Raw genomic sequence first — 861119 nt, forward strand, 5'->3', positions numbered from 1 at the left:
ATGAGCATGATATATTTCATTGTTAATGCCTCTATTATGTATACATGCATGTATATATGACGCACTTTTCTGGTTGCGTCCGTTAATCCGCGTTAAAACTTGCAGATATTAGTTTGCATATGTTGATTATTAATTCAAATACCGCGCGGTGGTTGTTTCATAAAATTATTTCTTTTCATCTTCAAATTGTGAATTATTATTTACATTATTTAAATTGATATTATACAATTCTACACTGAGCAAGTTGCATTATGTTTATTGTTGGCGCTCTCTTAGGTAAATATTCTGAAATAAAGGAAAAGCGCTGAACCATTCAGTTATTTTGCAGGAAAAACTCTGGAGAATTTGCTTTTTTTAATATCGATGAATTTAACCTTTGGTCAGAAACTTCGGGACGCATATAAATTCAACTGAAGACCCGGCGAAAATATTGATGCAGTGACGTTATGATATGGCTCCCTCTGTTGATCTTGCCAGAAAAAAAGGGAGGAAAAATCGCCTATGACTATGATGGGGCCAAAAGAATCAACATTAATTTAAAAAAAAACGCTTGCTTATGATCACTACATAACTGAACGCAATTAATTTCAGTTAAAGACGGAAAAATACCCCCTCCAACAAAAACAGAAAACGGCCCTTACTGTTCAAGTTGAATCATGATCAGACATGGTACAAGTCTAGGTTTCTTCTTCTTTTTTGCGATTTGAATGGCTCTTGAGGGCGCTGTGCAATTTGTGGGAAATGAGCTGAAAATGGCGCTGGAGTCGTGTCTAAAAATCACGAGAAATATCACGGGATTCCTCACGGGTAGCAGTCAGAAGGTAACTCCACCATATTATCACTCATATTAAGACAACTCTTTGATTATATTCGTTGATTGACATCCTGAAAAAAGGCATAAGTTACTTCAAGAACGCCTCTTTTTGATCGTCACTACCTACGATCGTACGACTACGAGCGAAAACCACACATTCGCTATGATTACTAATAGTAATACTGGCTGCATATGGCATGTATCAATTGTATGGGCGCGGGTGCATATCGAAACACATTGACTCTAGTTGCAAGTCATTAGTCAAGTTTTCGCACTGTATTTTCCCTTGAAACAAAAATCCTCCAAACCACACATTAGCAAAAGAAAAATGTTCCCTTCCCATCCTCTTCAGGCATGCAACTTTTCCTTGGATCAGCTGATTTCCCGGGTTTTTTTCCTTCCCATGGGCCATGTGTGCTTGCCATTCATGCCATTGAAAATAGAAAAAAAGCACTGTACAAAAAAAACTACAAAGTCTTAGAATTAATTGAATTTCGTCTTTTTGTGATTTCCAAGTTGCATGCCTGCCTCTTTGTCCTCTTTCTTAAGTTTCATCAGCTTTAATAAAAGAAAGCAAATAATTCAGCTGAACTTAAGAAAGCTATCTGTCATCGTGTTGATAATTCTTCATCAGTGTATCTGAACTTCTTTCGCTTCTTCTTTTTTTCTCTGTAGCACTCGCTGCTTCCAGTCAGGACATACTATGCCGACTGGAGAATGTTAAGAGACGTCAAGCGACGCCGATTGTTCAAAGAGTATGGAGTTGAGAGAAGGAGGATCAACTGCATACGGAAGAACACCATCCTGCCAGATGAACTCAAGGTAAGTTTGACTGAGAAATGATACCCCACCCCTCCCCCTTCCCCAAAAAGGTTGACTGCTAAATTATCAAATTATCTGTAGTCCTTGTTACATGTAGTCCCTCCCCCTACTGTGACAGTTCACACTTACAGTTCAGCACAAAGTTGTTGAACCTTCCTTTCTACTAAACAAGTTTGAAACAGCTCTCAATGTTTTGATGAATTAAGGCAAAATAAAAAAAAAACATGTTTAGCGTCCTGCCTCTTTGACAAAAAGGAAGGAGGAGGCCCTTTTTTTTTTTTTTTTTTTCTTTTCAAAATGGCCGCCCGACACATTTTTCAAGACAACGCGGCCGGGCTATTTTTCAAGATGATTACCAGCTTTTTTCAAAATGGCCGCCACTTGGACTCAGGAAATGACATATTGGCTTCTTATGGGCAAGATGCAACAGAAAATGAGACCAAAATGATGTAACTATGCAGAACCGAACATCTCTTCTGCGCAATTGCACCATATTTAAAAAAAAAAAAAAGAAAAAAAAAAGGAGGCGGCCTCTAAAAAGGAAGCGGGCGGGGACGCTAAACATGTTTTTTTTTTTACTTTGCCTAATGGGTATCTATCAAAACACAAGGTTTGCTGATTGATCAATAAATTGATCATTTATTAAATGATTGATGAACGTTTACCCAAGTTGACTAGAGTGTATTTTAGATATTAAACTATGGATGAGTATATGGCAAAGTTGAAGTAAATGACTATATTTAAAGTAATATGATTTTCATTATCTTTATCTTAAAACAACATTGTTATTACAAGTAAGAATGCAGTTTTAGGAGTGTTTGAGTATGCGAACGTTTAACCATTTGCGTTTGGCTTGCCAGTAAATAAACTCAAAATGGCGCCCCCTAGAGACAGGGTATGACCATATTGGCTTGAACTCATTAATACCGCCTTATTTCTAATACCGCTAATACAGCTAATTTCCTCTTGTTCAGGAAATAGCTGACCGCGAGATCGCAGCCCTCCCGCGAGACAGTTCCTGGGTCCGACAGCGAGATCGCTGTGCCATTACCTCGCGGCCTCGCTCCGTCATCCCCCGCTGGCGGCTCAGCCGAATCATGTGGCGACAAATCGCCGACGCTAACCACATGTCTGGAGTACAGCGAGCGACGTGGTAGTGGACTGTATAGATAAGACGACTTTTTGGAACGTTTCTTGGTTGGTTCTGCTGCTAGCTCAAACTTCTTTGAAAAGAAAATCATAGATGGCAGTGCTATTCATAACCACCACCACCTATCAACAAAGCACAGTTAACCCTCCTGCTATTTAAACAGTCACAGACAGTCAAAATGTCCATCCGCTTCCCCTGCTATACTTTTAACACAGACCAGTCACCAGCAGTCAGATCATATGTCAAGCAAGCGCTGTGACTAGTCAAACTCAATCAACAGACCATGAACAGACAAAGCAGGCAAGTGGTGGGCACAGCTGTCTTATCAATCACCAACAGTCAAAGCATAGCTGTATCAAGTTACATAAACAGTCACAGCCAGTCAGTCCTACTTTGTGTAGGCTGGGATTTCTTAAGTTGATTGATTTTGACTGAAAGGACTACACAAATGTACTTGGCACCAAATGTATGTTTGCGTAGGAGGGTAAATCTTGATTGATTCTCGATGATGATTCTCATCTCTTTTTCTTCAAGGAAATTCTCCCGTTTCCCTCCCCAACCCCTGGGCCCGAACTCCAGTCTTTTTCTCATCTGGTCTCCCTTAAAAACCAGCTTGAAAGTCTGCAGATATTCAACATCCTGCGATCTTAATTTATGATTTAGTTTAATGGTTTCATTAAATAGATTTTGTAAAACCTGGGAACGAAAATTGATTTTCACCATAAGAAATAAAAGAACATGTGTGAATTGTGTGACTTCGAGAATGAGTTAAGTTTTTTTTATGTCATCCATAACCATTTTTGGTATGATCGTATCCAGTGATGTACAAAGGGAAATGAAAGTAAAGTTTTCTTCTCATGTAAAGAAAATACTTGAAAAACAGATTGAATTGTTTTATTTTGTAAAGAAACAGAATACACAATGTGTCTCTTTCTGTCAAAAAAATGTACGTGTACATGTACATCTGCTGTGAAATATCTAAATACTTTTTACAAAGCATAAATCAAAGGGGCTACTTTAAGTTTAACATTATATTTGTAATGACTACAAGTGTCTCTTACAAACATGCAACGAGTTTACGAACATGTAATAACTTAAGTACAAAACATGGACTACACGTTTTCAGTTATTTACATGATTACTGTTTATATTCGAAAACTTTTTTTCAATAAAGTTTTAGTGGTTACCTAAAATCCAAAGCAAATAGGCTTGAAACTTCAGCCGTTTCAAAACTTAAATTGCAGTCAAATTGCACATGACTTATCAAATGTCACTGCAATGATTTATGTCACCAGTTTTTCCTTGAACCATGCTGAAAAATGCACGTACCCGCAGAATGAGTCATACCCTTGCGATCTTGTCAGTTGCGAACTTTTCGGCTCGATCGACCTTGAGTAGTTTGCCCGCGTGAACTTTTACCGTCGACGCTAGATGACCTTTAAAATATAAGTTATCTGATAGTTCAGAGTGCGTCTTACTACAAACGACTTGAAACGAGATAATGTTGTTGTTTTTTTAGAGATGAAAGTCTGCATTCTTCATGATTAACCTACGAAGTTTGGTCACAAAAAGTCAGGTTTTGAGTATCCGAAGAGCTCGAAGTCTAACTCATAGAGTTCCCACAGTCTCTTCAGCGTTGCTTTTGGTACCTGACTGAAATAATCATCGTAGGTTTTAGAACTATTGGTCGGGTGACTGTTCGCTTTGGCGGGGAACGACACCTGGTCCTGCAGATCTAAAGACGTCAGCATGTATCTAGCGTCGTCGTTTATGGTCTCCAGTTTGCCGAAGTAGTCGTACTTGACTTTACAGGGCGAGCACATCTTGTAGATCTCCTGCCAGTGATCGTCGAAACCCGCCCTCTCTGTCGGGTTGGTCAAGTACGTCATCCACTCGTGCCACGTGATGTTCTCGCCGGTTTGAAGTTCCCGCGCGGTGGCGCCCTTGCGGTAGGTCTTCATAATACGCTTGGCAAAACCCTGGAAATACGGCTCCTTCCTGTACATTTTAATGTCCGCAAATTTGTTCTTGTAGGCCGATAGGATGCGAAGGAAGGGCTGGCGAGCGTACATGAACTTCGTGTACGTCTTGAGTCGGATTTTCTGCTCGGCTGGCGTGAGGGCGCTCAGTCTCTTCATTCCGTTCTTGAAGTGAGCCTCGTTCGATGAGATGCCTACAGTTCCTTTACGTAGACCGGAGAGTACCATCAACACTCTCTTCCAGTTGCTGCATCCGACCTAGTACCGTAAAGAAGAAAGGTTAAGCACAAACTGAAACTAGCAAATTCTACATTGCTCTCTAGAGTTGTAATAACGGAATTCCATGGGAGACAGACAAACCTTTGAAACCCTGTCAAAGATTTGGACATCGGGGAAATATTTTCTGGAATTTGCAGGTCGCTATACCTGATACCGATGGCCACAAAGGGTCATCAAGGCTGTGACTACATGCACAAAAAGAAATGAGGACGCAAATTAAAGAGAAAGTAAAGGAATCTATTGATAATTCACTTGCACTGTTGAAAGTTGTCAAACGGGGAAAGCAAGATCTTGGCAAGGAGTTTCTCAATGAGGCAGTACGGGCAAAGAGACCTGTCTACTTTTCTACAAACGCATTGAGGTGACTTGAGTCCACCCTACGAACTTGAGGGGCATGAGGGCAAACATTAGCGGAACACGGGCAGGGAACATTTTTCCGCTTTCGTGTGCGTGCGTAAAGTGGTTTTAAAGCAGTCTGACAAACCTTCGGCACAAAACAGTAGAGGATCTTGTGTTTTTCGTGGACGTAGATGTGGCGGAGTGTCTCCATGTTGAGGCTTCCTTGCGACAGTTTCGCGTGCTTGCTGCAGGCCTGGTCAAGATGGCTGCGTCGCTCCATCTGAATCGCCTCTTGTTGCTCCATAAATCCGTTGGGTTCAAATTCTTTGTTGAAGGCCTCCTATTTGGAAGAAAAATGGTTTGAACAAGAAATGTTGACGATAAAAGGAGCTAATCGTTTCGCAAGGCACTACATGGACATGGTTAGTTACATTCGGTAAGGCCGAGTTGCAATTTTCGTATAACAGGCCTACATGTATAATTCCTAACTATAGGCGGATGGATCATTGAACGTTCTTGCCTTTGAATCTTGTCCGCCATTTTGTTTTCCCTTCTCCTGCGCCAGGGACTCGTTGTGCGCCTGCGCGGGACCGGGGACGTCATCAGCTGCACTGGGTGGTTTTTTGACCTGCAAAATATTGTCTTTCATCCAAGGAAAGTCCTCGTATTGCCGGATGCTTTTAGGCCGGTTGAGATTGACTGGAGCTGAAACAAAAATTGAAGTAGATTCAACACCAAAAAGGGGCACTTGCTTAAAATAGGGGCACCTTCCGTCGGTGTGAAAGTGGAGGAAAAGAATATGGTCCCGTTCATTTCGCTTAAACCTATATGACGTGAAAATTAATGATGAATACGTTGTCCATCTTGCTCTTTTGTGGGTTTTAATTTCACCTTGTTATGTAGAGAGACTGTTGCTTTTGATGACCACTTCAGTGAACATTTTATTCACGTGAAGAGCATTAATTTTTAGAGGTGTCTGTGTTCCATATTGAGAGGGGGCACTATTTTAATGTTGCGAGCGGACCAGGTACCGTGTGCGTTTGAGGGGCAGTTTTGTTTTCATCTCGAGAGGGCAAATTTATAACCGTGAGAGGGGCACTTTTGTTGGCCTGGGAAAGTCGGAGGGGGGGGGGGAGGGCACTTCCCCCCCCCCCCCCTCCCCGGTTCCGCCGCCACTGGTGAAAGGTGAATTGAAAAAACTCCTGATTCGAATGTCCATTCTACTCACCGTCGAATTCAAATTGTGTGACGGCATAAAACGTCAGGTAGACGAAACAAAGCAGTAGGAAGAGTTGAGGGAACCAGTGTCTGCACAGACGCCACGCCCATCGACGGGGGAGGAGCTGAACCAGAGACATCGTCCTACAAACGGCAAGAGATGCATAACTTAAGCCAAAGGCATACTATTCCACGGATTAGGACATTAAGTGCTCAAAACGATGCAAAAGAAGATCAGGCCAACTCGACTCACTTTTTAGCCAGCAAATTTCTCCAAAACTGTCATTGCGGGAAAGAAGAGGTCCTGAGTATTTCACCAACCAAGTTTGAAGACTCAATTCAATTTTAAAGGAGACTTTTCTAGAAAATTTGGCAGTGGCTTGCACAGGAGAGGGAAGTCAAGTGATTACAAAATGGGGCTAAAGACTAGACTTCTACATGTCCATCTATGGACAAACTGTTTGACAAGAGTGACTTCTTCATTTATTGTCATTAGTCAGGTGCCTGACTATGGAGAAATGTGTAGAAATAGTGACCTAGTACCCGACATCCTCGATATTTCTTTTGGCACAGTCGACTGACAGTTGATTGATGCAGTACTGAAGGGTTGTTGGACTGGTTGTTCTAGATGTCAGTCTATTTTCTTGTTTTTGCATGTTTTTAATACCTTTAGTTTTGGGACTCTCATACACAGTATTGAGAGTCGCAAATTTTCGGACTTACTATTCTATAAATGTGGGTTTTCTAACTTCATGTAGGATGCAGCAGAAAGAGTCTGACGCATCCAGTACATCTGGTTCCTTGACTCTCTATTCATTTTTTCTACGCCGGGTCATTCTACCTGATTGGTTTGTAGTTTTGTTTTAAAGACACGTGACTATCTTGTTGGCGCGCCATATTTTATTTCTTTGCTTCCAATCTTTGGACGTCAAACTTGGATGGATGGTGAAGTATTTGGGACCTCATCTTCACCTTGTGGAAATCTCGGGAAATCTCGTTGGCTAAGGACTAAAGTGCGAGTAAATTTGTTCTCGTTTTATTTTGCATGTTTGTATGCTACACTTGAGATTTTAATTTAGATTTTTAGGTACATTTTGACACCACATTGTGGGTGATAAAAGTTTATGGAGGGTCAAATCAGAAATCTTTTAGAAAGCCATTTTCTAATGTTATTCCTACCTCCATGATTTCATGTCTTTCTTTCACTCACAAGTTTGTTTATGTTTCTCAAAATTGAGATTAAAACATGACATTCTATCTTTGTTGATATAGTTGCTAATTTGACCATGTAGTGCTAGTTCCACGCCCTATGCATAAATAATATACACTATACACATGCTGTTTTCTATCATCATCGTACAACATGCCAGACGATATTTGTCGCTACTACCATTGCACAACTTAATGTCAAAAACCAGGGTCATCTTACCCGAGGAAGATGTTTCAAAAGTGCTAAAGAGCAGAAGATCCTTCTCGCATCCTCGCGAAAAGTTACCCCAAAAACATCCGCAGCTTTTCACGAGAAACTGTCATTACCGTGATGACTCGGAATGCCACGCCGTCTGTTTGATCAAATCTCCCGTCTATAGTGTCTCCCGATGAGACGGTGAGAGGTCGTCCCACGTAACGGACTTTGGGCAACTATTCTCCCAACATCCATTTATGTAATCTTCTATTGTGCACACACACTGGTAAGAAGATCAGTCTATAGGCTCATGCAAATCTCTTTTGTTATGGTGATCAGCATCAGTTGCTTAGGACGTCCCTGAGTGTGGCCACATTAAAATTTAGTCCTGTTTACGGGGTGCTAAATATGGATGAGGCACAAGATTTTTGCTGTACACACTTATACATTTTAGCAATGCAGCCATGCAAATCGAAGTTGGTCGATATGTTGGAGCAGTTTTTGTTGTTGATGCATTTTATAATAATTTATCAAGAACGAGTTACCAAAAGTAAACAAACGAACGAACACTGTTTTCACTGGTTGCAATCTCCATTGCTTTATTTTGTTAAACTGAGGGCGCTGTTTTGATGTTGCCTGACAATGTGGCGTATGGAAATTATTAGTAATTGAAAATGTCATCATTGTCCGGATGCCATGAGTGTAGCATGAGAGGTTGTATGGAAAATCGAATTAAATTAAAACCAGAACATTGATTCCGATTGTTTTTGTCACCAGTGGAAATTGAGTTATTGCACATACCCAATGCGTGGATTTCGATTGTGTGTTTAAAAACACAAAGGGTAAAACTAAACGAAAAATAAACGCAAATAAATTGTACAAACTTCACTTTTTTTATGTATACGTGTTAAAGAGAATTCCTCGTTTTAAATCAAATTAAATTAAATGCACCGTAAATGAATTTCAATCGAAGACACTCAGCTGACTGATATAATAATAATCAAAAAGCAACGAGTTGTTTGATTGTTTTCTAATTATAATCATTCTAATCTTCCCCTCTCACTAAGACTTGAAAAGAGGCTAACTTGTACTCCACAACGTTAACTAGGAACAACTTCAGGTTTTGGATAACCAAAAAGTTCATAATCCAGTTTATAAAGGTCCCACAGTTTAGTCAACTGTAACCTACTCAACTGCGAGAAGTACTTCTCGAAAGTCCTGCTTGAGGAGCTGTTGGTGGGTCGACTGTTTCCAGATGACAGGTAGCGGACTTTAGAAGGCACTTTGAGCAAATCCAGTACGTACTGAGCGTCATCGGAGACGGTTTCTAGGTTACCGATGACGTCATAGTCGATGGTGCACGGAGAGCAGAGTGTGTGCATCCTTTTCCAGTGATCGCTGAAGTGAATGTCTGTTTCCACCTCGGCTCGCTCCGTTGGGTGGGTGAGATATTCCACGAATTCTGTCCAAGTGACGTTTTCACCCGTGCTCCGATCATGGGCAGAAGGCTTCTTTTTGAACTTTGACACGATCTGCTTCCCGAAGCGATGGAACTGATGGTTGCCGCGATAGTAGTCGACGTTCTCGAACTTGTTTCGGTACACGGAGAGGGCGCGGCCGAAGGGCTCCCGGACGAAGAAAAACTTGTGGTAGTGTTTGAGACGGTGGGCCTGCTGCCCCGGAGTGTAGGAGTTCAAGAACTTCATCTGTGCCCTAAGGTGCACCTCATCTGAGGTCAGGCCTTCTACGCTCTCCTTCTCTCCGTTCAGGACCATCAGGATCCGCTTCCAGTTGCTGCAGCCGACTTTAGGCACGAAGCAGTACATGACTTTGTACTTGTCCACTACGTAGATGTGTTGCTTGGTGAATTTGGGCGGTTCCGGCTCGGCTTTGATGTCGCGACGCTCGCATGTGCCGCGCAGGACCGCCTTCCGTTTGGCCTGAACTGCTTCCTGCGTCTTGAGAAAGTCAAGCTTAGATGATTTACTGGAGTCGATCTGCTGGGGTGTCTTTTGCTGTTTTGAGAGAAATAGTAAAACTGGATGAACGACATCATTGCTTTGTGTATCAATCACTTTTGCGAAGTGTTGGTTCTTGGGCGCATTAGGCTTCTTTTCCTCGATGTTTTGGACAGTATGCTCTATACATTCTGCTTGGGAGTGCTAGGATGGTACGAAATGATTCGCTCTCATTTCATTTGGGAATAAAGCTTGCTTTCGTAGGAGAAGAGAACAAATTGCCGTGATCTTGAAAATAATGGATAGACTAGTCTTGCTTAAACGAACAACTTGCTCCGTTAAGTAGATTTAAGCTAAGTATAACGTTGCACTGCTAGAAATTTCCATCGAATTGCCCCAAGCCATGGTCTATCACCAAAATGTTAAAAAAAAGATTTTTAAAATACTCACAGGTTTCTTGTTTATCTCAGGTTTCTTAACTGATTTCAAGACTTCGTTCTTCAAGACGTCATTGCTTTTGACGTTTTCCCCTAAAAGAAAAAAATGATAGCAGCATGATATGTAGCATAATCATAATCGTACAGTGTGTATAAAAAAATTGCAAACACAATATAACGTAGAGGCAGACGTAGAATGTGTAACCAACATAGCCTAGATAGTATATAGGTATGGTTTGAAAGATACGCCGTTCCACTTTAAAATGAGATATCAACCGTCCAAATCTGATAATTTTTGACAGAGTTATGAATAATTTTCCAAGAGAGGTCAAATTGACCATGGGACCAAGTTTTCAATTGTAGACATTGGGACAAAGGTAGCCTAATTGCCTCTGTGGTGATAATTGCATGGCCTACAAAAAATGCTTTTAGCGCGTAAATACAATTCTAAACACTTTCTTGCCTTCAGTATGTAAACGTGTTTACATGCTAAACAGTTTTAGCATGGGGTGACAGCAAGAAAGTGTTTAGAGTTGTGTATACTCGCTAAACACATATGTTTCCTTTTGCTTTCATTATGAGCTTGGAAATCGACATCTCCAAGTTTTAACCTGTAAAAGTAATGATTACTTTCACAAAACAATGAGTGTTGCATTTTAAAGTTAATTCCAACAATGGTTTCCGCTGAATTGAATTTTTTAAAATTGTCCCTATCACTTTGGAGCACCAAAAAATGTGTATGTCGTGGCTGTAATACGAGTAAAACTCATTTGTCACTGACTGGCAGAGTGAAGTATTTCTTTTTCTGATTTACCTTCCGGACTATTCTTGTAGTAGGCATAATACTCCGCGAGGAACAGAGAGCCGATCACCAGACCAGCGAGCAGGGCGACCCGGCGAATTCTCCGATCAAGTCTCGCCATCTGCTGGCCGAGGCTCACCATCGGTCAAAAGTCAAACCTATACCAAAAACGAAACCAGAGCGAGTGAGGAAATAAGTGTTAATCTAAAACTGTAATTTCTTCTCATTGTCTTCTCTCCACAGGTTTCTTCAGGCTTGCGAGCTACAGTGCCTAGGGCGCTTTTGAGGAATCCTTGGTTTCATTACCATGCAGAAATGATTAATAATCGTGAGCATTATGGGGACGGCATAAAAATAAAACTCGGCACAGAATTTATTGTGAGACTATAGAAAACAAAAATAACATCCGTTGTTTATTGCAAGCGGAAAGACGCTCATGCAGGAAATCAATGAGTTTGCAGTTAAATTCGGGTTCACTTTCAACGCGACGACACATGTTCGATTAGAGACAAATTACAAAGAAAGTTGATTTTTGTTGGTGTCAGGCCTATAGTCGAAGGCTTTGCGTGTTTAGAATAGTCGCATACAAAAGTGTCCTGGTTCCAATTTTTTTTTTACACTGGAAGCTTTTTAGTTCATCACCTTGATTGTTTGTATAGATCCTGACGAACTGAAGACATTATTTTGATAATTTTAGCTTTTTTTACTGATCGGGAGTTTTCTTATAATCAAATTCTCGGTTGACGTATTCTACGTTTCCTTGTAAAATAAAACTTTTTCGGGTTAGAATATATGTTTCTTATCCTAGTTCATGGGCGTCGCGAGGGGGGGGGGCAGGATGTGGGCGTTCCCCCCCCCCGAAAAAGCATTTTTTTTAAGGGAAAAAATTAAGAAGACGAGGGGCGACGTCATTGCTGTTAATTTAATGCACATTTAACAACATGGGCATCTGCAGGGGTGTCATTCGTGTGGGGTACGCGGACAATGTCCCCGCCCGCCCTCGAAAAATTAATAAATTGAGAATATGCTAGAAAAAGTACAAGGATTTTGGGAAACAATATGCTTTTCCCTGGGCCCCTCTATAGAAAAAAAATCATGGCGACGCCGTATTTTGAGTGATTGAAGTGCTAGTGAGTTGGGAAAATGTGTTTCACTTTGTGACCGCGTGTTCTATAAGTTGGGGTCAAATTATATGTTTCGGTTGCTTCGTCCAATTCCGCACCGGTTGCAGGCAAATTTAACTGAATGGTTTTAACACACTTCTTCGAAGATCTACATTTGGAAATCTAATTCCAGTACTTAACACGTGTTTTATTGTCACTCAGGTAACAGCGTTGTGAATCAAGTCGTCAATTTAGCGGAAACCAATTTTCAAAATCAAAATACTTACCGTAAATACAGCACTTTTAGTTGGAACTTAACAACAGTCGATATTTGTAGAATTTTTAACCTTTGCTCCGACCTTTATCGTGTCGGCAAACACAAAAGATTTCGCAAGAATGAAACCGTCCCGGACCGCTGAAAGGGCCGCGAACCTCCTATCCGCGTCGAAATCTACCGCACTGTGCTATGGCAATTTCTGAGCATTCTTGGTATTACGCTGAATATTTCCAGCGGTTTAATACTAGTGTAGGCTTACATGTTGACTGACTATGTTATCCCAATTGTAAACACTAGCGTTCCACCCATGTCATTGAACATGTTGCTGGTATGTAGTTTGGACTTATAGCCTACCTGTACAAAAAAATGCTAGCAATCTTTGAGCTAAATAATTGATCGGGACAGCGCCATGCCGTTTTGAAGAATTGTTATCGGTGTACACACTCGGTTGATTGGAGTTTAGTTTTTCCGGGTTTGCAAGTGGCACCCGTGAATCATGCACAGCGCCCTCAACGTCTAGGCTGGGCACGTGGGATGGGGAAGGGCGGGGCAGATGGTTGATGGGGGGGGATGTAGTAGGGACTACAGAATTAGTCATTGGGAAAAAAAGTAGAAAAGTGTATATGAAATTCTATATGTACATACGATCGTATCAATATTTATTGCTCTCCATTTTTACATTATAAAAATAGGCTGGTAAAGATTATGTAAATATGGGTAAAAATTGAACAGACTGTATACAAAATGGATATCAAAAATGATTGTTTGAAATTGTGTACTTGATAATATGTGAATTTTTTGGTGGTTTAAATTGTCTTCAAAATGATTCTGCAAGTTATAGAACCTACAGAATGTGTTTAATACATAAATTTTCGTGAAGAAAGTTTTAATGTCGAAGATTGCACATTTTATTCATTTTAAAAGTTGGACTTAATATGCAGCATTGCAATCATCGTTTCAAATTTTTAATTAAGTTGATATACATAATGCTGAATACATAGGACTTGACCGTGCCCATTGGTCACTGTAGTTTTAATTTGTTGCAACAATAAGCTGATTATGCGTGAAGTGCATCTGCCTCAAAACTGCTTCAAAACTGCGGCGTATGTCCCACGAGTCCATTTAATAAATCCTTAGTCTGTGCACCTCCTCCTACCCTAATATTAAAGAGGATTTTCAGACAAAATGTATATAAATGCTATACTTTCTGCAATTAACCCATTGGTCTGTACCACCCAAAAGTGCCCTACTTGCTACTCATTATACCGCCCAACCCAACCCAGCACTGTATGGTTTCATGGGTTCATCCAGAAGTAAATACAATTTAGTACAATGTGATACAATGTAATACAAAGTAAATACAATTTAGTACAATGTGATACAATGTAATACAAAGTAAATACAGTTTAGCACAATGTAATACAAAGTAAATACAGTGTAGGACCATGTGATACATTGTAATACAAATTAAATACAGTGTAGTACCATGTGATACTTTGTAATATAATATATGTAACACAGTGTAATACAGTATGTAGTACACTACAGGTGTTTTTTTTTATTATGTAATGTGGGGCTTCATTCATGTTTGCTAAACTTGAGCTAGCCATAGAAGACGTAGCTTATCATAAAGCAAGAGTAACTGAAATTAGACACACTTTGACTGACTGCTGGGTCTTGAAGCAACTCGGGGTGCGCATCTAAGTTGTTTCAGCTTTTTGATGACTTGATGACTGGATGGAGCCAGTTCCACACCATATCTGCCATCAGCTCGCTCGACTCCAAGCAGAACGCGTGCTCCATGCCCCGCTTACACAACCGAATGTCGCCCTCTGGGAACAACGCTTTCATGTCGTCGTGATAGTCCACGGGACACCAGCCGTCCGTCGCGCCGTAGTAGAACACCAGCTTGGGTAGGTGTTTGGCGACGGCGTCCAGGTCTGGTTCCACGACTTCACGCATCTCGTGCGCTGCCATGGTGAGTGAGTTGTTGGCACAGCTGGGGTTGAAGAGATTGAGGGCAGCGTGGAAGGCGCACGTTGGAACCTGACCAGACATGCAACCCAAAAACCCAATATATTTATTGAGACAATCTTTTTAAAACTGTTCCTTTGGAGATCTTATACAAGTCAGAAAATAATACTCACCTTTCTTTCTTTGAGAAACCAGGTGACCATCCGCCACTTGACCCAATCAGACAGATAGGAGCCCAGAAAGACGACGAAGACCCCCAACCAACGGGCGTAGCAGAGGAACGGTGCCATGACAGTGCCGTTTGGTGAGGCCCACATCTTCTCGATGGTTGGGAACAGGAGGAGAGATTTGAGGATCGGGAGGGTGGGATGTCGCTGCATGATCTGGAGGATGATGTGGCAGCCTGTATGGAAGCGATGAAAATAACATCAGAGTTGTAATTACGTCACTCTCAAGTGTGAGGTTCATTTACCTCGGTGATGTTCACGAGAACCTCTGAGAACCCCAAGAGTGCCAAGATGTTGAGTTCCATGTATCACCTCAGAGCACCTCACATCTGCTTTGTTGAGGCTTCGTCTGCAGGGTATCACCTCACTGATTTCTATGTCCATCTCAGACCTGTTTCTATGAGGTCCCTGGTATTTTTTCTCTGAGGTTCATCACCTCGTAGATCTTTACATAGTAGATCTGTTACTCTCCTAGCATCTCTTCTGCGAGGTACAATACCTAAAGACCTTCTATCAACACCTCTAGATTTGTTGAGGTTTCCAGTATCTTTTCATTGAAGTGCATTAACTCACCCATTTTCATGTCCTTTTCACAACTGTTTCTGTGAGGTTTTGGACTTCTGTGAGGTGCATCATTCACCTCACTGATTTTCATGAGCTCCTCACATCATCTTGCGATGAGTTGCTGGTACCTCTTTGAGATTATCACCTTGCAGATCTTTGCAATGTGAATATGTTTCTCTCCTGGCACCTCTCATCATGTGAGGTACCAAACCTAAAGACTTTCTCAGCACCTCATTCACGCGACTTTCACACCTGAAGTCATACCTCACACCTCACAAAAAAAACCCATAAATGTTCCATTTCTTACCGATGGAATGGCCAATGAGCACAATCCTTTTATCTGGAGGCACAAAATCTTGGATGAAAGCTGCTTTGTGATCTATCTGGTCCTCTAAACTGTAGGTTTCTAAATGTAAAAAGAAATAGAAGTGTACTCGTGACTGTCAGAGGAACTTACACAAATATTGTGTCAAAGAGGCCTAGAGAGAGCCAAAATGCAGTCACATGATGTAGAAGTCAAGTGATGGATCGATCACAAGTGCAGCACAAGTCCAGTCACAAGAAAATGGGGATACACAATAACAAAGGAATGCCTTGTCCCAGTTCATTGGAATAGCTTGTGACTTGGCTTAGGACTAGAGGACTTGTTATTGACTTGTGATGACTTGTGATTGACTTGTGATTGACTTGTGATGACTTGTGACTGACTTGTGACTGACTTGTGATGACTTGTGATTGACTTGTGACTGACTTGTGACTGACTTATGATTGACTCGTGATTGACTTGTGATGACTTATGTCTGACTTGTGATGACTGTGTCTGACTTATGACTTGTGATGACTTGTGATGACTTGTGATTGACTTGTGACTGACTTGTGATGACTTATGACTGACTTGGGACTGACTTGTGACTGACTTGTGATGACTTGTGACTGACTTGGGATTGGCTTGTGATGGACTTGTGATGACTTGTGATGACTTGTGATGACTTTTGATGACTTGTTGTCTACCTATCACAAGTACCTCAACGACAAATACTGCAAGAGAGTATAGCAGCATCAAGAAGAGAAGGTTACGATTGAGGGTAGCCATTCCTATCAATACAATATAACAAACGGAATGAATGAAAACAAACCTGTGTTACTGCTGTGTTCTTTGGGTAGTATGGCGTGCCCAGCATGGGATATGCCCCACACAGATGCTCTGCAACCACTAGCCTTGTACAATGTCTCCATGAAGACCTCGTAGAAATCAACAACTCCAGGGTTGCCTGAAAAATAATAACGTTTGAAAGAAAAAAGGTTATAAATACAAATCTAGGTCTAAAACTTGAAATGAACCATTCTGGAAAATGCTTCTTAATCTTTTAAACTCTGAAAGTGTTTAGAATCACAAGTTTGAAAGTTGCATTTTCCATAAAATTATGGTTGTCGAGACTAAACCTTACATTATTTACACTTAAGAAAGGACGTATTCTAGATAGCAATAGTATCAACTTTTTGTAAGTTGGAAGCGAAGATCCAGTAAGTTTAATACAGAAGGCATGCATTTACGTCGATGCTGACGGACAATGATTTTGGTTCACCTGGGATAACTAAAAACAGGACATCTAGAGCATTGACACTTGTTTGGTTGCCGGGGTTACGCTGCTCAACTTTCATGATACGAGTCGGGATGCCACGGACGCTGACGCAATCCGCCTTGCAGAAAACCTCATCCTTGCTCTTGGTTGCCATGGCAATTGGGGTCAGTGATGCTGACCGGTGATGAGATGGCTTGTACTTGCAACAAGTCTAAAAATCCTCAAAAACTGGATCTGTAGTGATGCTGTAGAACAAGGGTTTTCCTGAAAAGTTCACTAAATTTTGCAAATTATCCAGGGATAGCAGATGCCTAGCCTAGTACTAGTACCAATATTAAAAGACAATAATTGTTTCTATTTTGAAGAAATTTTCCCTTGAATGAATTTATTGACAGACATACAGTAGCCTAAATTTGACAAGTTTGAAAATGAATGCTTTATGTAGGCCTACCTAAAACTAAAATTAGTACAACCCGTCATCAGTGTCTAAAGCTGATAAAAAAAAATTCTATTATTTTTTTTAAAGTTTTCGTCCCAGATTTAACTAGGTGAAGTACAGTTAAAACAACTGTTTTGTACACGAATCCAAACAGGGGACCTCTCAGGAATTGTCCCCTATTGATCTTGGATGCAGAAATAAACTCACATACACCCCCCCCCCCCGTCCCCGTCCCCGCCCCCACGATGGTCGCTTTCACCGCAAAAAAATGGCGGCAGCGTAGCGGTTTTTGATCAAATAATTGTATTCTTACTCATATAAATACGATCGTCGACGCTGTCTGCTCCAGTCTGGGACAACAATAAGTCACAAAGACCTTAGTCAAATGTTCTGATGCCGAGGGACCTGGTACTATTACGTAATCTCTGTCTCAAGGCTACAAATTATTTCGGGTAAGTCACGTTACGATACGCGTGCCCAACGTGATGCAATATAGTCGGGTTCCTTGTATAATCTGTGATTGATAACGCCGTGAATTTGGGAAACCAGACTGAGATTAAGTAACATTTTTTTTAGACCGGCGAAATTTTGTTGTTGTCTGTGTTCCATCTGCGAATATTGTTCGGATTTTGGTGGGTTTTTTTGAGAAACAGTTGGCAAGATGTACACGGTTTGTCGAACATCACAGATGGCGATCAGTCTGGGAGCTGCACAGATTGCTTCTCGAGGAATTCAGGTAGGCCTAATACAACTAATTTTGTTTAAAATAGCTCCATCATTTGTCCATGGCCGGTCATCAGTGGTCATGATGGTGGTGCGTGCTGTCCGTACGGTACGGTGGCCGGCCATGCATGATGGATCATGGATGAATAAAATGTTTGGGGCATTGGGGGGGGGGGGGGGGGGGAATTGGTGTGTTTTGCAAGTTTGGTAAATAGGGGGTGTAATTGACTGCATTTAAAAGTTATATATAGATCTGAACTCCATTTTCTCTGGGGTTTTTTTTTTTTCAATTTGCTTTCTTACTTATTAAATCATGTTTTAAGCCTGAATTAATATTGCAAAATAAACAATTATAAAATTATTACTGCTCGAGTGAATTTGCATAAATTGATTAACAGTGTTGTTGGAAGAATAAAAGGCACATTGCCCCTTTTACCATCCCACAATGCTTGGTAGGCTTACTGTAGCTATTGTGCAATATCATTCAAGTGATATTTTCAATATAAATGTCTATTTCATATGTTATTTTTAAAACAAATATGCTCAATTTCTCAGACATGTTGCCGCAGCTTGAGCTGTCTGACCACCCTAGCTGGCAACCAGCAACAAACAACATCAGGGCCACATGCAGATTTGACATACTCCAGATGGGCGTACCTACGGAGAGGAACACAGAGACACATCGGCACAAGTCCACAAAGTCTGGTGAGAATGAGCTGAAATAAAACCGAGAGAAGGCTGCCAAGTTGACCTAGACCCGAGTATCTTGTTTGGGAACATTATTTCCCTACTCAGTGACTTACTCAGCCAGTGACTTAGTCAGTGACAGTCGTTTGGAGAGTCTGCCAGTCGGTGACTCAGTCAGTGTATCAGTTTATATGTAAGCCAGGGACTCTCACAGAGAAGTGGCTAAAGTCTTGAGCAGTTTTCTGAATTCCCTAGTAACCCAGATATATCTTCCTGTTAATCGCTTTTGGACAGGCTCTAGTCCGACGGAGCGCAGTAGCACTTCCCGACAGGAAACCAGGGCCTTTCAAACGTTTGATGGAACAAGCCGGCATCCCAGTGCAGATGCGCTACAACAGATTTGTAAGTTTTATTTCAAAACTCTTCAAACATCCAAAATATTGCCAAAATTTATGATTATAATAATTTAATATGGTAATAGAATATACAAGAGTACACGATTGTGCTAATTTATGGGAAAAAAAAGTTACTGTTGTTTTCTTATGTTGTTGTTTTCTTGTATTGTTGTTTACAGTTGCATTGTTGTTGTTTACTTTCAGAAAATAAGAGTTGCTGGCCTGAACCTCTACACATCGTGCGTTGACAATGTCGACTGCCAGCAATTTTTCAGAGGTAAGTTTTGCAAATGAGAAATTCCACTATTGTTTATTTTGAGTAACTTGTACTGCGCATGAAGCAACAGATATTTCATGACCATGACAAAAGAAACAACGTCAGCAAATCGACCCTCATTGAAAGTCATTTGCTTCCTGAAGTTGGAACAATTGTTGCGAAATATCCTGCCTAGGGACACGAGTTGCCAAACTTCGTTTAAATTCAACATTGTGAAGTCATGGCCCCTTAATAAGGAAATAAGTGTGTGCTTGGTGGGTTTTAAACACTATGTTTAAGACTGGTTGGAGTCTGGATGCTGATAAATATTATAATAAATATTATTATATAGACTAAAGACCATTTTGCAGGTCGGATTGCTTTTAACCCCAGAATGATACAACAGTCAACACCATGCAAACTTTGAGCGATTTTGTTGTTGACGTTGGTGTAGCATTTATCTGACATTCTTGTAAGCTTAACTTTTTCCCTGTTTTTTTTTTCAGCGTGTGGAATGCCAGACACTTTCTTCTCATGGTTTCTAGTCACAGAGCTTCACGTATGGTAAGATCTTGTTCCATCCAGAGAAGCTGATGCATGGAGTTTAGCAATGGCGCCCTCTATAGGTGTTACACAAGGCCAATAGTCTTGGGCTTTGCAGATTGTATCATTAAAGGCTCATCGGATTATCAAAAATCCTACTTGGATTAAGGATTGTACTGGTACTAAACACCCCGTTAAATTATTCCGTCTGGCTTGCTGTCATTTTGAAGAAATCGAGAAATGTAAATGATTTCCAACGATCACTCAGTTGACTGATTTTTGGAAATACAGAGTGCCATTACCAAAATTGTGTTTTGGACGAAATCGAAAAAGATGGACGAAAAAATCGCATTACATATCGCGTATTTTTGAACACATGGTCATTTGCGTCTTTCCGCGCAACAAAGTTGTTGCGACAAAATAGTGTGTGTGTAAATGGGCCTTTAAAGTACGACTGTTGGTTTCTATTGAAGGATGTGTTTGGTGCGTTTGAAGCAAGAAGGGCAGGAAGGCAAATACATGGTGCACTACCTGATCATGTCCATGTGGCATGATATACAAGAGAGAGGGCGAGTCATGGGGGTGAGTATTAGGGTGGGGGAGAGGGTAGGGGAGAGGGTGACAGAAGGGGTGGGGGAGGCATTGATTGAGCTGAAAGAAAGGAGAGAGGGCGGGTCATGGGGGTGAGTATTGGGGTGGGGGAGGGGGTAGGGGAGAGGGTGACGGAAGGGGTGGGGGAGGGCATTGGTTGAGCTGAAAGAAAGGAAATCCGTTGAACAATCTTGATGTACATCTTGCACAATGTCTAAAATGAGAAAAAAAAAATTAGTCAGACGAAGATCTATTGGTTAGAGTTTGTGACTTGAACAAAGGTCAGGGGTTCGAATCCAGCTGCTGGCCACATGTTGTATCCTTGGGCAAGCCACTTCACCCCCACTTGCCTCTCTCCACCCCTGGAGTATAAATGGGTACCGGCATTAGCTGGGGAGTAACCTGCGATGGACTGGCATCCCATCCAGGGGGAGTAGAAATATTCTCAGTCGTTTCATGCCACTGAAACCAGTGATTAACGCCGGCCTGATGGGCCACATTTGCTCATGACAGTCTTTACTTTACTTAAGACTTGCAGCATCATGGCATTTTCACTGATTTTTATAACTGCAAATACTAAAGCGTTGATCAATATTACAAGTAAATGTGGTTTTAACATTTTCTGTTTAATTTTAATTTCAAGGTTTTTTCTTCTTTAAATCCAGATTCCTTCAATCAAGATGAAGGAGAGTTTGAAAAAAATGGTTGAACAGTTCAACGCGGCTCTGTTTGGATATGACGAGGTGAGTTCAGTTTCAAAAAAACTTTTTACACTTTCACATCTTTGAAATGAAGTTTACTTCAACCTTTCTATGCAAACATACATTCTGTGTCAAGTTGTCCTTTCAGTCAATATCAATCAAACGACTGTTTTCAACAGTTAAGAGCTCCCAGCCCACATAAAGCAGGATTGACTGGCTGGGACTGTTTATGTAACTTGATATAGCTATGCTGTGACTGTAGGTGATTGATAAGCCAGCTGTGCCTACCACTTGCCTGTTTTTGTCGTTTGACTGAATTCGACTAGTCACAGTGTTTGCTAGAAATACAGATTGTTGGTGACTAGCCTGCTTATAAAGGCATGACAGAGGATTGGTTTTTGACTGTCTGTGACTGTTCAGATAGCAGGAGGGTTAATACAATTGGCCAGTGCGTAATTCAATGAGTTTATGCTCTTTTCCTCAAGGGTCTGCTATCCAATGACAGCGTTCTGGCTGCTGCCCTCTGGAGGAATCTCTTCGTCAGGCGCGACATAGAGCCGGCGCAGTTGGCAGACATGGTGGAGTACGTCAGGCAACAGGTCAGTAAGGCCAAAAAAAAAAAGTCTCCGGTTTCTGGTATGCGCGCGTCGCCGTAGCCATGCGCGTCGGCAAAATGAAAAAGTTTTTTTTTCAATACAAGATGATGTCTCAAAACCGCCAAACTCACTGGTTTGACTGTAATTCTGCTGCTGCGCAATTTCAACGTGTTTTTAGATGGGGTTATGATCGAGAGTAAGCTTTATGTGGCCTCTCTGGACTCCCATATATTTGCACAAAGTTTAGTCGGGCACCATTTGCAGTCATCAGCCGACATTTGAAGCCAAAAAAAAAAAAAATATGGTAAAAAAAAAAAAAGCCGCGTCGCCGCACCACTTTTGGGGCAAGCTCCATACCAGAAACCGGAGACTTTTTTTTTTTGGCCTAACCAAACATATTTTAATACGAAAGTAGAGCAACAAACTTGTTTTAGTTTTTTACAGTTGAACAAAGAAATTGACTGGAGCAGGGTATGAACCTGCAACCTCCGAAATGCCGTTTGGGTGCTCTGCCAACCCTGTGTTGGCTGTTTCCCGATTTTGTTTATGTCTTTGTTCAATGAGGTAAAATATTTGGGTTTGGCAACAAATCAACATATTTTACAGTTTGCAGAGTGCTTTCCATGAGTTTGCTGCTATTGCAGATTCGAGCCAGCCAGCCGACCCTTGCAAGCTCGGTGGTCGAGTGTGAGACATCTTCACTAGTAAGCAGGAGGTCGTGGGTTCGAGTCCCTTGTGAATTTTTCTCGAATCATTTAAAGTGCACAGCCAAAAAGTCTAGGTCAAGGGAAACTCTCGCATTCAAATTTGCAACCCTGTCACAAAATCCTGTTACGAAAATCATTAACTCTTTTGTGTTCCCTTTTAAATAATGCCATCCGCAAATTCGTTTTGGCCCACACAGGTACAGTATTTGGAAACGCTAGACACTGCCCAGCTACTCCAAGTCGGACGAATCAAATGGCTCCCGTTTAAAGGGATCGTACCGGACAAAACAACCCCGCTTCCAAAAGCTAGCAGCCTAGATGAAGAACTTGTGTTCCCCGAAGTCGACAAAATCGGCTCTTAGTAGGAAATGAGTTTTCCACTGAAAAGGTCAGGATTTTTTTAAGCATGTGATGAAATTATTGTCAAGATGGTGTTTTTTTCACACCAGTATTGCTTTGGATTTTAAGGTTTTTGAAGGTTCAAGAGTTGACGTGGGTTCATACTTTGTGAGAAAAATATCGACGTGGATTGTTGTATGAGGTGACTGCCGATTTATAGTCTGCATGACAGCGAATTTGTGGCAGTACTACAGATATTTGAACAGCGATTTCGCAAAAGGGGAATACATTTAAACCCTGTTTATCCCAACTAATGTTGTATGATGTCAAATTCACCCTTTTCGTGAGTTAAAAACCAACCCTAATGCAGAATGATGAAAATAGTCAGGTTCCTGCTTAGCCAGTGCCACACATTATAGCAATGGCAATCATGGCTTCAAGAAACAAGATCAAGATGGCTGCTGGTTTATCCAGAGGGAGGGGCTGCAGGTCTAGCTGGGGTGGGGCTAGTTGGGGGTCTGACCTGGCTGTGTGCCAATCAAAACCATGCTTTTCTATAATTGAAAACAAGTGATCACCTGATGTGTCATGTGACATGGAGCTTGGTCACCGTCAGAGATGCTATTTGATTTTCAGTTGAAATCAAGCCATCTTTGGGTTCATGTTCCAATGTACATCTTTCGAGTTCAATAAAAAAAAAAATGATAGTTAATTCCTGATCCTCGTTGAGCAATTCAAGTGGAAATATTACTCAAGTTCTCACGACCCAAGCTGTGTTTCGTCAATGATAAATACCTCATCGTCGTCACTGTAATTTTTAATCATCCTATCTTGCGTCGACACGTTGCTGATTACCCAAAAGCTGCATTGATGTATCGTTGACCGTAATTAGTGCAAAACACAAAAGGATCATTCAGTTGACATCTCATTAATATTCACAATCACATTAAATATGCGAGTCGGGCCAAGTTGTTCGTACTGATGCGAGAGGGGCTCATAATGTATTTCAGATAATGTTAACTTTTTTTCTTTCAAAGGCACATTAAATTTTTAAGGCACTTTTCCCAGACATACATACATAAGGTGCACATCGTTTCAGTTTTTAGCTCCACGAAGTGTGACCGAACAAATAAAATATTTATCGATAATTGTGCGAGCAAGTCGTTTTGGTGCATGAGTTCCCTGACCTAAAAATGAGAGTGCTAAATTGTCATTTTCAAGAACATATTAATGGGTTCATTGATGATTGAGTTGATAAGAAACAGATCAGAAAGAGACTGGGCGTAAAAATGCAAAATGATAAGGTAGCTTGTTAAATTCATGGTATTTCTCCCAAACTGCTTTTTGAGGAATTGCCTTTTATCGAACTGCATCAATATATTTCTTGGGAGTGTTAAAACAACAAGTGAGCTTAAAAATAAATGAATATTTTGTAACATTAAAAATTGATTAAGAAGTACCTACAACATTAATGTGATCAAGAAGAAAGTTAATAAAACATAATTATTGTAATGTAGTCGAAGGCCATAGAGTTCTTTAAGTTTATACATACATGTAACTAGTGTTTTTTTCCTAAACAAGTTAACACTGTTCTATGTACAGATATAATAAAAGGTTTTAAAAAATATAAATTTGCCGTTTTTAGTTAACCCTGTGTTTTGTCGTCGATTGGTCCTCTTATAATTGATAGGCGTACAATGTATATATTTGCAAACAGTCATCTGAGATTAATATATTTACAGAAAATGTATTGCTGAATACTGCAAAATCCTCCAACTGCCTCCATGTAAAACTGGCATACAGCCTCAATCCTGCAAAATCCTCTGTTATTTCTTGAATGTGGTCCCTGGAGGGGTGACCACTGCCTCAATCCTGCAAAATGCACTGACAATCACTGTCAATATGTTGAGGCAGAGCCAGTGACATCCTGGAGCAGTGCGGAGGATTTCAAGTATAATCTAGGCCTAAATTTATGCACGGCTGAGCATAAACAACACAAGGTCCGGCCCAAGACCTAGAAACAGTGCATCCTCTGAAGTCATTAACACACTTTTGCCATGTAACCTCAATCCTGCGAATTCCTCCATTTTGCAAAGAGTAGTTTGGAGGATTTGGGAAGGTTAGGGTTAATTAAGGCACTTAAAATTGACAATGAATGTTTTTTTTTATTTACACATTTTTCCCTTCAAACATAACGTATACCTCCTACCACAAAGAATCAGCAAATTGCATACCAGAGATGTTACAAATATTAAACAAATCTAAATCTCGGTTTTACCATAAAATATCTTACAAAACAACCCTTTAAAATGTTGTGAAAATGATTTTTACAATGTGCAATGTGGTTTGAGCACCAAATGTACAATTTTTTTAATTTTGTAGGTGGGGGCGGGTTGAGGTCATCCAATGAAAACGTCTATTCATTTGTACACTAGTTTTCATTGGTAGCTTTACGTCGTTTTCCAAACCCAGCTTCGGCTCCAGATCCGGGTCCAGCCCCATTGCCAACCTGCATGAATGGAGCCAGAGACGGAGCCGAAGCCGGGGTTTGGAAAACGCCCTTTGTGTTACCATTCAGCTCTCCAGACTCAAGAACCATAGAGTTTCAAGAAAATAGGTCTGGGAGCTAGAGATGCCAATTAAAAAAAAAATCCCGGATGTCCGTTTCACAACCCCTTAAATTTCATTTCACCGGTGAAGTTCCCAAAATAGCCACTCTCTGTGACGTTTAAGAGATAATCGATCATGTCATCAATCAGTGTCGGCTGGTTCCCTAGTGACGTGGGGTCGGATACCAGGGATGACCCCGTGACCTCGGGTGGTTGTGTCGTCACATCACTTTCTGGGATCACGAGGTATATCGTGAAGTCAAGCAGTGGTCTTGAAAAGCCAGAGATCGAACCGTTGTACCGTCTGTCGACAGAAAATAGAGAATGAAAAACATAAAACAACTCATAATTTTAGCATAGCAATAAAAAATACATTTTTGACAATTTGCAATTTTTGAAATTGATGCATTTGAAAGTCAAAGGATGTTAGTATTGTTAAAAGAACGAATTTCAGACTCGGTATCAACCATCTGCTTGAAAGTTTTTGAGAAGAAATAATTTTATTTGAATTTAATTCAAATTATATTGACATAATATTCGATTATGTCAATATCAGTTTCGAAATTCAAAGACGATTTCACGTACTGGATTCCGTCCACTGTGGTTGTCTCGTAGAGGTTATAAAATTCTTCGCTGCTTTGAACAGTTGCGTTCATCTGGAGAATAGACACAAGAAAAGTTCGCTGGGTTATTATTTTTTTATTTGTGGTAACTTTTAAAGTTAGTTTCTGTCGTTCCATTTAAAAAAAAAATAGGGGCATAAAGTGACTCTACAATTACTTTGAAATTTTAAACTCAAAAACCACAAAATTATTTAGCCAGTTAGTGCCAAAACTTACATGTACAGGGTGAGTAAAAAAAAAAACGGAACCCAAACCCCCAAAATTATATTTCATATTTAAAAAAATATGTACCACCCCCCCAAAAAACAGCTGGAAAGCCAATTTCATAAGCTACTTTTAGAGGAAAAATTCTAAAATTGCTCAATCCATTCAAAGAATATTACCATTTAAAAACAATGACCCTAAAACCTCTTTCGTCCAAAAATGTGATTTCAAGAATCGTCGTCACAATTGTCTTCAAACATCACCAGCAATAAAACCTCATTTGAAAAGTTAACAATATTCAACAAAGTCCTTTTGAAGGCCCGTCTTTTTAAAAAAGTGGATTTTATAAATCATATTGTTTGCCTATCCAGGGTTGTTAATAAAGATATTGTGTACTACAGTTTTTGACAGTTGTTGAAACAAGTATTCTGTGTCATTTTGTTTGTTGTTCCAAACAGTAAGAAAACACAATAAATGGCTTCTTTTTTTTTGGACGAAACAGATTTTAGGGTCATTGCGTTTAAATGGTGATATTCTTTGAACGGATTGAGCAATTTCAGTATTGTTTTCATCCTAAAGTAGCTTATGAAATTGGCTTTTCATTCAGTATTATTTTGGTGCTATTTATATAATGTAAATATGAAATATAATTTTGGGGGTTTGGGTTCCGCTTTTGTTTATTCGCCCTGTACATGCTAAAGTGTAATTCTTCATTGATATGAATTCTTTATGCAAAACTGACTGTTCAAAAGGAATTACATGTATTCGGCAATGCGTGTCATTAATTGAGCAATTGAAGAGAAATTGGCAGGAAAATCTGACACAAAATGGAGAATATGTATTCTAAGATTTTTGGTCTTACCGTGTAGATGAATTCCTCACTGAGTCGGCGGTACTCACTGGAACTGTTATCGGCGTACGTTGCCAAGTACGGCCGGTTTGTGATGTTGAAAATACCTTCAAGTGATGCTGTGAAAATAAGGCAAGAAAAGAGGAAATGTGTGTCACAATGTACTTCAAAACTGCGTTACGCTCTATAGAACAAAACATATTAAGGAACATTCAACAGTACCACAACCATTACCGATAAACAACGTTTTGAAATACACAACAAAACCAAAAAAATGCCAAAACAAACACCAAACCAATCCAAAAATAAAGACCATGATTTCGAGCTTACTTGTCGTTTTTGGTTGAACATCATTTCCACCTTGAAGAGAAAAAAAAGGAAAATATTAATTGTCAAAATGCTGCAGTCACTACCCGCACAAAAAGATTTTGTGCTGTCATCTTTTGTTACTGGAAAAGAGATTATTTCTATACATGCAGACAACATTTTCAAAAACTTACTGTTCAAGATGATGAAACCAACAATCAAAATGACAGCCAGAATAGACGTTGCCATGATAATCAGCATCGCCTTACATTGCACCGAATGCACGGCGCGGTTGTACCCGGCCGGCGGCGCCGGCCGTTGGTACTCCATGGGCTCCACGTCGTTCTTGAACCTGGGCGGTTGGGACGCGGCTTTCCTCGGCGGTGCCTTAGCGGACGCGGCGCGGTCGGAGCTGGCTGGGCTAGCGCTTCGAGAGCTCGGCTGTGCCTCGCAAGAGACCAGGGACGGCGTCCGGGCTGGTTTATCCGGGGTCCTGTTGACGTCTTCGTCATCTTCGTTGTCGATTTTGACGCCGCTGTCGTGGTCACTCTTGATATCCGGAGATGCGTCCCCGGGCTGAGGACTCACCGCGATGATGCGAGGATTAGCGTGGGGCTTCGCGACGCGCTCGCCCCGTGAGTCCTCCTCCTCCTCGCTGGAATCGAGCCCCTGAGGCAGCTTGATACTCGGACTTTCCTGTCCGATATTTGGGCTCTCTCCCTCGTCTGGGACTTCCCCCGTCAGTAAATCAGTGTCAAGATCTGCCTCGTCCGTAACTGCGGATGGACAGTCTGCTGACGGTGAGGGCGCACTTGCCGGCGAATCACTGCGAGGAATCTCTTCCAGTGCGATGCATTCATTAATCTAAATGTTAAACGTAATTTAGATGTACACTTTTAGCTTCAAATTCCCTGTTATGGAATACTGCTTTATGCCATTCCTATATAGTAACTGTGTCCCTTTAAGCGGGAACATTTGTGGGCGTGGCTAGCATATATTTTTCTGGGCGGCGCAATTGAAATAATGAAGACAAAAGTATACATGTACTTTGAGCATTTGAAATGTTTCAAATTCGCAATTAAACCCTGTGCAAAACATGATACCAGTGTCAAGACCCATTGGAAAAAATGCTGCAGTCATGCAGTAGTTTAAAATGTATTTACTGCCATCCACAATTCTGATTTCAGCATTAAGAAAATGAAAGGTGGATATCATTGTCACGTTCTAGAGTTTTCAAAGTTTAAAGGTGTTGATAGGCCTTTACAACGTTTTGCTTTTGCAATAATTTTTAGAATTGCATGGATTTGGGGGTTAGTATTTTATAGCAACTTTTGTTACGCTGACCTGTTTGAAGTTTTGTGTTCATGGATGCTGGAAAAAAACAAGGAAAAAATGCTGTTCATGTAGTCTGGTTCCCCGACCTTAATTCACACGACACAGAGCAATTTATAGACGTCGGAATTGTCAGGTCAGGGGGAACCAGACTAGCTGGCTTGCACCCGTTCACGGATATTGTATTAAACCGATTGCAACAAAATGTCGACTAACTAAATTTGGTAAATTGGGGGCCGTTTTTGAAAAAAGTCAGCCGACCATCGTTGGAATTGATACAAAAATTCCACTTTTCTTGAACATGACAGCATGTTCACAGGATGTTTGATGCGCCGAAGCACCTTGTAAACCATTATAAAGGTGCTACATAATGGGTCTCATATTTCTCATGTACTTCATTCATTTACCTGTCTCTAATATCAGACATAATTTCCAGCGCCTTGAGTACCTAATGGACCATTAGGGTTGGTAGATACGTGCGCTATATAAGACTTCGGTATTATTATTATTATTAGAATCATTCACTTACAGTCCGGTATATTTCATAATAATTTGGGTAGTTGTTTATGCTTGTAAATTTCGTATATTGCCTCTTACTATTTAAGTTACATCATGCATGTAAGTAGTAACGACGAGACATGTTTTTTTCCGTTACATTCCTGGCAACCATCCAAAATGTATTCAATTTTATTGCCTATAGACCCCCAGCTTTCCTTAAAAAAAAATAGAAATTGGCAATGTTCATCATAAATATGGGTTTCGTGAGAAGACAACTCAATAGGAAAGCTACAGCAATTAGTAACGCTTGAAACCAATCAAATTAGTTCGCGGCCAGAGCCTTCGTCGATTTCCGGCCAAAATATGAAGACAATAAACGACAAAACGAAGAGCCAAAAAAAAAAAAAAAAAATCGATCCTTCGTTTGGCGATCAAATTAAACGACCTCGCCGGATGTAGCGTTTATTGATGCGTTGCCATGGCAACTGAAAGCACGCAAATGGCGCGCCAGGGAAACGCGAGCCTTCGGAATGGACTGACATCCATAAATAATAGCTGAAAGCAATAATGGTCTCCACTTGAATGGCTTTTAGCGACAATACTAAATTAACGGCGCCCATTGCATCATTACAGTAATAGAATGTTACAGTAATAAAGGCCTTAAATACATCATGTATTATAATGGCAGGGGAAAAGGTTTTTGCAATTTTATTTAAAACTCTTATTTAATTATTAAAACCCCGCCCTAAGGAAGGAAAGACCAATAGGGGGTCTACTTACCTCGTTTTCGTCATCCATAGTTCTGGTCAACTCGCTGATTGATGAACAGCTAGTGAAGTCAAAAATGTCTCCAAACGTTTCAAGACGCTTGCCGCATCAAGCTGAAGTGATGACACTTGCCGGCTGTTTTCACATCTTTGAGAATAATTCTAGATTTTGTTTTCGTAAGTCTTGTGTTGAGACGTAAGCAGGCGGTCGTGGGCTCGACTCCCGACTGAGTGAATGTTTATGGCAATCCCTCGGATAACACTGAGTGTACGAACTTGCGTCGGTCGGTTATTGAATGCAGAATTAGGCCATGTTTTTACGTATTTATTTATCTGCAAGCCTCTTAAAATTAGGGTATAAAAAAACAAAGCTACTTGTAGCAATCACATCGCATTCAGTGGATCCGTTTCGCTCTGTCTAACTCGAGTTGTGATGCCGGTACGGTCCACGGAAGTTCAAGCCGGCTCAAGCCCCGTCCACTCCATTAAACACTTGTTGCACACCCACCCACGTCGTGTAGTTTGTGCCGTTGATACACGCGTGACGCGCGACTCGTGGTTATATTGCCACGAAGACACTGCACGGTTTAGTTATTGAGTTTCACGGCGCTCACTAATTGCATTGCCGGGGTTTTTTTCCCATCAAGGCGGGCATCAAGGTCGAGCGGACCGGGGCCTCCATGGAACGCGCTGATGCGGAAGAGTTATTATCCGACTACCATGGTAACGGTTTTCTTCGTTTACCAGAAAGACGCCAAGTCGGTTTAATTGCATGCCGCTCGTCGACGTCAGGGTCTACAGCTTGTTATTTGCTTCAAATGTCTTGTCATAAAAACATCCTTGAAGTTGACCCGAGTTATATTGTGGGTTTTTTAGGAGGTTAAAATTTGTTAAATGAAGTGTTTTGCTACTACGATTGTTTAGAGCGCACGATACGGTACAGGTTTATTAAAGTTTGGAGTTTTTGATATACATGTAATAACATGTATACATGTAATATACATGTAATATACATGTAATATACATGTAATATACATGTAATATACATGTAATATACATGTAATACCGGTGTATTACCGGTGGATGTAACATGGAACGACAAAAACTAATTAAAATTCAAAGGGAAAAAGCAAACTTTAAAACACTCCATGCTGAATAAAAATGTGATCCACACCGTTTAGTATATTTATTTATATGTATTTATTTTTTTAAACTATACGAACACCGGACATTGCGATGTCAATCCTTTCCTTCGAACATTGTTTTTGTAACTGATGCAAATTTCGGTTTCAGTAAGCCATTCCTTACACCGATTTGGCAGAAGTGCAGAATAATACCTAGGATTTAACAGGGTTCGAACCATCTACCAATACGTAACATTGTTGGCAATTCACGGAATGTTGCATTACGCGTTTAGCTTAGGTTGGGGGAAATACTAATAATACTGGATAATAAGTGTTAGTCTTTAAAATGATTAAAATACAATTATTAGTTTGCTCTTCCATTCTGAGTAAAGTAAACCGAAATTATTTGGACTACAACAGTTTATATTTCTTAATATTATTGCATAACCATGACAAATAACTTTTACAAAAACACATGACATAAAAAGTACTAAATTATCTCACCAATAATGGAACTCTTATTGCGATACAAACAAATTAAATTTTAACCATTCGCAGTGCTGCTTTTACATGTATTTAAGAATTCCTGCGTTTGTATTATCGTCCACTCAACCGACAGAACAAAGAGATCCTTATTCAGGAGAAATTTATTTTAATTACTGTTTCATTAATTTACTGTTTCTTACACTATTTCAGAATTTTTCTTGAGATTTAAAATTTACAAAAAAAAAATACATCTGTTACACGGGACCAATTTCACGGCGCTGCTAAGCACAAAAATGTGCTTAGCACAAAACAAGTCTGGCTTATAAAAGCAGGTTACCAGCCAAAACTCCATGTGATGTATACTGCTCTTGATTAGTATTGAGTTGTGGTTTGCTGTATATAGCATGAAAATCACGTGGAGTTTTGGCTGGTAAACTGCTTTTAAGCCAGACTTTTTTCGTGCTAAGCAATTTGTTTGCTTAGCAGCGCCGTGAAACATGAGGATGTCAGTAAGCGCGGTACAGTGACGTCAGAGATTACCCATATGGTGACCGCGCTCTCACATCATCTGTAATTAGGCGCGAAGATGAAGCCTACTCCGGCTTTGGTTGTCATGGTAGCGCTGTCATGAAATATGGAGAGGATCCCGCCATTTTTCTCGTCGTTATGTTAATTCGTTGTTTAGTACATTCAATTTGTGTGCAGTGTGCCCAACGTTTAATGTATAATTTATGGACTGAAAGTTACATTCATAAAAGCAATATCTATCGTCTGTATATCGAAATGAAAATTTTGGAAAATATTTAACATCTTCCTTTTTAAATGATTTTGAAGGGTTGTCATTCATTCCAACTCATGTCATTTGACAATCAATACACCAATATGTATTTCATAATATACAGACTTTAAGTTCCGAATATATGCATCTGTTGTTAATGAGACTTTGTACAAAAGGCGACAAAATTTTGCCAAAACCTTATGAAAAACACTTCTTATTTCTGGAACGAAAGTAAAAACTCTTAAAGACTTTGGTACTGAGTATTACAAAGTAAACACAGTTAAGGTTAAGTAAGGGGCGATGCTCATAACTTTACGTCAATATTACATTCTAATTTAATGTGTTGCTTGATTAACCATATTGCTTTTTTTTTTAAAAACCGTTGTCGCGAATTGTAATTTTAATGCAAGTTTTCCATTTGTTTTTTAAACCAAAGTAAAGGATTAGTATTAAGTACCGATTGTCGCTTAGCACCATTTGTTTACTTTTAGGGATGGGGTCCAGTGCAGAAGTTTGCCACTGCCGTAGGGATGGTCCCCAACCTCTCGCAAATTCCCGGGAAATCTCGCCCCATCACGGTGAAGAACGCGTCGCACTCGGCGAACACCCGCTCGCACAGGGCGCTACAAGGCGCCCTCCTGCGGCGGGGTTCGAACTCCGGGTAGGCCATCGCGCAGAAGATCAGGCGGGCCTCGTCGCTGCAGGACGCCAGGGGCGCCACCACGCGCCAGTCTGGCACCTTGGTGTCGGAAAAAGACTGGTTATAGGGCAGCAGGTCACGGCATCCGGGCTCGTCGATCTCAACCGGTACGTGAACGTCCAGTTCTTAAAGAGAGAACAAGAAGAAAATGAAAACTTGATAGACTGTTTGCATAGAGCGCCCTCACTGAGCATAGATCTTTGCTCCTGTACACAATCTATTACAAATTATAACGCCGACATCAGATGAAACGAAACGAAGCATTTTTGGTGCTGTGACCGTAAACATGATTCTGGTTCGGGACCGTTTTGGCGCTTCGGTTTACGCTGAAATGACGTCATTGATCCGACCCGACATGCAGTTGAATCGAGACTTGCGATCGGTTCACTAATACGTTTAAAAGATGGCGGAAAGATAAACAAGTTTTACCAGACGACGTTACCACAAAAGGGATTTAAAAAGTGGGTCTGCAGTCGGTTGGGCATGAGGAATTGATATCGCGTTCCCGGTCCCGCGGTGGGCTGCTCGACTCAACGCCATGTATGTTTACAAAGTGACGTAACGAACAATGTTTTGGTCCGGCGTTTTCGCGGTGCACTTGAAACATGTTTTACGCCCTGGCTGTGGCAGAAACATGTTCCAGTTCAAGGGCTGCCAAAAACGCGGCTCTGAAAACAAGTGCAAGTAAGCTAATACTCATAGTATCATGGATACCTAAAAGGTACGACTTTTTGGAACTTACTTGGTGTGTAAGAAGGTAGCGGCTCCGCAGTACCTGGGGGACAAATGTGAAAACGATTATTATTGGGTATAGGCCTAGTGAGAAAAAGACATCCGAGAACCGCACTAACCTTTTTGGCTTCAACAGTACTGTGCAATAACATCTGCATTTTGCGGACGCTATAGAAACGAATTGTTACTTACTTAGCTCACAATGTGTCCCCTGGTAACCGTCTTGGCATCCGCAGACGTACGATATGATGAACTCCGCATGGCCACGACACATTGCTCCGTTCTGGCATGGGTTCGGGCTGCACGGATCTACAGAGAAACAAAACAAGGCAGGCCCAGAGCTGGTCTCAGAGTACACCAAATTCAATTCAGCATCTTTGCATTAATTTAAGAGTGTACGGTTAAGTTCTAGTAAGTTTTCGTTACCAAGTTCTTACCAATATCACAGCGACGTCCGCCAAAACCTTCAGGGCAGCGGCAGTAAGCGCCATTGTTCATTTCGAAGCAGGATCCTCCATTTTGACACGAGAGGGCGCTGCACAGGCCTCCGTTGGGAGGAGCTAGAGAAGAAAAGATGGAATCTCAGAGAGTCCAAAGATACAAAATTATGTTGGGCTTTTTAAAAACTTTTTTGGTGAATCTAAGCGAGTTATTGTCCAACATACAAATTTTGCCTTCCCAAGTCTGTAATGCCATTATGTAATCACGAGTTGAAAAGACCCAAAGAATTTCAGAATGTAGAATAAATTCAACTGCAAACAGTTCATTCCAAAACGGGAACTGTTATGGCAAATTGTCCGCACTGTTAGATTGGAGATCTTTTGAGATGACATAAAAAAAAAGTGTAAAGAAGCAAGCGCAGTCTAAGGTCTGCATCACGTGTACACAAGGGTCCAATCAGATCATTAGTAGGTATGACTTTGCAAAGATTGTGTGGTATAATGGTTTAAGCATGACTCACCGTTAGTTTGATCCTGATTGGGCAACTTGAAGCAGATCGTTCCTGACTCCGACTCCGGTAGTGACTCGTTGCACAGCGCCCCCAGCGTCCTCGTCTCAACAGTGTCTCTGAGCGAGCCAACGAGAGCAAGACAAGCCGATCTGCACGGGAGGGTGGGACCTATCAGACTGCCGTCGCAAGAGGGCGCTAACAGGCTGCAGATGACCCGCCATGTCGTAAAATCACGGACCATTCCTGCCATGACTTCGTTGTTGAACTGACTCCAAATCTGAGATGTGTTGTGCCCGAGACCGAACCGATTTGGCGTTCGGGTGACGTTCGGAGACAAGCCCAACAGTACGCAGGTCTGGTATGGATTCGGGAAACACCCCTCCGTGACGTCATCGGTCATCTTGGGCGTGAGTGACACGGGCAGGGTACTCGACGACTGTTTTGTGACGAGACGGGTAGTCGACATGTCGGTGAACCTTGTGCTTCGTTTTCGACGAGTGGTTCCATTCATCGTTGTCGATAACGTAATCTCGGTTGTCATGACACCAGTTGAATTCGAATCTGTTCTTTGTTCACTGGTAACAGTAGTTGGGTTCGCAGTGGTCATCGTTTCACGTGTGACTAACGTTGTCATCTGATTCATAGCAAACGTATTTGTCACATCACTGGTACTCAGTGGGGCTGCACTGGTAGACGCTCTGGTCGTGCCTGTCTGGTCGCTGGTTGCCGGCATCATACTCGCTGTCGTCTGATCAGCTGTGGAGCTCATCTCCGTTGACTGGTAACCATCAGTCGTGATTGTGGTCTGGTCACGTGCCGTGGTCACATGACTCGGCGAGATTTGGATCGTCGACATCTGCGGCTGTCTGGTGGTAGGGGGCTCTTCGGTAACCGACTCAGATCCTGTAGAAGGCAGTAATATAATCGACCAATTATACTTCCAGATCAGTCGTTTACTGTGGTAAAACGGGGTGTTGAAATGCTGTTACCAGCACTTTACTCTGTTTCGAACATTAAGCAACATGTATCCCCTACCATAACTTTCCTATAACTTCGGATATAATGCTGTCATGGTCCTTACCATAAGATTACGGGCAATATGTGGTATGCATTATGTACATTGTGGCGAACCAAACCTAAATATGGTGCCATGACTGTGATGGTAATGTGCATCTCATATTTTTTTAAAGAGGTGATTCGTTGAGAAAGTGTCTTAGTTTTAAATAAAATATCTTAGGTTTACCAAACATCAGTGTCAATTTGATATTAGACACGTTGTAAGTTGTTTCGTCGATCATCACTGATCGAAGCTTCTTCCGGAGGAACTTCTTTGCCTCCTCGTAGACTCTTCTCCCAGACGTTTGATCTTCAGAAGGACGTGGTGTTTTCATCGGTTTCAATAGGACTGAGAAGACTACGATAACACTGCCGTTCCTAACCAAACATAATGTAATAAAATTGTCAAGAAAATGTGGAACTTTCAGATGTAGCTTTTTGGTATCTCTCTGACTTAAAACATATCTGTCTATTGGAAGAGGGAAGTATTTACGAAGTGGGTATGGTTCCAATAAGTTTGAGACTTTATGGTTCTTGTGATTTATGTGATTTCAAGCGCTCGGGACACAGTTTATACCAAATTATTCGCATTGGTTTCTAATTATTTTTTTACCTGAATTTAGAAACGCTGGTTGATCTATATACTCCACTGTAAGGACTTCTTTTAAAGGCTTCATCTATCTAGAAAAAAAAAATGAGACATCAAAATTATTGAATATAGTTAAACTTAATTGGCAACGATAATCATTGACACAGGAATGGTGGATTTTAAGATACTTTGAAAGCTGAAAAACTTACCGAGTTTATGAATTGTCTTTGAAGGGACTTGTAACTCTCCGATGTTGGGTCATCGTACGAGGAAGAAAATTGCAGGTTCTTGATTCTGTCTTCTCCTAACATCACCACTAGATAATTAAAGTAGAAAATAATAATCGAAAATGTGTCAGTTGACAATATTAATTTGTATTTGTTTTCAATCAATGAATAAGAATGACTTGGTGAATTTTATGTTATTTTCCTGTGAAACTTACCCCTTTGCATAGTGATGGTGGGTTTTCCAGATTCACCTTAAGTAAGAATTAGAGAAGAAACAAAATGCATATTAGTTAGATAAAATGAGTGCGACGGGACAGTTAATTCCCGTAGATGTTGGAGATTAATTCGTGGGTCTTTGGTATGCAAGAAGAACTATTTGGACCAGGGACACAACTGTGTTGTTCATATTGTACAATTTTAGTATTGTTTGTGTCTTGTTCATTTTTTTTTATCTTTCTGTAAAAAACACGACCTTTAAAAAGTTAGCGGACAATCATATCCAACACACTTTTTTTTCAATAATCGCCATAAGGTCGCGTCACGCTCACGCCCACTTCGCACGTGCGCGTTCTTAATAAAGACGCGCTTGGTATGCCGACAACCCTATTGGTCGAAGGAGCACTGACTGCGCGCGTACCACCTGGCGTAAGCGTGGCGCTACCTCGGCGAGGGATTCTTTTAGTTGCAGAAAAGTCTAGCCGGTGTAGCGTGAATATCCGACTCCATGAAATGTGGACTCATTGGTAGTACTGCGCACGCGTGAGTACGATACTATGCTATTTTTAGGATCGTTTCGGGAGAGTGACCTGTCACGTGCGAGGGATCAACCAATAATAGGGAAAAGGGGGTCCGATTTTCATAGGAGTCGGATTTTCATGTGACACCGGTTCAATTCGTAAGTGACTGCGTCATACACGCGTACGCACCACTGATTACTAGAGCCTATTGGCTAAACACGCCACTTTGTATTACTTCCAGGGCCAATGGTTCCAATGCTACTCTGTTGCAGTGGGCGTGGTTTTAAGTTGGGATGACGTCACACTTACGAACCGGATAGAAGGCAAAGAACAAATCTTCCAAACCTAGAATCTTGGAGATATCCTCGTATGTCATGAGTAGCACCAACCCCACCGCAACCAGGAGCAACATGACCGTAGCTATAGCCATGCTGCACAGGACCACAAACCGGGTCCTGCTACACCTCTGAGGCTCGTTTTCCTCGCCTTTCACGAACATGGTGTCCAGCTCCGCGTCGAATGACGCAAGCTTCATGCCGGAGTCCAGACTATTGCTTTCCACCGCCTCGTCCATGAGAACGACTGGTGCCGGACCCAACTCGTCCGCAGCCGGCCCCAGTTCGATTTCAATACTTTGTTGACCTTTATCAAGAACTGCCACCGAAGCGACATTTTGAAGCCCCGCTGGATCGTCTGGCTCCGGTGAACTCTTACTCTGGTCGGCGCCCGGCCTCGCCTCGGCTTCTTTTGAAAGACTCGTGGTGGTTGCGGTGTCGCCAGTTGAGGGCGCTAGTGGCTGTTGCGTTGCCGAAGTGCCGAGGGCGCCCTTCGGCTCTTCGGCTGGTTTCGGCGTCTCGTCTTTGTTGGCGCCTTGCACATCTGGTGTTGTTTCGTGAGTTTCGGCAATTACCGATAGAGGCGGACTAAAAGTAGAAAACTGCAAAAAATAGTGTTGACAAAGTGTAGTGTCTTAAGAATAACCATTTTGCATTCTGTGGTGTTCATGCCCAAACTTAAAAAATGACGACTACCCATAACGGACTTCACTTCAGCCAAAAAAGCTTCTGCCATGGAAAGAATGGATTTTAGGGGATCGGGAAGTTATAAAGTAGGCCTACAGTTTTTGAGAAAATACTGAACTCAGTAAATTTGAGTATAGCCTAATAACGAACTAGGGTTGCTTGTATTGATCTTCCACAACAGCTAAGGACTCGGAGCCAGTCTAGGTATTTTCTTAACAGATACACCTAGGTTCATTTTTACCTTAGTTGGGGTCGAGGACAGCTCTTTCTCTGGTGCCACACTATTGCTTTCCTCGTTCCCAGGGCTCCCATTAGCAGCAGCAACAGGAGCGACTGCTTGTTCCTTTTCGGCGGTACCGGCACTAATCGATTCTGCGTCTTTCGAAATCGGAGTGTCGGTATCGATAATGTCAGCCGTCGCCTCCGTACCAACAGTACTAGTACTTTGAGGCTGGTCGAAAGCCGACGACTGAGAAATAATAATAAAATAATAATAATTGGTGTTTTTAAGAAGTAAGTGGTTGTCGCTGGTCCTACCTGAATTTGGTCAACACTCAAATTTACTGGAAAAAATTCGGCTCAGCAGGAATGATTTATACAGGATGACCATTAAAGTCGTGCAAGGAGATCGCCTTTAATTTCTCAAAACTACTTAGCAAGAGAATTTCATCTTGATTGAGCATATCAATTATACTCTTGTGTATAATCAGTGAAAATGCCATGGAAATCCGTTCATGCAAACCAGAGATCTAACAGATTGTACAATGCTATTGGGATTTACACAGTTAGTGATATCAGTGCATCAGATTGTCATGGGCCTTTTTCACTCTGATGTAAATTAAGTTAACTGTGTAAATCCCATCCCATTGCAATGGGTGAAAAACCAAGATCTCTTGTTTGCGTGAATGAATTTCCATGTAATTTTTACCGAATATACAGAAGAGTACAATTCATATGCTCCATCAAGATGAAATACTAATGTTATTAAGTATTTCTTGAGAAATTAAAGGATATCTGCTTGCACAATTTCTTAGGGATGGGACACCCTGTTGTGTGCCCTTTATTTATTAATTTTTTCGGGGAGGATGGGCTATCCTTCCGGATGTTGGTGAATTTTTGGCAGCATTCGGAAATTATAAACTATTGAAACAGCCGCAGGAGAACATTGTTTTTCATACCTGAATAGGCGGAGGCGGGGGAGGCTCGGGTATATCGATGGCTGTTTCATGTATCACACTATTGCATTCCTTGGTTTCCCCAGCGCAACCCGAAGCATCCTTTGGCTGAACGACAAGGTTGTTATTCGATACCGTGTCCACTTTGGTATTCGGCGCTGCGGTATCGATACCATTAGGCGTAGCCTCCGTGCTTGCGTTGTTAAGCTTCGGTTTGCCAAATGTTGTCAACTGTAAAGAGATAATAACAAAGTGTGCTGAAAAAGCGCAGGAAAAAACACAATAAGAGAGAAAGCAGACCTAATAAATTAAGAATAAAGAGAAAGAAAGGAACCCCGTATGCTAAAATAAAAGAAACAAAAGCTTATGCAGAAACCACTCATTTGTTTTGTCTGGGGAATAAGTGCAATTTTGTTGACAGTTTTTGTGCTTTTGAAAAGGTCATGAGATTAAACAATCATAATAAATAAAAGTATTTTATTTCCCTTTATCAAAACACAACAAAGACACCAGCTTCATGTTGCTCAAATGACATGATTTTCCCACGCCTTAATCACAACAAAATCAGTGATGAAATATGGTGTATTAGTTTTGTGAGTTCCTTTTTCAAAAAAAAAAACAATCATTCTTTTGATCAGGAACAGGAAGTGTGAATTATTCTAGATACATAATAAAATAATACTAGTTGATTTCTCCCCAAACAATAAAAAGCCCTTAGTTCCGCATTGGTTTATTGTTCTGAGTCCCAATAGAAACATTCTTACTAAACTAAACAGGACATTGAATGTTATCAAGATTTGGATCAAGTAAAATAAGAACAATGCAATAACAAACTTAACGACTTGTATTTGTTCTGTAAACGATGTCTCGTGCGAACACGCCTTGTGTTTAAGTCATTAAGCATCTTTTTTGAGACAATGAATGGACAATTTCAAGTCAAGTTTTGTTGGTATTATCGATTCTTTGTTAACTTTTCTGACAACCGTGACCACAAAGTTTCACAAACATGTCACCACTTTTTTGTTGTCATTGAATTTAAAGGGCCCATGTAATGCCTTTTTTTTTTTAATGTTTAATGCCTTCCTTGAAAATGCACCTTTGTGTCTCATTTAACCTTATTTTCAATTTTTGTTTTGCCATTTTTCGAGGGTATTTTGGTGCCTTTTTTGTTTTTTATGCTAATGCAAATGTCCATATTCTTGAGTAAAAGTCTGATGTCATTTCAGGCAGAAACCTCTGTGCTACAGTTATTTCGGCACCAAAAGTTGCCAGATTTTGGATATTTTGCTGTCGTAAATTTTCTTTTTGTTGTTGTGATTCGTCGTTTTGTCAGTATACATGGCAGTGAGCCAATGAGCAAAGTTTTCTTACAAATATTTTCAAGGAGCAAATTTTTGGGTTCACAAATTTGACCAGAAAACCCCTAAACTGAATATTGTCTTCCTGAAATGATATCACAGTAACAGCGCCGCACTCAGTTGTCCGCAAAAGCATGGACTTTTGCATCGTGTAAAGAAGTGCACTTTTCAATAAAATATATCTAAAATGAATGTCAAATAGTTTTTATACATTTAAGAGGAGTAGAAAAGTGCACAAAATATGTCCTAAGAAAAATTCATGACATGGAACCTTTTATAACCTATAAAAGCGGTCCTCTAAATTTATATAACTTCTCACAAAACACTGTAAATTATGATCAATGATACTATGGGGTAAACCCCATTGAACTTCTACTCTGACAGCATTAACAAAGGAATTCCAGAAATGTTGAAAAGGCCAAGCATAGAACATTGCCAGTAAACGTCGCCCTAATCAGCTGGCAGACAAAATGGAAGATTCTACCCGTGACCTTGGGCCTATAAATTCAGGTTCGGTTGATGGTACCTTTAACCTTGATTCTCAAACCATTGTATCTTCCGCCAATATAAAAATGCCAAAAAAAACCCCGTTCAGTTGGTAACAAACAGGGCTGACCCGCATAATTAAACTTCAGACAATGTATTATTAAAGGGGCCATGGTATGCATTTCGCATCAAAACCCTACTGTGCAAATATGAACGCGTCTCAAGTGTACGAGATAATGGCACGACTTTTATGCCTTTGTTGCATTTTTCCAAATGCGTGTACATCGTTCCTACTATTTTTGACACCTGCGGGCGACTTTACTATGACGTCACTTAGTCTCAACTATCTTCTGAAGGCCAAGGAGGCCGTTTTCCTTGGCCATGAAGAACACAACACTGTGGAGGGTTACCAGCGAGATGTATCAATGGTCGCTGGTTCCCTCCTTAATCTCATCAAGTTTCGAAAATAATACTACCAATATTTTCACTTAGCGTCTGTAAAAATGTTGCCCCTCCCCCACAAAACAACCACCCACAAGGGACAATAGAGGAGCACAGTCTAAACATTTTAAACGACAACACATACCAGAGATCGAGATTAAAAAGAACTTAAAAGAGACACATAAACAAGCCGCCGGTGTTTATGTTTCATGTACGTGGGTACAAGCCCAAAAACTCACCAGGGAGTCATAAACGCTGCGACAAGTTCACCATATGAGTGGCTACATAATGGCGTTGACACTATACTTAACCCTCAAAATTCAACATAATGTGTTTGAAACAGTTTCTCAGTGTGACAAATTTTATGATTTTTCAAAACGAAACAGTGCATTGTGCTGGCTGTTTTTATATGTGATGTTATTCTAATATTTACTGTCGGGATTTTTGGAGTCTGGATACTATTGTTTCTGTGAGGCGTTTTCGTAAATATTGTTTACAAGTTTAAAGAGGCTATCTTGTTTAAGCCATTGAACAGCGCCCCTTGCGTTTGCTACTATATATTTTATTTCCTTTAAGCTTTTGAAGGGGTATCTGGGCTGTTTAACCCACGACCCAAAGATCGTTGGTGGAGAAGTTTTCAAATGTAGAGCAGACTTTGAATGTACAAGAGAAAGTTGGTGATTGGATGTCTTGAATCCTGAGAGTCAGGCAGGAAGCAAGACTAGCCGTCTTTTGCGCATGCGCCTAGGCGGACCAGTTCCAGTCACGTGATCAATGTTTACTGACTGAAAACTAAGGAGGCTATCTGTGTGTTTATTAAAACTATAGGTATGACCTTCAAACATTTGCGGTTACATAGAATCTGATCTTTCTATGTTTAGCCTACAAGAATATCTGTCAAGAATTCGAAACACTCATCAAGTTTTATTTAGAAAGTGAAAGTAAAACGTTATGACACACACAATGTATGTACAAAACAAGCAAGACTTTTAACACACACACCCTTCATAAAAACTTGATTCATTTCAACAATGTCGAGGTCCGAGTAAGTCAGATAAACATTTTCTTTCTTTTTTCTTTCAAAAATAGAAACTGTATCCGGGTTTGTGACCGCGCCATGTTCGCGCACTCAGCCCGCTGAGACACAAATCAACGGTAGCAGATGCCCCACATACTCAGCCTATGACAGCTGGAAACTCTGTGTGTTTTCCCGGGCCATTTTCGGTTCTTTCCCTGCTAGTGCTGGGATTAATGTTTGAGAAGGTGGGGTGTATAGTTAAAGTTTCATACTGGAGAAGTGGCACCAGACTGTTAAGTGTCTTGTTACAGGTGTGACCTAGGGTTTGAACCCAACTGGGGTCGGGGCAAGGATTAGGTGTTGAGCCCAACTGCGAATAGGTCATGTGTGATAATCTTTTGATTTATATAAACACCGTTGTGGAGAAAGTCTTGGCGCTGTACGCGATTGTCCTAGTACAGGTGGAAAATCACCTGTTGTTGATCGAGTGGATTCATGGTTGGTTAGCTGGTCGTGTTGTTTATTTGTTGGTTGAGCAGATATGCATTCAACAGTGGATCTTTAACAGTGGAGGACAATATGGTCCACGATTGGGTGAAGGTCCACAGTTGGAAATCGTTTAGAAAACCTATCTGGGCTCTTCCCAAGTGAATTGAACAACAAAGGACAATGAGGCCGGTCCATAATTGCATGAACGTCCTCAGTTTGAAATCATGTACAAAAGTAATGGAGGGTTCTTCCCAAGTGCGTTGAACAGTACAGGACTTCGGAGTCCTCGGTTGGAAATAATGTACAAAACTAGTAAGGGTTCTATTGAGCAATAGAGGACATCGGGGTCCACGATTGGATGACAGTTTGAAATCACGTAGGCCTATACAAGGCCAAGGAGGCTTCTTTCCAACTGAGGACGATTGGGTCCATGATTGAGTGAGGGACCACGGTTGTGTACAAAACGATGAGCGTTCTTCCCAAGTGGGTTGAACAATAAAGAGGTCACTAGGGACCATTATGTGATTCAAGTCCTCAGTTTGAAATCATGTACAGAACCAATGATTGTTCGTCCCAAGTTAGTTGAACAAGTCCCAAGTGACATTTAGCAATAAAGGACATAGGGTCATTGATTGGATGAAAGTCAACAGTTTGAAACCATGTACAAATCAACGAGGCTTCAATCCTTCACAAGTGACCTTGAACAATAGAGGATCAGGATGATAGGGTCCACGTTTGAGTGAAGGTCCACGGTTGGAAATCATGTTAAAAACCTCTGAGGGTTCCTCCCAAGTGAGTTAACCAATAGAGGACAATATGGTCCATAATGGGGGGAGGCTTGTAATTGGAGTTCGTGTACAAAACCAATTGCAACGGGGTCTTCCCACCAAAAATGTTAACGAGTATAAATAATAGGAGGAGTGGACAACACGATGTTCACGGTGCCTCTGGTGCTTGGTCGGTTTCTGTGTTGGTCCTATTGTTGGATTTCTGTGTTGCAGACTGATCCCTCATTGCCATGATATGCTGACACCTAGCATGTTTGTGAAGTTTCCACCGTTAGTAACCCGAAGCGCAAAAGCTCGGGGAGAAGTCCCGGGTCGAAATACTTACGTTCCGAGGGGAGGGGCACTATTCCCAATTTGTCACTCCACCAGGGTCGTACGACCCTGAGCTACGTGCCGTGTCAAACCACACGTTCCTAGGGACATCTGGGCATACTGGACGCATATGCGCCATGACAAGACTTTGATGTTTGAGTATTTGCGCTCTATTTCCTGAGTGATAGGAACATAAGTTTGCAGTATAGTTTAAAGGGAAAAACAACTGGAATATCAGGAACGAACGGATGTAGCACCATTTTGGAAGTGTTGGAATGATGAAATGAAGCCTGGGCGATATTTGTTATGCTCTAGGTTTTTATGTGGTTTTTTTTTTTGAAATACTTTAAAAACCAAGCCCGTATTAGTCACGTGATCAATTTAAAACAATAGACCTAAAAAAAAAAGCCCTATTTGTCAGGGTAGGAAGTGAAAAGTGTTTTTTTTTAATTCTAAAATGGAGTCGTCGTTTTCAAATATTATAATCACAACTGTAATATCAACAGTTAGGAGCGCGGGAAAATTCAATGCACCAATACCTGAGTTTCTCTTAAACCTGAATCCAAAACACGTAAGTAAAATCTGTCCCCATTGGTCAATCCCCAAGGCACATATAGTGACCCAGATAACTGTTACATGTTCCCAAAAACTCAGTCAGAACACGCTCGATGTACCCATCCATCATCGAGTAATTATTATGTCAATCTGCAGCAAACAGCCGTTGGCGTTGACAGACAAGAAAGTTAACCACAAACAGAAATGATACTTCAATATTACAGCAACCCCAATCACTTGGGTCGTATACATTTTCATTTTTGTATAATTTATGGAAGAACTCATGCCAAATGTACAACCCTACGTCCGGGTGGGAGTTTGAATAATAAAAACCAGCTAGTTCCTCATTTTTTATGCCTTAATCAACAAAGTTAGAGGACCTATCGGGGCCGATAAGCCAGGTGTCGTAGATCCAAACATTCCTGACGGGGCCTTTAGGGTGGTCCTTTGATGGTCTTTGGGATGGGGGTGGAGGTGGGGTGAGGTGGGGTGGGGTGGGGTAAGGGTGGGTTGGGATGGGGCGTGGTGGGGTCGAATATGGGGAAGGGGCCCATAGTAAGATCGATTTACGGAAAGGAATAGACGAGAGGAACTGAGAATTCATCGAGAACAATCCATGTTTGGCGTACTATGCATTTCCACAAGCAAAATATTGACCATTATCAAGTCTTGTATAAATCTCTCCCTATACTGAAATGAAACCACTTTCTTTTCACACGATCAAGGGGAAAACAGGCAATTTAGCTCATCTTATCTGTCAAGAATCGGGAAGTTTGTATATTTTTTTGACACTGGATACTTTGCCCAAAAGTGTGAGAACCGACAGTTTTCCGTGCGGTATGTTTATTTGAACTTTACTGACACCACACAGCGCGGACCTTGTAACAGCCATGTAAGGAGGTTGGGAGGTGCCATGCCAACTGATTACATTCTGAGATAAAAATGCAGGACCACAGCAAATTGGATGGCACCTTTAACACTCCGTACAAGAAATTAAAATATATTAAAAATATTATGTGGCCCGCTAGTACTCTACTGTATTTCATAAAAACAACATAGGGATACAGTACATGTTATTGACTAGTCACTGTTTAAAATTTCACTTCATTTGCATAGTTCTATTCACAAGTTATGATACATGTATTAATAAAAAAAAATCACAAAACTCGGCTGATAGACTACTTATCGTTCTACGAACTGACGAATACCCATTTAATACAACGAAACATGGCCGTTTTCCCACCCCCGTCAATAAACGAAAACTTGCAAAGGAAAACAGACAGATACTGCCATCAATATTTCAGAAAAAAATTACTCATATTCAAAACACAAAATCTGACAGCAAATGTTTTAGAATGCGTGTGTGTAATCTGTAATTCTCACTCAGCTCAAAAGCTTCCAATGGCATTATAAATGGACAGCTTTACCCCCAAAAAAGCTTCTTTAAGTAAAACATGCATAACTTCTGATAGAATGGATCAATTCGGTAAGTCTTTTTTTTTTCAGATGTGTGGAAGAACATGCTCTCTTAAAACATACTTCATTTGTGTGTTAAAGTTGATTGCTTTTTAAGAAAAAAAAAACATTAATCCAGGTCCTTCCTGTATATCGCAATGACGGGCTCAATACTTTCCTGAACTGAACCCAACTCCGGAACTCATATAGATTATATTCAGAGTTATTATTGCCCCATAAAAATATGGCAAGTATATAGACCGAGATATGATCAAGGAACACGTCTCATGTGAACTGTGGGTCTACGCACTCAGTGTAAATTGGATCATACATGCTGCGTATGGCGCCGTAGGCTATGGACCAGATTGTGTTGCATGTAAATTGTTGTACATGCCTAGGCTACATGTATTGTGTAGTTAGGGAAATGTGATTCCATCAAATAGGCTGATTCTGATAAAAAAAAATTCGGATGACAAAAATGCCGAACGAATGTGGCCCTTTCTGTGTCGATAAATACTTGTTAGTTTGCAAAGACTGGATATTAACACCAAAATGTCAATTATTAATGGTAATATCATACAGTCACGTCGTGGGAAATAATCACCCTATTAAGTAAATTCAAGCTCATAGCTAAAATGGGCAGAATGTTTCTAGCTTGCTCGAGGGAAGTTGTTAGAATTATTTGGAAAATAATCACTTGCAATTTTGGTTCAGATTTCACTCCAAAAAGAATCGACGCTGTAGAAGAAAAATATAAGCTACACTCAAAATCAACTCTTGGATTCTCATAGCCGATTTGTTATTATTATTTTGTTTCACTTTCTACAATTACTGTGCAAACATTTTTCCCTACGCTTTCCCGACTTACGACTTTATTGTTTCATGGACAGTGTATTACTTTCAGAAATACAAAGCACATTTCACGTGTGATCTCTATATGTGTGATCTCTACGTGGATATATAGGGTCATGTGTGACTGTCTTCCTATCCATGTTCAATCTTGGTACTTTGTAATTTACCATTTAAGTATCATTAAGAATGACTTCAAATGACTTTTAATTTGCTGGGTATATGTCATCTATTCATAATCACTCTTGGATGACGACTGCACTAAGGACTCAGGAGTGCATAAAAACATGGATGTCAGATGTAACCGGGACAGGAAAAAAGTGGACCACAATTTTAAAGAATGGCCTGTCTCTGTAAATAGTGGGACACTATGAACGCTGGCAAAGAAAATGTCTTACCTGAATGGGTTCCTCCATCGTTCTTCTAAAACTAAGACTCCCGAACTATCCTTGAAACAATCCCTCTGAACTTGAACGCGATGATAGTTAGCACCAAGCAACCAATCTCTCTACATCAGCTCCGTCACTAGCTGCCCTAGCTAGCAACGAGAATTCTTTTCAGGTCTTGAAGTGACCCCGACTAAATTTCGTCCCTCCGGGCTAGGCGAACTATTCGTCAAATGGTTGGTGAGAGAAAGAAAACTCGGCACAGATAGAGCAACGAAGTGATCCGTGGAGCAAGAATCATGCCAAAGACTGTCAACCTCGATCGAGCACAGGGGTCAATCTGAATAACGCGCGTGATCGAAGGTACGAGGTTGGTCGCCCTCCCACGCAGAATATGAATGCGCTGCTTTGATTGGCTCAAGATTTGTACTTTTGGGCATGATGTCATAAGTGCGTTCACCTCTATATAGAATAACATAGGATTGTTTCAAGATCTTATGGGGAAACGTAAGTTTAAACATTTTCTTAGTCACTGTTTTTATAAAGTGCTTCCTCGATTTAAAAATAATAAATATATTGTTAGAAGGCTATATCAACAGTGGGCGTTAACATAGTTACTATCTTGATTTACGACTTCCTCAATCATAGAGGGCGCTTCAAAATATGCAGTGAATTATAATTTCAACCGTGGCTTTGTTAAAGAGGAAACGCAAAGCACTGTGGGTACTACTGTGATCACTACGCACATGGACCTAAATTCTTTACCCACGTGATGATAATACGCGTACAGAATGATGACCCCGGGTTAAATGAAATCTATCTAAAAGAGAGCTGAAAGAAACCGCCGTCGTTGATGGCGCTCTTTGCCCTTCGTATAGGCCTGGGGTGCAGGGTCAACCCTGCATTTTTATGTCACTGCTATCACTTAATACAACAATTCTTTTCGAGCCATATTGTGGTCACAATGCAATTCAATCCGTATAGACTTCATTAACCCCCAAATGACTGTAATTACTGGTCGGTCCAAGGCTAATCCAAGTCAGTTCGTGTTTCAAGTTTAAAAATAATTATCAAGTATTTTATTTCTTCACGTGAAATTAAACAAATTAACTTCAAATATTCCGACGACAAGGCACATTCTTTAATTGGGTATTTTAATTGTTCATTACAGAAACAGGGATATTCTTTTTTGTTTTAATTTGCAGTAAGATAAAATTTGGTAACAAAAGTACCGAACCCTTCTCAGCATACGGTAAAATATAAATGATAATAATGATGGTATCGGATGTTACATCTCTGTCGTCACGTTCTACATGGAGCGCATGCGCAGATGTGGTCAGATACCACGCCCAGCTCAAACTGCTGTACTTAGAAGTAGCACCTCGGGTAGATTTTATCATTCCTTTGCTTCTGCCTGTAAGCAGCCAGACGCACCAAGAAGCTCGTTCATCTGATTCTCAAGACGCTGGGAAGATTCGATTTCAATCTGAACTCGGACCTCGGAGCAAGTATGTTACTCAACGTTTCATGTATTAATGATCTATCCTGGCAACTGGCCTAAGTATAAATTCAATATTGGTGAAATAGACAAATAGATACAAGATTTTCTTAAAATTGCCGAATTTGGCAATATATACAGACAACGCTAGCACCAGTATTGTAAGACCGTAAGGAAAAAACTGTGAATGACATTTCCCCTTCCGCTGTACATGCATTTAATTCTCATAACGATTTGGGGGTTGTTCGTTGCCACCGTATGGAAGCGGATGGCTCTTTTTAATCTGTTCGTGGTCTTTTCTTCTTTCTACATTTTCCGTTCTTTCCCTTTTTAAAATTAAAGATCTCTTTCAAGGATGAAGATCTTCGTCTTCAGTGTGTTTATCGTCTTGTGCCTGAGCTTGGTCTCTGCGGCACCTTCACATCCCGAAGGTAAATAACAAGGAACATTCTTCCATTGAAAACGGGTAAATAAGTAGAAAATCCTCTGCATACTAGGACATACACGGATGAAAAATTCATCATAAAAATGGATGTCTTACCTTCTCTCCTCATAGATGTGTACAAGGAGGAAGTCCAAAGGGCCAGAGTTGGTAAGTTATTAATTAGTGTATAATTCCTGCACTTGTTCGTTCGTACTAACCTCTCCACCCAGCATAGCTAGTCGTCATTAACAACAACGACAAAAGCGACAACAAAGACACAAGGGTGGATCCGGGGGATGGGGGCCATGCTCCCCCCAAACGAACTCAATTTTTTAAAAGTGATGTCGCAATAAAGGCAGGCACTGCGTACACACCGTCTATTCCAAAAAAGAAAATTGGTTAAAGTGGTCAGAAATAATGCCTCAGATCTCACCACAGAGCATCTAGAATCCAAAACTTTTTTTCGGGGCCCTTAAGCGAAACCCTTGCCGGGATTTTTTTAAAACCACTTTTTGGGGGACCAAAATTTGTTTGCTCTCCCAAAAAATTGTGTTCTGGATCCGCCCTTGCAACGACGACAACGACAACGACAACAGTCAGACAGTCTAGGTACAAAGGTGGCTGTAGGCTGGCCCTGGGACCAGCAAATCTAAAACAGCACTTTGTCTAATTTTTCTTCCTTGCATCTTCACCCCCTACCCCCCCCCCCATATAATTTCGAAAAAAAAGTGCTCCGTCAAACTTAGCATCAGTACAACAAAATACTTTTTTTTTAATTATTTTTTTTACACAGTATTCTGCACCAGCCACAGCCAATGCACTCTTCCTGGTGCAAAATGCCTCTTTCACAAAGGCTACCCTGGGAAGTGCTACCCTCCAGCGATTGGATAACCCTTGAACTTTGAACCTTGAACTTGGAGAACAACGATACTCCGGTGTTGGCGGGTTTAAATTCGGTGTTTTGAGTTAAATCGTATGTCGTAGGTAAATTATCACTTTCATAATAAATAAGGAGGGCATTGTCGTCTGCATTTTATTGGGTGATTGGGCTCAACCCCATCCCCGTTTTAAAATGTGTTTACGGTATTAACTGTATAACGTCAAACCTGACCCCAAGGTGTGCGTATTACTCTGACGTCATGATGACGAAGGAATGGTTCGTGGCTACATGTAGCACCCAACAAAATATTATTATTTCGCACAGTGTAGTCACGAACTACGGAACAATAGTCTTTCGTTTGCTCTGAGCAATGCATTATTATGCCCATGCAAATTTAAAAAACCCATAAAACGTTTATTTTTAGAAGATGAGCATAATGTTGAATAAACTCCAAGGACGTACGTTAGAGGCTCCGTCAAACTCGTCCATTGAATATGTTGTTTCTATTTTTTCAGTAGCCATACGTTTTATGTGCAGCCCCAGAAACGCGCTTCAAATATGTCCTGCATATAATTATTTGTCGAGAACATGACATATTTTATGTAGATGAAGTCAATGGCAGCAGCCAACGAACGAAGGCTAGGCAACTTCAATATGTTAACATTATCATTCCAGTTCTAGAATTTAGATTTAGACCGATTGTTCAACTGTTAATTCTGGTTATGAATTTGTCAATTTTCTATCTCTATTATGCATGATTCAGTACTGGTTTTAGTTTAATCAATATGGTGATTTGAAGGGAAAAAACACGTTGGAAATAAAATTACGGTAATCCAGATAAGTTGACTACTATAGTTTGGGAAACATAATTTCTAAAATTTTGCTTTTCTTTTGGCGAGATAATTTATCGCTACAATAAACCCGGCTTGTGTATTTGAACAACACAACACACAATACGAACAAAGGAAAAGGAGATATGAACGTTACAATTATCTGTTCTTAATGATCACCCCCGTTCAATCCTGCTAAGCCATGCCCCTTTATACGTCCCAACTTGTTTGTGTTTGGCTGATGTGTTATTACCCCCCCCCCCCCTTAGGAAGCACAAATAGTCCCTGTTCTGAAACTTCTCACCGGCCAATGCCTAATATCAAAATTAAATCGATCACTCTCCATGGTTACCGGTGATCGATGAATATTGATTCCAGAAGAGCAAAATTAACACGTCATCCTTATCACAAAGTTGTGAAATAGCGCCCTCTTGCGATGACCAAATACTATTTCTTTGAGACTGGCCCCGTCAAAAAGCGTGGCTACTTATTATAGGTTAATCATGATACCAGTCTAGGTCCCAGTCTCAGTGCTGTCGCGCTGTCATTCGTCCAAGTTTTCATCATGGAGTTTCGCACGACAAGCGTGATGTCTCTACTTTTGCCGGTATTCCTTTCCGTTGTTTTGATGTCCTGCGTCTCGGCAGACAATGACGATCACGGTGAGGTCAAGAACGAATACAATGAGTTGATGTTCAATCATGCCATCGGGAAATCGGCGCATTTCATCATGTTTTTCGCTCCTTGGTAAGCTTCGAAATACATACTCAACTTTATTGTGGGGCGACTTGAACACATCATATACATTTACTGCGATAGAATAGAGGTAAAGTCGCCCCAGTTTGACTTAGGCCGACACAAATTTAATGACATTTTTACAAATTCACTGTATTTTGAATTTTTGTCTTATAATTTGAACCGATGTTGATTGTGGTTTCAAAAGTCACTCTGAATTATGGTTTGGGTAAAATTTTGTCAAATTTTGTTTGGCAGTTGACTCAAAAAGCAGTTGAATTGAAATATTTCCTGAGTGGGACTTTATTTAATATTTTTTATGCAGTGCCATTACTGCCAGCAGTGTGGCCATCCTTATGGCAGCCATATGATATAATGGATTTCAACTGCTATCGTTACGGCATGGCAGTCAACTGTCTGGTTCCCTGACCTTGTATTCAACGTCAGGATCTTTGGCTATACATGCTATAGTATTGGGAACCAGACTATCAACCGACATGACTGAATGGTTCTTGGATTATATTTCCCTATAAAAAAAAAATCCTCTAAAGCCACGGAATACAACGAAGAAAATGCAATCTACTAAAGTAAAGAACACTATTAAAAGAAAAAAAAATTGTAATTTTTGAGTTAAAACTCAAATCATTATTTAGATAATAAGAAAAAAAAAGAAACTGCAGCAAATGCCTGACATTAATGTGTGTGTTTATTTGTAACAAGATTGCCAAGAATCAACTTTCACTGCAGTGATAGACTTGTTTGGCCTGGTTGAATAAAGTATTAAAAAAAATTCCTTTTAACTGGCAAAATGTACACCTGTGGTTCAGCTGTGTGCAAACGTCAATAAATCAAAGCGTATAAGGCAAAGTGAAAGCCAATCAGTTGCTATGGTTATCTTGGCGTCTGTGGTATTTTATTGATCCATAAATGAAATCGTGAACAGCGCATCTGTCTCAAAAAGTCAGAGCAAACAGGAGTAAAGTGTATGCGCATAATTAAATTTGTATCGGTGCATACTTCATACAATCATTACTACATGTATATTGAAAAAGGTTTCAGACTTCTGCAGATATGTGAAATGTTATTAATCTTGCTTCAGGACTTAAAACTATGTAATAAAAAAATGTTTAAAAGTTTAAAAAAGAAAAAGGACACATTGTTCATATTTTTATTTCTATTGATTTTTTTATTTGCATTTCATTTGCATTTTATTTGAAATATGCTCAGCCTTTGGCTGTCCAATCAGATGATGACATGCAGGCATTATTTGCATATATGTAAATTGCAAGTCCACGTGTAACTCCAGATTTGAGCTAAGAGCAGTTGTAGTAATATGTAAAACCTCTGTTGGGAAGTGGGTTAGCAATTTTGGGAAAGGGGCTCTTCCTAAATATTTAATCGTTGTCAGATATCCTAGGTGAGCTGGCATTGAAATCTTAATCATTATCAAGGTACTAGACAAAAACTGTTTTCCTGTTCACTTATGGCACAATTTGTTTTTTTAATTTGAAGGTTTTTTTTTAAAGTTTGAATAACTCTGTAATAAATTATTGAGGATTTTGATTTAAAGATTATATTATTTCTGAATCTGAATGGAATTATCCCCAAAAATATCCTGTCGTGTTTCCATTAACTTTATGCTGCTGATTTTGTGTTTGTTCATTCTAGGTGTGGACATTGCAAGAAGTTAGCGCCAGTATGGGATCAACTTGCTGAGCGTTTTAATACAGATGAATCTGTGCCAGCCACTTATGCAAAGGTATCGATTTTTTTCTTTCAGTTTCTGTGACGAAGAAGCTCAATTAAATATTGGACTAAATTCCTTCATTTTGGGTTGAACAAAGAGTATTGAGTGATGTTATTTTCCATTCTGTGAATGCGGTATCCATCCCTGTATTTCAGTTCTCCCAATTCCATTCTATTGACAATTCCCTTAAGATTTTCCTCACATTTCTCCACAATTCTCCAAGATGAGACACAAACTGGGCAAAAATTAACCAGCACTGCTGATCTTAAGCCATTACCTACTGTGCATAAGACATTATGAAACCTCGTGACTTTGCATTGCAAACCTTTCTTTAATTGCATACATTTACATAATTTTGGCAGTTTTTCACCCCTGTAAATTCTTTCTTAGTACGGTATGCTGCTTTTTCTTTTCCACTTTCCAGTACTGTTGTAGAAGACAAAAAGTTTCAGAAAGAGCAAAATAATCTCCATCATTTAATTTGTTTTCATTTTGGATAATTTTCCTAAATAGGTTGACTGTATCAAGGAGACCAAGGTTTGCCACGAGAACGATGTCAAGGGATACCCAACTCTCAAGTTCTTCAACCCAGGCAAGCAGCCGGCCAAATACACCGGCAAACGAGACTTTGAAAATCTGGAGAGGTTCATGCTTGAACAACTTGACAAGAAGAAGGTGAAATAATTATGCGAATGGACTTGAAACATAACGACATAACACTTTGTTTTCTTGTGCACTTCCTTATGAGAACGACGTGGCACTCATTTCCAGTAAAAAGTGTCAACAAAGCATGACATCATTCATTTTGACTTTTAGTTTTAGGAGAGATTTTATTCCAGTTGTGAAGTGAAAATTTTCTCAGACCATCTGCAAGTTGATGTTCTACACATGTTACAAGTTTGAAGTTGATCAGAATTATAAAGAGTCCAAAGTGCGGTCCAGAATGAAAACATGTACAAAATGTGAAAGAAAAAGGAAAAAAATAATCGCAACGAAAATAAGAGCTGTTCTTAACTGAAATATGAAACAGCCAAAAAACTTCCGTACAGAAACTAGAAATGTTTCCAATTTTTGGCTTTTTAGGAGAGTGTTCCCCAACCTCCGGAGGCCAAACATGGACTCTACGAGCTGACGGAAGACAACTTCAAGGGGCACATTACCGAGGGTGACCACTTTGTCGAATTTTACGCCCCCTGGTGCGGACACTGCAAGAGATTGGCGGAGCCATGGCAACAGCTCGCAGAAGGGTTCTCACACAACGAAGCCATCACGATAGCAAAGGTGGTTGATTCCTCTTCAGATTTCAAAAACCAAAAATTAAAAAGACCAAAACTGTGTCGTGTAGATGTATGTTGAATTATGAAAAGAGGCATTGCAATTTTGACGCCAAATTTCATCCCCGACAGATTGACTGTACAGCACATAGACAGGTCTGCAGGGAACACAACGTAAACAACTTCCCAACACTCAAGTACTTCAGGGACGGCAAGGAGGTGAGTCCGCTGCAGACACCCCCCCCCCCCCCCCTCCAACCCAGCCAGCCACTTCTTAAATCAGGGGAAAGCTTGAAAATGAGCTTTCATTTTTCCAGTCGGGGAAAACTCAAGAGAATTTGGGAAAACACACACAAACAAGGGAAGAGTCTGAAGCTCCACCCATTCAAGAGTTGAAAAATAACATCAACGAATCTGATTGGTTAACAGATTGACACCTACAAAGGTGGGCGTGACCACAAATCCCTGAAGGAGTATGTCACCAGCAAGATGGCTCCGCCCAGCACCGAAGCCCCGCCCACTCAAGACATCAAGAAGGAAGAAAAGAAAGTGGAGGAGAAGAAGATAATGGACGGGCCGGCGGGGCAGACTGAGCCTCGGGAATCTAAGGTACCCATTGTCGGTATTTGTTTATGCAGAGAGGAGTCTGGGTGTTGTACAAATTTTGGACACCTTACTCTGACTTTGGACGCATTGATTTATCAATTATTTCCAGTTGTAGTCAAGTCTATAACAGGTCCTCTAAGTCCTCACAAATCCATTACAAGTCCTCACAAATCCACCACAAGTCCTTACAAGTCCACTACAAGTCCTCACAAGTCCACCACAAGTCCTTACAAGTCCAGACAAGTCCCCCAAGTTGTCACAAATCCATCGCAAGTCCCCACAAGTCCTTTAAGTCCTCACAAATCCATTACAAGTCCTCACTAGTCCACCACAAGTCCTTACAAGTCAAGACAAGTCCCCCAAATTGTCACAAATCCACTGCAAGTCCCCACAAGTCCTCTAGGTCCTCACAAATCCATCACAAGTCCTCACAAGACCCAGCAAGTCTCCTAAGTCCACACAAGTTCTGAATACCCCACAAACTCACAAAACTCCTGGCTAATTTTAAATTTTCCTTTCAGGTCGTCATATTAACTGAAGATAGTTTTCCAGAGGGCATCTCGAAAGGCCTCACATTTGTCAAATTCTTCGCACCTTGGTAAGTCCAAGTTATAAAATGCGTCCTCCCTCCTTTGCTCTGCATTAAGAAGTAAAACAAGTTAGAGGATGGCCACAGTTTCTTCTAAGGCCGCATCCAAATCTCTCGTCTAGGGTTATGGCTAGGTCCTTGTCCATGGCAACTATGTGAGAACAAACCGACAATAGACATAGCCGTAGCTCTGGAGGCCCGTTTCAGACATGGCCTAACTCTGAACACCCCTGAGGAACACTGCCCTCTTGTGATTAATTTTTGACCGTGACCCCTCTTCATAACCTCCTTCATTCCAAACTTTACCGTCGCCCTCCTGTATCCCTCTAGTGATTCATTTCAGATGAATGATGATGATGACCACTATGTTTTAAAAGGTTTTTGTAGGATTGAGGAAGGTAGAGCCCAGCCTCTGTTTACTTTACACTGGGCTTAATGCACCTTGAAACTTGGCAGGTACAAAGAGTGTGCCATTGGGTTCCTGCACAGTGGAGGATTTTGAAGGATTCAGGAAGGCTCTTAGCAAAACTGCTTGTAGAGTTAGAAATGAATGTCTGGTTTCCTGTCCTCTTTTTGCAGGTGTGGTCACTGCAAGAAACTAGCTCCCACCTTTGAAGACTTGGCTCGGAAAGTCGAGGACAAGCCAGGCCTTACAGCGGCCAAGGTGGATTGCACGGTGCACAAAACCACCTGTAGTAAACATGAGGTAAATAACACCTGTTCAAGACTTATTTTCAGAGTCGTGCCAAACCAAATAGTATAAGGAGCTACTTGGGTTGCCCCAAATAGGTATTGGATTTAGACAGGTGATCTCCATGTATTTATTTTCTGTCGACTGGACTCTGGAGATATTCCAGACTGCAACAGTCAATTCAGTGACTGAGATAATGTTTATTCCCCTGGATGGGATGCCAGTCCCTTGCAGGTTATTCCGCAGCTAATGCCGGTACCCATTTATACTCCTGGGTGGAGAGAGGCAAGATGGGTGAAGTGGCTTGCCCAAGGACACAACATGTGGTCAGCAGCTGGAATTGAACCTAAGACCCCTGATTTGTCATGAATCCTGACTAAAGCCCTGTGTACCTTGAGGCAACCTGATAAAGTGGCTTCCCAAGGGACACAAGTGACCTGAAGCTGGATTCGAACCGCGAACCCTTTAAGCATGAAATAGAAACCCTAATCAAATCCCCTGATAATAATAAATAATTTATGCATATATGCGCATCGCAATTATTATCCCTGTTCATCAGGAATGAGACCCTGCAGCAGCTCAAGATCATCGCAATCTGGTCTCTACCTTCACAGGTACCCATTTATACTCCTGGGAGGAAAGAGTCAATCGTAGTAAAGTGTCTTGCCCAAGACCACAAGCACCATGTTCCCCGTCAGGATTCGAACCATGTACCACGACACACCAGTCGAACAACGTAACCATTGGACCACAGCACTCTTGTGGTCAACAAAATATGATTGTCAAAAAGTGAAACTCCATTTTTCCTCTTTTTTTTATTTACAGGTTAAAGGTTACCCCACCCTGATGTTATTTAAGAATGGCAATTTTGTGGAGAAATACAGCGGAAGTCGCTCTCTGGACGATATGTATTCCTACATGCTCCGTAAACTCAAAGAATCGCAGAAGGAGGAGTTGTAAGACATCCTTCACAGTCGCTAATCATGGTTTTATTCTTAAAAGTAGTGGCCAGATATTTTTCTCTTGTGAAAAGATGCAACTGAATGTGAGAGTGATAAAATCAAATGTCCAAAATTAAAGGCTGAAGTCACTTTAATAGCCCATTCAAAATCAATTTGCCAACTTAACCAGTTCAAGTCGGAGGACGTGTATACACGCAAAGGTTTTGCAATACATGTAATTGGAACAGATGATAGATAAACACGCAAGGAGAGAGGCCGGAAATATCTGTCAGCGACCCACTCGCAAGCGAGGCAGGAAATATCAGGGTGTGCTACCTGCAGATGATGGCCTGAAACCGCGGCATCAATCTTTATGAAAAACAATTCTGCGCATGGGTCCGGTCGATGTCAAAATAATCCCGGCACAAACTGGTTAAATTTGCACAACAGAAAATACCGAAGTGAAAATGTTCATGTGATCAAGTTTGCTGTGGGGAAAAAAAATTACTGTTGATAGTATTAAACAGCTTCCATCTGAAGTAAGCTTCTTATCTTTTACCAAACACAATTTGTTGGCCTAAAGGCACAATTTGTAAGTCGTAATTTGTCAAGCATTACTCAAACTTGTATAAGGTTTTTACCTTTTGATAGATATGTGCACATATTTTCAAGTGTTTATAATCAAAATATTGCATTTTATGGAAGGAATGTTGCATCCTGTCTTCTTTTTTTCAATATAATCCCAATGAAGGTAAATCGTGGCAACAATTTTGAAAGGACATGAATCTGGGACTGAGAAACATTTCCACTTATGTCGGAAAATACTTTGAAAATGCACTCAACTCTCCATAGACTTTGTACACAACCAAAGTGGCGTCTGGATATTACATTCTTTCCATTTCATTTTTGGCACTGATTTGTACTTCAGCTTGCCAAGTTTAGTTCTTGAAAGTTGTATTAAAGTGCAATAACTCAAAACTAAGTAACAATTGCGCCCTTATAACATTCATTTTCATCGTTTCAGTTGTATCTTTTGGGACTTTTAAAGTTTGAAGATTAGTTTAGGTGTATTTTTTTTTAGATTTGATTTATTTCAGAATCCAAAAATAATATTTTGTAATAATTATGATTATTCAGATTTTCGTTTCCACAAGTGCCTTACCAAGATCTTGTTTAATACATACATGGTGTGCAAGATTTTGTCTAGTTTTATAAGAGGTTTTTACTCTTTTTTGGGAAAGGTTATTCGTCATAGAAGTTTCAATTTTAAACATTCCAATATTTCTTGAAACCCGTCAATACAGCGCACAAGGATGGACATCATGCTTGTTTCTAAGTATCAAAACAAAACTGTACTCTGTCATATTTCAAGGTCGACTCATGTTATTGTATTTTTAGGAGCAGACAGTACATATTATTGCAGTTTTGTAAGGAAACGTCAATACATTCTAGAAAATAAGCTCGTTCCTTTTCCAAGAAACAAATTATGAGTTATAAAATATTGAAAACAGTACTCACCGTTACAATTGTTTTCACAAATATGAATTGGATCGAACTACATTTTCATGATCACATTTTTGTGTGCACTTGTAATTTTAACAGAGTATATATCTCCTTTTACATTTCCAAATACTTGGTGTTTCATATGCTCTAAAAAGTATTGTTCATGTACTTAAAAAGTATGATTATATCTGAACTTGTGATAATCTAAATCACAAGGAATATATACACCATATTATTTGTCAAAAACATTTATACTTTTACACTGTTTACAAATATTTTCCTAGTCTGTTTAGTCTGTCTATTACACATCAGAAAAATAAATTTACAGCAATCAGATAGAATCAGAGCAAGCTAAAATGAGTATTTTTGTTGGTCTTCACTTTGTTACTACATTATTGTGTTATTTATTTTAATAAGGGTCCCAAGTAAAAAAAACAACAAATGACAAAAAATCAAAAATGTAAAAAGCTTCACAAGTTGACTACATGTTTAATATTAAGATAAAGTTTTAAGACATTTTTTTCGTTGACGAGGAAAAGAATTACTTAGTTGTTGCATCCGTATTTCGCTCGAGGTAAAAGTACACGAGTCTTTTAATTTTTAAAATCGATAAATAGTGGCCCTTTGAAGTGAAAAAGGGAGGTATTTCTTGATTAGATGTGCATTTGAATTAATTTTGATTTGATGGTAAAGCAAGAGATCACTAATTTGTCTTCCTTTGAACAGTTGAAATGGGTTGTTGGTCTTGTCTAATATTTACATTAGGCCATAAAAAAAGTGTCCGGTTTCTGGTATGGAGCTTGCCCAAAAAGTGGTGCGGCGACGCGGCTTTTTTCTTTTTTTTTACCTGATTTTTTGCTTCAAATGTCGGCTGATGACTGCAAATGGTTCCCAACTAAACTTAGTGCAAATATATGGGAGTCCAGAGAGGCCACATAAAGCTTATTCACGACCATAACCCCACCTAAAAACACGTTAAAATTGTGAAGCAGCAGAATTCCATCAAACCAGTGAGTTTGGCGGTTTTGAGACATCATCTTTCACTGAAAAAAAAAACTTTTTCATTTTGCCGACGCGCATGGCTACGGCGACGCGCGCGCATACCAGAAACCGGAGACTTTTTTTTTTTGGCCTTACATAAATGATCCAACTTGCTGCATCCGAATCGCCGATTTCCACTAACATTTTTCTCTCAAAGAAACTTGAAGCTTTCGTCGTTGAAATCGAGATTTTGGAGTTGGATATCGCCTCGTGTGGCTCCTGCAGAAAAAAAAAGTGAATTTCATGTGAGCCATCATTTTTTTTATAAACAATACGAAAATACTACTGGTTTTGTCAATGACCTGAAATAACAAATGTTTAATGTTGCGCATGCGCTCAGTCCACACGCGGATTGCGCGCGGCAAATAAAAACGTAAACAAACATGGCCGACAGAAAAGTATGGATCGACTTTTGCAGTAAAAGATGTTTCACCAAATCAAGTTTCTAGCGCTTCGTGGAATATACAACCAAATAGGAATGGAAGCAGTTACGTTTAGGCTAAACTGTGAAAGGTATGAAAGTGTGGAGTGACCGACTTTAGGATAATAAATGTGATTTTCCTTGACGGGGCAAAAGCACGTGCGAAGTGCAAATTGTAAACACACGTACACGTACGTACACGTGCATGTTGCCCACGAAAAGCGTGGACCAACGGACGTGCAGTATAACACTACAACAACACAACTTGAAGTCCGTCCGTGCAAGAGAATTTTGCTGGAAGACTGGGAAATGCAGTACGTGGCTTTCATTTGGGATCAACATCTTGGATTTGGAATAATTTTGGAGACGGAACAGGGCCCAAGAAGTCAAGAATTCAAGGTGAGTACATTAAATTAAGTTCTCAAATGTTGGGAGAGTTTAATACTAATAATAGGCCTAATTATTTTTCGCTGGATTAGAAATTTTATACAAAAATATAAAATAATTTTTTGAATTTGTCCACATGAATATTCGCCTCTATAGACGCCTAGTGTTTTTATTCAGTGTTGTAGTACCAGGATATGAACCTTCATGCGAAAAAAAGTTGGGGAAAAAAACATTTACAATCTCGTAGACAAGTCTTGAAAAAATTGCTTCATCGAATCGGAATGGCAGAGCTAGACGAATGGGGGCGCTATTCATTTTTACCTGCATTTGGTGCCGGTAGTGGCCTCATCGCGGGTCGGTTCCCGTATGGATAGGGAATCAACGGAATAACCTACGGTTAAAAGAAAACATATATTGAACATTCAAGTTTGAAATATTTTGAATCGTATTTATAATGGTTTGAATGTCAGTTAAATTATGTCAACAGTAATTGACATTTTCCAATGTCATTGCAAATATCATAGAGCCTATAACATATACCGAGCCGCACCAGCACTTTGTCTGGCACTTTTAAAAAAAAAAAACAATCCCTTCAAATCTACATTCTCCAACCATCTACCCTTAGCCTCTCCCAACCCCCGTAAAAAAACACCCCCAAAGAAAACCCTAAAGCCAAATGAACCCCACTCCCCCAAAAATACCCCACCCAAAAACCCACGAAAATCCAAAATGACACCCCCCCCCAAAAAAAAATCAAAACCAAAGCTTGAAAGAACCCATCAAACTAGACATAAAAAAACCTTAAATAAAACAAAACACCACAACTAAAAAGCACACATAAAGAAATAAACAAACAACAAAAAACCTTTAAAAAAAAACAATTTAAACACCACAACTAAAAAGCACGCATAAAGAAATAAACAAACAAACAAACAAACAAAAACAAGTCAAAGACTAAACAATAGAAGAGAAAACAGGAAAATCACACATTCCGACCCACCTGCTCTTTGGACTTGGCTACTTTAGTATTGAGACTCACGCTAACGATAGCTGCCGTTAGAGCAAGGAAGAAGAACACCAAACCCGTGGCTGAGAGCAGATTGTTAAAGGTCAAGCAAAGAGCCTAAAAAAATTGAAAGGGAAAAGGAGTATGAATTTGATATATATTATGAAAATTTTTCACTTTGAAAGTCAGGCATAGAGGCAAGCAAGGAAAGGGAAACAACAGTTGATGTGTTAAAAAAAATATGTAAATTTAAAAACAAAAAGTTCACTTATAAGTTTAAAACTGCAAGAATAGTTTCACGCGAAGATTAATACTAAATCGCACTTAACCCGAAGTTGGCAGAATATATGTGTTTATTACCTGTAGTTGTCGTTCAGTAGACCAGTTTTTTGTGTCAGAATTTTGGGTTTTTTTAATTAATGTAAAACCTCGTGTTTTTCATTTATTAAGCAGTTACAATTTTTGAAGTCTTTTCTTAAGGGGAGTCTTATTTCAACTTAAATAAATAAATAAACACATTTTTGAGGGTGGACAGAATCAATCAATATGAAATATACAATAATTAAATCCAGAAGATTTTACGCAACATGAAGCGTCTTGAAAAAAAAAATCTTACCGGACAGGTTTTGGTCGCATCTGCGCATGTCGTCAATTCCTGAAGAACCGACAGAGTGTGGATGGTAAGGAGCGCCGTGCCGGACAAAATATTGAGAATAGACATCATGTGATAGCAGGAGAGCTGAAAATATGGAAACATAATTAATGACAAAACAAGGGAAACATTATACCTGTTATTGGTATCTTTGGGAGACTGGCTGTCATCATTAGTTATACCTTAGGGAGACACCGGGCATTAGGGAGACATTTTAATGTCTCTCTAATGCCACAGCTCCTATTTAGAGGCAAAATGTTAATGTTGCAAACAGGCTAGATCGCCGATTGCTCGTGGTCCAAAACATAAATACGTGTACATGTATACCGAAATTTGTGGGGTAGGATATAAATTGGGGTTAGCTGACATTAAAAATGGAAAAAAATATTGTGCACAGGTTTATGGGAATGTCTCCCAAATGACCAATTTTCCGCAATAATAATCCATGCATTTAATTATAATATTGAAAGAGATGAATTACAGTTATAAGTGAATAAATAGTTATATATGGGCCTGTCTAGAGTAAATAAAAAATGGCAACGCCAGCTGCTTAATTGTTGAATAATTATTAATTTCTCAGAATGGAGGCCTATAAGTAAGCCATGATTGCATTCGTGGGTAATTAGCTCTGCGGCTATCTAAAAAAAAACCAAATAACCCAAAATGGTCTTTTCCCCAGATAAAACAGTCGTATAGCTTGCAGAAATCTGTTTAGATAATTTTCGGTGTAATCGTGTATTTTGGACTTCCCTTTGCCGCATTGTAGTCGATATCATTAACGTGGTATCTCCCATGACTCTATTGAAATAGATCTGAAGTGGTGCCAGGTTACAGAATGTTTGATTTTCGTTGGATAAATAAAACGTGCCTGAGTAACACACAGTGTGTATACCAATCAATTGGCCTAAGGTTCTCATCTTTAACCTGGAAACGCGGGCATGAAGCATAAATTCATAATTTCTAACAATATTGTTGTCTATAGATATCAAGTACACACCCTTCCCCTCTAAAACCTGGGCAACCGGTACCGGTACTTTACTCTGTTCATATCAATGAGTCAGTGTAACAGATTGACGCCTAAGGTACAAGTAATGCAAACGGGTAGGGTGTTGACTAACCAGTGGTGTTGACTATTTAACACCAGTGTTGAAAAAGTAACACCACTGTTACAAATGTAACACCAGTGGTGTTACTCCCATTCTTCATGATTCCGAGTGCATGAGTTGTTCTCTACTCGTACACAAAGACAATATGCTGTAAACCAAACACTGCAGCCATGTTTTGTAAAGTTTTATTGTTGGCTGGTTAATTAAAATGTTGTTATTGTACAGGACTTACCGGGCACTGTTCTTTATTAGCTCCGGCGTATATTCCCATCACGCCTGACAGCAAAACCTTTAAAAACAGGGAAGAAAAGTACTCCAGTCTCATGAACGGGCTTTTTTCTAAAGATTTTTTTTATGAAGTTGGGAACTGATGATATTTTAATGCCGGCTGCTTGTTTGTGGTGACAATGGATAGATCAGGACTCTATTATTAAAATCCATGCCACACCGGGATCCTGTGACAAAGACACATGCTATTTTGGGAGGGTCGGGCATATGCTCTTGACTTATGCACTGCACTTGTGGCTCGGTGGCCGTGGGTTAATAAAAAAATAAAAATTAAAAATAAAAATAAAAAATTAAAAAAATATATATATTTTTTAATGCAGGCTTCTATAGACGTTAGAAAACAGCGTGAAGATACTTCATTCTTCTTTTTTTCATATAAAATAATATACCATCTGTTTAGCCGGGTCATACTGTATGCACCTTCAATTTGTCATTGTTAAAGATTGAATGTCATTGCTTAATTATCTTGTAACAGTTATCCTGCATTGGTATTCGTGCATGAGAACCAGATGCATTTATATCACAGAGCGGTCCATTTTTATCTTACTTTCTTCCCAAGGAATTCAAATTTGAATTCAACCTTTTATTAGATACTATAGGTTTTCCCGGCTATTTTAACACTTGTATCACACGAATTCCCTATATCGATAAGTCCAAAGATTGGGCACATTTTTAATCGTAACGTTTTAAGTCACCAGAGACGAAATGTAACGACAAGAACATTAAAACGAATGACAAAAAACGAATTTCCTTTTTCAATTCAACGCCGATTGCTTCACGAGACGAATTTCAAAGATTTTGGACGAATCAGAATGCTAACAATTTGAATTATACTGAACCTTAAATGAAATCTAGTGGTGGCTTTTTGAAATTCAAATTGAGAATTGAGCTTGGCGATGTTCGGGGACGAAATTTAAGTATCGATATAGGGAATCGTGTGATACAAGTGTTAAAATAGCCGGGAAAACCTATATTGTGAGAGGGTTTTGTACATTAAATGAAATGAAAATATTGAAATCTCACCATTGCTCCCACCCATATTCCAGCTGCGATGTACCCATAATGACACTTGTACAGAAAAGCTGCCACGCCCAACGCAACACACGGCATCGCCATCAGGAACTGAGCCACGCCCAGTATCTTGACGGCGTCTGCCATGGCATCAATGACCCCACTCAGGTGGCCCTGCCGCTGCCCTGAATGTGGCATCATGACGAACACCGGCGGCTGGCCGCGGGGTAGGGCGTCGACGTTCATGATTGTCTCTGAACTTGCTACTAGCTCTTGGAACTTGTTGCTATCCTTGGAACTTGTTGCTATCCTTGGAACTTGTCGCTATCTCTTGGAACTTGTTGCTATCCTTAGAACTTGTTGGTATCTGTTGGAACTTGTTGTCATCCCTTGGAACTGATATCTCTTGAACTTGCCAATCCTCGGATCTTTTTACTGTAATTTTGAACTTACTATCGCTTGGAACTTCTTACTATCTCTTGGAACTTCTTACTATCTCTTGAAACTTATCTCTTGGACCTTAGTATCTCTTGGAACCGCTTGCTATTTCTTGAAAGTCACTATCTCTTTGAACTTACTATCTTTTGGAACTTGCAACTTCTTGCTATCTCTTGAATCTTGTTACTATCTCTTGGTACTTGTTACTAACGCTTGAGTTTTTTCCTGAACTTGTGGTTTGGATCCCATTTATAGTTCAAGCGCTATAGGTTCCAGTTTTTAATGAAGTTCAGGTGTTGGCAATAACGTATGAATGATCTTGTGGATTTGCTATAAAAGTGGTGGTGGACATCAATATATTTCCTGTAGTGATGTGTTACCTGTTAGAAAATAATTAAAACAAGTTACCAACTTTGTTATGTCTTCATTATAACAGCAAAATGTAGATGAGACTTAAAGGTTTGCATGGTGGACTTGATCATTGAAGGGGAGGTTTGCGGTAACACCATGTGAATGATATCTCTTTGTGAGTTGTGTGGTTCTGAGAAAGAACCAGTTTGTTTAACTCGACGTTTTGAACTGTAGGCGCTGTTCGTCATCAGGAGACAAAAAAATGTAGCTAAAAAAATGTTATATGAGAGGGCCAAATTCCCGCCAATAATAAATCCTTTGTTCAAGTTTTGAAATTTCTTGGGGTTTTAGTTTGGGACCTCTGTCCTAGTTTCTTCCAAGTTCCAACCATTAGATAGTATTCGATGTTGCAACTATCCCACTAGGAAAAACGTTGACCATAGAACAATATTTTCATACACCAAATTCACCGCGAAGAGAAACGTTGTTTCTATATTTGGAGTATTATACAAAGTGCAATACGCTAGCTCTCGTCATTTTTGAGAGCAGTGAAGAATGGATTTAATATTTCAATACCTCATATCTAGAAATATTGAAACCTACCTTTTCATTTTAAAACTGTGAAGTCGTCATCTCATCGTCATATAGTACAGTCCAGCACGTGGAAACCGAAAAAGACTCCCTTTTTCATTTTATGTTCAGTAGTTTTCCGACTCGGTGAAGAATGAAGTGAATAATATCAGAAAATTACCCCCTCGGCGATTGTTGATGATAGAAGAAATTTAGTTAATGATTTAATGGAATTGCACGAAATGCTATGACAACGTTTGCTTACGTGATAACAATAATATGGTACCATTCGAGTACTGTTTCATGTCGTAGATTGTTCAAAAATCTGTTTGGACAATGCTTGCTAGATTTATAACTTTTTAGAAACAGGTTGGCTCGAGTTTTTGCGGTAGTTTTGTTTGTTTTATATTAAGGTGAATCAAAGTAACTGTAGCTCCTTGAAAGTAGTGTTGCGACGACTTCAATATGAAAATTTGAAAATGATTCAAATTGCATGCAACAGCCGCCTGGTGTCGTCTATTCCACTAATGGTGTTTTTCAATCCAAAGTCCAGTTTGCGTTCGTCGCTTAGGACGTGATTTGGTAGTCATTGATTGTTCAGTTGTGCATAATTGATATTCTTAATGTGCCTGTGTAGCCTAATTTGTATGTTGACGACAACCTTTGATAACCTCTGAATTCGTGGTCGGCGGGTAATTCTGCAGGTTGAGGGTTCAAGTCCAGCCTGGGGTTATGGTGCGTGTGCCCTTGGGCAAGGCATTTTCTCACTCATTGCTTCTCCCCACCCAGGAGTAAAGTTAGTACTTGTGAGGGCAGAGATGGTTATTGTGGTTGATTTAGCTGCTTAGCGCCGAAATGGCAGCATCGAGCTGTATACTCCCCAGGAAGCTGAGATTTGGAATGTTTTATTGGCCCAATTAATAAGCAGGGTGATAATGATGTAGCGCAGTTGGGCACCAATACTGGTGGATACGTGCGCCTAAATACGTGCGCCTAAATACCTAAAATTAGCATTATTATAACCATCCTACTTACAACCTTCACCTAGAATGGAATATTGATCAGATTGAGCTATTTATCAATTAACCTAGTTCATTGACTTTAAAGCTGAAATACTCGTAAACATTACTCGTAAAACAATCATTACCATTCATTCTGGAGTTATATTTATTCAGACTATTTTATTAATATCTTTCCTGTTTGCCATTTGTCTACCAAGCATCTTCCTTTACATCTCAAGCAACCCAAAGGGGCAACATTATGGTCCTTATTAACACAGATGCGTACGTCTGTACTCAACCCAAACTTAAGACCCATAGTTTTCCTCCAAGAACTGTATCAACATGACGTCGACAATCGGAGAGAATTTTGGTGGAATTTTTGTCCGTCTTAGTCCTCCCCAGACCCCTCTTTGCAATCAAAACCAGATTCCTCCATATTTTCCTCCAGGAACTGTATCAACCTGACGTCGACCTTGTGGTTCATAATCTGGAGGGAAATTTGGTGGAATTTTTGTCCGTCTTGTTCATTATCCCCAGACCCCTAGCTCTTTGCAATCAAAACCAGATTGATGAAAAAAAAAATTCTTAGTGGCAGATCAATTTTCAGAAGATTAAAAAATGGCACGAGACAACAATGGGTCACAAAACTGCAAAAGTTGAAGCTTGATTTATATACAAATTAAATTACAACTCTATATTACAAATCCGCGCTTACGCTACTTCGCCGCATACAAAATAATTTCAGGATATTTTTTGGAAGATGTAAAACGTTCTTAGAATGTTTTTGGCCGCCTTCTCTTCTTTTCCTTCTTTTTTCCATACCCAAGAAAGTTCACCATCGTCTGGGCTGTCTCACGTTCGGCTTTGGTCACACGACTGAAGTCTAGCGCCCTCAGTTGGGGAATCTTGGTCAGGACATAGTGACGGTACCCTCGCTCACTGTCCACTGGGTTGCCATGGAGAGTCAAGCTCATCAACTTCGGCAAGCACGCCAGTTTCTCGACCTCTTTAAGATCCTCCACGCCGTTGCCATGGAGATACAGTATCTTCAAATTGGGGAATTTCAGTATGACGTCATCCACGTTGACCAAGTAGTTGAAGGAAAGGTCAAGCCAGGTCAACTCCTGGGCGTCGCTGATCAGTGACGTCACGAAGCCCTCGAATCCGTTCCAATCTTGGATCAGGTTGTTGTTAAGTTTGAGAGACACGCATGCGTACTTTCCTTCGTCGGTTTTGCGCAGACTCTTGGAGTTGTTGCGTGGTTCTTCCGCCCACTCTGATAGGTCCATGGTGAGCGTGCCGATGTGTTTGAATGACAGGTCGAGGGGCGGGGCTGTGAAACGAGCCTCTGAGTTGGCGTCGATGACTGGGGTCACTGACCTGGGCAGCTTCTTGTGCGGACGTCGGGGAAGTTGGGCGTAAAATGACGTCATGGTGACGCACCGGAATTTAGAAACTCTTCGATGCCACAGTTGAGGTAACCTGCAATGCAAGTAATGAAACGAAGATCAATTGTCATCAAAAAGTATTTTGTTAACTATATCAAAATGTATACCAGATGGAACATTGTCACGGTATCAGCCAGTGTTGAAAATAATGTGTACAATTAAAGGGAATATACATCATTTGCTTTTGCTGTAATTTTCAGAAATGGATGGAATTGGGGGGTTGGAAATATAAAGCAAATATAGTTACACTGACTTTTTGGAGGTTTTGGGTTCGAAAATGCTATAAAAACCAAGAAAAATGATCATTTTCCTGTAGTCGGGTTCCCTGACTCCATATAAGAAGAAACAGAGCAGTTTACATACATTGGGGAATTGTAAGGTCAGGGAACCAGTCTAGCTGGCTCGTACCCGTTCATAGGTTTGTAATCGATTGCAAACAAGTGCAATGGTCAATTGGGGCCAGTATTTGAAAAAAAAGCCAGTTGTTTCCAACGCTGATCGGCCGATCAGCGTTGGAAATTGATACAAAAATACCACTTTTCTTGAAAATGACAGTATACCAGGCGCCATAATTTTACAGGATGCTTTAGACTGTCATTTACCAACATCCTATTAAGGTATTTCGCAAAAACTTGGTAGTTTTATTTTTCGATGTTTGCAAATGTTGTATATTCCCTTTAAGGATCTTATCGTAGTGAAATACATCAGAAATATAGCAGAATAATGTTTCATGCTTCCATCGTCAACAGAGGGCGACATTCGTGGATTTCAGAATGGCACATTTCGGAGCTAGTAAACTAAGTGTGTAGTTTATCATCAAAACGATAACACAATTTGATGTCCGTAATGCTTGCTAGCCACCTAGCCTACTTGCCATGAGGCGTTTGATCATTTGCGCCGTATCTTCAAGGCCATGAAGCTAATTCGTGAACTATTCCATAACAGTGACTACGATCGATAAATCTTTAATCGAACACGAGATCCCTCCTCGATTGTACATCATTCAGAAGCTGAGTATTTGTGTCTATCCTCTGGCTATAATCTCTTTGGCACACACGCCCATTGCAACCGAAGATATGATCGATTCTACTTGTCATTGTTGCTGAGTAAGGCGGTTGTTTGTTGCGTAGTGATGATAAAAAGTGATCCCAGATCACGGTGGTCTCTTTTTGCTTTATTACTACCATACTGTTTTGGAATTCTGTTGAAAAACTGTTGAAAAACTCTGTCACAATGCTTACCTTTTTTATGTTTATTGCTGCACCAGACCTGATCAGCTATCAGCCATGATGAAACCGCACTTGCTGCAATAAATGATATAAAATATAGTTAGTTTAAAGTCTTTTTTTTCACTTTGGTTCAAACTCCCGGCTGAAAAATTGTCGAACTAGAATAAGAAAGGTTAGAAAAAGGTTGAGTTAAATGTACCAGACGAAAGAAAGCTGACAATAACCTATAAGCTGTCACATCACAGCTGTGTCCAGAAAAAATCTTTAAAACGTAAGAGTGTTAGGTGGCACCTCTCAAGTACTAGTGCGCCGCTTTTGCTCCTTAACAGACTAATGGTATTAGCTGAGAAGTGCGACCGGTCTTTTACACCGTGTTTTGATGAGGTTGCTAAGCCGTCCACTTGCAATCACTGCCCCTGCTCAAATCCGCCCTCGGGCCGCTAGAGACACACCTGCTTCCGAGAATTCCAGAAAATTGGAAGATCACTTGTCACTATAGGAGTCCTTTTTCTCTTCTTAATTGCATTTTGCTCTTAAAATCCTCTTAAGAAACACCCCAAGTCGACCAAGTGCACTCGGCAAACATGCTCATAAAAGTGTTTGAATACAACATTATGTGCTAGAGTGCACCCTACGGCTGTTGCTTATAGGTCTTCTCACCGTCTGGTTAACTACATGCACTTGCTAGACGGCTGATGCATGACTGAACTCAATTCATTTGAGTACAACATTATGTGAAAACCTGCGGCTGTTCTTTCTGTCTATAAGCCATTACATACTAATTGACGGCTGATGAATGACTGAATTGAAGCATCCTACATCGCCGGTACCGTATGGAAGCTCCATAAGCAGAACGAAACGTACTTCGCCAATTTGCCTCTCCAAACAGTCAGAATAGGAGCCAAAAAAATATGCATATTTATATTCCCCATTCATAAACGAGAGATCACACATGCACCTGAGCATCCATCTCCATACTTGACACACAATTCCACTTGATTTCTGAACCAATCATCCAATGAAAAACGACCGAAGAGCAACTGGCGACCTAACACCTGTAACACCCCCCGTCCCCACAGGTGTACCTCTCGCTATGAACCCTCAACTCACCAACAAAAGCTACCGGTAGATTTGCCATATCATCGGCCTCTCAACCGCCAACACCTGCCGTACATCGATACAACAAGTACCCATCATTGTTGCCAAGTGCTCCACTAACGGGTGCTCCAAATTCAATTATAGATTTCTATTTTGTAACTGGAGGGTCTATATCCAGCCTCAATTTTGCAGATGAGTAAATCCAAGGATATCCACAGAAGGGATTAAGTCAGATTTACTAATCCTGTCGACTGGTTGGATCTTCTTGGTTTTATTTTGGTGAGCACTTTGTTGGATTCGGTCCAGGAGTCCGCTTATTGGCCTTAGCAACAGCGTTTGACGGTTGAGTTTGCCTGTATAGAACAGTGGCAAGGCTCGTAATGTGAACATAACACCAGTCAATGAGGAACGTTTGTGCTAGGCGCAATGTATTGATAGTCCTATTTTACGACATATATTCGAAAGTTATTAGAAGACGTTGTATTATGCAAATACTGTCACCACAGTGCAAGACATTTGAGTGATTGAAATCTTTGATAAATGTTTGTTAGATGATGTTATATTATGAGTCTTATTTGACCAACAGTACATTATCAAATGAGTACCGGAAAACAGAAATGTGACCCTCCAGCGCAAAATCAGTCATTTGGACCAAGTTTTGAAAGCAGATTTTGGATTCCTTGGAAAGCACGTGAATAAATGTACAGAATAATGTAAACCAAATCGGACAAAATCGGAGGGAGTTATAGGTATTTTCCGTTCCCAATATTCGGGCTTCGGAAAATTTTACACATCGAAAAACTTGTAGTTAAGGTTTCCCAAATGAACTCCTTTGAAAATGTACAAATAAACCTCATTGAAAGTGAAATATATTCATTATTCTAGCTTCTAAATCTGAATTTCGATATTTTGTGCATGCACAGTGTATTATAGGCTGTATCTCAAAATACGGACGTCCGACTTCCGATGGGTTTTGTGCTGATCGGATCACAAATATATTATAAGTTTTAAAAGAATATTGGGGGGAAATGAATGTACTGAAGTTGTTAGTATTTTTGTAAAGTATTTAGTACTTTGAAATTGTATGATTCGAAATATGTCATGTTTGCCTTTGAATGTAATTGGATGCATATGGTGACCAACATTCATGTTTTCTCAGAACATCTATAGAAATGTTGGCGAATTGTTCTTTGGATCCCCAGCAGTTCAGCGACCAGATTGGAATGTTCAACTTTGATATCAATAAAACAATGTGCGTATGTCAGAATAGGTCGTATATGCCTGGTGCTAAATCACGTGAATGTCCAAAACCCAAGTGACAGTTTTCCGAGACCCAGACAAGCAAACTCAATCTTGTGCATTCTTCTCGACTTTCAGGATCGGTGAAAGACGCCAGTGTTTGTCCCGTCGCTAAGGTCGGGACCTGGTTGCTAGGCAGTCACGTAGATCGGTAATAAAACACGCAGGTCGGAAAAAAAATCCACATTATTTTTCTGTGATTGGATAAGTATTTGTATCGCGCGGTGCGTCATAATTGGTAAATAAAGTCATCGTGTTTACAGTATATCCATGTGGTTATTGAAACAGTCACAGACAAACGAAAGAAATGGACAAACAGACAGACATTTGTATTGCACAGTAAGAATAAACAATCGAACATGTTAGCAATCCAAAATGTATTCTTGTAATTATTTAAATAATTTGTAGCAACACTACAAAGAAAATAATAATCTGGCAAGAATGTGCACCTTATTGTCAGTTTCCCTTTTTATTGATTTCGTGATCTGAAAAAAAAAACCACTAATTTTTGTTGGTTTTCAGTGACGTAGTCTGAGCGTCAAATATCCAAATCAATAATGGTAATTTCCGTTTCAACGCGAATGGGAAGACTTTAATATTAACAGGTGAATAATATTCACCTGTTAAATATTTGATTCAGTCGCATGGTAAGTCAGTTATTTATTGCTACAATCCTTTTGTTTAGTTTCCTCTGTCATTTATCTGATCATAAAGTCGTAGTCCGGCTTTCCAATCAAAACAGGTGTTTTCCTATAGTGAGTGAAAGAACTCATTGTTTTTCCTGGCATAGAGTTATGTTGATAGAGCTTTGAAAATAATGGAGAAAAAAATACAAAAATCACACCTGCTTGCACTTATCAAATCGAAACAAAAATATCTATTTCTCTTAGTTAAGTTATCTAAAAACAACATAAAGGTAGAGCCAGCGTAATGAAATGTCCACGTTATGGATCACAGAATTAAAAACTAAGCATGCATTTTCTTTGTTTTTACATAAATGGTGTGATATGCGGAACAAATTATGTAAAAATACCGTATGCAAACAGTTTGAGACACTTACGTGACACATCGAGTCCTGTGATCAAATAAAATGCATCTAAAAGAATCTCAAACCCTGCAAAGCTTCAGGTTACTCCTCTGCATTTTTAAGTCAAATCCCACAAAGCTCGACTACTCAGTCATAAAAACTGTTTTCCTTGTCCAAGATTTGTTTTGCAGATTATGGACAAAAATCCGTGAACCTACCTCACGATTTTCTGACATAAATCATCGGCATGACAAACTCAGTCGTGACGGACAACACAACTTGAGTGTCTGTCTGGCAATTTATTCTCCTCTTATTTACTATCAAAAACTTTGTCACTCGATTTATCACTCGTTTTGATGAACAAAAAAGAAGGTTATCTCAAACCGGACGGAACGATAACCTCTTTATTGAAATGATTTTGTTCCTTAGACCACGACAAAGCAATGTGCAAATAGCGGAGTTGAAAGACAAGTGTTGACATAATACTTGCTGTGATAAATTCTTTGCCTATTATTTCATATATAATGGGGATAGTCAGGGAAATAATAAATGTGAGACATAATGACGCACTTGTTGTGCTTTATACTCCCCTTCTGCCGTTTTGTGTGTGCGCGATTGTTGTACGATGTATGTAGGGTTTATATTTTATGGACCGCTAATTCATTAATGTTGTACAACTTCGACATTTAACAAGGCTCTCTTGAAGAATAAAGAGGTAAAATGATCAAAGGGTTAGATAGAACATTTAAGCAAGTTTGATAGATTGTGTGATTGACTCTTTCCTTCCTGATTTAATCCCCAAAAAAGCTCAGTGATTTTTGCTCAAGAAATGTTACATTCTACGAAATTGTCTCAAAATGTAGTCTTTATTTCAGGACACTAATGAATTAGAGATAAATTCTGACGTTCTCACATTCACAATTCCGCTTCACTGCCATGTCATTATAGCGAAGGAAATATCTCTGTCTGAAAAAAATGGAAAAAGTATGGTTTTCACGTTAGTGGATGGTCGTTGGGTAGGCGTTGCTAGGCTGTACACGCCCTTCAAGTGACAAACCTCCCCGCGCCGAGAAGAGATCGTAACAAAATCCTCTGTTGATATCATATATTATTATTATTTTCTCTATTTGAAATGAATACAAGCAGGAAAATTGCCTACCTGACACAACAATTTCTGCTGTTTGGTACAGAAGAGTTAATGACTCACCTAAATGTCTTCTCTCATAGTCAGCGAAGCAGATCTCGTCTTGTTTCAAATGCCGTGGTTTCTTAGCTCACGGACCTGCTGATCAAAGTATTTCTCGAGATGATTCCACAATGCGCCTGCACCCGCTCCAACGAGCCTTCTGTTTATGAGTTCACCCGTCCACTGTGTCGATGTCAAAGCTGGGGACAAGTTATCAACGCCCGTGCGTGAACGGGTGTCAGGGACCGTATCAGAATACTCAAAACTTATTATGGAAGTAGCGTGGGACACATGCGAACATAGGTTGTTATGAGGTTGGCATTTTTGGAAATAAGTGATCTGCAGAGATTTGTCTTTTTACCATACGTGTTTTTAAAGCGATTGGGAAAATGCCAATGAAACTCAGTGCATTGACGTACGTCTTGGTAAATATGAACTAGAGACGTCATAAGTAGGGATAAGAATAAGAAGGAGAAGCATTATATTCGAATACCATCCCTTCTTTAGTTTACCTATTAGCCTGAAGTGGACCTACTAACGAACAAAACACTTTCAATCGGTGAAAGTGTTGGTCAGTGTTATGGGCCTCGAGATGAACTCTCAACCAATCTCCACTTCTCAGAACCTCTCTCGTCTCTGTTTTGCAAATATTAGTGTTTGGGATCTGTCCTCACAGAAAACTTGTCAATGTTTGCACGCGAGAGCTGGGAGGGTGTACAGAGGTTGATGGACATGATATTATACAAATAGCCATTGTGGCTGAGGACAATGATGTTATGCCCATGAACAAATTGTCCAGATGATGCTTACTTGTGTTGTCAACAGTGCCAGAGGCATCATCACCAATACTTCTTATTGATAAACTTCAAACAGTTTTTATCGCTAGAAAGTGTTGACATACATGTATCTTATCCGACCGCGATTTCAAGTCTTTATGTTTACAAGACAAAGTAAACATCTCGGCAAACTTTATAATCAGCGACCTCCAATGTTTGTTAGAGCTTGTTACTCCTGTCACTGCCATTTAGAGTTATCTTTTTTTCTTCTTTTTTTCCTTTTTACCAAGTGGTAGATAGTAATAATTTAGTAATTGTAATGTTACTTTAGCAGCTATGCAATTGTTAATATTTTCTATAAGAAAGTGAAGACACGGAAATTGGTAAATATTTAAAGACATACAGGATAGGAAAATCCTCGTTATTTTGATGATGTTTGGCCTTGGATACGGGATGACATTTCTACGCTTTGTTGACAAGTAAGAAGCTGTTAAAGATTTTGACGTTTGGATGTCAGTGAAAATATTTGTCTAACATCCGTCACTGGCACGATAATGGATGGGTACACACTCACAGAGACAGACAAACAAACATAAATCGAAAGAAATGACCGTTTAAGTGTCGAGGAAATGAAACAAATCAGTCGTGAATCGGTTATTGCTGGGAAGAGGGTTCGGTCCGAAGGAAAGATAGGAACATGGATCAAATGAAAGGTAATTATAAATAATGATGATATCATATCAAGAGATACCACACCATTTACAGACAATACTTAGACAAAGTAACAAGAATGTTAAGTGACATTTTCTGACGTACATTATTATATATGGATTGTATTTTCAAGACTATTATGCAAGAAACTAAGTAGGCCTACTTGTAATCATTTCGGAATTTTTTTTTTTTAAGGAGCGTTTTTTCTCCATTTACAGCGATTTCAATTTCGTGAAATAATTTCATTTGTCTTAAATGAATAAAAGACTTTATAGTGGAAATTTAGGAAATGTTATTTAGTTTTTCAGTACGATGACCTGTTTTCAACTGGCAATAAGTTTGCTGCTAGCTTAAGCTTGCAAAGTTGCTTCGAATTACAAGCGAGTACAATTTATTTCTCTAAATTTTAGTGATATAATTGATTAATCAAAACAATTATCCATTTCCCAATCAGAGCCAGATTTCCTGGAATGTCTCCAGAGAGTTGCCGCCAAGTTGAAGCGAAACGAGTGGAAGTTCCTCGCCGTCCGCCTCGGCCTATCCAAGGCAGACGTCGACGACATTGCCCGAGCGCACCCGGGCAACTATTCCCGCCAAAAGACTGAGATGTTGCTGCTATGGAAACGGAACTATAGGGAGTACGCGACGGCGGATAGGCTCGTGCGCGCGCTCGGAGAAATGGGTGGGAAGGGTGGTCAGAAAAGACAAGAAGACAAACCAGGTTCTGAAGGTAAGAGATACTTTAAGTCAGTCATCTTATGTTTATAAGAACTATATCATATCGCATTTTTACGTTGTTAATTTAATCGACAGTAAGTCCTTTTGAATTTGTGTTAATATTTATTCGATTTTTGTATTTACTTTTATAGTAAAACCGTTCCATTCCGAATCATCAGTTCAACAAAGGCAAATAACGCCAAGAGAAAACCAGTCAAGAATGCGGGATAGTTCTCAGAGTTTCTTGTCATCAGCCGTGCAGATACGGGGCCTGCCTCTTCCGATACAAGAGAGACAAGTGTCGCCTAGAAATCTGTGGCGATCAGGTTGGTTGAAATTTCAAATCTCATATTTCGTCGGGTCAGTGTTGGTTAGTCCTAGAAATTGAAATTAATTTCGTTAACAGTCAGCTACAACGCAGTTGGATCACAAAACTCCTCTTATTATTACATATATAATTTCCTTTCTTTGAATCTAACATATTGATGCTCCAAAGATGATAATTATTTTGTATCTCTATGAAGGCACCATGTCGTTTCCTGGACGGTATGCGTCCTCCCGTCAGAGTAATGAGTCAAGATGGAGGAGGGCAGTCTCAGCCACGCCCCCAAAACAAGGTAAGCCAACAAAAAAGTAAATAATATTTAATTCTTATTTCAGTAACACGATAGCAAAGTTTTATTTGAATCAAATCAAGGAGAAATCATGCGATTTTTTATTTACAGGAATTAATATTGAGGTTTAAGTGAGAGTTGGTATTTAATCAAACAGATTACTTAATTGGAAATTGGAAATTTGTGTGAAGAAAAATTGTAGTTAAAATAGATGTGTATTTATTTTTTCTTGTAGGCAAAATTACCATTGAAGTTGATATACAGAATATCTCCGTTCCTCAAAAAAACCTTCCCTTACTGCGTAAAAATCCTGAAAAGTCTGCTGTAAAAAAGAAAGTTCAGGTAGTTGAGCTTCCCCCAACCATTGAGAAAATCAGCAGTGTAACGGACGCATCGACAGGGGCGGAACCTGTTCCAAAAGATGCAAGAGGTGTTAAACAGCGTAGAGTAAGATGTAGATGCTCCATTCATCGAAGCAAAGACGAAACTGATAGTGATGAGGAAGAAGTCGAAACCAAAGACCCCTTTGACAATCTCCTCAAGAGCCTCCAAGATCCCTTCTTCCGACGACTCACGGGAGGCTCTGCAGAGCTCGACACAGCTGTCGACCAACTGGAAAAGATGAAAGGCCTCTTTGTCGACGAAGCCAAACTCAAATGCATCTTGTTCACCTGCAGAATCACAGATATTGACGGCTTGGAAAGAATATGGGAAGAATACCAAAATGGCGGCCTGGTAGCCATGTTGCAGACTTCACTGGTGACGGACCAATCACTGGCGTCCGTCGGCGCATGCGGAATCACGCTGGCGGTTCGAATGTGCCAAATCGAGTACCAAAGGTGCAAGGATGTTGTATTAGGCGAGTGTTGTAAAGAAAGAGGTGATGAGCGGTACAAAGCCAAGGAACCTGACTAATCTTGTTCTTAACACGCTGTTTCTAAAACTTGGCAGTAGCAAGAGAGACCCAGAATCAAATGCGTGTTTCGCCACACCAGCTACCGTAGGAAGGTCAAATACTTGTCTTCATTTGCAGCAGGGTCCTTCCATTCACGCTTAAAACAGACAAGCAAACCAAGCATTGAAATGAGAAGCACTTTATTAATGATTGGTGTGACTTTATTCTCATTCAGAAAGGACAAACAAATTATCTCAATGAATAACCGACCACAAGTACGTATATAAATAAATAGACACGCATCTTTTAACAACAGAGAAAAAAAATGGTTTCGTTTAAAGTTGACATTCTAGACAGTGTTAAGGCACTACTAGGCATACGAATCGTCACATGATTGCAATATGAAATGTAAATAAGTGGTCACTGACAATTTGTCCCAAACATAAAGCAGACATGATAAATACAAATATTGATGACGTAATGAATACAAAGAGTTTTGTGTTAAGTAAAGTGCGTATACATGTGTATGGTTTTCTCAAATGTTACACAGCTTTAGCAATTAAATAATTTCAAAGAATATGTTACACGAAGTGAGACTGATCCATTTTATGCATATGCAATTTCAAGGCACTTTTAATAAACAAAGAACGAGACTAAATGCGTTGACACTTGACTATTTGCATAATAGGCTCAGTGTCACATGGCATGTCACTACACAAAGTGATTAAAGGCCTAACTGGTGAAAACCATCTTTGCGCACTTCGACATTTTAATGGATCGATCCGGTAAGCCCCGCCCACTGCTCACGTGAGGATCAATACATGCGCGTCTATTAAAACGCCACACTGCGTGTTCTAGACGCGCGCGTCGTATGCAAGCGCACGCCTGTCGGACATTAATCAAGGCTGTGATTGGTCAAAACATCATAGGGTGGGGCCTAGCGGATCGGTCCATCGCAGCAAGGAAGAGCACGCTTTCTGCCTACGGCTCTTCGCTGGTGACAGCTTATACATTGCACACTAAGTAGCGCACGGGAACCAGCGACATATAACCTACACGTTCACTTTGGCCTCTAAAGGATCTGTATGTAATTTTCGCCGTATCTAGTGCTCCTGAACAAAATGTATAAAATACACACAAACTACTTACAGATGCTGTGCACAGAAACGCAATTTTGAAAACACATAGACAGGTGTTTCGATATCTATTTTGTAAAAAATAAAAATGATTTTAAAAGGTACAGTATATATAGATCAATATTTTAGTTTTCAAAACAGACAATGCAGCAAGAGATGAAACACAATATATGACACAAGTGGAAACGTCACAAAAACCAGTGAGTAATATAGCTGAGGGGTTTTTTTTCTCGGAATGTTTTTTCCTCAGCTTGAATTGTTAAGTGAAACTGAATATTTTTTTACTCCTTGAATTTGGTCATTCTGTATTGGAAAAGAAACGTATCAGTCAATTTAGAGTTGAGCATAAAATACTCTAAATGCCAACTTCCAATGTCAAAGGTTAATGATTCTGAAGATTTATGTCCATATTTACATAATAACGCAAGACTGATATACAATCAAATTTTAATGTAATAATTTCAACGATATGATAAGGAATTGCACAGTTCAGGTGTTATTGCAAAGGTGGCGATATATATATACTCAATGTAATCTTATATTCACACTGTACACATTTTACATTAGAAAAGGAATATGTCTATAACTTATTTGTACAATACCATCAAAATACTTTTCTTTTTTGTGAAAGTTTTTTTGATGTGTTCTGGGCTCTTGTACGTTCTAAGCTTAAGACTATCTGCAATCGGAAAGGGTAGATAAACGAAGATATGTCACGTAAGAAACGTCTCACGTGACTTTACGTTTCAAACAAGTCACGTGACATTACATTGCATCGTGGGAACTTTTCTTTGTTTAATATTTACACTGAAACTTGCCCGCTAATAACTTTATATTCAGCATTATGTACACCGTGTTCAGGCAGAACAAAATCGTCATATAATTCACATTTCTCCCCTTTAAAAATCGTCAAGATTGTGTCCTTATCTCATCTAGTTCATTGTTAACTGTCATTCAATCTAAAAGTAAATTGAGGTTCACTGTCCATTTCTAATAATTATTGATGGCCACTATATAACTTTCTATTCATCCAGTTCTATTCAACTACTTCTTGAATGGTCTATGTACGCTATTTCAACAGGATTTAAAATTTAGGAGTACATGCATAAAACCTCTTTTTGATTTCTAAATCACAACTTGGAGTGAATACGAGATACATCAATGAACTCTGCAAAATGGTCCACAAACTCCTGATGAAAAAAGGCACAAACTACGGTTTACTTCCGATTCGTGTGATTGGAAAAGAAAAAAAATGCATAGGGCTATTGTATAAAGCATCGTGCTCAACATCAGTTTCCGTGAGAATCTCTTTTCCGTAATGTACTGCCTACTTTTGGTTATGCTGAAAGGCATTGATGGTGCCCTATACTACCATATTTGGTTATACGACCATATTTGGCAGCACGTCAGCCTTCTCCTCCTTGCCGATGAGGTAAAAGGTCAGGAGTTCACCTTTGCCCTTGACCTTGACGTACCCCCTCTGTTGAAACTTGAAGCCGAATCTCTTCAGTACCTTCATTGTTTCCTCGATCACCTGAGAGTGCGAAATGGTGTCAGTTAGGTATATTTTAGGTAGTTTAATTGATAGCGCTGTTGTACGAAAATACCTTCTAGAGACAGAAGTCATTGACCTTTTGTACAACACGGTATAAGTACTATTAAAACAAGTTTAAAAGATTACGAAAAAATCTGAAAACTTGGCTCAGACACAGCATTCGTCATCTACAAACACTAGCTAGGGCGTCATAAGGCCGATTTTAAAGCGCCCTCTCTTGGCAATACAGGCCACGAACCTTAAAATAATCATACTCGCTAACTTTCGTAAACAAAATGTTAACGTTTACTTTCACTGTACGTTTTACAGATTTGTAAACATATTTTTTCTGTCTGATGTCTGCACTGTAAAAACAGATTGTTGAACATAACCAATCATTGTTTGAAATAACCAATTAACGATTGGTTATTATGTGTCCAACCAATCGGTTGGTTGGACACATATTAACAATTGTTGGATATTGGATATTTCAACCCATGATGGGTTATGTTAACCAATATTGTGAAACGACTACTGTCAAGAAATTTACCTTGATCGTGACAATTTGTGTATCATTTTCTATTACCTGTATATTTCCAGCTTTTCCAGTACTTTCCATTCGACTTGCTACATTGACCGTGTTCCCCCAGATATCGTAATGGGGCTTCCTAGCGCCGATCACCCCAGCGAGTACTGGTCCGTGGTTGATACCTGTGATAAAGTCCCAAATACACGATTAACCTCAGTAGTTTTTGTGTCTTGTGGTATAAATGTTATCATATTTGTCATTTGGATGGGAGCCAGTCAGTATTAACGAAGTTGCAATAGTCTCAATCATCTTGTCTGTCGATCAAACAGGAGTATTGACCAATTAGGTCACGACATTTGGTCAGGTGACCACAATAGCTCGGACAAACTCAGTCATTAGCGTGTGAGAAATGAATACAAACTGAAGGTGGGCGGGGCTATTATGGCCAAATCCAGAACGGCAAAAAACGATATTTTTGCCTGGTCGAACGGGACCCGAATGTTGACAGCAGTTCGGCAATTTAGGATATTTTACTCAGTCAATCTGTCAGTCAGTGGCTCATTCAGTCAGATGGCAACATACTAGACCTTTTAGGTCCAGTAAATATAGTGGCTAAGACTTATGCAGTTTTCTGAATTCCCAAATTACCCTGGGTTTTAGAGCATTAGTGATACTAAGTCAATCAATCACTCAGTCAGTCATTCAGTGACTTAGACAATACCAGTCAGTGACTCAGTCAATAGACTTCAGCCCTTCGAGTCTAGCAACAACAGGTTATGATTGTTGTTTTTTTCTCACCAACTTTCATGATGAAATTGTTGAATGATTGCTGGTTGATAGTGTCCAGGGTGTCTCTAAGAGCGAAGGCAAAGTTGACCAGGTCGGCCAGGTGCTGCCATCTCTCCTGTTCCCCCTCGTAGATGATCTTCTCTGGCTCGGCAACCATCCCGGACGACGCCATGTAGGTGCTGGAGATGGTCTTGATCTTGCAGATGCTTCGGAAACGCACGGCTTTCAAGAGCTGGGAAAATCAGGGAAAAGGGAAGTTGAAATGAGGACATCTTGACGACCTAGCCCTAACCTTTTTTCCATTATTCACAATGTACAATTGTGCAATGTACTCATCGTCCAACACTCACACGTCGTCTCTATACCCGTCGCTTACCGTGTCAAAATCGCTGATGATCTCATTCAAAAACCTCAGGCACTCTGTTCCCTGGTTATTGATGGCGTCTTCGCTGTAGAACTCGGAGAAGTTTGGAATAGAGGCGAACATGACACCTACTTCAGGGTAATCCTGGGCGTATAGATCCTGAAAATTACAGTCGGAGGAAAATGTTCTCATGATGCAAACAGGTGTATCTTATTTCTGTTTTCGTTACTTGTTCACAGACATTAAATTTGGTTATGTAAGAACATTGTGTACACTCACATTTTGGGCTTAACTATAAACATTGTGTAGCCACTGTGAACTGAACTGAGAAATATGTTTGCTTGTCCAAAGGGGCCAGCCCAGTGCTCTATTTGTTCCTATTTGACCGTCATTGTAAATTACACTTGCTTAAGCCTCGCTCGGCCAAATTGATTGACTCGGATGACTACCTAGACCCCTTAAAAAAACTAATCTTTGACCAGCTTCGCTGTGCTTGTTCTACACAACCTCCGAGGACAGACACACAAAGGGAGATTAACAGATCCTTTCAGTCCTCGGGAGTTTGGTCTTTCATTCAAAACGGTCCCCTGTAGTAGGTTTGTGTGCTTAGTCTATGGGAGAGTGTTACATTACAGGGACAAAAGAAAACACAAAGCATTGTCTTCTGGAGTATAGTAAAACAAGAGTGCCTAGTATTGTTACTTAATATCCATATTTTGATGGTAGTTGCACTACTTCTGTGCACTTTTGAATTCATGAGTGAGGTTGTAACTGAAATGTATACACTCTCTGTGTTTCAGTGTCATGACCTTTTAAAGTCGTGTGTCAGGACAATTCTCACATGGGCACCATTCCAACGTGGGACATTTAAACACTCACCTCGTCTTTACGTTTACTCTGCAAGAAGTGCTTGGCTACGTGAATGGGCATGATGTTTAGAACCAGTTGCTCGTTGCGTATCCGCAATTTGCCCACCTCTTCCTTTTGCTTTCGTGCTTCGTACTTCCAGAAAAACAGTAGCCTATTCGTTGTTTCTAACTGCAAAAAGAATTTTGTTTGGTAATTCAGAATTTAAAATTTGGACTCTGTGAGATACTTGCTCATTCATTGTATTGCGCATTTCTTGTCTCAGTCGCTAAAGAGCCTTCGATAGTCGTTAAAGATGCTTGCTTGATACAGCTGATGTGTTTTTGTAAAAGACGACAAAAATGACTCACAAATCTGTTGTAGAAAATGAGTGCGGCTCCAGCAGCTAGCAGCTGGTAGGTAATAATGTATCGACTGGGTAAATCATTGTAGTAGTCTTTCTCTTCCTGTCCTTCTTTTGCCAATAGCCTGAAAGACGAAAGAAAGAAATCTAATTTTAATGGTGCAACATTTATGTGTAAACAATTGACTCAATGCAGAAACAGTAGATTGCCTTATGTGACCTACTCATGAGAGCTATAGACCGCTTGCAGATGCGTTCGATAATCGACGCGCGAAGGCGCGCGACGCCATGTTTTGGGACAGGCGTATATCTATCCATGCACATTTTGTCCCATAACATGGCGTCGTGCACCTTCGCGCGTCAATTATCGATCGCGTCTGCAAGCGGTCTATTGAAGGACAAAATCACGCGCACATACCGGTTCGCGCGCGTGTATGACGCGAAAACGCGTGACTGACTCCTTTTGTGCGCGCTTATGACGCGGAGACGCTCATCTGTCACCTTTTTGACAGCCTCGACTCCATGGGCGCGTGCGCGTTCCTTCGCGCAAGGCATGATGGGAAACAACATGGCGCAGCAAGATCTCGTACCCATGGGAACGAGGTTGCCTTTTTGGGTGTGCTTATGGCGCGGAGACGCGCAACTTTCACCTGTTTGTGCGCGCGCATTGCGCACGCGATATAAACGCACGTGAACGTGGACGCGCAGTAGCAGTGGCACTTAAGTGTCCTTCAATAACTGCTGAGCTTTACATTGTTAAGTTGGAGGCAAACTTATGCGAGGATTCACCGATAGTCCATTTTCGTATCGCAATTTTAGATTGTTTACTCACTCGGCTTGCTCCTTATTGTACTCGTCGTATCGGACAAACAGGTCATTGTAGAATAACAGATTTAGTAGAGCGTACGCTGAACCAATGATCACAATCAGTAGCATCTTAACGAACTGTGTCACTTGTATCATCACTGTGATGGCCACCTGGTAAACAGGAGAAATCAAATATTCGCTGAGTTGGGTTATGGTTTTCCCAATCCCACGGCTTCAACCCCATGCAGCTTCGGCTTGTAGAGGTCTTTTTGCCATGGGTCTTTTGACTTGGGTATATACTTTGTCTTAACAGAGGCTACGCTTTGATACGGGAATATCACATGTAAATCGAGTTGAAAGTCTTCCTGTTAGGTTTGGACAATGAGATTCCTGACCAAACCGATTCAAAGCCACTGACGAGGCCATGGTTTGGGGAATGGCCATGGAAGCTTGTTGATGCTCTTATACTCGGTTCGTTTGCGCAATCTTTTTCGTAAGGACTAACTGATCAAATGACTAACCAGCACAAGTATTCCCGAGTAGGTGTAGTACCGTAGGTAGATACACGAGGGATTCTGGGTGTCGAGTTCTGTAATTGGGTTTTTTGTATTCTCACAAACAACCTGTGGAATGAAATGAAGCGTACTAAATTATAACGAATCAAAACAATAAAAGCGGCCTGACGTTCGGATCTTAACGAGACCTTCTTCGTACAAGAAACAAACATGTAGCGTAGAGTGGTGAATTTCTATACTCTCGAGGACAGTGGTTTGTGTTTCCATCTGTACCTGTGATACAATGTAGTGCACTCTCCTCAGACTAAACACATAACTGTACGATCGAGGACCGTTTTCAACAAAGGACCCAACTCTCGAGGACTGAAAGGATCTTTTGTTCTCCCGTTGTGATCTATCCTCGATCATAAAGCCATACAAGAGCTCAAAAGCATGCAAGGTTGGAAGGAGAAAACACGAAGGGGGGGGGGGGGTAATAGGGGAGAGACCCATGAGGGTGAAGATCAAAGCTAGGAATGTAATAAAAGTACGAGCAAAGGACGGATTAAGTAGGAAACAGACCAAAAGGAATTGATATTTAAGGGACATAGCAATGTGGGTGAAGATCACATGGGAATGCCGTAGAGGGACGAACAAATTATAATGAATAACATTTGCGGCCAAAACCATAGAGTTGTTATCTTTAACCGGTTGGATAATTACATTAAGAATGTATTATTGTAACAAAACTGAAATTTTTGCCATATTGCAATAATATTATTGAGCGGACATCGTCACTGTTATATTTCAAGCTGTTATCACTGCTACTATAATCTTTCTTAGGATGCAAGATGCATTAGTGTAATATATACCGCCCTCTGTCGTTCTTACCATGTCCACAATGTCTGACGCTGCCACGGTAACGGCGACGCACGTGACTATCAGCGTCCGCGCCACGTACGTGCTCTCCATCCAGCTGGCCACGCTAATGAGCACATCCGGGTATCTTTTTCTGAAGCTGGTTGCCATCGACGTGTAGAATATCAGAAGGACCAGAAAGATGCCGACGCCAAAAGTTACGTAACTTGTCGTTGTTCTTAAGAGGGGAAAACAGAAAAGCACCGCATAAGACTACAAGAGGGCTCGTTTGGGTTGCATATGAGCTAAACAAGGTACACACAATGTGTAGTCTGAAATCTCCAAAAGATGCCTTACCCTGGCCCTCACCGTCGCATCATGTCATTAATCATTCCATATGCAAGTCCAGAGAATTACTTCATTAGGGAAAGCTGCGCCGTTTGCAGGAGGATATAGTGACTGACAACTACCGTCTCGAAGATGCTTACATTTTGACTAAATAAGTTCCCGTATATCTATACTGATCTGCCTAAACATGAGTTTAGATGACATTCTTTGTAGTGCCAATGCTTGCTTTTACAACTGTTTTATAATAGTGACATTAAAAAAAAATCGTCTTTACAGCACGTATCAAGAACTTCGTTTGTTCCAAACGCTATACACCTGTTCAATAGGTATGTGAATAGGTAATTATTGATATTACTGTCTAAAGAGCCGTCAATTCTTTTTCAATATGTCATTTTTATGGTGTTGTGTGCTATGTTGACTTAAGAATTTGTAATGCAATGTATCGTGGTCTTCTCAGTTTATACTGTATTGTATTGGTTTATTTTTTTGTGAGTTATAGTGATCTGTGTATATTGTACTATGTATTGGTTTGATGGTTTTATGTAATGTCATTGTTCAGAAATGCCAGTGGAAGCTGAATTTCTATACTTTTTAGTGTGCACAATAAACTTGAATTTGAAATTTGAAAATCGCCTGGAGTTGAATTTGAATCTCCACCCTCCGAAACGTTGTTTGAATTTTCTTTTATGGATGACTCACCTCGGTAACACTGCCAGCTGTACGCAGAAGCCGAAGATCATGATGATGACCGCGCAGCCCATACCGACCGGACTCTGTCGCTCCTTCTCCCGATGAAACGTCTCCTCTAAATTCTTGTCTTGGAACCAGAGGGTCAACCGCCGCATGCCGCTCGTCTTCTCTCTGTGTTCAAAACGAAGATGGCAGATCAATATAATCCATGCATTACAGGGAGCTATGAGCCAAGTAATAGCTGTGTGCACGGCCTGCTGAGGGCGCACTAACAAATAATCACTTCGCTGGTCCCTCGACGGTTTAATGGTTCATTTTCCATTATAGTGAGTACAGGGAAATGTTAATGTTGCCAACACTGAGTTGAAAATAACCCGTGTACAACACCAGAAAGCCAAAGATGACGTCAGGAGGAAATCTAAATTTAGTGCACTGACTTAAAACATGGTTTCATTTGTGGAGATGTTGGTTTCGATCCATTGTTTATCGTTCATAAACCCTACTGTTAAAATAATGTAAGGCGTTCATTTCTGGGGGGTTTTAACACCAACTTCTTTCATGTTTGGTGCGTGACAGGTGTTGACATTAGCTTGTTTGAAGCCACTGGCTATGCATGTTATTACGTTTTTATACTTACGCGTCTGTTTCTCTTTCCACCAGCGCCTCGTACAGTTTGCGGTTGGTAATTCCTTCATCAGGTCTGGATTCCGTTGCTCCCTCCGCTTCAAAGGTGACTGTCTTGCCGTTTGCGTTCTCAGCCTGAAATTATGAGGCAAATTAAACCAATGGATGTGCGAGACGGTGATACTAATGTAAATAAGCTGCTGTGAGCATTAATGTTGTTTGAGATGTGTAACATTGCAGATTTATGTAGCTAGGTAGATGCTACTACATGATATCACTAAAGACGGGTTTTATCAAGTCATACCAATATTGCATTCGTGGAAACTGAATAGATGAACTTATCTAAGCTTACGACAACGTCGCTACGTGGGCGTCAGGCATTAACAAGACAGGGTGCACTGTAACCTCATAATGAGATGATGTGAAGAACACTATGTTGGTTGAAGTGCTCTTTTCAAATGATCTACGTATCTATGTCTTACCAGCGACACGAGTCTTGATGGCGCCAAAATTGTCCTTCATGGTCGGCGCTCTTTCTTATTTTCAACGTTAATGCACTACTCTGATGAGAAATTAAGCTATCTCTTTGTGTCATTTTTTATCTTCTTTTTTTTTCCCGTGAAGGAATGGCACGGGCTGTGTACTTTACCTTTTCATCACTTTCTTCTTCCTCTGATTTCTTGGTCGTCGATGCGTCATCTGAGAGAATGATGGAGTTGAAGGCAGCCGCTTTCTGTAAAAATGCACCAAAACAACCCATGCAAGTTATTAACATCGACAACAATTAAGCAGAGTTTCGAAAGAAGAGTTCGAGGCAATCGTTTCATAAGTTTGAGGGATTTGAGGGACCACCTCGGTCGCACAAAAAAATGTATCTTGTACTTTGTGATAGGACGTTTCTTTATTAACAACCTACGACAAAGGTTTTGTCTGTAGCGGCTCAGTATTGGTCGTGCACACTGAGGACTTTGCACTGGCCTCTTTGGCTTGTACCCCTTTCTGTTCCTCTCATTTGACACGTTTTCCAACCGAGGACCTATTTCCATCGACCGAGGGCCTACGTATTTTGTTCTGCGTCCTCGGTGTATACAATAAAGGTGTAAGTCTTGGATTTCTGTGCTCACAAAGGCAGAGTATCAAGCCATTCCGAAACTAGCATTCCGAGCTACGGCTATACGTATGTTATCAACGTATTCCAACCATGGAGGAAGGAACACAAACTTCATGTTCCAACGAAATTGTAATTATCGAAGATCTCTAGATGATAGTCCTATACAAGATCTTCAGCTAGGCCCATCACAGGCATTATGGAACATTTTCTTCCTTACCTGTACACTGTCCTTGTTAACCTTAATGAGGTACGTCTTGATGCCCCGGTCCTTGATGTAATCGTCTCGCGTCTCCCCCTCGCCTGGCTCGATCTCAAACTCACCGTTGAGAAACTCGAAGGTGTCCTGGGAGATGTGCACGCGACTGCGAGTGGGAACGAGGAGAGATTGATTAATGTAAATTGTGATATCATGTGAAGGGTTCGTGGTGGTGTTTTGTAAGTGCGGCTGAAATGTTGATGAAGATTATGACTGGTCTAAGAGAACCAATCTTCGCGAGGCCCCGCCCTCTAACGGCACCGGCTCCGCCCATCCCCGCCCTTACTGGCCACGCCCCTGCACCCCGATCTCGACACTTGGTCATCATTTCACTAGTGAAAATCGCTCGCAATCTAATGCGACCAACAAGGACAGAACAAAATATCTGTAAAAAATAAACCACATAGGTCGACTAATAAGCCCCTCTGGGATTGTAAGAGCGGTCGAAGTAGGCGTTGTGTTACCTTCCTAGCTGGACATATTGATTTGATTCCGAGCTCGCCTATTGCACACATGAGGTTGTTTATTAATCCCTTTTTAATGGTGATTTTTTTTTTGAACTTATAATTAGATCCCCTGGGTTTTCCACCCACACCCATCATTTTCTGCCCATAAGAATCATGTATCTATAGTTATGATGATCTCAATACAAGAGTTCTTGGAATCCCTCAAATTATCTTATTTTTATAGCAAAGAAAATAGGATTGAGAAGAGAAACAGTTGAAGTTGAATGTGTCCTCTTTCTTTTTGGGTGACTGAGGTGTCTTTAGCGAAGAAAATCAGTTGGAATACTAAGCTGTGACTACTTCTTGTCTTTAGCAGCAATATCTGTGCTCATGAGCTCCGTGAAGTCGGAGGTTGCAGACATGAGCTCAGCACAAGATTTGATTACGGAAGATTTAACACATCAAGTCTGGGCCATCACCTGCCGCTGCCGTGGCCGCTCAACGGTAATGCCAGCGTGTCAATAAACCTGGACCGAAGGTTTTTACCCAGAATGCCAAGTCAAGCATCTAAATCCACTCAACCCGGAAATTACAATCAATAGTCCTGCTGAGCATTGTCTAACGTGCCGAGATTACCTCCGTGCCGAGATTACCACCGTGACGACTTTGCGCTCGCGCAGTTGGGCTTGCACGCGCAGGTTTTCGCGCACGCATGAACTAAGCCGGCTGATGCGAACAAATCCAGCACGAGGCAAGTTTAAGCACATGATCCGCCGCTATTACGTGTTTTTTTCCTCAATTCTTGTCCTTTCCAAATGGGTGAGAATTTACTGAAATGAAGCGCGACTTTCCAAGGCCATGAGGAAATGTCCGGTCACAGTTTCTGGAGAAAATGATTCTGAATAAGGCAGACATTTTTGCTTCTGTTGTTTTGTATTTTCAGTACAGAAATTCAGATATTTCTGTAAATACGGCGTTCGGGAATTTTTTTTTAAAACTAATTTCAGCGAAATAAAAAAAAGACATTAGTCTTATTGATTACCAAGCTGATGGTTTCTGCTATTCTAGGCCTTGTGTTCTGACTTCTGACATTACTGTTGTGTTCTCGGACACCTTCCATTCTATTTGAGGATTTTTCATTTCCCGATGACAACAAATTTCCTTGCAATTTGGAACCGCTCGCCCACGCGGATTCGTTCAAGGAAATGACTATGTGTCAGCACACATGTAGCCACTTTACTCGGACGAAAATTGGATCGTACCATTATCAAGACGAGACTCTTGCATCTAGGAAATGAAGATTTCTACTTCGTCAAAAGACCTTCTGATTTTCAGGCAATGTCCATTAAAATAATTGAACGTAGAGTCGAGTGGTTTTGTCCGTAATTTTATCCCATTTCTTGTTGGTTCTTATTTCTCTGCGATGAAAGATTTTAATCAAGAACTAACTTCGGAAAATTGCCATATTAAAAGGTTTAGAAAAAAAGTAACCGTTCGTATTGAGGTTCTGATGTTGTGTATTGATTAAATGACATGAGTAAAACATGGGTAGACTACAAAACTGCTTTGGTTAATATAGTTTTGAAAAAAACTTATTAAGCAGAAAAAAAATTTAAACCAGCTTTGAACATTCGAGACGTTGGGTAACACAAATTCAGTTACTGTTTGTAAGGTATTTTTTTTCTTTAAAATAACAAAATTCAGAGCGATGCCTGCATATGCATATCTCATGAATATTCCCGCCAGACTCCATGCAAATGGCCAGCACCCACTGTATGTGATTGGCCAGTACCACACCAGTACTCATACGTCAATATATAATATTTATGATCTCATGAATATTCAACTCACCCCGGTATCCCGCCAGACTCCATGTGATTGGCCAGCACCACGGCAGTGCTCCACACGTCAAACTGCCACCTCTGTTGACCCATGACCCCGGCCAGCACGGCGCCTGTGTGGATGCCAACGCGCATGTCCACGCCAGACTGCGTCTTTTCCCTCACAGCGCTGTATAACCGAGTTACAGTGAAAATAAAATTGGTAAATTTAATTTGTTGCCAATTTGCAGGGCAACAACACGGTAATTTACCGGCGGTTCAGTAAACAACGATCTGTCTTCGTATAGAAAAAAATCGATGGAACAAGAAGTATTTTCTAAAAGGCAAAAGTAGCAGACGTCCCTCTTGCGTTCATTATGTGGAATAGTGTACCTTAAACCAGTTTGATGGGACTATGGCACCTAACAGAAAATTTGATATATCTGCGCATCAATTAGTTGTCCCAAATTAATTACCATTCAATTGAAAACACCCGAAATAACTCGCTGTTATTTCAAAGTCAGTGTGTTTGTTTGTCCCGATATCCTTGAAATCGCTGCCTGGAATTTTCAATTAATGAAGTTGCCGACCATAGTGCATTATTATTCACTCAATAATCTTAAAATTCTGAAAAGTTTGAAACTCAAAATAACAAAACTAAAAAAGACTTACCCGACGACCCAAAATTCGAAGCCATTACCTTGTCATCACGCTCGCGCACAGGTGCTACGTACGCGCGCACTCAGCGCTCCTTTGACCAAGAGGGTTTTCGTATTACACGTCTATGTACCCTCGAGGTGCATAGATGTGCACTAGTGACCTCATTGCTAGTCAATATGTGCATACTATTTCACTTATACACCATGCCTGTGTTACTACGCTCATTCGCTGGTGGAACGCGCGCACCTATAGTGCCTCTTGGCAGGAAATGGTTTTCATATTACACGTCTGTGCACCTTCGGAGTGCATAGATGCATGTTCTATGAACCTGATTGCCAGTCAATAGTTGTATATATTTTCACTTACGCTATAGCTACCACCATGTCTAGTCCCATCTGCACACAGCAGGCAGCATGATCAGGTCGCTGCTCAGGCACGCCGCATATGCAGTAGTAGCAATCGCCTAAGATCTTTATCCTCAACTGGTGGTGTCTCTGAAAACAAAAACAAAAACCTCCAAAGGTTCAGTTTTGTTATTTCCTTCCCAAAAAGCCGAACTTTTAGAAGATCTTTCCTTTTGCTAGAACCCTTCTAAAGTGTCTTTAAAAAAATCTACCACTTTCCCGCTTAAAGAGTTCAAGGGGCGTTGGGTCCCGTGCAAACTATAAGTGGCTCGGCTCCTTAATCTTACAGAATCCAACAAAAAACCTACAGTTGGATTTTAAAAGATCTGAGGAGAGTTGAGGTTATTATTAGAGACTACTCATCGGACGTATAGCAATCCACCAGCACTCCATTATTATAATTCAGAGTGCACCATTGTCGTCCGTAAAACAACGAACAGAAAAACAAACTGTACGAGGATTAATGAGGCCTCGGTCTAATGGGTAATGGCATTCTTGGGGATCCGGGACGTCCCAGTTTCAAATTAGCGATATATCTTTTAGAGGCTGCTAGCAAAAGCCCAATATATTAGAAAAACGCTTGCCTAATGGTACAAGCAAATTTTTTCTATGGGCTCTCTGCAAAGTGAGCATCCTTCTACCTGATGAATCAGGCGCGAAATTACACCATCGATCTAACTTGAATTTACGAAGTCAGCAATCTGCAGAAAGCTGGAGTAATTCCTGCATCCACTCCTGAGCTTTCACTGCAGGCGTTACGTGTCCTCGCTCGGTCCATTGGATGATCTCGTTTGGTTCGTATAATGTCCGCGTTTAGTTCGCTCTATGTCATCGTTTTTGTTCGTTAGACACATTACCATAAAATCAATATACTCTATGCAAGTGATGCAGAATAATATTTTCAATTCGGATAAAATGACACGGCACTCTTACCTCGGCAAGTTTGTCGAAATTTGCGAATAAGGCATTAAGCGTCTTGACCAGTTCCTTGGCTGACATCTTTGAAGACATGGCCGTAAAGCCAACAATATCAGCAAAGAGGATGCTGGAAAAAATGAGGAGGTATAAAGAATAAACGAATGAATATATAATTATTTTATGAATATATGACAGTGTTAAAATCGAGTCCACAACAACTCCATTACGAATCCTTCCATTCACATATACAAGTCTTCATAAGTCCAGTCACAAGTAACTGGGTGATTAACAGATAGAAAGAAATGCCTACAATCATGTTCAATTCATTTAAATAGCTTGAAGGGCAAATCCAAATGTTGAATTTACATCACATCGACTCAAATTCCATCTTATGAATGGTTTGGTTTCCAGTACCCGCTGCTATATCAGATTCGAACCAGCCAGCCGACCCAGGCAAGCTCCGTGGTCGAGTGGTAAGACGTCTGCTCAAGGAAGCAGGAGGTCGTGGGTTCGAGTCCCACCCGAGTGTTTTTTCCCTCAATCATTTGGGACAACACTGAGTTAAATTGTCAGTGTTTTTAAAAATACGTCTGTGAAGGGCCAAACCAAATATTGAATTTGAATACCTTGTAAAATTCATTTGATTTAAGACAGGACTGGACTGCAACACCGATATATGACTGTATGACTGAGTTAATATTTGAAATGTGAATATATGAATATGTAATAAAAGAAAACATGAATAATGATTAATGTATTAATACATTTGAAAAATTATATAAATATATAAATATAGAGATAACTAACATGACTATACACATTTTTTGTAGCTCAGTTTGATATTGTAAAGATACATGATGTTGACGCTGCAGTATTCGTGTGCTTTCAAGGGCATGGGTTACGTAGAACGCAAAACGTCTTATTGTAATCGTAATGCAATTGTGAAAGCAAGATACTCGTCGCCATTATCCCGAGGAGAAATTAAATTAATTTGAGGACTGCAGATTAAGCGAGCAGTCAAAGTGAGCCATCAGCTTGTATGACGCAGTTCTATAATTATAAATGATTTTTTTTATATAAAAATGACAAACATAGCATTGCTTAGACTTCTGTTGAGAGAATGGCAAAATAAATTCGTTGTCTAGCCGTAGAGAAAAGAAATTGAGAGTTGTCTGATCTTTATGTGAATATGAAGCATTCCCATTGCCTCCCGGTATCACATAAAGGTTACAATTCTCTTTGAGGAAAATACTGGTGAAAGTACGTTCACTTTATCATGTTCATGTCTTACTTAATCTTTATGATATCATCGATCATCTCTTTAATGTTGGTGTTGATATATTTCTTTACTAGACTTTTCATCACCCCACTTTAAAAGGCTATGGTAAAAAATATGGTAAAAAATGGCCGGTCGCATACCCTGAAGAGAAATCCCTGTAACAGTCACTGATATTTGTGTCCGTCTCCATGAAGGACGGTCTTCAAAATGAAGACGCATGTGTTTCCATTTCAAGTCAGTGACACGATCCGTTCTTCCCACAGCGACTTGGGGCACTTAGACGGAAACACAGCTGAACACGGCACAAAGGTTGTCTTATAACAGCCCCCCTCCCCCCGCCTCGCTGAAGGCAAAATATGAAATGTCAATAAACGAACCCAACTGACCCTTTTTAAACTGACGAAAGCCTCAAAGATCAAAAAAAAAAGAAGGGGAAAAAAACCACACGATTGACAACCCGACGAGCACATGGGTTAAATTGCTTTTCTCGCACCGGTGCATTTTAATTATTTTGGGGCGCGAATTCGATTGACTTTGAGTTGACCTTGCCAAAATATCGATGACTTTTTTTTGGTACTTGACTATTGTTCCATGCAAGCCTTTGATTTTTGACGAAAAAAAGATAAATATTAAAAAAATTCAGCGACAACGGCAATAAATCCGAGTGGTATTACAATTAGGGAAACATCCTTCCACATGGAACCTTCTTGATATAGTTATTTAATTTTCCAATTGTTCGTGGAAAATTGTTTTGAGTTACCGATAAATGTGATATTGTTTTACGTCACTAGGCAGAATTTGACGTATGGATTATGATTTTTATAAAATATATTTTGCATGAGCTGCCAATAATTTATTCTGTAGACTGAAACGATTCGTTTTTCCAACCACTAACCGCGATAACTAGACCAACATCACAATTGATTAAATCATCAGGAAATTGATTTCATTAGCAGAGTGGAAAGCATGCCCATCTGATCTCAAGATAAACAAGATTAACGTAACTGACCATCAAGGGCACGTGACATTTTCTTGATTCATTATATGGCCATATTTTCAATGTTAATTGTATATATCTCAGTTGTTCGTCATCGATCTATTTAAATTATCTTTTATTAACAGAGTAAATGTATGCTTGGGGGTGTTATTATCAGCATCCAGTTCCAATTGGTCTTAAACAGAATGTTTAATACCGACCAAGCACATATTTATTTCCATTCTTAACGCAGACAAAGAAAGCACTTTCGAAGAACGTGAGTTTCTGTTTCTGTATGTATTAAATATGTGTTCATCCAGTATCAAATAAAGTTCTACACCAGTTTGAATAGATGAACAGGAATGTTTGAAGTAACTAACCTTTACATGCCTCTCCTTCAAAAGCATTGAAAATATCAATGGTATAATGCAAAAGAATTCAATTCAAGCTGTTTCGTTATAACCGGACGTGTGGATGTTGATTTTGCCTTAATTGTTATTCATAAGGTAGAAGGCATCCGAAGAAAAAAGACATACATGTACGTTAGCATACAAAAACAACTACTGGTTTTCAGAAAACCTTGAAGCATTTGCTAAAATTAGAAAAATGTCTCGAGAGGCCACATTTTCACCACACAACAATGAAATGTTACTCAAGTTGGATTCCCCATCGATCTCAACACCATTAAGGCAGAAGTAATATGGATGTTTAATTGTCTTCTACTCACGCTACCAAGCTTTCAATTCCACAATGAATTCATTACAAAAAAGCCTGCCCTGTCTTCCACGATAAGATGTCTGTTGTGTCTTCCTCCCCTCTTAAGATTAATTGACATTTTAGAATTCTCTTGCTTGACAGACTCCAACAGGACACTTAGACGGCTGGTTGATGTTTTCGAAGGCTTCCCTTTGCGTGGGGTCTGAAATGAAAGCTCTCCCAAATCGGCAGACTTGTTTTCTTTTTCGTGAAGGGGTGAGCGTTTAAGGTGGTAAAATCGACGTGTGGTCGATGCTACTGCACCTGTCTCGGCTCCCGGAGTCATATGAGATCAGGGTATAGTCCCATCACCTCGGCAGTATTCTGTAAAGCTGGTAAGCAAAATATAATGCTTAGCTGACTCATGTGCTAAGCATAATTCAGCGTAAAATACTCGTATATTCACTCCCTAACAGTTCGGCTGTAGCCTACATGTTATTGCTAAGAAAATAAGTTCTGCTTTAGCAAGTTTCTTTGGTTAGCTCCGTTCAATTGGACCCTAGGTAAAATTGCAAGAAAGTTCTAAGCAAATGTAGGCGCTTAACGAGATATCTTCGAGAACCACTCATTCGTAATACAAACTGTATGGCATTTAGGCTGGTGGCCTATGTTTTGCCCTGCAGTTATTTTCCGTGCTTGGTGAAATTCTGATTTCAAACAGAACATGCAATTGGCAAATAGTTTTTTTAAGTTTGGGCTGACAAACTAGGACTGCTAATGACCAAGACTGCCGATGGATTTTTTTTTTTAACTAAAAGAGGTAGTAACGCACAGTAATCACCCAGCGTACAAATACTTTATCATTTGTAAGTGCAGATATGACTTGTGTTTAATTCTTAAAGTACATATCGAATTACAAGTGCACCAATTCTTCTGAGCATCATTTTTCAGCATGCATGCAGTTCCTTGTGGAATGAAGCTTGCTATTCTGTTTTCTTGCCCAACATTTTTGGTGATATCCAACAAATGCTACTGATGAGTTCAAATAGATGTCAATGTAACCATGAGGGTGCATTTAACATGTTGCTACGTTATCTGAACATGCGTGTCTGTGGTTATTAGGTTGCTGTGATTGCTCATTCCTTGGTATATTTCTATCACTTCACCTTTGGACAGCAGCAGAAACTGCGTCTGAACGACTTGGCTACGGCTGAAATTACATATGCACCTATGGAAGCGGCAGAAGCCACTGCCCACAGACCCGTGTGCTGCGGCCGGCCGCAGCCACGTTATTTTGACACGGCCCATGACTCATTCTGAAGTTGTCAAGCGAGGCTTGTTAATAAACTAGAATCTAGGCCATCTGGGTTTATTTATGGTGGCAGTAAAATCAATTTTGGTGCAACCTCTTTGGTAAGAGTGTGCGCAGTTCCAGAAGAATGTTGTTCATTTTGCTCAGACCTGTCAAATAATGAGGTTGTCATGCTTGACTGACGTACAGCATTCTTACTTAATTGTTTGTTCTTCTTACGCCTGCTTATGTACAATACTCAACATCTAATACCATATACCACACAACATGATTTCTACAACATATACCACTTAGATATATTCTATAATAGATACCACTTAATCAGAAATACAATACTATATACATAGATACAACACCTATTAAATACAATTTTTCGTTGACAGCACAATGAGTTTTTGGTTAAATTGCTGAAGATAAATTGCTTGTCTAAGTGTTTGATTTCTCTCTAAATTCCGTCACTTCTGCGCGCGCTGTTCTTATTGGTGTCATTTGCAGCTTGTTTTCACTTATTTATGCTAATGCATAAATACTCTGTAAAGGGTCGAAACGTCAGGTCTCTAAAATTAATGATGTTCAGGTCAGTTCCGCTTATGAGTAGTTTGTGGTAGCTTTTCAGTTCTCATGTTTACTCGCTTCTTTGTGTTCTTTGCGTTGAATGCGTGAGCAGTGCTCTTGTAGGGAATGTTTACCATCAGGCTCCGGTTTGCACAGGTTTCCAAGGTAACACATAGAAGGAGACAATCAGCGAGAGGCAATTTACCTCCGAGCTCATTGTCAACCATGTTGTGGATAGGCTAGATAGATGCAAGGCGTCTTCTTATTCCCTCTGCCTCATGTTCCTCTGTGCGTGTTCTTATCAACTTGCATAATAAGAGGCTGTTAATGTAATTACTTTGACGAATGAACCACTTGTGAGCATGCGCAACATTTAGCTGTGGTCCATGCCATGTCATATCGTACTATCCACACAACACTTACATGTACTTTTAGACGTCGTCATGTTGATAAATACTTAAGGTGTATTGCAAGGTGTCTGGTAAGGTGAAGATTGTGTTGGTTTTTCTTCAATGTGTACTTTAAGGCGACAAACAAAATGAGAATCCATAAGGTGGAACCGCGCTCACGTGCATTTCGCACCTGTTCTCCGGTTCGTACGTGCGACGTCATTTCAACTTAAACCACGCCCACTACACATGGAATAGTATTTGAATCAGTGGAACAAGAAGTGGTAAAAAGTGGCGTGTTTAGCCAATGGGCGCTAGTAACGGTGGTGCATGCGCGTGTATGACGCAGTCACTTACGAACCGTCTTAAAGTCGAGACGCACGCGCTGTTTTGTAACCCTATTGGTCGAATGAATGTTGAGCGCGCGTACCACCGGCGTACGCGAGCGTGGTACCACCTGTTCTGCCCTTATTTGGTATACCTAGACTCCTTACCTGACGTTTTCGTGCCTCTGGATGTAGATTCTGTTGAATTGTCCTTTGTTAACTGTGCCCATGTCTTCCATCATGTCGTCAGCAACGTGTTTGGGAAGTACAGACAGCAAAAGCTCTTCCTGATATGGAGAAAAATATGAAGAGAAAACATTAACATAACTCTTGAGATAATTTGAGATAATTCAAGAAACCAAGTCCAAAAAGTAATGACCAAGTCTGTCTTTCTTTTATATCACAAAATAATCTGTTTGGATTGCATTGCATTGCTATAACACACGACATCGGTAATATTTTTCACCATCGCACAAACATATGGCGCTTCTTTCTTCTGTCCTTTCCTTTCTTCTGTCCTTTCCTTTCTTCTTCTCTCTTTCTTTTGATTTAATTTGTAGCACAAATTTCCTGCAGGCATAAATAGATTACATCTGGCAAAAATATTGTATGGAGGACTCCGGTATATCATTCGTTGACTTCAAAGGCATTGCAATGGCTAACACATCGCACTGGAAAATATGCGATTTATTCAAATCTAACATTATGTATTGTAAATGTATTGTTATAATTTGTAATTTTAACTTTTCATAAAAAAAACTCTTTTTAAAATTAATTTGTCCATTTAATATTCGTTTTTCATCTGTACATTGACACACAAGTCAACTGTAATAATTATAGTAATCCTTTGATTTTAAATATTTTCTTCCTTTTTTTAATAACCAACCCTCTCTTTCCTTCGATTGAATAATTGATTTAATCTTCGTTTTTGTCTTCTCAGTTGACTCGGAAAGTCAAATCTCTCAGTTGATTTCCAGTGAATCTTGTTATTTTCTCAGGATCCTCGACCATCATTGTTCAAGTTGAATACCTTTACAGACTGTTGATTCTTATCTTCAAGGTAGTGATTGACTCGAGATACGATACTTTAAGAATCATCCCTTGCATGCCAAAGAAGTAAATTCTCTCTTTGATTGCAGCATGGTGCGTCTCTCATCCATTCAAAGCCTATCAATTTCCTTTGTGTACACCAACCGCCCATCATTAGATTGCCTTGATGGCTTTTGAATGTAAAATCCATCCACTTTCTACGTCGAATGCAAATTAATTGAAAACGAAGAAGTCTACAGCTGATTGTGTATAGCCGTAACATTGCCATAACATTTTAACAGTTTCTTATGGCGTTTGTTTCTTACTCTTCCATAATTAATAATGTTACTTGATAATGTTACCTGATCTCAGGTTGGTTTTGTATAGTAAAAAGGTAAACGTTTACTTCGAATTTTGTTTTCACTACACTTGGTATAAACCATGTCTTTCCAACTTTACATACTATCATTTTCGGATTTTATATTTATTTAATGCAGTCTCTGTGGCCGTCTTCGACCAAGCTTACAGCCAGGTCTTCGAACCCTTTAGCAGACACAAGGTTTCTGATTGTAATTTTGTGGCAGGTTGGGGAAATTCTACTAGGAGAAAAAAAATTTCGTCACGGAATTCATATTATCAAGCAGTGTGTTGTCGTTCCAGGCTTGGGGGAAAATTCGCAAGCTTTCTCGGTTGGGAATCGAACCCAGACCCGTCCAAGCAACTCGCAACCCTGCGTGATACTTAAAGGTCCATCCATGCCGACCTCTCGTTCAGCGTTCGGCATTATGCATTCTTGTTCGCTCAAACGTTCGCAAGTGTTTTGGCTGAGACGTTTTGATCTCTCTTCAACCGAGTGTGGATGAATTTATCCGGCGGTTGTTGCACTCTTTTTCCTCAGGAGAAAAAAAACCTCAAGGACTTTTGCTAGTTCGTCATTGGCAAGGCACGTATCACGACGAGCGATCTTTACAAAACCGTCCCTCATCCGTTGTTGACTCTCGATCAGAAACCTTACCCTTGTCACCGATAAGGTCAGCAGACACTTTGCTAACGGGCTTTACATACAGTAGTAATAGTAATAGAAATCTGCGGACACGATCCTGCGATTTCTTGGTCAAATGTAGTGTAAAAATGGATCCACGGATACAGTGTTAATGGGCGGAGAATCTTCCGTCTTCGTGTTTCTTATAATTTCCGCGGAACGCAATGACGCCGGGAATTTATTTCTCTCCATCAATGTACGCAGCTCGCCACGCAATAATTGCGGAATTGCAATTTATTGGAATCTAAATACGGACCGCGTATTCAACAGAAGTAAAAAGAAATATCTCAAGATAGAAATTTAATATAATTTTAGAGGAGCGCAGAAGACGCAAATTGCTTACGCAAGAAAGTCGGCTTTCAGTGCTAGCGGTATCTTTGGTTAATGCAAGTCTAAATTGTTTTGTCTCCGTATTTTTAACAGTGGAGTCGAATGAAATCAGGTGGTCACAATCACTTTTTTTTTTTAAATAATGTCTTATTTTTCTCGTGAATTTAAAAATTACCCGTTCAGAATACCACGGCTTTATCCTTCAGAAACTGATGTACCACGTTTTTTTAGAGAAATAAAAAGGATCCTCTATTTTGGAGCTTGGTTCGACCTTTAAAGGTAATTATTGATCAATAAGTTTCCTCAATATCACTCACTTTAGTCGGCAATAAGTCATGACATTGGCATCACGAGACAGTAACTTCACTATATTACGTTTGATATGCACTCATATAGCCGTAAAAACAAATTTTCTTTGTAAAACGACACCTGTATGTTTACTTTCCTTTGCAATTACCAACTTTATCCAAACGTGAGTGACCTCACGATCGCTTCTTTAATTCCCTCTGCCATCGAAATATATAAATAATTTTAAAAACATAACAAAAAACACGTGAAAGGAAATATACAGATCCGGCCCTGGTAATAGTAAACACCGTGACTGACGAAGTTAATCAGAAGCGGAACAATATACGCAATGCATGCAGTGCCTTTTGTGTCTGTAATTAAGTTCCCTGTCAGTCGATCGTCTAAAAGTCACGTAGGATCTACCTGTTTGTCTTTGTTGCATCGGTTCTGTTTTTTTTTGATATAACGTTGTTCTTTATTGGATGGATCTCGCCGGGCCATTAATCCGACAGCCACAATAATAGGTGCCGTTAAATTAGCTGGCACACTCGAGGGCGGGTGGAGGTCGTACGCGTTGTTGAATCTGAGATGCGCGCGTACATTTGCATGTTGCAAACACCTGGGGGTTGGTTAGAGAAGCACGCGGAGCGCGCGCCGTCGATCTGCACGCGCGCGCTTCATCACCTAATAATGCTCAAGAACGGTGAATAAATCCCCTTCATCTGATTGGTGGGTCGTTGATCACGTGTCATTGAATTATTTCTCCCAACACACGGCGCGGCCGCACTGCGCGCCAAAAATTGAAGTTCCATTCCACGATAAAGAGAATTTCATTATATGGCCACTCTTTTGGCGGCTCTGATCAAATCACATGACGAGGATTTATTCAGGTGTTGTATAATGAATGTTTCGCATTCGTTCAATGCAAAGGATAATTTCACTCGGTGACAGCTGTCGCATGTTCTATTCCACTCGGCTTCGCCTCGGTCACCTCATGAAATTATTCTTACCATTGCACTCACAAACATTCATTATTTGTATACCATTCTATCTTGTGAAAACAAAGCAATATATATTGATTTTTTTTATGTGAAAGGCAGAGCTGTTTCGACACTTGTTCCCCTGTACTTTGAAATTGTTATCGCAAAACCATGTTTGATATTTTGCGTCTCTTGTCAATCTTTAACGAATTTCATACAATTCATAAAATATCTATCCATAAAATAAATAACACGGATGTTTACTTTCAAGAGAATGATAAAACCTAGCTCATTGCTAATAAAAAGGAAAAGGTATGCACCAAATGGAGAGGAAATTATTCTCATCATCATAATGCCATTGAATAATTTACCTGTTGTGTGCTTTGTTCTTGCAGCGTGAGCTTGATCTCTAGAGCCGCCTTGGTTTCCACGAACGCTCGCCTCTGCTTCCGATCAGCCATCAGGAACACGATACAGCCCACGATCATTGAGCATGCGTACATCATCAAGTTGGCTGCAAGCTGCGGGGGGTAAGTGGAAGACAAGGGAAAGATTACCATGGTAACGCATTTGGCAATGAGGCGTGAAACCCTTAGCAACAGGTTGACTCTGGATTCCACGATTCGTCCTTGGTATAAAATGGCATTTAGTATTCTGGAGCGGTGGTACGTCAGGCACGCATTTAGACCAACTTGATCTTGCACAGGGATGTATTCTGCGTGCCCTAAGAGGCAAATAGATAACATGTAGCTTGTACTGGCGGGTTAGTATCGTCACTGATATTGTGTTAATGACCACCGTCATAATTTTGTTTCATTATTAAACTTCGAAAATGAACATCAGTCGATTCAAGAGCAAAATGTTCACATTGATTATTATGTAACCACTAACATGTGAAATATGCAACTGTGCAATACTCTCGCATTTTGGTGGTAGCATTAGTCGTCAAAACAATCATAAAGAGACGGGTTGAGTGAATGAACTTTTTTTCTATAGCGAGGATGGGATGATTTTAATATCCGTTACCAGATCGATTCCAACATCTTGTCTTTTACAGATGCAATCATTAAAATGATCTTAAAACAAAGGTCGGTTTCGTTAATTGCAATGTCCAGTTGAAAATGTAGTTGTCTTATATATCTTTTCAACGCTTTGATTCCAATATCCTAAATTAATCCCGAATCAAATGAACAGCACATCTCGTCACTTTAAAAACGTTGGCCTAATTTTGTCTTCATTTTTCCCCATCTTTCCCGGACTGTTTATGGTCCTGCCCACGAAAAGTGCAATTAATCTCTATCGAGAAGACAGCAAAGCATCACTGTTTGCAGCCGTCCATTAGACAGAAAGACATAAATGGAAAGTCAACAACTTTCCAAGCTCCGTGATTATTGCTCTGCACATCGCTGTCATGCCTGCTGATGCATAATACGTTAAGCTACCACTCAGTGTAATGGTCCTTACAGCATCATGAAAAACCTCTTTGGCTAAAGACAGGTGTTTTAGTTGGTACCTGGCATTAAGCACCATCGTAGAGATGTTGAGGATTATGTTTAGTTGTGAGGATTGGTAAACATTTCATGCAAATATCTCTTAGTTTTCATATTGGCAAGGCGACATTTAACAGCTGGGTTGAGAGGAGTAATTGAGGAAAATGCCTTACTCAAGGGCACAACACGCATGGACACGGCGGGGCTCGAACCCACAATCTCACGATCATGAATCCTATGATCCACCGCTAGACCACAGTCCAGGGCCCATAAGCACTTTTGAGGACACTTCGCAGAGCAGGACTCTCTTAAACCTCATGTCTATCGTGCTTACGGAGAGATTGCAATCAGTTTAGGTTTTGTTTCTTTCTTTAGATGGATAACATCATTAACGTCAATATCAGACTCAAAATGAAATTGAAAAACACTACTGACAGAAGACTGGATTAGCGTCTATTATGAATTGTTGTCTAGAGCAGTGAGGAGAAAAGGTACAACCGCTTAACAGTGATTCGTAGTCTCGCATCAGCCTTTGGTACGTTCCTGACGGGAAAACAAGATTTCCTTTCTGAACGGTTACTGACCGAGGTAATCCTTGTCAGATTTGAAAAAATATACTTAAGTAGAAGGTCGTAAATTCTTCCTGGATTTCAGCTGTTGACAGACAGTTTTCAACACACTCAGCATTTGCCTTTTAAGCCTTACACGTGTGTCATTTGTTTTTAAGATGGGTTTTGCCCTACGTGTTTTGCAAACACTGGATACTCAGTGTTGGCCGAGTGCCTGTGAGGGAAAAAAAAATACTCGAATGGGACTCTAACCCACGACCTCCTGTTTACTAGAGCAGACGTCTTACCAATCGACAACCGATAAATTGCCGGGATCTTTTTGTAGCTCTGTTTTGCAAGGATAAGTATGCGTATATGCACCATAATTATACGAATTGCCTATTAGTAAAAGAGTGACTCTTTCTAAAAAAGCGTTACTATTTCTCTGAACCCCTTCCCCCTGTTCTAAGAAGAATAAGAGGGGTGATTATTCGACGTTTCGGGCAGTATGCTCTTAACGTCACAACGGGAACGCCTACACTTTTGAGAGGGAGACCATTGTATAGATAGGAGGGGATTCAATGAGGACTCTACTGTGAAATTTTGAAGTGCCTAGTAACTTTTTCGAGATGGTTGAGCCAAACCTTTTCGGAGATAAAATATATTTTTGGTACTTTTTTTTTATCGAGCTCTCCGATCTAAAACGTCCGTATCCTTAAGCTCCGGAGATGCATTTCCGGCCTTAATGTGCTTCCGGCTGAGGTACATTAAGTAATTACTGTATGGACCGATAGGGATGTCTGACTGGCATTTGCAGACCGAGGTAGAATAAACAAGACCTGTTCTTCTGTCACTCGCAATTACTGTACTGTGACTATAGCCGAGAAAAACAACCTCCAAACCGAATGCTATTTCATATTTTTGCTCTTCAGATAATACACCTGTCACAACGTATTTGGTTTGTGTGTTTGATTGATTGATTGGTTAGTTGGTTCTTGCGTCTTCTTTGTACCTATCTCATTGACTGACTTACACAAAGTCTTGTGACTTGGTTTCTTTACGAGGTTTGTTTAGTCTTGTTTTCATTTTTTTTTTCGTGTCTGGTTCCTAGTCACCAACACGTACCATGTCTATGATCCAACGTCCCTCAGCCAGCCTCATGTTTGGTTCCCTGACTTTATTGGTTAGTACAGTCATTGTTGAAAGGGCCCAAATGTACTGATGTATTTTTTTTTAAATACAATCCTTGAAAATGCACCTTTGTGTCCCATTTAACCTTATTTTCAATTTTCATTGTGCCATTTTCAAGGGTAGTTTGGTTCCTTGAAATGCGAATTTCCATATTCTTTAGCAAAAGTGTGATGTCAGTTTATACAGAACCTTCAATGTCACTGCAATTTCGGCACCAATAGTTGCCAGCATTTGGGATATTTTGCTGTCGTACATTTTCTTGCCGGGTGATTCGTTGTTTCAGTATAGGACAGTAAGCAATGAGCAAACCTTTCTCACAAGTGTTTTCAATGAGCAAAGTTTTGGGTTCACAATTTGAAAAGAAAATCACTAATTTATAAGCAACAGCGCTCTCAGTTGTCAGCAAATAATAAACAATTTAAAATGCTTAAAAAAAAAAATCAAATTGACCAAAAAGGGTCGTCAAATAGTTGTCATACATTCAAGAGGTGTAGAAAGTTGCACAAAATATGTTCCCAAGTAAAATTCATGTCGTGGTTCCTTTAACAGAAATTCATGTGCCATCATTTATTACTTATTACCAGATGTAAGATATAACCACTGCCATCGATGTTATATGGCGTCAGTTTGCGAGAGTGGCTCCATGCAACACAATGCCACACAGCGTCAATATCAATTGTCAATTTCTCCAAATGAAATTATTTTTTTTTAAGAAGGGGACTGCCTTGCCTTTACATCACGCAATGTTTTAAATGGGGCTGTGCCACAATGGCATCGTATTCGATTGAATCTGCCCATTGTTGGAGACTTGAAGAGTCGGGAAGCCATTCTCATTAATCTGGGTTTTTATTGCCGAAGAGAAGTGATTACATTATGTGACGTCAGGACAATATATTGTTTCATTGGACGGTGGATTTTGATTTCTTTTTGTCCAGTCCGGACATCGAAACACGCGCAATTAAGAATCGTTCTCATTCAAACCTATGACAGAAAAATCAAATCACGCCCATCGAAAAATCGTCCAACCGCACATACACTGCTTGCGTAAGTGCACAATGGCCGATCCTGCTGATGAAAACTGACAGGAAACGGGAGTACTCGTCCCTTGTTTTGTGCATTAGACTCGTCCAAGGTAGAATCAACAAGAAATACCACCGGTCCTGCCACTTTAAATTGCTCGACCTATCTTCTCTGAGAGCCGCCAATTAGATTACGATCTTAAAGGGGCAGTCGGCGTTAATAGTCCAGACCTGAGATATTTTCTCTACAAACAGAAAAGTCCATTATTGTATTCTCTGACGCATAACTACTGACATACCTCGGATGGGGACCTTTCAGGGAGGTGGTAAATGGATGTTTGCAAGCAGATCACTGGTTTGTGTCCTTGAGGAATCTACTTTATCGCAAGTATTTCTGGCAAACTGAAGTTTTTCCTTGGTTTTTGGTTTTATTTTCTACTGCAACAACGCACAGCTACATGATGAATCTGATGTCATCAAAAAGGAACTCGTTTGCTCTACAAAATGTGTCATTGTAAAAAAAAAACTCAAATTTTTCCCTTCTAAATCTTATTTCTTTTGTTTTCTTTTTCTTAAAACCTTTTTTGGCAACAGTTCGCCTTTATGATGCGACACTACTTATTAAGGAGGGTTTAGTCAATCTGTTGGTTTATTCTTTATCCATAGTGCACACATACAGCGCTTCATGTTTAATCTTTCCGTATATTTGATACGTTTTGTAGTTTTGAAATAAATAAATCATTAAATGAAATAAAAACCGAACCCGTACCTATGATATCTTTATAAGTAGACTATGTTCGTGGACACGCCCAATCGGGGAAATTCTGGATCTTGCACGATTCAATCAATTCCCTTGACTGCTTTTAATAATATTCTCCGTCCCTTTTGACATGACAGATTTGGCAATGGATAAATCATAAGGCTCCGAGTACCTCGAAGATGATAGCGTGATAAATGGGTCGTCTCATGGGGCAGGGAGGCTAGATTTATTAGGCGGAGTAGGTGGGTGATTTCGACGCAAGCTCCGGGAATTTATCAAATGCGAGGGGGCATTGCGAGACAGAACTACCGGGGAGGAAAACACTTTGGAAAGAACAGATTATTGATTGGTGGGATTTGTGCAAATGAGTTTTCAAAAAATGTGAAATCTTAAAGGTATCAGAAGCTAGCCGATCATACGGTAAACTTGTCATCAGATACAACAACCTGTATGCCGAATCGGCCTTTACCAAACACCTTTGATATTCCCCTAAAAGTCAAAATGCTCTTCTTCTTTTGTTAACCTTTTGAGACCGAATTTGGTAGAAACTAATAACGGATGAGTTTCTAAACAAACCTGATAGACATCACTTGTAAAATGGTAAATCTTTTAGAATTCTATTGAGGCCAACGCTGCGCGGCTCAAATATGGAATTGATCGGCGTCTGCATACCGGCACTAATTGTTTCAGATAAAATAGTTGTATTTTACCACATATTCATGTTAAAGCTGTGGGTGTGGCTAATATAATATTATGTGTCTCTTTCCTTGTCAATAAGAACATATCCTCAAATAATTTACGGATGTTAATGTGAATGTTAATGTATGACGGTGCCGGGCCAGTAATCGAGTTCGTGTTTTCGAGTCACATTACCGGGTACGCCGCTCGTCAACACCCTACGACCACAACAGCGCGCGCGCCAAGACTTCGGTCGTCATGGCAACAGCGAGTTCGGGACAACCTGTTGATCAATGGTTGGCAGGGCAACCGCTGTATTGGCACGGCACTTTTCTGTAATTAATTGAGCTCGGTGGCCGTGCAATCTACGGAATTGCATGGCATAAGAACGGAGACGCTCGCGGTCTCTTCCACACCAATAAATAAATTTGAGGTTCGTACACGTCATCAGCCGCCATTTTGTGAGGTAAGGATGCCAAGAAGAATGGATCTCCAAATCTCCATGGTATTGAATAGATAACTAGTCATATACGTTTTGGGAGAATTGAAAATGCCGTCGTTGGGATTGGGATCGATACTGATCAATACTGGGGTCGATACTAGAATCGGTTAAAATGTTGCTTTGGGCTGCTTGCACCATTTCTTGCAGTCTTGTGGGTGTGTATAAAAACGACGGTAGATTTGTGTTTGGGTAAAACCACATTCGATACTTTCATCTGGCTGTGTGAGATTAACATACGCAGAGGAAGATAGCGAATATGATTGAACCATCATGTGCCTTTCAGGCTATGGTCGCGTGCGAATTTCTTGATTAGACATATTATTGTCTATATCTTTGTCCATTAAAACTCCGTAAAATCAGTCTGACAATGATGCGAGCCGTAGCTTTGAAAGTCCGTTACGGACGCGACCTCAGAGTCGATTTGCATGAAATTGAAACTCCCCAGAGTCACGATTTATATTAATCCCGAACCGGATTGTGATGAAACTGTCATGGCACATTACTTGTTGGCATCCAGGCAAATGGAATGTTTTGCCTCAAAGGATGTCTGCACTTTTAAAATATTGATCTTTAAAAAATTATTAATCGTTTACATTTTTTCCCTGGCCGGATGCTATAAAGAAAATGTCCTTTCTCTTGCATGCTGCTTTGACGAAACTACAAATGGCATACACATATAAAAGTAGGCATTCGTGTAAGATTTTACTATTATCTATTTTAAATGTAGGTCTTGTTTTTGTAATTTTAAGTTTCATTGTTTTGACAGTGTTTTCTAAAATATCTAGTGTTTTTTACATTTAAGACTAATGTTTAATTCGAATTCGTACTTTTAATATTTTAGCTACTGTTCAAATTTTGTAATGCGCATTTGAACATTTTATGGTATATGCGCATAATAAATGCAATATTTATTATTTTTTATTTATTACCTGCAGCAATGGTTCCAACCTTATCACTGTTTAAAAAGACAGATGTTACCTTGGAAATGCGAAACTCGACAACATATTTCAAGATGTTAATGATGGTTTTTAACAAATCTTATTGTTTTCTCAAATACCTTATGTTCTATTTGATAGAATTCATGATGAGTTATTTCTAGTCTCTTTATGGCCTGCTTTTCGGAGTAGATACGTCTCGATTAAGTGGGCTGTGAGAAACGGAGCTTATACATGATATTTATACATGTCAACCATTGCATATTTCTTGCAACCACCTGCATATTCCAATATTCGTCCCGCCTGTTTGCCATGATGAAAGTCCGTCTCCTAATCCACTTCATACCAAAAAAACTATGAATACAAATTGGAAATTAACATTTCGAGGGCGGGTGTGGATGTTTGTAGAGTACTATGGCGTGATATTGTACATGCTTTATCCATTTTATAGACCCTTGGTATCACTGCATATGATACCAATTTCCGTGTGCCGTTTTAAGACGGCAGACCGAAGCAGGGTTATTGAAATAATCATACCAATTTAAATGCAGGCACGCATGCGAGTCGTAAGATATCAGTATCGCAATGGATAATGAGAATAAATTGACAGTGAAATGACAGACAAGACAAAGGAAAGCCAAGTAAAGCAGAGCTCCCAAAATTCTATTCCACTGATTCACAATGGCTAGTTTTATATAGCCCATTCATTGACGTTACAGAGTTAACCTATACGATAACACTGCCCGGATCACAAGTGACAGTGAGTCAGTGAGATTTAAAGAGGACTATGGGCTTGGACCAGCATTTTTTTTTTCGAAATAAATTACAAAGTTAGTGTGCTTTTGTGGTTTTTGTTATTTAACGATATCTCAACCATTATTGACAGCTTTTGGTTAACAATAAAGAAGGAAATAACTCGTTTTTTCTCCTGATAGTACGTATTGATCACCATAAATATCATATAGCTTTTTGTGGCCTTCTGGTAATAATTGAGAAAGGTGATTATTGAACTTACAGGCTCGCACGGGTAAAAATCGGTTTCATGAAGAAAAAAAAATCTGTGTCACGGTGAGGTTTATACTGAGGTGTTTTGGTGATGTACAGTGAGGTTCGGTTAGTCGTGGTGAGGTTTATAAGCGGGATGCATTGAGCCACGGCGGGTTTTTACATTAGGCCTAAAGTACGGTGATGTACATAGAGGCTTTTACATCAAGGTAAGGTCACGTGAGGTACCATGAGGATTTACAGCTAAGTGCCTTATATGATGAGGTTAGTTGTGGTTATACAGTGAGGTACAGTGGACAACTTAAGCTTTCTATAAGAGTTTTTGTCAATGACATAAAGTATGGTGTCCAAGAGAGGTACAGAGAATTTATAGCGAACTATTTTTACGATGAGGTTAGGTGTGGTTTTACAGTGAGGTAGAGTGGACGTTGAGGTTTTTATTATGAGTTGTTTCCCAGAAAAGTACAGTGAATGTTACAGTGAGGTTCAATGAGGTTTCTGCAGTAAGGTAGAGAGAGCTTTAATGTTACACCATCACGCGAATTACCTGGCTGTTTGTCGAAAAGGTGATAACGAATGTAAATTTACTGGTAGCGCCTGAACGGTGATAACAAGGTTGCACTATGCATGCAATGATGCAAGCATGGTGCGTATGCGTGGCCAAGCAAAAAAAACCGGACACTTATATCGAAGCCAAGAGGCACGGTAATATGCACGCACACATCTTGCTGTTCCCGACGGGTGGAATTTGATGAGGTGTAAGAGTGCTGTGCAATCTCAAAGGGAAAAAGGCTGGAAATAAAAATAGGTCTGCCGTGAAGTTCCGTGTGGATGAGATTCAAGCAGTGGTGCTATGGTTTAACTGGATGCCGTTAGACCTCATTGTGATACCTTTTGAAACATCATTTTAGAACGTTTCTATATACCTTATTTTAATACCTTTATACTTTATTTTTATTCCTCATTTTTATTCCTCATTTGGTATCATTCCGGCTTATTTAATACCATTTGAAACCTCTTCTTGACACATTTTACACCTCATTTTAATACATTTTATACCTTACTTTGATTCTTTTGGAAACCTTATTTTCAAACCTCATTTTGAAACCTAACTTGGATACCTTATATTTTGAAACCTCATTTTGATACCTCATGATGATACCTCATTTTGATACCTTTTAATGCGTCATTTTGACACTTTACAAACGTCATTTTAATATTTTTTATAATGTTTGATACTTAAGAATTCACGACACAGTAATTATTCTTGTTCTTGGTGAAGGTGTCTCAGTCTATTTATAACGTACCCGAACCCCTAGGCCTCAATTTTTTTAAGAGACCTTGCTTGCTAGCATTTGTTTCGTACTCGTCTGACGAACGGACGTCATTACTGAGATGAAAAATCATAGCCCTAGGTAGTCTTGTGAAGGTCGATACCTTCATTACTACGGGATGATGAAACATATTTCGATTGATCTCAAGCCCCCCCCCCCTTCTTGAAAGATGGACGGTTATTAAGAATAACATAATACAATTTCATATCAACACAAGAGAATGTGAGAAAAGAGTATACCGAGGCCCTTCATGTACAAGTAAAGAACATTTTAAGTAAACGAAAAATGCAACTTGGTGATCTGCAGAAAAGAATGACGGCTTGAAGGACCTCAGAATCCATTTGGTTGTGAGTGTCAAGAGCTGTGTTTGAGACTTTAAGGACGACCACTCAAAACAGCGTCAGTGATTTTTCCTGATATGGATGGAGGAAATGTATATGTTCCCGCCACATCACTAAACGCCAGTATGTTCTCCTTGTAGAGCGATATTGCTTTCGATATTAGGGTTTGCAAATAGAAACCTCTACTCTGTCGTGGAGGTTGTTCGAGTAGGATAACATTCAAATCACATTACACGTGGCCTCCGCAGTGGAACGAGAGAAATTGAAATTAACTCCCGCAATTCTTTTGAAACCTAGCTGCAACAACATGCAGCGTGGAATGCAATTACAACTTGGGAGAATAAAATCAGATAGTTGTCCGCCAGAATCAAGCATGAGAAGAGGGAACAAAATAACTCGCAACGAAGAAAATATATTGAATGAACTGCCAGGCAACGGTGACGTGTGTTGGGTTATTATTTTCTCCTATTTTCCTATCTAAAAATAATAATAATCAAGGAGAATTGATTGTTATGAGTGGAGTAGAAGAATGGGCGAAGTTTGGCACGCTTCTAGATCTTGATTGGAGTTTTGGTGTGACTTGGCGCTTTGTGTGTCTTAACTGGGTTCAGATTAATTATTTGTTTCTTGTATCTTTAAGTATAGCCCAAACAGTCCTGAATCCTCCAATTTCAATACGATTTTGCACACCCCCTAGGGAGTTAGGGTTAATGTTGTGGCAGATGTACTTGTACAGGGTGAGTAAAAAAACAACGAAACCCAAATGTCGGGACCATTGTTTTAGTGAAGTTCTGCATGTAGCACTTTCAAAATCTAGGATATAAAAGCCACATTCATAAGCTTTCTTTTAGTACAAGAATCATTCAAATCACTCATGCACTTTTCAATTTACGGAGTTTTAAACACAACCATCGTTTTAAAGTTCTGTCCACGGTCCACAAAAAAAGGTGTAAGTTCTTTCATCAAAACGAAAACAATTCACGCACATCCCTATGTGATTTGTTTTCGTTTTGCTGAAATAACACTGACCTTTTTTTGTGATCCGTGGACAGAACTTTAAAACGGTGGTTGTGTTTAAAATTCCGTAAGTACATGAGTGATTTGATTGATTCTTGTACTAAAAGAAAGCTTGTGAATTGGGTTTGTATATACTAGATTTTTTGAAAGTGCTACATGCAGAAATTCACTAAAACAATGGTCCCACATTTGGGTTTCATGGTTTTTTTTATTCACCCTGTACTATAGTATCTGAGAATGGGGGCTGGGGTTAATTGCGTGAGCACTTATAAGAGGCGGTTATTTGAACATCAAACAAAAATAGATCATGAATATTCATGAGGTCTATAAATTGCTGTCAAATTACCTACCTACCCAAGGAAAAATGTAAACTTCCTCCGGTCATTCGGACTCACCCTGTATACCTATTGGAATATTGCCCAGCAGCCGTGAGTGCGAGCTCATATTCGGACGACTTTCTAATCCAATTTTCACCCTCCTACAAAACAAACACTATGCTACAGTCGCCGCTTTAACCTTCATTTGTGATATTACCTATTTCTCTAGAGATGAAAAGCAATTTTCACAGTATCCGCCCCATAGACCAGTCTCATAGACCAGTCAATCTGGTCATGCTTCGGGGCTTATTTTTTTTTTGGCAGTCTACGAGGCGCAAAATTCGATTAGGAGGACAAATCCTTATTTTTCATGAGAATTTTTTTCCTGAGTACAAAGTGCGGTAGTGATCTTTGGCTAGAATGGAATTTTTTCAGGTTTTTTGCCTCATAACTTGTTAAAAAAAAAGCCCGTCCGGTTAGCTGGAGAGGGGCTCTTTTGGTGTCGTACGGGAGTAGTTGAACCTTTTCGTGCTTTTACTTTTTACTGTCGGTAGTCCCCTGCGTTTATGACAAATAACTTTTTTAGACCTCCAAATAGCTCGGTGGAGAACAGTTAGTGCACAATTTAAGTGACTTAGGAAACGTTTGTGGTTGTTAACTGAGGAAGGTCGTGGATTCGAAGCTTGGACCATCGGGTGTTTTTGGAAGTTAGATTCTACCCATCACAACTGTATAGGTAGATTCGAACCCTCAACCATCGGATCAGAAATTCAGTGATCTACCAACAGACATTTGAAGTGTCATAGTTACTAAGTGAATTAATTTACCTGCTGATGTTAACTTTATTAATGTTAGTCATGCGTTGAGGTGGATTCAAACCCTTAACCATCCAATCGGAAATCCACTGCTTTACCTGACAGAAATTGTTATTCCAAGGATGGTGAAATGTCTTACCTGGGCGCCAAGATTGGAGACGTGCACCGTTGACATGACTCCCACCATAACACTGTGAACGATAACATTGAACAGACTAAGCACCAGGATGTACCGGAGCCGGATCGGCAGCATGACGAAAGAAGCAAAAATGAAGAACACCTGCCATCCGACCCCATCGCTGGGAGACATCGGGAAGTAGTAAAACACCAAGTCCACGGCAGTCTGCCCCGTCAGGAGACACCAAACAGCGTAAGGCATAACATGCAGAAGTGTCCAGTCAGTGACTAGTTTGTACTGGCATAATGCAAACACGATCAGGTTAGTGACTGTGGTGATCGCCATAATGGCTATGGCAGTGCTCAGGCTCTTAAAGATGTACAGGGCCAGGACCACGAAGTCGAAGAGCAAAGCAAAACCGGCAAGGACCGGTAAGGCGTCACGCCTCTGTCTGGTGAAATAAGTCTGGTAGGTCGCCTCCATGGACGCGGATTTGAATTGATACCGGAGCCATGCCGGCAGAAACTGGTAGCAGGAGTCTCCCACCGACAGGCGGCTTTTTCTCCTCTCTCTGCGCTTCATCTTGGCGATGTCTGCGTCCGTGGTGCTCATCTCCAGCTCCGGGTAGGACTCCAGGTCCCCTGAGATGATAGGGGTCTCCCCGCCGCCCAGGTGGGACTTCTTACCCCTCATAGCGCCCTCTAGAGGTGAAGGATCAGGGGTCAAGGTCTGCAGTTAATTACATTTCTAAGGTGACTGAGAGTTGACCTAGCACCTCAAGGCGTCGTACCTGTGAGAATTGATCAAGCAAAAAGAAGAGTCAGTAAATACGTTTTAGACATCAATTTGGTACACCGTGGATCGCCTCATTAAATATCCGCTATAACTTGTGGCAGTGTACGTTCATCCCAAGTTTCATGTATTAGTTGCATGATTTTGAACAACTTTCCCAAGAATCTTTCCGCAGTGAAGCAATCAGCAAAGTGCACAACCTTAAAACTTCATTGTGGGAAAATGTAATGGAAGTTGTTTAGAATCCTGCCACTAATACCCGATGCAGCGGGCCTATTTCGGATAAACATGTCCGCAAATTATCCTGACATTTAGATGACTCCTTACCGTTATTGGTAAATACTAAGTGATTGATTGGTCAGTGTAATCAACACCGAATAAGTAGGCCCCTATTGACAAAATTGCCACGGTTTTAATTTGTAGAAAATCCTTTGAATGTATGAAAGGATCGACCATGTGGCTGGTTTCAAGGAACATTATTACTCTACACAACATCCAGTACGCTGATGAGCTTCAGTGTGCGATACGCGTTGATGAACGGCACACCAAATGAATGCGTGTCACTAACCGTGTTCCCTACGGAGCCCGCAATTTGCGGCGTGCACAGTAAATAACCTCGGTGAACAACAAGACGCCGATAATTCACCTCTGCCGATCCCTCATTAACCGCCGCGTTTGCCGACAGTTTACCCTTGAGATTCGTTTCGTTGAAGCCCTCCGCCGTATGTTTTCCACCATGGACTCGTTATTGCAATTAATAATTTAAAATGCGGGTAGGTAAGTACGAAGTAGTTCGGACAAAACGCGCGCTCGGGTCCAGTGGATAGGTTTTCCTCGCAGGCAGATTTACAGGGAATCAAAAAGAAAGTGACCTGGAGTATTCGTTTTCTTAAAAAGCAATACAATTTGATAAACCAATTAAGTATATCTTACAAGAGCACGTTATTAAACTAATCTGAAAACAAATTTTTCTGAAATGTATACATGCTATCAAACAGTATGCATGTCTTACTTTAAAAAAAAAACCGGTTCGATAGGCGCATTAGGTTCTATAACAAAAGCAAATCAAACATGGCTGCTGGATACGGTGACCAGTATATGTCACGCTCACGCGCATGTTGCACGCGTTCTTAACTACGAGGCGCGCGCGCATTTTGGTATTCCTATTGGTCGAAGGAGCCAGGAGTGCGTGCGTACTACCTGAGCGCGACTCGCGCAGAAAATGGCTGCCGCTGGATCTGTCTAGATAACAAAAATGCAGCTGCGAGACAAGTCTTAGTTATCAACAACAAAAATCCTCACGCGACCCGCGTGATACAATCGAATATAAGCGTCAAGGCATAATGACAGTCAGTTTCTTATCGCAATTTTGAGCAGCGGAGTTCACGAAGGATATTTTTCATGTATAGTCGTGGGTTTTTTTTTTCATCCGTAGCTGTCAAGCGAGTTGCGTTTTACGACCTTGCACTTTCTAACCCAAGGCGAACCTGCTAAAGCTCGTTTGGTGCAGAAGTGAAATGTACTGAGGCTCTGTGTTTTCGGCGAGTGGTGTCATGGCATCCTCTGACTGCATGGAATGGAGCAGTTTTCAGATGAGAAAAAAAGCAAGAGAAATATAATTTAAAATGCAATATCTAAGTTTGCATGTGTGAATGCCAAAAGGCGAAAGCCCGTTTGTTTGTGCAGAGATTAAGGAAAATTAATGAATCACCGCGCTTCGTTGAGTCGTGTTGCGGAAGTTATGTGAGTGCGTCGATAACTTTGTGTTTAATTTAGATGAGCAATAACCGAAGAGAAATAAATCGAGAGAAATATAATTTGTTTGAAATGCAAGCCCGACTTTTGTTAAGGCCAAACCCAGGCACCGTATGTGTTACATCATTAAAATGCATATCACCGTTTTATAAAATCTATAAATAGAAGTTTTGTAAGCAGCTGCATGCTTCTCACACACAGGACATTACAACAAATTATTCATTTTCGTATTTTTATGGAGTAATAAATTCCATACCATGCATAACACAGGAATTGATTTTCATCTCGGGATGCTTGCATTCTTAACAATTGATGCACAATTCTCAAATATTTATAGTTTTGAAATTAATAATTTCAAGCATAACTAGTCAGCGGCCAATTTTATTGTGTGATTTGCAGACTTATTGTTTAAGCTTTCTGTTTGCAAAGTCACGAACATTGTTGAATTAATGAATAAAATACAATTGACAAACAAAACATTGACCGCTCAGATATTCCATTTTGGACACGTTAATAACATCGATTTTCTGCTGTCTCAAAAAAAAATGAATAAAAATAAAATGAACAGTTATCTTAAGTACATTTTGAGAACATATACTCAGGAAGGACCGAGTGCACCTGCGTGCCTTAAAGCACTCAGCTCACAACATTGAAACATTAGAAATGGTTGAATGGCCGTGCACGCGACGGGAATCTGACAACAGACAGCTTTTATGCAGTTTTTGTCGTAGAATTTTACAAAAAAATACCTAGTTTAAGCACTCAAGTCACGTATTGATGATGCATTTGAAATATTCAAAAGGAAAACAGAAAACAACTGCCGCTCTCCTATTAAAGGATGGAATTTTTTTAAGATGGTCGAGTGGGAAGACATCTGCACTAGAAAGCAGGAGGTCGTGGGTTCGAGTCCTACCCGAGTGATTTTTTCCAACTTTCACTCGGGAGGTAACACACTGAGTATACAGAGTTTAAACGTCGGTGAAGGGCAAAACCTATAATTTGATCTTGGCAGCTCTTCTAGATTTCCATGGATGCTTAATTATCATGAAGACGAAAATGGAACACTTGGAAGTTAGCACGGATGTAGGGGGAAATATCATGTCTTGATAAATGTTCCTGGTACATTGAATACAAACTGTTTAAATAAATATAACACGCTAGCTACTCCAGCACTCAAAATATTAATGGACGAAGAAAGTTTGGGGGCAGCTTTATACAAAAACAAATTCATTTACCGCTTTACCTTTCCCGACCAGAAGCCTATGCACCTGAGGTCTGGATTCCCGATTATCTCAAATCTCCCATAATCTCTCTTTAATGCTCGTCCAAACAGCCGTTTAAGGAGGTTTAAGTTTCAATCTTTAATGATGTCCCGCCGCGCAACGGGCAATTCGATTCCGTTTAGCGAGCAAAGAGGTGCACCTTTGCCCTCGGCATGTCGCGTTGGCACGGTCGAACCCTGGCTCGCAGCACTCGCTGCTTGCCGCATGAACTCGTAGTTTCACGCGTTGTGAAAATGTATGTGTACTGGCGTATACTTACCTTCGTTTAAACGCCCGTTCATGAGATGATGAATTGATTGCAAGGACTGATGCAGTGTGCAGATAATTGCATCCTGCCTTTCTTAATAAACAACCAGGTGTTAGCATAAATGCGATCGCTTTATACCTCCATTCTTAATTTAACTCTGTCAGTGATTATTTTGAAAAGCGATGTGGATGATTCACCCATGCAAACGTTTGTGTTTTGTTTTATAATATACCAGGAAAATTAAACGCAAATATGTATTTGTTTTGGAAAGTCTATTTATGGATTTCTGTTGATAAGATATGATTGTCAGTAAAATGCGATCAACACAATGTATAAAAAAGAGAAAAGCAGATGTTTGCATAAGTTAATGGTACCTTTATTGTGGGTCTGTAATCGAGAAAAGTACATGCAATTTCTCTTGGCACCACTAGCAATTTATTTAATGGGTAAGTGGTCATTAAGATACTGTATTATGCATGTAGGCAAACGTTGAAAGGAAAGGCCATCATCAAGCTCCCTCATTCAAAGGAACAAGTATTGGTCGGTACAAAAATTTAAAAATGAGGGCAGATTTTTTGAGAAATACAATATTTTGAATTTGTATACGGTAAATTAACGTTTTCCCTGACATGTTTCATTCCTAAAAGTGGAATCTAAAGAAAAAGGTAGAACGCCGGTTCTATTTTTCTTGTTATCCCAATGATGTAGATTATATAATTCTAATGCTAAAGCCCGTAAATTTAGACTATAAACTGATATCCAATTCTTAAACTGTACTTGTTTAATTATTCATATCGACTTTGTTGCCAGAAATGACACACGGGTAAGGCTCAGTCCGTATTTCCATTGTTGTCTACAGTACCCTTAATGTCGCTTTAGATATTCCAAACATTGTCGAGTGATCCCATAAACCATTCGTATTGTTACCATCGTGAAACATGCAATAAAATGCTCTTTGTTTACCGGCGTCATCATGAAAGCAATAATGAATGACTTACCTCCTCGAGAATACACGCGCTCGTTTAGTAGATTGCAATTCCACCGCTACACACTATCTCCATATAACACAGAATGGTAAGGTTATCGGTCGACCATCTAGTAATATTACTCCAGAAGGAGGGAGAATATATAAGACTCCATCACGGTTATATTCTCCCTGAAATGACGATGCGGGTGTATAGAAATTGGGTTATCAGCACGCCACATCTATGCCTTCATGTTGCAATATTATCCCATCCAGCCTCACAGTGCTATTACGCCAGCGAAAATGGCATCGACGGAACGCGTGCAGTGCGTCGATATAGGCCGTAGTGGCGTCGCCGCACGCCCGTACACATATCGCTGTAGCTACCACCTTGGTGTGTGTTTCTATTGTTTCGTGCTATCTACCTACGATAGCACTCGCGGTCGCCATCATCATCGGTAACGCGTGACCAAGGCAACGGCGGGGGTGGATGAGGTCTCGTCCCCCGGTATCGTGTGTGTTTGCATCGTCTCGCTTCTGGTAATTAGGCATTCAGGCGTGAAGGAACGATGATGTCGTTTTTACAAGCGGAAGAGGCTGGGAGTTATCAGCCATGAGCTATCTTGCAATAGTGGTATTTATGTACTGGCATCGAGGGGTTTTATTCGGGAAACGTTTAAGAGATCGTGACATTTTGATGGTAGACTCTTTCTCAGTGGCCAATGGTAACAATCGTGACGCTGATACGGCTTCGTGCAACATTCGCAAATTATTTCAAACTATTTAATTCGATGTAAACTCATTAGTACCAAATTGTTTTATATTTCCCAAGAATAAGTTCGTTCTACTAGCCGCTGGAATTAATATTCTTCTAATCCCAGATGAATAAAGCTTTAAACTTTCAAGATTAAAACATTTGCATTTACTGTAAAAGCATGCGTCACGTGACCACAGCATGAAACTTTTGATAAGTGTCACGTGATCGGTATATATATGTATAACACCACCTTTGTACAAGTCGCCATCGGCACAAGACATATCAAGGACAAATTCTTGCCCGAATATTGACCATGATCAATGAAATCCTCACAGTGAACCAAGCCTTGAGTTCCTTGTCTCATAACAGGCAACGTACGCCATCCAATTAACTTAACTCTGTCCGTGAATTAGAAATCAAATTGACACACTTCTGCTTACACTAATTGAGTGACAATTATTGCGCTCAGGTGATGTGTTGTGCAAACCATGTTCTAGAATGACTGGTATTTTCCCTTTAAAACCCTGGGTTTTAAATTAAACGAGTAATGAATCCGGCTATTTTTTGCTTTTGCTCGTGATGAACATTCACATTATTTAAATGTTTTGACTTTCCCTTACTAAAAGCAATTAACTATAATGCACCGAATCGTGGTCGTAGTACTGCGTCAATTACCCAGTGTCATTTTAACTTATAGGTGGGCGTGGACATCCGGGAATTGTTTAAATTTACTTGTCTAGCTCCCAGACTTACGTTCTTGAAACTTAATGGTTCTGTAGTCTGGAGTGCTGAATGGTAACACATAGCAACCAATGGAAATTGTTCGAAAAATGAATATATGTTTTCATCGGTTGACGTCACTCCGCCCCGATCTATAAATTGTAGTACGCGGACTTATAAGGAAGGCCTTGGAATATATAGCGCATGACAGCGCCCTCTACCAGTGCTGTGCGGAAAAATCGACTCTATGTGTCTCCACGGTAGGCAATTTGCGTCAATGAACTTTTATGGCAAGTATACTCATTGGAGTCTGTCTATTTCCTCGCTGTGCGTTCTTTCAACAAAACGAAAACAATTGACGCACATCCCTCTATTATGATCGTGGACAGAACTTTAAAACGGTGGTTGTGTTTAAAATTCCGCAACTTGAAAAGTTCATGTGTGATTTGAATGATTCGTGTACTAAACGAAAGCTTATGAATTTGGGCTGTCATATCCTAGATTTTGAAAGTCTACATGCAGAACTTCACCAAAACAATGGTCCTGGCATTTAGGTTTCATTTTTTTTACTCACCCTGTATGTCTGTCTTACAATACGTGTATACGAAGTTAATGATTTTGTGAATAATGAATGTTTTCATACTAGGAGTCACTCGAATACAACCACTTCATTAATCACAGACTGCAATATTAACATGGACGACAGATGTGAAGCGCATATCATTTCCTTTTCAGGCAATTTCGTCCGGGATATTACAAAATGTAAGTGCACATCAGCTTTACTTTAATACCTTGTCAAAATAGAGTCCCAATCACGCACTGCCATTTTGCGCATGTGAGAAGTGGGATCGCGTGATGAATGGCAGTTTGCCAGAGAGGCTATTTTGAGGAGTTTAATTAAAGTTCGACGGAGATGAATTGGCTCCGAGGCAAGGTAAAATTGGAAGGTTGTTTTCTTGTCATATTGGTTGGCTGTCTTAGCTTAGAATGACCCAAGGGTAAAGCATGACTTGTCAACAAAATAAAGACGGCGAAAAATGAGCAAACATTTATTATTCAGTCGCAATTCTCTACTTCAAACAAAATGTTTCTTGCTGGAAACGTGCATTGCATTTTGGACACCATGAAGATTTGTTAAAAATGAATAATTTACAACATATATAGACGTGGTTAGTGGTTCTAGTACGCTGTAGGACCATCGGGAAAGATTAAACATTTTCTGATTTATGATTTGCTATTTTTCTGATTATGCTTTGCATTTTTAGTTGCCTCATTTCATGCATGTATATAAAAAAGTACTTGAAAAAAAGTTATTAATATTTGTTGGTCTTAAATCTAAAACAAAACAGTTGATGTGTGTTCCACATACATTATGTATTCTAAAGATGTAAGCGGAACTCTAACTAATAAAAGGCAAACAAATGCGGAACACTCTTCCCACGTTTTAAAGCTAAACATGATTATTGTTGCATATTTCTATAAATTATTTGATTTATATATTTACACACCTTTATGTTTTTTTTTTCTTCAAAAATTGTCAGTTTTAAGAGTCACTTGGAATGTTCTCTTAAAGTTGATCAAAACAATAAAACACCGATTAGGAAATATTCAGAGTGCATAACATCTGTCTGAAAATTCCGCCGATGGAATCATATTTCAGAATCAACATTATTTGAAATGCAGCCTAAGTTTGTTGTAGCGCCCTCTAGTGTTTTGGCTGATCTTGACCGAACCAAAGCTACCTGTACGCACCCCCGTTGCACAACTATTGGGCTATATGCGCATGTGACGCAGTTTTCAACTGCGCATGCGCTAAGCCTTTATAATCAATTCAATTAAATTCAAAATACGTTAATTATCCTTAAAAAGGGCAATTACATTATTGTTGGACAGCTCACTATATAAACAATACACTATCAGTAATTACAAGTCCAACGGTTTTAAACAATTAAGTTTTAAACAATATTATTACAAACTGTATATGAACTTATCTTTGATTTAAAATTGAAAACTTCTCTAAAGCTAGTCTTCATGCTATAAATACGATGATGAATGTACACACCATGACAAATAAAAATGACAAAAGCAATGATGGACCTTTTAAAATATGGATAGCTAGCAGCGAATAAAATTAATGACAACTGGAACAATGACAACTTCCTTCTGTTCTTTGATGGCAAATAAAATGAGACTAGATGACAATAAAATGATGGACCTTTGAAAATACAAGTACCAATTATTTAAGTCTACTAGCCACTGCAATGAATGAGAACCTCCCGTTAGTTTTTAAGGACGGCATCTGAGACGGCGTCAAGATGGAAGAAACTGAAACACGGTTTCCAGCACTGGCTATAAAGAAAGAGTTGGCATTCCAAAGTACTTGTTGATCGCAGAACTGGCTGGAGACATGCAATTTGGTTTGTATACACATTCGCTGTTTTGAGAACGGAATATGCATTTAGCCCTGATCGTGATATCTGACTAATTTTCAGCTCAGTTTATTCCTTTTTCTTCACCAGACGCTGCTCCACCTTCTGCGTGAATTGTCGGAGGTCCTTGGCCAGTAGTTCGGGCACCTCGAGAGCCACGAAGTGGCCGCCCGCGGAGTACGTCGTGTAGGAGACGATGTCCGTGAAGTGAGTGGACGCCCAGTTCTTCTGGCAGCGTAAGTACTCTCGGGGCAGGTCTGCCAATCCTGCCGGTACGGTGTTTAAGAAGCTGAAAGGTAATGATAAAAGAGTGCACATTTGCCCATTGAGATATAAGGTGGACACAGTTATGAAGCTGATATTGCGAGAAGATTGGTTTAATTTTTTAGATACCCTGTCCAAACTTCAGTGGCCCATCCGGCTTCATTAAAATACAGCAATATAATGGAATAAGTCGGGCTGTGCCCCATCTATCCCTTTGTATTCCTGTATTTAAATGAACCTTGATCCGCCAGTGAACTTGGTAATTAAAAACAATTTCGCTAACACCTTGTAAGCTAAACATGTTTAGAAGCTAAACATTAATACGTTTCCAATTCCTACCCATCAATGTGAATGCCTAAATATTATATTCGTCAATACTTTAAACTTGTTATGTACTTAAACACATTCGTTAACATTCAGTGATACTAAGGAAGTGTATAGAAAAAGTGCTTAATTGTTAAAAGCCGTTTTTGCAGTCTAAACAAAAGTTTTCACACCAAATTGCACCATTATTCTATCCACCAGATAATCGTTTTTTAAAAAAAACCGCAAAATTGTAAGAATGATCCCGGCGAAGGAACAGCGTCCAGTTTCTTGGAGATTTTTTTTCTTCAGAAAACGCTGCTCAGCGAATGTATGCCCTTGTCAAAAATCCGCCGAGAACCAGCGACCTTCAGTGTACGATGCACTGCGTTTTTTGGCATGTTTCTGTGCTGATATCTCCATGGCATTGTTACATTGTTTATCGTTTAAGTTGCTGTCATTTTTATCGTTTTGTTGAACTACCCGTAAACAATTGATTTGTTGAAATTGAACTTTCACGTTTTTTGCTGCTATCACTGCAGTTTAATATTCAGATTTCACTTTTTAAATTTCATTCCGACCCCCCCCCCCCCTACCGAAAACAAAACAACACGCACTTACTTTGCTAGTTCTAGGGCTTTGGGCATGGTTTCCTTGTAAAAGCGCATGGATGACGTCATGCTGCCAGATACCCAATAGATCATGACGTTAGTCAGCAGGTAGTCCCATGAGGTGGACCAATGAGCGCTCAGCTCTCTGTCGTCCACGTCAAGCCGGTCGTAATGGGAAGAGCTGTAGTACTTCTCCAGGATGTAAGCGGCGAGGCCGACTGGGGAGTCGGTCAGTGCGTGACCTGGGGGTCAAAAGGTTGAAGGTCAGGATCATATTCAGGGTGCACACCGGTAAATAGGCCAAAACCCATCCCTCGAGCTATGAATAAATGTTATACCCTCAAAATATTCTAAATTAGAGAGTTCTAGGAGCCTTTAAATTGGGGAATTGAAGAGATATGGCAATAAACCTCTAACTCAGACTTGGGGCTTCTAATGTTGAGCATTTTGGATGCAATTGGGCTATCATCAGTTTGGAATTCGGGCGATTCACAATGCAGTGCGCCACCAAGAGTTTGCCACAGAGAGTTCGTTTTTCAAGGTCACGGTCGACAAAACATGGCCCATTTGAACGAGTGTCAGTAGAAAACTTGAGCTAATTTTGTTATAGATTGGGGCAAAGCCTTCTGCCGCCTTACAAAAAAACTCCATATTGATAAAACGAAAAGAAAAGGGCAAACAGATCAGTACTCGAATCATACGCTTACGAACTTTCTGGCCGGAAAAACTTACAATTTTAAATGTCCCGCGCTGCAAATTTGTCGACCATCTCCTCCCACAATGCACTGGGAAAAATGAATTCTCCATGGCAAACTCTTGGTGGCGCACTGCATTGTGAATCACCTGAATTCTTACCAATTGTGTCAGGCTTGGTCGACTGTATGTGCAGGTAACCCGTCTCCCTAAGATAATCCTTGATCGCTTCCCAGGTCGGTAGCATCCTGCCGTACGCCTTGTCCTCCAGCACCAGAGACGGGAACAGAATGGCAAGAATCATCTGACTGACTAGCGGCGGGATGGCTATCATGTTCATATGGACGCCGCGGACGTGGCTGGTAAAGGTACAACCAAGACGCCATTTTAAATCTTATCCAGAATTCGAGATCGTAGCTAAGACAGTATTCGTTCGCTCTTTCCCATTACCAGAATCCATATGATTGTAATACGGTCGTTTCACAATAGTGCGCCTCCAAGAATTTGCAACGCGTTGACCAATTACAATGCGCAAAATCGGTCGACCCAATGCGCGTTTGGAAAAGGTCGACTGATTTCGTGCATTGTGATTGGCCAACGCGTTGCAAACTCTTGGAGGCGCACTATTGTGAATCGCCCGTATGCGGTATTCAACAATATCAATTTAAATATCATAACATTTCTACTTTATCATTTCTGCATAGATAATGAGGACATCATGAAGGCTTTTAAGGTTCACTTATACGAAGAAGGTAACGTTGGTATAAACCAGTACATGTAATGACTTTCAACAGTATTACTTGAATCAGCACTGACTCCACCTCGTTCCCAGGGGTCGAGCAGTACGCTCCCATCACAACCTGCTCTCACCCTGCTTTGGATCATATGCGTTATTCAAAATTTTGGATACTATACCCATTTCATGAATTTATCTTTCAAACGTCGTCCTGATTCGAGTCTTGGCTCAGCGAATGCTTTGGTGCTGTAAAGAATAGTGTACCCACCTTGGGACTATTCCCGACATCTGGTCCACCACAATAGCTCCAAAATCACCTCCCTGCACGTAGTAGCTGTCGAACCCCAGGCGGGTCATTAACTTGTGTAATATTCGGCCAGCGTCCCTGGAATCCAGGCCTACAATAACAAAATATTTTTGTCTAACATAAGACCTGTATATCCAAAATAAAGAGCGCCCTCATTTTCAAAAATGAGTGTACACATCAGAAAACACAAAATGAGTAATTTGACTCAATATCGTTATGATTGAGTCATTTTGTCCGTGTAGTGAGTCACTTTGAGCCAAAGTGTGTCACTATACGGACAAGATGACTCATTTTGTACGACAGTGAGTCTAATTACTCACTTTGTGTTTTCTGTGTACATAGCAGACAATTATGCTTTCCTTGAAAGTTGAGAGAAGTGCCTTTCTTAAATCATGGTTTTGTCTTCAATTTCGGCTACGTCTCGAAATCCGTGCCTTTCTAATACCATGGGTTTGTCTCCAATTCGGCTACGTCTCGAAATCCAGGGCATTTGAGATGCGTTTAAAGTTCACACAAAATCAAGAGATGAGACCCATATAATTATAAGCTCCTGCATTTTTGTTCTTTATATACTTAACACTTTTTGATGAACAAAAAACATTTTGAGCAAGGGACTTCAAAGCGAAGGCTTTAGCTCTGGAATGGAAGTCGAAGCCGATGAGGAAACCAACGTTTGGGAAATGGCCATACCTGGCTTGTGAGCAGCCTCGGAGAAACCATAGCCGGGCAGAGAAGGAAGGATAACCTCGAATATATCATCCTCGTTCCCACCGTGATGAGTGGGGTCGGTCAACATAGGGATCATCTGAAGAGCAAAAAAGTAACAATTTAAGCTTTCTACAAAATGTCTAATAAAGAAACTGCAGAATCAAAATTGTTTGTAATACGTAAAACTGTTTTTTTAAACTCTCCAATATTCTCGTCTACTGAGGTATAAACACTAGTGTAGTAGCACTATCACTCTTAGTAATATAATTCTGAATGGTTTAGGGTGATTAAAATAAGGTCACGAGAGAACCAACAACCGTATAGAATAAACACTAAGTTTGTACAAAGTACATTTGCATGAATTGTTAAACCATCATTGTCGACTCATTTTGAATCATGAAGGTCTTCATTTTACCTTGTAGAAATCGTAGAACGAGCTCGGCCAACCGTGAACCATCATGATGGGTTTGGCTTTCTGTCCAGGCTTCAATCGAGGCACGACTCGCACAAAGTGAATGTCGATTCCCTCGATCTTCGTTTTGAAACTCTGGTACTGGTTAAGTTCCTTTTCCTTCTTGCGCCAACTGTATTATTTTAACCACAAAGAGAAACAAATCAGCATCCGGGACACGTTCTCATTCAGCCGATTGCAGCCACGCGATGTCACGCACTGAACCGACGAATTATAGCTGCCGCGCGCGCGTGTGCGTCTTGTCAAAGCTTGCGCGCACCCATTCACGGATTCGGCGACCCACAAACCAACAACTAAATGGACATTTCCAGAAATGTGTCACCTGACGCATCTTTCGAAATGGTCTTCTTTTGTTGCTTTCTTGAAACTGACAGCAACCCTGAAAGACATGGGCGTCGCCAGGATTGGGCGGGGGGGGGGGGGGGCTTGCATCAAGCAACTCTAGTTGGGTAATAATTTCAAAACATACTCGTATTTGTTCAGCCAGTAATCGACAATGGGCTTCATGTGCTCGGGCTTCATGCCATAGTTGAACTTGGTGTCTTCCACACTCTCGAACCATCGGGTTTTCCTGAGACGCTCTGCAGAGATGAGGAATAAAAGAGAAGATTGCAGAAGAAAAATTACAAGAATAAAACACGAAACTTGGAATACGTATAACCAAAGATCTCAAGTCATATATATGACACAAATGATATCTGTTTTACCTGTCTGCCTCGCTTTGAATTCAAATATGGCGGTCCTTTCAAACAGCAAATTGATTTCTCACCTTTCAAATCCGCTAGATCTTTGTCCGGAAAATGGATGTTGAATTTCTTGACCGACTTGTCTTCCTCCTTCTCAGGTTTGTCACCTCGTCCCCACCAGCCATCACCGACCTCTGGTGGTTTGGGTGGTGAACTGAAGAGGCCACTCATGTAGGCGATGCCAAGGCCTAGCAGGAGTACGGTGGCCGCTATTTTCCATCCCATGATTCAGTTGAGGATCGTTATTACCGGTATACTGAAAGTCTGTGTAGATCTGCAAAACAGGAAACACACAGGTTAGTTGACTAGAGTTCTGCTTGGTGTTTTGCCATGCCTTAATTATGCCACACTAAAACGTACGCCTGGGGTTAGATATGATTGACCCGAATCCGGGGTAAATTCGCCCCGAGTTTTTAAATGACATTTTTCGGGTCAAAACTGACACTTTTCCTGGCCAAAATGACACGAGTCTTTTCTGGGTCAAAATGACACTTTCCGGGCCAATATGACACTTTTCCAGGTCACAATTACACTTTTTTTGTGAAATTGGTCACCTTTCCGGGTCGACAATGACACTTTTCCGGGTCAAATGGCACTTTTCTTTGACAAAAATGACTCTTTTCCACAGCAAAAGAAATACCAGGCCATTTTCCACGTCAAATAATATGACACTTTTCTGGGTCAGAACGACATTTTTTTTCCGTCTAAAGTGCACTTTACCACACAGGTTTCTATAATGTACATCGAGCGGCAAAAAAAAAAATACCCATAGAAATTAAATCAACAGCTGTCTGGTGTATCTATTTACCCAACGACTACGCGATAATATCAGGTCAAATGTCATTTGATATCCAGCACAGTCACGTCCAAGTGATGTATCCACTTTACCGAGTTTACCGGCAAAGCGAAAGACATTAAAGGCAATTAATCACAGTTCCGAATCCTCTAATTTCAATTTATGTCACAAACTGTGTTTACCAGCAAATTTTCAATGAATTTTCAGCCTGGCCTAATTTTCAAACGTCTCTATTAATAAGGCAAAACAAATTGCTCTGGTTGTCTGCTTCCAATTTCCATACCCTATTCTGACAGCCCCTACCAAAATATTTTTTTTAATGGGAAAAATGAGGGGAAAAACACCGACAACCTTCAATTTCTACCTTTTACTCTTGACTACACGCAGACGCCTCATTATGATGGTACATTATGATCGTACACAACAAAATGGCAAAAACCTACCTACATACACTATTTTCGAATGCCACGTAACTGGAAACAGAACTCTTTTTTTGCCTAAACACATGAGAAATATTCAAAATTCATGTTCAACTGCCCGTTTTAAAACAGGCACATCGCGATATGACTCCAAGATATATTAATTAATGGACAGTACATGGCAACCTATAGGGCTTTTTTACTGATTTTTCGTAAGTGGAATATTGACGGTCGTTCTAGGCTACTGCGACCTGGCTGACGCAGTCAATTGCTGACGGAAATCATTGTCCATCGGTAAGGTCAGCCAAGTCCACAGACCATGCATTTTATTGTGGTCAGAAATACCTACATGCATGGACCTCGTATTGACCGATATGCAAGCTGTTTTATGCACCGTATAATAAAGTGTACCCAGGTCATTTTTCTTTGAATAGGATTTAGCGCACAGCAGGCGGTGAAAAATAAGATCATTATATATTTTATAAATGAAGCAGCTTTAATTAAGGCAAATGAAAATGCCGAAGTATTTGTAATAATATAGTCAAATAATTGTATTTAAAAAACGCATTTTAGCATGCTTTATCCTGAAGGTCGTACGCGTAAATACAGTTTAACTTGATAAATAATCGCTGTTCCAGCTCTGCATAAAACTAATATCCCATCCGCATATAACGGCCTGTACTCCACTTTTCACATTGGCCTTTCATTCAATAAAGGATACGTGCTGAAACTTACCGCGATTTCTGCAATGTCACCTCATATAGAAGGGCGGCGATGGTATGATGTGTGCAGGATAGCCTACATGTAGGCCTACATGTACATGTACATACCCTTTGAACTATTCATTCATTGCCCTCGGTCGATGGTTTATGGGTCAATGCCGAAATGCGCGATACTCGGTGAATATAACTCAAAGGTTAATTCTGTAGGAACTGCATGCACAAACGCGATACATATGACAATGTGATGGTTGCTGGGAGGGTTTGGTTTCAGACCGTATTCCGTGCGGTAATCGGTACGGGTTGTAGTCTGCCTCCTAATTGTAGGTAGTAGTTCAGTGACGATGTATACACATATATTATGACTAAGCACGTACCCTTGACCTTGCATACATGCATTATTAACTAGCATAAAATCGCAAGGCTTGTGTACATGCATAGTCAATGCACTTTTCTGACGCATGCGCACACTAGCTTCAACGTGATCATTCAGGTTTAATACATGTACAATTCCTATTATGCGCACTTACCAAATTATTAAAAATAGGCATACTCACTCTCCAAGGTGTTCAACGGACACGCATCAAATTAAACCGCTCATTTCGTCATCTTTCATTTTCTGTTCTTTTTTTTGGGGGGGGGGGGGTAATCTGATAACTTTTGGGAGAAATTCCCATCCGAAGATGATCACCCTGAAAATTAGTCCCGGAGCCCATCGCCATTTTGAAAAACGATATGCCTATAGTACACTCCATTGCAAAATAGAGCGCTTCTAGCGCCCAATTTCATCAAAATTTCACAGAAACACAAGCTCGCAGTCGAGTCCTGTGCACGGCTTCCACCCTTATTTTTTAATTTTTTTTTTAAACATCAAGTTCATGGCCCATCTTGGCCGGCGTGAGCAATTTGTTGGCCTATTTAATACTGGTCTGGATCCACTGATAATGGTGCCGCGTCTAAGTCAATCGGAACAGACACAGGTCATTTCATAATTTATCAAATGTTCTTTATTTCTGTTTCTTAAATTCATGGTGATAAGCCAAAATGCACTATTATGTATTCCTTGCACGGAACCAGTCATGCATGATCCTTCCTCCATGTAATTTGAACAGAAGTGAGGCTCACAGTAGGCCTGCCTTTTCGAGTGTTAAATGCAAGTTGAGTTGTCATGCCTTGTTTGTAGGTAGGTGACTTGATATCAACTGGCTGGCTCCTTGCCAGTTAAGCCTCTCTTTGAACTTAACTCCCTTGCAAATGGACAATAAGTCCCAGTCAAATCTACTTTCAAATTGACGGAAGACAATGAAACAGCAATCGATTTGAATAACAATTTCGAGCGAAAACTATAGCTAATTCTAGGGGAAGGCAAAAAGGTAGCCAAAAAGCGAGGATCATTCTATGGGTTTTTTTTTTGGGGGGGGGATAATTAATGTTGCACAGTTTCATAAATTATTGAATTTGAATATTACACATTTATGTTTTTGTTACACTTACTGTAAATTAATATTGCTATTTTTAAGTGTCACTTGAATGGCTTGCTCTAAATGTGACAACACAAAAGACAGCTGATCAGGAAATCTTCGAAGTATATAACTTCGTTTGGAAAATTCCGCCAATTAATTTAGAAGATTTCAGAGGAAACATTATATTAGGTGCAGCCTAATTTGGTTATAGCGCCCTCTATTGTCCTTGGTCATATTGTCTGTTCTTTGATGGCAAATAAAATGAGACTAGATGACAATAAAATGATGGACCTTTGAAAATACAACTATCAATTATTTAAATCTACTAGCCACTGCAATGAATGAGAACCTCCTGTTAGTTTTTTAGGACGGCATCTGAGACGGCGTCAAGATGGAAGAAACTGAAACACGGTTTCCAGCACTGGCTAAGAAAGAGTGGGCATTCCAAAGTACTTGTTGATCGCAGAACTGGCTGGAGACATGTTATTTGGTTTGTATACACATTCGCTGTTTTGAGAACGGGAATATGCATGTAGACCTGATCGTGATATCTGACTAATTTTCAGCTCAGTTTATTCCTTTTTCTTCACCAGACGCTGCTCCACCTTCTGCGTGAATTGTCGGAGGTCCTTGGCCAGTAGTTCGGGCACCTCGAGAGCCACGAAGTGGCCGCCCGCGGAGTACGTCGTGTAGGAGACGATGTCCGTGAAGTGAGTGGACGCCCAGTTCTTCTGGCAGCGACAGAACTCTCGGGGCGGGTCTGCCAATCCTGCCGGTACGGTGTTTAGGAAGCTGAAAGGTAATGATAAAAGAGTGCGTATTTGCCCATTGAGATATAAGGTGGACACAGTTATGAAGCTGATATTGCGAGAAGATTGGTTTAAGTTTTTAGATCAGTCATGTTTCCCTTGACTGTTGCCGTCGTTGGGGGACCCAAGGGGCGAAGAAACTAAAGTCCTCCTCCATGCTGTTCTGTCAGCGGCCTGCACTAGGAGTTCTGACAGTTTTTAGATACCGTGTCCAAACTTCAGTGGCGCATCCAGCTTCATTAAAATACAGCAATATAATGGAACAAGTCGGTCTGTGCCCCATCTATCCCTTTGTATTCCTGTATTTAAATGAACCTAGATCCGCCACTGAACTTGGTAATTAAACACAATTTCGCTAATACCTTGTAAGCTAAACATGTTTAGAAGCTCAACAATAATACATTTCTAATTCCTACACATCAATGTGAATGCCTAAATGCTATATTCGTCAATACTTTAAACTTGTTATGAACTAACACGTTTGTTAACATTCAGGGATACCAAGGAAGTGTATAAAAAAAAGTGCTTAATTGTTAAAAGCCGTTTTTTGCAGTCTAAACAAAAGTTTTCACACCAAATTGCACCATTATTCTATCCACCAGATAATCGTCTTTAAAAAAAACCCGCAAAATTGTAAGAATGATCCCGGCGAAGGAACAGCGTCCAGTTTCTTGGAGATTTTTTGTCTTCAGAAAACGCTGCTCAGCGAATGTATGCCCTTGTCAAAAATCCGCCGAGAACCAGCGACCGTCAGTGTACGATGCACTGCATTTTTTTGGCTGGTTTCTGTGCTGATATCTCCATGGCATTGTTACATTGTTTATCGTTTAAGTTGCTGTCATTTTTTATCGTTTTGTTGAACTACCCGTAAACTATTGATTTTTTGAAATTGAACTTTCACGTTTTTTGCTGCTATCACTGCAGTTTAATATTCAGATTTCACTTTTTAAATTTCATTCCGACCCCCCCCCCCCCCCTTACCGAAAACAAAGCAACACGCACTTACTTTGCTAGTTCTAGGGTTTTGGGCATGGTTTCCTTGTAAAAGCGCATGGATGACGTCATGCTGCCAGATACCCAATAGATCATGACGTTAGTCAGCAGGTAGTCCCATGAGGTGGACCAATGAGCGCTCAGCTCTCTGTCGTCCACGTCAAGCCGGTCGAAATGGGAAGAGCAGTAGTACTTCTCCAGGATGTAAGCGGCGAGGCCGACTGGGGAGTCGGTCAGTGCGTGACCTGGGGGTCAAAAGGTTGAAGGTCAGGATCATATTCAGGGTGCACACCGGTAAATAGGCCAAAACCCATCCCTCGAGCTATGAATAAATGTTATACCCTCAAAATATTCTAAATTAGAGAGTTCTAGGAGCCTTTAAATTGGGGAATTGAAGAGATATGGCAATAAACCTCTAGCTCAGACTTGGGGCTTCTAATGTTGAGCATTTTGGATGCAATTGGACTATCATCAGTTTGGAATTCGGGCGATTCACAATGCAGTGCGCCACCAAGAGTTTGCCAAAGAGAGTTCGTTTTTCAAGGTCACTGTCGACAAAACATGGCCCATTTGAACGAGTGTCAGTAGAAAACTTGAGCTAATTTGTTATAGATTGGGGCAAAGCGTTCTGCCGCCTTACAAAAAAAACTCCATATTGATAAAACGAAAAGAAAAGGGCAAACAGATCAGTACTCGAATCATACGCTTACGAACTTTCTGGCCGGAAAAACTTACAATTTCAAATGTCCCGCGCTGCAAATTTGTCGACCATCTCCCACAATGCACTGGGAAAAATGAATTCTCCATGGCAAACTCTTGGTGGCGCACTGCATTGTGAATCGCCCGAATTCTTACCAATTGTGTCAGGCTTGGTCGCCTGTATGTGCAGGTAACCCGTCTCCCTAAGATAACCCTTGATCGATGCCCAGGTCGGTATGATCCTGCCGTACGCCTCGTCCTCCAGCACCAGAGACGGGAACAGAATGCCCAGAATCATCTGACTGACTGGCGGCGGGATGGGTATCATGTTCATATGGACGCCGCGGACGTGGCTGGTAAAGGTACAACCAAGACGCCATCTTAAATCTTATCCAGAATTCGAGATCGTAGCTAAGACAGTATTCGTTCGCTCTTTCCCATTACCAGAATCCATATGATTGTAATACGGTCGTTTCACAATAGTGCGCCTCCAAGAATTTGCAACGCGTTGACCAATTACAATGCGCAAAATCGGTCGACCCAATGCGCGTTTGGAAAAGGTCGACTGATTTCGTGCATTGTGATTGGCCAACGCGTTGCAAACTCTTGGAGGCGCACTATTGTGAATCGCCCGTATGCGGTATTCAACAATATCAATTTAAATATCATAACATTTCTACTTTATCATTTCTGCATCATCAGCACTGACTCAACCTCGTTCCCAGGGGTCGAGCAGTACGCTCCCATCACAACCTGCTCTCACCCTGCTTTGGATCATATGCGTTATTCAAAATTTTGGATACTATACCCATTTCATGAATTTGTTTCAAACGTCGTCCTGATTCGAGTCTTGGCTCAGCGAATGCTTTGGTGCTGTAAAGAATAGTGTACCCACCTTGGGACTATTCCCGACATCTGGTCCACCACCGCAGCTCCAAAATCCCCGCCCTGCACGTAGTAGCTGTCGAACCCCAGGCGGGTCATTAACTTGTGTAATATTCGGCCAGCGTCCCTGGAATCCAGGCCTACAATAACAAAATATTTTGTCTAACATAGGACCTGTATATCCAAAATAAACAGCGCCCTCATTTTCAAAAATGAGTGTACACAGAAAACACAAAGTGAGTAATTTGACTCAATATCGTTATGATTGAGTCATTTTGTCCGTGTAGTGAGTCACTTTGAGCCAAAGTGTGTCACTATACGGACAAGATGACTCATTTTGTACGACAGTGAGTCTAATTACTCACTTTGTGTTTTCTGTGTACATAGCAGACAATGCTTTCCTTGAAAGTTGGAGAGAAGTGCCTTTCTTAAATCATGGTTTTGTCTTCAATTTCGGCTACGTCTCGAAATCCGTGCCTTTCTAATACCATGGGTTTGTCTCCAATTTCGGCTACGTCTCGAAATCCAGGGCATTTGAGATGCGTTTAAAGTTCACACAAAATCAAGATATGGGACCCAAATAATTATAAGCTCCTGCATTTTTGTTCTTTATATACTTAACACTTTTTGATGAAAAAAAAAACATTTTGAGCAAGGGACTTCAAAGCGAAGGCTTTAGCTCTGGAATGGAAGTCGAAGCCGATGAGGAAACCAACGTTTGGGAAATGGCCATACCTGGCTTGTGAGCAGCCTCGGAGAAACCATAGCCGGGCAGAGAAGGAAGGATAACCTCGAATATATCATCCTCGTTCCCACCGTGACGAGTGGGGTCGGTCAACATAGGGATTATCTGAAGAGCAAAAAAGTAACAATTTAAGCTTTCTACAAAATGTCTAATGAAGAAACTGCAGAATCAAAATTGTTTGTAATACGTAAAACTGTTTTTTTTAAACTCTCCAATATTCTCGTCTACTGGGGTATAAACACTAGTGTAGTAGCACTATCACTCTTAGTAATATAATTCTGAATGGTTTAGGGTGATTAAAAAAAGGTCACCAGAGAACCAACAACCGTATAGAATAAACACTTTACTAAGTTTGTACAAAGTACATTTGCATGAATTGTTAAACCATCATTTTCGACTCATTTTGAATCATGAAGGTCTTCATTTTACCTGGTAGAAATCGTAGAAGGAGCTCGGCCAACCGTGAACCATCATGATGGGTTTGGCTTTCTGTCCAGGCTTCAATCGAGGCACGACTCGCACGAAGTGAATGTCGATTCCCTCGATCTTCGTTTTGAAACTCTGGTACTGGTTAAGTTCCTTTTCCTTCTTGCGCCAACTGTATTATTTTAACCACAAAGAGCAACAAATCAGCATCCGGGACACGTTCTCATTCAGCCGTTGCAGCCACGCGATGTCACGCACTGAACCGACGCATTATAGCTGCCGCGCGCGCGTGTGCGTCTTGTCAACGCTTCCGCGCACCCATTCACGGATTCGCCGAATTACAAACCAACTACTAACGAAAATTTCCAAAAAATGCGTCACTGACTAACGCATCTTTGAATTTGACTTTCTTTTATTGCTTTCTTCAAACTGACAGCAAGCCTGAAAGACATGGGCGAGGGCGGGGGGGGGCGCTTGCATCAAGTTACTAGGGTAACCGCCTAGTTGGGTAATAATTTCCACACACACACATACTCGTATTTGTTCAGCCAGTAATCGACAATGGGCTTCATGTGCTCGGGCTTCATGCCATAGTTAAACTTGGTGTCTTCCACACTCTCGAACCATCTGGTTTTCCTAAGACGCTCTGCAGAGATGAAGAATAATATAGAAGATTGCAGAAGAAAAATTACAAGAATAAAACACGAAACTTGGAATACGTAACCAAAGATCTCGCTGCCACCAGTATAACCGCCATGCACAGTTTTAAGTCATAATATATTACGCAAATGATATTTGCTTTACCTGTCTGCCTCGCTTTGAATTCAAATATGGCGGTCCTTTCAAACAGCAAATTTATTTCTCACCTTTCAAATCCGCTAGATCTTTGTCCGGAAAATGGATGTTGAATTTCTTGACCGACTTGTCTTCCTCCTTCTCAGGTTTGACACCTCGTCCCCACCAGCCATCACCGACCTCTGGTGGTTCGGGTGGTGAACTGAAGAGGCCACTCATGTAGGCGATGCAAAGGCCTAGCAGGAGTACGGTGGCCGCTATTTTCCATCCCATGGTTGAGGTAGAGGATCGTTATTACCGGTATACTGGAAGTCTATAGATCTGCAAAACAGGAAAACACACAGGTTAGTTGACTAGAGTTCTGCTTGGTGTTTTGCCACGCCTTAATTATGCCACACTGTAAAACGTACGCCTCAGGTTACATATGATTGACCCGAATCCGGGGTAAATTCGCCCCGACTTTTTAAATGACACTTTCCGGGCCAATGTGACACTTTTCCAGGTCTCAATTACACTTTTTCCCGTCAAATTGGTCACTTTTCCGGGTCAAATGGCACTTTTCCTTGACAAAATTACTCTTTTCCTTGACAAATATTGACGGTCTTTCTAGGCTACGTACTGCGACCTGGCTGACGCAGTCAATTGCTGACAGAAATCATTGTCCATCGGTAAGGTCAGCCAAGTCCACAGACCATGCATTTTATTGTGGTCAGAAATATCTATATGCAACTGGCCCTTGTATTGACCGATTGATGCAAGCTGTTTTTATGCACGGTATAATAAAGTGTGCGGTTTTGTGATGTCCCGGGTCAATTTCCTTTGAATAGGATTTAGCGCACAGCACTCGGTGAAGAACAAGATCATTATATATTTTATACATGAAGCAGCTAGCTTTAATTACGGCAAATGAACATGCCGAAGTATTTGTAATAATAATATGATAGTCAAATAATTGTATTTAAAAAACACGCATTTTAGCATGCTTTATCCTGAAGGTCATACGATAAATAATCGTTGATAAATAATCGTTGTCAGAGCTCTGCATCAAATTAATATCCCATCCGCATATTTAACGGCCTACTCCACTTTTCACGTAGGCCTTTCATTCAATAAAGGGTACGTGCTGAAACTTACTGCAATTTCTGCAATGTCACCTCATATAGAAGGGCGGCGATGGTATGATGTGTGCAGGACAGGCTACATGTACATGTACATACCCTTTGAACTATTCGATACTCGGTGAATAAAACTCAAAGGTTAATTCTGTAGGAACTGCATGCACAAACGCGACACATATGACAATTTGATGGTTGCTGGGAGGGTTTGGTTTCAGACCGTATTCCGTGAGGTACTCTGTTCGGGTTGTAGTCTGCCTCCTATGTAGGGAGTAGTTCAGTGACGATGTATACACCTATATTATGACTATAAGCACGTATCCTTGACCTTGCATACATGCATTATTCACTAGCGTAAAATCACAAGGCTTGTGTACAGGTATAGTCAATGCACTTTTCTGCACATGCGCACACTAACTTTAACGTGATCATTCAGGTGACTGGATCTTATACATACAATCCCTTTTACGCGCACTTCCCAAATTATTAAAAATAAACTCACTCTCCAAGGTGTTCAACGAACACGCATCAAACTGCTCATTTCGTCATCTTTCATTTTCTGTTCTTTTTTGGGGGGGGGGGGGTAATCTGATAACTTTTGGGAGAAATTCCCATCCGAAGATGATCACCCTGAAAATTAGTCCCGGAGCCCATCGCCATTTTGAAAAACGATATGCCTATATAGTACACTCCATTGCAAAATAGAGCACTTTTAGCGCCCAATTTCATCCAAATTTCACAGAAACACAAGCTCACAGTCGAGTCCTTGCACTTCCGCCCTTATTTTTTTACAAACCCTCAAGTTCATGGCCTTGGCCGGCGTGAGCAATCGTTGGCCTATTCAATACTGGTCTGGATCCATAATGGCGCCGCGTAGAGGTCATAATCGGAACAGACACAGGTCATTTCATAATTCATCAAATGTACTTTATTTCTGTTTCTTGGTGATAAGCCAAATTCATGGTGATAAGCCAAAATGCACTTCCTTGCACGGAACCAGTAATGCATGATCCTTCCTCCATGTAATTTGAACAGAAGTGAGGCTCAGAGTAGGCCTGCCTTTTCGAGTGTTAAATGTAACTTGAGTTGTCATGCCTTGTTTGTAGGTAGGTGACTAGATATCAACTGGCTGGCTCCTTGCCAGTTAAGCCTAGCTCTCTTTGAACTTAACTCCCTTGCAAATGGAGAATAAGTCCCAGTAAAATCTACTTTGACGGAAGACAATGAAACAGTAATCGATTTGAATAACAATTTCGAGCGAAAACTATAGCTAATTTAATTCTAGGGTAAGGCAAAAAGGTAGCAAAAAGCGAGGATTATTCTATGGGTTTTTTTTGGGGGGGGGTAATTAATGTTGCACAGTTTCATAAATTATTGAATTTGAATATTACACATTTATGTTTTTGTTACACTGTAAATTAATATTGCTAATTTAAAGTGTCACTTGAATGGCTTGCTCTTAATGTGACAAAAACAAAAGACAGCTGATCAGGAAATCTTCGAAGTATATAACTTCGTTTGGAAAATTCCGCCAATTAATTAAGAAGATTTCAGAAGGAACATTTTATTAGATGCAGCCTAATTTGGTTATAGCGCCCTCTATTGTCCTTGGTCATCAGGTGCCCAATTTCATCAATAGCACAGTCATAATAATCAGTAGTGTAGACACCACAATAGACAATCATGTTGCGGCCATTTGGATTTTTCCCATTCACATCAATGTAACCAAAGAGAGGCTGGAAGGAAAAATAGTCTGATTCCTTAAATTTTTCACACCAATAATTATTCACACAAATAATTATGTTTCAGTACTATTATTGGATACAGGGAACATGACTGAAATCGTGGAAGCATGATAAAGGTCTATTCAGTGACAATAATGTGCACCAAACCAAAGTTGCCCTTACCGGCCTGCTGCCAATTGGGCCATTTTGCACACGTGACGCAGCTTTCAACTGCGCATGTGCTAAGCCTTTGTATTTGGGATACATGTAAATTGGTTTGTATACACATTCGCTGTTTTTATTATGGGTTATTGCCTGCGACTATGACTTCTGACTAACATCCACTTCGCAATTTATTCCTCTTTCTTCATCAACAGACGCTGCTCCACCTTCTGCGTGAATTGTCGGAGGTCCTTGGCCAGTAGTTCGGGCACCTCGAATGCCGCGAAGTGGCCGCCCGCGGGGTACGTCGTGTAGGAGACGATGTCCGTGTAGTGAGAGGACGCCCAGTTCTTCTGGCATCGTGACAGCTCGTGGGGCAGGTCTGCTAAACCTGCGGGTACGGTGTTTAAGAACCTGAAAGACAAGAGTATGCAAGCTTAAGCTTGTCCCAGGCCCAAAGCACACACAGTTCTATTCCACTGCTTCTTCTTCTTCCAAGTTATGCCTCAACTTCATATTGTTGAGGACTGAGGCACATTGGGCGCGCAGCTTGTGGATGGAGTGCATCGCTTACTATTTTGACATTAGAACCCCATTAGTTTATAGTATATGCTTAAACTTGGAAGGGTTGCACGCCTCTACAGTAGATTCGGGAAGCTTGTTCCATTGACTTACAGTGCGGGGAAATAAAGACATATTGTAATATTCTTTGGAGCAAGATGGGATTTTGTAAGCTTGTGAGTTTTCTGTTCGGGTAGGAGCATCTACATTCAGAAAGGCTCCGGACAAGTCGAATCATTTGTATGGTTTCTCGAACTACATGTGCACACTATTGAAACTGAAACTTGCATGTCTCTCGTTCACAAATCTCACTTCTAAATTCATCCCATCCCCCACAGCTCAAGAAAAAGCGGCAACTCGGACTTACTTGGCCATACTGTGGGCGATCGGGACGGTTTCCTTGTAAATGCGCATGGATGACGTAATGCTGCCCGACACCCAATAGATCATGACGTTAGTCAGCAGGTCGTCTTTGGACCAATGAGCGTCCAGCCCGCCGTCATCCAGGTCAATCCAGTCGTAATTGGTCCAGGCGGAGAACTTCTCGATGATGTACGCGGCTAGGCCGACTGGGGAGTCGGTCAGGGCGTGACCTGGAGGTCAAAGGTTATAATTATGATGTTGATCAAAGAGCTGCCTGCAGTTAATTCTGCACGCTATGGGTTCGAGTCCAGCCTGGGGTTATGGTGGGTGTGCCCTTGAGCAAGTCGCTCATTGCTTCTCTCCACCGAGGAGTAAATGCGTACCTGTGAGGGCAGAGGTGGTTATTGTTGTTGATTTTAGCTGCTTTGCACCGAAATGGCAGCATCGTGATGTATACTACCCAGGGGCCGAGACTGTCTTTGGAATGTTTCATGGGCCCAATGAGCAGGGTAATAATAATATTGCACCTTGAGTACCAGTAATGGTGGTTAGCTGCGCTTTATAAATACCCATTATTATAACTAACAATATGACATTCTTCAATGTGAAAATTTTTCTTTGTGAGTACCTTTATAAAATGAAAGCTGTCCCACAATGCAACGCAACAGAATACCTACTTTTGGTCTGGCGGTTATTCGTAAAATGATCATGCATGTCTTCAGTTATAAATTACTTACCAACTGTATCAGGCTTGGTTGCTTGTAAGTGCAGGTACCCAAGCTCGATCAGACCAAACTTGAGCGATTGCCAGCTGGGCAGGGACCTGGCGTAACCCTCGTCTTCCAGCACCAGAGACGGGAACACAGCGCCCAGAATCATCTGACTGACTGACGGTTGGACAGATATCATGTTGACGTGCACGCCGCGGACGTGGCTGCAAAGGTATGAACCGGACGCCATTTTGAATCTTAACCGTAATTCCAGATCGCAGCTTTGTTGAGAAATGTTTTCCTTTCGACTTTTCCGTGATTAACATTGTTTTATAATGAATGTCAGTGGTTTAACATTCCCACTTTAATGTCGGTACAGAATGAATTTAAGGCCTATAATAATAAGAGGAACATTATGCGGCTTTTAATGAAGATGGTTGATGGCCAACTTACGAAGAAGGTATTTTTCGAAGAAGGTATTTTTTTGGTAAGTAGTAAGTTTTTCAGACCACAGCAACATTTATAACCGTATACGAGCTCAGCGTTGAAAATCACAACTTTTCAGTTTCGAAAAAAAGTTTTTCCCATAGAATATTTCATAATGATCAATTTTCCAGACAACTTTTCGAGGAAATTGTTTGCCCACTTGCCCAGCAGGTAAATGGTAAGCGTTATTTAAGCAGCACGTCTATTAAGCTCATGTGTTGTTGCAAAGACTATTGTACCCACCTTGGGAACATGCCCGACATCTGGTCCACCACCATAGACCCCCAATCACCACCCTGCACGTAGTAGCTGTCAAACCCAAGACGGGTCATCAACTTGTGAAATATACGTCCAGCAACTTTGGCATTCATACCTACAAAAACAAATGTTTTCATCAAAACTGGTAATGGCGTCATGACAGGTCATCTATGGCGTATAGGCCATATTTTTGAACATGTGAGGGCGCTGTTCGTACCTTGTTTGTGAGCAGCCTCGGAGAAGCCATAGCCGGGCAGAGAGGGAACGATAACCTCGAATACATCATCCTCGTTCCCACCGTGACGAGTGGGGTCGGTCAACATAGGGATTATCTGAAGACCGAAAAAAAGATAAGATATAGCTTTATATCGTGAAGTAAACATCTAAAAGTCCTCTGTTCTGTTGTGTCTAAATTCGTTGTAGAGTATAGAACACGTCAAATCCTTTATAATTTCTTGCAACATTTCCTTAAAAAAATTTAAACACGTGAAAAAAGTTGGTACATTTATAAAAGACAGTGTTTAAGTTCTAAGCGTTATTTTTCACATAAAAAGGTTCACCGTGCATGGTTAAGGAGATGACAACAATATTTAGTCTTCTATGATCATTTACTAAGTTTGGCAAATACATTTGTATTTTAAACCGTCATTATTGGGCAAATTTGGAATCGACATGGTAATAATGGTCTCCATTTTACCTTGTAGAACTCGTAGAATGAGCCAGGCCAGCCATGAACCATTATAATGGGTTTGGCTTTCTGGCCAACCTTCAATCGAGGCACGGCTCGCACGAAGTGAATGTCGATTCCCTCGATCTTCGTCTTGTGGCTTTGGTACTGGTTCAACTCTTTCTCCATTTTGCGCCAACTGTACACAAAAAAAAGAAGTTGAAATGGATGTCCTTTTATTGGCTCTTCCTGGCCGTCAATCAAGCAGTGCGCATTGACCAATCGGATCAACGCTCTTTGTCAGGTGACCACAGTAGTTTGGTCAAACTCAGTCACGTGCACTGTGAAACTACGGCGGGCGGGGTTTATATACCTAATCCGATACCGTCCATTGCATAGTCTCCCTTAAAAAGATGGCCGTCCTAGCACTGTCAACTGAATAAAAGTTCACTTCTACTGTGTTACTATAGGAGGAAATGGCTAGCAACCTTTAAAGGTTAAAACAAAGTTTAAAGATGAAATGACTCGCTTTTAATCAAAGAAATTATATATTAACACAGCTGGCAAAATGATGTTCATGATGCGTCATTTGGTATAATATTAACACCTTTTCAATGAGAACTACGACGACGTATTGTGGCTTGGTGGTGTTTGGAAAAAGGTTTCTCCGAGCATCGTTTATGTCATCTGATCTTACATCGCGAAACTTTTTTTCAAAGAGTGGAACTTGGTCAATGCGCTATGCATGAATACAGAATGGTACCGGGTAATGATAGTCCCGAACACACATACTCGTATTTGTTCAGCCAGTAATCCACTGTTTTCCTCATGTATTCGGGCCTGATGCCATAGTGGAACTTGGTGTCTTCCACGCCCTCAAACCAACGAGTTTTGTTGAGGCGATCTGCAGAGATGAAACAAAAGAGAAGAGTAGAGAAGAAAGATTACAAGAATAACACGAAAGCTGGAATGGACCGTAAAATTATAGAATGACCATTAACTCGATATTTACTCGGTTGGTTGAGAGAGAGTCTGTCCGCAGTGGTCACGAATGGATTCTTACGTAATAGGTACGCGCGAAAGGATCTTTTCTTTACCCGTCTGCCTCGCTTTGATTTCAAAGATGGCGGACCCGTGCAAACAGCCAATTGAAATATTAATATCTCACCTTTCAAATCCGCCAGATCTTTGTTCGGAAAGTGGATGTTGAATCTCTTGACCGACTTGTCTTCCTCCTTCTCAGGTTTGTCACCTCGTCCCCACCAGCCATCACCAACCTCTGGCGGTCCGGGTGGTGAACTGAAGAGGCCATTCATGTAGGCAATACCAAGGCCTATCAGAAGTACGGTGGCCGCTAATTTCCATACCATGGTCGAGGTACTTGAGGATCGTTGTTACTGGAAGTCCAAAATAAGATAGATCTGCAAAACAGGAAAACACAGTTGATTGGACGATGGATATTTTCGTGGATGTTTGCCACACCCTAAACTTTAAACAGTTGAACAAAACCAATCATCTGGCCACACCAACCATCAAAGGAATGGGTTAAAGCTATACACACGTGGGAAAAGACTTATCGCAACATCATTTAAGTCTATAACAACGTCTAAAGTTCAGTATAGCACGGGGTTTCTATAGTCTGCAACGCGTGGCGTAAAAATGACACCTAGCCTAGCCATGGAGTTAAGTCAATATAACTGTCTAGTGGATCTATTTACCCAATGACAACGCGATAACATTAGGCCAAAGGTCATTTAATATCCAGCACAGAACTCACGTACGATTCTAATGCTTTATACTGAGTTCACCGACAAATGAAGCGGAAGACATTAAAGGCAATCGCAGAACATGGTCACATTTATCAAAACGATTATTTGTATTTCCTGCAACCGAATTAAGACCGTACCACCAAATTAACAGCTTAAAAATTTCCTAATCCTCCAATTTTAATTTTATTTGTCACAAGTGAGTTTAAGTTAAGTTAAGTACAAAATTATCAAAGGAAGAAGTGCTTTTCGAAGGGACTTCACGATCCAAGTCACATGGATAAACCCTCCTAACTTTCGGACGCCTCAAATCAACACACGATCGCAAATTAAAGTTGATTCAAAATGCATTTTTAACTGCCCGTATAAAAAACCTATATCTGCCTTTGGCAATGATTCAAAATATAAATTTGATAGACAATCTATGTGATTATATATACACATGTATAATGTTTCTTTTGTAAAACGGTGTGTAGTGTTATTTGGAAGATATAATCAAGAGTCTACTGATAATTACAATTAACTGCTGCCTCTGGCCTCTGCGCGGTCGATTACAGACGGACGGTGGACGACAATATACGTGCTTTAAGGTCAGCCACCTTTCACAGACATAATCAGATGCACTCTGTTGGAGGTCACAAGATCTATAAACCACGGGACTATGCGAATCGAGTGATCAAGCTCCCATGCATGGTATATGAAGTGTGCATGTGTAACTATTGACGGGGTCGGTCTTTGAAAAGGACTCGGAAGCGCCCGCAGGATGATAAATAATTGCTTCCTCATTCCTTTGGAAGTGTTTAGAGGTTAATTTCACTCGCGATATGCCAGCATATAATAATGCGTGTGCTTACAACTTATTGTCATCTTTATGATGCGTGTGCTAACAATAATATTTATTGTCAACTTTCAAAGCCACTGTACATGAAGCAGCCGGCTTTAGGGCAAACATTGCAAAAAGGACGAAAAAAGTATATACAAAACACATGTCACTATATCCTTTGACATGTTGGAAGGTGATGTAGAAATTGGGTATACGGTGTAAGCAATACTAGGACATATAGGCAACAAAAAGTTTATGATCGATATTTGGTTTTAAAAAAAATGAGGCAGAAAACGGTGCTTCAACTTCAGGCGCGGCCTATAATAGGCTCCCGAAAGCATACAACTTACATACAAGGCTCTTGCGACTTCGTCCACATCAGTTTGTGAAAGTTCGTGACAATGTATTTTTTTTAATAGGAAATTTATTTCCGTTTTTCGGAATACATGGTTTTAAGAATAATCGTTGTTCAATGGATGTCACATCCGTACGTACGTACGTAAAGGCTATGGAGTTCGGCCACCATGCCTACGCCCTCAGCTCAAGCCAGTTAGTAAATTCAATAAAGAAAGAGTGCCAAACTTACCTCGACGCTCTGCAAGGTCACCTCATGAAGGGCTGCGATGGTGTGATGTGAGCAGACAGTCTCAGCAGTCTACATGTACATACCCTTTGAACTATTCATTCATTGCCCTTTGGTCGATAGTCAATGTCGAAACGTGCGATAACAGATTAGCGTATCTAATTCAAAGGTGAATTTTGTAGCTTAACTGCAAACCAAAGATCGTAGCGCCGCGTGAACTGACCGTCACTGATGCCCGTGTTGTTGGATGGTTATCTCGGATGTCAGGTTTCAGACCGCCTTTCATGCAGTAATCGGTACGGATTGTAGTCTGCCCCCGGCCCAGAGACGATGTTTTATTCGGTCCCCAGCTAGACGAAGTAATAGTGCACGTCTTCTAGCCCTCTCACGTACAAACACTAAGTAGTCCTATACATACAGCATACACACATTACACAATCATACAAGGCCGGCCCAGGGCTTGCCGCATTATGTAGTCAATGCACGTTAATACACTCGCTTCAATGTGTGATCAATCAGGCGGTTATTATAATCCCTAGACCCTCGAGTGCCGTGGCGAGATGACTTGAAACGGACACGGGTCATAAATTGTATCAATATTGCATGGGATGTGTATTTGGCAACGACACTGTGTACTTCCTGCACCCACAGAACCGCAGCATGAATTCGACAGAATAGCTAGCATGCTACTTGCATGCTACTTGCAGCACACGTAAATTTAATCATTACTCGTCGTTACCGTCCATGCCTAATTTTGTAGGTGGTGATAAGCATCGATCGAGATATATATTGTATCCATTGCCAGTTAAACCTCGCTTTGAAACTCCCTTGCAAATGGTCAGAGTACAATCCTAATTTGACGGAAGACACTCGCAAGGGCGGATCCAGAACGCAATTTTTTTGGGAGGGGGGGGCCAAAAAAAGTTTGGTCAAAAAAAAAAAACCCTCAATTTTTTTAAAGTTGCCCAAAATCTTTGGGCAAAATCTTTGGCCAAAAAAAGTTTGGTCAAAAAAAAAAAAACCCTCAATTTTTTTAAAGTTGCCCAAAATCTTTGGCCGCAGAAAAAAAAAAATTGAGGGTTTTTTTCGGGGGGGGGGGGGCGGACTATTTTTGACGTGGCGCCATACATCAAGGTAAAATCGTGAGACTAAAAAAAATAAAGTACCAAAAAAAAAAAAAATTGACAAGGGGGGGGGGGCGCTTGGGGGCTTTAATCTCCCCCCCCCCCCCCCCCCCGCGGTGCGCCACTGCTTTAACCAATGTTTTTTTAGGAAAAGATGGTAGTGATCTAATTGCCTGCCTTTATTGCGCGAGACGTCACTTAAAAAGAAATTGGGTTCGTTTGGGGGGCATGGCCCCCGTTGCGCCCCCCCCCCCCCCGGATCCGCCCTTGGACACTCGAAGCAGCTAGTCAGCGATTTGAATACATGTTCACTTATAGTTCGAGAGCAAGACAGCTAATTCTAAGGGGGGGGGCACGAAATACGCCTGAGTCCCCGGATAATACAAGTACATGTACTTGAAGTAGTACTGGTAGCCAGTCTGATACAAGTACTTGAAGTAGTACTGGTAGCCAGTCTATTAAAAATGGCTGCGCCCATGGCTTCACTTTCGTGTTTCCGGTTCCAAAAACAAACTTCTATTTTGTTCATTATCTTGATTTGTTCGCTTTCTTTTGGCCACCTGGAGGACTGTCGTGATGAAGAGAACTCACAATCACATGCAGAGGAAAAGTATTCTACAAAGGAGAATTTGTCGGAAAGAACTTGTGAAACGGAGTCCAAGAAATGCTCAACTCGGAACCGCAGGCACCATGGCAGGACGACCAATGAAACGCCTGCTCTCGTCGCAACGTTTGATGATTGGCATTTCGATGAAACACAGATTTTAATTGGTAGAAAGTTTGTTGAAATTGAATTATTTCTAGCAGTAACATTAGAAAAAAATCGTCAATATCAAATGAGGTTCAATTTAAGTTCTCAGGACATGCTGCCAGTCATCATGTGACATATGTCATGCAATCGCGGTTAACTTGAAGAAAAAAAACACGAAATGTATTGAAAACAATAAAAACAAATATCTTTGAGTTTGGATAACCCGTACCCATATATAATTATTGTTATACTACTGCTCCCAAAATGCTTGTTCGATGTCGGATAATCGACATGTTTTTAGCTTCTTTAAATGAATTTTAAAATTCCATATTTTTTATTGTTTGAATCACAGAAACTTTCCCAATAGACAGAATTGAAGAAAACTATGTTCGCCAAGTGAAGAATGCCATATTTTCCAAAGTGTTTCCAATTCCAATGAAATCAACAACACACCTTGTTGCTATATCTGAGCCTGTGGCGACTGATATCTTGGATCTTGACCCAACAAGTGTGAGGAACTCGGACTTCTTCAAAGCATTTGTTAGCGGGAGTACATTTCTTCCAGGCTCGGTGCCGCTTGCCCATCGTTATGGAGGCCACCAGGTGAATTTAAATAAACCTCAAGTTTTATACTTTTTTCAAATTAAAACCTTTCTTTAGACTTTAGGCAAAAGTATTGCTTGTTTTTAAGAGGCATTACATCGGGTTAAAAGAATTGTCTGTAGGAGAATTTAAAAGGGCACTCATCTTAAAACAGGAGAAACAGAAGTGATGGCTTTTGTAACTTTTTTGTTAGAAACAGAAGTGATGGCTTTTGTACCTTGTTTTGAACAAGTTCATGATATATATCATGAACTTGTTCTCAGTTTCAATTTGCATATTATTATCCTGTTATGACCAAGTTTAATTGTATTATTATTATTATTATTTATCCGGCCAAATTACAAGGTACAACAAGCAATCCACAAAAGTAAACAAAACTAAACAAAAACAATCCAATCCAAGCTGGCCAGGATTGACAAAAGTATAATAAAACACTGTGACTCGAAAGCCTGTCAATCCTAACTTGAATGGTACATGTAACATACAAAATATATTTAAAAATAGGTATAAAATTCAATGAAAAATAAGACCGCCTTAAAAATAATACTTCTTTTCGAATATTCTTCTTTTGTTTATTATTCTCTTCAATTTTAGGTTGTTTCACTTTAATTTCAAAGTCATGTTTCTCATATTACCCCCACAGTTTGGATATTGGTCTGGCCAGCTTGGCGACGGAAGGGCAGTCATGCTAGGCGAATACCTCAACAGGTATCTAAACATTGTCAAACTGTAGGGCTGAGTCTGAAGTACTCGACTACGGCTTGTACTACGGCTAAGTACACAAGAAGCCAATTCCCATAGACATGATGAGTGTAACCGTTAGCCATAGCCAAGAACTTGAGACTCAACCTCGGTATCGATAGATCAGAAAGAGGTGACGATTGATGTGTTATAGCGCCCTTGTGCGGTCATGCATAAGGATCAAATGAAACTTCGGCTACATCACAGACTTCAGGTTACATGGGAAAATTAACTATCAAAGCTGAGGCTGAGAACTCTTTCATATTCAGTCGTCACCGTAATGGATGCACTGAGTCCGTTGGCACGTTACACCCTCGTTTGATGAAGCATAAGGCCTTGAGGGTAAGACAAAATGTGTTCTCTTTCTCCCAGGAAAGGCAAGCGGTGGGAGTTGCAGCTGAAGGGTTCAGGCCTGACACCTTACTCCAGACGCGGTGATGGCAGGGCGGTGCTGAGATCATCAGTTAGGGAGTTCCTCTGCTCTGAGGCTATGTATCACTTGGGGATTCCTACCTCCAGAGCCCTCAGGTAAAAACTCATCAATCCTAATTCAATCAGAGAGTTAAAGCTATAGTCCATCATTTGCAGCCATCCGAAAAGTAACTGGCGTAATTATTGTTGAAAAACAAACTTAGTTGAAAGATAGTAAGGGAACTCCCTGTGAAATTATTCTTTCTGGGAAGCTGTCATTTTGAAGTAATCAACGTAAGAAGGCATTTCCAACGGTGATTCTTAAGAAGCACCGTAGGAAAATTTAAATTAGTAGTTCGTTTGTTATTCAGCGCAGCGCGCGCAAGTATTGGAACGACGCACACGCCCGCAGTTGTTATAATTCGTCGGATCAGTGCGCGACGTCGCGTATAGCTGCAATTCAAAACATGATTCAGTAACTTTTGATTTGAAATTGAGATCTTAGAATGCTGTTTTTCTCGGAATGTACAGCTGAAGCTTAGCTGAAACTTTATCAGGTTAGTTGCTTAGTATCCTTTATTAGATTTGAACTCTTTTGTTGCTTCAAACGAACAAAATGCACAAATTACAAATGATGGACTATAGCTTTAAATGAGTCGCTAGTTAAAACAGAAAATCACTCATTTATGCAGCAAATCTTGGCTTTAAGAATCACCTGTGTTCAGCATGTTGGCTGGTTGATATCCTGTTTAGTTTCAAAATTATGTGTACTTCAAAGATGAATCCAGCCCAGATTTTGCAAAATCTTAAGGCATTTCTACTGGTTATAGATGGGGCTTGAAAAAGCACCAACAATAAAATACTGTAAAACACAAGCCACGGAAATCCTTACACCTGTTTATATTCTATGGATTTAAGGATCCACCCATTTCAATGAAAATGACTTGATACATAATTTTCCCTGTTTTTAATCACGCCTGCAGTCTGTCAGTAAGCTCGGATCCAGTTTGGAGAGACCAGTTTTACGATGGTCATCCGAAGCAAGAGCAGGCTGCTGTCGTCCTACGATTAGCTCCATCCTGGTTCCGTATCGGCTCCTTGGAAATCCTGACCAACAATCAAGAGATACCTCTCCTAAGGTAAAGCTTGTATTCCTGTTTTAATCACTCCTTTAACACAATAAAAATGCTTGTGAATTTTATACTCAATTTCTGGGAAGCGTCTATTGGACCTTTCTCATGTCCAGAAAAAAAAAAAACAATTGAAGCAGAAAGATGAAAGAAAGACAACACACAGTGCCATCTAGCTTAAATGTTTAATCTTTAAAACAGAAAGTATGTAGAGAAACAAATCAATGAATTGAAAAGTTGCCAAGTTCATATTATTATTATTATTATTTTATTTATTGGGATCTTTTTTTTTTTTTTGGCAAGGCGAAGTTTCTAGCTGAAATGGCTTATGACCAGAAATTTCGAGGTAAGTTATTGGCATGAGCGATCTTAAAGACAATTTTTAAGTTCTTCACTCAACACTTGCAAATAAAGTTTGGAACCCTGTTTTCTTTCAGAAAGCTGACAGATTTTGTGATTAAGCATTACTTCCCGCATATTGACAGTCTTGACGACAACCGCTACCTGGCATTCTACTCTGAAGTCGTCTCACAAACTGCTAACATGATCGCTAAGTGGATGTCAGTCGGCTTCGCTCATGGTAAGAGAATGCTGTGAGGGATTTTATGAATCGTCTTCAACCTCTGGTGAACTGGGTTCGATTCCTCCCAGGGCCACAGTTTGGGTTGGTGACATTCTTAAAATAATTGCATGGTTTTGAGGTGTTAATTTTGGGGATAAAAATGGGTTTCAGGCTTTTTTCTCCTGATGATCTTGAACTTTTCTTCCTTATCATATTTGTAACCTGGAGAAGAAATACAAATAAACATCCAATCTTCGAACAAATTAAACTTTCTAACTTTTGAAAATGGCATGTTTAAATTATCAAAACACGTCTTTTCGCTTAGCGATATCCAAAAATAGTTATTTTCAAGACGGCAACATTGTCCAATAACCAGCCTTTGCCCATTCATCCACAAAAGAACTCTAAGTTTGAAAAGTTGATAAGTTCATATTGAGTGGGTGTTTTTTTTCCTATAAGATTTCATACCAACTCATTTTTTTTTCAGGAGTAATGAACACAGATAATTTCAGCCTCTTGTCCCTCACCATTGACTACGGACCGTTTGGTTTCCTCGACGCCTACATCCCAGACTTTGTCCCGAATACTTCGGACGACGAAGCTCGATACAGCTACGAGAAACAGCCAGACGTCGGGCACTTCAACCTGGACAAGTTGAGACAAGCTCTGCTACCGTTGGTCGATCAACAGCAAGCTAAACAGTGAGTCATGATATTGAGCCTCAGGTGTATAATTAATTGGCGCAGATTACTAACCCTCCAAAATCTTATTGTCCCAAATGCCTAACCCCTACCCCTCCTGGGTCCTTCATAATCCATGTAAAGGTTGGGGAGGATTTTGCTGAATTGAAAAGGGTGTAGACGCTTTGGTTTTTGATACAACTTGGAAGTTCACACTAAGAATCTACATTGCCCTTGGGTTCAAGGACATTTTAGGAGTTCACAAAATTGTGAAACTTCCTAGTAAAAATGCCCATGGGATTATTATTAATAAAAACAGGAGACATTATCCAAGCCCCCCTTCCCACAAAAAAAAAACAGTTGTTGAGGATCATCAATAAATTGGTAAGCTTCCCCCAACTAAAGTATTTCTACTAACCAACCAGTTATTAATATTTTGCAACATACTCATTTTTAAATCACTTGCTTTTAAGTGTTCGAATTCTTTTCCGACGTGAACATGTTAACAGTTTGGAATTGATTGGCAGCATTATTTATTTTTTCATATTTGTTTTAGTCTGCTCCAGATTCTCCAAGGCTACGCTGATGTATACAAGAGACGCTTCATGGAAATATTCCGCAAGAAACTGGGACTAGCTGGAGAAGAGGATGAGGATGAATATATAGTGGCCCTTCTCTTAAAGGTATGAATTTATAACTATTAGTTGCTGTTGTTGAACAAGCTTTCATTCTTAAAATGTCAAATCTCAATGGAGCTAATTTTGGTTATAAGGCCAATGTTTATCGTCAATTTCCCTAGCATGACACAGTTGAAGACATTTCTATTCTCAGTTGGGATGCAGGGTATTCCCCGGCTAATGTTAGTACCTACTCCATGGCAAACTGAGGAAAATACATGGGTAAAGTGGCCTGCCTAAGAACACCCCAGTTAGATTTGAGATTCGTCACGTTTCAATCATGCGTTGACTTTAGTCAGAAACATTACTGCAAACATTCACTTGGACAAAAAGTAGACACTTTCTGTGTTTAGTTTAACCCTAATGTACCTGAATCCATCAAAATCCATACCCCTGTTTTGGAAGATTTTGCGTCGATTCAGGATACCTCTTTATTGAAAAAGTTGGGGGATTTCAATGGATCCAGGACAGTAAGCCTGTAGTTACTGCAGGATTTTGATGGATTCAGGACACCTCCCTATTGAGCAGTTGGGGGACTTTGATGGATTCAGGATCTCAACAGATTTACTCCCGGCTAACTGGTGGATTCTGATGGACTCACTGGCGACCAACATTTTTTTGCAAGGCAAAATTGATGGATTTTGGCAGATTTTGGATACTTTCCAGTAAAAATATCCAAGGGGTTAGGGTTAATAACTATTTTCCTATCTTAAATTTTAAATTATCAGCTGATGGAGGACAGCCGTGCAGATTTCACGATGACATTCCGTCAGTTGGGGGCGCTGTCCGTCACAGACCTCGCTTTGAACAACATACCAGATTCCCTGTGGGCACTGAAGGATCTCCAACAGCACAGCAGCTTTTCAGACTGGATAAGAGTCTACACTGCTCGAGCGGGGACCTCTGGAGAGGAGACTTCACCAACAAGTCGAGAAGATCAAATGAATGGTAATCTAAACATTTTTTTTAATAACAGTGTAAATTTTGGGAATTATTTTAACGCATTATAGGATTTTTGCTTCAATTTCGAAATTGAGTTTATTCCATATTATTATCTAACATTTCTGTCAAAGTCTAATGTAGTGATGAGTGATGTAAAAATGCTTATCCAGTTTTAAAATGATTTATCTGCAAATTATCTCAACAAAATTTCAAAGTTACTTTTATTAGTCCTAAACTTGCTTTTAAGAAAGAGAAAAATTAAATTGTAAGTTTTTATTTTCTCATGATTTCACAGCTGTGAATCCCAAGTACATTCTCCGCAATTGGATGGCGCAGGACGCGATCGTCAAAGCTGAGAACGGTGACTATTCAGCCGTCAATTTCTTACTGACTGTTCTCCAGAATCCCTACCAGGAGCAAGAGGCAGCGGAGAGGGCAAACTGTGCCCAGAGGCCCCCCGACTGGGCCAGAGATATACGCGTCAGCTGCTCTAGCTAACCACAGGTGGTTCAATCAATCAATTAATGGACCAATCAGATTGAGGCAAATACAGGTGCATCTAGGACATTTTTTCGTCATCCCTTTTTTTGAACAAAATTATGAGAGACCTCTGGATTGTAAATATTCTGCATTTTGGGTGGAGGTTGGACATTATCTAACAATAGGTGGCGCTGTTCATGAAAGTAAGGTGTATACGTACATGTACTTCATTGTCTGCATTTTACATCAGTTCCTGCGAGTTGCATGATCTTCTACAAAAATGTCTCTCCAAAATGGCACCTTTTAATCCGTTATACAATATTTTTGGTTAAAATCTAGCTTTTTATTTTGAGACTATATTGTTAAGTCCCGCCAATTTAATTCATTCATATTTTGGGGGCAAAACATTTCTCAACTTCTAGACTGTGTTATGGCAACTCATTCTACCACCATGTACATTGCTCGCTGTGATTAGCAAAACGAACTGAACCATTTGAAATGATAATTGTAATTAATTTTGAAGAAAGAGTGTAAGGTTTCAGAACGAATGCTGCATCCTGACGCCAATTGGTCTTCATATGTCATCTCAATGAAGGTCATTCATTGCAAACATGATAAGACATGAATCTGCATGGGACTGAGAAACATTTCTAACTCTCTGGTACACAACCAAAGAAGTGGCGTCAGCATTCTTTCCCAGGTTTATTGAAACACTCTTCTTTTTCCCCAAAAAAATATTATGTAAAAAAGGTAATGTGGGTAAATACTTACATTAATTGTTTTTATCAGATTTTCAAAAATATTGTCCTTGCCTTGTTCATGCATTTTAAGCAGTCGTAGCTTCAGCTCTACAACTCAATAAGACTTTCCCAAATACATGTATTAAAAAAATGTTGAAAAACAAATCCAGAAAATGTTACTATATTATTTATTTTGTACTAACAGATTTATCAGCCATAAAAAAAAAAGCTGCGGAAAATCGGCTTCTGTCTTATTGTTAGAAAGCGCAAGTGGGCATGCGCGCGGCCTTGCATTCTCGTCTAAGAAGCTTGAGGGATAAATGCGCATGCGCGCCAACTTAACCGTCTGACGCGAATCCTAAAAGCGCATGCGCGTGGACTTAGTTTATTTTTTTTTTCGTTGCGTTATATGAATCCGAATCTTTATATATTAGTTCCAAACACTTCTAAGTAAGCAAAGCGCAATGGCCTAGTGGTAGGCACTCTAGTGCTCATGCGGAAGGTACCGAGTTCGAAACCGGCTGGTGCCACATCAGGACTTTTTACTTCTTTTTACTTATACTTATTTAATTTAAAAAGAGTAAAATTCTGTTTTATTTTATTTTATTTTATATAGTTGGGGTAGACACGCGATACAAAACTCGGAGCGCCGCAGGTTTCCCTGCAGCCAGTCCGAGTTGCCGCGGCCGGGACTCGAACCAGGGGCGCCGGCTTACCCGTCGGGACCTCTACCGGGTGCGCTACCTGGGTCCCCCAGTGAAAATCACACTTCCTATAATTAAAACCCTTAGAATCGAATTACGCAATCTTAAAATAAATAATAAATCAAACTTACGGATCTGGGATTCGAACTCGCTGTCTTGGGACTCCGTGCAGACAGATCTACCACGAGGCCACACCCACTTTGAAATTTGCGCGAAAATTTAAACACTTATACTCTCGGTTTATACTTATACTGGGAACTTAATATACGAACTTAAAATATACTTGGGAGATAAATACTATGGACTTATTAATTAAAGGGAAAACATCCGTTTGTGGTACGGGACAGGAATCGGAATTCACGATCTCTGGTTTAGGAGTTGTGGGGAATTGGTGCGGGGATTTAAAATATATGTACTGTCGTTTAATACTTTGGAAATCAAGACGTTCGGGAATACTTCTATTGGGTCCGATCGGCAAATTGGAAGGGGTAAACCTAACATTTTAACTTAAAACAGTTTGGATGAAAATGAGACAAAATAAATTTGCAAGGGGTTAGCCTTACTTTTAAGGTGAAAATGAGACAAAATAAAATTTGCAAGGGGTTAGCCTTACTTTTGGGGTGAAAATGTGGCAAATGAATTTGCAAGGGGTTAGCCTTACTTTTTGGGTGAAAATGAGAGAAAATAAATTTGCAAGGGGTTAGCCTTACTTTTGGGTTGAAAATGTGACAAAATAAATTGGCAAGGGTTTAGCCTTACTTTTTGGGTGAAAATGAGACAAATAAATTTGCAAGGGGTTAGCCTTACTTTTTGGTTGAAAATGAGACGAAATAAATTTGCAAGGGGTTAGCCTTACTTTTTGGGTGAAAATGTGACAAAATAAATTTGCAAGGGGTTAGCCTTACTTTTGGGGTTAAAATGTGACAAAATAAATTGGCAAGGGGTTAGCCTTACTTTTTGGGTGAAAATGTGACAAAATAAAATTTGCAAGGGGTTAGCCTTACTTTTTGGGTGAAAATGTGACAAAATAAATTGGCAAGGGGCTAGCCTTACTTTTTGGGTGAAAATGTGACAAAATAAATTTGCAAGGGGTTAGCCTTACTTTTTGGGTGAAAATGAGACAAATAAATGTGCAAGGGGTTAGCCTTACTTTTTGGTTGAAAATGAGACGAAATAAATTTGCAAGGGGTTAGCCTTACTTTTTGGGTGAAAATGTGACAAAATAAATTTGCAAGGGGTTAGCCTTACTTTTGGGGTTAAAATGTGACAAAATAAATTGGCAAGGGGTTAGCCTTACTTTTTGGGTGAAAATGTGACAAAATAAATTTGCAAGGGGTTAGCCTTACTTTTTGGGTGAAAATGAGACAAATAAATGTGCAAGGGGTTAGCCTTACTTTTTGGTTGAAAATGAGACGAAATAAATTTGCAAGGGGTTAGCCTTACTTTTTGGGTGAAAATGTGACAAAATAAATTTGCAAGGGGTTAGCCTTACTTTTGGGGTTAAAATGTGACAAAATAAATTGGCAAGGGGTAAGCCTTACTTTTTGGGTGAAAATGAGACAAATAAGTTTGCAACGGGTTAGCCTTACTTTTTGGGTGAAAATGAGACAAAATAAATTTGCAACGGGTTAGCCTTACTTTTTGGGTGAAAATGAGAGAAAATAAATTTGCAAGGGGTTAGCCTTACTTTTTGGGTGAAAATGAGAGAAAATATATTTGCAAGGGGTTAGCCTTACTTTTTGGGTGAAAATGTGACAAAATAAAATTTGCAAGGGGTTAGCCTTACTTTTGGGGTGAAAATGTGACAAAATAAAATTTGCAAGGGGTTAGCCTTACTTTTTGGGTGAAAATGAGACAAATAAATTTGCAAGGGGTTAGCCTTACTTTTTGGTTGAAAATGAGACGAAATAAATTTGCAAGGGGTTAGCCTTACTTTTTGGGTGAAAATGTGACAAAATAAATTTGCAAGGGGTTAGCCTTACTTTTGGGGTTAAAATGTGACAAAATAAATTGGCAAGGGGTTAGCCTTACTTTTTGGGTGAAAATGTGACAAAATAAATTTGCAAGGGGTTAGCCTTACTTTTTGGGTGAAAATGAGACAAATAAATGTGCAAGGGGTTAGCCTTACTTTTTGGTTGAAAATGAGACGAAATAAATTTGCAAGGGGTTAGCCTTACTTTTTGGGTGAAAATGTGACAAAATAAATTTGCAAGGGGTTAGCCTTACTTTTGGGGTTAAAATGTGACAAAATAAATTGGCAAGGGGTTAGCCTTACTTTTTGGGTGAAAATGTGACAAAATAAAATTTGCAAGGGGTTAGCCTTACTTTTTGGGTGAAAATGTGACAAAATAAATTGGCAAGGGGTTAGCCTTACTTTTTGGGTGAAAATGTGACAAAATAAATTGGCAAGGGGTTAGCCTTACTTTTTGGGTGAAAATGAGACAAATAAATGTGCAAGGGGTTAGCCTTACTTTTTGGTTAAAAATGAGACGAAATAAATTTGCAAGGGGTTAGCCTTACTTTTTGGGTGAAAATGTGACAAAATAAATTTGCAAGGGGTTAGCCTTACTTTTGGGGTTAAAATGTGACAAAATAAATTGGCAAGGGGTAAGCCTTACTTTTTGGGTGAAAATGAGACAAATAAGTTTGGAACGGGTTAGCCTTACTTTTTGGGTGAAAATGAGACAAAATAAATTTGCAAAGGGTTAGCCTTACTTTTTGGGTGAAAATGAGAGAAAATAAATTTGCAAGGGGTTAGCCTTACTTTTTGGGTGAAAATGAGAGAAAATATATTTGCAAGGGGTTAGCCTTACTTTTTGGGTGAAAATGTGACAAAATAAAATTTGCAAGGGGTTAGCCTTACTTTTGGGGTGAAAATGTGACAAAATAAAATTTGCAAGGGGTTAGCCTTACTTTTTGGGTGAATTGAGACAAAATAAATTTGCAAGGGGTAAGCCTTACTTTTTGGGTGAAAATGAGACAAAATAAAATTTGCAAGGGGTTAGCCTTACTTTTGGGGTGAATTGAGACAAAATAAATTTGCAAGGGGTTAGCCTTACTTTTTGGGTGAAAATGAGACAAAATTAATTTGCAAGGGGTTAGCCTTACTTTTTGGGTGAAAATGTGACAAAATAAATTGCAAGGGGTTAGCCTTACTTTTTGGGTGAAAATGAGACAAAATAAATTTGCAAGGGGTTAGCCTTACTTTTTGGGTGAAAATGAGACAAAATTAATTTGCAAGGGGTTAGCCTTACTTTTTGGGTGAAAATGAGACAAAATATATTTGCAAGGGGTTAGCCTTATTTTTTGGGTGAAAATGAGACAAAATAAATTTGCAAGGGGTTAGCCTTACTTTTTGGGCGAAAATGAGACAAAATAAATTTGCAAGGGGTTAGCCTTACTTTTTGGGTGAAAATGAGACAAAATTAATTTGCAAGGGGTAAGCCTTACTTTTTGGGTGAAAATGAGATAAAATAAATTGGCAAGGGGTTAACCTTACATTTTGGGTGAAAATGTGACAAAATAAACTTACAAAGGGTTAACCTTACATTTTGGGTGAAAATGTTACAAAATATATACAATGTATACATTTCAAACAAAACTTACATCATTACATGTAAATTAATTTGTCTCCTTTTTAAAATTTGTTGTTTATTTCCGTCATTTTATTACAATTATTCCTCCGCTGAGATACCACTCAAGTTTACATGCACTCAATTATTTTTGTGGAAAGGTAAACATTTGTAAAGTACATGTATAGCCAACACCTAATTATTTTGTGCCCTTAAAGCCATCACTTAATTTCTTATCAAAACAAATCAAATTCTAGGTAGATAGACGAGAAAACTTGGATAACTTGGATAATAATACTTCAAATTGTATAAGATGTTTTAGATCTGCCGTTTAATGCTCTTTATCCAAGAGATTTTTCAATTTTGTCTAATTTGATCCAACCTGATGCAACTTCAAATTCACAAATCATTTTAAAACGCCATTCTTAAAACATCATTTTCTATTTACATATTGAAACAGATTACAAATTTAAAAAAACAATCAAGCAATCAGACTTTAAACGGTGGGCTCAAAATCGTTTTAAGCAACAAGCAACACACAATTATTTTACATCAAATGGCATAATTATTCAACAATTTACACTTTGCGGCAAAACATTTTGATCCTAAATTTCTTTAATAATTGTTCCCAAATCAAAATTTAATGCATGACTTGATTCAAATAATGTTCACAATGTCATGTGTAATTTTTGCATTTATGTACAATTTATTTACAGCCTTTCCTTGTGAAATTCCTTCATCTCAATATTCAAATTTTTAAGTACATACAGTGTTTTTTCCCCCTAAAATGTTTTTTTTTTGTAAGACCTTAATTTTGGCAAATAAAAAAAAATATAGAATGGAAAAGTCTACCGGTGTTGGAAATGTAATAAAAATATATTTTTGTATAGAAAAGAATGCCATTTTTTTTGTATCAAAATCTGTATTGCTTTAGACTTGTTTCTTTTCTTAGCATATTTGAAGTTCATCTATGGGCTCCATGCACGAACACAGAGGGCGCTTTTCAACCAGCTTTGAGCGCCCCAGGAATTTGACACATCGCATGTGTGTACTTGTTCTACATAACCCCCGAGGACAGACACACAAAGGGAGAACAACAGATCCTTTCAGTCCTCGGGAGTTGGGTCTTTTGTTCAAAACGGTCCTCTGTAGTAGGTTTGTGAGCTACTGGGACAAAGCATTGTCTTCAGGAGTATAGTAAAACAAGAGTGGGTGTACTGGTTCACGTGCTCAAGACGCAAAGTATAAAGGACTTAGTTTATTATTAATGTTAACTAAGCAGCGTCTAAGCGTGAGTGTCGAGCGTCGTCAGCAATGTGTTTGAATGTCTCCCCCAGTGGTCTCCCCAACTCTCCCTTTCTTACCGTTGAGGGGGTACTTGTGCACGGAGCCCATAACAAGGTTCAATACAGCATGGGCCAAGTTCGCGCAAGGACTATAGTTGACCAATGGTTAACTAACGTTTGCCCGAACTCTGTCTAGTCGACGGTGGTGGACTACGCTAGTCGACTATTTGGAACCAGCCTACTGGGGTTGGTTGCTTCGCTGGTAACCAATAGCCGTGCGTATTCATAACGCTAGCAGAGAGCCAGGATCCAGAAGTTTTGCGAAGACATTTTGACCAGCGTTTGACTAGAGACGTTCGCACGTTGCTATCAGTGCGCAGGCGTAAGGTACGTCACAAATCAACCACTAGTCGACTAATGGTCCTTGCCCGAACTTGGCCATGGTTTAAGACATACACATCCTGCACAGAATATGAACTAGGGCTACATCAGAATGACATGGCTACGGCTAGCAATAACACACGCGCCTATGGAAGCAGCAGCAGCCACTTCCCATAGACGCATGGTGACCGACAGCCGTAGTCAAGTAATTCGAAACCACAGCCTCCGAATTTAGAAACACTCATGAATACTGATTGAGGGAATTTACTCAAGAACTTTGGTCAGGTTCTTGACGGCCTTATGCGAGCCCTTGGAAGTGCCTAGGTACGTACCGCAGGTGATGCGCATGTGACTGCGACTGACCTCGTGGATGTCTCTCAGCTTGTCGAGCTCCATGCGGTCCCAGTCTTGCCTGGTGCGCTCGTAGTCGCTCTTGATGCGCTCCTGGGCGTTGCTGCTGTACTGCGTCTTCAGGGAATCTCTGGAAGGGGAACAGAGATCTTATTGGTAAAGGCTGTATGTTTGAGAAATCCACTGTAAGGCCAAAAAAAAAAGTCTCCGGTTTCTGGTATGCGCGCGCATCGCCGTAGCCATGCGCGTCGGCAAAATGAAAAAGTTTTTTTTTTCAATGATAGATGATGTCTCAAAACCGCCAAACTCACTGATTTGACTGGAATTCTGCTGCTGCACGATTTTAACGTGTTTTTAGATGGGGTGACGATCGAGAATAAGCTTTATGTGGCCTCTCTGGACTCCCATATATTTGCACTAAGTTTAGTCGGGCACCATTTGCAGTCATCAGCCGACATTTGAAGCAAAAAAATCGGGTATAAAAAAAAAAAAGCCGCGTCGCCGCACCACTTTTTGGGCAAGCTCCATACCAGAAACCGGAGACTTATTTTTTTGGGCCTAATGACCTCATTTTTGATGTTAACAGACATGAATTCAATATTACAGAAAGCTTGCATAGAGCGCCCTCTCTGTGGACAGGTCCTTCTTCCTCTGCGATCCACGGAGTAGACACGTATTTTCATTGTCGTTGAATTTAATTAATAAACCTGCCCACAGTGAAAGTGCTACGTGCACGTTCTCTATGAAAGCGACCTTTGCATGCTGATATAATTTGAAAATAATATTGGGCACAATATTTCATTTTGGACTGAAGTGTAAAGTTACAAAAAATGAAAATTTCCTCCAATTAATATATTTATATCTAATAATTAATACAAAATATGGCATGGTTATAGTGATCTCACCGGCTCAAAACTATGGTTTATCGTATTAAATTGGGATATTGGAAGCCTTCAAAATTACTCCATGAAAATGATGATTCAGAATATGAAACCAGTTGAAAACTATTCAGAAAAGATTTGAAAAATTGTTATCGTATTTACCTCAATCTTGGCACGTCGCCCCAGTTGAGCTTCTTATTGGGATCTTCCGTCTTCTTAAACTTGACGACAGGCCACTTGGGTAGTCTGGTGCTGCCCTCTTTGCCACCCTTAAGACCCTGACTTCTCGGCCTACATCAAACAATACATACAAAAAGTTGGTCAATAATTGAAAACAATTTCAGTCTATTTTCAAAACACTGTTTCGCCCGTCAATGATGTGATGTTAAAAGTACTGCAAGCTGGATGCTTTTCTAAACCTCTTGGGATTAGAACTCATAACCTCTGTCTTTGTAGTGCAGATGTCTTACGTATCAACCAATCAACATCCCAAGGTTTCGCTGTCTGATTTGTAATTTGATTTGACTTCCGTTATTTGAAGAAGTGGAAGTATTGATCGCAGTATTCATAATATACATTTCTATGTAAACAAGAAAAATTGACCAGAAAAGGAGGCACTTACGAAAGTTCGGGATCCATCGATGTTACAGGAATAGAGACCGATTCTGGGACCTCATCGACATTTCTGGAGGAAAAGAGAAGGAAAAGCCTGTTTGTTTTTTTCCAAATAAGCAATTTGAAATTGACAAAACTGGGAAAGAAAAATAGAGAAAACTGAAAAATTAATTCTTCAGTTTAAAAGTTGAAATTAGATGTGGGCAGGGTCAGGGTGTGACAAAAAGGGGAGATCTTGTTTTGCAAGTGGCTTCACAGTGTGTACTGCTGTTTTGCGTTCCTCTTGCAATGCGTTCTTTACTAGGGGTTGTGACCAAGTACGTTGCATAGCGCCATCTATGTTCATGCACCGAGCCTATAACAATACTTGAATACTTACATATCCATGTTGTGCGATACTTCAGGATCCACTATGCCAATCGCAGTTTTACGAGTGATGTAGCCGTGCCGTACATGTGGAGGCTGAAACAAATTGAAACAACGAACAACCATTTTATAATCTGACTCAGATGGAATTTGAAATAGTTTCTAGATGGAAGTAATTTTCAAGAAAGAAATTGTCAAGCCCCGACCCCACAACAATGATGAAGAGCGCCATCTAGTGTGTGTGTCAACTGCTATCCTATCTCGTCCAGTGAACAGCGCCCTCAGGTGACATAATATTTTCTCCCCCCTCCCTCCCATCTCTGCGCTGTTTGAGAACTCCAGCAGTCCGTGACTGCAGAACTTTCTGTTGGGGATTCTACAAGTACGACCAATCTCTCTCAGACATAGGGACTGACATAATAGCTTTCAATCCCACTGGTATTTAGACCTACAAGATGACAAAACTTGACGGTATGCTTACCAGACTGAGTAGAAATTGCACGGTGTAGGTGTTGTAGTAAGGCGCCAGACTAGTGTGGATGTATGGCGAGTATTGCTTGCTATAAAGGAAACATAAGGACGAGAAAACAATTATTGAGTTTCTATATTTCTGTTTATGTTTTCGTCACTCACTGAGAATTTGGATATTAAAGTATAGTGAATAATTGACACAGCAGTTGTGGATTGCAAGATCAATTTGGGTCAACAAAATCATTAAGTTTGTAATTTGTACCGTGGCTGAAATAGGGAAAGCCGTTACATTTGTTTTTTAAAAATCCATAATCTATTTTCAATATTAGTCAGAATTTAAATACTCACAATTCCGGTTTGACGATTTTTGTAGCCTCCTTCTCCAGGCTGGCTTTCAATCTATTGAATTCGGCAACGAACTGCTTCTGTCTTTTAGATGACTCTATCGTCGAACCTGGTAAAGCGACAAATTTAAGATGTGAAAATTACTTTATTGAAATGTAGAATTAGATTTTTTTTTAATGGCAATTTTGTCTTTGTTTACATACTCGGTTGTGCCGTTCAACAAAAAAATGATTTTTTTTTTTCTTTCTTTTTTACAGTCTTTGTTCTACTTTATTTTTTTAATTTTAAACAACTTGTTTTGATTGTTTACCCTTTCCACTTGTTTCTATGGCACTTTGCTTATCTCATAATGTTTTCGATAATTAATTTTAAGGAATTAGTAAGTTGTGATTTTAAACATCAGATTGGATAATGTATTCCAATCAGGCAATCAAAATGGCCAATCTCATACAAACAAAACATCAAAAACGAGCACCCACACACAAAATGTTAACAGCTGTTGGCACCAAATGTAAAGAAATGCATGCAATTTACTCTTATCTAGTGCTACTGTACTGCCTGCGTATGTTTGCACATGAATGATAATAGTACAGGCATTATGTGAAAAATTAATGGGTAACCTCAAACAAATTGCAACAGAAACCATTTAAAAAGGTTATTACTCAGAAAAATCTCCTCTATAACATATTAAAAGTCTTAAGAAATCCGTGTGGTGGAAAGTAGTTTTCTAATGTGTTTCTTAACCACACCCAGTACCACTTTTTTTGCTACTTTATAATGGAATATTTAGTGATGCTGCAACAATATATTTAATACTAAACACAGAGAGTTGATCTTAATTTATTATTGAGATGCCCATTGACTTCAGAAAAGATCTGTAGATGATTTATATTCATTTATTATGCTGTAATATATATATACTATCTGCAATATGATATATATATGAATCTATATATAACATATAGGTTCAGTCTATTCTGCTACCATTGGTTTCACGCACACGCACACTGCGTGGCGATCATCAGGCGAATTTACTCATTATTCTAGACCTTGGTAAGTTTCAATATCCCTATGTTTCCCAATTTGCGATATGCCGATAATAATTTGCATAAATGCCATTTATTAATTTGCATAGATTAAAGTTAAAGGGAATATACAACATTTGCAGACATCGAAAAATAAAACTACCAAGTTTTTACGAAATACCTTGCTAGGACGTTGGTAAATGACAGTCTAAAGCATCCTGGTGTGAAGTCATTTTCAAGAAAATTGTATTTTTGTATACATTTTTCAACTGCTGCTCCAACTTTACACTTTGTTCAGTCCAAATTTTGTTTGTTATTGGTTACATGTTCATGAATGGGTGCAGGCCAGCTAGACTGGTTCCCTTACCTTACAATTTTCCGGCATTTATAAATTGATCCATTTTATCTTTAGTGGAGTCAAGGAACCAGACTACTTGAAAATTTTAGTTTTTCTTGGTTTTTCCAGCATTTTCGAACACAAAACTTCAAACATGTCAGTGTAACAATATTTGATCTATTATACTAACCCCTCAAATAGTTCATTTCTGAAAATTACAGCAAAAGCCAATGATGTACATTCCCTTTAAAATTATGGCTGTCATGTGTGGACATGTCACAGTAAAATTTTCCCTGATAATCCAAGTCCAGTCATGTACATAAATTAATTTCACACCATTGTGCATTGCTATAAGGTTCCTTAAAAAAGGGAAAGAAATCCAAGTGGTGGAAATATGCCTAATTTGCATAAATTCAAAATGGCCACTAATTACATGATTTTTGATTTGGCCATAACTCTTGTCCTGCATTGCTTTTTGGAGTACTTTGAACAACAATTTGTCCTTTGACATTGATTTCATCATCATTCCAGTCCGAGGTACCTTATGAGATCCTATGTTTCCTATGGGGTATAATATTTTTTGTTAAGGTTTCTAGCTCTTGTCAAAGTTGGTATAAGTGCTGGAAAGTGTGATATCCCTGTGTCGCAGAGCGAACCCTTGTGCCGCTCTACTCGGACCAAAAATCAAGGAATAACTCAAGAGAACAGAGGATTCAACACAGGAGTTACAAATCACAAAAATCATATTATATATACGGGAAAGATATAAACCAAAAAACCGCAAACCTCAATCCGAAAATACGTGGGCGATGGTTTTATACCCCTCCCGCATGGGTGCAAGCCCGGAATTGGTATGCAACAAAGGAAAAGGAATTACATTTGCATAATTCACCTAGCACCCACCTCCGAAGTTACATAACACTTTACGGCCGTAAAAAAAATTAGTGATTGATGAATTAACTCAGAAAATAAAAGGAATAATTTTAACACATTTCAGGGACAAAAAAATCCCTACTTTAAATCCACTAGTACACTGCATAGGGATATCACATTTTGCAACGCGTATGCAAACTTTGAGATGAGCCAAAAACAAAAAAATATCTTTCCCAATTTTTTGATATTTTGTAGCGAACATCTTGGGGTTTAATTTTCATCTAAGTTTGTCTCAATGTCGGGTGATCCACTAGGTCAAATTCAAGGTCAAATTAAAGGTCAAAATGTCATTATACTTAAAATAACCCCGACATGAACAAAACAATGGTAAATTTGGATTTCTCATGATGTAACCTTTCAAAAGAAATTAAGATTACCACATTTGGCTCACAGATTATAGAAATATGGTCATTTAAAATGGCAGCAATGTCCATTTTGACTAAAATTGCCTGGGCGGTAGCGCGAAAACTGTTTGTCCGATGGTGCTAAAACTTAAAATTTCGGCTTTTCAGCCGAAATTACCCCATTAACTAAATATGATCCAATTTGAAGAGGTTGGGGTTTCAAATTTAAAAGTTTTGGGGGTGATTTGACACTGAATGGCCCCAATGTCAAATGACAAAATGTTGTTTAAAGTACCCCGAAAAGCAACTTAGGACGAGAGTTATTACTAGATAGCATATTATGTCATATTTTTGGCCACTGCATTTTTCTTTGCTAAAGAAGGAATTTTTCTCATAATTATTTGGATAGACTTTACCTTCCTAAGCTGGAAATCCATTGGTAACATTTTTTTTCTATCTACCATGTGGCGGTCATCTTGGAATTCAAAATGGCCGCCATTTCGGGCCTAATTTGTATCTAACTTCGGACCTGATTGTCATATGAAGTTCAGTTTGGAAGCAAACCCCATGTTTTTGATACCAATGAACCCACGAAAATCATTGTTGATGGGGTATACTTCCAGTGGAGTACCCCATCAACAATGATCAACTTGGGTTCCTTGGTATCAAGAACATAATGCAGTTTGCCACCAAAATGGACTTCATACGACATTCGGGTGCCACCTTATTATTTAAATGAAATCAAAGATGGCCGCTATTTTTGAATATCCAATATGGCTGCATCCATTTGGGATGCCTAGATGTGCTAATTGGATTCCTTGATATCAAATTTATGGGCTTTGCCACCACCAATAGTGACTTCATACGACATTGAAGTCCAAATTTATTATGCAAATAGTTCAGAATGGCGGCAATTATGAAATATCAAAGATGGCTGCCATCAACTGTAAGTACCCCGTCCACAGTGATTTACTTGAATTCATTCAAATACATGGACTTCATAGGACATTCAGGTGCAATGTTATTATAAATAAGATCCAAGATGGCGGCTATTTTGAAAAAAAATCCAAGATGGCTGCCATCCATCTGGGATAGATCATCAGCAATGGGTCATTAAGATTACTTGGTATCAAATGTATGGGGTTTGCCACCGAAATTGACTTCGTACGCCATTCGAGTCCAAATTTATTATGCAAATAAGCCGAAAATGGCGGCCATATATTTGAAATATCCAAGATGGCTGCCATCCAGTTGGAGTACACCATAAACAATAATGTACTCAGGTTCCTTGGTATCAAAAACATGGGGTTTGCCATCAAAATGAACTTCATGTGACAATCAAGTCCGAAGTTATGATACAAATTAGGCTCGAAATGGCGGCCATTTTGAAATCCAAGATGGCCGCCACACGGTAGCTGGGAAAAAATGTCTTCAATGCATTTCCGGCTTAGGGAGGTAAACTCTTTCCAAATATGGCAAAAATTACTTCTTAAAAAAAAAAAAGCAAAAGTACATAACGGCCTATATACTATTATGGCCGCGCCAAATCATATGAAAATCATGTAATTAGCGGCCTTTTGAATTTATGCAAATTTGGCATATTTCCACCATTTGGATTTTTAACAACTTTTTTAGGGACCTTATAGCAATGCACTGTGGTGTGAAATTTGACTTGGATTATCAGGGAACACTCAATTGGTACATGTCCACACATGGCATCCATTATTTTAACTTTAATTAGGCAAATTGATATACGGCATTTATGCAAATTATACGGCATTTGAAAAATTTCGGAAACATAGGGATCTTGGAATTTACCTAGGACTTAAATAATGAGTAAATCAATGTAAAAGGACTAAAACTGTTGTTTAAAGTACCTCTAAAATCCACCTAGTATGAGAAATATGACCAAATCAATGCGAAAGTCCTAACATATGCGGCCATTTTGGATTTATGCAAATTAGGCATATTTCCACCACCTCGATTTTTAAAGACTTTTAGTATGTCATTTTAGGGACCTTATAGAAATGCACTGTGGTGAAAAAAATTCTGTTGCAATTTGTTTGAGGTCAAACCTTATATTGCCTGTACTATAAATGGGCTTTTTGGGTTCACAACGAGATTAGCGACAATGGAATGTGGTGATTATGCAAAGGTCATGAACTGTATTTCTTTTGGCGGATCATAAATTGGCATGGTGTCCCATTGTGCATAGGCATAAAACTTGAAACCTAAAAATGTTATCTGTCTGTAAACACCTACTTTTTGCAAAGTAAATTTCAGTGCATAGGCCATGTAAAAAAAAAAAACCAGTTTGTCGTCCCCACTTGTTCCTTTTTCTCTCTTTTTTGAATTGTTTTCCAATTTGCAATATACTTTGCACACTGTCAATATATTGTCTTTTTATTTGTTTCCAACAAAATTGTAGCTGTGTAAAAATGGTTATGGCTCCTTTGGAAACAATTTTGTATCAGCAATAGTCAAGAATTGAAGAACCCATCCGCCATCTTGAAAAATTGGCCACGTTGGAAAAAAAAAATCGCCTACTTTTTTTTTAAACGACCGGACCAGAAGCTGCTAATTTTTTTTTATTCGGCCTTAGCAGCTGAAAATCAGCCCTCGATCTAAATGGAAATGATCGTTAGCTGGATGAATGGAATGATATGAAGCCAGGCAGTTACCGCAAACGACTTGCGTCCCCTCCGTGGCTTATACCTGTTCCTTTCTCTTTTCTCCGTTTCCTTAGCCTGGCTTCTCTACCTTCATTATCTTCCTTCCCTGGTTCTGTTTTGTCTCCGTCTTCCTTCGTGTCCTTTTGCTCCTCCTCTGGTTCTGCGCTGTCGTCTGTGGGCTTTTCTTCATCTTGTTCTTGTGTCGTCTGTTGCTCCTGTTTGAAGTAATTAATTCAACATTATCTTGTTTTTCTGCCCATTTTTACAGATTAGACAGATTTTATTGAGGCAATATTCCTTGCAGACATTTTAAAGGCAATGTTCCTTCTGACTTTACAACATGAATGGCCTGATTCTACTACAAAATATAAATAATTTAGTTTAAACTTTTGTGTTCAGGATTCTAAATATTGTGATTCATGTCTTGAACATGGTGAATACATTAACGCAATATAGACAGACCAACATCCCAAATGTCAAAAAAGGAGTTCTACAAGCGCCCCAGGCCCAGTTAGTGGGACTACACACCACTTTACTCCAAATAAGGCCAAAAAAAAAATAACAGTTCTGCTTCCGCTTCCGCTACCTACCTTATTTTAACAGCCCCACCCTAATTTTTTTTGGTGGAAAATGAAGAAAAAACCCTGAAAATCATCAAGTACTATATTTTACCCTTGACTACACGCAGACACATCGTAAAAACAAAAATTCCTTACCTACCCATGCTTTCCCTATTTTCAAATCATGTAATCGGAAGTAGAACTAGAACCCTTTTTTTGGCCTAATTCATTCAGTATTACAAATAACACTCACCTCGACCTCTTCTGTGGCTTGTTGCTCCGACATTTTTACGAGAAAGATTCTTTACTTAGTACTTCACGTGTGACACTGCACTCTTTCTGCCCGCATCAAATAAGCCTACACCGTACACGTATGTATTTGTACTGTAGCCTATACAGCAAGCTATCTTCACGCACGATTGATTTTTCGAACCAGAAGTATTACCGAACTTGTCTCAGCATATGTCAGGCAATTAATGAATAAAAATGTATTTAAAACGATCCAGTGGTAACTCCAGATATCTATTACACTACTCTGACAATTAATAACACTGTTTTGGTGTTGTGAAGACAAAAAAATGCAGATTTGCTACGGAGCGCCAAGTCACAAAACACACCCCATCTGTTACCGTCGATCGATTGTTGCATAGCGACACATAAGCTTTTCCACGACTGTTTTATGTTTCAAAAAACATTAGCTGTTACTTGGTGTGCTTAACAACGCTGAAAAGGACGCATTTTCACATGTTATCCTTGAACATTTTCAAAATATAAATTATTATTACTTGTCGTGCTTGTAGTTTCACCAAAAGCAGGAATAAACACGGAAAATTGTGTATTAAATAACGTGATCTATAATAATAAACAGCCGTTGACTTGCCAAGACATGACCACGAGAGGGCGCACTCATATAAAGTAGAAGATTGTAATTCAATGTTTGATACGTGCAAAAATAATTGTAGAGGTGCAATAGCCATAGGCCGAACCTGCTTCAGGCGCATATTCCAAATGGCGCCACACCAGTCCAAAATCATTGAAACTTTAAAACAGTTCAACCTTAACATTTTACCCAAACTTATCTCAAATCAACTTAATCTGAAATGTTCCCTTGCCAACTATGATTTGCCCCAAAAGCCACACAAAATAGAATTATAATGACCCAATCTGCCCCTTCATAATTCAATTGCACTAAATCGTTCCAAAAATGTGATGTATACGAAGCGGTATTAGCCTTTTATTACCATAATTATATAGGCCTACTAAAAGTACAGGACATCGCAAGATTTGTTACTTCAACTTAAACTTTTGAATCCTTTCGCAACCGCCCATGGTTACACTTCACTCCTGGTCCAGTGTCACTAATACCCAACTTTTGGAGGGGTGAATTCTCACCCTCCTCCTGTTGGGAAACTGGCTCGTTGTCTGGTGCTTGCATCTGTCAAAATAAATTTCAAAAAAAATATATCAATTTCATAACAAGATAGGGCAATAATGAACTTTTGCAGCACAGGCGCTGCTTAAAACTTGCATTTATCCTTTAATTCTGTATTTTGAAGAAAAAAAAACCGAAAAGTCTAAGAATTCTAATGACAGTAAGGTTTCATAGCAACCACGCAACACTATTCGGGATTTATTCGCTAAGAATGGTTGCCATTTGAAGAAAACCTCACCTCAAATTTGACGTCACTGGGCGGGCCACGCTCCTTATTTCTTCCACACGCCTTAAACGGCCATGCGCAGTGACCCCACTTCGGCAATTTCACGTACAGTCTTGGGTCAACTGATTCTAAGTCATTACCACCTATTATTAGAAAGAAGGATAAAATAAAGTAGTTTTTCGCGGGGGGGGGCGTATTCATTTAGTTTAAGAGGGCTGCAACTGTTTCGAATTAACATCGAAATGATATTTTATTTGATATTAATAATACAGATTAGGACGCCGGAATGCTCGGATTTTGATTGATTTTGTTTATACATTTTCTACTACACAAAAGTAAACCCTAAATTATAGTTACAATGTTTCCCTTTTTACCCCAGTCCCTATAAGATTCAGTTCTCTGAAACATGCTCTAATGACAATAGACTGGCACCGAAAGGTTGACTCACCAAATATCCAGGTGATAATTGCGGCTACTAAGATGGTCAAAAAGCAGGTGAGCGTCGGGAACCAGATTCTGGAAACCGAGTAGAGGGGTCCAAAAATCGGACCACTGCGGGGGAAAAAAATGCAAAGATTTTAGGCATTAAGGTTAAAAAAAAAATATGATGATTGAAATCTAAAGAAAAATAACACGGCCTGACGATGCATGCGATCTTAGCTAAAATGCCTCTGATTTGTATATTTTAGGTCAATCCAGTCAGAAAGGAGTTTTCAGCAGTTTTACTTATAATTGTATGATGATTTAATTACCTCCCTGGTACACAAATACACTACGGTGGCAATAGACACTTTGCAAGAAAACGCCCTCACTGAGGAAACTCTTTGTTTATCTGAGTAACGCCGCGAGGACACACTTTGTACTTTCATCTCAATGATTTTTTTTTTTAACAGAGGCGTTTGTAACTTGTCAAACCCACCTTTCCTCATCCGGATTGGTCATCACTGAAGAAGTGGAATCATCCAATGACGTGGTGGTATACACGCTTGGGTCAAAGGTCGTTGTCATGGTTTCCAGGGTGGTATTTAAGGCAGGGCAGTCATCGATGGATAGGGGCAGAATGCCTGCCGAGCGATTGCCATGAAGAACATTGCCCACGCCCAACCAAATACCAATCGACGCACCAACAAGGTATCCAACAAACGCACCCTGCAAACAGTCGAGTTTCAAAGTCTTATTGACCTAAGACCTCGTTCGACTGTCAACGCATGCGCACACATCAACTGGTAAATCAGCTTCGAATGAAATTCTTAAGCCTTGTTTTTACAAAATGAACTTCACATTAAAAAAAACGTAATTCTCAGTGACAAACAAGGAGTGTTGAGAAGTGCAATATTATTATTTTTTTGTTTACTTATTTGAGTTTTTCAGTGTCACGTGACCAGCAGGAACAATAAGTCACCATCTTGTAACCAAGGGAAATTCCTGACACTGTTACCTTAGCCTTGCATCGTGGGTAGAACATCCCCAGGAGATAAATGCCAAGAATCGGTCCACTCACAGCACCAGCAATAGCAAGCAACGTCTACATTACAAAAAAAATTGTACCAACGTGGAGATCTTAGAGACGAGTGGTGGCAGCAAACACACCAGTGTTTTACTATTTTTAAAGTCATTTTGAACATGCGCACATTAGTTTAAACATGAACTGTATCCTTTATAGATAGCAAGATTATTTCACTTCCCCAACAGTCTAGACCACGTAGGGCCTAACTTAGAAGGCTCGAGCTTAGACCTAGTATCAGTAAACTGAGATGTTAACTAACTAGTGCTTAAACTAAGCCAATGTGTAACTAAATGAGCTGGAAACCAGTCACAGGCATTGTAAATCCAACAAGAGTTTGATTGGGAACCAGCCTGAGCAAAGATTTATTGCCAGCTCGGATACGGGGCCAAAGTTGTCACCGCTCAGTAGAATAGGTACTCACGGGTACGGCTCCGCCGATCAGTGGCACCAGGAAAGTTACTCCCAGAATGATGATAGCAAGGAGAGTGGCTATGAATAAAACAAAACGAGGACACCTAATGAACAATACAGTTTCCTGGTCATGTAAAATACCGCAAATTCATTGATAATATACTGTTCCAAACAGTTAAAATTCAATAAAAGTTGTAGTGGTGTCCGACCACAAGTCTAACAAGTCTATCACAAATACTGCAGCTTTGAGTTAAGTGACAACAAACGAACTGGTGTTTTACAAAATGAATACCGTACCTTAATGTTTATTCCCTGTTATGCCCATTGTGACTGGGTTTTCTCATAGAACCTGTGATTTTGAACGGATTGTGATGGACTTCTGATGGACTCGAATCAAACGCATATATCACGCAGTCACAATTAAACGAAGCAACTTCAACTTATGACCAGGACAAATTACGTTGTCAGCACTCGATGAAAGCAAACGTACCCAGGGATTTCAGTACCATTGTGTATCTCTCATCGCTTAGATTCTTGACGTACGGTTTGACAAGGTGTTGACCAAGTAACGTTGCTACGCCATTGAGAGCAGACGAAAGGGTGCTGCAAGAGTTTTAAGAAAGAAGAAGTTTTAAGGTCCTTGAAGACGAGATCTCGTGAGACTTCATTCGCCCTCCCCCCACAAAAGAATGTGTTTATGACCCAGATACATGATATATGTTGCTTCATGAAGCAGGGTCACCAGCGCTCTCAAATGGGGCAACGGGTACCAGCGAAAAACTTGACACGGCAACATGATGTGTTGTTACCAAGATTAACGCACTGGTACCTTTGCCAACTGGTATTATGTATTTTAATATTATGTACCACCCACCTTAACGCGGCGCCGAGCATCCCCGACAGCAGAACACCAGCCATGCCTGGTACCCCGTGAAAGACGTCAATGATAAAGTACGGCAAAAGCTGAAACCAACCAGACATTAATTAAAAGGTAAACTGTTTATCAAAACGTTGGAACTAATTTAGGCAAACAAATATAGGGAAAACAATAAGCAGAGTAACAGCAAACGAATAAACAATCACACCTATGCAAACTTAGATGAACACAATCTAGAGAAAAAGGGTAAACAAAAAGTAAACTACCAAAAAAAAAATAATAATAATTTGTTGAGGGTGTATACCTCATCTGGTTGATTCAGATGCCCCCTCATTGTGGGGTCGCAGCCAGCGTAGTAAGCGTACAACGTCACACCACCAAACACACACAGACTTATGAAGATTGTTGAGCCGACCATGAAACCAACGACAGCTCTGCGGGGAACCAGTCACTGACGTCATTATTATAAACTCAGAAATTGTTTCAAAAATGTCTTTGAAACTCTCGATGAAAGTACTAAATTTGTTGGACTGTTTACTCTCCACATACTGCAGTGCAGTTAGAGCGAATAGATTATATAAATGATAAAAAAGCCCGTTTTTCGACGCTTGTGTCTTGGTAAGCTTACAGTGCGCCCTCTTTGTTCGTGCACGGGGTCAATAGTTATTCACAAAACCAGCACTAGCACTTAAGACCAATAGAACCTTTGCATACAGAAGCAATCTGGAAGATGTTTCACATTTATGCAGTAACATTGAATGCACCAGAAAAGGTGTACGCATCGTATCCCTGTGCAAAAAGCACTGCACCGCCAAGATGGCTACCATATGGAAAGGGTCTATATAGGAGTGCACACAATCAAAAGTCAGGACCCGTTTCGCACAGAGCATCAGCATTCTGGAACTTACGTTTTGGCCACTGCGAGACTCTTACATGCCAGGAAGCGTTGCATTAGGTACTGGTTACAGACAACCATTGCTGCCGCTCCCAATTGGCCGATGAGAAAGCCCCAGACAGTGTAGTATTCAGTCGGATCTGGGCTGATACTTAAAAAAAAAAAAGACAGGCCAAGGTAAGTCTGGGCAATTCCGTAAATTCAGACAAACATGCCAGACACTTTATGAGCTGCTGTTGGAAAAGGGAATGTGATACATCACTAATAATCTGACATCTAATGAGTAAAAAATAATTACAGACCAAACTAAGGTACCACCTTAACGACCTGAACATGTACATCATGTGGTCCGACGTACGTTGGATTTTTCGGAATTGCCCTCTGGTAAAGCTGGTCCAGGTTCCAGGTGTTCATATCTTAAGATCTTCCTCAAAGGCAAAATGACAGAGGTACAAGAATCAAACATGTAGGGACGCACAAGCATGCAGGGTTGGGAGGAGAAACACAAAAGATTGAGTGAAGATCAGAGGGAATGGAGTAGAAGGATGGATTAAAAAAGTAGATACACCAAGAGGGATTAACAAGGATATTGATGTTAATAAGAATCAGTTTTTTACTTGAGAAGCTCGATTCGGCCGCCCTCCCGCGCGATTTGCCAGACATTGATGACGCCTCCCATCTCAATGTTTCCCTTGATGACGACGATGATGATGGTGGCGAAAATCAGCAGCATTTGAATAGTGTCGGTCCACATTACAGCCTTGATGCCACCCTGGAACAAAAAACAACCCATTACTACCCCTGATTGAAGGGCCATTAAATCCTTCATCCGTCCATCAACATGGTCAGTCTATCCCAGTATTATCCGCAGTTGAAACAATTTGCTGCCAATATTGCTCATCACGGTAGAGTAAAGACCATAAGTTTTCTTATGCTGCATGTATTTGACTACGCTTGGAAACAAGTCTATATTATACTTAATTTTAATACTGAGAGCTAAAAGCACAAGTTAGTTTCACTTTGAAATTTCAAGCTTATTAAAAGAAAGGCACCTTCTTGTAGTCTCCAAGTGCATGTTTCAGTCGTTGAAGTTTTTTTGACATCTTCTACCTCACTTCCAGTAATCCATCCCCAAATAATCCCCCCCTCCCCTTGTATTAAATTGTTTGATAATAAATATTATGTTTTTGGGGTTTTGACTTACCATGACAGTGTAGATGGTACAGACGCCAATCACACAAACGACGGCAACTCCGAAGCTAACACCAGTCACTATTTAAAGAAAACAAATACATGGAGTACCGAAACCAATATCAAATAAATTAAGTCGTGGATAAGCTAATCTATCTTCTTGGCTTGGCTTAGCGAACGAAGATAACGGGGGAGGTCCACGTCTTGTCAATAATTAATAGAAATACCGAAAACAGTTTTAATGTCAGTTATTTTTTGTAGTAACTTGTTCTCATTTGTTTACAAAAACAAACAATACGTCGAGAATATGCTAAACATTTTACATCCATACGGAAGTCTCGAGTAATATGTTTAATTTTTTTGTTTTTTATTTATTACAGCGTACCTGCCGTTGCTGCAGTACATGCGGTGAAGCTTACCAGGCTCATGTACAAGACCTGTTGTAGAAATATCCAAAAACAGCATGAAACAACGCAAGACAATTAGGGAATACTTAATTGTACAATAAGGCTTAGTGCACAAGTACCCCGCTCACGCGAAGACGATGTGGCTTTGCAAACATCGAAAAATAAAACTACTAAGTTTTTACAAAATACCTTACTAGGATGTTGGTAATTGACAGTCTAAGGCATCCTGTAAAATAATGGCACCTGGTGTGAAGTCATTTTCAAGAAAATGGTATTTTTGTATACATTTCCAACGGTGGTCGGCCGACCACCCTTGGAAAAACCTAACTATTTTCAACTACTGCTCCAAATTTACAATTTTTTTCAGTCCAAATTTTGTTTGCTATTGGTTACATGTTCATGAACGGGTGCAGGCCAGCTAGACCTTACCTTACAATTTTCCGGCATCAATACATTGATCCATTTCATCTTTAGTGGAGTCAGGGAACCAGACTACTTGAACATTTTTGTTTTTCTTGGTTTTCCAGCATTTTTAAACACAAAATTTCAAACATGTCAGTGTAACAATATTTGATCTATTATATTAACCCCTCAAATAGATCATTTTTGAAAATTACAGCAAAAGCCAATGATGTACATACCCTTTAATTGTGCAATTCAGAAAAAAATGAGTCGTACGTACTTTGCGCGATACGCGCGCTAACTAGTACGCACGCGCGGTGTGCATGGGCGTCGCCAGGATTTTTTCTAGGGGGGGGCAACAAAGCACAAGTAACACCTATAGGACAACAAGACAAAACTTACCGAGTGCAGTGTGAATGCGAATATTCCACACGCTGTCACAGCCTTGTTGAATCGCGCTTCCAGATACTGTAATACAAAGAAGAAGAAAATTATGAAATAGTTATCGTTTAAATAAATAATTAGTTTTAGTTTTCTTTCTTTTTCATTTGAATTACTGAAGGGAAACCCACAGCGAAACCCATGTGCTTGTATGGTGTGATTAGGTGTGGTGTGGTGTGGTGTGGTGTTGGTGGTTGGGTGTGGTGTGGTGTGGTGTGGTGTGGTGTGGTGTGGTGTGGTGTGGTGTGGTGTGGTGTGGTGTGGTGTGGTGTGGTGTGGTGTGGTGTGGTGTGGTGTGGTGTGGTGTGGTTTGCTGTGGTGTGGTGTGGTGGTGTGGTGTGGTGTGGTGTGGTGTGGTGTGGTGTGGTGTGGTGTGGTGTGTGTGTGGTGTGGTGTGGTGTGGTGTGGTGTGGTGTGGTGTGGTGTGGTGTGGTGTGGTGTGGTGTGGTGTGGTGTGGTGTGGTGTGGTGGGTGGGTGTGGTGGTGTGGTGTAAAACCATTACATTCACCGTGTGGACTTCCAAAACAAAAGATGTCCACATAAACCAGATACGTTGTGTGGACTTGCCCACGTCCACATAAGGTTTCCCCCTCTCTGAAAAACAGGTTTAGAGGCATCTTGGGGTTAGGTTTATGTGTCGCAAAACGAAGAGAAACACACAAGGGAATGATGATAGTTTATTGAGTGTAGTTGTTTGTAATGCATGCACGGCCTCCAGTGGAAACCAGTGTTTAATTGTTTTGGGCATACGTACACTGGATAATAATGAATAAATAAATACGACCATATGAAAAAATTCGCATAGTCACAATCCGAAGATTATTATTCAGTTGGATGGTAAAACATGTTCTACCTGAATAATTTTTTATGACAAAGCACCACCCATAAAATAATATTGTTCCTGCATCTTTGTTTGTCATTACTCTTATGTTACAATGAACAATTATAGTTGGGGTCGTTATTTCTTTTATTTTGTTGTAGAATTCATAGGGAACTCCATGCATGTACAGTCAATTTTGTCTTTTGACAATACTTTAAAGTTGTTTTCAACTTAAAAGAAACGCACATTTACAGACTTGTTAGGCGTATAATAAAATATGTTGAGCATATACGCACCGTACCTCAAATATGGACGTTATTCTCAGGTTGTAGAACATCGGCACGAAAACGTAAAAAGCGACAGCAGAAAAGACGATGTTCGATGCGATCAGCCAGATCAGCATGGTCCCTCTGAAGTAGACATCAGCGGCGAAGCCTTGCAAGCTGATACCGGAGAACATCGTCGCGAGCAGGGAGAGAGTGACGGGGATCACGGTCATACTGCGGTCGGCCAGGACATACTCGGCCGATGTCCGCTGCCTACCGCCCCTCAGGCCGTAGTAGAAGCCGATGCCGAGAGAGGCCAGCAGCATTGCGCCGCAGACGGCGTAATCGGCTGCCTGGAAGACGTGGCGGGTCTGGTCAAGTTCTTGGTAGCTCATCGTTACCAAATTGATGCAAGAGAAGCGTCTTTAAGAGTTTGGTGCTGGAATGCCACTGTTTGTCTAAGCAATGATCGCAGTAACGCTGCTTCAAATGGTAAATCTCTTAGCTTAAATGTTGACTAGCTATATACGATCAAATGAATGGTATTGAATGATTTTCGAAACTGACGAGGCCTGATATTCAGTAGTTGACTTTACGACGACCAAAATGAAATTAAAGACTGTGAATTCATGAATTATTCAGACTGTAAAATTTTATGGATAATATACATTGTATATGCATTCATTCATACTTATCAGGGGGCGGATCCAGGAATTTTTGCAGGGTCGGGGGTCAGGCCCGTCAATTTTGTTTATGTCCGAGTGTTGCGGACAGGCGGACATTATAGGTAATTATTAGTATAATTGTTATGATTTGTTATTGGTGTCAGAGCGGGGGGGGGGGGTTCGAACCCTCCCCCCCCCCGCCCTCTTTATCGGCGTCTCATTATTATTCAAAATGTAACATTTTATGAACAAGTGATTTATAGACAAATACACCGAACGGCTCCTGGAATGCATAAATTGTCAATGAGACACTGAAGGCAAATTATTATATTTTTGTTCAAGTCAAGATTTCAGAGCAGCTTCTAAGTGTCTCTGTGCGTGAGAATGAGGAGTTAGCGCTCTAGTAATTTTATTATAACTCTATAGGTCTCCCCAACTCTCCCTTTGTTACCGTTGAGGGGGTACTTGTGCACGAAGGCCGTTTTCATGTAGCTCTATGATCATAGCAATAATCCTGATCGTGAAATGCCGTGACATGCACAAAGAATCACAGTGAGGAAGAGGGAACAGTCACTTGAATCCTTGAGCACCTCAAGTGGGGAGGCCTTAAAGGGCGTAAGATAAAGACTAACCATGCTCTACAAAACCAAACACGAGCTGGTTGCCATCTCACGAGCAGAGCACCTCGCCGTAAACACAAGAAATACCAGGAGGCACCAACACAAATTCTACAAACGACAGGCAACTAAGGAAGCCTACAAGATCTCTTTCTTCCCGAGAACCATTACAGAATGGAACAAGTTGCCAGCCAACGTCGTCAACGGTAGAACACTATTTGCATTCAAGGATAGTGCATCGAAGCACTTCATGGACAACTAAGGCAATTTGCTAAGGTCATCTCCACATCCACTCCATGCGAGTCATAAGGTCAAAAGTTGGTGTGCTATTCTTCAGTGAATTTTACCGACTCAACCAGAACCAGAACCAGAACTAGAACCAGAACTAGAACCAGAACCAGAACCAGAACTAGAACTAGAACCAGAACCGTCTACGTGCAGTGCATGCTTTCAAACCTGGGAGAAGCACAAATAGACTTGTTCCCGGTCCCTCCGTTGTCCTTTGGACTTCGAATGTAGGGAGGACTGGTACCGTGCAATGAATCCTGAAAACATCAGGTTTTCCTCCATTCTACTGTAAAATGGCAACAAAAGGCTACAACAGTGTATGGTGATGAGCTTCGATTTTCACTAAAACAATCAATAAAGAGAGAGGCATTACTTTTCAGTATTTTTGCAGTTGAAAAGTTGCTTTCGTGGAGACACTGGTGATTTTGCCTACTGATTATGGTGAGATTGAGTTTTGTTTATGTGTTCAATGGTCATTCATGCGCAAAGCTGTCAACATCGTTCTCAACAATAACAATCATGTTGCACACGCGCAGAGGTGATCCAATAAATGGCTTTTTAAATGGGAACTAGCTACCGGTCCCCATATTGTATGGGGACCAGTCAAAAGCAAAAATAGTGTTGAAGAAACGAATGAGGGCGTTGTTCACCCTTTCATGGTCATTGCCTTAACGACGTGGAGCCACAAGCTGTTGACGGGTCACTGACTATGACTGATATGGTTCTTGTTACGCACGATGCATGCGGGGTTGACTAAAAGATCGAGTACAAATACACCCAGTCCCCGCCCTCCTACGCCAAAGTGCATTCATCAAAATTATTCAGCATTTTGTTTAAATAAAGTCTAAAGGTCACAAGGGCGTGACACGAAGAAGTCCACGACTATTTGGTAAATCAAACGTTACTCTACGTATTCATGTGTGCGGGTCACAAGAGAGTTTGGTTTGGTTCATACAACAGCCGTTGTCTGGTTGCCGAATATCGACTAGTTGTGGTCGTGTGATGATCAGTTATCATTTATATATGATAGCAGTTGATGTACACAACCAGTACCCACATTGCCAGCTAAACTCGAACACCATTTCGCGCAAGTGAACGGAGATTTAACCGCTTCAAAAAAATTGGTAAGATTATTTCTTTTCGATTTGTAATATTGTGGAATTGTCATTTCTGCTAATTAACCTAGTTGTTTGTTGCGTGGAACGAAGGAATGAGCGAAAAAAACAATCCTTGTGTGGACTAGAACTTTGCGTCCAAAGTACAGCAAACAGTAAAAGGAGCAGCCGATATTATGTGCCCATGTTGCGTTGTTGCCTGTTTTGGAACTAAGAGTATAGGCCACATTCACCACTAAGTTTTCCAATGCTATGTTTACAAATAGTAATTAAGACGGCAAAATTAGATGACCTTTCAGTTAACTTTAATTGATCTTTCGAAGAACCTTATAAAAATTAGAGAGCAAAGTTTTGTATTCATGATATAGAACATTACATAACAGCTATAGGGGTGGATTGGTCCGGTGTGGAGAAAAGAGTATTGCTATAGATTACAGTGTGAATGTGCAACCCCGCCTATGGATGGGAATTGTAGGGGGTTCTTGACCTGAGTTCCAATAATTTACTATTGTGCACCATAGACTGCAAGACCGACGCCATAAAAAGCTTCATTTGTTGCATGTATAGGAATTGTAATGAATGTATTCATCTGTCATTATTGTAATGACTTCGATTGATATTCAGATTTCCTTTATAAAAGAGAACTGTTGGGACCGTTCCACTTGAATAACAGGTGGAAAATAATAGGTGAAAATAATACGTGGAATAAATACGTGGGGAAAAAAAGAGAATTAAAAGATAATTCTACAAATGAAAATGTATAGGGCATACTTTGGTTTTGTGACCACACAAATTTGTCATTCTTTTCCCTTACTTTTTAAAGTTTGGTTAAAAATGAATGTTTACCCTGAGTTTATGCGTCCTTCCCTCGGAGTTATGTTTTAACCGTAAACTAATATGTTTCTTACAGAACGATAGTGATAACTTTGTCAACAAAACGATATTAAAATGTTTTGGTTTGTATACGTTTAGCACTTAATACTTGAATATGCATCCCAACTTCAAAGTCAGACGAAAATAACTCAAATCCATTTCGCTGTAAACATGATCCCTCTTGGCCTATATAGCCTATAACCCCCAAAATTGCATATCACATTTTATGGACAAATATGCTTATTCGGTTTGTTCAACGAAGCGAAAGGTGACCATTATACAACACAAACAATCGGGAACAATGGCAAGGCCTTGAGGCACGGTAATAGATGCGTTACGATGTACCTGCGGGAAATATAGTCAGACTGGGCTTATAGGCAAGGCTGGGGAAACGGAGTTTTATTCTTTCTCACAGACATATCATTCGAGTGACCCGCTTAAAGTACGGCCTGTAATGTTAGTCCATGTAGGAAAATCATCCAGTATGTTTTCACATGGCAGGATATTGGAGACTTGTTTTTCTTTTGTGTCGGCTGCAAAAGTGGTTGTGAACGGTGTTTCGAAACAAATTGTCTATTAAAGATGTCGTAGCGATTGTTAGACTTAATCATTGCCTGTGTTTTGATTATGTTATAAGAGCCTTCTACCTGTAGTTTAGTACTAGTAAACGTCCATGCCAATGTGCGTAAAAAATTCAGGTTTCTATAAAAAGGGTTAACTGTTTTCACACATCATTTTGCGTGATAACTACATCCTGTCCGATTTTGTTTATGGTAGCTGGACTATTTTGCCTGGCAAGTTCATGGCAACGGGAGTCTATCGATGAGAAAACATTGCATAAAACCGTTACGAGTGTCATGCGTACAAAAAAATCGATTAAATTGACAACACCTGTTCATTGAAATAGTCTATGGTAATTTGAAAAAAATATGTGTATGGGTACGGAAAAAAATTACCGACAACTATTTCATATGTGGCTTAGGGTGAACGTACATGACGCCACTTGGTCTTTTAAAGTCTTATCAAAACACAAACATTATTAAAGATCCTGAAAAGATTATCAGTTGAAATTGTAATGATTAACAATTGTGCCGCCTTGAGCAAAGTTCGGGTCGGTGGTGGGGTTATCTTTGTTTTTGGTGGTGGGGTTATCTTTATTTTATCTGAATAATAGTGATATGAGACCTAGCTACACAGAATAACTCGGTATTAAGGTTTGGCACATACAGTGTTGAAGACTTTGCATTCAATTGGAGAAATAGAAAAGCAAAGTATTGAATCTTTTTCGTATAAACTCCAGCAAATAGTTTTCCACTTTTTTCAATTACATTAACTAATGTTCATTTAAAGATGAAAATTATTAAATGATTATTTCATAAACATAACAAGTGTTACTCTTGGAGTACGATAAAAATGCAAGTCAAACGGCCCCTGTATTATCGACAATAGCATATACTCTAAATGTATTATTGGTTCCCAGTTGAATACATAGTAAAAAAAAATAAAAAATTGAGGAAACCCAAATGCCAGGACCATTTTTTAAATGAAGTTCTGCATTTAGCACCTTCACGATCAAGATATGAAAGCCTAATTAATAAGCTTTCTTTTAGTACAAGAATCATTCAAAGCACTAATGTACTTTTCAAGTTACGGAAATTTGAACAAAAATACCGTTTTAAAGTTCTGTCCACAGATCACAAAAAAAAGGTAAGTGTTCTTTCAGCAAAACGAAAAACAACTCATATACATCCCTATGTGAAATTTGCTGAACTAACAGTACGCACTGTTTTGTGATCCGTGGATAGAACCCTAAAACGGTGTTTGTGTTTAAAATTACGTATCTTGAAAAATACACGAGTGATTTGAATGATTCTTGAACTAAAAGAAAGTGTATTAATTGGGCTTTCATATCCTAGATTTTTGAATGTGCTTAATGCAGAACTTCATTAAAAAATGCTCATGCCATTTGAGTTTCTTTTTTCTGACTCACCCTTGACAACATCTTCTATCACGTGTTATTTATGCACATACCTATTCATTCCAATATAACAATCATTCGTTCGTTAACCCCCTGTCCACTTGTTCAAATATACCAACTTTGATTCGTATCTACATGTCTGCCACAAAGTCGAGTAAAGAACACATCAACATAACCATATCATCCGTAATGAGCAACAAAGCCATACATTTGTACACGTTCACTATGCCGTACAACCGGCTTTAATTATCAGTCACATTAGCAAAGGTCGTCCGATGATCGATCGACTGGTTATTAAAGGATAATTCAAGTGCTCGTAAATATACTCAAATTTCCTTTTTTAAAGCACCAAGATTTCCATAGCAACGCATCATCGACGATTCTATAATGCATAGGCTATCACAAGGACAACAACGGTTTTAGACCGGCTGCCGTTTTGCGTTCGATAGTACTGGGATTGTTTCCTATGTGTGCACTGTACGTCCATTATATTGAGTTCGGCGCTTGGCACATGAAAGAGCAGTTTCATGTAAGTCTATTGTGGTTGTGGAAAGGCAGGAACGGGTTATCTTTTCCGTACACGGGCATGTCGTTACTAACACTGTGCAATACATCGGTAAGTGATTGTCACGCTTGTGCATGTTTTCTCTCCTGAAGACGGTCAGAGCATATGGACCGAAACGTCGAGTTTATACCTCAGGTTCTTTTCAGAACCATTTTCTCTCTTTGAGAAATTATTCGCACATGGTGTTTCTTGCAAACCTTTCGTTATCAGTGTCTCCATCATGCAAAGCCTCAGATCTTACCCATGTTTTCTTAACCCAAATTTGCGAACGATCAATTATTATGGCGTTCGTCTGGAACAGTCACCCACGAACGACCTCTGGTTCCATTTTGTGACTCGAAAATTGACTTTCTGGCAACAGAACCTATACTCTGAAACGTACCAAGTCAGAGTTTGACCTGATATTTTTTTAGAGGTTCAAAATGACATCTTTTCGGGTCAAAATGGCATCTTTTCTAGATCGTTTCCGGCTCATTTTGACCCAGCCAGAACCCATGTCAAAAATGCTCTTCTTTCGAGCCAGAAAAGAGTTATGTTGACCCTGGAAAGTATCGGGTCAAAAAGACCCAGATCCGAGTCGAATCTGAACCGAAACTTTTTACAGTGTACGTTTCATTTCTACCGCTGTGTGGTGAAGTTAATGCGTCATGATGTAATAGCAAATGGCTGATTGATAATGTTCACGTTGTCATTGTGTGTAGAGAAGGCCATAGTAGCCTTCATTGCAATTAACATGATTGCTTCTGTTTTGCTTGTGTATACTGCAGGATTCAAAAGGAGGGATCACCTTGTCAACCTCCTCAGCACCTTATCTGACGTTTATGCAGTAACATGAATAATTCAACAGGTGCTTAGCCAATGGGTGAAGAGGACAGTAACGACTTCGGGGGGAGGACAGAAGTGGGAGTGGTCAATCCTTCCTACAGAGCCATGGATGACCAGAACGATCGCAACGGTATCTCCAACCAAGCCGAGGTGGAGATACGAAACACCAACAAACACACGACAAGTATCTCTTCAAAAGAAGAAGATGCGAATGAAGATGTTGAGTGTGTCCCGTACGGGTGGCTGTCCATCCGACCCAAGTGGCTTCAGTTCCTCAACAACCCTAAGGGTTATCTGGTGTTCCTGTGCTGGTTCGCTTTAGTCCAGGGCATGACGGTTAATGGCTTCATCTACGTCATCACCTCCACTCTAGAGCGCCGCTTTGTCCTTCCCAGCGTGCAAAGCGGCTCCATCAGCAGCTGCTACGACTTCTCCGTCATGATCGTCATCATCTTCGTCACCTACTTAGGCGAGAGCAGCCACAAACCCAAGTGGCTAGGCACGGGCGCCTTCATCTTCGTCCTTGGCTCGCTGGTGTTCATGCTGCCTCATTTCATAACCCCAGAATATGACGTCACGCCTTCTGAGATCGACACCTGTGACCCGACACGCCCGACTTCAAAGGCGTGTCTCGAAGGCGACTCTAGCCTGAGTAACTACTTCTGGATGTTTGTAGCCGCGCAGGCGCTGCATGGTATAGGCGCTTCTCCACTCTATACACTGGGAGTCACCTATCTGGATGAGAACGTTAGGCCAGCGAGTGTTTCTATTTACATAGGTGAGTCAGAAATTCTACATGATGGACATTTAAATTGAATCTAGTCCAAAAAAAGCTGGAGACCTACTTGAGAGAATAGTTTGACAAACGCATCCAGGTGTAACTTAAGCTCTGACTGAAAGACAGATCAACTAGATAGGTTGTAAAACTGTTCTTATATGTTTCCAGTTCCAAGTTGACTGGATTCCATAAAATTGATCGCTGGACGCCTTAATATCAACTAGAAATTACAAAAAATGGTAATACCGACTGGAATGGATCCCCCATGATAAACATAAACTCGCATCAACAACTAGTCTTGATTACCAGCTGTTTTCTTGTTTTCGTACCAACAGGTATTTTCCAGGCTGTATCTACACTGGGTCCTGCTGTCGGGTATTTAGTCGGAGGTCTGTTCCTCGGAATTTGGACCGACTTCCCTAAAGAGCCACCAGGGTAAACAAAATAAAAACAAAAACTTGTTAATAATTCAGATTATTGAAAATCAGACAGTGCATGACCCTGGGAGTCCTTAAACGACAAGTCTCAATATTGAAAATTACAGATGAATAAGTCTGTTAAGATTAACAGATCAAAATCTTTACAAAAAAGTTCACTTCGTTTTAGAAGGCACTATTACGAACTTGTTCTTTGTTGCTTGACAATTAGAGACAACTGAAGAATTCTCTCGCATGCAGTGAAGTATCATTAGCGTTGAGCTCTTTAATCGTGAAAGTATAAAATAACCTAAATTGGTACACGACAAGACTAAATCAATGTGGAAAATGATCACTGTTCGTGTGGTAAATATCAGATGACACCCTTATACTGTTTATAGGGAGTAACACAGTTTGGGGCTTTAATCATGCATGTCAGTTTCATGTTTCCTATTCTATGGCAAGACTAATGAGGACAAATAAGAGATGGTTGTTTCTTCCTTTCTTCTACCAGGGGTATAGCCGATGACCATCCGTTATGGGTGGGTGCGTGGTGGTTGGGCTCGGTCATGCCAGCATGTCTTGGGATCCTCGTGGTGCTTCCACTCTTCGGCTTCCCAAGATACCTCAAAGGTAGGACAGGTGTTAAGTAATCTCGTGACGTCACGGCGCATGCGCTTGTAGTACATTTTATATGCCAGATACTGGATAAATGGTTCAGCATTTTGTCGACGTGAATTTGAGGAGACCTAAAATTTTAGCTTTAACGTTGAGCTCACTGTTAATAACCTCGTGGTGCTTCCACTGTTTCCAAGACACCACAAAGGTAGTCTAGCTTATACGTAATATTCGTGACGTCGCGAGAAAAGCTCTGGGTTAACGCCAGATAATGAAAAGGTTGTTCAACATTTATCAATTTGTTGCTTATGGCCGTGTACTAAAGTGAACTTAATTATTAACTAATACAGTAAAGGGATCGAAAGATAAACTATTTATTTATAGTGTGACTGAGTCCCGTATCAATCTACATAATATTTTATTATTACTATTATTAATACAGTTACCAACAGATGGTTAGGTCAACCTTTCACTTCTGTTTATGTTGATAGAGTTTCCTATTCACAAATAATGGGCTTTATACTACATACTCTTGACCTTTTTGTGATAACAAACGCATATGGTGTGGCTAATCCGGCGGCCTTGGTAGGCAATGCGTTTGAAGACACTGTGCTGGTTTGTACAGCCGATCCTGCTTTCACGCTGAACTCAACTGGTTTTTATTAGCCATTAATATCAGCTGGGCGCCCTCATAGGTTGTGCTCGAAGCAAATGAAAGATGTAGGCTGCAATATTACAAGCAACTATAATGATGAAATTACTCCGTGTTCTTGCCTTGCAGATCATAAAAAGGTTGCAGCGCTAAGGGTCGTGGAAAACCAGAAAGGAACAGATTTCAAGTCCAGGAGTGAAACAGGTAAATAAAAAAATTGTCAAAGCCACCGAAGAACTAACCAAACCGACTGACCAATACAAACCAACAGATTAATCCACAAGACTAATCACTAACACACTGGAAACAGTTGTAAAGTGTCCGCTATCGACTATTCCACCAATCCAAACTAGGTTAGCAAACTAGGTAAATGTTTGAACCTGCTCAAAAAAAGCGAAATCGGTTTATTAATAACTATTAAACACACCAGTTAATGTTGGTTTGATAAGCTACACAACTACACAACTATCTGATGGAACGTAACATCTAACTGGATAACTGCAGGTCATTAACTAAATCACCAGTCCACAAACTAGCTCTTAAACCACCCCGTAAACTGGTTTGCTGGCTACATATACGTTTACGTAACTGACTCATTGCCTACCTATTATAACTGGTTTACTGACTGTAAATTTGTGGGAAGCCTTTCTGACACGATAGCACTTCATCTTCTTACTCTCTCAGAGGGAGTAGCAGGTGGCATCAAAGACTTCCCAATTGCAGTCTGGACCCTGGTTAAGAACGCTCCCTTCATGTTCATCTGCCTCGGTCTCATCACGGAATGGATGATCCTGTCCAGTATCGCTGCCTTTGGGCCCAAGTTCTTGGAGTCACAATTCAGCGTGTCTTCTGGGTCATCTGCCATCATTGCCGGTAAATATGGACCTAGTCTCCCAAGTGAAAATTCCAGTTGAACCCAGTCAAACTGGTTCAACTGGTTTCAACTGAAATTGGTAAAACTGTTTAAAAACCAGCTCATACCAGTTCAAAACAAGTTAAACCAGTTCAAACCAGTCACCAATTTCCAGTTCCACTGGTATCAGTTGGAACCAGTTGCACTGGTTTCAACTGAAATTTTCACCTCGGATATAGAATTTATTTCGGACAGTTAGTAAGGAAGACTTTAGGCTTTTCTTTTTTTAATTGTTTTATCTTGAACTAACCAATGGGATTCTTTCGTTCTTCACCAGGAATGATCACCATCCCATCCGGACTAATCGGCGCTCTGATTGGTGGGTTCCTAGTCAAGAAATTCAACCTGATGTTCCGGGGCATGATTCGTCTGTGCATCGGGACGCTCATCGTTTCTCTTGTCCTCATGGCTGGGTTCTTCTTCAGTTGTCCAAGTCTCAGGTTTGCTGGCGTCAACACTTACTACAACAACACGTGAGTTCCATTATATTGATCAAACTGTGCGCGTTAATTGACCAATAAGATCACGACTTTTAGTCAGGTGACCGAGGAATCCATTCACAAACTTGGTCCTTTTTTATTTGTTACCAATCTTAGATCGTTGGACTATAAAGGCGTCTTCGACCTGGCGTCCCAATGCAACAGCGGCTGCAGCTGTGACACCTCATACAACCCCGTGTGTGGAGACAACAACATCATGTACTACTCGTCGTGCCACGCTGGCTGCACGGAGAAACTGGACAAGAACGCTGACGGGTACCAGGTGAATTATCGATCAATCGATTATTGATTATCGAGGAAAACTGTAGAGCCTTGTAGTTGAATAGTGGCGTTCGCTTTAGAACTTTGGCTAGAGAAAAAATTGGGGCATCGTTTAGGTTCACAGCTTAGAAATTATGATATAGGATGTAAAAGAACACTGATCCATTCATGTATTGATTATCGATCCTAATCAGTCAATTGATCAAAAGTCATTCAGTTGTATGTTGCGAATGACAAGTTTTTGATGAAAGCTTGTGATAAATTAGCAAACCACGAGGTCCGGTGAAAGGAACTAAAGATGGCGTTTACATGATACAAAGAAAGAACCAGGTGTGTCAAATAATGAAGTACAGTTGTAAAGGTGGGAGGCAAAGCACAGGAAAACCTGTGGAGGTAGGGACTGAAAACTCAATCCACATATTGGCCCGGGCGGGATTCGAACCCGGGTCACATCGGTGGAAGGCGAGGAAAGTACCGCCACGCAAACCTGACTCCCCTGTATATGAGTGTAGGAGATGAAATATAACATCTGTCAAATTTTATGTCGTGCCAATCATTTTTTTCTCAGACTTTCTCCGGCTGTGGTTGCGTCTCAGCGAACGAGACCGATGCACCTCACGGGGCAGTGGCCGGCAAATGCTCGATCGACTGTGGTAACATGTGGGGCTTCATTGTCGTTGTCTTTGGTATGGCGTTGTTCACGTTCCTGGCAGTGGTACCAACTATAACGGCTACTATAAGGTGAGGACTATCGACAAAAAAATCACTACAGATTGAAAAAAAGGTAGAGATCTTTCCAAACTTGAACCATTACGCCAATACAAGAAGTTATACAGAAGTTAACAGAACCGTCAAAGTAAGTTATAAGACGCAGGCAGAGTCGTGGAAAATAGGCAGAGAATGTTAGGCAGAGTCGTTAGGTATAGGCAGAAGACATCAGGCAAAGATCGTAGAAATGGTTAGAAGGTAGCAGCTTAATGTAGAAGTTGTTATAATTTTGTCAGATTAAAAACATTGATACACTAAGATTTCTTTCTATCTGCTTTTTACAGGTGTGTTTCGCACACGCAGCGTGCGTTTGCACTCGGTGTGCAATCGCTCCTGTACCGAGCATTAGGTAAGTAATTAATTGGGCGAAGCAGGTGGAACTGCCACGGAAAGACTTTTTTAAAACAGGAATCTTCTTCCTGGAAAGGAAGTGATCGCTTACTTAGAGGCGTAATAAAGAATACATGGTATTAACTGAGGTTCCTTAAATTTTATGGAATTCCTTCTTTTATCAGGGACCGTACCTGGACCCATCATCTTCGGTAGCATCATCGACCAGTCCTGCATCCTGTGGGAGACATCGTGCGACGGCGCCCGCCAGTGCTGGCTCTACAACAACGGCGAGATGAGTCTGAACGTCTTCATCCTCCTCGCCAGCCTCAAGCTGGGCTCCTGCATCTTCTACATCCTCTGCTACATGACCTACAGGGCGCCCCCTAGCGCCGAGGAGGGCAAGGACAGCGACGTCAAGATGGCGTCCGATGGGAAGGCAGAGGGCGCCCCGGGTGGCACACTCAGCACAGATTTTTAGTTTAGTGACGAGTAGAAGTTATTAATTATTGTTTTTTTTTGGGGGGGGGGGAATTTGGTTCGGATATAACGCTGAATTAATGAAGTTCTAAACAGGCTGCCAACAAAGAAAGTCTCTGCCAATAAAAAAACTCTTCACTGCCAATACATCTAAAATACAATTCAATAGACTGAATAGACCTCCTTCATTTTTATTATACTTTCGCACAATAGGTTCTGTAGGTTTTACATTCATTGGCATTGTTATTGATCGAAATGATGTTTATTAAAGATCCAATTTATAATTTTTGTACTTGACAATTTACTTGCAGCTTTCCATCACGTGACTCCGGCACGTGTCTCCGTTATAGTCGACGTTAGATTTTACTATTCGTACCGTATATAGCGTAGCATATTTTGTTGCTCTGACCTGTAGAACAGACATATCCGATTCTGAATTAAGTCGTATAGTGCAATGAACTCACTAAATAAGAAAACAGAAATTCAAGTATAGAACGGCATTTAAAAATTTATTTAAAAAAAAATCAAACAATTGATATTTTGTTTCCTGTGTACAAACTGGTGATTGGGTTTAATAAAATAATGTTGTTAATTTGGTTTAACATTTCTTACTTATTAAGTGAATTTTTATTAAAAACTATGCAGATAGTGTGCCTTTTCAATAAATCCAAGAGATGTTTTAGGTTGAAATGTGTCGTATTCATTAATTATTTAAAACTATTTTGAAACTTTCTAGAATCATTCCAGATGTATACTAAAATAATCAATGGAAGTATATAATGCTCAGACAATTTATATTTAGAAATCGTGTAAATTACAAACTTTTTCTATAATAAAAATATTGTTACAGTATGAGTTACTCTCAATCGTATTATGTGTCAAATCTTTCACCGATACAGTATTATTGGTTTTTCCAAGTTATTTTATCACTTATTCTACGCAAATTCCCTGTGACGATACCTTAATTTCGTTCCCGAACACCGTCCAGGTCAATTCCTGATTTCAATTTAAAAAAAACACCAATGGATTTATAGATGCAAAGGCTACCAATGCTTCTACAAAATCAAACACGAGCTGGTTGCCATCTCACGAGCAGAGCACCTCGCCGTAAACACAAAAAATACCAGGGGGCACCAACACAAATTCTACAAGCGGCAGGCAACCAAGGAAGCCTACAAGATCTCTTTCTTCCCGAGAACCATCACAGAATGGAAGAAGTTGCCAGCCAACACCGTCAACTACACTACTTGCATCATGGATATAGTGCATCCAAGCACTTCATGGACAACTAAGGCAATTAACTAAGGTCATCTCCAATCCACTCCATGCGAGTCATAAGGTAAAAAGTTGGTGTGCTATTCTTCAGTGAATTTTACCGACTCAACCAGAACCAGAACCAGAACCAGAACCAGAACCAGAGCCAGATCTAGAACCAGAACTAGAACCAGAACCGGAACCATGAACCAGAACCAGAACCAGAACCAGAACTAGAACTAGAACCAGAACCAGAATCGTCTACGTGCAGTGCATGCTTTCAAACCTTGGAGAAGCAAAAATAGACTTGTTCCCGGTCCCTCCGTTGTCCTTTGGACTTCGAATGTAGGGAGGACTGGTACCGTGCAATGAATCCTGAAAACATTAGGTTTTCCTCCATTCTACTGTAAAATGGCAACAAAAGGCTACCACAGTGTATGGTGATGAGCTTCGATTTTTGCTGCAACAATCAATAAAGAGAGAGGCACTACTTTTCAGTTTGTGAAACTTTTGCAGTTGAAAAGTTGCGTTCGTGGAGACACTGGTGATTTTGCCTACTGATTATGGTGAGATTGAGTTTTGTTTATGTGTTCAATAGTCATTCATGCGCAAAGCTGTAAACATCGTTCTCAACAATAAAAATCATGTTGCGCACGCGCAGAGGTGATACAATGAATGGCTTTAAATGGGAACTAGCTACCGGTCCCCATATTGTATGGGGACCAGTCAAAAGCAAAAATAGTGTTGAAGAAACGAATGAGGGCGCTGTTCACCCTTTTATGGTCATTGCCTTAACGACGTGGTGCCACAAGCTGTTGACGGGTCACAGCTTGTGACGGTTGACTGAGGCAAAGTGCATTCATCAAAATTATTCAGCATGTTTTTAAATAAAGTCTAAAGGTCACTAGGTAAAACAAACTTGTCTAGTTACCTATATATTGACTGGTTGTAGTCGTGTGATGTTCAGTAACAATTTCTATATGACCGAGAGCAGTTGATGTACCCTACCTCTACCGACATTGCCAACTAAACTCGAAAACCATTTCGAGCAAGTGAACGGAGATTTAATTAACCGCTTCAAAAATTGGTAAGATTCTTTCTTTTCGATTTGTAATATTTTGGAATTGTCATTTCTGCTAATTAACCTAGTTGTTTGTTGCATGGAACGAAGGAATGAGCCAAAAAAATAATCCTTGTGTGGACTAGAACTTTGCGTCCAAAGTGTTGCAAACAATAAAAGAGGCAGCCGATACAGTATGTGCCCATGTTGTATTCTTGCCTGTTTTGGAACTAAGAGTATAAGCCACATTCACCCTTCAGTTTTCCAATGCTTTACACGATTAAAATATACGTGTCTCAAGCCATCAACGATGGAGATATATCGCACGAAGAGTTCTTATTGATTACGAGAGAGCTCGCAAAATTTAACGAGCTTAAGCAAAAAATTAGAACAAAGACCAGCACAAAGCTTCAAAAAATTAAAAACGATACAGACTTTGAAAAAAAGTAAAAAAACGGGTAGACGAACGGCTGACAAAAGAAACAAAATCTCTCATCGAAAAACTTACAAGTTCATATCAATTTGTGAGCGCACCTTTTCAAGCGTCCACACAGGAACTGATTTTTTTGCTATGGGAATAGCCATCAAAAACGGCGCCTCGATGTTTTTTTTGTACACCATTGGAAAACGGAGCAACGCTTTGACTTGTTAAAAGAATATAAGACAGACAATTTTATTCTACATCATACTGATATAAAATATTGAATTTATATTAAAAACAAAGCCCGTACTTTTCAGGATATATACATTGTTGTTTTAGCAGAACTTAACACGATTTTGTGTGTGAATTGAGGTTTTCAGTAAACCCGCACCGCTTCAACTAGCCGTAAACACAAACAGCGCCACCGTACGGCATTGTAAAAAAAAAGTGTTGTTGGGGAAAGTTCTGGTCTAACTAATTATCTAACATCTATTCTGATTGGACATTGTTAAGGCCCGTACATTTAGGGTTGAAGAAGATGATCGCCAATCATAACCCTGCTCAAATACGTCGTGGGCATTGCGTTGTGCGTGCGTACACACTACACTCAAGTCATGTCACGCCGGCGGCCGCTCACCTTCCTTCACACACAGTACACGTTGCGCGTACGCGCATTTGTATTACATTTTGTTACAATCGTGCTATGCGCAAAATTACGGTGGCCCTGGAACGACATTTTAATATTGACCTTTTTAATATGAACCTTGTAACTTCTTAATATTGACGTTGTACCTTCGCAATATGCACGTTGCACGTAGCTTAATATCGCATTGTGGAAATTGTTCCTTCTTAATATAAATGTTCCAACTTGTTAATGTTCACGTTCGATCTTGTCAATGTACACCATGAATCATGCTTGATGTCAACGTTGCACTTGCTTCTTCGCAATATGAACCATGTACCTTCGCATTGTGAACGTTTAATTGACCTTGCATCTTGTTAATATCATTGTTGAACCGTCCTCCTTCGCAATGTGAATCATGCAAAAAAAGTACGAATTCCTTGCCAAGCCCTATAGTTAGACAACCAGTTATGATGGAGTTTCAATCTGACGGCTGTTTAATGTCACTTAACCTGGGCGTCTACCTTGTAGTGATTTTTATCATGTACGTCCAAGGTTGGACATACATGTAAAAAATGCATCCTGAAGCATCTTATCATTTCAACCGTTTACTATACACAAATATATACCGGTTTGATTTCTGATTGATTTTTTGATTTTTTTCTTCCTGTACTTTCATCTTTGCCATATCCCAATAATTTTTGACTCGCCAACAGGGCTCCTTACCAAATAGTATGAGCCCGCTGTTTTGACGAGCATTTGGTTTTCGGGTTACTGCTAAGTCGAACCCTACATACCCCCCCCCCCCTCCCAGGATATCCGCGCCTGACCGCAACATGAAGAATATTCGCAATTGGCTGACGACCAGTCATGTATGCATGCACTCCAAGCAAACAACTTCGTATAGGGTGCCCGGCAACACGTGATTCGCGCTCAACGCAACGGTGCGGTCGTGATGCGGCGCTCTCTCGCGGTGTCGGGTTATCGCTGCAGCGGGTAATCGCGCATTCAACCATAAAAACGTCTAGCCCTCAGACAAGCTCGAGTATGTTGCGGGTGTATGCACTGAATAAACAATTAAACAATTGACCGAAGCCACCTGTGCCCCCCGCGCTATTGCTTTAACAATGATTGACGGGAATGGGACCGTTGGTGAAATCCGCGATATTTCCCCGAAGTAATAAATATCAATGTATGCCCTTACTATTGTTGTCATGCTTTATAAGACGTGGATATTATTTCGTAACGGTACCACCGCATATAAATGATGTTCCTTTCAATTACATCTTTAGATCATACTCTTATATAATTAAATACGCGGATCTCGACGGAAATCTCTTGTAACTATGATTAAAAACACACAAAAAATCTGAACAGGGCTTGAAGGATGTAAAGTATTATGATAAAAGCATTCTTAACGTGATCACAGAACACTGTTTTGCATTATTGTAATTGACGGAGAGTATACCGTCAAGAAATTAATTAGTCTCGTGAATTGAACACATCTTTTCTAGTGAAACAGCGCTCATTAGCCTGAACATGAATTATAAAAGATATGTGAAATAAATCAGAGAGCCTTGATTCATGATACAAAAATTGAAACTCTATCATAACTGGTTGTTTAAGTATAGGACTTGACAAGGACTTCGTACTTTTTAGAATGCATGATTCACATTGCGAAGAAGAACGATCAATTATTATGGCGTTCGTCTGAAACAGTCGCCCACCAACGACCTCTGGTTCCATTTTGTGACTCGAAAATTGACTTTCTGGCAACAGAACCTATACTCTGAAACGTCCTGAGTCAGATTTAGACCTGATATTTTGCAGAGGGTCAAAATGACATCTTTTCGGGTCAAAATGACATCTTTTCTAGATCGTTTCCGGCTCATTTTGACCCAGCCAGAACCCATGGCAAAAATGCTATTCTTTCGAGCCAGAAAAGAGTTATTTTGACCCTGGAAGGTATCGGGTCAAAAAGACCCAGATTCGAGTCGAATCTGAATCGAACCTTTTACAGTGTACGTTTCATTTCTACCGCTGTTTGGTGAAGTTAATGCGTCATGATGTTAGCAAATGGCTAATTGTTTATGTTCACGTTGTCATTGTGTGTAGAGAAGGCCATAGTAGCCTTCATTGCAATTAACATGATTGCTTCTGTTTTGCTTGTGTATACTGCAGGATTCAAAAGGAGGGATCACCTTGTCAACCTCATCAGCAACTTATCTGACGTTATTTTATGCAGCTACATGAATAATTCAACAGGTGCAATGGATGACCAGAACGATCGCAACGAGATCTCCAACCAAGCCGAGGTGGAGATGCGAAACCCCAACAAACGCACGCCAAGTATCTCTTCAAAAGAAGAAGATGCGAATGAAGATGTTGAGTGTGTCCCGTACGGGTGGCTGTCCATCCGACCCAAGTGGCTTCAGTTCCTCAACAACCCTAAGGGTTATCTGGTGTTCCTGTGCTGGTTCGTTTTTGTCCAGGGCATGGCGGTTAATGGCTTCATCTCCGTCATCATCTCCACTCTAGAGCGCCGATTTGTCCTTCCCAGCGTGCAAAGCGGCTCCATCAGCAGCTGCTACGACTTCTCCGTCATGATCATCATCATCTTCGTCACCTACTTAGGCGAGAGCAGCCACAAACCCAAGTGGCTAGGCACGGGCGCCTTCATCTTCGTCCTTGGCTCGCTGGTGTTCATGCTGCCTCATTTCATAACCCCAGAATATGACGTCACGCCTTCTGAGGTCGACACCTGTGACCCGACACGCCCGACTGCAAATACGTGTCTCGAAGGCGACTCTAGCCTGAGTAACTACTTCTGGATGTTTGTAGCCGCGCAGGCGCTGCATGGTATAGGCGCTTCTCCTCTCTTTACATTGGGAGTCACCTACCTGGATGAGAACGTTAGGCCAGCAAGTCTGTCTATTTACATTGGTGAGTCAGAAACTCTACATGATAGACATTTAAATTAAATCTAGCCCCAAAAAAGCTGGAGACCTAGTCTTGATTACCAGCTGTTTTCCTGTTTTCGTACTTACAGGTATTTTCCAGGCTGTATCTACACTGGGTCCTGCTGTCGGGTATTTAGTCGGAGGACTGTTCCTCGGAATTTGGACCGACTTCCCTAAAGAGCCACCAGGGTAAACAAAATAAATACAAAAACTTGTTAATAATTCAGATTATTGACAATCAGACAGTGCCTGACCCTGGGAGTCATAAAAGGCTCATGTAAACGACAAGTCTCAATATTGAAAATTACAGATGAATAAGTCTGTTAAATTTAACAGATCAAAAGCATTACAAAAAAGTAAGTTCACCGTCGTTTTAGAAGGCGCGATTACGAACTTGTTATTTGTTGCTTGACAACTGGAGACAAATGAAGAATTCTCTCGCATGCAGTGAAGTATCATATCATGGGTGGCACGGGTGGCTTGTGCGTAAAGCGCTCCCCTCTCACCAAGGTGACCACGGTTCGAATCCTGGCCGCGGATCGCATGTGAGTAGAGTTGTGCATTGGTTCTCTCCTGTGCCACGAGGGTTTTTCTCCGGGCCCTCCGGTTTTCCTCCCTCCGGAAAAATCAAACACTTTCGATCTCAGGCTGTGCTCCGTAGTCTTATATGGGTCGATGTGGCCGGCAGCCATAGGCGCCTTTACGTGCCAGCGGCCCGACCACGTTGTAGCCGCGTCCTTCGCAATTCAGCATCCCAGCTGCGAGTAAGGATGATTAGCCTCCCAAATTATTATTATTATAAGAGTTGAGCTCTTTAATCGTGAAAGTATTAAATAACCTAAATTGGTACACGCCAAGACTAAATAAATGTGGAAAATGATCCCTGTTCGTGTGGTAAATATCAGATGACTACCCTTATAGGAAGTATAACATAGTTTGGAGTTTCAATCATAGATGTCAGTTCCACGTTTCTTATGCGATGGCAAGACTAAATAAATGGGCGGTAAAAAGACATGGTTGTTTCTTCCTTTTCTCTACCAGGGGTATAGCCGATGACCATCCGTTATGGGTGGGTGCGTGGTGGTTGGGGTCGGTCATGCCAGCATGTCTTGGGATCCTCATGGTGCTTCCACTCTTAGGCTTCCCAAGATACCTCAAAGGTAGGACAGGTGTTACGTAATCTCGTGACGTCACGGCGCATACGATTGTAGTACATTTTCAATGCCAGATACTGGATAAATGGTTCAGCATTTGTCGACTTGAATTTGAGGAGTTCTAAAACGTTAGCTTTATAAATTCAACGTTGAGCTCACAGCTGTTAACCTCGTGGTGCTTCCACTGCTTCCAAGACACCACAAAGGTAGTCTAGCTGTTACGTAATATTCGTGACGTCACGAGAAAAGCTCTGGGTTAATGCCAGATAATGAAAAGGTTGTTCAACATTTATCAATTTGTTGCTTATGGCCGTGTATTAAAGTGAACTTAAATGCAGTAAAGGGATCGAAAGATAAACTATTTATTTTATAGTGTGACTGAGTCCCGTATCAATCTACATAATATTTTATTATTATTATTATTATTAATACAGTTGTGCTCGAAGCAAATGAAAAATGTAGGCTGCAATTTTACAAACAACTATAATTATGAAATTACTCTGTGTTCTTGCCTTGCAGATCATAAAAAGGTTGCAGCGCTAAGGGTTGTGGAAAACCAAAAAGGAACGGATTTCAAGTCCAGGAGTGAAACAGGTAAAGAAAAAATTGTCAAAGCCAACAGACACAACGCCAAACCAACAGATTAATCCACAAGACTAATCACTAACACACTGGAAACAGTTGTGAAGTGTCCGCTATCGACTATTCCACCAATCCAAACTAGGTTAGCAAACTAGGTAAATATTTCAACCTGCTCAATAAAAGCGAAATCGGTTAACTATTAAACACACCAGTCAATGTTGGTTTGATAAGCTACACAACTACACAACTATCTGATGGAACGTAACATCTAACTGGATAACTGCAGATCGTTAACTAGTTTACCAGTCCACAAACTAGCTCTTAAACCACCCCGTGAACTGGTTTGCTGGCTACTTATACGTTTACGTAACTGACTCATTGCCTACCTATTATAACTGGTTTACTGACTAAATTTGTGGGAAGCCTTTCCGACACGATAACACTTCATCTTCTTACTCTTTCAGAGGGAGTAGCAGGTGGCATCAAAGACTTCCCAGTTGCAGTCTGGACCCTGGTTAAGAATGCCCCCTTCATGTTCATCTGCCTCGGTCTCATCACGGAATCGATGATCCTGTCAAGTATCTCTGCCTTTGGGCCAAAGTTGCTGGAGTCACAGTTCAGCGTGTCTTCTGGGTCATCTGCCATCATTGCCGGTAAATATGGACGTGGCCTCCCAAGTGAAAATTCCAGTTGAACCCAGTCAAACTGGTTCAACTGGTTTCAACTGAAATTGGTAACTGTTGTTAAACTAAGTAAGATTTGAGGCTTTGCATGGTGGAGATACTAAATAATGAAAGGTTTGCGGAAACGCCATGTGCGAATAATTTCTCAACTAAGAGAATGGTTCTGAAAAGAACCAGAGGTATAAACTGTTGTTAAACTGGTATAACTGTTTAAAAACCAGTTCATACCAGTTCAAAACAAGTTCAAACCAGTTCAAACCAGTCAATAATTTCCAGTTCCATTGGTATCGGTTGCAACCAGTTCACCAGTTGAACCTCGGATATAGAATTTATTTCGGACAGTTAGTGAGAAAGACTTAAGACGTGCATGCATGGCCTTAACTGTTTAATCTTGAACTGACCAATGGGATCCTTTCTCTCCATCTTAAACAGGTATGGTCGTCATCCCATCCGGACTAATCGGCGCTCTGATTGGTGGGTTCCTAGTCAAGAAATTCAACCTGATGTTCCGGGGCATGATTCTTCTGTGCATCGCGACGCTCAGCGTTTCTCTTGTCCTCATGGCTGGCTTCTTCTTCAATTGTCCAAGTCTCAGGTTTGCTGGCGTCAACACTTACTACAACAACACGTGAGTTTCATTATATTGATCAAACTGTGCGCGTTAATTGACCAATAACATCACGACTTTTAGTCAGGTGACCGAGGTATCTATTCACAAACTTGGTCCTTTTTTTATTACCAATCAATAGATCGTTGGACTATAAAGGCGTCTTCGACCTCGCGTCCCAATGTAACAGCAACTGCAGCTGTGACACCTCATACAACCCCGTGTGTGGAGACAACAACATCATGTACTACTCGTCGTGCCACGCTGGCTGCACCGAGAAACTGGACAAGAACGCTGACGGGTACCAGGTGAATTATCGATCAATCGATTATTGATTGTCGAGGAAAACTGTAGAGCCTTGCAGTTGAATAGTGGCGTTCGCTTTAGAACTTTGGCCAGAGAAAAAATTGGGGCATCGTTAGGTTCACAGTACAGCTAAGAATTTATGATATAGGATGTAAAAGAACATCGTTCGTTTACTGATCCATTCATGTATTGATTATCGATCCAAATCAGTCAATTGATCAAACGTCATACAGTTGTATGTTGCGAATGACCAGTTTTGATGAAAGCTTGTGATAAATTCGAAAACCACGAGGTCCGCTGAAAGGAACTAAAGATGGCTTTTATATACAAAGAAAAAACAGGTGTGTCAAATAATGAAGGAATTTCGTAATTACCAACATGCTGGAAGTTAAATAAATTACAAGAAATGGGAAGGCATGAATTCTGGTAATAAGTTTCGAGATGAATAGTATTTTTTAATTCTTTCTGGTGATGAAACCACGGATTCCTCAAAAGTACCCTATTAAAGCACTGTAGCTCGAATGCCTGAAGAAACCAGAGGAGAGAAGACAACTTAACGGAGAAGAAAGTACAGTTTTAGAGGAGGGAGGAAAAGCCCAGGAAAACCTGTGGAGGTAGGGACTGAAAACTCAATCCACATATTGACCCGGGCGGGATTCGAACCCAGGTCACAGCGGTGGAAGGCGAGGAAAGTATCGCTACGCCAACCTCACTCCCTGTATATGAGTGTAGGAGATGAAATATAACATCTGTCAAATTATATGTCGTGCCGATAATTTTTTTTCTCAGACTTTCTCCGGCTGTGGTTGCGTCTCAGCGAACGAGACCGATGCACGTAACGGGGCAGTGGCCGGCGAGTGCTCGATCGACTGTGGTAACTTGTGGGGCTTTATAGTCGTTGTCTTCGCTATGGCGTTGTTCGCGTTCGTGGCAGTGGTACCAACTGTCACGGCTACTATAAGGTGAGGACTATCGACACAAATTTCACTAACTGATTGGAAAAGGGGTAGAGATCTTTCCAAACTTGAACCATTACGCCAATTCAAGAAGTTATACATAAGTTAACAGAACCGTCAAAGTAAGTTATAAGAAGCAGGCAGAATCGTAGAAAATAGGCAGGGAATGTTAGGCAGAGTCGTTAGGTATAGGCAGAAGACATCGTGCAAAAATCGTAGAAATGGGTAGAAGGTAGCAGCTTAATGTAGAAGTTGTTATAATTTTGTCAGATTAAAAACACTGATACACAAACATTTCTTTCTATCTGCTTTTAACAGGTGTGTTTCGCACACGCAGCGTGCGTTTGCACTCGGTGTGCAGTCTCTCCTGTACCGGGCATTAGGTAAGTCACTAATCGGGCGAAGCAGGTGGAACTGCCAAGGAAAGACTTTTTTAAAATAGGAATCTTCTTCCTGGAAAGGAAGTGATCGCTTACTTAGAGGCGTAATAAAGAATACATGGTATTAACTGAGGTTCCTTAAATTTTATGGAATTCCTTCTTTTATCAGGGACCGTACCTGGACCCATCATCTTCGGTAGCATCATCGACCAGTCCTGCATCCTGTGGGAGACATCGTGCGACGGCGCCCGCCAGTGCTGGCTCTACAACAACGGCGAGATGAGTCTGAACGTCTTCATCCTTCTCGCCAGCCTCAAGCTGGGCTCCTGTATCTTCTACATCCTCTGCTACATGACCTACAGGGCGCCCTCTAGCGCCGAGGAGGGCAAGGACAGCGACGTCAAGATGGCGTCCGATGGGAAGGCAGAGGGCGCCCCGGTTGGCACACTCAGCACAGATTTTTAGTTTAGTGACGAGTAGAAGTTATTAATTTTTTTTTTTTTTTTGGGGGGGGGGAATTTGGTTCGGATATAACGCTGAATTAATGAAGTTCTAAATAGGCTGCCAACAAAGAAAGTCTCTGCCAATAAAAAAAATCTTCACTGCCAATACATCTAAAATACAAATCAATAGACTGAATAGACCTCATTCATTTTTGTTATACTTTCGCACAATAGGTTCTGTAGGTTTTACATTCATTGGCATTATTATTGATCGAAATGATGTTTATTAAAGATCCAATTTATAATTTCTGTACTTGACAATTTACTTGCAGCTTTCCATCACGTGACTCCGGCACGTGTCTCCGTTATAGTCAACGTTAGATTTTACTATTCGTATATAGCGTAGCATATTTTGTTGCTCTGACCTGTAGTACAGACATATCCGATTCTGAATTAAGTCGTATAGTGCAATGAACTCACTAAATAAGAAAACAGAAACTCAAGTATAGAACGGCATTTAAAAATTTATTTTGTAAAAAAAATTTCAGACAATTGATATTTTGTTTCCTGTGTACAAACTGGTGATTGGGTTTAATAAAATAATGTTGTTAATTTGGTTTTACATTTCTTACTTATTAAGTGAATTTTTATTAAAAACTATGCAGATAGTGTGCCTTTTCAATAAATCCAAGGGATTTTTTAGGTTGAAATGTGTTGTATTCATTAATTATTTAAAACTATTTTGAAACTTTCTAGAATCATTCCAGATGTATATTAAAACAATCAATGGAAGTATATAATGCTCAGACAATTTATATTTAGAAATCTTGTAAATTACAAGCGTTTTTCTTTAATAAAAATATTGTTACAATATGAGTTATTCTCGATCCTATTATGTGTCAAATCTTTCACCGATACAGTATTATTGGTTTTCCCAAGTTATTTTATCACTTATACCACGCAAATTCCCTATAACGATACCTTAATTTCGTTCCCGAACATCGTCGAGGTCCAATTCAAAACCACCAATGGATTTCATTTAAGGTGTAGTATAATTCAAATTTGTGGCACTCTAATTCGTCCTGATTTCGGTAAATTCGTCTCATGTGGCGATCGGCGTTGTATTGAAAAAGCAAATTTATAAATGCACACTTGTAATCTTACAATAATGTTTTGGTTATGCACGAAGGTCGCCGTCAGCCCACGAATGAGTAATATTCAGCCCGTTAATTTGCAATTATAAAAAGTGAAAGTCCCGAATAAATCAGACATTAATGAGCGTTTAGAATGTCTTAAAATGTAAATTAGGCTTTTTGCCGTATTGGCAATATTATACGAGAATGTATACGGTGAAACCACTTTCGTCGTGGGTGCGTCACAGTTTTAGCAAACAAAGAATTATTTATAACAAATCCTGGTAGTTCCCGACCTAAGGTCCCAGATTCATTTGTACAACTGTATGATAAGAATTCATTGTACGTATTAAAAAATATCTTGTACAACATTACTGTATAATAAGAATTTGCATACCACTTTAGCTCTCCCTTTGTTTCTGTCATCTAGTACGGTATCGATATGTCTTTTTATGACGATGGAACGTCGTTCTACTTTTTTTATGATTCCATACGCTGTATTGATTAACATTTTAAAGAACCTAAACCCCGTGTTCGGCTCCGAATGTACGCAAACCACTGGAGTTGTTCAAAGTAACACACGTTGTTCTAGACCTGCGTACTGCCACGATATAATCTGGGAACACTTTGAAAGGATTAAAAGGTTTGCAAGTTTCGATGGAAAAGAAAGTGTTTCAGCTTTTGCCCAAAGCTCTGTTTTAGAAATGTTCCTTATATACAAATTCATAAACTGGGTATGAGTTACCCAAATTGATTATTTTTTTCTTCATAATTAGGCCAAGATACAGAAGGTGACAACCGGAAGTTTCAACCTCCACGCCAGCTTTTTACAGGTGAGCTTACTGTCATTGTATACTACCTGACACTCAAACAAAGGAAAATACAATCCATGAAAAATACGCCGTAAATTTTAAGTATCAAGATGATCTTCGAGTAAAGGTTTTCCCGGCTATGTTAAAACGTTTTTCTCTCAATTTCACCTTTTTAATAATATAAATTCGTCCGAGAAGAATTTCACACGCTTTTAGCAACATCAGTTTAGTCAAATATCATTCAATATCAAAGTTTGGTCAACCAATTAGAGTACTTGGTCAATCATAATCTGTGCTGACGAATATTATTCGTCAGTACAGATTTGAAGTTCGCATTTATGAACATGTCAACAAGGTTAAATACTGAAAAACAGTTTCAACTGGATTAAAGCCCCGAAAATGAAAGATGTCAATTGTTACTTCCTTATAAAACACTTTTATTCCACCATTTTTAAAAAATATATGTAGTAGACATATCCAAGATTACAAAATATTAATAAATTTGAAAATTGGAGAGAAAAAAAATCACCCCATTCTGTTGATTTTGTTTGTATTTTTATCCACTAGGCAAGACGACATAGAAACTGACGATACTGCACCATATCGCGGGAGAACAGAAGTGGGCGTGGTCAATCCTTCCTACAAGAGCCATGGATGACCAGAACGATCTCCACGGGATCCCCAACCAAGCCGAGGTGGAGATACGAAACCGAAACAAACGCAAGACAAGTATCTCTTCAAAAGAAGAAGATGCGAATGAAGATGTTGAGTGTGTCCCGTACGGGTGGCTGTCCATCCGACCCAAGTGGCTTCAGTTCCTCAACAACCCTAAGTGGTACCTGGTGTTCCTGTGCTGGTTCGCTTTAGTCCAGGGCATGACGGTTAGTGGCTTCATCTTCGTCATCACCTCCACCCTAGAGCGCCGCTTTGTCATTCCCAGCGTGCAAAGCGGCTCCATCAGCAGCTGCTACGACTTCTCCGTCATGATCATCATCATCTTCGTCACCTACTTAGGCGAGAGCAGCCACAAACCCAAGTGGCTAGGCACGTGCGCCTTCATCTTCGTCCTTGGCTCGCTGGTGTTTATGCTGCCTCATTTCGTGACCCCAGAATATGACGTCACGCCTTCTGAGGTCGACACCTGTGACCCGACGCGCCCGACTGCACAGGCGTGTCTTGAAGGCGACTCCCATCTGCGTAACTACTTCTGGATGTTTGTAGCCGCGCAGGCGCTGCATGGTATAGGCGCTTCTCCACTCTATACATTGGGAGTCACCTATCTGGATGAAAACGTTAGGCCAGCGAGTGTTTCGATTTACATAGGTGAGTAAGACACCTACGTTGGTGAATGCTCATGCCTTGAAACGTATTTACGTATATCAATAAAAACCTTAAACTCAATGCAGGGTAATATCGTCCGAAATTCAATAATATACATGAAGCGCACGTATCCACCATTATTGGTGCTCAAGGCGCTACATCATTATTACCCTGCTCATTGGGCAAATGATACATTCCAAACACCATCTCAGCTTCCTGGAGAATATATACAGCTCGCAAATTTAGCAGCTAAAATCAATCACAAATATCTAACCATATCTCTGCCTTAACAGGTACCCATTTACTCCTGGGTGAGGAGAAGCAATGAGTGATAAAGTGCCTTGCCCGGGCACATACTCCATGATCCCAGGCTGGACTCGAACCCACAACCTGCCGAATTACCCGCAGTGCTTCAAACCACGAGGCCATCACGGCACTCCCCGGCGCTCAATAACTTGTGTAATGTGGACCCCTCACGACGAAAGATCGCATCAAAGTTGATTACTTTTCTATCTTCGTACCTACAGGTATTTTTGATGCTGTATCGATACTAGGCCCTGCGGTGGGATATTTAGTTGGAGGTCTGTTTCTAGGAATTTGGACCGACTTCCCTAAAGAACCACCGGGGTAAGTAATTCTTAATAATTTAGATTATTGAAAATCGGACTGTTTATCATCCTGACCGTCAATTAGGTTTCTTTAAGTCTCAAACTTACAGACGTTGTGATCAATAAAGCTGTAGAATCTGCTTGAGATAATCTACTGTACAGTAGCAGGCAAAACGTTTAATAAAAGTCCATTTCCATTTAGAACGCACTTACTACGATCATGGTCTTAGTTGCTTGACTACCGACACACATGAAGAATTATTTCGCAAAGCATGTATAGTGCTGAAATATCAATAGAGATCGTGATTGCATAAACAAAATGTAACCCTTGTTGGTACACACCAAGACTATGATCCCTGTTCGTGTGGTAGATATCAGATGACCACGCTTATATGGAGTTACATAGTTTGGGGCTTCAATCGTGCACGTCAGTTCCACAGTTCCTATGCGATGGCAAGACTAACTAAATGGGGGAAATACAAGATGGCTGTTTTTCTCTTCGTATACCAGGGGTATATCGGATGACCATCCGTTATGGGTGGGTGCGTGGTGGTTGGGCTCGGTCATGCCAGCATGTCTTGGGATCCTCGTGGTGCTTCCACTCTTCGGCTTCCCAAGATACCTTAAAGGTAGGACAGGTGTTACGTAACTCGTGACGTCACGGCGTCTGCTTGTGGTATGTGCCAGACACAGGATAAATAGTTCAGCATTTTGTCGACGTGAATTTCAGGATTCCTAAAACTTTAGCCTGAACTCTGAGTTCACTGTTGCTATCCTCGTGGTGCTTGTACTGCTACCCAAGATACCTTAAAGAAGGATAAATGTAACTAATATCATGACGTCAAAGGAAAATCGTGATAACGTCAAATTAAGTTGCTCAAATTATCAATTTGTTGTTATTGGCCGTGTACGTTAGGAAGGAAAGATAACTGGCATTATCTGGCGCCCTCAAGGGTTGTGTACGAAGCAAACGAAAGCTGGATACGCTTCATTTTACAAGCAAATTATGAAATTACTCCGTGTTCTTGCCTTGCAGATCATAAAAAGGTTGCAGCGCTAAGGGTCGTGGAAAACCAGGAGGGAACGGATTTCAAGTCCAGGAGTGAAACAGGTAAAGAAAATATGAAGTCCACCGACGAACTTACCAAACCGACTGACCAATACAAACCAACAGATCAAGCAACAAGACAAATCACTAACACACCTGAAACAGTTGTAAGGTGTCCACTATCGACTATTCCACAATTCCAAATACAACCCGAGCCGAGCTCGTAGTAAAAAGCGTTACCTGGTTCACTGATATTAAAAAGCTGGTTGGCAAACTGTAGGTAAAGATCTCAACATGCCCAATAGATAGCGAAATATGTTAACTAAAGTACCAGCCACTGTTGGTTTGATATTAAAGCTTAACACCTACACCGCTATCTGCTGTAACTTAACATCTAACTGGATCGATAACTGAGTTCGTAGTTTACCAGTCGACAAACTAGCTGTTAAACCAACCTGTGAACTGGTTCGGTAACTACCTTCGTTTACGCTATGAGTCATTGGCCACCCATTATAACTAACTGGTTTATTGACACGATAGCACTTCATCTTCTTACTCTTTCAGATGGAGTAGCAGGTGGCATCAAAGACTTCCCAATTGCAGTCTGGACCCTGATTAAGAACGCTCCCTTCATGTTCATCAACCTTGGTCTCATCACGGAATGGATAATCCTGTCCAGTATCGCTACCTTCGGGCCCAAGATTATAGAGTCTCAGTTCAGCGTGTCTTCAGGGTTATCTGCTATCATTGTTGGTAAATTCAGACGTGGTCCAAATGGAATTTATTCCCGACATAATTTATTTCTTCGGTCTTCGACTTCACAACCATGCCTTTCAAAGACACACAGTTCTAAAAATGAACGTTTTGGTGTCCAAATGTTGACGGTCATTACACACTGACTGAAATATCGATTACGCACATACTTAGTTCTCCTCACCTACACTTCTGTATTGGAGGCAGTCACTTCTTCAACACAAGTACTTATGTCTAATAATGGTACTTTCTGCCATGCAAATCCTCAAAGTGAATTCAAGAACTGATTAACTGACCGACTGACCGACTGGCTGACTGACCGACCGACTCCCCGATTGACTCCCCGACCGACCTACTCCCCGACCGACCGACTCCCCAACCGACCAACTCCCCGACCGACCGACTCCCCGACCGAACGACTCCGACCGAACGACCGACCGAACGATCGACCGAACGATCGACCGACCAACTGATTGAGTATAAACAAAGTCCTTAACTGAAACTTTTTAGCCAGCTCTAGGCAAGCCTCGTCTTGTCGAATCCTAAACCAACCAATGGGAACCCTCCTTTCTCAACCAGGAATGGTTACCATCCCATCCGGACTAATCGGCTCTCTCATTGGTGGGTTCCTTGTCAAGAAATTCAACCTGAATTTCCGAGGCATGATTCGTCTGTGCATCGCGACTCTCTCAGTCTCTTTCTTCCTCATGGCTGGGTTCTTCTTCAGTTGCCCAAGTCTCAAGTTTGCTGGCGTCAACACGTATTACAACAACACGTGAGTTCCATTGTGTTGATCAAACAGTGCGCGTTGACCAATTAGAAGACGACTTTCGGTCAGGTGACCACGGTATCTCAATCAGACCCGATCACGTGCACCGCGACGAACCAAAGGTGGGCGTGGCTTATTGCCAAATCCGGAGTGTTCTATTAAGACAATCGGTCTTTTTTGGACCTTTGAATCTTAGATCGTTGGACTATGAGGGAGTGATCGATCTTACATCCCAATGTAACAGCAACTGCAGCTGTGACACCTCATACAACCCCGTGTGTGGAGACAACAACATCATGTACTACTCGTCGTGCCACGCTGGCTGCACCGAGAAACTGGACAAGAACGCTGACGGGCACCAGGTGAATTATCGATCGATCGATTATTGATTATTGGGAAAAGCTACTTGAGCCAATTGGTTCTAAAAACGGTGTCAGTATTAATTTGAGCAAGACAGAAAATATGGCACTGTTGAGGTTCTATCTTAGCATAGAACCAATATACATGCATGAAAAACGAAAAGAGAATTGGACAAAATACTGACGAGAGCTAGGTATATTATCGATCGATTGATCCATTGGTTATCAATCCAAATCAGACAATCGACTGAAACAAATCATTCAGGTAAATGTCACGGAATATGGGATGAAATTCAATGACAAGTTAAAGGAAGATTTAGATAAAGTCGCCTACGAGGTCCGCTCAAAGAGTACCCAAACCGGCGGCTACAACGAAGAGATGCCATTGACGATAGAGACGGTACGTTAACATTTCACTTAAACCTTATTATTAAATTAACGAGAGAAAACAAGATTCAGGTTTCAAGTTTCACCGTCAGGCAGAAAGAAAGAAACAAAAGATTTGCAAAACCTGCAAAATTATCAAGTTGATTTTCTCAATCGTCAGACTTTCTCCGGCTGTGGTTGCGTCTCAGCGAATGAGACCGTTGCACATCACGGGGCAGTGGCCGGCAAATGCCCCATCGACTGTGGTAACATGTGGGGCTTCATTGTCGTTGTCTTTGGTATGGTACTTTTCACATTCCTGGCAACGGTACCAACTACAACGGCTACTATAAGGTGAGGACTGTAGTTGACAAAATATTCACTCCAGATTAGAAAAAAGTGAAAAGAAAGTTAAAACTGGAAATGAACCATTAGGCACAATACGAGTAGTTAAAGGGTCCGTATTATTTTTGTGTGCAATCCTTGGAATTACACATTTGTGTCATACTTAACCTTATTTTCAATTTTTGTTTTGTGATTTTCAAGGGCATTTTGGTACCTTTTCCGTTCTGATGCCAATGTCCATATTCCTGAGCAAATGTGTGATGTCATCTGAGGCAGAAACCTCAATGTTACAGCTATTTCAGAGATTCACCATTTCAGCACCAAAAGTCAGAATTTCGGATATTTCGCTGTCGTAATTTTTTTCTTCTTTGGTGATTCACTGTTGTGTCAGTACATGGCAGTATTAGCCAATGAGCAAACTTTGCTCACAATTATTTTCAATATGACATCAAAGCAAAAGCGCCCTCAACTGTCCGGAAAAGCATGAACACTTTTAAATGTTTAAATAAGTGCACTTTGCAATAAAATTAGCCAAAAAGGGATGTCAGATATTTTTCATATATTTAAGGGGAGTAGAAAGTTGCACAAAATGTGTTTCTAAGAAAAAATCACTTCGTGGACCCTTTAAACAGATCCGTAAAGGTTAGTCATTAGCAGCAGTCACAATTGTGGAAAATAGGCATAGAGAAAAAGTTTGGCAGAGTCCTTGAAGGTATAGGAAGAAAACATCATGCAAAGATCGTAGAAATTTGGATAAAAATGAGAAATGTAGAAGTTAAATATAAGAATTCAATGAGATTAAAACATTGATACAACTGACTTTGTTCTGTCTGCCTTTACAGGTGTGTTTCGCACACACAGCGTGCACTTGCACTTGGTGTGCAATCCCTTCTGTTCCGGGCGTTAGGTAAGTCACTAATGGGGCGAAGCAGGTGGGATTGCTACGGAGGGAAGAGTACCTGGCCTCTCTCTCTGGTGTTGCGTTTCCCTCAAATTAACCAAAAGTAGAAGTGCTGTATTGCCAGCACACAGTCATCACGTTGTAGGTCGTGGACGGTTAATTGAGTTCATGTCTCTACTGCATCACATAACTACAACAGAAATAATGAGTTTTATGTTCGCGTAGCACACAACTTACAAAAATAAAAGTCAAACAAAAGAAGGAAGGAACACACTGCGTCTGCCTAACTCAACATGCCATGGTATCTGTTTGACTTGAACAAGTTGAAGAACTGATCGCATACTCGGAGCCGACATAGAGAAAAGCATGGTATTTACTGCAAGGCTAGGGCGAGGCTGGTAAAACTTGACGTTTGTTCAATTCCTTCTGTTATCAGGGTCCGTACCGGGACCCATCATCTTCGGTAGCATCATCGACCAGTCCTGCATCCTGTGGGAGACATCCTGCGACGGCGCCCGCCAGTGCTGGCTCTACAACAACGGCGAGATGAGTCTGAACGTCTTCATCCTCCTCGCCTGCCTCAAGCTGGGCTCCTGTATCTTCTACATCCTCTGCTACATGACCTACAGGGCGCCCCCTAGCGCGGAGGAGGGCAAGCACGGCAACGTCAAGATGGCGTCCTATGGGAAGGCAGAGGGCGCCTCGGGTGGCACAGTCAGTGCAGATTTTTAGTTTCATAATGGGTATGAATTTATAGTTATTTTGTGATATTTTGTTTTGAATATAATGGTCAATTTATGAAGCTTTAAGCAGGCTGCTTAGAGCTTAAAAAATCGTACTGCCGAATACATCAACAAATGTAACTCAATAGATTGAGTATACCTCTGCACATGATAGGTTTTGTAGGTACATTCAGTTACATTTATGGAAATAAAATTTATAACTTCCATACTTGAAACTTTACTTGCAGCTTTCGTCACGTGTCTCCGTCACGTGACTCCGTCACGTGTATCCGTCACGTGTCTCCATCACGTGGGGAGTAAATTATGACGAGTAATTTTATGGAGATTTTAAGTCTTTGATTTTTAAATAATCACCATATTATTTGACTATTCGCAGTAAATTTTGTTTCCCCGAAAACTATACATTATCCAAATCTGGATCAAGTCGTCGTGCAATAAACTCGCCAAATAAGATGACAGAAAATCAAGTAGAACAGCATTTACGAATTTATTTTGTAAACAAAACTCAGACAATATTAATTGATATTTTGTTTCCGGTGTAATAATTGGTGATTGGGTTTAATAAACAATAAATGTAAGTAAACAGGTGTAATATTTCTTATTTTTTAAGTGAATATTAATTCCACGCTTTGCAGATTGCGTGCCTTTCAAATAAATACAAGGGAATATTTAGGTGTCATGCATTGTGTTGTATTCATTAATTATTTTAAAAATACTATTTTAAAACTTTCTAGAATTGATGATGTGAACATTCCGAATATTCCAGATGTATACTAAAATATCTTTGAAAATTAATGAAAGTGAATAATGCTCAGATGTTTTAATATTTAGATATCGTGTAAGGTTACAAGATTTGGTTTTGGTTTTAATAAAAGAAACTTTACGTATCGTCACACCTGTGAGTTCTTATCCATCCTATTACGTGTAAAATCTGTCACCACTAAAGTATCATTTTCAACGTTTTCAATCATTTACAATAATGATCATCAATTAATTTAATTGGATTGAAAACTGGCTTGGCGTAGCGATAAAGGTTTGAAAGCAAAAGCGCTGATTATTTGGTTGACGTTGAAAAACTCGATAAATTCCAGCTTGAGGACAGTCTTGTTTTTAAGGCAACATTTAAAAAAGGACAACATTTCAAAAAAGTGCAGCTTTATGCTATGAAACACGGCACAGGACTCGAACCAACGACCTCTGTTTGCAAGTGCAGAGGCTTTAACCTTCAATTGAACACTGCTGTCAACGAGTTTTAAATTAAAGGTCGACTACAATCGGCATAAAGCAGCGATTATTGCTAATAAGAGAAGGAAACTAATCCACTCTTAAATTTTGAGGTTTCTCAGATATACGTCTGTCGAGAGTTTGTCTGCCCCTCCACTGGTTCCATCTCAATAGTGTCGTAGTCGGCCCATTCCATGTTCACACTAGATCCTCTATTCCTCATATACTTATACGCGACGATGTTGAGAACCAGCGAAGCGGCTTTCAGAACTAACACCACGGAGACGAAGAGGGCGTTGTGTTTAGACGAGTCGTAGAGGGCGCACTCGTGGTAATTCTGCCTATCGGGTCGATCCCAGAGGGCGCACGATTGGTTAAGAATGCCGCCGAAGTAGATTAACGCGGGAATGTAACCTGAACAAAAGCAAAGCTCATTTTCAATCACCTGGGTTTTTCTTTTTACATATCTACAAAAATTAAAATTCTCGTGGTTGTAGAAAGGCACTTATTGTAGGCCTAAGGCTACGTTTTTACTCACCAAGTATGTGCCAAATTGAAACGTGAAAGCTCAACGCTGCTATACGATCTGCTCGGATGACACATCTGAAAAACAAAATGTAAGTTTTTATTTTCAATAGGTATTGATCATACTGTATTTCTTAGCTAGATCTTGTCTTCATAACAAGAAGAATAAAACTAAATTCCATGTTGACATGTTTGTATACGTCCAGGCGTTCACAGTCATATCTAATGAGAAAAATTACTTTTGGGGGGCAGTCTAACTGGGACAGGTTAGCTGTGAAATCCCTCTCGTGGATTTCGCAATTGCGCTACTTTAGTGAAAATTGTTTTCATTCTACTTCTTGCTGTTCAACTTATATCCGAGAAGAATTTTAGAATTGAACTTACCGAATGCACAACAATATCATCGGGCCGAACTGCACTCCCGTCATGAAGAACACGACGAACACCATAAACAAGAATGGCCACTCATTGCTGCAGTCACTCGCACATGGCCCCGAGAGGGCGTAAGCGGGGTCATCAGTTGAGTTGTCATAGGTCATGATGCATGAGCAGTCCGTGAAATTCTAGACAAAAAGAAGACCGTTATTGGCCGCTATGAATCCTCCAGGTTCACGCTAAACAAAGCTAAAATGAAAGGTTTCATTAGCATGAGAGCTAGGTTTGAAAATCTTGCTATAAAAGTTTCTATAGATTGGAAAGAAAGTTATTGACAACACGCATGATAACCGGCTTCACTATGTCCTATGCATCCTCTTACATTCAAAAGATGTGGTTACCAGCGAAAACTTCGCTGGATAGAGACTGGCTATTTTCCACCACAAGAGGGCCATGATGTTAACATTTACCGTGAGTTTCAAGCCCTGCGAGTCGACTACATCCGACGTTTGCTGTTCATGACATCCAGCCAGACACGGCGATAGGTATGTCCGGCCGTCTGATCCACAGACGGGCCGGTAGGGTAGCTTGCTGCACCAACAGTCCATGTTGCACTGTGATGTGGTGTTCAGACCCGGCAACAGATGTCCAACGTTCCTAAGGAGAGTAAAACAAAGACGTTCATTTTTTATCAAAATGGTGCCAGCTGATTTAAAACATCAAAGCCCTATCTACCCATAAGGCAATGTAATCGGTAGTTTTAATCATACCCATTCCATGGTGGCGCTCCATCTCCAGTCCATACACCAACAATCACAGGACTCTCACATCTGAATATGTACAGCGGCCACAGGAAGAACAGCGCCACCGCGCATCCAGTTAGCACCATGCGAAAGAGCCCTCTGGCTTTGATCTTTCTGTACAGCGTTAACCCGGATGACGTCAGGATACCAATACAGGCGCTGCTTATGACAGTTGTTGCTATAATGACAAAGAATAGAGATGAAATTACAGTCAGTGCAGTAAGAAATGATCACTTGTTATTAAAAACGTCAGAACCAATGGACCTTAATCACGAGGACGCCATTTTGGTCATGTTCCCTGAATGTATTTTATAAATTGTGAACTGTTGAATGGTATGGTGCCAGACTATTTTATGCATTAAAGCCTCACTTTCTTTCTTTTTTTAAATGTGGCTTAAAACATCAGGGTATGTTTAACCACAAATTTTAAATAATTCATTAGAGTAGAACAGTATCAATTTGTTATTAACTTTATATCATTGCTTCCATTTCTTTTCGCAAGTTCAAAAAATGAGGATTTTTTTTACCTCAATTTCAATTTAATATGGCCGACTCGTAGTAGTCACGGCCTTCGGACTTCCATTACTTACCAATATAAAACTTCGCTGGTCCCCAGCCCATATTGGATATGGTGCCCACGTATCGTGGAAGGAACACCAGGAAACCAGTCAGCAGGGCCACTTCACAGCTGCCTGCCACACCGAGGCACACCAACTGCAGGTTCGTTAGAATCCGACGCCATCTTGCCGGCACCTTAAGAGCTGCAAAAAAAATTGACATATATTTCGAAGAAATAATCTATCTACGGTATGGCGTTATGCACAGCTAATGAGCAAAGGCACAATTCTGACATTATTAATTTGAAAACTGCTCGTTTTCCTTTTAATACGTCATAGTTATACCACAGATCTTTCCTTTAAATTAAAGGCCATAGTTTTAACCAAAACTTATACCAACTTGGCAAAAACGGTATACAGAGTTGTCTTTTAATTCTCTGTATTTGAAAACACCAGGAATCTTACTTAAACTCTTCATTAATTTTGCAGTCGATGATCAGTTTGCCTGATGGTAGACAGTTTGTTTAACACTGAGGTTTTGCCTTGTAAATCAACGGTTTTGTAAGGAAATCCCACGTAGTTCTTTACCTTTTGGTCTGCCCTCTTCATCGTGTTCAAGCCTTCGGTATCCGCGTCCATTCTGCGTCCTGCCCGCCATCATGGCCGACGATGCTCCGTTAGTCTCCTTCACCAGCCGCTTGTAGGGATCCTTGGCCATGAAGATGAAGAGGCCGATGACGAGCGCCACCAACGCTGAGACGAAGAACCCCAGCCACCATAACGTGACTGTGGTGCCGTTAGCAGTGGCCACGTGTTGCCACATAAACATGTTGGCCAGTTCGCCACACCAGATACCAAGAAGGTAGGCACACAACAAAATAGCTGACAAAACAAAACCACACAATCATAAATGATACTTTTTCCTATCAATGCCCCCCCCCCCATTGCTGTCATGGGTTTGGATATGAATGGGCGGGCGTGACTGTGAACATGATTGGTAGGGGAGGGAATGTTCAGAATAGGTTGTACAGTGTTACACGTCAGGTAGACTCCATCACAAGTCCTCACAAGTCACTCACAAGTCATCCAGCCAGAAATGAAAAAAATCAAAAAATATGTGACCAAAAAATTCCCTTGTTTTTTATCATCCATGCACTGTTACTTGCGACAGGACCTGTGATGGGCTTGTGATGGACTCGTATACAAACACCGATCGTAAAGCAGTGACATCTTACCAACGTAAAATGGCGTCCCGAAACCGCGAAGTCTGTCCTCCAAGTACGTGATGCCCAGGGGAAACTGCGGAACCGCACCGATTCCAGCCAGAACCAAGCCCAGAACGATCCAAGCAACACTGTTCCAGTGAGTCTTGGGCGGGTCATTGTACACGGGTAGGGATGGGCGCCCTCCAGCAGTTTGATTGACGTCTGGTGGTCTGACGGTCTCGTCACAGAGTTCGTATTTTGAGAGGTACCACTGACCGTCCACGAGATCAGATCGGACAATAAAGTACGGGACGCAGACTATTAACAAACCGACTCCTATCAAGAAACCTCCAAAACCAACGCTCCTTGCACGGTGCACTTTGCGGTTCTGCAAGGCTATGATGGTCAAGACTGTTATAAATCCGATGTCGTAAGAGAGGATGATGGTGACTGTCTCTGCTCCGCTAAGGTCGACTTCCTCTTCAAGAATCCGCAAGATTCCGTAGACGTAGGCCCGACACGCGAAGCCGGTGATGAAAATCAGCAGGATCAACGCGATGAAGAACGCGCGCGTTGAGATCAGCATGGCACGCGGGCGCGTGTCCACCGCGCGTCTGCGTGGAGCTGGACGCGCGCGTGGTGTGGTGCCGATTGCTGTCGAGTCTGTACGATGATTTCCGGAGGTGCCTTCGGCGTCATCTTCGGCATCACTCGCCCTCGTCATGTCGTCTTCGGCTGTGAACTCTAGCTGCAAGTATGGTGATGCCATGGGTGAAGGCGAAGCCATCTTTGTTTTTGTTTCAGATTTTGCGGCTTTTTAGGCACTGTCAAACTAGTCCATGCTGAAAAGATACCTGCACAAATAGTAAAAATCAAATACAAAATATATTTCACACAAAGTCTACACCACTATTTGAAGGCTGTTTTAGAAATGATTAACTAGCTTTGTTATTAGGAAATATAATTATGAGTCACTAATTTGTTTAGTTGTGATGAAAAGCAGACAAGTTTAGAAGTTCTGATTTCAAAATAAAAGGTCAAGGGACCATTTTTGTCTCATGTAAACAACAATGGATGGAGAATTCCAAAATAGCAACAACGTGAACTATGCGTCATTCTTTCGAAGAAAACTGATACACAAAAGTTCAAGGGGAACCAGAAAAAAATGGGACAAAACAAGGGAAACATGGATTGTTCTGAAACATTAAGTTCCAAAAATTTTTAAAGCAGCCTTCTAAAATATACTGCAACTGGTTATTCCGTTTCTTATCTATACTGGATGCTCTCCGATCAAAAATAATGTCGCATAGACCACACACACAACGAGCAATCTACAGCTGTAATTAAAATCCAAAATGGCGCCGAACAAACATGGCGACTGCAGGTCGACTCGTCATAACGACAAGAAAACGTGATGTTTCATAGTCTGGCTCCGGTTTTACCTTAGATGGCATTTTGCATTGTTCGCATTCTGACACTGCTGGAAGGGTCCAAAGGTACAGTTTGTTTACAAAGCAAATGAGTCATAAAAAGATATCAAGAGATATACGATTTATTAAATTCTTTTACATGCTTCCAAATTATGCATGTATATAAGATATGCATAATCATATCTAACATGTCAGTTCATGTTGTGACGATGGATCCATATATAACTATAAATATTTTTTAATATTTCATCATTTTACTATTTTGTTTCAGTTTATAACAAAATGCGATATAGTCACTTGTGTACAGGGAAATCTACTTCACATCTTTATATTGAATATTATTGTAAGTTAAGAAAGACTGAGCAACGACAATAATCTGACTAAACTTCAAGATGGTTAAAGGTGGATTGGGTTAAGCATTCGGCACTCAGTTCACCTAATCACCAACTAGCTTAAGCTTAAAATGTGAATTACAACAACGCATAAGACATTTTTACTACTATTTAGTGATTTTGAAATGCTATTGAATTCAGAAAGGAAATGGCAACAACAAAAAATAAAGTACGTCTCTTAATTCACCATGCTACAATTAAAATTTTCGTTGCTTCTAGCACCAAATGTGAACTAACGTCAGTCTCCGTTTACTTTGTGTAAGTAAATACCAGAATGTTATTTGTATGGTCTGTATAAAGCAGATGATCCGACAAATTTTATGGCTTATCAGCTGTACCAACAGCACCAACTCGATCTCGCACTTCACTGGCTTCAATCAAACAAAATGTTAGATCCACGTTAATTAATCATGCAACTGGCATTTCGCAAGTGACAGGAACCATTAAGCCAAAGGATTTGTAGGCTACTGTTAGTCAAGGGACAAAAATTCCACCAGTGTCATACTTACATTTTAACTTACATTAAAAATGTCACATAGATAAAGAAGAAACTTTCATCTCCTTGGGCATAAAGTGACTACGTCATTGTGCGCAATAAACAGTCAAGATGGCCGACCTCGTTGCTAGGCAACTGGTCCCCAAGTGTGGCAGTAGGGCAAGGTATCATGTTCTGTGTGTTTATGTTTAAGCCTGGTGATAATCAATCATTCCAGGTATTTGCAAAACGTCTCACAGGTTCTGTTATTTTTATGCCCAGGACTAGACCACATGTCATAAAGCTGGCCTTGTTTAAAACTAAACTTTGCAAAGCAATAATTACACATGTATACGCTAAGCCTAAAAAAATGACAATTTATATATTTTTATACATTCTCACCGGGTAAATTAAATTAAGCAATGTTTTGTATTTGCCAGTTCTAAATTAGTTTTGGATTACCAATCCTACACTAGTGCAAAGTCTGGGGTATTTTATTCGTAAGCTAAATTTCCGAGTACGATGCCCTTTGGGAAAAACATTTCTATCGGCTTGCACATTGAGGACTACACAATATAACATGTACAACCTGTTATTTACATTATGGATTTGACCTGTTACACCTTTCTGAAGTTCCACAACTACGACCAACTCACAAGAGATTGATTGTATGCACATTTGCATTATCACGTACGAGACTCATGTTTCTGATCTCAATCTTTAAATAAAGTTCACAGTTCAAAAAGGGTATCAGAAAGGTGGCAATAATGGATCTCTTCGAATCACCTGACATCATATTTTCTATGCTCCGGAAAACAGTGGACTGGAAGTTCTAAAACAAGCACATGAAGGCAAAATGACGTCCACCAAAGTATTTGATTGGGCAAAATAATGACAAAATAATGCAAGAACAATTCAATATATAATGGTTGGTACAATCGTGAGCAGTTGTCGTGCAGCTTCGATTTCAGTCACAAAATACGGCACGCCTATCCAATAAACTTTCCCCTGTATTCGTACGGAAACATCGTGAAAGAACCGTGGTTGTGACCCAAAACACGGTAATGTTTTCGACTCTGATAATCTCTAATAACAAAGACAGGCATACCATGGCATATCGGTTTAAATTCGACTGTAAATCAACAGAATGTCTTGTACAAAGCCGGCACAATTCCCCTGCTTAATGCTATCATAATCTATTTTTAGCCCCTTGTTTTAACACCATCAACTCTACCACCTTTTATGTTTACAAATGTTTATGTGATGGATGTGGGCCGAACACGTTCTTTTATAGATCGCATGATTTTTTGTTATCACAGCTAAAAAAACGAGCCCCTCGGTAGACGCGATTCAAGCCCCTTTTTCGTATTTATGATAGTCTAAGAAAATATATTGAAAATATTTGAAAAGCTTTCCTTCACCATAGTTCCTTCCTCCATGTTTGTACTAGCTGTAGACCTTTATTTAGTAAAACCTTATGGTGCAACTTTTGTAAATGTGATAGACATGAGGTTTTTCTTTCAGGTATTAAAGTCCATTCAAACACCCAACACCCCCCCCCCCCCCTACCAGACCAAGAGCCACACATATTGATGTTTTTAATAATGTTGAAATAAAACGTGCGCTGACTGATACCCCCACCCGTACCCCCGTAAAACAAACCTTTCTCTTGTAGTTGTACACGGAGTGTGCTGAACCACAGACTTCTGGTATGTTCTGCACCATCAGATGGTAGAATCCATTAGCGGTCGGTCTGACAAGCATGTCACGGACAGAACCGCGTCAGAGGGCAGCAGGGCAACGGGAGAATATCGCCTGACGCCCCGTTGAGATTTCAGAGTGACACCCGCTGAGGTCGAGGTCCCGTGGAAAACAATGCTCCTACCAACTCCAATACTTCAGTTTATTGTGCACGCTATGCAGACACTACTAAGCCTCCTTATGAAGACAATAAGCAAAATGTCTGTACATGTCTGGTTGGGTTGACCCAGTTGCGAAATTACACAATAGTGAGAACAAAAACTAGAAAGTAGACTTTGGTCTTTGGAGTAGAAGCGCGAAAAATGGCTTTTAACAGCTGTGATGTGGATGGCCTTATCGCACGGTGCATATCTTGTGCAGTGCAGTTCGTGTACACAGTTGTCAATGTGCTATGTTTGTACTTGGTGGCGTGGAGTAGACTGGCTACCAGTCGCTTCTGCATTGTACAACCAATGTTTTTTAATCACTGAAGGTACATTTCGGTGAGGTTAACCGTGAAATTCCCTCAGCATGCGATTTACCCTGAGATACATCACTGGTAGTTTAAGTCTCCTCGCTGTGCAGGCATGGGACACTCAATTAGTTTCCAACAATTAAAAGGTTTTCTCCGAATTCGATTCTGAGCGGGGACTGGGAGGGGTGGGAGGGGGAAGAATAATAAACAACGCATGAAACTGATTACTCTTTCAAACTCGTTACATTTATTAAACACTTAATAATCTTAGAAATTTATTGTTTATAATTCATGCACAAAATGACATATTTGGGGCACTGATTCATCGAAATCATGTTTCTTAGTGGGACTGGGTTTGGGAATACGTCTTGTGACTTTTAATTCCCTTTGTACTGTATAAATTGCTTTCTTTTCTTGAGTTAAACAAATGATCGTAATGGTTTTGCTCCAATATGGCCAAGGCTTTAATACGCCCTCCCGAGTTGGCTTGCTGAACTGTTGAATAATTCATGACTTGTCTTTTGTTTAGTTGTTGGCAACGATGTTGTTGATCCAATCAACGTAGTTGAGGACCTTAGCGTAGACTCCAGGGTTGCGCGCGTCTGCGCAGCCGTATCCCCAGCTGACCACGCCCACAAGCTCGTAGGCTCCGCTCGAGGCGGCGCAGACGAATGGACCACCGCTGTCACCCTAGAAATAGAAAGAGAATTGAATAAATTGTGTGATGTTTGACAAATTAGTGGGGAAAACAACTCTCCAACTATTATCGCTAATCCGACACGGTCATTAAAAAATTCCGCTAGTCTAAAGAGGTTTCTCAGGAAACGTTTATGGAGCCAAAATCGGGCCCCAAATTTAAACATGGTGGGCACATTAATTTTAGAAATCATTTAACAGAGGGCGCTAGTTACATATAACAGAGGGCGCTATTTACATGTCAACAGAGGGCGCTAGTCAAAATCAACAGAGGGCGGTATTTTAAAACCCTTAGAGGGCGCCTTTTTTCGTACCTGGCAAGAGTCTTTACCGCCCTGGGAGTAACCAGCGCAGATCATGTTGTCTGTGATGTCACCGCCGTACCACGTGGCCTTGTTGCACTGGGCAGTGGAGATGATTGGCACAACGACCTGCTGGAGGGCGGGGTCATCGACGGTGGCTGGGGGATGCAAAGAAAAGGTGAAGGATGAAATTATTTCGTCAAAGGACGGCTTCGTTCTGGCTTCGGCTGTATCCTGACATCGAATACATTCCTTCGCCTGAATCATTAACAAGGCTTTATTAATATTCGAATCAAAAGGACAAACTTGAAATTTTATTCCATATTCCGGAGCATAATTCCCATGCAAGATAAGGCGGGTTTCCTACAATTCAGGGTCTAAATCGTCTCAGAAACTCGCAGACGAAACCACAGTTTTGAAAACGCCGTTAATTTTAGAAGGGTAACTAACGTCATTATGAAATCATCAAATATCGGACGTCGCTCCGTCAGATCAACAATAATAACCTTCATCATGCTGCCACCATTTCAATCATGTTCCCTGTATCCAATAACAGCACTGAGTGATAAAGGGTTTTTTGTGCAAAAAAAAAGGAAACAGGCTATATTTCCTTCCAGCCTTACTTTGGTTACGTTGATTTGAATGGGGGAAAATCAAGATGGCCGCAACATGATAATGGTCTATTTATTACCGTTTGCCAAAGGACCATGATAATAACAACGCTTCTGAACTTGTTCAATTTGAAGGTTTACCAATATCTTTGTCGAAGATAGGCCTGTGATATTAGATCGGCCAAATATTTCCACGCTTCTTAGTAAACGTTCTGACTTACTTTCCTGGTCGCCCCATCCTGTCACGACGCAGTCAGTACCGGTGGCGACCTCTCTCTGGGGCAGACAGGCAGGGGTGACGTAGTCACTGAGGGAGACAGGGCTGGACAGCTTCAGCAGGGTGATGTCGTTGTCCAAGGTTCTCGTGTTGTAGTCCTCGTGGAGGAAGACCTGAGCGAGACCGACGGAGGACTGGGTGGCGTCCACGGCGTCACGGTCGTGCGCGCCGACGACAGCGGAGTACAGATTGATGTTACCGTAGTTGCTGGTGGATAAGATTTGGTAAAGTTGGAGATAAGAAGGTTGGATGTTTTCGGATTGGTTTCGAGAAATTAAGAGTCTGTAACCATGTATTACAAACTTATCAACTAACTCAAGGTATGTTTACTCATAGACACTGAATTGCCCTACACTATAGCACCCCGGCAACGATGACGCCCTGTTCACTGATTGGCCCACTTCTCAAGCACGCCTGCATGTCACGCGATACACAGTTTCCTATTCGTTCTCCTGATGATATTTAAATTAACTTGACCCCTACGTCATAGGTCATGAGGCTACCGACGCGCTGGCTGATCTCAAACTCGAGATTTTGAGGCTGTGTTCAGACTGTGTTCAGACTGAATTAAGGCTACTTACTAGAAGCAGTGAGCTGCAGTGACCACCCACTGGTCGTTGATCAGGGTACCTCCGCAGAATTGGTAGTCTCCTCCCCAGTACTTCTTACGGAGCATCACCTGCCAGGGCCAGGAGCCGGGGACGGCTTCATCACCGCCCACGATCTTGGACAGAGAGGGACTGATGACCTGCACACCACAGTCTGAAAGAGGGGAAACATTGGGGTAAACAAAAAAGTTTATAAACACCTCTTGAAAGAGCTCATGAAAGAGTTTGGTCAGATGTGGTCACAATATTGAGGTACTAAAGTCCGTAAACTAACTAGCACACTTCACAACCATTAAGTCCAAATTTCAACGAAACTTGTCCGAAACTTTTTAAAATGTTTTCTTCAGTACCAATTGTCTCTTAAAGTGTATTCTACTTTAGTACTCACCGGCGTATACGGAGGCCGCGAGGGCACACAGCACGAGAAACTTCAGCATGGTGAAACGACTCTGGTGGTTACTTCAGGAGTAATAAACATCGGAGCAAAACTCGCAACCTTTTATTTGAAAACGACTTCATCTCTATCTCAGATTAAGACTTAGTCATTAGTGAGAATTAACAGTTAATCATCTTCACGCTATTAACGTTGATTATCCTTGATATAAAATATATATTGCCATCGGAAACGATTAGGTAAAGAGGTTAAAAAAAAAACGATATCATTATTGCGATTTGCGTTTTCGTCATATTCGGGTCTACCGGAAGGGCTGGAGAAATCGCCTCATCCACCAGCATCTACCCCCTCCCCAAGAATCTCTTTCTGTCCCTGCCCCCCCCCCCCCCACCCCGGGGGGGGAACATTTAAAGGAGAAAAATGCGCTCAAAAGTATAATGCCTGCTTAATCTAGCTTGTGAAAGCTCACATCTGTCGGCAAACGATATCATATCGATAAGGGTTTTACATTGTAAAAGTCTTTATCTTAATCCTAAAGCTTTTGATAGCTTAACAGATATCACGTCATTGGTAATTCTTTGTACCGCCCTGTGGTTGTTGTTGTTTTTTGCATATTCATGACGTATCAGGCAGGTGAGCTTTTCTTATTGGTTACTTAAAAAGCACGTGTAAATGATTGACGTCGCTAAGCAGTACGAGTAGACCCCACTGAGCTGCGCGCAAAATAATTTTAAAAAATGACACTCATGAGGCAAATTACATAAATTATGTACTACATGTACGACCAAAAAAAGTGTCCATAAAGTACGGCTTTTATACCATCTACCAAAAAATACACCATCCATTGCATGGGTACAATTTCAAGAGGTCATGTTTCCACAGAGGCAGTTTGAATTTAAACAAAAATTGTTTTGTTGTTTTGGGGTTTTTTTTTTGGGGGGGGGGTGCAATTTTAATTTCTTCCTACGTAATTATTTCGACAAAACCTGGTGTTTACTTATTTATCCGACTTTTATTAGTGATGCTTTTGGTTACTGGGCTTTGAACTAGGAAATAATACAGCTACACCTGTCAGCCAGCACCAACTATATATGAGAACTGGATTTTATTTTTCTTGAGAAGCCTCTGCTCGGGATTTCCTCGTTTCCTTTTGATGAATATGGTCACTGAATCAAGGGAATTTATCATTTTGTGCACGGGATGAAACCCCAAAAGAAACGACAGTGAAATTACAGCCTGGTCTGGAGTGCTCGGCAAACTCTGCTTGTTTGGGCAGATTTATTGGAATGACTCTTGACCGTACATGGTTGACTCAATACCTGGACATTTATTTCAGGGAACCGTTTCTCGTTTGCTGTGTCGTTAGGGAGAAAGCATGTTTGGCTGAACGCCGAGCCCAACCTCGTTCTCAGTTTTGTTTCAACCTCGGTTGCAGACCCTGGGCGACCTTGTCATAATCATTGGTAAACTTTTTCATTGGTAATAAAGGTCAAATTCTCCACATGGCACCTGCATGTTGACCCTTGATCGAGTGATATCAGCGGTTTTTTTTGCCTTTCGTGACTGAATTTTTATGCAATGCAGAATGCTTGAAAAAAAATTAATGTGATGGTTGTCATCTTTGCTACCTTTTGAGCACAGAACACACAACGGAGCATAAAACATAAAAACAATGATGTAATGTAAACGAATATATATAAGATGAAAACAATTTTATAATACTTTTATGAGCATGTATATATCAATATTATCATATTATTTGCACAATTCAAGAGCAACAATTGTATACAACTATATTGCAGCAATCCACGCATTTATTTCAAAATATCAAATCGTAAAAATTAATAAAACTCTGTCCGAAGTTCTATTTATTTGTCTGAGTAATGATAACTGTTGACAAATTCGGTTGCAGTCCAAGGGTCAAGGCATTACTACAGTAACCAAAAGTACTTGAAATGAATTTTAGATCTGCAGTGTAAACGGTTGTGAAATCGACCAGGAATTAAACAAATGCAAAATAAAAACCATTGTGTCAATTCAAACGGTGCCATATTTTGGTAAAAGTGTTAATTTCACAAAGAACGACATTTAAACTGAGGTTATACTCAGCAAACTAAGTTTCTACGCTGCCAGATTAATGATTTGAAGGATTTAAAGAACTTGGTCTTTGCTACTACGCCTTTAAGATCACGTGACATCACGGACAGTTAAACATTAATCGGGAAGAAAAATTCCCCGCAAAAAAAACACGAGTTTCTTTTATTAGTTGAGGTTCGAGGAACTGCGTGCGGCCGAAAAGGCAGATTGATTTCAAAACAATAAATTGACATCGCCGACAGCAAGATTGGATGCTTCTCGTTCGCTCTGTTTTTCTTCATATGGAAAAAGTAATTGGGACACGGAAATTGGCATATTTTTTCGTCACCGCTGCGAGTGGCGGTGAAATAAACAGATCGGCAGGGCCAGAACGGAACCCAACAGTCGTCTTTCTCGCAGTTTCGAGGAAGAGACAGGAAACGAACTCGCTGTTCTCAGGTAAGAATTGAATTTGTTTGTGTGTTTTTATCACTGTCTTTTGCAAAATTGCATAACAGGTGTTTCAAGCAGGTGTAGTTAAAATTGATTGGTAATTGTAGTAATATTTTATTCTAATCATTTGTTGACGGCTTTTTTGTTGAAGTAGGCTTACCTTTTGTTTTCACATTTGAATTAAAATGGTTAAGACCGTGTTTTAGCTAGTCGGTTGAATTCGAAGTATCACTAATTGTTTAAGCTCAATGTATTCACGGATATTTTAGCGAACTTACTAAAATATGTACTGAAAATGGCAACATTGACTTTCCTAATCGTCGGGTTTGTTCGTGAGGTTTGTATTCAGAAACAATTCGGATAAAATTTCAAACAAAATCGATATAACTTTAGGTTGTCATGTGTCATGAAATATACAGGGTAAAACATATGGCAATTTCTCATGCAATTCCTACGTTTGAGACTGACACGCAAACGTTTATTCACGACCAATTTTCTTACCAAAAATGATTGATAGAAATCCAAAATTAGATGTCAACACTCTTTGCACATGTGCACTTAGTAATTTATCTGTACATAATGCAAAACGAATCGAATGCGACGTTTCCCGTCAAGATTAATTGTTGAGGTCTCCACATACAAACTTGTGTCTAAAATGTAGTCTTTTTTTCCATTTCCCCCAGAATTGTGTTTAATTTCGAAGACGGTCCCAGTCAGCCTACCACTGTAAACATAATAAATAACAGTTATTGCAGTAGTGGCAATAGACAAGTAGGTCTAGATCTATACATGTTGCAACTCGAACAAAATTATAATTAAATTTATGGCCCTGTATACAGACCTACGTTTTGACAACATTTCTTGTCACGTAGGCTAGGCTTTTACGGAATCAAACTTGTTTCACAACATTTTGTTTATTACTATGGCTCCCACTGACTGTTCATTTACGCCTTAAACATACTTTGTGTTTTGTTTAATTCACAGCAGAAGATTTTTTGGTTTAAAGGGAGACTCGCAAATCCTGTATGCGGATTTTTTTTTTATTCCACACATTTAAAGCACCGCTGCATGTTTGGTAAACTGCAGCTGAGTGCCTTCAAGTTTAACTAATTTCGTTTTGAAGACACGATTTATCTTTCTCATTTCCTTTCAGCCATGGCGTCTCAAGAAATTCCTCCCGGTATCAAGGAGGCATGCCACGGTTGCTACTACGTCATCATCGTTGTCATGTGGCTACAGGCCGCCATTACCATCGTTGCCAACTTACTCGCAATTGCTGCTTTCTTCCGCGCCAAACGCATCTGCCGTAAAATCTCCAACTACTTCATTTTGAACTTGTCCATTGCGGATCTCCTGGTCGGCGTCATGGTGATTCCACTGAACAATTTGTTCGTGTACTACGGTTACTGGCCTTTTGGTAAAATCGCCTGCAAGTTCTGGCTCTTGTTTCAGTTCGCATGCACCGTGTTGTCAGGCTTTGCTTTGGTTTTGATCAGCTGGGACCGGTTCATGTGGGTGAGGGCGCCCTTGCTTTATATCAGCTACCAGTCAAAAAAGCGCGCCATTTCTGTCATCATGGCGACCGTTCTGGCTTCGTATGTCTTCGTGTCGGTGATTGACGTGGAGTGGGAGGAGCTATCGGGAGTGCGCAACATCAACTACACGTTGGAATGCGCATCGGAGGGGATCCACTCACTGGCTTACGCCATGGTGACGTTGGTGTTCGAGTTCCTGCTGCCCATGACGTTACTGACGTCATTCAACGCGCTGGTGTTCGTCAAGATCAGGAGGATACTACTGGCTAGACAGCGGACCGAGTCGGGAACCATCAGCATGGGGATTGACGACGCGCATGAGCAGAAGCACAGCTCGTCTTCTGGAGGATCTGGGTCTGTGTTAACCTCGGGTGATGCCGGTGCCTCTCCCTCCAACCCCCGTATGCCTGGGTCCCAAGCCTACCGCAAATCCGCCATCATGCTTGCACTCATGACAGGAACATTCCTAATATGTTGGTGTCCATGGTTCATCACAGTATTCATTAATGCTCTAGGAGTTCCCGTCAGCCCGTACGCACTCTGGGGAGTTTCATATTTGATGTTTTTCAACTCGGCCATAAACCCGTTTCTTTACGCGTCAACTAATGTGCACTACAGGGCTCAGATGATGTCATTTTTATGTTTTCTTCGTCGACGATAGAATGTGCTAAAGACAAGCTCAAGACATATCTACGTGACCTTCTCAATATTAACAGACAAGAGAGAAAAAAAGTATTTAATGTAACCACTTTTCTATGCGCATGACCGCAAGGATGGTTCTCATTGGCCAAAGCTGTAACTGACGTCATTTCATTTAGTGCGCGTGCGCGATAACCCTTGACAACCCACGGAGTTGAAGCGAAGAATATTTTGCAAGCAGCAAGTTTATTGCCTACATTAACCATTCTTCATAATGAATATTTAAGCTAAAACATATTATTTATATACTGTGTTATTGTTGTACATTGTAGTAAAATCCCGTAAAATCCGTAAAACAAAAAATAAAAACAAAAGCCAATTAACTCAAGCAGAATATTTGACGTTTATTTATTACAACACAATCTTGACTGTTATTGCTAAGTGTGTAAAGGGATGGTTATTGTTGTACATCGTAGTACAATTTCAGTAAAGATACTTTAAAATCCGTAAAACAAAGAACATAAAGCAAAAGCCAATTAACTCAAGCAGAATATTTGACGTTTATTTATTACAACACAATCTTGACTGTTATTGTTAAGTGTAGGTAAATTTCAAGATTGGAGGATTAAATCATTCACAAACCACTAATCGACGCTTGTTTTGCAATGAAAGTAAATACATGTACATAGACTTGGTCCTCGCTCCATTAAATTAAAGGTAGGCCTACTTGTTTATTAACTACAAGGAATGCGCCCTCTTATATTCGCTTTTATATGTTCTGGCTGCATCAACTGAAAAAGAATGCAATTACAACGTCGGACCCTTTATCAACAAATCACAATAACACTCATCTTTTTTAGGGTGCAAAGATCGGCTACTGTATGGCATGGCATATTGCAATGACAATTAATGTCCAATTTCGTACAAATGTTCAGCTGTGTCTGATTGATGACCATAATTGCTGAAAGCTCTTTCCGCTAATGTTTTCTAGGAATCTGCTCTTTGACTAGTGCGATTAATTACTTTCCCCAATAAGATAACTGCATGTATTCACTTACAAGCCTCGCGCAAAAAAAATGAGGTACAAAACAAAAGATAGCTGCTTGTATGGACGGTAATTTGCAACACATTGTTCTTCATTTTCACGTATTTCTTCATCTTTCGCTTCTACTCCACACTGGAGCGCCGTACTCTGCAGGGGCGGATACCAGCGCAATTAAGTGTGGTGGTATTTCCGAATTTTCAATTTCAAGTTGATTAATTTCCGGCATATCGTGTAGCTAATGAAATTAATTTAATTTCTGATATGCGATATGGCATAAAGCATACATCACCCCAAGATCAAAATATTTTCTTTACAGGAAATGTACAAGCAAGCTTAGCTCTTAAAGTTTGTCCTACAGTGCACATAATTCTATTCAGTCAGTTCAGAATGGTTCACTGAAAATCAGTCATGCACGTATTCGACATCTGTGGCCTGATTGAGCACATTCATTGGCGTTGTGTTGGGATATGATATGCATCTTTTTAGGCGAAGATAAGACTTAAACAAGTCTAACTCTCAGACGACAGTCAGTCAGCAAGAGCGGATCCAGAACACAATGTTTGGGGGGCCAAGAAAATGTTCCGGTCCCTAAAAAAAATTACAGCGTGGGCTTCTGGGCCTCTTAAGGGCCCCGAATTTTGGGGGAATTCTAGATGCTCTTTGGAGGCTGATCTGAGGCAATTTCTGAGCACTTTAACCAAATCTTTTTGAGGAAAAGATGGTGGTGTATGCAGTGCCTGACTTTATTGCGACGTCACTTAAACAAACACAAAAATGGGTTCGTTTTTGTTTTTTTGGGGGGGCACGGCCCCCGTCCCCCCCCCCCCCCCCCCCTCGATCCGCTCTTGTCAGTCAGTCACGTAGAAAGAGGCTAAGTTAAGTATGCTTATAGATGGCACGGTTCAAACTTCACATTACAATCAATAATTTAATCATGAGTGGAATACTTAGGGAGGAAGTAGACAGCCTTGCGCATGCGCTTGACGCATTCCGGCGTTTGGTTGACGACAATCCATTCTTTGGATTCGTGGTCGTACAGCTTGCCTTTCATGCGGTTCACTCGATCGGTTACCTAGGAAACACCAAAATAGGAAAATCATAATAAATACAAGTATCAAGTATAATAATTGTTGTTGAGTGCACTTAAAGAAAACCAAATTATGTTTTGATGACCCTTCCTCAAAACTGTTAGACAATGACAATTTTGTTGTCTCATCCCGCCCCGAATTACCCAAGCCACACCCCTAGTCCTTATCCTGCATCCATTCTAGATCAAACTCTTTCACCTTATTCATCAGTGTATCCAGATTGTCCTCATGGGCGCGAGCGAAGAAGACCTCACACAGGGCTTGGACGAAGAAGGAACCGATGACCTCACTCCGCAGAGAAAGATGACCTGTAGCAAAAGAACAAGATACATCACTAATTCTTGGTGTTCTTTTTCTTTTCTGTAGCGAGTATAAGACAAGACAAATTCTTATAATGAGAACAAATGACAACTTCATGAAACAAATAAATACGAGTTTAGAACAAACGATGTTACAGTAGATCGAACACTTGTTTTAGGCAGTTTTATGTCAAGGGATGAAACGTGAAGGATTTATAGACCCCAAAAAAGTTAAAGAAATATCAAAGGAATTTGGTTTTCCATTTTTCTTTGCAGTGACGTGACAGTCATGGTAGGAATTATCTTTTCAATGTAACATGGGAATATCTCATGAACTGCACAATAAGATGTGATTTAGTGATCAGTAAGTACACACCATCTGTTGTGGAGTACGCGAAGTGTACATCCGCCATGTCCCTAATGTTTTCAGCGAAGTTGTCAGGTTGCACAGGGACCAATTCCTGACATGGCCGGATGGATCCTGGGGCATCAGACGATGGATTGGGCCCGTCGTGAGCAACAGGTAGAATAGCAGACAATCCTAATTTTGTGGAGGACACAAATACATGACTAAAACAATTAACAGGATTTAATACCGGTATTGAATTAGGAGAAAAGAGGGTATGTTTTTGAATTCACTTAATTGCGTGCTTGATTTTGAATCAATTACACATCAGATGAACTCACTTCCCCTGCAAGCCTGCACGAAGTACATTTTGGGTTTCCCTTTCAGCCCCGGACATTGATCGGCTTCCAGCTCTCGCTGCAAATCTCGCAGTTTCACGTGAGCGCGATCAGTGCCGAGAATGACTCCCTTGTCGCCGTGGCTCATCAAGACTATCACGGCCGAGTCGTAGCGGGCGCCCTCCTGATTAAACTTGGAGGCGAACTCCTTAAAATTCTCGGTGATTTCCTGTAGAGTAAATCAATGAAAGCATTGAAATGACCCAGAAATTAATATCTCTTGGCAAAACTGAAATCATTGGCTTTATATATATCTGGAAAGGAAAAATTGGGAAAAATGCAAAGAGATTATCCAATTCGTTGTTAAAAAGTCATGCTCGCGTCCGCACCAATAACTAGCGCCCACTGGATAAACACTCAAGTTGTGTTATAGCTTCCGGTTCCAATGCTTCCAATGGTAATTAATGGCCAGTGGGCGTGGTTTAAAGTGACGTCGTACATGTGCTAACAAACCCGATTCGCGTTCATAAGCCAGACTCGACTCCATGGGCGCGTGCGCGTTCCTTCTCTTCGCACAAGGCCTGATGGGAAACAACAAGGCGCAGCAAGATCTCGTATCGATGGGAACGAGGTTGATAAACTGCCATTCAAAAGAAACTATATTCTCGTGTGTGTCTATGGTGCGCATTCAACTGGAAATTAGAGGCACGCGCGATACAGTGCGTGCGCGCACGCGGCGTCGTACCATTTGATATGTATATAATTTGTTTGGCCCTTCTGTTTTTACCTGTCCTGTCAAATCTTCATGGCAGACTATTTCATATCCGAGTTCTTGAAAAAGATGTTTCATGTTGTCCATGTCGATTTGTGAGCCCTCCCGCTCGCATTGGTCGAAATCGCTGTTGTTTAGAATGAAGGCCAGTCCTTTGCACTTCGACCCAAGCACATAATTCTACAAATGGTGCAACAAAAAAAAAAAGATGGAAAAGGCACTCCATACAATGAAGTCAAGTAGGGTCAAAAGCAAATAATAACATTTTCATAAGGTTTGCAAACAGTTGTATAATTTCGAAGGAATCATAGCCTATGTTTTTCTTTACAGTTGTTTGCTTCAGCATTTCCTTTGTGGGGCGAGCTGGCTTCATCTTTTGGGCTGCGTAGGATCCTTGACAATCGGGGACCACTTCTAGAAGGAAGACAGCTGCATTGTGGGTAAAAATCGAAAGAATTATTCAATGTCACACAAAAAATAAGCATAGGGAAAGACCTCACTGATTCTTTGCAGTCTAGCAATAGTAGCAATCCTATGGTTACGCCACTGCAGCCTGTCGATGCCCAACGCCGTGAAACGAGAGTGTAAAAGAACTTGATTCTGGTCCGTATAATTTATAACAGATTTTGTAAGCAGACTGCTTACCTGTGGGCTTTACGATTGCCTGGATCTGCTTCATAACCTCTTCGTTGGGTAGGCCTAGTTTCTAATAAAATAAAAGTGTGGGAGACTTTTTGTTACAAATTTGCCAAAAAATGTACGGTGTGGAGCAGGCAAGTGTGGTATAGGAAAGTGTTGGATATAGGACAGACGATGGAGGAGGGCCATTGTAAATAAACAAATAAAAAGGCAGATACATGAAAAACGTGAATATCGTTTCCTAAAATTGAAAACCTTCCCATAAATGACCAAAAACACTTGGATAAATTCAGAATGACATCATTCGGATTGAACTTCCTTGAAATTGTGAAATTTATATACATATAAAAAGTGCAAATTTTTAAGAAATTGAAAAAATGTCTCTTTTTAATCAAACCAATGTCTTTACCTTGTAACTCGCTTGCAATATTTCAACGAACACAAAAGCAGCGATTGCTATTGCGCCACTCATGAAAATATTCCAACCTGGGAAAAAAACAAAGAAACTCAGCATCCGTTTGAGATTCTAGATTAAGATTCCAAAATTCCATAGGGTTGTCTAAGGGGCGTGGCTAACTCACAAACGGCGATAGGTCAATTTTGAAACGCTTGGTGGCAGCCAACACACCGGTCCTTTTTAATTGTTCTGTCTTTTATTGAACATCAGCTACAACAGCGTACGCTGAGGCTTAGCGTATCAAAGGTCTACCATTTCCATGAAGTGAGCCAAAAAAAAATGAAAAATTAACCAGCTATGGTTCGCCTATCAAACTGCTGATTGCAGATGTTTAGTTTTAGTCCAATTTTAAAATATTACATTTTTTGAAATAAAAAAAAGATACCTAAGATGCAATAAAAGACGATTCCAGCCAGCAGAATTCCTAGAGAACCAACAGTCACCGTCTTCAGTGGAGAACACTAAGAAAAAGAAACGACAAGATACCACAATCAAACAGTTAATGTTCATCTCTGGTTCAAGTGTAAGTGTGATTTTGTTGCACAAGGCTATACAAGGGGTATGGGTCCAGATTTTCTTAGGGTCTCATCGTCTTTAAGTCAATCTTTGTTATCCGTTATAGTCATCAAACAATTCATCTGAGTCAAACGTTTCGGTGCAAGCACAAGTCACAAAGTCACAAATCAGGGTGGTTTTAATACCGATCCATTAGCTCCGCCCGTGATGTTTTAACAAATAACAGCCGTGCACTAATATATACATATATGCATGTACTCGCATAATTATGACGCGCGCGTCTGGAACACGCGAGCTGTAAGCGGGGCCAAATGAATTGATCTATCAATAAACAAATCATGACGCGCGCGTCTGGAACACGCGAGCTGTAGGCGGGGCCAAATGAATCGATCTATAGTAAAGTCTTGAGTGGCTTCATCATTTCAACCGAACTCCTCTCGCCTCCTTAACTAGTCACATCATGGATTGGTAATGTACGTACTTACCGGAATCAGCTCCAGTATAGCAGTGATCGATATGGTGCATAATGCTTGCAGAACAACTGCCCAAACTAGACAGAAAAAAACAGACATGCAAATAATAAACAAATTTCAGGTTACATTGTATGATTTTTTATCACCGCTGCGAGATCGTTTTGTCGATTTCGCTGTCATGTAACTTTGTCACCACGTTTATTCCATGCTTCCACGAGCTTGTTTTTTTCCCATTTTTTTTTCATTTTAAAATTCAGAGTTCACATCCATGTAGCCCTTGCACAAAGCGCCCTCATTATAAAGGACATGCGACAAGGATATGAACATGCGACAACGACACTGGAACGACAGCGACCTCTTACAATTTGCCTGTTTGTTTAATTTTGTTGTTTTTACTTTTACGTACTCTTTACATTCTCTTGTCCAACTTGATGGCCATCGCGTTCTTCCATTTTCCCCTCCAAATCATCGCCAGAATTTTTACTCTGGCTTTCGTCGATCGCGGGGTCTGGCCCCGCCGGACTCGGTTTCTCTGGCTCACTGACGCTGTCTCCCCCTGGTGTCGGGTCCTTTTCCGGTTCTTGGTTCTGCGACTGTTCTGACTTTTGTTCCGGTTCTGGGGTTGGTGTTGGTTTTGGATTCGGGTTCTTCATCAGACCTTTCTCCCGAAGAACAGCTAGCAGGTTTGCCACCTTGAAGACAAAAAAAAAGAAAACCTTAAAGAAATACCGAAAAAAATCCAAGAACCTGATTTGATTTGATACCTGATTTTTTATATCATGTAATTTGATGTACATGTACATGTATTCTTGTTTTTTCTTTTATTTGGTTTAGCATTTGATTTCTTTTTTGTTTTTATGTTGGTGATTTTACTTTATAATCTTTGTTGTTGGCGGGGGTCTGGTTATACACATCTTTGGATGACAGTTTTTAACTTTTATATTTCCTAGACAGCCCCTGTACAACCATTATTGTTTTTATATGTTTATGTCGAAAGATTTAAAATAGAATAAATAAATAAATAAGAATGGCACAGATTGCAACGCATAGGAACCTAATGCTTCCCTTGTTGGTACAGAATCGAAATTAAATATGCCCATCTGCCATTTTTCATTGGTTTATTTCATGCCAATCCAGCAGGGCCGTGGTCAAGTCCATCACAAGTCCAGTCACAAGTCCAGTCACAAGTAACAGTGGACGAACAATAACAAAGGAATGCCTTTGTCAAAGCTCATTTGAATAGCTTGTGAGTTGAATTGGGACTGGAGGACTTGTGATGGACTTGCAGGGACTTGTGCTGGACTGGACTAACAGCTCTACAATCCAGTAAGTAAAGCAGAGTGCAGCCTTTCTGTTCATTGAAGGTAATTCAATTTGCATAAGAGGAGTTAGGGGAGGAGTTGGGGAGGAGTCCAAATTAGGGGAGGAGTTAGGGGAGAAGTTAGGGGAGGAATTGGGGAGGAGTTAGGGGGACGAGTTAGGGGGAGGAGTTCAAGGGGGGGAGTTAGTAGAGGAGTCAGGGGGGGGGGGTTCAAGGGGAGGAGTTAGGGGAGGAATTGGGGGAGGATTAAGGGGCGGGGTTTAAACTCGCGGGGGTGGGGCTTTAATTTGCTCACTGCTTTGTGATATGCATCTTGAGGGTCGTCGAATTTCTCCTCCTTCGATGTGGATGCAGTGATGCCGGAGGCAGAGTCTGTTGCTATGGCGTCAAAGACGGTAGGGAATGTGAATTCCCTGAGATAGGCCTTGTACACGATGGTACGACCTTCAATTTCGAGCTGTAAATCCGGCAAAATGAGAAAAGAATGCAAATTAGTTGTGAACTCAGCGGGCCGGTGCAGTTAGTGTGAAATACGGACTTCTTGGTGGTATGGACCGATCCAGTAAACACCGCCCCATGGTATTCTGACCAATCACAGACATGATTTATGTCCGACGTGCGTGTACAAACGTCCGACGTGCGTGCACAAACGTCCGACATGCGTGCACGCGCGTATGATACGCGTGGTAGGAAAATGCAGTGTGGCATTGGAGAGGAACATGTGTTAATTTGCCCACGTGCGTAGTGGGCGGGGCTTACTGGATCGGTCCATTGCGCATGCCAAAGTGAAGATACTAAATTTGTCAGTGACAAGGGCGGATCCAGAACAAAACTTTTGAGGGCGACAAAAACAATTGTTCTCTAAAATGTTGATTCAAAAAAATTAATTTTAAATTTTTTAGGAAACTTAATGTTGGATAAGTTCCATTCTGTGAATAATTAATATCAGTTTGTCGGAATAAAGAAGGTGAGCCTTCCCAACAATCCCTGTTGAATCCGTCATTGTTAGCATTTCAAAAATGTGAACAAAAGTTCATGAACTTAAAGAGAAGATTTTGTATTGTTTACCCGTCCTTCCTCTTTGAGATAATCCGACACCAAGCCCTCAATAACGTTATTGGATTTCCCGCTAGCGCCCAACATTGATCCAAGTAGCGAGGCTGTTGGTTAAATGGACACAAATCAAAGGATTAAAGGAAATTACATTAATCAGTAATTCAACAATTTGGACAATAATTCAACTCTTGCTTGTCTAAAACGCACACCTTAAAATAATTACGATTGAGAAACAACACTGATTTTTATATATGAATCAATTCACTCAATCTCTCCCAAATTTATAACGAGTTTAGAGTCTGTTCTGAATTTGAAAAAAAAGACTTGGATCATTGTATGATTTGCCCTCCATACCTGACATAACGAGGATATATAAACAGCGTGTCGGTGACATTGAACACATTAGCTCAGTGTGATGTTGATCTACATGGGTAAGAAAGAACAGAATGTATTACCGATGTTGAAAAGATTATGTATAACGCTATGGTAGGCCTAAAGGGTAAACTGTAGGCCCTAAATATATCAGTTAGTTGTTGTTTTTTCGGGGGGGGGTAGGCAATAATTGTCAAGTTGATCCCTCCACAACTATTTGGCATTATGCATATCATGGAGAAAAATGTGTTTTATTTCTCCATGTGCATATTATACCAATCAAACTTAAAAGCACTGAGGCCCAACATGATCTTTCCCATTGTGACTAGTGGGGGCGAGGTTTTCAGGCCATTAATTGGCAAGGTAAGCTAGGACGTACAGCACTTTGTTTGTCTAAATCCATGAAACAATACAAATAAACCTGACTCACCTATCTTTATCATCTTGAAAAACAACAGGAACTTAACATTGAGGTCTGTGGCTTCTACCAAGCCCAACTGGAACCAATACCTTCCGATACACTATAGGCCTATGACTTGCAATGCAAAGCCATCAAATTATCTGTATGTGCAGATCTTTGGAGAATTCGTATTGTGATCATTTTGGCCTGGGTATTGAACCACCATTTGCATTTCCTGGTTTGCTTCGTGTGTCACTGATAAGTATTGCGGGCCGCGGTTGCAAAAACTGTTGTTGTCGGAATTGCGCAACTGCAATGGATGTGGGTTTTCCCAGTGCACGTTTAAAGGTCAATCGCCGCGGATCATACAGGCTCAATAACAAAACATGATGCAGGTCAGGAAACTAAACCGTGACTGCGGGGTTTTATCCTGACGGACCTCTTCCTGCCACTAAATACATAAATGTTATTCCTTTAAAGGTTTTTAAAATAAATAAGTAATGATAATTGATAATTTAGGGAGACATTTCAATGTCTCCCTAATAACACAGCTCCTATTTAGAGGATAAATGTTACCATCGCAAATAGGCTAGATCGACTGCTCATGGTCCAACTGAAAATACCAACATTCGTGGGAGTAAAATTGGGGTTAGAGTCAAACTTTTTGGGGGGGGGGGGAGTTTGTGCACAAGTCAACGGGAATGCCTCCCAAGTGATTAATTTTTATTTTTTTAAATTAAATTATAAAAAGATATGACATTTAATTTTTCCATTGATTGTTAACATTTTGGCCATGCAGCTATAGGGTAAATGTAAAAAACTGTGTAAGTTCCATCGATTGAAGCAGCCGCATATATTTTATGTGCTCTAATTTCTGTGCATCTTGAATATTACAATTTTACAAGGAACTCTTAATTCCCAGTATACACATTTTAACCACAATCTTACAAAAAATATAAGTATGTCCTAAATACTTTAACGACTAAATTTAATGTGAACCTAGAAGTAATACTTACAATGGCTTCATCCCAGGCGACAAAATAGCAATCACTCGTGCAAAACACTCAACGTCCCTGAACTGAACTCGGTATACTGACTAGACAGTTGCCAAACATGCCAAAGCGGAAAGTCCCTGCAATGTATGTCCGTGATACGAGGAATGATAGTGGGTTTTCCCACATTTGAGTCATGATTGTTAAGTGTGTAAATACACACGTGGCTTTCGAGGTCAATGATAAGCATTAGTACATGTAGTTTGTTGTGAACTCTGACAACAGGGCTGATCGTATCTTCAGTTGAATTTCTGACTTCAGAGCGCCAACAACTCAATTTGTATAAGTTCTTTTTTTTTCAGTATAGACAGGACAGAGAACGCTGTTGTGCATTCACAGTATGAGGACTGGTCTCTTCCTACTGATGGTGGTGACATTTACAGGTACGTTTTACTAAGTCAAAAATAGATGGCTTTTTATTCTAGTTAATCAGTATTTCCAAAGAATGTTTTTTCCCAAAGAAGGAAATATTTTACCACGTAATGGTTCAAACCACACAGCTCTATGTTTTGTATGTAAATAAAAAAAACCATATAATTTGAGTGTGATTTTATTGTTTTACTTGTTATTTACGGGTAGTGGTTTTCGTTCATTTTGCCCGATCTTTAAATTTTGATAAAACTTTTTGTTCTCGTTTATGCAATTTTCAGTCACCATGACAACCGCCATTGACCTCAACCCCAGCATGATCGCGACAGTGACGAGAATCGTCAACACCCTCGCCAATGAGGAAGGACAGGTAAGTTAGTTCTGACTTTCTTCCACTTTCAATTTTGAACGTTCGACTATAAAATGAACAGATTTTTTCAAACCAAACAATCACTGAGCGGTACAGTTAGTATAGTGAGCTTTAGAGGGCGTGCAGATGACGTAATTGGAACAGAAGGAATAGCGCATGCGCAATGCTTGTGCTTGCCGTCCAAATTAATTTGGCATTCACGTGACTATTGTAAACTGTTTTGACGAAGAAAATGAAGGTAAAATTTGGAGGGGGAAAAACGACCAATCACTGATTCGGTTGGTCCTGCAAAAATCCCCAATTATGGAGCAGGGCAGAAATCTTGCTGGGATATGCTGGGAGGCGAGGCCTGAAGATCTCACCAATGCGCCAACTTGGCTCGCTATTAAAGATACGGCCCCAGAGATGAACTGTTATAAATAATTTGAAGACTTCAACCAACTTTTTAAACCTTCAGGTAACCGTTGCTGGTCGTGTCATCAAATACAAGGCAAAGGGGCGAGTCCACAGCTTCAAGGAACCATGGGTGTATGACGGTACAGCGTGGGACATAACGAGTGGGATCAGCGAAAAGGCTAATCATTACAAGAGCAAGCAGGGAGCCATCGAACACGCCATGTTGAAACTACTCGAGAGACTGAAGAGGGAGGGGATCATGAAAGACGAACTCTGATTGGTCGATTGGGAATCGGTTATTGATCATTAACCAATGAAAGAGTCCGTTATTGTAATTTGGGTGCAATTTGGGTGTTAATGAGATTATTATCAAGGAAGAAGGTTTGCATGTAAATTTTGTGTGAAATTTGTCTAGACTTTTTTACATCCTGTCTTTTGTAATATGTTAAAATTGTGGAGTTTGGATTTTGTCTGATAAAGTTTTGTTTGATAAAGTTGATAAGGGAATGCGCAAGTTTACTGGACGGCAAATCTGGTTTAAATTTTCAGTGTTTTCTTTCTCCATGTAACAGAGGGAGAAAAGATTATGAAATGTTTCATTTTAAAAAATTTATTTGATGACAGTTTTGATACTTTTTTTCATTCCGTGACAGCCCCTGCTTACATTTTAGATTGTATTTTTGAACTTTTTGAATTTCTAAAGATTTGAAATAAAAAAAATAATAAAGAAATGTAAATAATTACCCAATCTGCTGATCTCTTCTCGATACCACTTATTACGACTTTAAAAGCTTAGAAAGAGTACGTTGTCATTTTTACAATTTTACAAAAACAAAAAAGGAAAATATATTGATGACTGTTTTCTCATTGTGCGTGGGGAATTCCACTTCGAGTCACAATCGGGGCTGGATGTGAGGGTCTCTACAACTTCATTTTTATCCTGATGAGACTTAACTCCAGTAGCTGCCAGCAGAAAAAAAACACTGAAGTTCAATGGACTGAAGTTCACATAAAAAAGCCACATTAGGCCAAAAAAAAAAATACTCGGTATAAGGTCAGCGCGCGCATCGATTTTAATCATGTGCGTCAACTTTTTTTCCCTTCAAATTAACACGTAAGCTACAACAGCGCCCTCTATTGCCGCACCTCCTCAAATGTTTGTACCAAAGAGCACCAAGGAATGGGGAAATTGCACCAAGGCAAATGATAAAGGGCACTAAGGCAAATTATGGAGGCCATCACCAATGTATAATGAGGACACAAAAAAGCAAAATTGTACCCTCCTTGTCTGTACAATTCAAGCTTGAAAAAAAAAGCCACCAAAAAAAAAAACCGCGTCGCCGCATCAATTCCGGAACTTCGGTCTAACCAGAGACCGATTTTTTTTTGGCCTTAACTATAGATATTATTTTTCAAAGAATGCTTATCGCAACTTGGATTTTCCAAACTGAAGTTCAATGGACTGAAGTTTCCATAAAAAGCCACATTAACTAAAGATATTGTTTTTCAAAGAATGCTTATCGCAACTTGGATTTTCCAAACTGAAGTTCAATGGACTGAAGTTTCCATAAAAAGCCAAACTAACTAAAGATATTGTTTTTCAAAGAACGCTTATCGCAACTTGGATTTTCCAACCACTTGCCGAATAACGCATGCGCAAACATACCTAGACACAACTGGGCAGACAGAAAGCCGACAAATCAGAGAAAAACACATTTTGACAAAAAGACTGTATGAGAGCAACGTTATTAATTGTCAGAAATGTTGTCCACGTCAGCACAAATTACGAGATAACGAATCTCAAAATAACTGAAGTGGTTTCCTGCTATTGTTGAGGGTAGGCATTTAATCTTGAAAATGTCCACTTCTGAGTCACAATCAAAGACAAACCGCATTGGGTAATAACTAGCCAGAATGGGAAAACCCTAAACGCTCCACAGAAACCATAGAATGGGAAAACCCAAAACGCTCCTCAGAAACCACTTTATCCGTGCTGTTCAGGAAGAATGTTGATCAGTCACTGCAGTTTCCCATGAAGTTCACAGCTCTAGTGAAACAGTTGGGCCACAAGAACACCACCTTCGCAAAGCCCAAGATTCTCGTCACCATTATTATACCCAAGTAGATAGAAACAACAATGTATCTTCCATTAGCGGTGGTTCTAACACTTTGCACAGGTTTGTTTTCCATTCTGTTGAAAATATACAAAATCCTCGTCTTTGTACTCACCCTAATTTTCAATTTTAACGATACAAATATTTCAAAGCATGGATAATAATAATTTCTTGGACTTCAGAAGAATTAGGACAAATTATTTTCTCGTGGATTGAACGAGTTTGGTTTGGGTCGCAGTGCTGAGTTGGAGGACATTGAAAAAAACGACAAGGATCTAAAACGATCGAGTAATTTTGGTCAAGTGGCCTCCCAAAATTACTAAAAATCAGAAAACGAATTTTCTTGAATTGTCTCTTTGATTCTTTGTAATGAATTCATCGTGATGTTGCCCTTTTTTTCTTATTGCAGTGAGTATGGTAAGTGCTTTCAATATCAACCCAACCTCGTCCCCAGTGCTTACTTTATTTCCAACCGCGTTTCCAATAGTAAACCCTGGATAGGAAACTTTCTTCCTGTATCCTGATTGGATACCGCAATTAGCTAGTAATGGATTTTTATCGTGTACTTGGTGCTATATATTCACAACGTGCAGTACGTGTTTTCGCGATCATTCGTCCACGCCTTCTCGAAAATACTAATTTCCTTTCCAATTTGCTCATATTAATGTGAAATATTATACTGCGTGTTGTCTCGATAAGATCGTAACAGTTTGATTTCAAAAATCTTGTTTTCGTAACTCACGCCATGCTCGCGCTGCTACGAATTGACTCTGTTTTTACCCCAGACACCGCATACAAAAACAAACGCTAATGTGTAACGCATATCCAGGCACCAGACTGTTCCTCATTTGCATACGTGTGCAAAAATCTTGCACATGCAAATGATCCAATACCAGGGTGAGAGAGCAGGTAGTGGTGGGCGCGTACTGCTCGACACCCTGGGGACGAGGTTGATATCAACCCAGCTACCATCAAAGCAGCCATGGATCTCTTGAACAACGCCCTCAACGAGGAAGGACAGGTAACAAACTTTGCGATATTTCTCATCGACCAAACAAAGACCGACTTTCAAACTGGCAAAGCCCATTCAAGATCATTCGCTAGGATCCGCATAGAAGAAAGACGCAGTAATAACGGCCGGCAGCCCATAACACATCACAATCAAACTGTTAACAGAGAGAATGATACTTCATTATTGTTCTAAAGTATGATAAATTGTCAAGGAAGAAAAGCAATCAATCGTTCTCCATTGTAAAGAAACAAACGTCTAATAGGTGCCTGAAGATTATATAGGCGAAGAGACGTTAACCTTTGCATGTGCACTATAGACCTTTCTGCGCTTGGTTGGCAAACTGTAAAACTATGGAAGGTCCAACACTGCAAAAATGAAGAAGAGTTATTACAGATCACCAAAATATTATTTGATACTTGAAAATACAACATTTTCAACAAAGCTACAAAATAACTCCTACATATGCCTTTTTACTGTGTGTTGATGGCGTTATGAGGACTCTTTTGTAAAAATATGTTGCCAACCACGACTTCAATATTGACGCGCTTACGGCAGCCCCATACAAAATAGCGCCAATGTTTACAAACAATTTTCTGAGCCGTAGGAGGCGTCCTCCACATTTAATGTACTATCACATGCAGCCGTTTGGGACGCCCTCCACATGGTACAGAAACACAATGTACAAAATGTACAACAAACGGCACCTGCACCTACAATAAATGCCCTTTTTCACCTGCAGGTGACAATAGGAGGTCGCACCGTCAAGTACAGTGCCAAGGGTCGAGTACACAGCTTCGATGAGCTGTGGGTGTATGACGGTACGGCCTGGGACGTTGCTAGCGATACCAGCGTGAAGGTGCACCACTTCGATGAGGCGCAGGACGCCATCGATGCAGCAATGAAGAAGCTTCTGGATAAGCTGAGGAACGAGGGGCTTTTGAAAGATGAAATCTGATTGGCTGTGGCTGGAAGAGTTTTAAAATGTAGCCAATGGACAAACAGGTCACATCGAGCTAAAACAAAACGGCAAATCTGATTGGCTCTCGCCTCCGTGAATATTATAATGTAGCCAATAGGCAGGCGCTGAGGGAACCTTGACCAACTATGCATTTCTGATTGGTTAAAATGGGACTCATTGGTTAAGATCACGATGTGATTGGCTATGCACTCATAATTTAAGGCAATTAAGATATTCTGGGTTATGTGAACAAAAGGCCAACATATTGGAAAGTCTTTTACCTATTAAACACAACTAAAAAGTAAAGACATTTGAGAAAAGGATGGGCACAACGAAAGTAACATGTTTACATTTTGTAACTGGCCGCAATCCAACGGATAATTTATTTAATGCGTTATCTTCGACGTCGAGTTTCTCAGAGGCTTTTGTGCATGTAATCTTAATCATATTAATGTAACTTGTTAATATTCTGGATTATTAATACATTTTTGCAAAATAATAGCATTGTCGCTTGATTCTGTTGTCGCAGCGCCCTCTGTTGTCTAAACAAGAATGGTCTGTTACTGTCATTTGAAAAGTGACCCTAACCCCATGCCGTCATACAATTATGCCACGCCCCCTCCACCCTCATCCCCGATGAAAGTGGCGAGTTGGCTTTCACGTTATCCACGATGAAAAAAATCCGAAATGAGTTTATAGTTCCATTCAAACCCAGAACGTTTCCATGACGTCACACTTTCACAGACTAGACTTCTGATTCACTGAGCACAAACCTGATGACTGACGGGTGCATAATTCGTACACAAGAGGGCGCCGTTGGAAAAAAAGTTTACCTGTTTTTGAACGTCACTGCTGGCCTCGGTTTTCATATTTAAGGAACTCGAGTCCGAAGAAACGTCAGAGTGGTCTGGACTTTCAGTCATGTGAGTCTGTTGATGTTTCTCGAATGTGTCTGGACGCAAGTAAGTCTTGCCACAGACTGGGCAAGCAAACGGCCGAGCAGAATCGTGGATTATTTGGTGTACCTGTAGGTGTGATCTCCGAGCAAACGATTTGCCACACAAGCCACAGGCAAACAGCCGGAGGTTATCGTGGACCTTCCCGTGGGCGCGGAGGTTGCCCCTGTTATTGAAGTCCTTGCCACAAATGTCACAGTGGAAGGGTTTGTCGTCGGTGTGGGTGACACTGTGGGTTTTCAACTGGGCTGCGTCCGCGAAGGCTTTGCCACAGATGTCGCACAAGAAGCGCTTGTCGTTGGTGTGGACGATCTCGTGTCGTCGCAGGTTGCGGCGACATGGATAGGTTTTGCCACAGATGTCACAAGAGAACGGTCGGTCGCCGGTGTGGCTGATCAGGTGTTTTCTTAGCGTGTCCTTGCGGGGGAAGGTCTTGTCACAGATGTCGCAGACAAACGGTCGCATCTTGTCGTGGCATCTTTGATGTTCTCTGAACGCGCTTCTGCGCAGGAAAGCTCTGTCGCAGATGCCACAGATGAATTTCTTCTCATCGGTGTGGATCCTCATGTGATGCCTGAGAGTGTCCTTGCTCGAGTAGGTTTTGTTGCAGATTTTACAGACGAGTCGTTTGTCGTTGCCGTGGTTCCGCCGGTGTTCGGTGAGATCGTTGTCACTTGGAAAAGACTCGCCGCAAATGTCGCAAGTAAACTGACCAGCATTTTGACAATACTGCTGGCATTGCTCCGATTCATTCTCCATTATGTGACTTGTATCGACAACAAAGTTCACAGAGGAAAAACAAGTCACGGGTAAATCCGGTGCAACAAAATGCAGTCATATCTAGAAAAAAATGGACAATTCACGCTTAGAGATTAGGGAAAGTCGGGGAGTTTTATCTTCCGCTTTTTGGTAGTACAGAAAATAACCTTTGAACTAGTGAATTGCATTTTTTTTTCCGCCAGTCACACTCAAATGGGGTTAAATGGGATTTAAAGGACTGCATTAAATTAATGGCATGCGCCCTTTTCAGTTTCGTTGAAATTAATTTGAGTGTGATTTGTGCAAAAAGGAAATGCAATTTTTTCTATACTACACCAAAAGCAGAAGATCAAGATTAAACGTATAAGATTTCCTTAAGACTATAGTGCATAACCAAAAAGCGATGTCAAATAGTCAAGAAAGTTGCACAGAATAGGTTCCTACAAATTCATTCCTATGGACCCTTTAAATAACGAAATAACGGCTGCTTTTTCTGCCAAGCATCTTAGCTAGATAAAAAGATAGTTAACACTAATGCTGGGAGAGTTATGTTCATGACCAGAAAATGCTCAACAAAAACGCGAAACGTCAGCTACAGTTTTATATCATCATAGTTTTTTTGTTATTTTCAAAGACTCATTCGGTTACTCACTAAAAATTCAATACGCTGTGTGCCCGCGAGTAACAGAACCAAATTTCCTTCATGCTCGACCCCAGACTGATTTTGATTATGTATCCAAAATTTTAAGCCGGTCCTTGACAGCACAGCCAAGCCCCTATCGACAAGATAAATCTAAACCAGTATTTGGAATGTCGGCACACGACCCGAGGACATTCCGTGCATGCTTCACGCCCGAGTACATGTATGGTCGGACGAACATGTACATTTTGTACATGTACATGTGTGCTACTGCTAAAAACGCGGGGGACGCAGATTTTTTGGTCAAAAAGTATTATAATGCAACGCAGTGTTTGTTTCTTGTAAATCTCTTCAGTTTCGCATAATTACTTGAATCGGCAAAAATCTACAAGTACATGTACATGTAAACCACCACGATTGTGAAGGCCTAATGTTCAATTATCTCTCAGATATCAAAAGCAATCTTGTAGGTACACAAATGATCTTGTATATGTGCAGTCATCATCATGGCAGTATACATTTGGTATTTTAATTCAGTACCGAGAATGCACAAAAGAGCTGGGTATCTCTGTAGACATGGTAGATAATAGCCCCATAAATGTGGCCTATTTACTGGACTGCCTCCGTAAACATAGGCCACACATCCACATGTACTTTCATCCACATCGACTTTGCCAAATTTTGATTTTCACATTTAGGCTCAGTTTGTAGGATTTTTTTTGCTTTAGAAGCATACTCACCCTCTTTATAGGCTAGTCAGAAAGTGCTGCCTTTTTCAGATGTCTAATTTTTGTGAAATTTCATGTTGAAATTTTGATACGCAAACGTATAAAAATGAATCTGGAAATTTCACGAAAAATATACATCTGAAAAAGGCAGCACCTTCTGATTAGCCTATAAAGAGGGTGAGTATGCTTCTAAAGCAAAAAAACCTACAAACTAAGCCTAAATGTGAAAATCTAAATTTGGCAAAGTCGACACGATTTTTGTACATGTGGATGTGTGGCCTATGTTTACGGAGGCAGTCCAGTAAATAGGCCACATTTATGGGGCTAGGTAGATAAAGGCACTGTACCTCCAATATGGCAGCCATGAAAAGGATCAATACAAGTCGAGTATTTGTTTGACACTCAATCCTACATCAAGTAACATGAATACAAAGCGACTGCAAATCAAACTACACTCACAATACATGGATACAAGAAATGCGAACAAATAACTTGCATAAATCAAATCAACCATATTATTAGATGACGAACTTGTCGTGCATATTCTGGCAACATCCTCACGTGTATCTTAAGGATTCTTACCATGGACATGATGGAGGAAGGAACCATCACTACGCTACGTCAGTAGTAAATTGTTCTGTGTTTTATTTCTCCATGTTAGGTACAGTCCATGGCACAGTTCTCTTCAAAAGCATGATCTACAAAGCTTGCTGCATGCTAATTGCTACAAGTAGAAGACAAGTGCACGTAATATTTAAAGACCTATCAATACATACATACACATGTACCGGTAACGTCCGACGGCCTTGTGCACTGGCGTGTTGTCACACATCTGGTGCATTTTAATACCGCATTAAATATGGAGGTCAGATTGAGGTCATTATCGGCGCGGGCGCTGCACCGAAGTAGACTGGCAACCTGTACTCATGGTTGCTCCGTTTAGAGGAGTTGTATACACTATACATGTATAGTTGTAGAAATATTGTGCGTAGTTACATAGCTCTTAACGATTATTTGCACGAACCATGGAGGAATAACGCATGAACATACACATGATAAGAATCATCAATCACATCGACATAATTTGGGATATTTATCATGGTTTTTTTTGCATCAGGGAGATCATAATGAATGATTTGGTTTTTATCCCTCACCGACATACTTCAACAAATCATAATTGTAAGCAATTTAAAAGGTGCCTGACAATGCAACATATTTCAAAATTGGGTTTTGCCCTTCACTGACATATTATTTTTTGTTTGTTAATACTGTATTCTCAGTGTTTTACCGAGTGATTGTGAGAAAGAAATCTCTGAGGGTGGGACTCCTACCCTCGACCTCCTGCTTGCTAGTGCAATGTCTTACCACTTGACCACCAAAACCTGCCAGGGTCAGCTGGTTCAAACATAAATACATACAGTTCTGCACATTTTCTAGAAAGAACATTGTCACAACTTCATTTTTAAACAGTATCCTCTTTTTAAAGGGCCCATGCACTGAATTTTTCTTGGGAACACAAACTGTGCAACGCTCTACTCCTATGTTTGAAATCTAGTTGTCATCCCTTTTTGGTTAATTTCAATAAAAAGTGAAATTTTTTAAACATTTAAAAACTCCCATGCTTTTTGTGACAACTGAGGGTGCTGTTGCTGTGATGTCATTTCAGGAAGACACTGTTCAGTTTAGAGTTTAGAGTTTTTCTTGTTCAAATTGTAAAGCCTAATTTTGCCCAATGAAAACAATTGCAAGAAATTGCTCACTGGTTCACTGCCAAGTACTTGCACAACAACGTTTCACCAAAGCAAGCGGCATTTACGACAGCAAATTTAGTATCCAAATAGTTTGTGCTGAGTGTAACACTGAGGTTTCTGCCCGGAATGAAAGCACCGTTTTGCTCTTGAATATATATGGAACTTTGCACATCATAAAAACCAAAAAGGTATCAAAATACCCTTCAAAATGGCAAAATAAAATCTGAAAATGCGGTTCATTGGGCCACCGTTGGTTCTTTTAAAGGATAGCATTCAACAAATTACATTGCATGGCCTTTATTATAGCACTTCTTTGTATGCACATCTGTCTTAGTTGCTATAATTATTACATGTACTACACTAGCTAAAACAACTTTTTACATGCTTCCTTTCAATAAATGTTAACTTATGTATGTGCTTCCAATTATACAGCTTCAAAAATAGCTTGGTACTTGGAATTTTAAGAACATTATTTTCACTAAGTTTAGAACGTTTTCTAGGAAATCAACAACATTCGCTAGAATGAAATACTATTTGCTAAAATTATACATTCGATGGACATGTTAATAGAGATAAAAGTTGTAGCAGTCAGGTGACATTTTAGAAGGCTTAATGCCATCTTAAACTTCAAATGTTTGTTAACTTTCTTGAACACAGTCACATTTGTGCCTCCTCAGTGTGATATTGTGCGAGAAAGCTCTGTCGCAAACATTACAGGCATATGGTTTTTCTCCCGTATGCACTCGTCGATGGCATTTTAGTTTATATTTTGCGATGAAGCCTTTACCACAAGTGCCACATTTGAAGGGTCTATCGTTCGTGTGGATCCCAATATGATGAAGTTTAAGGGTATGGATTTGGGGAAATCTCTTGCCACATATGTTGCAAACGAAGGGTCTCTCTTTGGAGTGCACCCTCTGGTGTCGCTTAAGCTGGCTGTTCCTTCGGAAGGCATCGCCACAGGTATCACAGAGAAACGACTTTACGTCAGAATGAACTGCTTTGTGAGATTTCAGGGTCAGCTTTGAAGAAAAAGATCCTCCACAGGTCTCACAGATGAATACACGGTCATTGGTGTGGACCTTCTGATGTTTCTTCAGAAGGATGCTGTGGGAGAAGGCCTTACCACAGAGATTGCAGATGCAAGGCTTCTCGGAAGAATGGACCCTCTGGTGCTCCACGAGGTTGCTTTTCCTCAGGAAGGTTTTGTCGCAGACCTCACAGCTGTATGGTCTCCTATTGTCGTGTTTCAACATGTGATCTTTTCTCTGAGGCGCGTAAGTGAAACGGTCGCCACAAATCTTGCATCCGTAAGGCTTCTCCCCACTGTGAAGTCTCTGATGGGATTTCAGACTGCTACCGAACGCGAAAGCTTTGCCGCAAACGTCACAGATAAATGATTTCTCTCCACTGTGGCACTGCTTGTGGTGGTCCTTCAGCCTGTTTTTCCTTCGGAAGGTCTTGAGACAAACGTCGCATTCAAAAGTTTCGGGATTATCTTCGTGATCCAACTTATGATTCCTGAGAACTGCAGCGGATATGTAGCCCTTGCCGCAGATTTCACAAATGAAAGGTTTCTCACTGGTGTGTGTCCACTTATGGTTGTGCAGGCTGCCACTACAAGAGAAACCCCTGTTGCATATGTCACATACGTACGGTTTTTCTCTGGTGTGGACTCTTTGGTGTTCAGTGAGATTTCCCCTTCTCAAGAAGGACTTGTTGCAAACTTCACAAACAAAGGGTCTGACGTTGTCATGTAACAACCGGTGAACACTCAGCTGTGTCGGATAGGAGAATGCTTCACTACAAATGTTACAAATGTATGGTTTCTCCCCTGTATGGACTCTCTGGTGTGTTTTTAAGATGTTTTTTGCAGAGAAGGCCTTGTTGCAAATATCACAAACAAATGGTTTCTCTCCCGTGTGAACCCTCTGGTGTTCTTTAAGATGGCTCTTTTGGGAAAACGTCTTCTGGCAAACATCACACGAGTAGGGTTTTTCGCCACTGTGGAGCTTCAGGTGGTGTTTCTTGAGCTTGTCTTCGGAAGTGCAAGACTTGTCGCAAATTACACAGACAAATTTGCTCTTGATGACAGAGTGCGATTTCTCATGCCTCTTCAGGTGAGCACCTGTCGAGAAGGCTTTGCCACAGAGTTGGCAAATAAAGTTTTTCTCTTTAATGTGGATGCCCTGGTGATCTTTCAGATGACTCTTCTTTCCAAAGGCTTTGTTACAAACTTCACACTCAAATGGTTTGGTGTTCCCACCCGTATGGATTCTTCCATGCTCAGTCAACTGATAACTGTACATGAATGATTCACCACAAGATTCACAAGTATAAGGCTTCTCACCACTATGAATCCTCTTGTGATTACTCAGACTGCCACTACATGAAAAACCCTTGTTGCAAACGTCACATACAAATAGTTTCTCTCTTGTGTGGATCCTTTGATGCTCTGTAAGATTTCCTTTTCTCAGAAAGGACTTGTTACAAACCTCGCACACGAAGGGTCTGATGTTGTCGTGCGACATCTGATGAACGGTGAGCTGCTGTTTATAGGTGAAAGCTTCGTGCAGATGTCGCAAACATGAGGTTTCTCTCCAGTATGGATTCGCCGGTGGTTTTTCAGAACACCACTTGAGGACAGCGCCTTGCCGCAGATTTCACAAACGAAAGGTCTTTCCCTTGTATGTACTCGCTGGTGCTCCTTCAGGTGGCCGGCATTTGAGAACGCTTTGCTGCAAGTTTCACATTCAAATGGTTTGACCTTTGCTTCTACCGGTACTGCTGCTTCTGCTTTGTTCTTAGTCGGGACACTGTGAGGCTCTTCATGCCGGCTTGGTGCTCTGATCTTCCAGTGGGTGTTCTTGTGAATCGTCAGTTCTTCTTGAGTTTTGAAGATGCTTTCGCAAACGCTACAGATGAACAGCGTCCTCTTCTTGAGACGAGGCATTTTGGAAACTTTTTTTTCTGTTTGCGCAAGAAGATTTGAGATGGATTTGCTAAGAAGTTGAAACCTTTAGGGTTCAGAGTGATCAGTAATGCAGATTTGAACAAAAGTTGTGAGAAGGCCCTTCATCAACGAAAGCCTTTCCTCAAAGGTCAGAGTTCAAGATTTGTCAGCAGCGACTCTTGCATATGGGACAGTCTGTAGGGACCTTCCTAGTGAGAACAAGTCAGAAAAGGTTACGGTTATTGTCTGTATTGTAATCGTACACGATACTACCCTGCTACATGATTTTCAAAGATGTCTAGATGCTGTGAGTGCTGCAAACAACATTCGGCATGGATGCTGACCCGTAGTCTGTAGATTCGAATACACAACCTGTTGACTTCTGTTTCCTTGGCGTTATCTGGACTTCACTACGGTTTGAAAGAGCCTTTGAATCCACATGCCTGGCCACTCTGTGCTTGTAGCGTAAAAACCTTTTTGATCACGCTCTTGTTTTTTTTATGAGGATCATGTGCTTCATGAATGACTGCTTCATGTGCTTGTTACCTGGATGCACCTGAATCTAAATCTAACATGTCACACCACTTAGAGCTGGGGCTTCACAACCAATTAATGCAATGATGTGATGCAGACCATTCAGACCATGTAGACCAGTTGCGCATGTAGCCTATATTTGACCTAAAACTACATGTATGAGACAAACATATTATTATCTCCTATCCTAATGCCATGGCAGCTGGCAGACAGAATATCGGGTCTGGTTGAATTATAAGTGATCCACTTCCAAAGAAATTCTAATGTCCCCCCCCCCCCAGAAAAGCAAATTATAACGCTTGCCGCCGCCACCCCCCCCCCCCCCCCCCCCCCCTGAGGGAAAAAAAGGGAGAAAAAAAATACCAAGAGGTGTTATTACTGTCATGGAGGAACAAGTGAAGCCATATGTGCTATCCTCAAAAATGGGCGTCTGCAGCAGACGTGTTTGGGGGGGGGGGGGGGGGGGTGGGGGATGGCCAAATGTCCCCCCCCTCCCAACCCAACTTACAAAAAAATGATGCTAGAGAAAGTACAAGGATTTGAGGGAAAATGTGCTTTGCCCAACCGGGCCCTACATTTCACGATCGCCACGGGGCCAGGGGGATAAAAACAACGAAGTGGCTATCGTTACGGCAGTCGTGTTGAGCGCCCTCTACGATACTTTTTTGATACGCACGCAGCCGCAGGTATATAATTATTTGTTCCCCCACGTTATAGCGAGCAGTGCGACAGCTCAGCCGATAGAGGGTAGGATTTTGCACCGCGAGGTTGCGGATTCGCATCTCAGTTTTGCACTCGAATTTTTCCTTTTCTAACCCGAGGCTTTGGAGGATTTTTTTTAAAAGGGAAATAAAGTCCGAATTTCATAACGTTCAAATTCACTTTTTTTTCCTTCTAATTTCATATTTTCTTCTCATGTTTTTATAAAAGTTGCAGTACTACCGTTACGATAGAAAATGGGAAATGCGTTACGGCTGCCGTAACGATAGCCACTGCGTAAAAACAATGCCTTACCACGAGAATGAATGCCATGACGAAACAACTTGAGTATCCTGGCAGGTGTTCGATCCCGAAAATCTTTTCTCCGAATTGGTCGAGTTTCTGTGACGAGTTTCTCAATCTCAAGTCAAGGAAATCCGTCGCAGATAGTTGAAAATTGTTGTGGAAATAAAATGATTCAACCATGGAGGAAGGAATTTCACACTGCAGCTGCAGCATGCAGCGAAACACCGCACTGAAGTTCAAAGTTCAACTGAAGCTATCCAACTACTCGGCAACCACTAAAATGATATTGAATATTCATTTTTATGCTGTTGTGCATAATTTACACAACGCGCAATGTGTGTGGGTCTCACGGTCATGAATAATTATGTATAAATTATAAACATCTATAAGTCAATGAACTTTCGCGATCGGGGCCGTTGTTGCAAAATGCTAGTCCACAAATCAAGAGCTAGAGGGGGCGATTAATTTATGCGCAGAGCAGAGTACATGTATTTAAAAACTCAAAAGCAACCGCAACAGTCGCTGTCTGATTCTTCAAGTTGTGTTGTCATCTTCCTTAAACATTGTACATGTATTAAAATATAAATACATACATACGTTGTTGTCTACTTGTAACATTTTGAAATAGGGTTACAAAAGTGCCCGCTGATTGGTCAAAATTGGGACATCGCAGTCTTGTTTCGCATCGCCGAATCTGCGCGAATAACATAGATGATTGTGTGCTAGCCTCCATTCCATATACATGCATACCCTTTATATCTCATCTGCCTGTTAAAATCTTTATCATTTAAAATTAAACAATATAAATGACACACTGATACAAAGTTTAGCTTTCCGTGAGAAAATTCTTTCATAATATATTACACAAAAATATTGTTCTGCAAAATATTAAAATTACTCATAATTACATGAATTTAAAGTACAGCAAAGTGAGATCATTTGAAGGGCCTTGTCACACCAGCAATATTTCAGGCAATCTCTAAGAAGGAAATTGAAGGGAATTTACATCTGAAGAGTTTACACACATGAAAAAAACACAATTTGTTCATCCCAGTTAGCTTAATTACAGTGCATTTGGTAGTCTTGGTGCAAGAATTTTTTTTTTTGCTGTGCAGTTCAGGATAAACGGTCTTTGTTCCAAGCAGCAGCATTCACTTTCCTATTCACGAACCTGACTTGGTCGACAAACTGCATTACTGCACGCACTGCAGACTGTTGGCATGTTTTAAATAAGGGCCTGCACGCTGCTGTGAATCTCGGCATAACAATCTGAACACTGCAGTGCTGAGGACGTCTTGAAACCAAGACTATGCATTTGGTTGCCTTGAGGTTGCCTTTTAAATTTGCTTCATGTGACCTTTCTCTAAAAAGCTTCACATTTGTGCCTCCTTAGTGAGATGTTGTGTGCGAAACCCCTGTCGCATACAATGCAGACGTATGGTTTTTCTCCAGTATGAATCCGTTGATGGCATTCTAGTTTGTATTTTCCGATAAAACCTTTGCCACAATCGTCACATTTGAACGGTCTCTGGTTCGTATGGACCTGAAGATGATGCATCTTCAGGGTGCGAGCTAGAACAAATCCTCTGCCACATATTTCGCAGATGTGTTTTCTTTCCCTTGTGTGAACTAACTGATGTCGTTTCACATGGGTTCTCGCGCGGAAGGTAGCACCGCAAATGTGACACAGAAATGGTCTGATGTTGGTGTGAATCTTTCGATGGTCAGACAGATGGCTTGACTGTCCGAAGGCTTTACCACAAGTTTCACAAACATGCGTCTTCTCCCTGCGAAGCTGAACAGATGGCCGATGATAGAGGGCCCTGTGTGCTCTAAGACTGTCTTTACTTACGAAAACCTCAGAGCAGTCTATGCAGACCTTTTGTTTAGGTTTGGCATGGATAACGAGATGCCCCACGAACTCGTCATTTCCTGGAAAACTTTTGCTACACCCCTCACAATGGAATGGGTCCTCTGCGGAATGGAGGTTCCGATGACTTATAAACTTGCTCTTAGTAGAGCAAGAATGGCCACAATCTTTACAAATAAATGGTTTTTCTCTAGTATGGGTTTTCTCGTGCTCTCTTAAGACACTCGAGTATTGGAAACCCTTGTCGCAGAATATACAAGTTAGGACTTTTTCACTTGACTCTTCACTGACACTCTTAACAAACAGGTTCATACCGGGGTGCACCACTTGCTGGTGCTTCTTCAAATTGCTCTTCGTTGCAGATGCTTGACCACAAGCTTCGCAAACAAATGGTTTTTCTCCAGTGTGGATCCTCTCGTGCTCTCTTAAGTGACTAGAGTTTTCAAAACACTTGTTACAAAATTTACAAGTGAAGACTCTTTCATTCTCTTTCTTTGGCTTCTTAATAGAGGAAGATACAAGTTCTTGTTTCCTTACAACTGTCTTTTTGTTAGCACTCTTTCTCAAAGGTCTCACCCTAGAGTGGAGTTGTCGGTGCTTTTTCAAATTGCTCTTAGTGGCAGAAGCTTGACCACAAATGTCACAAACAAATGGCTTCTCTCTAGTATGAGTTCTCTCATGTTCTGTTACATGGCTTGAATTATTGAAGGTCTTGTCGCAAAACTGGCAACAGAAGGTCCTTTTGTCTCCTCTTTTGGCGATGTGCTCAGCTTCTCCGACTGTTCCTTCCTTGGAACTTGTTGGTTTACCAACACACTGGTGGTTTTGGAAAGGGGTTCTTTGTGAGAAAGCTTTGTGACATGTTCCACACACAAGAGGTTTTTCTTTGGTGTGGACCCTTCCATGCAATTTCAAGGTGTTCTTCGCGGAGAAGGCCTTACCACAGGTCGTGCAACCAAATGGCCTCTCTCCAGTATGCTTCCTCTCATGGATTTTTAAATGGGCTGAAAATTTGAAAAGCCTGTTACAAAATTTACAAAGTAAGGTTCTTTTGATCTTTATCTTAGGTAAACTGTTTGGCCTGGTGTGGAGTTTCTTGTGCAATTTTAAGTTGCTCTTGGTCGCGGAAGCTTTGCCGCAAATGTCGCAAATGAACGGTTTCTCTCCAGTGTGGATCCTCTCATGCTCAATCCAGTGGCTCGAATTTGTGAAATCCTTGTTACAAAATGTACACATGAAGATTCTTGCGCTCCCGTCTCTTTTCCTGAAAGTTCGCACTTTACCAACATGCTTCTGGATTGGGTTCTTCCTTGCGTGGAGTTTCAGGTGCTTCTTGAGATTGCCCTTGGTCGCAGAAGCCTTGCCACAAATGTCGCAAGAAAATGGCTTCTCCCCTGTATGAGTTCTCTCGTGCTCTATCGCGTGACTTGAATTTTTGAAACTTCGGTTGCAGAACTGACAACGGAAGATTCTGCTGCTCTTCGTCTTTGAGGCACTTGTAGGTTTGCTGACTTGGTCGTTCTGTGGGCGAGTTTCCTCGGGTTTAATTTGAGTGTCTTTGGTTTCTACTGCTTCCTGTTGCTCATTAGTCATGTTACTGTTAACACAATGATCTCCTGTGCCCAGGTTTACGTTAGATTCCTCCTCATCATGATGCGTTTTCAGTTCATTATCTGCAGCACTGTCCTCACTCTCACTGTCCGTGAGATTCTTCGGTGAACTGTCGATGTCATCTGGATGTGATGCCATATCAATCCTACTACATGTATCGGTACTAGCTGGAATTCAGTTCAGGGCCAGGTCTTCGAGCAGCGAGATCTCAGATCATCACGTACATGACGTAGCTCATTCTACACACTGAAACTGAAAGACAAAAAATAATACGAATAGAACAAATTATTGCAGTATTCTATCAGGGGCAGATCTAGTCCCATGGTCCCATAAATGTGACGGTAATACTGGCCAGTATTACCTTGTCGCCCCCCCCCCCGTCGCCCCCCCCCCCCGTCGCCCCCCCCCCCCCCCCCCCCACACTGAGATTTTGAGTTTCAAAAAAAATTATCATTAATCTACAGTGTACATGACACCCCCCATGAAATGTTCCAGCCCCCCATGCACGGCGCGGCCACCACCACGCCAATTATGTCAGCGTCCGCCAACAGTCGTGCTTAACAAAAATCAGTTGTAGACCACGCTCACCACAAACCCAGTTCCCAAAATATCCCCAAAATGTATTTCTTACCTTTTAGGACGAGGATGCGTCAAAGCCTTTCTGTTTTTACGAACTCAAACTTGAAATTTTCAGTCATTTTAATTCGACGTGCTTTTAAGCTTCAACCGGCCGCAGCATAGCAATGCACACACGTGTGAGAATAGACCATGTACAAAAGCTAGCTACAACCCGCAAATTTCAATGAATATTCAGTACAATTTACTGTGCGTTGATTGGCCACTGATACATGAATATGTACATCCTGTAAAATCTTTAGACTTGATGCTAGTCCGTTCACATGGTTTTATTGGAATATCATTCAGCGCATTGCGAATGCAGGTTTTCACGATTTTGTGAAAATCTTGTAAAAAAAAAATTGTATTTAATATACATGTAAATAATTGTCTGTCAACAATCGCTAGTTTTCAAACAGTACATTATTTATTTTACAAAATGGTACAAAAAATTCTTACAACAGCTATACTACAAACTGGCAAAAATGGTTTTAACAATTGAGGATATTATCGAAGTATTTGGCTGAATGAATTTGTTCTGACTATGATAAACAATTGACTCCAACAATCTTTTAGTAGTTGAGACCTAATTGCTTTATATAAAAAAAATGGAATAACCGTTATCTCAAAGACTCAATTTTGTTATTCATAATTCAATGATTCTCGCCAGACTTACAAAAGAGCCTATTTTGGGTTCTTGCAAAGAGAGTGGCCAGAGTTTTAAACACATGTGGCCTAAAGTTTTGTCCAATCATTGTGTTGATATAAAACAAACTACAATTGATATAAATCAAAGAAGAAAATAAACTAAAGAGACAAAGAAAACACTTTTTCATTGGCAATAAATACACCTAGATGCTACATGTTCACTCAAACTTTGTACATTTCTGGAAAACTATGAAAATACCAACAATAAAACAATATGAACTTCAATTTTCAAAGATTACATCGAGACAAAGATGTGAAGGCATTGCAGTTTCTCAAACCTGGACTTCGTTTTCCAGTTTTGGCTACGTCTCTACCCACAAAGCACAAACCTAACCAAATGGAAAGATGAGAATTTTAGAATTTGCTTTTTCAAAGGAGGATTTGATTTGAAATATTAGAAAAAACAAACCCATTACAATATTAAGTGATAGTCTCTGAGTTGAGGGCCATAAAATCCGGATGTTGAAGCCCCGCACCACAGCTGGAGACAAAACCTGATTTGAGAAATGGCCAAGAGCTGGTAAAGAAACATCAATGTAACTCGATGAAGACTTAATACAATGGCTCATTTTTCAACAATTAAATTATAAACATTGTCAAACGACAGCCTGTTTTTAAGAGGCACATCAAATTCAAACATGAGGCTCAAATGGCAGTGCAGGTGTTTTTTTTTTCTCAGACAGTGAAGGACCTCCAATATACCAGCAATACACCTGTCGACACCTCCTATTTAAGTTTAATTGATGTGATCCAATACACAAGCAGACTTAAACTGACAGCTAGTACTTTACATAAAACAACAGGTACTTCTATAATACACATATATTACATGGAATTTCATACACTGGACTACAAAACTGGCAGTGATTAAACAAAAAAATTTCAGCCTACTACTTTTCTTTCCAAATTTAGTGAAGACAATTTTCTTTCTATTTTGGGGAATTAAATTAATAAGTTTTGCAAGCTTTATTTCTGTTGTCCTCAGCAAAGCGGTCAATAAAGCTGAACACTGACGCGCAGTATTATTAAAAACACAGGGATTTCGGAAGACATACACTTTTGCAAAAGGAAAAAAAATTGTTTCTTTCATGAGAATAATTCTGCCAAGGTTTTCACTGATGGTTAGCAACACTTGATAAATTGGGGAAATTAATAGTTTGAAGAAATAAATCGAATAAACTTGCAAACTTCTCGCAAGAGTTTAAAACTACTGGAAACTGAAGTTATATACAAACACCATAGCACTATTGATTATTAAACTTTTTTTTTATTAATGCAGCCATAAACACTAATTGTAATGATAATCAACAAAAACATTACAAGTTTTTCAGTTGAGTTTGAGGTAGCTAAATTCAGTAAATAATATTCTCAAAATTGCAAAACAAAATTCAGAAGGGAGAGAAACTAGGTAGATGCAGCGTGTTTGACAAGGAGGAGGAGCCTATAATTGAAGATGTAGGCGGAGCTAAAAATAGAACAAGGAATGTGGTGAAATTCTCATAGTTTTTTCAACGAAAATTCCTTCAAGTACATTTTTGTTTCACAAACTGGAGACGTTATGTTCTATTTCTCAGGAAATGCAGAAAAACAAACATTGGAAATTTGTACAAATTATGCACTGTACACTTTGCTGGAGGCCCCGAGTGTCAGGGTATTTGCAACCCTGTGTGTCACGGTATTTGCCATCCTTATTTACAAAGACTCTGTACTGGTATGACAGTGTTTGTCACTGTATTTGACAGCAGGAGACCATCTTTATAGCTCTGTGACTTGGTTGTGGCACCGTCAGTGTCAGGGTATCTGTCACCCTGTGTGTCTGGGTATTTGTCGGCATACGTCACACTGTACCTGTAGACTCTGTTCCTGTGTGTCCGTGTGTCTCACTGTGTTTGTCAGCAGGAGACAATCTTGGTGGCTTCTCGCACCCCACTGAGGTAAGCACCTGTCACACTCTGTGGGAAGTGACGATTTGTGGCCTGATGAAAAGACACACAGAAATCAACATTCATAAATAAATAGTAAAAACATTTGCCCATCTCCAAAAAAAACCCACATCTATATTTGTTGCTGTGGTCTCGTGGTTAAGGGCATTGGATTCATGGTCTGTGGGTAAAGCTAAAGGTTGTGGGTTCAAGTCCAGCCTGGGTTATGGTGCGTGTACCCTTTGGCAAGGCACTTTGTCACTCATTGCTTCTCTCCACCCAGGAGTAAATGGGTACCTGTGAGGGCAGAGATGGTTATTGTGATCGAATTAGCTTCCTTAAGCCTATAACAGGCTGCATCGAGCTGTATACTCCCCACGGAGTTGAGATGGTATTTGGTAAGTTTCATGGACCCAATGAGCAGGGTAATAATGATGTAGCGCCTTGAGCACCAGTCCTGGTGGATACGTGCGCTTTATAAATTTCCTCTTTTTTTATTATTATTATTATCATTCTTTGCCCAACACCTTTGTTTCAGCTTTGCAGCTACAGTGCCTGCCTCTTACGATTGCCCCTTTCATTTCATTACCAGAAAATAATAAAACAAAGTACAAATGAAATCCAATAAATGAGTACCTCTCCTGCAAAGAACACTGTCCGGCTGACGTCCATCGCCATTGTGTCGTAGTCTTCCCCGTGCCCGCTGGTCTTGACGTAGCTGTACGCCATCTGAGCGTACGGGTCCTTGGACCAATGAGTCACAAAATAACTCGTCGGCTCAGGAACATCCTACAAATCAAAAGTGATAGAAAAACTTCAAATAGTGTTGAAAAGGTTCATTATGAGGTAGGGCAAGATTGTCACCTACATGACCTGTCTCTGACTTACTTTCACCTGCTTTGCCAGTTCGGACCAAAGAAATCTGTAAATCCTGGAGAAATTCAGTGCAGAATAGTGTAGAAAAATATTAATTTTAGGGAAAAATTTCCTCTCTTTTCTTTCTGCCATTTTGAAGACAAAGATTGAAGTTCAGATCTGGCTTTTGGGGGTAAAATCGTTTCCTGAGAAAAGAATCATCCATGGAGGATTAAACCCAGAGAATGTTTTATTAATTATTTCAGTCTCTTCCACACCAGTGGTGACTTTTGACCTTTGATATTGGATGACCTTGCATTTTGCTCGCATAATTAATTACCTCTTCAGGGAATAGTCCTCTCAGGCATTCCATGCAGTCTGCGATGATCTGCTCATCTGTGAGATCTTTGCTTTTTCTGAATGGCAGTGACCTCTTTATTGACCTTTGACCTAGCATGCATAATTAATTACCTCTTCAGGGAATAGTCCTCTCAGGCATTCCATGCAGTCTGCGATGATCTGCTCATCTGTGAGATCTTTGGTTTTTATGAATGGCAGTGACCTCTTTATGGACCTTTGACCTTGACTGACCTTGCATGCATAATTAATTACCTCTTCAGGGAATAGTCCTCTCAGGCATTCCATGCAGTCTGCGATGATCTGCTCATCTGTGAGATCTTTGGTCTTCTCCACAGCGTCACCGCTGAGTACTGTCATCAGGACGTGGCTTTCTTTACTCTGATAAACCACATTGATCACTTATCAATTAATCGATACTCATTCGATCAATCATTCAATTCCATATCATACTCTGATCAATTACCAAATTGTGCAATTCTAATAAACTCCAAGTAATCTTGCGGCCATAAGCCCCGCCCACCTTTGGTCACCTGACCACAAGTTGTGATCTGATTCGTCACTCCAGTTTGAGTGACATACAGGATGGGTCCTTAAACAAATTATAGGCGTCTCACATAAATGATTTTAAAATCTGGACCAAGTATCCAAACAGTTTCTCATTTCAGTGCAAGGTAATACTCACATTTGGCGTCATGTCATAGAAGACACTGAAGTAGCCTCGTCTGTCCTCCACGGAGGGGGTGTGGCCAAAGTAATCCGCCCCTGCAGTCTTCTTGGCCCAGAAGCTCCGAGGAAATCGCATGCCAATCTAATTAAGAAAAGAAATAAAAATTGGCTGATAATCTCGGAAATGATCATTTAAAATCCCTCACCTTATACATCTAGGGTATCTTGTCTAGAAAATCTGTGGACATGCAGCGAAGCGACAACTGTGAAAATGAGAAGCCTGTCAAGCCTAACAAGATCCAACGGGGCAAAGTTCCCAAAGGCCAAACTGCCTCAGAGTCTGTGGTCGCAAACTGCAGCAAGATACAGCTGTGGCATTGTTCAATGGGACTAGCTCTCATCGTCTCAGAATTGGCCGTTTATGCACTGCTGTTGATGTCTAAATGCAGCAAGGTCCAACAGACTTTGACACCTGATGCACTGTATTGTACGGTGGAATCCTGCGACCAGAATTAGAAGCTTTTACTGCGGTGGTGTCACGCTCAGGCGCATGCTGCACGCGTTCTTATAGACAAGGCGCGCGCACATTTTGGTATTCCTGTTGGTCGAAGGAGCCTGCACCTGCGCCCGATCTGAGCGCCGCTAACACGAACCTTGCGCCACCGGATTCATCTAAATTGCAGAGTTTTGGAGCTAATCTATGTGAATGATTTCTGGGATACCTTTTCACTGGTTCCGGCTCCTAGAGTCTGAAGAGCTTTCTGTTTGTTGACGGGCAACGGAGGATGGAAGTCAATCAATCCCTGCTGCAGTATGGCCAGGGGAACTGTCACAAGAACCTAGAGGTCAAGAATTTAACACCGAGTGAAAAACATTGTCCGGTTGAACATTGATCCATTACTACATGTGTCCAAGAGAACAATTTGACCTCGGAAATCCAAAGATTAACTTTTACAAAGTTTGTTATGCTAGTAAAACATTGATGCTTAATGCATATGCAACGTTTGATCTCAAAGCATTTCATAATTTTGATCATTAACAATCCTTGCTTCAATCTTTTGATGAGTGCATTTTTTTACACATGGCCGGTGAAAAAACTAACAATTTTCAGTACATTTGACATATTGTGCTAAAAATACTTAAGATTTTATGAAATAGATGTTGCAACGTCTGCAAGATGTCATTACAAAAAGTCATAAAAGTCAGCACAAAAAAAATAAAAAAACGGGGGGAGGGTGGGGGTAGAATTTAGCCTCGCCTTCCTTTTGAAGACCTTTTAATAAAATAAATGACAGCCATGACTCACTTTGGCTGCTTTATACTCCTTTCCGTCGCTGGTTGTGACCACCGTAGTCTTGCTCGAGTAGTCCACACTGACAACTGCTTGACCCAGCCTGATGTCCAGTCCCTCGGCTAGCTGGCTGAAGATGGCTGAGTAGCCGTCAGGCAGGAGGGTGTGGTCACCGGCAAACTGGGCAAAGGTTTCATTCTGATCCCAGTGTAGCGAAGACACCTGGAACAGTTATATCGATGATATAGCAACAATATAGCAGTCAAGACTATTATTATTTATTTATTATGATCCCAGTGTAGCGAAGACACCTGGAACAGTTATATCGATGATATAGCAACAATATAGCAGTCAAGACTATTATTATTTATTTATTATGATCCCAGTGTAGCGAAGACACCTGGAACAGTTATATCGATAATATAGCAACAACATAGCAGTCAAGACTGTTATTATTTTTTTTATTATGATCCCAGTGTAGCGAAGACACCTGGAAACTTATATCGATAATATAGCAACAATATAGCAGTCAAGACTATTATAGGATATTTCAATGTATTATTAATACATACAATTTTCTTTTTGTGATTTTCTTTTCCTTTGAACAGTATTTCTTTGTTTTCTTCGGTTGTTTGCTTGTTGTTGTGCTTGTCCCCTGTTTTTCGGTTTTGATGTGTGAACAAGGGTCCCCATTTAGTGGGCCTGTGTGCCTGTTCGGGGTTTCCCTTTTGCACCACATGTCATTTCTAATGTATTTGTGCAATGAAGGTAATAAAATAAAAATAAAAAATAAAATAGAGCGGAGATTCACTAGAGTTTCTTCACACAATCGGACTAATATTTTATCATGTCAATAAATACCTTGGATAGATTGCAGCCGCATGCATACTCTAGGTTGCTGATATGGAACTGTAGCAATCTGTTCTCTGTCGGTGTGAAGGTCAGGCTCGTCTCCTCCATGAAGATTCGGTGCATCTCAAAAAGCTTCCCTGTGAAAATCAGAGCCAACTTATTGTATTACTTTTAAATTTATAGGCTGTTTTAAAAAGAAATGATGACGTTCTGCAGTAATCTGGGTCAAGGGATTAAATGGTTAGTGCTCAAGCCATATCTGAGCGATAGCAGTCAAGACTCATTCCTGATTTAAAACTTTTTCCCCATACCCCCATTTGATTTCTGCATCTGCCCTCGTTCAGGGTTGATATGGTTGACTTACTTCCCAGTGCGACATCGCTGGTGTGCGTCTTATCTTTCCGCCATTCAGCTATGGCATCCAGCATGGCATTGAAGTGGAAATCAACGCGCCGATCTAGGGAAGCGTCAATCAGTTGACCGTCTCCTTCCAAGAGGTGGCAGCGATCCTGAATCAGCTTCATCTTCAGTCCCGCCTAAGGGAGACAGAGTTATCAAGAAAGTCATTAACATCATTGAAGAGCAACTCCAACAAGCAAGGATGACGAAGTTTACAACTTCAATGAGGTTTATATTACTTTACCAAAGCCAAACCTATCAGCAAAATTCACATCAAAATCCAGACTTCCTCATCCTAATCTGTGGGCACAGGCACTCAATTCCTGAACAAAAAAAGTGCGTTTTCCAAGAAAGTTTAAAAATATCTAGAGTGCTGCTGACAGCCAAAGTGTGAAAAAATGCAGAAATTGACACATCGTCAACAAATATAAGCAACAAGTCCCCAGAAGTTACTTTACCTGTTCGCACATTAACGAGATAGGATTGTTGATACACCCGTTGACTGTCTGTGCTCCTTTAGCTACGCAGACACCAAGACTATCGTCATCCCAGACACGACCTCCAATTCTATCCCTGGCTTCTAAGACGGTCACCTGACAGCCAAAGTTGGTCAGCTGACGGGCTGCAGCTAGGCCCGCGGGGCCAGCTCCGATGATGACCACTGGACCCTGATGGTGGACAAAAAGACTCAGTGAGTAATCGAACCTTGGACCTCAGACCAACTACGTAACATTTTTTTCATTATTCCAGACAGAGTCAAAGCTCAACTCTGAGCAATCAAATGCTGAGGGCATCTTCATGAAAAGTTCTTTTTTTGAAAATCCAGCTTTTTGGAAGCTGTAAATGTTCTCAGTGGGAATCGAACCCAAGACCATTTTGCTGATTTTCCAGTGGATGCCTTCAAAATTGAAAGTATTCACTGAACAATCTAATGCTGAGGGCATCCTGGTAAAACAAATGTTGGTTATCCAACTTTCCAAGCTGGAAATGTTCTTGGGGGAATCGAGCCCAGGACCTACCTGGTTAAACTCCGGAGGTAACAATGATCCTCCTACAGGATCTCTCAGCAGCCCCGTATTGATGAGACCTTTCCGTGATAAGAAGTGGATGACGGGAACCAACAGCTGAACGCAGCGGATTCTAATCAGACCGCGGACTATGAGGTGATGTATGCACTTCTCTACCGTCAAAAACTCCTGCATCAAATGAAAAGGTAGCGTCCAAGTTATGTGACTACGGCTCGCTGTAGCACAGTTGTCTTTCAGCCACTTCCCATAGGTGCATGTGTGATTGTTAGCCACAGCCAATATTTTTTTGTAAGCCATGATAGCCAATATATTTGGGCAAAGCCACAGTCAGAATCAGATATAGTCTGGTGCCCTGAATCATTCTCTGATTCATTTCCTAGAAGGGACACTCCATGAGATTAACCCTAACGTCCTAAGGGCTCTGTGGGGGTCAAGGACCAAATACCACAGAATACTACATGTGTTGTGCACACTTGTATGGAAAGAAATGCATCCCTACAGGTTACTACTTAGTAGTAATTTGTAGCTTTAGGTGAGGTTAGGGTTAAACAAATTATAAAGCTCATTTTTTGCTTTTCTCCAGTTTCTGGAGAAGGGTTCTCCAGTTTCTGGAGAAGGGTTCTCCAGTTTCTGGAGAAGGGTATGGGCAAAGGGGGGCTTATACCTCAACTGAGCCCTCCCCCCTTCCTCCCCCTGGTCACCCTGTGGGAAAGAGGGGAACAATAAGACAAGCTCAAGTTGACTTACCTTGCAGCTTGTGCTCCAGAGTGCAATGACCAGGTTCCTCAGCGCCAGATACATCTGTTGTTCCTTGGTGAATTCAGGGAATTCCTGAATCTCATCGTGTTCCATCATGTCTGGCCGGACGCACATCGCCTTACCCTGCTCATCGGGCTGGTAGAAGGGTTGGAAGTAGGGGCTGACACCCGTAACTAGGTAACAATATAAAAGAAGAAAACAGATAAAAAATTCACCAGCTGAGATATCAAGCTCTATGTTGGCATCTTGGGAGACTCTTTTGTCTCTTTGTTCAACTTAGTGTGCTTGTGAAGAAACTACCAAAAGCAATCCAAGAATAAAAAAACAAAACAATTTTTTTTTTAAATTGAAGAAGATTCAATGAAAGTATTTTACCCTTCAGGTTATAAATTTTGTTTTTACCTGGTATGTTGGAAGTGCCACTGTAGGAATGCCTTTCTCCTGAAAACAAACAAACAAAATTCATCAACTATTCAAATTATAAAATGCAATTTCTTGAAACAGAAACTAATGTTAAAGGCAGTTGTAGCCTTTTCTGTGACTCGTACATTATTCAGTTTTACTAGGCCTCTTCCGAATGAAATGGAACATTCCAGGGATCATCTTGAAATTGAACTAATATTCAACAATTTTACACACCTGATTTCCTCTTAAAAATATCACAGTATCGCTTTCTAACAACAAAATGGAACGTTCCAGGGATCACTGCAAAATTTTATTGTAACAATCAACATTTTTGTATCCATCTGCTTCCAATTCCCCCATTATCTCACAACAAAATGGAACATTCCAGGGATCACCTCAGAAGTCTTCTACTCACCTGGTTTCTTTTTGACTAGCTCACACGTAGCGCTGAGCCCCACGCCGTCCGGGAAGTAGGAAGCCAGGAACGGGGCAGCGGGGGAGTTCTTGAGAAGAGGAGGAAAGAGTAACGTCTCCAGCCATTCTGGTTGCAGGGTCTTCTGGACTCGGATGTCTTCCTCTACATCGCAAGGGTTGGCAGTTTCCTGAGACAGAGATTTTAAAATGTGCGATATCCGACCATTGAATTTTCATCCCAAAAATTAGCTATCCAAAAATTATTCAAAAATCAAACACTGGAACCAATTTCATGAAACTGGTAAGCAGAAAACATTGCTTAGCGTATTTATGGAACATGGTTTTTTTAGAGCAACATGTTTTAAAAAAACCTTGGAAACCATGCACAGGTCAGTTTCAGGTGAAGGGATATGAAGTGTTACACTGTGTCACATAGAGAGTCACTCCACAAACAAACAGCACTGTGGAGAGCAGTGAAGCGTGACTGAATCTGCCTGCTTGCCATGAGCTTAACCACGCAAAAGAATTGTGCAGGGATTTGAAGTGTTATCCATTCTCCACAGAAGATTACCTCAAAGGAATTTGAAGTGTGGGTGCTAACTCTAATGGGAAAAGTGATTTGCAAAACTTGAAGGGTTGTGAAATGCCAAACTAGGAGGGCTCAATGGGTAAAAAAAAAAAAAGTAGAAATTCTCACATACTCACCCCTTCTCCAGCATCAGCTGTTCTGCCGACGGCACACGTGAACTGTCTGATGGCTTCGGTGTTGATTTCTTGACCACTGGGTAGGGAGCGCCATTTGCCGCAGTCCGGCTTGGTGCACTGAAGCCAGTAGGGGAGTAACTGGTCCACCATGAAGGTACGCAGGTTTGGTTCGGTCTTGCCGGTGCAACTCCACTCTCGCTTCCAACGGGCCACCTGCTCAAAGCCGACACGGTGGCTGTTCAAAGAAAAGAAAGTTTGCATGTTATTTAATTACCCCTTCGCAGATTAAATCTGCAATCCCGGCCAAAATGGTTGGGACACTTCCTTAGCCTCCCACGGACACCCACTCCCCCGCTCCCCCGGCCAATGTTGTTCACTCCAGCTGATGGAGCACACACTGTGTCATGAGAGACAACATTGAGTGGGGGCCTGGGAGTTTGGGGCCCAGCGAGTCTGTCGGTCCATCACGCAGTCTTTACCTTCTATAGAAGTAGTCGAAGCATTCATTGCAGTAATGTTCCCCTGATGACAAATGGTACCATCGGCTTGTGTAACCACTACCAGCGCACCTGTCAAACAAGAGGAACAAAAAAAGAGGTAACAAATAAAAATTAAAAAGTAGACAATCAAGGCTTGAAATTAGGAACTGCCAAGAAAAATACAGAGGATATGAAGTGAATTAGAAGATGCCCTCAATGATGACATCAAACTTTGCAATCCGGAAATTGCTTGTCTATCAGCTTTCCATGGAAATTTTAAGCATTAAAATATTTAAAAACTCCTCCGGACTTTAACTCCAACCATGCCAGATCTTTCCAAATCCATGGGTTTGGAGGATTCAGGATGATAGAGGAAGTTTAATCCCAGCCATTTTAAGTTAACATGTTGTTCAACTTCCCTTAAAAGTACTATTAATTGTTTAAATATACAGAATGTTCCACTGTCTTCCTGCTGAGTGGTGGCTTTGGCAAATTCAGAAAGACGTCCAAGTAAAAATGCATTTGGGTTAGTGTTCAAATTCTTGGAGGGAACGTTGGAGAAGTTGGAAGTCTTACCTGTCGTGGGCATTTATGGAGCACAGCGGCGTCTTTTCCGGACAGCGAGACTTCTCACAGCTCCTGTGAGCTCTCTTACCTCCCGGTCCACCCCCCTTACCCTTGCCGCCCTTAGCTCCGCCCCCTGGGGTTCCTGAGGGGGCGGGACTTGGTGATGCCACCTCGTCGTCTTCAACAAGTTTCTCTGGTTTTCGTTTTACCCTCCCGGACATCTTGAAATAACTGAAAAGAAAAAGGGGTTCAATTTAATTATAATCATGACAAAATGACAATGCCTTTGGTTTTAGGTTTTTTTTAACTTACAGAAATTTTGAAATTAACATGGCACCATGGAATAGAAAATAAGTAACATTTTGAGGAATTCGTAACTTTTAACATTTAATTGGCAGAAAAAAATGTAGGCCAAGGCCAGCGTAAAAACAAAATTTCTTTGAACATGTTGTAATCAAAAAGATCTGAAATGAAAATAATCATAACAATGACCTTGCTACGCCTAGTTAAACTTTGTACTGGAAAGAATGTAGTATCCTGACACCACTTTTTTGGTTGTGTGCAAAGTCTATGTAGAGTCGAGTGCATTATTAAGAATTTTCTAACAAAATCATGAAAATTGCAAATGTTTTTCAGTCCTACATGTACTCCTAGATTCATGCATGCCTTTCCAACATTTTTGCAATGACTGATCTTCAATGAATCATAATTAATTTGACAAACATGTGATTCTGTATCTTGTAAGTTGCAAAAAAAAAATTTATATCAGCCAGTGGGGAAGTGTAATATTAATAAATAAAATAGGCCTAAATAAATAAATAAAAGTGGCATTTGGACGCAACACTCATGACACAGTCATTCTTTCCTGTCATGCCTGTGTACTTTTTGTGCACAACTATCAAAGTCAGTGGCGTCTGACATCCTTTCATTTTTTGCATCCAGGAACCTAACCATTGACTGGTTGAGGTCGGAAATACCTCCATGCAGTTATGCATAAGAATTTGAACGTCAAACGAGAAACATTCCAACAATCAACAGCGCGCGTGCAATGGCCTCGACACCGTATCCGACACACGTAGACAACGACTGAACGAGCATGACGAGTTTCGTTATTTATTTTTGTCACTTCTACTGATCCACCAAACTAAAAAATACTATTATCTGACACCCTTAATATAGGAACAATCAATTTCAGTTTAAAAGCAGCCTTAAAACGGAGCAAAACATGCAAAAAGTCTCACCAAAGATGACAGGAACTACAAAGAACCGAAGCTTGCAACCACGATAAAAATCAATGAAGCGTGCATAAAATTTGAGAGATCTGACCTTTGACATTAATCTTGCTGTTCTCAATCCACAAAACTTTGTAAATAAATATAATTATTTTTTTCTGGCAAAGTAACAGCCGTTAGACTAGTTCAATTTCTAAGTGGGTGAGATATATTTCAGTTCAATTATTGATGTGTAAGTATTCTCTACATGATGATTAAAATAAATAATATTTTGATGATAGAGTATCTCCAATGATACACATACCTTATATCAATGTATTAAAATGTTAACTTAGTGTCTAGTTCTCTTAGTTGTTGCAATTATTTTATTAATTATTTAATTGACCCCTATTGTAAAATGATATAACCCCAGGTAAATAAACATTTGCAAGATGGCGGCCTGCAGTGATTGATCGAGCTACGTGGAAGTTGTGGCGCGGGCGCTTCTAAACATCGTAAAAATTGTGTTTTTCATTTTCAATCATCAGAATTATAATACATTATTATACCTTGGTTATGTATATCATGCATTTTTGAGCTCATCGATTTTTTGATTGGTTGTCGGTTTGTTAATGTTAAAAATAAAAGTCGACCTTGTTCGCGCACTGGGCCGCAGTACGCGCGCAGAGGAGATGGGGGCGTGGTTCAGTGGCCGGTGTAATGGGGTGGTTTTATTTTATCAACTTTTAGTTTTATGGACTTGGATCGATTAGGTTAGCTCTTTAGGAATGAGGTAGCGTACAAAATACAAGATTTGTTTATTTACATTTCTACTTCTAGTTATTTAAAATAAAATTAAAAATTAAAAAATGATTAAAAAAAATGAAATTTGAGTTTTGTCATGTTTGTCTTTTGAACAGAATTAGACATGTTATATTAGAACAAGATGGGTTTATGCACTCAGTTGGATTTTTATGCATTCGATTTTATGACTAATATATGAATTTATTTCCATTTTCAAAATTGACTAAGTCCTAAACTAAAAGTGAGAAAAAAATAGAGTTTGACATCAAATGACACTTTTAGTATTAATATGGAACAACTTGTAAAACAAAGTGGTGTTTAAGGAAAACTTTAAAGACGTCATTTTCATAAAAAGTTTGGTTTTAATTTTTTTTTTGTATTTCAGGATTTATCCAAGGACAATGAATAAGGTGCCCCATCACTCTTCTGTCTTCCCCTAACAGTCACTGCCAATTGCCATCATGCTTGAGTCTTACATCTCCCCGTTCCTCCTTGGCTACGTGGACAAGTACATCAAGAATCTCAAGCCCGAGGATCTCCAACTGTCACTCTGGGGTGGTGACCTGGTCCTCAACAAACTCGACCTTCGACTGGATGTCCTGGAACAAGAGTTGAACCTCCCGTTGACATTTGTCAGTGGACACATCCACGAGTTGCGCATTCATGTCCCGTGGACCAGACTCGGCTATGAACCTGTCGTCATAACGATTAATACGATCGAATGCGCATTGAAACTTCGGGATGAGGGGTATGATGAACACGACAGTGCTTCGTCAAAATCGAGCCTGGTTAGTAAGACTAAGACGGATGTTGCCATTAAAGCGAAACAGAAGTATGAAAAACAGGATAGGGATTTACCTCCAGGTTATGTGCAATCTCTGATGAACCGTGTCATCAATAATGTAACCCTCGTCATCAAAAATCTCATCTTGAAGTACGTCGAAGATGACATTGTTCTGTCGGTCAATGTCAAATCTGCCGAGTCGTTTGCCGTGAACGCAGACTGGCAGTCGGCTTTCACTGAGCTGAGTTTACCAGAGCTGGTGCTGAGACGAGTTTGCGAGTTTTCGGACCTTACGGTTTGTCTAGATAAGAGGAACGCAAGTGGAAAGATAGAGATTTATCAAGAACCGATGGTGTATCGCTGTGCCGTGTCGCTGCGTATGCAGATGACGTACGCCAGCTTGAATGCCAAGAGGCCATCAGTCGTCAAAATGAACGTGTATTGTGAAGAGTTGGACATGTCTTTGTCGGACACGCAGCTGCCAATGTTTCTCAGACTGCTGCAGCTGCTAGTTGCGTTATACTACGGCACGTTGGATCAAGGGAATAAATTAGGAGAGTCAGGCGACCAGACTGCAGCAATAGAAGCCATCAAAGCAGATACAAAACCAGGTAATAGGCTGAGCCTCGATGCCCAACAAACGATATGATTTTTTATTTAATCTGAAAATGCCCTTTACAAAGAAAAAATTTCCCTCCATCATCAAGGTGGAATTTCTGACTCAAAATAGTTTCACCACTTTTGAGTATGACGAGCTGATGCAATTGAGTTTTAATAGGGTGAATGGCCATTCATATGAAACTTTGAACTTTTACATTTCACCGTTGACTTTTTGCAGACCCCACCCGGCCAGAAGGTTCCAGTTCCGAAGGCTGGGCCTCGTGGGCGTGGTCCTACGTTCCAGAGCTCCTGTACTATGAGGAGGATGAAGATCAGATGGGCGGCTCCAAGAGGAGAGAGAAACGGCCCGACCCGATACTGTCTGTCGGTCTGTACTGCAACAGAGCGCGCATCACATTCAAGGTACAAAATGAAAGCAAACTTGTTTGAACGTTCCACGAAAAAACTACAAATTCAAAATGTTACGCTGCCTTCAAGGGAAATAATAGCCTTAATCCAAGATTGGATTGGTCTTCTTTACCCTTTGCAACCGGTCCCTGACAAGCAGAAACAAGCTGCAAAGACTAGTATTGAAAGTAAGGATGCTTGGAAAACTCAAGTTTTTCGTAACTGTAGTGACCCTTCCAAAATTCCATGCTTCTCTTTTGTAGCTGACTAAGGAAATCTCAACCAACCATCCAGTTTACTCAACCCCCTCCTCCAAGCTTGAAACCTACCCGCTGCTGAGAATGGAACTGTCCGGTTCGGCCATCGAGATCTTGATGCAAGGAGAGGAGTTCTTCGTGCATCAGATGGGGTTCAGTTACATCACTGCGTCGGTGATGGGCGACTGCGTGTGTGGGCTGGTCACCAATGATGATGAACAAGCGCCAGGGGAGTTTAATCCGGTAAGAATCCCACAGGTCAGCAGTCAATTTCACCAAATGATACGAAATGGTTGAAGTCCACCTCCGCCACAATTTCAGTTATGACAATTTCAAGAAAGTTTCATAGTGCGTAAGTCCGCGAGTTGTGCAACAAATTATGGGGTAACTTGCGCTATCAGTTTAGGTGGCGAAAGTTGTGGCGTAGCGACTGAAAATGACCTATTTAACCAGCAAATTGTGATTGTCGTGGATCTGTTATTGCACAACTTATCAAGGTTGGTGCAAGACACTCATAGCTTTATGTTTGAAGTGAAAGTATTGCTATTCTACTCATGAATTTGTTTGTAGAGTTGCTGCATGATTCCAAAGAAAGTCGCACAAAATATTGTCAAAATTCCGAGCGGAGATGCTCCTTTGAACAAGTTTTGTATAGCAGGGTCACATTTGTTTTTGTTTTATTTTATTATTTGCAGAGTTCTTGCTTCTTAACTTGTGGCACTCCCGACTACAACCAGAAACGCACCAAGTACCTCACCAACTCCCTGTTTGACGAGAACTGTCCTGAGAACAGACAGCAGAGGGCGCCCTTCATTCTGGACTGGGACACCCACCAGGATACGTACAGCGAGGCGCTGGCAACGCAGCGGTTCGGTGCCGTCTGGACGGACTACCTGTTTGTGGCTGAAATGATGGGCAACAAAAATGGTGGGTTATTTTTCCAAAGTTAGTCGGTGGCTACGACTAATGTCTGTAGCACGCAAGTGGCAAAAACTGATGCCTCGGCCATAAATGCCCGATCTTTACTTAATAATTTACACAATATTTATAAGGAGACGTATACCTCCTTCATATACAGAATGTTTTAATGTTTTCTTTCAATTCTCTGTCATTTCAGCCAGTGATTCATCAAGTCGATCGTCCCATCACAGCGCCGACGATTCCGATCCAATCTTCGACATGAAGGAGACATCTAGCAAGCGATTCCTGTTCAACCCGGCCAAACTGGTAGTCGGCAGCGATGTGGTTCACAGACTGATGAAGTTCGTGGAATGCGCAGCCGATCACGAGTACGAACCCTACAGCATACCGCAACCAGGTAACAGCTTTTGTTGCCCAATGTACCCTGCCCATCTGTCAATCAAACTGTACACATTGACCAGTTAGATCACAACTTTTTGTCAGATGACCAAGGTAAACAAAAGGTGGGCGGGGCTTATGGTCCTTTAAGTGCCAAACCATGTGGTCTATTTTATGTCCCTGAGATGGATACTTTGCTGCAATTGTCTTCCTGAGACTTTAGAATTCAGTGTGCCAAATGCATCATTGATACAAAAACAGCAGAACGGTCGCAGGCATCAACAACTTCATTTCATGGGATTTTGTTTGTTGTAGTAACCATGAACATGGCACTGTATGTTTCATTGTCAATATATTTTACTGATTCAGAAATTGTTGATGAGAATCGACCGTCGGCCACTCCAGAGCAAGTCACGACTCTTGAGGATTGGGTGCCGTCCCGCTCCACCCATCTAACTCTACTCAATCTACAGATTCTGTTTCCATCGGCCCAGCATCCTTACTACAGCTCATCCAAGAGCCCATCTACTACTAAACAGGTGCAAAATCATCAAGAGACTTATCCAATAAATAAAACATTTTAATACAAAAGCCTTTTGAGCACAGTTCATTTTTCTTGGGTATTTATTGCTTTTAAGGAATTTCGTTTGATTAAAACAGATTTTCTGTAAGACAAAATGAACCTTACATGGATATACCCAGCACAATTTGAGACGAAGGGGTACCCCCCCCCCCCCCCCCACCATCTCCCTAAACCCTATGTGAACCGTTGGCTATTGTTACCTAACACATCCCCCTAGATATCTCAAAAGAATTCCTGAGATTCTGGTAACACAATGACCAACACAAAAGAGGGGGGTTCCCCTCTATATATGTACATTTTCTGTGCAACTTTTTTGAGTTTAATATTATAGAGACTCTTTATAACCCTCATGGGTGTCATCTTTTTTTGCTCCCAGGGCATGAGCTTTCAAGAGACTCCTTCCGTTCCGACGTTATGTCTTCAAACCGACAGGATTGACTTCCAGAGCACCGAGCCCATGTATGCAAGAAGACTCATCCAGCCTGTCAGTAAACTGCCAATCAACAGTCGTAGCTCCAAACTTATGTACCACTGCTACTCACATAAATACTACAAGGTAGGAATTGGAAAACTCTGATTTTGAAGTAAATAGAAACATTTCCCTGGTCACAAAGAGAACCAGCTTACATTTGTGTACCTCATGGACTGACTAACTGACTGACGGTGTGGGCCTGTCACTTGTGAGTCGGGCAGTGCTATCATATAGGATACCCGTAATACCAGTGATGGGCTAAATCCAGCCCATTGTTTAGACCAGATACGTGGAAAGACTTCGATAATTTGGGGAAAAATGCCACATTCTACAAACCATTACTTAACTTAAATGTTACTCGCTCCAACAGATCTTTGGTTGCCAGTTTGGTTTGACCTTCATTGACCCCAGCAGTGACCTTTCACCCCCAATTCTTCCCATCATGCCCTCGTGGAGTGCAGCCTTGTACCACAAGGAACTGGTGTTGCCTATGTACTGGTGAGTCTTAAAAACTGCATAATTTGCTAAGAAAATTCTAAGCACTAAAAAAAAATTGCTCAGCTAAAAAACAAAAAAAGTAATAAATTTAAGACAAAACTTTGTTTTTGTTCATCTTTCAGGAAAGACAAAAGTCTGATTCATTCGGAGTTAATGCTTGAGCTGCCCAGTATCTCATGCAATGCAACCAAAGCGCAATGTCTTCTGATGCTACATATCTGTAATAGCTGGACCAGTAGACAGCCAGAGGTGGAGGCGGCCAGACTCGCCGGAACCAGTCTATTGGAGGACGTCTTTAAACCATCCGGTAAAAGACTTAAAGCTGGCTAATACTTGGCGCGAATGCAAACACGATTTGTGACGTCTGGGAAAGTTTTTGCACTGCAATTTCTCAAAACTTGCACACATTTCAACTCTGGCGAATTTCGCAGTGAATGCTTTGTGTCGTCAAATTTGCATCGCATTTACATGTATGAAGCAGCCTTGAAACGTAACCCTTGATTTCATATGCTCAAACTGTGTACATATGCATATCACATGTCATCTGAATTGAATATTCATATCATCCAATTCATCTTCATTAAATATTCATAAATTTCTCCCTTATGTTTATTCATAGTCAAAGCCTTCCCATCCGGCCAGCCTGTACTACAAGCCTCTCTCAATAGCCTGGAAGTTAAATTCACTCAGACGAGGCTAACCCAGGCTATGTCTGGTACCCTGAGCCAAGCACAGATTACAGTGCAAGCGTTAGGTAAGCAGTTCAGCATTTCATCAAAGAAACTGCAAAGGGAGCCTGACTAGATTTTTTTTTTTTTTTTCATAAAATAATATTTAACAGAAAACATTTGACAAGGTCTTCTGTAGACATTACATGAAGCTGAATCTTCCTTCATTTCCTTTGCTTTCCTAGATCAAGGCAGAGCCAGTGACACACCGCTGTTTCATGGCCCAGTAGACACCTCAGATTTACACCACCACAAAAGTTTCATGAAACAGCAGTCAAGTCAATCCCAGCTTGATGCTGTGGACCTTATAACGTTCACCATTCAGATTCCAAGATCGTCTGATTCAGACAACACCTCAGAAGGTTTGTATTTATTCAAACATCCTGCAGTTTGATATTTAGTCAAAACAATAGGGTCTGTGAATTTATGGAAAAAAATATATATATCTTGTGCTTAGATTAATGATTAAGCAATAACGAATCTGCTTTTTCAATTTTTGTTCCGGTAAGTGTCTTGCGGAGTTTTCCTTCTTGATTTGCAAGGAACTGCTGTGTGTGTTGACCCGATCATCTACACGTGGCTACTGTACCAGCCCAGAGGTCAAGTGAGGTCAAAGGTCACAGAGGAGGCGAGCTCTCGCAAGAATCAAAGATCTGTGAGGAAGCAACATTCCTCAGAAGGTATATAACTCTTCTTTCCATCGACAGATTATTTTATAAAACAAGATAAATTTCTGTTTTTCAATTCAGGGTGAATCAAATTTTGGAAAAAAATGTTTTTTTACTGAAAACTATCTAATGTTACATTAGTATGGATCCAAAACTTACAAAAATGACCATTTCTCAGAGATTTTTATATTAAATTATTGTAACGTTTATTCTCAGGTTCAAGCAGTGTACAGAGAGTCAAACCAACTTCTCCGGACAAAATAAAATCTTCCCAACCAATTCAACGACAGTCGTCGACCGTTTCACAGCAGACACCCAATCCGTTGGCCCAGCAACCACGGAGCTTAGATACAGCTGAAGAATCCAAAATGGCTGACAAAGACAAACAGACAGACAGGGAGAAGTTACTGGAAAAGTTGTGGCTGGTCGTTAAACAGCTGACTGTTCAAGTGAGTGGTTATGGTTAACAAGAAATTTTGGGCGGAGGGTCTAACTTTTGATTTTTATTAACGCGGTCCTTCACTTTTTATGAAAATTTTCAAAGATTTTATATTCCTGAATTTCCAAGGTGGACATGCAGACCTGCTTCATAGCGCTTCCCACGGACCACCTAACCTTTGGACCCGACGTGACTAGTATCCCACAATGCATCCAGCAAGGCATGCTGGGTAATAGCCCACCAGAGACGGTAGTTCTGAGTCTTCCGGTCGTCAAGGTGACAAGTTTGAATCATCAGATGATTTTGGCGTTGCAAGAGATTCCATTGGATCGAAAAGATCTTCCACCAGATACAGGTATAAAAAAAGATATATTGTTTTTGGCCTTATGAGGAAACAATAGTTCAATGTAATACAATGTGATACAATGTAATACAATGTGATACAATGTAATACAATGTAATACAATGTAATACAATTCTCTTACTCTCAACAAACACCAGGTGAAAAGCTACCATGGAGCGTGAAGGCCTCCAATTTCAGCATGTACACTATTCACTCCGATGAGGGTCCGTATTATCTTCTGAAGCCGCTCGTTCTGTCAGCCACAGTCGGTGTGACGTCTAGCCACTCTGGCAGAGCGGCTAAGGCTAGGCCAGGCCTGGGGCTGTGTGTGCATGCTGATATGCAGGAGATACAAATGGCTTGCTCCAAGTCGCAGGTAAAAAAAAACTTATTGAAAACTTCTTTATATACTTTTTTTTTCATGTTTTTCTTTGCTTTGCAATAAACGTTTTTTTCATTAGAAATGTGTAATTATCCTTGTTTTTCATGAAAAATGTGTAACTGTCTTCTTTCTTTTTCATTAAAAATGTGTAATAATCGTGTTTGACAGGGATGGTTGAGTATTCATACACACCTACAAAAATCAAGATTTCGAGGGAAAAGGAGATGAATAAAAGAAAGAAAAAAATAATCAGAACAAAAACCGAAGCTGTTTGAACAGGATTCTCAGAAAAAAAAGTATATAATAATTTCCTTAGTCATTAGGTTGCTGCATTTGTTTTGACATAGATTATTCATTTTACGGAGCGAAATATTCCAAACCATTTAATATCAACAAAAAGCTGAATATCTGTTTTAGAAATGTCAGTACTTTGCTTTTCAAAGAGATCATTTTTAAGAGGGTGTTGTTATTTGTTTTATTCCAAGGTGACACTGGCGTGTACACTCCTGAACCAGGCCCTCAGCAACAAATCCAAACTGATTGAAGTGTTCAACTCTAGTTACGGCATCTCGACCCAAACCGCTAGCGTTCCCATAATTCCAGCATCACCCTCCAAATCAGCTCCGAGAGTTCTCAGTAGCGTCGCGTCCTCCGGCCAACCTGACAATCAAGAAACAACAACCCTGTCTCTATCCTCACCAGCCGAGGTGCCCGTGTCTCCGCAAGGACTGGCACCCCCTGACCAGGAAGACAGTAGTGATACAGTGAAGCTGTCCTTATGGCTGCAGTTGACACTGCAGAAGTTCTGTTTCAGTTTGTACGGGGGTGCTCCCCCTATGAAGATCAGCTGTGAGGTTGAGGATCTGACTACAAGTTTTGATTTTCAGGATGTGTACTCGAAAGTGACGTGCAAAGTTGGGTCATTAAATGTTAACCATTATACTCAAAAGTAAGTATTTTATAAAATATTGCTTTTATTTTTATTCCCCAAAACATTCCAAAACAGTCTCAGCTTCTTTGGAAATAATAGAGATCGATGCTGCAATTTTAGTGGAAAGCAGCTAAAGTCAATCACAATAGCCATCTCTGCCCTCGCAGATACCCATTTACTCCTGGGCGGAGAGAAGAAGTGAGTGACAAAGTGCTTGCCCAAGGGCACACGCACCATAACCCCAGGCTGGACTCGAACCCACAACCTGCAGAATTACTCGCACTATGAGGCCATGGCACTCCACTTGTTTAAATCTGTATTCATCATAAACTCCTTCAATTTTGCTTTACTCACAGCAATGGCAGTTGGCAATGTGGTCCGTTCTGTGGTGTGTTATTCTCATGCACTGACATCATCACCCACAACACTAGCATCCGTGGCCTACGTCTGCGTCCCCACAGCCACTCCGCCCCGAGGCCCTTCAACCCATTCGCCGCTCCCCACGCGACCAAGCCCAGCGATGCAAAATCTCACGGGTTTCTGTCGGCAACTTGGACCATGGCCCAGGGAAGATCCCTGGTGCAAAAGTTGTCTGGCAAAGTGAAGGAGTCGAAGAAATCGTCCAGCCAAGAAATAACGCTGTCACGGCAGCGCTTCATTCATGAAATTGTTGTAGCGGTGCAGCCGTTTGACGTTATGCTGTGGTGCCCTTTGTATGTCTCCATGCTTGATATCTTTAGCACAGTAAACATTCTTGACGTCGCTCAGTCAACCGCGGATATTTCAGGAATTGGACCAAAACAGAGACCAGCGATGCCTCAATTCCAACGCGAAATCTCAACTACTAGCATCCGTTCCCCGTCCGATTCCCAGCAAAAGAGAACTGCAAGTCTGAAATCTGCATCGACTCCGAACCAAGAATGGTTGTCGAGTCGCAACCTCCCTCTGATCTACATTGACTGCAAGGAAGTACGAATCTTTGCTCCTACGAAAGAACCTCGGTTGCTAGGGGAGACAAAAGGTCAAGAAGATGAGACCATTGCCATGGAAACGCAGGACACTTTCCTACTCCAGGTCAACTCGGTGTGTCTCCGGCCACATGCTGATAACCCACTACAACGACTTGTTCTCAAAAAGGAGATATTTAGGTGAGTGATTAACCTTTAACCTTTAACCTTTAAATTTCCATAGCGTATCAATCACTCCCATTTTGTATCTTTCTGAAATCTCAGTTTTTGCTACATGTTTAAGAAGTTTTTGTTTTACGTAGACGTGCTGTGCAAGCAGGTACTACCCAGACACCAGGCTCAGATGTTGAAGATCGTCAGTACCAACTGGATGTCAATGACCTCAGTGTGTCTGTTGCATTGTGGGATCAGATCCAGGCATGTTGTGACCAGGGTAAAGGGAAAGGCGAGAGTGAGATCGACGGAATGCCACACTCTCAGAACCCGGCCCTGGAGTGGAACACAGATGCAATACAAAGGTGATTGTTGGCTCTCTCATTTCTAATTTAGACCACATTATTTGATATAAGAAAATTATGACTTCTTGACTTACAGAAATTTAACATATATCACAAAGCAAAATTATCTAAATGTTCAGAAATCTTGTAGATAGTCATTACTTTTCTTCAATAGTCAGCTGTTTTTAAGTATTTTTCCAACTCTTTGCATACTCAGCCCCACCCCAAGGGAAGTCTCTCTCCTGCCTCTTGTTGTGGGCATTGACATCCGGTTTGTCGCATCCCCTGCCATCATCATAGACAAAGCGCACGGTGCTTCCGACAAGCATAGGTCATCAGTAAGTCTTTTTTAATTCTTTTTTTTTTCAACTTGTATAAATTTCTCCATTTTAATAATTATATACGTTTGGAACTAGACAGTCTGGGAACTAGACCAATATGGCTACCGTTTGATACATGTCTTTGTGTTACATTTGTAGCCAGTGACAGTCTGTGGCCACTCCATCGAAGTTGACTTCACCAGTGACATGACGTTCTATCTTAGCACCGGGCAGGTGTGTCTCTTACAAACTTTGGTCCAAGATAACTTCCTATCGCTGATGAAAATTGGGAATTTAATGGAAAACCAGCCTTCACAACGACTCGAGAGTACGCATCAGATGATGTCATCAGTACAGACTGGAAAACTGCCAAAGACACGTGAAATGAATTCTGATGCTCGTCACAAGGGCAAGAAGTCTTCCCCGCCCGTCGACAGTGGACTCGGCAGTGAAGACTCCACCCAAGCAGGGGTCAAAGGGCAAAAGCTAAAGGTCGCAATGCAAGAGATTCCAGTCCCAATTTCAGTCCAAAAGATTCCATCGTCTTCCTCAGCACAAGCTCAGAAAGCCAAGAAAGTTTCCAAAAGCAGTAACTTTACTCCGATCGACGCGCTAATCACGGCGGGCAAGGTGTCGGTGTTTTTATACTCTTGCATTAACTCAGCCGAAGAAAACTTGGCTCAGGTTCATGATCAAGAACGCAACGAATCACTGCCAACAATTGAGGAAGGACGGACAGAGCTGCAGCCATTTTTGTTCGTAACCGTCATGCAACCATCCGCTGTTTTATCTCTTGAACATCAGCAACAGAGAGCCGAGCTAACGATCTATGATTTGACAGTGGAAGGGGCTTCTCTGAAAAACGCCACTAGAGGCAAGTAGTTACAATAGTTGTAGATTTTTTGTACATCAGTTAAAGTTGTCACTGTCATGAAATTAAAAACTGGATAACTTATGCTTTTTTTATTGAATGAAAATGGTGAACAGGTTTTCAACATCAAAATTTTACATGGAATAAATCAAGATGGTTGTCTTGAGTTTTTCACCTTTCGTCTTGCATCTGATAAGTCAATTTTCAATATCATACTTTTCTAAATAGAGTTATCTGGTGATGAGCCGTTGCCTAATCCAGCTGACTTCACCGTACCCTGGTTTGAGACTTGCCCGGGGGAGCCCCACCCTAAGACCGGGGTACGGCCCGCCCTTGTGACGTTCACTGTCAACGACTGCCTCAGCAATCAAGGTAAAATCTGTCAAGAAGAACTCCATGAGAACCTTGAAGAAAAAAATCATGTGGTATCTTAAGTGAAATGTTTTTACCCCTAACCCCACCGGGATTTTTCAAGCACCACAGGGAATGTAACAAAATCCTACAACGGTAAAAATTGAAGCTTGCTGAAGCTAAAAGATTAGAGTAATGAGAATAAAAATATGTGCTTTGTGCATAAAAAATATTGAAAATTTACCCACTTATGGATTTGGTCACATTTAGTACGGTCAGGGAAATATATTTTAGCATTCCGAACCCAATTCATCCTGTAATGGTGTGTAATTTTCTTGTTTATTTGCTCTGTTTAATTTGGTAAGTTAGCCTTGAGAAAGGTTTTGTGAAAACAATGCTAAAAGCCCCAAACTTTTAGCATTTTCTGATTTCTCTGTATTTTATTTATTTATTTGTAGCCAGCGCCAAAGTGAAAATTGCCCGTCCTGCCAAAGTGAGCTTTAGCCTGGCTAAAGTGGACGAAGCCGTTGAGTTCATAAGACGCCTCACCCCACCGAAATCCATTCAGATATCGGCCCAGCCAGTAGCGGAGAAGGATGCCTTGTCACAAGGGGGCGCTGTTCTAATACCAGGTACGCAAATTTTTTCAGTGGAAGCAGTTCTTTTGAAGTAAAATATGAAAAAAGGTTTCACAGATTTGTTAATTTTTTTTTTTTTAATTTACAGTTTTGCCCCACTATCCCCCTGTCGTCGGCCACGGCAACAGGCGTCCATCCAGCCAATCACATCACAGCAGCACCCACAGTGATGCCCTGGATGTACTCTCGCGTGTGAAGAGCGTCTCCATGGAGATGACTGAATTTGTGGTTGTCATGGCAACGATACCGGACTCGGAATATCCTCACGTCGTCTGCTCGTTTGGTGATTGTCAGGGTGCGATCAATTTGCAAAACAACAATGGTGAGATTTTAAAACTTTAAATGATTTAAATGTGTGTTACAATATGTGAGATATTTAAACAGCAAAAGCAGTGTTTATAAATTCATATATTTATTTAACAGGGATCGTCTCAGAAATTCAAGCCAAACTGCGATTGGACCAACTCCTCCTAAAGACATCCATCCGCAATAAAACGAGACCCCTGATTGGTCCATTCAACCTGAGCATGGATGCCAAGAGCCACTGGACAGCACACGGCGGTAGCGCAGCGGACAGGTCGATGAATCGTGTGACGGCCGGGGTCAGCCTGGGTCATGTGACTGTGTTCCTGGGTCAGGAGCATTTGAACTGTGTTGCGCTGATGCAGCGTCATGTGACGGAGTATCTCAACCAATGTGGACAGGTACAAAAATAGTTGTGTTTATTCCCCCTTTTAAACATTTGCTTTGTACCATGTATATCAAAATTATCTCAACAGTGTGTCGTCCACTTAGAAAAACCTCCATGTTGTATTTCGTATGTTAAAAGCAGATACTAGGTTTGCAAACTGTTGTGTCTCCATTTTTTAGGAGCAAGACAAAACTTTCGTCAAAGCAAAGGAGTCTAGCCCTTCCCAGCATGCCCCAGTCTTCCTGTTGAAGGATGTAATATCTCAGCAGCCAGATCGACACTACAAGGATGATTTAAGGGCTGGGGCGTTCCGCTACATCAGTGATGGGGGTAAGAATTCCGATGGGTGGGCGGGACCAATTCCCCCCCCCCCCCCCAAAAAAAAAAATTATTAAATTTAAAAAATGGGGGAAAAAAATAACAAGAGTGCTGTAGCCATACCGTTAAAGTGTTACAAAAAGATGTGAATTAAAGGTTGGAAAAAAGTTGACAATAATTAACACATATTGTTATGATTTTAAAATTACCTTTTTTTATTGTGTTTAATATTTTGAAATAGCAATATATTTTACTTTAATAATCAAAACAAAAAGTCTGGCCCAGTAAATGTGCATTTTATTTAGTATAGTCCATTATAGTGCCTCATTTTGTCCACAGTAGGGCCTATCTTCTGTGTTCAATTTTTGAAATGAGACATTTTTAGAATAATGTACAAGGTACCACTTCGAATTTGCTTAAAGTTTACCTTTTTTAATTTCTTCAGATGGAGTTGGTCTGAGTCCCAAGCCCAACGAAATCGTCTTTGCCTCCCTCGCCCTGCAAGACAGCACCAAAGGTCACTGGGGGTCAATGACCTGGTGTTACCCCGAGCCTAGGATCCTGACTCACGTATCTGTAACTCCAATACCTCTGCATCAGGCTGGTGCCGCCGATAGCGAGCCCACTGCTGAAGAAGAGGTAAATATAGCCATGTCTGAACAACTAGGCTACAACTTAGCAATTTATGCATGCGCCTATGGTAGCGGCTACAGCTACTTTCGATAGACCCTTGTGTTAGTTTTAGCCGTAGCCTGGTAATTAGGACGCGGCTATATTTTTTTGCTTTCAAAACATAAATGTGGTTCAACTGAATACCAAAACAAATTCTGTAAAGTTACAAAATAAACTTATCATTTGGCCACAGGTTCCGTGCACCTTGGAGTACTGGGACGATCTCAGACAAGATTTCTGCGTCTACCGTCAACTGTACGTCTCAGAGATGCATTCCTATCACCTCAGTTTGCCCGCCTCATCGGACAAAACATCCAGACAAGCCGTGGCTTCGCTGTGGAGAGTCGTACTCAACAGTGTGGCCAAAGATAGGTAAGAGAACATTTGGACTTGGTATCAAGGATTTTATTTGGGGCGGGGATATTTGAAGGGGAGAGGGTTTCATCAAAGTTAATCGTATTCCCCACAGCCCTAGCTGCATTAATGCGGGTAGACGATATAGCTCCCCCTATTGTTCATGATTAGAGTCGATACTATCCTTCTCTAGATCTCATCCCCATCTCTGACTTTTTTCTTACACAGCGATGACGAGCCTTTATCACCCCAGAACCATCCTGGACTGATTATATCCCCCACGGCCCTCGCTGCGTCAATGAGGGTAGATTCCAGTTTCTCAGCACACTTACTCCCAGTGGTCTCCTTAGGATTCAAGATGGAGTGCATGGAAGTCAGGCTAGCTCATCATACAGACACTCTTGGAAAAGGTTAGTCTTTTATTTTTTACTACTCCATCTTGTCTTTAAGCTATTAACAATTATACAATGCCTGAATAAATCCCTGTCATCTTATCTGTGGGTTGTTGATCACGTGTAATTGAATTATTCGTCCCAACCCTTTGGACCGGCCGCACCGCAAAAATAGAAGTTCTATTCCTTGTGGAATGGAACATTCCATCTGTCACCTCATGAAATTATTCTTACCATTGCACTCATAAGCATTCATTATTTGCATACTTCGCCTTGTGAAATGGAAAAGTCCAGATTTTACCTTGCGATAATATTCCTCCCATTCCACGCTGAGCCACTCAATATTTGTATAACAGTACTACTCAAAGTGTGTCATTAGCAATAGATTATGTCAAATTTAGGACCATGTTTCGAGGGGAAAAAGGTAAAATTTTATAGTCTTGTTAATCTTGAAGTTACTGGCCATAAACAAGGTAATTTAACTCTTTTCCATATTTGTAATTTGGTATTTTGTTGCATGCGGTTTCACTTTATCTGAACTGTGTTGAATATTAAAATGATTCTTCCCTCAGCAATTCTATGAAAGTGTAATTGTTCCGTTCAGAATCGATTCATTATGTTATTCTCTCTTGTCAAGCTTGGGTGCCTTCGTGACTGACCACCAGTTATGACCATTCAGCGTCAATAGTCTGACCTTTTCACAATTGGAATAAATTGTGGAGATCAGTGTTTGTCTCGGCTAATTTCAATTATCGTCAATCTTATTAATGAGCTGTTTCATCTCTGGAATTGAAAGAGCAATGCCACGCATTCATCAAGGCTGATGACAATGACATCATTTGAGAGCAGGATATTTATGAACTGTCCAAAGAAACAGGTGCTGAAAAAAAAGCAATTAGCAATTTTCCGCGCAGATAAATTATGTAAATGGAATTATATTTACTATGAGCTTTTCCCCCTTTATTGTTTTATCTTTATAAAGCAATAAAGATATATTTTACTCGGTACTTCCGGGGAGCCTATAAAAAATGAAAGCATACGAATGATGGATGGACGCTCATAATGGATCTACTTTGTACTTTTTCGACCTTGAATGTCAACACTGTCTGCACAATAAGTGCCATGATCTATTATTCATCCGCAGCAAAATGACAATGTAATTCCAAATCAATTAATTTATGTGAAATTATATTTATGCAATGAACCTTTTGCGGTTGGAGTTTTTTGTGCAGATATTTTTGTTTCTATATACATTGTACTCGTGTCGACAAAAGGAGTAAAAACATTGTGATTGGCTATCAATAATGTCATTATTTGTGACCAGAGATCCACAAAAGCTTACAGAGAACCATGTCATTACTTACGCCTACAGATGATTTGAGGAAAGCTAATTTAAATGTCAGTTGGTGACATTTGGACTAAACACACACCCTGTCGAAGGCACTAGAACTTTGAGTGATCTGGCACTTATTACCAGCCTTTTGGCGAGTCACATATATGCTGGAGTTTTCAGAGCGTTTAACATCCAACCAAAATAAGGAAATCCAGTTTTACACTTTTCCTGTAGTTTTGGAGTGAGAGTGGACATTTAATGCATTTCTTTTAACTTGTCTGGAAAAATCTGGAGATTGAATTTCTGAAAAAAATCCAGTTTTGGAAAGCATGGCTTCAAGCTCGACACTGGATACAGGGATGGTATCGAACACTACGTCAGGTTTCTTAGGAGTGGAGGTTGAGAGTGGATCCTCAGACCTGGCATTGGTAATTCTGGCCGTCTTTCTAGCGATGCTTGTAACCTGCCTGAACTTGACTCTAAATTCGCTGATGCTTCTCGCATTACGACGTGTGACGAGCTTGGATCACACCACCAAGATATTCATGGCTAGCCTGACGTTATCGGATCTTTGCACAGGATTGTGTTCGATTCTTCGCCTACCGGAAATAGTCAGCGGTGCTTGGATGCTGGGAGATTTTGTCTGTGCTGCTCGCGACGCCTTACAATACTTCTTTCAAACTCTCAGCATTTTCTCTTTGTGTCTTCTCACGATTGATCGCTACATTGCTATCACTCGTCCTTTACAGTACCCAACGATTATGACAGTCTTCAGGTCAAAGGTCATTGTATGTTTAACGTGGACTTTTAGTACTGTCTGGGGCATTTTAGTTTATGGGGTGTTCGATCGCAGCGTCGTCGTGATGAATGGTCTGACGTTGTGCGTTTGGCAGTCGTCCAATTGGAGAGTCTACTTAAGCGTGGTGTTCCTGTTGCTTGTACTGTTTACCATATTTGGATTGTATGTTCACATTTCCATCATCGCGCGTCGTCACGCGCGACGCATCGCAGCCGAAAACCAAGCAGGCAACGGCGCATTTGGTCACAGAATACCGCATCAAATGAGTTTCCGACTGGCGACCACTGTCATCATCATCACAGGAACACTTGTCGTAACCTGGCTCCCGTCCATCGTCAGGATTTCCATTCAGACGTCACAAGAGGGCGCTGTGACTTATAATAGCTTCCTAATCGGAACTCTCACAGACATTTTGTTTCTATCTAATTGCTGGTTGAATGTTGTCATCTATTATCTACGCAATAGGGATTTACGACAAGCGTTACACAACCTGATATCGTCATGGAAATGCAAGTTATGTTGCAAATGCCTTCCATAGCATATGAAGATAACCCAGGCTTTCTTGGATTGCATTTGATCGTATTGCAATCCATATTTATGCAAAGAATGTAATGACTAGAACAATCAACTTATATGAATCAACACTTCACTGAAATGCTGTAAATGTATCTCTGATATTTTAGTTTGACAGAGTTCTTTCTTGTACATAAGATGGAATTGTGATGGAATCAGGGAGATGTAAATTCAATACTGGGTTTTGCCCTTCACCGACGTTTGTATGTTATTAAACCTGTATACTCAGTGTTGTTCCTAGTGATTGTGAGAAAATATCACTCGGGTGGGACTCGAACCCACGATCTCCTGCTTACTAGCGCAGATGTCTTACCACTCAACCACTGAGCTTGCTGCGGTACTGCAACCAACTTATTCATATAAAGAGTACTTTGTACTGTGGAGACTGCTTCAGAACTGTGTGTTTTGAAATATGCATTTGAAATATGTGGCAGATAGTCGTAAGATTGTACACATTCATGTTGGAAGTGTGTACCCAAGAAACATGATGATGTTACTGTCTAAGGAAGTGAAGGAGGGGCGTGGCTTACTTTTCCCCGCCTCCCATGTGTATGGCAAATCTTCCATCCCTTTTGATCAAGAACTGAATTACACCGTTGTCTCGCTGTGAGCTGTGTTTAACACTCTACATTTATCATCCAGCGCAACCCAAGTGGCTGGAGCCTTTCGTGTCGGACAACCTCTCGCCGGCAGACCAAGAATTCATGGTCATTCGACTAGACACTTCAGACTTGTATCTCAATCACTGGTCATCGGCTCAAGCCAACACACAACTACAGGTCAGTTTTTGTTCGCTTTCTGTCCACTTTGTAAATTTTGTGGCCTGTGTAATTTTTCATAAGCCTCCACAGCAAAGTCATCTTTTAGTATTTGTTTATGAAGGAAATTTCTTCAGATAAGGAGAGTGACGTAAGCAAGTAATCACAAATCATTCAGTATTAAGTCAAAAACATTGATTTTTGTGATTTATTTTGATTCCTTTACAACTTTGAGCATAAATAAGAAAGATGAAATTATTGGAAATTGTCTGACTTTTGTTAGATGTCAACAACCGTCCAGTGTGACATCCTAACCTACCGCAACCTCACCATGGCAACCCTGCTGCATCCAATGAGGGCATCCGCAACCGTGGATACGACCTGGGGTCAAAATGTAGAAGGTCATGTCGACCTGGGGTCAGTCAAGGTCAGCGTAGGTCAAGAAGCGGTGCATTCGCTCAACATGGCCGCACAAGCAATATCACAGGTACGTTGGGAACATTTTGATTTCAAGGATTCAGAGTTGGTTTTTTTTGTTTTTGTTTCAATTTTTGAAATGGTTGTTATGGATCCCCTCCTGCCTGTCAATCAAGTAGTGCATTGACCAATTAGATCAAGGCTTTTGGTCAGGTGACTATGGTGGGCGGGGCTTATTGGCAAAATCTGGAATGTTCCATTTTAATATAGATATTTCCTAAGTGAAATAAATTGTTTCCGTTATCAATTTCAGGTCAACTCAGCTGGCAAGGAGCATCTTCTGTTCAGCAATTACGCCATTTGCAACGACACCGACGAAACCCTGCGATTTGGCCAGGTCCACACGGATGAATCGATCGTCCTGCAAAGCAGAAAGGGCCATGAGTACAGCTGGCGAACGCACAAACACCATCGACAGGTAGGCTAAGGCTACATCATTATGGTTACGGCTTGCAATCGCACATGCACCAATGGAAGCTGCTGAAGCCACATCTAGCCATAGCCATAGTCAAGAAATTTGTCCACAGCACAAGCAATTTTGAAGCATTGTTTTAGTGATTTTGAACTTTGACTCTTATGTGATTTTGACCTTTGACCTTGGCACCTGCTTTGCATATCTAGAGACTACATGTATGCATCGAGGGCTGGAGAAACTGGCGATGGTCCGAACCATTCAGTCTTGATGAGGAGAGAACGATTGTACGTACGCTGCAGCACAAAGACCAGACGGCGACATTGTTCATTAAGATCAAGAAAATATCGGCTTTACAGAAACAGGTATGGAGACAGACAGGCAGACATAGTAAGGGACAGATAGCTAAACAGCCTAACAAACAGACAGCTAAGCCACCACCCTCTTAACAGACAGAAAGGCATTACAGACAAACAAACAGAAAGCTAAACAGAAAATATAGCCATTCTGTCAAACTTTCCTAAGCATCTTGAAAGATATCTTGATAGAAAAAATAAAACTTGCTTTTCTCCCAGAACTGAAAAAATGTTACAATTGAGTGAAATGAAATTGAGTGAAATGAAAGTTATTTGTAAAAAACCTTGTTGCCTTTAAAAAATTAACAAAAACCTTCATCTAAGAAAAAATTGTCAAGAAATACAAGAAGGTAGCTAGAAGATGAAAGACAGACATAAAAGTTGAAAGAGAAAGGGAATTTAGATGCCCAGATAGAATTTTAATTGAAGTCAATTTTCTTTCCAGGTGATATTTTGCGGCCAGCATTTCTTCACCAATGCCCTGAGCCTAGACCTCGAGATACAGCTCATCCGATTGGCTAGAATTGGAAGTCAGGTGATCGATGCTAAGCACTTCCACACTCTATCAGCCAATAGCAGCCTGCCTTCTTTAACCTGTAGCAGCAGTGACATCACAGGGGTCAGAGTCAAGCTAAATAAGGAGGGTGGTGATTGGTCGGAACAGTTTGCCATCTCTGGGGAGATGAGTCGTGAGCAATCAGTTCTCAAAGTATGTTTGAATTTTGTGGTGTGTTTTATATATTTAATGACAATTTGTAACTCACCATTCATGATATTTAGATTTTAGAGTGAAAAGGTTTTCTGAAAAACTGTTCCTTTACAGTTATTTTTCAAAAGCCTTGAGTATTCTGTTTTTGAACAGTAAAACCTTGTATTTTGAGTAAAATCAACTCAATCGTACACATATGTAAAGACCCACATGTGAAAGCATTTTATAAAACAAAATTTCCCGAATTTTGTTTTGCGAAGGTTTCTGACCAGGATGGCGTGCATCACTATATGTGGTGTCGTATCTTCACAGAAGAACATGAAAATCACGTACAGAGACTGGTACGTATTAAGTGAAGTATAAGTTTTGTAAATATGCCAAGTAAACGAAAACCTCACATCTGATATTGGCTTTTGTTCACTTGAAATTAACAGAATTTTTGAAACTCATTTTGTCAAAGATGTACATTAGTTGCTGAAACTGTCTGCAATGTTTACAAATCTGCAGGTTCTGTTCAGCCCATTGTTCGTCGTTCGCTGTCACCTCCCCTGGCCCATGATCATGAATATTCAATCAACTAAGCCACATGACCTCAAGGTCGTTCAGGTCAAAGGTCAAGGCTCAGACCAATCTCTGTACCGGTTTGCTCCGAACGCCTGGCACAATCTCACCTTTCAACTAGGGTAAGATAATTAACCTTTCTTATTTTTTAATTTTTTTCACTGCTTTCTCAACAAAAATCTTAAGAAATTGTTCAAGAAGTAAAAGCAAATTGTTTAGTAATTCATTCCTCATTTAAGTGAATGGATTAAATTCACAGTACAGTAAAGTACGAATTGTCCATATCTTATATTAATATTGCATAATATATCTGAAGTATTATATTAATGTAAACTTTAGGTTAACATTTTTTTGTAAATTGAAAATAATTTGTTTTGTTGTCAGTCTTGATTCTAGTCCATCAAACCCACCAATCACCATCAACACGGACATGATTGATGAACTCAGCCTGGGATTATCCAAAGACAGTGATGATGCCTCTCCAGTCACCATGGAAACCATTGCTAAGCAGTGTCAGCATCCCAATATGATGGAGGCGTGGCCGTACAACCACATTGACTATGAAAGGTGATAAAAATTTCCGTTTTGTGTTAAACTTGGAGAAATGTTGTAGTTTGTCTAAAAGCAAGATTAATGGAGCTGGACCAAACATCTCAGGTGGAGACATTATTTAAACTCAGTGACTCAGTCAGTCACACAGTGACTCAGTCAGAAGACAGTAGGCTTGCCCTTCTTGTCCAGAGAAAAATTACATTTGCCTTAATACTGCAAATCCTGCAAAACCACCTGGTGCATTTTTGAGGTTCTTGGAAGATTAAATTTTAATAACACCCTTTTCAAATTTCTTCTCCAACAGCACAAAATCCTTCAACTGCACTCTTCGCAACACTGAAGTCCCGTCAGGCACGCACTCGCTGGCACCTAACGCTACTCCGGACATGGTTACCATGGACACCACGTACAAACCAAACACCGACCTACAGGTCACGACGACGCGCCTCAGTCGTAACCTGAACACCATCATGGTGGATGTGTTACCATGGTGCTTGATGGTCAACGAGACGGATTTAGATATTGACGTCATGGAGGATGGCAGCAAGACGTTGTTTCTTCAGAAAGGACAAACGATAGCACCGCAGAGATTTAAGGTAGGTGCACGTTCATCGGTACCCACTCAGCTGTGAAACTGGCAGTGAGAACTAGCAATTGACTACTTCGTTTTAGTTTCAAACAAGGCCTTGTGTTTCATCTTTTCCTTCAAGTTTTCGCAATTCTAAATTTCATTTTAAGCTTTCATCATGTTTATTTGAACTCTCTTTGTTTTGTTTTTTCTTCAATCTTACAGGAAGGATTCTATTTGCAACTCAGCAAAGCCAAATACACGACCAGCAACAAGTCCAAACCTATCCACCTTGTAGCTGCGTCTGTCCCAGCAACGACCCACGACCCTTCAACTTTGACCCTCATATCCGAGGGATATATCCACATCACCCTGTCCGTGCAGCGGATGGGTGTAGCACAGAACAGGGTGAGTCGGGAAATTATTTTGTGCAGAAAATTCTTTTGAAATTGAAATATTTTATTTTCTAAGTCAACTTTCTGTTTGTCAATTTTCAGGTCGTTCGTCTTGCACTGAGATCAACTGTCAAGCACAACATTCGGGTAATCACAATTTTACCTCAGTTCATGTTGTGCAACAAGAGCAAGAAAGCTGTGATGTTCAGAGCATTTGACACCATAGCAACCAATAAGGTAAGATCCAAATAAAATGGAACCTTCCAAAATTTGCAATGTTTTTTGTCCTGACATTAATGTAAAAAACCCTAAACTAAATTGTTCATTATGAGTTTATCTCTTTATTTTTCATCCTCATTAACAGGTTACTGTGCAGGATTCCACACTGCAGTCTGTGTCGGTCCCTCCAGCTGTTCCCGAAGAAACCTACATCCCCATCACACAATGGAACATCCCGTCTGACAATCAGCCAATCCCATCTCCTCATCCAACATCCTCTGACACTCAAGACAAGAGTCAGTATCTCTCATTGGCTCTTGCCAAGTCGGAGGGGACCAATAGGAAAACAGATGTCAAAGATCCAACCAATCAGGAGCAAACTCACTGGAGTAGATGGATTCTACTGGATATTTCTAGGCCAAGAATTCCAGTATCAGTTCCTGTGAGTTTTTTCTTTGTGGAATTTTATAATCCCTTTCAGTTTTATAAACCCCATAAAGAAAGAGGCTAGTGAAAAATGAAGGAAAAAGTGCAGACATCATAACAATAAAAACCAAATTTTTTTAACTATAAGAAAATGTTGATGCAATGTGCTTTTACATTGATGCTAAATACAGCTTCCTCCAACAGAAAAATCATCGGCCCCGCCCCTCCCCTCCTTGAACTCCATGGTATCTAGACCGTCCCAATTAATTTCTTTATTTTTTGACAGATCAACCAGATTTTTAGCCAGGCGTCACCCAAAACAACATCCACAACAGAGACCATCGCTACGCAACCCTTTGTGAACCTCTTGGCAGAACAGGAAGGGGTCATGTATGTAACCATTGACGATGACCCGGTTGCCAGGGTAACCATTGCTAATGCCTGCTCCTACCCTCTTCATTTTGGACAGACACCTTTTCATGAGACGGAACAGCGTAAGTGAAGTTTAAGTCCATGGTATTGTTGTTTTGTTTTTTTTTATCTCTTTCAGTGCCAAACATGGATGTTTTATTCATATTTTTTTCCACAGTGGAGGTTTTGGAGCAACATAGTCCCGTTCCTTCTATTCCCATTATCCTTCCTCACTGCCTTGTCCACTATGACCTCCACCGACCTTTGCCCTCAGCTGACGGAGGTCAAAGGTCGTACACACCCAGTCTTCATCTGTGCCTAGGAAGCTTCCTTGGTTTAGCTATAAGCCTGGAGGAACCGAGAGGCCAACAAAGACAACACAGGGAAGAAAAACAGGTAAATTGCCGCCTTTTAAATCTTTGCTTCTGTCGTAACTTTTATCTTTCTGGAGGTATGTCAGAAAGCAATAACATAATTTTTTTTCTTCAAAAACTCTCAGTGAAAATATTCCGTCAAAAATCTTTGCAAATTTTGATTAGGTTAACTTCTTCGGGATTCCAGTGAAGACAGATCTTCAAAAGACCCAGTTTTGTTAAGTCAATTTTGATTTTTGTTATTTAAAACAGAGCAAGTATTCGTGGAGTGAGGCTATCCAACTAGCTACTGACAACAGAGAAAGATCTGAGATAGTATCTGTAGCTGGCATAGGCTATGTCCTAGTCTCTAGTCACTGTGTAGGGACACAGTTGCAAATCCGTGTGGATCCACTCAGCATGGATGTCTCTAAATCTGGGGGCAGAAGTGGGATGCAGTCTTCAACAGAGCCTTCTATTAGAGCTGAGTCAAACACCTTACTGGCTTTCGAGATGGAACATTCTTATCCTGAAAAGACTGAGTCATCTTCTGAGACTGCAATGTCGTCCAGTTCTCTCTCTCAGTTGCAATATAAATTCAGATTGTCTGCCGGGAGTGTTGTTGTCATGGTGATGGATGAAATCACTGATCTTGTTCAGTCGTCGGAGATGCTACGCGTCAGCATCCAAGATGTGCTCCTGTTGAGTTATCCAATCATTGAAAGTGGCACAAAGAGTCCAGTTCAGCAACAACAAGTACAGCTGTCTGCCCGGGCTTGCCAAGTAGACAATCAGATGTTCAAGGGGGCGGGAAAGTACGATTTTGCTGTCGTCCTTTGTAGTCAAGAGGAGTCGATAAAGTCTGGAGAGGATGAAGTATCTCGCGACGGACCAGTGGAAGAGCTTGCAAACTTTTGTCACCAGCACCACACTCTTGTTGCTCAGGTCATGTTGGAGAGCTGCACGGATTTGTTCCTCGGTTTAGCTTCCCTGGAAGTTGAGGTTAAACCTCTTGAACTTTACCTTGAAGATCACTTCCTGTACGACCTTCTTCTCCAAGTTCAAACCTTCATTCCTGCGAAGTCACACGAACAGAACCGACCAATCACGAGCCACAGATTCCCAGCCAAAGTCCGCGTCACCAGCTGTGCTCTGAAGGAGCCAATCAGCATGCGGCAGTTTCTGATTCAACCAATCAGATTGTTTGCGAGTGTCCACGCCTCTCTGAAGTTGTTTGTCGCCGTCGACAGCACGCCGTTATCCTTTAGACAGTTTGATAGCGGTCCGATGTTTGCGACAACGAGACAATTGGTGCAGGCACTCACGGTGCATTATACGTCTGGTGCTCTCTTCAAAGCAGGTGAGTAAGTTTTTGCAAAATTTGAGGGCATCTTACGTTTAACTTTCCTGTTCATAATCCCACTTTTCAAAGTTTTAGTCTCTACTGCTTTGGGCAACCGTTCAAGTAAAATTTAATTCCTGATGGGCATAATTGTTTGTAAGCTGAAAAAAAATGTTTCCACAAATCTTACTATAGTGGGTTCCTACCCTGACGGGGAACATGGTGCTTGTGTTCTTGGGCAAGACACTTGACTACAATTGCCTCTCTCCACGCAGGAGTACACATGGGTACCTGTGAAGGTAGAGACCAGATTGCGCCGATCTCAAACTGCTGCAGAAAACTGGTCTCATGGCCTGATGAACATGGGAGATAAACCCTTAAAGACATTAGTATAAACCTCAATATAATCACCACATTATTATTTTTAGGTTGGGTGTTAGGGTCGTTGGAGATACTTGGCAACCCAGCCGGCCTGTTGCGTAACGTCCGTAGCGGCCTCACCGACTCCGTCATGCTACCATATGAGGGACTGACTAGGGGACCAGCTGCGTTTGTTGCCGGGGTAACCAGCGGCACGTCGTCACTACTCAGACATCTTTCTGCAGGTTGGTTTCATGCAATTTTTTACAGAGTTTGGTGCCCTCTTGTGGCAAACTTCAAGTATGCCGACTTTTGTGATAGCGGTCTTCAAATTGATGCAATTTCATACGAATTGTTTCCTCCAGGTACCCTGACGTCAGTCACAAAGTTTGCAGCCAGCATTTCCCGAAACCTGGATCGGCTGACCCTCGATGAAGATCACATCGCCCGGAGGGAGAAACAACGACGTAAGGTGCCAGACAGGGTGACGGATGGATTGATGCAAGGCCTGAGTGGCTTTGGTATCAGCTTATTAGGTAAGAAGTCTTGAAATACTTACATTTAGGAAATGTCAAAAACTATCTGGTATATAGATCACAAAAGTAGTCGGCCACAGTTTATATTTAATGGCCCAAGAAATTTTATATTGGCTTTTGGCCTTCACTGACATAATTGTTTTAGTTTTGGGTATATGTTTGATGAAATAAAAAAAAAGTTTAATGTGCCAAAAAATGTAAAATGAATTTTGTGAAAATATTTGGCGTAAGTATGAACTATAAATAAGAAACCCCATCTTAAAGATTTTATTCACGTATTGTGTTTCCATTTAGTTTATACGTGTCTCTATTTTTGTTTACAAACAGGAGCCATTGGAGGCATTGCTGACCAGCCAATCAAAAGCTTCCATCAAGCACCTGAGGTCAGCTCACCAACTCAGAAGGCAACGGGGGTCATACGGGGCGTCGGCAAAGGTCTGGTGGGCGTGGTCATCAAGCCGCTGGGCGGGGCCGCGGAGTTTGTCTCTCAGACTGGACAAGGTGCGTCTGAAGAAAATACAATGTAATACAACTCAAAGAAGTTAATAATACTGGATTGAATTAAACTGGTTTTTAAACAATCTTTTTCTATCATTTCCCTGATTCGAAGGTATTTTACACAGCGCTGGTCTTGTTGAAACAAGAAGCCCAAAAGGAGAATGTGTGACATCACTGACTGCCATGGCAACCAACAGTAGACTCAAATACACATGGTAAAACCATGATATCCTTGTACATTGTTAAGATGTTCAGTGCGTATAACCTGTCCGTATTGGCTGTTTTGGGGAAATCATGGACACATTAGGAGGGCGCTGTTTACACTGAGTAAATCTGAATCAATGCAAATGAGTTTATCCACTCAAAATAGTGCCCTTCTGTTGTGTCTGCTGTATTTCAAAAATGCTTCAATTACAGTGGGTTTTTTTTTGTAAGTCAACTTGGACAAGGCACTTAAGATAAAAGTTTACCACCCAAAATCTTTGTTAAATACAAACACTCTTTATGCTTTGTTTCTTGATTGATTTTGTAGGAAGATGCTACACTCACTGCCCAACGCAGACATCCTGATGGACTGCGACGTCACCACGGTAACATTCCACGGCCTGCAGCGCGGGGGGTGCCTACTCCTAACACCCGAGATTCTCTTTGTGGTCAGCTCTAGCGAGGACACACAGCAGCAGGCTTTCCCGATATTTCAAGTGGAGTGTGTCCCCCTGGCGGGGAGTAGCGAAGGAGTGGGGGTGAAAATGAAACGGCCATCTTCTCCGACAGTCTCCAAGGTTGGTCAAGAGAGAATTTTTTTGTAAAGGTTTTTAGGAAATACGTAACTTCAGGGTAAAGTTTCCTGCAACACTTTCCTTAATGGAGTGTTTTCATCTTTTCCTTATTTTGCAGAAGGCGGAGACTTGCAGTCGCGTTGCAGACTTTGTTGGAACCATCCCATCCAGACCATGTGACCCGCTAGACATTGACCCATTGGTCAGCTCCGACAGCCAATCAGAAGGCTCCTCCTTGCCAGGGGGACACACAGTGGAGGATTCCACGGGAACCACAGTGTACCAGTACTTCCTGCAGCGGGCGTGTTACCGGGACACATTCTTGAGCTTGTTCGAGCAAGCGAAGAACCGACTTTTGGGGAAAGGGTTCTGCTATGACGAGACGAACAACACAGGATTCAGCCGCTTTAAGATGTGGCATACTAGCACCAAGATGCAACTGGAAGGGTTAGAGTAGGTGATAAGAAGAAAAGGTAAAATCTTGGGTGCCAGGTTCTGAGAATGTGCAAAAAGAAATTGAAATTTTGGAGTTGAAGACTGCTTGATATTATACAGTTAAAGGGAAGATACAACATTTGCAAACATCACAAAACGAAATGATCAAGTTATCGCGAAATACCTTACTGGATTGTTAGGGAATGACAGTCTCAAGCATCCTGTAAAATCGTGGCTCCTGGTGTGCTGACATTTTCAAGAAAAATGGTATTTTTCCAACGCTGGTCGGCCGACCAGCGTTGGAGAAAACTGGCTAATTTTCAAAAATTGCTCCGAGTTTTTCATAATTAGTTATTCCGCATTTTCTTTGCAATTGATTACACACCTGTGAAAAGGTACAAGTCTGCTAGACTGATTCTCTGACCTTACAATTCCCCAAAGTCTATTTTGCTTCGTTTCATCTTAAGTGGGGTCAGGGAACCAGACTGCAAGAACATGATTGGTTTTCTTGGTTTTTCCAGCATCTAAAAGCCCAAACGTGAAAAAAAAGTCATTTTAACAATATTTGCTTTAACATACTAATCCTCCAAATCCATTTATTTCTGAAAATTGCAGCAAAAGCAAATGTTGTACATTCCCTTTTAAAAAGACTCAATCATCGAAGTGAGTTTGGTGCTGTGTTGCCTAGCAACAAAGTCAAATAAAGACTGTCAAATTTAATTGAGTGGTCGGGCACAACCCGACCACTCTTTGGATTTGTTGCGATTAATCTTTCTTTCTTCCTTTCTTTCTTTCTTTTTTATCTGCATAGCACGTTTCCGCGGGTTTTCTCCTAAACGGCATATGATATGAACTTGTAACTTCTAACATATATTGACCCTCATTCCGAGTGGTGCATATTACACTGACGTCATTATGACGTCATCGGGTGTCAAATTACAAGCGATTTTCGTTAAAAAAAAATGACGATCTTCTTTCATCTATAACTCTTCAACAAAATAATCAATTATGCTCCAACCTTGTAATCAGATAGACCAAAAATTGATAAACATTTTTTGTCGTGTACGTGAACTCACTTGACCTTTACTTCCGGGTCTACCGGAAGGTCAAAGTTAGGTGAATTCAAAATGAAGACTTTAGCCTGAAATCGAAACAAAGCACAATTTCTTCCAAACAGTTTACGGTATGATCATAAAACCTAGTGTGAACTTGTAACATGTTACGAAGATGTTATAACTGTCGTTACGTAATCATGACGTCATCAGGTATCAAATTACAAGCGATTTGATTGCATGATTTGACAAAATACTTTGACCTATATCTCTTGAACTAAATAGAGTATCGTGTTCGTTTTTTCGTGAGGTTGTACAAAACTGCTTGACCTTTACTTCCGGTGTTACCGGAAGCGCAATAGAAACTGAATATAACTCTAAAACGGAAGCATTTTACTACATACAAATACATTATGGAAGTGTTAAGTGAGGAATACCAATCACAAACACATTATCTTGACGTCATCCACGAAAGGGCGCCCTCCAGCGGCACATAGAAAGCAGTTTAATCTTTTAAAATGTTAAAACCCTCAATCAAATTTTTATGATATATTGCCCCTATTATATCCCGTGAGCAACCGCAAAGGAATCTGCAAGGTTTCATAATCATGACGTCATCAGACCGGAAGTTACTGTAGGGAGAATTCAACAATGACCATTTTATTTTTAATTTAAATCCATCATTTGATCCCTGTCTCATGCCTTTGTTTTTTGCCCCCGCAAAATGACATCTGTTACACTTAATATTGACCTTTTACTTCCAAATACTGTGACGTCATTAAACTTGAAGTTAGCTGTTATTATTACGTACACTTAATTTCCATATTTCCATGCGTTATGTTTACTTAATGATAAACAAGTGTCCTCCCTTCCCTGTTTTGACTGATGACGCCATCAAACCGGAAATAATTAACTTGTACGTGTACCCAACTGTTTACTGAAATTTATCATACCTTAAAAGACGCATTCTTTTTGAACAAAATAATTGGTACTGGAAAAGTTCTTGGTCCTTTTTTTTCTGACATAAACATATTCATAACTTAACTGGACAATGTCTAATGAAATGGTTGTCTACCCGACCACTCTGCGTTTGTAACAACAAACGCAAACCTCTAGTTAGTTCTGTTTATGTGTTTTCTTGTTTGAATCAGTACAGGATAATTTTTTTGCCTAAAATATGACTAGACTGGTTACCAGTTCCTCCATTGTGTTCGAGACTTTTAGGAAGTGTCCTGTAGCAATATTTTGCATTCTGACGAAATTATTAATCTATAGGAAATCTTTCCATTCTTGATGGTGTATATTCAATATTTCTAAACTGTGCAATTTCTTTGGGGCTTTCATCAGGATAACTCCAAAGAACGTAGAATTCTGAGAAGTTATATTTAAGGTCGAGTCAAAACAAAATCAGGATTGTTTGAAACAATTCGAAATGATGAACTTGAAATTAATTGTATCTGCTATTATTTTCTTTATATTGAAATAGAAGGAGTTGTCAAAGAAATGTATAAATTATGTAACATTTCAGAGTGAAGTTTCAGTTTATGTACCTGTCAGAGATTGTGAGGGGAAAATTAACAAGTTTCCATTTTCAGCCATATTTTTCCAGTTGTTTAGATCTCATTTTTTAAGACTCTGTTTCTCCAAGAAGGTATGTATTTTTTTTTCTCTCTGTCTGGTGGCATGTTTTTTTTTACACAGCATGTTGAGTGTACTTATGCTAAGCAAGAATATTTATGTCTGTGATCTCGGACTGTAAATGTATGTATTTTATTTTGTTTTATTTTGTTTCGTTGTAAAAGCATGTCATTGACATTTATTTCATTGATGCTTGAAATAAAAACCAATCTCCTGAGTTTGTCACTTCTCATTTAAGTTTTTATTTTGTCATTCTTTTGTTTTATTTGCCTGCTTAGTGTAAACATTGCATGATTATTATTTTGCTTGCTTACATTTTTTGTTGGTTTATTTGTTTGGTCTTATTTTGTGGGTTTTTTATTACCTTTTCGTTCATTCTTGTCTTGGTGGGAATTTCCACAAAAATTGCACTAAAAATAATTCCTGTTTTTCTTGAAAATTCTTTTCAAAAATATGCACATTTTTAATCAATTTATGAAAAAATAATACTCAAAAATGACTCGCATTTTTAGGCCCCCCCCCCCAGCCATCTCCTAATATTCATTCTTGAACCACGCCTACTGCAGTCTCACCGAAAAAAAGTTATGTTGTGTGCAGATATCAATCAGGAAAAAAGCTTTCAGGAGACTTTTGTTTGCCCTCCCCCCCCGGTTCCCCCCCCCCCGGTTCCCCCCCCCCCGGTCCTCCCCCCCCCCCCCCCCCCCCCCCCCCCCCTGTGCGCCCGCTTGGTGTTGCCCTCTGATTGGTCAATCAACGCGCGCTAGGGATGCTTAGCAACAATACCTACACCGCAGCAGGTTCTACGTGGCACTGCACTTTGCCGTACCCATGTTTTTGTTATTCAAATTTCCGAATTTCCAAGGGTGCAGCGAGAAGCCCCCATACATACCGCGTTGCATTCTTACTGAAGCCCGTGAAAGATTTAGTCTGTGAAGGACGAAATAAACCTCAGTAAACTGGTTAAATTCAATAATGCCTAGCTAGAAATATCGAATACCCGAAATATCGATGTACATTGAACCATGGTTGGATGTACAGTCCTATATTGTGGTGGTTTTTTTTAATTCCTCCATGGTGGAACTTAATACTGCAACCATGGAGGGGCTACGTTGATTTCTTTACCAACCTGATACTCATTTGCAATGATGATACTTATTTCATTTTTTTAATTCTATAACCCATAACCCTACAAAACTATGATTTTATACCCCTGTAAATTCGACCCTCAAGCTACGTAAATGCAGTCAATGATCATGAGATCCAATGATTCCTCCGCCCATTTTCTTTGGAGAAGAAAAGGGATTTCGATCAAACGTGGGTAAAAACAGCGCGTTTAAAATCTCTTATCTATACATGCCTTATAACCTTGCTATTTTTTGCCATAGAGTGGGTTAAAAAAGTCACTCTTTGCTTTGCTTTCGGTGTGGCACCATTTATAATGAAAACCCCGCGAAAATTTAAAGGTCCGGCTAACTTGTACACTATGGCCCTGTACCATGAATAACTTGTTCGTACAAGCAGGACTTCATCAGGCTTCAATTGCCTGGCCATGAAGCTGTTGAAATTATACTTCTTTTTATATTTTTCCAAAAAATAACAAATTGAATAGCAGTTTTTGTTTTCTCTTTGTTTCATTTAGGCCGAAGAATTCCGAATTATCGACGTGGTCGTCTTTTATTCATGCTGCGGGGCGCCACTTTGCGCCAAACCGCACGTGATATGTCACTCCCGCGAAATACAACTCGCGCCCTTTGCAAATTTCGGTAAAATAAACTTTACTTCTCTTTATCGGCTGGGTCGGGTCGGCTGCGTCGTTACCCCCACTTCTCACAATCAGTCCAAATCAACCCCATTCATTTGCCATCATTCCTTCACAATCACCCCAAACAGTCTTTGAAGTATCATTATCCAACCACCTGTTTTTTGTTTCGGGAATTTCAATCCAGACTGGAGGAATTTAGGCCCACATTTTGACCCCGTTTTGTTGAAAGCGCCGACCCCAAACCCAGCTGCGTTGTTGACAATAAGTGGGCAGTGCACGAACGTAAAACATGCCGAGGGGTACAGCACGACCGACCAGCTCTACGACCCATCATTACAAGCCGAGAATTCTTATAACTTCGTCGTCAAACAAACAGCAGCAGCAGCATTTTTCGAGTCTTCCTTGCCCGAGTTTTGACTCGGAGATTCCCAGTAACTCGTACTTGGACGAAGTGGTACCCAACTGGGCGGAGGGTTTCGAGGACTTGTTGGACGTCGTGGACTGCACTCCGGATCTTGCCACAAAAGGAACGCGTCCAACACTCGGCAGACCACTGGTATATTTCTCTCAGAATTCCCAAAATGCAGAAATCATTTTTCATGAATTATTTTAATTTGACTTGCTCCAGTAAAATATTTATTTCAAGCATAGACTCCATCCAGCACAGCAAATGAGCCAAATCAAATATTTACTTAATACTTGGCTAACATCCGAAGGGGCGGACACATTGTCAGAACTGGGGGGGGTCTTCACAATATAGGAAAATGAGTAAAAGTAGACAAATTTGGTGTTAAATTGTGAACATTTTCTGCCAGAAATGCTTCTCAATATTTGAGGTTTTTCTTTACTAAGCCTAGGCTACTGCCCGCGTACATATAACTCATATTAATAAGGCCTGACCAAAAAAATCTGCAAAAAAATATGTGAAGTCTCTACTTAAGTTATTGATTCTTTCTGCAGATAATGTTCAGCTAGGTGGTGCCCCAATATTAAAATGTCTGCCCTTCTTTGATTGTGCACAGAGTGTATGGAGATACGTCGAATGCATTTTCTAAGTATTTTCTAGAAAATTTGAAAAGTTTCTCGATCCCAGTGCTGTGCGAATCATACCTGATGACCTTACGTATTCATAAATGGTGTGTTAGATTTATTATTTGTTTGATTCTCAACAGGCAAAAAGGAAGTTGGACTTAGACGTGCCAACCAGTCCCGAAGTAGGTCTAGTGAATTCCTTCAAAACGCCCAGCCCAAGAGTCACAAAGAAGCGTGTGTTAAAACCCAGTCCTAAAAGTATGCCTAGAGGTAAGAAATAGTAAAAAATTATTTCTGAGTTCCTGCAAAGCAGTTAAATTGTGGATAAAAAGGACATTTTGATCAACATTAGCTTTTCATGAAGTTTTTCATATTAAATATAAGAAGCAACTTGACATTGTATCCCTGCAAATTTTTTCTTCATGTTTTTTTTTTTTTTTTTTTTTTGGAATTTACAGTTTGGTGATTTTTTTAATTTAAAAATTCACTGTTCCTTCTTTCCAAAAAGTGCAAACAGCTGAGAAGTGCAAACATTGAGAAGACCAATGCAGTTCTTTTTGTCAAAGTACATGTAATGCCAAAAGAAAGGCTGCCATACATAATGTAAAACCTGTACTTAATTTTTCTCTTTTCTGGTTTAGTTGTCAAATCACCATTGGAGAAATCTCGTTACGACACGTCGCTAGGTCTTCTAACAAAGCGTTTTGTCGGGCTATTACGAGGTGCCCAAGATGGTGTCCTAGACCTTAACGTAGCTGCAGAAGTCTTAAAAGTTCAGAAGCGTCGCATCTACGACATCACAAACGTCTTAGAAGGAATCAAGCTCATCACGAAGAAGTCGAAAAACAACATACAGTGGAAGTTAGTGACTTTCAAAAATGTTATAAGCCTCTTTTCTGATGATGTCACACTTTGTTTACTTCTGCGCTTTTCTATGCGGCCATGAAACCGTTGTCTCCATCAGACTCCCATAAGAAAGTGCACATGTAAACAAAGAGTGACGCAAGTCCTAAATCACGTTATCGCCCAAATCCAGCTATTCAATTGAACTGAAACAATTCCATTTCTTTGCTTATTGATCCTCCCCTGTTACTTGAGACAGACATGGGAATGGTCACTTATTTTCACTTTCCTTATTTGGTCATATTTATTTATTAATGGACAGAGGTACAACCAACTCAGTCGCAGCCCAACACCAGCAGTTTCCTTACCACGACCAGACAGCACCCATCACAGCAGCATCTGTTAATCTACACTCAGGTAAGTCTTGGTCCCAGACTGAGTTTTAGATCCTGTGCACTCAATGCTCCGTTGACTAATAGCAGTTTTACAACTTGTCAGATGTTAAGCTTAAAAAAAAATCAATATATTCTTGTGATCGTTATTCTCATGGTGTGCATATTCTTTTTGATTCTATTTGAAGATCTTGCAGATCTCGATCTACGAGAACGGAAACTAGACGACCTGGTCCACAATGCAACGGTGCAGCTCAAGATGCTGACAGAAGACCCCGACAACGCTAGATATCCTTTGCAATTTACAGAAGCAAATATTGCCACAAATTATCTGTTCTCAAATTCTGTTGCAAACCATGTGTTTTTTGGTGACTTTGATAGTTTAAACAATGTGACCACTGTAAAAAAAATTCCTACAAATTTAAATTATCCATTTGTTGATTGGTGCAACGTCAGCGGTCATTTTTTCTTAACTCACATCCACACATATGCTTATGTCACATACCACGACATCCGTAGCATCGAGAGCTTTGAAGATCAAACAGTTATAGCAATCAAGGCGCCGCCAGAGACAAGACTAGAGGTACCCGACCCCAGAGAGGTGAGGCGCTTTGTACAGATTATTTGCTTATCGAAAATGGTCACCAGCCAAAACAGTCATGCAAAGTATACAGTTTTTTAACTGGTTCTCAGCCTCATTCTGCTAAGCACAGTAAACACATTTAGCAAAAATGAGACACCAGCCAAAATTCATGTCATGTGTATTGTTTGTGACTGGTACTCTGCTTTGCCATTGCTAAGCATTACATTTTTACTTAGTACAGAATTTAATTAAGCAAATGTATGTAATGCTTGTGATCGGTTCTTTTTTTTTTCAGAGCATCCAGATTTGGTTAAAGAGCACCAGAGGTCAGATTGAGGTTTACCTTTGTCCTGAAGAATGTAGCAAAGAAGACAGTTCATCGGATACCAGTGGGTCACCGGCAAGTAGTAAAGGTGAGAGCAGAATCGATGTGGGGCACAATTGCAGAATACCCGCCACTCTATCTATGTACCTCGTAGCCGGCTAAGGAGTCAGAGTTGATTGCCCTCAATAAACCTTCTCAGCGCTACATGTATGTACTATGCATCATGCTCCACTGCACTCCCACTCCGTATCCACGTAGCCGGCAACAGAGTAGTTGGTTTGGACTTAGAATTTTTTCAGCAACTCACATAACTTTTGTGTTGCTTCGTTCTCAAGCATATGAGGACTCCCACTCCGTATCCGCGTAGCCGGCAACAGGGTAGTTGGTTTGGACTTAGAATTTTTTCAGCAACTCCCATTCATTTTGTGTTGCTTCGTTCTCAAATAATGGACCCCCACTCAGTATCCGTGTAGCTGGCAATGGACTTGAATTGTTTCTTTTCCAGTGATTCCAACCTCGTAGCCAGAGAATATAAGGGTGTATTTCCGAGTGGCGGGGTATTCTGCAATTACTCCGAATCTGGTGTAGTCGAGTCCTTCAGAAAAGTCTGCACAACACAAGTCCATCACAAGTTATTTTGTATCAGTCAAAACACAAGCTATTTGAACGAACTGCGACACATAGGCATTCGTTTGTCATTGTTCATCCCATCTTACTTGTGGAAGAATTTTTAATTGTTACTTTTAACTGCGACAACTTGACAACAACACTGTAGAATTGCAGAGTAAGACAATTATTGACATTCCCAAGGCTTCCATTTTGGGACTGAGCTCAGATTTATGTGTGCAGCTGGAATCTTGCTGTTTTTTCATGCTCAATTTTGCACCAACTCTTCAAATATAAGTAGGGCAAGCAGTTGGATTTGTCTTGGTTTTAAGCAACAAAAATGCAGTCCGAAGTTTTACAGAAACCCAGTGTCCACATTAACATGAATAGAAATACAAAATTATAGAGACTTAAAGGAATCAATTTTTGTTCTTGAGTTATGACTTTTGACTTGGAGTTTGAATTAACCTTTGACATAAGACTCGGACTCGACACTGATGATTCCGATCAAAACTTGAGGTTTGAGAATCCATTCACAAATCTGTAAAATAATTGTGGACATCTGTATTTTTTCCCTTTCAATCCCAATATTAAAGAATTTGAAAACTTCCCGTTGTTTTTCGCTAGGTGATCCAGCTTTGAAGTCTTCCACAGTCGACGAAGATGACATCTCCCCCCTCAACAAGAGCTTCCTGATGGAAACGGAAGACCAGAACAGTACTGACGACTTTGACGATTTTGTCCCTCTCTCCCCGCCCGCTGTCGACGATTATTTATTCGCATTAGAAGACAATGAAGGTATCTCAGACTTATTCGATGCTTACGATCTGTTCTAAGGATCAAGCAATTCATAGCATCTATCTAGATTGTTTCTCGTCGCCTCAGGGCCCAATTTCATAGCGCCGTTTACCGCGGAATTCCGCGGTTATCATCACATACTACGCTAAGTGCGCCAGCAAAGAAATCCTGCGCTAATTTTTAAGCACAAATCCTTAGTGACGGAGTGTGCTTATTTACGCAAGTCAACAGCCAAGGTCTACGTCTGAAAAAGAAATCATCCAGTTTGTTGAACACTCGTTGATGCAGCATTGTTTGTGCCAGAGGTAGTTTCTAAAAATTAAATTCCTTTTGTACACTTAAAGACATCTTCCGTTTCATATTCTATTCTGGAATACTTCCAACAACTAAGTGCCTTAAAAAATCATTTAAACCCAACTCGAATACTGAAGAGAAAATTTCAAACTTCCATTTTCAGTAAATATTGTATTATTAGTAATATTTCCCATTTAAATTCATTCCAAAAGATATCTTGACTTTTTTTCTATTGTGCCTTGTTTCATATACCAGTTTTCACGTTTCTTGGTGTATGTTTTGTGAAGAGATAAATAAAAGAAATTACTTTAGACAAATTTAAATCTTGTTATTAGTGTTGTACGAGTGTTTTATTTCAGTTCTTGTTGATCAATGAATTATTGAAATATTTTGATATTCAAAAGCTGAATAAAAGTAAATTGGATTTCCTACCTCATTTATTTTTAACATACTTAAAAATCACATGAGATGTGCAGCATATTTTGTATGACATAATATGAGTTTGGTAGACTTGGGTTTTAACATTAATGCCCCCATTGCCACCCCCCCCCCCCAAAAAAAAATGAAAAATACAGTTAATTTATAAAGAGCCCATGAAATAATCTCAATGAAAGGGAAAAAAGGCACTACATTTAATGCCTTGGCAATTGAAAGGAACGTGAACTGCCTTTCTGTCCTTTACTGTTGACAATCCTTACAATAAATGCTGACGTATGGGGGCGCTGTTGTAGTTAAGACATTGAACATTAACATTCGTCAAGGTCATAAAGTTCTATTTAATTCCCCATGCTATTTTCGAGTTCCGTCCCCCCAAAAGATTCCTTTTCTGAATAGCTGTATCTCTAGCAATATTATACAAATATGGAATGCTTCGAGTGGTGTTACCGTGTAGTAAAACTAGCCTCCCGGGGTGAGCCATGGACGTTCTATTTCTCCCGAGGCTAAGCCGAGGGAAAATAGAATGCCCCATGGATCACCGAGGGAGGCTAGCTTTTAAGGACATCTCCCGTTTCATTATTGACGAATATTGTTCTTCTCAATGACAACAAGCCAGACGGAATAATTTCACGAGTTGGTCAGTACTATACGATCTTTAATATAAGCTTTTTGATAACAATTAGCAGATTACTCTTGGGATAAGATAATGATCCTATATGCCTTTAAATCAGAAAGGTTAACCCTTCCAAAAATCAAAATCAAGACTCATCCCTCGCGACGAACGACAACCAAGGTGCTTTCATCGAGAACGAACTTCCCAGCTGGACCTCTCTCTGAGCACTCGCTGCCAAAGAATCTTAGCACCTCGTCCCGCAAATCTGGCGGTGCTCGCCGAACGAAATCCTCTCTATACGTGATAAAATCCAGCAGAGCCAGCCCGTCTTGTGATAGCTGGTCAGGAGGTTTGTCCAGACACATCGAGACATCTAGGTGCATCTTGATGACGTGCATCTGTGAGACAGGCATGTTGAGGTTCTTGCATGCGTCTTGGACTTCGGAGGAGGTGCAGAATACTGTGCATGGGCTGCTGTCCAGCTTGGTTTGGAGATACTGCATCATCTTTCCCCAACCTACTCCACCTAATTGAACGAAAACAATCATCGCGTTGGTTTTTTTTGTATTAGTCAAACACAGGTCGTGTGCCAAAATGGCGCAAAATTGATTCCGCGACGCCTAGCCTATTATATTGGTGGGAGTCCCCATGTCTCAAAGGTTGCTCCATTTGGGATTAGCGACCGCGCCTTCAAGTAAGTGCGCGTGCGTATGAGGATCTATAGTCTTTTTCCCTTTAGAATTATTGAAATTGTGGACCAATGTGTTGCAACAGTGCCTTCTGGACGGTGAAAATGGCAAAGAAAATCCATCATAGCCGCAAGGATCACGCGCCCACGCCTGCATTCCGCGATAATTCCGCGTCTCGCACGCACAGTCACCAAATTCTTAAAAAATATTGTGCAAATTCAGAATTTCCGCGCGCGTGGTTGCGCGTACGCGTCGACGCTCGCGCACATGTGCGAGTCGCGAACTTATTCGCGCACATTCTTATTTAGGCCAATTACCTTTGGACGCCGTAAGTAGTAGAATGCCGCCATCTTCGAGTCTGCTGTACAGATTTTTCAAAGCATCGTCTAAGTCTCCCAAGTAATACAGACTACTGATGCAAGTTATGATGTGAAACTTGTCGCCTATTGCCTCTTCGGATTTGTCGTAGTTTTGGAAAGTTTGGCATCTCCAGTCGAAAGTGACACCATGCAGAGGCTCTTTAGCAACTAGATCCTGGAAGCGCTGTAAGCTGCTTGCCTCTGGCTCCACAATGGTCGCATTCATCTTGTGATGTCCTAAACTGTCTCTGAGCCCAGAGAAGATCTGGCTTTCCACATGACCTGCATTTTAAGTACAATTCGGTTGGAAGAATTGAAAATATCAGTATATCGCGTAAGACGTCTACCATGCACAAGTCATGATGCACATATTGTGTTGACTTTTTTTGACGAAATGATGTGAGAATGTACTGCATGTAGTGGGATATAATAAATTAATACGCACCGTCGCCGGCCCCAACACCTAGCACCTTTACTTCCGTATCCTGTGACCGCACCGACGCTGCAATGGCGTCGGCCAACAAATGTGTATTTCCACGAAACCATTCGATTAAAGTTGTCTCTCTGTTGCTCAATCTACTGTACACACTATAGGCTTCATGATATTTGTGTTTCGACAGCGCTGGCAAAATAGGCGACGTAGCCATTTTAATGGCAGGTGAAGGAGGTTGTCCAAACCTTGCAGTATTTGCAAAATATTTCACATCGTATTTTAGTGTGAAAAATATTGCACACAAAGCACTGAATAATGCAAGTGTATGACACGCAGTTTCTCTGTATGATAAGTTTGGACTTTGTCATTCGCATGGGCACTGACCCGATACCCACACTATACTGTAGGCCAACTAGTACCTTACTACTGCAGTTGATATTGAGGAGGGTCGAGATCCTACAGTCCTATACTATTCTACACAGTACCAAAACTCCTACATAGATTCTACACATGGATCCTACAGCCATTGAAATGTGCACAAAATTTGACAGTCCGCCGTTTGGGCAATAACCCGAGCCCACCAGGCCCAGCTGTATTAAGTTGTAAGTTCGCCCAGTGATCGGTCTTGATGTGTTACATATAGGAGATTCAATTTCATGAGAAACCGTCAAACAACAGCTTAGTTTCTTTCGAGAATGGGCGTGCCAAATAAAACTAGTGGTGTCGTACCAAAACGTGCGCACGTGCCTATACTTAATAGAGGGCGCGCCACATAATTAGTGTTCTTCGCAAAGCATCAACGCGGAATAAAAAGAACCCACAAAACCGAATAACTGGTTTTTCGAGGTATAACTCAAGGAATACAAGATGTATTTAACTGAAATTAAGTGCACTGATATTTTTTTTACGATGTGTAACATGAGGAGTTTTCATGAGAAACCGTCGAACAATAAATATAATATGATCGCAACAATGTAGTGTTTTAAACGCGACAATCCGAAGTCAACGTGGATTTAAAGTTTTTGTTTCGGTCATATTCTTTTTTATTGCTTGACGGTTTTGCATAAAATTAAATCTCATAATGTTACTCAGTCATGACAAATCACTGGACGAAATATCAATTTTGAAATACAGAACAAACTCGTTTTGGGGACAGCTTCTCAACACAGGTAGAATCTATGTAGGATGATTTTTTTGTACTGTGTAGAGAGTGGTTACTAATAATTTGATCTCGACCCTCATCAAAATCACTTTTTTTTATGCGCATTTCAATAGGATTTTCTTCCCCGTGTAGCATCTATGATCTATGATATGTAGGAGTTTATGTACTGTGTAGAACCGCTGCAGGATATGTCGACCAAACAACCTAGGCCTGTGCGCCGCATGGCTGTATTGCATATTGAAAGGGGCCAAAAAATCTACCGGTACGTCATTGTGATAGAGCGCCCTCAAGTGAGAATTTTGGTTTTAGTCAATCCATGTTTTGTTTTTTTTGCAAATGCAAGAGATCAACCGGGCAAAATGAAACTAGTAAGTTCGCTTCAAATTCCAATGCTTTTTATGTCGATTTTTTGTTTGTTTCACCTGCAAAGTTTGTCAGTTGGCCAATGACTATATTTTATAGTATATATTGGGGAAAGAATGGAAAAAAATGTTGCAACCTGACGCCACTTTCGAAACAGAAAAAAGAATTGTTTTTGCTTAAAATTAAATACAATTTACAGTTGTAGTTGTAGAGAGTAGGCTATGTCAGTGTATGTGAGAACTGTGTAAGGAATATGTTGACAAAGTCTTTAAGAGAGATTTGTATGCGAATAATGTAGCCAACTTAGTGAATTTTTACATGTCAGTGTCACTGCATGTTGACGCCCTCAACCGACGCGTGATAAACGAAGGTTAAATTCACTAAGTTGGCCACAAATTCGATTCACCTACAACTTTGTACAAATCTCTCTCAAAGGCTCTGTCAACATTCCTTATCTATACAGTTTTCACATGAAAGTATACTCTCTGATGTACAACGAAAGCAAAAATAATAGTTCGACTGCGGTAACCAATGCGTAGAAATAAAATGACATCTTTCTTCGTGCTTGCATTTTCAGTGTTTTTTCCTCTCTTTTTCTGTTGATCATGTGACCTAGTATTGCTTATCGGACCATCCTAATGCGCCATGCCTACTGCTGACCTTCAAGAGCACAACCATTCTCCTGGACTGTGGTTTGGATCTGACATCACTCCAGCATTTTCTTCCTTTAACTCTAGTTCCAAGGTCAGTAACAAAGACAACCAAAAAACCTTTAAAGTACAGTGATGTAAATTCATGTAATTCTGTTGACCTTGCAATAACCTGAACGATTTGCCATTTTCTCCCCAGTGCTCGTTTGAATTCACTACCACCATGGACAGTGACCGGAGATATCTCAACGCAACTCAAAGACGACTTGAAAAAAGTAGGTTAAAAACGATTCAAGAACTTGTTAAAATGAGTGCGTACACATTGACCATTTCTTGTTGAACTTTTTTTTCCTTCTCATTCTAGGAACTTAAGGAATGCAGTGGGCGAGTCTTTGTGGACAGTTCACCAGAAGTCTGCTTGCCAGAGGTGAGTAAACTCATCACGGAATAACAAGCACTAAATCATACTTGCTTGAAATTGTCCAAAAAAAATCACAAATTCTGGTTTGATGTGGTTACCATTTCAGCTGGGGATTGTGGATTTCTCAACCGTCGATGCCATTCTGGTGTCTAACTACCATTGTATGTTGGCTCTGCCCTTCATTACAGAGGTATGTGTAGGAATTCAGACTTTGTCCCCCCCCCCCCCTGCCCCCCCCCCCCCCCTGCCCACCCCTCTCGCGGCATCAACAAATAATTTTATCAAATTCCCCTCTGTACTAGGGGCATGTCGTTTGATCACTGCATTCCGAACAGGATCCATATTTATGACTGTATCTAAAGCATAAATTAAGATTTTTGCTTCCCCAAATTTTAATTTCTAATTTTTGTACAGCTGTGATGCTGCTGTACAATTATGTGCAATATGTCAAATTAATCTCAATAATTTACACAATTGTTTTATGTTTGAACATCTGTTTCAGTATACTGGTTTCAAGGGTAGAGTGTACTGCACAGATCCAACTCAGCAGACAGGCAGGTATGTGTAGGGGTAGGGTCATGTTATTAGAATGTCTTTAATAGGCCTAATAGACATAATTTCCAGCGCCTTGAGTACCTGATTGTTGGTAGATACGTGCGCTATAAGACTGCGGTAGTATTATTTGTTCTGGAAGGTATTATTATTAGGATTTTTTTTTGCTGGGCCCAAAGGGCTGGCCTATTGTCCTCTAACTGAGTCACTGACTGACTCCCCGACTCCCCGAGTCGCTGACTGACTGAGTCACTCCCTGAGTCTTGTCTTATTCCATTATTCCAAAAAAAATATTTTTCCTGATCGAACAGACAGCTAATGGAAGAGTTTGTGGAATACATGGAGCGAGTGCCAAGAGCAAAGACTGCCGTAAATTGGAAGAAGCCGTCTGTCTTGAAGATGCTGCCTGCTCCACTCAGAGACATCGCCTGGGCAACGTCGTTGAGAAGATGCTACACCACACACGACATCAACTCATGTATGTCTAAAGTCAGGGTGACAGCCTTCTCAGAAAAGCTGGTGAGTTGATAACTTTGTTGATTGTGAATTGTTCAAAATTACTGGATCCATCAGATTTGAACCAGCCAACCGATCCTGCAAGCTCGGTGGTTGAGTAGTAAGACGTCTGCACTAGAAAGCAGGAGGACGTGGGTTCGAGTCCCTGCCGAGTGATTTTTTCCATCTTTCACTCGGGAGGTAACACACTAAGTATAGTGTTTATACGTCAGTGAAGGGCAAAACCAAATATTGAATTACTGGATTGTTGTGAAGTTGCAAAAATAGCACAAATCCACAGATGGATGTTTAGTCTATAACAACATGTACTACAATGTATTACATTGACTTTATTCCCTGATGATGCCATAAAAACATAAAGTGCTTGAGCAGTTTTTGGCGGTACAGGGAGTAACAGGCAATTGGTTTGGGGTGGTACAGGGAGTAACAGGCAGGGTGGTTTGGGGTGGTACAGGGAGTAACAGGCAGGTTGGTTTGGGGTGGTACAGGGAGTAACAGGCAGGTTGGTTTGGGGTAGTACAGGGAGTAACAGGCAGGGTGGTTTGGGGTGGTACAGGGAGTAACAGGCAGGGTGGTTTGGGGTGGTACAGGGAGTAACAGGCAGGTTGGTTTGGGGTGGTACAGGGATTAATTTTTGTTTTGAATCAGCTGACATTTTATTTTCTTTGTGTATTTTCTCAACAGAATTTGTTTGGTTCTCTGATGGTGTCGCCCCACAGCTCTGGTTACTGCCTCGGAAGCTGTAACTGGGTCATCAAGTCCGATTATGAAAAGGTAAGAGGTCAAAGGTCAAGCACTACTTGTGTCCTTGAGATGGAGACATTACAACCTTTTTCTATCCTCAAGGATATTTTGGCTAGAAACCCAGCGCAGTGCAACAACTTGCAACAGAGTAAGAAGCCTGCACTTTGTAATAAGATTCAATATTTAGCTGAACATTCTAAGGCCAAACTGCCTCAGAGTCTGTGGTCACCAACTGCAGCAGGATACAACCATGGCAACGTTACTACTAGCTCTAGCTCCCAATGTCTCAGAACTAAAAGTTCACGCACTGGTGTTGATGGCTCAATGCAGCAAGGTCCCACAGACTTTGACACCTGTGTTGCATCTGGTGGGGCCAGAGTTAAATTAGTCATTTTCAAATTCTTGATTTGTCTTCCATTTTCAGGTTTGCTACGTCTCTAGTTCCTCGTTCCTGACCACCCACTCCATCCCTATCCTCCAAGAACCGTTGAAGAACAGCGACCTACTCCTACTGACCGGCATCACGCAGACACCCGCTCACAATCCAGACAGTATGCTGGGAGAATTCTGTAGCAATCTCAGTGAGTAGTCTTCCTTTCATGTGACCCCTCTTCCATTGCCCCCCCCCCACCCCCCAATTTTTTTGACAAACATGCAGAGCATTGGCAACTGAACATCACTGTTACCAATAGCCGCTTTAGCAAACAACCTTTTGTTAACCCCGTTGTTTTCATTCTATAAAGTTCTACAGTTTTTCAATTCCAGTTTTAATCACTGACACTTTTCGATAAATCTGCTTTTTACCTGGTTCCCTCTCACAGCCGTAACAATCAAGAATGGAGGGAACGTCTTGGTTCCCTGCTACCCATCAGGCATCATCTATGACTTGTTTGAATGTCTGTCTGGATACATGGACTCCGTCGGGCTGACGCAAGTCCCGATGTTCTTTGTGTCGCCGGTCGCTGATAGCTCCTTGGCTTATTCACAGATATTCTCTGAATGGTGAGTGTGATCCTTTGTTTGTGATGACAATTGTCAGTGTCATTTGTCAGTGTCGTATTGATGGAATGACAACACATATTTTTTATTTTTAACTTGTGTGAATTTAACTCTGTTTTCTTTCATCAGGCTTTGTGCCCAGAAGCAGTCAAAAGTGTTCCTCCCCGAACCGCCGTTTCCTCACGCTGAGTTGATCAAGAGTGGCCGACTGAAACACTTCTCAACCATACATGGTAACCTATAATTGACATGTGATTGGCATGTGACTGACATGTGATTGGCATGTGATTGACATGTGATTGGCATGTGATTGGCTTGTGATTGACATGTGATTGACATGTGATTGGCATGTGATTGACTTATGATTGACATGTGATTGCCATGTGATTGACATGTGATTGACTTGCAATTGGCTTGAGATTGACATGTGATTGTCATGCGATTGACATGTGATTGTCATGCGATTGACATGTGCTTGACATGTGATTGACTTGGGATTGACATGTGATTGGCTTGTAATTGACATGTGATTGCCTTGTAATTGACATGTGACTGACATGTGATTGACTTGTGATTGCCTTGTGATTGACTTGTGATTGCCTTGTGATTGACATGTGATTGACATGTGATTGACATGTGATTGACTTGTGATTAACATGTGCTCCCATTTGGTTTGTTTTATCTTTCAGGTGATTTCAGCAGTCACTTCAAGACGCCTTGCGTCGTCTTCACTGGTCACCCATCTCTGCGTCTCGGTGATGCTGTTCACTTCATGGAGCTATGGGGCAAATCCAGCAGCAATACCGTCATCTTCATCGGTAAGTCTGATATCAAAATTTTGAATTGATATTCATGGAAGTAACAGAGGCAAAAAGCATTCCTAATATTTCAACTAAGTGAAGTGATCAGCAGGCCCAGTTTCATGGCGCGGCTAAGCACACAGTTTTCTGCTAACGAGCCTGTAAGCAGAGACGATAAGCAGTAAGTACAGCAAAAGGCACGCTTAACCCCAGAGCAAGTTGCTTAAATTAGTTACATTACAATTGAAATCTCAATGCACATGCATCTGTTTGCATATCCAGGCCTTGAAAATGAGCTTAAGGTTAGCACAAATTTTTACTATAGTTAGCTAAAACTTACTGCTAATTCTTAAGTAACACCATTAAATCATTTAAATGTACCTGCATGTAAAGCCTGTCTGACTGTTTTCATTTTTTTGGCAGAGCCGAATTTCTCCTATCTGGATGCCTTGGCTCCCTACCAGCCCCTGGCCATGAAGGCTTGCTACTGCCCCATTGATACGGCCATCAGCTTCCCTCAAGCGACCAAGATGATCAAAGAACTCAAGGTGAACATCAAGCATTCAAATATCATCTCCAAATAGCAGCGTTTAACCCCAGTGATGACTGGAAAGTGTTGAAGAATAGAACTTTATAATGCTGCTGCCATTTCAGTCATGTTCCCTGTATCCAATAACTGTACTGAATGATGATGTTCTTTGTGCAAAAAGAACCAGACTATTTTTCCTTCCAGCCTGGTTACATAAATTTAAATGGGAAAAAAATCAAGATGGCCGCAACATGTTAATGGTATATTAAAAATTTAAAGATTAAATATGTCATAGCGCCCTCTGTTGGCCATGAAAATTAATTAAGTAAAGTATTACCGTGAATAGTTGTATGGCAACAAACTCTTCTGAAACTTTCTCAGAAATTACAACTTTGACTTTGGCCCTTCAATCTATTGTGTGACTTTAAACTCATTTTATTTGTCTTAAAAGTGTTGAATTTTCTGTCTGAAATGAAGATAGTATTCACCAACTTAATCTTGGAAATGATTGCATGATGATAATACTTCCTTAGCCAGTACTTTGACATTCATGTTTTACTCGTTCTTTCAGCCACTACATGTTGTCCTGCCTGAATGCTACCTCACCCCACCGACCTCACAACCCCTCAGGACTGATCTCGTCGTGGAAGCGGTAAATCCAGTGACATTTCTTTCAATTTTTTTGTCAAAATTGTGTAAATTTTATTTAAATGCAGTGAGGCAAACATGGCGATTATTCAAATTCCAGCGAGTCAAAATTTAAAAAAAAATTGACAATAACATATACTTAGTTTCTTAGAAATTTGACATGCCTTTACATGTTTTCTGCAAATTTGCTGCTATTTCTTGAAAAATTTGTTCCATTTTTTGCTTTGTTTTCTCAGGAGGTTGCCCCTACTCCGTACAAGCGAGGCAGCGTCTTGCATCTACCAATCAAACGGAGGCTGGAGAGGATAGAAATCACGCCAGAGGTGAGGCAATTCTCCATCTTATGCCTCACGAGGGCGCTGTCTCCATCTTAGCCCTCTAGAGGGTGCTGTCTCTCTCGTTAATGCTTGAGTAAGGTCAAGTCCTAAACATGTGTCTAGAATATATGGTTACGTCATTTATCAGCATTTGCCCATATGAAGCTGTACCCATTTATACTCCTTGGTAGAGGGAGGGAATTTAGGTAAAATGTCTTGCCCAGGAAAACAAACACCATGATCCCCTGTCAGGGTTCGAACCCACACACCACCACACCTGTGTTGGACACCCTAACCACTGGATCTATGGCTCTGTACCTTTTTTCGTTTCTAACATTTCATGATTTTAGTTCACTGTATTATGTAAGTGTTTTGGTTTTGTTTTGTGGTCATAGCTTGCTGGATCCTTGGCACCCATAGAAGTCAAGCCAGGCGTGTTTGTGTCTACAGTCACAGGGACCATAACTGCCCGAGATAATAAATATATACTACAGGTCAGTAGCAAAAAAAGTGGTTGAATATTGAACAAACTACCAGTCAGCTCAAATTTATTCTGCATTTTGTTGACAAGTGCTTGTTATTACATGATGATCTAAATTAGATATTGGTTGTTTCCTTTATAATATTTTTGATCATCTATTTAAATTGGTTTGTCAGGATTTTGTGGGAGGCAGAAAAATTACTGCAATGATTATTTTAAATATTTTTTAAGTACTAAGGTATTCTTAGAGCAAGCATATCTATAATACACAAACAATTCTAAATTTTACTTGAAATCCATTGAGGCAAACTTGGTGATTATTGAAATTCCATTTGTTCAAACTGTAAACAACAAAAACTGAAAATTATATGTACCCATTCAAATCCATGTTTGCATACTCATTGTGTAAATTTATAGGAGGCGCCGAAACAGGCCCTGCCTAGCACGCCCTCCTCTCAGCCAATCAGAAAGCGGAAGAGAGAAGACGACGGGGGTGTGTCAGAAACCGCCCACCCCAAGCAGTATGTCTACGGCAATCTTGAAGTGGAGGAACTTGTACAGGCATTAGCGAAGGTAAATTCAATATTATAGCAGAAACAGCTCCTGGTGAATTTATATGACGGCAAATAATTATTTACGTATAGATCACGTAAAGCCATCTATACTTTACCAATGAAGTCTGTTGCAATTAATAGAATATGACGACGGAATTGCTATGTATAAATAATGTCACTAATTTATTATTTAAAATGATGGCCTTGTATTTTTCCTTTAGAATGGAATCACCGATGTGAAAGTGGAGGACACAGCATCTGGCCATATCATTCATTTGGTATGCTTCTCTTGATTTTAATCAATTTCTTTTAGTTGTTTTTTTTACCATATTTCATTATTACTATACACCTGAATGAATCCCTGTCATTTGATTTGTGGGTCGTTGATCACATGTTATTGAATTACTCGTCCCAATGCACGGCCCAGCCGTATGGAAAAAATAGAAGTTCCATTGCACGGCCACACCAGGCGCGGTTCTACGGGGGGGCTAGGGGGGGGGGGGGGGCTTTAGCCCCCCGAAAATAAATTCTGTAAAAAAAAATTGCATTAGCAAAAAGAAGGATTGTGATGTACATGCGAACGGTCTCCCCCTAAAGAAATAGTCGTGACAAGGGTGCATTTGTAGTTATTAAATATAGTGTGAATGATTTTAGGATTTTATTGGCGCTCCCCATTGAAAATATGGCATGACCCCCCCCCCCCCCCCCCTATTGATTTTCGGAGGCTTAAGTGTCTGGAGAAAATAACCGGTCTACATTTTAGCACGCCTCCCTGAAAAAAATTCTGGATCCACCCTGCTAGCCCCCCCCCCCCCCCCCCCAAAAAAAAATATTGGTTCTAGAACCGCGCCTGGGCCACACTATTGGTGGCTCTGACCAATCAGATGACAAGGATTTATTCAGGTGTTTATAAAAAAAACCTGAATGTTTCACATTCTTGCAATGGAAAGAATAATTTCGTTTGGGGACAGATGGAATGTTTCATTCCACTCGTCTTCGCCTTGTGAAATGGAATATTCCATCTGTCACCTCATGAAATTATTCTTACCATATAATTATGTCATTCTGTATTTTTGAAAGAGAAAAAAGATCTGTTGCCATTTGATCTTTCCACTAACTTAAAATCACATGTATGGGTTTTGCATACAGCACCCCTTTGAGAGAAATGAAAGCTTCTTAACCTTCTTATTCTTCATGTCCTCAACAGCAAACGGAAGATACCATTATCCAGCTGGAGGAGGGTTCCACCCATATCTTTTGTGAGGGGAACGAACCTTTGCGGAGGAAGCTTCGAGACACCCTTATTGCCTGCTTGCCAAGTTTTTGAGGTCAGAATCAAGATCATGAAAAAAACGTGAGCCTCAAATCAAATTAAGGGAGGCGGGACCACGCCCCCTCCAACACAACTTTTTTTGAGTGGCCAGGGTTCGATTCCCAGCTGCGACCATATGTGAGTAGAGTTGTGCGTTGGTTTTCTCCTGGGACCTCTGAATTTCCTCCATCCGGAAAAATCAATCACTTTTGATCTCAAGCTGTGCTCCGTGGTCATCTATGGGTGGTATGGTGGCAGCCATAGGCGCCTTTACATGCCTGTGGCTCAACCACATTGTAGCCGCGTCCTTCGCAATTCAGCTTCTCAGCTTCGAGTAAGGATGATAAGCCTCTCAAATTTTTATTATTATTATTTTTCCCCAATATTTATTATGAATTAATTTTATTTTGTATATTTGCCCATACATTATACAAAAAAAATGCACCTTATTTACCTAAATATATTTCCAAGCCACAGAAGAAGACGAGACATTTCCGTGCCTGACAACAGAAATGCTTCAAGAATGAATTGATTTAACTGAAAACCTACTTCATAAGTACTGAAAATTCCAATTATTCAATTAGAAATATTGCAAACGTTTGTTATTTTTATATTAAAAAATTAGTAATTTTTTCAGCTCAGCACCCCATACTTGACCTCTGCATAAGTTGACCTCAAGCCCTAAAGCATCCGAAAGCAAACTTCCTGTACATTATTTCTTTAATGGAATTCAGGCCTTGGTGTGATAAAAGAAAGCTTCTTTTTATGGAAAGCAAAAGTTGTTTTTGAATATTTTATTTTTGTACCTTAAAAAATTATTATAGCAAGACGAAAGGATATGTTGAATTTTTTTGACACTAAACACATTTCTAAATCCGTTGTTTTTACACCTAGTCTGAGTATCACCCGTTGTCCAACGGAACCCTCTCCGTAACCAAAGTCTGATACATGTGAGCAACGCAAATTGTATGCGACCCGCGCCCCAGCCAATCAGAGTCCATTTTAGAAATGGTGACATCATTTCGATCAGAAATGTTGACTAAGCTGTTGATTGGTCAATTTGGCTGCCATGTTTTTGCAGTAAAACAACGGGTTACCGAAGACCCAATAGAAGGCGCCCGCTGAATGGTCAGAATCTCGAGGCCAAGACGCATTCTTGCTTTGCATTTAATCCCCGAATCTGTACACATATCATAGACCCTTGCTGTGCAAGGGGATATTCCATAGACTAATTTACATCTTCCCTCCACTGAAAACCATTATTGAGAAAACTTCTTTCTTCTTAAGATTTTTTTTCTTCTAAGAATTGAATTCAGGTCAGTATTGCTAAACACACTCGAGCATGTTGATTGCTTGATGATGCCATAACTCCACCGACAAAAAGCGACAATGAGCCTTCTGGTTAGCACGCGCAAGCCAGGTTTCCATGGCAATGCACGTTCGTGGCCTCACTTTTGATTGTATGAGGTCCCTGGCTTGATGATGAAATTGATTAGGAAATCCGTCTTCATTTCAGTGCGATTAGGGACCCAGAAGACCCAAGGCTGTGAGATAACAAGAAAGATTGAAAAATCTGATATGAACCATGCCTAATCCATTATACGAAGAAAATGAGCATGGGTTCGATTAATCAATACATTGGTTAATTGAAAAAAGGGTTGACCAATTATTTTACGTATAATGTAAACTAAAAAATATATATATATATTGTCGACTCTGCAGTAAGGACGTTCGATTGAAAAGCAAATAAACAATCTTTATCAATTATCTGGCGAACTAAATAAGGAAGTCTGACGTCAGCTGTCTTTGGTCCGATTCACGCGCTGGTTCACGCGCTGGTTCACGCGCTGCGCTGATGTCTTCATACGCCGCACAATTCGGTACTCCATTACTTATTACTAATAGGTGGAACCACGCCCACATGCAATTTGCACGCGTTGCAAGTCGAGACGCGCGCATTTTTTGCAACCCTAGTGGTCGAAGGAGCACTAAGTGCGCGCGTTGCACTTGGGCGCGAGCGTGGTACCACTGAGGTCAACGAACTAGTCTCGACCGTTCACATGTTCAACACCTTTCAGATGAAGAAAATAATTTCAGCAATGATTTCCCTACCACATCGTGGCGATGTTACCCTGTGCTGACTTTACCTTTTCTACAACAAGCGCACGCGCGGTTAATGAAAAAACGTCAATAAGCTTAGTTATTGCCACAATCTGTGCACGAAGTTCGTTACAATCGGGTGATCGTGACACAGTTCCCAATAGCCAGATAAAGGAGCGACTCGTGTGTCATTTTGGCGCCAATAGCGATCCTTTTAGCGAATGTAATGAAGGCAAGCCTGATATTGCCCTTGCAAACATAAAGGCACGTGCGCTCAATGCTGTTATTCTCGTACGTGAGATAGCGAGATAAACTGTTTGCCCACATACATAAAACGCATCCATCTAAGGGAGATATAACGCCTGCGTTCTCCATCAACCAGTATTTGAATATAAATTGATCGATGACTGGTTGGTTTAAGGGTCTTATACGCCATGGTAATTATTCAATGGTCATATCTAAGTTATGTCGGTTGCAAGTCATTCTTTTAGCATTGCTTGTTAACAAAAATCTCCGAAATGTCGACGAGAACACATGTCCTTTAATTTACAAATACATGCGCAATAGAGAATAAGAACCGTCACATGTATAGCTTCTGTTCAGTAATCTTTAGAGTGGTGATGAATGTGAAGAAATAAATCCAATTGTTTGAAAACAGCATGTTATGAAAATACTGCTAAAATCAAGGCAAGCCATATGTAATTGGAGCTCTGTCGTACGCGCAGTCTTACATTTGCGGTTGTGTAACACACGAATTGTAACAAAGTGCTATTTCCATGTAAGTTGTATAACGATTTACGCAAATGGTTATTACCCGTGGTACTTTGTCAGACCAAATGGTATACTTTGATAGCCATACCTAGCCTCAATTTAACCAAGGCCAACCGTATAGCTCAAATTAAGTCGTTGTGCCAGTATATACCCTCCTCCATTATCATTATCATTATCATTATCATTAATGGGCTTACGTATTTGCTTGGCACAAGTACATTACGAGCCAAACATCATTGTTCTGCTCTAAAGGCGTCTAGGCTTATACATGTACATGTAGATGTTTCCTTTCTGTGTGTGTTTGTAATCTAAGATGTCAATCGTATAATGTAAGGTGATTTAGTCAAATTAACACCATTGGCGCGCCACGCAAAATGGTACAACGCATTTTATTGACCAATCGCTAATTGCATCGACACTTTCACCAAGTCCTTGCCCTGCACTGGTAATAATTGACGAGAGAATAAATGCAGCAATAGTAGCACACAAATTGCAAGCGTAGCCTTTGTCTTGACAATGATTTATGACTTTGAATGCGTTAATGACCAAGTTGTGTTGAATGGGAGTACGTGTACTTTTCTCCATGTTGTGATGTAGACTTATTATCAGTCGTAACCTAATGTTGAAACGTTGCTCAAAGAGGAACATGATAATGACTCCATTCGTGCGTCGCATCAATTAATCTAATGTGACATGAACTGTTGAGACACGGGCAATGAATTGCACGTTTTAATCGTACCATTTCTTCACGATAAGACGCCACTTCGTGTGGTTTGGTTCGTGTTTGATGAAGATTTAAAGCAGCCTTCATACCAAAATGTTGTCCTTGCTTTCAATGAAATCTTCCTTTGTATTTTCATTCTTGCCTTCGAAAATTGATTTACCTGGTTCGAATCCCGACTGATAAATCCAATGGAGTTGTCGGTCCCTCATGGCCTCATGTACTTATTCGCATGTTTTTCCTCAGAATTAACTCTTTTGATCTTTCTTTCTACACCAAAATTCTCATTTTCTTCATTCTTATCCCAAACGGTTCTTTGCTGCACTGTAGCACAGTCATCACTCAATGTTAACGGTGCATTGCCCGCTCACCGAAATGTGATAAATTTGGAGACCGAGAAAATATGGACTTCTTTTGACGCGTGTTCACCCGCTGAAAGCATCAATTACTTCTTGCGCGTCGAGAGCACGATACAAAATTTGTTTTCTTTTATAGCCTTGCATGGTGACTAGGCTATACACTTGCATAGTCATCACTTCAGTCCCATTTTCACAAAATATTTTATTAATTTGGTAAAATTTAGACACATTTTACACGTGTTCCCCCGTTGCAAGCATCAATTTTCTTGCTTGTTCCTCAATTTTCATCGTGCAAGGAGTAATTTTACCATTATAAACTCTTACCAAGTATTGGTTCGTTGTGCATCAATCTAAAATGAAACCAATACCTTCAAAGTGTTTTGCAGCAGTGATAAAGTGCGCATAATGCGCAGCCACGGAGATAAATATTTTGCTAAATGCAAGAACCACACCGTGTCAATAAACGTCGCCGTACAGTTTCAGATGAATCAATATTTGTCGATGATATCTGTACGGAACCATTTAACGAAGTGTCAACGTTTCAGTCATTGGCGTTTTTGCCTTTGCCTCCAAAAAAAGAAGACAGAGAATAAAACAGCTGCGTAAATTCAGTGTCCAGAATTGAAATCTAAAGTGAGGTTTAGTTAACGAGATATAAATTCGTTACAATTTGATAAATTGACTAAAAAATCTTGACATATTGCTGACTGGTCTGAATTTTCCCACACTGACCGGTTCTGTCCAGATTGTGCCGCTTTAAACAGCTTCTTTGCAATTTTCATTCAAGTTACAAAACTAAGTGCGCATTGTCGTTTTTCCTCTATAAGGTTGATTTTACAAAACGTATTTTTTTCCTAGGCCCTCCATTATAAACAAGAACTCACTTTTTTTATATTTCAAAGTGCTGTATTTTTGCAATTGCACACGCAGCATATGTCTAATTTTTAGAGAAAACTAATTTTTCCATAGGTCTGAACTCGTTAAATTTGTTTTGGCGCTTATAATGTACATTAAAATGAGTGCCAGGGAAGGTCACATTCAGAAGAAGGATATTTTTTTTAATATTGGCTACCGTTCAAGTCAATATACATTAAAAAAAAAAAAAAAAAGGCGACCTTCAAAGCAGACGGAACATTATGAACAGTGTCATGGTAGATTTTTTTTTTTTTTTTTTTGACAATGAAAAATTGATCAGCCCATTGTATAAACGGGCGAACATTTTTTTATGAAAAAATGAATGTCAGTTTGGTGTAAATACGCGGTGTTTATTATTTTCTTCAAAAACCACATATTAAAAGTCCATTTTGAAACTCCGGTCCTACACCCCTCGCCATTAAAGGGAGCAACTAAAAAGTTTCTTGTTAATTCGATATAAATTACCACAACGGACGGTTTTCTCGATTGCGTACACCGTGAATCGAGCCATTAACAATGCCGTGAATAATTCATACCGGCCCCGGTGATATTTGCCTGCGGCACGGTACTCTTTTAACAAAACATTGTTCTTTTCCTCAGAAAAAAAATGGTACCATCATTATCGGTTGCCATGGCGATGAATGCATGTACGATGTTTGATGCATGATCATGTTTTATTATTAACTAAAATTGCCTCTACCTTTTACGTCGTGCTATCGAAAACACCAAAAACGAAGCCATTAAAGTGCCCATACATCTATCATTTGCATTACTTTTTTACTCCCGTTCCATCTAGGCTGACATAATGAAAGTTGCAGAGCGAGCGACTGCCTTTTGGCTTCATTATGCTAAAAAATGGCCATTTTCGGTGGACATTGATGCATGAAAATCATCAGTTATACGTACACGTTGACTGTTTTTGTTTGACCAGCAGGTTGTAAATTGTCCTGAATATGTCAAGCAAAAATGAACAATTGATTCCAGTGGTGTTTCACTTTCCATGTTGCAAAATTTGTCTTCATAATGTTGACATTATCATGCCACCGTTCCCCTAGTATGCGTATTAATTTTGCTTGCCAGACTCCCCACAACTTTTATTTTTTAATTAAATGCATTAACTAGTCCATTTTGCTGTCCTCGACAAAATGTAAATATCTTCTAAACATCCGTGCGCATGCGTGATTGCGGAGCGCACGTTCGTCACGTGATCAAGTTGTGTTCGTCATGTGTTAAGAAGTATTTTCCCGGCATGCATCAGAGCACAGGTTAAAAGTTACGCCAAAATCATTCGAATTCTCATGGAACGCCACCAACGGCGAGTTCGATATGACGTCATAGGATGTATTGTGTTATTAGCGCAGATACCGCTAAAGTTATTCGAGTCGGAGTTAATTTTGCACGGTGCTCATCAAGCAGGCGTATGCCAGTCTTGACTATCCGCCTTGTGGTGCCTTAATGGCGGCTGATATCAAGCCTTTAGGCCTATGCCATTAAAATGCTAAATTATTCAAGAGTCTAACCGGAAAATGTATTTTTGTTTGTCTTTTCAATTTTCTTCTGCACGCACCTTTTTTGACATGCAGTCGTCAAGCTTGTAGATTCAAAAGAGCTCACCATGTCGGCTCTAAATACATAATTCATGATACCATATACCACTGAACCATAAACCCTAAAGAAACAAAACATCGCATATATAACGAGATGACGTGAACCCACGCTGCAACTATAATGACCAGATTGCCGTTAACATTCGATGGGATAAATCGTCAGTACAACCTGCCTGGCGCTTTAATGCAGTGACCCATTATGTATGATACAAAAAAGACCATCTCGCGTATTTTCACAGCGGCTTCGCTTCATTTTCTGTATCAACATGCATCACAGAAGTGCTTTTTCCTCTTTGAATGACAGAGCGGAAATTTGGACTTCACGCTGTTCTCTTCTCTACCTTTTGAGGATTCCAAGAGAAGAATAAACAACTTCAAAATGACCTTTCTTCTCTTTTCTCTGATCATCAACGTGTGTTGCGTTGGCGACCGTAGATTGTTTGGAACGCGACTCGGTGAATGACTTCATTGCATGTTGCGGCGGGAACACTTCAGATTTGTAGGGGACACCGTGCAAAGCACACGCGAATTAATTGGTGAAAGGACATTTCCATCAGACTCAGCTGTGGATTTTGTTTTTAGAGTTGGGTCGATATTTAGACTGGTCTGATCACGATCGCGCGTGGGTTCGGTGTCCGTGAGGGATTTTCCGCGTCGCAAAATTCGCCCGCCGTTTTGTTCGGGGCGGAGGTATTTAGTCACGTCGGGCTTTCTAGGAGGAATCTATACCTCTCAATCTGAGGGCTTCTCAAGTCCGATCTATTTTTAGGAGTCCTAATTGTGGTGTAGCTTTGATGATGATACTGAGAAATGACACTAAGATTCTTCGTTTGGAACTGATGCTTGGGAACGGATGCTGAAGGATTTTCATTACTTTGACTTGCAGTCAGTCAGTGAAGGAAACTACAGGGATCATTCGTGGAAGTGTACAAGAACCTTTACGTGACGTCAAGTTAGTCATTTGCAATTGATAGTGGTAGGATCCTTGTGTATCCTGGTAAACTGTACCATTGGGATGTCGTGTTGAATATAACAGTTGCCGTTACTGCTGCAGATTATGTGGGACATCTGAAAGGTAACAAGAACTGTCAATTACCACAAAACAAAAACGGAGAATTGTTTGACCGAGATCTGTGCACGAGACTTGCCGTTTGGTACAGGTCCCTGCATTGACTACGTGCGGCCAGGAAATATTGCCTTGCGACTAGGAAATATTGCCTTGCGACAAGGAAATATTGCCTTGCGACATGGAGACCGTTTTGGACACGACAAACGGAACTGATGTCTTCCTTCGCGAAGATTGGGTCGTCGTCGTACAAACAATGGTCCTAACCGTAACAACCGTTTTCGTCATCGTCGGCAACATTCTCTGCTTTTTGGTGCTTCTGAAAAGCGAAGACACCAACGAGGTAACGCGACTGTGTATGTTGTTTCTGACTGCCACAGATACTGGTATAGGTTTTCTAATTTGTATACCGGTTACAGGTGCTACTGCTGCGGATCGCTGGCCGTACGGTGACACGTTTTGTATGGTGGTTGCTGTTGGTACTATCCTGTTGTCGCTGAGTAGTATCTTTGTGGTGGTGGTAAACGTGGAAAGATTTATAGCTATCGTGTGGCCGTTACGCAGCGTGACTTATGTTACCATCCCCAGGGTTAGGGTGGTGTTATGCAGTGTCTGGGTGCTTGGTGCTGCCTTTGCTGCCGTCTACTGCTTCCTGCCTAATCGCTCGGCCGTCTACCACCCGCATTTCCACACCTGTTTTGTGGACCCAGACGATCCCAACGAACAGGACAGTATCGGCGTGATGGCGGCGTGGGTTTTCGGCATTGTTCCGTTCCTTATCACGCTCTTGCTGTACGCTAGGTTGTACCAAATCGCCAGGCGCCACGCCCGGCAAATCAACGTCTTGGAAGGTGCTCAAAACCGGCATGTCATCAAGAAATCGGACCTCAAGACAGCCACTACTTTCTTCATCATCACAGCAGTCTTGGCCCTGTCCTGGATCCCGTTTGCTGTGGTCATCTGCTACGAGGGTGTAACTCGCCAAACGTCTCACCCAGCAGCGCCTTTCATCTCAGAGATCCTCTTACTTTCCAACAGTTACTGGAACATCGTCATCTACTCCATCAGGAACGTGAAGTTCAGGCGGTCGGGGATCCGATTAGTCCAGAATTGTTTTCGGAGGGGGAGGGACGGTAGATCCAGGAACAATGAGATCGAAGCAAGTAGGATCATAGAATCACCGACGTTTAAACAAAATGTGATGCTGACTCGCCACTTATGAAATGAGATGGGTGAAGCTGGATGAAGTAAAGTAATGGCTACACTCTAGAAAGTCCCTGGTCAGAATTGACCCGGAATTCGGGTTCTATTTTGACCCGACACTTTCCTGGGTCAAAATTACACTTTTGCCAAACTTGCCGGGTCAAAATGACCCGGAAAAGTTTAAACGCTCAAAGTTTCAATTTTGACCCAGGAAAGTGTCAGTTTTGGCCCAGAAAAGTGTCAATTTTGACCCTGCAATGTGTCAATTTGAGCCTGAAAAGGTCGGGTCAAAACTGAAGAACCGGGTCAAATCTGACCCGTGACTAAAAAGATGTAGAAAGGGGTTTAAAACCTTGTTGCCAACAAAAAAATGTTCGACTTTTGAAAGCACGGTGTACATTGAATAATGGTGTTTCTGGAATTGACATGCATAGTTAGAAATTGAAAATACAAAATGGAAAAGGGAACAAAGAAGAGTGATGGTTTTAACAGGTGTTCAAAACACATTGCCTCTCCCCAAAATCAAGAAACATATAATTATGACGACGAATAAAAAAAAACTTGTCAAAGTGTGACAACAGAATCGGAGGGTACTTTGCAAGGATTGACACAAGACCGATTTCCAATCTTTTTTATCAGAAAGCCTGCCGTTTGTACAGGCATCCTGTGAATTTGTTAATATTTTTGTCTTCAGTATTTCGCTGAATACCTCTTAGATCATTTAAAAAATTACATTCGAAAATGGAGACTTTTTGGATGTTTTGTAGAAAAAAGCATGAGTGGAGAAGGACTGGTTTTTTTTTTCAGTTTACATAAAAATGGTAGAAACTTACCCAGTTAATAACCAGGAAAAAAAATCTGTATTTCTAGATGCCCAGTCAATACAGTCATGCTGTAATTTTCAGGCGTAATTTGCACAGAGTTTGCCCGAAAATTACTGCTGCATTTTTCCCAAATGTCAGGGGTCATCACCTTTAATTTATTCATTTTTTTCCTGGTTATTAACCACGTATATTCCATATGAATATCAAGTGGAAAAATAGTCCTGATTTCGATTTCCTTAAACACAAATTTTCCCACACGAGCTTTGATCCCTAACGTCGCTTACAATACGGAGGAAGTCCAGTACGTGAGCCTCATTATGGGCTAGATTCTACTGTAATACACACCCAAACGATACCTCTATTACGGAAGCTTGAATTGCCTTCCGCGATACCGCGTTGTCCTCAACACACTTCTGACAATGTTTGTATACAACGTCAAGACATAAGTGTGAAAATATAGGCGTGATAAATTTTAAGAAAAGCAATGGAAATTCCTAATTCTGTTGCAAAGAAACAACTAATATCCCCATTAATTTTGCGTCATAATAACACACTATATCCCCATTTGAAAATGAGTGAAACATTTGAAAATGTGAGCCGTGATGAGAAATTCTAAAAAAAAAAACCACTGAATTCCTAATTTCGTTGCAACGAAACTACTAATATCCCCATTTGCGTCATTAAATAACACACTATTGCCAATGTTTTCATACACTGTCAAGACCCTGAGTGAAACATCTGAAAATGTGGGCCGTGATGAGAAATTCTAAGAAAAACACTAGAAATTTCTAATTTCGTTGCAACGAAACTACTAATATCCCCATTTGAGATTCCACTGTTTACCCATAATGGTTTTGTTTGCCTGTTGCAAAATCAAATTTTCTTCCCGTTTGAATATTTTTCTACACTTAAATTTTTGCTTTTATTAGCTTCTATATTTCGCTTTTAAAATCAGTCCATCCCGTTGCAATCTACCCTCTCCCCTCCCCCCCCCCCGCCACCTGATTTTAGCGTCGATGCTTTTCGAAATGAAACCACCGCCTCCATCACAACCGCGTGTCCGTACCCACCCCATCCCCCTTCAAAAAAAAACCGACAGTGCAATAACTGGCGTCATTCTTTAAACACATCTTAAAATTTCCTGAGGAGATAATTATTATTATTGTCATTATTATAGCTGTACATGTAAAAGGTACTCCAACTAAATTATTCTCCTCCATACAAAAAGAACAATACTGTAACACAAATCTCGCAAGTCCTCTATTCAAACATTTAACATTACCATGAACTACATCTTTAAAATAGTTTTTACCGTCTTCGTATTTGTACAATGTTGTATTGCTTATTTTTTTGTACTGAGATAAGCACGATACATTGTATTTATTTTAACAACGCACACAAGCATTTGTAAACAAAAAAGAGGAGAAGAAAATAAGAGCAAACTTCGACATGAATATGCAGCTTAACAAAGTATTAAATTTTGCATAATACAATTTATAAGGCAATTCAAGCTTCCGTACTCTATTGTTTCAGACTTCGGCACTAAATTACTGGCGCGAACCCGCTCGCGTCCATGGTCGCGCGTTAATAGGTAAATCGATCCCTTGCGTCCAAAATCGAAAACTTCATTACACATTAACCCTGATGATTGTGTGATAAAACGTCCAAGGTTTCCTAATGATGCAATACGTGCTAAGGTCATGCATGATGTATAATAGACCTGGGCCCATGTATGTGTGAAGGCATAAATTTCAAGAACCAGTCACAGACGAATGGGCATTGTAAAGACAAACATTTTTGTTTTTTGTTCCCACTGATAATGTCAAAATAGCGCTAAACCTGGGCATGGCCGTCGCCAGGATTTTTTTCTAGAGGGGGGCAAAGCACATTTTCCCTCCGTAATCCCTGTAGGCCTACTTTTCCAGCATATTCTTGTTTATCATATTTTGACATTTGCCCCCCCCCCCAACCCTTTAAATAAACAGCAATATGACTTCGCGCCTCTTTTTCTTTTTCCCCGCCCCTTTTGTTCTCTTTTTTTTTCTTTTTCTTTTTTCTTTTTTCTTTTTTGCTTCCCCCCTCGCGACGCCCATGAACCTGGGCCCAGTTCCGTGGAGATGCTGTAGCTACAAATTAGTGTATAACAAATTTATTTGCAAAAGCATTAAAGGGTTCATGAGATGAATTTTTCTTAGGAACACATTTTGTTCAACTTTCTACTCTCCTTAAATGTATGGACACTATTTGACATCCCTTTTTGGTTAACATTAATGAAAAGTGTACTTTTTAAACATTATTTAAAAAATGTGTCCGTACGTTTCCGGACAACTGAGGAGCTGATGTTGTCGTCATTTCAGGAAGACACTGTTCAGTTTAGGGGTTTTCTGTTCAAATAATTTATTGTGAACCCAAACATTTGCTCATCGACATCTGTCAGAAACGTTAGCTCATTGGCTTACTGTCGTGTACTGACAAATCAACGAATCACCAAAGAAAAGGAAATTAACGACAGCAAAATATCCGATATTCTGGTACCTTTTGGTGCTGAAATAGCTGTAACATAGAGGTTTCTGCCCGAAATGGCATCTCACTTTTGCTCATGAATATGGAAATTGGCATTAGCATAAAAACAAAAAAGGCACCAAAATACCCTTGAAAATGGCAAAGCGAAAATTGAAATAAGGTTAAATGGGACACAAAGGTACGTTCATTTTGAAGGATGGCATAAAAATGAAACTGCATGGGCGCTTTAAAAATGCTCCGAACAATTGGCAAGTTTTCCTGGTTATCCATTATATTTTTCCCTCCAGTGTGAATAACCAGGACAGAAATGAAGGCTTCAGTTCAGTTTCAAAACAAATAGCTCCGTGACTGAGCAAAGACGAGTAAAAGCATTTTATCAGAAGCACGGTGTTTAATGTGTGTTAATTTTTGCCTACTATGTCAACTTTATAGTCAGTCATATGATGTATGTGTTGTATGAACGCTCCATTTGTCATGATTGACTGTATTAGTGTGTTCACACGATCCACAACATTTGAACATTTATTTCTAGTAAAAAGATAGACAGACAGTGGTGTCGTCTTTGCACGTCGCCAAAAAAAAAAAAAGACGTCGGGTGCCAAACAGAAGGGCAAATGAGCGTTCTGACGCAAAAATCATTTTCAAGAAAATTGCATTGAAAGGTTCTATTGTTCCCCCGCGCCTATTATGAATCCAATGTTCCCCCACACGTAATATAAATCGTACGAATTTGAAATTTGTCACACGTATGAATCATAAGTTTTGGAACAGCGTGTATTAATTTAGGACAAAAAAATGTTTCAATTTCATTAAAATGGAGGCAGTTTTTTGCATATGTCCTATTGCTGGGATCATTTTGGTGATTACGCGTTCGCACATGAGGGCATATGCGCATTTGCCGGGCACACGACGATTAGACCTCATATTTATTGCTACTTGTATTATTTTGTTGGTATCATTCGATGAAGTTGTTGGGTTTATAGGGTTAGCCTTTTCCAGAAGCTGCAGTCCACAAGAAAGAAAGAAAGAAAAATATGAAACGAAAGTATCATCGCCTCGTCCCTGTTAAATGGTTCAACAATTTGTTTTGTAATCCTAATTTAAGTACTAATGACGTGCCTTAAAATGCAAATGGTAAATATCAAACCTTTACGTAAATAAATTATGGTTATCTATTTTGATAACTGCCACGTGTTTTTGGCATTCTGAATACAGATAAGGAGGGAAATCGAAAGTTTACATTAGAACTGCCAGTAGTCGAAATAAATTAATCATGATTCTTTCTGGATCTTTTTAATGGTTGTTATCGATCGATGACAGTAAATTTGCAGTAAATGGCACATCTGGGCCGTCACACATTGGTTGGTAATTATGCCTGAAATGAATTGTGTATAATTCTGTGTTTGGACAGGATCCAAAGTCGAGTTATATAATGACACCATCACTGATAGAAACATCTGTTTTGAATAAGCAGCTCAAATTATATTGAGATATCATAATGTCGCACCCTTATTTCAGCTTTGTAGATTTCTTGTCTCTTTCAACGATTCAAAACTAATCTCACAATGGCACGAATTAGATTCCAACGCGCCTGGGTTTATTTATAGCAAATTAAAAAAAATGTCAGTTTGTTTTCACATTTACCGGTGATGGTAGACTTTGGCCGTAAGAAGTTGATCTTAGATTAGATCGCTAGTTGACGACATGGTCGGTCTCTTTTAATTAGCCGCGAGAACTCGTGTTTTGGTGTAGGTTCAAGAACATTGGCGGTTCCAGAAAAACCGTGCAACAGACAAAATTTGTTGATGCTCTTGATCGATTAGCTTGCACAGCATCATGTAACAATATTTATGCTAACTTTATTCATTAGGCCTGGGTCTACTTTAAAACGCCGTCGACGGGCAGAGCATACTGTCCAAAATGTTGAGTTTCCACCACCGGTTCTTTTCAGAACCTCAAAAAACTCACAAAAGAGATTCCTTGTGCAACCGCAAACTTAGACTTATTTGCTAACTTCATTCATCATGCAAACCTTCACGTCTTACTTTAAAATTCACATTCGGTTTAGTCAAGAGTCGTTCTATATGGGCTACTCGCAGTAAGGGTCTATTTATCAAAACAATTTGCGCCGCTGATAGTTGCGGCCGAATTGACCTGAAAACGAAAACAGGCCAGAACTTAATTGTCTCTTTAATCTCGGCACCGATGATGTCTGATCGCATTAACTCATAAAATACTACGGCCCCTGACTTCGCAATCCGAGGTTGCCACCTTCACGTTATTCCGATAGCGGTTTACATAAACAAAAATTATCTGCAAATAAATGACCTGGAGCAAAGTAACGACTGTTTTAGCGGTCGATCGTCTGGGTTACAGAAACATGTGAGTGCATGTTACCAAAATACGTCTTAAGCAGACTCTTCGTAGTTGTGTAGTGTGAATTTAGGAATATGAAATAGAAATACGGACTCAATGGTAGTATTGCGCATGCATAAGTGAAAATATTCAACGCTCAACCAATAAAGGGGCAAAAGGGATCAGATTTAATGGGAGCCAAAATTTCGTGTGACACCGGGAAAGTGTTAATAATCTTACAGCCAGCCGGTGTTTTATCAACCGTTCAAAACCACCCACGTGACGGGCTCTCGACCAATAGGAATGAGTAAGCTGTCTCGGGTATTATGCTTGTAGTGTACATGTAGGCATAATTGTATTTCCAAGCCAGCGACCATCTAAAACAGCAACCAAAGAAAGAGTTTGGTTTATATTAAATTTACTTGCGATTTTATTACATCTGATCAACTGCTTCCAGCCACCAACTTTGTTTGATTTGTGCCCTTTCACTCGGCCGAATCCCGCAAGAATCGGCCTCTTAAGCCGACCAGATTTATTATCATTTTCCCGCTCGGGAACCGAATTGCGAAGCAACGCGGCAAATATTTCGGGAAGGCATCCATTAAAATTGCAATTTGTCACAACGGCGTTCCTCGCGGGTCTGTGGCACTTGAGACTACATGTATAGTATGCAATCTCTCTTAATCAAGTAATCTCCAATCTCACCTTTGCTCCCCGAGCAAGTTGGCCGATCTATGTTCGAAAATACTCGATGGAACCTTGAAGTGTAAAGCGATAAAAATGTTCCTCCGGCCACAGACAGAATAATCAATGTGACTACCTAAAGGCCCTTCAATTGTTAAGGGCGTATTCCATTCGGTGATATTGAAGACATTGGACACAAGTGTTCTAAAAATGGATATTTTGTACATAAAAACTAAGTATATCATCAATTACGTTAGTAATCTCAAGTAGGTTGCACATATTCGTTGCATGGAAAGTATTTATACTTGTCACGTGACTGGGCATGCATGGCGGAAATTGCATTAGATATTTATACCTAATTTACATTATTATCAAACGGCTGTACATCTGCTCTGAAACACTGCACATCAGTTATATTCAAACGCAATTATACCTTTAAAGTTTTCACAAATAAATAAATTAATTAATTAATGATTGTTCAGGCCTGCCCAATATGCTCAAGTACTTACATACTATACATATTAGTACTGCTTACATTTTTGCAGACTTTCAGTTATGTTACAACTTCAGGTCAGCAGTCTATTATCAAAACATTCAGATCTTTTATTAATTTTGAAGAAACAATTTGTAATAACGAATTGCTGAAAATATACAATTGAGACTGCGTATTATTTTCTTTGTGTATAATTTATACAACATGCATATCTACAAAATCTGCACTTTAATACAAGATGTACGGAAAAATACAATGGTATTGCTTGATAATTCTAGTTGAAATTTGCCAAAATGACGACTCGGTTGTTAACAATGATTAACGAGCCATTTAAACTATGTTAGGGTTTGTAACGGCAGGTTTCATGAACTTTCATGAGCTTATACTTTTAGTTCATAATAAATAATATTTTATATTATACGAAACAAACGTCTCCACGTGATGAAGAGCCCCTTCCATTGTTTGCGTTTTGCATAGATATCACATGCAACTTTAAAGGCTGTATTTAAGATTTTGGTAAAAATCTTTTTCTTTTTTTTTGAACAATTGAAAAAGCACCTTTACATACAAAACGTCCGTTCGCTGGTATGGGAGGCAGAAGAAAAAAACCGCTCACTTTCTCGATCTACTGCTGTGTCTAGATTCTGTTTGACGAAAACCTCAATTTTGCGGGATGGCTGTAGTGAGCCCTCTCTTGCTGAGGTGCAGTGCTGCGCACAACAAACCATCTCCACTGAGCTGGGAGCCGAACCATTCAACGTGTTCAACGCCGGTTGTTGCATGCTACTTTATGTAATCTCGTTGTATGGCGGTGGGGGCGTAGAGGGCGGTTGTCCCATGTTCCCTCCACTCGTGGGAAAAGATGCACACCTGCCCCTGAACAAAAAGTAATAAAAAAGAAGACAAAAGATTAAGTTGTTGAAACGGTTAAATTGAGACTGTGGTTACCGTTACGCTACTACTTTTTTAATAATTGGTCGCTTGGTGGCGCTCTAGAGTTAATTCAAATTAAATGTGTTAGTAATTATTAGGTGATTAGGTATCATGATTCAAACGAGCAATCGCTCATCATCAGCAATGTCAATGTCCATGGCATTGTCACTCACATTTGGTGGTACTTAGGAGGTGGACTGTATGAATGTTGATGGTCGATTCTCGTATCAGGACCGTACGATGTCATGACGTCAGATGACGGTGGTATATCCACGCGTAGGTTCACAGGACCTTCCTCCGTTGACCCCCTAGCAGGCCGCTGGGTGGCGCCCTCTACGGGGTGTCCACCCAAGGACGCGCTGTCACTGTTCTTGGTACAGCATCTTCCGTGGCGTACGTACATAATGCACCATATCAACAAAGCTACGAATACCAGGAACCCTCCAGGAATACACAATGCAAGAATCTTGGTTCCAGGAATCAAAAACAGGCCAAAAAATATCAGGGCGACGCCAGTAATGGCGGACAGGATGGAAACCACGCGTAGACCAATCAGTTGCGTGCACGTCATCGATGCTTCACGAGTCTGGTCGCTGTGTGTACCGGATGACAATGAAACGCCCGGAGAACAAGCACCCATGGCCATCCCGGAGTAGTGGCTGCGGAGCTGGGGACGGGAACCAGACCGGCGCGAATTGTTCATGCCGAATACAGCCTCGAAATTCCGGTCGTGCTGCTTGGATCTTCTGTTGCCATGGGAATTACCACCCGCGCCCGAGAGCCCATGGTGCGCGACTGCGTGAGCCATTCTCGTACCCTGCTGTTGGTGTCTAGGCTTGTCTACAATTAGAACAAATTATGGAAATAAGGATGAGTTAGTTTGCGTATGCCCCGACTTTGCATGCTACAAAACTAACATGCATGCTACCAAACGCATTTTGGTGGTTAAATATAGCCCTATTTAGCAATTTAATGCAGCTCCATCAGATAAAAAAAATCTCCTCACTAAATAAAAGAAAATAAAGTCTTTATCTTATCAAAGGAGAAAACAATATTTGTCAAAATGATTTACTGAGAAAACTCTGAGTCAGACATATGATTTAAAATTCCTTGGAATGCAATTTCGCCCCGGCCCCAGACTATCCCTCCAGTAAAATAATGATTGATTCAATTCAGCATATCAGCTTTGATGAAAGAACCATCTAGTCTATCTTGCAAATAATGTTAACATTCCTTCCCAATTCCTCGTTGCCTGTAGAATAGGTAATTAAAGACATTTCGAGTGCTTCAATGCAAAAAAGAAAGATTAATCTTACGTCCACTTACCTTTTTGTCAAAATTAATAGCCACAAAGTGCCAAGTAGGATTAAGATTGTATTTTCTATCTTCAACAGTAAAGCAAGTAACCAATACCACAGCCATTCACTGGTTGGCAGTGACCTGTGGAAATCGCACGGTACTGTATTGGCGTGACGTCATTCAGCGTGGTACCAGGGACGCGGTCGTGACCCGTTGGGTACGTTGTGCTCTATGTAGCGTGTAAGCAATGGCATAGTTGGAACGCTTGGACACTGACGTGTAGGCATCGCAACGGTATTACTGCCAATTGACGTTACTAAAAGGCTGTCTTACGTACATCCTAATGTCATGTCTATTCGTCTTGCCATGGTACACTAATTTGCCTTGAAAATGAAAATACAATAACCGGCAGTTTTCTTAGAAATGCAACAGCATCTGTCATTTGTCTTAGTTTGTTTCGCTTATCATTATGCAGTTTTGCTGCGTAGAAGCTACATTTGAGATGAATATCCCAGTTACCATTATTCTGAAGTTGATTGTAGGAAAAGAAGTGACTGCATTATTACGTCATTATTGTCTTACGGTTCATAAAAGTGACCACACTTTCCAAAAAAACGTTTTAGGGCTCTGACACATCGAAGTGCAAGCCTTTCGTAATATGTATCACTCATAATTATCATACATGCAGAGTACATGTATACATCAGCACATTTTCCCGTACCTGGGCACGGCAATTCACAAGAAGTGACTAGTACAAGTCTACCCATCTTACTGATGGTTCATCGTGCGACCATTGCCCGCGCTACATAATTCCGAATGCAATTTGAGAATGTCAGATCAGAAAATAGATTATCACTGTACATTCCGCCACAGTGCGATTTGACCTTGCAAATGCTTCGGTGAGAATCACCTAAGGATACACTGGCGCATCTCTGGATGCTGAGTCGGGAGACTAGAGAGAGCGTCATCTGGTCGAGCCAGCATGCACAGTATAGAGGTCAACTTCCCGGCATTCTGCCGTCGTTAGCATGTGGAACTGCCCTCACTGATGCCAAAGAGTTCAACGACAGGATTATTTTACGTCATCGGGTTAAGCTTTTCTCTGATCCCGAAATCCATTTAGCTTGGCGACTAGGATTTAGCAGATTCTCCTCAACCCCCCCCCCCCCCCATGGGCGTCGCGAGGGGGAGGGGGGGGGCCAAGGGGGCGCTTGCCCCCCCCCCCCTGGAAAAGCAACACACAAAAAGGGGGGGGGGAAGAAAAAAGGGGGAAAAAAGAAAAAGAGTCGCGAAGTCATAGTGGTGTAAATTTAATGAGTTTGGGGGCGGGGGGAAATGTCCCTGCCCCCTCTAAAACTGATAAATCGAGAATTTGTTGAGAAATACAAGAATTTTTTTGTGAAAAAATATGGTTTGCCCCCCTCTAGAAAAAATCCTGGCGACGCCCATCCCCCCCCCCAACTAAAAAAAAACTTTGACAAAGCGACGGGGGGGGGGGGAATATATAAGGCAGAAAACTTCAAAATTCCTTAATAAAATACCAGTGTCAAAATTGATTACTTCATATTGTCAAAATGGCTGTGAAAGCAGGAAACAAAGTAGTTGCTAAACTTGAAATAGCCGACAGATATACTCACAGGCGTGGCCAGCGGGGGTAATTTACCCCACTCCCAATATTTTGTAAAGACTGCCCTTTTCCAAGCAAATACCCTTTTTTTCAACGGGCTTACCCCCCCCCCCCCCCCCAATAATTTGTAAAGAGTGTTTTTTTGTAAGAAGTGCTCTTTTTTCTGAATTTGTGCCCTTTTTAAAAAAATAAGTGGTGCCTGCCATTTTGGGGGCCTTTTTCTGAATTTCGCACATGTATCGCCCTGAAACTGAAAGCACCATATATTGGCCATTTGTGCGCATAATCGTCGGTTTTGAACACCGCGCGGCCCCCATCGACAGATGGTACCAGCCCCCCCCCCCTTTTTTTTTTTATTTTACGGAGGCCAAGTGTCCGGGGAAAAAAATACCTGTCTACAATTCACCATGGATGTGCAAGTGCCCTCTTTAAAAAAATTACCCCCCCCCCAATAAAAATAACCGTGCTACGCCACTAATGCTGTAAAAGCAAAATACAAATGAAACTGCAAAATTACTTAGGAGCTTTTAGCGTCATAATTTTGTTTTTCTTAATTTTAAAATGATATTTCCAAAAAATATCGGCTCAGTTATCCACGTCCATCGAAAACAAAACAATTAAGTTACATTTTACTAAAGAGGGGTAAAAAGTGCTGCTATTTTTTTCTGCATTGAGAAACACTCAATTTTTCCCATTTTTTGCGGGAAAGGAAATTATGAATAGCGCCCTCGCTTGTCAGGATGATGTACAACACCCGTCCTTTTCTGATTGGTCCCCGGGCTACAGAAGCAACAACCATGGAAAGAGGTAACGAAAAACACGAAACTTTACCACAGAATTAAACCTCGATAATCAGATTGTGTAAAATAGCATGACGTATCCTATTGATTAGCTTGCTTCTAGTTATTTTGGGGAATAGTTAAAGCTCATAATAAAGCTCATTTTGACGAGGAAGTTGGCCCAGTTTTGTCCGTTCGTGTGCACGGAGCGTGTGCCACGTGTAATGTAGTTGAATGGAAGTCTGGCAACCGACTCGTTCATGATACATGCACAAACGTACACGTTCTGCGTGTGGTTTGCTTCATTTGTTTTTGATTGGAGTTAAAAATGGGCGGGGATTTCTTTATTTACTACTATAGGTACTTGACATTTTACACTATTTCAAGTTTTTACTTGTACTTGTGCTTTTAATTGTGGTTGGTGTTCTAATTTAATTTAAACTTATGAAAGTAGACAATCAATGGTCAATAGAGGAATTGGCCCAAGTAAAAAATGTAATTTTTTTTCTCACTATTTTAAAAATTTTACTTCAGCATTTTTTTTTTGTAATAGTTGACAAACAAACGCTATTTTTTTTTTCATTTGAATTTTAACTTCAATACAGTGTTGTCCATCTGCATGTTTGTTTATAAAGTGAGCTGTAAAATTTTCAATTGCTTTTAAAATCTGTCTCAAAACTAATTAATGGAATATGTAATTCTGAAATTCAGTCCACGTTAAGTGGTAAAATCATTGAATCGATCACGTACAAACAAGGTTGATCATTTATGAATGCCATGGTTGATATGTAATCAAGGTCTATCTGTCTCAAAAAAGTAACTATACAGATTCCTCATTTTATTTCAATCTTGAAACAAAGCTAAACATGAATTTGTCATTTTGTGGCCCTTGTACCCATTGTGTTCCCTTCCCTTGTGTGTGTCTTTCAAGGTGCCACTCTGTTAGTGTTCCTGATCTGTGCCGTCTTGGGCCAGGCGCTCAGCCCAGTCACCATCCTGTCCTTGGACGATCAAGCCAAGATTAAGGCGGTCTTTGCCTCGTCCCGCCCCTTCACTGACCTGGCCGACGCCCACTATTCCATCCTGGGTCTGAAGCTGTTCAGTGTGCCGATTCCTAATGCACAGGTTTGTTGCTTGAAAATATCAATCCCAATAAAAGTCTTAATTAAGAAATGTTGGAAACCTTTCTTTAAAATTTGAAGCATTGCTGCTGCTACACTGATAATCTTGTTCTATTTTGCAGGAAGCATGCACGTTCTTGAAGGCCAAGTTGGACCCTAATAACGTGGAGTCCGTCTACCATGCTACCACTGCAGCAAAGGCTCTGGAAAACTGCAAGGTAAAAATAGCATTACAGCGAACATTACATCCTAAGATTTCCTTGTATTTTCAATATTGATTTTTTTGCCCATCACTGACATATTTTTATAAATACTGTATACTCACTGTTGTCGGAGTGCATGTGAGAAAAAATTCACAAATAACTCGGGTTGGACTCAAACCCGCGACTTCCTGCTTCCTAGTGCAGGCGTCTTACTACTCGACCACCCAGCTTTCCGGCTCAGCTGGCTTTGCTCAAACAATATAGCAGCAGGTACCACAACCAGTATTCCTTGTATCTTATGATGGTATGGGCTTTAACCTTTACTACAATGTCCAGAACATTTCAATATTCTCTTAGACATCAAATTTGAATCTGAATTCTGTTAAAAATTTTTTTTATGAATTTGTATTGAATACTGAATGTTGATCTTTAAATAGACAGAGTGAAGCTCGAACTAATTTTTGTATGATCGTTGTAACGCACAGGTTACAGTAAACGAGCAGTCCCTATCATCTGCCATCAATGACAGCGTTGACATGGCAACGCTCTTCTACGCTGTGTCGGCCCTCACCACCCTTGGCCTGAAATGTAAGTCCAGAATTTTTCAGAACGAAGGTAACGTCAGTGTTTTTGCCAATTCAAGCTTCTGAAAGAATAAAACTTAGAAATAATGACATCGCATCATTTCATGGTGTGATGTTTTGTGATGTTTTCAATGAAAAAAAGTTACTTGCCCTATAAGTAGAAATTAGTTCAGATGCCGTGTTTGTGAACAAAAATTTGAAGAATGTGGATTTTACAAAAGTAATATTTTCAAACTTGCATATCTTTAAAAAGATTACAGTAGAACGTGGCTGTAACGAACACGAAGGGGTCCATAAGAAATGTTCCTTAGTGGTTGGTGGTTGTTTGTTTAAACAGTTTTTGTTATAGCAGCTTTTAACTGTGTGGGTTTTTCGTTGGTGCTTGTTTTAAAATTTAAAAAAATAAATATATTTTTTTTCCACAGTCAGCCCTGCTGATGTCCTAAAATCATTGGACTCGGCTCTTAAAAAAGACGATGGTGTTACGAGGTAAGCCACTTCAAATCCATTTCTCTATGACATCAAGACGTTTACTGATTTCTCATTTGATGAGTTAGTTGGAAATCTGTATAAGTTTTTCTAGTCAATAACAGTTGTTTTTGTATTTTGTTGCAGCTCAAGCTATGCCTTGCACATCGCCTCTCTGCTTCCAGCTGAAACAAACGTGGACAAATATTTTGATCTCATTGAAGACATCGTGGCCCAGGCAGACGAAATAGATGAAAAATATTTGCAGGTATTAATATTGCTGTGTAATTTCTTTGTAAAAGGAACAGAAAACTTCTTAATTGCCAAGTTATCTTTCCCAACTACATTTTGAGTATTTTTTTGTTTTCTTAGTTGATCCCTCTGAACATGTTGATTATCTTCACATCCTTTTATTCTCCTTACTCTCAAATTTAAGTCAAGCTTAGAAAAACCAGTCTTTGTAAAATCCTATAATTGTTTGAGTGCACATTTGAGTGCTACATGTATCTGGATTGGTTTTTGTTTTTCTTGAACATTGCTTTGAATTGTGAAGATACTATGTTTTCATTTCCTCCGCAGTTTGATACCTTATTCCAGAGTGGTCTATTTTTGGATGGAGCTTACAAGCTGGCTGCAAAAGTCAATAAGAAACCACTCATTACTGAGGTAAGAATGATCTCATTCAAACCATAAACAGACACAACCTACCATTTCATGTTGATTTGATTTGACTTGTTTTAATGTGATTTGATTTGATTTGATATGACTTGATTGGATTGGATTGGATTGGATTGGATTGGATTGGATTCAATTCGATTTGATTGCATTTGATTTGATTGCATTTGATTGCTATTGATGTTATGTGATTTGATATGATATGATTTGATTGCATTTGATTGCATTTGATTGCATTTTATTTGATTTGATTTGATTGTATTTGATTTGAATTGATTGTATTTGATTTGAATTGATTTTATTTGATTTGAATTGATTGTATTTGATTTAATTGCATTTGATTTGATTGCACTTGATTTGATTTGATTGCATTTGATTTGATTTGATTTGATTGCATTTGATTTGATTTGATTGTATTTGATTGCATTTGATAAAATATGAGTTGATTTGATTTGATTGTATTTGATTTGATTGATTGGATGTTTGACAGCATTGGATCTCTTCTAACTTTGACAGGATCAAGCTGTGTTGCTGGGTAACTTTGTCCTGAGCCGTAAGTCAACACAGACGGCTGCCAATGCCTACAGCGTTGTGGTTGGAGTCAAGGCTCTGGCTAGTAACAAGGTAAGGCTATGGCTTGCTGTTACACATGCGCCTATGGAAGCGGCTGAATCCGCTTCCCATTGACACGTGTTGCTGTTAGCCGTAGCCAGGTAATACGGACACAGCCTTAAGCCATGTTTGAATTGACTAGGCTGTGGCTTGTTATTACACATGCGCCTATGGAAGAGCTGAAGCCATTTCTCATAGACATGTGTTTTACTGCGTTGCCGTGAGTTAAGGTACACTTAATATTTCTTGTCATTTTATATTTCCAGTTCCATGTGCCTGTTGCCTTCACCAGAGTGGGATCTATGGCCGTCTCTACCAATGCACCAAATGTCAAGGTAATTGTTTCTCAATTGTGTTGTGTAGTCAAGTGACGTTTTGATATGTGAGGGTCAAGCACGTACCCACGTTAAGAAGTGCCTTATTCTTGTTTCTCTGCACACAATAGTTTTGTAAACGATTCCTGATACAGCAGGTTTTGTAGTTTGTTGTATGTGAATGAATTATGTGCAAACATTATCAGTGGTTTGGAACATTTTTTGGAAGGAGTGGTTTTTACTAGAAGCGTTTGAAAATACTGTATGAATCCAGTTACAAGTATTTTTAAAAGCTTCACCAGCTGATTTTAAGTCTGTTTTCCTTGATCCGTTCTCTTTGAAGGTGGAAGTCTCCAACCTGATGTCAGGCAGTGTCGGCAAGCTGACTGTTGAGGCGTCCTCTGTAAAGCCAAAAGACGGCGGGAAAGCAATCGCTAAAGACCTGGCGTTTGAGGGCACCAAGAACCCGTAAATAAAACCTCTCTTCTCAGATTTTGTAAAAAACAATTTTTTTTTTAATGTCTTATTTCTCTTTTGCCGTTGGCGCTGTGTGGTTTACTTATGATAACCAAGTGAGGTTGGTTACTTTTCCAACTGTTCTACTTTCCCAGATTTTTAAAAATATACATCGGATTTTGTCCTTTGTTGGCCAAATTTTTTTACAATTCACTTGTTAAAGAATAACTGGTATCCTGTCTTTTGATTATTATTCATTGGGCTGCAGGACGGAGTACCAGCTGAACCTGATGGAGTCCAAGCCAGCCCCTGCGTTCTACTCGGTGTCCCTCAAGGCCAAGCCCTCCGCACCAAACCCTGCCCTGATTGGTCTGAATGAGGGCGCTATTCTCGTCAAGGTCACGACGGAGGTCACCGTGGATAACATGGAGATCTCGATCATCGACAAGGATCAGTCGATCACCGCCAAGACTGTCAAGTGAGTGTTAGTCAGGGTGGTAGTCCAGATACTCTAGGTGGATCATTTTGTAAATCGCAAGTCAATTGCTTCTCAACTACTACAGCAATGTTTTACAATAACTTTCTGTCAAGGGTTTTCAAGGTTGTCATTCGTAATTCAGCTCTGCTGTGAGTAAGAACAATAAGCCCCTCAAATTTATTATTATTATTATGTTTATTTATTTGCTTGTGTTTCATTGTCCAGGGTCGTCCACCCAAGAAAAGTGGACAAGGGTCTGGAGGCTGACCATCACCAGAGCGTGGTCCTCAAGTTCAACCTGAAGGACAAGGCTGGACAACCGCTGTCTGTCCATCAAGTAAGTGTCCATCATCTTGTTAAATTGATCAAAGTTTTATTTCACTTTTGATGTTTGGCCGGGCCTTTCGAATCCTCCAAATCTACCATTGGCAAATTCTTTGTAATTTAAGTTGAGGGGCGTCAGTGCTGGTGTAAAATAAAAGAAGCTATGCCCTACATTCCTCAATCCTGCAAAATCCTCCAAAAACTCTTGTTAGATATTACTTATTTGTTTATTTCTGGTAATGAAACCAAGGATTCCTCAAAAGCGCCACAGGCACTGTAGCTCGCAAGCCTGCAGAAACCCGTAGAGAGCAGACAATGAGAAGAATTAACAGTTTCAGAGGTTGGAGGTAAACCCCAGAAACTATTCTGAGGAAAACCCACGGAATCAGGCAGGGACTGAAAACCCAATCCACATATTGGCCCAGGCGGGATTCAAACCCGGGTCACAGCGGTGGAAGGCGAGGAAAGAACCGCTACACCAATGTGACTCCCCTACTATTATAGTATCTCGGAGGATTAATGTCAAGTCTGGCAAGCTTCAAGAAGCTCCTGGAAGATTTTAAAGGATTTTGGAGGACTTGGGCTGATATCCATTCTAAAGTTGCTTTGTAGTTGCAAATTAAAGTTGCAACAAGAGCTGTGTAGTAATTCCTGTAATCGTAATATTTTGTCTCTTTAGGCCTTTGTCCGTCTGTCCAACATCAAGACCAAACAGGAGGTCATCTTCACAGCTGAGGGCGATGCGTCCTTGATGTACAAGTTCAACCTCGACGTCGCCGAGAGCGGCCGTGAGTACTTCAACCAGCAATCTGGCAAATACACCCTGGATCTGATCATTGGAGATGCCATCATCATGAATCCTTTCTCCTGGAACTTGGTAAGAGCAATCAACCAAAAATCAACCTCTGAAATCAGGGAAAACCTTGAAAATGAGTTTCTATTTTCCAGTCAGTGAAACTTAGGGAATTTGGGACAAAGACCAAAAATCAGGGAATTTGACAGTGACCCAGAAGGGAAAGATTTTCTTCAGTGCGTAGGTACCTCTTGTGCCATGTGACCAAGTTGTGTCCATTGGCTATGCTTGCTTTTTGGAATTTATGCAGAGTGGTTATGACACCTCTCTAGACAATAATTGGTTGTGCTACACCACCTCTTGACTCAGCAACCTTGTTAAAGTGAAAATATTTCTCATATGATTTTGAAAATTTCCCAGGGAAAACTCATGGAAATTAATTTTTTTCATAAATTGCTGGGAACCTGTTAAATGTTACACCAGTTTGGCATTCAAAAGTTGCATCGCACTAAATTATAACAAAGGTTAGCAATAAGTGGGCTGTTTGATACACCTTCCCGTCTTCCTAGTTTCTTGCACCATCAATGCCTTTTTTGTTCTCTTTCCTAGGCTGACGTCACCTTGAAGTTCCCTGAACAGGAGGACACCAAGCCAGCACCCCAGGCCCGCTATGCTGAGCTGCCAGAGATCAAGCACATGTTCCGTGTTCCTGAGAAACGTCCTCCTACCGCAGTGTCTACTACCTTCACTGCACTGTGCCTTGTTCCTCTGCTGCTGCTCGTCATTCTGGTAAGCTTCCAAAAACTTTACCTCGGAATTTTTTTGGGTGAAGGTACCTGAGCTTGCCAAGATTCAGAATTGTAACTTGATGGCACAATTTTGTACTTGAATAAAGTTGCAACATCAAGTTTTCATTTTAAGTACTTGTGGTTAGGTTGGAAAGAAAGTTTGAATGACAAAAAGTAAATTGTTATGAGATTGGTAGCAAAGGCTACTTTGTCGAATACAAACTACAATTTGCCACATTACTGCAGAGTTGAAGATTTTGGTCATTTTTTTTGAAAGATTGTAAAAAAGGAACGAATGTCTTTGCTTTTAGTTTTGTCATTTGTGGTTATTGTTTATTTGTGAATTCCGTTGTTATTTTCAGTGGGTGAAGCTTGGCGCTAACATGAAGGGCTTTACGTTCTCCATCGGTGCCATCGGCTTTCATCTCGGTCTCGCAGGTAAGCTCTTTCCGAAACACCATTCACTTGGAACATTATTTGAGAACATTTTAGTTTAGGCAAATAAGGTGCTGCAGCCAAACTTAAAGCCGTTTCATACTCGGCGCAAATGCGATTTGTCACAGCAAGTTTCGCGCTTCTAAGTTGCAAAAGCTGAAAACATTTAAACTCCGTAAAAACTTCTGAGAATATTTTTCAGATTTCAAATTCGCTGTGCATTCTCGAGAAGTATGAAGCCCCCCCCCCCCAAAAAAATGGAAGAATAACTTTCTTCGTTTGTTCTTGTAGGTATCCTGGGCTTGTTCTACTGCTACTGGGTCTATCTCAACATGTTCCAGACTCTCCAGTATCTAGGCCTCCTAGGCATCTTCACCTTCTTGACTGGGAACCGATTGCTTAGCAGCATTGCACAAAAGAAGTAAGTCATCTTTCACCTCCCTCCACCTGCCCCTCCCCTCCTTCCGACCCCCAATTCCATCCTTTGACAGTCCTCCAACAGTCCCAAAACTTGCAACTACCCCCGTCGCCCAACTTTGAACATTACCGTTTGACATTACAAAATGGAACCTGTCACTGTGACATGAATTCCTTTTCATGGACAGTCCCTCTTCCCTTTACCAATTCCCCCACCCCCTTCGCCCGCCCTACCCCCATCCCCAACCCCATCCCCAACCCCAGTCCCCAACCCCAGTCCCCAACCCCACCAACTTTACCCCTACACCGACACCCCCTACACCCAACGTATATCATAGGACACAGAGCCTAACGCTATGATGTGAATCCTTTCCATGACGTTGGACATCAAATTCCTTACCCATTGTCGGCGTTACCCACTTGTTTCATGTGGAGTATGCCAACATGTTAAGGTACAACTAATAACACTCTTAACTAAGCCAATTCCATTCCAAAACCTGTGCTTGTTTATATCTTTGCCTATTTCAAAAACAACAACTGACCAAACTTCAAATCTTTTGTTTCTTTTTCCCCCTCTGTTTTTAGACGCGAGAAGTAAACCATCGCGTGATGCCGCAGCCTTTTTGTAATTGCTCAGAATGTAGTGAGTCTTCAATGATCAGGGCAAGGTTGAAAATCAATCACTACGTTTTTCTCTTTTGTTTCATAATTTTTCCAAAAAAAAAAAACAATCAAAATGTGTGAGAGTCAGATTAAATATTGATTTATGTGTATTTGCACTGGGTAGCTTTTTGGCAAAGTTTTAAACTTTTGTACAAAAATATTGATGAAGGAACAAGTTGTTCTGGTTTATAAACATCATTACACATGATTTTGTTCTCGAGATTTGGTTCAGTTTTAAGGCGACTTTTCTGAAGTGGTCCCAGAATGTTTTGAGATGAAATTGTGATTTCGGATGTGTATAAATTTCTGTTGGCTCTTTTCTGGTTGGTTTTGGTGAAGGGTTTGCAAAACACAATTTTAGTGTAGAGGTTAACATCGGGTAAATATGTAGTAACTTCTTGTAAGAAAAGCAAAAAGTAAAGGAGAGAAGTTTTGATGTGATATGATACAATTTTCTAATCCTTTCAAACAGCAGAGGATTTGATAAGTAGTTGTAAAAACTTTTGTTGTTATTTCGAAACAATTTGCCCAGGATGTATAAGTCAGAAAAACAAGTGTATTTAAAAGGAGTCTTTCTTTTGAAAATTGCAGGAATTTACAAATTATGCGTCCTTGCTTTATTGTGAAAAGCCTTGTACCTTCAACTTTCAACAGGTTGTGTGTTAGTTTTGTGTTACATATTTCTGTAATATTACAGAATTTTGTAATATTATTACAAAATGTTTGTATTATTACAGAAATTGTGTCCATCGTTGCATAGTTCATGTGCACCTGGCTGAAATGTCTTGACACAAACGTCCACATTAAGAATTTTTATCCTTAAATAATTTGAGTAGAGAATTTGATGAATTCAGTATCCGTAGAAGTGTAGGAATTTTGTAGCAATTTGTTTCAAACATGAAACTATAAGCACGTTTTTTTGACACTGCTTGCCAAAATTGATTTGATTTTTGTAAGAAAAAAATGATGCATTACTCACACTGGCAATATGGTAAAATTTCCTTTTGTTTCCAAGTACATTTTTTTTTTTTTTTTCAACAGCTAAGTACTACTTGTTGAGCTTATACATTCACTTGTGAAAAAAAAACCTTTTAAAGGGTTATTCCTGTTATTTGTTTCCTTGCGTTGAAATTATGAGAGCAGTATTAAGAAATTGCTGATCACAAATTTTAAACTGTTGTACACTGTTCAGTCTTTTCTTTTTATGTTGTTGAGTACACCACCACAAAAATGAGTGCTGTCTCCTAGCAGTGTGCATTTGCTTGTTCCAGGCATGCAACTTTTCCTCAGATCAGCTGATTTCCTCTTTTTTGACTTCCCATATGTGTCATTGAAAATAGAAAAACACTGTACAAAGTGTTTGAAAGATTTGAATTTCCTCTTTTTTTTTGGTGACTTTCCAGTTGCATGCCTGTTGTTCACATCGCTAATGATGCTTCAGTTCAAGAGGCTACCTAGCATAAAAAAAAAAAAATTATCTAAAGTTCATCAGGTTTGTTATTTTACATCAGCAACTCATGCAAAGTCATTGTCTATAGTTCCACAATTTGATTTGAGGTTCTTGCGATAAACGCTTTGTTCAAGAGAGTTGAGTTGAGTTGGCGTCTTCAAATTGTACCCTGCAATTGGACGCAACACTGCTGTGACTTTGCATTTCGTTACTCGTCTTACAATGGCCACAGTTTCTGGTGAACAAGTCCACGAGTGTCTTCCTGAAGTTCTTATTCATAAAGGAGTAAATGAAGACGTTCCACCAACTGTTGCTCAGGACGAGATAACCGGATGAATAATGAAGCCAGTCTGCTGGGGCGACTGAAGAAACAGCCGTGTATATCTGGGTCACTAGGAACGGTGTCCAAGCGATGTAATAGATTCCAGTGATGACGAGCGTTGTTCGGATAGCTTTGAGTTCTCTGGTCGGTATACGTCGGCCATCTTTGCGATTTCCTGGAATGGCGTCGATTCGTTTGGCATGATGAATAGAGACCATGAGAAGTTTGACATTGGCGAAGGTGATGACTACGCTTGGTAGAGCTACACATACAGCAGCCGCACCAAGCGCTTGCGGGAACACTTCGCCGTCGAAAAACTTCATGATGCAGTTACAGAGGACGGGGTCGTAGGTGATGTTCTGAAGAGGCGGCCAGGTTGCTGTGTCGACAAAAGCGATGTAGATGAAACACACAAGCCAGACCGCTGTGACGGCACAGCGAGCTCGTTTGACGGTAACGATGGTGATGTACCGTAGCGGTTTCATCACCGCCAAATAACGATCCACACTGATGCACATGAGAGTCAGCGACGATGCGGTAGCCAAGAGACTTCCCGAGCTACCAATAATCTTACACACTACATCTCCAAAAGGCCAATTATCCGTAATAGCCGGCCAAACGCTAAAAGCCATACAAACGCCAATCAGGAGATCTGCCATCGCCAAAGACCGAAGTAGAAACCGCGTCACCTCACCGAAACACTTGGTCCGAGGCAAGACAACCAAGTTCACAAAATTACTTGTGACGATCAGAACGAATGCGAAAAAAATACTCACGGTACGTAGAAGGATTGTAGCTAGAGGTGTCTGTAAATTTGACTCAATCAAGTTTACAATTCTCGTACTTGTCAAATTTGTTTCGTTAAATGAAGATGTCGGAAAGAGCAGTGATTCTTCAGGCTCCATTATGTCCATAAGTTTTAACACTTCAAAATTCCGAAGGAAGGTTTCCCCACAATAAAAATGTTGCAGCTCAGCTGTCTCCAATGTTCTCCAAGTTAGAAAGCTTCAACTTGATTTGCTCTATCAGTTGTGCAACACTAGCATTCCCAGTTAAGTCACGTAGATGACTGAATGCTCTCTTTGCTGTACGAGGCGTTTTCTTCCAAGACAGCTCTCATCTTGCACGCTTAGGAACACATCCGTTGTTGCTATGGCTACAACAAAGAGTGGAAGTCGTCCCTTGATTGCAGAACACTTCACCAGAGGCATTTCACTCACAGCTGCGCAAGTGTTTTGTACTTAAGAAACTATTCTGCTTTACACAACCCGAAGTCAGGCTTTCAACATCAACGGAACCTCATAAGATGGATTGATTTTAAACGGACCTCAGAAGATGGATTGATTTTAAATTGTTTTTGTCCTTCGTTTAAGAATTCATTTTATCAAACCTAGTTTAAAAGGCACTCGATACCCTCAGGCACTTCAAATGCTGCAGGAATCAATCTTTTGGGTAGACATTTAAGGGCCGCCGTTACCATAGCAACCCGTTAATAAGTAATGATTGCCCAATTTTCCTGGCACGGTAAGCGACTTTAATTGATTTGTCCTTCGTCAGCTGTGCCTGGTATTTGATTAAACCAGTCGATATTCTTTGGCTGTGAAAAAAGGGCATAAAACACAACAAAAACTGCCTAATTCAATTTAATAGTGATTTTGAGGCTTGAGCAATTGAGGGTCCGATAATCTGTGCACTGATGAAGTGATACAGTCCAAGCATTGATGCACCATTTACCTTAATTGACCACTTTTTCATGGAAATTATTTTTCAAGGTGGAATATGTTTACTGTATTCGGCAAACTCATGGCTGAAGCAAGTATGCATAAAAGTATTATAAGCAGTACGTTTAACGTAGAACAAAACGTTTAACAAAGAAAAGTATTCATTAACAACCTCATACTGCATGATGTTTCATCTTTATTGAAAGTACATGAAGTTCCAAGAAGTTAAACAAAATGAATGCAATAAAAATGCCTAGTACTTCATGCAAACTTCAGGTGCAACACATACACAATATTTTTGCAAATTGCTTCAACTGCAGCAGAACTGCAGCAGAACTGCAACATTTGGTATTATTTTTCATCAGTTTTGAGCATCTTTTTCCTGAAATTTTAAATTTCTAATAAAAAAAAGGTTATCGACTGATGTGCAGAAGTTCTTAGCTGAACATGTCTATTTAAAACAACTGAAGTATATAAGACAAGGAGCAGATCATTACATGTGTATACTTTTTACTCGGAGCAGTTTAAATATCCACTCAAACAGTGTGTAAAGATAAAAATATTTACATAAATAGAACTACAGTTGACTCTCGTTAGTACAAACACTGTTAATACAAAATTCTGGTTATAACAAACATAAAGCCTTGGTCCCAACTGTGCATTTATATGCACAATGAATGGGACTGATGTTCCTCTTAATACAAAATTCTGATATAACAAACAATTTCGCTAGGTGCGAACGAGTTTGTTATAACGAGACTCGACTGTACATGTAGGTTGATGGAAAACTTCAGCATTGCAGCATCAACTTTGACATTATCACTACTCAGTACCGCGATATCTCTTATGACATTTTGCACAATGCCATCTGTCTTGAGCCAAACGTTACAAGTCTTTTAAGTCGGTACAAATGTCCACAGTGACAGGCATATCGATGTTAAGCTTCTCCGGGAATAAACGAGTGAAGATAATTATTTATACAGCAGGCAGAGTTGAGATTCACTGGTAGCCTGCCTTGTAACTGGCATCCTGCAGCATCGATCACCTTGCATCAAATACAACCACTGTGATATTTCTGTTAAGGAAACGGCTTTTGATTTTGTTTTTTCCCTTTAAATTTCTCATTAAACGTTTTTGTTTTTTTGGGAGTTCATAAAATTTCAACATTCAATAGGAAGAACATCATAAAACAAAATGGCATGAAGAAAATTCTGTTTGCGACAGATTTCTTGCCAGAGTAGCCATTTGATAAAAAGGATACTTCGTTTGGTTCTCTTCTTGTACATGATGCGATAGCCACACTCTCTACAGCGGATGGGATCACGAGCTCGGATTTCATTCTCATGATGACATTCTGCAAAAAGAAAATATAACGAACAACAAATTAAGTGAGACCCAAAGCCTGTCACAATCAATGACAATTAGTTTTTGAAACAGTTTTAGGTAAACTTTGGAATTCTAATCTTAGTGAAATCTTACTTTCTTACAAGTTTAAAATGATAACCATGACAACCTCACCTCCACAAATGTAGACCATAATTTGCTTGACGGTAGCAGGTGCACCACCTTCCTTGGGATTAGGTGTTTCCATGGCAACAGGAAAAAAAAAAATTCTGAAATGGAAAATTGGAATAAATGTAATTTAAATTCAGTTTAAACAATGTAATAAATATGAAATCTTTCAAACTTGTAATTAATTAATTGTAAGCCTAGGCTTTCCCTGAACGAAGTGGCTATCGTTACGGCACTCATTGTTTAGCGCCCTCTACGATATTTTTTTGATACGCACGCAGGTATATAATTATTTGTTTCCACACGTTTTGTCGAGCAGTGCGTCAGCTTAGCCGATAGAGGGTAGGATTTTGCACCGTGAGGTTGCGGGTTCAAATCTCAGTTTTGCACTCGAATTTTTTTCCTTTTCTAACCTGAGGCTTTGGAGGATTTTTTTTAAAAGGGAAATAAAGTCCGAATTTCATAAAGTTCAAATTCACTTTTTTCCTTCTAATTTTATATTTTCTTGTCATGTTTTTTTATAAAAGTTGCCAGGTTGCAGTCTACCGTAACGATAGAAAATGGGAAATGCGTTACGGCTGCCGTAACAATAGCCACTGCGTTCCCTGAAATGCAGAACAGGAGTGGCAGACACTTGACAAAGTTTAGGATCATTTAAAATGTTTAATTCTGGTCTTGGGATTGGTTAAGAGTTACGTTGCTGTCATTGTGTCAAACTTTTTATACGAGGAAAAAACAGCGCCCTCTAACGAACAATGTTTATAGTGTCGGGAATGGACGTTCCTACGCATACAAACTACACAACGTCAACGTCCACGACACGACACAAGGCAAGGGATATGGTTTAAAAGGCAAACAGCATGCCCAATTTTTCACATAAGGTGACAAGAAATAACAGTTTGGGTGGACATTATATTTAAGAGAACATCTTTCAAAAATCAGAAACAGAAAAGATGAAAACAAATGTATCTAAACTGGCCAACCTTTTCGTTAGACGATCGCACAAAAACACATGGATTTTAATGCCGAGTAGTCAGTTGTATTTTCCATATGATAAAACATGGGGAATGATTCTGGGAGCAAGACCAAATTAACAGCGCGTCTCTCGCAAAGGATGATGGGAAAACGTCATCCCGCGCGAATTCTGAAATGAAAAGCTGCAACTCGCAGTTGAGACGGTCTTCGATTTTTTCCGATTTTCTCAAAATCAAAGCATAATCAAGACGCCGATCTAATGCCAAGTGAAATTATGGTTATTCGTCGATGTACACATGGACCAAGGGACTAAATTAGAGCCCTTTTCTGCCAAAAATCTGAGATTTTTGTTTGCATGTTTGGAGTTCAATAAACAACACTGACTGCTTACTGTACATGTTCATTGCTGCCGAGTTTTCACTCCAAACTGAGAGTGACACACCACTACACTTCTTTATCTCGGCGAAAATGGCTGAGGATCGTTCCATTTTGAAGGCAGAAAAGCCCATAAGATATTGTTTATCCTCTTCCATGCTTTGTGCCGACCAAGCCAGCAGAAATGATGACAATGTTGGGTCCAGCAGCAGTATTCCAATGCATTGTCCAAGGAGGAATAGGGAAATTGGAGATTGTTCAACATCAACTTCAAGACATTTTCCTGAGTTTACGACCACAAGAGATGACGAATCAGTACTCCTTTCTAAGCGTTCTGGCTTGGTGAAAGAGACTTGTACAAAAATCACCAAAAGCATTCAAGACGATGGGTACTTTTCTCCAAATTTGGAGATTTCTTCGCCAGCAAATTCAAGATCACAAAAATCAAAGGGTGAAGATGAAGACACTACTCATCAGAACAAGAGTGTGACCGAAGATTTCAAAACTCCTCATGTTCCTGCAACAAGAAAAAATGACAGTAGTATGGGCCTCTTCGGTCAAACATCCAGCCAGAAAAGTCTCAAAGTTAGAACAGCATCGGAAGAACTGTCCATACCTGCTGCCAAGAAGTTCACCCGAATCGTTCCTCGAGATGAAGTTGACGGAACGCCAGTATTAAGCGGTGCCAAGAGTCTTGGTCTGATGTACAGCAGGGCAATGGCTGAGGAGGATTCTGGGTACAGCTCACCAGGAATGTTCGCTGAACGACCGTGTAAAGTGGGGAGGGGGACGATGGATATTGTAACCGAGTTGGGGCATCACGAACCGGCATTGTTGGATAAAATCTTGGCGGAGTTCAGTGATGAAGATATTGTGAGGTATAATTGCAGATCAACAAGATACAGATTAAACATTAGCAACTTTACCCGAGATCAGATGAATTTTGTATTGTTTATTTGTATTTCTTAATATATTTCATTTTGGTTGATGACATCATGTGTGTTATTAAAAACAGTCTAGTACAACAAACAAAATTACTAAAACTTAAAAAGGAAGAAGTAAACCATTGATTATCCAAAAAAAAACATTGAAAAGAAAAATCACAAAGTGCAAGTAGATAACTGTTTTATATCTTAATCCTTGAAATAAAAGTATGTACAAATTATTTTGATGTAGGCTTGGAATTTTTTTCTTTTTACGTTGACTGAATGAACTTGTAATTAAAAAAAATTAATGTTATTTTGACCAAAAAAATTCTAAATAATTTTGTGTATTTGGACATTTCCTTCCAGATTCAGCGGTGTGTGTCTAGAATGGCGGCGTATTGCAGGACGCAGAAAAGAAATCACTTCGAGGAAGAGACACTTCCTTCAGCAGAAATCAAAACCAAGAAGACGTGTCAAGGTGATTTTAATCTAACAATTTCATTAGTTTCATCGTCCTTCTCTAAATATTTTTTTTTTTGGCCAGTCAGCTAGACAATCCGGACATGCACACGTTGGTGAATGCACAAAGCCAATTAGCAAAAACCTCTAAATAAAGTGAGTAAGAGAGTGCATCAGATAATAGTAGGTGCACTCATTTGCAGTGAGGCAGTCAGTCCATCACAAGTCCTTTTGTAAGTCCACTCACAAGTAAGGGGATAGAAGACAAAGGAATGCCATTGTTACAGTTCATTTGAATAGCTAGTGACTTGACCTGAGACTAAAAGACTTTTGATGGACTTGACAGTTACAACACTGCTCATCGGAGGATTGCTGATTTCTCATTGTTCACATCAGCATTTCTTGGATTTCTTAATTGCATTTCATTGAAGGGCCATGTAATAAGCCTCACCACTAATCCTGCTTCTGTGATTTTGTATAATAGCAAAAATTACTGAGGGAAAGGATATAATGGCACATAATTTACATCACCCTGGCCTTGTTGCCGTCCCACAGAACTTTATAGCTGTTGTTGAAACTCATCAAAGCAGTGTTATTAGCAAGGTTCTACAGGCATTGATCGAAGCACATATTGAACAATACTAGTTACTACGCTTGCCTTGTCAATTGATTAGGAATTTTAATTACACTCAATGACTCAGTCAGACAGTCATTGACTCAGTCAGGGAGGGAGACAGTCAGTCGATGACTCGAGGAGTCAGTCTGTCACTCACTCAGTAAGAGAACAATAGGATGGCTATACGGGTACAACAACAATTTTAACTCATTGCTTTCTTTGTCAACAGGAGAATTACCCTCTGCAGACTTCGCAGCGAGCCACAGTGAGTTCATCCACCCCGCTTGGCGAGGTTCAGAGACTAGGTGAACCTCAAGCCTCAAGCACGCCTGCTTCTAGACCAAGCAACCACGACAGGTTCAGAGAGGTAGGTAGTTGGCTTTAGAACAGATTTAGAAATTGATTGAATCAATTTTTTAGACTATCACGCTTCAGAAAAATAAACTGTAAAAAATTACCATCTTACAAGAGTACATGTAAACAATTTTTATTCTTTGAAAATGTTCTGTTTTGTTTCCTTGCAGGCCTCAGAATCTCTTCTAGCCGATGAATCGCTCACCAAATGTGCTAAAGCTGACTGCCAGTCACCAGCGAACTTACTGATGAATGGCCAGCGAGGGCAGTGTACGCGCTGCGGCTACGACTTTTGTACCAACTGCTGCTGTGAGTTCCACGTTAACTCCGTCTGTCCGGTGCTTCGGGAGAAAAACACAGCGAAGAAAGGGAACGGCGTCGGGAGCGGCAAGAGTAAGCGGAGTCTGCGGAGAATCGCGAGGTTGGAGAGCCACCCATGATGGGATTGAAGACTGCCCTCTATTGTGGACAATGAGAGAGGTTACAGGTATGCGTGTCATTGGGTGACAGCTGACAATTTGTCATTTCAAAGTGACACTAACTAAAATGCCTGATTAAGATCTTCACTAGCAGACATACCAATCATCGTCTTCTATGATGCCGATATCTACTTATTAAAGCAAACTAGCCAAAAATACAAAATTTGTTGCAACTGTTTTGACGGGTATTAAGTGAATAAAATGTTTGACTTGGCAATACATCCGAGTTCACATTGTTGAATAAGTTTTAATATTCGTAAATTCATTTATTCTGTACTAAAATTTGAGAATCATTTTGAGTATTTCTTAATGCTCCATTTTGAAATTCTTGAAAATATTTTTGTAAATGAGTCGACTGTGCGATTTGCTAAATTTGGTGCTGAACTGAAATACATAATCCATTTTTGATCAGTTTTAATGACAAGATGTAAATAAGTGATTTTGTAACTTTTTAATAAAAAAAAACAGGGTGTAACTTTAAATGTTATTCAGAGAGTTTGAAACAACCAAACTTGCGGGTACAACTGTATTTTGATCCAAACAAGACATTGTTCATTATCTTTTTTTCATGGATTCCCGACAACTAAGAGTCACAAAATTTCCTTCAACATTCCACAACTAACTGCCATAACTTAACATGTACTTTGACCAAATGGTAATTGTTAAGTATGGAGAGCCTGGTGTGACAAAACCGACCCAGCAGACATACAGCAATATTAAACTAATGCGAAGTTGTTACTTTAGCACTACTCTAAAATGTCACTTTTACATTAAATTTATATTGAATTGTCTCACCTGTTTTGTAATATTTAAATCTAAACATTTTACAAACTAGCTACTTTGTAAAGTGTAAACATGTACATGTAATTTGATGTATATCTGTGATTGACAGCAGCTGGAATATTTTCATACTGTACATTTTGCTAAACAAAATTTGGAAGAAAAACTGAAAAACCAACATGTCGCAGTTTCATGTCTCTATTATTGCATGCTCTTATGTTCATTTAAAAGGAGTGGGAACGCGAAGAAAATGATATGTTTCCAGTTTTTCAATCTTAAACTTTATTTTTCTCTTTATAAAACTGTTGCAGAAAGGACTTACATTTCCACACAAACTGAAATTGATATGCAAAACAATTGAATTCTAGCAATCCAAATTCTGGACATCCCCCCATCCATCCTAGACCCGCCCATCCCTCCCCCAAGATCATGGATTCTTACAATCAGCTCAATCCAGTCCACTGCAGTGATGTATAAACCACCTCATCTTCCTCATCAACAGAGCACAAAATTACAGTTTTCTTGACATTTGTGCCGAGTCGGCCATAGGTTATCAGTTCCAGAGGGGATAGTGGCTTGTCGTGGGGCACACAGACGGCGATGAAATAGGAATGATAGAGGAACGGGTCTCCTGTCAAAAAAAAAATAATACATGTAGATAAAAGTCAAGTCAAAAGGAAGTGAAGGAAGTAGCACTTTTCCTCAATGATAGAGGGCGCTGTCCACTATTTACTCCATGACATTTTAGAAGAGTGCTCAGGACTACATGTGCCCGTTACACACCATGGAAGACATTGCTTTGTCAGTGACAGGAAGGTGGTTGCAGTTTTCACAGAAGAACTAGCTTGTATTCATGCTGCTAACTAACTTGAGGTAAGATTTTGACTTGGTGGCGAAGTAATTGGTGAAAGGTTTGCTGTAAAACATTGAAAAATATCAATTCTGAGATGTGAGAAAGATTGTTGCCTTTTCCCTTGTCGCTTTTGCAAACTGCAAACCTCACACTGTAGTAATCTCATTCAAAAAATTAGAGAACGTTTTAATACTGCAACTGTATGTGATATTTCTGATCACATTTTATATTACCTGGGTAAACCAGGAAGTCACCGCCGAATTTGCAGCCTGACGTGAGGTAGTAGCCCGTCTCCCAGAGGTCTCGGAAGACTCGGTATTTCAGTATCTCTTGCTGCGTTCTTGGGTACGCCCATTCAGCCACTTCATGCTTTGGTGTGGCTGATGAGGCTATGTAAAACAAGAACATAATGTGATATGAATAATTATGTTAATGTGTTCATTAACATAATTAATGAATACTTATGTAAATGAGCACTGCTTACCTGTTACAACATGAACCAGGTAGCCTGTACATGGTTGTGGATCATGAGGCTTCTTGAAAACATCTACATCATCAGATTTGTGTTCAGGATTTGTGTTTGGAGACGGTTCCACATCACCTCTGTCTATCACTGCGTCTGGGTCAGTGTCTGGCACAACCCTCTGGGGACAGCTGGTGCTAGAATGCTGCTCAGATTGGGTAACAGGACTGTGGTTAATCACACCTGAATTGGTTTCAAGTAACGCCTTCGTTTCTGGTTGTCCATCTTTCAGTGGATGTGTTTTAACACTATTTGAGTCTCTTTGGTTGTTCTTATCAGCATTACTTGCACTAGTTCTTTCACAGTCATCTAGGGATGACTGACAAGACCCTATGCAACTTAAGGATGTTTGGGTTCTGGCAGTGCTGTCCTCATCATGTTTATTAGAGGAATCCTTGAGTTGTTCAGAACTGACTAAGCTTGTAGTTGATGACTCATCACTGTCTACCACTGTTGCCATGGTGACATCATCTTCCATCCTCTTTCTCTTACTGTTCTCACCATCCCCATCAAGCATTACTCCTGCATCAGGAGTGCATCTCACACTTTCATCTCCCCCTGATTCACCTGAAACAGAAGCCTTTTCCCTTTTCTTTTTCCTGGCTCGCTCAGCCCGACGATGTTTCTTTGTGGTCCGTCCCAGAGCGATGATGTTATCAAAGTCTTGTTTCTTTTTTGCACTCATTGCATCCCACAATGCTTGCTATAAAAAAAAAAAGAGAAATCAATGATTAATCCTTTAGGCCAAAAAAAAAGTCTCCGGTTTCTGGTATGCGCGCGCGTCGCCGTAGCCATGCGCGTCGGCAAAATGAAAAAGGTTTTTTTTCAATGAAAGATGATGTCTCAAAACTGCCAAACTCACTGGTTTGACTGGAATCCTGCTGCTGCACAATTTTAACGTGTTTTTAGATGGGGTTATGATCGAGAATAAGCTTTATGTGGCCTCTCTGGACTCCCATATATTTGCACTAAGTTTAGTCAGGCACCATTTGCAGTCATCAGCCGACATTTGAAGCAAAAAAGTCAGGTAAAAAAAAAAAAAAAGCCGCGTCGCCGCACCACTTTTTGGGCAAGCTCCATACCAGAAACCGGAGATTTTTTTTTTTTGGCCTTAGTTGCTAGACACAATTTGACAACTGTTAAAAAAAGCATCAAATTGATTCTTTGTTTTTAAACAAAACTTGTACCTGCTCACGGAAGCTCCTCTGTCTTGTCTCTTCGAAGGTTGCAACGTCATCCACTGATGGGTTCTTAATCCTGACATTCACCATCCTTGCAACATCTGCCGAAAGAAAAGACCAAAATACAGTTCATGCCCTTGCACTTTTTCTGAGATGTCCAACAGGCTTAATGTAACACAGATTTGTTGTTGAGGCCACCAATCTTTACTTACCATATTCAATCAGCACTGCTGCTTCTTCAGGCATGAGCTGTAGAGGCAAACCGAGCTGAGCGTTCTGTCTCGGTGACCGCGGTAGCGAACCAACCAAGGCACCAACAATGTGATGGGTCTCTCTCAACAACTTCACATCTGAAATAGATAAAAATGTTTCAAATTGAAAGGTACATTGCAACTAATATAAATTTAGTTCCACATCAGTAGCTAATTGTTGTATTCATCAAGTGGTTAATCCTTAAGATTTTGCGGCCTAGCCCTAATCTAAAATACACTCATTGGTTCTGTAGTTGAGTTTGTTTGTTTAATAAGTTAAACTTTAGCACCTCCCCTAAAAAAGGAAAATCCAAATAAAAAATACAAGAACGTGAGATCCTCGAAATCAATGCGATCAAATAATGGAATCGTTTACATAGTATACGGCCAATAATGAAAAAAGTATATCAATAATATAATGATCATGGTGATCATAATGATTATCATTATCATCAATGATCACGTTTACCACACCAATATACAATTACAAAGTTAACGGTACAACTATAGAATGCAGGGCCACTTTACTCTACATCCGCGCCTCCGTACGGCTGCGTGGAGGCGTGGAACCGCAGTCGACCTACCTCTGAAAATCGATCGTGGAGTCGTGGAGCCGCAGAAAATTGCGCCCTCTATCGGTGCGCGTCTCTGCGACTCCGCGCCTCCACCACTGAGAGACAGTGCCCCGTCGCCCTCCCCCCCTTCCTAATTGGCCCGCCCAATTAAAGTGACTCTGCGACTCCCCGACTCCGCGCCTCCGCGACTCCAGACAGTGCCCCGTCGCCCTCCCCCCCCCTTCCTAATTGGCCCGCCCAATTAAAGTGACTCTGCGACTCCCCGACTCCACGCCTCCGCGACTCCAGACAGTGCCCCGTCGCCCTCCCCCCCCCCCTTCCTAATTGGCCCGCCCAATTAAAGTGACTCTGCGACTCCCCGACTCCGCGACTCCAGACAGTGCCCTGTCGCCCTCCTCCCTTCCTAATTGGCCCGCCCATTTAAAATGGATATGGATGCTTCGTTCTCAAAAAGATTCCGCCGAGAATTGCGCCCTCTATCGGTACGCGTCTCTGCGACTCCGCGACTCCGCGCCTCCGCCACTCCAGTGCCCCGCGTCTCCGCGATTCTGCGACTCCAAGACTCCGCGCCTCCGCCGCTCCAGACAGTGCCCCCAACACATTTACAAGCACGCCCTCCCTTCCGATCCTTCATGAGAAGCTTTGAAGACAAGTGCAGTGCATTCCTTCGCTGTACTTAGCACTTTTTTGCAGGTTTGCATATCTATTACTCCTATTCCATCCACGCCTCCAGGCAAAATAAAAAACCTTGCTTCGGCGTGGCCCTGCATTCTATAGTTGCTCCAAGTTAACAAACCATCTGCATTCCACACAAGTATTTTTCCTTTGCAAAGATGCAGCTCTATTGGTGACCGATTTGTTTCAAGTTCTTCAGATGATTGTGCAATATCTTCAAGTTCCTCCATTGTAACCTTTGTTCAATAAACTTCCTCCAGTTTTGTTAAAACCACCAACATTTCAATGGGGCAAAAACATTTTTTTGTTTCTCATGGACGTCGCCATCTTTTTCTTTCGATGAACAAACTATTGAGGGCGCTCTTCCACGGCATGTTGTGGAGGGCGCCCTCTGACGCTGTTGCTTTTCAAATTTATTTAAGCAGGGCGCCCTCTTGTGCCGCTGCTTTTTCCTTTCAATTTGTGATGGGCGCCCTCTGGTGGCGCCGTTACTTTCAAATTTCGTTATTATTTATGCAGGGCGCCCTCTGGCCCTATTGCTTTTTATTTTCAAATTAGACTGTTATTAATGCAGGGCGCCCTCTGGCGCCGTTGTTTTTTTTCAAATTATGCTTTTATTGATGCAGGGCGCCCTCTAGCGCCATTTCTTTTTTCCCTTTAAATAACGTCGGTATTTATGTGGGATACACTCTAGCTATGGGGGATTTGTTTAAATTTGTGTTATTTCATGTTTTTTTTCCTTCGAACTGAATTATTATTTAGGGCGCTTCATTCTGGCACAGGTTTTTTTTTTTCAAATAATAGTTATTTATGCAGGGCGCCCTCTGGGCTGTTGCGTTTTAATTACACTGTAAGTTATGCAGGGCGCCCTCATTATCTGTAGTTTTTTTCTCTTATAATTAAAATATTTAGACTATTAAAATGATCAGAATAGTTTGTACCCACCTATATTTTGTAAACATTATTCCAATAATCCACTGAGGAAACTAATCACAACTGTTTGGACAATAGATCTTATGCGTAGCAGCCATTTTAGAGGGCAATGCCTTTGTTGTGCAGGGATATGCATGTCTGAACCTTTTGTGCATTCATCATTTCTGACTTTTAAATAAACTATGCCCTCTAAGATGGCTGCTACACATGAGGTCTATAACTGAAAGGAGACCGAGAGGCAAGCAAAGATAAAGATAAACACAATGCTCAGACTTTTCTTTGAATATATTGAGCATTTAATACTAAACATGTATCCATACATTGTTATACATATCACAAAATTTGATAACCAGTCAAAATACGGGGATTTATCGGGACAACAAATTACACGATGAATATAACACAAGTTGTAATGATTTGTGACTCAAATGTATTCATATAAATAATCGTCTGAATTTGCTGATTAATTTCATGATGTCGTCAACTAATATGTGTTCATTTACACAACCAAATTGTAACACAGCATGTAACCTGTAAGAAAACATAACGTTACTTTGTCTATAGCGATTAAATGTATCAACACTTGGTTGGGGTAAAATGCAACATTTCCAACGAAGTTACAACGGGGAAAACATTTAGGATGAATACTACTATCAGACACAGAGGTAACAAGTAACATTCCATGAGGCTAAAAATTAACAATTATCTGCATGACTTTTTGCCCAAAGAAATATTTCACATTAAATGCAAAAGAGAATGATTTTTGTTTTAAGCTCAAGGACAAAATCCTCAATTGGATATAAAGAGCGCCCTCCTTTGACAACAAATAGTCAACACAGTTCTCATTGGCCTTAGGTTATTTGTGTGTTGCTGGGTTAATTTCAAACACTAACAATTTGCCTATTTGTCAACAAAAGTACAATTCTACTCTACAAATTTCAAGTTTTGTAAACATCACGAAAAATTCCTTCCGATACTTCCGACTAAATATACACCACGTTCTGTTAGCCTGCTGCTAAATTTGACACAAATCTCACACTTTTCCAACTGCCTTCACTAAAGTAAACTTTCGTTTTCAAGTAACAAATACAAACAATACAATCGCAACAAGATTACATTTTTATAATATTGGTCTAATGTATATCATGGAATGGCATATAACATGAAGCATTTTTTCGGGGGGGGGGGGGGTGGACAGGATTTCATGTTTCTATTCTACAAATGAAATACTTGTTAAATATACGACCAACTTGTGTACCAGCGAATGGATGGATTTTGTATGTTCCTCTATCCCCGATTTACCACAAAATAACTTCCAAAACCTCAAAAGCACAACAGCAACACGCATATTGTTTTACTATGACTTTAGCACTGATACTCAAAGCTGCATATTTGTGTATTTGTTGGCATTGGAGACATTAAAACATCACTAAAATCGGTGCAACAAAACTTCACCAAAATCTGCCAGAAAAATATATAAAAGTTATCCTTTCTGCTCAAGAAATGTTACGGAATCACACCAAGACAATCCAATCATTTGTATCATCCACGCATGCAACAAAATATTTAAGCATGTCACACTTTGCTTTTGGCTTTTAATATTTCCTTACTACTGACAACACTGTAATGGCATTCTTTCATACATTTGTATTTTTCAGTTTTTTTGTTCACAGCGGATAAAAAAACAACATCTACAGGTGGTCCAAAAAAGACTCAAAGTTGAACCCTCCGTCCAAGCAAAAAGTATTTTTCCCTACTAATTTAGAAATGCAGGTAAAAATAATTGTGTTTTGAAATGGATTGATGAGAAAATGGTGGGTAAAAAAAGAGAAGTGCTATGAGAAATGGATTTTCATTGTGACTACTATATATATATGACTCACGATACTAAAACGTTCCCCCCATTTCTTCCGTGGTTCCTATTTGGCCATCCCTGTCTGTTTGAGATGGAGCAGTATAGACCGGAGTCGCGTGACGTCTTTGCAGTTCTTGTTGTTCTTTGGGTTGAAGTCGCAGAGGCGGGCGATTCGTTCCCATTCCTGACCGGGGGTTTCCTCGTCGCGCTCATCAATGAATGCCTTTTCCGCAGCCCTGGGGAGAAGGAATGTTAATCATCACAGTCAGTGCAACCTCAACCCCAAAGTTGACAATTCTACATTTCAAATACTGTCAAACATGCTGCTAAACATCAGATCACAAAGCCACATTACGTTTACAACTGTGCAGACAATATTCTTTCATTTCTTTGATCGATGGAAAATGCGAGGAATCTTCCTAATTCTTTCAAATTCACCATTTTCTAGAAAACCAACAGCATTTGTACTTCAACTTTCTAGCTTAACAAAGATCAAGTAAAGTAATGTAATAGCTGGGGCCTATCTGCCCCAATCCTGAAAAATCCTAAACAGCTTAACAATTTCAATTTTTTGGAGGGCTGGGTTTAATACCCTTATCATTTTTTACTGAAACGGAACATCATTGTGCAGGAAATCAACTACGATGCCATATTGGCTATGGCTATGGCTATGGCTTGCAATTACACACACACCTATGGGAAGGAGCAGAAGCCACTTCCCATAGACACATGTGTTACCGACAGCCGTAGTCACGTAAGTCAGATGAAGCCTCATCTACCCACCTGTTGGAGGACTGGGCCTTGGTGAACTGTTCCGCTTGCCGCGCCGTCCATTCCACAATTTCCTTCTTAGCAATCTCCCTCCACTCATTCTGTAACTGATCTGCTTCAGTATCTGAAAAAATGAAAAACATCTTTGTATTTAATTCTCATCTTCTGAAAACAAAGTCTCAACAGAATCCAACATAAGCCAACTTAAGCGCCTCCTAAGTCCTGAATACAAGATGCAGCTTCTGGAACTGAATGTCCGTTCAGGAATTCCAACAGAAAATGCCTGCTGTATACTGTAGGGATATCGTTATGTAATCCACTAGAGAAAATACACACTTTGACCAATAAGCACTTTCAGTGTACTATGCGCCATCTTGTGCACGGGGCAATAAAAACATGCGTTGCTAGACGCGATATTGGAATGAAAGCATCGTGACTTGGAAGCCCAAATGTTTTCGATTGACATGCGTGCTCAGCAACAAGTGTTTGTTTTGCCTCATTAACAAGATGGCATATATTACAGTTAAAGTGCTTATTCATAATGAAATTGACTTATTAATTTTTCAAACCTTATATTTTTTAAAACAATAATAGGATTTTATTTGTCGTGTGACTTCAGCGCTTCTATTTTAATACACCACTTGGTTATAATGTCGGACCTTTCTTTTCAAGCATCTCTATTTGTTCTTCTCTCCAAAGTCTGATCTTCTCTGGTTCGTTAGCGAGCCTGTCTACTGCTGAGATTGATGAGTAAGTGTCTGACGGACCGTTGAGCTGAGCTTCGCCTTCACCTTCACCCTGTTGGGAAAACAAAACAAAATGTCCTGAGTATAAATGAAAACGAATCAGCATGACAGAGCTATGACAGCTATAGTTTTAACTTAACATCAGTGACTGAACTTGATAGACAAAGCTTTACAGGAGATTCGGTGTTGCAACTTACCATCATAGGATCAGCTTCAAAACTTGCTAAGTCATCACCGAGCAATCCTCCTGCAAGTGACAAAAAAGGAAAATTTTGAAAAGATTATGGAGTAATCAGGATTAACATTTCAATGCAACCTGGCTGAATATAATTGTTGTTCTCTTGAAATTAACAGAAACGATATTTGAGTCATGCATAGGTGCGGCCCTAGTATTATCAGAGAGGTTTCAAATTCAAATGCAGCTCATTCATTTCCTTTCTGTAACTAGCTTTTATTTTGACAATCACATAAAATAAGAATATAGAAATAAAAACAGCATGCAAGATATTTGATTTGGCAAAAATGGGAAAAACACAATCTCTGATAATCTGATGCCGGACAAAAATACTGAAAAATACTGACAAAATTTGTAAAAATGGGTGGGGAAAAGGGCAAATTATTTCAGACATAAATGAGCATTCAATCAAAGAGTCATTTTATAATTATTTCTATTTCATGTGTTCATTTAAGGGAACTCTTTTAATTAAAATTTGATCACACTGCCATTGATAATTTAGGCCAAGGCAAATTGTGGGGCGAGTTGACAATCATGACTCATTTTTAACAATAACACTTAGATTAAATTCGCCCCCAAATGTCCCATTTCCCATTGCACCGTGCACAAAAATCTGATTCACCCACCCGACTCCCCGACTGGTTCCGATGCCGGCGCCGGATCTCCGCTGACAAAATTGTCGTCTTCCAACCCTGCAAGTTCATCTTGCTCTCTGGCAAGAAATTCGGCGGCTGGATCCACCTCTGGGGCAGAATTTCCGTCGTTATTTAGGTCTGCCATTGCACTCGGACGAAAGAAAATTTAATCGGAAGATTTACTCGTGGATCACGCTGGTCCCTTTAAAAATTATTCAAGATTTTGCTATGCAAGGTACCAGTGAAAATCATGGTGGGCGTTCAACCGCGCTGGTGTTCTTCGTCTACCTTTATTTTGCACAGGACAATCTTCAGTACCAGGGATTTTAACTTTTTAAGAGGCGTGGCCAATGAACAATACAGGGAGGATGTGGGATAAGGGGGCGTGGCAATGCTGGGGGGGGGGGGGGGTAAAAATTGGAGTAGGGAGACGAATTTGGGATGGGAGGGGACTGAACTTGAAATGGTCTGGAAAGAGTCTTATCTGTCCTGTCGGGATGGGGCATTCAAGTCCCTGAAAAGTCATAGTTATTACTTTCTGGTCTACTGATAAGATGAAAGTTTAACATCACCACAGGTTAAATATGAAATATTGAGATAAAACGTATTTTTATAGCATGAATACCTAACATTTAGACTTGGATCGTGAACAAGTTGGAGTAAATCTTATAAATACCTATAAATAAGGTTTACAAAGGTCATTGATCTCTCAAAGGTCACCAGAGGTTAGATATTATTGTTCCCACATCTGATAATTATTTTCATTGTGCGAAGACCTATGACGTAGACTTGGGTCATAGGAAAGTGGTTTTTTTTAATAGAAAAATTGTTATAAATAGGGTAAGGTCATTGACCTCTCAAAGGTCACCAGAGGTCAAATATGACATATGCCTCCATATTTGAAAGGGTTTTTCATGGCATGAATTAGATTTATATTTATCTAGGTAGGAAAGTTATAACATTATTGTTCTTCGGGGCGAGTTAAAAAAAAGTTCAAAAATAAAAAAAACCGCTAAGTAAATTCTTTAAATAGTTTACGAACGGGAATATAGAAATGAATTTCTAGACTGTTCCCCCCCCCCCCCCCCCCCCCCCCTCCATATTTGAAGTCCGAGGACGACGAAGACATGGACTAGACTGGCCAAAGTCTTCTGAGCATTTTAATAGCTCCCAATGCATATTACTTGTACATCCGGGAACGTCAAACGATCATTGGTAAATGAAAAAGATGGCGGCCAACTCAAAGACCAACGTCGTGAGAAGAGCAACCAAAACATTGGATGAAGAAGACTCGGTTGTGTTTGTTTACGACCGCAGAAAAGGCAGCGAGCCAGAGAGGAGAATCGATCTAGGAGGGGTGTTCAATTATCAGACATTTAGGGACCGTATCCGCCAGGTAGTTTTAATTTTCCTTGCTCGAAGTTTAAAGTTGTAAAAAGTTCGTCTTGCTTGCGAGCGTTGGTGCGTCGTGCACCGCGCGCACGTAGGGGTTCCTACGTGCGGTTGTGCCGGTGCTGGCCGATGGTTGCCCAATTTTCGGACAGGAAAGATTCCCATATCTGGCCATCACTTATTTTCCCTTAAATGACCTATCAGCCATCAGAAAATGATAATATGTCCTAAAAAGTCAAAATAAGCAGTGACAAATTTTGAATTTTTACTGAGAAAACACTTAGAAATGTTCAGACCAGTCCATCATGTCCATAGGGTTTGTGCACAGGCATGACAGGGTGAAAAGTGATGGCCAGATATGGGAATCTTTCCGTAGTGATAAATATTTTGAAATTAAATAAATTTTTGGAAAGAATGTTACACAACACTTCAGCGATTGTGTACAAAGTCTATGGACATGATGGAGAGTCAAGAAATTTAGAAATTAGAAATTTCTAAGTATTTCCTTACAAAATTGGAAATGTTTCTCAGGCCCACATTCATGTCTTATCATCATTTCTGCAAAGACTGACCTTCATTGAGATGATAATGAAGAAAAAGGTGGCATCAGGTTGCAACATTCTTTCCAAATTTTCTTGTTTTTGATCATGTTGAAGTAGTTTGATCATGTTGATGAATTCTTTCTTTTTTTTCCCATCAAGGAATTTAACATTAGCAGCAATACTCACTTTGTGATTACAACAACAAACCGCAAGGAAGTAAATGACGATGAATATGGTGAGTATAATAAAGTTTTAAAATAAAACACCCTCCCCAAACCCTCCCCCCCCCCAAAAAAAAAATCAGTTGTACTAAAAGAAAAGGCCTTTCCATAAATTTCGTAAAAGGAAAAACATAATTGAATAATATAGAACCCTAGATGTCCTTTTTTAATGATGCTTTAACTCACAACAGCCAACTTTTTACTCGGTGTACAGATAAAATTCTTTGTTAATTTCAGATGCTGCAGTTACTCTAAGGGAATTATTGTTCTCTTTAAAAAAAAAAAATAGACAAACAGGCTTTCTTAAGTAACTCGACTGTTATGGTTATTTTCTATATTTTGCAGAGGATCTTGTTGACTCGGGTGATACGTTGTACATCCTCAATCACATCAGTCAGAACCTGCCAGCCCCAGCCAAGGAAAGAGTGGAATTCCTGCCTCACTATGACACGCTGGTCAAGAGTGGAATATATGAATACTATGCCAGTGCTGGACAAAACCCGCTGCGTAAGTTTCAACAGCAGATTTCTGCCTAACTGCGGGCCAGTCACAAGTCCAATCATTAGTCAGGCCACAAGTGATAGGGGTCACAACAGTGACAAAGAAATGCTGTCGTCACAGTTTGTTTGTATACTTGTTGCTTGTCAATTGAATTGAGACTGGATGACTTGTGATGGACTTATGATGACATCTGATGACTTTTGATGACTTGTGATGGGCTTATGATGACTTGTGGTGGACTTATGATGACATTTGATAACTTGTGATGGGCTTGTGATGGGCTTGTGATGACTTGTGATGACTTATGATGACTTGTGATGACTTTTGATAGAGTTGATCTAAATTGAATACCTGGCTAGGAACTATTTTGATGGTTCTGTAAAACCCCAACTAGACTATGGTCCCAACTTCAGCTGCAACTGTCTAAACTTTAAGTGTTCAAGACAGAACACATTAGTTGGGACAGTCTCATTTTAAATTGGGATCATCCCAACTACAGTTGGTGCTGATTGCCAAGGTGGGGCGTAACAATTCCAAGACTCTACCATCGCTGATTATACAACACAACCTTTGACAAAGGTCAAAACAACATTGTTCATTTACAAATGACATAGAAATGCCAAAGTTGTGACAGTATTTCTGTGCTTTCTCTTCACAGCATTCGCCTTGGCTGAGTTGATTGATAATTCCCTGACAGCAACAAGTGACAACCTTGGCCCCAGGTCAATTGAACTCAGACTGGTGAGTTCAACCATTTTTTTAGGGCATGTGTGGTCTAGCGGTAGAGCACAGGCCTCATGATCGTGGGATTGTGGGTTCGAGCCCCGCCGTGGCCATGCCTGTTGTGCCCTTGAGTAAGGCGCTTTACCTCAATTACTCCTCTCAACCCAGTTGTTAATGGTACTGGCATTTTTCAATGCTGGGAAGGTAACAGACTCACTGTGGAGGAGGTGTGGCGATCCCCCACAGGAGCATTATATAGAGTCTGGCCCAATCGCGTCAAAAGAGAGATGGGAACTCCGTTCCTGTGAACACAGGTTCGTCCCCTTTTTTCCACAATTGTTAAGATCTTCTCCGATATTCAGATAGCACTCCAATTCAAGCTGGCAACATAGAGATTTTTTTTTGTGAGAAGAAGAGATAAGTGAAGTTTGAGAATAAAGATTCACTTGATTCCATTTGCTTTTATTTTGTAAATTATGTTTTACATTTCAGTTTCTGGATGAGTCGGGTGATAAAAGCATGATTTGTGTCATCGACAATGGTAAAGGTATGACGTCTAGACAGCTGAACAACTGGGCCATCTACCGTCTCTCAAAGTTCATCCGTAAAGAGAAGAAACCTAAACAGTAAGTCTAACGCTTTATGGGGTTACAACTTCAAAAGTTTGTCTAGAAATGTTTGAATGCCTAGGTTTGAATCTGGTCAGGTTGCGAACCCAGGCACACATCAGTGGCTGAATTTAAAGCTGGGCTTAATTTTAAACTGGGCTGCTTTTGAACATGGTCTGGATTTGCAATTGGGCCAAACGTTTAAGTTGGGCTCAATTTAGAAATGGTCTTGACTTAAAGCTGGGCTGATTTTGAACTTGGGTAGGATTTGAAGCTGGGCCAAACTTTAAATAGGGGCGCCATTCGAAGCTGGGTCTGATTTAAAGCCAGGTTAGATTTCTTGTTTATCCTGATATGTACTCTAGTCCTGACCTAAAATCTGGCGTTATTTGAATGTTGGCGGGATTTTTACTTTGGCCATTACATATAGGGAATGAAACTACCACCTCTCAATCCAAGTTATCTCCGTTTAGACATTTTCATATTTTAATTTAAACAATTCTCACCTGTCATATGTTTTGTTGTCAATATTTCTAGGAATGAAGATGACGAGGATGGCCGACCAAACACACCAACAAACGAGAGTGTTCCTCGATCGCTGACTAGCGATATCTCCTACTTTGGTGTCGGTGGCAAACAAGCAATATTCTTCATTGGTCAGGGAACAAGGGTAAGACAATTTCATTCATTTTCATGATTGACCCTTCTTGTCTGTCACTCAGAGAGTAGACATGGACCAATCAGATTAAGAGTTGTGGTCAAGTGACTAGAGTTTTGGTCAGGTGACCAGAGATGTGGTCAGGTGACCAGAGTTGTGGTCAGGTGAAAATGTACACAGACCAAAGGTTGGCAGGGCCAATATTCGATCCATTAATGTAAATCTAGTTCAATTATTATTAAAGGTAACATTTCTAAGATTTCATCACCTTTTGGAGACGTAAACCATTCATTTTTACCACGATTTCTGGTTTAATCTAATTTTTACCTAGATGATTACAAAGCCGAAAGATTCCCGGGACGTGCATGAATTGACGATATCTAAAGAGGAGTTTGAGAGACGGGAAAAGAATCGGGAAGCAATCTACAGTGGCTTCATCAGCAACAGACCGGTAGGTAGACCTCAGTTTTACTTTCTTCCAATTGAGAAATTTGAAATCAGGCTGGAGTACTCTGAATCACAGGTAGAAAGTGGTAGTTTTGCTGAATAAAAATTGTTCTTGTGAAGTTCATTTTCGATGGCCGAAGGACTCCAATTTTTCCCCATTTGCAATTTTGTGGTCTTTCAGTAGCTCATGGTCCGAATTCACAAACTTAACCATCTTGGTCAGTTGTTTCAGTTGTAAGTTTTGGCTCGTGAACCTCATGGGGAAAGTTGATCAGACTTCAACAAGATTGTGTAAGAAAATAAAAACTGAAAATGAGTCCTCCGATTTTTCTATTCTCAGGTGGGCGATGCTCGTCACTTGGGCAGTGACGAGCAGAACGTAAAGAACTTGATAAGCGAGGAAGTTGGCAAGGAGAGTTTTACTCACGTCATCATCACGGGGATCAATCCTGATCACATCCATTATCTCAAACACGACTTCAACGGATGGTGTCGACAATTAGCGTAAGTCTGATGATTGCATACTCAAGAACAAGAGCATTAAATAGTGGCGTTAAAGAAGAGAGAGAACTTTAAAATTAAACTATTAAGCGTAGTTCCTTTGGCAAATTTTTAGGAACATTACCAATTCTTCCAAAATTTGTTATTGATTTGTGATGACTCGTGATTGACGTGTGATCCATCGCAAGAACCTTAACTACAATACAGAAATTGTCTTTATTTGTTGCAGGCATATCTACCATTACTACATTCACGGTCCGCGCGGCAATGAAGCCTCTGGCTTGGGCAACAAACGGCCCATGAGCCCCTTCAAGAACATTGACATCACCGTGGGGATCTACGACCGAGGGAAGACACCGCGCCTCATCAGCCTGCGAGACATCATGGATGATATGCAAACAAAGTAAGCAGAACATTCTTGAGCCATTCAAATGTTCAATTCAACTATGAACTAGAAAATGAACATATATAACCATATGAAGGAATTGTTACTTGTCCCTAACGTAAACATGTTGCAAGAGTTACGTTTGTGTAGTGGTACTTTCCTTGCCTTTCACTTTTGAGATCCGAGGTTCGAATCCTGACAGTCCCCTCATCTGGATTGGATTTTCAGAGTCTAGTTCGTCCAAGACTATGTCTTCATTTTTTTCCGAGGGGGGGAGGGGGACCACCTCATAACTTGAACAATTTAGAAACTCTTGGTTTTGCTACAGAAATAAATTATTGAAATAAATTCTCTCGATTTCCTTCAGGTATATCCGCAGTGCAGTAGACTCCTTTGAATTCCGAGCGGTTGTTGAGGGCACCGGTATCGTTGAAGGGATCCTGAGGTATCATCCCTTCCTGTATGACAAGGAGACGTTTCCCATTGACTCCATTCCTGGAGGTAGGTGGTATGCAAACGTTTGAAAAGATTGAATTTTTATCAATTTTGAAATAATGAAGACGTAAAAAAAGTCACAATGGTTCAGTCATCCTACTAATAATAATGATGTGGTGCTCGAAACACTTTATGCCAGAGGTTTCAAAGCGCATCTCAATTATTATCCCCGTTCATCAGGCCATGAGATTAGATTTCTGCAGCATCTCGAGATCAGCACAATTTGGTCTCTACCTTCACAGGTACCCATTTATACTCCTGGGCGGAGAGAGGCAATTGTAGTAAAATGTCAAGCCCAAGAACACAAGCACCATGTTCCCTGTCGGTGTTCGAACCAACATACTGTGACACACAGTCAAACACCATAACTATTGGACAGCGATGCTACTCATAAGTAGCATGCTCTTTCTTAATGATCAATCTCATCTTGGATTTATCCCTTCAGCTGAAAGTGACATGGATGATGGAGAATACTACAAAGAGGACAGACCCGCCAGAGGCAATCGACCCATCTTTGAATGCTACTGGAGCGGTAGACTCATTCCTTACACTTACGTTGAAAAGTAAGCTCAAAATACATGCCCAACTTCACACAAAAAATGCTCAGCAAAAAATGTCAAGCTAAAAGTAGTTGATAATTGCGAAATCATTTTGTGCATTAATTAATCTGTTTTGCTGTATTTGGAAAGTTCATACCAGCTTAGCGCAAATTTGTATGCTTAGTAGCGCAGACTGGTCTCAGTCATCATATATACTTAACAAGCAAAAACCAGCGGGGCACCAGTTACAAACATTAAACCTCTATATCATTTTGGCTTGTGACCTGTTTTGCAGCTAAAAGAAGTTGTCTATGCTTCGCAAGTTTGAATCTTTTACAGCTTCGCACCTGTCTAAGATTGGCATATTGGTGGTTTTCTTGCCTTTCATCTCCGATGACCCGGTGCAATTGCAATTGCATTTCTCATTCACTTCCAATTTGTCACTCGATCGTTTCGCAGTTTTGACTGGTGTTCCTCACCTAAGAAGCGCGGTCCCATCCCCACCGAATGCTACAATAGAATCTCAGGGGTACTGTGGACCAATGACAAGTTTGAAGTCAGTACCAACAAGTTGACCTTTATTGACCTGGAGGTCAGACTCCGAGATATTAAGAACACAATCTTTCAGAAGATCGTTCTTGGCCAGGTAAGACATATCCATTGTTACTCTAATCATCTCCTACCCCCCTCCCCCCAAAAAATGTGCTACAAAAGGCCATTTTTGTGTGTGAAGTGAACTGCCCGTATTGATTGCATATGTCCTGGACCGTTTACAGATTCAGCCATAAGCCCGCCTACTTTTTCTTTGTGTACATTTCCCATAACAATTGTAACCAAGTTTAACTGAGCTACAGTGGTCACGTGACCAAAAGTCATAATCTAATTGGTCGATGTGCACTGCTTGACTGTCAGGCCGGGAAGGTCCATTCCTTCATTCTGTGACTTCCCACTTGCGTATTTTCTTTCTCCATTTTGGATGATTCAGGCCCAGCGAGTCAAGATCGACCGTCAGTTCCACGAGTGGTTGAGGGAATGCCATGAGAACTACGACAAACAGGTGAAATTCTGCGGCTTTGAGGGGACGATATCGCGGCCAGAGCTGACCGTCAAGAGACAGCAGTCACCGTGGGCTGTCTTCAAGGCTATCGAGTGGGACGGCAAAATTTTCAAGAGGGGTCAACTGGTAAGTCAACCTCAAATTTAATCTCCATTGGATTATGTGAATGAGCGACAGAGGGCGCTATTTAAGTTTACAGTGAGAGAGTGTGAAGGACACTTTGCTGATTCACCTGTTCTGTTAATCACTATGTGCTTCAAAATTGAGGGCGCTGTGTAACATACTCAGACTGTGGAGGACACTTTTATGAATTTTGTGTCCAGCTTGAATAGGCAAGCCTGGTTATGTTTTATAGTGTTACTGAAACCTTGAACTGGTACTGACGTGATCTTATTTTGATTTCTAGGTGAGGACGTTTCGTACTATGCCCCACATCACTGGGACCATCAAGCGGTTTCTCCTGTATGGACATCATGAGGGGGACGTCTTTGCCACAGGAGGAGAAATGGAGATTGCACAGGTTGGTTAACAAATTCACTAATTACAATTGTGACCCCGAAATTCATTGTCCCAGGTTCTCGCAGGAATAACACAAAAAAGCCATGTTTTTAAAGGATGGTTGTGTGGATGTTTATATTCAACTTTGAAATGCTCTTTCCATGTAATATTATTTCGTTGAAAACATGTTTTGTAGCCCAATTAGGAGTATTCCATGCCATAATGTCCCTTTAAATGGCAAAGAAATATTCAAGGAGCCTAGAATTGCTGCAGATGGAACTGACCAGGTGGTTTATATGTGTTACATGTTTTTGTTTGCAGGAGCCAAGATTGCTGTACAATGAGGTGAAGATTGTGCCCCTGTCCAAGCTGGAGCGATCAGCCAACGACAGAGTCTTGAAGAGGTTCATCGAGGAGGAGGAGGGAAAGTAGGTCAAGAATACCGAGTAGATATTTCATTTTATGGTTCTGTGACAGAACCTGAAGATTTTTTTACATCAAGTTTGTAATTTGCGAAAGAGTTGATGAGGTTGTGGTCGTAGAATGTGACAAATCACTGTGAAATTTCGTGTACTTCGAAGTATTGGTTAAATCACACTGAGCGACATCTGTTTAGAACTTAAGATTCAACTTGATGAAAATCTTGATCTAATTCCCGAATGGCCAATAGAGGGCTCTTTTGCCATTTGTTAACCATTATGTTTAACCCTACCTTCCCAAATCCTCCAAAATCCTCTTTGCAAAATAGAGGATTTTGCAGGAATGTTAGGCTGATTTTGGAGGATGCACTGTGACAATGTCTTGGGCCAGACCTTGTGTTGTTTATGCTCAGCCGTGCATAAATTCAGGCCTAGATTATACTTGAAATCCTCCGCACTGCTCCAGGATGTCACTGGCTCTGCCTCAACATATTGACAGTGATTGCTGGAGGATTTTGCTGGATTGAGGCAGTGGTCACCCCTCCAAGGACAACATTAAAAAAAAATTGGAGGATTTTGTAGGATTGAGGCTGTGTGCAATTTTTACATGGAGGCAGTTGGAGGATTTTACAGGATCGAGGTTGCATCCTAGCAAAAATGCCTAAGGAGTTAGGGTTAAAGAAACAAAAGTGCTCCGTTTGGTCGAGTATTGCATTTTTCTCTGGTTTTGCAGGCTTCCTGAGAAGTTGGTAGTGAATTGGCCTGAGGGTAACCAAGTCAAGCAAGGAGACAGGATGGCAGCTGGCAGCACAGTAGGTGAGACACACTTGTCTTCAAGTCGTCTTGAAATCCGTAAAAAAAACACTAGGTATTCCCACACCCATCCCAGGAGGAGCGGCATGCGTTTTCAATTCCAAAAATGAACTTCTCCAAGTGAATGTTCCAAGCAACACTCTATTCGTTGCTTAAGAAGCGTCTGTTTCATTTTTGAATGAAGATGTGCAAGCAGCACATTCTTGTACCATATTTCGAACGGTCCGAGGTTCATTCAGAGTTAAACAACCTTTCCAATTTTTAATCATTTGTTTTTCTGTGACCCAGGTGCCATCCAAGTCGACATCAGGAATCGTAAGGGAGAGTCAATCTCTCGTCTTCCGGGTTCACATCTCACCCCCAAGAAGCTGCTTGTAGAACTCAAGGTCATGCTGCATAGTAAGTCACTCATCCTGTCCTCTATTACTCATAAACGTGCTTCTCTTTTGACTCAAGCAAGCAAGCTCGTGAATCTCATTTCTTACAAGTTACGAAGGAATTATGTTGATGAAGGGAGACCAACTGATGATATTTTATTATTTATTATCGTTTTTGTTTCTGGTAATGAAACCAAGGTCCTCAAAAGCTCCCTAGGCACTGTAGCTCGCAAGCCTGAAGAAACCTGTGGAGAGAAGACAATGAGAAGAAATTAAAGTTTTACATCTCAGAGATGATCTCCCTGTTACAAAATCCATTGAAAGTCATTGATTGCTGTACCCGCTGCCATAACAGCGTCGAACCAGCCAGCTGACTGGTTGACTTAACTCTTGGAGCTAACAAAGTTTCATTCCTGATGTTGATTGGTTATCGTTATCATTTTTTTACAAATCTTCGTGTAGCACATAACGGTGAGGAGGAGTTGGTGTCTCATCTCAGTCAGTACGTCAAGGCCTGGTCCTACTGGTTCAAAAGAATGGGTGAGTACATCCTAAGGATGATCTGAAGCTCTGAATCGTTTAATGAATACAATAAGGATTTTCAAGCTGTTGCAGATACCGCCATTTGGAAAGTAAAACTGTCTGTGTCCCTCATTCTCAGTTCTCTGTCATTCTTCAAGTTGTGGGTTCAAGTCCAGCCTGGGGTCATGGTGTTTGTGCCCTTGGGCAAGGCACTTTGTCACTCATTACTTCTCTCCACCCAGGAGTACATGGGTACCTGTGAGGGCAGAGATGGTTATTGTGAATGATTTAAGCTGCTTTGCGCCAAAATGGAAACATGGAGCTGTATACTCCCCAGGGAGCTCAGATGATGTTATTAATGTTTCATCGGCCCAATGAGCAGGGTAATAATGATGTATCTAGCGCCTTGAGCACCAGTCCTGGTGGATACGTGTGCTTTATAAATACCCACCCACTATTATTCTAAGTGATGCAGTCCGAATTTGTAAATTATCTCTCAGAAGACTTTGTAATGCTTTGTATACAGTGCTTATAAAATTACTTTGGGGCAATGCAAAACCTAGTATTTGAAGAGATTTGTTCAGTTTAGATAATTAAAGAAGCCTCATGAAATGACTTCCAATTTCTTGATGGTTTTGCAGAGAACATGAAGAACCTTGGCGATCACACCATCAAGATCCAGGTGGTCCTCAACGAGAGTGGAGTGACAGAGTTTGGTGGCAAACCACTGCCGAGCCACAAGATCAAATTCAGCATCACGGGTAAAATCAACAACCTGTAGCAATATCTCCTTTATCCTTTATCGGAACTGTGTAAACCATCAAGTATTCATCCAGCAGGGTTTTTTCAGTCTGGTTAGTAATTCACAAATGAATTCACAAGTCCAGTCACAAACACACTCCTTCTTTTCCTTATTGATGGTAAAATTAAGATGGTTCAGTTACGCCACATTGGGCCAGTTTGGCCAAAGTGCTTTTTAAGACTTATCAGAAGAAAGTCTAAAGGATAACCGGCAACTGGTCTTAGTTTATCTATGCCACCTTCCACAATTTATTCAGAAGTAAAGCTCAGTAAACCATGCAGATTTCATCAAGGAACCGTCTTCCTTTATAATTCTGTTAAATGTACGAAGCCACAGGACCCAATTCAGCATCACGAATAAAGCCTGCATCTTAATTCCTTTGATGGTATTTAAGATGGTTCATTTATGCCAGATTGGGCCAGTTTGGAACCATCTTTCTTAATTCTGTCAATTATTCAGAGGCTCCTCCCAGCAAGTTCAGCGTGGGGTTGCTAGACCCTCCCTTCAGGGTGGGCATTCCCTTCAACATCCCTCTAGAGCTGCAAGATGAGTTCAATCACTGCACCAAACCAGTCCCTGATATGAGGCCGCTCCTAGAAGCAAAGTAAGAACAAGGGTTTTTAATTCTAAAACTCGCCTTTTCTCTCAACAAACCTAACTTACTCTTTTCTACCATCTCCTGACATTTCTTGACGCAAAATTCCATCCTGATTTAGTAACACAAGGCTTGCCTAAGTTGAGCTGGACCCGAAAGTGTTGGTTTTTGACATTATTTATACTCAGTGACTCAGTCAGTCAGTCAGTCAGTCAGTCAAGGACAACAGGTAGTCCCTTCGGTTCCAACAAAAGTTCCTGTCAATGAAAATTTGTGTGCAATTAAAAAAGTAAGATGTACGTATCATAAATCAATGACTGATGTGAAATTATCAATGCTTAATATGTGACTCCAAGTCGACCAGTAACAACCCCTGTGCAATTTTACGTGTATACAAGTACCCTTAAGGTGAATTATCATTTATGTGATAAAAAACCTGGAATATCATTTCCAAGTTGTGGAAAAATATTGGGATTACTTGCAGGAGCAATTTACAATGAAGTAAAATAACACATGATCAATCAGATGGGGACACTCTTGAGACAAATCTCCCCAAGATATCCCAGCATGCACTTGAAATGATGACCTGACCCTATGTTGGCTTTATGCAGCGGTCTGCAGCTGAGCTTTGCCGGAGTGCAAGCGAGGGGGACCACCCTCATAGTCAAGGATGTGACGGCTACCGGTGACGTCGGTTCCTTCCAAGGGAAGAATTTTAACTTGAAGGTGACGCTACCTGGCCTGACGTTCCCTACACAGACGATGAAGATAAGATTGGCACCAGGTCAGTACAATGGGCTCCTTGCGCCAACAAAAGAGGGCGCTTGTTTGCCACTTTCCAGAGCCCTGTAGACTTGACACGCATGCGAGAAGTACGCGCGACTATTTTATTTTGAATGTGCTCAAAGCCATAGTGTCTTTGGTTGTGCGTCAAGTGTCGCCAGCATTGTATTTGAATGTCTCTCCCAGTGGTCTCCCCAACTCTCCCTTTCTTACCGTTGAGGGGCTACTTACCCACAGAGCCTATAGACTGATCTGCTGAGCTCCATCCCGATGAGCAATCAATTAACAACAATCAAGTAATCAAGTAATTTTATTCCCCCTATGGACAGGTCCACCTTACTCTCTCACTGTCCCTACCTTTGATGAGGAGATCTCCATTGAGAACGGCCAGGCACTGAATGTGACTATCGAGGTCAGAGACAAGGCGGGGAATATCACCGTCCACCCCAAGCTACACGTCACCTGTAAGGTAGGTCGATTGGTTCGGCGGAACTGGTGGACAGATTTCTTAATACTCAGAACTGATGTCCAGAGCTTGTTGCCAGAGTTAGTAGCCAACGCTGGATGCCAGAACTGGTTTTTGGAAATGGTACCCAGAAGTGGTGCCCAGAATGGGTACCCAGAAGAATGGGTACTCAGAAGAATGGGTACTCAGAACTGGTACCCAGAATAGGTACCCAGAAGTGTTATCTAGAATGGGTTCTAGAACTGGTACTCATAATGGGTTCCCAAAACTGGTACCCATAATAGGTACCCATTGTGGGTACCCAGAAATGGTACCCATAATGGGTACCCAGAATTGGTACCCTTAATGGGTACTCAGAACTTGTACCCAGAATGGGTACTAAGAACTGGTATCCAGAATGGGTATTCAGAACCGGTACCCACATAACAGGTACTTAGAAGGTTCCCAGATTGGGTACTAGAACTGTTACCCAGAAGGGGTACACAGATCTAATATCTAGAATGGGTGCCTAGAAACTGGTATCAAGGTGTTGTAGCCTTAGTTATTGCCTAGATCTCCCTGTGAGGTTAGGTCTATAGTTGTCTTTTCCTTTTAAATTTCATAATTAGAAAATATCACATTCCAGTAATAATTCGCTATCCTTTTTTCTTTGTCATCCTATGTTCAACAGTTCCTTGGTGCTCCAGGATTACCAACATACTCCGGAGACTGCAGCTCAGGAAAGACGACTCTGACGGGCAACATCATCTTCTTCAAGAATCTCAAGAAAGGTCAGAGGATCACGGCCAAAGTCTCGCTCCAAGTAAGTAGCTGCAATCTATCATCCCATAGTCTTGTTTATTGCAAGCAGAGAAAAAAATGATGGCATAGTTGCATTGAAACTATTCACTTTTCACCCACTGTTTTATTTGCAGAATTTCAGTGACGTCTTGCCAGTTGAGAAGGCGATACAAGTCTTGCCGAATTCCAATCCTTTTTACATCGACATGTGGTACACGGAGAAAAAAGGGTCCACAAAGCTAAGAGATCAACAGGAACTGAAATGGCCAGCTGGAGAACATATCGGCGGAATATGTGAGTTATTATTATTCTTGTTATTATTATTATTAATTATTTCTAATCAAGAAACCAAGGATTCCTCAAAAGCGCCCTAGGCACTGTAGCTCGCAAGCCTGAAGAAACCTGTAGAGAAGGGATAATGAGAAGCAACTACAGTTTTAGAGGTGGGAGGAACATTCCAGAAATATATTCTAGGGAAAACCCTTGGAATCAGGCAGGGACTGAAAACCCAATCCACATATTGGCCCAGGCGGGATTCGAACCCGGGTTACAGCGGTGGAAGGCGAGGAAAGTACCGCTACGCCAACCTGACTCCCCTCTTTGAAGTTTTCTGGTGGGGCTTATGGTCAAAAGGTGGGCGGGGCTTATTGTTGAATTTGGAACAGTCCGTACAAGCGTTAAGTATTATCTTCCATTTCATTTCAGTGTTTGCGTTATTCGACGAGGGCGGCAGACAGATCAAGATCAGTCCTGAGGTTGCCAGTAAGGTCAAGGTGAGCTGGATGCCGCGTCTCAATCAGGACAAACTCCAGCAGGGGATCCTGCCTGACATCAAGGTGCCTAGCTCAGCCGCAGACTCCAAATACGTCCAGCTCAGTCTGTCGGACGGATCGGGAGTGGAGTTTGGATTCACTATCAGGTCAGAAATTTCTTCTCTGATTTTTTACTCCTCTATCAAGAAAGACTCACAAATTTAACCTTGTATGAGGAATATTCCATCATACCAGATATTGTTTGTGATACCTGTTGCTATTTCAGATTCATATTAGCAGCCACCACTGGTAAAATGTTGTAGTCTAGTGGTTAAGACAAGTAGGCAGGAGGTCGTGGGTTCGACTCCCACCCGAGGAAGCTTATCAATTTTTTTCGCGATCCCAAGGACACCACTAAGTATACAATGCTTATAAAATAACAGAATTGGATGGAATAATATTAAATCTCATCTCGAGGTTTTGCTATTTACTGATATAATGTTTAGAAGCACAACACACCCAGCGCTGTCTGAGAGCTTGCGACAATACTCAAGCTTGCTCAGCTTGGACTCGAACCCAAGACCTCCTGCTTACTAGTGCAGATGTCTTACCACTTCACTACTGATCTTGCCGGGGTTGGGTGGCTGGTACGAGTTGGATTTTGCAGCGGTACCACAATCGGTCGCTGTTTTCTGGGTTTTTTTATTAGTATTTTTGGTTTGTTTGGGTTTATTTTACAGACCAGAGCCAGGTGAGGTGTCTCAAATCAGGTGTGTCTGTCAAGGAAGCAGGAAGGCCAGACTGGGAGAAAACCTAGATGGAGACATCGTCATTAACGTCACCGATTCACATGGAAACCCAATCAAGAAGGTAAATACTGGTGTGGTGGTTGTGGTTCTTGTGATTGGTCAGAAGTATCACAAGTCAATCACAAGTCCATCACAAGTCAATCATAAGTCAATCACAAGTCAATCACAAGTCAATCACAAGTCAATCACAAGTCAATCACAAGTCAATCACAAGGCATCACAAGTCAATCACAAGTCAATCACAAGTCAATCACAAGTCAATCACAAGTCAATCACAAGTCAATCACAAGTCAATCACAAGTCCATCACAAGTCATCACAAGTCCATCACAAGTCATCACAAGTCCATCACAAGTCCATCACAAGTCACCCAGTCCAAGTCAGCTCACTAGCTATTCACATGAACCCTGACAACTGCAAACCAAGTTGTATTAGGAGCTGTGTAATTTTTTTATTGAATAAACTTGTCATTCTGAATGATTCAAACAGTTGATCTGTGAATAAAGTTGCTCCAAACTGTTTCAAATGTTGAAGTTGTCTCGTACTTCAGTGTCACATCTTTGGTTTGCGACTCTTGAACGTTATTTTGGAAAGTGTGTAACCATTAACTTTCATAATCTTGTTTCTCGCCAGATGCCCCACGGAGCTCTCAGCCATCTTGAGGTGACAGGCGAAGGTCTCAAGACGAAGCAACTACAGAAGGTCATCCTGTCCAATACTGGCTTCGCTTTACGACAGGTCCGGTTTGAGGGTGGTAACCTCGGCCAGCGAGAGCTGTGCATCAAGTATCATGAGTTCACCGACTACGTCAAGCTGCAAATGTTGGCTGGACCCGCTACCAAGCTGATGTTTGTCGACACTTCTCTCTACGAGGTGTGTTCCTTGGTTTTGATTTTTTTTTTTAGGGACGATTGATAACTTAATCAGGTTTTGCTGATAATTTGAGCTGTTTTTTATATTAATTTATAAAAGTTGAGCACAGAAATTGACTGGAGCAGGGGTTGAACCAGTGACTTCTGGATTGCCGTTCCAGTGATCTACCAACTGAGCCCAATGTTGGCAGTTCCCAAATTGTTCAGTGTCTTTTTTCAGTTTACTTGAGTCCATGAATTGCAAAAATGACTTTGTCGAAAAATTGTGGATGGATGATTTGTAGGATTTAGGATGGTTAAAAAAAAATTACAAAGGGAGCTGGGGTTCATGAAATCATGAAAATGCATTAATTTCCCCCTTTTTTTGACTGGTAGCCCGTAACAGTTTACAGTGGTTCCAGGCTTGACAAGAACCTGACAGTTCAACTCTGTGACGATGCTGATAATCCTACGACGGAGCCCAACGCCCGCATGACACTCACCGGCTCCAGCGGTCTGGAAAACGTCAACCTACAGATGAAAGCAGACAAGGACGGTCGAGCGACGTTTGGTAGACCAATCATCGTGGCTGCTACTGGACACCACAAGCTGACCATTAGGGCCATCGTTGGCCGGAGCGCGCTGGTCATCACGGTGGATGTATACGTCCAGCCTGATCCTAACAAGCTGACCAAAGTCCTGGTGGATTATGATAAGACACGGTCGCTTGTGGTTGGAGATTTCTTTCCAGGTAACGAGTTGGTTAACTCATTAGCCCCTGCATTACACTGTGTTTATTCCGTGACCAATCCATACAAATATAGAATGCTTGGGCAGGTTAGCGCAGTACATTGAGTAAAAGTCAGGCACATTTGGGCGGTACTGGGGCTAATTATGTTCCCCTTGATAATTAGGTTGCGCTTCAAGGACGTCCTTAAGCGAGACTTGTCTGCCTTTGACATTCCGCATGATACCTGGGAGTCTGTTGCACTGGTCGCTCCTCCTGGCGCTCTGCTATCCACTCAGGGCATTCAGTCTCTTCACAGACCTACATTGATGATTGTGAAAGACGTCGAACTCATCGTCGTTTACGACGGGACAGGCCAAGATGAGATAATGTGGCGGTAGGGGGCACAATCAACGACATCAATCAAATCCAGCCTTAGAGTTATATGCTCTCTTCTACATAGTTTAAAATTATTTCTCTGTTTTATTCTCATTTGCTGTCCGCTTTTCCTATTTCCAGCATTTGATGTGAGGGTAGAAGCGGAAGACGGTAGTGTATTCATGAAACTCCCTGCCAAGAACATTCTCATGAGACTCTGGATAGTTGACGCCTCATCTCAGAACAAACCCTCCCAGCAGGCAGTGTCTTACGTCCCAGACAACAGGCAACAAGATGATAAACCTGGACACTTCTATTTCAGGTTAGGGGTGGTCATTATTGAACTCAATTTGTTTGGTTGTACTCCTGTTTATTTGTGTATTTGCCCTCCCTCTCTTGCTGGCAATTTCAACAAGGCCAGCTGAGCAGGCAAAATAAATCAAGTGACTGTTTTTAACAGTTGAGTGCTCCCTGCCTTCATAAAGCAGGATTGACTGGCTGTGATTGTTATGAAACCTGATATAGCTATGCTTTGACTGTAGGTAGTTGATAAGCCAGTGACTACCAGTCACCTGCTTTTGTCTGTTGATGGAATTTGACTGTCACAGTGCCTACAAGAAACATGATCTGACTGTTGGTGACTAGCCTGTGTAAAAGGCATGGCAGGGGAACAGGGTTGAATTTGTAACTGTCCGTGAATGATAAAAAAAACTGAGGGCTTAGACAGAAAATAAGTCTGGGTCTGAAGTGCTTGGGTACCCAAGGGCATAAATGTAAGCCGTGGCTGGCAACAGAACTTGCCTAACGATGTATATCAACACCTTCATATGTTAAAAAAAGAGGCGTTTTGTTAAGTCTTCGTTAGCCTTTGTTGGTTAACAATCCAATTACATTTTGGTATTGCAACGTGGACCTTCCACAGTTTGCCAACCTGTGGAAAAAAGTGCTGACCACAGATTGACAAAGAAGATCCAAACACTTATTCACTTTTGCATCAAATGTTTTATTCTGTACCAGAAAGAGGAAAGCCCCAGAGGTCGCTGGTCAGTACAATCTGTTCTTCCAGGTGTCGACGGGAAACCAGAACACCATTGTCAGTGACACGGTGAGTATACGTGACAAATGTGAATTATATGAAGTAAATCATAGATAGCCTTTTGTGACTTAACTTACAGAGCTCGTATCAGGAGCTTGCGACACCATCACGGTGTCTTTATCAACTGGCGCTGTTGAGGCCATTTCATGCTTGGTAAATTATATGGTGTTTACTCTGATTGGTGAGGTAGCGTTGATGAATAATTTATATAATTTTCATTTCCAGTTTTTCTCCTCAGCTTAGTTACATGATTTTTTTTATGATATTAATCTCCAAATTTTCTCCTTAGTTGAGCTACATGATCAATCCCGGTCCCCCGGTTAAACTGGTTCCCGACAGCCGTCAAGCGATGATGACTGTGTCGAACACTCAGAAATCGCTGAGTAGATCGCTGGTACGGACACTCAAACTACAGCTCAAGGACCAGTACGGTAACGCCACAGGAGGCAATATCTCAGGGAAGGTGACGGTCAGTCTATGCGGTGACGGAGGCAATGAGATCCCTATGTTGGTCGGCAACACGTCGTCGGCGGAGTTTAATATGAGCAAGGGAACTGTTACGGTCCAGAATCTAGTCTTACAGGAGAGCACCCCGGGCAAAGACGGTGGGGAGTATTCCTTGAAGGTTGAGGTTCAGAGTCCTCAGCTCAAACAAACCAACGTGGAACCCTACGTCCAACCATTCCTCTTCTACAACGGTAAGAGCTTATTCATTTGCTTGGTTATTTTTTTGATTACTTTCTATAATTATATTTTTATGAAGCTTATTATGAAGATTATTATGGTTTAAGCTAGTTTTTCACTTGCATGTCTAATAATACTGAAAATGAAATATAGCAATTTTGACAAGCATGAAAGCAGTTTTGAACGGCAGGTTAGTTAAAAAAGGAATTGAAATCCTGCTTTGACAAAGTATGAAAGTGTTTTACAGAATATCATTTGTGATGCTTGAAGAGAGGTTTTGAAACGTTCTGTTTTTCTGGGTTGTTTTCTTAAGACGCCAGGAAGCAATATCGGATGGCTCAGTTAACGAAGGAGAGAGACACGCTGCTACAAACTATCAACGTCTTCCAAGGTTTCTTCCAGACTACCGATAAGCTGGTCGCCGAGATGAAAAGTAAGACAAAGATCTTGTTAGAACTTGACAAGTTGTCTCCCAGTGTTTAAAATGTACCTCACAAGTCCTGTCAAGTTTAAGGCGATACAGAGTAACAAAGAAATGCCTTTGTCTGCGTTCAGTTTAATTGTGATTGCGTGGGGTAATTTTATGGTGGGCTCATGATTGACTTGTGATTGAATCTATTTCTTTTCCATTTTCTTTAAATTTTGCACATTGACTTTCGCACATTTTCACCACTAAGAGGGGTACTTATTGATCAGATTGTGGTGCCAAATAGCTGTGGTTTTTTTGCAAGTAGAAGACAAATTGTAAACTTTCCTTGTTTCTTTAATTTATATTTTTAGTGTCGGTGCAGGAGGCACAGCAGAATGAGAGCCAAATCAAGGGGGAACTCAGGAAAACGGCCATACACTCCAACCAAATCAACTCGGTAAGTACGTTTGAGTTTATAACTAAGACATTTGTGATGTACTGTGATTGAACCTGAGATTTTTTTCATCGGTGGATATTGTCAATGTTTATCGCAGGTGGAAAGTATTCAGAGGTTATTGGGTCAGGCTCAGAGGCAACGAGAGACGTTGATGCAAGCCCCGAGACGGAAATGTGGCCTGAGTACGTACGTCGACATGAATAATGACCCAGCGATACTCGGCAAAGTAAGAAAATAGCCTGATTCTTAACAGAAAAAATGTAATCCAGTGAAAGCATCCTCAAGGCAGATTATTCTCGGAAGTGTTCTACCAATCATTACGTCCTTTGTAGACTGGGGCTGTGGCATTTGTGGCTGTGGCGGTTGGTTCGAAATCATTGCTCTTATTGATTACTGACTATTGGTTATTGATCATTATTGATTATTTGCTGGTTAGATTTGCAATCATCGTCCTCTCGTGATATGGACTTAGACTATTGGTTATTGATTGTTATTGATTTTCTCCTTATTTATTGAATTAAATTTATCAATTGGTTATTGATTAGTATTGATTTTTTTTCTAATGAGAGTGGTCAATTAAATTGATCAATTGATTAGAATTAGATTGATAGCTCATATCCGCTCATGTGATTATTGATTATTGATTATTGATTATGTCCTGATCAGATTGGTCAGTTAGCAGAAGTGGATGACGATGTGGTAGCTCACGTCCTGTCCTGGCACATGTATTCAGACATGGACTGCCTAGTCGTCAGGACATCGGAAGCTGCAATGAAGGTCTACAAAGCCACACACGGACGTCAACAAGTCCTGCCCCTCGACTCCATCTTCAGGAAAAATATCCCCAACTGGAATAGGTAAGAAGATGACCTCTGACCTGGCATGTCGTAGAGGTCATGACCTCTGCTGACCTAGTCTTGACCTGGAGCCCAAAAGAACCTTAGCCTAAAGTTTTCTTATGTAAGATATTTGAAGTTACTCATGTTTCTAGTCTTTTTTTCGTTAAAGTCCTATTAATGCTGCTGTGCCTGCTCCTTGCCTGTCGTTCATTTTAGGTGATTTTTGTCATGATTGACCATAGCTTGCGGGATTGGGTTTCGTATAAAAAAATCATTTATCTATAAATCATATCTCTTTTCAGCTGCACTCAACCCTCTGTTACTTGATGTCCTAAATATCTTCTTGGAGAATTTCTTGTGCATTTCATCTTCCTCGTTTGAAATTGTAAAGAAGAGTGAAATAAATCACTTTAGTGGCTGTTATTTTGTTGTGATATAAGTAGAAGATATTATTATCTTGATTAAATGCCGCCTTTCATTTCCTCGGATTTTCTTCCAGAGAGCTTCCCCACCTTCGATACCTCAAGAATTATCAACCCACGGGCAATCCAGTCTTTGCCAGACACCTGCTCAAGTTCCCTGCCAATGAAGATAGCTGTAAACTAGGTCAGTGTATATCTCTATACCTCTGCCATAATTAATTAAAGAGTCGGCAGAATATTGCTAATGTATGACTGAGTCACTGAGAATAAATTATCTCCTAATTGGAGACTTCAGGGTGAAGCTCAATAAGTCAAGCCTAGTCTCGCTTTCCTCATAACATCTTTTTCTCTTCTTTTTTCTCTCTAGTCTTTGGCCAGCTTCTGACAGACCTCATCATCCTAGACACCTTAGAGGATGCAACAGAGTACCGACGAGAGATCGTCAAGGTCATACCCTGCCCCACCCTGCTGACGAGAGACGGAAATCGCATCAAGAGCAACGGCAAGTTTGGAGGAACTCAGAACCAATTCCTACCACTGGAGAAGATGAAAGGGGCAATATTTGGAGCGCCGATACCTAACGGATGTCATCAACTTTCAAGACAGATAGGTACAAAAGGACTAAGTACTTAGAGTAATCGTGTGTGATTTTGTAAAAATACAACAACAAAAAATCCTCTCAAGTTCATTATAATAATCCAGTCCCAAGTCTAGTTACAACTGTAGAAATTAACTTACAACAGCATTCCTTTGTCCCTGTGGAAAGAATCTTGCAACCTGACGCTGCTTTTTTCTTCATATATACTCATTATATATATTCATATATATATCTCTTCATTATACTCACCATATTCATCATTTACTTCCTTGCGGTTTGTTGTCGTAATCACAAAGTGAGTATTGCTGCTAATGTTAAATTCCTTGAATGATGGGAAAAAAAGAAAGAATTCATCAACATATCAAACCACATCAACATGATCAAAAACAAATGAAGAAAATTTGGAAAGAATGTTGCAACCTGATGCCACTTTTTTCTTCATTATCATCTCAGTGAAGGTCAGTCATAGCAAAAATGATGATAAGACATGAATCTGGGACTGAGAAACATTTCCAATTTTGTTAGGAAATGCTTGACTCTCCATAGACTTTGTACACAACCGCCGAAGTGGCGTCAGGTTGCAACATTCTGTCCGTCCCCGTTCCCCGTGTAACCTGTGGCTGGTCTTGTGATTTAGTTGAGACCAACTTGTGTAGGGCTGGACTGTTACACAGGATTTTGAGTTCTTTGCACTTGGAACTTTTTCTTTTTGGTTTCTGGTTTGACTCCGAGATGCTTGAGATTTTGATTTGTATTGACCCTGCATTGCTTCTTGTTCTTAGAGTTGCTTGAAAGTCTCCAGCAAGCAATCCAGAAGCGTGTCGAGGTGGAGCTTGAGCTGAGAACTCAGGAAGAGGAGCAGAACTCGGCAGCCATGAGGAACAAACGGAGAGAGTGCCAAGAAGCAGCTGAACAACTCGCATTGGTGGAGAAGAAACTCGGTAGGTTACTCATGAGTGTTTGTTACTAGTGAGTGTCTGTTACTTATGTCACTTACTTATGTCAGTTGCTCATGAGTGTCAATTACTCAGTCGCAATTACTCACTCAGTAACTTAGATTAGTTACTCATGAGTTTCAACACTCGCGAGTATATGTTACTTGTGTTAGTTGTTAATGAGTGTCATTGTACTCGTGTCAGTAACTAGGGTCTGTTATTCATGAGTTTCAATACTCATGAGCGCCAGTTACTCTCGAGTGTTTTTTACTAATTCGTGACTCACTTGTGAGTTTCTAATATACTTCCCATTTTTTCCCCTAATTTTCCTCGTAGGCATGACCCAGACTTCCCCAGAGGGAGCTGAAGGTCAGGAGAGGTCAGGCCGCCTGACACCTCAGCTCCATCTCCATGGCAAGCGTGGCCGCTCCTCCTCAAGATCCCCTGCATCATCCATCGCAGACGAGAGCTCACCGTCTACGCGATCACGACGGACTCCCGGCACAGCAGCTACGGTCTCAGTGAAGAGACGGAGATGATCTGAGCAGGTTTGTCTCTAAGGGTTCACAGAGCTGCGACGCACAGAAATATGCTAAGCATAGAAAATATCCACTTAGCAATAACAGGTCACCAGCCAAAACGTATTGTGATGCGTATTAATGGTGGCTGGTCCTCTGCCGATTCATGCTTAGCACATGACTTTCCTTAGCAGTATTCTCTGCGGCGCATCTCTGTGGAACTGAGCCTGGGTTTTCAACCAAAATAATAACCAGAAATTTTAGCTTCTGACTTCTTTTTCAAATTACTGTTGATAATAATGTGCCAGTTAAAAAGCAATATTTCTTCGCAACGGAAGATCTTTAGACTGGTATAGCAGGGATAGTTTCTATGAAAAAAAAAATATTGAAAAGTCAAATTATTGGACACAACTGCAACAGCGAATCCTGCGGAAATAAGGCATTTTAAAGATCGGTTCAAAGAAAAAGACACTGGTTCCCACTAGTTTTAATAAACAGCTCATGTTGTTTGCCTCCCGAATACCAGTTGACAAACCAAAATCCGATACAGCTGTGTTTGTGTCATCTTCAAATGCGCGTTGCTATTTCAGTCAGAGTCTAACTGCAAGAAACGTATTCATAGTTTTAGTCACGATAACAAAATGACAAGATCTGATAGAACAAGTAAAAACATTCTGCAAGTTTGTTTTTTCCTGCAAGTTTTTTTTTCCTGCTGGTTTTTGATCTTGATGAAATGTATATTTGTGATCTTCAAATGACCCATAGGTCTGAATTAGTGGTCCAAGTTTGGGATTCTTTGTTTACCGTTTTTAATGATGTAAATGTTAAATTTCCGGAGTGTAAATAGCTTGTTTACATGTAAACATGATAAATATTCTCGTCTGAAGCAATTGTAAAGATCCTAGGTCGCTTGGTTTTGAGAGATTTTAATTGAGAATCAGCCTGCAGATTGTTAAAAGTTGATTGTTGAAGTTTAGAATTTGCGAAGCGGGTTGAATTATTTTGCAATTTGCTGCATTTGGTGCCAATTCTCTTGCACATTGGACGTTGGTACTTTGACAATGCTGGTACTTGTTCTTGATTCTTTGCCTACAATGAGTTGATATCCCAGCTTAGAATTGCGCCCTCTATAGCCGAGAGTAGATCTACTGCCATGAATTGAAACTTTCTCAAAATGAATTCTGTAAGATTAAGGTCATTGAAATGGAGCCTACTTAATGAATCGGCAAAAGATAAGAATCAGTAATTGTGACATCTCTGTAGGAACCTGCGACAATAGATGGCAGTCTATTGTCAAGAAACAAGCCGATAAATTGTCAGCGTCTGAAAATACCCAAGATTGGGCCGAAGCTAGGGGGTAACAGTACAACCACTAGAAGCACACTTTCAGGGCAAATGGGCAAGTTTGACTTTCGGCTGCAAACAATTTTTGGGGGGTGGGGAGGAGGGTTTTAGAGTTATGATTGGGATCATTGGGGATATAAAAAAAAGAGATATTGACAGATTTTGATGACTTGATTTAGTGCCATACCCCAACGGACACAACTGGATGAATGATTTTGTTTATATTCACACCAATTCTTTATATGCGGCATTCAATTTTGGTAGAGTACTCATATTTTGTAGATATGTTCTATTTAAGTTCCTTTTCTCTTTCATTGTTTTAAGTTTAGTTTCTTTGTTTTTACACTACGTAGCATTAACTTTTGATAGTTTTGTGGTACTTGACAATAGATAATGCAGCACAGTGCTCTCAGTGTTTTTCTTTTATATATAAGCATTATTGTCGCGTTGTTTTAACCTGTAGCACTTTTTTTCAGACGAGAACATGTTTATTTCTAACCGTCTTTTTCCAAAACTCATTTTGAATTCAATGTTCCTTCATCATGTAGTACACAAACCAAAGTTGAAATTAACTTTATTATAAAAAAAAATCAACATTCAATAGGCCACATTTGTCAGTGCTGTAGACAAGCAGAATTTCTGCTCAATTTCCCAGTCCTTTTCTTGATCTGTCAAATCTAATTTTCAAAGTTCCAAGTTAAAATTTAGGCTTCGGAAAATCTGCAAATTTTGAACTTTTACATTTCTTCGCACACATTTTATAATTCGAAGCAATAATGGATCCTGTTGTAAATAGTCATTTAGAGTACGTTGTTTGATCAGAAAATACTTCCTGATTTGGGCATTATATTTGGTTAACAATTTCTGGCTGTATATAGTTTTTGTATTACTTCATTTGCTCTGAAATGAGAGTGGGAATCGAACCCACAACCAATGACTTACTAGTCCAGATGTCTAACCTATGCATCACAACGTTAGCTGGTATTTTGATCTTGTTTCGAGATTTCTTCATTGGGTTTGTAATAAAACTCCTTCGCCATTTATTCCGTTTCTCTCTTAAGAGTTAGTCAATCCAGCAGCAGCGTTTCATTTATATGGTTTGGTCATGCAATGTGTTTATACTGGCATGGACATTGGAATAAAAGAATGTACATGTACAGTGGTTTTTTCTTGACCAGTTAAGCCCAGGTTTCTGTAGTGCAAGTCAATTCTTTCTTTGGATTGGCCTCCACAATCAAAACTTTTTCTTCTTTTTTTTCAGAAAAAAAGGACGCAAATGACAACAGTTAAAACGTTTAGTAAATATATTTCCACAAAACTGATCAAAGCAGAAAATGAATAAAAATTGATTTCTAACATCAAACAAAATCCCCATACGAATTTATAGAAATAACCTTTAATTGCTATCTATTCACATTCCACATGTCTTTTGTATACTTGTTTTGTTGTGGTGCATTGTTTGGAAATTTTATCATAATGGATGTAAAATATCTTACAAGAATTGATACAACTCGGTCTCTGTTTGAAAAAAAAACGACACAAATTGTGACATCAACGAAATTTACTTCGAATAATTGTTACTGAATATCTGATCTACATCGAGCAATTGATAATATCGAGCAATTTGATAATATAAAACAACCAAAAAACCTGTTCAAAATTGAAAAGTTTGAATATATTTAAATACAACCTGTACTTTCCCTTTTTACATTTGTGGCAATTTAAAGTCTCTTAAAATCTACTGGAACTTCCTAATACTTTACTTAACTAATGTTTATACATTTGCTTTTATTGCACCGAAAAAAAGTTAATAATTACATTTGATGACCTCATATCTTATTGCTGTTATGGAAGAAATTTTAAATGTATTACAAAGAAGCGCATTAATCATCCATTCACGTTTTTTCCCAAAAATTAAGGCTTTTTTTCATACAAAGCTGTTTTAGTCTTTAGGTCTTTTTCGTCTGTACACAAATGTTTTTATTTACTCTGTTCATAATGTATACAAAACATCGTTTTTATGATCCCTTCTTAAATCAAATATTGTACTGTTATTTTGTTATTGGCAACTGGAACTGATAATTATAGCTGCTATATTTTTAAAAACATTTAGGATGTACAAGATTTTCACTTTGTCCAATTTGCGAGGAGCGTTTTGGATTCTGAACACAAGGAATCTTCTTTACTTTATAATCTTCTGTAATCTCTCTCTCTCTTCGTATTTAAATTTATAAAACATAATTCCCTTTCTATATTTTCGTAAAAAGGGTTAAGCCTAACTTAAAACACTTCTGGTTTTCTAGCCGATTGTCTTTTCCACTTCCGCTACCTCTGTTTCAATCCACATTTCTTAAACTCTAAAACTCAACTCTAAACCTGTCGTTACTATATTTTTGGAAGGGTTAAACTCACATCAGAAGATGTCTGGGTCACATAGCCTCCTGTCTTCATTTCTCTTTCTTTTTACTGACCAGAATTACACTTCTATCTTCTAAGACTCTCAAACTCAACTCTCAAACTCTCTTTTCTATCTCTCTTGGAAGGTTTAAGGAAAGAATTGTGGAGCACAGGGCCTACGTACTGTCTTAATATCTCAATCATTGTATCGATCTAGCTCACACTGACTAAGGACTAGAAAACTCAACTCTAAAAGTGCTCTCCACCGGCCACGAGCAGCGGGCGTTCCTCGGCCTTGTTCAACCGTCTCTGCTCCCCTCTACCGCTCAACGATGCTCCGCTCGGGTTGACCTGAAAGGCCGGACTGCCCGGCGGGTCCTCCCACATGTCGTACTCCTCCCCCGCCGATGACGGGTAGATTTCTGTCTCCTCGTCCGGTATGCGTGTCTTCTTGAGGCGTTTGATGACGTGGTACTTGCGGAACACGAAGAAGGCAATGATTGCGAAGGCAAGGAGGCAGAGGATTGAGACAATGATGAGACCTCGGTTAACCCAGACCTTCCAGTCGATGGGCGTGGCTTCTACCACCCCTGGTCCTGAGGAGACGTTCTCTCCTGGACATGAACAGAAAAAAAAAATCGGGATGCTGAAGACGTTTTGGGAATATAGATTACTTCATGCTATGTAACTACGTATATAATTTTAATTAACTATAATCATAAGTTAAAGTTTAACCGTAACCATAACTATAACTGTAACTAAACTATAACTATGCAGAATCAACTATTGACTATTCCTTATTGTTACTCTTGCTCCATTGCCTTACCGGTTAATAACTTTAACAACTGGTTTGGAGATTAGATAACTAACTAGATAACTAGATAAGTAATTATTTGACCATTATGATAACTGGACAAAGCATTGAAGGTTACCATTCATAACCTACCGGCCTTTTTGCTTGTGACTTTCTCGGGCTCCTTTCCTGCTGTCGTGGCTTCCATTGTCGTGGTCGCCATCGTCGTCGTGGTGACAACAAACGGGATGACAATGACAGGGAACTGACACTTAGCCTCGTTGCCCGTGGTGTCCCTTGCCGTGTAAGTTACCACGACCGTCCCAGCGGTGAAGTTAGTGCCTGGCTCGTGGTCAGACAGGAGCTGGACATACTTGGAGTTATCTACGGCCTGGGGGATGTCCCATGTGACTTCTGTCTCCGTCTGGTCGGGGCCCAATCGGCTGGTCACGTTGATTGGACAGGTGCTGAACACGGGCGGGATCCGATCTAAAAATAAACCAAACACCAAAGTTGCAGTAATGGTTTGGATCTTGAGTTTACTTAGCCACTTCCTTTGTTCCCATCCGGAGCCATCAAGTGGCTGCAAATCTTCGACCACCGGTTACATGACTGTTTACTACTTGACGAGTATTTTACAATTATAATCCCAAATCGCATTGATTTGTGGCTGGTATGCAGCTCATTGCTGGCTTTGAATTTCCACTGAACTTGGAGTGAGGTTGGTCGGTGGTGCTTGTCTCACCTTAGCGACCTGGGTTCGAATCCCCACCAAGGTCGACATGTGGATTTGATATCCAATCGACCACTTTTCTTTTAGCTTTCTCTGTGAAATCCAATTCCGGTATTTTCTTTCCCTCTTTAAGCAAATGGAAAATGTCCTTTCATCATCCTTTTCTGCTGCCTTGATGGTCGGTCTCAAATTTAGTCTAGTGTCATATTGTGCACTTTCAACAAAGCTCTGGTTACCAGACATGCCAGAAGCAATCAACAACCGAATCAACTGCATAACTAAATCAACTCCTAATTCCGTAATAACTTAGTAAACCAACTTGAAATCTGGTATATATGACTTGAAGCTTTGCATGGCGGATAAGATAAAAATAAACATTGCGGGTAACACGCTCCTGAGGACGGACAGAGCACACTGTCAAACGTCAATTCTACACTCAACCGCGGTTCTTTTCAGAACCATACTTCTTCCAAGAAGAGATTCTTTCCACATGGTGTAATTTTTGTTTTGAAATCCAGTGCTTACCGTGTACAGTGATGACAAAAGTACAGACTTGCAGATCCCTGTAGTCCGTGGAGTTGATGGCCAGGTAGTTGACCCGCGTCAGGCCAATAGGGAACTGCTCTCCTGGGTCGTGACTGACGGTCTGCGAGACCGACCCGACCCGACCTAGCCCGGTTAGGTACGGGTGCTTCCATGTCACGGCTACGGTCGGGCTGTCTGGGGCTGTGTCGACGGAGATTGGGCCGGGACACTCGTTGTACTTAAAGGCTGGTGTTTGGAAAGTGGACATTAAAAAGTTACAGTCGAACTCAGGAAAAGCACTGTTGATACAACATCCTGCTTATAACTAGCAACATTTTATGCCCTAAGTCTGTGTTTTTCAAGGTACCTGCTATAACAAGATAATTCCCAAGGACCTTGTTATAAAGGTGTTCGACTTAAGTAACGAAAAGAATAGAGTGTGTAAAATAATGCTCTTTACTGGCAGAGGTTTTATTCCTACACGTACAGTATTCTGTTTCCCCAAGAATTATAATTCATTCCAAACCAAGCCCAATATTTATAGCTTTCTTTCTTTCTTTGTATTCCTTTTTTTCTTCTCAATTTACCTCCTATTTTCTCTTTCTCTTTTGTGTTGCCACATCTCGAGTGGCCTTGTTATTGGTGACCTAAAAGCTTCAGAGCTGTGTATGAGTATTTAGATAGATTTTGACGAACAAGTTAGAAAAATATGCATGAGCAAGTGTTTAAAAATTTGTGATTTGAAAATTGGCTTTTCGGAATTACAGGAAATTAAATTAAAGGTGTCATTGTTAATCTTTTTTTTGTTGACAAAACAGTTCCCGAATTTAATTATCTTGTAAAAGACAACATTCATATATCATTTTGACCAAACTTATTCAACTTCAACATTTGAACGTAAAGAACAGAAATAACAGCATGTTAATGGTTAATTTTCTTTATTAATTAAATTAAAAATGTGAACGCGTGATACACTAAAAAGCTCACCTAAGTCCTGGTAAAATGTGAGTCAGTAAATATAGAAAGGAAGGACTTTGCAACTTACCAATACCAGGCAGACATATGGCCGAGAACAACGCAAAAAGTGCGAGGAAAACTTGATAAAACGCCATGATTAGGGAAAAATGACGGCCACACCAAAATAATAATTAAGGCGACAACGGTGTTGAAATGAGGCGATATCGTGCAGACATTGATGCAGCGTTATCGAACACGTCGTGCGTAATCCTCCCGCCGCAAGAGATACAGGTCGATAAATTGCTATTGTAAAATTACATGCAATTTTGCCTTTATCATCCAACAAGAAAAAAATACGGCGCGTGCCAGAAATGAACCCGACGGCTGTTGCATTAAGGCTTCGTCGCAGGAAACAACCCAAACCACACCAAAAAATGGCCTCATATGGTTCATGCTGTTCTGACCGCAAACCACACACGCGTGCCAGTTTAATGACTGTGACAGAATTATAGAAATAACATCACATTTCGGTGAAACAGAGACAAATTTGAATGCAGTCAGTAGTAAATTTAACAGACACGAAACTGCCGTAGGATAGACCAACACAGACCAGCATAAGTATCGTAAATTAATACCAATAATACCGCGTTGAAATTCAACGACGTCAGCACACGCGCCCTCATTTGCATATGTATAGGATCCATTGTGGCAGCGGCAGCTGGTCCATAGTATTATGAGCTTTTGTTTTATTTTCCACATGGTTGCTCCCAGCATAAGTACACGTACCATGGGCGGTGTATTTACAGCATATGGAATAATTTATACATGATAATGGATGACAAAACGGGGAACATTTTACGTGTAGGACAGAGTCATATTGAGATCCACTTGTTGTTACTAGTTACATGTACATGTAGATACAATTGGTATAAAAGTCGACAGTATAACATACATATTTTACTGCTAGAAATCCATTCTGTGAATTGTTTGCTAGTCTACATTTTACCGGATTCTGGTGACTTTATAACAACCTTATTAAAAACACATTACGTTTCAAAGAACAAACTGCTCGAACTGGAAAAAACTTAGAAACTGAACATCGTTAGACCTTGAATTCCATTTTTGGCCATACTTTGAAGAGTTAAATTCGGCCCAATCTAGAAAATGCGAGTTTAACCTTCAAGCATTTCCCACTTATTCCAAACGGTCGACAATTTAGCAGATGAGATTCACAGAATATGGCATAATATTGTTCCACTTAATACAAATGCAGACGATATCAATTCAAATTATCTTTTCTGCGCATGGAACCAGTGTCGTTTCCCACGATGGTGTATCAAAGAAATAAATTATGCAAATTATCGATAATAGTCCCACAGGTTGTTTGGAGCTATTTAACAAGCAACAGGTGTTGTTAAATGATAGGGGTATCTGGGATGACTCATGGCCGTCCGTAAATGATTGATCATATATTTACAGACTGGAAATTTCGGTAGTGATGTCATCGTGTGAGGTAACGAAAATTGAAGAAAATAAAAGAACGAAAACTTAAATTAGTCTGAGTATCACCCGTTATCCACGGAGCCAAGTCCTGTAGGTCTGTTACGTAGACTAAACTTAAATAACCTGCTTGTGTAACCTTCAATGAGATTCGTATATTATTTTAGTAACGCTGTGTAGTTTGTATTACGTTTTTTTTTTAAATTAAATGTTATCTATTATAACGTCTCAATTTATTCCTTTGATCTATCATTAAGAGAAAGAAATATCTATCAATTGAATATGTACTAAAATTGTTAGTATAAAATGAACACTTTTACCACATGGTGGCGAAGGCTACCGCAGATTACATGAAATAACATACATACATTCGGTGGTATGTAAACATTCCACCACTACCATGCATCACCTCACAAATACGACACTTAACAAGCGGCACATTTATTAACTTGCTACTTCGTGCAAAAGACTATTTTTGTTTACCTTTTAGTCAATGGCATCAGTAAAAATTATAATAAATTCTATCGTTATCGTTAAAGTCAACAACACCAATATTGAAACGTCTTTTCATAAACCCAGTATTCATTATAAAACTATGTATAGGGATAAGTATTAATTTACATAGATATAACATTGATTTTTATTTTACAAATATTGTAATTACAATTTTACATAAAACAAAATTCGCGCGATCTGCTAAAGACTCAGTCCCCTCAAGAACAGAATATAATAAGCGCGTGAGTTACGGAATAGCGCACAAATGAACTGCTAATAAAGAATGTCAAGAACCGGCATAAAGTAGTACAGTTTTTAAAAATTAGCTTAAAGTTGCAGAGATGAAATGAAACTTAACATTAATGAGCGATATTTGCGGACTTTAAAAATGAAACTGTAAATGTCATTGCATGCTCATTTTTAAGGAAAAGTCTGAGCAATTGTACTCATTTTACATGTTTGATAAATAGTTGATTTACATATAAAAGAAACATGTGTTAGTACTTATACTTTTTAAAATGTTTTTTTTTTCAACCGGTATACAGCAATTGTTTTTATGGAACAGTCGTATATGTCGTGTTAGGACTGTACGTGCTTGGGCAGTTAGCCTCGTCTTCGCCATCAGAACAGTCTGTTAAGCCGTCACAGCGCCACCAATCGGGGAAACAAGACTGATTCTCCGTACAGTCTCCCAAACCCAATAGGCAAACATCGCCCGCAAGATCTACACACAAACAAAATGTGAAATTTCACCGAAGTAACGTTTAAAAAAAAAAATCGAATTTTAAATTCATCAATTGCACTAGCACATTGCAGCCTTTTTTTGTCATTTGAATATGTCGGTTTACACTGAAAATAAGACTGAATCATTGCTGAACTCCAAAGGTCTTTCAGTTTGTACGCCTTTTTAAGATGACGAATATTAACAGTAATGTAACAATTTTAAACAGAAATGATGGGGACAGTATTTACTAAGAAAATTAACCTCAACAATTTTGAAGCATTAGCTTTGGTTCTGGTGAGTGGACGCCATATTGTGTCCAACTTTTTGAAAATCGCCGTGTCACAATTTTCTGTCTTTAATCTACCAATATTTACCTTGTTCGCGGACGTCAGCAACATGAACCTCGACGGTAAAGTAGGAATCTTTTACTGGTTCATTGAAGAGATCTGCGACACTGGCGAAGGAAAGCCAGGCCTGGGTGGATGGAACGACCAGGGGAGCAGGGGTGGCGGGACCAAAGAATTTATGGAGGGTGCTAGTTCTGAAAATAGCGGGGAAATGGACAAGGGAAAGAAACAATGGTTAACAGTTGCTGTTTCTATTTACAACGGAATGTCAAAGTTGCAAAAGGTGTCTAACGCCAATGTTTGTAATTACCTTTTTAAAATCTGAAAATAGTTTTTTTTAAATCTAATTTGTGTTTCAATGCCTGGTGTCAACTCGTATCTTTGGTACCGTCACAAGTACAACGTATTTGGGATGGAAAATAAATCGGAAATTTTGGCACGTCGTAGGGAGACATTGCCTTCAAAAGTTGCCCCGTATAATTAACTTGGGCTTAAACGTATCCGAGAGCAAGTGAAATATTTTCAGCGATTTTTACTTTCTCTTTGTCGAAAATTCATTGCCGATAGTGCGCGGAATCGACTTTGGCCAAGTTTTCGCATTTGAAAAATTCTACAAGTCCAGCAAATCCAGCTCTGTTGAAGTCATTTTAATTTTACCTGTTTTGAGCATCGTTTCCTGAGCCGATTGTGACGATCTTACCCCGTCCCGTGGGCGGGAAACTGAAGCGTGTAAACTTGAAGACGAGTACCGTGCAGGGCGGCGCGGAGACCCACCACGTGCAGCCCACGGTACGGTACGGAAGTCCGGGTAAATATGGTGATGTGATGACGCTATGGTTTGAGGACGACGGGTAGAGTTGGGTAGGTCCACAATCGGCGTTGATACCTACATTTGATAAGAAAATACCAAGTTTTGAAAACGTAAAGTTCAGTCGTTGTAGGCCTACATTTTATTTTATTACCAGGAATGTGATTTACCCATTTATCATTTGTACATAATTTTCAATCAAAATGTAAGGTTAACCCCTTGCTAATTTATGTTGTCACATTTTCACCCAAAAAGTAAGGCTAACCTCTTGCAAATTTATTTTGTCTCATTTTCACCCAAAAACTAAGGCTAACCCCTTGCAAATTTATTTTGTCACATTTTCAACCAAAAAGTAAGGCTAACGCCTTGCAAATTTATTTTGCCCCATTTTCACCCCAAAATTAAGGCTACCCCCTTGCAAATTTATTTTGTCACATTTTCACCAAAAAAGTAAGGCTAACCCCTTGCAAATTTATTTTGTCTCATTTTCACCCAAAAACTAAGGCTAACCCCTTGCAAATTTATTTTGTCACATTTTCACCCCAAAAGTAAGGCTAACCCCTTGCAAATTTATTTTGTCTCATTTTCACCCAAAAACTAAGGCTAACCCCTTGCAAATTTATTTTGTCGCATTTTCACCCAAAAATTAAGGCCAACCCCTTGCAAATTTATTTTGTCACATTTTCTCCCAAAAAGTAAGGCTAACCCCTTGCAAATTTATTTTGTCACATTTTCAACCCAAAAGTAAGGCTAACCCCTAGCAAATTTATTTTGTCTCATTTTCACCCAAAAAGTAAGGCTAACCCCTTGCCAATTTATTTTGTCTCATTTTCACCCAAAAGTAAGGCTAACCCCTTGCAAATTTATTTTGTCTCATTTTCACCCAAAAAGTAAGGCTAACCCCTTGTAAATATATTTTGTCTCATTTTCACCCAAAAAGTAAGGCTAACCCCTTGCAAATTTATTTTGTCTCATTTTCACCCAAAAACTAAGGCTAACCCCTTGCAAATTTATTTTGCCCCATTTTCACCCAAAAATTAAGGTTAACCCCTTGCAAATTTATTTTGTCACATTTCACCCAAAAAGTAAGGCTAACCCCTTGCAAATTTATTTTGTCTCATTTTCACCAAAAAAGTAAGGCTAACCCCTTGCAAATTTATTTTGTCCCATTTTCACCCAAAAAGTAAGGCCAACCCCTTGCAAATTTATTTTGTCACATTTTCACCCAAAAAGTAAGGCTAAGCCCTTGCAAATTTATTTTGTCTCATTTTCACCCAAAAAGTAAGGCTAACCCCTTGTAAATATATTTTGTCTCATTTTCACCCAAAAAGTAAGGCTAACCCCTTGCAAATTTATTTTGTCTCATTTTCACCCAAAAACTAAGGCTAACCCCTTGCAAATTTATTTTGCCCCATTTTCACCCAAAAATTAAGGTTAACCCCTTGCAAATTTATTTTGTCACATTTCACCCAAAAAGTAAGGCTAACCCCTTGCAAATTTATTTTGTCTCATTTTCACCAAAAAAGTAAGGCTAACCCCTTGCAAATTTATTTTGTCTCATTTTCACCCAAAAAGTAAGGCTAACCCCTTGCAAATTTATTTTGTCACATTTTCACCCAAAAAGTAAGGCTAACCCCTTGCAAATTTATTTTATCTCATTTTCATCCAAAATGTTTTAAGTTAAAATGTAAGGTTTACCCTTTGCAAATATATTATGCCGATCGGACCCAATAGAACTATTCCCGAACGTCTTAATTTCCCAAGTATTAAACGATACTACATATATTTTAAATCCCAGCACCAATTCCCCACAACTCCTAAACCAGAGATCGTAAATTCCGATTCCTGTCTAGTACCACAAACGGTAATTTTCCTTTTAATTAATAAGTCCACAGTATTTATCTCCCAAGTATATATTAAGTTCGTATATTAAGTTCGCAGTATAAGTATAAACCGAAAGTATAAGTATTTAAATTTTCGCGCAAATTTCAAAGTGGGTGTGGCCTCGTGGTAGATCTGTCTGCATGGAGTCCCAAGATAGCGAGTTCGAATCCCAGCTCCGCAAGTTTTATTTATTATTTATTTTAAGATTGCGTAATTCGATTCTAAGGGTTTTAATTATTGGAAGTGTGATTTCCACTGGGGGACCCAGGTAGCGCACCCGGTAGAGGTGCCGACGGGTAAGCCGGCGCCCCTGGTTCGAGTCCCAGCCGCGGCAACTCGGACTGGCTGCAGGGAAACCTGCGGCGCTCCGAGTTTTGTATCGCGTGTCTACCCCAACTATATAAAATAAAATAAAATAAAACAGAATTTTACTCTTTTGAAATTAAGTAAGTATAAGTAAAAAGAAGTAAAAGATCCTGATGTGACTCCAGCCGGTTTCGAACTCGGTACCTTCCGCATGAGCACTAGAGTGCCTACCACTAGGCCATTGCGCTTTGCTTACTTAGAAATGTTTGGAACTAATATATAAAGATTCGGTTTCATATAACGCAACGAAAAAAAAAATAAACTAAGTCCACGCGCATGCGCTCTCAACAGTACGGTAGAGGATTGAAAAGTTGTCAAGTTGGCGCGCATGCGCTTTTCGAGTAAAAGTCTCGCGATTGAATCATGATTTTTAAAGGCCAAGTCAGCGCGCATGCCCAGTTGACTTAAAATACTTTTAGACCGCATGTAGTTATTTTGGATGGTTATATTTTTGGGAATTCAATGGAACCAATTTCAGGGGAAATATAGCATCCAGTAACGACGGAGTTGTCTCTAATAAAATATTAATTGCAAATTACAACAAAATGTACATTTCTTGAGTAAAATTAACTCCGCTAAATAATGTAGATACAGTTTCCATTTCTGAACTTAATTTCTGTGTTTTTAATGTACTTTATGTTTTTTCAATCAAACCTTAGTGAAAGTTAACAAAACTAGAATGCTAAAAATCATAATAGGTTTAATAACAATATTACACAGATTTGTAAAGTTGTATCTAGCTAAAAAGTGGGGTTTTTTTTTCAATAAATAATTTCCAGCAATGTGATTTACCCATTTATCATTTGTACATAATTTTCACTCAAAATGTAGGGTTAACCCCTTGCAAATTTGTTGTCACATTTTCACCCAAAATGTAAGGCTAACCCCTTGCAAATTTATTTTGTCACATTTTCACCCAAAAAGTAAGGTTAACCCCTTGCAAATTTATTTGTCGCATTTTCACCCAAAAAGTAAGGCTAACCCCTTGCAAATTTATTTTGTCGCATTTTCACCCAAAAAGTAAGGCTAACCCCTTGCAAATTTATTTTGTCATATTTTCATCCAAAAATTAAGGCTAACCCCTTGCAAATTTATTTTGTCTTATTTTCACCCCAAAAGTAAGGCTAACCCCTTGCAAATTTATTTTGTCACATTTTCACCCCAAAAGTAAGGCTAACCCCTTGCAAATTTATTTTGTCTCATTTTCACCCAAAAACTAAGGCTAACCCCTTGCAAATTTATTTTGTCACATTTTCGGCCAAAAAGTAAGGCTTACCCCTTGATAATTTATTTTGTCTCATTTTCGGCCAAAAAGTAAGGCTAACCCCTTGCAAATTTATTTTGTCACATTTTCACCCAAAAAGAAAGGCTAACACCTTGCAAATTTATTTTGTCACATTTTCACCCAAAAAGTAAGGCTAACCCCTTGCCAATTTATTTTGTCACATTTTCGGCCAAAAATTGAGGCTAAACCCTTGCAAATTTATTTTGTCACATTTCACCCCAAAAGTAAGGCTAACCCCTTGCAAATTTATTTTGTCACATTTTCACCCCAAATGTAAGGCTAACCCCTTGCAAATTTATTTTGTCGCATTTTCACCCCAAAAGTAAGGCTAACCCCTTGCAAATTTATTTTGTCACATTTTCACCCCAAAAGTAAGGCTAACCCCTTGCAAATTTATTTTGTCACATTTTCACCCCAAAAGTAAGGCTAACCCCTTGCAAATTTATTTTGTCGCATTTTCACCCAAAAAGTAAGGCTAACCCCTTGCAAATTTATTTTGTCATATTTTCATCCAAAAATTAAGGCTAACCCCTTGCAAATTTTTTTCTCAGTTTTTGGCCGAAAATGAAATTCCTTAAAATTTGCTGGGGAGATGCATCAGGACCCCTTTATCGCACTTCTTGAGGTTATATGCGACAAATGTGCCATTTTATGGAAAGAATGGGATAAGATTTGGGGTAAAAACAGTTAAATTATTGGTTTTTTGGGCTCGGAAAAACAAATCACTGAATTTTGGGCCCTAACTTTCACAACTTTTGTTGTATGAATATTGAAATATGTTTATATTGCATCCAAATGTAGTTTTGAGTCGTTTACAGGAAAGTGTTATTTTGATCAAATTTTGGATCCAATTTTGGACTAAATTTTGGACCAAATGTTACGAATATATATACCAAAAAAGTTTTATAATATAAATTAGGAAAATTAATAATACAGAAAATCTGTAATTATTCAGACCTTTTCTACAATACACAGTATCCCTGGTAGCGCCATCCGGGTACTTCTCACAACGAGCTGATATGGCAAACTGTATATCCAATGTGCTCTGGCAAAACCTCCTGCAGGGTACCAGTGATGGCTCCCCGCTAGTCTCACAGCTAGGAAACGCTGTCAGGCATACCAGCGTCTCCATTAACTCGCGTGAAGGTGTAGAGGTGGTTACCAGTGAAGATTGGTTGGTAGGGTGGGCGTGGTCGGTGGCATTTGGGAGGAGGGTGAATAACAAGGAGAGATCATCTTGGGAGTTGGGGAAAACTTTGGTGTAGGGTAGACGATTAAGGCAGGTTGGGTACGTCAGCTCTTCACATGTGATAGTAGGCTCTGGAAAAGGTGAATGATAAATGGAAAACAGGTTTTAATTTCAAAGGTCACTCTACAAAATAAAGAAGTCCGAAACAGCGCAATGGAAGTACGATATCTGCCCAATGATCTTTTACATGGAATTAGCTTTGGTCCATGGGTTTATTATGTCAAAGTTAAATAGAAAATGTAGAATTAATTATTTCGGGCAGTTTTCAATCAAAATGCAACATTAACACCTAACCATTTTGGGGGGCTGTTTTTCATCAAAGGTAAGGTTAACCCCTTGCAAAGTTTCTCAAATTTCCCATTTTCTCATGTCTTTTATTATACATACTGTCACATGATGTGCGTTTTGGAACAGTAAATTTCAAAGATTTTTTTTTTTTTGAGACAGGGATTTTTATTTCTGTGATAAAAAGGCAAATGAATTCTTGATCGCTTACCTCCTTGTACAACCGACGTCACATACTCCCAGTATCTGGACACTCGTGTGTAGACGCCAGAGTAATTGGGTCTACCACAGCCGTAACCGAAGCTTGTAAGTCCCACGATGCGCCAGGATCCATCGACGCCCTGGCACATTAACGGACCGCCACTGTCACTCTACATAAGCAGGAAAAAAAGTTATGTACGTTCACACGGAGGCTTGTATATGAACCTGGTTATAGAGGGTTTATACATTTTATAAAGTAGATGTTTTTTATTCTTGATATCTTGTAACCGAGGCAGCAAATAATAATGAACAGTTTTTAAAGTAAAATCCTCACAAGTCTTCAGAAGGCAATGAAACGTCACACAGTCTCACGTAAATTGAGATGTTATCATAAATTTTGAACAAAAAGAAATTTGTCAATTTTGTTCAACACCTGTTATCTATGGCTGAGCTATTAGTATACCTTTATTGATTGAATTGTAACGGACCACGCTACAATTCTGAGAAATATGGAAACTTGTAAATTTGTACCATTTTTTGAACAAAAAACAAGGAAAATCATGTTGTTCTTTGCACCACCTTAGGCCTACTGTAAAGTAGTGTTTTCTCAGAGTCTGGTCACAAATTTGAAAACTATGTTTGTTTACATTTCAAAATTTCTAATAATTGAGTAAACCGTGATTATGAGATCTGTGCCTACCTGACACGAGTCGATCCCGCCCGTTACCTTCCCAGCACAGATCATGTTGTCCGTGATGGGACTGAATGTCTCCCAGACCTCGTCACGAAACTGCTCGAAGCACAACGGCTTGCCGACCAGGGGGATCTCAGCTTCTTGCAAGATCCTGGAAATATTGCCTGGTTGTAGGGGAGGGGATATAAAAATATTGGACCAGTCACGTACTTTGCAGAACTTGTTTTGTTGCATCTTTGAAATGAGACCAATTTTACATGTTCGGCCTATTATACAACTTGACCTCAGATAACCTTTGACCTTGGTATGCGACCTTTGACATCATGATCATATGAAGGTTGCCATGTTGCACCTATGACCTATGAGACCAAGTTTACGAAACTGTTACCAAAATACCACACACAAACATAGGTACAGACATAGAGATTGAATAGTCTCTATACTGAACAAAGTTCAGGCAAGACAAAAACCAACTCACCGGATTCTTGGGTGTGTCCCCATCCGGCGATGTAACACTCCCGATATCGCTCGACTTCGTATGGTTCCGTCTCCACGCACACTGGCGAGACGTTCTCGTCAAACCGTACTCGCTGTCTGAGTTTGAGTAAAGCTATATCGTTGTCATGTCGACTGATGCTGAATCCTGGATGTACGATCATCCGTTCCACGTCGACTTTCTGACGGGATGAGGAAGTACCGTCCAAGTCGTTGTCACCGAAGATGATGTGGTCTAATATATCACCAACACCACTATAAAGATCACATCAAACATTCATCACAATTCCGTGTATTTCTGTCGTATAGATTTTCAATTACATTGGTTGAAATCTGTTCGGGTGACGTCCTTTATTTTTCAGTTCATGTACCAACGGATGAACTCTGCGCACGAAACAATGATTTAGCATTTTAAGATTCCAATGCAACATTCTACTTTTGGCGTCTGTTTGTTTTTAATCTTTTCATGGATGGTTTCATAATTATTTATTTCACTGAAAATTAAACGACTTCTTAATTTTACTGTTATATATGATATAGTTTGTAAATAGTAATGTCGTGGTTTTTTTCTATCGTATTATCGCCTTTTCGAAACTGGTAGTGCTAAAACATTCTCGAAGTATGCTGGCTGACGTTCCGCTCCAAACAAAATCGTTGTCAAAGGCAAGAAGTGATCAATACGGAAACAGACTAAACCAAAATAAAACGAATACCAACCCATCAACGCAATGAGCTGCCGTGATGGCCCATTCAGGATTCAGTAGGGACGCAGCACATCGATGAGCCAACTCGTCCCCAAGTTGATACTTAATGGAGCCTAGCCATGGCCAGCGACCAGGCAAGGCATCTGTCCCTCCTAGGATACGAGTAAGGGAGGGTTTGTCCACTGCCCGTGTACCACAGCCACGCTGGTTGACCAGACCTTGTAGAACACATCAAGCAAAAAGACTATCACGCGTGAAGTGTTACACCAAGCGCGTGCTCAACGCTCCATCAGCCAATAACATTTTAAGAACTTTTAAGAACAGGTGCCACGTACGCGCGAGCTGTTCCAACTATACAAGCCTATCTGATGAGGTGTATGCACCACGCTCGCGTGCGCGTCCCGCGTTAGAACGCGCAAGCTCAATCCTTTCGACCAATAGCGTGTTTCTAACTGTGACGCGCTTTGACGAACAGGTGCGACTTACGCGCGCGTGTTGTGATATTTTAAATGTAAAAACAAACAAGGTAGTGTTGGTCTTAGATTCTCAGCAATGTATAGTTTAATACCTGGTTCTGTTTTAAGTACGGAGGCCCATTCCGGCCATAACGTTCTAGGCATTGAAGTGGATGCCGGAGATTGACCAAAGACTACTGTATTGGAAAGAAAAAAAAGTACAGTCGACTCTCGTTAGTACAAACTCTGTTAATACAAAATTCTGGTTATAACAAACATAAAGCCTTGGTCCCGATTGTGCATTTATGTGCACAATGAATGGGACTGATGTTCCTCTTAATACAAAATTCTGATATAACAAACAATTTGGCTAGGTCCGATCGAGTTTGTTATAACGAGACTCGACTGTAAATGCCAAAATTCTCGCGTGCGCGTTGAAACGCGCAAGCTTAATCCTTCCGCCCAATAGCGTGTTTCTAACTTTGACGAACAGGTGCGACGTACGCGCGCGTGTTGTGATATTTTAAATGTAAAAACAAACAAGGTAGTGTTGGTCTTAAATTCTCAGCAATGTATAGTTTAATACCTGGTTCTGTTTTAAGTTCGGAGGCCCATTCCGGCCATAACGTTCTAGGCACTGAAGTGGATGCCGGAGATTGACCAAAGACTACTGTATTGGAAAGAAAAAAATACTTGCAGAGTTTCTTAGGAAGTAGTTTAAATGCACACCAATATAAAGTAAATGCCAAATTTCTCAAAAATTTGTTCTTGTTTGTCATAGGCCTATATGTTCAACATCACGGTTTCATTGGAAATAGTAAAAGGTGAGATTTTAAAGTAATTTGCATATTTAACATCTCTCAGAAAAAGCTATATGCATATTTTCTCTCTACTGTGATGAAAGTTTGTACAACCTTTGTTTTTTTCCGGACAATTCAATTTTATTTCTTCATCACTGTCGGCAGATATAGAACTAACAAAACAACTTTACCTCTGATAACCTTTATGGAGTCGCTGTCAACATTTAGCGACGCCAATTGACCCGACGTCACCGCATCTCTGAGGATCCCCACTATAGCTCGTCTGGTTGCCAACTCCACGTCCCCAGATGGGCTTTTCTCAGCGTGGTCAGACGTCGGGGGACCGTTCAGCTGGACGGTAAATTCAACGATGACACTGCCACGCCTACGTGGTTGGTAGCAGCGAGAGGGGGGGGGATCACATAGATATCAAACTGGGACATTACTACGGGGGATATATTTGTTTGGTAACATCGATGGCAGATAAATGAGGAATAGGAAATCAAAGTTGATACCTTGGGCGCCGTAAAGGAATATATAATGAGAAGGAGTTATCAATTGTGACATTTATCAATGAAAATATTGTTTACATCGGTAAGGACCACAAACAAAAATAGTTTTATACTTTTTTGCCAAAAAGCAATGTATTACATATTTGTTTGGTAGTAGGAGCCCTAAGATCATAACAAAAGTTGAATAACATCATCTTGATTCCTTAACCCCACTCCCACCAGAAATCTTATAATTTACCAACACTATCCCGTGCATGACAAAATAATTCTAGCGATTAAAAACCTGATTCAGGTACTAGTACATCAGAACCTCTTTAAAATTTAAACAGAATAAAAATAAGAAATTCCAACATAGGCAAGCAAACAGATGTGGAGCACATGATCTGTCAACTGGATGCCCTTGAACGATGGGGTATCGGGTAATGTTAGATATTGACTCCAGTTTCATGTTCTTTCTTTTTTTCGTGGTGTTCCTTTTCTTTTTCCTCTCGCAACCATTCTCTACAGACATCAACAAAACACCTTGGAGGCAGGCAGACACATGGAGGGATCAAGGAGCTCCCAGGCAGAGACTTGAGTCATTATTAAGAGACAGAAATAATCAAAACTTCTCTGCGGGAATTGTAACCTTTTCCGTAAACGACGGAGCGAGTACCACGCCGCGCGGCCTGGGGACCCGGCGCGCCCACGCATGATGCGCACCGGGCAGTGCACTCTAAAACGCTGGCCCAAAACCTGACACCGAGAACATAAATAAATTCATGTTGAGACTTGGGACTACAATTGAATCTCCTGTGGATTGCAAGATGTTGGCAAACTTTTCCGATTCCGGAATGGGCAAGCCCACAGAGAGAACTTGGTAGAACTTTCCTTTGACCCGTATTGTAAATTAATAAAGCCATCAATTTCCGCTGACAATGTCAAACATTGAATCTCTTGAGTGTTGAGAGAACTTTGGTAATTTTGCCAAATCCGGAGTTTGTGGAGTCCCGAGGGGATAGAGACCTGGTCTTTGACCCAAAATTGTAAATTAATAATGGCCATCCATCAGACGTGTGTGCTGACACAAAGGGTTTCCTGTTATTGGAATCATGTGAGAGATCTTGACAGATGTGACATGGTGAACCGGGTATAAACTTTATTTTCATATCTGGGTTTAGGGAAGTAATTTTAAGTTAAGGATATACATGTACATGTAATTTCAAAAAAAAATAATTGTGCATGTCTGTAATCTACACTGTATATTTTAAAAGCAGTGGTGAATACTCGTACTGAAAAAGTGAGTTTTCGGCCCCCCCCCCCTTTTTTTGATTCTGGATCCGCCCCTGGGAACACCCATAATGTCTTACCTTAGTCTGTCAACCGTGCAGTGAGAGTACTCATCTTGTAATGGGCTCTTCCCGAATACATCGTCTACCTGTAAAGGGAACCAGACTTGGTGAGAACAAATTTCAGTAATGGTAGAGTTTATCGACTAAAATTAGTACCGGCAAGAAAGGTATTTGAACTGACGACCGACGAAAATAGCGCCTGAGCAATTGCTCAGCTGAGATAAAATAATATACCACGACAGATTCAAAACTCACCGCTTTCGTAAAATTTCTGGAAAAATCTTGGTACCGCTGGGAGTTCCGATCGTTGTAGGAAGTGACGTAATGCTGACGTAACGAGGACTCCATTTCTACCCTGACTGGGCCTTGTGAATGAATGATAAATTGAGATAGCAACGAGAAATAAATATCTTACAAAAAAGACACATCTTCATGCTCATATCTAAATGTCGATTGAATTGTTAGTAAGTTATATTGTGTGTCCCACTTTTCTTTTAATTCTATGATCAATAATTTCAAGTTTATCTTAGATATATAAGAGATTTTTGATTTATTTGTTATTTAAATCCTATTAAACAGGGCTTCATTTGGTTTAATATTTGGTTGTACATTTCTCTTGACCGAAATTCAATTTTTATTTGTTATTTAAATCCTATTAAACAGGGCTTCATTTGGTTTAATATTTGGTTGTACATTTCTCTTGACCGAAATTCAATTTTTATTTGTTATTTAAATCCTATTAAACAGGGCTTCATTTGGTTTAATATTTGGTTGTACATTTCTCTTGACCGAAATTCAATTTTGAAGATGCAGACGGTAATAAATAAATAAATAAAATCACAATATAAGCAGCGTGAAGTTAAATTTCTATCGAGGGTTTTAATGAGCACCGAGAAACCCCCTTGGCAGGGTCACGGAGAGTCACGGTCGGGCGTGGGGCTTCGTGTCACCTGCTTGAAGGTAATTTCAAGGCCACAAACATCTTAGATATTCACGAGATAGCATCTTTATAATCTTCAGTACTCGAAGAATAGAGTACAGAGAAGGACGCTTCTATCAGAATGTTGAACTCGAGAGCAAACTTTCACCTCGGCTTCGCCATATGTGGACTGGTGTTACCAAAACATAACCTGCGTGTGGTACGCTCATCAGTCGCGGTAAAACCGGAAACAACATGACGGGCACCCAGCACAGTGCCCAGGAGCTATTGATGTTTCAAAAAAAGTATTTTTTTAACAATCGTGAGACTGGGCATTTCTCCATTTCCCTGATACCAAGACAGTGTTTGCAGGTTCGGATCTGTAGGGGTTAGGTGGTCCAACCACCGACTCGCCATGGGCCGCCAAAAAAGGAAAATCATACAGAAAAACGTAGCACGTGCCTGCAACCCCCCCCCCCTCCTTGAGCCAAAGCTAGATCCGCCCCTGGTTTGCGCAGTTGATCTAAAGTACAAGCAATTAACAGGAAACAGGTGCATTCAATACTGATCTCTTACCCTAAAGGAGGGAATGACTTTTAAAATAATCAGTTTTTGGGAAGATTTGAATTTTAGTGTTTGACAATGTCATAATAATTAAGTGTGGCGCTCTTTGGGGTGTAGTATTTCATGACATTAGCGAAATGTTCACTGGAAGTCTTTTCATGCATGTGGTCTACAATTATTTTGTGAGATGGTGCATTTTTTTGTGGAGTAGATTGATGTGGTAGATTTAAACCCTCTTCCATCTTATAATCTGTCCCTGTGAAGTTGTAAGTACATCTTCGCATCATGACTTATTCCACTTCCCTCGATAACCCTGGGACCTTATCCCCACACAGGTGCCGGCCATGTGAACCTATAAACCCATCCCTTAAAATCTGTTCCACGCTCAAGCGAGATCGATAATAAGCATTCATTACCATGTAATTGCCGAAACGAACTCCTTGCCTCATAAGTTTTGCTCCGAGTGCACGCCAATTGAGTCTGTTCTGTGATAGATTTATAACATCATTTTCCTCGTGTTTAACCCGTAGTTGGTGATTTATAGGCGAACATCAGGGTGCGCCATAGGTCAGTTTATACAGCAAAATCAAACTAAAACCTATTCAGTCTGTGGAGTGGCTTTTGAGAACAAAATCCTCCTGAATATTCAAATAGAAATACGTCATCGGTACAAACAATCAAGAGCACGGTACTATGACCCAAACAAGACAAAATTGGTATAATAAACATCATTTCGAATGAAGTGACCACAATTCCTGTAGCACACTTTCAAGGAAAGTACATGTAGGCCAATGTGAAATTCCTAAAGTTTATTTTGTGGACAAAACACACTAAATTATAAAATTTATTTCATTATTGGCTAAATTGTTCTCAAGAAGAACATTAGACAGATGTGGCTTTGGAACATTTTGGTATCAATCGTTTTCAGCACAGTCGATTAATTAGGGTGTGAAATGCCCCCCCCCCCCCAACACACACCCACCCAGGTTTGTTTATGGTGTAAATCGAGGGTTTTCCATTATTCCTCTTCTCTTTTCCTTTGTTAATACTTTAACTTTTTGCAACAGCTCTCATTGGTTTTCGTACACGTTTTCTTATCGAAGTCGTCCTCAATTTGGTTCCTGTCTCCGATTTGCGTGTTATGCTATACTTATGAGGACCTTCTATTGTTCCCTTGTTTTGTTCCTATTGTCTTAACTTTTTCTCAACATCTCCTATAAGGTTTATACACGAAAACCTCCCGAGGACTTGGCTCGGGTCCTCGGGTTATTGTTATCGCAAATCCCCCACTGTCCCAAGTCCTCAGTCGTAAAAGATAACAATATCACCCTTCCTCTAGCGACGCCCGTGGTCGTTCATTTGCCGACTGGGGCTCTGAATGCCGACTGAAATAAATTATCGGGGTCGTCACACACCCCCAGTTCCCACGTTTGCTACGCCCCTTGAAGTGCAGCTTTGACAGTGAAGTAATCACGACACATCGAGATGACAGGGAAGGCTGTAGGAGCGGGTAATCTCCGACAAATCAGTGGAGAGCACACGGCCTGATTGAGGCGATAAGATCCGCTCAAGATCGCAGCCCCGGAGTCCAAGGTTTGCAGGGTGAATCTTGATTAATTCCTTGACGGTCATGTTTAACGGGGTTGGAACTGACAGTCATTTTTAATTTTCTCATTTTAAAATTTCATCTTATAGGCCTAAGATACATTAATTTTATCAAGTACAAAATCCTTTCAGTAAAATTGGGGTTGCATTATTTATCATTCTGTTCGTAAATGTTTTGGACAGCTATTTTATATTTCGTTTACAGCGTTGTTTGGTAATAATCAAAACTCAAGAATATGAAAGTATAATAATGGTGAACCCATATACTGTCAATGGTAAATTTGAACAACACAACCACGAAACACCAAGGGAAGATGGAAATATTTCTAGAAGTATATCAATAAAAATCACATTACCTTTGCTGTACGCAGTCGACGATTCTTCGCTTGGAAAATCGACTGTTGAAGAAAAAGGAATTTTTTTTGTTGAAAATCTTAAATGAAACTTGAGCAGGTGGTTTGAAATAGAACTTGGCATGAAATAATTATGTCGACTAAATAATAAACTGCAGATAATGATAAATATACAGATCAAACCATATATAACTACTGAAAAAAAGACTTTGAAGAAAATCGTAGAACGTCCAACTGTAGGAAAGGAAAAGCGACTTGTATGTCATGAATATTATGCGCCACTTGTTCGACCCTGGCCCTGCGACGGACACGCAACGTTGACAGCTCACCGTGTTAGGCTGACAGGTAAGTACCGAGCAAGACAGCGTGTCCTCGGGGAGGTTAGCTGCCATTTGACCGGCTAGCGATAACCAATCCTTGGACTATTGGGTATTCTGATTTGAACTCCAACTGTCAGTTGTTGCACAACTTTTATCGAGTTTAGTCTTCCTGTAGATTATTGGAATATCTCATGATTTTCTTTCCATTTCCATTTGATTTGTTGGCAATTTCTCGATTTTGGTTTTGGTTTTGGGTCACGAAATGAGAGTATGAAAAAATTGGATATAAGAGCACAACAGGAAATTTGACTGACTTAAAATTGTGTGTTAATAATTATACCTGACAACTTTACCAATACATTGTATTTACTAACATGCAAAAATTAAACAAACCACTTCCTAAGTAATTTATAATCTCTTTAAGAGCAAGGTATCAGAAAACTGGTTAAAATGAGAAGAAAAGCAGTTCCAAGAAACCAACCTGCGAAATAACCCGCTAAGAAACAGATGACTGCTACAAGCAGGAGCGTTCCCAAGGAGACGATTGCCTTAGCAACGCATCTTCCAGGCTTCTTCGCCCGGTAACTGTCCGGTCCCCAATACTTGGAGACCACGACCGGAAGCCGGATGAAGTGACCTTTGCCGTTGGCTTCCGGTTCCGGCACAAAGGTCACCACGGGGTCACCGTTTGGGCATCGCTCGACGATGTGTACGTGGTACGGGTGCGTCTAAAATGAACGAAAACGATGGAATCAGACGACAAAGATCAATTATTTATCAAAATGATTTCAAAAAATGTTTCCAAACCGAGACACTTTTCCAACAGAAACAAGACTAAGCAAACCTTGTAAAGCTGGACCCCGAGTGTACACAGTTCTCTTCAATTGATTCAGAATGACTATTCACTGGAAGTCTGTTCAAAAATCTGATCTACACAATTGAATTCAATTAAATTGAAACTCACATCCATACCAAATGAAAAATATAAGCAGAGCATACACGAATAAGTAAATGAATAAGTAGTGGAATTGTCAACAATGGGCCGGGTAATCCTATGCAACAGCACTGCCCGGTTCATAAGTATACAACAGTTATCACCACCACAACCCGCACCGTACCCACAACCGGTAGTTACCACTTTGACCTCTTTCACCACTACCTCACCACAATCTTCTTCCTCATTATCCAAAATGTATGTATTTTCACCTTCAACAAGCACAATGATTTCCAAACTGACAAATACAGATATGCCTTTCTAATAATGTTTTTCTTAATTGTCATGTATGTACACGCACCGCACGCACAGCAGCCCAGCTGTGTACATCACGGTCACACACTGCAAACACCTGTCCGTCCAGTCTCCCTAATTGATATGATTCCACCTGCTGAAGCTGTGTGCAAAGGCTCACCGTTAAAATAATTGAAAGCGAAATGATTGAAAGACGGAAAGTGGGTAACTGGTTGTGAATGGTTCCCTTGTGGCCGCGTGTAGGGAGCGGTCTGTTTGATCGTTAAGTCTCAGTGGTTCAATGTAAGATGAATTTGGTTTTCAACGAGTCTTCCAGAAACTTATTGTGATTTATCTTCGACTGGGCTGTGTTAAGAGATGTTTTATTTTCGCCGGTAGTTGGTGCTACAAGTCTACCAAATAAGTACGAATGGTTTCACAATAATTGGCGTTACTTTCCACTTTTTGGTATGGGACATTATGCAATTAAACTTGTCGTTTTTTTAATGGGGATAGGAACTCGTGTCTCGCATCAGTCTTATACTTTCGTTCAAGAGAATTTTAAGTTCCTGGGAAAATACTCGAAATCGGTTGTGGAAAATTCAAATATGAGACTTCTAAATGAGGTTAGTTATAAAATCATTGGATTATAAAACCTGAATTACAAATCCATTTGGTTTAATCATGGAGCTCCATGGTTTAATATGGGGGTACCCTATGCCATGCTTCACGATTTCACCTGAAACGTTGTAACAATCGGCGTGAGTATCGGAAGTGCTGTCCGACTTTTTTCCTCATAATTATCAGTCATAATTATCAAGAACACAGAAAGGATCTCAAAAATGCTAATATGAACAATTCTGGGGAAATGCTGCCCTGGGATTAATCGATCAGGCCGAGTTTACTGACCAAGACCTGAATATTGGAACGGATCAGGGTTTAGTTAATGACCTGAGGCGATTACCTTAACCAGGACTATGCCATAACATGCCTTGATGTCCCCTTACACATGACGTGAAGGGTTTGAAACGCGAGTGTGGACAGTCGACGTACAAAACGACGCGATTCTGGGCCGTTTTTGTCGATCTTTTCCCCCATTGCGAGCTGATATGCGACACCCGTGCCGCGGGGTAGAAGCGGACCTTGTAGGTTTGCGTGGAAAGTCACGCGTGGAATAAGTCTTTGTATTGATCTCGTGTTGGCTCGACTGATTAATTCTTAAACTGATCTGGAAGCCTGTCGGGGTTAGGGTTACGTAACACGAGGCCCGTGTTCAACAAATGAGAGAAAAAAACCTGCAATATATTGAAAAGGTTGGTATCAATGTAGCTCTTAAAATGTTAAACGGTAGATCTTTTTGTCGTGTTGGTTTACAAAATATGACAATTGATAGTTCAACAAATTCTCAAAAGCTAGACCTACTTTTACCATCCCATAGTTAAACAGAAATGTATTTCTATAATCTGAAATGTTATGTATACAACTGCAACTTTTGCCGAGGACCTGTAGGTATTGTATATATCAAAAGACAACTGACCCACGCTCGTCTTTGTTACCGACCAAAAAGGTAAAAAGAAATGTGTAAGATGTTCTTTAAAAACGCATTTGAGAAACACAAGTAACAGTTTTTGTTAAGTGCACAACTTTTTGACATCAATGTTTATCAAACGACGCTAAATGCAAACTGCTAGCAAAACAATTCCATCCTCGTCCTATTTCTGTTTTACCCTAAGCTATTAATATATCTCCGACTAACCTATTGAAAAAGGTGGACCTTCTGCAAAGCAAGATTGTGAGTTATTGCCAGAGCTTTTCTCGAGAAGGAAAAGGTAAATCCGAACTTTTTATTGCTAGGAAAGTTGCCAATAAACGCCACAGATTGTTTATTGGCCATTGATGTTAGCCAGGTGCTCAAGCTATAAACTGTGCGAAAGGGTCGCCAAAATAAAACTCTGATAAAACTACAAATTCCGTTTTTATGAAATGTTTACACTATCAACGTCAGTTCATGAAGTGACATACTTTGACTTAAGGACCTATTCAGTGAAATTTGTTTCTTTGAATTCGGTTTAAACACGTGGGAGTATCCGAGGAATTAAATAGAAACTAAAAAGAAAAGATTGGTTTAATATGAAGAGTGAAGCACACAAACAGGTTTAACCTAATTCCTCACACAGGAATTAAACTATTGATTACTAATCCGTCGGTAATCATCGAATTTAGGGAAAATATTGGATCTTTCTTCCTCTGCCCACTCACCTCACTCACTGTGTCTCTAGACTCCGTGGAGGAATCCTCCTCTAGCTCCTGTCCAGAACCCATCCGCCCACGGGTGGTCGGTGCCCTGTCTCCCATCACGCCTGGCATCAGTAACTCCTCTTGATCCGTCCGCCCACGAGTGTCCGCCTTGTCACGCCCACCCCTCCCTCCAGGGTATGGTTTCTTTGCGACTAAATCACAACTGCAGCAGTGCGCGGCCCGTTCTTCCAGCAACTTTCTCGCTAATTCCGAAGCGGAGTCCTTGGTACCGCTACCACCAAGCCTGGGCACCGAGTCATCTTCATCAGACCCGTGCAAGTCCGAGCAATCTGTGGTGGTTTCCATTCTGTTCCAATCAAAACAGCGTGACAGGTGGGGCTCACTCACAGGTGCCTCGGAGCGCGCGGTAAACTCGCCAGGAAGGCAACTCCACGCAACATCACGACCGTGCGGAGCAAGAACGCGCTGACAAGTGAGCGCCGTTTAGCATCCTCACCGTATACCGGTGACTTTCCCTGTTCCCTTCATGGAACGGTCGGACTTCGATCAGCGCGTCAGAGCGACTCGTGTTGTCTGGTCCTTAGCGATTCGCCGCGGTATCGTGTTTCACGAGGCCGATTGATATGCACCCACGAGTAGGCCTAGATGAACATCAAGGCCTAATGTGATTATATTCGTTAGAAGCCGATTTCATTGCAATTTCTTGACCTTTCCGGTGACCTCCTATTATTCATGTGTTGATTTCTATTTCTTTTGCTTCTTTTGTGCCATATGTACCAAACTTTTTGTAAATTTTATTAGACGGTTTTTTCTTTGTAGAATGTGGCGTTAGAGACAATACATTTTCGCGACCAGACACATTCAACCTGTCAGTTAGCTTCCATGACCAATTTCTTTGAAATGCCGTACGCATTGTGCTAAACCCTTTTTCCAGAAAAAAGTTTCAAACATCCGCACCGTTTTGTTTATGCTTAGCTGTTTTCTGTAACATGTCGAACAAACATGAACACTTCTAGGCACTTCTGTTTTCTTACTTGTCTGTCACCCTTCCTTCAGATTTGACACGAGGCTATTTTGAGACATCGGTCACATGTTCTGAGATTGTTTGCTAGTGGCTTCGCGCGCCTGTACAAGCATGAGAGTTTGGGGTGACACTGGTAACGAGTTATAGATCTCTTGGATTTGGGACTCAAAAAAGCTGGAAAACATGGGATATGCGATGTGAACAACAGAAATAACAACCAAAATCCCTTTCGTTTTCACCAAATCAAAAAAAGAATTCACTGGTTCTAAAATTAAGAATTTTTTAAAATGTGACGTGTTTTTCCAAGTTCGAACAAGAAAAGGCTATCTGAAACTAAAGATTTTAAGAAATGAAACTTAAAAAGAAACAGATTCCAAAAAAAATGAGTTCCAGTTTTATCGTCATTCATGATTGTCGAGTCCATTTTATTTATACAATGTTCAAGCATATACGATATTCGACTCCAGACCTCAGCTTGGTCATTGAAGCTCGTTTAAACCATAAATTAAAGCCTCCAAATCAGACGGAATTTGGAAGCCACGAAGACAGAGTGACAAAGACAGGAATTCAGGACAGTCAATACCCAAATTCTGTTTGATATTCGAAAAGCATTTGAAACCATCAATCCAACAACCCGAGACAGAGATTTGGAGGATTTGGGACTAACGGGAAGTCAGCAACGCGGTGCTTGTCGCGGCGGAGCTGCCGTGATAAATTCCGGGTAATTTGCTCCATCTTCTGGGCCATAATGATCGATAATGACGGTGGTTGATTACCTTAGACGGGCGACGCGAGACCGCAAATCACCGATCTAGTTTATGGCCGGGGATCAAGAGCAACGCGGCGTCATATTCCATGATGATGATCGTGACTGCACTAGGCCTGGTTTGCCCAAACCAGGGGCGGATCTTGGTATAAGTCAAAGGGGGGGCGTAGCTACCAAGACGGGGTATAGTAGACATTTGCTAGGTTTTCCTGCAGGATTTTCCCCAGTTTTTGCAGCCCAAATTGGGGGTGGGTGGTAGTTAAACCCCCTATCACGTAAATCCGTTGATGCAAACTACGATCCGGACAAACTCGCAACAGAAAGATCGAAACCAAAAATATGAAGAACATGCTATAATATTCGATTGAATGGAAATCCTCGCGACAACAACAAATTTGACAGATTTGAATCCCCCACTCGCGGAGTATTTTCACAGTATCTATTTATTTCAGTGCATGCAGCGAACTAAAAAGGATATGTATGTACAGTTCGATACTTTAAGATAGGTAGCCCCTGTGCTTAAAGAAAACAATATGTTCTCCTCAGTACCGAAGTATCAATTTGTATATTTTGTTTAACGAAACAATTTCTTTTCCCGATTTTGGGCGTCTGCAACCCTCTGACTAGGGCAAAAACGAACCCGCCCTGTGCGAGCCGAGTTATTGTGGGGCCACAAATAAGTCGAATTTTATACAGAAATAATTCAATAACTAAACGGTGGATTTTTCCGTTTGGTGTCTCATTCATAAAGGAATCATCTTTATATTGGTAGCAATTAAAATAAAAGTTTTGGAGTGAAATTCCAAACAGCATGGTTAGTACATTATTTACACACTCTTTGTAAAATATGAAGAATTGGTTGTCCTCATTGTGCAAAAGTAACATAAACATACACAAACTTTTAAGCATCATCAAATTGAGGTGAGGAAATTATTAAAATGAAAATTATAGGCTAACTGAAATCTATCAAATAAAATTTTAAAAATAAATGACATGGAAAGAAAAACTGCAAAACATAGCTGAATGATAATGTAACTAAAAAGCAAAACCAACAAAAACAACAAGGTAATTTGTTTTGTCAATTCTAAAAAGAATATTAACTAACTTTTGTGAACCAAAATAATCAAACAAAATGCGTACATGTTAGTGTAGAAAACAATTGTCAAATTTACAAAGACAATAATGTATATTTACATCTATCTGCAACAAGAGGCTGCAGGACAGGTAGCTGCATATAGGTTATAAATCATACACAAAGACATTTCATGAGGCCAAAAAAAAGTCTCCGGTTTCTGGTATGGAGCTTGTCCCAAAAGTGGTGGGGCGACGCGGCTTTTTTTTTTTTTTTTACTTTTTTTTTCTTCAAATGTCGGCTGATGACTGCAAATGGTGCCAGACTAAATTTAGAGCAAAATATAAAGGAGTCCAGACAGGCCACATAAAGCTTATTCTCGATCATAACCCCATCTAAAAACACGTTAAAATTGTGCAGCAGCAGGATTCCAGTCAAACCAGTGAGTTTGGCGGTTTTGAGACATCATCTTACATTGAAATTTTTTTTTTTCATTTTGCCGAAGCGCATGGCTACGGCGACGCGCGCGCATACCAGAAACCGGAGACTTTTTTTGGGTCTTATACGTGTATACAGACAAGTCACAAAGCTCACGCGAGTCGTGCTCAGGTAGTACACATGCACTCCTTGGCCTCGTCTTTAAGAATGCGTGCAGCATGTGTGTGAGCGTGACACCACCCAGCTTCTAATTCTGGTCGGCGGATTCCACTATAAACGAACCCGAGCACGTGGGCACTGTACACTCACGAGCCCCCTTCAATGGACAAACCATTGTGCAAGCTACGGTGCGAAGCTACTGCTCCATGACAGCTTATTTGAACAATAGCTAGCACAATGCTTTCACCATTGATGGGGGCCACCGTGATAGCGTGCCCGGATTGGTTTATAGGGCGCCCTCTGATTATAAAAATTGGCAGTCAAGAATGAGTCATGCAGTTCCTGGTGATATATCACAAATGGTCTCATTCACATAAGACAGAAGATATGCGAAAGTGATGGCCAGCAAAACAGTCAATAACAAGTTTTTGATCAAAAAGTTAGTGTGCAAGTGTTCCTTGTTGAATGAAAGGAATAAAATTGAAAAGAGTCAAACTTTTCAAATTGAAACAAAAAATACAAAAATCACCATGTTTACTAAACAGCATAAACTGACTTCCTGACCACCATTGAATGGTCCTCTCCACTCAAGACATCTAAGATGAAATCCAAGTAACCCGATACATCAGTATAGTAACCAGGTGATAACGGCCTTGCGCAACCGAACCCGAAGCTGGTGACTCCAAGTACCGACCACCGACCATCTTCAGATTGGTAGAGCAACGGGCCTCCGCTATCACCCTACAGGGGTGCATCGGAAAAACATTCTGGACTTGACTTGTCTTGTTTCTATCTCTCTTACTGACCTACGTGACCAAGGCCACTGGAAAATCTGGGTACTGGAAAATCAGCCTTGTCATTGTAGTAGGCACAGATCATATAACGTGCCGCGCCAGAGGGTAGTAGGAAAGTAAGCCTTCACTGTCAGAAACCACTGTGAGAAAAACGCTGAGCCAACACCCAGTGCTGGGTTCGCATAATTATGTCAACTGTACACGACACAGGTAGTGATCATTCTGCCATTTGATAAAGAATTTGCAGTTATTTTACTTGAACATCAGTCATTGTTTACTTTACAACGCATGACATGGTTGCTGATCAAACGCTTGCCTACTGCAATGGCGGCCGATCACATGGAAACCAGATGGTCACGTGGTACTTTAACGTCATGTGATCGAGTCCTTGTATAAAAGAAGTCCTACTAGCTGAGCTGAATTAACTCTACCAAGTCAAGTCAAAACTAGCCTAAGCAAATCTGCACTAGTCCCATCCAATCTCATACAATCGAGAACACTATCCACCCAACTCTAAACTAATCTATCCACGTCCTGTTCAATCCAGCACAAAAAATCACAACCTTACCCTTCCCAACCCAACCCCAACAGATGCCTATTCCAACCCAATCAAACTTCACCACAGTTCATCCAATTCAATTATATCAAATCAATCATTAAAATAAAAAAAAATCATAAATCCATTGACTGAAACGTCTCAAATTTTGCAAACAGAAAGATCCATCTGTGATGGAAGAAACAGGTCTTCAAATGTTTTTGGTTTGTATATTTAAGGTCAAGTTAGTCAGAAAGAAAAGTGAAGCAGTTAACCAGTAGGCCAGGTAGCCAGCCACTTAATTAGTAATTAGTTAATCAATCAATTATAGCCACCTACCTGACAGGTGTCTGATCCTCCCTCATCATAACCAGCACATATCAGATGCTGAGGTGCTCCTAGCCGACACATGGCATGATCAAGAATAGGTAATTCCACTTCTTGGAGATTGTTGGCTACATCACTCCCTGTCATCAAAAGAAAAAAATCAGTAGTTGACATAATGTAAACCTAATGGCAGCCCAGCCCCGCCCAGACTAACCCACCCCAGCTCAACTAAGCTCACCCGAACCCATCCCATCCCATCCCATCCCATCCCATCCCCGCCCAGCCCCGCCTAACTCAACCCAGCCCAACTAAGCTCACCCGAACCCATCCCATCCCATTCCATCCCCGCCCAGCCCCGCCTAACTCGACCCAGCCCAACTAAGCTCATCCCATCCCATCCCATCCCATTCCAGCCCCGCCCAGCCCCGCCTAACTTGACCCAGCCCAACTAAGCTCATCCCATCCCATCCCATCCTAGCCCCGCCCAGCCCACCTAAGCTCAACCCAACCCAATTTTATCTAACACAACCCAATCTCATCTAACCTAATCCAACCAAGTCCAACCCAACCCAATGCATGCGACTCGACTCAACCCAACCCAACTCAACCCAACCCAACCCAACCCAACCCAACCCAACCCAACCCAACCCAACTCAACCCAACCCAACCCAACCCAACCCAACCCAACTCAACCCAACCCAACTCAACCCAACCCAACCCAACTCAACCCAACCCAACTCAACCCAACCCAACTCAACCCAACTCAACCCAACTCAACCCAACCCAACCCAACCCAACTCAACTCAACCCAACCCAACTCAACCCAACCCAACTCAACCCAACCCAACCCAACCCAACCCAACTCAACCCAACCCAACCCAACCCAACCCAACCCAACCCAACTCAACCCAACCCAACTCAACCCAACCCAACCCAACCCAACCCAACCCAACCCAACCCAACTCAACCCAACTCAACCCAACCCAACCCAACCCAACCCAACTCAACCCAACTCAACCCAACCCAACTCAACCCAACCCAACTCAACTCAACCCAACCCAACCCAACCCAAACTTTTAATGTAGGTAATTCTTACCATTTTCTTCTTTGTAACCCCATCCAGTAGCAACACATGACATATTTGCCATCGGCGTCATTCCAGGATCAGGTAAACAAGCCACGTTGATATGATCGTTGAGTTGGACAGGACGGACAAACCTAATCAATGCCAGGTCGTGGTAAAAATCACTGCCATTCGGGTTCGGCTTTTGGACCCAACTCTTGTGGATGTACATGTCTCGGACTTTGACATCGACATGATATGAGGACTTGGTGTCGAGGCGGACATCACCAAGAACAGCAAAGTCAAACCATTCGCTGGAAAAAGAAGACGAAACAGACAATTAAACAAGACTTGATATGCCTCGTTGTACTGAACCAAAAAGTTGATGTTCAGGACATTATTATACGGTCTCAGGCAGTCAATCAGTCAGTCGGGGATTTAGTCGGTCAGTCGGGGAGTCAGTCGGTCAACGACTCAGTCAGAGGACAATGTAGACTGGTCCTTTGAGAAGAAGTTCAATGTTGCTGATTTGCTGACACTTGTAGGGTTGCAGTTGAGTCAATCACAAGTCCGACCACAACTAACAGGGGATGAACAATGACAAAGAAATGCCTTTTTTCAGGGTTCATTTGATTAGCTTATGACTAATTGACTTGGGACTGGAGGACTTGGACTTGTCGTGAGCTTGTGGGGTCGTCTGATGGAAGGACTACAAACCAGCAACTTACAAACAGTGTGCCGCTGTCAGGGCCCAGTACTCGGATAAGAGCGTTGCTCCACACCAGTGTTCACCGCTTGAGCTCTGTCTGAGGGACACCATCCAGGGCCAATTACCAGCTAAGGCTGGTGTACCACCCACAATCCGAGGGCTGGAGACGGGGGTGTTCCCCCTCCGACCGCAAGTTGTAGAATTAAGAAAATCTGAAAAAAGTTGAATTAAATTTGTATTTCATTAAGACTTTTTCTTGATTGTAGTGGTCATTAATGTAAACACTGATAAGAAACAAGCAGAAATAATTATTTTATTAAAGAACTTGGATCTGTGGACAGGTAGAACAGTTTTTTAAGGTTACTCTAGAATGTTTAAGAACTAATGAGCAATACGCATGACCGTACTTGATTCATAAACACACAAGTTGCACCAGGCTAGTAGTTAATTTTGCTTATACTAAAACCTGGATTTTTGGTTTAAAATCTGATCATTAAAAATCAAGTTCTGACTTTCAGCATTAATTAGGCAGTGACTCTACTGGCTTACAGGCCCGGTTGTACCATGGTGACGGACAGTCATTTTCATCAACCCCTGCTGGGCAATCAGGAAACCCATCGCAATACCACCATGCTGGCATCGTCGTCAGGTCCATAGTGTGATCTCCGCGAGGAACGGTACACAGCGCGCTTATGTCTACAGACAGGGAAGAGATGTGTTAAGCAATTATCAGCGGAGTACCAGTCTTCTGTAATAGATACTGCATGACTTTGACTGGTAACCGGTATTTGCTGAGCAAAAATATTGTACGGGCATAGTGAATAATCCATCCTGACTTCTTGACATTAGTTAACATTAGTTAAACCACCCTGCCTGTTACTCCCTATACCGCCCCAAACCACCCTGCCCGTTACTCCCTGTACTGCCCCAAACCACCCTGCCTGCTACTCTCTGTACTGCCCCAAACCACCCTGCCTGTTACTTCCTGTACCGCCCCAAACCACCCTGCCTGTTACCAGGCCTGTTCCCTGATCCAAGACTGGGAGGTTTACTTCAAATACCAAAGTGGAACTTTACATACAAGCACAGAGCGTGAAATGCTTGTTGGCGTTGGGTCTGGGGCCTGCCCATTTTGGATTCTAGATGCTCTGTGGTCCAATCTGAGGCATTTCCAGGCCACTTTCCCCTGACTTTTTGAATCAAATTTGCTTGTGTTTAGAACTTGATGGCGAGATTTTTAGGTGGATGGGGCATGGGTCATCAACGGTTGAATTTTTCTAATTTTTTTTAATGTTTTTTAAACATAAATTTCTGAGCGGAACTCCTAACCTCTAAGCGATCTATAAAGAAGGGTAAAGAATACTGAGTCCAACCTGTGATGTTTGTAGCATAAATCTCCAGTTGAAACCCTCCCGGCTGTTTGTCCGTCAGTCCATCTGTGTTGTTGCTAGTGATGTTACCTTGGCTTAAAGGAGTACTAATGGTCCCAAACCATATCCATGCTTGACTGGACGGTATCAACACAGGACTTGCGTTGCTAATTCCGTTATATTGTCCAAGCTGTGTGCTTAGGTTCTGGCTATCATGACCGTACCCCACAACCAGACCGTTTTTGTCTTCGATGTCGTAGTCCAACGCAAGGAATTTGATGAGGAGCGAGCGAGAGGTTTTGGGTGCGGTAACGAGCCAAGTGCATCTGAGCGATGCGTCGTACAGCGGGTAATGCGGGGAGTGCAAAATGAACGGTTCGTCGTCAGGAACGTGGATTTCGCTGCCGTTGTGGCTTAATTCACACCGAGCATCCTTGCCTTGAAAGGAGAACAAAATTGTCCCAAAAATCACAAAATAATGAAGAAGATCATCCACCTGAATGACATGTTAAATGCAAGCAAAAGATTTGTATTAATCAATATGCAAGTAGTCATATTACTGTGAAGGAAGTAAATAAAATTCCTCTCTCAAAAACTATTCTTTCCCTCTTACAATAAAAAAAATAGTGCTTTCGTGGTCCTATTTTGACAATATCTGAATCTATGTTAATTAATTGGCACAGGTGATCGCTGCTAGATTGATGATGGCCTTTACAAAACATAACTGAGGTTCCCCCCCCCCCAGCTCATGTACATTCTTAAACTTGAGGAATGCACGCTTTTGTAAGCTGCGAACATAACATTGGTCCAAGCAGCATTAACCCACCTGCTGTCTGAACAGTCACAGACAGTCAAACAATGCTACCCTCTTCCCCTGCCATGCCTTTTACACAGGCTAGTCACCAACAGTCAGATCATATTTCCACAAGCACTGTGACTAGTCAAATTCAGTCAACCGACAAAAAGCAGGCAAGTGGTAGGCACAGCTGGCTTATCAATCAGCTACAATCAAAGCATAGCTGCATCAAGTTACATAAACAGTCACAGCCAGTCAATCCTGCTTTATGTAGGCTGGGAGCTCTTAACTGTTGAACACAGTCGCTTGATTGGTTTTGAATCCTGGAATGGCATGAATTTGCCAGCCACAGAGGAACGGTTTATAATATGGGAATGTGTAAAGCCTAAATTATGTCAGCAGGTTTGTCCACTTTGCAAAGTTTCTTGACATCTTACCGTCAGTACAGAACAATTCTCCAGGAGGACCCATGGGGTACATTTCGCAATCTAAGATCCAAAATAACGACAGTCCGGCTCCAGTCACATTAGCCATGAAGCAATTATCAAAAAACTCCTGGCAAAAGTCTCTGCAGGGAACATTCTGTGCATCAAAAAAGGATATTTGATTCTGTAAGCACACGGACAAAAAATTCACATTTTTACATGGACTTCAAAATTGAATCGAGTCTTCTATCTGTGACAATTGTGGAGTGTCATGGCCGAGTGGTTAAGAGCACCGGACTCAAGCTCTGGTGTTTCTGCTCAGCAGAGTGTGGGTTCGAGTCCCGGTCTCGACACTTGTGTCCTTAAGCAAGACACTTAACCACTATCGCTTCGTCCTTCGGATGGGACGTAAAGCCGTAGGTCCTGCGTGTTTAATAATGCATGTAAAAGAACCCAGTAACACTTATCGCTAAGAGAAGGGGTTCTCCCCGGTGTTTCTGGCAGTGCGTTTATCCTCAGACATATGAGGCTAGACTTTCAAGGAAAGAAGGAATTAACACCACAGGCTGGGATAATTAAGGATAACTGACACTCAGGATTGTAGTCTATGGTCCATCCATTGTTAGATGTGATTGGATATGTGGTTGACTTGTTAATTGATTTACTTATAATGGACTTTGGATGGAACACTGCTGACTTGGTTTCTCAACTGCTTTGCTCTTCATTGTACATGTCACTGGGTATTTGGTACCATTCCTATCTTTACTTTGACCACGGTTTTCATTAAATCGGTAGGTACGTTTCTGGGTAGGGCTCACTCAATGACGGCCATCTCTGTAGGAGAACTGCAACTGCGTATTTTACACAATCAAGCACGCATTGCGCAGTGTTGAAAATGCTCCAAACACGCGCTTGTTGCTTGAAATGTGTTCGAAATATGATGCAGCCGATAAGTGTTATGCAAGTTGATGCTCAAAATGCTGATGCACGTGGATGGTCTGTAGGAAATGACGTCATTTGAACGAGACCTATTACCAACAATCTTAGGTGCCAACTTACCCTTCGTTCACAACCCGGTGTGAGCATCATACAGAGAAACAGATCTGCCTGGTCGTAACACGTCTCGTAGCCTTGAAAGCCGTCGATCAAGTTGTCATAGTAGGATTGATTGGTGGCGTATATGTCTGTGTAAGGAACCAGGTCTGTGCATTGGTTGCTTGCTTCTAGTGTCTCACAGCTGGGTTGCGAATCTAGGATCAATATGAAGTTTAAAAAAAAATTATGTTCAAGATATTTTACTTATTAGCAGAAAATATCAGCATTACCACCAACCATGATCAAGTTAATCAGCAACATTTTGAACTTTTTTTATAAAAACCCATCTTATTACTGTTAACCAAAGATTTCCAAGCAATGTACTTTTTGAAATTTTATAAACATAAACTTATTTTTGATAGCACTGATAATTTCGAGAGGGTGTTTGTTTTAATTTAATTTTAATAATTCAAAGGTTTTGTTCAAATGCCATATATTTTTTAAAAGTCTTTCAATTTATAATTTTTTTGGAAGAAAGCATGTATTTTTTTTTTAAAGCATGGCGACCCTTGACTAATAAAGTGATGTGCCTGTTTCCAGTTTCTGAAATTGTCTTGAATATTAACCATAGTAAATTAACGACTTAAAGATAGCTGACCTCCAGATATTGTCGAGTTGATGAAATCCATGTAGGAAGCGATTCGAGAGTAAAGCCCAGGATAATTCTTGGAGCTGCATCCAAACACAGCACTGACGACTCCTACCTGGTGCCAGGCGCCAAGGTGGTTACGGCAAAGCAGAGGTCCACCGCTATCCCCCTGTCACAGACAAAAAAGTAAAAGGTAAACGGGACGAACCTGTGTTCACAGGAACGGAGTGCCCATCTCTCTTTCGAAGCGATTGGGCCAGACTCATATGCTGCTGTAGGGGGGGGGGGGGGGGGGATCGCCACACCTCCTCCACAGCGAGTCTGTTACCTTCCCAGCATTGAATAATGCCGGTACCCATTTAACACCTGGGTTGAGAGGAGTAATTGAGATAAAGCGCCTTACTCAAGGGCACAACAGGCATGGCCATGGCGGGGCTCGAACCCACAACCTCATGATCATGAATCCTGTGCTCTACCACTAGACCGCACGTACCCAACACATGAGATAGACCAAAATATATCCAATAGCTGGCATAACGCTAGACCGGAGACCTGGGCCCAAAATCTCTGCTAACCAAAGAATTCCCCACTTACAATTTGGTGCTAACCCAAGAAATACGTCTACCATAAGCACGGACTTTTCTGCTGCACTTAAGCAGGGATTTTTCATTAGCAGTAATCTTATAAGCAGAGCTATGAATTGGGCCCTGAATACATTCCAACTCAAATTTTGCAGCGACTGTTTCATGATGTCAAATCTGCTTCACATGTGCGTGAAGCATGAAACGGCCAAACGCACATATGTACGGGAGCAAGAAATATGGCCTCATGCTTGTGACACCCCCTTGATTGAGATGAGTCTTGGCTGGGATGCCTCCTTTTTGATTTTAATGGAGTTTGATTAGCCTACTTCTCCTGTACACTTAAACGTCGGCACCCTATTGGTACGCCGTAAATATTTAAATTGGGTGACCTTATTTAAATTACATGACCTATGTCATAGTCTGGCAAAAACAATGAAATGGACAACGGGACTAGTGTCTAATATACAACATAGCAGAACTGTGTACTGTACACTGCAAGGGCTCTGTCCATCTAGGCCCTCAGCACAGATCATATTTTCAGTCACGATTCCGTGGACTCCAAGATGTTGGATGGACTTGACGCAGTCTGGTAGAGACAGAAGTCGTAACTGTAACTCCTGTTGATGATTCGGTAAGAACACTAATAGGAAACAAAGAATAAAGGTGAAGAAAAAGGTAGATAAGGCAAAAAAAAGTAAGTCTCCGGTTTCTGGTATGGAGCTTGCCCAAAAAGTAGTGCGGTGACGCGGCTTTTTTTTTTTTTTTACCTGATTTTTTTGCCTCAAAATGTAGGCTGATGACTGCAAATTGTCCCCGACTAGACTTAGTGCAAATATAGAGGAGTCCAGAGAGGCCACATAAAGCTTATTCTCGATCATAACCCCATCTAAAATCACGTTAAAATTGTGCAGCAGCAGGATTCCAGTCAAACCAGTGAGTTTGACAGTTTTGAGACATCATCTTTCATTGAAATAAAGACGCGCATGGATACGGCAACGCGCGCGCATTCCAGAAACCGGAGACTTTTTTTTTTGGCCTAAGTCAATACAAGGTAAAGTTTACCAAACATAAAAAAAATTATTGAAGAAACAATTAATGGTTGAGTGGTCATGTCGATTTTACATTATGCAAGATTTGTAAAAATGCCAGTCGGGCTCTGACTCGGGGAGTCAGTCAGTCAGTGGCTAGGTCAGTGACTCGGTGAGTAACTCAGTTTGTAACGTAGTGAATCAGTCTGTCGGTGACTCAGCCAGTGAATCAGTCAGTGACTTAATCAGTTAGTAACTCAGTAAGTTACTCAGGAGAGTTTGCCCTATGGGTCCATCAATGCATTCTCCTGTTTAACTGTGATTTCCGTCTATAAATGAGTAATTACCTGAATTCCTGTCGGTTAGACCCCATCCAGCGACATAACAAAAACTGGAGTTGTCAAACTCGTCTATGACTGTATTCAGACATATAGGCCTGACGTAATCCGTGTACGTGATGGGATGTGCTAATTTCAACACTGCGATGTCATGCTCCGTGGTGATGTAATTGAATCCGGGGTGCAAGTATACGTACTCGACTGCAACTCTCACGTGATGCGATGATGTCTGGTTTCGTTTGAGATCACCGAACACGACGTGAATTGGTGCATTCATCATATAACTGAATTCAAACAAAAAAGTATCTGTTGTTTCCACAATAGCACTGCTAAAATGTTGGGTAAAATGTATCGGTGGCTTTTCTAACATGATGAGAAATTCACAATGGTTTCACTTTACAACACAAAAATAGTGATTGGTAATAATAAGTAATCAATCCCGGACAATGTTGATCCGAAAAGAATTACAGATGCACCATGTTACAAATCTCTTTTTGTGAGTTAGTGAAGTTCTGAAAAGAACCAAAGTAAACTCAATGTTTTGCCTGCCCTCGTGAAAAATTCATGACGCTTTCACTTTATGGCACAAGAACAGATGATGGGCAGAGTATACTGTCTGAAACATCAAGTTCCACTTGGTTCTTTTCAGAGTTCCACTTGGTTCTTTTCAGAACCTCGAAAACTCACACACAACTTTGTGATCACAAGATGATTAGCTTGATCACTCTTTATTCTAAATATCAGTCAATTGGCTGATCGTTGGAAATCAACTACATTTCTAGATATTTTCTTAACGACGGCAAGCCAGATGGAATAATTTCACGGGGTGTTTAGTACCAGTACGATCTTAAATCCACTAAGCTTGTTGATAATAATTTGGTAGGTCACTTTTGGGATAAATGTAAAGGATTTAATATACATCTTTATCAAGGATATCCATTGTCAGTACAGATTGACTTACCGAGCAGTACGCACACAATGCGCTGCAGTGACGACCCACTGTGGAGCAATTAGCGAGACGGCACATCCGTGAACGCTGGTTCCATTGCCACGGTAATATCGCATCGATCCTAACCATGGCCACCGGCCTGGCACGGCGTCTGAACCGCCAACGATGCGGAAAGACGAGCTCGCTGGCTGAAGACCGCAACCCACTTGGTTAAAAGCATCAACTGTCACAAAAAAATCATGTCATGATGTGACCGGCCAATCTGTCAAATCTATCACGAAGGCCCCCTTCAATGGCAAAAGTATTGTACTATAGTTATTGTTTAGATAATCCGTCACGGGCAGTTGCTTTGTACAATAGCATGCACAATGGTTCCTCCATTGAAGGGGGCCTCGTTAGTGTACAATGATCACTGCTTGGGCTTATCTATACTAGTCTCTAACAAGGAATACCAGTAGAGACTTACGGATGTGCTTTACGAGGTACTTGCATCGTTCTCCCTTTATCCCTCTTCTTTCAAATTTCCCATGTACAGCAATGTTAGACAAAGACCGACATTTAAGGTACCATTGATCCTGTGTACAGTACCCCACCAGGTATCTCTCGTAAAAACACAGGTGGTATGCATGCAATCAGTGTTCCATTGACCAATAGAATTTCCAAATTACACCTGCGCCTCAGATTATGAATGCGTACAAAATGCGCACAGCCACCTCAAAAACAACAAATAAATCTAGTGTCGAAATACTAAAGTTCTCTGTGACTCAAGTCTATAACTGTTTTTAATTAAAGGGAAAATACATCATTTGCTTTTGCTGTAATTTTCAGAAATGGATGGAATTGGGGGGGTTGGAAATATAAAGTAAAAAAATACACTGACTTTTTGGAGGTTTTGGGTTCGAAAATGCTATAAAAACCAAGAAAAACGACCATTTTCCTGTAGTCTGGTTCCCTGACTCCATATAAGAAGAAACAGAGCAGTTTACATACATTGGGGAATTGTAAGGTCAGGGAACCAGTCTAGCTGGCTCGTACCCGTTCATAGGTTTGTAATCGATTGCAAACAAGTGCAATGGTCAATTGGGGCCAGTATTTGAAAAAAAAGCCAGTTGTTTCCAACGCTGATCGGCCGATCAGCGTTGGAAATTGATACAAAAATACCACTTTTCTTGAAAATGACAGTATACCAGGTGCCATAATTTTACAGGATGCTTTAGACTGTCATTTACCAACATCCTATTAAGGTATTTCGCAAAAACTTGGTAGTTTTATTTTTCGATGTTTGCAAATGTTGTATATTCCCTTTAATGATGTGAGCAATTTTCTTACCCAACGAATCGTTTACCAAGGTTGTGGTATCTGCGGAGCAAGTGTAAAAAAAAATACATGTAGTCAGACTTACACAAACATGATTCTAATTAATGATACAAAATCAGTTTTCTAATATTACAGGTGGATGCAAAGGGTCTTTACGGTGTATACAAGGTTATGTTTCTGAGAACAGCTAAGGCGAGACAGGTAGTAGAGTTCTACATTTTTGGGAGAGGTGAGTTGACTTGACAGAAATCACCCACCTTCTGTTGTCGGTGCGACTGTAGTATAAAGGCATTCCACCTCATCCACCCCTCCTGGACAGTCGACTATTCCATCACAATTCCACCAATCAAGCGGAGAGTAGGGAAACTGGGAGGATTCATTATTGCATAGGTGTGGGACAGCTGAAAAGAAATCCGTGAAAAAAGAAACATTTTTGATGTACTGAAATTGTCTTTGGAATGTTTCATTGGCCCAGTGAGCAGGGGTAATAATAGCATACTGCCTGAACACCAATGAAGTAGATATGTAAACTTCATAAGGCACCTATTATTATATTAGTTAATACCAACACAATGTCTTTCTCCATAATTTGCAAAACAATTACAGCATTATTTTCTGGATGATTTGAACCATTTTCCTTGACCTGGTACTTAAGCACAAACAGTTACTTGCTTACCAATGTCCGGCAATGAGCCAACATATTATGTCAAGTTACACTGCTTATCCCTAATTATTAGCTGGATTTCGTTTGATGGCTTAGCAAAACTTCAAATCCCAATATTTTCTGTTTATCACTTTCCTATTTGATTTCAATCCAACGCATCAAAGAAATTAACAAGGGATGTAAGTTTTTGACTTACCAGCACTTAAAACAGCATAAACTTCCAGGGAGTATCCCTTTCCTTCCTCATAGAGTTTGTTTCGTGATGTGAATCTTATCCACATTGAAGTTTCAGGAGAAATAACCAATCGTACGTCTTCCTCACTGTGGAACTTTGCCAATGTTGTTCTCTTGTCATACGAGTCGCGACCTACGCCGAACGCCAACGTATCACAGCACGCTTCTATCTTGATGTCGCGCACTTTGACGACAACGCGATGTCCTGGTGGAGCCGTGATGAGTACAGTGCAGTCTAGGTACATGCCGTAGTAGTCGGGGTAGTTGTGCGATTGTAAAGTTATGCTGCCCTCTTGTGGCAAGATAATGTCAGTCTGGTTACCGCAGCGAGCGTCTTCATCTAATAATCAGAATCAAACAACTTTAAAGATGCTGTTTAACAAATCTTATTAAGGAGGACTGCTTTTTGTATAGCATGCCAAAAAGACTGTTAAATTGAAATGTTGGCATCAAGTCCCAATTAATGCAATACTTAGATCTGCTCACGCTACTCAGGTGGTATGAAATCATAGAGAATAATTGATGCATAAGTGGGCCTTGAGGCAATTAAGAAGCAAGACTGATCCATTGAATATGTACAGGGGGACAAACAGTCAGGCCATTTTCTCTCAATTTCTCTTTTGTCTTTAGGAAAGCCCGTAAAATCGTCATAGGCATTACTTGCCTCAAGACAATTTACGCGCATGCGCAAATGCACGTATAGTTATCAGTTATTAGTGGAAAGGTCTATTGCCCTCTATCTCTGCCTCAGCGCACCAGGTCTATATCAAGCATGAACACACTTGAACATCAGTGGAATATCCTTGTGTATGAATGGTTGCAGCTCACATACCTTTGTAGCAGATCATTTGATCTTGTCTGCCGGCGTCCGGTAAGGAGGCGCAATTAGCAATTAACTCGAGCGGGATACCAGTTGCATTGTCGTATTCCACCGCGCACTGGTTGACGATCTGGTCACAGTATTCTCGGCATGGGACCTTGACCCGTCCGTCGTCCGTGCAACCCTCAAAGAACAGCATGCAGGTGAAAAGAGTCAGGTTGACAGACGGGCAAGTCACATTCTCTAGCATGGTAGCAATGACGGGGTCGAAGGCTCCTTGAGTTGTCTGGAAGGTGTGATCGTAGGGTAGGAGTGCAGCACAGGTATCTGAATGGATCGACTCACACTTGGCAGGAACTGGGTCTGTTGCAATGAAAAGAAAACATTCCTTACAAACAGTGTTCAGAGTTCTCAGCACTGTCTGAAAAACAAATTCCTTGAATTCAATGAGAAATGTGTTCACTTTAACAGGCTGCTGGGAAGTCAAGAGGTGGTGTGGCACAGCCAATTGTTATCGTCTGCAGAGATGTGTGATATTTACACAACGCATAAACACTAAAAAAACCACCATAGCCAGTCAGTCAATGGACACAGCTTGGACACACGACCCAAGATGCAAATACGCCAAACTGGCAAAAACCTTCTCTTCTGGGTCACTATCAAATTCCCGGACTTTTCCCCTGAAAGTTCAGTGTTTTTCCCAAATTCCCTGAGTTTGCTATGACTGGAAAAAATGGAAGCTAGTTTTGGGCAATTTTCGTTATTTTGTCGCTGGATTGATATCGAGTTATATTTGGTCTGGTTGGAAAATGTAGCCACATTATCCAGCTCTCATTCCATGTAAAGTAATAGCCTCTACAACCAATAATCTCATCTTTATTTGCATATAAGGTCGTCGCTGAAAATCCACCAATAAAATTTAAAAAAAACATAAGCCAAGGTGCACGGTTGTTCCAAGGCATTTGTTCAGCGCCAACTGATTTGCATATTGTAGCCTAGCCATGTGATGAGGGCGCTGTTCGAACCTTGTACAGAATGTCTGAGTGCATAGCGGGCAGCTACTGTTTATTTTAGCGGCCGACCTTTGATCATCGGACACGATCGTCGAAAGCCTTGATATGAAGGCCATCTGTGACGTGACTTGGGACTGCATGAATGACTTGTGAGGACTCGCCTACAACAGGTGTTTCAGAAGTGGCAAGGGTTCGAATCCTCCGTCAGTCAATTTATCTGCTCAATCTTATAGATTAAAAAATGATCAAGGGAAAGTAGAGGGAACCTGGCTTACTCTCAATTGGACAAATCAAATATTTCATATTTTGCAAATATATTATTCTACTGCCCTCAACGTTTCAACATTTGAAGATGCTGGTCAAAGTAAAAACTCTACAAACATTTCAAAGTTCAGGATACTTTCTTACCTCCTTCAATGACATTGGCAATATAGTCGATATAAGACGCGACCCTGGTCACTACAACTGGAGAACTGGAACATTGCATACCGAGACTGATAATGCCCACCAGGTTCCAACGACCATCGGTACCCTTGCACATCACTGGTCCCCCGCTATCACCCTGGAAAGAGAAACATGAGTTGAAATGTAATCAGCATGCGAAGTAAAAGTAAAAGGAAAGTCTGTTCCGAGGCAATATGACGCATTAGCCATTTCTCTTCCCTTGATACCAGAACCCATTTTATACTCCTGGGTGGAGAGAGGCAAGTGGGGTGAAGTGGCTTGCCCAAGGACACAGCATTTGGCCAGCAGCTGCATTCAAACCCATGACCCTCTGATCATGAATCACCAACCCTAATCACTATGCCACATTCTCCCATAAGCATGTTTTGCTTGAGAACAGTTATTAGAAAATCATAGATTTGGATACTGGAAACTATAGGGAGCAGTACAGTGGCCCAGCCAGTGTTTGTGGGTTAATCCTCGTACAGCCTGTCTAAAAAAAAATGGTACAATCAGAAAAAAAATTGGTTAAATATGAAATTTCAAAATAAGTCATTCTTACTTGGCATAATATTAAAGAACAAAGACTGGGCTTTCCAATAGTGCTTGTTTGATCTTATTTGCTTTTGTCAATTCAGAGATATAATCAATTTAGTGCGATACACCAAAATCGATTTTGTGCCACTTTTATGCATGGGCAGAGTTGTTTCGAGTACTGTGCCATGCTGTCTTGAAGCTCACAAAAGATTGCAACTTGGCAAAAGAAACAAACTTGATTTTTGTGTTCCGCAGTAAACTGGAGTTATCTCTGGATTGACAAAAGCAAATGAGATGAAACAAAAAGTATTGGAAAGCCTGGTCTTTTTTCTTTAATGTGATGCTCAAAACGACTTACTTATGTTGAGATTTAATATTGAAAAAAAATCGTTTTCGATTGTACCATTTTTTTTTAGACAGGCTGTATTCCTCATAAACTGTTGGACTTCAGAAAGAAATTTATTTCAAGAAAATTGACTCACATTACAAGCAGTAGCTGAGACATTGGCGTCTGGGGCTGCCTTAATGCAGAGCACTCTCTCTGTAATAGTGATCCCCCACATCTGAAGAACTTCATATGCCTCAGTACAATCTTCCAGCTCTACAAGAGACATATCAGCTTCCAGAAGATCATCAGAGCGAATTCCTTGGAAAAACAAAGTCACATTTAACGACCAAATTGCATTGGTCAAGTTTAAGGGCTTCAAGCACTAGTATCACGCCAACCATGCCTCTCACATCCACTTTAGACTGACGACGCACGTATTGCGCCGAACCTTAATTGTCCTGAAGATTGGAATTAAGGTCATGAAAAGATTGACATTTGAAACAATTATGAAAGACTGCGTACACAGAGTGTTAATTACAAATGTCTCGTCAATGGAAAATGATTACTGTAAAGTTCATCTGGTCGGAAACCAAAATCTAGCTATAGGTCGACCCGAGTCACTCCTCATACTATTTGGTTCAGGAGGACTGGGATGCCATTCAGGAACAGACGGTTGTTTCTTGGTTGTGGACTCATTCTCAATTTTTGTAGTTGAGTACTTTTATCCGAGCACGTACTGCCAAGTACAAAGCTATCGAGTATTGATGATGGAGTTCGATACCAAACAGTCCAGGCCCAGTACCTTGCTTCTTGAGTACAAGTACCGTGAAAACGAGTCCGAGTATTTTGATATTCTAGTACAAGTTATACTACCACTACTAGTAGTTGACGCTACTTGAGTTGAACTCGACTCGAGACGTTGTGACTAGTACAAGTGCAGACAAGTATTCTCAAAAGAACAACGTGAGTGTGAGTCCCAAGGAGGATCTATAACACTGATTAGATAAGAAGTAGGTGGACATAGCGTCTGGTACCCTGACTTCTTGTCATTAGCTCACCTCTGTATTGAGTATATCCCCAGCCTGCGGTATAACATTTTGTGTACTTCTCCACGATGTCTTCGTTCGTCTGAAGATCCAGACAAACTGGTCGGACATTGTCGTTCATCTCCACTGGTCTGGTAAGCTTCAAGAGCGCGATGTCATTGGTTAATACCTTATTATTGTAGCCTGGGTGAGAGTAGATACGCTCTATAGGGACTGTCTGATGGTGTGGCGACTCCTCCATCAGATGGATATCACCTACTACGATGTTGCTCATTAGGAGCTGAAGGGCGCTAGGTACCAGACATAAAAGTAAAGTATCACAAGGTGATGAAACCAGTTGTATATTTCGACTTGTATGCGAGAATTTCAGATTTTAATATCGTAGAGAACAAACATTTCAAGACTTTCTAGATAATCATACTCCTACCCAAAATTAAAGTTTTAGATATTAGTTGCATTTCCCCTGCTCCAAGTTTACCAAGTTCAATTTTGTTCTACATTTTCAACTTGTTTGTTTTTGGGGTGTCTGCAACCCACCCAACAAAGGCACCTTGTCTGACAGCCAATAATTCAAACTTGTAAATAAAAAAATGCAATAACTGAACACAGGACGATGTTTTTCCGTAAAAGTCTCATTCAAAAGTGAACAACTTTTGTTTTGCTATATCAACTTAAAACAGGCAACTTGTAAAAAGAATGTGGAATGCATCTTTAAACTAAGGGAATCAGTCAGTCAGTCGGTCAGTGACTCGGTCCTTTATGACCCTTGGGAAAACAGCAACAATACTTTCTTACTTTGGGGATGCGACACAGTGAGATGCAGTCGTCAACCAACGATCACTGATCAATGTAGCACCACAGACTATACCGCCGTCAGTCACATTATCAAACCGAAGATAAGCCATCCACGGCCAGCCGCCCATTTCAACTTTTGTTCCGTTCACTATGCGAAACTGAAGGCTGTCTCTGCTTTGGATGGCTGGACGCAGACCACAGAGGGCGCTGTTTAGGTCATCTGAAAAATCAAACATGTCAAACACACTTTACTTTTCTCACCTTAATAAAAAAAAGTCCCATAGCTTTGAAAAGCAATTCGAAGTCTCGCAAACTTCTAAATTTTCCCCCTGACCCTTCCCATGATCCTCACCTGGCAGTTTTCTGCTGCAATTGGTCTCGTCCAATCCATTTGGGCAGTCCATGATGTCATCACATTTCCACCAATCAGGGATGGAGACTGATCCATCCAGTGAGTCACTGCTGCAGAGAGCTGATGCATCTATAGTGAGATAGAAATATTTCAAATCCAACCAAATACAACTCACCCCACCCAACCTAATCCAACCTGCCCCACCGCACCCCACCCTATTCTAACCCAACCCACCCTCCCCTACCCTGACCTAACCCAACCTAACCAACCCCACCTTACCCTAACCCAACCCAACCCATCCTTACCCACCCGGCAACTCGACCCGACCCGACCCAACCCAACCCAACCCAACCCAACCCAACCCAACCCAACCCAACCCAACCCGACCCGACCCAACCCATCCTTACCCACCAAACTCGACCCAACCCAACCCAACCAAAACCCACACCACCCACCAAAACCCAACAACACAAATGTTATCAACACAGGGTTACTCCCAACCCAACCCAACCCGCACCCTCTCTCGCTACTCATCCCTGGACACTACGCAAGATATGGAACAAGAGCGCATTCAAGCCTTCCACGTGCGGTGTCAGCGTCGCATACTTGGAGTCCGATGGTTTGACTTCATTTCTAATGCAATCATCCAGCAGCGTTCGGGCCTAGCATTTTGTCTGAGATCTCAGGGAGGCGACACACCCTTTTGGGTCATGTTCGGTGCCTCCAAGCTCCTCCCCCTGCTTGTCTTGCCCTTGATGCTGCCGTCCAGTTCCACCTTGGGCAACGGCCTGCCACCTGGACCAGGCCTCGTGGTGGTCCCCGGCCTACCTGGCTTAAGCAGGTTGTGGATGCTGTGCAGCTGTCACCAATCAAGTGCTGGTCTCTTGCCCTTGACCGGGTAGGTTGGAGGTCACTACAACCTACTGATGGTCAAGTGCAGCAGTAAGTGAGACAGACACAACATGTATTGTGGACTTACCAGTGCTTAAAATGGCATGAACTTCCAGGGAATAACCCTTTCCTTCCTCATAGAGTTTGTCTCGTGATGCGAATCTTATCCACATTGAAGTTTCAGGAGAAATAACCAATCGTACGTCCTCCTCACTGTGGAACTTTGCCAATGTTGTTCTCTTGTCATACGAGTCGCGACCTACGCCAAACGCCAAGGTATCACAGCACGCTTCTATCTTGATGTCGCGCACTTTGACGACAACGCGATGTCCTGGTGGAGCCGTGATGAGTACAGTGCAGTCTAGGTACATGCCGTAGTAGTCGGGGTAGTTGTGCGATTGTAAAGTTATGCTGCCCTCTTGTGGCAAGATAATGTCAGTCTGGTTACCGCAGCGAGCGTCTTCATCTAATAATCAGAATTAAACAATTTTAAAAATTCTGTTTAACAAATCACAATGAAGAATGTTTTTTGTATATCATGCCAAAAGGCAACGCAGCTTGTGAAATATTGTCCAATTACATGGAATATTACTGGATGGGGAACGCGCAAAATCTGAGACAATTAAAACTTAATGTACAAAATTCCACAGGGTTCTCTAAGGGGCGTGGCAAACTCGCAAACGACGATGGGTCAATTGAAATCTTAGCATTACGTCCAAATTAAGACAATATTCATGCCTACACATGCTTGCCATGCAAATGAAAGCACTGCCCTCTATCTCTGCCTCAACGCAAATGGTCTATGTCAAGCATGTACACACAGTGAACATCAGTGAGATATCTTCATGTATGGACATGTTTAACTCACATACCTTTGTAGCAGATCATTTGATCTTGTCTGCCAGCGTCCGGTAAGGAGTGGCACTGAGCAATCGACTCAAGCAGCCAGGGGACATCAGTTGTATTGTCGTAATCCACCGCGCACTGGTTGACGATCTGGTCACAGTATTCTCGGCACGGGACCTTGGCTCGTCCGTCCTCCGTGCAACCCTCAAAGAGCAGCATGCAGGTGAAGAGAGTTAGGTCAAGGGACGGGCAAGCCAAGTACGCCAGCATGTTAGCAATGACGGGGTCGAAGGCTCCTTGAGTTGTCTGGAAGGTGTGATCGTAGGGTAGGAGTGCAGCACAGGTATCTGAATGGATCGACTCACACTTGGCAGGAACTGGGTCTGTTGCAATGAAAAGAAAACATTCCTTACAAGCAGTGTTCAGGGTTCTCCTAGGCATTCACACGTACTGTACTCACACGTACTGTACGCTGCTAGGGGTGCACCCAACCAAATCAATTCCCATAGTCAAGTCTCTGTTCAATCTTATCAATTACAAAGTGATCAAAAAAAAGAAGTGGGAACCTGGCTTAGTTTCAACTGGACAAATACAAATATTACAAAATGATTTCATATTTTGAAATCACTTTGCTCCTTAGACAGGCCTCAACATTTCAACAAGGTGTTGGTCAAATAAGATATCTTACCTCCATCAATGACATTGGCAATATAGTCGATATAAGATGCCACCCTGGTCACTACAACTGGAGAACCGGAACATCGCATACCCCGACTGATAATGCCCACCATGTTCCAACGACCATCGGTACCCTTGCACATCACTGGTCCCCCACTATCACCCTGGAAAGAGAAACATGAGTTGAATGTGATCAGCATGCGGAGTAAAAGTAAAAGGAAAGTCTGTTCCGAGGCAATATGACGCATTAGGCCGGTGTCCATCTACGTCTTGCATGACACTAAACAAAAGACAAACTTTCTCTTGCAGTATATGCCAGAACCTATTTTATACTCCTCGGTGGAGAGAGGCAAGTGGGGGTGTAGTGGCTTGCCCAAGGACACAACATATGGCCAGCAGCTGGATTGGAACCTTTGACCCTCACCAACCTAATCACAAGGCCCAATCTCCCCAAGGAATGTTTTGCTTGAGGACACTTATAAGACAATTGCAGACCTAAATATTCAGGACAGCCCTAATTATTGGCCATTGGTTTGCGAGTCAAAAGTTGAAGGAGTTTATAAAGAAATTGAAAATCAACTCACATGACAAGCAGAAGCTGAGACATTGGCGTCTGGGGCTGCCTTAATGCAGAGCACTCTCTCTGTAATAGTGAACCCCTTAATCTGATGAAATCCATATGCCTCGGTACAATCTTCCAGCTCTACAAGAGACATATCGGCTTCCAGAAGATCATAAGAGAAATTTCCTGAAAGAGTTAAAAACCATTTTTAATAAGGGAATAAATGTGTGCTTGGCCAGTTTTAAACACCATGTTTAAGGAAAAAATCTACCTTTCATTACGGATGAAATTGGGTGCCCATTTCAGTGCCTGTCATGCTTCATTGGTTGATATGAAGCCAATATATCCATTTGCTTTGCTTGTCAGTGATTCAGAATTCGGAGGCAAAGCCAAAGCAGAAGCAATGTTTTTGAAAACCCCATAGTGTCTGGTTCCCTGGCTTCTCATCATTGGCTCACCTCTGTATTGAGTATTTCCCCAGCCTGCGGTGTAACATTTTGTGTACTTCTCCATGATGTCTTCGTTCGTCTGAAGATCCAGACAAACTGGTCGGACATTGTCGTTCATCTCCACTGGTCTGGTTAACTTCAAGAGTGCGATGTCATTGTTTAATATCTTAGTATTGTAGCCTGGGTGAGAGTAGATACGCTCTATAGGAACTGTCTGATGGTGTGGTGACTCCTCCATCAGATGGATATCACCTACTACGATGTTGCTTGTTTGGAGCCCTAGGGAACTGGGTACCAGACATAAAAGTAAAGGACAATTTGTTGAAACAAGGCAAATATTTGGGATTGTAAGCCAGAATTGAGATGTTTTTGAGGCAGAGGGCAAAACCATTGTGGGGGGTGCACCAATTTAGCAAGGCAACTGGTATTTCAATATCAATGAGCGACTTGGCGTATTGTTCCGATCTTGGGCTTGATAAAAATAAATTGAATGTTCTTTATAGTTAATTGAACAATGATCTCAAATGCATTCAAATTCATGCTACAATGAAGTTGAATGAAAGACGCTGAAGCTAATTTGGGTGATAATTTGTTTCAATTGAAAGTAAAGACCTATATTATCTTACTTTTCGACACAGTGAGCTGCAGTCGTCAACCAACGATCACTGATCAACGTAGCTCCACAGAATATACCGCCGTCAGTCACATTATCAAACCGTAGATAAGCCATCCACGGCCAGCCACCCATTTCAACTTTGGTTCCGTTCACTATGCGAAACTGAAGGCTGTCTCTGCTTTGGATGGCTGGACGCAGACCACAGAGGGCGCTGTTTAGGCCATCTGAAAAATCAAACATGTCAAACACACTTTACTTTTCTCACCTTAAGAAAAAAAAGTCCCATAGCTTTGAAAAGCAGATCGAAGTCTCGTAAACTTCTAAATTTTACCCCTGACCCTTCCCATGATCCTCACCTGGCAGTTTTCTGCTGCAATTGGTCTCATCCAACCCATTTGGGCAGTCCATGATGTCATCACATTTCCACCAATCAGGGATGGAGAATGATCCATCCAGTGAGTCACTGCTGCAGAGAGCTGATGCATCTGTAGTGAGATAGAAATATTTCAAATCCAACTAAATACAACTCACCCCACCGAACCTAATCCAACCTGCCTCACCGCACCCCACCCCATTCTAACCCAACCCACCCTCCCTACTCGGACCTAGCCCAACCTAACCAACCCCACCTTACCCTAACCCAACCCAACCCGACACGACCCAACCCATCCTTACTCACCCAACTCGACCCAACCCAACCCAACCAAAACCCACACCACCCACCAAAACCCAACAACACAAATGCTATCAACACAGGGTTACTCCCAACCCAACCCAACCCGCACCCGCTCTCGCTACTCATCACTGCACACTACGCAAGATATAGAACAAGAGCGCACTCAAGCTTTCCACATGCAGTGTCAGCGTCGCATACTTGGAGTCCGATGGTTTGACTTCATGTCTAATGCAATCATCCAGCAGCGTACGGGCCTAGCATTTTGTCTGAGATCTCAGGGAGGTGACACACCCTTTTGGGTCATGTTTCGGCACCTCCAAGCTCCTGCCCCTGCTTGTCTTGCCCTTGATGCTGCCGTCCAGTTCCACCTTAGGCAACGGCCGGCCACCTGGATGAGGCCTCGTGGTTGTCCCCGGCTAACCTGGCTTAAGCAGGTTGCAGATGTGCTGTGCAGCTGTCACCAATCAAGTGCTGGTCTCTTGCCCTTGACCGGGTAGGTTGGAGGTCACTACAACCCACTCATGGTCAAGTGCAGCAGTAAGTAAGACAGACACAACATGTATTGTGGACTTACCAGTACTTAAAACGGCATGAACTTCCAGGGAGTAACCCTTTCCTTCCTCATAGAGTTTGTCTCGTGATGCGAATCTTATCCACATTGAAGTTTCAGGAGAAATAACCAATCGTACGTCTTCCTCACTGTGGAACTTTGCCAATGTTGTTCTCTTGTCATGCGAGTCGCGACCTACGCCAAACGCCAACGTATCACAGCACGCTTCTATCTTGATGTCGCACACTTTGACGACAACGCGATGTCCTGGTGGAGCCGTGACGAGTACAGTGCAGTCTAGGTACATGCCGTAGTAGTCGGGGTAGTTGTGTGATTGTAAAGTTATGCTGCCCTCTTGTGGCAAGATAATGTCAGTCTGGTTACCGCAGCGAGCGTCTTCATCTAATAATCAGAATTAAACAATTTTAAAAATTCTGTTTAACAAATCACAATGAAGAATGTTTTTTGTATATCATGCCAAAAGGCTGTTAAATTAGCCTATCGCAGTAGAATTGCGTCAACGCAGCTTGTGAAATATTGTCCAATTACGTGAAATATTACTGGATGGGGAACGCGCAAAATCTGAGACAATTAAAACTTAATGTACAAAATTCCACAGGGTTCTCTAAGGGGCGTGGCAAACTCGCAAACGGCGATGGGTCAATTGAAATCTTAGCATTACGTCCAAATTAAGACAATATTCATGCCTACACATGCTTGCCATGCAAATGAAAGCACTGCCCTCTATCTCTGCCTCAACGCACACGGTCTATGTCAAGCATGTACACACAGTGAACATCAGTGAGATATCTTCATGTATGGACATGTTTATCTCACATACCTTTGTAGCAGATCATTTGATCTTGTCTGCCAGCGTCCGGTAAGGAGTGGCACTGAGCAATTAACTCGAGCAGCCAGGGGGCATCAGTTGTATTGTCGTAATCCACCGCGCACTGGTTGACGATCTGGTCACAGTATTCTCGGCACGGGACCTTGGCTCGTCCGTCCTCCGTGCAACCCTCAAAGAGCAGCATGCAGGTGAAGAGAGTTAGGTCAAGAGACGGGCAAGCCACGATCTCCAGCATGGTAGCAATGACGGGGTCGAAGGCTCCTTGAGTTGTCTGGAAGGTGTGATCGTAGGGTAGGAGTGCAGCACAGGTATCTGAATGGATCGACTCACACTTGGCAGGAACTGGGTCTGTTGCAATGAAAAGAAAACATTCCTTACAAGCAGTGTTCAGGGTTCTCCTAGGAACTCACACGTACTGTACGAAGTGCGAACAGCAACCCTCACGCTGCTAGGGGTGCACCCAGCCAAATCAATTCCCATAGTCAATTCTCTGTTCAATCTTATCAATTACAAAGTGATCAAGGAAAAGAAGTGGGAACCTGGCTTAGTTTCAACTGGACAAATACAAATATTACAAAATGATTTCATATTTTGAAATCACTTTGCTCCTTAGACAGGCCTCAACATTTCAACAAGGTGTTGGTCAAATAAGATATCTTACCTCCATCAATGACATTGGCAATATAGTCGATATAAGATGCCACCCTGGTCACTACAACTGGACTACTGGAACATTGTATACCCTGACTGATAATGCCCACCAGGTTCCAACGACCAGCGGTACCCTTGCACATCACTGGTCCCCCACTATCACCCTGGAAAGAGAAACATGAGTTGAAATGTGATCAGCATGAGTAAAAGTAAAAGGAAAGTCTGTTCCGAGGCAATATGACGCATAAGGCCGGTGTTCATCTATGTAAACAAAGGACAAACTTTCTCTTGCAGTATATGCCAGAACCTATTTTATACTCCTGGGTGGAGAGAGGCAAGTGGGGGTAAAGTGGCTTGCCCAAGGACACAGCATATGGCCAGCAGCTGGATTGGAACCCTTGAACTTCTGATCATGGGTCACCAACCTAATCACTAGGCCCAATCTCCCCAAGGAATGTTTTGCTTGAGAACACTTATACGACAATTGCAGACCTAAATATTCAGGACAGCCCTACTTATTGGCCATTGGTTTGCGAGTCAAACGTTGAAGGGGTTTATAAAGAAATTGAAAATCAACTCACATGACAAGCAGAAGCTGAGACATTGGCGTCTGGGGCTGCCTTAATGCACAACACCCTCTCTGTAATAGTGATCCCCACAACCTGACGAAATCCATATGCCTCAGTACAATCTTCCAGCTCTACAAGAGACATATCGGCTTCCAGAAGATCATAAGAGAAATTTCCTGAAAGAGTTAAAAACCATTTTTAATAAGGGAATAAATGTGTGCTTGGCACATTATGTTTAAGACCGGACGCTATTTATGACCTGATCCTAACACGAGGGTCATTATCAGCATCCAGTAGACTCCACCGGTCTTATAAACATAGTGTTTAAAACCAGTTAAGCACAAAGTTATTCCCATTCATAAATACCTTTCCGGTCAAAAGTCAAAATAAGTCATAAACCATGAGAAGATGGTGACCAGACCCCCTCCCCCTTTACTTTTTTATTTCATGGAGGAAAAAAAATCTACCTTTCAGTACGGCTGAAATTGGGTGCCCCCCCCCCCCCCGTAACATCCAGCCCCCCACTCGCCCTCCTAGGATGAGAACCCTGGCTAGGCTAGGACGCTCAGTATGAGTACCTTGAATTTGAATCAAGTATTTAATATTCGAGTGTGAGTACCGAGAACAAGTACTAATTATTCTCTGAGGTAAATAGATTCTTATTTGGTTTAGCTTGTGGTCAATTTAGGGCCCCCTTTTTTTGAGAATTTCAGGATCATTCAATATGTCCATTTGCTTTGCTTGTCAGTGATTCAGAAATCGGAGGCAAAGCTGAAGCAGAAGCAATGTTTTTGAAAATACCATAGTGTCTGGTTCCCTGGCTTCTTGTCATTGGCTCACCTCTGTATTGAGTATTTCCCCAGCCTGCGGTGTAACATTTTGTGTACTTCTCCATGATGTCTTCGTTCGTCTGGAGATCCAGACAAACTGGTCGGACATAGTCATTCATCTCCACTGGTCTGGTTAACTTCAAGAGTGCGATGTCATTGTTTAATATCTTAGTATTGTAGCCCGGGTGAGAGTAGATACGCTCTATAGGGACTGTCTGATGGTGTGGCGACTCCTCCATCAGATGGTTATCACCTACTACGATGTTGCTTGTTTGGAGCCCTAGGGAGCTGGGTACCAGACATAAAAGTAAAGTACAAGTTGTTGAAACAATTCAAATATGTTGGATTATGAGCCAGAATTGAGATGTTTTTGAGGCAAAGGACAAAACCATTGTGGGGGGTGCACCAATTTAGCAAGGCAACTGGTATTTCAATATCAATGAGCGACTTGGCGTATTTTTCCGATCTTGGGCTTGATAAAAATAAATTGAATGTTCTTGATAGTTAATTGAACAATGATCTCAAACTGCATTCAAATGCATGCTACAATGAAGTTGAATGAAAGACGCTGAAGCTAATTTGGGTGATAATTTGTTTCAATTGAAATTAAAGACCTATATTATCTTACTTCTCGACACAGTGAGCTGCAGTCGTCAACCAACGATCACTGATCAACGTAGCTCCACAGAATATACCGCCGTCAGTCACATTATCAAACCGTAGATAGGCCATCCACGGCCAGCCACCCATTTCAACTTTGATTCCGTTCACTATGCGAAACTGAAGGCTGTCGCTGCTTTGGATGGCTGGACGCAGACCACAGAGGGCGCTGTTTAGGCCATCTGAAAAATCAAACATGTCAAACACACTTTACTTTTTTCACCTTAATAATAAAAAAAAAGACCACAATCATCAGAGTTGAGTACACCTGTATGGAACACGATGTACAATCAACGTCTCTGTCAGCACCCCCTCAACGGTAAGAAAGGGAGAGTTTGGGGAGACCACTGAGGGAGACATTCAAGCGCATGCCGATGACGCCTGACGCGCACACAAAGACGCGACAGGGTTGGTGCGCATTCAGCATAACGTTAGTCCTGCAAGGCGCACACCGGTCCTACACACGAACCCTTCACACCCGAACAACATATGCAACGCAGTGCATATCACACAATTTTATTTTAAATGAAACGCAGTGTGTATGAGTAATTTATATGCAACGCAATGTACATGAAGTAAACAGTCTTTTTCATAGAATGGCCGTTCTATGCCAATTACAATATTCAAGACATGATATAATAAAGGATGTGGCGCTCTGTTCTAAAAGCCTACACATGGAGAAGCGACTCATTTTAAAACCCACGCAATGTGAGTCAGCAAGCAGTACTATTGTGATTATTAAAATAAAATGTAATGCTTACCTTGATTTGTTTCTGTTACTGTCTGAATATCTTGTGTCGGAGTTGGTGTGGGAGTGTCCTCATCCTTAAGTATTGTAACTAAAAAAGACAAGGAGTTTAAAAGAGGAAAGAAGAACGAGTATTCAAGAAGTTAATGGAAGCTAACGGCTGAGGGGTTTGCAAATGATCAAAACTGTTACCATTGGACACTGTAAGGGATCCTGGTTCTACCAGTAGTTCCTTCTCTGTGTCTCTTGAGACTCCGTCTCTGAGCACGTCTTCAACTTCTGTCTTAATGATGTCTTCAAGGTTGGAGATGTCGATGGTTTCTCCTGCCGACGATCGACTCCACTTGAGTGTGATTGTAAACTCGACCACAATGCTACCAGGTCTGACAAGAGAAAAAAATTAGCAGGAATTATGGAAATCCTTTTGAACATTTATGGCTGTTTGCATCTTTTATACTAACTCATGTTCATTGGATCCGTGTGCAAGCCACAAAAAAATGAAGTTATAATTCATCAGGCCAAATGCCGGACCCTGTTTCATTTGAATAAAGACCTTAAGCTCACCTAAATCTTGCAACTTGAACATTTTCAAAACTCTCTCGTAAGTGGCTTGAAAGAAAAATGTCAGCGATCTGAAATGACAGAAGACCCCACACAGCTGGATTAAACAATGAAATTTGTTATCAAACAATGTGAATGTACTTTTTGGAAATGTTTTTTTCAAAAATGTCACAGCTATCCATACTCACATATGAGACAAACTTTTGCTCAAGCGCTCTGTATTCTTCGGACGTTGGATCATCATAGATTGGGAGGTAGTCTTGCTGTAACGACAATGATGAAGACACTACTGCTGCTTTTGTTGGCTCGGATGCTGAAAAAAAAATCACCAATAACATTTCAAAAAGTAAGAGGAATTTTCAAACCACTAGCAAGATAAACAAGTGATTGTTTTGAGGGGTTTTTTTTAGGGGGGGGGGGAGTAATACTGGATTTTCAGGCAAGAAATTAAGCCAAGTATAGAAACAAATACATTCTCATCCAGGCTTTTTGAAGAAAGGAAGGAGTGCCTTTTTCCCCCCTAGATGGTGGATTTTTACAAGATTGTGGATGATTATTGATAATCATCAAACAATGACTAATTAACAAGAAATGATGAAAATTCTTCTGACCTATTGCTGTGGTTGCAGATGGAGACCATAAAGACGGTGCCGAACCATTTGAAGACCATCCCAATGCTGTGCGGAATAAGAAATGAAATGGATTAGGTTGGTATTATGCAATAAATTTGACGGAAACAAAAGTCAACTTGAAATAGTAAATCTAATTGAAAGGTTTTAAGTTCATCCAATCATGCCCTAACACTCACCAGAAAAATGGCCGACCATGAAAAAGATGATAGCGATCAAGATGCAGGTCGTTATGACCACAACAACCCCGACAGCTGTCCGAGAATGCTCCATGCATCTGTCTTTGCTGCTTCTTGGTTCGTTGAGGTAGGCATCTTGATATTTGTAAGACGGCTGGCTGTACTTGACTGGCAAGCTGTCTGGTTCGAAGGCTGGGTTGTGACATCCTCCCAAGGAACTCTGAGACGGACAAGAGTGAACCAGATGACACAAGTAATCGGTTTGACAAATTTCAAGTTCTTCCTGTTAAAAATAAGCCTCCGCAAAGGCTAACTGCACCCCCTTCCAACCCCCCAACCCCCAACCCCCCCCCCAAAAAAAAAAAACCACCACAATAACATAAAGTTATGACACAGTTTTGAGAAAACAACTTTGAAAACACCTAGAACAATGCTGCATACAACCGAAATTATTGAATCTGTTCAAATGTAATACCCGTGATCATTAATGAACTATGACCACGTCAAGATATGATGTTTTGGCAAAATGGCACGCAATTTCTTCAATGGCTTTATTGTTACTGCAGTCGCACCGCAATTTTTGACTGATATCGTTACTGAACCGTCTGGTTCCCTGACCTAACATGGCTTTCAAAGTTAGGACTGGCTATTGGAACCACACTATCATTCAACCGAAAGGTTCTCGGACTTTATTTCCCTTTTTAAAAAAATCCTCCAAAAAGAAAGACTTGATAAATAAATGCATGAACTTTTGAAAGTAAACTTTGCAAGTAAACAAAAACTATTAAATTCTTTTTTTTTTTAATTAAAATTGAGGAGCGTGTGATCCCGGAACAGTAGTCCAATGTGTATCCAATTGAGCTTCAGAAGCATTCTGGTTGATATATTCGCAATGGTGATTTTGCAATACAATCCAAGGCAACAACAGTTGAAAATCGCGTTACGGCTGCCGTAACGATAGCCACTACTTTCAACTTGTTACGTCTTCCTTCTTCGCCAGCGCCACCATGGCGCCGCATTATTACCGCAATAAAATAAGCCTAATAAAGTTCTGCAAAACACCTACCAGTATAAAATGGGTCCATGGTGATTGAAATGACAACTTTCAGCTGTAAATTTATATGACGAGATAATATTATTCGACCAAAAATATTTGACATGTCTGACACCGTGCACACAACACGCACGTGTTTTTTATTTTCAAAACATGGCTACGCGGGAATAGACTTGCCTCAAGTCCCGTCGAGTGCTCGGGTAAAAATTGTGAATTTAATTTGGAAAAGAGTGAATTGACTGTAATTTCGTTTTCTCGCAGCTCATTTAAGTAGTGAGAGATTGTATGAAACTTTTTGAAGGTAATATTTTTGTGTCTGTCTTCGTTACAATTCGTTATCGACTCGGGAAAAATACATGAGGGCGCTATTGACAGAGCTGGGCATATCAACACAAGATCAGTTTGCCTTCTGAGACTGGATTTAATGCTGACAACTCTTGCATTCCTTGGTAAACACACGCGTCATCGCCCATTCAAATGTGCAAGGTTATATTTTTAAAGTTAAAACGTTTTCCCACATGACGATACCATATGGACATTTTCCCTTGGAGTTACGGGGGGGGGGGACTAAAATCGTCATAAAGTGCGGCAGTTTTTCAGCACCTACTCAATCTTGGAATTTTAATCATTTATAACACTTTCACATCTGCCTCTTTTCCGGGACACCAATGTAAACAAAAGACGCGCAAATATAGACTGGGAAAATATGGTGCCCCCAAACGCTGCTAAGGGCGCGATTTAAACCAACAAACAACAGGTCAAAGTTCAAATGAGGTCAAATCGTTGACCTCACATACAGTTTGCCGAATATTGTACTTTCTTTGGGTTAGGTGGTTTTGTGGCACACGGTCGATTTGCGGGAAAGAACTAAAGTATACGTAGATAAGGAAATATCACTTGTTGATATAAGAGGTTTGGTCCTTACTTATTTTTATCATGTCATAAATTTATTATGGACTGGACCTAGTCAAACTTTCGATCTGAAAGCCTGGGGAAAAGGTTAATCGCATGACATTCTGCGACGGTCCAATCAGTGCGCCGTATTTAATCGAACCAATTTGATTGGTTGAAAGTGTTAATAATGTTCTCGCACGTGCTCCTTGGGAAGATCCATTGATTCCTAACAGGGGGGAGCTTTAAATGTTTTAATGAGTGCAGTGTTGACGCATGACGAGTGGTTTATGAAACTACTTCTGGCCGTATTTCAAATCTCTGTCGTAGTCGCGCGTGTTCAGAATTTTCAGAAATCGTGCCAGTACAGTATGCATTTCTCTTCACGTCTTTATTGGAGAATGCTCTTGGGCCAAACCCTTCAACATTTACTCCCAAAACCGTCGGCCTTCTTGTAAATTCCGAGAGAAACCTGATCCACTCGTAACAAGTGGGTATAGGTCCCACATCAAAAACAGCACCAAATTCAGATCAGGGATCAAGCACCAATATTGTCCACGAGGTTTCTGGTATTTTTTTTTCAAGAATATAGCTTGCGGACAGGGAGCATCAATTACACACATGAATTCACTCCTTGGCGTCGAAGTACGTCTGCTGACAGAAATTACGACTACATGTAGGCCTACTGTGAAACTCATTTTGTTGGCTAAAAGCCCTTTTTACTTTTTTTCCGCAAAACTATAAAAACAACTGGAAGAGGCTTTGGAATGCTGAGCCCGCGAGCAGTTACAGAGAAAAGGGCTGCCTTTGAGGTGAACCAATTGCTGTTTTTGTTGGTACGCGATGCCGTTTTAGAGACGATGATCCTTACATGGTAAAATTGCCGTTGAACCAACAGGGAAAAAACAGGAGGAAAATACAACACATTGTGAACATTATAATGTCTGCTGAAAAATTATGAAATTACAGAAAATGACACCACGTGAGTGACCTTTGACCCAGCATGCATCGCAATTAGAGCAGGACCTACCAGAAGTCATCCAAAGTACAGCACCAGAAGGTGCTAATAGAATTGGTCTACATTTGGCCGAACACCTTACGTGCAATTTATGTACCTGATTGAAATTACAGATATAATGATATTTTCTACAAGCTTTTAAGTCATTAGTTCCAACAAAAGCCCAGGAGAGTCACTTATACAGAAAGTACAAGGGTTGATCCTTAACCTGCTTGAGAATCGTAAACTCTGAAGCAGATGGGAACTGGAATAATATCGCGGCAACTTGGAATCATTTCTCTTTAACAAAAATCATTTCTCTTGCAACATAAACTGCCATGTTTTCGTGAAATGCGAGTCCCCTGCACTTCAAACTCAATAACGATTGAAATAAAGGTTGTGCTATACAATACGTGGACAAAAGGTGACTATTTTTGTCTTCTAGCTGCACATGACATGCATAGTGTCCCGTAGAATTTGCTATCCGTCCACTGGAACAATGAAAACAGAGACTTTGGCGACATCGTCATTATAATAGTTATGTCTTTCCAAAAACTTAAGTAAATGTCCTTGTTTCACGAACTCAACCGACACCACAAGCTAATCTCTTTATTCAAACTCAGGTATAGGCGCATTTTGAACCGGTAAATGATGATCTTTCTCCTTGAAATCACTCGCAAAAAAACCCACATTTGGACAACCGGGACGGAAAGTTTTGAAATAATAAACATCTCACAGACCTGTCTCTCTGAGGACATAAGTCTTTCGCAATTAGGTACTTGACTCTACGCTGCACTTTTTGTCCCCCTATTATATTTCGCGCTAAGAGCCACTGAAACAAGAATCTCTCGTCATGTGGACAGAAATCGCCACTTGGAATCGACGAACCGATAAAATACTGTTGACGCTCGAACCAACGAGACCCTAGAGTCCGCTTGTGGTCCCCTCGGCTATTACTGATGCTGAATTGAGCCACGCCCCTAGGGAGACAAATCTAGTCGCGATGAGAGACCCCGTGGATTAAGAGTGAGATGAAAGCTTTGCAAGGAAGCGGTTTTCTGATATTTTTTTTCAAGATGTTTTGCCGGATTAAAACACTTGGGCCTTATTGAGTACACGTTTTACTAATCTATGCTGGATTTGTTGAGGAAAGATTAAAGCCCCGTAATAGCTGTTCCAAACGCGTCTCACTGAGAAAAAAAATCACCCAAAAGAAAAAGTTGAAAGCTTAGATTTCGTTTGGAAACAACAAGATCATAATATAGGTGGATCTTTTCATTGTAAACATACCGTCTTGGTTTGTCGTCAAAATCTAAGCTTATATCTACCGTAAGACAATATAGAGTATGCAGACAAACTGACGGACTGACAGACCGACTCATATCATCGAACCAATCAATATCATTATATAAGTGAAAGGTAAAGTATGTCACGAGCCAATAATTATAGCCGCCCGTCAGGTCTGTCTGATCTCTGATTTCCTTACGCCGGTACCCATGATTGCCTCTCTCCTGGGCGGAGAGAGGCAAGTCGGTGTGAAATGGCTTGCCCAAGGACACATATGGCCAGCAGCTGGATTCGAACCCTGACCCTCTTGGCCACGCTCCCCTCGCAGTGACAAAAACAGCAAGATTTCATGCATTCAATCCCCTGGAATGTCTTTTTTCCCCCAAAAAAACATGTCACGTTATAACCATAAGGTAAGCCTATACCTATAGACTAAATCCTCCGAGAATAGGTAGACCCAGACGTGGTGGCTCTACGGTCCGTCGGCCGGCTGCATTTGGCGAGCCACTGATCCCTACATTGACTTCAATCGACCTCTACTGATCCCAGATCTTAGCGTGGGGGATAGGAATAATACTCACACCTGTTCCGTGCATTCTAAGATATCTCTATGCCCGCTGAAACCCTCTTAATATAATGTGTCTTTAGAGACAACTTTACATGATAAAATGCACCACAAACAAATTGTTTCGATTTCTTTGTGAAGCCAGACCGAGGCCGGCACAAGTCTTGAGTAATACATCATGATCCTAATTCCCTTTATGCGACTTTGAGACCTGAAAGTTAGTGCCATATGGGGACATGACTATCAACCGAATGGTTGTGAACAGACTCGCAATATTGGCGTACTTCAATGTCTTGCCAAAAGGTATTCATATCGTAATTTATCAAGTGAAATGAATGCGTTTTACTTGGAATGGTGTAACTTTTTGAACACGAGAAAACTGGCGTGGTAATTACGTTCAGGGCTGGCAATGAAACATCGGAGCGACTTTTGGTGTCCTTTGTTTCTCACCATAAAATGTTTCTATCCTGCACAATGCTGCCATTGTATTTGCAACCATTAAGACAAAATTATCCGTATGTCTTTACTAAGATGTGCTATCAATAATATTAATGCATGCATGGATTTGGAAATTCTCCACTGATTTTGCTCGGAAAGTGGCAGGCAAAACCTCAAGGACTTATCCTACACCAAAAATAATGTCGCTTCTACAAACTACAAGCGATCTTGTACGACACGTTTAGGTCTATATATTTTGCTACAATTCAACGGGCATACAGTCCAAAGCAGGGGCTCTTCGCACAATGTCAATACAGTGTCAAATAATATTTATTATTAAACTCACCTCTTGTCATTAAGCTAAAGCATGTCACCTTCAGACAGAAGCAACTTCGGTTATTTCAGTTTCAATCATTCTGTCTTACCTCATGTTCGTCATCAAGGAGTGCGCCATCCGCTGGAACCGAGTCGGTCACATCCACAGCAGTGCTTTCCGCATTCACACTGCCGCTCCCTGCTGGTACCACACCGGGCCGATTAGCGTTAATGTCCGGCGACTGTTGCTGCTTATTCCCGCTCCCTTCCTCCCCGTCTCGGACTTTCATTGGCTCCATTGATAGCTTCTCCGTAGGACACGGTTGCGTCTTGTCATGCACGATATCCGTATCGCGCATTGACGCAATGTTCAGTGTGATCCGTTCGCTCAAAACCTCCGTCATTTTTCTCGCCACTTTTCGAGTTTACTGGGATACTTTTTACAATCTAGAAAATCCTGTTTGAGTAAAATACACCAGTGGCTCGGCTTCGCGAGCCCACTTTAAACTTAGATCACCTCCGAGTCGACTCTAGCCGTAAATTCAACGAGACAGATTCTATACAAACACTGAAACTTGGAGGTATAATTCTATCAACAAAAGTGGTTCTTGGCTTCGTCGCGACTTTCTTGAGCTGAAAATAAAAGCGGTCCAACTTTCAGTCTCTGTTTTTTTCTGTGGTCACATTCAAGGCGTGCGCAGTACTGGCACGAAGTCAAACATACGTCAATGCTGCTATAGCTAATGAGAACTTTCTCATCGCGCGTTTAAATGTTGCCATGGTAACACACATGATAAATGGCTATTTTGGGCGTAAGCAGTGACAGAAAATGGCGGATTATGAATATAAACTTTCGTTGTGGACAGACGAAGAGTGATTGTGTTGGCCGTGACCGGGTATCGAAGGTGTAAACTTCAGGGTCAAGGGCAACGGTTTATCGACTTCGGAGACCATTAGCCTCATTAAGTCTACTGCGGGTGCGTTAAGCGCGTAAAAAAATGCATAAACAGGTCACGTGAGCTGATTGGCTGACAGTTACTCATGTGACTCTCCTGCTAATACTGAACCGAGCTAAAGTCATAGGTTTTTATGCCCCAACTTTAATTTCTTAGTCTTATTTTCCCTTTTACTTGGTTCTTTCTTTTATGGTGGAAAAAAAATCTCTCAAATACTCCTGAAGGTAGAGAGGGGCGTGTCCCGTACGTCACACTTGCAAGTCGGGGGGGGGGGATATATTCAAATTCGGCCTTTAACTGTTAAGTTTTTGTTGTATCATTTTGTGGATGAAACTTTCGACATCTAGTTAGCAGTGGCAATATTTCATAGTCATATAAGACACGTTCCTTTAAATCAAAGATAAAAAGACAGTGAAAAATCAGCATGTTTAACCACAACATACTTTTTTCCTTGTAAACATTAAAAACTAATAAAAAGATGAATAAAAACCCCTCTGTCTACAAAAAACAAATCTCAGGAGGAGATTTAAGACCTGTTTTAGACCACCAGATGTGATATATGTCCCACCCTGGGCACATGTGACAGCTGAACTGTTGGACGAGTGGGCATTTATTTCACAAAGGTGACGATTACGATGGGGAGTGACTCGTAAATTTAGATTCACCCTCACCTCGCCCCCCCCCCCCCCTCACAAAGTGAATGGTCCCAGCTAGGGCTAGACTGGCTCCAAGTCTGTTCCTGTCTTATGTATTCATATTGAATATTCAATAGTCAAACTCATATATTTGTGTAATGAAGATCATTAAACTGAAACGGAAATGTGTTTTTGGTGTACGTGAAATTTTAATTTCAATAAATACAGAGATTTTAACGAAACTATACTGTATTATTTTAAATAAAATCTAAATATACAATTTTAAAACATACAATTACAGTATATCTAGGTGTAAAAATAGTCAGATATGTTATAAACTTAAAAAAATAAAAATGAAATATTTCAGGTGATGCTCAGTGGCAGGCAAAAATGACTTGAAATGGAAAGTTATCGAGTGTATGTCATGTAGCCTCATCAAGCGAGGGCGCTCTTACATACTCTGTACAGGGCCGTGCAAACTTTATGGGATACTGCCATTCCTTTCCATTTTTTTTAAACTAAATATAAAATGGATTTAAAAAATCTCTTAAAAGAAAACTGAATATGGTGCTGACTTTTATATCTGTTTGTTTCTTGGTTTTAAACCAAATTTGTTTGGTTTGATGAGGCACTTCTGATAACAGATTTCTAACTTGTTTTGATACTGGCCTTATTATAAGGGAATAAATGTGGGCCTGGCTAGTTTTAAAAGACAGGTTTGGAGTCTGGACGTATCAGCATCCTGACTCCAAACCATTCTACATATTCATTCCCATTCATAAATACCTTTTCAGTCAAACAGTCAAAGCAAGTCAAATATTATAATTTCCCAACAATTTTGTTCAACAAATGTACTTCATGTTTTTTTAAACAAGCCTCTAGCTATGTTATGGTATGTGCCTCTCGGAAGTAGTCGTTAACAACTCCTTATATGGATTGATTGGCGTGCGCGTTGCGCGTACTACGCCATTTGGCGCACAATGCAGCTGTGCCGGTGTATAGTGTGAATTTAGGACCATGAAACTCATTGACTCAACTCACTCAAGACTCATTGGTAGTATTGCGCATGCCTAACCGAGGATTGTGAACGTTCAACCAATAAAAGGGTAAAAGGGAATGGATTTTATCAAGTCCAAATTTCATGTGACACTGGAAAAGTGTTTAAGACCAGCTAGCGGGTCTTTATCAACCGTTCAAAACTGGCCATGTGATGGGCTCTCGTCCAATAGGAATGGGTTAACTGTTTTAGGTATTTATGAATGGTTATTAAAACATGTTTTGAATTTAAAAACAGAACAATCTATTTCAGTTATCCAATGTAAACAGTGCAATATAAACAATTTAAAATATTCCATTTCAAAACGTCTATAACTATTTCTTCCTCTCCCGCTACTAGAACAAATATTTTATAAATATTTTTATGGTAAACAAAAATAAAGTTTCAAATAACAAACAAGTACAGCGTAGGTATAGTGTGACACTTTGCGTCTATTTGACTTCACTATACTACGTTGGATTCTAAATAGGGTGAAAATATCATTGCAAACATGTGCACGAACACTGAGATGTCATTATTGTATAACTTATTTAAGTACTTAAGCTAGTTTGCTACTATTGTGTTTACTGCTTACTATTGTGTTTACTTTAAAATGAATAATGATTGTAGTAGAAAACTACTGTGCTCAGTATTGCGATACAATTGGCTAGTGTTAGCAGATAGATACCAATCCGGCACATTATCAATTCTATCTTGATGGCCCCCTTCAATGGCAGAAGCATTATGCTAGCTATTGTTCAGATAATCCATCATCATGCAGCAGTTGCTTTGTACAATAGCACGCACAATGGTGTCTCCACTGCAGGGGACCATGTAAGCCCAGATTCGTCTACACTGTGTGTGCGCAAGAGCAGTTTAAATGTTTGGAACCAACAAGCTTGTCAATGAATCCATGACAAGAACCATTCTCAACAGGCATGCAACTAGAAGTCACCAAAAGAAAAAAGAGGAAATTCTAATCTTTCCAAGACTTTGTACAGTGTTTTCTATTTTCAATGGCCCACATGGAAAGTAAAGAAAAGAAATCAGCATATATGGGGAAAAGTTCCATGCCTGTTTCAAGGAAACATACACTGAAAAATGCTCAAACTAACAAAACGATAAAAGTTACTTTCACTTTGCTAACCTGTGGTAAGAGATGTGATCCTTCGTTTGGTTTTGTCCTGCAGTTTAGAAATCTGCAGGAGGAAGCTTTTCAGGGGGCGGAGCCTGTGCTTGTCCTTGGGGGGTAGGTTGGTTCTGCACCTGCCCCTGGGCCTGGGGTTGATACTGAGGGGGCGCAACGACAACTTGCTGCACGGGGTACATAGCGTTACCTGGAAAGAGAACAATAAACACGGTAAACAAACCCTGATTGTAATGAAAGTAGGCACATTTGTATTCACTGTCACTGAAATTAAGCAACAAAAGCTGTCCTATGTAGAAGTGCTCTATGTAAGGGTACACTGAGCACAGGTAACCAGTCTATTGTGACAGGATTCTGTATGATTGACCTTTGACCCTTGACCTTACCATACTGAGGCTGCTGGACATACTGCTGTTGAGGTGTGGCAGCGTATTGAACCACTGTCTGCTGGGGAACAGTAGAAGTGTAGGTTACCTTAAAAAAACAAAAAATAAATAAATAAAATTAGGGTCATTTAAAACCCTAACCACCCCAATCCATCTTAATCCAAAGCATGTTTTGTTGGAATTTGTTGGAGTGAGTACTGCACTGATTATGCTTTACGTGGGGTCAGGCATGGGCATACCACCATAACCAGAGTCCAACAGTTTGGGTGTTGAGTTGACCATATGGTGTTGGATTTTGCAAGAGTGAGGAAGGTTCCTAGTAAATCACTCAAGGGGTAAGGGTTAAACTCGTTTTCAATTTTTCACTGAGAATACGCATTTAATTTACGTTTACTCTTTTCAATAAAATTATTCAGGTTCTGAGTGATTTTTTAAGGGTCGGTAACCAGAAACACAGATTGTTGTTTTTCTTGGCCTATGTGACACTGTTTTTTTTTGGGGGGGGGGCGGAAATGTGGAAAATATCGAGACAATGACAGATGCTCAACCCTAATTTGAACTTACCACTTGAGTTGGAGTGGTGGAATGGCACAAGACACAACAGGTGAAACTGGCTCCAACGATGGCCACTATCATCTCAATGCAACCGAGCACAGAGATCAGACCGTTGATGGCTGCACGGGATGACTGGGACAAATCAAATCATGAAAGACGCTGACTGCTAATGTTATCTTACAATCGACACTCCTCAAAATGCAGCCAAACAATTGTATAATACTTGCAGATTTTGGAGATCTTTGGATTTTATAAAACGGTGGATTCTGGATTTTTCAAAGGCGGGGAGGGGCGGGATTGAGGAATTGAAGTATGAGAAATTTCAGGGGTTTTGTAGCCATATTGTTTAATGTTATTTCATGAAACCAAATCCTTGCTCCTAATGTAGCTCGAAAATCATATAAACTTGGAGGATTCATGACGATGCAGGGTAAAGAAATGTGGAGCTTTTTCTCTGAATCTTGACAAACTTGACATTGAAACTGAAATAGCCGTAACAGTGAGCTTTCCGCACAAAATGTCATCACGCTTTTTCTCATGAGTCTGGAAATTTGCATGAGCATTAAAACCAAAAAGGCTCCATTACACTTTAAAAAGGCAAAATGTTAATTGACAATTAGGCTAAAGGTGCATTTTTAAGGACTGGATTAAAAAAGTTACATTACATGGGCCCTTTGAAAGCAGCAGATTGTTTCACTTCGCCAACCACAACCCCTGACACTGGTCATTGTTATGTACACAAGACACTTTTATGGAAATTAGCAAAAGTGAGGAGGAAGGGCCAAGGGTTTATTTGATGGGATAACAAAAAAATGGCAGACAAAGTTGTTTGTTTGTTTGGTACTTACGAATGATGATGAGCACCCCACCCTGTATATGAAATCATACGGGTCATGATTACTGAGATATGGATGGTGCTGGAAGTCAGGGCATCCAACGAACCCTTGAATCAAAATGCCGATGCCATGAGCAATGCACACACCACAGCCAGCCAACGCTGTCATGATACACAGAACCATGTATGTAATCACCTGCAGACAGACAGACAGTGGAACGTTGGAACAAACAGATCTTTAGGGATATTGAGTTTCTACGGTACATGTAGTGACTTAGAGGCAATGAAAGCAATTAACAGCCGGGGAAGGGCATTCAAATTAAAAGGTAATAATATTTGCAAACATCAAACACAAAATTACCAAATTATTATGAAATACCTAACTTGACTGTAAGTGAATAATAGTCTCAAGCATCCTGTGAAATCATAGCACCTGCTGTGCTGTTATTTCAAACAAAAGTGGAATGTTTTTATCAATTTCGAACGATGGTCGCTTGACCATCGTTGGAAAAACTGATTTGTTTCAAACACTACCCCCAATATACCAAACTCAGTTAGTCCACATTCTGTTTGCAATCAGTTACAAATCTGTGATGAGGTGGAAGCCAGCTAGTCTGGTTCCATGACCTGACAATTCCTCCAACATCTATAAATTGCCCCGTTTATCCAGCAGTTTTTCCAGCATCTATGAACACAAAACTTTTAACAGGTCAGTGTAACAATATTTGCTAAAAATTACTAACCCCAAATCCATCCATTTCTGAAAATCACAGCAAAAGCAATTTATGTTGTATACTACCTTTAATTTCTCTACAGACGGCACTACCATACTCTTGCTCGAATTAGTGGCTGGGCCATATAGCGCCCTCTTTTGTCCATGGATGTATTTCATTTTTAAGGTCAACAGACTTTCAGGCTGATTAATGCACCAAATAAATTTCAAGCGTCTTTCCTTACAAAAGGAAATTTGAAGATCAAATAAAAAGTATGAGATCAACTTACCAAACCTTTTGCCTGCTTTCTGCCAGATGCAATTCCAAAAATGCCAGTGATGATGTAAAACTGTTGCAAATGAAAATTTTAAAATTAATCAACATGTAAATAAAATACTTGAAGATCTGTATGTCAATTGACGCACATCCCATTTTGTTCATATGGCGTGCACAAAGACTCAACAATTTATGGAAATGCTATCGGAACTTCACATAACAAATCCTATGGCTAGAGTTCAAACTAGAGTTCAAACCCCTCCCCCACCTTAAAACAATGACACAAAATTCCAAACAGAAGTTACTTATAATAGTTGATAAACGTTGAAAGCAAACATTAAAGTACACATTGAGACAACAGAATGTCAAACTATAATTGGTGAGACCACAATAGTAGGAGAGTCCAGTGTCACCAAGAACCAACGCAACCAAACAAAACTTACGCAAATCCCCGACCAAATCGGGATTCCGATTGGATACATGAACGACTTGAAGACAATGGCTAGAAAGCCAAGCAGGACCGAGATGACGCCCAGAACCACTTGCATGTAACCAGTGATCTGTAAACCCTTCCAGTAACTACGAGACCCAGTTGTGTCCGAGGCTGACGGATTCGGCTGAATTGCAACCTGAACGAAAAACACAACCATTTCAAAATAACAAATTATATTTTGCCTTTTATCTGCTGCCAGCAAACTGAATTGTAGCTGCACGTATGCAAATATAGAACCTGGTACAAAAGGTGACAACTCCAGGCTTTGAACACAAAAGCGTAGAGAAAAAGGATGAATTCATCTTGGAAAATCCGCCATCTTTGAAAAAAAGTGGCACCTCCTCCCTTTTTAAAAAATCCCGGACAAGAAACGATTTTGTTTACTTGGCATAACAAAGTGCTGTAAATAAGGTGTTTCACTAATATGTCTATAGATCTTGCTCATGGGACAAAATGAACACGCGTTGCTAGATGCAGGCGCGGCAATGACCGCATGATGACTTGGAAGCACCAAAGTTTTCCATTGACAATGCGTACACAGCAACGAGTGTAAAATTTGCCCCTAAAGCAAGATGGCCCATATCGTAAAAGGGCTTATTCAAATACTCAAGCCTGACCTCTGAGAGGGCGCTCTGTACTTGCAAAGGGTCTGTTCAGTGTTTGTTGATTGGCTACACTCACCATAGGTTGTGGCTGCTGTGTGACCTGTTGATGACCATTATAAGGTGGAGGTGGCGAATTCATGATGTTTGCCCTTTACAACGAACTCCTCTGAAAATTTATAATGATTATCTGTTTAAAATAATTAATTAGGCCCCTAGGCCCTATGTAATTTTAAAAAAGATAGAAAACACTCGATAATGATAATGCCTTATGCAAAAACTGATGCACCTCTTAATTTCTGTCGATTATCAAATGGCAAAAAGTTTAGCTTGACTTGACACAATGCTTGAGTATATTACTCCAGCTCCAATTATCATCAGGCATGTCAGGAATTCGACAGTTAAATGTCGAATTCCTCATTACTCAAATCAAGCTAGCAAAAAAAAAAAAAAAATTAAACAGTTCACACACTTTCGATTTCTGTAGTTCGTTCGTCCCACGTTCGTCCCCATCTGATTTCGACACGGCAAGGTGAGCATGGTGAGGTGTATTTCTCTTAGTCATGTTAGTTTTATTCTTTAAAATAATAATTGTGATATTGTTAAACTTACACTTACAGCTAGCCCACTGGAACTAGTGTGTGGCTATACCGCGGCCACACTAGTGGGGCTAACTTACAGCCAGGAATCGATGCTTATATAAATCAATATTACATGTGGAAGAAAAGTCGCATAAATCATGGAAGAATAAGAACGAACAAAATTACCTTCAGTCACTGATAAGCCCAACTTGACCTCTAAATAATTTCGACTTCAACGTCATAATCAAAACAAATCATTTTCAGTTCACTGTTAAATGTGAATAGCGCCCGCAGTAGTCAACTCACAAAAAACTGTCATCAGATAGACTTGGCCTAGTCAGCCAGTTGTCTGTACATGTGGGGCGGAGTTACGCGGGAAAATAAAAAGTCAAATATTTGTATGTCATGGAGTCTATTTTTTAAATAAAAAAAAAATGGAAAACGGAGGTAGGTTTTGGGCTCGAGCAAGCTTCGCAAGGGCGTCAATCCCTTCTCAAGGGGAAGGGGGAGGGGGAGGGGGACGCATGCGCACCTCGATGAGCGCTAATGCAGGCGAGAAGTGTAACGGCGAGGGGTTGGGGCCCGCAAGTTTTTGGATTCTTTAGACGCTCTGTGTTGCGATCTGAAGAAATATTTGACCACTAAAACCAATATATTATAAAACCAATCAATATAGGCCTCCTGCCTGGATGTTGAGTGGGAACTGTGATGTGAACTGTGTTCATTAAAATGGCGATGAAAATGTCAAACTCTGACTGTGCCCATGGGGCTGCAGACCATTGTGGACACTTCAGGAACTGCATTTCCGTGAATGTTGTTTTATTTTTAATCGAATCGAAATCTTCACGAAGTTCTTTTTCTTTTCGACAATTTTAATGAAACAACTGTCAGGATGAAACGCCACGTAACCTTAAGCTATTTCAGTACAGTCATGTACAAACGTTTACAGAATAAAGCCCACTAATACAGATTAAAATTCATGAATACCCGAGGGACAGTTTACCCGTCACGTGGGTGGTTTTAAACCGCCGGTAAACACCGCTGCGTTCTGCGCCACTGACATCGCGCTAATTTCGGCATATAAGGATATTTTTTAGCACTACGCGCGCCAGGCACATACCATAGATATGGCCAGAGAGATGCTTCACAAAACATGATGTAAAATTGTTGAACCAAAAAGTTAGAAATTTTTGAAAATATAAATTGTTTTGACCGAAAGTTATTTATGAATGGGAATAATATGTGCTTGGCCGGTACTTAACAAGTACGTTTACAACCGGCTACATGGGCCTGGATGTGGATAATAGGCCCCTAGCCCGTTTTAAACTTTCTAGCTTAAAACCGCACGAGCACAATTTACTTTATTAATTAAACAAAAAAAGTGAAGTTAACTATTCCTCCATGAGTTAAAGGGAATATACAACATTTGCAAACATCGAAAAATAAAACTACCAAGTTTTTGCGAAATACCTTAATAGGATGTTGGTAAATGACAGTCTAAAGCATCCTGTAAAATTATGGCACCTGGTATACTGTCATTTTCAAGAAAAGTGGTATTTTTGTATCAATTTCCAACGCTGATCGGCCGATCAGCGTTGGAAACAACTGGCTTTTTTTCAAATACTGGCCCCAATTGACCATTGTACTTGTTTGCAATCGATTACAAACCTATGAACGGGTACGAGCCAGCTAGACTGGTTCCCTGACCTTACAATTCCCCAATGTATGTAAACTGCTCTGTTTCTTCTTATATGGAGTCAGGGAACCAGACTACAGGAAAATGATCGTTTTTCTTGGTTTTTATAGCATTTTCGAACCCAAAACCTCCAAAAAGTCAGTGTAACTATATTTACTTTATATTTCCAACCCCCCAATTCCATCCATTTCTGAAAATTACAGCAAAAGCAAATGATGTATATTCCCTTTAACAGTGTCCTTATAGTAACTATTGGCTTAAAGGGAATGTACATCATTGGCTTTTGCTGTAATTTTCAGAAATGAACTATTTGAGGGGCAAGTATAATAGATCAAATATTGTTACACTGACATGTTTGAAGTGTTGTGTTCGAAAATGCTGAAAAACTAAGAAAAACAAAAATGCTCAAGTAGTCTGGTTCCCTGACTCCAGTAAAGATAAAATGGATCAATTTATAGATGCCGGAAAATTGTAAGGTAAGGGAACCAGTCTAGCTGGAAATGTATACAAAAATACCATTTTCTTGAAAATGACTTCACACCAGGTGCCATAATTTTACAGGATGCTTTAGACTGTCATTTACCAACATCCTAGTAAGGTATTTCGTAAAAACTTGGTAGTTTTATTTTTCGATGTTTGCAAATGTTGTATATTCCCTTTAATGTTATACTACACGTGCACAAAATCAAAAACATATAGGAATATTACAAATGACAATCTGAATTTGTACTGTACATTAATAACCAGAAGCATTTCAATAATTATAATGTACAAAGCTCCAGTTAACATGACTGTGCGCCCTCTATTGACTCAAAATTATTAGTGGCATGCAAAATTTTACTTTTTTGGTACAATTTATGTATTAAAACTGGTGGCCTGCTGCTTAAATCATGCTCTATTACACTGTTGAATTCCTTGTAAAATTATTATTCTACAAGTAACATCTAAACCATGAATCTAATCCAAGGTTTTTTAAAGTAGATTTTTCATTTTTTGATTATTCAATATTATTGAAAAAAAGTTACGAAAATAAGTACCAATTGTACATTATTGGCAAGTAGAAGTTCTGCTATATATAGAATTTCCTTGTATTTAAAGAAGTTAAAACTCACATTCAGAAATAAAATGCTGGATCTGATATTATTTACAACTTAAAAGTACACAGGTAAAATATCCAAGTACTGCTTAAAGCACCCCTTCCACCCCCAAAATAACAAATAACACCAAAAAGATTTCAGAATCAGGAACCTATTCTACACCACACACCACAGGGTGAGTAAAAAAAAAAGAAACCCAAATGTTGGGACCGTATTTTAGGGAAGTTCTGCATGTAGCATTTTCAAAATCTAGGATATGAAAGCCCAATTCATAAGCTTTCTTTTAGTACAAGAATCATTCAAATCACTCATGTACTTTTCAAGTTACGGAATTTTAAACACAACCACCGTTTTAAGGTTCTGTCCACAAGTCACAAAAAACGAAAACAATTCACACACATCTCTATGTGATGTGATTTGTTTTCGTTTTGCTGAAAGAACACTGAACTTCTTTGCAATCCGTGGACAAAACCTTAAAACGGTGGTTGTGTTTAAAATTCCGTAACTTGAGAAGTACATGAGTGATTTGAATGATTCTTGTACTAAAAGAAAGCTTATGAATTGGGCTTTCATATGCTAGATTTTGAAAATGCTACATGCAGAACTTCCCAAAATTTGGGTTTCGTTTTTTTTTTTTTGCTTAGCCCGCTAAAGGTTAATTGCTTTAGTTAGAACTAAAAACAAAGGTTTCCTTCGATATTGTGAGATGATATGATGAGAAATATGATGGGAGTTAGGTTGTCATAGCGGTACTTTCCTCGCCTTCCACCGCTGTGACCCGGGTTCGAATCCCGCCTGGGCCAATATGTGGATTGGGTTTTCGGTCCCTGCTTGATTTCGTGGGTTTTACCCAGAATATTCTTCTGGGCTTTTCCTCCCACTTCTAAAACTGTAACTTCTTCTCATTGTCTTCTCTCTACAGGTTTCTTCAGGCTTGCGAGCTACAGTGCCTAGGGCGCTTTTGAGGAATCCTTGGTTTCATTACCAGAAATGATTAATAATAATAAATATCTTTCAGTTTGCCTTTTTGAAGATTTAGTGCAATGACCCTTGACCTTTAGGTAATGAGCGGTTTGCTGTGGTGATCTTCAGGTAAGTTGGAAGTTTTGGAGGTGGGTTCTGTCGGCGTGTAGCCTGGTGGAGCTTCAGCTTGGGTTTGCGCCTGGGGTGGGGCAGTCCCCTGGGGTGTGGTCTGGTACTGTACTTGCCCCTGGGGTTGCTGGAGGGGCTGTGCAGGGGTGACAATGATTGGCTGGCCTGGGTACATCACGTTACCTAATAAGGAAACAAGAAACAAGTTATGTATGTGAGAGAGCACCTCACAACTTACAACGTTCAGATTTGGCCCATTGGTTTGTGTACATTTTCACACCCTGCCATGTCTGATATGAGCCATGTTGTATGGCTAGGGCTACTTATTCTAGATAATGACAACACTTGAAGCCATAGCCACTGAACACCCAATTCATACCCAGCTTTAAGCCACATCCAAATGACATGGCTACGGCTGTCAGTATAACGTGTGTCTATGGGAAGTGACTTCAGCTACTTCCCATAGGCACACATGTAATTCAAGCCCTGGCCAATTTATTCGGATGCAGCCTTGTCCTTGTGGCTTTGCTGACCCATGACCTTTGACCTCAACACTAACCAAACTGAGGCTGCTGTACGAACTGCTGCTGGGGTACGAACTGCTGCTGCTGCTGGGGCACGAACTGCTGCTGCTGCTGGGGTACGAACTGCTGCTGCTGCTGGGGCACAAACGCATACTGGACTGCAGGCTGACCAGCCGCAACGACTTGTGGAGCACTCTGATAGTACACCTGTGTGATGACATCATGGGATAAAAATAGCACACCTGTGTGATGACATCATGGGTTAAAAATAGTACACCTGACAGGTGACATCATGAGTTTAATAAAGTCCAAGGAAAACGCATTGGGAAATTATGTATTTTTACATTTTTAATATCCAGTGTTGTAATCAAGTAGGTTTCAAGTCAGTTCCAAGTCGATCAAAAATTGATCACAAGCGAATCATAAGTCTATCATAAGTCAATCGCAAGTGAATTACAAAAACATCATAAGTCAATCACAAGTCATCACAAGTCAATCATAGGTCATCACAAGTCAATCATAAGTCCATCATAAGTCCATCACAAAGCAATCACAAAGCAATCACAAGCCAGGTCACAAGCTGAGTCATAGTATAAATTAGATTAACAATGACACAGGAATGCCTACGATTCTTTATACTCAAGTAACATCTGTCTTGACTTGTGACTGGATGATTTATGATAACTGTGATGTCTTTTGATGACTTGTGATCACATATTTCACTACTTTCCTAAGACTTTTTTTTCGTACCATTGGATAGGATGGGCTGGGATAGCAACACAGACTTGAGCAAGTCAAGCTAGCTCCAACGACTGATACAACCAGCACCGCCACACCGACCACCAAAACCAAAGCATCGATTGCCAAACGACTCCCCTGAAAAAAAACCCACAAAATAAGAAAATTAGACTCATATTGAAGGATTGCAGAGGGAATTAAGGCATAAAAACAAAGATCACTACCCAAATCATTGGACCTTTCCCGCCTGCACGTAGGGAACAATATGCTACATTTTTTTAGCCAGTAAGGATGCTGTAATGACACTATTTCAATTGACCAGAATTTCAAATATTTCTGTTAATAGTTTCAAATATCTTGTCAAAAATACAGAAATACTCTTTCCCCCAAATATTTTTTTATGTAGCAGATAAATGCAACTGGGAAGTAGAGCTGGTCCCTGAGAACAAAACATGTTGTTTAATTGATTCACAATGGCTATACACTGGAAGCCTTTCCAAGCATGTGGTCTACATAATGGGCCAGGTTTAGCTCATTCGTTGGCATTGCGGTGTAATCCTATATGATAGCACTGCCCGGATCACAAATGACAAGTCAGTCAGTGAGATCAGGACTCTGGGACCAGCTCTAATTACTGGGGACAAAACCAACACTGGGAACCTACCTCTGAGGAGGAACATCCAACACGGCTTGCCAAATCATAATCAATATTATGATACATCCAATCTGGGCAGATATGTCTGTCACTATTAATATTCACACCAGCCATCGCGATCATAGCACATGCACAAACAGCTGCAATGATGGACATGATCAGGTACCCCGCGACCTGAGGATGTAAAAGTAATGGGATATCAAAACAGGTGGCCACACTAAAGTTTTATCCAATCAAGACAAGTAGTAAATTAATGATAACTATCTTTGATTTTTACAAAAATAAGTGCATGCCGCATTTGTATCACACAGAAAAATGCTTCTTAGAAGCTTCATACGCAGGATAGCAATGTTTCCAATCCAGAATACATCAAGTGAATACTACGATTGCTATTTTAGTTTGTTATTGTTCTTATTGATATTAATAAAGAATAATGACAACGAAAGTTAAACCTACCACTCCAGTTTTCTGTTTTCCTCCGGACGCTATGCCTAAGATCCCTGCTACAATGTAGAACTGCAACACACCAACAGAATAAAAAGGCATTACTATGTAACACAAAATGAAAGTTAGATTGGCAATGAATCATGTAAAAACAAAACAATGAGCGGATGAAGAGTAAACCTATACTATGGTCGAGAAGCCTGTTGAAAATAACATAAAACAGATATTGTAATGTTTGGCGAATTGTCAATGGATTTTACTTCTGTGTTTTTCACAAAAATTAAAAAAAATTCACCTAGCTATTCATTTTGACATTTCATTCACTTTGAAATTCTGACAAATTTGGTGTTCAAAAGTTGAAAGTTTGTTACATTTTCCTCTGTGATAATTAGGTTAAAAGTCTGAAACTTAAAAATACCTCAGAATTTTCAGTCCCTTTTCGAAGCACTTTTATGCACTCTGCACACTGGGTGATTATATTTGGAAGATATTTGTCAATTCTACTTACGCAGATACCCATCCATACTGCGTAGCCGACAAAATAAATGTGTGTATGGAAGACAATGGCCAGAATTCCCAACAGGACAGAGATCACACCCAGAATGACTTGCAAGTAACCAGTGATCCGTAAACCTTTCCAGTTACCACGAGACCTGACTCCATTGGAAACAGATGTCTCCGGTTGAACGGTGACCTAACAATTACATGCAATGGATAAAATAGGGTCTAAATTTAGATATGGAAAAAGCAATATATGACAAATACTGGATACATTTGGAAAATACTAAGGTGCCCCCCCCCTCCTCCAGCCCCTCCCACCCAAAACAAATCATCTTGTAACTGGTTTTGTGACAGTACTGACCCACTCAAAATGGATCAAGGTTTTTACATTTCTGTCTTTTTCAAGGGAGAATATATCATTTGCAGCTATCCAAAAAAGTAACTGATTAAATTATTGTTGAAAAGCATACTTGGCTTAAAGGTAGTAGTGGCACTAAAACACCCTTTGAAATTATTTGTTTTGGCATGCTGTCATTTTGAAGAAAACAATAAAAGACGGAAATCTCCAAAGATGTGTCTAAAGACACATGTTTGGAAATTTCCATTAGTAGTTCGTTTTGGGTGCTTGCAGGCGTTGACATGACTCACACGCACACGTGGTTACTATAATTCGTCGGTTCAGTGCGTGACATCGGGCAGCTGCAATCGGCTGAATGAGAACGTGTCCCGGATGCTGATTTCGGCCGCAATTCAAAACATGACTAGGCAACTTTTGAATTAAAATCGAGATCCTGGATTATTGTTTTCTCAGAATATACAACATTCACTGAGCTAACATGTCATCAGGTTGGTTGTTAAGCACCCTTCTTTTGATTTTGAGCAATTTTGTTGCCTCAAATGAAAAAAAATGCACAAATGACAAACGATTTCACTCTACCTTTAATATTTTCATTTTTTCCCTGTTTCTTGTGTGATTAATTCAATTACTTTCATCTTATTTGTTTAATATTTTTAAGTTGATTCTTTGAATCTACACTAAAGTTTTGTTCCATAGATCATGCCTCCACCAGGCATAGACTACTTAGAAGTAGAAGTTAGGATGCCAACACTTGGCATCCCCCCCCCCCCAGAAATCAGCGTATATCGCTTGTTTGCTCATAGCTCATACCATGGGTTGCTGTTGGACGGCCACAGTCTGTTGCTGCTGCGAAGGTTCCATGTTTTTGGTGATGATGGCCTAAGTAACTCTGACAGTGACGCTGTCCTGCATATTTGACAATTCACACAAAAGCATTTATTTACATCTAAAGACAAAAGTAGGCCTATATATTTGTAAAAACCTAAGTAGTATTAAAATGAATACCTTTTTATTACTTCTAGAATTAGAAGGCTTCTCTGCTGACGGAGAGAAGCCTAACGTTACGCCAACACTACAGGGTAGTTGGTTTGGACTTAAAATTTTTTCAATAACTCCCATTCCTTTTGTGTTGCTTCGTTCTCCTATTCAAGCATGTCAAGGGGACCCCCACTCCATATCCGCGAAGCCACCAACAGGGTGGTTGGTTTGGACCTACAATTTTTCAGCAACTAGCTCCCATTCCTTTTGTGTTGCTTCGTTCTCAAATAATGGACCCCCCCCCCCACTCCGTATCCGCGTAGCTGGCATGGACTTGAAATGTTTCTTTTCCAGTGATTCCAACCGCGTATCCAGAGATTTTAGGGGTGTATTTCCGAGTGCCGGGTATTCTGCAATTAGCTACTCCCCTTTTTATCCATTGCCTTGGCATTGGCATTGCAAAAAATGTTTTAAAATTAAAATGCCTAGATTGGGAATTGGGTAAAGCACTGCTCGCTCACGACAGCCCTGAGAAATGTGCACAAAGTGGGGACGAGCATGGGACGAGTCATTATCATTTTGGAAATAAATGTTGCATTGAATTGAATTGAATTGAATTCAAAAGTTTACTCACTTTTTTTCAATTGTCCGCGAACAACATCCTGCACAAAAATCTTTGATCCTGCATGACATGCATGACTGACATATCAAAATGAAAATAGGAATGAGGTCATCAGCAGGGGGCAGGGCACACGCCTAGTTTGCCGATTTCAACCTTTTATCCAAATTGTACGATCCCGAAAAGCAAAGTTAATGGTAAAACATTCTGTAGACTGAGCGCGTGTGGGGACGACACCGTCACAACTACTATGGGAACGTGACGTATGACGACATCGCACTGTCAAAAAAAATAATCTTCAATATTGACATTGGTTGGGCGTACACAGCGAAAGTGGTCCCGATATTGAAGAAAAGTGTTTCTACGTTGATTCGATTGTGATAGATCTCAGGTAAAATTTGGAATGTAAATCTTACGGAATCTTCATGTTAGATTTGGATTCTAGTTCAGTACAGTAGTTGCCGAATCGTGAGTGCGTTTTGAACTGGTTTGTTTTCATCATGTCACTCGCCCCAGTTAAAGCATGGAGCCAATGGGGCGACTTGGCCAAGGAAATAATGCATCATTGACCAGTGACATTGTTTTTGTTGTGCCCATTCTTGGAAATCACGCATTCTCGAGAATGGGCATGCACATTCTCGAGAATGAGCGCGCATTCTTAAGAATGAGCGCCCATTCTTAAGAACGAGCACGCGTTCTTAAGAATGAGCGCTCATTCTTAAGTTTGGGTGGGAATATCACGTGCACAATTTATGAATTTTGCCCAATCTTAACAAACATTGCACGACATAATTATGTTAAATGAATTTTATAGCGGTTAAAAGGGAAACAATTCATATAAAGAGGAAAGAAAATGTTCTATGCTTCTGTACTCGTATAACTACGATAATTTGAATCAAATTAAACCTGTTATTATTGCTTTTTTCTGCCCACTAATTTATGGGAAGTTTTGTAATAACGGAGGACTGGGAACTAGTCTGGGAAGTGCTTTGTTTAGGCTAGACAAGTTACAAGTCCCTGCATGTATCATATGCGTGCCACGAAAAAAAAACGATGTCCAGAAGCTGCCAAAATTGCTCTTTTGACTAGATAGAATCCAGCTCTGCGACGTTATGGTGGGATGTGAACAATAAATTGGTGGCAATTTAAATGGGAAATAGCATTAGCACTATGGGATGTCGCAGTATTCATTTCATTCTTCACATTCTTCATTCTTATGTGTCCCCCCCCCCCCCCCCCCCCCCGCTTTTATTATCCCAAAAATCAGAATTCTTTGCACTAGTATTATTATGTCTCTTATTTTTTCCTGGTCCCCCCCCCCCATATCAATACGCCTTTACTTATCATATCCACTCTACTTTTCAGCGCCTTGCGTTGCAACAGTATAATTATTGAGAATCAGTGAACGAGGATTCAGCTAGACTTGCCAAGCGCAGCCGGTGCTCGGCATCGACAAGACCGTTATCTTGTCGCGCATTCTCAAGAATGTGCGCTCAATCTGGAAGAGTTATTTTTTGCCAAGATTGAGCAAGGATCCAGTTGCACATTCTCAAGAATGTGCATGCCCAATCTCGAGAATGCGTGATTTTCAAGAATGGGCACAACATTTTCATTTTTTGGGATTTGTTTTCAGACGAGCAGTAAGGACCTTTTTTCATCATGATGCAGCAGCCTCCAGCCTACACTCCTAATCAACCCCAGATGGTTCAACAACAACGACATCAGGTGGTAAGTATTACTGGCCGAGTGAAAAAAACAAATTAAGCATGTTAAGTTTCTCATCTGGGTTTTTTGGAAAATGAAGTTTTTTTGGGAAAGATTAAGGTAATTTTTTTGGCGATCGTGTATAGTAACGGTGACAGGCCCGGTTCCTTATAAGGGAACGAAATCCTCTTTTGATATTATTTGACCTTCCAAACAAGTTGGCGACATTAGCTTTTTAAGAACATGCAGGTATAGGTAAAGGGCAGGGTTTTGAAACTTTGAGGGAAATTTGGGGTAAAATGACGATGACAACGACTAAACGCAACACGAAAATGAAGGTGGCGATCACGGCGGGTGTACCATGAACACGCAAGGCGTGCTGAATCTCACGGCACCAACCATGCATAAGAAAACTCGTAATTTGTACGGGGGAGGGGGGGGGACATTTGATAGGTGCAAAAGAAACAAACTCGGTTTTTATGATCATTTACATGTAGGCGAGCAAAACAGTGAAACAATGTATGCATTGTAGGTCTAGTATAATGTAGTACAGGTACTATTAATAAATAAATGGTCTTATCTTATTAATTGGTTCTTTTTCAGGTGACAGTACAGCCTGGTAATGTGCCAGTGGTGTCTGGGAACCAGACTCGGCCTGGTAACTGGAAGAGTATGAATGGGACGGGAATTACACAGATAGTCCTGGGAAGTCTGACCGTCATTCTGGGCATTGTTGCCTGCGTCATTGGATCTTTCTATTTCTTCATTGGACATGCATTTTGGTGTGGGATTCTGGTAAGTTCTGAAATGTGGATATAGAATGTTTTTTATTCTAATGACAGAGGATAAAATTACGGTCAGACATTGGTTATTTAGCAATCATTTTGTCTCGACAGTTTTTGGTCTACATCACTTTTGTCTGAATTGTTCTTGCTTTGGAAACGATTTGTCTCAACAAATGTCTCGTAGTAAAAACAGCAGATGTAAATTATTCCATCCATGAAATCAAAGAGGCGCTCTCCCTAAATTACCAACTTATCCACGGCTTAGCCTAACAAATATATGAAATGTTTAATGTTTTAACTTCTTGGGCTGTAATATCCTAATCTATATGAAATCAAACCTTTCTTTTGTACAATTACAATGGTTGACCTTTTTTTCTGTTGAATTACAGTTGTACTGTGTTGCTGGCATATTGGGCGTGGTCGCTGGACAAAAGCAAAGCTCATGTGTAGTAAGTAAAATATGCAGCTTTTCTTTAGTCATGTTAATACTTTCCTTGCATTCCACTCCTGGTTACCCTGGTTCGAACCACCTCGTTGGCACTACATGTGGATCAAGTTGATTGCCAGTTTTCCACAGTAGTGACTCTCTGATATGCCCTATCAATTCCAAAACTTTCATCATTTTCGGAAAAAATTCTGGGCTTCTTTGTTGTACTGTGACAATTTAATTTTCCTTGGATGATTTAATTGTGTGTTGGTCTTTTTTTATTTATTTATTAGGCGATTGCATACATGGTAATGTCCATCTTCGCCTGTCTCGCTTCCTGCGTCGTCATGGGATTCAGTGCTTCTGCGGTGGCCATCGACCGCCAATATGGCTATTATAGCTATTATTACGATAACGGCTGGGTAATTACAAAACATTAAATAAACCAATTCAGAGTAACCTTGAACTATGTTATTCTGAAGCATTATGTATCTCCCGTCTTCATCACAGTAGACAGATCTATTAAAGCCCCGCCCAATGATTATTTGACCAATCACAGGCTTGATGAATATGCATTGAGGGCATACATGTAGTTCAGCGTGTGTGCAGTGGGCGGGGCCACTTTGATTGGTCTCTTGCTCAAGTGAAACATAGGCATACAACCACATGTGACAAATTATGTGACTTAGTCAGTGACTTCGTCAGTCTGAGGGCTATAGGTTGGCTCCTTGGGTCAAACAAAAATGTGTTTGTGCTTTACTCTTGAAAACTTGATAAACCTACAACCAATGTGTTCACTTTGTCCATCATTAGATTGGCAGAGTTGCTGTGGATGCCATGTTGCTGATACTTGCTCTGGTGGAGTTTGTGGTGTCCATCGTTGGTGCTAGCATGACCTGTGGCGCCATCTGCAACACCGCACCGGCACACACCGTGGTGAGTAGTCTAGAATGCTTGCAGTGCATTCGGGGTAATGCTTCCAGTTTAAAGGGTTTGTTTTACTACTAAAACTGTTTAAAGGTTAAGATTTATGCTGGGATGGATTGCTAAAGGCTAAGGATTCTGTGCTTGTAATGCATTAGCCCTTCCAGTGGGAAGTCAGAGCAATATGCAAAACTCTGCAGGTCAGTTTTAGGGGAAGGGATGTGAAGTAACTGTGTCACACAGAGAGTCACTGTGCAAAACACAGCACTGTGGAGAGCATTGAAGCTAGCCGAATCTGCCCACTTGCCCTGAGCTTAACCACGCAAAAGAACTGTGCAGGGATTTGAAGGTTCACCTATACTCCACAGAAGATCTCAAAGGAATCCAAAGTGTGGGTGCTAACACTACGGGCAAAGGTGGATTTCAAAACTTGAAGGATTGGGAAGTGTAGAAGACGGATGAATACTCCGTAACTATCCTTTGACCTTTCATGATAGATTCACTACCAAGCCCAGCCCCAGTTTGTCGTCGCTGCTCAACCCCAAGGTGGCTACTATGCACCCCAAGGCCAGCAGCAGTTTGGTAAGTCTGATGTTTGGTGTGTTCTCTCACTGAGTTTATACTCGGCGCTGTCCGAGAGCGATAAGAAAAGGAGTTAACAAGCTTGCTCAGGTGGGACTCGACAAGTAGAGATGTCTGAACACTCAAGGATCAACTAGTTGGTTCAATTTTATTTGAATGTCGTGGATTTTGCAATCTTTGAGAACAAGCAATACTCAGTATACACGTAGATGACATGACAGTGTGGCTGTTGCCTGATTTGCTTTGAAATTCAAGCGTCTTTGAAGAGGTTTGAAAGAATTCAGAGCCTGTATTTCCTGAAACTAGTATGATTATCAAGGGTTTTTTTTGCTGAGCAGTGAATAACGAGTAGAACGCAGCAGGGCACCAGTGGGTATTCTAGTATGTGACATTTTAGACGGTAACCCTTTTTCTTAATACAGGTACAAGTGATAGACCCAACCTGACCGTCAATCAAACGGTACACATTGACCAATGAGATCATGACTTGTGGTCAGGTGACCACAGTATCTCAATCTTACTTGATCAAAGGCAACTGGTAGGCGGGCCTTATGGCCAAATCAGGAATGGTCCATTAATTTTTTTCTTTGTTCTCTTTACCTGTTTATTTCAGCATCCTACCCTGCCCAGCAAGTAGTGGCTCCTCAGGGGCCATACTTTCAAGGACAAGCCGTGCCCCAGGCTCAGCCCCAGGCCGTGCCCCAGGCCATGCCCCAGGCCGCACCCCAGGCTCCACCCCCTGAACATCAGTATCAGGCCCTCACCAAATAAATGGCTCAAATCGGCTAGACAGTTGTAATTGTATTATCACAAGTCATCGCAAGTCAGTTGCTTAGACAAGCACAATTTAATTGGAAGTCAATCACAAGTCAATCACAAGTCAATCACACATCAATCACTCGTCAATCACAAGTCAATCACAAGTCAATCACAAGGCAATCACAAGCCTATCATAAGTCAATCAAAGTCAATCTCATGTCAATCGCAATCAATCACAAGTTGATAACAAGTCGATTAAGTCAATCACAATTCAATCACAATTCAATCACAAGTCAATTACAAGGCAATCACAAGATATCTATAAAATGCTTTCATGGGATCGTTCCCTGTTACCTGTGACTTGACTTGCAATAGCTTGTGATTTGACTTTGATTTGACCTGTGATTGACCTTTGATTCACACCTCTAGTCTAATTTGAGCCATCTGAAGTTGTCTTAAATTTAGCAATGACCTCATAGTATTCAACATTTGTTGACACAGGGGTAACCCTTAACCCCAATACAAGGTTTACTCAAATCCTGTACTTGGACTTAGTACTCGTAATTGTTTTTTTAAGTATTGAAAGTTTTAGCACTGCACAATTATTTTATGATGTTGAAAATTAACTTGCAGCTTTATATAGTTCATGAAATTTCCCATTTTGTTATCAGGTATGTGTGCTGTCCAGTCAGTAGTATTACAGGTTATGAGGTGTATATAGAAGCTGTGGAAGGGTCATGAGTTATGTATATAATTTTGATTTTGATCCAACTTCCGTCTAAGTGGTAGTAGATTTCATTTTTTTCAATGTTGATATTTGGTTGACGTGGTTATGTTTTAACGATGGAAACGTTTGAAATGCCTCCGCTTATTACCTTTAAACAAGTCAACGGCATAAACAAACTAATACCAGGGTATATTATCAGTTTGCGTACTCAATTTTTAACTTTTTGTTTATTTTCATTCTGTATTAAAATAAGAGTTTTTTTAGACTGAACAGTTAAGTTTGAAAGCATAGGGGTAAATCTTTTTATTTTTACAGGATTTTTATTTCAGATAGGACTTTATCATGGGGTATTTTTAATACAATATTCTGATATCATCAGGAAAGTCTATTTTATAACAGCATTTAGTTCAGTAAATTGTTTGAAATTCACAAAGTACTTACCATATACACAGGTTTTGATGACAAACACTGCTAACCCCACTGGTATAAGAAGAGCAGCCACAAGTGTAACATACTTGATTGGTTTTGACTGCATGTGATGCTGATTCTGATTGGCCAATTATACAAAGACAACAGAAGCTCTTCCTATGCCAGTGGCAAGAAATTAGGATAAAACTACTTGTAAATATGGAGTGAATTTGATATGTGAAATGTATGCACTGTAGACAAAAATGAGTTGATTGATTGTAGAAATTTGCTGATTTGAAATAGATTTTAAATATTATATAGCAAATGATTCGTATGGCATTTTCAGTAATATTCATTATTCATCAAATGATATATTCCAATATTTCTGTGTATTCTAATCACTTAACAGTGTCTTGGGGCATTTCTTTCAGCAAAGAAATGGCATTTAAAAACAAATCATTATACCCACCTAACACACCCAGAAACCTGCAGATCAAGAACATAATTTTGAAATAGTTCAAGAGTGTAAGCCTGATATAATTCCCTGTCTTTCAGCTTAGCTAGATTGTATTTTAAATATAGATTTCTCGTCTATAAATGAAATGTCATTGCTATTCTATCATATTAACTGCACAACATATTTTAGTACTCAATGTTTTATTTTTGTTACATCTATTTTGGCCAGTTCTCAATAACACCATGTTGTAGAAATTGAACGATTGTCATTGAATATTAAGCTGACTTTGAATAATTCATTTGAACAGCTTGAGCTAGACTGGATAACTGTCCTTTTACATGAGGACAGGCATTTGCTACTAGCTGCTGTGATTTCATTGGCTGTGAGGAATCTTCAAGCTCGTTTCCATGCAGACTGATTGGTGGGGCTCACAATGCATGTACATGTACATGTATATTCTCATGTTTTTATTTTAAAGATGAACACAAAAATTGAACCTGCGACCTCCTGATTGGCATTCCAGTGCTCTACCAACTGAGCTATCCAGCCTTATGTTGGTGGTTCCCAATTTTGTCAATGTCTTTTTTAAAGGGGCGCTAGTCAAAAGCCATAAACGCATTAATGCCATGTAGCCAGGCATCACACCCAGCGTCACGATGCTAGCAACATTAGCAATGTTGTAAGCCCGGGAAATAGCAAACGGGGATCGCTCAAAGAGGATACAGCTTTTTATTACAAATTTTGAAAGAAACCATGCACATAGGGAAAATGTTTTTTAAGATAAAACGTGAACACTTAAAAGTTTTAATTGACGTAAGAAGGCATACCGACAGAACATCTCAACACACAAGTCGCAGAGTACAGCATATGTTTATTAAACTTTAGAATCTTATTAGTATGTGACATCAACATTACCGATTATATCAAAGCAAAGATTAATGAGTACAATTGCCAAAGCGTATACATGTACAGAGTTCACTCTGCTACTCGAGAAAAAAAGATGGAGGATTGATGCAAACTAGTTAAACTAGTCAAATTAGTTAAACAAGACTCAAAATTCGTTTAACTATAATAAGTATAAGAATATAATCCAGTTTGACTGGTTTCAATAAAGATTACATGGTACTACTATTACCAGTAAGAATGCAGTGTCCAGACGCCACTTCAGCAGTTGTGTACAAAGTCCATGGAGAGTCAAGAAAATGTTGTATTTCCTAACAAAAATTGGAAATGTTTCTCAGTCCCAGATTCATGTCTTTCAACATTTTTGCATTGAACGACCTTTATTGAGATGATATATGATGAAAAAAGTGGCGTCATATTGCAACATTCTTTCGCTATTATCTACTTGTATATGTACATTTTCTCTACAAATCTTATTTATTGATTTATTTATTTCTTTCTTATTTCAACGGGGTGGCCCATTCAGAGGAATCTACTGGTCTCCCATGGGGCCCATAAAAGACAATAAACAGAACATGTTATGTTTATTGTCTTTTATGGGAAACATAAACAATCAACATTATTAAAAATACACAGTCACCCAAAAAAGTCACATTAATTTTAAAAGTCACCAAACATACTAAATAAGGACCCTCCCAAAGCAATTACCAAAAGCATTAATTCACTTGTTAAAAACCCCAGAAATCTTAGCACACGTAGTTGATAACAACACTGGCCAAGTACAATAATTAGTATCAGTACAAGAAGCTATAACACTGACTCTGTACATGAGGCCGAGCATACTGGGTACGTATGTGTCATAGTTCTGCCCATGGGGGATGGCATGGCTGGGGAATTTGGATCCCACGGGCTGAGACAATCCTAGCCGAGTCAACCTTTCGCTTCAATCGCTGCAATAGACCTTTATCATGCTGCCACCATTACAGTCATGTTCCCTTTATCCAATAACAATGATGAATGATGTTTTTTCTGCAAAAAGGAACCAGACTAATTTTCCTTTCAGCCTCGCTTTGGTTTAATACGTTGACCATGATTTGAATGGGGAAAAAAATCGAGATGGCTACAACATGATAATAGTCTATTTCATCCTCTAACATATAATACAGTATAACTGATCTGCTAAATCTTTCTTCAAACTCAACAAAAAAAATACACATTGGATGGCAAGCTAAACAAATCTGTCCCACCGTTGGCACCAAAAAACTGTAACAGGGACTCTCTTACAGAGGCCACGCCCGCCAGTTAAATCACATAAACTCAAAGTTATTCATTCACAAAGCAAGAAATGTTGGTCTCGGGAAAATAACTTAAATAGCTATGGGGGAGCACACGGACCCCTGCTAGGGGCGGGGGAAATGTGGCCATCAGCTGGGGTTGGGGGGATGTAGCCATACCCCGTTACACCACTTTACGCATTCAAGCATTGCGTAGTGACTACAGTCCACCACAGATCCTTTGTTAATACTAACAATGGCAAGTTTAGATGCAAAAGTAACAGCACATATACTAAAATTTGGGTGCAGAAGAAAGGATGGTCCATGCTAAGCCAATACATACATCCCAAATAAAAAAAGATAAATTCTTAGCATTCGAACAAGTGCCTGCTTACAATACCTTTTGTTACAATACAAGTACTTGTACATGTGTTAAAACATCTTGAGACTGCTCAAATAAGAACCTTACTGGAAGTCAGAGGTGTACTTTCACGAATTACAAGTCAATCACAAGTCAAAGCAAAAGCTATAGTTCATCATCACTCTTTATTTATTTAGGTTGTCACTTAACTGTGGTTGACTAATGATTGGCTTGTAATTGATATGTGATTCACATGTGATTGACATGAGATTGGCATTTGATTGACATGCGATCGACTCGTGTGATTGACATGTGATTGACACATGATTGACATGCAATTGACATGTGATTGACATGTGATTAACACATGATTGACTTGTGATTTACTTGACTTACAATGACTAGTGATGATACAATTACACCTCTTGTGATCCATTTATTTGGTGAGGGGCTGATACTGAGGTGCGGCATGAGGCATGGCCTGGGGCATGGCCTGGGGCGGAGCCTGGGGCACGGCTTGTCCTTGAAAGTATGGCCCCTGAGGAGCCACTACCTGCTGTGCAGGGTAGGATGCTGAAATAAACAGGTAAAGAAAACAAAGAACAAAATTAATGGGCCATTCCTGATTTGGCCATAAGGCCCGCCTACCAGTTGCATTTGATCAAGTATGACTGAGATACCGTGGTCACCTGACCAAAAGTCATGATCTGCTTGGTCAATGGGATTAACCGACGGGCAGGAAGGATCTATAGATATCACCTGTGCTAAGAGAAATGGTTACCATCCAAATGTCACACATACTACAATACCTACTGGTGCCCTGCTGCGTTTTCCTCCCGTTATTTAGTGCGATCTTTATTAGAACCAGCTCCTACTTATTCGCTCTCGGACAGCGCCGAGTTTAAAGCCAGAGACAGGCTAAACCAAACATCAGAAATGACTTACCAAACTGCTGCTGGCCTTGGGGAGCATAGTAGGTGACACCTTGGGGTTGAGCAGCAACGACAAACTGGGGCTGGGCTTGGTAGTGAATCTATCACGGGAGGATAACACAAAATACAAACAGTGATAAGACTTTCACAGATAATGCGTAATACGCACAGGAGCAATAGTAGCATTATACTGACGGTAAAAACATCAAATTAAAGGCAAATGTGGAAAAGTCTTTGGACAGATATCCTCCTCAATGGTTACAAGGCAAGAGTTAAGAGTAACTTTTGGACGTATTCCCACCATATGGAAGGTGCTCAAACAAAGAGGTCTGTGCACATTGCGATTATACTTGTATAAGTCTTGCGTACTTCGCGCTATACTCGCAAATCAGTGTGTAGATACAATGTGTTCTCCACATCGAAGTACCATGTACTGCATGGACTCCTTATAGTCGCAAACAAATCCCTAAATCGGACACATGATCCAGAATGCACTGCAAGCATTCTAGACTACTCACCACGGTGTGTGCCGGTGGGGTGTTGCAGATGGCGCCACAGGTCATGCTAGCACCAACGATGGACACCACAAACTCCACCAGAGCAACTATCGCCAACATGGCATCTACGGCCACTTTACCTTCCTAACGATGGAAAATAAAAAACCCACTGCGTCAGTTTATGGAGAGAGTTAAACACATGTTGCTGGAGCCAAAGGCCCCCTATTGTCTTCAGACTGACCGAGTGGCTAACCGGATAGCTGGCTGGATTGGTTTTATGTCTTACCCAGTTATCAGTGTAAAAGCCAAAGCTATAACGGTCCAAAGCAGCCGCAGTACCACTGATTCCCATAACGATGCAGGAAGCGAGACAGGCGAAGATGGACAATATCATGTATGCAATCGCCTAATAAATTAAAAAAACACACAAGATCAACAGAAAATTAGATCCCAAATTTGGATCTCAGACACAGAAACTTAAATGTTTCCCTGAGAGAAGTCAAGAGTGAATTAGAAAATGATGAAGGATTTGGAATTGATATGAAAATTCAGAGTGCCAGTACTCCTGCAGAAAACAAACGCAATCAACTTGAGCCACATGTAAAGAAGGGGTTCGAACCAGGGTAACCAGAAGTGGATTGCAAGGAAAGTATTACCACGACTGAAGAAAAGCTGAATATTTTACTTACAGCACATTGGTTTTGCTTTTGTCCAGCGACCACGCCCAATATGCCAGCAACACAGTAGAACTGTAATTCAACAGAAAAAAGGTCAAACGTTTAAAAATTGTACAAAAAAGAAATTTGTTTTCCAATCGATTACCATCAAATGTCCCCAGAGGTTAAAACATCGCAGCTAAACGATGTCACGTACTGACCCAAAAAATTACAGCGACCACGCATTGGGGTACCATGGAATTTTCTAACAATGCATCTTCTTCGGAAATGACCTTCCGTTTTCTTCAGAATGACAGCATGCCAGAGAGTTTGCCACAGGGAGTTTAGTGTCATTACCTATCTTTAAACCAAATATGCTTTTCAACAATAATATTTTCAGAATAGATAGCTGCAAATGATATACTATAACTTTCAACAACAATTCAATATATCTTACCCCAATCCCACACCAAAACGCATGTCCAATGAAGAAATAGAAAGATCCAATGACGCAGGCAACAATGCCCAGAATGACGGTCAGACTTCCCAGGACTATCTGCGTAATTCCCGTCCCTGTCATACTCGTCCAGTTACCAGGATGAGTCTGGTTCCCAGACACCACTTGTACATTACCAGGCTGCACTGCCACCTGAAAAAGGACCAATGAATATTAAAATAACCAAGTTTATTAGCATCTGTAGTACTAGTACATTGGTGTTTTATAGCTCCATGGTAGTACATTGTAATTTATGACATATTTTTCAGCCAAAAAGTTAACACTTTGCTGATGTTTTTGTTGGGCAATGTTGGCTTTTTGGGTCAGTGACAGAATTGTGTTGCTCGGCATATAAGGATTAGCTTGGACTCCACTATCACCAGACCATGTCCGAATGTTAAAAAGGTGATAAGTTGGGTCCAAGTTACTCGGACTACATCATTTACATGATCAGAAGTTTGTAACTTTAATTGTAGAACACTCAGGCATGCAACTGGGAAATCACAAAAAAAGAGGAAATTTCATTATTTCCAAGACTTTCTTTGTACAGTGTTTTTCTATTTTCAATGGCACACATGGGAAGTGAAAATAAAGAGGAAATCAGCTGATCCGAGGAAAAGTTGCATGCCTGAACACTAGAATTGTGTGTTACTTTCCTCCATCATTTGGACCAAGTAAAAAATAAACCAGTTTCTCATCACCTCCTGCTTCCCTGAACCTGCCCCGCCCCCTTCCCCATCCCCTCCCCGCCCACTCCCCATCCCTCTCCCCCTTCGAAGAATCACCTGATGTTGTTGTTGTTGTTGATTTTGTTGTTGAACCATCTGGGGTTGATCATTAGAGAGAGGGGTGTAAGCTGGAAGCGTCATGATGAAAAGTCCTTACTCCTCGATCGTCTGAAAAAGAAGAGAACAAAAAACACACCATTGTGCGTATACCTTTGCCACTTCGCCCCATAAACTCCATGCCTTAAGTGGGGCGAGTGGCATGAAGAAAAAAAAATTCTCAAAACAGGCAAAACCCAGTCGCACTTCCGCATCCAAAAACGACTATAATCCAAATCTTACATGAAGATCCCAGAAGATTTACATATCCAACTTTACCTGGAATATATCACAATTGAATCAAAGTAGAACACCCAGATAATGAACGTCTATTTTCTGCGATATTGGGAGCACTTTCGCGATCGCTAAAATCGCAAAACGAATGACATGAAGATCAGATTATTGGCATATTATGCATACGTCATACTCAGGGTGACCGTAAGGTCATGCCCAAATTCTGCTAAATGCACTTCAAACATTTTTCATTCCCCAGAATCAGGCGCGAAAAACACCTAAAATCACATGCATATGTTGTAGTATTGCCCTAATTAAGGTTCAATTTACATTATAAACAATAAATTGCCATAATATTATGATGTCATGAAATTGCATAAATTTTGTACAGGCAAAGTGTGGTTGCGTCACAGCGAAGTCCGGCAAGTGAAAAGATTGAAACTTTTTTTCATGTTTTGTAGCAAATGTAAGTGTATTTGATACCAATTTTCTTTTCAAATCTGCTATGTTTTTCTGTCAAGTAACCTTTTGTGCAGAATTCTGCCAGAAATCTGCCCAAAAAGTCCAGTCTGTCAAATTGCTGTCAGACTCGGGTTTTGTTTTTTTTACCACAAAAAATTAGCCGAAATTCTGCTAAAACGGTCTTCCTGGACTATTTTTTCCCAGGTACCAATTCGCTTAGTTGATTGGTCGATTTTCGCTGAAGGCATGCGCGTGCTGAATGAACGAATAAACTGCTGTTGATTACTCGGCCGGAAAGAACATTTAAAATTAATATAAACATCAACACAACTATCCTTTACAAACGTGGGGGCACTGGGGGCCATGCCCCTGCCCCTCCCCCCAATAAACAAAACGGCCCGAATGGTCCTTCCTTTTTTTTTATTATTATTTTCACGAAGTGTGTACCATTTAATGAGACAAAATAGTGAGGCCTCTGCATGGGTTTTGCTGTTTTCACGAAGTGAAGAATATCTTTATTGATCTTTATTAATGAAATACAGTTTAATTAAGACAGACTTCTAATAAACAACTTTGAATTAGCAAAGAACAAAGCATACGTTACTTGACAATGCAAAAATTTCCTAAATTCATAACTATAAAAACTAGTCGAAAATTAAGGTGTTTAAAAAAAAAGGATTAACTGCAAATGCGATTATCTCGGAATGACCTCGTTGCATGATTTTTTGTCACTTCGTGAAAACACCGTCGAATGTGTGACAAGACAATAAAGTACTGTAGTTTCTACTGACTTGGGACAGTTGCCTACAATGTATACAGATCTGTCATAGATTATTTTCTGAAAAAAATACACGCAATTAGGGGGGCCTACTATTAATAAAACATGCAGTATTTTGTAGAATAAAAGGATTGGAACGATGTATAAAATATATAATTTCATGGACTTTCACATAACACAAATATTTAAACGCTGTGTTGAATTCACAGAAATTTGTTTCTTGCCTCTTTGTGTGATTTTTAGTTGTTGTCTGTTTTACATCTTTATTTTCTGAAGGCACTCTTTACTTAGGCCACATGAAAAAAAAGTGGATCATCTCATTAATGTGGAATTGCGCTCTAAGCACCGGTATTATTTTCCCCACCGTTCTCTCTTCCCATGCCCAGCCTGCCTCCATTTTTGTTCTTATATAATTAATAATTAGGCCGTGTCCGAAACGGGCTTCCAGAGCTACGGCTACGTCTATTGTCAGCGCGTCTCCGCGTATTTCTAATGGAGCGAAGACCTAGACCTAGCTCTAGACAACAGATTCGGATGCAGCATTAGTATATTCCCAATCATGGCGTCGCCAGGATTTGGTTTTTGTTTATTGTACTCTTGAATTTATCATTTTCCGAGCGTGCGCAGGGGAATCTTTTACAAGATAGGGTACAAGACCGAACCACAGCCCCGCCCTGCACACGTGCTTCTCCAACGCCACCGCGCGTCATACGCGCGCGCGTACGCGCGTGCTTTCATAATGCTGTCAGTAATCGCGGCTGCGATTGGTCAAAACAAAACGGGGCGGGCCTTCGATCCACGATACAGAATTAGGGGACGGCTGGCTAGACTCACGTGGTGGTATGGCATGGTTTGCGCGTAGTGGTAGTGGATGATGAACAAAGATGGCAACTTAAGTCGTAATTTTTCTACATATCTGCCGTAGCTTAGTAATATATTTTAAACAGTTTCAGTACATGTTTTTTGTTAAAGGCGCACTACGAGGCCGAGGGAAGCAGTATTGTTTACGCGTGCCTGTGGTGGCTGTATGTACACGGTGTAACTTTAGGCCTACTCTCAAACGTTTAGAGAAAGTTTGACAATGGATATACGGTGCATGGCGGGATGCAAGATGGCAGCACGAAATTCAAACGGCTGAAGGCATGTACGGCACGCGTGACTGCAGCCTGCCGTAGAGGGCAAAATAACGTAAGCACACTTGATTACATCTGAGTATTACATTGTTTGTTGCCTTAAATACAATTCTCAAGCTCAGAATTAGAGCTATATAGGTCCTGACAAAATATTGTTCCACTTCCAACGAGTACGTGCGTGTTATTTGTCACTGCACCTAGCCTACGTTTTCTAGGCCCTAGTCTATTGAATAATCATGATCACATTTTGGCAAAGCCTGTTATTTCTAAACCTTTTCGCCACCTCCCTCGAAGAGTTTTGGCCCAAAATGGGTCCATCACATATTACTTCTAGCATTGAACCTTAAAGGTCAACATTTACGGCCATAATATTTGTGCATGAATTTAATCCTCCTCCTCGATCGCCCCGATGATTATTGAAGCTGAAAACGAATTCTACGTTTCGAAGAAAAGGAATGTGTTTGATGACTTGTTGTTGCGGTACCAGACGTCAAAGGTCAACCATTCTTCTAATTGATGGGGTTCTGACCGGTAGGTGGCGCTTCAGCGGTTGCCGAGGGTAACGGTTGGGTTGTGTAGCCTGCATGAAAAGACACAGGCATGAACATTCTCATTATTATGACGATTTTCAAATTTGCACTGAAAGCGAGGGCAGCTGGTGCTCCCTTTAGGTGACAGAATTAATAAAAGATAAGGTCAATTCATATACAGTGGCTAATTAGCACTGACAGCCTCGGTTTCAATTCCATATTTCAAACAATCTTTTTGAGGGCGCTGTATGTAACTACGCCAGTTAGTGATCACGATCGTGATCGTGAAAGCATGCATGCACTTAAAACTTACATTTGTACAATCTTCATTTTTAGTTTTAAGTGAAGTTACTAAATTCCTTCCATAAAAGGGACTTTGTAGGGCTACCCGAGAAACTTGCTGCCATAGCTCCCCAATCCTAAAGGATAGTATTTGGCAACTTGGCCATGCGTACTTGCATGAACTCTTGAACATACAACAATCATCCATACTATGTTAATCCGCTGAGTAATAGAACCCTTGCATCAGACGTCACATTGACGGTGTATTTTTTCCTCCTTTGATACACAATATGAGTAAATGCATTAACAAAAGCTAGTACCCTCAGATGAGGGCTCTAATGCAAGTGGTCTATATTTCAACTAAAATTTGTCGCTTACCAACTTGTGGCTGAGTGGTGACATGGTATCCCTGCGCTGCCTGGCTCTGATAGTAGTTGCCTGCCATTTGTTGTTGAGGCAAGGGTTGGTAGCGAAGCTGGGGCTGTCATAAAAATCCCAAATTGAATCGAAAATTCAAGTTGTTTTTGTATAGGCCTATACCAACTCACATCTGATAACGGTTTTATTAAATCATCATCATCTACCGGTGAGTACAGGCCTCTATGTTCCCGAGGATTGTCGGGGATAATCACAGTCATCGCGGCAGATTCTTCAAAATTGACTTAATCATTTAACACTGCGTTCAAATAGAGTGGAATGCAGTCAAACTTGCACCCAGATGATGACTAAAAATAATGCTGAATTTATGACCTGTTTTATGTATTTTATTATAGGCCTACTGATTTCATAAATTATTTTATGTTTTTAATGCATTTTTGGTACCGTAGCTGCTTTTTATGTGGGGGGGGGGGGGCTGTATTCTCTTACATAAAGCATTTATAGGCGCATAGTATGTTTGTATTTTATGTGTTTAATGTTTATGCTTCTTACAATATTCTGAGTCGCCGGTCTAGAACAGAAGAAAAACTTGCTGGTCAGGACGACACTGATGATGGCGATGGTCAGCTCCGCCAGGGCCAAAATGATCACAATCGCATCGGCCGCAGTGACCAATGGCTACAGAGAAATACACAAATCGATATCAACTTAAATAATATACTTTAACTGCAGTACCTCGATCCAGCGCAACCGGTCCGTTTTTAAGCTCCTCCCCCAGAAGTTTTAGACCAATCACACTGCGCGCATAAAGGTCTAACATGCATATTAACGAGTTGGGCTCTTGGCTAGTCATGCATTAGTTCCCGCAGTGGGCGTAGTTGCAACTTAAACAAAAAGTATGCTTATTGATTAGAACCTATTAAGAATAAATCAGCTGAAAACTGTCCACGTTTATATTTAGAATGGAGACAGGGCAATGCAATCTAGACATCTCAGTCAATAGATGATACAATAATCCTGACATACTCACAGATACCGCTCATGACTATACTCACATAGCTATAACTATAACTTACATAACCATAACTCACGTACATGTAACTATAACTCACATAATTATAAGGATAACTAAGGCTCAGGGCACTCATGCAAATAAGAACGAGGGAAGCTGCACAGGAGTAACTTGAGATCAGCAAGTAGCAGACGCCCTGCCAAAGGAAAAGAAATATTGAGAATTAGAGATATTTATTGAATGCTAAGACGTTTCTCTTCTGTCTTCCTAATCAATGGCACATCTTGTTCAATTATCTGACACACACCTTTAACGGACAATATTTTATAACCTCGATATTATTTTGGTAATTGGCTCCATGTAAAACAAATGTATATTCTGGTTGGAAATTCTGGTTATACTATATATTTTCTCATTACTAGCTGACCCGCTGTGAGATAAACAAAACAAAATGGAAACGAATCCCGGGGGAAAATGATGGCAGCTTACCCACAGAGAGCTCTTCCTCCACCCCGACAATATGCCGAAGATTCCGGCTACAAGAAAGAACTGAAGATAAAAAAAAAAACGGATTGGAATGAGAAAATCAAAATTCTCAACAACTGGGGCTATTCGTAAAAAGGTCTATAGTTGAAAGGAAACTAATGTCTTACCGTTCCCGACAAAAGAAAAAACCGGTTTTACGTACATCATTGCTGACACGACGGAGTACACATACGTTTTTCCTGTCATTCAATGTACGATACACGTTGTGTGTGTCACATAACACACAGCACCAATGCACAAATGTGCTTTCTTACGCGTCCGCAGAAGGCCAACAACAATTTACGGCTGGAATCACACCTAGCACAATAGTACTGAACAGCCCGGTTTGGGGGTTGCAAAAGTGGAACCCGAAATTCGTTCTCGTACGAATAACACAAGAATAACACAAAACGCCCAGTTTTTAAAAGAATAGCTGTGTGGATGTTTAAATCCTACTTTAAATGTTCTTTCAGATTAAAATCATTACATTCAAAACGCGTTGTGTAGCCCAAATGGGCGTATTCTATGCCGCAATGTTCCTTTGTGGATTCCAGCTGCTAGTTGCATAGCGTCAAACTTGGGCTTTTCCAACTTACCAGAAGACCGCACCAAATCGGGTGTCCTATTGTCCCATAATAACGCCTGCCGACTACTACTTGGATGATTCCAAGAAGTGCGCACACAGATCCAATAGAGACTTGGGCTATTCCTGTGCCGATGAGAACTTTCGGCCATTTTGCTTCGGTGCCTTGCGGACCGACTAGAAGGGGGGCCGGCGGCATCATAACCTGGTCAATGAAGTCCACAATGATGGGTGTGTTAATAGTTATGCCAGGTGAATTGATTACAGGATTGGATGATACAGGTGATAGTGGGGTTGCCATTGAGTCGTTGGGGAATGGTAAATTATATTCCATATTATAATATGTCGGGAAAATTTTGCAAAATGGGAAGCGTCCAAAATTGCTCGAAAATTAAAATCGCTCCAACTTAGGAGACTTGGAGACGTTGGTAGCAGCAAACACACCGGTCCTTTGCTATTGTTGACGTCATGTTTTAGCTTAAGTGCGCATGCTCAATATGACGCCAACAATGGAAAAAAGGACTGGTGTGTTTGCTGCCACCAACGTCTCCAAGAGTCATTAAAAATTCATTCGTTTGTCCTGGGTCCACCTTCACGTAGGCTAAGCACAGCCACTTGTTATAAACACACACAAATATTGGCTTAGCCCAACCAGGTTGCCAGCCATTATAATCATGAGATATCCTTTGCTTGTAACTGATTCACAGTTCATTTTGTTTCTTAGCATGTTTATTTGCTGAGCAATAATTATTCTGCTTCGCATATAATTACCCGCTGTATAGCGAAGGTATGGTTTGGCAGTGGGGTGTAGTGGTTAGGGTTTGTGACTCATGATCAGAGGGTCAGGGGTTAGAATCCAACTCCTGACCATAATTGTGTCCTTGGGCAAGCCACTTCACCCCACTTGCCTCTCTCCACACAGGAGAGGGACTAAGCTGGAGAGTAATCTATAATGGGCACAGGCGCGGGGATGGGGATCCCCCAAACCCCAGATCTGAAATGTTTGTTTTGTCATAGAAATATATTACAATTATTGTGAACCCCCCCCCCCTGCTCTGACACCCCCCCCCCCCCCAAATGTATGACAATTATACCGGTAATAAATGTCTGCCTGTGCACAACAGTCGGACTGAGCAAGCTGGGCTACGTGGATATTTTGTACACTATACATGCACGTACAGTGTTCATAATCGTCGGATTTGAACAGCGCTCCCATTGAAAGTATGGTACGATCGATTCAATAAGATATTCGCCTGTATACCTGAAACTAACATTACAACTTCAATTAACGTTTTAATCTGTCTTTTATTAGGATTATCAAAACATCGACCGCATTCGAAGCAGTTCACAACATGTGTGAAGCATTGCATAGGCCTATAGTCGATCTGCACAAAATTCATGGCCACGTATACACTGTTAAAATTTAATGGAGTTTTTCGCTATCAAACACAACAAAGGCCTTTTGAATACTACTCAATAGAAAAAATAGTGTGATTCGAACTCCATTTTGTGCGTGTGCAGCCAAACGTGTAGCCCTTGACAATAACCCTTGAACTTGCAGAGCAGCAGGGAAATTATTATTGCTAATGCAGAGCGAACGCATTTTCTGCTGCGCCATTTTCAGGTCAGTAAATAGGCCCAAAATTGCCTACGCGGACCAAATCACGATTAATATGCCCTCATTTTTTTCTGCTATTAGAGCAGTTTGTGGGCCATGAACTTCAGGGTTGGTGAAAACAGAATTGTGGAAGCCGTGAACGGCACTACAAGCTCCTATACCTCTGTTAAATTCGGATAAAATTTGGCTCCAAATCGCGCTATTTTGCAATGGTGTGCAGGCATCATTTTTCAAAATGGCGACGGGATTATAAACGAGTACGTACAGGGATGATCATCTTTGGATGGACATTTCTCCCAAAGGTCACATGTTAACCCCCAAAACTTGAGCAGAAAATGAAAGATGATGAAATAAGCTTTGTTTTGATGTGTGTCTCAAACACCATGGAGAGTTGCAAGTATTTTTCCTATTTTTGTTTTAAGTGGGCATAATTATCACAGGAGCACGACTGCTTTTTTACCGGTTCGGTCATGCACCCGGCCCCATGACAAAATCAATGCCCTTCAAGGTAAAACACTGAAAGTACGTAAAGAAACACAGCAGTAACATATTCCGCAGGTGGGGAAAATATAAATATCCATCAGCTATAAAACCAAATGTTGGAACATGCTAACAATATTAATTTAAGAAATAAATACTCGAACATAATCTGGTTGTTGTTTATTATACATGAGACTATCAGTTAACAGTGTTGAAGCATTCAGGTGAATCTGAGAGCTGACGATGTCTTGAAGAGGTTTATTAGAAGTGACTCGTTTAATTCGAATTTATTTTCAAATTCCTCATGAAAATAAATCTACATTATCACTTGTGGGCTGATTGACTGGGGAGGCGGCACGTAGGCCTGCGAGACGGTGTTGCTGTCAGCAGACATAATGCTACAAGTCGTTGAATATTCTGCTTCTATCGAACACAATCAACCTAATACCTGACTTGATTCTGTAGATGTAACAAAAACTTGGTGTTTGAAAGTTGAAACGGAATCAATTCGTAGGTAGTGACATACAGTGCTCAACCACAGACCCACCTGTTGCGGAGTGATATTTGTTGTTCTTGCAAAGTTATATTTAGTCATGACGTCATAAGTTCATATTATTTCTATTTTATGCCAGCCTCGACTCCATGGGCGCGTACGCAAGACATGATTGGAACCAAATAAATTATGCATGAAACTAGACTTGGCTTCTAGTCCGTGGGGGCCAAAAAAAAAATTGGCCCACCCCTCCCAAAAAAATTGTGTTCTAAATCCGCCCTTGAACGGTGTCATACCTTGACAAGTCTATTGTCTGGAAATGAACTATACTGATTGGGTAGTTTGCATTCAGTCCGCACTGCTGCTACACACTGTACGGAGTCAGAAAAATTTTGTTCGATAAAGTCACCATCTACTGATCTAGCTTCTGAGTTTCTTCTAAACTTCTAAACAGTAATATAGCTGAATCCAGCCAGACATACTGGCAATACCTGCATCACTGCCGATCGACAAACAATAACTGGTAAGCCAATCAACTTGTTTCTCTCTATTCGCAGGGCATAAAGAGTAGCAGAAGAGACTATTTTTTTTCTCTTAAATAGCTTCATCTGTGAGATCATTGCGAATATCAAGTTCGGTTAGTCCTTGTGACGAATTATTCATGCTTTCGAAAGTTTTACTTTAACTTTAAGTATATATTTCCTTATCGGGAACAACCAAATTAAAGCTTCGAGATGTACCTCAGACAAGATAAGTTTGCAGTAGCACCATAATAAATCTCTTCTTTTTTTACCTTATTAATAACTACAACACGGAGCAACATCCAGTTAATATGTTCAAAAAATGGCTGTTTTATACATGAAGCCATCTTGATATGTGTTATAACAACATGTGCATGATTTTGTACGAAAGATAATTTTTTATAAGATGATATGTAAGATGATACGATGCCAGGTCGACTTTTGAGGAAAAGAACGAATCGCACTGACTATGAATATAAGGGTTTGGTATGACGCAGTTGCCAGAATCATCGGTATGCATGATACACGGCCAAACATTTGTGTCTGGTCGTCACGCTTGGGTGCACACGCACAAAATGTAGTTCACCAACAACACCTATATTTTGGGATAGCATTCTAAGCGCCTTTATGGTGGTGTGAAGTGAAAAGCTGCGTTGGGAGTGCTTGTACAATGTAGACGTGAATTCCTTCGTGTGTGTATAGACTGCAACTCTTCACACACTAATCAGATTTATTGCAACACCTTGACTTCCTTAAAAGCGCGTCGTTGATTGCGACATTACGAAGTGTCGATTAAGGGTTTTTTTAAATGTAAATTTCTCTTTTTTATGTAGGCCTATCTGAAAATATTACATTACGGTTTTTTTTTCATTTTTTTTTTTTTTATTGTTAGGAAATAAAAAAAAGTTTTAGAAAACATTATTTCTGAAAACACGCATTGTTTGAGAAATAATTTCATAATGTATTAAAATAATAGTACGTTACGGAAAACATTACATTGTTCGGTAAACATTGCTTCAGAAAACAGTTTAGTCTTTTATGTAATTTCAATTTCCACAAATTTCAACAAAACCTCCACTCACAAAAGCTCCACTCACTGGCATCATTGTGGGTTTAATTTCGACAGATAAGGATGCAGCCAGCTCCGCAGACAGTCAGCTTCAACCAAAGCCACTCCGGGCAATGGCAGGCTTTAACCTACACTGGAATCCTGCAAATAGTCATTGGAGCCATAGCTGTCGCTTTAGGTATTGGCCTAGCCTGTGTTAGCACACCCCTCGGCTACTCGCCCTATGGCTTTCTCCATATCACTGGATATCCAATCTGGTGTGGAGTCTTGGTAAGTTTCGCAAACTGTGATGTAGTTATCAATATGGTATTCGTGATAAACGTGGCAAGTTTGTCGAATTTATTTCGTCGGCAATCAGATAGACAATCATGTTTGCACCCCGGCAGACGGGGATTCAGATGCGGCCTTGATGGCCGGTGAGTCGATCGTCAGAGTGACCTGTGACAAAGGTCTGTGCCCTGGCTGCCGGCCATGCCATGATGCCCCGGCCCCCATTTTAATATCTCGAATTGCACATTTAAACAATATATCAGTTGCTTTCAGTGCCTCCTTGAACAATTGGTGCACCCCTACAGAAGTTTAACCCTTACGCCGTTTTTTTTTTACTACCGTATGGATTCTTTTTAGTTCTTTTTGACAGCTGGGATCTTGGGCCTAATATCGGGATGCAAGAAGAGTTCTCACATGGTAAGTCAGCATATAAGTTGTGAAGATTTTATTCTGTTATGGAGAGGTGATGCTATATGGTCATGGGCGTCGCGAGGGGGGGGGCAAGGGGGGCGCTTGTCCCCTGGAACCCCCCCCCCCAAAAAAAAAAGAGAAAAAAAAAGAAAAGAAAAAGAGGCGCGAAGTCATAGTGGTGTAAATTTAATGAGTTGGGGGAGGGGCAAAATGTCCCTGCCCCCCTCTAAGACTGAGAAATCGAGAATATGTTGAGAAATACAGGAAATTTTTGGAAAAATATGTTTTGCCCCCCCCCCCCCCCTCTAGAAAAAATCCTGGCGAAGCTCATGTATATGGTATATATTGGGGGTATAGTTTGACTTATAGGTCCAGTAAAGAAACCATTTTATCAGAATGCTTGACTAGATGAAACATATAACGAACAAACACAACATAATGCCACACAATATTATTTGGTTCAATGCAATATTTGAATAGACTCCTTATTGTCGCCATTCAACAAGTCACGGATGTTCTGGTGCCTTTTGGGTGTTAATTGGTGCCCTTTTGGCAAACTAGTTCTCTCTGGGAGCCCGACTATCCTTCCTCGACTACCATGTTTATATTTGTATACTTAGTTTGTTCGCAGGTAATTACTCCATACAGATTTAGTCAAGATAGTATAAGCTTTATGAAACTAAGTTTGGTTCCTGATAATGCATTCCGTTGTCAGGCTGCGGGCTACCTGGTGGCATCCAGCTTTGCCTGTCTTGCTTCGGTCTGTGTCATCGGCTTAAGCGGTACTGATCTGTCATTTATCGTCGGATATTCTTCGCGGAGCAGTTATTACCAATACAGTGTGAGTACAAAAAGCGAAGCCCAAACCCTTAAAATTATATTTCATATTTAAAAATATATATCGCACCAACAATAATAATGAATGGAAAGCCAATTTCATAAGCTACTGTTAGTTGAAAAAAATACTGAAATTGCTCAATCCGTTCAAAGAATATCACCTTTCAAATACAATGTCCCAGAAACCTCTTTCGTCCAAAAATGCGACTTCAAGAATCGTCACAATTGTCTTCAAACATCACCAGCGATAAAACCTCAGTTTAAAAGTTAAAAATACAAAAGTCCTTTTGAAAGCCCCTCTTAAAATAAAAAGAGAGGATTTTATAAATCATATTGTTTGCCTAACCAGGGTTGTTAATTACAGCTTTGTGTACTTCAGTTATTCTGTGTCATTTTCTTTGTTGTTCCCAATCACAAATCCATCACAAGTCAGTCACAAGTCAATCACAAGTCAGTCACAAGTCAGTCACAAGTCCATCACAAGTCCATCACAAGTCAGTCACAAGTCCATCACAGGTCAATCACAAGTCCGTCACAAGTCAATCACAGGTTCATCACAAGTCCACAAGTCAAGTTACTAGCTATTGAAATGAACTGTAAACAAAACCATTCCTTTGTCATTGTTCATCCTGTTACTTGTGATTGGACTTGTGATTGGATTTGACTACATAGTGTACAATACTGATATGCGCTTGTGTATCCAGGCTTCCCAGACTCGACTCCCAATGGCATTTGACATCACTCTGATCGTTCTGGGTGTTGGCGAGCTGATTACATCCATCATTGGTATCGTCATGGCTGGCATGTCTGTCTACTCTAAGTCTCAGCACCAGACTATGGTACGTTGCCTTCAACAATGAAACTACGCAGGCCTTATTCTTGAACATACGAGGGCGATCTTACGATGGTATTTTGGCCTTTAAAAAGACTGAGTTTCTCGGTTATTGACGTAAATTTACATGTTTGTACAATTCAAAAAATATAGTTTTGTTTATTAACGATCATACCGAGTTACGTCAAGAAAACTAACGTATTATACCTTCAGTGTTCGAATAACGATGTGTGATGGTATTGTGAATATACATGTATATATATATTTTTTTAATTATTGTGAATTTCATGGTATTTTCAGATGCGCTACCAGACCCTACAGCAAGTGGAACTTGGGCAAGTGAACCAGGGAGTGGTGGGACACAATCCTTCCGGCCAGCCATAAGTTGGTAAGGTATTATACTTTAGAGAAGTTATAATCGAGAGTCATTAATAAACCATGTTTTACTGGTACCAGAGGCCTAGGGGTGCACGCCTGTACATGGGCCAAAAATCCGTGCGCCGAGCTCATGAATAAAAGTTATACCCTCAAAATATTCTACATTAGAAAGTTTTTAGAGCCATAAAATTAACGAATTGAAGGGATATGGTAATGAACCTCTGGCCCGGACTTAGGGCTTCCAATTCTGAGCATTTGCATGCTATTGGGCTCGAAAGTGGCGCTATTTTACCATGTTGTGGAGGGATTGTTTTTCAAGATGGCTACTTTCCACTTTGGGGAAAATAGGGGTCGTCTTCTTTGGGTGAGAATATCTCGAAAAGTCAATGGTCAACCCACCAAAAAATGAAAAGAAAACGAAAGCTGACACATTGATCATCAATTGTCCGTTCAGCTTGAATAGGCCCTACCTGTGGGAGTTCTGAGTATTTTTAAAATAATTTTGTAGTATGCGCATTTAGCACTAGTGTCTGTGGGAATTTTATTGCAGGGTTGCACCCTTAGCCCATTGGCCTTATTCACGAGTTGGCCATTTTTGTCGAGTTCCCTGAACGTATTTCATTAAGTGTTAACTGTTCAATGGGATGGCGCCAGACTATTTTTGCAGGCACAATGCAGCATTATTTTATCGTCTTTTTTTATGTGGCTGTAAACATTAGGGAATTTTCAATTAAATTTAAAATTACGGTATTCATTGAAGCAGACTGGAATTAATTAGGAATTAACTTGCTTTCATTTCTCTTCACAAGTATCAAAAATTAAGATTTTACCTCATTTTCAGCTCAATATGGCCGACTCGTGAATAAGGCCCATTGCTCTCTTTGTACGTATCTCGCTGATTGTACGTATCTGGCCGGCTGGCCGCGCCTGCTGGCTTCCTGGCTGCGGGCCGGCTGGCTGGCTGGCTCCCTGGCTCCCCGGGTCGCTTGCTGCCCAGCTACCCAGCTGGCTGGGTGACTGGCTGGCTGGGCCGTCATTGTGAGCAGGGCAAGTTATCGTAATAATAATCACCCCTATAACGCCAATGAATCTTGGCTACATTGTGTAGACCTATATGAACTTCCAGTGAATAACCATTCTGAATCATTTGAATAAAAAAAATTATGCTTTCTTGAACCAGCTTCACTGGTCTCGCCTAGTGTTGTCTGCTATTAACTTCAATTCGCAAATCTACATTATGCCCTATGGTTTTCCTTCTGGTATAGACAACTTTATAGCGAAGGCGTATTTGACCTTTTGTGCTTCTTCCATAGATTCACAGGCTTGAGCGCCACCAAGCGGTCAGTTTCGGAACGGGGAACTCGCTCAGTGGTTAAAATACGACCTTTGGACTTAACGAATCATGACGTCACTTGCAGCGTTAAAGTAACTCTCAAACGTTTATTATCTGACCAATGGGGCCATGTATGCATTACTTTACAATGTTTCAACAATTCATGGAGTTGGGTCTAAAGTCTGTATATTTTTACCTGATATATACATTAGGCCTAAGTAATACAACAATCATATTTTGCTATTAATGAATCGTGAATGTTCCAAAATGAAGCGTCAAATTGTACGGATAAGAATATTAAAGAAAACCATACTCAGATTGTGCTAGTTAATTAGAACATTCATATTTAACAATACAGTGTATCATTTTAGTAACCACGGATTTGGTTTGGGATCTGGCTTCGTAATTTGGGTCTGTTTTATGGCTGAGAGAAAGTGGCTGGATGGGATTCCTAGTTTTATTCAGCATGTATTCTGATGTCAGAAATGGAAAGTCATAGCCACTGCAGGGGCATTTAATTCAATATACATTTGCTTGTAGCCAAACAATATTACTCAGACTGTTTACAGAAGGCCTTATAGTCCTTAAATTGCAAGAGTATGTTATCAAATGAACATTTAAACTATAATACTCCACAAAGCTATGAGCTGGAAAGATGGTTTGTGTCTTGTTGCTTTTTGCACGGAAGCATAGGCCTATAATCGACGTGAGAGAAACGCAATGTTATTCAGAGTTTGTTTTAAGTGATTCTTATTAAAGTTATGTAATGCATTTTCTAGTTTTCATGTTTTCACATCGCGTAGCTGCAATCAGCTCAGTAAGAACGTGTCTCGGACGCTGAATTCAGGCCCAATTCAAAACACGATTCAGCAACTTTTGATTTGAAATCGAGATCCTAGAATGCTGTTTTTTCTCGGAATATACAGCTAAAGCTGAGCTGAAACTTCATCAGGTTTATAGTTGTTCAGCACCCTTTATTTTGAGCACTTTTGTTGCTTTAAACGAACAAAATGCAGAAATTACAAATGATGGACTATACATTTAACGCATGTTAAATGGTAGTCTTTTGCAATCTAGCAATGCAATGTTTCAGCGTGCACGAGTTATTGGACTGTGTAGCGATTTACCGAAGCGCCCTCCCTTATACACACGTGCCGAACGGCAGGCCGTATTTTGAAAGTGGGAGATGCATGCTGCTGCGCTGTAATGTTTATTGTATGTACCGTTAATCGTGGACTACTCCGCTAACAACGTCTTGCATCAAGACTAGTTAAAAGCAGACACACTGCGCACGCGCGTCTGAGTTTCCACAACGCCTTTTGGGGGTAATATTGACTTACCGGTACTTTAAAAGCTATAACTAAAATGGTGAAAAATACCAACAATATCACCAGCCATTAAAATGCACTTCGTTTATGTTTATTATTCAGTGTAGGATTATAATAACTCATATTGATAAGCTTAGCTTGTAACAGACTATTTTTTGTAGCGACACATATACTCAGACTCTAAAGTTCACTTTAAAGTTTACTTTAATAAATAGCACTGTTTAAATTTGTGTGTTGCGGTGTTTGGAGAAAATATAATTCTTTAGCTTGTATGATTGTTGTCGTACTCATAAATTAATAACGAACCTAAGCCTTAGGCCAAAAGGCCCAAACCCCTTGAAGACGAGACCGCCTACAAGAATGAATTGCTTCCATGGCACCTCCAGGCCTCCGTAAAGTCACTCGTTATTTTGTGGTTGTCACACAACACACACGTCTGATCAGTTTAATCTGAGCAGACGAAACTAACCAGAATGTTAATAATTATCGGACTTTGGTTGACCAGTAACGAAACTGGGCGCACACACCCGAAACGATCTCGCAGTTTTAATGCCAAACGCAAACAACTGGCATAAATGAAAATAAATCATGCGATAGGTGTCATGGCGACTGACTGAACGTTCAAACAAACGACGAATGAATCATTAATCCGATTCGGATGAAAATTCATCTTAACTCGTCGCATAACGGGACGGGAAAGCAGTCTAATATCATAGTCTGCGGAGGATATACACTTGTGCTGCCAACATCTATGAAATAAGGTAGGAAATGTGATTCTTTTGTTCCTGTAGTTAATGTTGTATCCTAACTCAGTGGTCTGCCATATCAAACATCTTTCAAAACTCGTTTTGTTGACCATTTGTTCAATACTAGAGACATTAACCAATTAATGTTATGTATGAGACATTTCTCGTGTTTCGTGATTGACGACAAGAATGACTCTGCTCGTTCGCATCACGACATGTCGTTCTGGGTGCGCCGTTGTCAAAGTTACCAGTATTAGCTGCATGCAAACTATGTCGACCGCGTATTACATGTTTAATATCGAGACTATTATTAAAAATCTGATCTTTCGATGGTTGGGAAGTGGAAAATTTGCTGAAACGAAAATCTCTAAAGCAAAATCTCGAAAATGTATGCATCGTTTTGATCACAATCTGTTGAACTCTCAAATGTTTAAGAAACGTATTTAGGCCTGCTAAAATCCTCGCCATATGTTTCTACAGCCTATGATTGAACTACATAGATGAACTGATTTCTTTCAGGTAAAAGGAGAATCCATTTCTGAAAAACGAAATTAACCTCAAAATTGAAGGCATTAGGTTTGTAACCTAGAGGCAATGAAGCCGAAACGTTTTGAATCTGCCAATTGCTTCACGTTTTCTTTTCTCCATGGTCGAATTCTGTGATTTTCGACCCTCAGGTATTGAGCCAAAAAAATTAAGTTTCATTATTTCTCTACAGGAATTCTGGACCAAGATGGCGACTAATTACAAATACCCCGTTGGGTGTGGGGTTTGCCTGGGGGTGTTCCATATCATCTTTGGTATGGGGTGTTGTGGTTGTGGTATTGCCGCTATTGTACTGTATGCGTACGCTGCTAGCATTGCAGTGGGGATATGGGCCGGTGTGGCGGTAAGTATGATTCCTGTGCAGTGCGAATTCTTGTGATTTAAACCTTGATTTTGAAATCCTTTGATGTAGTTAATCGAAAACTTAGTTTGAATTACTGAGGAAACAATGCATTTTATTTAATTCAAAGAAACTTGACAAATCGTTTCAGTAAACAATTTTTTAAAAGGTAGAAAATATATAATTATGCATCAAGGCTCAATATTTGAACTTTGTAATAATTATGCATCAATGCTCCAGATTCGAAGGTTTTTTTTGACATGCTGGAAACAAGTAGGAGCTGTGTCCTATAATTTTCGAAGTATCAATGCTGGTAGCATGAAGGGTGTCCAAACTGATTTCAGCAACGTCTTTTTTTCCAAATTTACAAAAATCATATTTTCGACGTTACTTTGCGATTTGGCAATTTGCTTAAACTTGATCCACGTTTGATATGATTTCAGTTCTACACGATGACTGGTATACTTGCTCTGGCCTCGGCTTCAAGGAACAATTGTGTGGTAAGACGTGAACAAAACTCCTCATCTTAATCCCGCTCATTCTCCTTAGGAGACAGTGCCGGTTTAGAAGATTCCTTTTTATCTTGTAGATTCTTCTGGAATCGTGAAGAATCGCCGCATATGCTGCATTTTCATCTCATAAACGGGATCCCATTATTGCGCCAAATAATACTTATTATTTTCGTAAAGCTCACTGTTGCAAGAGTTAACAAAAAAGATTTCGTTTGAAATCTTTCAAATGAGCTTTGATCCGTTTGGAAAAATCAAACAAATGCTGTCATCTTTTTTTCTCAGCAGTACATGCCTTCTTCGGAAAAGGTCCTTTAATAATAGATAAGTCCCACTCGATTGTTGTCCATGTAGTTGCACCTTTATCAGCTTTTGAATGCCATTTTAAGTTTGAGTCTTGGGATTGTTGAAGAAGCAGTTTGTGTTATAGCTTGTTTCTCACAGCCATCAAATTCTCTCTGTTTTTCGTCGCAGATTACTGCTTACTATATCATGGCTCTTCTGTCGGTCTTCGTATCTATGGGTCAGATGGGAGTGTACATTTATGCAATATTGTACGAGGTGTTTGCCTGCTCCAATAGCCCCTACTCTGACAAATACTATAATTGTACACAGAAACAGGTACGTATGGGTTGGGTTGGGTTGTGTGAGTTGGGTTGGATTGGTTGAGTTGGGTTGAGTTGGGTTGGGTTGGGTTGGGTTGGGTTGGGTTGAGTTGGGTTGGGTTGGGTTGGGTTGGGTTGGGTTGGGTTGGGTTGGGTTGAGTTGGGTTGGGTTGGGTTGGTTGAGTTGGGTTGGGTGGGTTGGGTTGGGTTGGGTTGGGTTGGGTTGGGTTGGGTTGGGTTGGGTTGGGTTGGGTTGGGTTGGGTTGGGTTGGGTTGGGTTGGGTTGGGTTGGGTTGGTTGAGTTGGGTTGGTTGGTTGGGTTGGGTTGGGTTGGGTTGGGTTGGTTGGTTGGGTTGGGTTGGTTGAGTTGGGTTGGGTTGGTTGAGTTGGGTTGGGTTGGGTTGGGCTGGGCTGGGCTGGGCTGGGCTGGGCTGGGTTGGGTTGGGTTGGGTTGGGTTGGGTTGTGTGAGTTGGGTTTGGTTGGGTTGGGTTGAAGTTGAGATGGGTCGGGTTGAGTGGGCCAATTGTTTGGGTTCAGTTTGGTTGATTTGCGCTTGGCTGCAATGGGTTGTGTTGGTTGTGGTTGGGTTGGTTTGGGTTAAGTTGTTCTGTTTTAAGTTTGGTTAATTTGTACAAATGTTCTCTCGTTCTAGATTCAAGATATGATCATGCACGGCGTTCTCTTGTTGCTTGCATTCCTGGAGTGGATCATTGCCATGGTTTCCTGCTGCACTGCATGCACATGTTGCTGCAATAATGACGTGGCACCGACTCAAACTGTCGTGGTAAGATCGATTTCACCTTGAAAAATTAAGTGTTTTAAAAGTTATCTTTCTGATTTGAGTTAGTGTAGGTTAGATGTTTCAGATATCATACGGGGACTGTTGCCGTACCAACGCAATGTCTCACTATGGGTGAAAATGAACTTTATTTGTAGGCAGAAGTGAGAAAACCAAACTTTTAGAGACTTTTTTTTGCCTTTTTTTGGACAGATTCACACCATGCAGCAGCCGGTTGGTCAGCCCTTACCGAACTATGGCGGGCCGGCCGTCGCTATGCCACCACCCCAGGCGGAGTATGCTGGATACTCCGGGGGCAGTTTTCCTGCGTCCATACCCAGCCAACCAGCACCAGGTAGGTAGTGGCGTCGTGCATGAACTGTAGCGGGCGGCATGCAAATATTGCTTTTTGCATCTCGATAAAGTCATCGAGCGTAACACGCATGCATGAAGCATATCACTTGAACAACTCAATATGACACTCGTTTCGGAATAAGTTCTTTTATCTTCAAGTAATCTTGAATCCTCCATCCTGATTGGTCGATCCATGGCAACAAGCCGTGCTACATAACCTTATATTCATATGACAGTCAGCGTGGCTCCGGCGTGTGCGTCAAATCGCTGATCTGAATGCTGGAGGTTCTAGCCTCAATTCCTGGAGGGAAGTTTACACTTTTATTTTTCCCTCAAAAATTTTTGCTCCTAAATTGGGCTTAATCATCTCCTGATGATCGATAATATGAAATGCAGTCTTTGTTCCCATTCGTTGCTCTGGAGGATTTTTTTTAAAGGGAAGTTAAGTCCGAAAATCATTCCGTTACCAAGTGACGAACCAAGTCGAACAATAATCGCACGCGAAGGCGCGTAAACAGATTGGTTAAAATAACCAATATTGTTTAATGTGTGTCCAACCAAGGCGATTGGTGGGACACATATTAACCAATATGTGGCTGTTTCAACCAATGATTGGTTATGTCAACCAATCTGTTTCTAAAGTGAAAGCGCTCAGGAAGGACGATAGAGGGACCAGAAACCAGTCTATGAGCAAGCAGTATTGCGCCCTCTACAATATTGCTTGAGTGAGAGTAACAATGACGACTTGCTACTATGTTTAGACTCGCAGTATTTCCAAATCAACAAGACTCCATTTTTGATCCTCAGTAGATTTCTCGAAGTCGATGAGTTCCAATTTGAACTCACTAACCTAAACAGCAATTGATTGATATCAAAATGATATTTTTATCGCACGCACTTCAGGTTACAGCCAGAAGCCACAGTTGCCATTAGCTTCCGCTCCGGTCTATCATAACCAGACCTTCGATCCCAACTCACCTGCCGATGAAAACACCGCCCTCCCCCATGCACCACAGTCGCCGGAACACGGTAATAACACCAGGGAATACTAGGCAGAGCAAGGTGATTAAGCTACAGAAAACACTGCGCTAACACCAAATGTTACACCAAATTGTTACATGTTCAGAAATCAACAGTTTATCACACTGAAGAATGTTCATATTATAATTTCTGAACACCACGACTTTTTGTCGTTGTTTGAAGTGAACTTGTCTGCAAAATATTGATGTAGGCCTACCTGTGAACTTTTAAGAAAAACACGAAGCTCCCGTCTTTTGGCAAAGTTGGTTGTGTTCATTGCGCCGCTTTCTGTATATACTGCTTATAGCTTCAGCATTTTGTGTATCTTTAAGGTATTGTACTTGTAGCCCAATCGTACTTGATTGTGTTAAACTAAACTTACTTAAAACAGGTTTGTACAAAATTACTCACTATAAACTCATACCTCCGATAAAAAGTTTGAAACGTAAAACTTTTAAAGTTAGACAATGGTCCACATACGTACCTTAATTCAGGCCTACACAAACAATCTGCTTTTTGTGTTTATAATGTTGATTGTATCAATTATAATGATTTGTGCATTGCTTTTTTGTTGATTAGCCATGATTTAATTTTAGGATACATCTTGAAAAAAATAGACCAATTGCAAAACTGACTTTTCTTTAAACTATACTGAATGCGTACATGAATGCAATCAATTATTGAACGGCTAAAAAACTTACATGTGCTTGTCTATTATGTACATAATTGTTTCTTATGAGAAAAAAAAAATCTCATCTATTTTGTTTTGCTTTGCCAAAAAAAATGTGTATCTCAATATTATTATTCAATCAAATTATATTTTTAATTGGTGTGTTACGATTGCGGTTAAGATAAAGCTGCGCTGTTTAATTCTACTGAATCTGGACATAGACTATTGTGTTTGTATTGTACACAGTTGTATACAGAGATTCGTGACTATTTTCTTAAATTACAATGCTGTGTTGGGATCATGCAGATTTTCTTTCGGCAAAAATTATCTTCAAGATGATGAATAACATTATGTTGACAGACATAGGAAGATTCAACGAAGAATGAATGGAGCGAAGAACAGACACAATTTACTGCTAGTCATGTTAGTTTGATTTATAAATTTATTGATTTAAAGATTTTAACATCTGCAGGCCTAAAATCCATCTGAACTGCGTGTCTTGTGATGTAGCTTCTGTTTGCAAGAATTTTTTCACTGCGCAAGTAAGAATTTCGGCTATAAGATAACTTAGGCCTATATAGCCTACTCTAAAAAGTTACATTAATTGTATGTACTGCTTTTGTCGCCCTTATGCCCAATGTTTTAAATGTTCCAACATGCATGTTATTAAGTTTGGTTTAAATAGCATGCAAACAATGTATTTTTATGTAATAAAACTAGAAAAGCTGTGGCTAAAATGATCAATTAATAATATTTTTTCGAGTCTTTTGTGTAACAAAACAGTTCTCTTTTGCATGCTACGTCACGTCGTTCCCCAGGGTCATGTAAGGGGGTCCCGGGGTCGGGGTCATGCTGCAAACACCCAGCAGGAAAGGGATCATGACGTGGTCGCTGCCGCTCCCCGTCCAACGATTACTCATCCAGAAAAGTCCGGGAACCACACAAACCACCGTGCGCTGCTTAGCATGCTGCGCCGTCCCTGCGAGCCGAATCACCTGCCCAGGGCTGAATCCAATTCCTGCTGGCTAATCAACCCTTAATCAGAAGTTCCTGTGAACTTTGGAAGGGACCTCCTCAGCTCAGATCCGATCATAACATCTCTGAAATATTTCACATCCTGTTTTTGGATATTGCTCAAGTACGTAGTAGTCCTCTTTGAGGACAGAAAAAGAGTTTAAGCTCGTCTACCGCACCTGACACATCCGGTGAAATGTTCTCGTTCTTAACTTGTCGCTTCTTCACTATTTAAAGTAAGTTGGATTAATGGAATATAATCTGGTGAAATCTCATGACACGCATTTTGTCCTTCAGTGGTGCATGACTCACCAAGCATGTCTACTGCACTGACTCCCGTCAGTTATTTCAGGATAAGAATTTAAAGTAAACTTTAGTTGGCATGTAGGCCTGCCTAATGGACTTTCTTGAGGACTATTCTCCAGATTTCTGCTCACGTTTTGTCTGTGTCGATTTTCGCTGTCTTAGTACATGTTGATGAGCTACCATAGTTGAAGTGATAAATGTAAAGTTTGTATTGAAGAAATCTTCCTTTTTCGATGCTCAACTTGGATCATAACTGAGCGTTGGATCTGCGGCAACGCTACTTCTATTGCCCTTGGATAATACAACAACAAAATCTGTAATTTTTTTTGGGGGGGGAAATCTACGATTTTCCCATTTGTGAGATACGAAAGTAAATACTTAAGATGTGTTCGACGCGGATCAGTGGCGTGAGCGTGCTACCGCCGGTCAGTAGCGGGGCAGCCACGGACGGCGATCACGCCCTGACACGCTCGCCATCAAACGCCGGAGCTACCATCATCAAGGAAGGAATTTTAGATAAAGAATCTCATGGCGTCATCTACTCGTGGAGGTCGAGATTTGGCGTCTTGACCCAGGAAACACTGACTATCTTCAGATCGGACCCGAGACGAAAAGGAAGAAATGACGGAGAAGGGGTCGAGAGAAAAAGAAGGTAGGCCAATTTGTCAATTTGTGAAGATTTTTACCAACTTAATAATAGCTTAAATTTGTACGTCTGATGTATAGTTTCCTTTATTATTCGTAATCAACAACGTCAAATGCCATTGTTATCACACATATTATCCTCACCATTATCACCATAATCATCACATTACCATTATAAGCACCCCCATCTTGACGTTCACCACGCTATCGTCACCACATCACCTTCTTTTAAAAACAAGTGCTTGCAATTCTCAGTCAGATACGAGGTGTGTTCTTTAGTACGGCAATTCTATACCGACCCCAATTCACATTCGATTTCACCTTCAAAATCTTAACCAATTTCGCTTCTTTGCAATTTTTAAGGGTCTCGGCATCCTCAGAAAGAGCAGAAAGAAAGAACGTCTTATACCGCCTGCCTCTTGAAGAAATCTCCTCAATGTCCAACATCGACAAGGGTCGTAGGCACATCCACTTCACCATCTGCACCAAGCAGGGCGTGTTTGACCTCCGGGTGATTTTCGGTCAGAGGGACTGGCTGACTCAGATTCAGCTGGCTGTAGCTGACCGACGGAGCAGGAATGACTTCATGAGGGAACTCAAAACGAGAACCTCGGTGGTCGCTAATAAGTATCGTAAACACAGTCATCGGAGATTGTCGTTCACGAAGGAAGAAGATTATGGGGATGGTAAGTCTGGAGAATATCTCTTCTCAAAATACCTTAAATGATTTATATCTCGCACGATGGATATTAACATAGACACACTACTTTTCGCACAAACTTGTTTTTACTTGCATAATGTTGATGAGTACTTCGGTTGAAATCACGTGGCTGATGTTCTTTTCTTTGTTCCAACTCAAATAATACCTTGATTTTCAGTCCCTTTGCCATTTGCATGACCAAAAAAAATGGTTTCCAAACGTTGATGAAATTTTATCTGAGGATGAGTATTGTGTAATCTTTTGACCTTGAAATTACGTTGATGAAAGGCAAAAGCCAATTTTAAAACTCGTTTTATTCTTCTGAAACCATGAATTTCCATTCTCGTTTCCATCTATTCCAGGCTTTAACTTACGGGAAGTTCTTTCATTTTAGTGACTTATCAGAAGGAGTTTAGCTCACAGATTTCTCTGTATTTCCGATGGATGTTGCAGGTATTGGCATCACGATTCGCAACGAGGCTGAGTCTATTGTGATTGCACGTATATTCGCAGATGGTCCAGCAGCTAAAAAGGGAACACTTAGACCAGGTAACAGATGTAGCCAAAACACTTCAAGAATAAACTAGAATTAGAAATATTTCAGAATTAATCAAATTTTCCCCGATTCTATGCTGTCCGTTCTTTAAGATTTAAAAAAATCAGCTAGATCCATTTTAGGTTTACTGTACAAAATACAACATTATATTGCATTTTATTCTCGAAAATTCTCGCAGGAGACGAGATTATAGAGGTGACGGGAAACTAGTGCGAGGTTTCAACGCAGAACGAGTAGCAGGCCTGATCAAGGGACTACCTGATCACGTGGTACTCACTGTCAAACCCACGTGGGTGGACAGGTCAGTGTCTGAACTTTGACCTTTGACCTTCCATGTTTTGAAGTCCTTTTGCTGCCTCCTATACATTAGAACCGGTACTCCTTCCCCCTCCCCCTGTTAATTTTAGACACGCCCACTCATCACCCCAACCCATTAAGGTTTGAGAGATTATAACACAGCATATTAATTTGTATGATTGGAGTCTGTGCAGCCGTTCATGAGATTCCTGACACATGGCGATCGTGAAGTCGGTTGACATTTAAGTCGTGCAAATGGCAATTAGACTCGTTAATCATTAATCATGCCACTAGCACACCATTCAATGCTTGAGAGCCTTACCGTATGTGAGAGATCATGGAAAGAGCATGTAATGTTTTCACTAATTCCGTGACATAAATCTGTCATTTTACTCAACTGTATCTAGTTCAAGTATATCAACAGTAGGTGCGACTGGCATTTTAAACAAAGAAAAAAAAACACAGTAAAACATTGAAAAGATCATAAAAAGGAAAAATCAATCCCATGACGTTTCTATTCATACTCAAAGCTCATGTTTTTGTCCTGATCCAGAAATGGACTGATAAATTCATGCCATGAGAATCGGATGTCATGAGTCACCGTATTTTATCCTGTGTTTGTCGTTAAAGGGGCACTAACACATCTGCTGCTGATTTCGCCTTGTCCAGACCACTGTGTTCGAGGCCCAACAATCTCAGAGGTTTGTACCGTGGTTGCTGCTTTAAAGTATATTTTATTTGTCTCTATGCTTTAGCAAACCTATTGATCAAATCTTAAATGTCAAAAAGTTAACATCCTTTCCCCTTTTATGTAAAAAACGACAGGTTAAAATTGTAACCGATCTCATGCCTGCATAATTAGGCCATACTTTTCAATCGTGAAAGCTTGCAAGTAAGACTATGAAAACATCTTTGAATATTCGCCCCATTTTAACTTAATGATGAATATTTTTGTTGGAGTTTATAGGCTTGCATAAATAATTGTTAAGTCGTTGAGCACTTAACGGATTGCTACCACGACCCACTTTGAACCGATAATTCAATTATGTGCGTGATGTGGTACGTGCACACTCAATTATATCATTGTCTGAAAATCTTACAGGGCGAGCCCGCCCTCATTCGCTTGCAGATGTCGCCGTGGCAACCGACCCGGAAGTGCCTGGCGCCACCAACGTTGTAAATGACGTCTCGTCTACGTCACCGATTGACAGGAAGAAGTTCAGCCGTCGGCCGCTCAAGAATAAGAACAAAGAGACGACGGACAATCGTCTGTCTTTACCATGATTATCAGGATATCATCAACACGAAATATAATTGAAGAAAACAAGAAAAGGAAATCTGTGAATGAAGTCTTCAAAATGGCGGCCAGGTGTCATAGTTGTGCAGCTTGGAGAAGATAAACGTAAGAGCCAGCTCCGTTCAACTTTTTTATAGGTAATGTCAAACGTTTATTATTAAATGTTTAATAATATTAGTATTTCCTGAAGCAAAGGAACATTAAAACGGTTGAGTATAAAAGAAAATGTAAAATAGCTCATACGCAGATGAATCTAAGCATCGTGTACAGGGATCGTGTAAAAAATGGTTGATTTTACTGGGCGGATTTGATATGCAATGTTTTTATCATAAAGTGATTTAGAACATTTTTTGTAACATATAATTTTTTTTTGTAAATATAAGGCTTTGCTAATTTACAAGTATTGGCATTTGTAATTAAGTACGATATTTGACATTTTACTTTTTTGTGTTTAATATGTCAAGCTTTTCAGTGTCGATTGTAGGCTTAGGGCTAATCGTTACAATTTAAGCAAAAAGCAGCTACAAAACATGAAAACTCAAAAGACAAAATTTAATGTCAACTTTGTTCAAGTCAAGTTCATTAAAAGATAGTCAAAACATGATTTAAATATACTCGGATTTATGAGCCACATCAATAGAGTCGTTACAACATCTTTGTTTTCCCCAAAATTGTGATTCGAAATAGGTCATGTATATATATCCTTAATTTACCAAAGATAGGCAAAACAGAAACGAAAATTTTTTTTTAATTCAATGGTGATCAATAAAATAAAACAGCCGTCGTACAAAATGGGAACTTGCTGCTATAGTTTTAAAGTTTCACATTTTGAAAGAACAAGTATACTTGGTATATATTTGGTATATGACACTATATATGACACTATAGTGTCATATTATACCAAATATTAATTTAACATTATCGTTAATAAATACGGAGATTTCACCATGGAAAAAATTTAAAACATTGTCGATACATTAATTTTAATCAAATATATTTACAAAGGGTAAAACGTTGCAATCGTGTTTCCTCTAGACAAAAGTAAATTGATTAATTAATAAGCTGGGCGCACGCTTACGCATGCGCAGAGAAGCGTATGTAAATTAATTGCAATTCTCTACCCGATTTGTACTTAACAGTAAAGTTTAATTGAAATATTTGCTTGTTTAAATTATTATATTATTTACAGAGATGAATGATAGATTTTCTTACTAAGAATCATGCAACAAATAGTATAAACCTCAACTTTACAACGAAATTATGCGTCCATTAACCGAGCAAAAACACTCACTAATGGAGGAAAGAAATATTTCAGTAAAATGGATCAACGGAAAAATCGACTGGAACCCTTTTTCCTCTTGATATTACCACTGGTTCCACCAACAAATCATTTAAAATACAATAAATTAGTTGCCTCGACAATTGGCCAAAAAATTGCCAAGAAAAAAAGTTCATCAAAATGATTAATGATATTGGAAATGAACAATACGTCCTTAAGAGCAAAAGTCTTATGAATTAAAAACATTTATAAGATTTCAAAAATACTGTTTCCAGTCTTTCAAATAAATTAAAAGGTAGCACAACCCTTCTTACTGTCACAGACGTCACATGGATCGGGACGGAAGCTGATTGGCTCTCTGAGATGACGTAATAAGGGTCAAGGGTCACAAGATGGCGCGTGCGCAGTGATTTGTCAACGTGTGTTAGTGAAAGTGCTTCCTATTTGCAAGATATAAGACAAATGAGTTCAACTCGCATGATTGGCGAGACTGGTAAAAATAACAATACTTTGAGTAAATTCCTCTTATGAAGTGCTTCATTTCGGCAATTATTTGACACGAAATATAACAACTTTAGAGACATGAGCAACCAATACCTGAAATAAAGTTTTAAGTTGCGTTTGTCAAATTGTCAAGGTAACCCCTTCACTTTTGTTCTCATAATTTTATGTTGTAACAATATTTATAACTCTCGTCGGCCTGTTTCGATATTTTGTTCTCCAAAATGCTAAAATAAATTATTGTGCGGCATTGTAAACTTGTCCACAAGTGAATCAATTTATCACAAATTTCATTATAAATTTCTGTAATTTGATGTGATTGCGATAATTTAAAAAACAAATACTGTTAAAAAATGTTTACCTTTCACTGTCCCGAGTCACAGTAAGGCGGTACGTAGGGTGCTGGACACTCGCATGTAAATCGAGGGATCAAGGAATCCCTGCCAACTTTACAAATGCCGCCATTTAGGCAGGGACTTGGCGAACATGGGCTCGGCAACTCTAAAAACCAATCATATAGTCAAATATTTGCGGTTATTTCCTGCATTATTAAGTTTGTTTTATTGGTGAGGATAAGCAAAAGGGCGCCAACACGGTGCGGAGAGGTCTCTAATACAGTCAAGGTAATATTGTAGAACAATCACCTCGGGGGAAATGGGTCAATATTAATTCATCCGAAATTCGCTGACGAACTCAAAAAATCTTAAGGGCTTTTACAATTCATGTTTCATATACGCCTGAGGTGTGAATTCTACCCATAAAATTATTTTTACATCGACGAAGTCACACAATGCAAACACTGTCGCGTCAGAGAAAATGATTGCAATTATCTGTACACCTGTTTTGATGATTGAAAGACGGAAGATTTACCGTATGCACAGGTTTGTCCACCGTAGCCCCGCGGACATCTACACCGGATGATATCGTTGAGTTCCAGGCAGGCACCGCCGTTCTCGCACGGTGAGGACCTACACCCGACCGGTTCTGGGAATGAATATATAACACACATATCAGCTCCTAGACGAACTGCCTGGCAATGTCATAAAAGCAAATTATGTAGTTTGTTAGGTGTAATAGAAATCTATACTTTTTCTTTTCTGTGTCAGAGGTGGCAGATGTGAATGTGCAAAAAATAGTCACTGAATAATGACAGAGAGCATGCATCTTGCTCAATAACGGCATAAGAATATGACCCTTATTGATCATCTTAAATTTGTTTCTTTGTATATTTTATACTTCAGGATAGTGGTTTTATTTCAATGCTTGGCTGACCCAAGTTAGTGTTGGTTTGTACTTCAGTTTGGTAAAAGAATTTTGATGTTTCCGCAAATAGGTCCGTTGAGTAATTTGGCGACCTTCCGTTTTCCGCCAGTATCGTGAAGTGAGATTTTCGAGAAAATTTTACACGGATAGAAAGCTGGATTGTAGGGCAACAACATGTGATAATCCCCAAGTTTTTAGACGAAGTATTTCAGAGATGCGGCGAGATTTTTTTATTTTTTTTTGCCAAAAACTGTCTATGGCGTATCCGGTTTGTAAGTGTGACGTCATCTCAACTTAGCCATGCTTTACTGTACATGGTGTAGCATGGCACCAATGGAACCGGAAGTTAACGCAACTTGAGTGTTTATCCAATGGGCGCTCGTAATCAGTGGTGCGTGCGCGTGTATGACGAAGTCACTTACGAACCGGATACACGTTTTACCACGCTCGCGCGTGCGCAGGTGGTACGCGCGCATTCCATCTTCTCTCGACCAATAGGATTTCGAAATGCGCGAGTGCCTTGTCTTTGAGAACAGGTGCAAACATACGCGCGCGCGTGACTTTACCTGTAATAAAAGCTCATTGGCCGTCGTATTTTAATACCCACCTTCATACGGCGTTTCTTGTCGAGATGACTGGAAACAAACGCTTTCCTCTTTCGACTCCGGCAGTGAATAGCAGAAGTTACCGAACACTTCGAACTCCCTACGAAGTTGCGAGGGTAAATTGGAAAGACAGGAATCGTGGACCTCACGACAAACAGACCGACATGGCAATTGGAAGTCCAGTAACGTCGTAAGGTCATCACCACTCTGACCTGTTGTGTCGATTTCCGGGCACTGAGGGTTTAGGATGGTGCAGAGAACTCGCTGGGCGTCCGGGTGACAACTCGGGGTCAGGAAGTGGTAAGACAACTCGAAGAATTCCATAAGTTCATCGTGGGTTTCTGTCAACTGGAATGGGTTTGGGGAGACGGTTTGGTTGTAAGGGAGGAAGGGACAACATTGAAGGATTGGGATATCGATACATTCTACACAGGGAAATGGACAAAATAACACAATTATTGGCATTTGAGTCAATTTATTGCAATTTTTGTATTTACCCAAAATATATGTGTGTTTTGAGCCTTCGCAGCAGGACTAACTTTACAAACGTAAATTATAGTCTGATACAGTCACGTGATGGTGTCCTCACGTCGTTAATGCGTTTTTAGGCGGATTTTTTTTCAGTGTGTGATTTGTCCTCTTCCGTTCATTTATTACCAGAGGCTCCAAATCCCGTAGTTTCACGTGAAGTCTCGTGAGCGCCTGGATCTCCTGTCGAAATGTCAAAGAAAACAAACGGACGGCTTTGTAAATTCAAATAAGTTTTCCTAGTGAACTGACTCGATAATGGGAACCCACACAATCGCAACCTCCTCTGCTGTATTACGCAGGCTAGTTGACGTCACTGACTATATTTATCGCGTATTTTGTTACAGTCTTAAGACACGGAAGAACGATATTACTTGCTCGCGAGCAAAATACTTGGCTTTAGGGGTATTCGTTGCCATGGTAACCGAACTAAGGAATTCGCCTAAGAGGGTTTCGTTTCAGTTTCATACCCTCGGGAATGGTCCTCAAAAACCTCTCCCTGATCAGGAATATTTTCGTGACTTGTTTTCAAAGTATGTAATTTGTTTTTTTAAAAGAGAAGATTTCCGAGAAGCGCTACGCTTCCCTGTTGCGTCAATTGCTATCGTAAGCTTACTGAACTCGGTTTCAGCGTGTAAACAGAATTCAGATTTAGTTCCAAGATAAGTGACGTAGTCAGTTCGTGCTGGCGCTTGTATCAATTAAAATTCGGGGCACATTGAACCGAAAAGAAGTTAGGGCCAAAAAAACATAGTACACATTTTCGAACTGGCGTGAGAAAATAATGAAACTACAAGCAGGATGCTAGACAGATGATGATGGTACAGACTGATGAAGGTCATGATGGTGATAATGAGGTGATGGTGGTGAAGGTGGCATTGTGATGGTGATGATTGGAATTATGGGGATAAGAATGGACCAAAAGAAACATGAGTAGAAAGAAAAGTACGAATGAAACCCAGCCCCCACTCGGAAACAATTCCATCCAACACTGGTCTACTTCTTTATTCTAAACCACTAAATCAACATGAGGAATGTGAGGACGATATACGTGGCTATGAATATGGCAATGAAGGTGGCTGTGGTGAGCAGAAAGATAAGAGTATAACCCAGCTTTAATAGAGAATCATATCTATTGCAAACTATATTCCATCAAGGGCGGATCCAGAACATAATCTTTGGGGGGGCCAAAAAAAATTTTGGTCCCCCCAAAAAGTGGGTCTAAAAAATTACGGCGTGGGGTTCGGGGCCCGCTAGGGCCCCGAAAAAATTTTGGATTCTAGATGCTCTGTGGTGCGATCTGAGGCAATTTCTGACCACTTTAACCAATTTTTTTTGAGGAAAAGATGGTGGTGTACTCATTGCCTGCCTTTATTGCGATGTCACATAAAAAAAAAAAAAAATTGGTTTCGTTTTTGGGGGGGCCATGGCCCCCTTTGGCCCCCCCTGGATCCGCCCTTGTATTCCATTCAGAACTACTGATACTCTATTACTCTATTTAAAACTACTGCTTTAATGACTGATGAGGAATGTGATGATGAAGATGAAAAGATGAAGATGACGGGATGATGCTACTCATGCTGGTAAGGTGATGACTGATGGATGAGGAAGTCGTCTCAAGACATTGAAAGTCAAGACGATATCACTCCTCTGTACATACGTGTGTTTTTGGATATTCCACAGTTTTTCCCCTCATAGCCTGGGGGACAGATACACGTGTACTGCTCCTGACCAGCCACGGTGCTGAACCAGCACTGTCCGCCGTGCTGACACGGGTTACTGTTGCATGGGTTACTCGGTGCGACTGGAGGCGGGAATCAGACCATGAGACAGATATCAGAGAAAAGGTGAGACAGGTGTTTCTCGAAGATTGATTACTTAATTGATTGATTGAAGCAGGTTGTTTTGCTTGCGGTATTTTGGAGTGTTTGTATTTTGTTGGCAAAACAAACAACTGAAGAATCGGACTGTATCTATGTGTAACGAGTAATTCAAGTCCAAATATGTTAATTTGGCTTTTTGTGGGAAAATAGAGATCATCAGTTTGTTTTGTTGTTATTAATTAATATACCATTGGGAGGACTGCTAAAAAACTATTGACGATCAACAACAGTTTAGAATACCTAATATGGACATGGCTACTATTTTGTTTAACCGAAAAAAATAAACTTTTATAGGTGCCTATTGGAGATTCAAACTTGACATGCATATTAATAGAAAGCCCTGACAATACTGAATTTTCGGTAAATGCCTTTAAAGGGGTCTTTTTAAAGAAAAAAATAATAAAACAGAAATTACGCCGCGAGTGTTTTACCATATTCACAGAACCTGCCGCCCCAGCCAGAGGCGCATGCGCAATTAAAGAAGTACGTGTCACCACGGCAAGTTCCGCCATGTTGGCACGGGTTGCTCTCGCACAGCGAAATTTGCACTGAAACAAAGAAGAAAACAGACTCCAATTTGTTCAGCATCTCTCTTGACATTTTTTTGACATGAAATTAGTCTGTGCACTGGTCTTTTCTGTGTTGCCAGAGCAAAGCGCGTGCAGGCATGCATTGTAGCGAAACACGAACGATAAACAAAACCATGTCCGTCTTGAATTATTGCGTTGGCACAGAATTTACGTTTTCTAACGTGTGCCTAAAAAAACAAACAATGCTTTATTTTACAAACAAGGAACAGAATATGCATGTAGGTAACTACAAATGTATAACATTGCTTAAAAGGCAATGCGATTACAACACGCGACTGAAAACCTACAAACGCGTTGAAGAGAAAATTGTTAAAGTTGTGCTGGTGAATCTTGACGTGCAAAAGTGTTTTATTTATCCATGGTTAAGTGTGCGTGTGACGCAGCTCGTAAATGAAATTAAGACTTTTGACGACATTTAAGCGACGTGATTGGTGCACGCTGGTGTGACGTCCATGCAAATGAACCATGTCATGCATATGGAGAGTAATAACTCTTACTTGTCTCACAACTCTCGCCTGCATAACCCGCCGCACATATACAGCGATAGTAATGAAGCCCGCCCTCACACGTGCTGTTGTTCAGACAGGGATGGGCGTCGCAGAGTGACTGTTGAGCTAAGATTGAATAAATTTGACTTTCCAAAATGTGAAGGTTTATACGTATTTTTATGGTAGCAATGTCCAGCAAAAAAAGATATTCAGACGACAAACAATGTAACAAGGTAAGTGGAACACCAGTATGGTGATCCGCAGGTCGCAGGTTCAGACTTGCCCTAAGCAGCTTTTATTGTTCAACATTAAAGGTTCTGTTTGATGTAGCCGATCAGATATTTCACTCTCCAGTGTAACATCCAGGCAGTTCTAGAATTTGGAAATATTATAGGTTCCTTATCATTGCTAGAATTTGAGAAAGCAATACATGTATGTTAATGTCACTAATCAAATTGAGTTAAAACCGAATTTGTCAACTAAATTTTAAAGGTGGTTCGTAGCCTACGGCAGCCATATTGTGGCAATTTCTCCGCTGCTAAATCTTTGCGGAGGCGGTGAAACACGAGTAATATGGCATGAAACATCGGTTTCCACGCCTAATTCTCCACAGGCTGAGCGAAGTGAAAATTGGTCAGTAGAGCTATCGTATTGATTTGTGCAAATCCATTAAAATCAGATTACGCTGGTTAAGCCATAGCCAGCGTTCGTAAATCTCGTCATCACTGCGAGTTACCTTAGCTTAGAAGCCGCAGCCGCAGCAGAACGGGAAGAACTCCACGAGGGATTTCAGAGACACAGCTGTCATGATCAGATCGTGTTGCATTTTTTTACTCACCGTTTTGACAGAGATCTCCGGTGCTTCCCTCGGGGCATTGGCAGGAGAAATACGGGTCGGTATCAGGCTGAAGCACGCACGTACCTCCGTTACTACACGGGTTATCGTTGCACGCATCTGAGAAGAAGAGTGTGTATATATAAGATATTATCATCATCCTCTGCGCAAGCTTATTATAATGATTAAATGTAAGATATGGGAATCGTACAATGGGACATGCATCTGTTTGTTTTTGGAAAGAGAATGCATTTGTGAGAGTTTTTGTTGAGGAAGTTATTATTGGCAGTTGCGGCTGTCTTGACTCCAATTTGACTTGATTCGACGATCTTCCAAAAAATCTGAGAGAAATTAACAATACTGCTTCTGATGAAAGTATATATTCAACTATAGGTTAATGTAAAACAGCGACTGGAAATACTGTAAGAGGTAAACAACAGATAAATTTAACTTCAGTTGCTGTTGAAAATCCTCCCTTTTTATGTATTATGGTCTCACATAAATGATGTTATGTGCCAAAACAAGTCTTGTTTGATCCGTAGGCTTAAGGTTTAAATGAAACAGTTTTGTCTTCTTTTTGGAAAGTTTTGTCTTCTTCTTTTAAAATTCGTCTTTATCAACTCCTTAAAAGGAAAAAAATGCAGGTCTTACACTTTATACTAGAGAGATTATTCAACTAAAAAGGACGGGACGGATTTGTAAGGTGGCCTAGAACATTCTTGGGAAAAGAGAAAAATAATTTTGAACCAACCTTTTGGTAGAGGGTTCGAGGCAGTCGTTGGCACCAGCTGACCCGCCTGCTCAACTGTTCTGGATACTGGCGGCAGAGTGATGGCGTCAAAACTCAGACTCTCTGTCGTGTTAGAAAAAAAACACTTCTGATCCAACCCGATCCGATAAAAGCCCTGTTTTCTATATTGCATATATTCATTTCTAAAAGACCAAGAACACGGGTAAAAAGCAGAATTCCAGGATGGACAATGTCCGATTACTTTGATTCACCGTAACAGCATCGTCCCAGGCCACTTTTAAATTGTTACATCTGAGAAACTGTTCACTGGTTATTTATAAATAATTGCGAACTTATTCATAAGGTCGCCGATAAAACCCGTATGGAAATTTCTTTTGTCATTTTTCACATCCTTTGTTTCTCAGCGTGACTTCAATGTGTGCTGCCACCAAGCGCGACCAAGGGTCCCCTGACAATCTTGACCTTTGACACCACTCACCCGAGTCGAAAGACAGACTAAATTCAATAATGGTGAACTCTCCCAATGCGTTTCCGTCAATGGCTTTGACTAGATGCACATAAGCCTCGTTGTACTCAGGGGCTGAGACTTGTTTGTCTTTATCCTTCTTCAGGTCAAACAAGATCTTGGGGATTTCAAGATGGATGGCGAAATCGACCACCACGCTGCCCTTCCTAGAGAAAGCAAATGAAAGGTAAAGTTAACGGATGCAACCCAAACTTAGCCCAAAATATTATTGTTTACTTCAAAGTCATTGATAATATTGTAACGAATGTTGGGAATGAGTTAAACATGGTGGAAAATACTTTAACACGATTAGTGAAATCTTTTACAAAATATTTGTAAGATGTACTTTACCGTAATATTACCTTCAACATATCACCCACGATCAAATAATGTACTTGTATCACTGTATAACTTGTTAAAAATAATTTGAGATGCAATATAACCAAGAAAATATTGCGAAAGTTCTGGAGTAAAAATTTCCCCCAATAACTTACCTGATTCCTGAGACGCTGCTTCCGACGTAAATGTTACGAAATAGACTTTTGTTGTAAAGCCGGTCCATCTTTCAAAGAAAAAAAGACAAGCATCTCTCAAACATCACTATTGAAAAGTTTTATAGGATTGGTATTTAACTTGAATATTTTCCCGTTGTAAGGAAAGTTTGGAACAGTGTTGTACAGTCGCGATAACGTATGACATAGGAAACTGCGACATTTCTTTAATTCCGAAGGCACTTTTTCGACTTCATTTCCGTCGATAATGAAAACTAATCTTTAAAATCTGATTTTTGCTTTATATCTAAAATACTTCTTTCAAAAAGATCTCAGTTCAAGCACATTAACACGCATGACACACTTGCACCGCGTTATCAAGGCCCGCTAATGTGACTGGGTCGCTCTGTTACCATGGCTACCGTCGTTAAGGGAAGATTTACAACCTGAATAGGGTGGCATTTAGAACCCTCAAGACTTCATTTTGGTGACAAGTCTCATCTCCGAGAGTTTCTAGTTCCGGAGATAATGGTGACGAAAGCTTTCTGTTAAAGTGAAAACGGTTCAAACAACCGGATTCGAAATCGTGCAGTAGACACACTTAAGTTTAATGGTTCTTTTTTATTTTGCTTTTTTTCTGAGGAGTTTCTTGAGGAGAAATGTTCAACTTACTGCATCAGTGACTTCTTTCTCCAAGGAGGCAAATTCCTTTGTGGTTTTATCGGCGTAAGTTTCTTGGTATTCCCGATTGGATATATGTAGGCTGCCTAGTATCGTCACTGCCTCTGTCATGCGGTTAAAATAAATCAAACCAGGATGTTTAAGTTATGGTAATCTCGTCAAATCGCGAGATAACCAGCACATGTACGAGAAACCATGGGCCATAGAGGGATAGGCCTATTTAGACACAATGGTGTCTTGATACGAATTTTGAATTAACCTTCATCATGGAAACAAATCTAAAATGTCCCATTTCTATTTTGTAATCCTTGTTTTCCATACCACTCATCCCAATGAGGCGTGCTCAGTTTTACTGCTGTGTGCATCTGAGTGCGCATGCGCAAATTTTCTCGGGAGCTATAGACCGAATAAAAATAGAAATATTTGTATGCTTACCTGGAACTTCCAAGTTAGGTTTATTTCCTGAAATAAAAGAAAAAGCTTTTCAAAGAAAAGTCATTCCTTTCTTCATAGCCGTATTATGTTTATATTTTGCTTCATCATTAAGTCAGTGAACTTTTCATTTATATACCACGTAGAGCTGTTGGCATGGTACTCAAATCTTTTTCTCTTTTTTACCCCTTTCAGGTAGGGGCTTGGTATGGAAATAAACTGAACGCATGACTCTGCTTGTAAAAATGTGTAATCATAATGACATTTACATTAAACAACATGCCTTTAAGTCATAACAATTTCTGGCGCCGTTAAAAAGAACTCTTGATTATTTATTACCCTCGTTATATTTTTGCCCCAGGCTTCAACCAAAGATTACAATATCCCACATATTCCCAGCGACCTCTTCTTGGTTTTGTTTTTCGTAGTCGCACAACCTCGCAGAGATAAATTAGACTGTTTCGAATTGCCTGCATAGCTGACATGGCAGTTCAACGGCATCAGGTTTCAATATTAACATGTGTAGCAGTGTCTGGTTCCGGACCCACTTCATGTGTGTAGATCGCACCATAGCGTGGTTTACTTATGACAGCCCTGCGGTGTAAGTACCAACGCAAGAACCCTTTACGAGGTTTTCGGTAGTTCGCTCAGACAGGGACTTGAAGTGGGGGGGGGGGGGGGGAATGGCTTCCATATGTCTAGGCATAGCTGCCTCGACTTTGTACCCAGAAGCAAAAATGCTGGAGTTTGACAAGCATGAATAAAGTCCTGAGGATGCGCAGGCAGCTTCAGGAAATCCCGTTTGTGTTTCTAATTATCAAGTAATGATGATGAAATACTGGGTTTAACTTGTGCATTAGATATTAAAATGCCAGATGCACAAGCTTTAACGGTGGCTCTGGAACGACACGTTGATATCAACCTTCGCCATATCAATATTCAACCTTCGCAATGTGCATTCGCTTTCGTGACCCCGAAGATGTTGATTAAACGAAACAGAATCCTATGTAAGTGCGAGGAAATTGAAAAATGACAAGAAACTGACGCGCCTCAAAAATGTCCCTGGTGCGCTTTTAATGGTCGCTTGACATTCATGTATCAATTTCTCTGCTGACAGCTGATACTAAAAAAAATGTCAGCCTTAAAACTACATACATAGTTGCGCTTGTCTTACTGTCTTGTCAACCCTTGTCTGGGTTGTCTTCTTATATTTGTTGCTATATTTTGTTTCTCCTTATACTAGCTTCCTTGGGATGAAGAAAAAATGGGACATGAACCCACAATGACCACGACCACTACCGCGAACGTGGTTGTCCCCCAACCATATCAACGTGTCTTCTGCAATATTACCTTGCTTTGATTTTCAACAACGTTATTTTGTAAGCTGTGCCAAGAGCTTTTGGAAAAAAATTAATATGCTTTCTCATGGGTGGGACGTGAACCTACGACCCTCCGCTGCTTACTGTCCCACTTATCTCACTATTATATGCTGATCATAATAGAAGATGAGGTTAGCAATGTATGCTGACGGTTGGAACGTGAACCCACGACCTCCTGCTTACTAGAGCAGATGTCTTGCTATTCTATGCTGATCATAACAGAAGTACAAGATTGTATACGGTATAGCCTCTGGATGAGGTCAGCAACGTCACGGTTGGGACGTGAACCCACGACCTCCTACTTACTAGAGCAGATGTCTTGCTATTCTTTGCTAATCATAACAGAAGTACAAGATTGTATACGGTGTAGCCTCTCGATGAGATTAGCAACGTATGCTCACGGTTGGGACATGAACCCACGACCTCCTGCTTACCGTTCCACTTATCTTACCCGTTAAGATGACAGCCAGAGCTACAGCCACGCCCACCACGGCCAATAGGAGGAGTGTAACCAACACGAAAGGTTTCATGCGATGATGGGGCCTCCTATCGCCACGCCCATCTAAGAAACCGTCGTAAGACGGGTTGTCCATCATCATGGTAACCTGTGGCAACGGGGTCAAAGGTTAAGATTGCACATAAAAAAAATATCCCATATCTACTCGACCTCTAAATCCAAACCACCGCGCCGCATAAAAGACCTTCAGTTGGAAAAGATGCGATTTGGAGTAAATTTTGAACATTATAGAATTGACGCATTTTTCTTTTTACTTCCATCATCTTTTGGGATTTTTTTTTATTTGTCGGGTTGTTGGGGTGATTATTTGTTTGTTTGTGTGTCTGATTGTTTATTGGGTTGTTGGTGTGTTGTTGTTTTTTACGATTTCGGTCTCTATGTACAAGTTTGGAACAAGTCGTAAAGAAAGTTCAAAAAGTCCCCGATTCAGGGTATTTGGATTTTCTCAGCTCTCCTTTTTTTAAAAACTGTTTCTGGAAACGAAATTGCCAGAGGTCGTCGACCGTTCTCGCCTTCGTGTTCAAGTGTCTATTTTCTCGTTAGCTGTTTGTCCATTTTCATGATCTTTTAGAAATCCTGCTCCGGGGCTCACTCTAAAATAAACCAAGTTGTTATCAAAGACGATCTTCTCCCTTGGGCCACTACGCTCATTGCATTAAGACGATCAGTTGGACGATTTCTGTCCTCTGATTAGGATTCAACCGATGTCATATCAGCACAAACAACTCGCCAAGCTGACCGAGTCATCACAGAAAATAATAGAACCCAAACTCTCATAATCTTCAACACAAAACGACCCAAGCAGCAAATCCGCTTTGTCGTGTACTTTGCAATGTGACATATTCTGGGTTATTTTCCCCCGTGGATTTATAAGTAGAACGGTTCTAGTTTCAGTCAATGGATTTCGGGGAATTAATCAGCTTAGATTTAGGAATGGTTGGATTATTTTTGTCAAAAGCAAAGCTCAGTTATTTAAAGTTTGTGGCTTGCTTCAAAACACCATGAAAACGCGCGGTGACATTTCTTGGTTTTGTTTGGCGGTTTCAACGGGTAATGAAAGTAGCGGATGACTGTCATACACATGCTTACTTTGTTAATATGGTTCAAGCAAATTATAATGTACACAGCTATAATACTAGGTCATCATCCCTATCGCATATTTCCAAGTTCTGAACGTCTGTCTTTAAACACAGCATGAGGCACTCGGGGCCACTTCGCTGGAATGAATTACCTTTAGGTTAAGGAATAGCCAAAGCCGATTCAGTTTTCAACGTAATCTTAAGTCTTACCTTCTTCAAAGGTGAATTTGTATTTCTTCTTTACTTTTAAATCCATCCTTACTAATTAGCAGTTGGATGAACCACTGGAATTGTGTGTGTACTTGTTTTGTTTCTTCAATATGTAATGTTTGCGCGTTGTCAATTTAGTATGTACTTCAGCGTTTGTAATTGTACGGGCACTCCCTAACACAAGCTACGCTTCTTTGGATGTGCCTCCAATTCCGATTCTTCTTTTAGTGATTTATTTATTGATATTTTTCCTTGTTTGTTTGACTTGGAAATAAATGTTGATGAAACTAACTAATTAAAACTACATGCATGCTTCGCCCACCGTCTTGTTGGTGTTGGCTGTGATTGTGAATATGTTTTGTTTTGAAAGTAGCCTATGCTTTTAAACAAAACACGTGGAGAAATATCATTTGACTCAATTAATTAACAGTCTTCTTACAAGCAGGTGTACGGCTATGCTATTATCCACGATGCACAGATAGACCTATCCATCTGACGGGCTAGATCGGCGAAATAAGCACACTTTTATCTCCACCAGACCGGATTAGGCCGACATGTTTTGATTTTCATATCGTAATAATGCGCATTTAGATGCTGGCCTTGGGGCATGGGAGTTGGAATCGCCGACCCTTTACTAATACTGACAGGTGTATTCTGTCATCTGGAATGGTATGGGCCTATGATTACGGTCGAGTCGCTTCACCCTCTGGCCTAAAACGCTGGCACGAATCGTAATATAATTGCGATCATGAAGGGAAGACATGTCAAAAGGGGGGTGAAATATTTTATTAGAGCATAATTTTCTGCTTTGGGAGCGCAATTATGGGTTGAACGCTGATGAATGTCATTCGATTTTGACGATTGTTGTTTTGATGGGAAAATAATTTAATATATTCACAATCACGTTTAGTGTGAATTTAAAAAGAAAACTTAGTTTATAATGTGAGAGGGGTGAAGAGCTGGACAGCAGGATTGTAGAGGTTATTTCGTCGACTGAAATCAGTCGTCGTTTCAGTATTTTTTTCAGTATTCAATCTGAACAGTATTGAATCCCCTTATGTGTTTGGTTGGTCAATAATAGCATCTATATGCCCTTAGGCCCTCAGATTTGAAAACTGTGTCAAAACAAACAAGGCGGACGTGTAGGCCTATTCAAAATATAATTCTTCTACAATTTAACCCATGTTAATTCCTTCAATATATGCTGTGAGCGTTTAGTTTATAACTTAAGGACATAATTTATATATATATAGGCCTACAAGTATATTTTTCTTAGTTGTATAGTCGCGTATTATATACGACTATTATTGTTATACGTAAACGAAATGTGATTCATCACTGTCAGTAACGATGAAATAATATTCTCGTTTAAATAATTGATTAATTAAACTAAGCAGAAGCAGTGGTATGTCATTGTCGTGCCGCCTATTCATGCGACGATTTCAGTTATTGATTTAATTAAGTGTAATGTTTATGCTCAATAGAACGTTGCATTCACACTGTTGATGCGTGGCACATAGACCATCTAATACGCGTTTAGTTGCCCGCATGACACCATAGGTAGAATATCTCAATGAGGGACCAGTTTGACTTGGAATTTCGCCAGTAAATTTATCTCCTTACGACCTCATCCGTGCCACAACCTTAACTAATCTGTCAATGTTTTCTTTTGTACCAATTGTTGATTTTGGTGTCACGGTTTCAGCAATTTGTTTTGCTCAAAATTTCTTGTTTTTCTTTTCGGTTATATTCTGGACGTTAATGTTCCGTTGTCCTTGGTATCATTTGGTAATTATATCTTTTATTTCTGATCAAGTGTTTTTGCCCACCTGATTGGATATCAATGAATATCAGCTACCGCTTTCAATTCGTGTTTTGTTATTTCTAACATATGAAAATCAGTTTTGCTTTGTGAACCGCACCAAACCAAACCAAGCTTGTTTCATATACAATAATTTTGATATCAGTTTCAATTTTGATAATTTGTAGGATTTTAACTTGATTGAAGAATTCTTCAGAATAACTCACCTTCCTGTAATCAGAAGAACTCATCTTGGAATTTTAACTGTCTCGAAATTCTTCCTGGTCAGTTAGTTCATAAAAATCGCCCCAAGCCTCGCAGCAGGTACGAATTTATGGCCTAATTTCAATAGTTTGTCACTATCCGCGACTAAAATAACACTCTCATCGGCTAATGTAAATTTGTCTCAACGCAGGACGTCTAGTTTAATCAGCGTGATTCCAGCGACTGTCTCCCCGTAGATCTGCGCCTCCCGTCGGTAGTGTTTATTGCTCCGATCACGCTGTTATCAACAGCACCAGCTGTCGTCTGGCGAGTATATAGCATCGCTCTCTGTCTTGGAATGCTCTTGCAGCCATGGTAACTGCATCCTGACCGCTGTTCTATTGCACTACTGTCTTCATGATCAATGTACGTGTGTGTGTGTGAGAGAAATATAGCCTGTAAAGCATCTGTGGACTGGGATTTGTAGATGGAAGACGCAGGATAGAGCGCTGCACGATTAGGAGCAACGGCCGACACGCAATCTCATTATAGTATGTCACGTGTGGGACTCCGTGCCTCATGTACGTGCGAAGCGGTCTCGTTTACACATAGGCCTAGCCTCCGTACGTGCGTGCAATGGGTTACAAATCAATCCAAGTCTGGTTCCCACATTATGCTGCCGTTCTGCCGCTCGGTTTTGCATGGCGTCTTGAGATGGACGTGAGAGGAACACCAACTAATTTACTCCAGCGATCTTTGGCTACATTTTTGTTGATATTTGTTACATTGGAAGTTGTACTTTTTGATGCTTTCGATTTGAATAGTTACATCCCTTTCTGTTTGTTGATTTTAATAGGTACAAACTGGACGAGACCAAGACTAGTCTATCCAATAGGTAACTATGGAATTATTTGCATATCCAAAACGAAAGTGTCGTGTTTACGCCAACCCCAAGGGAAATTATATTGTTGTGGGTCACGGATCATTACTTCTGAATTAAAAGTCGAGCTGATATAACTTCTTCAAGTCTTTCCCAAATGTTTTCATCAGATGTTGAGGCCTATTAACTATGATTTAATTGTCAGTTTCGTTTACCAGTGCTGACTGATGTGGTAAATTGTACAAGAAAATCAGTGTGCGCACGCGCACAATGTTCAATAAAAATCACCTGATTTCAACTTTTCAACATCAAGTTGACAAAGCACGTCAATCAAACAGTGCGAACTGACCAATTAGCAGATCACGACTTTTTGTCAGGTGACTAAGTCAAACCCCATCACAAGCACTGGATGCGGAGTTCGATATATATCCATTACTTGCCAAATGCGGTATCGAATCAGGATACAAGAGCAGTTTCCTATCCAGGGCTTACTTACGGGTCCATTTCAAGGTTCACAGTTTTATGTTGGAGACGCGAAGGACATTCACACAGAAAACGACCTCAGCTCAATTATTCTGTTACGCTCCGGTGCTGTGACCTCGGAGGATCTAGGACTGTCTCGAAAACACGGATGAATAACCATCGCTGGACAACGTTTTTGCTGGAGGGTGCATCCCAGTAAATAGGCCAAAAATCCGTCCGCCGAGCTCATAAATGAAACTTATACACACTCACATTATTCTACATATTGTATATTATAGAGTTCTGGAGCCATGAAATGAGGGAATTGAAGACATTATTTATGGCACTGCACCTCTGGCCTGGACTTGGGGCTTCCAATTCTGAGCATTTTGTATGCCATTGGGTTCGAAAGTGGCGCTATTTAGCGACGGTTGTGGAGGGATCCTTTTTGTCAAAATGGCTATACTTTGCCAGTTCTGGAAAGATATCAGTTGTTTTAGGGGTGCGTCTTTTTAGGGTGGGAATTTCTCCAACAAGTCATGGGTCAACCGACAAAAAAGTTGAAAAGATAATGAAAGATGACATATTGACCATTATTTTTCTGTGCAGCCTGAACACCTGTGCGAGTTCAGAGTAGTTTTAAAAGTTTGAAGTATGGGGACTTAGTGCACACTGGGCTGCATACTGGAACACACCTCAGTCCCCCATTGTACGTTAGACCTGTATATAGTCGACTTACGCGTTGCGTGGATCTCTGATGGTGTTCGGCAATTTTTATTTAAATTTAGTCACAATGAATGCTCAAAAGATTGACTATCCCTATCCCAGCGATAACAAACCATAACCCGCTGGCTCCGCATTTAACGCAATAAGGTCTGCAACCAGGACCATCATTATACATGTATAATTACTGACATACAGATCCTCGTCATTTGATTGGTGGAACTCACATCACGCGACATTCATTATTGCACCCATTCACACTGGGGATCAAAATATCCCATTCGCCCATGGTGAATGGGATTTACTATTCAACAGTCAAGGCCAAAAAAAAGTCTCCGGTTTCTGGTATGGAGCTTGCCCAAAAAGTGGTGCGGCGACGCGGCTTTTTTTTCTTTTTTTTACCTGATTTTTTGCTTCAAATGTCGGCTGATGACTGCAAATGGTGCCCGACTAAACTTAGTGCAAATATATGGGAGTCCAGAGAGGCCTCATAAAGCTTATTCTCGACCATAACCCAATCTAAAAACACGTTAAAATTGTGCAGCAGCAGGATTCCAGTCAAACCAGTGAGTTTGGCGGTTTTGAGACATCATCTTTCATTGAAAAAAAAACTTTTTCATTTTGTGGATAGTGGAGTGAACTATTGATCGCAGGATCTGTGGTTCGAGCCCATGCCCATTTTCATCAAATATATTTGTTGGTTGGGATAGGTTTAATCATAGGAAAAACATTCCGAGAACCAAAGTATTGTGGCGCAACCGACCCCTGACCAATTGTGGCGGAACCGGTGGTTGGCAGAACCCGGGGGGACTGGTCTTCTTTATCCCAGGACTCTAGCCAACTCCTATTATCCCACAAAAATATTTATTAACCTTGCGCAAGGATGAGCGGTTACCCTGACGAAAGGGGGGATATAGTTAACGAACGGCGGACTAAGCCTAGGGGCAGTTCGTTTGGTGGAAATATACCACCGTTTTGTGATTGCTTGACTCAAATGTGAACAGAGCACTAATTAATTATAATAACCTTCACAATGATCCAAATAATTATCACAGAGACAAATGTTTTCAAGGACGATCAATGATTGGTCTTATTCTCTAATCAACTATCAATAATCTGTATATACACAATCAATCAATTTATACAATTATATAATACACAGTTGCAATAATCCTAATATCTCAAATAAGGGTCAACTGCACCCTTTGGAATGATATAAGCTTACAATACTCCTCACAGGTGATAATCCTCACTTGTGATAAACGTAATAGTGGTCAACTGCACCACGACTAATAAACAGGTTTATTTAATCTCTGTGGTCAACTGCACCACTTAATAACTTGAAGTCTCTACTTAATACGAATCTCTAATTACCCTCACCTAGATTGGGGTAACCCTCACAGGAATTGCACAATGGGGTACTGAACTATAATATCCTCACACGGCCCCGAGAACGCTACCCCGGTAAACCTCACAGTGGACAGGAAGCTCAAGGAAACTAGGGTTGCACTGCACCGGGAACCAAACCAATAGGTCTAGAACAAGCGGCACAAGCAATCCCTCCAGTCAATCCGAGCTCCACTTATCCCGATCAAAATTGGTTTACCCCTCACATTCACACAAGGCCCACTATAGTCCAGGCCCAAATGTAACCCGCACCCAATACACAGAATTAATGAGCCTTAATTATCCTCACACGGAGATTAATGTGGACCGCAATTAACCTTACACAGCATTAGCGGAAGCAAGCTTTAAGTGTACCTCACAGGAACCCAAGGCAGAGTCAACCAGTCAGGCAATTTGTCCAGTGGTTATGCGATCGCCTCAGCAGTCAGGCCCACCGTTCCGGTGTTCAACAGACCACAAGCAATCCCACACAACCCAAAGTCCTCCCAGCCTTCAACCAATTATTTCCAACTCGTCCCCTTTTGTTCCAACACTTATCCAACCCACTAATTACTCTGACCCACGAGTTACGATGAGCTGAAATTGTAATAACAATTATCTCAAATACTCGGCAGTCTTAATGCACAAATTGCTGCACAACTGGTCGCACTGAAGCTCACCTAAGCTCCCTGATGCAGTCGTTGCAATTATTGTTCCGGCTACGGCTCGCGTCGATCGTCAGCTCTTTTGTTCCTGCACAATAAAACAGTTATGCTAGACTCGACGCCATCTTCCGAACTGCCCGGGCGATGTCGCAACACCACGCTAAATCGCCCAGATGCGCGTCTGTGATTGGTCAAGGCGCGCACTATTAATATTAATGCTCTCGACGCGCATAAATAATTCATGAGTTAGACTCGCTGCAGTCTGTACTACCCTGTTTCGCCACAGTCTCTTCCATCCAGACAGCGTAATAAATATTCATGTAAGGGTGCGTGTGTGATTGGTTAAAATACGATGTATGCTGCAAAAAAAAAATACGCAGGCCGTGCCCCTGTTTTGAGACGCCTTCGAGCGCTCACGGTACTCAAGCCGCCCCAGAACTCGAACAACTCCAGCAAATAAAGCGGACATGTTTATGGTGCTTTGGAATTACATTTCTCAACGACTGAGCCGTGAGTTAAAGAGGACTTTTGGTGGCCTTGTCATCCGAAGAAGCCTTAGCTAGCCCAGCATGGCTGTCTGGGCGTCACTTGGGCACAAGTGGCCAACGTGTTGGCTCCTGATTGGGCTTCTGGTTGTCTTATTCCGACCCTCGTCGTGTCAAAATGGTAAAGTTGGCTCTTTTTTATTTACTATAAACGCTACACCTAGGCGTTTCCCCTTGTTACATTGTTATAAGGCCGTTTCGTGCTTAAATCTAAAGCCCTGTTCATACTTCGTGTGAAGTATGAACCAGGCTTAACGCGATTTTGTGTTGTCACGCCGGGCCAGGGCCGGGAGTATTCGCGCTGCGAATTCGCAAAAAGTTGAAAACATTTCAACTCTGGCGAATTTCGCATCGAGTGTTTCGGGGAGCCATTTTCGCTTCACATTCGCATTCACTCTTCAGCCAGTTCGATTTTTTTCCATTAATCCTAAAGGGGCCGGGGGCGGAATCCACCCCCCCCCTCAACATTTTCCGCGATAGCCTCTAAAAAAAAGTTTCGCGACCCAAGCTGTTATGACTTTTTAGCCTCGAGCTTTGCGCATCTTTTGATACCAAAAACATAAAAATCGGACCACGGGTTGCCGCGTAGCGAAAAATTTTCCGGCGCTATGCGCCGTGAAAACTGAATTTTCCCATAATACGTCGTGTATACAGAGCAGAATTGCCATTCGTACATATGAATAATTAATTAGCCATAATTCCAAAACCCTTTGACCTATAGTCATGAAATTTCTTGGGTATGTTTAGGAAGAGTTGCTCTATGCATGTAGTGAGTTTCACAATTTTTCATCTTCGATGGCTGAGATCTTAGGGGGGCGGAATCCGCCCCCCCCCCCCACAAACAGACCCAAGTTGCGAGCAAACTCCGAACATTATCGATAACTGTGAGGCAGGAACAAGCCCACCCCGCGAGCACGGTATTGTCTGGCAGCCAGTACTTCGAAATGTGAAGTAGTAGATATGGGCTGATTGTTTCGGTCGATGTCTCATTCAAAAGTGAATAACTTTTGTTTCGCTAGAAAAATATCAGTTTTAGAAAAAGAACTTGCTCTTTTTGGGATGAAACTCGCACGGGGATTGCAACTTGCATTGAGCCCTTTTTGAAGTATGGCGGACACAACAGCACACCGCTATTTCAGGATGGACAAACTCATTTGCAGTTTATTCAACTTTAACTACCCAAGGGCGGAACCAGGGAGGGGGGGGTCAAAGGGGGCCATGCCCCCCCCCCCCAAAAAAAAAAAAGAAACAATTTTTTTTTATGTGACGTCGCAATAAAGGCAGGCAATGAGTACACCACCATCTTTTCCTAAAAAAAACCAAACATTGGTTAAAGTGGTCAGAAATTGCCTCAGTTTGCACCACAGAGCATCTAGAATCCAAAAATTGTTTGGGGCCCTTAAGCGGGCCCCGAACCCCGCGCCGTAATTTTTTTTGACCCGCTTTTTGGGGTAACAATTTTTTTTTGGCCTCCCCCAAACAAAATTGTGTTCAGGGTCCGTCCTTGTAACTACCTTTCAGAGCGCCCTCATTATTGTGTTCACCATAAAAGGCTACTGGACTGTGCTTAGTGATGACCTGATGTGTAGTGATATAATGGTTTTGTTTGGGCGCGTCCTGCAACCTCGTCACTACTGTTGCGAAGCATTCTTGTGTTTCCTTTAAATGTGGTCTGCGGCTGCAGGGCCGATTGGAATTTAAGTAATGCAATTGTCATGTTATGCAAGACTGTCTTTATAAGTCAACCACTGTATTGTACTCGGCGCAGTTGGTCTAGAGGCGCCGTCGACAACGCCCAACATTTATTACTGTTCGCTTCACGATGTAATCTTATGTTCAGTTGAGTTGTCAGAAATAAATTATTTTGACCCAGAATTGGTCTCCGTTTTTATATTTCTTTGAGTTTTGTCCTCGTCGATCCCGGTAGTGTTTAGCAACACAACACTACCTCCATGATTTCAGTGTTGAAATGAAGGTGAATACAATGTACATGGAGAATGTCGGCACGAAAGAGCCAGTGTCGAATAAATCCTGTGTGCAGGCTCAATATCATTCGGAAGTTTACCAGGGTGAATTTGAAGCGCACTTGGTGTTCGTATAATGGACCGATCCAGTAAGCTCCGCCCAGTGCGCAGGTGGGCAAATTAACTCGTGCTCCGCCACGCTGCATTTTCCTGCCGCGCGCATCATACGCGCGTACACGCATGTCGGACTTTAGTGCACGCACGTCGAACATAAATCACCCCTGTTGGTCAGAACACCATGGGGCGGTGCTTACTGGATCGGTCCATAAGGAAACGGAAGTTAACAAAAAAGTTTAGTTTCTCGAGACTTTTATTAACAGGAAATGAACAGGCGACTGTTGAGTTCGCAGATTTAATAGACAACATTTGGAAACATAAACAAATTCCAATTATTATGAAATACCTTGCTTGACTGTATGTGAATAATATCTCAAGCAAACCATGGCACCTGGTGTGCTGTCATTTTTAAGAAAAGTGGAATGTTTGTATCAATTTCCAACGATGGCCGGCCGACCATCGTTAGAAAAAAAACCTGACGACTTTTTTTCTTCAAATACTGCCCCCATTTCCAAAATTTGGTTAATCCACACTTATTTTTTTGCAATAGGCTTTGAAACACATCCATTTTGACGGATGATGTTTTGATGAGAAAATAATAATCTTAGATATGTATAATGTTTGGATGTCAATGATGTAGATTATTGGTAAGAGGTAGGGATGTAGTGTTAAGCCTAAATATGTTTTTTTTCTTCTTCCAGGAACCGTGGTGCAGTGCGAGAAAACCCAGGTATCGCTCGCTTGTGACACGCATATCAATGTGTTATCCGCTTTATACGGACGGATTGGAATGGGGGTGGATGATGATATTTGCCCGGCTGGGACCCTGACTCCCTGCGGTGATGCAGATGTCTCACTCAGCTCTGTCCAGAGCTTATGCCAAGGAATGTCAACGTGCACATTCACCGCAAGTAACGCTAACTTCGGTGGTGATCCGTGCAGTGGAACTGGAAAGTACCTCCGTGTTAACTATACATGCGAATTTACAGGTGCACTTTTATTTTACAATTCTATGGTTTTTTCCATTCACCTTATTTGCTTTCGTGGGCAGAGGCAATTTGAAGAAGAACATCTATAAGGCAAAAAAAAAAAATACTCGGTCTCTGGTCAGCGCGCGCGTCGATTTTTTTCCTTCAAATTAACACGGAAGCTACAACAGCGCCCTCTAATGCCGCACCTCCTCAAATTTTTTGTACCAAGGAGCACCAAGGAACGGGGAAATTGCAACAAGGCAAATGATAAAGGGCACCAAGGCAAATTATGGAGGACACCAATGTATAATGAGGACACACAAAAGCAAAATAGTACCCACCTTGTCTGTACAATTCAAGCTTGAAAAAAAAAAAAAAAAAACGCTTCTCCGCATCAATTCCGGAACTTCGGTCTGACCAGAGACCGATTTTTTTGGGGGGGGGGCCTAATAGTCCAAGTTCAGCAATTTTATGCACCGTGAATTCGATGTTGCGGTCTCAATGATGCATGTACTTTCATCAAACAGTCCTCGTATGCTCTTCATGATGTATGTCTTGTAAAATGTGATTGGTAAAAAACGGTGTCATAAACTGATTAATGTGAGCACCTTTTTAACAGGGGCATTGCGGCCCGAAATCCCCGAAAATTTCATATTTTGGATTGTTTACTTATCCTATTTCAAAAATCAATATTTCACCGACGTATTAACACTCTACACCCACTTATGTTACCTCCCGAGTATCTCAGTTGGAAAAATCACTCGGGTGGGATTCGAACCCACGACGTCCTGCTAGAAAGCAGTCGTGGGTTCGAGTCCCATGCACCTGCGTGTATAACGCAGTACGAATCAGACAGAGCTTGAAAGTTCATCGCTGGTGGCGCGCTTCTGGAGCCTTTGAATAGGAAAATGAACCTACAAAAATTCAGAGATTTTTTTGGTACATTGATTTCTTAAGAAACTCACCCTCGGAAAAGGCCTTTTTAAAATTGTTGCTATCATCTCAATTTATGGAAACTGATACATCGCCTGACGTGAATGAGGAAAATCGTGCCAACATTTGACCTCTCACTTCCGAAAATCTAAAATACATGCCTACTAGCGCAACTCGGTGTACTCGTAAAATGATGAACATTTACTATTTTTTTTTAGTGGCGATCGGGTGAAAACTGAACGTTAATAGAAGACCAAGATGTCATTTAGGATTTACATGTTTTGTTTCAAATAAATGTCAAGAATTCATAAATATTTACGAAAAAAGTAAAGTTGTACAATTATGCGTGAAGAGTTGTCTATTTTCGCCGAGTTGTCTGTATGTTGTGGAAATCAATCAATTGTGTTATTTGCATTATTGTATGTATAGTTCACTTTGCCCCATGGCTGCCCATACACCACGTGCGATTCAAATGGGCCACGCACTAAAGCCTACTTTGTAATATATCATTCTGACAGTGGAGCAGCTACGGGGGGGGGGGGGGGGGCAGCGGTCTGCCCCAGGTGCCCCCCCTCTCATAATGGCACGTATTCTCCCAATACACCCTTTACTCAGTAAACGATACGCCACAAAATAATTCACAAAATCTTGATATTTTATTTCAGGAAAAAAAACACGCTTTTTAACCCCAACTGTAGACAAATTCGGCGACCTGAATTAAAAGTCATCATTTTTTTGGAACTAGGCCCTCCAATAAAGCGAAATGGGGAACCGACAACGTACGGCTCGAAAGCTCAGCCAACATACGCCGCTATATTATTCTAGAGTTTGCAGGTTCAGACCAACCCAAACAATTCATCTTTCTTTAACTTTTTATTTTAGGAATCACGGAGCAGTGCGAAAATAGCCAGGTATCACTCGGTTGTGACGAGGTTAATACTATCGATGTGTTATCTGCACTATACGGACGGATTGGAATGGGGGTGGATGATGATATTTGCCCGGCTGGGTCCCTGATTCCCTGCGGTGATGCAGATGTCTCACTCAGCTCTGTCCAGAGCTTATGCCAAGGAATGTCAAATTGCACATTCACTGCAAGTAACGCTAACTTCGGTGGTGATCCGTGCGGTGGAACTGGAAAGTACCTCCGTGTTAACTATACATGCACAGGTGCGGTTACATTTTTCAATCCCCCCAATTCATCAGATTTTACGGGGGGGGGGGGCTGGGTGGTGGCAATTAGAATGAGAACATCTTTTACTAATATACCATGTTACATTAATTGAATGTACAGATTAGATGTTGTGGTCACGTTATTATTAATGTTCCTTCTTTCAGAGGCTCTTATGCTCTTCATGTGTTTCTCAAAAATGTAATTGTGTAAAAGTGGTGACTGATTAATGTGGACAACTTCACGTGCAAAAGATACTTAAATGTTTGGGTTTCCTGTCGGTGGCCTTTGGTGTGACGTCACAGGTCACATGGTCTAGATATAATAACTACTAACCTCAGAACGTGATGACATCACGCTTTGTAGACGCGTGTGATTTCCTATTGGAGCCAGGTATAGGGAGTCGACGAAAGCCACCAAGCTCCTACTGGAGGTGCGCATGACTTTTAACGTGACGTCATTATATATCGCTGATCTGTTGCGTTTAAAATGTTTGTTTATTCATGCATGAAGGGTCCCAATTGACATTGATGCTAATATCAAACCAAACAAAAACAATATTCACTACACATGCCCAATGAGCATTTCATCACCTTATGTAAATGCTATCTAGGCCTATATAATATAACATTTCGTAAAACTCTTAACTTTTCTTACTACAATGTGGTAATGTGGCTGTAAGTTGCGCAAGTGGTGGGTATTTTATTGGATATGATTTTTTTTTAATGTTCTGTTCTATTCTTTCACCATTTGTGCACAGACCAGGATCCTCCGTCCATCGTGTGTCCATCCAATGCCACAGTCTACGTAGAGCGCGACGAGTTGTTTGCGTACCGGCCATTCCCTACCAACTACAATGCTTCGGACAACTCTGGAAGTTACGATGTTATGATCTACGATACAGGGGCTATTCAAGGCCCCTACACCCCCGGATCATTGTACAACTTCTCTCTCAGTGCGAGCCCTTATACGTGGTTCTATGTGGCTTCTGACGCAGCTGGGAACGAGGATAACTGCACTGTACAGATCTACGTTGTACCAGGTAGGCGGTTTTTCTTGCTCTAGCATGTCATTTCCAAAGACCGCTATACTGCTTATAATACAGGGGTCGCATTGGTTAATGTAGACCACCGGTGTCGGTATGAGTCTAGTCTTTCAAACTGTCTATTTTAATCAAAACACCTGTCAAACTATCCATGCATAGTTCAGTCCATATGAGCTCCGTGCGATACCAAAAGAGGGCGCCGTTTTACATAGCAACGACGTCTTGTGGGTGGGACATTTCGCTGGTTGACGCGCACTGTTCCTTGTGTGTGACGCTTCGCAGCAAATGAATTGCAGTCAGTAAGCAAATGAATTGCAGTCAGTAAGATGGCGTCGTACGTTCGGTCACCCCCAACTGTACTCTCTTTGCCGGTGAGGGGGTACTTGTATATTGTGAACGGAGCGGCATGTACAGTTTAAATTTCTTGCAGTTGTCACATTCGTGGTTCACTTACAAGAGGTGCACATATATATATATTTTTTTTTGGGGGGGGGGGGGCGAAACAAGCACGAAACGCGTACGTTGTACATGAATCATGTTAATGATTATGATCCTTTGTATATTCCTTTTCATTTGCCATTGAAAGTCAAGTTTTTTAAGCTCAAGAATCTCATACAGGTTTAGAGAGGATTCCGAGTTTTTCACAATTGTTTAGTAACAAATGTGGTTAGTTAGTTTTGTTTTCCTTAAACGGCAGAAAATAACATTAATGAAACTTTAATCGGAATAATTGTTTGTGTTTACTATGTGCAACACCTAAACCGTATCCGTAAAGCATTGGGAAGAGCGCGTAAGTCACGTGACGGGCTATTGTCCAATCAGTCGCTCCCATAGTTGGCTAGTATTAATACATGTACATGTACATGTGCATGCTGTTGTTTATCGAATATGCATAGATTGCTTCTTCTCAAAAAATATTAGCCTTGGTCAAGGCGCTAGTTTAATTGTTTTTTGGGGGGGTTTTTAAACTTTTTTTCCCCGTCAAATGTTGGCTGATGACTGCAAATGGTGCCCGACTAAATTTAGTGCAAAATGTATGGGAGCCCAGAGAGGCCACATAAAGCTAATACTCGATCGTAACCCCATTTAAAACACGTTAAAATTGTGCAGCAGCAGGATTCCAGTCCAACCAGTGAGTTTGGCGGTTTTAAGACATCATCTTACATTGATTTTTTTTTAAATTTTGCCGACGCGCATGGCTACGGCGACGCGCGCGCATTCCAGAAACCGGAGACTTTCTTTGGGGGGCGCCTTATGGCTAAACAAAAAAAAAGTCGGACCAGAGGACAAACATAAAGCGTGGTTTTTGGCTTCAGTACAAAAGCTAACCTCGGTGTTTATTCGTAGGTTGATTCAAAATGGTTGATCTGGATAATCACCCAATAGGGTAGGATGGGTGTGATGACACTTTTTCTGAAGCCAACGCTGCCGCCTGGCCTTGGCGTACTATAGGAAGGGAGCTCGCACAATGATGTGCACGCTTCCGTGGCGTGATGCAAGCCCATTCAATCTTTTTGCCGGTGTCAGAAATGAATGAGGACGGGGCTGGGTTGAATTGTGTCCTGGATCGAAAGAGTCAGTACCACGGAGGGGTACAGAAGACCTTCCTCCCTCACCCCTCAACCATGTTCCTCACAGACACCACCAAATTGGATCTTTTTTATGGTTCCGGCAAAAGGTTGACAATTTAAAGATCGTGTTGTGCATAGCCTACAGACCTGTAAACTATACATGTATAGGGTCTGATGGTCTGAGGAAGAAAAATGACTAACCTTTTATTCGATGTTTAAATTTCGTCTATCCTTGAGGGTTAGGAATATTATTTTTCCTCACTCTAAACAATTCTTCCTGGATTTTTTTGGAAGTACAATGTATATGTTTAAAAGGTTGGAGCCGGATACAAATGAAGACATTAATGCTGGCCATGATGTCACATAAAAGGACAGGATCAGGAATGCATTAATTCAATGAAAGTGTTTAGCTATAGACCTTTATCATGCTGCCGCCTTTTCAGTCGTGCTCCCTGTATCCAATAAAAGTAGTGAATGCAGAATGATGATGTTTTTGTGCAAAAAGGAACCAAACTATTTTCCCTTCCAGCCTCGCTTTGGTTACGTTGACTTGAATAAGACCAAACTCAAGATGGCCGCAGCATGATAATTATAGTCTTAAACTTCCTCATGTAAGAACATTTCAGCCAGTATAGGACTAATGAAAGTGAAACTACAGGCATATAAATAATGATCTTGAAGTCGGTTGCAGTCGTGATATAAATGAAATCAAATCAACTTAAATATACGACGATTTTTTACAGTGATCGCTGACGAGGTTAGAAAATCGAAAACTGTGGGACAATAAACAACCTATTAACTTCTTGCATAATTCGGTTTGCTCAGGTCCTTGGCTTGAAGGGGGACATGTGGAAGGGCCAAACCTTTTTCCTCTATTATACTCCAATCTGGTTTTCAAAAGGCCCCTAAGCCTTAGTTGATGATTAGCATTTCAATCGAGGATACCTTCAGAAATTGTCTGCCTTTATTCGTATTCTTCCCGAGATTATGGAAGCCAGATTGATCGTTAACAACACTGGTTGGAAATGGCGCGCTTACAATCGTCTAAGGCACACACTGGTAGCAAAATGCTGCATACTTGATTAACGAAACTCAATGGCGGTTATGTAAGCGGAGTGGTGGACAAAAGTTTCCGGGTGGACAAATAAGGGAGATACTGTCTGTGTGCTTTTGTTGGAATGAATGGTTTGAAGATCTGGGGCACGCTGTGTGCGAGAGACAACGCCCAAGCCCAGCTCCAGCTCCGTTTTAGTGCCGGATCGCAACCAAGCGAGCACGAGTCAGTCCAACGGGCGGGGAAGAGATTTTTCCCGGGTTGTGTGTTCTCTTTCCTTTTCCTGCCGTTTTGTCTGGAGTTATACAGCAAATCTTCCGAGGTTTTCTGTGGAAGTCACGTCAACATGGCTGGGCCTTGGGCCAAACATCTATTTGCCTTGGGATTCCTCGTGTTCATTCCTTCAGTGATCGCGCCAATTTGTAAGTATTAATACTTTTAGTTTTGAGTCATATTTTTAATTAGCCCCATAAATGTGGCCTATTTACTGGACTGCCTCCGTAAACATAGGCCACACATCCACATGTACAAAAATCGTGTCGACTTTGCCAAATTTTGATTTTCACATTTAGGCTTAGTTTGTAGGTTTTTTTTGCTTTAGAAGCATACTCACCCTCTTTATAGGCTAATCAGAAAGTGCTGCCTTTTTCAGATGTATATTTTTCAAGAAATTTCCAAATTAATTTTTACACGTTTGCGTATCAAAATTTCAACATGAAATTTCACAAAAAATATACATCTGAAAAAGGCAGCACTTTCTGATTAGCCTATAAAGAGGGTGAGTATGCTTCTAAAGCAAAAAAATCCTACAAACTAAGCCTAAATGTGAAAATCAAAATTTGGCAAAGTCGACACGATTTTTGTACATGTGGATGTGTGGCCTATGTTTACGGGGGCAGTCCAGTAAATAGGCCACATTTATGGGGCTAATTTTTAATCGATGACGACATTATGAATATGGTACTACAGAAAGAATGAAAAATCCAGACACAAATTCTTTAAGTTGTGTACATAACAAGGAGAGTCAAGAAAACTTTTGAAGTATTTCCTAAACGAATGTCAGACAACTCGACCGTTGAGACAACTCGACTCCAGACAGCTCGACTCGAGACAGCTCCATTTAGAGCACGTACGGTCATGTTGTCCCAACGCCAACGGTAGAGCTGTCCCGAGTCGAGTTGTCTGAACAGTCGAGTTGATTGACCCCCCTTCCTAACAAATATGGAAATGTTTCCGAGTCTTAGATTCATGTCTTTTCAACAACTTTGCAATGACTGACTTTTAATGAGATGATACATATACATGAAGGAAAAATTAGCGTCAGGTTGCAACGTTCGAGACAGGCTTTGGGGTTACTTTCGGCAACAGTATTTCAGTGAACTCAAATTTACACTGGACGCCTTGATATGTCTCACTGTCCTCGCCACGTCTACCTCAATCCGACTCCCATTCTCATCCAACCACCGCCCTCCCATCTCAGCCACTCGCCTCATCCTTTCTTGCACCATCCTATTTGGTTCCTTTTCATTTTTTAACTTTTGATGATTTCTTTTTGCTTTTTAGCACAAGTTGTTCACTGTTAGCCGAAGGTAATGGGATTATTTGTAAATACTCGGGAGGGTATCATACCGATTTAATGACCTAAAAAAATTGTGCAATGTAAAGACAGACGAACCGGTATCACATCTGCCTCTCAGAATCTCAGAAAGTTGACTGGATATCGCCTCTAGGCATCATCCAGTTTGACTTCACACGCCGGTGCCGTGCAAGCGTGAAATTAAGGTTGTGATGTAAGATGTTTTCCTAGGGCTATCTTAAATTGGGATGATGATGTTTGATGGATACGTTCATCAGGGAGCTCGTTCCAGTACAATCGTCTTTGGGAAGAAACTTTTGTGGTACGCTTGCGTGCGCCATTGCAAGGAAGCGTAGCACTGATTATGTCTATTTCTTTGTGGTCGTTCTGCTGGGGTGATGTAATAAGGGATGTCAACGGCAATTTCTTTATGGATGGAGCGATAAAGCATCGTGAGCCTGCTGACTTTTCTGCGATGTTGGAGGATTGGCCATTGAAGATTTTGCAGCATGTCTGTGACACTTGATGTTCTTTTGTAGTCACCTGTTACGAATCTTGCTGCTTGCCGCTGTAATTTTTCCAGTTTGTTGATGTGGTTTGACTGATGGGAATCCCAAACTGTGGCTGCATATTCTAACTGTGGTCGAATCAGTGTTTTTTAGGCTGCTTCTCGAACTGTTGGATCACATCTGGAGAGGTTACGTCTCACAAAACCAAGGGTTCTATTAGCTCTGCTTGCTATTTGATTGATGTGAAGGAACCATGACAAATCCTTCTCCATTTCGGAAAGATTTCCATATACGAAGTTCACTCATTTTCCTCTGTATTGACTAACAAGCCCCCAGATAGCAATCTCATGTCATCAAAGTCAATTTGAGCAGTGAGAAAAAACAAGCATTCTCTTAGAAAACACTTAGAATTTTTCAGTCCAATCTCATAGGGTTTGTACACAGGGTGTTGAGTGTACTTCGTATATGGAAATCTTTCCATCAAAGGGCCTATAGTACGGTGCCCTGGGGGACTCCTGGTGTAACTGATGTAGGGTCTATACGACACGCCGCGGTAAACATGATGACAATCACACAACTCCACCTCGGCGAGTAGACTTGACACAAGTCGGAAATACTATAAGTCGGTATCTCACACAAAATCACACACAAAATCGCAAAACCTCTAGTTTACATCTTTCCAGAAGCGCAAAAGTTAACACTTCAACACGCGCTCCAGTGCCGGTGTAGCGTGAATATCCGACTCCATGAATATTAACTCTTGGGACGTAGTATTGCGCATGCGTAGGTACGATAAGATGCTATTTTTAGGATCATATATGGGAAAGTGACCTGTCATGTGCGAGGGATTAACCAATAATATGAAAAGGAGTCCAAGAAAAAATTACATACTGGACCACCACTCAGACCTCCTGCACAAAGTCTATGGGCAATGACAGAAAAAGTTAGATTATTAATTAAGAAGTTTTGCACTCTTTAAATGGTGTTTCTTCATATCAGTTACAACTTTGGGTACACTACAGGTCATATTAGGGAATATGAGTGGTGGCCCAGTTTGGAATTTTTCCGTTAACTCGATGAGAAATGACGAATTTAAAACGGACTTCGTTTGAAATGGTTTGAAATGATTTAATGCTGTCTTGAACCAGGGAGCGTTTTACTAGCTTAACCGTTCGTACATCGTTTTATACAAAGTTTGTCTTCTAATAAATTTAGAAGATGAACTCGTTGTGGTTTAGCGCTCAACCTTCCTCCGAGGGTTTTAACTTAAGGTTTTATGGCGAGTTGAAAAATTGAAGCTATACATGTATACTGAATCGATTTCAACCGTGTTTTAGAATTTCAAACGGTGTTTGAATGCTGAGTGCAGCTTGAAATATGTTCTGACTGTTATTTTAAGGCAGTGCATGAGAGGGGATTATGAAAATGTTTGACTGTTTGTGACTGTTAATACAGTAGGAGGATTACACGGTTAATACAAATTAAATTCTGGTAGGTTAAAAAAAAAATACTCGGTCTCTGGTCAGCGCGCGCGTCGATTTTAATCATGGGCTTCAACCTTTTTTTCTTTCTTCAAATTAACACGGAAGCTACAACAGCGCCCTCTATTGCCGCACCTCCTCAAATGTTTGTACCAAGGAGCAACACGGAATGGGGAAATTGCACCAAGGCAAATGATAAAGGGCACCAAGGCAAATGATGGAGGACACCAATGTATAATGAGGACACAAAAAGCAAAATAGTACCCACCTTGTCTGTACAATTGAAGCTTGAAAAAAAAAAAAAACGCGTCGCCGCATCAATTCAGGAACTTCGGTCCTATGTTCGGTCTGACCAGAGACCGATCTTTTTTTTGGCCTTATGCAAACATAAAGCCTTGGTCCCGGCTGTGTTTATGTGCACGATGAATGAGGCCGGCATTCCACACAAAATTCCGATATAATAAACGAGAATCGACTGTATGGTGCAGTGGGACATTGGCCGAGTTAGGGAGGTCTAGTTCTTGACGCAGGAATATTGTTCCTCAACACCCTGACGGATAGGTGGTGCGTACTTCTAGAATTAGAAGATATACCTCTCGTTAGAAGTGCCTTTTCATTCTAGAAGTAGGTGGTACGTATCCATTTTCGAGTGCAGTATTCGTGGGTCATGTTCCCGCCGTTCGAGCGCGAGAACACACCTGTGTCAAGAACCGACAGCCCGAACTCGGCAATTAATGCCGGTGTAATATGAAAACCGGACTCCTATGAAAGTCAGACTGTTTTTTTCCTTTTAGTGGTTAGTTGTGATTTCATTCGTTAAGTGTTCGCCTTTTGAAGAAACCATTTTTTTTTGCATTGGGGATTGGTCACCGCTGTTCCCGAGAAACACAACGTGTACATTTTACACAGAGAACGACACGAAAAACGTATTCGCACTCCGTCGTGTCCGATGTAAACAAGCGGGGTTTTTTTTTCGTCTTTTCTCGGGAACAGTAAGACATTAGGTTGGTTTCCTTTCAGCCAGATGTTTAAAATAGGCTAAGTAAACAATCCAAAAACATGAAATATTCGGGGATTTAAGGACCTAGTGCCCCTTTAATAACCTTATGGATCAATCATGACCGTCCCAAAAGATAACAGTCAAACATGTTTCCAAAATACGCGCCAAACTTTGACTAGTCTCAGAATGAGAGCAATGCACTCCAACAAAAACCAAGAGCACCAGAAATAATGCAGTTTTGGTTTGATTTCCTCCTACATTTCACAGCTCCCACTGTCACGATTTGGTGTCCACAACCGGCAACAGGCAACACAGATAATGGGCAGAGTTTCTCATCTACAATCGTCCTGGAACCGTCTGAACCTGTTGCCACGCACGATTTAGAAGATGGCTCTTCAGTGGTCACTGTGGTTACCAACATATCGTGTACCATCAACGACGGTAGTAATATAACTCTATCAGGATCACCTCAGTATGAGTATGGCGTCAACAACATCACATGCACGGCATATGAGAATTCAACGCAAACGCAGGACTCTTGCACATTCCAAGTAACTGTGACGGGTAGGTTTTATTTTTTACCAATACTATCCATTGCTCAACTATAACTCTCACGGTATTCTTTGAAGGGTGAATCTTATTTCTTAAAAGGGCTCATGCAATGTAATTTTTGGTTTTTTTTAATATAGGGCCTTAGTTTTTTTTTTTTAATGCATTCCTTGAAAATGCACCAGAACACAATTTTTTTTTTGGGGGGGGGGGGCCCAAAAAAATTTGGTCTCCCAAAAAGTGGGTCCCAAAAATTGGGTTGGGGTTGGCTACATTTTCCCCCGCCCACCCTCGAAAAAATTATAAATTGAGAATATGTTAAAGGGAATATACATCATTTGCTTTTGCTGTAATTTTCAGAAATGGATGGAATTGGGGGTTGGAAATATATAGCAAATATAGTTACACTGACTTTTTCAGGTTTTGGGTTCGAAAATGCTATAAAAACCAAGAAAAACAATCATTTTCCTGTAGTCTGGTTCCCTGACTCCATTTAAGAAGAAACAGAGCAGTTTACATATATTGGGGAATTGTAAGGTCAGGCAACCAGTCTAGCTGGCTTGTACCCGTTCATAGGTGTGTAATCGATTGCAAACAAGTGCGATGGTCAACTGGGGCCAGTATTTGAAAAAAGCCAGTTTTTTTCCAACGCTGATCGGCCGATCAGCGTACAAAAATAGCACTTTACTTGAAAATGACAGTATACCAGGTGCCATGATTTTACAGGATGCTTTACACTGTCATTCACAAACAGTCCAGCAAGGTATTTCAAAATGATTTGGTAGTTTTATTTTTTGATGTTTGCAAATGTTGTATTTTCCCTTTAAGTACATGTACAGGGGGTACAAGAATTTCGGGAAATAATGTTTAAATTAAATCTTCAAAATGATAAATCTTTCCATATCCAACAAGTATATAAACAATCACGCCAACGAATTAACTATGGGAATTTTCGATAGGTGATCAGCCAACTCTACATGCATTCCTTGAACTATTCACGTTAAGAAACCTTTTTTTTCGATAAAAATGTCTCAGAGCTGTCAAAATGGCCCCTCCCTTGCCTGTGAGTCGATCTCGACCCTGAACACCTTCTCAACAGGAAACAGTAAAGAGGGTCGAAGTCACCACGAAGTAAAACTCAAGTCAGTGGACTTGAGTTCGGTCCACGCGCGCGTAATGGACCGATCCAGTAAGCTCCTCCCACTGCGCACGTGGGCAAATTAAAGGGAATATACAACATTTGCAAACATCGAAAAATAAAACTACCAAGTTTTTGCGAAATACCTTAATAGGATGTTGGTAAATGACAGTCTAAAGCATCCTGTAAAACTATGGCACCTGGTATACTGTCATTTTCAAGAAAAGTGGTATTTTTGTATCAATTTCCAACGCTGATCGGCCGATCAGCGTTGGAAACAACTGGCTTTTTTTTCAAATACTGGCCCCAATTGACCATTGCACTTGTTTGCAATCGATTACAAACCTATGAACGGGTACGAGCCAGCTAGACTGGTTCTCTGACCTTACAATTCCCCAATGTATGTAAACTGCTCTGTTTCTTCTTATATGGAGTCAGGGGACCAGACTACAGGAAAATGATCGTTTTTCTTGGTTTTTATAGCACTTTCGAACTCAAAACCTCCAAAAAGTCAGTGTAACTATAATGCTTTATATTTCCAACCCCCCAATTCCATCCATTTCTGAAAATTACAGCTAAAGCAAATGATGTATATTCCCTTTAACACGTGCTCCTCTCCAATGCCACCCTGCATTTCCCTGCCGCGCGCATCATTCGCGCGTGCACGCATGTCGGACTTTTGTGCACGCATGTCGGACATAAATCACGGCTGTGATTGGTCAGAATACCATGGGGCGGTGCTTACTGGATCGGTCCATTTATGCGAGGGTCACACCATTCCCGGGCTCACGAATTGCTTTTCGCGGCGATTCGGCTTAAAAATCGGAATGTACGAAAGCCCTGTACATCAAGTATATATTTTTCCAAAGTTCGTTTTAACGAGATATATTTTTTCCAAGTTCGTTTTTACGAGATATATTTTTTCCAAGTTCGTTTTTACGGGATTTTCTTGTGTGCAAAGTGTCACGTGCGCGTTAAATGGCGTTCATCAGACATGCGAGTTCTGGATCGATCCTAGGCCTAGCCCACGTGTACAGGCCCCTGAGGCACGTGGGAACGAAGCAAAGTTTCATTTGCTGTATATTCAGATATCCTGTGTCGCCCTGCTGTACTGACTGGACTATCTCGTAAAAACGAACTTGGAAAAAATATATTTCGTAAAAACGAACTTGGAAAAATCTACATGTGTTGTGTACAGTTGTATGGAAAGAAATGCACTACATCTACAGGTTACTACTCGGTAGTATTTGTAGCTTAAGTGAGGTCCGGGCTAAGCTAAGGCAGATCAAGCTAAATATCCACTGCCCAACTAAATCTTTCATTTTGAGATCTCATTTTATCAATGCTTGTCGGCCTATAACTGTTGGTACTGTATTTATTTCTCCATAGATCCTGAGCCTCCTAGCTTACAGAACTGTCCTGCAAATCTACAGTTCGACACGGACCTTGGTAATAATACTGCAACTGTCAACTGGACACTACCTACAATCACTGATAATGTTGACTACGGGACAAGCCTGTCAGCATCCCATCAGTCTCCAGCTGCATTTGGTGTGGGAGTGACGACAGTTAACATCCGTGGATTCGATGCAGCGGGCAACGAAGCTGCTACTGAATGTGAATTTAATGTTACTGTAACAGGTCAGTGCACTCATGACACTACTTATGATATGAAAGCCCATTAGTGCCATTTAAAGTTATATACATTATACTTTGAATGGCACTTATAGGCTTCCCTACAGCAGGAATGACTGTCGTACCCAGATGCCACTTGTTTTGTTGTGAATATTGTCTAACAAAATTGGAAACGTTTCTCAGTTCCAGATTCATGTCTTTTCAACATTTTTGCAATGACTGACCTCCATTGAGATGAAAAAGTGGTGTCAGACACAACATTCTTTGCAAATGAAAACAAGTGCATTGTTACTAGATCTGTGCTGCAATTGACAGTCACTTGTAAATTCAAAGGTTTTTACATTGATTGCTAGTTCATGTGTTGTCGCATACAACGACACTCACATGTACATGTTAAAAATCATGGTACGTCTTGGCTGAAGACGACTGATCAGTGGTGATGGTTGCATTAAGAGCACCCTTGTTCAGTTGTTTTTTTATTTCTCGCAGTAACGTCTTGGAGAATTTGCAGCAATGGGGCACAGCCATTTTATGAAACGCTGGCTTCCCATTCGATACTGGTGGTATGCGCACTCGTGCGGGGCATCACTGCATTGAACATGTACTAAGTGACGCTTGATCAACTGCATATGTTTGTGCACTCCCCATTTCGCAATCACTGATTGGTTCCTTAGGAATGCATACGGAGAAAAACAAGAAAATGTTAAACGGTTACATTTTTACGTATGTGATTTTATCGCAAGGTAAAATCTGGACTTTTCCTTTTCACGAGGCAAAGGTGAGTGAACTGGAAAAGTCCAGATTTTATCGAGCGATATTCCTCCCATTTCACAATTTAAAGCCACTCAATATTTGTTTTATATAACTGACACATGGATCCTTGTCATTTGATGCATTTGAACTTTTATTTCAACACAAAATTTGAGGAAAATGTATTTCCCTCTTCCAAACCACCTCTTCATGAAAATGTTTGAACAAAACGCTGTAACGCTGGCTCTTAAGAACAATACGCGCAACGCTGAATGCGCACACCAGCATGCATTTGCACACAAATACCGCGTCACTGAACAAGAATGATCCTAACTGTTGGATAGTATTTCCCATTCCCCATGGGCGAATGGGACTTTTTGAGACCCTGCGTGAATGGGAGTAGATAACGAATGTCATGTGATGTGAGTTCCACCAATCAAATGACAAGGATCTGTATGTCGGTTATATTACAGAATATGTTGCACTCGCTATGACAATATTGCATTTGTCTTCGACTCGTGCATTATTGTTGTAGCTCATGCAATATATTCTTATATATCCCCCAAAGCCATCCAGTATATAATTATCTATGACACCATTCTATTAATTCTGTCTTGCTCTTTCGTTCATGAATGGAGGGTGATTTTTGTTTGTTTGTGTGTGTGTGTAGATAATGAAGATCCAATTCTCATGTGTCCATCCGACCAAGTTGTGAATGCAACCAGAGCAGCTGAGTTGTTTCTGAATGTTTCTGCCTTTGATTTTGTCGACGGGAACATCACCCCTGTGTGCATAGATGTATTGACAGGCATGACAATTGCTATCCCGATCAGTCAAGAGTTTCCACCAGGTACAAATCCAGTAAATTGTACGGCCATTGATGCACAAGGCAACATGGATGAGTGCGCATTTAACGTGACGGTAATTGGTAAGTTGGAGGCCTACACACTTCTCTTTTATTCTTCTCACTTATTCACCAATGCCCCTCCCCTTCTGCCCGGATGTGAGTTGCGTGGGAGTACTTGTAGGTCTGTAGCAATAGCTGGTCTTGGTTTCTGGTCTTGGTCTCTGTCTCTCGTGGCCATGTATCTATTGTAATGTTTTAAGTCTAGAAATTCAAATTCAAAACCATCAGAACATTTTGTGTTGGGAGCAATTAAGCAACAGTTGAACTGCAAGCATGCGTTTTCATCCTTTTAGTCATGTGAAAGTGCGAACTGGCCTTAATAATTCAGTACACGTTACCGGTACTTTTTTATCCTGTTTAGTGATGTTATTTGAAAAGTCAGACTTCAATCTCAACCAAACTTGATGACTATAAGCTTTGGGTAGGAGGATTTAAGATGACTTGAGACATTTGAGGTCAAAGGTCCTCTAGGGGTCAAATGAGGTCATTGTTGATTGTAGGTAGGTACCCTGAAAAGTGTGTTTACTTACTGACTGTGTAAATACTGCTGGCATGCCAGGGGGATCGCGCAAGTTTCACTTGCAGTATTTTATGTAATATGCACAGGAAGTCCCCATGGTTCATCTCAGACATCCTGATAAATGTCTCACTCACAAACATCTTGAGTCTTGGTCTTTGTCTTGATTTCTGGCCTACGGGTCTCAGTTTCCTTTCCGGACTAAGGGCTCCCAGTCTCGGGCTTAGACCTCCAAGTTTCTTTCTCAGTTTTGTGCCAAGACGTGATCCTCTGGCTCTTGGTCTCAGTCTCAGATTGAAGTCACCTTATGACATTGTTCTTACCATGCATTGCACTCAAAAACATTCATTATTTGTACAATTTACTAGTCAGAGCATGTAACCTTTGAATTGCATGGAATAAAAAGGATTTATTTGCATTCATCAAGTCATAATGTATTCATTGTTTGTCACCATTTTTTTAACAGATGATGCACCCCCAAATATCACGTGTCAGGATGTAAGCGTTGATGCGATGCCTGGGATGAAAAATGCTACAGTGAATTATGTGATTACTGTGGAGGATGAAGACGATGTCACGGTGGTTTGTGACACTATGAATGGTACTGTTTTCGATTTCGGTGAAGCCATCGTCAGTTGCAATGCTACTGATGCAACAGGCAACACTGCAATGTGCAGCTTCACTGTGTCCGTTAATGGTATGTAACAGGTGCAATTGATTTAATTGTTTGGAACCAACAAAAAAACACTACAGCTATGCCTGTTCGATGCACAGGACCCAGGCTTTACCACATAAAAAATAAAATACAATGTCAAATGTTGGTATTAGAAGAAAATATCAAAAGTTTATAATTATACAAAAAAAAGAAAAATAATTCGGGCTTTTAAAGGCTACCAGCCAAAACTCCATATGATGTATATTGCTTGTGATTAGTATTTAGCTATTGTTTGCTTAGCATGAAAATCATGAAAATGGAGTTTTGGCTGGAAACCTGCTTTTATAAGCCAGAGTTTTTTTTGTGCTTAGCAAATTTGTGTGCTTAGCAGCGCCGTGAAATTGGGCCCCGGTGGCCAGGCATTTAGGTTGGTATATAAACACATCTCTTCTTGTTTTATCTTGGGATAGACGTTGAGCCCCCAGTGATTGCTAACTGCCCTATGAACATTATGGATGCAACGGCAGAGATGTATTACAATGTTTCCTGGGCTCCTCCAAACGCCACTGATAACTGCGATTCCCCTAGCGAGATCAACGTGACGTCGACTCATTACCCAGGAGATTCCTTCCTTGCAGGGAGTGATACAGAAGTGACGTATACGTTCACAGACACTTCCAACAATAGTGCTGTTTGTAACTTCACTGTATCTGTTACAGGTGAGTAGGTAGTAGCAGGGGGAATAGGGGGGGGTATATCGTCGGCCCACCCAAAATTCAAATAAAAGAGACAAAGAGAAAGAAATATTAAGGGAAAAGTAAAGAAAAGAAAAGAAAAGAAGGGACTCAATGTCAATATTATAATATATTCTGAACAGAATCAGGTAGGGACAGAAAACTGAATCCACATGTGGACCAGGGCAGGAATCGAACCCCGTGGAAGGCGAGGACAGTAACCACTGCCCCTACCTTATTCTCTCTGACCATGCAAACCTGAAACAAAAACTTAACTAGTAGATAAACAAGTCCGTCACACAGACTGTTTTGAATGATGGTCTTAAACACAGAGCTGTCATATGAATAAGCTTGTGTTTCTTTCACGTTTTGTGGCTCTTTCCATTTTTGCAGATGTTGGTATTCCTGAATTCATCACTTGTCCAGAAACCGTGGAGTTCGTACTTGATCCAGGACGTGACATGGCACTTGTGAATTATGCCACGCCAATCGTCCAGGATAATTCCTTAGAAATGATTGTACCACAGGCCAACCCTAATCTAATGCTTCCAGTTCTTCTACCGTATGGTCAAATGAGTGTCAAGTATACTGCCGTAGATGCAGCTGGTGGTAACGCTGATCCGTGTGTGATCCTAATCATCGTGAAGGGTAAGTTGGGTTGCTTTTTTTTTTTTTAGTGGATTTGATACATGGCTACGCTTCTACAGTCATTATGGTGGGATTCAGTGCAGTTTGGGGATTGCACCAAAGACTACTCCACTGAGCCACACCCCGTGGTGATTGTGACCAATCAGGGCTCTGATTTCAACCAACGTTGCAGTGGTCGGGGTCTAATGGATCGATCCATTGATTCAAATAGGGGTGATTATGACTCTTTTGCGTACAAATATTGGACTCACCCAGCCTGAAGTTTTGTGCTGGTTTTTTTTATGAATGATTGGCTCTCTGCACAAGTACCCCCTCAACGGTAAGACGGTGAGAGTTGGGGGAGACCACTGGGAGAGACATTTGAACGCATTGCTGACGACGCCTGACGCTCACGCGAAGACGCTATGGCTTTGTGCACATTCAAAATAAAATAAGTTGTGCGTACTTCAATTTGCGTTATATCGGCGTGAGCCTGTACGGTCACGCCGTGTTTCGCATCCACTGGGCTCTGGAGATTGGTAAAAAAAGCGCCGCTCTTGTTCACATACTACTATCAGATAACTTTGAATCAATATTTGGTTTGAAACATGCAACTGAATTGGGCTTTTTAGCTTTGTACCTGTGACGCCACATTATCAAGCCCTTCTTAAACATCAGACCCGCTTTAATACATGTTTTTGATTATATATTTCAGGTCAAATCAATTGGTTAACAGTTATATTCATTGTTCAGAATTTGAATAAAATCATGGACAGGGCTAGACAGCTCAGTTGGTAGAGCACCGAACAGTAACCTGGAGGTTGCAGGTTCATACTCCACTGCAGTCAATGCCTTTGTTCTATTAGAAAAAAATTATAAAATTGTTGATTGTAAAGATTGACACATCTCTGGTGAATTTTGTTGTTCTTACCAGACGAAGAGGATCCAGTGATTACCGACTGTCCAGAGTCCGTGTACAACCTGACCACCGAACCAGGTCTGAATACAGCAGCCTACAACTGGACCGAACCAATGGCAACGGATAATGTCGAGCTGGTCTCGTTTAATTCAACTCGCGAGAATAACGGTTCCCTGCCCATAGGAAACATCACCATCCGCTACACAGCGATAGATCCAGCAGGCAACATGGCCATTTGTGAATTTGAGCTGCGTGTCTTGGGTGAGCACACTCACAACATTGGAAATGTGACCTAAGATTATTGAACGATTTTGTTGTTTAAACAAAAACATAAGTCGTAAAAAGCAAATGCTCCACACCATTGCGGTGAAGTCAAAGTATCTATTGGTTAGACATGTGTGATACCCCCATGGTTTTACAGCTTCAGGTTTTGAATGTTTTGAATTTGTTTTATTTCAGACTTGGAGCCTCCTGAGGTATTGTCATGTCCAAATGACACAGCTGTATCAACTAATCCAGGCAGTAATATGTCCTATGTGAAGTTTGTGACGGCAATTGACTTTGACGACAACGACCGAATTGAGTCTGTGGTCATGTCGCACAGGTCAGGCTCACTTTTCATCGTGGGGAACACGACCGTGCTAAACACGGCCACAGACGCCTCCGGAAATGAGGCCGTTTGCACCTTTCTGGTTACAGTTACAGGTAAATCTGAGATGGTCCATGTTTCGTTTTTTCGTTCATTCATTCATTCATTCATTTCAGTTTTATTGTTAAAAAATGGTGAGCAAAGAAAAAGTCCAGAGACTAAATATATTTGCTTTACAGTGAAAGTTCATATTTACAATGATTACTAAGCAATATATGTGTAAACAGTAAAGCTTGAACAAAAAAACTATAACAGAGACTGTCATCACAGGTAAAAAAATATGTAATGAAAACCAAATGAAATAGGAGAAACAATTCGTAACAATCTGTAACAAATGAGCTCAAGTTGTCTACTGACACTCATTCAAATCGGCCGTGTTTTGTCGACCGTAAATTGAAAAATGGACTCTCCACGGCAAACTCTTGGTGGCGCACTGCTTTGTAAATCGCTCGAATTATATGAACACCTAAAAACCACAACTACTGAGAATTAATTGATCTAATCATAGAGGGGACAGGAGATTGTTTACATCTCTGAGTGCTGATAGGAGGCATGCTAAAGTGGTTGGAGTTTCTGAGATTCCATTTAGTGAGTTTGAGTTGGGAAGCATGTGACGATGTTTTCCAGAAGCTAGCAAGTTTTTGGCAAATAGATCGGCGAGATGAACGCGGTCGTTTAACAAAATTCATGTCTTGAACTTTAATTGTACATCAGTCTGTTTAACAACATTTTTGGTTGCAAGTGCCAGAGATTTCCCTGATTGATCTTGTTTCTCCCCCCCCCCCCCCCAGATGAAGAGTCGCCCGTCTTTTCAGGCTGTGAGAATATCACGATTGCCACAAATCCTGGTATGCCAGGCGATAACTATACCACTGTCAATTGGCCAGGGATTAACGTCACTGATAATGTTGGTGTCGTTAACATGACCAGCAGCCACATGGAAGGCAGTGTTTTCCCTGTGGGCGAGACCGGCGTTGACCTTACTGCAGAGGATGCGGCAGGCAATGTTGGCCGATGCTCGTTTCTCGTCACGGTCGTTGGTGAGTGATAGGACATATTTATAAACACTGTATACTCATTGTTGTCCAAAAGGTAGCAGGAAAAAATCCACAAGCGTACTCAGGTGGTATAGAAACCAATGAGGGTTCGAAACTTGTCCGTAGGATTCTACATTTGCTGTGAATATTGACTTACCAACAGGAAGGATAATTTGGGGAAAATATTGGAGCAAATTGTACGAATCCTAACGTACCTGAATCCATCAAAATCCACACCCCTGTTTTGGAGGATTTCGTCAGAATCAGGATACCTCCATATTGAAAAAGTTTGGTGATTTTGATGGATTCAGGACATGAAGCCTAGCGGTACTGCAGGATTTTGATGGATTCAGGATACCTGCATATTGAGCAGTTGGGGACTTTGATGGATTCAGGATCTCAACAGATTTACTCCCGGCTATTGTGGATTCTGATGGACTCACTGTCCACCAACATTTAAAATTGATGGATTTTGGCGGATTTTGGATACTTTTAAGTAAAAATACCCAAGGGGTTAGGGTTTATAAGTTGAAGTAATTTTCTTTGTAATTAATTTGTTTGGTTAGATCTTGAAGCTCCGACTGTGATGGGTTGTCCGATGGAGGTTGTCAACACGACGGATTTCAGGGTGAGCTCTTCCGTCGTTTACTGGCAGGAACCAGTCATCACCGATAACGTTGGCGTTACCAACAGCAGCAGCTCTCATGTGCCGGGCGATGTGTTTCCAGTAGGCAACACGACCGTTACTTACACGGCCATAGACGACGCTGGAAATGTTAACATGAACTGCTCCTTTGTTGTTACGGTTGAAGGTAAGGTACAGATAAAGATTGATAACGATACAAAAAGAAGATTTTTTGTTTCTTCAATTCTTTTTTTTTTAAATTGCTCTCGGGTTGAAACTCCGCAAGGTTGGCTGATTTGATTCCTGCATATAGTCGCCTGATGTTTTCTGACAAAAGTGCAACGATTTGATCTTGCCCTTTTTCATTCTTTGTTTCCAGATGATGAGCCTCCACAGTTGATGTGTCTTAGTCTCATTGTCGCTAACACTACCGACAACCAAAATTCTTCCCTTGTCTTCTGGCCGGAGCCTATGGTTTCTGACAACGTCGGAGTCATTGGCAATGAAAGCTCACATAGTTCTGGTGATGTGTTTCCGTTGGGAAATACTTCCGTAACTTACAACTTCACAGACGAGGCAGGGAATGAAGCCAGTTGTACCTTTGTTGTTCAAGTTGTGGGTAAGCTATTAAATGCTAGTTGTGTATTTCAATCTGTTGGTCAAATTTATTTAATCTGAAAGTGAATATACATGAATTTGAAATAAAAATGTCAAAATGTGGGTTAGATGCTGTTTTTTTTGTAGTATATTATATTTATAGAATATAAACAATAATAGAATTTGTTTGATCAGCGCGATATGTAGCATGCAGTATTGGTATAATACCACAATGTGGTTGCCATGGATCAACCAATCGGGATCAAGCATTCAAGCTAGCTTGCAGATATAGTATACCTAATTTCAATGAGTGTCTTGACTGAGTTTGTAAAGACCTACGACTGAGTCAGTGAACCGGAAATGAAAGATCTTGTGTGTAGCTGGACTTACATATCAACCCAAATTGAAAGCTGGTACAAGAACTTGTATTTGTTTTTTATCCTGTTACCTAGACAACGAGGCGCCGGTCATCATGAATTGCCCAGCCGATGCAGTCAACACCACCGCACCAGGTCAGAACTCCAGCGCCGTCCACTGGTCTGAACCATTGTTGGATGACAACGTTGGAATTGTGGTCAGCAATCAGAGCCACAGTCCAGGCGATGTGTTTCTGTTTGGCAACACCACCGTAACTTACACCGTCGCAGATGAGGCAGGAAACACGAATGAATGCGTATTTATCGTCGAAGTTATAGGTAACTGGACCATTTAGTTTGATCTTTAACCCTAACCACCACAACTCCATCAAAATCCATCCCCTATTTTGGTCCAGAAGGCCTGGCATATGACCAACTATTGATGAAGTATGATGGACTTGGGCCTAATGGCCTGAAGCAGTGCTAGGCGTATCCGATTGGTTTTGCCTAGCTTCCTGTACTGCTATTGTGATAAAAGCCATGTGTAGCAAGTCCATGAATGTCAACCAGTGAGTCAGTGGTGGATTCCATTATGTCATGTACGTGCAATGATGGGAGCGATTTGAAGCCTCGTTGCCTTAAGACAATTTGTGACTTGTTTTGGAGGGTGTTGTATAGCATGGTTCAAAAATCGGAACTGTGTGCGGGGATTTGTTTTCAACCTTCAATATATGATTGAGAAACGTAAAGCCAGGGTGTCTAAATACATTGGTGAGATGCTGACAAATGTTCACATTTTATTTGTTGCCCATTATTTTAAGATCTGTTTGCTTAAGATTCCTCTCACTTTGACCTGTTTGACATTCTTTTTCTTATAGATGACGAAGATCCGACGGTTACTACTTGTCCAGGTCATGTGGTCAACGGCACAGATCCTGCGATATCCACGTCCGTTGTCTACTGGCAAGAACCTACCTTTGCGGACAATGTCGGAATCGATGATGTCATCAGCACGCACAATCCAGGCGATGTGTTTGATTTGGGAAATAGCACGGTGACCTACACAGCTACTGACACATCTGGAAATACGGCCATCTGCTCATTTGTTGTCACTGTAGAAGGTAAAAAGAATTCAGAGTAAAATTGAAGGAATATGCATTATTTCTCGACATCTGGGAGGCGACAAGATCTTTGAAATTTGTATTTTGAATTTTGTTGATTTAAATTATTTGACGTACATGTTTTCAGCATTGGATTATAGAATTTAAGAATTTCACAACTTACAATTATGACTTATGACGCATGGATACCTTTTCCCTTGTTCATTGTTAGCCGTATTTTCAGAATTGTTTTTTTTTCCTTCATTTTTTGACAAATTTGACATTTTTGACATTTTGGGGCAGATGTTGAAGCTCCAGTGATCGCCAGCTGTATGGATGTTACCATAGAAACAGACACTGGGCTAGCCACATCCACTCAGTCATGGATGTTCCCTGAAGCTACGGATAATGTTAACGTGACGATGAACAGCTCCTCCCATCAACCGGGAGATACTTTGCCCCTAGGTCCAACGGGTGTGACGTACATCGTGTACGACGCAGCTGGATTGAACGCAACCTGCGACTTTGACGTAATCGTGGAAGGTAATTCTTAGACCGACTTGAATCAGTCTGAATATTGAAAGGATTGGAATGCCGTTGTGTGGTATGCCATATTGGTAAAACTGCAGATAGGGAGTTCAAATCCAGCCTGTAGTTCCCCTTTTTATTATAATGATGGCGTGTTTGTAAAAGTACGAAATGCTGGCATTAATCTCCGGTTTCCTTGGCTTGAAACGACTGAACACATCCAAAACTGTCACAAGTTTCACGTTTGGCCAGCGGCAGGATTCAAACCCCTGACCCTCTGATCACGAGTCATGAACCAGAACCACAAAGCAACGGTATAAATTCTTGAATCAGTCAAACACCAGTTAATATCGAGATGCAAGATAAATTACGTAACAAAACTTGATCAAAGTGAGTAGACATCATTAATTTTAACGACAATTTGAATGAGCTCCATCTTAGATTTTGATAGAACTTCAAAGAAGCGCTGTGGGCCAATGGTGACGATTTTCGACTTGCATGCCGTGTGCGTGGCACGGGGGTCGAACCCTGGCAGGGAACAAGATGCTTGTGTTCTTGGGGAAGATACTTTACTACAATTGCCTCTCTCCAACCAGGAGTATAAATGGGTAGCTGTGAATTTGGAGACCAGATTGTGCTGATCTCAAGCTGCTGCAAATTCTTTTTTATCTTTGTACAGACAATGAAATGCCCAACATCACAAACTGCCCTGTAGATGTCACCATTAACGCCACTGACTCGGCAGCCTTGGCCGTCTACATGTTCTCTACGCCTACCTGCACTGACAACACTGGGGCTGTCACTGTGACAAACTCTAAGTTTAACAACGACATGTATCCCATTGGTGATACGTCGGTCACTATTGCGTGTTTCGACGAAGCAGGAAACAACGACCGTTGCTTATTCACGATCACCGTTCAAGGTAAGGCATTTCAGGATCAAAATTAAGAGAGAATGAAAAAAACTCTGTTTTTAGAAAGCAAGTTCTTCTGCTGAACTGTGGTTTTATTGAGTTGTGTTGATGAACACATTTTCTGCTCTCGCAGATGTGACGCCACCGCAACTAGGCCGTTGTCCTGACAACCAGGAAGCCTTCGCTGATCCTGGCATGAATGTCACCGTCAACTGGACACATCCCTTGGCTATGGACAACAGTGGATCTGTCAATTTGACCTCGGATTACAGCCCTGGAGATGCTTTCATGAACGGTACCTACGTCGTCACGTACACGGCAGAGGATGCTGATGGCAATTCAGTCAGCTGTAACTTCACCGTTACTGTGTACTGTAAGTTGAAACTTGTACAGAGGTACAGCCCATTGTCAACATGAAACGGTTTAGGATATTATTATACACTGTGACTCACTCACTCACTCAGTCAGTGGGCTACACCTTCACGCCCAGCAAGCATATGTTACTAGAAAACAAGTTTGTTTATTGCTCAAAATGTACATCATTTAAATTTAGAACGATCTGAAGTTTTGGCTGTTGCTCTGCTCAAACATTTCTTGTCTCGCTACCTAGACATTTTTTTACCAGGCATCGAGACAAAGTTTTTCATGAATATGAAATTTTGTTAACTGAAAATGGTAGTGGTGTGGAAAATGAAGGTTATCAACAATTTTTGGGCTGGTTCTGTCCACTGAAGCCCGTTGCGCACCTTTCTGAAGTTAATGCCTCTCCAGATCCTTGGGCCATCGTACAGAGGTGTATGCTGAAAAGGGCAACAGGATGAAATCAAACAGGTTTGAATTTTTTTGGCATCCGGTTTCACTGCATCCGATGTCACTGGAAAGCGAGGCAGCGCTCTGATTTCACCATCGTGATATTTCTGTTAACCAATCAGATTCACGAATGAAATCACATGATTCAAAATGTATAACAGCTTTCATTTTGTATTTGTGACTAGTCATGATGTGACTGATCATGATGTGACTGATCATGATGTGACTGATCATGATGTGACTGATCATCATGTGACTGATCATCATGTGACTGATCATCATGTGACTGATCATCATGTGACTGATCATCATGTGACTGATCATCATGTGACTGATCATCATGTGACAGATAAAAAAACAGAATTGGGCGTGTATATGGGTAACATTGGGTTCTAACCGCACTGGTGATGGGACTCTCCGTTGAATCGGAAAGGTTTGCACCAGGCTTCAATCCTTTTACTCAAGTCCGCTTCACAAGGTGTCAAAATGCCACTTTTTGTTTATTTTACAGCCAGCGATTATGAGTCTCCAATGGTAGTTACCTGTCCTAACGACACGGTCCTGCCAGCGGAGGTTGATTCCAATTCCACCGTCGTCACCTGGCCGGCACCTGTCATCACCGACAATGTGGGTGTGACAAGGTTGGACTTATCACACCCTAATGGTTCGCTGTTCTACATCGGACCCATGAAGGTTCGCTACACGGCATATGATCTAGCTGGTAACAGAGCTAGCTGCAATTTCACTGTGACTGTTGAAGGTCAGTCAACAATTTCACATTTTTGTCATTTTCAGTTGGAGCAGGGAGCTGCCTTTGTCTTTATTTAAGCAGGAGTTGTTGTCGAGTACTTCCTGAGTACTAGCTTAACTACCAGATATTAGGACATTTTGGTATGGAAAAACCGCATAATGTAGACATTGGACCTTACTTACTTACCAAAATGAATTAAAGGCCTTGGACAATCAGAATCTTGTACGAAGTAAGCTTTTAAGACGAAAAGCATTTGGAAAGTACTCGCCAAGTACTTTTCGAGTACCTTTAGGGTACTTCTGACCCAAACGTTTAATTACCAAGTATTTTTATGTATCCAAAGTCCCAAGTTTATATTTTCCCCCAGCACTGACTTGATTTACGCTAGGCGCACTCGCACTGTTCATAACAAAGGGCTCAATACTTGGTAATAAACAAAGTACCTGGAAAAGTACTCGACTAGAACTCAAGGTCTCTCAGACAAATACTTGTTGAATATCACTGGAAGAAATTAAGAATACCCAAATTTGGTTCAGAATATTCAAGTGGTGGTGTTTGTTTTTCTATTGCCATGATAATAAAAAAAGAAATACCAATAACGAATATTTGAACCTTTCATGTTGCTTGCAGATACCCAAGCCCCAGTTCTTGTCAATTGTTCGGAGGACATCACAGCATTTACTGGTGCCATGTCTACCCAAAATGGCATTAATCTGACCTTGGACACACCGGTGGTCATTGAGAATGACATGTATACGCTGGACCAGCAGCCTAATCCGGGACATCTGTACACAGTTGGAAACACCACAGTGCGATTCACTGTCCGTGATCCAAGCCGTTTAAACGACAGCTGCGAGTTTGTCGTCACTGTTGTAGGTATGTATGGAAACATCTGGGCTATTCCACGCAAACTGGACAGGGCAGAAAAGCTGAATTTTTTTTTTTAAATCTTCAGAACCACAAGCATTATAACCTCAAATTTGGTATTTAATGAAAGGGGACATCAAGACCTTATATTTGAGAGGTGTGTCAGTGAGATAGAATGTGGTTAAATGTTTTTTTTTTGTAAAGCAACAACTGGTTTGGGGCTAAAATGAAAGGTTTTAGGTAGTCATTCTGGCATCTTGTTTTCACATGCAAAATGCAAGTGTTATCGTGAGTTTTTGTTTTTAAGGCAGAGAGAAAGGTTCATATTTTATGAAAATATCACCCAGAACTTGGAATACCATGATTCAGTATGTTTTTTTTTTATCCCGTGTTTGAAGTTAACAGTAATTGTTAGAGGATTGAGGCAATGGTTTCCCCTCTACTGTAAACAAGTTCAAGAAATAACGGATGAGTTTGGAGGATTGAAGCTGAATCTAATTCTTTACATGGTGGCTTTTGGAGGATTTTGGAGGATTGAGGATGGCTCCTAGCCAACAGGGCATAGGGGGTAGGGTTAAGGCTACAGGCTACAGGCGAAACACCTTGAAGAAGAAACGCATTTGTTGTGATTAACTTGATACTAAATTCCATAATCTCACTTTGTATCCTTTCTCATGTTTACCCTAGACAACACCCCTCCAAATTTCCCATCCTGCCCGAGTAGTGCCGATGTCCCAACAGACCCCGGTGTTGCATTCGCTAACGTCACCTGGATGGAACCAGTTGCTATGGACAACGTTGGCGTTGTCTACTACACCAACACGTCATTGCCAGGGACCATCGTTAACTTGGGGGAGATGCTGGAGGTTGTGTATGTGGCACATGATGCGGCAGGATTGAATGCTACCTGTCGGTTCAACTTCACGGTTATTGGTGGGTGCAAACAAAATCATTTTGGACAATAGGCTTTACTCTAATTGAGCGAATTACCATGCTGTAATGATGCCACATGGGGTTTAGGGGCACATCTCAATTTCCGGGACGAGCTCCGGACAAGTTACGGGTAGAATCTATTCACTTCGTCTTGAGGAAGTTCTGCATTTGTCCTGGACATGCGTCATGGAGCAACTGCTTGACTTGCCAATCCGGAAAATTGCTGGGAGTTGTTCAGAATCCTGCAGCTTACACCCGATACAATGTCTGCAACTTGTCAGGAACTCGTCCCAGATATGACTAGAGACGGGCTCTAAGCAGTCGTGAAGCCATCGTTACTAACGTAGATTTTCAAATTGCTACAGCTCAAAAGTGATGTTATTACAATCTTGAATTTTTAAATGAAATAAACTTTCTTAACTGCTTATGATAAACAAGATATTCTAGTGTTTGATCCTGAAAAAGTGTTGGTATAGCGCCATCACTTGCTCATAACCTTTTTAGTTGGTCACTAAAATACCATTCACAAGTAATCGCATCTTGTCTGAAATTATTTTTGATTTCAAAAATCTGGTTCATTGACTTAAATTTAAAATAAAACATGCATAGTTTTCTCAGTCAGTTGATTAATGAATCATTTCTTTTCATTTACTGAATAGATGAGGAGGATCCCGTTATCATGAATTGTTCTGGAGTTGTCGTAGCTAACGCGACAGTCAATGAATCCGACGCTCAAGTTTTCTGGACCCCGCCGACCGCTGTGGACAATTCTGGTGTGGTGACGCTTACTGTGACCAAGAGCCCAGGCACGATGTTTGATATTGGAACCACTGGAGTTACCTACGTCGCGATTGATGATGCCGGCTTAACCGACGTTTGCATGTTTGACGTCATTGTTCAAGGTATGGAATCATTGAAGTGCATCGACAGGAATCCTGTTTTGGGGTTTTTTTTAGGATGGACTCGTATATTGGGTCTCTCGTGACCCAGCTTACATCCGAGTGATGGGAAATAATCGTTGACTTTGTAGTAGACAAAGGTGACATAGCGCGATGGGCAGTAGGTAGCAGGCTAGCCTTCATTGCTGTGATGGATGACAAACAGACAAGAGAAATATTCGGAGCCAACACCCAGTACCAACAAAAATTATACAACCTACAGAATCAAAGAAAATCTACGTGAGTTCCACAGTCGGTCAATCAGTGATCACTATAATCAGCCAGCAGCGGCAGATCTAGGGGACGGGGAGTGATTTAAGGGGTCTCAACCCATCCACGTTGACTGCAAAGAAAATGAACCCTTCCCCCTACGAAGCTGAACACCCCTCTAGAAGATAGTCCCTCCTGCAGTCATTCAAATGAATCCACCTGCTTGTTGTGCTATGAATTCACTCCACACTTCAAACATCTAACCACAAATCTGACAGATTTTGTTTGAATATTTTGGGTTTTTTTCTGACAGATGTGCAAGATCCAGTAATAACCATGTGCCCCAGTGACATCTATAGGTTCACCTATCCCGGCACCAACATATCAGTCGTCTGGGCTCCCCCTATGGCACAGGATAATTCAGGAAGTGTGACTTTAACTTCTAATTACAATTCTGGAGATGAGTTTTACAACGGCACATACACTGTGATTTACACAGCGATGGACGAGTCTGGCAACATGGCAGAGTGTACCTTCGTTGTCCAAATCAATTGTAAGTAGAAATGGGTTCAACTGCTTAACCTGTTAGAACTGTATTGCATTGCATTTATTCCCTGAAAATAAGATTTGGCGTTGTGCCAAGGGACAGCAGAATAATTTAGTTTAAAATCTGCTCAGACATCTTTTCTGTCACCACAACTTTCTTACTTATGCCGTCTTAAACCGTCCAAAATTGAATTTCAATATAAAGGTAGTTATTTTGAATTAAAACACAATGTGGAAAAGCCATTTGTTCTGTTTTGGATAGACATACACTTGTAGTTTTCTTTGTTGATCTTATAGCCACGGATACCCAGCCGCCAATGATCTACTGTCCAGCCGACATCAGCCTTCCTGCTGACAACGGGAGTGATTCCACCGCAGTAACGTGGCTGCCACCACCATACATGGACAATAACAGAGTGGTATCCGTCAATGTCACTCGGCAAAACGGCAGCTTGTTCTACATCGGATCTGAAATCGTGGTGTATACGGCTTATGATGTTCTCTCCAATAGTGATTCCTGCAACTTCACTGTGACCGTTCTAGGTAAGGGCTATTAGTTTTCGATCTTAAAAAAGTGAAAACGGAAATAAACAAAGTTATATTAATAAGGTTATTCACTTTACATAATTACGAGGTTCGACTCGGGTGCCGTGGTTCGTGGGTTTGAACCCGGACAGGGAACTTGGTGCTTGTGTTTTTGGGCAAAACACTTTACTACAATCATCTCTGTCCACCCTAGAGTATAAATGGGTACCTGTGAAGGTAGAGACCAAATTGCGCTGATTTTGAGCTGCTGCAGAAAATGTCTTTGTAATTGTAATTGTAAAGCGCTTTGAAATCTTAAAGGGAAATTACAACATTTGCAAACACCGAAAAATAAAACTACCAAGTTGTTACGAAATAACTTACTAGGATGTTGGTAAATGACAGTCTAAAGCATCCTGTAAAATTAGGGCACCTGGTGTGAGGTCATTTTCAAGAAAAATGGTACTTTTGTATACATTTCCAACGGTGGTCGGCCGACCACCGTTGGAAAAACCTAACTATTTTTCAACTACTGCTCCAAATTTACCATTTTTTTCAGTCCAAATTTTGTTTACTATTGGTTCCATGTTCATGAACTGGTGCAGGCCAGCTAGACTGGTTCCCTAACCTTACAATGTTCCAACATTTTTTTTATCCATTTCATCTTTAGTGGAGTCAGGGAACCAGACAACTTGAACATTTTTGTTTTTCATGGTTTTTCCCAGCATTTTCGAACACAAAACTTCAAACATGTCAGTGTAACAATATTTGATCTATTAAACTAACCCCACAAATAGTTCATTTCTGAAAATTACAGCAAAAGCCAATGATGTACATTCCCTTTAAGGTATAGAGCGCTATATAAGTATCACATTATTGTAGAAGGTTACAGGTTCAAATCCCACACTAGTCCATTTCTTGATGTGGTTCCCCTCTTGTGGTTGATGTGATGGTTTTATTTTCGGATTGACTGCCACAGACGATCAAGATCCAGTGATTGCCAACTGTCCCAGTGATGTCAGCAGCATGACTGATCCAGGTCAGCCAGACGCAACCATCTCATGGATTGCACCGATGATCTCAGATAACTCCAGGTCCTTCAATGTTGACCTGTCTCATCCCAACGGATCAGCGTTTCCTGTCGCAGTCACAGAAGTGACTTACCGCGTCACTGATAATTCCTCCAATTCGGCCATGTGCTCATTCAACGTCACAATCACAGGTAATTCCCCTCTTCTTTATTTTCAAAAACAAGACGTTACAAAACTCATGCATGCTAATACCAATTATTTCTACTTGAAACAAACTTTGGTTTATAAATCCTATTTGATTGAGGAGATGCCTTGTCGGTCTAGGGTGAGTGTGAGCCAGTTGTTAGGGTTTGTGACTCATAATCAGAGGGTCAGGGGTTTGAATCCAGCTGCTGGCCACGTTTTGTGTTCTTAGGCAAGCCACTTTACCCCCGTTTACCTGTCTCCACCCAGGAGTATAAATGGTTACCGGCATTAGCTGGGGAGTAACCTGCAATGGACTAGCATTCCATCCAGGGGGAGTAGAAATATCTCAGTCATTTCATGTTTATGAAACCGGAGATAAGGGCCTGATGGGCCACATTAATTGGCTTGTGATAGACTTTACATACTTTTTACTTGTCAGTCTAGAATGCGGCTTTTGATTTGCATCTGTCATTTTACCAAGAACTTAAACAATCATTGTACACTGGAAGTTTTGTACCTCGACAGCGATGCTTCAATTTCATTGATGGGACTTACATGAATATACCTTTCCCGTCTGTCAGTCAAATAGTGCACCTTGACAAATCAGAATACACCTTTTGGTCAGGTGATCACGGTATCTTGGTCAAACGAGGCCACTAGTATTGCGAGATATAAGCAAAGCAAAGGGGCGGGGCTTATCATAAATCGGGGAGGATCCATATGCCATCAACTGACTGTTCTTGCCATTATTTGTTATATTTATCAAGATGATGAGGATCCAATGTTCGATTGTCCTTCGGACTTCACTAACGAAACTCTACCTGGACAAAGCACTGGCACATTCTCCGTGCCATTCGTGGTCATGGATAACGTCAATGTGACATTCCAGAACTTCACACACCAACCTGGTGACGCGCTTGGTTTGGGAATGACGAATGTTGTGTATTACGCTCGGGATGCTGCTGGTAACGAGGCTTTCTGTCGATTCACCGTTACAATCGAAGGTAAGATTAGTTTTCCATCGTTTGTACTTTGCTTGGATAAATACTCATAAAGTAAGTAGTCTTTGTTGCCTGCCTTAGGACGTAAATGCCATAGAGTTTATCAAGTGTAAAAGCAAGGACTTGACTTGACTTCATTGATGCAGATGGAATCGCCCTAGTTTAGGTCCTAAGTATGTATGTTTTTAGCCGTTTATAAATCGTGGTACAGTGTTCAGTGTCGCTCAATAAAATGTTATTGTTCTATGCTAGATGTTTATTTAATTTTTTTTTTTGCAGATAATGAGAAACCCCAGATCCTAAACTGTACATCAGATGTGTATGCCAATGCCAGCCGAGGATCCAATATGGCGTCTGTCATGTGGCCCCAACCCACGGCAACCGACAATTCTGGCTTCGTCACGCTGACTGACGACATTCCTCGGAATAATATGTTTCCAATCGCTGATGTCGTCGTGACCTATGGTGCGATAGACAGCGCAGGAAATGTGGAAACCTGTAAGACCACTGTGCACGTCTCTGGTAAGTCAACTTCAAGTTTGGATCTTCCAAAATAGCAGTATCATTTATATCATTTCAGTCATAGACTAATATTTTTGTGCTTGAAATCTGCCAATAACCAATTTGCTCATGGCAAATTACTTACACTTGGTGAGAAACAACCTTGAAATACCTTGTAAGCAGTCCTGCATCTTTTGAGTTGGGGTGTGTCTGTGCCAATTGTTGCTGCGAAAACTCACAGCACGTTTACAGGGCGCCAGTCAGCGGTATATGTCACATGGTGTTTTAGCTGGTGACCGTTTTTGCTTGGCAGGCATATTTATTTGGACTTGGAAAGTTTTTACCCTTGGTAATTACATGAGAATTAGCCTTGTAGTTTGCACTTCAAATGGAAAAAATGAAAGATTTTAATTTTGTTTTTTGGATGTTGTGTTGCTTCTTAGATGTTGAAGATCCCATGGTCGTATGTCCAGAGAACGTGGAAGCTTTTGCCGACAACGGTACCACGATTCGTCTGAACTGGACCATGCCAACAGCCAGTGATAACTCAGGAATCTTCACTGTGACTTCGTCTCATCCGCAGAATTCGGAGTTTCCCCTCGGCCCTACAGATATCACCATCACTGTCATCGATTCGTTTGGCAATGGAGTCAACTGCACCTTCAGTGTTATTGTCTATCGTAAGTTTTGCCTTTTTAAAAATTAGGCACCTTGGAAGGTTTCAATTTCCTTATAAACCATTGCATGTTGACAATGTTGTGGTCCAATGGTTACGGTGTTCGGCTCACTTGCCGCGGTACGTAGGTTCGAACCCAGACGGGGAACATGGTGCTTGTGTTCTTGGGCAAGACACTTTACTACAATTGCCTCTCTCCACCCAGGAGTATAAATGGGTACCTGTGAAGGTAGAGACCAGATTGCGCTGATCTCGAGCTGCTGCAGAAACTGGTCTCATGGCCTGATGAACAGGGGTAATAATTGTGAAGCGCTTTGAGACCTTTGGTATAAAGCGCTATATAAGCACTATATTATAATGTCCAGAAAGTCAATTTATCCCATAGAGCTATATTAAATTACTAGAGCACTGAGTCATGTACAAAGTGATGCCTGCTGGGCGCATCCATGTTTGTACACAAACCTTTGTGAAACTCGAAATTGTGCACAGCTATTTACATATTTGCGTTTGTATTCTATATAGGTGTGTTATCGAAAGCCGATACGCTCAAAAATTGAAACGCACGATCAGCAAATGAGTGTGTCATTTTGCCTTTCGCCAACAGGGCAACACGTATGTGATTGCCAAAACCGCTAAAAATTTATTAATTAAAGTAGCCTGTTTCGTTGATCATGATTTTATATGAAAACAAATTCCCAGACATTTTGGAATATTGATTGAAATTGCCAGTTGTGGAATGTGTATATTTAGTTTGCACTGAAAAAGTGTGGATTTGTTTTGATTTTGTAGCCACGGACCCGGAGCGTCCTATCATCATATGCCCTGCCCACGTGACTGGCATTGCCGACCTAGGAACAAACTCCACTAACGTGACTTGGGACCTTCCTGAGTACCGGGATAATGAGGAGGTGATCGTTGTTGAGGTAGATTATCTGAACGGTAGTCTTTTCTCCGTCGGAAACACCCCGGTCACATACTTCATTGCCGACCGCGTGGGAAACAACGCATCTTGCAGTTTTAATGTGACTGTTTTTGGTGAGTTCAGAGTAATTGATTTCATCATCTTTCCCATAGGCCTTAAAAGAATGAAGATTTATAAGTACGATACTGAACTTTTTTATTTGTTTTTATATCTGTAATCCCAAACATTTTTTTTTGTATCTGTTTCTTTGTCTTAGAAAAAAGTAGCTTGGAAGATGAAATGATAAGAAACCTTTTTCTACTTTGTAAAGTTGAGTCCAGGAATGATCTGATGCAGTACAAAGTGAAACAATTTTGAAGAAAAGTGATTTAAAACAGCTAGCTTCAAGTTGGCTTTTTGAAAGATAGATCATTTTTCTAATAAGGTCAAAACCACCGAAGGGGTATATGTCCAACACAATTTCCCATGTTCACATATCATTGGAAAGTCATGGTTATGATTTGGTACGTGTTTTTGACTTGATATTCATGAAGATAGATGAATATTCATATATTCTAATTCCACAGATAACCAGTGCTCAAGTGAGCCGTGTTGGAATGGAGGTAGTTGTGTTGCTTCTTCGACGGGATTTACTTGCATTTGTGCTGCTCCATTCATTGGATTATACTGTGAATCCCAGAGCCGTGAGTATATACACAGAGCTGTACCCTTGGGGTGGGGGTGGGGGGATGGGTAGGGGTTCGGAGGGTTTCGGGGAGGGTTCGGCGGGGGTGTTTAGAATGAACCCACCTGCTCAGTGAATGTGATGAGTTAATGCTGCTCATTGCAGTGTTTGTTTTTAATAATTACTCGAAATTGTCTCACCAATGTCTCTACCACATTTACAGAATTAGCATGCAACAGTTACATTGCACGATGCTTAGGGGCGGATCCAGGAATTTTTGCGGGAGGGGTTTTCATCAGCAAATCATTCCTGAAATGTGGACAGGTTCTGTTTTTCAGACAATTGACCTTGTAAAATCAATAGGTGGGGAGGGGTACATACCATTCTTTCAATGGGGCGCTGTTCAAATCTGACAATTTTAAACCTGTATTACAGAACAGTGTACAAATACCCCATTACCAAGCTGGCTCTGTATGTATTTTTTTTGACAGAGCTGGGGAGGAGGGGGGGGGGGGGGTTGACCCCACCCCCCCCCCCCCCCCCCCCCCTTCTGGATACTTTTATGCACTTCATCATACGGACTATGTATTCACAATGTTGCACATATAAAAGTTCCAGGTCTGATGACCCCTCCCCAGTCTTAAGTCAGGCGATGGTCCTTGAGACGTGCCTTGGCCTTATGCATGTGTCCTTATAGTCAAGAGCCTTTGTAACTGTGGTCAAAAATATGCATCACCCAACAAATGAGTTCTTCCACATGATGTCTATAGGAAGGAGGATGAGATCAATAGGTGCAACAACCAACTGTTTCAGAAATAGTTTTATACCGTCGGCTATAAACCAACCGTTTCAGAAATAGTTTTATACCGTCGGCCGTGGGGTTTTAAAATGACAGGAACTTTTCATTTATTAAATGTGTATGTAATATAGTTATTGTAATTGTATGCATATTACTTTTGTACTAATGTGTTTGCGGTGATTGTTTTAATTGTATGGTATTTTAAATTGAGACATTATTTATGCCAGCTCAACATTACAAATTCCTGATTGTTTTTTTAATGATTGACTGAATAAATCAATCTCAGTCTTGTGAACTCATTGCCCCTTCCTGTTCAGGAGTAAATGGGTACCTGTGGGCAGAGATGCTTTGGATTTAACCGGTGATATATGTACATGTACATTGCATGATCAAGCTTAGATGGTCTTTAGTACATTTTCATTGGCCTACGAGCAGAGTTAATAATCAATCTCTTCTTTATTTTCCTTGATTTCCATAATAGATCCCCATGACTTGGTCTTTGTGGCATCTGCGAGTCCTGCAGGCATTTATGTCGCGCCCACGGACACCTTCAATTTCACTCTCATCCCGGGTTTAGATGCTAGCCATGTCAACATAAGTCAACCCATCGCCATTGACTACGACCCAGTAGAGCGCATGGTGTATTGGACCGATGTCACCTTGGATGTTATAGCCCGGGCCTTTTTAGACGGGAGTGGAGTAGAAGTTGTCGTTAGGGATCTACGATGTAAGCCATAGTTACGTACTAGTTGGCCATTTTAGTCTAGTTCCCTGAGTGGATTTCATTAATTGGTATCTGTTGAATGGGATGGCGCCAGACTATTTATGCAAGCATAATGCAGCCTTATTTCACTGTCCCATCTTTTCCACGGAGCACTCAAAAGCGGTCAACAAGCCCTCTCTTTTGTCTGCACATGGAGCCCATATTCTTGATAACTTTCAATTTTAATAGCGACTTTTCTCTCCTTTTCTTTTTAGCCCCTGGTGGTTTGGCACTTGACATTGAGAATCATGTGATGTATTGGACGGATGAAGATAGTGATCTGATCGAGAGAGCTACTTTGGATGGTCGGGAACGATCAGTGGTCTTCAACTTGACAAACTCTTCCCTCGCAGATGTGGAACCAAGGGCGATTGTAGTCGATCCTACTAACAGGTACGTACATGAGGTTCAGCATGGGACCAGTTTAGACTGTGCCATGGCAGCCAATGTTTGATGTATGTTGAGGTAGGGGGTGACTGATTCCCTGACTCCCACTTCATTCTTCTCTTGTAGTCATTTGTACTGGACAGACTGGGGTACCATACCAAAGATTGAAAGAGCTGGCACAGACGGGTCAGGTAGTCGCGTACTTATCGATACTGACATAAAGAGGCCGAATGGTGTAGCCCTCGATTTGGAAGGTAAGTCTTCTTGAATGGTTCCAATCCATGGCGCATAATGGGACATATTTTCACCAAAACACCCCCCTGTGATAGCCACAGATTGCTACACTTAGTGCCTGATAGGACCATAACTTTTTGGTAATTGGTCACTTAAATGAAAACAAGGTTGGCCTTCCAGATTTTTGAGAACTCACACGAGTTGGATAGTTTTGCAGGAATTAAGAAAAGGGAAGATCATCAAGTTTGTTGCTGTTAAAAAAAATGAAAATTTAAACTTAAAACATACATTTGGTTCCTGCAAGGTTGTTGATTGTAAAGGGTTTGATTCCCCTGACAAGCAGAAATAGAACTTGTGATTTCTAAGAAATGACATGTAAAGGTTATTTTTCTTGGAAATCTGTGGACTTGAAAATGGCATCATTTTTTTCCAAGATGTGGTACTTGGCAACACAGGGAGCATTGCCTTTTCCCTTCCCCAAAAGTAAACATATTACAGTCGAGTCTTGTTTACAAACTCATTCGGGCGTAGCCAAATTGTTTGTTAAATCAGAATTTTGTATTAAGAGGAACATCAGTCCCATTCATTGTGCACATAAATGCACAGTCGGGACCAAGGCTTTGTGTTTGTTATAACCAGAATTTGTATTTACCCTAACCCTGCTGAATCCAACAGGATCCAACCATCGGTATGTCACTTACCCGATGCAGCCTGTTAGATTGAGAAGTTAGCCCCTTGTGTACATTCCTGATGCAAAATGTTGGATTCAGCAGGCAACTGAACCCTATTATAACCCCATGTTGGACTCTGTTGGATTCAGCAGACAACTGAAAATGAGGCACGATGGATTGAGCAGGAAACTCTCGTTGGACTCTGTTGGATTTAGCAGGGTGGTCCTGAGGAACTACTGGGGGTTAGGGTTAACAGAGTTTGTACTAACGAGAGTCAACTGTACATGTAACTTAATGTTCTCTCTTTCTGCAGGGGGAAGGCTATACTGGTGTGATTCTTATTTCAATGTCATTGAATCCTCGGATCTTTTGGGCCAGGATCGGACTATTCTTGTCCAATCCACAACAAGCTTGCAAAAATTTGATCTCTTCGTCTACTATAACTTTATCTACTGGACCGAACGGAGACGTTCCAGCATTCAGCGTGTTGAGGCTTCAGGAAGGCTTCTAGGAGGTCATGGCTCAGACAGTTTTGGTACCCCTTATGGAATTCATATATTCAAAGGTAATTATGACCCATTAGTACTTGTATTACATTGTACTACTAAAGTGGAATGACGCTTGACCGAACACCCCTATAATAAACATTCGGCTTTACTGAATGTCATCCTTAGCTCCCAATTTTTGTGTACAAAATGTACTGAATATAGGTTGGAACTTAGTTATGGTTATTAACTTATATCTCTTAATCGCTGATAATGACGTGCTAGTTGAACAGCTGAAAATTGTACTTGTTTCTTTTCTGAAACTGGGCCAAGATTTGTTCAGATCCAGCTATATTCACATGTAACCATAATCGTTTCTTTCATTCATCTCAAGAATCTTTTATTATTTTTACATTTTTTTTTCAGCTGAGGATGTTCCCCTGTTAGTCAACTGCCCAAGTAACATAGAGTTGTACCTGTACAATGGTAGCAGCAACGCCACGGCTTACTGGACTGCGCCAACGGTGACTGAATACAGTGGTAATGTTACTCTGGATCAGCAGTATGTCTCGGGAGACCAATTTCCGTTTGGTGTCACAGAAGTTGTATTGAATGCTAGCACTGAGGCAGGCAACACGGCAAGTTGCTTGTTTAACATCACTGTCATCGGTAAGTTGGATTAACCTTCACTTTTGTCTTCAAAATCTCAAAACAGAATCAAATTTCAAATCTTTTTGTTCAACTTCCCAAAATTAATCACTTAACATTTTTATTTAAAGGGCCCATGCAATGTCAAACTTTTTTATACAATCCTTGGAAATTGTGACCAATTTAACCCTATTTTCAGTTTTCATTTTGACATTTTCAAGGGTATTTTGGTGCCTTTATGTGTTCTTTAGGTTCATGCAAGTTTCCATATTCATGAGTAAAAGTGTGAGGTCAGAAGCCTTGAGTGTTACAAAAACTGCCAGAATTTTGGATATTTTGCTGTCGTAAATTTCCTTTTCTCTGATGATTTTTTTTTTACATGTCAGTAAGCCAATGAGCAAACTTTTTACACGCGTGTTTTGATTAAGCAAATTTTCACAATTTGAACAGAAAACCTTTAAACTGAACAGTGTCTTTCTGAAATGACATCGCAGCAACAGTGCCATTAGTTGTCCGAAAAATGAAAATTTTATACCAGTGAACTTTTTTCATAAAATGAACCAAAAAGGGATGTCAAATTAATATGTTCTGACGTTTTCAGATAGGATGAGTGTTTACACCAATTTGAATCGTGATAAGGGCATGTTGTTTGTGATTGTTTTAAGTTTTAAATATTTACTCGACTTGTAATTTACTAAGTGTTAATGAGCTGTCCAACCATATGAAATTGCCTTTTTAAGGATAAATAAAGTATTTCGAATTGAATGGAATTGGAGGAAAAATTGACTTAGTGCCGATTTGTTGTATTGTATTCCTGCAGATGAGTCCCCACCTATCATACTCAATTGCCCCGGTGGTCAGATGGCTGTATCCGATGACGTGGCATCCTTGCCAAACGTGTCATGGCCACCTGTCAATGCCACTGACAACATTGAAGTTGCGTCTGTCATTCCGTCACAAGCACCCGGTACTTCGTTCCCAGTCGGTACCACGCACGTTTCCTATACCGCCACAGATACTTCAGGGAACACCAATGTGGATACTTGTGAATTCTACGTCGTAGTCACTGGTAAGATTGGTTCTGTCATTTCAAAAAGACTTGTCAAATAAAAGGTGAAATTGTTCTTTGCTCTTGTTGGTACGGAAATCAGAATTCCTTGATCAGGGTATTTATAATCAATTTAAACATTCAATTAATTTAATGTTTGCTGCACCTCTGACTGACTGACCCCCCAACTGACTGCCCGACTGACTGTCTGACTCCCCCACTGACTGATTCATTGAGTACAAATAATTTCTTTAAACTAAAACTTTTGAGTCTCAAATTTTGATTGCTATTTTTTTTTTCCAACAGATTCTGCAGCTCCAGAGTTTGTGAATTGTCCCACCGACATCACCGTCCCTAACGACCCTGGCATGGGAGGTGCCAGCGTCAATTGGACGGAACCAACAGCCATTGACAATGACAATGTCACTGTCTTTGAATCGACCCATAAACCCAATGACAACTTCACGCTGGCAATGACGGAAGTGACGTATACGATCTTCGACACTGCTGGGAATAATAACACATGTTCCTTCATCGTTACAGTGAATGGTAAGACACAGTGGCAATATGTGTAGTTTTTTATCAATGAAAATTTGAACCAATCAGATTGGGGGGATTCAAACCTTGGACCTACGAAATGCCGTACTCATGGTCTACCTACTGGACTATCAGGCACCTAGTACAGTGAAAAACAAGTGTCGGTATACATAAACAGATGTGGGATATGAGAAAAGGCATATTTTTCTTGCACATTAGTTCAATTTTTAAGCAAATTTTCTCTCCAATTTCAACAAATGGCTTAACTATCTAAGAATCAGTGTAGAGAAAATAAGTAAGCATTTGTTGGATACAAAAAATGAGAATATCTGCAAGAAAACTGTGTTCTTTTTGGGGGGTTAAAAGTGGAATATTCAAAAGAACAGTGTTCAAGTGTTTATTTTGTAAAAGTTGAATTTTTGTGCCTTGTCAGATATGGAAGCCCCTGTCTTCGTTAACTGTCCGATCAACGTCACCACGGAAACCCCACCTGGAAGCAACATGGCCGCCGTCACCTGGGAACCATTGGTTGCTATTGACAACAGCGGTGCGGCGATATCGCCATCAAGTGCCAGCAGACCTGGCGATTCCTTCGCTATCGGTACCCATCCTGTCATGTTCGTTGCAGTCGATCCAGATAATAACATTGGACGCTGCAATTTTGACATCATAGTGGTTGGTGAGTGAAGTGTCCTGGTGCTTCTGTGCAAAACATTCAGCTGTTTGTGTGACATTTTCTTACTTTGTGTGACATTTTCTTACTTTGTGTGACATGTTCTTACTTTGTGTGACATGTTCTTACTTTGTGTGACATGTTCTTACTTTGTGTGACATGTTATTACTTTGTGTGACATGTTCTTACTTTGTGTGACATGTTCTTACTTTGTGTGACATGTTCTTACTTTGTGTGACATGTTCTTACTTTGTGTGACATGTTCTTACTTTGTGTGACATTTTCTTACTTTGTGTGACATGTTCTTACTTTGTGTGACATTTTCTTACTTTCTATGGCATTTTGTTACTTTGTGTGACATTTTCTTGCTTTGTGTGACATTTTCTTACTTCATTTTGCATTGTGTGGCATTGTGTTGAGTGTTACTAGGAGCAGATTGCTGGGCAGTTTGGGGTACTTGGTAGTAACAGGCTGGGATGATCTTTAGGGTTAGAACAAGAGTCAATTCCAAGAATCTTGGCCCTCACTTCACTTCAGCTACATTGAATTAATCCAAACTTTGACCTTTGACATTTTTGATACAAAATTTGACAATATTGAAGCAGAATATTGAGCAGTTACTGAGACGCAGTGCCCAAGTCCTGAGTCTGAAAACTCCTCAAGAATTGCCCAACACCCTATCACTCCAGCCTAGAATGATTGTCTGCCCCAATCGAGTTGTAATATTGAATACATTTTCTGATCTTTAGAGGGGGATGCTCTGATGATAGCATGTCCAGCCGATGTGTCTCAACCCACTGACCAAGGAGCCAATAGTACCATCGTGACGTGGCCTGCGCCGATGTATAACAGCAGTATGATGGCAAGTCTTACGTCCACTCATCCTGTCAACAGTTCATTTGAGGTTGGGCGGACCGTGGTCGTGTACACCATAACGGGACGGGGCGGAAAGAATGCCAGCTGTGATTTCTCTGTGACTGTTACAGGTACGGATCAAAGGATTTGGCGTTAATACTTTGGGGTATGGGTCTCGGATAATATTTTCTCTTAAAAACCGGATGTTCACTTTATTTATTGCTTCTAATGTACGGTCATCTTCATTTTTCTGCATGTCGACTAATCTCAAAATAGATAGTAATCCTTTTAGCTGCTAATCTCTACATTTCTTTTAATCCTTTGATTCCTGTTGATTCTTCTTATCACCTGATATTTTCTCATATCTGGATTACTCCAGATTACTTCGCTTACTCTGGATTATGTGGAGTGCCGTGGCCTCATGGTCTGGAGCGCTGTGGCCTCATGGTCTGGTGCATTGAATTTGTGTTCTGCGGGTAATTCTGCAGGTTTTGGGTTCGAGTCCAGCCTTGGGTTATGGTGCATGTGCCCTTGCTTGGGCAAGGCACTTTGTCACTCATTACTTCTCTCCACCCAGGAGTAAATGGGTACCTGCAAGGGCAGAGATAGTTATTAAGTTCACCGCCCGTCTCTGGTAACACCTCCCCCAGCCTGCACTAATCTCTGGTTATCTCTCTTACAGATGATCAAAGCCCAGTCTTGACTGGATGTTCACCGCCCGTCTCTGGTAACACCTCCCCCAGCCTGTCCACCGGTACCACCTTCTGGTCTTCCCCAACAGCCAACGACAACGTCGGCGTTACCAACTTGACATCGAACTATGCTCCTAATGAGCCGTTACCGATTGGCCCTACCAACGTCATCTACACAGCTGTGGATGCTGCAGGCAATTCAGTCAACTGCTCATTTGTAGTCACTATCCAGGGTATGATCAATTTTAATTTCGATTTACAGAGCTCAGAGAAAGTAGGGCCAAGTTCGAAGGACAGTTACTGTCCCCAGATTTTGTGTAATTTGGAGTATTCTTGACTCTAGATTAGTTAGAGTGATGTTAGCTGACGGGTTTGTCTCAAATTAGAAATTAAGAAAATTGAAGCTTGCTTGTGTAGTAATTGACACTGAACCAGAGCAGAGGACTAGGAGCTAGTTTAATGTTAACAGAGCTGGGCCCTATGAGGGCGCTGTTTTGCTGTATTTGAATTGAGGACTAGGTTGCGTCTGTATTACTACGTTACGGCAAACTTGTAAGCATGCTCCTATAAAAGTACTTCCCATAGAAATATATTCATTGCCATCCTGTATTGGCCTCAAAACTACAAAATGTCGTAATTTAAAAACTCGTTAATTATACATTTGGATTTGTTTTGTTTTCATCTCACAGACAACGAGGACCCAATGTTCACCTTTTGCCCAATGAGCATGGAGTTTAACACCGACGGAAACGGCGCTATCGTTGTACCAGCCATCGGCATGCCAAACGTGACAGATAATGCTGGTCCACCAATGATGACGAGCGATTACAACGTGACAACGCTTGCTGTTGGTTCCTCAACACTTGTAACATTCAGTGCCATCGATGACAGCGGCAATGTTGCAACTTGCGCATTCAACATAACAATCGTTGGTGAGTAAAACATTTCCGTTTTAAAATGTGTACTTTGAGAAGCATTTTTTTGCAATTTTATATGAAAAAATGGGCTTGAAATTGAAAGTATCCAGGAATATGAGGCTGATGTTTTCATGCGTTTCCTTGGTTACCAGATGCAACACCACCAGTGATTCCGGACTGTCCCGGGGACATGGTCATTCCAACAGATGTAGGATTACCGACAGCGCTAGCTAACTGGACCCAGCCTACTGCTACAGACAACGATGTCATTGTCAGCTTTGAACCTGACATTGACCTGCAAACACCCTTAATGCTGGGCACAACTGAAGTCACTTATGTCGCTACAGATGCTGAGGGTTTGACTGCGGAGTGCAAGTTTAACGTCACCGTGGAAGGTAGAACTCATTGAAAAAGTCTCAATAGGCGATACTTACGTTGTAATCTTGGGGGAGGGGGGGGCTTAAACTAAAGAAACATCCCATTCATTGAAGCAGGTTTGAAAATTTAGTTCAAAAAAATTTAATATGGAAAAAAAAATTTAGTTTTGAAGTGTGGCACCATGCATGTAAAGTTACTTCAATAAACTTAGCCATGACTGAATTACTGTTGGTAGCTGCTGCAGTCACTTCACATAGCCTTGTGAACTATTTCTTTATATAACTTCAACGTGGCATTGAAACAGCGCCCTCTATTGTGCCAGACTGAGGCCATTGAAAACTGATCAAAGTGTCTTTTACTCAAGTGTTGTGATGTATTGTATTTTATTCCCTGTTACTCTTAACGAACAAGATCTAACCAACAATTGACCTGTCGCCGTTTACGAGTTATTACCACGACCTTTGAAAACCCCATGGAGTTTTTTGTACAATAAGTTTTGTTTGTCTCAGATTTTGCGCCTTTTGCATCCATTTGTATATCATGTATGGACAATTTTTCACAAGCTGCGTTGACGTGATTGCATCGCGATAGGTCAATTTGAATCTCTCTCCGATTGTTCCTACAGACCAGGAAAAGCCAGTGATATCCAGTTGCCCGATCAATTCACTTGGCACCAATACTCCGGGAGCTAGTAATGGCAGCGTGTTTTGGATTGAACCGACGGCTGAAGACAACGTCGGAGTGATCAACCTCACTTCTAATTACAAACCCTATGACGTGCTTCCGGTCGGCACAACGGAAATCGTCTATGAAGCTGTGGACGCCGCTGGCAATGTTGAAATGTGCCGCTTCAACGCGATCATTTCAGGTAAGGTGTTACAGACCACTGTCATGTTGCAGCCATTGTGATTTTTTCCCATTCAAAGCAACCTAACCAAAGTGAAGCTGGAAGGAAAAACAGCCTGTTTCCTTTTTGCTTAAAAACATTAGCATTCAGTACTGTTATTGGATATTGGGAACAGGGAACACGTCTAAAATGGTGGCAGCATGATAAAGGTCTGTTGCATTCAATATCTGGGACTAGTTGTGGAGAAGTTAATGCTTAATGAACCCATGGTATCGGAACTCAAGTTTGGTATTCTCACCATTCTGAGTTTAGTTGCAGCCAAGTTGGACACAATTCTTCAGTGTCCATGTTGTGTCCATTCATGCTTAATCAACAACAGTCATTCTCACTTGACCTTCTCCTTGTATTGTAGATATTGAGGCGCCGGTCTTCACGTTTTGTCCAGCCAATTTTGAGATCCCAACCGGGGCAAACGGCTCCCATGTTATTCCAACTTGGCCCATGCCCGTTGCGACGGATAATGCTGGCCCATTGAACGTAACCAATGATTACAGCGGTCTGCCGTTAATGGTTGGCACAGTAACGACGATCACATACACTGCTGTAGATGACTTCAGTTTAATGGATACGTGCTCATTTAATATAACAGTCGTAGGTGAGTGAAGCTGAAAGTCTTTTCTTTTTCCTTAAGAACTAAAAATATTCCTTATTCAGAGTTACTTTTGAGGATATAAAAGACTGATGATTTCTGAGTTATTTTTTTTCTCATTTCCCCAGTATTGAGTGACATTGCCATGCCCAAACCTCGTTATCTTTCAAGTGCACAGCCGACTCAATTGATTATAGAATCCTTAGAAGAAACAACAAATGAAGTTGACATTTGAAGAGAGTTTTTGAAGTAATTTTGGTCTTCCATTTTCAGATGGAACCCAACCAGAAATTACTGGTTGCCCTGATGATGTGACTGTTCCTAACGCTCGAGGCTTAGCGACGGGCCAAGCCAACTGGACAGCCCCCACAGCCGATGACAATGTGGGAGTCGTCAATTTCACAACTAACTACAACTCTGGAGAAATGTTTGACATCGGAACAACTGAGGTCACCTACATTGCCACAGACGAGCGTGGATTGGTCGCCGTTTGTCAGTTTAATGTCACTGTAGAGGGTGAGTACCATTTAAGACTTATGAGTGGTGTTTTACCATTTGCTGTCTGAGTCTACTTGTTCTGAAACCTGTGAAGATTGAATCAACACTGACGGATATTCTGTTTTGGTGTTAACCCGCCTAATTCCTCGATCCTCACCCCTTGCCTTGTTCAACTTCCTCACCCACCCCTTGCTGCCACCCCCTCCCCCACCTCCTCCAACACCCCTTGCTCCACCCCCTTCCCCCACCTTCTACAACACCCCCTCCACCCCCCCCCCCCCCCCTGCAACACCCCTTGCCCTACTCCCTCCCTGCCCTCCCCCACACAGATACCGAAGCACCAGTCCTCATGAATTGTCCCAGCAGCCTGGCAGGCTCCACCAGTCCAGGCAAGCCCAACGCCACCGTGTCCTGGCCCAATCCCACAGCCTCGGATAACTCCGGGAGTGGCATGATCTTGGACTCCACCTATTCACCTGGTGATACCTTCCCTATCGGTCAAACCATCGTTGTCTACACGGCCACCGATCCTAGCGGCAACTCTGTCAACTGCTCATATCGGGTGATTGTCATGGGTAGGTTTGGAGGACGTGAAAGGACGTTTGTCATTGAAAGCTCTTATCTTCCCTTTCCTGCTTTGTTTCTCTTTTCAATTTTCAAACAATATTTGTTCCTGCCTTTATAAATCTGAAGGGAGTAGGCCTGGTGGTTAGGGTTCGTGACTCTCGATCAAAGGGTCAGGAGTTCGAATCCAGCTGCTGGTCATATATTGTGTCCTTGGGCAAGCCACTTCACCCCACTTGCCTCTCTCCACCCAGGGGTATAAATGGGTACCGACATTAGCTGGGGAGTAACCTGCGATGGACTGGCATCCCATCCAGGGGGAGTAGAAATATTCTCAGTTGTTTCATGCTACTGAAACCGGAGATAAACGCCGGCCTGATGGGCCACATCGGCTCGTGACAGACTTCACTTTTACTTTACTTTATTATTCAACCCAGCAAGTCATGCACTCCAAAGTCAAATCACTCCAAAGTCAAATCACTCCAAAGTCAAATCACAAGCTATTTGAACTTTGTCCTAGGCATTCCTTTGTTGATCTTCATTCCTTGTCTTATTGTGACAGGACTTTTGATGTACTGTAATAAACACCGGTTAGGCCAAAAAAAAAAAATATTCGGTCTCTGGTCAGACCAAAGATCCGGAATTGACGCGGCCACGCGGCTTTTTTTTTTTTTTTTTTTTTTTTTTTTTTTTTTTTTTTCTCTCTTCAAGCTTGGATTGTACAGACAAGGTGGGTACTATTTTGCTTTTTTGGTGTCCTCATGTACATTGGTGTCCTCCATAATTTGCCTTGGTGCTTGCGATCATTTGCCTTGGTGCAATTTCCCATTCCTTGGTGCTCTTTGGTAAAAAAAAATTGAGGAGGTGCGGAAATAGAGGGCGCTGTTGGAGCTACCGCGGAACATTTTGGAGAAAAAAAAGATCGAAGCGCATGATTAAAATCGACGCGCGCGCTGACCAGAGACCGACTTATTTTTTTTTTTGGCCTGAAGCTGGTTTTTATTTTGGCTGTTATACGGCTTTGGTTTTAGTCACGAAGTTGTTATGAGTTTTTCATCTGTGATGCTCTGTGGATGTTATGTGATTTTTTTCGTTTTTGTCGTGACAGTATCTTTCCAATTGATATTTGCGAGTATTCCATTGTGTTGAATTACCGTGGCAACATGAAGACATTTTTATGTTTCTCTCCAGATTACGAGGTTCCTGTTTTCACTTTCTGCCCGGAGGATCTAACGCTGAACTTGGAGAATGTTGGAGATTTATCTATCGTTCCATCATGGGACACTCCCGTTGCTACCGACAACGCTGGACCCCCCAACGTAACCACTGACTACATGGGCGAAGCTTTTGCTGTGAATACGACCACTACGGTGACCTACACGGCTGTCGATTCATCAGGCAATCCCAACACCTGTAGCTTCACTGTCACCATTGCTGGTAAGTCTGTACAAATCTGTTTTGAAATTTTTGTTTGTGCAATGAAAAAGGTGGTGTAGCAACAGTCAATTCAAATTAGGTTTTGCTCTTCACTGACACATACACTCTGTATACTCAGTGTGTTACAAAAACCAAACTTTTGATTTACAAAAAAAACGACGCAAAATTCCATCTTGAGAAGATTCAATTTTTTATGAATGAAATTTAACCATAATAAAATCCTCACATCTGCAGACGCTGTTGCTCCCAAGATTGTAAACTGCCCGGCCAGTTTTGTCGTTAACACCACTGAAGGGATGGACAATGGTGTGGCTAGCTGGACAGCACCTACGGCCACAGATGACCAGGAACTGGTCAGTTTTGTGGCCAGTCACACCTCGCCGCTGACCCTTCAAGTTGGAGAGTTAGTGGTCAACTACACGGCTACCGACAACCAGGGCTTGGTCACAGTCTGTGAATTCACCATCACAGTGCAAGGTTGGTGGTTGATTTAAGTTTAAACTCAATTTTGCCCTAGAAAATTTATCAAATACAGGGCGAGTAAAAGAAAACGAAACCCAAATGTCGGGACAATTGTGTTAGTGAAGTTTTGCATGTAGTACTTTCAAAATCTAGGATATGAAAGCCCAACTCATAAGCTTTCTTTTAGTACAAGAATCATTCAAATCACTTATCTACTTTTCAAGTTACGGAGTTTTAAACGCAACCATTGTTTTAAAGTTCTGTCCATGGATCACACAAAAGGTGTGTGTTCTTTCAGCAAAACGAAAACAATTCACACACATCCTTATGTGATGTGTTTTTCGTGTTGCTGAGAGAACACTGAACTTTTTTTGTTATCGTGGACAGAACCCTAAAACGGCAGCTGTGTTTAAAACTCGGTAACTTGAAAAGTACATGAGTGATTTGAACGATTCTTGTACTAAAAGAAAGCTTATGAATGGGGCTTTCATATCCTAGATTTTGAAAGAGCTACTTGCAGAACTTCACTACAAAAATGGTCCCGACATTTTTTTTTTTTTTTTTTACTCACCCTGTATATTATAAGTTAACAGTTGTTAGTCTTAGCCATTTAATCATAAGTTCAGTCACAGTTAAGTCACAAGTCAATCACAAGTCCAGTCATAAGTAACAGGTGATAAGCAGTTACAAAGGAATTCACTTGTCGCACTTTATTTGATTACCTTGCTACTTGTCCTGGTACAAGATGGCTTTTGATGGGCTTGTGATGGCTTGTGATGGGCTTGTGATGGGCTTGTGATGGGCTTGTGATGGGCTTGTGACGGGCTTGTGAGGACTCGTGATGGACTTGTGATTTGTTTTTATTATCAGATGCTGAAGATCCAGTTATCACTGGCTGTCCACTCACTACCATTGCAACTCTAGCCCCTGGTGCAGCCACCGCTAACCCATTCTGGATCCCACCGATGGCGACCGATAACGTTGGCGTTGAGTCGTTTGATTCTAATGCTAATCCCAACGATCCAATGCCTGCTGGTACAAATCCAGTGACGTACACAGCCACTGACGCTGCAGGGAACATAGCAATATGTAGCTTCAATGTCGTCGTTTCCGGTGAGTGGATTTATCAAACTTTTCTGATGACTAAAAGTAGAATCCATTACAGGTTTGTGCATATATGCACATTGCAATAGGGTTAAGGAAGTGTGTGACATGTGTGTGAGAGTGGCGCACCTCAGTAATGTTGACTGCTGGACAAAAATCATTCTGGATTCAGCAGAGGCAGAGAATTGTCGGCTCAATTTTAAAACTTGTAATTTTGTCGACATAACTATGTAGACAGTCTGTAAAGTCTATTTAATCTGTTCAATTTAAGACATCACCGAATTGAACTTCAATGTTTTCTCTTCCAGACAACGAGGTGCCAGTTTTCACTTTCTGTCCGGAATCTCTGGACTTCCCGACGTCAACCAATGGTTCTTATGCCGTGCCGTCATGGCCGGCGCCGAACGCTACCGATAACACCGGTGTGACAACTATTACATCTGATTATGATGGTCAGCTGTTAGCTCTTGGAAGTACAACGCTGATCGTTTATACAGTAGAGGACGGTTCTGCTAATACCGATACTTGCAGTTTCAATGTTACCATCATTGGTAAGTGGTCAAGGTTGAGTTAAGTGTCACAGGAAAATCAGTCCATTACATTGTATTACATTCTATGTATTTCCCTTGTATTACATTGTACTACATTTTATTACATTGTATTTGTTCCCCTTGTATTACATTGTACTACATTGTATTACATTCTATGTATTCCCCTTGTATTTCATTGTACTACATTACATTGTATTACATTGTATAACATTCTATGTATTCCCCTTGTATTTCATTGTACTACATTACATTGTATTACATTGTATAACATTCTATGTATTCCCCTTGTATTACATTGTACTACATTACATTGTATTACATTGTATAACATTCTATGTATTCCCCTTGTATTACATTGTACTACATTGTATTACATTCTATGTATTCCCCTTGTATTTCATTGTACTACATTACATTGTATTACATTGTATAACATTCTATGTATTCCCCTTGTATTACATTGTATTACATTGTATTACATTCTATGTATTCCCCTTGTATTACACTGTATTACATTGTATTACATTGTATTACATTCTATGTATTTCATTGTACTACATTGTATTACATTGTATTACATTCTATGTATTCCCCTTGTATTACATTGTACTACATTTTATTACTTTGTATTTGTTCCACAATAAATCTTTAAAACCATACAATGCTGAGGCAGTTTTTGGATAGTTTAGCAAAGAATAAGCAGAGTACTACAGCAACTCATGCATTTCGAGGTCCACCTGCATGAAAAATGAACAGGAGAAGATTTTTAAATTTGTACTTTTTGGAATGATACATTTGATTCCCCTTTATAAGGTTACAATAAAGATGATGTATCAAGGAGATATTTGAAATTTTGAAATTGTAAAAAAAAAAATCCTGCTGACTTTGTTTTACCGCAGATGGAACTCCTCCGACTATCTTGAATTGTCCGGCAAGTTTCACCGTGTCCAGTGATGTCAGTCAGTCCAGCGGTCAAGCAAACTGGACAGAGCCGTTGGCCGAAGATAACGTTGAAGTGGTCAGCTTTACGTCAGATCGGAATAGCGGAGATTTCTTCCTGTTGGGTACGACACTCGTGACGTATGTAGCCACGGATCCATCGGGCTATGCTTCGGAGTGCAGCTTTAATGTGACTGTTGGAGGTTTGTATCATAATTGAACATGAACTGTGCTCTAGCTGAAATTTAGATACTTTACAAAAGTATTCATTGAACAAATTGTCTGATGGAGTGTTCTTGTTCCTTTAAGTTCATTAGAAATTAAAATACACTTTTTTGGAATTTTCCCATTCTAAAGGACTGTACCACTCATTAAACGGGTTTCTTTGCATTTGACCTGATATTGACATGTATACCCATGACCTTTGACCTGTAGATACCATCAAACCAGTCATCACCGGTTGTCCTGGCGATATCGCAGTGAATGCTACACAAGCCCGTGTCGTTGACTGGACACCACCGACAGCGATGGACAACGTCGCTGTCGTTAACGAGTCAGCAACACACCAGCCTAACGAAACCTTTGCACTTGGCAGTCAGACCACCGTCACGTACCGATTTGAGGATGAAGCTGGCAATTTTGAAGAGTGCTCGTTCATTGTCACTATTTACAATGCAACACTTGATGGTATGTTACAATAATAAGAATACAAACTATTTGTAAGTCGCGTAGTATCTGAAAATATGTCATTCAGGGGTGTTGGTCAGTGATAAGTCAATGTGTTTATGAAAGTACAGGTCATTATGTGTGAGAGAGAACTGATGAAAGAGGTGGGGTTTAGGTGGCGTGTGAAGAGAGATAGGTGCTGTTTTGCCCTTAACTCGCCTGGAGTTACAGACACTTGGTGCAAAGAGATAATAATGATTTATGATTTGGAGAAAAGAATGGTTTAGCAGAATTTATCAACAAAGAGGTTTGGCAACACTGCACGAGAAAAGTTGATGGAAATGTTGAAGTGCACCGCATACTCCACTACAGCTGCGCCATTACAGCACCCGTACTTCAGGGAGTTGTAGGCTGAAATCCAGCTTCACTTTCTTTTTAGTTGAATTTAATAACTTACTGATGTAATCTTTTCTGTCTTTGTAGAGGACCTACTGCCAATGTTCGTGTCATGTCCATCAGACCAAGTCGTCCCCACTGAACCGGGACGTTACAATGCATCCGTCACATGGTCGGTTCCCACGGCAACAGATCGGGAAAGCAATCCTACCGTTGTCGGATCGCTCAACCCTGGTGATGTCTTCAGCGTCAGCAATACGTCTGTCACGTACACTGCTACTGATTCCAAGGGTCAAACGGATACATGCGTCTTCTTTGTGACAGTCCAAGGTATGGGAAGGGACTCGGAAGTTTTTTTCCCAAAGTGGAGTTTATTTTAAACTTTTGAAACTTTTCATCGGTGTTCAGTTGAACACAAAATAATTTAAGTTTCCTTGAACGATGAGACCAAACCAAGCAAGATATTTAATCTGTAGCATGCACGGCTTGATTTAAAGCACCCTCAAGTGACAAAGATGTTTAGGCCGCTATCGGCATGTCTAGCTGAGGTTGGCAGAGGTGTATTGTCAGTATTGCGCAGCTTTTAGGAATTGTGCTGAATTGGAGGTTGGTTTTGTTTATTACAGATGAAGAGAGCCCCGTTCTATCCAACTGCCCCTCAAGAATGGATGTTGTCAAGCCTCCGTCAGATGCAATGATCGTTGTTGACTGGACTCCGCCAACAGTTACTGATAACTCTGGTGTGGTAAGTTTGCCCAGAAATAATTGATATCACAAATTGAGCTTTTCTTCCAAGCAAAGTTCAGCTTGTTTTGGTGGATCCAAAGGTCCAGCCTCATGTCCTTTGAGTGGGTGACTGACCGACCGACTGACTCCCCGATCGACCGACTGTTTGACCGACCGACCGACTGTTTGACCGACCGACCGACTGTTTGACCGACCGACCGACTGTTTGACCGACCGATCAACTGTCTGACTGACTGAATAATATCCTGCATTGAGAGTTATCTAGCAAGTCATGTCTTGTTCTAAATTAAAAAAAAAAAAATTTAAGTAAAAAATTTTAAAAAAATATAAGTGGGTTGAAACTCATAAGATGTTTGGCATTGTAGGTGACCCTGACTCCAAACAAAGAGCCTGGTTCAATGTTTGGCGCTGGTGAAAGTGTCATCATCTACACGGGGATCGACGAGGCTGGCAACATGGAGAGCTGTAACTTCACCGTCAATGTTACAGGTTAGACAAGAGTGTCTTTGAAATCCTGTGGTTTTTAAAACTTTTGTAGCAGTTCACAGTTTTTCATAACTCATAATTTGAATTGTTTACTTTCTAATTTAATTCCTTTGTTTGACTTATATTTCACTTTTTCCATTGCGCCATTCTGTCCAAAATCAAATAAATTTATTAAAGGTTGAACACAGAAATTGACTGAGGAGGGGTTTGAACTGGCAACCTCCGGATTACTGATCCAGTGTTCTACCAACTGAGCTATCCAGCCCCATGTTGGCTTCTGACTAGCGCCTTTTGAACAAAGACGCTGACAAAATGAGGGACCGCCAACATAGGGCTGGATAGCTCAGTCGGTAGAGCACCGGAACGGCAATCCGGAGGTCACGGGTTCAAACTCTGCTCCAGTTTATTTCTTTATTCAACCATAAAATAATTATAATGTACTTAGCGAGTTTCCTTATGTGGTTTTCTTTAAAAAAAATATTATTAAATAAAAATGAATGAGAGAAATGCCAGGTTATCGCTGACTCCTCCGAGCTATCATTTTCTTGACTTCAGGTGATGTAGCGCCAGTCTTTGTGACGTGCCCGTCCAACATCGTAACCAACACCACATTCAATGAAGCCTTTGCTACGGTTGTATGGGCCGTGCCGGTAGCAGAGGATGATGTTAGCACGCCGATCATCGTGGAGGTGAACGGTTATAACCCTGGCAGGCAGTTTTCGATGGGAACATGGACTGTGGAGTATGTGGCAACAGACTCCGCCCAGCAGACAGCAACTTGCCAATTCAACATTACTGTCATAGGTACGGAGAAAGTTGGGACCATTTTGTTGTTATCCTACAAAAATCTTTTAGATTTGGCTCCTTACACTTTACTAGGGACTTACAGGGTGAGTAAAAAATAGCGGAACCCAAACCCCCAAAATTATTTTTTATATTAAAATAATTGCTCAATCCGTTCAAAGAAAATTACCATTTAAAGGCAATGACCCTAAAATCTTTTTTTTTGTCGGGAAAAAGCAATTTATTGTGTATTCTGACTGATTGGAACAACAAAGAAAATGACACAGAATACTTGTTTCAACAACTGTCACAATATCTTTATTAACAACCCTGGTTAGGCAAACAATATGATTTTTAAAATGTTTTTTTTTTTAACAGACGGGCCTTCAAAAGGATGTTGTTGAATATTTTTAACTTTTTAACTGAGGTTTTATCGTTCGAGAAGTTTGTAGACAATTGTGACAAAGATTCTTGAAGTCACATATTTGGACAAAAGATGTTTTGAGGGTCATTGTGAGGGGGGGGGGGTTCTCCCTTGGGCTGCAGAAAATAGGAAAATCCTGCAGAAAAGCACAGTAAATCCTGCTGAACATCTTCTGAGCATTTAAACCCTCGCTTGATCCAATGTGTACCTACCTTTGTTCTAAAATTGGACTTGACTCATTTCAAGAAGCACTTTTCTTCCCTCTTTCCTCCTCACAGATCGTGAAGATCCGGTCATTGAAGGCTGTCCAGCAGACATCAACCGAGTCACTCTCAACAACGCACCATTAACCATCACCTGGACTCCACCTGTCGCGACAGACAATTCTGGGGAGTATACCCTGATGGCTAACGACAATCACAAACCAGGCGAGACTCTAATGGTCGGATCTTATGACGTCATCTACACTGTCAGGGATCCTAGCAGCAACACGGACACTTGCGAGTTCACCATTGTTATTGAGAGTAAGTCCAATGTTTCAATGTTCTCCCATTGTACATTGTGGCCCTTTCCCAACATGAGAGAGCTACTCTTGAATTCATGTTTCGAAACAAATCTTGAACATCAACAGAAACTGTCACATTTTTCACAATAATATTCGTTAGGATTTCAAGCTGAAAAATAAAAATGCAGAGGTAATTATGATAACTTGTTTTGGTAGAATAAAGGACAAAGTTCTGTAAAATGTTCATTTTCATGTCGTCACATTCACTCTTGATGGCTTTTGAGAAATCTTGGTTGTAGTGTTTGTACTAGATCAGTTTCTGTACTCAAACTTTTATACAATCTTAACTAAATATTTATGAGTCTTAACCGAACTGTTGGTTTTTTTTCAGATGATGCTCCACCAGAGTTTGTCTCATGTCCCCCGAGCTCCACTGTGCCTACCGATCCTGGCCAGAACTACGCTACAGTCAGTTTCTCCTTCCCGACGCCGTCCGATGATCGTAGCAACCCACAATTGGTTGGTAGCCATGCTCCTGGCCACCAGTTTCCAATCGGTGATACAACGGTGACTTACACGGCCTACGATTCACAAGGACAGTCTGCTGAGTGTGTATTTGTCATTACTGTCGAAGGTAAGAATTCTACCTCAATAAAGAGAATTTGAGAAAAACGTTGGCCCTCTTTTACAAAGTTGAAAACTGTAAATCTGCTAAAAGTATTGTCATAAAATGGCAGATTTCTGCCACTTGATATATTTTATGGATATGATAAGCTGTATCCGCAGTATTAAGAGCAACCAATATCAATTTCTTTTTAGCAGTTTACTTTTTGATGACTGCATATTGTTCATGTATTGATTCCAGATCGTGGAGATCCAGTCATCATGAACTGCCCGGCGGGTCAAACCATCCACATCCTGTCAACAACTGACGTCGCAGCTGTTTACTGGACTCCACCGATGGCCAATGACACTAGCGCCCTCACACTGAGCTCTAACAAGAACTCTGGAGATACATTTGAGTCTGGCTCCACGCAGGTCAGGTATACGGCCATTGACTCCGCTGGAAACGCAGACACTTGCACTTTCTCCGTGCTTGTGCTTGAAACAATCCGTAAGTTCCATGTTGGATTCGGTTTCATAACGGTCGATCATAAAATGTCCTATTTCATGATCGTTGTAAAGGGAAGGCTTGATACAATTAATTGAGGCCAATGAATGACCGATTTTTCTTGCTGGATTGAGGGGCCACTGTTTTTATGCACAAAGGAAATTTGTTCTTCTTCCAACATTTTTCATTGATTTTTACAGTGCTTGTATTTATGAGCAGAATGTAGAAGGTCTTATTTCTGTCCTCAAAGTTTGCAATTTACAAACTTGATAATAGAAATATCTTCTACCCAGGCCAAATATCTATATTTTCAGATTTTATTTCCATAACATTTACTTCATAACGCTGTCAGTTCTGTACAACTCTGTAACAAACTCCTCTTGTGTTATCACAGCATCGTACGAGACAGACGGTAGTGTGGAACTAGTCAGTATTGCATCCACGGCAAAACCATTCAACGCAGGATTCATTCAGTCTAGTCAGGATGTTCTAAGAGACGATGTAAGTATGGGTTGCTGGTCCAATTTTTTAAAATATTGGTGTGGTCAGTGGAGAGAGGTCGCCATGGTGATGGTCTTTACTGAAAGGCCAAGTTTGAGCGAGAACGTTTGGGATAACGTTTTACTTTACTTGGCTCAAACCCACGTCAGTTGATCACATTTGGTCTAGTGTGGTCCTCTATTCATGACATCTTGAAGAGGTCGGGCATATCACTGGTTACCATGCTGTGCATATCACTGGTTACCATGCTGTGCATATCACTGGTTACCATGCTGTGCCCAGAGTAGGAGTTTTCTTATATTGTTCCATGAAAAATGTTAGACATCTAGCGACAAAAGAGTGATTTCTTTAGTCTGCTTGTGAAACTAATTGTCTGTTTTATCCCCCCCCCCTAAACATCCTTTGATCTCAGCTTGACAGACTTTTCCGTCGTAGTTCGGTCAGCAGTGACTTTGTCGGCATTAGCTTGACGTCTACCTCAGTTGGTGGCGATGATCAGGCTATCATCGAATTCCTTATTTCCTTCACTGGTACTCCTGCTCCGAATGATACCGAGATATCAGCTGCATTCTACGCTGCCTTGGTACCGACGTCGAATGAGTTTGATGACGGCAATGAGGTCTCACCAAACACATTCATGCTGAGTAAGTTTTATGATGATTGATTAAAATGTCTAGCAGAGTTGGAATCAAATACTTGTCATTTAATAATTATTATTTCATCACAATTCACTGGAGGAGAGTTTGGAATATTTGCTGTTTTTCTTTGTTTGCACACCAGGTTTGACTAGTTGTCCAGCAATCCCTTGTGATAACGGAGGCTCGTGTGTTCCTGACGGTAACTCCTTTGTCTGTATGTGTACAGCCTTCTGGACGGGAGACTACTGCGCAGAAGGTACATGTTTGTCAAACTTAGGCTGTGTCTGATAGTCGGCTATGGCTTCTTACTACATATGCTGCTGTGGAAGCGACTGCAGCCATTTCTCATAGATGTGTGTGTTGTGGCTAGTCATAGCCGTGTTATTCACACATGGTCTTACTGAGATTGTTTGAAGGAAGCCTTGCATGGAGACTACCAGTTTCATCTGGTTTGTACTTGTTAAACAAGCATGTCAAGCTTAAATCAACAATCATAATTGTACACCTTAGTCATCAATACCGTGGGGTGCCCGGCAGAAGAGCATATAAGTGCTCTGATGTGAAAAATCACTTCAAGAAAATTCCATCAAAATACTCCAATGTTCCTCAACGCGTAGTATGAATCCAATGTTCTCCCACGCTGTACATCGTATGAATTTTACATTTGTCACACGTATGAATCTCAATTTTTGTGTTAATTTCTGATGAAAATGTTCAAATTTCCTTAAAATTAGAGGCAGTTTTCTGCATATTTGCTGGCAAGGTTTTGGTGGTTATGTTTAACCTACGTTTTTGCGTCTCATGACTGTATGCTCCAACGGTGCCGTGGTAGAGCCACAAGTCTATCACAAGCCTTCGCATTTCAAGTCGGGTCCCAACTTTTTCAGACGAATTGTGATAAAATTCCTGGGCAATTTGACTTGTATAAGGACTTGTGATCAGATGTTTTTAGTGCCAAATCTGTTTTTCTTGTTTATCAGATGTCGGTGTTTGAATAGTAATTTCTTGTCTTTTCTGTCTCAGATGTGAATGAGTGCGTTGTGAACAACCCGTGTGCCATGGACAGAGTCTGCATCAATATTGAAGGAAGCTACCTATGTGGATGTGCAGCTGGCTTCTTCCTGGTTGGAGATACTTGCGTCCGTAAGTCACCCTGCATTGATGCGTATAGTTGAGGGCGCTCTTCAAATGCAAAGTGTAATGCGGAGTCGCAACAGCATGCACTCTCAATTCACATTCGCACCTGTGAGGAATGGAGCGTGGAATGCTGAATCTAGGATTTCTGAATGCAACACCTGATTATTAAGAAATGCGCACATATGAGGGCGCTCTTCAACGCAAATTACCATCTGTAGACGCAACAGCTTACACTGTGGACACATTGGTTCCTTGTTAAATCGCATCATTGAGGAATGGAGTGTGGAATGCAAAAACTGGGATGGTCTGAATGCAACACCATATTATTCAGAAATGCGCACATGTGAGGACGCTATTCAAGTGGGAATTTCACTTGATAGTTGCAACAGCATACACTGTGGACACAATAGCTTTCGTAGCATCACCACATGCCCACATGCATTTCAAAATTTAAGAAATTTATGTTCGGTTAAGTAACTGATTATTGTTTCTATATTTTTCAGCAACATCTCAGTTCAGCGGGTCGTTTGCTATTACTCGTATTGGCAGCTCGGAGGCAACGTTTACCTCAGATCTTCAAGACCCGACATCAGAGCAGTATCAGAGGATTGCTGGTGATGTCACGACTGTGGTAAGATAGTCTTACATTATTCTGAAATTCTTCAGTATTCAATACTGCCCATTACGCTCGTAGCTTGTTATTCTTGAAATTTGAGCAGCGTCTTGCTTAGATACTTTGAAATTGTTGCATTGGCTTATTGGGATTCCTGCTAATCACTGATTTCAATGTTAAAGTGTTAAGTCAATGTGTTTTTTATTCTGTAAATCTTTCTACTATAATTTAATTTTCTCAGTTTAAAGATGAATTTTGAAAATCTATTAATTTCATTATTTCTGTATTCTTGATGACAAAATTTAGCAGTGTGTATTTTTTTATTTACAACTTGATGGTTTGGAAAATGGTTCTTGTGCTGTGCTGGTTTTGTGTCGAAAACATTCTTTCAAGCTTATTTTGTTTTAGAATGTCCTCACTATTGATGTTTTTAAATTTTTTTCTTTCTAGCTGGACGATATCTTCTCAGATGAGAGTACATACATCTCATCTAGTATCGTCGGCATGTCTAGTGGCAGCATCATGATCCGATATGTCCTCACTTTCTCTGAAGACACCAGCATGAATGAGGACATGGTTACTAGGCAGATGAGTAACAGCGTCTCGGCCGACGGAGAGATTGCAGGCAGCGCCCTCTATATAAGACCCTCGTCACTGACTTACGCCAACCGTACGTATTTGAAGTTCTCAGACCAATAGGAGTTACTTATCTTTCCAAGTAACGGTCAAATGACGATATTGATTGAATAAGTGATTTTTAGAATCTGAGCGTGAATTGTTAAATTATCGGCTGTTTATGACTTTACATACTCACTCACTCATTGGCATAGACGGCGTAGCTCCGTCATGCCGATCTCCTGTGCTCGCATCCTACAGCCTCATTCCACATGCAGTCCATCTGGCTAGGCCATCCGAGTTGTTCAACCAAGATGATCTGGGATGGCCACAGGGTCTCTTCCAGCCATGAGTTGGCCGTTGATCGCTCCTGGAATTGATGGCGATGCCCAGGACATTTTTAACTGGGGTATTGTCAGCCAGGCGAGTGACGTGTCCGGTGAAGGCAGTACGGTGCTGCAACTTTTTAATGATAGATTTAAGCACTATTTTTCTGACGTTTGTTCTTGCAGATATTTGCCCGGATGGTTTCTGTAAGAATGGAGGCAGGTGTTCACCGGATCCCGTCACTTATGATAGCACCTGCTCGTAAGTCCATCAGATTGTATCAAGTAAACAGTACTTAGGGGAATAAGGTTGGTTGGGCTGGTTTGGGTTTTGAGGTCTGGATTTGGGTTTGGAACTTAAAGGGAAAATACAACATTTGCAAACATCAAAAAATAAAACTACCAAATCATTTAAAAATACCTTGCTGGTCTGTTAGTGAATGACAGTGTAAAGCATCCTGTAAAATCATGGCACCTGGTATACTGTCATTTTCAGGAAAAGTGGTATTTTTGTATCAATTTCCAACGCTGATCGGCCGATCAGCGTTGGAAAAAACTGGCTCTTTTTCAAATACTGGCCCCAGTTGACCATCGCACTTGTTTGCAATCGATTACACACCTATGAACGGGTACAAGCCAGCTAGACTGGTTCCCTGACCTTACAATTCCCCAATATATGTAAACTGCTCTGTTTCTTCTTAAATGGAGTCAGGGAACCAGACTACAGGAAAATGATTGTTTTCTTGGTTTTTATAGCATTTTCGAACCCAAAACCTCAAAAAAGTCAGTGTAACTATATTTGCTATATATTTCCAACCCCCCAATTCCATCCATTTCTGAAAATTACAGCAAAAGCAAATGATGTATATTCCCTTTAAGATTTGAGTTTGAGGTTTGGGTTTAATTTTGAGGATTGGGTTTGAGGTTTTGGTTTGAAGCTTTGGTTTGGAGGTATGGGTTTGCGGCTTGAGGTTTGAGTATGAAGTTTGAATGCGAGTTTAAGGTTTGGGTTTGAGGTCTGGGTTTGGGTTTTAATTTAAGGTTTGAAATTGAGGTTTAGTGTTTTGAGGTCTGGGTTTGAGGTTTAGGTTTGGGATTTTGAGGTTCTGGCAATGAGTATGAGGTTTCAAGTTTGAGTGTGAGGTTTAACATTGGAGTTTGTTACACAAAGTTTGACGTTTCTTTTTGACTATCTTAAATGTAGATGTGAGAGTCCCTACTCAGGTGATCGATGTGAGATCACAGACGTCTGGTCACCATTGGTCATTGCCATGGTAGCAGTTGCCGCGGTGCTGTTGGTCGTCTTGGCTGGTCTGTTCATCGCGTGTTGCTGCTTCCTGAGTAAACGTCTTGACGAGGAACCCAAGTATCCGGGAAGTCGTGACGTGGAGCAACGCAAGACTTTTGTGCAGATGTCGCGTCTTGCTCCTCAGCATCAGGGATCGGCTGTGGATCCACCTCGCAACCCTAGAGGGCGCTCTATCTCAACCAGCTTTGCTTCACACACTTCTCAGATTGATGCTGGATCAGGAGTCTACAGGCGTAATGATGATGATGTAAGTATTACATTAAATCTGAACCTGCGACCTCCGGATTGCCATCCGGTGCTCTACCAACTGAGCCTTCCAGCCCTATGTTGGTGGTTCACCATTTTGTTAATGACTTTGGAAGAGTTATGAAGCAACTTTTAAATTGAAGTTTTAAAATCAAAAGTTTGAAAATTAATCTTTTTTTAATCAGCTGCTAGTAAATTAATCACACTTGCCTGCAGCTTATACTCAATATTGTTCATAATAAGAGTGAGTTGATTGTTCATAATGAGAGTGAGCTATATTCAGCAAAGACGTAATTTTGTTCACGGTTTTTCTTCAAAACGCCAGTTTCATAATGCAGGCAAAAAAATTTTTTCCTACAACGTTTTAACATTTTTTATAAATGACGATTGTATTCCAGCTTCTTAACAATATGCATCATACAATGCAGCATCCAATTTGAGTTTAACTTCAACTCAGATAACTGCAATTGTTTTCTTTCTTAAACAGAGCTCGGATATGGGAACCACCTCGTACCAGAACCAAGCATTCGACATCCCATATCTCGAGGTAAAGTCCCCTCCACATTCTTCCAATTGACGTTTGCTCGAAGAGAGATCAGTTTTTGAATTTACAAAACCCACTGACATTTTTACTGATATTGTCATACATATGTGTGTGTTAGACTTTCTTTTCTTGTTTGACTTTCTGTATTTAATTTCTGACCCATGTCATGACCTATGATCCTTGTTTGTCGTTCTGAATATTTAGGATGAAGAGCAGTTGACTAACCACCAAGACTTGGCCAGTCGTCTGCAGCAGGTGGGTAGTCTTTTACTTTCAAAATCATGCTAACGATAATTTAATATTTTAATAGCTAATTTTGTCATTGGAAAAATGATTCATTTACCCCATCATGTCCTTTGGAAGTCCCCCCCTTTACATTTGCTAACTCTAACTAATCGTTTACTAAGGTGACAAATAATTCAGCTGCTGCAAACTGCTCACTGACTGGATTGCCCTGAAATATACAAATCAAAAAGTTAGAGAGACCTGTTTTTTTTTGTCTTTAGCAAACATTTGTTCTTCTTTTGCCTCTGAAGAAGTCTTTGCTGAAGACGAAATTTATAAGGCCTCTCTAATTTTTTCATTTACAAAGGTGTATGGTACTGTAATGAATTAAACATGGTTCGTAAATATTTTGTGCGTAACATTAATTAATATTCATGGTGTAACACATGGAGTGGACTGGATGGTTATGAAGAAGGTGTTAGGGTGCTTAGGACTAAACTAAAAATTAATGAAACTGCAATTATCAAGACTATCCGTGGAATCTAAACAGATTGAAAGGGAGAATGGTTCGATGGGTTACGATTCAGTGGATTTAGCCAACGACACACCGTCGCCTGACTACGATGATAGCGATGTGTTCCCGGTCCACGATCCGTTCTCTCATTTGGATCATCGTAGGGTGAGCTAGTACTTGCATAGCTTGGCCTATATCAAGGAGTTTCAGAGACGAGTTGTTGTATTAATTATTGGCAATAGGGTGGTAGTTTGACTAAAAATTAATGCAGTTCAAAGTTCTGTTGTGAAGAACGCCTTGGAACATGACGGAAATAATGGTGACAATTTATTGAAGGGATTTTGTTTTGAGGTGTCATTTGTGGGTCATTGGAAAACTAATGAATAATATTTTATTTAAGTCACTGGGCATTTTAAATGTGGTGTCGATTTTGTTGAGTGTTGAAGATGTAACTAACTTTAATCATAGAAATATTGCTCTAGGCTTGTGGAGTTAATCGTCTTGGTCAGGTTTTTGAAACCAATTGAAAAATTGACAATTTGGAAGGCAACTATGGCGGACAGAATAATTTAGAATTTAAATTGAGGTTGATTTATGAGAGTGATTCCTTTAAAATATATGAGGAACATATTTCACAAAATTATTATATTTTTTTTGCAGGAACAACTGCAAGTGCAGAGAGTGGGCTATGCAAATGATATGGTAAGTGTATATGTCAATTTTCCTGACTGTTCATACGTTTAAGACCACTTTCTTATATATCATAAATGTTACATACTTGTCTGTTTTAAACTTGAAACTTGTTGTTTACGAAAAGTGTATTTGGAGTTCTTAAAGCTTTTGGAGTCAATTTATGGAACCATGATTATGATGTTTGTCGTTGCCACAGGTTCCTGATTACCCACAATCCTCCACCTTCATGCGACCTTACATGGCAACAGGTCAAGAGGCTATGGTGAGTACACAAGCTTAAACAACTTGTAGTTGAAGTCAGTTTGTTAACATACAGATGGTGTTGTGTTAGGAAGTGCTTGAATTTGAATATTCAAAATTCACCAGATTAGCAGTTTGGTTTTATAGACCTTTAGCATTGAGCTACCATCTTTGAGGCATTTTTTGTTATACTAATTTAAATATTCATAAATACCTAAGACAGTTCACCCATTTCTATTGGTTGAGAGCCTGTCACATGAGTGGTTTTAAATTGCTGATTAAACACTGGCTGGTTATAAACACTTTATTGCTGCACCGCTGCATTCTGCGCCACATAGCGCAGTGTGCGCCGTGCGCACGCCAATCTCCATAAAAGGAGATTTTTAGCACTACGCACGTGAGCCACATACCATAGAACTGGCAAGAGGGGTGTTTCACAAAACATGAGATAAAATTGTTTAACAAAATTGGCAGGAAAATTGTGAATTTTTGACTTGTTTTGACTTTTTGAACGAAAGGTATTTATGAATAAGAATAAATTAGTGGTTTTTTTTATACAAATGTTACAAGCACAGTTGTCTCATTCCTACCGTCTCTGTCCAGGTCCAAATCATAAATTTGTAATTTTATTTCTTTCCAGGAGCATTATTACAATGACCCCTCAGAGCAGCGACGACTCGGCGATAATTACTTCTAGTTTAGTAGTTTTTAAATTTGCAGAGTGTGCACACTTCTAAGCAATCTCATGAAGCCATGATAACAGGTGAAGCTGTGCTCATATGCCAAATCAATATCTCAGGAACTTGCTGACAAAATAAAAAGGATTTTTTCTTAATTCATTGGATTAAGAAAAAATATAAAATTTCATCAGGACATTAATTGCTATTATTCCTCTTCAAGAATTTCCCACATCCTGTTGCTTGATTTGCTTATTCATCATCTTTCTGTTTGAGAGTTCCTGTCAAAATCTCTAAACTAGACTTGATATTATGTTGTGCCCTAACTTTTTAACACTTTGATAACGAGTTAATGTTTTTATATCGTTACAGTTTTAATTATTTTTTTATATTTTATGTTTGTATGCTTTAAACAACCACGAATTCATAATTTTAAATTGAAGTGAATTCTAGTTCCTTTTAGTTACTTGTTACACATGGTGTTGCTACACCTGTACTTTTTGTTGGTGTATGTTATTTTTTTACTTGACAGCAACTGTCCTGCAAATTTACCTCAAGATTGTCTGTGAATTCTCATTGAACCACGATTCAATCACTGATTTACAACTTCTAAAATTTCTGGAAGGTTACGCCAACCATCAAACTGAATATCATTATTTAAATAGATTTGAGATCAAAGTTCAATCTTTTTTTCTGGTTTTCAACTTAAACTTGATGGAAGTCATTAGAACTGAAATTTTAAATTTTGAGTAAAACCGTTGAAGAAAGTAAAAAAAAAGAACTTCATGGACATGTATTTGAGGTGATGTTGCAGCATGTCGCTGGAGAAAGTTTAAACATTTGTCAGATATTTACAGTACTAACAATTTATTGTGGAATGTGGAGGAAAAAAGAAGAAATGATGTTGTTGGAATTGTCACATATATTGTTCGTTTTGGATGAAAATATTTTATATATTAAGTTCTGGGATAATGTAGCTTTTTAACATTTGTATGAACGCTAAATTCTTGGTTGAATTAGCTGATTAATAGGAACTAACAATTTGTAAATTTGTAGCATTTGTTAATTCAGTATGAATATTTGTATATTTTTGTACTGTTTGTTAAAGCGTTTCACTTGTTTCAGAGCTAACCAAAAACAAGTTGAATATTTTGATGTACTTTTTAAATTAGCATTTATTTATTTTTTTAAATTAACATTACTACTTAAGTTAAGTCAACCATTCCTATATTGTAACGGTCTTATTCACTTCGTAGTCTGCACTGTTTAGCAACCCAGGGCTTCGGATCAAGTTCAACGTTTAAGCGGAAAAGTGGAAAACCACTAGTAACCGATCACTTGCGACCTTTTGGTACTATACATTGTAGTTTTACCTGGGAAAACCCTTTTCAGGTTAGATCAGTGTTGATTAGGTGATGTGCATTTGGCTGTCCAATTCCATTTCGGGCATGGTAACTTGGCATTTGGTTTATCATTTGTTGATAATTGGGTCTTGCTAGCAAAGTTCCTTGAAAGAGATTAAATTCAAAAGATGTGTTAAATTTTGAAGGCAAAGCTTGTATTTAAACGCAACTACGTCAAAAATGGTACTAATATATTTTTTTTTAAAGATTTCAGGGAATTTAGTCAATGTGGACTCCTACGGAATTTAGGCACATTTGTCAGTTAACACTCGCATCCACATTGTGGTATTGCCAGCAAATAACTACAGTATTTTTTTATCATGAATTTTAGCATCTTGATATATTTTTTAATCCAGAATTTTGTAATCACTAGTGCGGGAATAAACAAGGTATAATCTTCAATCAGAGTGTTGTTGGTGAGTTACTTTAATTTGAGTCTTTAAACCAGGAACCTCGGTCCTGGAACTTCATTGAATGGTGTGCCATTTTGTCTTTTGTAAAATTAAAATAAAAAAACCTTAAATTTCTTTGGAAGCATTTCAAGCAATGACAAATGCATCAGAGACGTATAGAATGTTTATTTAGATTTAATTTCTTGATAAACCTCTTTAATTAATGTAATACAGTTTCTAAAAATAGATTCCTAATATATCAAATACATAGTCAAACATGTATTAGTTTTGAAAAATGCAGCACCTTGATGGAATTCCAATCTATTTCAACTTCAACAAACAATATACACATTGACCTACCAGGAGGGCAGTAGTTCATATATTCACCTGAGGGGACATTTGAAGGATTATAGCCTAATCAGACGCTAAATATGAACCGAATACATAATTATTGATTGCACACTCGTTGGGCTCCGCAATTAAACCACAAAATCGATTAAATTCTATTTTAATTATCACAGCCTCTAGATTATTCAAGTACTCATTTGAACTGAATTTGTAACTTCCCGAGTCTTTGAGTTACACTTATCAGAGAACATTTCCTTTTAGGATGGGAACTTGATCAATTCATCATTGATTAGTATTGCATCTCCATGATTCCTTTTAATAATAAAATTTAAAACTACATTCCAAATTTGTATTTCTCACAATATTTGTACTTAAATCTGATGACAAATAATACACTTTAGCAAACTGTCTCTTCACAATTTAAATTTAAAATTTTGTTTGATGTAAACACACTCCAACTTAAATTTACAGAAAGCTCCGACAATCGAAAATAAACTTAAAATGCCCAAATCGCTCCCGAGGAAGGACAACGGCCCAAAAGCTTGGGTACTCTAACTCATGTAAATGTCACAGACACTGCAAACTGTAAAAGTCTACCTGATGTGTACCCTAGGAAATGGGAAATGGGAAACAGCACAAAAAAAATATATATATATAACTTGTGCATCTATCATTTTCCAATATTTTTTATTTCACCTGAGAATTACTGCATTGAATGTGTACATTACTCTATTCACAGGCAACTCAAAAAAAGCGAGGAACTTGCAAAAAATGAATTTGGACCTTGTGACTCTTTGAGAAAGCAAACAGCACTAAGCTTAGATTCTGCAGTTAGCAGTGTGTAGTTGAAGATTGAAAAATCCCTCTTTTTTTTCCTGCATTAATAAAATGTCTTTGAGGTAAACAACTGCTTCCCAGTTTTTGCAAAATAATTTTAAATCATATCACAAGTGCTATTACATGTGCCTATTTTTCTCTGAAAAAAAGTAACAAACATTTGGTTGAATACCTTTAAGTGATTTGACCTTTTTCCAAAGCACTTTGTAAATATCTGTAGTTACTATAAGTTTAAAATACTCTAAGCTCACTCGGTAAGATTGTATGCTGCCCTCAATTGTTGAATAAGCTCCAGCTTTCCTTGCTCTGGCAGGAAGGTCGAGCGCGCAGCATTCAATGTCTGAAAAATAACCCCAAAGAGTTTAAAAAAAGTGTCTGATAATGTGTTTGTACAGGACTGAAATGTGAACAAGTATTTTGGTTGAAGTGAAATGGTATTACATTGTGTTACATTGTGTTACATTGTATTACATTGTATTTATTCCCTGATGAATCTGTCAAACCATGCTGGGTCACTTTGGGTGGTACAGGACAAATGGGTCAAGCTATGGTTGCTCACAATATTTCCTGTGAGATCTGAGTAAATGTTGAATCTGAACTGAGTTTTTTGTACTTACAACTTGGATAGCTGCTTGATCCGTCAGTCCAAAGTACTTCTTTGCAATCTCAAACTCATCATTGATGGTGTTCCGAAAGACTAAAGGATCGTCCGTGTTCAGAGAAAAGTTGATTTTGTCTTTGGTAAACCTATGTAAACCAAAACATAAAAAAATGGTTTGGGTTTTAAGGTCAGTAAAATTGCCATACGATCTTTAAAAAATTGCAGAACAAAATGTTTATTGTTTGAATATGTTGTCAACCGATGAGAATTAATTTTCTGTTACCTAACACCTGGGTGTTTGCTGTAGTCAGGGTCACATGACCCGGTGTAGACGCTGGATGTTGGACAAAGCTCAAGATGAATGTCCAAGTCTTTAACCATCTGAAAGAAAATGGCATGGTAATGATATTAATCCATCGTCGTTATCAAGCCAAGAAATTGTCTTGCATCCTTCGTTGTTAAATACTGAAACCTTCAAGTTATCATGCTCCAACAACAGATGCCTAAACATTCACTACACACCTTTCAGTAACACACCAAGGTACCCATTTACACCCAACAGTAACTTCAGTAAGATGCCCATCGGTCAGGCAGCCTGAACACCCCTGCACCCATCAGTTACCCACGGGTACCCATTACCCACTGACCACCCTTTAAAAAAAAAAAAACAATCTCATCCTGATAAGCACATGGCGCATGGTACCCATGCCCAATTCTCTCTGCACCCAAGCACCCAACAACGAGGCACCCAGACACCCATCTGGTACCCATTCAGTACCCATCAGGTACCCATCCATACACCCACTAGCCACCCAAACCAACCTGATAGATACTCGCATCTTGAAGCACATGGTACCCATGCCCAATTCTCTCTGCACCTAAGCACCCAACAGTGAGGCACCCAGACACCCATCTGTTACCCATTCGGTACCCATCAGGTACCCATCCATTCACCCACTAGCCACCCAAACCAACCTGATAGATACTCGCATCTTGCAGCGCGTGGTACCCATGCCCAATTCTCTCAGCTTTGAGTAACTCGATTGCTTCTTTGACATTACCAGCGCTAGTTGGGCCGTCCTCTCCAGCGTGTACAGTGCGATGAATGCCACAAAGTTCTGCCTCCTATAATCAAGATTATTCAACATCAGAAGTATTCTCACTATCTGGAAGGAATTTTCTATGATAGTTGGTGCATTTATTTCTCAGACAATAAACAGATGAGTTCATTCCTTGGCCATTATCAGTGTAAACCCATTCTGTTTGGTGTAAATTCTGACATACTTATCCAAGTTCCTTACTTGGAAAGTTTTGATAATTGCAGGGTCCAGTGGCATGTGTTCTACTCCTACGATATCCATGGCAACCGTCATGGGGCTGAATTCCTTGCAAAGTTGGAGACACTCGGCAGCCCATTCTATAAAGAAAGGAAAAATGAAACAGGTGCAAGAACAAAACTTAGCAGGCCTTTTGAAAAGGGGCTGGTATGAAAAGATGTGCAAGTTGAACACTGAGCAGTGTACCACAAAAGTATCTTGAGTTTTAAAAGTAATGCAAAATAGTCTTAAAAATAACTCCAAAAGTAGACACTATTACTGCACCCTTTGGTCATTATTGCTTGGATTCTGCTTCCAGAAAAGGATGACAAGTGAGAATCTGTAAACATTAGCTAGCCAACCTGGTTTGTGCTTAGTTGTAGCAACAATCACTCGGACTTTGATGTTGAAGTCTCTCTGCCCTGCTTCTAGTCCTTCCAAGACACTTGTCATTGCCTCCCGCGTTGAGAGAACATCTTTGACTTTATCGTGATAAGTTGTCTGTGCATTAGACAGAAGATGCGGGCTCACACGTGTCTCAAAGTAGACCACGCCCTCATTTGCTTTGTCCTCGCAGTGCTCATAGGCGATGCGGCGAAGTGCATCCTTGTCACCACTAAAGAACGCATAAAAAAGGAAATGGTTCAAGGGCATTCAGGGTAAAAATACAATGAGAAATGGCTCATATGTCCATGAGCAACGCACTTTACAGCAATTGTATCTCTACATATAGGACCAAAGGCCAGTGACATAACAAGGTGAAGTCCTTAACATCCAAAACAAAACTGATGAGTTATCCTCAAATTTCTAAAAGAAAAAAATTGTGGCAGGACAAAATGGCAACAAAAGTGTTTTAATTCAATTATTTTGCCAGGTAAAAAAGGGAAAACTTACACAAAAGCTGGTGAAAAGATTCCAAACGTTTTCAAAAAACTGGAGAGGTCCCCTCTTTCGAAGTTGTTGATGATATGAGCTAGTTCCTCAGGGTTGGAACCTGGCACTTCAACACCACGTTTCCTGAACAAAATTTGAGAAAAATATTTTAAAGTAAAACTTAACAAACAAAGCAACTAAACCAAAATACCAAATCAGTACAGTTTGCCTAATAATTGATCCAAAAATCTAGTTATCAGGTTACAATGTCCAAAATGTTCGGATACATGTTGACTCACTTTGCAAGTTCCCAAACCGTGGATGCTCTCACAGCTCCAGCTAAATGGATGTGAAGTTCCACCTAAGAAAGGAGGAAAATCAAATTAAAAAAGCAGAGATGACAAAATAATGAATTATAAAAATTGTTTTTGTACTAATGTGCTAGCCAGTTGATACTGCAACAAGCCGAACTATTCCTCTTAACCCCGACGGAATTTGAAGTTCTTATCAAGTTTTAAGGGGAAAAAAGACCAAAACATCAAATATGAATTTTTACTATTTTAGTATTTTACTGTTTTTTCACAATCATGTCGATACTGATGCCAGAAAACATAAAAAAGTTAACGTATGATATAGTATTATATTAGTAAAAGAAACCATTACCAGCCGAACTAGGCTCGGATTTTTACTACGCCGTATCAGCAAAATCTGAGCCACATGTACATGAACGCCCAGTGCCCACCCCCACCACACCCACGACACACCCACGACACACCCACGACAAACAACCAATCAATGATCTTGCTATATCCCCGGCGCGAGGCAAATTGTTTATACCGAAAACATCTCATGCATGTCGAGGAAAGTGACAAACCTTGGGCGATTCCTTCTGACGATTTTCTCTGTCCATTTTTATTCTAGAAGTAGAAAGCGACAAAATTCTCTGATTTGCACTGATGGTCCAATGTTACGATTAAAACTAATATCAGACGTGTGTATGTGGAGATGTCACAAAAATGTTGAATGGGAATCGGGATGCAGCAAAAGTTGTTCCCCCCAAGCAAAACTTACTCGCGACGTCCGTCCGATCGATATAGCGCCCTCTGTTGAAAACAGGCGCTTAAAAAACTGTCAGACACACTATGGTCTGGAGAGACTTTCTTATTGCCAAAGATGTGGAGCCAGCAGAGTGCAGGCTTGACTTGAGAAGCATCGGATAAGTGCACTTTTTTAGGTAGGAATCTTTTGAGGAAGGCCTTGAGTTTTCATAATGTGCTGCATCCATTTCTTGTCATTTATTTAGTGGACATATTGCCGGCGGCAATCCCTATCAACAGAGGGCGCTGTACTCTCTAAGATAGGGCTGAATTATAATATATATTAAACGGTAGCACATGTGGCCTAGTGGTGGATATAAGCAACGGTTGAGCGGGAAGATCCGGGTTCAATCCCCGCTGGCGATAGGCCTATTTCAAGGTTTTTTTTCCCCATCCCCAAAAAATATGAATATACTTCTTTTATTATTTTAACATGTCTCAAACATTTTATTGCAGAGTATTACATTTCTTTTTTCAGATTTGTGGCTCTTGGGGATTTTTGTTAACTTAAAAAGACCAAAATTGTAAAATGGTCTGATTCCCATCTTGATCTTGTGAATACGAAGTTACAACGATAACGTTGGCATGGAGCCGGACCAAAATTTGACACTGGAAAATGTCTTAGTACAAAAAAAAACAGTAACTGCGCAGGTTTGCCGTCTCCGGCTAAATATCCACTGCCTTTATTTGACTTTTGTAAATAGGAGGCCTAGTACATGTAGTACTTTAAAAAAATGTTTCTTGTCACATATGCACACAAGCACTTCTGATGCCAAAATGGGTGTTAGAAAAAGTGTTGTAAAGTGGAGAAAACATTTTCTAGGTATTTCCTAACAAAAGTTGGAAATGTTTCTCAATGTCAATCCCAGATTCATGTCTTATCAACATTTTTGCAATTGAATGAATCATGAACAAAAAAGTGGCGTCGGGTTGCACCATTTTTTTTTTCCTAAACCTGAAAGGTTGGGTCAGGAATTTAATTAAAAAGTGTGCCATTTTTGTGTATTTGTGAAGGATACTGCCGTAAAAAAAACCCTCTGAAATTTCTTTGGAAGCATTTCATTTTCAAGGGGCCACCCAAGCGACGACGAGTGCACCAGAGACGTGTAGAGAGAATGCTCATTTTATTGAATTTTTTTTTTTGATAAGCCTCATTAAATTCATATAATACAGAGCTACATTTGTAATATGCAAAAGATTCCTAACATCACATCAAGACTACAAGTTTGACAAATGCTGTACCTTTGATGAAATAAAAAAATTATTAATTTTTACCACAAACATGAAGAATATATACACTAACTTATTGACCTACCATGAGGGCAGTAGTTCATATGTTCACCCTGAAGGGACTAGTATAATAGCACCATTGGGCACTAAATACGAATCTGAATACATGATTATTTGCATTATGGGACCCCGCCGTTTTAACCACAGCATCTTTGGAACTTGTATATTAATTGTCACAGCCTCTTTATATTCAACAACTGATTTTAATTTAATTTGTACATATAAGTAAAACTTCCTGAGTCTTTGAGTTAACTCTTCAAATACAAATGAGAATATTTCCATTCTGTGTGAAAACTTGATCAATTATTCCATCTTGCATGATTACTTACAAATGACAAAGTTCTACTTTCCAAATATATATTTCTTGCAATATTTTGAATTAAAATGCAATGGCCAAAAAAATACACGCTATGGCAAACTTTCTATTTTTAAGTTTTAAGTTTTGTTTTATAAGGGCTTTTACATATGCATATTTTTTTTCAGTAAAAATAAAGAAAACATTTGGTTCAACACTTTTTAGTGATATATGACCTTTTTTCAAAACGCTGTATAAATACCTGTAGTTATTAAAACACCATGAGTTCACTTAACTCACTCATTGGTAAGATTGTATGCCGCCCTCAATTGTTGAATAAGCTCCAGCTTTTCTTGTTCCGGCAGGAAGGCCGAGCGAGCAGCATTCAATGTCTGAAAAGTGACAAAACAATTAAACGTTTGATGTGTACATTTTGGAAGTCTTGACGAGTAATTGCTTATAGTCATTTGAATGTCAGGGGGGAGGGAAGGAAGGGTGGACAGTTTGACTAGAGAGAGGAGATAGAGGGACAGAAAACAAGGACAATAAAACATTCCAAACTGGCCAGGGTAAACAAAAGTGTAAACACTGTAGCCCTAAGGCCTGCCTATTGTGGCTTACAATATTTCCTGTGAGATCTGAGTAAATGTTGAATCTGAACTGAGTTTTTTGTACTTACAACTTGGATAGCTGCTTGATCCGTCAGTCCAAAGTACTTCTTTGCAATCTCAAACTCATCATTGATGGTGTTCCGAAAGACTAAAGGATCGTCCGTGTTCAGAGAAAAGTTGATTTTGTCTTTGGTAAACCTAAACCAAAACATACAAATATGTTGGGTTTTAAAAGTCTAGTACATTTTTGTAAAATCATAAATTTGATCTTTGGGAAATTGCAAAACAAAACTTTATTGTTTGAATAATGATGTTGTCAACCGATGAGAATCAATTTCCCGTTACCTAACACCTGGATGTTTGCTGTAGTCGGGGTCACATGACCCTGTGTAGACGCTGGATGTTGGACAAACTTCAAGATGAATGTCCAGGTCTTTGACCATCTGGATAAGAAAATGAGATGACAATGATATTAATCCATCTTCATCATCAAGCCAAGAAATTGCCTTGCATCCTGCGTTGTTAAATACTGAAACCTTCAAGTTATCATGCTCCTAAAACGGGTGCATATATGGTACTATATTGGGACCGAAAACGCTGCGGGACAGAAGAATGTCCACGTGACTCAGTCCTTATTTGCCTAGCAATAAAAAACTACCCCATAACGCAGTGATGGCCCACCCATCAGGTACCCATCTATTCACCCACTAGCCACCCAAAACAACCTGATAGATACTCTCATCTTGAAGCGCGTGGTACCCGTGCCCAATTCTCTCTGCACCCAAGCACCTAACAACGAGGCACCCAGACACCCATCTGTTACCCATTCAGTACCCATCAGGTACCCATCCATTTATCCACTAGCCACCCAAACCAACCTGATAGATACTCTCATCTTGAAGCACATGGTACCCATGCCCAATTCTCTCAGCTTTGAGTAACTCGATTGCTTCTTTGACATTACCAGCGCTAGTTGGGCCGTCCTCTCCAGCGTGTATGGTGCGATGAATGCCACAACGCTCTGCCTCCTTCAAAATCAAGATTCACATTAGAATTTAAGGGTTGTACTGTATGATTTATCACGTACAGAATAATTTTCTTTATGAGATGACAACTGTTTCAGACTTCTGTTTGTCAAACGCGACTTTCGGTCAAGTTACCACCGACTGTCAGAAATGTACACAACCAACAATGGGCAGGGCTAACATACTGTGTAGGTCTGTGTACTCAATTAGTTTTCTGACTTTTCATGGTGTGAATTTTGATGTACTGATCCAAAAACTTAAATGCTCCCTTAGTTTCTTACTTGGAAAGCTTTAATTATTGCAGGATCCAGCGGCATGTTTTCTATTCCTCCGATATCCATGGCAACTGTCATGGGGCTGAATTCCTTGCAAAGTTGGAGACACTCAGCAGCCCATTCTTTAAAGGAAGGAAAAACGCAATTATCGGCAGGCTTTTGGAAAAGGGGCTGGTGTAAAAAAAATTACAATAAAATAATAAAACATCTGTAAACATTAGCTAGCCAACCTGGTTTTTGTTTAGTTGTACTGACAATCAATCGGACTTTGATGTTAAAATCTCTCTGCCCCACTTCTAGTCCTTCCACGATACTTGCCATCACCTCCCGCGTTGAGAGAACATCCTTGACTTTATCTTGATACCAACTCGTCTCCGCGTTAGCCAGAAGATGCGGACTGATACGCATCTCAAGATAGACTACACCCTCATTTGCTTTGTCCTCACAGAGCTCGTAGGCGATGCGTCGAATTGCATCTTTGTCAGCACTGAAGTGTGAAAAAAGGATTTATGTTTTAGGTTGATGGACATTCAAGATGCAGATTTAAATGGTTTCTGTGTCCTTGTGCAAGACACTTTACTTCAATTGATAAGTGATAATTGACAAGTGACAAAATGAAATGGCAATGCTTTTCTAATTCTTGTTTTGTTTTTAAACAAGAGAAAAGGGAAAAAAATTAACTTACACAATAGTTGGTGTGAAGATTCCGAAGGCTTTCAGAAAACTGAAGAGGTCCCCCCTTTCATAGCTGCTGATGATATGAGCTAGTTCCTCCGGGTTGGAGCCCGGCACTTCAACCCCACGTTTCCTGGCAAATCATTTAAAGACAGGGTAAATCATTTGTCATTTTTGCATGTTTTTCATTTCAAGCAACAACATTTTTCAAAATCTAACTACGAGTGCTTAACAACTTATCTTTGGATTTGCCAAAAAAAATTACAAACGAACTGCTAACAAAAATTTCCAAATGGCCTTCTTTTATTGTTTACTTCAGGAAGAATAATTCCACAAGGAGATTGGTGCCATATTGCTATATTTAAACCAAGTAAGTTTTCCACAATGATTTGGTCAGTTACTTTTTGGATAGCTGCAAATGATCTCTACTTTAAATTTTTTTTTTACGAAGTGGCTATCGTTACGGCAGCCGTTGTTTTGCGCCCTCTACGATACTTTTTTGATACGCACGCAGGTATATAATTATTTGTTTCACCACGTTTTGGCGAGCAGTGCGACAGCTCAGTCGATGGAGGGTAGGATTTTGCACCGCGAGGTTGCGGGTTCGCATCTCAGTTTTGCACTCGAATTTTTTTCCTTTTCTAACCTGAGGCTTTGGAGGATTTTTTTTAAAGGGAAATAAAGTCCGAATTTCATAACGTTCAAATTCACTTTTTTCCTTCTAATTTTATATTTTCTTCTCATGTTTTTATAAAAGTTACAGTACTACCGTAACGATAGAAAATGGGAAATGCGTTGCAACTGCCGTAACGATAGCCACTGCGCTTTTTTTATCACTATCAGTGTGTTCCATTTTCAATCCATTAATCTAGGAGGGTGGCAATTAATGCTGACTCACTTTGCAAGTTCCCACACAGTGGATGCTCTCACTGCGCCGTCTAAGTGTATGTGAAGTTCAACCTAAAAATCCAAATAAAACACATTTTTTTGCATTCAAAATATTCATGTCATTAATAATCTCAATAATTTTGTTTGTACTAGTACAGTCTATACAATTTCCAGTGGATCTTCTTCAATCAAGTATTTAATCTTCCTTCTTGTAATATCACTCTGCAAGGATTTGACAAAATTATACCTATTTTTTTAGTTTTTAAAGCACACAAATCATTTGACAAAAACAAGATTTTTTTGGTATTTTTTATTGACAAACCATCAGATTTACTCGCTCTATGCTCCAACAGTCCAAGCTGTGCCGAACCTGCGGTGCAGTGCCCACCCCCGCCACACCCCCACCAAACAACCAATCAATGACCCTTCTTGTTGTTGCAGCCTTGTGTTACAAAACCACGAAAACCGTCTCGAGAAAAGTGACAAACCTTCGGAGACGACTTCTGACGATTTTCCCCACTCATTTTTAATCAGGAGAGCAACAGAACTTCTCTGGTCAGTACAGTCTCAGATTTTCCAAAGTTACGATATCAAATATCGGACGATAAATAAAATAACCCTGTGCGTCCGTCCCTGAGCTCCGCGATCATAACAAAAACCTTGAATAATTTTTTGACCAAACTTCCGGTCACGTACTATCGATGTAGCGCCCTCTGTTGAAACAATCTTAATTCAATATCAATCAAGGCGCGTCTTACGTTAGAAATATCCTGCCAAAAAATCGTCTTGAAATCTTGAGATAAATCGTCCATTTTACCTTCTCTTGTTTGCACTTTTATTGTGAGTGTAATTGCCAAGATGTCGAGCCAGCAGAGAGTGCAGGCTTACCTCGAGAAACATCGGATAAGCGCACTTTTTGAGGTAAGATTTTTACTAATCTTGGCCCATGTAGCCGGGGGAGGGGTCCTAGTACTGCATCTATTTCGTAAATTTATTTTACACTTTTTACTTTGTATAAATTTAGTCCGAGTAACTTGGACCCAACTTATCGCCTTTTTTAACATTTTGGACATGGTCCGGCGATAGTGGGGTCCAAGCTAATGCCGCGACCTGGACAACATCATCCTGTCACTGTCCCAAACCAACATTTTCCAACAAAAAACATCAGATTTCACCTTCAAAACGGCCTCCAAATTACTAGAGTAGATATGCCACCTGAAGTACAAGTAGACATCGATGATTAAGATGGTTGTACTTAAGTTTACTTACGATCCGGAAGAAAAGTGAAATTTTCCGTTCAATTCTGAAGACCCCCTCTGCAGCCTAGGTTGTCGTTGTGCTCACGTTCAAAACTGCATGATACACTGTGTGTACGCGTTCCCAATTGGGTAATGGTGTCTGACCTCGACCTCATGCAAAGGTCGTGACGGCGCGCTTGCGCACAATGCACTGCATGCACGGCAGATTCCCCTGCGCCGCGCCGACGACTGTTTCCTGATGAAGAGTGCTGTGTAAGTTCGCGGTACGCCTAGGAGTCGCGCTGGCTAGCCAGGCGCATGGCTGGCTAGCCAGGTGCATCTTAATCATCGATGTCTACTTGTACTTCAGGTGGCATATCTAGTAATTTGGAGGCCGTTTTGAAGGTGAAATCTGATGTTTTTTGTTGGAAAATGTTGGTTTAGGACAGTGACAGGATGATGTTGTCCAGGTTGCGGTATTAGCTTGGACCCCACTATCGCCAGACCATGTCCAAAATGTTAAAAAAGGCGATAAGTTGGGTCCAAGTTACTCGGACTAGTATAAATTATACTATAATTAACTCAAAATGGAAAGAGTTCCATACCTGGACATTACCTGGAGCCAGCGACGCGATGGAGCCAAAGCTGAGGTTTGGAAAAACGGCCAGGTGCCATTTTGTACACAACACAGTCACACTCACAGCTGACGAGACAAATGAACAGTTAGGTTGCGCACACCAAGAGTTGCACCAAAAATACCTTTTTTTTAGGTTCAGCCTGATCGTTTTGATCAGCTGCATAAACTAAAAGGATCAATGTTGTGTCATATGTGAGTTTTTACTTGTAATTTGAACAGAAATTTCAAATATGTGCAAAAACGCGTAGCCGGTAAAGCTGCTATTTCTAATTCTGGTTTTCCCTTTGACATTAGCATTACTGTTGCCAGATCAAGTCCAAATGATAAGAAAGGCGATAAGTAGCATCAAAGTTACTTGGACAGTCGGTGCTGCTTCAGTTTATTTAATTGAGCAATTTGACATGTTTGAATTTCGTTAAATTTTGACATTTTGACAGGATTTGATGGCCAGGTTGATCAAGCATCTCCCAAATGAACCCATCCCGTATCTCTTGAAAGTTCTACAACGCTTTGACGAGAAGACCCCTAAACCGGTTTGTAAACACTAAAACAAAAAAAGTTGACAGAGAAAAACAATTTTAAAATATAAAACAACACAACTAAATTACACACACCCTTACCCCCCCCCAAGAAAATACCAAAAAAAATTAGCAGGTGGGCCAATTCTCGGACAAGTGATATATCTCTAGCTTATAAATTGTCATAATTTAAATCTGATGCCTGCATTAGCAATACCATATGAACATGTAGAAACTTGTTAAAACATAAATGTTCCCAGTTAAACATCAGTAAAAATTCTTTTCAAAGTTTGATGACCATAAAAAAGCCACTGAAACATAAAAATGTTTAAAAGTTCAATTGGTAATATTAGTTCATAAATCAACAAAGTTAGAGGGCCTAACATTTTAATCCTAAGCTGGACTTTTCTCAAAGGAAAACAACAAATTCAGGTTCATAATTGTGCGCTTTTTTATATTTGTTAATTTTTCCATTTTTGAACAGCCTGACTTGTCAGCCTCCATGCCAGCCATGAAGAAATCTAGCAGCTTAGATCTGGGAGGAAAGAGTAAAACTACGTCCGGCTGGACAGCAGCTTGTAAGTTAAAAAAAAAAACAATTTCACCCAAAGCTTTTCTAAAATTAGACATCTTGATTCAGTTCCGAAATCTTGATCTTCGCATTTTATTGTAAAAATCAAATTTCAAGCGAATTTATCAAATTCTGTAGAGTGCAAAGTATTTTAACTGAACAATTTGTCTCAATTTACAAATGTATGATTGGAAAACAACCTGAAAAACAAATGATTAAACCTTGGTCAATATCTAAATGACTGAAAAACCCATATTTATTGATAACAATATTGACAAATTCTCACTTGTTTTTGAACCCATGATGTCAATCCTATGGAATTGAACACATTAGCTGATCCTGGTAAGTAGGTGCTTGTGTGTGTACACGTTGTGTAGTACCCTGATCAACTTCTTCATGCAATTTCTATAATCATGTCTCGATATCAAATCACCCTTTGCATATAATCTCCTTCTCTGTCGTTTTGATTGCTGTTCTGGTTGTTTGTTTGAAATTAATTTTAACTTGCACTTTCCTCAGCATGATCATTAGTTTTCCAATCAGACAAAATTAAATAAAGTGATTCTGAATTGTTGGTGATTTCAACTGTTTTAATAAAATGCGTTGTTAATTGTATGTTTGCACAACAATCACTTTCACCATCAAACAGACACTCTACAAAATGAAAAAGAGAGAAGAATTTTATTGTTTAGACACAACTTCCTACCATAAAACATTAGCTGACTGCAAATCATTTCTGTTTTAGTTTTCATGTGTTTAACATTATGTGTGTCTTCACTTTGTAGTGATTGATGTGTTTTTTAACAGTTAGCCAACAGACAGAATTTTTTTCTGCCATTACATTTATTCTAGTAATTCATTATTCCTTCACATTTTTCACCCATTTTGCCCTAATTTTGTACAGGTTTGTGACATCATTAACCTGGATATGTTTTACTTTGTACAAACCCCCCACTGCACAAAATGCGCTGATCCATTAAGTCCCTCCCCATTTTAACATTTTGATCACATCCAATGTGGCATGGGCGGGGCTTATGGCCAAATCTGGAATGTTCCATTATGAAGCAGGGCAGTGCTGGGTATTTTCATTTTGTAGATGGGGCAATCCTCACCAGATTTCTGGTGGATGGGGTTGCCCATCATCCTTTTGTTTCCATCTTGAACCGCACTGTATCATAGCGTTAACAGGGATGGGTGAGGATAGGGGATATGAAAGACCATGGGTCCATCATATGAAGAAACTCAAAGGCAGACCGGACGAGACTGAGCCACAAGGTAAGACGTCTTGAGTTTGTTTGTCTGTCTCTCCTACTGTTTGCTTGTTATGGGTCTGCATGGTCACCTTTGCATGGATGTTATATGGGCTTTGTAGACCAACAAATGTTTATGTATTATCTTTCTGGTAATCTGATAATGCAACCTGTAGAGAGAAGACAATGAGAAGACATTTTTAGGTGGGAGAAAAACCCAAAAAAAAATTCTGGGGGAACCCACGGAATCAGGTAGGGACTAGAAACCCAATCTGCATGGGGACCAGGCAGGAATCGAACCTGGGTCACAGCGATGGAAGGCGAGGAAAGTACCGCTACACCAACCTGACTCCCCTAATGTATATAATCCCAAATGACTTTGTGGCCAGTCAGGATAAAAGTTATGTCTAAAATAGAAACGAGAAATATAGGTAAAAATCAGGCTGTGCATAAAAAGCATTAAATTGAACAAAGAAAGTAATGAAAATTATGTCTTTATATCAGCATCTGGCTGACTGACGATGGGCAAAGCATAGTGTCTGATATGTTGAGTTTCCCTGGTTCTTTTCAGAAACTCAAAAACTCACAAAAGAGATTTGTTACATGGTTCTACTGCAAACTTACTCTTTTTGCTCACTTCACCAAACAGGCCTTCATATCTTATCTGAAAGTTCATTGGCAATTTGCCCATCCATCTGTTTGTTTGTGTACCTTTCTGTTTGGCTGACTGTCTCTGCTCACTGTGTTGCATCTTGTCTCTGTAGGGCCTGTTAGCTTGTCTGTCTGTTCCTGCATGCTTGCATGCTAGCTTGTGTCTGCAAAGACACAAATGCTCTGTTAATAGTCAATGTGCACTGCTGGCTACCTAAAAATATGTATGATTTATTTAAATACATAGTGCAATACGTTCTTTGCTATGCTTAAACTAATCTGTGCTTGGTTATGTTTGCAGTATTAACTTGCTGTATTCGGTTTATTTTGTTTTTGTTCATCAAATACAATGTTCTTCAGCTCACAAGTTTGAATTTTCCGATTAGGTTAATCAGCTCTGATGCTGGTTGAGCTTGATATGTCATGATTTTTGTCAGCATGGTTCAGTAAGTCGTTTGTTTTGTAACTAGAATGAGCAGAAATTTTACAAGATTTCACTGTCATCTTTTCATGTGGTTGCATGCTTGGTTTCGCATTCTAACATTAGATAAAAAAAAACCTTAACCATAGTAAAATATGCCATTTCCTAAAAAGCGTGCATTCATCTCAAATAATGAGGTCCACTGCACATGTAATCAAACTAATGCAAACATTGCCATTAATTTTAATCTCTGATTTTTCCCCACTTCCTCTGTTCTCAAATGCTTTCACTCTGTTTCTTCATTATTTTGTTATGGATTTTTTTCTTTTTGTTTTATGACCTTTTAATCCCTGACCCATGCGTATACATCTTTACTTTTGCTCTGCCCACCATCTCTGTACTACGTTTATTACCATGTGCCTCACCATTTCTGTCTCCATGTTTGCTCATGTTACCTTCAACCTTGCTTGCATTTGTACCTCTACCCCATGTTTGTCTGACACTCCATTTGTCACTGTATCTCTCCCGCCATGCTGCTGTATGTCTACCTTACCATCCGTTATTCCCCTGTTGACCCATGTTACCCCCTTACAGGACCCGTCCTCACCTACTTGCCCCTCCCCCACCCCCTCGCATGTCCCACTCCAGTTCTCTCTTATTTTTGTTTTATTCTACCTCCTTTCCTGCTCGTTATCGTTTGATCCCAACTCGTAGTCCGTAGATCTAAGAAGATGGATTCCACCGGTAAGAAGCGCACGCCAACCTCCGAGGCAGACCTGGAGCAAATCTTTAAGAAAGAGCAACACAAAGGCAAGACCGTCTCATTTCAGTCAGGTGATGAGTGGAGTCAGTCTGGCTGTTGATAGTTGGTGGACCAGTTGTAGAATGCCATGGTCCAGTGGTTACGGTGTTGATAGTTAGTGGACTAGTTGTGGAATATCAGTGGTTCAGTGGTTACGGGGTTTGACTCATGCACGATGGTGCGCGGGTTTGAACCCTGCCAGGAACAAGACACTTAGGCCAAGTTCGGGCAAGGACCGTTTGTCGACTAGTGGTTGATTTGTGACGTACCTTACGCCTGCGCACTGATAGCAACGTGCGAACGTCTCTAGTCAAACGCTGGTCATCGCAAAACTTCTGGATCCTGGCTCTCTGCTAGCGTTATGAATGCGCGCGGCAATTGGTTACCAGTAGGCTGGTTCCAAATAGTCGACTAGCGTAGTCAACCACCGTTGACTAGACAGAGTTCGGGCAAACGTTAGTTAACCATTGGTCAACTATAGTCCTTGCGCGAACTTGGCCTTAGCTACAATTGCCTCTCTCCATCCAGGAGTATAAATGGGTACCTGTGAGGGTCAAGGTTGACTGTGTGCTGATATTGGCTGCCGTCTGGCCCCATGGCCTGATGATAAACGTGGTAGTAATTGTAAAGCGCTTTGAGTTTGTAGATACGATGGAAATCGTTATTTAAGCATTACAATTATTATTGTGAGTTGCTTGATAGTGGATATGCGTGGTTGTGGATTTCTATGAAGGGTGGTTCAAGTTGTAATGGGGAATTAATTTGCTCAGAGGTTGTTTACTTGCAATCAGTTGATGGCGTTGATATTTAGTGGACTGTTGGATCATTAGTTGATCGTTAGTTGATCATTGCTTTCCTTTTTAATGAGGTCCTGGAAAGTTGCCGCTGGGATTTGTGGAATATAAGGAAATGTCCAAGGCTCCTTCCAGCTGAGTGAAGATGTCAACAAATTAACCAGTTGCTTTTCAGTTTTGATGTTTATGGAAAAAAATAATGGAAGATTTCACTTTCATTCTTGTAAGATTTTTCACTTGCACAATCTTCAGATTTCTTCAGCCAAGGAATTGTTGACATGTGAATTCCATTATAAGACTTAAAGTTTCTTAGAATTTTATTTCTTGCTTTGTGTATTTATTTTCAGCAGGTGCTAAACAGTGGGCAGCATCTGGGGACGAGGATTCTCCTCTGGCCCCAAGACGAAACGGGACGATTGCTGCAGAAGAGAAAGAAGCTGAGTTACTCCAAGAAGAAATGTCGGCTGCTAAACTACAGAAGAAATATAGTAAGACTGAGCCAACGCGGAAAACTGCACCATCCAGTAATGAACTGTAAGAACTGATATATCTTATTCTTTAATCCGATGCTTGATTTTGAGGCTATCATAGCTGGATTTTTAAGCACAGGTTTTTGAAAATGAAGTTGATAAAAGTTTTAATTTCAGAGTGATGTAGCCTTTCAACACTGATTCAAATTTTGCTGGTTTTATAGTTGGAATCAAATTTACAATGTTTGTTTGACCGATATGTTTGCAACCTTGGTAAAAGTTGTTTAACCTTACTCCCTTTTCTCAATCCAGGAGTATCAGTTTTAAAAGGATCCTACTGATCCAATTTGAAAAAAATTGTCAAAATTAGACTGATATATCAGTGTTAATGTTTTGATCCAGTTTTTATGCAGACACCTTAGAGTTTTCCAAAATGAACTCCATTCAAAAGATGACTCCTTTAGTGGACAATAAGTGGCCCTAGATTGAAAGCTTCTTGATCCTGCTGTTTCTAGGAAAGAGCTTCGTCAGAAACCTGGCGAGAAAGCCAAGAAACACAAGAAGGAACTGGCTGAGATGGCTGCTGCTCAACGCAAGGTGGAGACACTCGGTTACTTGGACAGCGGAGAGGAGCCTACTGACCCTGATCAGGCGGGATATGAAGAGGCTACAGATCTACTGGGTAAGATTTGTGGGATTTTGTTGGGTTTTGATTGGTTTGCATTGATTGGAGTTATTTTGGCTTTGTTAGATGAGGCTCATTGTTGGACTTGAGTTGGTTGAATTTGATTATAGATTTAACCATCCTATGGAAACATGCATTTTCAGCCTGGTTATAACTTGGGTCAATATTGGTCAAGACCCCCATTGGTTTGTACACAGTAGGCCAGGAGGTGAGGAAGAACATTTTGACCATTGGTGACCTCTTTAGCAAGAGGAGGGTTAAAGGACAAAATGAGTTAAATAGATTTAACCTGTAAATAATTATTTGTGTTATTTCAAGGTAAATATGAAGAGGCGTTTTTTTATTGTTCTTTATACAGAGGATATGGATGATTTAGCCTTTGAGGGAGTAACTAACGCCAAGTCTTCAGGAAAGAGAGTCAGCAAGGTGAGAGTCTAGATTAAAAATGAAGGATAAGCTGTCCATTGTCCATGTAAGAAATACAAGGAATCATAGTAATCCAGAAATAGTAAAGTCAGGGGTTGAAAAGTATAAAGTTAATTGTTCTCTGGTTGAAGTAATTAACAACAGTTTTATGTACTTTCAAATGAAAGCATGATGGCTTTTACCTAACATAAATGGTATGGTCCATGTCAACTTGAGGTCATGGGGGAGGGGGCGGCAGTCATTTGCGATTGGCTAATGTATTGGGATATTTACCCAATCTTTACACCTGTTGTTTACAAGTTGTCTCTTTTGTTGACAATTTCTCTGTGTGTGCTACGTCCGTGGTCTTTCCAGGTTTCTTCTCGATTTCTTGGAGCACTTATGGTGGGTTCTTGAAAAAATGTTGGTGGTGTTAGTAATTCTTGCCATTTCCCTTTTGCATGTTTGTCTGTTATCTTAACATGGAAATACATGTTGTCCTTGGGAAAATATTCTCATTTATATCTGAGATGTTGTGTGCTTGGTCTTCAGTAACTGTGTGTTTGTGAGTCAGTCTGTGATTTGTCTTCAATCAATCAATCAGTATGTTGGTTTAATGTCAACAAATGCTTAAACTTCGCCATTGGTGCCTCACTACTGGTGCCACTTCACATAGATGTTTGCATGTTTCATTCTGAATCAATTTTGCATGGGGTAATTGTGGTTTGACTTGAAATTTTTTCGAAATTTTTATCCGCATTTCTCATTTTATATCAGTTATCACTGGAGTAATAAGCATGAATTTTCAAATGATGAAGTCTTTCATTCTCTTTATTCATATTTTCTCTCTGTGTCCTTTCTTACTTTACTTTTTGATTTGCTAGGTTTTACCGAAGTTTTGTGTTTATTCCAATTTTTCGTCCTGTTTGTCACAGTCCATGAGACGGCGTGCCCCGCCACCTGAACCAGAGGTCAAGGTGGCAATCTGCAGTAAATGTGCAAGGTAAATGCCTGGACTTAAGGGCCATTACCGTCTTACAGTTGTTATATTTAGCTAAGTTTGGATTTAGTCAAGTCCATCACAAGTCTGGTTTAAAGTAAATCACAAGTTGATTCACACATCCAGTAACAAGTAACTGTGGATGGACAGTTACAAAGGAATGTTTTTGTCATGCGTTGACTTGCGATTGACTTGTGATTGACTATGTGATTGACTTGTGATTGACTTGTGATTGACTTGCGATTGACATGTGATTGACATGTGATTGACTTGTGGTTGACTTGTGATTGACTTGTGATTGACTTGTGATTGACTTGTGATTGACTTGTGATTGACTTGTGATGGGCTTGTGATGGGCTTGTGATTGACTTGGATTGACATGTGATTGACTTGTGATTGACTTGCAATTCTTTAACTTGTGATGGATTTTCAACAGATTTCTAATGACTTGTGATAGACAAGACTACAGCATTAATTTGTTGTCATGAAAAGAGTTTATTATTGTTTCTGACAGACTTGTTGGTAGCGATGATGTAAGCACGGCAGGTGGCAATGCTTATGGCAAGTATGGAGCCTTTGATAGTTTGAGTGACGTCACTGCTGGGGAGTACGGAGGAACATTCAGTGCACCTGTCACTAGCGATGATGACTTCGAGAGTGCTTCTCAAGTTGTTGGACCGGTAAGAATACTGGTCTTTATCTAAGGCCAAAAAAAAAAATGGTCGGTCTTTTTTTTTTTTTTTGCTTTTTTTTTTTTTCTTCAAGCTTGGATTGTACAGACAAGGTGGGTACTATTTTGCTTTTTTGGTGTCCTCATGTACATTGGTGTCCTCCATAATTTGCCTTGGTGCTTTCGATCATTTGCCTTGGTGCAATTTCCCATTCCTTGGTCACTGTTGGTGCTCTTTGGTAAAAAAAATTGAGGAGGTGCGGAAATAGAGGGCGCTGTTGGAGCTACCGCGGAACATTTTGGGAAAAAAAAAGATCGACGCACATGATTAAAATCGACGCGCGCGCTGACCAGAGACCGACTTATTTTTTTTTTTGGCCTAATAGTAGAGTTTGAGGCCAGAGGTTTGTGTTGCTAGGGTGGGCCGAATGAAATTCCTATATTCATTGGTAATGACTTAAAATTGCATTTAATAACCTCTGAAATACCTTCTACTTCTATTTGGAAGTGCTGTTGAAGTTTATCAAATAAATTTATCAAGCAAATCTATCCATTTAGAGATAAATCATTTAAGAACCATAAATGCTGCTGTTTGTGGAGTTGTTGACTTTTTGGTTAGATATTTGTACTCGCATTTTAATATCTTTTTTGCGTCTTTTCTCTGTTTTTGTTTCAGAGACATCCAGTTTGGGTGGAGTCTAAAAGTAAGTACTCACTCCTTCGCATTTGTTTTTGTTACTATTTATATGTTGTTATCAGCCAAAGTCACAGGGGGGGGGGTGCCTGGTTCTCATTTGAATTCTAACATGGAAATAATTTGTCAGCAACTGCTCATCAGCGACTTGAATTGGCAAACTTGGTGATCGAGAGATAAGATGTCTGCACTAGCAAGCAGGAGGTTGCAGGTTCCAATCCTGCCTGAATAGGCTTTCTCATTGAAGAGCAAACTCTAATATTGCTTTTAAGATCCATTTTTCCTTTGTCTTTACCAGACGGAGCCTCCCCCACCCGGCCTGGCAGCACAGGACTTAGAAGCTCCATGGTTCACGAGTAAGTCAGTTTCTTCTGTCATTAAAAATGAAAACTTTTCAGCTGACTTGGCTAGATAGATCAGTGGCAGAGTTGACTGCCCTGTTAACGTACCAAACTTTACACTCAGTCTTACAAAGTGCCCACACCCCTCCCTGATCATTGGCCAGTAATGAATGTCCTTATCCCCGCAATTCCATTCCTTACTTGTTTAATGCAGTAGTAGCCGGGAGTTGTTCAGCGGCTCAAGTCAGGAAGCAGGTGATAGCGCTGGAACGCACAGAGTTGATTCGTCGCTGGTTGGTCAGGCATGGGGGGCAAAGACGTATCGCTCACAGACAGAGGTCAGTGGCTTAGCAAAATGGCATATCTTCCACAGTAGATTTTATCCATTAACCCCAACCCCTTGAGTGATTTGCTAGGAACCTTCCTCACTCTTGCAAAATCCAATACCATAATAACTCAACACCCAATCTGTTGGACTCTGATTATGGTGGTACGCCTAACTCCATGTAAAGCATAATCAGTTTACTAGTGCAGTCCTCACTCTAACAGATTCCAACAAAACATGCCGTTGGATTTTGATGGATTGGGTTGGTTACGGTTGCGGGGCGTTTACCAATCACAGCGGATACTTATGTCCGACATGCATGAACAAAAGTCCTACATGAAAGCTACAACCAATCACAATATCCATGTTTGCCCTCACACGTATCCATTTACTCCTGGGTGGAGAGAAGCAATGAGTGACAAAGTGCCTTGCCCAAGGGCACACGCACTATAACCCCAGGCTGGACTCGAACCCACAACCTGCAGAATTACCTGTAGACCACAAATTCAATGCCCTAGACCACAAGGCCACAGCACACCACTTATATACTTAACCCTAATTCCCCGGGTGTGTGAAAAGTCATCTGAAAATGTGAGGATTCAGGACAGATATGGTTAAGGACCAATTTCTAACCACAGTGAGTCCCAAGTAAGGTTCTTGCAACTTTTGCAAGGTCTTCTTTGGACTACCTAAAGCGTTGCCCTAATCATGTATGTGTATGTAGGTGTCAATTTGAAGACCTAAAGGAATTCTTTCGTACTCTTTCAGGCTTCTCCTCGTCAGGTTGTTCATTCTGATTCTCTATTGGACAAAGGTAGATCCTGGCAGCAACCATCATCTGACGAAGACTCTGGCTTCTAGGCAGTTAAACTCTAATCACTGTAATGGAAGAGTTTATCTTGAAATTTCAAAAATTACCAATTTTTGCATATGATGACAATCTCTTATACCTGAATGTACATATTATCCCAGTGCAATGAAGGTACATGTACTTACAAACAATTACACACACAAAAACAGTTTGTAGAAGGTTTTTCATGAATCGGTTTGTGAATGACAGCAAAGTGAAACTATTTTTAATCCACTACAGAAGATGTGGTAGTCTTGAAGTTTCTTGTGTTTTTTTTTAAAGATATTATTTATCTGAATGTCGTAAAGTACATGTATTACCTTACTTTAACTTCATCTTTTTTATACAATGACTAGAGTATCATGAGTCAAAACATGATAAACTTGAAAACCTTGCTGCTGTAAAATAAGGAAAAGACTAAGTAAAGATTTTAATTTAATTGTAAATATTGCCTTTGTTTTTTTCTTGGATCGTTGAATAGATCTCGCATGTGTGTCACACTGTGTGTAAAGTACTTAGGCATCAGACTGTTGCATGTTGTACAGAAAACTGAAGATAAGTGCCAAGTAAAATGCCAAGTAGATTAAGCAATACTTTTAGCTGTTGTTTTTCAAGTACTGTGTATCCAATTTCTGCTCTTGTTTGTGCTAAAAACCTCAAGGAAGAACAGTGAATTTCATTTTATGTTGGCCTGCACAATTTTAGATCTTTCTCAAATAAACTTAATCAGATACAGATTAAATTTGTTTTGGAATTTATCTTTCCGGGAATTTTTTTAATGTGATAAAAATTAAACTGCTATTGACAGAATGTATAGAAATGAGAGCTTTTTGTTTTATTTCTGTGATGTTTATGTTCAAGTTTCTAATTGTATCGTCTTGTAATGTAGGTATTATAATTCTTTGGATGGGAATTTGATTTGCTTTATTTTGCTTTTGATATAAATTGCTTTCTTTTCTTAAAATTAACAAGGCAATTGGGCTTTTTTTTAAGGCAATGCAGTACATGTACTTTAAAGGTAGAGTAGATCATTTGTCATTTGTGTATTTTTTATCGTTTTGAAGTAGCAAAAGTGCTCAAAATCAAAAGACAGCTGCTTAAACAACTAACTTGAACTTTGAGATCGGTGAATGCTGTATATTCCAAGAAAACAATATTCTAGGATCTAGAAGGCAACTGATATCAGATATATATATGTTTTTGATCAATTCAAAATTTTCTTCTTCAAAATGACAGCATGCCAGAAGGCAAAATTTCAAAGGGAGTTTAGTATCATTAATAGCTTTAGAATAAGTAAGCTTTCAACAATCGTTTAGTCGGTGACTTTTTGGATAGCTGCTAAAAAATTAATGGCCCACTCAACTTTTTTTTTTAGTTTTAAACTGAAATAGCGCCCTCTTGTGGGACTTGCTTACAGAGCGCCCTCAATTGTTTAATGGCGCCATTTCACGGGCGCAGATTTTCGAACTCGTGGAATTCTTGCACAAATTTACTCAAAAATTCACCTCAAATGCCATGACAACGGAACGACTGAGGTAACCGTGATTAATTCAAGCTCCTGTCAGAGACTTTAAGGTTGTTTTGGAACATGGCTCGGACAAACCAGTATCCGAGACAGCCGGCTGGAGGGAAGCGAAGAAAGGGTGCAACTCCGAAGAGAAGGGAACCAATCGAGCAGCAGAATCGACCGCCGCGTCCACCGTCCCCGCGACCCGTGGTGTCACCCGCGAGCTTACCGTCAAGTGGTCCGCTCAGTCGGAAATCACCGGGTGGCAGAAATCCACCTCGAGCTCCTAATTCTGGTATGTAAGCGAACTTTACCTCACGGTTTTTGGTCTAAGTTATTTTTGGCTCATCGGTTTTTGAGACAAACTTTAAATTGTTAAAAAGTAACTTTATCAGGCCTATTCATTGACTTGATTGTTAATGTTAGGCCTATTGTAAAAATAAAATTTTATTTCATTCAGACCTTCACTTTCAGCATGTTCAGTAGGGGACTGTATACTAATGGTGTGACGTGCACAGCCATAGTGGTGGTTCTGCATTATTTCGTGGCTTTATTTTAATTTTAATGCACTTTTGTAAAAAAAAAAGTTCAAAAGTCCCTGATTGTTGTCATTATTGAACCACCGGCACACATGCGCGCAGTGACTGTTTTTAGGGACTTTACCGTGACAAATCTTCGTCTGGTTCTGCTTTAACATTGTTGTTGTGACTTCGCGTTAAAAAGATGGGAATCTGACCTATTTCGGAATTCACTTCTGTTAAAAAAAAAAAAATTAGAGCCACGAATCAGAAAAAGGTAAAATACTCTGCAATTAAATGTAGGATTTGATGTAAACAATACAAAAAGACAAACAAATATGACAAGTCAGTGGTACAAACTTCCTGTTTCAGAAGGTCGCAGGAAGCACAGATTCAGGCCAGGCACCAAAGCCTTGCTGGAGATTCGCAGATACCAGAAATCAACCAGTTTACTGATTGCTAAACTCCCATTTGCACGAGTGGTAAGTATTTTAGAATATAGGCAAAGTCCATTCGATTGTGGAAAAAAAAGAAGCTTTTTCCCCATTAACCCTAATTCCCCAGCATAATTTACTAGAAACCGTACCATTCTGGCAAATTCCAACACCCACATGGGAAATTGTACACACACTGTTGGACTTAGTTTCTGGAGGTATGCCAAACCCAACGTAAAAGACCATCTGTTTAGGGGTACTGTACCTATCCCAACAGATTTAAACAAAACCTGCTGTTGAACTTTGATGGGTTAAGTTCGGTTAGGGTTAAACAATGATAAATTTTATTCATTCTTTTAAGCAAGGATTTAAAATTTGAATTGGCATATTTGAGAATTGAATTGCTCCTGCTCTTAATTAAAACCTAAGTATAGTTTAACAGTGAGACTGAAAAATGTTTATAAAAATCTGAAATAGCGTATAAGTCAGTGGGTTTGTTTTAATTGCAAAATCTTTTGTTCCCCCCTTTTTTTGGTATAAAGGTCCGTGAAGTGGCCAGTATATTTTCTCATCATGATTTGATGTGGCAAGCTGCAGCCATCATGGCTCTTCAAGAGGTAGGCCTAAATAAATTAAAAATAAATCTTCTGCCTTTAACATTGTGCGCCATAAAATAAATATTCATGGCCCAGTTGCTTTTGTTTGATGTTGTAAAAGCAAACTTTGGGTCAATATTTTTTGGTTTATTTGTTTATTGTTGATTTATATCAATAAGGGTAAATTTTCAATAGCAAAAAGTCATTTACATATGACTATAAGTGACAGATCATACCAGTTTGAACTTTGAAGTGGTTTCCAAAGTTTAGAATTTGATTTTTTTTCTTATTTTCCAGGCCTCAGAAGCCTTTTTAGTTCATTTGTTTGAGGACGCTAACCTATGTGCCATCCATGCTAAGCGAGTTACCATCATGCCTAAAGATATCCAACTAGCCCGACGGATACGTGGACGTCAGGACGGACTGGGTTAAGTCCATCTTTTATCTCAATTCCTGTTTTTTTTTTTCAAGTAAGAGATTTCCTCAAATGTCCAGTTGTCATTTCGTTTTAAGTTAATTTTATACAAATGTATTCTTTAATTTTTTTTTCTTTTTAAATTTAAATATGACAGAAATGTACTATATTTTCTGTCATTGCTAGTGGTGGGCATTTACGAGTAGTGCGAGAACAGGTACCCTACTGAAGTAAAACAAGGGTACCCGGGTACCCGTAAAAGAAAGCCAACCCCAAAATTCATATCCGGGAAGTAGCTGTTCAGATTGTTCATAAAGGTGCCGTGCTGGTGCACATGATGACAATACCACATCAGTGCACACTATACACACTTGTATCTGTGTGGACTAAAGGATTTGCAATTTTAAAATGCCCGTAAATGTGAAATTTGTTCTGGTTTTCCATGTAGCCTGGTTTTCATTTTGAAAATCCCAAACAAATGGCCGTCAAGAAAATTTCCTTTTTATTGTCTGAGAAGGTGCAAAGTAATCTGTAAATTTTGTTTTGAGTACCCGATCCCATAATCTGGAACCGCTTCCTGACATCAGCGGTCGGGTACCCGGTTCCGATGCACACCCCCAGCCATTGCCATCGCAGGTTAATGTAATTGACACAATTTATATGTCTTGGATGTGTTGTGTTTGGTTGTGAAAGTTTAAGTTGGCGATGCCCTTTCATTTTGGAATCCATAACTTGCATTGTTTTTCTTCGAAGTCACATTTTTTAGTGGATTTCAGGAAAGTGAACCTAAAGTAACACCAACATATTTGGATATGTTTTGGAAGCAAATCAGATTGCCAGTATTACTATTTGCAAAGGGATTATCCCTTTGAAAAAAGTCATACTGGCAATCTGACTTACTTTCAAAACCCGATTATTGTTTTCATCAAAATGCCATTTAAAACTTAGGATGAATAAAAGCGAGTATAAAACTTTAACAAAACCAAACCCATCCTTCGGACGGACAGAGCACATATAATATATCTCATGCATTTATTTCTTTACCATGCAAAGCTTCAAGTCATATAAACCAAACCCACATTTGCAGCAGGACAATTCTTTTAGATGATACATCATTTTCAGATAAATTTGATTTCATATAATGGCACTTAGGCTCAGGGTCTCAATTTCTTGAACTTTCATACTTTTACCTAAGATTGTAAATAGACGTGTATATAATTTCATTTTTAGATAAGCATGTTTTGTTAAAAGCCAAATACGTGTACATTTTGTAATAACATAGTGTCTCAATACTTGAAATACTTTCAAGTTTAAACAGACAGGTGCACATCCTCAACTAGAACAATCAGTTAATGCTTAAACATGAATTTAATCCTTTCATCCTCATCATGCAGATTCACCCCAAGTCTGAGGTCAGTTTGACCCAGACCATTCTTGAATCCTCTAAAATACTCCATTTTGCAGAAAACCAATCGCACAGTCTTTGTTCTCTAACTTTTACAGGACATCAAGCCCTAATTGTGGATGGGATAATTAGGAAATTAAATAGGCAATTTGCTTTACAAAATCACCATCTTGGAAATGAAGGCATAAAAGAGTGCAGCCAAAATGGACAGAGTCAGAGGTAACATGGACAGGTTAAAAGTGGACATCAAATTTATCCATGTAGAATGACCCATGTACATTCAGAACATGAACATGATACATGAATGTCCCCCAAAAAATAGACTTTTGAAGCAGAAACTTGACTGGAACATGCAAGTTTTAGGAGGTCCCTTTTCAAATGTTAACACTGCACACAGCATCTTCCGTAACAAAATTGTACATATGTTTTGTAGAGTTATGTGTTTTGGTTTTTTGTCTCATGTATTTCTTTTACACTGAATTTGCCTGTGTTAGTGTACAGTGTTTGTATACATTAATTTTATTATTTTTTTATAATTTGTTATAATTTTATCACAGCAAGGCCACTATTTCCAAAGGATATTGATAAAGAGGAACAAATTGATCCAATATATTGCTACATTTGTTCCCGTTTATTGGTTGTCTCAAGCACTCCAGATGTTTTTTTTCTTTACAGCTTTACACTCATGCAATATTTGATAATTATCCATGCTATTGGGCAATTTACATGTTCCGTTACTCCGTTTTATTTCACACTGACAGTTGACTCTTGGTACAATACAAATTCTGTTCATTCTGAATATAGTGAACATTGAGCTTTGGTCCCGACTGTGCATTTATGTGCACTTAATACACAATTCTGGATGCGACAAACATTTATGACCTGTCAACACAAAATAAGCTTAAAGTCAGATTTTATTTTAAGAATTGAGATATTTATATATTTGGATGCTGTAGAACAAGAGCTTTCCAATGGTTTGTAACATCTAGGGGTACTGAGTAATGGAAATATTAACCACCAACTTACCTGAAGTTGGGAAACTGATTCTTGAGAAATGGCATTTAAAAATCCTACAGTTAAAAAATATAAAAAGTCAACTGATAAAAACGGGATGATAATAGGTTTGAAAGACATTTGACTGAACAACAAAATTGGAGAAAGGTTAAACAGGACTTACAGATAAGGTTCCCATGGAAACAAATAATTGACCACCCCTTTAAATTTTGGCTTGCCGATCTACTGCAACATGACAATTTCTGATATTAAGCTCCAAACGGGTCCCATTTGGCTAGGTCGGGCTGATTTTGTATTAACGATAGTCCACTGTACCAGACTTGTACACACACTTTTTAAATGTTACAGACTAGGCACCAGTCTACAGTGACCACCACACCGTACTGTATCGTGATAACAGTTAGTCACGACACATTCCCACCAGTATTCAAAACTGGGTTAAAACAACATTTGGTCATAAATTTTTTTACACAGATTTAAACATAGTTTTTATCATTCTTTCAAACCAGGTTTCCTAGTTTTGGACAGGAATTAAATAAAATTTTTAAAAAATGCCTACAAATTTTGTCACAGACGTAAAAAATGACAAACATTTTTCAAGCTCTTGCAGAATACACTTTAGTGTTTGGTATTAGGTTTTGTAACAAATGAATTACATCTTTACATGTAACTAGCCATTTTTATTGTGGCAATTCTTGTACAATAAAACAACTGATTTTTAACAAAATTAAATAATTTATCATCGTTTTTGTAAATTTATTTGGAAGTGTTTGAGTTGCAAAAATGTGCATTCATGACTCAATGAATATTTAAGACACTCTTATGCTGCAAAGTTTTGAAATGAAAATCATTGCATATCAATTGTTTCCCTCAAGTACAAGTCAATCAATACTACAGAGAAGACAATGGAGGAGAATGAAACATTCATGATGCAAGAGATGACAGAGGTTTAAATTTTTTAGAAGGCGAACCTTCTGTTGCGGATTATGAGGACGTCACTTCAAAATCGCAGACGATGCCCCAGTGATCACTTGGAAACTTATGGCACGGCAGCCGTTCAGTGCCTAGCAGATTAAATGTCTTTGGTTCAAGTCTCGGTGCCGTCTTTGGGTGTCTCAAAAACAGCCGGTCGAAACGAAGGCGTGGTCGGTTCGGGTGTGGCCAGTCGAGGTTGTCGTTTTGGGTCAGATCCCAAGTGTATTTTGCTCCAGATGGGGAGCCACACATCTCCCAGACGTCATGGATGTAAGACGGTACGCCAAACCTTGCCACCTGTAAGATTCATTCAAACTCTTCAGTTGATGCATCAGTATGTTTGATATACTACTACTTTTGATTCGTATTTGAAAAACTTCCCACTGTTCATAGCCACATGAAATCTCAATGGGCTCCATGCATGATTACCCCCTCGTTGGTAAGAAAGGGAGAGTTGGGGGAGACCACTGGGAGAGACATTGCCGATGACGCCCGACACTCGGTGGAGACACAATTGCTTTGTGCACATTCAGAATAAAATGAATGAGCCATACTTCGCGCAATACACTCCCGACTCAGAACGCACACGCAATGTGTCCTATCCAAGGAGCTCACAAAATTGGTCAAAAAGCGCCCTCTGTTGTTCATGCACGGAGCCCATAGCAGAATTTCAGTAGATAGTGCCGTGTGTGAGGTGTTGTTATGGGTGAAGGACACGATGTACACACACTGGAAATATCTATGGATGGAGATGCCGTATCACAAAGGTAGTTCCGGCATTTTCTCTAATTGTAACCCCTCACTCCTTCCTCACCCTCATCCCCACCCCCCCCCCCCACCCCACCCCCAAAATGGAATTTAATGTACCTCCTTGTCTCGTAGATTTGTGTCGCCTCCAAAGAAGACAGTATGTTCTGCAGGAGCTGTCTTCATCAGATATACAGCTCGTGAGAATTGTTTCTGTCGTTCCTCGATTGCCTTTGGTTGTCCTGTGCTCTCAAGATGAGATGACATGAGACGGAGATCAAGGCCTGCACACTTACACTGTCAAAAATCAAGCAAAATTATGTATTTTACAGCTTTCAATGGGCAAAACCCTCTCTCAAGATTTGATAAGTCCTTTATCCCCTTCCCTCCCAAATTGCATCCAAAGATACTTCTTGTTTTGAGAGATTTAAATGAAATTTTAAGATAGAAAAAAAGTGCTACAGGTATTTAATTAAAGCTCTTGAACACTTTGACATGAAGTGAAATCTTGGAACCTTTGACCAAACTCATCGTACTCATTCAAATAAGGATAAAGGTATTCTTTTCAGCTTAGAATTAAGAGTTTAAAACTCTAACATACATCTACAATTTGTAAAGCTCGCAGCATTGCTGAATCAGGAAAACTCTCAATCTTGGAAGACAAGCATGTGACTGTGCTCTTCTTTAGAAGGATGAGAGTGAAGTAGGCGTGGTCGGAGGCAGGGAAGGGTTTGTAGTTGCTGAGTTGAGAGCAGATGAGCTTACAAGTCTCAGGGATGACTTCTTGAAGGAAGATGACATCTGGATTGAAGCTTTAATAAGAAAAGAAATAAATCATTAAAATGCAAAAATGGACAAAGGTCAGGCTTACTTCTGAGAATGCTTGCTTACCAATAAACACATTGTCCCAATTCTGTGGAATTTATGTGACCAGACATCTCAATTTATTAATTTCAATCTTTCAAGACGCCATATTGCGAGATTGATTACACTTACCTATTAAGGATTCGGCATATAGCTTGTGCTCGACCATTGAGACAGCTTTGATCTAAACCATCAATATTCCACGTAATGAGACGGAATCTTTTGGAGGAGGATGTCAGGTCGTTGACCTCTGATGATGAAGCTTGAGATGGGAGATCTGTGGTGACTGCTGCTTCTCTGTTGTAAAGGAGTTGAGCGATTATAAATACCATCGTTGTGGTTAAGTCCATCACAAGTCATCAAAAGTCCATCACAAGTACTCACAATCCATCACAAGTCTGTCACAAGTCCATCACAAGTCTGTCACAAATCTATCACAAGTCCATCACAAGTCATCACCAGTACATCACAAGCTATTACAAGTGAATTAGTACAATACTAACTGTTTTGCAGGAGCATTGCCTTGAGATCCACCCCCTTCGTCTTTAGCAGACTCCACCCCCTCTACAGTCTGACTGGTGTCATCATCTGGTCTGCTTGGTCGATTACTGTCAAAGAACATGTTGACAGCATCCTGATAAAAAAAGGAAAATTATTTGTTCACTGGGCATTGTGCAAGTGAAACAAACTGGAACAAGCCGGGGCAGTTAAAAATGAAATAAAATTGCATTTTAAAATTAAATGTTCTCGTTTCACTTCAGTTTCTTAAAAGAACGATTCATACTATATTCATCCAGATGTGTTAATCATTCTCCAATCACAAACATTCAAGTTGATTTTTGGAGATCCATTTTGAAAAAAAACAAACCCATTCCTACAACTAGTATTAACTGATTTCAAATTCATGTGACCAATCAATGAATAAATCATCAAAACAATCATTGAATCAACATCAACATGATCAATCAAGTTGACCTCAAGTTTCCAAGATTTTTGTTCCAGATAATACAAAGCCAGTTCAGGATCAGTCCCGGTAATATCTGCAAAGTCCTTGCAAAGCTGCTGATTTAAGGCTGACTTCCCATCATCTGACGCCATTTTCTCGAATTTTATTTGTCCCAAAGCGAGTCAAAGTGTAGTGTTTTGAACAAGCGCGGCTGAGCTGAACTTCGTTTTTCTCATGCAAGTTACAGGTCATGTGACAGATCAGGTGACAAATTATAGTCGTCTTGATCAATGACATTTAGTAGAGTAAATACATTTCTGTTGAAATGAGAATAAATTTGAGCGAATAAAAATTGAAAATTAAACCTTGGAGATTTGTATATATTTTGTATTCATTTGAAATCATTTTATTTGTCAATATTGAATACACACTTTAGAAATCAAAATAAAATGTTGATCAATTTGAAAACAAAATGGCTGCGCCCATTCAAGGAAGTGTGACTTGTGAGTTGCGTTAGTTAGGTGAGCAAAATTTATTATTTTGTGGTTAACAACACTCTTTAGAAATCTTGCACTTATCAATTTGTCAAGTAAGATATTTACAACATGAAAGGAGGCAAAGGAGACGCAGGCGGATCAAGGAAACGACGAAATGAAGGACGAAACAGTTCGCCGGGAACATCTCCAGAAACCACACCTGCGAAGGCGGGGACCACAGCGACGGAGGGTGCCGACCGGAGCGAGGCGTCGTCGGTCGAAGCTGTTGCTGGAGATCGCATAACTTCAACCAGTTCTCGGAGTAGTAGGAAGAGGGGAACAAAACCCCAAAAGGTATCAGTTGAACTTGTACAAATTAAGTAGGCAATCCTTAACTTTTAGGTTTTTTCGGAAAAAATTCCGTACTCGGACGTCACTTTTTTCAATTAATTTTTCTAGCGCCAAAAGTTACATCTTTTATGGTTATTCCTCCACTTTCCCTCCTCTACTCTCACCCTCTCCTTTCCTTAATTTCTATTTATTAATCAGTCAGTTACTTCATCGGGATTCGAACCTCTGACGCTTGCTTGATACACGAGACTCTTAACCGCTAGGCCGCGCACGATCGCTGTTGCAATAATCAATCTTTGGACGTATTTGAAGTATCCATTGAAATAAACTAAATATTCATGAGAAAATAAATATTCATAATGACGTATTGCACTATCATTGGCAGGCTCATGCGACGTCATGGTTGTTGATGTCACGTGTATAACGTACCGCTGTCTTTCAGCCACTACAATCAGTTTTGACCGGCTGCTTCAAGTTAGTTCTGCACGACGTATGCATCCAAAATGTGCTCTAAAAACACATTTTGAGTAAATTTTTTTTCACCTTAACACAGCTTCCTGGATTTCTCTTGGTTCAAAGGACAAGGTGAGGTGACAATTAATATGTTTGGCAGCAGATAAATTGACGTCCGAGTATGGAACTTTTCCCGGTTTTTTCTATATTCCAGCACGATTTGAAAGGTCTCATCTTCTTTTGTTGTTATTTGCTTTTTTAATATAACAAATTTGTTTTGTTTTGTTTTGTGATAAAATTGAAAAAAAAAGTGTTGACTTATGACTGTATTCTACTTTTTCTACTAGGAAAAATGTTGCATCCTGACACAACTTTTTTCATTTTTAGGGCCAATTAATTACCTCAATGAACTTATGAACTTAGAAAATACTTTGAAAATGGACTCGACTCTACATGGACTGTGTGTACAACCAAAGAAGTGGTGTCAGGATACTACATTCTTTTCATATTTTCTTTAATACAATTCTTCAAAACCCAGATACATGATTGATGGGGGCCTATTACTATGGATCTTAACCAAGATCAATTTAGTCTGTATATTAAATTTTAAATATCAGTTCATTTCTTTCTTTCTAGCAAGATCTAATTATAAATTAATGCCATTTTTAATCAAACAGGGTCTTCTATCAAAATGCTTTCATGTTGGGAAGTATGTAGTTCTTGTTCTGATTTTGCCTGCCATTCTGAACCACGCGTCACTATACCGAGAAGCTGCAGAACTGAAACCAGAAGGTGAGACCTCATACATCCAGCAATTTGTAAATAATTATTAATTAAATTCTATATTAAAATGAATATCCTTTTTATCTTGATATTTGATTTGAGACTGTTGTGTTTATTTTTTGATCTTTCGATTTTTTGGGTAGGTGAGCTGTATGATGTTGGATGGAATCACAAGCTGTTGCTCAACTGTGCTGGGACAGGGGCACCAACAGGTACTGACATAGACTGTTTTCATTGGTACCGCCATCTTTGTGGTCATGTGGCAATCTTAGGGCATTACAATAGAAATGTCCCATTAGTTTTGGGTTACGGTGGCATAATTAGATTTATTTCTTTTGCTATACCACCAAACACTTCCATCTGGCCACAAAGATGTGGTATCCATAAAATTGACTGTAATTTGGTTTGCCAGGCAGCCCTGTGCTCGGTGCTTATGCTACCCATTATGAAGGGTAGAATCTACTCAACCATGTAGTTTTGGGTACTCAGCAAGTACAATGTATCTCTGTGTTTATTTTCAGTTGTTCTTGATGCGCCTACCGGTATGACTTCAGATGTCTGGTGCTTGATTCAACCCAGGATTGCTAAATTTACACGGGTGAGTTTCTTGGATTTAGACTTTGTTGAGCCCTGTTGGTCAACTCAAGATCACCTAGACTTTGAGTACAACACTTGGCTTGGAGGACTTTCACTTGGAATGTGATGTTTTATTGCCCAGAGTAAATCTAGTTTGTTACCGGCAAGGTCATTTTATTCTAATAGCTCAGTTAAACCAAATAGTTTTTTCTTCTTTTCTCTGTTATCCACAAGGTGTGTTCCTACGACCGTGCAGGGCTGGGCTTCAGTGAAAGAACACCAATGGTACGAACAGCATCTTCAATATTGATGCATTTAAATATTGGAACAAAATTGCCCGATCATAATATGGAAATGCAGTTATTTCCTACCCTTCTGAATATTTGCATAATTTTGTTTTCAATACAGAATTTTTCATCAGAGTCTTACACAGTTGTTAATAAAGAAAGAGGACAGCCTAGCACTGTAGAAAGGTAAGAATTACTTTGGAATGGATAGTCTTAGGGTCACTTGTTCTAAAAAATGAAACCAAATGTCGAATTCTAGATATAATCCTAATTCCATCATAATCCATCAAAATAATGGATAGATAAGGAATTGAAATACCAGAGTGGATACAAAGATATCCAACTCATGAATGGTGGTACTCGGCCTTACCCATCCAAGGGCTCAACCCTAACCCTAACCCACAATCTATTACCGGCCCTCTGATGTAAAGTATCTGTGTTCCTTTTGCTTATATGGAAACATTATTTGTCACTTTATTTCAGGATGTCCACAGATCTGTTTCATCTGTTGAGACTAAGCAGTGACCAGCCGCTACCATTTATCATGGTTGGGTCTGAACTTGGTTCCATAAATGCTAGGTTCTTCACCCAGATGTATGAAAGGTCAGTCAACATTATTTTTACAAAACAAAATTGCAAAGCAAATGTGAAGTGTTTCTTTTATATTCAAGTGTGGCATCCACAAGTTTTGACCTACTTTGAACCAATTTTATCTTTATTTTTTTTATCTCCAGCACTGTGTCGGACCTTGTTCTTGTTGATCCCTTAGTGGAAGGAATATTTGAGCTTGACGATGGAATATGGAGCAGCTTCTGGTGAGTTGTGTAGCTATTTTATACTTTCAAATTTCCATAGAATTTTGTTTTGTAGTTTGTTATGTTTGCTGGATCTGAAGGGCCAGCCTACTGTCTGCTGACTGACTTACTGACTGACTCCCCGACTCCCCGGCTCCCTCCCCAACTCCTCGACTGATTGAGTCACTGACTGACTCGACAAGTATGAGTTATGTCCTATACTGTCAAGCTGAGACTGTCCAACTTTTACTGACCAACGGAAGTTGTCCAGATTAGATGGCCAGCTGTCAAATTTCTGGGTCCAACTCAACTTGTTTCTTTCTTATCGTGTTTTTTTTTGTAATTTAATTGTTTGAATTTTTCCCTTGTAGGTTTGATCACCTGTTGCCTTCATTCCAATCCCTTCAACTCTCTGCTGCCATTGGTCTATCCAGGATTGTCTTGTTGCTAGGTCTGATGGAGCAGCCAATCACAGGCCAGGTTATTCCAGAGAAGGTCGTCTTGAGACAAGTAAGAGCCATTGCTATTGTTTTGGTTTTTTTAACTCCAACTGATTATACTTATTAGAATTTACTTACTTGATGCACAACACTGAGAGATCATAATCAGAGTGAGACAGGCACCTTTTAAAATTCCACAACGTAAGTATCTTTCTGATTAATTTATACTGAAAAATATTTAATTTTTGTCATAACAGAAATATTTGCTGTGTCAGCCACGCCACCTGAGCTCCATTGTCGATGAGCATTATTTCATCAACGAAAGTCTGTCACAGCTGAGGTATGGAACACATCGCATCTTACTCTTTATTGTATTCCTAGTTTGATAAAAGGCCAACTGATTAAGGGGAGGGACCCAAGGCAGCAGGAGGGGTGCGCAGGGGCATTAGCCTCCCCCATTATTTGAATCATTTCCTCTTTGTCTGCCTACAGTTGGATACTCTGATACAGAGATGTACACACAGTGTGCCTCCATTTTCAGAAACATTCTGGCACCATTGGGAGTGGTTGGATTATTTTATTGAGCTACATAAAATTATTATGTAACACTAGTCTATACTTTTTTTCCATTCTTTACCAGAACGGCCTTCCAAGTGAAGCCTTTTCCTGAATCTGTGTCTGTGACGGTCATTACTGGCAACTACTACGATGAACAATTACCTAGCTCACTCAACAAGGTAAGAGTAGTCAATCAACACTTCACACAGGCCAAAAATTATGCCAAACATTGATGGGCAGCTGATTTCCTCAATTTTTGTACTTCTCATGTTTGTCATTCAAAATTGAAAAAACACTGTCTTTGAAAGTCTTTGAAAGCTTGGTATTTCCTCTTTAGGAATTTAGAATATTTAGAATCCTTGATATTGCTTGAATTGTTATTAATTTTTTTTAACTGTTTTTGTTTTAGGTATGGGCTAAATCTCAGCAACGCTTGATGTCTGAAGCTCATCCCAATGCTAAACACATTCTGATTAATGGTGCTGATCATCATATGTTGTATCGGAACCCTAATGCCATCGTTGAACCGGTACGGAAACTGGTTAAGCAATGGCGGGCCAGGAATAACGAGGCATATCAGAAGAGCTTACAGACAAGCGAGGATTCACAACAGAATAGAAACCAGGAGAGTAAAACATCATGATGACCTATTTTAAATTAGGACATTTCTTTATTCCATTCACAAAATCTTGTGAATAATTAGTTTTTTACAATTCAAACAAACTGAGATTTGTCTACTTTCTTGATAAGTTCTTTGTAAAGTCCAAGTTCTTCACCTTTCGACCCAAGATAACACCAGTTGTTGCTACCTTTTGAGAACTGGTTTTTTTTTTATCTCTGTATAATGTTATAACTACTGGTAAGACTTCATATACGGAAAATTTGTGTTTTTTCATTCAATTTTTTTGTCATTCAAGTTGTGAAATAATTTTAACAGACATTCGTGTTATTTATAGTTTACATGAACCAAAATTATGAAATGCAGTGAACAAAATTAAGTACATGTACAATGGATTAAGTAGAGTTACCTAGGGAAAAAGTTGTATTGCTGATTCAGAGCGGTTTATTTATTTTCTGCCGAACAGTTCATCATTCTGGGCTTTGGGGGCATTCTATTACCCTTTTTTTTTTACCCCCCCCCCCATCAAAAAGAGAATGTTTTGCCTTAAAGTGGAGACTTAAGTTGCTAAATTTTGATTCAAGACTTTGTAATGAATCCAAAAAAAATAGCAGATAATAATCATACACAGTGACTGTATTATTTTAATTATTTGATTTTAGCCAATGATTTTATCTTTGAAATAAAAGCAAGTTGGATTTTCTTTCTAAGAAATGTGCTCGTGCTTTTGTTTTATCTTTAAGACGCTAAATAATTGTAATAAGTGACCATTTGATTGTTATTCAAATAAGAGAAGCAGGGGGTTTTGGGGGTGCTCCCTATCAAAAGTTTTATAAGATAACTTAAAAAGCCATAATATTGTTGAATTTTATTTAAATGTGTGTTCTTTTACTCCAGTTTTTTTTTTGAAAACTGGAGTAAAAGTCTTTAATCAACTGAAATGACGAATAGCGATAAAATCGTACTCACTTCAGCCCTTTTTCACCACGAGGAAATAATGTTTTCGCTCTCGGAGATTGAGCTATGATAGGCAAGGAAGGGGTAACAATGTTCAAACCTGAACTTCTCTTTTTTTTTTAAAGTCACAATATTCATGCAAGACGTACTGTAATTTTTTTTTCCGAGTGGTTATGAAGCTTGAGCAAAAGGAAGCAACAAACTTAATCACTATAAAATGTATGAAGTTACTTTGTTTTAATGAGTAAATTTTAGGCGCAAAGACTTTAAACTCAGGCCGGATAAAATAGGAAGAGCGCCCCCATTCAAACGACGGCGCACGCACGTGGCACTGTACGTCATTTATTCTTCGCGGGCGCATGTACGACGTATGACATCCACAACCGTCACAAAAATACAAAGTAAGTTGCCATTTTCATGCCTAAAACTTTCGTTGTTTAACTTAAGTAATTGAGTATAAACCAATGGACGCACTGGGGAACTTGTGGGGAGAATTTGAATGAAAATTTGGATTAAAATTGTGAGGAAAATTGTTGCAAAAATTTGCAGCACTGCACGGAGCGTGACGCCATTTTGTCCAGTGACTGGCGCCACCTCGCTCCATGATGTGCACCTAAGTAACTTAGTTGTGGCAGTGGCACGTGACACACAAGTTCAAGTTGACAATGACATTGTCGATAAAATTTCAGCCAAGAAACATTAATTAATTTTATAACAATACTTATATCTCCACATACAAACCTTTAACATGGCCAACAAAAATTAATGGCGATACTTAGGTAAGTGGGTTTTATGTGGGTGCCTAAGTTTAATGCAAATGGTAGATAAACTGGGCGTGTTTTACCACCCCTGGGCGTGTTTTACCACCCCTGACGTCTAGCATGTCTAGGCAATTGTGTAGTGTAAGGCCCCTCTTTGGTTGTGATCAAATTAAAGCTATTTTTTATCATTCCAAATTCCAAAATGACTTCTCTCAATTGTAATGACATCTTTTGTAATTTTGAACAGTTTCTTGGGGTGAAATTGCGATTTACGGTTGGTGTCGTGCGATTCATGAGCGCAGTATTGCGCTTGCATGGTACATAGTGGTGCTCGCCGTCTTTATTTTGTGTTGAGTTTTGTTGTCATTATTATTATTATGAATGGTCATTGTCCCCCGTTGTTTTTTTTTGGCTGCAGCTGGACGCGGATGTCTACCTAGTTTGCCAGCCACAGATAGCTGAGTCTGAGGCCACCTCGACGACCAGCGATCTTTGAATCCATTTGAGCTGATGAAGAAGTTTTCCAGATGGATGCTTTTCCAAAACAAGTAAGTACGGAACACCATCTGTGAGGATATAGATTTTGTTTTGGATAATTAGTTTGAACTAAACACAGTTTAGTACATATTATACATCAACAATCATTTCTGAGGACAATTTGGGGAAGGTCATTTTTCAAAGATCTGAACAGTCTTCAGTATTTGAGAGCCATGCTCCTCTAGGAAATGTTAAGTATACATTCCCGTTAAAGATTTTTTTTTACAGAAAACCGATAATTGTAGGAAATGTTTTGACACTAAACTTTTTGGAGTGGACAGATGTTTTCGACTGTTCTAGTCCAAAGAAAATTTGTATAAAAAGGGAGACTTGAAATATTTATTAGATTGGAGAATAATTGAGGATCTTTATTCATCCTATCACAGGCCTTTAATTGTGCTTGCCCATCCTTTATTTCATAGGTTTTTTGTAATTTGTTACTTTACTAAGTTTTGTTTTCCTTTTCCTTCTTTGTTGCAATAGATGATAAAGCAAGATTGAAGCAAGTACGAAAGAACACAAGCAAGCAAGCAAGCAAGCAAGCAAGCAAGTCAGCTAGATGTGTTCACTAAGGTAGGACTGACCCTTTGTTTCAGCCGTTAGCGCTCAAATTGAGCCAGTGAACACCCAGGAACTCAAGACCGAGTGAAAGACCGAGGAACTGAAGACCCAAGTTTGCAAGTGGAGTCGTTCGATGGATTGTTCAGAGTGAGCCCAGCCATTTTCCATTCTTAATTGTACCTTATTGTTTAACTAAGTTAACCACCTTGGGTAAATGGCAATTTGCAAGTGTCATGGCAGGCACATTTACAATGTACCTTGATTTTCTTGGTCAAGAGCAAAACCCAATTTGAAAATTTCTAGGACACAAGCGTTCCATAAAAAAATCAAAAAAAAAATCTGTAAGGCCCAAAAAAAATAAGTCGGTCTCTGGTCAGCGCGCGCGTCGATTTTAAGCATGCGCGTCGATCTTTTTTTTTCTTCAAAATGTTCCGCGGTAGCTCCAACAGCGCCCTCTATTTCCGCATCTCCTCATTTTTTTTTTACCAAAGAGCACCAAGGAATGGGAAATTGCACCAAGGCAAATGATCGAAAGCACCAAGGCAAATTATGGAGGACACCAATGTACATGAGGACACCAAAAAGCAAAATAGTACCCGCTTGTCTGTACAATCCAAGCTGAAGAAAAAAAAAAAAAAAGGAAGAAAAAAAAAAAAGCCGTGTGGCCGCGTCAATTCCTGAACTTTGGTCTGACCAGAGACCGAATATTTTTTTTTTTGACCTAACCATAAACTGAAATATTTTGCTGACTTTCAAAACATTTTCTTAACCTAAGAGGACAACAAAAAATCTATGTCCATTTCAAATACATTTGGATTACTACAAAACCCAATTTACAAAAAGCCACAATTTGTAAATTTTATGTGTTCACTGATTATCTTTTTGTTTTGTTTTAGAAAATGTTCATAGTTTCCCAGAGTGGTTGATATATTTTGTGTGTTTTGTCAAATCTGCCTTCTGGACAGAGCTTGGTATGAAGATAGACCACAAAAACACAATGTAGGAGCGATTCTCTTTCTGATTTCTATTTCTCATTTATTTTGATATTAAAATTGTCTAGAATACAAAATATACTGTGAATAAATGTGAAATGTGAAACGCAAAACTCCAAATCGTAAAAGACAAATAATGGTCCATTTTTGTGACGCCACAAATTTAATCACACATAAATTTATAAACTATCCTTGTAATGAATGAAGTTTTTTTGGGAATTAAAAACCGAAACAAATTAAAGAAAGAGTTTTAGGCTAGTTGTCCAGATAAGTAAGATTTTGACAGAACACATGACATGTTTGTGATGTGTGGGTTGGTGGTGGGTATGTGTTCGTGACGTGTGGGTTGGTGGTGGGATATTGGTGGTGGTTTCTCCACAGGTCGTCGGCTCAAATTGAGCATGTTGCAAGACATCAGCTGTATTCCGATGACCTCAGGGATCAAGATGGATTATGGGATCTGTATATCCCTACATCCAAACGCGAGATCGACAGGACTATGGGATCGTCTATATCCCCATGTCCATCCAGGGGCGGATCTTGGGTGGCAATCAGAGGGGGGATCAACTCCATGGGAATAATAATAATTGTGCGTAGAAAGCGTTTTCCATCGTACCAATAAACTCAAAGCACCTTTATACATTTATTAACCTGTTCATCAGGCCATGGGAAATGGCGACAGCCAATATCAGCACTCAATTGGTCCTTGCCCCTCACAGATATCCGTTCATACTCCTGGGTGGAGAGAGGCAATTGTTGCTAAGTGTCATGCCAAAGGACATTAACACCATGTTCCTGGTGGGGTTCGAACCCACTCACCTTCATATATGAGTCAAACACCATAAGCATTGGACCATGGCATCCTACAGGAAGCATATTGGATCATTTCTGTCACTGGCACCATTAGTGGAAAACTTGCCCCTGGATCCGTCCCTGCTGCAAGGCTCCAATAAATTATATTTATCTGGTGCACCGCCTTTAAGGCATAAATATTCTTTGGATGCAAACCCTCTTCGAACTGTCCAGTATCGACTACAAGCAACAGTCTGCCAGCCAGCCAGCCAGCCAGCCAGCCAGCCAGCCACTGGATATAATTTTTTTCTAAATAAATGTGGATCACCAAGTAGTGAAATGAAAATTTTCACTTTCTAAATAGGGCTTTTTTTTTAGTTCAGGGGATCTGCTATATCCCTCTGAGAACTTAAAGGCTATGGGATCTCCTATATCCCTATGCCGTTGGGGCTTAGGGAGGTGCGGCGGTATCGATTACTAATTGGAGTCTGACTGGGTGCTTCAATTGAGGTGCGGCGAAAATCCAGCACAGATTCAAGGGGCGAGTTGCGTCCGCGTGGTAGGTCCGCCTTCCACGTGGGGCGTGGGTCCTACGCAGCGGCCTGGAAACCCTAGGATGCCGTGCCATAAAGGAGCAGGTAGTGCGTCCCTCTTTATAGGGGCGTGGCCCTGTATTCACAGCCGGCAAACGCTGCTACTTCCTATCAGACCGCATGAACCCGTAAGGGGGATGGACTTAGGGGGGCACGCATATAGGTTAGGGTGCTTTCCTGGTCCTTCGGGGCTGGGCGGGCGGACCGGACAGTCGATAACTGTGTCTGGCCCTCCGGGGCCTACCTTTTATCCAGCAATGGGCCTGACGATACTGAAAGCGTGTTGGGGCTGGTATCCTGGGACCTTCTCGTGGTGGCCCTGTTTAAACAGACCTTACCAGGATGGTTGATCTGCTCAGTGAACATGACTCATAAGCCGCTTCAAATTTGCCTGCCATCTGTCCTTGCATCTCACTCTTCTCATCACTTACAGTGTGCATAAATTTCTTCTGAAAAATGGAACTTTCCGATTTTAAAATCAAATTCGTCAAATTTCCTGGGTTTTGGGTGTCCAAATTCAGCAAATTATTGCAAACTCTTTCTTTAGTATTCTGATTCATGTTCACTGGCTGGGTCACAGTGCAAAGGGTGGAATTCCAGTCACAAATTGGACATTTATACTGACCGCATATCATGCTCCAAGCTGTCAACTGAAAGTGCATTCTTTGTGGGTTTTAAATTTTGGAAGCTAAAAATTGAGTATTCTTGGTCAGTTGTCTTTGATGCGTTTGTGTCTGAAAAATTTTGCCCTTTGCATTATTTGTATGTTTATTTTTAAAACTATGCGTACAAGTTGGAGAAAGTGATGTGTATGCATCTACTAAAACTCACGTACACTGAAATAATCTTATCTTTTGGCAAGAGTTAGTCGACAAATCAGCGACAGAAAATAATGTCATGATCAATTTAGCAATCTACATTGTATTTGGTTCCAATTTGAAAAGTTGGATGATTAATTTGCAGATTTTCTTATTAAAACTGCTTACATGCTGCAGTCCATGTTGCTTATTAATCCGACCAAAACTTCCTAAAGAAAACCAAAGGACCAACTTCGATCCAGCAAATTTATAAAGTGTTGGTTTCCAGAAAGGACAAAGAAATCAAGCTTAAAAAAATTATTGAATTTTGGAACATTTATAGTAAAAGCACAAAAGCCATATTTCAACAGGATTTTGGTGCAAAAATAATTTGGTTGAGTGCAACTCTGAATAGCTAGTATTTCAAAAAGTGTAGTTTTTGTTTATTTGTTTTTCCCTTATTTTCTTTGGTTCATGCTTTTGATTATTCAGGTCACCCTTGCTGCACAGGAGACTGGAAGAAACTAGACACGGCTGCTGACAACTCTACAGTTACAACGTAGCAAGGTGAGCCAGCAAAAATGTGTGTTTCTTAGGAATCGATGCACTGAAGATGTTCAATATTTGACAAACATTTACAGTATTTGACAAAACAAATCACTTTCTATTTACTTGGGACAGCTCACAATTAATCGTTAAAGTTCATGTAGTTCTTTTAATTGCTAATTCCAATCGCTGGTGTATATGACATCTTCTAACAGGATTTTTTATCGCCATTTGCAACAGCCAAATTGGGGGGTTTTTTGGGGCAACTTTTATGATGGCGCTGAAATCAAATTTCCCAAACTGTTCATATCTTCTTTCAGTATTAAATACAATTTTGTTATGAATTCGTGGCAGTTGATGTTCCCAAAGTATTTTAGTTGTCTTTTCTTGATGATTGACACAACTTTCTACCCCCCACTGTTCACCAAAATGTACCCCTCATGAATAAGAAAGCCACTTGTACCTTGCCGTAATTAATATTTAATTAACATAATTTCACTCTTGACATGTGCTGACTTTTTTATCTCTTTTTATTTCAGCTGATGAATTTGCACTTTGGGAACGTGGTGCACGCCAACAGGTCGCTATTGAAATCATGCTACAATTAATTATGAGGAAATCTTGTAACATCTCGCGATGAAAATTTAATCAGAAAATACCGTCAAACCAAACTGTGCATTTAATTATTTGTTTCAAATAAAACAGGTTAGACCCTTGATTTTTAATTGAATTTTGAATGCAAAAGAAAATCGAAGAATCTGCTCTATCACTGAATCATTTAGAATCTTACTTACTCTGTCATTAATTTAAACAGCTTAAAACTTCCTTCAAACTTTTGAGTAATATATAATAATGCTTTAAGTTTTGCTAAAAAATTTAGGGCTAGTATTTGTTGAAAGTTGATTTAGTACGAGAGTTGGTTGAGTAAAACCTGACAATTTTGATAAAAGTGCAAGGTTAACCCCTTATTATTTTTAAGCTATCGGTCAAAACTTTGAACAGTAGTTTTTGTCCGTGAACCATATTTAAACAAGTGCATGCTTAATTAACGGAACTGTTTTTTCTCTTGATTGTGGCATAAATGTTGCCAAGATGGTTTTTTTTATTGGTGTTTTCATTCACAACAATTTGCCTTTGCCTTGAAGTAATAAACATTTTACCCAAACTAATTTTCATGTGAGCACATTAGCTATTATTATTTAATCAAATAGTTGTTGTAAATTTGTCCTTTGATTTAAAATTTAGTTTAAAAGTTTGTCACTGACTTTGCGTAATTTAAAACTTTGATTTTTGACCGTACGAGCTTGTGTATTTCAAGAAAATAAAATATGTTTTGTATTTCTCTTTAAAGATACTTTTTTACATCAAGTTGTGAATCTTGTATAAACGGAAGTCAAAATTATCTGAATAAAACTCTATATTATCAATATAAAATACATTGCAAAGTTTAACTCTCATTTTATTTGTGTCTTTGATTTGGGGAATTGGGTTTTTAAGGGGGAAAATATTTTGATTTAAACTGTTTCCTTTACACTTAAAAAAGAAGGTAAAAATTTGGGATGTTAACTTGTTTAAGATTGTGATTATTTAAAACTTTGATTTTTGACCGTACGAGCTTGTGTATTTCAAGAAAATAAAATATGTTTTGTATTTCTCTTTTAAAGATACTTTTTTACATCAAGTTGTGAATCTTGTATAAACGGAAGTCAAAAATTATCTGAATAAAACTCTATATTATCAATATAAAATACATTGCAAAGTTTAACTCTCATTTTATTTGTGTCTTTGATTTGGGGAATTGGATTTTTAAGGGGGAAAATATTTTGATTTAAACTGTTTCCTTTACATTTAAAAAGAAGGTAAAACTTTGGGATGTTAACTTGTTTAAGATTTAAGAAGAACAATACTTTAACTTATTCTAAGGAATAAACCCTGAGCAGGTTGACGCCCTGAGAACAAGGTTGAGGCACTGGGAACAAGGTTGAGGCACTGGGAACGAGGTTGAGGCACTGGGAACGAGGTTGAAGCACTGGGAACGAGGTTGAAGCACTGGGAACGAGGTTGAAGCACTGGGAATGAGGTTGATGCACTGGGAACGAGGTTGAGGCACTGGGAAAGAGGCTGAGGCACTGGGAAAGAGGATGAGGAACTGGGAAGGATTTTGCAACACTGAACAATTTAAAATAAATAGGAACTAGGTTGACACTAAATATATTTCAAGAAATTTATTCAAACAAATTCTTTTTAGAAATGCAATACATTTTTTAAGGAATATAATTTCATTCTAAGGGGTAAACCTTACAAAATAAAATTCCAAAGCGTTAATCTTACAAAAAGTTTCAAGGCGTTAATGTTGCAAAATTAAGTTCTTGCGACGTAAAAGTTCCGAGTGTAAAATCTTACACACTACAAGGGGTAAACCTTACGAAATAAAGTTACAAGGGGTAAATCTTACATAAATTAAGGTACAAGGCGAGTGTAAAGTTCCGAGTGTAAAATCTTACACAATACAAGGGGTAAACCTTACAAAATAAAGTTACAAGGGGTAAATCTTACATAAATTAAGGTACAAGGCGAGTGTAAAGTTCCGAGTGTAAAATCTTACACAATACAAGGGGTAAACCTTACAAAATAAAGTTACAAGGGGTAAATCTTACATAAATTAAGGTACAAGGCGTTAATATTGCTGAAGTTCCAATTTTGACAGTTTCCACCCAACATTTTAATCCATTATTTCCTTGGAACAAAATATTGTTCCCGAAAAAGTTTAATTAATGTGTTAAGAAGAACCTGAAGAATGTTCCTGGCGAATTTCAAAGAATTTCATTTTTGGCAAAAATTGGGAAAAAATGCAAGGGGTTAACCTTACTTTTTTAATAAAATTTGATCAACAAATAATTTTTGTGCAAACGACTCAGCAATACCTTTTGACACAAGACAGACTAAAAAACCCTTCATCAGTATGTTTAAGGGGCCCTCAGACATCTCCCTAGCAAGTTTCAAAGAATTTCATTTTCGGCCAAAATTGGAAAAAAACGCAAGGGGTTAACCTTACTTTTTAAATAAAATTTGGTCAAAAAATAATTTTTGTGCAAACGACTCAGTAATACCTTTTGATGCAAGATAGTTCAAAAAAACCTTAATAAGTATGTTTAAGGGGCCCTCAGACATCTCCCTAGCAAGTTTCAAAGAATTTCATTTTCGGCCAAAATTGGAAAAAAACGCAAGGGGTTAACCTTACTTTTTAAATAAAATTTGGTCAAAAAATAATTTTTGTGCAAACGACTCAGTAATACCTTTTGATGCAAGATAGTTCAAAAAAACCTTAATAAGTATGTTTAAGGGGCCCTCAGACATCTCCCTAGCAAGTTTCAAAGAATTTCATTTTCGGCCAAAATTGGAAAAAAACGCAAGGGGTTAACCTTACTTTTTAAATAAAATTTGGTCAAAAAATAATTTTTGTGCAAACGACTCAGTAATACCTTTTGATGCAAGATAGTTCCAAAAAACCTTAATAAGTATGTTTAAGGGGCCCTCAGACATCTTCCTAGCAAATTTCAAAAAATTTCATTTTCGGCCAAAATTGGAAAAAAACGCAAGGGGTTAACCTTACTTTTTAAATAAAATTTGGTCAAAAAATAATTTTTGTGCAAACGACTCAGTAATACCTTTTGATGCAAGATAGTTCCAAAAAACCTTAATAAGTATGTTAAAGGGGCCCTCAGACATCTTCCTAGCAAATTTCAAAAAATTTCATTTTCGGCCAAAATTGGAAAAAAACGCAAGGGGTTAACCTTACTTTTTAATAAAATTTGGTCAAAAAATAATTTTTGTGCAAACGACTCAGTAATACCTTTTGATGCAAGATAGTTCAAAAAAACCTTAATAAGTATGTTAAAGGGGCCCTCAGACATCTCCCTAGCAAATTTCAAAGAATTTCATTTTCGGCCAAAATTGGAAAAAAACGCAAGGGGTTAACCTTACTTTTTAATAAAATTTGGTCAAAAAATAATTTTTGTGCAAACGACTCAGTAATACCTTTTGATGCAAGATAGTTAAAAAAAACCTTAATAAGTATGTTAAAGGGGCCCTCAGACATCTTCCTAGCAAATTTCAAAAAATTTCATTTTGGGCCAAAATTGGAAAAAAACGCAAGGGGTTAACCTTACTTTTTAATAAAATTTGGTCAAAAAATAATTTTTGTGCAAACGACTCAGTAATACCTTTTGATGCAAGATAGTTAAAAAAAAACCTTAATAAGTATGTTAAAGGGGCCCTCAGACATCTTCCTAGCAAATTTCAAAAAATTTCATTTTCGGCCAAAATTGGAAAAAAACGCAAGGGGTTAACCTTACTTTTTAAATAAAATTTGGTCAAAAAATAATTTTTGTGCAAACGACTCAGTAATACCTTTTGATGCAAGATAGGTCAAAAAAACCTTAATAAGTATGTTAAAGGGGCCCTCAGACATCTTCCTAGCAAATTTCAAAAAATTTCATTTTCGGCCAAAATTGGAAAAAAACGCAAGGGGTTAACCTTACTTTTTAATAAAATTTGGTCAAAAAATAATTTTTGTGCAAACGACTCAGTAATACCTTTTGATGCAAGATAGTTCCAAAAAACCTTAATAAGTATGTTAAAGGGGCCCTCAGACATCTTCCTAGCAAATTTCATTTTCGGCCAAAATTGGAAAAAAACGCAAGGGGTTAACCTTACTTTTTAATAAAATTTGGTCAAAAAATAATTTTTGTGCAAATGACTCAGTAATACCTTTTGATGCAAGATAGTTCCAAAAAAACCTTAATAAGTATGTTAAAGGGGCCCTCAGACATCTTCCTAGCACATTTCAAAAAATTTCATTTTCGACCAAAATTGGAAAAAAACGCAAGGGGTTTACCTTACTTTTTAAATAAAATTTGGTCAAAAAATGATTTTAGTGCAAACGTCTCAGTAATACCTTTAGATGCAAGATAGTTCCAAAAAACCTTAATAAGTATGTTTAAGGGGCCCTCAGACATCTTCCTAGCAAATTTCAAAGATTTCATTTTGGGCCAAAATTGGAAAAAAACGCAAGGGGTTAACCTTACTTTTTTAACAAAATTTGGTCAAAAAATGACTTCTGTTTAAACGACTCAGTAATACCTTTTGATGCAAGATAGTCCCAAAAAACCTTAATAAGTATGTTAAAGGGGCCCTCAGACATCTTCCTAGCAAATTTCAAAAAATTTCATTTTTGGCCAAAATTGGAAAAAAACGCAAGGGGTTAACCTTACTTTTTTAACAAAATTTGGTCAAAAAATGACTTTTGTTCAAACGACTCAGTAATACCTTTTGATGCAAGATAGTTCAAAAAACCTTAATAAGTATGTTGAAGGGGCCCTCAGACATCTTCCTAGCACATTCAAAGAATTTCATTTTGGCCAAAATTGGAAAAAAAAACGCAAGGGGTTAATCTTATTTAGTGCAAACGACTCAGTAATACCTTTTGATGCAAGATAGTCCCAAAAAACCTTAATAAGTATGTTTAAGGGGCCCTCAGACATCTTCCTAGCAAATTTCAAAAAATTTCATTTTTGGCTAAAATTGGAAAAAAATGCAAGGGGTTAACCTTACTTTTTTAATAAAATTTGGTCAAAAAATTATTTTTGTGCAAACGACTCAGTAATACCTTTTGATGCAAGATAGTTCAAAAAACCTTAATAAGTATGTTAAAGGGGCCCTCAGACATCTTCCTAGCAAATTTTAAAAAATTTCATTTTTGGCCAAAATTGGAAAAAAACGCAAGGGGTTAACCTTACTTTTTAATAAAATTTGGTCAAAAAATAATTTTTGTGCAAATGACTCAGTAATACCTTTTGATGCAAGATAGTTCAAAAAAACCTTAATAAGTATGTTGAAGGGGCCCTCAGACATCTTCCTAGCAAATTTCAAAAAATTTCATTTTGGGCCAAAATTGGAAAAAAACGCAAGGGGTTAACCTTACTTTTTAATAAAATTTGGTCAAAAAATAATTTTTGTACAAATGACTCAGTAATACCTTTTGATGCAAGATAGGTCAAAAAAACCTTAATAAGTATGTTAAAGGGGCCCTCAGACATCTTCCTAGCAAATTTCAAAAAATTTCATTTTCGGCCAAAATTGGAAAAAAACGCAAGGGGTTAACCTTACTTTTTTAACAAAATTTGGTCAAAAAATGACTTTTGTTCAAACGACTCAGTAATACCTTTTGATGCAAGATAGTTCAAAAAACCTTAATAAGTATGTTGAAGGGGCCCTCAGACATCTTCCTAGCACATTCAAAGAATTTCATTTTGGCCAAAATTGGAAAAAAAAACCAAGGGGTTAACCTTTCTTTTTTAATAAAATTTTGTCAAAAAATGACTTTTGTGCAAATGACACAGAAATACCTTTTGATGCAAGATAAACATATTTCAAAATTCAAACAGCCAAAATGTTGACAATTTGGGTTCAACAATGAATTTTGGTGGGTTTAACATGAAAGTTGAACATTATAAATCTGATTCTATAAGTCGATTCTTAAAGGATCTATTCTTTTATGTATAGACGTACTTTCCTTTAAATATTGTTCTAAAAAAATATGGGGCTTGATTGTTTTAAATATGCTGGCAAGTACCGTTAAAAACCACATATAAGAACCCTTGTGAATGGCTTGATCAAGAAAGACATGGGTTGGGGAGATTACCATGGAAACTGGGGTCATGTCTCACCATGGGAACTGATGTCATGGATCACCATGGGAACCGATGTCATGTATTTTCCAGTCTTTCAGCCTCGTGTTTGACACCCAGTTCATCCGTTGCTATGGTGCTGCTTGTTGTCTTGGTAACCGTAAACACCGAGTACGCACTGATTCCTAGGAACACACTGAAATGAAAGCAAAAACCGTATGTTGAATTTGTAAGTGCAACGAGTGGACTGAACGTTATTTTCTGTGTAACATTCCGATGAAAACAAGCTCGATCAAAAACATCTTGGAAACCGCGGGTCAATGTGTTCATGCATGAGTCATGTGATTGAACCATAAAAAAATTCTGAATTTTGAACAAAGTGAACCCATGATGACCTTTGACCCCAGTTTGGTCATGTGACATGTTGAGGCTGGGCTACTGATACTAACTACCTAACTAAATTACATACTAACGTAGAAACATGATAATTTGTTGAGCTGCTATCCTGCAGCTAAAAAGGTTACAAAAAACTGCAACAAAAGGGGAACGACAATAGCTACAGAGAATGCTGGGAATATTTGAATCAGAATGCTTTGCAGATTATCTGCCTGTAGCATTGTCTTGCTAAACCATAAAGGCCTTCCTTTCCTATCTAAGGGCTGTGCACTAGAAGCAGGTATAAGTACCAAAATTGGTCCCAAAATATAGGATCCAGTACCCATAACCAACTTAAGTAACTTCTCAGACAATGAAAAGGAAAGGTTATGAATGTCACTTGGGGTAAATGTTGAAAATATATTCAAACCAGGCTTCATGGAAAACCAAAACAGGTTATGTTTATGATGCTAATACGAAAGTGCAATTGACACCGTAAAGCTACATGTAATGAGCTCACTGTACACACTTTTATCTTGCTGTATTTGACGCATCAATGTGGTAGTATTATTGTGCACGCCTTTATGAACAATCCGTATAGCGATTTCTGAGAGTTATACTTTTGGATGTGTTTCTTTAACCCTGACTGAACTCAACCCATCAAAGTTCAACAGCAGGTTTTGTTTTAATCTGTTGGGATAGGTACAGTACCCCTAAACTGATGGTCTTTTACACTGGGGTTGACATACCTCCAGAAACTAAGCCCAACAGTGTTTGTACAATTTCCCATGTGGGTGTTGGAATTTGCCAGAATGGGTATGGTTCCTAGGAAATTAGGCTGGGGAGTTAGGGTTAACGGGTACCTGTGTTTTCAATCGGGTATCTGATTCCTGTACTACACCTAAATGAACACTCCAACCCTATCTGGACAAAAATATAAAAACTTTAGTGCTTTAGTATTACCAACCTTAGAGCAAAGTCTCCTGTGAATGTCCTCTCAAAGATGACCACGGATGACAAGATAAGCATGGTCTTGGCATTGGCTATGGTTAGTCCTGATAGCAATGATGACTCTGGGCACCGGCTAACACAGATACCAGTCAGATTTAAAGCAGCTCCGAGAACACCACTACATGGATTGAAAAGAGAAAGTGACACAGTTCTTGTCATTTGTTGCTCTTTAATGTCAGAAGGATAAGATAATACAATAATGTATTCTCTCATTTACATATGGAGGGCAAATGGAAACATAAAGAATTAATGGAATTCCAAGTTGAAATGAAAGCTAGGTTTAAATTAACTCATCATCATAACTTAAATATAAATTCAATCACAAGTCATCACAAGTGTTTACAGGCAAATCATAAGTCATCACAAGTGTTTACAGGCAAATCATAAGTCATCACAAGTGTTTGCAAGTCAATCACAAGTGTCATTCATTAGTCATCTGTAAGTAATCTCAAGTCCATTTCAAACCGTGCATATGGATGATAACATGGAAATTGTTCATCACCTGTCAGTAATAACTTTTTTCTTGTGATTGACTTGTGATAGGACCTTTGGAAGACTTGACAATGACTCTTAAAAGATCTAAGAAATGAAACACAGGAAAGTAAATTTATGCATTGCAAACAGAACTGATGATATGATGATATACCTAAGAATGCAGCCGACGTAGAATTGATGCAAATACCAATGAGGAAAATCCCTAGATGCCAAGATATCACCTGAATAAAAAAATAAAAACAGAGAAACGAAACAAAGTCAAGGTTTTGGATATATCTGAATGGCATGATTTTTGTGTGTGAGGGGATGGGGGAGGGGATGGTGGTCTGTGTACAATGTATGTGCTCATTGTTTGTTAATTTTGTTTATAAACATAAGATTTATTTCCTCCTTTGTCCCAAAATGAAAGTAAAACAATAACCTGCATAATACAGTTATAGAAAAGGCAATTACAGGAGGAAAAACCTCAAATGAAAAGCTTGTGAGAGAGCTGGCAAGTTACAACGTACTTCAACAAGATTGCCACCCACTTGGAAAGAATCCTGCATGCAGATGTGTCCCTTTAACCATTTAAGAAATATTATTATTGAAAGAATATTTGCTGGAGTTCTGTCTTTAGATTCAGTTGTTCCATACTTGGAATTAGCAAAAGAAATTGACAGGCGACTGAAAGCAGAATGACATCTCCAAGTTCCATAATTTTGAAAGCATCTGTTCGTTACACGTACGTCACAGACTGTTTCAGTTTCAAAGCAGTCTCAAATAACTATTGATTAAAGAAAGACTTCTGTAGTCAAGGTTTGGAAGTTTTATTTGGTGGCAGATAAATTTCACAGGTTGCACTTGTGTTACTTTATAACTCCTTTTTAATGCGAAAGTGTCCATGGCAATTTTTTCTGGAAGTAAGACGTCTGGTTTTCATACGGCATCTTCTTGACAAGGTTCAATTTCATTTCTACCAGTACTTCCGTGAGATTGAGTATAAAACAAATGCAACTTCTTATGTTGTCCTTTTCAAACAGAGTTTCGGTTTTATTCGTACCAGTACTTCCATGAAATAACCGAGAAAAAAAATTGTAACAAAGTTTCTCTTTCGTTTTTAAGTTGACTTACGTAAAATGATCAAGTATAAAATGAATCCTCCTTGGTGAACTAATCTCATTCAACAGATTTCAATCATCATATTGGTACTGATGTTAACTGATTCATTTGAACTGGAGTAAAAATGGTTCCCTCCATTGATTCAAACCTCTCCTATGAGAAGGCTGTGGCTGATTTTGCAAGTCATTACCGCCAAAACAACAATATTTTGGTTTCTATTGATACATATGTGGCACCAGTTGGTATCTTACTGAATTTGATTTTTCTGTTTACTGTGGCACGTATCCAATCGATGCGATCTATTATCAATGTCTACTTGGCGAATTTAGCCGTGGCTGATACAACCAATCTTACACTTGTAATCACAAGTATCCTATGGCCCAATGACGGTGAAATTTATGAGGTGCGTTCATCTCTCCTTCTCAGTCTATCCAACACGGCAAATATCGCGTCCTACTTGATTGTCACAGCTCTGACTTGTGAAAGATTCTTTGCGATAACTCGTCCACTGGAGTTCAGGTCCAAACAAAGCAAAAGGCGAGTTGCCAAAATATTGGTGGTTATATGGACGATCTCCATCGTTGCAGGCGCTGCAGTTCAATCTTCAATTAACTGGGGAGGTTTCGTTGGAGGAATGATTGCTTATGTGCTGATTGTTCTCCTTCATGTAACTGGTTTGCTCATCAATGTTTGCCTGTATTCTTGTATCATCAAGAAACTAGGACAACAACCGAGGATCTCGTCAACTGCTGATCATGGTCATCAACTGCGACGGGTTGTTATCATGCTCATTGTAAACACGGCCGTGTTTTTCACTCTCAACGTCACTTATATCATCCGGCAACTGTATCGACTGATCAACGATTTGTCTGATCTCTCATTAACTGATAAAATCAACTTTTTGGATGTGGAGATTGATATGAAGCTTGCTGCAACCGTCTTGAATGCCTTGAATGCTTCAGTGAACACTCTGGTCTACAACTGTGTAAATTCAGACTACAGGGATGCGTTGGTAAAGGCATATTCTTGCCTCAATCCCAAACACTGCATCTGCTGTCGCAAAGAAAAAACACCACAGATTGAACTGCAAGAAATCCGCCACGGCCAAGACACCCCACAGCAGCCAGCACAGCAGATTGAACTGCAAGAAATCCACCACGGTCAAGATACCCTACAGCAGCCAGCACAGCAGATTGAACTGCAAGAAATCCACCACAGCCAAGACACCCCACAGCAGCCAGCACAGCAGATTGAACTGCAAGAAATCCACCACAGCCAAGACACCCCACAGCAGCCAGCACAGCAGACGGAACTGCAAGAAATCCACCACGGCCAAGACACCCCACAGCAGCCAGCACAGCAGATTGAACTGCAAGAAATCCACCACAGCCAAGACACCCCACAGCAGCCAGCACAGCAGATTGAACTGCAAGAAATCCGCCCGGCCAAGACACCCCACGGCAGCCAGCACAGCAGATTGGACTGCAAGAAATCCACCACAGCCAAGACAACCCACAGCAGCCAGCACAGCAGATTGAACTGCAAGAAATCCACCACGGCCAAGATATCCCACAGCAGCCAGCACAGCAGATTGGACTGCAAGAAATCCACCACAGCCAAGACACCCCACAGCAGCCAGCACAGCAGATTGAACTGCAAGAAATCCGCCCGGCCAAGATACCCCACAGCAGCCAGCACAGCAGATTGGACTGCAAGAAATCCGCCACAGCCAAGATAACCCACAGCAGCCAGCACAGCAGATGGAACTGCAAGAAATCCACCACAGCCAAGATATCCCACAGCAGCCAGCACAGCAGATGGAACTGGCAGAAATCCACCACAGCCAAGATATCCCACAGCAGCCAGCACAACAGATTGGACTGCAAGAAAGTTGCTAACAACCAACCATATACACACTGGTGATGAGCTCCCCTGATTTAGGTTTGTGTAGCTATTGTTTCTGTGAACTTCTTTATGTAAGTAAAAGATTTGCCAGTGGCAGGATTTGTTTAGGGTTCAGACAGCTTCATGCCAAACTGACCTGACCTTTAGAGTCAAACTACAAAATCAATGAGAACAAATCTTGCATTATTCTAATGAGTTTTACTTACCGAGAATAACGCTAGCTGGAGAAAGAGCAACAACGCTAAAGAAATAGCAATACAACAACTTCTCCACCTCACTGAAAACAAGAAAAACCAAACAAAGACAAAAATACTTACTTTTAGACGAAGGAAAATTTGATGTTTTGAATCTGATTCAAACCAATCAACATAATTTGTTATATCACTCTTGAGATCTTTTAAAATCGAGATTGCCATTTGCTCGTCAAGTGAAACAAAAAATCAATGAACAGCTTTTAATTTGTGTCTTTTTATCAATCGGATTAGTCAGTGTTATGGAGGAAAATGAAATATCTGTGACAGCGCCATTTAACCATGATATCTAATTAATGATTCAGAGAAATGATCCACAACTCCTAGTCTGTAATCTCCTTGACCATGACTAGATGATGGATGTACAAGACTTGGAAGAAATCAGGTTTAGAAAGCCAAGTTCTTAAAGCTCTGTCACGGACATTTTCATCCATTATGCTGGAATTACCCACCGGCTGTTTTTAAAATCAATTTGAATGCGAAAATGATGTTCTTTACACGGACTGTATTGTGTAACTTGCCTTAACCAGGCAGGTTGGAACAGTGGTTACTGTCCTCGCCTTCCACCTCTATGGCCAGGGTTCGATTCCTCCCCTGGTCCACATCTGTATTGGGTTTTCAGTCCCTACCTGATTCCGTGGGTTTCCCCAGAATATTCTTCTGGGCTTTTCCTCCCACCTCTAAAAGTGTATTATCTTTACATTGTCTTCTCTCTGCAGGTTTCTTCAGGTTTGTGAGCTACAGTGGCTAGGGCGCTTTTGCGGAATCCTTGTTTTCATGAGCAGAAAGAAATAAAACACAAAATAAATCAAATTACCTGAGGTTAACTGCCGATCCTCTGACTGAGGAGTATGAGGCAAAGGAACTGGCTGAGAGGATGTAAATTAACATCCAGAAATATCCGTCCACACTGTCCTTCTCGTCTCTCTACAAAATTAAACAAAACAAGTCAACATGGGATTAACTTCAGTATTAGGTATTGCCCTTCAATGACGCAAAACATTGTATACTCAGTGTGACCCACCCCCCCCCCCCCCCCACCCTCAAGTGAAAGTTAGAAAAATAACAATCAGGTAGCACTCGAACCCACGATCTCCTGCTTTCTAGTGCCAAGTTTGTGGGATCGGTTGGCTGGTTTGAATCTGATGTAGCAGTGGGTACCACAATGAAACTATTCACAAGATGAAAGATTAACTTAAAAACAATTGTATAAATTGCCACGAGAACTGAAAGTAATATTAACCAGACTGTGGGTGGATTGTTCATTTTGTATTTATTCACTCATTTATTGAAGGGAGATTGCAAAATGAAACAAATAGTAACTTGGGGTTTAACCCTTAAGGTATCCTATAAAACAAACTGGTAAGACCTTGTTAAACCTCTTTGTTAATTTTGCATTCTCCCCTTACTTGTCAACTACCTCAGTTGGTTTATTTCTTGGTTCAATGAATAACCCTAAGAATCGGGCGCTGTATTTTGGTAGATTTAGAGTGCGGGATTAACAATGTACAAAATTGTATTTACTTCCTGGTAAATCTGTAAAAACGACGCATTTACAGGGCCCTTTTTTAAACAGTCAACATAATAAAAGGAAATATTACAAATATTCAAAACTGAATTAAATGCAACTACATGTAGTAACTGACCTGTGGATCTGTTATCCATGTAAGTAACGCCGCAATCACCCCAGCAACCAAACTGAATACAAAGAGTGAATAAAAATTGAAAATTAGTTATCATAGGTTTCACAGTGCCCTTAGCCTCTTCATCAATATAGGTTGCCTTAAAAGGTTTCGAAAATCAAAATATAGGGTCAAAGGTTATCTAGTACCATAATATAGGAGATTATAGGTTTTTAGGGTGCAATTTTCAGCGTGACGTAGCAGAAAAACAGTGAATTGCTTTCCTCAAGTTTTCACCACTAAATGAATGTACCTCAAAGAAATTTCATGTAAATGACCCAATTCTAAAACACTTGTAAACGAAATTTAGAGAAGTTTACTGACAATGTTATATTGGCATATAACTATAGTGGGTCAAACTGATTTTTTAAAATTTCTTTTGAATTTTAAAAAAATGTATGGCAGAATAGATAATACAGGTGTTTATATTATAGGCTACTTTCAAAATCAGAAAGGCTCGCAAGTTGAAATATAGGTTTAATATGTTTAAAGTTTTCAATAAAAGGCCTGTTATCATACTTGCAATAATGGAATCTAAGTTACAGAAAGAACTGCTAAACTACACCCATTCTAAGTTTATTAAATTTTTGGTCTTATTGCATTGAGCAGCGTTAGGATTCAATTTTAAGCGATGATGTGAAATGTCAGCACATACCTGACTTTGTTGGGCAAACTGGTCGGTTGGTTGTTAAGAAATATTCCAATGATGTAAGCAGGAAATTCTACGATATTTTGAAGGATGACAAATGCTGGAACAACCTATTGCGACAAATGAAAATAAAAGTGGAAACAAATAAAAACCAATACACTTCATATCACTGCATTTTTTATCAAATCATCAAAAAACTGGGCAACATCCCTCCTCACTCACTCCCTAGTATGAAATCTCCTCAAACTATGGACGATGAACAACTTAGTGTAACTTACATTTAATGGATTTTTGTAGAATTATTTGTTGCAAAACAATTATGGTGCTTGTACTTCAATGTTAGGTCAATTAAGGGCAAAATGTTCCATATGTTAGTATGTCAAGGCTTCATTTGGTATTTTTGACTTACAAGTTTTGACAGAGCTTTGGATCCTGCGTAGATACTCAGCACAAAGAACATCATTGCAGGTAACCATGGCAACAGAGCTGACCTTGTAGAAAATATGAAAAACAAAAATCAATCAAAATGAGCAAAAGAGGTCAAGCTTAACTCTGACAATAAAATTGTACTGTAATGATGGAGTTCTTGGGTGAAAATGAATAATATGCAGTGTTCTCCGACTTCGAAAATTAAAGGTCGGTGCGCTGTCAAAAAGCGGAGGGGGTGGGCGCTATATGCAGATGAACATGTAATTTATGCATGGATAACAGCATTTTAGTCCATTCCTAACACAGTATTAACAGTTAAGAACAATACTGGCTCAGCATCAGCTCTTTTTAATACAACAGTGACCAGGGACTCTGAGGCTGTTTGGCCTTGAGACTTTTGATCTGATGGATTGCTACAGTGGGTAGGCTTGTCAGTTTGATAAGAGTTGCATGTTACAGCTTTTGGCAGATTTTCTGACCAAAATATACCCTGGAGGGTCCCACTTGTTGTCTTTTTTATTATTTTTTTCATTTTTTTTTAAAGCATGGGGGGAACTTTTTAAACATGGCCGCAACTTTCAAAGCTTGGCGGGTGCCTCAGAAAGCATGACGGGGCACCATGTTATTTTCACAGGTTGGAGAACACTGTATATGTAAATAATCTGCAAAATACTTAGCGATTAAAATCATGAGTAACTAAACTTTAATAGTTATTTACTCATCCGTGGTTTCTTTTCTAATAGTTTAGGAACTGATGGATCCTGTTTGCATTTTCTGCTTGTAATAAAGGCAAAAGCACTCAAAGTTGTCCTGAAGTTTCTTAAAATTGTGGATAAGCACCATTAATAAAACTGTTACCTGTCATAAGTCAGTTTGATATAGCCTCGATTGGCAGCCCCAAATAGAACAATGACGCCAACTAATGTCTGCCATTCTTGGAATAATGTCGGGTATGTGAAGTGAAGCACAGATAAGACATACTGCAGAAAACAAAAACAAAGGGTTCATTTGTCACTGATACAGTAGCAGGAATAAATTGCAATCTGCTTTTAAGGATCAGTGATCATTGAGCCACATCTACAAAACAAAAACAGGCCAGGCCAACAATTACATGTCTTGAATTATTCAGCCAAACTCACAGCCCGGCCGCACCACAAAAATACAAGTTGTACAATGTTCAATTCCCATGATTCCACCATAAATAGAAAATCCATTACACATTTACACAGTCACGTGATTGGTGGTTCTGACCAATCAGATGATGAGGATTTATGCAGTTCAGGTGTTGTATTCGTGCAATGGCTAGAATAATTTCATTCAGTGATACTGATCATGAATGTGAAAATAAAAACTTGACAAAGTTCTACATAGTACATGTTCCGGTACATGACCCAAGTGTGCATGGGCATTGCGAGGGGGGGGGGGGCACTTGCCCCCTCCCCCCCCCCCCCCCTGGAAAAGCAAAAAAAAAAAAAAAAAAAAGGAAGAAAAAAAAAAAAGAAAAAAGAAAAGAAAATGAGGCACGAAGACATAGTGGTGTACATTTGATGGGTTGGGGGGGGGGGGCAAAATGTCCCTGCCCCCTCTAAAACTGATAAATCGAGAATGTGTTGAGAAATACAGGCATTTTTGGGCAAAATTTTTTTTGGCCCCCCTCTAGAAAAAATCCTGGCGACGCCCATGCAAGTGTGGCCTTTATTTGCGGAGGTAGTCCAGTAAATTGGCCTCATTTATGGGGCTAATTAGTAGGCTACCTAGGCTATGTTAAAAAAAACTCAAGAGTCACACACACAAACATGACAAAATAAATTGAAATACGCAGTGGCTATCGTTTAATACGGCAGCCGTAACGCATTTCCCATTTTCTATCGTCTGATCGTTACGGTAGTACTGCAAGTCTGCAACTTTTATAAAAACATGAGAAGAAAATATAAAATTAGAAGGAAAAAAAGTGAATTTGAACGTTATGAAATTCAGACTTTATTTCCCTTTTAAAAAAAATCCTCCAAAGCCTCAGTTTAGAAAAGGAAAAAAATTTGAGTGCAAAACTGAGATGCGAACCCGCAACCTCGCGGTGCAAAATCCTACACTCTATCGACTGTCGCACTGCACGCTAAAACGTGGGGGAAACAAATAATTATATACCTGCGTGCGTATCAAAAAAGTATCGTAGAGGGCGCTAAAAAACGGCTGCCGTAACGATAGCCACTTCGATTGAAATAACATGACATGATCATGATGATTCAATGCTGAATGAAAGAATCTGACCTGAAGAATCTTGCTCTGAAACAACTGGAACTTACCTTGTTTGTAATATTCGTGGCAACAAATAGGACACAATAGATTCCTGTAAGCATCCATTTTGCCATAGAGGCGAACTTCTTGTGAAAATATGACAACAAAATACTGCACAATATGTACAATTCTAAAGCAGGAAAAGTCCCAAATGGCCTGGCACGCTGGCATGCAACTTGCAGAAGACAATTTCTGAACGTTTAAAAAGAGCGCCCTCAATTATTGGTCTTGAACAGCGCCCTCTAGACTTACATGAAATTATTTTTAAGAAAATAAATCATCTATTTCTTGCTTTTCAAAATTATAGCTTCATGAATTCCTGAAGCTGAAAGCCCTTTTCCCAATCAGAAACAAATAAAAACAAAAACACTGTATCCATATAAAAAACGGAACTACAATGGGGGCATGACCCCCCCCCCCCCCCCCCCCCAATTGTCTTCCAAAGACGAAAGGGAAATTTTAGGTAAACAAAAACTGGAAAAGAAGAGACTCAAGTCAGTATTTTCAGAATTGACCCCCCCCCTCCATTTTGTTTCTAGTCTTCCACTGCCATTGACCTATAATCAACATGTATTGTTTGTTTTTTGTACTTCTCAGCAATGAGGACCCCGGAGTAATGGAATGAAATGAAATTGATTGCTTTCATAGCTAAGCACCATCAATGATCTAAACTTACAATCAAATTGAGACACAAAAAAAGAAAACAGATTCAATATTTTTGTACAAACTTTATTTCACAACTACCCAAAAGGTGACATTTTGTAAGTAGACCCATACTACAATATGGCCAGAACTCAAAATAGCTGACAAGCAATTGTTCCAAACAATATGACTCCGATTTCTATTTACAGAACTTTTTAATTGATAGTACAAGAATGTATCAGATGTATCAGAGGTTTTCAATTGATGCCGATCTATTGGTCAACTATCACTATCAGATACAATCTCCGACAACCCAAGGCCAGCCAATTCTCTTTGCCAACACACACAAGAAGAATCCCAAATAAAATGGTGAAGGATTTCCAAATTCCATCCCAATTTGTATCTACAAGCCATAAGTGAAAGTGTATCATAACAGAAAGTCTTTAATCAAGATTCACAAATGACAAAAGTCTTTAATGACATTTCTACAATTAAAATAAGCACAGAAGACAAATCTACAAAAAAAATGTCTGACAGACTTGGCCTCCAGTCAGTCTGTCACATCAAAAGCAGGCCTTTCCGTTTCATTCTTCGAAGAGCAACATCTAGTTTCCAACAAAGCATTGACCTGAGAAAATCCAAATGTCTCCGGAAACATCTCGAGGAACAGCAAGGTCAACACCAGGTCGATTGAGGTCATGACCTTTGTGGTATTATAGGTCGATGATTTGGATGGTCAGAACTTCACACCCAGAAAGTTGACGGTAGGTTAGCACTCTCCAATCAAATCAACTGACAGATGTCTTTGATAATAATAAACCCAAGTGAGAGAACATCTCTTAATAATCAACTATTGTGATTGGTTGAAAGGTTCATCACATGATCTCTCTAGTCCAAGTCCATTTGTTGAAGCGTGTCACATGATGATCTTCAGCCAATGTGATTGGTTGATGTTATATTCACATGATCTCTCCCAGATAGATTTGCTTGTCACTTGAACAGGAGAGAACTGTGTGTAGAAAACAAAGAAAGAAGAGTTTTATATAAAGTTGAACACAAATGTAAGGTGTTCTCATAAAATGAGACGGAACGGGGCATAGGCCTTAGTGAAGAAAAATGCAAAGAAAACCACACTACACACATTTTAAAGAAATAGTATAAAAATCGTGGAATAAAAGTGTTTTTAAGGCAAAACTATTTGAATCTTTCATTTTCAAGACAACAGAACGCGAAACATTAGAGGACTTTTTCTGTTGATAATTGTGAACTTTAAACAGCCATAACTTGAAAACGAAATTTCCAATTGAAGTGCAACAAATATTATCTTGTAAGTAGAATTGTATTCTCTTTTTTAACATTGGAAAACCCTCATTTTCATCTCTGTCCATTTCTGTCTCGTTTTGCCAGGACGCCTCAAAAATACAAAATGATTTCAATTTTGGGGCACCACCACTTAAACTGAACAAGTAACAAATTCCCTTTCCCTTTTGATCAGAAAAAAGGTTGCTCTAATAATGAAGGGACACATTTAAATGAAATGAACCATCATCTAACAATAAATTCATTTCACAGTGAGCACAGAGGAGACAAGGAAAGACTCTTACCGATTGGTTCACGAGGATGGAATGCTACATCATTGACAGAGCCTGCATGGCCAGGTAGTTTATACAAGATACGTCTTGACGTTGTGTCCCACACATAAACGAATCGATCAGCTGATCCTGCGGCTATTTTGCTCCCGTCCGGAGACCAAGCACATCTCAACAAGTTCTGGAAGGAAAAAGATGATAATTTCATCAGACTCTATTGGCTTTGTGCTGTTACAACAGAGGGCGCTGTTTGGGGTTAATCATTCATTTGTACTCCATTTTGTATGCGACTTCGAGACATTGAAGAGGGAGAGTTTTCACATACTTATTGCTTTGCCCCCCATGAGAGGAATCAACGAGTGCACAAGGTGGAAAAAGGTGTTGAAGTATTTAACAGAAAACTACATATAATACACCAGTTCATGGTTATCGGCGCCATCATGGTCAGGGGAAAAACTTAAGCGCAGCACCAGCGAGCGCAATGCACGGCACACATCCAATTGACCTGATGCTCCTTTGTTGTGACTGCTCGCTAGTGCTGCGCTGCTTGTCGATTGTGCCCCCTGGCCAAGATGGCACCCGTAACCACGAATGGGTCGATTGACTTTACCTGCTCAAAGTTGTGTTGTGCTCCTTGGAACAGCTTTACGCATCTCTCTTGAGGTGCAAACGGTCTGATGTCCCAGATGCGTACTGTCAAAACAAGTATTACAGAACTTTTTTCAGAACCACACATACTCACAAAAGAGATTTTGCCACATGGTGCTACCGCAACAATTTACCTGATAATTACACATAAATTGTCAAACTTACAAAATAACTGGACTGAAATCTAGAACCTGGGCCTGAGGAGACTATACTTCAAATTTCCTTTGGTTCATATTCTGCGGCTCACCTGTGAGAATTCTATCAGTCGACTCTCCAAGGAGGCACTTGCTAAGGTTGTCATCAACCTGTGCGAGATAACCACTTAGGAGGTGTTTGCATAGTAACCATCAGAACCAGAACTGTTCAAGATTATGCTTTTTTACTCACATGTGTTGTCCATAGAGTTTGAGAGTAGATAGGAGCCATCTCCGCTAAGCGATAGACCAGTTACCGAGTCTGTATGGCCTGGCATCTTGTAGAGCAAACCGTTTTTCCGGAGGTCCCAAACCTGATACAAGAAATTGCAACAAGTCTTCAATTTGGCATAAAAGCATGACTTAGTGTCACTCAACTTTGTGCTGAAGTACCAAAACATGGATTTTTTTAAGTTGAAAAAAAAAGAAGAATTGATTGGAGCGGGACTTAAACCTGCAACCTCCAGATCGCTGTTCCAGAGCTCCACCAACTGAGCTATCCAGGCCTATGTTGGCTGTTCCCTATTGTGGTCCATGCCTTTGTTTAAGGGGTGCTAGCCAAAAGCCACTAATGCATACATGTCATGTAGCCAGGGATCACGTCAAAAGTCACGATGCTTGCAACATTAACATTAGCAATGCTGCAAACCTGGGAAATAGCAAACAGGGATCACTCAGAAAGAACATGGCTTTTATTCAAATTATGTAATAGGTAGATTTAGTTACTACAAGCAAACTTTGTTCCACCTGTTACATCAATTTTCTCAATTATCAATAGGCAACATAAACATACCTTGATGTCATTATCGATTCCAGCTGAGACGATTTGATCACTGGTGTCATTAAAGCTGACTGCTAAGACCTGGTAAGTGTTCTGAAATGTCTGGACAACACCTCGCTTGCGACTGTCCCAAAGCTGAGAAGATATAAACAAAAGTGCCATGTATTCAAGCTGTTGTATATGGGCAATTCCATATTTTGGCAAGAAGTGTAATGTCCGTGACAGAACCAATTAACCATGATATCTTACTAGTGATTCAGAGAAAAGATCCAAAACTCCTTTACTAGGATGTATAAGATTTGAAGAAATACATTTTCAGGACTGAAATTACATAACGCTTGAATTGCCACAAAATAAATGCATTTGTGCAACAAGGGCAACGATTTGCCTCAGTTACAGACAGAAATGTTACTCAAAAGACCCAGCCAGAAACCAAAACAGTTGGCTTGAACCAAGCTCAGAGGGATAAGTCACAAATATTACCCCTGAGTGGCTGAGGGGTAAAAAAAACCTGGTCCCTATATTTTATGAAAAATAATAATAAACAAAGGAATTTGAGCTACCTTTATGGTTCCGTCATCTCCGCCACTAACGATCAAAGAAGGCCCTCGTCTGGCTGGAAATACAGAGTTGACGAAGGCTGTGTGACCTCGCATCTTCTTGATTCGGGCACCAGTCTCCGTGTCCCATAGACATACAAGTTTATCAGTACTGCAGGATACCAGTTGGCTGAGGAAAAAAAGTCACATGACGAGAAGAACGTGAAAAGGGATCTGCACAGCATTTAGTGTAGATTGAAAGTTTAGCTGAATCACTAAAAGGAGAAAGCAGGAAGATGACAACAAATAAGAAAGACAGTTCAATTACAGCTTGCATCGGTAAAAGGCTTATTAGGAAACGTAAGCAAATAGATTGACAGAGATCCATGTGTAGGTTGATTATTTTAATCTTACCCATCGGTTGTGTACTGTAATTCCATGATTGCACCCTGATGTCCACGAAGTACTGCATAATTGTCACATTCACCATAGACACTCCACAAAACTGCAGCAGTGATAAAAAATGTAATCATTTAATGCCGAGCATTAACCATATATTGCAAATCTTCAACTTATCAGTATTATATCAAGTTTGCATTTTTTTTAAACTGTGTAGTTTTAAAACAAAAGAGTATGGTGTTAAGTTAAATGACAATATATGCAAATATGTTCTTCCTCAAAGAAAAAAGTCTCATGAATTATTCAGTAATTTGAAGTTGTACCGCAACAAGAAAACAAAGACAAACTTACAGATATTTCTGTCGAATGACCCAGAGGCTAGTGTGTTGCCATCAGGGTGGAACTTAGCTGAGAAGATTTCTGCTCCGTGACCAGTCAGGAGCATGATGGGAGCCAGAAGATTGGATGTTCTTGGAGGACCCTGCGTTTGTCATAAAAACAAGCGACCAAACATGAGAAGTCATGCAAGTGTTATTATGAACAAAAAAATCATCACATAAACATATGATAAACAAAGGGTTAGGACATTCTTTCACATTAGATGCAAGGGAATGCTACAAACCATGATCCGAGTCTGACAATGACAATTTAATAATACTAACAAAAAGTTAGTTATTTCAATGGAAATAAAAAAAGAAAGAAAACATTTCAATTGCCACAAATCTGCGCCTCCTCCCCCCCCCCCCCCCCACCAAAAAAAAAAACCCAAAATGTCGCCATATTTCTCAGGAGCCTGAGGAGGGGACTCCAAAGCTTCAATGAGTTGAGAAAATCACATGCTGTTATTCGCCCTTCCCTTAATTCAACCCCCCCCCCCCCCCCGCAAAATTAATGTCCATCTATTGTCCGGATACGGGGCAAATCATTATGCACAAAGTAATGAGCGCTCGAAGTTTGGCTTAATGGCTTACCGCCGAAACGATGCTTCCACCCATAGAAGCCGCGACTAACTCATTCCTGGGTCGCTTCACATGGACCAGAGCCTGCTCCTCTGCTTTCCTTTTCGGTTCTATCATAATTATTTCATTCAAGTTTTATGTAAAAAAAAAACACCACTTAACGGAGACAAATCCGCCTTCGATCCCAAAACCACGCTTTATATTTTGATGAAACTATTGAGGGCGCTATACAAAAATCACGAGCATGGTGTTCAAAAGTATATCGACTCCCAAACATGTACCCAGAGAAAATACAGACGTTTGCATTAATATCATTTATTTTTGATTTGTCTCTGCAACAGAAGTTGAAATTTACGTGGATTGGTGTCTGCATCCCCTGTTGGTAGTGGGTGGGGCCTAACTCCCCGCCCCCATTTTTTTCTTCTAAACAAACGCAAACACCATAACGAAACTAAACCAAAGCAGCATAATAACAATCATCATAATAAACTATTTTATTGCATTCTGAAAATTTAAAGTCACCTGATAATTAGTTGCATGAATCAAAATTATATGTTTTTTATCATGAATCGATTACATCAAAATCATTGAAGCTACATTTAACACCATTTTTTTAAAAGTAAAAAATCAATTCATCATAAATTCCTCTTCATTAATTAAAAAAAACATAGCACAACTCCTCCACAAACTATTGCAATGTTGATAAAATAACACAAATCATCAAAGGAATTATCAAAATTGATTTATAGATGATGGCATAAATTCATAAAATGCCCCAAAATACTTCTCAACATGGTTCTATAAACTACGATAGAATTTACCCTTTTCATTTTTTTTTTTACACTCACACACATATTACAAAGTTCAGACTAATGTTATGCATTCTAATGCAAACATTTTCAGGAACAATTACTAACAATGCCAATGTCAAATCACACACTCGGAAATTTCGCGCCCAATTTTGGGGCAGGTTACAAATTATAACCTGTATATCATCCGGGCTTCATCTATTACACCTTGGTCCACCAGAGGTCCAATATGACTATCGAAAAAAATAAATTAAATTTAAAATAATTCAGCTGAAGTCAAAATCAATGAAATACTACCTTAATTTTAGTTTTGGGGCTTCGACCCGGTACATTTTTGGTGGTTCGACCAATCCGAAACAAGTATGTTTTTTGCTTGGCGTCATATCACCAGAAGATAATTTAACTGATATAAATAATAAAAAAAAGACTCCGGTCGAATTGTCTTAAATTGTTTTTAAAATATCCAATTTGAAATTCGATATCTTGCATTGGTTATTCAGTAAGCCTATTGACGTCAGGCCTGGAAGTCAATACAGTAATGCACGTGACTCATTAAGAAAACACAATTTTCCAACCGTGTTCCAAGATTAATCGCGTAATGGCTGAATGCTTTTTATGTCAGCTTTTGGTTCTATTTTTAGATGCTGTCTGGGTACTGATTAAATATATCGGAACATGAGATTATATAGCACCACGTTGAGAATCGAGACTAAATTACATGTGGACCCTTTTTTGCCACCCAAAAAAGGAATCGTATACAAACTATATACATGTACATGTACAATGTATGGGGCTATTAATGTTATAATGTTTACAAGTCATTAGTATATAAGTGTATAAATCATTTTAGTTTGCTGTCCGTTCTCTGGACGAAATAAATATGGAATGGCAATACAAATGGTCTTAAATTATTTTGTAAAAACTGATCATCCAGATCGTAGTTCAGTGGCAAAGATGAATACATTATGGAAATTAAATATTGATTTGTGGTCTAACAAATAAAACACATGAAAAAATAGTACATCGTCTGCATGACCGTAGAAAGTGTCTTTTCCTGATTTACAATATTCATGGAATGTGGGATTTTATGTTTCTCTTCAATTAATATTTGAAAATAGTAATTTGTTGAGGTAGTTCAATAACAAGGCAATGTTTTTCATTGGAAATTCAACATTCTGATCATGTAGATTTTATAGAAATGTCTTTAGGTTTTTGAATAGCATTCTGGATTTATTCGTGCCCGTGGGAAACTGTGAGCAACTTTGAGGGGATTCGAACCCAGTACTGTCGTCTGTGGAGAAGTTGACATTGGGAACTGGCCATATGTTGTTGTAATTTGTTTGTTGTTATTTTTTTATGAATATATGATCTGCATAACTCAGGCTTCTTTTATCTTTAAACCTTTACAGCACTGGTCTAGTTTCAGCCTCGTCTAATAGACCTCCTCTAGGAAGCCACCCCATTTGACTTTGAAGGTGCCCGTCCGCCACGTGACTTTGTTCCTCACGCAGCCTTTAAGAAAGTGCCACAATGTCGTGCACTCCCGATAGGCCCAGGCAACGGCATAGTCGAACTTGGAGAAGTTTAAGGGCTCCCTCTGCAAAGAAACAAGCACATGAGACATCTTAAAAAACGATTCTGTAAATCTATAAAAAATATCAAGATCGTCTGGGATTACAAACAGTATCAAATGTTCACGTTCCTATCGTCGACCGTTAATAAAACGTTTTGCAGTTGATGAAACGTTTACAGTTGATAAATTCAAATACTGAATCCATGAACTCTACAGATTATCAATATCGTCTGGTATTACCAAAAGTATCAAATGTTCACGACCTAGCGTCTCCCGTTAATGCAACTTTTACATTTAATAAAACGTTTCACAAGTAATGAAACGTTGTACTGTTTACTAAACGTTTTGCAATTAACAAATTCAACTATTTAATCCATTCCATGAACAATCGGGATTTTTACAACTTGACTTTACGAGTAATAAAATTAGCGGTCGACATATATTGATATATTTTTGCCTTTTTTGAATTGTTAAGATTTGATGGTCCCTCACCTGTAGAGCATATAACTGTATATAATCCAACACGAACCATTGCAGAAGATGTAGCATGAAGAATAGTATGGGGTCCCAATCGAACAGGTAATAGACGGCCCATGTGCAGCAGAGACCACACACTAACATCTCTGAAAACGGTTCTAGTAATATCGTGGAAGGTACAGAGGAGCTTCGCACTGTGGTCCATCTAAGAAATAAAAAATCAGGTTTTCAATTATTTGAATGAAAAAAGTTTCCAATTCATGTGTATTTGTTGGGATAAAAATAATCCTCTCAAAATAATGATTTTTATTCTGTGAGTTCTGTGGATGATGCATGAAAACCATTCCAGATCCGAATTTAAGTCGTTTCCTAGGTAACGGATCTGAAGGATCAGAGGTTTCAAAAGCTCAAAATAGCTTTAATGACTACCAAGGACAGGTCTTCAATACATGTATTTACTCAAAATTAATATGTTGCAAAAAATACAACACAAATACATGATCGCGTGGCTCTCTTAATTATCTTTAATTTGGTGACGGTGACAATTACCTTGAACAGGTTAATTAATGAACTTGTTAATCACGCTTACCTGACCATTCTTTTGCCGAAGGACTTGGCTGAATAGTTGCCTGGATTCTGCATCGCTGGAAGGCTGCTTAGTCTGATCTTTAGACCGCTGTGAAAATAACCGACTGGAAAATGAACAGCGTGCTCATTTCATGTGCATATTTGTAAACGGAAATATACGGTCGTTTCACGTTTGAATTGTAGAAATTGTCTCATGAAAATATGTCGCTGTGAAAATAACCGACTGGAAAATGAACAGCGTGCTCATTTCATGTGCATATTTGTAAACGGAAATATACGGTCGTTTCACGTTTGAATTGTAGAAATTGTCTCATGAATATCATTTGAAAGAATGGGAAATAAAGGACAAAATCAATTCGCCAATAGCAAAACGAAACGGTTCAAAAAATAAAGCAAAGCATTTATAACGTTTAAAGCTATATGTACATTGAGATTGCGCAATATAAGTACTTTTACACGCTGCTAAATTTAGTTTTCTTTTCTAATTTGAATTATTTTTTCGTTTTTGTTAGTGTAGAAGTATTTCGTACCTTTTGACTGTAGCAAGTCCCATGTAACAATCCTCAGATATGTACTTGGCCAATTCTTCGAATCCTCCAGCAACACCGATGACACTTCGTCTTATCAGATTGGACATTCCCGTTACGCAGGTGAAACCAAGCATGTTAATACACATATATAAACGGCCATGGGCACCACCGAAATACGCCTGTTGACAAACAAAAGGAAAGATATGACACGAACATTGGTTGGCAACTGGCAAGACAGGTTTTTCTGTCTTTTTTGAAACGTAATTGAAGGTAATCTGGCGGGAAATGAACCCTCGAATGCACATGCCATTCCAGGCGGAATTAAAATCACTAATTAAAACATTCCATTACTTGCGGCGATATTCAACTACAATCGAACTATAAATATATTTTGCCAAATGATATTATTGCTACACTTCTGGATTCCTGCAAAGACACAAATTCCAGCGAAACAGTTGGAATGATACATGATCATTTACAAAGACGGTATATGTAATTTGTATTCGAACGTGTGGTATTAGACACAAAACGAAGGCTGTTTAAACAGCTAGTTTTAATCTCCAAACGAAAAAAGAAAAGGTACGGTGGTGCTCTCACCTTTTCTAGCGTTGCACCGAACCCTTTTCTGTTGCAGCAATATGGAAGAGCGTGAATTAACCCAACATCAGGCGTCATTTTACAAACCATCTCCGTTAATGTGTCCGTGTAAACTGTCCAAACGAGGAGAAGAACTCATGATAGGAAACCATTCAACTTATTTCACAACGGTTTTCCTTTTCAGAAATAAACGAGTTTGTTATATTGAGTAATATCTCCTCTACGGCTGTTAGAGTAAAACTTGTCGTCCATGAAATTGAAAATAACAAATTTAGCTTTGGAAGGAAACGGTTCCCTTACACAAAACTGCGACGATTCACAAACAAATGTAATACATTTTATATTATAAACAACCGGAAATATTGATGAAAGTCTTTAGTGATGGGTGTTATTATTTGAAATGATTGTGTTAGGAACTTTAATGGTAAACTTTTGTCAGTGTACTTACCCATTTTAATACCGCTATCACTAATCATAATGAGATCGTACTGCGACGCAGAGTATGCCGGCATCAGGTTGTTGAGTTTGGGATTATTTCCTACTTTACAGCCACCTGTGAACGAAAACAAATAATAATTTAAGTCTTTACGATTACCAACAACCTTTTGAAGTTTTTATTATTATTTTATTATGAACGGTATTGTGCTTTTGTATACTCTTTGCCGCCAGCAGCAGAATCGCAATACTGTTTACATTAAAAACACACTGATATGAATTCATACATTAAAAAAGCGAGAAAAAATATCAATAAAGCAGAAATGAATACAAATTGTGATAAAAACTTTCATAATGTAAGCGTGTTTATTAATATTGTTACTTACAATTTTCCGTTTCTTTTTTTTATTACGACTAATCTTCTGATCCGATGCTTTAATTGAAAATTAGGAAAGAGAAAGATTCACTGATTTTTTTCCAGAAAACTTACCGACAAAAAGTCTTGCATCAATGTGTGGATATCTTTCCATTAGCGACTCGACCACTTTGCGTGCCGGGTCATTTTCTTCTTGTACACAAAACAGCAGTTCGAACTATGATAGAAAATTAAAAAAAAATACATTATGATGAGACTGGAGATTTCAACAGAGTGTGCGATGTGCATGTGCAATACGCGTAGTAGGCGCGTCAATAAATCATTTCCTTTCAAAGAAAATAACCACAATTGTTGGGTGGTTTGGTTTTTTCTTTGGGGGGGGGGGGGGACATTTACACCAGGGCGATCAGTAACTATTTTCAAATATCATTTACCGTTAATGTGAGGTTTAGAAAACTCATAAAACGCAAGGCTTGTGTTTGACGCGCGCATATTTTTGCCCCAAAAGACACTGTGTTACGATTTGAAAGTTTGCATGGTGAAGATAGCTTTAAGACTTCGATTTGCGGTAGCACAATCTCTTTTGTGAGTTTGTGATATTCAGAAAAGGACTGAGTGATACTCCACGTTTCAGACCGTGCTCTGCCTGTCGAGTCGACACTGCCCGTCGAGTCGACACTGCCCGTCGAGTCGACACTGCCCGTCGGTCGAGATTTGTCACATGTACCGTAAATTTGCTATGTACAATGTACCGTAAATCTTTATCTTACAAAGACACAATGATTTTATTATTCGGGTTCGGTAATTATTATCCATTCATATTCTAATAAATATTCCACATTTTCAACAGCCCAATGAACCTTCAGTACTCACTCTTGGGTAATCCAGTTTGAAGAATGTTTCCAAGTTGTCTTGAAGGTTTGAATCGACGCCAACAAGTGGTTTGAGGATCGACACTCCAGGCAGGTCATCACGGAGCACGTTGGTTGGGTGTCTGTGCATATGCAGCTTTCTATAATTAAGCAGAAAAATGGGATACAGTTCTGTGAAACCTGGAACTTTAATTGATTGTACGTGATGAGCGGGATTCGAACCTGGACCCATGCCGTTGAAATACATTCAGGGAACTCGACAAAAATGGCCAACTCGAGAATAAGGCCCATATTTTAAACATTCACTTTAGCTTACAAATTAATTTTCCCACAAGGAAACAGAAAAGGTTTTAACTGTTTTAGAACCTCACAAACTCACAAAAGAGGTTTGTCACATGGTGCCCATGTAATTCGTAAAAATCTTATCTTCACAATGCAAACCTATGATCTTATTTTACAATCATATTGAATAAATTAAACTTTATTAAATTTTATTTATTTTTTAATTTATTACACTTTTCCACTTCCTGACAAAAAATAAAAACATTACAAGACAAGTATCAAAGACTTAAATATACTAAACATTTACGTTTTTACGAAATAAACTGCTAAAAAAAAATTGAAGCCAGTGAGTAAAGGTAGCTAATTGTCCACTAAGCTGAACTGAAAATCATGTCATCGAAAAGCAGTACGTATGTCCTGAATATTCTTTCATATGGTTCTTGTTGGTGATCGCAGTTAGCCACATGTCAATTTCATCATGTTCAATTACCGTAATAAAATTATGCTCGCTACGGTCTGTAGCGCATATGAACAAAATTATATCGTGACTGTGCTCAGCCATAGGTTCAGCGTATACTCAACCATGCATACAAAGTACTATGTGCGTTCAACAAAGATACAATAAATCTCTTACGTAATAACTATGGACACTCATAATAAGACCACTCAGTCAAAGCGTGATTATGCCATACCACGCCCTGATTTCTACGTATAGCTTACTATATAATATTGTACATTTCGATTCAGATTTTAACCTAATGTTATTCTGAATTGCACTACTAATTTCTCATCATTCGTTCAACTTCAACTTATTGTTTCAATCATGTTATGAGGGTTTCTCTGTTTATTTCTCTGTTTATGGTACATTTTGATAACGCAACTGACGCTTCGAATACGTTGTCTATTCGTAACTTAAACCATCATGCGATCATCCGTAGATGTTGACCTGCAACTTTGGGGCTTTGCTAAACTGTTTGAGTTGACAGAATGAATCCAGTCATTCATTTTATGTTTCTTCACTCTACCTTAGCCTTGGGCATTTTGGAAAGATTGTTGCATCCTGACGACACTTTTTTGATCATGATCATCTCACTGAAAGTCAGTCAATGCAAAAATGTTGAAAAGACAAGAATCTGGGCGTCTGCATGCTCCTGCATGGATACTACATTCCTTCCGAAATGTACACTGTAAAAACTCCTTAAAATTGATTTGACAAGAAACAGTCGATCTTGCACCCAACTGCCTACAGCTATATAGGGTCAGCCGGGTGCAACTTTGACGGACTCGGATTTCTAGTCATTTCACTGGAGTGTTTTTAGAGTGTAGTATAACGGTCGTATATATAGTGTTGATACCCGGCAGTGTAAACAAAATAAAATTAGGTTTTCAGGGTTAGGGTGCCCTTAAAATGTAATATGAACAATGACAGTTTGTGTTTTACACTAGTATCAAAGGAATCCTTCTGTAATCTAAGTTTAGTCTTTAGAAAAGACTTATCAGTTACGACATACACATACATATTTGGTTTCGGGTCCAAAGGTCAATATTTTCAGCCATATTAAAGGATCAAGTGTTTTGTACATGTACGTATATGATAAATGTTACCTAAAGTATATTTTAGAATATATTCTAGAATCAAGAACTACACAAAAATGTCATTAGATCATCCAGCTTATTACGGCTTTTCTTTCCAAGGTTTGCAAACAAATACAATACTTCGTTTAAAACTCTTAAAACGTATAATTATATATAAACAGTCATAAAAATAAACGTACATGTACACGTTTTATTGACTGACAGGGTTTTAATACACAGGTAAAAACGATTTGTTGAGAGTTTTACGTTTCATTAATAATAATATTCAATATTATGTAAATTAAGGCTTCGATCCATAGAAACAAAATGGAGTCCAGTAACGCATAGATGGATGGCGTTGCGGTAGTGTGAATATTTTATCACGAATGAAGGAAAAATATATTCCCTATACCGACGCTCCGTCATTACTTTATCTAATTAAATGGCAGACCAATATTTAATTACTCGAACTCAGACCACGCAGTAGGGGTTTTCAAAAGATGGGTGAAATTGTAGAAGGGAGTGTTTTGGTTTTGTAAATGATAATGTGTTAATATTAAATTGTGTGGCTTTGACCTTCGTGAATAATTTGTAAACAAGTAAATGACACCGTTACTAACGTGCAGCTGCATGCGTGCATGTGCGCGATCATGAATTACACTATTTATTATCGATACATGACTGTACTTACGTGTAGAGAACAGCCATGAAGTGTAAAATGTACAAGCAGATGATCTCCACGCACAAGAACAAATAGGCAAGGCCAGTGATGGTGGAGTACAAGTAATAATCCATTGTGGTCAAACTGAAATAATTCCGCAATTTCATCTGAGTCAATTCAAACGAGACACATACAGTGCAGTGTATTTCAATTTACGTTGCCATACGACGAATGCGTGTAATCACATCTCCATGGTTTGTGCTTGTTCATTCCTCCGGGAATACTCCACTGACAGTGACGTTAATCTGTCTCCGATGATGAAAATATTCCCTCCACTCTGTCCACAGTAAAACTGTCGCCTGGTGATCTGTTTATAGACGTTGTTAAATACGACCTCGCTACTGAGCTATACTGACCGTACCTACCGATCACATCACACGATAGCTCGCCCGGTGCGAATCGACTGGATACAAATGTCCACAGACTCGGCCGCGGAGGCCGGCTATAGGATGGAGGCCTCGAGGCTGCGAACGGTGTCGCAAGGTCACCACACTGTTTGATGTGCAAACAAAAAGGTCACCAAATTTACAGAAACGTCATCTTTCTCTCTATAATATGATGCTGACTTCTCACCACAATACGTACGTAACACAACACAGGCGGCTAAAAAATGTGTTTGTGTATGTACAACTTATTACAATGTGTGTTTAATTCTAGCTGCGAATTCGAAGCAGACTACACGTGCATAATTAATAAGACTGATCCACGAAATTATCGATCGGTAAACGGTAGACTGTATGCGTATAGTACGCACGCTAGCGCTGCACGTGACTGTTTTGTGCACGACGGAGGAGGAGGAACATTGTCATTGGATGATCCTTCAAATAGATGCTTATAGGCCTATAACAGTTACAAAGGTTCCACTTGGTGACACTCATGCATTGCTGCTCCATTCTTTTCAGCTTTCTGGGTAAACGCTTTTGTGAGGACATATCGGATGTCACGCTATATCAACTGGGAATGACTCACGGGTATTATCGATATTTTTTCAAAACGTATGCAGATTGCCAAAGTCTGGTTTTTTTTGTGTGTCATATTTATCTGTGGCGGAATATTGGGGGGGGGGGTGCCAAAGGGCTCCGCTGTATTGTTTTTTTGTCAGTTCTCGAATGACATTGCCGGCGCCATGATTCTCGGGATAGTGTGTGAGCATATTTTGTATCGTATGATGTTTATTACTGTGCCATGCCATAAATTCACTCAAGCGTACAATGTATACCTGGTTGTACCATCCTCCATGGTTGTACAGCTGCACGCGCACGCACGGACGTGTACAACATCATCCACTCAACATGTACGTGACCGACTAAGTCACGTGTGGTCTCTTGAATTAAAAGGGCGCCATCTATTGGTCTGCAATATCGGTAATAATTATGCATGCCCGTGCGATCGACTCTAGTTCCCTCACTGAGGACATAATTTATTCCCAGTCAAAGATCTAGGGTTGCAGACTAGTAAATAAACTGCCATAGGTCCCAGTGATAAATGTTACGCCCACTTCAAAAATTCAGGGGAAATACTCACAACTCTCCAAAAGTTTGAGACACATCAAATAAACGCTTTCATCATCTTTTATTTTCTGTTCAATTTTTGGGAGAAAATTCCATCCAAAGATGATCATCCCTAGCCCTGAAAGCAGTCCTGAAGGCCATCGCGATTTTGGTAATAAGGCCTGCGCGCTCCATTGCAAAATAGAGCAATTTTAATTTGTGCCCAATCTCAATCAAATTTCATTGAAACACGAGCTTACAGTCTAGTCCCGTTAACGGCTTCTACTCTGGCCTTCTTTTTAACACAGGCACTAGGTGGTCGGTCGGTTGGATCCCGAAAAATTGACCAAAAATGAACCCCCTTTTTTTGTCCCATAAAAATGTAACTACCAAATTGTAATCTTCACATTAATGGGTCTCCAATGAGGGAGGACATAGTAGCATTATAGGTCACTAAGTTTGCATTGTGACGTTCAACAAATGGCCGGAAATCCTTCATTTCAGTTGACAATCACGACTAAGTGAGTAGTAATCATTTCATACAAGACTTTCGTACAAGACACCGGCCAGCTCAGTTTTGCACTTGCAATTCTTATTTACACTAACCATCAAGTCCACGGTCCACAAAATGCTGTCATCAAAATTGAGGACATAAACCAGTCATGAGCAATATCAGGCCTATAACTGGCCTGCAGCCCCAGAGATCGGCATGAGAAAACATGTTGCGCTTTCCTTGTCACTGGATTTCAATTCTAAAAATCTTTCATCAGAGAGGGCGCTCTTTGCAAGGAGTCTATTGAAATTTAGTTTGAGGAATCACATGCATTTTCAATTGTTCAATTGTTTCAACTTACGTGACAATTTTTTTTGGAACATATTATATTGACAGGATCAGGATCAGGAATTGGTTGTCCAATGGAGGCTAACCCCCACCCACCCCATCCGCTTTTGCCCCGCCCCCAGCCTAAGTCGGACAATTTACTCAGCGAACAAAATACACTGCAACACCAATTTCCGCCCACTCACATGTCATGTGTACATAATGCGTGTGTGCATGTGGTCGATCTTCTCCATCATCAGAGCTAGAGTGACGCGTCATGTGATCTCTTGCATGTCTTGTATCAGGTGATCTTAGTTTACAAATAAATAGTGCCGCTGGTTAATCGCGGTTTGCTTTGATTTCCCGATGTTCATTTGTGATGTGAACTTGACAAAAAACATACTGCGCCACGGTCACCGGTCCAGTGCTGAGTCTATAGGACCTCCCTAGTGCTGTATTTTTAATTTTGCACGCGCACGGCTGAGCTGAGGGGAACCCTCGTCAGCAGTGTCAGTGTCAGTGAGTACCGTAGAAAAACCGTACAGTTCCACCAGAACTGTAACTAGTGTAAGTTTTTTTTTACCTAGTTACAGAAAGACCTATTGTAAAACACCGTACAGTTCTGGAAGTAAGAAAAACGTAAGTATTAACAAGTCCACTATACTAGCCTAATGCAACCTGCAAGGAAACTGCTCCTTGCTTTAGTACTAGTATTTTTGCCAACCATCTGACCATGCCAACGGTCATTGTGTTTGTAGCCTGGCACTTGGCAGAAGTACAGCTAAACAAAATACTAGTATTTTTTTAACATTTTTTTTAAACTTTGAATTGGATTTCCTGTTGTGTTGCTGTATTGTTTCCCAGACCTTTGAATATACATAGTTCGTTAAACTCTTCACTAAACATTTTGGTGAGCTTCTGTCATGTGTCATTTTGTGTATGTATTGTTAAGTTAACATTAGTCCTTCGTTTGATATCATCGAAGTGAAAGCAGTCTGGATGATAAACATTTGTTCAATTTCATATTTATTCTGTTTATTTGCACGAGTTCCAAAATATTTTGTATGTATTTTTACTTCAGGTTTTGAGCATGCGTCAGTTTGCCCTCATCATCCTGTTACTCCTGATTGTTGGTCAGCCGGTATCCACCAGACCAATCAAGCTCAATCATGATCAAACTGGTTTATACCGGTTCCAAAGCTTTCAGTTACCGTTTATGGGTGGGCTAGAGTGTGATGCCTGTAAAGCCATTATGGACATCGTTGATCAACTGCTTGAGAAAAACACCACAGAAGATGTCATATTGGACGTCATGGTAGAATTTTGTAAAGTGGGAGAAATTGAAACGCCACGAGTCTGTGAATACATCGCAAGAGAATTCAAGGTGAGTAAAAAACAAATAAGTCTGCCAATTTTAAAGTTTAAGTCAATTCATCTCTATTTTGTGAATATTGTTCAACTCAATTCATTTGCATTCTATTTATTGTATTACTATTAGGTCAGTATGTGATTAAGCACTGTTCTTATTCAGTTCAAAGCTTTGAATCAAGAGAAAAATCAAAATGAAAGCGAAAGAAACTTTAGTTTCACTTTCAGACTGGGTCAGAGGAAAATCTTGTAAAAAAAATTCTGGGGAAATCCGCACAATCAAGAGGAAATGAAGAAAACTTTTAGTTCTTACACAAAGACAACCCTGTAAACTACTCTATGTAAATGCTCATTGTAAGAGTCGGACAACAGATCATAATAATATTAATGTGTATTTATGAAGCTCTAGGTGCTACATCATTATTACCCAGTTCACTGGGCCAATGAAACATTCCAAAGACAATTTCAGCTGCCATTTCGGCGCAAAGCAGCTAAAATCAACCACAATAACCATCTCTGCCCTCACAGGTACCCACTTACTCCTGGGTGGGAAGAAGCAATGAGTGACAAAGTGCCTTGCCCAAGGGTACACGCACCATAACCCCAGGCTGGACTCGAACCCACAACCTGCAGAATTACCCGCTGACCACGAATTCAATGCTGCAGACTGCGAGGCTACCGCACTCCATCATATCCACAATGATTTATATTTTTGTTTTCTTTTCAGGATGAACTGTTTGGAGTATTAACCGGTCATTATGCCACTCCAGATGAGATCTGTGGAATGCTAGTTGGAAGTTCCTGCGACGTGCCCTATAACCCCAACACTCCTTGGAATGTTACATTTCCTAAAGTAGCCAAGCCCCCGGTGACTATTCCAAAGCCTCCCAAGGTAGGAAGAGGCAGGAAAAAGGAGTTCACCCATCGTCATCACTTTCATCTTCTCGATAATGTCATTTACACAATTATCTTTAATTCATCTGAAAATTTAATTCCACCCTTTTTTTTCCTGTTTGGAGATCTTTGCAAAATATCACCCAACTCCTGCTAGTTAGTCCAAACCACCCCCAACCCTTCAAAATCCAACTGCATGTTTTGTTGGAATCTGTTAGAGTGAGTACTGCACTAGTAAACTGATTATGCTTTACATGGGGTTATAGGAATAACCCCATAATTAGAGTTCAACAGTTTGTGTGTTGGATTTTGTAAGAGCAAGGAAGGTTCCTAGTAAATCGCTCGAGGGGTTAGGGTTAATATATAAGTTTCTGCAATATCAGTTTCATACACACTTCTGGTTAGGTCATAAAGTATTTAAATATTGACTTTAATACACAAATTATGCAAACAAGAGACATTTATCTGTTCAAATCTGCTGAGTATTTAACATACAAATCATATCTATGGTGATATAATATCAGGGTAAGATGTTCTGTTTGTTTCAATCCTGACATTTTAGGCAGGTTCTCCTAAATTGACCATTCTACACCTGAGTGATTTACATTGGGATAGGATGTATCAGGAAGGAGCGGAGGTTGAATGCGGTGAACCACTCTGCTGTCGCTCTAATGATAAGAAACCAGGTACAGAATCTACCCTCCACTTTTTATTTGACCTTCAAAGTTTCATGGTTCGAGTTTTCCTTGTTTATATTTGTGCCGATGCAGATTGAAATGAAAGTGAAATTTGGCGGTGTTTGTAAGATATTTGTAGACCATTTTCCTTGATGCACTCTGAAACAGGTCTCAATTTCAGTTTCATTTAAAGCTACAGTCCATCATTTGCAGCCATCCGAAAAGTAACTGGCGTAATTATTGTTGAAAAACATACTTAGTTGAAAGATAGTAAGGGAACTAAACTCCCTGTGAAATTATTCTTTCTGGGAAGCTGTCATTTTGAAGTAATCAACGAAAGAAGGCATTTCCAACGGTGATTCTTAAGAAGCACCGTAGGAAAATTTAAATTAGTAGTTCGTTTTGTTATTCAGCGCAGCGCGCGCAAGTATTGGAACGACGCACACGCGCGCGCGGTTGTTATAATTCGTCGGATCAGTGCGCGACGTCGCGTATAGCTGCAATTCAAAACATGATTCAGTAACTTTTGATTTGAAATTGAGATCTTAGAATGCTGCTTTTCTCGGAATGTACAGCTGAAGCTTAGCTGAAACTTTATCAGGTTAGTTGCTTAGTATCCTTTATTAGATTTTGAACTCTTTTGTTGCTTCAAACGAACAAAATGCACAAATTACAAATGATGGACTATAGCTTTAACTCCAGTAATGGTCCACAAAATCAAAATTGACCTGTTAGAGTGTGATCAATAGTGTCGGTGTTAGGTTTCTCAAGTGCACATGACTGGTTCAATTTCGACCCAGATTTGTCAAGTTTTGCTAAATTTCTACCTTTTTTCCCCAATTTTTTGTTTAAGCCAAGGGCAAACCGGCTGCTGGTAAATGGGGAGACTACAGAGGATGTGATACACCAACAAGAGTCTTTGAAAACTTGCTACAAACTGTCGCCAAACAACACAAGGTAATGAAACATTAGATTACCCTCGTCGACACCAAGACAATTTAAAAGGACCATCTGAAGGTTTTTGGATGTACTTAAGTACATCTTGTGGCCAGTGATTCATTTTCTCAAATTATTTGTGACTTTGTTCAAACTTAAGGAGGATTAACAGCATTGACTACACCAGGAATTTAGTTTAAGACTCTTAATTTTGGGTATGTTTAAACTGACCCCCCCCCCCCCCCCAGCACATGTACAGTCTCTGTTTCAGACATTGACTCAAAAGTTTATATTGCAAAACTGTGTCAAATTTGTGGGTATTTTGGGAAGGTAATGGCTGATTTCCTAACTGCCCAGAAACTTTTATTGTAAATAATCTCTACAGATTGATTTCGTCTACCTTACTGGAGATTTACCTGCACACGATGTTTGGAATCAGACACGTGAAGATCAAACCAGTATTATCAACCAAACAACGGCAATGTTTCAGACTTACTTGCCCGGTATTCCTGTCTATCCAGCAGTTGGTAACCATGAGAGTTCACCAGTAAATAGGTAAATAAACAAAGCAAACTTGTTTACGAGCCTATATCAGTCACGCGCTGCATCTTCACTGATAACAAAGTTATTTTGATAATTTTATCTGATACAGAGGCTAAAATGACACATTCTTTATTTGAAAGGTCAGTGAATTGCTGTTTTCATGAGTAGTAAAACTAAAAGAAGGCAGGCAACATGGTTTAATTGGAAATCAGGGGAATAGAAAAAAAGGACAGGAATTGTCAGGTGTTATTTAAAAGGTTATTGAAGGTTTGGGTTCACAAGTGTTTGCGTATATCAGGATTCAATAGAGGTATTTAAGTTCAGGAGATTATAACAATATTTGATAAGAAAACAGATGGGGCTAATTTGTGTTTGCATTTCTGATAAGATCTCGGCAAAGGTCATTTTCTATTTTACTCTAGCAGGCAAAAAGCCAAATGTTGACCTTGGGAACGATGGCAGAGTTTAGCAAAGTCAACTTTGTGAATTATTCCAGAGTAAAGAAAAAAACTTGCTCTCATATAGCCTGAAAATATTTTTATTTTAAGGAATTTACTTGTTTTTGAAGCATATCAATTTGGAAATATGCACAGGGACTACTATGAAATGGCTTCCGTAAAATTTGGCCCAGTCCATAGTTTACAAATATAACATAGTTTGAGGGTGGATAGTTTCTATATTTAAATGTCACAAGTGAACTCTCGTGAGGAGTTATGTTGTTGACCTCTGTACTGGTCCCCACAATTTCTTTTTGAGGTTTGGCAGACACATCAGGAGGGCACTATTTGGAAATTGTAAACTCTTTTGCATATACCAAAATCCACTGCCAGAGTGTTCATCATATTTCAAAATGGCTAACAGCCCTTGATCTATATATGACCAATTAAGGATGCAAGTTGGAAACAATTCTTTTAAACTATGGAGTCTGGGTCACACAATTTGAAGACAATATAGACATTTCTAATTTAGGACAGGCAAAGCATTTTTTTTTCAATTGTAGAAAGTTTTTGGAGTGATAAGTGGTAGGTTGATTTGTAGGACCCAAGAATAAGAATAAAATTGGGATATTTGGAATAAAAGTTTATCTTCTGAATTATTTTGTTTCCTTGACAGTTTTCCTCCTCCGTTTATCACTGGACATAATTCCATCACATGGCTGTATCAATCTATGGTGGATTCGTGGGTGACGGAGGCAAAATGGCTGCCAAAAAATACAACATCAACCTTGATCAAGTATGTGCAGAAATACAACTCAATATTCTAAAATTCATTGTGAAAATTCTTTGTAGAGTATTGACATAAATCAGAATTGAATTTTATGTTTTTACGTAAAGTGTTCATTGCTCGCTCCTATTTTTGTCTCAATGTAGTTTGATTATGATTTTCTTGGTGTTTTTTTTTTTGTATATTAGGGGAGGTTACTACAGTGTACGACTGTACAATGGACTCATTTTGGTGTCATTGAATATGAACATGTGCAATGATCAAAACTGGTGAGTTGTGGCGTTGTGTGTGGGAGTCTATCCCAGACCTGGCTAAACTAGTCCCTACCTTTTTTATCTCCTTAAATGTTAATTGACTTGTTAATTGACTTGTGATCTAACTTGTAATAGACTTGTGACTGACTTGTGATTTGACTTGTGATTGACTTGTGATTGACTTGTGTTTGATTTAGGATTGACTCGTGATTCGCCTTGTGATTGACTTGTGATTTGACTTGTGATATGACTTGAGATTGACTTGTGATTGACTTGTGATTGACTTGTGGTTGACTTGTGATTGACTTGTGATTGACTTGTGATTTGACTTGTGATTGACTTGTGATTTGACTTGTGATTGACTTGTGATTGACTTGTGATTTGACTTGTGATTAACTTGTGATTTGACTTGTGATGGGTTTGTGGTTGACTTGATGACAAGTCTGTGACTCGGTTGTTAATTGTCAGGTGGTTGTTGGAGAATGAGGATGACCCCGCTGAGGAGCTACAGTGGCTGATTGGTGTCTTACAGAAAGCAGAGGATAACCATGATCATGTGCACATCTTAGGACATATTCCTCCTGGGAGTGGAGATTGCTTTAAGCAATGGAGCGAGAACTACAATAAGATTGTTAACAGGTCGGTTAAGGTCAACCAAGATTAATGTTAAGATTGTTACTACATGTAGGTTATTGTTAGTGTTTGGATTCCCACATACATGTATCAATTCAAGGTTTCCTCCCACACTTTAAACTGACATTTTCTGCATCGTGTCTGAGAACAAAAATGAGCAGAACTTAACGCTCAGAAGAACCAAAAAGTATTGTGAAAACAATAACAAAACCATGGCAAAAACAAAAAAGAAAAACAAAAGAAAGTTATTGTCATTGATCTTGGCCCAAGCAAATTGGAAAAGTTTGTGTATTTTTCCACAAATTCATTTGCAAAAACAAACATTTAAGAGAAAGATAACAGGATTGGTGGTCATTAATGATTTCTGTCTTTGTCTTATTTCAGATATGAAAGCACCATCCGGGGCCAGTTTTTCGGGCACACCCATAAGGACAGCTTTGAGATATTCTTTGAACCAAAAACTAAACGTCCGACCAGCATGCTGTACAACGGGGGCAGTGTTACTACCTATTCCTACGTCAATCCGAACTATAGGACCTACGAAGTGGATGGCAACTACAAGAACAGCTCATGGGTAAGATTGCCCGGCAGAAAATCGCGTCCAGAAATTTGTGAGGAATATCAAAAGGGAGAAGATCTTTGGTTTGTTTTTGATATTCTATTCACCTCTGGGGTAACATTATCCTTGAAAATATATCGATGCACTGCATAGTTGATTTTGTGACATTCCCTAAAAAAAAATTGGAGTCTGCTCAGATGATAAAACTTTTGAGGATTATCCCCGATTCATTTTTTTAATCTTTTGAGAACGTTCAGCCTCTTCTTCTGGCCTAGAAAAAAAGGCACACTTCAGGGTCATCAAAGAATTCTAAATCTCAAGATGTAACTCCAGCTTACACATTATTTCTTTCTTGCCAGGCTGTATTGGATCATGAAACCTACGTGATGAATCTTACTGATGCGAACCTTACCGATAACCCCAAATGGAATCTGGAATACACAGCAAAGGTACATCTTCTGTTTGTTTAAAATTTATTTAAAAATTTGATAGAGTAGGGTGTGAACCAGGGACCCCTTCATTATAAATGTTGTAAGTTATAGTTATAGTTATAGTTATAGTGCCGATGCTCATTAAAGTGACCCAAAAGTGTCAGGTTGTGACAAAATCAGATACCATAAATTCACTCGTCAAAAATAATTCCATTCATAATACAGTAAATACTAGAAACCACTAAAATTAATGTGTTAGATTTTCTATTCATAAATAGCTGAGACAGTTTACCCATTCCTAATGGTCAAGAGCCTGTCACATGGGTGGTTTTAAACTGTGATGAAACCCCAGCTGGTTTTAAGCATGGCAAGAGGGGTGTTTCACAAAACATGAAGTACATTGTTGAACAAAATCGTTGGCAATTTGTACATTTTTGACCTGTTTTGACTTTTTGACCAAAAGGTATTTTGGGAATAAATATGTGCCATTTTTGATGGCCAGGCCCCTTGACCAAGCACATATTTATTCCCTTAATAATGTTCTTTACAACTGATATTAGTCAACAATGACAAATGTTAGCTTCATCATGTTTTGAATTTACATTTCACCCTTTTACAGGCCGCCTATGGCATGAAGGCATTGCAAGCTGTGGACTGGAACGAACTGGTGGGCAAATTTGAAGCCGTAAACAGCACATTATTTGATCAATTTTACAAGTGAGTATGCAATATTTGTTTGTTTATATAAGTATTTTCAGCTGTGAAATTCTTTTTAAATAAAAAAAATCTGATTTAAATTAAAAAAAAATACTTTTTTTTAAATCAGGATGTTAAATACCATGAGTGTTATAAAGAAGTTTGGGGAATATTGCTAGCAATATATTGGATGTGGCATGCGCATCATCAGCATCTCTCATTTTTTGGATATGCTCAATGGAGTGGCTGTAGTAAGGTTTCAGTGGATATTAAAGCCATCAGTCTTTTTTCATTTTTTTTTTAAAGCCATGTCAGTTAAGCATGATGTGACAGTGATATATCATTCAATATTTCCTGCTCTGTTTGTTATTGTTGGCATTATATACCTGCATTCAGCAGCAATCAATTGGGGTGTTTTTGATATTTTAATTCAGTAACAATGAATACACAAAGTTTTGATTCATGTAGCCCTCTGGAACAAACACACCTCACAGACAGATGCCAAGCACAAAACCTGGATCTGTAGTGCGACTGTCCATTTATTTTCCGTGCAATATGGGCTCCATGCGCCAACAAAAGAGGGCGCGTTTGTACCTCTTTTGAGAGCTCCTTGGGTACTTTTTTGGTGCGCACAACTTCATAAATTTACAAAAGCTATTAGCCACCGCGTCTTCGTGTGAGCATCAGGCATCGTCGGCACACGAATTTGTTCTAATTCAACTTGCGATGGTCTCCGAGACTAATCCCAGCCCCCAATAACTTTGGAAACATTCGAAATACGCAGTGGATGGATTGGGAACCAGTCTAGATCACCCCAATTCTCCTTTTCTGGTCGTTGATGGGGTACCTGTGCACGGAGCCCATTATTTACTTTGTTTTTTATTTATTCCAGGTATTATTACAAGAGTCACGTCACTCAGCCGTGTGATGCCCAGTGTAAAACCAACTTCATCTGTGATCTTAAGACGGCTTGCTCAGGAAGCAAAGAATTCTGTTAACAAGGCTATTTACTCCAGGTCCCTATTTCATGGCGCTGCTTAACAGGCAGCAGAAAAGGTGTGCTAACCTTAACCCTAACCACCCCAACTCTTCAAAATCCAACTGCATGTTTTGTTTGATTCTGTTGGAGCGAGTACTGCACTTGTAATCTGGAGTGACAGGATCCTGGTAAATAACTCAAGGGGGTTTATTGGGGTTAAAGATGCATATCCCATGCTCTTGAAAAATGGATTTTTTTTTTGCCTAATGAATTTTTCAATTTGTATGTTTTGTTTTAACGAATAAACTGCTGTACTCTGATTCTGGGCATCTGCAACCTTCTGAACAAGAGCTTTCATTTTGTGCACAAATGAACCCGCCCTGAGAGCCGAATTATTGTCTGGCAGCTAATACATGTAATTCAAATTTTGTGAAAAAGTAATTCAATAACTAAACGTCAATGGCTAAAATATCGAGTACGATTTTTGTTTAATGATGAAGCAAACTTTTTTATTTAATATGTAATTAATTTTTATATTTGATGTTGATACTTGCAATATGCTGGAAAAATGTTGAAGGTTTGAAGACCAAAGAGGGTCATATCGATTATATTTGAAAGAAAATCCTTGTATTTCATTATTTGGGAGTTGTAATTTAAATTTGATGCTAACTTGCTAACCACAAAAATATAACATAGAAGAAATATTTATTTTCTAAATAGTACTACTTTAATATTTTAAAGATGTGATTTCAGTTTGCGCTACTATTTAGCTTTATTTGCCAATTCGATTTTTTTTTTCAATTCCTTCCCCTGTTTTGAAATATGTTAAGCAGCTTGGATTGTTTCATATTTCTGAAATACTGAAATTTGTGATTGACGCACAATAACATTTGACGTTAAAGGAGAAATATACTATGCAACTGTGTGTAAATAATAACTTTAATGATAGGAATAAGTGTAAAGACGTTTTGCCAAAATTAAAAATAATATTGTAAATGACAAATAATGAAGTAAATGTTCACATGACGCGAAAAGCCATGTTCTATGTGCAACTCTTAATTAACTTGATGAATATAATTAAACATGAGAAATGTCAGAGAAACTAAATGAGGTTTTGAGTTGAATAATTGATACCGAAATGAAATTGGAAACAACTTGTTGGATAACAATTTGGGCCATATAGATGAAAAATCACTGCTAATAATATTGTTGCATTAAATCGGCCTGTAAACATAATAATAATACACATACAATGCATTATTTGATGTTATCGAAGGCAATATATTCAGTATTGGAGTTTATTACGTTTTTAATACGTTTATTAACTTTATTACGTCCGATGTTTGTATTGGAGTTGAATGTGAAGTAAAGTGAAAATAAATATGAACATCGACCTACAAGTATAACCTATTGAGAAAATGTGAGTACATTGTGAAAATAGAAACATCTTTTTGAGTAGTCCATGATTGAGAATGGTAGGTTTGTTCTGTGGCTGATTCTAATTGAAAACGATTCATCATCGTCATACGATGCAGATATATGGACGTTATATTTCAAGCGCCTCGTAGCTGTGGAAGTTAATTACGACTACGAGTTACTGAAGGGAAACGTTGTTCGTGCTGTACATTTCATTTAAGTGTCGCCCCAATCCTCAAAGGTGTTTTTTTTCCATTACGCTGTGAATATTAAGTAACCTGCGTGACAATCTCACGTTTTAATCTAATCATGTAAAGATAATAATGAATGATATCTTTACCCGTATAGAACATTAAGACTCCGTGCACAAGTACGCCTCAACGGTTACACAGGGAGAGTTGGGGGAGACGACTGTAACGTGCGCGTTACGCTCAACTTAACACAGATGGAATAGATTTCCAAGTATTTTAAAACATCTTCATTTGATAAAGATCACTGATTGGAACTTTTCATTTGCAGACTCCGAGGTATTATGTTTTGATGAAGAATCGGATTACAAGAAAATGACCTTCACTTTTTTCCGTGCATCCAATTCACTTAAATTGTTATTTCATATGGCAATTTGCTTTATGTTTTTGTTTTGAAGTTGCAACTTGGCCATGGCTGGTTTACGTGGTTGTAATTGGGCGGAAGTTGGAGACCAATCGAGAGCCCCCCCCCGGCCCCCTCCCCTCCCCCGAAGATACATCAGCCGATTTCAATTAGTATTTTGCGCGCATCTCAAAGGCAGCATACATGTCTCCAAATAATATACAACATTCATTCTTTAATTAACAAATATCCCAGAAACACGATAAAGCACTAAACAGTTTTTTTTTAGAAAGCAGGCCTATTGGTTGGACTTTATTATCTTTTCCGCGAACCGTGTCATTGCAGTGATAAACGAACACCAAATTGAACCTTTCGGCTTTAATGTTATGGTTTTACAGAACCTTTCTGTTTTCTGATTTCTGAGAAGATTAAACATCGTTCGTCGTTTACTCTAAATAAGGCTTTTCATTTTTGATTTATGTTTGTCTTTATTTACGTTATGTGTATTATCATTTTTACTATATCCGATCTCCCGTCTTCTTGTAAATCACTTGATTAAACTCCCAAACTCCCCGTCGAGTTTTCTACAATATAACGACCCTAATTGATGCCGGCAAATGACGGACGGCGACAGTTTTTAAATTAATTAGAAGCAAGAGGCCGACAGACTTGAATTTCGATTCAATATTTGGAACCCGAAGTCTGAAAGGACAAGGAGGTGGCTTTGGAACATGTACTTTCTCTTTGATAATTAAAAACTGAAGTCACACTCATGAAAACTAATGCTTCAAGAATGTGCAGGCTACAATCAAGTTTATTTTTCACTGGACTGTGTTCGCGGAAGATTTAGGTACAGGCGTAAGATTCTGGTCGTCCATATTTCATGGAAACATCATCATGCACTTGCAGATTATTTTCTTAAGCCAGGAACGTCTCTAATTAATGACACTTCGGCCAGTCTGGATGGTAATAAATAATTTCGGAGATGAGAATGAGAATTACGGAGTGAGAATTACGAGAAAGACGGAAAAGCACAGCGGCATGCCCAGATTACTGATCGGAAACTTCACTCGCCATGGGGCTGATTTAATGCGGCATCCAGTCAATTTATCCGCCCGAGTTCGGCTTAAGTCCACCGCCGGCTGTCGCGTTCGCTTCAGCACTCAGGGCAAGATTCAATCGCGAGGTATCGCCGCAGATGGATCTAGCCCTAGATCTAATTGAATCCCGGACGATTGAGTGAGGAATACATCCCTGAGAAATGAACTCTTCTAATGTCATGACGGTTCAGTAATGTCATCTACATTCTTCTGATGCCCAAGGATTAACTTCTCATTTGGTGTGATGTTTCCGTTCACACTTAAAACAAAATTTTAAAATAAGTATTTGTTCGTTTTTGTCATAGATATTTTTACTTGGAGAGTAAGATGTCGGGGCTTAAAGGAAATAGGATCAGATGCCTTTTGTGCATTTCTTAGAAGCAACAACGTTACCGGGTAGGCCTACATGTACATGTAAATGCAATTATTCGATTCTACGTGCCTTTAAATTATCTTTTCATCACACCGTGGGATGCTTCAATTTGTTTCACTTCCGAGTCATGTTTTACAGTTCAAGAAACTTTCTGCGGAGTTCATGACCAAAATTCGATTTTTATGATATTCCTTACAATTTATGTACCCGGTCATTACTCCTTGATATTGATGCGCAATGACCGCATTCTTGCGTTGCGGGTTTTTATGAAGTTCTGACTGTCATACTACTCCAAAAGTCTCCAAGCGGGCCCGACATCAATGTTGCATGACAGGTGCGCTTGACTTCACTCCTATCCATTCCCCACATGTTGTTCTTAGAATGATGATGCGGACGTGTTGTCATGCCGACTCGGTGTGGTGACAAGCTCGACAATCAAAATATTCCGAGAGGAGAAACGGTTTATAGATAAAAACCACGACTGCGTCTCAAGGTACTTGGATTTATGAATTTACTTTTTATGTTTATCCATTGAAAAAAAGAGTATTACACCTTATTTGCATTGTTTATTTTTTAAGAGCTGAAATAATAGCAGGGGAACGGGTTGAATTAAAATTAAAATTTTATGTAAATAACCCAGACAAAAAATCAGCGTTCAAAATTATTCTTCTTTTTTGTGCATTTCTGTCAGTTAGTCCGTCGTGATATCTGTTATTTGTTTCACTTTACACAAAGACAATAGATATCTAAACTTAACAATATAATTTTCATCCAGCAATTCAGATATTATACAGTGAATTCAGAGAATTTTTGTTTTAAATCAAGTGACAGAGTCAAGTGAAGCGTTTACGGCTGAACTGCGGAGCTCTCATATAGGGATGACAGGTTGCAGGAAGTGCACGGCGCATGTTTTCTTATTAACGAGAGGACCTTGAGATTCTCGTGATCGGCGCAGTTCCGGGAAGGGTTCCGGTACTCAATTTAATGGTTAAAGCCCTAAAGTGTATGGTTATGAAGAACACGACTGTTGCATGTTTACAGGGGAAAAAATTCAAAGAAAAACAACGGACTTGAACGAAAGTTTTAATTATACAGTTACAATAAGACAGATATTTAAAAGTGTTTGTGAGAAACAAACTGATTAAGAATACTTACAGAAGGCTTATGCTTTGGTCCATCAACAAATCAAAAAAGGGTCTGCAAATAGGCCACCCCTCCCGTGAAGTAGGCGTATTATCCACGGGTGAATGGGGCGCGCGCTGTAACAATCGAATCCATGTTGCAGTATAAACGGACGTACATAAATATTTTTATATCTTTATTTCAGATTTATGTAATTTTTCTAAACTTACCTCAAAAATGTGCTTTGTTTTTTGTGTGCTGGAACCTGAAAATGGGGCGCCCTCATTCGCTGACAATGTGTCCAACTCTGACGGTCGCCATTTTACAGATGAGCTAACGTAAACAGTGAAGACATACAGCCTCCCTCTCATGCTCCACATTCCATCTTCAAGGAAAGATAATTAAGGAACTGTTGAGGATCACTATAGAAAAATATAATTATTAAGTTAGATGAAGATTTGGTTCTGATGAGAACCAGTGAACGCTCACCGTCTTCGGAGAATGAATCTTATTTACCAAGAAATGTACTCTTCAATAGAGCATGAAATTGATTTGGACAGTCCTTTTCCGTTCCTGACGTCTTAAGTGGATGGTGTGAAGTGACACACGTCTTAATGCATCTCCCAAGTGGTTTCTGGGTTGAGATCTTAAAATGCGGAGGAGATAACTCCGTGCGAAACACAGTCTCGCACAATGCAAACATGCGCCCATTACAAATATCATTCCCCAGTGTCCCTAATTAAATGTCCATTAGAAGTTTGCTCTTAAAACACAAAGTATGAGCCTTTCCTAGAAAACCAATTCGATGATCGGTGATGATGAATGATTAATAACTATAAAACACAACTCGCTATCTCTAAATGGACCTTGAATAAGAATGCTCAACTGAAACACTGTGCTGGAGCAATTTGACACAATTTATACCAAAATACCGTGAAGGGCCAGGGCCGCTTCAAGGGGGGGGGGGGGCATGACCCCCTACCCTACATAGCATACATGTTGGCCACTGTAAGAAATGTAATTTAGCAGGAAAGGTTTAGGATAAGAGATTAATGTGTGACAAGATCAATGTCCGGCATAGTCTTGAGAGTAATGAAGCGAGGGAGGATTGTGGCAGATGTCAGCGGTCTTGTTGAGTTCATTTATCAACGAACGTTCCATGCTCAAATTAAGTAGTTGGCAATTTTTTAATTTACTTTAAGGAAAACTAAATGCGCTATGCAACTGTTGAATTTCTAGCAGATTTTAAAATTGAGACAACATTCTCTCTACACCAACAAAAAAGACCACACCATGGGGTGCGTTTTGGCGATCATAACCAAAAACTGTTGTTTCTCTTTGGATACTTATTTTAGGGATTTGAGTATAACATTACCATGCGTTATTCTTGCCCAATTAATATTTGGGAAGAAATCCGCCGACAAAAAAACAACTGAATCAATTCTTGGTTATGACTGTTTATGACCACCAAAACGCATCCCTGTATCAACCAAATAAAAATCACTGAACTGTTACTTCTGAAATTGATAATTTCTGTGGAGGTCATTTTTACTAAATGTTTGACGTCTTTCTTGTGTTAGACATCTCGCAAAGCCAGACAAACCTCATTAAATGTATACTCTCATTTGTATTATTCAATAATTCGTTTATCACTGTGCATAGATATTCATCAGTGCACCGAATCATAACACAGAGTCACTGAACGGGTCTGGGATGACTTGACAGTAGTACGTGCGCGCAGCAGAGTGGGTCGCGTCATGATTCAACGAGCGAGATGTTGTCATGAGCTAGCAGCCAAGTCGACAGTGCTATAAAAAGCAGCGTCATCGCAACGACCGAAGCATATTGCTCCCGAACCCCATGAGGAAAACATCTCGAGCCAATTTGCACTGCGAGGTAATTGAGTTTAGTTTCCTGCATCGGCCAATCTACAGTCAGCTGAAGAAGCCAAGATGCATTCTCGCATCTCAAGGATGCTGGTGTTGCTGGGCGTGGCTGGTACGTTACTGGGTGGGGCTTTAGCGCAGGAGGACGTAGAGGAGCGTCTTTGGGATGCAGGTAAGGTTTGTCTTATCCGCGGTCAAATTGATGATGCGAGTTACTTCTTCAAGATAGATGTTAAATTTTCTTTTAATATCTGCCTAAAAATGAAATTTGGAAATGACAGTAATTGCATAGGCTGTTTCAGAATAAGCCATATTTTAAAGTCATTGTATCATGAATATGAAGACCTATATGCTGTTATATAATTGGCCCGTTTCTCCTCAAGGAACATCACATCTTATAATGATAAAACATAAGACCACGATTTATTGCTCTTTGGTTTTGAGATCAAATTCCTAAACTGATGTGGAGCCAGAGATGAAATTAAATTAAAACAGAGAAGGATATAGCGCTCGATTGTTGCATCTTTCCAGGGTAATAATAATAGCGTGACTAGATTATCTTAACCAAACGCCATCTGTATTATTTACTGTGCCGTCAATGGATAAATAGCAATTTATTTTGCAGAAAATCTGGCGCTAAGATGAGCAAATTAAACGAAATGAAATGAAAGAGAAACGAGTGAATAACTGGATAAAAATGTTTATGCTACAGTCTTATAGACGTGGCACACACGGTGTATGTGTGTGGATTGTTTGATGTTTTCTCATCTTGCCATTTCATGCTACACAGGCCTGGTTAATGTCAATACTGCTATTGAAGAGACGTTTTTACACCACAAGTGTAATCAAGAAGTCAGCACTCCTTTTCAGCACCAATTTCTTTTTAGCACTTTCTAACATCACATCCAGACTTCACCTTTGAGGTGCTGAATTTTGCACGTTAAGTGCACGACATTGCTTAGCACTCATTATTTAGCACTTTTGTTTTCAGAGTGCATGAACAGGAAAATTGATACTTTATTTTTAGGAAAAATCTCTGTAAGTCCTCAACAAAAACGGAGTGTGTGTAAACTCTAATTCTGTTCTTTTCAGTCACATCACAATCACGATTTAACTTATTTAAGAGACCAGAGTGTGGTGGTAACACATTTTCAAAATGGCCGGACAAAGGTTCAAACCAAAGCTGTTTAATTTGACTGCTTTGGAAGGAAAAACAAGACACGAAATTCAGGCACTGCTTATTGGTTTTATTTTTTAGAAAGGGGCAATTTCGTAAAATACAATTCTCTGTGTACGTCCGACCACGTGATGTATAAGGTGGTGGAATCTTAGTTCGGTCTGTAATTGTTTTGTACTCATTAGATGTCACATTAGTCGTTATTAGTGATGTATCACATTCGCTTTTTCAACAACAGCTCATTAATTAAAGTGGGTGACATGTACGTCCGAATTTACGGAATTGCCCTAAGAGAAACTTACATGATATGAAGGAATTTCTCCATGCTCTAAGCATCAGCGCTGAGTAAAGCACATACAGCGACCGTCGTCTCTCAACGCTGGCTCCGTATAGGATTTAATGCAGTTATATTTCATCGTGGAACGTGTTCATTGCTAGAACGAACAATAACAAAGGAACGGTATTACAGTCATGCCAAGATTTTGGTCAATACAAACATTTTAGTTCAAGGTACTTAATGCGTTATTTGGCCTATGTGCTATCAAAAATGCGTGAACACTTGCGATTTATATGATCGGGGCACATGTGTATCCATCACGTACACGATCAAAATAATCATATCTCATATGTTGCCGTTTCTCATCTGTTTATTGATCGAGAATTTCGCATCTAAGATGCCGACTGCATTCATGCTTCTACTCCGTGTAACTGGCACGTACATCTATTAATCTTTTCATCGTCTCGAAATCCGACTTACATCTGCGGGGCGGGTGCAATCAATATCTTTCTTACCAACTTGTGGCCGACTCCAATCGGTGAAAATAGCTGGTAGGCAAATTATTCCGCTCCACATCAAGTACGGATTAAAATCTGAAAAAGATGGGCCAGTCCAGTGGTAAAAGTTATGGCTCCTCGTCAGAATGGCGGATATATGAGTTAAATATATATAGTACTGCTCCACGCCCTTTTCGTCTTCCTAAACTTGTTTCACTTCATACAAGATTCAAATTTAGTGGTATGGTTGAACACCATCTATTTTGACTTGATTTTCCTAGTGGTGGTGGTGGTGGTGTTGTTGTTGTTGTTTTTTTTTTTTGGGGGGGGGGGTGGGGGGGAGACTTTTGAGACGCTTGATGGCACCAAACACTCCCTTCCCTTTCTAATTTTTGCGTCATTTTAAACAAGCGCACATTAGCTTAATCAATCAATCAATCAATCAAGTCGAGGCCATATGGCAGCTCGAGCCCGTCTCGAGCCCGTCCAGATGTCCCGGTCCAGCATGCAGGAGCGCAGCGCCTTGGCGGTGTTCAAGCTGGTGTCCTGTTTCAGCATGGAACGGGATGAGCTTAAACTTGACGCAAATAATTTCAAAGGGCTGGTTTGCTGCCACCAAAAGTCTCAAAATTAAAAGTCTCCCATTGACATTATTTTTGTTCTGTTTTTATTCGGCAAAACGCAAGACAATAACGGGCTAGGTTTTTTTTTTAGTGACGTCACCCTTTTGTTCTCTTCAACAGATAATTTCACGAACGCATTGAACTGCGACGTGTATGAGCAGAAAGTCGGTAGCTGTAGCGTGGAACGCCTGTGCGCATGCGACGAACTCTGTGAGAGGTTCGGTGATTGTTGCCGTGACAATTTCCTTGATCACGTGATCGAAGATGACGCTAATCCACCGCAGAGCACGATGGGAAACGACTCTTCCTCCACATTCCTCCACGTTTACAACGAACCTACCTACCAGGTTTGCGTCGGATTACCGTCTTCTTTGACAAATCCCAAGTTTTTCAAGATATCTTTCATTGACGACGATGAGTATGACTTACCGCAAGGATACTTGATGGTTGGTAAGTGTCCGCCATCTTGGAACGACGCAGACGTTCGACATCTCTGCGAAGCACCGGAAGACGAGTCTGACCTTCTGCTTCTACTTCCTGTTGTGTCATCTGACGACGCAATGACGTCATTTCGTAACATTTACTGTGCTATTTGCCATGGAGTTCCGTTGGCAACGGTGACGAGTTGGAGAATCGAATTCACAGTGCCCCTTGATCCGTCTTTTAGAAACGCAAATTATATAGGCCTAGATGAAATTGTAAACATTCTGAATTCCTCAAAAATCTTTAATGAAAGTAACATCCGGTTCAAACATAAATTACACACACTACGAAGTTGTGTTCCAAATTTAATTGACGATTGTCCTTCTGATTATGATGACGAACGAGTCATTAGAGCTTGCAGATCGTACTTGACGCCTGTAGTTCATCCAGTCAGCAACGTTGCTTACAGAAACTGGCACTGCGCGTTTTGCAACAACGCCACTCACCCAACAATTTGCCAAATGGAAAGATTTAGCATGACTCCGCAGGGTATTGGCGGCCCCGGCCCACTGACTGCGCTCGTGGACTTCAAAGGAAACAGACTGTCATTAGGAAGCACTGGTATTGAAAATACTTGCGGGAAGGACGAGTTTCTGGATCCGTTTACCTTGCGCTGCCGTGCATTATTTTGTCCGCAAGGGTTTGCGCTTGTGAATGGCGTCTGTCTGGGGCAGAATCCACCTGCTGATGTGACTGGTATCATCCAAAGTGAATGTATCGAACCTGGGTACGTAGATATGGAGGTAGATATGTGTCTTGGTGGGAATTCATCCCTTGATCCATGTGAGTTATGGCGGGATTGTCTCAGTTTGCCATATCCACCTGTCGTGTCAGGTGAATGGTGTAGGACGCAGGGACTAGTTTCTGAAGAACGAAGCTGTACGCGCCGGGAGCGCGTTCATCTAACTGTTAATTCAACAGTACAAGAACTTGACGACATACTGAGTGGAGATACAGAAAGACCATACCAGATGTGTCCCTTTATGGCCTCCGTAACGAAAGTTGTCTTGAAAAAGGGGTGTATTCCGTCATCAAGAACAACATGTAAAGTCTATCAGACTGGAAATGTGAGTGGTGTTTACTTGACATCTTGGAACAAATCTAAGGCGCTGTATCTTCTGGATCTTAACACCATCAATTCGTTGCAGGAATCTCTCTACCAGATAAGTTACACTCTAAGAAATGACAGTGTCTCCAACATCACTCACATAGTAACCATGTGCGGAGATCCTGTCGATTTTAACTGCCCTCTGGTTAAAGTAAACTCTACGATGTTGTCTCAACTTCTGAATGATACCGAGGAGCCTTTGACAGATACCAACCACGCCATCTTAGATACAGGTGGAGCTTTGGTGTGCCGCCATCTTGTTTTCACCCCTCCTGTCCCAGCACTGCAAGTCAATTTTGTAGTCACAACAACTGGCTTTCTCATATCCATGTTGGCACTTGTTGCAAGTTTCGTCACCTATGTTGAGTTTCCAAGTCTTCGTAACCTGCCAGGACAGTGTGTCATGTCGCTGATTGTAGCTGTCTTTTCGACTCAGTTGTTACTTTTGATGACAGATGACGATATGGCTAGATCAGTCAGTGAGGCCGCTTGTACTACACTCGCGATTCTAGTCCACTACGTGTGCTTGTCCACATTTAGCTGGACCAACGCGTTGGCGTTCTACCTCTCTCGAACACTAGGGCCAGGGGCCAAGCCGGCTGCAGCAAGCCAACTCCGTCACTCGTTCTTGTACTTTAGTCTCTTCGGGTGGGGAGGACCTCTTATTATTGTCTTCATTTGTGTCATTCTTCACCTCGTCTCTATGGAAACCATCTACGGAGTGTCTGAAGCTAATGGAGGCATACGATCTTGCAGCATCACCGACACAATCGTGGAGATAGTTGGGTTTGTGGTTCCAATCTGCGTCTCTCTCGTAGCTAATGCTGTACTCTTCGTGAAGATACTGATGGGCTTCACTTTCCGAAGGGCGCCCTCTGCCAATGTGTGTTCCAAAGAGGGGCGTTCCAGTCGCAAACGGAGGGATGCCTTCATTTCTGTAAAGGTAGGAATACAAACAGTATCATAAATATTATTCACCCGTTCTCACTTATAAATATCTTTGTTACCAATTACTACATCTTCATATGTGCCTCCGCGCGCCAGCCAATCGGAGGCAACTTTAGAAATTGTGACGTCATTTAGATCAGAAATGCAGACTAAGCTGTCGATTGGTCAATTTGGCTGCCAATGCCATGTTTTTGTAATATAAAAACGGGTTACGGAAGACCCGATAGAAGGCGCCCGCTGAATGGTCGGAATCTTGAGGTCAAGACACAGTCTTGTTTTGCATAATCGCCGAATCTGCTAGAATCATTTACCCTTGCTGTGCAAGGGAATATGGACTAAATTTCGGCCAGTATCAATAAATCATAAACTATGAATTGGATATCAGTTATATTATTTGTTTTTACTAAATAGTAATAATTGATAATTATTAATCATTTCCTTATCATCAATAACGCACCAAGAGCCGACAACAATGACAAGTAAACAACGCCGACATCCACATATTAATAGACTCATGGTGGTTGATTTCAGATTGGATTTCTTCTGGCATTTACCTGGATCTTCGGCTTCTTGGCGACTGCATTCGAAAGCATCGTCTTACTCTACATCTTCTGCATTATGACGTCACTTCAAGGCGTCTACATCTTCCTGGCCTTTACCTTCACTCAACAAGTGAGGGCGCTGTGGAGGGAGAAGTTGGGACTAAGACGCCAAGACTCGAAACCCAAGAAAACAACGCAGAGAAAATACTTCAAGAATCCGAGGAAGGTAACGTCGCCAACCACAGACAAGAAGGGTTTGTGTCGTCAACATTCGCCGTCAGAGCACCAGACTGCAGATACTGCACACACTGGCAGCGCTAAGGATGTAGATATAGTCTAGTTTCCAAGCTTCTAACTGAGACGGTCTCCCTGTGAACAATCACATCTTTAACCACGTGTCTTTTTCAACGATTTCCTATGGATTGATGCAGTGACTGAATCTGCATGTAACCAAAACTTTTAAATACAGCTCCAATATAAACTCACTGCTTGTAAATAAAGCCATGAGAATTAAAGAGAAGCTTTCATATAATTATTATTCTCACTAATTTACACAATATTTATTGACAATTCTTGAGGATCTGCAGTGTTGATTCGTTAAACTGCCTCATAATAAAAGCTATAATTATTAGTACTATTATTTCATTTTTTAAATGTACATGTTCATGTAAATAGAGCATAATTAATTAATTATACATATTTATATACAGAAAGTAATTGAGCTGAAGTGCTATACATCCGTTTCTATTCTTTTTTCCATTCTCAAAAAATCGTGCATTTCTTGTACAGAAGATAATAGAAGTTTAAAAACACCCTGTGAATTTTGCATATTTTCTGACATGTCTGGACTGAAAAAAAAAAAAATCAAAACACATGTACATGTTTGTACATCATGCTTCAATATTTCATACAAACATGTACATGTGCATGCACATTATGTATAATGTGTGCTGTTGAAATTATTATTCATAACTGCACTGTCTCAAAAGCGGATGCGCACAGGTCCCGCTGGCTTCAGAACTGAATGGACGCTCGTATTTCAAAAGTTTAAATAAATTAATTGGTTACTTAAAATCGTCGGCCGATTTTTTTTTCGTTCGATGTCTCATTGAAAAGCTCGTAACTTGTGTAATGCTAGAAAATTATCAATTCAATTTGAAAATCTATTTTTCACGGTGCCACATCCAAAAAGCATGTGTATATATACCAGCTTTAAACTGTTTTATATTAAAGTGCTTTCAAAGAAGAAGTGTTAAATTGGTGAAAAAATGCGATTTCAGATTATAAGTTGTCGTACTGTTAAAATACTATCGTTGAAATTATATAATAATGTGTATTCGCGTTAAGCAAACTTTACAGTAGCATAATCTCATATTGACAAAGGTTGATGCAGTTTTTAACGTCTAGGTCTACCGGACTGTTTTCTAATTTGATACATTATCATGCTCTGGATGCCTACTTATGTGGTTAACTTTTTTCTCTTCAAACTTTAATAGGCAAATAATCAGAATGTATACACCACGTAGCAAAAAAAACCAACTGTACAATGAATTACGCCCTACGTTTCTGACAAAAGTCAGGAATAAAATAACATAATTAGTGTTAAAAGAAACCCACAATTTGCTGTTTGATAAAATGTTTTTGTATTGCGAATGAAATCTTACCCTGCCGCGTTAATGTCAAAATTACAAGACATATTAGCTGACTGATATCGAATGCTTTCTTTTCAAAGACTGTTTGTCAATCGTTTTTGAATTTGTCAAATTTAGTAAGTTTGTATTCTTTAAAATGAACTTGCCTTGACGTGCAAATAATTATATTGTGCTCTGTGTAAACCGAAATTCGCCTAATCCACCTTACTTTTGTTGATTTCGTTGCTTACTTTTCTATTGAACGTAACCTCTGGGCAACTGCGACGACGATGATGAAGGTGGTATAACCTGCGCGTTCTGGTAAATCGAAAATATATTTTCCTCTAGCTGTCCACTCTGATCTTTAATTAAGCAGTCTGCATAAGCAAAGATTTCCTCATCATTTTCTTCAGGCTCTCTGCGTGAAGCACGGTTCCCGGTAGATGAAGGCCGCGCCTGGGCGATTCTTTCAGGCTGGGCTCGGGCTCGGGCTGGCGGATTGGTGGAGCGGAGAGTGTGAATCCGACTTTCTTCCTCGTCATTTTCTTCAGGCTCTCTGCATGAAGCACGGTTCCCGGTAGGTGAAGGCCGCGCCTGATCGATTCTTTCAGGCTGGGCTCGGGCTGGCGGATTGGTGGAGCGGAGAGTGTGAATCCGACTTTCTTCCTCGTCATTTTCTTCAGGCCCTCTACGTGAAACACGGTTCCCGGTCGGTGAAGGCCGTGCCTGAGCGATTCTTTCTCGCTCCTTTTTCGGCATTAACACCTCGTAAAGTGACTCTTGTTGTGCGTTACAAATCGGTCGCGGGAGTGAAGAATCTTCGCCTGAACATTGTACGGGAAATTTCGGCTCAGGAGATTTCCTGGATTGACTTCCCCTGGCTTGGGTAATCTCTGATCCAGTCACTCCCAGATTCCACTCCTTCATTTCCCTACGGACAATCTCTGCCGCTCCGGGCAGACCACACTCACTGAGCTTAGAGTAGAGTTCTCCAAGTGTTGCCTTGGGATTTTGGGCTACCGATCGAGAAAAGATGGCATTTAAGACAGCTGTGGAGGGGCATGACCATCTGTCGAGTGTGCATCCTTGTGTCTTGCCGAAGGAGGAGTCGGCAAGAAGCTTCCATCGTCTTTCTCTCTCCAGGTAGTCTCTCAGAAGATGGAAGCCGGATGTGGACATGGGATTCGGGGAATCGTGTGCAGTTTCAATGCGCAGGCCGCCATCGTGCTGTAGAAAAGTAAAACGATATGTATGAGTAATTGAATAGTAGGTGGATTTTGGTTATGGATTTTAATTAGGGATTTTGATCATGCCCAAAAAGGTAAGCTAATCCAGTATTTGGCACAATGGCCTTGCTCTAGAGGTCTGTTCTATTATGTCATTATGTCATCTTCCGTATGGTACGCTTTGTTCAGATAATCTAGTTAAAGTCAATTGTATCTCCGATGCGTGTCATTGATGGTTAGGCCTATATCGTACGTTAGATGTTATTAGTCTTTTTAAAATAATGCTCTCCTATCGTTGCTTTTTAATGTCATTGCTAATGTCCATTATTTTGTAAAGTATGTATGAGAATTAGCAAGGACAGTATTTTCGGATCCAAACACAAACCGATTTATCTTCCATGCGTAAATATTATCTTAGAGCCAATATGACTAGTGCCACGTGACTTTGATGATTTCTTTGACAGCGTTGCTATGGTGATGACGTGGTCTTACTATGTCAACGACGGCTCTGACGATCGTGGCTCGATTGAAGTGCGCTCTTTGTCTGATGACGAAGTCACACAGCAAAGGATGAAGCCCGCCCTCACTGTCTTGGCTCTGTAACCTCAGGTTGAAGGTCACAGATTCATCCACTGGGGGGTCTAGATGGAAGATCTCGTAAGGGATGATCTGTGATTAAAAAAAGAGAGGTTTAATTGGGGTTTAAAAATGAAAAAGGTTCACGTAATTTTCTACTTTTTCTGTTGAAAATGGTTGACTCTCAATCGATTCGTAACAATTAAGATAAATTAATTCAGTAGCTTGTGATGTTTTTTCTCAATTTCACCTTTTTTATTCAGCTTTTTAAAAAAAATTGGCTACGGCCTGCGTCTTTTGCCATTGATAAAGCGCTGAGATTAGCCGTAGTCTCTTGAGTCTTACCTTCTCTTTGGGGTCCGATGTCCAGGAGTCATTCAGTCCTTGGATATCAACCGACACATCCAAGTCTGGTTGCCGGGAACCATACCCTTCGCTGGTACGCAGGTGAAGTCTACACGTTGTGTCAATGACTTTGCTGTGTCTCTCATCCTCTTTTACTCGCTGCAGATTATGAGAAATAAAGAACAGTCAGCTCCAACATTTCTTAACTGATTTGTGCTATCATTGAATTTTGTAGTATTTTTTTATACGATTTTTTTTTTTGGGGGGGGGGTCGATCCTAAGCATGAATTTCTAGATCGGTTTGGATTTTTCCATTGGCGTTTTAAGAGACAGTGTTGTTAAGTGTGAACATATTCAGAATTGGTTTCCTACAAGAAACAACCAGTCCACAATTTCATGGCGCCGCCGCATCACAAGGACTTGTTGATGAAAGGAGAAAAAAACCAGTTTGCAAGAAGAGATACTTTACTGACGAAAAGGAAGCTTTTAATTCCAAAGATTAACTCGTACATGTGCCTACTAAAAAAATTCTGCCCTACAGCTTTATGTCTATAGCGATCTGAGGTCAGTGTTCCTAAGACTCACCGTTTCTTGTGATGCATCCCAGATACGAACTCTGAGTTGCAGATGACCGGACATCGTCGTTTTATCACTTGGAAGGAAGACACCGACTCTGAGTGGTAGCCACCCGTGTGATTCATCACTGCCTCCCGATGCACCGCGAAGCTCCTTGGGTCGTGCAGACACGCCAAATAGAGTGAAGTGATCAACAACCATCGTGCACAACCTTTCTTTGAAGACAACGAGAGAGTCCTGACAACTCTCTGATGAGATTTCCTTCCAAGGTGTTCCGGATGAGTCCTGCTGGATCCCCTTCAACTCCCATGCTGAAGGGTCTTCAAGGTGTACAGGGAAGGTGAGGACGACAGGCGTCTTGAACTTGAGCCCGGAGAGTCCGCAGTGGACGAGTGGGCTGGCAAAGCCTTCTTCTCCGATGGGTGAGAACTCCAAGCTACGCTGGACGTAGATGTACACCATCTCAACATCTTCAAGTGCACCGGGAGGGACGTCTAATGTAACGCCGTGATATCGGAGCTGCAGACGGCCACCTTTTTTGTCTAAGAGTCCAGCTGTGAAGTCGACGCTGGTGAATATCAACTTGGTTGAGTTGTTTTTCTCAGAGTTATTGATGAGTTTCCTGGCTTCATCCACGAGGAGCTGGATTTCAGGGAGTTCCTTGGGGAGTTTCTCGGCTGGTTGAGGTGGAATCTTGATGATATCCTTGGATGGTTGTTTTGGGCCTTGGGACATGAGTGAGGAACGTGCACGTGGAGTAGGTTTCGGGGGTTTGGGTTTAGGTTTAGGTTTGGGATTGTTAGGTCCGGGCTGAGGGGTTGAGATGGTTCCGGTTGGGACATAGCGGGCATCTTGATCGTCTGACGTGCAGTCATGCTGGATGACAATAACCTGCAGAGTAATAATAACAAAACAAAACAATTATAAAAACAAATATTTATTTAATCAGTATACAATTCTATCTGTTGTCAGTTTCAGTCAAACTTTTGTTTAACGTGGTAATGCAATTTATAAAATACGGAATACTAACAATTCTATAACCACAAAAGTATTTTAATTGTGAAAACATATAATTTGTGAAAATATGAATTGATTTTCGTAAATTAATTCTCTTTGGTGAATATTCCGTGAAAACTAACATGCCAATAAACGCATTGATGATGTATCAATTCGTTGGTCGTTGTATCGATGTTATGAGGAAATCTCATGTATGATTTAATAATATATATGTTTAAATGGGCTGTACGACTGTGCTATACATTCGTGACTTTTTGTTTTTAAATCGAATTATTGGTAATACCGAGCAATACTATTTTCACGAGGGTGCACTGGGGTTGGGGAGGGGTGGGGGGGGGGGTTAAAACCTGCAAAAACGCCGCCGCAGAATCACCGTAACCGCAGAATCATGCTGTATTGAACACATGGCTGGTATTTTAGTCCTTAGTGAAAAACTTCAATATTAACTGACCGGTGAGCTATTTTTCTTTTCGATTTTGGGTCTTGGTTTCACTGGTAGTGCGTTCAAACAGTTGACTCTTTCGTCATCACAAGATGACTGTAAAGAGAGCTTGCCAACGTCACAACTATCTGTGCATAGGTCATCATCATCGTCATCATTGGGATCAGCAATTGGAATCTTAGTATTTGCAGCAATAAGTACATCCTCATACATGTCGTTACTGATGACGACGACATCATCATGTTCAATGTTCTCAGCAATCTGTGCGTACATCTCTCCCACATCATCATCATCACAGTAGACAGCTCCTCCCATCTCGTCTCCTTGTGTAGTTTCTAATCTGGAGTGGATCTTATGACCGAACGATGCTTGTCTTGCTGGTAGCTTCTTGGTGAAACGGGGGCTGTAACAATTCGGTAACGAGGCTGTTGTTCGCAGAGCTGATTTCGTGGGTAGTGGAATCGCAGCATAGGAAGGCCTACCATGGGTCCCTGCAGGTGTGTGGAGTGGAGAGGCTCGACACTGTGTCTCTTCGTATGATGATCTATTACATTGGTAGACGTGATCTGATGATTCCTGTGCATCAGCCGGGCATTCATAGATGTGTTCTGATGAATGAAGACCCTCTTCTCCGGCAAATCTTAAAGTACTTCCAGAGTCAATTTTCTTTTTCACATTCGCCTTGGTCTTTCTGCCCCTATCTGATGGCACTTTGACAGCGGGACTTATGGCTTTGTTCAGTACAGTCGATTCATATGCAGTGTAGTCATTGGAGTTCCTTGGAGGGGCTGGTGGCGTGGATTTATGTTTGTCCTTTTTGCCGCGAAATATACTCCGAATTCCCGTTTTCTTGCTTCCTTTGGTATTTTCTTGCGGAAGTTGTTTCAACTGATGTTCTCCTGTGTCTGGTCTATTGTCCTCCTTTCCACTTGAAACATGTTGCCAATCTTTGAGTGCAGGTTTCCCAGGCCCAGAGTCGGTGTAGGAAAAGGGTGAGCTCCTGGAGTTCATAGAGACGAACACGGTACGCGATCCCATGTGGAAATCTTGCAAATCATCTAGGAAGCAAAAAAAAGACGAGACAAATATTTTCTTTCAGGAACATTTTTTCTTAGCATCCGGTAGCCAAGAAGAGAAAACGGTTCTTTCAAAGTTGGTTCTTGGAAGTTAATATAAAGAAGAAAAAAACAGGGTTAGGAAAAAACACATTAACTGGGAAACTGCAGGTGAATCGGATGCTTCGTTGCTGGACCGCCATGCAACGAAATTTGTTTTAATGCAACCCTTGAAAATCCACCTTTGTGTTCCCTTTAACCTTTTTTTCGATTCTTGTTTTGCCATTTTAAGGGTATTTTAGTGCCTTTTTGGTGTTTATAGTAATGCGAGTTTCCATATATTTATGAGCTAAACTGTGATGTCATTCCGGGCAAAAACCTCAATGTTACAGCTATTTCAGCACCAAAAAGTTGCTAAACTTTGAACATTCTCCTGTTATAATTTTTTTCTTCGATGATACATTCATGGCAAAAAGTTTTCATTGAGCAAATTTGGGATAACAAGTTGAACAGAAAACCCCTAAACTGAACAGTGTCTTCCTGGAATGACATCTCAGCAAAAGCGCCCTCAGTTGTCCGGGAAAGCATTTTATTTTCATACATTTAAGAGTTGCACCAAAAGTGATCCTAGGAAAAATTCATTGCATGGACCCTTCAACCTAGATATTCTGAGCCTTTGTGAGCAATCTCTGTAAAAGTTCGTTCAGAAGTTTTGTTCATGAATCATCAAAGTTGAAAACACCTTTCTTTATATTTCACTTTCGCAACGTGGAAAAACCCAGATTCCAAGGCAAAAAAATATTATGGACCAATTCCTGAAGGAAGTAACAACAATGTGTCATACATAGAGGGTTGTCGTGAGTATTATGGAGTGGGGAAAATATTTTCAATTCGAACAAAGAAAAAATGAGACGGCCTTGACAAAAGTTCAGGGTTCGTCTGGAGAAAAATAGCAGTCGGGGTGGCGCACCGTGTACTAGGCTGGCACGGCCTGGTACCGCTAGCTATGGGCTTTATTCACGACTCGGCCATATTGAATTGCAAGTCAGGTAAAATATTAATTTCTTGAACTTGCGAAGAGAAATGAAAGCAACATAATTTATAATAAATTCCAGTCTGCTTAATGCATAATTTAACATTTGTAATTAAACATTCCCTAATTTTTAAAGCTATATTAAAAAAAATGACAATAAAATAAGGCTGCATTGTGCCTGCATAAATAGTCTGGCGCCATCCCATTCAACAGTTAACAATTAATGAAATACAATCAGGGAACTCGACAAAAATGGCCAATTCGCGAATAAGGCCCATAGTTTGAGAAAATTGCCGATACGTGTGTGCGATTTCAACATTGAGGGTTTTTTGTATTTAAAAAACCCCGTTCCTTTGCTATCGAGGCCAAGTTCTGCGAGGCCTTTGAGGTGAAAATCGTTGTGTTAAGTCCGTGCACTATAGTCACAATCAATGTTTTTACTATAGGCCTACTTTATTGGGAAGTATAACATGTATAGATAACATGCATTTGCAGTTCCGTGAAATCCCACCATAAATCACCTAAAATACCACACCTTCAACCTCATTTCCACAGTTTTCTATACATTAACCAAAAAAGTATCTTAAAGCATGTATGTAATTTGTCCCGGTTTTGATTTCCTTATTTATTATTCAAGACCTGACAAACTGAATAACTTTGCTTCCATCCAATACAATCAGCTGTGATTTACCGTACCCAAACAATTAGTGTAAATGTTACAGCAACAAAATGCCAAAAAAAAAAAAATGATGAACCACCCCCCCCCCGCCACGCCACGCCCAGTGGCTCCAAAATCTGGGTACGCCAGGATCAGTACACACTACAAACAAATCTGTGTTGCATGTTTTATACAGGGTTAGTCAAAAGAAAGTAACCGAGTTAGAAAACAATATTTTAAAATATATGGCTCGTTCCATTTAATAAAAATAACAATGGAATAAAGTACATGTCATTGACTAGTAACTGTGACAATTTCACGTAATTCTCATGTTAGTAATTAGGTGTTGGGCTTCAGCCCAAAACCTATTGTTTTTGTAAGATTTCTTAGTGGTGTTATTCTTCAAGTCACATTTTCTTCTCCAGAACTGTTTAGAAAATGGGAACATATATGAACTTCTTCCCGCGTCAAGTTCCTGAAAGCTATATCTGCCCTGCCAAAGTATGCACTTGTTTATATTATGACTGGATATAAACATCATCTTGTTAATTAACAAGAGTTATTTCATTCTTTATGATGTACTTACCAATAAATTAAATGAAGACTTCCCACAAGCACCGAAGCACACGTCTACACTATACTCGCACCTTAGCAGTCTGCTGCATTTAATAAAAACTCGATTGTCATTGTTAGACCCAAAACTTCAAAGTTTATCCTTAAGTTTTCAAAGTTTGTTTTTTTCGACTTTACTTCCTGCTTGCGCAATGGCTGTGCAATGGTCTTTTGAATTCTTTGGCTTTCCCAGTTTTAGTCAAAGTTCTATTTTTAGTTTATTTGGTCATTGGACTCGTTGCGCCCCACTTATTTTTTTCAGCTCACATTATAGGACAATTGATCGTGACGTCACAAGTTCACAACCCTGAGGCCTGCCTACACGAGCAGTGGACCGAAAATTGTGCAGACTCGTAGTTCCAGTACAGCATTTCTGTTTATGTAACTTGCTGTAGGTTTTAATGATAAAGTAAGGACCTGGTGATTCGAAATGTTTTCAAGGAATTTATGAGTGAAACTTTTTTATCGCAACTAAAACATTTCGCAGGTTAATAACAACATGCATTGCATATAGTTATAGGCATGAACACAAAATCCAAAAATGCGTTTGTATAGTGTTTGATTGTGTGTTTGTTTACTTGTCTGCGTCTACCTATAGTGCATTGTTACAATGTGTGTTATTGTCACATGATGAATTGACGCATGCGGGGTTGTGATCGTCGTCTCAGGATGGAATTAAATTGACTAGATATCAGTCAAAATTGCACCCAGCTACCCCAAGCCTCGACTCCATGGGCGCGTGCGCGTTCCTGTTGAGATCGCGCAAGGCATGATGGGAAACAACATGGCGCAGCAAGATCTCGTACCCATTGGAACGAGGTTGAGCTGACCCTATAGTGGTTGGGTGCAATCTGTGCACAAGACTGTGACGCCCTCGCACACACGCGGCGGCCATTTTGAGGCTCCCTCAAAGCTCTCTCAATGCACAGCGCACGGTTCCGTATATAAAAAGCACAGAATTACCATAGTTTAAGAAGCAATTTTGGATCATCAAACAAATTTTGTTTAGGGCCCATGACAATTTATTTGGGAACATAATTTTGTGCCACCTTCTGCTATGTATGAAAACAACTTGACATCCCTTTTGGTCAATCGTATTGAAAAGTGCACTTCTTTAAACGTTAAATATTGTCCATGCTTTTCCGGACAAATGAGGGCGCTGTTGCCGTGATGTCATTTCAGGAAGACACGGTTCAGTTAATAAAAATATTAATAATAATAATAATTAATTAAAATTTATACTGTGCAGTCTACATAAAAAAATGATCAAACGCGTGCCTGTGAACCCAAAATGTGCTCATTGAAAACATTTGTGGGAAAAGTTTCCTCACATTGGCTTAATTACTGTCATGTACTTACACAACAACGAATCACCAAAAAAAAAACCCAAACAAACAAACAAATCTATAACAGCAAAGTATTAAAAATTCTGGGAATTTTTGGTGCAGAAATAACTGTGACATTGAGGGTGCTTACCACCAAAACGCTGTAAATTACTGCGCGCGAGCTCATTAGTATGTTGTGATCCCACGGGCAATTTTGAATAACTTAAAAGTCCTTACGGCCTATAACTGGGATTGATTGTAGAAATATTAATATAAATCAAGCATTTGTTACAAACTGTTTGTAACCGTTTTTCTTTGCTCTTGTTTTTGTCTGTATTGTTCAAGCCTTGCATTGTTCTGCTTATGACAGTAACCTAGGCTTGGTGTTTCGATCTTTGTTTCAAGTAACTAAAGTAGTTTGGGGTGAAATACGAAGATAACATAGAGTGTACATCTAAGATGTGAACAATTGGACGCTATCATGATTTTCATTTTAAACAAATGCAATGTCTTGTAATAAAATGAAGTTCGCTGTTTGTTTAATTCATCGTACAAGGTAAACTTGTCACTGCTTCTAGAAGTAAATAAACTATTCTTAGGCTTACATACAGCGTCTCTCAAATAAAGTATACCAATTTTTATATTTATTATTAGAAATGCATACTATTTCAGAAAGAGGCTACTACAAAGAAAAAGTCCAGGAAGTCCTCTATCCAATCATATTCAGTTTATTGTGTCATTGTCATGGATGAATGAGCAAACAAGGCCTCCATGAAAGAGGTCAAAATCAGCACTGTGACAAGTTAATATTCACCACGAAAAAGTGATAATAGGGACAATGATTATAGGTGCTTCATTGCAGGAATGAACTCAATCTTTCGATTCAGGACATTTCTTACAATTTACACTTTTAAAATGGGTATAGGCCTACTTTATTTTGAGACAGCCTGTATAATAACATGTGTGGTCACCGACTACTTTAATATGGAAGCACAATCGACTACGGTACTTTATGAAAGCACAATTTAACAGGTAAATTGATTCAGTTAGTTAAATGATAATCTCGGATCTCGCCAAAGTGCGCTCAGTCAAGCTTCTTAATTAAAGCCTGCATTAATTGATCTCAGAAATGATGGGGGTTTCCTGTTAGTTTGTATTTTTCCATAAAGATCTTATCACGACATTGAATCATCAGTATATCCTGTCATGATGAGTAATGGTGATTGCTGTGTTGCATTTTATCGCTTTCGTAATCAGGAATTCCCCAGTTTATTTCGACAAATAGTTCGTGGAAAAACGGCATTCACCAAAAGAACGTCACAATGTTTGGACTTGGGCTGTCGTCATGGAAGCAAAACAAACTATTTTTTTCATTGAGAATCGTGTAGTGGACTGCTTTTGTGGTCCCTTGATTACAAATCGATTTTTATGCGCTTTTCTCTCTCAACATTTGCAATTAGAGGCAACACTTTAAAGTCCTTGACTTCCGGCAAACTGGACATTACATTTCGAGTTCGTTAATTGTCAAGGTATTCTGTTCTTTTAGTCAAGTAACTCACCTTGAATACATCATATTGTCTCTGAGATTTCAGCACCGTACACGTCACTGACATTTCAGAAACATTCCAATTATTTTATAAGTCAAGAAAGGTCATAATTTCTTTGAAACAGAGAGTAGTTTACCAACACTATTTCGCAACAGTTCGACAGGAGCTATGGACCGCCATCGTTTGTGCCAAGCCCATCTATGTATATAAGCCCTTCTCCTATTGGCAGGCGCTGATATGATTTTCACATTGCTAGCCAATCATACTTATCGTTTCACAATTACATTTTTGCTACTTTACTACGTCCTTTGAGATTTTAACTTAATTTACATTAAACTAAGAACTATCAGTTAATGATAGAAATTTTTAATAATAAACAAAACGCATCGGACGCATCAAATTGGTTATTAACGTAAATTCTGTAATTTCCATAATTCTAATATTTTAACAGGCCGATAGATCTATGAAACTATCATCTTCAGAAAAAAGGTAATATTTATACAATTTAATATTTTGGCGGTGATCAAATGATAGGCCTACAGAATATCTGCTTGCATTTAATTTCATTCCATTATTGCATTTGCCTTCTCATTTATGAAATTAACTTCAGCTAAAAATTAAATAGAATAAGTTTGAACAAAACAAACAGAACTTAGACAATAACAAAGTGCAATAAGTTGCAATCTGAGGATAAGTATAAAATACTCTATTGTGTGTAAAGTCTTTGAAACTAAATAATGTATAAATATGCCACGTCACGCCACTCACATGACCTTTCCCATGATGACCTCAACATACACGTGACCAGGTTCGAGGCTCTCATTGGTTACAATTTCGATAATTATAATGGAACGGAATTTGAAATGAGTAAGTGTCTTTTCAACAATCAAATCTCGTTTTTTTTTATTGCTTAGTCTTAGATATCAATTAAGAAGTTATGTAAGTATCATCTTTTTGTTTTCAATTGTTATTTGTGAACATTTTACGTTCACGCACCCTAGTTTTTTCGTCAAGCGTTCACGCACCATTCTAATTTTGTTAGTTTGTTTTTGTATTTTGGTAATTTAAATGATTATTCAAGGAACACAAGATAAAATTGTTTCAAATTACCAGTGGTTCATTATCGAACTCGAATCTGGTCCAAAATTTTACAACGCCGAAAAGACATTCCTGTGAAAGTTTCTCCAGTGTTTTGTAATGGCATCGCTTCATATGCCATCCAGTAACCTCCAATACATGTCTCTATTGCCGATTCGTTTTTCTGGTTTAAAGAAGGCTATATTTTATGCTTCAATGTATTGATATGTTACGTCTTCTGTCAACCAAGATATTTTGGATGTTTCGCCATTCCCGATCACCGAGTGACGCAAGTTTTTACCAGCGTGAATTCAGACAAGTCCACGGGGCAACTCGGCGGTTTGTACGGCCTAGCATGTACCACGCGGCACGGTCCAGTATGTTGTAAGGGTCAATAATGTCGTTAATTGAATAAATATGGAGTTCTTTGTAGAAGAGATAATTGTGGCTGTGCTTTCTCTTTGAACTGATGCTATTAATTTATAAATCAAAATTCGATCTTATATGTTTTGTGATCGACGGTATTAAAAATAATTTGACAACAGATAATATTAATTTCATTTTATTCAAACAATATCGGGTCAAAAAAAAATTCATAAAATATGGTCACATAATTCTTTCTTCCAATGAAAATGGCTTCGATGGCAAAAGTAAGTTTTTATTTCTAAAGCATAAACACGATTATTTATCCGGTTCGTTCTGGTTTTACATTCAGTTTCATTTTTATGAATAAATTACTGATTTATTGGTTTCATTTTCCTACTGCCATTGTTTTTGTTTTCAGCCCGTCTGCATGCGTCATGTTTTCAGGAAACAAAAACCGAAATCTGGGTGTTTACTTCCCGCCTATCTTCCCGAGAAGTAAATTATATGATTAATTCTTGATTGATAATTTAAATATTTCCTGATTTTTAAATATATCTCATTCTTCCCAAGATTGTTTTTTGATCGAAAATCACCAGTTGTAGCATTTAATGTCTTCATATAGTTAATCTTTTGAAATTATGAATGCGGCTGGTTTTTGGTCTCAGATTCATGAGACTCAAAAATAAAACTTCAATCCCAGGAGTACGAAACAACAGTATAGGATATTGCTAACTCCGAGGTTTAGCAGTTGAAACACATTCACAATATTGGACATAACCTACCTGTAATTTGTTGCCGTAGGGCGAATGGTCAGCCTATATACCAAGGTGTGTCTCCATGAAACGTCTTTGCATCCATGCCTTTCAACTGGACAGCAAGATGAATTCAATGCAGAATCCACAAATCTTAAGAAGACCACCATGATGAGAATGCTGATTCGCTCCTGGCTGAAAGAGCACTCCAAAAAAGTCCGGCTATAGCATGGTCTTATGGAAATTATAAACCTCTCCATCACTGTTGCATGGTTCATTCTTTAATTTGAATTCATTTAGTAGAGCACTGGCGGAAAGATAAATGGGTCCCAGGTTCAGCTCCTGTTTTATCAGCTCAAATAACGAGTAAATTTGAACAGCATTAGCTATTTTCACAAAGAGACAACTTGGTGTAGTGGCAACTGGCTACAAGCATGTGCAGTACAGATGGCGAAAGGCAAATCTTTGTGTATCAATTAAAGAAAACATTGTGTAGAATAAGACCAATAAACCCGAATCGTTGCTAGTCCTTCGTCCAAACTTATCATCAGCATCAGAGGAGCTCTGAAGTAATCCTTCAAATCCCATTGTAACATCAGCCACTTCTAGGAGGCTTCCTCTGCGGTCTAAGATAAAACTCCATAGAAAGCAATGGGTTCAGTTGGAAGGAATCCCAAACCTGCCGAAGTCTGCACATTCTTGCCTTCGTCTTATTCTTTGAGTCAGGTATTTTGAACGGATTAATGAGACATTCTCAATCCATTTTTGTAGAAATGAAGGCAGCGCTGTTTGATTTGTTTGGCGATGACTGCGAGTTGAACGTGTTCTGGATTCACATCAGACGCAAGGCTGTTCATCACAGATCGAAGCGGGTTGAGTTCCTCTTATAAACAGCTTTCTGTTCAAAACTCACGCCGCGCCTCATCACGTCAGACTGTAAGAGGCGTCTTAGAGATGAAACATCTTAGAGATGAAATTTCAAGACATTCACCTTTGATCAAAATGATATATCAATAACCTTATTCTCGTTATAGCTCCATGCAGCCTGTGTTATCTATCAGGTTTTTTTCTTTTCCTGAAAACCAGGATGCAAAATTCTATATTTATTAAAGCTCTTCCTTTTACTGTCCCAATATGAAAAGACCATATTTGGTTTACATTAATATTCATTAGGCGTATACGTCAATATCGGTTATTCCAACTTGAATGATAACAGTGGGACACAAAACGGTACTTCACCTCATTATACTTGAATGGATAAGAATAGGATTACAGAGGTATCTCAATCACAGTCCCAACTTATCTTTAACAAAAACAATTCAGATGGCTGTAACTGATAAGAAAAAAATTCTTTCAAACTTCACCGACCACACTTGTTCTTTCACAATTTTTACAATACTATTTGGTTTACATTTTAGGCTCATGTCAAGTTCCTTTATTCCAACTTGAATGACATCAGTGGGACACATAACGGTACCCCACCTCAGAATTCCTAGAACTTGAATGGATAATAAACAATGTTAAAAATATATTTTTTTTACAATAAAGACGTATTTTTACAGAAAAAATGAAGGATGACTGTAACTGTTCAGAAAACATAGTGGTATTATATTATATCTTCATCAATCACGTATGTTCTTACATTAATTAAAGTTTCCAAATTTTATCTCTTCAAATAAAATGTAACACAACTTTTGCGCTTTAAGTACTGCGAACGGTTTGGAAATAAGAGGGGGTTTCCCTTAGGTTTTCCCTGATGATAAAGTCATGTTTCTCCTCATCAAAGATCCGCCCACTATAATTTGCGTCTCGCAGGACCTTCGTCAGCCAATCACAACAGAGTTTTGCACAAGGACCCGCCCATCATACATATTTATTGATATTGATGTCAAATAATGATTAATTTTTCAACTAAACTACCCAACAATTAATATCCAGTGCTCTATGTGATTTTTTTCCGGATCCAGTTTTAATTACTTGATGCGGCCATGATGTGACTAGACTGGAAACAAGGTTCAAAGTTGCAGTTGAACAACTTTGAAAGGCTAGGTGACCATTAATTGTTATTACGATAATCTGTTTTTAATCATTAAAAAAGACGACAAACTTTCAGTCATTCAACTTGATGTTTATTCAGTGGTGGTAATTCACTATGTATAACTTTTTTAAGGCAGTAGGTCACTGATTACCATCAGTGTCATTGTCATTGTAATTTAGGGAATTCCCCGCGATTTCACCCCCGCCAGGGATTTCCTTGAACGCGTTACGTAAACCCAATGTTATATTCAGCTCTATGGTTATTTAGCCCGACTGCGTCTGGCCGTACAGTACTATCGCAAGCTCTGTAGTACGGCCAGACGCCCGATGCTTCCACAGAGACTGAATTTTTTGGGCCGCCGATGTAGCGATATTGCTACATCTTTCGATCGCGATTATCTTTTCATCCAGGACACAAATTTCCAAAGTTACGGTTCGTAGTCGTAGAGCAACTCATACCTTTTCGAAAAATCGTTGTTTGGTCTCAATATTTTCATCCATCTGGCCACAAGACGAATTTCAGTGATCAGAATCCGCAAATATCGTCCTCCATGCGATTTCCCATGCGATTTCAAAATGGCGGCCGCGCTGTAATGTATGCAATATGCAGGCGCGCCCGCGTAAACTCATGAATATGCATAAACAGTCTGTGACGTATGACCTCGTGTTTTTGGACGTGCGTGCGGCGGGGCCGTACGTCCAAAAACACGAGGTCATACGTCACAGACTGTTTATGCATATTCATGAGTTTGCGCGGGCGCGCCTGCATATTGCATACATTACAGCGCGGCCGCCATTTTGAAATCGCATGGGGGATCGCATTGGGGACGATATTTGTGGAATCTGATGACTGAAATTCGTCTTGTGGCCAGATGGATGAAAATATTGAGACCAAACAACGTTTTTTCGAAAAGGTATGAGTTGCTCTACGACTACGAACCTTAACTTTGGAAATTTGTGTACTGGATGAAAAGATAATCGCGATCGAAAGATGTAGCAAAATCGCTACATCGGCGGCCAACAAAATTCAGTCTCTGTGGAAGCATCGGGCGTCTGGCCGTACTACAGAGCTTGCGATAGTACTGTACGGCCAGACGCAGTCGGGCTATGGTTATTATGACTCATCCAACTTTTGACATGATCATGAAAATCATTAGAGGGCGCTGTTGCGCACTGCAAGCGCCGCGCCGTCGGTTGTGGACATGAAGCGGTCATACTAAACAGCGTCAACACAGCGTCAACACACTCCAAAGCGTCAACACAGCGTCAACACATCCAAAATGCATTAAAATTGACAAAAGCAGTATGTAACCCATACAGTATGGACAGAAACAAGATTTGTGCTTAAAATCAATAGGTTAAACGTCTGAAAATCGCGATTTTTAGTTCAAGAAAATTGGCTCTCCGTGCCGCTCCGAAATCGGCTGCCGAACACCCGCCATGTTGCCTCAGTGGCAGCGTGGACCATACCATTATTCCAAAGGGTGATAGCGTTGTACAATAAACCAACAGAGAGGGACGCGGCCGGGGTCGCCAGTGTTAAAAATATCTGCAAAGACCAAAACATAAACACAACTCACAAAATAATGATCTACCACTCCTCCGATCCTTAGTCCTCACACAGATCTGGTATCCCTCTGTCTAGTCTGCAGCAAGGCGCCCTCTGTTGTTTATGACAAGATAATGTCATTACCTACACACCCCTACTTGAAATGGTGTAGTCCAAGCTTTGTGCGAAGTCAAGATGGCGGACAACGGCCGTGCAAGTTAAGGTCATTTTTTTCGCGTGAAAATACGATATTTTTAACAACGAAATGGAAACTCAATCCAATGGAAATTCTCTTTTATTGTATGATTCACAATTATATGCCCTTTTTGTCAATTCAGAATGTGTTTTGGATGTGTTGACGGTGTGTTGACGCTTCTGTCATGTGTTGACGCTGTGTTGACGCTGTTTAGTGCGACCCACATGAAGCGCACATTTGTTGGAGTATGCGATGAAGAAATTCCGCTTTCTAACAGTACCACATGGCAGTTGAACAAGCTTGGTGGATACCCGGTAAGGGAGTAATTGCAGAATACCCAGCCACTCGGATATATACCCTTAAAATCTCTTGCTACGCGGTTGGAATCACTGGAAAAGTATCCATCATGTCCATCTACCAGTCTACCGTCATGACTGTGATGTGATGTGTGCAATTTTACCCCATAATTTTAGGCCTCTATCTCAGCTCCCTAGCCTAGGCTGGAATTTGGTATTTTGTTTTTTTCATTCTCTTACATTTACAACAAGTCATAATCCTCGAATATTTTGACGCGATAACGCACGCAAATTGAATGCGAGTGCGTAAAAACATATCCTTGTCATTTTTAGGGGGTCTGACGATAATATATGGAATGGGGTCCAGAACTTCACTTTTACCTGTTGAAATTTTAACCTGGTAATTTGTATTTACTACAGGACTGGATGTACTCTGATTGCAACTACCCACCATGCAATGTATGTGGTGATCCACTCTATCATGTCGCACAGATGTACTGCCCTCTAGAGGCGTCATCATACCATAGGACTCTCTACATCTTCACGTGTGTGACAAAATCCTGCATAAACAAGAAAGAAAGGTGAAAAAGAACTGAAGTTCCACAATGTCAAGATACTTGCGATGGCTCATTGCTAGTGGTGTGCATTTACGGGTAGTGCGGTAACCGGGTACCCTATTGAAGAAAAACACGGGTATCCGTCAAAGAAACCCAACCCCCAAAATAAAATCGTGGACGTTGTCTGAGGGGCTTCATAGCAGGGCATGTTTCAAAAGTCCCAAAATCATGTCGGACGGAATTTGATAGAACAAAATGTAACAATTTTTGTTTTAGAATACATTAAAATGTTATTCTGATTTCAAACAACACCAAAGATTTTAAGTAATCACACATAACATTATTTCTAAATTCCACACTTTTGTTTGTCTGTTATTACGAAATATGTGTACATGTCGGACGGAATCGATAGAAATGAGCCTCCTCAGAATTTCAGAAACAAAATCAGATTTTATCAAAACTTGAGGGATAATTTTTTTCTATGTTTTATGTCAAGAAGAGTAACAATCACTACTTATGCTGACATACAAATGTTTTCTACAACACCATGTCAAATTCAGTTAAGCTCAGTTGAAGCCACACCATGTCGGACGGAACAAATCATGTCGGACGGAATCACTATGTTGACCCCAAAACAAAGTTTGAAGAAACTTAATTTTAATGATAGTGGTCTTTAGGTAGTTGACTGTGCTTACCACCTGGGCACTTATAATGAACAAATAATCAAGCTTCTTACAATTGTGTGAGAAAGATTATTAAAAATCCGTCCGACATGCTTCATTCCGTCCGACATGATTTTCAGCACATCAGTTAAACATCCTCTGTACAAACATGAATAACTGCAATCTTCAGACAGGTTTCTTAGCTGACAAATATTATCCACTTCAGGTCCATGTACAATGTCTAAATATTCTGACAAAATGCATTCAGAATATTACTACTGGTGGTTTAAAATATCTAATTTATACAGGAACAATTGCCAATATTCGCGCAATTTTCCACTTGGGCACTCACAAAAGGCCAGCTAAAAAAGGACCCTCGTTTATATGAAAAGGGCACTCTTTGAAAAATATTGGGGGTGGGGGGCAGGCGCGGATTCGGGGGGGGGGGGGGGGGGTGGTTTGGGGGTAAAAACAAAACCCAGCTCTGTAAAAAGAAATTGTTTTCCCATAGAAATTCACAAAAAAACATGTGAAACACCCCCCCCCCATTTTTTTTTTTTACTGGCAATAATGTTAGCCTTCAAATGCACAAAATACGGACAGAGCCAGCTTGGTGAGGGGGCATACATGTACCAGTATGTACACCATTTCGTGATATTGTTAATAATTGTCAGATTGAACTGCCCCCCCCCCCCCCCCCCTTGAAAGTAAGAGAGAACAAAAACCCTGTCTACATTTCAGATCTTTTTGCTCAGGGCGAAAATTCCTGGATCCGCCCCTGGGGGGGGGGGGGGGGATAACCACTAGTGAAGAAAGGCAAATAATGGCAGTCATTATACAATATTGGGGGGGGGGCCTACACAGCTTCACTTTGGCACACTTTGTTTTTGTGTGTTCTATCCTTAAATTTCACAAGTTCATTTCTCCTTGTTTTTTTTTCATGTGTAATTGCTCCCTAAACTTGCTGCCTTCCGCTCTCTTTCTTTGGCATGGTGCTCTTCTGGATGCATTGATGCTCTGTATATGTATAGCATTATACAGCTATCCGGTAACAGCATTGTTTCACTGCTCTGACACATAATAATGATAATTTCCAAATTATTAAGTTCATGTAACACAATAGACATGTTTGGTTTATTAATATTTAGATAAAAAACTTTTACTATATGCCAGTATAGGTGAGTGTTACACACACATACCGGTACATGTACTTGCCAAATTACCTGGATACAGTTTAAATTCCCTCACCTACATGTACGGTACATTGTAATAATGTCTACCGAAGCGCACTATCTCTTAACACAAATATGTAAAAGCCATCATCAGTCCAAAATGTACATGATTATGATGAATGTACATAATTGCACAGTTTAATTCCCATGAATCTAGAAGGTTGCATGTAATTTGTGTTTTTGTAATTATTGGAAACACCCAGGTGTGTGACTGGTCAGTAGGCTGCCAAACAAGTCAGCCTGTTCAACTTGGGCTAAATTTGGATTTGCGCATGTCGGACGGAATCTTACTGTCCTGTGTAGGCTTTGCTTTGATGGTACTGAAATGAGCAAAGAACAATATCAACTTGGTAAAAGTTCTTTATCCCCTACTTTATGTTTATTAATTAACAACTATTAATATCAGTTCCCCGAGGCACAACTATCTAGGAATGTAAAGTCCATTTCCGTCCGACATATGCCATTCCGTCCGACATGCATGTCGGACGGAAAGCACTTTTATTCACTTTATCTCGAAGGGTGACAAGGTGAAACATAAAACTTTTTGTTGGTGTTAATACTGAGTCTATTCATTGATACTTGACAGTATTTGCCTTTTTATTAAAACAAGTAAATTAAAAAAAAAAAACATTTTAACAACCTTAAGCATGTCGGACGGAAATCTTGACAACAAAAATCATCATTTGAAATGAAATACCAAGATTTACAGCAGCAGCAATAATGATGAAATGGATAATGACTGAAGACAATCTAAGTTATTGTTTTTGTGGAAAAGATAGAATTCAAGGCATTTGTACTTATTATGAGAAGAGTTTTCTTTAAATGCAAAAAATTCCGTCCGACATGAATTGATTTCACTGGCCACACTATTAAAGCAACTTTTCACTGAGATAAGTATGTAAATTAAAAAAAAATTATTCAAAATAGTAAAATTAGGTTCATCTGCTTTAAAAATAAGGATTTGTAAATCTTGTTTAGGGCTTTTTAATTTTTTACCTCTATGATGACCACTTTTGAAACATGCCCAGCAATACAGTGTCAACTGCAACTTTTGAGAGAATAATCTGTAAATGTACAGAAAATTACATCTGTTGTGATTTTCTTTGTAGCTAGTTTTGTTTTTAATGGTGAAAGTTCCCCAAAGTGACATTTAAACCTTTCCTTGGTATTGTTTTCAAAGTCACTAAGTAATTTGTGAAGAAGATTGTGGGTACTGAATCCTATAATCTGGAACCAGTTCCTGACGTCAGCGGTCAGGTACTTGGGTATCTGCTTCTGATGCACACCGCCACGCATTGATGAGTGTTACGTTATAAATGCATATAATGTGGTTATTTTTTTAATTTTCAGTTGGAGGGTCTTTCGCAGTCAACTCCTTCTTTCACACATTGCAAGTTCCAAACAAGTCACTAAAAAGAGTCCAAAAGTGGTCGCTATGGTGATGGATGAGTGGTGTGAGGATGCAGATGACTGGGGCAGTGAACCAGAAGAGGAAATTCACAACGAGCACGTCAAGTCATCAGCATCAAATGACGCTCAAGACAAAGGGGGTACCAAACCATCAATACGATGTCATCCATCAGGTGATGCGGTTGCTATGGCAATGGATGAGTGGTGTGAGGATGCAGATGACTGGGGCAGCAAATCAAAGAAGGAAAGTCACAATGAGCAAATCATACCATCCGCATCAAATGGCGCTCACGACAGAGGGGGTGCCAAACCATCACTAGAATGTCATCCATCAGGTGATGCAGTTCCTATGGTGACCCGACTTTTACAGGATTCTACATCCAATGATGAAATTCTGACTAGGGCAACTGCAAAGCTTGCAGGCCAAGATTTAGATGAGGACACAGTGAAAGAACAATCGGAAGATGTTGATCCAAGTGATGCTATGACAAGACTTTCAATCAGTACTCCAAGTACACAACAAACTTCAAAAGATTCGAACTCAGTTTTGTCTAGATCCAGGCATCACGCATTCACAGGCTACTTTGTGAATGTCTTTGATGAGCCGTCTCCATGCACATCAGTTACTGAATTGACCAATCATGAGAGAGAGTTAATTGCTGACTACCAGCAGAGGGAGGGAGTGGACTTGTTGGAATGGCAGGAGGAACACCTACAAATGATGAGGTAAGTTTTGATTGTTAAACATGAAATCGTCTATCACGAGCCACTGTGGCCCATCAGGCTGGTGTACAGGACTTGACATATGCACATTACTCAGAGTCGATGTGTATTGTTTGATTTTTCATTTATTTTCCCCAGCAAAGTCTCATCTTGTGAGGAAAGTTACGAGAAGACATCAGCAAAACACGGAGACAAAGTCTTCCAGAGATTTGCAAAGAGGCTTCAGCTTTGTCCAGAGCAATGCATACGGTATGTCAATACTTGGTGTGCTTTCCACCAAATGTAAATTGCAGTCTCAATGAAGGAAAGTCTTTTGCTTGTACATTGTACATGTACATGCTATATTACAGTATACAAATAATGAAAATTATGAGTGCAGTGGTAAGAATAATTTCATTGAGTGACAGATGGAATGTTCTCCGCTGAGCAGAATGGAACATTCGTCATCTGATTGGTCAGAGCCACCAATCGTGTGACCATGCAATGGAACTTGTGTTTACTGTTGAATCGAACTTATATTTTTTTCGGTGTAGCCAGGCCATGGGTTGGGACAAAGTATTCAATGACATGTGATCAAGAACCCACCAATCAGATGACAGGGATAATATATTTCAAATGGCAAGTTGAGCTTGGATAATGGTTTTAGATTTCTTGAAAAAATAGTGGAAGGCTCACACATGATGTATGATTATTTGTGATGTATAGATACAGCTGGAATGGGACTCCATTGTACCTGACATCACCAAGCGAGGGCACTCTTATCCCATCTTGTCCGCATTGTGGAAGCCAACGAGTCTTTGAGGTGCAGTTAATGCCTCAACTCATCAACGCACTGCATGATGCAGATCAGCCAGGTGCTTATGCTACCTTCGTTGTCTTACATCATGGAAATCAAAAAAATGATTCGAGAAAATTGAAATTATTTTAGTGCAATTACAAATTTGTATACAATGTTTATCATGGAGGACACTTTGGCAGATAAGTTAATAACTTTAAGCAAGTCTTGTCATAATTTTTGTATTTCGGGGGTTTCATTTCATTCACTGTATATATTTACCATTAATATGGTAAAGTATGTGTTGTTCCTAACTCCAGGTATTCAGATTGAGTTTGGAGTTGTGATTATCTACACCTGCAAAGCAAACTGTTGGGATGATCCCTGTCAGCCTGGTCAACTCAACCTGAGAGAAGAATATGTAGAATTCCAAGTTGATCCCGATAGCACACTGATTGCAAAGTCCAAATTTGAATATTGAATAATGCTCTTTTTGCCAAATTTTGTTCTTATGAAAAGAAATACATGTATATAAAAGAACATTTCGACCAAAATTTGGGGTAAGAAAATAGAAAATGTTTTGGGGAGTCCAATATAAAAAAAATGTTGCCTAAATCTTCAACCATTTTTTGGAGAGTGAATACTGATTGATGCACCTCTGGCCTCCAAGGGAATTTCTGCATTGTTTGGAGAACACATTAATTTTAACAAAATTTTATTTGAAATGTAATGTTAACCCCTGGCTGTTTTTTTAATTAAATTTTTGCCGCAAAATGAAATGTTTTGAAACTTGCAGGGAAGATGCCTAAAGGAACAAACATTCCAAAATATAAATTTTTCTATCCACAAATTGACAGCTTCCCCCAAATCTTCTAAATTTTGGGAGTGTAGGTATTAATTGATGCTCCTTTCCCAAGGCAATTCCTGTATTGTTTGGGGTAAAGACAAATGTTGGCACATTTTATTACAAATGTGAGGTTAACCCCTTGCATTTTTTTTATCAACAAAGTTGGCAATAAAAATGTACAATCGAGACATGCTGTCATCAATTTTTAACTCCAACTCGGCATCATTTACAGGAATTGTAACCTTTAAGTGACATATTACAAACAATTTAAAATGTATTGAATAAACCAAACATTGAGGAAATACTTCATTTAATGTTGCAAGTGAGAGGTCTGTTGTGTTGCTGTACTGAACCAATTGTGCCGTAGTAAAATAAATAATTCTAAAATAATCTTAAAATTATTATATTCAACTAAGTCTGGACACGTGTAAGGAGTGTCATTGCTTGAGATTATTGAAGGAAGTTGTTCGTAATGATAGTTGTTAGTTTCAAACTTTTATGCAATCCACACTGCAACAAATGAGACATTACTACAATGCTGGCAATGTTGCTGATGCTGATGGTCCAAGTGCAGATATTGAACAGAAATATCCCTTCGCTTCCATTCCATACAAACCATGGTAACCAATAAAGTAATTATGAATCAAAACCCAAAATGTTAAAAAGCTGCAAATGCACGCAGATTTTTCCACATCACCACACCTTCATGTAATTGAATTTTTTTTTTTTTGGTACAAATTTCTTGAAGTATATTACCGAAAGGCCCATGAAATGTTATTTTTTAATGCTATTTTTATAAATGCACTTTTTTGTTGCATTTAACATTATTTTCAATTTTCATTTTGCCATTTTCGAGGGTAGTTTGGTTTATGCACAAAAAGTTGGCAGAATTTTGGATATTTTGCTGTCGTAAACTTTCTTTTCTTTAAGTAATTTGTTGTGTCGATTCATGGCAGTAAGCCAATGAGCAAACTTTTCTCACAAATGTTTTCAATGAGTACATTTTTGGGTTCACAATTCAACAGAAAAAACATCCAATATGAATAGTGCTTTGGTGAAATGACATCACAGCAAGAGCGCCCTCAGTTGTCTGGAAAAGCATGGAGAAATTTAAATGTTTAAGGAAGAGCACTTTCAGTAAAATTAACCAAAAAGGGATGTCAATTAGTTTTCATACACTTAAAAGAGGATTGGGAATTAGCACAAAATAAATTCCTTGGAAATATTCACTCTTGAAGTTCATCCTACACCTTGCATTGTTTGGATCCACACACAAATATGAATAAAGTCACATTGGTTGACCAATATATTACACAATCTTGTTTCTTAGTGGTGGGGTCACACACAAACTCAACACTCAAAATTCACAAGTAGTTCCAAAGTCTACTAACAAAATATTCTCCCAAAATCGTTTTACGGAGCAACCTTCATGTTAAGTATTTTCCTTCAATTAGGAGAAATTCGATTTAGTTATTTTATTGTTATCTTTGATGAGGGTTGTCCATTTCAGTTAATAAATGCGCAAAGGAGCCCTCAATGGTTAAGATAACATCTTGATTATTTCATCAAGAATTTGACCTGTTGCCACACAGAGAAAATTTCTCAAAATTTGATGAATTAATGTACAAATGTTCGTCATTCCACAAATAAAATGTTGATACACACAACCAGCAAATGTATGGTTTTACATACCTTACCAAGCATCATCTGTCAATACATTACTGCCTGGATAAAATATCTATGAATGAACAAATAGGCAAAGTAAATTGATACTTATCCACATAAACATCTAAAAACACGACCAAAAGATTACATAAGATATTTACATATCAATACTTTATATTCAGAATGACGTCCTGTGCAAAAAGTGTTCTTGAAATCTCTGTACAATAAATACTCTCATTAAAAAGACAAGTTCTTGCAAAGTCAAGTTTTCTTTTTAAGTTCACACCCTCAGAATAAATTAACCAAATATTTACAGAAATATTTCAAATCCTGTGAAGATTAAGGGACGACAGCTTTGTCTGACCCACAAAAAAAGCTCACCTTTGGCACACAAACACACACTTTTATGTACAAGAACGGTGCTATTCAAATACACACTTGAAATATATGCGTACTTCAAAATATAATTTCATTAACTTAACATCTTGTTTCAATTTTGTTTAGCTTTGGTTTTTAAGATATAATGCTTTTAAATGGTTACTCATTACTATGTGCCACAAATCATGGAATATGTTCATTGCCTTTTAAAATGAACAGAAAGACACCCTATAACAAAAAAATCCTTCTAAAACTTATCTTGCCAACAAAATAGGGAATGACCAACAGTAGGAATTGTTTCATAGTCATAAGGTCAATTGATAAGCTTCATCCAACAGCATTTTATAGAAAAGTTGTCAACAAATAATTTAAATAAATTGGACAAAGAGGTATTGTAAATGTTACCTTATTACACACAAAATGTTTCCTTTTTAAAAACAGGAAAAGAGACCTTTTTCAGTCAATGTTTTAAGTCACAGCACACTGGGATTTGAAATCCCTAAAAATCGTATTTAAACCTTAAGAAAATAAATCAGAAAAATTTCAAATTGTCCATAACTTACATGTATATGGACTCTGAATAAATAAACAAATTGTGTTTTCACGATTGTCTTTGTCCCCTCTGCATGTTTTCTAAACCTTGTCGTATGAATTTCAAGAAAATTCACACACGAAACCACCCTATGAAAGTTACAATGCTGTCTTGTTTTGGCTCTTTTTGTCAAGACAACTTTGTGTCATGACTATTTTCATTTTCCTGTTATGATTCACCTGGCATTTCAACAGCTCACTAGCATTAGTATTACATGAATATGAAATATCTGGCTCTTCCTCTGCCAGTCTAGGGGACCAATACATTGCAACACTCCTCTACAGTAGTCTCTTAATCTCCTTAGTCTGCTACACCCAGGCATTTCAACAGCTCACTGCTTAACATGATGTCACGATCAGAATCATTCTCTTCTTCCTCCAGGGGGGCATCACAATCTTCGAAGCTGCCGGAAGTTGCACTCCTACGACCTGTAGAAACAATAAGAACCAAGAAAGAAACTATATTGAAAAAAAAGGAAGATATGACATGTATGAAACAATCTCAGTTTTGTGTGGACAATGAAAAGCAAAGATTGCTCTTGATCGGGAATGTGAGTGCAACTTTGATACCATACAATGCATAGTAAGATTGCACAAGAAACCTGGGTTTGGTGAAAACAAGACTTCTTACACTGATTACAAATAAAGCTGAATCCATCTTGGCAGGCATTGTCTCATTTGTGTCAACAGAGGGCACTTTACCATGTGACTCAATATACTCCATGATAAATATTTAGTGATGCTTTCAACCAAGTGAAGAACTTTACCCACCAGCTTTTCAGGTTGGATAGGTCATGAAAAAATACAAAATAAAAGCGCAAAGAGAGGGAAAAGTAAAAAAAAAAATATTAAAGTAGAAACAGTCATGAAATCCACTGAACAAACGTGTGGTTAGAGGAAGCAAAACTCAGACAAGAAGATATTAACAATGGCATACTGTTAAAAGGTTTCAAACCAGTTAAATACCAAAAACACTTTAAAAAACCACCCTAACATTTCACATCAACTACACTGTTCTTTGTTCTAGTGCAATTACGTCAAACAAATTAAGAGTTATTTCCAAAATGCGATATACGGCATTTTGTTCCCGTTTAGAATCCTGCTCTCTCCTGGCTGCCCAAAAGCAATTTTGACAATTGTTATATACTTAGACACAACTTCCGAATAAGGCGAAAAATGAGGTTTAGAGACACATTTTCAAATGGATATGTCGCGCTTTAGAAAGAAACTCTTCAAACGAAACCGTTAAAAGTACTTCTCATCGGCTGCAAATTAGTTAGTTATATGAATATACCTACAGGATAGGTGACACATGCATACGGGTATTTTACAATGCTGACCGTTAAATGTGTCCAATTCCACCAGTAGTCACAATGAAAGGGAATGATTATTTGCTCAGTGTGTACATGTATCTTAACCAATCAAGGCATCATGGGTTGTGCCGTACAGCATATGTAGATGTATGGTGGTCTGAATCACACGGAAACTGCAGGTATTAAGGGTGGTGTCCCTATATCCCATGAATGAATTTCTACACCAAGGATTTTGTTTTGAAATGTTGAAATGGTGCAGGTGGTTGCATGTTAAAGGGCAAATCCAGCGTAACGTAATGTCTGTGACAGAGCCTTTAAATGCTTGGGGAATAAACCTGAAAATGTATTGTTCACATCTTATACATCCATCATCTAGTCATGGTCAAGGAGATTACAGACTAGGAGTTTTGAATCATTTCTGTGAATCATTAATTAGATATCACGGTTACTTGGCTCTTTCACAGACATTACACTAGCGCTGGAATTGCCCATAAGCATCAGCAATATGTGCATTGTCATAAAGCAGGTGAAATTGCAAAGACAGGAAATTGGAAAAAGTGAATTTTGTGGAGATGACAAAAGCTTGAACTGTCAAAATATGATAATCTTTGGACTGGTGAGAAGCAATGTTAGAATTTGCAACAGTGATAAGTCGTTTGAACACTGCAAGAAAAGTGCAACTAAAGCATTAGTAAGAAATGAGCAGGACGGTGTTGAACTCAATATGTCTTCACCGCACCATCATCTTTTAATACTCAAAGTATAAAAAAGGTATATCAAGGTTTTGTTGGTTTTCATAATTCAGAACATCTTGAAGGGCACTCTAAGATGTTGGACCTTGTCTGTGGTAAGTTACTATCATACATTGAACCACTGTGAACTGCAATTCATGGTTTGTGGTTCACATCCAAACCAAACAGTGAGAACACTTTGAATTCAACACACTTCCTATATTATGCTGACATCTCTACCTACACCTGTATTCACATTGATAGAGAGAGTTGTCTCTCATATTCATCTTGTAGCTGTGAGACAATCTCAGACTCGTCATCAGGGTCGCTGCACTCTCGGTCAGATGGCGGAGGGGAGGAGTCATAAATCTCCCTCGAGACGTCTTGTTTTATTAAGAATATTTACGTTTAAAGCAGCGTGAAGAAAAAAGAAAAAGACAAAAGAGAGCCCTCAATGTTAGAATGCGATTTACTTCATTTCTTATACAGCAATAGCAAATGAAATTATGTGTCTGTGCTGCATGGCAGATTAACAGTGTCAGCTTTTATTTAACAAGAATGCTTGAAAGTTTGGCATGTTGAAACAGGCTTAAAACTTTTATTTTTTAATTAATCTGCATTATGTTAACACTAGTTCAAGCCTGATCATGAAAGTTATTATGAGATATAAACCTGGAGCTTTGCAGTAGTACCATATGTTTCTTCTTAGTTGTGTGACTCAAGCAATCGTGATGTTTTGTCCAGTGTGTTCTGTTTGACTGTTGTAACACCCAGCTATATTTTATTGAGACGTACCTTCTGGTGGTAACACGCTTTCCCACGAATACTTGGACATATCAATTGGCTGCGTTATCCAGTGATGATTCTGCATATCACGCAGCGTACATCGCCATTCCGGTTCCGGGTGGAGTAACCATGCTATCAGCTGCATCAAATCTGGAAATCAGTGAAAAACAATCTCAAAGCATACAAAGATACACAAGTGTGTGTAGTTTACAGATTGTATTTAAAAAAAACCCCTCACACTTAACCCAGTAAATCCACTGGCTGAGATCTAGTCACTTGGTGAAATAAGTCTTTGCTTAATGTCTGAAGTGCATGATTTAAAAAGTATGTTAGTGATTTTTGACCCTTTTTATATCTCCTGAGTAGGGGTGTGTATCGGAACTGGGTACCAGAGTACCCAACCACTGATGTCAGGAACCGGTTCCAGATAATGGAATCCGGTACCCGTAACCAACTTTACAAATTACTGAGTAAAACTCCTCAGACAATGAAACAGACATTTTTGAATGTCATTTGTGGGGAATTTTCAAAATAAAAACGGGCGGCTCAACGTCCCCCATGATGGATATAGAGAATGATGATAACCTCTGTGATTGATTTGTGTTGCTTCAATTTATTGCCACAATCCTGAATATGGGATGTTACTACGATAGTTGTACACAAAGTCTGGTGGCCCTAGCCTGATTCAATTTAAAAAAAAAACCAACGCAAATCTGTCTCACCATTGGAAACTCCAAAGGGAGGCTTGAGGATGGACTGTATGATCTCCTCCGCATCGTAGAATGGATTCTCCTGGAATATGAGTGTGTACAAGGTGACTCCAATGGCCCACATCTCCAACTCAGGACCTTTGTACCTGTAATGGAATCAAAGATACCACTGTAAACTGGCTGCTGTATTGACAGGGACCAAATGAGAAGGGACTACAGAAAAGGGAACATTTTGTGTCCTGTCTCGTGACAAAAGGCAAACACCTTTTATTTATAGAGAACACTAAACTTGTGTATTTGTGATTAGCATTGATGACATTAACCGACTCACGCGATCATATCAAATCCAAGCACAAGACTTATTCCACATATATCAAAACTGTTCCTGAAAATTTAATCATATTCCGTGCTAAAACATTAACAGTTGCAATTAATTGAAAACTAAAACATTAACAGTTGCAATTAATTAAGGGACCATTCATTCCTGTTTATACTCTCAAATTCCATCGGACAATCTCCTAACTGACCAAGAATGCAGGCATCTTGCTTGTTTTCCTTAATGATGTACAGTGTAGATGCAGGACTTACTTGTTGCCCAGCAGCACCTCAGGGGAGCAATACTCCAGCGTCCCACAGAACGTACCAAACAGTTTGCCTGGCGCCATGTAAGCCGCGGAACCAAAGTCAATCAGTTTGATGTGGAATCGCTCATCTATGATTAAATTCTCATCTTTGATGTCTCGATGCAGAATATTCTTGTCATGGAGAAAGGCAACAGCAGAAACAACCTGCGAGGAATGAGGAATGGAGTTACTGAAATTGTCACCTGCTACATGTATTACTGTCATTTGACTGGCACTGTGGCGTTATGGCTAAGAAAGTTAAAGTTATTGGTGTTAGAGTTATGAATTGCCGAGGGAATTGCTTGATTTCTGAAATTACAGGTTTTAAAAGTGCTTGATCGATAAACGTATTCACAGTTATTGTTGTAAGTTAATGTTTTTATGACATGTGATTGGTTCATTGGCTAGAAATATTGAACAATGACATACCTGTCTGAACATGTAGCTAGCCAGAGCCTCGTCCAGAATAGGCTGACGATCGATGAACTCAAATAGATCGATACCCGAACCATGTTTCTCCATGATCATCTGGAAGAAGTCTTCATTCTCTGTGAAGTCGAGGACCTGGACACAGATTCAAAGAAATGTTATCATGGATTACTGCCTTAATATGATGCTATTTCATGGATTAGTCAAAACTATTAGCATGTATCTTACCTTGACAATGTTTGGATGATTGAATCGGAGTAGCATAGCAACCTCCAATGGAACTCGACCGAACTCTTCATCAGTCACCCAATTCTCCTTCAGAATCTTGGCTTTGCGGATAAACTTGACAATCACCTGAAAATATAGTTGTAAAACCGTGGAGAAATTAACTAGGATTTAACAGCTTGAAAATTATTGAATTATTTTGGTAATTAGTGATTTAGGAAATTCCATAGCAACCTACCAATGTTCCATCTTGCTTTCTGGTGGCCATTTTGACGAAGCCAAATGCTCCTTTACCGATGGATAGTAACGTTGTGTATTTCTCTTCATAAGGACCTCTGCTGAGACTGATGTCTTCATCTTCTGAACACGAGGATGTGCTCTGATTAGTGGCTTTGGCTGCAACTACCTGAGTGCCATAACAACAAAACCAAAATACTCTAAATTTTATTCAGATTTTGCCTTCAAAGATTTCTTAATCAAAAGTTAACATTGAGACCAGTAGCTCTACACAAGTTGCCTCTTTTGTTCACGACAACACTTTGTATTTTAAGTGCCAGCTCTTCAAAGATGGTACAACCCCCTCCTCTCCGACCCCTCTGATTCTAAAAAATATTTCAAACAATGAATAAAACTGCTGCAAACTGCTTACTGACTGGATTGATCTGAAATATACAAACCAAAAAATTAAGAGGGCTTGGTGTTTCGATATTAACGAAATCTGCTTCAAAGGCAGAAATGAAAAATAGGTTCACTGTTTTTTAGAAGAATTCCCCAGCTTTGCTCCCTTAACCCAAAACTTGGATAGCCTTCTGGTCTCATACCTCTCCAAGGCTGAGTGCGCTGATGGATGCATTGAAGGTGCTACTAAAACTGGATGCTAGTGTCAGGTTGGATGTACAACGGCCTCCTTCTCCAGGATCCGAGGGATCACGAGATATCCACATACAGTAAAGGGTGCGATTGTCGTCTAGCTCTACACACTTGATTTGGAAAATAATACCTACACACACAAAAAAATCACACAAATTTAAAGTTTATTACGAAGTTGAAAATTATCAAATTCTAGCCTCCTTTTTTGGTTGCCTGTGCCAATAGATAACAAAAGAGCCAGGTAACATACGCCGATTCATTTCAGTATGTAACAATGAAAAAATAAGCTTTGCACGTTCACTTACCAAGATAAGAACCATCTCTGTGCTTGCATTGACCTGTAAAACTTCCCTCAGGTATCGGAGGTAGCGACGTCTGCCTCATGTACTTATCACCTGGAGTTGATGTCGCTAGACCCAATGCTCTCTCGATACTCTCCTGGTACGGCAGTCTCGCTGGTGTTCTATCTGACTGAATGTTGCTGTTGTTTATGTTTACATTGTTGTTGTTGACAGGATTGACTGATTCTTCTTCAGTGAAGCTCCACGCTTCCTTGGGCACTCCCGGCGGTGTGGAGTCCACCCTGTTCCCAAGTGTCCTTTTATCGGAGCTTATCTCTGAATGTCCTTCATCAAAACTGACACTTTTCTCTAAGAGTTTGGAGCTGATTTTCGGTTTGGATTGCCCTCCTGAGGAACCTGTGCTTACTCGCCTAGCTGTTAAAACCTCTTCCTCACTATGAATTGATGAACCATCATCGCATCGTGATGGACTCTGAGGATCTGAGTCTGATAATGAGTCAACACTCCTCCTTGCTAAGTTCCTTAATGGAGGCACAACTGTACTTGCATTTTCTTCTGGCACCTTTTCCTGATCTTGAAGTCGTTTGTCATCAGGAATTTGGTTGTCAGTGATGCAGTCTGGGGTTTTCTTGGTATTTTCAGTACTTTCTTCAGAGCTTTGTTTAGTATCTGCCTCAATGGTTGCAGGGGTGCTAGCATCTTCTTTTCTTTGAGTAGCCCCTCTTGACTCTCCACCATCACTCTCAGGTTGTTTCTCCTCATCTGCTTCTTCTTTGTTCTTCAACTCATCTTCATCTGCCTCATCCCATGCTGTCACTCGCAACCTTTCCTCTGAGAGAATGTGCTCTCGTAGCTTCTGTGCTGTGAGATTGCAGACCCTCTGCGTTGTCAAGTCGGAGTTTGCGTTCCTTTTCTTAAAGAAGTCTTCGCCTACGAGGATGTCTTCACTGATGCTGCCTCGTTCCGAAGACTCAAATCCAAGGGAGGAGATATCGCTGAGACCGTCAGGAGTTCCACTGAAATTTACTTCCATACTAGCGTGGCTACTGCCAGGGGGTGACACTCCTAAAAACCTGTGAGGACTGTAAACATACATTGTATTCATTGGTTTTACACAGATGTCAGCTATGCCGTGGTATTTTTATGTTATTTCTTTTGCACAAACAGATATCAAAGGCAAGAGAATGAACAACTTGTGAACCTTTTGACATATATCTTTTGGCCATCTCCGATACTGAATGCAAAACATGAAGATAAACTGACACTTTACCAACATTCTACACCAAGGTTCTGCCGACACCACATTAAAAACAGTTTTTTTTCCATTATACTCCTATTTTACACAGACACAAAAATATTAGCCTAATTGAATTACTTCCTAACCTTTGGTTACTGTCATCTGACTCGCATTCTTCAATCACTGTAGGGACATTCTCAAGAAGCTCGTTAGTGGAAGCACTCTCAGATCGATGGATGTCCTTAAGACTCATCCCGTCAATAGTCTTGAAGATCCTGTCTGCTTCATTGATGAGATCAGCTGTTGATGGTCTGAGGAAAAAAGACAAATTAATCGTGCATGTTATTGTCTGATTCTTCTATCAAGGAGTTTCAAGATGGGGGGGGGGGGGGTAGTTCCTTGTAAACAAAGATCGCTCATGGTAGGAAAGGGTAACAAAAGAGTTTCAGAATATCAACGCACCTGTCTAAGACCAGATCAGGCAGTATGAGATCCCTGACGCCTCCTTTCCCTTCAGTTGACATCCTTCCTGTATCAGACTCACAGCTTTCACTCAATGATGACTTGGCTAAGTTGGTTGCATTCTCTTCTTTTGCTCGATGAGCATCCTGAAACTGAGCTGCCATGGGATTGTAGGCTGAGGAGGTCAAGGCACTTGGATCTGGTGAATCGACGAAAGAAAAATGTTCATTTCAAAGTCCTGTCCTCTAATTTTATTCATAAATTACTGCAGTATCTGTTAATAGCATAGCTTACTGAAGATGCTGAATACGCCTTGCAGTCACGATAAGGACTTCTCAGAATTTTGATCGAGAGCTACGAGCACCTTACAACCCTGAAATACTTGAATCTGTTACAAACCAACTTCTAACCATCTGAAATTTGACGCAATTTATACCAGTGTTGTAGTCAAATCCATCACATATCCGTCTGAAATCATCTAGTTATTATTCAAGTCACAAGCTTTTCAAATGTCACTGTTCATCCCCGTTATTTGTGACAGCATTTCTTTGTGCACGGAGTTGTGATGGATCTGACTACCACACTGATTGTACTGCTGAATTTCCTGACCTAAGGAGACTTGACGCAGAACATTATCTGGATGCGATTGCCAACTGTCAGGACGTATCAACGGTTCTGATGATGGACGACTAGGGTAAGGAATAAACTCATCATCCTCATCATCAAACGGTGGTAGAGGCATGGAGCCTTCATCAATCAGATCCAAATGTTCATAGAAATCTGGCATGAGACTAGTAATGTGCTGCAAGAAACAGATAGTTCAACAACGTTATAAGTCATCTCATCACAAAATTAGACATAAAAAGTTGATTGTAATAAGGGGACACCACTTAGTAGAATCTTGCAAGATGAAATTTTCTGAAAAGTGCGAGAGGATTTCTCTCTGAGGTTTCCTTACTTACCTCCCCAACCAGTTCTTGCTGTGAGTAGCCAGTCAGCATGAGCGAGAAGTTGTTGTTGACGCTATGAATGGAACCGTCTTGATGGAATGAAATCATGCCGCTGATGTTAGTGAAGACCCAGACACTGGTTTGGTAGGTCATTCCAACTGCCTTGTATTGATCTGGAAACAGAAACAAGACCTGTATGGTTAGGAACAAACACATCTAGCAGTTACAGATTTCAGTGCTTTTAGTGATCATAGAATTAACAGATGCTACGAGGAACAATGTCATAGAACACTTTATACAACACCTGAATAAATCCCATCATCTGATTGATGAGTCGTTGACCACGTGTCATTGAATTATTTGTCCCAACTCATGGCCCGGCAAGATCTAAAAACTAGAAGTTCCATTCCACGGTAAATGGAAGTTCCATTGCATGGTCACACTTTTGGCGGCCATGACCAATTAAATGATGAGGAGTTATTCAGGTGTTGTATAAAAGAAATAATGAATGTTTCACATTCCTGCAGTGAGAGAATAATTTAATTCAGTAACAGTTGGAACTATATTCCATTCCATTTGGCTTCGCTGCATGGCTTATAAAATTATTCTTACCATTGCACTCATAAACATTCATTATTTGTATACCATTCCGACTGGGACCATCCTTGGAACATCAGATGTTCCCATCCGATTCGGGATTTTGAAGAAGTTTTGCAGTGTAAAAACAAGAGTTTCAAAACTTAATTAGGTCTGCTGTACAATTGTCATCACCTTCTCCTTCTAGAAGCTTTTCCTCCGTTCCATTTTCGCCTTCTTCTGGGATAGAAGCGGGAGTCTGACTTTTGATCAGAAGACTCATGGGAAAGCTTATCCCATCCTTGGTCCGCCCAGTGATTCGTTGTTTCTTGACTTCCTAAAAGTGGAAAATGAGGAATGATTCCAGGTTAATGCAACCATTGTAATAACATCCATATAATGAATGGTTATGAGTACAACGGTAAGAATAATCTCATTCGCCACTGCACGAATAAGTAACATTTATTATTTGTTTTATAAAATGCCTGAATAAATCCTCGTAATCTGATCGATAACTTTGTACACTGGTACCATGAATCCATAGTGTTGTGTTATAGCTCAACCAATGGTTGACTGTGCAATGAAAGATCTATAACTGTGGAATGGAACTTCTTATTTTGCGGTGCAGCCGCCCCGTGCATTGGGACGAATAATGCAATGACACATGATCAACGACCCACCAATTAGACCACTGGGATTTATTCGACTGTCGTACAATGGCTTTCTTAACACCATAGAACATTGTGGTTCGGCTGTAGTTTACTATACATAGATTTGCTCAATGTTTGTACCTTTGGAAGTCTTGTACCAGAGGGAGGTAGAAGAATGGATGGAATCAACTGCTTGATGTGTAAACCAATCACGTCCGTGCTGGAGGGGTAACCATAGAGATATGCAAACTGATGGTCTGCTTCAACAACGTGACCCTAGAACATGGACAAATAAAATATGAGTTAACATTGATGATCTTGCAGCATGTTTTGAGGCAATTTATCCCCTAAGCACCTGTACTGCATTGTATTCACTGAAGAATCCATATAATCATAGAGTGCTCGGGTGGCTTCGTGCAACAGTGACTACTTCGTCAATTGCCAACAGGGCAGTTGTAAGGTAGAATAGAAACAAACTCCTGTCTTTATCAGGAAAGTTTGGGCTTAAAACAAACCTTGCTATCAAAGGAGAAGTGGGCAGAACTTCTTTCTACTGGTTCCATGACGACAAGACATCGAGGGTTGTCATCTGATGTGAGTTTCTTCATCCAAAGAGAGACGGGAATGACCAGACCGTTGCTGTCAACTGCATCAAACTGTGGAAAGAGAGTTGAATCGAAGACATTAAATATAAAAAAAATCTCAAACAGAACTGCATGATGATCTAGGTTCATCTTTACTGTTTTCATTTGAAAGAGTAATCAATACAAGGGTGAGGAAGGTGGGAGCTACACACAAACCTATAAGAAACAAATTTGAAAACAATTACAAACTTGTTTTGAAAAGTTGAACAAAGAAACTGACTGGAGCGGGGTTTGAACCTGTTCCAGTGCTCTACCAACTGAGCTATCAAGGCCTACGTTGGTAGTTCCCCAATTTGTCAATATCTTTGTTCAAGGGGAGCTAGTCAGAAGCCATGAACCAGTATATGCCGTGTGGCCAGGGATCACGTCCACAGTCACAGTCACCTGGGAAACAGCAAACGGGGATCACTCAGAGAGAATACACACTGTTAGAAACTGTTCTCCATTCTTGATTTGGATTAACTTACCACTTTGCCAGACACCATGACAACTTCCCCATTACTGTCCAGGTGTTGCTCACACAGCACCTCAGGTTGTTTGCGATCGTTGACAGATAATAAACTCGACATCTTCATGCTAACCAGTTCCTTGGCACTGTAGCAGAACAACTCACAAGCCATTTCATTGGCAACAAGGATCTAAAGAAGCATCAAATTCAGCAAGAAAAACACGATAACATTTATTTATGACATACTCATAAAATGTATGAAAACATAAAATCTCAGTAATTTTACTGTCTAGAGTACTTTGATTTTTGAATTTCTACAAATTTCTGTTCAAAAAATAGGTATTATTTCCCTCCTTATGAATGGAAAGGAAATATGAATGGAAGGCATAAGAACACTGTTGGATATATGAATATTTCTGAGTTGTATTTACTATGCTAAACATTTCCAGAGTAATTCAAAAAGACAGAAGTTTTGTTCATACCTTTGTAGTCTTTGCTTCAACTGTCAAGATAGCCTTGTTAGGATTCCGCACAGTATTAGGGAAGGACGCCCCCATTTGACCACCTCCAACAAAGTTGTAGAAGGACCATGACTGACCAAGGGACATGTTGAGTTGAGGGGTAGGGGACGGAGCAAAGCTTCCCTTGGACAGACCAGCTGAGAAGCTGAATGTATCCAAGCCATCACCTGTATGAGGAATGAACAAAATCCACTAATGCCCGGGGGTCGAAACCAATTAGGGATGGCAGGAGTCCTTATATATAAATTGTGGGGACTGTACTACTTTAAATCTTTCCTTATTTGAAGTGTAACGACAAAGAAAATTAGATTTTTAAAACAAAACTTATTTTGTCAATAATTTTCATTCACAATGATAAAGACCTTATTCACAAAGGAAGCCATTTTTGATCGCATTCCCTGAATGTATTTTATAAACTGTAAACGGTTGAATAGGATGATGCCAGGCTATCTATATGTTCCCAGCCTCACTTTCAATATATTTTTTCAAAACGTGACTTAAAACATTAGGGTATGTTGAATCACAACTTAATAATCTAATTATTCATCAGAGCAGACTGATATCCATTGGTAATTAACTGTAGGTCGTTGCTTTCAGTTCTATTTGCAAGTTCCAACATGAAGATTTTATCTTGCTTTCAAGATAGTTTAAGATTTGTCTTTTCATCCACATTTTGGAAGTTATCAATAAATAGATGCATGAAAGAAATAAGGAAGATGACTGTTAGAATAACCTTTGAACTTGTCCAGAGTACACACAGGTTCCTTGACTGAACATTCCTCCTTTTTTGGTTTGACTTCAAACGTTGCTGGCAAGGACTTGTTGAGATCCACTGAGGCATTGAGCGACTGACTTAAGCCAACTTGGGCTGCCTTCTCTCTGAGCAAAAAAACAAACACATAAACACATGGAACAAATAAGATCACTTGTCTTTGCTTGAGCTATCAACTAAACTACTTAAGCAGGTTCTGAGGCTACTCCACTTCAAAAATTGAGGGGTAAATGTACGTGGAGTGGAAGAGATCCCTGAATTCAAGAAAACTCAAGCTAACAACCTTTGCAAGGCCTGGCAGCTTGACAGATGACAGACTCGTCAGCAGGAATATGCCAGCAGGTACATGGGCTACACCTGTTCCCATACCCAGGCCAATCACTTACCTCTTTCCTGTTCGTATCCTGTCCAGGGGCGAGGGGTAAGATGGAGTACCAAACTGGTCTCCTTGCCGCATCCCTCCTCCCAGAGACTTGGACAGATTCTGACTGGCCCATGGTAGACGGCCCTACAACAAACAATGATATGAAAAAGATAGACTTTTAGAAATAGTTAGTAGTAGGTTTTTTTATGTTGATGGAAGTTGCCTCAAAGGTATGTATAGTCTTCAACATCATTGCGATTTGCCTTCAAAAGACTCAATGTACCATACATCGTAGGAACATTGGCTGGTTCTATGTTGGGCTGTCTATGATGAAACTAAATACTTGTTTGTTCTACCAGTATGTAAAGAAGCAAACATGTTTACATTATAAAGAAAAATTGATGTAACCTAACCACACTGTGGAGCATGGTGCCAGGCTCAGTGCATGGAGTGGTATAGAAATATAAAACCGCAATGGCTGTCAGATTTCAGTCGCATACATGTATATTAAACCATGAAATTAATGCAATAAGTGATGAATCTCATTAGCGGAGCGGTTTCAGTTTCATGGTCACTCTTATTTCTTAAAAGGTTTAAAGGCCCAAGGACACGAGGCAGAGTTGAGTCAATCTTTGAAATATTTTGCTTAGTCCCTACTACTCCTGCATATTGATTGGATCAGGGTTTTATACTCAGCCACTGATGTTGTATAAGGGACTTGATGCTGCTACTGTTACATCATTTACATACGAAGAATGTTTAGTTTGGTGTACGGTAAAATGTGACATGTCTACATGTAATGTTCCCTTTGTCAACCATCATCTTTCCATTTGTTTTGGTTTATTGAGCTCACTAGTCACAGATGATATGTTTTTTGACAACAGTGTCACTGCCACCTTTTCCTTCTGTAAATGCAAGACTGACTCTAGAGGGTTCTGACTTTATTTTTAGCGCAGAGCACAAATCCCAATTCTCTCTGCAAACATGCGGGAATAAAAGCTGTAAAAGGAAAATGTTCTCAAGATGTGTACATAAGAAAACGTTAAGTGTAAAAACACAATGTATTGCATTACAAGAACGGCGTAAGTACCACTCAGGTTTTCATCAGAAGAAAAATTCCATCACAAGTCAGCCACTCAGATCACTGGGTCAGATGCTAAGTGCCTACACGTGGGAGTAAATCTGATGAAATAATTCCAGCTAAACATCCAACAAATACAGGCCGAGTATTACACAAGTTTGATGAAATGACAGGTTTTAATTAGCTTCAAGTCCCAGCAGCCAAGCCCAAGCAGTCCAGTCCATGATGTGCATTTTATCTTGACTGACAGTAGGAATTTGAGCCCTCGTAAGTAAGAGATTGACTCTCCAATATCCGGACTGATGATAACTACAAGATGATCAGACTCTGGTCATCAAAAGCAGGAAGTCCAATCCAGCTGCTTCATCTTCAAACTCACGGGTGAAATCAATGATTTACAACCACACAATTTACTCCAAAAGTAATCTCAATGTAATCTGATAAACAGTTGCAAGGAGTCTGTCTTGGAGTGATATTTTAGAGGAACAAAGGATCCATTAGATCTTAAGAAGCAGGCCAAGAATGAAAAATAAAACCTCCCCCATAAGCAAGATTTTACACCAGAACTGCATTTTTACGGTAAAGCAATATTGACTGATCTCTAAAAAGATTGTCCAATAAATGAGTTGGCAGTGGGAGGCAGAAATTTAGATAGATATTTACAAAATGTAACCTGCTTAAAGGATGAGAACAACAAACCACTGTCCACTTAAAAAAGTGGCATCTGACAATAAAACGCCACAAATTTACAATTAAAACTAACATCATAGTCGTGTGTACACGTACCCATTTTTTTTTACCATGTTGAATATTCAAACCAGCAAAAAGCTATTAAAATATACGGTTGATCAAATATTCAAATATTCTGTGTATATTTGGGACAGCCCTAAACTTTCCCTTTTGTCAAAAAAAAAGAAAAAAGCCAGGTTTAATTTGTGTGTCATTGTAAGGATGTTTCATTGGTTTGTTACCCTGTGTTCACAATCCAATCCTTGTTGTAATTAATTAAACAAGTCTGAGTAGCCTGTCAAACAACTTTACCTCACTGGCTTTTATTTAATCAACACAATGTACATTGACTTCAGCACTGTTTACATTAGACTGATTCTACCTGCAGTTACACACGAACTTGGGCCTAGGGAGGACAGTGTACGGTATGCTTATATTGGGCTGTCCTGAATATACTTAATATTCAAATATTCGATCATAAAGCGATTATTCGAAAAGCTTTTTGCCGGTTTGAATATTTGAAGAAAAAAACCACACACGACTGTAATGTTATTTTTATAAAGTTGTGGTGTTTTATTGTCAGTTTTTTTTGTGTCGATTTTTGGTGACGGCGGTTCATTGTCCACATCCTTTTAGCCGGTTAAAGCCCTTGACTTTCATAAAATACTTATTGCAAAACACTCCAGCGGCCCATAATGATCGGCCCATAATGATCGGCCCATAATGATCAGCCCATAATGATCGGCCCATAATGATCGGCCCATAATGATCAGCCCATAATGATCGCCCATAATGATCCGCCCATAATGATCGGCCCATAATGATCGGCCCATAATGATCGGCCCATAATGATCGGCCCATAATGATCGACCCATAATGATCGGCCCATAATGATCGGCCCATAATGATCGCCGCATGTCTGCGTGCAACTTTTGACCGGTACGGAACGCAGTTGCAGCTGGCAGTTTTGAATATCCGATTATTCGGTCAAACACAGTTTCGAGTTTTAATCGAATACTAAATTATTTCAAAAATGGACTCAAAAAAGAAAACTGTGTAAACATATGTACAATGTGCAACATATAAATCAGCAATAAACCTTTCACTATTCTACAACATTTGACTTTCATAATGGCAAATATTTCTTTCAATTATTCATTCTTGTTTGAGATCAAAAGACAGTCTGCATCTGTAAAGATTCATGAATTCCTGTTTTACGATGCATCAATTTCACACACAATGCTACAAATTATTCATCCGTGTTACTAGGCAACAGTTGCCTAGCAACCATTCACACACCTGCCTCCGGTCCTTGAGTGAGAAATCCATCGCTCATTTAGGGTATGAATAACTAATGATGCTTGAGGTTCTAAAGATAAATATCATGTACATGTACGTTGGTAACTACAGGTACAATGTACCGCGGTAGGTAAAATCATGCATGTCGCGATTGATATATGGACGAGGTTGGCAAAGTACAAACTTGTGTTCATTATTGTTGCGTGAATATACACGTATGTAATCTCAGGATTACGTGCAGCAGGCCTGTACGTATGACAGAGGATTGCTTGCTTACGTACATGTGCTCAATATTCACTGCATTGGAAACCCTAACCCTGCTCAAGCCAACAGGGTCCAACTATTATAATTTCCCATGGGATCCTGATGGATCAAGCAGTAACACCTTGTAGATATTCCTGTTGCAATCTGTTGGATTCAGCAGGCAACCGATAACAATCCGAGTCAGTAGGCCTATCTGTTGGGTACTGGTAAATAACGCCAAGTTGGACTCTGTTGAATCTAGCAATAAACAGAAAAATAAGGCACAGTTGGATTCTGTTGGATTGAGCATGCCAGTCATTTTATATTTTCAGGTAGCCAACAAGTTGGCAAGTTGGGTTGTGTGGGACTGCGTTGGATCGAGCAGGGTACAATTACTGTTTAGGGATTTATTAAGAATTACAAAATGCATTACGAAAAGAAAACCCTGATAAATTTTTTTTTTTTTTTTGCAGCAAAAAGGGTAGTTAATCCCACAGCATCAAGCTGACCAAAAATACTTGCTCATTGCAAGTAAAATTCTAAATTTAAAATTGAACTGTAGGCCTACTGTATCTTCCAAATTCTCCTCCCCATGTTAAGACTCCTGACAGAAACTAATACATCATAGCATGAATTGCAATTTGAGGTACAACTGAGTAATGCTTGAAGCAGAATGGCTTGAAATTAAGTGAAGTTCAACTCTGAATTCCCTGTGTGTATCCTATAGGGTGGTCCTAAGTTCCCAATGCACTACGACAGGGAATTATGATGCTTTACTTAGCTTCACTGCATCCACAGTTTAATGGCTCTTCTTATTATCTAGCATGTTTCTTAAAGTGCACTTTATTGTGACCCTAGGTGGAATGGTCCGGGCATTTGAGATGGACGGTTTTGCAATAGGCTGACATTACGTCTCTCTGTATATTGAGCCCTGAGGGTATGCAGTATGAAGACTGTCCAACCAAAGCAGAAACTCATATCAGTACCTGAACGGCAGTCACTTGTTTCTAGAAGGAATGTACAGTTTGAGAAAGATCAATAAAATTATGCATACAGCATGTGCTAGACCTAGATATGAAATCTAATTTGTGGGCACTGACATGGATCAGGAATGTACAATGTACACAATTATCGAAGACTGTGTACATCTCTTGTCTACATACATACAGGTTGTGTTTCAAACAATCATGTACACATACATGTACTCAGCACATCTGAAAACTAAACAATAAAAATAGTGGTGGGATAAAAATCTGTTTTTTTGAAATTCCCCAATTTGCTCCATGGTCCCTGGTTCAGCATTCATTCGCTGGTGGTCTTCTTGGTTCAATAGCCTGATCAATCTGATCAGCGAGTTCACAACAATTTTGTCAACATCAGCTATCAAGTGTTTTAGGCCAGGAGGTCATTCAATCCCGCAAACTACATGTATACCAAATAATTGTGTACATGCGCAGCACCTCACTCGTAACATTCTGTTGGCATGACTGTAAGCTGCATGGAAACTTCGGTTTGAAAAACATTATGATGACCATTCCAACTTTTTAAACTTACATAAATATAACGTGCATCTAACCATCTTTCAGTGTATGAGAACTCAAGATGCGTTTCTTTTATTTTTGTTTCAGCTGTTTGTCTAGCTTTCCCTGCCTCCCATTACGACGCAAGTTTATCTTCGTGCCTTGGATGAGTTCAATCCTCCTACGATTCCCCCAAAAGAAGTTAATCTTATGGAAATGATGTTGTGAACAGAGGATACATACGTGTATAAAAGGAGACCCCTTCACCTTGTCAACACAAATCAGTAAGCCTAGCCATAGGCCGGTGTCAAGCTCATAAGCCACCGTGCTCCAAGACTGGAGCACGGTACATATAACAGTTCCATGATAACAGTTCCATGATTGGACCCAGTGAGTGGATGTAATCAACTGTCATGGTGGTTCAGCTCCTATAAGCCTCAACATCAGGTCATAATCTAGAGATCCCTCAGGCATCCATTTGCAAGGCATGAGGCACAATTGTGTGGAGGTGCTGACCTGCCTCATTAAACCTATAAAAGAGGACATCCTCTCATCGGCAGGGAATTGTTTTCTGTTGGATTGACCGAAAGGTCTTGGGAACAGATTTTTGTTGAACTGATGATACAATGTCTTTGTTGTTTACAAATTCATCACAAGATCATCCAAGGATGACACTGTATTAAACATACATGTATGTAGCCTCCAATTTCAGTAATTTTACCAGGAACCGATTTTTGAAAGAAGAAAAAGAAGAAGAATTTTGATACATGCGTCCCACTTGAACTATGTACACATGTGCGCTATCCTTAGTAGAGGCAATGTAACCATGGTTTCAATCTAACAGGAGATAATAGTAAAGTCTACACATCTCAACTGCTTTAAAGTGCAAGATAAATCAAACATGTGCAGAGACCTTCGTTTCAAGTGGACTCTTATCTCTTGCACTGGTTCGTTTCAATGCTTACAGAGTACTACACCCATCCATTCGACCCTTACTTACTGTACAGCTAATGCTGATAAAATTTGTGTCATCCATTACGGTCTGAGTGGGGTTAATTGTGTGATGGATGGCATTGTACCTCGGACACATGCGAACCAGGGCTCACTTTCATGGCGCTGCTTACCGTTAGCAAAAAATCCCTGCTCCCTTTAGCAGAAAATTCCGTGCTTACGGTAAGCATACATTGTACATAGATGTTTGTGAATTTCACGGGTTAGAGAGGAATTTTAGCTTCTGCGCATACACGTACGTGCATCCCGTAACTAAGGATTCTGTGCTTACAGGGTAAGTGCAGAATTTGTCTGCTAGCGCTGTTACTGTTAGCACAAAATGGTGAGCGTAAGCGCGAAATTCTGTGGTTAGAAGAGCAAATTGGGCCCAGGGCATACAAGGGTTTGGAGAGGTCTACATGTACCTCAAGACCACCTGCCTGTTCTCTGTCTGCAAAGCATCAGTCTTTGGTCAAAACTGCAAGCAATACATTTGTATTTTTTTCCTTTTATGTGAAATGCAAGATGAAGGCAGCCCACGCTGTTCTCAATTTACCCTAGGAACCCAAGCAAACAGCATCTGAGCTGATCAATCTTATATGAATCATTTATGGGCTGGATAGTTGCAAATGACCCATGGCATACTGCCCCGGAAAATCCATCAAAACCAAGAGCAAATTTTCATTCAATTCCCGAGGAGAACAAAACGGCGTTAGTGAATCCCCTTGGGCAAGTACAAACAGATCAGGATACATGTAGGGGGGGGGGGGGGGTATGCAGGATGTTTGCGAGTTCTACATGTGTCTTTCTCGGCTCCTTGCAGCCAAAGATAGAGTAAATCTTGTTACCGGTACTTGCTGAAGGTTTGTTCCAGTTTTAAGAGTGTAGAAAAAGAACATTTAAAGCTTAATAGTTTGATACTTTTTTGGTATTCATGTACATCTGACTATTTTGAGGTTTGATGGACACATTTTTCATGAACGGAGTCACTAAAAAGTAAACATTAAAAATAAATGGACAAAAAATAGAAACAGCATCATTGTATCGCCTAGTTGGACTGAATAAACAAGGGCACAATTTAAAAAGTATTCAACTAAATTTTGGGCGATTGCTTTTGGGAGGCCCTCAAATAATAAAACAACTCCAAGTTCCTGCTCAATTTGGCACACAAGTCCTTCATTAGCTGATAAAATATACAGGAATTTACGCCCTGTGAAAAAAAGGGAATGAATGAATCAGGTTCATATCAAACACTTGCGTGAACAAAACTGAAAGCAACATTTTGTGTGGATATTTCCATAAACAACAGACTACATGTACATGTATGAATGGTGGGGATGCAAAAATGAAGTGCATTGCCCCTCAATTAAAAACCAAGGACGATTGCTGAATCTGTTCTGATATTCAAATCAGTGGAGTACATGTATCAGACCATGTGTGTATGGCAAGAACTTTCATTTTTTTGCAGGATGCTAAATTGTTTGTGGGAAATGATGATTGTTTTAAAATTCGAGGTCACTACAAGGAAACAGTTGCATGTCGTTGCACGATCGAATAATGCTAGAGTCACTACACAAATTACAGGAAACAATGATGCTTGCATTGCTCTGAGCAATTTTAAATGGCTTATTCAAATTACTAAATATCTATATACATGTATGCAGAACCACACTGGGATGATGAATTAACAACAAAAACAACTGCCCCCTTCCCTCCCCCCAAGCCTCCAGTCAAATATTTCATGCTCCATTTCAGTCTGAGGCAGTGAAATTTTCTCTAAAACGTCAATTCTCCAAAAAGAGGCATTTCTGAAAGGGACGCTAATGGATGAAGTGTCAGGCTTGTCAAACTGAGAGTATATCATGTGACATAAAGGAAGCAGGATACAATCCAAGAGCTATATTAAATTACTAGAGCGCTAACTCCTCATTCTTACACGCGAAGATACTTTGAATCAATGCTTACAGACATTTTGAAATCATGTTTGAATGTGTACACACTTACGTACATTACTCCTGTATTTTGATGTTACTCAATCAAGAAATAACTTGTGAAGACTTGAAAATATGCATTATGAGCAGTTTTGTCAGAATACAATTTAAGGAATTCACAGCAAGCTTTAATTAAAAACAATATTATACTAAAACTGGGAATCATGATAATTAATTATCTAGCAAGTACACACATGCACTGGGACAGAAATAAACTATGCAAGTTGTAGGGAAAAACACATCAATGATCAAGTGTATGTGACTCCATCCCCAAGTCAAAGACGGTATTCTAGTACAACAAGCTTGGGGCATTCTCCACTGACAGCATCACAGCATCACATTACACATCCAATAATGCAAACACCCTCAAGTTCACATCCGATCGATTGCTTTCTTGTCTTCTTTCAGCTCAAAGATTCTCCCCAAGGATCCTGTCAGTGTTTTTATTCTAGTTTGATGGTTTTGTTGTTTGCTTGAATGGCAGTGGTGTTAAATTACTTCAAGAGGTCTCTAGAACAGGTCTCTTCTGTTGCTGTAGTTTGTAAACATGACTTCCATGCACATGTACATGTAGGTACCGGTACATGTACTGTAAACGACTAGCCTACCCTCAATATGTTTTTGTACGTATACAGCTTTTCAAAATGTGCTGAAAATTAATCTAATTTGGTTGAATTGCTTGGCCACATACATGTAATGTACATGTACTCCACAGTTTCAAAGTCGTCGTTTTAGGGATGTATTACATTATATAAATAAAAAAAAACCTTACACTTACAGTTAGTTTCAAAGAATATGAATTTCCAGAATATTATTTTTTATCTTATAAACTAAAAGCAATGCTAGAGCATTGTTTGGTTCACACTCATAAGCTGCACATGTACCAAATTTTGAGGTTTCATTTTTATCCCTCTGCAAACTGACACAATTAGTTTCCAAGTTGTACTCACTATCAGCTGCTTGCCAGGTCCAGTGCTCTCCACTGTCTCACTCTGCATGATGGACGTCAAAAGAGAAATCCACAATCCCCGACAAAATGAGTCTGAATTTTAATGTCAGGAACTTTTGCTGAATGTGTAGACGGCTAGTCTCTTGGTGGTTGTTGGAGTTTGAGTGCAAATCAGTGTCCACACTGCCGTGTTATATCAGCTGTTTCAATGTGCTGTCATGAAGGAACCAAGCAGAAAGACGAAGGGACAAGATGAGGGCTGAATAAACAGACCGTCCGTCACACTTGCCAAAACTTGGTCAACAACATAAACGTGATGTTCAGGTCTTCAACAGCTCAAAAGCATCAGTTTAACAGAAAGATAGTAAAATATTTAATTGCCGACTGGCAGGTGAACATACTGACTCTGCCAAAATTCCAATCAAAATAACCTTGCTACAGGTCAGCACTTCCAGCAATATTTAGGCCAGATGAATGATTGCAGTCTTCACTGATCTTAAGACACTGAGCCAGCGATGATGAACTCTTAAGCTCCAGTTACAGTATCCTCTAAATACTGAATACAACTTGAGTACATGCACATCACCAACACTGGACTGGATTTCCCCTCTGAAGCTGATCCACGAGGGACGTGCGTACGCTGTAAATGAAGCCTGTTATTCACCTTCCTGTGTGCGCGTGCGTTAAGGATATCATTAAATGCCCACGCTGGTTTTGACAGTGACCAAGGGTGACGTACGCTCTGCCGGCAATTCCTACCACAGAAACCACAACCACCAAGGACTTCTGACTACAGGAAATTAATTATTTGTAGGTTTCATTTTCATTTTGAGATTAATCTTGTTATTTAATTGATGAGGCCAAAGAGCAGTTCAGAGTGAAGCAGGAAAAAGGTTCACTTTATGTTTTAATCCACATGCTTTAAAGAGGCATTCGTACATATTGACTTCATATTTTTTTTTTTAATATCTGTTGGAAAAATGTAACCAACGTAATTATTTAAATAATCATGAAAGTCTACCCACCCATACTGGTGACCTGAATGATTAAATAACAGCCTTGATGACTGATGACTGACCAATCAATGTAATGTAACAATTTCAACCAACACTAACACCAAATTCTTCATGTCATGCATAGTGTGTAATTGTGTCAAATTTATTACTATACATTGTGAAAATGAACTACATGTACATTTACAAGATAAAGTTAGGTTAAGAATATACAATTTGTTTTGGCTGCATGTTGATTTAGGAAAGATGTACACTCTGCATTTGACAGTTTATGTGTCGTGACTGTTCAGTGAAAGTTAAATATCTAGACACAACTGTGAAGTTAAACGTGCATGTACCGGGTACATGTTGTGAACATGTACATTATCTACACTTGCCTCTGTTGTCACAGCAACAGGGAATATATCACTCTATCCACTACCTAACACAAAGGACCAAACTGTCTCCTCGAGTAACGAGGTACTGAAATTCTACTCATTGAGACATTTCCTGAGGGAACTGGGGTGTCAGTAACAGGTGGTAATCACATCTGATACCTACAGGTTGAAATCAATTACACTAATTGAGTGTTGAGTTTTCCCAGAAGCAGACAAAATGTTAGACATATTATCACATTTGTCATGTTGAGAGTTAGAAACATGGATAGATAGGCCCTATATCTTCTTTATTTAAATAAAAATAACAATAATACCTTTGTCTTGAATTGAGGTGAAGTTTTGATGGGTGGTCACACAAGGTTTTAAGTGCAGATACCCTGGCTGTAGTTGTCCAAATCTCGTTTGGACACTTTGTTTAAAATTCAATCAGACATATTTTTTTTCTGGGCATTATCCATCACCATAACTACATGTTAACAAAGAAGACAATCCAGAGTAATGAAACATTTCTGTACTAAAGTCTGTTTCAAACTCCGTACTTTAAACCCTGTTTAATGCTTGTCCCTTCATATTTGATCCAAATGCACAGATGAATACACCTTCACTGTTAATTTCCACTGAGAAATCAATCACACAATTCACAAATGTTCAACTCTTGCTAACTTTTGTCAAAGCTGTGCCCCAACGGTACGTACATATGTTGGGGAAGTGTAAAAGCTTGGGCAAGCTGAAAAATCAAAGAATTGAAGACGGGGGATTTCAAGAAAGAGGTCAGGGAGTTGTACATGTAAGGGAGATGATTCTCACAATGAAATAGACTTGACTTGATGGGAAAAAAAATCCCTGTGAGGTACGCTAAGTCCAGCAAGTGACTGTACAGGTCCATCCTACAAGACGTCAATAAATAATGTACATGTATGCAAAAGCAGTAACACTTTGCCCTACACTGAAGTCAAATGTATACTGAGTACTGTGTTGTGCAAGGGACTGTAGTTACCGGTAATAATTTTCTGATGTTCTGAAAATTAACGAAAATTATACATGTAGGTTTTTTTTGTAATGCTTTCATTGTGGCGCCTTTTACATACATGTATGACACATTTATATTTTTATTATACTGTGACCCCACAAAAACAGTGTCACATCATAATTATTGGCACTAAATGCACACTGCAAATCTTACAATCGGTTATTAGACAGGTATTGATGAGAATTTAACAACTCTCAACTTTGATGGAGTACACGACCATGAATCGACTCAAGAGTCAATGAAGAAAAATAATATTAATATGCTACACTATGGGGCATTAAGATCAGTTGGTTGCTTTTAACCTCGGCTTACAGTAGTATACGTGTACCACACTGTGCAGACTTTAAATGTCAAGCATGAGAAATAGCTACATACATGTATATGTACATGTACCTGCAAATTTATTGATTGAAGTGAAAATCAGCAAAAAAAATTATCCTGGAACATTTCTCAGGTTTCTAAAGGCTGAAAATTATACACATACTGAACTTTATGCCTGAACAATGTACACGTACCTGCATAGACCGATCAATTACATGCATGTGTGATGTGTACATGAAAGTCATGTTACCTAGCAACAAAATGATAATTTCCAGCAATCAAGGAAAAATAGTGAATATTATTTTGGACATTGGGAAATGATAAAGCTTACATGTAGGAGATAATGTTTTTGTGGTTGCTACTGGTAGATGTTGTTTTCACACATGTACCCCTTTCCACTTTTTCAATTCAGCTTTTCGACTGCAAATGAATAATTTTTGGTCTTGGAAAATTAAACAGACGTGAGAGAAGACTGATGGCAACCTCAAGCAAAAAAGTACATAAAAATAAAAGGGCAGGATAGTAAAACATGACAAGTTCCTACTGAATCACAAACACTGACTCTTCATAGAAACAATGATTGTTACAAACAAGTCAACATTCCCTTTGAGATAAAAATTGTAGAATTCCAAAGGAATTAAAAACATGAAGAAAAATATATTTGTTTCACATTTCATCATGTGTTTTTCAGACAGTAAATGACAACTTCTGTAATTGACAACAGAACTTCAATACACAACTCCCAGCTTTGTACAAAATGTACCATACAAAAGGTTTGAAGAAAAGCAAACATAGTGTGATGCACTGTAAATGTACTCTATAATTCACTAAATGGCGTTTAAAGTTCCATTAGAGGATTTTGACTCTGAAAACATCTGCTTCTGAAATCTTGCAAATGCCCGCTAAAGTTATACATCCCGCAAAAGGATAATCTCATCAGTGTGTATGACGCATTCTGTTCCTGGCAATTGTTGAAGATTTTGTCTATTCTAAACTTGCATGCACCAGAATAAAACAGCTACATGTATGTGTATAAAAGTACATGTATATGAAAAGTATAAGAGGTCAAAAACATACACACTGGCCGAGTTACTTGTCAATTAGGAAAAAAACTGTTTGAATGATTAAATAATGAAGCTCCTCTTTTAGAGCTCCATGATTTCACCCTAACCTTCCCAAATCCTCTTCAGATAAGTGGATGATTTTGATGGATTGACGCTTTATGGCACAAATGTATGTTTCAGATGTGACGTCACATCTGAAATGACTTACCAATGGTGATGCAAATCCAGCATACGCTCCTTGTCTTGTTCTTGATGGTGACCATGTACGCCAAGGAGAGTCAGAACGGACTGGAGATGAGATCTGTGGAACTTGCTGCTGAGACCTCCTTGGAGAACCATCAGGAAGAGACATCACTCTCTTGAAGGGACTGTGACATCCAAGGACATCACTGTCGGCAGAATGAGGCCGAAGAGGGCTGGGGGAGTTCTCTAGTCTGTATTTGCAAGAAATAAGTCATTAAACTATGAGTATGACAAGTATGTAGTCTGGTATCACAGTCTATGAAAGCAGCTGTCAATATTTCACTACCACATTATTGTATATGTTTAGAGGAGCAGACGGGTACCTTGAAGGCTTGTACCAATTTTGCACGTTTTACAGGTCTAGTCAAAGCATAACAAATCTCATCTGAAAATACCAAGTCTGAGAATGCTGGCAGGCTGGGGACTATTACCATTCATCACATTCATCCTCTGACATGTCAGTGTTTGTGTAGTGTAGGGACCTGTTCCCTAGTATAAGGGAACAAAATCCCCTTTTTGGTTATTAGACTTATTAAACCAGTTGGTGACATTACAAAGCAACAGGTATGCCGTAGATAGAGGACAGGGGTTTTTTTTTGAGGGAAAGATGCCACTTCAGCGGTTGTGTACGAAGTCTATGGAGGGTCAAGGACATTTTCATTCTATCAAAGTAAATTTCCTAACAAAATTAGACATGTATCTAAATCCCATATTTATGTCTTTTCAACATTTTTGCAAATGATTGACCTTCATCATTGAGATGATATAATGATGAAAAAAGTGGCATCTGCAACATTCCTTTCATGTACCGATTTATCAAAAGATTACAGTGGAAGTAGTGTAGCTGACGCCTCCCTTTTTTACTTGTTCCATTCAAAAACGACTTTTGCAAATGACTGTCAAATTTTCAAAGTAAATTTCCTAACAAAATTAGACATGTATCTAAATCCCATATTTATGTCTTTTCAACATTTTTGCAAATGATTGACCTTCATCATTGAGATGATATAATGATGAAAAAAGTGGCATCTGCAACATTCCTTTCATGTACCGATTTATCAAAAGATTACAGTGGAAGTAGTGTAGCTGACGCCTCCCTTTTTTACTTGTTCCATTCAAAAACGACTTTTGCAAATGACTGTCAAATTTTCCGAAATGACGTTTGCAGCCCAATGTAGTCTATTCATAGATTAACTCTAGATGTTTGTTATTTTGATTAGAAGATCTACTTTGGAAGAAAATGGAAGAAGTGTTTTTTCAGAAAAAAGATTCAGACATGGGAATCTTTCCAAAACATGTCCTCTTTCTACAAATTTAGCCTGCGGATGTTTAATATTGTAGCTGGAGTTACCTCAGCCCTATATTTTATCATTGGGTTGTTGTCAACAACCCAATGATCAAATATAGGGCGGAGGTGACTCCAGTTATATTCTAAAATTTCTAGCTAGCTTCTAGCGAACTAAAAAATATACTCTAACTCTTCCTGCTGGTAACTTTTAGGTAGGAATACCAAAACATAAAAAGGTCTTTTTGTTCTCATATGAAACGGGGTCCTAAACTACACCATAACCATTACAGTTTTTACAAGTGGTTTAACTAAGACAAAGTGGCAGCGCCACTGGAAAGCGCAAGTTGAAAGTTCGTTTTTTCCCCCATCCATCCATATAGGCCTAAATCATTTATGCAAGTATCTGAATTAATTCCAATATTCCTCTTTCTTTATATCACTTAAAGATTTATTATCTTGTTTTATTTTTATTTTAGAGCCATCATGACCATGCTGATTACTGATACCATCAAGCTATATAATCATTATTTGAAATTGCACTGCCCAAGACCAGCACGACCAGTGGATTCCCTAGCCCAGGTTGGACGACGCCTTCATTGCATTGAATTATGACTGACGTCCAGGGTATTAATTCTGCTACCATAGCGAAAAAATTCTAAAACATTTTTTTCATATTTTTACCTGATGAGGAAGCTGAATTTTCGTTTACATATGCCTTGTGTCCAGAATTGTGCATATGCTGGGTTCAGAAAAGGGAAATATGTCCGCGGGCGGCATGTTTACTGAAAATAAACCCCAAGTTCTACACTTTCGTTGAAAACATTTTCAGCACGAACTCCCTGCGTGAAGACGTACATGCGCATGCTGTTTGCTGCCGTGACGGCAGCGTGCTACACGCGTGAGCATAATCTTCACATGGGGAGTTCGTACTGAAAATGTTTTCAACGAAAGCGTGGATTTGCGGTCTATGTTCGGTAAACACGCCGCCCGCTGACATATTTGCCTTTTCTAAACCCAGCGCATGCACAATTCTGGACACAAGCCGGCAAGGAAGGAATATGTATTGTAATGTAAGCGAAATTTCAGCTTCCTCCGTCATCAGGTAAACTAAAAATATGCAAAAAATGTGTTATAATATTTTTCGCTATGGCAGAAGAGATTCATACCTGAACGAAGTCCAACCTGGGCCATGGATTCCCTACCTGCGCTGCAGCCGCGCCGTTGCCCGTACACGTACACGCGCGCCCGCACCACCGCCCGCACGCCACACAGGCTACGGCCGGTCATGACCGACGACGCTGACGGCACCGACAAACCAGCGAACGTACATGACGTATGTTACACATTACCAGGCCAATATCACTACAATGGTAATCAATAGAGACACGAAAAATCACGAAATAGAAATTAAAACAATATGTCACCAGATGCTTGCCACTAAATTTCATTTGCTACAATAACTCCGCCAGAAAATTAATATTTATGGATGCAATTTGACTTACCCGTTTGATTCGTCCGCCATTTTTGTTTGGAATGCCGTATCATGTCAAAGGTCAAAGTTTGCATGATTTGTATTTTTTGTAACTAGTTGAGTACGCTTTAACCATTGATCTCCATATACACAGACTGGATAGGACATCGCGTCGTGTTTGTGCACGAATGCGCGGCCGAACAATGGCGGCGCGTTTACTGTCAGACGGGTAAACGCGCATTGTGCTTTCACTTTGTTTACTTTGGAAAATGGACTATTGTGTGGAATTTTTCTTACAGAAGGGAGTTCAAGCGTTCCTCCAAAACAATCTTTAAAAAAAAATAACTGAACGATGAAGAGTTACCCTCAATCCCTCCAAACAGCTTTTCCACACTTTCTTGATATACACTTTCTTATTATGCATTTTCGAAATTCAAGAACCCCCCCCCCTTTCCTTTTCCCTTATTTTTTTTTTAAATCCCTCCTCCTCCCAAAAATGATTGTAAGTAAATTGCCATTTCATTTTTGGCACATTGGTCATTAGAGCACACTGAATTACTCCATCAACGAAATGAATAATTGTATTAATAATATGCTAAAATGACATCATATTTTTTTAACTGAACACTCACACGAGAAATTGTATGGATATTCATTCAAATGATTGATATATTTATTGAAAAACCTGAACATACATCAATTACAATCTAAAAGGTAACAACCCTTAATTTTACAAAGTTATCAGTAAAAACTTCTTCCCGTCCCTAGATTGATCAGGGAATGACATCGTTCACCTCTTGTGATATTGTGTGAAAGGAGATGAATCACAAACCAAAATAGTACTATACTTATTATGTCAAAGAATAATTCAAGCTACGCACGGTCTTGTTTATAATTAAATGTTTAGCTATACTTCTGAAAATAAATATAATTACTTGTAAGTGTAATGGGAATCGTTTTTGTGAGCGAATATGGCGGTGTATATGGCTATAGCTAGTAATCTTATATAACGGCGTACACAACATAATTTCAAACCGTAAAAGTACTCATTGCTTTCTTCACCATACAAACTGTCAAAATGTGACAGTCATCTTGGAAGCTCATAAAAATACTTGCGTTGAACTCCACAACTTCTGGAGTAGGCGCTAAGCCAAGGTAGCTCGGAGGGTACCGAAGTTCCAGCGCTTCACTGAGTAGAGCTAAAGCCAAGGCAGACATAATTCAATCAGATTTTGCATATAAAAGTTATAAAGGTTATTTGAATAAACTATTTTAAACCAATCAACTTTTGTTCATTGCCATTGCCGGGTCAGTCATGCACGTTTAGGCCTATGTCTTAAAAAAACATGGACGGCGAGCAGCATGACAGGTCTAGATCGCATGGAATTTGAACAGAATATCTCGCTAGCTACCACACAGGCCTCCATCCCCCCAAACTCAGAGCGACAACACTAACGATATTATAATTTGCTATGTTTATATTCCTCCATGCCACGTTGTATAGGCCTCGTTAAAAAACAACTTACTTGCGAATAATTGTCCTATTCTTCAACGCTCCTTACTTCCCGACTCCAGCAATCTAATGCTGCGCACACCTTGACTATACTCCTCGTCGATTTTGATCAATTTAGATCTCTGTTTCTTTTATTTTTTCAAAAATGACAAAGAAACCGAAGAAAACCCAACTTCATTTTTTAATCCTCCGTTCGAAAGTGTACACAACCCGAATGCGAAATTGTGTTCTTTACCCTTTTCAAAAAACGCGCGCGCGGACGCACGTTCGTACGCGATGTCCTATCCAGTCTGTGTATATGGAGATCAATGGCTTTAACTAGTCAGCTAATTAATAATGGCGAGTTAAAAGTAACAAAACGATGTAATATCTATTCTAATAAATGTAATTTTTCAATATTTTGAACTTTAGCTAATTTATGATTGACGTTTTCTTTCATTTTTTGTGAGGAATACAACGGTCAAGAGAAGGGGTCAATTTTAACCCGGTTTGATTTTTGTCAAATTAACCTACGGGGTCGTGAGACAAGACATGCGCACATTGTAGGTGGCGCGAAAGGCGAAAGGGACTTGTCATCAAAAATGGTATTGATTTCCCTCTGATTTTGAATCGTTATTAATATTATCATTAATAAATAATGATTAGATTAAACATAATTGATTTTCCCCCGTATTTTGCCACACTCCGATCTGCACTAATCAACAATAAGGATCGGCATATTTGATTATGGAGGAATGATTCAATTTCAATGCCTGTCAAGTAGACTGACTAGTTTATGGTCAACATAAATTTCATTGTGCCACACACATGCATAACTTTTTCTTAGCAATAGCATTGATCATCAAGCATAGATGTTTAGCATGTCAACACGATTACGGATTAGTACTTTAGTAGATTTTGCCCATCCTTCCCATGAGATCATTGATGGGATAAAGCATTAAACAGTGAAGGAAAATTTGAAAGATCTTGATTAAAAATTATTTAAAGTTAAACTTTATTTATCTCAATATCTGCAGTCAGAAACCAAGGACATCCGCAGTTTTTTTGGAGTAACAACATCCAAGTCTAAATCAAATCAGATCAGCAAGTCATCATCTGGCAAGAGACAACCTAATGGCACTGGAGGAAAGCGAAAGAGACAACTGGAAGATGAAGATGATGATTTCACAGATTCAGGGAAGAGCAGAAAAGGAACTGGAAGCAAGCCAGCTAAAATAAAAAAGTCGGCCGTCATATATGATTCAGGTCAGTCCTGTTTTATCATGAAACTTGACTCTAGAAAGCTTAGTCCAAAATTACAAAGAACCAAGATAATCCTGATTTTTTTCTCAGAAATACATTTTTAAAATCATTCATCTGATTTTTTTTTTTTAGATTCTGATGAAGAACCCACATCTTCCAAAGGAAAAGGTGATATTTTCTTTGTCTAATGCAACAATTGATCATTTAAACAATGATAAAGAACTGAAAAAAAATCTAACGTGAGCAGACTGTAAAAAATGTAACATTATTAGTGGAGAAATAATTGTACAGTTTAACACATTGTACACATAGACGATCATAGTTGCTATTATTAAAAAAATTCTCGCATTTCTCGATCGTTTTTTTTTCTCCTAGGCAAGACTGGTTCAAGTTCTTCCAAGGCTGCCTCCTCTAAACAGTCCAAGAAACTCTTGTCTCCTTCTCCTCCTAAGCAAAAGGTCATAACTGTGTCAGATTTCTTCGGCTCCAGTCCAGTACAAAGATCGGCTAAGAAAGTGCCTGCCAAGAAGCAAGAAGTAAATCCTGAGTTTTATTGAAATTTGTTTTACAGAGAGCATTTCAAAATGGTTTCAAAAATATGTCAAAACATTTTTTTTTTGTGAGTTACTCATCTCTTTGAACTTTTTTTGATCACTTTTTCTTCAGCTGGATATTGAAATCACCCCAAAGAAACCTAAGCTAACAGTTGAGCAGCATGATGACCCAGACTTTCAGGAGACATTGGAGCTACTTGACAAGGACCACAAAACACCTACAAAGGTACTGTCAGTGGAATATTCATTGAGGGATTAGTTTGGCCTTGCTCAGTGAAATGTGACAATGTAGGCTTCACAATTAATCAATTTTCATATCGTAGAATAGAGGGAGAGATGAATTCAAACCTTTAAAGAGAGATATTTGTGACTACAGGCACATCAGGGATCCAATGACTTGTGACAAAAAAAGTTCAGTCCTTTTCCTGTTCATTTCTTTATTGCGCATTTGTAGAAGCTGAGAACTGAGGACATCAAATCAGCAGAAAAACCCTCCCCTTCAAGGAGAAGTCCAAGGATCTATAAGATGGATGTCAGTCCTGCTTTAAAGAAAGGTTGGTCGATCACCTCAAGTTTGTTTCAGTTCCAACATAGTCACCTCAGTAATTGCATTTTGATAACTAAGACTTTGTAATCTGAATTTACATGTAACATGAAGTTTACATAATTACACTGTCTTTAAAACCAAAGGTAAAGGCTTAGCAAGTAAGATAGCAGAGAAGGTCAAAGCTACGAGTAAAACTTTGGTGGAAGAGACTCCAGAGAGAGGTGAAGGTGAAAGGTCACGGTCAAGGTCAAATGTCATTGTGGAGGAAACACCACAGAGACCCTCCAACAGAAGAGCTCAGACATCTGTGAGTTAATTTTCATTTAGTAAAAGAAACCCCACCTCCAAATCCCCTGAACTGTCTAAACGGCTTTGTAGCTTCACAGTGTAAACTGTAACTTTTGCAAGTGTCGTGTTGCATGTCAAAGTGCACATATAGCCTTTTTTTTTTCATTGTGAAAATTCCAAAAAATGACATTCCAAACCTTTCTTTTTCTTTGTCTGAGAAGCGGCAACATGTAACTAATTTGTAAAGTTGGTTGCAGGTACAACTGATCTTATAATCTAGAACTGGTTCCTGGCATCAGCAGTCGGGTGCTCGGGTACCCGGTTCCGATGCCCCCCCCCCCCAATAAAACAACAAACTTAATGTTTACAATTCTTGACTCTTCGATGTTTTAGAATGTCACACCCTCCAAAGCGACGCCCACAAAAGCCACACCCAAGAGAGTCACACCCAAGAAAGGTACGCCTTCTAAAGCTACACCATCCAAACCAGCATCCTCTACACCATCCAAACCAGCATCCTCTACACCATCCAAACCAGCATCCTCTACACCATCCAAACCAGCATCCTCCAAAGATACACCCACTGCCAAACCTGCTCCATCAAAAACCACTCCCACAAAGACCCAAAGTCCTGTGGGCGGGGATTCAGCTGAAAAGAAGAAAGGAGGAGGGGCTAATTATCGAAGATATCTTAGTAGAGACGGACCACGATCACTGGGAGCAAAGGAGATGCCACAAGTAATTATAAGTCTTTCTTCTTGGTCATTGATGTCAATGTTATATTTTTGAAGGACTTCATTTCAGAACCTCCTTGGTAGCTAACCTGTTAGCAGAAACAGATAAATGATGAAACTGATTCCTAAAAAGTACTTTTGGCTTTAATCTTTTGGAAACTGAGTCAAAGTAAAGGAGGTAAAGAGCATTTGCTAGCCTGTTTCATCTTATGAAATTGAGGATGAGGATGAATTTATACTGTTCCTTTAAGGGTTAACAAGATGAATACACCACAATCTGTTCACTTAACCTAAAAAAACCTCTAATCTAGCTTTTAGCAATACCTCTTCTCTCTATTCAATCCATTTCATTTTTAGGGTGAGGAGAATTGTTTAGCAGGTCTTACGTTTGTCATCACTGGTGTTCTGGATTACGTAGAGAAGGAGGAAGCCAAACAAGCTATTGAACATCTTGGAGGCAAAGTCACCTCAGGAGTCACTAAGAAGACGTCTTATCTAGTAACGGGACGTGACCCTGGTCCAGCCAAAATCCAAAAGGTTGGTTGGTTTGTTGGATTGTTTGTCTGGCTTAGATGTACAACAGCCCAAGCTATAAAAACAACTGATTGAAAGTATTTGCTCCTTGGGTTTTGCTTTCATTTGTTTCACAGGCTGAAGGACAGGGCACCACGATTCTTACTGAAGATGAACTGTTTGACCTCATCAGGACACGACCAGGAAAGAAACCATCAATAAGTAAGGTGAGCTGAGTCAACTCTTGCCTCTGACCCTTGACTGCATTCCCTGCTAAAAGCCTTGCATTTTGATTATAAAATAAGTATGAATTGTTTTCTTTTCCATTAGGAGGCCAGCAAGCCCAAAGCTGAACCTGTTCCTACAAAGCAACCCTCACTAACAACGCCTTCGACCAAGAAAATGGAGTCACCATCAACATCATCCATGCCGGCCGTAGATTCCAAACCTACTCCAGCAACTGACCAATCAGGCGAGAGCTTACTGTGGGTGGACAAATACAAACCTCAGAATATGAAGCAGCTGATTGGTCAACAGGGAGACCGAAGCTGCGCTAATAAACTTCTGAAGTGGCTGAAGCGGTGGCATGATAATAACTTTGGGCCCAACAAGGAGAGAGGTGAAGATTTATGACATTCTTTAACATGAAAGTTCGTTTCTAGTCCCATTATTGATTCAAATCAGTATTGATGAGAACTATTTTGTGTCTGCTTTATTACTTAAAAATAAAACAGCAAAATTTGATGTTGAAAGTTTACTTTGGTAGGCTGTTTGACGAAAAAAAATTTAGAAAGAGGTTTTTAGAATCACAGAAAAATTGGGCTGTTTTGCTTTGCTCAAATTTATTCTGGAATTGTGTCTTCCAAATAAAACAGCAAAATGTGGAATGTTGAGTTGACTTTGATAGGCCACTTGACTTGAATAACAGGCTACTTTTTAGAAAGAGGTTTTGTAGAATCATTGGACTGTTTTGTTGTTGATCTTTCAAATGCCTGTATATCTCTTTACTAAGAATTAAATCAGTTGATGATAATATTAATATGATCATATTTCTCTTGAATTTGAGATTCCTCAGTAATTATCCTTATGTGTTGCTTACTGTTTATAAATGATATTTTTTTCTTTTCGCCGCTTCCGCAGTTCGCTACAACAAGGACGATGGATTTGGTTTTAAGGCAGCGTTACTCTCAGGCCCTCCAGGAATTGGCAAGACAACTACCGCAGAACTTGTTTGCAAGGTGAGTAAAAAGGAAGCTATTTAGACAGGTGTTTGACTATTGACAGGTGTATTTAAAAAAAAAAAATTTCTCTGTAATTATTGTACGTAGGGGACATGTGAAAGGAAAAGTTGTACATTTAACTTCTTCAGCCAACCCCGGCAAGCTCGGTGGTTAAGTGGTAAAATATCTGCGCTAGTCAGCAGGAGGTAATTCAATCTTACGAACAGCAACTTCTTCATATTCCTTCCTCAATATTGCACATCTTTGTCATTTTCTTATCATGAATGAAAAAGGAGCTTGGTTTCAAGACGTTGGAACTGAACGCAAGTTCATCAAGAAGCAAGAAGACGTTGGATCTCATAATGAAGGAATTCCTCCACACTGACTCAATCGAAGGCTACTTCAAGGTCAAAGGTGAAAGGAGCAAGGGTCAAGAGGTCAAAGTTCACCGGCAGTGTCTGTTGATGGATGAGGTGGATGGGATGTCTGGGAATGAAGACAGGGGAGGTGTTCAGGTAAACGGCTGATTTCAGATCATATCACCAATCTTTGTTTCCTGGTTGTAATCATGTAAGTCACAAGTCACCACATACAATTTAATCACTAGTGAATCACTAGTGAATCATCAGTAAATCACCAGTCAAGCACAAGTCAATCACTAGTCAATCACTAGTCATCCAGTCTCAAGCCAAGTAAGAAGTTATTCAGATGAGGTGTGACAGAGACATTCCTTTGTCCTTGTTAATCCCCTGCTACTTGTAACCTGACGTAAGAATTGACTTGTTTTTGACTCCACTACAACGTTTTTTTGCTAAATTCATTCTTACAAAATCTCATCGCAATGGGTACGAGTTTCATCCCAGGCTATCTTGGGAAAGCAAGTCAAGATTTAAAGTTCTGAGCATTGTAAGTCTATTTCTCATAAATTGACTGACACTTTTGTTCTTTTTCTTTTTTAGGAATTCATTCAGATGATCAAGAAGTCCCATATTCCAGTGATCTGTATGTGTAATGACAGGAACCATCCCAAGATAAGATCTCTCGCCAATCACTGCTTTGATCTTCGCTTCTACCGGCCTCAGGTCAAACAGATCAAGGTATCAATGTTCTGTATGCATTTTCTATTTTCTTCTTGGCTAAAATTCATCCTCATGTACGAGGACCTTATTTTCTGTGTGAAGATTGTGCACTTGTTGAAAAGATACTGTGAAAATTGCTAGTTATATTTGAGGGTACAGTTACCAATTTGTCAGGAATACTTTGTTCACTTTGGAGATGTGGCACCCTTAATCATGGCTTGTCAGAGAGGAATAAAACATTCTTGTGGGAATCTCGTGTTGACGTTTAGCATAGCGGTGCATGATGGGACATATTTTCAGTGAAATATCCCCAAGGATTACCACATGACCCCAAAAATGGCTGTATCCGTGAAACTGTCTGTTACTGATTGCTGTGTGGCAACTGGCAAGTCCAGCCAACAATACTGCCGTCAACTCTTTTCCTGCCAAATTAAACTTTGTTGTAAGTACTCATTTTCTTGCAACCCCATTCAGGGCGCCATGTTGTCAATTGCGTTCAAAGAGGGCGTGTCCATCCCGCCCCAATCCATGGATCACATCATCACTGCGTCCAATCAGGATATTCGACAGGTAAGCCGATCTTCAAATATTAGACATTGCTGGAATGTAGATTTTTCAAACTTGAAACGTAATTTTTTTAAATATTTTAAGCAATATCCAGAGCAATGTTATAATCTCCTCAAATGCCTGATAAAGATTTTGATTGAGAATATTTTTGTTTTTAATTTCAACAGGTGCTTCATAACATGAGTATGTGGAGTGCAGGGATGAAGAAATTGAGTCAAGACCAGGTGGATTCCGATGCTGAGAAAGCTAAGAAAGACCTTAAACTGGTTAGTGGATGGTTTAACAATTCATTAAACTGGTTTATTAAGTGAGCAAGAAAAATTGGTTTTATAGTTTGTTTGCATAGGGGGACATTTATAAAGTTGTTAGAATTGGTAATGTTAAGTTATAGCAATAAGCAGAGAAACCAAGTTAATTAGTAAAAAGGTTTGCTATGATTGCTATTACAAATAATGTTCTCCCTGCCGAATCTGATGACCTGGGAGAAATGTTAACTGACTCGTGACCTTCAGCTTACTAGTGCCGATTAATGAATCAGTTACCTGGTGTTTGTTATTAGGGACCATGGGATGTCTTGAAGCAAGTCTTTGCTTGTGATGCAGAAGCAGAGAAGATGACACTAACAGATAAGATGGGTCTCTTCTTCCATGATTACTCCATCGCTCCGCTGTTTGTTCAAGAGAACTATCTCTCAGTTGCACCCAAGAAAGCAAAGTAAGTCTGGGTTTCTAGGGACGTTCAAGTAAAGCTGCTCTCTTTGCAGCAAATTTCAATCTCTCTTCTTGCATTGTTTTTGCCTGCCACTAATTGCTTGATGTCAGTAGAGGATACTTTTAATGTTGTCAAGTGTTGAGGGCATATATTGCTTTCTATTTGATAGGGGTGACATTAAGAAACATCTCAGTCTTCTAAGCCAAGCAGCGGACAGCATCTGCAGCGGTGATTTAGTGGATAGAGTGGTACGCTCCTCACAACGATGGAGCCTACTTCCTACACAGGTAATTAAAAAATATGCAGTCAACAGATTGTGTGCTTTCCTATGGGAGCCAGCTGGTACGGACGATCAGGAAAGCACACATGTAAACAAAGTGTGACATCATTACAAATGTACATCTTAGGTCTGTTAAAAGCAGTGTTAGCCACTTTTTGAAGTTAGAATCTTCTCAAATATACAGAATTGAACAGGATGTAACATCGTTCTATCTAGGCTATGATCTTTTGAATAATTAAAACTTGTTTTTGATTTGATGATGTCATTGTTTGCCTTGCCTGTACCAGGGCATGTTTCAAAAGTCCCAAAATCATGTCGGACGGAATTTGATAGAACAAAATGTAACAATTTTTGTTTTAGAATACATTAAAATGTTATTCTGATTTCAAACAACACCAAAGACTTTAAGTAATCACACATAACATTATTTCTAAATTCCACACTTTTGTTTGTCTGTTATTACGAAAAATGTGTACATGTCGGACGGAATCGATAGAAATGAGCCTCCTCAGAATTTCAGAAACAAAATCAGATTTTATCAAAACTTGAGGGATAATTTTTTTCCATGTTTTATGTCAAGAAGAGTAACAATCACTACTTATGCTGACGTATATATTTTCTCTACAACACTATGTCATATTCAGTTAAGCTCAGCTGAAGCCACACCATGTCGGACGGAACAAATCATGTCGGACGGAATCACTATGTTGACCCAAAAACAAAGTTTGAAGAAACTTAATTTTAATGATAGTGGTCTTTAGGTAGTTGACTGTGCTTACCACCTGGGCACTTATAATGAACAAATAATCAAGCTTCTTACAATTGTGTGAGAAAGATTATTAAAAATCCGTCCGACATGCTTCATTCCGTCCGACATGATTTTCAGTACATCAGTTTACATCCTCTGTACAAACATGAATAATTGCAGTCTTCAGACAGGTTTTTTAGCTAACAAATATTATCCACTTCAGGTCCATGTGCAATGTCTAAATTTTCTGACAAAATGCATTCAGAATATTACTACTTGTGGTTTAAAATATATCTAATTTATACAGGAACAATTGCCAATATTTGCGCAATTTTTCGCATTCGGCACTCACAAAAGGCATGCTAAAAAAGGACCCTCGTTTATACGAAAAGGACACTCTTTGAAAAATATTGTGGGTGGGGGGCAGATGTGGATTCGGGGGGGGGAGGGTGGTTTGGGGGTAAAAACAAAACCCAGCGCTGTAAAAAAAATTGTTTTCCCCTAGAAATTAATTTTAAAAATGTTAACCCCCCCCCCCCCCACTCCGACACCCAAATTTTTTTTTACTGGCAATAATGTTCGCCTTTGCACAAAATACGGACAGAGCCAGCTTGGTTAGGGGGCATACCGGTACATGTACCGGTATGTACATGTACACCATTTCGTGATATATTGTTAATAATTGTCGGATTGAACAGCGCCCCCATTGAAAGTATGGTACAAGCCCCCCCCCCCCCCCCCCAAGTGTCCAGAGAACAAAAACCCTGTCTATATTTCAAATCTTGTTGCCGATGAAACCCCCCCCCCCCTCCCCCAGGGCGAAAATTCCTGGATCCGCCCTTGGGGGGGGGGGGGGGGGTTAACCGCTAGTGGAAAAAGGCAAATAATAGCAATCATAAAATATTGGGGGGGGGGGGGGCGGGGGGGGGGGGGGGGGGGGGGCGGCTACACAGCTTCACTTTGGCACACTTTCTTTTTGTGTGTTCTATCCTTAAATTTCACAAGTTCATTTTTCCTTGTGTGTATTTCTCATGTGTAATTGCTCCCTGATCTTGCTATTCCGCTCTCTTTCTTTGGCATGGCACTCTTCTGGATGCATTGATGCTCTGTATATGTATAGCATTTTACAGCTAACAGCATTGTTTCACTGCTCTGACACATTATAACGATAATTTCCAAATTATTAAGTTCATGTAACACAATAGACATGTTTGGTTTATTTAGATAAAAACATATATGCCAGTATAGGTGAGTTTTACACACACATACCGGTACATGTACTTGCCAAATTACCTGGATACAGTTTAAATTCCCTCACCTACGGTACTTTGTAATAATGTCTACCGAACCTCACTACCTTAACACAAATATGTAAAAGCCATCATCAGTCCAAAAAGAATAAAATGTACATGATTATGATTAATGTACATTGCACAGTTTAATTCCCATGAATATAGAAGGTTGCCTTAATTATTGGAAACACCAAGGTGTGTGACTGGTCAGTAGGCTGCCAAACAAGTCAGCCTGTTCAACTTTGGCTAAATTTGGATTTTCGCATGTCGGACGGAATCTTACTGTCCTGTGTAGGCTTTGCTTTGATGGTACTGAAATGAGCAAAGAACAATATCAACTTGGAAAAAGTTCTATATCCCCTACTTTATGTTTATTAATTAACAATAATTAATATCAGTTCCCCGAGGCACAACTATCTAGGAATGTAAAGTGCATTTCCGTCCGACATATACCATTCCGTCCGACATGCATGTCGGACGGAAAGCACTTTTATTCACTTTATCTCGAAGGGTGACAAGGTGAAACATAAAACTTTTTGTTGGTGTTAATACTGAGTCTATTCATTGATACTTGACAATATTTGCCTTTTTATTAAAACAAGTAAATTAAAAAAAAAAAACATTTTAACAACCTTAAGCATGTCGGACGGAAATCTTGACAACAAAAATTATCATTTGAAATGAAATACCAAGATTTACGGCAGCAGCAATAATGATGAAATGGATAATGACTGAAGACAATCTAAGTTATTGTTTTTGTGGAAAAGATAGAATTCAAGGCATTTGTACTTATTATGAGAAGGGTTTTCTTTAAATGCAAAAAATTCCGTCCGACATGAATTGATTTCACTGGCCACACTATTAAAGCAACTTTTCACTGAGATAAGTATGTAAATTTAATTTTTTTTATTCAAAATAGTAAAATTAGGTTAATCTGCTTTAAAAATAAGGATTTGTAAATCTTGTTTAAGGCTTTTTAATTTTTTACCTCTATGATGACCACTTTTGAAACATGCCCACCTGTAGGCCATCTTTGCAAGTGTTGTGCCAGGTGGGGCAATGAAGGGTTACATGCGAGGTATGATCACGTTCCCTAGCTGGTTAGGAAAGAATTCAACAAGGAACAAGAATCGTCGCCTGCTACAGGAAATTCAGCAACATATGAGATTATCGTGAGTAAATGAACATGACTTTCAATATCTTCATGTACTACCGATGCTCATGAGGCCATAAACATCGCGAGATACGAGTTGTATCAGATAACCCTTGCACTGGTGGTCTAGATGAATATTCTGGCCGAGTATTCTGTCTGATACTTAATTTCACGCTGGCTCTTTTCGGAATCAACAGAAACTCACAGAACAGGTTTCAATTCACGTTATACTATCACAATTGTAATCCTATTTTCAGATTTAATACAAATTGCAAAAAGGTCAAAGGGCCTCATCAGTAAGACACAATTTGTATCACTTTTCTTGACATTACCTTTCATTTGACATTGCAGTTCCTCAGGCAGCATTAATGACATCAACCTTGACTACGTACCTCGTCTGCGTGACTTCTTGACCCGACCTTTGCTGACCCAGGAGACAGAGGGTGTGTCAGAGGTTGTAGAGTTGCTCAATAGCTATGATCTGACTAGAGAAGACTTTGATACAGTACTAGAAGTGAGTCAGTTTGAAGGAAGGAAGAAGCCTATGGCAGGAGTTCCACCCAAGGTTTGTTGCTAATCATCACAATTGACTTGTACAGTTAGATGTTTAAGACACATATGACTTAAGATGAAATGCTTACGTTGGGAGGATGTGAATTTTGTACGTGAAGAGCAAGACCGACGCTTACAATATTAATATCCATAGGTGAAAGGTGCCTTCACACGAGCATTCAACAAGGAGGGTCACATGGTGCCATATGCATATGGCGACATCAGCAAGAAAGGTAAGGGTGCCATGGCAACAGATGCGATGGAAGGCTATGGTGAGGGAGAGGAAGGGGCGGAGACTGTCATAGAGGAGGATAGTGATGACGATGACATCAGCAAGAATGCTATGATTAAGGTGAGTAGACACTGTACGGTTATCATTTAATTACAAATGGCTGTCCGTGTAAAAAGAATGGCTCTCTACACTTTCTGAACTTCTTTCAAACAAGCAACTTTTGGTCTAAAATACTTTGTATTCTTGCAGTTTTGAAATCATTTTGTGATAGTTTTTCTAACAGAAAACATTCTTCCTATTATAGAACCTAGTGTTCAATATTTTCATATTTGTGATAGTTTTTCTAACAGAAAACATTCTTCCTATTATAGAACCTAGTGTTCAATATTTTCATATTTGCCAGGTCCAAGCTGCCAAGGGTCAGACAAGCAGCAAAGCTAAGGCCAAAGGTGACGGGTCAAAGGGCAAAGCTCCAGCTAAAGGAAGGGGAACTGCGAAAGGAAAAACAAAAGCCAAAAAGTAGATATGGACATGTCAAACAAAAGTTACAAAATATATATAGTAAACTGGAGTCTCTAGCATACCAAGAACACACTGGATGGCTTATTATAGTTGTAAATGTGATGTTCAGTGATTTAATTTGGTCATCAGGTTACCTTGCTATTTCAAAGTGCCTCCATATCGTTAACTGTACACTTTCATGGCATAAATAAATAAAAAAAAAAAAATAGGCAGTTGTAAATTCCTTGATACTTCATTATACACCTCGTTAATTGCTGCTTACATCAAAGCTTTAAAATGCACAAACAAATTAATAGTGAAGATATATGCCCATCCCCCTCCCTCACCCCTACCTTACCACACCCTACGCCTGCCCCACCCCAAACTGCTCCTCGTCAGATCTCAAAGTTTGGCTCAATTTTTAAAGCGTCAGGTTGTGGATTTTTGGTCCATTGCATAACGCATACTGTATACAAATCCATGTACTTTGTATACATGGTGTAAAATTATCCGGGATGTGCATTTGATCACTCCAACTGCAGTCCTTGCCTCTAAGAGAAGTCGGGAGAGGGACAATTGTGTTTTGCATACATGTTTTGTATAAAGTTGTCATGTCTTTTATAAAACAAGTAATGCATGACTCTATAATGTTTAAGAGCTGTATCTTGTGCTATGCATGAAAAGTTCTCATAATTTCCCTATACTCAAGGTATACATTATTTTGGAAGTACACATACACTTGGTGTAATTGGGTATATTTTTGTAATAATGGTTTCATAATCAGTGGGTGATTGAAATAAATACAACTTGTCACCACAGTTATATCAGATTTGTGTGTTCTTTACGTGTTACAGGGAATAAATTGGCTACAAGTTCAGTAAATAAAAGACACACAGGATCACTGAAACCAACTTACATCCTCTTTAACAACTTACATCCTCTTTAACATAAAAGCAATATTATTATAAAGCAATGCAGATGAGTTTTAATTTGTTTCACCTCTTGCCACTAAGTGCAATGTCCTTGAAATTTCCCTTCACCTATAATCAACTTGAGCAATGAGCATGTTCAATTGTTTTGTCTTCATGGGTTAAAAACCTTTTGAACTGATGGGCAGATTCAGGTTGCTGATATTACTGTACTAGCACACTTTTATTTTCAGTGCTAACATCCACACTTGTATGTCTGTGATGCACAGACCACAGAGCCGGCATAAACTGCGGCTTCATTGTTTCCAGGAAGTGTTGTCGCCATCTTCGCTCAAATTTCTCAAGTCCATTCTCTTCTTTCATCACCATGGCAATGACCTTATCACCATGTGACCCCTGATAATCCTCGTTCTCACACTTCACATTCATAGTGGTCGTCTGATTGATTAAGTCGTCATCCACATGCTCGACATTCCAGATCTTGGAAAGGAACTTTTTTAACTCTGTGACACGCTGATCTGGAAGTGTTCCAAATTTCTTGTGTCGCTGAAGAGCCTTCGCAGCTGAACGAGCCTTGATTTTCTCCGGATCCTCACGATAGCGAGCATTGGTAGAGTTTGTGATTGGTGCTTTGTATTCCTCGACAAGTTCTTGGCGGATAATACGGTCGTAGCTGGAACTGAGTTGATGACAAGGAAGACAAAGGAGGAGAACATCATGTGACGTATGTTTCTTCAGCCTCTCTGGAAAATGTCTGGAAGTAATAAGACATTGATAAGAACGATCAAAAACAATGCAGGAGGAAAAAAGACGAGTGTCATCACCAAACATCTACATGTACATCTACATGTAAGCATATCTCCCATTTTTAACATATAACATTATTTTTACCACTTATTTTGGTTTTCCACTAACCAGTTTAACCCATTAGCACTTGTACTACATTGTATAACATTTACTTAATTCACAACAGAATCAATAAAACCATAGAGTACTTGAGCGGTTTTGGGCGCTACAGTGAGTAAAAGGCACGGCAGTTTCGGGTGCTATAGTTAACAAACTCAGGTTTTGACTTAATAATGACAACCCATTACCTTCGATATTCATGAGGCACTATGTTCTTCCTGATGTAAGAGTCTTCTCGGCCGCACACTACACACCTATTGGCCTTGTCCTGTAAGTAATATCCTCTATCTAAGCCCGGCATTCCAGACGGCTCAAAATTCAGACGGACTGTGAAAGGCTCCTGGCATTCCACCGTACCGATTCCTTTCTTCACATACCATTCTGCTTTTTGTCTATGACAAGTGCACAACATTTGACCATCGGGTGCAATTAAACGGCAGTTGTGGTACATCTGCGTCTGCCGTGGCTTGTAAGCATTGCTAGATTTATTGACCAAGACCTTATCTCCGCCTACAGTCAGAACGTTTGTGTTGGTCTTTCTTTCTGAGGCCTTGTTTTTATATTTTACATCCACCAGACCCTGGCACATTGTTCTTACTTCACTCCAGAAACTTGAATCAGGTTGGTCAGGGATCACCGCCTGCTTCCTGTGAATGATTTCAAGGAATATTTCCATGGCAACAAGTACATCTTGTGCAGCATATTTCACTTGTTGTGCTGACAGTGTATCTGCTTCCCAATCTCCACAACGGATGGTGTATGATTTATCCAGCGATTCATCAAGATAGATCTTGGCTAGATTTCCGAGACCTCCTGTGAACTTTGACCTGAGGTCACGCTGCAGGTGCCGATAAGCCAGGTGTCGTAGATCCAAACATCCTTTTGTTAGAAGGCCATGATCGTTAAAAAGGCGATTTGCGTCATCAAGAACTGCCACGCCAACTTTAAAGATGCTTGAAAAATAGACAAGGGAAACATAATCACTTAAAGTGAATTTAACAGGTCTTCAATGGCGCTTTCATCTTCAAGTCAGCACTTTGAGAAGGCTTCAAAATAATTGTGGGCTTTGTCAGCACAAAAACAAACACAAACAAAGAAAAATCACAAGGGGGGGGGTGTAACTGAAAGGATTATACATGCATTGCAGTTGACACAGAAATGTCCTACAATGAATACTGACCTTTTGTCCATTAGGAGAACCTTCAAGCTTTCTGGCAGACGGTTGGTTTTCAGTTTACAGAGTCGAATCAACACTGAATATCCACTGGCTGTGGCTAACTGAAGCAGAGCAACGGACCGACGTCGACCACACCTCTCACTGCACCACTCACAGTCAAGACTCATCACCTGAGGAAAATTGACGCACAAAAAAAAAACCACAAAAAAAAAATCAAGGCTAAACATAAAGTAGAATCTAGCATGGATCCTGGAATGTGAGATATGAAAAATCAAAATTTTGCTGAAAATGATGATTATCATTTTTAAGGATTTTTAATCCATCAGATAAGCAAAAAAATTGTTCTTTTCCCATGACTGAGAAACTGCATGAAGAAAATTTGTATAGTAGTGTTCCCTAACGTGGCGCACTTCGAAGCTTACCCAACTTTCCTTGTGTAGTGTTGCCAAACCTCTTTGTTGACAAACCTCAAATTCATGCAGTAAAATACTGGTACTTTGACCTTATTAATGCATGCTATTTAACCTCTGTGAACTATTTCGGTTTCATAAAATTTAATCCGAAATTCAAAAACGGTGGCATCCGGAAATTGGGCACAAATTCGCGGAGTGTTCCCTAACGTGGCGCACTTAAATAAATCTCGGAAAAATTCCAAATTAACATTTAAGAATTTCTGCTAACTTGATAAATTCTGATAAATCATTATTATCTCTACTTACATACCCAGCCAGATGTTTGTCAGAAAATTATTTTCTTATTTTTCGGGGCATTTTCAAAGTGTTCACTTTGCACTTGAAAATAAAATCGGAAAATCACGCCAAAATATTTTTTTCTTCTTACTTTGTAACAGGTGAATAAAATCACGATTTATGAACAGGAGTGTTTAGAACTTGATGAAATGTCACTTTCTGTGAAATTTCAGTTAAAACTTTTGCTCTAGCTAGGCGCTACAGGCGAAAAATCAAAGTGCGCCACGTTGGGGGCCGCGCCACGTTAGGGTACATCAACAATACTAAATATTAAAAACCCTTTCATAAAATTACTCTCAGTAAATAAATGTGACACTATTTGCTTTCCAGCAGTTGTTTATTTGTCCTCAAGCAATGACAACAGCATTTGAAACAAGCAGGATACAAAATAATAGCAAAATGGTAAGTCACAGTTCTCGACGGATACCTGCAGTGAACAAACAACAAAAGAAATAGCAATTAATTTTTAGTGACAACTTAGGTTGCAATGAAGAAAAACAAATTTGACTCTGTAAGTGATACCTTAAACTTTGAAGTTTCATCAGAGATTCTGGACAAGGCTGTTTCCAAAGCATCTATGGTTTCCACGACGACAGGATCTTGAGAAGGCATCCGTTTTCTTCTTCTTCCCTTCATCCATTCATATAGAAGGTAGGTTGCCATAGCAACTGCTACCAATGAAAACATGGCAACTTGACTGGTCTTGTTGGCTAACATCACACGAAGGAATTGGTGAACGGAAAATAGCCTTTTTCCTGTAAGGCATAAAAAGAATTGTGTCTGTCATTAATGGGAAAAAAATTAGGTCTTATATTTCATAGAAAAAAAAAAGTTCAGACAACATCCACGCATGATCCAAGTTTACCGTCTTTTTTTTGGTGTAAATTCTGTGACGGTACAAGGATAGATATGTCGATAAATAGCAGCATAATCAAATGTTTACGCCACTTAATTGTAACTTTATTAATGAAGTAGTGTTATGAGTTTGTTGTTTTCGAAAAATCTGTTTATTATCATTATGTAAAAGGCCAGCCCAAATGGATGGCCAAAATAATTATATATTAATGGACACAAAACCATAACATTTCTACAGTAAAATGTGGACGATGGGTTTACCTTTAATTTCCCTCCCCCCACTTTCAAAAACATGGCTCCGCCCTCAATGGCAGTGTATGGATGTATATGTGCAGCCATGGGCATTGCTAGATTTGGACTAAAAATCATAACCTTCAACTTCCTGACAATCTGACATTTGTCTGTCCCTCGAGTAATTTCTGGAAACTTTAAATAAGCCGATCCAACAAAATTTGCCAAAGAACAGGCATTTACTTTAAACTGGTTCCCGCCCCGCATCATCGTTCGATTCAAGAATGATTATCATTTCCAGTGACGGGAACCAGTTTTTATGTACGGGACCCGAACAAAAACACCGTTTTAGCTGATTTTGGGGTAACTTTGACAGATTTTTTTGTTAAAAAACGAGACTGACAGAAAATTTGACAGAATGTTTTTTTTTTGGCAGATTTCTGGCAGAATTCTTCAAGAATGGTTTTGATAGAAAAACATAGCAAATTTGAAAAAAAAATGGTTCCTTTTGTTTAAAAAAGCTTCAATCTGTTCAAACAAACCCTTGCATAATGGGACAGGTTGCTTGGTCTAGGTGCTGAAGTTCATTGGAAACCAGACTCTGTCGTGACGCAATTAAGAAGTATGGGCATTTAGCACTAGTGTCTATGGGAATTTAAATACACGTGAGGGCACTCCGTATTTTCTCGTCAATTTCTTTTCTTTAAAAAGCAAACGCGCTACACAAACACTGCTCACCACGCTCCGATGCTACCATTTGAATTTTGAGGTCGAGCAAAAAAAATTCAGAAGTTTGAACGAAAAGCCTGAGTGATGGAGAGACCAGTATACTATTTTGAATAGTATTCAAATTTTAAGCTCTTTTTATTTTGATTTTCCTAGTTTTGGATCGGTTCAATCAGTTCCAACTCATCAAAACTGCTTCACGCCAAAAAAAAATCACGCGAGAAAATCTTTTTTTTCTTTAGTCAGAAATCAGAACCGAATCAAGCATATTTTCTGATAAAGTATTATTTCATTTTCCAAAAATAGCTCATTCAAGAGAATTCTAGCAAATTTTAAAAAAACTCAAATGATTTTGAAACTTTTGTCCAGGCAGCACAGCTCGAACATCCACATGGACCAAAATTGTTGACCCAGCACAAAATACGTAACACAAAAATTGATTAACATGCGTGTAGTTGGGTCGTTAAGTGCACGTGCTATCCGGAAATTGGCAAAAGCATACGGTCATTCATTGGCGAGAGACTTTACAACTTATTTTGATTCAACAGGCATTCGATGGAAGAGTTTATACGACTGTATGTAGTGCATGAACAAAATATTCGAAATACACGGTATAATTAAGTAATATACCGAGGAGAATTTTTTTCGTGGATTCGCAGCTCCCGCGACTTAGCATAGTCTACAAGTACAAAAAAACATCCAAACATCTGTCGAAGTGCGAGTCGGATATCTGGCCAAAATTCCTCTTCTACTTAAGTACTTCTAGAGATTTTTGTCGGAAAAATCTTTGTGCATCAAGGAGCTTACATTTTCCTTTTCAAAATGCACATCGTCAGAATTTTTTTTATTGAAAACTGATCCAGAAGAGGTAGGTAGGTTTTTATTTGAAGCTATCCGGAACTAGGAAAAATCTGGAACTCGAGTAGGAAAACGACTGCACGGTGTTGGGAGGGGGGAGGTATTACTCCTAGAACTATGAGGCTCCACGTAGTGGAGCCTCATAGGTTCAGAAGCCCGCAAAATTGTTGTCAGCACAAAACACTAATTAAGTACAAAAACGTCCATCCCAAGCAGGCCGTTTTCCACAGAACCGCTGCACAGTTTGCCCCTAAACTCCATACAATACCTCATGACATACTCACGTTATGTGCACCCAACAAACATCGGTGGATTCTGTCTGTTTTTCGGCAAAAATGATGAAAAATATGCCCTTTCCGCACTGAGCCAACCTAACACTTGAAACGAGCACGCGTGCAGAATGATCGCAGTTATTTTCGGTTCGATCGCTCGGAGCGCGCCGCGGGGGGTACGTACTTGCACTTGTACGCATGTGCATACTATCGTTCCGCTCCTACACCATACCCCCCGCGGCGCGCTCCGAGCGATCGAACCGAAAATAACTAGCTGCGATCATTCTGCACGCGTGCTCGTTTCAAGTGTTAGGTTGGCTCAGTGCAGAAAGGGCATATTTTTCATCATTTTTGCCGAAAAACAGACAGAATCCACCGATGTTTGTTGGGTGCACATAACGTGAGTATGTCATGAGGTATTGTATGGAGTTTAGGGGCAAACTGTGCAGCGGTTCTGTGGAAAACGGCCTGCTTGGGATGGACGTTTTTGTACTTAATTAGTGTTTTGTGCTGACAACAATTTTGCGGGCTTCTGAACCTATGAGGCTCCACTACGTGGAGCCTCATAGTTCTAGGAGTAGGGAGGTATGTAGCAACCTTTTCCTGCTAAATCTGACATTTTTGGACAGATTATCCATTTCAATCATGTCAATGGTGGCAGAGGTCACAATAGGAAAAATGGGTGGTGTCCAGATATGGGAGTCTTTCCAGTACGCCAAAGGGAAGTTGAATTTTGAAAATAGTTCAGACTTACCTGATGCACCTGTGACCTAGCCTACCGCTGCATGTTGATATCGGAATAACCAAACAACAGGTGGCGCTCTTCACAATTAACGGTGTCAAATACAACCTCGTTCACGTAGTGTTGAGCGGTACGCACTGACAGGTACATAAATAAAGGAAAGAAAGTTATAAATAAAATTAATCCTGGGGACGAGATTGCGAAAAGTTTCCAAGTCCGAATTCTCCCATCATGCACTGCGAAATCCCAATTCCTATCTCGATAGGATTTTGGAAGTAGGAATCGTTATTCGTTTTCCGTTTTGCTTTCGAAATAGGAATTGGGAATCGATATTCGTTTTCCGTTTAACTGTCGAATGGGGAAGTGGGAATCGTTATTCGTTTTCCGTTTTGCTGTCGAGATGGGATTTTGGATTCGAAGTCCGTTGACTCCGTTATCCGTTTTTCTTTTTGCTTAGGAATTGGGAAATGGTTTTGTTACCCAAATTTTTCTTTTTGCTTAGGAAATGGGAAATGTTTTGTTATCCGTTTTTCTTTTTTAGGCTTACCTAGGAATTTGGGAATGTTCTCTGTATATCAGATTTTCTTTTTGCTTAGGAATTGGGGAAATGGGTTCGTTATCCGTTTTTCTTTAAGCTTAGCTATTTAGAATTAAAGAGTTTAAGATTGTACCGTTAATTGTGAAGAGCGCCGCCTGTTGTTTGATGATATCACCGTTGTCGGAATCATGTCACGGAGTAGCGCAGATGAAGACCGTATTAGCCGATTTTCGGCTAATTTTGACAGAATTTTTGTTAAGAGTTTGACAGAAAAATTTGACAGAATGGATTTTTTTGCAGATTTCTGGCAGAATTCTTCAAAATGGTTAGGTCTATTTGACAGACAAACAGCAAATTTGAACAAAAAAGTGCACACTTGTTTGAAAAACTTCAATCATTGTCAATTCTTTCAAACAAACCCTTGCATAATGGACATGTTGGCTGGTCTAGGTGCTGAGGTTCACTGGGAAACAGATTTTGGAAGGAAATACTACCAATCTGCATGTGATTTTCAGGGTTTATAGTGTATTTCGAGTAATTCTGGGAAATTTGGCAGATTTTTGATAAATCTGACAGATTTTTGATGCGCATTTAGCAGAATTTGGCTCTGACCTTACGGTCACCCTGCCTGCAGCCTGACCGTGCATGTTAAGTCGTCGCGTCGAGGTGAGAGGTATGCGGTAACTCTTTTGCGGATTTCTCCAAATCTAGTGAGTAAAACTTTTCTCTACGACAAGCACATCAATCATATTCACATATTTAATGCATCCGTGGAAAGTTGTGTCTATTTGTATGGTCAGGTGTGTCTTTTAATTTATTTACTGTCGACGGTCGGTCCTAAATTGCAGTGTCACGCAGCCTAATCATACATGGATAGTCTTGTATTTCCGACACCATGTATAGCGCCCTCATTGTTGCGCCCTTGTTTTTGTTTCATTTTGGGGAAAGAATATTGCATCCTGACACCACTTTCTTCATAATATTTCATGTCACTTTTGTCAGTTATTGCAAAAATGTTGACAGACATTAATTTTGGACTGAGATTGAGAAACAGTTGCAATGTTATTGTTAGGAAATCCTACTTTGAAAAAATGGAAATGTTCTTGACCATGTTAACTCTCCATACTAATGCACTGGTCATGCTGGTTACAGTTACAAAAAAACTGTTTAAGTGGCATCACGGCAGGGTAGGCAGGGCCTACATTGTTTCCGTCCAATCATGCCAATACTGTCAGAATAAAGGTAGGCCCCTGAAATTACAAGCACCCACAAGTTAAAATTTTCCTGCATGTTCATTATTTTTTCCTTACTAGATAAGCAAAGATAGAAAAAAAAGCTGAATTGTGATGGATCGACTACTGAGATTGGGTAATGGAATGCCAGGCATGGGTGGACCAGGTGGAGCCAGTGATGCTCCAGTTGTCGACACAGCAGAACAGGTCTATATCTCATCACTAGCACTATTGAAGGTAAATTGTCCTTGTCCAGCATTGTTCTTTGGATAACAAAACTATCCGTTCATGTAATTCTGTCAATGGAAAAGGGAAAGATCTTCCTTAAACCTTCAAATTCCTCCAGGCTGTTTAGGAGGATTTGGAGGATTGAGGCTGAATGGCAAAAAGTGTTGGTGGATTTTGGAGGATGCATTGCGTCAAGTTTGTGGGCTGTCAGCCAAAGAGCCCTGCATTATGATCTATATCATCCGCACTGCTTCTGAATGTCAGCGACACTGCCTCATCCTACTAACTGTGATTGTTGAAGGGTTTGGAAGGATTGAGGCAGTAGTGAACAAATTCAAGAAATAATGGATGATTTTGGAGGATTTAGGCTGTATCTCTATTTTTACATGGTGGCAGTTGGAAAATTTTGTAGGATTAAGGATGATTCCTATCCAAAAGGGCTTAGGGGGTTAGGGTTAAAAAAAAGAAAATATATTTAAAAACACCCATCACTTATAAAAATCGAGGTCTGATCTTCTGATATGTTTCAGTGTTAAAAATATTTACTTTTTTATCTAGTTCTTATTTAAAGTTGTTATTCTTGATAGATAGCAGAATATTTGAAAAAGTTCTACGACTAGCAGAATCATATTGGAGAATAGCCATTGTGCCGTGCTCCTTTAATGATACATTTTCAAACATGTTCATTTGTTTCCTGACAGATGCTGAAGCATGGAAGAGCTGGAGTTCCAATGGAAGTGATGGGTTTAATGTTAGGAGAGTTTGTTGATGATTACACAGTCAGAGTCATTGATGTCTTTGCAATGCCACAATCTGGAACGGTAGGTGGGCATGGACATGCGGGGTATTCTTTACATTGGTTTATCAAGCTCCCAGACCTATGCTCTTGAAATTCAGTGGTTCTTGAGTCTGGAGTGCTGAATGGTAACACATAGCAACCGATGAAAACTGTGTCCAAATGAATAGATGTTCTCATTGGGTGACATCAGCCCACCCCCGTCCGTCTTTCTTCAGTGCCATGGAATGGGATTTCTAATTTAATTCTTAAAGAGATTCTGAAGATTGACCATTGACCTCAAGAGTGACCATTTGCTATAACTGTCATAATCACTGGAATGTTTTTTTCTGCTGAACCACGTGTCTTTTTGAGCACTTATTTATTTCCAGTTTCTATCTCTCTATTTTTCAGGGAGTAAGTGTGGAAGCAGTGGATCCAGTATTTCAGGCAAAGATGTTAGATATGCTCAGGCAAACAGGCAGGTATGTGTCAGAAAAGGTTTAGCAAAAATAAATACATGGCAATCTTTCAAACACTTTATCAGACTTAATCTGTCCAAATTCATATTTGCACTAACCCTGAAGATTGATTTTAGTATTGTTTTCATTGTTTGGTTCGTATTGTAACAGACCAGAGATGGTAGTTGGTTGGTACCACTCCCACCCTGGCTTTGGATGCTGGTTGTCCGGTGTCGACATCAACACACAACAGAGTTTTGAGGCATTATCAGACAGAGCTGTGGCAGTAGTCGTTGACCCGATACAGAGTGTGAAGGGTAAAGTGGTCATCGATGCGTTCAGACTCATCAATACTAACATGATGGTGCTGGGGCAGGAACCGAGACAGACGACCTCCAACTTGGGTCATCTCCAGAAACCATCTATACAGGCACTCATACATGGCTTGAATCGTCACTACTACTCCATTGCTATCAACTACAGAAAGAATGAACTCGAACAGAAGGTAAGCAGTATATTTGTTTATTTCTTTATTTGTTTCTTGTAATGAAATCAAGGATTCCTCAAAAGCACCCTAGGCACTGAAGCTCTCAAGCCTGAAGAAACCTGTAGAGATAAGACAGTGAACTTTAAACTTTAGTCTGTTCTTGGCCTGAAGTTTTGTTCTGCAAGCAGCCAATGTTAAGAAGTGTCTTTGAATTCAGCCAAGGCTTTGCTCGTCTTCACCTTATAATTGTAGAATTGAATTGTTTGCCAGATGCTGTTGAATCTGCACAAGAAGAGCTGGATGGACGGTTTAACTCTGAGAGACTACAACGAGCATTGTAAGCTGAACGAGAAGACAGTCAAGGAGATGCTGGATCTTGCTAAGAGCTATAATAAGGTACAAACACTTGAAAATATTCGCTCCTCCCCTGGATCTTGATCAATACTGCAAGCAAACTATCACTATAGGATGTACAGCTATGACCCTGTAACCATCTTTTTATAAATTTATCACGGGGTAATTTTGTTCTGTTAAGCCTACCAAATCCACTTGGGTTTAAGATATCCGATTCCAGGTGACAAAAAGTGAATTTAACTAGTAAAAACTGCATACCGGCTGGATAGACCTCAAATATTTTAAAACCAATTAAAACCCCAAAATGTCTTATCCCTTGGTTTTGTTCTGGTTCATTTTATCCTGTAGAGTGTGTGGGTACTGCCATACAATGTATGTTTCTTTCACAAAACCTGTGAAATGGATTTAATTTAAAAATATTTTGGTTTTTGTGTTTTTAGGCAGTGGAGGAAGAGGACACAATGACCAAGGAACAGCTTGTTGTCAAAAATGTTGGCAAGTTGGATCCTAAGAGACATCTTGAGGAACATGTTGAAGTCTTGATGACTGCCAATATTGTGCAGTGTGTTGGTGCCATGATGGACACTGTTGTATTTAAGTAACAAGTTGCTTACATGTATATCAATCCTTGGAGGACCACAAAGATGGCGGCGGAATGCAAAAGATCTAAAACTTGTTAGGAATGTGTCAGTTGTCAAAGTGTTCTGCTGAACTTGGGTCTACAAAATCACCAACTACGCGCATGTTGTGTATTTGGTATCCTTTGAAAGGGTCATTTTAAAACAACGTGTAAATTCTTTCACATTGCAAAAGGTTTGTGTTCCGTGATGGCAAGTGAAACAAAAGATAATTTCCTCTATAACTTATTCAAGATGGAGTGTTCTACATTGAAGATTCCTCTTGAGCCTCGCAACATTCTTTTTTGGATTTCAGACCTATGTGACTGCTTATCTCTATGAAATACGTACTGGCAACATGGACATTTTTGTCAAGCTTAAAATTCTCTTAACTTGCCTTTTTGAGGAGTATACAATTCCAACAACTGTGAGAAAAATAACAAAACTGTGGTGAGTCCATCGGCTTTACTAATCTATGTGAAAAAGAATCACCAAAAAAATCTTAGATTGCCAGAAGATTCCACCTCAGTGCCCAATTTCTTGTACATGAATCTGCAATGCAGTGGGCGAGTTTGTACGTCAATTAAATTTGAAGCAAAGTTTGAGGTAGGCAGTTTTTTCACAAAACTCAATTGCTTGGAATTTTTGATGAAGTCATTTATTAAAGTAAAACCCAGCATCTGCTAGTGTTTTTTTTTTGACTGAGAATAGTAAAGTATAAAATGATGCAATGTATGCAGCGCAGGTATAAAATAAAACCATTCTGAATTGTAATATTTTTTGATGAATGGTCTTTATTTCTCTCTTATTTAATATCTTTTTAAAATCAGACCAGAATAGTCACAAAAATGAAAGGCACATTTCAGTTTCATTCTTTTTAACAAACTTCTAGAATATATATTCTAAAACAGCAAATAAAGAAAAAACTTGATCTAATTGTTTTAAAATATATCTAATAAAAGAAAAATGAAATAAAAGCCATTTTCAAAAAATAACAATTTCACACTATCCACACAGCACTCTTGCCGAGGACAGGTTAGTTAAATTCAGGGGCAATAAAAATACAAAGTTTCTTCCAGTGTGTATAACAGTAGAACAAAGACCTCCCCACAGTCGGGGCGCTTTATCGAGAGGTCTATTGTAATGCCTTGGAGCGGTTGCTGCATTGTGTGCAAATTACCTGAAACCTCAGTTATTGCTGTCATACAGTCTACAGGAGGTCATAGAAGTAATCCAATCCTTGTCCTAATTCCCAGATAGATATTCCTGTGCCTAGTTCCTGGGCCAGCTGAAGACGAACTTGAATGGACTAGGAATGAGAACACAAAAAAATTAACAATTTATCATTTATGAAATTGAATAATGAACAGAACACTGCTTTGTTCTGATTTCTGCTGGAAAGCAACAATTAAATATTGGGTTTTGCCCACAAGTTACATCTTGTCGAAACCAACAAGATATAACTTTGTGGCCAAGAAATGGATGTCAAATATTTATCATACCTTGAGTGATGGATAATAGACTTGATGTACCCATGGTCCATCTCTGTAGCAAGAAAAAAAAGGGGGGGGGGACGGGACACAAACAATTGAATTATAATGGTTGTTGAACCTTCTCTACTAGTATCATTCAGCAGATGTGTAAAGGGATTACTGTACCATGAATTAAAGTGCTTATGTTAACTGATTACATGTAGGTGAAGACATAAAATACGATAAATTTGTATTGTTAAATTTACGACATTTATCATTAAAAAAAATATATATTTGACTTGGTAAAACATTTAATTGGACCTGCAATCTGACAGATGCTCTCTCAGCGCAATTCAAGGGATCAGGAGAATACTTACTTCTTGTAATCAAAGACATGCTCTGCTTGTGCTGTATTCCACTTGAGTTTGTGTTTCTTTAGCAAATCGAGATACCTAGATGTCCACAAAAGCAGAAATAGGAAGAAAAGATAAAATTTGAAATTTGGAGAATACAATTGATTAAACAGAACTAAGGACTAATCTGTCTGTCCCATTTTAAGAGGTCAAGCTCATTCATATCACTTCAGAAGTCTTGGGTTCCAGCCCCCCTTTGCAGTTTGTTGTCCAATAACAACTGAAATCTCACCTTGGTCCAATGATAGCCTCAGCTGACTGTGGCCCGTAGTCATACCCATAAAAATTTAGCCCGAGGAGAATCTTAGATCTTTGGTCAGCTTCGTTGTCGGGTGCTATTTCCTTGACACATGATCTGACCCAGTCAATAGGGGAGTTTGGTCCTGGTCTGAAACAAAAGACAAGGAACAAACTTTTAAAAGTCAGTCATAGAAAAGCTGCATCAAGAGATTGTTACAAAGCTGTTCAGGTCCAGAAGTCATTTTTACTCTAACCCTGTATTTTAAAGCAAAAAATCATGTGGGATGTGAGGCAAGGCATAGATAGAGAATCTTAAGCAAAGTGAAATCTGAAATCAGAAGGTTAACCTACGATTGTGCACTTGAGTAGTCGTAGGTCATCAAACTGAATTCATCAACAACTGGATACAGTGTCTTGAAATCACTGCTTGAAAACATTCCGGGACCACTGCAAGAGACGACAGAAAAGGCATCAGAGCATTTTATTAACAACTTGCCGAAGGAATTATTTCTGGTCGAAACCACTATCTTTGGGAAAAGGCAACATATGGGTCATTTATATAGTGTTTGAACAGTACTTCTTACAGTAGCTTTATATTTTACAACACTCCGAGGCCAAACAACGGAGCTTTATTTGCTACGATGTCAGGCCGTGTACAGGCCTAGGGCCAAGTTCAAGTTCAAAACATGGTGTGTACAAAACCACCGATGTGTATACACTGAGAAAGCCTGATGATTTACTAACACCCACCCTCCTGCGAATATACATTGCCAGATCATGTTTACACATCATCTGGCATTAACTGGTTAACTTGGCTTACAAATCAAATGAAATTGACTAGTGGATAATACAGTTATATGGTTCAGTGTGATGTACTACTCACCTGGCCATGACAGGAGGTGGTATCACAAGAACAAGCTTCATATGAGAGTTGTGCATTGCATCTGCTATGTCCACAACCAAGTGCTGAAGTTCTCTACGGAGATAACACATTTACACAATGAAAAATTTTTATGCACCAGATATATTGAACCACAATACAGACTGTGTAACACTTCAGAGAAATCCAACTTACGTTTTGGCTTGTCCTCCTAGCTGGCTCCACACCTCAAGAACTATACCATCAAAACTCTGTTTCTGTACAAATAAAACAAATGTCAATACTTGATATTTCAGGCATCCAGCTCAAGTAATTTGTACAACTTTATAAAATTTGAAGCTCCAGTGCAGATATTAACTGTCAAGATTGTGACACTTAAAAGCAGTGGTTGTTGGTTTATCAATAAATCATGTCAGAATTTTGCAATGAATTTGGTAAACAAGTCATTTGTTGAAATCATGCACATCTGTTTATAATCATCTTAAAGAAACGTAAAATATTTCTCATTCACATTGTGATGGATGAATAAGATTGATGACTATATACTTACTTTATAGTATGCTGCTATTGTCTTTGCTAAGGCTTGAAGTTCTGTCTCTTCTTGAAAAACGGCTATGAAGTCATGTTTGGTCCACTGGTCAAAGAGAAGTCGAGGGTCTGTAATTGAATACAACAGAGATCGATTGAATTCATTATAGCTTCAGGCTTATTAAGATCAATGTTGGATGGAGGTTAAAATAAGGAGAGTCGATTTGATAACAACCAATTTTATTGTTTTTGCAAAGTGAAAATACTTACATATTTTAACACTGCGCTTTCCTTTCTTAACACTTTTCATCCAGCCTAAGATACAATGAAACAAATTTGTACAAATACAAATTGTCAATGGCCCAATTTATATATTTACATATTGAAAAATAATTGATGCTACAATGAAACATACGAAGAAAATAACACAATTGTAATGCATGCAGTGTTATCACTACAGAAATACTACCACCTAATAACATGATTACGAACTTCAATTTGAATGTAAATTTACCTTTATCGATATCCTGTCCTCCATTTATCACATATTCTTCTTCTGACTTTCTTTTCACCTGAAGCCAGACAGGTGAAATAACAGTGAACTTTCCTCCAAAGATCTTAGCAATGTCATAGCCACGGTTGTTCCACTGAAAAATATTTGAATACATGAAATTAAAAAGTAGAAACATCTTGGTAAAATTAAAGTTTACAAAATATTCTAGCTATAAGGTACAATGCCGATGTTAATACTAAAGTCAATTTATGATCACAAGTGAATTTAAGATTTTCTCAAGTGACCTACCGGTGTTACATATCCCAACATCTCTCCATGGAATTGTCTATCTTCCACTTTCTTGCTGCAGAAGTTTCCATTCTCACTCAGGATGTCCTTGGTCCGTGGATTCTCCTGTACTAATCCACGATCTTCAACAGTTTTATCAGAGAGTTTTACATCTTTCTGCAATACATGTACACAATACAATTATCATACAGTTAACAAAATAATTTATCCAAAGTTGTCCCACAATTCAATTCAATGCTACTACATAAACATAGGCAGGCCTACCTGGTTTTTGTTGTTTTGCTTTTTGTCTTTATGTTTGGGTGGCCCTCCTGCATCTGCGATTGGGCTCAAAATCATGCACACAAGAAGAATCACGAAGGTTGAATAGCAAAAAGAAATTGTCATCTTTCTCAACAAACTTGTTTACTTGCACTTGCTAATGGGCGCAGCCATGTTGTAACTTAAACCACGCCCATCTGGCTTAACAAAACAATATTTTTATATCATATAAATATATTCCTAGGAGAGCGTTTTCTTGCATTTTAAAACAATATAAGTAACTTTGTATAAAGTTGTATATTTATAAAAGTCGTATGATTGAAAAGAATCATATTTTTTTTTGTGAGATTATATTTGTATTGGGTTCTAATTCTTTACAGGATATTATGAGCCGGCCAAAATTTGACCAATCAGCGCGTTGTTTCCACAGTCCGGGAAAATTGACTGTAACTTACACGTACATGCACGCACACATAATTATGAACGAACCGAAGAACACGAACCAAAATCATTCGTTTTCGCTGAATAGGCCTAGTAGTAGTAAGTTTTGTTTTTACATTTATAATTCTGTCTCTGTTTAACAGTAGTTAAAACTTTGGGGTGTTGTAAAGCATGTGAATTGACGATGTGAGTTGATGTGAATTGGCATGTGTTTTGATGACCCTGGCCTTGACGATCGATCTGAGAATATCACGCCCTCTACGGTCACAAGGTATTTAAATTACATACATGTACTGTATAGTAGACATCTGTTTTACAACTACATGTACAGTCCTGGTATTACAACTCGGTGGTCCTATTTTGACGCACACGCATTCAATTTGCGTTGGACAGCACGCACGCGGAGTAATTGCAGAATACCCCGCCACTCGGAAATACACCCCTAAAATCACTGGCTACGAGGTTGGAATCACTGCAAAAGAAACAATTCAAGTCCATTGCCAGCTACGCGGATACTGAGTGGGGGTCCATTATTTGAGAACGAAGCAACACAAAATGAATGGGAGTTGCTGAAAAAATTGTAAGTCCAAACCAACCACCCTGTTGGCGGCTACGAGGCTACGGAGTGGGAGTCCCCTTGAATATGCTTGAGAACGAAGCAACACAAAATGAATGGGAGTTGCTGAAAAAATTCTAAGTCCAAACCAACCACCCTACCCTGTTGGCGGCTACGAGGCTACGGAGTGGGAGTCCCCTTGAATTAGCCCCACTAGTGTGGCCGTCGGTATGCTGCGCTGAACCTCTTGGGTTCAGCGCAGCATACCGACGGCCACACTAGTGGGGCTACCCTTGAATATGCTTGAGAACGGAGCAACACAAAATGAATGGGAGTTGCTGAAAAATGTCTAAGTCCAAACCAACTACCCTGTTGGTGGCTACGCGGTCACGAAGTGGGAGTGCAATGGAGCATGACGCATAGCACATACAAGTAGCGCTGAGAATGTTTATTGAGGTCAATCAACCGTGACCTCATAGCCGGCTACGAGGTGGATAGATTGAGTGGCGGGGTATTCTGCAATTGTGCCACGCACGCGTTGCAAGCGTTTACCTGCCCCGATTATGGCGACCTGATTTCAGGGAAAGATTTCCGTACTAGCAATAATACTAATACTAATAGCATGGCTAGACCTCCACTTTTTTTCAATTAATTTTCAAGCGCCAATAAGTTGCAACATTTCCTCCACTTCCCTCCTCTACTGCACCCTCTCCTTTCCTTCAACATGTTCAATCGTCTAGTATATAATTAATCAGTCACTAACTTCATGGAGATCCATTGAGATTCGAACCTCGGACTCTTCTTTGAAACACAACACTTTTAGTTTTACCAGCTAGGCTGTTTGTTGCAATAATCAATCTTTGGACGTATTTAAAGTAGCCACTGAAATAAGACAAATGAAAAACAAAAAAAAATAGTTCTGCTTCCAATTACATGTACATGGCATTTGAAAATAGGGTAGGTACATGTACATGTAGGTAGGGTATTTTATTTTTTTGGCAATTTTCTTTTGTATGACCATATGGAAATGTCTGCTTGTAGTCAAGGGTTAAAGCTTCATGGTTGTGGGTGTTATTTTTCCTCATTTTTCCCATAAAAAAATTCAGAATAGGGTAGGTAGGGAAACCGGAAGCAGAACTATTTTTTTTTTGCCAAATGTAAATATTTGGATCTCTCTGACCATCGCACAGGATCTGCAGTTTTGTGGTAGAATGGACAACAGAAGCAAGCGATACACTTTGGATTCCTACATATTTCCGAGCCAAGAAAGAACTGAAGTCTTCTTTGAACACACAGATTTAGAATCATTTGTGAGTATCGTATGTGGATACCATGACCACCAAAAGACAGAGCTTGGTATTTTTTATTTTCTTTTGTTTTGCATTCTAGACAGTTGTGGCAACTTTTTGGTCAAACTCAAAGATTGAAAAATGTTTGATCTTCTACATATTGCATTGAGAATCAAGTAAAGTGTTTTAAAAATGTTCTATTTTGAAGTTTGTTGTTTATTATTTGTACTTGTAGAATCTGTAAATTTGTTGTTGTTTCTGTAGCATTGTACAGTCAAGTCTTACGCTGGAGCATTCCTGAACACCTGTGGAGGAGTAATTTGCTTTGGAGTGAAGAAGTCTGGACGTGTGATTGGAGTATCTTGCACAAGAGCCCGGGAAGATGCCTACAAACTGGAGGTGGATGACGTCATGAAATTCTTTCAACCAAAAGTCTCTCCAAGTCTGTACAGGTTAGAAAACATTGATTGTTTGGGAAATTAAATTTATATCAGAGGTGATATGAGGTTTTTGGCACATCAATGGTCAAAACATGATATTGGAACTTTTTTGTTAACCTTCCTTTTGTTTGATCCGTCACAAGACAATCCACAATTCATTCCACTTTCCCTTCCCTTCCTTTTAGCCAGGCACCAAGAGTCAGGTCATATTTTTATAGGCTCTGTGACTAGTCATATTCCATCAACAGACAAAAACAGGTACATATGTGACTGATAGTTACATCTGCTTATTCTACGGCCAAATTTAGCATAGCTGTATCAAGTTTCAAGTTTAAATATGACATAGACACCCCAGTATCCACCTCCACACTAGGCTTGCGCACAACAGAACTCAAATCTAGTATTTATGAAGATCTGATCCTAGAGGCCACACAAGGCCTTTCATCAGAAGAGGACCTGTAAGTACCTGTAAGTACCTGTAAGTTTCATTAATACAGTCACAACCAGTCAATCCTGCTTTATGTGAGAAGAGAGCAGTCAGTTGTTTAAAACAGTCACTTGATTTCTTCTGACTACTGGGTCAGGATGTACCAAATGTCTACTAAATTTGTCAGCAGGTTTGTACATTTTTACTCCAGCAGTTCTCTATTTGGAACATAGCCAATTAGCGTGGTAAATGCCTGTTTAAGCTTTGTTGAACTTATTCTACTCAAATTCCTATTCTACTCAAATTTCCTACGCTGCTTATGCCATGCCTATACATTTGTAATTCATTCTGCCAAGCCGTGATTTCAGTTGTCAGAATCTTTTGTTTGCTGTGCATTTTTTATTTTTAACCAGGTTGGATTTTGTTCCCATTGCCACTCTTAATAAGTATGAGATTGACTGGAAAGTGATCTCCCTTCATGTGTCAGCTGGACCTGATATCATGTATATGGATGCTTCAGGGAGGGTAAATATGTTCTCGTAATTTGCAAGGTTCTTATGCATGAACAGTGAATATTTTGTTGTTTCAGTTTAATTAATTAACCCTCCTATGGAAACATGCATTATTGTGAGCCTTGTTATTATTTGGGTCAATATTGGTCAAGACCCCATTGGTTTGTACACAGTATGCCAGGAGGTGTGGAAGACAATTTTGACCGTTTGTGACCTCTTAAATAGTAGTAGGGGAGTAATTATGATCTTGGCCAGTTTTAACAAGTACATAAAGATAATTGCTGGAGCTGAAAGCAAGGCCCGTTAATTATCCAGGACCAGGCCCGTAACCGGTTTTAAATTTACAGTGTTTGTGCTTTTGTTTCTTTCTGCACCAGGTCATGATGATGTCTTCTGAAGGATTATACGGACCATTGTACCCTCAGGAGATACAGCGACTTGCTATCCACAAATACAAACAGGTATTTCTACCTCGCAGTAGTCACAATTGGGGGTTGGGAGGGGGTACAGAAAGGGCTTTGCTACTCTCCCATATACACTCCCTTCATTTTAACCCCCATAGTCACAGCAACAGGCAGTAATTTGCAAGAATGTAAGATTTGTTCCTCTTTTGGTTATTCAACAGGATCTACTCAATGCTGAGAACTTGATGAGGGTGATAACCCCGTACCCCGGGAAACGGGCCAGAAAACATCATAAACGACACAAATCAGGGAAGTCCTCCAAGAATTCAGCGGGATCCCCCAAGGAAGCCACAACCTGCACACAGACATCTCCAGCCCCTCAACCTTCTACCGCTAGTTCCTCAACAGCAAAGGTCTTGTCAACACAGGTCAGTTGTTGCCTTCAATTCTCTTGGTTACAAACCAGGAATGATTTCTTGTTAATATCTGGGATCATTTTGTATGTTGTTGCTGGGAAGATAAGAGGCAACCCGTAACATTTACGCTTGAAAGGGTTGGGTAATGGGCAGAGGTGTATTATGTATATCTCGGCTTTTATAAATCATTCAATTTTAAAAGACATTTATGACAAATTGTTACTTAAAAGTCCCGACGACAACATGCAGGCATGAGATTTTTCAGATTTTTGTCTGAAATTTGACTTTTGAATTTGAGAGCAAGACATTTTCAATGTAGAAAGAAATGCATCTTTCAGACCTGGAATCCAATTTTCAGACGTTTTTTCAGTTGACAATCTCAGTCTTGAAAGTGTTAAAAATATATTCACAATGTCCAATTTCTGAAGATTTCTTGAAGTATAGGGGTGAAAATGTCCACAGTTTGAGAACCATTTTGTTTCAGTACTTAACTTAATTTTGATCAGTCTTCATTTTTTTCATTGACAGACGACACCCGGTTTGATAAACAATGCTCGTGCCCATCATGTGGATGACACATCACAGGTAAAGAAGAGGCACCTGTTATTATATTTTCAACACAATGTTGAAATTCACCTGTTATTAAGTGCAAGCCCATAAATACGTGAACTTAATAATGGTTGAAAGGAAAGAACACCAAGCAATTATCTGCACTTTTCTGCAAGTAGAAATTTGAGTCCTTCATCAGTGGCCCTAACCGTACATGTATATTGAGGGTTTTTTATTGGTAAAATATTTTTTCCTTTGTCTTCTGTAGACCCAAAAATCTGTTGGAAGCTGTACTAATGTGGTCTTATCTGCGACAGAATCTAGTGATGATAGTGTGATAGTTATTGAGGATGTAGATAACACAGTCATCACTATCAGAGACTCGGACTCGGATGCTAGTGTGCTTGTCCTGGACCACACCTGTAGCTCCACGCCAATTCGTAACCCGAGTGACCTCTTTGCGTCACCAGACTGTTCCACTGTTAAGAAGAGGCCTCAGGAACGGCAAGATCCGCAGTCACCAAGTAGGTTTACAGCCAAGGCAGACAGAAAGAGACTCCGGAAAAGTTAAACGGTGTCCGACAACCATCTATTGGAACTGGATATTTTGTTCGCCCTGGATTCACCACAGCTGCACAGCACTGGTTAGTCTATGGAATATCCCTGTGCAGCAAGGGTCTACACAAAATGCGAGCAGATTCAGTGATAAATTATGCAGAGCAAGACTGCGTCTTGGCGTTGAGATTCTGACCATTCAGTGGGCGCCTTCTGTCTTCCGTAACCCATCATCGTACTACAAAAACATGGCATCCAATTTGACCAATCCACAACTTAGTCCACATTTCTGATCAGAATGATGTCACAGTCTCTAAAGACCACTCTGATTGGCTGGTGTGCGGGGTTGCATAAAATGTACATGCTACATGTACATGTATTAAGATGTATCAGACATTCAACTGTGGCTCGCTGCCCATGCGAATGTCTGATCCTCAGACTAAGCTAAGAAAGACAAAACAGTATAATAGTATTCAACACAAGCATTTAAGTATTGCATTGTCTTTATTGATATTTCATACCGGGGTAGTTTGTTTAACTCTTCATTGATAGAGATTTATATCTGAAATTTGTCGCATGATGATAATCAGTCACAGCAAATATATATGTATAGGGGCTCCTGTTGCATCTGTTCAATCATTTCACTGAATCCATCGCAATTACATGTAAAACTGAAATTTATAGTTGCCCAACTACATGTAAGTAGCTCTGTGGTGTGTAAAAAGTGGTGTTGAACGTACAAGTTATTTCTTAGATAAGTTAATTCTCTTTAACCTGTCCGCACCAGGATTATTTTGACAAGAATGGAACTACATGTAGGCGCTGGATTAATTTTCATTTGACCTCAAGCCAGGCGGGTTGAAGCCATCACCCTCCGACAGCGCACTCATATTCCCGGCCTCACTTGCTACAAGTGGGTCGCTGACATATTTCCGGTCTTGCTTGTTGCAGGTTTATCAGTCATTCGATCAGAATTTTGAAAAACTTTTGCATGTATACACATCCTCCGGCGCGAACAGGTTAATGAAAACCTTACAGCATTGAAAAAGTATTGGATCACGAGTCTGTCAAGAATCATAAGAAGATTGAAGATGAATATGTGAGACTATTTGGTCTGCCATTTTTTCCTGCCAATGTTCAGACTTTAAAAAGAATTCTACTCATTATAATCTTTATGTACAGGACACTTCCAATGTTTTTTTTTTTTTTTTACAAATGTGAACATACCGATTACTCTATCGTAACATAATTCATTTATGAAAAATTTTTCCTTTTAATGACAAATGCTGAATGAGATACAAACGCTTCTCCAACAGTGCTTCATTTTACAAATAATGAATGTCTATGGCTGCAATGGTAAAAATAATTTCATGTGGTGACAGATGGAAATCGCCTTCTTGCTTAGAAAATGCCGACACCAAATTACATTTCCGTTGTTCTTTCTATTGCAAGAATGTGAAACAATCATTTGTTTTATACAATAAATCCTCATCATCTGATTGGTCAGAGCCACCAATCATGTGACCATTCAATGGAACTTGTGTTTACCTTGGAATATACATGTACTTTGTTTATATAGATCTTTTATTTCTGTGGGCGGCCAGGCTGTGGTTTGGGACAAATAATTCAATAACGTATTACCTACCAATCAAATGATGGGGATTATTCAGGCATTGTGTGAACAAAAAATCAGTTTCTTAAAATTTATATTGATTGTATTTTGCTGGTTATAAACATGGTTAACACTTCATATATGTACATGTTCATGTAATTTGAGATTCAAATTTGGTTTGGATTTTATGTTGGGACAACAATGTCTTTAAATAACAGAAACAACTTTGTTTAGAGTCATTGCAAATTAAAATAGATTGACTATAGATGAAGTAAAATAACATATGCATGTAACAAGTTGTTATTATACACTTTAAAGTTTAAAATCTTTAATTTTTATAAACAAAAGCATGTGATTTAATGTCCCATACTGATATGATGGACAGTTTTAGTAAACACAAGAACGTCACATTTGTACCTTGAAGGCACTTTGACAAAGCTGCACTTTCCCAAACCCTTCGCGTATTTACAATATATAATTCTCATCACGTTATGCACATAACCCTATTAAAGTACATTATTACTTAATCGTTAACTTACAAATGTACATTGTACAAATTATATAGCAGTCACCTGCATGGGAGGATGTACATTTACACACATGCATAATTTTCGTTGGCCTGTTTTGAGATACATGGACATGTATCATGATCATGGACAACATTGGAGGGTGTTCTACAAAGGAAAACACATTACGTATTTCCACAATTTACCAAAATTATTTCTAACCCTCCTAATTTGTCTGGAAAATCTTTTAAAAATAAAGGCCAATGTAATGCTGTTACAACAGCTTGGTGCCTTGACTGCGCTTATACGTGTACTACATGTACATGTACTATCTCCATTGGAAGTGCATGTACCATCTACTTTTTATGTAAAATAGTCTGTTTCGGTTACAAAATTGGTCAGCGCTCCAACTAGCAGTATTCTGAAACTGGTAATAAAATTGAAACTTTGTAAATTTACAACTGAAATACAGATGTAAATCAGGCTGTTATATGGAAGCAAGATGCTTTGCAGTATTAAAAGAAAATACATATCACTCTACTAGCTTAATATCCTTTATTTTCTGAAAGAAAATCCAGATTTTTCTAAAACTAATTTCATATTTGGCTCAGAATTTTGGCATTTTTGTACAAATAATTTTTACTAATTGACACTCTGACTTCACACAAAGGATAATGACCATCAGGCAAATTCAAGAAGTTTCTGCCTACACATATTACATGTGAGTCAAGATATCTGCAACATCTGCTCTTTGTATGTCAGACAGAATTTTTCGCAAGATTTCCAGAATATCTTTCCTGGACTTCCCTTGCACTGTCTTGAGCTGACAGAAGCATTCTAGAATTTGCGCTGCTGGACTTTTTTCAACTTTGAGGGCCTCTATGCTTGATGCTTTGAAGCCCATTTTTTCAGCAACCAGCCTCCAGTCTCTGCCTAATGCATTCCTCTCGTCCAGACGAACACAGATTTGCCGAAAGGTTTCATCGGAGAGGAAGACATGAGATGCAGACTGGCCTGGATTGAGTTCAGGACGCTTTCTGTTGTAAAGCTCATCCAGACTTAATCCTGCTGTCTCCACCTGTATCAGAGGAAAAAAAAATGAATGAAGAATATATTAGTCATGATCGCAAAGTCATTTCAAAGACTTGGATCTGGTGAACTGTAGAATGTAAATCTGTGCATCAACAGAGACTTGACTCACCTCTGAGACTCCTTGATGTGCAGATGCAGCCATCTTCTCTCTTTGGATTCTCCTCTCTATACGAATTGTATTTTTCAAAATCTTTTCGCAGTTGGCAGCTTTTAAATAAACTCCTGTTAAGACGCTCAACTCCATTGGCATCTTGAAGTGGTCTTGACATTTGATGGGTATAACACAGAACCTTTTTTCGGGGTTCTCAATTGACTGGACCAGAGCTGTCTGGTATCGCATCTCACACCAGCAATCTTTCAGAAAGTTGCCAGATAATAACAGGACTGTGAAACTGCTTCGCTCAAATGCTGAATTAAAGCCAATCTGCTTGAGAAGATTTGCTGGAAATTCGTCAGGACTTGTAACCTTCCAGGAATAGCGCTTGGCATATTCCATGAATTTTTCAACGTGGTGTGTGTCATGTTCGCTGTGTAAGAGAAGAACATCAAAATGTTCCTCTTCCCAAGGGATTGTTTCTTGAGTTGGTGTATGAGGTGATGTTGCCATATTTCTTGCCGATTGATGATAGGGTAGTGGAGAGGACGAAGCAGCAGCAGCCATGTTGAGTTTGCCTTGTATGGTTGATTGGGAGTCGGGTTGTGCCGCGGTGGTAACTTCTCCAATGTCTTCACTAACTGGTGGCACACTATGGGATACTTGGCTACGATGCTCTGATGTCAAAGTGTTTGTTTCTTGGGGTGGAGTACTTGTATGAGGAGCTGTTGGTGCTTGATGAGAAGAAAATACAGGAGCCATAGTTCGTTTCTTAGGAGAAGTGGCTGGTTTTGAGTTGGGTTGTGATGCGGTAGTCCCGTCTTGAATGTCTCTACTGCAAGGGGCTGCAGGCACGGCAGGATGATCAGAGATATGAACTTTAGCCACATCAATATCGTCGACGGGTGCTTGGCCAGTGTCAGTATGAGAATCACCAGTTTTGTTAGCTCTCATTCTTTCATCAGAACATTGAGTGTGGTTTCTGTCCTCAACTCTAGCAAGCTGCCCCTCGGGAAGTACTGTTGAAGGCTTTGTCTGTTGCTGTTCTGGATTCTCCCTGTTTGGACTGATTGCAGTTTTGGTGTCATTCCTAAGATCTGGTTCTTTAGAGGAGGTTATAAGATCCGGCATCTCCTTGTCTTTTACCGGTATGTCTTCTTCAGTGGACTTCTCAGGCATCTCTTGAGTGATTCCTAACTGATCTCGCATATCTAAGGCTTGACCAACATCCTCATTGCTTGGTACTGCGTCCGTTTCTACATCTAAGCTTTCCGTCCTGCTATAGCATCCAGAGTTAGCCTGTGACATACATGTAGGTTTCATCTCCATGCCATCTGGGGGGTATCTTCCTTTAGGTCCATCTAACATTGATTCCTTGAGCTGCAATCTAGCAACATCATCAGTGAGATTTGCCATGATGACAAATATATGCAGAATCTGAAGACAGTCAAAGTAATCCTACACTTGTAATTCTATTAGGAATCCTTGTGCGATGGACTTCATTGCCTACTGAAAGTTTCACATCATTCAGTTCTCTTTTCGCAGACTGGAGGCGAAATCTTCGGATGCAACCTGTAGAAAGCAAGAAGAATACAAGGTGAGTTTTGCCACTTTTTCATTACACATTTACAGTACATGTATTATCCCAATGAAGGTCAGTCATTGAAAAAATGTTGAAAATGCATGAATTTGGGACTGAGAAACATTTGCAACTTCCAAGAAAGTACTTTGAAAATGCACTTGACTGTCCGTAGACTTTGGACACAACCAAAGAAGTGGCATTGATTACTACATTCCTTCCGATCACTGTCATCACAGTACATGTACATAAATGTAGTGAAAAAGAGCATGCTGCTATCATGGGAAAAAAAACATATACATGTAAAGTTAAATCAGTGCTCACCAATGATCTATGAAAGTTTCCAAATTTTGGACGAACGATCCTCCACCAGGACAGGGACATATTGAATCAATGAATCCACAAAAGTCGACTAATACTAGTCCAAAATGGCATTACTATGTATTTTATACAAAAATTTAAGCTACATGTACATCATGTACAATACATGTACATGTGTATGCACATCGAGCATGTATTCAACTCATTTTGCTTACAAATTTTTCAATTCTCGGTCCAATGATACTAAACACATGCTAAATTTGCCAGGGTTTTTTTAAAAAAAAGGCCGGACTCCCTAAGGTGGGGCTTAATCGACAATGAATGAACGATAAATGACGGATGGAACGCGGACACTTTTGGGAGGAATGGACAATCATGACAATCTGACAATGCCAGGGCGGAAAGATTCCCATATCTGGCCATCACTAATTTTCCACTTCAGTGACTATATCAACCATTAACCAATAAAATGATATTATTAAATATGTCCTTTTGTTAAAAAGTCAAAAATAGAAGTTAGAACAGAAAAATATTGAACATGTTGACATGGTTGAACTTGAAGAAGTATTTACAGAGAAAACACTTCGAAATTTTTAGACCAGTCATGCCAGTCTCATAGGATTTGTGCTCAGGTTGTCAAGTAATGACCAGATATGGGAATCTTTCCGCCATTCGCCAATGCATTATGAAGCCAAGGTCGGAGTTGTTTCCTCCATCAGTTGTCCATGGACTAGCCCGACTGCGTCTGGCCGTACAGTACTATCGCAAGCTCTAGCCCGACTGCGTCTGGCCGTACAGTACTATCGCAAGCTCTGTAGTACTACAGAGCTTGCGATAGTACTGTACGGCCAGACGCAGTCGGGCTATCCATGGACTAGCCCGACTGCGTCTGGCCGTACAGTACTATCGCAAGCTCTGTAGTACGGCCAGACGCTGAATGCTTCCAAAAAGACTGAATTTTTGTGGCCGCCGATGTAGCGATTTTGCTACATCTTTCGATCGCAATTATCTTTTCATCCAGGGCACAAATTTCCAAAGTTAAGGTTCGTAGTCGTAGAGCAACTCATACCTTTTTGAAAAAACGTTGTTTGGTCTCAATATTTTCATCCATCTGGCCACAAGACGAATTTCAGTCATCAGATTCCACAAATATCGTCCCCCATGCGATCCCCCATGCGATTTCAAAATGGCGGCCGCGCTGTAATGTATGCAATATGCAGGCGCGCCCGCGCAAACTCATGAATATGCATAAACAATCTGTGACGTACGACCTCGTGTTTTTGGACGTGCGTGCAGCGGGGCCGTACGTCCAAAAACACGAGGTCATACGTCACAGACTGTTTATGCATATTCATGATTTGCGCGGGCGCGCCTGCATATTGCATACATTACAGCGCGGCCGCCATTTTGAAATCGCACGGGGATCGCATGGGGGACGATATTTGTGGAATCTGATGACTGAAATTCGTCTTGTGGCCAGATAGATGAAAATATTGAGACCAAACAACGTTTTTTCCGAAAAGGTATGAGTTGCTCTACGACTACAAACCTTAACTTTGGAAATTTGTGTCCTGGATGAAAAGATAATTGCGATCGAAAGATGTAGCAAAATCGCTACATCGGCGGCCAAAAAAATTCAGTCTTTTTGGAAGCATTCAGCGTCTGGCCGTACTACAGAGCTTGCGATAGTACTGTACGGCCAGACGCAGTCGGGCTATCCATGGACATGATGGACATGGTTGAACTTGGACTTGTTTCAACTTTGAATTGAACCATCTTAATAAATACTCACCACTTTCAAGAAGCCTCAACAGCACTGAAAATGATTGTTAGATTTAGTTTGGTTGATACTGATAGACCCCAGAAACTATAGTTTGTGCTAGTAAGTAGCATTTATCTTCAAATAAATAGGTGAAAAACCCCAGGTGATTTTTTGAGGAATGTCGCAATGAACGTTTGACCGGAAGAGATTTACAGGGTTTCTACGCTTGAGGGCGCCCTTTACAACTTCGCGCGCTTCGAGCAAAACGAGACGAACGACATGAGCGACGGAGGAGATGTATGAACGGGAAATTTCTCTTTTCTTCCAAACCGTAAGTCATGTAAGTTTACGCAAATACATCACTATATTTTAAAAGACTGTGGGAAAGAATGTTGCAGCCTGATGCCACTTCAGCGGTTGTGTACAGAGTTTATGGAGTCACAAAAATAAAACCTTTTCGCGGTAGTAGCTCTACTGAGTGGAGCGTTGAATTACGGGTACCCCTCCATACAAACGCTCCACCGATTTGCCATACTTTGGTAGCACCATACACGGTCGTCATGACGGTATGCATTTTGTGCATGCCCTCGCGAGGACAAGGCCCAAAAAAACTGATAAAGAAAATACAAATGAGGAAGACAGTAACCCTGCATAGATCCACACATTCATGACATTCCATATGACCCCTCAAATTGTTTCAAACAACCGGTAATTTTGGAAAAAGAACAAAATAGTCTGAACTTACCGCTCACAATTAAATGTGTCTGCCGAGTTGCACAGTCTATTTCACTGACATGACTGATGCATAATTCATTGCGCGCGTGTGTGACGTCACTATTGAAGAAAAACAAGTCGCGCTTAATCAATGACTGTTTCATGTACTGATATGTGCCCCGCACCAAAAACCCACAGTCAGACGGCGCGGGTCACACATGACTACATAAAACAGCTATTGAGTAAGCGCAACTTGTTTTTCTTCAATAGTGACGTCACACACGCGCGCAATGAATTATGCATCAGTCATGTCAGTGAAATAGACTGTGCAACTCGGCAGACACATTTAATTGTGAGCGGTAAGTTCAGACTATTTTGTTCTTTTTTCAAAATTACCGGTTGTTTGAAACAATTTGAGGGGTCATATGGAATGTCATGAATGTGTGGATCTATGCAGGGTTACTGTCTTCCTCATTTGTATTTTCTTTATCAGTTTTTTTGGGCCTTGTCCTCGCGAGGGCATGCACAAAATGCATACCGTCATGACGACCGTGTATGGTGCTACCAAAGTATGGCAAATCGGTGGAGCGTTTGTATGGAGGGGTACCCGTAATTCAACGCTCCACTCAGTAGAGCTATCGCGGTAGCTAGAGTTGTTGTGCCCATTCTTGAAAATCACGCAATCTTATTCTTAAGAATGTGCGCGCATTCTTAAGAATGAGCGCCCATTCTTTAGAACGAGCACGCGTTCTTAAGAATGAGCGCTTATTCTTAAGATTGGCTGGGAATATCACGTGCACAATTTATGAATTTTGCCCAATCTTAACAAACATTGCATTTGCAATTGCAGTTGCACGACATAATTATGTTAAATGAAATGTATAGCGGTTAAAAGGGAAACAATTTATATAAGGCCACGAGAATGAAAGTTATAGATTTGTGTCCGGACTTTTTTGAAAACACATGAGGCTTTTTTTCATTATTCATTATTCATTATTTTTTATTGACCATGGTCACCATGGTGTTTTACATAATACAAGCAGCGGCATAGCCAGAGTTTTCACATATACCCTATGTATATTGATGATACACCCATGCTGCACCCATGTAATGTAGTATATTTACACAACCATAGTAGGCCTATAGTATATTGTACTATGTGAACAGGTGTTTACACATGGGTTTTTTAAAAGAAAAAATGTGAATTTAAAAACGAATTATCCAGGAATGTCAACAAATGAAACAGCTCAGAGCCTCATGTAGATCGTGGTACCATATCACTGATTTCGTGACTAGGCCTAATGCCTCTTCTGCATCTGCGGCTCAAGGCAGTCCTCGCATTGCGGGTAGGTATCACCGTCATCCAGACGTGAACAATGCATGGTATCAACGCACGCGCACGCGTGCACGTGGAGACATTGCGAGAATCCGATGTGCCCATTGGTTACTCCTAGAACTACATTGTATGATGCTCCGCGTGAGCGGAGCCTCATAGACACAGAACTCCGCAAAATTGTTTGCAGCACAAAACACCAATTAAGTACAAAAACGTCCATCAAAACAGAGACATTTCCCACAGAACCGCTGCACAGATTGCCCCTAAACTTCGAACAATACCTCATGACATACTCACGTTATGTGCACCTAACAAACATCGGTGGATTCTGTCTGTTTTCGGCAAAAATGATGAAAAATATGCCCTTTCCGCACTGAGCCAACCTAACACTTGAAACGAGCACGCGCGCAGAATGATCGCAGTCATTTTTGGTTCGATCGCTCGGAGCGTGCCGCGGGGGGTACGTACATGCACTTGTACGCATGCGCATACTATCGTTCCGCTCTACACCATAACCCCCCCCCCCCCCCGCGGCGCGCTCCGATCGAACTGCTATGGGAAGTTTTGTAATAACGGAGGACTGGGAACTAGTCTGGGAAGTGCTTTGTTTAGGCTAGACAAGTTACAAGTCCCTGTAATGTATCATATGCATGCCACAAAAAAAAAACGATGTCCAGAAGCTGCCAAAATTACTCTATTGACTAGATAGAATCCAGCTCTGCGACGTAATGGTGGGGTGTGAACAATAAATTGGTGGCAATTTAAATGGGAAATAGCATTAGCACTATGGGATGTCGCAGTATTCATTCTCATTCTTCACATTCTTCATTCTTACGTTCCCCCCCCCCCCCCCCCCCCCCCCCCCCCCCCCCCGCTTTTATTATCCCAAAAATCAGAATTCTTTCCACTAGTATTATATTTTTTCAGCGCCTTGCGTTGCAACAGTATTGAAAATCGGTGAACGAGGATGCAGCTAGACTTGCCAAGCGTAGCCGGTGCTCGGCATCGACAAGACCGTTATCTTGTCGCGCATTCTTAAGAATGTGCGCTCAATCTGGAAGAGTTATTTTTTGCAAAGATTGCGCAAGGATCCAGTTGCACATTCTTAAGAATGTGCATGCACATTCTTAAGAATGCGTGATTTTCAAGAATGGGCACAACAGAGTTACCCAGCCCTGAATTGTATCATTGCATGACAACCCAATGACAACCCAATGACAACCCAATGATAAAATTCAGGGCTGGGTAACTCCAGCTAATTTCGCGGGGGATTTTCGGCATGTTCGGTGTGAGTCAACCCTCTCATCCCTTTACAAAAAGGTACCACTGCGCATGCGCACATCCCATGACAAAGATTTGGGTCGGCAGTTCGGCATGTTCGGGTCCCTTGTCCTACTACTAAACTGCGTCAACAAGCGCCAACAGTCTAGTTATGACGGTCATGACGGTTGTTGTCAACAAGCATCAAGAAATTTTGTAACTAATGTCATGATTGATTGTCATGATTGTAGCCTATAGTACTTTTCGCTCGTACCCCCCGCCCTGCAAACAGGACGCTGGGATACTCTGATGAGCTTCACAGAATCTTGTGAAGGAAGTGGCCTAGGACCTATGTATAAAGCATCTGGCTGCAGCGCAGTTAGACAAAGTGCGCAAATGCTATCCGAAAACTTCTTAGGCCGAGTAAAAAAAAAATATAGTTTCTCGTCCGGGGTTTTTTTAAAAAGGGAGGAAGCGGGGCTTTTTATTTTTTATTTTTTATTTTTTTCAAGATGACCGCCTTTTCAAAATTTCCTGCAACCGTTGGTGTTCCACTGTTCAAAGACACTTTTAAAGATGAAAGACAAGTTGGACAAGAGAACTGAACATATTTACAGTGTCATTTAGAGTTGTATTGGTATTTGTATTTAGTTTCCGATGAATTTGTACACTTTCTCGGCGTTTTTCTACTACATTTTTCAAAAATAAAAAATAATAAAAAAATCTAGGCGGCCTCCAAAAAGGAAGCGGGCGGGGACGAGAAACTTGGTTTTTTTTTTTACTTCGCCTTATAGAAATGCTCACATTCAATACCGGATGTGATTTCTGTTTCATTGCGGACCATGTGGAAACAATTTTGAGCGTCGCATAATGCAATCAGACCGTTCGTGATTCGAAACAGAGCCTGAGCAAGTGACGGGAATTGTAAATTTACAACACAGATAAGTTTTACAGAATTTCCTACATTATTACGCTTTTCAACGAGAAAAATACATCTCTAAACTGGAGTAAAAGAGTAACGAATCAGTCTTAACGGCTGTTTCAAACCTTGCGGAGTCATGACCTTGATGACGTGCAGGTCACTGGTCACGCAAAATCCAACCAATCAGAGCGTGAATTCATCAGAGCATCCTGTTTGCAGGGCGGGGGGTACGAGCGAACCTATGCTTTTGAACATAGAAATTAGGCCTAGCTTTAGGCCTATACATGTATAAAAAAAGCACATCTTCTGCATATCAATTAAAGTTAAAATTATTTTAAAACTTGCAAGTTGTTTTTTTGAACGCGAAATGTATGACGAATTTGTCGATTAGTGTTGGCCGCCATTTTGTTTATGTGAAGCTAGCCATACTACGCATGCGCAAAGTGTACAGCACCATCCAAACAAGATGGCAGTCAACACTAATCGACAAATTCGTCGTACGTTTCGCGTTCAAAAGACAAGTTTTATAAAAAATTTAACTGTAATATTAATGTAGAAGATGTTCTTTATTGCTTTTTCTACCGTATAAAGCTACTTTTAATGTTCAAAAGCATATACAAAATTTGAGAGTGAGAATTTAAGCCATGGTGTGGGGTTAGGGGCAAACTTAAGGTAGGTAGAATCATCAAATTTCAAATTCAAATTTCATGTTTGTTTTTATGTTCCCTTAATTAATTAGGAAAACTTTACATATATGTAAATGGTTTACTTTCAACAAACATCTGTTATTTTTCCGTGCGTCTGATTTTACTTATTTGATTATCCATAAAAATCAACATTTTATAAAATTAGCCGTTGTGGATTAAATTTATTTTACTCTAAATTCTCAATCATGATATAAGACTGCATGTTGTTTTATTCAGTTTTGTTTACCTTAATCAAAAGAATCTTTTGTTTATATTTAAATGAATGTGCAAAATGTTGGATGGTAAATAAAAGATAGTTTGTTAAACCACAGACGTTCTACACATGTATAAAATTATCCATGATTCAAAAAAAATGTTCACTGTGCAGAACAATACTTTATATTGTCACGGAGTGATAGTATTCGTTTACTTACTTTTGGTACAAAGTCATGTTCATTTTACATAGTGTTGGGTTCCTGGTAAGTTTTTGTGTGTAGGCACATGTACATGTATGTACATGTGCATTTATACATGCAGCGGTATACAGAGCATTGTTTGAAGTTCCTGGTGAACTTTGTGTGTAGGCCCAATTACAAACATGTACAATATACCATTGGCTCTATGAATATATACAAATGTACATGTCAAGCAGTTTTGTTCAAGTTCCTCGTACATTTTGTGTGTAGAACTAATTGCAAATGTGGGTGGGCCATTACCGCATTATGGGGAAGTTTTTTTATTACAGAGTTATGGGGACTTTCTGTGATGTACATGTTTACAATGTACATGTACATGTGTATAGTCCCCACCACGGAACAAGAATTTACATGATATACCGGGTATGTGTACATTGTGCATGTAAGTATTGTTCAAGGTTCCTGGTAAATTTTGTGTGTTGGCCCATAGAGCAAGAGTGGTAGGCCCAAGGACACTCACTGGACATGTACCTGTATATGTACTTTGTACAGACCTTTCATCACCTGATCACGCTTTTGTTGTGTGCGCTACAGTCTTTTCTGTGTGAGCTTGTGTGTGCACTTTGGTACTGCATGGCAAATTCCAGTAACCACTCCCTATAGTTGCGAACACAATACACACCTGTCTGTATGAATGAACCTTACAGATCTGTACAACCTATAGTCTATTGTACAAGGAGAAAAAATGAGTGTGCATTTTCCAACATATGACAATCATGTTCAGTAAGCTGTGACATTGCTGGGATACGTGTGAAGGAAAAGAGCAGCACTCAGTCTACATTAAACGATTGCATGGCTGTCAGTTTGTGTAAGTAGCATTATAAATTATGTAATTATATCATTGTATTTTTAGGGATGGATAGTACCGGTATTTGAGGAATTAAAGTATGACATACACAGTGTACATGAATTTAGCCGGGGTAAAGGCAAAAACAAAACTTGAATAACTGATTTTTTTTTAATCATAATTGTTATACTTTAGGGGCAGTAACACTTTTAACTATCTGTTTACAGGGAATAAACATGTTAAGCTGTATTATTTGTATGGAATAATTCTGGCCATGTGTTGAGAAACATAATTTCTGTAGCGATTTTACGTGCATTTTACAGAGGTGTTACAGAAATTCCTAGAGTTTTTGTGGAAGTCAGTATTTTTGTTTTTTGGTACATGTAGGTGTCATCACCGCAGTGTAAGCCTTGACCATGCAACTAAAGCTCTCTGATTGAGACCAACAAGATCATGGCCATGATGGAAGAATTACAATCTATGAAGGAAGAGTTTTCACAGGGTGAACCTTCTGCAGTGACTGCTGACGTAGACAAAAACACCTGCCGCTTTTGTGGAAAATCTTGTCAAACTAGGAAGCAACTAACATCTCATATAAGGTCTCATAAACCCAAAACATATGTCTGTAGAAATTGTGGTGCCGCCTTTAACAAGAAATCCAACTTTAAAAGGCATGAGGCCACTCACACCAATATTAAAAGTTTTGTGTGCCAAGTATGTGGTTTTTCTTTCCTTTTTAAACATGATCTGAAATTGCATCAACAGACCCACACAGATGAGAAACTGTTTAGCTGCAAAACTTGTGGTAAAAGATTTAAGCGTCCTAAAGATGTCACACATCACCATAGGATCCACTTGCAATTAAAACCATTTGTTTGTGAGATCTGCAATAAACGATTTTCACTCAATTCTAATCTTACAAAGCATGTAAGAGTTCACACCAAGGAAAAACCATACACATGTAACACTTGTGGCAAAGGGTTTGCACACAGTGGCAATCTGACTGAACACACTAGGATCCACACACAAGAGAAGCCATTTGTGTGTGATGTCTGTGGAAAAGCCTTTGCTTCAAGCAGCACGTGTCGGAAACACTGCCGAATTCACAACAAGCAAAAAGCATGTTCGAAAGAAACATGTGAGAAAACTATCTCAACTAACAAAGGTAGAAGGCACTGTAAAACCCACTCTGTAGAGAAACCATTTATTTGTAGTGTTTGTGGACATGGTTTTGCCTTAAGGAGCTTGTTGACGATTCATGAAAGAATTCACACTAATGAGAAACCATATGCTTGTGATGTCTGTGGCAAAGCGTTTGCCCAATCATGCAATCGCGCTGCACATTGCAGAACTCATACCCAGGAAAAGTCTCATGTTTGTAACTCATGCGGTAAGGTTTTTCTGTACAAGCGTTCTTTTATTAAACACTGTGCAAAAAGGCATGATAATGACAATTGAAGACCTATCTCATTTTACAAATTATGTGTACCAGAGGTTTACCTAAAATTTAAACGCTATTTTAAAAATCGGTAACAACTAGAGTGTGTTTACACAAGATGAATATTAGGAAATTTTACATGGATACAATCCAGCTTATTAATGCATCCTAGCCCTAACTCCATCAAAATCTATCACCCCAAATTTTTTTTGTTGGGGGGGGGGGGGGGGGGGGGGTTGGTAGGCAAGGCATGCGTACATGTATGAAGTCCATCAAAATCCATGCACCTATAGACTACTTTGGGGGCAGCCATCTTCTGTGGTGGTGCAAGGCGTGCGTGAGTCACGTTCAGGTAGGGTCCAGGCACTTGAGGTTCATTTGACCAGTTGGAATACCAAAATATGCCGCATCTTGAAGAAAGCGTGCAGTGTGATGAGTGTGACACCACCGCAGTAAACATGCATGTGACTTTTCCTCAGATCCGCTGATATTCTTTTTTTTTACTTCTCATGGATGCCATTACAAATTGAAATAAGTCTTGTGTGGTTCGGAGTTTCCTCTTTTTTCTATATTCTCTGTTGCATGCCTGAGTAAAAGCTGGTCCTGAGGCATTATGTGACGAAGACTAGAGTAGTTAGTGTTAAAAATTAATTCACGTCCATTTTTTTATCAGTTTATTTTGAGTGTAAATGTATGTTCATGCGTCCTGACTGTTCAATTTGTAAATAAAAAGTAATTTTTTTTATAGTGTAAGTGTTGTAATGAACTGCTTGAAGTAACTTTTGGTCAGTTAATTGAAAGAAAGCAAAATAATAATGATTGTAAACATGGTAAATGAGAGAGACAGTGTCAATAAGTCATTCAAACTGTGAAAGCTTACTATGTATGTTGTTTTAGAATGGACTGATTGAGTGTTTGTGACTTATTTCTCCTTACAAAAATAAATGGCACTGTCAAAAAAGTCCCAAAGATTGTGTGTTTTCATTCGGGGGGGGGGGGGGGGGGGGGTGCCTGGATGTTTTATAGCCACAGGTCTTATTACTAGGTTGTGTGATGGAAGTTGAACTTCTATATTGCAGCGTGCTTTGACCTCAAGATTTCGTTTTGGTGATCTTTGTCACCGATCTGTGTCAGTTCCTTTCTAATATGTGTCAGTTCCTATCTACTAAATTATTAAGGTAATTTGTGATCTACGTAGGTCTTGAGACTTCACCCTGCTGCTGCCCCCTTTGCGTGCCTGCCCTCTGGTGACTTCAGTCCAGAGACTTTGTGCTCTTCCTTGTGCAGTGGCTACATGTGCATGTACATGTGCATGATGACAATAAAACCAGTACACCCAAATGTCCTTTTGACTGATTTTGCATGGAAAGACAAATTTGCACAGAGTGTATGTTGGCATATCAGCCTTGCCATCTTTGTGTGGACTTGAAAATTAAACAGGCCCACATGATACAAGTTCTGTGAACCTTCTGTGGACTAAGCCAGGTCCACACAAGGTTTCCCCTTCTCCGGAAAACAGGTTTAAAGAGGCATTTTGGGGTTAGGGTGATCTGTCACAAAAAGAGGAACACTCAAGAAAATCATGAACAAACATTTGGGTTGAAAGAGTATCACATTGCTAGTAAAATGTTTTTTTTTCTACATGAAGACAAAGGAATGTCCACACTAGGGATGTAAATAAGGTACAGGCCTGTGTGCAGTGTCTGCATGTGCATTAACATAAATCTAGTGCACTCAAAGGTCCCACTGCCTAAAATTTGTTTACTCAAGATTTTTCTCTTTCTGTGTCCACAGTTTTCACCCACTGCGGTTGTTCTTTGCACAAACACCGACTACCGAAGTGGATTCCTACATCAAGCTCCATTCCTCTGTCCTGAAAGGACTCTCATACTACCGAAAGGGGAACAGATTTTGAAGAAAGCATCTTCGGAGTCAAGTAATGCAGAGCACTCCTGGTAAATTAATGTGAAGTTTGTCCACCAATTCTGTGAAAAACTACATGATTGAATGCACATTGTGTTGTGATAATGAAATAATACCAGGTTGAACACTGCTGAAACACTGAGTGTTGTATTGCCTAAGCAGGGTTCTGCGTCGAATCAACTACAAAAATGAGCTCAAGTCCTGACAGTTCAGACATGTACCATTGTGACACTTGCAGTGCCAGTTTTACAAGACGTGCCAAACTGCTAGCCCACCAAGTCAGGCACAGTGTTCAGGCCGAGTTGGAATGCGAAATTTGTTTGGAATCTTTCACATCCCAAGGCGAGCTTCATGTACATCAGAAACTTTGCGGAAGCCATGAATTCGAAGAGGAATTAGATGCTGAGGATTTTGATCCTGAGGACATGAGTGATGAATCAGAAGATGAAGAGAATTATTCATTAAAATCTAAGACTTCTTTAAAAACTCATGGACAAAGAAAAGAAAAACTTTCCTATGCTGAGAGTAAGGCCTGCTTCACCCAGAAAAGCACTCTTAAACGTCAGCAAGCCGTTCACTCCCATAACACATCTCTTGTTTGTGACTTTTGTGATGTTGGTTTCTCCACAAACTCTCAGCTGAAACTCCATCAAAGAAAACACGCAAATCAAAAAAAAGTGTACGCCTGCCCCATCTGTGGAAAGACTTTACCTTCTTCACTTCACGTATCACAACATATAGCAAATCCTACAATCTGTGTTGATGAGCTATGTGGTAGTAAAGAAACATTTCCCTGTGCTGAATGTAACAAATATTTTAAACTTAAAAAGCATCTTAAACAGCACCAAGTCATCCACACCCGTAACACATCTCTTGTTTGTGACCTGTGTGAAGTCTGTTTCTCCACAAATTATCAGTTGAAACTTCATCAAAGAAAACACGCAAATCAAAGAAAAGTGTACACTTGCCTCATATGTGGAAAAAACGTAACTACTGGACGTCACTATTTGGAACATGTAGGGAGTCATGACCGTGATTGTAAGATCTGCGGTTACCATTTCTCTTCAACTTATGCCCTAAAGATGCATCAAGCTGTGCACACGAAAACAAGAGACTACATTTGTGATGTATGTGGTAAAGGTTATGGAAACCAAAAACGGCTGCAGTCTCATCGAAGTATTCATAGCAATGCGAAATCATACCTATGTGAAGTTTGTGGTAAAGGGTTTCTCAATATAACACTTCTCTCTACACATAGGCTTGTGCATGGGAAAGAGAAACTGTGCTTGTGCACTACCTGTGGTAAGAAATTCTCAACCAAAACTGGTGTCAAAAATCATGAGAAATCTCACATGAAAGAGAGGCTGAGGCCAAATGTTTGCCACATTTGTGGCGATGCTTTCTTGCAACCCCATCACCTGCAAAACCACTTAGATGCTCATTCCAAGGAGAGGCCTTTCATCTGTATGGTGTGTGATAAAGCATTCGTATTAAAACATCACTTGAAAGCCCACCTGAAAACCCATACAGTCGATTTTCGTTAAATACAAACACTGTTTACACTAATTCTGGTTATAGCCAATGTTGATAATGAGCTTGACACATGTACATGTACGTGCATGTTCTCTGATTGGAGACAAAAAGTCGTTTTTCTGTTTTTCTGAAGTACTTTTCACAGATTCAATAGGTTTAATGGTTCGGATCTGCTTATTGGTGTAAGTCAGAGATTTTCATTATTTGGTCATTGAAAAGTTACAGATTTTTATTTTCCTAAAGATGTAGGAACCCTGTAAAGATGTCTGTCCTCAGTGCACTCATACAAGTCTTGTTCTAGTTGTGGGGACCACACACCTGTTGAGCGATATTTATTATGGGGACCAAAGTCACTATATGGACAGCAGAAAGCCCCCCATAATTGGGTCCTAAATTCCCTAAAAAAGACAACATACATGTATGTTGAACAGGTGTATACATGTTTTAAACATGAAGTGCTATCTGAAAGAAACACAGTATGTTTCATTTGTTGTAATTTTTTTAAATGATAAACGTTAAGTGCTTGTACAAAATCTTTTTATAGAGTTCCATGTTTTCCCTCTAAACTTTTACTGCATTGTTTTAGCACCTAGTGTAATGACATGCAACGAGATAATTTGTTTCAAATGTGTGTACAATTGTACATATATGTAAATGACTTGACAAATTGAACAACTGTATGTTTTATGTTATTTGCTCCAATTGTATGACTGCTCAAGATGTTTGTACCTTTGTACATGTACACATTAATCATGTTAATTAGGACCACCACTTTTGGGCATTGAATTTAGGCATTCAAATTTCCTTTTGAATGCATCTGATGGAAAGTGCATGGTACAAAATGTGTCTGATTGGAAGAAAACCGGATAATATGAGCAGGTTGTTTGTATCAAAGGGTTTTTTTGGGGGAAGGAATGTTTCAGGGGCATCATGAGCATTTGCCAAAAGGCACCAAGGGCGGACGCACAGAATGTTCACCTCAGTGTTCAGTGTGCTGACTGGTCTGCCTTAATTAGTGCTGTAGATTAAACCTTTTTTGACGTTAGAGGGTGCTCATTTCAGTATAAATTTTCCTTCAGATTTCATAAATACCCAGGGTTCTGGGAATTACAATCAACTGAAAAAAGGAGAAAAGTCATCTACATTCCTTTCTTGGTGTAATTACTGAACAAAACACAAACCCTCGGCAATTGGCACATTTCGATTTGTGGATGGTTGCACCAGGCGGTGGTCACTGGGAATTAGTAGGGGGTTACATGCCCCCAGGCCTCCCCCCCCCCCTACGGCTACGCCAATGTTGGAGCTTATCAGAAAATAAATTTCATCATGAAGCATTGTCCGCCTGTACTCAGCTTTAATATTTTAATAAATTAGCCTAGTATCCTGTCCACACATACCTGGCAATGTTTGCATCATTCAGTATGACTGAAACTCATATTATAACTGTGAATGTCCAGGTCAGTGCCTCACTTTAGCCGTGCTTTAAGTTTGCCTTGATTAAATTGAGAGAGTGCTTGGACTTTTTATAGCCACAGATCTTGTTAAGGAATGTCATACTAGGTTGTGTGATGGGAGGTTGAATTAAACTTATTGTAACAGCGGTCCTGGTCAGCCAGCAAGGGGCGCTAGCATGGCTCCACGGTGGAGCCCGTTGCTGGGAGCCCCCTTTTGGAAGACTGGGACACCCGTTCAAGACGTTTTCCATGCGTTTTTTGTTGTTGTGGAGATATATGACAGAGTTGTAAATAAAAAGTATAGAAATACAGCCAGAAAGACAGAGTTCAACGTGTGATCCTTGACTGCAGTTGTTGTGAGAGGAATCCCAGATTCGGATTGTTGCACTATATTGCAGAGTGCTTTGACCTCAGGATTTTGTTTTTGTGATTTCCTTCACTGATCTGAGTCAGTTCGTACATGTTTCTTACTGAATTATTAAGGTAGTTTGTGATCTACGTAGGTCTTGAGACTTCACCCTGCTGCTGCCCCCTTTGCGTGCCTGCCCTCTGGTGACTTCAGTCCAGAGACTTTGTGCTCTTCCTTGTGCAGTGGCTACATGTGCATGTGCATGATGACAATAAAACCAGTACACCCAAATGTCCTCTTGACTGATTTTGAGTGAAATGACAAATTTGCACAGAGTGTATGTTGGCATAGGTGTATCAGCCTTCATTGCCATCTTTGTGTGGACTTGAAAATTAAACACTAAGCCAGGTCCACGCAAGGTTCTCCCTCTCTGGAAAACAGCTTTAGATCAAGGCATTTTTGGGTTAGGGTGATCTGTGACGAAAGGAGGAACACTCAAGAAAATCATAAACAAAAAATTGGGTTGAAAGTCTAAGCACAATGCGAGTAAAATGTTTTTTTCTTCTACATGAAGACAAAGGAATGTCCACACTAGGTATGTAAATAAGATACATGCCTGTGTGCAGTGTCTGCATGTGCATTAACATAAATCTAGTGCACTCAGAGGTCCCACTGCACTCATCCCCTTCTGATCTTTTTTCTGTAGTTAATTTTACATGTCTCATCACTCCATATCTCAATTTGTTTACTCAAGATTTTTCTCTTTCTGTGTCCACAGTTTTCACCCACTGCGGTTGTTCTTCGCACAAACACCGACTTCCGAAGTGGATTCCTACATCAAGCTCCATTCCTCTGTTCTGAAAGGACTCTCATAATACAGAAAGGGGAACAGATTTTGAAGAAAGCATCTTCGGAGTCAGTGATGCAGAGCACTCCTGGTAAATTAATGTGAAGTTTGTCCACCAATTCTGTGAAAAACTACATGATTGAATGCACATTGTGTTGTGATAATGAAATAATACCAGGTTGAACACTGCTGAAACACTGAGTGTTGTATTGCCTAAGCAGGGTTCTGCATCGAATCAACTACAAAAATGAGCTCAAGTCCTGACAGCTCAGACATGTACCATTGTGACACTTGCAGTGCCAGTTTTACAAGACGTGCCAAACTGCTAGCCCACCAAGTCAGGCACAGTGTTCAGGCCAAGCTGGAATGCGAAATTTGTTTGGAATCTTTCACATCCCAAGGCGAGCTTCATGTACATCAGAAACTTTGCGGAAGCCATGAATTTGAAGAGGAATTAGATGCTGAGGATTTTGATCCTGAGGACATGAGTGATGAATCAGGAGATGAAGAGAATTATTCATTAAAATCTAAGACTTCTTTAAAAACTCATGGACAAAGAAAAGAAAAACTTTTCTATGCTGAGAGTAAGGCCTGCTTCACACAGAAAAGCACTCTTAAACGTCAGCAAGCCGTTCACTCCCATAACACATCTCTTGTTTGTGACTTTTGTGATGTTGGTTTCTCCACAAACTCTCAGCTGAAACTCCATCAAAGAAAACACGCAAATCAAAAAAAAGTGTACGCCTGCCCCATCTGTGGAAAGACTTTACCTTCTTCACTTCACGTATCACAACATATAGCAAATCCTACAACCTGTGTTGATGAGCTATGTGGTAGTAAAGAAACATTTCCCTGTGCTGAATGTAACAAATATTTTAAACTTGAAAAGCATCTTAAACGCCACCAAGTCATCCACACCCGTAACACATCTCTTGTTTGTGACCTCTGTGAAGTCTGTTTCTCCACAAATTATCAGTTGAAACTTCATCAAAGAAAGCACGCAAATCAAAGAAAAGTGTACACTTGCCTCATATGTGGAAAAAGCTTATCTACTGGACGTCACTATTTGGAACATGTAGGGAGTCATGACCGTGATTGTAAGATCTGCGGTTACCATTTCTCTTCAACTTATGCCCTAAAGATGCATCAAGCTGTGCACACGAAAACAAGAGACTACATTTGTGATGTATGTGGTAAAGGTTATGGAAACCAAAAACGGCTGCAGTCTCATCGAAGTATTCATACCCGTACCCGTAGCAGTGAGAAATCATACCTATGTGAAGTTTGTGGTAAAGGGTTTACCCAAATAGCAAATCTCTTGAAACACAGGTTTGTGCATGGGAAAGAGAAACTGTGCTTGTGCACTACCTGCGGTAAGAAATTCTTAACCAAAGAGGGTCTAAAACAACATGAGAAATCTCATATGAAAGAGAGGCCGCATGTTTGCCACATTTGTGGCGATGCTTTCTTGCTGAAACATCACCTGAAGAACCACTTAGGTTCACATTCCAATGAGAGGCCTTTTGTCTGTACAGTGTGTGATAAAGCATTCCTATTGAAACATCAGTTGCAAGCCCACCTGAAAACCCATACAGTTGTTTCTTGTTAAATACAAACACTGTTAACACTAATTCTGTTTATAGCCAACATAATTAAAATACACAATTTTGGTTGGGTCCTGCTGATTTTGTAGAATGCCATGGTTCAGTGGATACAGTGTTTGACTCGTGTATGATGATGCATGGTTTCAAACCCTAACAGGCAACAAAGTGTTTGCGCTCTTGGGCAAGACACTTAAAGGTACATGTACATTGTAGAGTGTATCAGTTGTGCATTTTTTTTTCATTTGAAGCAACAAAAATGCTAAAAATGTAAAGACGGTTCATAAGATGGAATTTTTTTGTGTCGGGATGATGTGAATCAATATTAATTTTAAGACAGGCAACAATTACTGTAATATGATGAAGTTTTAGCTCTGTGAATGCTGTACATTCTGAGAAAAAAATTGGATGCGATCAAGCTAAATGAGTTGTTGGTCGACCCTGGTCATTTTTTTTTATTACAGATTTAAAAAGAGCATAATCATAATGTGAAGACAAAAAGTCGTTATTGCACTGTTTTGTCAATAGGTTTAATAGGTTTAATAGTTCGGATCTGCTCATGGATTTCCATTATTTGGTCGTTGAAAAGTCACACCTTTTTGTGAATGCGGGTTAAATCACAATGGAAAGAGTGCATTATAAATGTATAAAATAATTATTATTAGCAACGTAATGTTGTGTTGTCATGATGATGTCATCATATATGCATTTTTCAATTGAACACTGCACTGCTAAGGTCATTTTGAAACCAAGACTATCCATAGAGTTGAAACTTTGTGTGTACACAGACGGATGACTGATCAAAATGAAAACGTCTTTCAGAATAAGGAACAGCAGCAAAGCAACATCTTTGTGATATCCTTGACAATATCTCAAATGTACATTGTGTTATGTGTCATAGTACATTTTCTTTAAATTTGAGTTGTAGTTCAATTGATGAAGATTTTCAAATAAAAACCGAAACAATGATCACAATTTTCTGGTGAGTTCTGATGTTTTGATGATTCACCAAGTCTCACAAACACAACATGCCAAATGACGGTCACTCCACTGAAAGACTGTTTGTTTGTAGTGTCTGTGGGAAAAAGTTCAAGTGGTCTTTTCATCTGATGAAAAGTGCATGGTACAAAATGTGTCTGATTGGAAGAAAACTGGACGATATGAGCAGGTGGTTTGCAGTGAATGTTTTATCAGAATAAATCCACATATTGATTGAATTTTCAGTGGATTTCTGAGGGCACAGTTATGTGCCCAGGTTTTGGTGGGGTTTTTTTTTGGGGGGGGGGGTGTTCCAGGGGCATCATGAGCATTTGACTGAAGGTACGAAGGGCCGACGCATAGAAATTTCACCTCAGTGTTCAGTGTGCCAACTGGTCTGCCTTATTAATTAGTGCTGTAGATTAGACCTTTTTTTGTCTTTAGAGGGTGCTCTTTTCAGTACAAATTTCCCTTCAGATTTCATAAATCCCCAGGGTTCTAGTTAATACAATCAAGTCAAAACAAAGAAAAAAGTCATCTACATTCCTTTCCTGCTGAAATTACTGAACAAAACAAAAAACCTGGACGATGGGCATGTTTCGATTTTTGGATGGTTGCACCAGGTGGCGGTCACTGGGAATTTGTTAGGGGTATGTGCCCCCAGGCCTCCCCCCCCCCCCCCTTCAGCTACGCCACTGTTGGAACTTATCATCAGAAATGAATTTCATCATTCCATTGTCAGCCTGTACTCGGCTTTAATATTTTCATTAATTAGCCTAACTGTCCACACACACATGACATTATTATTTGCATCATTCAGAATGACTGGAACCAATGGAATGACGCAGTCATGTGCCTCACTTTAGCCGTGCTTTAAGTTTCCCTTGATTCAATATTGGCTTTTGCCCTTCACAACTTCTATAAACACTGTATACTCAGTGACTTGATGAAGTGGATACAACTTACATTGTTTAAGTATGGTAGATTTTGGGATGTGAGGTTGCTTTTAATAATGTGTTAATTCTTATGACGATGGGATCTGTTGATATTAACTCATTGTTTGTACTATTTTCACGATGCAGAGCTTCGCCAATCAATCATATATCCCATGAATTACTTGTTTTCTTCACCATACATGTACCGCTAAATGATGGAACTACATGTACAATGCATCTAACCACAACTTTTTGATGGACAGCCCTCACTTTGTTACCTGTTGGCTTTTACTTCATCTGCCTGGCTTTCGTTCCACTTGACTAACTCACTGTAATTGCAGGCATCATTCCATGAAAAAGCTACTACATGTAATTACTGCTAAGTTTTTCTCTCAGTGTCCTTTCAAAGGGATCCTCTGGATTCAGATCTTTCTGAGGGTACACCTACAAGTTTTTGATGTCAGTGGTTGCACTAGGACATTAGCTGACATTACCTTCTTTTTTCTTCCAGTATTATTCATCTGGTGATTTGGACATTAAAACGTACTTAGCTCGTGGGAGGCATCATTTTCATCATTTAAGCAACTGAAGGAGACTGGAGTGAGAGGAACTTAATTGTCAAGAAGGTAAGGTATATGAGGCATTTATTTCATCCTTGTTTAAAGATAGGATAGATCTTTTGTCATTTTGTTTGGTGTGAAGCAACAAAAGTGCTCAAAATCTAAAAATGGTAGCTTAACAACTAACCTGATGAAATTTACCTCTGTGAATGCTGTACATGTATATTCCAAGAAAACAACATTAGATCTCAATTTCAATTCCAAAGTTGATGAGTAATATTTGAATTGCGCCTGAAATCAGCATCCGGAACACATTCTCGATTGCAGCTACGCAATGTTACGTACTGAACCGACAAGTAGCAACCATGCACGTGTGTGTGTGTCGTATCAACGCTTGTCACACCCATTCATGGATTCGCCCAATTACTAACTGAAATTTCCAAAAATATGTCTGCAAATAAGCTGCAAATGATCTACTCTACCTTTAAAATTATTTCTTAATTAGCCTTTTCGGAGTTCCAACTGCGCATTGGTAACCTGTGACAACGCGCATTGTTTGTCTCAAATGGCCTTTGACAACATCGCGCCACTGACTTTACAAAAAGGCTGTTTGTGCATTGTGGGTACTGTCAAAGGGCATTTGAGACAAACAATGTGCGTTGTCACAGGTTACGAATGCGCGCAGTTGGAACTCCGAAAAGGCTTATTGAGGTCAACTGTTGTATTTGTTTTACACGTAAAATACTCAAGACAATTTTTTGTTAAAACAAATTTGTAAAAATTTTTGGAGGCATTCCATCAGTTAATCTCTTGGAGCGGCCAGTATGTGACACTACAACATGCAGTAAGGTGCCATAGACGGGGCCCAATTTGTTTTGTACAATGGAGGAATTTGAGAGCACCCTTTGGGAGAAAAAAGTATGCTGCAATGTTCAAACAGCAAAACCCAGAATTAATTTGTTTTATCTTGCATATTTCTGGTATTCATGTCAATGCCAATGTTCACTTAAAAACAAAACGGTAGTACACCTCGCCCAGGTCAGGATGTGGTTTTTGCGATGTACTGCATGCAATGGAGTAGAGATTGAAGTCAATTATGATGCCAACACTAAAGTAATTATTGTTTTATTTGTATTGATATCCTTTAATTATCCAGCTCCATTGCAGCGGACTGACTCATCTGCCATAGTTGAAGTGGGACTCCCTCTCCTGTCCTTAGCTTCTGTGATGGAAGACGGTGTGCATTGGAGGAAGGAACAAAGCTAGAGTTGTCCGAGTGAGAGTGAAGATCAAGGCCAAGTGACATGCACGGACATCTGCTTTATTAGAAATTGAACAACTGGTACATGCACGTGAGAACTGAATTGATTCAATTAACTGCCAAAGGTGCTGGTATTATTAGCGTACTATTTACAGGGTAAGCGGAATGTACAACTAATTTGCTTTTTGTAACAATGGAGGGACGTGTTACAAATGAAATTTGTGTATCTTCACCTAACGATGAAACAAGTCCAACCGTCTTGAAAGAGACCCCTAAAAGATATCTGCCAAATAATTCACTCGTTAGAAATAAGACACCTCATTCCAAGCAAAAGGTTGATGCAAACTCCCACGGCTTTGCTTGTGGAAGTTGTGGCATCATTTTCAAGAGGAAAGATAGTCTTAGAAGGCATACATTATCCAGTCACACACGGCGTGGTTTGGAGAAACCATATTTCTGCAGTGTGTGCAATGATAGTTTTACGAGAAAAGACAATCTGAAACGACATGAAGCTAATCATCAAAAAAAGAAAAGACAAACAGCAAAAGTGAAACGTTTGGAAACTTCGTTAAAACGGCAAACTGTAAGATCTAAATCAAGGCGTAATGGGAAATCTCAAGGTTTTGGTTGTGACATTTGTGGTGTTGTTGTGAAGACACAATGGAGCCTCAAAAGGCACAAGTCAGCTAGTCATACACTTCAAACAGAGAAGCCATTTCAGTGCAGTATATGCAAAGCTGGCTTCAAAAGAAAAGACTCTTTAAGACGACATGAAGCCAATGTCAAACACAAACAGGTGTCTGATGAGTCTTCCTTAGGTTGGAAAATGACTCAGTCTAAAGTTAGGGTTCATGGGAACTCCAAAGGATTTAGTTGTGTAGTTTGTGGTGCTGTTTTGAAGACACACTACAATCTAAAAAGGCATAAACTAGTCAGTCACACCTTTAAAGGCACGGAAAAAGGAAAGAAACCCTTCCATTGCACATTTTGCAAAGATAGTTTTGTCAGAAAAGACTTGTTTAGAAGGCATGAAGCCAGTCACAAGCGATCATTTGTTTGCAGTATCTGTGATGCCGTTTTCAAGGGCAAAGTTCACCTGAAAATGCATCAACTTGTTCATGGTAAAGAAAACCTAAGGTCCAGTGAGAACTCACTTCTCCATTTGAGTGGTCAGCAGACAATTCCATCTGTTACCAGGAGAAAACACTACTGTGGAAATTGTGGGGTTTACTTTTCATCAAGTTGGTCTCTCAAAAGACATTTGGTCACGCACATCAGTGGACAGAGCAAAAGAAAACGTTTTTCCTGTACTGTATGTAAAGCCTGCTTCACAAGGAAAGAGCACCTTAAAGTTCACCAAGCCATTCACACCCGTAACACATCTCTCGTTTGTGATCTTTGTGATGTTGGCTTTCTCACAAATTATCAGCTGAAACTTCATCAAAGAAGACACGCTAATAAAAGAAAAGTGTACGCCTGCCACACATGTGGAAAATCTTTAGCTACTGCTAGTGAATTGTCAAAACATGTAGGTGTTCATATGCAGACAGAGCCTTGTGTTTGTGAGATCTGCGGTAGTCATTTCTCCTCAAATGGTGTCCTAAAGAGACATCAGTTAGTGCATTCTGATGCAAGATGCTATGTCTGTGATATCTGTGGTAAAGGTTTTAAGGACCTCTCTCATCTGAAGAGACACCAGCTGACTCACAGCACTGAGAAACCTTACCTATGTCACGTTTGTGGTAGAGGGTTTAAACAAAAGTTCAGGCTCTCGCAACATAGCATGGTTCATACGAAAGAGAAACCATGGTTGTGCACTACCTGCGGTAAGAAATTCTCAACCAAAGTTGGTCTCCAACTACATGAGAAATCTCACACCAAAGAGAGGCCGCATGTTTGCAACATTTGTGGCGATGCTTTCGTGCATAAACATCACCTTAAGAACCACTTAGGTGCACATTCCAATGAGAGGCCTTTTGTCTGTACAGTGTGTGATAAAGCATTCCTATTGAAACATCAGTTGCAAGCCCACCTGAAAACCCATATTAATGTTGGCAAATAGTTGTGTGTGAAAAGTCGATGGCACTCCAGACAGCCTCAGTGAGAGGGGAACCACTCCAGACAGCCTCAGTGAGAGGGGAACATTGCCGAAAACATGTACATAAGAAGCCCATCCAGAGCCCCCTCATTTTTTCCAATTTCAAGTTTTGTAAGTTATGTCTTTTTTCCCTTGATTTTTTTTTCTGCTTTTACTGTCAATTCACTGGTTATTTAATCACTTCAAAGACAGAAATGTTGACCCATATTATGGGCAAATAATACCTGCTTGAAGAATGTTCGGGTTTCGCCTCATTCCCCTCACCATTCCGTTGATGCAGGAGCCGCCACTCTACTTAAATAAGAAAGATAATGCTTGTAATTTCGTCAAACAAAACAAAGTCGCCAGACCTGTGTTATTCAGATGAAATGTAGGATTTCTGATGTGCCATTGATGCTTACTTTAAAAAATTGAACAAAATGACTGTTTTCACTTATAACTGTGTAGTCCTGCTATGCTAACTGACAGATACTTTTTGTTGTAGTGTTTTGAATGATGAATGTTAACAGCTTTTAAAAAAATGTTTGATAGAGTTGTACCATTTCATATTTGATGTTTATATTGAAATTACTTGAATCGTGCTGGATTGTATTAATGCCCAGTGCAATGGACCTGAAACCTTTGAAATGTGTGTGTAAATGTAATTGATTGGGTTATAACGGTTGATCACTTGCGGTGCCTTATTTAATCTGCTGTAGATGTTTTTAAAGATGTTGTGATTGTGTTGATATTGAAGCTTGTGATTTTTTCTATGTGTGTATATTTTGTCAGAAAGAATGTAAAGGTTTTTTTTATAGTGTGGTTGAAATAATGATTCAGGTTTGCCTCAATAAGTTGAATTAATACATAAAACATAAACATATTTCTGATTTAAAAGTTTTAACATTGTATTTTTTTATTCAGCTGGGTCGCCCCACGTGTCCCACAACACCTCAAATACTCAATCCTACACCAGTCAAGCTCAGTGGCCCGTTTAGTGCTGGTGCAGTTGATTTCACGATGTAAATATCATCTTTTGATGTCAATTAATCCAGCAATTGACAACAGAGCTTCCATGGACAGAGCACCGGAGCGACATATTAACAATGGTTAAATTTCTATTGTTTGTTCTAAAGGGGGCACTGGAGGCAACTGATATATTGGTTTTGTGTAATTCAAGATTCTAAATGGGAGGGGGGGGGGGGGAGTAAGTGAGGGGGGGGGGGAACGGACCTCTGTTGGGGGCCCGATTGCACCCCTCCACCATGCCCCCCCCCCCCATTTCAATTTCGAGCAGTTGTCATGTAATTTTTCTCTGAAATCGAAACCCTGTTGTATTACCTTTTAGACACCATTATTTGTCAATGGCATGAATTCAAAATTTACAATCCAAATTTTGTAAATTTCATGAGAGCACGGATCCCTCAAACTCGACCTCTTTCATGAAGAATTTCCGATGTTTTGTAGAATTTTAAAATATGGTATATTCTTATACAATGTACCAGACTGTTCCAAACCAAATTAAATACATTTTCAGTTCAGTTTGAAATCATTTACAGTCATGTCGTGACTAATGTTCAGTCCTGTTCAGACTACTATTCAGTCATGTATGTATAAATCATTCAGTCAAGTTTGAGCTCTTCTCAGTCATGTTTTGACTATTTCTGTCACATTCCAATAGTTTTCAGTCATCTTCAGTCTTGTTTGAATTATTTTAAATAAAGTTTTCCACAGATTTTCAAAAGTGTTTCACTTTTTGTCAGTTTTTGAATGCTGATTGATGCTCCTCTCATCATTAAATGTATTTCTGCATAGTTTGAAGAAGAGTAATTTTTTGGCCAAATTTCATCAAAAAACTAAGGCTAACCCCTTGTGTTTTTTTTTCAATTTTGGCCAAAAAATGAATTTGCTTGAAATTTGCTGGAAAGATGCCTAAAGGACTGTAGAACACATTCTGATGCGATTTCTCGACAGATCAGCTTTTAAAAAGGATATTTTGACAAAAGTTTGCGGTAAAAACAGACTCAAATATTATTATTTTTTCAATAGAAATTGATGATTTCGGCCAAAATGTTTCAAATATTAGGCGTTTGAATGCTGATTGATGCTCCTCTCACCTTTAAAAGTATTTCTGCATAGTTTGAAGAAAAGTCATTTTTGGGCCAAATTTCATCAAAAAAGTAAGGCTAACCCCTTGTGTTTTTTTAAAATTTGGCCAAAAAATGAAATTGCTTGAAATTTGCTGGAAAGATGCCTAAAGGACTGTAGAACACATTCCGATTCGATTTCCGGACAGATCAGCTTTTAAAAAGGATATTTTGACAAAAGTTTGCGGTAAAGAACAAGAGTGTATGTAAAGATAACCAACCGTTTTAACTCGTTTTCAGACAATTTTGTTGGAAGATTGCGCTGCGCGAGAAACAAAATACTCACGATCTTTCACATACAATTTTCCCGTATCCAAAAGTGCCATAGTGTTCGGCATCATTTCTGGCCTTCTTCAGGCGTCAAGTGCAGACTTCATGTTCATGGCTGAAGATAATCGCACTGCCAGAACACCGGGCGAACCCCTTCTAGAACTTCGGGATAAGGCCAAAAAAAAAGTCTCCGGTTTCTGGTATGGAGCTTGCCCCAAAAGTGGTGCGGCGACGCGGCTTTTTTTTTTTTTTTTACCTGTTTTTTTTTGGGGGGGGGGGGCTTCAAATGTCGGCTGATGACTGCAAATGGTGCCCGACTAAACTTAGTGCAAATATATGGGAGTCCAGAGAGGCCACATAAATCTTATTCTCGATCATAACCCCTTCTAAAAACACGTTAAAATTGTGCAGCAGCAGAATTCCAGTCAAACTAGTGAGTTTGGCGGTTTTGAAACATCATCTTGTATTGAAAAAAAACTTTTCATTTTGCCGACGCGCATGGCTACGGCGACGCGCGCGCATACCAGAAACCGGAGACTTTTTTTTTGTTGCCTAAGTGTTACTGGGTTCTTTCACGTGCATTATAGAGCACGTGACCTTACCTCCCATCCGAAGGACGAAGCAATAATGATTAAGTGCCTGGCTTAAGGGCACAAACGGCGGGCTGGCCACGAGCGAAGCCAGCTGTTTCCGATCATTAGTTAGAGGGCGCTATATCTAAAAACAAATACTCAAATCAAAGGAATGAGGGCGCTGTTGCCTGTAATTTGAATTACTTAATATACACGTGGCGCTTTATATGGCTGCATCCGAATCAACTGCCTAGAGCTAGGTCTAGGTCTGTGCCCTTTGAAAATACGCGGAGACGCGCTGACAATAGACGTAGCCGTAGCTCTGGAAGCCTGTTTCGGACACGGCCTATCAACAATTAAGTTGCCGAATCAACGGGGCGCCATTAAATGAGTCGAAGCATGCGTATATGACCATATACAAAATACAAATTGTGGTTATATCCTGTCGTAATTCGATCAAGCACATAAACTTCCCTTCATCAATTCGTCAGAAATTACGGAAGCGTTAAAGGGACATAATACAAACTAAATAAATAATAATAGTTATAATTATGAATTTATATGAAGTCATAATCATGAGATTTAAGTCATTATTATGATTGAATAATTGCTAAGTCGTAATTATGAGATAACAGTCATAATTAAGACTTAATACTAAGTCATTATTGTAAGTACATGTGTATAAGTCATAACAATGTCTTAATGATAAGTCATAAGTATGATTTTTTTTTAGTTTGTATTTTGTCCTTTTAACACCTCCGTAACACTGGTGAGAAATAGAACTTGCCGCGTTTTTTATGTCAAAATCTGGGAACCAGACTAATAAAGTAATAGTACAAAGTAGTGCACCATAATGACGTTCGCCACAGACTTGGGCATTTTTTCTCAACTTGGATGATTATTTTGCGCTACAAAAATCCTACAAATCATCTCTCAAAAGGGTTGACTGTTTTGAATAGAACTCGAGGTGTCCTAAAGATAAGGATTACCGACTTCAGGACCACCGAATCGGTTCCTCCCGCCACTGGCACGGGACATGGACTGGCCCAGCGGAGTCTGCTTGACGAGCCGGCTGAGACTGCATTTGTGACTTCAACCGTACCGTACCTCCCGACAAGATTCTGTCAAGTTTTACGTGCATGAAAAAAACAGTGAACTGAGATTTGACGGGTCACTTAACTTCCTCCATTCAAACATTTTGTATTTGGAACTGGAAGGTTGAACATGTTGAATCATGCTAAATCTGCAGTCTGCACTGTTGTGTTGCAGTGCATGTGAATAAGGTGAGTGAAACATTGATAACAATGATATACGCGCTCCTATTTTCCTATATATTGGAAGGCGTGCATCCTAAAAAATGACATACTTTCACTGGGGTCGTAATCTTTGATGCACGAACCTTACTGCAGCAGCCGAAACAAATCACACATATGCTTTACCGGGAATTCAGGCAAAAAATGAAGGGGAAAAAAAGTATGTTTTTTACAGCTATTCCTGCAGAAATCAAAATATGACAGATAGTGACCTTTCTTGGTCTCAAACTCTGTCCCGTCTGTCACATGTTACCCAATTGTTAAGTATTTTTGTCCCGTCTGTCACAATGTTTCAATCACCAAGGTAAAACAGTTGAACATACATTTTTGTAGACTCTTTGGGTTTTTAATATACTAATGTACATGTCCTTAAAAATAATAAATGCTTGTTCCTACATTTATTCAGCATATAAAAATGTCCCGTCTGTCACATCCCGTCTTTCACAACATTAACCCTTACCCTACTAGACCCTCCAACGCATGCCAATATGTGCCTCAAGAAAATCTCCTATGTTTTTTGCATGGCCCTCCAATATCTGCCATGTCATTTCAAGGGTAACTGGACAGGCACTCCAATACATGCCACAGAGAACAATGAGAGTCCTCTGATAACAAAGTGAGTGCCCCCAGCTGGTCAGTATCAGGCACCCTCCAGGGCCTCCAACTCCTGCCAATTGGAGCCTTCACTGCTACATCAAAGTATCCTCCAATAAACTGCAGCTGGAGGGCATTGGCATAACCAACTGACATGCAGTAAACTACCCTCAGAGAGTAAGGGTTAATGAGTCTGTCATTTCCAGTTCTCTGTTTTGAATTACTAAGTAAAGTGTTCACTGATTATTGGCATAAAAGTGGTTAATTTTAAAAGGAAAAAAAAGTTTAATTTAACAGGGGAACAGAACTTTTTTCATCGAAAATCATATCCAAAATGTGGAGTGTAATTTCCGTCCTGTATGTCACGCTTTCACTTTTTCACTTATAATATACAGCCACTGAATCCCCTAGTTTCATGGATTGTTTTTTAATTTGAAATATAGAGAAATAAAAGTAAATAAAACTGAAATGTAGACCAGTTATTTTCTCCGGACGCTTAGACCTCCAAAAATGGGGGGGGGGGGGGGGGGGGGGGAGCGCTCATAAAATCCTATAACCAGGCACACACTGCACACAACTGTATATTAACTTAAAGAGTACAAATGCACCCTTCTTACGACTATTTATTTTAATAGGGGAGACCGTTCGCTTGTATGTCACATTCTTACATTTTGCTAGTGCAATTTTTTTATGGAATTTTTTTGGGGGGGGGGGGCTAGACAAAATACCCCCCCCCCCCCCCCCCCCCCCCCCCCCCCCCCCCCCCCCCCCTAGCCCCTAAGACTCCATAACCTTACTCAATTGTGATGTCAGGCTAACTGGTCGACAATTGGATTTACAACTCCTGGAACCCTTTTTAAACAACAGGGCTGCATCAACATGGCACTTCAGAACTTTTGAGGCTCTCGTTGAAGTTAAGCAACATACTATGTTTAAAAACATGGAAAATATAAGTGTTTGTATTCATAACACCTAACATCCACTTTGATGATGTCACAGTATTTGGAAGCAAAAGGTGAACATTGTAATAGATCTATATCGTTATTTGGGCTACGAAGATATCAATATATATGAGATGGATTGGCATTTAAAAAAAACATGGCCTCCTCCTTCCTTTTTTTCAAAAGGAAGGATGCTAAACTGTTTTTTTTCTTCTTTGGCCTAATATTGATATGGTCTCCATCACTGTCATTTTACTAATAGGCAAATTTTACAAGAAAAATTATCAAAAATCTCACCTATTTCTGCGACTATAGAAATCACAATTAACATACTTTTTTCTCTTGCGAAAATCATGGATTGCTTGGTCTCAATCAAAAGAGTGTTCTTTTTTTCAACAATATTGACCCTCTATTGTTGAAAAGTGTACACCTCATGATGGATTTAATGACCCCAAAAGAAAACAGAAAACTAAATATTTTTTTTTTCAAATAAAGCTCACAGGGAACTGACTTGCAGATGAATTTTCAAAGGATATTTTCTACAACTTTTTCTTGGAAAGTAGACAAACCAAGCTTGCAGGAGCAGTTTTTTTTTAAACTGCACTTGGATTTATTTATCAAGGATTGAAGTTTTGAGAAATAGAAGTATCTTTTTCCTCTATTTTGTGATGGAAATTTGAGTTCCCCTCTGTTACGGTTCTTATGCTTCAAAGATTTTGTTTTTGGTTGACTATGAGGTCTTGTGTCGTTCCTATCCACCACTACAAATTTTCAAACCAAAAGATGAAACATCAGTCTTGCACCATTTTGAAAAAAAAAGATGATGCAATGTCCTGTCTGTCACAAAGACACATGTAAAACTTGTTTAGTTTTTACATGAAAAGATCTTTGTTGTTCAAATTTGAATCATCGATCAAGGTGACTTCACCTAGACAGTAAAATGAAAATATCCTTTGAAGTAAAGTCAATCTCATATTTCATTCATCTCAAACTCTGTCCCGTCTGTCACATGTTACCCATTTGTTAAGTATTTTTGTCCCGTCTGTCACAATGTTTCAATCACCAAGGTAAAAAAGTTGAACATACATTTTTGTAGACTCTTTGGGTTTTTAATATACTAATGTACATGTCCTTAAAAATAATAAATGCTTGTTCCTACATTTATTCAGCATATAAAAATGTCCCGTCTGTTACATCCCGTCTTTCACAACATTAATGAGTCTGTCATTTCCAGTTCTCTGTTTTGAATTATTAAGTAAAGTGTTCACTGATTATTGGCATAAAAGTGATTAATTTTAAAAGAAAAAAAATGTTTAATTTAACAGGGGAACAGAACTTTTTTCATCGAAAATCATATCCAAAATGTGGAGTGTAATTTCTGTCCTGTATGTCACGCTTTCACTTTTTCACTTATAATATACAGCCACTGAATCCCCTAGTTTCATGGATTGTTTTTTAATTTGAAATATAGAGTGTTTACGTGACTTCATACGTAACTTAGGCAGGCCTTTGAGAAAAATGGTAGTGTAAATCTGTACAGTCTGTCACGCCGGAATTGGCCAGATCATACACTGCTAAAAAATTATTTCCTTACATTTCTTAATACATGTATAAAAAATAGTGTGTTTTAAGAAATATTTTCTTGTGTCACTCCCAAGAAAGTGTTCTTTGAAATTTTTTTTTCTAGTTTAAGAATACCATTTTAATGTTTTCTTAAAAACATTATCCTGACGTCACAAGTTATAGAGCTCCCTTCTTTGTTAAACTGTCAATAAAAACAATTGTTAGAAGTTTTGAATTCCCATGAAGCAACACTATTGTGAATAAACATTAAGGGACGTAAAATTATTTAGAACAGAAAATGATTGCTGTGACCCATTTTAAACATTACCCATATGGGATACAATATAATATGCTTGCACTTTTACATATTTGGGATGATGATTTACATATGTAAGTACATATATATTTACATTCATCATAACAAGAAATGCAGTGGTCTATAATTATTGTCGATAAAATCTGTTCCTTAGAAATTTAAGTGTGGTGTCTCAAAAAATGTGTTGTTCTTTTTCAAGAAAATTGTACCTGTTTTGAACAGTTTGCATTTAAATACAGCCATTCTTTTAAGCAAACCCCTCATTTCTACATCCTGTCTCCTTTTTGTTCTTTGTATTAACAGCAAGGTAGCAGTCAGCCAGCCAGGGAGCAGGGGAGCCAGCCAGTCAGGGAGCCAGCCTGCCGGGGGGGGGGGGGGGGGGGGGGGCAGCCAGCCAGCCAGCCAGCCAGCCAGCCAGCCAGCCAGCCAGCCAGCCAGCCAGCCAGCCAGCTGGAAACAAGTCAGCTAGATGTGTTCACTAAGGTAGGACTAACCCTTTGTTTCAGCCATTAGCGCTCAAATTGAGCCAGTGAACACCCAAGACCCAGGATCTCAAGACCCAAGTACAGTTTGCAAGTTGAGTCGTTCGATGGATTTCTCAGAGTGAGCCATATTTTTCTTGTTCCCGTTCCATTATTGTGTGTACAACTGAAACCACCCTTGAGAAATGTAATTGCAAATCTTCTACGACATCTCTCACGAGTAGGGTTTACACTTTATAAACCTCTAAAGTACGGTTGAAAACAAATCAAAATTTTCATATGCTTTCAGAAAAAAAATTAACTCTCACTTTTCTCTTGTAATGTGAGCATATTTTGTTTTGAGGATTGAAAAATAATCGTCATATAAAAAAAATGTATTGGAATGCTATTTTCACCGTAAGAATTTGACATAACATTTTTCCAGTGTGGTTCAGATAGGTGTTGTGACCATGTGGGTTCAGTCATGTGGTTGCTAAGGCAAGGCATCTGCCGTTGTGAAGCAAAGCTAATCTACTTACGTACTTAGACGCTATAGCAGAGCAGTGAAATTCATGCACCACAAAAAAATCATGGCCTTTGGAACATTGTGTTTCTTATGCAAAGTATGATTGAAAAGTTAAATTATAATGGAAGAAGAAATTCTTAGCTTCATGTCAGTAAAATATCGCTGTTTTCATCGATGCCAAAACGTCAATACTGGTTACTGGTATAGCTGACCTTCGAAAACTTCCCCAAATCTCTGTATTTATATCTTTTTCTCTAGGAATTTCTCAAAATTGTTATTTCGCGAGAAGTTGAACACTTATATCATCTAAAAATATTCCGAATTTCAGCTTAATATGTTGTTGCAAACGCTAGTGCTACAATTTGAACCATCTCCATGGAAAATATCGACGATGATTTCTGCCAACCCAAGTAACATGCATCGTTCAGCAAAGCTCCTTAGGTACTACAGTTGACCGATTTTGGCCAAGCCACGCAATTTCGTATTGTAGATTAGCATATTCATCAGTGTCTCTCTGCGTGTTTTGGCATGAGTCTCGGTATCAACCAATGGAAGCTGGCGAAAAGGGTGATATTTATCAATTAACTCGTGAAGGAGGCTTTTCTCAAAATTTTGCTGCACACCAGAATGGATAAGAACCTTATTAATACTCGTGAGGCTTGAAAAGAACAGCTGTTGCAAACGTCAGTGTTACAACTCTCAATGATGCACGTATTTAGCCAGGACTATTTATCCAATTTCAACGAAAGTTATGAACACATCACAACGATTTTTAGCACATACTTGGATCATTATGAGTAAGGTAAGCCCTGAAAGTTTCATGAAGATACGGTTTTCGAAACAGGAGAAATCATTTTCAAAGATGAAATGTTGTGTAACCTTAGAAATCGCCCTTGGCAACCACATGACTGGGTTGGTGGTGGTGCATGTATGTGTTTTGGGGTGGTGGTTTTTCCACAGGTCGTCGGCTCAAATTGAGCATGTGTCATCGGCTCAAATTGAGCGTACGCTGCAAACACTCCAGGATCAAGATGGATTATGGGATCTGTATATCCCTACATCCAAACGCAACACCAGCAGGACTATGGGATCATCTATATCCCCGTGTCCATCTTGGGGTGGATCTTGGGTGGCAATCGTGGGGGGGGGGGGGGGGGGGGGGGGGGAATCTACTCCATGGGAAGCAAAATTTGATAATTTTTGGCCTCAGTACTATTAGTGGGAAACTTGCCCCCTGGATCTACCCCTGCTGCAAGGCTCCAATAAATTGTACTTAATTAGCTTGTGCACTGCCTTTATGGCATAAACATTCTTTAGAAGTAAACCCCTCATTTTAGACTGTCATCTTTGAATCGATAGCAAGACAACAATCAGCCAAGCCAGCCGGGGAGCCAGCCAGCCAGCCAGCCAGCCATCGGAAAATCATTTTTTTTTAAAAATAAATTGGATCACCAATTAGTGAAATGAAAATTTCACTCTCTAAATAGGTTTTTTTTTTAGTTCAGGGGATCTGCTATATCCCGCTGAAAACTTATAAGGCTATGGGATCTCCTATATCCCTATGCCGTTAGGGCTTAGGGTGGTGCGGCGGTATCGATTATTAATTGGAGTCTGACTGGGTGCTTCAATTGAGGTGCGGCGAAAATCCAGCACAGATTCAAGGGGCGAGTTGCGTCCGCGTGGTAGGTCCGCCTTCCACGTGGGGCGTGGGTCCTACGCAGCGGCCTGGAAACCCTAGGATGCCGTGCCATAAAGGAGCAGGTAGTGCGTCCCTCTTTATAGGGGCGTGGCCCTGTATTCACAGCCGGCAAACGCTGCTACTTCCTATCAGACCGCATGAACCCGTAAGGGGGATGGACTTAGGGGGGCACGCATATAGGTTAGGGTGCTTTCCTGGTCCTTCGGGGCTGGGCGGGCGGACCGGACAGTCGATAACTGTGTCTGGCCCTCCGGGGCCTACCTTTTATCCAGCAATGGGCCTGACGATACTGAAAGCGTGTTGGGGCTGGTATCCTGGGACCTTCTCGTGGTGGCCCTGTTTAAACAGACCTTACCAGGATATTTGACCTGCTCAGTGAACAGGAATCAGTTAATCACAATTTGAATTCGTCATTGTGGCATTAACTTTAAAAAAAAAAAAAAAAAAATCTGTTTTCTAATAACAAAAGATATAAATCTCTGAACACTATACCATTTTGGTCCAAATTTGGCATTTCCATTTCATCCTATTTGAAACCCATTTGAAAAATTGCTCCAAAAAGTTGTTTTCAGTAATTCTGAATCATGTTCACTGAGCGGATCACATCAATTCATATTTTATTTCCAAAAAGGATGGAAGATAAGGGGCTGATTGCCTTAAAACACCAAAAACTTTAATAAAAATAAAATTCAATTCCATGACAAGAGGAAGTTTTGCGAAAAGAAAATCAAATTTGCAGTCAAAATCCAATGAGATCTTATTAGCGATGAGATAACTGTGCTTCAGTTTTAAAAAATGAAATATTAAGAACATGGGAAAAAATAACCGGAAAAGAAATATTTGAAAAGGAATTGAATTAAGAAAGAACATTAATTGTTGATTGGAAAAAAAAAACATGCTTGGATCATTGTGCCAATTGGTGCACTCTTGAATATGGAAAAGGGTTTGGTGTTGAAATAAAAAAGGATAAACAGTGCAAGAGAAGTACCTAGAGTTGAAGAACATCTATCAAACATCACCGCAGAATTGTTTTTAATTTAAAAGACGATTCTGGTTAAAACATTTGGTAAAATTGTTGTATTTATTTATCTATTTCTTGAGGTAAATTTCATCTGACAGCACAAATGCGGGAGGCAGATGGCATCAGAGTCTAGAGAAAATTGTCTCGTCAAAACTGAGCAGAGTGAACATCTTAGTGGTAAGCATAAGAATGAGCAAACTTCTTTTTAACCTGGCTGATTTAATTAATAACTTTCCAAACCTAAAATCTAAATCCAATGTTTTACCACCAAAATTAGATCCTCCCAAGCTTACTTTTCTCCAAAAAAAGCCTCTTAAAAAAACAAAAAGAAATTAGCGCTTGAGAACCACACCTTGCCTTAATCTGTAAGAAAATACAATGTATATTGCAACTGTTAATTTGCATTGCTGATATTTCTTGATTTATTTTTGTATTTTCAGCAGGTGTACTGACTACGAAAAGGCAAAATTATGGAGACCTCGGAACAAGATTGTATGTTTACTGAGGTAACTATTCTCAGTTGTTGTTGAATTATTGACTGAAGCAATCTTAATGAGACAATTTTCACTTGTGACTCGTTCTTGCAAAACCTGAAGGTTCTTGTAGGCCAAGGCAAGTAAAAAACTAGTGCACTTTAGACCATGGAAACGGTGTATAACTGCTCAAAATGTTTGTTTAATCAATTTTGATACAGTTGCATTTCTACACTGGATGGGGTGTTTTGCAAATGAATTTCCTAAAATTGCAGAAAGCAACCAAATTTTCATTTGTTTTTGAGACCTTTCAATAATGTATTTCCTTAAAATAATGTCTTTCCAATATATCTCTGGCAAACAGTTGAATTGCCACATCTAGATTCAATTTCAATATGGGAAAAAGTGCTACAGATATTTTATTATAAATGATACTTAAAAACCGTTTGCGTTCTTTTCTTGAAGGTTTTCCGAAGACGTCTTCTGGCAGAAACATCTTGGAGGACATTGGCCAAGAAGGAGGTACAAACTACATGAGGCTACAACATGAAGCTTCACTCTAACCTATGATGTCTACTTTTGGAACTTTTTCATTTCTCTCAAAATGCTTCTCAATTTGGAAAGGCCTTTGTCTATAAAACTAGGAAACAGTCAAAATCAGGCACAACTGAACCCCCCCCCCAATGTTATCATCTTTGCCCAAATATTCAAAACTGATTGGTAATGAGTGATATAAAATGTTTGACCACAAATCTCGGTAAAATGTAAAGTTAACCCCTTGTCATTTTTTGGCCAATTTTGCATTGAAAGTGAAATTGCTGCAAACTCGCAGTGAAGATGCTCAACCTGAAGCACGTTTCTACACGTCTCCTTGATAGATAGGACAAAATCAATCAGTAATGAAATGTTTCTTCAAAAATCATTTACTTTTGTGCAATACATTCAAGTTGTTTATTGATGAATACTTAATGAATCTCCTCATGCATCAACAGGGATTTCCGTGTCGTTTGTAAGAAAGTAACCCTTTGATAAATTTAGTGGAAAATGTAAGGTTAACCCCTTGCTATTTATAATTAAATTTTGCTACAAATCGCCTTGTCTTTATTTTAACCTGATATCAGAGGTGTCCTTGCTCACGTTTTGTAACCTTTGGAAAAGGCACGTTATAAATTATTATTACCTGTTGAAGATAAACATGTTTTTCTTCTCCAATATCTGATTAATTCAGAGATTCAATAAAACAAATATGGTGAAAAAACAAGTATATTTTGTACTGATATTCATTTGGCGTATTCTGAATGACAAGTTTATTTCGTCAAAGTTACTTGTATGACATTCTTAATTCTTTTACCAACGGAAGTTGAAAACAAGTTTACTTATTGGTGTGTCAGAAGTTGAGTTATGCTACAAAACATGTACTTGTCCGTGTAAAATTTAAATCTACGTATTTTTATCCGACTTTATTTAATGAGTAAGATATTGAATAACAGCTGTTGAACTGTTTTTATTTAATGTTGAGAAACAAGTACTGGAATAAATACAGTAAAACTGATTTAAAGCCAATCTTTGGAGTCTTTATTATGACTGAATAATACAGTGAATTTAGCTCAAGGGGTGGTTGGGTTGAAAGACTTGGAACACTGTTGATTGCCCTGGGAACAAGGTTTATGCCCTGGGAATGAGGTTGATACCCTGGGAAGGAGGTTAACAGCCCTGGGAACAAGGTTGATGCCCTGGGAAGGAGGTTAACAGCCCTGGGAGCAAGGTTGGTGCCCTGGGAAGGAGGTTAACAGCCCTGGGAACAAGGTTGATGCCCTGGGAAGGAGGTTAATAGCCCTGGGAACAAGGTTGATGCCACTGGGGATGAGGATAAAATGGACTAAAATATACAAACTTGTTCAAAACTCGTTTTTAAATTCAATCATTTATTTGTACCATAACGCTTGTATAAACCAGATAAAGAATTTAAAAACTGTTATCTTGCATTAATAAGTTTTTCTAAGTTGTTTGCAGAAAAGTCATTTTTGGCCCAATTTAACGAAAAATGTAAGGTTAACCCCTTGCAATTTTTTTCAATTTTGGCCGAAAAATAAAGTTACATAAAATTACACTAAAGATACCCAAGGGTCACTTAAAGGGAATATACAACATTTGCAAACATCGAAAAATAAAACTACCAAGTTTTTACAAAATACCTTACCAAATTTCGGTAAAAATGTAAGGCTTACCCCTTTTTTTTTTCAATTTTGGCCAAATAATAAAGTTGCTTAAAAATTACACGAAAGATGCCCAAGGGTCCCTTAAACACATTCCTACACATTTCCTTGACAAAAAGTGCCATTTAGAAGAAAGAATGCATCAATATTTTAAGCAAAATAAGTCCAAAATAAAAAATTTTGACCAAAAACTGGATTATTTTTGCCCAATTTCTCAAAATTTTCAATGTTTGAATACTGAAATGTGTTCCTGGTGCATCAAAAAGTATTTCTGAGTCGTTTACAGAAAAGTCAATTTTTGGCCAAATTTCGGTAAAAATGTAAGGCTAACCCCTTGTTTTTTTTTCAATTTTGGCCAAAAAATAAAGTTGCTTAAAAATTACACGAAAGATGCCCAAGGGTCCCTTAAACACATTCCTACACATTTCCTGGACAAAAAGTGCCATTTAGAAGAAAGAATGCATCAATATTTTAAGCAAAATAAGTCCAAAATGATAATTTTTGACCAAAAACTGGATTATTTTTGCCCAATTTCTCAAAATTCTCAATGTTTGAATACTGAAATGTGTTCCTGGTGCATCAAGAGGTATTTCTGAGTCGATTAGAGAAAAGTCAATTTTTGGCCAAATTTCGGTAAAAATGTAAGGCTAACCCCTTTTTTTTTCAATTTTGGCCAAAAAATAAAGTTGCTTAAAAATTACACGAAAGATGCCCAAGGGTCCCTTAAACACATTCCTACACATTTCCTTGACAAAAAGTGCCATTTAGAAGAAAGAATGCATCAATATTTTAAGCAAAATAAGTCCAAAATGATAATTTTTGACCAAAAACTGGATTATTTTTGCCCAATTTCTCAAAATTCTCAATGTTTGAATACTGAAATGTGTTCCTGGTGCATCAAGAGGTATTTCTGAGTCAATTAGAGAAAAGTCAATTTTTGGCCAAATTTCGGTAAAAATGTAAGGCTAACCCCTTTTTTTTTTTCAATTTTGGTTAAAAAATAAAGTTGCTCAAAAATCACACGAAAGATGCCCAAGGGTCCCTTAAACACATTCCTACACATTTCCTGGACAAAAAGTGCCATTTAGAAGAAAGAATGCATCAATATTTTAAGCAAAATAAGTCCAAAATGATAATTTTTGACCAAAAACTGGATTATTTTTGCCCAATTTCTCAAAATTCTCAATGTTTGAATACTGAAATGTGTTCCTGGTGCATCAAGAGGTATTTCTGAGTCGATTAGAGAAAAGTCAATTTTTGGCCAAATTTCGGTAAAAATGTAAGGCTAACCCCTTGTTTTTTTTTCAATTTTGGCCCAAAAATAAAGTTGCTCAAAAATCACACAAAAGATGCCCAAGGGTCCCTTAAACACATTCCTACACATTTCCTGGACAAAAAGTGCCATTTAGAAGAAAGAATGCATCAATATTTTAAGCAAAATAAGTCCAAAATGAAAATTTTTGACCAAAAACTGGATTATTTTTGCCCAATTTCTCAAAATTTCGATGTTTGAATACTGAAATGTGTTCCTGGTGCATCAAAAAGTATTTCTGAGTCGTTTACAGAAAAGTCCATTTTTGGCCAAATTTCGGTAAAAATGTAAGGCTAACCCCTTTTTTTTTCAATTTTGGCCAAAAAATAAAGTTGCTTAAAAATTACACGAAAGATGCCCAAGGGTCCCTTAAACACATTCCTACACATTTCCTGGACAAAAAGTGCCATTTAGAAGAAAGAATGCATCAATATTTTAAGCAAAATAAGTCCAAAATGATAATTTTTGACCAAAAACTGGATTATTTTTGCCCAATTTCTCAAAATTCTCAATGTTTGAATACTGAAATGTGTTCCTGGTGCATCAAGAGGTATTTCTGAGTCGATTAGAGAAAAGTCAATTTTTGGCCAAATTTCGGTAAAAATGTAAGGCTAACCCTTTTTTTTTTCAATTTTGGCCAAAAAATAAAGTTGCTTAAAAATTACACGAAAGATGCCCAAGGGTCCCTTAAACACATTCCTACACATTTCCTGGACAAAAAGTGCCATTTAGAAGAAAGAATGCATCAATATTTTAAGCAAAATAAGTCCAAAATGATAATTTTTGACCAAAAACTGGATTATTTTTGCCCAATTTCTCAAAATTCTCAATGTTTGAATACTGAAATGTGTTCCTGGTGCATCAAGAGGTATTTCTGATTCTTTAACAGAAAAGTCATTTTGGGGCCAAATTTCAGTAAAAATGTAAGGCTAACCCCTTGTTTTTTTTTTCAATTTTGGTCAAAAACAAAGTTGCTCAAAAATTACACGAAAGACACCCAAGGGTCCCTTAAACACATTCCTACACATTTTCTGGACAAAAAGTGCCATTTAGAAGAAAGAATGCATCAATATTTTAAGCAAAATAAGTCATAAATGATAATTTTTGACCAAAAACTGGATTATTTTTGCCCAATTTCTCAAAATTCTCAATGTTTGAATACTGAAATGTGTTCCTGGTGCATCAAGAGGCATTTCTGAGTCGTTTAGAGAAAAAAAAAACCATTGCCTATTGAGAAATAATTTGCTTAATTTAGTGATGTCAAAATAGAAACAATCATCTCCATGTGCGTGCAACTGGTAAGCACAATTCAAAACGTACCATGACAATGGCATCTCTAGGTTCCATCTGAGAGTTTCGCCTTTTTGACAATATGGTACGTGGGTCTTAGCTGCTGTAGTCGTCTCTTCTTGGCTTCCTTCTTGTTCTGATGCTTCTTCTCTTTAGGTTTTGCTGCTTGGACTGGATCAGCAACAGCCTGAACATGAGAGGGGGGGGGGGGAGAACAAGACAATCAATGAATGAGGAAAACAGAGGAAAGGGGCAAAATCTGACTTAATCTTACGTCATGCAAGAGCGTTTTGGTAAGACATATGTGTCAACACACAGAACAATGAATACAACCAAACTGACCATCACAAATTTTCAACAGTGTTTCTGTGTATTGTCATTCACAAGTCTGATAGTTTTCTGCATCATTTAAAAGTTGAATTTAAATCACTTATTGAAAATTATTGCTGTGCTCTTTATTCTTCACAGTTCACAATTCACTTGGTTACAGTTTATTTGAATAGCTTGTGACTTGACTTGAGTCTGGATGACTTGTGATGACATGTGATGACTTGTGATGACTTGTGATGACTTGTGATGACTTGTGATGACTTGTGATGACTTATGATAACTTGTGATGACATGATATGACTTATGGTGACTTTAATATCATCATATTAAAGTCCTCACAAGTCAAGAGTCCCTTAAACACGTTCCTACATGTTTCCTGGACAAAAAGTGCCAGTCCAAAGAAATAATGCATAAATTGATATGACTTGTGACTGACTCGATTACAGCTCCTAGGAAAAGTGACTCTAATTTACCTGTAGCGCCCTCTGTTGTTTGCTTTGGATTCTGGTCTGTGTGATGACCCTTTGGACGTCAGCATAAGCATGAGAGAATGTCTCCAATCCCACAAGGCTCTTGATGAGATCCAATGCTTCCTGACAAAGCTGACGAAGATCGTTGTCTGGTGGAGAAATCAAGACAAGAAAGTCTGATTACTAAAAACCAATCAAGAAAAGCATCGCTGTAGATCCAGAAAACAACAATCGTACTTGTTCATTCACAATGAGAGTAATAACAAGAAGTATCAGTTTCTTTAACAGTCTCAGTGAATTGACACGAACTGTGCTATACATGATATCAGAAACTACTTCTAAAAGATTTAATCAGTGGCTTCTAAAATTTCAATTCATAATTTACACAGATCTCACTTTTTTTTATGGTTCAACACCTTATCAAATACAACAATATCCCTGAATGCATAGTGAATAATATAGTAAAATATTTTTAATGGTATAATTTTAATTTCCCCTTAAAAACATAAGAACTCAAAAGGCTGCTGAAGCTGCATTTCAAACTGTAAATGAATATTCAAATCCGACAAGGCAAACCATCTGATGTAATCGAACATTCAGAATGAAACCGTGCTAAAATTGACATTTTTCCAGCTTTTGTATTCACAAATCATGCTTCTTACTGTTTCTGTTTGACATTGTTCATTGTTTAAAATATTCCCTCAAAAACTAGTTCAGAAGAAATGTTCACACAATAGATGTGTCTCACCTGCGTGTGACTTTTGATCGCCGATCTCCCGACACATCGGCTTCATCATTAGCTTCAGATAACTGGGCAATCTGTCTCCTCCTACATCCATTGCCATGGCAGCAAGCCACTTGACAACACAAGTCCGTCTCAGGGTCTGTTTGGGTGTCTTGGCTGCCTCTGAGGCAGCGATGCGACACATCCTCCTCAAGAACCAAGTCAAGTCAGCGGGGCTCGGAGTCCGACGTCCAAGTCCTTGTTTGTCCGTGTTGGTGGTATTCTGCTCTGCAGAGAGCTTGGGAGTCCTTTCATCATTTTCATCATCGTTTTCATCTTCACTGTCCGATCTCTCCTCCGTTTGGTAAATCTCAGTTTTATCCGGATACAAACGGTGGATGACTTTTCCCAAGGAACACAAGATTTCTCACAACCTGAAATGAATTCAGTCATCAGAATAATTCAATTATCATAATATTGTCAAAACACAAAACTGTCAGAAACTAACCAGGTATCTTGTTAATAAAAATGTGAAGACTCAAGAATCTACCTTCTTGGGCTGCAAACATTTCATGTTTTAATGAAAATTGACACGAATTAGATAAATGTCACATCAAAATCACAATGGTCCAAGACATAAAGTCGAGTCAATCATATTTAGGTTACATGTCAATCTCAAGTGAGTTCACGCATAAGACCAAAAGAACAATAAACCTAAATTACAATGCAAGTGCCCAAATTTGACTGAGAATTAGGCAGAAATATGCTCTCAAGTGCTTATGCTTGAAGTAGATAAATCCTAATGATTTCTTACCTGATCTCCAAGATCTTTGTTCAGCAAGGCCGACTGAAGCTGCTTGCAAAATGTAAAGACTAACTCCCTGACGATTTCCTGTCCATGGTTCAATGGATACTCCACCGCCTCCATTTTACCTGTGACTCCGCCCCTTTCTTTATCAGCCATCCTCTTGCGTTTTGTCTTCTTCCCCATCCGATTCTCATTGGCCGAGGTGTTAGTAGTCTAGGTACCAGATGCAGCTTTCAGCATGGTCCTGGCAATGATGTCTGGTTGTTTAGAAGCAAACAGGTCTCCAAAGAGCTGGGCCGAAACCAGACGCACCCAGGAGTGCGGATGGAGAAGATGAGATTGGATGGATCTGAAGAAATCAGAAAAGATCAAATTATTTCAAAGTGAATGAATTTTGGTTTATCCGTTGAGTTGGCATTGGGGTTTTGATTAAAACCCTCTGCACTGGTTAGTAGAATACTGGGGTTTCAGTTTTAGTCAAATAAACTTACGACTACTTGTTACATTTATTTTGTTTTTCAACAGCTTTTAGAAGGGTGCAAATAAATATAAATGATAAAATTTATTCAGATTCAGACAACCTAGAAAAACTATTCTGATTGTTTTTGCAGGTTCCACTAGCCAAGCTAACCAGTGCTGGCATTTACTACTGCTTTATCTCACTCCAAATCTTACCCCAGATTGCATTCAGGGTGTCTGTGTACGCCTTGTTGCCGATGATTGAACAGTGTTTAATCATCTTGGCTAACGCTGATAGCAAGTTGAACAACATGTGATCTGTATGTCTCTCCTCCATAGATGTATCATCTGTCTCCATCGCAGACATGCCATCCTGAGCAAGGACAAAATAAAGAGAAATTCATCATCGTAACCATTTTGTTGGGGGGGGGGGGGTAGGGAGGTTGACAGGAAACAGTGTGGGACCAGTGATTCTTACAAGCCGCACCAACTCATCAATTTCAAGAAGTTTTGAACCCTTACTCTACTTCAGCCTCCAAAAATAAATATTCACTTGAAGAGAATGCCCAATTCCACCTGTTTCCAGGGTGAGCTTTACTATGTGGGTGAATAGCCACATGGCAAGCAATGTCAAGGCAATCGTCTGCTAAGCCCACACCTACCTTCTGCAACCCATCTGGTTTGATATGTTCCTGTATCTGAGGAAGTATGTCATCCAACCGTCGCTGGATACCTGCCTCCTCGGCATCGACAAAGATGCCACAAAGCTGTGAGGAAAGACACTGATGGGCTGGATTGTTGTCATGGAGCCAGTGGGTTGCCATGGTGAAGAGTTCATCTCTCTTCTCTACCCATAACTGGAAACCAAAACAAATGACAAAAACAAAACATAAAAAGTAGGCCAAGAATTATGATAGGCCAATGAAATAAATAATAATCTGTATTCAATTTCTTCCAAATGATTAACAACCTGGCTATTTCTGACACAATTTGAGGAGAAAAATTTACACTGGTTGCTCTGAAGTTAATTTCCATTCAATGGACAATTCTTTTGTAGGTTGAGGTAGCTTGCTCCAGTGGTAACTCTATTGTCTGAATGGTGCCCTATATAATGACTTCATGAGTGAAAAAATAAAAATACTACACTGTATGGCATTCCAATTTTTATAATTTTTTTGGACATAATTAAAACATTATTTCTTTACCTTCTGCAGCAATGACCTGATGGCCAATGCAGTGATCTTGCGACATTTAGCTGATTCATCGTTGACTAGTCTTGTTGCCATGGGAATAAAAAACATTCCTGCATACGTCTCCAGTGTTTTCTGTATCAATAACACCAAAATGTAGATCTAAAAATCAAAGAATGTTTTTCAGTATTAAATTGTTTTAACTGATGCTCAGAGTATTAAACTCCAAATGTTAACAAAAATTGTTGAGCATTATCTTATTAATTATATTCAATATCCTAAGATAATAGGGAGGTTTCGCAAGCGAACGGATACGCTTACACTTATGTTACGTGCGGGGAACGCACGGCAGAAAGAAATAAGTTATAAAAACGGGAATCATGACTTTTGAATCAAAGGCAAAAAGAGACCAATATATGATTAACAAAATTTAATTAATTCTCCCAAATCAATCAACAGGACAGTGGGTGATACAAACATTCTCAGTTAGTCTTCAACTTTAAGCGTCATGCAAGAACCTCCAAGCATTAGACACAGGCAAAGCAACTTAAATTACAAAGAAATTAGCAAAGCAGCAATTTATACAAACAGGCAAAATAAAGTAAAGAACAAGCCGGCAAAATAGAGTTAATAAGCAAAACACACAAAAAAGGCAAATTGTATTCGGCCAAATATAATTACCAATAAGGAACCAGTAGCAGGAACAGGCCCCGCCCAGCCAGTGCCCACAACGGTATTAGCGCAGCCGTCGAACCAAGCATCTCCGCACCCAGCCGTAGATCAGCCAAGCCACAGGTAAGTCAGCGTTGAGCACCGGGAAGTCAGCCACATCAAGCAGGCCACGACAGTCCAGGTCTCCGTCCGATAGTACCGTCAGCCTCGGCCACGATCCAGCGATGAGGGGTACGTAGATCGGTAGGACAGCGGGAGATGCTGGCTCAACGACGCGCTAATGAAAGTCGCACATAATGGTTGTATATGGGCACCAACTGAGAGCGAATAAAAGCCAGTCAGTGCTTATATAGGGTATTTACCCGCGCGTAGCCACCATAACAAACATTAATTAAATACCGAAAATTCTAGTGCGGAAGCAACCGTACTAAAGGATTACAGATTAAGTGGGTTCGTAACACTTACGTTTAGCTATCCGTATCCGTTTTTTACTTACGTGTAGCGAGCGAGATATGCGTGTCGTCTGCACGTTTAGCGGATAGTGAGTGGCGTATGACGTCATACGTGCAGACGACACACATATTTCGCTCGCTACACGTAAGTAAAAAACGGATACGGATAGCTAAACGTAAGTGTAAGCGTATCTGTTCGCTTGCGAAACCTCCCTAATATTCCATTTTTTAGGTAATAGTATCACACCTCTGAGTTATGGAACATTAATTTAATATGAAACTTACAAGTCTAAATATGATGAATTGAGCTCATCAATAGAAAATTCCCCAAAAAGGAGGATTTCTGACCTGTGGGAATGATGAGAAGATAGTGGCCAGCATCTCCAGCGAGGATTCACGGCCAGTCTCAAGGTCAAAGTTCAACTGTCTGACATAGAACTCTAGGTGGCGCTTCAGTTTGTTCCAAGAGGGTAGTCCAGAAGGAAATTCAGTACAACCTGTGAAAGAAGAAACATGCAAGAAATATTGCTGGTTTGTGCAAAAGTGCAAAACATCAGAGTGCAAAATCAAAACTATTAGATTTTGCGATTGAGACATTTACTTGTATTCATTATTAGCTACATGTATCCTGCAAACTCGAGTGGAACAAGGTTAAAAAAAAATATAGGTTAACCAGTTTGCGTCGGATAACGTGTATACAACCAAAGATTTTGCGGTATTCGTAGCGGATGACAGATGAACAAGCAATGATAGCTGAGTCCTATAAATAAAGATGTCAAATTGGTTCAGAGAACTCTTGGAGTTTTTAAGAATAAATTATTGTTTCACTGAAGAAGAAGTGTCTTTGCTCCCTTATTAGTCCCATCCTTGTAGATAGGATAGGATGCCTGGTTATATATCTTTGATACAAACGAATCTGGGAAATATAAATTTATAGTGACTTGGCATCATTACATCTTGCAAGGTGACAGAAGAAAGTCCTGAATAGCGCCCTCTACCCCACCTCATCACCCGGCCGCAGCATTACATGACAAAAACAATGAAACAAGCCCATTGGTTTTACTTTAAACATGCCAGACCTTACTCCATATTTTTTATACAATTTCCTTAAAACATAAGTAGTGACTACATGTATCAAAGGTTATTAACCCTTACCCTACTAGACCCTCCAACGCATGCCAATATGTGCCTCAAGAAAATCTCCTATGTTTTTTGCATGGCCCTCCAATATCTGCCATGTCATTTCAAGGGTAACTGGACAGGCACTCCAATACATGCCACAGAGAACAATGAGAGTCCTCTGATAACAAAGTGAGTGCCCCCAGCTGGTCAGTATCAGGCACCCTCCAGGGCCTCCAACTCCTGCCAATTGGAGCCTTCACTGTTAAGACAAACTATCTGCCAATAAACTGCAGCTGGAGGGCATTGGCATAACCAACTGACATGCAGTAAACTACCCTCAGAGAGTAAGGGTTAATATCACTAAATCTGAAAATAAAAAGAAAACAAAAATCCCCCACTTGCATTATTGTCCATTCAGCCATAAAAAATCGTTGTGCGTCAATTTTGATCTGTTGAGTCAATTTCTTTTGTTCTTTAAAATTGTCTGTAGCTACAACAGTGCCCTTTAGTGCTGCACCGCCTCAAATATTTAGCACTAAGGAGCACAAGGGCACCAAGACAAATGATAGGGCACCAAGTCAAATGATGTAACACCATATGAGAACTCAAACAAACAAAGCAGTACCACTTTGCTATTTTTTCCCAAGCTTGGATGGTACAGACAAAGAATATTTTTTTAAATCACTACATCAAGTCCAGAACTTTGGTCTGACCAGAGACCTCACCCACTATTTTTTTTTTGCCTCACGGCCTGTGCGCAATTCTGTCTCATGCTGGATGAATGCCCCATACATGTAGAGTCCCCGATTTTCGGACTAGGCATGAACCAAGGACTCCTCAATTCATACTAGGATAACTGAGATTACAACTTGAAATAAAAAGGAATCAAACCAAACAAGCAGTAGGATCTGAACCAAAAATGTTTCAATTCATTCAAGGATAACTAAGGCTACACCTTGGAACAAAAGAGGAATCGAACCAAGGTCAAACCCATAGCCTACAGGACTCAAACTTGCTACTTACTTTATCATCAATGGTGTCAATCTAAGTTAGCACAGCTCCGTCAATCAGTGGAGGTCGATCCATGTCTCAATGGTGTGCTCGATTGATTGCCTGGTCCACTGCTTCGTTACCACCCAAATAACTCCCCAACCAAGAGAACTAACTTAGACTGGTTGATTTTTATCAGCTGTTTGAGCAAAAAATAACAGTAATCATAGGAAAATGAGACATTTTCTGCCTTTGTACAGTTCTCTCTTGAAGGCATTACTAGTGTTAAAAATTACCAACATTCCAAAAGGTGTCATTACATTGAGAGAAGTCTGCTTTAGGTTGACATCATTTTTTAGAAATATAAAGAAGAAATTGATTTGAATTTGATCAAAACAAAACAGGGGCCCTACACTATACACGATTGCCAAAATGATGATACTGATACCGGTACTTAAATCTGGGACTGCATGCACTGAGAAATAACATTCCCAATTGTGTTAGGAAAGTAACTCAGCATTTTTTTCTTGACTCTCATTCGTGTCCATAGACTTTATACACACACACACATATATTTTGATGTACCCTAACGTGGCATGGCCCCTAACGTGGCGCACTTTAATTTTTCGCATGTAGCGCCTACCTAGAGCAAAAGTTTTAACTGTTTCTGTGAAATTTCATCAAGTTCTAAACACTCCTGATCATAAATCGCGAGTTTATTTACCCGTAACAAAGTCAGAAGGAAAAATTATTTTGGCGTGATTTTCCGATTTTATTTTCAAGTGCAAAGTGAACCCTTTGAAAATGCCCTAAAAAATGAGAAAATAATTTTCTGACGAACATCTGGCTTGGTATGTACATGTAAACTTGTAGAGATAACAATTATTTATCAGAATTTAGGCCTATCAAGTTTACAGAAATTCTTAAGTGTTAATTTGGAATTTTCCAAGATTTATTCAAGTGCGCCACGTCAGGGAACACTCCGCCTATTTGTGCCCAATTTCCGGATGCCACCGTTTTTGAATTTCGGATTAAATTTTATGAAACCGAATTTGTTCACAGAGGTTAAATAGCAAGCATTAATAAGGTAAAAGTACTAGCATTTCACTGCATGAATTTGAGATTTGTCCACAAAGAGGTTTGGCAACAGTACACGAGGAAAGTCGGGTAAGCTTCGAAGTGCGCCATTTTAGGGAACACGACTATACCCATGTTAGTTTTACATATGCTATGTGGACATTCCTTTGTTTTTGTGTAGTTAAGAAAATTCGGTACAAAAAATAACTTTACTTAAACTGTGAAAACTCTCTCAACCCAATTTTTTTTCTATGATTCCCTATAGGCCATAGTGTTCTCTTCATTCTGCTTAGCCCCATAAATGTGGCCTATTTACTGGACTGCCTCCGTAAACATAGGCCACACATCCACATGTACAAAAATCGTGTCGACTTGGCCAAATTTTGATTTTCACATTTAGGCTTAGTTTGTAGGATTTGTTTACGTTAGAAGCATACTCACCCTCTTTATAGGCTAATCAGAAAGTGCTGCCTTTTTCAGATGTATATTTTTCGTGAAATTTCCAGATTCATTTTTACACGTTTGCGTATCAAAATTTCAACATGAAATTTCACAAAAATTTGATCTGAAAAAGGCAGCACTTTCTGACTAGCCTATAAAGAGGGTAAGTATGCTTCTAAAGCAAAAAAATCCTACAAACTAAGCCTAAATGTGAAAATCAAAATTTGGCCAAGTCGACACGATTTTTGTACATGTGGATGTCTGGCCTATGTTTACGGAGGCAGTCCAGTAAATAGGCCACATTTATGGGGCTACATTCTGCTAAGGATAAACCTAACCCAAAAATGCCTCTAGGCTCTAAACCTGTTTTCCAGAATGGGCAAAACGTTATGCGGACACGGCTTAGTCCACATAACGTCAACACAACCTGCATTATGTGGACATCTTTTGTTCACAAGTGAATGTAAAAACAAACTCAGACACACACACACACAATCGCAGAAGTGTCGTCAGGATGCAACATTTAGGCAAACACTGACATCAAGGGAATTTTTCTACCTTGGGATTATCTGCACCGCCGTCATGACATGCGAAATGATGCGATCGGCGATGACATTGGCTATGAGTATGGCTCATCCAACAACAACATAGGCCTAACAGAAGATGATCAAGCCCACGTGAAGGTTTGCTAGCTACACATGCCAGAACTTCAGAAGTAAACGCGAGTTCCAAAGACTCCTCAATATTCCAAAGGAACGGAGAGACAGAGGTTGTACACCATGTCTGCAGTCCTATGAATATTAGAAATATGATAATGAAATAAGAGCATGAAACTGGAGTGGGAGGGTCTCAACCAAAGACCCCATATTCACAAACGCAGAAAGGTAAACAAACTACACACCAAGCAAGACAGCTGCTGCGTGTTTGGCAATTAAACTGTGTTTGGCGCCCTCAATATTGAGGGCGCCAAACACGTTTCATTGACTGCACCAAACCATTGTGGTAGCAGACAAGTAAATAAACTTCCATAGACCCCAATGGTAAATGCTCCCACTTCAAAAATTCCGGAAAAATACTCACAACTCTCCAAGGTGTTGGAGACACACATCAAATTCAAACTTATTTCATCATCTTTCATTTTGTTTTCAATGTTCGGGGGGTCAACTGATGACTTTTAGGAGAAATTTCCATCTGAAGATGATCACCCCTGAAAATAGTCCTGAAGCCCATCGCCATTTTGAAAAACGATGCCTACACTCCATTGCAAAATAGAGCGCTTTTAGGGTCCAAATTACATCAAAATTACACAGAACTGCAAGCTCCCAGTCCTGTGCACGGCTTCCACCCATATTTTTTACAAACCCTCAACTTCATGGCCCACAGCATGCTCAAATACCGAAGATTTTGAGGGCATGCAAATCGTGATTTGGCCGGGCCGGCGCAGGCAATTTCGGACCGATTTACTGGTCTGCACCCTATAACACAGTCTCAGATCAATGGCACAAACCACCAAAGACATAAACGCACAAAAGAGCAAGCTGTGTAGAAAACATGTACCTACGTTTCCCCAAGAGCGGATCCAGAACACAAGTTTTTTGGGCAGGGCGAAAAAAAATTTGGTCCCCAAAAAGTGATTCCATTACGGCGTGGGGTTCGGGCCCTTAAGGCCTGTATTGTTACGGTCATAATATCTTGATTATTGGACGTTTTTTTATGATGAAATTAAATCTTTTGATGTCAAACATCATGACAAATGAGTGTGCGAAATTCAGTTTAATGTAACGTGTATTTCTTGAATTGTTGGCCCCAACTCGAGTTTGGTGGTGGAGATCGAAACCACTATAATAATAGAGGGCGCGCCACATAAATAGTGGTCTCAACAACGCATCAACACAGATGCTGCACAACTGAACAAAAAGAACTACCTCGTTTCCGATGAACTACTCAAGAAATACAAAATGGATTAAATTGAAATTTGGTGCAATTAGTTTTCACGATGTGTAGCATGAGTAGTTTGAATGGCGTGAGAAACCGTGGAGCTATAAATATAATATGATCGTAACAATCAAGTGTTTTAAACGTTAAAAATCCATGTTGACTTCCATTAGGATTGTACTTGTCGCAGATAAAACCCAACAGTGTTACGGTCATAATATCTTGATTATTGGACGTTTTTTTTATGAAATTAAATCTTTTGATGTCAAACATCATGAAAAATGAGTGTGCGAAAATTCAGTTTAATGTAATGTGTATTTTTTGAATTGTTGGCCCCCACTCGAGTTTGGTTGTGGAGATCGAGACCACTATAATAGAGGGCGCGCCACATAAATAGTGGTCTCAACAACGCATCAACACAGATGCTTCACAACTGAACAAAAAGAACAACCTCGTTTCCGATGAGCTACTCAAGAAATACAAAATGGATTAAACTGAAATTTGGTGCAATTAGTTTTCACGATGTGTTGCATAAGTAGTTTGAATGGCGTGAGAAACCGTGGAGCTATAAATATAATATGATCGTAACAATCTAGTGTTTTAAACGTTAAAAATCCATGTTGACTTGCATTAGGATTGTACTTGTCGCAAAGAAAACTCAGCAGTGTTACGGTCATAATATCTTGATTATTGGACGTTTTTTTATGAAATGAAATCTTTTGATGTCAAACATCATGAAAAATGAGTGTGCGAAAATTCAGTTTAATGTAACGTGTATTTCTTGAATTGTTGGCCCCAATCGAGTTTGGTTGTGGAGATCGAGACCACTATAATAGAGGGCGCGCCACATAAATAGTGGTCTCAACAACGCATCAACACAGATGCTGCACAACTGAACAAAAAGAACTACCTCGTTTCCGATGAACTACTCAAGAAATACAAAATGGATTAAATTGAAATTTGGTGCAATTAGTTTTCACGATGTGTAGCATGAGTAGTTTGAATGGCGTGAGAAACCGTGGAGCTATAAATATAATATGATCGTAACAATCAAGTGTTTTAAACGTTAAAAATCCATGTTGACTTCCATTAGGATTGTACTTGTCGCAGATAAAACCCAACAGTGTTACGGTCATAATATCTTGATTATTGGACGTTTTTTTTATGAAATTAAATCTTTTGATGTCAAACATCATGAAAAATGAGTGTGCGAAAATTCAGTTTAATGTAATGTGTATTTTTTGAATTGTTGGCCCCCACTCGAGTTTGGTTGTGGAGATCGAGACCACTATAATAGAGGGCGCGCCACATAAATAGTGGTCTCAACAACGCATCAACACAGATGCTTCACAACTGAACAAAAAGAACAACCTCGTTTCCGATGAGCTACTCAAGAAATACAAAATGGATTAAACTGAAATTTGGTGCAATTAGTTTTCACGATGTGTTGCATAAGTAGTTTGAATGGCGTGAGAAACCGTGGAGCTATAAATATAATATGATCGTAACAATCTAGTGTTTTAAACGTTAAAAATCCATGTTGACTTGCATTAGGATTGTACTTGTCGCAAAGAAAACTCAGCAGTGTTACGGTCATAATATCTTGATTATTGGACGTTTTTTTATGAAATGAAATCTTTTGATGTCAAACATCATGAAAAATGAGTGTGCGAAAATTCAGTTTAATGTAACGTGTATTTCTTGAATTGTTGGCCCCAAATCGAGTTTGGTTGTGGAGATCGAGACCACTATAATAGAGGGCGCGCCACATAAATAGTGGTCTCAACAACGCATCAACACAGATGCTGCACAAATGAACAAAAAGCACAACCTCGTTTCCGATGAACTACTCAAGAAAAACAAAATGGATTCAATTGAAATTTGGTGCAATTAGTTTTCACGATGTGTAGCATAAGTAGTTTGAATGGCGTGAGAAACCGTGGAGCTATGAATATAATATGATCGTAACAATCTAGTGTTTTAAACGTTAAAAATCCATGTTGACTTGCATTAGGATTGTACTTGTCGCAAATAAAACCCAACAGTGTTACGGTCATAATATCTTGATTATTGGACTTTTTTTATGAAATTAAATCTTTTGATGTCAAACATCATGAAAAATGAGTGTGCGAAAATTCAGTTTAATGTAATGTGTATTTTTTGAATTGTTGGCCCCAACTCGAGTTTGGTTGTGGAGATCGAGACCACTATAATAGAGGGCGCGCCACATAAATAGTGGTCTCAACAACGCATCAACACAGATGCTGCACAACTGAACAAAAAGAACAACCTCGTTTCCGATGAACTACTCAAGAAATACAAAATGGATTAAACTGAAATTTGGTGCAATTAGTTTTCACGATGTGTTGCATAAATAGTTTGAATGGCGTGAGAAACCGTGGAGCTATAAATATAATATGATCGTAACAATCTAGTGTTTTAAACGTTAAAAATCCATGTTGACTTGCATTAGGATTGTACTTGTCGCAAAGAAAACTCAGCAGTGTTACGGTCATAATATCTTGATTATTGGACGTTTTTTTATGAAATGAAATCTTTTGATGTCAAACATCATGAAAAATGTGCGAAAATTCAGTTTAATGTAACGTGTATTTCTTGAATTGTTGGCCCCAAATCGAGTTTGGTTGTGGAGATCGAGACCACTATAATAGAGGGCGCGCCACATAAATAGTGGTCTCAACAACGCATCAACACAGATGCTGCACAACTGAACAAAATGAACAACCTCGTTTCCGATGAACCACTCAAGAAATACAAAATGGATTAAATTGAAATTTGGTGCAATTAGTTTTCACGATGTATTATATTACATTCATTTTTCGGCAGTTCCTGTCAAGATTCTAGAGTTTGGTGTCAAATACCATGGCAAAATATTACAGGAAATGTCATTGCAATACAATGTGTATATCTTGAGTTCCCAATTTCACAATAACTGTGTTGACATGACGAGAAAATACGGAGTGTCCCTACGGGTGCAACAGTGTATTAAAATTCCCATAGACACTAGTGCTAAATGCCCATACTTCTAAACTCTTTTAAAAATACTCAGAACTCTCACATGTATTTAAGCTGCACACAGAAATGGTGATCGAAATGTCATCTCAGTTTTCTTTTCTTTTCAATTTTTGGTGGGTTGACCCGTTACTGTCTTTTCGTGAAATTCTTACCCAAAGAAGACGACCCCTATTTTTCCCAAAGCGGAAAAAAAGTAGCCATCTTGAAAAACGATCCCTCTACATCATGAAAAAAATAGCGCCACTTTCGAGCTCCATTGCATCCAAAGTGCTCAGAATTGGAAGTCCCAAGTCTGGGCCAGTGGTTCATTGCCATATTTTTTTTAATTCCCCAATTTTACGGCCCTCAGAACTCTCTAATATAGAATATTTTGAGGGTATAACTGCTTTTCATGAGCTCGGCGGATGGGTTTAGGCCTATTAACAGGTGTGCACCCTGACACGTCACCACTGGTGTTGCAAATGATCTAGGACAATCCAGGAGGTGTGCAAAAAAGTGTATTGATTAAAATTCCGATTCGAATGAAAGTCACTTTTAATGGGAGACAATGAATGAAGAAAACACATTCCAATATTGGATCATAATATCATAACATAAAAAGATTGTAATATATTTACGGAAACCGTGGCAAACAAAAAACATTGCGAGAATAAAAACTAGTCTATGTTACCACCATCAAATGTAATCATCAATGCCGAACCTGACATGCCCAATTAAGGTCATAACCATTGAGCTCGAAATAGAAGAAAAATAATTCCCAGTCATAATCACAAAATGTTAACTTTTTGTCACCGAGTTAATGACAAACAAAAGAGTCCCAAAGTGCAAGAGGGAACTTACGGTCTTTACAACAGGTTCGCCCTTTAGCACAGGAAGTCGTAGTCAACATGACGAGAGTAGCGCTGCAATAGCTGTGAACTGAAGGCACCCGGCGCCGCTGTTGCTGTTTTCAAGCGGATGACTGGTTTGAAAATTGGAGCGTATTTATATGGATCTTAACACAAAGCACCCACGAAAGCATCACAATACACATTCCTACCATTCACTGATCATGGCTATAATAACTGACCTGAGACGTTTTGAAGTCTGGAAATGATTATTTTCTGGACTGTGACTTCCTTAAAACGTTGAGAATTTTGGCTTGTTTGGGTAGAGTGCCAAAAATAATATCTAGCGTAATTAATTATGTGTTGTTCCATTAATTATTTTGGCGGGAGGGGATGAAACTGCTTTAGCTTCTTAAAAACTTCCCAACGGGCAAAACTTTGGTTGAAATACAGTACTTTGTTAAGATTTTGTTGCGAGGACAGTCACTCTTCCAAGCCCAATCTTCCCTGATAATTTGTTTTCTCTCCATCAGAACTGTAAATGTAACTAGAAAGTCCCCGCCTTTCAATCCTTTTTTAACTCAAAAACTACTGAGCACCTCTCGCTCAACTAACGACTAATCAGTACAGACATTCCTGATCATTCCAGCCATACTTTCTTATGCCCAAAAGAGTGATGATGTGTACGAATTCATGCAATTTCTGACAAATGATACCGAAAACAGTTGCACTTTTGTATACGTGCAAGTTGTGGTTGACACGAAACTCACACGTATACAAAAGTGCACGTTTTTTCTCGGTACCATATTTTGTCATCAATTGCATTTGGTACACTATTTTGGCCAAACAAAGATAATGGCTGGATGATACTCTGCTTGTGTAATGTTTACGCAAATGCTTATTATTGTGCTTGTAAATGGAAAGTACACGTTTGGTGGTTTTGTGAAAGAGTTATGAGGAAAATGTTTGTCAGTAGATGAAGAATACTCAGTCTGTTTTAAATGCAACAATTGATGCTATTGTGACGAAAGATGACAAGCTAGTGTACTTTTGAAACTGTTGTTCAATAAATGGTAGAATATAGCGCAGTATTAACAAGACGGATATTGTCGAGTTATAGCCTAAGAAGGGTAAGAAAGGATAGGGACTTGTTGATCAAAGTGGGAGTTGAAATTGAAATAGGTAATGAATATTAACAACAGTGATGTAGTGCCTTGATGCTGGGCCTTTGCCTTAAGGCTGCCTTAAGGCTGGATTTTAGGGCCTTGGCCTTGGCCTCGAGGCTTGAGGGCAAAAGCCTTGGCCTTGGCCTTGGCCTTGAGGGTTCAGGGCCTTGCAATTTTGAGTCAAGGCTCTTCAAGGCCCATTACATTTTCACATTTTCCAGATAAATCTGTTCGAAATTTTGCTGTTACCATTTTAATCGTATTACCATGGAGGAGAGAAGCACCCTATAGATTTGTGTGTTGGGCACACTTCCACTTTTTTAGCATCACATTTTGTTACCATTGTAGTAGATTTGCTCCAAAAATATTCCGTACACTTGTGTGGCTAATGAGATGATCACTTTAATTGCATATAACTATGGAATAGATCTGATTGGTCTTATATGTCTCCCTGATAAGTGCTAAAGATTTGCATGTATCTGTTTTAGATAATGCTGATATTTCTGATCATGTTGGGCCAGCAAATAAAAATTTCCCAAATCAGTTTCTTGGATCCCTTTTGTTACACTTGGGAGCATTGTGTGTCAATATAGAAGTAAATCATTATTTTGTTTAGTAAAACCATATTGAAGACCTGAACTTATACTTTAATACCCGGTAGATACAGTGCAGTCATAAAACGGTGTAGGCTTATGCGATCATGTTGATTGCAATTAAAGAAATGTTGTTCTTCGTAACGAGCAATTCGTGATGATATTATCATCACGAATTGCTCGTTACGAAGAACAACATTTCTTTAATCAGGGGGCCAAAAGGGGCCATGCCCCCCCCCCCAAAAAAAACCAAGCCATTTTTTATGTGACGTCGTAATAAAGGCAGGCAATGAGTACACCACCATCTTTTCCTCAAAAACATCGGTTAAAATGGTCAGAAATTGCCTCAAATCGCACCACCGAGCATCTCGAATCCAAATTTTTTTCGGCGCCCTTAATCTAGCCCCGAAGCCCAAGCCGTAATTTTTTGACCCACTTTTTTTTTGGGGGGGGGGGGGAGACCAAAATTTCTTTGCCCTCCCCCCCGAAAAAATTGTGTTCTGGATCCGCCCTTGCGAGATGATGTGTCACTCATGTGACTATAATTAGTTCAATATCAGTGGTCATTTCATAAAACAGGGCCTTGGCCTTGGCCTTGAGGGTTAAGTCTTGGCCTTGGCCTTGAGGCTTGAGGGTCAAAGCCATGGCCTTGGCCTTGGCCTTGAGGGTCAAAGCCTTGGCCTTGGCCTTGGCCTTGAGGGTCAAAGCCTTTGCTCCAACACTGATTAACAATGTCACCGAGCATGCGCTGTTGTAGAATAAAAGCTAGTGTCTATTGAAAAAAAAATGGCAAACAGTGATGTGAGAACAGGAAAAAAGGGCATATATATATGAACTTGACATGGGGTGGGTGGGTGGGGCGAACGAGAAGGGGGAATTAAGCAGTTGTAGGAAGTTGTTGTAGGAAGTTGTTGTAGGAAGTTGTAGGAAGTTGTAGGAAGTTGTAGGAAGTTGTAGGAAGTTGTTGTAGGAAGTTGTTGTATGAAGTTGTTGCAGGAAGTTGTTGCAGGAAGTTGTTGCAGGAAGTTGTTGCAGGAAGTTGTTGCAGGAAGTTGTTGCAGGAAGTTGTTGCAGGAAGTTGTTGCAGGAAGTTGTTGGAGGAAGTTGTTGGAGGAAGTTGTAGGAAGTTGTAGGAAGTTGTAGGAAGTTGTTGTAGCAAGTTGTAGGAAGTTGTAGGAAGTTGTAGGAAGTTGTAGGAAGTTGTTGTAGGAAGTTGTAGGAAGTTGATGGAAGTTGATGGAAGTTGTAGGAAGTTGTAGGAAGTTGATGGAAGTTGTAGGAAGTTGTAGGAAGTTGATGGAAGTTGATGGAAGTTGTAGGAAGTTGTAGGAAGTTGTAGGAAGTTGTAGGAAGTTGTAGGAAGTTGTAGGAAGTTGTAGGAAGTTGTAGAAAGTTGTAGGAAGTTGTAGGAAGTTGTAGAAGTTGATGGAAGTTGTAGGAAGTTGTTGGAAGTTGTAGGAAGTTGATGGAAGTTGATGGAAGTTGTAGGAAGTTGTAGGAAGTTGTAGGAAGTTGATGGAAGTTGTAGGAAGTTGTAGGAAGTTGTAGGAAGTTGTAGGAAGTTGTAGGAAGTTGAAGGAAGTTGATGGAAGTTGATGGAAGTTGATGGAAGTTGTTGCAGGAAGTTGTTGCAGGAAGTTGTTGTAGGAAGTTGTTGCAGGAAGTTGTTGCAGGAAGTTGTAGGAAGTTGTAGGAAGTTGTAGGAAGTTGTTGTAGCAAGTTGTAGGAAGTTGTAGGAAGTTGTAGGAAGTTGTAGGAAGTTGTTGTAGGAAATTGTAGGAAGTTGTTGTAGGAAGTTATAGGAAGTTGTAGGAAGTTGATGGAAGTTGATGGAAGTTGTAGGAAGTTGTAGGAAGTTGATGGAAGTTGATGGAAGTTGTAGGAAGTTGTAGGAAGTTGTAGGAAGTTGTAGGAAGTTGTAGGAAGTTGTAGGAAGTTGTAGAAAGTTGTAGGAAGTTGTAGGAAGTTGTAGAAGTTGATGGAAGTTGTAGGAAGTTGTTGGAAGTTGTAGGAAGTTGATGGAAGTTGATGGAAGTTGTAGGAAGTTGTAGGAAGTTGATGGAAGTTGATGGAAGTTGTAGGAAGTTGTAGGAAGTTGTAGGAAGTTGTAGGAAGTTGTAGGAAGTTGTAGGAAGTTGTAGGAAGTTGTAGAAAGTTGTAGGAAGTTGTAGGAAGTTGTAGAAGTTGATGGAAGTTGTAGGAAGTTGTTGGAAGTTGTAGGAAGTTGATGGAAGTTGATGGAAGTTGTAGGAAGTTGTAGGAAGTTGTAGGAAGTTGATGGAAGTTGTAGGAAGTTGTAGGAAGTTGTAGGAAGTTGTAGGAAGTTGATGGAAGTTGATGGAAGTTGTAGGAAGTTGTAGGAAGTTGTAGGAAGTTGATGGAAGTTGTAGGAAGTTGTAGGAAGTTGTAGGAAGTTGAAGGAAGTTGATGGAAGTTGATGGAAGTTGATGGAAGTTGTTGCAGGAAGTTGTTGCAGGAAGTTGTTGCAGGAAGTTGTTGCAGGAAGTTGTAGGAAGTTGTAGGAAGTTGTAGGAAGTTGTTGTAGCAAGTTGTAGGAAGTTGTAGGAAGTTGTAGGAAGTTGTAGAAAGTTGTTGTAGGAAATTGTAGGAAGTTGTTGTAGGAAGTTATAGGAAGTTGTAGGAAGTTGATGGAAGTTGATGGAAGTTGTAGGAAGTTGTAGGAAGTTGATGGAAGTTGATGGAAGTTGTAGGAAGTTGTAGGAAGTTGATGGAAGTTGTAGGAAGTTGTAGGAAGTTGTAGGAAGTTGTAGGAAGTTGTAGGAAGTTGAAGGAAGTTGATGGAAGTTGATGGAAGTTGATGGAAGTTGTAGGAAGTTGTTGTAGGAAGTTGTAGGAAGTTGTTGTAGGAAGCTGTAGGAAGTTGTAAGAAGTTGATTGAAGTTGATGGAAGTTGTAGGAAGTTGTAGGAAGTTGATGGAAGTTGATGGAAGTTGTAGGAAGTTGTAGGAAGTTGAAGGAAGTTGTAGGAAGTTGTAGGAAGTTGTAGGAAGTTATAGGAAGTTGTAGGAAGTTGAAGGAAGTTGATGGAAGTTGATGGAAGTTGATGGAAGTTGATGGAAGTTGTTGTAGGAAGTTGTTGTAGGAAGTTGTAGGAAGTTGTTGTAGGAAGCTGTAGGAAGTTGTAGGAAGTTGATGGAAGTTGATGGAAGTTGTAGGAAGTTGTAGGAAGTTGATGGAAGTTGATGGAAGTTGTAGGAAGTTGTAGGAAGTTGTAGGAAGTTGTAGGAAGTTGTAGGAAGTTGTAGAAAGTTGTAGGAAGTGTTAGGAAGTTGTAGGAAGTTGTAGAAGTTGATGGAAGTTGTAGGAAGTTGATGGAAGTTGTAAGAAGATGTAGGAAGTTGAAGGAAGTTGATGGAAGTTGATGGAAGTTGATGAAAGTTGATGGAAGTTGTAGGAAGTTGTAGGAAGTTGTAGGAAGTTGTAGGAAGTTGTAGGAAGTTGATGGAAATTGTAAGAAGTTGTAGGAAGTTGATGGAAGTTGATGGAAGTTGATGGAAGTTGTAGGAAGTTGATGGAAGTTGATGGAAGTTGAAGGAAGTTGTAGGAAGTTGTAGGGATTTGATGGAAGTTGATGGAAGTTGATGGAAGTTGATGGAAGTTGTAGGAAGTTGATGGAATTTGATGGAATTTGTAGGAAGTTGTAGGAAGTTGATGGAAGTTGTAGGAAGTTGTAGGGATTTGATGGAAGTTGATGGAAGTTGATGGAAGTTGTAGGAAGTTGATGGAATTTGCTGGAAGTTGTAGGAAGTTGTAGGAAGTTGTAGAAAATTGATGGAAGTTGATGGAATTTGTAGGAAGTTGTAGGAAGTTGATGGAATTTGATGGAAGTTGTAGGAAGTTATAGGAAGTTGTAGGAAGTTGATGGAATTTGATGGAAGTTGTAGGAAGTTTATGGAAGTTGATGGAAGTTGTAGAAAGTTGTAGGAAGTTGTAGGAAGTTGTAGGGATTTGATGGAAGTTGATGGAAGTTGTAGGAAAATGAGGAATTTGATGGAAGTTGTAGGAAGTTGTAGGAAGTTGTAGGAAGTTGTAGGAAGTTGATGGAAGTTGATGGAAGTTGTAGGAAGTTGTAGGAAGTTGTAGGGATTTGATGGAAGTTGATGGAAGTTGATGGAAGTTGATGGAAGTTGTAGGAAGTTGATGGAATTTGATGGAATTTGTAGGAAGTTGTAGGAAGTTGATGGAAGTTGTAGGAAGTTGTAGGGATTTGATGGAAGTTGATGGAAGTTGATGGAAGTTGATGGAATTTGATGGAAGTTGTAGGAAGTTGTAGGAAGTTGTAGGAATTTGATGGAATTTGATGGAAGTTGTAGGAAGTTTATGGAAGTTGATGGAAGTTGTAGAAAGTTGTAGGAAGTTGTAGGAAGTTGTAGGGATTTGATGGAAGTTGATGGAAGTTGATGGAAGTTGTAGGAAGTTGATGGAATTTGATGGAAGTTGTAGGAAGTTGTAGGAAGTTGTAGGAAGTTGTAGGAAGTTGTAGGAAGTTGATGGAAGTTGATGGAAGTTGTAGGAAGTTGTAGGAAGTTGTAGGGATTTGATGGAAGTTGATGGAAGTTGATGGAAGTTGTAGGAAGTTGATGGAATTTGATGGAATTTGTAGGAAGTTGTAGGAAGTTGATGGAAGTTGTAGGAAGTTGTAGGGATTTGATGGAAGTTGATGGAAGTTGATGGAAGTTGTAGGAAGTTGAGGGAATTTGCTGGAAGTTGTAGGAAGTTGTAGGAAGTTGTAGGAAATTGATGGAAGTTGATGGAATTTGTAGGAAGTTGTAGGAAGTTGATGGAATTTGCTGGAAGTTGTAGGAAGTTGTAGGAAGTTGTAGGAAATTGATGGAAGTTGATGGAATTTGTAGGAAGTTGTAGGAAGTTGATGGAAGTTGTAGGAAGTTGTAGGAAGTTGATGGAAGTTGATGGAAGTTGTAGGAAGTTGTAGGGATTTGATGGAAGTTGATGGAAGTTGATGGAAGTTGAGGAATTGATGGAAGTTGTAGGAAGTTTAGGAAGTTGTAGGAATTTGATGGAATTTGATGGAAGTTGTAGGAAGTTTATGGAAGTTGATGGAAGTTGTAGAAAGTTGTAGGAAATTGTAGGAAGTTGTAGGGATTGATGGAAGTTGATGGAAGTGATGGAAGTTGTAGGAAGTGATGGAATTGAGGAAGTTGTAGGAAGTTGTAGGAAGTTGTAGGAAGTTGTAGGAAGTTGATGGAAGTTGATGGAAGTGTAGGAAGTTGTAGGAAGTTGTAGGGATTTGATGGAAGTTGATGGAAGTTGATGGAAGTTGTAGGAAGTTGATGGAATGTGATGGAATTTGTAGGAAGTTGTAGGAATTTGATGGAAGTTGTAGGAAGTTGTAGGGATTTGATGGAAGTTGATGGAAGTTGATGGAAGTTGTAGGAAGTGATGGAATTTGCTGGAAGTTGTAGGAAGTTGTAGGAAGTTGTAGGAAATTGATGGAAGTGAAGGAATTTGTAGAAGTTGTAGGAAGTTGATGGAATTTGCTGGAAG

The 861119-nt window shown here is 40.0% G+C and overlaps 78 protein-coding genes, 4 long non-coding RNA genes and 1 pseudogene across 134 annotated transcripts; 39 read left to right on the forward strand and 44 right to left on the reverse strand.

Annotated features, from left to right (window-relative positions):
* Positions 1–695: 695 nt before the first annotated feature.
* On the forward strand, positions 696–3538 carry LOC119724754 (28S ribosomal protein S14, mitochondrial-like). Its single transcript, XM_038195959.1, has 3 exons — positions 696–821; positions 1490–1636; positions 2611–3538. The coding sequence occupies exons 1-3, from the start codon at positions 708–710 to the stop codon at positions 2791–2793; spliced, it is 444 nt and encodes a 147-aa protein (XP_038051887.1). The 5' UTR covers positions 696–707; the 3' UTR covers positions 2794–3538.
* Positions 3539–3655: 117 nt separating this feature from the next.
* LOC119724752 (carbohydrate sulfotransferase 11-like) lies at positions 3656–8297 on the reverse strand. Its single transcript, XM_038195956.1, has 5 exons — positions 8031–8297; positions 6612–6745; positions 5904–6088; positions 5529–5723; positions 3656–5023 (listed from the first exon to the last, which is right to left on the reverse strand). Exons 2-5 carry the CDS (start codon positions 6739–6741, stop codon positions 4349–4351), a joined length of 1185 nt encoding a protein of 394 aa, XP_038051884.1. The 5' UTR covers positions 6742–6745; positions 8031–8297; the 3' UTR covers positions 3656–4348.
* A 281-nt stretch (positions 8298–8578) lies between these two features.
* On the reverse strand, positions 8579–13036 carry LOC119724753 (carbohydrate sulfotransferase 11-like). 2 transcript variants are annotated; one of them, XM_038195958.1, is made up of 4 exons: positions 12938–13036; positions 11216–11361; positions 10415–10494; positions 8579–10021 (listed from the first exon to the last, which is right to left on the reverse strand). In XM_038195958.1, exons 2-4 carry the CDS (start codon positions 11343–11345, stop codon positions 9107–9109), a joined length of 1125 nt encoding a protein of 374 aa, XP_038051886.1. In that variant the 5' UTR covers positions 11346–11361; positions 12938–13036; the 3' UTR covers positions 8579–9106. The 2 variants fall into 2 exon arrangements, with proteins under 2 accessions (XP_038051886.1, XP_038051885.1); XM_038195957.1 differs by lacking the exon at positions 12938–13036 and adding an exon at positions 12594–12931.
* A 179-nt stretch (positions 13037–13215) lies between these two features.
* On the reverse strand, positions 13216–17865 carry LOC119724755 (lipid droplet-associated hydrolase-like). Of its 3 annotated transcripts, none has more exons than XM_038195960.1 (6): positions 17684–17863; positions 16935–17176; positions 16485–16619; positions 15656–15754; positions 14731–14960; positions 13216–14629 (listed from the first exon to the last, which is right to left on the reverse strand). In XM_038195960.1, exons 2-6 carry the CDS (start codon positions 17083–17085, stop codon positions 14294–14296), a joined length of 951 nt encoding a protein of 316 aa, XP_038051888.1. In that variant the 5' UTR covers positions 17086–17176; positions 17684–17863; the 3' UTR covers positions 13216–14293. The 3 variants fall into 3 exon arrangements, with proteins under 3 accessions (XP_038051888.1, XP_038051889.1, XP_038051890.1); XM_038195961.1 differs by having other exon boundaries at positions 16935–17195; XM_038195962.1 differs by lacking the exon at positions 16935–17176 and having other exon boundaries at positions 17684–17865.
* A 50-nt stretch (positions 17866–17915) lies between these two features.
* Positions 17916–24170, forward strand: LOC119724756 (ubiquinol-cytochrome-c reductase complex assembly factor 1-like). Its single transcript, XM_038195964.1, has 9 exons — positions 17916–18106; positions 18649–18798; positions 19075–19182; positions 19380–19452; positions 19938–19995; positions 20448–20556; positions 21231–21308; positions 21752–21865; positions 22767–24170. Exons 1-9 carry the CDS (start codon positions 18032–18034, stop codon positions 22929–22931), a joined length of 930 nt encoding a protein of 309 aa, XP_038051892.1. The 5' UTR covers positions 17916–18031; the 3' UTR covers positions 22932–24170.
* An 843-nt stretch (positions 24171–25013) lies between these two features.
* On the reverse strand, positions 25014–30670 carry LOC119724757. Its single transcript, XM_038195965.1, has 6 exons — positions 30111–30670; positions 27695–28364; positions 27525–27554; positions 27207–27313; positions 26103–26173; positions 25014–25821 (listed from the first exon to the last, which is right to left on the reverse strand). The coding sequence occupies exons 1-6, from the start codon at positions 30126–30128 to the stop codon at positions 25575–25577; spliced, it is 1143 nt and encodes a 380-aa protein (XP_038051893.1). The 5' UTR covers positions 30129–30670; the 3' UTR covers positions 25014–25574.
* A 1491-nt stretch (positions 30671–32161) lies between these two features.
* On the reverse strand, positions 32162–48162 carry LOC119724758. Its single transcript, XM_038195966.1, has 13 exons — positions 47825–48162; positions 39679–39906; positions 38742–38969; positions 37824–38415; positions 36957–36992; positions 36724–36830; positions 36539–36606; positions 36113–36303; positions 34879–35772; positions 34355–34477; positions 34110–34226; positions 33928–33960; positions 32162–33310 (listed from the first exon to the last, which is right to left on the reverse strand). The coding sequence occupies exons 1-13, from the start codon at positions 47840–47842 to the stop codon at positions 32973–32975; spliced, it is 2973 nt and encodes a 990-aa protein (XP_038051894.1). The 5' UTR covers positions 47843–48162; the 3' UTR covers positions 32162–32972.
* A 991-nt stretch (positions 48163–49153) lies between these two features.
* Positions 49154–51460, forward strand: LOC119724761. The gene is made up of 4 exons (XR_005270672.1): positions 49154–49320; positions 49653–49741; positions 49867–49902; positions 50528–51460. It is a non-coding gene; the product is annotated as an uncharacterized LOC119724761 (long non-coding RNA).
* Positions 51461–51973: 513 nt separating this feature from the next.
* LOC119724759 (thioredoxin domain-containing protein 5-like) lies at positions 51974–59871 on the forward strand. Its single transcript, XM_038195967.1, has 9 exons — positions 51974–52191; positions 53848–53938; positions 54440–54601; positions 55010–55207; positions 55333–55419; positions 55630–55809; positions 56328–56404; positions 56975–57101; positions 57912–59871. The coding sequence occupies exons 1-9, from the start codon at positions 52010–52012 to the stop codon at positions 58044–58046; spliced, it is 1239 nt and encodes a 412-aa protein (XP_038051895.1). The 5' UTR covers positions 51974–52009; the 3' UTR covers positions 58047–59871.
* LOC119724760 lies at positions 59172–67033 on the reverse strand. The gene is made up of 8 exons (XM_038195968.1): positions 66835–67033; positions 65455–66260; positions 64376–64432; positions 63002–63124; positions 62380–62502; positions 61701–61770; positions 60667–60790; positions 59172–60294 (listed from the first exon to the last, which is right to left on the reverse strand). Exons 2-7 carry the CDS (start codon positions 65686–65688, stop codon positions 60723–60725), a joined length of 675 nt encoding a protein of 224 aa, XP_038051896.1. The 5' UTR covers positions 65689–66260; positions 66835–67033; the 3' UTR covers positions 59172–60294; positions 60667–60722.
* Positions 67034–67944: 911 nt separating this feature from the next.
* On the reverse strand, positions 67945–75614 carry LOC119724762 (leucine-rich repeat-containing protein 51-like). The gene is made up of 3 exons (XM_038195969.1): positions 75111–75614; positions 70492–70554; positions 67945–69284 (listed from the first exon to the last, which is right to left on the reverse strand). Exon 3 carries the CDS (start codon positions 69233–69235, stop codon positions 68576–68578), a length of 660 nt encoding a protein of 219 aa, XP_038051897.1. The 5' UTR covers positions 69236–69284; positions 70492–70554; positions 75111–75614; the 3' UTR covers positions 67945–68575.
* An 886-nt stretch (positions 75615–76500) lies between these two features.
* On the forward strand, positions 76501–79918 carry LOC119724765. Its single transcript, XM_038195971.1, has 5 exons — positions 76501–76578; positions 77031–77306; positions 77473–77619; positions 77818–77910; positions 78143–79918. Exons 1-5 carry the CDS (start codon positions 76563–76565, stop codon positions 78820–78822), a joined length of 1212 nt encoding a protein of 403 aa, XP_038051899.1. The 5' UTR covers positions 76501–76562; the 3' UTR covers positions 78823–79918.
* A 91-nt stretch (positions 79919–80009) lies between these two features.
* Positions 80010–120621, reverse strand: LOC119724764 (adenylate cyclase type 3-like). The gene is made up of 20 exons (XM_038195970.1): positions 120148–120621; positions 115094–115862; positions 103374–103523; positions 99502–99620; positions 93816–93927; positions 92845–92972; positions 91850–92008; positions 89514–89658; positions 88835–88918; positions 88199–88320; positions 87571–87732; positions 86557–86761; positions 85693–85794; positions 85197–85342; positions 84372–84489; positions 84034–84192; positions 83167–83313; positions 82800–83022; positions 82059–82183; positions 80010–81472 (listed from the first exon to the last, which is right to left on the reverse strand). The coding sequence occupies exons 2-20, from the start codon at positions 115763–115765 to the stop codon at positions 81320–81322; spliced, it is 3231 nt and encodes a 1076-aa protein (XP_038051898.1). The 5' UTR covers positions 115766–115862; positions 120148–120621; the 3' UTR covers positions 80010–81319.
* A 1995-nt stretch (positions 120622–122616) lies between these two features.
* On the reverse strand, positions 122617–130894 carry LOC119724767 (epoxide hydrolase 1-like). Its single transcript, XM_038195974.1, has 9 exons — positions 130810–130894; positions 128883–129133; positions 128583–128694; positions 128057–128225; positions 127624–127738; positions 126895–127024; positions 126053–126249; positions 125208–125439; positions 122617–124308 (listed from the first exon to the last, which is right to left on the reverse strand). Exons 2-9 carry the CDS (start codon positions 129082–129084, stop codon positions 124089–124091), a joined length of 1377 nt encoding a protein of 458 aa, XP_038051902.1. The 5' UTR covers positions 129085–129133; positions 130810–130894; the 3' UTR covers positions 122617–124088.
* Positions 130895–131777: 883 nt separating this feature from the next.
* On the reverse strand, positions 131778–137905 carry LOC119724766 (epoxide hydrolase 1-like). The gene is made up of 8 exons (XM_038195972.1): positions 137680–137905; positions 137348–137459; positions 136817–136985; positions 136378–136492; positions 135653–135782; positions 134914–135110; positions 134072–134303; positions 131778–133048 (listed from the first exon to the last, which is right to left on the reverse strand). Exons 1-8 carry the CDS (start codon positions 137879–137881, stop codon positions 132829–132831), a joined length of 1377 nt encoding a protein of 458 aa, XP_038051900.1. The 5' UTR covers positions 137882–137905; the 3' UTR covers positions 131778–132828.
* A 1723-nt stretch (positions 137906–139628) lies between these two features.
* On the reverse strand, positions 139629–147357 carry LOC119724768 (epoxide hydrolase 1-like). Of its 3 annotated transcripts, none has more exons than XM_038195976.1 (9): positions 147050–147357; positions 144823–145075; positions 144447–144558; positions 143685–143853; positions 143205–143319; positions 142973–143102; positions 142271–142467; positions 141538–141763; positions 139629–141023 (listed from the first exon to the last, which is right to left on the reverse strand). In XM_038195976.1, the coding sequence occupies exons 2-9, from the start codon at positions 145022–145024 to the stop codon at positions 140801–140803; spliced, it is 1374 nt and encodes a 457-aa protein (XP_038051904.1). In that variant the 5' UTR covers positions 145025–145075; positions 147050–147357; the 3' UTR covers positions 139629–140800. The 3 variants fall into 3 exon arrangements, with proteins under 3 accessions (XP_038051904.1, XP_038051903.1, XP_038051905.1); XM_038195975.1 differs by having other exon boundaries at positions 146830–147355; XM_038195977.1 differs by lacking the exon at positions 147050–147357 and adding an exon at positions 146594–146687.
* Positions 147358–148398: 1041 nt separating this feature from the next.
* LOC119724769 (protein adenylyltransferase SelO-like) lies at positions 148399–156067 on the forward strand. Its single transcript, XM_038195978.1, has 10 exons — positions 148399–148721; positions 149054–149304; positions 149948–150012; positions 150418–150573; positions 151440–151595; positions 152024–152166; positions 152636–152849; positions 153385–153511; positions 154234–154453; positions 154743–156067. Exons 1-10 carry the CDS (start codon positions 148415–148417, stop codon positions 154943–154945), a joined length of 1842 nt encoding a protein of 613 aa, XP_038051906.1. The 5' UTR covers positions 148399–148414; the 3' UTR covers positions 154946–156067.
* Positions 156068–161583: 5516 nt separating this feature from the next.
* Positions 161584–171155, reverse strand: LOC119724771. 2 transcript variants are annotated; one of them, XM_038195980.1, is made up of 8 exons: positions 170764–171155; positions 169994–170165; positions 164643–164748; positions 164305–164383; positions 163837–163919; positions 163465–163527; positions 163005–163133; positions 161584–162091 (listed from the first exon to the last, which is right to left on the reverse strand). In XM_038195980.1, exons 1-8 carry the CDS (start codon positions 170794–170796, stop codon positions 161875–161877), a joined length of 882 nt encoding a protein of 293 aa, XP_038051908.1. In that variant the 5' UTR covers positions 170797–171155; the 3' UTR covers positions 161584–161874. The 2 variants fall into 2 exon arrangements, with proteins under 2 accessions (XP_038051908.1, XP_038051909.1); XM_038195981.1 differs by having other exon boundaries at positions 161592–162091; positions 170039–170165; positions 170764–171153.
* LOC119724770 (sodium-coupled monocarboxylate transporter 1-like) lies at positions 171047–179974 on the reverse strand. The gene is made up of 15 exons (XM_038195979.1): positions 179422–179974; positions 178261–178326; positions 177435–177486; positions 177063–177130; positions 176476–176630; positions 175872–176009; positions 175268–175397; positions 174961–175049; positions 174577–174689; positions 174097–174164; positions 173607–173693; positions 173088–173317; positions 172617–172720; positions 172181–172311; positions 171047–171945 (listed from the first exon to the last, which is right to left on the reverse strand). The coding sequence occupies exons 1-15, from the start codon at positions 179779–179781 to the stop codon at positions 171808–171810; spliced, it is 1929 nt and encodes a 642-aa protein (XP_038051907.1). The 5' UTR covers positions 179782–179974; the 3' UTR covers positions 171047–171807.
* Positions 179975–181776: 1802 nt separating this feature from the next.
* Positions 181777–192504, forward strand: LOC119724773 (solute carrier organic anion transporter family member 4A1-like). The gene is made up of 11 exons (XM_038195982.1): positions 181777–182080; positions 186255–187090; positions 187426–187525; positions 188021–188139; positions 188906–188980; positions 189461–189649; positions 189967–190162; positions 190286–190451; positions 191019–191191; positions 191503–191567; positions 191734–192504. The coding sequence occupies exons 2-11, from the start codon at positions 186346–186348 to the stop codon at positions 192027–192029; spliced, it is 2124 nt and encodes a 707-aa protein (XP_038051910.1). The 5' UTR covers positions 181777–182080; positions 186255–186345; the 3' UTR covers positions 192030–192504.
* Positions 192505–197547: 5043 nt separating this feature from the next.
* On the forward strand, positions 197548–204341 carry LOC119724783 (solute carrier organic anion transporter family member 4A1-like). Its single transcript, XM_038195994.1, has 10 exons — positions 197548–198328; positions 198435–198534; positions 199387–199505; positions 200019–200093; positions 200546–200734; positions 201197–201392; positions 201514–201679; positions 202467–202639; positions 202952–203016; positions 203183–204341. Exons 1-10 carry the CDS (start codon positions 197635–197637, stop codon positions 203476–203478), a joined length of 2073 nt encoding a protein of 690 aa, XP_038051922.1. The 5' UTR covers positions 197548–197634; the 3' UTR covers positions 203479–204341.
* A 1170-nt stretch (positions 204342–205511) lies between these two features.
* On the forward strand, positions 205512–213458 carry LOC119725164 (annotated as a pseudogene).
* LOC119724776 (solute carrier organic anion transporter family member 5A1-like) lies at positions 213082–221748 on the reverse strand. The gene is made up of 9 exons (XM_038195987.1): positions 221262–221748; positions 217333–218156; positions 216686–216979; positions 216131–216301; positions 215508–215718; positions 215208–215394; positions 214747–214925; positions 214376–214440; positions 213082–214251 (listed from the first exon to the last, which is right to left on the reverse strand). Exons 2-9 carry the CDS (start codon positions 218087–218089, stop codon positions 213956–213958), a joined length of 2160 nt encoding a protein of 719 aa, XP_038051915.1. The 5' UTR covers positions 218090–218156; positions 221262–221748; the 3' UTR covers positions 213082–213955.
* A 290-nt stretch (positions 221749–222038) lies between these two features.
* LOC119724778 (trypsin-like) lies at positions 222039–224807 on the reverse strand. Its single transcript, XM_038195989.1, has 5 exons — positions 224697–224807; positions 224282–224462; positions 223645–223907; positions 222825–222970; positions 222039–222504 (listed from the first exon to the last, which is right to left on the reverse strand). The coding sequence occupies exons 1-5, from the start codon at positions 224743–224745 to the stop codon at positions 222340–222342; spliced, it is 804 nt and encodes a 267-aa protein (XP_038051917.1). The 5' UTR covers positions 224746–224807; the 3' UTR covers positions 222039–222339.
* Positions 224808–228386: 3579 nt separating this feature from the next.
* LOC119725165 (5-hydroxytryptamine receptor 1B-like) lies at positions 228387–229427 on the forward strand. Its single transcript, XM_038196525.1, has one exon. It carries the CDS (start codon positions 228387–228389, stop codon positions 229425–229427), a length of 1041 nt encoding a protein of 346 aa, XP_038052453.1.
* A 1828-nt stretch (positions 229428–231255) lies between these two features.
* Positions 231256–238960, reverse strand: LOC119724777. Its single transcript, XM_038195988.1, has 15 exons — positions 238558–238960; positions 238110–238178; positions 237768–237859; positions 236995–237156; positions 235785–236070; positions 235391–235455; positions 234775–234850; positions 234342–234418; positions 233939–233999; positions 233622–233722; positions 233309–233473; positions 232525–232750; positions 232214–232378; positions 231737–231846; positions 231256–231522 (listed from the first exon to the last, which is right to left on the reverse strand). The coding sequence occupies exons 1-15, from the start codon at positions 238568–238570 to the stop codon at positions 231379–231381; spliced, it is 1812 nt and encodes a 603-aa protein (XP_038051916.1). The 5' UTR covers positions 238571–238960; the 3' UTR covers positions 231256–231378.
* On the forward strand, positions 238119–241462 carry LOC119724779. 3 transcript variants are annotated; one of them, XM_038195991.1, is made up of 4 exons: positions 238119–238186; positions 239882–239962; positions 240230–240318; positions 240776–241462. In XM_038195991.1, exons 2-4 carry the CDS (start codon positions 239920–239922, stop codon positions 240989–240991), a joined length of 348 nt encoding a protein of 115 aa, XP_038051919.1. In that variant the 5' UTR covers positions 238119–238186; positions 239882–239919; the 3' UTR covers positions 240992–241462. The 3 variants fall into 3 exon arrangements, with proteins under 3 accessions (XP_038051919.1, XP_038051920.1, XP_038051918.1); XM_038195992.1 differs by having other exon boundaries at positions 239887–239962; XM_038195990.1 differs by lacking the exon at positions 238119–238186 and having other exon boundaries at positions 239788–239962.
* A 2288-nt stretch (positions 241463–243750) lies between these two features.
* On the forward strand, positions 243751–245617 carry LOC119724780 (the record flags this gene model as incomplete). Its single annotated transcript, XM_038195993.1, has 2 exons — positions 243751–243849; positions 244580–245617. Coding segments are annotated over 2 exons (315 nt in total), but the record flags the coding sequence as incomplete, so codon positions are not given.
* Positions 245557–252297, reverse strand: LOC119725166 (zinc finger protein 729-like). The gene is made up of 2 exons (XM_038196526.1): positions 250274–252297; positions 245557–246588 (listed from the first exon to the last, which is right to left on the reverse strand). Exons 1-2 carry the CDS (start codon positions 252161–252163, stop codon positions 245557–245559), a joined length of 2922 nt encoding a protein of 973 aa, XP_038052454.1. The 5' UTR covers positions 252164–252297.
* A 2652-nt stretch (positions 252298–254949) lies between these two features.
* LOC119724775 (oocyte zinc finger protein XlCOF6-like) lies at positions 254950–258380 on the reverse strand. 2 transcript variants are annotated; one of them, XM_038195986.1, is made up of 3 exons: positions 258237–258380; positions 255476–257857; positions 254950–255383 (listed from the first exon to the last, which is right to left on the reverse strand). In XM_038195986.1, the coding sequence occupies exon 2, from the start codon at positions 257741–257743 to the stop codon at positions 255488–255490; it is 2256 nt and encodes a 751-aa protein (XP_038051914.1). In that variant the 5' UTR covers positions 257744–257857; positions 258237–258380; the 3' UTR covers positions 254950–255383; positions 255476–255487. The 2 variants fall into 2 exon arrangements, with proteins under 2 accessions (XP_038051914.1, XP_038051912.1); XM_038195984.1 differs by having other exon boundaries at positions 254950–257857.
* Positions 258381–258625: 245 nt separating this feature from the next.
* Positions 258626–270969, reverse strand: LOC119724774 (lysine-specific histone demethylase 1B-like). Of its 2 annotated transcripts, none has more exons than XM_038195983.1 (17): positions 270872–270969; positions 269640–269861; positions 269064–269153; positions 268585–268819; positions 267881–268067; positions 267463–267501; positions 267049–267233; positions 266293–266469; positions 265732–265941; positions 265239–265410; positions 264884–265011; positions 264038–264244; positions 263454–263570; positions 262748–262873; positions 262318–262443; positions 261487–261639; positions 258626–260904 (listed from the first exon to the last, which is right to left on the reverse strand). In XM_038195983.1, the coding sequence occupies exons 2-17, from the start codon at positions 269849–269851 to the stop codon at positions 260821–260823; spliced, it is 2448 nt and encodes an 815-aa protein (XP_038051911.1). In that variant the 5' UTR covers positions 269852–269861; positions 270872–270969; the 3' UTR covers positions 258626–260820. The 2 variants fall into 2 exon arrangements, 1 of the variants encoding a protein (XP_038051911.1); XR_005270673.1 differs by lacking the exon at positions 258626–260904 and adding an exon at positions 262046–262241 and having other exon boundaries at positions 262383–262443.
* A 311-nt stretch (positions 270970–271280) lies between these two features.
* LOC119724784 (vacuolar protein sorting-associated protein 13B-like) lies at positions 271281–299204 on the forward strand. Of its 2 annotated transcripts, none has more exons than XM_038195996.1 (50): positions 271281–271356; positions 272031–273040; positions 273268–273452; positions 273701–273937; positions 274390–274621; positions 274812–275012; positions 275363–275532; positions 275953–276132; positions 276419–276546; positions 276669–276853; positions 277166–277300; positions 277460–277636; positions 277784–277954; positions 278159–278391; positions 278511–278736; positions 278883–279100; positions 279592–280055; positions 280394–281185; positions 281308–281523; positions 281720–281840; positions 281982–282696; positions 282922–283065; positions 283503–283676; positions 283771–284004; positions 284106–284386; positions 284553–284703; positions 285137–285330; positions 285557–285735; positions 285946–286127; positions 289457–289593; positions 289856–290059; positions 290303–290467; positions 290671–290826; positions 291263–291526; positions 291787–291867; positions 292034–292209; positions 292472–292654; positions 292944–293235; positions 293433–293615; positions 293705–293839; positions 293967–294263; positions 294534–294741; positions 294837–295054; positions 295285–296371; positions 296782–296958; positions 297079–297249; positions 297577–297750; positions 297860–297962; positions 298280–298529; positions 298645–299204. In XM_038195996.1, the coding sequence occupies exons 2-50, from the start codon at positions 272107–272109 to the stop codon at positions 298981–298983; spliced, it is 12459 nt and encodes a 4152-aa protein (XP_038051924.1). In that variant the 5' UTR covers positions 271281–271356; positions 272031–272106; the 3' UTR covers positions 298984–299204. The 2 variants fall into 2 exon arrangements, with proteins under 2 accessions (XP_038051924.1, XP_038051923.1); XM_038195995.1 differs by having other exon boundaries at positions 271289–271356; positions 272089–273040; positions 298645–298983.
* On the forward strand, positions 287644–288998 carry LOC119724786 (trace amine-associated receptor 13c-like). Its single transcript, XM_038195999.1, has one exon. The coding sequence runs from the start codon at positions 287772–287774 to the stop codon at positions 288777–288779; it is 1008 nt and encodes a 335-aa protein (XP_038051927.1). The 5' UTR covers positions 287644–287771; the 3' UTR covers positions 288780–288998.
* Positions 299205–303414: 4210 nt separating the features above from the next.
* LOC119724785 (transcription factor E2F3-like) lies at positions 303415–308609 on the forward strand. Its single transcript, XM_038195998.1, has 8 exons — positions 303415–303969; positions 304586–304715; positions 305087–305306; positions 305611–305705; positions 305869–305968; positions 306167–306281; positions 306559–306676; positions 307822–308609. The coding sequence occupies exons 1-8, from the start codon at positions 303703–303705 to the stop codon at positions 308028–308030; spliced, it is 1254 nt and encodes a 417-aa protein (XP_038051926.1). The 5' UTR covers positions 303415–303702; the 3' UTR covers positions 308031–308609.
* LOC119724787 (histamine N-methyltransferase A-like) lies at positions 308610–311032 on the reverse strand. Its single transcript, XM_038196000.1, has 3 exons — positions 310831–311032; positions 310344–310667; positions 308610–309863 (listed from the first exon to the last, which is right to left on the reverse strand). Exons 1-3 carry the CDS (start codon positions 311030–311032, stop codon positions 309490–309492), a joined length of 900 nt encoding a protein of 299 aa, XP_038051928.1. The 3' UTR covers positions 308610–309489.
* Positions 311033–312265: 1233 nt separating this feature from the next.
* On the forward strand, positions 312266–321644 carry LOC119724788 (integrator complex subunit 9-like). Its single transcript, XM_038196001.1, has 19 exons — positions 312266–312348; positions 312960–313087; positions 313193–313268; positions 313358–313420; positions 313521–313604; positions 313917–313972; positions 314278–314485; positions 315167–315256; positions 315651–315807; positions 316048–316228; positions 316355–316458; positions 316915–317043; positions 317449–317573; positions 318126–318206; positions 318439–318525; positions 318915–319013; positions 319418–319573; positions 319776–319832; positions 320762–321644. The coding sequence occupies exons 1-19, from the start codon at positions 312340–312342 to the stop codon at positions 320879–320881; spliced, it is 2010 nt and encodes a 669-aa protein (XP_038051929.1). The 5' UTR covers positions 312266–312339; the 3' UTR covers positions 320882–321644.
* Positions 321645–328586: 6942 nt separating this feature from the next.
* Positions 328587–329627, forward strand: LOC119725167 (trace amine-associated receptor 3-like). Its single transcript, XM_038196527.1, has one exon. The coding sequence runs from the start codon at positions 328587–328589 to the stop codon at positions 329625–329627; it is 1041 nt and encodes a 346-aa protein (XP_038052455.1).
* A 6872-nt stretch (positions 329628–336499) lies between these two features.
* On the reverse strand, positions 336500–338850 carry LOC119724789. Its single transcript, XM_038196002.1, has 3 exons — positions 338747–338850; positions 337594–338260; positions 336500–337363 (listed from the first exon to the last, which is right to left on the reverse strand). Exons 2-3 carry the CDS (start codon positions 338226–338228, stop codon positions 337276–337278), a joined length of 723 nt encoding a protein of 240 aa, XP_038051930.1. The 5' UTR covers positions 338229–338260; positions 338747–338850; the 3' UTR covers positions 336500–337275.
* Positions 338851–341058: 2208 nt separating this feature from the next.
* Positions 341059–350630, forward strand: LOC119724790 (dolichyl-diphosphooligosaccharide--protein glycosyltransferase subunit 2-like). Its single transcript, XM_038196003.1, has 17 exons — positions 341059–341153; positions 342057–342250; positions 342369–342464; positions 342935–343037; positions 343459–343522; positions 343649–343769; positions 344081–344167; positions 344693–344800; positions 345055–345123; positions 345446–345570; positions 345827–346036; positions 346262–346373; positions 347040–347237; positions 347763–347942; positions 348304–348379; positions 348668–348797; positions 349379–350630. Exons 1-17 carry the CDS (start codon positions 341087–341089, stop codon positions 349389–349391), a joined length of 1953 nt encoding a protein of 650 aa, XP_038051931.1. The 5' UTR covers positions 341059–341086; the 3' UTR covers positions 349392–350630.
* A 405-nt stretch (positions 350631–351035) lies between these two features.
* Positions 351036–352498, reverse strand: LOC119725168 (trace amine-associated receptor 9-like). The gene has a single exon (XM_038196528.1). The coding sequence runs from the start codon at positions 352140–352142 to the stop codon at positions 351036–351038; it is 1107 nt and encodes a 368-aa protein (XP_038052456.1). The 5' UTR covers positions 352143–352498.
* Positions 352499–355433: 2935 nt separating this feature from the next.
* On the forward strand, positions 355434–359298 carry LOC119724793 (F-box only protein 43-like). Its single transcript, XM_038196005.1, has 4 exons — positions 355434–356689; positions 357104–357215; positions 358042–358179; positions 358337–359298. Exons 1-4 carry the CDS (start codon positions 355833–355835, stop codon positions 358604–358606), a joined length of 1377 nt encoding a protein of 458 aa, XP_038051933.1. The 5' UTR covers positions 355434–355832; the 3' UTR covers positions 358607–359298.
* Positions 359299–359559: 261 nt separating this feature from the next.
* LOC119724791 (tRNA-splicing endonuclease subunit Sen34-like) lies at positions 359560–363850 on the reverse strand. The gene is made up of 6 exons (XM_038196004.1): positions 363605–363850; positions 362195–362332; positions 361989–362083; positions 360763–361504; positions 360512–360667; positions 359560–360056 (listed from the first exon to the last, which is right to left on the reverse strand). The coding sequence occupies exons 1-6, from the start codon at positions 363711–363713 to the stop codon at positions 359869–359871; spliced, it is 1428 nt and encodes a 475-aa protein (XP_038051932.1). The 5' UTR covers positions 363714–363850; the 3' UTR covers positions 359560–359868.
* An 836-nt stretch (positions 363851–364686) lies between these two features.
* Positions 364687–368878, reverse strand: LOC119724794 (clathrin light chain B-like). Its single transcript, XM_038196006.1, has 5 exons — positions 368650–368878; positions 367986–368035; positions 367702–367840; positions 367055–367166; positions 364687–366507 (listed from the first exon to the last, which is right to left on the reverse strand). The coding sequence occupies exons 1-5, from the start codon at positions 368801–368803 to the stop codon at positions 366336–366338; spliced, it is 627 nt and encodes a 208-aa protein (XP_038051934.1). The 5' UTR covers positions 368804–368878; the 3' UTR covers positions 364687–366335.
* Positions 368879–369856: 978 nt separating this feature from the next.
* LOC119724797 (structural maintenance of chromosomes flexible hinge domain-containing protein 1-like) lies at positions 369857–394782 on the forward strand. Its single transcript, XM_038196012.1, has 39 exons — positions 369857–370054; positions 370752–370827; positions 371159–371320; positions 371973–372055; positions 372530–372663; positions 373183–373315; positions 373635–373754; positions 374091–374254; positions 374481–374654; positions 375004–375137; positions 375577–375694; positions 376130–376316; positions 376656–376853; positions 377134–377247; positions 377547–377653; positions 378378–378460; positions 378746–378856; positions 379297–379374; positions 379998–380117; positions 380618–380762; positions 381365–381537; positions 381866–382005; positions 382673–382804; positions 382917–383076; positions 383488–383701; positions 384275–384404; positions 384976–385215; positions 385590–385944; positions 386440–386620; positions 387316–387403; positions 387684–388092; positions 388392–388511; positions 388859–388944; positions 389042–389170; positions 389611–389801; positions 390283–390389; positions 390573–390815; positions 391586–391744; positions 392075–394782. Exons 1-39 carry the CDS (start codon positions 369878–369880, stop codon positions 392275–392277), a joined length of 6078 nt encoding a protein of 2025 aa, XP_038051940.1. The 5' UTR covers positions 369857–369877; the 3' UTR covers positions 392278–394782.
* A 104-nt stretch (positions 394783–394886) lies between these two features.
* On the reverse strand, positions 394887–399881 carry LOC119724796 (hyalin-like). The gene is made up of 4 exons (XM_038196011.1): positions 399094–399881; positions 398049–398294; positions 396944–397279; positions 394887–396611 (listed from the first exon to the last, which is right to left on the reverse strand). Exons 1-4 carry the CDS (start codon positions 399158–399160, stop codon positions 396247–396249), a joined length of 1014 nt encoding a protein of 337 aa, XP_038051939.1. The 5' UTR covers positions 399161–399881; the 3' UTR covers positions 394887–396246.
* On the reverse strand, positions 399531–423515 carry LOC119724795. Of its 3 annotated transcripts, XM_038196007.1 has the most exons (16): positions 420389–423515; positions 417383–417629; positions 416585–416626; positions 413396–413505; positions 413159–413226; positions 411489–411682; positions 411084–411167; positions 410611–410694; positions 410056–410260; positions 409322–409593; positions 408850–409007; positions 408160–408319; positions 407372–407734; positions 402729–402957; positions 402099–402265; positions 399531–401724 (listed from the first exon to the last, which is right to left on the reverse strand). In XM_038196007.1, exons 1-16 carry the CDS (start codon positions 420731–420733, stop codon positions 401555–401557), a joined length of 2898 nt encoding a protein of 965 aa, XP_038051935.1. In that variant the 5' UTR covers positions 420734–423515; the 3' UTR covers positions 399531–401554. The 3 variants fall into 3 exon arrangements, with proteins under 3 accessions (XP_038051935.1, XP_038051937.1, XP_038051938.1); XM_038196009.1 differs by lacking the exon at positions 411084–411167; XM_038196010.1 differs by lacking the exon at positions 410611–410694.
* A 240-nt stretch (positions 423516–423755) lies between these two features.
* Positions 423756–458969, reverse strand: LOC119724798. Of its 3 annotated transcripts, none has more exons than XM_038196013.1 (41): positions 458602–458969; positions 452945–453164; positions 452748–452813; positions 452325–452449; positions 452140–452207; positions 451768–451958; positions 451589–451666; positions 450796–451009; positions 450178–450455; positions 449350–449513; positions 448779–448932; positions 448109–448465; positions 447292–447669; positions 446398–446526; positions 446052–446265; positions 445435–445712; positions 444999–445162; positions 444425–444578; positions 443763–444119; positions 442979–443356; positions 442000–442128; positions 441648–441867; positions 440865–441142; positions 439961–440124; positions 438906–439059; positions 437497–437847; positions 436627–437004; positions 436024–436167; positions 435779–435808; positions 434462–434672; positions 433510–433784; positions 432626–432774; positions 431560–431719; positions 430926–431116; positions 429879–430023; positions 428649–429083; positions 427825–427971; positions 427295–427487; positions 426600–426880; positions 425516–425643; positions 423756–424588 (listed from the first exon to the last, which is right to left on the reverse strand). In XM_038196013.1, the coding sequence occupies exons 1-41, from the start codon at positions 458893–458895 to the stop codon at positions 424385–424387; spliced, it is 8628 nt and encodes a 2875-aa protein (XP_038051941.1). In that variant the 5' UTR covers positions 458896–458969; the 3' UTR covers positions 423756–424384. The 3 variants fall into 3 exon arrangements, with proteins under 3 accessions (XP_038051941.1, XP_038051943.1, XP_038051942.1); XM_038196014.1 differs by lacking the exon at positions 458602–458969 and adding an exon at positions 454011–454145 and having other exon boundaries at positions 423757–424588; XM_038196015.1 differs by lacking the exons at positions 442979–443356; positions 443763–444119; positions 444425–444578; ... (2 more) ...; positions 446052–446265; positions 446398–446526.
* Positions 458970–462109: 3140 nt separating this feature from the next.
* Positions 462110–467003, reverse strand: LOC119724799. 2 transcript variants are annotated; one of them, XM_038196017.1, is made up of 8 exons: positions 466738–467003; positions 466205–466294; positions 465474–465659; positions 465044–465103; positions 464055–464237; positions 463216–463338; positions 462652–462739; positions 462110–462455 (listed from the first exon to the last, which is right to left on the reverse strand). In XM_038196017.1, exons 2-8 carry the CDS (start codon positions 466265–466267, stop codon positions 462310–462312), a joined length of 849 nt encoding a protein of 282 aa, XP_038051945.1. In that variant the 5' UTR covers positions 466268–466294; positions 466738–467003; the 3' UTR covers positions 462110–462309. The 2 variants fall into 2 exon arrangements, with proteins under 2 accessions (XP_038051945.1, XP_038051944.1); XM_038196016.1 differs by having other exon boundaries at positions 466893–467002.
* A 3087-nt stretch (positions 467004–470090) lies between these two features.
* On the reverse strand, positions 470091–475559 carry LOC119724801 (membrane-spanning 4-domains subfamily A member 8-like). Its single transcript, XM_038196018.1, has 8 exons — positions 475424–475559; positions 474622–474717; positions 473461–473646; positions 472965–473024; positions 472518–472682; positions 471866–471991; positions 471151–471322; positions 470091–470774 (listed from the first exon to the last, which is right to left on the reverse strand). The coding sequence occupies exons 2-8, from the start codon at positions 474670–474672 to the stop codon at positions 470557–470559; spliced, it is 978 nt and encodes a 325-aa protein (XP_038051946.1). The 5' UTR covers positions 474673–474717; positions 475424–475559; the 3' UTR covers positions 470091–470556.
* Positions 475560–475644: 85 nt separating this feature from the next.
* LOC119724802 lies at positions 475645–482454 on the forward strand. Its single transcript, XM_038196019.1, has 8 exons — positions 475645–475799; positions 477042–477136; positions 477716–477907; positions 478287–478346; positions 478618–478746; positions 479138–479260; positions 479746–479830; positions 480444–482454. Exons 2-8 carry the CDS (start codon positions 477068–477070, stop codon positions 480599–480601), a joined length of 816 nt encoding a protein of 271 aa, XP_038051947.1. The 5' UTR covers positions 475645–475799; positions 477042–477067; the 3' UTR covers positions 480602–482454.
* Positions 482455–484698: 2244 nt separating this feature from the next.
* LOC119724803 lies at positions 484699–488552 on the reverse strand. Of its 3 annotated transcripts, none has more exons than XM_038196020.1 (8): positions 488404–488552; positions 488087–488196; positions 487262–487457; positions 486838–486897; positions 486435–486554; positions 486170–486292; positions 485665–485752; positions 484699–485292 (listed from the first exon to the last, which is right to left on the reverse strand). In XM_038196020.1, exons 2-8 carry the CDS (start codon positions 488167–488169, stop codon positions 485156–485158), a joined length of 807 nt encoding a protein of 268 aa, XP_038051948.1. In that variant the 5' UTR covers positions 488170–488196; positions 488404–488552; the 3' UTR covers positions 484699–485155. The 3 variants fall into 3 exon arrangements, with proteins under 3 accessions (XP_038051948.1, XP_038051950.1, XP_038051949.1); XM_038196022.1 differs by having other exon boundaries at positions 487262–487453; positions 488086–488196; XM_038196021.1 differs by having other exon boundaries at positions 488368–488552.
* Positions 488553–489374: 822 nt separating this feature from the next.
* Positions 489375–492964, reverse strand: LOC119725169. The gene is made up of 4 exons (XM_038196529.1): positions 492944–492964; positions 492474–492599; positions 491922–492024; positions 489375–491311 (listed from the first exon to the last, which is right to left on the reverse strand). Exons 1-4 carry the CDS (start codon positions 492962–492964, stop codon positions 491241–491243), a joined length of 321 nt encoding a protein of 106 aa, XP_038052457.1. The 3' UTR covers positions 489375–491240.
* Positions 492965–496908: 3944 nt separating this feature from the next.
* On the forward strand, positions 496909–500098 carry LOC119725170. Its single transcript, XM_038196530.1, has 5 exons — positions 496909–497155; positions 498280–498492; positions 498850–498909; positions 499619–499744; positions 500090–500098. The coding sequence occupies exons 2-5, from the start codon at positions 498286–498288 to the stop codon at positions 500096–500098; spliced, it is 402 nt and encodes a 133-aa protein (XP_038052458.1). The 5' UTR covers positions 496909–497155; positions 498280–498285.
* Positions 500099–500459: 361 nt separating this feature from the next.
* Positions 500460–503169, forward strand: LOC119724804. Its single transcript, XR_005270676.1, has 3 exons — positions 500460–500579; positions 500873–500960; positions 502264–503169. It is a non-coding gene; the product is annotated as an uncharacterized LOC119724804 (long non-coding RNA).
* A 948-nt stretch (positions 503170–504117) lies between these two features.
* On the forward strand, positions 504118–509928 carry LOC119724805. The gene is made up of 7 exons (XM_038196023.1): positions 504118–504372; positions 505076–505246; positions 505687–505743; positions 506227–506373; positions 507011–507142; positions 507350–507491; positions 508394–509928. Exons 2-7 carry the CDS (start codon positions 505091–505093, stop codon positions 508540–508542), a joined length of 783 nt encoding a protein of 260 aa, XP_038051951.1. The 5' UTR covers positions 504118–504372; positions 505076–505090; the 3' UTR covers positions 508543–509928.
* Positions 509929–510175: 247 nt separating this feature from the next.
* On the forward strand, positions 510176–514002 carry LOC119724808. Its single transcript, XM_038196030.1, has 6 exons — positions 510176–511152; positions 511509–511831; positions 512299–512403; positions 512588–512702; positions 513329–513399; positions 513801–514002. The coding sequence occupies exons 1-6, from the start codon at positions 510884–510886 to the stop codon at positions 513980–513982; spliced, it is 1065 nt and encodes a 354-aa protein (XP_038051958.1). The 5' UTR covers positions 510176–510883; the 3' UTR covers positions 513983–514002.
* A 526-nt stretch (positions 514003–514528) lies between these two features.
* Positions 514529–531201, reverse strand: LOC119724807 (sushi, nidogen and EGF-like domain-containing protein 1). 5 transcript variants are annotated; one of them, XM_038196024.1, is made up of 16 exons: positions 530041–531194; positions 526658–526811; positions 524831–524857; positions 524387–524499; positions 523718–523785; positions 523197–523390; positions 522719–522820; positions 521971–522087; positions 521142–521258; positions 520486–520602; positions 519832–519975; positions 518301–518354; positions 517646–518068; positions 516646–516759; positions 516137–516276; positions 514529–515714 (listed from the first exon to the last, which is right to left on the reverse strand). In XM_038196024.1, exons 1-15 carry the CDS (start codon positions 530062–530064, stop codon positions 516140–516142), a joined length of 1905 nt encoding a protein of 634 aa, XP_038051952.1. In that variant the 5' UTR covers positions 530065–531194; the 3' UTR covers positions 514529–515714; positions 516137–516139. The 5 variants fall into 5 exon arrangements, with proteins under 5 accessions (XP_038051952.1, XP_038051953.1, XP_038051954.1 ...); XM_038196025.1 differs by lacking the exon at positions 518301–518354 and having other exon boundaries at positions 514529–516276; XM_038196026.1 differs by lacking the exon at positions 521142–521258 and having other exon boundaries at positions 514529–516276; positions 530041–531192.
* A 3314-nt stretch (positions 531202–534515) lies between these two features.
* Positions 534516–604211, forward strand: LOC119724809. Of its 3 annotated transcripts, XM_038196031.1 has the most exons (75): positions 534516–534799; positions 537461–537748; positions 539546–539833; positions 540595–540876; positions 548338–548634; positions 551147–551398; positions 552813–553070; positions 554033–554263; positions 554692–554940; positions 555349–555603; positions 556517–556762; positions 556961–557206; positions 557942–558190; positions 558754–558999; positions 559192–559431; positions 559862–560104; positions 560644–560886; positions 561169–561408; positions 562073–562315; positions 562440–562679; positions 563628–563876; positions 564498–564743; positions 565422–565667; positions 566327–566569; positions 567129–567368; positions 567659–567904; positions 568866–569108; positions 569871–570107; positions 570384–570626; positions 571049–571285; positions 572071–572316; positions 572770–572886; positions 574148–574393; positions 574645–574822; positions 574943–575070; positions 576035–576286; positions 576633–576875; positions 577675–577923; positions 578209–578451; positions 578873–579118; positions 579862–580098; positions 580650–580892; positions 581349–581591; positions 581729–581971; positions 582580–582822; positions 583214–583456; positions 583724–583966; positions 584278–584523; positions 585704–585949; positions 586184–586426; positions 587282–587524; positions 587824–588066; positions 588966–589208; positions 589441–589692; positions 590155–590397; positions 590694–590812; positions 591180–591303; positions 591856–592104; positions 592786–593031; positions 593404–593646; positions 593878–594126; positions 594518–594624; positions 595037–595268; positions 595405–595518; positions 596286–596405; positions 596903–597030; positions 597463–597682; positions 598140–598215; positions 599158–599509; positions 599996–600055; positions 600257–600307; positions 600828–600956; positions 601452–601493; positions 601681–601746; positions 602365–604211. In XM_038196031.1, exons 1-75 carry the CDS (start codon positions 534703–534705, stop codon positions 602419–602421), a joined length of 16149 nt encoding a protein of 5382 aa, XP_038051959.1. In that variant the 5' UTR covers positions 534516–534702; the 3' UTR covers positions 602422–604211. The 3 variants fall into 3 exon arrangements, with proteins under 3 accessions (XP_038051959.1, XP_038051960.1, XP_038051961.1); XM_038196032.1 differs by lacking the exon at positions 600828–600956; XM_038196033.1 differs by lacking the exons at positions 534516–534799; positions 537461–537748; positions 539546–539833; positions 540595–540876 and adding an exon at positions 543614–543926.
* A 175-nt stretch (positions 604212–604386) lies between these two features.
* Positions 604387–609241, reverse strand: LOC119724813 (adenosine deaminase-like). Its single transcript, XM_038196045.1, has 9 exons — positions 609046–609241; positions 608471–608532; positions 608193–608315; positions 607661–607914; positions 607284–607399; positions 606958–607107; positions 606266–606363; positions 605999–606128; positions 604387–605721 (listed from the first exon to the last, which is right to left on the reverse strand). The coding sequence occupies exons 1-9, from the start codon at positions 609079–609081 to the stop codon at positions 605629–605631; spliced, it is 1062 nt and encodes a 353-aa protein (XP_038051973.1). The 5' UTR covers positions 609082–609241; the 3' UTR covers positions 604387–605628.
* An 88-nt stretch (positions 609242–609329) lies between these two features.
* On the forward strand, positions 609330–627471 carry LOC119724810 (uncharacterized protein C8orf34 homolog). 8 transcript variants are annotated; one of them, XM_038196036.1, is made up of 17 exons: positions 609330–609405; positions 613759–613809; positions 615173–615248; positions 616640–616735; positions 617205–617298; positions 617625–617633; positions 618471–618566; positions 620328–620447; positions 621560–621743; positions 622195–622361; positions 622723–622790; positions 623705–623772; positions 624284–624449; positions 625116–625143; positions 625432–625489; positions 625689–625812; positions 626568–627471. In XM_038196036.1, exons 3-17 carry the CDS (start codon positions 615186–615188, stop codon positions 626658–626660), a joined length of 1434 nt encoding a protein of 477 aa, XP_038051964.1. In that variant the 5' UTR covers positions 609330–609405; positions 613759–613809; positions 615173–615185; the 3' UTR covers positions 626661–627471. The 8 variants fall into 8 exon arrangements, with proteins under 8 accessions (XP_038051964.1, XP_038051965.1, XP_038051963.1 ...); XM_038196037.1 differs by lacking the exon at positions 613759–613809 and having other exon boundaries at positions 609331–609405; XM_038196035.1 differs by lacking the exons at positions 609330–609405; positions 613759–613809 and adding an exon at positions 614787–614882.
* LOC119724812 (adenosine deaminase-like) lies at positions 610217–614992 on the reverse strand. Its single transcript, XM_038196043.1, has 9 exons — positions 614816–614992; positions 614338–614399; positions 613450–613572; positions 612995–613251; positions 612771–612886; positions 612343–612492; positions 611810–611907; positions 611533–611662; positions 610217–611245 (listed from the first exon to the last, which is right to left on the reverse strand). Exons 1-9 carry the CDS (start codon positions 614849–614851, stop codon positions 611150–611152), a joined length of 1068 nt encoding a protein of 355 aa, XP_038051971.1. The 5' UTR covers positions 614852–614992; the 3' UTR covers positions 610217–611149.
* Positions 627472–628063: 592 nt separating the features above from the next.
* On the forward strand, positions 628064–633080 carry LOC119724815 (histone H3-like). Its single transcript, XM_038196047.1, has 4 exons — positions 628064–628451; positions 629047–629156; positions 629651–629725; positions 630002–633080. The coding sequence occupies exons 1-4, from the start codon at positions 628238–628240 to the stop codon at positions 630134–630136; spliced, it is 534 nt and encodes a 177-aa protein (XP_038051975.1). The 5' UTR covers positions 628064–628237; the 3' UTR covers positions 630137–633080.
* Positions 632246–636327, reverse strand: LOC119724814 (tyrosyl-DNA phosphodiesterase 2-like). The gene is made up of 6 exons (XM_038196046.1): positions 636100–636327; positions 635628–635758; positions 635257–635421; positions 634862–635072; positions 634381–634557; positions 632246–633810 (listed from the first exon to the last, which is right to left on the reverse strand). Exons 1-6 carry the CDS (start codon positions 636220–636222, stop codon positions 633523–633525), a joined length of 1095 nt encoding a protein of 364 aa, XP_038051974.1. The 5' UTR covers positions 636223–636327; the 3' UTR covers positions 632246–633522.
* Positions 636328–636542: 215 nt separating this feature from the next.
* Positions 636543–642121, forward strand: LOC119724816. Its single transcript, XM_038196048.1, has 12 exons — positions 636543–636900; positions 638028–638142; positions 638277–638345; positions 638655–638731; positions 638944–638994; positions 639118–639182; positions 639480–639599; positions 639731–639811; positions 640162–640300; positions 640488–640570; positions 640871–640967; positions 641198–642121. The coding sequence occupies exons 1-12, from the start codon at positions 636676–636678 to the stop codon at positions 641429–641431; spliced, it is 1356 nt and encodes a 451-aa protein (XP_038051976.1). The 5' UTR covers positions 636543–636675; the 3' UTR covers positions 641432–642121.
* A 4354-nt stretch (positions 642122–646475) lies between these two features.
* LOC119724818 lies at positions 646476–649693 on the forward strand. Its single transcript, XR_005270677.1, has 2 exons — positions 646476–647964; positions 648483–649693. It is a non-coding gene; the product is annotated as an uncharacterized LOC119724818 (long non-coding RNA).
* A 4667-nt stretch (positions 649694–654360) lies between these two features.
* Positions 654361–664989, reverse strand: LOC119724817 (transmembrane protein 241-like). 2 transcript variants are annotated; one of them, XM_038196049.1, is made up of 10 exons: positions 664834–664989; positions 663389–663510; positions 662511–662592; positions 662108–662211; positions 661417–661468; positions 660588–660697; positions 659726–659796; positions 656665–656734; positions 655975–656136; positions 654361–654828 (listed from the first exon to the last, which is right to left on the reverse strand). In XM_038196049.1, the coding sequence occupies exons 1-10, from the start codon at positions 664897–664899 to the stop codon at positions 654711–654713; spliced, it is 957 nt and encodes a 318-aa protein (XP_038051977.1). In that variant the 5' UTR covers positions 664900–664989; the 3' UTR covers positions 654361–654710. The 2 variants fall into 2 exon arrangements, with proteins under 2 accessions (XP_038051977.1, XP_038051978.1); XM_038196050.1 differs by lacking the exon at positions 664834–664989 and having other exon boundaries at positions 662511–662587; positions 663389–663477.
* A 544-nt stretch (positions 664990–665533) lies between these two features.
* Positions 665534–670803, reverse strand: LOC119724823 (U5 small nuclear ribonucleoprotein 40 kDa protein-like). Its single transcript, XM_038196063.1, has 9 exons — positions 670589–670803; positions 669969–670098; positions 669633–669723; positions 669243–669408; positions 668692–668814; positions 668092–668212; positions 667667–667749; positions 667072–667237; positions 665534–666476 (listed from the first exon to the last, which is right to left on the reverse strand). The coding sequence occupies exons 1-9, from the start codon at positions 670691–670693 to the stop codon at positions 666427–666429; spliced, it is 1035 nt and encodes a 344-aa protein (XP_038051991.1). The 5' UTR covers positions 670694–670803; the 3' UTR covers positions 665534–666426.
* A 243-nt stretch (positions 670804–671046) lies between these two features.
* On the reverse strand, positions 671047–699448 carry LOC119724822 (ceramide glucosyltransferase-like). Of its 3 annotated transcripts, XM_038196061.1 has the most exons (11): positions 699373–699448; positions 698883–699014; positions 695748–695902; positions 676835–676973; positions 676076–676178; positions 675599–675703; positions 675151–675263; positions 674554–674732; positions 674025–674111; positions 673451–673640; positions 671047–672982 (listed from the first exon to the last, which is right to left on the reverse strand). In XM_038196061.1, exons 3-11 carry the CDS (start codon positions 695801–695803, stop codon positions 672818–672820), a joined length of 1137 nt encoding a protein of 378 aa, XP_038051989.1. In that variant the 5' UTR covers positions 695804–695902; positions 698883–699014; positions 699373–699448; the 3' UTR covers positions 671047–672817. The 3 variants fall into 3 exon arrangements, with proteins under 3 accessions (XP_038051989.1, XP_038051990.1, XP_038051988.1); XM_038196062.1 differs by lacking the exons at positions 695748–695902; positions 698883–699014; positions 699373–699448 and adding an exon at positions 679777–680150; XM_038196060.1 differs by lacking the exons at positions 695748–695902; positions 698883–699014; positions 699373–699448 and adding an exon at positions 679382–680148.
* On the forward strand, positions 681925–692336 carry LOC119724821 (sphingomyelin phosphodiesterase-like). Of its 4 annotated transcripts, XM_038196056.1 has the most exons (14): positions 681925–682026; positions 682309–682360; positions 682803–683105; positions 683817–683981; positions 684546–684669; positions 685514–685617; positions 685982–686151; positions 687253–687372; positions 687552–687632; positions 688086–688256; positions 688635–688824; positions 689169–689258; positions 689860–689957; positions 690829–692336. In XM_038196056.1, exons 1-14 carry the CDS (start codon positions 681944–681946, stop codon positions 690932–690934), a joined length of 1857 nt encoding a protein of 618 aa, XP_038051984.1. In that variant the 5' UTR covers positions 681925–681943; the 3' UTR covers positions 690935–692336. The 4 variants fall into 4 exon arrangements, with proteins under 4 accessions (XP_038051984.1, XP_038051987.1, XP_038051985.1 ...); XM_038196059.1 differs by lacking the exon at positions 682309–682360 and having other exon boundaries at positions 681950–682026; XM_038196057.1 differs by lacking the exon at positions 682309–682360 and having other exon boundaries at positions 681956–682288.
* LOC119725171 lies at positions 697271–703815 on the forward strand. The gene is made up of 4 exons (XM_038196532.1): positions 697271–697757; positions 698528–698543; positions 700098–702511; positions 703048–703815. Exons 1-4 carry the CDS (start codon positions 697470–697472, stop codon positions 703396–703398), a joined length of 3069 nt encoding a protein of 1022 aa, XP_038052460.1. The 5' UTR covers positions 697271–697469; the 3' UTR covers positions 703399–703815.
* Positions 703577–718239, reverse strand: LOC119724820. Of its 4 annotated transcripts, XM_038196052.1 has the most exons (7): positions 717327–718239; positions 712204–712276; positions 708881–709929; positions 707422–708303; positions 706837–706995; positions 706408–706584; positions 703577–705916 (listed from the first exon to the last, which is right to left on the reverse strand). In XM_038196052.1, exons 3-7 carry the CDS (start codon positions 709907–709909, stop codon positions 704945–704947), a joined length of 3219 nt encoding a protein of 1072 aa, XP_038051980.1. In that variant the 5' UTR covers positions 709910–709929; positions 712204–712276; positions 717327–718239; the 3' UTR covers positions 703577–704944. The 4 variants fall into 4 exon arrangements, with proteins under 4 accessions (XP_038051980.1, XP_038051981.1, XP_038051979.1 ...); XM_038196053.1 differs by lacking the exon at positions 712204–712276; XM_038196051.1 differs by lacking the exon at positions 717327–718239 and having other exon boundaries at positions 712204–712520.
* A 3063-nt stretch (positions 718240–721302) lies between these two features.
* LOC119725172 (programmed cell death protein 2-like) lies at positions 721303–727889 on the forward strand. Its single transcript, XM_038196533.1, has 6 exons — positions 721303–721392; positions 721795–721955; positions 725176–725961; positions 726097–726207; positions 726664–726812; positions 727054–727889. Exons 1-6 carry the CDS (start codon positions 721303–721305, stop codon positions 727212–727214), a joined length of 1458 nt encoding a protein of 485 aa, XP_038052461.1. The 3' UTR covers positions 727215–727889.
* On the reverse strand, positions 727771–758497 carry LOC119724824. Of its 3 annotated transcripts, none has more exons than XM_038196066.1 (23): positions 758468–758497; positions 755643–755868; positions 742850–742971; positions 742425–742570; positions 741653–741858; positions 741190–741360; positions 740594–740734; positions 740220–740354; positions 739624–739765; positions 738865–739025; positions 738512–738704; positions 737903–738101; positions 737587–737751; positions 736207–737285; positions 735853–736031; positions 735270–735437; positions 735035–735160; positions 734807–734941; positions 734343–734542; positions 733767–733900; positions 733054–733194; positions 732503–732641; positions 730525–730643 (listed from the first exon to the last, which is right to left on the reverse strand). In XM_038196066.1, the coding sequence occupies exons 1-22, from the start codon at positions 758485–758487 to the stop codon at positions 732511–732513; spliced, it is 4320 nt and encodes a 1439-aa protein (XP_038051994.1). In that variant the 5' UTR covers positions 758488–758497; the 3' UTR covers positions 730525–730643; positions 732503–732510. The 3 variants fall into 3 exon arrangements, with proteins under 3 accessions (XP_038051995.1, XP_038051994.1, XP_038051992.1); XM_038196064.1 differs by having other exon boundaries at positions 730557–730643; positions 732515–732641; XM_038196067.1 differs by lacking the exon at positions 732503–732641 and having other exon boundaries at positions 727771–730643.
* Positions 758498–760389: 1892 nt separating this feature from the next.
* Positions 760390–772980, forward strand: LOC119724825 (replication factor C subunit 1-like). Of its 3 annotated transcripts, none has more exons than XM_038196068.1 (23): positions 760430–760533; positions 760966–761194; positions 761324–761359; positions 761567–761727; positions 761858–761971; positions 762200–762299; positions 762436–762599; positions 762974–763052; positions 763101–763318; positions 763672–763851; positions 763965–764054; positions 764158–764446; positions 764968–765065; positions 765341–765562; positions 766007–766144; positions 766601–766696; positions 766861–766959; positions 767253–767407; positions 767574–767691; positions 770751–770896; positions 771229–771442; positions 771584–771781; positions 772065–772980. In XM_038196068.1, the coding sequence occupies exons 1-23, from the start codon at positions 760531–760533 to the stop codon at positions 772182–772184; spliced, it is 3267 nt and encodes a 1088-aa protein (XP_038051996.1). In that variant the 5' UTR covers positions 760430–760530; the 3' UTR covers positions 772185–772980. The 3 variants fall into 3 exon arrangements, with proteins under 3 accessions (XP_038051998.1, XP_038051996.1, XP_038051997.1); XM_038196069.1 differs by having other exon boundaries at positions 763125–763318; XM_038196070.1 differs by having other exon boundaries at positions 760390–760533; positions 762974–763318.
* On the reverse strand, positions 772277–776676 carry LOC119724826 (exonuclease 3'-5' domain-containing protein 2-like). Its single transcript, XM_038196071.1, has 4 exons — positions 776446–776676; positions 775178–775344; positions 774186–774950; positions 772277–773845 (listed from the first exon to the last, which is right to left on the reverse strand). The coding sequence occupies exons 1-4, from the start codon at positions 776638–776640 to the stop codon at positions 773296–773298; spliced, it is 1677 nt and encodes a 558-aa protein (XP_038051999.1). The 5' UTR covers positions 776641–776676; the 3' UTR covers positions 772277–773295.
* A 4087-nt stretch (positions 776677–780763) lies between these two features.
* LOC119724833 (26S proteasome non-ATPase regulatory subunit 14) lies at positions 780764–785069 on the forward strand. The gene is made up of 7 exons (XM_038196083.1): positions 780764–780855; positions 781459–781614; positions 782307–782426; positions 782795–782865; positions 783013–783346; positions 783599–783724; positions 784123–785069. Exons 2-7 carry the CDS (start codon positions 781492–781494, stop codon positions 784282–784284), a joined length of 936 nt encoding a protein of 311 aa, XP_038052011.1. The 5' UTR covers positions 780764–780855; positions 781459–781491; the 3' UTR covers positions 784285–785069.
* On the reverse strand, positions 785048–789099 carry LOC119724832 (chitinase domain-containing protein 1-like). Its single transcript, XM_038196082.1, has 12 exons — positions 788899–789099; positions 788635–788790; positions 788347–788479; positions 788103–788147; positions 787855–787961; positions 787500–787561; positions 787308–787400; positions 786776–786871; positions 786417–786572; positions 786149–786223; positions 785802–785844; positions 785048–785608 (listed from the first exon to the last, which is right to left on the reverse strand). The coding sequence occupies exons 1-12, from the start codon at positions 789019–789021 to the stop codon at positions 785510–785512; spliced, it is 1188 nt and encodes a 395-aa protein (XP_038052010.1). The 5' UTR covers positions 789022–789099; the 3' UTR covers positions 785048–785509.
* Positions 789100–789266: 167 nt separating this feature from the next.
* LOC119724831 lies at positions 789267–797137 on the forward strand. Of its 5 annotated transcripts, none has more exons than XM_038196076.1 (8): positions 789267–789341; positions 791083–791202; positions 791446–791633; positions 792462–792573; positions 792938–793021; positions 793186–793392; positions 793909–793965; positions 794198–797029. In XM_038196076.1, exons 1-8 carry the CDS (start codon positions 789282–789284, stop codon positions 794498–794500), a joined length of 1131 nt encoding a protein of 376 aa, XP_038052004.1. In that variant the 5' UTR covers positions 789267–789281; the 3' UTR covers positions 794501–797029. The 5 variants fall into 5 exon arrangements, with proteins under 5 accessions (XP_038052004.1, XP_038052005.1, XP_038052008.1 ...); XM_038196077.1 differs by having other exon boundaries at positions 789303–789607; positions 794198–797137; XM_038196079.1 differs by having other exon boundaries at positions 789304–789435; positions 794198–797137.
* Positions 795721–801610, reverse strand: LOC119724827. Its single transcript, XM_038196072.1, has 3 exons — positions 801481–801610; positions 797804–799360; positions 795721–797680 (listed from the first exon to the last, which is right to left on the reverse strand). The coding sequence occupies exons 2-3, from the start codon at positions 799202–799204 to the stop codon at positions 797318–797320; spliced, it is 1764 nt and encodes a 587-aa protein (XP_038052000.1). The 5' UTR covers positions 799205–799360; positions 801481–801610; the 3' UTR covers positions 795721–797317.
* Positions 801611–801653: 43 nt separating this feature from the next.
* LOC119724828 (zinc finger protein OZF-like) lies at positions 801654–814540 on the forward strand. 2 transcript variants are annotated; one of them, XM_038196073.1, is made up of 3 exons: positions 801654–801790; positions 810864–811024; positions 811231–814540. In XM_038196073.1, exons 1-3 carry the CDS (start codon positions 801746–801748, stop codon positions 812534–812536), a joined length of 1512 nt encoding a protein of 503 aa, XP_038052001.1. In that variant the 5' UTR covers positions 801654–801745; the 3' UTR covers positions 812537–814540. The 2 variants fall into 2 exon arrangements, with proteins under 2 accessions (XP_038052001.1, XP_038052002.1); XM_038196074.1 differs by having other exon boundaries at positions 801707–801781.
* An 858-nt stretch (positions 814541–815398) lies between these two features.
* Positions 815399–820500, forward strand: LOC119724830 (zinc finger protein 227-like). The gene is made up of 3 exons (XM_038196075.1): positions 815399–819058; positions 819201–819315; positions 820406–820500. The coding sequence occupies exon 1, from the start codon at positions 815423–815425 to the stop codon at positions 816782–816784; it is 1362 nt and encodes a 453-aa protein (XP_038052003.1). The 5' UTR covers positions 815399–815422; the 3' UTR covers positions 816785–819058; positions 819201–819315; positions 820406–820500.
* Positions 820501–832906: 12406 nt separating this feature from the next.
* LOC119724834 lies at positions 832907–836046 on the forward strand. Its single transcript, XR_005270678.1, has 3 exons — positions 832907–834187; positions 834451–834516; positions 834949–836046. It is a non-coding gene; the product is annotated as an uncharacterized LOC119724834 (long non-coding RNA).
* Positions 836047–839456: 3410 nt separating this feature from the next.
* LOC119724835 (small subunit processome component 20 homolog) lies at positions 839457–849021 on the reverse strand. 4 transcript variants are annotated; one of them, XM_038196085.1, is made up of 11 exons: positions 848938–849021; positions 848595–848827; positions 846552–846717; positions 844755–844903; positions 843298–843444; positions 842755–842949; positions 842309–842465; positions 841640–841982; positions 840850–841259; positions 840105–840250; positions 839457–839488 (listed from the first exon to the last, which is right to left on the reverse strand). In XM_038196085.1, the coding sequence occupies exons 4-8, from the start codon at positions 844785–844787 to the stop codon at positions 841867–841869; spliced, it is 648 nt and encodes a 215-aa protein (XP_038052013.1). In that variant the 5' UTR covers positions 844788–844903; positions 846552–846717; positions 848595–848827; positions 848938–849021; the 3' UTR covers positions 839457–839488; positions 840105–840250; positions 840850–841259; positions 841640–841866. The 4 variants fall into 4 exon arrangements, with proteins under 4 accessions (XP_038052013.1, XP_038052015.1, XP_038052012.1 ...); XM_038196087.1 differs by lacking the exon at positions 848938–849021 and having other exon boundaries at positions 843298–843417; positions 848595–848894; XM_038196084.1 differs by lacking the exon at positions 848938–849021 and having other exon boundaries at positions 848595–848894.
* Positions 849022–861119: the final 12098 nt, after the last annotated feature.

The sequence above is a fragment of the Patiria miniata genome, unplaced genomic scaffold, assembly GCF_015706575.1.
Source record: "Patiria miniata isolate m_02_andy unplaced genomic scaffold, ASM1570657v1 HiC_scaffold_18, whole genome shotgun sequence".
Lineage (NCBI taxonomy): Eukaryota > Metazoa > Echinodermata > Asteroidea > Valvatida > Asterinidae > Patiria > Patiria miniata.

Bases quoted from the DNA above. Each gene is read 5' to 3' on its own strand.
- LOC119724821 (XM_038196056.1), top strand. From the start codon at position 681,944: ATGCGTGTGTGCATGTGGTCGATCTTCTCCATCATCAGAGCTAGAGTG. The intron at 683,106-683,816 runs GTGAGTAAAAAA...TTTTCTTTTCAG, and splicing joins ACATCGCAAGAGAATTCAAG to GATGAACTGTTTGGAGTATT. The intron at 688,257-688,634 runs GTCGGTTAAGGT...GTCTTATTTCAG, and splicing joins TACAATAAGATTGTTAACAG to ATATGAAAGCACCATCCGGG.
- LOC119724784 (XM_038195996.1), top strand. From the start codon at position 272,107: ATGCTTGAGTCTTACATCTCCCCGTTCCTCCTTGGCTACGTGGACAAG. The intron at 278,737-278,882 runs GTATAAAAAAAG...AACAAACACCAG, and splicing joins AGATCTTCCACCAGATACAG to GTGAAAAGCTACCATGGAGC. The intron at 290,827-291,262 runs GTATGGAGACAG...TTTTCTTTCCAG, and splicing joins TATCGGCTTTACAGAAACAG to GTGATATTTTGCGGCCAGCA.
- LOC119724769 (XM_038195978.1), top strand. From the start codon at position 148,415: ATGGCTGCGCCCATGGCTTCACTTTCGTGTTTCCGGTTCCAAAAACAA. The intron at 148,722-149,053 runs GTAGAAAGTTTG...TTTGAATCACAG, and splicing joins TGAAACACAGATTTTAATTG to AAACTTTCCCAATAGACAGA. The intron at 152,167-152,635 runs GTAAGAGAATGC...TTTTTTTTTCAG, and splicing joins GTCAGTCGGCTTCGCTCATG to GAGTAATGAACACAGATAAT.
- LOC119725170 (XM_038196530.1), top strand. From the start codon at position 498,286: ATGCAGCCAGCTCCGCAGACAGTCAGCTTCAACCAAAGCCACTCCGGG. The intron at 498,493-498,849 runs GTAAGTTTCGCA...GATTCTTTTTAG, and splicing joins CAATCTGGTGTGGAGTCTTG to TTCTTTTTGACAGCTGGGAT. The intron at 498,910-499,618 runs GTAAGTCAGCAT...TTCCGTTGTCAG, and splicing joins GCAAGAAGAGTTCTCACATG to GCTGCGGGCTACCTGGTGGC.
- LOC119724831 (XM_038196076.1), top strand. From the start codon at position 789,282: ATGAGCCGGCCAAAATTTGACCAATCAGCGCGTTGTTTCCACAGTCCG. The intron at 789,342-791,082 runs GTAACTTACACG...ACCATCGCACAG, and splicing joins ACAGTCCGGGAAAATTGACT to GATCTGCAGTTTTGTGGTAG. The intron at 793,393-793,908 runs GTCAGTTGTTGC...TTTCATTGACAG, and splicing joins CAAAGGTCTTGTCAACACAG to ACGACACCCGGTTTGATAAA.
- LOC119724813 (XM_038196045.1), bottom strand. From the start codon at position 609,081: ATGGACAGAGAAAATCGTCAGAAGGAATCGCCCAAG. The intron at 607,915-608,192 runs GTAAGTTTTCCC...TGCGTTCTTTAG, and splicing joins ATCTTTTCACCAGCTTTTGT to TGGTGACAAGGATGCACTTC. The intron at 606,364-606,957 runs GTTGGTTTGGGT...ATTTTCTTTCAG, and splicing joins AAGATGCGAGTATCTATCAG to ATGGTTAAAGACTTGGACAT.
- LOC119724833 (XM_038196083.1), top strand. From the start codon at position 781,492: ATGGATCGACTACTGAGATTGGGTAATGGAATGCCAGGCATGGGTGGA. The intron at 781,615-782,306 runs GTAAATTGTCCT...GTTTCCTGACAG, and splicing joins CATCACTAGCACTATTGAAG to ATGCTGAAGCATGGAAGAGC. The intron at 782,866-783,012 runs GTATGTGTCAGA...GTATTGTAACAG, and splicing joins ATGCTCAGGCAAACAGGCAG to ACCAGAGATGGTAGTTGGTT.
- LOC119725172 (XM_038196533.1), top strand. From the start codon at position 721,303: ATGAAGCGCACATTTGTTGGAGTATGCGATGAAGAAATTCCGCTTTCT. The intron at 721,393-721,794 runs GTAAGGGAGTAA...TATTTACTACAG, and splicing joins ACAAGCTTGGTGGATACCCG to GACTGGATGTACTCTGATTG. The intron at 725,962-726,096 runs GTAAGTTTTGAT...TATTTTCCCCAG, and splicing joins GAACACCTACAAATGATGAG to CAAAGTCTCATCTTGTGAGG.
- LOC119724770 (XM_038195979.1), bottom strand. From the start codon at position 179,781: ATGAGCTACCAAGAACTTGACCAGACCCGCCACGTCTTCCAGGCAGCC. The intron at 175,398-175,871 runs GTAAGTTCCAGA...GGTTCCCCGCAG, and splicing joins AGTCTCGCAGTGGCCAAAAC to AGCTGTCGTTGGTTTCATGG. The intron at 175,050-175,267 runs GTATACACCCTC...GGTTGGTTTCAG, and splicing joins ATCTGAATCAACCAGATGAG to CTTTTGCCGTACTTTATCAT.
- LOC119725171 (XM_038196532.1), top strand. From the start codon at position 697,470: ATGCATTCTCGCATCTCAAGGATGCTGGTGTTGCTGGGCGTGGCTGGT. The intron at 702,512-703,047 runs GTAGGAATACAA...GGTTGATTTCAG, and splicing joins ATGCCTTCATTTCTGTAAAG to ATTGGATTTCTTCTGGCATT.
- LOC119724753 (XM_038195958.1), bottom strand. From the start codon at position 11,345: ATGGTGAGCCTCGGCCAGCAGATGGCGAGACTTGATCGGAGAATTCGC. The intron at 10,495-11,215 runs GTAAATCAGAAA...TTTTTCTTTTAG, and splicing joins CTACAAGAATAGTCCGGAAG to GGGAAAACGTCAAAAGCAAT. The intron at 10,022-10,414 runs GTGAGTATTTTA...CTCTCAAAACAG, and splicing joins CTGAGATAAACAAGAAACCT to CAAAAGACACCCCAGCAGAT.
- LOC119724799 (XM_038196017.1), bottom strand. From the start codon at position 466,267: ATGAATTCGCCACCTCCACCTTATAATGGTCATCAACAGGTCACACAG. The intron at 465,104-465,473 runs GTAAGTTTTGTT...CATTTGCAACAG, and splicing joins CGATTTGGTCGGGGATTTGC to TTTTACATCATCACTGGCAT. The intron at 463,339-464,054 runs GTAAGTACCAAA...GATTTGTCCCAG, and splicing joins TGGGGTGCTCATCATCATTC to TCATCCCGTGCAGCCATCAA.
- LOC119724758 (XM_038195966.1), bottom strand. The intron at 38,416-38,741 runs GTAAAAATGAAC...TATTTTTTGCAG, and splicing joins TGTCCTCGACCCCAACTAAG to TTTTCTACTTTTAGTCCGCC. The intron at 34,227-34,354 runs GTAAGAACTTGG...GTTTCTCTGTAG, and splicing joins CGGACGTCGCTGTGATATTG to ATCCGTGCAGCCCGAACCCA.
- LOC119724815 (XM_038196047.1), top strand. From the start codon at position 628,238: ATGGCTCGGACAAACCAGTATCCGAGACAGCCGGCTGGAGGGAAGCGA. The intron at 628,452-629,046 runs GTATGTAAGCGA...TTCCTGTTTCAG, and splicing joins ACCTCGAGCTCCTAATTCTG to AAGGTCGCAGGAAGCACAGA. The intron at 629,157-629,650 runs GTAAGTATTTTA...TTTGGTATAAAG, and splicing joins AACTCCCATTTGCACGAGTG to GTCCGTGAAGTGGCCAGTAT.
- LOC119724794 (XM_038196006.1), bottom strand. From the start codon at position 368,803: ATGGCAGACCTAAATAACGACGGAAATTCTGCCCCAGAGGTGGATCCA. The intron at 367,167-367,701 runs GTCCGACATTAT...TCATTTTTTCAG, and splicing joins AGAGATGCTTGAAAAGAAAG to ATACTGAAGCAGATCAGTTA. The intron at 366,508-367,054 runs GTGGGTAGATGA...CCTTCTCCCCAG, and splicing joins AAGGCCCAGTCCTCCAACAG to GGCTGCGGAAAAGGCATTCA.
- LOC119724786 (XM_038195999.1), top strand. From the start codon at position 287,772: ATGGCTTCAAGCTCGACACTGGATACAGGGATGGTATCGAACACTACG.
- LOC119724789 (XM_038196002.1), bottom strand. From the start codon at position 338,228: ATGGCTCACGCAGTCGCGCACCATGGGCTCTCGGGCGCGGGTGGTAAT. The intron at 337,364-337,593 runs GTGAGTGACAAT...CTTTTTGTTCAG, and splicing joins CCTCCTAAGTACCACCAAAT to GGGCAGGTGTGCATCTTTTC.
- LOC119725166 (XM_038196526.1), bottom strand. From the start codon at position 252,163: ATGTCGCACGACAACATCAGACCCTTCGTGTGCGAGGTTTGTAACAAG. The intron at 246,589-250,273 runs TAACAAACATTT...TTCTAGATATGA, and splicing joins GTGACTGTGTTCAAGAAAGT to CTGCATTTTGTTGCACCGGA.
- LOC119724796 (XM_038196011.1), bottom strand. From the start codon at position 399,160: ATGGCGTTTTATCAAGTTTTCCTCGCACTTTTTGCGTTGTTCTCGGCC. The intron at 398,295-399,093 runs GTAAGTTGCAAA...TCCAAACACCAG, and splicing joins CATATGTCTGCCTGGTATTG to CCTTTAAGTACAACGAGTGT. The intron at 397,280-398,048 runs GTAAGCACTGGA...GTTTATTTTTAG, and splicing joins TTTTGTCATCACTGTACACG to ATCGGATCCCGCCCGTGTTC.
- LOC119724830 (XM_038196075.1), top strand. From the start codon at position 815,423: ATGAGCTCAAGTCCTGACAGCTCAGACATGTACCATTGTGACACTTGC.
- LOC119725165 (XM_038196525.1), top strand. From the start codon at position 228,387: ATGGCGTCTCAAGAAATTCCTCCCGGTATCAAGGAGGCATGCCACGGT.
- LOC119724820 (XM_038196053.1), bottom strand. From the start codon at position 709,909: ATGGGATCGCGTACCGTGTTCGTCTCTATGAACTCCAGGAGCTCACCC. The intron at 706,996-707,421 runs GTGAGTCTTAGG...CATAATCTGCAG, and splicing joins GGGATGCATCACAAGAAACG to CGAGTAAAAGAGGATGAGAG. The intron at 705,917-706,407 runs GTAAGACCACGT...ACTTTTCTACAG, and splicing joins TCAGAGCCGTCGTTGACATA to CACGATGGCGGCCTGCGCAT.
- LOC119724807 (XM_038196024.1), bottom strand. From the start codon at position 530,064: ATGAGTTCTTCTGATTACAGGAAG. The intron at 523,786-524,386 runs GTAAGTTGAACA...TTTCTTTGAAAG, and splicing joins AGAAAGAAGTCACTGATGCA to ATGGACCGGCTTTACAACAA. The intron at 522,821-523,196 runs GTGAGTGGTGTC...CTAACACGACAG, and splicing joins TAGTCTGTCTTTCGACTCGG to AGAGTCTGAGTTTTGACGCC.
- LOC119724803 (XM_038196020.1), bottom strand. From the start codon at position 488,169: ATGACGCTTCCAGCTTACACCCCTCTCTCTAATGATCAACCCCAGATG. The intron at 486,898-487,261 runs GTAAGATATATT...GTTGAATTACAG, and splicing joins CGTTTTGGTGTGGGATTGGG to TTCTACTGTGTTGCTGGCAT. The intron at 485,753-486,169 runs GTGAGTAGTCTA...CTCCCGTGATAG, and splicing joins CCCCACCGGCACACACCGTG to ATTCACTACCAAGCCCAGCC.
- LOC119724823 (XM_038196063.1), bottom strand. From the start codon at position 670,693: ATGATAGAACCGAAAAGGAAAGCAGAGGAGCAGGCTCTGGTCCATGTG. The intron at 667,238-667,666 runs GTAAAGTCAATC...TTTTCCTTCCAG, and splicing joins CACAACACAACTTTGAGCAG to AACTTGTTGAGATGTGCTTG. The intron at 666,477-667,071 runs GTAAGAGTCTTT...TTCTACACACAG, and splicing joins CCATCCTCGTGAACCAATCG to TTCTCTCCTGTTCAAGTGAC.
- LOC119724817 (XM_038196049.1), bottom strand. From the start codon at position 664,899: ATGGCAAAATGGATGCTTACAGGAATCTATTGTGTCCTATTTGTTGCC. The intron at 662,593-663,388 runs GTAACAGTTTTA...ATTTTCTACAAG, and splicing joins ATCAAACTGACTTATGACAG to GTCAGCTCTGTTGCCATGGT. The intron at 654,829-655,974 runs GTTGGTAATACT...CTTTCATTTCAG, and splicing joins ACAGGAGACTTTGCTCTAAG to TGTGTTCCTAGGAATCAGTG.
- LOC119724812 (XM_038196043.1), bottom strand. From the start codon at position 614,851: ATGAGTGGGGAAAATCGTCAGAAGTCGTCTCCGAAG. The intron at 613,252-613,449 runs GTAAGTTAATTT...TTCACACTTCAG, and splicing joins ATCTTCACACCAACTATTGT to TGCTGACAAAGATGCAATTC. The intron at 612,887-612,994 runs GTTGGCTAGCTA...CTTCCTTTAAAG, and splicing joins TACAACTAAACAAAAACCAG to AATGGGCTGCTGAGTGTCTC.
- LOC119724783 (XM_038195994.1), top strand. From the start codon at position 197,635: ATGAATAATTCAACAGGTGCAATGGATGACCAGAACGATCGCAACGAG. The intron at 199,506-200,018 runs GTAGGACAGGTG...CTTGCCTTGCAG, and splicing joins CTTCCCAAGATACCTCAAAG to ATCATAAAAAGGTTGCAGCG. The intron at 201,393-201,513 runs GTGAGTTTCATT...ACCAATCAATAG, and splicing joins AACACTTACTACAACAACAC to ATCGTTGGACTATAAAGGCG.
- LOC119724759 (XM_038195967.1), top strand. From the start codon at position 52,010: ATGGAGTTTCGCACGACAAGCGTGATGTCTCTACTTTTGCCGGTATTC. The intron at 56,405-56,974 runs GTAAGTCCAAGT...CTCTTTTTGCAG, and splicing joins GTCAAATTCTTCGCACCTTG to GTGTGGTCACTGCAAGAAAC. The intron at 57,102-57,911 runs GTAAATAACACC...TTTTATTTACAG, and splicing joins CCACCTGTAGTAAACATGAG to GTTAAAGGTTACCCCACCCT.
- LOC119724791 (XM_038196004.1), bottom strand. From the start codon at position 363,713: ATGGAGGAACTTGAAGATATTGCACAATCATCTGAAGAACTTGAAACA. The intron at 362,333-363,604 runs GTTTGTTAACTT...TATCTATTTCAG, and splicing joins ACTTGTGTGGAATGCAGATG to ATGTGAAGTTGTTGAGAGAG. The intron at 362,084-362,194 runs GTAAGTAAAGAT...TTCTTTCGGCAG, and splicing joins AGCAGTGCTGATTGAATATG to ATGTTGCAAGGATGGTGAAT.
- LOC119724764 (XM_038195970.1), bottom strand. From the start codon at position 115,765: ATGAGGGGTAAGAAGTCCCACCTGGGCGGCGGGGAGACCCCTATCATC. The intron at 92,973-93,815 runs GTAAGAGTGCCG...TTTTGTTTTCAG, and splicing joins ATTTCGACAAACTTGCCGAG to AGACACCACCAGTTGAGGAT. The intron at 87,733-88,198 runs GTAAGTATAAAA...TTTTGAACACAG, and splicing joins GTGGAAAGAGAAACAGACGC to AGAGAAGACGAGCGGCATGC.
- LOC119724798 (XM_038196013.1), bottom strand. From the start codon at position 458,895: ATGACGGAGGTTTTGAGCGAACGGATCACACTGAACATTGCGTCAATG. The intron at 435,809-436,023 runs GTGGGTGATTTC...CTTGCTCCGCAG, and splicing joins AGTCGCACCGACAACAGAAG to ATACCACAACCTTGGTAAAC. The intron at 431,720-432,625 runs GTACAGTACACA...TGTCTGTGACAG, and splicing joins ATGGACAGAGCCCTTGCAGT to GGGGATAGCGGTGGACCTCT.
- LOC119724752 (XM_038195956.1), bottom strand. From the start codon at position 6,741: ATGTCTCTGGTTCAGCTCCTCCCCCGTCGATGGGCGTGGCGTCTGTGC. The intron at 5,724-5,903 runs GCAAGAACGTTC...TCTTCCAAATAG, and splicing joins ATGGCGGACAAGATTCAAAG to GAGGCCTTCAACAAAGAATT. The intron at 5,024-5,528 runs GTTTGTCAGACT...TTACGGTACTAG, and splicing joins TCTACTGTTTTGTGCCGAAG to GTCGGATGCAGCAACTGGAA.
- LOC119724793 (XM_038196005.1), top strand. From the start codon at position 355,833: ATGTTCATTGCTGCCGAGTTTTCACTCCAAACTGAGAGTGACACACCA. The intron at 356,690-357,103 runs GTATAATTGCAG...ATTTCCTTCCAG, and splicing joins AGTGATGAAGATATTGTGAG to ATTCAGCGGTGTGTGTCTAG. The intron at 358,180-358,336 runs GTAGGTAGTTGG...GTTTCCTTGCAG, and splicing joins ACCACGACAGGTTCAGAGAG to GCCTCAGAATCTCTTCTAGC.
- LOC119724832 (XM_038196082.1), bottom strand. From the start codon at position 789,021: ATGACAATTTCTTTTTGCTATTCAACCTTCGTGATTCTTCTTGTGTGC. The intron at 786,872-787,307 runs GTGAGTAGTACA...CGTCTCTTGCAG, and splicing joins CCACCTCCTGTCATGGCCAG to TGGTCCCGGAATGTTTTCAA. The intron at 785,845-786,148 runs GTAAGTATTCTC...TTCTTGCTACAG, and splicing joins CATGTCTTTGATTACAAGAA to AGATGGACCATGGGTACATC.
- LOC119724787 (XM_038196000.1), bottom strand. From the start codon at position 311,032: ATGGCTACGTCGCCTATTTTGCCAGCGCTGTCGAAACACAAATATCAT. The intron at 310,668-310,830 runs GTGCGTATTAAT...CTTAAAATGCAG, and splicing joins AGGTGTTGGGGCCGGCGACG to GTCATGTGGAAAGCCAGATC. The intron at 309,864-310,343 runs GTAATTGGCCTA...TCGTTCAATTAG, and splicing joins ACTACTTACGGCGTCCAAAG to GTGGAGTAGGTTGGGGAAAG.
- LOC119724790 (XM_038196003.1), top strand. From the start codon at position 341,087: ATGATGTACAACACCCGTCCTTTTCTGATTGGTCCCCGGGCTACAGAA. The intron at 342,251-342,368 runs GTTTGTTGCTTG...TCTATTTTGCAG, and splicing joins TGCCGATTCCTAATGCACAG to GAAGCATGCACGTTCTTGAA. The intron at 344,801-345,054 runs GTAAGGCTATGG...TTATATTTCCAG, and splicing joins AGGCTCTGGCTAGTAACAAG to TTCCATGTGCCTGTTGCCTT.
- LOC119724773 (XM_038195982.1), top strand. From the start codon at position 186,346: ATGGGTGAAGAGGACAGTAACGACTTCGGGGGGAGGACAGAAGTGGGA. The intron at 188,140-188,905 runs GTAGGACAGGTG...CTTGCCTTGCAG, and splicing joins CTTCCCAAGATACCTCAAAG to ATCATAAAAAGGTTGCAGCG. The intron at 188,981-189,460 runs GTAAATAAAAAA...TTACTCTCTCAG, and splicing joins CAAGTCCAGGAGTGAAACAG to AGGGAGTAGCAGGTGGCATC.
- LOC119724775 (XM_038195986.1), bottom strand. From the start codon at position 257,743: ATGGCATCACATCCAGATGACATCGACAGTTCACCGAAGAATCTCACG.
- LOC119724814 (XM_038196046.1), bottom strand. From the start codon at position 636,222: ATGGCGTCAGATGATGGGAAGTCAGCCTTAAATCAGCAGCTTTGCAAG. The intron at 635,759-636,099 runs GTCAACTTGATT...TTTTTTTATCAG, and splicing joins AAAAATCTTGGAAACTTGAG to GATGCTGTCAACATGTTCTT. The intron at 633,811-634,380 runs GTACATTAAATT...TGAATCTTACAG, and splicing joins CAAATCTACGAGACAAGGAG to GTGGCAAGGTTTGGCGTACC.
- LOC119724797 (XM_038196012.1), top strand. From the start codon at position 369,878: ATGAAAAAGATGGCGGCCAACTCAAAGACCAACGTCGTGAGAAGAGCA. The intron at 371,321-371,972 runs GTAAGTTTCAAC...TTCTCTTCACAG, and splicing joins TGCTGGACAAAACCCGCTGC to CATTCGCCTTGGCTGAGTTG. The intron at 383,077-383,487 runs GTGAGTTATTAT...ATTTCATTTCAG, and splicing joins AGAACATATCGGCGGAATAT to TGTTTGCGTTATTCGACGAG.
- LOC119724757 (XM_038195965.1), bottom strand. The intron at 26,174-27,206 runs GTAAGACCAAAA...TCTATTCTCCAG, and splicing joins GTGAGGAATTCATCTACACG to ATGAACGCAACTGTTCAAAG. The intron at 25,822-26,102 runs GTACGTGAAATC...TTCTGTCGACAG, and splicing joins ACCACAGTGGACGGAATCCA to ACGGTACAACGGTTCGATCT.
- LOC119724827 (XM_038196072.1), bottom strand. From the start codon at position 799,204: ATGGCAAATCTCACTGATGATGTTGCTAGATTGCAGCTCAAGGAATCA. The intron at 797,681-797,803 runs GTGAGTCAAGTC...CCTCTGATACAG, and splicing joins CACATCAAGGAGTCTCAGAG to GTGGAGACAGCAGGATTAAG.
- LOC119724809 (XM_038196031.1), top strand. From the start codon at position 534,703: ATGGCTGTCTGGGCGTCACTTGGGCACAAGTGGCCAACGTGTTGGCTC. The intron at 556,763-556,960 runs GTGAGCACACTC...GTTTTATTTCAG, and splicing joins ATTTGAGCTGCGTGTCTTGG to ACTTGGAGCCTCCTGAGGTA. The intron at 588,067-588,965 runs GTAAGTGGTCAA...GTTTTACCGCAG, and splicing joins TTTCAATGTTACCATCATTG to ATGGAACTCCTCCGACTATC.
- LOC119724808 (XM_038196030.1), top strand. From the start codon at position 510,884: ATGTGTTCGACGCGGATCAGTGGCGTGAGCGTGCTACCGCCGGTCAGT. The intron at 511,153-511,508 runs GTAGGCCAATTT...GCAATTTTTAAG, and splicing joins GGGGTCGAGAGAAAAAGAAG to GGTCTCGGCATCCTCAGAAA. The intron at 511,832-512,298 runs GTAAGTCTGGAG...TGGATGTTGCAG, and splicing joins GGAAGAAGATTATGGGGATG to GTATTGGCATCACGATTCGC.
- LOC119724778 (XM_038195989.1), bottom strand. From the start codon at position 224,745: ATGCTGAAGTTTCTCGTGCTGTGTGCCCTCGCGGCCTCCGTATACGCC. The intron at 223,908-224,281 runs GTAAGTAGCCTT...CTTATCCACCAG, and splicing joins ACTGCAGCTCACTGCTTCTA to CAACTACGGTAACATCAATC. The intron at 222,971-223,644 runs GTAAGTCAGAAC...TGCATCCCCCAG, and splicing joins AGGATGGGGCGACCAGGAAA to CCACCGTCGATGACCCCGCC.
- LOC119724771 (XM_038195980.1), bottom strand. From the start codon at position 170,796: ATGTCGGAGCAACAAGCCACAGAAGAGGTCGAG. The intron at 163,528-163,836 runs GTAAGTATTCAA...CTTTTCCTCCAG, and splicing joins GTATCGCACAACATGGATAT to AAATGTCGATGAGGTCCCAG. The intron at 162,092-163,004 runs GTAAATACGATA...TTCCCCTTCCAG, and splicing joins GGCGACGTGCCAAGATTGAG to AGATTCCCTGAAGACGCAGT.
- LOC119725167 (XM_038196527.1), top strand. From the start codon at position 328,587: ATGGAGACCGTTTTGGACACGACAAACGGAACTGATGTCTTCCTTCGC.
- LOC119724777 (XM_038195988.1), bottom strand. The intron at 237,157-237,767 runs GTAAACAATACA...CCGGATTTACAG, and splicing joins ATCTCAAAGAGGAAGGACGG to CTCGAAATTGAAGGTCGTAC. The intron at 231,523-231,736 runs GTGAAAGAGTTT...GGTGTTTCCTAG, and splicing joins TGGATACACTGATGAATAAG to GTAACCGATCGAGTGAACCG.
- LOC119724805 (XM_038196023.1), top strand. From the start codon at position 505,091: ATGGCGACTAATTACAAATACCCCGTTGGGTGTGGGGTTTGCCTGGGG. The intron at 505,247-505,686 runs GTAAGTATGATT...ATATGATTTCAG, and splicing joins GGATATGGGCCGGTGTGGCG to TTCTACACGATGACTGGTAT. The intron at 505,744-506,226 runs GTAAGACGTGAA...TTTTCGTCGCAG, and splicing joins CTTCAAGGAACAATTGTGTG to ATTACTGCTTACTATATCAT.
- LOC119724826 (XM_038196071.1), bottom strand. From the start codon at position 776,640: ATGTTAGCCAACAAGACCAGTCAAGTTGCCATGTTTTCATTGGTAGCA. The intron at 775,345-776,445 runs GTATCACTTACA...AATTTTCCTCAG, and splicing joins ATGAAACTTCAAAGTTTAAG to GTGATGAGTCTTGACTGTGA. The intron at 774,951-775,177 runs GTCAGTATTCAT...CTATTTTTCAAG, and splicing joins GTTCTCCTAATGGACAAAAG to CATCTTTAAAGTTGGCGTGG.
- LOC119724762 (XM_038195969.1), bottom strand. From the start codon at position 69,235: ATGACGTCATTTTACGCCCAACTTCCCCGACGTCCGCACAAGAAGCTG.
- LOC119724760 (XM_038195968.1), bottom strand. From the start codon at position 65,688: ATGAACGTCGACGCCCTACCCCGCGGCCAGCCGCCGGTGTTCGTCATG. The intron at 64,433-65,454 runs GTGAGATTTCAA...CTGTTTTTAAAG, and splicing joins GAATATGGGTGGGAGCAATG to GTTTTGCTGTCAGGCGTGAT. The intron at 60,791-61,700 runs GTAAAAATGAAT...TTTTTTCTGCAG, and splicing joins ACTACCGGCACCAAATGCAG to GAGCCACACGAGGCGATATC.
- LOC119724810 (XM_038196036.1), top strand. From the start codon at position 615,186: ATGTCGAGCCAGCAGAGAGTGCAGGCTTACCTCGAGAAACATCGGATA. The intron at 615,249-616,639 runs GTAAGATTTTTA...ACATTTTGACAG, and splicing joins GGATAAGCGCACTTTTTGAG to GATTTGATGGCCAGGTTGAT. The intron at 625,813-626,567 runs GTCAGTGGCTTA...GTACTCTTTCAG, and splicing joins CGTATCGCTCACAGACAGAG to GCTTCTCCTCGTCAGGTTGT.
- LOC119724824 (XM_038196064.1), bottom strand. From the start codon at position 758,487: ATGGCGGACGAATCAAACGG. The intron at 742,571-742,849 runs GTAAGTGATTGG...TTTTTTGCTCAG, and splicing joins AGGATACGAACAGGAAAGAG to AGAGAAGGCAGCCCAAGTTG. The intron at 735,438-735,852 runs GTATGAGACCAG...TATGGCACTCAG, and splicing joins GCGCACTCAGCCTTGGAGAG to GTAGTTGCAGCCAAAGCCAC.
- LOC119724828 (XM_038196073.1), top strand. From the start codon at position 801,746: ATGTATGAACGGGAAATTTCTCTTTTCTTCCAAACCGTAAGTCAT. The intron at 801,791-810,863 runs GTAAGTTTACGC...CTGTGTCCACAG, and splicing joins TCTTCCAAACCGTAAGTCAT to TTTTCACCCACTGCGGTTGT. The intron at 811,025-811,230 runs GTAAATTAATGT...TGACACTTGCAG, and splicing joins AGTAATGCAGAGCACTCCTG to TGCCAGTTTTACAAGACGTG.
- LOC119724765 (XM_038195971.1), top strand. The intron at 77,307-77,472 runs GTAAGAGATACT...CCGAATCATCAG, and splicing joins AGACAAACCAGGTTCTGAAG to TTCAACAAAGGCAAATAACG. The intron at 77,620-77,817 runs GTTGGTTGAAAT...ATCTCTATGAAG, and splicing joins TAGAAATCTGTGGCGATCAG to GCACCATGTCGTTTCCTGGA.
- LOC119724768 (XM_038195976.1), bottom strand. From the start codon at position 145,024: ATGGTATGGAAATTAGCGGCCACCGTACTTCTGATAGGCCTTGGTATT. The intron at 143,854-144,446 runs GTATGTGTGTTC...TTTTGTGTACAG, and splicing joins TACTGGCTGAACAAATACGA to TTGGCGCAAAATGGAGAAAG. The intron at 142,468-142,972 runs GTGGGTACAATA...ATACCTTTGCAG, and splicing joins ATGTCGGGCATGTTCCCAAG to CCACGTCCGCGGCGTGCACG.
- LOC119724801 (XM_038196018.1), bottom strand. From the start codon at position 474,672: ATGGAACCTTCGCAGCAGCAACAGACTGTGGCCGTCCAACAGCAACCC. The intron at 473,025-473,460 runs GTAAGTAGAATT...GGTGTGTTGCAG, and splicing joins CAGTATGGATGGGTATCTGC to TTCTACATTGTAGCAGGGAT. The intron at 471,323-471,865 runs GTACGAAAAAAA...GTCATCACACAG, and splicing joins CCAGCCCATCCTATCCAATG to GTGTACTATCAGAGTGCTCC.
- LOC119725168 (XM_038196528.1), bottom strand. From the start codon at position 352,142: ATGGACATAATGGAGCCTGAAGAATCACTGCTCTTTCCGACATCTTCA.
- LOC119724756 (XM_038195964.1), top strand. From the start codon at position 18,032: ATGTACACGGTTTGTCGAACATCACAGATGGCGATCAGTCTGGGAGCT. The intron at 19,996-20,447 runs GTAAGATCTTGT...TTTCTATTGAAG, and splicing joins GTCACAGAGCTTCACGTATG to GATGTGTTTGGTGCGTTTGA. The intron at 20,557-21,230 runs GTGAGTATTAGG...CTTTAAATCCAG, and splicing joins AGAGAGGGCGAGTCATGGGG to ATTCCTTCAATCAAGATGAA.
- LOC119724816 (XM_038196048.1), top strand. From the start codon at position 636,676: ATGAAAGGAGGCAAAGGAGACGCAGGCGGATCAAGGAAACGACGAAAT. The intron at 638,346-638,654 runs GTACTGACATAG...GTTTATTTTCAG, and splicing joins TGGGACAGGGGCACCAACAG to TTGTTCTTGATGCGCCTACC. The intron at 640,301-640,487 runs GTAAGAGCCATT...TTGTCATAACAG, and splicing joins AGAAGGTCGTCTTGAGACAA to AAATATTTGCTGTGTCAGCC.
- LOC119724766 (XM_038195972.1), bottom strand. From the start codon at position 137,881: ATGGGATGGAAAATAGCGGCCACCGTACTCCTGCTAGGCCTTTGCATC. The intron at 135,783-136,377 runs GTATGGCCATTT...TTGTTATTGTAG, and splicing joins CGAGGCTGCTCACAAGCCAG to GCCTGGATTCCAGGGACGCT. The intron at 133,049-134,071 runs GTAAGTGCGTGT...ATTACCTTTCAG, and splicing joins AAAACCCTAGAACTAGCAAA to CTTCCTAAACACCGTACCGG.
- LOC119724779 (XM_038195991.1), top strand. From the start codon at position 239,920: ATGAGGACTGGTCTCTTCCTACTGATGGTGGTGACATTTACAG. The intron at 239,963-240,229 runs GTACGTTTTACT...TGCAATTTTCAG, and splicing joins GATGGTGGTGACATTTACAG to TCACCATGACAACCGCCATT. The intron at 240,319-240,775 runs GTAAGTTAGTTC...TTAAACCTTCAG, and splicing joins TCGCCAATGAGGAAGGACAG to GTAACCGTTGCTGGTCGTGT.
- LOC119724795 (XM_038196007.1), bottom strand. From the start codon at position 420,733: ATGGAAACCACCACAGATTGCTCGGACTTGCACGGGTCTGATGAAGAT. The intron at 410,695-411,083 runs GTATTAAACTAT...TTTCCAATACAG, and splicing joins CGAACTTAAAACAGAACCAG to TAGTCTTTGGTCAATCTCCG. The intron at 401,725-402,098 runs GTAAATATTGGT...GTTTGTGTGTAG, and splicing joins TGCTGACGTCCGCGAACAAG to ATCTTGCGGGCGATGTTTGC.
- LOC119724754 (XM_038195959.1), top strand. From the start codon at position 708: ATGGCTCTTGAGGGCGCTGTGCAATTTGTGGGAAATGAGCTGAAAATG. The intron at 822-1,489 runs GTAACTCCACCA...TTTTCTCTGTAG, and splicing joins TCACGGGTAGCAGTCAGAAG to CACTCGCTGCTTCCAGTCAG. The intron at 1,637-2,610 runs GTAAGTTTGACT...CCTCTTGTTCAG, and splicing joins TCCTGCCAGATGAACTCAAG to GAAATAGCTGACCGCGAGAT.
- LOC119724774 (XM_038195983.1), bottom strand. From the start codon at position 269,851: ATGTCCGGGAGGGTAAAACGAAAACCAGAGAAACTTGTTGAAGACGAC. The intron at 267,502-267,880 runs GTGAGTAGAAGA...GTTTGTTTTCAG, and splicing joins GCTAGTCAAAAAGAAACCAG to GAGAAAGGCATTCCTACAGT. The intron at 261,640-262,317 runs GTAATTAATTAT...TTTGATTTGTAG, and splicing joins GAGGACTATTCCCTGAAGAG to GATGTTCCTGAGCCGACGAG.
- LOC119724755 (XM_038195960.1), bottom strand. From the start codon at position 17,085: ATGGCAACCAAGAGCAAGGATGAGGTTTTCTGCAAGGCGGATTGCGTC. The intron at 15,755-16,484 runs GTTTGTTTTCAT...TTTTACATTTAG, and splicing joins AGAACACAGCAGTAACACAG to AAACCTACAGTTTAGAGGAC. The intron at 14,961-15,655 runs GTAAGAAATGGA...GCTTCCATACAG, and splicing joins GCTCATTGGCCATTCCATCG to GCTGCCACATCATCCTCCAG.
- LOC119725169 (XM_038196529.1), bottom strand. From the start codon at position 492,964: ATGAGCGGTATCTGTGAGTAT. The intron at 492,025-492,473 runs GTAAGAAGCATA...TTTTTATGACAG, and splicing joins GACCGGCGACTCAGAATATT to CCCCAGCTTCGCTACCAACC. The intron at 491,312-491,921 runs GTAAGCGACAAA...CTTTTCATGCAG, and splicing joins CACCACTCAGCCACAAGTTG to GCTACACAACCCAACCGTTA.
- LOC119724767 (XM_038195974.1), bottom strand. From the start codon at position 129,084: ATGGGATGGAAAATAGCGGCCACCGTACTCCTGCTAGGCCTTGGCATC. The intron at 128,695-128,882 runs GTGAGAAATCAA...TCATCTCTGCAG, and splicing joins AGATCTAGCGGATTTGAAAG to AGCGTCTCAGGAAAACCCGA. The intron at 128,226-128,582 runs GTATGTTTTGAA...AAAATAATACAG, and splicing joins TACTGGCTGAACAAATACGA to TTGGCGCAAGAAGGAAAAGG.
- LOC119724788 (XM_038196001.1), top strand. The intron at 313,269-313,357 runs GTAGGTTAAAAA...TTCTCATTCTAG, and splicing joins TCAAAGACGACTTGAAAAAA to GAACTTAAGGAATGCAGTGG. The intron at 315,808-316,047 runs GTGAGTAGTCTT...TCCCTCTCACAG, and splicing joins AGAATTCTGTAGCAATCTCA to CCGTAACAATCAAGAATGGA.
- LOC119724776 (XM_038195987.1), bottom strand. From the start codon at position 218,089: ATGGCTTCGCCTTCACCCATGGCATCACCATACTTGCAGCTAGAGTTC. The intron at 216,980-217,332 runs GTAAGATGTCAC...TTGTTTTGTCAG, and splicing joins CGGGACGCCATTTTACGTTG to CTATTTTGTTGTGTGCCTAC. The intron at 214,926-215,207 runs GTAAATGTTAAC...CTTTTTGTCTAG, and splicing joins CGCAGGGCTTGAAACTCACG to AATTTCACGGACTGCTCATG.
- LOC119724822 (XM_038196060.1), bottom strand. From the start codon at position 679,518: ATGAAATTGCGGAATTATTTCAGTTTGACCACAATGGATTATTACTTG. The intron at 675,704-676,075 runs GTAAGTTTTCTG...TTTCGTTCACAG, and splicing joins TGATGCAAGACTTTTTGTCG to GTGGCTGTAAAGTAGGAAAT. The intron at 675,264-675,598 runs GTAAGTACACTG...TCGTTTGGACAG, and splicing joins TGATAGCGGTATTAAAATGG to TTTACACGGACACATTAACG.
- LOC119724785 (XM_038195998.1), top strand. From the start codon at position 303,703: ATGCCGAGGGGTACAGCACGACCGACCAGCTCTACGACCCATCATTAC. The intron at 304,716-305,086 runs GTAAGAAATAGT...TTTCTGGTTTAG, and splicing joins TCCTAAAAGTATGCCTAGAG to TTGTCAAATCACCATTGGAG. The intron at 305,307-305,610 runs GTTAGTGACTTT...ATTAATGGACAG, and splicing joins AAAAACAACATACAGTGGAA to AGGTACAACCAACTCAGTCG.
- LOC119724802 (XM_038196019.1), top strand. From the start codon at position 477,068: ATGATGCAGCAGCCTCCAGCCTACACTCCTAATCAACCCCAGATGGTT. The intron at 477,908-478,286 runs GTAAGTTCTGAA...GTTGAATTACAG, and splicing joins CATTTTGGTGTGGGATTCTG to TTGTACTGTGTTGCTGGCAT. The intron at 478,347-478,617 runs GTAAGTAAAATA...TTTATTTATTAG, and splicing joins AAAAGCAAAGCTCATGTGTA to GCGATTGCATACATGGTAAT.
- LOC119724835 (XM_038196085.1), bottom strand. From the start codon at position 844,787: ATGCTGGCCACTATCTTCTCATCATTCCCACAG. The intron at 843,445-844,754 runs GTCAGAAATCCT...TTTGATTTTTAG, and splicing joins TCTTCTCATCATTCCCACAG to ATCTACATTTTGGTGTTATT. The intron at 841,983-842,308 runs GTAAGATTTGGA...TGATTTCTTCAG, and splicing joins CACCCTGAATGCAATCTGGG to ATCCATCCAATCTCATCTTC.
- LOC119724825 (XM_038196070.1), top strand. The intron at 762,300-762,435 runs GTTGGTCGATCA...TTAAAACCAAAG, and splicing joins CAGTCCTGCTTTAAAGAAAG to GTAAAGGCTTAGCAAGTAAG. The intron at 766,145-766,600 runs GTATCAATGTTC...AACCCCATTCAG, and splicing joins CTCAGGTCAAACAGATCAAG to GGCGCCATGTTGTCAATTGC.